The 1,153,433-nt window shown below is 38.0% G+C and overlaps 1 protein-coding gene across 3 annotated transcripts; it reads right to left on the reverse strand.

The window, feature by feature from the left end:
* Positions 1 to 2,016: 2,016 nt before the first annotated feature.
* On the reverse strand, positions 2,017 to 960,559 carry cadm2 (cell adhesion molecule 2). 3 transcript variants are annotated; one of them, XM_031895846.1, is made up of 11 exons: positions 960,099 to 960,559; positions 295,466 to 295,489; positions 200,160 to 200,309; positions 163,124 to 163,276; positions 160,419 to 160,556; positions 153,788 to 153,958; positions 129,468 to 129,558; positions 102,930 to 103,108; positions 76,806 to 76,919; positions 8,098 to 8,223; positions 2,017 to 4,888 (listed from the first exon to the last, which is right to left on the reverse strand). In XM_031895846.1, the coding sequence occupies exons 1-11, from the start codon at positions 960,157 to 960,159 to the stop codon at positions 4,770 to 4,772; spliced, it is 1,326 nt and encodes a 441-aa protein (XP_031751706.1). In that variant the 5' UTR covers positions 960,160 to 960,559; the 3' UTR covers positions 2,017 to 4,769.
* Between the last annotated feature and the right edge of the window lie 192,874 nt (positions 960,560 to 1,153,433).

Consider the following 1,153,433-nt stretch of genomic DNA (forward strand, 5'->3'; position numbering starts at 1 on the left):
CAAAGAAAGGAAATGCTTTACCATGTGTTTCAGAACCATAAGTTTATGATTTCATTGACAGTTTCCCTTTTTATTTCCAGAATTGTGATTCAAAAAGCAAAAAAATATGTGACCGTAGTTTATATTCAAAAGCGACAGCGATGAAATGCCCGTATTAAGTTAGAAACCAGAACAGTCCACATTTCCCACGAACATGCAGTTAAGAAATTTACAGAGCCATTATTAAAATGCAGAAACACAATTTCTTCGTTGCCAGTCTTTGCAGGACCCTTTAATTCCCTTGTAAATACATTTTAGGCATCAACAAAAGTTTAATGTCTACAAAGATTACAATAGTATAGCACTTTAAGACAAACACGCTTTTATATATATATATATATATGTATGTGAGTGTGGGTTTATATATATATATTTATTTATAGCTGCTTTTGTGTTAGAAGGATCTGCCGCTTATTGCAAAACTCACAGTTACTTCTAGCAATGAGGAGAGCAAAATGTATTTTCAAACAAAACACAATTCACATAATTCAGTGCAACACTGCAGTAACATTTATATATATATATATATATATATATATATATATATATATATATATATATATATATATATATGTTTAATTATATGTACTAATTATAGTAAAAAATGAAAAAAGCAGAGTTCTGTGTCATTTTGTTACCTGCCCTGATCCTCCTGCCTGCTGTAAAATGCGTTGGCATCAGCAGAGCTTTCCCTTTTTGTTAATAAAAGTTCTGATTATTAGTTGTGAGGTCGTGTTTTATGATGTCACCCAGCAATGACATCAGTGCATTAGACCCCAGGCATAGCTACAGGTAAGTAAATTACCTGTGTGCTCAATTCTATGAATGCATGCTTAATTGAAAATTCATCTGTAATTAATTTCAAACTCGCAATGAGCTATGTGATTTCATATCCTGTTTTATACTCTTGTTAGTTTTTGTAGAATGGGAAACGTCATTGCGCAACTGCTTCTCTGTTCATATAGGATAGGTTTCCTTAAGATCTGAAGAATATATCTAGCGTATTATTACTGGCCCTGTACTCCTGATTAATCACTTTATTGCCTTGTGGAGGTGTGGCATCTACTTTCCAGATATCCATTCTGTAGAGATATCAGAAAAAATTACCACTGGCCAAAATGTATTGTTTAAGGAGAAGGGAAGGTAACGACTAAGTAAGCTTTATCAAAAAGGCCTATGTAAATACAGCCATAAGCACTTACAGTAATGCTGCACTGAGTCCTCTATCAAAAGAAGCACATGATTACTTGTCTCCTTTTTTGTAAACATGTTCTTAGGGTATCTGACTTCCTCTCTCAGAAAAATCTTTCATTCCGGGGGCCAGAGTCGTCTCCTATCTCCCCTCTCCTGCACCCCCTCCCATAAGAATCCATAAAACTCACTCCCCCACTCTTAGGAATGTGTAATCTGAGCTATAATGGCTAGAGCTGCAGCAGGAAGCTATGAAGACCAAGCTAAAATGGCAGCTGCAATCATAAACAAACAGAGAAAGCTTCTAGGGTTGTTTACTCAGGTATAGTAAAGCTTTCTGCAGAATAAATATAGCATCTAGGTGGCACTAATGTGGCAAATCTATTGGCAGTAAAATGTCAAAATAACCTTCCTTCTCCTTTAAACCATTCTTCATTTTTGGCTTAGCAAAATCAAGTATAATAGTAACTTTTTTAATCAGAGTTTCTAATATTTAAATATGTTTCCCTGGAATGTAGGTATGTTCTGCCAAATTCTCAAAAGACCCCCTTATTCTAGATAACAGATCCAATACCTGTATATTTAGTAAATCTTTTATATATTGTCCTAGAGTTTCTCTCGAATTAGTCCAACTCTGTCCTCTTTCTATCAACAATAACACGTCAAAGCAAGAAGAATATGGTAATTTCGCACACGGCAGAGGATAGAAACGTACTATAGGGATTCTAAAAATGTGACTTTCATCTTTAAAAAAAAAAATAAATTTAGTTGCAAGTTATTTTTTTCTTTATTATACTGGGCATAGCTTTTTTTCCCTGGCATATTAACCATCTTGGGGATAAGATATATCATTTATCTTGCAAAGTTACGCCATTATCACTGTCACTTTCCAAACGTATGTTCTTTTTCGCTATTAATAACTATATTTAAGAGATTATTGCATTTTGTCTGCATTTGTGAGTTGCAGAAAACAAGCATGCAGCCACACCAATGAAGGTGTAGTCCTTTAAACTAGAATATTACAGTATAAGATTATGTTAATGCTCACCATACTGTATTTATATATCTGTATATTATAGAAAGCCTGTTGCGCTAATGGCGCCGCTTTCTTTCTGAAATAAAAGTGGAAAAAAGTGCAAATTCTTGAATTAAATTATCAGTGAAAGACAAAGGTTTTGATTTATATACCATCTCCCTTTCCTGCTTCTGTACGGCCTAAGCTGTCATTCTGTGAGACTTCACTAGCCAAGCGTCCTTGTTAAAACATCCTATTCAAATGTCCAATACTAAGGAGATTGAGGCGAAGTGTAATTTAGGGTGATTTTCATTTCCTGCCATGGGAATCACTTCTAGAAATGCAATTTAACAATATGTGTTATAGTCTATGGGCCACCAGGTCCTGAATCTCAAGTCTATGATTTGCTGAGTGAATTTTTTTTTTGATCATCAAACTCCACAGACATGTTTGGAAAAGCTTTAGGTGGATGGCGGAAAAAAAAAAAAATAATTCGAAAACTTTCACTGTGCAGTTAAAAGTGTCAGAAAATATCATGTATCATTTACTGTGACATAAGGTAAACCTCACAAAATGCATAGACAGGAATTGAATATAAAGAATTAGTTCATTTATACATAAAACATTAATAGTTTGCTCCAATGCCTTTTTTTCTTGCTATTTTTTTTTTGGCAAAAAAAAAAAAGTGAACAATTAGAACTGCCAAATGAATCAAAAACAAAAAAAAAAATGAAAATTCAAGCAATAGAACAAACATTGAAGAGCTTTACTCAAAAACCTGAGGCTTTGCACTGGTTGTTTGCTTAAAGTATCATTCCTTAAACATTGTGCTTCCATTTTTATAACAGATAAAAATTAAGATGAACTAGAAAAAAGTTTTGTTATTGAACAGTGCTAGGACATACAGACAGAAATCCAAACACGTTATCTACACATAATACTGATTAATATCTAAAGGGATATAAGGGACATTAGAAAATGGGAACTTGTGACTTGCTTACATCCAAAAAAGTTAAATAAGTATCAAATAATGTTCATTTTTTTTATTTGTTTTAATATATGTACTATTTACAGGATACCGAAATACCTAGCTAATATATTTTAACACTACAGATTAAAAAAAAAAAAGAAAACAAACACACAAAAAAAAAGCAGTGGAATCCACATAAAGTATGGACTGAATATAAAAAATGTGAAGTCCACTGAATAACAGAAAGGGATTTAATAAACTAGTTTCCCTATGTCCGGGAGGTCAAGCCTGAGGTACCCCAGCTGTGGCTGGAGAATGCTTGGAATTGTACACGTGGAAATTAACTCTTTCAACAATTGACTATTTCAGCATTTGTATTGTGTTGTGTGAGGTGAATCCATGGTAGGGTAGAAATGGCCTAACAACTTTATATCTATATTTATGGATCGGCCCAAGAAAAGCCCTAAAGGAATCAGTTGCAAGAACACATGACTGAAATAAGTTGTGCACAATGCGTCACTAAACAACAATCGGTGGGCCACGGAATCAGCATCTCTGCCCAACATAAAGCCATCATTTTAATCCGGAGGAAATAATATGGAAGTACCTATTTTATTGAAATGTTAAACAGGGCTTTAAAAACGTAATCCATTTTGCTGTGTTCTCCGTGCTTCACCTCCCAAAGAATGCAAGTTATGGCACTCTCCACTGATAGAAAAGAACTTAAAAATGATGTTGCAACTATGGTAAAGCTTCTCAGATGTGTTCTATAAGCCATTTGCTTAGCTGAGATTAAAGGTTTGAGACATGCATGTCATAAACATATTGTTCTGAGATACAGCGAATGAATAAAGCATTGGTCATAATAAACTAGTATTGAATCTAATCAAGTCTGCACCAATTATACTGATGGTATGACACACCCCAAAAAATATATATATTGTTACAAGTGATTGTGATCAACGGTTCAGATTTTTTTTGTTTTTTTTTGAGGAAGGCTGCTAAAGAAGACCGAAAGGTTGGTCACAATCCCATAAATCAGATTCATTCAGTCCTTTGAGTGCCAGTCATTCTTCTCCAGATACATACCTCTTACTGACTAGTGCACTTGGACATTCAACATTCTCAATGTGGAGTGCTGACTTTCCCATACACATATATACATATAGAATTATACATTCCTACCTACATATTTGAGAGTGTGCCAAAGGAAAAAAAGATATAAAAAGGGCAGCCTGGAAGTATTTCTTTGTAAACATATAAAACAAAGTATGGAGAATGCCAGTGAGGAGACTTGTTAAGGCTGTATATTCAAGCACTGTATAACTGGATGTGGACAAAGAAATGGGCATGGGTTTGAGCGGTAAGAAAAGTCCGGCATTATGAATTAAACTGTGGTGCTGTCAACAGCTGATTGTTGGCATAAGCTGGCTATTGATAGCAGAAGTTAATAATATGCAGAGGAAGATGGCAGAAATGAATTCTGAAAGGTGATAGCCAGTCTTCTCCAGCAGTCAGCCTGATAACTTAAACTCGGCGTAACCAGGTTTGCATTTAAATGAAATATTCTTTCTTCTCCTCTGCGTTAACTTGGCTGCCTTCTGCATTTATAATGGCCGTGTCTGCATCAGGGGCATCTTCAGCTCCTTTAGCTTCATTTGTTAAATATGTCCCTACAGAGAACAAGATAATAATAATGAAAAAAAAAATTAGAAATATTTCACTTGTTGTCCAATGTGTCTTGTTTCATCGAAAGATTGATGTGCAGCCAAGCTGCTTACAATAGATTATCATATAATTTATATGCATCAGAATATTATAATCCACCACCTGAATTCAGATTGTTACTCAATTTCACTCTTTACCTGGGCTGGCTGGGAAATGTATAATTCATCATTATTTACAAATTACTGTTAGTCAAGAGTAAATGGAGGTATAAAACCATTATGCATTTTTGTATTAAATGATAATAGATGGGATATTGTATTCCAAGGTTTTCGATCAATGATTTAGACAGATGTTGAATTTACAGAGAAACCAGCGAGTTACTTTGAAAAAGGTGTGTAAACTAGTTGTTGATTAATTCACTTCTCAGTCTGTGTATATTACATTTAAAGTCTGGGTGGTTTCCCAATGGATATCACACCTGGAGATCCTTTTAATGCTCACTCAATATAATGATTTGGTGCACCAAGCATAGAATAGCAATACAGCATTCAGTAGCTTCGTAGTAAATTGTCTGACCCACACCCTATTACATTTGTTTTTATACTCCTGCACAAACAGCATTAACATATGATTACACACAATGAATTGCATTGTCTAATTGGTTCATAAACATATTAGATCGCAAGAACTTCACTTTATTGCATCAAACTATGAAGCGTCACTTGTATACCAAAATACTTAAGACAAAGGACCTACCGTATTTTTCGCCGTATAAGACGCACTTTTTCTTCCCCAAAACTGGGGGGGGGAAAGTTGGTGTGTCTTATACGACAAACTGCGTCTTCCTCTATGTGCCGCGGCTCTCTGCTACATCCTCGCTTTTATAAGCTTGCGCCCGTGCGTACTGACGTCATACGCACAGGGCGCAACCTTATAAAAGCACAAAAGCAGCTGGGAGCCGCGGCACAGAGAGGAAGACATCACGGGAGCCGGAGGCCGCTGGGGGAAGATAGGGGGGAAATGGAAGGTGCTTGGGGGCCCTGGGGGAAGCTGAAGAATGCTGGGGGTGCCGTGGGGGAGCTGTAGGATGCTTGGAGGCCCTGGGGGACGCTGAAGGATACTTGGGGGGGGCCCTGGGGGAAGCTGAAGGATACTTGGGGGGGCCCTGGGGGAAGCTGAAGGATGCTTGGGGGGGGCCCTGGGGGAAGCCTCATTATGTGCGAGCCCAGAGACAATTAACTTTATACAGTTGATATAAAATATTTTACTACAGTATTTGGTTCAGAATCTTTTTTTTTCTAGATTTTCCTCCTTTAAAATTGGGTGCGTCTTATATTCCGGAGCGTCTTATAGGGCGAAAAATACGGTAAATCTCTACTTCCCTCTTATCAGCTAAATGTCCGTGAATCATGAAATGACTTAGCATATGATATCCTGTTTATTAAGGAATTTTAGGGGGTTTCCAACTTCAGATGATACCTGACCCCAAGCGCTATTAAGCCCAAAGTTCAAATGAGCCATTCTGTGAGCTGCTAACCTTGAGGCCTACTGAGCCATTCTTGTTTCAACCTTAACACATTTGAATAGGAATGTATGTATGTATGTATAACTTTATTTATAAAGCGCCACAAGGGTACGCAGCGCTGTACAGTCTTACAATGCAGTAAAATTGAATTATGTACCTCTAAAGGGCATTTACTTCCCTACTGGTCATCCACTACCACAACCACTAACCTAAAAGGCTAACACATATGCCTGCCTAGAGTAAATGGGGAGAGGAAAGGGATGAAGATCATGGCTACACAGTGGTATTTAATCTATGTCAGCTCCTGAACTATGAAAATATAAATATGATCATCACCCAAACCGCAAATGATTATTCTAGGAGTGGAAAAGAAGTGGTGCCGAAACAAATCTCAGTCATTACAGATAAATTAACTATAAAGTTAGCATTATTATAGTTGTGCTCAGACCAAAAAAAATAATTTTGGTTGTGCCTTTACATAAGGCAAATATAATCATGGGGTGAAAAAAGCAGATACAGTATACCAAATTGAATGCATTTTGTTGAATGAAATATATAATATAAGGAAGCAACATGGGCTTATTCATATTTAGTTTGACTTTTATCCTGTTTTGCATGTTAGTGCATCATCTGGAATAGATTTAATTTGCTTCTCTCCATATAAGCAGTCTGTGACTACTCGGCTGTCTAAGCTATGACTCAGAACATCCATGGCCAATTGTAATAAATCAGCAAGTGGGAGACATATTGCCCACTTTAGCCATGGAAAATAGGGTCCTTAACATCATAACTGGAATAGTAACTTTAAGAAGATTCATTTGAAATGTATGTCATTGCCTAGGCAAGAATATTAAAGCATACATCTGTAATTACGATAACTCATGTGTAAGATTATTTGTACAAAAAAATGAAATCACATCATGGCATATTTGGAATTATATCACGGTAGGGGGAAAAATCAATGTGGCAAATACAACATTACTAGAGTAGAAACCTAGACCAACCTGTTGTTTATGAAAATATGTGTTTTCTATAAAAATCCAGCAAAGAACATTTTTGAAAAAGGAGGCACAATGATAAATAATATTGGTCCTGAGTAGAAGAGACCACCCTTTGTTGGAAGGATTCTAAGGGATATCCTATTACTAGTTTAACCTCAATGCTGTTTTACCACACAAAAAATGCTTTTTCTGGATCTTGTTGTAATAAGGGATGGAAAAGAAATGCAATATCAGTAACCCCCCCAACACAGAACTGAACACACAACTAAACTTATTTTGCTTATTGCCCAACATGTTAAGAGACTATTTGTGTGTACAGAGAAGAAACTTCTTATGTAGGTTACAAAAGAAGCAAAAGTTGACCCAAAGTAATATGACCTTTTGCTGAAAATAAATTACCCTTGTACAAAATCCTGGACTTGTTGCTTAATTGCTGGGCCCTGCATACGTAATTGCTCTTTTGACTTCTTACTTGGTTTTAATTTGTGCCTACATAGTATGCAATGTTGTATCAGACTATATTGAGTACTGTGCCCAGAAATGCGCATCATTAGACACCCTAACTTCCATGTTATGACATAAGCACAGACCAGTCCACTGAAAAAAGATGGTTTGGTGAAAACGATACCTTTCCAACAATCCCTAAAAAAGCAATGCAGAATGTGTGTTATGACAACAGTAAACCTACCTTTATGTCTTGCCAAGTATCTTCCAATCAGAATAATTGAACACAGTGTAACAAACACAACTACAGCTACAACTCCACCTATTAGCGCATGGTCAGTCGCAACTGGTCCAGGCAACGCATTGGGATCTGTCAAAATACAAACAGAAACAACTTAACATGTACATATTCCAAACAACTTATGTTGTGTTGGTGATTAATTCATTACCAGGATATCTAGCAGAAAAACCTTTTGCTTAAGCTCAGACAGAGATTTATTTGAAAGAGCCAAATTTAGATACAGCCTGACTATTTTTTTTCCTGGAAATTTAGCTCCATGCTATATAAGTGAAAAATAAAAGGAATTGAGACTGAGGAATCAGATAGCATCAGCAGAACAGAATGTGAATAATACATAATTTATCCAGCTAGGTCTCAGTAGGAAATCCTTGTACACCCTCATCATTTCCATGCAATTGCTGCCTGCTTTTTTCTACCTATAAAATAATGCATAGTGTCTTCTTGGTGAGACTAAAAAACTGCAGAGACTACAAATGAGAAGCATCCTGTGTGAATCCTAATGGTTTTGTTATATAAATGTATATTGTCGTTTTGTTTAGAAGACATTGGTAGCTGGCAAACTCATGATCACACTGTAGGAGAAACTGTAACGTATGGAATAAACCATGTCAGAGTCAAGCTGTAAATGTAATATTTTGCCTGCAGGAAAGGGCACCTGAAAGCTGTTTCATTTAATAGCACTGCTTCTGAGTGTTGACAAGGCACACCTCATGTGTAATAACAAATTGCAAATGTTCTTGCCATATTTATACTTACTGAAGAGGGTGAAAAAAACACTTCCACTATAGCCCTAAGTGGTATCATATTAGAAGAGGTATTATGAGAAATATTATGCACAAATTTGTACAAAATATTCACAAAGGTGAATGGATATATACACACTCCTCAATTTGCATCAATACACAAGATGTTTCCACTTTCCCCAATATGGGAAGTACAGGGACCGTGGATGCAAGAAACACCTTCCATGAGGAAGCATTGCTTCCAGAGCTCTTGTAAAACTTAAAAATGAGAAATATACTGTATATATATATACAGGTATGGGACCTGTTATCCAAAATGTTTGGGACCTGGAACCTTAAATTTACTAAAAGAATATTTAAAATTAATTAAATCCATTGGGATTGTTTGCCACCAATAAGGATTAATCATATCTTAGTTGGGATCAAGTACAGGTACTGTTTTATTATTACAGAGAAAAGGGAATCATTTAACCATTAAATAAACCCAATAGGGCTGTTCTGCCCCCAATAAGGGGTAATTATATCTTAGTTGGGATCAAGTACAGGTACTGTTTTATTATTACAGAGAAAAGGGAATCATTTAACCATTAAATAAACCCAATAGGGCTGTTCTGCCCCCAATAAGGGGTAATTATATCTTAGTTGGGATCAAGTACAGGTACTGTTTTATTATTACAGAGAAAAGGGAATCATTTAACCATTAAATAAACCCAATAGGGCTGTTCTGCCCCCAATAAGGGGTAATTATATCTTAGTTGGGATCAAGTACAGGTACTGTTTTATTATTACAGAGAAAAGGGAATCATTTAACCATTAAATAAACCCAATAGGGCTGTTCTGCCCCCAATAAGGGGTAATTATATCTTAGTTGGGATCAAGTACAGGTACTGTTTTATTATTACAGAAAAAAGGAAATCATTATTAAAAATCTGAATTATTTGATTAAAATGGAGTCTATGGGAGATGGCCTGCCCGTAAAACAGAACTTTCTGGGTAATGTGTTTCTGGATAATGGATCCCATACCTAGATAGATAGATATAGATATATAGATATAGACCGCCCTATACGAAGTGCAATAGAGCAACCAATCCAAAATTAGTTTGCATACGTCTACTGCAGTTAGAATAATAAATAAATATTAAAGCAAGAACACATCACACAATGTACAATGAATTTGGGGGCATAAACAGTATTTTGCAATGGGATGGGGTACAAAACTAAATGATGATCAAGATCAATACATGGCAGTACAGGTATGGGATCCCTTATCTGAAAACCTATTATCCAGAAAGCTCTGAATTACGGAAAGCCAGTCTCCCATAGACTCCATTGTAATCAAATAATTGAGAATTTTAAAACTGATTTCCTTTTTCTCTGTATTAATAAAACAGTACCTGTACTTGATCCCAACTAAGATATAATTACCCCTTATTGGGGGCAGAACAGCCCTATTGGGTTTATTTCATGGTTAAATGATTCCCTTTTCTCTGTAATAATAAAACAGTACCTGTACTTGATCCAAACTAAGATATAAATAATCTTCATTGGATGCAAAATAATCATGTTGGGTTTAATTAATGTTTTATTGATTTTTTAATAGACTTAAGGTATGGAGATCCAAATTACAGAAATACCCCTTATCCGGAATACCCTTGGTCCCGAGCATTCTGGATATTCAGTCCTATACCTGTACTATGTATTAGACACATTTAATTCTGTTTGATAGATAATATAGAAATCATCATCAATATCATCTATCTATATTTATCACATTTATATTTCACAGATATAAGAGCATTGCTGTCAGCAAAACATGAAACAAAGAATTTTATTTGATTTCAATGCTAAATGGAAATGGTTATTGCAACTGGCATTGCAGGTTATGGTATATAGAATAAGGTCTCCGCACAATGACTGCTTTGAGAATAACTTCTCAGGAAAACAGGCGGATCGATAACTGTATTAACCATACTGACAGACCCACCTGTGTGGCTGATTGATCCATTTGTGCGTCTCTGTGACTATAATGAATCCTTGTACTCTACGTACACAACTGTAAACTACTGAGCAAAAGGATTGCCAAAGAAATTGCCCTGGTCACAAAACTAGAGATAGCAATGGTTGATTTTACCTGGCTAAAATATCAGCACTGGGCACCCATTTCTACCAATTTTCCGATAAACTGTTTGCATCAAAATCAATAGCTCTTTGTTTGTAGCTGTAGATCAGTATTTCTCATATTTTAAATCTGGAAGACCCTTCTTGGCTAATTACTACCCATATGCGGTGGCGGTAGCTGCTGCTACCCTTATACTGATTCTAGCCAGGGTCAGACTGGGGGGTGAAGAGCCCATCAAGGATGCCACCCCAGGGGCCCCGCACCCCCCAAGGTGCCCCCGACCCACGTCTCCTAGCTCCACAGGGGCTCCAGCCACTGCCCGACATCCTCACCTAATTGCACATAAGTGAAACGCGTCAGGGGAGGGACACCTGTGGGCGCGGGGGAACGCCGACTGGGGTCGGGTCTTGGCCGCTAGGGTTACTAAGGTCATTTGAACCCTAGCAACCAGTTAGCCGCTGAAAAGCCAAATTGAAGAGTTGCTGAACAAAAGGTGAAATAAATAATAAACTACAAATAATAAAAAATGAACCAATTGACCAATTGCAAATTGTCTCAGAATATGAGTCTCTACATTATACTAACAATTAACTCAGTTAACTCAAAGATGAACAACCCCTTCAACGAGTGAACAGATAGCCAGTCCGACCCTCAATCTAGCAAGCTCATAATATTGTAAGTACCATAGCTATCCCATAATATTGCACGTACCACAGTAGCATAATATCACAAAGCAGCTTGTCCTGTAATGGCAACATTTGCATAAAATAAGCTTTGCTGAGACCTTTAACCCTATTTGTCATTTCATTTGTGATTAGAGGGGAGAACCGCTGCAATAGAGTTTACTCTAAAGACGTACAGTATGCAAACCTGCTTCATAGACATTATGATTATTGAACATAGAATAATAACTAAGCTGTATGTTTCTAATACACCGGACCCTCTTCACTATACAGTTCTATAATGCTTTTATTTTTGACCATTTTTGGTACATGTGCCTTATCCCACCCTAATATGTGTTATTTTCTATCCAGCACATCAACTTTACTTAATTGCATTAATATGGCAAAATGGTCTCCTTTGTGTAAACTTTCAGATTACTGATCTGGGGAAAGGTCTAAACGTTTACCTGTAAAATCCAGTTCTCCAGAGGAAAAATCTTTTATTCTGAAGATAAAGATGCTGCATAGGAATTTTAAATTGACAGCTGGATTTAAAATCCACTATTATTGCCTTCTATAAAGGGATCATATAGATATGACGAGGGCTTACTTTTAGTTTATATGCATATAAATATTTGGCAGAACATATGGAGAAAGCTTATTCTATACAGACATTCATTTTATTTCAGACATTTGGTTTTGCAATATAGTCTTATTGCTTCCTCTGATGGTAAATTGACGTGACCCATACATTCTAAAGGGACACTGCCAACATTGGTAAAAACCCCTACTTATCTCTCAGGCTGTAGATTTTGAATTATTCATCTCTCAAACATATGAAAATCCCATTGCTCTACACAGCAATAAAAGGGTATACATAACTGGTATCCAGAGTGTATAATTGTGAAACAAGAACCCATTGCTATTGACAAAAGGCATGGTCAAATGCTACCAATAATTTAAAAATAGGACAATATAATGCCAGCTACCATTCTATCAGGTCTACTCATCCATTCTAACCAATCAGATGTTTGCATTCAAACAGTAGACCTCTACCTGCTGAGTGGTCCATGATACCTGCCATATGGATTCTAAAGATTACTAAATAATAAATACTGGGTCAAAATAAACCCATAAAGAGCCGGTTTTCTTATAGAAGAGTCAACAGGTATATCAGAGACCTGGTTATTGGACTGTACCATTAGCAACTTGCCAGGTTCCCTAGTAAGAGCAGCCATAGGGCTTGAGATGATGTTTTGTAGTTTTATTTTCCACAGCTATATTTTAAAAATAAAGTGGAACACAATGCAATGGACAATAGTGTTGCAGCTCCATACAACATTTGATTATTAAAACACTATGTAAGCCATTGTTCTCAACTGCATTACACCCACTTATACACAGACAAACCCCTGATTAGTAAAAAACCTTCCCCACTTTTTGATCGGCCAAGCTCTATTGAGGCCTAATAAGTGACCATCCCACTTTAATCAGAACCATTGAGAAATGCAGCCTCCTTATTTAATAAGTACATCTGTTATCTGGAAAAAACTGTTATCCAGAAAGCTCTGAATTACAGGAAGGCCATCTCCCATAAACTCAATTTTATTCAAATAATTCAACATTTTAAAAAGGATTTCCTTTTTCTCTGTAATAATAAAACAGTACAGGTATAGGATCCCTTATCCGGAAACCCGTTATCCAGAAAGCTCCAAATTACGGAAAGCCTGTCTCCCATAGACTCCATTTTAATCAAATAAGTCAGAATTTTAAAAATGATTTCCTTTTTCTCTGTAATAATAAAACAGAACCTGTACTTGATCCCAACTAAGATATAATTACCCCTTATTGGGGGCAGAACAGCCCTATTGGGTTTATTTAATGGTTAAATGATTCCCTTTTCTCTGTAATAATAAAACAGTACCTGTACTTGATCCCAACTAAGATATAATTACCCCTTATTGGGGCAGAACAGCCCTATTGGGTTTATTTAATGGTTAAATGATTCCCTTTTCTCTGTAATAATAAAACAGTACCTGTACTTGATCCCAACTAAGATATAATTACCCCTTATTGGGGGCAGAACAGCCATATTGGGTTTATTTAATGGTTAAATGATTCCCTTTTCTCTGTAATAATAAAACAGTACCTGTACTTGATCCCAACTAAGATATAATTACCCCTTATTGGGGGCAGAACAGTCCTATTGGGTTTATTTAATGGTTAAATGATTCCCTTTTCTCTGTAATAATAAAACAGTACCTGTACTTGATCCCAACTAAGATATAATTACCCCTTATTGGGGGCAGAACAGCCCTATTGGGTTTATTTAATGGTTAAATGATCCCTTTTCTCTGTAATAATAAAACAGTACCTTGTAATTGATCCCAACTAAGATATAAATAATCCTTACTGGAGGCAGAACAATCCTATTGGGTTTAATTAATATTTTATTGATTCTTTAGTAGACTTAAGGTATGGAGATCCAAATTACGGAAAGACCCCTTATCCGGAATACCCTTGGTCCCGAGCATTCTGGATAACGGGTCCTATACCTGTAACTTGTACTTGATCTCAAGATATAATTAATCCATATTGGAGGCAGAACAATCCTATTGGGTTTAATTAATGTTTAAATGATTTTTTAGTAAACTTAAGATATGAAGATCCAAATTATGGATCCTTTATCCAGAAAACCTCATGTCCTGAGCATTCTGGATAATAAGTCCCATACCTGTATTTCTGAAATCTCCCAAAATAAAATTCTGTTTAATACACACATTTCCTTTCCTGTAATAAAAAGTCATTCTAAAGGGGGAACTTTCATAAAAAACAGAAAACAATATTTATCTACTTGACACATATCAATTTGTTGCACCTTCAAAATGAACTTTAAAGAACAGCACCAAATTCAGCCGCATTGTCTCCATTAAAACTCCCGCCTGCTTTTTTTCCTCCATAGAGCGGCAAATTATTTTGATCTGCTTTAGATATTATTTCATTTCGATACAAGCTCCCTTTATTGTGTTATTATTCATAGCAAGCATTTTAGCATTGATCTCTTAAGGCTTTTTATCAGAGGTTATACAATTTCACATAATTTTCATGAAGCAAAGTGTTTTCCGATTAACTAGACTCTGAGGGACGGAGCTGCAAAGTGCTGCAAGGAAAATGCATTATGAGGTTCAATTTTATGTGCGAGGCTATATCTTCCTTCACTCTCACCAGTCTCATATTGGATTCAGTTTAATAAATGTGCCCTGGAAAATAAGTCAAAAAGTAGATCTCTTTATAAGTTTATATTGCATACGCGAATGATGACCTTAATTGATTCTTAATTGATAGGTGCTGGAATCTGTCCCGTTTCAGTTCGCCGAAAAATTTGCTAAACTGCTGAAAAATTTGCGAAACGCATTGAAGTCAATAGGCAACTTTTTTTACACAACAATTTTTACGCCGACAAATTTTTACGCAGGCAACATTTTTATGCTCAACTTTTTTTCTTACTCCCAATGCAAGTCAGTGGGTGATTTTTCTCATTCCATATGCATTTAGGTCAATGGGCATTGTTTTGCAGCAACTTTTTTGTGTCTGCAACATTTTTGTTTTGTTGAATTTTTTGTCTCTGCGATATTTTTGTCAAATGTATTTTGTGGCGAGTTTCTACAGCAGTTTCATGAAAAAAATCGCTGATGGCTAGTGATGAGCAAATCTGTTCGCGAAATACATTTGTCACGCAATTTTCTTTGTCGCCTGGTTCTTTTTTGTCGCCCACGTCTATTTTTTTGTTGCCCGCACTTTTTGACGCGACCGTGTCCGATTTGACGCAACTGCGCCCTTTTTTGCCACGAATACGTCCAATTTGACTGGTGAAATCTATGCCCCCGAATTTTCACAGGAGGCTTCGCAAAACAATTCGCCAATGGTGAAATGTGGAAATACGATGCAAATCCAAGCCTGCCAAAAAATTCACTCATCATTAATAGTTACTCTTTATGCTTTATTTATTTTTTTTTGTAACTTAAATTTTATTTGGTTTTAACAGCATTATTTTTCATACATTGTTCGTTTTCTTGAAAATCAATACAGGAAATAATGTATCAAATTACCGAAATCATGTAGTATAAAGCCAAGTAGAGTCTTATACTTGTAGGTAAGAGAGAAGGGGGAAAGAGAACAAGAGGGGTAGAGAAACTTTATGCTTTATTTTATATCTGTTTAGTATTGTTTTGCAACTTGCCTCTGGTACTTTTTAATTGTTCAAATTGCATTCTGTACATAGTGGGGCCTATTTAAAAACAATGGTGTTGGTGTTGCCAAGACACTCATTTATTATGGGTAAAGCAAGATCCTTTTCCAAGCACTGGTGTGAACATAGTAAGTTAGGGTAAAAAAAGACACATATTAATCAAGTTAGCACCTAACTGCTAGTTGATCCAGAGGAAGGCAAAAACCCCATCTGAACCCTCTCCAATTTGCCTCAAAAGGTAAAAAACTTCCTTCCTGACTCCAAGATGGCAATTGGGCCAGTCCGAGTCCCAATAACCCTAAAAATGCCAAGCTATCTTAGGTATTGGGCAGTAGAACTGATTCAGGGAGTATCTGTTACATCTCAGGTACGTAATTTTCTGTGATTCAGGTTGAACATTGTTCTTTTGAACCAAATGCAGTTCTTAGTATCTACCTAAGCATTGTAAAATTATTATTGACTAGTTAATATCGATGCATGGACAATGATTTCTTTGTATGTATGTATGTACAGTATGTATGTATGTATGTATGTCCAGCTTCTGGTATCCCAAAACACCATATTAATTTTCACATAAGTTAATTTTATTGCTGACCAAAGTACAATGTTTTTCAGCTTCTTCAACCTTCATGGCTGCCATCTTGCCTTGCCGGTCATCACACTGTCTGTGCTGGATTCTCTTAAGACATGACATACTGTGTAAAAAGTGGAGTGAAGCATTACCAGATATGTTGCCCAGGGCAACCAATCAGCAATTAGATTTTAACAGTTAGGGGTACAGTTATTATGCTGTGTAAAAAGTGGAGTTAAACATTACCATTGAGGTTGCTCATAGCAGCCAATCATATCTTTGCTTTGGTTTTCTTACTGCTGAAATCTAATTGCTGATTGGTTGCCCTGGGCAACATCACCAGTAATGCTTCACTCCAGCATGTTTAATATACCCCTAAAACCAAACATCTAATTGGCTGCTATGAACAACATCACCAATAATGCTTCACTCCACTTTTTATACAGCATGATAAATATACCCCTTAGTGTAAAAAAAAGGCAGAGGCATCAATACATAAGTTCCATAAAGTGCAGTATGCAAAGTGCAATTTGTGATGTAAATTGTCATTTTTTTACCCACAATTCAGCATTTCTTTTCCTCAGTTCCAGTGTCATTGCAGTCAAGATTGATATTATATCTGATGCTTTAAAACAAATACAATTAGGGGCATGTGATATGATAAATCAAATGCAATTGTGGAGATTGCTTCACTTTTAGTGCTCTTCATTATTATGATATATATGCTTGGTTGACGTCTGCTCTGCCTATTTACTACTACTTACAGTAACAATAGGCCCATGTGTGAGCAAATTGGAAAAGGAGGAATAGACACATTGGTGCTGAGCACAATTATAGGAAACTTCAAGTACAGGTATAGGATCTATTTTATGGAATGCTCAGGAAATGGGGCTTTCTGGATATGGGATCTTTCCATAATTTGGATCTCCATAACTTAAGTCTGCTCAAAATTTTTTAAATATTAAATAAACCCAATAGTAGTGATGAGCAAATTTTTTCTTCAGGCATGGATTCGCAGCAAATTTCCACATTTCGCCTTTGGCAAATTGTTTTGTGTAACATTCGTGAAATTTGATCACAAAAATTAGCGGGGCGCGTAAAAAGAGATGCAGTCACATCAAAATAGGCATGGCCAAAAAAGGGCGTGGTCGCATTAAATAGGGCATGGCCAAGTCCAAAAAAGGCAGTCGTGCCAAAAAAGGTATGGGTGCGTAAAAAAAGAAGCATGCATCAAACAAGAATTTTTGAAAAAATGGGGCAGATCCGCTCATCACTACCCAATAGGTTTGTTTTGCCACCAATATTGATTCATGCAGCTTAGTTGGGATCCAGTACAAGGTACAATTTTATTATTACAGAGAAAAGGGAATCATTTAACCATTAAATAAACCCAATAGGGCTGTTCTGCCCCCAATAAGGGGTAATTATATCTTAGTTGGGATCAAGTACAGCTACTGTTTTATTATTACAGAGAAAAGGGAATCATTTAACCATTAAATAAACCCAATAGGGCTGTTCTGCCCCCAATAAGGGGTAATTATATCTTAGTTGGGATCAAGTACAGGTACTGTTTTATTATTACAGAGAAAAGGGAATCATTTAACCATTAAATAAACCCAATAGGGCTGTTCTGCCCCCAGTAAGGGGTAATTATATCTTAGTTGGGATCAAGTACAGGTACTGTTTTATTATTACAGAGAAAAGGGAATCATTTAACCATTAAATAAACCCAATAGGGCCGTTCTGCCCCCAGTAAGGGGTAATTATATCTTAGTTGGGATCAAGTACAGGTACTGTTTTATTATTACAGAGAAAAGGGAATCATTTAACCATTAAATAAACCCAATAGGGCTGTTCTGCCCCCAATAAGGGGTAATTATATCTTAGTTGGGATCAAGTACAAGGTACAATTTTATTATTACAAAGAAAGAGGAAATCATTAAAAAAAAATTCTAATTATTTGTTTTTAGTAGAGTCTGTGGAAAGGCCTTCCCATAATTTGAAGCTTTCAAAATAATGGGTTTCCGGATAAGGAATCCTGTACCTGTACTTTAAATGAATGGTGTCAATGCTTGCAACAAGTAGCATCCATTCTCATTCAACTGCACCCAGTTCTTGCCCAGTTGCAGCGGCAGTTGTAAATGAGCCCTGTTATGTTTTTTGCTTAATTTTTGAATATTTCTGCAAATATATCCTGAAGCATCAGAAAATCTGTTTAACCTTGGCTATGTGCTGGCTGCCTTTGTGTTAGGTATGCAGGAAACAGATATGAATGCAAAAAGGAGTCATCCTGCCAGGACATCTGCAAGATAAGGTAGGAAAGTCTTCTAGCAAGTTTTTACGTTTCTCAAGGTGGTTTTCACAATTAACTTTAGTTTGAACTAGAACAGTGGTTGCTACAGTACAGCTGAAATGAGAAAATAACAACATAATGGAATCTGTTTATAGCTTTGCCAATATTATTTGCCATTTACCTATAATATGGAGAACATAAGATGCAGCTGTTTGCCACCTTAGCATTGTGTCTCATTATATTCAAAGGCTGCACTCTACTTTTCCCTAATATTAATTTATTAAGGGATATTAAAGTGGCTTTAGGATCTGCACTTCTTGCCTTTGTAAAGAGACTGACACTCTATCATGAAATCTTTCTTCTACATAAACAAACAGACAGGGTCGGACTGGGGGGTGCAGGGCCCACCGGGGCTCCCGCCCCAGGGGCCCTGCAGGTGTCCCAGCCGCGTCCCCTAACCCCCCCAAGGGCCCCCCTAACCCCCCCCGAAGGGCCCCCGCCTGACGTCCTCCCCGAGCGCGTATAAATTGAACGCGTCGGGGAGGAACAGTCAGTAGCGGGGAGCGCCGGCAAAGGTCGGACTGGGCCGCTGGGGCCCACTAGGGCCGGGGCCCACCGGGATTTTTCCCGGTGTCCCGGCGGCCCAGTCCGACCCTGCAAACAGACCATACTAATGTGAGGTTTTCTAATGCATTATAGTACTGGGCCAGTAACCGTTTATGACTTCCCTTCATAAAAATGATTGTGATTAAGTAAAAAACTAAAAATGTCATTATATTTTTGGGGCCACTATTGAATAAAATTGCAGATTTTTTTTTAATTTATTTTTTTAAAATAAGAGTCTATAGGGGTTATGTAATAAAAGGGACTAAGTTTGCCCAGGTATAATAACCCATAGCAACCAATCAACAGTTAGCATTTACTGGTCACCTGTTTAAAGGAATACTGTCATGGGAAACATATATTTTTAAACACTGCATTGAAATCTGTTTTTCAAAAACACAAATAAAATTTTGATATTAAATTTTAAAATTTCACATGGGGCTAGCCATATGCTTCATTTCCCAGGGTGCCACAGCCATGTACCTGTGCTCTGATAAACTTAAGTCACACTTTACTGCTGAGCTGCAAGTTGGAGTGATATCGCCACCCGCCCCACCCCCTACCAGCAGCCGATCAGCAGAACAATGGGAAGGGAGCAAGATAGCAGCTCCCAGTAGGTATCAGAATAGCACTCAATAGTAAGAAATCCAAGTCAGGCTTGGGACTCCTCCAGTTACATGGGAGTAGGAGAAACAATAGATTACCTGAAAGCAGTTCTAATGTGTAGCGCTGGCTGAAAGCTCAGACTCAGGCACAATGCACTGAGATGGCGCCTACACACCAATATCACAGCTACAAATACATTTGTTGGTTCAAGAATAAAATTTTAAATGGTAGAGTGAATTATTTGCTATGTAAACAGTGTCATTTAGAAATAAAAAGTATACCATAAAAATCAGGACAGTATCCTTTTAAAAGGAAACATCTTATTGGTTACTATGGGTTACTGCTCCTGGGCAAACTTAGTGCCTTTTATTACATATGCAGGTATGTCCTGCAAATATTCACTAGTAATAAAATAAAATGAAGGCAGGGATAGCCTCAGCAATTGCAGGGCATATAGTGGACTATTTTACTTACTCCTGGTTGAATGGCTGATTACTCACAAGCAGCTTGCTTTGATTTGTCAGACTACATTGGTTCACCTACTTGGGCTCTGCTTGCGAGTTACCTAATAACCAGCAAACAGGTCAAAGTCCTGTGATGCTTTCAACTTTCTCCTGTCATTCAAATAAATAGAAGGCTTTAAAAACTTGTAAAATATCTCCACCCTTAATTGGGTCAAATAGGTTCTTCTGGAATAATGTTGTCCGTGGGGTAGTTACATTTATCTGTAATTCAATTACTTACACTTGTTAAGCAGATCTGAATATACGATTCAGATGTACTGTACATTTGCACAGAGCTATTGTATGTGCTTCCAGCTCCTATTGTTCCACGAGAAGTGATGAGCGAAATTTTTTGGCAGGCATGGATCTGTGGCCAATTTCCACGTTCCGCCATTCGCAGATTTCACCACTAACCACGAGTGTTGCCAATGCAACCACTAAACTCGGGGATGTAGGACAGTGTTTAGTTCTTGGTAGGTAGATAATGACACCATAATTAAACCATAGATTTTTTTTGTTACTAAACAAAAGGCAAACAGTATCTTCATGCACTCATGATGAACAAGGGGGTATACCCTTAAAGGAACAGTAACACCAAAAAATGAAAGTGTATAAAAGTAACTAAAGTCTACTATAATTTATATAAATAAGCTGCTATGTAGCCATGGAGGCAGCCATTCAAAGGAGAAAAGGCACAGGTTACATAGCAGATAACAGATAAAACATTATTGTATTCTACAGAACTTATCTGCTATGTAACCTGTGCCTTTTCTCCTTTTTTCCAGCTTAAATGGCTGCCCCCGTGGCTACACAGCAGCTTATTATATAAATTATAGTTGTGTTACTGTAGCAAACACACCAGTTTTACCAGTGCAGGGCAACAGTGCATTATATTTTCATTCACTTTCACTTTTCAATTCACTTTCATTTTTTAGTGTTACTGTTCCTTTAACTCTATTGTTTAACTTTATGATGTACAGTACAGCGTAATTTTAAAAATTAATAGTGACATTTTTAAGGAATAAGTACTAGAAACACATTTACCAAAGACAAATAGATTGCATAGAAAGAATACTTGCACAATAAATAGATGTATAATAAAGACAAGTCCCAATACGGCTGCTTCCAGTGGAATAATCTGATTATAATACAACAAACTGAATGGAGCATTACTAGCCTTACTCATAAGTATCAGAGAGTGGGAAGAAAATGGGAAATTTAATAAAACATATACTGGTGTGAGTTAAAATAAAAACAAAACAACATTTACAGATCCCCTTAAGACACTTCAAATAAGCAAAGCTCCGAGCCTAAGCACATGTGTCAGGTAAATGATGATGAATTAATCAAGCAATAAATAGCACTACAGAAGGAAATAAGGGAAAAACAGCCCCGGAGCACATGTGACGTACGTTCCTGTCTATCGGGACCGGTGCCTCCAGAGTTCATATCAGCAAGCTAAGCTTAACTGTGCAGCCGGGGAGGATGGAGACTAAAATAGCCCGAGAGTTGTGTTCTAGGGCTAGTCCTCCGAGACCATGAAATATTCTGTCACACCCAGCAAAGGGAGAAAAAAGGTACCACAGTGATAATTAAAGTGATATCAGCAGCAAGAACACACATACTAATAACAGCCAAAACAGAGAAGGACAGGGAAGGAAGCCCAATGACCCGAGTGAAGCAAAAGGGAAGAAGGGCATGACTAAGCTAGGAGGCAGACCCCCCCCTTTTTTCTCCCCCCCTTCCCTTTCCGGATATCCCAGTGTTACAGGCCAGGGCAAGGAAATAAGAAGGTCCCTCCCCGGATGTTAGCTCACCAGATCTTTTCGGCGGGCAAGAGGAGCAGGAGCTGACAGCATCCCGCCCTCCCTCCCCAATGGGTTAGTGTCAGTAGTCGCAGTGTGGGGGGTGGGGGTCGACGTTGAGCCCCAGAGGATATTAAAAAGGTGCAGTGAGCGGGTAACCGGGTAGGCCTGGGGTCACCAGGGAGGTGGATAATCCCAGAATGGGACTTGGGTAGTAGGCAGGACACAGGCTCCGGGCCTGGGCTCAGGGTCAGACCTCTTTGGAGGATATAAGTACTGCTGTTTAATGTTTGAATTTACAAACGGTTTAATACTAGTTATGGTTGTTGATATATAGAATTGCTGATTTATATTAAATGATTTGCAATAAACAACTGCGGCCTTCTCTCCCCAATTAAGTGTCCGTTGTTTCATTGGGAGCAAGGGGGTAAAAGGGTGGGGGGCAACAGGCTCAACGCTGCATTAGTCAAGAAAAGCTTTCAGCCCTTATACTCAGAAGTTATATTTTCAGCTACAACTTTCACCATCTTCAGCTGAGCTTCTTTATAAAGAATATGTTTGGAAACAATATTCCCATTTTGAATGTGAAAGGGAAGCAGATACCTGTTGGAATGATTCAAAGATTATTGGGCTCGTTTATGTTGACAGATGCTGTGGGCAACTTGTGCATTTCCCCCCAGTGAGTTGAGCGTAACACCACTTGGTCCTTCATGCCTTCTGCTTTGAATCAAGAGCTTGTTTTTAACAACTAAACCCGCGCCTATGTGCAAACTAACAATAACAATGTGTAAATTGTAAATACAATTATAAGGAAAAAGAAAAAAAACACCAAAGCCACGCACAGTGTTTTTCAATTAAATAACTTGGCCTTTTGGTAATGCAAATAGAAATTGTATTCACACCTGTGGCCAGTAAATTAAATTAGCCAGAGCTGTCTTCCTCCACCTAATCCCATGTGGTAAAATGTATTTTAAGAGTTGGCGCCAATCTTAAATTAATAATCGAATCAAGAGATGCTATTCCTATTGACACTCAGGAACCCTAGAGCTACTGCCACCTGCTGACCAGGTAGTAGCTTCAGGGTTCTCTGTCCTGCATCAATAGGCTCAGAATACTTGTGCCTAAAGATATTACTTGCACACTGAACAATGGAAATTACAGCAGAGGGACTTCCACACAATGGCGTCCGATTTGCAACAAAAATGCATGCAAATGTTGCATTTTTTTGGTCAAACTGCCCACAGTTGCATCACATGTGACACACCTGTATCAGACACAAAGCCTACTTGCTCTTGCATTCTAGGAAAAAACATGGCAATTGCACTTGACATTAAACTTTGCTCACTGTGTCTGTGATGTAAATGAGCCCTTATGTTTGATGTACAAGAATGGGATCTATTATGCAGAAACCCCACTATGCAGAATGTTAAAAAATATGAAAAAAATAAATGTTAATGAGCACAGCAATGTTCATACAATAAGAAGAAAGGGAGAATACTGTATATGATTATGTCCAGGCCCGGATTTGTGGAGAGGCCACAAAGGCCCGGGCCTAGGGCGGCAGAAGTTTAGGGGCGGCATGCCGCCCCGCCGCAAAAAAAAATGTAAATTTGGCTCCCATATGGAGCAGTCGGGACCTCTCCCCACTGCTCCGTATGGGCGTTTGAAGGAACGCATGCGCACTGATGGGGTCGCTTTCGCGCATGCGCACGGGGGCGCGCTTTTGCGCATGCGCACTGGGGGGGCCACGCTTTTGCGCATGCGCACTGGGGGCCGCGCTTTCGCGCATGCGCACTGGGGGCCGCCCTTTCGCGCATGCGCATGGGTGGGGAGGGGGCGACCGACAGGGGCGGCCTCGGGGCGCCCAAAACAGAAATCCGGCCCTGTTTATGTCTGCCAGAGTAGGCAAGTAGCCTCTTAGGGAAGAGCACTTTCACTAATCAACTGCTAAACTATGAGTTTCTAGTGACACCAAGAGCTCTGCTGTGTTCAGGTATTTAGGATAAAGGTCCTGTCACATCCTACAGTATCTGCTCATCTGTTCAGTGGTCAACAAAAATGTGCATCAAAAAGGCACATTCGCGTAAAAAAAAATGCGCCTGAGTTTAAAAAAAAAAATGTCCGCCTTTTCGTGAATTCTTCAGCAGTTTTGGATATTTTTCAACAAAGTAAAATGGGTCATATTCGCTCATCACTAAATGTGAGTTGTGCGAGGCAGTCAAGCCATATGTTCAATCTGAGTTTTATTCGAGTTTCTTTTGAGTTTGAAATAAGTGAAAATTCGATAGGAGAGTTCAATCAATTTTGAAAAACAAACTCAATCAGAATATCCAAGGCAATTGTGACACTAATATCTACAGTTAGTACTAGTGGTTGTATTTATAGTTTATGTATGTGAGTGTATAGTTAGGTAGGTGTGGGTTAGGTGTGCTGGGTTTACTTGGATGGGTTGAACTTGATGGACACTGGTCTTTTTTCAACCCTATGTAACTATGTAACTATGTAACTCGAATTTACAAATTTGAAAACTGATAAATAAGCCCATTATTGTCCATATCACTGGACAAACTTGAAATACTAGAATATATTTTGCCCACAAGAAGTCATTTTTGTATCCATATGAAGTTCCGTATTTCTGTAAAATCAAAAGAAGCATGTCTGCCTACACTAATTTATGGTGCTTTTTAGAAATAGCTGATTATACTGTATGAGATGGACAGTTATTCCTATTACATATGAGTTGTCTTTATGGCACAACTTACTGCAAGCTTGTAAATTAGCTCATACATTTTACGATGCACTTAGCTTTAAGCACTGGTATATTAATTCTTTATTTTCTTAGGTAACGTTTCATCTTATTTGTCATGCAGAGCAGGTGATTGTACTTTACTTTCAAGAAACCCCAGTTTAGCTGAGACAGGTGAGAAATAGCTTCTTTTTGGAAAAAAATATTAACAAACATAGGTTTGGAAACCATTGTATTTTCTCTAATATATCAAGGATGGTTTTGCCTTGGTACTTTAGAACAGCACAGTGTACCATAGAATGATTGGCAAAAGTATTTTCTGTTCATCATGCAATGCTTAAAATACTTTTATGAGTTTTATAAAAGTGCAAAGTGTACTTCTTAGATGCAATTTGGCTTTTTTTTCCACACAATGCAAAATTTTCCCAAAATGTCATAAATGTCAAATTGTCATTGCAGTCGCCCACTAAGCAGTGGCAGGCCAGATAGATACAATTTTTGGAGATAAACTTACAAGTTGCAATAGTAATTCTAGTAAAGGTATGGGACCCATTATCCAAAATGCTCGGGACCTGGGGTTTTCCAGATAAAATGTGTTTCCATAATTTGGAAATTCTATCTTAAGTTTACTAAGAAAATTATTTTAAAAGTTTTTAAACCCAATAGTATTGTTTTGGCTCCAATAAGGATTAATTATATCTTAGGTACTGTTTTATCATTGCAGAGAAAAGGGAATCATTTAACCATTAAATAAACCCAATAGGGCTGTTCTGCCCCCCAATAAGGGGTAATTATATCTTAGTTGGGATCAAGTACAGGTACTGTTTTATTATTACAGAGAAAAGGGAATCATTTAACCATTAAATAAACCCAATAGGGCTGTTCTGCCCCCAATAAGGGGTAATTATATCTTAGTTGGGATCAAGTACAGGTACTGTTTTATTATTACAGAGAAAAGGGAATCATTTAACCATTAAATAAACCCAATAGGGCTGTTCTGCCCCCAATAAGGGGTAATTATATCTTAGTTGGGATCAAGTACAGGTTTGTTTTATTATTACAGAGAAAAGGGAATCATTTAACCATTAAATAAACCCAATAGGGCTGTTCTGCCCCCAATAAGGGGTAATTATATCTTAGTTGGGATCAAGTACAGGTTTGTTTTATTATTACAGAGAAAAGGGAATCATTTAACCATTAAATAAACCCAATAGGGCTGTTCTGCCCCCAATAAGGGGTAATTATATCTTAGTTGGGATCAAGTACAGGTACTGTTTTATTATTACAGGGAAAAGGGAATCATTTAACCATTAAATAAACCCAATAGGACTGTTCTGCCCCCAATAAGGGATAATTATATCTTAGTTGGGATCAAGTACAGGTACTGTTTCATTTTTAAAAATTAGAATTTTTGCTTATAATGGAGTCTAAGGGAAATGGGCTATCCATAATATGTAACTTTCTGGGTAATGGGTTTCCGGATAAGGGGTCCATTTACTAATGCTTCATATTTTTTCATATTTATCATGGGTTTTAGCACTAAATGCTGTTGAGGTCTCTGTTTAATTTTTAGAATTTTTTATTTGATTTGTAAGCGCACAAATACTTTCTTTTTCATTTTCATTGCACATTTAATTTGTTTGAGCTTTTTTTAATTTGGGTTTAATTACTAGAAACACCCAAACTGCAAAAAAACCCACTAAAATCAGACTATTGATAAATGGGCCTCTTATTGTGCCTCACTTCCAGTGTGCAGCATTATTTATGGCATTAACATGCAATTCACTAGGTACAAGTCAGCTGTATCTATTTATGTTCCTACCTAGATGTAGCTGAGAATGATGGACATCATAAAACATATATGCATCCTTCAATTTTAAATGAATTTATTTTATATGAATACATTACTGACCGGAGGTCTAACAGTTCATTTAATTACTAGTTAAATGGTTGTTGTTTTCCATATACTACTGCCTGTGATGTCTTTAAATAGTTGGTTTAACAGCATAAAGCCAAGGGGGTTCACTTCAGGTAGTAAGACTGTGTATAATTGCTAAGTATTCTCCATGGATGTTCTTGCTTTGGAATAGACATCTAATTTCCATGTAGGTAAAACAACCTCTCTATTTAGCTGAGACTCTAAAAAAAGCAGATGGCAACTTTAAACACTCAAGGTCAAGTAGCTCAAACTGTGCTTCAGTGGGAAGGCATATGGTTATCTCTTTAACGTGCCCCCCAGTCTGCCTACAGGATAATAGACTGGGCACAATTTGCTACTTTTGCAATCTGTTTTGCCCGCAGAAAGGCTACATAATTTACTGTAGGTTTGATGTGTTGTGAACCTTTTCAAAGGGAGTATAGATATCTTTCCCTACAGATCACTATTATTCAAGCAGGCAGATGGAATACACAGAATACAGAGGAATACATGCTTTCAGCCATTTTTCAACTCTTAAGGGTTAAGTGCTCAAGCTTGGCCTGCGTTATGTGGCATTTATATATATAACACAGCTTTATAAATGCACCCTTTACTGGGCAGCACAGTGGGTAGTATCTAGCAGTGCTGGGTTCTTGAGTTCAGTTCCAGCAAGGGCACTATTTGCTGTCCCTGTGTCTCTATGGCAGTCGTCCCCAACCAGTGGCTCGTAAGCAACATGTTTCTCTCCATGTTGCTTCCAGTGGCCTTAAAGCAGGTGCATATTTTTTAATTCTTGGCTTGGTTTTGGAGGCATTAAAACCAGATATACTGCCAAACAGAACCTTCTGTAAGCTTCCAGTCCATATTAGAGGGGATTATAGGCAGATGGGGGATGTTCTTTTTCCCATAAAAACAATCAACGCACCCCTTTAGATTAGAGGAAAGGAGCTTCCATTTGAAGCAGCGTAGGGGGTTTTTCACGGTGAGGGCAGTGAGGTTGTGGAATGCCCTTCCTAGTGATGTGGTAATGGCAGATTCTGTTAATGCCTTTAAGAGGGGCCTGGATGAGTTCTTGATCAATCAGAATATCCAAGGCTATTGTGATACTAATATCTACAGTTAGTACTAGTGGTTGTATTTATAGTTTATGTATGTGAGTGTATAGATTGGTAGGTGTGGGTTAGGTGTGCTGGGTTTACTTGGATGGGTTGAACTTGATGGACACTGGTCTTTTTTCAACCCTATGTAACTATGTAACTATATAGGGGCTACCAATAGCCAATAACAGCCCATATTCGGCACCCCCAAGAACATGTTTTATGCTTGTGTTGCTCCCCAAGTCTTTTTACATTTGAATGTGGCTCACAGGTATAAAAGGTTGGGGATCCCTGATCTATGGGTTTCTTCCCACACTGAAAAACATATAGACAAGTCAACTTGCTCCTGATACGTTTGGCCCTACTGTGTCTTAATGTGATAGGGACCTTAGATGTGAAATGTTTTTCACATATGTTATGCTGTATACTTTTATAAATATGCCCCATAGTGCACCTTTATTAAGTCTAGGTGATGGGGATAGAAACAGTGGCAATATGGAAAAAAAAATAATGAACTTTTGTAGTTTAGGTGGGCCCGTGTTTTATTTTATTTTAGCACTGTGTTATTATCCCTTCAAAAGGATCCAGGTCACTTTCCATTACATGACATTGCACTACACAAACAGCAAATCATTGTTATAATGAGCTGTTTGTTTTCCAGAAGGAACAAAGTCTGAACCTTGAATAAATCATCCCTTTCAGTGGTGCTAATAATGCAATTGGGAAGGTTCCAAAAATATGATATATGCAGAATGAATACGGCTTCCAGATTCAAAAGATTTGCTATCTGACAAAACCTGTATTTCACAACCATTTTTCATGTATTCCCGCCTGAGAAATATGTCAATAGGGTGCTTTGATGAAAGCCTTTGTAGAGCAATGTGTATTTAAAGCCCTCACAGTGATGGGTGCGTGAGTAGAACTGCTGGGAAGCAATGACCTACTCGGTTTTACTTTACAAACTGTTTTCACCTTACGTAAAGAGTTTTGTTGTTCTTGTAAATAATTAATGAATTACAGCTTTAGCTAGGCTTGCATTATATTACATCTCAACTGAATTCTTTTCATTGTTATCTGTATCTAAGGGGGAGATTTACTAATCCACGAACGGTCCGAAGGCGCCCGAATGCGTTTTTTCCACAATGATCGGTATTTTTGCGACTTTTTCGACGCCGTCGTGACTTTTTTGTATATGTCGCAACTTTTTTGCCGCCGGCGCGACTTTTTCGTATATTTTCAAGTGACTTTTTTTCAGATTGGTTTTTCCGCCGTTTACAATTGCTCAATGGCGATGAAATAGACGCGCAAAATACGATAAAGTCGCGACGGCGACGAAAAAGTTGCGACAAATACGAAAAATCGCAAAGGGCAACGAAAAAGTCGCAAATTTTTCGTTTCCAATACCATTTTTTCCCTTTCGGGATTCGGATTCGTGGATTAGTAAATCTCCCCCTAACTGTCATTTCAGAAAACAAGAAGTTAGCATATTTCTTTCTGAGAATGGCCACATATACAATATATTACTTCAGTATTCAATTAACGGGGTGGCTTAGTACAAACAAAAGAGTACCCTAGATTTGTTGTTAGTCTATTCAAGCTGTACAATTCAGAAAAACCCCATTTGTATTACAATTGTACTAATTTTTTAATAAAAGATTTCGGTTACACTGAATGATACTTCCTTTCATCTTAGTAAGTGCATTTTTTTCCAAACATGAGCTCTTACTAAGCATTCTCACTGTGGGAGGGAGTTGTGTCAAAGTTATCTCTTGGGTTAGTTTAAATCCTACATTTGCTCCAATTTTAGTAATCCATATCAACATAAGGTGCCATTTGCAGAGGTACAGTATGTTTCAACATCTCATTGGTTCCTATGGGTTTCCATACCTGTAGAAAACTTTGAAGTTGTTATTACATTACCCCTCAACCCCACTGGCAGTGAAACCATGAGTATCCTAAAGGCCACCGATTAGTATGGTGGTGGGGTCTACTGTAGACAAATCCTGAATAATAATACACCAATAAAGAATTTATTTGTTGTCAAAGAAATAACCCAGCTGCAGAGGTCTTGTTCTCATACCCACTGGGTAACAGTGAATGAGAGAATTCATACAAACTGGCACTTAACAGAATTGGCACTAATTCAATGATTCACTCATTACGAGTGCAACTATGCCCTTCCTACCTTCTATTCTGAATCAGGCACTGCTGCACCTTTGACACAGGGGAACCCTAGAGCTGCCACCACCTCCTGACCAGGTGGTTCCCGCAGAGTCCCATGTCACTAGGAGAAGCACTCTTGCACCGAAAGATTAGGGCACAAACATGCACACCAAACACTGGAAATGACTCTAGAAATATTTGGCAAAGCACAACTTGGGCACAGTTTGGATTTGTCACAAACGGGGTGCAATTGTGCCACATTTCCAAGGAAGCACATACGTAATTGCAGTAGATGTAAAGCATTTGTTTCAAGATAATACGTCCACAATGATGCTAGAATTTGGGGGAAAAAAAGCTGCATTGTGAAAAAAACATGGCAATTGAACTCAAACTTGCACTTTGCTCAATGCGCTTGCAGATGTAAATAAACCTTTTAAAGTACACTTGCCCTGACCCTTAGGAGTTCTGAGATTATATTAAATGCCCCTCCTTCTGAGGACCTTGCACATTTATATATCTATAGCTCCCTGCATTAAAATCTCAGGGGTTCATGAAGGTTATGCTGCTCCATTTTGAAAAACGATTAAGGTACGAGACTATGCCCCTCAACAGACAAAATGTCCACTCCGCCCCTATGTGGGTTAAAAATTCATAGTCTGAAATAACCATTTATAACATTATGATTCTTTCTCTTTGCTAATAGTTTGAAAGAATAATGTTCTCTTGGAATCCTACAGGTAAATTCATCTGTACAAGCAAGACTATGGGGCCGATTCATTAAAACACGAGTTTGAATCCCGAATGGGAAAAATTCGGATTGGATACGATAATTTCTGAAGATCGCAAATATCCCGAAAATGCTTACGAAAAAATCGTATTAGTCACGATAATATCGTATTGGCGATCTGAAAGTCACAAAATTTTCATACCGAACCTTTCCGAATTTTTCGCGCAAGCGTATGAAAAAGTCACGCAAGTGTATGAAAAAGTCGCACGGGCGTACCAAAAGTCACGCAAGTGCGGAAAAATCGACAAAAATACACTCGGAGTGTTCAAATGAACGCTCCGAGCATTCGTGTCTTAATAAATCTCCCCCTTTATATTCTCTCTATATATATATGGCCATAATCGGTATATCAATGCCCTCTATCGTTATTCCTTATACAGGGACCCGTTATCCAGAATGCTCGGGACCAAGGGTATTCCAGATAAGGGGTCTTTCCGTAATTTGGATCTCAATACCTTAAGTCAGCTAAAAAATCAATAAAACATAAATTAAACCCAATAGGATTGTTTTGCATCCAATAAGGATTATTTATAAGGAAAATCAGGATATCAGTTTTAAAATTCTGAATTATTTGATTATAATGGAGTCTATGGGAGACGGGCTTTCCGTAATTCAGAGCTTTCTGGATAACAGGTTTCCGGATAAGGGATCCTATACCTGTAATTAGAATGGTTTTGGATTTGCAAATGGATGATATTACTAAAAACCCTGCATATTTACATATACCAAGATATGAAAGCTGCTCAGCGCATATTTTCTTCTCACAGAGAAATCATTATACAGATGTAAATGAATCAGAACATTTTGTGACAGCAAAGAAGATCATCCATCATCCACACTGCAGATGGTGATGGTAAATACATTGCTCTGGTTATACTCCTACAACTGGGAATTTATACAAATCTGAAATACAAGCTAAATATATTTGAAATAAAACAGCAATGAGACCAATCTTTAATAATTTGACATTTTTCTCAAAACAATGCAATTTCCTTGGTACAACTTACCCGGGAGGCGCCAGCCTATATAAATATAACTAGAACCAATAGTTACAGATATGGGATTTACCTTAACAGTGTTATCAACATTATACCCAAACCCTTGTTTAGAGTTGCTAATGAGTTGCTTATAGATTATGGGGCCAGGGAATGTGCATTCATCAATTTCCTTTCCTTTTTTTGTTGTTGTTGTTTGGGACACTTTTGGTCAAATCAGTTATTCCTCTAATATTAGGGTTGCCACCTGTCCGCTTTTGACCCAGACAGCCTGGGTTTTGGCAGGGCTGCCTGGGTCAAAACCTCCTTCCTGGTTTACCAGATTAGGAAAACCAGGCAGGACTCAGCAACAATTGCTGATTAGCGTGTCATAGCCCCATCCCCATGATGTCACAGCCCCACCTCCGTCCCTGCAATGCCATGGCCCCACCTCCGCCCCTCATGACATCACCCCTGCCTGGCTATGAAAGCCGGCAAAGGTGGCAACCCTATCTAGTAAAGGTGTTCTCTGTGAGAAAACTGTTTCAGGTCCTGGGTTTCACCTTTTATCAGAGACTGGATGGAGAGCGGTAGAGTGAAGGGGGTCTGGAGTGGGGGGGGGGGGGGGTATTTTCCGTAGTATATAGCTTTGGGTCTGAAGCTCATAAAGAAATGGCACCATAGTTTCAGAGACAGCTGTATGAGATAGTGATAAGGACTTTTTTCACTTCACCTTTAGCTCTGCGGGACTGTACTAGTGAGGAAATCAGCTGCCTGAAGTTTGTGAATGGCCATAGACTCCCTGGAAAATATGTAGATAACTCTTGGTTAGTCTTCCAAAGGAAACTCTTTGCCAGGGGGAACCTAAATGTGATGAAGTGTACCTGAGTGTGGTGAATAGGTTCTGCCCATGGCATTGTGGGAAGGAAGAGACCACTGACCACTTTCTTTTAGAGTGCCCAGTATCAGAAGCCCTTTATAGTCAGGTTCTGTCTGTCCTGGGAATAAAAAGATTCTGCAGTGACACCTATGGGGAAAGGGCTTATGGGCTGCTCAGGAGGAATCACCCGTTGGAAAGAGAAACTGTTTTTATTATTTTTACAGTTATAAGTTTTTTTTCTGTGGTTGATGAAATGTAACAAATATTTTGGAAGGGAGGAGAGAACCACTGAACAAACTGTTGGGAAAATAATTAGAGAATTATTATTCATAAAAGTTAAAGAAGTTTCTTTAAATAAAGACAATGCCAAACTGTGGAGGGGAATTGATTTTGCTGGGTTTGGAAATGTTACAGCTTTTTTTTTTTTCTAACATGTAATTTTTGATAATGTTGTACGTTGTGGACTGCTGTATTTTGGAATGATGAAAGTTTTATTTTGTTAATGTTTTAATTCTTTAATAAAAATTCCTATCTAGAATACTTTGCATTGGTTAGCCTTGAAGTGGCGCCACAAGCTCCATTCTATCCTTACCCTATACTTTATACTGAATGCCTTGTTCTTTTTGGATATGCTCTGTATGTTTGACCACTTGCTGTTTGACCAGCCTCTCTGCGTGCACAGTAAAGCCCTTCTATTTGCTCATCTAAGCCTTTAGTAATGACCTAGCACAAATAAATGATGTTTTAATTAACACATTCCCAGCACAGGTGTTCTCTCTTTACATTTCATATGTTCTCTTTTCATTTCATATGCAGATTCTCTTGTTTCTCAATCAATACATTTAATGGCACTAATAGTATTGGAATACTGTGCAATTCAGGGGCATGCTGTGTCTTTAAAAAAAAAAAGTTTGTTAAAAAGATAGAATGCGTTTTTGTTTCTGAGTGAAATGGGTCCTGCTTTATTAAATAAAAATAAAAGCAACCCACTGTCACTAAAATATATGATTCACATTCTTTTCCACTTGACAATGGCTTCATGCTATGCTTTTGAGGAGGTGGAATTTAATGAATAGGGAGACAGTCTGGGTGTTTTTTTTTAAGCATATTAGATTCATGAGCATATTTAATTCCCAATTAAACACCCACAATAAATTGCAAATTATAATCTTCCTGAGGTAGTTTCTCCATGACATGCCAAAACTCTATACAACAATGTCTCCTGTACTACTCGGTTTATTAGGGATTGCTAAAAAGATGTTATCTGATTAAAGGTGCCGAGGATTTTACATCCTAATGAAATATTCTGTACAGAAGTTGAGATGCTATGGTTATGTACGAAGGCGCCAATAATAATAATTAGACACGCTGAATTCTCCAAAGGGAATATTAAATAATGTGGAATCCGTTTAAGAAAAAGTAGACAGTTTTGTTATCAAACCTAATGATTTACCAAAGGAACCCAATCTTAACTTAGCAGGATCAATAGGACCTTTACTTGCTTCATGTTACTCATTTAGGTCTGTTTTGATCATTTTTAGACTTTAAAAAGTAATAATACACAAAGATCTAAAGATATTAAGCAATGCCTTTCAGTTTTAGACTTTTACACTAAAAAGCAGGACATTCTTATGTACAATAGTGTAATGTATAAGGTGACCATATACAAACCGGATTCCAAAAAAGTTGGGACACTAAACAAATTGTGAATAAAAACTGAACGCAATGATGTGGAGGTGCCAACTTCTAATATTTTATTCAGAATACAACATAAATCACGGAACAAAAGTTTAAACTGAGAAAATGTACCATTTTAAGGGAAAAATATGTTGATTCAGAATTTCATGGTGTCAACAAATCCCAAAAAAGTTGGGACAAGGCCATTTTCACCACTGTGTGGCATCTCCCCTTCTTCTTACAACACTCAACAGACGTCTGGGGACCGAGGAGACCAGTTTCTCAAGTTTAGGAATAGGAATGCTCTCCCATACTTGTCTAATACAGGCCTCTAACTGTTCAATCGTCTTGGGCCTTCTTTGTCGCACCTTCCTCTTTATGATGCGCCAAATGTTCTCTATAGGTGAAAGATCTGGACTGCAGACTGGCCATTTCAGTACCCGGATCCTTCTCCTACGCAGCCATGATGTTGTGATTGATGCAGAATGTGGTCTGGCATTATCTTGTTGAAAAATGCAGGGTCTTCCCTGAAAGAGATGACGTCTGGATGGGAGCATATGTTGTTCTAGAATCTGAATATATTTTTCTGCATTGATGCTGCCTTTCCAGACATGCAAGCTGCCCATGCCACAAGCACTCATGCAACCCCATACCATCAGAGATGCAGGCTTGTGAACTGAGCGTTGATAACAACTTGGGTTGTCCTTGTCCTCTTTGGTCCGGATGACATGGCGTCCCAGATTTCCAAAAAGAACTTCGAATCGTGACTCGTCTGACCACAGAACAGTCTTCCATTTTGCCACACTCCATTTTAAATGATCCCTGGCCCAGTGAAAACGCCTGAGCTTGTGGATCTTAGAGCTTAGAAATGGCTTCTTCTTTGCACTGTAGAGTTTCAGCTGGCAACGGCGGATGGCACGGTGGATTGTGTTCACTGACAATGGTTTCTGGAAGTATTCCTGAGCCCATTCTGTGATTTCCTTTACAGTAGCATTCCTGTTTGTGGTGCAGTGTCGTTTAAGGGCACGGAGATCACGGGCATCCAGTATCCAGGTCTAATAGTGTATGCCCACCTTTAGACTACAAAATACCCCTAGGCTTCTAAAGTAATTTGAATAAATGTGTGCCCCAGTCCAAGAAATGAACCCAATAGCCCAACCCTCAAAATTATAAAAATCAACTCATAATAAATAGTAAATAAATGACAATCATCGAATCACATGGTAATAGTACCTAAGCAGTAAAGTGGCCCGGGTGTATAAAGCCCAGGCCCGCCACTTGTGTATCCACAGCCCTAAACTGATATAAAGCAGTAAATTCTTACCAAAGTCGATAGGTGGTCCGGGTGCATAGATCCCCAAACCCGTAGCCCAAAGGAGCAAATCCAATACAAATGAAAAACGGCTTCAATCAGCACACCAGACAGCCATGGAACATCTAAAACTTCAGCTTTTAATCATCTCCTTTAAAACCAACATGCCTGACACGTTTCGTGCGCATGGGCACTTAATCATAGGCTGTCCCATGTGCTGATTGAAGCCGTTTTTCGTTTGCCCCAGTCCAAGAACCCCGAACATCTACGTATTAGATTTAAATGTATAACTGTACAGGTAACTAAAAAATAATTGCTCACCGGTTCCTATGATTTACTAGTCTCAAAGTTAATTGGTAGCACACACTTAAATGCAGAATTCAACAATGGATGTACATCCACCAGGGTCCTTCCACTCCTGTAACAACTTAAACTCAAATGGTTATAGGCAGTACTCCATTATAAGTTTAAAATGCCTTTATTGTTACATCATAAGCAGCAGCAATGTTTTAAACCTGCAATTAGTGACAGAGCCAGTTGTAGGTTTGAACTGTTGCTGCTGCCCCTAATGTAACAATAAAGGTGTTTTAACTTATAATGGTGTTTTAAACTTATAATAGAGTGCTACCTATAAATGTTTGAGTGCTATTAATTACTAGACCTATACAAAACCATTGGGTAAAGTTAAACCTCATGGGTACATGAGTTTGTTAATACTTGGAGAAATAATCTATAGTTAAAAGACTTTATTTTTAGGAAAAAGGTTATGTCAACAAAATAAGAAATTCTTTCAGGTAACCTATTGTTTCTCCTACTCCCATGTAACTGGAGGAGTCCCAAGCCGGACTTGGATTTCTTACTATTCAGTGCTATTCTGATACCTACTGGGAGCTGCTATCTTGCTCCCTTCTCATTGTTCTGCTGATCGGCTGCTGGGGAGGAAATGGAGGGGGGGGATAACACTCCAACTTGCAGCTCAGCAGTAAAGTGTGACTGAAGTTTATCAGAGCACAGGTCACATGGTTGCTCTGGGAAATGAAGAATATGGCTAGCCTCATGTGACATTTCAAAATTAAATATAAAAAAAATCTGTTTGTATTTTTGAAAAAACAGATTACAATGCAGGATTCTGCTGGAGAAGCTCTATTAACTTATGGGTTTTGGGAAAAAAAAAACATGTTTTTCCATGACTGTATTCCTTTATGCAGGACATGAAGAAAACAGAGTTGGTTACTGAAATGTTGAAGTAACAATCTCTAATACAATATATTTACACATCTCGTTGGTTTCCACTGGTGTTGTTATTGCCTATTTATAAAGTCCCAACAAGGTTGTGGCTGAGTTGGAAAGATATTGAAGTAGTTGTACAAGTCATAGGAGAAATGCTACTGAAGTACCAATAGCTCATTGAAATCCCATTATTTTATACAGTTGAGCCAGCTTATTGATGGGTAGTAAAATATTGATGACATTGCCAAACAAAGGTTCTTTATCCTTCCACAGACTATAATGGGATTTCAACAGCTCGGAGCTGGAGAAGTAATTTCAGGGCTATTTTGGTTGAAGAGGATGCTTTATAAATAGAATAGAGTGAGAAAAACTAGTTGAAGTTGTCATTCTATAAAAGTTCAGAACTAAACATTTGTTTTGAAGTTTTACAAAAGGGCAAGTTTTTAAAAACTATTTCCACCATAATTCCAATCCCCTTTCTGCTGCAACATACAAATCTAATACAAAAATCTTCTTTTTTTTTTTTTTTTAGTTATTTCCATTAGTGATGAGCGAATCTGTCCCTTTCCGCTTCGTCGAAAAATTCGTAAATTGTTTAAAAGATATGACAAACGGCTACAATGATGCTCATAAAAAAAAACCCTTTGTTTTTTTCGATGTGCGTCCATTTTTTACGTGCGCAAAAATTTTTTGACGCGGCCGACAATTTCTTGACAACCGACAAATTTTTCCACATCAAATTTTGGCACCCATTTTTCTAAAAAAACGCCAATGGCGATAATTCGCCACAAATCCATACCTGCCGATTTATTTTGCCCATCATTAATTTCCATTATACCGTATGCTTGGTGCAACATGTGCATCTGTTAATTGCTTAACATAAAGTACAGGTATGGGACCTGTTATCCAGAATGTTCTGGACCTGGGGTTTTCCGGATAAGGGATCTTTCCATAATTTGGGTCTCCATAACTTAAGTCTGCTAAAAATCATTTAAATATTAAATAAACCCAATAGGGCTGTTCTGCCCCCAATAAGGGGTAATTATATCTTAGTTGGGATCAAGTACAGGTACTGTTTTATTATTACAGAGAAAAGGGAATCATTTAAACATGAAATAAACCCAATAGGGCTGTTCTGCCTCCAATAAGGATTAATTATATCTTAGTTGGGATCAAGTACAGGTACTGTTTTATTATTACAGAGAAAAGGGAATCATTTAACCATTAAATAAACCCAATAGGGCTGTTCTGCCCCGATAAGGGGTAATTATATCTTAGTTGGGATCAAGTACAGGTACTGTTTTATTATTACAGAGAAAAGGGAATCATTTAACCATTAAATAAACCCAATAGGGCTGTTCTGCCCCAATAAGGGGTAATTATATCTTAGTTGGGATCAAGTACAGGTACTGTTTTATTATTACAGAGAAAAGGGAATCATTTAAACATGAAATAAACCCAATAGGGCTGTTCTGCCCCAATAAGGGGTAATTATATCTTAGTTGGGATCAAGTACAGGTACTGTTTTATTATTACAGAGAAAAGGGAATCATTTAACCATTAAATAAACCCAATAGGGCTGTTCTGCCCCCAATAAGGGGTAATTATATCTTAGTTGGGATCAAGTACAGGTACTGTTTTATTATTACAGAGAAAAGGGAATCATTTAACCATTAAATAAACCCAATAGGGCTGTTCTGCCCCCAATAAGGGGTAATTATATCTTAGTTGGGATCAAGTACAGGTACTGTTTTATTATTACAGAGAAAAGGGAATCATTTAACCATTAAATAAACCCAACAGGGCTGTTCTGCCCCCAATAAGGGGTAATTATATCTTAGTTGGGATCAAGTACAGGTACTGTTTTATTATTACAGAGAAAAGGGAATCATTTAACCATTAAATAAACCCAACAGGGCTGTTCTGCCCCCAATAAGGGGTAATTATATCTTAGTTGGGATCAAGTACAGGTACTGTTTTATTATTACAGAGAAAAGGGAATCATTTAACCATTAAATAAACCCAATAGGGCTGTTCTGCCCCAATAAAGGGTAATTATACCTTAGTTGGGATCAAGTACAATGTTCTGTTTTATTACTACATAGAAAAAGAAAAAAAATTAGAATTATTTGCTTATAATGGAGTCTATGGCAGATGGCCTTTCCATAATTTGGAACTTTCTGGATAACGGGTTTCCAGATAAGGGATCCCATACCTGTACAATCAAATGGACGATTCTTTTAACATATTAACTGATTAATTTCCTTGCATCTATAAACGTTATTTTATCCTTTATTGGTACACATTTACTCTGTAAAAGTAAGGATCCAATATATGTGAATTTCACCAAGGTAACTGAATTTTACATCTGAGCTACGAAAGTAATTTCCTTTCATTCCCTGCAGCAAGCAATAGGGCCCTAAAACAAAAAGGTCCAATGTAAGTTCTAACCGGAGATTTAAATTAAATAAATGTGATAAAAGCTTTCATCTGGCTGTTGATCAAATGTGCAAAGGCACTGATTTAGACAGACATATTACAATACATTTCTTGTATGAGTCCCTAATGCAGAATCATCAATTACCTACATTTGGGATTACTTGACAGAGGCAGCAAGAAATGTTACTCAGCTCTTAAGTGCTGCCCACTGGGAAACTATGAGATATGTTCTAATCCTGAGGTTGTTAAACTTGGCATTAAGAAATAATGGATCTGTGTTTATTTTACAAAATGACAGTTGTACGGAAACCATCTGAAGACAGATTCAATTTTCAGGCTATTTCTGTCATGTTCTTTATTAAGGCAAGCAATAAAAAAAGTAAGAAAGATCCGCCTGGGTGGTAATGGGCATTTTAGAAATGGCATCTAACTACAATTTAGCTGAAATGTACCTTTTATTCTTATTAACTTATTTTATTGTTAATTATTACTGTATTACTTTTAATGTGTTGCAATCTGCTCATGTAAGCAATGTCTTTATAAAGCATGGCTATAAGGATTGTATCTGTGGCTTTATAGAAGCATGCCATAATACATTAGTATGCTGCGCTAGTACGATATTTATAGGAACAGTTACCATATAGATTTGAGTTTAGTAAACCAATTTGAACTAACCAGCCTAAACTAATTAGTCATTTGAGCAAATCAAGACTGACAGAACTAATCTTATAAAAGACAGATTGGTGAATGATCCCATATTTATGCCTATAGTGAGGCCATCAATATGGTGGCTACTTCATATGTGCACAAGTAGATCCCAGTAATTCACAATCAGCCTTTTCCCCATTCTACCAACAGATCCAGGTAAACACTAGATAAACCAGGGTAGAGATTATTTTATTCTATAACATACTAAAAGTTAACCTGATAATTCTGTGTAATAAATTTGGGGTATAAAAAAGTGAGGAACAGTTTGTAAAAATTGCCTCACCTTACTCTTAGCTATTATGTCTATTTGCAACATAGATAACATACCCTATGGTAGGGGTCCCCGACCTTTTTCACCCTTGAGCAACATTTAAATATAAAAATAGTTGGGGAGCAACGCAAGCATGAACAAATTTCCTAAGGAGTGACTAATAAGGGTTGTGATTGATCATTTAGTAGCCCAATGTGGGCTGGCATACTACAGGAGGCTTTGTTTGGCAGTACATGATCTTTATACCTCCAAAGTTTGTCTCCAAGTCAGAAATTCAAAAATGAGCACCTGCTTTGAGGCCACTGGGAGCAACATCCAAGGGGTTGTGAGTAACATGTTTCCCATGAGCCACTGGTTGGTTATCACTGCCCTATTAAATGACATAATCATGCATCAGATCCAAAATACAATCCCAAAATATCCTGGCATCCCTCAAAATCCATGTTATCACACTAGTAATAGTTTGAAAGTTAATAAGGAGTTTGTAAATTTGGTAACCGTGGCCTTCATTGCCAGCCTGGGACCAACACAGGTCTTTACCGTGAGAGACAGTCATGACATAATTATTGCAATGAACCCCAGCACACTTTATTGTAGGCTTCTCAGCTGCTGAAAGCTAAATATGCTAGATTTGCTTACCATTAGGTGCTTCAGCTAGAGGGTTCTATATGACATAGCATTCTCTACTACCCTACCAAAGGCCATTGTTTAAGAATGAAGGAAAGACACTGCCCCTAGTGATGAGTGAATCTGTCGCGCATTTCTTTTTATGCGCATCATTTTTTTTCACTTTGCGAATAAATCCGACCAATGCCGAAATGTGGAAATTCACCACAAATCCATGTCTGACGAATAATTTCACTCATCGCTAACTGTCATCGAGAATAATACAATTTTTTAATGTCAGGGCCATGTAGTGGCCATGGAATACTTTGCCTGGTGATGTTGTGTTGATAGATTCTACTACAAAGTTCTTTAGTTTGTCCACATCAAACAGCTGACCAATAAATGTTACCTGTTACCATAGCATGAACTACTATAAAGTATGCTACTAACTAAAAGCTTAATGCAAGGCACAGAAAGATTTACTCTGAGACATAAAAACGGCAAACATAAAACATAAAAAACGGCAAGCCAGCCAACTCCAGCACACCGATGTAAGATATATAAAGTCTTACAATGTCAAGAAAACTTTCAAGTGAATATGTATGAATGTTGCTAAATACTCGTTCACCTTGCAGCAACCTATTCTTTATTTGTGGCTTTGCTCCTGCTGCACTCGTGCCTCGGGGTGCCTTCCAGAGCCATAAATGCTTAAGGAAAGAACTTATTTCTCAGCGAGGTCTTTTAAAGAAACGGAATCTGTACATTGTGGCTCAAATGCAGTGAGCACATAAAGATAAAGTTTACTTCATTTTAACACTGAATGTAAATCATTTGTCAAACTTATAACCACATTTTTTTTTGCAGTAGAAGATTATTACATAAGCCTATTTATGGTTTTCATAAAACAGATTTCATTAAAAACTGACACATCAACACATTTCATTAAAACTTCTTTAATATTCAGTAATTCTATGAACAGACATTCATCATCCCCTGGACATCCCTGACACGTAACGCATATTGCAGATGGGGACCGATTTTACAGCAATCAATCTTAACATATTACATTTGGAAGGGGAGAGTAAATATGCCAAAACTTGTAGGTGGGATTTAATGCGCGCTTTTATAGCTAATCATTCGGAATAGGAGAAAGGCAGGCCTGGAATGGAAAATCATTATGGATCTATGCATTTTGCATATGACATGAGGTTCATCGAAAAACAATGAATAATTAGGCTAAATTCTAGGAAAAGCCTCACCATTAATGTATAGGAGAAATTTAATGAGAAAACGTTCTTAGTTTGAAAGTACAGATTATATATATATATTTTAGAAAGATTAATTTGTGTTGCCATATTACATCTTTTTCTTGGGTCATTTGTATTCTCCCTTATAGACAGCAAGTAATTATAAATCCAGTTGCTCAATATAATGTTTTGAGGAAATAAAAGGGCAGCCAGATCTGTAAATTCAACTGAAATGGGGGTCTCTGGGCTTTATTTCACTTATATATATAATAATAGCTGTTTTTGATGCATTTTTTAACTGGTGTCCTCCAAAAGCATCTTCGTCCCAAAGCAAAAGGCAATTATGTGAAATGAGTTTACACTGATAATTGTTTAAACAGAATTCAAATGTATATCATGAATTACTGACAAATAGTGAATCTGCCGAAAAAATTGCAAACTATGCAAAAATTGGTGAAATGGCCAAAAATTTGTGAAATGCGTGTGACTTTTTTTTGACAGGCACAACTTTTTTGGCACAACCGCACCTTTTTTGTTGATGAATCTGTGCCTATTTTTATGTGACCGCACCCTTTTGATTCGGCCGTGCCCTTTCTTGACATGACCATGCCTATTTTGATGCTACCATGCCTATTTTGACACAACCACAACTTCTTTGATGCAACAGCAAATTTTCTTGGCAAAATTTTGTGGAAGGTTCACAAAACAATTAACCAATGGCGAATTGTGGAAATTCGCTGCGAATCTATGTCTGCCGCAAAAATTCGCTCATCACTACTGACAAACACAGTCCAATATACAAAGGGTTAAATTTAGCCGCAGATTACCAGAATTCCAGTATATGGACACAATTTAGCACCTGTTTTGGTAAACCTCACGCAATTTGTGGCATATCCCTCACATTCTTTTGTGTTTGAATGGTATCCCTTCTGGTACTCTGTGTTAATAACAGCAGTAGCATTTGATTGCCTGGACACAAGCCAGTAGTAGTAACTGTCTCAATCATCTAAGAGAATGTAAGAGTAGTGGTAAGTGAAATTTTTCTCCAGGTATGGATTCGCAACGAATTTCCGCATTTCGCCGTCAGCGGATTTTTTCGAAAATCTTCTGTGGAAATTCTCAGCGGAAAAATTCAGAGCCTATTAAATTGGACATGGTCGCGGCAAAATAGGTGCGGTCGCAGCAAAAAAAGATGTGCTCGACAAAAAAGTAGCACGTCAAACATGTTTCGCCGATTTTCCGCAGTTTTGAAAATGTTACTGTTTCGCTAATTTTTCAGTGAAAACAAATGGGGCAGATTTGTGTATCACTATGTAAGATTAAAGATGGCCATACACAGGCCAATCAAAGCTGCAGATGATCTGAGTCTGCAGTTTATCGACCTGTGTAAGGGACCCTCAGATGGGCCTACCTGACCGCTCTCTGGCCAAATATCATCCAGATGTTGATAGGGCCGGTCTAAAAATCCCATCAGGACAAGGATCGAGTCACCTCATCAATGCAGTCCTTGTCGCAATAGCCAGTATCCCGCCAATGTGATCCGATTGTTTGGCACCAAATAATCGGATCAATCTAATATCACCCATTTTAAGGTAGGCATATCAGAGAAAGATGTGTATGACCCCATTTTTAGGCAGATCCAAGCTGCCACTAATTACAGTACCCCCTTGAATCAATGTGTTTATTTGTGCATAATTCAGCAGAGAACGAGGGCTTATTCTCTTTTGCGCCCATTTAAGTGCCTTTCATTTATGATTGTTTTTACTTACCTGATACCTGGACTGGTGCTCCTACCTAACTTCCTAACTTTTGGCACCCCCCCCCCAGAGCTGCAACTTTTAAGTTGAATTATATAACATGAAACTTTCCATTTATGAGGGTTTTTTCTCTTTTTCTCTACAGTATAAATCTGTTAACAAAACTGTGTTCATGTTTGGCAGGATTTTCGTAGGAGTAAGAATATTTCATCTACATGATGCTTTTCTTTAGGTTGGACAAAAAGTTGAATGCATTTACTGTCACACTAACAATAAAAGTCCCTTTATTTCAGTTTTACTCTATAATTGTACTCAGCAACTAATCAAATAGACTGTTCTGGGTGATACAGGTAAGATTCAGCACAGACTAGTATTTTTCCTTTCAAGCACCTTTCAAAAGTTGTCTTACTTGGAAAATAGAATCCAAAAAACTAAATTCCTGTGGCCGATTTTCATTTGAGGATTGTATGGGATCTCTTATCAAGAATCCCAATATCCAGAAAGCTACAAATTATGTGGAAGCCATGCCCCATAGAGTCCCTTTTTAGCAAATAAATGTTTTTACTATTTCCTTGTACCTTTGTAATAATAAAATGGAACCTTGTACTGAATTGTAACAGCATACATCCATATTGTTGACAAAACAGTCCTATTGGGTTTATTTATTGTATTTTAATTAGGCCACTTATGGTTTCAAAACCCCTTATCTGGGAAACCCCAGGTCCAAAGCATTCCAGATAATATATCCTATACCTGTATTAGAATTGGCATAGGTTGCTGCCATTATGGTGCGTTTACCAAAAACCGTAGTCGCAGAGGCATGCTGGAGTATGATGGAGCAGAAAAGTTGTAAACAGACAGGAGTCTGATCCTAATATAGTGCGCCTGAACATGAAATTGTGCATTTGGAAGCCATTAAAGGACCAGTAACAGCACAAAAAAAGATTTTCTATATAATTAAATGTACAGTAGTGTTTATGTACAGTTACCATGTACTGGTAAAAGCTGGATGTTTGCTTCAGAGGCTTGAATATACAGGTATGTTATCCGTTATCTAGACATCTGTTATCCAAAAATGTGAATTACGGGAAGATGATTTCCTTTTTCTTTGTAATATTAAACCTTGTAATTGTGGCTCAATCACAACTGTGGCTCTGGCACACTGCTGAGGTGTTGTAAATGTGAGTTGCACCATAGTGGAGTTTGGCCTGGGCAGTACTGTTGAGGTTTGGGGTAATACTGGAGTGCTGACTGCCAAGCTCTTACCATTGCTCTCATCAATGGGCAGCATTTTTTTTATTATATTTGGTACCCCTGTAGAGTAAGTTTTTCCTCTAGAGACCCCATTATTTGTGCCTCTAAAAAATAGATGCATCTGTCAGTGATGGAGTTGCCCTGTTATGAGCTAAAGCTGAGTTGCCAAATAGTATAAATACAAATTTGGGTCCCATAAAAGAGAGGGCCCATGACTCTACCTTAGTTTCCATGTACTTAATGATTGGTTGGATGTTAAATTCGGTGAATTTATGAAGGTCAGTGTGGATCCACCACGCTAAATACTTGAAGGATTCTACCCATTGCAAACCCTGTATCTGATTCAGGGATCCTGGTTGGGGAGTGTCAATTGATTACTGTCTTGTTCCTCTACTAATTGGTAGGGGTCAGAAATGTGATTATTAGACCTTACGTTAGCCACTGGGAGATGATACATTTCTCTCACCCAAGATATAAAGGTAGGGTGGATTATAATTCCTCCTCATAGTGGCCCAGGGGTACTCCCACTCCACTGAATCAAAGGCCTTCTCATTTAATATAAAAATTCAGCTCTACTAGTGAAGAGAGCTCTCTTGACTAGTGATGCAGCACCATCTGGACCTGCTCTGACCCTAAAGTGGAGAGAGAGGGGGCGACAGCAGCCCCAAGAATTGCCACTGCTTTCACCCATTGATGAATACGCTTCTGAAAACCCCACAGAGTGTGGTAAAATTTCACTGTGGTAAGCTATAATCTTCCCCTTAGTGCTTAAAATGGAAGTTTTCATATTAAGGATTATACAATGGAACATACTACTAGGAAGGTCTATTTTTATAAAAATGATTTATTTAGATGAAATTGTGTTTTACATATGAGCTGATTTATGCAACATTTTTTTATACAGACCTATAACTTTCAGGGTTATAGTGTCACTTTAATATTAATAATTTTGCAATGAGCCTTGATTGTATATCTATATATATATATATATACATAGATATATGTACCATATTGAAAGAAAGGACAAGAGATTTAATAAGTGCTTTTAGAAGCTTTTGTATAAACTGAAATGGACTCATGTAGCAATATCCACAATTTTAGTATTTAATAATATATGTCCATTTTCTCTTGTACACAATACAAATGAATTTAACTCGTTTGCATTATCCAGGTATACACTGATTTATCTAAATTACAATGATTCTTGAATCCCATGGTCAGTTTATTGTTGAGAGAGGTGATCAAATCATCTGCATCTCCAATTGTGAATTGGTAAACTGACAGCATGAAAGTCTAAGGAATGAGAATGAGTGCCGGGTCCATGATTCACACAAGGATCCCTTGAGGATCACTGCAAATCACAATGAAAATCAATTTAGTTTAGTCTGAGAATTTAATAGATTTTTTTTGCTGTTAAGATTCTTGGAAACTTCGGTTCTTAAGAAAACCAATTGCTAATAGCTAGCTACAACCCATATGATCAAACAGATGGAAAATGGAAGTAGCTAATTTCTCTAAGAAATATCTTCACCATTTTAGAGGAGACTGAAACAATTGGCATAGAAGATGGTGTAAAGTTCAGATAAGTAACATAATGCTTCATAAAATGTTCTGAACTAGATGGAGTTTTACTCCATAGCAACTGCTGTCTACAAAGAAGGCAATAAAATAATGTTACCAATTTATCTCTTATTGCAGAAAAAGTTGGTTAAGAAAAAGATAATTTTTAATTCTCTCTCTCTTTTATCAACAAGAGATTTTTTTAGCATCCCTCCACCTTATTGTTATTAGTATAAAGTAGAAGAAAGCCAGTGTGAAATGTTTCTTTGATGTCCCCTTTCACCATTTCCCAGGACATAGGTGTAGGTCTTACATGCATATTAGTGATGGGCGGAAAAATTCAGCAGGCATGGAATCGTGGCGAATTTCCACGTTTTGCCATTGCGTCAAAAGAATTGCCACACGTCAAAAAGAATTGTCTCGCTCGTCAAAAGAATTATAGCAAGTCAAAAAGAATTGTCTCTGATCAAAAGAATTGTCTCGCCCGTCAAAAAGAATTGTCTTGTGCGTCAAAAAGAATTGTCTTGCGTGTCAAAAAGAATTGTCTCACGCGTCAAAAAGAATTGTCTTGTGTGTCAGAATTGTCTAGCGCGTCAAAAAAGAATTGTCTTGTGCGTCAAAAAGAATTGTTCCATGGCAATTTTTTTCCGATGCATGACATTTTCGCCGTTTCTCGAATCTTTTGAAAATGGGACAGATATTAGCAATGCATATTATTCTGGGAGCCAGGTCTGGACTGGGATTCAAAATAGGCCCAGGCATTCCAAGTACACAGAGGCCCAAACAGCCCCCACCAGCCCAATAAATAGTGACTGTGTATGGTATCTTACAGCAGCCCTTCTAGCATTTGCCAAACCCACAAATTGCCAGTCCCAGTCTGCCAGGAGCTCCTAAAGACTTTAAATTCCTTCCATTATGAAGTGGGTGGTGAAATTAGTTTGTTGAACTTGAATGTTCCTTATCTTGTCTGGTAACTGGCCCAGAAAATTAGGCCTAACCATTGCACAAAGAAGGGAATATTTAACACCCATGATTTTACTTATATTAATCACACCCCCTTAGGTCTACAGGAGAAGAAGACGATACCTGTGGATAACATTTATTGTGTAGCACATCCTGTTGATGTATATGATTTATAACAAAGACCACAGGGATCACTTATAACTGGAGCCCAGGGCACTATCTTCATTTTTCATACACAGGAAACCAAATATGTCCTGCAATGTGAGGCGATTAATATGATATGCCTGGGTGCTGTTACCTATAACAATGTCTACATAATGAAAGAATGTAGACTAGAAGGGGTTCCAGGAAATTCATCACATTAATTGTCTTGCATATCCTGTTGACGGAAATCATTCAAAAAGGCCACATGGATCCCTTATAACTAGGGCCCAAAGTGCATATGCAAGAAAACAAATATTAACTTGAAAATGAGGTGATTTATTTGAAATGCCTGAGAGCCTGGGAACCCCTCTAACTGTCCTGTATCAGAAGCTGAATGTCGTGCTATGTATTTACTGATGTAAGGTGAGCAGTAGATTTGTGCCCAAACTAATTTGTGCTTTAATGATTACATATGTGGCAAAATATGGAAGACCAATAGCAAAGAACAGCTGCAATGCTTTTAAACTACAACTGTAAAAACTACTGAAGCCCCACTTAAAACCCCCATTCGCCTAAGTTTTCCACCATTAAGAAAATTGACTGTGATCTGAATGATCTATACAATAACTTGTTTGTCAACTTTTTTTTTAACAGGCCTATGGCTCCCATCAGTTGTTTTAGAGCAAATTTCTCTTTGCCCATATAAAGGCTTGAACCAAATAATCAACGTAGAACCTTAGAAGATATAAAATTTCGTAAATGCTGACATATTTATCATTATCTACAATTACTGCAAGCAGGGTCGGACTGGGGGGTGCGGGGCCCACCGGGGCTCCCGCCCCAGGGCCCCTGCAGGTTCCCCCTCCGACCGTGTCCCCTAACCCCCCTAACCCCCCCCAGCACGGCCCCTACCTGACGTCCTCCCCGAGCACGTAGAAAATTAACGCATCAGGGGAGGAACAGCCAGACAGGGTGAGTGCTGGCAAGGGTTGGACTGGGCTGCCGGGGCCCACTAGGGCTGGGGCCCACCGGGATTTTTCCCAGTGTTCCAGCGGCCCAGTCCAACCCTGTCTGTAAGGTCAGCAACACCTTTAAAGTAATATATTTCATATAAGCCAGTTGACCAAAAAGGCATTTCTAAGCGCTGCTAAGGGTTAACTAAATCTTTACAGAAATTACAGAAATTTTCTAAACACTTCAATCAACAAGGAAGGAACAGAAAAGCTCTATACAACTGGCACATCAAGTCACAACACCTTCTAAAAAAAAAAAACAGTATCTTGATTATTGTTCTGGAGATGCTGCAATTAAAGAAAGACATGCATTATTATCTAGTGAAGCTCTGATATGTCCAGACTGACAATAAAGGAAAATTAGCTTCTAATTGTTATTTGGAAACTTTGATGTAAAGAAAGTATAGCAAACTTAACACAATTATGGCAGTGGTAAAACTGCAATTATGGATGCGTAAGATCTGCAGCTAAGGCTAAAAAACTATTGGTTAAACAGCCTCCATGTGATAATTTTCATAAGAAAAGCTTAGACACATTTTTTATATTCAGCAGCATGAACGCAGGGCACACCATATCACTTTATTTGGCTAGGAGCATTTTAGATGTGCAATATAGAAATTCTTTTTGTTGTGTTCTTTCATATGTATGTTTCCATTTTTTAGTGAAAGGAGAGAAACAGCCTTGCAACTTGTTATTAGAGACTGGTACACTTGCTTCTAAGAGAAACAAAACAATGAATTGTTATTTTTATAGGGACTGGAAAATGGAATTGTAAACAGTTGTGTATAGTTGTGTCTAATCAGGATCAGTACTTAGTACTGGGGACAATATATTAAGGGGTACAGATATGGATTGCTTTGTCTCATGGAAAGAAATGTTTTCTTTAAACTAAAAGACATTTATCTAGGTAAAAAAGTAAAGTTGCATGTACTAAATGGACAAAATATAGTCAGATGTATATCCAAACAGTCATAAATACAGAATTATAACATTTCACATTAGATCGACAGCACTGTTCTGCTCTTTGGAGCTGACAGATTTGAGGGAAGGCACAGCCCCATACTCCTGCTGAGAAGGAACATTGGCAGTCAAAATTCAGTTTGTACAGAGTGACTGCATACTTATGCTTGAGTATCTGATCTGCTAGATACCATGCAAACCTAAACTGGGAAACATGGTTCAAAACTGCCCTACCATGGGCACGTATGACTAGTGATGAGTGAATCTGTCCCGTTTCTGTGAAAAATTTGCGAAACAACAGGAACATTTGCGAAATGGCAAAAAATGAGCAAAACACCTTTGTCACGTGACTTTTTTTGTCAGCCACATCTTTTTTTATTGTCGCATTGGCCTTTTTTTGCTGTGACCGTGCCCATTATGAAGTCCCTGCCTATTTTGACGTGACCACGCCCAATTCATGAAATAAATCGCCAATGCGGAAATTTGCTGCAAATCCATGCCTGGTGAAAAAAATTGCTCATCACTACGTATGACCAGCCTTATCCTAATTTCTTAATCTCTAACTTGCCACTATCCTGAAATATAATATAGATTAAAGTTTATCACTACACTTGCAAGACAATATACCTATGCTGTACAGATAACATAAATACTAGAATACAATACAGATAGACAGTAGGAAGCACTTTATATTACATACACATATTTTAAATTTTTCTCCCGTGCTCCTGTGGGTGTTTGTTTGTTTATTTATTTAAGTATATACTTATTTATTAACATTGGCTTATTCCTATGTAATTCCCTTCTTTAATCTGTGTGTCATTCTAAAGGAAAAAAAAAATACAGTGTAAAACCTTACTGAAGGCTTGTTGTCTTTTCCAATTTAGTTTCTGAGAGACAAATATATATTTTTCACTGACTGGTTTGTATTCTATTATTTCGGAACTAGAATTGTTTCTGGAAAAGAACCCAATCCTCTTTTATAAAATAACTTTAAATTGTTTTTTTTCCCCCAATTTTATGCTATCTTTGTTACAGTGGGGTGACTTATAATCAAACTCGAAAAATATAAGTTGAAAAAGTATAAATATAAGTTTTTATATGTACAAGTTTTGTTCGCACTTGTTGCATCTCTATTTCTTATATAACTTTTGATGTTGTTTGTAAAGCCACTGAATTGACTAATAAATATCAAAAGTAAAATATAAACTTTTGGGTCTGAAAGAGCATAACAGAGGTTAAGGGATATATATATTGATATAGATATATAGATAGATATAATTTTACTATATACACAGTATATACAGGGGTCGGACCCCCATTAGCCCATCTCCCATAGACTCCATTTTAATCAAATAATTCACATTTTTAAAAATGATTTTCCTACTGTTTAAATAATATTTTAGGCAGACTTAAGGTAGGAGATCCGAATTACTGAAAGACCCCTTATCCAGAAAACCCCAGGTCCTGAGAATTCTGGATAATGGGTCCTATACTTGTATGTATATACAGTATTTATATATATATATATATATATATATATATTCCTATTTACCAGATGTGTTCTGAAAAGTGATGAGCAAATCTGTCCCGTTTCGCTTCATCAAAAGATTTGCAAAACGGCAAATTTTTTTGACGCGCATGACAATTTTTTGATGCGTGCATCAAGAAAACTACATATGCGATAAGTTTTTTTTGACACACATTTCGCAAAATAATCCACCAATGACGGATCGTGGAAATTTTGAGCCAAGTTCTATCTACTAATGTGGCTTTGCCTAGTTTAACCTAGTTTAAGGGATACTCTCATGATTTTTAATGTAATTACACTGTTTACATAGCAAATAATTCACTCTACCATTTAAAATTTTATTCTTGAACCAACAAATGTATTTGTAGCTGTAATATAGGTGTGTAGGCGCCATCTCAGTGCCTTGTGCCTGAGTCTGAGCTTTCAGAAGGAGCCAGGGCTACACATTAGAACTGCTTTCAGGTAACCTATTGTTTCTCCTACTCCCATGTAACTGGAGGAGTCCCAAGCCAGACTTGGATTTCTTACTATTGAGGGCTATTCTGATACCTACTGGGAGCTGCTATCTTGCTCCCTTCCCATTGTTCTGCTGATCAGCTGTTAGGAGAAGGGTGATATCACTCCAAATTGCAGCACAGCAGTAAAGTGTAAGTGAAGTTTATCAGAGTACAAGTCACATGGCTGTTGCACCCTGGGAAATGCAGAATATGAATATGTGAAATTTCAAAATTAAATATAAAAAAAGTTTGTGTTTTTGAAAAACGGATTTCAATTCAGGATTCTGCTGGAGAAGCTCTATTATCTAATGCATTTTGAAAAATACATGTTTTCCCATGCCAGTATTGCTTTAACACTGATGCAAGACAATCAGTGTAAGGATAATACTATACATAGACAAACAGAAGTATGGGTACATTTGTGCTTAAGGATTGCTATATTAAGCCATTTGATTAATTAAACTTCTTTTTTACTTTATAATTTTTATTCACCATGGTGAATGCAGCATATATTCCCAAAAAGTGTAAACTTCTGTATGAAAAATTCTGTCATACATATACCATTTACCAGTGAATGTGATATTTAAGAGCCCTCCAAACATAACTTTATACCAGTCTAATCCGATTTGGCATTTGCATTATCCCAAAGAGATATTTCAGACTATCCCAGGCAATTCTCCCCGCAGCCATTTGATAAAGTGTATTCCAAGAATACAAGTATAAATAGTTTTATATAGCTGATAAAGCTCATAAACCTAAATAAAAAAAACATTAACTAAAGTAAGAATATATAAGTGTAAGAAACTTTTTTAATACATAGTCATTACATTTTTTTTTTATTTGTAAATGTAATTGCTATTGGAAGTAGCATATGCTGAGTCCCTTGTTATTCTCCACACTGCTGGATCTGCTAGAAAATGTAGCAGAGGAATTGGAGCCTAAGGGGCACATTTACTAAGACACGAATCTGAACCGAATTGGAAAAATTCCGATTTTGCGACTTTTTCGTATTTTTTGCGATTTTTTCGGCGTCTTTACGACTTTTTCGTTACCAATACGATTTGCGCGAAAAAACGCGAGTTTTTCGTAGCCATTCCGAAAGTTGTGCAAAATCTGCCGATTTTTTCGTAGCGTTAAAACTTGCGCGAAAAGTTGCGCCTTTTTCGTAGCGTTAAAACGTAAAAAAAAAAAGCGCAACTTTTTGCTCAAGTTTTAACGCTACGAAAAATCGCCAGATTTTGCGCAACTTTCGGAATGGCTACGAAAAACTCGTGTTTTTTCGCACAAATCGTATTAGTAACGAAAAAGTCGCGACATTTTTCCAAAAAAATCGCAAAATACCGATCATTACGAAAAAAACGCAATCGGACGCATTTGGCCCGTTCGTGGCTTAGTAAATGTGCCCCTAAGTGTTCCTGATCAATTGGTGGGGGGGGTTAGTTCCCTTGGTTACAAATGTGTCAGGTTCCCACAAGGTAAAAAAAAGGAAGCCCCAGTTAGTCCTTGCTCTTTTGGATTGAGGTCTGTTCCAGAAGCCCTAGGCAAGGGCCAGAGAAAAAGAAGAAGCAAGTATCAGGTCAGATATTGTCATCGTTCAATCTAGGAGTGAAAGATAGGTTCAGGAAAAGCTAGTTCAAGGCTCCAACAAGGAGATCAATGTGGGGGTAGTCCCCTATGGCTGCTGCCATTATAGGGACCCAAGCAGTTAGGCTTAGGACTAGCTAGATCCTGAAGCAAATCACCTCTGGGCTTTGCCAAATGATGGAGGCAGGTTATACTACCTCATGATTCGAGACACAGATATACAGGATGTATTATTTATGTGAAGACTTGTTGCCACTTATGATCTATTCTTTAATAGAGCACACACACCTCCCAGCTTGTAAGATTGGCATTTAGACTGTATACAATCATCTAATAAACCATTCAACTGTATTTGGAAACCACTGGCACCCATTTAAAGTAAGGGCCCACCTAAGGATACAGAGTCTAACACCTTAATTGCCTACCTACCCTTTGCCCAGGTCTGGATCTCATAGCTTGATCATAGTAGCAGAGCATTTTGGGGTACCCCCAATCCACCTGTGACACTATGATATAAGCAGAATAAGTATACTTGCAACTGCAATCATCAGCAAAGAACAGGGTCCCTAGTATGGTCTAATTTGGTTTTATTTACAGCTGCAATTCACATATTGCCTTAACATATATATATATAAACAAAGGAGGGCACTAATAAATTCCAAGATAACAAACCAAACCCTTATGTTAAGTTCCCATATATCGTAATTGTTGTTTTAATGAGATACAGCAAATTCAAATGTTAATACCACCACCATTTGCTGTAATTAGTTAGGAAACTAGTTTCTTACTTGTTTTTAAGTGTAAGAATGCATGTGAAAGTTTTGAGGAAATATTCCATGTATTTGTTTCGCTGTTGTATTACAATTGCCGCTGGTCGCCTTCAGGCTGTTTGAAATTCTGCTATCCCAAAAGAATTTACTGGCATAATCAAATTAGACGTTGCATTTGTATTTAATGGTCTACTTTGCTTTACTTTTATTATAATGCCTTAATGAAGATTAGAAATTCAGAATTGTTCCCGATGGTCAACTACAGTCTTTGCTTGACAGCACAAAATGCACTTAAGTAAAGCTTGCGTGAAGGATATATTTAACGAGAGTATTTGTTCAACTATTTGTGTAACTTCATTCTGGCCTCTAAGTGCATATACACCCATAAGTAAGGTGCCTAGAGCATCCTGATTAGGATTTACTGGTTATTATTGATCTGTGGATTAAAGGCACCAGATCTCCACAAAGTCACTTTGATGTCTGTTCAGCTAATTTCTGACGTGTTTGTTGTTGCAGTTATGTTTTTAACTCAAGTTCAAACATTTTATGGTTTAAAGTCATTATAAATGTTGTATTTTCCTTTAGGCATTCCAATCGTATAACCAATGATTTACCTTAAAGCTATTTAAGCATCTTTTCCCAGTGGAGCTGAAGTCAGAAATCTATCTTAATAAAAGAAAAAACCTACAGAACTAACACTAGTTTGTTTCAAAGTCATATTGCCCTTTATACTGATGCATTTGCACTCCATTTTGGAGTTATGGTTTTATAACCCAGTATTAACAATTACCAGGTGACATTTGTGGAAATGTCCCAATACTATATTTGAGGAATGATGCCCCTATTTTGGCATGCATTGCCATTATAGCTGTTTTGGTAACCCCCCCATTACACTTAATTTAGTTTGCCAGCACATTAGTACATTAATACTGTAATTCTAAGGTCAGGTATGTGAAAATACCAGGAGCATGAGATAAATATATGTACAGGTATGGGACCTGATATCCTGCTCGGCACCTGGGTTTTTCCGGATAAGGGGTCTACTCAAAAATGATTTAAACATTAATGAATCCTTACTGCAACAAAAGCAATGTTATTGGATTTAATTATATCTTATTAATGATATATTATATTTGGGATGAAGTACAAGGTACTGTTTTATTATTACAGAGAAAAGGGAATCATTTAACCATTAAATAAACCCAATAGGGCTGTTCTGCCCCCAATAAGGGGTAATTATATCTTAGTTGGGATCAAGTACAGGTACTGTTTTATTATTAAAGAGAAAAGGGAATCATTTAACCATTAAATAAACCCAACAGGGCTGTTCTGCTCCCAATAAGGGGTAATTATATCTTAGTTGGGATCAAGTACAGGTACTGTTTTATTATTACAGATAAAAGGGAATCATTTAACCATTAAATTACCCCTTATTCTGCCCCCAATAAGGGGTAATTATATCTTAGTTGGGATCAAGTACAGGTACTGTTTTATTATTACAGAGAAAAGGGGATAATTTAACCATTAAAATAAACCCAATAGGGCTGTTCTGCCCCCAATAAGGGGTAATTATATCTTAGTTGGGATCAAGTACAGGTACTGTTTTATTATTACAGAAAAAAGGGAATCATTTAACCATTAAATAAACCCAATAGGGCTGTTCTGCCCCCAATAAGGGGTAATTATATCTTAGTTGGGATCAATTACAGGTACTGTTTTATTATTACAGAGAAAAAGGAATCATTTAACCATTAAATAAACCCAATAGGACTGTTCTGCCCCAATAAGGGGTAATTATATCTTAGTTGGGATCAATTACAGGTACTGTTTTATTATTACAGAGAAAAAGGAATCATTTAACCATTAAATAAACCCAATAGGGCTGTTCTGCCCCAATAAGGGGTAATTATATCTTAGTTGGGATCAAGTACAGGTACTGTTTTATTATTACAGAGAAAAGGGAATCATTTAACCATTAAATAAACCCAATAGGGCTGTTCTGCCCCCAATAAGGGGTAATTATATCTTAGTTGGGATCAAGTACAGGTACTGTTTTATTAGTACAGAAAAAAAGGAAATACTTTTTAAAAATATAAATTATTTGATTAAAATGGAGTCTATGGGAGACAGCTAGTGATGAGGCAATCTGCGCCATTTTGCTTTGCCAAATTAGCAAAACAGGGACGCGTGCAACTTTATCTGATGCAACTTGTTTTAATGTGACCGCACCCATTTTGATGCAACTGTGCCCAATTTGATGCTGCCGCTCCCAATTTGACATGACCAAGCCCAAGTGACCTAGTTTGACACAGGTATGTCCAATGTGATGCAACTGTGATTTTTTTCAATGCACAACAAATTTTTAAATCCATTTCATGAAAAAAATCGCCAACTGCAAACGCGGAAACTCAGCGCGAATCCATGGCTGGTGAAAAAAATTCTGCTTATCACTAGAGATGGCCTTTCCATAATTCAGAACTTTCTGGATAACAACTTACTGGATAATGGGTCCTATACCGGTGTATAAATCTATTTTATGGGAAAACATCTGAAGATATACTGTACATTCTAAAGAACCAAACACTCATTGAAACTTGTTCTTAGCCCGTACTTAGGCTTTAAAGCAGGGTCTTGTAGATTTCTAATTCTCGCCTCGACTGCCCCTTCAGAGTCTATCAAAGTGCAGATTGAAAGCTTTTGGAAGTCTAGAACGTTCAACACAGTTCTACATTTGACAAGAGAAGAAAGTTACCATTAGTCTTTCGAAGAAGCTTTAAAAAGTCAACAGTTTCTAGCTTGAGTACAAAAACAACAAATGCGGAATGGTTTCAGGCCAAGTTATAAATAAGAAAGAAGTTATAAATAAGAAAGGATGAAACTTCCCTTGAGGCCATTTACTGTAACTTTCTCTTATTTATAAGTAGGCTGCTGCACAATCAATATACAACTTTAATGTGTTTGTTTAAAGTCATTTAACTTATGACCTATAGTACGTGAAAATGAGGACAGTTAAGGTGGAAGCCTAAGGGCCAGAACTCTGCAGGAGGACCAAAATGCTTCAGGTTTATTTATCAGTTGTCACTTCTTGTTATATATGATTCATGATGTTAGCAAACAGTTCTTAGCATCTTTAATTAAAAATAATACAGGACAAGACATGACAGCACTCATTTCAATATATTAGTGAATCAGAGGCCAGGCCATATTCAAATAGCTGCCGATCATGGCTGGAGTATTGCTTCTGAACTCAAGCCCTCGGCATATAATCAAAGTTTTCTTACACTGTATTTCAACCCCCTACATTTCCCAGACATGCCAAATGCTTATAGAAAGCTACCAAAGATGGGAGACAAATATACATACTGACTATTACATTCTTAAAGTCCCCATACACAGGCCGATTCTAGCTGCCGATATCGGTCCCTTAGACCAATTCGGCAGCTAATCGGCCCGTGTATGGGCACTACCGACGGGCCTGCCCGACTGATATCTGGCCTGAAATCAGCCAGATCTCGATCGGGCAGGTTAAAAAATCTAGTCGGATCGGGGACCGCATTGGCTGATTGATGCGGTCCCCGGACCGACTTTGCCTATACCCGCCGTAATAATTAGATCGTTGGGCCCCAGGGCCAAACAATCAAATTAGCCTGGATTCTCCCGGGGGGATATCTGGAGAAGATACGCTCACTTGGCGACATTGCCAAGCGAGCGGAATTTAAGGTGTATGGGCACCTTTACTCTGACCAACTTCTTTTTGTGCAAATTAAGTGCAGATCAATGAGTGGCAGGAAAAGCTAAAGAGAAAGACTCAAAAAAACAGTAGATAGGTTTCCAAAAGGGCATTATGTGACTTTACAAATTGAAATATTAGATAAGATAAAGAACATAAAATAGCCCTGCTTGCAGATGATGTAGCTATAGTAATCACTAATCCAATTGACAATAAAAAATTTTGATAACTTTGGTAAAATGTCCTATTATCTTTTGAACCTATGCAAAACTCAAGTGCTTTCTATTGCTTTAAACCTTTCAACTCTTGATTAAATTAAAATAAAATAGAATTTAGACTGACAAGCTTAAAGCAAAAATATCCAGACATTAACTTGACTCCTAATAATAAATCTATAAAGAAAAATGATACCAAACTATAGCGATATTAAAACAGAATTATTGCACTGGAAACCTGCTTTTCATCTCTTGATTGGGAAGGCTAAACACAATCAAAATGTTGATCCTAGCTAAAATTCGGTATATTTTCAGAACAATTCCTATTGTCATCAATCAGTCATATTGTATTCAGTTACAGAAATTAGCAATGAACCTTATTTGGTAAAACAAGAGACCCAGATTATCTTAAAAACTGATGTTTTAACTTCAAAAACAGGCTTACTTGTTATATACAAAAAAAATTGCATTGACATAGTAAAAACATCATTATGTGAAATTCAGCTTTGAGATAAGTGATGGGTGAAAATTTTCACTGGGTTTCTAAGTAAAAAAACACCCCTAGACTTCAATAGGTGGGAAAAAAATGTTAGCACCCAGTCTCATGCAGATTATATACCACAAGTATCTTAACTTCAGCTCTCTCAGCTACTTCCTAGTCTAGCATAAAGCCCTGCCCCCTTTTTTCTGAGCTCTCCTTCTCTCTCTGACTGTGTAGAAGATTAATAGGTATCTACTGTGCATGCTTGCTGGCCTCTCCTCCAATGGAAATCAATAAGGCATGTGCAGTAGACACATCTTTGACCATTTTTGCAGAGAGAAGGAGAGCTCAGAAAATAAAAAGGTGGAGCTTCATGCTAGTCTAGGAAGTAGCTAAGAGATCTAGAGTTGAGCTGCTTGTGGTACAGAATATACATGAGACTGAATGCAGGAAGAAAGGTATATTCTGGGGGATGTATAGAGTCTTTTTAAAATGCTTTTATGATACTTACTTATCCTTTAATCAAACGGGTTCAATCCTAGGTGGTTATACATGATCATATCCACGTAACACAGTTAAATATATTCACTTCAATCACTGATGGGTGCTATAGGGAAGGCCACTTCCCGTTACTGTACATTTATTCATTTTCTAATGTTTACTGCACCAACAGAATATTCTTTTTCAAAACATGTATTTCAGATTGCTAGGAAGCATGTTATACATGTGCTTTGAGCAGCGGGATTGTGATAAGTTCAAATGGATCAGTTTGATGTGTTCTTCTTTACCTTTATACAAAGCAACGATATATTTCAATGATGTGGTGAAGTTGCAAGAGGACAAAAGGGGAAACACATTTCCCAAAGAATGAGCGCCCAGAGCTAGCCTAGTTTATATGTTGCATGAATGTGTCTTGTGTTTGGCGCCAATCTTGTCTGTCATATCATTTTGACATCTGTACCATTCCCACGTGGCAAAACAAAAAGCCCTCAGTCCATATAGTTAAACAATAAATATGTATAAAAAATACCGCCCTGAGCTCTTTTGCAGGTCATATATATTTTTCCCCCCAGTCCATTGATATTAAGTAGTGATGAGCGAATCTGTCTAGTTTCCCTTCACAGAAAAATTTGCGAAACTGAACAGGGAAAAACTAATGAAATAAGGCGCAACTTTTTTGACGTTCACAACTTTTTTGACACAACTGCATTGTCCTAACAGGACTACAGCTTATTTTATGTGACTACTACTTATTTGATACAATCACTACATTTTTCAACGTGACCACAACTTATTTGACGTGGGCGCTACTATTTTAAAGCGACTGTGAATTATTTGACGCGACTGGGACTTTTATATTATGCAACTTTTTCCTCACTGTGAAAATTTTTGTCCCAGCAAATTTTTGAAGCAGTTTCACAAAGAAGGTCACCAATGGCAAAATGCGGAATTTCACAGTGATTCCATGCCTGTGGAAAAAATGTCATCACTAATATTAAGACGACATTTTCCCTATACAGGTGGCTTCTCTGTCTCTTATTAGTTGCCTTCCTGCATAGCCTATGCAATGAATCCATAACTTTTGGATTCAGATGAATACCAAATCTTACACAAAAGAATTTGGCGGACACTGATCGGAATCTGAGCCCTAAGTTGCCCTAATATTTAGATTTATGTTAACTCAAAATTGCTTCTCAGAGCTTCATGTCAGGATTCATGAAACCCAAACCAAATCTCGTATCAAGAGCATCCCTGTTTGAAGGAATGGAGCAGTATCATCAACACTTTTTGCAAAGTACCTTACTTTGAGTAAAGCACAATGTGCTCCTTGCACTTGCACTTATTCCTGCATTCCATTGTAAGCTCTGTTTTGCCATGCCTATCGACACAAGGGAACCTTTGAGCTACCACCACCTCCAATCTAGGTGGTAGCTCCAAGGTCCTGCCAGTGCCCTGTTTTAATCAATTCAGTTGCGCTGAAAGAAAAGAGTGCACACGTCACTCGCACTGAATACTGAAAATGACAACAGACTTATTCGGTGCAAATTTACATGATTTGCAAAGAAACACATCTGCAGTTAAGTTAATTTTGGCAAATTGGATGCAAAATGTGGTAGGCCTAGGGTAATTGTACCAAGAGTATAACCCTTTTGTGACCGCAATGATGCCGGAATTCTGGAAAAAACTGCTGCATTGTGGGGAAAAAAAACATGGAGATTGCATTTTGCTCACTGCACTTGTTGATGTACATGTGCCCATTGGTCTGTCTTATGTGGTTTCTTTTTATAGAGGCCTAGAATGTTTAGGTCTATAGTTTCCCTAAAATTAGCACAGCATTCAAATCAACACGATTAAAGCTAATTGGGGGCATTAGGGATTATGCAGTCATTCCATGCTAAATTAATAATTTCAGTCAAGAAAAGACCTTTTTAAAAAAAAAAAAGTGTTAATGACCATTACCCCTTGTCGATAAATACTGTACTGATAGACACTATTCAACTTTCAACTTTGTTCATTCATGAGAAACTCCTTGATCCTTATTCAGCCACAGAAATGTGGTCATTTTAAGCAGATAAGAATTCACTACTTTAATTTGGTTTAATTCTCAAATGAAGGTGTAATGACGACTTACTAAATATATTTTATTGCGCTTAAGGGCAAATGCCCATACCTGATGCACTCTTACCTTCCAACTTGTGCCTGTATGTTTCCCAACCACTTAGATTGTAAGCTCTATGGGGCAGGGACCTCCTTCCTACTGTGTCTCATACCACATGGAACTTACTCCCTGTGCAGTTATATATATTTATTGTATTTATTATATCACTTGTCCTCCCTGTGTGTAATTTTGTATTCTGTAAGACTGTACAGCGCTGCGTACCCTTGTGGCACTTTATAAATAAAGTTATACATACAGTACATACATTAAAGGGATATGAAATCCATATACTGTATGCATATTCTACAGAGGATTTTATGCTGTTACTATGAGTGAAATAAGCACATTTTTCTTCATTGGGATGATATGATGTTAAATAAGTAAAAAATATTTTCAACTAACAGATACAACGTACAGCACATGAAATGGTAATACTAAATAATTCAGCAGTTGTCCCTGACAGACAAAATCACAAAGACAGTTAAATTTAGGTCTCATCTGTCTAGTAATGAGATGAGAGGAAAGTGCTGAAGTAAGTATGTCTAGGAACATCAGAAAACTATTCAGCAATCAGGAATAAATTATATATATATACAGTATATTGTATGAGCCAAATCCTACTCTGCTGCTTGTACAACTTCAGATCATATAGTTAAATAAATATTTAGGTTGAAAAAGTTGCAAAAAAAAGCTGCACAGTATTTGGGAAGCCATGCACAAGACAAAGGGGCCAATTCATTAAAACATTCGGATTGGATACGATTTTTTCTGAAGATCGCAAATATCACGAAAATGCTTATGAAAAAATCACATTACTCACGATAATATCGTATTGGCTATCCGAAAGTCACACAATTTTCGTACCGAACGACTGTAAAAAGCGGCAGAACCTTTCCGAATTTTTCGGCAAAAATACGCTCCGAGCGTTTGTGTCTTAATAAATCTACCCCATAGAGGCACATATTCACATGCTATTGTATACCTTTACTATTTCTTACAGTTTATCTTAATCATATTACATGCGTGCTTTTAGAATTGCTTGGAAACAATCGTACTTTGATAAATGTGCCCCTAAGACTAAAGTTATACAGGTATGGGATCCCTTATCCGGAAACCCGTTATCCAGAAAGCTCCGAATTATGGAATGCACATCTCCCATAGACTCCATTTTAATCAAATAATTCAGAATTTTAAAACTGATTTCCCTTTTCTCTGTAGTAATAAAACAGTATCTTGTAATTGATCCCAACTGTCCATTCTGACTTGCATAAAGTTGCTTATTTCCTTGTCTGTTCCTAAAATTGATAGTATTGTATTATTATTTTACTTCTATACAGTTGCTGCTGCTATCATTTGGGAAGCCATGCACAAGACATAGAGGCACATATTCTCCTCCTCTCATCCAGGAGAGTTCAGGCCCTTCCCCTGCTAAAGTCCTTATCATGGCTTCCTGTTAAACAAAGAATATCTTACAAACTCCTTCTCTTAACCTTCAAAGCCCTCCATTCCTCTGCTTCTCACTACATCTCTTCCCTGGTGTCTCAGTACGTTCCTGGCCGACTCCTTCGTTCCTCGCAGAGCAATCGTTTGGTTGCGCCCCCCACTACTACTGCTGTTTCCCACCTTAAGCCTTTCTGCCTTGCTGCCCCTTACATTGGGAATGCCCTCCCTGATTTCCTCCGGAGAGAATCCTCCCTCAGTCTTTTTAAAACTAAGGTTAAAGACTACCTTTTGGAGCACTCGCCCAGCACCTGATCTGGGAACTAGCACTTATATTGTAATGTCACCCACTGTGACCTACAGCACTTATATTTGCCTATTTGTGTCTGTAAGTTACCCTCCCATATAGATTGTAAGCTCTACGGGGCAGGGACCTCCATCCTCTTGTGTCCTCGACTCTTAACTTATTGCAGCTGTATTTATCTTGTATTTATTGTTATACTTTGTATTTATCTATTATTATCTTATTAACACCCTGTTTGTATTAATGTATTCTACTGTACAGCGCTGCGTACATAAGTAGCGCTTTATAAATAAAGATATACATACATACATACACATGCTATTGTATACCATTACTATTTCTTACAGTTTATCTTAATCATATTACATGCGTGCTTTTAGAATTGCTTCCCCCTTAAGCCAGAATATGAAATGGACAATCATGTAGAATCATTGCTTTAAACAAGCACAACAGAGGGAAAATGTGTAGCGCACAGATGGAAATAGGAAAGAGAAAATGCTTCTGCATATGTTATGCTAATGGAATTGGGTGCTATGCATAGAGGGAATTATAGCAATAAATGTGTGCTGCCTGAGCACAGATTGGGTTGTGAAGAAGTGTATGTGGGCTGTGCGTAGATTAGGAAGTGGTGTGAAATTTCATGCAGCAGAAGGTACAGTAGGAGAACTGTTGGATTCATATGAGCTGAGGACAGATATCTCTTAAATTCACTGTACACAATGTGCCTCGGGATAAAAAAAATGTCATTGAATGTCATACAGCAAAAACGACTATAAGAGACAGACATTCGGCTGCTATTTAGCATATGTTACAGGGAAAATGGATACATCGTATCTTTTCAGGAGAGACATATTTCTCCTGCACAGTCCACCCGAGGGCTCTTGTGACCCAAAAGATTGGTCAGGCAGACTATACACTTCCACCTAAAATGACAAGAATAAAATCTACACTCTGGTTTGTCTATAAACACACTAATATCATTATTTTCCCCATTTATTAATGGAAAACTTATGAATACATTTTTTGTATAAATCTAATAACAGCAATTCTTGTGAACTCTTTGGGGCACATTTACTAATCCACGAACATCCGAAAAGCGTCCGAATGCGTTTTTTTCGTAATGATCGGTATTTTGCGATTTTTCCGTAAATTGTTGCGACCTTTTCGTAGCCGTTACGACTTTTTCGCAAATTGTCGTGACTTTTTCGTAGCGTAACGACTTGCGCGAATTGTCACGACTTTTTCGTAGCCGTCGCGCAGAGTACGAAAGTTTCGGATTCATTCAAGCTTCAGTATCGTGACTTTCCTTGGGCCGGGTTGGAGCTGCAGAGTGCCATTGAGTCCTATGGGAGACTTTCCTTGGGCCAGGTTGGAGCTGCAGAGTGCCATTGAGCCCTATGGGAGACTTTCCTTGGGCCAGGTTGGAGCTGCAGAGTGCCATTGAGCCCTATGGGAGACTTTCCTTGGGCCGGGTTGGAGCTGCAGAGTGCCATTGAGCCCTATGGGAGACTTTCCTTGGGCCGGGTTGGAGCTGCAGAGTGCCATTGAGCCCTATGGGAGACTTTTCTTGGGCCGGGTTGGAGCTGCAGAGTGCCATTGAGCCCTATGGGAGGCTTTCCTTGGGCCGGGTTGGAGCTGCAGAGTGCCATTGAGCCCTATGGGAGGCTTTCCTTGGGCCAGGTTGGAGCTGCACAGTGCCATTGAGCCCTATGGGAGGCTTTCCTTGGGCCGGGTTGGAGCTGCAGAGTGCCATTGAGCCCTATGGGAGACTTTCCTTGGGCAGGGTTGGAGCTGCAGAGTGCCATTGAGCCCTATGGGAGACTTTCCTTGGGCCAGGTTGGAGCTGCAGAGTGCCATTGAGCCCTATGGGAGACTTTCCTTGGGCCGGGTTGGAGCTGCAGAGTGCCATTGAGCCCTATGGGAGACTTTCCTTGGGCCGGGTTGGAGCTGCAGAGTGCCATTGAGCCCTATGGGAGACTTTCCTTGGGCCAGGTTGGAGCTGCAGAGTGCCATTGAGCCCTATGGGAGGCTTCCAAAATCATGCAAAGTCTGAAAGGTTTGCCCGCCGTTTACGAGCGCTCAATACGAAAAAGTTGCGACAATATACAAGCAAATCGTAACGGCTCCGAAAAAGTCGTAACGGCGACGAAAAAATCGCAAAAAATACGAAAAAGTCGCAAAATGTTCATTTCCAATCCGAATTTTTCCCATTCGGATTCAGATTCGTGGATTAGTAAATGTGCCCCTATGTGTTCTAATAACAGCAATTCTTTGTGAACTCTTTGTGCTATAAACAATAACTCTTTTGAGCAGGAAGTGATAAGATGGGCACCTAAATGGGATTCTTTCACAGCATTTCATCCCATTTAGTAAAGTTTGATGGATATAAGAAGAGCAATGATGAACACTATGTATTAAGTAATGTCTTAGACCCTAAAACTCTTGAAAAATTACTCACTCCTCTGATATTCTGCTATCATCTGTGACCCATCTCTGAAACGTGTCAAATAAAAATAATGACTCTTCCCATATGTTGAATGTAGAATATAGACACTATCATCAGTAGATGGCTGATTTACAGCCACGTTAGATTCCCTGTCCCCGGTATGAATAATGAGCATTTAAGAATACAGTATAGTGGAAGAAACATTGCTTCTCCTTATCTGCTATCTACTGATTAATAGGTGCAGAATTCGGGATCCTGAAGTCACTTAATACTGTTATTAAACATGCATCTTGTTTGTATACAGAGGGTTATTTAAATGTTTCATAACAGTCTACATCAGAGTAAATGAAAGGTAATTGGATAAGTGGTTTTTAAATGAACTAGGAAAATTCCAAATCTAAGTTTAATATAAACCCATACCATTTTGTAATGTGCTTGTATTATTTTTACATTCTAATAATTATTATTCTCATCAGAAGTATGCATTTATACAATTCCGTGTCACATTAATAAATCCCCCACCCCAATAAAAAAAAATTTCCTAAAACCCCAAAACACTTTAAGGGGCAGATATATTAAAAAATCAACCATAGTAACATAGTAAGTTGGGTTGAAAAAAGACATACGTCCATCACATTCAACCATAGCCAAATTGCTAGTTGATCCAGAGGAAGGCAAAAAACCCCATCTGAAGCCTCTCTAATTTGCCGCAGAGGGGAAAAAATTCCTTCCTGACCCCAAGATGGCAATCGGACCAGTCCCTGGATCAACTTGTACTATAACCCTGTATTCCCTCACTGCTAAGAATCCATCCAGCCCCTTCTTGAAGCTATATAATGTATCAGCCAGTACGACTGATTCGGGGAGGGAATTCCACAACTTCACAGCTCTCACAGTAAAAAAAAACCTTTCCAAATATTTAAATGGAACCTCCCTTCTTCTAAACGGAGTGGGTGCCCTCGTGTCCGTTGGAAGGACCTACTGGTAAATAAAACATTAGAAAGGTTATTATATGATCCTCTTATATATTTATACATAGTTATCATGTCACCCCTTAAGCGCCTCTTCTCCAGTGTAAACAGACCCAACTTGGCCAGTCTTTCCTCATAACTGAGACTTTCCATACCCTTTACCAGCTTAGTTGCCCTTCTCTGGACCCTCTCTAACTCAGTAATGTCCCGTTTGAGCACTGGAGACCAAAACTGAAGGCATATTCTAGATGGGGCCTTACCAGCGCTCTGTAAAGGGGAAGAATAACCCCCTCCTCCCGTGAATCTCTGCCCCTTTTAATACAGCTCAAAACCTTTTATGTTTTTTTTCCATTCTGTATTCTAATTCTAGCTTATTTAAGAAAAAACTCAAAAAAAGTCACACAAATTTCTTTATTAATTTTTTAATGAGACTAAAAATAAAAAATATCCCACGCAATGTCAAGTGTCACTTTTGATTTATAATATGATTTAAAAAAAAAAAAAGAATTCTGTTCCTTTTTTCTTAGTAAACTGGTAGACTCCCATAGACTTTTTGGGTGAATTTTTTATTTTCTGATGAGGTTTCAGAAAAAAATTGCATGTTTATTTTGTGTCCACTTTTTCTTGAATTGAGAGAAAGAAGAGCCAACTTGATTTTTGATACGTGAAAATTCACAAACTGATTTTGAGAAACTGCAAGTTGTTTATATGTATCTGAATTAACAAATACCAAAACCTCTCCCCAGTTAAGAGATGCATTAGCAACAAACACCTCCAGTGAAAAGATGCAAAGACAAATGTTTTCATCATCCCCATAAGCGAAAGAAAATATTAGAAAGTAGCGTAAGTATTTAATACTTAATCCCTTCATTTTTTTTGTCCCATCCCAATACATATCACATACCCATGTCAAATATATTGTATCTTTGTTCTACCAGCCAACCAAAACACATTCTAAGCCTTTTGCTGCTTGTGTATGCCTTTTCTTCAGACGGAGTGCGATTAGAGTTGGTCAAATACATTATTTCCAATACAGGTTTTGAGACCCATTATACAAATGCTCGGGACCTGGGGTTTTCTGGATAAAGGATCTTTCTGTAATTTGGATCTCCATACCTTAAGTCTACTAAAAAATAATTTAAACATTAAATAAACCCACTAGGCTTGTTTTGCAGCCAATAAGGATTAATTATATCTTGGGATCAAGTACAAGGTACTGTTTTATTATTACAGAGAAAAAGGAATCATTTAACCATTAAATAAACCCAATAGGGCTGTTCTGCCCCCAATAAGGGGTAATTATATCTTAGTTGGGATCAAGTACAGGTACTGTTTTATTATTACAGAGAAAAGGGAATCATTTAACCATTAAATAAACCCAATAGGGCTGTTCTGCCCCCAATAAGGGGTAATTATATCTTAGTTGGGATCAAGTACAGGTACTGTTTTATTATTACAGAGAAAAAGGAATCATTTAACCATGAAATAAACCCAATAGGGCTGTTCTGCCCCAATAAGGGGTAATTATATCTTAGTTGGGATCAAGTACAGGTACTGTTTTATTATTACGAAGAAAAAGGAAATCATTTTTACAAAATTAGAATTATTTACTTATAATAAAGTCTATGGGAGATGGCCTTCCCGTAATTCGGGATTTTCTGGATAATAGGTTTCTGGATAAGGGATCCCATACCTGTATTGTATTTTTTCGAGTATTACGTGAAATGATATAGAAATTTGTTGGTGGCTTTGTACAGGTATGGGATCATTATCCTGAATTGCGGGAAACCCATCTCCCATAGACTCCATTTTAATCAAATATTTTTTTCTTTTTTCTCTGTAATAATGTAACAGTCCCTTGCACTTGACCAAAACTAAGATATAATTATTAGAGGCAAGGCTATCCTGTTGGGTTTAATTAATGCTTAAATTATTATTAGTAGACTTAAGGTATAGATATCCAAATTATGGAAAGATCCCTTATCCAGTAAGCCCTGATCCAGTGCATTCTGGATAATAGGTTCCATACCTGTACTATTCACCTTATCATGCCAGATGTTTTGCTTGCAATACCCAAAATAATTAGTAAATCAATCATTTAAATTATATATACATAAGGAAGAATAACTTAGTTTGACTGAAAGAAGGATAAAGATTTTCAGTGACTAGTTTAGAGCGTCCCCATAAAGGGTCCTCATTTGGTTCTTTGACCCCCAATTTTTTCCACTGAATAGTGTACCCTAAAAAACAAGAATAGAATATGGAGCCACTAGATCCTTCTGGTGCCAGCTAGCTACCTAAGGGATTAATAGAAGTCATTTCTGCAGATAAAAATGGTCTTCAAAATGAAAAACACAAAAAAAGCCATAGTCATTACAATGACAATATGCATCAAAAAACTTAGTTTGATACTTTTTCTCTCAACTCAGTTGAAAATGTTTTAAAGTGCTTAAGTAGTAATAAATTAATGTATTTTCCATTTTTTTTAAAGCGTAAGTTTGCACTGCAATACCAACAATGATAAATGTCTCTGATCCCACACAAAGAACTTCTACAAGAACTTGCCAAGTCTACCTTTCCTTGTATAGAAGGTCTCAAATAACTCATTCACTTTAAGATGCTGCAGAGGTTTCTCATGAAAGACAACTGCTTGGAAAATCTGATACAAAACATTCTCTGGGGACTAAAATGTGACAACGCTTTATTATTTTCTGGTGCTGATGTGTTCCTCTCTGTAGACTTTAAGTATTAATCTGAGGAGATACGTTGGTCTCGCTTTGTTCCAGTCCATGTATTCTATAATTAATGTAAGTAGAGTTTGCTTATGTATTATACATCATCCTGTGTGTGTTTCTTCTGAACTGTTGGCATTTTAAACATTGTGTTGAAAGCTTTTGTTTAATAGAATGTAATGCCAGTAAACAGAATATCCCTTTCCCATATTTTCCTTACACTGAATATATATATATGTGCTACAGATTATTAGTGAAACCTCCACAAATTCATCATTGACTCTAAGGTTTATTTATAATTTCCTTCAGCAGAAAATAATGGATTGTATATAATTAAATACCCGTATTAGATACTTGTTTGTCAAAAACCTAGAGCTGCACATCCTGTTTACAAGTGGCAGTCATCAATCAACAGTCTATGACAGTCTTTTCGAGACTTCATAAATGATATAGAGGCTGTCTTGTCATATCAATCTGTCTACAGCTGCCAGACTGCCTTAACCAACAAAGCAGATGAATGACCAAAAGAAAAGTAAGTCTGATAAATATATTATTGTCAATTCAAGAAAAACAACACTAAGCCTATTTAATTGTGCCATATTGAATGTATGAAATTTACTCACATTCACTATAAAAAAATGCCATTAGGAAATAAACATTTCATTTATTATAAATGAAAGAGACTAGGGGGCTGATTTACTAATCCACGAATGGTCCGAAGGCGTCCGAATGCGTTTTTTTCGTAATGATCTGTATTTTGCGATTTTTTCGTAAATTGTCGCGACTTTTTCGTAGCCATTATGACTGTTTCGCAAAATGTTGCAACTTTTTAGTAGCGTTACGACTTGCACGAATTGTCGCGACTTTTTCGTAGCCTTCACGCCGAGTACGAAACTTTCGGATTCATTCAAGCTTCAGTATCATGACTTTTCTTGGGCCAGGTTGGAGCTGCAGAGTGCCATTGAGCCCTATGGGAGACTTTCCTTGGGCCGGGTTGGAGCTGCAGAGTGCCATTGAGCCCTATGGGAGACTTTCCTTGGGCCGGGTTGGAGCTGCAGAGTGCCATTGAGCCCTATGGGAGACTTTCCTTGGGCCGGGTTGGAGCTGCAGAGTGCCATTGAGTCCTATGGGAAACTTTCCTTGGGCCGGGTTGGAGCTGCAGAGTGCCATTGAGCCCTATGGGAGGCTTTCCTTGGGCCGGGTTGGAGCTGCAGAGTGCCATTGAGCCCTATGGGAGGCTTTCCTTGGGCCGGGTTGGAGCTGCAGAGTGCCATTGAGCCCTATGGGAGACTTTCCTTGGGCCGGGTTGGAGCTGCAGAGTGCCATTGAGCCCTATGGGAGACTTTCCTTGGGCCGGGTTGGAGCTGCAGAGTGCCATTGAGCCCTATGGAGACTTTCCTTGGGCCGGGTTGGAGCTGCAGAGTGCCATTGAGCCCTATGGGAGACTTTCCTTGGGTCGGGTTGGAGCTGCAGAGTGCCATTGAGCCCTATGGGAGACTTTCCTTGGGCCGGGTTGGAGCTGCAGAGTGCCATTGAGCCCTATGGGAGACTTTCCTTGGGCCGGGTTGGAGCTGCAGAGTGCCATTGAGCCCTATGGGAGACTTTCCTTGGGCCAGGTTGGAGCTGCAGAGTGCCATTGAGTCCTATGGGAGGCTTCCAAAATCATGCTAAGTCTGAAAGTTTTGCCCGCCGTTTTACGAGCGCTCAATACGAAAAAGTCGTGACAAGATACGAGCAAATCGTAACGGCTATGAAAAAGTCGCGACAATTTGCGCAAGTTTTAAAGGCTACGGAAAAGTCGCGACAATTTACGAAAAGTCGTAACGGCGCCGAAAAAAACACAAAAAATACGAAAAAGTCGCAAAATGTTCATTTTCCAAACGGAATTTTTCCCATTCGGATTCGTGGGTTAATAAATCAGCCCCTAGGTGAAAAATATTCTCTTTGAAACTTTAATTACCCATTGTTGGGCGCACAATTGTTGTTGTGTAAAATAGATCAATTTTGATTCATAAAAATATTATAATGCATTGTGACCCTTGGGGGCTTTCACTAACATTTGATTTTGTTCCAGCAAAATACAATTTAGCGGCCAAAAAAAAGCACGATTTTATTATTATGCGATAAGACAACAACAAATCCAGAAGAAAAAATATGCCATCTAAAAGCTGTTGAGATCACGTGATCAGTGGCAGGAGTTCTTGTTACAACTGGAAGATTTTTCTTTTTCTTGCTTCGTGGTTTTAGAGGTTTTGGGGGGCTTCAATGATTGCATTTGTGTGACAATGGTTTCTCATCTAATGTAGCTTTTGGCACCTATTGGCACCAAAAGCTGTTAAGATGGTAACAAAAGAAAATGCCTTTGTACATACTGTACTATATCTGCATTTGCTCCGATTAAATGCAAAAGAATAGGAATAGGCTCAGTTCATATATGTTTTAAAATTCCCAACAGTAAAGATGATTTTGATTACAGATATGGGATCTATTATCAAAAGTTCTCAGGACTTCTGGTTTTCTGGATAAAGCATCTTTCCAATATTTGGATCACCATACCATAATTCTGCTAAAATCATTAAAGCATTAAATAGACCCAACAGGATTGTTTTGGCACCAATATTTATTGATGCAGCTTAGTTACCATCAAGTACAACGTACTGGTTTATTGTTACAGAGATAAAGGAAATCAATTTTTTAAAGGAGAAAGAAAGGCTAATAAAGAGTTAATCTCAAGCTGCAGGCATACCTTCAGTTCTCTCAATAGTGCCCTTAAGTCTGCCCATATTTCTCCCATTCAGATGATCAGAAGCCAAACATGAAGAAAAAACGCTGAGCTGTGTAAAGAAAGTTCCCATAATGCCTCACTCCTGCACAGACACCCAGACCAAGTGAACATGCTCAGTTAGACTGTGAGTCAGCTTCCTGCTGATTGGCTCAGATCCACATTCCTAAGGGGGGGAGGGAGTTCTTAGCATTCTTGGGGGAGCAGGAGAGAGCAGAGAGCTGCGTGTCTCTGGCACAGGAATTACAGACACAAGAAATCTTTTTTCAGAGAAGTCATTGCAGTGTTTCTGTGAGTGCTTATGGCTATTTTTACATAGACCTTTCTGATAAAGCTTACTTAGTTTTTACCTTTCTTTCTCCTTTAAAAATTAGAATTATTTGCCTAAAATGGACTGGAATGGAATGGTGTTTCAATAATGTTGGGCTTTCTGGATATTGGGTTTACAGGTTAACAGATTATATACCTGTAATAAAATTAAGATTATCAGTCAAAAGTTTTATTTTGCTTCAAAGAATAGATACTTAACTTTTTTCTCTCATTTCTATAAAATGGCTTATTCTCATTTTCTGCTTCTTTGATATGTTTTCCCACATCTGTATTACCTACATTTAATTTGTGGTTATTGCCAATCTCTGAAGGCCATTTTTTTTGGGGGGGGGGTAGAAATAAGTTGAACCATGTTGCTAAGTATTCAATAGTTTAAAAACTATTATTTCCTTGGTCTTCCATTGAGACAGAACTGTCACCTTAAAAATGTTTATGATTCATACAAGTAATTTTGCTTTGATTACCTTTTAACTTCTCTGCATGCACTGTAATCATTCTAACTTGTACAAAAGAGCCATTTCAATTTTAAGAAAATAACTTCTACCATAAAATATAGTATATTTTGACTTAAAAAAAACACAAAACCCTTGCACTTATTGAAATGAATGACAATCTGTACATGACACTCATGTAACCTTAAACAAGGCCAGAAAAGAGACGTGAGTTCCATCTGACAATATACTGTATATTTTGATTATGGTGTATATATATTTTTTAAATTCACTTTAACATGTTACATAGTTAATTAGGATTGAGAAAGACAAAGGTACATCAAGTTTCCCCCGTTAAAGTGATACTGACATCAAAAAACTACTTTTTAAAATATGAATCTACATAAAAAGTTACCTATATGTCATGTTGATCATTTTTTACTGTTAGGACTGCTTTTGTGAGTAACTGTAACTTGGAGTCCCTAAACCTGACTGTTTTGCCAACCTGACTGTCCCTTCCCAACCTGTCAGTTATAGCTTCTAATGCTAACAGACAAATATGGCCGCCTCCTCATAGAGGAACATGGGGGATCAGAGAGGGAATGTAAAAGCCTCAGGAAATACTTTTATGGCAAAATTATAAAGCTCATGTTATGAAAGATGTTTAATTTCTGGTGTCAGTATCTCTTTAATGCTTCCTTTTTTGCATGACTTTATTTTGTAGAGACACTGCCTAAAGTTACACAGTCTGTTATCCACAAATACCCACAAATATTTTTCAATTAAGGAATCCCCAAACATACTATGATTTTGTGTTTAACGAGCATTTATGTAATTTCTACCTAAGTGCATAACCTAGAGAACCGCAGTTGTCAATTTTCTGACCAGTTCTCCAATTCCATCAAATCTCTCTGCAAAAAGTAAGCAGTCAGGAACATATACTTTTGTAAATGAGAATCATCAGCAATGGACCATTTTAATTGTACAACTGTATGTATTAATTTCCAAAAACCCTTCAACTTCTCTAATAAATGTATTTTTATATTGCTACATATTTGTTAGAATGATGCCAACTTGAAATGTCCACCTAGGTACAAGTATTCAAGATTCAGTATCTAGAAAAGAAAATTGAGCATCCTTCAAACGTGGTGCACTTACCCAAAAGACCATAGCCACAGATTTAAGTACACACTTGTAAATACAGTATGGAAGTCACTCAAGATAAAGTTTACTGCCATCTTTTAGAAGATACAGTATAGGAGATTAATTAGATTCAATCAAGTTGGCCTATAAGATTTTGATTATGTCTAAATATTCATGGCCAATATACAACACATAACAGGAGATGTATGGATGAAAATGACTACACACATTGTAAGCTATTATTGATGAGCGAATTTTTTTGCCAGGCATGGATTTGCAGCCAATTTCCGCATTTCACCAATGGTGAATTGTTTTGCAAAAATTCGGCAAAAATTAGGCGCAGAAAAATTTGTTGTGCATCAAAAAAAGTAGCGGTCGTGTCAACATGGCCATGGCAAAATGAGCATGGTTGCTACAAAATGGGCATGGACACATCAAAATAGGTGTGGTTACACCAAAATAGGCACAGTCACATCAGCACAAAGACACATGCATGAAAACCGTGTTTGGTTGATTTTTTACCGTTTCACCATTTTCCTGTCTTTTCACAAGTTTTTCGGTGAAATGGACAGATTTGTTCATCACTTTAAGCTACTTCTCTTCATATGAACATGGATCATCATTTCCATAGCATTATTTTTAAATGTGAGAAGCCATGTTTTAAAAAAAAAATATCTATGTAAAACCGATTGATATAAATTTTCGGTGAAAGAAAATAAGGCATACATTTTTTAATGTACATACAGGAATCAATAAAACATTACTTTTTTCTGTTTTTTTAACCTAAGAATTTGAAACAAATAGCAAATGAGAATGCATTCTAAATAAATAATACTCCTAGTGAATTGTTCGGCATAGGAAATAAATACTTTATTAAAATAAAATGAAAAACAAAAAGACTGAAAGTCCACCTTATATTCCCCATACACTACTATGCTGAATATTTTATAGCATTCAAAGAAAAAAAATAAAGTTGAGAAACATCTGCTTCTTTTTGTGTTCAAAATAAGTCCCTCCTTACTGCTCAAAATCCATTAAAATATTCCTTGATAATTTTACAACCTATGAGCTTCTATTTTGGCCCTAACAAAAGCCTGGAGGGTTCTCTCAATGCCTTTTCATGATAACAGCCTGTTTTTGTTTTCAAATAACTTTTCTTTTTGTCTGTGCATGTCTCTGAGTTGTACAATTTTTCAGCAACAAAATGAAATAGAACAGTGTTGATATGATCTAATGGACAAGATAATTGCTCAAACTCAAATATTGCCTTTTGCTCAATATTTAATGGGAACGTATCATTACATAATGGTCATGTTTATTAATGCTTTTCTGTTTGAGCAAAAGTAATTCTGTGCTTTTGCTACACATTAGTTATACATATACAAGCATAAGATCTGTTATTCAGACTGCTCAGTAGCTGGGGTTTTCCGGATAAGGGATTTTTCTGTAATTTGGATTTCCATACCTTATCTACTAAAAAATCACATAGTAATTAATTAAACCTAATAGGATTGTTTTGCTTCCGATAAGGATCCATTATATCTTAGTTGGGATCAAGTACAAGGTACTGTTTTATTATTACAGAGAAAAGGGAATCATTTAACCATTAAATAAACCCAATAGGGCTGTTCTGCCCCCAATAAGGGGTAATTATATCTTAGTTGGGATCAAGTACAGGTACTGTTTTATTATTACAGAGAAAAGGGGAATCATTTAACCATTAAATAAACCCAATAGGGCTGTTCTGCCCCCAATAAGGGGTAATTATATCTTAGTTGGGATCAAGTACAGGTACTGTTTTATTATTACAGAGAAAAGGGAATCATTTAACCATTAAATAAACCCAATAGGGCTGTTCTGCCCCCAATAAGGGGTAATTATATCTTAGTTGGGATCAAGTACAGGTACTGTTTTATTATTACAGAGAAAAGGGAATCATTTAACCATTAAATAAACCCAATAGGGCTGTTCTGCCCCCAATAAGGGGTAATTATATCTTAGTTGGGATCAAGTACAGGTACTGTTTTATTATTACAGAGAAAAGGGAATCATTTAACCATTAAATAAACCCAATAGGGCTGTTCTGCCCCCAATAAGGGGTAATTATATCTTAGTTGGGATCAAGTACAGGTACTGTTTTATTATTACAGAGAAAAGGGAATCATTTAACCATTAAATAAACCCAATAGGGCTGTTCTGCCCCCAATAAGGGGTAATTATATCTTAGTTGGGATCAAGTACAGGTACTGTTTTATTATTACAGAAAAAAAGGAAGATGGAAGATGGGAGAAGGCCTTCCCATAATTCAGAGCTTTCTGTATAACCTGTTTCCAGAAACAAAATTAAAATGGGCAAATATTAAGAAACTTGCTATGGTATATATCTGAAATAAAAAAAACCTCTGCAGCAAGTTTCTGAGAAACAAATCATACACCATTTAGAAATTTACTCTAGAAAAACACACTGTTTTTTCCATTGCACTAAAATAAATACATGCAAATTAATCAAATATGGATGTTCTGTCACGCAAGACCCTTTGATTTCAAATTTTATTATCGATTTAGGCAAAGATGAAGTGATTTTAAGAAAGAGACATATTTCATTACCAATTTCACAGATTTTCAAACAAAATTAGTCTTATCATTTGAGATAATATACATACAGTCTGGGGCTTTAGATGTTCCCGCTATCATTCACAGCTATCTTCCTAGTGCAAAATATGTTCCAAAAAATATTTACTATACCTTTGGTGATGAAAGCAGATTTTGTTGTGCGGGTTGACATGGCTACATTGGTTTTGACTGTTGCAGAGGTGAAAAGGGGGATGATTGTGGTTGGAAATAAAGGTTTTGGAACATCTGGTCAATGGGAAAACATAAAAAAGAGACATGAAACATAAAGACAAGGTCATATCATATGAAAACAAAACTTAAATGAAAAAAAAAAATATAACAATGATTTTGGTATGGTTAATGTAGACATAAAAACTCAGACATGCTTAAAGGTAATGTTCAACTCAAATTTTTTTTCAGCATGATGCCCACAGTGATATTCTAAGACAGTTATTAGTTGGTCTTTATTTGAACTTTTTGTATTTTTTTTAACAATAAATTTACTTTTTTATTCTGCAGCTTTTGGACTTTTGAATTGAAACTATGTTGTTCAGGGTAGGTTGGAAGAGAAATAGGAAAAGGCTTCTTGTGCCTTGGGATAGAAAGAGGCAGAATAGAAAAGAAAATAATTCAAAAGCAATACCATATTATTCAAACACTAAAGAGACATGATTATTATTTATTACCATACTTGTTCATGCTGTCATACAGTATATTGCACATATTGTAAAAAGTAGAGGAGAGAAGAAGTAGAGGAGAGTTTCCATTTTGTTGAAAAAAATTGGAACTATAATCAAAAAATGCTTTAAACAGCAGAAGTTCAAAGATTTGCCTTTGCTTTCAACTTGTTTTAGTTCAAGCTTCATTTGTTGTACAGGTATGGGACCCATTATCCAGAATGCTCGGGACCTGGTGTTTTCTGGATAAGGGGTCTTTCCATAATTCGGATCTCCTACCTTAAGTCTACTAAAAACATTATTTAAACAGTAATTAAACCCAATAGGATTGTTTTGGCTCCAATAAGGATTAATTATATCTTAGTTGGGATCAAGTACAGGTACTGTTTTATTATTACAGAGAAAAGGGAATCATTTAACCATTAAATAAACCCAATAGGGCTGTTCTGCTCCCAATAAGGGGTAATTATATCTTAGTTGGGATCAAGTACAGGTACTGTTTTATTATTACAGAGAAAAGGGAATCATTTAACCATTAAATAAACCCAATAGGACTGTTCTGCCCCCAATAAGGAGTAATTATATCTTAGTTGGGATCAAGTACAGGTACTGTTTTATTATTACAGAGAAAAGGGAACCATTTAACCATTAAATAAACCCAGTAGGACTGTTCTGCCCCCAATAAGGGGTAATTATATCTTAGTTGGGATCAAGTACAGGTACTGTTTTATTATTACAGAGAAAAGGGAACCATTTAACCATTAAATAAACCCAGTAGGACTGTTCTGCCCCCAATAAGGGGTAATTATATCTTAGTTGGGATCAAGTACAGGTACTGTTTTATTGTTACAGAGAAAAAGGATTTTTTAAAAATGTGAATTATTTTATTAAAATGGAGTCTATCGGAGATGGCCTTTCCGTAATTCATAACTTTCTGGACAATGGGTTTCTGGATAAGGGGTCCGATACCTGTACAAATCCCCATCAGGAGCTTGACATTTGAGATCACACCTCTCTGGTTATACCTGAGTTTGTCATAAAGGGAGTCAGGACAGTTTAGTAGGCAGATTTGACAGCATTAATAGCAAGGAATTATCTGAAGTAGAGTTATTCAAAGCATTGTATTAAACAATATATTCATTTATTACAAACACTTAATCTATTAAATTTAGGAAAATGTATGACAGGATTAACAGTAGGGCTATAAATCACAATAGCATTGCTTTATTTTTAAGTTGCACATTACCTTTAAAACAGATTCAGTCACTTGGTAACGCATGGTATTAAACCACTCTCACTGATTATACTTAATAGCAGAGTGGTGGAATTACCAAAGGATAAATTCCTTGGTATATAAAAAAACTATCACGTTCCACGCATAATATTTAATGCCATCAGAGAGAGTGGATTTAATTGACAAGAACCAAGCTTTCATCCATGCCATTTATAATGAATTCTACAGTGGAGATCAAATGTGAGTAAAATGACATGCTGGGAAGTGGGAAACAAACAGAAAAATAAACACATGCTAAGGGGGATGGAAATTGTATGCTTAAATAAATGCTTCACCTGTAATGCCTTCTTCAGGTAAATACAGAAGTGAGTGCTACAAATGACAGAATTCTTCAGTATGTTTTACAGAAGCTTGCATGACCCTTTGCCGTTATAGGTAACACAGAACAAATGTCAAGCATTCAGACTTATTAGGCTTTTAAATATATACAAGTAAAAGCAATAGAAATACTGATTACAGGATGCGGCCAATAGCAGCAGACTTTTATAAAGAAAGTCTGTTTAAGTGAAATTAAATGATAAAATATTTGCTTTTTTATAACACTTTCTTTTTAATACATAAGGCATAAGAATATTAATAACATGGGCCACAATTTGTCTTTGTCAAACAGCGCACAGTAACTCATTACATAGTGAATTTCATTATTCTGACCGTATTAGACCACATAGATACATAAATCCCACATGGGCTTGCCCATTGTCATAAGGATCAAATTAATACTGGGGATGAACCTACTGTAGGCTAGCAGCGTGGGACCAGAAAATCTAACTGCACATTGGCTGCCATTGGTTATTGGATGAATTTTACAAACCCATAAATGGTTTATCCCACATTGCACGGATGTGATATAGACAATGAATCTAGGTACAGCATTGTAACCTATTGACAGAGCCATTTATTTCCTATAATAAAGCAAAGTCAGCACAACAAAAACATGTGTTTTATTATGAAACTCTACTTAACATCTTTATATAGGAATATAAATGCCGACATTGGCAAAAAGAGTTCTAAGACAAACTAAATTTCCACCACCTTAACAACAGCAAGTATTAGACTATATATCTGTTAAATGGTATTTTCATATAGTAAAGTATTGTCTGCTCTGTGACTAACATGGAAATCATGGACTCTGCTTTTTACAAAATAATGCCTTTGAGTACATGATGAATAATTGCTTCCCATCACAAATGCAGGTCTCTCTCACAGAAAAATGTAACTAGGGAAATAAAGGCTCGCTCATTGCAAAGAGCATAGATAACTTAAAAATGACAATAAATATATTATGGGTAATTTATGACCGGTAGGTCCAGGTGGTTGCTCCATTAAAGGACATGTAAACCCTATTTTTTCTATAATAAAATATATAAGTATATAAGTTGGGCACATCTCCCCTATCCGCACCTCATCATTTGTACTGGGTATATCCTCTCTGTTTACCAAGGCCATCACACTTTCCTAAAACAAATAGCAGCTTTCACCCAGTGGTAATTTTCCCACTTACACATCTTCAGTGACATTTACATCTGCAGACAGCACATGTGCATTGTCAAGTTTATGCAGCCAGGAATGCAGGCTTACACAGGCAGAAATGCTTTGATAAAAAGTCTGGCTTGAACTGAGCATTGTAATGGTTAAGCTGAGCTCAATAGATGACGTTTTGAGAAAAAAATAGGAGATAGCTAGAGCAGAGTTTCTATAGGAACCATCAGTGCAATCTCTTCATTGACTGCTAGACTAGAGGGCGTGTTTAGTTATCTGGAATTCTGGGGAAACCACTACATTTTGGTAAAAAAAAAACAAGGATATGTAATTGGGCCATGTATTTAGCACTCAAAGCAGTCTTAGGCAGCCATTTTTTAACAGTAGACGTTCTGTATTGGTTTACATGTAAATCGTACAGTTGTATATATAATCTACATAATATCAGGGCAAGTCTATGGATGCAAGTACTTGGTGTCCTTGTGAGCCCTCTCATTCAGTTTCACATCATATCACCTAAAAATGTCAGACCCATCTAACTGACTGAAGTTAAAAAAAAAACGTTTTTCTCTCGTTGTATCACTTTATTCTTTCAAGTACAAAATGAATATCAGATGTATGCCGTTTTTTTCAAAGTTTGAGAATAGTAATGAAAGGCAGATAGGTGGATAGGTTGGACTGTTGCCTCAACTCTATTTACTTTTATAGAATGGCTTGAAGCTCTAATCCTTTGAATCACCATTTGTAACTGTACACTGACTGCATGACTACATTTCTTTCTATCAGCTGTTGGAGATCCATCGCATGGCTACAAATATGTTGTTTTCTCCCAAAGTTATGGATGAATAAAGCAATATTTCAACCACTTTTGGTTCATATATACAAGAAGTAACATGAACAATTCATTTATTCGCCAGGATACATTCAAGGTGGACCATGAAGCTGCTGAATGAATGACTGGGTACAAGAGTCACAAAATCAAACATACAAAGCAAACATCTGAAGCATGGAATGTGATTGTATAATATATCTCGGTGAATCTAAAGCTCACAAGTGGTAGACAAAGAAATTGTGTTTTACACGTGCCTACTCAGAGATCAAACTTCTCAATCCACTAGAGGTTATAGCTGTTGAACTTATGGCTTGTACATTAACTGTATTAAACTATACAATCAAAAATCCCAAATCATAAAAACTAAAGCATAAATAATGCTCAAAACAATTTCAAATAAATCAGAAAATTATATTATGTAAACAAAAGAAAATAACCACTGTATATACAGAGTCAGATGCTATAGTTGGTTATCAACCATCCCTCATCTTGATTGATATAAGAAAGTTTCATTTATTATTTTGTCAAATCATTTTCATGTTAATATCCTTTATGCATAGAAATATTTCTGGTTTGCCAGAGGTTAAATGGATCATAGGAAGAAATGTCTTTGGACTCTACCAACATGCAACCAGGATTGCAATATGTAAACTTGAAATTGTTTATAGGACCAAAACTATAAATTATTTCTAAAACTAAATCTCTTTGTTAATATCATTGACTAAATCAGCATAGATTTTTCACCAGACTATATCTTTGTAATGGGCTTTCCCTAAACCCCTTGTGATTTCTGCCTCATGGTGTGGTCCCTCCCCAGTGCAGTAAGATATATGGGAGATGTTAGAGGTCTGTTACTGTTTTGTTAATAAAAAAAAAAGTGTAATAAAGAAAGCTAAAAATCCAGAACATGTCTGATTATGCCTTTAGTCCTTTTGTCAGCAAATGTGTCTATATAACAAGTGAGTGTGTGGTTCTGGTAGCCATACAAGCTGGTGTGACATAAGGAGGGTTCCATTAAGAGCTGAATTAATATATTAATACATATTTTAAGAGCTGAATGAATATATTCATACAGATATAGGATCTATTATCCAAAATGCATGGGACCTGGAGTTTTCAAGATAAGAGATCTTTCTGTAATTTGGCTCTCTGTACCTTAAGTCTGCGTAAAATTATTCATTAAGGGGCAGATTTACTAGAACTCAAATTTATCTTGTTTTATTTTTGTTTTCTTGAAACCACGCTTAAACTCGTTTCCACGAATGTCAGCCATTTATCAAAAGTGAAAAAGCACATGAGGGAATAAAGTCACAGAAAAGATGCAAAAAGCACAGCTTTTTGGACTTGGCACACAATAACTGCAACTTTTTTGAACTGTCGCACAAAAAACAGCATCAAAAATAAAAAAAAAACCTCAAAAAGTTTGAAGCAAAGAAAAGCTTTACAGGGTAGGGAAGAGACATCTGCCATTATTATCTATTCATAATAGATCTCGAAAAAGTCGCAAAAGGGTGTGCGACTTTTTCAGCATAAAATACCCCGATCTGAAAAAGTTATGGTTAGTACTGTATATGCCCCCCTTAATCAGCCAAATACAATTGTTTTGCTACCAATATGGGTTTGTGCAGCTTATCTACCATCAAGTACAAGGTACTGTTTTATTATTACAGAGAAAAGGGAATCATTTAACCATTAAATAAACCCAATAGGGCTGTTCTGCCCCCAATAAGGGGTAATTATATCTTAGTTGGGATCAAGTACAAGGTACTGTTTTATTATTACAGAGAAAAGGGAATCATTTAACCATTAAATAAACCCAATAGGGCTGTTCTGCCCCCAATAAGGGGTAATTATATCTTAGTTGGGATCAAGTACAGGTACTGTTTTATTATTACAGAGAAAAGGGAATCATTTAACCATTAAATAAACCCAATAGGATAGTTTTGCCCCCAATAAGGGGTAATTATATCTTAGTTGGGTTCAAGTACAGGTACTGTTTTATTATTACAAAAAAATATAATGAAATCAATTTGAATTATTTTCTTAAAATTGGCCCTATGAAAAAATGGCCTTCCCAGCATTCTATGCTTTTTGGATATCGGGTTTATAAAAGTGTATTGCAGTACAAATAGATAACCACTTTAAAATTCTATTCTAAGCAGATATCTAAGATATATTCCAATTCACAAAGATAAATACTAGATTATATCAGCACTTAGAAAGAAAAATGTAGTAAATAGTGTAAATATTAATACAGAAATGCATTCTATATTATACCTTGCAGCTACTTTAAAGCTTACTGAATAGAGCTTGTTTAAAGATGAGCACAGAAATGTGTGTTTTGTTCTTTTTTTTTTTCTTTTTTAACAGACTTTTAGAAATATGCCCCTAAAAGTACACTATAATTGAGTAAAACCTTCATACACAGTAGCAAAATATCTGAATACAATATGCATTTACATTTTAATGACCCTTTTATTACTGTATCAGCTTTAGGAACTTTGTTCTCACTGTTTTCATATTGGATGGTGCCATAGAAATGAAGTATTAAAAAAAAAAAAGTAGTTTGTCCTCCATTTAGATCTACCTAGGGTGGTGGAAGGGTTGACTTGTGAGAGCAATAATATAATTGGTGAAAAAATAATTTGTATTTCTGCTCATTAGTGTATTAGATTTTATTCTGGGACTAAGGCAAATAGTTAATGGAGAAGGACATGGGGAACTTGTGTTTAATATACCTAGCTATAGAAAGGCTATAGAGAGGATCTCAGTTATGAGCAAAGGTTGGTGAAATTGTGTTTGTTTACACTGGAGAAGAAGCGCTTCAGGCAGATATGATAATTATATATAAATATTTAAGGGAATCATAAATCAAACTCTCTGATGCTTTATTCACCAGCAGATCCTTCTAACAGATGTCAGGGCATCCATTCAGGTCAGAAGAAAGGTGGTTTCATCTTAAAGGAAATATATATCCTCCCTTTTGACATGAGCTCATTTAGCTGGGCTTATGCAGAAAAGGTGCATAAACAATATGTGAACATACAGAAATAAATATTTCCACAGAATTGGCTTGGCTATGTGTTTTTGCCATCTCCCCACCCCCTAGACTCTCTGTAATGCAACCTCTCCATTAACTTTTTCACATTCTACGCAGAAGCTTTCTGTTGGATTGGAGATAACATTGGCTCATTGATGCAGTCCTCACTTCGACAGGTCCTATTTTCATCATTCTACTGTTATACACCCACCTTAGATATTTGGCCACCTTTATCGTTGAGAAGGACAATATGTACACGTTTTTGTTTTGTATAGTATTTTCCTTCCTATTTTGCATCTTTCTAGTATGCAATTTTAAAAAACTACCAGGGTCACGGACACCAACTATTTTATTCTTTTATTTACACACTCCCATTGGAGTGGGTCTTCATCTACACTAGATACACCTAGAAGGAGGACATTCTCCAGAATGCAAGTGCATTCTGGAGAATGTCCTCCTTCTAGGTGCATCTAGTGTAGATGAAGACCCACTCCAATGGAAACGAGGAATAAGTAATCTGTAGATGAGTGGCAAGGCAAACATGCTTTATAGAAACCTAATCCATATGTAGCCCACCTGTGCAGATTCTGTGGTACTACTGCTTTACTTGGCGCTACAGGAGCCCTGAGCCCCGCTTACTATGGGGACAGGCGTTTCCCAGCAATGGCGTGCCTCCACCCAGGGATAGTGGTAGGGACTTATTTCCTTCCCCCTGGGAACTTCATATGTTGGTGTGCCCCTCCGGACTAATAGATCTCACCACACGGTTATATGAATAAAGTAAATGAAACGGTTTATTGGACGGACACCTCTCCAGGAGCAGCTTAACCATAGTATACAGTGCAGGGCATATCTCCTTACATCTCATTGAGTACCATCTCCTGTTGGCCTACCCAACGGTACTCCCGACATGTGTTCCCATCTAGGGGCTCTCCCCGGTACTCATGGCAAGACACTCTACCATAGAGTTCCCCCGGTACTCACGCTAGGACGTTACCCCACAGGGACCCACACCGGTACTCTCACTGGGCATCCTCAGATCCGGCCTCCTGGACTGGTGGTGCCTTGGTACACCTTCCCTAGCCTCTTAATTCCCTGCACTCCGGCTGATGTACTGCCGGGAGGTCTTAACCTCGCTTACTACTCCTGGAGGGGCCATGTCCGCCCATTCTAACCTCGGCTACTCTACATATCACTCCTAGAGCGATCTATTACAAAACTCCTATATCAGAACTGTGCCCGGGGCACCCACTCCATTACTGGAGCAGTCCCTGGACTAACCTTCCCCACAGCACATGGCTGCGTTATTTATATGGGCCTATGTACCACCCTGTGGTCATAACCCGAACTACAGGGGTCCTCCCCATTAACTATATAGCACCCAGTCATCCCAGTGTCCCTGTGTCCCAGCACCACCCTGTGGTCTGTCCTAGGGGTTCCTGTCCTAAGGGCCCGTTTTTGGTAAACCCCTACACATATATGATCATATATGTCTATATATTTAGAAGAACAAAATTAGCAATTGGACATATATTAACACAGAAAACATATTGAACTCTACATTAATCTTCTTTCTAATTCATTTTTAGACAGCTAGATTTTTATGATAAAGGTATTTTTTTATTAAATTGCTCTGTAGAAAACAAATATTGTACCAACAGAGCATGACTACTCTGTGTATTAACAATGAGATAATGTTCTAGAAGCTGAATTAAAGCAAATTAGTTGCTCTAAAAGTTTTTAATAACCCTAATCAGATTTGCAACTGTCCATAAAATCTCTTTATCAAAGTAATAGTTAAAGTGGTTTAGAAGAAGGGTAGCCTGGGTATTATTTTTTTTTTTATCAATTTCAAAAGAAATGAATTAACAGATGATAATGCATTCCAAGGTGTATGATACTCATACACATGCATAATTTTTTCTGGCAAAACACATCCATTAATCCATCCTTTGATATTGCTATAGGTGAAATTTTATTACTTGACTGGGGCCACAAGCAAATGACATGAGTTGTGACTGGGACACCTCTGTTTTCATGACAACTATTAATTTAGCCTTGCACACAACTCTGTAGATTAAATATGATTGAATACTAGAACAGAATAAAACCATGAATATACCAAATGTTACAGTGTTCTCATCAAGGACTGAAATCTAGAAAACTACAAATTCCATTGTTATTAAGAATGCATGGGTGAAGCAGTACAGTATCTAGTATATATATATATATATATATAGTAAGCCAAATTCATGGCCATCCTTTGAAATAGTGGTTCCCAAATCATGGGGCTGACCAAGGGAGGTGTAGCCAGAATGTGAGTTAAGGGACGATTTTGCTATTCTAGATACTTTAAAGCCCAGTTTGTAGGTCAATTAGGGTGACATATGGGAACTTGTTTTTCTGTTTTACTTGGAATTGTGGTTGACTGACTGATACACTGAATTTTGCCTATTTTTGTAACCTTGTAATAAGCTTAGCAGGCCCCAGTCGAAAGGTTGAAGCTCCAACAAGGGCTTGAACTGAAATAGCCTGCCAACCACTGCTTTAGAGTGTTCTGTCTGAGCAACTGAACATGTGGAAAACATGTGGCAGGCTTACTATTTTTCTACAACATTTATTCAAACCAAGTAGATGTTATTTTACTGTAAACATGCTTTACAAAATATACTTTTGAAAATGCTATCATAACATTTTTTTCATCATTTTTATGGGTTTCTAAATGTAAAATTCCATGGGAGGTGTAATTTATCCTGCACAAGCGTTCGGAAATATTTTGTAAAAAAAAAGGTAAAATATCAATTGGACAAGGGTGTATAAATAGACTGCACTGGGGGAAGGTCAGTTGAGGGTGGATGAATATGAAAAAGACCAAGGCAAGAAGTAGAACCACCAAGTCTGTACAGAAAAATAATTTACTTTTTCTTCCCCCCAATTCAGATTTTTTAGAGCTAAAAGTCACAGGAATAAGTTGCAACTTTTTCAAGTTATGTGCGACAATTCACCAGCTAAGATCATGTAGATGTCAATGGCAGAAGTCCTTTCCCTTCCCTGGAGGATTCTTCTTTTGCTTCGAAACTTTCGGATTTTTGATGCTGTTTTTTTATGCGACAATACAAAAAAAGTTGCAGTTGCAGTTTCACAACTTTTCAGCAACTTTTTCCTACATGGAAAAGTGGAAATGAGTTTATTCCAATTTCTAAAAATAAAATCTGTGTGGGGATTGAAAGTCCAGTCTGTGGTGTAACTCATTAGGCCATTAATGAAGGGTTTGCATTATTTGTGAAAAAATGCTTTTGGTATATAGGTGCAATAAACACATAAGCTAAACTTATTTTTAAGATTCCATTCAACTAAAAACTAACAAAAACCAAAGTTTTCATTTTGTTGTACTATCATTGCCACAATCTGCTTTTAGCAATATTTCTCTATGTTACAGATGGAGTGTGGGTTATTGTAAACTACAGATGGGTACATTAATATCCCACTTCCTAACAAGTTTTTGTGTGAACTTCTATTAAAAAAATATGGTTCAGAATATCTTATTATTCTGGTGAATAAATCATAAAATGATAGTTCTGAGCATCGTATGTAAGCAAAGCCAAGGAGTGCCTTATTATATTTTAGGGATGTGAAAAAACCCTATATTCCAAGATAAGCATAGTGGACTTGGGCAGTAACCCAAACAATGATAAACATTTTATAACAATGAAAGCAAAAATGTACTTGGTTGCAATGGGATCCTGCCAAGGTGCTGATTTGCCTACCCTCAAGTTTAGTGCCCATTTCCTCAGCTATTTTACAAATGGCATAACAAAAAAATTCTAATTGTATTCTAACTCAATTGATCAACAAAAGTAAAAATAGTATTTACATAATTATAGAATGGAACTAACAGCATGACAAGGTTTCTTTTTGAAAGGGATTGTTAATCTTTCAGTTAACTTTTAGCATTATGTAGAGAGTAATATTCAGAGACAATTTGCAATTGGTCTTTTCATTTTTATCATTTGTGGTTTTTTTTAATTATTTTCCTATTGTTCAGCAACTCTTCAGTCTGGAGTGTCAGCAGCTATTTGGTAGCTAGGGTTAGTAACCAGACAGTGGTTTGAATAGGAGACCAGAATATGACTAGCAGAGGACCTGAATAGAAAAATAAGTGATATATATATACTGTATATATATATATATATATATAGAGAGAGAGAGAGATAGACAGATAGATAGATAGATAGATAGATAGATAGATAGATAGATAGATAGATGATAGATAGATAGATAGATAGATAGATAGATAGATAGATAGATAGACAGACAGACAGATAGATAGATAGATAGATAGATAGATAGATATCAAGTAACAAAAACAACAAAATTGAAGCTTTACAGAACAATAGTGTTTTGGCTGACCCACATTTGAAAGCTGGAGAGAAGGCAAACAATTTAAAAACAAAAAAGTAAATACATGAAAACCTATTGCAAAATTGCTTTGCACTGGCTGTTCTATAACATACTAAAAGTTGGTGAACCAACCCTTTAATAGACTCAATTCTAGTAATATAACTACTGATGTATGGGTCACTCAGGAGGCATTCAAAAGAACATGTAAAGGTAAACCAAGGTACAGGACCAGGTGGTATTTATCCCAGATATTAAATGAGCTTAGCTCTTTGATTGCCTAAACTGTGTAGCTAATTTTAGTATTTATTGAGGTCTGGCATGGTGCCGAGAGACTGGAAAATTGCTAATGTGGTTTTGTTATTCAAAAAAAAATTGTTCTCAATCTGGCAATTATAGGCCTGTTAGTCTGACATCAGTGGTAGGAAAGCTTTTGGAAGGGGTAATTGTTGATAAGATCACAATACTATGACGTTGTTCCAGCATGGTTTTTTGTGTAACAGATCTTACCAGACCAATTAAATTGTCTTTTATTAGGAGGTGAGAAGTGGATGTGATCTCTTTAGACTTTGCTAAAGCAACTAATCCAGCATCACAAAGAATGTTAATGATTAATTTAAGAAATATTGGCCTGGAGAATAATATTTGTACTTGGATAGAGAACTGACTGAAGGATTGATTACTAAGAGTGGTGGTAAATATAAATGCAAGTTATACACTAAATTGTAGTGTTTGTAGGGGGGCATGATTTCTCTTCACAAGTACATTACAGGGGATTATAGACAGATATCAAGGGAGAGGGATCAATTTTTTAAAGGGAGGCCACCCCTTTAGATTAGAGGAACAGAACTTTACATTTAAGTAGAGAAGATAGTTCTTTATGGCAAGGGCAGTGAGGTTGGGGAACGTTCTGCAATATTATGTTTGATGGCAGATTCTGTTAATGCCTTCAAAAGGGACTTGAATGATTAGTTGAACAAGCATAGTATCCAAGGCTATTGTGATACTAAAATATACAATTAAAATAATTATTGGTACATTAAGTTTATACATGTGAATGGATAGATAGGTCATTATAAATATGTGTATATATGTGCAGTGGGGGTTGAACTTTCGTCTTTTTCAACCCAACTTAACTATATAACTATGTCCTTTCATTACATTTTTAATAGAATAATGACTATTGGAACCAGATGACACATTCAAGGTAGAAGAGAATAAATATGCTTTACTGTTGTGATAAATTCAAGTACAGACCATATATTTTTATCTTAAAATTCAATTGAAGATTCTTTACTGTGACCTGTGAACCTAGAACTGTGCACCTTGGTTTGTGCCAGTGAACGGAATGTTAATAGCAAAACAATACAATCAGCTGAATATGTCATAACTAAGGGGCTTATTTATTATGAATCTCTATTTTTCCCAAGTCGGAATGATGGTTAGTTTTAAAAAGCTCTTTTTTTTGCACTGGAATGATTTGCTCCAACATAAAAAAAATGTTTCTGAATCTCCCCCATTAACTTGCATTGCTCAACTTTTAATGTATGGCTAATTTATTACCTTGTCTTAAAGGAGAACCAAAGCTTAACAAAGAAGTAGGCTTGATATGCTTCATGTTATCTTATCAAGTTCTTTACTATCCCCCAGTAGCTCCCCAATTTATTTCCTGCAGATTCAATGCAAACTTTAGGGGCTGCTGTCAGTTGAATGTTTAAAGTGTAGGGACTGACTGACAACAAAGTTTATTAGTAATTCATTCCATTTGATATTACATGACAGCTATAGAACCACTGCACTCTACATAACTTAATAGCCAGCCAAGGAGAATCAGCATTAATGACAGAAGAACCTAATTTTCTGCATCATTCCCAATGACCCCAAAGCTTAGCTTATTAATAGCAGCCTTAACTCAAAAGATCCAAGATTCAGAAATAGGGAATGACCATGAAACAGACCAAATGGTCAGGAGCAGGAGGGCCCACTTACACCAGGGCCCACCGGGAGTTTTCCTGGTATCCTGGTGGGCCAGTCCGGCACTGATCCTGTTCCTGTGGACAGATTTCAATGTCTGGATCAGTGACGGACTGGCCCAGCAGGATACCAGGAAAACTCCCGGTGGGCCCAGATGATCATTCCCTACTTCTGAATAGGAACGAAGAGGAGAAATGGATGGAAACATAGATGCTAGCATGGAGATAAAAGAGATTAGGAGAATAAAGAGGTTGGGTGAGGAAAGGAGGAAAAATAGTTTGGCGAGTGGACCTATGGTCTAAGGTTTTGTCCACCACATACCACCATAGGTCCACTCGCCAAACTATTTTTCCCAGTCCAACACTGGTCTGGATCATTGCTTTTCTAAGGCTGATGAATATCTGGTCTGATACAGTAAGCTCAGTATATTAAAATACAATCACTCAAGCACATTATAATGAAATGACATATTAAATTATTAATATTAAACACTATACAGTCATGAAATTGTACTTTACAGGAAAGTATGTGGGGGCTAACTGCTAGAAATTCTCTGGACTCCACGATCTCATATTTTGTATATCTTCCCCATAATAATTATAATGAACATTTTTACATTAATACAAATGTTGGACTGCTTTCTCGTATGTGTATGGCATTTGATGGACTGAGAGAGACATAAAAACATTTTTTCAAAAGATTCAAATATAAAAGGTTAATAAGTTGAATATGTACAAATACTTCAGCTTTTTTTTTGGTCACAGTTTTATGTGTCATATCAGCGTGGGTGTTAATTAGTGTGGTGTGTGTGACCTTCATACTTTTGTAGATTGGAGTTTAAAACCAGCCAGCATACTATTTGCATATTCCCGGCCAAGGATGAGTATGCTTGCCACAGGGCTAGACGGTTACTAGGCAGCATGCCTCTCCACATGGCTGCTTTTCTGTTCCTTTCTCTCTCGCCGTGCTTTTGTCTGTTTATCTTTTTGAGTGAAACAGCTTATAAAAAGAAGATGCTCAAAAGCAGTACAGCAGAAGAATGAAATTGTCAGCATGAAATACAATCCATTACAGATCACCAGGTGTAATTCCATTTGGAAAGAAAGATCATTTTTAGTGCTTGCTACTGTTAACCCTTCTTTGTGTTGGCTCCCACCCCACCACCGTACCCCCCCACCTATCCACCTTAGTAGTTCTAGGAAAGATATTTTTCAGATTAATATTAAATATGACTTTTTAATTATATCAAAATATTGGTTTTACAATGTAACCACAAAAATGTTTTTACCATTTGACACTGTTGCTGCTGGATTTTAGATACAAGTCCCCAAAGCTGTCAGTCTGCAGTGTTCTTCAGCTATCCAGGGTCAGGACAGGTATTAACTGTCCATCAACACCATTTTTAACCTTGGAGTATAGTCTGGCACTAACCTGGACCCCAAACCCCTTATATTAACTGAAAATCCCTTTCTTTTACTGATCCCCAAAATAATTAGGGTGGCTCTAAATGAACTTCTGTAAATTGGTCCTGGAAACCTGTAACAAAAAAAATGTCCTTCTTTTACTTGAGATCTAGATTTATATCATATCTAAGGTATCATATAATAAACTCTCTAATCCTTTATTTACCAGTAGGCCCTTCCAACGGACACGAGGGCACCCACTCCGTTTAGAAGAAGGGAGGTTCCATTTAAATATTCGGAAAGGCTTTTTTACTGTGAGAGCTGTGAAGTTGTGGAATTCCCTCCCCAATACATTATATAGCTTTAAGAAGAGGCTGGATGGATTCAGGAAGGAATTTTTTCCCCTCTGCGGCAAATTAGAGAGGCTTCAGATGGGGTTTTTTTCCTCTGTATCAACTAGCAGTTAGGCGGGTTATATATAGGCATTATGGTTGAACTTGATGGACGTATATGTCTTTTTTCAACCTAACTTACTATGTTACTAAATGTTCTCTTTTATGGCATTGGGGGGTTGCAGTGGTAGGAAGGCTCACTATAGTGGTATTGTATGGTTCCTCAGGGTGGTGTCATGGTTTATCTGCTTGTAGTTAATGTTTGACATGTTACAGTATGGTAGGGCAGATTAGTGAGTAGATCTTGTGATACTATGCACATTGAGAGCAATGACTAATTTTGTTGACATATCATTAAAACAGAAATTATTCCTGGGCAGAAGAAGGAGGCTGCAGAAGCAAGGCCTGGGTACCATGGTACTACCAAAGGAGGATGAAATGTAACTTGGGGAGCACTTTGAAGATCCTCATATAATTCAATACTGAGAGACACTTGCCATTTAATACTGTAAATCCCAGTGCCATTTAATGCATGAGGGAAATGTTCTGTCTAATTTTATACCATTTTATGGTGCAGACCACATAGAGCACACACACCATTATATTTAGTGAAGGAGTCAGCCATAGTGGTCTTAAAAAGTATGTATGTTCAATGTAAATATTCACCAGCAGCTTGCTACTATGTTTTCTCCCAAAACCCAAGTTAAATTATGCTAAGTTTGTGAAGATTCTCATTCATCCAGGTCATGGTATATCTGTAGTAATAAGTCAAATCAACTGGACTTGCTGTGTTTTTTTTTTCTTAAAGACGTTTCACCAATCATCCAACTGGCTTTCTCAATTCAGAATGACTTGCACAAACTTCTTCCTGGAATAAATACCCAGATATGTATTTATCTAAAAAACACAGCAAGTCCAGTTGATTTGACTTATTACTACATATACAGTATGCTAAAGGTTTTCAATTAATTGAAGACATAATAAAAAGGTATTTCTGAAACATATGTTACAAATGAGAGGCTGGTTTTTATGGTTAGACCTGTAAGAGAGGGCTGGAGGAATTAGGGGAGCAAAGTTTATTTCTATTTCAACAAGAGGAATAAGAACCCTGCAATATATGGGTTCTTATAACAAGAACCTTTAAGCATTAACTTTGGCTTAAAAAGCTTGTATCACCATTTAATGGGGTGGAGTGGGAGAGATACATAGGCATACAGGATGGTGCTGAGCACTTCCAGCTGTTTGAAGCTAGACAGTTCTAGTAAGTTGCTTCCTTTCAAACTTCAATGCTTCATCTGAAGCACAGATCAGTTTCTGCCAGGCACAATTCTATTTGCAGTACTGAAGAAACAAAATGTTTGTTTGTTGGGTAAACCTAAAGATCAACTAATAATCTATAGACCTAACCTTTAGGTACAATATTATTCTATTGTAGAACCCTCTTGTTAATCAGCCAAAAGAACTCTCAAACATATCCATTTAAGTGAAAGTAAAAAAAGATAATGTTCTATAATGAACTATGCCACCTTTTTAACAAAGGATGTGAGGTAAAAGCAAGTAAATTACAAGGGGTTTGTTAGCGAGTGTTTCGTATAATGAAGAGGAAGCGCCTCGGCTCATAATGCAGTTAGTAAAGGCTACAGCATTAGGTCACAGCTAATAGGATTTTAATTATCTAGAAATGGGCTGGTATATACAGTAGGAAAAATAAACACAGCTAAGGGAAAGAAAACCTTTCATTTATTATGCACCATTATCATTTGATATTATAGGTAGTTTAAGCACCATCTAGAACAGGGGTCCCCAACCTTTCTTACTCATGAGCCACAGTCATATGTAAAAAGACTTGGAGAGCAACACAAGCACCATAAAAGTTCATGGAGGTGCCAAATAAGGGCTGTGATTGGCTATTAGGGAGCTTCTACAGGGGGCTTTATTTGGTTAAAATCGTGTTTTTTTTTAACCAAAACTTGCCCTCAAGTCAGGAATTCCTCTGGTTTGGGGGCACTGGGAGCAACATCCAAGGGGTTGGGGAGCAACATGTCACTCACAAGCCACTGGTTGGGGATCACTGTTCTAGAAGATACATTTTTTTGTGTCCTGAGAACATTATTGAGATGGAGATTATTAAGAATTTCCCTTAGGATATATGTTAAGGAATACAGGCATGAGATCCATTATCCACAAGCCTACTATCCAGAAAGCTCAGAAAGTCCATCTCCTATAGACTCCATCTTAATCAAATAATTCCTATTTTAAAACAATGATTTCCCTTTTCTCTGTAATGATAAAACAATACAGGTATGGAACCCCGATCCAGAATGTTGGGGACCTGGGGTTTTCTGGATAAGGTGTCTTTCCATAATTTGGATCTCCTTCCTCTACCTCTACTAAAAAATTATTTAAACACTAATTAAACACAATAGGATTGTTCTGGCTCCAATAAGGACAATTTATACCTTAGCTGGGATCAAGTACAGGTACTGTTTTATTATTACAGAGAAAAGGGAATCATTTAACCATTAAATAAACCCAATAGGGCTGTTCTGCCCCCAATAAGGGGTAATTATATCTTAGTTGGGATCAAGTACAGGTACTGTTTTATTATTACAGAGAAAAGGGAATAATTTAACCATGAAATAAACCCAATAGGGCTGTTCTGCCCCAATAAGGGGTAATTATATCTTAGCTGGGATCAAGTACAGGTACTGTTTTATTATTACAGAAAAAAATGAAACCATTTTTAAAAATGTGAATTATTTAATTAAAATTGAGTCTATGGGAGATGGCATTTCCGTAATTTAAAAAACAGAAAGTACTCATGCCATGAAAAAAGTGTTTTTATTGATATCAACAATGCCTGGTAATGTACAATGGGCCAGATTTAGATCAGTGAGAAAAAGTTTTATCATGTGAAACTTATGGACAAGATGTAATTTGAGACGCCATTCAATTCAGAAATAATTATCTCTTGGTTTCTTAGTTTCTTAGTTGAACTGAATCTTCCCCATAAGTTTCTATGTGATAAACCATGAGATAACTTCTACTCTGAATTGAATGTGGCCCAGAATATGGAAGTGACATGGGCGGCATGCCACAAAGCAGGTGGGTATTGCTCACTTTCCCATTGCTAAATGTAACTAACACAGTAGCTTCACACATTAAATACCTTCACAGCCTACTAATGGAAACTTGCAACTTTTAAAGTGGAGGATCATTAATTTCTCAGCTATATAGCCACAGTTAAGATTTTTTTTTATAAACAGATCTTATTCATTATAGATTCATCTTGGGATTTACGGGAGTTCCAAATAACCTCTTATTAAGATAACCGCTATAGTTTTTTTTCAAACTTTTAAGGTCATACCTGCTGTTAAGCTAGAAAAAAAAATCCAAATAACCTTTTTTTATATTAAGGTCTACGTGGGTGAGCTGTGTAAATGATCATTAAGGGATTACTTTGACACCCAGCTAGCTGAATCACAGTTACAATGTATCCTGGAGCATGTGAGCAACAGTTTGTCATCCAGACATTAACTACCTGCAGACTGTCTACAGCAGGAAAAAAAATGATATTTATGCTCAAATACAAAAGGGAATGCAAAGGAAGGTCTCTGGTTGATCCGTTACAAAAAGTGAACGGCGCATTTCAAAGTATATCTCTTAAGAGTCCAGAGAAGTCAATTAGAATTTGATAAGGGATATGGATGTATTCAGTGGACACTGGTTCTATGCATCTCGCTGTTGCCATAATCTCTGACTTTGCAAGCTCTTTCCTGTTTCTGTGAGTGTTTTCTTGACATTTATTATTAACAATAAAAGCCAAGACAAATGAAAGCAGCAGCTGTATTGATTCAGCAAATGCAGCACGGAGAATTCTAACAGTTTGATCCCTTCTACAAGACAAAAATTGCATATGGTCTTTTACACTTGTCTCCCCCGTAGCATCCCCCCTCCTTTCCAATGAAAAATGGAAATAATACTGCTGTTTTGACGTGAGGGCAAAGTAACTGTTACAGGTGAATTGTAATCATTTTGCTCATAGCGGTATTGATTTCAGCTATCATATGCTGCACTGACATATAAAGTATATTGCCTTTCATCTCTAGCAAGCACCTGCAGAAAGTGATCACAAGTGACCTTGATATATGTCTGGATTTGTCAATTAGAGATCAAAATATATTCATTGTGTTTACAGTTCTTCTTCTTTCCCTAGGTATGTCTTGCAGCATACTTTTTTTTAGGTTTAGGTCTTTTTTTTGTTTAAAAGTAGCTAGAGATGAAGTTTAGCAAATGTAGGGCTAGAACAATATGTTTAAATGCACTATGAGCAAAAGACAGTTAGGGCTAAGAAGTGGTAGGTTGGGTAAGTACCCTGATAGCAGGGCCACCATTGAGAAAACAAGAGTGACAGGAGATAGGAGAGTTATTCCTGCAAATGTGTACCAGGAGTGTTTCAGAATGATAAGTACTTTATAGTGTATATAGTTAAAACTGTGGCTATCAATATAAAAATATATGCTTCTACATACTGAAATAACCAGCTATTCTTCACTATCTCCCTCTCAGCAGCCCATCTCTATTCATTCTTTCTTCATGCAGGAGTCGGGATTGACAGGTCTACTATCTATTTTGGGCTTCTCCCTTTCCTGGTAGATGTATTGGAGCTAGCTCAAGTCCAGCACAAACAAAATTATTTCAAAATAACCGACTTTGACACAAATCCTGCATGTAGAGAGTCAGGATTTCTGATGATCTGATGAGTATGTGCTCCTAGGCAAAAGGAACACCCCCAAAGGCTATAGCAGACCTAACTGTCAGTCAACTTTATACTCCTGACCCCTGCAGATTCTCCTGAGAATCTGTTACATCACATGACCTCATACACGCTTCCTACACATACTGTACATACAGAATACAAAGTGACTTCATGTACTCCTGCTCTATATATTTCTAAAACCAGGCACTTTGGAACCACAATTAGATGCTGCATTGGTAGAAGTGATGGGAATTAACAATGTATGTAAATCCATATTGGGCACTTAAATATACTGGAGTTATTAGCCCCTTCTCAAAAAGAAATGATCCCCTACTTACACCATTCATGCTCTTTTGAACACATTTTATCTTTTTAACCAAAGTTTCCAAAGAAAAATAGTATTGTAGGACCTATAAAGGAGAAGGAAAGGCTAGTAAAGAGTTAATCTCAAGCTGCCGGCATACCTTCAGTTCTCTCAATAGTGCCCTTAAGTCTCCCCATATTTCTCCCGTTCAGATGATCAGAAGCCTCATAGGAAAAAAAACGTTGAGCTGTGTACAGGAAGTTCCCATAATGCATCGCTCCTGCACCAAGACCAAGACTGCTGTACATGCTCAGTTTGTAAGACTATGATGAAGCTTCCTGCTGATTGGCTCAGATCCACATTCCTAAGGGGGGGGGGGTGACTTCTTAACATTCTTGAGGGAGGGGGGAGCAGGAGAGAGCAGAAAGCAAAGAACTGCGTGTCTCTGGCACAGGAAAACAGAGACAACAAATCTTTTGACAGAGGACTCACTTTCTGTGAGGGCTTATGGATGTATCTACATAGACCTTTCTGATAAAGCTTACTTAGTTTTTACCTTTCCTTCTCCTTTAAAAAGTAAAGAATAAAAGTCTAACTGAAAGTGTTTGTTAGCAAATATCATACAGTACATTAAAGTACAGTAATTTTTCCTTCCTGCTCTGGTAACAACATTTTTGGTCTAACATCATATTATACATGATATTATCTGTAAATATGCATTGTGCAACTGTGTTCATTTAAAGGTTCTGCCGCCCCCCCCCAGAAATGAATTTGCAGATTTGCTAATGATTTCAACAGGGAGTGACAGAAACCTAGGATGTTTCTACTGAGTATCTCACACTGAGACCAAGATGGCACAACATGGATTAGGTTCGTTAAGCAACGCTCTTCATAGGGACCTTGGCACAGCTGCAGATCTGAACTTGATAAATAATTCATAGTTAGCTTTCCAACTTTCAAATGAGAAGATTCAGATTGAAAATGTGACCTGAAATATTATGTTTCTAGCAGGATATTAATAGAAAATACAAACCGATTTCGTCCGACGGTTGTTACCACAGCGTGTCACCTCTGTATTAGTGCAAATGAGCTGTTCAGTGTAAAGAGATGGGATCTTAGAAATAAGCTAGAATATGGTCTGCTTAATTTGCCAAAACATTTATCAATGTCTTTCTTTTCTCCTTCACACTTAGTACCACTAGTTTCAGAAAATACAGTACATGCCAAAGGAATATTCTGTGTTATATATTTGTAAGGACTCTTGCACAGCAATCTTTGTGTTTTGCAATCATGGTTTCTAAAATATTTACTGTATATTATTGTTGTTATTTTACACGCAAAAGCAATGAATCTCAGAGCCAAAGAGTAGGAAGAAAGAAAGGTTGAATTAATTCATTATTTGATATTTTATATATTTCACTAGACTTTGTTAAATCTCTAAGCATCTATCACACAAGGAGTATCTGATTCTTTTGTATATTGCACTGTGTCTCTCAAACCAATAGGGAGCTTATAGATGGAAACACTTACCCTTTGAATGCCCCATGGCCATTAACCCCTTTATACATAAGTAATACTTAATTACAGATGCAGCCAAGTTCTTTTACCATGTTGTTGTGTTATGTCTCTTCCAGTTAACACATGGAAAAAAATACCAAAATTCACTACCAGGTGACACATGGTCTATGGTGTTTTCTATTGCATTTTGCTGGCAAGTCTTTGCACTCAAGCACCATCTAGAGGCAGGCTTTAACACTCAAAAAATGGTGTCTGGACACGGTGAGACAAAATGTGAACACTTGCTGGCTGCATCTGTATCCTTACTTCCCACAATCTGGAAATGGTAGGTGAACAGAGCTCTGGGTTCCCTAACTGCTCCTCGCTACCATTCTCCACCTAGAACAATATATTTATTCAGCAGAAAGCATTGCCATACCTGAGTACAGCTCTAGAAGCTTTCTCTGTGTGCTTAAAACAGCAGCTGCCATTTAAAGTAGCTTCCTGCTGCAGCTCTAGCCATTATAGCTCAGATTACACATTCCTAAGGAAGAAGGGAGGGAGTTCTTAGCATTCTTGTGGGAGGTGGGAGCAGGACAAGGGAGAGAGGAGAGAGCTGCACAGACTCTGGCACAGGGAATGAAGGATTTTTCTGAGAGAGGAAGTCACACACAGGAACAACATGTTTACAAAAAAAGAAAAAATAAATCCTGTGTTTCTTTCGATAGAGGACTCAGTACATCTTTTCTGTGAGTGCTTATGGCTGTATTTACATACTGTAGAACTTTCTGATAAAGCTTACTTAGTTTTTACCTTTCCTTCTCCTTTAAGGGGTTGGAGGGCCCATGAGTAAGTTCTATTAGAACACAAACTGCGTAAGGCAGATGCTGTTTAAATAAAGTTATTTGTTTTTAACTCATATTTCATGTTAACCTTCATGTTTTTAGTGCCCTTTACCCCCTGTTTTGATGTTGATGGATACGATTTTTCCACACCCCTAGGTGAGGGTCTGGGCATGGTGCCCCGGGGCCACGTTAACGCACATTTGGTCACTAGGAATATGTGTTTTTTTTTAGGCTGGACATGGTTATATTTGGCTTGTTCTAAAGGGGTTGGAGGCATTCTAGTTACTGAAGTTCACTGAATTTACTTTGTCTCAACCTCATACCTGGCAATTTATGAGAGAGCTTAAAGTTGGAGGCCACCACTCTGGACTCTTAGGTAGAAGAAGACAACATTTACCTATCAATTAGAGATTTGCTATAATTGTTCAACCTGCAGTAGACTAGCTAATCGCTCATTGGCTGTTTTGGGTTACTGCCATTGCTCAAAAGTGTCCAGTATTAGCAACCAAGATAACCCAATAGCTTATGAGATAATGCAGATAAACCCCAAATAACAATCAGGCCATGACCTCTGAGGGTGGAATTATAATAAATAACTTTCACTCACTAAATAAGCTCTTACCTTGTTAATGAGTGGGAGTCCTACAAAAATGAAGAATATTTGATTCATCTAATCAACGATACCTCCCCCACATAACTTGTCACTATATCTACATTAAGGAACCCACAGTACATACCATAACATGTTTCAGCAACACATAGGCATAAACTAATTTTATACTTATTTTTTAAAAATTCCATACAAATTAAACCTCTTGCAGGCAAATGGTTATTAGAAACAAATAATACCAAAAGGTAATGTAATAACAAACATTTTGAAACTTATCGCAACCAATTATATGTATTATAAAAATGTAAGTTACCTTACACAGCAAAGACCAACAACTGACAAATTATATGCAATCAGCTTTGTATTATTCAGACAGAAAATTGTAGCTTTAGCGTCAAATAACTGCTGAATGACAATCAGAAAAGGCAAATGACGCAAGGGGAAACCTACAGTTTTCTGGTATTTTTAAAAACTAACCAGTTTTAATTACTGTACTGTACCTACATACAATCATAAAATTACTTTGAGGTAAATTAAAGAGACTGAAAAAGCTATAACATGGGTGCTAAAACACAAGGGGGTCACTTATAAAGTTTGTGCAGTACATATTTTTGGTTGTTTGCACATGTTTTGTACTGCTGTGCCCGTCTTTCATTTTTTTGCAAAACACAGTGAAATGTGAATTGTGCACAAACATTTGCAAATAAGATTGTGATTTGCAGGAGTATGCCCCTCTGTACACATTTATTATGCACAAATATAGCGCTGATTTTCTCTTTTGCTAATATAAAGGAACAATTTGCAAAATTGGTTTAGCAAAAATTTTTACCGCCACTAAAGCTGTGGCGTAATTCAGACGCTTTACGGAAAAGATTTTGCAATTATGGTTGCCCATTATATGCACCAGTCTTGTCTTATTTCTACATATAAACACGGGAAGGGCAAATATGTTTACTGTGCGAATAATTCTTCGCTGCACGAATTTTATAAATGACCTCCAATGTGCAGTTGCCAATAGTAACCATCAACAAATAGTTTTAAACCGTCTTCTAAAAGACAAATATTTGAAAGCAAATTTCTCATAGGTTGCCATGAGTGACTGCTCTGGTGCAAATACCTATGTTTGTAACTGTTTAATGGATGTTAAAGGGATATTCTCATCCCAAAGAAACACACATTCTGCACAGTCCAATCAGAAAGTAGAATGGATTGTACAATCCGTTGTCTTATAAAAACAGCTTGCTCACTGACCCACTGCCTCTTACCCCCTCTCTATTCACTGGAAATAGTGCTGATTCATAATACAATAATCCATGTTAATGTGATACAGGTATGGGACCTGTTATCCAGAATGCTTGGGACCTGGGGGTTTCCGGATAAGGGATTGTTCCGTAATTTGGAGCTCTATAACATAAGTCTGCTAAAAATCATTTAAATATTGAATAAACCCAATAGGATTGTTTTGCCCCCAATAAGAATTAATTATATCTTAGTTGGGATCAAGTACAGGTACTGTTTTATTATTACAGAGAAAAGGGAATCATTTAACCATTAAATAAACCCAATAGGGCTGTTCTGCCCCCAATAAGGGGTAATTATATCTTAGTTGGGATCAAGTACAGGTACTGTTTTATTATTACAGAGAAAAGGGAATCATTTAACCATTAAATAAACCCAATAGGGCTGTTCTGCCCCAATAAGGGGTAATTATATCTTAGTTGGGATCAAGTACAGGTACTGTTTTATTATTACAGAGAAAAGGGAATCATTTAACCATTAAATAAACCCAATAGGGCTGTTCTGCCCCAATAAGGGGTAATTATATCTTAGTTGGGATCAAGTACAGGTACTGTTTTATTATTACAGAGAAAAGGGAATCATTTAACCATTAAATAAACCCAATAGGGCTGTTCTGCCCCCAATAAGGGGTAATTATATCTTAGTTGGGATCAAGTACAAAGTACTGTTTTATTATTATTCATTTGTATCCTTATTGTACAGAGCTGCGGAATATGTTGGCGCTTTATAAATAAATGTTAATAATAATAATAATAATCCTTGAGCATTGTATTCAATAAACTGGGCATTACAAAAAATAACATCAATGGGGAATTCTGCTATTAAACATGAATAATTGTTATATTTATTTCAGAAACCGATTAAAAAATACAATTTACCCTGCTCTCTATCTAGAACATTATACCTAATAAATGATGTAACTGCTTGGGTGCCTGGTTTATGAAGCAGCATCACAAAGTTATTTCCTTGATTAACAAGCTTACACATGAATGTGTGCTAGTCTACAAGAACAGAAACACCCCTAATTTTTATTGGCAAACAATGTTGGTGCCACGTCCCTCCAGTTCTGTTCATCCAGGAAAACAGCCACTACAAACTGAGTACTATTGTATATACGCACAAAGATCCATTACTGATGGCACATTATACATGTATTTATTATATGGGTATGGGATCTTGGAAACAACTTATGTTGAGTAACAGAGACCGAGAAATACTTAAAGCCTTGTGCAATATGTTCCTATGCCGTAATACATATACAGTATATGGATAGCATAAGACACCTCGTTGTTACATGGCCCACACATCAAGCACTTGGTCTGGGACCCTGGCCTTTAATATCCTTGTACTAGTTCCCAGCAGGAGATTAATATTTGCTTACGTTGATAAGGTTCAACCTTTATAAAAAATAGAACACAGTTGTGTTGTGTTTTGTGGTCCAAACAGAACTTACCGTTTATTATCAAGACATATTCCGCACTGCTTTGTCCAATGGAGTTAGTTGCTTCACATCGATATGTGCCATTGTCAGTTTTGTTTAGGAAACTTATTGTTAACTCTCGTCCATTGACAGTCATCCTTTCTGGATCTGGAAGTTCTCCACCATCCTTTGTCCACAAAACGGGCTCCGGTCTTTGAAATCAAAAACAACAACAACAAAAATATTTATATTCAATGTATATATATATTTATATACAATGTAATGCATATACTATTATTATTAATTATAATATGCAATTCAATGTAATTATACTCAATAAATTGCTTTAAAATGACAGGCTTTTTAAGATTTCTAATAATTAAGAAAACAGTAATTGCACTGTTAAATAGATAAAGGTTAAGGTTTAATCAAAGACAGTTCTGACTGTGATAAAGCTTTTGTACGTGTACGTGCATACAACATTATACAAACACGAAAACATCCTCCTTTTAGTATTCTATACACAAGTATACACAACCCCCTGCAAAAATAATGGTAAAACAGGAGATACTGATAGGAGCAATTATGTCATATAACTTGCACCAAATAATAAACGTAGACCAGCAAGTTGTCTCAGAATACAAGTATGGGATTTTTTTCAACCTTAAGTCTACCAATAAAAAAAATGTAAGCATCAAATAAACCCAAAAGGATTATTTTGCCTCCAATAAGGATTAATTATATCTTAGTTGGGATCAAGTGCAGGTACTGTTTTATTATTACAGAGAAAAGGGAATCATTTAACCATTAAATAAACCCAATAGGGCTGTTCTGCCCCCAATAAGGGGTAATTATATCTTAGTTGGGATCAAGTACAGGTACTGTTTTATTATTACAGAGAAAAGGGAATCATTTAACCATTAAATAAACCCAATAGGGCTGTTCTGCCCCCAATAAGGGGTAATTATATCTTAGTTGGGATCAAGTACAAGGTACTGTTTTATTATTACAGAGAAAAGGGAATCATTTAACCATTAAATAAACCCAATAGGGCTGTTCTGCCCCCAATAAGGGGTAATTATATCTTAGTTGGGATCAAGTACAGGTACTGTTTTATTATTACAGAGAAAAGGGAATCATTTAACCATTAAATAAATTAAAAATAAAAAGTTTTAAAAAAAGGGGAAATTATAATTATATATGATACATATGATTTTCCATATACAGGTATGTGTCCTACTATCCTGAATGATAGTTTTCCAGATAATGGGTCATTCCACAATTTGGATCACTATACTTTAAGGGGCAAATTTCTCATTTTTTTTATTTTCAAATTCAACTAAATTAATTTTCCTGTTATTAACTAAAAAAAAAAGTCCCAAGGAAAGGTTGCTACAAGAAAAGTCGTAAAAAACATGACTTTATCAAAAATCCCAACTTTATCGAATTGACGCTGCAACAATTAAAAAAAGTCAGTTTTTGGACAAGTTGCAGTGTTTTTTCTCTGCAACTTTTTTTTTTTAAAAAAAAAATCTGAATTGAATTGAGTAAAATAAAAAATCAATGGTTAGTAAATGAGCCCCTAAGGCTACTAAAAAAGCATTTAAACATTAAACCCAATAGGATTGTTTTGCCTCCAATAAGGGTTAATTATCTCTTAACTAAGGTAATATGTTATTATTATAGAGAAAAAGGAAAACATGTTTTACAATTTAAATTATTTGATTAAAACTGAGTCTATAGGGAAAGGCCTTCGTTTAATTTAGAGCTTTATGGATAATGGGTTTCCAGATAATGAATCTCATAGCTGTTTTAAATATGAGTCTTGTGAACCGTTAATGCCTGAGCTGCCAGCAGAAAAAGATTTTATAGTTTGCACCAGTGTACAATGTAATAAAATTCCTTAATGAACAAGTCATTATTTCTTCCCCCCCCCCCCCCAATAAAATGACACTTTAAAAATTGTCATTTTTTTTTAATAATGAATTGCCTTGCCCCACACACGGATTTGAAAGTTAACAAATGCCAAGGAAGCAATAACTTCATTTTATTTCATATGATATGAAAGCAATGAGAAACTGTAGGATTAAACATATGCGCTGGCTTTTTATTAACATTTTGTCTTGAATCATTTGGACATTTATGTTGTATTTCTAACTTTGTAAATGTTTAAAATCATTAGGACTTGTATCAGTAAAACTAAAATTTATTGAACAAACTCATTTTTTTAAATATTTTCATACCAGCTAATTCTAAGAAGTGAAGTTTTAGCATAAAGTATGTTTTACTAAAATTAGCTTGACATTTACTGCAAAATCAGAAGCAGTCCTGAGAATTAATATAAGGAAATTAAATAAATGCAAGAAGATGTGTTATGTTAATTATCATTGGCTCATTTGTCCAGCAGTATCATTTCAGCTATAACTCATGAGTCATAATGTAGATAAGACATATTCGATCAGATTCATATTCCACCAACAGGGAGACTCTAATACAGGGATCCCCAACCTTTTATACCCATAAGTAGTGATGGATTCACAGCGAATTACCACATATCGCCATTGCCGAATTGTTTTGAGAAACTTCAGCGAAAATTCACAGTAAAAAAACTTGTTGCGCTTCAAAAAGGTTTGTGGTCACATCAAAATAAGCGCGGTCATGCCAAAATGGGCATGGTCACGTCAAATTGGGAACAGTTGCATCAAAAGTCAACAAAGCTGTGCGACAAATGCGGTTCGGAAATTGTTTGCCTGTTTCACTAATTTTTCTGTTGTTTTGCGAATTTTCCGGATTCGCGGATTCGCAGATTCGCTCATCGCTACCTGTAAGCCATATTTCTATGGAAAAAGTGTTGGGGAGAAACACAAGCATGAAAAAGGTTCTTGGGAATGCAAATAACAGATATAATTGGCTACTTAATATCCCCCATGTGGACTGGCAGCCTACAGAAGGCTTTGTTTGGCTTTATACTTGGTTTTTATGAAACCAAAATTTGCCTCCTTACCAGAAATTCAAAAATAACTCCCTGGTTTGAGGCCACTGAGAGCAACATCCAAGGGGTTGGGGAGCAACATGTTGCTTATGAGCAACTGGTTGGGGATCACTGCTCTAATAGTTGAATATCACACATCCCATTTGCTAGTTTGCTTGGTAACATATATTTCAGTTGTATTGGTGTTCTTCATGCTAATGATTTCTTTAAAGAACTGTAGTCTTTGTCAGGCATTGATTCGCAGCAAAATTCTGCATTTCACCATTGTCAAATTGCTTTGCAAAACTTCCCCAAAATTGTTCCACAAAAAATCTTTTGGTCACATCAAAAAAGTTGCATGGTACCCACGTTTCATGAATTTTTCACTGTTTTGTGAATTTTTTATCAGTTTTCAGTGAAACAAAATGGGACACTTTCACTCATCACTAGTACTTACATATTATACTATATATTTACAACTGTTACATTTGATATGTTTTATATATATATATATATAAGTATAAATATTTACATGACTAATATGCAATAATTATTTAAATATTAAAAAAGTGAAGGTAAGCTGTGATTTATGAAGAGTTAGAAACATCTGACTGCCTATTTATCCTTAAAGACAAAGGACAACAGCGTTTATATTTGCAATACAAGGGTTTATAAGGGAAGTGGCATCCAGCTGATGTTAACAAAGAATAATAAAAACAAATATATTTTTTATCATTAATTTTTTGTATCCAAAAAAGCATAGATGAGCGACTTACAGGTTTGGGAAAGAATGAATAGGCAGTTGAATATAACTCTTTATTCCCATTCTTATTCAAGGTATAAAATATAGTACAATAACTAAAATTCCTCTTTGTGCTTTTTCTACTTCTGCCTTTCAATACACGGAGGGAATCATGTAGAGCAGATGATCTTACTGCATAGAAACTGAAGAAATCATCTGCATATATATTAGACATAAGAAATCCGAACATATATTTAGATTAGCAGAGTAAATTGAAGACTTTATAGCAATGCTAGGCATTTACTGTCCTGCTACCTTAATGCCAGTCAGTATAGGCATAAAACACAAGTGGAGAATGGTTACAAAACGAATTTAATACAATATTTAATAGCACTGGCTAGGATGCAAGGGGAAATTACCACATAAGGGCAACATCATCTTTAAAGAAAGAAATAGCAAAGTAGGATTAATAAACATGATGCCCAATGCTTAATTTAAAATATTATATTGTCATGTAATAAAGCAAGAGAAAAATAGGACCTAGTGAACTGGGAGCCCCATTGCTCTTTTTCTCGAAGAACATATTAAGTTCTTTTTAAGGGGGAGTAAAGAAAATGGACAATTTCCCTGGTTCCTTCTGCTGGCAGGGTGAAAAGTAAAGGTAGGAAGAGTGAGTGGTAGTGATGGGCGAAATGTTTCGCCAGGCATGGATTTGCGGCGAATTTCTGCGTTTCGCCATTGGCGGATTGTTTCGCGAAACGGATGAAAAAATTCGCCGCGGAAAAATTCGCCGCACGTCCAAAAATTGTCGCCGGCGTAAAAAAGAATTGTCGCGGGCGTCAAAAGAATAGCCGCGCGACGAAATAATAGCCGCGTGCGACAAAACAATAGCCGCGCGACAAAATAATAGCCGTGGGCGACGAAACAATAGCCGCGCGACAAAATAATAGCCGCGGGCGACGAAACAATAGCCGCGCGGCGAAATAATAGCCGCGTGCGACGAAACAATAGCCGCGCGACAAAATAATAGCCGCGGGTGACGAAACAATAGCCGCGCGACAAAATAATAGCCGCGGGCGACGAAACAATAGCCGCGCGACAAAATAATAGCTGCGGGCGACGAAACAATAGCCGCGCGACAAAATAATAGCCACGGGCGACAAATTTTTTTTGTCGCACGACATTTTCGCCGTTTCGCGAATTTTCGCCGTTTCGCGGATCTTTTTAAAGATTCGCGAATTTTTCGGCGAAGCGAAACGGAACAGATTCGCTCATCACTAGTGAGTGGCAGTAGATACAGTAGAAATAGATGGACTGTAGGGAAAGGCAGTAATAGTTTACACTAGTGTTTAGTAGTGATGAGTGAATCTGTCCTGTTTTTTGCTTCGCCGAAAAATTTGCGAATCTTTCAAAAGATTCGCGAAACAGCGAAAATGTCGCCCGCGGCTATTCTTTTGTTGCTCGCAGCTATTATTTCATCGCCTGCGGCTATTATTTTGTCGCGCGGCTATTATTTTGTCGCCCACGACTATTATTTTGATGCGGGCGACAATTTTTGGACGTGCAGCGAATTTTTCCGCAGCTAATTTTTTCATCCGTTTCGCGAAACAATTCGGCAAAAAATTTGCAAATCTTTTAAAAGATTAGCGAAACAGCAAAAATGTTGCTGAAAACCATGAAAAACTTGTGGAATTTTAATGACATTTTCACATACACTCCGAGATGTTCTATAATTTAGAAAAAATACAAATTTATCTGAAAATTGTTTAGTAAATGGAACCCTTGGTGACATAAAAGCCAAAGTGGGGACAACCAATATGTGTGTAAAGTTTTAATGAGTGCCTGCTGATAGTAGGATAGGGCCCAGTTTCTCAGTTTCACTAAAAGTATCTCAAGGCATATGTACTATAACTACCAACATAAGTGAAACCCTGAACGTGTCTAACTGCTTGGCAGCTTGACCATTGTACAGCTCTCTGGAAATCCCAAAGACCTGATGCTTAAGCCCAACCAGTCAGCAAAAGTCAAATCATTTGGAGCTGCTTATCTGTTTTTCTTGGCTTGCCAAATCAATTGACAGAGATAGCTGCTAAGAAGTATGTACTTTTCTCTATTGTAGCTCTAATGACTTTTATTTCAAAACACTTGGTTTATGTTCTTTGTGAAGCATCAGCAAGCTGAGAAACCTCCTTTATTGTCCATGTAGCTATTGCCAAAAATGCCTGAGCTTTAACAAAGATATTTAATAACTACAAAAACATAGAAAAAAAATATTTTTTGGCAAGTACCTTGTAAACAGCATAGTTTGTAAGAATTAAACAGCTTGCACAAATCAAGCGACTAAAATATTTCATAACTGTTAACGCAGGAGTAAAATATTGAGTAAATAAACTACTTCTTAACATAAGGGCAGAATTATCAAAATTTGAGTTCATGAAAAAATAAATAAAATAACTGCAACAAAACCTGTGCAACTATTTTTCTCGAATGCTAGCTTATTTGAGATTTTTTTTTAATTCAAATATAAACAATTTGATCAAATTAAACCATGAAAAAAAGACAAAAAAAACTTGGATGCACTGACTTTATATTCATATCCATCATTTTTTATTCATATCAATCATTATGAAAAAATGAAAAACAACTCAAATTGATAAACCCCAAAAATTTGCCTATTGACTTCTTCATGAACTCACAAGTTCATAGATGCTGAAGTTGTACATTCCAGTTTTTCTGGTTTATTTTGTGCTTAATAAGTATCAAACATTTTTGTTTTTTAAATCATAATTTTAATTTGGGAGTTTTGGTGCTAAATAAATTTGAATCTGAACATTCATAAATCACCCCCATAGTATCATGGTTTTGCTTTGCATCTTTAAGTGATGGTGTAACAACAAATTCCTTTTTTTTTGTGAAATAAATCTACAGCAAAATTTCAGCAATCCCCCACTGTGGTGTGGTTACTTAAATCACTACTGAAATTATGCGATAAAGAGAATGATTTAAAAAGGAAATTATTACAAACCTTTTCGTTGTCTAAGTCATTGGCAGTATGTCAAAAGTCTAAATAAAATATATTTCTGCTACAAATGCAGTCAAGTTCCTTTACGATATTGTCACACTATGGGGCTGATTTACTTACCCACGAACGGGTCGAATGGAGTCCGATTGCGTTTTTTTCGTAATGATCGGTACTTTGCGATTTTTTCGTATATTTTGCGATTTTTTCGGATTCTTTACGAATTTTTCGGATCCAATACAATTTTTGCGTAAAAACGCGAGTTTTCCTATCCATTACGAAAGTTGCGTAAAAAGTTGCGCATTTTGCGTAGCGTTAAAACTTACGCGAAAAATGCGCAACTTTTCGCGTAAGTTTTAACGCTACGAAAAATGCGCAACTTTTTATGCAACTTTCGTAATGGATACGAAAAACTCGCGTTTTTACGCAAAAATCGTATTGGATCCGAAAAATTCGTACAGAATCCGAAAAAATCGCAAAACATACGAAAAAGTCGCAAAATGTTCGTTTTCAAGTCGGAACTTTTCCAATTCGGGTCGGATTCGTGGGTTAGTAAATCAGCCCCTATGTCTCTTACAGTTAACCCGGGGGGGGGATTCTACACCAGGTGGCTCATGGTCTATGGCAGTGATCCCCAACCAATGGCTTTTGAGCAACATGTTGCTCACCAACTCCTTGGATGTTTCTCACAGTGCCCCCAAGATTTACTAACAAATAAAGCCCCCTGTAAGCTGATAGTGTGCATAGAGGCTGCCTAATAGCCAATCTTAGCCCTTATTTGGCACCTCCATGAACTTTTATAGTGCTTGTGTTGCTCCCCAAGTCTTTCTACATTTGACTATTGCTCACGAGTAAGAAAGGTTGGGGACCCCTGGTCTATGGCATTTTCTATTGTGTTTTGCTAGCTAGTCTTTGCACTCTAGCACCATCTAGAGGCAGGAATTAACACTCAAAAATAGTGTCTATACATGGTGAGAAAAATGTGAAAACTTGCTGGCTACATCTGTATATATTTTTTTTTCTATCCTCAAGCTTATTTTATTTGCCTAAAACACATTTACGTAGTGATTCACAGGGATTGTATTGTATTGTATAATTCACAGGGATTATACATCATTCACATTAGTCCCTGCCCCAGTAAAGCTTACACTCTAAGGGCTCTTTCACATTTGGGTCAAATATATCAGGAAGCAATTATTCTGCCTGTATGTTCGATGATACCTACATAGGCACAGGCTGGAATCAAGCTCAGATCCCCAGCGATGGAAGGCAGAAACGTTACCCATTCAGCCTCTCTGCTGGGGTAAAATTCTTTACCTGATTACTGCAGGTACAATTATGCCTGGAATTCTGAAACTAATATTAAATTGTGAGTTCAAAATATGCATTTTTTTAGCAGAAACGGCTATTAGTTACTGTGCCACCATAGCAATCTATCTGAATGTCTAACCTGGAAGAAGCCTAAGTTTAGATCCTGCCTGGAAGTTAGCCCCGCAGCAACATTTGTTTGCATGCTTCAATTTCTTATTTCCAGTAAGGAAAGAACCTGAGGATTAATAGTTCATCTGAGTTTCCTTTCGAAGCAAATGCTTTCAATATTTTGGAATTATCCTCTCTGGTGTATTTGATTGTAACTTCATGAATCTCAGATTTTGCTTTTCATTTCTCCTGACTGGTAAGAGAGAATGTCTGTTTTAGAATATTGCCTGGCAAGATATTATATCAATATATTCAAAATTACATCTCCCACCAATAATGTATTTTTCATTTTGTTTGCTTTAAGCAGAAAATCCCGTTCAATAAACAACATCTGCAAAAAAAACATTAGAAACAAACTAAAGTAACAGTTTTTAATCTCGGACTGGGCAGTTAGACGCTGGAGTCCCAACATTTCATTACACTAGCTGTTCTTAATGATAACTTAACACTTACTGAGGAAAACGACTTGTGTTTGCTGATTTTGTCATCAAATTTTCCAAATGCTCATTTTGGATAATTGAACTCTAATGCTAAATGAAAGGTTGCCCTTGCTTTAAAGGACATTGTTAAAACAATATCTTAAAAGAAGTAGGCAAATTGCTGAGCTTCAGCACAGAAAAGGAGAGCAAATTCAACTTGAGTTTTACATAGCTTCAAATGTAATACTGTTTCTGGTTGGGTTTTACATAGCTTCAAATGTAATACTGTTTCTGATTGGGTTTTACATAGCTTCAAATATAATTACATAGCTTCAAGTGGAATACTGTTTCTGATTGGGTTTTACATAGCTTCAAATGTAATACTGTTTCTGATTGGGTTTTACATAGCTTCAAGTGGAATAGTCTTTCTGATTGGGTTTTACATAGCTTCAAGTGGAATACTGTTTCTGATTGGGTTTTACATAGCTTCAAGTGGAATGCTGTTACTGGTTGGGTTTTACATAGCTTCAAGTGGAATAGTCTTTCTGATTGGGTTTTACATAGCTTCAAGTGGAATACTGTTTCTGATTGGGTTTTACATAGCTTCAAGTGGAATACTGTTTCTGATTGGGTTTTACATAGCTTTAAATGTAATACTGTTTCTGATTGGGTTTTACATAGCTTCAAATGTAATACTGTTTCTGATTGGGTTTTACATAGCTTCAAATGTAATACTGTTTCTGATTGGGTTTTACATAGCTTCAAGTGGAATAGTCTTTCTGATTGGGTTTTACATAGCTTCAAGTGGAATACTGTTTCTGGTTGGGTTTTACATTGCTTCAAGTGGAATACTGTTTCTGATTGGGTTTTTACATAGTTTCAAGTGGAATACTGTTTCTGATTGGGTTTCACATAGCTTCAAATGTAATACTGTTTCTGGTTGGGTTTTACATAGCTTCAAGTGAAAACTGTTTCTGATTGGGTTTTACATAGCTTCAAGTGGAATACTGTTTCTGGTTGGGTTTTACATAGCTTCAAGTGGAATACTGTTTCTGGTTGGGTTTCACATAGCTTCAAGTGAAAACTGTTTCTGATTGGGTTTTACATAGCTTCAAGTGGAATACTGTTTCTGATCCAAGACACCTACTTTCTGGCATTCATGGGTTTTCTTTACTTAGCAACAAAACAAATGTGTATAACAATAGAATGTTCTGTAATAATTGTTCTGTAGGGGTGGGGGACAAGTGCAAAAGCACTTAGGGGGGCAAACCTATAGAAAGGGCTGTATTTAGGTCCAGTGCTGTCTTAGATACCAGACTTCAATCCATCCCACAAGCGCAGACAGGTTACGGCCTTAATGAAGGATTAAGAGCAAAGTGCAAAAAACATGGGGTATTGCAACTGCTCCCTTTGATGGCAGCCCCCTGATCAGAACATTTGTTTTCTTTACATTTAGTTTTAGTTACATGTTTACGTATGGGGAGATCACCATTAAGTTAACTTTTATTATGTTATAAAAGTTTCTATAATGTTAATGGAAAATTAAAAGAGTTTTGGTCAAACTGATATGGAGAATTTCTGGCCTGAGCAACTTGGAGAAAATTGGAAAAGGGATATCTAGGCGGTAAACCCGTTATCCATAAAGCTCTGAATTACGGAAAGCCCGTCTCCCATAGACTACATTTTATTCAAATAATTCAGAATTTTAAAACTGATTCCCTTTTTCTTTGTAATAATAAAACAATACATTGTACCTAATCCCAACTACAGTAAGATATAAATAACCCTTATTGGTTGCAAAACAATCCTACTGGGTTTAATTAATGTTTTATTGTTTTTTAGTAGACTTAAGGCATGGAGATCCAAATTACAGAAAGACCCCTTATCTGGAATACCCTTGGTCCCGAGCATTCTGGATAAAGGGTCCTATACCTGTACTTAATGGTAACTAAGCTAGCATACATCCATGTTGTTGGCAAAAAATCCTTTTGTGTTTTATTAGTGTTAAAGGAACAGTAACACCAAAAAATGAAAGAGCTTTAAAGCAATAAAAATATAATGCACTGTTGCCCTGCACTGGTAAAACTGGTGTGTTTGCTACAGTAACACAACTATGATTTATATAATAAGCTGCTGTGTAGCCATGGGGGCAGCCATTCAAACTGGAAAAAAGGAGAAAAGGCACAGGTTACATAGCAGATAACAGATAAGTTCTGTAGAATACAATAGTGTTTTATCTGTTATCTGCTATGTGCCTGTGCCTTTTCTCCTTTGAATGGCTGCCCCCATGGCTACATAGCAGCTTATTTATATAAATTATAGTAGACTTTCTGAAGTAAACACACAACTTTTACCAGTGCAGGGCAGCAGCACATTATATTTTAGTTACTTTTATACACTTTCATTTTTTGGTGTTACTGTTTCTTTAAGTCATGGCTATAAGTCAGGGACCCTCAAACTTTTTTTTACTCCTGAGACACACTTACATGTAAAAAGTGTTGGTGAGCCACACAAGCATGAACAAAATAAGGGCTCTGATTGGCTATTTGGTAGCCCCATGTGGCCTGCTGGCCTGCAGGAGGTTCTGCTTGGAGTAAAACTGTGTCTCTTTGCTTCCAAAGCTTGTCTCTAAGTCAGAAAATAAAAAATGGGCACCTACTTTGAGGTCACTGGGAGCAGCATGGGGATCGCTGCTATAAGTTCTACATTACATAAATTACCCAGAAAACCTCAGTTCCCAAGCATTCTGGTGCCATACCTGAATCTTTGTTGGTAAATGTGACTCACTTGCAGGTTTCTGGCTACGTCACTGCAGCAGCACGATGTATGGTGTGGGGGCGTTTTGATGTGACATTATTAATGTTTCAGTTTGGGAATAAAAGTAGCTCAGTTAGACATTCTGATGATTCTTCTTTCTTTTTCTTCTTCCTCCTTGTCATTAATTTTCAGCAATGACAAAAAGTTAAAAGAAACTTAGAGAAATGGTATTTTACCATTTTTTTCCTTTGTGACAAGTAATTGCTTTCCCTAGAAAAACTGTTGGCTTCTCTCAATATTATAGCCATAGATGATATAATACAGAGGCACATTCCCTACAAGATCTGCCACGGATTCCAGCTATACGTTTTTATATACTTTGATACATTTCAGCATCTCGTAATAACAATAATAAATGTCATGTCTATATGATTTCACTATAAGAATCTATTCACTGATTTTATTTATTGTTTCATCTGTCTGCCTGAACTGCAGCATGTTATAATTTAATATGCCGCTATGTCATGCCATCCAGCCCCTGGGCAAATTCAGTATTCAGGCAGAATATAAAGTGACAAGTTGCACATTACATAGGTTTTGCAGATGTGTTTGTGTACTTTAAATGAGTAATAAAAAGGCTATTGAAAAATTGATCAAACACAAAGCCAGCAAACAAACTGACATATCGAATGGTCACTTATGTATGAATAAGGAAAACTCATTCGAATAAAAAAACTTGAATAAACTTTGAATCAAATATTCCGCGTTTACGAGCTCTAAAAACTCGAGAATTGGCTTGAGAATTGGTTTGAGAATATGGCTTGACTTTGCCTATGACAACACCCATTGACTTCTATAGAAACTTGAAAGCTTTTAGTTTTTGGGTTTTTTTGCACTTAATCAATACCAGACATTCGAGTTTAGGAACCAACTCAAATCCAAGTTTTTTTAAGCACAAAAAAACTCAAACGTGGCCTTTGATAAATCACCCCCATAGACTTGTACACTTTAGTCTATAGCATCAGGGTTACCTTAGTAAGTCAGATCCCCATACAAGACAGCGATACATAAACAAGACAGCACATTATGAAAGTTACAGTAAGAAACATAAAGAGATCATTAACAAAACCCTATCCAAACGCTATCTGTCTCTCTCTTTAAAGTGTGCTGAGGGGCCATTCTAGCTCACCTGCTGCCTAAAGCTGGCCATACATGATAAGAAACAGTTTTTTGGAGGGGTTGCTAGTGATGAGTGATTTTTTTCACCAGGCATGGATTTGCAGTGATTTTTTGTATTTCGCCATTGGCAAATTGTTTTGCAAAGCTTCCTTGAATATTTGCTGGGGAAAAATTTCTTGTGCCTCAAAAAAATAGTGGTCGTGTCAAAATAGGCGTGGTCACATTTAAAAAAAAAAGTAGCGCACAATGACACCCGCATTTTGCAAATTTTTAACCGTTTCCAGATTTTTTTTGTAGTTTTGTGAATTTTTCCGTGAAGCAAAACGGGAGAGATGTCTAGGAGTCGCCAAACGTTGGATCTTTCCGCAATATGCCCATGCCAAATGATTAGATTATAGTGGAGGAGATACAGGTCCATGTGGCAAATCAAACCTGCATGAACAATATCTGGCTGAAAATCTGTTGGAAAGGCCAGTCAGATAAGCTGCTGAATCGATCTGAAGGTGCCAAATCAGCAGCTTAAATCTGCCCGTGTATGACAACTAATGATGGGCGATATAATTTGCTGTGAATTTCGGCATTTAGCCATCGGCGGATTATTTCGCAAACCGGGCAACAAAATTAGCCGCAGGAAATTTTGCCACACAATGAAAAATTGTCATCCGCGTCAAAAAAAGTTGTCATCCGCATCGAAAACAATTGTCACCCACATCAAAAAAATTTGTTGCATAAAAAAAATTGTCACCTACGTCAAAAAAATGATGCATGTCAAAATAACATTTTTGCTGTTTGGCGAATCTTTTGAAAGATTCGAGAATTTTTCAGCGAAGCAAAATGGGAGTTGGCAGACCTCACCCCTGTTCATGCTTCACATGCAGGTAGTACATTTTTGCCATCCCTGGTAAATGATATTCAGATACTTTATTTTAGAGCAAAATAAAACTAGAAATAAACCCTAATCCAATTTGTATTTCATTCTTTATCTAAACTAGTCAACATTTTCATCTTTTTTTACATAGAAATTTTAGGTTTTTTAACCTTTTCATCTCTTTAGTGATTTCTGTGTGCTTGTTTGTAGAAAGAAGCAAGGCAAAGTCATCACCTCTTAAATCTCATAAAAACGAAAGACTTCTGACCGCTGACATTATTGCCTACTATGCAGGTTCTTATAATGAAAATGACATGCCTAGACTAGATTGGATTCGTATCAGAGAAGGCTGAATATTATTTTCATTATTATAAGACATAGTAAATAAGCATAGAACCCAGATTTCAAAATCTTTTTTTTTTTTTAAATAATAATAATAAACATTATTATTATAGATGTAAATCAGTGGGATAAGTCTGGGAATTGTCTAAATCACAGTAACTGAAAGAGTGTGAAGGTCATTTTTAACTTACATTTACATTCAGTGTTTTTTTTATTTACATTATCAGTTCTCAGCATAATTGATGAGTGATTTATTGATATAGAACAGTGATCCCCAACCAGTGGCTACCCCTTGGATGTTGCTCTCAGTGCCCCCAAACTAGGTAGTTATTTTTGAATTGCTGACTTGGGGGCAAGTTTTGGTTGAATAAAAACAAGATTTCCTACCAAATAAAGCCCCTGTAATAATAGCCAATCTTAGCCCTTATTTGGCTCCTCCATGAACTTTTATGGTGCTTGTGTTGCTCTCCAAGTCTTTTTATATTTGACTGTGGTTCATGAGTAAGAAAGGTTGGGGACCCCAGATCTAGAAAAAACAGGTTCTGAAAATAAGAACAGGGACGCAATTATAGATGAAGCAGACCCTGAAATTTATTGGGGGGTCAGGAGGTCTAGGGGACCCAGTGGGACACAATATGATGAGCAGTTTCAAAATATGTTTATTAAAAATGTCTTATTCTCTAAGTTTTTGGGGGCCCTTAAATGACGTTGCCATTGGGCCTAGTAGTTTTTAGTTATATGCCTGAATGTAGAGGGGAAACACCTTGAAAGCCAGAGAGATATTTGAGTAAATGCTTATTTGCTTTCCTGAATATTCTTGGAGCTACAAAAGTATCTCAAACATTGTTATGAGGTATGGGGGCTCTGTCTTAATACTATATTTGAAAGTGGGGGCTGAACCAAGAAAGTCTGAAAAACATTCATCTAAAACCATTTCCAGTTTTGTTAGGACTTAAGGTCAATTTATTCACCCCTGACTTTTGGGGGCCTTTTATATTCTATTTATCAGTAACATGAATCAGTGTGAATATAAGTAAGTAAGTAAATTCTTATGTTCAGACATTGCACTTTAGGGGGAGACCAGGATGAAACATTATTTCAAATTTCAGTTGACAAATGAACCAAATCCTTTTCTTCCTATTTTTAATGATTCATGTTGAGTTTGATTGGCCAGATCAATTGCATGGAGTTTCCACGCAGTCAACCATGATTTTACATCTCTAATGGAAATTAAGATAGTAAAGCATGTGTGGGCCAAACTCATTTTGGTAAATTATTTAGAAAGGCCAGATATGGCCTTGCAATATAAATTTTATACAGTATATTCATCTCATCTAAAATATGAGTGACAGTATAGCAATTTAAACCAGTCAAAAAGTTTCCCATTAGTTTAACCCCTTAAGGGATGAACAAAACCAGTGCTACTATTTATTACTATGAAACAGGGCCGGAACTAGGGCTAGGCAGAAAAGGCAGCTGTTTAGGGTGCAACGATTGGGGGACGCCAGCCAGCACATGTGACAGCAACACGAGGGGGGGGGGGGGTTGCAGGGGCGAGGAGGCTGACCGGGTTGCCTGGGGCGCCCAGTCAGCCTGGCCCACCCCTGCTAAGTATTCCACACATATTCCCCATAGGGAAATGAGAATAAAAAAAACATATAGGACTCATATACATCCGCAAGCACAATTTCCCCACATTCAATTGCATGTATAACTGCTTACATTAACTTGAGTCAAAATGTGTTCCTTGCAATTTCATATATTTTTGCTTACACTGCTCAGTGCTTCCTGCCCATTCCAAACCAAGAGCTACTGTGTCTACAGGTGGTAGCTCCAGGGTTCCCTTTATGACCTGCATCAATAAGCGCAGCACCCTTGCACCTAAAGAATCAGGCACAGACCTCATTCACATGCTGAGCACCTGAAATGACGCCCACTTAAGGGGTTACATGTTTTAAAATATTTTTCAGCTCTTTTGATGTTAGGGTGTTACCATTCAACTACCATAAGTAGATAATACAAGCAACTTCCTGGTGCCAGGCATATTTATTATATCAGCATCCTGCATGCAAGAATTCTACCAAATACCATCATATCCAAGTTTCTTATGCTTGAAATTGTAATATTAACTTTCCCCTGGTACTGTAAAATGGAATGTAAGATCCGTATGTAGGAATAAATGTACTCAGTAAGACATCCAATAATCAATTTTCCATTTTATTTATACATTTAAATGGAATTTATAGAAAGTAAATTCTGTAAACCTTGATGCAGTGAACTCTGGTGCCCGCAAGAAAATGTGTGAATTCGATAATTATTTCAGCATTTGACTAAACTTTTTCAAGATTAAAGTTATAATTAAAGACAATGATAACTACTGGGAAAATGTATTCGTTTTCAGCTACAGGTATTCTTTCTATGGAGAGATACTTTCATTAGTAGATTGTGCATTTCTATATAAACTAAGGCTCGTGAATGCTGCCTAGCATTGTTTAAACCCCTTAACATGTAGAATCCTTATTTTTGCATTGATTTGTTAAAACCTAAGTAGTAAATCAATATTTACTATTATTTAATATTATTTTATGTGTGTATTAGGGAATACAAACTTTACTTTTAAAATACAAAAGGACACACATTTACTAAAATTCATTTTTTTCTGGCCTTGAAAGTCATATGAACTCGACGTGGTATAAATTTGTATTAAACTCGATCATTGCTGTATTTATAAAATGTGACAATAATGCTTAAATCGTTTATATGGAAATGTTGAGTTTACATAACAAAACATAAGCATTGTTAAAACTTGAAAAATTTGAGTTTAAATGGACATTCGTTTCCATGAAATTTTCCCAAACAGGAATTGATCCAGCAGCCATTTTAGGAGCATTGTCAATCATTCTTGGAAAACAATAATTTGTTTAAGTTTCAATTGAAACGAGTGAAATGGAAAACAATGATGGGATTAAGTTCCCCTTGAAGCCGGGTGAAACTGAAAACAATGAGGGGATTAAGTTCCCCTTGAAGCCGGGTGAAACTGAAAACAATGAGGGGATTAAGTTCCCCTTGAAGCTGGGTGAAACTGAAAACAATGAGGGGATTAAGTTCCCCTTGAAGCTGGGTGAAACTGAAAACAATGAGGGGATTAAGTTCCCCTTGAAGCCGGGTGAAACTGAAAACAATGAGGGGATTAAGTTCCCCTTGAAACTGGGTAAAACCAAAAACAATGAGGGTATTAAGTTCCCCTTGAAGCCGGGTAAAACCAAAAACAATGAGGGGATTAAGTTCCCCTTGAAGCTGGGTGAAACTGAAAACAATGAGGGGATTAAGTTCCCCTTGAAGCTGGGTGAAACTGAAAACAATGAGGAGATTAAGTTCCCCTTGAAGCCGGGTAAAACCAAAAACAATGAGGGGATTAAGTTCCCCTTGAAGCTGGGTGAAACTGAAAACAATGAGGGGATTAAGTTCCCCTTGAAGCCGGGTGAAACTGAAAACAATGAGGGGATTAAGTTCCCCTTGAAACTGGGTAAAACCAAAAACAATGAGGGGATTAAGTTCCCCTTGAAGCCGGGTGAAACTGAAAACAATGAGGGGATTAAGTTCCCCTTGAAACTGGGTAAAACCAAAAACAATGAGGGTATTAAGTTCCCCTTGAAGCCGGGTAAAACCAAAAACAATGAGGGGATTAAGTTCCCCTTGAAGCTGGGTGAAACTGAAAACAATGAGGGGATTAAGTTCCCCTTGAAGCTGGGTGAAACTGAAAACAATGAGGAGATTAAGTTCCCCTTGAAGCCGGGTAAAACCAAAAACAATGAGGGGATTAAGTTCCCCTTGAAGCTGGGTGAAACTGAAAACAATGAGGGGATTAAGTTCCCCTTGAAGCCGGGTGAAACTGAAAACAATGAGGGGATTAAGTTCCCCTTGAAACTGGGTAAAACCAAAAACAATGAGGGGATTAAGTTCCCCTTGAAGCCGGGTAAAACCAAAAACAATGAGGGGATTAAGTTCCCCTTGAAGCTGGGTGAAACTGAAAACAATGAGGGGATTAAGTTCCCCTTGAAGCTGGGTGAAACTGAAAACAATGAGGAGATTAAGTTCCCCTTGAAGCCGGGTAAAACCAAAAACAATGAGGGGATTAAGTTCCCCTTGAAGCTGGGTGAAACTGAAAACAATGAGGGGATTAAGTTCCCCTTGAAGCCGGGTAAAACCAAAAACAATGAGGGGATTAAGTTCCCCTTGAAGCTGGGTGAAACTGAAAACAATGAGGGGATTAAGTTCCCCTTGAAGCTGGGTGAAACTGAAAACAATGAGGGGATTAAGTTCCCCTTGAAACTGGGTAAAACCAAAAACAATGAGGGGATTAAGTTCCCCTTGAAGCTGGGTGAAACTGAAAACAATGAGGGGATTAAGTTCCCCTTGAAGCTGAGTGAAACTGAAAACAATGAGGAGATTAAGTTCCCCTTGAAGCCGGGTAAAACCAAAAACAATGAGGGGATTAAGTTCCCCTTGAAGCTGGGTGAAACTGAAAACAATGAGGAGATTAAGTTCCCCTTGAAGCCAGGTAAAACCAAAAACAATGAGGGGATTAAGTTCCCCTTGAAGCTGGGTGAAACTGAAAACAATGAGGGGATTAAGTTCCCCTTGAAGCTGGGTGAAACTGAAAACAATGAGGGGATTAAGTTCCCCTTGAAGCTGGGTGAAACTGTAAACAATAAGGGGATTAAGTTCCCCTTGAAGCTGGGTGAAACTGAAAACAATGAGGGGATTAAGTTCCCCTTGAAGCTGGGTGAAACTGAAAACAATGAGGGGATTAAGTTCCCCTTGAAGCTGGGTGAAACTGAAAACAATGAGGGGATTAAGTTCCCCTTAGAAAATAAGAATATCTGTTACATTTTGATGTCCAAAGACAAATTTGAATGTTGAAATGTAAAAGCAATGTTTAGCACTTGAAAGGGTTGTTTATACTACACAATAAATAGCCAGTTGAGTATGGGCCATAGTTAATACATAGGCACATTATCACGCTGAAACAGGAAAATGTTTTCTGAACTGTTAAATGCTGTAAAATCAACTTTTGGGCAAAGTTGGAATTTTTTTATAGCTTGTATTGTCCAATTATTAGGCTTTTTAGTTATCTTATAACACCCTATCTTGGTCATCTGCAGTGATGAGCTCATCTGCCCCATTTCACTTCACCAAAAAATCTTTCAAAAAGATTTGCGAAACGGCAATTCTTCGAGAGACAATTCTTTTGACGCAAGATAGTTCTTTTGACGTGTGACAATTCTTCTTGTCATGCAACAATTCTTTTGACGCACAAAACAATTCTTTTGACGCACAGCAAATTTTTCTGTAAATGTTCTTTTTGTCACCCGTTTCGCAAAAAAAATTTGTCAATGGTGAGAGGGGGATGTTCATCGCGAATCCATGCCTACCGAATTTTTTTTCGCCCATCACTAGTGCTCTGGACTATCTATGCCCAGACGCTTTAGATCTCCCCATACCAGTGCAATTCTTTATAGCGCTTACATTTCTCTTGAAATATCAGGAGCTGAGATGTCACATCATATGCTTATTTTTTCGTGTGCCATTAGTCATTTTTACTGTCACAATACTGAGCTAATCCTCTATTAAATGAATGCTTAGCCACCCATAAAATATTTTATTCTATTAAATAACAACATATCTGTGTTCTGTGCTTGAACTAGAGTATACTTATTCTGAATAATAAACACCTAACCTTCCTTTAATTTTTTTTCCCATATCCAACCATATTCTTATGTTTATTTTTATCTGCAAAGAACAGAGGTCAAATGAGCTGAATTGGCGCTGCTTCATATGCATTTCATAACAGCTGGTAAACATCAATAACGTTTACATTACATTTTTTAAAGGATTATGGTATTTTTGTTTGCTCATAGACAACAAGGCAGATCCTTGAACAGAAATGAAAACTACAGTGATTAAACTTTTTATACAAAAAAAACTGAGAAAACAATTCCATATTTATATATATATATATATTTATATATAAACATCAATAGGCAAAGGATCCACACTTGCAGGACTTACATGCAAAAAGTAGAGTCTTTACAGAGCAAAAAAACTGACATTTCGGCAGTCGGTACTTTTTGCATGTGAGTCCTGAGAGTGCAGATCCTTGGCTTGTTGATGTTTGTGTTATTTGCTTTATGGACTGCACCCAGGCACTTTCATCTACTATATCGCGAGTGCCGACTTGCTTTGGTAATATATATATATATAGAGAGGGTCAGTATGCATCGTGCAACAATTAGGGCGGCCCTGGACCCCAATTTAAAGAAGAGTGAGAAAAAAAGAGGGTAAACAAGATCTCTAAGCAGCCAGTTGCACAACATTGGCTTCAAGCCAAACATCCGGCCTCCGCATTTAAGTGTATGCATACTGACTGTGTTGCAGATCTATCGAGAGGTGGGGACATAGATCGGATTTTACTACAAAAGGAATCCTTTTGGAAATATGAACTGAACTGTGTGGCCCCTAAAGGTTGAAATTACTCATTATCGTTAAGCTGTTTTTTGTGAACCAATTTGTCCTACGACCGTCTAAGATGACCATGGATTTTAGGTCTGTTTGTTTTAAACTACTTGCATTGTATGTTTTTTTGTATTAATATTTTCTTGCTTCATTTAGTACCTGGCATGTTAAGTTATGTGTCAACTAGTGTAGACTAAGTAGTTGAACTATAAGACTAAGTAGTTGAACTATATAAAATTCGGGGCCCCCAACTGCCAGGATAGTGAGGTTAATTGATCAGCTTGCGCAGCGTAATAAAGGATGTATTTAGCTTTGGATTTTAATGTAGCAACAGGTTTTGCACGTGCACTTTCTGTATATATGTTGATTTATGGTTGAAAAAGTACTTTATGTTGCACATTAACCTCTCACTGTAAATGTACTGTATGGAATTTTATATGATTTTTTATATGAATTTTTATATGATATTAAGCATACCTGTAATTTTTGGACTAACAGTTTTCACTAAATCACTTTATTATGTTAATGCTGCTTAACACTTTATTAGGCTGATGTTGCCTAGCACTGAACACTTTACAGCACTTTCACTTGCTTTATGGCTTCAGCCACTTTATGGCAGTACACTGTGATGTCACTTCCTATTGATTTACTGGTTTTTGGTGATTTAAAGATGTGTGTTACAAGGCACGAATGCCCTGAGAAAGGTCCCGATGGGGACCGAAACGTTACGTCGGCTGTTTATGCTACTTAGAATATATGTTTTGATTTTTCACAAGAAATCCCGGAGTTGCTGTTTTTTTTTATACTATTGGAACCCTTTACCGAGCACACGAGGTATGTTATGTAGCGGTGTGCCTTCCTTTGTATATATATATATATATATATATACATAATATAATAACCTCTTTTACTGCTGTACTACCCACTAAATACAATTCAAGCTTAACTACATGACTCAGTAGGAAATAAATACCAACTTTGAAACTGGCATTCATCTTTGCAATAGTTACACTTTCTTTTGTCTAAAGATATGTTTAAGAATACTAATGGATGATGACATAGATTCACACAAATTAAATATTAACATTAAAAACAAATTGTTTGCTAACACTTAAGATTCGCTAAATGGTGAAATATTTGCAAAATGGCAAAAATTTTGATGCGCATTGGCATATTTTTCTCGAAACGGGCACTGAAATTCGCCATTGAAAAATTCACAGCGAATCCATGCCTGGTGAATTATTTTGGCCATCACTAGTGATGAGCAAATGTTTTCACCATGCATGGATTTGCAGCAAATTTACGCATTTCGCCATTGGCGAATTGTTTTACGAAACTTCTGCGTGGAAAAATTGTTGCACGTCAAAATAGGCACGGTCATGTCAAAAAAAGATGTGGGCGAATTTTATGGCGACTCAGGACAGATTTGGTCATCACTACCCATTACTAGTCCTCTATAAAATCACACTGTTTTAGCTAGCTTCTTTTTCATTTACTTCTTTACTTCTATTTGCCTACAAACATGCCAATATGTTTGAAAATACATTTTATGGATAGATATCATTGCAGCCTCCATTTTCTGCCAGTTATTTTTGAATGAATGTGCACTGCATTCACATGGTTGATTACCCATGGGGACCTGTTTCCTACACAGTAGTGCCCAAGGTGCTGAAAAAATGGTAGAGTCCTAATCAATAGGGGGAAACCAGTTTTGTGTTTAACACCTCCTTAAGGTTTTAATTTAATTTAATTTATTTGCATCTTTGGATGCAGTCATTTGCACTGTATTCAGTGAAGTGTAATTAACCTGTGTCAATTATATGTTTAATTAAGTGTAATTAAGTTGTAAAGTAAGGGGGAATTACACAAGTACCTTTGGGGATTCCATTGAAGCACATGAAAACAGTACACAATTGTAGCCTTTGCTTTTACATTCATGTCGCTCCATAGTTGAATTGCTACAAAAATTGTCTACATCAGTGATCCCCAATCAGTGGCTCAGGGCAACATGTTGCTCACCAGCCCCTTGTATGTTGCTCTCAGTGCCCCCAAACCAGGGAGTTATTTTTGAATTCCTGACTTGGGGGCAAGTTTTGGTTGAATAAAAACAAGATTTCCTACCAAATAAAGCCCCTGTAAGCTGATAGGGTGCATAGAGGCCCCTAATAGCCAATCACAGCCCTTATTTGGCTCCTCCATGAACTTTTATGGTGCTTGTGTTGCTCTCCAAGTCTTTTTACATTTGACTGTGGCTCACGAGTAAGAAAGGCTGGGGATCCCTGGTCTACATCAATCCAAAAGTTAAAGGAAGCCGTCCCTTTAATACTCCCAAAATTCTTTTTTATTATGTCATGTGCTATTAAGAAGGGAGAAAACTAATGGCAACATTTGGAGAATTGTGTGTATCCAGAAGAGTAATGCTGTCGATGTGCAGTTCTTCATGGCTATATAGCTAATCCAGCCTATTTGTATTCAAACTGCTCCTTTCTCAATTTAATTATTCTAAATCTACATTAAAACACATATCAGTTGGGACCAACTTTTACATTTGCTTGCAATCAAAAGTTAAGCCTTGAAGGCAGAGCATAATTACAAAAAAGTTGCATTAATATTTCAAAATGAGCAAAATGTCAACAATTTCTGCACTGCCTAAGAATCATCTAACAGGAAGTGCAATTAAACACAGTTTGTACTGGAAAGTAAGGATAAACTAGATAAAGCTTAATTTCCCAAAAGTCAACTATCTTTTTTTTATATAATTCTAGTAGAAATGTGTGAATAATGATTATAGCTTAGTATAATGCTGTAAAATGCTGAAAAAAATAATGGGGTCATGTTTAGCTGTAAAAAGTTTCATGGAAGGTAAATTAGCTTCAAGGGAGTCCAACCTTCAGTGCAAGGTTTAGGGGCTGATTTATTAAGAATTGAGAGACATATATTACTACATACTATAGTGATTTTTACATTGCTTTTTTCCATAATAGTTTTCCATGATGTTTAAAAAAGATTGGAAAAAAGAGATGAGCGAGTTCTGTACTTTAGTTTGTTTTATTTAACAGTTGACTTTTTATCCCCAGGCTTTGGAGGGATTTATCAGAAAAAGTTTTTAAACAAGATAGTGATAAAAAAAATGATTGTGGAGGAAAAAAGCCATTCATGCAGAGAGATGGAGAATTCATGTGTTTTTTACATCGATAATTCTACTTCAGCCAATTTTTTATATATCAGCCCCAAAATGACATGTGCAATGTCTATTACAATGTAAAGAAAAGTGCGGTCTGGTACGTCAGTCTGCCCCCTATGTACATAGCCACACGCTGTTCTGAATTTGTGATAAAAATAAATAATGGCAGCCACAAGGGGGAGTTGCTCCTAACGCAATTATCAATAGACACAATTGCTCGCAATTCCTTAAGACTGACTTGGTGGGCACAATTGCCCTTGGAGCATATTTAGATGCAAAAGTAGATTTAATTATTGGTGTCAATATGTGCAACTTCAGGGTCCATTTAGTCCATTAGTGGCTGCAGTTGTAAATGAGCCCTTATGCATTCAGTTTTCATAATTATTGGTGTATAAGTCATAAGTGAAACTTTTTGCCAGGTTTTGCTATGAAAAATGGCCGTAGACTCCAATTGCAACAAAGAAAAAAAAAAGTTGTGCGGTATGGAAAAAGTTGCCATAAAAATATACACTCATTAGGGCTGATTCACTAAAGTGTAATAAAACGTGCGCTATTTATAGCATGTGGTAAAAATTTTATTGCGTTATTTTAGTCGCGAAGACTATTTTCTTGCGGTATTTGACGCGCGCTAATTAATGCAGCGCGCACAAAATGTCACTTTGTGTGAAAAATTGCACGCCATATTAGCTATACACGCCATTACTTTCGTAAAACTACTATTCTGAAAATGAATATTTCCCTGCAAACTGGCGGCTGCATCACTCTGGGGCCAACACAGACTTGAATAAATCCCACTGCAAAGTCCATATTGTGTTGCCAAAAGCTCATGAACTGTACTTTTCTATAATTACCGCCTGCCCCAAGAAGGTGTTAATTTTTGCACAGACTAATGCGATATTTAGCACGTCTAAGTATTTGTGAATCATGCGTTAGTATTATTTCTGCGTGAGAATTAATGCAATGCGGTAAAATTAACGCATTCGGTTGTGCGCTATTTAACGCACGCGATATGTGACTTAACGCATGCGATAATACTTTAACGAATTGCATGTTTTTAGTGCGGCAACAGGGGCGCTTCTGCCATTAGGCGAGTTGAGAAATTCGCCTCAGGCGGCAGAAGCGCCCCAGTTACCAGGGGCGGCAAAAAGCTGCTCCTGGTAACTTTAAGAGCCGAATTTCCGGTTTTTAAACCGGAAATTCGGCTCTTCTAGTGCAGAGAGAGCAATTGCGCTCTCTGCACTAGCGATCTCACCGCCCCCGGACCCGCTCCTGCGCTCAGAAGGTAAGCGCTGGGGAGCGGGGGGGGCGGCATCCAGGAGCTGCCTCAGGCGGCGATATGTCCAGAATCACCCCTGTGCGGCAATTTTAATGCAAAAGAACATGCAATATGCGTTATCGCACTTTAGTAAATAAGCCCTATTGACTTTAATGCATTTCACAAATTTTTGTCATTTCACAAATTTTTCGGCAAAGTGAAATGGAAAAGATTCACTCATCACTAATGGACAATCTTTATACACAGTGAAAAATAACTATCGACACACAATTTTTACCCTAAAATACCGATGCTTGCTCCCAAAGGGAATATTTTTTTAGGGACAATCAAAAGAATGAAATTTAGCTGTTTGTGATTGAACAGAAAATAAAATGTGATTTTTATTTTGTAGTGAATTGTAGTCTCTTTTAATGGGATTCTCCACTAAAAAAAACTATTTTTTGCATGAAACATTTTGCAGAATGCAATTTTAAGCAATGGTCCAATATACATTTACACATGCTTAGTGGTTTAGAGTAATGAGTAATCATAGTTGCTATGGAAGTTGTGTCTGGCTGTTTATCTGCACTCCTGGCTCTGATGCCTGAAACAATGTTGCAAGCCGGCTGATTAACAGAACTGGAGAAGACCTGACATTGGAGTCAGACTAATAGAACTGAAAGGGAGTAACTAATACTTCTTTATGTGATCATATAGGTCCTTGCCTGAGTGAAGTCACCCAAACGGGAAAACCAAATAATAATGAGTCCAAGGCTATTACAACTTTTTCAGCTCAAGATATTTTCAGTTATGTCTTTTTATTGCATTGTCAGGAATAATGGATTTTTATTGTGGATTCACTGATAACCACTAAGCTATCCCTTTTCTAAGAATTCATCACTGCACTGCAATCAGATAGAGGATATAATAAACACTGACCGGCTGTTAACCATTTAAACACCCCGACTGCTGAATTTGTATCATGACAACAAGTTACATTACTAAAAAGAAGCAAATGTGGATTAAACTATTTGGGGTTAATTCCTTTAATGAAGTATAGCCCCTTCAGTTGTCTTCTCTATAATAATGTGTTCAAGTTATCAATTTTTATTTAACTAATAAGTTATGTTTTTTATAGCTGTATCAGGATAGATGGATTTCCATGTAAAAAATAGCCTCTTGTATTACTTAAAGTGCTTCTGTCATGATTTTTATGGCATACTTTTTATTTCTAAATTACACTCTTTACGTTGCAATTGCAAATATTCACTCTGCCATTTAAAATGTAATTCATGAACCAACAAATGTATTTTTATTTAGCTGAAATATTGGTGTGTAGGCAGACATCTTAATGCATTGTGCCTGAGTCTGAACTTTCAGAAACAGCCAGTTCTGCACAATGTAACAGCTTTCAGATAACCTATTGTTTTTCCTATTCAATGTAACTGGAGGAAACTTGGCTGAGCTGGACTTGGATCTCTACTATTGAGTGTTATTCTCATATCTACCACAAGGGGCACTATGAGCATATTTAGCAATACAGGTGTTAGGTAGCTGCTATCTTGTTACCTTCCCATTGTTCTGTTGATTGGCTTCTGGGGTAGAAAGGGAGGGTGGTGACCACTCCAACTTGAAGCGCAGCAGTAAAGAGAGACATAAGTTTATCAGAGCACAAGTCACATGGCTAAGGGCACCTGGGAAACTAGCAACATGTCTAGCCCCATGTCAGATTTCACAATTATATATAAATGAATCTGTTTTTCATAAATATATGATAAAAGACTCAACAAATCAACAAATCAGAACACATGATGAAACTGATGGCAGAGTTGGAACTCACAATGGCTTTCCTTTTGATTCACAAATCAATATCAGTGGCTGTCCTTCTTGTGGAAGTGGAGTGGAGGGCAAGATCCTCACGGTAGGTGTATCTGCAAAGAACATGTATAGAAAAGTCAGAATATGCTTCTTTTAGGTTAAGTTACAGCAAATCATACAAATAAATTGCATTTAATGTTTTAGTAAGATATAACTAACGCTATCAATTTTGTTCAGTTTTGCTCCAAGAATTTTCTGGTTTCATAAGATCCCATTACTTTCAAGTTATTACAAAAGCCATTCTCTAGAAGATCTTGATTTTCAGCGCTCATAATTCCCTAAGCAGACCTCAAAATCTTGAAGTTGAAGGCCAGGATTGCATATGCCTACAACTATGCCAAACAGTTGTAAAGAAATCACCAGTGAAAACATTCCACCTTTTCCTATAGTTGAAGCTTAAACCTGCTGTCCATGCAGGTAAACAATAATATAAGTACTTTGGGCATGTATAGTCATGAGTGACATTTTTGGCAGGTGTAGATTTGAAAAAAACCCCACACCAATAGACTCCAAAGTCACTGCCAATTAACTTAATTGTGTTTTGCAATTTTTCACTATGAACAAATCTATATATGCTGAAAAAGTTGTCATGAAAGAAAAAAAATTGCCACAAAGTAGAAATAGTCACCACCGTACCGTGAAACCAAATAAACAGCAGTGAATCATTTTTGAATCCGTTTGAGAAGAAATATCTCAAATGACATGATTGGTTCACCAATTTGCTGATTGAATGACACCCATGATTTCATCAAAATAGTTTGTTCAACACTAATAATATAGTTACAATCCCCTGAAATTAATTTGATTTGCTTTTTTAGGAACAAGCAAGCTTTTTCAGGCAGTACAGTTTTGCAGAGAATTCTAGAATTCTGGTCCAATGTGCCAACTCCTGCACAACTGACATGTGGCCAAAAATCAGCTAGAAAGCTATTGAGAAGGTTTAAAAATCCCACGTGAGGGCTGCATCAGCATACTGATGTGGTCCTCATTTGACAGGTTAGTGTCCCGTTTGCTCAAAAAAAAAAACTTTTTTTGATACTCCTAAAATCCCCCAAAACACTGAAGTGGCTAAAACCTAGGGAAAAAAAATCACCTGCCCTCCTGCAGTAGGATCCAATCATTGGACCAATGAATGAATCATTAATGAATCTGGCCCAGTGTGTGGGTGATCTCGCCGGACGATTGGATCTCAATGTGTATGGCCAGCTTAATTCTTCCTTACCTGATTTGCTGTTCTTCCTTTTGTATGTAATTGATGCTAACAAGCCCATTGTGGGTCATTTATCAACACTGGGCAAATTTGCCCTTGGGCAGTAACCTAGACCAACCAATCAAATTGTTGCATTCATTGTTCTACATGCAGTTGGCTGAATAAAAGACAATCACTGATTGGTTGCTATGGGTTAATGAGCCCCACTGTGTTCTAAGCAATAGAAAGACCCCTAATTTTAAAAAAAAAGGTTTAAAAGCTTTCTAGATAACAGATCCCTTACCTCCCATACCATATTTACAGCAACTTATTCTGCTAGCCTTGGCGTTCTGTATTTTCTTAACGTAGCAGAAACTTTATCATTGACCTTCGTTATATTTTGTCTATATATTCTATTTTGTCTGGAGCCATCTAAAGAACAAAAATGAAAGGCTCCAAAACTTTCAGATAAAAATAATATTTTTTAAAAACCTTTATAAAATACTTTGTAAATCACTGACACATTTTAATTTGTTGGTTACTGCCTAGCGCTCTATTTATGATTACAAACTGTGAACATGTCTCATATACAGTACAAGATTTCCCAGGCTGTGCTGATAACAGTCGAACCGCACTGACAAGTAACCACAAGTCATTTGCAGCCCTTGAAAGGTAATTTCTTTGTGATCAGCAGTTTGTATATAACTCTGTGTAGCTATTTGTGAAGTCTATTACTTCCTATTACAATACCATGTCTCTGTACAGAGCCACTCTTAGGTTAATTAAATTTAATCAAAAGCATAGAAAGGCATTAAAATACGTCGTCTCTAAATTCGGTACATTATGCTGTCCAATTCTGGTTTAACAGGCATATAAAGTTGCATTTTAAGATGGAAGCAAAGGCAGATTTGCAAATGGACTGCTCTATACCGATTCACTTAATTAAGCGTTTTTAATGGGCAGAGTTTGAGGCTATTGAAAGTCAGTATTGGATTTTAGCAAAGGCAATTGATGGCGTCGCTAAAAATTAGCCAGGAATACGTTGCGATTATGAATCTCCTACTGAGTGAAACTGGAGATGAATGTATTGAATCTTCTGATTAACCAGTCACAATGCTTAGGTAAAAAGAAACTGTATCATAAAAATAGAAATAATACTGCATTTTACTTTAAGGTGGTTAAGGGGCATTTATATACAGGTATGGGATCCCTTAGCCGGAAACCCAATATCTAGAATTACTGAAAGCCTGTCTCCCATAGACTCCATTTTAATCAAATAATTTTAATAATAATTTCAAAATTGATTCCCTTTTCTCTGTAATAATAAAACAGTACCTGTACTTGATCCTAACTAAGATATAATTACCACTTATTGGGGGCAGAACAGCCCTATTGGGTTTATTTAATGGTTAAATGATTCCCTTTTCTCTGTAATAATAAAACAGTACCTGTACTTGATCCCAACTAAGATATAATTACCCCTTATTGGAGGCAGAACAGCCCTATTGGGTTTATTTAACGGTTAAATGATTCCCTTTTCTCTGTAATAATAAAACAGTACCTGTACTTGATCCCAACAAAGATATAATTACCCCTTATTGGGGGCAGAACAGTCCTTATGGAATACCCTTGGTCCCGACCATTCTGGATAACGGGTCCTATACCTGTACTAGAGGTCATTTAGTTGGACATTAGAAGCAAGTGCTAGTGCTAATTTAAAAGCACTTGTTTTCTGGGTCTGGTGGTGTCCTGGATTGGTGATCCTAGACTAGGTGCAAGTGGTAAGTATAGGACTCCGCTGTGCCCTACACCCCAATTGTCATGTTTGTATGATGCTCAAGTTAGGAGATTGGCAGGCAGTATGTCCCTTATAGATAAAGAAATGCTGAAAGCAGGCAGCACTGTATTCATGGGGAGAACATAGATCTATGCATTCCACTTTGGAGCAGGAGCACCTAGACCTGTAGCAATTAGTGATGAGAGAATCTGTCGCTTCGCCATAACATTTGCGAAACAGCAAGAAAATTTGCGAAACGGAGAAAAATTTGCAGAGCGCATTTGTCATGTGATTTTTTTTTTGGCGTCCGCGTCTTTTTTGTCACCCGCGTCTATTTTTTTTTGCCCCCGTTTTTTCTTTACGCGACCGCACCCAATTTTACGCGACTGGCCCGAGTTGAAGCACAACAAAAAAAATTTCCACACGGCGAATTTTCACGGAAGTTTCGAGAAACAATTCGCCAATGGTGAAATGTGGAAATTCGTTGCGAATCCATGCCTGCTGAAAAAAATCGCTCATCACTAATCAGAGGTACATCATTCCTGCATTATTGATTACCAAAAAGAATTTAGATTTTAAAATATAGATTAAATGGGAACTCTGGCTTCCGAACTAAAAATTGTTGAAGCATCCCACACAACACAGAATCCCCTAATATACATATCACTGTAATCTGTTCCTTCAAAAAGTATGAATAAATACAATTTTTATGTGATAAAATCCAGCTGCAATGCAGTTCTTCTCTTTCTGCCTTATTTGAAATCCTGGCAGAGGAGGAGGGACTAAAACATTGATGTTGTAACAACTTCTCCACAGCTTACAGACAGCATGCAGGAACTACATAACCCACAATACATTGCACTGTGGTGTTCCCGATAAGCACAGTGACATTATCAAGATCAATAGATACATCAAGGGCTAGTGATACAGACAGGCAAAATGTAAATTTCAAGAATCTCTTGGGACAAGGGAAAAACCAAATTCAATATTACATTTTTGTATTGTACTGGTTAATTTTTCTATAGTTGTCAACTTTATCATGAATTTAAAAAAAAAAAACTTAAGGTAGGAGGGAGCAAATCGTCAGGCATATGATTAATGCATATGATACATGTCAGCTTCAGACATCATTCTAAAGTGACGGGAAATATATTCATTCCTAGTCTGAAATGCAGAAAGACAGCTAGGAAGATGATAATACATTGCAGCCATAGAGTGTAGTCTATATTTAGACTGTTTTATGTCTATGTTATTTAGCACAGAGATGGATTTTGAAGGCAAATCTCCTAAGACAGACAGGGAATGAAATGTATAATTGCAGCAATACTGTGAACATGTAAAGTTACCGTAGATTTGATAAGAGTAAAGTCATAAAAGTTTTAAGTACTGAGTGCCAAGTATAAATCTAATATAAAGTTGTATTCCATAAAGGTGATGATATTGGTAAAGGCAGCAAAGGGAATATTAACAAGGTGTATGTATGTGGGGTTTCTAGTCACTCTCCAGGGGTTTGTTGTGTGGGTAATGTCTGTTTCACCTGTCCAGACAGATGTGTATATGTATTCACGTAGCTACTGCTATAAATATATGCTATTCAACCATTGATTCCAGTTGTCTAGTTAACTTAAGCAATATATGGAAAAGATACATTCATCAGCTTCTGGTCCCACAAATTGCCCTGCAGTCTGTTGATCATAAACCCCTATCATTAAAGGTGGCAAAATGTACTCCTTACACTCCACTCTTGTATAGATGTGCTAGGTACCACACACTAGTGGCCATACACTTACATAGTTACATAGGGTTGAAAAAAGAGTCCATCAATAGTAATTGGCGAAATGTTTCGCCAGGCATGGATTCGCGGCGAATTTCCGCTTTTCGCCATTGGCGCATTGTTTCGCGAAACGGATGAAAAAATTCGCTGCGGAAAAATTCGCCGCACGTCCAAAAATTGTCGCGGGCGTCAAAAGAATAGCTGCGCGTCAAAAGAATAGCCACGGGCGACGAAACAATAGCGGCGCGACAAAATAATAGCCGCGTGCGACGAAACAATAGCCGCGCGACGAAATAATAGCCGCGGGCGACGAAACAATAGCCGCGTGCGACGAAATAATAGCCGCGTGCGACAAAACAATAGCCGCGCGACATAACAATAGCCGCGGGCGACGAAACAATAGCCGCGCGACAAAATAATAGCCGTGGGCGACAAAATAATAGCTGTGGGCGACGAAACAATAGCCGCGCGACAAAATAATAGCCGCGGGCGACAAATTTTTTTTGTCGCATGACATTTTCGCCGTTTCACGAATTTTTCGCCGTTTCGCGGATCTTTTTAAAGATTCGCGAATTTTTCGGCGAAGCGAAACGGAACAGATTCGCTCATCACTATCCATCAAGTTCAACCCTTCCAAGTAAACCCAGCACACACAACCAATACTTACCAATCTATACCAACACATACAGTACATAAACTATATATACAAACATTGCTACACACATGTTTTTTTGCGCCCAATTTTTTTTTGTCACACTGCAATTTTTTCTGTGGCAAATTTTTGCGCCCATTTCACGAAACAATTGGCGAAACCAGGAACTTCACCACTAGTGATGGGCGAAAAGTTTCGCCAGGCATGGATTCGCGGCGAATTTCCGTATTTCGCCATTGGCGGATTGTAATAGCCGCGTGACAAAATAATAGCCGCGGGCGACGAAACAATAGCTGCGTGACAAAATAATAGCCGCGGGCGACGAAATAATTTTTTATAATAAATAATTTTTTATAATAAATAATTTTTTATCACACAACATTTTCACTGTTTCGTGGATCTTTTGAAAGATTCGCAAATTTTTCGGCAAAGCGAAACGGAACAGATTCACTCATCACTATTCACCGCAAATCCATGCCTGGCGAAAAACTTCTCTCATCACTAGCTATAAGAACCAAGCTGCCTTGCTCCCGCTTGTGTTACACTCTGCTCCTAACACCAGATTTCCATGAATAAATAAAAATTGACTAGACAAATGTGCCATATCATTCTACAATATCATTTCAGAAAATACCACAAGTCTATAGGGTGCTATCCAGAGGGTATAATTTGGTTAAATGGAAAACCAGCAAATGGAAGAAATTTTTTTTCCAAAATTACTGTTTTTAAACACTGACTGCCCGTGGGACGGGAACTTTCTCCTGATTAGTTCAGCTTTTAAAGACAGCTTTGGACATTGCACTGTTCCAAAATACTTATTAGAATTATTCGGAGCATGTATTAATTTTCTTCCACTTAAACAGTTCGGAGGTTCCCTGCTGTGCTTATATTTTGTTAACATGGGTAAGTGGATCCAGGTGGTAGGCTGTGAAGTGGAGCCCCATGCATAACTTAATCAGACTTGTCGGAACTAAACTTTCTCTTTACCTTAATGCATACATAGCAGCTTCCTTCCTTAATACCTACTATTCCAATGTATATTCAGCTTTACATCAGCAGACCTTTCGAATCAAAGGCAAACCGCTGGTTTTGGCAAACATAATGATATTTAACTATAACTAACCCACCTTACTTTCTTATGTATTGTATTTTTTTATTTAAAAGAAATGTAGTGCGTTTATTTGCTGGTGAGGCACGTGCATGCACTTATAGTAGATATGTATGTATGTAGTTCAGCATGAACACTGAGTTATGCACCAGTAGGCCCTAGATAAAGGCAGCCCTGTATTGTGGCAATAGCATCAAAATGGAAAACCCCAGATGCTCCAACCCTAGCTCAAATAGCCAAAATGGCCAATGTTAATGGGTCATTTGAATCAGAAATAGTGATAAACGAATCTGTCCTGTTTTTTTTGCACTTTGCAGAAAAATGTGCAAAAAAGCGAAACAGTGAAAAAAACGCCAAAAATGACCCACTTGTAACAATTTTTTGTTGTGTGACAAATTTTTCCTGAAAAAATCCCACAAATCCATGGCTGCTGAAAAATTTCACTCATCACTAATCAGGAATATCCAGAACAAAGCAAATAATTACCTGGACAGTTGGTCATTATAGGAGCTATGATTACTGGCTACTAGTGATGGGAGAAATAATTCACCAGGCATGAATTTGCGATGAATTTCAGCATTTCACCATTGGCGGATTCTTTCACGAAATGGGCGTCAAAATTCGACTTGGAAATATTCGCCCCGCGACAAATAATTGTTGCTCATGTCGGAAAATTTTTGGGCACGTCAAAAAAAATTGTTGGGTGCATAACAAAATGACGTGCACAACAATGCTTTTTCACGTGCAACATTTCTCCCGCTTAGCGAATCTTTTCAAAGAAATGGGACATATTCGCTCATCACTACTGACTACCTCTTTCCTCCTCCCCCCCTAGATCAATATGGCCTACCATGCATATCCAAAGTCTTGTCACCATGCCGACCATCAAACTGTCTCATCTTCAAGCATCTAGATGTTTATCTTCGTTCTTTGTTTGTACCAACCCTTTTCCTACCTACCTATACAGCTGATAGCTATAACATTGAAATGTTTTGCTTGTTTGTCAAGCTGACATCAGGCACCGTACTGTATATTGAATCCTTTGCAATGTTAAAAAAAGCTACACACAAAAATGCTAGTGATATGGGTATTAATAAAACTTTTATCTTTAGTATATTATAAATGAATCTACTTTGGACCAAGTCAATATGCATGCATCAAAAACTAATCAATGACTTTTAAATATGCCCTATAAACTCATCCAAATGGGTTGCTACAGATCATTCAATTCTATGAATATACAGTTCTCTCAATTCCGCCCACAACTCTGACTTTAAATTGCAAACAGTAGATTTCATATATCAAATAAAAAAAATATATATATAAAACTGATGTACAGTAACATTTAACTTCTAAAATGTAAAAAAGTCAGTGGCTCGGCCACATTTTCAGTATTGTTACAGAGTGTACCTTTCCAGAAGGTAAAGAAATTTGCACGAATCAAGTGTTTAGAAACTGTTTACAACAAGCTTCAGTTTATAAATGGCAGGGCATGGAAATATGTTGCTTTTCTCACTAAACAGTTACCTAAAATTAAGCAGAATCCAGATGTTCAGGCTGTCAGTAGAAAGGCCAGATGTCTGTTATAGTGTGTCAGAGAGTTTTAAATCAAATTCAAATTATTTACAAAATATACCCTTATTCTATATTACTTTCAATTAAGATGCTTTACAGCAGCGATCCCCAACCAGTGTCTCTGGGGCAACATGGTGCTCACCAACCCCTTGGGTGTTGCTCTCAGTGCCCCCAAACCAGGTAGTTATTTTTCAATTCCTGACTTGGGGGCAAGTTTTGGTTGAATAAAAACAAGATTTCCTACCAAATAAAGCCCCTGTAAGCTGATAGGGTGCATAGAGGCTGCCTAATAGCCAATCTTAGCCCTTATTTGGCACCTCCATTAACTTTTATGGTGCTTGTGTTGCTCTCCCAGTCTTTCTCCATTTGACTGTGGCTCACGAGTAGGAAAGGTTGGGGATCCCTGCTTTAGATGAAGGTTATATTTTCTCGAGAGGGTTAAATTATATAATGCAAAATTACTTTCATCAAATTAAAAACCATTCCCGCAAGTGAAGAAATGTCGAAAGGTAAATTGTGTTTCATCAGCTTTCATAAAAGCTGGAAACATCTCACTACACCAGAGTAAATAAGTAAATGCTGTCTCTCATATAAGAACGTCAGCATATCATTTCATGATTGGGCAATTTTTATTTTTTTTTCTACTTTAGTGTTATTGAAAAAAAAAAAGGAAATAAAAACACATTTGTTCAGCCACATATAAGAACAGTGAACGCAAGTGGAAAAACAATTTGCATTAACATTAATGAGAAATTCTCAGCACAATAGCTGCATATTAAACACCAGCAACTACACTATATTGATTTGCAGACATCTCTAGCAATGTAGGAGCTGAGGCTTCTTAAATTGTATTACATGTAGACTGCTGCTGTGAAATATGCTTATCAGGAGCACGGGGCTGGAAGTAGTGTGAGTTATATTTAATGGAAAATATAATCAGCTGTGGAAAAAGGGTTTTCAAAGTTGAGCCTAGTTTTTTTTTTTTCTTGCACAGGAAAACCTAAAAATTCCATCAAGCAGTCTGTGAGAACTAAGGTTTCTGATAGACAAATCGCTCCCTACAGATGAGATACATTTTGAAGTTAGAGATGTGCAACATAAATAGCAACTTGCATTATTTCAAGGTTTTAAACACAGGTTGCCTCAACATTTTCCAGAAAAAGACTCCTATTAAAGTAGATTATAGAAATGTATATTCAGGGAGAGCAGACTTTAAGGTAATGGATATTTAATTTGCCTATTTTATTTAGCCTATATTGTAGTTATGGTTAGAGTTACTATTTTACTATTATTTATGTTTCTATACAGGCTCCAACCGTCTATCGTTCAAATCAAAGCTTGAGGGATGAATACATTTGAGGTTTAGGCTGATGCAACACGTGGCGTTTTTACACTGCATATTTTCTCAGCCTAAAAACGCCACACAAGCCCCGGACTATGGCGTTTTTCAGCCTAGTACTGGTGACGTAGCAAATCCCGTTTCCATGGTGCTAATAGTGCGAAATAATAAAAAACGCTTGGCACCCCCAAGTGACTTTAACCGCTTACCTTTTACCCCGGGCTGGTGCCCCTGTTAGGAGAAAACAGCACCAGCCCGGGGTACCTGGAGCGGAGCGCTTCCTTCTTCCTGCTTCCGTTGCTGGAATGCCAGCGGTGGGCGCATGCGCAGTAGAGTGAAAAGCCGACTTTAATGTTTAAGTTCGGCTTTTCACTCTACTGCGCGCGCAGCGAATCAGTAAGAAGGAAGCGCCGGCAGCTACCCCGGGCTGGTGCTGTTCTCTTCTCACAGGGGCACCAGCCCGGGGTAAAAGGTAGGTGGTCAAAGTCACTTGGGGGTGCCTAACATTTTGGCACCCCCAAGTGACTTTGACTTTCTTTTTCCTTTAAACAGTAGGATTATTTTGGCTCCAGTAAGCATTAATTATATCTTAGTTGGGATCAAGTACAGGTACTGTTTTATTATTACAGAGAAAAGGGAATCATTTAACCATTAAATAAACCCAATAGGGCTGTTCTGCCCCCAATAAGGGGTAATTATATCTTAGTTGGGATCAAGTACAGGTACTGTTTTATTATTACAGAGAAAAGGGAATCATTTAACCATTAAATAAACCCAATAGGGCTGTTCTGCCCCCAATAAGGGGTAATTATATCTTAGTTGGGATCAAGTACAGGTACTGTTTTATTATTACAGAGAAAAGGGAATCATTTAACCGTTAAATAAACCCAATAGGGCTGTTCTGCCCCCAATAAGGGGTAATTATATCTTAGTTGGGATCAAGTACAGGTACTGTTTTATTATTACAGAGAAAAGGGAATCATTTAACCATTAAATAAACCCAATAGGGCTGTTCTGCCCCCAATAAGGGGTAATTATATCTTAGTTGGGATCAAGAACAGGTACTGTTTTATTATTACAGAGAAAAGGGAATCATTTAACCATTAAATAAACCCAATAGGGCTGTTCTGCCCCCAATAAGGGGTAATTATATCTTAGTTGGGATCAAGTACAGGTGCTGTTTTATTATTACAGAGAAAAAGGAAACCGCTTTTAAAAATGTGAATTATTTAATTAAAATGGAGTCTATGGGAGATGACCTTTCCATAATTCGGAACTTTCTGGATAAAAGGTTTCCGGATAAGGGATTTGATACCTTTATATAAATTTATAACGCACAAATGAATGAAAATGCAAAACAAAAATCTCAGTGGAGGTTTGTGATTATTGTGGGTCTGAAGTCCCAAGACCCCCGTGTTTGCTTCTATCACCCAGTGTAAAGAAGTGCAAGTGAAAAACACCAAATACAAGTGCAAAGGGTGCATTGACTTTGACTTAAAAAAGTCCATTAAAACTCCAGGTCATAAACTCAAAATGAACTTTAGTCTTCACCAAAGCTAGTGGGAGCCCCTTTATTCCTGACGTCCCTGGCCAAGGGCCACAGGAGACAAGAGTCTAGGGGGGTCCCCTTAACCTTACCCTTCTAGCAAAAAGGTATAGGGGTCAGGAATCTTACTGGAACTCCTGAGAGGTCCTTCAAAGTCTTTATGCCCATGGTGGGGCCAGGTTCAGGGGGAGAAGGAGCCTAATGGCCACACACTCCCCTCTAGACTAGTGCTTGGACCCGGAGGTCTACACTAAAAAGTGTTGCGTAAATCAATAGGTAAAAAAAACCTCATAAAATCAGTGTAGCCCCAGCCTAATTGTAACACTACCCCGGAATGTAAACAAATGCTGCAAAAAAAGTTGAACAAAAGTCTTCCATTTCAACTTACATGAGTATAGCCTTTGGATTATAACTTTCTAATGTATAGATCTAACTTTAAAAGTGTAAGGGTTACTTTTTATAAGTCAAAAGGTTCCTTTATTAATGATATTTTGAACAAACTGACCCTTTCGAAAGTATTTTATTTGCTAATGAATGTAAATTGTATGCTAAACCTCTTATATAGAAGATTAATACACAATTAACCTCTCATAATCCAAACTTATTATTTTCTGACATGAGATTTTATGAGCAAATGAACCATTATTTAAAATTATTTTGCATTTAAATCATTCATTTCCACTCTCCATCCATCATTAACCTAATTGATCTCATTTAAACATGCAGATTGCTCATTTTCATAATATTGAACATTTTTCCCCGCTCTTAATTTCTGGAAATTCTCAGGTTATGCATTAATTAAACAAAAAAAAAAAGAAATCTGAACAGTAAAAATCCCTGTAAAAGGACCATTTTCATTAAAGGTGAAAATGAAATAAATGTGTTATTTTTCTTTTATTAATATCCAAAACTTCTTAACATATTTTGAAACTCATGACTCCCTGACTCACTCTCCATGGTCATGGAACGTCTCTTCTAATATCCTTACTTTGAAATAGGGGGTAAAATAACCACTACATAAACAATGCTAAGGGGCACATTTACTAAGACACGAATCTGAACCGAATTGGAAAAATTCCGATTTGAAAACGAACATTTTGCGACTTTTTTGTATTTTTTGCGATTTTTTCGGCGTCTTTACGACTTTTCGGAAATTGTCGTGACTTTTTCGTTACCAACACGATTTGTGCGAAAAAACGCGAGTTTTTCGTAGCGTTAAAACTTAAAAGGTGCGGCGTTTCGCACAAGTTTTAATGCCACGAAAAAATCGCAACTTTTTGCGCAAGTTTTAACGCTACGAAAAATCGCCAGATTTTGCGCAACTTTCGGAATGACTACGAAAAACTCGCGTTTTTTCGCACAAATCGTATTAGTAACGAAAAAGTTGCGACAATTTTCCAAAAAAATCGCAAAATACCGATCATTACGAAAAAAACGCAATCGGACGCATTCGGCCCGTTCGTGGGTTAGTAAATGTGCCCCTAAGTGATATCATCATTTATAATGGGTGCTCAGTGATGTAATTTTTGTCACATGACTTGCTAAATGTGTGCATTATAGTAAATAATGTAGCACCTATTGTAAAATATAAGGAAATCAGATGTCCATGGTCAGTGATCATGCATTTATAGGGTCATAGAACGCCTTCATGACTTTAAATATCCTTATATTTTACAATAAGGGCTACATTATTTAATATATATTTTCTATATGGCAACAGAATCATTACAGCTTTATCAAGCTTGCAGTGTTGAAGTTTCTGGCTTGGCAGCCTTTATTCACTCTGACTCACAATGAATAGTTGGAAGGAAGGCAAGGGCTATGACCCACTTCAAGATTCTGGACATTTTGTCACCCAGGCAATTAATGGATCCATGAATGATCAAAAGATGTTTAACATTCTGCCCTAATGACTTCATTAGCCATTGACTGGACCTGAGACTGCACAAAGGAACTGTCCTTGGCCAACTTTCCAAATATATTCATCATGTAGAGGGTCTTGTACCCACTTGTTCTTTGCTTATGTGAAAAAGAAGTCTGTTATTTAGAGATCTAACTGATAATTAATTAATCTTAGTTTCCATTTGAAGTCTTAAAATAAAGACATCTGTCTGTTGAGATTATAGTCATGATCTATACTTACAAAGCAGGTTAATATTTTCCTATAAAAACTCATTGTAGCCAGAGGTGTAAGTAAATGTAGCCATGTAGAATCAATCAGAAGAAGAGCACTTTGCAATTACATTGGTTTATTTACCACCCGATCCCTTACCCTACAAAGCAAAGGAACATATAAACTATACTTTTTCTTAGCCTTCAGCTTGATTCTATAGTGAGGTTAATTTGTTTTTTTATGGAATGCATGCTGATTTATTTATGTTTATATATCGAGATAGAACTTTAATTTGTAGGTGTTCCAGTGATCACCTAAGGCTAGGGCCATGCAATAGTGATTTTATGCTGAAGGAGAATTTCTAGGATGAAAATTATGGGCCTCAATGGAAGCATTCTAGATTGTGTTAGGTGCAACAATTTAAAAGGCACTGTAGGTTACTGGAGTATTACAAAAACATTTATTTGTTGCCTGTTTGTCAAAAGCATAAATATGACTTTATACAGTCTGACTGTAATGGGAATTAGCCAGTATTAAGGTCTGAAGAAGGTCATCAGCATAATACCCATATGCAACAAGCCATGGTGAAAAAATTAAATGCTTGGTGACTTTTTTTCCCTTTGCACCAAAAAGGGGTGCAAGCAGATTGTTGATTTGCTACTGTAGGGTACTGAGGGTTTAGTTACCCTTTATTGATACAGCCTCCTAAAGACATTTTTTTAGACATCTAAGTGTGGGCCTATATATGATAATATAGATCCTGGGTTAAAGTATTTTTCTGGCAGGTTAGTAACTGGCTAGTAGATGGCATTGTTCTATTTTCTAAAAGGTGAATCTGTGCTTGGCCTCTTTGGATCCCACCTGCTGAAAATGGTGGATGTAGGAAGCTATAGCTTTATAGGTAATTCAGAGTTCTGTATTCTGATGACTTAAAAGGTGTATAATGTACTAAACTTGCGAGTGCTGTAGTTTGTTACCTTGTTAGCCAGCAGCAATTCTTGGCCATGATCTGGGGATCCCAGACCAGGGTTGTGTTGCTATCAACAAATAAACACAACTATTTTTGAGGAGTCTTTCAGAGCCTAGTTTCCCTCCCAATTAGCCATTAGCTTGCTATGTCCCAGTGAGTGTTGATATTGGAGGACGCCCAGGAAAGAAAAATCATAGCAAGTATGATACAATTTTCCCTTTTTTCGTGGCCAATTAGGAGTGAGCATGCATCCATTTAATCATTAATCAATTAACCTACTTACAAGAACTGTATATAGTGTTTCTACAACAATATCAGAATATCGTTAATATATTTACCGGATGCCTCATATTGCTCTGCCCTTTATACAGCAGCATAGACTTTCCTGCACTGTCTTCCATCAACGTGGTTTTCAAGAATCCCCTTTATCTTCCAGTATTATTAATAATATTGCATTGAAGTGTCATGCCGTAAGCTCTTTATCATAAAAGAGATTCAAGTATGACATTCTACTGTCCTTTAACATACAAGTAAAGCAGTAAATCATGTCCGTCCCTTAAAATTAGTTTTGCCTTCTTTATCCCACTATACAATTTTTCAAAATACACTTAGAAGTCAAAGAGTAGGGCAAATAGCAACTTCAAAACGCAATCATTGACCTCTGTCTGAAATACAGCTGTGCATTTAGAATGTATTACTTGATTACATACACAGATATTGCTAAGAAATTGTGTTATATAGTCGCCAAATTACACAATGACCCCTATGTTTCACATTTAGCTTCTATTAATGTATCACTTCAAAGTGCAACTCCCTAATATATAGATTGTAAGCTCTACGGGGCAGGGACCTCCTTCCTCTTGTGTCCTCGACTCTTAACTTATTGCAGCTGTATTTATCTGTATTTATTGTTATACTTTGTATTTATCTATTATTATCTTAACCCCCTGTTTGTATTAATGTATTCTACTGTACAGCGCTGCGTACATAAGTAGCGCTTTATAAATAAAGATATACATACATACATACATGTCCTATTATGTATTACTAGACTGCAAAGAAAGAAAATCTTATCCTTCTAGAGGCTTCTACTGTGCCTCATTTAAGTATGTTCCATTTGTACCTGTAGTTATCTTTTAGAACTATCTCTTCTATTAACTAATTTAACTAACAATTTTAATGAATCAGCCCCTGCAAAAGCTGATAACTTTGATGCATTTCAACAACTTAACTTATAGGTCTATTGTACCGTAAATCAGGGGTGGCCCAGTTCATCCCCCGTGGATTTCTGGTGGACCGCGCCAAAGCCGGGGAAGCGGAAGTGCGGCGTGAATGCGTACATACGCTGTGTTGCGTACATATGCTGCGGCTTGGGGGAGTAGTCATTGGTCGATCACCGATGGAAGAAGTCTGGCCACCCCTGCCTTAAATGTTCTAATAGAATGATGCTTATTACTGTGGGACACCGATGGCGACGTAAGTTTATAGTTTTCCCATGCAAATAGCGCTCTCTGATTTAAGAATTGTAATTTTGGCTTTTCAAGCAAAAAGACGCTCCTGGTAACTTGCGGGGTACTGCTGCCTGAGGCGAGTTTCCATAGATTCTATGGTTCCAGGTTTCTTTTTGATCTATGGGGCACCATTGGCAAGAGTCAGCACAACCATATTTAAAGGATGGAGCATTGAAAATTGCATTTTGTATAACTGAGGTATGCTATATAGTGATGAGCGAATTTTTTCGCCAGGCATGGATTCGCAGCGAATTTCCGCTTTTCGCCATTGGCGAATTGTTTTGCGAAACTTCCGTGAAAATTCACCGTGGAAAAATTCAAAATTTGGGCGCGATCGTGTAAAAAAGAGAGTGGTCTCTTCAAAAAAGTGCACAGTTGCGTAAAAAAAAGGCGGGTGATAAAAAAAAAAGACTCGGGTGACAAATGCGTTTCGCTAATTTTTCACCGTTTTGCAGATTTTCTCGCTGTTTGGTGAATTTTATGGCGAAGCGAAACGGGACAGATTCGCTCATCACTAATGCTATATTCCTACACAAATGTACTTCTTATGTACAATTCTGAATCCAACTCTGCCTCATACTTTGCAACAGGTCCCAAACCACTGTACTGAGGCACTCATTTGCCACACTATTCGTGGTAGGGTGCAAAGTAATATACATGAAAAAGAAAGCTGAAAGCTCTGCAGGATTTACATTTCTTAAAGAGCAAGTAATCCCCCACAAAAAAAATGAAAAATCAGTGAACACCTTTAAAATCTTTAAATATCAAGCACTCTGGTCATTCAAAGATTAATAGTAAGGCTGCAGAATCCCCTTAATCACTTAGGATTCCTTCTCTTCCTCTAACTCACTCGGCCCCCTCCCTTAGGAATTGACTTTGACTCTTATCTGGCTTACTGAGCATGCTCAGTTCTTATCAACTCAGGTTAACCTCTAGCCCAGCAGCCAATGAAGAGATGGCACTGCTGGTTTCCATAGCTGTACACTCTGCTGGAGAAACATATTTTTTCTCTTGACCTACTCTCCTGAGCTCAGTTTAAGTTCTGCCTGTGTAAGCCTGCATTCTTTATCACATGAACTTTACAGTGCAGATGTGCTGTTTGCAGATGTGAATGTCACTAAAGATGTGTGAGAGGGAAAATGGCTGCTGAGTAAAAGCTGCTAGGAATATGCTATTGTTGAGGGGATATATGCAATATAAATTGTGTGCCCAACTTATATACAGGGTAGGAAAATGTAGGGTTAACATGTCGTTTAAGCAAGTAGATGCTAAAAACTATTTACCAATTTGTGGGGTAAGTTACATTAGGATTTAAGTTGCCCTTTAAGAACTTACGTTGATGAACGAATAATGGTGGAATAAACAATGTTAATTTACTTTTTATCCACTGGTAAGTTTTCTGTAGAGTCTTGTGATAATATATTCAATGTATTTTCTTTTCCAATTCCAATATAATATCACATTCTAACAAGCATATCTATGAAGCAAATGAACATCCACAGATAATTATTAATGGTACCCCAAGGATATGAATAATTAGTATCATGCCTGAAACTCCAGTGATGACAATGTTGCATTGTCATGAGTTTCATATATAAATAATTGATTTACTACTGACACCTATCCAGGGCTACTTTCTACCGGGGAATTCAGACTCCTTTTCTTGTAACAGTAAATGCAAATATGCAGAACATGATAAAAACATTCTTGTTTAATTATGGCTGTAGGCATACAAATAAAATGAGAACAAAAATGAATTCAGTTGGTAATATGTGTGACTGTGCTTAATTTATCTGCATTTCAAGGCAAAGCTGTGAAATTCTAGAATACAATGTGAAAACAAAGCATTTAGTAGGATTAGCATTACACCTTAACATAACCACATTCCAAACATATTTCACTAGGGTTCTTCCCTTTGTTCTTTATTGGTAACTAAAGGTCCCCATACATGGGCCGATAGTAGCTGCCAATATCGGTCTCTTGGACCGATTCGGCCTGGCCGACCGATATCTGGCCTGAAATTGCCCAGATATCGATCGGCCAGGTTAGAAAATCCAGTCGGATCGGGGACCCAGGGCCAAACAATCAGATTATTTTTTTTTTTAGCTACTTGCTACACGATATTGCCCACCCGTAGGTGGGGATATCAGGTGAAGATCCGCTCGCTTGGCGACATCGCCAAGCGAGCGGATCTTATAGTGTATGGCAGTGATCCCCAACCAGTGGCTCGTGAGCAACATGTTGCTCTCTAACCCTTTGGATGTTGCTCCCCGTGGCCTCAAAACAGGTGCTTATTTTCTAATTTCTGGTTAGGAGGCAGGTTTTTATTGCATACAATCAGGTATAATTGCCAAAAAGAGCCTTCTGTAGGCTTCCAGCCAACATAAAGACTATCAAATAATAGCTTGTATTGGCACCTCAAGGAGCTTTTTTCATGCTTGTGTTGCTCCCCAACACTTTTTCCATTTGAATATGGCTCAAAGGTATAAAAGGTTGGGGATCCCTGGTGTATGGGGACCTTAATGATGGGTGAATCTGTCCAGTTTTGTTTTGCCGAAAAAGAAAACAGAAAAACATTAAAAAATGTAGAAAAAGAAAATAAATTTAAATTTGGAATCATTCACTTATAATGGAGATTATTGGAGAGAGCCTTTCTGTAATTCTTAACTTTCTTGATTACAGGTTTCCAGATAGCAGATCCCATACCTATATACAGTATGTATGGCACTAAACAGTGTAGTAACCGATGAACCCATGAGCAGTGAGAAGATATTCCATGAAAATAAACATTTAAGGAGTAAAACTGGGCTTCTTTCCCAAGAGTCTTTCTGTATGTATAGCATTGAAAGCCCTCAAATCTGCACTTTAGGGATAATAGGGATAGATTTGTGGTTTTGTCAGTGGTGAACATCTACAGTGGCTTGCAAAAGTATTCGGCCCCCTTGAACTTTTCCACATTTTGTCACATTACAGCCACAAACATGAATCAATTTTATTGGAATTGCACGTGAAAGACCAATACAAAGTGGTGTACACGTGAGAAGTGGAATGAAAATCATACATGATTCCAAACATTTTTTACAAATAAATAACTGCAAAGTGGGGTGTGCGTAATTATTCAGCCCCCTTTGGTCTGAGTGCAGTCAGTTGCCCATAGACATTGCCTGATGAGTGCTAATGACTAAATAGAGTGCACCTCTGTGTAATCTAATGTCAGTACAAATACAGCTGCTCTGTGATCGCCTCAGAGGTTGTCTAAGAGAATATTGGGAGCAACAACACCACGAAGTCCAAAGAACATACCAGACAGGTCAGGGATAAAGTTATTGAGAAATTTAAAGCACGCTTAGGCTACAAAAAGATTTCCAAAGCCTTGAACATCCCACGGAGCCCTGTTCAAGCGATCATTCAGAAATGGAAGGAGTATGGCACAACTGCAAACCTACCAAGACAAGGCCGTCCACCTAAACTCACAGGCCGAACAAGGAGAGCGCTGATCAGAAATGCAGCCAAGAGGCCCATGGTGACTCTGGACGAGCTGCAGAGATCTACAGCTCAGGTGGGGGAATCTGTCCATAGGACAACTATTAGTTGTGCACTGCACAAAGTTGGACTTTATGGAAGAGTGGCAAGAAGAAAGCCCTTGTTAACAGAAAACCATAAGAAGTCCCGTTTGCAGTTTGCCACAAGCCATGTGGGGGACACAGCAAACATGTGGAAGAAGGTGCTCTGGTCAGATGAGACCAAAATGGAACTTTTTGGCCAAAATGCAAAACGCTATGTGTGGCGGAAAACTAACACTGCACATCACTCTGAACACACCATCTCCACTGTCAAATATGGTGGTGGCAGCATCATGCTCTGGGGGGGGGCTTCTCTTCAGCAGGGACAGGGAAGCTGGTCAGAGTTGATGGGAAGATGGATGGAGCCAAATACAGGGCAATCTTGAAGAAAACCTCTTGGAGTCTGCAAAAGACTTGAGACTGGGGCGGAGGTTCACCTTCCAGCAGGACAACGACCCTAAACATAAAGCCAGGGCAACAATGGAATGGTTTAAAACAAAACATATCCATGTGTTAGAATGGCCCAGTCACAGTCCAGATCTAAATCCAATCGAGAATCTGTGGCAAGATCTGAAAACTGCTGTTCACAAACACTGTCCATCTAATCTGACTGAGCTGGAGCTGTTTTGCAAAGAAGAATGGGAAAGGATTTCAGTCTGTAGATGTGCAAAGCTGGTAGAGACATACCCTAAAGCCTGGCAGCTGGAATTGCAGCAAAAGGGGGTTCTACAAAGTATTGACTCAGGGGGCTGAATAATTACGCACACCCCCCTTTGCAGTTATTTATTTGTAAAAAATGTTTGGAATCATGTATGATTTTCGTTCCACTTCTCACATGTACACCACTTTGTATTGGTCTTTCACGTGGAATTCCAATAAAATTGATTCATGTTTGTGGCTGTAATGTGACAAAATGTGGAAAAGTTCAAGGGGGCCGAATACTTTTGCAAGCCACTGTATGTGAATGCGTGGTACAGTTTTGCCATGTATTTTTATTTGACGGGAAAAAGGCAGTCTTTTGCTTCAAAATAAAATGCAGGAAAACCACCAACATCATTCTTATGTGCCCCTTTTCTTCTGACTTAACTTCAATGCAATTTTGTCTTTCTATTGACTCTAATGTATTCCAATTTTGTGAATTTTGCCACGATTTCTCAATTTTTTTTTTTTATCAAAGCAGCAGATCTGCTTATCAGTAGTGCAAAAAGAAGTGTTTTTGTGCCCAGCGCTGAGCTCTCTATTAGTAAATGAGACAGAATTAGTGATGAGCGATTCTGCCCCGTTTCGCTTTGCCATAAAATTTGCCAAAAGGCGAAAAATTCACAAAACGCATGTCGCACAATTTTTTTGTCGCCTGCACTTTTTTGACACAACCGCGCCCAAATTATGATGTGACTGCACCCCTTTTTTTACAAAACCTCACCCTTTTTGATGTGACAGTGCCCAATTTGACGCACAACAAAAAATTTTCCCGCGCAGTGCATTTTTCGCCCCTTTTTTTGACACAGCCACACCCATTTTGCCATGACCGCTCCCTGATCTGACACACGACAAAGAAAATTTTGGGCAACAAATTTCTCCCTGGCGAATATTCACTGAAGTTCGCGTAACAATTCACCAATGGCGAAATGCGGAAATTCGCTGCGAATCCATGCCTGGCGAAAAAATTAGCTCATCACTAGACAGAACTCCTTGAACTACTAATACAAATGTGGAGTGGATCCACCAGCTTTTCATGTGGAACCACTTCACTCGCAGTACATATACTGAATAGAAAACCCTGCACACAGGGGCAAAACCAGTCTATAGTTAATATCTGAACAGAGACCACCCTGTCTTTGCTTTGCAACTATTGATGAGCTAAATTTTTTGCCCCGGATGAATTAGCAGTACATTTCTGCCTTTCAATTTTTTTGCTGAAGTGAAACTGGACAGATTCTTTCATTACTATTTGCAACCCAGTGGGTGAGCTTTTGACTTCATGAGAACAAAAATTCTAGTAGTAAAATGTGATTTCCTTCCCAGGATTCCTTCTGCTTTGTATAGTGTTTAAAAACATGGATAAGGCAAAGAGAATAAGCAGGCAAACAGATGGAGAGTGGTTTCACACAGCCATGAATTGCGTGGTGTTACAGAAAAGAAACTTGCGAAAACCATGAGAAAATGAAGTATCAAACAAATGTGATACCTTTGAAACATTCTGTATTTTTTCCAAAATACATTTCTGTTTCTTGTAAGCAGATTCCCAATCCCAGAAAGCAAGGAAGGAGGCTGCCTTGGCAGCATTTTCTCTTTGATTCCTGAGTAGCCCTGCAGTGCAGAGTCACACTGATACATCAAATTTGCAAACTTTTGATACATATTTTAAACTAACAGGACCCATAGCGTGGTTTGGGGGAATAGCAACATGAAAGTGAGCACACACACACACACACACAAAGAAATTATTGCCCTTTCTTAAAAACAACATATCCCGCAGCCACGACTCCAGCCACGGCAGTATTTGCTTGGTTATTTATGCAACAAAGAGAAACTGACAGTAATTTTCTTTTTTTATTCATTGGAAAATATTCTTTCATTTATAAAACTTCAGCAAGCTATTTAATGTGTCCTTCCATTTGAACATTATGAATAGGTTTTGGAATATTTGTTCCCCTTAAATTTGTATTGTGATATTTTTTCTGTTACAAGTCAGTGTCATAGCAAGGTCTGACACACAAGAAATATTACTAGTGCAGAGAGTGGATCGTTATGAACAGGTTGGTCTTTCTTATAATATGAAGCGGAACTTGCAATGTTGCACCATGCACTTAAAGCCCACATTTATAAAGGCCAACAAGGGGCAATTAGGGTATACAAAAAGAAAATCTAATATTGCCAAAGAGGTTTATAGCTACCACAATGTAATATGGGGCCTAGGTATCCATGCCCAACACCTTCAGCTTGAAGAAATAACAAGTGTAGAATGCATTGAAAGCAGGTACTTACATATAGTAGATATAGTTATAACTGTAGGTCTTAAGATCACTGTAGCCCTGGATAGAATACCTCTCCATGAAGTCATCTAAGCCACTCCAAAAGGAATTAATAGAAACTGCCATCATAACATCACCAAGCAGGTCACAACCTCAGTTCCCTCAGTGCAGAACTATTTCCTTTGCTTTGCTGCTTTCTATTTTCTACGCGAAAAGTTGCGCATTTTTCGCGTAAGTTTTAACGCTACGAAAAATGCGCAACTTTTTACGCAACTTTCGTAATGGATACGAAAAACTCGCGTTTTTACGCAAAAATCGTATTGGTAACGAAAAATTCATAAAGAATCCGAAAAAATCGCAAAACATACGAAAAAGTCGCAAAATGTTCGTTTTCAAGTCGGAACTTTTCCAATTCGGGTCGGATTCGTGGGTTAGTAAATCAGCCCCTAATTGTACTTTGGTATTACCCAAGTGTGCAATGGATATGTAATACATTTTTTTATTGAATTATAGGTGAAGCATTTTTCACTGCATATCATTATTGGTGCTACATATGAACAGATATATAATTATGATTAAAGTACAAAGAAAAGTTTAAAAGACCAGGGACGAAGGAAATGAGCTTACGAATAGAATTAACACTAAATTTGAGCTTATTTGATATTTTCATTAGTTCTTTTATTACAGTTCAAAAACTGCCTTTTGTTGACCCAAGGTCTATACTGTAAATTGCCTTTCAATTGAACGTTTTATGATGTCCAGGATAAAAATTACATTAAATTATTAGGGATTTTGGCATTGGTCCTCTTATTAGGAAGCCAAAACTCAATTTGGAATACTCAATCACACGTTCAGTTACATATCTCCTACCAATGTGAGACTGGGAACAAAAGACTAACATTTATTATTAATTCCCAACTGCAACATTCAGTAGTTTATAAAAACCATGGATAATTTACCATTGTCACTGGGACAAATGGGGCTTCCAAGCCTGTGTATCTACAGTAACTTGCAAAGTAAGGGATATACCAGAGGAGGCCTTTTTATGCAGTTATGCTGAGTGATAGAGTGCTAGATAGAGGCTAGTGCTAGTGATAGAAGCTGTTAATAATTTAGACCAACTGAATGGTACATGGTTCTTCAACATATATACAGGACTAGACTAGACATGTCTAACAGTGCAAGATGAATTTTAGACCCTAGGCCTTCAGCTGCATAAAGCTGTCCTTGATCCTGGATCACTCCTTCCATAAACCCTTTCTCAGGATCGCAGCTCATATAAAATTACTTTTTTGGTCATTTTTTCCAAATCTATTATTTAGAGAATAAATAGCTTCCTTTGTAATTGTAAGTTTGAACATTTTCTTCCACTGATACAGAAGTACAAATAATCTGAAAACCAATCAAATAACAATTAGGTTTGATTGGTCAAATGCAAGATGGATTAGAGCATGATCCTTAATATTTGGCTAATAGACAACAGGCTACTTGCCACCCCTTTAGGTATTGCTCCAAACTGCCCCACTTTCGATGGTCATCTTTTAAATAATGGTTGATTGCAATAAAACTGGAATTAATTGTGCTACAATTCACAAGTACTATTAATAAAAACCGACATTTATAAAAACAGTCTGCTGCTGACTAGAAGTCTATGTAGGGTCTGCTGAACAGACCATCCTAATGCAAATCTGTCACCCTCCTTTGCCCCAGGAACTTATTTTACGCTTCTTTTACTTAATCAGTTCCCTGAGAAATTAGTATATTTTGTGACAGAGGAATGCGAGAAAGCCAGTGTCTAGTTATGTTTCAGTAACAGTTGATGCACATGTGCTTTTTTGAATGCATATCAATAAATAAGTCCTTGTTAATCAAAAATACTGATTATTTGAGGAAAGCAGTCTTATCATTTGACTCTAGTGATGAGTGAATTTTTTTTGTCAGGCATGGATTCCCTGTGAAATTCCGTTTTTTGCCACTGGCAAATTTTGTTTACGAAACAGCTGCAAAAATGTGCCAAGCGAGGAAAGGTCGTGGTTGCGTCAAAGTCTCGGTAGCTGCATTTTGTGAATCTTTCAGTATTTTTTTTAATTTTGCGTTAAAACAGGACAAATTCACTCTTCACTATTTGACTCATTGTGCACAATTTATTCATCTCAATAGAAATATGTAATTATTTTTTCTTGTACTTACAATGGATTTCTAAAACCTGCTTTGCAATCTGAGGTGTGGAGGTTAAAGATTCATGGTCGACTCTACACCTTATGACCGCTCCATCGTCTTTACGGTCTCCTTGGAAAACCAGAGAGCTGGTTACAGTAAAAGTCTTCCCATTACTGTCCTGTTGTTGGATTTTCTGCACATCTGTGTTGGAAAACAAATTGTTTCAGTGTAAGATTACATTTTTGTTTTAAAAAAAGTAAAAGTTACAATTTTTTAAGCTCTGTTACATTTATTCAAATAGCAAAAAAACAGAGTCTTTTCTTATTTTTTTTTCCGGTCTATATTAATGCGAATGCAGTTTATGCCTATTCAGGCATAGGACCTGTTACCCACAATGCTCGGGACCAAGGGTATTCTGGATAAGGGGTCTTTCCATAATTTGGATCTCCATACCTTAAGTCTACTAAAAAATCAATAAAACATTAATTAAACCCAACAGGATTGTTTTGCATTCAATAAGGATTATTTATATCTTAGTTAGGATCAAGTACAGGTACTGTTTTATTATTACAGAGAAAAGGGAATCATTTAACCATTAAATAAACCAAATAGGGCTGTTCTGCCCCCAATAAGGGGTAATTATATATTTGTTGGGATCAATTACAAGATAATGTTTTATTATTACAGAGAAAAAGGAAATCAGTTTTAAAATTCTGAATTATTTGATTAAAATGGAGTCTATGGGAGATGGGCTTTCCGTAATTCAGAGCTTTCTGGACAACGGGTTTCCGGATAAGGGATCCTATACCAGTATTATTATTCATGACTCGAGTTAGTAACCTGTAATCCATTTATGTATAATTGCAGTTTAGTAATGTTTCTTGAGACTAATGACTAACTAAAACCAGCATTAGTGATAAGCGAAATATTTTGCCAGGCATGGATTTGCGGTGAATTTCTGCGTTTTGGCATTGGTGGATTATTTCGTGAAATGGTTGCAAAAATTTGGCAAGTAACATAAAATTCAAGTTTCGCAACCAGTAAAAGCTACTTTTCCTGCAGCTTTGTGCATTTATATATTCATGAGAATAAGAGGTGACTTGTAATTGTGATCAAGTAATGAAGGGAATAATACAAAAGATATATTTTGCCCTTAATTTTCCCCAGGAGGCTATTGAAGTTCCAGGGAGTATTTTATCACAAAATCTTGCTGTTGAGTTCTAAAAGCTGAAGTGTCTTGAAAGGAACAAACAAGCCAGCCACCCCACTGGTCCAACTCATATATTAGAGCTCCCTTTCCACTGGAATGTTATCCTTTGGAAAGGTATTTAATTCTAATAAGAAGTTAAGGATAGTCTGTCTGAGCAGCATACACAGCAGGAAGGCAACCTGCCTTTGGAATAAAGTCCCAGAGGGGGTGTTAAGATACATATATCTTGAAGGTTCCATTTAATCTGTAAGCAAATTCCACCAAAAATATTCCAACATCTAGAGGAAAAGATGTTTTAGCAGCAAAGAGATCAATTTGATATTAACCATTTAATTGGTTTTGGAGTGAGGACAGGCAGGTATCCTTATACTTTCAACTACTTTTGACCATGTAGTTTATCTCCTTGCCTCCTTACACACTGAAAAGTCTGCTCATATAACTGTATAATGTAAAGTTACTGCAGTGGTATCCGTCTTAGAAAAATCTTTCATTTGCTCTCTGGAAGGCTTGTTATTCTAAACCAAGTTGCATTGGTTTTTCTCCAAGCATATCACCACATTTGTTTGCTAATGATGTGCACTCTCAAACTATGGACTATATATCAAAACGAAGAACATGGGAAATAAAGAAATACTGCTATCAAATGTGCAATATGTTTTGGTTGAAATATTGTTTTTCCCACTGCCAATATTGTGTATTTGTTTCATCACCAGCATTTTGTTGCCAATATTTTCACTTACACTTCAGTCGTCCTACGGATGTTTTTGCTGGCACATCTCTCCCACTAATTTATTGAAACAGAAGAGTATCTTTGTAATATACTGGGTTTCCTGTTACTGATCTCCCTTGGAAAGATGTGTGTTTGATTACATTTTTAGTTTATTGTATGATTAAACATTTATCCGGAAAGCAAAATGCTCTTTTTAAGTAAGTATTACAGTTCTTCTTTGATTGAGATTGCCTGATAAAATCATGTTAAGATGAAGATGGAAGTTGGCATTTCTTAATGGGGCACAATTAATACAATAACATATATTAAAATGTATAATAAAGCTATTATATAATATGGACATTGGGGGTCTCCAATACATAAGCATTATAGTTACAATAGTCATGCTTTTTGTTTCAATAAAAGCTCTGAAAATTATTTGAGTTAAATAAACTAAACTAAAACAGGAGAACAAATGTGGAATATGGTTAATCTACATAAGTTTATAAGCAGTTTTGATGAAGTGAATATCTGTACCTGGAGCTATAGTTGCAAAGCAAAACATGACACATGCGTTTAAGCTGAGTTAAGGTGCCCATACACGTTAAGATTCGCTCACTTGGCGAGATTGCCAAGCGAGCGGATCTTCACCCGATATCCCCACCTACGGGTGGGCGATATAGGGGAACGTGTAGGCTAAATTCGATCGTTTGGCTCTGGGGCCAAACAATCAAATTATATAGGTGGCAATGGGGCAGTCGGTTCGGGGACCGCATCAACAAGCCGATGTGGTCCCCGATCCGACTGAATCTTTTAACCTGGCCAATCGATATCTAGCCAATTTCAAGCCAGATATCGGTCGGGCAGGCCCCTTGTTCTGCCCCTACACGGGCTGATTACCTGTCGATATCGGCCCGTGTATGGGGACCTTAAGTCTTAGTTTAAAATATATATTGGAACCAACAGCTGTGGCAGGATCCAAAAAGAACACACCAGCCAATAGCTGTATTTATGGGGATGCAAAATGGGATGACCAACCTGGGCCACATATATATCCTGCACACAGAGAAGACAGTGGGACAGGATGGCAATGGGACTACTTTATAAAAGTGTTGCCTGTGGGTTGTGGCAAGTCTGTAACTTGGATCCTGCCACAATGAAAGATGACCTGTCACAAGCATCTGTTCATAATTAATATTTTACCAGATTATCTAGTTGAAATCATGTTCAAGTTCACATTAAAAAAAAGAATGGAAATGTTCTCTATAGTACTCCATTTGGCAATGTAGACAAGCTTTGTTACTTATATGTTGTACTTATATAGCCATACTTTACTATTTTTTTATATATATATATATATATATATATATATATATATATATATATATATATATATATATATATATATATATATATATATATATTCATACCCATAAATTCTTTTCTGTGTAGGGGATGGGTGGATTTAGCCTGCTGTTAATAGAGATGCTACCTGTGGTATTCCAATCAAAGTTACCAGCTTGATATCCCCTTTAAATCCATCTTAAATTACTTTTAATAATGAAACTAGTAAGTCTCATAGGAATTGTGGAGACAGGTCATGTTTACTGAGGCTACGCCAACCTTCAGAACTTATTCTATTAATTTTACACACATGCCGGGTGAAAGAAATAATGGGCAATACAATGCTGAAATATATGAAGACTGAATGCATTATATTTATCTTGTATTGACAGCTTATTACAGTTTGTAATATAGTACAGGTATGGGCCCTGTTATCCAGAATGCTCGGGACCTGGGGTTTTCCGGATAAGGGATCTTTCTGTAATTTGGATCTCCACAATTTATGTCTGCTAAAAATAATTTAAATACTGAATAAACCCAATAGGCTTGTTTTGCCTCCAATAAGGATTAATAATATCTTAGTTGGGATCAAGTACAGGTACTGTTTTATTATTACAGGAAAAAGGGAATCATTTAACCATTAAATAAACCCAATAGGGCTGTTCTGCCCCCAATAAGGGGTAATTATATCTTAGTTGGGATCAAGTACAGGTACTGTTTTATTATTACAGAGAAAAGGGAATCATTTAACCATTAAATAAACCCAATAGGGCTGTTCTGCCCCCAATAAGGGGTAATTATATCTTAGTTGGGATCAAGTACAGGTACTGTTTTATTATTACAGAGAAAAAGGAATCATTTAACCATTAAATAAACCCAATAGGGCTGTTCTGCCCCCAATAAGGGGTAATTATAAAATTATATAAAATTACAGAGAAAAAGGAAATCATTTTAAAAAAATTAGAATTATTTGCTTATATGGGAGATGGCCTTTACGTAATTCAGAACTTTCTGGATAATGGGTTTCCAGATAAGGGATCCTATACCTGTAAAACAAACCTAACAAATAACTGCTATATGCTTAAAATATTTTATATATGTGTTTTTATAGGGGACAACTGCAACAAGGCCTAGTGGGCATTACCACCAAATATGGAAAATAAATTTGATAGATCAATACAAAAATTACAAGAATCTACAAACCCTAGGCTTCTTTGCTGAGGACTTAAACCTATTTCGCATATACAGTTATAGGGTATGTTAGCTAGAATATAAGAGTTTTTCATATAAGGGATCTTTTCAGTGGCGCATCATGCCGCAACAGTAAACATTTAGATATTAAAAATGACAAAAGTCTTTATTTGCCAACAACATTTGACATTACAAGGAACTGTCTTATTATTACGGACAAAAAGCAAATCATAAATACATAAATAAATATATATATATATGTAATGTAACACTTTGAGAAAGGCTGGGTTACTAGCTGAAACGTCTGTTCTAATAAAGATCTAAAGATTCTCTTAAGTCCTGTGTGAGCGGATCCTGTTCTTCTGTTACTATTGATAAAGACTTGATGAGGACTGTACCCAGGCACAATATTATTCAGTTATATGAGTGCTGGTACTATACAAATATATATATATAGTGGGTAGTAGTAGTGGGTAGTTGTGTCTGTTGCAACCAATATTAGAACTTCTATCTCAGTCTACCCTTTTTGTAGGGATTATAGCTCACAGATAATGTCTGCCAGAATGATAAAGCTAAAGATTGAGGCAGACTAGAATGGTGAAGAAAAAAATCTCATTACCCTGACCCTTGTGCCTGTCTCAAATCAAATGCAATATAGTATTTAGAACAGTATATAAACATTTGTAAAAGTTCTACTTACATCATTTTTAGAGATATAACTGGGTCAAATGTAACAAATCTCTCAATAAAAATAGCCTGTATTTTAAACCAGCTTGAAACAATTGTCCAAAGTCCTCCTCTACATTCAAAAAACGTAACATTAACCTCTCATGTAGTTCAATCTATTATATTTCTAGGCTCCTCTATTCAAAAAAAAAAACCTAGTTGACTTACGCTGGCAATATAAATGTTCTAAGTGTGTTCCTCAGCATTATATCTTAATAACCTTTCCCATAGCTTCAGTGCAACGGATGAATAATGGGATCACATCTACAATTCCACAATCCCTTGGCATCCTGCTATACATCAAGGAGGCCTTGAAGATTAAAAAAAATGTTCCTGGCTACCACGGAATTAAGTTCCCTAATTACCCTGAAGTGTAAAATGCCTGTTCTTGGTACTTTACTCACTTTCCCTTTATTGCATCTTTTATCCTGGTTTTTATTCAGTTAGGACCATTGTGTTGGGTCTAAGGTTCTTTTGTTACGATTTATCATGTCTTTATAAACATTACATGCTGTAATATTTGATTGAGACATTTATAAACCTAAATTAACCTTATTTATATATATATGAATCTATAGAAACCAGTTGGCTTATTTTTCAAAAGACCCCTCTTTTGTTTTCTGCCTACTGTTTACACAGAGATTAAATGACTTGTGTTCTTCTACCACATGCTGGTGTACACATCAGATAAAGAATCTATCAAAGAAGCAAAGGCAACATTATGAACTTTCTTTGTTTGACTGTCTACAGAACATACAAGTAGCATTATAAGTGTTCATTAGTGATGAGCGAATCTGTTCCGTTTCGCTTCGCCGAAAAATTTGCAATCTTTAAAAAGATCCGCGAAACGGCGAAAAATTCGCGAAACGGCGAAAATGTTGTGCGACAAAAAAATTGTCGCCCGCAGCTATTATTTTGTCGCGCGGCTATTGTTTCGTCGCCCGCAGCTATTATTTTGTCGCACGGCTATTGTTTCGTCGCCAGCGGCTATTATTTTGTCGCGTGGCTATTGTTTCGTCGCCCGCAGCTATTATTTTGTCGCGCGGCTATTGTTTCGTCGCACGCGGCTATTATTTCGTCACGCGGCTATTGTTTCTCGCCCGCGGCTATTACTTTGTCGCGCGGCTATTGTTTCATCGTCCGCGGCTATTATTTAGTCGCGCGGCTAATATTTTGTCGCACGCGGCTATTATTTCGTCGCCCGCGGCTATTATTTAGTCACGTGGCTATTCTTTTGACGCGCGCCTATTCTTTTGACGCCCGCGAAAATTCTTTTTTGACGCCGGCGACAATTTTTGGACGTGCGGCGAATTTTTCCGCGGTGAATTTTTTCATCCGTTTCGCGAAACGCGGAAATTCGCCGCGAATCCATGCCTGGCGAAACATTTCGCCCATCACTAGTGTTCATTACATTTACCAGAAATTGGATCTGGTACTCATAAATGTACAGTAGAACATAGCATCAGTTTATTATTCTTTACCTGTGATTTCTTGGTCATTTTTAAACCATCTAATATCCGCAGCTGGTTTGCTTCCCGATGATTTACATGTAAGCTGAATTGTATCTCCTTCCATTACTGGTGATGTAAATCCAGAAATGTGGGGATTTTCGGGGACACCTAAAATTCATATACAAAAGAAATTGATTACTGTTCTTCTAATATCAATATTGCCAGAGGTTTAACATTGTGAACAGATCTATAACACATAAAAAAAAAAGTATCCACTGGTATTCGGGAACATCAATATGTACATAACGTTCTCCTGATTAAATAAAGTCAAAGTGGAGTAATAAAAAAATAATAACTGCAAATAAACTGGATAAATTAAAGAAACTTCCTTCAAAATCCCTTGGAAAGTCTCTCTGATAATCAAATATTCAAAAAGTGAGTTTCTATCAAATATTTTTTTTTTCTTTAGCGAGGTTTGCATTATGCCTCACTAACAGTTCAGAAGGAGGATTTAGCAAGACATTCATACTTTGGATCCAAAGATGGGTCTCCGTGGAAAAGCATTAAGCCGAGGAAGTTATTATCTTGAAATACTGTGCTTAGAATGGGTAGTTTTTGTCCTTAATGGCAAACTTGTAAAGATTTTTTTGTAAAATAGTCTCAGTGGGACTTAAAAAAAAGCCAGCTTTCTCATCGTATGCACAAAACCAATTCACTAGCTGGATTAACTTTAATATGACTGGCATCCTGCATTAGCCCTATTAAGTGAAAAAGCCAGTATTCGAGAATAAGTGAAGTTCAGGCACAAAAAAAAAAAAAATCAATCTTTAAAACTGTATAACAGGTTAGGAACATAGGCGTGTTTGCAATAAACTATAACAATTCCATCGGATTCAGCTGCTGACATTCAATGAATCTCATGAAACGCCGAGTTTAAGTGACATTTCTTGGGGGTTCTTTTTTATGAATCTCTTTCATTTTTAGTATCACTGGAATCCTTAGAGAAAAAAAAAATAGAGATCATTTAGGGAATAAAATATAAATGGTGAAGTGAATCCAATAAAACAAGAACTAATAATATAAGGGAGAAATGATATGAGCTAAGAAAAACACCAAGCTAAGGGAATGCCATGGCAGTAAAATTTCCCTCATTTGAGAGGTTTATGACCACTGTGTGGGTAAAAATATACTGTTAATGAAAGCTTTGAGGGAAGCTGTAGACAAAATGTCAAAAAGAGTTGCAATTGTATAATATAAAATAAATATTTTTTTCTAGAGAACTTTCTATACCCGTTATGTGTCTGTATCCCTTGGAAATCAAGCCTCCAATGGAACACAAAAGTATGTGACCCGGTATCCAGAATGCTTGGGGCCTGGGATTTTATGGATAAGGGATCTTTCTCCGTACTATAATTCTAAAAAGCATTTAAACATTAAATAAACCCAATAGGGCTGTTCTGCCCCCAATAAGGGGTAATTATATCTTAGTTGGGATCAAGTACAGGTACTGTTTTATTATTACAGAGAAAAGGGAATCATTTAACCATTAAATAAACCCAATAGGGCTGTTCTGCCCCCAATAAGGGGTAATTATATCTTAGTTGGGATCAAGTACAAGGTACTGTTTTATTATTACAGAGAAAAAGGAAATCGTATTTAAAATTTACAATTATTTGATTATAATGAATTCTGTTGGAGATGGCCTTCCTGCATTCTGGATAACAGGTTTCCGGATAATGGACCCTATATCTGTACTTGCATTTTTGCCTATTTACAGGTATAATAGTTATAACTGAACTTATGCTGCCATAAAAGGACAGACTTCGAAGCAAAAGAGATAGCCAGGAACAGGAAAGCAAGTGAAGATGTGTAGTGAGAAGGAATGAAGGGCTTTGAGTGTCAGAAATACAATTTTGTATGTTTTTCTTTTACTTAGCAGTCAGCCATGATATTAACATTTTAAAACCGAGATGCACAAGGTTCCCTTTTAAGATAGAGGAAAAGGATTTCAGCAGCAGAGGTTAAAACTGACTGAAGGGGAAAAAGGCACAAGTCTGGGAGACCAGTTAGTAGTAGGTCGGAATACTCTGAGCAGGATAGGAAATGGACATGGCTGAATATATTTAAGGAAAAGGGAGGTATCTTGGCAATATTAGGAAACAAAAAAGTGTCAGGTTTTGGCAGTTGCATTAATATAACTTGAGAAGGATAGGGACTGGTCAAAATAACCCCTAGACAGTGTGTCAAATCAACAGGGTTAATGATCATGCCATCATTCATAAACATAAATTGAGTAGAAAGGGGCATCAATTATTCACCCAGGAAGAGAGAGGCTGTTTGAGACATATACACACACACACACCATAATCAAGAGAGGGCACACTCCAAAACAATAAGTAAAATGCCTGGGTGCCAGGAAATCCTACAGTCCTCTGAAAAACCACAAATGTGGCATTAAGTATGGAATGAAACGGTTTTTCTGCCTTTTTATATAACAAATCACAAAAACATGCATTATGTTCATGCTGAGCCCACATCAAGAACCAAAACTAGCAATGCTCAGTCTTATGGGGCTTAGATATATACATAATACAAAGAGCCTATCAATATATGGTTTTTGGGTTTGGATTCGGATGCATGTATCACAGTTAAATACCAATAAATGTGGTTTAAATCACAAACAAGTCATTCAACTATTAAAGATTTAAAACCTACTTAGAAATGCTTGCACTTACCCAAAACCATTAAATAAGCCTTGGAAGTCTTGACAGGCATAGTGAATAAAGAGCAGGTGTACTGTCCTTCATCTGACAGAGACACGTCACTGATGCTGATACTAAGTTCATGCCAGGAAGCTCTGACCAGCTCAATGCGGTTGTCCCTCAAGGCTGAAAATAAATAAAAATGACAATGTTAAATGGTTCTAATACGACGTTTGACAGAAATTGGTATTACAAGTCGTAGATGACATGAATATGACTAAATTGAAATGGAAGGTCACCTAAAAAATGTAGGACAAATATAAGCAACTCTGAAAGAGGTTTTTGCACATTTAAAATACTTTATGTAGGAAAACTTTCTTTTCTGACCTATTTGCATTGTACAGTGCTGCGCAGTAGTGATGAGCGAATCTGTCTCATTCTACTTTTCCGCATAATGTGTGGATCTTTGAAAAGATTCGCAAAATGTCGAAAATGTTGCGTGCCATTTTTTTTACTCGCTCAATTATTTATTTTTTTTACTCGGGTGACATTTTTTTTGACGTGTGGTGAATTTTTACTTGACAAATTTTGTCGCCTGTTTCTCAAAATAATCTGCCAGTGGCAAAACGCAGAAATTCACCCACAAATCCATGCCTGGCGAATTGTTTTGCCCATCACTACTGCGCAGTATTTAAGTGCATTGACCCTAGCATGTCTAGTCGGGCATCAGGGCACCACCTGGCTGCTAAAGTCAATTGCAATTTAAACAACAAGGGGCCGATTTACTAATCCACTAATGGATCGAAAGCGTCCGAATGCGTCTTTTCCATAAATTGTTGCGACTTTTTCGTAGCCGTTACGACTTGCGCGAATTGTCGCGACTTTTCCGTAGCCGTTACGACTTGCGCAAAGTGTCACGCCTTTTTCGTAGCCGCTTGCCCGCCGTTTACGAGTGCTCAATACGAAAAAGTCGCGACAATTCGCACAAGTCGTTACGGCTACGAAAAAGTTGCGACAATTCGGCAAATTGTAATGGCTATGAAAAAGTCGTGACAATTCACAAAAAAGTCGCAACGGCGACTAAAAAATCTAAAAAAATACGAAAAAGTCGGAAAATGTTCGTTTCCAATCCGATTTTATTCCATTCGGGATTCGGATTTGTGGATTAGTAAATCAGCCCCCAAGTGTTATAATGCCCCTATAGTTCCACCCTGACTTAATGTAAGCACTTTTCAGAAATATGCATGAAATCACAACAATTTTAATGTTCTGCCCTCCTTTTTCTAGTCCCACAGTGGTCTATATTTTAACAAGGAGATAGTGAGGGAACACAGTAACTGAAGACTATCTGATTTTTTTTTTAGGCTACTGAATTTTGAGGTGCATTTTGAGTTTGGCTTTCTCTATTAATGTGGTTTGCTTAGCTAACAAATTCCTATATGTCCAAATTTCGAGAAGGTCATCTTCCACAGATTCTATTTTAAGCAAATAATTCTAATTTTTTTTTTTTTTTTAATATTTGTCTCTGTAATAATAATACAGTACCTTGCTCTTGATCCAAACTAACATATAATTAATATTTATTGGAGACAAAACAATCCTATTGGGTTTACTTAAGGTTTAAATGATTTTTTAGAAGACTTATGGTATGAAGATCCAAATTATGGAAAGATCCCTAATTCTGGCAACCCCAGGTCCAAAGCATTCTGGATAACAGATCCTACACCTGTAACAGTAAAAACACTTCCATTAACTATAAAGTTGGCCAGAAATGTTGGTGTACTTGTGGCTTAACCTACTGTATACACACATATGGTTTGCCAGTCTCCACCTATCGATCATTTGCCTATGGCTGGGCAATCAGAGTGACAAATAAACATAGAACTTGTGCCCAATTAAATTCCCTCACAGAATAATGAGGGGCATAGACTGGCAGTTCTAGGTGTATCAGCAGCAATCACATTGTTCGCAATCACAGGTCTTTTGCACCACATGCTATGCAATAATCAGCCAGGTCGAGTAAAAATGGCTAAATTGGCCAATCATTTCACAATATGTCCGACACACATTTAAAGAAGCACATTTCTAAATGTATTTAACTCTTGGTAAATTGTAATTGTTTCTTGGCTAATATAAAATGAATACTGTATCTAACTGTTGATGTTTAGATGTAGCAGAGAGTTAATCTATGTTGACAAATAAAGGTAGGACATTGATTCACACTCCGAAATAATTGCTTCTCCTTTCTACTGTTTGGATTAAATGATAAGGAGTTATGGGTTAATAGTTTATCTGCGGTGCATGTAAAAAGGTAATTTCTCGAAACGTTTGCTATCCAACATCTTATTAAGAAAAAGACCTCAATCATCAGTGAATAGAACACCAGGGAATTACCTAGAATATCCCTTAAGCACCAAAGGCAGCCATGCTTAGCAGGTTTTCATTGGAATTAATAGGAATAACATACTTAAATCAATGTCTGAAATCAAATTTTCAACATAAAGTAGACAAGAGATAAACATAATTAGTGTACAGTTGACTTATTCTAATTTGCTGCAGTTGTGGGTCACTTTGAAAGGAAACACATTTGTAGCTATGCTAACAGAATGGGAAGATAAATATTGAACTTACGTTTATGAAAAAGATATCTTACATTTCCATAAAAGCCTTATTAAATAGACCAGTTTCACAAACAAATGCCAATTATTATGAAAATGTTTTCATTTAATTTATTTATTTATTTATTTTTATCAGTGTATCAGTTTCGGCATGTTCAGCCAATGTTTATTTCTTTGGCCTATCCAGTCTATTGTATTCAGTGCAGTCTTGGTGCATATGTATTTGAGCTGCCCCCAAAATTTGCAAATTGAAACAACAGTGTTTTAAACCTAAATCTCATGCTTTCTGTAAATGCACTAAAAGTTAACAGTATATGGGACATTTATGAAGCACAAGGCAGGGTGCATGGTAAAAAAATGGGCACAATATGGCATGGTTTTGCACATTGCACCCTGCCCTACATGCTATAGAAATAGCACAGGCCTCCGCTCTACTTTTTGGTACTTGTTTGATCCCTGTTGTTGCCTTATTCATTCACTTACATGTCTGTGAAGTGGCCCTGTCTAATTTACAAATGGCTTAACTAAAAGAAGAGGGAAAAATGGAGTACATTAAGGGATGGACGCTTGTAGAGCTGGAAGAGCAGGAGACAGGTGGCAGCATTCCAAAGCTGATTTTTGCAACCCAAACTCAAAATCCTTCCCTGTAGACCTTTGTGGAGTTCATTGTGAAGATATTGCAGTTTTAAGTTCTAAATGACTCAATCTGCACAACTGACTGAGGCCAAGCACAACTGTTGTAATATGTTTAAGTGAACAAATAAGGGGCATATTTATTATGCTGTGTAAAAAAATGGCGAGAAAATGCGCCACACATCGCCACATCGTAATTTTTTACGCATTTTTTCTTCCCATGGAACTTATAAAAAATAACGGCATAATATATGGCGTAATATCCGGTGTAATATCTGCATTCAGAGGGCGATCTTTTCCATTTATTTTACACAGCTTTTTACTCCAGTTTTTTGCCCGTCTCCCATAGACTCCATTATAAGCAAATAATTCAGAATAAATACAGAACCTTGTAATTGATCCCAACTAAGATATAAATAATCCTTATTGGATGCAAAACAATCCTATTGGGTTTAATTAATGTTTTATTAATTTTTTAGTAAACTTAAGGTATGGAGATCCAAATTATGGAAAGACCCCTTATCCAGAATACCCTTGGTCCCGAGCATTCTGGATAACGGGTCCTATACCTGTATAATAAATACGCCCCTAAGTGAATGTTTCATGAAAAGATACAGCCAATGAAATTCACACTTAGGGGCACATTTACTAATCCACGAACGTACCGACCGAAAGCGTCCGAATGCATTTTTTTTCGTAATGATCGGTATTTTGAGATTTTTTCGTAGCCATTACGACTTTCGCGAATTGTCGTGACTTTTTCGTAGCCGTCGCGGAAAAAATCGTACTGTCGCGCTGAGTACGAAAGCGAATTCGCGAAAGTCGTAAGGGCTACGAAAAAGTCGCGACAATTTGCAAAAAGGCACGACGGGGATGGAAAAATTGCAAAAAATACGAAAAAGTCGCAAAATGTTCGTTTCCAATCCGTTTTTTTCCCATTCGGGATTTGGATTCGTGGATTAGTAAATCTGCCCCTTAGGGGCCAATTCACTAAAGGTCGATAACGCTTATCACGTGCTTTTTTGCATTAAAAAGCATGCAATACATAAGTACCGATTCATCAAAGTCATTTCGCATGTGTTAACACTCATATCACATGCGCAAAAAAAGCATTATCGCAAAGCGTTATTTTTTTCGCATGGCAGCAATTATCGCATAGAAATAATACTAAAACACATGATTCACAAACATATATGAAGCGTTGGTTATGGTGATAATTACTGTGAAACTTAACGCCTCCCAGGAGTAGGCATTACTGAACAAAATTGCAGCTGGTGATTGGCTGTGGTGACAAGATGGAGTTGGCAGTCGGATTTATCGCCAGATAAATAACGCCAAGAACATTGCTTCTTAATTCAGACAAATATCCTTTTAGTGAATCGATTGTTAACTTGCAAAAAACAAGAAGTGATAATATTTTTAACGCATGCTATAAATAGCACTTGTTTCTTCGACGGTTAGTGAATCGGCCCCATAGATTTTAATCCCAGACCTATTTTAACCTTTCCTAAATGCTGCTGCTGCTGCCTCCCTCTCAGCTAGGAGTCCCTCTCAGCTAGCGCCTGGTCAGGTGGTGCATATGATATAATATTCTCACTCCCAATTTCAAAGTTCTCCACTCCTCTGCTCTTCTTTCTATAAATTTCCTTTTATCTGTCCATATTCATATGTCAGCTTGGGAAATCCATTGTCTACACAGTGCTAGTTATGATCGAATCTGTCCCGTTTAGCTTTTCCAAAAAATTTGCAAATCTTTGCATGCGCGTGTCAATTTTCTGACATGCACGTCAAAAAAAATTACACACGCAACTTTTTTTTGATGCACGTGGGCGCTGACAATTTTTTTAGCGTGTTTTCCGCCCGTTGCATGAAAAACCCACTAATGGTGAAACTCTGAAATTCGCCGGGAATCCATACCTGCCAAATTATTTTGCCCATCACTATACAGTGCATCATAGTAGCCTTGCCATGCATAAAATCCTTTTCTCTTATTGTCCCATGCCTCTGGAATTCTCTATCATCTAAATGAGACAAGATCCCATATTTACTCTGTTCACAAGCCTTGCTGCTTATCCATATGTTCATCCCTTTTGGATCTGCTTTGTTTGTCATAGTTTTCTTTACAGATTGTAAGAAATAGCCATTACTCTTAACTCACAGTTTTTACCCTCTAGATCAGGGGTCCCCAACCTTTCTTACTCGTGAGCCACAGTCAAATGTAAAAAGACTTGGAGAGCAACACAAGCACCATAAAGGTTCATGGAGGAGCCAAATAAGGGCTAAGATTGGCTATTAGGCAGCCCCTATGCACCCTATCATCTTACAGGAGGCTTTATTTGGTAGTAAATCTTGTTTTTATTCAACCAAAACTTGCCCAGGAATTCCAAACTACCTGGTTTGGGGGCACTGAGAGCAACATCCAAGGGGTTGGCGAGCAACATGTTGCTCACGAGCCACTGGTTGGGGATCACTGCTCTAGATTCAATGTCTTGAATGTAAATACAGTTGAGTTTCTAATCATGATCATTTAATGAAGGTACATTCTGCATAGGAACTTTGGTAGTCTACATATAAATAGCACATTTACAAAGGTCAAAGAGTGAGACCAAAGAGATTTCCACTGTTCAGCTTGAATACATATACAGACATGAATGTTTGCCAAAGCCTTATTATTGATCTAGAAATGTGTGTGTGGAGATTCCCTGATTAAGACCCAGTTCAGATCTCATTCACTTATTTGCATGCTATGTTGTTGAATGTGTGGGTTGTAGCATCATTATTCCATTTTGTTCAAAGCAGGTAAGCAATTACCAGTTATTATTAAAAAATAGAAGCCTTATACTACTACATGTAATCATTATACAAATTCATTTTGTCACCGTTACTCAGTTTTGACATACAGGCTCATTAGTCCATAGATTATTACAACCTAAGGGGCTGAATCACAAAGTCCGATCATTTCTGATGATAGCAAATGTCACAAAAATTATTTTCATTTGAATACGAAAATTTCGTACTTACGATCCAAGAGTTCATAAATTTTCGTATTGAAACAATCGTTTGTGAACCGCAATCCAACAGTCAAGAAATTTTCATATCCACCTTCAGTGCATGATTTTGGAAGCCTCCCATAGGACTCAATGGCACTCTGCAGCTCCAACCCGGCCCAAGGAAAGCCTCCCATAGGACTCAATGGCACTCTGCAGCTCCAACCCGGCCCAAGGAAAGCCTCCCAAAGGGCTCAATGGCACTCTGCAGCTCCAACCTGGCCCAAGGAAAGTCTCCCATAGGGCTCAATGGCACTCTGCAGCTCCAACCCGGCCCAAGGAAAGTCTCCCATAGGGCTCAATGGCACTCTGCAGCTCCAACCCGGCCCAAGGAAAGCCTCCCATAGGGCTCAATGGCACTCTGCAGCTCCAACCTGGCCCAAGGAAAGTCTCCCATAGGGCTCAATGGCACCCTGCAGCTCCAACCTTGACCAAGGAAAGCTTCCCATAGGGCTCAATGGCACTCTGCAGCTCCAACCTGGCCCAAGGAAAGTCATGATAACGAAGCTTGAATGAATCCGAAACTTTCGTACTCGGAGTGACATCACAATTTTCACACAAAAATTTTGCCGCAAAGTATGAAAAAGTCCCGCAAAGTACAAAAAAGTTGCGCAAGGTAAGAAATGGTCTCGCAAAAATGTATACTGCATGTGTAATACAGTAAGTGTTCTTAAAGGTACAGCATATGAAAGTGAGTCCCATGAGAGAGATAGAGCTCTCAAACAAAATGGCTACACGGCTGACACTATATCAACACAGAAATATTTGTCTTCTAGTTTAAACACTGTTTAAAATGCATAACACAAATAGATATATTGGAACACAGGGAAATCCAATAAATTCATGAATTGTAAAAAGAGACAGTGACAAAAGGAATTATTCCCAGAAGGACTTGCTATTTTATTGGTTTAAAGAAATTTTTAAACCTGGATTCATAATATACTTCAGCTTTATTGTAAAGATGTTTAATAATACGAATGGAGTCCTTGACAAGTAATTAAACCTAAATCCATTAATAGATAGCTCTCATAAGAAGGTGCATTTGATACTAAAACCTACTATTCATGAAACATGGGATAGATTTCAGTGATTAAAATGCATTTGAAAGATTAATTTAATTGCTTTCAAAGAGAGGGAGGGGAATACTTATTGGAAGGAAATTCATAACGTTTTATTGTTTGTGGGAGAAGAGTTGTCATAAATAGGCCTGAAAATATAATTCAATCATAAAACAGGAAAGATGAAAAAAATGGAGAGTTTGGTGATTCGGTATAATAAAGCTTTGATGATAAAGAGATGACAGTTGTGGGATGAGCAATATCCATGTACAGAATCACACACTGGTGACACAAAACAATATAAGGGAAAAAAGAATTATTTATATACTTTTCTCCCATGAGATTTGGTCTTGTCCACAATGACAATCCCCGTGGGGATTTGAACCAGGGTCTTTAGCATGAGATGGAACATCAAAGTTAGATTATGTAACCTCAAGGCAAAGTCTTGAACATAAGAAGATGAGAAAAATGTATTTTTATTATTAAGACTATTCATCTACAATGACTTTTTTCACTCTTGCCTGGAACAGTAACACAACATCATTATTAGAGATAAGGTTTGTATTACTGGTCACCTTCCCAAAGATCTAAAAAATGCACTTAGGTTTGTTTTATAAAATACTCTCAATTTTAATGGATAATGAATGCTAATGCTCTCAAAATTGTTAGCATGGTGTCGTATTCTCGCTTAGCATGATTAGACAGACATGATAGGTCCAACTGAGCTTGGTGCAATGATGTGTAAATTCAAGGAGTGTATTTAGGTACCTTTTGTTATGGGAAGGGGAGCAGGACAAAGGAGAGAGCTGCACAGACTTGGCCCAGCAATGAAGGATTTTTCTGAGAGAGTCAGATACCAAAGTACATGAGTACACAAAAGAAGACAAGCAATCCTGTGTTTCTTTTGATAGAGGACTCAGTGCAGCGTTTCTGTGAGTGCTTATGGCTGTATTTACATAGACCTTTCTGATAAAGCTTACTTAGTTTTTACCTTTCCTTCTTCTTTCAACCACACAATTTAGGTAATTGCATACAGTAGTTTAGGGAACTAATGATTTAGTATGATGAGTATTTCAGTTTATCCTCACCTTGTGAGGACAGGGCCTGGGGAATTACTGTAAGCACTGGTAGTCACAGTAAAGTCAACCCAGATAATTTTCTGCATGTTTCAGGTAGGAATCTTTTAGCTCACAGGAGATGTGTTTGCAGCATTTTAATATGGTATGGTGAATTTAATGTACTGTACTGAGACTAGAGGGCAAGCATCAGCTGTTATATCCCAGAACACCAGTGTAATTTTGAGGACCCACAAAGTACTGTAGTATGCAAGTTGTACACACTTACCAATGATGACAGCAAGCATGTGATTTATTTGGTGAAAGTCTGTTGCAAGTGTAGTTGCAACAAGCAGGGGCCATGGAAGTACATGTTCACTTGTTTTTTGTCATCAAAGTGAAGAACCATTTCTGTTGTTTCACGAAAATTTGTTGTTGACAAAAATACCTTTTCCTTTTAATTGTAAAATCATTATCATTATTTATGACCTTTCTGATACACAAATACTAGGGTGTGAACATCTTTGATAAGGTTGCCTCCTCATTCATCTATACTGGCCATATATTTATGTGAAGCAGGACCTTGCAGACTTTATTGGTGCCCAGGAAGTCTTATAGTTAACAGATACATTAGCTCAGCTAATTAACCATGTAGCAAGGGGACTTTCTATGTACCATGAAGTTCAACCCTTCCAAGTAAACCCAGCATGCACAACCTATACTTACCAATCTATACACTCACATACATAAACTATATATACAACCACTAACACTAACTGTAGATATTAGTATCACAATAGCCTTGGAAATTCTGCTTGTTCAAGGTGACATTAAAGAGTTGAAGTTGCAATGCACTCCGTAAAGAAATCCTTTTAATTGTGATAACCCTGTATTGTATTGTATCAGATCAAATCAACATGACAAACCAATCTATATTAAACACAAGTCAAGTTCAGTAATAACTGGTATAAGAAGGAGTGGGGACCTTTAAACTGGCATCATCCATGACTAATCTTTTGTAAGGCTGAACCATTTAGTATTCTCTTACTTCAGCAACTGGATAAAGAATGCACTTGATGTTCAAGATCAGAGGGGAAAATAGATGGATACACCTCAAATATCATGTATAAATAATGCTATTTTATACATAATAGACACAGTTAGCTGTTATTGATGATGGAATCTTAATTGGCTCGATACGGAGACAGAGTTCTTAACCTGTGCATGATTCTGTGCTCAATAAAAAGCTTAAAGAAGTTGTATTTTATGTGTTTTTCTGTGTTCTTTAGTCAGCTGCTATAAAATTGGGGGAGTTGGTAGGAGAAAATATTTTAATATTCAATTTAGGCCCAAAACTGAGAAAAAGTCAGGCTTAGGCGGTAAAGAATCTGCCTTTTTATTAACCAGTGGGCTGAGATAGAGTTTATCTGCTAATTTACCAATGTATAAATGAATCTCAGCTGTCTAATTACTTCAAAAATGTAGTTAGGACTAGAGATGTAGCGAACTGTTCGCCGGCGAACTAATTCGTGCAAACATCGGGTGTTCGCAAGTTCGCGAACTTTTCGCGTATGTTCGCAATTTGGGTTCTCGTGGCGTTTTTCCGTGGCGTTTTTTCTCGGCCTAAAAACGCCGCACAAACCACACATGCCGTTTTTCAGCAAATCCCGTTTCCATGGTGCTAATAGTGCGAAATATCAAAAAACGCCACGTATTTCCGCTAGGTCTGCCAGCTGCCTTTGCGGTTTTACGCAACGCTGTGTTAACAAAGTATTTTTCAGAGAAATTTTTCCCCTTGATCCCCCTCCTGCATGCCACTGACCAGGTTGTGGCACCCTTTAAACAACTTTAAAATCAGTTTTCTGGCCAGAAATGTCTTTTCTAGGTTTTAAAGTTCGCCTTCCCATTGAAGTCTATGGGGTTCGCAAAGTTTGCGAATATTCGCACTTTTTGGCGTAAGTTCGCGAACGGGTTCGCAAACTTTTTTTTTGAGGTTCGCTACATCCCTACTTGCAATTATGTCTGCACATTAAATGCACCAATCATGTGCAGCTTTATCAATATAAACACGGGCAGGGCAAATATGTTCACTGTGAGAATAATTCTGTGCTGGACAAGCTTATATCCACACTCTGCCAACAAGTTATGCCACAACTTTGGAGGCAGAAAAAAAACCACTAAACTGATTTTGCAAACTGCAAATTTATATTCCCAAAGTAAAATTCGGTGCTATATTTGTGCACAATAAACACGTACAGAGGATATGCTCATGCAAATCTCATTTGCAATGCAAAATGTAAGTGTTCAGGGGAAATTGTGCGGAAAATGACCCTCAAGGACTCCATTACCCTTTTACAGGCTGCTGTAAAAACTTCAGATAATGACCCTTCTATTTGGGAGGTGTTTTGGGGGTGCACTTTATACCTGCCAGTCCCATAAGTGATATGATTGATGTAATAGTTTAATAATACTGTGGCATACTACAAAGACCATAGTATATTCCCCTACAACTGTAAATGTGGGAAACACTTTTTTACTTTTTTAGTATTCTTATCACTTATTTAAAGGAGAAGGAAAGTCATTTTGGCATTTTACTGCCAATAGATTTGCCACATTAGTGCCACCTAGAACAATATATTTATTCTGCAGAAACCATTACCATACCTGAGTACAGCTTTAGAAGCTTTCTCCTTTTGTTTAAGATAGCAGCTGCCATTTTAGGCAGCTTCCTTCCTGCAGTCTAGCCATTATAGCTGAGATCACACATTCCTAAGGGAGGGGGGAGGGAGTTCTTAGCATTCTGGTGGGAGTGGGGAGCAGGAGAGAGGAGAGAGGAGAGAACTGCGCAAACTCTGGTCCAGGGAATAAGGCTGTTTCTGAGAAGTCAGACACTGGAACATGTTTACAAAAAAAAGAGACAAGAAATGCTGCGTTTCTTTTGATAGAGGACTCTATCTATGCAGCATTACTGTAAATGCTTATGGCTGTATTTACATAGACCTTTCTGATAAAGCTTATTTAGTTTTTACCTTTCCTTCTCCTTTAAATGACTGGTCATATTAAACCCAAGATGTAGCATTCATAAAATATCAGAAAAAATATAACATAAAGCATAATTGTAACTAGTATTTATATATGTTTAACATACTATTGTATCTCTGGCTGCTATCAGTTAACAAAAAAAAACCAAAAAGTGTAATTTTGCTTCCACTGTGTTTGGTAGGATCACTGACCAGAGCAGCCTGTTAACCTGCTCACTCCAGCAGAGACATGTTTTGATAACTGACAGAAGCCACAAATATAATGGGACACACTAAAATAATAAAACAGAGAAAACACTAAAAAAACGGCAAAAATGTTTTATTCATTTGTGTCTCCAAAACGCTGCATATTTTTGTGATTGAGTAGCTGGAGACAGAGGGAAGGCTACATCCTTTTGAATGGCAGGTTTTACACAGTTACAGAACATTCCTCTACTCAGAAGCTTGACAGATAGTGATCCATGTGGGAGAGTAATGACTGAGAGCCAATAGCAGATCAGAAAGGTACAGTATGTAGAAAGCAGAAAATCATAAAAGAAAAGATTTACAAAAACAAAGCATGAAAATGCAGCACAAAAAGTTAACGTTATTTTCAGTGCTATTGAGACCTAGTCACAGTAATCTTTACCTCTCCAGTAGTATGCCAGTATCTGATGAACCCAGGTTTTTACATGTGCTAATTTAGAATTCTAGAGAGTAATCCTTTGTCTCCCCTCCCATGCAAGACATTGGGGACAGGACAATGACTAAGTAGTCTGGAGATACTGTTAACAACTATAGCCAATCGCTCTACACACAACCTCCTTCTCTTCTCCTCACTCGTCACCTCCTCTCACTCTCGTATCCAGGACTTCTCACACGCTGCACCCATCCTCTGGAACGCTCTTCCCCATCCCATTAGGCACTGGCAGACTCCAAGCCTTTAAACGGTCTCTTAAAACTCACCTTTTCACTCGAGCCTATAACCTAAACCCCCCAAACATTCACTAACCACTGGTTTTCACCTCTCACTCCGCACTTACTGTCACTTTACACACCTACATGAACTCTAACGCCATGCTGGTTACCCTGACCTTATGTCTCAGCCCTCCCTTTTAGAATGTAAGCTCTTGCGAGCAGGGCCCTCCCCCTAGTGTCTCCGCTCCTCATCCAAGGTAACTGCAAACCATTTTTGTGAATTGTTTATATCTACCTGTTAACTGTTGTTACGGACTGTATATATATATATATATATATATATAGGAGTCCAAAACTGCCAAACCTCCCTGGTAACCTCTTTAGTGAGGCAGGAGAGCCCTGCCGACCCCGGTGTCCACCAACGCCCTTTTGGGGCCCTGGGCTTTCTGCAGCTGGATAGGCAGGGATCCTACTCACGGCCAAGGCTATTTTCCAAAACGCAGTACAGGAGGGATCAAACGGAATCGAAGTCAAAGTCAGGCAAAGGTCCGTGGCAGGCGGCAAAGATCGTAGTCAAAAACCAGGTATTGAATCAGTAGAAAGCTTAGCAAGGAATGTAGAACATGGAACCATCTTGGGCGATTTTATAATGAACAGAGTAGCGCCTTTTATGTTCGAATTTGGAGCCATTGGTGATGTCAGCGCATCCGCTGATGTCATGACGCAGCGCCGAATGGCGGCCATCTTACAACTGTTCTGTCTTTTGTACCCCTCTATTCTGTAAAGTGCTGTGTAAATTGATGGAGCTATATAAATAATAATAATAATGACCATGAAAATGAAGTCTAGAATGAAATTGCTGGTTTGTCTGTTCCTTCCTCTCCCTGTAACAGTACTTTAAGCTATATTATTTATCAAATGTTTACGCTATATTACTATAGTTTGATAATACCTCATTTTCCATATTGTTAGTATCTAAAGCAAGTGCAGCCCTTGAAACATCGCACCCAGATAAAAGTAACAGTTTCTTTTGCCTAACTCTAGTTGTAGATTTATTCAGACATCTAAGAGTACATTTTCATCCTTTGAGAGAGGAGGCCAATGGGATTTTGTTGGGAATTTTAGAAAGAAATAGAAAATAAAACAAAGCCAGTAGCATCATTTTTAATTGAGAATATCCTCTAACAAAGATCAGTTATAAAATCCCTCAGTGAATGGAAACATGGCTACTCTTAACTTCAAATGAGAAGACTTATATACCATCTCTTGTCCCCAAGGAAAATAATTAAGTGCACTACAGCATAAAAAGGTCGAAGCTGTAAAACTTTATTGAGGTAAAAAATCCTATTGGGTCCCATAACTAGAAAGCTAAGAAAAGAAAGCTTAAAAATACATTCAACAGATATGACTGGTGGGAGGATTCATACAACAGAATGCAGTTTTTCAATTTACAACAGACATTTTTAAAATATTAGTTTCTTTGTCTAATTATTAAATGGACTGTAAAACAATATGCACAAATACAAACATATTGCGATGCATAGGGATGAGTGAATTCTTTGCTGTGCTAGAATGTATCTATGCAGTCTGTTTCTCATTAGTACTGTATGTGCCTTGACTTACACATGAGCCAATCAGATTGGACCCTGATTTGAAGAATCTCTGGCCTGAGCAACTGGAAGAAATGGTATGTAGATATTGTCAGGTATGATATTGTCATTATATTTGAAAGAAATTTGTGTGGGAGCCTTTTATCTATGAAGAACAGTTGTAGTATAGTGGCAAGGAACTTCTTTAAAAACATAGGGTAACATATATATATATATACAGGTATGAGATCCTTTATCTAGAAACCTGTTATCCAGAAAGTTCTGAATTACGGAAAGGCTCTTTCCCATAGACTCCATTATAAGCAAATAATTCTAATTTTTAAAAATGATTTCCTTTTTCTCTGTAATAATAAAACAGAACCTTGTACTTGATCCCAACTAAGATATAATGACCCCTTATTGGGGGCAGAACAGCCCTATTGGGTTTAGTTAATGGTTAAATGATTCCCTTTTCTCTGTAATAATAAAACAGAACCTTGTACAGGTATCGGACCCCTTATCCGGAAACCCATTATCCAGAAAGCTCCGAATTACGGAAAGCCTGCCTCCCATAGACTCCATTATAATCAAATAATTAGGATTTTTAAAATTGATTTTCTTTTTCTCTGTAATAATAAAACTGTACCTTGTATTTGATCCCAACTAAGATATAATTACCCCTTATTGGATGCAAAACAATCCTATTGGATTTAATTAATGTTTTATTGATTTTTTAGTAGCCTTAAGGTATGAAGATCCAAATTACGGAAAGACCCCTTATCCGGAATACCCTTGGTCCCGAGCATTCTGGATAACGGGTCCTATACCTGTACTTGATCCCAACTAAGATATAATTGGTGGCAAAACAATCCTATTGGGTTTATTCAATATTTAAATGATTTTTAGCAGACTTAAGTTATGGAAAGATCCCTTATCCGGAAAACCCCAAGGTCCTGAGCATTCTGGATAACAGGTCCCATACCTGTATATGCTATTGCAGAGCTAAAAATGCATCAACCATAACATAATTTTGCCTTTCCACAGATATTAAAATTGGTGTTAGTGCTGCTCAACTTTCTGTTGCTTCAAACGAGTTAATAGTATGCATTAGTAAAAAGCAAGATTAATAAGGCATGTACTGTAAACATATTTCGAATAAATGTAAGCTGTTAGGGAAAAAAAAAACTTGTCATCCTTTTCAAGACTCACATACTTGAAAAGCTACAGAGGGAGCAAACTTTATCTAGACATGTGGCTCAGATGGTTCATTCTAAATGTAACCTTCAGTCTGCACATTCATTTCTTTCTCCTCTTCCCTCTTTTCACTGCTGCATCCACTTTTCATGTGTTGCACTCATTCTCTAGAACTCCCTACCCCAGGCATTTCCAGATACTCCAGACATTCAAATGATCACTTAAAAGCAACCTTTTCATTCAAACCTATAATCAAAGCTCCCAGAAACTTGACTACCCTTCTAAACCCCTTACTCTTTGCTCACACACTAACTACTGTTGTCTGTTCTTCACTATGCATTTACCATTACCATCATGAACAACAGGACTTTTACAACAACAGTGGTTATCCTTGCTTTATACCATTTTAATTTATCTATGTTCCTGAAGGCAAAAGTTGAACATAATCTTGAACCTGCTCTACCACGGTGGTGGACCTCACAAGTGCTATGCCAGAAATAAACTTGACTTTATTGCAACAGCAGGGCCGGAACCAGGGGTAGGCAGAAGAGGCAACTGCCTAGGGCGCAACAATTGGGGGGCACCAGGCAGAAGCCTCTCCTGCCTACCCCTAGTCCGCTCTCTTTAGTCATTGCCCCCGACGCTTGTCAATGATCCATCCCATCACGACCCCCCCCCCCGCGAGACTGGGCAGGCACACCAAAGGGGGGGGTGAGGGGGAATGAGGAAAGTGCAGAGGCGAGGTGGCCGACCAGGTTGCCTAGGGCGCCCGGTTGGCTTGGCCCGCCCCTGTGCAACAGTACGCTTTTGGTCTCGCTCCCTTCCTTTTTGACACCATGTTTTGATTTGTGCTAATAAATTAGAAATTATTATTAGGTACCTTTCCTAATCTTTTAACAATTTGTTGCATGTCCCACAATCCTACCTAATTGTGTGTCAGAGTTAATGCAATGAGAAAAATGTATTTCCGTACAGACTTCAAATGAGTTTTCATATTATAAACCATGTTTTTTTTTTCTTTTTATATCAGGGACCCTACTTGGTGTACAAGGAAACATGTAATTATTTGCTTTTCTGTAGGAAAGTGGGTGGTTAGAGGGCAATGTTCTACATGCACACCAATTACTAAGCAAGGCAGCTAATGATACTAACTAAAAATCTAATCAAGTTGGGTTCAGGTTTAGTAACTACTACTAAAAGAAGCACATTGGTGTTTTGACACTGTGCCATGTTCATAAATGACCCCAGATGGATATAAATAACACACCGAAGCAGGAAAAGATAACTAAAAACAGTCCAGCATCAGATGACTCAACTTTCATAGGTCTTAAGCAGATGTCAGTTTCGTAAGCTCTCCTATGATGTGCGCGTTTATGCCCTCTAAGCTTCACTGATATGCATTTGTCTTCTGATATCTACAAAAAGCCTTTTCTCAAGCAATACAATTATCTATGCTGACCAAGCTGAAAATACATAATAGGGTCAAAATGTCTTCAGCTGCAATCTATCTCTAATCCATCGAGACCAAGGCAATCAGAACTGCATGCCTTCCTGAGTTTAAATTATAGTTTATCGCCACAGGAAGTTCTGCTTTCAACTAACAATGTTTTTTTTTTTCTTTTTCGTATTTTCAGTGGTTATGATATAACGAAGACAACATTCTACAACTCAATCCAAACAGGTTAAATCTAATAAAAATACTCATACTTTCCCATGTACACTCGTTTTCCCTATGCCTTTGTATATCTATGTTATGATTAAGTACATACAAGATTAATGCTTGAAATGAAAACAGCATCAGCCTCAGAGAATATATTTATATAGAGAACACCTGCATATTCTTGAGCCTCTTTTCCTTGAACAAGTTAACTCTGATTCTTTGAAGTGGAAAATTTGTACATAAAGATATGTAGAACAGCCACGATTCCGTAGGCACCATTCTAATACAATATGTTTCAAGTATACCAGCAGATAAGGTGATCCTTGCATCGTTGCTCAATAAAGGATTTATGTCAGTTCAAAGCACTGATAAATAATGTCAGGCTCCTTCAACAATGAGAGGTCTCGGTATATATTGAAGAAAAATGCTTATTTACTTGTATTCCCCTCACAGTACTAATTCATTAAATGCAGGTTAGGTTATCGAAATAATAAATCTTTCAGTTCTTATCTTTCTCCACACTAGTGTATATTAAAAAGTAAATAACATTGAAGTTTAAGGACATCAAATTGTAAAAGAGATAAATGAATGCACCTTGAACCTCCCTTTATTACCACAATTTTGGAACTTTTGTAACACTTGAATAGGTTTTTTTTGTTTAGGTCACACTGTGCTTCAGTAGCTGACCTTAGCCTCAGAGAGTCTTGACCTAAACTTTCTTATTGGATCAACTGTCCCTCCACTACCCACTGTTAGAATTGTCGAAGTTCTTTTTCTTTCTTCTCCTTAAGTAGTTTTGGGCAACAAAGTTTATGAACAACAAACAATACTCAGAGAACAACAAGAAAAAAAGTGCAACAGCAAAACATCATGGTATTAAAGGAGAAGGAAAGATATTTTGGCATTTAGAACACTATATTTATTCTGCAGAAAGCATTACCATACCAGAGTTAAGAGCCTTAGAAGCTTTCTTTGTTTGCTTAAGATTGCAGCTGCCATTTTAGCTTGGTTTTCATAGCTTCCTGCTGTACAGCTCTATTACACATTCTTATAGCTCAGATTACACATTCTTAAGGGAGGGGGGGAGGATGTTCTTAGTATTCTTGTGGGAGGTGGGGAAGCAAGAGAGGTAAGAGAGGAGAGAACTGCACAGACTCTGCCCCCCCATGAAGGATTTTTTCTGAGAGAGGAAGTCAGATACCTGAAGAACATGTTTACAAAAAAGGAGACAAGAAATCCTGTGTTTTCTTTGATAGAGGACTCAGTGCAGATTTTCTGTGAGTGCTGTATTTACATAGACCTTTCTGATAATGCTTACTTTGTTTTTACCTTTTCCTTCTCCTTTAAGTGGATTGGGTTCTGTTATATTCCAATGGGATTCAAAGTCTATCTCCAGATCACTCTTCCTAGGTCATTAGGGCATGGATTTTTAATGCAATGCAAGATGTTTGTTAGAAGATAGAAAGGGCATTCCCAATAGAGAGTTACCCTTTCCTATAATACCTGTTCTACCAGAGTACAGCCTTCTGTCTTGCTTTCTAGGCAGCACTCCATCAGCAACCTTGGTTGACTGACATAGTGAATTGCCATCCATCAATCCTCTAGCCCCAAAGAAAAATAAATAGAATAGGCAGGCAGGTACTGTAAATGGGAAGAGACAGTGGAGGAACATGACAACCTGATAAATGTGAATCAGCCATGCCCACAGGATAACATTTTTCTAGCAGTTGAAGAAGAAGTTTTGAAGAAGTTTTTCTACTTTAAACTGATATTAGTTATAAAGTGCTTATTTGATATAACTGTATATTGATAGTTGTTTTATTGTTGGCCCTGCATATGTTCCCCTATAAGTAATGTAATAGATAACAAACTTCTTAAGTTCCAAATGATACTGTATATCCTATCATACCCTCATCTTGTCGGACTAGTGATGAGCAAATTTTTCACCAGGAATGGATTCACTCTGAAATTCAGAATTCTGCCATTTGTGAATTTTTTTAAAAAACTGCTGCAAAAATTCGCTGCGCCAAACAATTTGCAGAGCAAAACACCCATTCATGTATTTGGAGTGAGAAAAAAGTCACGGTCACATAAAAAAGTCATAGTTGAATAAAAAAAAGTGGTTGCGTCAAAAAAGTTGCGGCCACGTCAAAGAATTCTTGTGCGTAAAAAAAAAGTTGTGCTGTAGCCGCATTTCGCGAATTCTACAACAATTTTGAGAATTTCTTAGTGAAGCAAAATGGGACAGGTTCACTCATCACTATTCTGGACACATTTTTGGGCACAAATGTAAATCTGTGTTATTCTATGTGGAAAACAACTACTTTGGCAGCAAAAAAAAAAACCAACAGGGTACATGGGGGGCTTATACACATCTTAGGATTAATGGAATGATGTTGGTAAAAATAATAAGGTTGAGGAAGTATGAGCCAATGATTTTTTTTTTTGTGCAACAAACTAACTTTGCTGTTTGAGTTACTGGGTAAAGGTGGCCACACACAGGCAGATTAAGCTGCTGATTCTGGCCCTTCAGGCTGATTTGGCAGCTTATCTGCCCATATATAGGACCCTACAACTGGCCAACTCAACTGATATCTGGCTGATGTTGATCAAGTAAGTTTAATTTTCCCATCAGATCAAGGATCCAATGCAGTGATCAGTGATGCAGTCCTTACTCTTATTTCCATAGCAGTAATCCAATTGTTTGGCCCTAGGGTCAAACAACTGGATTTGCCACCTTAAGTGGGCTAATAGGGGGAAGATCCACTTGTTTAGCTGGCCATCAAACAAGCAGATCTTGGCCATCTTAATTCTCACTCACACACCAACACATTCATATGTACACACACGTGGGTATACAAGGTAGCCTACGTAATGTTCATGCATCCTAGGTCATACACATTTTATATAGTACAGATGTCTTTTTGGTGCAGGGGAAATAAATACATGAATATTCAAAGTTTAAAACATCTATAAAGAAATAGAAGAAATAGGAGCCTAGTATATAACCCTTTGTTTTTCTAATTTCTGGTATGAGGTTTAATATAGTTTCTTGATTCAGTGCTTATCATTTGTTTCTGCAGTTCTTTTTGGCATTGTTACACCACAAACCATTACATTATTCATCTTGAAGAACAGCCTTGGGAAATAATTGCGTTATCCTCTGCTGGCCTCACTAGAGGAAAGACCCAACTGTGCAGTCATTAACTTTAACAAAACAGTGCTAAGCATATTTTGCTTCTTCAGGGCATTCGGAGCTTGTAAGCATTTTTCAACTCTAGCATACAGTGATGGGGAACAAGTATGTTCTGCGCGTTGCATTTGCAAAAGGTATTTTCAGAAAGGCTTTGCATGTGCTAGGCATGATCATGATAAATACGGCCGTGGATTGGGTCTTTGGTAATTAAAGTTATTTATTATCCAGAGGTTGACTTGAAAAAATGACACATATGAGTATGCACACATATAAAGCTCATTGAGTTGAGAAAAACTGAAAACTCTCCTGATCACATACATTTAAAAAAAAGAGGTTGCATGTATAATCATAGAGCATTGAAATGAAAGATCTAGAACCATAAAGTGACAATTTATGTGCTTTTATTTAAAGCCATAGGTTCAAGCCATATTTAAAGAGAAAACATTTGTTATTGCACAGAAGATTTGGTAAAGTGATTCATAAATAACTTGTATATATATATATGTCTATATAACTGGCTATTCAAGTTGATAAAGAACATGCTGCACATAAATCATCCTTTCACATAACTGGAAGGATGAAAGGGGGTCTTATAAATAAGTTACTGCAGTCCTATGGCAGTAAAGATCTACCTGGTACCCATACACATTAGCTGTCCCCTCCCCCCAGGCAGCACATCCATTGATTTACAATCAAGCTTTCTTAGTAAATGATTTTGATGTCCCAGTATTGACAAGCATGTGCTTTGCCACAGACTTAAGAAAGTGGCCGTCATAACTGTCATAAGACTCTTAAGGGCTCTGGCACACGGGGAGATTAGTCGCCCGCGACAAATCTTCCTGTTCGCGGGTGACCTATCTCCCCGAGGTGCCATCAGTTGCCATCCCACCGGCAAAAATGTAAGTCGCCGGTGGGATGGCACACGCGAAATGCCTCGCAAGGCAACTTCGGCGATTTGCCAGAATCATCTGCGCAGCGTGTACCATCCCACGGGCAACTTACATGTTCGCCGGTGGGATGGTAGTTCGGGGAGATTAGTCGCCCGTGACCAGGGAGATTTGTCGCTGGCGACTAATCTCCCCATGTGCCAGAACCCTAAGGCTCTTGCCTGTGACTCGGGTAGTCACATTAAACTTTATTTGCTAGGCTTCATTGACCCCATTATATTAATATTAAAGTTATAGGTCCCTGGTAAGGCCTCACCTTGAGTATGGGGGGCAGTTTTGGGCTCCAGTCCTTAAGAAGGATATTAATGAGCTGGAGAGAGTGCAGAGACTGCAACTAAACTGGTAAAGGGGATGGAAGATTTAAACTATGAGGTGAGACTGTCGAGGTTGGGGTTGTTTTCTCTGGAAAAGAGGCGCTTGCGAGGGGACATGATTACTCTGTACAAGTACATTAGAGGGGATTATAGGCAGATGGGGGATGTTCTTTTTTTCCCATAAAAACAATCAACGCACCAGAGGCCCCCCCTTTAGATTAGAGGAATGGAGCTTCCATGTGAAGCAGCGTAGGGGGTTCCTCACGGGGAGGGCAGTGAGGTTGGGGAATGCCCTTCCTAGTGATGTGGTAATGGCAGATTCTGTTAATGCCTATAAGAAGGGCCTGGATAAGTTCTTGAACAATCAGAATATCCAAGGCTATTGTGATACTAATATCTACAGTTAGTACTGATGTTGGTATATATGGTTAGGTCAGTATGGGGGGGGGGGTCTATGTGTGTGTGCTGGGTTAGCTTGGAGGGGTTGAACTAGATGGACTTTGGTAATTTTTCCCAACTTAACTATATAACTATGTAAATATATAAGTTGCAAAGAAAGCATAACCATTTGTTGCTAAAGATTGGCTATTATAACAAGAATGTAGACAAAAAGTGATATATTTCTCTTTTTAAAAATTTGCATGAACCTACTTGCTTTCTGTGCACATATTATTAGTATTATTATTATTATTATTTATATAGCCCCATCTATTTGTGCAGCACTTAGATTATAGGCTTGAATGAAAAGGTACATTTCAAGTGACCGTGTAAAAGCCTGGCAACTCTGAGAGTGTCTTATGGGACGGGGCAGAGCATTCCAGAGATTGGGTGCAGCAAGTGAGAAGTCCTGGATGCGAGAATGAGAGAAAGTAATGAGTGAGGAGAAGAGAAGCAGGTCATGTACAGACTGAAGGTTACATATGGGGGTGTGCTTGGGGATTAGGGTGGTAATATACAGTGGGGGGTGCTTTGTAGGCAAGTACAAGAACCTTACATTGAATATATAAAATAAACATATATCTAATTTGGAACATGTGCAGAGTTATATGAGAGTAGTAGAAAAGTTTATTTTACAATTCTATAAAGCTGCCACTTGGGCTGTAGGGTTTCAGACATTAGAGGTATAAAATCTGAAATGTTTCTATGTGATGACATCAGGAGTATGACTGCTAATGGATGTCCATAATGTTTATATATGATGATCATATGGTCTTAAGGTTACAACTTCTACTACTTCTGCTACATCATATATTATTGTTTTCAACTAAATTTTTTAAAGTTAAAATGAATTTCTATCGAATTAAAATGTACATAATGGCCAATCCAACCAAATCATAGCAGAGAAAAGGATGTCTTTAGTCACTGTCATAACTTGAAGTTATCTATTCTGAATCAGCAGGCTATCACTACTAATTCTGTTCCCACATTAGTTGCAACATCAATAAATTGTATAAATGAAAACCCAATTTGTGTTATTTCCTATACTCAGTGGGAAAGCATAGCCTAATTCTGTCTTCTATAATAGCTATCATATGGTCATCGAAGATAAATATTAAATCAAACTGTTAAAACATTCATGGCTAAGGTAAATTATGGACGCTTATTTAATGAGATTTTTTTAAAAAGCTATGCTGGTACCCTGCTTCTATCCCTGGTGAGCAGATGAATGTTTTTTTTAGATGACACACCTTTGCCTTTACATGTCATGAACTGAACTGTAAAATAAAGTTAAGTAGACAAGAAACGATCAGCCATAGGCTGTCAATCACCAATAGGAGAAACTTTAAAAAAAATAGTTTATTCTGGGTTAATAGTCTCTTAAATTAGGATAAAGCAACCCCTACTGTGAAAATCTTTCTGCCTTCCGATTAAGCAATGAGCCAACGCGACAGTAAATATTCCAGAAATCTCCAATGGTTTCACTCAAAAGCTTCATTCTTTACTCTTTTCAGCTCCATCCTTCATTTTCAGACCATCATTGTACGAGCCATGTCAGAAATTTTCTATCATGCTGATTGAGTGAAATTGAATGGATAGATTTATGCTTTCGGTTGGCAACTTATTTGAGCTAAAATCTTTGTCCTACAAGAATAGGTAAGAAGAACTTTAGGAGGCTGATCACCTTAAAATATGGACTATGGATTATACTGTGAAAAAGGTTATCTAAGACATTTTGACTTTTCTTTACTGTTGAAATAGGGAAGGGGTCAGACAATTTTTTTTTTTTTTTTACCTTACTACAGTGTGAAACTTTCAGTAACCCTAGCAACCATAAATAGCGATGAGCGAATCTGTCCCGTGTCGCTTCTCCTAAGAATTTGCAAAACGGCAAAAAAATTTGCAAAACATGTTTGTCGCACAATTTTTTTCATGTCACCCGCACCCATTTTGGCGCGACTGTGCCCTTTTTTTACCGAGACTGCACCCTTTTTTGGTGCGACCGTGCCCTTTTTTGACGCACGACTAGTGATGAGCGAATCTGTCCTGTTTCGCTTAGCCATAAAATTCGCAAAGTGGCAAGAAAATTCGCGAAACGGCGAAAAATTCGTGAAACGCATTTGTTGTGCGATTTTTTTTGTCGCTTGCGGCTATTTTTTTGTTGCCTGCGCTTTTGCGGAAATGCGGAAATTTGCTGTGAATCCATGCCTGGCGAAAAGATTCGCTCATCATGATGCACAACTAATTTTTCGGAGGCATGGATTTGCTGAAAATTTTCAATTTTCACCATTGGCAGATTGTTTCATGGAACAGGCGACAAAATTTGATGCGTTGAAATTACTGCACAGTAAAAAATTGTCAGGTGTGTAATTTTTGCTGTTTCGCTGATTTTTTGCCGGTTTGCAAATCTTTTGAAAGATTTGCAGATTTTTTGGCAAAGCGAAATGGGACAAATCCACTCATAACTAGCGATGAGTGAATGTGTCCCATTTCGCATCGATGAAAAATTAGCAAATCTTTTAAAAGATTTGCGAAATGGTGAAATTGTCGCACCCATCAAAAAAAAAAAAAAAAAAGGATGCCTGTGACAATTCTTTTGATGTGCAACAATTCATTGATGCGCTGCGAATACACATTTCACAAAAAATCCGCCAATGTCGAAACATGGAAATTTGCCGTGAATCTTTGCGTGGTGAATTTTTGCCCCCATCACTGCTTATCACTAGTTGTTATTAGCGATGAGCGAATCTGTCCATTTCGCTTTGCCAAAAATTCGTGAAACTACAAGAAAATTTGCAAAACGCATTTGTCGCGCAATCTTTTTTGTCGGCCGGCTGCATCTATTTTTTTTGCCGGCTGTAATTTTTACGCGACCGTGACTTTTTTTACGCGTCTGCGCCCTTTTTTGATGCGCATGATTTGCCGTGTGACAAAAAAAAAAAATCTACGCAGCAAATTTTCCTGCGGCAAATTTTCACAGAAGTTTCGCAAAACAACTTGCCTATGCTGAAATGCGGAAATTCGCTGCGAATCCATGCCTGGCGAAAAAATTCGCTCATCACTAGTTGTTATTATAATTAGTCATCAGACATTCAGATTGAGAAGGATATATATGTGTGTGTGTGTGTGTGTGTCTGTAGTGGTATTTTCTTTATTGTTGTCTAAATACATGTACATTTAAAAAAAGTTAAAAAAAGATAAAGAGGAAACAATCTTTCCATTTTGTTAACAATTCATTCAGTATAGCTCCCTGTAAAAACTACATAAACATAAAACTACATAACAATTTCTGACCTTCTACATTGTCTGTGCTGTACTGGCACACAAAACTAGTAAAATAGTATTGTACTGTATATTTGCACTTAACACACATAACAAAGCTTGCTGAGTGTTTGGTCTAACAGTCATTGTTTTTAAAGCTTGTAACATTCTTATTTTCAGCATGGTTACTTCCAGGCGTGTTTGATAGCAGGCAAAACAAGATGGAATTACAGAAGGGCACACAAAGCCTTTTATATGTTACTATAATAAAGTAAAATAAGGAGACTCTAGTAAAAAATGTTTTTTAAACAAAAAAGTAAACGTTGAAAGATTTTCCAAATACATTAACAATGTTAATATGTAAATTAATAGATGTCACAAATAATATTACGAGACAGTATATGGGTACAGGGACTTTGGAATGGGAAGCTTATCTCCAAGATACCACTATTTGCTATGACTCCATCCCCAAGTTTAAAGATGGAGGAAACTATTAGAATTATAGTGGTCTGCTTCTTGACTGCAACCAGATACATGATTGCCATGACCTAGGAATCGAATAAACCCATAAGTTTAGAGGCAGTAATCGAGAGGGTCAATAACAAATGTATTCCCAATTAACACAACTGCATATCTGGATGACTTATTACAACTAGTTGGAACTGTAAAGCCGGCCATACACACACCAATAATATTGTACAAAACCCCGATTCTTCCGATATTCAGTGTGTATATGGCGGCTCGACGAGGTGACAGATATCGTAAAAGGCTGCAGATATCGGTGGACTCATCGATTGGCCAGGTTAAAAGATTTTGATCAGGCGCCATTGAAGGCGGCCGAGGAAAATATACGTTCAGGGCTGAATTGGCAGAAGGAGGTAGAATTTCTATTATTTCTACCTCCATATCTGACAATTCAGCCCTGAACATCAGTGGAGGGTGGGAACGATCTTTCCTGCAACCAATGGTGATACAAAAGATCGAAATTGCTATTTGTATGGCCACCTTAAGAGAAAGGTTGTATCCATTCACAAAATAGAGCTCTAACAGTGTTTCCTTACTCTCAAAAATGGCTGCCCGGATGCTGTAAAGCACTTTGAGTACCATGTGACATATAATTCTTCTTCTATTGCTACCATCACAGTTTTAATTTTATTATTCAAAGTAATTGTTTTCAAAATACAAACATAAGGATTTTAAGTCAAGTAGACTGTATCCTGGGCAGTTTGTGGATTGGGTGATTATTTTACCATGAACAATTCATATTGTTGAGTGTATAGAGAAAATGAGTCAATATGGTCCCTTTTTTGGGTCACTTGATAATCAATACATTACTGTATTTAATGACAATAAAACAGAATTCACTATCATGTTTTGTTTTTTTTTTCAAATCAACTCAATATGTAAAATTCTTTCTAGTTTTATTTATTTAATCATTTCTTCACCAATATGAAGATGGGTCCGCAGCAGCTTTATAGCTTATCATTTAATACAAGAAAAAACCATAAAGTGGCATTCTGCAGCACCACTTATCATGCATCAGTGATACAATACAGTACCTTGCTGTGATTGAAATTAGATTGTGGTAAATGTTAATAATAATTTCCATTTATGAAAAGCTGAAATATTAAATATAATGTCCTTCAGAAGCAAGCAATTTTCTTATATATAGAGTTTACAGAGTTGAGATGTTTTAGGGGATTAGATTTCTCTTTTAAGGGCAAACAAGTCCAATATCTCACTTGCTTGTTAACAGTGGTAGATAAGTTCCCTTTACACATGTTTATATAGTAGAGATATAGGACCTGTTATCCAGAATGCTTGGGACCAAGGGTATTCCGGATAAGGGATCTTTCCATAATTTGGATCTCCATACCTTAAGTCTCCTAAAAAATCAATAAAACCTTAATAGACATTAATAAAACCCAATAGGATTGTTTTGCCTCCAATAAGGGGTAATTATATCTTAGTTGGGACCAATTACAGGTACTGTTTTATTATTACAGAGAAAAGGGAATAATTTAACCATTAAATAAACCCAATAGGGCTGTTCTGTCCCCAATAAGGGGTAATTATATCTTAGTTGGGATCAAGTACAGGTACTGTTTTATTATTACAGAGAAAAGGGAATCATTTAACCATTAAATAAACCCAATAGGGCTGTTCTGCCCCAATAAGGATTAATTATATCTTAGTTGGGATCAAGTACAAGGTACTGTTTTATTATTACAGAGAAAAAGGAAATCAATTTTAAAATTCTGAATTATTTGATTAAAATGGATTCTACGGGCTTTCCGTAATTCGGAGCTTTCTGGATAACGGCTTTCCGGATAAGGGATCCCATACCTGTGTTACCAATCAGCTACAAGACACTAAACTACTTTGTCAAAATCCAGTAACAGTGCTCCACTTTTACAACTGCTTGCCCCCTCCTTTTTTGTCCAAAACCAATGTAAGAAAACATCTCCATTAGTGATGAGCGAATCTGTCCCGTTTCGGCATAAAATTAGTGAAACGACAGAAAAATTTGCGAAACGCGTTTGTCATGCAACTTTTTTTATGCAACCATGCCTATTTTAACACAGCTGCACCCATTTTGATGCGACCATGCCCAATAAGAAGTGAGCGCACCCAATTAGATTCAAGCCCGCCTAATATTACGCGCCTGCTACTTTTTTTGACACGCAATAAATTTTTTCGCTCAAATTTTTGCTAAAGTTTCGCGAAACAAATTGCAAATGCCAAGATTCATCGCAAATCCATGGCGAAATCCTGGCGTTAAAATCCGCTCATCATTAATCTCCATACCCCTTGCCCTCGCCTTTCCTAAAGTGACACCATCCATATAGACACATTTGCTAAAACTGAAACAAATGTCTTTCAAGTTAACTTTTATTATGGTATAGAGTGGCCAATTCTTAGCAACTTTTCAGTTAGTCTTCATTTTTTTATTTGTTATAGTCTTTAAATAATTTGCCTCCTTCTTCTGACTCTTTGAAGTTTCCAAATGGAGGACGCTGAGCCCAGCAGCCCATAAACTATTACTCTGTAAGGCTACTATTTTATTGTTTTTGGAATCTTTATTGTCTAGTCACCTTTTCAAACCCTTCCTACTCATATTCCAGTTTCTCATTCAAACCACCGCCTGGTTACTACGATAATTTGGACCCTAGCAACCAGATAGCTACTGAAATGCCAACCTGTAGAGTGGCTGAACCAAACCTAAATAATTAAACAAAAATATGAAAAGATGAAGATGAATTGCAAATTGTCTCAGAATATCATACTATATATGACACTAAGGAGCAGATTTACTAATCCACAAATCCGAATCCTGAAAGGGAAAAAATTGTATTGGAAACGAAAATTTTGCGACTTTTTCATCGCTGTCTCGATTTTTTTTGTATTTGTCGCAACTTTTTCGTCACCATCGCGACTTTATCATATTTTGCACTACTTTTTCGTCGCCGTCGTGATTTTTCCGTATTGAGCAATTGTAAACGGTGGAAAAACCAATCTGATTTTTTCACGACGGCGACGAAAAAGTCGGGGAAAATATACAATAAAGTCGTAACGGCGACGAAAAAGTTGCGCAAAATACGAAGCAATCGCACCGGCGACGGAAAAGTCGCAAAAATACCGATCATTACGAAAAAAACCGCATTCGGACGCTTTTGGACGTTCGTGGATTAGTACATGTGCCCCTAAAAGTTAATTCATAGGTGAACAGCCCCTTAAAAAAAATAAAGCAAATTAAAAAGGTACCATCTTCAGTCAATAAAACAATGCAATTTTGTGAATACTTTTGTGAAAAGAAGGAAATGATTTCCTTCCTATCTCAAAACTGGTTATCTGTTTTAAACAAGCACATCAGAACACATCAAGAAACATTGACTTGTATATCAAAGCTTTAGAATTCCGAGGAAACGCAGAGGAAATGGGAATCGCAAAAGCAAAGCAGAAAATGCAGCGTCGTTCTGAACCTGTTGTCAGCTCCTATGAAAGGAAGGGGAGTCATTGTGGCACCTTAGTCACAGATGGCTGAGCACTGCAATCTAAAACTTGCCTAAACAGTGTCATTGCTTGTAATTTCTCTACTGTTTTACAAGAAGCAAAATAAAATTGATGGTGTGTGTAAAATTAAGGTATAGGAAGGATTACTCTTTGCAGTAAACCTATAATCACTGTTTCACATCATCAAATTTCAGCACATCAGCTTCATTCTCTATTAAACTATGGCACAGCTAAAGGGACTTAGCTGTTCCAAACGCCTACAATATAACACAAAACACTGCGGACTCCCACACTCCAGCACTTTTATTATAAAACACTCATCTTCTGTCTTAATATTCTTCAGTATATTTCATTAGGATGCCCTGAAGCTAGATGTGAATCAACACATCTGTTAATGCCAGCTAGTACCAGTCGGCAAAATAACATATACTTATTTAGATAGGTTGCCACTGTGTGCAGTTATTGTTCCTGGATTCCCCTTGAGAAAAAAAACGTCATAAAAACACTTAAAAACAATGTTTTCCTTTGCTAAAATATTCATGCTTTGGGGATATTTAAGGTTTTACAAGAGAGGACGCGTCATCATTTGTCTGAGGGAAAATAGGTTTTCATTTAAATGAGGAAAGCAAAGATTAATGGATATATCAGACACAAGTACAAAGGAAAAGAGGGAAAAAATGAGAAACCGAGGTGTAGAAATGTGTAAATCTCATTACAATATATGTGCGGCTGACTTCGGCAATAACTAATCACTCAAGTTGACATGTACCAGACAGAAGATGTGAACTTGTTAAAATGATGCTTGAAGAAGTGTGTCTAAAAATTCTTCTATACATCTCTTAATAGCTATGATACGCATTGGCTTCCTGCTGAAAAAATATATTTCTATCCAGTTTGGCTACATGAATAGTGATGAGCAATTTTTCAACAGGCATGGATTCACAGCGAATTTCCGCATTTCACCAATGGCGAATTGTTTTGCTAAAATTAGCCACAGAAAAATGCGCTGTGTGGCAAAAAAGTAGTCACGGTCGCATCAAAATAGGCGCGTTCGCTACAAAATAGGCACAGTTTGGCTACATAAATGGTGAAGAGCTAATTATTCCCCCAGGCAGGAATTCAAAGCGAATTTCCACATTTCGCCAATGGGGAATAGTTTTGTGAAACTTCTAGGAAAAGTAGCCACGGAAAAATGTGTTGCGTGGCAAAAAAGTAGTCACGGTCCCATAAAAATAGGTGCGTTCACTACAAAATAGGCCCAGTTTGGCTACATAAATGGTGAAGAGCTAATTATTCCCCCAGGCAGGGATTCACAGCGAATTTCCACATTTTGCCAATGGCGCATTGTTTTGCTAAACTTCTAGGAAAATTAACCACAGAAAAATGCGTTGCGTGGCAAAAAAGTAGTCACGGTCGCATCAAAATAGGCGCGTTCTCTGCAAAATAGGCACAGTTTGGCTACATAAATGGTGAAGAGCTAATTATTCCCCCAGGCAGGGATTCACAGTGAATTTCCACATTTCGCAATGGGGAATAGTTTTGCGAAACTTCTAGGAAAAGTAGCCACGGAAAAATGCATTGCGTGGAAAAAAGTAGTCACGGTCCCATCAAATTAGGCGCGTTCACTACAAAATAGGCACAGTTTGGCTACATAAATGGTGAAGAGCTAATTATTCCCCCAGGCAGGGATTCACAGCGAATTTCCACATTTCGCCACTGGCAAATTGTTTTGCAAGACTTCTATGAAATTTTGTGGCAGAAAAATGCATCACGCTGCAAAAATGTCAGTCGCATCCAAATAGGCACATTTGTGGGCGTGGTCATGTAAAAATAGATGCATTCATGTCAAAATAGGTGATCTGTTATTGCTTCAGTATTTGTACCAGGAGCCTTAGTGAATAAGCCTGGTGTCCTGGCACACTTAGTAGGCCTATATTGGCTGCCTTTACTGACAGAAAGTACTGGAAAGTGCTTTGAATACCACGTGCAAACATTCAATTCATAATTCCCTTTCCTTTTTATTAAATTGCCAGAAAGCTAATATAACATAGCACTACTATCTGCATAGCACTACATTGAGCTTTAGGCATTTATTTGACAATATTGGAGGCACCCATTGGGCCCATCATTTATTTACATAGCTATCTCACTTTTGACCTTTTTGAGGGTTATAGACTGGGGAGAGTAACTTAACTGTATTAAGGCCAAACCCCAAATTCAAAAGTGTTATGTGAAAATGTTGGAGACCGGGTTAACTGATGATATTTCTCCAGTCAATGAGTATTTTGCCATAACACCTTATTAGATGGATTATACATATAATTATAGCATACTCCTTCTTTATACACATTTTATACAAATTTGGAGTGCCTTTTTAAAAAGGTTGACATAAATGTATCCAGCTTTTTAATCAACGTGTGCAAAATGAAAATAAGTGATGCTGAAAATAACATTTTTTTACTTCATTTAATGTTTTCACACTTTACTTATCCAGAATGCTCGGGACCTGGAGTTTTTGGGATAAGGGATCTTTCTGTAATTTGGATCTCCAACCTTAAGTCTTTAAACAGTAATTAAACCCAATAAACCCAATTATTTGATTAAAATGGAGTCTATGGGGGATGGTCTTTCCTTAATTCAGAACTTTCTGGATAATGGGTTTCCGGATAGGGCGTCTGATACCTGTATTTGACAATTTAGGGGTACCTGTTAGACCTATTGGCTAGTTTGTTTGTTTGATAATTAGCTCTGTATAACCAACCCCCTCCACTTAACACTTTCTTGTGCCAGTTTTGGCTTACAGTTTCAGTTTTGCTATACCCCTGTTTATCTAAAGAACAAAACTCATATATTCTTAATTAAAATAATAGGCAAAGTAAGTTCAGAACAAACCTAAATACGTAACTCATGTTGAAAATAGGCTTATATTGCAAGTATCTAGTATGGAAGGCATATTATTATATATTTACTCTTCAATTTTCAAGGCTTCTTGTGTTGAAATGTATATCTGAGCTTCAAACAGCATTATAGTAGTAACCCATCAAGAATTCTGCTTTATTTATTCCTTGTACAGTATTTACCAAGATAGGGACATGATTTATGAAAATGAATGCTGCTTTGAATCCCGTATCTTGGCAAACATGGACTGCGATGCCCTTATAGGGCTGAATTAAATCCCAAGGTCCTAGAATTGAAAAGGTTAAAGTAACTAACCTACTTATACAGAACATTTTTTCATATATTGATTTTTTTTAAATAGCACTGGAATCAAGGGAGCTTCCATAGCATAATGGCATTATTCCTCGCTGTGAGGAGCGTTTTCTTCCCCTAAGGTACTGGACACTTTGGATTCTGTTGTTAAAGGTGCCTTTAGGGAAATTAAAATATTGTAGAAATGCACCTTTTCATTTTTTTTCCCATTGTACATTAAAACATGCGCTTGGAAGCATTGCATCTTTGAGAACTGTATAGATCATGTTTATCTCAAGAGTCCCTTTTAGCTCTGTTCCTATACACAGCATTTACCATCAGTCTTATTCTTGGCCTGTTTGTTAATTTGTTATTTTACTTTTGAGTCTTCTAGATTTAAAATAAGAATTTGAACACTTAACAACAAAAAAACGTGTTTAATTGAAATGCATGAACTGTGGGTGCATTAGATTTAAGGCCTCTGGCACACACAGGCGGAGAATATACACCATGTACTGTGGGTATAACCCTTATGCTACTCTTGGCGAGTATCCCTGGAAGTCAAACTTAATTTCTTATTATGAAGTAATAAAGAGCCTGACAATATTTTGGACCTTGAATTGAAAAAATAATTTTACATAATTATCTTAAAAGGACAATTCAAAAGTCATTGTTGAGTAAGAAGGTAATGTGCAAAGTGCAAAAAAATAAAATGGGAAAAAATCTGTCTTTTTTGCACATTGAAAATTGCCTTCCTGCTTTTAAAAATTGGTGCAGGTCTCTGAGCTTTATTTCATAGCACAAAGACCTGCAGCTACCTCGATGAATACAGCACCTCCTGCATTTGGTAGTACAGGTGTGAGATCCCTTATCCAGAAACCCATTGTCCAGAAAGCTCCAAATTACGGAAAGCCCATCTCCCATACACTCCATTTTAATCAAATAATTCAGAATTTTAAAACTGATTTCCCTTTCCTCTGAAATAATAAAACAGTACCTTGTAATTGACCCCAACTAAGATATAAATAATTCTTATTGGATGCAAAACAATCCTATTGGGTTTAATTAATGTTTTATTGATTTTTTAGTAGACTTAAGGTATGGAGATCCAAATTACGGAAAGACCCCTTATCCCCTTATCTGGAATACCCTTGGTCCCTAGCATTCTAGATAATGGGTCCTATACCTGTACTGTATTCATGAGTGTACAGTGGGGAGACACATCCCATCCCATAGACTGGCCTATGTCTACCAATTCTGAAGTCTGCACCCAGAAAAGGAGGTGCTCCCTTAGTGCTGTTGTACATCTTCCTGGGTAAATGTAAAGTAAATAATTCAGACATTATATGAAACAACCAAATATTTTTTTATTTATTGTAGAAGTTCATTGCAAGCACCATCTAGTGCCAGATTATAGTACATATTAAGAAATCTCAATAAGAAGGTATAAGTTAAATATATATGTATGTATATGTAGAAAGCAAGAAAGAGCTCTTGCACAAACAGGGTCTTGCAAAAAAAAAAAAAAATATTCAATGATCAATGTTTCAATCCTCACTGGGTTCTTTATCTTTATGTTGATGAAGATCTTTGAATAAATTTGTACTTTGTTCAGGGCCGCTTTAAAGGGGACCTGACAGTCAGACATGAAAAGTTGTATAATAAAAGTCCCATTATAAAGGCATTTAAAAATCCCAGCTGTCAATCATATATTGCCCTGCCTCTTTGTCTTAGGCACTACTACTGTCTTAGGCACAAGTACCATTTACTTATCATTCTGCAATCACTTCCACCTCCCTTCTCACCATCTAATAATGTAGCCAGTGCATGGGCATGGACATCTGGCCCCCCCATTCTAGCACATACACAAGATTTTGGGGTGATACAAAGCTTGCCTTAATAACAGTGTCCACAAAATGGCACCTGTCTGCTTGCTGTGATTGTGAATTCCAAGAAGGAAACACAATTTATATTATTTATATAGAGTAAGTGAAGTTCATTTTACTTGACCCTCCCATATAGATTATAAGCTCTAGGGGGCAGGGACCTCCATCCTCTTGTGTCTTTGACTCTTATTGCAACTGTAGCTTGTATTTATTTGTATTTATTGTTATATTGTGTATTTATCTATTATTATCTTAATAACCCCCCTGTTTGTATTAAAGTATTCTACTGTACAGCGCTGCGTACATAAGTAGCGCTTTATAAATAAAGTAATACATACATACATACATTGACAAAAGCAATAGAAAGAATTTGGAATTATGTCTTAGGAAGACAGGGGACCTGATTAATGTACCATTGGGCCCTGGGCAACATTTTATTCTCCCACATAAATTTGTCATAGAATAACCCTTATGCACATAGTTCAATGTTGCAAAAAGATGGTCTGCTACTGAAGTAGACATGATCCCTAAGTGTGCCACTCTGGACCAACAGCCCTGTTGCCCTGACAGCCCTGACAAAATAGCCACAAGAAAAAGAAACAAAATACAAATAACTGTAATACTGTAGAGTTCTTCCTGATGACTTCTGCCAAAAGTTATCTCGGATCAAAGGTGTGCTATTGGGCCCTTATCCTGGTGGGCCCTGGGCAAATGCCCCTTTTTCCATATATTAAAGACCCAGTTCTTTATTAATATATTCTGTGTGTAAATAAATTAGTCATTTGGGTTGAGGAGACTGCCTCATACATATACAAATAAACAAAAGGAATTCTGGGAATGAATTCCAAACAAGCTCTTAGAAAATCCCATTTACATGGGTTTATTCTATAAACTAAAGCTCACCCACTGGGTTTTTAAAGCAGAAGCCAGGATAATAGCTGATCAGATTCCAACTACAGACCGGTTTTGCCTATAGGATAAACCCATGTAAATGGGATTTTCTTAGAGCTTGTTTGGAATTCATTCTCAGAATTCATTTTGTTTATCTATATCTGTATGAGACAGTCTCCTCAACCCTAATGATTTGTTTGTGAATCCACACGGTCACTCTACCTGATCAGAAAACCCTGCACTACACTGATGAGCCCCAAGAAGGGCGAAACTGGTCTGTAGTTGGGAATCTGATCAGCTATTATCCTGGCTTCTGCTTTAAAACCCAGTAGCTGAGCTGTAGCCTATAGGATAAAACCATGTAAATGAGATTTTCTAAGAGCTTGTTTGGAATTCATTCCCAGAATTCCTTTTGTTTAAATAAATTAGAAATGTGATTGTGTGTATATACTGTAAATATACAACATGGCAGCTCCTACTTGTTTTTACATTTTTCAAAATACCGTATATACTCGAGTATAAGCTGGTCTGAATATAAGCCGAGGTACCTAATTTTACCTAAGAAAACTGGAAAAACTTATTGACTCGAGTATAAGCCTAGGGTGGGAAATGCAGCAGCTACTGCTAAGTTTTAATAATCAAAATAAATACCAATAAAATAACATTAATTGAGGCATCAGTGGGGTATATGTTTTTCAATATTTATTTCAAAGAAAAACAGTAAACTAGCACTGTAAGCAGAGAAGAGGGTCAACAAAAACAATATGAGTGCTACTCCACGCTAATTGCACATTGGCAAACTGGTAGCAGACCCAGTCCCGGAGGAGATGTAAGGGCAAATAAGTATTGCTAGTGGGAGCCTAGGCCAGGGCACTGGAGGGTCTGGTTGCGGGGGGCCTAATTTGCACATAAAGGAGAGAGGGTGCTAGTCTAGAGGGACCCATGGCACCCGACTCGAGTATAAGCCGAGGCTTTTTTCAGCACATTTTGGGTGCTGAAAAACTAGGCTTATACTCCAGTATATACAGTAAGTGAAAAATGACCGACACGTTTGAATTCATGTTGAATATTTGTCACTATAACAAAAATGCACCCCACTAAGAAAAGCGAAGTGCAATTGCCAGGACACCAGAAAGCCTTGCTATTTATTGGCTGGCAGCTTTGCTTCTAAATCACATTCCATATTTCTTATTTAATCCATGAAAAAAGATTTGCTATTTACAAGTAGGGCACCTGACAGAGGCAAAAAGCTTCTAACTAAAACACGCCATGCCATTTCCAACAAATATTTCATGAAGTAGAGATAAAGTGCTTGAGACGGATGTTGACAGCATGTTAAAATAAGAGAAAGAAGAGAAGGAATATGTGAGAAGCGTCTGAGGAAAGCATTAACACCATTTTATCTAATCAAAGAGAATGATCTGAATCAACTTTGTAGCAGATGCCCTGCTGGTTAGTGTGAAACACTTAATGGAACTTGTTTTTTTTTTCCCCTTATGTTGAAGCAATTTTACAAATCCCTTAAAAAAAATGGGAGTTTATTTTGTTATTGTATTTACTTTTTTATTTTTTTTTGTCACCCCTGAAAGACCTTACTGAAAATGGGTATTAAAATATCTAATTTATTCTGGATTAAATGAAAGTGGTGAAAGGGACTGTCTGGCAAGCTTCTCCTCACATTTTGCACATTGTCAGAGCAAGCAGACCTTTAGGCATTTGGCTGCATGCGTAGAAGCTTTTCATTTAACACTTACTGCTACATTCTCAATTATTCTTGACATAGACCGGGGCCACAATTTAAACCAACCGGGCTTATTGTAGTGCAAAGTACAGATTCTCAATGTGATGTATATCCCTCGTACATCAAGTAAGGGGTTTTTTTTTGGCTTCTCACAGCTCCGGCACAGTGGAGATTCTATTCATAGGGCCTACAAAGATTCACAGCAAAGGGCTTTTCATGTGCAACTCTACAGTGAGAACACCTTCCCCTTATTTCATGGAAATATCAAAAGAAAGAGAATAAAGAGGTGGAAATATTCCAGCACATTAGAAGCCTGGCACAACATGGGCTAATTCAGTTACCGGCTTAGATGATGAAGAGCAGCATTAAAAAACAAAAATGGAAACTGGAAATGAATTACCTTTTTTGTCATCGAAGTACAAGGTTTGCTGAGCTGGATTCGACCACTGGAGGGAGGTGTTATCATTTTGATCAACTCGGCAGGTCAAGTTTATTGTTCCTCCTTCAACAACGGTAACATTCTGCGTGACTGGAAACTGCCCTTGGCTTGCTAAAGGGAGGGTTAGAAAATACAGCTGACATGAGCATCAGACTTCCGAAAGCAGAATGTAAAACATTAGCATGCTACAGGCTGGCAAAGGAACAAGAAGCACTGGAAAATACAGGGAGGCAATCAGCTTGGCACATGTATTTCTCCCAGTAATATATATAAAAAAATACATTTGCTGTGGGCTTTTTATTCATTAAAAGAAAATCTATTCAAGACATTTTAAATGTACAAATGATTGTAAAAAAAAATAATTTTAAAATTATTTACTTTCCCCTGCATGTATGCACAAATCATAAGTGTAACAAAGACATGTACAGGTATAGGATCCGTTATCCGGAAACTCATTATCCAGAAAGCTCCTCATTACGTAAAGGCCATCTCCCATAGACTCCATTTTAAACAAATGATTCTAATTTTTAGAAATGATTTCCTTTTTCTCATAGTTACATAGTTACATAGGGTTGAAAAAAGACCAGAGTCCATCAAGTTCAACCCATCCAAGTAAACCCAGCACACACAACCCACACCTACCAATCTATACACTCACATACATAACTATATATACAACCATTAATACTAACTGTAGATATTAGTATCACAATAGCCTTGGATATTCTGATTGTTCAAGAACTCATCCAGGCCCCTCTTAAAAGCATTAACAGAATCTGCCATTACCCCATCACTAGGAAGGGCATTCCCCAACCTCACTGCCCTCACCGTGAAAAACCCCCTACGCTGCTTCAAATGGAAGCTCCTTTCCTCTAATCTAAAGAGTAGAGTGATAATTTATTGAGACAAGCTCTACAAGATGAGCTCTATAGATGGCACATATTTGTTACATAAAGATATTGCTTCCTGTATTTTGTGTTCTGAACATGTTCTGCTTAAACAAATGAATGTATATAGTCTTCTTCTCATAGATTTTTATCCTAAAATGCAGATGCCTTTTAAGATGCATTTTAGTGATTTAATTTTGCATTGTGCAATAATTAGATGCTATAAAGCACAAATGACCTTAATAATACTATCCTTTGAGTAATAGTATGACCTTTATAGCAATGTTATCTGCAGGACATCCTAATCTTACACTTTTGACCACAAATGATTATAATAAAACTAATTAACACATTAGAAGCCTGTTAATGATTCTGTGACCTGTATATATGTAGGCTGAATATGTAACTTCTAAAGATTCAACCATCCTTGTAAATTAATGTAATTCTACATAAATCTGATTTCCTACTTAATGCACCTAAAGATGGCCATAAACAAGCCAAGTTGCCAGTTGTCGGCAGTTTATTGGCCTGTGCATGGGGCTCTCATGTCTCTACCAGTAAATACAGAGATAAAAAATACAAAAACTCACCACCCTGGTCTATTCTGTTTTCTATTGTGTTTTGCTGGCAAGTCTTTGCACTCTAGCACCATCTATTTAACACTCAAAAATGGTGTCTGGACAGACAATATGTGAAAACTTTCTGGCTGCATCTGTACATTGTGCACAAAAATCTGCTCTGCTTAGTAACACATTCCACATAGTGTACCCTGGAATTGCTTCTAGCTTGAAGGTTGGAGTACCTCCAGGGTTCCCCTGTATTGTATGAACCTACTAAAACAAAAAAAACTGGAGATTTGGACTCTCTGGTTCCAAACGCAAACAGGAATGTGCAAGGAGCATCTTTGGATGCAAATTCTTTTAATGAACAACATAAAAATGTAATGATTGGAAAAATATTTGTTTTAACCATAAATAAGCCCAAATATATTTTCCACATACAATTTCACTTAACAAGAACCATTTCAAGAAAGTTTTGGTTGAATACAAAAGTTCTAAAGTGTAAAATATCCTAAATGAATGCAGCAAAAACAGTCTGAAGCAACTAAAGGTTTGATGCAGTAGTCTTCAAGTTGTTCAATATGTACCTAGAAGTTCTATTGTTGGCTGATGAGATTCTAACATAGATATAGCAGCAGTAATTATGGCATGGCACTTCTTGAAACCACCTAACATAAGGAAGATGACCAGAAGAAGACAATACTGCCGGGACCACATGACTCGTTCTGCTTTTGCTACAAAAACTGTTACCAATCAAACTTCTGTTTCACAAAATACTGATCGGAGCTGATAATTTAAAGAGTCTGCAGCATCACACAAAGATCATTTAGAGCACTTGAAGAACACTCCAACATTTATGAATTCAAATGGAGTTAATGAGTGCAGAATATGCAGGAGCATGAGCAAAACAATGTGATTTCACGTCTCGAGAGGGGGGATGTACTTGGTAATTAAAAAAAAAAAACGAAACCTCTATGGGAAATGCACCGCACAGCAGATTACTGTGACAGATGAAAAGTAAAAGTGTACATGGCAACTTTGAGAGTTATGGATTAATATATTCTCAATTGTCTTAAAGGTTAGCGGCACCACCAGTGTAGAATACACACTGAATTATGTATGTAAATTGTAATCATTTCACTGACTCAAATTGCATAATAAAGCGGTCACTGTCAGATACTCAGAGAGACTGCTATTATTGAAGTACACAGTGGCTTTAGTGTATGGGGAGGGGTGTTAAGTTATTAAGCATTACAAAAATATTCTACATGATATTTACTGATTTTATAAAATTCCCAGATACGTGTACAGGTATGGGATCTGTTACTCGTAAAACCCGAGGAAGCTCCGAATTATGGAAAGCCCACCTCCCATAGACTCCATTTTAATAAAATAATTCCGATTTTTAAAATTGATTTCCTTTTTTCTCTGTAAAAATAAAACAGTACCTGTACTTGACCCCAATTAAGATATAATTACCCCTTATTGGGGGCAGAACAGCCCTATTGGGTTTATTTAATGGTTAAATGATTCCCTTTTCTCTGTAATAATAAAACAGTATCTGTACTTGATCCCAACTAAGATATAATTACCCCTTATTGGGGCAGAACAGTCCTATTGGGTTTATTTAATGGTTAAATGATTCCCTTTTCTCTGTAATAATAAAACAGTACCTGTACTTGATCCCAACTAAGATATAATTACCCCTTATTGGGGGCAGAACAGCCCTATTGGGTTTATTTAATGGTTAAATGATTCCCTTTTCTCTGTAATAATAAAACAGTACCTGTACTTGATCCCAACTAAGATATAATTACCCCTTATTGGGGGCAGAACAGTCCTATTGGGTTTATTTAATGGTTAAATGATTCCCTTTTCTCTGTAATAATAAAACAGTACCTGTACTTGATCCCAACTAAGATATAATTACCCCTTATTGGAGGCAAAACAAATCTAATTGGTTTAATTAATATTTTATTGATTTTTTAGTAGACTTGAGGTATGAAGATTCAAATTACAGAAAGACCCCTTTTCTGGAATACCCTTGGTCCTGAGCATTCTGGATAACGGGTCCTTTACCTGTACAACACTATGAGGCCTATTTATCGTAATTCATATTTGTGTAAGTTTTTCCACTTTAAATAACCTTAAAAGCTAAGAAAAAGACTGTTACCTATTTTTTAAAAATACAAATTAAGAAATGCCAGCAAATAAAATCATAAAAAAAATCAAATACCTCAAATTTGTAATATTTGCATCATTATTAATAAACTGCAAATCTCAAAAAAAAAATTCAAAAACTGAAATTGACTACAAAATTTAAATTTTGCCTACGACAGCTCCCATTGACGTGACCTTGCAAGCTTTCAGATGCCGACGTTTTACATTAGTATTTTCCGCAAAAATTTGTGTTATTTAAACCATAATTAAAAATCATGATTTATGCAAAAAACACAAACTGGGAAAAAAAAATAACGTTATGTGCATTGAAATGAGATTATCCTCCAACAGTAGGATTTATATTGAATTAAATAAACTTTCAAGTATTGTATAAGAACTCTCTGGAGGCTATTCACTAGCATTCACATAAAAGGTTCCTTCTTTGCTGACTTTTTTGGTCGATGCATTCGTTTTGTTCCTGATCTTATTATTAGTGATGAGCAAAAAATTCGAGAAAAGACAGGAAAATTCATGTAACGGTGAAAAATCAGCCAAACACGTTTATCGCACAACTTTTTTGTTGCTCACATTTTTTTTTGTCTCGTGTGTCTGTTTTGCCCCAACTGCAACTATTTTGCCGCAACCAAGCCCAATTTGACGCGAATGCGCCTATTGTCCAATATGATGCAACCACAACTTTTTCCGCTATGAATTTTCATGCAAGTTTTGTGATATGTGATATGTGGAAATTCGCTGTGAATCCATGCCGCAGAAAAAAAATTGCTCATCATTACTTATTACTAACCCAAATGTTGCTGAACTTTCAGCATGCTTAATATATTATCTAAGCCTTAAGCATGCTGGGAGCTGTAGTCCAGCCACATCAGTAATAGAGTCTCATTACAATTAGAGATTTGTCAATTCCAGGAATTGAGTTTGGATCTGACTGAATCCCAGAATGCAGAGCCTTCTAATCCTTAATTAACTTAATCTGAATTGTATAAGTCCTATGACATCAATGTGCTGGACAACTGAAGGCAATGTTTTTTTTCTTCAGATGCAACATTTTTTTAATATTCATGTGCTCAGATTTTGTTTGGTTTATGGGTGACTGTTTTTTCAATGATTGGGTTTCTAACAAAATCGAAAAATTATGGACTCCATATATCTGTAAATACAATACTGCTTGATACTTTTCCTCCAGGGCCAAAAGGCCAATAAATAGAAGAGAATGCCCAAATGGTTTCACCCTGTTGGAGAGATCACCCTTGGCATATACATTGTTTTGTTTCTAAGATGTCCAGCCCTTCCTTGTGTTTTCAGTGTGCATCACATTAACCAATACCACAGAATGCATTACTCCTAAATGGGGTATCTGCAGTCAGATATTTCTTTAAAGACCTTCATTTGCTGCAATCAATGCACTTACTGTGCAGCTGAAATATGACAGCATGAGAAGAGAAATCAATATTTATATCGTATAACTGAGCATAGGGTATTCCACAAGGGACATGATTTTCTAGCTTTTTTAATACTCATCATAAATTTCCATTATATCTTCATTTTTATTTACTCTTCACATTTGTTTGGTATGAAAATTAGAAGCTAAATGCATCATTACCTTCTTCTTTGCACTGCTGCCCTAGGTTTTTATGAAGGTGGTAGAGGCTGTATATAAAGTTTTAGTCTTATGTAATGGCTCCACTGTATACAGGATAGAACATTCATTCTTACCTTGACATGTGTAAAAAGTAAAGACAACAGAAGAGCAGGGTGTGTGGACTAAAAGCAGTAGGGTGTAATGGCTTTGCTTATAATGTCAAAAATATTGTTTATTTGTGATTCATGGTATTAGACACAATAGTGTAGGTTTTGATCCTACAAACCCAGATACTTTTAAGCTAAAGGCACCATTGAACCCCTTTTACTAGTGATGAGCAAATTTTTTCGCCAGGCATGGATTTGCAGCGAATTTCCGCATTGGCGAATTGTTTTGCAAAACTTTTGTGAAAATTAGCCACAGAAAAATTTGTTGCATGTAAAAAATGGACGCGGTCGCGTCACAAAAGGGCGCGGACGCATCAAAATTGGTCACGGCTGCATCAAAAAAGACGTGGGTGACAAAAATAAGACACAGGCGACAAAAAAAGACACGGATGACAAAAAGTTGTGCGACAAATGCATTTCGCCGATTTTTCGCTGTTTCACAAATTTTCTTGTCGTATTGTGAATTTTATGGCGATGCGAATTGGGACAGATTCACTCATCACTACCTTTTACTTCTCTAACATGAATATGAATACATGTTAGTTAAAATATACCTATAGTATTCTTTATGGAACTCTATCATGTAAAGACATGATAAATGTATAACTTGTCTTTCCCTACCTTCTATAAGATGTAACTATAATTAGCGATTATGACTTGATCTGGAGACATTTACAGCAACAAACTGGGATGAAGGCCTGGTCAAATGGTATGGTATCACACATATGTATTGAAACTTTCAAAGATTTACCCTTTGACCATTACATAGTTCTGACCACTTTATTCTCATATTATGGCTACACTATATTAAAGTCTACATACATTTGTACTTGTATCAATGATTTATACACAGTAAAATACTGTTTCCAGTATCCAAGGTTTCTATGAACTTTGTATGCATAATAATATACTGCTGTCATAGCAGCTGATGATGGATAATGTGAGCTATCATGAAGCACGCTTCTCAACTAATGACTGTTTGGCATGTAATGCAGAATAGAGAACCCAACAGTCACTTTATCTTACTGTAGGGCTGTTGGTTGCCTGCTGCAACCAACTTGTTATATGGCTTGGAGCTAGCAAGCCGCACTGTGAAATGATGCAATTGATTGCTCAACCCTCAAGCAAAGCAAGGCTACTACAGTAAGAATTTGCAGAAGGTTCATACTGGATGAACGGCTTCTCTCTCTGAGAAATGGGCAACTAAGCACATAATAAACTTCACCACACTATACTGAGTACATCCATGATAAAATACAGGATCCCATGGTATTGGAGGCTCTGCATTCCATAATACATCTTGTTCTCTAGTTAACTAGGCACGGGTGGCTGCTGTTTACAGCCATACTGGAAATGTTATCCCAAGTACTGTAATTATCTAAATACGGCTTCTTGAGGCAAGAGCACAGTGTTCCACTAAATAATTAATATGGTATATTGAGAAGTAATGGCCCTACTTGGCTAGGCCACAGTTAATTAAAACATTTATAGTATCACATACACAATGTAGAAGGCTAAAAAAAACAGCAGCAAGGACAATGGGGCTTGAATAATAGAACATACATTGAAAAAAAAAAACTAAAAGAATTTTGGATGTCTTATAATGTCTTATATTGGATATTCCTTAATAAAAGCTGATTTAATTCAGACTTAGACAAAATAAAAATGGCTGCACAACAGCACAAAAGCAATACCTGTCTCTGGTCAGGGATTTTATCCCAAGTGAAATGGTATAAACCACAGCCTTTCCTATATTTCTGTTTATAAGTTATACTCCTTAATGGCAGTTTTTGACATCATAGTCTTTTTTTTAGGGAAACTGTGATGGCTGAAACCAACTGCCTATTTTCATATGCCATTCGTTTTAAAGGGTAATGTAGCACCCATGTTTCATGGCATCTGTTGGCACTGCCGGATCCATATCCAATTAAAGGAGAAAGAAAAGTAAAAACTAAGTAAGCTTTATCAGAAAGGTCTATGTCAATACAGCCATAAGCACTTACAGAAACGCTGCACTGAGTCCTCTGATTTGTTGTCTTTGTTTTCCTGTGCCATAGACACGCAGCTCTCTGCTCTCTGTTCTCTCCTGCTCCCCCTCCCTCAAGAATGCTAAGAACTCCCCCCCCTTAGGAATGTGGATCTGAGCCAATCAGCAGGAAGCTGACGTATAGTCTAACTAACTGAGCATGGTACACTGGTCTGGGTCTCGGTGCAGGAGTGAGGCATTATGGGATCTTTCTTAACACAGCTCAGCGTTTTTTCTTCCCGTTTGGCTTCTGATCATCTGAACAGGTGAAATATAGGGAGACTTAAGGGCACTATTGAGACAACTGAAGGTATGCCTGCAGCTTGAGATTAACTCTTATTAGCCTTTCCTTCTCCTTTAACATTTCCCGGGAACAGGTGACAATTCTTATGTATAAGAAAATGTTTTTGTTGCTAAATATTCTTAACTCTGTTTCTGGCCATAGTTAGGACAACAATCAATACACATTACTTATGTACGTTGGTTAAAGTTGAATACACATGTGAATGGATATTTAGCACAAAGATCATTAAGTGAAGTGCAGCCCCATGAAGTTTCAGGTCATGCCCTGATCCCCTACACAAGGGCAATCATATCATCCATTAGTTTTGCCTCATCAATTATAATGCGATTGATCTACAATTTAGTAAAATTGGTTAGCAAGCAACATGAACAAATAAACACAAAATTAGCTTCAGGAATGAACCATTTTTATGCAAAAATAGCCCCTGTGTAGCCATAGCTATTGAACTAGGTACAAGATGAACAGCAGGGATAGCGGGCACATGGCTTCCCTACAGTAGCTCAATTGATACTTTTATCATATTCTGCCAGTTAGATAGATAAGAGATACCAGTTAAAGTGGAACTCTGGCTTCCAAACTAAAATGTGTTAAAGAGCCCTACACAACACAGAAAATCCTAATATGCTTATCATTGTAATCCGTTCCTTCAAAAAGTATGAAAAATAACTTTGTTATATGCTGAAATCCAGCTGCAAAACAGTTATCTTTCAAACAGTTCTTTGAAATTCTGGCAGGGGAGGAGGGACTAAAACATTGATGTTACAAATTGTAACAACTTCTTCACAGCTTAAAGACAGCATGCAGGAACTACATAACCCACAATTCATTGCACTGTGATGTTTCTTTCCTTACTGACATAACATTGCAGGGAATTGTGGGATTGGGTGGATGCAGGCTGAGGACAGTCGATTACTGTTACATTTTATTTGAGTAGCAAAGTAGCCAGCTAGATCAGCAGGAGAACAGGGGGTGGGGCTTAGGGAACAGTTCCAAACCATATTATTACATTACAAATAATGAAAATGCTGCATATTATGTATGTATGTATGTATGTATAACTATATTTATAAAGCGCCACAAGGGTACGCAGCGCTGTACTATCTTACAGAATACAAAATTACACACAGGGAGGACAAGTGATATAATAAATAAATACAATAAATATATATAAATGCACAGGGAATAAGTGCCATGTGGTATGAGACACAGTAGGAAGGAGGTCCCTGCCCCATAGAGCTTACAATCTAAATTATTTAATTCATGTATATTGCAAAGTTTTGCAAAATTATGTTTAGTTTTTAAACACAAGGAATTATGGGAACTAATCCCAAAGAGCTCAAAGAAACCCCATTTACATGGGTTTATCCTATAGGCTAAAGCTCACTCAGTGGGTTTTTAAAGCAGAAGCCGGGATAATAGCTGATCAGATTCCCAACTACAGACCGGCTTTTCCCTTCTTGGGCTCATCAGTACAGTGCAGGGGTTTTCTGATCATCTTAGGCAGAGTCAGGGGTGTGTTTAAAAAGCTTAAGTTATGTTTGAGTTCCCCTTTAATGAGCTCTAAGGAAAACAACAGAAAGGTCTTCCTCCCCACATACAAATAACAAATGCAAGCACTTTTTTCTTTAACCTACAACTTCCAAAACTCCACGACAGCCTTTAGTTTAGCAGCATTTGGAGAGGCACAAACATGAAATAAATAATTTACAGATGTGAGAGTCAGTGGTGATAATGATCAGTGCCACTATTTGTGTGATCCGCCATTAAGGAAGCATACAGTATATCTCTTTCTAAATCAGTGTGCCCACCGAGACTATACCATTCACAACACACATTTAATCTGCATTCCTAAATTGTTTATATGCAGAGCTGTTATTCTTGGAGCGATAATCAGTCCAGGAGCATTGCACAGAAGAAAGATTCAATAAATAAATCAATGAAGTCTTTTTATATCATCTCTTTCACTGCATGATTAACTCAAGTGGCACAGACTGCATTCACCTATTCAGACATTTGGTTCAATATATCTTTCTGGCTGATTCTTTTTTCCGCCCTATTTCGAAAACCATTTTGTATGTGCTTTTCTTAATTACAGGGTAATAATGAAGAATCCTTCCATCACTGTTTTTTTTCCTGCAAGTAAAATTTATGTAAACTTGAAATAAGGCATGTTTGTCCTTGAGGGGTGTTCTCATATTGGCAAGGTAACACATACAGTATTCTTTAGTGCAAGGTGCACAGATTCCCTTTCCAGTATAAAGACTAAGTACAGGTATGGAATCCCTTATCCGGAAACCCCTTATCCAGAAAGTTCTGAATTACGGAAAGGCCATCTCCCATAGACTCCATTATAAGCAAATAATTCTAATTTTTAAAAGTTAGATTTTCTTTTTCTCTATAATAATAAAACAGAACATTGTACTTGATCCCAACTAAGATATAATTAATCCCTTATTGGGGGCAGAACAGTCCTATTGGGTTTATTTAATGGTTAAATGATTCCCTTTTCTCTGTAATAATAAAACAGTACCTGTACTTGATCCCAACTAAGATATAATTAATCCTTATTGGGGGCAGAACAGCCCTATTGGGTTTATTTAATGGTTAAATGATTCCCTTTTCTCTGTAATAATAAAACAGTACCTGTACTTGATCCCAACTAAGATATAATTACCCCTTATTGGGGGCAGAACAGCCCTATTGGGTTTATTTAATGGTTAAATGATTCCCTTTTCTCTGTAATAATAAAACAGTACCTGTACTTGATCCCAACTAAGATATAATTACCCCTTATTGGGGGCAGAACAGCCCTATTGGGTTTATTTAATGGTTAAATGATTCCCTTTTCTCTGTAATAATAAAACAGTACCTGTACTTGATCCCAACTAAGATATAATTAATCCTTACTGGAGGCAAAAGAAGCCTATTGGGTTTATTCAGTATTTAAATGATTTTTAGCAGACTTATGGAGATCCATTTTACGGAAACATCCCTTATCCGGAAAACTCCAGGTCCCAAGCATTCTGGATAACAGGTCCCATACCTGTATAAATACTGCTGGGACTGTATTGTTACTCTTAAAGTAATCAGTTTGAAATCTTTAAATACCTGCCACTCCTGTTCAAATGCTAATTATAAGGCTGCAGCATCCCATTAATCACTTAGGTTTCCTTCTCCTCCTCAGATCCACTCAGCCCCCTGCATTAGGAATTTACTTTGACTCTTGGCTAACTGAGCATGCTCAGTTTTTCTCAGCTCAGGTTACCAAACAGAACCTCCAGTCTAGCAGCCAGTAAAGAGATGGCACTGTTGGGTTCATAGAAACTCTGCTCCAGTTGTACACCCTGCTGGAGAAACATGTGTTTTCTTCTAACCTCCTGTCCTGAGCTTAGTTAACCATTCGTCAGTGCTCAATCCAATGAGAATTTTTAATCAAAGTAAGTTCTGCCTCTGTAAGCTTGCATTCTTCATTGCATGAACTTTACAGCACACATGTGCAGTTTGCAGATGTAAATGTCACTGAAGATGTGTGATAGGGAATATGTCCACTGTTTAAAAGCTGCTATTTGGTTTGGGTGGCGAAGCTGTGCCCAACTTTTATACATGGTAGGAAAATGTAGGGTTTACATGTATGTATTTATGTATATCTTTATTTATAAAGCACTACTTATGTACGCACAGTGCTGTACAGTAGATGTTCTTTAAAGAAACAGTATAAGCTTAGATTAAGGGCACATGTACTTCCTCAAGTGTAGTGAAAAAAGTCCAATTTTGTGCACAATTGTCATGTTTTTTTCCCACAATGCAGTATTTTTTCCCAGAATTCAAGCCTCGTTGCGGTTGCAAGGGGGCAATGAACTTTGCCCTGTGCCTAGTGATGAATGAATCTCTTGTGAAACTGCTGAAAATCTTGTGAAACGCCGCATATTTAGCCAAACAGGTACCATGCAACATTTATGACATGTGCAACTTTTTTGATTTGATGCATCTTTTTTACAACCCCAGCTTTTTCCTCATTTTGTAGCTGCAAATTTTTGCAAAGAAATTCACCAATGGGGAAATGTGGTGAAATTTTTCCATACCTGCAAAAAATTTTACTTATAACTAACTGTGCCTTCCACAACTGCAATTCCCCAAAATGACCACAGTTGCACAGAAATGTCATCTTAAATTGGACACAGTTGAACCGAAATCTGTCTTCTATCATTTCCATTGCGTGGAGTAATGCCTATGGACTCTGGGTGGGAAGGGAACCCTGGAGCTACTGCCTGGTCAGGAGGTGGTGGTATCTCCAGGGTTCCATTGCGTCAACAGGAGCAGCAGCGCATAATTTGGAAGAGAAGGCAGGAAGGACTGAGTATGCCAAATGGAACTATACAGAAAAAGTGCATTTGGACACAAGTACCTTCAGTGAAAGTGGGTTTTTTAGGCTCAATTGACTGCAGGAAAATTGTGGGACTGCAACTGCACTTGCAGACATAAATGAGCCCTATACTTCTCTGAAGTGGTTGAAAATGTATTTTTTCCTATTTTTTTTTGTATTTAATTTTTTATTTTCCTATATATTTTCTTATACCTGTATATGGCACTGACACACACTATGAAATGCAATGACACATCCATAGCTTGTAGTGCAAAGACCACTTATGTACCAAGTACATGAATACAATACAGCAACAGATAAACGTGTAACGTACCATAGAGAATATAATTACGGATAGAGATGTACAGGATTTTCGGCTCAAATTGCCACCAGACTGCTGGAAGGTGCAGATAATCAATAGCAGCAAGCTCACAGGTCGCATGTCTTGGTTCTGGAGAAGGACCTGGTATGGTTTCTAAGCATCTACACAAGGGTTTTATTTATTTAAATTTGTTCCCATTCTCCAGTTGTTCTTAATGCTGTCTGTCTAAAAACTGTCTTTACATACATTACTGTCACGAGATGTCAATGTCCATTATCCGCCATAATCTTATATGTAAGACTGTGTTCTGATTTGTAGCTTTACTGTATCCATTGCTTGTAAGCACTTATGCCTGTTTATACCAGCATAATGTTTCTACTTAACTCTTTATCTCTATGAACCATGTTCACAAATCTTCCTTATTATAGATATTAAAGCCTCTCTTTTATCTGTTCTATCTCCCTCTGTTCATTGTGTCTGGTATCTTATGTCAGTAGCATAGATTTATTATGTCAGTTTTCGGCTTGGGCCAACCCCTTTTCATTCTAGCCTCACGTATCTGAATCATGCAAAAGATGTGATATTCCTATTAAACTGTTGCCTAGGGCCTTTATCATGGTATTTGCATTTATTCCAGTTCATATCCTATTGCTTCAGTGTAATGCTCCTATAAATACATAATCATTCAAAATAAAAATGCACATCCAACTCTACGCACTCTATATATGCTGTCTTTTCTCTTTACCATTATTAAATGATATATAATTAAAACATAAACCAAGCATTTGCGGAAACTTTTAGAGACATAGGGGGTTATGTAATCTAAGGCACTAAGTTTGCCCAGGAGCAGTAAGCATTTACTGATCACCTGTTTAAAAGCAATCATCTTATGGGTTACTATTAGTTATTGCTCTTGGGCAAACTTAGTGCATTTTATTACGTATGGGGGATAATGTATAAATATTAATTATATCCCCAAAAAGTGTTAACATTTCCTGTAAAATAAATTGCATATTTATAGCTCTCAATTGCTGTCCTAAAGTAAGACTGTAATGATGGAGTATGTCTTGCACTATATTTCCAGGGGCACTACTGCAATGTCCCCCCCACCCCTACTCTGGCGGCATCAACCAGGTCGCCTCAGGGTGGAACTTACCAATTAAATTTTCCTGTGTATGTCAATAAAAGAGCTCATGTATATATTTATGTTGATGCCATTAATTGTCAACACCCTCGAAACCTACTAAAGCATAGATTTTTTGGGGTGACAATTTGTGTAAAAAATGGCCTACTGTGTTATACAGGCAACTTACATTTAATTCTCAGCCTAACACAGCCTAATAAAAATGCCTATAAGTATTAAACAGTAAGATGAATATTACGCTGGGTGCAAAAAAGAGCTACATCCATTGAATCCTTTGTATCATGCATAATAATAACTACAACTGTCATTTATTTTGGCACTTGTCACTTTCCTAACTCCAACCCAACTGTCTATCAATATTGTTCATTTCCTGTCTGGGGATTTTGAATTAGCTGTTTAATATAACATTTTTTTTTCTAAGTTGAAATATCTCATTCTCTGTGGCTGTGGGACCCGACATAACAAAGCACTGGGGGCCATTTACTACCGTTGGATTCCGATTTGGATTTTTTGTGCTAAAAGTGACAGAAAAAAAAATGTGCAGCTTTTTTTGAGATTTACTATGCATCCAAACAGCTAAAAATCCAACTCCAACAATTCACCAGCTAAATCTGAGATCATGTAGAAGTCAATGACAGATGTCCCTTTCCTTTCCTGAAAGATCCTTCTTTTGCCTCAAAACTTTAGAGGTTTCAGATTTTTGACGCTGTTTTATGTTCAGTTTCCAGGGCAACAATTAGAAAAAGTCTCAGTTTCTGCAACTTTTTCCCACGTGGATTTTTTCCGTTCTGATTTTTAAGTAAATGTCAGACATTCCTGGAAATGAGTTTAGTTAAATTTTTAAAAATATGAGAAATGTTAGTGTTTTAGGAAATGTGCCCCTTGGCGTAGGTAATTGTCGGTTCTAATTAGTTTATTAGTTTAGTTTATTAAGATTCATGATCTTTGGGGTAAATGTAATACATTTGCTAAGCAAACAAAATTAGAGGAAACCAATGTGTGTTGCTTATGTTGCACTTACTTTTTACCTTATCTGGGCAAAAACAGCAACAAACTAGGATCACAAATATTTACTTGAAAGTATTGGGAAAGCTGATACGGGTGAAATATGTTATTTTCATAACAAATTAAAAATTAGCCATTCAATGTTGTTTAGAATATAATTAACACAGTTTTTGATATCATTAATCACATTAGCTTACACCTTTTAGAAGAAAATGCCTCATTTGTAATTCCTTTGGGTAAAACCTCTTATTCTTTGCTAACAGTGGAATATCCTTTCAAAGAGCTTCATTGATATCGTTTTCAAAATACTGAGGGGGAATATATCTGGAATACATCTGGGAAAAATTATACCCAACAAAGGAAGGACTTTGCATATTTGTATCCTATCTCAGTTTTTTTTCCAGTGACACCTAGAATGATTGATATTCACATAGTTCTAAGCTAAAACTGTAAATTGCAGTGCAAGCATTAGCCCCTTATCAAACTTCTCTCCTAAGAGAAGAAGAAGCAGAAAAGGAAGAGGAGGAGACTCTACAACTCTTGTCCTACTCAGCCAATCAAACTGGGCTCAGTTTTTAGTATAATTCTCCACATTCTGGGAAAACCCCTCAAATCCTCAGGTGTGTGCAGTGCCAAAAACACTACCTCCAAGTCAGGTTTCAATTCCTGAACCTTCTCATCCAGAAAAAAGGGAAGCCAAATTACTTTTTTTCTTAACACATTTATACCCAATATAAAAGCATTTAAAAATCCCAGCTGTCAATCATATATTGCCTGCCCCACCTCTATGCCTTAGGCATAGAGGCAGGGCAGACAATTACTTTTACTTTCCATTCAGCACTCACTTTCCCCCTCCCTCCTCACCATCTAATTGCGTAGCCAGTGCATGGGTTTGGGCATCAGGTCTCTCATCCTGGCACACAATCTAGATTTTGGCATGATGCAAAGCTTTCCTTACTAACAAAATGGTGGCTTCCTGCTTGCTGTTGTTGTGTTGTTGTGACTGATGGAAACAAGATTTATATCATTTATATAGTGTACGTAAAGTTTTTTAACCCAATAAAAAAGAATTTGGAATTATTTTTTAGGGTGATAGGTCCTCTTTAATAGAGTTTAATGGGTGTAATTTTGTCCCTACGTTTGGTCTTTGAACTTGCATTAGGAAACAAGCCCTCTATTAAACAGCAGTCAATTTATTGTTTTATGTCAATAATATGGAAAGTACATTTTTGACAATTTTGGTGGAAAGTTAAGCACTGTAGTTGTAGAAGTACAGTATCTATATACTGGACATATATAACAGTGCTATAATATAAATGTGGTTTAATTTTTCAGAATTATTAAAAATTATTTGCTCTTTATTGCACCCAAAACGAGGTTGTTTTTTTATTGCACCCAAAAAGAGGTTGTTTTTTTATGTTTGTACCCAAAAACAGGTTTTTCTATAAATTTTCAGTGAAGCTGAAGTCTCATGAATAAGGGAAATTGAAAAAATTGTTTAAACCTGCTGCTTTTTTTAGAGCCCGCTCAACCTCCCGCCGCCCGCCTAACCCCCTCCACCCCGAGCACACATATATTATAATATTATGTATATATATATAGAGAGAGAGAGAGAGAGAGAGAGAGAGCAAAAATGGAAGAATGCCGCACTCACAGGGCTTAGTGTAGAAAAATAGAGTAGTTTATTCAAACAACAACCTGAGGTTGTTGTTTGAATAAACTACTCTATTTTTCTACACTAAGCCCTGTGAGTGCGGCATTCTTCCATTTTTGCTCTCTAAACTACAGCTCTAATACTGCACCCAGGCGATCTGTGATTCCATCAGACGTGAGTGCCTGTTGCTTGGACTTCTATATATATATATTTATATACATATATATTATATATATTATTGGTGTGATGAGGGGAGGGAGATGCTGGCAGGGATCAGGTCTGGGTTAGCAGGGCCCACCTTGATTTATCCCAGTGCCCTGCTGGCCCAGTTCTAGCACTTGTGTTTGCGGCCACAGTAAAATGCCCTTGCCCATGTTGTACTTATACAGAGTAACGCATCTGCTAAAGATTTAATGAGGTTCTCTCATTACTTTCTATGTTACCTGCATTTATTTAGTGCACTCTTTGACATTCTATAATACGGAATTCCTGTGCAGTGCTGATGCCTCTTGAATGCCTGGTATGAAACCTTTTAATGACTGCTCAGAGCTCAGAAGCAATCCTGTAAGCTAATAAAGGCATTAAGGAAGGCAATATGTGGAGTATTTATTTAGCACACGTTTGCAAAAACCACAGCCGCCTCCTAGTTATTAATGATGGGCAAAGTGATCTGAGGTGTGAGCAGGTTGTGTCTTTGAAAGAGCTCAGAAACGCACACCCACACATTCCTATACAAATGCAATTTTACATAACTCCATTTAGGTCTTTGTTCTGGTGGAGTTAGATATGTTGTACTCTGTTGGTTCTCTCCCATGCGTCACTTCACTAATATTTAATTCTAGATAGATTGTAAGCTCTACGGGGCAGGGACCTCCTTCCTCTTGTGTCCTCGACTCTCAACTTATTGCAGCTGTATTTATCTTGTATCTATCTGTATTTATTGTTGTACTTTGTATTTATCTATTATTATCTTATTAACACCCTGTTTGTATTAATGTATTCTACTGTACAGCGCTGCGTACATAAGTAGCACTTTATAAATAAAGATATACATACATACATTCTAGTTTTAGATATTTCGAAATTTATGTTACATGCTCTGATTTTTGGTTATTTTCTACTCTTGCCGTTCTATAATATGTCTCTGCAACCAAGATTTGTCCTGAGAGTATGACAAAGTCATGCCAATGGATCCTGCCAGAATGCAGTATGAGATGTGTGGTACTAGGCCTTAATGACTATTATATTAAGGCTTTCACATGGAAAAACACGTCAGGGGCAGCGACTTTGATTAAATAAAATAAGCATTGTAATGCAATTAGGCTTGCATACAGCAGATGGCTATACATGTCTAAAGAATATGTAAAAGCCACACACTGAAACTCCAAGCACAATGTGTTTATATCATCCAGCATTAAATTACAGAGACTGAGAATCATGTATATTTATAGGTGTCCTATGACCAAGCACTGTAATTGGAAAGCCAGATATTCCAGAACAGTTTCTACACAAAGACATGTCTGAATATAAATTAATTATCTGCATGTTATTGCTTCCATTAAGTCCAGCACCATATCAGGCTTTCCCACTGCATTCACACAATATGAAGCAATTTTATATGAATCACAGGCCGATTGTAATGCCAACACATGATTAACTGTTTATTATCCATTTATTATGATTAAATCACTCTAAGGCAACATTTAATTTCTAATGGGGGAAATTATTAAACAGTGCTAGCATAGAAACAGTATAATGCTATGAGGCTAATTTATCAACGTTCTAATTACATTTTTTAGTATGATTAGAATTTTTTTGCACTAAATCTCATGAATTTGTTGCGTTATAGTTTCAAAAACTCACATGTTCTCTAATTTATTAAGAGCAAAAAAAATCAAATTCAAAACTTGGGCATCTAAAATTTTATGAGTTCATGTAGCAGTTAATGCAAGTTGTCCTATGCCAAAATGGTTTCTTTTAATAAATAAGCATTCAAGTTTTGTAAAATGTCAAGCTTATTTGAATTCGAAAAAAAATGAAAATGTTTCACAACTTTGACTTTTTATATAGAAACCTCCAAGCTGTTTGTTTTTTTTTAAATACTTGTGTCTTTTTTGAACTGAGTAGTTTTCAAAGGGACGAGCAAATGTTTTCACCTCATACAGATTTCTGCCAGAAAAAAAATGCAATAAAGATCACCTATTGGCTCCAATGCATTTAGCACAAGAAAAAAACATGGTAAAGAAAAGGTCAGTGGCTCCAATGCATTTGGCAAAATTTTGCCATTTTACAAATCTTTACTACTTTTTGGAGAAACAGAAGGGGGTGAATTCTTTTGTTTATAGTATGCAACTATTGCTAAAAGGTTTTTTTGTTCTTGTGAGAAAAGACAGTTATTGGCTCCAATGCATTTGGACAAAAGAAAGACTTGGAAAAAAAGCTTTGATTGGCTCCAACACCTATTGATTTCAATGGATTTGGGGTGAAAAAAGTGAAACCAAGTCTATTGGTTCCAATGCATTTTTTGTGAAAAAAAAACTATTTGAAAAAAATGCCCATTGACTCCAATGCATTTGTCAACATTTTGGCGTGGCATGTGTGAAGGTTATATAACATATGAGTCAGGAGACATTATGCACTATAAAATATCTAAAATATTGGTTCTGCATGGTATGGAGGCCTTAAACTGCCTTACTTTAGTATAACTTGCCACCTAGTAAATTTAAGGCCCTCAAGAGATGTAATAAAAGTAAGTTAATTAATAGATCTGATTACAGTACCATTAAAAGGCATGTAGGCAACTGGATGACAAAGCATATTATACTAAGATATAGTAATGGTCCTTAAATCTAAAATTGACTCCTATGTGGTATAAGCATTTGACAATGGATATATTGACACTAATGTAAGGTACTTTTTCAACCCCCAAAGATACATTTTTTTGGCAGCCTTGGATTCGCTGCTAAATTACGCAACCAGTGGCGAGTTTTTTTCGCAACACTGCCACAAAAAAACTTGCTTTGACAACAATTCTCTAAGTGAGTAAAAAGTCGCGGTTGCGTAAAAAAACCAACAACCTGCGGTTGTGTCCAAAATGTCACGGTTGCATCAAATAAGTTACAATGGTTCCAAAAAAGTTGGAACTGCGGCAAAAAAAGTCATGCAGTAGCCATATTTGGGTAAGATAGAAAATAAAACTTTATGTTATCAAGTAAAGTAGACTGAAAACTTTCAATTAAAGAGTCACTACTGTACATGCAGAAAGAATTATGCATGGTGGAGAAGCTGCGTGCCAATATGGTTATACACAAAATGTGCTTGAATTCATGGTTGAATTCCTACCACCTAGAAAGGATTTGGATATTTGGAAAATAACTGTATTTAATATCACATATAAATACCCAACCCCAATAGAGAAGTTCTTAAAAATGAAAATAATGTTTTCTGATGAAATTTGGGAAAGAATTAATAAAAGAATTATTCAAAGAAAGTATGTTATGTCCCCGCTAAATAAGTTATTGAAAAAAGATGGACAAGAATTACTTAGGGGCAGATTTCAGAAGGTTCATCTGTTCAGGGTTAGGATAGAACTTACAATTTGTGAAATCCTTTGCCTGAACCTGGATGGGTGAAGCTTCATATATCTGCCCCTTAGTGTGAAGAAAAAAAATAATGAAGAGCCTATAATGCTATTTTGGACTGTTTCATATACATTGTTTATTGACATTGGATATTCTCTGTAGTAAGACAATGAGCTTGTTTTTTTTTCTTTAAACCAGGGATCCCCAACCTTTTATACCTGTGAGCCACATTCAAATGGAAAACATGTTGGGGAGCAACACAAGCATGGAAAAAGTTCCTGAGGGTGCAAATAAGAGCTGTGATTGGTTATTAGGTAGCCCCTATGTGGACTGAAAGCCTACAGAAGGCTCTATTTGGCTTTACACTGGGTTTTATGCAACCAAAACTTGCCTTCAAGCCAGAAATTCAAGAATAAGCACCTACTTTGAGGCCCCTTGGAGCAACATCCAAGGGGTTGGTGAGAAACATGTTGCCCCCGAGTCACTGGTTGGGGATCACTGCCTTAATCCATTGTTTTCATGTAAATGGCCAATTAACTTTTAGAGTGGCTTTACAAATAAAAAAAGAGACTATGTTTTTTGGAAGACTCCAAGATGGCAAATGTCTTTCTATAATGTGTTATTGTTATAGTAGTGTTAGTAAAAGAAGTCAGTTTAATCATTTATTCCAAGGGTTTCCCACTAAGGTCCATGATTTTGCCACTTACATATCTTTTTATTTGATGGAAATAAAGCTGAATGCTGAACTCAGTGAGCAGGTTAGCCTCGACAATCAGACAGTATTTTTAGTTGCATGCCAAAAAGAGGCAAATACCATAGGAAGGTGAATAATTCAAAACTTATAAAAGAATAAAGAAAAAATAAATAGGTCCATCTAGAATAAAATTCCTGAAATGAGAACTTCATTTTTTTATAAGAAATAATAATTGGTATTACATTCAGCAAGTCTTTGGCTATTCAGTTGAATGTAAAACCAGAAAACATTCAAGAGTCTTTAAAAGCAGTTTAAGAATTACAAAAGTGGCACATACAAAAGGAATTGACAGACACTTTATGCCCTTTAGTTACTTTCTAACAAAATCAAGTTTACATTAAATGTAGAGAAGGTTGCTACCCTGAGCACCGTGCTTATCAATTCTTTGTTGAAGTTCAAAGAATTTAAACATGAAAGATAGAAAACAGTAACACAATGTTTGAAGGCCCTGGAAAGCAAATCCTTTTTGGTGGGGGGGAACATAAATGATCAAACATAATAAAGAAAAGTCTGTTTCAGGGAACAGGTTGTTGGTAACTGAACTGAAAATCCTTTATATAATTATTTGAGCGTTTAATAGTTTTTTTTTTTTGAGCTTGGCAGAATCAGCAATCGTTGTATGTTTCAAGTAAAACAGTTTTCATTGAACAGCACTGCAAAATATGTTCATGCTTTATAAATATGTGCTAATAATGGCAAATGGTTTCACCTATGGTACCACCATAAATAGCGTTTGCATTGTATAGTCCGGCGCAAAAGATCCCTGGCAGACTTTCACAGGGCAGGTGTTATTTTCTTTCTTTTGTATCCATGATGCTTGGACTTTGCACCTCGCACCCAACAGGCTGAACTGGTGGATTGGTGGTTACTGCAAGTTGCAAGGGCCCCATGTAAGCGGAACAGAATCACATTTTGTGGGTTTTCTTGACCTAGACTTTAGATACATTGTGTGTTGCAGTGCCAGGACAGGCCAAGTGTACATACTCAATAATGTCGGGGGTGGGGGTGGAGACACAAGCAAGTATTGGGGTTGCGCAGGGATGCGTTTGGGAGAGGGATTAAGAGCAGGACTAGAGCACTTGAATTAGGTGTAGCCAGACAAGAGGTATGTGCCTAGCATCCTCAAGCGGTGTGCCCTAGGCTGGTGCCTCTTCTGCCCAGCCCTAGTTCCAGCCCTGGGGTGTTGCCGGTAAATACATGTCATAGCCAGGCCCAGACTGGCAGTCTGTATGGTCTGAAAAATGCCATAGACAGTGTATTCATTGGGCTGGTAGGGGGCTGTTTGGGCCTCTGTGTGCTGGAAATGCCAGGGCCTATTTTGAATCGCAGTCCATGTCTGGTCCCAGGACAGATCAAAGAAAAACAGGAAAACATAAAACCTATGGTGCCGGCATACTGATGGTTTCATTTACGCCCCATAGATTGTACATTGCATGTAAAGCATAAAAAGGCTGGAGGGTATGTTTATTATGTCAACAACTATTTTTGAAACAGTTTTCAAACTTTTTATCCACTTAGTTTATACATTGATATAAACTAAAACAATATACCATGTAACCATTGCCACGGAGTGATTCACAAAGATAGAGTAAATTAAACTTTTAATTAATGCAGTCAAAATATTGTAAAAGGAGAATCAAATTCACAAAAGACTCACTCCAGCTTCTAGTCGTATTTTGTACAGGTCATTTTATACCGTATACAATATTCTATAAGGTAGTATATACAGAATATCAAAGAGCAATAACAGAGTTTGCTACAGTCTATCAGAGTGAAATTTTTCTACTCTCTGTTGATTTCTATGGTTTAAATTGATTTTAATGAGTGAGATTTCACCCTTTAATAAATACAGGGCCAGATTCAATTCAGTGAGAAAAAGTTTATAGACAGTTTATCACTTGAAAACTCATGGTTCATTCAAGCTTCGGTATCATGACTTTCCTTGGGCCAGGTTGGAGCTGCAGAGTGCCATTGAGCCCTATGGGAGACTTTCCTTGGGCCGGGTTGGAGCTGCAGAGTGCCATTGAGCCCTATGGGAGACTTTCCTTGGGCCGGGTTGGAGCTGCAGAGTGCCATTGAGCCCTATGGGAGACTTTCCTTGGCGGTGGCCAGAGTGCATTGCCCTATGGGAGCTTCCTGGCGGTGGCTGCAGAGTGCCATTGAGCCCTATGGGAGACTTTCCTTGGGCCGGGTTGGAGCTGCAGAGTTCCATTGAGCCCTATGGGAGACTTTCCTTGGGCCAGGTTGGAGCTGCAGAGTGCCATTGAGCCCTATGGGAGACTTCCTTGGGCTGGGTTGGAGCTGCAGAGCGCCATTGAGCCCTATGGGAGACTTCCTTGGGCCGGGTTGGAGCTGCAGAGTGCCATTGAGCCCTATGGGAGACTTTCACCACGATACGAATTTTCACGCAATTAACGCACATCAGAAATTATCATGGTTAGTCCGAATTTTTTTCAAAACGTGCTTTTAAACATCTGAAATTCGGACTTATAAATTCGGACTGATAAATCTGCTCCTTTATGTCATTATATTGTTACATTTTTATCAAGCACAAACAAAAATTCTACCTAAAATGATTCAAATTAATAGTTTTTTAAGTGGGTTTATATGACAAATTGATCACCGTAAAGCAGTAGGATGTTTACCGGCGTGAAATGAAAACATGCAGCATTGTTAAGTCCCATCTCCCAGGTATTGTGTGTTAACAGAACATAAGAGCAGAGCAGGATCCACTTACAGGAGCTGCAAAGTAGTAATCTAGGTGCATGTTCACATTGTGAAAACAACAGCAGGGAGCAGTCAAAGCATTTTGCTGTAGAAAAGCCCAAATATGTGAGAGCCATCACTTCTCATTTTAAGGGTTTGGCAACAATTCTGTCATTACTACAGAAGGTATATTATTAAATGCTGGATTTTGGGTTCACGGCTCTGGCACACATCCTTTAACGACACCCTGTTGTTTTTTGTTATTTTTTCCTCTTCAGATTTCATTTTAGCTTTCACACCTGTATTGGACAAGGTTCATAGATGAATTTATTTATTTCAATGAACAGTTTCTCCCCAGCAATGTAAACAAGCATTTGTGGGTTTTTTTCTAGAATTGTTCAAGAGATTAAACGGCAACTGGATAAAAAAAAAAGACAGTGGAACATTTTCGAGCAAATTAGTTCCACAACATGATTTCCAAACATTGTTTGTACAAGATGATGTGCCTTATAGGAGCAATGTGAGCTTCGGCAGTGTCCATTTGTAAGTTTAACTAAAGATCGCTAATAAAGGCCATGGTACGATCGTATGTCATGCTTTCCTGATCAGCGGCTGTAAAATCAAACTCTCAGTTGCAAAACCCGTGGTATAGTACTGTGTGAACTATGTAAAAGTAGCCAAGAATACAAGTACTGCAAATTCGTACAATGTAGTTTAGCCAGTTTGTGCAAATATATAGGGGAAGTATTTACTTGTATTTAACAAAAGTCCAGTAAATATGCAGTTATTGTATTATAAGCAGGGGCGTAACCAACAGGGCCTGCATCCCCTTGGGGCCCGGCGAAGACGTGCATTGTGATATGTAGAACATAAGAGAGGTGTTTGTTTGTTTGTGCACTCATCGGAAAAGAAAGGGGCATTTATTTTCTATATTTCTTCTCTATATTTTTTCAGTATTAAATATGGGCAGACCAAAATACAAAAAAAGGTAAAGCAAAAGGGTAAATAGTGATTCTTCCAATCTCAACAAAAGGTCAGTAGTATGAGTGCACCACCCAATTATGTCTGTAACTGTCTGGATAGTTGCCTATCAGGCAAAATACTCTATATGAAGGAATAAAGCACATGACATGGGCAACATCAATTTGATGGGCGCCTCCCAACAACAGAAAGCTCCTCTGCCTCTTTCTTAAGATAACATACTAGGCTATAAGAAACACTTTGGGTGATAAAGGCCACAGCTGGTCCATTAACAAATTTACATAAATAACAACCAACATAAATAATCATCAGTTAAGCAATGTAAGCAATTTCATTAATCTAATACAACGTATTGAACAATTAACTTTCTTGTAACCTCTAATAGATGCTGGAGGCTGCAAACCATTCTAACCAAGAGTGAGGGGCCCGCCTGTGTTGCTTTCCTCCATTACTCATTCCCCTTCCATCACTTTGGCCCCAGGCCCTGTTACAGCCTTACTGCATACCCCTATCACTGGTTCCCCCCAGGGGAGCCCATCCTCGCTTGGCTTTAAAGCAGGACTGAAAAGAAGAGTCAATGCATAGAGTACGCTATAACATCATTAAAGAAATGAAACAGTAATAAGAGGCATCAATAGTCTTTAATATGGCAACTTTTATTTCATGGACTGATGCTAGTGATCATTATAAGGGTTGTTTGCTCTGTACTTAACAAGGCTATGAGGCGTATTCACACAATTTGCACCCTTGAGCATCAATACACTTAGGGGCATGTTTATTATGCTGTGTAAAAAACGGCGAGAAAATTTGCCACACATCGCCAGGCTTCGCCGTGTAAAAACGGCATAAATTTCGGAGTAATTTTTTACACGTTTTTTCTTCCACCGGAACTTATGGAAAATAATGGCGTAATATCCGGCATAATATCCAGCGTTCAGATGGCGATCTTTTTCATTTATTTTACACAGCTTTTTACTCCATTTTTTTGGCGAATTAGTTTTACACAGCATAATAAATACGCCCCTTAACATTTATGTCTTGTGCTTGCAAGGGTGCAGTGGAGGCCTTTACTTGTCAGTGGCGCTAACTTTGATGGTTTACAGGTATAGGATCTGTTATCCAGAGTACTTCAGACCTGAGTTTTTCCAGATAAGGGGTCTTTCTGTAATTTGGATCTCCATACCTTAAGTCTACTGAAAAATTATTTTATCATGAATTAAATCTAATAGAATTGTTTTGCCTCCAATAAGGATAAATTATAACTTAGTTGGGATCAAGGACAATTTTTAATATTACATGGAAAAAAGCATATCAAATTTTATAAATATGAATTTTTGTGCTTATAATGGAGTCTAAGGGAGATAGCCTTTCTGGATACTGGATTTCTGGATAAGGGATCCCATGCCTGTAGTTATTATTTATTATAATGTAAATTAAACTTCTTCTTCTTTCTGAAATGTTGCCTATAAATGATTTCTATAGTGTTCTTGTGATGTCTCCAAAGAAAGTAAGATTTGACTGTTCAGGAAGCAGGGCTCATGTAAGCTGCTCTATATTTTCCCTGATTAACAAAAATCACCTTTTTTAATAAAAAAAAAAAGTATTTGTCTGTATTTGAATCACATTTGGTTACTGTATCAAGTCTCAGCAACAATAATGATAGGATATTTACTGTATATTAGATGTTTGCAGAGCAGAAAAAGTAGTAAATCTTAGTGCAAAGTTGCCATATTGTGCATGCAGGTAGCATGGATAGCCATTGCCGCACACAGTGTGTAATGCCAGGTTTTTTTTCCTCCCATTTAAGCTGATGTTTTGAATTATATGGAACTGACACCTAATCCTTATTCATATTATTGTGTTGGAATATACCCAAGGCAATTTAGTGTTTGTACTGCAGAGACTTTATTGTAGGAGTAAATTGATCAAACTCCTGATCTCTGCTTTGCCTGCAAAAACACATCTGCTTGCTTTGCAACACAGAATTCAGGAAATCTCACTGATAAATCTAGAAAGTTTCATAAACTTTGTCTCGAAGCGATGGTGTTTTTAACTTTCAGCAATCAAGTCCTGTTTACACATGCCCCTGTATTTGAATTTTCATTTCTATGCCTAAAGTTTGTGTAACATTATAAAGCAAAGGGAACTGAAGAAAGTAAAACAAAAGATGCAGAGGAAAGGGACTTTAACCATTTAGTTTCAGTGCAGATTCTATGGGGCAGATTTATCAAAATGTGAGTTTAGAGCTTAATACATAAATACTCACCCACGTTCTATTCATGACATGAGTAACGTTGGATCTTGACCCGCCCTTCTCCCAACCAACACCCTCCTTTTTACCTGTTTACTTACCATCCCCAATAAACAACACGGACACCAATTCTTGGGATAAAATGGCCGCAGATAATTTATTAACAACAATCAAAGTTTTAATTTAAAACATAACATATATAACAAATGTGAAACAACATTTCAAACATAACACAAATGTTTGTATAACAAACAAACCAACTTTTAAATAACCAAACACTGTAACAATCCAATAACTGCGCAGCGCAACTGGCGCTGCCAGCTGCCCTTCTAGCCCGGAACCAACTACCCAACAAAAATCACCTCCTAATCCACTTTCTTACCCCTGAGGTTCCAAGCATGCCAGCCCCAATTAACTATAAAACTCCCCTCCTAACCCAACCATTGTTTTCCCCCAACTTAATCACCCCGCCAACGACACTCCGCTATCTTCACCTCTATAGGGAGGGAGGGTGGGCGTTTTACTATGCTGACTAAAATGGATTGAGAAGCGGGAACAGTTACCAGCATTTTATACCCCTTACAAATCAACCAATCACCTGCAACTGGGAGTGGCTAAGTCTTACCAACGTATCTGTCATGCCCCTGCTTCCCTACGTTTTACTACGGGTCATTGGGCTACTTTCCTATGGGGTTTTAGAAGCGTATTTATCATTAGGTGAAAGTTAGAACTCATCATTTGATAAATATGCTTCTAAAATCCAAGTTTTTATGCTCTAAACTCACATTTGATAAATCTGCCCCCTATGTGATTTGAAGTTTTGGGTGGTTTATTTTCCCATTAAAGGGTGTAAAGCACAGGTCCCTATACTGTAGAGCACAAAAGCAGTGGATGGGAGGACAGTTTGAAGGCCAAGCCAAGTGAGATACTGAGTTCATTTGTATTCATCCAGACTAAGGGGCAGATTTATTAAAATGTGAGACTGGAGCTCACTATAGAAAAATTTGCCCAGTTTCTATTCATTCCTATGGGATTTGTAGAAGTGTATTTATCATTGGGTGAAAGAACTCACCATTTGATAAATATGCTTCTAAAAATCCTATAGGAATGAATAGAAAGTGGGCAAATTTTTCAGTGGTGAGCTCTATCCTGACATTTTGATAAATCTCCCCCTAAAAGTGATATTTTCCTGGAACTGTAAAGGGATCATTGAACCACAATGAAATCCTTCAGCGTAAAGGAAAACAATATTTTAATGCAGCTTGGAAATGTAATAATTTAGTCTTACTGGGATGTGAATATATCCTTCTAACACTTTTCTGGAATATATGTCCACAGCTAAAGGGGCAATTTGGACAGCATTCTTCTAAACTGTAAAGCGACCATTTAATACATATATTTCAGATATTAAATAGATAAATGTTTGGAGACCTGCACAAAAAGTTATATCACTTAGAATAAGTGAAAATTTGGTTACATTAAGGGCATATTTACCAAGGTATTACATTTAGGGGCACATTTACTAAGGTGCATTTTTTTCTGGCCTTGAAAGCAATATGGTATAAATTTGAAGTAACCACGATAATTTCTGTAGTTCTAAAATGTTTTGACAATGCTTTTATCGTTTGTACGCAATTGTGTTCCAAAATTCAGCCCGAAAAGTTCCTAAATGCCACGAAAAAAGGTTTGGCTTTGAAGCCTTCCACAGGACTCAATGGCACTCAACAGATCAAATCTGGTGAAAAGATAGTCCTGATGAAAGTGTAACCAAAGTTCAGAAATGTTTGTATTCATTGCACAAAATACGATTTTTTTGTGGAAATTTACTGAAAACCGCGAAAAGCTTGTGGAATTTTTACCGAAATTTTTGCATACATTCCGAAATGTTCTATCATTTAGAAAAAATACAAATTTATCTCAAAATTGTAAATGGGCCCCTAAATCTTCCACTTTCTAAGATTCTACAGCTTTCTATTCGGTTCCCTGGGATCCCATAGAAATGAGTACAGGGTGGTGGAATCTTACTGTGGTGAGCTCTAATTGCACACTTCCTAAATCTGCACCTCCATTCGGCAGGCATGGATTCGCTGGGAAAAATTTGGGCCACAACAAAAAATTGTTGCCCCCATCAAAAGTAATGTTACGCGCATCAAGAAAAATGCCAAATATAAAAAAAAATGACATGCACAACATTTTTTCCCCACACTTTCGCTGTTTCCCAAATTTTCGATGTTTTGCAAATCTTTTGAAAGGTTTGCAAATTTTTTGTCCATGTGAAACGGTACATATTCGCTCATCACTATTCAAAATATTCCTTGCGTATACTTTGTTACTGACCCAACCATTTAACTCTTTTCTTTCCTCATGGACCAAAGGAAGAGTTTGGTATGTATAATAGTTTTTTCCAAATGGCTGATTTTGAAATCCAGTGGATTCTGTAGACAACTGTTTTTATGTAATGAGTGTTCATGGTACAATTCTTACCAACATATCTGAAGCAAGTACAGACTAGGCATGACATACTGAAAAGGATCCTACGCCACAACAATCTCCGACAAGGCACTTACACGATCATTACCGATCAATAGCAGAACTATTGTACTATAGTAATGTTATATAGTATATAACATTACACTGTCAGTATTATTTTGATATATTTTATAATATTACATACACATACCTTGTAAAAGTTCTATAGCTTTCTATTTTCTAACCACTCAGGTCTTCATAAAATTCAGTAATTCCCTGTAGTAATTTTGATTGATTTGTTTTGTGCTTGACTGTTCTCCTACCACTTAGCTACATTGCTCAAATAAATGTCTTTTCTTACAGCACTAATGTAATCAATAGTGTTCCTATATCTTCCCTCTGAATGATCAGCAACTGACCTTGATACTCAAATTTCCCCATAGGAAACCTATATACTGAAATATGACCAGACCGTTGTTTTTGATCATTGAAACATGGCTAGTGGCCCCGTGTGTAACAGCAGGATGTACATCTAAAAAGGCAGACACAGTACAGGTATGGGACCCATTATCCAGAATGCTCGGGACCTGGGCTTTTCCGGATAAGGGATAAGGGATCTTTCCGTAATCTGGATCTCCATACCTTAAGTCTACTAAAAGATTATTTAATTAATTACATTTATTAAACATTAAATAAACCCAATAGGAGTGTTTTGTAAGTATTATCTTAGTTGGGATCAAGTACAGGTACTGTTTTATTATTACAGAGAAAAGGGAATCATTTAACCATTAAATAAACCAATAGGATTGTTCTGCCCCCAATAAGGGGTAATTATATCTTAGTTGGGATCAAGTACAGGTACTGTTTTATTATTACAGAGAAAAGGGAATCATTTAACCATTAAATAAACCCAATAGGGCTGTTCTGCCCCCAATAAGGGGTAATTATATCTTAGTTGGGATCAAGTACAGGTACTGTTTTATTATTACAGAGAAAAGGGAATCATTTAACCATTAAATAAACCCAATAGGGCTGTTCTGCCCCCAATAAGGGGTAATTATATCTTAGTTGGGATCAAGTACAGGTACTGTTTTATTATTACAGAGAAAAGGGAATCATTTAACCATTAAATAAACCCAATAGGGCTGTTCTGCCCCAAATAAGGATTAATTATATCTTAGTTGGGATCAAGTACAGGTACTGTTTTATTATTACAGAGAAAAGGGAATCATTTAACCATTAAATAAACCCAATAGGGCTGTTCTGCCCCAATAAGGGGTAATTATATCTTAGTTGGGATCAAGTACAGGTACTGTTTTATTATTACAGAGAAAAGGGAATCATTTAACCATTAAATAAACCCAATAGGGCTGTTCTGCCCCCAATAAGGGGTAATTATATCTTAGTTGGGATCAAGTACAGTTACTGTTTTATTATTACAGAGAAAAGGGAATCATTTAACAGGTTTCCGGATAACAGATCCCATACCTGTATTTTACTTAATATACATGAAATAAGCAACTTTTTTTAAAAAATGGGATTCAACCTCGCCAAAAGTCATTCAATTCAACGTACTATATGTATTTAAAATATGGAAATAAAATCTAGTCTCAGAATTTGGAAAACACCTAACTCCCCCAACAAAAACAAAAACTGCTTGACTATTACAATTTTATTTGAGCATCATTTGAAGGGGAAAAAAACATGTATTTATATTTCATGAACAAAATAATAGCTTTTTATCTCTGTTGCAATAAAACAGTTGGTGACTTCGAGAAAATTAAGTAGTCTAATTTACTGTAAGATAATAAATACACAGTTTTATTGATAACTACAATAAGGTAGTTTTCTACATGAGCAATTACTGTTATGAAGCATAAAAGTTTTACTGTTGAAATTACAGAAAGCAGCCCATCATATTAAAAAAAAAAAAGATTTTTCCATTTTAACTATGGAGTCATTTGGAATTTAATAATGTGTGATTATTGCTATATTTCATTATGAATATACCATTTTAATTTAAAATGCATCTAGGTTGTTTTTATTTTACATTTTTTTTTAAAAATAGAGCCAAGGAAGATCTACATTTAGGGGCACATTTACTTATCCACGAACGATCCGAGCGTTCGTTTGTTCGTTCAGTCCAATCGTATGTTTCGCGACTTTTTCGTACCTTACGCAACTTTTTTGACACTTGCACGACTTATTTGTATTTTTAGCGTGAAAAAATCGGATCGGTTTTGCCACTGTTAACAATCATTCGGTATGAAAATTTCGTGACTTTCGGATCGCCAATACGATATTATTGTGAAGCATTTTCCTGATTGCGTCAGAAATTTTCTTTTCCAATCCAAATTTTTCCCATTTGGGATTCGAACTCGTGTTTTGATAAATCTGCCCCTTAGTTATGAGTTAATCTGTCCCGTTTCAGATGAAAAATTCATGAATATTTGCGAAATGGCGAAAATGTTGCGACTCAAAAAAAAATTTGTTACGTGACAATTCTTTTTGGAGCAAGACAATTTTTTCGATGAGAGAGACAATTCTTTTTGAAGCGTGAAAATTATTTTGACACGTGTGTCAATTTTTGGAGTTGCGGCATATTTTGTCGCCCATTTCGCGAACATCTGCCAATGGCGAAACGCAGTTCACTAAACTCTATGGATTTCAGTAATTTATTAAAAGATCTGAATTGAAAAAAACACGAACAAAAAAAGAAGCCTAAAAAAAGTGAAAACTTTTTCGTATTGTTGCACAAATGCAAGCGTCGACACAACGACAAAATCTTATTCTGAAAAAATACAAATCATGGAAAAAAACTAAATCTTACTAAATGTCCCATGGATTCTACTCTTCATTTTTAATGGGTGGCTTTTTTTTAGTATATTCTTGAATACTCAAAATTATAAAAAGGCTTGAATTTTGAAAATTGAAGAATTTGCCTTGTGGAAATATGAATTTGAAATATGCAATTTTTACAGTAACAAGTTCACATGTTGGAAATGTCAATAAATCTGCTCATTGGAGTAACTTGGCTATTACAATAAAGCTGGTTTGACTAACATATTCAAGCAACTACTGGGGTCAGTAAAGTCAAAAGGGGCACCAGATTTTTAAAATACAGGTATGGAATCTGTTATCCAGAAAGCTCTGAATTATGGGAAGCCAGTCTCCCATAGACTCCATTTCAATCAAATAATTTAGATTTTTAAAACTGATTTCCTTTTTCCCTGTAATAATAAATCAGTACCTGTACTTGATCCCAACTAAGATATAATTACCCCTTATTGGGGGCTGAACAGCCATATTGGGTTTATTTAATGGTTAAATGATTCCCTTCTCTCTGTAATAATAAAACAGTACCTGTACTTGATCCCAACTAAGATATAATTACCCCTTATTGGGGGCTGAACAGCCCTATTGGGTTTATTTAATGGTTAAATGATTCCCTTTTCTCTGTAATAATAAAACAGTACCTGTACTTGATCCCAACTAAGATATAATTACCCCTTATTGGGGGCAGAACAGCCCTATTGGGTTTATTTCATGGTTAAATGATTCCCTTTTCTCTGTAATAATAAAACAGTACCTGTACTTGATCCCAACTAAGATATAATTACCCCTTATTGGGGGCAGAACAGCCCTATTGGGTTTATTTAATGGTTAAATGATTCCCTTTTCTCTGTAATAATAAAACAGTACCTGTACTTGATCCCAACTAAGATATAATTAATCCTTATTGGAGGCAAAATAATCCTATTGGGTTTAATTAATGTTTTATTGATTTCTTAACGTTTAAAGATGCAAACTATGGAATGACCCCTTATCCGGAATGCGATTGGTCCCGAGCATTCTGGATAATGGGTCCTATACCTGTAGTAATATTTTCAGTTCATTACAACTATTTGTGAAATGTTTTTTTCTTTTTTACAGTTTCAACCACTTCTTGTTATAGATGACGGGCCTTATTTACAAGTACACAGCAAAGTGATGGAAGGGAGAGCAAACCATCATATTCCTTTTACACTTGCACCCTGTGCCATGGATGCAGGTCTTTGCTCCCTTTGTTCTTTAGCACTTTTGAAAAGATTACATTTTCAAGGTAAGGCATCAGTTCTAACTACGGCTGATTGACATAAACACAGAGCAAATACAAATGATGACTAGTTCAGCACATTTATATAGAACTACAAACATATGAATGGAGCCAAATTTTAACCACTTAATATCACAGTGAGCCAGTATCTCTATTGATTTAAATCAATGCAGTCAGATTCTGTAGAATCAATTCTATCCAACATCAATTATGTAACTTCTTCCTGGGATTCAAAAATAATAATTTCTGTGATTTGGGTAACTATTTAGTTTCTTAATTCCAAACTACCCATCATACACATTCTAATCTTAATAAACATCATTAATTGTATATAAAAGAATACATAGCACTCTTAAATCAATGAAAACACCATGTATTGTTACCCATAGGTTCCAGTGTTTTCCCTGACGTGCCACATCTTTGGTATGCCAGATATGTGTGCGGTGGTCGGAGTAGGGGTTTAGAATTGTAAAGATATATCTATTTTTTGATCTACATAACATGAATTCATGTTTAATCTTCACCATTCCTTCCCATCATACAGAATGTCAGCTGTTTGAGCTAAACAGATATGGCCGATAACAACAAATCTCTCTGAGTGCAAACCTTGGTCAGTGCTAATTTAAGGAGCCAATGGTCTGAAGCCACTGCCCCACCTTTGCTTAATCTTGCATTAGATTAGATGTTGTTCAACAAAACTGACGTTTTTATTGTATGCCATAAATGCAATGGAATTAAATGTTAAGAGATGTCCATACTCATAGATTCGGCATACCATCTGCTCGGAGGCATGGCAGTGCTGTAAGTTATAGTTTTGTGTATTGTATTTACTTATTCTCATGACACAGCACTAAGCTCGGTATCATCTGGCATTATTGGTAGGATTTTACAACCAAAATAAATCGGTTAGAAAGCTCAAGAGGTGAATAAAAGTACAATTCACACAATGAGATGACGAGCTGATGGTTATATGGATGCACCAATAAGATATAAAAATGAAATATGGATGCATAGCTACTTCATCTGCTAGTAAATAGTTTAATTGCAGACTCATTGATGTCAATATAACAATATGCACACACTCTGCAGCGACTGCCATTGAACCAGCATACCTTAACATTTTTTATTCCATTGCATATTCTAAAGTAGATTTTGTGCCATTGAGCCCTATGGGAGACTTTCCCTGGGCCTTGGCCCATCATGTACAGACTTGTAGTGTGGCCAGTAGCACTGGTGGCAGTGGAACCATCTCTGACTTTCATGCTCCACGTGGAATGGTGATATTTGTCAGTCTCCCACTTCCTGGCAGCACATCTCTGGTGTTGAACTGATATCACCACCCATGCCAGGAAAGCCAACAGAGGTGCAACAAGACACCCACTCCCATTAGTCAATGTTTTTTTATTTTAATTATGAAATAATATCCCAACTGTCTCTTTCTGATATGCTTGCATGCTTCCCCCCACATATATGCTGCATACCTTTGTTGCCAACATTGGAACTAAAAACCTAAGAAATCCAGTGCTAAATTTGAGCCAGGGATCTACCTCCACCAACAAAAGACTAATAACTAGTCTCTTAACCTATATCTCCCAACTACTAACATGAATGTATTTTTACTGGTGAAACAACTAATCCTTTGTGCCAACAGAAACTGTTTATGGCTCCACATCCCAGTATAACCCAGTAGAAATCGTTGCCTTCTATGGGGCACATTCGTTAAAGTACGATTGATTATGAATACAAAAAAAAATCATATTTTTTCTAAGTTTTCGTACTGTGTGTATTTTCTGTACATCTGTACTGTGATGTTTTCGCTAATTTGCGCAACTTTTTCATACTTTACGTCAAAATTTACACAACAAAATCGTATTTGTCGCAACAAGTACAAAAGTTTCTGATTCATTAAAGCTTCATTATCGTGACTTTCCTTGGGTCAGGTTGGAGCTGCAGAGTGCCATTGAGCCCTATGGGAGATTTTCCTTGGGCCGGGTTGGAGTTGCAGAGTGTCATTGAGCCCTATGGGAGACTTTCCTTGGGCCGGGTTGGAGCTGCAGAGTGCCATTGAGCCCTATGGGAGGCTTTCCTTGGGCCGGGTTGGAGCTGCAGAGTGCCATTGAGCCCTATGGGAGACTTTCCTTGGGTCGGGTTGGAGCTGCAGAGTGCCATTGAGCCCTATGGGAGACTTTCCTTGGGCCGGGTTGGAGCTGCAGAGTGCCATTGAGCCCTATGGGAGACTTTCCTTGGGCCGGGTTTGAGCTGCAGAGTGCCATTGAGCCCTATGGGAGACTTTCCTTGGGCCAGGTTGGAGCTGCAGAGTGCCATTGAGCCCTATGGGAGGCTTTCCTTGGGCCGGGTTGGAGCTGCAGAGTGCCATTGAGCCCTATGGGAGACTTTCCTTGGGCCGGGTTGGAGCTGCAAAGTGCCATTGAGCCCTATGGGAGACTTTCCTTGGGCCGGGTTGGAGCTGCAGAGTGCCATTGAGCCCTATGGGAGACTTTCCTTGGGCCGGGTTGGAGCTGCAGAGTGCCATTGAGCCCTATGGGAGACTTTCCTTGGGCCAGGTTGGAGCTGCAGAGTGCCATTGAGCCCTATGGGAGGCTTTCCTTGGGCCGGGTTTGGAGCTGCAGAGTGCCATTGAGCCCTATGGGAGACTTTCCTTGGGCCGGGTTGGAGCTGCAGAGTGCCATTGAGCTCTATGGGAGACTTTCCTTGGGCCAGGTTGGAGTTGCAGAGTGCCATTGAGCCCTATGGGAGACTTTCCTTGGGCCAGGTTGGAGCTGCAGAGTGCCATTGAGTCCTATGGGAGACTTCCAAAAACATGCACTGAAGGTTTAAAGTCAGAAAGATTTTCCCGCTGGATATGAAAATTTTGTGACTTTCAGATCACCAATATGATATTTTCGTGACTATTCTGATTTTTTCGTAAGCATTTTCGTGACATTTCCGATCATCAGAAATGATCGTATCTAATGGGAATTTTACCCATTTCGGAATTTAAACTCGTACTAGGATGAATCTGCCCTTACGTGTCCCTTATTCTGTCCTCCATGGGCAACTTGTCACTTTTTTTGCTTAAATGCTAATGTATTACTTTATTTTTAATGGTAACCTTTATATATATAATTACATACTTTTACAATTCCAGTAATTTACTCTTCGTGCTCCATTTTTTTTGTTTCTAGTTTGTTTGTTTCTCACTAGTTCCTGGTTCTTATTTGCTATTTTGCACAATTTTTGCCTTTACCGCTATACATAAATCGTTACCTTATGTCAATGTTTTAACACATTTTCCCAAAGAAAGCAGTAACCCAACAGCGACAGGTAAAGAAGGCTGTATTGATGTATTAACTGTAGCTTAATATTGTACAATATGTTTTACCCTTTTTTCCATTAGTGAAAGGTGTTCCTCTGGTCAGTGCTGAACCATGCTGAGCTACAATGGACTATTCAAACTTGTTTTCTTTTGAAAGAAAATAATAATGATACATTTGACAATAACTTGGGTACAAAATGTAACTATCGACTAGAAGCAAATGTGGAGTAAAACTGCTCGAGACTTAACAAACAACCCATAGAACCACTGTGCTTTTATAAAAAGGAAACTCTAAAATGAACACCGTTTTCGGGAAGTAAAAGTTATTTTTAGCTCTTGCTATCAAGATTAAACACAAGTCAATCTTTTTTTAAGAAAAGCACCTTCATCAATATGATAATAAGATCTGTCTAAGCAATACCTATTACTAAATGTAATGCTGTAAGTCATTGCTATTCAAACACTTTTCCTCCAATATACATCAATCATGTTCTCTTGTATTTTCACCTCCTGCATGTCTCCTTAGAAAAGACACTGGGGCAGATTTTTCAAAGTGTGAATTTAGAACTCACCACAGTAAATTTCCACTGCTCATTTCTATGAGATTTTTAGATGTGTATTTATCAATGGGTAAAAGTTAGAATTCAGTTTGAATTTGTGTGTATGGATTTTGTGATCAATATATATTGATAATGGGTGACTGCAGAGATCTAGTGATGAGCGAATTTTTTTGCCAGGCATGGATTCACAGTGAATTTCCGCATTTCGCCACTGGCGAATTGTTCCGTGAAACTTCGGTGAAAATTCGCCGCAGGAAAATTTGTTGTGCATATTTTTTTGTCGCGCACTTGTTCACGGTCGCATCAAAATTGGGCACAGTCACGTCAAAAAGCGCAGGAGACAAAAAAAAATAGACGCACATCAAAAAAATCGCACGACAAATGCGTTTCACAAGTTTTTCTCTGTTTCCCAAATTTTATGGCAAAGCAAAACATCACTACAGAGAACCTCTTTTCCTCGTCTCTATAAAAGTAAGAGTTCACCACTTGATAAATATATCAAAATATCTTAGAAGCTAGTAGAGAGTGGCAGAATATTACTGTGGTGAGCTCTAATTTCACACTTTGCTAAATCAGCCATACTATGAGAAAGTGTATATATGAAGAAAAACAGTTGGGAAAATGCACACAATGGGAAAATGTAAAGACCTGAGGTCTTTGCAATCTATAGATTACCTGTGTAAAAGCAATATACTCCCTAGAGATTATCACTCTTGGAAGGGGTCTCTTTGTTGTAACATCCAATAAAGGAAAGGTAAGTATTTGTATGCTTAGGTTACTGGTAAAGGCTCACTATACTCTAGTAGTAATAGGATTGTTGTAGTATAGCTTCAGTAAGAATAAACTGAGCTTTGTGATACCAGCGTTGCAGTGCTTAGAATTTTCACAACATGTTTGACAACATGTTCTGGGATAACACCAAAACTGCTAATACAGTAATAGATTTATTATCATTTTCAAACAATAAACTCTTTAAATGTAATAACTGACATTGGTTCCATTGGTTCCATCAATGGCTTAGCATCTATCCTGCCTCATAACTGATATAAATGTCCATGTGGCCTACATGAGTTATATCTGTATAACTTGTCAACAGCTTGCAAAACCCTTTGGAAGTTACACTCATAGCCAGTACCCAAAGCATGTAGATAAATATATATTTCTGCCAATGAAATTTTTCTATGTCTCTTGTGGGACCAAATGACCTTTTTGTCAAAGACCAGTAGAGTTTAAATAATATGAGAAAATGTTTCATTTTATGCCCCTGGGACATCATTGATTCTGAAAGAACTGTTCCATGAGATTGAATTGTAGGTCTATCAGAAGACACCACTTTAAGTCCACAGGGCTTTGTGAATGAACCAGCCACGCAGGCAATGCATCTAGAGGGAAGACCAACATATTGTAAGTACAATGAGATTCAAAAAGAACATGTATCGGCCCTTACTGCAACAGTGACAGAATTTTGCTTCCAACTTTCAACAGATGTTTTTATGTACATAGTAGCCACACAGATGAATGGTAAATGAGAGCCGATGTGGTGGGAACACGTGTAGAACACTAGCAAAGGTACTGGGGAGGGTGGGGAGTCATACAGGGATGGCAACGGTTAGAAAAATTGCCTAAAAAAGCAAGAAGAAAGCAATAAGAACATATCAGTGCAAGAACAAAAGAGTGGATGAAGGGTTGAAACATGGAGGGGTGTCAAGATTGAAACATGGAGGGGTGTCAAGATTGAAACATGGAGGGGTGTCAAGATTAAAACATGGAGGGGTGTCAAGATTGAAACATGGAGGGGTGTCAAGATTGAAATATGGAGGGGTGTCAAGATTGAAACATGGAGGGGTGTCAAGATTGAAATATGGAGGGGTGTCAAGATTGAAACATGGAGGGGTGTCAAGATGCAAACAGAAAAAAATATTCATACCTCACAGGGTACTGTATCTTGTGTAATAAATTTGTCATAAGCCAATCACTAGGCTACATTACTAGGAGTTAAATGACTAATGACAACCTAACTTTATTTTAAGGTAACGGTGACAGCATCTCTCTGTAAAATACAGAATTACTGAATGTGAAAACTAGTTTCCAATATTTTTTTGATGAATTGTGACAACACTTTGTGCAGGTGAAGCTGCAGTAGGATTCCTATTTGTAATTATAACAATAAAAATACAAGTAATAAATACACAACCAGAGCCACCGATAAAAATATCTACGAGCAGCAGCTCCTTCTGCATAGGAAAACATAGCTCTTATGTATATTAATTATTAAAATGCAGCGGGGGGGGGGGTCTATTTTTGATGCTGGTCTTTACAAATATGATAATGTGGTCAACATGAACATATATTAATAATGAGAGCACCCAAAGACATTCCTATGGGTGCCAGCTTTAAATGCTTCTTCACACAGATTGATGACGTCTTTCCCAACAGTAAAAAGGCTTCCATGTGTGTCTAAGATATGTCACAGCGGGAAACCCATTATAGCAGAGCGTATACGTTCTTAAAAAATAGGTCAGGCACAACATTAAAATCTATTTTTTATGTTATGACTGTAAAAATGATATTGAAAGCAATATTGAAAAATTAATTTATTATGATGAATGCAGGTTTAGTAGATGCTGGATGGATGTGCCGACAACATATTTACCAGTATAGCTTGCGCTGAACGATAAATCAGTTTGAGATATTTGTAGACCATTTTATGCACTTTTGAATTGAATTATAAAGATGAAGAACATAAGATAAAACAACAAAAATCATGTTTCTTATGTACTGAAGATAAAAGAAGATAAAGAAATGACAATAATTGCTGTAATGGACTCTGCCACAAATGTGAACTAGACCTGGTCATAAACCCCTTTTCATATAAACGTATAAAATGTCAATTCAGCTGTAAATAAAATGTTCAGTATTTAAGGAACAGTGAGTGGAAGCTTAGCTTGCTTTAGAAAATAGTCTCTTTATGGCTTAGAATGAGTGATGAGCAAATTTTTTCGCCAGGCATGGATTCGCAGCAAATTTCCGCATTTCGCCATTGGCAAATTGTTTCACGTGAAACGGGGAAAAATTCGGCAACAGATTTTTTTGGTGCTCGTCAAATTGGGTGCGGTCGCATCAAAAAAAGGACGTGGTCGCGTCAAAATGGGCGCGGTTGCGTCACAATGGGAGCGGTCACGTCAAAAAGGGTGCGGTTGCGTCAAAAAGGCTGACAAAAAATTAGCCGCAGTGACAAAAAAATAGATGCGGGCGACAAAAAAATAGCCACAGGCAACAAAAAAGATGCGGGCGACAAAAAAAAAATGTTTCGTGAATTTTTTGCCGCTTTGCAAATTTTCTTGCCATTTCACTAATTTTATGGCGAAGCGAAACTGGACAGATTTGCTCATCATTACTTAGAATAGTTTTTGAAGAAGAAAGTTATCCTCTGTATATGTTAAAAACCATTGACATATATTTTGTCTTAAAATCAGTACTGTTGCAAAATATTAATATGTATAATTTTGTGGGTGAAATACAATAGAGAGGGTTATCAAAGGTTGAATTTGGATTCAAAGGTTGAACTTGGATTCAGGTTAAGCAGTCAAATACCATTTGTTTTTAAGGTTGCTGAAAACAAAATGGTATTTGAACACTGCATTCATTCACAAGTGACCGATTTACAGATCGGTAAAATCTGCTCAGTGTTAATTTATTAAATGATAATCTTTAGTAAATTGTCTCTTTCAAGCATATTTTGACCTCTCTACAACATACTAATACAGTTATCTCCTTTGCAAATCCACTGTGGATATACTAAGGGGTATCTGGCTGATCCAGCAGTTAAACAGTCTGACTTTTCCATGTATTTATTGACCATTGACTGCTATGGCTGTGACCTCAACCCAAATGTTTATGTGGTATATTATACCAATTTATATAACCAATACCATGAATATATTTTTATTTAAAATCCTCCTTTATATCACTCAGTAAGAAAGAGCGGGAGAGGGCTTTTCAGTGAGATAGAATATAGCTCTCAATGTGCAGAAGATATTATTATGCTTCCCAAAGCAAATAGCATGGTTTTGTCACATCTAATTTATAAGGCTAGTATCATACATGTTAGTTTCCCCAGAGTGGATTTAGTCCAGCACAGACAATGTATTGTGTAATACTATCCATAAGATCCCATCCACGGTTACAGTTATAGAAGCTATGTCACACAAACTGACGATAATGGGAGCAGCTCCCCATTTATTAGGTTATTTGAAATCACATTGTAAACTAGAATTCATAAACATCTTCATAGAAATACGTCTTGTACATATCTTTAGAATGTATGGAAAATGTGATGGAAGTTATTTTGTTGCTCTTTCTCATTTAATCTATTTCCTTCTCAATATTTACACTAGCTTACCTCATAGTGCCTAATACAATATATTATTGGATGATTGTGCATTGACTAATAGATACGTTATAAATAAGACACTTCATAATCTCACCCAAGTTATTTTATTTCTTTCCTGTCTGTTGTTTTTATTTGATTCCAATAAAAACATGTGTGGGCCTGGGGATAACAATAGCAATAATCCTTCCAGGAAGGACAAATGAGTATTGAATATGAATTGTTGCCTTTGGTATAAAACAGCATCAGCGGGTGACTCAGTATAATCAATAGACCATACAGAGAATTTTGAATATATAAAAGAGAGATAATCAGAAAAACAAGGTAATTCAAGACTGGATTGATAAACAGGATAGAAAGCAGAAAGACAGACAGGTGGTTAGGTTTGCCTTTTTTATTCTCCAGTTCCAATGTGAATAGTGATCATAGCAATAGTAAATTACAATAATGATTATTATAATATCAATAAGATAATCAAGTAAGGGCTCCTTTACCAATGCCCACTGGTGCAAATTCAAGAGTGTCCTGTGTCTTTTGCCTTGCAGCCCCTGTTACACCCTGACCTGCACATCTAAATGAAACTCAAGCTAATGTACTATGCCAGTACTTGGCATGGTGTCCCTTATGTTGTAAATAAGCCATATACAGTAGATGGATAGATAGATAGATAGATAGATAGATTTATAAAATTAATACTTTTTGTATATCATTTTTGACCACCTTATCTGCATTTATCCTCCATGCTACAGAGTCTGACCACCTATATAAATAGTTATTTACAAGCAAACTGGATAATAAACCAATCCATATGTCTTGACTTGACTACTGTAACCTGCTACTAACCAGCCTCCCTAACTCCCATCTTTCCCCCCTACAGTCTATATTAAATACTGCTGCCAGAATTCTCCTCCTCTCATCCAGGAGAGTTCAGGCCCTTCCCCTGCTAAAGTCCTTATCGTGGCTTGCTGTTAAACAAAGAATATCTTACAAACTCCTTCTCTTAACCTTCAAAGCCCTCCATTCCTCTGTTCCCAACTATATCTCTTCCCTTGTGTCTCTGTATGTTCCTGGCCGACTCCTTCGTTCCTCGCAGAGCAATCGTTTGGTTGCGCCCCCCACTACTACTGCTGTTTCCCGCCTTAAACCTTTCTGCCTTGCTGCCCCTTACATTGGGAATGCCCTCCCTGATTTCCTCCGGAGAGAATCCTCCCTCAGTCTTTTTAAAACTAAACTTAAATCGCACCACACCTGGTCTGGGAACTGGCACTTATATTGTAGTGTCACGCACTGTGACCTGCAGCACTTATATTTGCCTATTTGTGTCTGTTAGTTACCCTCCCATATAGATTGTAAGCTCTACGGGGCAGGGACCTCCATCCTCTTGTGTCTTTGACTTAACTTATTGCAACTGTATCTTGTATTTATTTGTATTTATTGTTATACTTTGTATTTGTCTATTATCTTAATAACCCCCTGTTTGTATTAATGTATTCTACTGTACAGCGCTGCGTACATAAGTATCGCTTTATAAATAAAGATAAACATACATACATACATACATATGTAAAAACAAGAGTTCTAGCAAAAAGACGGAACTAGTTGTGCATGACTAACACTAGAGAATGTCACTAGCCAAGCCAGACTCTAATGGATCAAGACTTTCATATACTCATCTGATTGATGGATTATTTTAAGTTTAATTTAAAAACCTGAATATTGGGGGAGATTTGCTAACAATCAGCATGTTTTACTTAGCAGTGACATTTCATGAATCTCTCTCTTCCATGTTGGATACATTTGTTGCAGTGCAGGAAAGAGTTGTCTGAATAGTTGATGCCCAATGCAAGCTGCAAGGATGAGATTCAGACAGTTCTTTTTTATCCAGGACAAAAAAAAAGAGTGATTGATAAATTGTTGCCACTCAGTAAAAACTACTCGTTGTTGGTTAGAGTTCAACGTTGCTGCTGAGCTTTAATACCCTATAGAACTGAATAGCGTCTGACTGCTCAGTGTATTCACACATTGATCTGCTTAGATAAATGTGTCAGTTTGTCGAAATGCTTTCCTGACTGTCAGGTAAGTGTTAATAAATGTGATAAAATTCAAACTGTTGGGAATTGCTGGTTGAATTTTCCAATAACTTCTACCCTACTGCAAAATTGAACAGAATCTAATCTACTGGATGCTTCTGCCAACATAGGTTGGTTCTTAAATTTTCTATAACAAAGTATTATTGCTTATGTCACAGTTGGGGTTTGCACTTCTTTAACCACATTAAATTGGCCGGTTTTGAAATATTTCTATTATTTGTTTTCTTTTATTTGTATTATGCAATATTCACGGAACCTTTGAATCAGACTGGAGACTGTTTTGGTCAGATTAAACTTGTTACAGTGTTTTTACAAAACAAATGTACAACATTTAAATATTAGAAGAGAGGCTTAAATGTGTTCTTTTATAAAAAGTCTTAAAGATCTGTAAGAGCTGAAACTATGTGATACTTTCCAGGCACAATGGATTAAACGCACGCATAACTACACACAGAGAATGCATATAAATATAGAAATGAAATAATAGCAAGACTAGTAAGAATTGATCTCAGCCTATTATACTCAGGCTTTATTACAAGGGTTTTTTTTTATCCTGCCACTTACTCATTTGAAAACACAAAAAAAGACTGTTGCCTACTTTTTTTTCAGTGAAGAGAAAGCGTGTGGGAAGCTAAAAGCATTTTGAATAGTTTTTCTTTAAATATTCAAGGCGGCCTTGTACAAGGAAAGCAGGTTTTACTTTTTGTAAAATCACTAAAAGCATTGTGAGATGAAGTGCTTCTATTTGAGACATCAGTGATAACAAAAATAAATCCATTCAGGTTGGTTCCTACTTGACTTTTCAGTGTTTGGTACCAGATTCTTACTTTCTTCTGAACAAGCTGCCTGGGTACCTAGTTTTAGTGAAATGGCAAATGGGCCTGAATAGTTGCATGTAGATATGGGGCAATGGGGAAAGAATCAAGGCAAAGTCAAGCATTCCTAAATTCCAAAGATTGAAGCTGGAAATTCAAGATGGAAAACCAGCCATTGTGGACAAGTCCAATGTTAAACAGTTATGGAATAGTATCTACAATGTTATCTGAATGATGGCCATCTAACAGTTTGGGGCACATTCATTAAAGTACGAATCCGAATCATGAAATTCAATATTTTCCGATGATTGCAAAAGTCACGAAAATTCAGTTCGTTTGAATTGATGAAGATTTCGTACCAACGATACAAAAGTTCTGAAATTTTCTTAGTGAAATGATCATTTACAATTGCCAATCCAAAAGTCACAAAATTATTGGATCCCAACGATTGTAAACGGCGCAAAACTCTTCCTCACTTTGAATCTTCAGTGCATGTTTTTGGAAGCCTCCCATAGGACGCAATTGTTGCAACAAGTACGATTTTGTTGTGCAAATTGTTGCAAAGTATGAAAAAGTTGCACAAATTAACAAAAATATAATAGAAAATACACAAAAGTTGTAAACTTTAGAAAAAATACAAATTTTTTATAATCGGACCTGTCATACTTTAATGAATGTGCCCCTACGTATATATTGCATTACACTAGTGTTGAGTGAATTTTGCAGCAATTTGCAGCAAATCTGTGAGAGTTCAGCGAAAATTCAAAGAAAGTTGTGGTCAGGTCAAATTGGGCACGGTCACGTAAAAGTAGGCCCAGTCGCATGAAAATAGGCACGATCACATAAAAATGGGCACATGACAAACATGTTTAGCTGATTTTTTGCCGTTTCTCGAATTTTCCTGTTGTTTCACAACTTTTTTCGGCACAGCAAAACAGGACAGATTCGCTCATCACTACATTACACTCATTACTGCTATTTTCTCTAAATTCTTGTTTTGCCACATATGAAAAAAGTTTATTTTGTGCGGATCATTCATAACCTGTGTTCACAAGATGATCTATGGCTTTGTGGAAGGGATACATTAAAGGAGCAAGAGTTTTATTGGTCTCAGTGTCGGACTGGGACCCCAGGGGCCCACCAGAAAACCTTAGACCCTAGGTCCACTTCCCAAACTATTTTTCCTCCTTTCCTCACCCAACCTCTTTATTCACCCAACCTTCTTTAATTTACATGCTAGCATCTATTCTTCCATCTATAGAAATTTAGAAATAGGGAATGGCCATGAAACAGGCAAAATGGTCAGGAGCAGGAGGGCCCACTGACACCTGGGCCCAGGGGAGTTTTCCTGGTATCCTGGTGGGCCAGTCCCACACTGATCTCAATAAATTACATTGGTGTCATAATTGATGTTTGTGAACATAAGAATATGGCTTAAAGTAAGCAATACCTTGGATTTCTTACAAATAGGGCTACTTATCAGCACCAATAATATATCCTTTTTTAAAGATGAAAAATGTATTGCTTTAGGTTTACTATGTGATCTCACTTTTTAAACTGTCGGATAATTCTTCATCTCATCTTATCTATGTAATATCCACGATATTAGAGAACCTTGACTCACTTGAAAAGATGTTTTCCCTTTAGGTCATATCTTTCCCAAACAGCGCTCTATTTTCAGATTAAATATATGTCACACAGAAAACTGCATTTTGGTGAAATAAATTGATAGCGGGTTCTGGTTTTATTTGTTCTTGTAGTTATACACATGTATATATTTCTGTAGAGATGTTCTGACCAATAAATATGAGAGAGATGAATAGTCAGTCCCCAGACCTGTAGGAAATAACCTTGATTTTAGTGTCAGTGAGTTATTCTTGTCTAACAGTCACATTTGACTTTAAGTTTGATGCTTAAGTACCTGAATGTCACCAGGTCTAACTTCTAAAAGAATCCATAAGGCAAATATATGAGATCTGCTGTCAATACCAATACCTTTCAAAAGATGTGTATGCTTCAAATGGTGGGTATAATAGTGTTCGTACAATTAATATTACAGTACAAGTATGGGATCCGTTATCCAGAAAGATCCAAATTACGGAAAGCCTGTCTCCCATAGACTCAATTTTAATAAAATAATTCAGATTTTCAATATTGATTTCCTTTTGCCCTGTAATAATAAAACAGTACCTTGTACTTGATCCCAACTTAGATATAATTACCCCTTATTGGGGGGCAGAACAGCCCTATTGGGTTTATTTAATGGTTAAATGATTCCCTTTTCTCTGTAATAATAAAACAGTACCTGTACTTGATCCCAACTAAGATATAATTACCCCTTATTGGGGGCAGAACAGTCCCTATTGGGTTTATTTAATGGTTAAATGATTCCCTTTTCTCTGTAATAATAAAACAGTACCTGTACTTGATCCCAACTAAGATATAATTACCCCTTATTGGGGGCAGAACAGCCCTATTGGGTTTATTTAATGGTTAAATGATTCCCTTTTCTCTGTAATAATAAAACAGTACCTGTACTTGATCCCAACTAAGATATAATTACCCCTTATTGGGGGCAGAACAGCCCTATTGGGTTTATTTAATGGTTAAATGATTCCCTTTTCTCTGTAATAATAAAACAGTACCTGTACTTGATCCCAACTAAGATATAATTACCCCTTATTGGGGGCAGAACAGCCCTATTGGGTTTATTTAATGGTTAAATGATTCCCTTTTTCTCTGTAATAATAAAACAGTACTTGATCCCAACTAAGATATAATTACCCCTTATTGGGGGCAGAACAGCCCTATTGGGTTTATTTAATGGTTAAATGATTCCCTTTTTCTCTGTAATAATAAAACAGTACTTGATCCCAACTAAGATATGATTAATCCTTATTGGATAGTGATGAGCGAATCTGTCGAGTTTCACTTCACCATAAAATTCGCGAAACAAGAAAATTCTCCTGCCGAAAAAATTCACTCATCGCTATTATTGGAGGCAAAAAACCCTATTTGGCTTAATTAATGTTTTATTGATTTTTTAGTAGACTTAAAATATAGAGATCCAAATTACAGAAAGACCCCTTATCCGGAATACCCTTGGTCCGAGCATTCTGGATAATGGGTCCTATACCTGTACAATCAAATAATTTTTCACCCTCATTAAAAAATAAAAGCACATTTGTTGTTTTCTAGCAATATTAAAGGGCAAGAAAAGGTAAAGTCATGGGGGGGTATAGCCAGTCAGACACAAACCTGTGACGTTAATGGCTTACTCAATGACCTAGTGCAAGATATGATTTGTTTTATATGTGTAAAACTCAATGAAAATATAGACAACTGTATAACCACCCCAGTCTGACAAGAGAGAAGATGATGGCCACCAGCCCTAAAAGAAACTATCCCAGTCTGATAACAAACTAGCAACCCCCATTGTGTTTAGATTTCCTTCTTCTTTAATAGCAAATTAAATATGGTTTATTTTGTTTAAAAAGTTTGATTTCAGCTGATTAATCTTTTATAATCTCTATTCATAGCCTGTATTGACAATAGATATTAAAGCTGCTAAAGACAATGTCAGCACCAACATAGCTTTCCAATATTGTTATTCTAGCAGTTTTAATGAACAGGAGTGAATGATTTTGTTTAGAAATGTAGATGAACTGTAAATAAAACATTAAAGTGGTGCACATTATTTAAAAGTAAATAACCTGAGTCACTAGAACGTAGGAAAGATGAAGAGCAAAGATTTAGCACTGTTTAGTTAAATTAATGAACCTCTTAGTCAAACAATACAATAAGGTTGTGGGGCTTATTTATAAAAAACTGGGCACATTTTCACCGAAACAGTAACCCATATCGACCAATCAATGATTACATTTTTCCAGCCAGCTGCAGGTATAACAATAAAAGCCACTGGTTACTGCCCATTGTTTATGAATGACCCCCACTATGAGTTGACAGTAACCCATTCTCACAGGTGTTGGTAGCTTTCTTACATTACATACATAGGCATGATTCTCAGATAATAACCGTTTGTGCTCTGTGAAAGAAGTCATTTCAAGAGTATGTCACACCAGGAACAAAACAAAGAGTATATTTTAAAAAAAATGGAGCCAGGCAGCAATGTTGGACTGAGGTGCCAGGGCCCACTAGAAATCCGTTAGCTGGCCAAATATGCACCGATATTATCGTATGAAACATTGTTTCATACGCTATTAGGTGCATGTATGGCGGATCGACAAAGCGATCAATATTGCAAAGGCTGCGGATATCGATCATCTTGTTGATCAGGTTAAAAGATTTTGATTGGGCACCGCTGAAGGGGCCTGAGCAAATCTACGTTTAGGGCTGAATCGTCAGGTTGAGGTAGAATCCCTATTATTTCTATCTCCATACCTGAAGATTTAGCCCTGAACGTCAATGGAGGAAACCATTGGTCGCAGGAAAGATCATTATTGCAACGCCACCTTTAGACTACAGCCCACCTTCCCAAATATTTATCCTCCTCTGTTGTCTTATCTCATTTTTATTCTTCTAGTCTCTTCTCTTCACATGCTCTTATCTATCTTACCCTCAAGTGGAAATGGCGTATAACCATAGAATAGGGATACAAGACCAAATGGCTTGGTGAGCAGTAGAGCTGGCAATTTAAGTTAGTGGTGCAACTTTTTGATAGATATAAGCCCATGACAAGCTCTTCTCTGCTTTTCTCTCTGCCCTCGCTGCTAGAATGTTTAGGTAAAATGACATAAAAGTAATAAGTTAATTCTTAAACCTGGGCATTTAAGAAATGGCCCTTTTTTCTCTAGGTACTGTGTAATGTCTGTAACTACATAACTACAAAAGGGTCATTTACGAACATTCATATTTTTTTTCACTATTGGTGTTTGTTTGCACTAAAACACATGAAAACGCAAATGTAAAAATACACCATCTAAGTCATATAGTCATAAAGAAGGCAATGGGAGCTATCTCACTACACATTTATGGTTTTCATGTAAATGAGTTTTGTCAGGGTTTCAAAAAAACTCTAAAACCCCTAACATCTATATGCCGACACATCTGCCTCCCCATCTTAATTAAAAGTCTATACAATTCTGAGATTAATTCTTTATGTGATGTGCCCTCTTCAGTTTTCAGGATACCAACTAGCTGTGCAGGAGAGGCATAGTCAGTTCTTTTTCCAGTCAGGCTGCTTGTTAAAAAGTACATTTTGCTAATGAGAAACTGGATGACCCTGTCAATCAAGAGACTAAACAATGCATTAAATGGCAGGATTGCTGTGCTGCATGGCCTTTTGATTGCTTCCTTTGCTTGGAATTCCTTTGCTTGTATTAGTCTGTCTGTATGTGTTTACGATGTAAATATGGAAACAACCAAAGTGGTAAAATTATCCCAATCTTATTTATAAAAATACAGAATATTATCTGTCTAGACTGTTGCTTGGAACAACACTGGTAGTTTTAATGTTGTTGTTATTTGTTTAACTCTTGAGATTCTCATTTGAACAACAAGCCATTTCCCTTGAACTTTTGCATTTCTCACTTGGACTCATTAAATGCCTTTATAATTGTTATTTTGAGTAGCGTGATTCTTGGTCCTCTGAGGCACAGTTAAAGCACAATGAATCTGAAACTATTTAAACAAGACTGTTGCCGTCTGATCCGTTGCTAAGGTTGCAAGTTATTGCTGCTAATGATAACTCCCTTATAATAGCAAACAGTGAAGAAAATAAGATATTCATGCCCTGTCAGAATGAGCCTGCTTCACTTTCCATCGGATGATTAACTGGAGTGGGAGGAAATTATATGCACAAACATGGTAACATCTAAAGGCTTCTAACCGGTGACCAGTAGATGCCTGTAAACCTGACCCTGATATAGCTTCCTGCACTAAGGGTTAAAATCAATAGAACATTTCCAACATGCTTCTTAGAGTCAGTTTGATCCTCTACAGAGTATTTATGTGCAAAGGGGAATATTTCTAGTCTGAGGCTAAAAATCTGCTCTAGTGTAAATGCTGGTATGATTAATGTTTTAACATCTTCCTTTGAGAGAAATAAGGAGCAGAATACAGCATAAATCTCTAGTCCCCGAGCTTCTGTTTTCTGAGGCATACAGTGAATTAAAACTCTCCCCCAAACTTCACTTATTGTTCATTAGCTCCACCGCAGGGAAAGTATTGTATGAGCTTTTTTCGAATAAAATAACATTTTGTTGTGAGATTGGAATAACAAAGGGCATGGAAAGCACACATTCACAGATGACTTTCTGCCCTCTTGAAAAGGGAAGGTTGTTTTAAAAACAAGTTGATATAATTAAGCTTGTAGAAAAAAAAGGCAAAATTTGCTCAAGATAACATTATATAAAGCAGAGTCAGCACAACGAGGAACCATATTTTTATTTGGGTCAGTGTTTCATGTGAAACTGAGATAAAGAGGCTTCATCAATAAGAAAGGAAATAAGAAGTGTTAAGGACTGAAGATCTATTTTGTTGATAACCCCCATTAATGAGTATTGGTGAATAGAAAATAGCACACACTTTGTCTAAAGGTGGCCATACACTTCAAGATCCACTCGTTTGAAGAGATTACCAAACGAGTGGATCTTTCCCCCTGATATGCCTGCCTAAGGTGGTTGATATTGGAGTAAACAGACTCCAAGAATGGGAATAGGATCCCTCGGAGCAGGGAACATATCAATGAGCTAATGCAGGCCCCAGTCTGATGTCAAAATCAAACCAACCTGATCAACACCTGGCTAATTTTCAGCCAGATATCCTTCAGGTAGGCCCATTGGGGGTCTTCATACATGGACAGATGAGCTGCCGAAGGGCTTGAATTAGCAGCTTAAATCTGCCCGTGTATGGCCACCTTAACTTTTTACATCCTATGCAATCAACTAATGTTGTCTGTGGCTTAAATCATTGGCTCGTTATCATGTTGCCCTTGCACGTGTCATCGGATTGTCACACTGAGTGCATCGCCTTTCTTTGATGACTCCCAAGCATCTATTTTAACCATTGCATCAAGCAAAATAAAATTGGATTGTCAGCTCTATAGTCTCTATAAGAATAAAGATATAATGATACAAACCATCAAAGTGGATTTGCCTTTATTCCACAAAGAGCAGCTAATACCTTTTACTCAATAGGAGCACAATAAGTAAGGCTTCACAGAACATACAATACAAACAGCATTTTTTCTTGAGCAAGTCAATGTTTTCTTGGTCCGTATTAGCTTTTATTTAAGTTTTGAAAGGCAGCAAAGGTATTTTGTCAGAAGAAAAGGGTGTGAATTTGGAGGTTTCACCTGAGCAGTGCGTGTCTTAAGACGTTATAAACCTAAACCTTGAAGATAGGAGAGGATGAAGGTATAGTTTCACCAACAGCATGGACTCCACAGTGAAATGGGCCCCCTCCAGTGGATGACTCTCAGTGATAGATAAAACTAAAATAGCATGATTCCGTTTCCAGCTCTGGTTCCTACAATAAGGCATCAGGTTTGGGAAAAACTAACCCTATTCATAGATGTAGCATAGGACTTCTCTTGCTCACAAGTACTGACTATTTTATACCCCAGGCTATTCTGTTACCATAGTAACCACTTGTAGTGATGAGGGAATCTGTCCCGTTTCGCTTCGGCGAAAAATTTGCGAATCTTTCAAAAGATGTCGAACGTCAAAAAAATTTGTCGCCCGCGGCTATTCTTTCGTTGTGTGGCTATTATTTTGTCACGCTGCTATTATTTAGTCGCCCGCGGCTATTATTTTGTCGCGCACCTATTATTTAGTCGCCCGCGCCTATTATTTAGTCGCCCGCGCTTATTATTTCGTCGCCCGCGGCTATTATTTTGTCGCGCGCCTATTATTTTGTCGCCCGCGGCTATTATTTTGTCATGCAGCAAATTAACTTCCTGTTATGATGGAGTTCAAGAAGAGATACTAAGCCCATAACCACTTCCCTTATACACAGCAGGAAACTGTAGCTTATGGTAAATACTTTGGCAAATGAAATAATTTTCATATATATAAAAATTTCCATAAAAAAAATTCACTGCTACAAAAAAATTAAAGAAAAAAATGCCCATAATGTATTTAGAGTGAGGAAAAGTCGCTCTCATAAGACAAAATTCATGCACAGTAGAAGTGAAAAAATGCCCATTGGCTTTAATGCATTTGGACTGAGAAAAAAGTCGCAAGCATAAGAAAAATGTGTTGCCTATTGACTTCAATGCATTTTTGGGGACTAATTCACTCATTGCTAATAAAATTCCTTGGTTATAAATAATCCAACAAATAAAAGCTTACATTTTTGCATTTTGTATTTACAAATTGGGCAGTATAGCTACCCTAAGCTTCAGGAGCAAATAACAGAAGTACAATATGCCTTCTATAAGCAGAGAATTCTGAGGCTACAGTGCTGCACAGACCATTTTGTTTTCAAACTGAAATGAATGGTGCGCATTGTGTGCACCAGATGAATCAATAAAACGGGTCCAGATGCATCAATAAAGATTGTTCATCCATAAGTACTAGTATTTTAGTCTCTTTTGAGATAAAACATTATGGTAACACATTTTATACTTGCATTATTATTATATTATTTAGTAGAATCCTCAGATATGTAATAAATGCTTTCTCATAATCCAGTGGAAATCATGATTAAACTGTTATCTTACTTGTCACACAGGTCTTAGAAAAGCCTTAGTAATGTTGTGTCTCCCAAACAATGTACTTTACAACATACCAACAGAACTTTCCATTAATTAGCTGACCTGATCCTGCTGGGACCATGTGGGATATAGATACCAATTCAGCAGTGTGCCTAACACTTTACTAACTACTGTACATTAAGTCATTAAGAGAGTTCTTCAAACTGAACATATAGCATGTATGTTCAATGGTGCAGCTGACTGAGCATCATTACATTACATTACATTAACATTTATTTATAAAGCGCCAACATATTCCGCAGCGCTGTACAATAAGCCAACCACTCTCCTTCTTCAATAACACAAAAAATAGTTCAGAAAATCATTATGGCTGCCTTTTTTTTTGGTAAAGATTGTGCAGCGAGATAAATTAAAAACAATAAAAAAAAAATTCAATTTTCCAAGGTGAACATTTAGGCCAAGATATATCAAATGGCATGACTTTCTTATTACTGGAAGTGCCATGGGGACATACACCGATACACTGTCATATTTATTAAACTGTAAACACAATAGAGCAAGGGGCTTCTTTGGACTCATTCTTTCTATTGAACTTGTATTTAATATCCCCAAGATGAACCAACAGTATTAAATCCCAACATAGTTTGTATGGGGGAAGGATGCACAGTGCAAAGGGCACAGTTTTATAACTGATATGACTACCTCCCCTTAGATGGATCTCTTGAATTTTTTCTAGTAAATATAAAACTAAAAAAGATTTTATTATATATTATATTATTATTCAGTCTTATATATTAATAAAAGGACATTTTATGCATCCATTAGCATACACAATATATTATCACTGTCTAATTGCAGCATTACTCTATATTGTGTCTATTACTATAACTATGTAACTGTATACTACTGTTATGGATATAACTGTAACTATATAATGTTGAATCACTATAACCATGTATAGTGATGAGCAAATCTGTCCCGTAAAGTAAATTGGCGATTTTTTGTGTGGTGTTTTTCTCTCCAAAAGTGAATTTTTCCGCTGTAAATATTTCTGCATTTTTCAAAAAAATAGCTGTTGGCTAAATGCTGAATGCTTATTACTGCTATTGGGTTAAATTAATGTTTAAATGTTCAATTGTTGTCTTAAGGTATGGTGATCCAAATATAACCTATATCCTGAAATCTCCAGGTCCCAAACATCCTAGATAATAGATCCCATAACTGTATTAGTTTTAAAGTTTTTTTCCTGCTCACATACCTGAGTTGTTCAGGGGTTAGTACATGACAGTACTATTAAGTAAATTTAACCACTTCTAATAAATTTTTAGTGCCAGGGGCAATCCATAATGGCGATAAACTGGTTAGCAGCTATCTGTGTAAGATCGCCCCTCTCGAACAACACCAAAGTGCTGTATGTCACATTGCTGCTAGAAAAATAAACTGAAAACAAAAATAAATCTTGGCAGCCAAAACTCCTTAACACTTCTTTCAGACACTGAAGCCTTAAGTGTTACTATCTGATTCTGTCTACTCGCAGACTGGCTCTTAATCTGATGCCCAAGAGAGATATGGATTTGGATAGCTGCAGGTGAATATTTTCCTAATTAACTTTAATACTGCCTAAGCATATTGAGCTACCCTTGTCTGAACTCTGTGGGATATCCTGCTAGAAGGTTTCCCATGTCAGCCATTAATCTGAGCTGTGCTGCTCACAGCCCTATGTGGTAGTTTTTGCTTCCCTGCATACAAAATCGGCTGAAATTCAGTTTTAAAGTACTGCCTTTTTAAGTGTATCATTATAAAAGGAGTATGGCTCTATGCTGATTCCCCTGGCACATTGTTAGGGCTGTGCCTGTACTCAATAGTTACTTAAAACTGTGACCTGAGTCATATTGGCTTAATACTAACACAAGAAAGAGACTGGAAAGACCACAGTGGGCACATTGCAAAAAAAATCATTCTACTATTTAAAATTTTATTCCAGTTAATGTTAAAATAATAATTTGGAACCAATACATGTATTTTTAAGTTGTAATACTGGAGGATAGGCAACCATCTCAGGTTATTATCCCTGATCGTGTACTTCCAGAAAGAGCCAGCACTTCACAATGCAACTACTTTCGGATAAGCTATTGTTTCTCCTACTCATTGTAACTGGATGAGTCATGGCAGGACTTGGGTGTTTTACTAGGTGGGCATGATTTTTAGCAACACAGGGGTCATCGAGCTGTTATCTTGTTACATTCCTTCTGTTCTTTTGATAGGGTACTAGGGGGAGAAGGAAGGGGTGACATTGCAGCAGTAAAGAGTAACTAAAGTTTATGAGAGCAAAAGTCACATGGCTGAGGGCACCAGGAAAACTAAGAATATGTTTATCCCTATGTTTAATTTCAAAATTAAAAATAAAAAAGAAACTGTTTGCTTTTTTGAAAAAGATTTCAGTGTAGGATACCTCCTGGAGGAGCACCGGGGTTAAGGTTCTATTATAACCATGCCATTATTCTCCATTTTAAAATATCACCCTCTCTCTATTGTTCCAGATCTAAAGAGATGCTTTTATGTTAAACATAATGTTAAGCACATTAATAAATAACACCATTTCCTGATAAGTTTGAAATTGATGATACTACCTAAGGAAAACAATATAGCATCTCCTACATATAAAATACAAATATAGAGAGAAGGCAGTCAGCTATAAGTGAGTTATAACTATGTACCAGTTTTGCCCCCCCATACACAGTGGCCCAATTGCCCCCATAAACAGTGCCCCCAATTGCCCCTTAGACAGTACCCCCCATAGACAGTAGTCCCCACACACAGTGCCCCCAATTGCCTCATACACAGTACCCCCCATAGACAGTAGCTCCCACACACAGTGCCCCAATTGCCCCCATAGAAAGTACCCCCAACAGACCAAGTCATCGTCAGCGGCTCATTCTCTCTTATGCTGCAGCAACAGGCACTTCTATAAGGTTGCACCTCGTCGCTGACATGTGACGTCATACACACGGGCGCAACCTTATAAAAGGGCCTGTCGCTTCTGCATAAGAGAGAAGGAGCCGCCGACAAACGATGACTTGGTCTGTTGGTTCCCTACGCAGACTGCATAGTCTGTGTATAGGGAGCGGCGGGACTGGTTCTAGCCATTACAGCACACTTTATTACATATAGATTGCTGGGAGACAAGGAGGGCTACCAGAACTCTTTAATGGATCTATGTGTGCCCACCCCTCTAGTAAACCTGATCAGATTTAACTGATGTCTCATTATCTCCATGTTGGAATAGTAAGGCAACAAACATCTCAGTAGTGCAATGTACAAGCTGTATTAGTTGAGAAAGTTCTTGTTAATCACACTCATTGTAGCCAGGGAACATTTTAAAAGAGGATTGAATTTAAGTCATTTTTTTTTCATTATAGTTATTTATTTTTATTATATATATATATGATCTTTAGTATTCATTTATAGTGGGGGATGGCAAATCTTAGGGTTTAGTTAATGAACACTACACACAAGGCATTTTCTTGCACATATTTAGGTATTTACACTGGGGAGTGAATATTTTGCTTTGGATCTCTGTGTCTGTGACTGTGCAGAGGCAGAAATGTTCAGCTTGCAGCACAAGTCTATTTGGGGATACTGGGAGCCCAAATGGAAACCAATAAATCTTACAATAATTTCAAAATCTAAAGTTATGTCATCGGTGCTTTTACAACAGTTTCCCTTTGGCTTCTCTTACAAATACAGGAACATGGGATATATCTGGGCTTGGTGTGACTACAGTTATTATGGATCATATAGGGATGTATCTGTATCACAATAAAAGCTTTTCTGACACAAACCCAACTGTTTATTACTAAACCTATGCCTGGCTGCTGCAGCTGTGACGTGGTTTTGGGGTAACATTGATGTAAACAGTGTCTTCAACCAATCAGGTGCATTGTCCCGCCCCCTAAGTCTGCTTTAGACTCAGGAGATTGGCTGCCTCCAGTCAGATGCTCAGCATCATCTCTAGTGATTGCAGCTTGTTACCTGCTCTCTCTGTAAGTACATTTTTCAGCTAAATATTACAGCTTTATGGTTATCATTTATGAATAGGGAGGAATTGCACATCTTGTAGCATTATTTATTTAGCAGGCAGAGATTTCTGCACATTCCCTGTGCCACTGACAGTGCTAAAGAGCCAGGATGGCAGTTAATGGCAGTTGGGCAGCAGCTTCATGGATGGAAATATTAAAACATATCAACACAAATGTGTAGGGATTTGTCAGTATCACTTTGATTAGTTGTGTCTGTTTGTCTGTCCTTATGAAGTGGCAGTGCCAGATTCTATACTTATTTAGGGGGGTGTCTAGCCAACTGCCAAACTCTGTTGGATGATGGTGGGAGTTGTAGTTTAGTAACAGCTACAGGGCAACAGGTGCTGCTGATAATGTGTATTTTCTCACACACCTGCACTCAGGGGCATATTTATTATAGCGTTTAAGCCAATATCACCGGTGATTTTGGCCGTAGCAACCAATCAGCAATTGAATTTGAATGGTCACCTACAATTTAGGAAACAACAGCAAAGATGTGACTGGTTGTCTATTTGGGGATTCTGGGAGCTGCAAATCCGCTGCTGGGCCACAGGTTGGAGCCCAAATGGAAACCAATAAATCTTACAATAATTTCAAAATCTAAAGTTATGTCATTGGTACTTTTACACCATATAAACAGTTTCCCTTTGGCTTCTCCTACCTACAAATACAGGAGCATGGGATATATCTGGGCTTGGTGTGACTACAGTTATTATAGATATTATAGGGATGTATCTGTATCACAATAAAAGCTTTTCTGACACAAACCCAACTGTTTATTACTAAACCTATGCCTGGCTGCTGCAGCTGTGACATGTGGTTTTGGGGTAACACTGATGTAAACAGTGTCTTCAACCAATCAGGTGCATTGTCCCGCCCCCAAACCTGCTTTAGACTCAGGTGATTGGCTGCCTCCTGTCAGATGCTTAGCATTATCTCTAGTGATTGCAGCTTGTTACCTGCTCTCTCTGTAAGTACATTTTTCAGCTAAATATTACAGCTTTATGGTTATCATTTATGAATAGGGAGGAATTGCACATCTTGTAGCATTATTTATTTAGCAGCAGGCAGAGATTTCTGCACATTCCCTGTGCCACTGACAGTGCTAAAGAGCCAGGATGGCAGTTAATGGCAGTTGGGCAGCAGCTTCATGGATGGAAATATTAAAACATGTCAACACAAATGTGTAGGGCTCTTTCAGTATCACTTTGATTAGTTGTGTCTGTTTGTCTGTCATTATGAAGAGGCAGTTGCCAGATTCTATACTTATTTAGGGGGGTGTCTAGCCAACTGCCAAACTCTGTTGGATGATGGTGGGAGTTGTAGTTTAGTAACAGCTACAGGGCAACAGGTGCTGCTGATAATGTGTATTTTCTCACACACCTACACTCAGGAGCATATTTATTATAGCGTTTAAGCCAATATCACCGGTGATTTTGGCCGTAGCAACCAATCAGCAATTGAATTTGAATGGTCACCTACAATTTAGGAAACAACAGCAAAGATGTGACTGGTTGTCTATTTGGGGATTCTGGGAGCTGCAAATCCGCTGCAGGGCCACAGGTTGGAGCCCAAATGGAAAGAAATAAATCTTACAATAATTTCAAAATCTAAAGTCATGTCATTGGTACTTTTACACCATATCAACAGTTTCCTTTTGGTTTCTCCTACAAATACAGGAGCATGGGATATATCTGGGTTTCGGTGTGACTACAGTTATTATAGATCTTATAGGGATGTATCTGTATCACAATAAAAGCTCACTTTGATCTTTTGTGTCTGTTTCTCTGCCAGTGCCAGATTCTTTAGTCATTTAGGGGGGTATCTAGCCCACTGCCAAACTCTGTTGGATGATGGTGGGAGTTGTAGTTTAGTAACAGCTGCAGGGCAACAGGTGCTGCTGATAATGTGTATTTTCTCATACACCTGCACTAAGTCAGCCAATGCCCTTCTGGACCCCACACGATAGAGATGGTTGGAGCGGCCTCAGTATAAGAGCAGATCCCAGTGGGCTTCAGCCAAGAACAATTCCCATCAGCCCTTTCTTATTTTCTGCATAACTCACAACATTTAGCAGTATATATAGCTAATATTTGAGTGTGAGCTGTGGATATTTGGTTTCCCCACTGGGCCCTAGGAGGCCTATTCCGATACTGGCTAAACACACACTAGTATATCATAGATCAAGCATTTAGGAGAATTTAAAGAGACACTATGGTCATGCACTTGTCCGTGTTCTGCAGCTTTTATTTTGCTTCCATATTAGCTGTGAAAGATACCAATCTCTCTTCTCTATTACAGGAGAAAAAGTGATGGGTTGCAAGAAGAGTAAAGTCGCGGTAAGGCTGCTCACGTTTCCTTTTGCCCTTTTACCTGGGATAAAGAATATGGCAGCACTGGCATGGGAGGGTGTGAGAGTTCAGGGCAAAATTGATGGGGCCAGGATCAAACACCTGGGCCCATGGAGCTCTACTTACATATATGAGACAGATAATTACACACACACTTTGTACTGATACAACAAATCCTACACAATTGGCACTTTCATCCTTAATTAATGGCCACAAAATAAATTTTTTCATACCCTGGATTTTGCAGTATAATGGCAGAATATTTTTACCACAATTAATATATGTGAACAATCATCTTAACTGGTGGCGGAGTGTATTATAATTATAACTTAATTTTTTTTCTTCCACAGAACGTAATTTTATCAGTCAAGCATGAAAATGCTTTTGTGGAGATCGTAGAGATCACCGATGTGCATGACTCTCTGGTGGAGTTTACTGCCACCTTAGAGCTGCCCGACCACCTGGCACAGCCATCGTTCCTAGGTAAGTGTGATCAATACTAAAAAGCACATTTTAAGTTGCACATCTGGGAAACCAATTTCAGTTCTGATAAGGACCCCACTGCTAGATAATAATGACATCTGTTGTGTTTTTATTCTTGTAGAATCTCCACTTCCTGCTGGGTATGAAGAGGACCCTGGCTCTTCCCACAACATCGGAGGGGCCATTCCTCTTCATGAGCCTGAGGGCTCGGAGCCAGCAGAGACTATCCCCAGGGATACAGCCAGCCCCACCAATTTCAACTGGCTTTCATTTGTAAGTACATTATATGGGTGTGAAATATATACAAACACACACGTGCATGTAATTGTTGGATTCTTACTATGCTTTACCTCTGTAGGATGCCAAGGTGGAGGTCCCTGGGGTAGTTATTACTTCAGAGGCCCTGGTGAAGATTTGCATGAAAGCAAATAAATATGTACCACCATATCAGCCACCAGCGATGCCATTTTTATTGGGTAAGTTGGACTTCTTGAAATTTATGAATTTAATTAATTAATTAATTTATGGTTAATAATATTATTCTTAGTGCATTTATGTGATTTGTATGGATATTTATATTTCATTCCAATAGGATACTTATATATTTAAATAGGAGAGTATTTATACTTTTTATAAAGTGTAGGCCTAATATTGTAATATTATAATAAACTGTATCATCATGTTGAGACTATATTGTTCCATTTCTGCTTCCGTTTCAGAAGCTCCTGATTGTGATGCTGGCACGTCCAATAACAGCGGACACATTGTTCCCAATCAGGAGCAAGAGTCTGAGCCAAAGGAAGATGATAATTCCACCTCTTCCAGTCTTCCATCAGAAGTAAGTAGATTCTACAGATATTATTCTTTATTCTTTGCTTCAAGGGTCTCATTCATTCTCAGTGCTGCACATATGAAATTCATGCAATGTTTATTCTGCGCATAATACTCATTTGTCCTTTGTTTGCAGCTCAACATCTCTGCATTTGGCTCAGATGTTGCCAATAAAATACAGGGCGCAGAAGGACCATCTACCAGGTATCTGATTTGGGGCATATTCTATTGTTTTGGTTTAGAATTGTAAGTTGCTTATATATCAAAATATTAATATTGCCTAATTTGCACTGTTTGTACAGCTTAATTCTATTATAGTTCCCTTCTCATTAGAAGGTAAGAACAGTAACTGGTCAATACCCTCTGGTGATTGGATGCTACAAAAAGTCACCAAATAAACTGTATATTAGATTATTCTTGTCTGTAAACATGAACAAAACATTTATTACATTTTCTTTATTTTATTTTTCAGCCCTGTTGAGCCCAGATCTCCCTCACTTGACCAATTCAACCTGGGACAAGTGTTGGGAGAAGGAGGATTCGGGAAGGTGAGCGACTCATTGCACAATTAGGTTTTAGTTACTACTGATTTACCCAGAGTGATTAAACTTTCTGTCTTCTGACTCCAGGTATTCCTAGCCGAGCACAAGAACACCGAAGTGCTATATGCCATCAAGGCCCTAAAAAAAGAACAAGTTTTGGAAAAGGGCAACTTGGACAGGTCAGTGATAGGGGAGAGATTAATACTGGCCATATCTGTGTCTTCTTTTCCTGTTATATTCAGCTTTATATGTAGGACAGTTTTCTCTTTTTATATTTAGTATCTGTTTTACCTCACATTCCTTTAAATTATTTGATTTGGTTATTATCTGCTGTATTGCCCTGTGTCTGTTCATAAGGATATGGTGATAATGGGATGATTTTCCCCACAGTGTCTTCCATGAGAAGGAAATCCTTCAGACGGTAAGTTCTGCTAACCACCCCTTCCTGGTGTCATTGCATGGAACCTTCCAGACGGCGTCCCACCTGTTCTACATCATGGAATATCTACCTGGAGGAGACATGTTTGACTTTATAAGATCAGTGGAACTAGAAGAACCTGACGTCATGTAAGTAGAATGGGAATCACCTTAATTCTCGCACATATCAGCTTATATATATAAAAAAAAAATGAAAGTAACTGAATTTTATATTTTCTCTATTCAGGTTTTACACCGCATGCGTTGTTCTTGGCCTGGAGGCATTACATCAGCTTGGCATTGTCCATAGGTAAGCATTAATAACACTAAAATCATCTTTATTTCCAGATGGAGCTGGTATCACTACTAAGAACACTGCTAATCTAGCTTGTAGCACTGTAATAATTTGCTTGCTGTTATTATAAGGATTATATATGTATAACTACTAAACTATTGACTTGGTTTTAATTTAGAGATCTAAAGCTGGAGAATTTGCTGTTGGACCGGGATGGCTACCTTAAGATCGTAGACTTCGGCCTCAGCAAACACAGTAAGTGTTGCTTATAATTCTGGAGCGTACAGGGGATACGATCAGATTATTAGGTATTATTACATTTAGATATAGTGTTATATGTAAGTGGCATAAACAGATCTGAGTGGGTGTGTAGTTTGGAAGCAAGCAGTTGAGGAAAGTCCCTCATTACTTTACATTAGGGCCCCAGATCTGCAGTTTCCTCACAGTGTTTCTTGTGTTTAAGGATTTGGATACAGTGACCGCACTAACACCGTGTGCGGCACAAGAACATACATGGCCCCGGAGATCTATACGAAACTTGGATACGGCATGGCCGCTGACTGGTGGGCCCTAGGAATTACCATTTATGTTATGCTCCTGTATGAGGTAAGCGCAATTCCTATATTATCAACTTACATTGGGGAATCATTGCCATTGGTGTTTTATAATGTGACTAAATATAGTGTAATAATGTGATTAATATATACGTATAACACTTATTATAATCTTCATATTTACAAGCATAACTACCTATACTCTCAGAAATAATATATCATGAATATTACTATGTTTGGCTTCCCTTTATCATTTATATAAGTAATACCCCCATGGTGCTGTACTAAGAAATGGTATCTGTATGACCAGCTGCACATGAGAGATGTAGTTCAGTACAGAGCCTGCACTAAGTTGGTATTGCAACAAATCTTTTAGTTGTTTCACTAAAGGAATAATTATTCACTTTCTCAGTTACCATTCAACAACAAGGATCCAGTTGAGCAAATGAATAGCATCCTCTATGATGACATCATATTCCCGGAAGACCTATCAGAGGATGCCTGTACTCTAATACAAGAAGTAAGTTGGAAAATTGCTTGTATTTCCTGGGTGGATACTTTCCCAGTAGAATAATAAAATAGACATAAGAATTAAAAACATTAATGAGTTAATAATGTTGGATTTCTTTTTTGTAGCTGTTAGAGAAAGATCCGCAATTTCGCCTCGGTTCGGGTGACGCCGGGGTTGAAATGATTAAAGAGCACCCCTTCTTTAGAGTAAGTTTCTATTCTATTTATTTTGATTTACAGACAGAAAAGCACTAATGAATATTGATAAATTCTTCATGTTTAATGTAATTTCAGCTTTACATTTCCGTAGCCTCGTAATGCATTATAATTTATTTTTCCAGCTATTCTAGTTTTTGGACCAGATACTCATTGTGAAATATCACCTATCTTTTAGGATATGGACTGGGACCATCTGTTACAGCGAAGAATAACGGCTCCATATGTACTGGGCAACGAAGACCTGGAGAACCAAGAGAACCCTGGATGCCAAGCTCCAGCACTGCCACCAACTGCTGCAAGGATTCCATCAGAGCTGCAAGAGGCATTCAGAGGATTCTGAAAGAACATCAGTTACCGCTGAAGGAACATCTGATAAGTAGACGGAATAGATGGGGAGGGTGGAGGGCCAGTCCATATCCATATAAGAAGTCCATTCATATAAAGTGATGCTCAGGTTTCTCACCTCAGTTATCTCTGACTGAGTAGGCTAATGTAGGAATAGTCTTCTCACACTTTGTAGAATATTCTAAAACCTCACCTGTATAACAGGCAAGTAAGATCTAGTGGCAAGGTGAGAAACAGTGTTTTTAGTTAGGGATTTTCTTTACCTAAAATGTTCCTTAGGTTATGGATAGCACTGGGTTGTAGCCAATTGAGGTATTAGGTAACACAGAGGGCCCCTAAAAATTTGTGGTGTGTGATGATCATGATAATTCATCTTGCCTACTGATGATTTTATCTCTCCTTCTGATGCCACAAAGTTATTTTTTCACTAATGCCTCATAAGCTGCCATTGTTATCTGTATTTCTAGGAAACATTTTAGATTTTACTAGTTTTTTGTAAAGTGATTTTTGCTCGATTTTTTTGTTTGCAGTTGTAAAAAGAAAGCAATGGTTTGCTGGTAGATTGGGCCAGTTTGCATTTCAATACTATATGATATTTGTAGCATTTTTATTTATTATGGATAGTAATTAGTACTGTGCTGAAGGCATAGCTGAGATGCTTGGAGAGAAACAGGGAACTTGATTGAACTGACAAAGTACTGAGGCTACCTTTATTTCTGGGCAGTATATATTTTGTTTTTAGCCGCCTAGCGCCACAGCTGCAAAAAGCCGAATGCCTACACGAACAGCGAGCACGATTAGACTTGGCGTCACCTCTTTAGCAAATGCCACAAGCTTTATAGTTGGCATCTCAAATACTCACCTTTCAGAGCAGGGAAGTACAGATGAAACTAAAGGGACAAAAGATACTCCACTAAACAGATAAACGTAAGTAAAATATATTTGGGGCTAAATTGGGCATTTTTTTCTCCAGTTATTGCCATTTTGGGGAGAAATTTAAATTTGATTGTTTTTTCTTTTTTTCAGGCCAAAGCACAGAGAACTGTGTCCACAATTCTGCATGGCATGGCATCTCCAAATAGCTTCAGGTGTGCACTTTCAAGGAATATATAGTTTGTGGGGGTATTTTACAAGTAAGGGGGATTTTTAGACTGAAAATCTGCTAGGAGTGCACCTAGAGCACATCCCCAAATTTGGCTATTGCCCCAGTTTTAGGGTGTTTGGTGGGTGGGATTTTAGGTGCATGCATACACGTGTGGTATCATTTTGTTCAGAAGATGTGGCAGATTGATATTTAACAGGTTTCTTTTTAGTTTAATATATCTGTAAATTCGGTATATAAGTAGTTAAGTTAAATTTATTGGCACAGTTAACCAATGGAGATTAGTAATGTAATTGTGATACTAAATATGGGGCTCTCACTGTCGGGGGGCAGTGACCATTCCTTATTTGTTAGATTTGGTCTTTGCACACTATTTCCCCCTGCCCTGTAGCAGCAACTTGTTAATTTGCTTTATTAAATATAAAATATATCATTAAATCACCTACAGTACAATGTCAATTTAATTATCAGGCTCCTTATACCAGCACTTTAGTTGGCCTTTAGATTTAAATCCTTCTTTGATTCTGTTTCTTAGATGTGAGACACAGATGTGAGACAGAGAGTTGCAAGAGTCAAAAGAAATCTTATTCCGCGATGAAGATCATAGATTGTTTAATGAATATTGTACCAAACACTCTGTGTGAAGAAAGAAGCCTGTACCCCACCTGCAAACCGCCACCCACTTTGCCTTCCCTAATAGGCACCATTTCATACATAACTTGTTTGTTCTGCTCACTTTATGTATATTACAATACAAATAAAAAATCTTGCTTTTCAAGAATATCATCTGTGTGTTGATTAAAGATCTTGGATGGAGATATTAGCATCGGTCATTGGCCAATGGAAGCTCAGAGAGAAGCAATAAGGGAATGATGTACCATGTTTGCCTGTTGCTATGGATTCCTGGCTTAGCGCCTGCATATGGGTTGCTCATAAATGAGATTTTATTAATAATGTTCATCTCCCAATAACAGGGCAACACAGAGGGGCCAAAGTATTGGCACAGACTGACACAGAGGGGAGAGGCCAAGATGCTACACTGCAGCTCAGAGTCCAGCAGAAGTGCAGTGGGTGAAGGTGGAAGTAAAAAAAAAAAGGAAAAAGAAATTAATTTCCCAAAAAGATTAACCCCTGCCCTGATATATTAGTTAAGTGATTTTAATATTGAGCCCAGGGCATAGAGCATAGAGAATATGTACTCTCAGTGGAGGTGTGACAATTTGCTGGGGAACTCTATACACTGTTTTTATGCCACCATTTTCAGCATTAAACGTATGAATAGGATTGGTGCTGAACAATTTTAACCTAATGTTTATTAAGACATATCTGTGGTTTTAAGAAACTGAAACCACTTTCACTTGCTAAAATTTGTCTTTACTGCTTTACTTCTTGGTTTTGCAGTCACAGTGGCCCCAAAAATGTCATCTTAAATTGAATTTTAATGTCAATCATTGTTAGTCAGTGGGGCTGCTGGGCAGACTGTTCAGTAATGATACTTGCGATGAATGACACCTCCCTGCAAATCCCGACCCAACATCCCCATAACAGAATTACTATTTGCAGCAGCCATTTGTAACTGTAAATTCCGCGTGTGGCTGGATTGGACATTGGCATGAGATTTAGTTGCTGACTGCCCAATCACACTGCCCCCTGAAATAAGAGAAGCATTTATTTCTAATCACTTTCTGTGCTTGGTTTTTGGTGAGTGGTGAAATCTGTTTGGGCTTTGCAGGGGGCATGTCATTTGGAACAATCATGGGTTGTAGTCTGAAGGGGTGGGAGGGGGAAAAAAAATAGAGAGAAAAGGGAGCAATGGGGTTTGTATATTGAGAATGGGAGGAAGAGGATACAAGAAACAGTATAAGAGGATGAAGGAGAGAGGAGAACAACTTGGGAGGTTTTAATAATCACTCCGGAATCACTTTGGGATTCCCAAGAAGGACCAGGCTAAAAGTGCTAGAAAAGGCAGTGCATTTATCATATATATGAATGGGAAGTAGCTGCAGATGGGCAAGGTTTTTTTTCCTGTTGTGGTTCTCCATTAGAACAAATATAATGTATTTGTCAATAATATTAAGATGTAGTTGTGTAAATATTTTCCTTTTGCTTCTATAAATGCATTACTTACTCTTTCTATTCTAAATAGCATCAATTGTTCTCTTGAGTGTCTCACCACAATCATTTCTATTCTCTGCCATAGTCCATAGCCCTCTTTTTATTAGTTGCCAAGGGAAGTGGTCATGGTAGACCAGAGAGGAAATATTTAAGATATATACGTACTGAATATATCAACTATAATGCTCCAGGTTATGTAAAGGAGCTCACTTATTCGCCCAACCACATTGAATCTGTCTTATAATGCTAATGGCTAAAGGTACTACAATTTGTAATAGGCAATGCACTTATTTTTATTATATTGTATTTATTTTATTTATTTGTATTAGTTTTAGTAATGCCCTTTCATGGACTGTACCAAGGGAATCAATAAATAAACAATAATATATAACAGCTAAGCACAATTTAGCAGTAAAATTAGTTACTGTGCTTTTAAATATCTCATGTCCTCTCGGGTATTGGTGGATAAGGTACAAACTGCATAGATACAAGGGCATTTTAGTTTTCCTAAATAAATGTCTAGTTGCATGTAGTAAATATGGATGTCTCGTACATTTAAGGAAATACATTTAGACAGTAGTACAGGCTTCTGTCTGAACGGGTTCTGCCACTTTCAATGATCTTCATCTAGGAAACATTGGTTAGGTTTCTAGCAGCTAAGAAAGTCAAACACATAAGCAGATATGACAGCCAGGTAATGATGATTTAGGGTGAGCATCAGCATGGCATTTATTGAATTAGAACATTTTTTCCATAGTTACAAGAACTTTTTGGTATTAGTAGGCGGTGCTTGGCCTTCCCAAATTGGGAATATTTTAGCTACATTTGTACCACAAACACTTATTAAAGCAATACGCAGGAGTAACTGGAATTAAAATTTAGCTGACTGTCAATGTTTACTTACAATTGAAACAGCAAATCCAAACACTCACCCAGTGGTTTAACTGTTATAAATAACTGTTTTGTAAATGAAGTAATCTTTATGTTGGGCAAAAATGTTATATTTATGGCCTGATGACAGCTCCTAAAGGTATAAACATAGAGATGTACATTTAGTGCAAATCTATATTTACTCAACATTCCATTACCAAGGCCTCATTTTCTAACCAACATATGGGTCTCATATACATCCGTTTTCTAATTTTATCTGACAGAATTACAGTTTTATACAATGCTAGAGTACTAAATAAAAATAAATAATCTTACATTGTTTGGTATGTGACCACAAAGTTTGCTTTGCATTTCACACTCTATACATTTAATTTTAGTCATAAAGATGTACAAGGTCTAATAGAAGAATTTAGTGCACTAAATCAACATAGCATATTAATAATTTGTATGGGCAAAGTTGTGTGGGTTTCCATGTTGAAGGTAAGAATTTTGTACACCTGTATTTTAAAAAGTCTCCACAAGGGCTTAGATTTGGTAGCGGCGATGTTACGGACTGTATGCTTTGTCGGAGCGTGCCATAGAGGGGTGTGTGCAGGAGTACCAGAGGAGACCGGGGACCAAGAGTTCCCCTTGTAGTTCCTTACTGGCCAAAGGTCAGAGATCTCACTAGGCCTTAAAAAAAGAGGAACAAAACATGTGTTCTGTCTCTTTGGAACCCACTTCATGATGGATGGTCCCAGTAGGAGCAAATGTTCCAAAAGAGCTAGGAGTAGATAGTATGATGATAGATTCTGATGATAGATTCTGCCATAGGAGTGAAAGTCAGGCCTAGGGTAATTAGCAAAGCAGATAAAGGCTCCAACAAGGAGAGCAGAAAGGGTTAGTACCCTGGGTGTTACACGCCACAGTAGGGACTTACATGCTCAAGCTCAGGAATAGAAAGATTCCTGTAGGAGCATCTCTGTGAGGGACTGGACACTTGCTATTGAGTACTGCGGCTGCCTGTCAATAATGCCCTGCTTGTGCCTAATATCATTTGTAATATATATGAAAGGGTAACATTCTACTATTTTGAATTAACACTATTTAGAGGAACACCTCAAAAAAGTTTTGAGCAAATAAACAGTTAAGTGATGTTTTAAAAAACCACTGGCACCCAAATTATTGAACATCTGTAAAGTGTTTGTGAAATCAGTGGTAAACCCCTCATATAGTGAAGACTTACAACAAAAGTCCTGTGTTGTATCGGACCCCTTATCCGGGAACCCATTATACAGAAAGTTCCGAATGACGTAAATCCCGTCTCCCATAAACTCCATTTTCATCAAATAATTCACATTTTTAAAAATGATTTCCTTTTTCTCTGTAATAATAAAACAGTACCTGTACTTGATCCCAACTAAGATATAATTACCCCTTATTGGGGGCAGAACAGCCCTATTGGGTTTATTTAATGGTTAAATGATTCCCTTTTCTCTGTAATAATAAAACAGTACCTGTACTTGATCCCAACTAAGATATAATTACCCCTTATTGGGGGCAGAACAGTCCTATTGGGTTTATTTCATGGTTAAATGATTCCCTTTTCTCTGTAATAATAAAACAGTACCTGTACTTGATCCCAACTAAGATATAATTACCCCTTATTGGGGCAGAACAGTCCTATTGGGTTTATTTCATGGTTAAATGATTCCCTTTTCTCTGTAATAATAAAACAGTACCTGTACTTGATCCCAACGATATAATGAATCCTTATTGGAGGCAAAACAATCCTATTGGGTTTAATTACCGTTTAAATAATGTTTTTAGCAGACTTTAGGTAGGAGATCCAAATTACGGAAAGATCTCTTAACCGGAAAACCCCAGATCCTGAGCATTCTGGATAGGGGGTCCCATACCTGTACATGTTTTACTGAAAGTCAGGCCCAGACTGGAATTCAACATAGACCCTGGCATTTCAAGAGGCCCAAACAGTCTCCCAGCAGCCCAATAAATAGTAACTGACTACGGCATCTACAGCAGCCCCTCTGGCATTTACCAGAATCCACAGATTGCCTGTCTGGGCCTGCTGGAAGTTGTAGGGACTTGCCAGGATAGTTTACAAAGAGAAAAAGCAGTGTTCTCTGTACTAGTGTTACAGCTTCTTAATAGTGTTACATACATTGCATGGAAACTCTTCATTTTCCTAACTTAAATAAAGAACAACTCTAAAATAATAAGATTAGAAAATAAGAGATTATTCCCTGCCTCTGTGTTATTCAAAAGAAATAGGATTACGAATAAAAAAGAACTTCCAACATTCAACAGTGTTGCTGTTTGTTTAGCTTCAGTGACATATACCATATTTCCTCCCAAAAAGGTATTTTTAAATTAGGACTCAAGGATAAAAGAATCGCAGTTAGAGATATAAGCAACATAGGGTAGAAAATGATTTCCAGTGTGACACAGTTTTATGGGCAAAAAGAGATAGCTGAGACTCCTGAAGGGTTGGGGATATTCAACAGATTACAGCAAGATAAAGAAAAATCATTTGAGTATGAGACTTACTCGGAATGAACAAAACTAAAATGTAAATAACATTGGCAGAGACTGAGAGCACAAAGCTAAATCTAAGTACAAGCTTTCTCTATCAGGAAAGCAATAGATATTTATTTAGGAAATGATTGGCCGTTTGTATTAAATAATGCATTCCTGTCCCGCTGCAAACAAATATTCATGCAGTAGCACAAATGAGTCGGTATTTCCTTTTTATTTAACTGTATGTTCTGCATTAGAGGTATACAAAGAAAACAAGACCTGCTGTTGGTTCAGGAGCAAAAGTTTGAAGTCCCCTGCTCTAAAGGGTAGAGAGATTGGGATATTATTCTCCTGTAAAAGAGGTAAATTCATTTTTATGTTTCTCCAGAAGTGGGAATTCTGTTATGTGTTAAATTCTTTCTCTATTTAGCTACTGTAAGGCACAAATTACAAATCATCATCATCATCATTAGTGACATGAAACCCAATTCATGAAACAATTTGATCCACTTTGCCTTGTTGTAGAGCCAAACCTGTTCAATAAATATCTGCATTTTTATATTATAATTTACCATTATGGACACAAAATGCTTCCAGGCTTATTTCATTTTAAACAATAAGTCTCATTCAATGTATCTTACATTCTTCCCTCCAGTATCCTTATCCCTTATACCAGTGATCCCCAACCAGTGGTTCACGAGCAACATGTTGCTCCCCAACCCCTTGGATGTTGCTTCCAGTGGCCTCAAAGTTGGTGCCCATTTTTGAATTTTTGACTTGGATCCATGTTTTGGAGGCATAAAGACAATGTGTACTGCTAAACAGAGCCTCTTGTAGTCTGCCAGGCCACATTGGGCTACTAATTAACCAATCTGAGTCCTTATTGGCCACCTACTAGGAAATTTTTTGTGCTTGTGTTGCTTCCCAGCTATTTTTTTTTTCATTGAACGGTTGCTCACAGGTAAAAAAAGGTCTCTGCCCCCTGTCTACCCCTGAAATTTTCTGTTTTAGTATTTACTATTTACACTTTGTGGAGCGCAATGCAATAACCCAGAGAATAGCATATGGAAGCAGCACGTGATGATTCTAGCAGGAATGCCCCTCCAAGGGTAGTGATTGGCTGTGAGGATTCTTGAGTTAGAGGATTTGAGAACAGGCCCTACAGTTATCTAACAGTTAGTTTTAGGCAGCTGGATGACAAAGAGCACAACAGCATCCCATCTCGCACCTCTGGTTACACCTGACAATTTCCCATTACCTAGAATGCTTGTGACCTAAGGTTTCCCAGATGAAATGGGTTTTTTGAAACGGCAATACCTGAAATCACTATTACCCCTGTTGGTATACTCAGATGGGCTGCTTCTTACTATTGGTAGAGGGGTTAACCACACTGTAACTCCACCATATTTGAACAAAATCTTCAAATAAACTTGGGTGCTAGTGATTCTTTAAAAACAGATTAACTCTTCATTGGACAAATGAACCTTTGGAAATGGCAGGTGCTGACTTTGATGTTACAAGATCATAAATCAGTAACTTTACATACTTTCTTAATAATTTGTTACTCACACAATCACAGATGTAGTGTTACAACATCCAAAGGTAGTACTTACTGCCTTGCTCAAACAATCCCTAGATCTAGGTGAAGCTCACATTGGTGTATTACTCCAGGAATTTATCTATTCCCAAACCTGATCATTTGAGTCCCTATACTGGCAGCACGGGTACTAGCCTCCTCATTGGAGCCTCTGAATTTTATGAGGGAAAAGACAGAGCAAGTGCGAGAGCTAAAGATATCATCAAGTCAATATGATTAATGTTTCAACTGTAAATACATCCGAGATCAGTTTAAAAAATTCACAAGGGAAATCTTCCCCCGCTTTTTCCTAAAACTATGCTACTGACACAAGGCTAGCCCTTCTGACTAATCACAAGAGAAATATGGATTTAAAGGGCCAGTAAAGTCAAACTAAGGATATGACTAAACATTATGAGGTTTCCCTGAACTACTTGCTTATTTTTTAAATGACTCCTCAAAGATCACACCATTTTTATTCTTTTCTAGGAAAATTGGGATAGAAAACGACTCTTTCTCCAATATGGCTTAGATCTAAAAAGTAATATGCTGTGGCCATAAAAGGACTCAAATGGATCTACAAAAAGAAAAACTTTTTTCCTATCAAATCTTAGCATGATCAAACATTTTTGGAGCCTCTGACTGCTCAACTACAGTAACTACCCTAATTACCCTGATCCTGCTTCTTGCTCCTAGAGTGAGCTATTACAATAATATCCTTGCACTTATTTCTCCTTACTAGAACTTTACTCTGTTCCAGGCCCTTCAGCAAAACACCACTCCCTCCAGCTAGTGGGTAAACCAAAAGAGACAGAGCACACATGTGCTAGACAGTAAGACCTTTTATTTTCTTTGAAGTTGGAAATGCCTATAGTTATTTATAATGCACATTTTTATTTACTAATAGGGATGTAGCAACGGTTTACTATTTCTAATTCAACATTATTGGCTTAACCCTGGTAGAGAATCTACACCTGGAAATGAAATAGCTACAGTTCAAAGGGAAGAGTTGACGAACAGTGATGAAGATGAGCCAAAGTAACAAGTGGCTTATCGCGTTTCATAATTGGGGTTGGTTGTTTTATTTACTTATTTATTTTCAGACCTCGAAAAACGGTTGGCAAGTAGAACATCAGTCTGGAGATTAGTGTTATGCTGAATAGTTAAAACATTCTGACTTACAGTGTAAAGAGTTGTGAAGAGAAATGCTGCCAAGGACAGGCAAGCTATTTACTGGGCAGATTTAATAGTAAATAATTAAAACCCATGGAAGTATCTCATCGCATGTAGGCATATCTCTCATCAACTGGTTGAGTCCTGGGTCATCGTGCTCTATGTAAACAGTTACATCTTGATGCCAATAAGTGTTCTTTTTCATGCCTTTACGGTGAAGACACATGGAGCTACTAGTAGCAGCTACTTGCCATGGCTACAGAAATAGACAATGCTGATCATTTACAGATAATTGTGTCTACGTGTATTTTAGCAGAGGCAATTCTCAGTAATGTCTATGGCAGGGTATTTTTTGGCCGTGATAAGTAGCTGCTACTAAATAGTGTGTCTTCACCCTTTAAACCTCAGCAAGTTGCCCTTGTAAGCCTAGCGCAATGCATGCATTTTCTTTTGTCTCATATTCTATATTCTGTCTGCCTTTACCACTACCTGTTTTTAAATACACTTTTGCTAAACCCCTGTTTTTTGCACTCCCTCCTCTCTCCACTACTTCCAGCTTTTACGGTGGCCTGACCTGCACTTTCTGTCTTTATGGCTTGTCATCAATCATAAGAAATAAGCTTGAAATGTTAAAATACAATAAACCATATAAAAGAGTCCTAAATGCTGCCAAATCTGTAGCATGTTTTGTTAAAATGTAATAGTAAAAAAAATCCAGTAGCACACTGATGTTGCAAGCCGAGTAAAGAAGTGTTTTATTTGCCCAACTACATACAAAAAACAAGAGCAACGATTCAGACCCTTTCTCAAGCTAATGGTGCACTAATTAGTGTTCAAATTTTAAAGGTTGTGAAGTGGGTGGGGATAGAGAAACCCTCCCCTACTCCAGTGATGACATGGTTAATTGCAACAATCAGTCCATTTAACCATGTATGTGCATTCTTATATATGGAAAAGTGTTAACAAATATACAATTAGTCCACTTATGTGCATAATTCAAATTCCCACTTTGAAAAAATCATTGTGTCAGATATCTGAGACGTATAGAGGACTAGTTCAGCATATCATACTCAATTTTCAAGGACTAATTAGCTTGAGAAAAGGTCCGGAGAAACGTTGCTTTTGTTTTTTGTATGTACTTGGGCAAATAAAACACTTGTTGACATTGACATGGCTTGCAACTTCAGTGTACTACTGGATTTTTTTTGCTGTTGGATATTGACCCCCATGCAAAGTGAGGTTCTTCCAGTATTTGCACCTGATACCCTTGTGGGTAGGTTAACAGAGAGTTGAGCTCCCCAGTTCTACTATTGTTAAAATGTAATGGCAAATTCAGGTCAATTTATTCATTAAAAATGTGACCTGAACAGTCTTAATCATGGAAAAACTAACCAATATAATACTAGATAGACAGAAACAATTTGTAAAGGTCTGGGACCCTTGGATCCAATATCGCTACCCGAATGGTTTTAGTAACTCAGCATTGACCTATTAAAATATTTCTGACTAAATAAACACCATTAAGTGCATAAGATGGACAATATAAAAGGTATAAATACGATGCAGCAACTAGGTGGCACATTTAAGAATGTTTTACCCCAAATTTTTCCCCAGTTATACACTCCCCTACCCCCAACCCTCAACTTTTCCTACCACCCCTACCCTGCTACCCCTACCCTCCCCCTCCCCCTTTTTTCCCTCCTACAATTCCTACTTACCTTAACACTTATAAGTTAACAGATGCATGGGAAAGATTCCATAGAATATGCACGGAATGAATATAACGGGTAAATGTAACATTGATGTTGATTCTGTATAAATGAAAATGTACAACTAACTATCTTTTCCCTTCTGTATATGTTTATAAAATGAAAAATTCTCAGTAAAAACCATTGAAACATAAAAAAGTGACCTGAAAACTTTATTGTAGCCTACATCAAGCAGGAGAAAAACAGTCTTCTTCTGAATTCTTAATCCCCATCCCAATCCACTTCAATGTGGAATTATAATGCAACTCTAACCAGTCAAATGTGCATTGTTTGGGCACCAGTATAATAAAGTGCAAAAGGTGTTGGAAGTCTTGGGTTATGGAGAAATTTCTGGAAAACGGGTTTGAAATTCATGATGGAAATGACAGAGCAAGAGCGAGAGATAAAGATATCATCAAGTCAATATGATTAATGTTTCAACTGTAAAGACATCCGAGATCAGTATAAAAAATTCTCAAGGGAAATCTTTGTTTTCCCGCAACTGACACAAGGCGAGCCCTTCTGACTTGTCACAAGAGAAATATGGATTTAAAGGGCCAGTAAAGTCAAACTAAGGATTTGGCTAAAAATAATGAGGTTTCCCTGAACTACTTGCTTACTTTCTATATGACTCCAAGATCACACCACTTTCGTTCTTTTCTAGGGAAGTTGGGCTAGAAAACTACTGTTTCTCCACTATGCATCATCGAAAAAAACTAATACACGCAAATGAACCCTACAAAAAACAAAATTATTTTCCTATCACTCCTTAGCATGGCCACATTTTTCCTTTATTACATTTTGGATGAAGTTTTTGCAACAACTTAATTATATGGTGGGCAAAAAAATAAAATTCATTCTCCTCAAATCATCAACAGGACTGAGTTTGTCCAGGCATTACTGGGCCAGAAACTAATGGTTGGATTTTTTTTTTTTAATTCAGATTTTTTAGTGCTAAAAAATATTTTTTTTGACGCAGTCAACAATTTTGTTGATGCGGGAGACAATTCTTTTACAAGCGGCAAATTTTTCAGCTTCGAATTTTGGCGCCCATTTCGCAAAAAAATCCGCCAAAACACGGAAATTCACTATGAGTCCATGCCTGGCGAATTATTTCACCCATCACTAATGTTAGACTTTTGTGGAAATGAGTTTGTATGAATTTTTTAGTTAGTTCAAAACATAGTCTGATGCACTCTGGATTTTTTGTATCAAAAATTTTTAAACATTCTCTTTTGTGTTTCGACACCACAGAGGGGCGTCTTCCTCAGGACAAAACAATTTTTCATACAAAAAACATTTTTTTTATACAAAAAAATCCAGGGTGCATTATGTTTTGGACTATTGTCATTTGAAGGGGGAGAACTGAGATTCCCCATCTGTTGGTTGGTGATTGGTTGAGTGATTGGATTGAAATACCCCCAACCTTTATTCTGTATATCAATTTTCCTCTTGTGATATATTATATTGCATTTTGCAGCTATAGCCATTTTGAATTAAGCTTGTCCGTACTATTTTTATAACATTTTTTACTTATATTGTACTCTGTTTGTTTTCTACTATGTCACTTAAATTGTAAGAATTGATTGGGGAAAGGATAACTTCTCTCACATTGTTTCAATTTATTTCAGCAGCGCTTACCCTTCTCATGACCTTGTAATGCCTTGTTCAGTCAGTGGAACAAAGAAGAAAAATGGGACCACGAGCACATTATCAGAGACCGTTTTCTGTCATGAAGGTATGGAATGATGGGGACAACAGTTCTTCTTATTTCATATGATCACTAGAGCCAAGGCAGTGTCACAAATATGTGTTAGGATTTCTCACTCCTCTACGGAAGATTAAAAGCTATTTTCTTCGTTTTATTACTGCGTACTGCACACAATATCTTTTTTTTTTTTCAAATAATGTAATCTATTTAGACACCTGGAAGAATGCCATTATGGCTTTTATAAATGATGCTTAAATTGCATTATTTTGTATCTTGCATGTATTATGTTGTTGCCATGGGAAAAATTTCAAAAAATACAAAACAAAAATATTGATTTGATAAGCATAAAATAACATACCTTATAAATCAAGTCTGGGATCATATTCTAGATCCAGTAATAAATTTTATTCAGGGAGCAAGGTTCTCAAATAGCAAATAATAAATATATACAGAAAATGCAAAATTTGCAAGACTTGTGCTGAAATCAATAAACCCAAAGCATTTTGGGACTGTGCATGGAGTTAGGCAAATGCTGAGTGTCTATCACGCAGCTCTTGATAAAAAGCTTGGGGACTATAAAGGCGCAGATGTACATGCAGGCAGGCAGTTCTTACAAACCTTGCTAGTTTTCATCATTGCAAGACTGGTTTCTGACATTCGGTTGCTGAAACTAATTATCCTGAGTAGAAATTCAGTCTAGTAAGTCTTTATTGCAAATCCGAGCCGGAGAGATATTTGAATGTCAAGTTTGTATATCAACACATTTACAAAAATAGCACACAATAGGTAACATTTTGGCATTCTGGGTAAAAAAATCTTGAGTGAAGTTGCATAACCAGTAGTTACTGCTAATCTAGTGAGTGGGACAGCACTATTAATTGAGCCAGTAAGGGGTAATTTATTGAATACAGAACAGGGTGCAGAACACCATACCTTATTACTCTGTACACTAATTTAAGGTCTGTATCAGAAGGTACAGCCCTGTGTCCTTCCAGAATTACTGTGCAACCTAGTCCTATGCAAGTTAGGTTATTCAGGCAGCAATACCACTGGGGGAGATGTGCAGGATGCTTTGAACAAGACAGCACTTTGTTCTGCACCTTGAGCACCCATAGGGCAATGGTGGCAGTGATGAGCGAAAAATAAGTAAACTTAAGGAACAATTTGGGAAACAGAGAAAAATTTGAAAAACAAGGGTGTCGCGCACTAATATTTTTTTACGCGTGTACCTTTTTTTACGTGACTCCTCATATTTTGACACGACCACCCCTTTTTCTGATGCAACGGCGCCTTTTTTGACGTGACCGAGCCTATTTAGACACGATCGCGCCTATTTTGACGTGTCCGTGTCTTTTTTTGGTGAGAGTGCGAATTTTCGCAACATAATTTAGTGGAAGTTTCACAAACACAATTTGCCAATGGCAGAATGAGGACATTTGCTGCGATTCCATGCCTGCCGAAAAAAATCGCTCATCACTAATGAATTTGGTTACCTTGTAAAAACAAGCATGGCTGCTCCCAGTCACAAAAATAAACACAAATATACAACTACTGTAAATATGGTTCCCTCCAAAAAATAACTCAAACCAGTATGTTCTACTGAGCGTTTATAGCAAAACAAATGATTTCAAGCTCTGTTAGAAACTGTCCCTGACAGTTTTAATTGTCTGACTCTTTCCATAATTTGGATCTCCATACCTTAAGTCTACTAAAAAATCAGTAAAACATTAGTTAAACCCAATTCGATTGTTTTGTATCCAATAAGAATTAAATAAACCCAACAGGACTGTTCTGCCCCCAATAAGGGGTAATTATATCTTAGTTGGGATCAAGTACAGGTACTGTTTTATTATTACAGAGAAAAGGGAATCATTTAACCATGAAATAAACCCAATAGGGCTGTTCTGCCCCCAATAAGGGGTAATTATATCTTAGTTGGGATCAAGTACAGGTACTGTTTTATTATTACAGAGAAAAGGGAATCATTTAACCATTAAATAAACCCAATAGGACTGTTCTGCCCCCAATAAGGGGTAATTATATCTTAGTTGGGATCAAGTACAGGTACTGTTTTATTATTACAGAGAAAAGGGAATCATTTAACCATTAAATAAACCCAATAGGGCTGTTCTGCCCCCAATAAGGGGTAATTATATCTTAGTTGGGATCAAGTACAGGTACTGTTTTATTATTACAGAGAAAAGGGAATCATTTAACCATGAAATAAACCCAATAGGGCTGTTCTGCCCCCAATAAGGGGTAATTATATCTTAGTTGAGATCAAGTACAAGGTACTGTTTTATTATTACAGAGAAAAAGGAAATCCGTTTTAAAATTCTGAATTATTTGATTAAAATGGAGTCTATGGGACAGGCTTTCCGTAATTTGGAGCTTTCTGGATAATGGGTTTCCGGATAAGGGATGCCATACCTGTATTACAAGCATTCTTGCATGACTATGTAAGAACAAATCTGTTTACAACCCCATTAAACCACCCAGTCACTGTTTCACACAGGCCATGTTACCAATACGAGTGCTTGCTACCAGCTGTGGTATTTATAGGGGAGTTTTCCAATAAATCAGGTAAGGTAGACAAGTCTGTGTCAAATCAAACCCATAGTGCTAATTTGCTTACATTTGCTTTAAATCTTTTGGGGTTATGTAATAAAAAGTAAAATGCTTACTATAGGTTTGGTCACATGCAGCAACCAACCAGCAAGTAGAATTTACCGCTCACATTTACCGCTCATCTTGTTATGGGTTACTGCACCTGGGTAGTGATGAGCGAATGTGTCCCGTTTCGCTTAGCCAAACAATTTACGAAACCGATGACAAATTTGCAAAATGGCTAATAAATTGTAAAATGCGGCAACTGCATGACGTGCACAAATTTTTTTTTGCCGCGACCGCCACCGTAATTTTCAGCACTGTGAATTTATGCAGCAGTTTAGCAAAAAAAATTGCCTATGGTCAAATGCGTAATTTCATAGAGAATCCACGCCTGGCAAAGACATTCACTTATCACTACAACTGGGCAAACTTTGTCACTTCTGTGTTATTTGCATTACCACTTACCACTGTTTTAAGCTAAATACTAAATACGGTAAGCAAACAGATAAAGAAACACATTATCATATAAAATACCATATAATTTTCCTTATCATCAATGTAGGCACATCATAAAATAAATCCTTGGATGTTATAGAACTACATGCTGTGCATCTGCCAAGTGCTAATAAATAGTGATGTGTTAAAATACACCATTAGGCTTCATAGAGCACTGAAATCTTCTGTTAGTGATAACTTCATGGAAAGTCTTTGAAGGTGATTATCCATACATTCTTATTGACAGGGTGTCTGACCTGAGCTGATAGGAGCTCTAACTAATCGTATTTCCACCTTAACAGCAAACCAGGATGAAAGCTGCAAGTGTAGCTTTAAAAGCATATCTTTTTTTTTTTTTTTTTTTTTTTGCAAAATTGTAAATTAAAATGAATCCACACCTAGTACATTGCTGGCCCTCTGAGCTTCAAAGTGTATACTGTTAATTCTCCATAGTAAGTTCTCCTGGTCTACACACTGGGGTCCATCAAGAGCTGCATTAGACCCCTGCAGCTACAAAATCATAAGAAGATATATCTTACTAAAATGATAAACCTTGACAGCAATCAAACTTAGTCCTTGTTAAAAATGTATAAAGAAGTAGTAGATTTTCCTAATATATCAGATACACCAAGGCCGCCATCAGAAACTTTGGAGTTCCATACAAGTTATTTCTACGTGGCCCCCATGAACACAAGCGAGCAGAACCAAACATCTGTTGTTACTCTATAATAAGTAGTTCATATACAGGGTTCCATTGATTAATGTGCTAATTAACACTGCCAAGTTTCTCTGTGTTGTCTTTTGCTTGATATGCAAGTTCCGTAAGGTTCTAGGCAAGTCACTTAAGTATCCAATCAATTTTTGTGGAAGTTATGTAAATTGCGTACGTTTTCATGTAACTTTATACATAACTTACGCAATTTGTGTAACTGACGCAATGTGAATGGGCCACCTTACAGAAGATTTTACCGGACCCAGCACAACAGTACTCTCTCTCCTCCTTGATGGCAGCCCTGGGAAATAACCCCAGTGAGGGCACTGGGCAGTGAGTGGGTGAAAAACCTGTTATGACCGGCATTACATGAGGGAAGGAGACAGACACTGGCATAGGGGCAGAAACAGAAGGAGCTGTGACAGGCATATATGGGGATGGGAGAGAGGGTTAAAAAACAAAAATGACCAATGGAATCATGAAAAGAGCAGTGACAGATACATGGTGGTTGGATGAGAGTGACATATAGGGGCACATTTACTAACCCACGAACGGGCCGAATGCGTCCGATTGCGTTTTTTTCGTAATGATCGGTATTTTGCGATTTTTTCGGAAAAAAGTCGCACCTTTTAAGTTTTAACGCTACTAAAAAGGCGCAACTTTTCGCGCAAGTTTTAACGCTACGAAAAAATCGCCAGATTTTGCCCAACTTTTGGAATGGCTACGAAAAACTTGCGTTTTTTCGCGCAAATCGTATTGGTAACAAAAAAGTCGCGACAATTTCCGAAAAGTCGTAAAGACGCCGAAAAAATTGCAAAAAATACGAAAAAGTCGCAAAATGTTCGTTTTCAAATCGGAATTTTTCCAATTCGGTTCAGATTCGTGTCTTAGTAAATGTGCCCCATAGAGAAAAGAGAAAATTAGCTACAGTCTGCAAATAGAGGAGAAGAAACCTGCTGAGATTTGGGCCTTGGATATGAGATAATGCTGTATCTGAGGCATATGTTTAGGTTGATAAAAAAAACATTATTCATTTGATGAGCAAATTTTTTCGCCAGGCATGGATTCACAGGAAAATTCTGCATTTTGCCATTGCCAAATTTTTTGTGTGAATCCAAACTTTTTTTTGTGAAACTGTGGCAGAAAAGAAAAAAAAATTGCTAATAAAACATTAAATAAACACTGCAAAAAATACCTATTGACTTTAATGCACTTGGAGTGAAAAATAATAATAATAATGATAATAATAATAAAAACTTGTGCCTGTAAAAAAAGTTGTGTGGTAGCCTCGAAAAACCCCTATTGACTTCGATGCATCACTAGTCGTCACACCCACATTTCACCCCCACCAATGGTTTAAAACTGTTTAGTGGTGAGCAGAACTTTCCCTTTATTACTGAAAATACACATGGGCAAATAACCAGCACCTCTCAACTTTTTTTTCCACTGAGGCATTCCATATTTATCATAGGCACCCCAATTGAAATGCTCCAACTGAAATGACAATTTGACCTCCAGATGTCTACAAACCTCACAATTTCAAACTTAGTCTATAGAAAAAGCCAGGACATCTGGAATGCAAAGTTCTATATTGGAAAAAAAAAGGAAAATGTTTCCAGCTGTCATTTTAATGCAGAAAAAGAAAAGGCTAGAACATCTATGAAGAAGTAGCAGCGGCTGCTGCCATGTATGGGTCTTCTCAATATTGGAAGTGAGTCTGACAGGTTATGCTGGCCTCGCCATTTAAGAAACACTGCCCTAGACAGTGCGACATGTATAGCAAAAACAAGAATGTTTATTTAAATGGCACGTACCCAACACTTGGAAGGAAATCATTCCTCAGTTAGTCGATCAGAATAAATTAATGAATAAAATATAACAAATAAATATGGAAGTGAGTAAATATTGACTCATTGTTCTCGCAAATGTGTAAGTCATTTTAGAAGCGCTTTTAGCAATTAAAAATCATTTTGAATTTCAATCTTGAGGAAAACATAGCGAGATGGGTAAATGACAAGTTTTTTATGTTGTGCCATTGTTTATTTACAAAGGAATAAAGAACAATAATGTACAGCATTTCTCATTACTTAGACTACAGAGAGCATTATCAAAATAGCATGTCGATTATATCAAGCTTTTGAGCTGGAATTCAGAACAAAAATATCCCGCTGAACTCAAAATAAAAACAAAAAAATTTCATTATTTATATGCTAACAATATACACAATTTAACATATATTAATGCAGAAAATGTTCAGCATTGGGAAGAATGAAAGAGATGGATATTACTGAATGTAAAAGCCTTGCAGTGTTCCCTGTGGCAGCCATGGAATTATGTTGCCAAAGCTATGGGAGGCCAATAGAATTTATTGTAACAAGCAGGTACTTATTCATGCTCCTGACCTAGAAACATTGAAATCGAGCAGAGATCACATAACTCTGCTACATCCTGCGGGCAAACAAAGGGCACAGTATACAAGCAAAGTAAGCACAATCTTGTCCTTCCCGACAATTTTAATTAAACATTAAGACTGGGATCCTCTTAATATTTCCCTTCTTATTAAGGTACAAGGCAATATTTCAGTAACAGTAATGCAAAATCAGTGCTTCCATCCCCCCAAAGTTCCGGTCTTAGATCTTTATACAATGAAACTATCAATTATTCACAAATACTTGTCTCATAAAATTGTCACAAAACCATGCAAACTGTGTAAAGGGCCATATTCACATACAGTAGAAATATCTGGGCTTAATCACTTGATTTGTAGGAACAGATTAACCAGTTAAAGATTTCATAAAGAAAATTCTAATCACATTTCTGCATGGGCAGTATATAGTCCTTCAGTTGTAAAAGGCACAGTACCAACTTTAGTCATGCTACATTGAGGGGCTACAGTGTGCCCAAATAGATGCAAAGGGAAATTATGATCTAAATAATATGACAATCATGGAGGGAAAGGAAGGACAGACATGACTGAGGGGTTGGATTCATTATCAGAAAAGAGGGATATTTTCTAAAACATTGCTAAACTGTCGCATGTTATGGGTTTTTTTTGTTTGTTTGTTGTTTTTACTTACAATGTAATGTTTTACTCATCATTCCATGCTGATTGTAGTTGTAGCCCAAGGTTTGGACTGATATTACAAATTTACCAGCCATGAAGTTACTGGAACAATTGTAATACCCTGGAGTTCAGCCCCTGGTCCCCCCATAAGCCCCAGATCTACCCAGAATGCACCCTTCCTCTTCCTTTTTCTCCATATATTCCCCCTTTCATAATAACCCTGCCCTTCCTAGATGACCCACTGCACCTTTTGTCACCACCACCCCAGCTAGCCAGTACGTTCATTCTTAAAAGGTGGCAACCCTAGCCATTGCATGGTTGCAAGCATGCCAGCGTATACAACATTAATAGTGCTTGTAGTCTTTGCTATGGGTGAATGAATAGTTTGGTCACATTTTGCCTGTTTTACCAGGAAAAAAATGCAGATTTTATTATCCATGCCTTGGCATCCATATCAACCAATTGTTCTGGAGCCCTCCCCCTAAGAAGCAGTTATGATAGTGGAAAGGAGTTTCTTTAACAAAGCAGGACAACTTATACCCTTTTATACCACGGGGCAGGGACCTCCTTCCTACTGTGTCTCATACCACATGCGACTTTATAAATAAAGTTATACATACATACCACAAATTTTTCCATGGTTTCACAAAATTTCAAAAGTAATTTCACCACTAGTGTTTACCTGTGATTCATTTGGTGCCTATTGGTGAAAATAGCAAAAGGAACCCAGCTTGAGGGAGGTGTTAGAATAAAATATGTCAAGTGCAATCTTGACCTTTGATTTGATCCACTACCCAAAAGTGTGTAAGTTGTATGGGGCAATTTAGTATCTCTAGGGCAAACAGCTATGATTGCTATAGTGGTTTTCCTGCACAGTTAGATCCGGACAGAGTTAGAATATGCTACCTTATGTAACAACTGCTTACTTATACCCAATTTTTTAAATTGCCATGTTAGTTAGTTAAGGAGTGAAGATTAGAGTTTCTGGAAACTATAACCAAACCAACTCTCTGGGGAAAAGTATGGTCTGAATGTTAAAATGGGTATTTGATAGATGGCTTTAGGAAATGGTTTGCTTTGCTGAATAAATGAAATCATGGCATATTTATGGAACAAACCTGACATCAAATGTCACTCTGTAACTGAAGCCAAACACGTCTCTATTATTGCATATCCCTGGCCTACTTTTGAAGAAGTTATGAACAACTTGTGTTTTTTACCATTTACTTTTTAAGCTATATTTTGTAGGTGAAAATGAGGATAAGTTTTTCTTATAGAGTTTGGAATGTAAATAACTAGAGGCTAAAGGGCCCACCATGAAAATGTATAAAGCCCCTAAAACTCCTGTTTTGCATGCATATATTGATGTCTAACCTCATTGCCCAGCTTTTCTCTCTGACCCACAACAGGCTTGAAATTTTATTCCCATATTCTTACCACCATGGGCAGAGCACTGCAGGGCATATACAAAATATGATTTGCTTCTATCATTGGTCAAACTGTGACATTAATTATATTAATAACGCACTAAATGAAGTTTGGATTGTCTAGTGTCTCACTGGCAGGCCTTCTACAAGGAAGACCTGTCTCTTTCTTCCTTTATCCTGCTGGTGGAGTAAGTAAGTTTCATAAGGGCACACTGTGAAAGAGGAACACATGAAGGAGATATCCCTAATCAGAAGTGCTCTTATAGCAAAAGATAGAAAAAGCTTGATTGTGTATTAGCCTTTTACTTTAACAAGAACAATATGTAGACCCACAAGATGAGGGACATGAGTAGCGTGTGCCCGTTGCTCAATAAATCCATGATGTCTGTACAAGATACACAACACAGTTCATGTCCTAAACCCTACATAAAAATGTTTTTAACTGAGTGTAAGGGGTCTATAACATTGTTCTTTTGAATTTTAGAAGTTAACTGTAAAGTTTGACATACTGTGAAATTGTACAAAATAAAGCTTTGTGAGTTTGGGTCATTAACTGGGTAAGTCAAATCATTTTATCTGCCAATCCACTTCTTTTGCCACTATAATAATGGAATAATAGTGGAATAATGGAATGGTAACCTTATCATGTATGGTCCTTAATACTCTATCTATCCACAGGGTCGGACTGGGGGTGCAGGGCCCACCAGGCCGCCGCCCCAGGGTCCCCGCACCCATCAATGTGCCTCTGCCAGCTGCGTCCCCTGCCGGAGCCCCCAACATGCCCCCCTAACCCCCTGCATGGGCCCCTGCCACCTGCCCAACGTCCTCCCCTGAGCGTGTGTAAGTGAAATTCATTAGGGGAGGACATCGGCGGGCAGGGGAAGCGACAACAGGGATCAGGTCTGGGTCTGTGGGCCCACCCGGTCTGACCCTGTCTATACATGTGACTTGAGGTTGGATAAGGGATTTTTGTGTATTTGTGTATATTCCCTTATTGTATACATTGGAAATGGGGCAGGGTTCTTTGGTTGCCATGCATACAAAACCCTAAGTTTTTTTTTTTTTAGATAAACATACAAAAAAACCCGTACAGATCCTATGAGTCTGTACTTTTAAAAAAAAACATTTATAAACAAATGTTATCCATAACAAACACACTAAGGGGCACATTTACTAATCCACGAACGTCCGAAAAGCATCCGAATGCGTTTTTTTTTCGGAATGATCGGTACTTTGTGACTTTTTCGCGAATTGTCGCGACTTTTTCGAGCTCTCAATTCGAGACAATTCGCAAAAGTCATAATGCCAATGAAAAAGTCATGACAATTCACGAAATTTGTAATGCCTATGCGCAAGTCGTACCAGTTACAAAAAAGTTGCGATAATTTACGGGAAAGTCGAAACGGCGACGAAAAAATCGCAAAAAATACGAAAAAGTCGCAAAATGTTCGTTTTCCAATCCAAATTTTTCTCATTCGGATTCGGATTCGTGGATTAGTAAATCAGTCCCTAAATGTTATGACCTCCATTTCTACCTGAGTACTATTGAGTGGGGTCTCTCTAAAAAAAAAAAACCTTGTAAAGAAGAGTAGCCATGATCAATCATGTGTAAAAGATCAAACTACTGAAAAGCATGAAAGAGGTCAATAACCAGATGGTCCATGCACTAACCCTTCCTAATGTAAAATGAAGACTCAAAACCTAACCTAACCCTCCACACCCATACCCTGGGCTTGTAGTCCTATTAAATAAACAATGGTGTCTCTGATTCTAAAGGGCATATTTATTATGCTGTGTAAAAATCAGCGAGAAAATTCGCCACACATCACCAGGCTTTGCTGTGTAAAAAGTTGGGTAACATCGGGGAAATTTTTTTACACGGTTTTTCTTCCACTGGAACTTAGGTCAAATAACAGCATAAAATTTGGCGTTTGGACAGCCCCTAAGGGTACCACCAGTGATAAAGCAACAGATCCCCAGGCTACCTATGATCACTCTCACCCTTCATACTAGTACAGTGAAGAGGTCAGAGGTGGAAATATAAGGGCTCATTTACAATGCCCCACGCAAAAGTGCAAAAAAAGATGCAATCTCTTTGAAATTGCAGATACCTGTGATTACCTTCCCTCTGACAGTACACTGACTAGTGAAGAGTGGACAAGCAGGCAATAAGGACAGGGCCCCAATGTCTGCTGTGCCATATTCCATTCTGTACCTTATGCCTCTGAGTGGATGGGGGTACACCTATGTGCCCCTATTCCCTACCCACCCAGAGGTGCATGTTATGAAGCAGGCTGCATCAGGCCCCTTGATGTTGCTCTTTTCACTCAGCAGACTGAGGAGGTAGAAGTGCTCCCCAACTTAGCCCTGGGGGGCATGCTGCTGCACCCCTTAGGGGCTGATTTACTAAGACTCGAATTGGAAAAATTCCGATTGGAAACGAACATTTTGCGACTTTTTCGTATTTTTTGCGATTTTTTAGGCGTCTTTACGATTTTTGCATAGCGTTAACACTTGCGCGCAAAGTCGCGCCTTTTTCGTAGCGTTAAAACTTAAAAGGCGCGACGTTTCACGCAAGTTTTAACGCTACGAAAAAATCGCGACTTTGCGCAACTTTCGTAAAGACGCCGAAAAACTCGCGTTTTTACGCAAAAATCGTAAAGACGCCGAAAAACTCGCGTTTTTACGCAAAAATCGTAAAGACGCCGAAAAAAATCGCAAAATTACTGATCATTACGAAAAAAACGCAATCGGACGCATTCGGCCCGTTCGTGGGTTAGTAAATGTGCCCCTAAGTGTTCCTGCCCAGGGTCATAAATGACCACTATATCCTTAAGAAGTTGAATTTTGATTAGCTTTGAGCTGCTTTGTGGGTCTGTTAATTGAATGCCATTGGCAAAATAGTTATTCTATTAAACTGTAAGAAATGTATTTAATTTATAAGATTATGCAGAAAGAAGTTCTTCTTCTAATTAGCAAATCTACTGAAACTGTTCTGCCGTTTTCATTGTTGTTATGTTTGTACTCCAGTACCCACACGCTAAACAAACTGTTTATTGAGCTACTTATCAGGTAGGGTGGAATATTTGTATAATTTTATAAGTTTTGTCAGTTAAGATAAACAGCCATTGTACGATTCAATGTTAAATTGGCTTGCTGTTCTTTTAATCCATAAATGATGATAAAATGTTATTTTGCTGTGTTACCCTTTAATGATATACCCTAACAATCCTCGATTTAAAAAAATGATTATTTCATCTATCTTCTGAATAATCATGCTACATAGTAATTACATAGAATATTAGATCATTTATCATGATAATTTTGGCAAGAACAGAAAATGATACTAGAAATATTTCAGATAAATGATTTCTCCCCTTAACTACCTTAACTAAAAATAATTTCCATCGTTGCAGAATGTGTAGATAAATGTTTCAAAGAATGGGAATAACAGTGGTTAGTACTGAAACTGGATTTTTTTTTTCTGCTGCATACCTCGTTAGACGATCTCGAGCAAAAAATTCTTCACAGTAATTAAAAATACAAATCTGAGAAATGCCCTTTTGAGCTATATATTTATATAATAGTCCTAATGAGGACCAACGTCAGATTTTTGTGTGATGTGCTCACAATAAAGATATTACATTTTAATTAGGGTGTGCTGGTCTGAAACTACATTTATATATATATATATATATATACAGGTATGGGATCCCTTATCCGGAAACCCATTATCCAGAAAGCTCTGAATTACGGTAAGCCCATCTCCCATAGACTCCATTTTAATCAAATAATTCAGAATTTTAAAACCTTTTTCTCTGTAGTAATAAAACAGTACTTTGTAATTAATCCCAACTTAGATATAAATAATCCTTATTGAATGCAAAACAATCCTATTGGGTTTAAATCAGGGGGCTCAAACTCAATTTACCTGGGGGCCGCAGGAGGCAAAGTCAGGATGAGGCTGGGCCGCATAAGGGATTTCACAAAAAATTGGCTTTCAAGGAATAATGCAAGGCACGGCGGGCGGGAGCTGCTGATTGCGGAAATGACGTTATGTCATCATAACAGTTATTATGGGAAGACGTTCTGTGTGCACAATTAGCTCCTTAGCAGCTAATTGTGCACACAGAACGTCTTCCCATAATAACTGTTATGATGGCATAACGTCATTTCCGCAATCAGCAGCTCCCGCCCGCCGTGCCTTGCATTATCCCTTGAATCGCAATAAAAATCGCGATCCATTCATTGCTTTTAAGAAGGCGTTGGTGCGGGCCACAAAATACTGTACCGAGGGCCGCAAGTGGCCCGCGGGCCGCGAGTTTGAGACCCCTGGTTTAAATAATGTTTTATTGGGTTTTTTTTGGAGATACAAATTACGGAAAGACTCCTTATCTGGAATACTCTAGGTCCCGAGCATTATGGAAAACAGGTCCTATACCTATATATACTGTATATGATGGCACGTGATCGAATATATTTTGATTATAATAACATCACCATTTTAAAAAAATTGGCTGAATTTTAGTACAGGTATGGGATCCGTTATCCGGAAACCCATTATCCAGAAAGCTCCGAATTACAGAAAGCCTGTCTCCCATAGATTCCATTTTAATCAAATGATTCCTAATTTTAAAACTGATTTCCTTTTTCTCTGTAATAATAAAACAGTACCTTGTAATTAATCCCAACTAAGATATAATTACCCCTTATTGGGGGCAGAACAGCCCTATTGGGTTTATTTAATGGTTAAATGATTCCCTTTTCTCTGTAATAATAAAACAGTACATGTACTTGATCCCAACTAAGATATAATTACCCCTTATTGGGGGCAGAACAGCCCTATTGGGTTTATTTAATGGTTAAATGATTCCCTTTTCTCTGTAATAATAAAACAGTACCTGTACTTGATCCCAACTGAGATATAATTACCCCTTATTGGGGGCAGAACAGTCCTATTGGGTTTATTTAATGGTTAAATGATTCCCTTTTCTCTGTAATAATAAAACAGTACCTGTACTTGATCCCAACTAAGATATAATTACCCCTTATTGGGGGCAGAACAGCCCTATTGGGTTTATTTAATGGTTAAATGATTCCCTTTTCTCTGTAATAATAAAACAGTACCTGTACTTGATCCCAACTAAGATATAATTACCCCTTATTGGGGGCAGAACAGCCCTATTGGGTTTATTTAATGGTTGAAGGATAGAGTACAAAGAGTGGTGGTAAATGGAACATTTTCTAATTGGACCAGTGTGGTTAGTGGAGTACCGCAGGGGTCAGTCCTTGGTCCTTTGCTTTTTAACTTGTTTATTAATGACCTGGAGGAGGGCATAGAGAGTACTGTTTCTATTTTTGCTGATGACACTAAATTGTGCAAAACTATAAGTTCCATGCAGGATGCTGCCGCTTTGCAGAGCGATTTGACAAAATTGGAAAACTGGGCAGCAAACTGGAAAATGAGGTTCAATGTTGACAAGTGCAAAGTTATGCACTTTGGTAGGAATAATATAAACGCAAACTATCTACTGAATGGTAGTGTGTTGGGGGCATCCTTAATGGAGAAGGATCTAGGGGTTTTTGTAGATCACAAGTTGTCTAATTCCAGGCAGTGTCATTCTGTGGCTACTACAGCAAATAAAGTGCTGTCTTGTATAAAAAAGGGCATTGACTCAAGGGATGAGAACATATTTTTGCCTCTTTATAGGTCCCTGGTAAGGCCTCACCTTGAGTATGCAGTGCAGTTTTGGGCTCCAGTCCTTAAGAGGGATATTAATGAGCTGGAGAGAGTGCAGAGACTGCAACTAAACTGGTAAAGGGGATGGAAGATTTAAACTATGAGGTGAGACTGTCGAGGTTGGGGTTGTTTTCTCTGGAAAAGAGGCGCTTGCGAGGGGACATGATTACTCTGTACAAGTACATTAGAGGGGATTATAGGCAGTTGGGGGATGTACTTTTTTCCCATAAAAACAATCAACGCACCAGAGGTCACCCCTATAGATTAGAGGAACGGAGCTTCCATTTGAAGCAGCGTAGGTGGTTTTTTACGGTGAGGGCAGTGAGGTTGTGGAATTCCCTTCCTAGTGATGTGGTAATGGCAGACTCTGTTAATGCCTTTAAGAGGGGCCTGGATAAGTTCTTGAACAAGCAGAATATCCAAGGCTATTGTGATACTAATATCTACAGTTAGTATTACTGGTTTTATATATATAGTTTATGTATGTGAGTGTATAGATTGGTTAGTATAGGTTGTGTGCTGGGTTTACTCGGATGGGTTGAACTTGATGGACAATGGTCTTTTTTCAACCCTATGTAACTATGTAAAAAAAAAAAAATGATTCCCTTTTCTCTGTAATAATAAAACAGTACCTGTACTTGATCCCAACTAAGATATAATTACCCCTTATTGGGGGCAGAACAGCCCTATTGGGTTTATTTAATGGTTAAATGATTCCCCTTTCTCTGTAATAATAAAACAGTACCTGTACTTGATCCCAACTAAGATACAATTACTCCTTATTGGGGGCAAAACAATTCTATTGGGTTTAATTCATGTTTTATTGTTTTTTTTAGAAGACTTAAGGTATGGATATCTAAATTATGGAGAGACCCCCTTATCCGGAATAAGCTTGGTCCTGAGCATTCTGGATAATTTTTTTCTATCATTTGTGTATGCAAATAATGGCTGAATATTGTTTGTTGCAGCTGGTCAGCTCCAGGGTGTAGGTTAGTCTGAACAGCATCTGGTCAACGTTACTGGTGGGTTAGAGCGAGAGTTCATGGTTTCTCTCATGAAGTGTTATGCAATAAATATTGATTAAAAAAACTAAGAGAAAACAGAAGAGCCAATTTTAACCATACACCTTGTGACAGCATTATGCTATAAATGCCATTTTTTTTAAAATTCTATTTCTAATTCTAAAAATATTTTATTGTTGGTGTTTTGCAGAAGGGGATACTCTCCAAGGTGGGCCCTAGGGACAGAGGTTGGAAAAAACGTTTCTTAGAGATATATCACTTGGCATGTGTCCAGCACTGGCCAATTTACACAGTGCTCAGCCCTTCAGCGCTCGTTAAATCTCTTAGCAACAGCCCGAGTCATGGCAGACATGTTTCTATAGCCATACGCTGTCCAATTTAAAGCTAAATCTTGTTTGGAATTTAGTCATAATGCAATAATCTCAATGTACTGGACAGTAGAATGCTGGTTGCACAAAGAAGACACTTCCCATGTCATTTTCCTTGCGGTTTAGTGCTATTTCCTAGCTTCCTAACTTTTCACCTGTTTCCCTACTGAAAAGGGTTATGTGTTGCGTAAAGTCACTAAAACAAAATTTATTTTACCTAGTATAGAGGTGCATCATTTCTTATTGTGTTTCCCCAGCATAAAATAGATTTTGGGAAATATACAAGTTTTCTTAACAAATTGATTAAGGTGTGCTACACAATGGACAAACCGGCTAGTTGTAGCCCCAGGTGCAAGCTGAACCCTCAGCCAGGGTAAAATAATATCCAGGATAAAATGAAAAAACAGCAGCACTCCGGAAATGTTGTAGAAAAAAGTGACTTTACTCAAGTGCACACAGCAACGTTTCGGGCATAAAGCCTTATCAAGGCTTGATAAAGGGCTGGTTTAAGCCCGAAACGTTGCTGTGTGCACTTGAGTAAAGTCACTTTTTTCTACAACATTTCCGGAGTGCTGCTGTTTTTTCATTTTATCCTGGATACAAGTTTTCTTAAGTACTGACATGAAAGTGTAAAGTGAATCTTCAGGCATTTTGTCAAAATAGAACTTTGCAGGGTTCATAGCCCTGCACCAATTACAGCAGACAATAGCATTGTTAGTAAGAGCAAGTTTAAATAGCTGAACAATGAGGGACATTCCTCTTTAGTTCTAAGACATGCAAACAACTCGGCAAGAAATTCCGCATCTGTCATATGGGCACATAAATAGACCGTACGTGGGCTAATTTATTCAGGGTTGGTTCCTCTATAGTAACTGAGATCCTCATTATGCTCTCTGTACAGTATAATAAGATTATGATGAATGTGTAGATTCATAATAATTTCATAGAACGTTTAGTGCTGCAAGGCACAGAAAACTCACAGCTATACCCTTGCTGCAGAATTAAGAGATTTGGTTGAAAATTTAAAAAAACTGGAATTAACGACAAAATAATCACAATTTAGCATTGTTTTCCCAGAGCTCATCAGTGCAATGTTCTTAAATACATTTGCATTGTTTGTTTTCACAAAGGAATCTCTTTTTAATTGCAATTTTAACCTGGGCTACTGGGCTGATGGTCAGAGGACTCTATAGAGGACATTAACTATGCTGGTAGCATCATAAATCAAACACTGCTATTCATGGATTTTTGCTCATATTCCTGTCTGAGCAGGAGTGATAATACTTTTGGGGGTGAAAATGTGGTAATGTGATTGCATCTGGGCCAATGTGGGGTCACATAGGAACAAATCAGTGGTGTAATCAGTGGAGCAGTCTCCATGATGGGCAGGGGAACCTGGGTCTGCTTCCTTTGTAGATGAGGCCACAGGTGACTTACCGCAAAAACTGACCTTGGATATAATAAATACAAAAAGTTTGATGAAAATGAACCATGAAAAAACCCTCAAATTCTATTTATCTTTTTAAATGGGTCAAAAAATTCTCAACATTTTTGGAAAAAAAAAATCAAATTGATAAATTGCTTACATTTTACTAGGACAACTCCTATTGATGTCTATATGAACTTGTGAGCTTTTAGATGCCAAAGTTTAACATTTGAGTTCATTTAGGGGCGTATTTATTATGCTGTGTAAAACGAATTTGCCGAAAAACTGAGTAAAAAGCTGTGTAAAATAAATGGAAAAGATCGGCATCTGAACGCCGGATATTACGCCGTTGTTTTCCATAAGTTCCGGTGGAAGAAAAAACGCGTAAAACAATTACGCTGTTTTTACACAATTTTTACACCGTGAAGCCTGGCGATGTGTGCCAAATGTACTCGCCGTTTTTTACACAGCATAATAAATATGCCCCTAAGTGTTTTGTACTTAATAAATTTTGAGTTTTGTCATTTTGTTTTGGTGCAAAAAATTCAAATCATGGTGAAAATTTGAATTTGAACTTTGATAAATAAGCCCCTTAAAGCATCAAAAATAAATTAAAGTTTGCCTGATCTCCAGAAGCTTCTTGCTTGATCTTTAACCCAAGTTCTATTTACCTCAAACGTCCCCAACAGAACATATTTCACCTTGAATATATGGGCAGTTACAATGCCAAAAAGTATTTCTTCCAGTCTCATTACAATTATGAGAACTAACAGTTTACATTGGTCATTATCTTGGACAACAAGCAATTATTTGTGCAAAGTATATAATTATTCTTTGGGGCTCAGTCCCTAAACTATGCACTTTATGTTCTTGTTTATATTATCCAGGCATTATTGGGTGTTTTCTCAATTTTAAGGTTACATAAAAGCTCTGAAGTAAAGTTAGTGACATATGACTTGAGCTGTGTATAGTCATGGGTTTCTTTAAAATCACAGTGACCCAAAATTATTGATATACAAAAGAACAATGGTTTGCCCTTTTTACCATGGTTAATGACCACTTACATTTAGTGCATAGTTTACCAATAGTGATGAGCAAAATTTTTCGCCAGGCATGGACTCGCAGCGAATTTGCCGCGTTTCTCCATGGGCAGATTTTTCCATGAAACGGCTGCAAGAATTTACTGCACAACCAGAAAAAGTTGCCTGTGTCAAAAACAATTTTTTGACGTGCACAGCAAATTTTTTTTGAAGCATGCCATTTGCCGAGTTTTGCAAATTTTTCACCGCTTCGTGAATTTTATGGCGAAGCGAGACAAATTCACTCATCACTATTTAGCAGTGATTTTGCACATATGGCACACTATTCATTCCAGTGGGAGAGTGAGTGCAGTCTAGTGATGGGCAAAATATTTTGCCAGGCATGGATTTGCAGCAAATTTTTGTGTTTTGCAATTGGGAGATCGTTTCCCGCGTCAAAAGTTTTTGTGTGACAACTTTTTTGCCGTTTTGCAAATCTTTTCAAAGATTTGCAAATTTTTCGGGAAGCGAAACGGGTGATATTCGCTCATCACTAGTACAGTCTTATGTTACTTCAATAAACTCTGCTCCATCAAGAGCCATTGGGGTTACCAAGTAGCTAGACATTTTCAGACACTGGGAGACCCCCATCTCACCCCAAGTAGGCTCTATCCTGGGAGACCATCACCATCTCTACCCTTTGGTTGCACCATATTATTATTATGTCTTGTAAATATACACAGCTCTAAAAATGTTTCCAAAATGAATGGAATTGTTATAGGCAATACAAAAATGACCATGCATTATAAAAAATATTTCATAATTGATTATTACAGGAACACATTCCTATAAATTTGTCTTTTTAGACCTAGAAAATTGATGGCATCAGCCTTCATTTAACCTTGTTATTTTAACTATTTCTCTTTTAACTGTGATTTTTTTTAAACACGTTTAGGAAATTAACCCCTTTTTGCCACAGTAAAATGCATAGTATGTATTCTTTAAAAAAAATGTCAAATTTGGATTTACATTGAAAATAGAACTCACGTTTTTTGTTTCTCGGAGAAGCCGCTGAGCCAAGGAAAGGTTTGCAGGAGAAGAAGAGAATAAATAAACAGATATTAGATGGGAAGGCGATAAGAAAATTTGAACTCACCATTTCAGTAATGTATTATATTTGTGACCATCTGGGTTTTGAAGATACCGGAGTATTTTTAAAGCAAACAGGAAAAAAAAAAACCGGCATAAAACATATTCAAGACTTAAAAATAACCTGAAATTATAACACTGCTTGCGGTTCTGCTATGAATTGCTTTCTCATTTTATTCTGTATAAGACATATACAAATTTATAATAACCCTTATGAGCCCTCCAAAGAATAAAAACAAATCTAGGCAACCGTTTGTTTAACCTGATCATTATATTGCAACTTGTAGGGCAAGTGCAGATAATTTAATGACACTAATAACTTGAGAGACTAGAATTTGAACTGGGACCTAATGGCTCTAATAAGTTTTGGAGACATAAATAAGCCTGGGACTTTGCAGACAAAATGAAAAGCTATATAGGTTTAGCCTCCTAACACCTGACCTACTTGACATGGGCTTGGAATACATTTCTTATCAAATGTCTACAAAAAATGACACATCATTTCTTTGTGGTTAATTTAGAATTACATTTTTTCACTGGTTGTTTTTTCCCCGTGCTTTTGGCTTAGTGAAAAATATTGTGACACAATATACTCATTTATCAGTCTATATACTGAAAGAATTTAAAGTTGATGAATTGCTTAATTGTAAGTAATATTATTGTACTGAAGTTTTTCCTATGGTAATAAAAACCATTTGTTACTTTGCATTGTATTGTTGTTCATACTAAAAGAGTCTATGATGATACAGGACATGGAATTGGACTGAAGGAAAATTTTAGACCCTATGAACATAATATCATTTCTCTTTTATGTTAATGTAAAGAGTTATATTCATCATATTCTTGGAATTGTCCATTCCTACAGAGGTCCTAAAGCCAGTGTCGGACTGGGGTGCCAAGGGCCCTCCAGAAAATCTTTGGCCTGAGGCCCACTTTCCCCTTCTCTGTTCACTTACTTTCTTTAATCTCTTAATTACTTCTTTTTGCATACTATAATATATCCTTTCCTCATACAGAATTGAGTAATGACCATGGTATAGGAATATAAGGTAAATGGTTGGGTAAGCAGAAGGGTCCACTGACACCTGGGCCCACCGGGAGTTTTCCTGGTATCCAGGTGGGTCAGTCCAACACTGCCTAAAACTCAAGCTGTGTCTTGCTAAAGGTGTTGCATTCCTGTTCAACCAGGAATTATTAACCATTTCATAGCTTTCAGAAATTTAAAGAATCACTTCCTTGCAAGAGTATTTGGCGAGCAACCTTTTAACTGCCAGGAAACAGGGTGCTGTTGACAATTTCTGGCTTCACATCTTTGAAGTGTGCTTTGTGGATGCAAGACTCTTCTGGCTGTTGGGACTATTATACTAGTTTGTAGACTGTACTAGTTTCTAACCTGTGTTTAAAGCGACTTCAAGACTCACTTGTATGTCCTGGTATTGCCTCACCCAGTTTCATGGGTGTCTAAGGTGGTGCCTCTGTGATGGGCTTGTTTAATGCTCAGCATTGGGAATGGGAATACACACTTGGTCACGCCCATATACCCCACATATAATAGGAATGTTTATTTTATGAAACAATTTCAAAATGAACTGCAATAAATATTCCATGAAATTACTGTCCATATCATCTGCTTATTTTTATTAAACGTAAAGTAGGGTATGATGGGATTGCTTTTTGCGTAGGTAGAGCAGAGAAGCTGTTGGTGTTGCAGTGTCTCTCATACAGTTCCCGTGAATAAGTCTGAAATAAGTAAAATAATAAGCATTGCTGTTATTAGCTCAAACCCCTCAAATACATAAATAAAATCCTCAACAACATTTAAAGAGACATAGTGATCCACCTCTGCCATTATTCTTTGACAAACTGCTCTACCTGTATGGTGAACTTCTATATTTCCATGGCATCACAGTCCCGTACAATTTTCCTTTCCTGTAATACCCATTTCAGTGCTCAAGCTCAAGTCCCTTAATGAGAATCTTTGAAATTGCTGCCCACTTCCATAACCCTGTCATTAAATCAGGAAGGAGATAAGAGGTCCTTGAGCCCACACTTTACTATAGTTTCTACCTGGATGACACTTAGTAGAGCTATTTCCATAGATAATGTGACGAAGTGTTCACTCTCTGAAGACATTGTTTTTCTACAAATTGCAGGTCCTTGCATGCGAAAAAGAATATAATGTCTACAGAAGTTGAGACAAACGGAGTCAACTGTCACTCCAAACAACATCCTTGAAAATGTAGCATCAAATATTATAATGGCCGTTAACCTTTTATTTATAAAGCACCACACTTTACAGATATATATAGTTCATTATTTACATAAGTCCCTGCACCAATGGTTTCTATAGTTTTCTAACACACACTTGACTCAATTTCATGTGTTAACCTCGAGCGACTTACATAGTTACATAGTTAGTTACATAGTTACATAGGGTTGAAAAAAGACCAGTGTCCATCAAGTTCAACCCATCCAAGTAAACCCAGCACACCTAACCCACACCTACCAATCTATACACTCACATACATAAACTATAAATACAACCACTAGTACTAACTGTAGATATTAGTATCACAATAGCCTTGGATATTCTGATTGATCAAGAACTCATCCAGGCCCCTCTTAAAGGCATTAACAGAATCTGCAATTACCACATCACTAGGAAGGGCATTCCACAACCTTACTGCCCTCACCGTGAAAAACCACCTACGCTGCTTCAAATGGAAGCTCCGTTCCCCTAATCTAAAGGGGTGACCTCTGGTGCGTTGATTGTTTTTATGGGAAAAAAGAACATCCCCCAACTGCCTATAATCCCCTCTAATGTACTTGTACAGAGTAATCATGTCCCCTCGCAAGCGTCTCTTTTCCAGAGAAAACAACCCCAACCTCGACAGTCTCACCTCATAGTTTAACCCTTCCATCCCCTTTACCAGTTTAGTTGCAGTCTCTGCACTCTCTCCAGCTCATTAATATCCCTCTTAAGGACTGGAGCCCAAAACTGCACTGCATACTCAAGGTGAGGCCTTACCAGGGACCTATAAAGGGGCAAAATTATGTTCTCATCCCTTGAGTCAATGCCCTTTTTTATACAAGACAGCACTTTATTTGCTTTAGTAGCCACAGAATGACACTGCCTGGAATTAGACAACTTGTTATCAACAAAAACCCCTAGATCCTTCTCCATTAAGGATGCCCCCAACACACTACCATTCAGTAGATAGTTTGCGTTTATATTATTTCTACCAAAGTGCATAACTTTGCACTTATCAACATTGAACCTCATTTTCCAGTTTGCTGCCCAGTTATCTAATTTTGTCAAATCGCTCTGCAAAGCGGCAGCATCCTGCATGGAACTTATAGTTTTGCACAATTTTGTGTCATCAGCAAAAATAGAAACAGTACTGTCTATGCCCACCTCCAGGTCATTAATAAACAAGTTAAAAAGCAAAGGACCAAGGACTGACCCCTGCGGTACTCCACTAACCACACTGGTCCAATTAGAAAATGTTCCATTTACCACCACTCTTTGTAATCTATCCTTCAGCCAGTTCTCTATCCAATTACAAATATTATGTTCTAGGCCAATATTCCTTAATTTGATCATTAACCTTCTGTGAGGTACTGTATCAAACGCTTTAGCAAAGTTCAAGTAGATGACATCAACTGCCATTCCAGCATCAAGGTTCCTACTCACCTCCTCATAAAAGGCGACTAAATTAGTCTGGCAAGATCTGTTACGCATAAAACCATGCTGGCACAAACTAATAGTATTGTGAACTGCAATGTATTCAAGTACCCTATCCCTTATTACCCCTTCCAAAAGTTTTCCTACTACTGATGTCAGACTAACAGGCCTATAGTTTTCAGGCTGAGAACGGGAACCCTTTTTAAATAACGGCACCACATTAGCAATCCGCCAGTCTCTCGGCACCATGCCAGACCTCAATGAATCCTGAAAAATTAAGTGAAGAGGTTTGGCAATCACAGCGCTCAGCTCATTTAATACCCTGGGATGAATCCCATCCGGCCCTGGACCTTTGTTTACCATCACATGTTCAAGTCTCTTGTGAATTTCCTCCCGAGTGACCCATGCGTCAGTAGCTAAATTACTAGAACTGGGCATATTACAAGGGAAGCCTTCATTATCTGGCTCCTCAGATGTATAGACAGATGAAAAATAAGAGTTCAAAATTTCAGCTTTTTCCCCGTTCTCATCAACCAACTTACCCCCCCGTGATAATAAAGTTCCCACCCCTTCTTGCTTCATTTTTTACTATTCACATAATTAAAAAATAATTTTGGATTCTTTTTACTCCTAGCTGCAATATCCCTTTCCATCTCTATTTTAGCTTGCCTGATAGCTTTTTTGCATGCTTTATTTGCTTCCTTGTACCTGATGAAAGTTTCTGCTGTCCCAGCTAACTTGAATGCCCTAAAAGCACGTTTTTTCTTACCAACCTCGACAATAACACTTTTATTCAGCCATAAGGGTTTTGCTTTGCGATGCCTCTCCTTGCTTACAAGGGGGATATACTGTTGTGTATACCTACAAAGCAATGTTTTAAAGATGTTCCATTTTCCTTCTGTGTCTAACGCCATGAAAAGCCTTTCCCAGTTGACACATTGCAGAGATGCCCTTATACTGGCAAAGTCTGCACGTCTAAAATTGAGCGTTTTAGTTACTCCCTTATAGAGCTGTCTCTGCAGCATTATCTCAAAGGAGACCATGTTGTGATCACTGTTCCCCAAATGCTCACCCACACAAATGTTAGAGATGAGTTCATTATTATTAGATATCACCAGGTCCAAAATAGAGTCATTCCTAGTGGGTTCTTGAACCACCTGAAATAAAAAGTTGCCTATAAGCCTTGTCCTTAAAGGAACAGTAACGCCAAAAAATGAAAGAGCTTTAAAGTAATAAAAATATAATATACTGTTGCCCTGCACTGGTAAAACTGGTGTGTTTGCTACAGTAACACTACTATAATTTATATAATAAGCTGCTGTGTAGCCATGGGGGCAGCCATTCAAGCTGGAAAAAAGGAGAAAAGGCACAGGTTACATAGCAGATAACAGATAAGCTCTGTAGAATACAATAGTGTTATTATCTGTTATCTGCTATGTAACCTGTGCCTTTTCTCCTTTGAATGGCTGCCCCCATGGCTACATAGCAGCTTAATTATATAAATTATAGTAGACTTTCTGAAGTAAACACACAACTTTTACCAGTGCAGGGCAGCAGCACATAATATTTTAGTTACTTTTATACAATTTTTTGGTGTTACTGTTCCTTTAATACTGTACCATACTTGCCACTGCTGTTTATCCTATCAAAGGTTCTATAACTTGTTGAAGATATTTTTTTTTTACTAGAAACCCACAGCAGTGATTTGCATGCCAAGGGAACCTTGGCTTCTTCTGATAAGTTAATTCTATGTCCACTTCCATATTGTTATCATAGCTTACAGCTTCCCACAATAAGCAGCACAGCTTAATCCTGTTTATGCACACACGGGCTAAACAATGTGCATTCTTGGTCAGCCATGCAAATCCCTGAGATGTTTTTTTTACAAGATAGCTGATGATTCAGATTGTGGCTGGTTCATTTGGTTCTACCATTAAAGGAGAAGAAAAAGTCATACATGGAAAAACATTTCCATGGGTTGTGGTGGACATTTTCTCTCCTCATTTACATGTTTTGTAAACAATATGATTTGTGTATAGTTTATAAATGTTTTATGCATTATGATTTCAAATAAGCAACCTCTGTTGTATGCCAAGGGAAAACATAAATGCATTTCCTCTAAAGCTATACGATATTTGTACAGTATACGCAGTAAGCAAAGCAACAAAACAACAACAAACACCATACATATCCAAAATGATCTGATTTGATTTATTTTGAAAAAAATTACCATTTTATTGAAATCTCAAAACAGAACTTTTTTGGAGAAATTGAATAATTGGGAGACTACAGATGGATTTGATTTAGTAACTTATCAATGCTTAAGGTGGCCACACATGGGCAGATTTAAGCTGCCAAGTTGAGTCCTTTAGGCTGATGCCACACGTGGCGTTTTTACGCCGCGTATTTTCTAATTCTCTCAGCGGCTGAAAAACGCCCGATATCATCATCCATAGAAATAACTTGAAAAGACTCGAAGCAAACCACACAATGCGGAAATACGCTAGAAAACGCCTTAGCACGGATTTTTCAAGCGTTGGCTGAAATACGCCAGTATTTGCAAAGCAAGCTATTCCTATGTATACACAAAGGCAGCTGCCTTTTACTATTTTACACTATTAGCACCATGGAAATGGGATTTGCTACGTCACTAGTACTAGGCTGAAAAACACCATAGTCAGGGGCTGTGTGGCTTATGTGGCGTTTTTAGGCTGAGAAAAAACGCAGCGTAAAAACGCCACACGTGGCATCAGCCTAAGACCTACAGGCGGAAAATCAGGCAGGTGTTGATCATAGAGGTTTGATTTTCCCATCGGATTGGGAACCATATTGGCTCACTGATACAGTCCTAGATCTGACGGGTCCTATACCCGCCATTGCAATTCGATCGTTTGGCCCTAGGGGCCTGAATTAGACCATTATTTCCCACTTCAGGTGGTCATATTTGGAGAAGATCTGCTCCTTTGGCCACCATGCCAAACAGGTGGATCTTAATGTCTATGGCCATCTTTACAAAGGACGAGTACAAAGAACTAAAATGGATGCAAAACTGGGTGTACTCTGATGATAGCATCATATTTTGCTCCTGTATTTCTTTCTTACAATTTGTGCATAGCACCAGTTCAACCTGCATAGATGAATAGCAGGGCAAAGGGCAGCAAAGCGTAAATTCGGAGAAAAAATATATAATTTAAATTGAAAAACCTTTGAAAACAAATAGTAAAAAAAACATTTTTTTGCTTCTTAATTTTGCTTTTATTTTCTTGATATGCAGTAATAATCAGTAAGATGACCAAAATAAACCTCAGATTTAAAGTACTTTGCTCTGTTGCCAAAGCTGTCAGCTTTGATACATAAATGTTAATAATTGCAAGTTATTCAAACTTGTGTTATCGGCTGCCATCACAGACTTAATTTGTGATGACAGCTGGGTTTGCCAAGTAGAATGTATTACACAAAAGCAGTTTAAAGCCTAGAGGCACCCTCTGACTAAAACACTCTCAGCAGAAACAAGGCATGCATTGGCCAATAATTTATCACATATGATGCATACACTTACTGGTCTTTTAAATACTTGTGCTATTTATTTTATATATATATAGTTAGTTAGATAGTTTATCGAGATAATGTTATCATATTATCCAAGATACATGGTAGAATGTATTTATTCTTACAATGGTTCTCTATTGGAGTACAGGTATTGGATCCCTTATCTGGAAACCCGTTATCCAGAAAGCTCCGAATTACAGAAAGCCCGCCTCCCATAGACTCCATTTTAATCAAATAAACCAGTAGTTGATACTTGATCCCAACTAAGATATAATTATCCCTTATTGGGGACAGAACAGCCCTATTGGGTTTATTTAATGGTTAAATGATTCCCTTTTCTCTGTAATAATAAAACAGTACCTTGTACTTGATCCCAACTTATCTCCTTATTGGGGGCAGAACAGCCCTATTGGGTTTATTTAATGGTTAAATGATTCCCTTTTCTCTGTAATAATAAAACAGGACCTGTACTTGATCCCAACTAAGATATAATTACCCCTTATTGGGGGCAGAACAGCCCTATTGGGTTTATTTAATGGTTAAATGATTCCCTTTTCTCTGTAATAATAAAACAGTACCTGTACTTGATCCCAACTAAGATATAATTACCCCTTATTGGGGCAGAACAGCCCTATTGGGTTTATTTAATGGTTAAATGATTCCCTTTTCTCTGTAATAATAAAACAGGACCTGTACTTGATCCCAACTAAGATATAATTACCCCTTATTGGGGGCAGAACAGCCCTATTGGGTTTATTTAATGGTTAAATGATTCCCTTTTCTCTGTAATAATAAAACAGGACCTGTACTTGATCCCAACTAAGATATAATTACCCCTTATTGGGGGCAGAACAGCCCTATTGGGTTTATTTAATGGTTAAATGATTCCCTTTTCTCCGTAATAATAAAACAGTACCTTGTACTTGATCCCAACTTATCCCCTTATTAGGGGCAGAACAATCCTATTGGGTTCAATTAATGTTTTATAGATTTTTTAGTAGACTTAAGGTATGGAGATCCAAATTATGGAAATACCCCTTATCCGGAATACCCTCGGTCCCGAGCATTCTGGATAATGTGTCCTATACCTGTATCATTCTTTAAACAGTTGATTAGACAAGCAAACAAAAAAACATCTTGTTTGCACAATAAGTTATTTATAGGTGCATATTTATTATAGTGTATATGCCAACATCAGCGGTGATGTTGTCCATAGCAACCAATCAGATTTTTGCTTTTGTTTTCTAACTTGTAGATGACTATTCAAATCTAATGACTGATTGGCTGCTATGGGCAAATTTTTTTTTTATTTTTTAATGACTTTCAGACCATAGACCACATATCTGTATATAAGGTTTAGAAGTTTATGTTGATAATATGAAAAGTTCATGCATTTTGTTTACTCTTAAAGACTTATTGTTTACAGAATTCTCCAGTGTCTGGAAGAATTATACAATATATTTATGTAGAACTTATCTTGCCTGATAAATATACCATGTTATGGCAAATGGCTCAAGATGGCCTGTTATACCTATACCATCAGTTGCTATTGGGCCTGCTTTCTCATTTCTATTGTAAGCTCTAGAAAGCAAATACATCTCTGTAGGACTCTAGAGTTTTCTAGCAATTATATAAATGATAGACTTTGTTTTACAAATCGAGGCTGCATCAAGATTATTCTTCGAGCCAACATTTTTTTTTCTAGCTAATAAAACAGCTATCCCATATTATTCAAAAAAGAGGGTACACATTTAGTTATAATCTTGTAACTATGGCAGCCAGGTCATTTCATATACGGTGATATTATTTATATATGATTACATAGGTCCTTGCATGGCATGGTAATATTTTCCTAATGACAAATTGCAAGTGGGTTTATAAAAAATAATATACCCTATCATGAAGTAGAAATGGCGAAAGATGAAGAACGATAATTATTGTCTATCCATAAGTAGAGGATAATAAACTTTCTCTGCCTCTCAGAATGATGAAGGGAATACGTTAGCAGTATAACAAATAACTGTGTATTATATTAATATATTCAAGAACCCTTTCCAGCAGAGGCCACTTTCACATTCACGTATATATTGAAATACAATCAGCATTGTTATTGTTATTTACAAACTAGAAAATTACAGCAGTCTGTAATTTCACACTGAGTGATTTAAAATATTTATTTAAGGCGGCACAGTGGAGCCATGGCATGAGATATAAATTGATAGGAAATTCCAAATGTCTTTCAGTCTGTCACTGCACAATTGTGCAAGTGGAATTTGTACTAACCCCTGTGCTCAGATTACTGTAATTTTGGTTTTGTGAACCATCTGGTCTGTTTTTAACCAAAGGAACTCATACGCAGAAAATTCATACGCAGGCTCCAGCGTGAAGATCATTTGATAGGAAAATGCCACCTTCAAACATCTTTAGTGTGAGCCCTGAACATAAACAAAGACAACTACCAGTTATTCTTAATTCTGAGGGGTTAATCTCCATATTTGTATTTCTGTTCAATCCCTTTATATTTATATTCCAGCACGGTTGCAGATGTGTAGCTCACAAGGGAAGCTGGTGTGATTTTATAGTGTTTTAACCAAATTAGAACTGTTTTAGATGCTGGTCATACACAAAAAGCCACTTGATTGGAGAGGTCATAACACAAAACTGTGCTGTCTTCTTACACAGAAGACACTTCTCTAGGTATTTCTTATGGGGTGCTGTTTGTCCAAAGTACATTTTGTCTACATAAATACATTCTATAAACAAAGGACAATCCCCAGGACACAGAGTAAATGTGTGGCCATATACTATACAATAATCAATTTTATGCACAAAAGAATATAATTATATTACAAACTCCATTCTGTAAATTTTAACAAGCATTCTGTCTCACAAATGTATCACATCCATACAGTAGAACAAGTTTTTTACAGAATGAATTATGTAAAACAAAACTTTGCACAAAATATATAATGGTGTAACTGACTAGCTTATTCCAAGCTAGATTTTATGACAAAATAGATGCTTGTTACAAAAAGGAAGATTCTATAGCACAAAAATCATTCTATCAACAAAATGAATACTCAGTTCCACAAAACTGATAAAATATCCATTCTGTGAAACAACACTGTCAGTCAAATTACTGAACCAATAGGAAGCAAGTATATTCATTATCCAATAACATGCAAGTTTTAATTGAAGTTCATTTACTGGTCTTTCTTCCCACTGTTTGAATTGTTTCTATAAAGTGTTGACCCTGCCCCCCCCCCCACAACCCCCCTCCCCCACACACACACACACACACAACGGAGGATTTGTTTGTAGGATTTATTTAACAAGGTAAAAAACTGCCAGCTCTGCCCCACATGGCTGCACCATCCCCAGTGTATAGATGTGTGGCCTGATATAGAGGCGCCCTCTAATGGCTGCTGTGCTGCATAGCAATAACCATTAACAAAGAACAAACACTCTTAAAAGGGCAGCTGTTAAACTCTACAGGTTCTTAAATGGAATGTCTTACAGGTGGATGAGAACTATAAAGGTGAAGACACACAGAACTACTAGTAGCAGCTACTTTTTCACGGCTACTAAACACCAGAAAATCCCCTGCCATAGACAATACTGAGAATTGCCTCTGCTAAAACACATGTTGAGACAGTTATGAGTAAATGATCAGCATTGTCTGTTTTAGTAGCCATTACAAGTAGCTGCTACTAGTAGCCCTGTGTGTCTTCACCCTAATTATGTATTGATTCTGTGGCACAAACTGATCTAATGATGTTTCTCTGGATTGTGCAGCTAAAAATGAATCTAGAATAAAGCATTTTAAAACATAAATATAATACCTTCAGGTAAGTATAATAGGCCTAATTATGATTGCCCCCCCCCCCCTTTTTTTAAAAAAAAAAAAAAAGATTCTTGCTCAAGCTAAGGGAGTGGGAGTAGGACCCTGAGGGGCAAATTGGTGACATGGAGGGGGTGGGACAGCAATGTAAGGGGAGGAGGAGGAGGGACCGGTGATATAGGTGGGCAGGCTGGGGGCGGAGCCACAGAAACCCTGTGTATGGGCAATAACAACCTGGCTTGATTAGGGATTTTGGGCAGGTTGAGGGTAGGCTGGAGAATGACAGGTAGACTGGTAAATTCCCAATACTGGCCCCCGCCTTGCCTGGTATTTACTAGCTAGACTGGCAAATTAATGACCGGGTAGCAACCCTACCCCTGGTCAATAAAACACAAGATATAAATAGCATTATTTCAAATAAACTCTAACATTAGCAGAATAACCACTCATGTGGGGGCCCCTCGATATAGTACAATATACAGATATTTATGGTAGCAGTATAACTCAGTATATGTGAGACACTTACACCAGTGAGTAGAGCACAAACCCATATAACATAAGCTCCTCCCCCCAAGGATACCAGCTGACTCATATCGTTACACTGCAATATAAGCTCCTCCCCCCAAGGATACCAGCTGACTCATATCTTTACACTGCAATATGAAGTTGCACAAGTTTGTATAATTCCCCCACTGTAGTAGTGACCCTAATAAGCTTTGTAGGTGATTGTTAGGCTCCAATGTCTGCCCACCTCCTAGCTGTAATATTGCAGCAGTTAGCTGATAGCGCTCTATTAATAATGTGCTTAGCTATAGTTCAACTACTACATAATATGCGTAGCCGTGTGATTCAGCCACTTCAGAACTTGATGCAGACAGGCTGGTTGTATAGTATGATGTGTAGGCCTTATGAGCAGTATCCTAGTTAGCTGTAGTTCAACTACAACACACATCAGTACTATGTGCAAACAAAAGGGATCAGTTACATATTGGTACTTCAGGAGGATCATCAATTATTTATATGATGTATTATGTGTGTGCGTGGTGTTGCACTGGGGTGTCCAGGGTCCAGCAGGGCTGCCCCCCAGGAGCCCCTCACCTCAGTTGCCAACTTCTCCCCCGCTGCCAGCCTTCACCCCCACCCTGTGTGTAATGCACACTGCGTACCCCCTTCTTCCTCCTTGCAGCCACTGTTTGGGTTGGGGGTGGTGCGCCCAAAGTGGGGCCCACTGGGATTTTTTTTTCCCTGTGGCTACATAGTGTAGTAGTTGAACTATGGATAAGTAAATTATTAAGAGACTGCTGTAAGCTAACTAGTACAATATGTATGTATGTAGCGCGTGTGTGAACACTTTATAGACAAATTAAAACAGTGGGCAGATCAGTAAATTGACTCCAGTTAAAACCTGCATATTATTGGATAATGAATATGCTTGTTTCTTATTGGTTCATGAATTTGATTGACAGTGTTGTTTCACAGAATGGATATTTTATCAGTTTTGTGGAACTGTGTATTCATTTTGTTGATAGAATGAATTCTGTGCTATAGAATATTGCTTTCTGTTACACGCATCTATTTTGTCATGAAAGTCTAGCTGGAATATGCTAGCCAGTTACACCATTATATATTTTGTCAAAGTTTTGTTTTACATTATTCATTCTGTAAGCAACTTTACACATAACTGTTTTTTTTGTATGGATGTTATACATTTGTGAGACAGAAAGCTTGTTAAAATTTAAAGAATGGAGTTTGTAATATAATAATATCCTTTTGTGCACAAAATTGATTTTATTCTCATTCTTCACTAGAAATATATTTTTTGTATATTTTACATATACAATTCTGTCTACTGGGGATTGCTTTTTGTATATAGAATGTATTTTTATAGACAAAATGTACTTTGGACAAACGGCACCCCATACTATAGAAGACAGCAATTCCAAAAAGCCAGATGCACTAACACTAACACTAAAGTCCAGGTATTTATTCCCCTAAACCTAAACTGACACCCCTTAACATTTACTCCCCTGTTAGCGAAATAGCCCAGTAACCTGAAAGGCCTTAACAATCTTTACAAATTTTATTCCGCTCAGTCCCTGCCAGACCAGTCACAAGAGTACTAAAACCCCTGCCTATTGCAATCCTCACCTTTGAGATTTCCAGGATTTCTAATCAATATTTAACCAATTCCTTATCAGATATTCTGGGTTACCTTTTACATGACAGGTTCAAGTTGTACCCTTTGCATGTAATTGACTGTAACATGTTTTTGCATTTAAACTAAGAGGTTGATAGATTTGTGGCTGACAGTAGAAGGCACACAAATGGAGGAGCAAGTGCATTGTCAGTAAACCAAACAACATGGCACTGCTTTTTGCACTTTGCTTCCTATTGTAAATGAGACCTAACATGAATTCATCCATTACATTTATATATGTGTCATGTATATTAGTACCGATTACAAGGTCTGTATTCCAAAACAGATTAGGGATGCATTTCTTAAGCAGCCCCCCCTTTAGAAACTTCTAAGTGTATATGATTGCTGTAAGAGATTGGCATTTTGGAAAGGGCACTGGTCTGTTAAGTGGTATATTGATTTGTGGAAAAACAAGGAATCTCTGCATGAAGCCAGATCAGTCTTTTCCCTATACATGAAAGAACAGAGTTAAAGAACTGAAGGCATTTCTTGTGTCTAAATTGTCCTGTAAGTAACTTTGCACAAAAAAAAGTTTATTGTTTTTGTAACCTTTCTGTAGAAATATCTTTTATGATCTCAGAAGAGGAGAAGGAGTAGAATATCTCAGCAAAATCATATCAGAGCTTTATAGGCTCTCTTGTAAAGAAGTCAAATGCCTTAAATTCTGGCATACACTGGGCATTAAACTCAGCATAGTCTAAATAAAGCCATTTAGTTGTACAGGTATGGGATCCAGAAAGCTCAGAATTATGGAAAGCCTGTCTCCCACAGACTTCATTTAATCAAATAATTAAGTTTTTTTAAAAATGATTTCCTTTTTCTCTGTACTAATAAAACAGTACCTTGTACTTGATCCCAACTAAGATATAATTACCCCTTATTGGGGCAGAACAGCCCTATTGGGTTTATTTAATGGTTAAATGACTCCCTTTTCTCTGTAATAATAAAACAGTACTTGTACTTGATCCCAACTAAGATATAATTACCCCTTATTGGGGGCAGAACAGCCCTGTTGGGTTTATTTAATGGTTAAATGATTCCCTTTTCTCTGTAATAATAAAACAGTACCTTGTACTTGATCCCAACTAAGATATAATTACCCCTTATTGGGGCAGAACAGCCCTATTGGGTTTATTTAATGGTTAAATGATTCCCTTTTCTCTGTAATAATAAAACAGTACTTGTACTTGATCCCAACTAAGATATAATTACCCCTTATTGGGGGCAGAACAGCCCTGTTGGGTTTATTTAATGGTAAAATGATTTCCTTTTTCTCTGTACTAATAAAACAGTACCTTGTACTTGATCCCAACTAAGATATAATTACCCCTTATTGGGGCAGAACAGCCCTATTGGGTTTATTTAATGGTTAAATGACTCCCTTTTCTCTGTAATAATAAAACAGTACTTGTACTTGATCCCAACTAAGATATAATTACCCCTTATTGGGGGCAGAACAGCCCTATTGGGTTTATTTAATGGTTAAATGATTCCCTTTTCTCTGTAATAATAAAACAGTACCTGTACTTGATCCCAACTAAGATATAATTACCCCTTATTGGATGCAAAACAGTCCTATTGGGTTTAATGTTTTATTGAATTTTTAATAGACTTAAGGTATGGAGATCCAAATAATGTAAAGACCCCTTATCCTGAATACCCTTGGACCCGAGCATTCTGGATAATGTACCCTATACCTGTATATTAAAAGCAGGACACTTTTATTAAAAACTACCTAAAGTTTGGCTTTGCAGAACTTTGGGGGGCAAATAAAAAAATCTGTTTATGTTTAATGGATAGTTCACCTTTAAATTAAATTATAGTATGATGTATATAGTTAAATTGCAAGTGGTTTGAATAAGAGACTGGAAGATGAATAGGGGAGGGATCTAATAGGAATAATAGAAAGATAATAGTGACGTAAAGGTCTTCTGATAACCATGGGACTCACAGTTTAATCCATTTGTTCAGATCCCAAATAGGGATGTAGCGAACCTCACAAAAAAAAAACTGCCAAAAAGTGCGAACTTTTGCAAACTTTGTGAACCCCATAGACTTCAATGGGAAGGCGAACTTTAAAACATAGAAAACCCATTTCTGGCCAGAAAACTGATTTTAAAGTTGTTTAAAGGGTGCCACGACCTGGATAGTGACATGCAGGAGGGGGATCAAGGGCAAAAATTTCTCTGAAAAATACTTTGTTGACACAGTGTTGCGTTTTGTGCTGTAAAGGGCAGAAATCACACTACATTTCTAAACTTGTGTAATAAACTGCTTTTACAAGGACTATTGGGTTACAGCAGATGAGATCAGCAGGACAGCTGTCCCCAGCAGCTACATACAGAGCAGTAGAAAGTAGATTACTAGTCAGCAAAGCTACCTAAACTGTCCCTCAAATCCCTGCACAGCTCTCTCCCTATGCTAACTCATCAAGCACACACAGGCAGAATGTAAAATGGCTGCTGGGCTTTGGTTTATATATGGAAGGGAGTGGTCCGGGGGTGGTCCAGGAGGGAGAGCTGCCTGATTGGCTGGCATGTATCTGCTGGCTCTGGGGTGAGAGGTCAAAATTTGGCTCCAGCTAAAGCGAACCCAAAGTTGCGAACATCGCTAAAAGTTTGCGAACTTGCAAACACCAGATTTTCGTGCGAATTAGTTCACCGGCGAACAGTTCGCTACATCTCTAATCCCAAAGTGCGGTTGCTAACATGGCTTTGGGTGGGTCCAACTGCCAGTTATGCAAGACTTGCCACCCAAGTGTAGCGATGAGCCAATATTTTTGCCAAGCATGGATTCGCGGGAAATTCTGCATTTTGCCATCTGCAATTTTTTTCCGTGAAACTGCAACAAAAATTTGCTGAGAAACACACACTATTGACTTTAATGTTTTTTGAATGAGATAAAAGTTGTGCGCATAAGACAAAAATGTTACACAGTAGAAGTGAGAAAAGACACCCATTGACTTCATGCATTTGGAGTGAGAAAAAAACATGCCCATGAGAAAAACTGTTGTGAGTAGTAAAAATTATTGTAAGCAAACTTTGTTGTGCATAAAAAAATTGTTGGCTATTGACTCCACAAATTGTTTGCCATTTCATGAATCTTTTGGCAGTTTAGCAAATTTTTCGGCAAAGCAAAATGGGTCAAATTCACTCATCACTACCGACATTCCTTTTCTTCACTGAAGCCCTTTCTTTATATGGTGAATAGTGATGGGTGAAATAATTCGCAAGGCGTATCACCATTGGCGGATTATTTCGCAAAAACGGGCGACAAAATAAATAAAATGTTGCGCACGTTAAATATTTGCAAATTTTTCAGTGAAGTAAACCAAGACTATTGGTGAATAGTGATGAGCAAATCTGTCCGTTCCGCTTCGCCATAAAATTCATGAAGCAGCAAGAAAATTTGCAAAACGGCGCAAAATTCGAAAAAAGCATTTGTCTTGCAATTTTTGTTGTCACCGCGTCTTTTTTGTCGCCCGCATCTATTATTTTGTCAGGGCGGCTATTTTTTTTGTTGCCCATGCCCATTTTTACATGACCGCGCCCTTTTTTGGTGCGACCACACCCTTTTTGACGCAACTGTGCCCAATTTGACGTGCAACCAAAAAAATTCTGTGCATCGAATTTTCACGGAAGTTTCACAAAACAATTCGCCAATGACGAAATGCGGAAATTCGCTGCGAGTCCATGCCTGGCGAAAAAATTCTCATCACTATTGGTGAATGCTTCCTCTTTGATGATGTCAGTGACTGGACCCTCACCCTGTTAAAAGTATATGAGCAAGCATCCTTAGTCCTGTGTGTCCTCCATTGTTTCTGATTACTGGACCCTCACCCTCCATGGAGCTGGCTGGGGTGGGTGCAGGTCTACTAAGGGCAGGTTAGAAATAAAATTAACAATAAAATTGTAGCAATATTTTTTTTTTGCCTGGTGGGGTAAGCAACCTCTGAAAGCTATAAAAAGGCAAAAGAGGAAATTATAAATGATAAAAAAATTAAAAATAGAGGACCAGCTGGCTGCCAAGGTCAGAAACCCCCTGTCGGAAAGCTGAAAAGAGGGAAAAGGAGAATTAAAAAATGATTTTACAAAATGAATAAAGAGGACCAAATGAAAAGGCGCTAAAAAAAAACAGATAAAAGATAGGCGCAGACTCCAGCTTGGCATTACTATTCCTTTTCCAAAAATAGAATATAACTTAATATTACTGATATCAATAGTGATCAAATAGCCAGTTTTGAGAAAGGAATTTCAGATATCTTGTCAGCACAGGTCAGCCTGCTAGGATAACTGATAAACCTACACATGGGGCCTCAACTCCAATGTGCCACTGCAGAGTATTGTACAGATGTGCTCCTTAAGGTTGTAAGTAACTCTTATACACACCCTGATTTACTAATAAAACTGACAAAAATAAGAATTCCTAATTTGACTTTTCCAGAGAACACTGTTTATCAATACAAATATAATTTATCACTAGCGGAAAAACACTCAAAATAACCAAAGGAAATTGGATTCCTCAAGTTTTTTTTTACTTTTTCTTATATATTATGACCTTCAACCCATTTATGCTGCTCCCTGATAGATACATACAGCTAAAGGGAGGATTAAGATGAAATGGAAAGAAAGTAAAGAAGAGTAAACGTGAAAGAAAGAATTATAGTTGTGCTATAATGCAGCTGTCCATATATGTAAAAAATGGTCTTAGGTAAGCCAGAAATATGTATTTTGGGACCATTCAACAGGGCTTGTGTGATGGAAATGTCGGTGTGATGATGTACAATGATGATGTACTGTGGGCAGATAATGGAAATGAAGAATGATTTTTGGAGATGAAAATTAATATGAATGAAGGAATATGACAATTTTGGGTTTCACTATGAACAGCCTATCTAGATTGCTTTAAAAATGATTATTTGCAAATAAATTGAGTTATGCCCTTCTTCCTTGCTGACTGTAATGCATTGTGATAAGAAGCATCAAATACTCAACAAAATAATATACTATAAGCCTTTTTTTTGTAATGCTTTGAGTGGAAAAGTTATTTGTTGAAAATAGAGTGTGAGGTTGGACCAGAGAGAAGGAAATATGCATAAAAGTATCTGTGAAATGTCCCAGCAAGGGTTTTTTCCAGTTTTGAAAATAAAAAATATTATACAAAATCTATCATTTAAAGGAGAAAGAAAAGTAAAAAACTAAGCTTTATCAGAAAGGTCTATGTAAATACAGCCACAAGCACTCACAGAAATGCTGCACTGAGTCCTCTATCAAAACAAACACAGGATTTCTTGTTTCCTTTTTTGTAAACATGTTTTTCGGTATCTGACTTCCTCTCTCAGAAAAATCCTTCATTGCCCCTTCTCCTTCTCCCCCTCCCTTAGGAATTTATAAAACTCACTTCCATCTCCCTTAGGAATGTGTAATCTGAGCTACCAGCCTCAAGAGCTGCAGCAGGAAGCTAGGAAGACCAAGCTAAAATGGAAGCTGCAATCTTAAACAAACGGAGGGAGATTCTAGAGCTCTTTACTCAGGTATGGTAAAGTTTTCTGCAGAATAAATATAGTGTTCTAGGTGGCACTAATGTGGCGAATCTAGTGGCAGTAAAATGCCAAAATGACTTTCCTTCTCCTCTAAAGGAAAAATATTAATCATATTTAACTATGTTAAGTAGTCATTCTAAAATAGACGCTGGGGAACTCTGGCACTACCAACACCCTGAACATGGCGGTAATTCCAGCATGTTGCTTCAATAGGAGCTCTGAAACTACTGCAACTTGCGTCCTAACTGCTACTACTCACTCACAATTGCTTTTATATTGGCGCACTGAACACAACTGTGAAGGACATAACTTCCACACTGCTGTGATTTTTTTTTGGAATTATATGGAAAATTCTGTATCATAGGTAAGAAAACACAATATTTGCATCCAACATTGCACTTGTTGTTGTAAATGACATGTTACGTAATTTGCCCAGTCTTACAATGATTTGCCTCTAGGATTAATATAAATACATATTTGAATATATGTATAGGTTAAGTGTATTGGCATCATAATGCTCACTACTCACCAAGTGCCAATTCTCAACAGGAAGCACTGGATCCACAATTAATAATCTAAAAATCAATATGTCATTTGTTTGGCTGGTAATTTCCCATGTACAATGTCCTGCTGTTCTTTCAAGTGGCCCTCACTGAGTAGCGGATGTTTGACTGCTGCTAAAGAAAATCCCTGTGTTAGCTGCCTTCATAATAAATATGTTGCTCCTTTGGGGAAATTTTAAGAAAAGCCTTTAGTACTTTACTAATAGTGGGCACATTTTGGCAATAATCTATGGTAACTAGTGATGAGCGAATAGTCACGGGCAACAATTTTTTTTGACGTGCAACATTTTCGCCGTTTCGCGAATCTTTCAAAAAATGTTGCACGTCAAAAAAAATTGTCACCCGTGACTATTCTTTTGTCGCTCACGGCTATTCTTTTGGCGCCCGGCTATTCTTTTGTTGCCTGCGGCTATTCTTTTGTTGCGCGAAACAATCCGTCAATGGCGAAATGCGAAAATTCGCCACGAATCCATTGCGAAACATTGCGCCCATCACTAATGGTAACCAGTTAGTCATTTTTCAGCTGCAGGAAGAATAATAGCAAAAAATGTGGCTGGTTGCTATGGGTTACTTTTCAGGTGCAAATTTGCCCTCTGTTAGTAAATGAGCCAAAATTATTCATTAACCCTTTTAAACCTGTAGCCTGGTAGACTCTATGGTACAGCACACTGGTACTTTTGTGCCTCTGCGTCAGATTCTGCAATCTACAGTATGACATGGTATAAAACCAGACTAAAGTTATAATTTGTCCTTGGTCTAGATTTATACCAGCTTGGTTGTCATCAAGTACAAGGTACTTTTTACAAGGCTTTTAATTATTGGGAAAAGGCAAATCAGTAAAAAAACGTTGTTCAGAACACTATGGAAAATTCTGCATAATGGTTGTCTGGATGATACATACTATACCTGCACCATTCAGGTTGCATTCATAAAATTGATTATTATTATTATTTATATAGCGCCATCAATTTACGTTGCGCTTTACAGAATGTGGATCTACTTTTCTAACTTTTTTTACAACCTTTTCTTTAAAGGCATGTAAGGAAAAAAACCAATGTAACAATGAATTGTAAGTACCGTGTATGCCTATCCAAATAGTTGCTCCCATTGCAGTGTTTCATTCTGAGCAGCTTAGATCAAAGCATTCATCAGTCATGTTAGTGCCATTTGTATCAACTCTAAACAAACTGTATTTGCATCTGAATGTTTCCCATTCAAATGAGGTATACAATGGCAGCCAAAACCCAACTAAAACGCATTTCATGCCATTTATATTCAGTTAAATTAAAGACTGAATCCGACGTAAATGCTCTGTTCTTAGTACAGTAATTAGGCACATCGTAAGTAACAGACTTCATTTTCCCATCATTAGAATGGGCTCACCAGTTGTCAAGAGTTTTTTACAGCTTTTACTAATAATATGTAACCTCTTAAAGAGCAGTTAATGGAAGGATTCTTTCCCTGCATGGCTTGGAAGTCCAATTCTATTGCAAATCAAGGCTTGATACAAACTTTATCTTATTTTTACAACCTCTTTTTTATTTGTTTACATTTTACAAATCTACAGACTTTGAAAACGAATCGAGAGTCAGAAATTACATATAATTTGATCCACAGGACTCTGAGATGCAAGTGATTTGCCAATCTCCATTCTCCTATTCTTTTAAATGAACTGTATTTCATGCGGTGGAGGTGGAGGCGGAATTAACAGATGGAGAAGTTTAGCTCTTGCCCTCGGTTTACAAAAATCCTAACAGCCTGTTTGAAAGAGAATAAAATAATATGGTTGATGTGTGATTGTTATAATAAAGGTACATCAGTTTTGAATGAATTTCTTTTTATTTGTAGGGTATTTCATTGTAATTCCTCTTGTACTTTTGTCTGTTTGTGCAGGCAACTTAGTATTTTACATGCTTATATGATTCAATGGTTACAAAAATGCAACAATTGCTGTGCAGTAGAATTACCCTGTTGCTCTAGATTGTAAAACCAGGGAATTCTGTTTGTTGCATCTGAGTGTCAGCTAGGAAAAATGATGCATTTTGAAATACCAGAGTCCCCTATTCCTATGATACCCAAGGTACCTTTTTTAGTTAATGGATTTCTTCCTGCTTGACCTGTTCTATACCAGGTTAGCAAACTAAGAACAGTCTTAATAGTCATTAACTATGAATACTGTAATAACTGTATATATAAAAAAAAATCACAAATGTAGTTTGTTATTTTCTATTAAGGCTCAATATAATAACATTTAACCCCATAGCTGCAAAAAACATAGTAATATTGGTAAGAGAAGGCAAAGTGTGCACCATTTCTGGTAACTCATAGCAACTAACCAGCATATAGCAAATACTTGTCTCCCTGTTGGAAAGCAAACATTGTGACTTATTAGACCTGAAGCAAACTTTGCACCTTTTATTACACTATCAAAAGAATTATCATGATACTGTATTAGGGATATCACCCACCAGGCTTGGTAAGTAGGTACAATCAAAAAAACTAAGAAAGACAACATACTGCTTTTTTTTCATGAAAAATTTGGGACCTGCAACTGCTGGCAAAAAAAACCCAGCAAATGAAATTACATATGTATTAACTGTACAGGTGCAGCACTGAACATTAAAGGAATACTGTCATGAGAAAACGCATCCGTTTTTACAAAAAGCACCATTTAATAGTGCTTCTCCAACAGAAACATGGGACTAGACATATTATTAGTTTCCCAGGTGCCCGCAATCATGTGACTTGTGCTCTGATAGATCTCAGTCACGCTTTACAGCTTTGCTGCAAGTTGGAGTGATATCACCCACCTCCCTCTCCCCCCACTGAAGTCATTCAGCAGAAAAATGGGAAGGTAGCAAGATAACAGCTCCCTGACAGCTGCATTGCTACAAAATGTTCCCACTCAATAGAAAAAATCCAAGTCACGCTCCAGTTACATGGGAGTAGGAGAAACAATAGGTTATCTGAAAGCAGTTCTAATGTGTAGCGCTGGCTCCTTCTGAAAGTGCATAGCAGGATTGATGATATTGTCATCTGACTTAAAGAGCTTGCAATCTAAGTATACTCTTTTAAGACTGTTTATTAGACATTCTTATTGAAAAAAATTAACGTACATTATACCTACCACTTGAGTCTACTGCAATAACAGAATAAAGGGCACCTATTGGGGTAATTATTTAATCATTTCTTCCCACTCTCTAAAGACAGGGCACTATCACCAAGGAATGTGAACTCCAGATTCCTCCTACTCTTTAAAACATAAAAGCAGACTACCGTATATACTCAAGTATAAGCCGATCCGAATATAAGCCGAGGTACCTAATTTTACCTAAGAAAACTGGAAAAACTTATTGACTCGAGTATAAGCCTAGGGTGGGAAAAGTTTTAATAATCAAAATAAATACCTATAAAATGACATTAATTGAGGCATCAGTGGGGTATATGTTTTTCAATATTTATTTCAAAGAAAAACAGTAAACTAGCTCTGTAAGCGGAGAAGAGGGTCAACAAAAACAATATGAGTACTACCCCACGCTCATTGCACATTGGCAAACTGGCAGCAGACCCAGTCCCGGAGGGATGTAAGGGGAAATAAGTATTGCTAGTGGGAGCCTAGGCCAGGGCACTGGAGGGTCTGATTGCAGGTGGCCTAATTTGCACACAAAGGAGAGAGGGTGCTAGTCTAGAGGGACCCATGGCACCCGACTCGAGTATAAGCCGAGGGTGACTTTTTCAGCACATTTTGGGTGCTGAAAAACTAGGCTTATACTCGAGTATATACAGTAATCGGCTCCTGATAAAAGTGACATTGCATATGTGAATCTGATAGGGACCTGTAAGCTTGTTGTTGATGTGAATCTCTGTAAAATCCTACAGAAAATCTTGGCGCTATATAAATACATTGTAATCATTTATAATTTGCTCTATGAATGGCTACTCTATTAACAAAATGTGTGAGGGCAACAGATGCGGTGAGGCAACAAACAGCACAAACATAAAACATTACAGAGCACATATAAAAATTGACAACCAAGATGACTTTTATCAATTCACCGTTCTGAAAATCATTATGGGTCCCAATGGAAATTGTTAAACAGATCCATTGTGCAAAAAACAGCTACAATACAAAAATGTAATATCCCATCAGGGAAATTACAAAGAAATCACACAGTCGAGCAAATTGACAAGGATTGGTCAGTTGAGACACAAAATCTTTGCAAAAAGAATAAAACTGAAACCTACCTCAATATTTTGCTTAGGGTATCTAAAAATACCATATAGACATCATTTCATAATGAACCTTTTTTCTTTACTATCTCTCCTACTCTCACATTCTGTGGTTAGTTTCACAAATGTTACAAAAAAGTTTACAGTTAGTTTTTTTTTTAAAGTATTATTGGGAAGTATCCTGGCATGACTTAATTGTAAGTGAAGAATATCACCCCTCTATATTTTTTTAATTGCACTTGAGTACAAACTGCCATACTGATTGTCAGATTAATGCCCTAGAGTGTCTGGTGCACTATTGCCTTTTTAGTGTAATTTATGCTTTAAAGGATCACATCGTAGTGGCACATATTAATCACTAAGAGCCAACAATGTAGGTTGCAAGATGACTGATAGACTTTCATTTAAAAAAAAAGAAGTAAATTATGTGCTGGTAATGTAATGGTTAGAAGACAGCATTTAAGGTTTGGTGTGGACTGGAAGTGTTCTCATCAACCATCACTAAAGGATATTTGTATTGCATATGGAAACAAGATATAATTACCCCTTATTGGGGGCAGAACAGCCCTATTGGGTTTATTTAATGGTTAAATGATTCCCTTTTCTCTGTAATAATAAAACAGTACCTGTACTTGATCCCAACTAAGATATAATTACCCCTTATTGGGGGCAGAACAGCCCTATTGGGTTTATTTAATGGTTAAATGATTCCCTTTCCTCTGTAATAATAAAACAGTACCTGTACTTGATCCCAACTAAGATATAATTACCCCTTATTGGGGGCAGAACAGCCCTATTGGGTTTATTTAATGGTTAAATGATTCCCTTTTCTCTGTAATAATAAAACAGTACCTGTACTTGATCCCAACTAAGATATAATTACCCCTTATTGGGGGCAGAACAGCCCTATTGGGTTTATTTAATGGTTAAATGATTCCCTTTTCTCTGTAATAATAAAACAGTACCTGTACTTGATCCCAACTAAGATATAATTACCCCTTATTGGGGGCAGAACAGCCCTATTGGGTTTATTTAATGGTTAAATGATTCCCTTTTCTCTGTAATAATAAAACAGTACCTGTACTTGATCCCAACTAAGATATAATTACCCCTTATTGGGGGCAGAACAGCCCTATTGGGTTTATTTAATGGTTAAATGATTCCCTTTTCTCTGTAATAATAAAACAGTACCTGTACTTTATCCCAACTAAGATATAATTACCCCTTATTGGGGGCAGAACAGCCCTATTGGGTTTATTTAATGGTTAAATGATTCCCTTTTCTCTGTAATAATAAAACAGTACCTTGTACTTGATCCAACTAAGATATAATTACCCCTTATTGGGGGCAGAACAGCCCTATTGGGTTTATTTAATGGTTAAATGATTCCCTTTTCTCTGTAATAATAAAACAGTGCCTGTACTTGATCCCAACAAAAATATAATGAATCTTTATTGAAGGCAAAACAAGCCTATTGGGTTTATTCAGTATTTAAATGTTTTTTAGCAGACTTTCGTTATGGAGATTCAAATTACGTAAAGATCCCTTATCCGTAAAACCCCCAGGTCCCAAGCATTCTGGATAACAGGTCCCATACCTGTACAGTATGCTGTGAATTTGACTCTTATCTTTGAAAGGTGCAAAGTGATGGAGATGTATAAAGGGGCACATATAGTTTATTAAGAATATTTTATGTTGTTATTCTTATTCAGTCTGACTGTTTGATAGAAATTCTCATTGAGAAGGTTCTAGAGCATGTTTTCCTCTCTGGCACTCAAGAGGGGATTTCTCTAGGTAGGCTTTATAGGGGGTGAGCAGGGGGGCATTTCCTCTTTGTAAAGAAGATAATAATGGATGACACCATAGCTACTAGGTTAGCTGGAGGCAGGCAAGGTCTGTGGAGCTCACTGAAGGCAGTTAGAGACAGTGATAAGTCAACTAGCCGAGCAGCTGTGGCTACAATAAAGAGTAAGGAAGGAGCCAGCACCCTAGCAGGACTTTGTCAGACAGATAGAGATGTAGCGAACTGTTCGCTGGTGAACTAAATCGCGCGAACATTGGGTGTTCGCAAGTTCACAAGTTCGCGAACTTTTCGCGATGTTCGCAATTTGGGTTCGCCTTAGGCGTTTTTCCGCTGCGTTTTTTTCGCTGTGTTTTTTCTCAGCCTAAAAACGCCGCACAAGCCACACATGGTGTTTTTCAGCCTAGTACTGGCGATGTAAGCAAATCCCGTTTCCATGGTGCTTAGTGCGAAATAGCAAAAACGCCACGTATTTCCGCTAGGTCTGCCAGTTGCCTTTGCGTATACATAGGAATAGCTTGCGTTTTTACGCAACGCTGTGTCAACAACGTATTTTTCAGAGAAATGTTTGCCCTTGATCCCCCTCCTGCATGCCACTGTCCAGGTCGTGGCACCCTTTAAACAACTTTAAAATCAGTTTTCTGGCCAGAAATGGCTTTTCTAGGTTTTAAAGTTCGCCTTCCCATTGAAGTCTATGGGGTTCGCAAATTTCGCAAACTTTCGCACTTTTTGGCGTAAGTTTTTTTTTGAGGTTCGCTACATCCCTACAGACAGGGACCCAGTGTATAGGGAGCTAGGACTAGATAGGTCCTGCTGTCACATTATGGGCACCCCTAATGCAAGTTGTCTTCTGTGCCAGAAACCCGGCAGCTGTTTAACCACCTGATCTGAAGGAAGAGTATCAGGAAAGTAGACACTATACATTACATTATTATTATTATTATTTGACATAGCCTCTATACAAGAAGAACAATGGGTTAATTGTGGAAGATGCTACATATTTGGAATAGTGCAATGGATCATCACAGATATGTCACAATATACCATTACACAGGGTATCATTATCGCCATCATTTATTTACATGGTGCAAACAAGTATCGTAATACTCTAAAATGCTTTCCAGGAAGTATGGTCAGTGATCTATCCAATTACAAAACCACATTTAAACCATTATAATGAGCTCATAAAACATGCAAATAAAATGGTATATAGCCAGAGGCATCCATTTAATCACAGCAAAAAAAAAAAAAAAAAAAAAAGATCTGCTTTCATTTTAAATGCCCATTTCTTTCAGATATCATTTCACAAATATCATAGGAAGCTGTATATTGCTTCCATTATGCTGCACGCCGTCTATTATTAATTACAGTATTTAAAACATATAATTGAAAGCTATAAAATTCTGCTGCTACTTGCATTTGAAATGTCATTTGCTAAAATGTATCAGCTAAATAGTTTGAGAGACACTAAATGCACATGCATATTTTATATCAAAATTATTTGCGGTAATGGCCTATTGCTAGATGCGTTGCAGTTGGGCTCGGCAAATCATTTTGCAAGGGTGTGTGGCTCATTTGCAGTTTTGGCAAAGAGCAATGATTGAACGAAACATCAGATAATCATTTGCATTAATATTGATGGTAAAAGTGGATAAGCAAACCGGGCCTAATTCAAATTCAGTTTGGGGATTGAATGATGACATGCCATCAGCCATTACTGCTTGTGATATTAAGCTTAAGCACAATAAGATGCTTGAATGCTTGTGCAATGGGCACCTTGATTGTAGAGATCACTTCTGATTATGTATGAACTGCTAACATGACCAAAGAAGGTGAGCTGGGTCATGTACAGCAGCCATGCACAAAATGAGTATATACCGTATATACTCGAGTATAGGCCGATCCGAATATAAGCCAAGGTACCTAATTTTACCTAAGAAAACTGGAAAAACTTATTGACTCGAGTATAAGCCTAGGGTGGGAAATGCAGCAGCTACTGCTAGGTTTTAATAATCAAAATAAATACCAATGAAATTCCATTAATTGAGGCATCAGTGGGGTATATGTTATTCAATATTTATTTCAAAGAAAAACAGTAAACTAGCTCTGTAAGCGGAGAAGAGGGTCAACAAAAACAATATGAGTACTACCCCACGCTCATTGCACATTGGCAAACTGGCAGCAGACCCAGTCCCAGAGGAGATGTAAGGGGAAATAAGTATTGCTAGTGGGAGCCTAGGCCAGGGCACTGGGGGTCTGGTTACGGGTGGCCTAATTTGCACACAAAGGAGAGAGGGTGCTAGTCTAGAGGGACCCATGGCACCCGACTCGAGTATAAGCCGAGGGTGACTTTTTTTCAGCACATTTTGGGAGCTGAAAAACTAGGCTTATACTCAAGTATATACAGTATACCAAAAACAAAATTACTTTGGTGCAAAGACCCTCCCTGCAAGATGTATAGGTATGGCCTCTAGCCTACCTACAAGCTCCATATTTGTAAGATATTATGGTCAAATCCTCAAACATGTTTATCTAGGGTTGCCACTAGTGATGAGCAAATCTGTCCTGATTCGCTTCACTGGAAAATTCAGAAAGTTTTCAAAAGATTTGCAAAATGGCAAAAATGTTGCATGTCAAAAAAAAAACCGTTGTGCGCATTCATTTTTTAAATTTTTTGTCACACGCATCAAAAAAACAACGTGCACCTTTTATTTGACATGAGCAAAAATATTTTGTCACATGGCAAATTTTTGTCGCCAGTTTCGCAAAACAATCTGCTAATGGTGCAGAAATTTGCCATGAATCCATGCCTGGAGAATAATTTCACCCATCACTAGTTGCCACCAATATAAAGGATGACAACCCTGCCTATAATTTTTCCTTTCCCTTGACCTCTTAGTGGATTATCACCCCCTTTTAAATAGTAGATCTGGAGACCTGCCTCTGCCCCACCCATTTCATCCTGCCTACCCATTTCCCCACCCCATATACCACTTTCCCCGCTTAGCTCTCCCATTTCCCCATCCTGGTACATCATCACCCCACCCCTAAGTGATGTCACTGTCTGCCGCCCCAACCAGAAGGCGGGTAATGACTGCAAAGAAAGGTGGCAACCTATCAGCAAATCAAGCTCATAAAATTTAGATAGTTCTAGGTGGACCTGAATTCAGTGATAGTTCTGTTACTATATACTCATGATAAAAAAAAGTGCAATTATTGGACACAAATCACCATATGCAGGGGTTTTCCCAGAATTCCAGTGCATTGACACCTCACAGAGAGTTGTGAGAGGGTTCTCCAGCATCTTGGCATGATTCAGCAGAAGAGGTAGGATGGACACAATGGCACTCAGCACAATTATACCAAAATACGTGTGTTAGGACACAAGCACCTTCAATAAATAGTGTCAACATGTGCAACATTTGCATTCATTTTAGCACAACCACACTTTCAGCTGCATTTTTTAAACAAGCCTTTAACAGCTTACAGTTTTGGGTTATACCTATCAATACCCAATAATAGTAGTGAATGCAACATTTCAATATGAACTTTAGGTTCAGCTTTTTCTTTGCTTCTCCTATTCCATAAAGGGTAAAAATGCCCCTATATTTATTTCAGGCTAAGTCATTTATTATTTAATAATGCTGTCATCATCCTGTCACTATTGACAAATTACATTAATATCAAAACTCAAAACAATCAATAAATGTAATTAGAAATCCCAAGCATTTCTCATATACCCTGTATCTTCCTGTTTTGGCCATAGTTGGAACAGTTGCTGAGATATGGAAGACGCACAGTTACTTTCCAGAATTCTGGCATCGTTGTGGTGATAAATGGGTGATTCTCTTGACACAATTATGCTGCTCCTACCGCAGTTGCGTCTGTTTCACCAAAATGGACACAAACATGCATGTGTGCTTCATTGCAAATTGGATATAGTTGCACCGAATATTTTACTGTCTGGCATCATTTCCATTTTTTACTGGAGTAAATTGGCTTGCAAATGTCTTCTGTGCCCAATTCTTTAAGTGCAAGTGTATTGAGCCAATTGACGCAGGGCACTGAGGGAACCCTGGGGCTATCACCTGGTTAAAAGGTGGCGGTAGCTCAAGGGTTTTTCTGCTTCAATAGGCACAATTTGGAATAGAAGCCAAGAAGGACTGAGCAGCATCAAGAACAACTAAAGGGAAGCACGAAGAGCACATTTTAATGCCAGTACCTTTAATGAAAGTGGTTTTAGGCACAATTTGCTGTGGGGGAAAGTAATAGTTACCTACTGAAATTGTAGGTATAAATTGGTCCTACTATTTTGAGAGTTGAGCTGGCTGTACATGTAAAAATCTGCTATTTTGGCCAAGTAATCCAATGGGTTTATATTTATCTGATTTGCCCATTCTCACGCAGAATACATGTGGAATAAAGCTGTGTGAAGGTGCCCATACACCTTCAGATCCGTCTTCTCCTGATATCCCCCCCTATGGGTGGGCGATATCGGGAGAATTTGGGCTAATTCGATCGTTTAGCCCTGGGGCCAAACGATCGAATTATAACGACGGATATAGGCATCAACGAGCCGATGCAGTCCCCAATCCGACTAGATTTTTTTAACCTGCCCGATCGAGATCTGGCTGATTTCAGGCCAGATATCGGTCGGGCAGGCCGATAAGCTACCAAATCAGTCTAAGGGACCCAAATCGGCAGCTAGAATCGGCCCGCGTATGGGGACCTTAAGGGCTGTAGGTACTTTTTAAATTAGGATTTTAAATCAGCATATCTACATGAGCTTGGTCAGATAAGTGTTGTAAAGCATACATGCAGTAGGACTTACGGCTGTAAAGTTTGTGACAGAAATCAATAGGAAGCCAAAATATTCCTCTGTACGGGCATCTTAAGACTTCTGACTTTTATATGTAAATGCCAGCAAGTGGCATTTGCTTAGGTATTTTTATATAGTCCCTGGCTTTCTTGATAGACCTTGACATGGCTCCATTAGATGATTATGAAAGTCTCCTTTTAAACTAGTTTATTTTACTTTTGACTGCATTTTCAGTTAAGGATTTATATGGAGCATGAGGTATTTCCATCCAACAGTACATCTCTATTATGAACAGTGCTTCTTCAAGCATTTAATATTAGGTGCCTCTTTGTGCCAGAGATTTGAATAAAGGAGAGCTGTCCATTCTGCGGATGTAAGAGGTAAGTATCCACTTCTGGACTCATACCAAAGCCAGATTGTACATTTACTATTCCCATTATTTCAATCCAACAAACACTGTCTTCATAGCCTTCTAGTTTGGTAACTGTAGGTCAGCTGTTTATGAGAGTTGCAGTTTAAGGACAAATATTTTGTAAAATCAAAATGTAAAATAATAAAACAAAATTACAGAAACTAAACTAAATGATTATAAATAAACAGAACTAATAGATACAGCTACATTTATCGATGCATATTGGGCTTTTATATCTAGACTAGGAATGGCACTTATGGTGCCATTAATAGTCTAGTTTTAGGAATGGTATAGTCTTAGGGACGGTCGGCCTGTAGGGTTCAAGGCCCACTGGGGTTCCCGCCCCAGGGGCCCTGCAGGCTCCCCCGTCCGGCTGCGCCCCCTAACCCCCCTCTCACAGGGGCCCCCCTAACCCCCCGCAGGGTCCCCCACATGATGTCCTCCCCTGAGCGCGAGTAGGTTTAACACATCAGGGGAGTAAAGGTCAAGCAGGTGGAGCGCCGGCTGGGTACTCGTACAGGTATGGGATCCCTTATCCAGAAACCCAGAAAGTTCTAAATTACGGAAAGGCCATCTCCTATAGACTCCATTATAAGCAAATAATTCTAATTTTTAAAAAAGATTTCCTTTTTCTCTGTAATAATAAAACAGTACCTTGTACTTGATCCCAACTAATATATAATTACCCCTTATTGGGGGCAGAACAGCCCTATTGGGTTTATTTAATGGTTAAATGATTCCCTTTTCTCTGTAATAATAAAACAGTACCTGTACTTGATCCCAACTAAGATATAATTACCCCTTATTGGGGGAAGAACAATCCTATTGGGTTTATTTAATGGTTAAATGATTCCCTTTTCTCTGTAATAATAAAACAGTACCTGTACTTGATCCCAACTAAGATATAATTACCCCTTATTGGGGTCAGAACAGCCCTATTGGGTTTATTTAATGGTTAAATGATTCCCTTTTCTCTGTAATAATAAAACAGTACCTGTACTTGATCCCAACTAAGATATAATTACCCCTTATTGGGGGCAGAACAGCCCTATTGGGTTTATTTAATGGTTAAATGATTCCCTTTTCTCTGTAATAATAAAACAGTACCTGTACTTGATCCCAACTAAGATATAATTACCCCTTATTGGGGGCAGAACAGCCCTATTGGGTTTATTTCATGGTTAAATGATTCCCTTTTCTCTGTAATAATAAAACAGTACCTGTACTTGATCCCAACTAAGATATAATTAATCCTTATTGGAGGCAAAACTAGCCTATTGGGTTTATTCAATACTTAAATGATATTTAGCAGACTTACGTTATGGAGATCCAAATTACAAAAAGATCCCTTATCTGTAAAACCCCAGGTCCTGAGCATTCTGAATAACAGGTCCCATACCTGTACTTTAAATAGTTAAGTCTTTGTTCCTCCTCTTACAAAGCCGCAGTTCTCCCGTGCTTTATGGCTGTCATTCTAGCTGTCTTTTTAAATTCCACACACAGTGGGCTAAGACCCTTTCTGATCCCATGTTTAGATGACTTCATGACTTGAGCTCTTAATAAGATTAATTAGAAGAAGTGCTGTACTAAGGTAAGACAGCTTAGCAAGATTCTATGTATTTTTAATTAAATATTGTTTCCTACTTGAAGACAACTAGGCACTGTAGAGAAACTTAAAAATAAGACATTGGATGTCAAATAACAAGAAAAAAATATGAAAAGTAATTATTAAGAAACCGCTCGCTGGAGTTTACAGTATCTGGAAGATAATTAATTCAAAACTTCTTGCAATTGACAAAAAGTTTAGTCTGCTGCTGTTTTTAATGGGTTGTTTAATCACAGTTTCAATTAATGAAATTTATATAATGCTGAGGTGTGTCTGTTCCAATACAAACTTGCACACCTTGCCATTAATTAAAATGATGAGTTTCCAGACCTGAGGAAGGAACAATTTTCAGGCTCGTCTGCAGTATCATATGGTATAGGCACTTAATTAGCTGTGTCTTTTTGATTCTCACTTTTTAAAGTAAACAAAAGTCAATATTGATGCTGTTGATTGAACTTTTATTTCAGCCTAAAATTTCATTATACTCTAAACAAGAAATTGGGGTTTTTTTTGCAATTATCTGTTTAGATAATTTTTGACATTTTCTTATAATAACAAGAGGTTGAGCAATAAAAAATAATGAGACACCAGAAAGTTTAGCAAATTCAGCAAAATTGTTCTACATACAGTACAGGTATCAGACTCCTTATCCTGGAACCCATTATCGAGAAAGTTCTGAATTGCGTAAAGGACATCTCCCATAGACTCCATTATAAACAAATACTTCTTAATTATTATTATTTCCTTTATCTCTGTAATAATAAAACAGTACCTGTACTTGATCCCAACTAAAATATAATTACCCCTTATTGGGGCAGAACAGCCCTATTGGGTTTATTTAATGGTTAAATGATTCCATTTTCTCTGTAATAATAAAACAGTACCTGTACTTGATCCCAACTAAGATATAATTACCCCTTATTGGGGGCAGAACAGCCCTATTGGGCTTATTTAATGGTTAAATGATTCCCTTTTCTCTGTAATAATAAAACAGTACCTTGTACTTGATCCCAACTAAGATATAATTACCCCTTATTGTGGGCAGAACAGCCCTATTGGGTTTATTTCATGGTTAAATTATTCCCTTTTCTCTGTAATAATAAAACAGTACCTGTACTTGATCCCAACTAAGATATAATTACCCCTTATTGGGGGCAGAACAGCCCTATTGGGTTTATTTCATGGTTAAATTATTCCCTTTTCTCTGTAATAATAAAACAGTACCTGTACTTGATCCCAACTAAGATATAATTACCCCTTATTGGGGGCAGAACAGCCCTATTGGGTTTATTTCATGGTTAAATGATTCCCTTTTCTCTGTAATAATAAAACAGTACCTTGTACTTGATCCCAACTAAGATATAATTACCCCTTATTGGGGGCAGAACAGCCCTATTGGGTTTATTTCATGGTTAAATGATTCCCTTTTCTCTGTAATAATAAAACAGTACCTGTACTTGATCCCAACTAAGATATAATTACCCCTTATTGGGGGCAGAACAGCCCTATTGGGTTTATTTAATGGTTAAATGATTCCCTTTTCTCTGTAATAATAAAACAGTACCTGTACTTGATCCCAACTAAGATATAATTACCCCTTATTGGGGGCAGAACAGCCCTATTGGGTTTATTTAATGGTTAAATGATTCCCTTTTCTCTGTAATAATAAAACAGTACCTGTACTTGATCCCAACTAAGATATAATTACCCCTTATTGGGGGCAGAACAGCCCTATTGGGTTTATTTAATGGTTAAATGATTCCCTTTTCTCTGTAATAATAAAACAGTACCTTGTACTTGATGAATTTGTTTAGCATACAATGTAGGAGATCCAAATTATGGAAAGACCCCTTATCTGTAAAACCCCATGTCCCGAGCATTCTGTATAATGGGTCCCATACCTGTACTAGGGAAAAATAGTCCAAACTGTATTTTTTAGTGATCTTTTAATTTATTTTGTGTTTATAAACATTAGATTTCATGAAATTATTTCAAATAAAGTAATTCTTATGAAATCAGCAAATAAAACGATTTACCAATTTTTAGTAAAGTTAATTAATAAACAGGCCGAGTCATTCATAAAAGACACTCTGTACACTCTCCTGTAACATGGCTAATTTTTCCTGCTAGCTTAAAATAACTGTCCTTATATTCATAATCTTAAAGGGGAAGTTCTAGAGATGAGTGAGTTTTCCACTCATCCTTAGATTAGGATTTTTGCGAGTGGTACCAAAAATCAAGAATTTTGTCATTCATTTTGTTTCAATTGGGGAAAAATGGGGAAAAAATGACCACCGATTTCAATATTTTTGGTAATCCCTTTAACAATTTACTATATGTTTTGTGCTACGGTTGCTAATCCTTTCTTGCCAACATTATGAAAATGGAAAGAGGGACAAGGGGCAAACATTTTTTGACCACACCCATTTATGCAACCACACCCCCTAAATACCACTCCCATTTGACTACATTTGGCAGGTCATTTAAAGACTGAACACATTTCTGGGGGTTTTGGGGTCTTGTTTTATGTGTTAAAAAAGCTGAAATTGCCCATTAAGTGCGAGTCTCAGTTCTCCTAAGAGACCTATTTAGCTTATTAGTTACAATTTTATCTCAGTGCAGGGGGGGCTTGTTAACTTTCTGAGCTCTCTGTCAAAAGCCCACTTATTTAATTAAATGTGAGAAACAATGTATCTAAGTGCAGGTGAAGCTTGTTCAGATTTCTCTCTGCCGAAAGCTACTTTTTAATTAAATTTGTATCTTTTTTAGCATTCAGTGCAGGAGATCAAAGGGAAATCAGGGTCTTTTCAGTAAGAATCCCGGACTGAGGGTTGAGCTGTCAAAAGAGGGAAAGTTGGGAGGTATTCTAATCTAAAAAGCATGGGGGGGGGGGGGTGTTCAAGTTCTTACTCAAGGCTGTCTAAATATGCTACATATAACAAGGGGAATAAAATGGCACTCTCCTGTGGACATTGCTTATGGCAAGTTACTAAACTTGTGTCTTTATCTTTAGTTACTTCCCAGCAGAAATCCCAAGCCATGCTCTGTTTGCGCTGCTCCTTTAATAAATGAGCCCCAGCGGTTTTCTAGACTGTAAAATATCACAAATAGATGAAGGCAGAATATACTTGATAATTTGTTTGCAATGACTCAATTTGTTTATGTATGTCAGGTCTATTCAATAATTCAATATTTCAGGCCAGACAGAAATTTCAGCTTGTGAAAAGGTTGTGACTTATTTCAGATATGTCTTTCGGCTTTGACGTTCCTCTTCATTATGGATTTGTTTGTTTGGATAAAGTCGGCCTTATGTATGAACTCTTAAATATGGCCCTCATTACTGCAGAATTCTAATTGCCACGATTCTTTCTCCATTCTCACTGAGCATCAAGCAGAATGAGTAATGCATACGGCTTGATGAATAATATGCATGGTTATTATGTAAAATTAAGTAACACATGACTGATTTATTCTGCCTCTTTTCAGCTGCTATTTATGTTCTGCAGCAGACTTATTTGCAGTTATTGTTTCTGTTATCTGTTTCTTTACCCAATAGCAGTATAATATTACAGAAGAATAAGGCATACAGATATAAAATGGATTTGCATTCACTTCTTGTCCCCCAACTTTTTCCTATTATAAATAGCATTAATTCTTATTTTTTTCTTCTTTATAAGCTCAGTATTACTTATATAGTTAAACAGATGTCCAATCAAAGAATTTTATATATTTACTTTATTATGTTGTAGGGACCACAAAGAATTGGGCCCCTTCAGGATCAGTTCCCCTTTAGACAGGCACCATGAGGGTGGCCTTATGAGATTTGGACACCTAAAGGTGGTCCTGAGTGTTAATGTGTGAAAAGGGAGTTTCCCTGTTGTTCAGCAGCAACCACTAGTGGGCAGTGTGCTGCAATATAAAAAGGGATGACACCTATTTTGTGAAGGTCTTAGTCCTGGGACTGCTTCTTGTAAAGAGGTATTCAATAGGCTTGTGTTCTAGTACAGGAGGTACTGTAACAGGTCACTCTAGGAGTGACAGGCAGGCTAGAGAGAACGGGCAGTGATAGCCCCAACAGGAGAGAGAGGGGTTATGACCCCCCAGCACTCATGGCTGGAGTTAAGGGCCTGTAGTGTGTAGTAAGAGGAGCCAAGTCAGCACCTGGGAGTGCTCCCAGTGAAGGGGCCCTACGCATGGACCGGGGTGAGTTCCTAGGTGGGATCACCCGGCAGGAGTACCAGGGGTAGCCCAAAGAGAGAGTGTGTGACTTGAGCCGTCTGTGTGACATCCTCTGAACTGCCCGCATCAACAATAAACAATAAACAAGTTCATCTGGTTCACCATTTTAACCGGTGTCTTGGCTGTTCATATACTGAGGATCCTCAACTGCCTGGTAAGCAGCTACCCCAAGGGAAGGGCAAGGTACCGGGAGTTGCTGGGAGTGCTGGCCCAAGGAGGACCCCATTGAGAGTTCCCAGGGAGGAGAAATATAGTTCTACCTATACCTACCCTGGGTGGAGGCACGCCATTCATTTATATCATACAATGTTTTAGACATAAAGTTGAGAAATAAGAAGGGAAAAACACTCTGTTTCTGAGACAATGTCATTGCTCCTGAAAGCAGTTTCTATCTGTCTTTTACAATTCCCTATTATCCTTTCCCTATTTATACCACTGTAATGGTAGTCAGTTCTTCCCTAGCCAAGACTCCAGCTTCCCTTCTACAATAAGTTCTATGAAAAAATTACATAAACCTAGCCAAGTCTTTATTAGTCTTTAGTTCCCCTATAATTTCCCTTTCCCAGGGGCATTACAAACCAGTAGATGCAACGTCATACCCAACATTGTAACCCAAGAACTAAAATGCTACAGGCCATAATGCACTTTAAGTCTGGAAGTAGATTCAAATGGAAAAAAAATTCTGGCAATTGTCCCATTAAAGGAGATGGAAAGTCATTTTGGCATTTTACTGCCAATAGATTCGCCAAATTAGTGCCACCTAGAACGCTATATTTTTTACTGTACCTGAGTAAAGAGCCCTAGAAGATCCCTCTGATAGCAGCTGTAATTGTAGCTTGGTCTTGGTTGGACTGGGGGGTACAGGGCCCCTGGGTCCCTGCAGATGCCCCTGCCGGCCGCATCCCCCCTAACCCCACCCCCCGCATAGGGGCTCTGCTTAGCCTCCCTAACCCCCTGCAAGGTCCCCCACCCGACATCCTCCCCTGAGTGTGCATAAGTTTAATGTGCCAGGGGAGGATTTCTTTGAACACTGTGCCTTGTGATTAAATGACCCTCTTATATGTTTTATTTCTCATTGTCCATTACAAAATAGTTAGGGCCACCCATGAAAGTATAAATTAGTCCCTGCACTTGCAGTTTAATTGAAAATAGGTGTTTATTCTCTTTTTGACTACTTGTTAGTCAGACATCATCATATTAGTATATGGGTAATCCTAATGTGGGAATATCCATAGAAAAGGGAGAGCTGGTTATTGGTGCATCTGCAACTGTTAAAATAAGGAGGCAATCATTATCATCATCATGCTCCCATATGTAATAAAAGGCACTAAGTTTGCCCAGGAGCAGTAACCCTTAGCAACCAATAAAAGGTTTGCTTTTAAACAGGTGACTGCTTCCAGCTGATTGGTTGCTATGGGTTACTGTGCCTGGGCAAACTTAGTGTCTTTTATTACATAATCCCTGTAGAGTGAATGGACATCGGCATGTGTGGATCTCCCAATCCAGGTGCTGAGAGTAGGCTGCTTTCACCAATAAAGTGTGTTCCATGTCTAGTGTCAAAAAAATGAATAAAGGGAAAAACTTTTTTTAAAGCTCAATGCCCTTCAAAAGGAAAAAAAGTCTAATTTCACGCCATAAATACTCTTCACAGATGACAGACAGGAACATGCAAATTAGAACATTTAGTGATAGCACTCCTAACTCCTATCCATTAAATCAATGTCTTTAAGTATTTTCATTCCTTGGAACACAGCTTTAAAATGTAGCATGAATTCTAAGTGTTCTGCCAGCACAACCTGCTTTCCCCAGACATCTGTTTTGATTGCTTTACTATTAGTCCTTGGCACTGTCAATATAGGGAGAGTTTTAATTGATATACAGTACATTCAGGTATACTTTTTGCAGGGATTTAATCTTGTTAGGAAAGTTGATGTTCATGTTAAATACTTCTGAAATTGTAAATTAGAGCTGCAAATGAGGCTTTCCTAATTTCACATAAGCCAGTAACTGCCATGCACTATTGTGAATATAAATACTGTGCAGAACTTTCCAAAATAGGAAAACAACTCTATACTAAAAACTCTATCAGAATGAAAATCCATTCCGATCTTATACTTAAACCTATGGGGCTGATTTACTAATCCACGAACAGTCCGAAGGCGTTTTTTTCGTAATGATCGGTATTTTGCGTTTTTTTCGTAAATTGTTGCGACTTTTTCGTAGCCATTACGAATGTTTCGCAAAATGTCGTGACATTTTCGTAGCGTTACGACTTGCACGAATTGTCGCGACTTTTTCGTAGCCTTCGTGCCGAGTACGAAAGTTTCGGATTCATTCAAGCTTCAGTATCGTGACTTTTCTTGGGCCAGGTTGGAGCTGCAGAGTGCCATGTGGGAGGCTTCCAAAATCATGCTAAGTCTGAAAGTTTTGCCCACAGTTTACGAGCGCTCAATATGAAAACGTCGCGACAAGATACGAGCAAATCGTAATGGCTACGAAAAAGTCGTGACAATTTACGAAAAGTCGTAACGGCGACGAAAAAAAATGCAAAAAAATACGAAAAAGTCGCAAAATGTTCGTTTTCCAATCTGAATTTTTCCAATTCGGATTCGTGGGTTAGTAAATCAGCCCCTATGTGTTCAGCTAAAACATTATATTCCTTATTGCACATTACCAGATGGCAATAAACAAGCCAAGTATATGGCTAAACAGGCCATTTATAACCGTACAAACCAACACCAATGAAGGTACTTAAATACAAAAATGCTACTTGCACTCCCCTGTAGTTGTGCTCCGTATCAATGTGTCCATCCTGTCTTCTGTTCTGAATTGTGCACAAGTTCAACTATTGACAAAGGGACCATTGATTGAAAGAAGTTGGGCATAAAAAATGTCATGCATGAAAAAAAAGTTGCCTATTGACTTCAATGCGCTTCACAAATTTTTCAGAGAATCGAAACAGGACAGATTCGCTCATCACTACTGACCAAAGTTATATTAAAATTCATGAAGAAGTGTTTCACAGTCAGTCCGCTTTCCTTTATTTTCTTCTTGGCTGCAGAGTTTACAGACAAAGCGAGTGTCATTTAGAAATTTAGAAACTTAGATGAGATTAGAATTAAGCATTTGTTGTGCCAAAAGAAAATTTGCTCCAGTGGCAATTTAGGTAACATCTTACAAAGGTTAGGTATCACCAGAGCATCCATAGAGAAGTCAGGATATAGGGACCCCGTGAATGAGGTATAGATCGCGGGTAGCAGTTCCTGTGAAAACACACTCATAGGGGCACATTACTAATCCACGAACGGGCCGAAAGCATCCGAATGGTTTTTTTTTCGTAATGATTGGTATTTTTGCGACTTTTTCGTCGCCATCGCTATTTTTCGTATTTTGCGCAACTTTTTCGGCGCTGTTACGACTTTATCGTATATTTTCCACAACTTTTTTGTCGCCGTCGTGAAAAAATCGGATTGGTTTTTCCGCCGTTTACAATTGCTCAATACGAAAAAATTGCGACGGCGATGAAAAAGTCGTGCAAAATACCATAAAGTCGTGACAGCGATGAAAAAATCACGCAAAATACGAAAAAAAACGCGACGGCGACGAAAAAGTCACAAAATTTTCGTTTCCAATCCCATTTTTTCCCATTCGGGATTCGGATTCGTGGATTAGTAAATGTGCCCCATAGACTCACAGTCATCGAGAGTTAGACAAACTAGCATAGAAAGGGCAGTATTGGGCTCCACTGTGGTGGAAGAGTGAGGAGTAAGTTATCCAAGTGTAGGGACCACAGATTGGAAAGGCACTCACCTTAGAGTTATACATGAAAGGGTTCCACTGAAGGGTATCGGTTACACAGAGGTGTGCCTCACTGTGTGAGTATCTGAGCCTCTGTTATACCACTTATCCTCAATTGTACTGTTCAAAACGATTCACCGACATATCTAATACGGAGGGGGAAATCTTCATAATATATGAACCCCTAGTTCTATGCATTATCTATAATGAGCTTAGTATGCAAAAGCATATGGTGCATAAATATACATTTCAGATCAAAAGCCTGATTATTTTTCCCCGAATACAAAATAAAATATTGTTTTAGCACTTTCACTGTGTAATAAATTTAATATGACAACGTACAGCTGGCTCCAGTTATCTCACATTCTGCAAGTACATTGCCCAGCTTTGCTACAGCATGCAACTTACGCAGTACAGGGCTGTATTTAGGTCCGGTACTAAATGCCAGGTTGCGGAAGTGGTGTCACATGCATGCTGCCTCCCACATTAAAGAGGCAGTTCACCTTTAAATGGACTTTTAGTATGATGTAGACTAATTATAAAAATTGAAAAAGTCTTTTTTGTTTGTTTTTAGATATTTTGCCTATTCTTCAGCAGCTTTCCAGACTGTTGTTTCAGCAGCTATCTGGTTGCTAGGGTCTTATTTGCCATATCAACCACATAGTTGGTTGAACGAGAGGTTGAAGGAGGAACAGGAGAGGGTCTGCATATAAAAATAAGTAATTAAGAGTAACAATAACAATAATATTGTAGCCTCAGCAATAATTTTTGGGTGCTGGGGTCAGTGACCCGCATTTAAAAGCTGGAATGAGGCACAAGAGAAAAGCAAACATTTAAACAAAAACTTTAACAATAAATAACAAAAATAACTAAAACTAAGTAAACGTAAATATAAAGTGACATTGTCTGAAGTATAGATAACGTGAGTGATGTTTGTACCATCTGAACAGAACCATCAAGGAGATTGTGTAGATCCAACAGATAAAGAGTTATCGTACTGTTCCATATTGTATATGGCACACACATTACACCCCATGTATAGGCTCTTTGATTTGTAGCTAAATGGAAAAATAACCAAATTAAATACAGGTATCGGACCCCTTATCCGGAAACCCATTATTCAGAAAGCTCCGAATTACGGAAAGCCCGTCTCCCATAGACTCTATTTTAATCAAATAATTCAGAATTTTAAAACTGATTTCCTTTTTCTCTGTAATAACAAAACAGTACCTTGTAATTCATCCCAACTAAGATATAATTACCCCTTATTGGGGGCAGAACAGCCCTATTGGGTTTATTTAATGGTTAAATGATTCCCTTTTCTCTGTAATAATAAAACAGTACCTGTACTTGATCCCAACTAAGATATAATTACCCCTTATTGGGGGCAGAACAGCCCTATTGGGTTTATTTAATGGTTAAATGATTCCCTTTTCTCTGTAATAATAAAACAGTACCTGTACTTGATCCCAACTAAGATATAATTACCCCTTATTGGGGGCAGGACAGCCCTATTGGGTTTATTTCATGGTTAAATTATTCCCTTTTCTCTGTAATAATAAAACAGTACCTGTACTTGATCCCAACTAAGATATAATCAATCCTTATTAGATGCAAAACAATCCTATTGGGTTTATTTAATGTTTTATTGATTTTTTAGTAGACTTAAGGTATGGAGATCCAAATTACAGAAATACCCCTTATCCGGAATACCCTTGGTCCCGAGCATTCTGGATAACAGGTCCTATACCTGTATTTACAAATCAACTAAAAATAAAAATATATTAATATTATATATTAACCTTGAGAATTCTCCATTTCCTAATAGGAACCATAAAAACTACATAGATGGAAGCCCACATTTTCACCTGCAGCAATCAAGCACTTTATAATGAAAAATCAGACTAAAAGACATTGCAATAAATATATATATATTTTAATTTGTGTGCATTTTTTCCATGCCTCAATCAACATGCATAATGTATGGCGCATTCTGACACCTGCAGGAACTTAACATTAACTCAGACATCTACTGTTCACTTTGTTCCATTACAGATGCAAATTGTTTACCGCTAGGAAATATGTCGATGAAAAGAATTTCTGATTTTATGTCTCAGCACTGGGCAAGCCTGTAGACATTTATAGGATCTGTCATGAATCAGTAGTTCTTTTTACGCAGCTGCACGGCATCTGCGAGTGCTGGGAAAAGTATAGGTATGCAAAGGGCTACACTGTAAATATAACTCTACAGTATATCATTGAAAGCCTGTCGGTGGGCAGAGTAGCTGAGAGCAATTTTTATGCTAGTGTGTGAAATGGATCAGTATTTTATATTCTGAAATAACAGCGTTTTTTATTGGGGTTTAGGAGCTTTATTACAAAAACAGTCATCAACCAATAATTTTCAATTCACTTTTTTGCTTTGAAATAAATTATATATTTAAACATTAAATATATAATGCACTAGTCCATATACACCTCCAGTAAATGAGGGGCGAATGCAATGTGACATTTTTAAAAGGGTTACTGTCATGAAAATGACCTAACAACACGGTCCGACTGGGGGGTGAAGGGCCCACCGGGGAACCCTGCAGGTGCCACCGCTGGCCACGTCCCCTAACCCCCCCAAGGGCCCTGCAGGTGCCCCCCACCGGCCGCGTCCCCCCCGCATGGGCTCCCCTAACCCCCCTTGCAGGGCCCCCCACCAGATGTCCTGCCCCAAGCACGTAAATTTAACGCGTCAGGGGAGGAGCGGTCAGGTAGGGGGAGCGCAGGCAAGGGTCATGTCTGGGCCACCAGGGCCCACCGGGATTTTTCCCAGTGTTCTAGCGGCCCAGTCCGACTCTGCCTAACAACCATATGCACAAACACTGGACAGAAACCTTATAGCATTCTAGCACTTTTTTTTTTTTGCAAAGTCCAATGACATCACACAGCGACAATTTCTTCTAAGGAAGTAAAATAGCAAAAAGGCAGTTCCAAAGTCCCACAGAAGTAAATCCACAGTCTGAAGAAAATAATGGCTGAAGACTAACTGAAGCGATTGATCCGAAGTGCAGGAATCCTTTCCCCTCTCTCTTTGAAGAGAAGCTCCCCCAAGCTCTCTTTGGGGCTCCTTTTATGTCCCTATTGGCCCATCCTCCCAACAAGTCCCTATTGTTTTTATGCAGGGGTGGGGAGGTGATACCCTTGCCTTCCACCAGAGGGGATCTGAACCACTAAAAGGATATCATTCTAATGGTTAAGGCAAATGATCCAGTGTATTTGATATATTGCTATACCACATATTTATCATTGCCTCACCATGAAGGGAGCACCACTTGTTAACAAACCCACTAGATGTTGAAGAACAGCTGTTGTCTTTTATTATTTCAAGCACTGTGTGTGTTCAGCCCCATCTGTCCCTTCTTTACCTATTGCTAGGGCTCATCTGAGAGAAAGGGACACACCTGTAGTGTCCCATTGAGGAGCAATGGGATTTAGGCAACATAGCCAAGATGTTTTACAGACCACATATGGCATCTTAGCCGCTGTAACTGGAATTCTGTAGGTGTAGAATATTTGCAGATATGTTTTAGGAATGCCATATTGATAGATCTGTCCAACAGTGATCCTAATGGGCAAGCTTGATACAGTTTAATAAAAATATTGTCAAAACAGTCTCTTTTAAAAGTGCCAGTAAGAAATGATACGAGATCTGTTGAGTGAACTTTTCTCAGATTGTTGAGGGTCATTTCAAAAGATGTGTTCCCACCTAATTTCCACTTGGAGAACCTGCAGCTTGGGATTGAACATTTGCAAGTTGCCTATCTGCAGACTGGTCACTGGGCCCTGATGTGCAAAACCAATTCTGCAACAGCCTTTCTCCAACATTACACACTCCTATAATTTATAGTTGTGATGATTTATTAATTAAACTGATAGTTGCTGGAACATAACTATACTTCCAAGTTACCTATCAGCTTACGTACACATCTTCAAGGGCCATATTGTGTAATTTGTCTATAAATTCCATCCCATCTCAGTGTTCTTTTTGCATATTTACTCAGTTTAAGCCGATTTCTTTAATATTGGTGTTAGTATGCATGTAATTTACTACTTTCTGCTATTAACTCAGCTTGCAATGATATTTGGCTAAATGCCCAGTTCCACCTCAGTGAGTACATTTTTAGTTTAGGCTATTCTCTCTGTATTTTGTGTTAAATTTCCTGTATAGTTTCATACTAATGATTCTTACATGGGAAAATAAATAATATACTGTGCTAAGAGCAACCATCACTTTGAAAGATGGTATTAAGGCTTCGGAGAATGGATGCATATAGATACACCATTTGTATAAAGGAGAGTTGTTATAGAATTAACAGTTTATTGCTGTACCATCTAAACAAATGTATTAATTCTCATTAACATTTAAAGTAAGTGAGGCTTATTTTCAGAGATTTGAGAAAAACACAGTGTAACAACAAGATCTCTAATTTTTTCTTAGTTTTTCTTAATTTGAGTTTCCCAAAGTCACATTTTTGAGATATAGCAACCAAAAAAAGTAGTTAAAACTTGGCAAGCTAAAGACATCAACGTGAGATGAATTTTTAATCTACAGTTAGTAATGGGTGAAATAATTCGACAGGCATGGCTTTGTGAATTTCCATGTTTCGCCATTGTTGGATTATTTTCACGAAACAGGCCAGAAAATTAACTGCGGAAAAAAATTCGCAACAAGTCAAAAGATTGTTGCCGGCGTCAAAAGAAAATAAATAATTGCATGCATAAAAAAAAGTATGCGTGAAAAAACGCGGGCGACAATTTTTTTTGCCGTTTTGCGAATTTTTCGCCATTTCGCAAATATTTTCAAAGATTTGCAGATTTTCCAGCCACGCAAAACAGGACCAGATTTGCTCATCCCTATCTACAATCAGAAAAACTTAATCACAATAATTTACAGTGAAATTTGCATGACTACTTTTACAAATTCAAAAAAATAGCTTAAATGTTAAAAATACACCAAATTATAGAACATATCTTGGCTTTAGCTGACAAGTTTTTTCATAATGTTTTTGATTTTTTTTATGTATTTTAATTAAAAAAAAAAACCTCAACATCGGAAAACTTAAATTAGAAAAGCATTGAGATAATTTTTTTTTTTTTTAGTAAAATGCAGTCTTGTATTTTAATAAATAAGCCCTGTAATTTTTCCAGGTAGGAAAGTAAACAGTTAACATGTTTCACAGCTCCCAGCAACCCTAATTGAGTTAGACATACAAAACTGACTGGTCAATACAGTTAATAATACAGTTACAGCTCCTTTTCTAAAAGGAGAAGAGAATTAAATATGAAAATGAATAAATGTCCATCCCCTTGTAATAACATAAATAAACTTGCTGAAAGGAGAAGGAAAGATAAAAACTCTAAGGTCTATGTAAAGTATAAGTACTCACAGAAACCCTGCACTGAGTCCTCTATCAAAAGAAACATAGGATTTCTTGTCTCCTTTTTTGTAAATATGTTCAGTAACAGACCTCCACTCTCAGAAAAATCCTTAATTCCCAGGGCCAGAGTCTGTGAAGCTCTCTCCTCTCTCCCTTCTCCTGTTACCCCCTCCCTTATGAAGTCATAATACTCACTCCCCCCCTCCCTTAGGGATGTGTAATCTGAACTATAACGGCTAGAGCTGCAAGCAGGAAGCTACTTAAAATGGCAGCTGCAATCTTAAACAAACAGAGAAAGCTTCTAGGGCTCTTTACTCAGGTATGGTAAAGCTTTCTGCAGAATAAATATAGTTTTCTAGGTGGCACCAATGTGGCAAATCTATTGGTAGTAAAATGCCAAAATGACTTTCTTTCTTCTTTAAAAATCTCAATCATGTAAATGAATCCACCTGAAAAATATAATTTGTGTCTTAGTTAGCAGTACTAGCTTCCCAATAAGGAACCCAGAAATAATCGTATTGATGGGAGATAGAAATGCCAAGTGACACATTTAATTCTTGAATGACTTTTGACGTGACACATCAGTCAGTAACTTAGCAACATCGTTTTGCTCTTGACATACAAATGGGCAAACTATCTATTTGATGTATATGGCTCCCCATGTTACTCCAGTTAAACAGATCATTCTGCCATCTCTGTAATGAATGCTATGCCATGTTGTGCTCCAACAGTTTGCTCCATCCATTTGCTCCACCTTTATAAGGCAAGTCATTTCTGTAATTTTTAGCATTATATGATAATTACAATAATTAGTTTATCAGTGCTAAAATAATCTGAAAAATCTGCAATGAAAAGGACTCACTCTACCAGAAAACGCCACTATTTTTTGTGAAATTGTCAGTTTGTCAGTCCTGAAATGCTGGTATTATTTAATTGCAAAGAAAACAATAGTTATGCCATGATTACTTGTGACGTGGCTCTTTAATAGCAACATCTGGTAGGCACAGGGCTTCAGCATTCATCCAGGAAGATCATTTTTAAATCAAATGACTTGAGAAGTCTGTGGAGTTGAAAAGGCGGTGAGGGACATTAATCTTTCCGAGCAACTTCAAGCATCAAGTCTTAGAAGCACTAAGTTCTATCCGTGCTCATGTCAGCAAGACCATGGTATTCTATCATTTAAGTTGATATCTTACATATCGGTGTTAGTCTCCATGCCTTTTACAACTTTCTGCCAATAGCTCAGTTTGTGATGATATTTGGCTAAAAGCCCAGTTCCACCTCAGTGAATACATTTAGGTGCTGCTCCTTTCTTACATGCTCACGTTAATATACAGTACAGGTATAGGACCCATTATCCAGAATGCTCGGGACAAAGGGTATTCCAGATAAGGGGTTTTTCCGTAATTTGGATCTCCATACCTTAAGTCTGCTAAAAAATCAATAAAACATTAATTAAACCCAATAGGATTGTTTTGCATCCAATAAGGATTGATTATCTCTTAGTTGGGATCAATTACAAGGTACTGTTTTATTATTACAGAGAAAAAGGAAATAAGTTTTAAAATTCTGAATTATTTGATTAAAATGGAGTCTATGGGACACGGGCTTTCCGTAATTCGGAGCTTTGTGGATAACGGGTTTCCGGATAAGGGGTCCGATACCTGTATTTCTCTTTCCTTGGTTACAAGATAATCATTATCCAATAGATAGCACATTTTATTTGCGCATAAATTCTTCAACTTCAGCCCCCCATAATAAAACATCTCGACTGCTTTCCATTCATTCAAACATGAGGATGACCAACTGCATTGATCCAGTTTTTTTTAAAATGTAGAACAAATATACAGATATGGGACCTTTTATTCAGAATGCTCAGGACCTGGGGTTTTAAAGATAAGGGGTCTTTCTGCAATTAGGATCTCCCTACCTTAAAGTAGAAGGAAAGTAATTTTGGCATTTTACTGCCAATAGATTTGCCACATTAGTGCCACCTAGAACACTATATTTATTCTGCAGAAAGCCTTATCATACCTGAGTAAACAGCTCTAGAAGCTTTTTCTGTTTGCAGCTGCCATTTTAGCTTAGTCTTCATAGCTTTCTTCTGTATAGCTCTAGCCATTGTAGCTCAGATCACACATCCCTAAGGGAGGGGGTGTGAGTTTTATGAATTCTTATGAGAGGAGAGAGCAGGAAAAGGGAGAGAGGAGAGAGCTGCACAGACTCTAGCTCTGGGAATGAAGGATTTTTCTGTAATAAAGTCAGATACCAAAGAAAATGTTTACAAAAAAGGAGACAAGAAATCCTGTGTTTCTTTTGCTAGAGGACTCAGTGCAGCATTTTTATAAGTGCTTATGGCTGTATTTACATAGACCTTTCTGATAAAGCTTACTTAGTTTTTACCTTTCCTTCTCCTTTAAGTCTAAAAATTAAAACATTAAATAAACCCAATAGAATTGTTTTGCCTCCAATAAGGATTCATTATTTCTTAAGGTCCCCATACATGGGCCGATTATAGCTGCCGATATCGGTCCCTTGGACCGATTCGGCAGCTAATCGGCCGTGTATGGGCAGAACCGAGCAGCCTGGCTGACCGATATCTGGCCTGAAATTGGCCAGATCTCGATCGGGCAGGTTAGAAAATCCAGTCGGATCGGGGACCGCATCGGCTCGTTGACGCGGTCCCCAAACCGACTGCCCCATGGCCCCAGGGCCAAACGATCGGATTATTTTTTTTTTAAAGCTACTTGCTACCCGATATCGCCCACCCGTAGGTGGGGATATTGGGTGAAGATCCACTCGCTTGGCGCTTGGGACCCCAGGCCCCTAATATTCTGTTTAACAGGTCCCAAACCTGTAATAGGCACCACACAGCAATGGAGTAGCCACTAGCAGTAAAAGGTTCCCCCCCCCCCCAACCTCTTGGTACATTTCTTCGCTAGATTTTTTATAATGAAAGGCAGCAGGATATTTATCCTGAATCCCTTGTCAGCTCTATAACATGTCACTTTACCTCCCACTGCCTTAGGCACACATAAAAAATAAATACATTTAAAAACAAAATGTATTGCAAGCTCAGTATAGCTGTGAGTCAAATTGTTTCAAAATATCTGTATGCGAGCATATGTAAATCTAGCTATGCTATATGAGAATTAAATTTTAATCTGGTCTGAAAAATTGGATGTAAGGATTTGTTTACTAATAATACTGACAAAGCACTAAAATAAAGGCTTTGTGCCTGTACCTATTTAGCATGCTGGGACGGGCTACCGCATTGTATGTGGTTGTTAAAAGACTTGCTGCTTTTACAAACTGTATTGTCTAATATTCAAATATGATTTGCGCTGTTATGAAAATGTTCTCCTCGGGCTATGGTATGTTGTGTGAGTTAAAATGCATTAGATTTGTCTTTAAAAATAGACATTGTGATGCTGTTCCCCCAGTAACTCTCTGTCAGCATCTGCAAGACTTATTTTTAAATGGCATAACATACTCGGCAACAACCTTGAGGAGTTTTGGAAGGTGAGGACAGTTGTATGGAATATGCCTTTAATGCTCATGCATAAATACGTATTAAAGAAGAATAACTGTCAGACTTTCTCCCAATCTCTCTGCCTTCAAGAGATCTCTAAAAACACATTTATTTAGAGAGGCTTACCCTAATCTATCTTAGCAATACCCTGTGCCCCACCTCTCACAACTCTGGTCATGCCCATTCCCACACCTTGTGTCTCAACCCTTTTTCCTTGTAGATTGTAAGCTCTTTTGGGCAGGGCCCTCTTGTATCGGTTACTGATTGCTTTATATGTTACTCTGTATGTCCAATGTATGAAACCCACTTATTGTACAGCGCTGCGGAATATGTTGGCACTTTATAAATAAATGTTAATGTAATGTAATTTAATAGTACAGATCTGGGAGCCATGGCTCGTGTATAGATATGGAGAAGTCTATCCTACTTCTCTCCTATCTCTGTAACCTTACACAAAATAACATTATCATAGGTATCGCCCACAGATAACTAACGGTTCTTCTGTCTGGTCGGATCCCCGAGTAAAAATCGTAAAAATCGTAAAAATCGTAAAAATCGTAAAAATCATAAAAATCATAGCTACTTACCCCGTCTATTGTATATTGTTCTAGTTATTTAGTTTTTAAAGATAACAAAGTGAGGGATCCAGGGTGGCCCACAGAGAACCCCCTGGCCCCCGACGGAAAAATTTCAGACTACTTACTAAACTATGTTTACAACCTGTATCTCATCATAAAGCTTTGGTATTGTAACTATACTTGTATATACGGTGATATTTCGAAAGTAGCCTGTATGTCTTTTGCTTTTTCAAATAAAAAAAAACATATTGAAATAAAAAAAAAAAGAAGAATAGTACAGGTATGGGATCCGTTATGTGGAAACAGTTATCCAGAAAGCTCTGAATTACGTGAAGGCCATCTCCCACAGACTCCATTTTAATTAAATAATTCCAATTTTTAAAATGAATTTCCTTTTTCACTGTAATTATAAAATAGGACCTTGTGCATGATCCTAAGATATAATCAATCCTTATTGACGGCAACACAATCCTATTGGGTTTATTTAATGTTTAAATAATTTTTTTTTTTAGTAGACAAAGTATGGAGATCCAAACTATACAAAGATCCCTTATCTGGGAAACCCCAGGTCCAAAGCATTCTATATAACAGGTCCCCTACCTGTACTTAGCAGATGCCTATGTAGATGCAGCTTAAATTGAGAATTGGCAATCCTAAAAGACACACAAATTGGCCAAAAGTGCACGGAAAGCTCTGACAAGGGCAGCATCAAGGTATGTGGCCTTACAGTAAAGTCACGGCCTCCACTTTCCATGATTTTTCCACACAGCAGGATGGATGTGAAAGGCCACAGCTTTATTAACACAGTAATTCAACTGGAAATTGACAGATTAATGAATAATACAATAATATTGATAGCCAATACCACAGGAATGTTTGCCTACTGCACTGGAGTGAATGGGCAGCCTGCCATGCCAGCCACCAAACTGCACTCTGTTAAGATGAACAAGTGAGAGCAGGTTTGGCCTCACTCCAAACACTTCCTAGTGGGACCATTACTCTAGGAGGCTGAACTAAGCTCAATTACACAAGGGCATACTAGCCCCTTCCCACTCTGGCAAGCATTCATCTGCTAACCAACAGTAACTGTTGTAACTAACTCAATAACTCACCACGTGAATGCCTACTTGCCAGGCACAACTAAATCCTCACCATCACCACCACAGACACTTCTAACAGATTCCTCTATGGTGATCCCCTGTGACAACTTTGAAGGCCTACTATAGAGATGCTGAACCTTTAGGCTGATTCAATTAATTCAGTGTATAAAATATGACTTTCTAGCCATATACATCATACAATGACATTCTTGTCAACTCTGTGCTTCTTACTGTGGCCAGGCCCGGATTTGTGGTGAGGCCACAAAGGCCCGGGCCTAGGGCAGCACAATTTTAGGGGCAGCATGACACCCTGCCGCAACAAAATTTTGACATTTAGTGGCTATATGGAGCAATGGAGACTTCTCCCCACTGCTCCATATGGGAGTAAAAATGGCCGTGCATGCGCACTTGCATCGGCGCGGCAGGGGGGTAGATGTTTGTTCGCGAATGCACACCGGGGGGCGCGAATGGGGGGTGGCTTTGGGGCGCCTGGATTTTAAATCCGTTGCTGACTGTGGCAAAAGAAGATAAGATAATAATCCAGTGCACAATGTAAGGTCCATACAGAATTAATATGCAAAGATGGCAATACAAGAGGCCTGAGCAGAGCCTTGACATCAACTCAGCTGGCCACCAGTGAACTGATTGGAACAGCGATGTTAACCAGGCCTGATCACCTAACATTATTGCCCATTATTGCTCTTACATGTGAGTGGAAGCACTATTTCTATTTTCTTCTATATTTCTTCTTTGAGCATAGAGTTCCAGGAGTCAAGTTTAATGTTTAATTATGTTCATAAATAACCTGTGGCCTTTCAATTCTGTACTAGCATATGGGTAGATTTGTTCATAATGGGGAAAGTACAGTACACAGCAGCCCCACGTGCGGAATGGGTTATGGTAATACAGATACATTTGTTAAAGGGACACATACCTGTAACTACAGACCAATTATCAGAAGGTAGTTTTTACTTATCATACATCTGATTAGTTGCTAAGGGTTACTAGACCAGTGCAGAAATTGTACTTTTCATAGGGTCAGCATGATCAGCTTCTCTGGATTTAGTCTCAGCAGGCTCTGGATTTAGTCTCAGCAGTATCTGGATTTAGAAACTATATGCCATCTCTGACTTATGTCTAAAAGCAAAGAATGTTCTGTGCACTCAGTTAACCCTACTTCCATACTTTTATTCAATGAAAATAAACGGAAAAGCTCTACAACAATACATATTTCCCCTTTACATAAGGTATACATAGCACATTCTAGATGGTCATCTAATGCTAACATTACATTTATTTTAATCTGAAGTACTGATTACTGTAAATGAAAAGATTAAATGATTTACTATTTATATCGCACTTGACACATGGAATTCTGTAATTGTCAAACATATTTATAAGAAGTGTGGAGCTTTCACTGCCTTTTCCACATTGAGACACATAAAGTGCCTATTCATTGCTATTTTGAATCTTGAACATCGGATGAAATGATTGATCTCAAATGGTCTCTAAACACTATTTTTTCTTCTCGCATTTGCCCATTAGAAGCAGGAGAGATCAACGTGTCCCCTGCTGCTATGCCGCATAGTTTGAAAACCTTAATCAAAGACAGAAGGAGAATGATCAAAGTATGATAGTTTGATTCCTTCATTCTATGTTTGACATAGCTGTGAACCAAGGAAGAACAAGGGGCTTCTATGAACACTATAAAGGGGTGGAAAAAAATGTTAGGAGCTTTAATATCCCCATCTTGAACTATGAAGACTGGTTCTGTTCCAAACAGGCTCAAAAAATGCCCTTGAGCAAAGACAGTCGTACCCACACCTAAAAGCTACAAGTTTTTGTTGGCATTAAATGACTCTCATTTGCCCCTAATCTAAGAGCTCTGACATGATGAAATGCCCAAGTCATCCTACTTACTTAGTTAAGGGCTACCTGCCTACCTTTTGAGCAGATCTGCCAAAATCTTAACACTGGAATCTAAAATGAACTTAATGAAACGGTTTTATACAAAAGAGAAACTGCCAAGTAGGACACAATTAATCCTAGTTATCCTGCACTTTTTTAGCAACGTAATGTTGTTACTATAAATATTCTAGTCTTGCAAAATCTATATTCACCTGATTTAAGAAGTTATTTATTTGGGCAACTTAGTTTAATAGCATTATAATGTTCACTCATGTTTTCTTTGTCCTTGCTTGTAGGTACAAAGCAATATACATACAGTTACTACAGTAATCATGTAGGTCCTTTCAAGGCATTCAAGTAAATGGGTGTTTTTTCTTTGGTTTTTATAATTTGCTAATTAAACAGGGAAACCAATGCTACTCCATGTTTGGTCCTTGCAAAGTAGATAATTAGATTACTAGCATACAAAACCCTCCATTCACCCTTTGTTGTGAATGCTATGTTGGCAGGGAGCCATTATCCATGAGGGCCTTATTTGCACACTGGTTAACAAATCTAATCAAATCATCCAACTGGCCAAGACAAAACATGGTAACTTGACTGAAATATCCAAAAGGTATTTTTTTTATCCCCCTTTAAAAGAGAAGGAAAAGTTTTTACCTAAGACAGCTTTATCAGAAAGGTCTATGTAAATACAGCCATAAGCACTCACAGAAATGCTGCACTGAGTCCTCTATCAAAAGAAACACAGGATTTATTGTCTTCTTTTGTGTACACATGTTCTTTGGTATCTGACTTCCTCTGTCAGAAAAATCCTTTATTCCCGGGGACAGAGTTTGCGGAGTTCTCTCCCCTCTCCAGCTCCCCCCTCCCATAAGAATTCATAACACTCACTCCCCCTACCCTTAGGAATCTGAGCTACAACAACTAGAGCTGCAGCAGGAAGCTACTTAAAATGGCAGCTGCAATCTTAAACAAACAGAGAAAGCTTCTAGGGCTCTTTACTCAGGTATGGTAAAGCTTTCTGCAAAATAAATATAGCGTTCTAGGTGGCACTAATGTGGCAAATCTATTGGCAGTAAAATGCCAAAATGACTTTCTTTCTTCTCTAACTAATCTATTAGTGATCATACAAATCATGATAAAATATGAATCATCATTGTGATTTATCACACAAATTCAGACAAAGCCCATGCTGAGTTAAAATAAAAATGATCTATAATCAGATCAGAGCCATCTGATCCATACAAATATCAATCTGTTCAGAATGTAATGGCTGCTTGCATTTCTCCATGCTATTCACAGCTCTTTTAGGTGCCAATTCATCGATTTGTTCTCCGTCCTATGCTGACTTGTTACAAACGCCAGCAAATTTTCCAGTGCGATTCACTTGGGGGATTTCAAAGAATCAGGCCCATTTGTTCTTCTTTATGCAGATTTATAGTATCATTTCTCTAAAAACCTACATTTCCTTTGCTTAACAACACAAAGTGGCATAATAGCCACTGGATTCCCAGCTTCGAATTCAGAAAAATATTTACAAAAAGAATGAGGGAAACAATTAAATAGAAGATACAGTGGTGTGCAGCACAGACTTAGATTACCCAGTCCCACTCACAAGCTGTCACAGTCAGAAATAAAATAAATGACCTAAATCCTCATGAGAGGAGATTTTGAACAGACTGACTTGTGTGTGAGCTTCTGTTTCAGTTGAATCACACATCTATGGCTCCGGCCTGCCATTTCTTCTGATATATACAAAGTAAAAGTTCCTGTCCACAGCCTATGCTGGAGAGCTTCCCAGGACAATGTTTAGTAATTGCGGATGTCAAACTGTAGCAAAACCTACACGGATGCTTTAAATAGCTGTCTGTTTCAAGTTAAGGGAAAGGAAAGTTTTGCTGGACTTCATTCATCGATCAATCTCTCAAGAGGCCAAAAAACAGGAGCAGAATCGCTTAGTTAAAATTTATAGGATTTACAGATTGTACTGTAGGTCGATGCCCCTGTAAGATAGGTTATCAACAGCTGGTCTGGCATTGGCAGGGTTATCATATTATAAATGTCAGCATTCCTTTGTATTTAGCTAAAGCACACAGGGACAACTTATTCACAGTTAACAGTATAACTTCCCTAACAGTAGTTATTGTACACACATTACCCATTATTACAAAAAAGATTAAGGGTTTCCAGGCCATTGGGTACGCCTGATGCCTTCCTTGCTGACTCTTTTTTCAGTTCAGGGACTATACAGACTCCAGACAAGGAGTCAGCCATACATTGAGGTTCTAGACCCTACTAAACCTAGTTCCCTCTTCTCCTGGGTCCCTGTTTGGTGAGGTACAGTGCCGCGATGGAGCTTAACTGCTTGACTAACTGGCCTACTACTTCGAACTCCTCTAGGGATGGGCGAATCTGTCCCATTTCTGTCCAGTTCTGTGGCAGTTTTGTGAAACAAATTGCCAATTGTGAAATGCAGAAATTTCGTTGTGAATTGTATCCATGTCTGGTGAAAAAATCTGCTCATCATTAAACTCCACAAATCTAACATATCGCTATCAACCCTAACTCTTGATTCCCTATGGTAACTGACCAGAAATGGTAAAAAGTAGTGATGAGCGAAACTGTCACGTTTCGCTTTGCCAGAAAATTTGCCAAACGCCAAGATAATTCACGAAATGGCGATAAATTCGTGAAACGCATTTGTTGTGCGTTTTTTTTTTGACACCCACGTTTCTTTGTTGCTGCTTCTTTTTTGGTTGCCTGCATCTTTTTTTTTTGTCGCCCACACTTTTTTTACACGATTGTGCCCAATTTGATGCGCAACAATCTTTTTTACGCACAGTGAATTTTTCCACAACGAATTGTCACGGAAGTTTTGCAAAACACTTCGACAATGGCGGAATGTGGAAATTCGCTGCGAATCCATGCCTGCTGAAAAAATTCGCTCATCACTAGTAAAAAGTAGTTTGTTTGTGTCATGACCAAGCAGCTAAATGGTGTGCGTTGTCATTATTGAGAAGTGACCAATAAAAACAGGTGACAATGGCTTAATGGAGACTAATAAGAGAAACAATCCAATAGGGTGTTCAGTCTGGGTATTATTGAATACTAAGCACAATTCTGTGGGGAAAGGATTGTATATATATGTAGGTGTAGAGGTATATAGAAGAATAATGTATATTATTGGGAAGTTTGTGATACCGAGTAAACATTTCAACTTCCCATGCTTTTCCTAGGGAATAAGTTGTTTTTCTTATTCTTGTAAGAAAAATAAAATCCTGCTATTGACTTATGACTCTCATTTAGGATTTTAGGTAAATAAAAAATCTAAACCTTTAGCAAATATCCCCCAAGGTGACAATAGAACTCATTTCAGCTACTCAGTTCTAACATCTATTGCTTTGCAATAAAGCTAAAGATTTGGGCTGCTGGACTGCATGACATTTTTGTATTAATTAGTCTTTCAGTGGGTAATTAAAAAGGAAAAGTTGACAATGTTTTCTTTAGATGTGAAATATTTTCTATGATCTTTAGATCATCTCGTATTTTTCATGAGAATATAAATTTGTTCAGATTAAAAGTCGAATAAAACCCTTCACCCCTCGCCTAACTTTTTTCTTGATATCATAATTCAAGTTTTGCAATGTGCAGGTTGAAATTTAAAAAAAATAAATGAGGCTAAACATAAAGAAAATTACTTATTTGACTTTTTTTATGTTTATTCTATCCCTGAAGCTCCTTGTTGAAATCTATTGCTTTAGCCATAGGGTTCATACCCTTGGGCATTTTTTTCAGTAACTGAGCCTGGTTCTTTAGCTTTAACACAGCAAATGAGTCTCAAATGCCGCGGTTTTATTTTTAAATTTTAGATGTTATTTATGCCCATGTGTGTTCAGCGTGTATAACTGAGCTTGGCACAGCTAAAATGCCACGTGCAGTATTTTTTCTGTTTCTGATGTGGCAGCCAAGTTATATTATAGCCATTATTGCTATACTCATCCATCTGATGGCACAAAAATGAAATGTGGTGTTGTGCTCAGAGAAACACTCACAGAGAAACACTAAGGGGCTGATTTACTAAGACACGAATTCCGACCGAATTGGAAAAATTCCGATTGGAAAACGAACATTTTGCGACTTTTTCGTATTTTTTGCGATTTTTTCGGCGCCTTTACGACTTTTCGGAAATTATCGCGACTTTTTCGTTACCAATACGATTTGCGCGAAAAAACGCGAGTTTTTCGTAGCCATTCCGAAAGTTGCGATTTTTTCGTAGCGTTAAAACTTGCGCGAAAAGTTGCGCTTTTTTCGTAGCGTTACAACTTAAAAGGCGCGACGTTTTGCGCAAGTTTTAACACTACGAAAAAATCGCAACTTTTTGCGCAAGTTTTAACGCTACGAAAAAATCGCAACTTTCGGAATGGCTACGAAAAACTCGCGTTTTTCTGCAAAAATCGTATTGGTAACGAAAAAGTCGCGAAATACCGATCATTACGAAAAAAACGCAATCGGACGCATTCGGCCCGTTCGTGAGTAAGTAAATGGGCCCCTAGGGGCCCTATTTATCATGCTGTATAAAAATGAATGGAAAAAAAAGCATTGTTAAATAAATGGTGACTTTAAATAAGGGTATAATTATGTTTATCCCAGAATTTTTATGCAGTAGCCCATGCAAGTCAAGAGAAAAATTCAGGGGCAAATAAATTCCAGCAGTAATAAAATATCTTTCAAAACCACCAATAGATGATTGCTAGTGATGAGCGAATCTCTCCCATTTCGCTTTGCCGGAAAATTCGCAAATCTTTCAAAAGTTTTAATAACTTGCGGAATGGCGAAAATGTCCTGCGTCATAAAAAATTGTCATGCGCGTGTGGCAAAAACGTCATTTTTTTTTATGCAGGCAAATTTTTCTACAGCATATTTTGACTCCCCTTTGAAACAATCTGCCAATGGCGAAACACAGAAGCTCGTCGCAAGGCCTGGCAAATTATTTCGCTATGATGATTGCCATTCTTTTTTTACAAAGCATCAAATGGTTTAAAAATTTAATATACTACAGGTGTCTGACCCCTTCTGGAAACCCATTATCCATAAAGTTCCAAATTATGATAGGGCCGTCTCCCAGAGACTCCATTATTAGCAAATAATTCACATTTTTAAAAATGATTTCCTTTTTCTCTGTAATAATAAAACAGTACCTGTACTTGATCCCAACTAAGATATAATTACCCCTTATTGGGGGCAGAACAGCCCTATTGGGTTTATTTAATGGTTAAATGATTCCCTTTTCTCTGTAATAATAAAACAGTACCTGTACTTGATCCCAACTAAGATATAATTACCCCTTATTGGGGGCAGAACAGCCCTATTGGGTTTATTTAATGGTTAAATGATTCCCTTTTCTCTGTAATAATAAAACAGTACCTGTACTTGATCCCAACTAAGATATAATTACCCCTTATTGGGGGGCAGAACAGCCCTATTGGGTTTATTTAATGGTTAAATGATTCCCTTTTCTCTGTAATAATAAAACAGTACCTGTACTTGATCCCAACTAAGATATAATTACCCCTTATTGGGGGCAGAACAGTCCTATTGGGTTTATTTAATGTTTCAATTATTTTTTTAGTAGACGTAAGGCAGGAGATGGGAGTTACGGAAAGATCCCTTATCCAGGTCCTGAGCATTCTGGATAATGGGTCCCATACCTGTATAGATAATCTGTGTATTAATCTTAAGATTTTAAAGCTTAGACTTCTGGTGTAAAATCTAGTGGTCACTTGAAAACACTGTGGGGAAAAAAGCTGATTATCCATTGCCATTTTTATGCCATTTTTACCATCATAATATACTTAACACCTGGATTATATTTATTGACTTGAATGGGTTGAACCATAAAATAATAGCATAACCCCCAACTGTTAAAAGGCAGTGTGAAAGAAAATACATACTTTTTTAAAATGTGCCATTTATTTTATACTACTTTTACCCCATTTAATTTTTTCCATGGCATGATATATAGGTCCCTCAAAGCATCTGCTGCTTTATATACTAGAAGTTTACACGGAATAAAATGACAACGAAACTGAATATGTATGTTTGATCATTGTTTTCCCTACAGTTTGATAAATAGGCCCTAATTGCATGCACCATTTGATTTCAGCTGTATCTGCTGAAACCAGCCATAAGCTCTTTTAGGGCTGGAACATCATTTGCACCTATTGTAGTTTCCCTTGAAAAAGACATGGGTAAAATGATGATGAGGAAGAGGAGGTGCAAAATTGTCACAATATGTTCATGCATTCATACATAGCATTTATTGTTCCTCAACCTCTTGTAGGTGCAGCTTTATCTGATTGTTATGGAATCCAAAACACATGTATAATTGTACAGGTATCGGACCCCTTATCCGGAAACCCATTATCCAGAAAGCTCCGAATTACGGAATGCCCGTCTCCCATAGACTCCATTTTAAGCAAATAATTCAGAATTTTAAAACTGATTTCCTTTTTCTATGTAGAAATAAAACAGAACCTTGTAATTGATTCCAACTAAGATATAATTAATCCTTATTGGATGCAAAACAATCCTATTGGGTTTAATTAATGTTTTATTGGTTTTTTAGTAGACTTAAGGTATTGAGATCCAAATTACGGAAAGACCCCTTATCCGGAATACCCTTGGTCCCGAGCATTCTGGATAATGGGTCCTATACCTGTATAATCATTGTTCTACATCCCAGTCTTCTTTCTCTATCTAAGTAAGTTTGATTTCGTTTTAGAGAAAACAAAGAGAAGAAATTCTAGAATAAAAAAATGACATATATTGATGCCCCCCCATTCTTAAGATAAAAAAAGAAAAAATTATAAGAAAAGGCTACAGATTTCTAGAGCTGCAGAATTTCGGATGACGCCATTCATCTCCTTTACATTCTAGTCACATGGCTCAGTAAAGCAAAAAGCAGCCTGTATGTTTAGCACATATCCCAACTGCTACGTAAATGAAGTAAATACTAATTACAAGATACAGCTGTTCAAACACAGGAGGGCAATTATAACATCCCAAAATGTTGTTTCAGCTCCAAAACTATTTCAGTAATCACTACTTACTTGACTGACTATGTGTTCTGTAGATAGATAACAGTAAAACATTAAAAATGAAGAAAGGTGTCATATCATCCAGACTAATTGAAAATGAAGAGATGGAAAATTCTAATTAGCATTTTGAACTTGTTTTGTCTTTGTCAATTATGTTAATTGTGGCTTTGAAACATGGATAGAATTTTTTTTTTCTGCACTCTGGGCAAAAAAGGCAAATTAGATTTTCAAATGCAGGAAACAGAATGGAACACATTTTTGCCAGGGCCAAAATATCTAACATTTGAAAGTCTATACAAGACAATGCCTTTTGTTATAGTTAGGGGTAATATACAGTATTACAATGATGACAGCAGCCACTAAAACAAGACCTCTCTTGTCAGTATAAATTATACATCACAACTAATCTCTCCTTACTGAAGCTCAATCTACTTAGTTCCCTGTCTGATGAAGTTTTATCTCATGTAACTACAATTTTTGCTGCCACACTGGCAGTACAGTTTAATTAGTATTGTTTACAGTTAATGATGAGGTAATTTCATGGATTCGCACTGAATTTCCGCATTTCACAATTGGCAAATTGTTTCACGAAACTACAGGGAAAGATTTGGCGCGCGTCAAAAAAGTCACGGTTGCATCAAAATAGGTGTGGGCTCTACAAATTGGGCGTGGTTACGTCAAAATGTGTGAGGTTGCATCCAAAATACAAGCTCATCACTATTCACAGTCTACCAAATGGCAGGATCATATGAGAAAGCCTATGATTAAGTGCTGGATAAGCATGAAACGTGCCAGGCTTTGTACATGGGGTTTGTTTTAATGGATTGTAATAAAGACTTTATTTTTTAACTTTTTTGTCATATGAGAAAGCCAAATTCCAACTGGAAATCAGATAATTTGGACCAAAGCTAATAAGCAGATTTTGGACATTTGATGAACCATGTAACTTGTTTGCCTGACTCTGTGTATCCAACTCATTCAACTCTATTCAACGCTATGGGGCACATTTACTTACCCACGAACGGGCCGAATGCGTCCGATTGCATTTTTTTCGTAATGATCGGTATTTGCTGATTTTTCGGGAAAATTGTCGCAACTTTTTCGTAGCCTTCGCGCCGAGTACGAAAGATTCGGATTCATTCAAGCTTCAGTATGGTGACTTTTCTTGGGTCAAGTTGGAGCTGCAGGGTGCCATTGAGTCCTATGGGAGGCTTCCAAAATCATGCTAAGTCTGAAAGTTTCGCCCGCCGCTTACGAGCGCTCAATACGAAAAAGTCGCGACAAGATTTGAGCGCATCGTAATGGCTACGAAAAACTTGCGTTTTTTCATGCAAATCGTATTGGTAACGAAAAAGTCGCGACAATTTCCGAAAAGTCGTAAAGGCGCCGAAAAAAATCGCAAAAAATATGAAAAAGTCGCAAAATGTTCGTTTTCCAATCGGAATTTTTCCAATTCGGATTCGTAGGTTAGTAAATGTGCCCCTATGTAAAACCCATAGGTAAACAAGTGTGTGCTAAAATATCACCTAAAATATATTCCTGTTCCTGGGTGGCCATGTTTCTGACTTCATTCCTGTAACCCATAAATAAATCTTCCATTAATCCAGATCTTTGCATTCCAAAGGTTTGTGCTACAGGAATGATTGGGACCTGGGGGTCTTATTGGGATTCTGATAAGGAATCATTCTATAATTTGAATCTCCATGCTTTAAGTCAATTAAACTTAAGTTAACAAACCCAATAAGATTGTTTTGCCTCTGTTGCATAGTGTATTTTCTATTTATTTTATAATGATTTACAATATATGCATCTGCTTTGATATATGAATCAAATGTTAGGTTTGAGTCAAGTAAAAGCAGCAGATTTTGGGACAGCTATTGTCCAATGTTCAAGGTACAATGTCTTTGTTCTATGTATATTGCAGGGTCAACAGTAAACACAGGTATTGTAACCCTTATTTGAGCCATAAATATGGCCTTCTACAAAGTTAATAAATAGTTTAGTTAGATCTTTTGTTCATGAAAAAAGTTTGCACATAATATTGCACAAGTCAGCACTTGGGGGTTTTGCTAAGAACTCTGGTATAAAAGGGAGCCCCCACCATGTGTCAGGAGCTTCGCCTAGGACTCCTGAACGAGTCCCGGGACATTTGGATCATCACTTGGTTATCGGGAACCTGAAGGTCTTGCACCAAAAGTTGTGGGGTGCCCTATTGTGCTGAATTGATGCAGAACTGGCTATGTCTGTGACTATAATCATACAAAGATAAGTACATCTATTTGATTTTATTATTACTTTACTTTACTCTTTTATTATTAATAAAGGTTCACCCCCTTTATTACAGCCTCAAATTGGATACCAAAGGTTAAAATGTAAGACTTCAGTATTTAAAGATAGATGCAAAAGAAAAAAGTAAATCATGCAAAGAAAAGAAGAATTACAATAGAATATTTCAGTTTATCCTTAGCCACCTTCCCTTGGGAAAAATGTTACCAAGTTACATATTTTGATTTTTTTATAGCTATATCTTATTATTTGGTCATGTTATTGCTATTGGGTAATGCCATTTGGTATATGTCATTATTAGGAAGTCACAAGCCACAAAGAACAGTTCAGCATACCTTGGCCTATGATTAAGTGTCAGATGGACACGAAACGCGTCAGGCTTTTTGAGATGAGTATATAATAATGCTTTTTTTTGTTTAAACTATTGGAATTGCCTGTTTTTGGACCACCAGTATGCCCTTCCCCTGTCTTTTTTGGTTTTGCTGTCTAACGGTTTGTCCGTTCCCTGGAGCTGGGGGTTTGGGGTTGGAGCACCTGGACCATTTGCTTTACTTTGGTTAGCTTTATATAGGCTATGGATGCCGTTTTGCTAAAAATATATATATGAGAATAATGTAGACAGCGAGTTGGTGCACACCACTAACAATGATTATACCTGGGTGCAAGAGCAAATATAGTAAAATAAAACAAAAAAGTGTCAGCACTCACAGGATTTAAACTATTTGAAAAAAGGTAAATCTTATAAAAAATATGAACAAGGAACATTACAGACCTCAACGTTTCAGTCCCCCACGGGGACTTTCCTCAGGAGGCAGGGAAAAGACAATACCAGTACGGTATATGAGAATAATGATACAAATACCTATGGGATGCAAAACGTTCTTTACCAAAATATTTGACCTGCTGACTTGATCTAATAAACAAATAGTAACTTTATAATCTCTATAAAGTTCAGCCATTTTTTTGTGTTTAAAATGCAAATTCTCGTGTGTAATATTCTGGGTTGTTCCACTGTGCCGTTTAATTTGTTGACATTTCATCACCTTTTAGCATAATATTTTGAGAGGCGTAATTGTTATGTAAAGATAACACATTTGATAAGCATAATGAATTTCAATAAAGAAATTCCCCCCAGGTATTTCATTTAAATGATTTCTTTCCGCAACATATAAAGCTGCAAAAATGCTTGGATATTTTAAAAGCCTATAACAGCAAATTTTTTTGGCAGGCATGGATTCTCAGCGAATTTCCGCATTGGTGGATTATTTCACAAAACATCTGCAGTGTAAAAATTTGCCGCATGTCAAAAAAAGTTGTGGTTGCATCAAATTGGGAGCGGGCGTGGCAAAATAGATGTGGTAGCATCAAAATGGGCACTGACGCGCCAAAAAAGAAGCATGTGCCAAAAAAAAAAGATGTGCGCGACAAACAGGTTTCGCAGATTTTTCTGCTTAAGCAGGACAGATTTGCTTATCACTTCCTATATAACCCATAAGTTTTTTAAATATAAATTACATTCGTTAATTTAACTTTTTTTTATCCAGTACAGGTATGGGACCCGTTATCCAGAATGCTCGGGACCTGGGGTTTTCCAGATAAGGGGCCTTTCCGAAATTCAGATCTCCTACCTTAAGCCTGTTGAAAAAAATAGTAATTAAACCCAATAGATTGTTTTGCCTCCAATAAGGGGTAATTATATCTTAGTTGGGATCAAGTACAGGTACTGTTTTATTATTACAGAGAAAAGGGAATCACCTAACCATTAAATAAACCCAATAGGGCTGTTCTGCCCCCAATAAGGGGTAATTATATCTTAGTTGGGATCAAGTACAGGTACTGTTTTATTATTACAGAGAAAAAGGAATCATTTAACCATTAAATAAACCCAATAGGGCTGTTCTGCCCCCAATAAGGGGTAATTATATCTTAGTTGGGATCAAGTACAGGTACTGTTTTATTATTACAGAGAAAAGGGAATCATGTAACCATTAAATAAACCCAATAGGGCTGTTCTGCCCCCAATAAGGGGTAATTATATCTTAGTTGGGATCAAGTACAGGTACTGTTTTATTATTACAGAGAAAAGGGAATCATGTAACCATTAAATAAACCCAATAGGGCTGTTCTGCCCCCAATAAGGGGCAATTATATCTTAGTTGGGATCAAGTACAGGTACTGTTTTATTATTACAGAGAAAAGGGAATCATTTAACCATTAAATAAACCCAATAGGGCTGTTCTGCCCCCAATAAGGGGCAATTATATCTTAGTTGGGATCAAGTACAGGTACTGTTTTATTATTACAGAGAAAAGGGAATCATTTAACCATTAAATAAACCCAATAGGGCTGTTCTGCCCCCAATAAGGGGTAATTATATCTTAGTTGGGATCAAGTACAGGTACTGTTTTATTATTACAGAGAAAAGGGAATCATTTAACCATTAAATAAACCCAATAGGGCTGTTCTGCCCCCAATAAGGGGTAATTATATATTAGTTGGGATCAAGTACAGCTACTGTTTTATTATTACAGAGCAAAGGGAATCATTTAACCATTAAATAAACCCAATAGGGCTGTTCTGCCCCCAATAAGGGGTAATTATATCTTAGTTGGGATCAAGTACAGGTACTGTTTTATTATTACAGAGAAAAGAGAATCATTTAACCATTAAATAAACCCAATAGGGCTGTTCTGCCCCAATAAGGGGTAATTATATCTTAGTTGGGATCAAGTACAGGTACTGTTTTATTATTACAGAGAAAAGAGAATCATTTAACCATTAAATAAACCCAATAGGGCTGTTCTGCCCCAATAAGGGGTAATTATATCTTAGTTGGGATCAAGTACAGGTGCTGTTTTATTATTACAGAGAAAGGGAATCATTTAACCATTAAATAAACCCAATAGGACTGTTCTGCCCCCAATAAGGGGTAATTATATCTTAGTTGGGATCAAGTACAGGTACTGTTTTATTATTACAGAGAAAAAGGGAACCATTTTTAAAAATGTGAAGTATTGTATTTATGTGATTAAAATGCAGTTTATTGGGAGATGGCCTTTCCGTAATTTGGAACTTTCTGGATAATGGGCTTCAATATAAAAGGTCCAATACCTGTACTACAGATAAAATGACTTTTAACATTATTCTTTAGAAATAGTAGCCCTGAAAGCAAACGGTAGCTGAACAACTGAAGTGAAATATTCATTTCTGGCATTAATAAAGAATTCTGTTTTGAAACACTAAAAATCCACAAAAAAATAACCTCATTACAACCATGAAAACTGCGGTGGGAGTGTTTGGATTTAGGCCTGCTTTCCAGCAGCTGCAAAGAGAACAAATAATTCTACAGGAGTAACATCTCTTTATCTATTTAAAAGACAGATCAGATTTAAGGTCACATTCATGCTGAAATACAGATAAGGATCAAACACTCAGAAACTTTTTCTCACCATGGATTTTACTCAGGAAAAACTAATAATTTATATTTTTTCACACAGTAATCTGCTTCTTGCACTGATGAAATATAATCAGAATTGAACTGTAGCCTGATCATCCAGAGACCAATTTAGGGGTTATTTTAAAACCTTAACGCTGGGTTTAATTTACTGGAGAAACCATTTTTATGTTGTCAAAATGTTTGCCTTTAATTTCTCCTTGTGTTTCCAACTAGCTCTGTATTAGAAGGTGAAGAATAAAACAAAAGTGAAGGGGGTAAAAGACAGAGAACTAAAGCCCAAAATGAATATAGCCAGACATATATTTCATATACTGCACTATTTAACTCACTGCACTATCCATAAGCATCTCTATAGTAGTAATGATTCAGGCCTTCAAATTTGTCACAGGAGCTCCCTATCTTGGATTCTTTTAGTGTCAGTGACACTGCACATGCTCAGTGGGCTCTGGGCAGCTGTTGGAAGCTAAGCTTAGGGATTCTCACAAATTATCAAACAGAAATGAGGTTTGTCTGTCTTATAAGCTGATGCTACAGGGCTGATTATTACATTTTGATGCAAATTGCACTGGTTTCTGAGCTGCCATGTAATAAGAAAATTAATTACTTCACAGCCTTGTATTGTGTTATTTATATTCTATATATACAGTATATAGTGAGTGGGTCCCTAAGCTCAGGTAATTGAGAGCAGCCAAGAGCATGGGCAGTGAATCAGCAGACTAGAAGATGGGGGGGCTACTGGGGCATCTTTGGGGGCACAGATCTTTGTTGCTAAAGGGCTGTGGGGGCCTTGGGCTGGTACAGAACTGCAAAATATAATGTACAGCCTTTCTAGTCTATTTTTTTAGTTAGGCTTTAGTTCTCCTTTAATTAATATGTTTGCTAGGGTGTAGAATTATATGGGGGTTTGGAAAAATAATCCCCATTTGATGTAGAAGTGGTTGATGTGATTCACCCTCCTACATCTCATGCATGCACATAATGAGCAAGTTTGGAGTTCGATCCTGGTGTTGGCAGCCTAGCACTGGCTGGGGCTATTTTATAAAAAAAAAAAAAGTTATTGTTTCCCCCAACCATAGTGTGGGCTCTATTTGAGGGTGATCGGTGACCTTTAATCATAAACAAACAGGGTATATAATTAGTAATGAACAAATTTTTCACCAAAAATTTCCGAAACTGCTGTAAAATTCTCGAAATGGCAAAATATTTGTGAAATACATTAAAAGTCAATAGGCATTTTTTTACAGCTACTGCTTCAACTTGGGCATTTTTTCCTCAAGTTTTTCTCACGCCAAATGCATTAAAGTGAGTGGGTATTCTTTGCAGTGTATTTTCTCTGGTTTTATTTCTGCAAATTTTTTCCACAGTTTTGTGAAAAATTTGCCAATGGCAAAATGTGGAATTTTGCCGAAAATCCATTTCAAGTGAGAAAAAGCCCTCATCATTATATGTATAATTACCCTACAACATTGTAGTGAAAAGTCTGATAAAAATGATCCTACCCTGTTGCTAAGGAAAGCTGAGCTTAAATATCCCTTCAGCCTAAAGCTTATTATAATAAAACTGCCATTTTAAACCATCATCTCGATTGATTAGAAAAAGTTTGTCATGGATAGAAGAAATGTCGGTGCTGTAATATCAATGCAAGGTGTTGTTATCTTGTTACTTTTTTTAGCTCTGTTTATCTGATTAAATTTAATGAATATGTTGCAGCTGTCACTGTGTTTTAGACCAACACATTAAACCACCCATATTTATATTATAACTACAAAACATATGGTTTTGCGTATGTGTATTTGAACTGTATGCATGTATGTGTACCTGAATAACATATAGGTGTCAGATGAGCCCTTAACTGTGATTTTTTTGCCTGTACAATATATTATTATTATTATTAATATTATTATTATACATTGCTACTCTTGTAGGTGTTAAAAAGTGTACCCAGGAATTTGAATATGAGTTGAGCCTAGGGTTTGTTTATACAGAGCTCATTATGTCTCTTTGACAGTGGGTGGGGGAATTCAGGGGTAAATACATTTTTAGTAAATGTACATAACTAAAGAAAACTATCAAACAAAGGTAGGTATTGTGTTGTTAGGATCAACCCTATACAAGGTGGCTAAGGCATGCTTTGAATTTTTCAACCCAATATCATTCATAACGGTCTAGAGCAGTGGCTTCAGACTCATTCAACTCAAGCCCCCTTTTGAAGCCCAACATTTGACCTGGGCCCCCCCTTAGTTTATAGCAAACAGTTTACAAACATTTGAAAGCATTATTTAATAATGTATAAATATGACTATGAAGATTTTCATTCATCCAGGTCATGGTATATCTAGTATAAATAAATCTAAAGCAACTGGACTTGTTGAGTAATCATTGAAGACATTTCACTACTCATCCAAGAAGCTTCTTCAGTTCAACTGACTGCCATTCACACCTCTTTGAGTTTCAGGTGCCACCTCTCTGAAGCCTTACAAAGTGCCATTGTGATTGGATTAGTGGAAGAGTATATATGCTGAGGACTTCCCATACCAGTCAGTTGAACTGAAGAAGCTGCTCGGATGAGTAGTGAAACGTCTTCAATGATTACTTACAAGTCCAGTTCCTTTAGATTTATTTATACTAGATATAGCATTTAGAAATAGTTCCAAAAATATCTGTGGCACAACTGTCCACTTATTATGTTGCTGTAATTGACCTTCAAGATAGACCTCCAGAAGTATCTAGAACCAGTGTCGGACTGGGATGCCTGGGGCCCATCAGAAAACCTTAGCCCATGGGCCCACTCTCCAAACTATTCTTCATCCATTTCTTTCAGTCTCTACATTTTCCTAGTTTTTTATCTTTACATACTATAATCTATTCTTCTATATATTTAATTGCTTTGTTCCCATAGAAAAATAAGTAATGACCATGAATTAGGCCAAATGGGTAGAAGCAGGAGGGCCCACTGATGCCTGGGCCCACTGGGAATTTTCCTGGTTTCCCTGTGGGCCAGTCCAATACTGTCTAGAACAGAAAATACACATTGTTTCCAAATGATCAACCATTAGTATGGACCCCTACCAAGAGACTCAGTTCCCCTAGAGAGGACTAGCCAAATAGTGTCTGGAAACACTGGTCTAGAGTCTGTGGTTGATGATGAACCATAAAATATCAGCAGATCTATACGCAGTGCAGTGGAAATGTATGAATCCAGAGACGCCAGTTTGAATTATAGAAGTTATTATGTAAAGCATTTAGAGAGTTGCAATGTCAAAGAATGTTTTTGCATTGAAATTCATTTCTTTATTTTCCGTTCAGTCCCATCCATAAAAAGCTTAAATTGTATTCTACTAGAAACGGATAATCATTTAAACAACATAAATGGAGTTCATTCTCATTACAGTGATTTTCAAAACAAACTTGGTTCCCTTCCAGTAAATACCCTGATGAAACAATTCTGCGTTTCCAATAGAGTGCAAGTCTTGAAAAGTGCAAGCGTATCCCCTCCCCCGTCATTTAAACTGCATAAACTATAATTTCAGTAAATCAAGCAAAGACCTAATCAAGCTTTAATTTGCTAATTACTTCTCAATTTGATTAGATCTGGCAGCTAATCATCTCTGGAAATTTAAAGTCAATCTTCCACTCACATTTGCAAATCAGGGGCTTAGTGTGAATAAATAGGGAATACTGGAAATAACTTTTATTAAATAAATATGATTTTTTTTTTCATGCTTTTGTTTATTTTTATTTTTTTTTCAGTACATTCAATTTCACTGGATATAAATTGACTGAAGGACAATTCTGCGCGCACTTCAGCTTCTGTTAGAAAGAAGCCATTTCATGAAATGGTAAAAGCAGTTTGCATTAGAACAAAAAGCATGCATATGCTACAGTGAGCAAATACAATATAACCCAGAAGGACAATGAAAGTCAATTGCTGAGTGCACAGTGCATTGAGGTAAACATGTCTGAAATGCCATTTTTTTTTAAAAGCTTTAACTATTTCACATAGGGCTAATCTTATTACACGTGTAAAGGGTTAACTCTAGTGGGATGCTCATTAACATTATTTAGTCACTGCTTGTACTAATTATACCCCCAAACCATTCACTAAAATGTATAAAATGTTTATTTTTTTCCCTTCCCAAGCATGTTTAAGTGGACTCTAGAGATGACTGGAAAAGAGCTGCAATTTGAATCTTGGGACTGAAATTGTAATCATTTTGAGATTAAGGGCTCACAGCACTTTGAACACTGCTGTATGTTTAAGATTGCTTCTTGTTCACTTGAATGGAAAGCACTGTGGGTCACCTTGGTCCCTGCAATTATTGCTAAAAAACACAGTCATCACTAATGTCAGGTGACTTGCAGCACAAAACAGTTGGCCACAGCCCTCTCAAAGCCACAGTCCCTTTGCTAAGGCTATTATGCCCATCTAATACAAGAGGCACCATCTCTCCCTACTATACCTGCTATCCCACAGCCACAGTCCCTTCCCAGAGGCTATTATCCCCCCACTGCTACTATAGGCACCATCTCTCCCTACTATACCTGCTATCCCACAGCCACAGTCCCTTCCCAGAGGCTATTATCCCCCCACTGCTACTATAGGCACCATCTCTCCCTACTATACCTGCTATCCCACAGCCACAGTCCCTTCCCAGAGGCTATTATCCCCCCACTGCTACTATAGGCACCATCTCTCCCTACTATACCTGCTATCCCACAGCCACAGTCCCTTCCCAGAGGCTATTATCCCCCCACTGCTACTATAGGCACCATCTCTCCCTACTATACCTGCTATCCCACAGCCCCAGTCCCTTCCCAGAGGCTATTATCCCCCACTATAATATACCTGCTATCCCACAGCCACAGTCCCTTCCCAGAGGCTATTATCCCCCCACTGCTACTATAGGCCCCATCTCTCCCTACTATACCTGCTATCCCACAGCCACAGTCCCTTCCCAGAGGCTATTATCCCCCCACTGCTATTATAGGCACCATCTCTCCCTACTATACCTGCTATCCCACAGCCACAGTCCCTTCCCAGAGGCTATTATCCCCCCACTGCTACTATAGGCACCATCTCTCCCTACTATACCTGCTATCCCACAGCCACAGTCCCTTCCCAGAGGCTATTATCCCACTGCTACTATAGGCACCATCTCTCCCTACTATACCTGCTATCCCACAGCCCCAGTCCCTTCCCAGAGGCTATTATCCCACTGCTACTATAGGCACCATCTCTCCCTACTATACCTGCTATCCCACAGCCCCAGTCCCTTCCCAGAGGCTATTATCCCCCACTGCTACTATAGGCACCATCTCTCCCTACTATACCTGCTATCCCACAGCCCCAGTCCCTTCCCAGAGGCTATTATCCCACTGCTACTATAGGCACCATCTCTCCCTACTATACCTGCTATCCCACAGCCCCAGTCCCTTCCCAGAGGCTATTATCCCACTGCTACTATAGGCACCATCTCTCCCTACTATACCTGCTATCCCACAGTCACAGTCCCTTCCCAGAGGCTATTATATATTATTATATATTATATTGGGATACTTAATATACAAATATATTAAATAATACAGAGGTGTTACATAAATAATACAGATACATAAACCATTCTTGTAGGCGTACAGAACAAAAGATGACTTAATTCCCCTTATCTCTGCCCTGCCGTTGTAGTAGTCAGTAGGCCATGGTGTAAATGCTAAACTTTGGGTGGACTAGATTTGGCCAATGGGATTCTCTGCTAAACTACCTTATCTCTGATTCTTGTTATATAAGATAAGGTTCTGGTAGGTAGAACTGCCAACACAACCCATAATTGTACCAACAGATGTTTATATCATTGCATTGTCAGACACAAATCTTGGTACATTTGTGAAAGCAAATCATACAATAAGTTCTACTTTTACAACTTACAAAGCTCAATCTGCTAGTGTTCTCTACCTCCCCATTCATTACTATTCAGTACAGCGGCAGCTAAGGTAAAGCACCTGCCAGCAGGAGGTCATAAATGAATCCCGCTGATGTTTTTATTATTCCTGATTTGCAATGCTTATCCTTGTAGCTGAAATAGCAGCAGCATTTGGACGGTGTTTGCCAATTGTTCGGCAGGAACGTATGAATATACAGCACCAGCCCAATCACATCCGGCATATGAAAAGTGCCCGTATTATATAACTCCTGATAACGCAAATCAAATGGAAAAACAATCATCAGAAATTCAATGCGTGCTGTTATCACATTAACTTAATTCCTACTCAAACTACCGAGCCTGAGTTTAGTCAAAGGTTAACAAATCTCAGATGGTCTTAAAAGAAGTAAATTGGAAACGAGCGATTCTTTTACTTATTACATGCTTGTTAGATATTTTATTTCATTAACCCTTGGGTTCACCCTGAAACACCTTTGCATTAGATAAATTTGATTTGGGAAATTATGTTTTTAAAAAAAACCTTCTTTTACAAGGAAATTCTTATTACTTTCCGCCAAATTGTACTTTTTCTTCCCTTTGGAGCATAGATACTTAACACGGCTTTATAACTATGCCCCCTATACTAATGAGGAACATGGTACAATCTTATAAAAGCTGCATTTTGTTAATTTGACAGAAGGGAGCCTTTTTGTATTCTTTCAGTTTCAGTGAACAAATCTCACAGTTGTTGACCGCCTGTTCTTTTTAGGCATAATGTATTTCTGCTTCCATTTGTCACCTGTGGGAAAGTTGCTGAGAAAATGTGTTCTAATTATACCCAATAGGAAATAGATGTGTTCAAAACAAACAAGCAATTTTGTCATTATGTCTTTTACTTTAGGAGAAGAAACTGAAATTATGGGAAATAAGAAAGGGAACAACAAATGACATTAAATGCAACACTGTGGTTTGTATGCAGTTATAAAAAAAAACACACTTTAGCCTACACATATGCTTTCTCACACACACACACACACACACATATTGACACAATTCCACTCATCTTATGATATGTTATTACAATTAGAATAGGGGCTTTGGATGGCCCGCAGTGCAGGGAGGAGGGCAGTGACAGGGAGCGAAGGAACAGGAAGTGATGCGGCAGCATTCCTCCCACCTGCCCTATGGGAGAGGTTATAACAGTGTCATATGGGGACTCACTTGGGTCCAAAAATGTTTTTTGTCACAGCAGGTGGTGGAATGCTTACCCTGGGGGCCATGGATTGTTACGGCTGAATAGCCGACTGGTGCTGATGCAGGCTCTTGTTGGGCATGGGTCCCCTAAGAGGGGTGACAAGTTGGTTACCTGGTTCTCACTTGTCCATCTGCCCCCTATGGGGTTGGGTGGCCAGCATGCCAGGTGGCCCAGGAAGGAGTATAACAGTGGTGGTTTGGGCAAGTATTCCTTGGATATGTTCTTCCTCAAAAGTTAAAACAATTTAATACATGATGTTAATATAAATGTATTTTAATCTGTAATTAAAGCTGTGACCTTCTCTATCCCAAAACCTGGATGTCTTTATTGTGTCTCAGGGGAAAGGGTTCCAGAAATGGATATACGCATGAGGTAAGTGTAAGTTGGTGGTTATTATTTTTTTGAAAAAAATGTTGCTTTTATTTGTTCCAGTGGTGTAAAGCAACAAGTCATGGCTGTATATCTAAAGACCTATAGGCCAGCTGTAGCCCTGAAAGTGGTTGTTATGGCCTCCAACATGATCAATAGGTCAATAGGTCCTTTGTATGATGCCATCATTGTGATATACAGTAATCCAGTTCTCATGTAAGGCTTACTTAGAGGGACATTTTTTAACATTCAGATTTTTATGTTTTTTTAAACGACTTAACTCATTTCATCGAATGTCCAATGCAAAAAAGTAATATATCTCAACTGAGATCTTATATTGGCCCGCCACAAGATTAGCACCCTATTACTCACAGTTCAACATCACAGAATCAACTTCTCTTTCTCAGGCCACACAACCAGATTCCAAGTCATCTTTCCAGACAAGGCCTTTCTCAAAGGGCAGTATTTTTTCCAGTAAGCATCAATCTCTCTTCTCAGGAAAACCCCCCAATGGGTTTCAGGCACAACTCTTTATGGGCCCTTCCACAAGGGTCTTCTCATTCCTGTGCAGTGGCTTTTAGATGCATTTCACCCCAAAGGAACACATGAGTTAATGGAACCCATTTTCCCCATGTTACCTATACCCACCACCAATAAAAGTGAGTTTCTAGAGGGTAAAACCTCTTTACACACCTGCCATTAAATCTGGCTAGAAGTCAACCCCTTTACTGCCAGGCACCATCTTGAAGGCTTCCTCACATGCCAGTTAGTCTCCAACCACACTGTCACTATATATATATATATATATATATATATAGAAGGTAAGTGTCACAACTCTTTGCATTCTAATTTACTAATGCAAAGAGTATCTCTTGTAGGGTCACTATGGAAAAGACCAGGGGCAAAATGCAAAGTATAAGTAAAATGACTTTTATTTTCACCTTGGCCCACAAAGACAAATGAGTCCTTTTGTGCCAAAAAGCTCTGGTTCCATCATTGAGACTTAACTACATTACAACCCTTTTGAGCATTTAAAAATAAGTTGTGCTAACTTGAACAGTGGTTATCAATTAGGTATGTTTTGCATTATTTAAAGTTCCCTAAAGCACTAACCATAAGAATTTTTATATGTTTAATCAATATCCGCACAGTGCAGCTTTTGAGCAGAATATAGGGAAAGGCAAGATTTAACTTCTATCCGAATTGTCAGGAAAATGTTCTCCAGCATATTTCAGATGAATAATATAGCTTGATTCTAATTCTCCATTCCAAAGTATTAATATAGCATGACAGGTATCAAATGCCTGCATATACAGTAAGATATGTGGCAACAACAATGCTTCTAAAATGGTACAAATTAGTCTGACTTTATCAGCAAAGGAAATGTAATTATAAAGCAACTAGCATGTGATAAATATGCAATTAACTGCAGCACAGACTGCATGCCCCTGGCAATACACAGTAGCCATATAGTAATTCTGCTGCTCTAACCAGACTGCTCTGTCACATACTCTGTGTTCTGCTTTATTATACAAATTAAGAATAACTAAACCCTAAAGTGTATTTTAAATATGTGATGCAGTCCTGTTTACCAATCAATTGTATTTTCATACGTGGTTTAGCTCTGTACCTAACATTCATCTCAGTGAGTGACTATGGGGTGGGGGTAAGTGACTCTTTGTAACCTGTTGGTTTGGGAGAGTAAGGATTACATGTGGTTGGATCTGGTTCTTCATCTGGTTTATCGACAATACTAGATGTTAGACAGGTAATGTAATAAAAAGGACAACACTTGTCCTAGTCTGTAAACCCATACAAATCAATCAAATCTCTTCCCCACTTTGGCTCCCATTACATTCCATCTAAATTCAATTATCAAGCAAGAAAGTTGTACCAGAAAGCAGCCAGAAGAACTGGCTATAGTCCCTCTACACTGCCAACACATATGACTCTTTTCACATGCTGGTACATGGTACAAATGTATATTTCTCCCACAATGCTCTGAGGCAGAGGTAAGTTAACTCAGGTTTAAAGCCAGTATGGGTGTTGGGATTTAGTAAAAAAAAGTCAATACTTGTGGAAGGGGGTGGGGCTTGTAGGAGGAGGAAAGGAGAATGCTCAATAGAGTAAATAGAGTAAAAAATGTACAGTTATTGGATTGAGTTGTAGTAATAGTGGTTGTGGAGCTATCAACGAGCAGGTTTCCTAGATATTCAGACTGGCACTGGACCAGTCTGTTCTGGTTTCAGATAAATAATCTTCATTTGGTTTGTTGTGTGAAACCGAAAAGCTCCCTGTCTTGTGGAAAAACCTGCTGTAAATAAAACACACGCATTTACCTGCTAAATGTTCTACTAAGGGGCACATTCATGAAAACACGAGTTTGAATCCCAAATGGGATCAATTCGGCTTGGATACGAAAATTTCTGAAGATCGTAAATATCACGAATATGCTTACGAAAAAATCGTATTAGTCACGAAAATATCGTATTGGCGATCCGAAAATCACAAAATTTTCGTATTGAACGATTGTAAAATGCAGGAAAACCTTTCCGACTTTGAAAGTGCCAAAAAAGTCACGCAAGGTACAAAATTATAGCAAACATTACAAAAAAGACGCATTCGGATCGTCTGTGGATTAGTAAATGTGCCCCTAAGTATTGCTACCTTATTTGACAAAAAGTATTGCTACTTCTGCTATATCTGCCTGTCTATCGTATCTATATATCGTATCTATCTGTCTGTCTAAATCCCGTAAAGTATACATAAACATGACTTTAGGCTATACATTTACATTTAACTTCAATTAAATGCTACTAGGAATCACACTTCAGCTATAAACCACATATGTCTGGCACGTGGCCCCTTAGCAATTCCCTAAAAACAATCTCTTTTGCTGTTAAATAATCAAACATTGCCTGAGGCTGCTGGGAATTGTAGTGCTGAATGAGTTCCATATTTCTAGTTAATTCAGTGCAAATAAAATGTAAGCTCACTGGGACAGGGATCTATTTTCTTTTGGGAACTATTTTCTCCTACTCAGCTGTAAAACCACACACACAAGGGGTTAGTTTCTTTTTAATTCAGTACTCTGTCTGCTTGCCTCTCTCTCTCTCTCTCTCTCTCTCTTTCTATATATATTGTATATATATATATATATATATATATACATATATATATATTTATTTATATATACTGTACAACACTTTATACCCTGGTCGCACCAAACATAAAAGTAAAGGAGGTACAGAATAGTGTTATAGACAGATCTTCCTATTGCTTTGCTGCATACCACGGAGAGAGAAAGCCCACGTTGCTAGACTATTTTAGCATTGCAATCATGTTTGTCAAACTGGTTACATTCATCTCAGCACGGCACTTGGGGAAACTCTGCTATATTAAACTTAAACCGGAGACCTGTTTTAATTGTTATGTGATTTCGCAAATCCCCAAATTTACTCAGTTAATAATTAAAATAATGACAATCTATGTTTTCAGATGAGGAATGACTCATTAATGTAATAAAAAGGAAATTAGCTCCGCAATCATGCTGAATTTGTTTATTTAAGATTATGTAGAAATATAAGCGGTTATTAAAGCCCACGTCTCGCCGCCACAAACACATACAGGGAAAAAAAAGGGTGAAAAAGCTTACACGGCAAGTGTGAAAACTCCTAATAACTCAGCGAAGGCTGGTTTCTCTTTGTGACTGGAAAGACAGAAAATTGCCCTTCACGGGTGAGGTGCAAGTATTTGATTTATTCTGCAGAGATTCATTTCATTTCATTGTAAATCAGACTGCTTAATTTTATATTTTCCCTGCATGCTATCTAAGGGACATCTGGGAGGACACTGTAAGGGTTTGCTGAAGGAGCCAGTCCGATCCCTCAACAAATTACTTTGCCATGTAATACAATATTCATTTTCCTGCGATCTGTTGTCATTTTGATAGCATTTGACACCCCGTGTCTATCCTTCTTACCGGGGATTCTGTGATGCTGCCAAAAAAGACGGCACTGTATAAAATAGCAGTGAAAAGGCAGATGAGATATAGTCATACGGACATGTTTCTAATATAGTCGCACAACACTGGTGCTACCAATGAATACAAAATAAAAAAAAACGTGGTTTCTCGTTGCTTATTGACAATAAAATGGCTTAACTCTTTCCCTGCATGAACAAAAGAGGTCAGAATAAAGAGAGAGAGTTTCCTATTTTTACAATGATTTGCCGAGATATTTGATTGAATTCAGTTCTAGTATGTATATTCAAATGTGGGTTAATTAATAGTGCTTTTTTTGTTGACTTAAATCCAAAACGTTAATGCCATGTGACTTTAAAGCACTGGACAGCTTAAGGGCTCTGGCACACGGGGGAGATTAGTCGCCCGCGATTAACTCCCTGTTCGCGGGCGACTAATCTTCCCGAGTTGCCTACCCCTGCCATCCCACCGGCGAACATGTAAGTCGCCGGCGGGATGGCAGACGCGGCAGGGCGATTTCCGGAAAGTCAAAATTAGTCGTCCGCGAACAGGGAGTTAATCACGGGCGACTAATTTCCCCTGTGCGCCAGAGCCCTAAGGGTGAAGACACACTGAGCTACTAGTAGCAACTACTTTTTCAAGGCTACTAAGCTCCAGAGAATCCCCTGCCATAGACAATACTGAGAATTGCCTCTGCTAAAACACATGTAGAGACAGTTATCAGTAAATGATCCGCATTGTCTTTTTTAGTAGCCACGACAAGTAGCTGCTACTAGTGATGAGCGAATCTGTCCAAAAACAAACATCATCACAGAATGAAGTCTAGAAGAATCCATGATTAAAATAAAGTAAAGATAGATAGACATTACATTACAGTTCAACTGAAGAAGCTGCTCAGATGAGTAGTGAAACAAGTCCAGTTGCTTTAAATTTATTTATACTAGATATGGATATTCCATGCTCTCCACAATGTGGAGAGATGTATACTGGCAAGACAATGTAATGTCTATCTATCTTTATTTTAATCATGGATTCTTCTAGACTTCATTCTGTGATGATGTTTGTTTTTGCAATATTAGGGAGTAAAGGGGACCTGTCACCATGAGAAATGATTCCAAATTAATGTACTAGTCAAGCAAAACAAACCTTACTATATAAATTATAAAAATCTTGTTTCCTTGAGCCTCAGAATTCACAATCACAACAAGCAGGCAGATGCCATTTTGGGGGGCATTATTTTGAAGGAAAACTTTGCATCATGCCAGAAATCTTGTTTATGCTTTGTATTTTTTATATACAAGGATTAGTGATGAGCACATTTTTGGGGCAGGCATGGATTCACAGAGAAATTCCACATTTTGCCATCAGCAATTTTTTTCATGAAACGGACACAAAATTTCGCCAAGGTAACGTAAAAAAAAATTGCGGTCAAAAAAGGTGTGTGAATTTTTTAATTGAATTTTTCTGAAGTTTCACAATTTTTCGGTGAAGCAAAATGAGACAGATTCGCTGATCACTAACAAGGATATATTTTACTAGTGCATGCATTTTGTTTTGATGTGCTTACAGCTACAATCAATGCATTTACTTCAAAGTCAAATGTGTATTTGTATTTATGCCACTTCCATTCCAAGTGGTTGTAAACCCAAAAACAAAACAGTGCCTAATGGAAAAAATATAAATAATGGCAACCTTTCTTTATACCAGGGATCCCCAACCTTTTATACCTGTGAGCCACATTCAAATGGAAAAAGTGTTGGGGAGCAACACAAGCATGTCAAAATTTCCTGGGGGTGCAAATAAGGACTCTTATTGGCTATTTGGTAGCCCCTATGTGGACTGGCACCTTACAGGAGGCTCTGTTTCGCTTTACATTGGGCTTTATGTAACCAAAACTTGCCTCCAAGCCAGAAATTCAAAAATAAGCACCTACTTTGAGGCCACTGAGAGCAACATCCAAGGGGTTGGGGAGCAACATGTTACTCGCAAGCCACTGGTTGGGGATCACTGCTTTATACAAATGTTCAATGGTTATATAGTTCTATTTATTTTTAGGTTTACAGCCTCAGATATTATCTCTGCCCATTGTAATATTCTATTCTTACCATTTACTAACTCAATGTAGTTTCTTAAATATTGAATTTGTCATATGACCTTTGTTTAAAGGACAAGGACAACCTTTCCAGTGTTTTGCCACGTCACTAAAATGACAATAAAATGAGCTGAGAACTAACTGAAAACTAAGTTACAGTCTTTAGCAGAAAAAGGTCTAATGCTTATGATCAAAATGTTCTTCAGGGAAATGCAGGTAATGTAGCATCATTAAGAGTTCTTCTGTAAGAGATTTTGCACATTATCCAATGTAGTGTAAAATATTTAAGCCGAAGTAACTAACCAAATTCATGTGCTATTCATCTTTTGAATTGTAGTACTGTAGAGATGAGCTAATAAGCAGCCAGGGTATTAGTCATGAAGTTTTTCTAAGGACCACAGATGTCACCTCCCGGGTAGCTCTAAGGTCATTTTCATTTCAAATTAGAAATGAAAATAAGTGAAGAGTTTTTAAGCAGAGAATATTTTTACACCTAATTATGTTAAGCAAGTTCAAGGACACTATAATTGGATTTCAGCCTTTTTTTTGTGTAAAGAATTTGAATATTTTGGCTATAGGAGACAAGACCATCTATATTTAACTATGACTTTCATGTGAATAATCGATGTCAGTTGTTGACCTCGGAGTCGCTCATTCTTCCTCCAGGTAGAAGGTAAAATATTATATGAGAGCTATTATATTTAGTGACCAAATGAGTCAACTAGATGCCTCTATTTTATAAGTTCACTCAGTCAGTGAATAGCAGAGTCTAAAATAGGTTAAGTGGAGTCACTTTTCAAAAATTATTTTAAAAGCCTATGAAAGTCAAATTCTTGGCAAATATTTACAGCAATGTTTTTAACTATTTACTCTATTTAAATATTTTTTTACTGGGATTTGGGTTAAATCACTTTCCGCTGCGAAGCACCATGGAATAAATGGTTACAGATCTTGTAATAAACCATGCTTCTGCACTCTGTGGTAAGCCTAGCAAAAACTTTGGGTAGAAAATAGGGTAGACAGTTTTTGGATAGCCTGTAGTTTCCCAGCTCAGAGCCAGACAGTTATACTGTATGTAGACTAGACTGGCTTTACAGAAATGATTATTGATAAGAATTTATAAACATACATTTTATTTAAGGTCAAGGAAATGTAAATCGCATGGTAGGTGGCATCTTGCAGTTCATCTATACAATCCAAGTTTCTGATTTATTTTTATTGTCCTGTTTCTTAAAAAATAAGTTTGACCACAAAATTCTCTGTCCTGGTTGGGTCAACATGCTAGCACATCAGGAGTAGTGATGAGCGACTTTGTCCCGTTTCGCCAACAATTCGCAAAACTACTAAATAAATTCATGAATTGGCAACAGCTAGTTCTTTCAGCTCCTGACATGATAGCATGGTCTCTAAGGGGCACATTTACTAATCCACGAATCCGAATTCCGAATGGGAAAAAATCGGATTGGAAACGAGAATTTTGCAACTTTTTTGTCACAGTCGCGTTTTTTCGTATTTTGCGTGATTTTTCCGTCGCCGTCACAACTTTATCGTATTTTGCGCGACTTTTTCGTCGCCGTCGCGATTTTTTTGTATTGAGCAATTGTAAACGGGGGAAAAACCAATCCGATTTTTTTCGCGCCGGCGCCGAAAAGGTCCCAGAAAATATACGATAAAGTCGTAACGGCGATGAAAAAATCGCGGAACATACGAAAAAGTTGCGATGGCGACGAAAAAGTTGCAAAAATACCGATCATTACGAAAAAACGCGTTCAGACGCTTTTGGTCCGTTCGTGGATTGGTAAATCTGCCCCTAAGTTTAAATCATGGTTCTTTTTTTTAGTGGTTGGACAATGACAAGATCTAAGGTTCAGTATTTGCAAATATATTGTGCAGTCAATTTTATTTCTTTAATTCTATTTTTAAACAAATCAGTCTTTGTTATTATTTCTGAACCTCAGTCAGGATACTACTGACTGCTCCACCATCCAAAGACCAAAATACCCTTGGCCATGACAAAAGCTATCATGGTAGTTTATCTAATATTTAATGTGGCTTTGAAGTCAAAAGTTATTCTTCAGTACAGCAACATCGATTGATTTAGCCTTTCATTCTAATTTTTGCCTGACTAAATCAGCCGCACACATGGGGAGTCAGTAATTGTACCAATCCGGTTCAGCTTTCAAAAACAATTCTGCAAAGGCCCATCCAGTGGCTAGCAGACTGTTTAGCCAATAACCAATGGTGCTCTATCAATGAGGCAAAAAGCCAGAATTTTGGCTCTTGTGCAGAAAAAGTTATTGCACTCTCTGCAGCCCCCCTTTGCCCACAAAGTGCAAAAAAGTAAGCAATGGTGGGGTGGAATCAGGACAGCTGCCTCAAACGTTGAACCCCCCTGCCAATGACTATAAACACAGGCTGTTAAATTAAAATTAAACTGTTAAAGCTTTAATTGATACCATTCTGACTGTAAGACCTTTGTAAGTACTCAAACAAATGTCATCTAAGTCTAAATAGTCTGGTTTGATCAGAAGGTTGCCGGGGGGAATTCACTAGGGGACCCCAGTCATTCATGAGTTGGTGCCTAAATGTAGCCAATGAGAATGCACATTATTTGACAGACATTTTTTTAGGCTCAGTGAGGTTTGGTTTTGCATAAGATGGGGACAGTTTATGGGGTCAATTTACAACAGTGCTGAAATGGGCCTGTCCCCATGGGAGAGATGGTAAGCTTAGCCCATGTCGAAAGTCACTGTAGACCAAAATATAGATTTTTGTGTACCAGAATCTGGTAAACTTTTTCTTATTCCTTGTTACACAATATAATATGCAAACCAGCAAAGTAAAGCTCTTTCTCCAGATGTTGGAGGTCTGCTACTCATAGCAAAGTAACTCATAATTGGCAGAAGATACTGGGACCTGAAAACCATACAAGCAGAAATAAGTTTAAAATTACATCTGGCAAGTTTACGAAATCCCTCATGCAATTTTGTGCTTAATTTAACTGTAGTTTTAAAACAATTTAATTAAACCTAGAACAATACCAGCAAATAAAATGTAAAAAATCAACTTCAGATAAATGAAATCGACTGAGTTCCCAACATCTGTCAATCATTAGCACTGCACTGAAAGTTATTCTGGGCTCTTTCCTGCAATCTGTTTTATTCTCCAGACGTTACATTGGGATGAACTTGCGCTTCCATTGACGTTTATAGATACTTTCCGCATTTCGCCATTGCCGAATTTTCTCGCTGAGTGAAAAAAAGACACAGTTGTGTAAAAAAAGTCACGTCAAAAATGTCACGGAAGTGGCAGAAAGTCACGTGGTAGCCGCATTTGCAAATTTTTCACCGTTGCATGAATTCTTCAGCAGTTTCGCTAATTTTTCGGAGAAGCAAAACAGGACAGATTCGCTCATCACTACATAGGACTTTTTAGCCTGTAAAAATATATCACCTGGTATAAAAAAATGTTGTACTGCCAATATTGCTTTAAGCTTGTAAGAAAGTGCTGCACTGCTTCTTCTTTCCAGATATCATTTCTGTAGATGCTCATAATGACTCTTTAACAGTCATGATTTTGCTGCAGACTCCTTCTGCAATGGAAACTGTTGTATGTAATCTGTCTTTGTTTGGCAACATGTCAGAACAAAGTTTCTCCTACTGAAAGCAAGTGCATATACCAACTGAATTGTACTCTTTCATCATAGCATTATAAGGTGGGTTTCACCTAGGGTGACAGCACTATTGCAATCGCTCCACTACACATGGCATTTTTCATAATTACACTACGACTTTCAGACATTGCTTCATTATCCTCTTTCAAGCTGAGATTGCACTTTTTATTTCCTTTCTTTTTTTTTTTTCCTTACTTTTTGGAAAGTTCTTTCTTTGATTAACAAAAACTTGTGCTAAAACAATTCTTCATGCGCAGCATTTCTGCATAGGACTAAAATGCCACTTACTAAGTGCTTTTTTTTTCACTTAAGAATTTTATATCAATAATGGTGTTGTCATGTGGGGTCTACATAAGCAGTAAAGATAAGGTTGACCCAGGGCCTAGGCTGTATATGAAGAAATTAATAATGACAAGAAATAATAATAATAACAATAATAATAATAATTGAAAGAAGAAGAAGAAGAAAAATATATAATAGAAAGGTTTTTATTTTTGCTTACATACATTCTGGTACCCATTAAATGTTGAGGCCACTCTTCAAATTAATTATATTAAACTTTATGAGAAATGGCTAAAGCACAGGCTTTTGCGGAAGGTAGGCCAGTCAGCATTTTTAGTTATATAGTGGCAATATATTCAACAGTACATTACAGACATTTTAGGGGTCATTTACTTTCACTCCCAATGCAAGTGCAAGAGTACTAAGGAGCACAAAAGTGTATCTCTTAATGCTTTTTAAACAACACATGCACTTGGCTCTGGAACTGGAAATCTAGCTCTAGGTGCACGGTGCATCCACAAGACATATGAAATAAGATGAGTTAGTTTCATGTAAATAATATGTCCATTAACACATTTGTTTGCTGCATTTGGGACAAATGTTGCCCAGGTTACTTTATAACCATTATGTCATGGTAACACCCTGCCTTTCATGCTATAGTAAGGCATTTTGCAGTGTTACCTGCCATAAGCTAAAGAGATAGAGCCAAGTTAAATTTGGAGAGGTGCCCATTGTGCAGTATTTCTTCATCTCCATCTTTGAAATTTAATCTAAGAAAAACACTACTCCTTAACCAAAACATGGATTTATTTTTAGTTTAATGAATATTCTAAACAAGTGGGATGGTTATATACAGTATAATTTATATTTCCTAGAACTGATAACATCTAATTATCACATTGTTATGTGCAAGCATTTTCTTTAATAAGCTATAGCAAGAAGTGGTGCTCTGGTAGTGAGAAAGGCCTGGACATGTTCAAATGATTCCAGTTAATAATAATTGTTTCCTTAGGGAAAAAGTCTAGGATGAACTGGATATACACTAGTTTCATCCAAAGTTCTGAATAGCTAAAAATACAGTATTACATGAGTACACAAAGGGGGGTTGTGGGTAGTGATGAGCGAATCTGTCCCATTTTGCTTCGGCAAAAATTCATGAAATGGTGAAAATGTTGCAAGAGCAAGAGCGTAACAAAAAATGTCATTTTTTTACGTGTCCAAATTTTTTGTTTTTTCCGCTGGCAACAATTTTTTGTTGTGTGGCGAATTTTATTGTTGTGTGACAAATTTTTTGGCAAAAGTTTGCCGCAAATTATTTGGCCCATCGCTAGTGGCAAAAAAATACAAGGTAAGTACAATGGAAGTGCAACTGATCAGGATAGTAATATTACTGTTTTATTGGGTAGTTAGGATCTATGCATAAATGCAGAGGAGGCGCTAGTCTATAAGGGCCGTGGCAGACGGGGAGATTAGTCTCCCACGTCAAATCTCCCTTGTTGCAGGCGACTAAGCTCCCTGATATGCCATACCACTGGCTTGAATGGTAATCGCCGGTGGGATGGCACCGAGATTTCTCGAAATTGCCTTGTGAGGAAACTTCTGCGATTTCGGGAAATCGTGGCACCACATATCCCATCTCACTGCCGATTTACATTTAAGCCGGTGGGATGGCATATTGGGGAGATTAGTCGCCCGCAACAAGGGAGATTTGTCACGGGGGATGAATCTCCTCGTCTGCCAGGGCCCTAAAACCAGGGCCGGAACTAGGGGTAGGCAGAAGAGGCAGCTGCCTAGGGCGCAATGATTAGGGGGCGCCAGGCAGAAGCCTCTGCTGCCTACCACTAGTTCCCCTACTTTGCCATTGCCCCCGCCGCTAATGACAAGCGGCGGGGACAATGACCCACGGCATTGCAACCCCCCCCGAACTGCGCATGCGCGCCAACGGAGGGGGCGGGGCGGGCGAGGTGGCTGACCGGGTTGCCTAGGGTGCCCGGACCGCTTGGCCCACCCCTGCCTAAAACATATTACTAGAGGTAAATACAGGGGCGCTTCTGCCATTAGGCGAGTTGAGAAACTCGCCTCAGGCGGCAGAAGCGCCCCAGTTACCAGGGGCGGCAAAAAGCCGCTCCTGGTAACTTTTAGAGCCGAATTTCCGGTTTTTAAACCGGAAATTCGGCTCTTCTAGTGCAGAGAGCGCAATTGCGCTCTCTGCACTAGCGATTTCACCGCCCCCGGACCCGCTCCTGCGCTCAGAAGGTAAGCACTGGGGAGCGGGGGGGGGGGGGCGGCATCCAGGAGCCGCCTCAGGCGGCGATATGCCCAGAATCGCCCCAGGGTAAATAGGACCAGAATCTGAGGTTTATCTTAATATGGTTTGGTGGCTTGGAAACTTTATGATCATAACTTTGTAACTACAACCCCAGAGTGCAACATTTTGACCAGTGTGATTGCTTGCCCCCCGAATCATGCTTTCTTGATAACTTTGAATATCCTTAGACATTACACTCGGGTGTACATTTCCCAAGAATGAATGGGTATAGCTGAAAATACTTTCATAAACTTGTCAGCAACATGTAAATAAGCAAAGATGATGACTGTTCTTAAAGCTATCTTCACCAGTAATAACATCAAGCCGAATGAAAATAAAAAGGAATATGCAAGTGAGCAGTAAAGAGCGGACTAATGGCTGACAGGTAATACCTTTCCTCTAAGCTTTCATAATTTAGGGCCAGTTTATACAGTTTAGCAGCCAAGGAAAAATATGTTTTTAGATTACAGCAGTTTTTTTTACAGCTGAAAGTAATTGTTGGCTTTCAAATAAAACATAAATCTGTTCACTTTTTACTGAGGTTTGTGGGCTGCTTCAGCAAAGTCAATTGTTGCTCGGAGTCATGTGCTGAAAATACCAGATTGTCTTGTAGTGATTTTTTTTGCATGTCTCTGCATCTGGTGTACTTTTCTTCCAGGCTTAAAGACACCTCGTGTCTGCTGTAACTGTGCTTTCAGTTATTATATAATGCCTATCAATAATAAATGCTAAGTTGTACTTTGATGGCTGCCCTGAAACACATCACTAAGTAGCATTAAATAAAATGCCCGGAAAGCCAGAATATGCATAGCGTAGAGCTGATTGGCAGATAACACTGTAATACAAATTTAACCTTGTCTGAAAAAGTTACTTTTAGTTACTTTTTTCCCCAGCCTGCCACATAATACTTATAATGTACACTGCTTTCATTCCGCCAACCTTTGTGACTCAATACAACCCACTGCAAGACGCAAGAAAAGCACAGCTTAAGCCAGGTAGGGAAGAAAGGCAAACCAAGGGCATCACGTGAGATCATACAGCAACTAATTCATTTGGGCAGCCTGGAAAGCTAACATACCCACCTGCAATATTGGCTTGATACTTTTTTTATGGGATTCATAAGTACAGGTATGGGACCCGTTATCCAGAATGCTCGGGACCTGGGGTTTTCCGGATAAGGGGTCTTTCCGTAATTCAGATCTCCTACCTTAAGTCTACTAAAAAAATTATTTAAACAGTTATTAAACCCAATAGGATTGTTTTGCCTCCAATAAGGATTAATTATATCTTAGTTGGGATCAAGTACAAGATACTGTTTTATTATTACAGAGAAAAGGGAATCATTTAACCATTAAATAAACCCAATAGGACTGTTCTGCCCCCAATAAGGGGTAATTATATCTTAGTTGGGATCAAGTACAAGATACTGTTTTATTATTACAGAGAAAAGGGAATCATTTAACCATTAAATAAACCCAATAGGGCTGTTCTGCCCCAATAAGGGGTAATTATATCTTAGTTGGGATCAAGTACAAGATACTGTTTTATTATTACAGAGAAAAGGGAATCATTTAACCATTAAATAAACCCAATAGGGCTGTTCTGCCCCAATAAGGGGTAATTATATCTTAGTTGGGATCAAGTACAAGATACTGTTTTATTATTACAGAGAAAAGGGAATCATTTAACCATTAAATAAACCCAATAGGGCTGTTCTGCACCCAATAAGGGGTAATTATATCTTAGTTGGGATCAAGTACAGGTACTGTTTTATTATTACAGAGAAAAGGGAATCATTTAACCATTAAATAAACCCAATAGGGCTGTTCTGCCCCCAATAAGGGGTAATTATATCTTAGTTGGGATCAAGTACAGGTGCTGTTTTATTATTACAGAGAAAAGGGAATCATTTAACCATTAAATAAACCCAATAGGGTTGTTCTGCCCCCAATAAGGGGTAATTATATCTTAGTTGGGATCAAGTACAGGTACTGTTTTATTATTACAGAGAAAAGGGAATCATTTAACCATTAAATAAACCCAATAGGGCTGTTCTGCCCCAATAAGGGGTAATTATATCTTAGTTGGGATCAAGTACAGGTACTGTTTTATTATTACAGAGAAAAGGGAATCATTTAACCATTAAATAAACCCAATAGGGCTGTTCTGCCCCCAATAAGGGGTAATTATATCTTAGTTGGGATCAAGTACAGGTACTGTTTTATTATTACAGAGAAAAGGGAATCATTTAACCATTAAATAAACCCAATAAGGCTGTTCTGCCCCCCAATAAGGGGTAATTATATATTAGTTGGGATCAAGTACAAGAACTGTTTTATTATTACATAGAAAAAGGAAATCATTTTTAAAAGTCTGAATTATTTGATTACAATGGAGTCTATGGGAGATGGCCTTTCCGTAATTCAGAACTTTCTGTATAATGGGTTTCCAGATAAGGGGTCCAATACCATAAAGAAGGTATATCCAGTTGTGATCAGGGAAGTGTGGTTTAGTAGTTCCTGATGTGAACCCACCTGTTTGAGAAAACATCTCATGAGCAAAGCTCAATGTTGATTTGGAGTTGTATATACAGTATGTACTCACAGCACTGCTTGAGGGAGTCTATTTGTGTTACTAAAAGTTTGGCTGGGTCCTTATGAGCCTTTGCATTTAGACCAAAGCCGGGATCCTGATGAAATATTCGTTTAACACTATTGTTTAATATATGTCCTTTTTTCTGCTGATATCAAACCCCCTGAGTTCCTCTACTCATGAGCTCTGGGGCTACTTTCCTGGCACCCTGTGGTGAGTTTGCCGCCTGTTCCTGTTGTCCTTATTCCTGCCCCTACTGTTTTTCACGATGCTGGTCCTTGGATTGTTTTGTAAACTTGTTGTTGCCTGCCCTGACCTTTGGTGAAATTATGTATCTGACTATGCTGCCTGCCCTGACCTCTGGTGTGTTAAATGAATGTGCCTTTCAGTTGGTTGTTCATTTTTATCATTTAATCAATATTAATAAATACACATATTAATAAATACAAATGTGGAGCCGAGGGTAAGAGAAAAGGAAACTAAAGCAGAAAAAAGAAGACATGCTATCGGTACTGAACTTAAACATACTTGAGCACTACCACTTGGATACCTACTTCAGTAATGAAGATTTAGGGGGGAATATAATAAAAGTCGGTAATGGAAAAATATTCATAATGCGAAAATATATGCCCCTGCACAAACAAATTTGCCTTTGTGGGAATTTAATATAGCTTTTGCAAACCACTTTTGGAAGAAAGTTTGTAAATTTTAGATTTTCGACAGTGCGTGTAATAAAACTTCTTAATGAAAAAGTTGTTATGTTTGCTCCAAAAGTTTATGCCACTTTCAGGCATGCCTTCAATGCGTAATTAGAATTTGCACTGCAATAACAGTCTAATGAAGAATATTACATAACGAAATGTGAATTCTTATTCTTATTTGTGAGATTTTTTTTTTCCCGTTTATGACTTTTATTACCTTCCTCGTTAGACAAAGAAGTGATCAGAAACTGAAACTTAGTAATTAACAAAATTGAGTTTTTGGTATAAAAGGCACTGTGAGAAACAAATGGACCCGAGAACCTCATGAACTCATTTATGTTGTCTAAGTTTTATTATTAATTTGCTTTTTACTGATGTGTTGGTCTTTAGGGACTTTTTGTTTTAAAAAAAAAAAGTGTAGATAAATATGGCAGCATAAACTGCACGGACATGTTAGCTGCAGATTTCAGGGGAATAAAACGAACGACTAACTAACTTGGTACGTTTGCCCTTTGTCATTTTGTTAGTACACAAAACACTGGTATTTTTAGAAACACTTTACAAGCATGAAATCTTTTCCCCATACACTCATCAATTTTAAAATTACCATTTTAAGGCTGATTAAATAAGGATTAGTGGCAATGTTCTAGTTATTAGGTTGGATCTCCAAGTGGAACTGATGATACAGTATTTGTCAATAAGTACTTCTCAGCCCTAAAATCTGCAGCATGAAACACAAGTGGCAAAGATTTTTTGAAATCTTCCAAGCTGAAGGAAGCCACCCTTTTTATAATACAGATATAGGACCTGTTATCCAGAATGCTCGGGACCAAGGTTATTCCGGATAAGGGGTCTTTCCGTAATTTGGATCTCCATACCTTAAGTCTACTAAAATATCACCCAACAGGATTGTTTTGCATCCAATAAGGATTAATTATATCTTAGTTGGGATCAAGTACAGGTACTGTTTTATTATTACAGAGAAAAGGGAAATCATTTAACCATTAAATAAACCCAATAGGGCTGTTCTGCCCCCAATAAGGGGTAATTATATCTTAGTTGGGATCAAGTACAGGTACTGTTTTATTATTACAGAGAAAAGGGAATCATTTAACCATGAAATAAACCCAATAGGGCTGTTCTGCCCCCATTAAGGGGTAATTATATCTTAGTTGGGATCAAGTACAAGTACTGTTTTATTATTACAGAGAAAAGGGAATCATTTAACCATTAAATAAACCCAATAGGGCTGTTCTGCCCCCAATAAGGGGTAATTATATCTTAGTTGGGATCAAGTACAGGTACTGTTTTATTATTACAGAGAAAAGGGAATCATTTAACCATTAAATAAACCCAATAGGGCTGTTCTGCCCCCAATAAGGGGTAATTATATCTTAGTTGGGATCAAGTACAAGTACTGTTTTATTATTACAGAGAAAAGGGAATCATTTAACCATTAAATAAACCCAATAGGACTGTTCTGCCCCCAATAAGGGGTAATTATATCTTAGTTGGGATCAAGTACAGGTACTGTTTTATTATTACAGAGAAAAGGGAATCATTTAACCATTAAATAAACCCAATAGGGCTGTTCTGCCCCCAATAAGGGGTAATTATATCTTAGTTGGGATCAAATAAAGGTACTGTTTTATTATTACAGAGATAAGGGAAATCTGTTTTAAAATTCTGAATTATTTGATTAAAATGGAGTCTATGGGAGACGAGCTTTTCGTAATTCTGAGCTTTCTGGATAATGGGTTTCCAGATAAGGGGTTCGATACCTGTAATATAAACTTCTAGCATGTGTCGTGTAACAGGGCGGTTTGATTACCGCTGGGGCGCCAAATCAAATCCCCACATATAACCTCTATCAGGATCCAGCAGTGAGGGATTGGATTCCTTTTCCTTTAGCATGATGATAGATTACCTCAGCAGGGTATGTAAAAATGGAAGAGCATAGGCTGAAATCAATTAACATCACAGCTATGAGACAGAATTGATCTATAAACTGACGTGATACTTTAGAAATATCAATAAAATACTTTCAGACATTTCATCCACGGACGTGAAAATGCTGAATGCTTTCTTTCCGTTTGATCGCGCGCAAACCCCCCGATCCAGGTAAAAGGTGCATTTAAGGATATTATTTCTAACTATCCAATAAGAGAATTGCTTGCTCACGAAAGGCAACTCAGAAGCAAATAAATTGAGTTAAAAAGTACGGTTTCCTAAATGTAATAGCAGGCGGGAGATATATCTTGCCCAGAGTGTTGTTAATCTGACAAAATTTGAGTATTCTTATATTTAGACACTAAAAGCTTTAACTATATGGTAGCAGGCATAAAAAATGATATTTTCCCGTAAAGAGAAAATGGAGCACTTTGCAATCCTGAGACTGACACTGTAAAATATATATATATGATAATGGCCAGACTGTGATTTATCTGCTACCTCAAACTGTGAATTAGAGTGAATTTACACCTCTACTGTAACTACAGCATTTGTATCACTGGGATCCAACTACCTGATACTGATACTGCAGCTATAGTATATATCCATGCGCGGAATGACAGGAGAAAGGGTAGGGTAAACTCATCCTCATTAAAGTGATGTAAGGAATTGGTTAGTGGATGAAATAAAATAAAAAATGCATTATTAATGTTTGAACCTTGGTCTTTTTTCAACTCAACTTAACTATGTAACTTCTTATCACAATGTAATTTGGCTTTATTGTTTTTATTGAATAGAATATAGACAGTATGAAGCCATGATGTTGTGATTTGCTGTTAGATATTTTGACTGGATGATGAGGAGTATTTGTTTTTGTTACCTTCTAATGCTGCCCCAAACATGCAATTTTGTTTGATAGTTACTAAACACATGCTATTGGTTTGGGGGATTTGGACTTTATGTGTTGAGTGTCCAGTTTATATGACTGGTATATAATAAAGTGATGTATTTATTTAAATATTAAGCAACATTGGTATTCCACATGCTTTATATTATTTTGTATTGTTTTAGAGAGAATGAGAGATACCCTTTGAGTGCCCTTATACCATAATATTTAGAAGCCCAATTAGGGTACTTTATAATTAGTGCCAAAGGGGACAAACAGGTTCTCTGTCAGGTGAGAGCAGGAGAAATCCTAATGCCTGGACAAAGAGGTATTTCAATTCTTAGGAGCCGATTTACTAATCCACGAACGGATTGAAAGCGTCTGAATGTGTTTTTTTCGTAATGATCGGTATTTTGCGTTTTTTTCGTCGCTGTTGCTGCTTTTTTGTAAATTGTCGCAAGTTCTTCGTAGCCGTTACGACTTGCACGAATTGTCGCGACTTTTTCGTAGCCGTCGCGAAAAAATCGGAAAGGTTTGCCCGCCGTTTATTAGCGTTCAATACGAAAAAGTCGCGACAATCCGCGCAAGTCATAATGGCTACAAAAAAGTCGCGACAATTCGCGCAAGTCGTAACGGCTATGAAAAAGTCGCGACAATTCTCGAAAAAGTCGCGACGGCGATGAAAAAAAACGCAAAAAATACGAAAAAGTTGCAAAATGTTCGTTTCCAATCTGATTTTTCCCATTCGGGATTCGGATTCGCGGATTAGTAAATCGGCCCCTTAGTGTGCATCACAATTTCTAGTGTGCATTGGCCTCCCAAATTGTGTATATGTACATGAGTGCATGGCGTGAGAATGTATGGATAAGTGGTATGGATGAATTGTTCAAAACAAGTGCTAAATTAGCAGGGCAAATGAACATGTAAGCAGTAACTCTGAAAGTGGGATAATGCCCAGGTTTGGGTAGCTAGGAGGGGGTTAGAGATCTGGATCAAATTAGTTAGTGAAGGGGGCCCATTTACTTACTCACGAACGGGCCGAATGCGTCCGATTGCGTTTTTTTCGTAATGATCGGTATTTTGCGATTTTTTCGGAAAAATTATCACGACTTTTTCGTTACCAATACGATTTTTGCGGAAAAATGCGAGTTTTTCGTAGCCATTCCGAAAGTTGCGATTTTTTCGTAGCGTTAAAACTTGCGCAAAAAGTTGCAATTTTTTCGTAGTGTTAAAACTTGCGCAAAACGTCGCGCCTTTTAAGTTTTAACGCTACGAAAAAAGCGCAACTTTTCGCGCAAGTTTTAACGCTACGAAAAAATCGCAACTTTTGGAATGGCTACGAAAAACTCGCGTTTTTTCGCGCAAATCGTATTGGTAACGAAAAACTCGCGATAATTTCCGAAAAGTCGTAAAGGCGCCGAAAAAATCGCAAAAAATACGAAAAAGTTGCAAAATGTTCGTTTTCCAATCGGAATTTTTCTAATTCGGTCGGAATTCGTGTCTTAGTAAATCAGCCCCAAGGAGTGTCTAAATATATGTGAATATCATCAGCATACCAGTTATATATAAATCCTAATTACCAGACTGGGTCTCCTAAAGAAAAAGTATATAGGGAGAAAAACAAAGGGCCAAGTAAAAAAATTGTGAGACACCTCCAAATAACTGGCAGCAGAAAAGGTAATTGTGGACACTGAGAATAATACCAGGAGAATGAGAATAGAAATAGAGATGCACACTTTGACCTAGGCTATCTAGACCTCGTTGCACATTTTCAAAAATAAATCTTCTTAAAGCTGCCTCAGAAGAGCTTATAGGTAGAAAACCAAATTACACAGGATTCAGCAGACTTTTGGGGGATGAAGATATTAATACAAAAGAAGACACTATGTTCCAGGGGTGTTCCAGCTGGCAGCACAAAAGTACCAAAGATTAACTAGAGGTCTAAGAAGAGCCCAGTGTTGGCTATTTCAGGATAGGCTTGACATGTGACTGTTCAAATGATGAGTGGAACGCTCCAGAAGCTAGGGAAAAATGCAATATATGTGCATGAGTGCATTAGAGTAAGGGCAGGAGCACAGTGTTTGTATATTAACAAGGGCAAACAACTATAGATGTGCAATTTTAAAAGAATAGAATAAGGTGGAGGTGATTTAGGAAGGGCCAGGTCTATTTGTACATGGGCAAATCCTTATGAGAGTGTAGGACTGTGAGTGATTCTGCTGGAAGGTTATTGAATACATTGTGGATTACATTTGTTATTGCTTATGAGAGTACTATAGTAATCTTGCTTAGTCTTAAAGAGGGCAGAACTAAAGCATGGCAAAAGAAATGATTAATGAAGGATTTTCTCAATATTCATGCTGCATATTGAATGCAAGATCACTTGTTTAACCAAGGTGGGGGTTGTGATCACAACTATGTTGGGTTGTAAGAATGCATAGTATCAGAATACAGATGCAATGGATTTGCCCCACATGCCGTCTGTATTAAAGGTACTCCATATTTACTCCTAGCAAAGTACATAATTAGATTACCAGCGTAGAACAAACAATTTAGGGTTACTAGCAGGAGTCCATTTGTTTGTTACAAATAACAACACTGCCAAAACCATATAGTTCAAAGGGTCAGAAGCGCCATATCAGCTGAAGTCACACCACTTCTATTCTCTATGAATGCTGATCCTAAAAAAAATTGAAAAACCCATAATACTTTAGGTCAAGTTACCCATACAGCATTTTGAAGGTTATCCAATCATTTATCTTAAAGGAGAAGGAAAGGCTAATAAAGAGTTAATCTCAAGCTGCAGGCATACTTTCAGTTGTCTCAATAGTGCCCTTAGGTCTCCCCATATTTCTCCCGTTCAGATGATCAGAAGCCAAACAGGAAAAAAAACACTGAGCTGTGTAAAGAAAGCTCCCATAATGCCTCACTCCTGCACAGACACCCAGACCAAGTGAACATGCTCAGTTAGTTAGACTATGGGGCACATTTACTAATCCACGAAAGCGTCCGAATGCGTTTTTTCCGTAATGATCGGTATTTTTGCGACTTTCTCGTCGCTGTTGCGATTTTTCGTATTTTGCGCAACTTTTTCGTCACTGTTATGACTTTAACGTATATATTTTACGCAACTTTTTTGTCGCCGTCGCGAAAAAATTGGATTGTTTTTTCTGCCGTTTACAATTGCTCAATACGAAAAAATCGTGACGGCGTTGAAAAAGTTGCGCAAAATACGATAAAGTCTTGACGGCTATGGAAAAATTGCTCAAAATACAAAAAAAACGCGACAGCTACGAAAACGTCGCAAAATTTTAGTTTCCAATTTGATTTTTTCCCATTCGGGATTCGGATTCGTGGATTAGTAAATGTGCCCCTATGAGTCAGTTTCCAGCTGATTGGCTCAGATCCACATTCCTAAGGTAGAGGAGTGAGTTCTTAGCATTCTTGAGGGGGGGGGAGCAGGAGAGGGGAGAAAGAGAAAGCTGGGTGTCTCTGGCACATGAATTACAGACACAAGAAATCTTTTCACAGAGAAGTCAGTGCAGTGTTTCTGTGAGTGCTTATGGCTGTATTTACATAGACATTTCTGATAAAGCTTACTTAGGGGCTGATTTACTAAGACACGATTTCGAATCCGAATTGGAAAAATTCCGATTGGAAACGAACATTTTGTGACTTTTTCGTATTTTTTGCGTTTTTTTCGGCGTCTTTACGGTTTTTGCGTAAAAACGCAAGTTTTTCGCCGTCTTTACGAATTTTGCGTAAAAACGCGAGTTTTTCGTAGCCATTACGAAAGTTGCGCAAAGTCGCGATTTTTTCGTAGCGTTAACACTTGCGCGCAAAGTCGTGCCTTTTTCGTAGCGTTAAAACTTAAAAGGCGCGACGTTTCGCGCAAGTTTTAACGCTACGAAAAAATCGCGACTTTGCGCAACTTTCGTAATGGCTACAAAAAACTTGCGTTTTTACGCAAAAATCGTAAAGACGCCGAAAAACTCGCGTTTTTACGCAAAAATCGTAAAGACACCGAAAAAGTCGTAAAGACGCCGAAAAAAAAAATTACCGATCATTACGAAAAAAACGCAATCGGACACATTCGGCCCGTTTGTGGGTTAGTAAATGTGCCCCTTAGTTTTTACCTTTCCTTCTCCTTTAAAGTCAGTTGCCATATGCAATATTAGCAGCAATACATTTTCTGAAAAAGTAACTTGTTTGTCTCTGTGGCCAATAGATGACACACCCTCTGGTCCCCAAACACGAGGAACAGAGAAATGGTGGCTCCTATTCAAGCCAAACAATCATTGTCATGGGGGCTTTTCAACTGCTAATAAGTGAAACGTGTCTGTGATTATTTTTCTTCTGATAACTTGGGAACCCAAGGTCTGAAACACTAAAAATTTCATGGAGAACATTAGCTATAGCTACAATTTACTTACTGCTTTCTCCATTACAAAACAAGATTGATATACAAAAGATATAACAACCATACATGTATTGCTAAATGGGTCATAAAATCACTTCTGTTACATTCCTGAGATGGCTATTCCCCGAAGATAGTATGATGGATGATCGTATAGAGAGAAAAAGACATCTTATCGATTAATAAATCACTAAATCCCAAATGCATGGAGTCCCTGTTCTGAGACCAAAGACTCAGGAAGACGTGTTAAAAAAAAAATGAACGTGTAACCAAAATACTTATAAAATAACAAATGAGCAAATGTAAGGTGTATTTTTTGGAGAATTACGAATGACAGAATTAAATGTCACATTTTTAGGATCTATAAAATATTTTATCATTTGTCAAGCGCAGCGGCGCATTTCTGAACAGGTGAAAATGTTTTTGCTAAATCAAGAATTTCCAATTATCACTCTCTGTCATGAATCTTTTTTTCTCATTATTAGTATTTAAACTCTGGAAAGTATTTTTTTCTTGAGTAGATAAAAGATTTCACTAAACGTATTATAAACAATGTTATATAAATACCATTTTTATAAATATCAGAGGGAAAATGGGTGAGTTTTTTGATGGAGAATGCAGTGCAATTGGGTCTGATTTTGTCTAACACATTTTGACACATTGGGATTATGGAATAAAAGGCGCTACGTTTGCCCAAAAGCAGTAACCTATAGAATTTATTGATCACCTGTTTAAAAGCAAACCTCTTATTGGTTGCTGTGTTACTGCTACTGGGCAAACTTAGTATCTTTTATTACATATGGGGGATTGCCTGGAATTGTGTCAGATACACCTTCCCCTTAGAGAAAGCTGGAATTGCGGGAAACAACGTAGCATTCTGGGTACAAACTTCAAAAATTGAATGTTAAATTGCACTTGATGTCAAATCAAAGTTTGCTCCATCTGTATGTTTGAGGTCAAGTAAAACAGGCCATGGCCATACTTGTTCCGAAACATTAAAGAGTATGCATTAAAGTAAGGGGAACCCTTCAAGCTTGCAAACTCAGGTGTCATTTTGATGGCGAATGCTGGAAATACCAACATCTGGACTTTTTAGCACAATTGCATCCAGTTTGTGCCAAACCACATTAGGGGTCATTTACAATGCAGTGTGCAAAGTGCAAAAAAAAGACCATGATTGGCCTTTTTTTGCACTTTGGACTCCATATTCTGCATTGTGTGAATTTTCAATTGTTAGGCAGAGCTGGGGTAGCCCACAATGGGGCTTTGTCCTTACCACCTGCCCTAAGGATGGAGATAAGGACAGGGCTCTCCTGTGCCTGTGTCGCGGCTCTTTTCATGGAGTGTCAGGTTTTTGATCAGAGAGCAGTATTCCCTTGGTGAGTGAGCACTTACCAAGCACTTACACCCCTTAGAATGTAAAATTACGCCTATTGACTGAAAATGTCAGACACAACTCTCTTTTGCAGCTGCAATTAGGGTTGATCCAGACAGCCCAGTTTTCGTAAGAGATGTCCAGGTTAAAACTACCTTCCCAGTTTTCTTAATTTGAAAAATCGGGCAGGACTTTCCTAGATTGCCAAGTCATAACCCCACACCATGATGTCACCACCTCCCCATGATGTCAATGTCTCTGCTCCATGACATCACCACCCACCCCACTGCCTGGCTTTCAGCAGGGGAAAAGATAGCAACTCTATCAGCACTTAAGCTGAAATTCTCTGCATTCTTCAACAGCAACTAAAATTGTACTTTGCCTACTGCAAAACACACATGCAGATGAATTGTCTTCAGATAAAAACTGAACCCAATGAGTGAATGTCATAGGGACCTTAGATTGTAAGCTCCACTGGGGCAGGGACTGATGGGAATGTGATAGGGACCTTAGATTGTAAGCTCCACTGGGGCAGGGACTGATGGGAATGGGATAGGGACCTTAGATTGTAAGCTCCACTGGGGCAGGGACTGATGGGAATGTGATAGGGACCTTAGATTGTAAGCTCCACTGGGGCAGGGACTGATGGGAATGGGATAGGGACCTTAGATTGTAAGCTCCACTGGGGCAGGGACTGATGGGAATGTGATAGGGACCTTAGATTATAAGCTCCCCTGGGGCAGGGACTGATGGGAATGGGATAGGGACCTTAGATTGTAAGCTCCACTGGGGCAGGGACTGATGGGAATGTGATAGGGACCTTAGATTATAACCTCCACTGGGGCAGGGACTGATGGGAATGTGATAGGGACCTTAGATTATAAGCTCCACTGGGGCAGGGACTGATGGGAATGTGATAGGGACCTTAGATTGTAAGCTCCCCTGGGGCAGGGACTGATGGGAATGTGATAGGGACCTTAGATTGTAAGATCCACTGGGGCAGGGACTGATGGGAATGTGATAGGAACCTTAGATTATAAACTCCACTGGGGCAGGGACTGATGGGAATGGGATAGGGTCCTTAGATTGTAAGCTCCACTGGGGCAGGGACTGATGGGAATGTGATAGGGACCTTAGATTGTATGCTCCACTGGGGCAGGGACTGATGGGAATGTGATAGGGTCCTTAGATTGTAAGCTCCCCTGGGGCAGGGACTGATGGGAATGGGATAGGGTCCTTAGATTGTAAGCTCCACTGGGGCAGGGAATGATGTAAATAATGTATAATTTCTGTAAAGCACTGCAGAATATGTCAATGCTATATAAAGAATAATCATAATAATATGTATGCATTGTTTAATAGTAGTGGTAAATGTACTGTATGGATATTCTATAAAAAGTAATAAAATAACTGGATAAAACTATGGGTTATTGGACTGCGAGGTTAGGAGTAATAATGGAAAGTAAATCTGTTCTGAAATGGTGGAATAGACTTCCAGTAGACATGTTAATAAGTAATACATTGAATTTCATTTAGAATGGATTAGAACACAGGGCTGCCCTGAAAATACAATAAACCAAAGTTGCAGAAAGAATGTTTCAACCGCACAAAATAAAGAAAAGAAAGGCTACGTTTCCACAAAGGAAATACTAATGTGCAAAATCACCGAAGAAAGTAAATAGTGAGCTTCAGGCAAAACCTGCGAATTGTAGAAGGCTGCACAAAATGATTTAACATGCAAATAACAAACCAGGTATGTTCAGCCATACAGGCAACATTAAATAAGATTGAGCAATAATGTTTGCATGGCTGAGCACTGCTTTATTTTCCAGCATTCAAGCAAATCGTTCTACAAAGGTATTTGAATATTTCTCACATCTCCTTGGCTGAATGCGGGTTATCAGTCTGCAACTCTGTTGTATTCTCAAAGAATTTCAACAATGGTTATTTCTGTATTCCAGCCTCGCGTTGCCATCCAGTGCCTTTACCTAATGGCCTGATTATAGATTAAGCCATTTCAAATCCTTTTATTAAACAATGGATAATTTTCTAGATGTGCAGCACTTTACCTAAGACATGCTGGATAAACAAGTACACTGGGTGATTTTGTATTATTTTAAGCTGATTTTACCAAAGAATTTGAGAGTGGAAAAACCATTTTTATACATTTCAAGTGCACTTCTTGGCTTTTCAAGGGCTTGCCTTCACTGTAATATGAGCCAGAATGAAGAACAATATGTACTGTTTTTCTTGCTGTTTTTAAAGATTTGTTGGTGGTTTTTTTAAGTTATAAAGACATGTTACTTATTATTATTTATTAATTTTATTCAATTATTTCGTGTTATGTATATAGTGCCGACACATTTTCACAGCACTTTATAGAGATTATCTATCATTCACACTAATCCATGCCCCAGGGAAGCTTACAATCTAAGGTCTACATAGTTGGACAGTATATGCACTGCTCAAAAACAAAAAATTAGAGAATGCAGTCTAGTGAAGTGGATCATGGATGGTACAGTTTGTATAAACCCTCAGTCAAGGGTAAGAAATGCCAATTTAAATAGTTCAAAGGCAAAAAAGACCAACAATAATTATCAAGGTATTGTAACGTAAAATTCCAATAATCATTTGCCTAACACGCTTTGTGCCTTGTACTGTAGGGCACTTACTCATAGGCTACATAGAGTACATACTGTAGATACAATCTAAGATCCAAGACTGCAGCTGTTGCACATTTTTGCCAGAAATTTTGACTCCCAGTACTGTGATACCAATATATAGGGGGAGATTTACTAATCCACGAACGGTCTGAAAGCATCCGAATGTGTTTTTTCGTAATGATCGGTATTTTTGCAACTTTTTTGTCGCCGTCGCGACGTATTCGTATGTCCTGCAATTTTTTTGCCGCCGTCACAACTTTTTCGTTTCCGAAAAAATCGGATTGGTTTTTCTGCCGTTTACTATCGCTCACTATTAAAAAATCGCGACGGCGATGAAAAAGTCTTGCAAAAATACGATAAAGTCGCAACGGCGACGGAAAATCGCGACAAATACGAAAAATTGCGATGGCGCAGAAAAAGTCGCAAAATTTTCGTTTCCAATACGATTTTTTCCTTTCGGGATTCAGATTTGTGGATTAGTAAATCTGCCCCATAATTTTGATCCTTTCATCTGTAATCATTATCTTACTATCACCATTAACTCCATATTGCTACACATTACACCTACAGGTAATATGTACTATACATATTTTCTTTTTTTTTTGGTTCTTAAGTTCTCTTTCATAAAAAGTTACGTTTTATTATCTTTGGAATAGTAATAACCAATCGGTGGGTCTGTACACTTGTAATGGATTTCTTGTGGGCTCTTATTCCTAATTAGTGTTGAAGTATGACTTTATAGTTTAATAATCCCTCATTCAATTCATCCCTATGGGATTTTTATAAGTGTATTTATCAATGGATGAAAGTTATAACTCACCATTTGATGAATACGCTTCTAAAAATCCCATAGGGATAAATAGAATTTGCTTAAGTTTTTATGTATTCTAAACTCACATTTTGCTAAATCTGCCCCTTAGTGTCTCTAAATGCAAGACTTTTATTGATAATATGCACAATGGGGCTGATTCACTAAAGGCTGATAAAACAAGCGCTATTTTTAGCATGCATTAAAAGTTATCGCTTCTTATTTTTTGTGACTTAAGGCTAGATTCACTAAAAGGCATGTGTCATAATTAAGAAGTGATGTTCTTTGCATTATTTAACTCACGATGAGCGGTTTCTTTATCGTGCTATATTAGCGCACGATTTTACTCACGTAACCATTACTTACGGAAAACTACTGTTCTGAAAATGCCCATTTCCCTGCAAACTGGAGGCTGCATCACTCTAGGGCCAACACAGACTTGAATAAATCCCACTGCAAAGTCCATATTGTGTTGCCAAAAGCTCACAAACGGCAATATTCTTTAAGTACCGCCTGCCCCAAGTAGGTGTTAATATTCGTACAGACTAATGCGATATTTAGCGCATTTAACGCTTCATATGTGTTTGTGAATCATGCATTAGTATTATTTCTATTTGCTAATTAACACAATACGAGGTAAATAACGCATTGCGCATTGTTATCGACCTTTAGTGAATCGGCCCCAGTATCTTTGCTTCCATCTTTTGAGAAAAGGGTAGGATTTTTTAAATGCCAAACCTGTTGTCGCATGAATTCTGGGTAAAACCCTGCGTTGTGAGCAAAAACATGGCAAATTGCACCAGTTGTGCCTGAAGCATAGAAGCGGTTGACAAGTGGACCTCTACTCACACCATCACTCAGGTGTCCCCCTGTTACTGCTATGTGTGCCTCAGACAATGCATATTATGTATTACTATGGTACATGGTGACAGACGGAAGAGGCGGAAACAGAAGCACAGAACACAGCTAGAACACAAGTTGTACTCCATTGCCAGGCTTCTATTACTGCTATGTATAAAACAATTTCCTTCTTGAATCAAATAAGAGATTGGTAGGACTGTTCTGTCACTTCTGTTGCTCATTAATTTACACAGTTCTATAGTCTGAGCAGCAATAATAGGTATGAATGCCGAAGGCTAATTAGCTGCCGCATTGTTAAGTCACACACTACATGAGGAGTTGTTTTTTTATTAGCTAATGGCGTCATTTCAGGTGCATCAATGCACACAGCATCAAAGATGGCATTGGCAAGTCAATAGCCTGTGCAGATGCAATATGTAAAGGCAGGTGTTCATTTCCAGGGCTCTCATGAGTCAGTTTTTTTATTTTGCATTTTACATGCAATTCATTAAAACAGGCTAAAATAGAATATTGGAGCTAGGGCCAAATCACAATGAGCATGTATGAATACAAAAGCACCATAACTAGCTTTAAAATGCCTGCAATATTGCTACGATTCTGCTCTTGCATTGTTTCATTTAGCAATGCTTTTACCCAGAATTCCAGCATCAATGGCGCGAACCTGAAAAATAATATGCACTATTTCCCATTGCAGACACAAATAATATCCACATTGGTAAATAGCATACAAGTTGGGGTACCATATTTCCATGATTGGCATCTCTACATTAACTTATGATTCATTATGGTCAAGTCAACCAGTGTGTAGGTGCAACGTGCAAAGGGATCCCAGGATATAAACCTTGCTCAGGGCAGAGGTTAATCCCACGACTCCTTTGCACCCATGGGCTCTGGTCTTCCTGCTCCAGTGTACAGCGCATTGGCACCCAAAGTGTAACGCATGGGCCCCAACTATTTTAACCTGTGAGCCACATTCAAATGTAAAATGAATTGGGGAGCAACACAAGCATGAAAAAAGCTCCTGGAGGTTCCATATAAGGGCTGTGATTGGCTATTTGGTAGCCCCCTAGTAAACTGGCATCCTACAGGAATACAGTATCTAGTAGAATTAAGTCTAAAATAACTGGACTTCTCTGCGTTTAGGGAATTCCCTACCAGTCATTTGAACTGAAGAAGCCACTCGGATGAGTGGTGAAACGTTTTCAAGAAAAACACAGAGAAGTCCAGTTGTTTTAGACTTAATTCTACTAGATACTGTATATCATGACCTGGATGAATGAGAATCTTCATAGACATCCTACAGGAAGCTACGTTTGTCAGTATGCCTGGTTTTTATGCAACAAAAATTGCATCCAAGCCAGGATTTCAAAAATAAGCATTTGTTTTGAAGCCACTGGGAGCAACATCAGAGAGGTTGTGGAGCCACTGGTTGGGGATGAGTGTAAGTGAGTGTATAGGTGCAAGTACATATGAAAATAAAAAATAGCATGAATGAGCTTCATAAATGAAAGAGCTACCTTCTCCAGGTTCCGAGACATACACTCACATCTGATAAACATGCATTTTTGAAAGATTTAATGCAAAAGGAAAAAAAAATTAACTTCATGTTCAGTTTCCCTTAATTACAACTGCGATTTATTTGCTGTCTTCTCCTTCAGACATCACAGTGTTCAAAAGTGATAAGGATCACACAGGTATTACTAAATGGGTCATAAAACCACATCTGTTACGTTTCAGGGATGGCAGTGCCCCAAACATTCCAAGATAAATGACGGTAGGAAGAGAAAAAGACATTCGGTTGACAAATAACTCTCTAAATCTCAAGTGAATGAAAACCCCCTCTGGAAACTAAAAGGAGCTAATTTTACCTCGAGTTACTGGAGAAACACACAGAGCTTACGTTTCATGGGACTAGGATGCAGGAGAAGATAACTGAAGAAAATGGCAAGATATTAAAAAAAAAAAGAACGTGAACTGGCAGAGCGGTATCCGTGGAAATGATGGATTCTCTAGAAAGAATACACCACAGTCTCATTAGGGAGTGTGATTGAAGCTTTATACAGTCTGCGAGAGTAAAGGACCTCACTGAATGTTTGCTAATTGGTCTCAGCTTGGATGTTGGCTTATTAATCTTGGTCATTTCACTTATTATGACAGAAAACAAAGACTGTGTAGTAAGTATGAGCTAGTCCAGCTCCCAAAGATATTCAGCTTCTCTTTCTTTGTTTCTCCCCAGTCCTGACTTGATGCTCTTATGTGATGTACATTTTACTTTACTGCCGGTGTTAGATTTGCCTTCGCTCTACACATCTCTGGTCATCAACAAAAGATTATTTTGGGTTAGGGCAATTTACCAAATTTCTTTACCCTAAAATGATTAATACAATAAGGGGCTGATTTACTAATGCATGAATCCGAATCCGAATGAGAAAAATTCGGATTGGAAAACGAACATTTTGCAACTTTTTAGTATTTTTTGGCGATTTTTTCGTCGCCGTTACGTCTTTTTCGTAACCGTTACGACTTGCGCGAATTGTCGTGACTTTTTCATAGCCATTAGAAATTTTGTGAATTGTCGCGACTTTTTCATAGCCATTATGACTTTCGTGAATTGTCGCGACTTTTTCATAGCCATTATGACTTTTGCGAATTGTCGCGACTTTTGCATAGCCATTAAGACTTTGCGAATTGTTGCGACTTTTTCGTATTGAGCTCGAAAAATTCGCGACAATTCGTGAAAAAGTCGCAAAATAGCGATCATTACGAAAAAAACGCATTTGGATGCTTTTTGGACGTTTGTGGATTAGTATATGTGCCCCTAAGACTTTACAATTCTTCTACTTCTGCAATAAGGGAAATACATGCAAGTAGGGGCCATTTACTATGTGCAAACCTGGCAGCAAAGTGCAATTTTTTTTACCCATCCTTGCCTATAGAAGAACTGTCACAGAGACCTAAGCATCTGCACCAAAACATAGCACATAAGCACAATCACCATTTTCTCCAAGAATTTCAGAATCATAATGGATGCAAACGGTTGCTTCTCTTGACACAATTGCTCTGCACCCACCACCGTGGCCCCATTCTTTAGGTACAAATGTGATGCACCTTATTCTGGGGGCTGTACAGAGTAATTTTAGAGATTTAAAAAAGTTTTACTCATTCTTTAATTAATATTTTTATGCATTATTTATGCATTGCGTCCTAAAGACCTATCAACTATTCCTAAACACTTAGCTCACCTGTCCTACTGAGAATCACAGTTTCTATAATGCCCATGCAAGTGAACTGCAGATTTAGACAGAGATATTGATCTACCTCTGTCAAAGAACAATGGACACTGATTGAAAAAATGTCACGTTCCACGTCAGTCAATAGAAATTGCAGAGCGCACTATGATATTTTAACAGGGTGCTGCTCAGGAAAAGGAAAATACCAGTGGTTACAACAAGAGCAATTTGTGACACCAATCATTTACTACTTGTTTATTGTTTCCACAAGAATTGACATAACTGCACTGAGTCATTGGCTTTTTGAATGGCTTTGCTTAGGGAGGAATTGCTTATTATTAAGTACCAAAGAGGCATCAAACATGTTAGGCCAAGTTTGGGGCTTTTTATTTTGGCATTTTTGATAATAAAGTCCTTCTTATGATGTTTAAAGTACTAACAATAGAGCTGTGTTACTATAAGACAAAGGCAGTCATCTAGAGCAGGGTTCCCCAACCTTTTATACCTGTGAGCCACATTCAAATGGAAAAAGTGTTGGGGAGCAACACAAGCATAAAAATGGTTCCTGATGGTGCCAATAAGAGCTATAATTGGCTATTTAATTGCCCCTATTTGGACTGGCAGCCAACAGGAGGCTCTGTTTGGCATTATATTGGGTTTTGATGCAACCAAAACTTGCCTCCAAGCCAGGAATTCAAAAATAAGCTCCTACTTTGAGGCCACTGGGAGCAACATCCAAGGGGTTGGGGAGCAACATGTTGCTCACGAGCCACTGGTTGGGGATCACTGATCTAGAGTCACTACATTGCTGTCTATAATATGTCAATAGCATTTAGCTTTATTTACTAAGGAAACTCTCAAAATCCCTTATTAACTGGTTGTTTTTACAGGAAATGGTCAATGTGAAAGTCCTGATATTGCTATTATACTGTCGTTTCCTTTTTCCAATGCCATCATTGGGCAGACAGCGATCTTATTCTCTAATTCTCCTAATGACATGATGCTTTTGAAGTATGTTTCTAAATAGTGTAGATCTGGGAAAAAAAACTTAGTAAGTGTTCTAGACACTACACTTATTTTCCAAAGCTGTATGTTGTGGGGAGACGCCAGGTTGGTACTGGTTTTGTGCTCCAGGATCAGTGATATGGTCAAAGTTTATGGCTGCTAATAGCTCTGTGGAGTTCTGGGAGGCACTATAACGGCACATGTAAATCGGCAAAATGGTCACCAATGGGGACAAGGGGTCCTGTGCACTGGTGCTATAACAGAGAAATTGAGTGGACATCTACTTTCCTGTTACCATGACTTAGAAGAAATAATTTGAGAGCTCTCAAAACACTGCTATAGCCATTCAAGCTGAAGTTAGGGTGCCCGTGGGTGAACCCGTGTGTACATTGTACATAACTGATAAGCTGTGTGAAATATAATGGTTGTAGGTCTTGCAAAGAGAGACAGAGAGAGATAACAGTGGTCATATGCTATTCATATGCTCTCAAAAGAACCACTAGATACTAGATAAAATAGGCCATCTGTCACAAAATAATTTATTTGTATGTACTGAATAAACAGATGTCAATTTTCAATGTAAAGGAAAATATTTTCACTTTATGACATTGCTCTTCCTCTTAGAAGCCAGGTTGCACAGGGAATGTTGACAAAAATCCAGAACATTATATGGAGACCCTAGATCCTGGTGACGAAATACTGTTAATAGCAAATAGTGTAAATAATAACAACAAAGTTTGCACCCCCCGTGTTTACAATCAAGTAGTGGTGGTTAGATCCAAGATAATTCCTATGGCTTTATTTAACACATCAACTATCCCACTGAATTACAAACCAAGTAACAGGCAAATCCTGGAGTGAATTGATTACATTCATAGTTGCAAACATTCCCAGGGAATCAGATGTTTACTAGAACAATTCATTCAGCTTTAGTATTGGACAGGCCACTTATTTCTAATTGTTGTTGATGCCATCGTCCTAAGGCATTCTCTGTCCATGCTTGGCTTACAATAACAGCTCAACAGAAAAATTTAACGCTACGAAAAATGCGCAACTTTTCGCGTAAGTTTTAACACTACGCAAAATGCGCAACTTTTTACGCAACTTTCGTAATGGATAGGAAAACTCGCGTTTTTACGCAAAAATCGTATTGGTAACGAAAAATTCGTAAAGAATCCGAAAAAATCGCAAAACATACGAAAAAATCGCAAAGTACCGATCATTACGAAAAAAACGCAATCGGACTCCATTCGACCCGTTCGTGGGTAAGTAAATCAGCCCCTATGTCTACTAAAAAAATAATTTCAACATTAAATAACCCCAATAGGGTTTGTTTTTCCATCACTGAGGATTAATTATATCTTAGTTGGGATCAAGTACAGGTACTGTTTTATTATTACAGAGAAAAGGGAATCATTTAACCATGAAATAAACCCAATAGGGCTGTTCTGCCCCCAATAAGGGGTAATTATATCTTAGTTGGGATCAAGTACAGGTACTGTTTTATTATTACAGAGAAAAGGGAATCATTTAACCATGAAATAAACCCAATAGGGCTGTTCTGCCCCCAATAAGGGGTAATTATATCTTAGTTGGGATCAAGTACAGGTACTGTTTTATTATTGCAGAGAAAAGGGAATCATTTAACCATTAAATAAACCCAATAGGGCTGTTCTGCCCCCAATAAGGGGTAATTATATCTTAGTTGGGATCAAGTACAGGTACTGTTTTATTATTACAGAGAAAAGGGAATCATTTAACCATTAAATAAACCCAATAGGGCTGTTCTGCCCCCAATAAGGGGTAATTATATCTTAGTTGGGATCAAGTATAAGGAACTGATTTATTATTACAGAAAAAAGTGAATCATTATTTTCCATTATTTTAATTATTTGTTTATAATGGAGTCTACTGGAGATGGCCTTCCCTAATTTAGAACTTTCTAGATAACTGGTTTCTGGATAATGAATCGCATACCAATGTACAACAATGTAAATAATCACACAAAAGTCTTCCATCCATGCATGATCATTGCCCACTCCCAAGCCCCACTTTCCTTTTTCTTTCTGAACCTATCCTGCTGTGCAGTGACGATTATCCTCATACAGATACCCCTGTGTGGCTTTCCAGTTAAAAGCTTAACAAAACAACAGTAATATTTTATAGTTTGCATAGCATTTCTGCATTACATTGCAAATAAAAAAGGGTTTCTCTCTTCACATAATCCCTTTTTCCCATTTGGCTTTGTGTTCAAGCATTTTTGCATTACGTGTGAGTTCCATTTTTCTGCCACTGAGCCTCCAGCTAGTACCCTGCTGTTCTGATTGATGAGACTTACACATTCTTAATGTATTCCCATTTGTGGTGTCTGTCTTAAACTTCATCAAATAAAGCAAGTTCTTCTTACTGGACTGGGCCCCTCATAAGCCTAATAAGGCTGCACTGAAAAACCTGTAAGAGAGCATCACTGATGGAGAAGGGAAAAGTTCTAAGGCAACAGTTTGGTGTGTGTAATACAGAACAATAAAATATATTGCAAGGGCAATACATGAAGAAGCTTGTGACAAGGGCTGATACATGAAGGATTACATACTACAAAAGAGAGATAGGAGAGACAGTAAAACCATTAATGAGCTATGAGTGTAAGTGCACACTGAGAGTTTATTTAAAAACAAAAACAATTGTTCTGCCTCAAATTAAGTTCTTTTTTATTGGTGCTGAACCAAAATGGTCACTTTTAGGTTGCTTTACAGCAGCAATTTTAGAAATGAAGAGTCTTGTATACCATAGGGCAAGCCACATACATGAGTATTGGCTGTGTAACTTAGTCATTAACCACATAATATTTGTGTCCTAAACAGCAAGTTAGCATATAGCTTCTATTTTAGCATTTGTCTTGGAAAATATTCCATTCCTTATTTAACTAAATTATATTTTTGAAAGTTCCCAATTTTGTATACTAACATAATGGCAAAGGTATAATGGCAATTAAACTGTAACTTTAAAAGTGTCTCCGTATGTTCCTGGCCAACTCCTTCGTTCCTTGCTGAGCAATCGTTTGGTTGCGCCCCCCACTACAACTGCTGTTTCCCACCTTAAACCCTTCTGCCTTGCTGCCCCTTACATTGGGAATCCCCTCCCTGATTTCCTCCGGAGAGAATCCTCCCTCAGTCTTTTAAAACTAAACTTAAAGACTCCCTTTTGGAGCACTCACCCAGCACCTGATCTGGGAATCAGCACTTATATTGTAGTGTCACCCACTGTGACTTACAGCACTTATATTTGCCTATTTGTGTCTGTAAGTTACCCTCCCATATAGATTGTAAGCTCTACGGGGCAGGGACCTCCATCCTCTTGTGTCTTTGACTCTTAACTTATTGCAACTGTATTTATTTGTATTTATTGTTATACTGTGTATTTATCTATTATTATCGTAATAACCCTGTTTGTATTAATGTATTCTACTGTACAGCGCTGCGTACATAAGTAGCACTTTATAAATAAAGAAATACATACATACATACAAATAATAATAAAAAAGGTTTAATTATTCTTTAATGTTACTAAATGTGTGCCTTACAAAACCATTATGCCATAATTTGTGCGTAATTATAAAAATAACATTCTGAGCACTATTTTAGCAAACAGAAATGTGTGAGTGTCATAGAAATACATGGCCTTCCACTAAAACATAACATGGGCTCCCAATGAAATTTCAGTTCCCACACCGTACAGAGGGAATAGGGAGAGGTTTTAGAGCACAATGACTATAGCATCATTCTGTTTTAGAGCACCCTGACTTCCTTCTGTCTTCTGCCTGCAGTTCTGGCTTTCACTCATTAACTGTCTCTGTTTGATGCCCCCTATATTTACACATAGCAGCTGAAGCAGCTGTCAAACCGAGACCATAAAATCTAAAACATTGCAAATGGTCCAATCTAACACTGGTACAATACAGTCGGCTCATCTCTGGTGTCCTTAAAGCTTCAGTATGGTTTTAGCAAAGGTGTTTACGCTATAATGCAATGACGTTCAAGTCTAATGTGATATTGGATCTACTTTGTATTTAAGGTGAATTTTAGCAAAATAAAAAAGTAAAGTACCAATATAGGACAAGTTGCAGATATTTTACATTTGAAAGGAGAAAAAAAAATAAAGATTCCTTTACTCGCATTATTTGTAAGTGCAAAAATCATTTAGCTATCTTCTCAAATGTCTATAGACCCTTTAGGGAAAAAAAATCCATTCATTAGCAAGTTATACGCCATTAGGCAGATGTTTACCAAGGCTTTCTCCGAATCTGGATAGAATGTGCTTAATCTAAAGTACATTTTATGACTTTCCTAATCACAAAAGGTTCTATTCTGTGTTGCATTTTCTTAATCATTGCTTTTATGCCACAAACTGCACCCATGAACATGCTGGAAGATGGATATTGGAATTTTTCTTTCATTCAGACACTGATAATGATTATTCCCCTAAAAAAAAAAAAATTCAAGTGTTATTACAAAGTTGCATCTGCCTGCTAGCAGCTCAGACTTGTATTGTGCTTTGTTAGGCAGTCAGTAAAGAAAAGTAATTAATCCCCCGACATCAGAAACCAGGACTTTGCAACACTAAGCTCTAATGAGAGAAATCTGGGCCGCTGGCACCATGGGCATAAGAAGGCGACATTGCCGTTTTGAAAACTTTATACATTCACTTTTTATGTAACAGACAGTATACAAAGAAATCTATAGGGTTTCTGTTTCAGCGACTTCACTAGCATAGTATTTAAATGAAGCATACAATTCTGATCAAGGGATGGCCCTTAGAAAATGCAAAGTACAAAGTATTAATTGGATATTTAACACAAGTATATCATGTTATACATGGCTTTTAGATTTTTTTGAAAATGGTATTTGGCAAATTATTTACAATTAGAGATACTGAAACTAATAAAACTTTGGGTTGCTGGTAAGTTATAGAATATGCCAGAAAACTGTTTTGGGTGAAGAAGAACACCAGATGTTTAAAAATAATGGTTTATAGACATTGTTACACTGCCACCTAGTGATCAAGGTCATATTGCAAGGTGTTTATTTCCAAGTCTGTAAACCCTCCCATTCCCCTTCCTTATATGTGATGTCAGTTCCTCCATTCATTCCTTTCCTGTTCCAGCTTTCCACATGTGAGGAGCTACTCCAGAGGTCAGGAAGCAATATTCTTTGTGACCTCCAGAATTTGTTCATCCACTCCAACAATTTTATATCCACTCCAGCATTTGTTCACCCACCCACACTTGGATTCCAAGTGTCTGGTGGTTTCTGCTATCTGGCAAAGATTGCCCACAGTGGTTGTGCCCAGCTCCATACAGGCCCATGGAAAGGGGTCTCAGGGGAAACTCAGCCATTATCACAGCAAATTTTAATACTTCCTTTGGGTGGTAGTGATTAGTGATGATCACATGTTTTCGCCAACCATGGATTAGCTTCTGAATTCTGCATTTCAGTATTGGTGAATTTTTTCATGAAACTGGTGCAAATATTTGCCACAACAAAATTCACAGAGTGAGGAAAAAGTTGTGGTCCCATCAAAAAAGTCCTGCACATTAAAGTCACAAATTTTTCACTGTTTCAGGAACTAGGGTACTTTTAAAATGACTTAATCACAGTGTTACCATTACAGAGTATCAAAAATGATCAGTGAATTTAACAGGACACTTCTAAACATGTGCTCAGCTACCTTACCCAATGGCCTTCTTAAAAAACAAGACTAAACCAATTTTCGAAGTTTTCCATTAACCAGGGTAATCATCTACTCTTTGGAAATTCAGCTGCCTGAACATAAAGGCCAATTTCAAACTATATTGTGAAGCTCTTCCACTTGATTCAAACAACAAGTCTGGAGATGATGGGTGATGTTTTGTTCAAGGTTATACTGTTTCGAGCATAAAGTCTCAACCAAAGCACAAAGCTGACAGTCGCACTGTTCTGTTGGGGGAAAAATGTCTGTTGTCTGAAACTGGTGATAATTGGCATTGCATTACATATTGAACAAGGCATCTCCTAGGAATGGAAGACCACTTTAAATGAACTGAAAGAGCACTACAATGTATCTGTTCTCCACAGGGAGTACATTATATTACATTCTACTTTGCATTCCACTCTACAGATTTTCACAGTCATCAGAGGGAAAACATTTTCTATTCTTTCTAGGCCTTGTTACCTAATAAATGCTTCCCACATATACTTTCCATTTAAGTGTTCTCACCATTTTTCTTTGTTGATGAACACTTGTGCTACTTTTGTCTCAGTCTTGACCTCCATGAACAAAGAGACGCATATACTGATAAGATGAAGAGCAATGGAGTACCTTCCCAAGCTTAAATGTCTGCTGCTTAAATGCAGCATGCTTGACCTTCAGCCAGACCTACTTTAGTCTTTAACCATTTCATAATGTTATGCTCCATATTTAGCAAGCTATTCACTTTAGCAGTAATGGTTGTCAGCTCACATTTTAAGTCTACAATGCATCCCAAAGACACTCTAATGTATCATTATCTTCCCCCATCACTAGGAAAAAGTTTTTTTTTTTTTTTCAAATCAATCTTATACATTGGCCTTCATATACATATATATTACCCACTGTTTTCAGTTACATAAATAACATATTATAACCTTGTATCATTTCAAGAAAGATAAGAGTAGTAACGGATACTTGGTATGTCATTCCAACTGGAATTTATTAGAAGATTGGAAAAGCTAGAACAAGATATTAATATGACGATGATTATTATCATTAGTAGTAGTAGTAGTACCCTTTATCTCATATTCTGCAGCGTAATCAGGAAATTAAAATGTGAAAACAACGATAACAGAAGGTTGAGCAGGACCCTGCTTGTTGACTTTACAAGCTGTAAAAGATGATTTTTTTGACCTTACAAACGGGAAAAAAACATTGTAATTCATTATGATTTGTATGTTTATCCTTTATTTTTATACCACTGACATGTTTATGAAGTGCTTCATGGAAGACTGTTTATCATTTGCATAATGTAATGTATTAAAAATTGAGAAAAGAATATATACTGTATATGGATCTCAATTGAAAGACTAGATGGGCTGGACCAGTTTGTAGCCACAAATGCCCACTTCAATATTATAGTTTGCAATTGAAATTAATGATCATTTTTAGTAAACTGGCACAACATTTCCTGGAATATCTTTGATATTCCCTCTGAATAAATTTGCCTTCTGTGAAGAACAGTGTGCCTCAAGCTGCCAAGCCGATTTATTCAACAGTTCTTGAGACAAGTCAAATTGGCATGTTCCTCGTCTTTCCATTGGGAAAAAGTACATAGCAGCAATGCAAAGTATTAAACAAAAATATGAGCTTTGCAGCAGGTTTGGCATTTTTCTTTTCACACGTTCGGTACTGCGCTATAATGTTGGAGGGACTCTACAGCATGTAGTAACATTCTTGACAATGCAGTTCTTACTACAGGTATAGGACCCGTTATCCAGAATGCTCAGGACCAAGGGTATTCCGGATAAGGGGTATTTCCAATAAGGATTAATTATATCTTAGTTGGGATCAAGTACAGGTACTGTTTTATTATTACAGAGAAAAGGGAATCATTTAACCATTAAATAAACCCAATAGGGCTGTTCTGCCCCCAATAAGGGGTAATTATATCTTAGTTGGGATCAAGTACAGGTACTGTTTTATTATTACAGAGAAAAGGGAATCATTTAACCATTAAATAAACCCAATAGGGCTGTTCTGCCCCCAATAAGGGGTAATTATATCTTAGTTGGGATCAAGTACAGGTACTATTTTATTACTACAAAGAAAAAGGAAATCAGTTTTAAAATTCTGAATTATTTGATTAAAATGGAGTCTATGAGAGACAGACTTTCCGTAATTCGAAGCGTTCTGGATAACGGGTTTCCGGATCCGATACCTGTACTTTGTGCCAACACTTTGGGAAAGGCCATTTCTTTTTCCAGCATGATAATGTCCATACGTGCAAAACAAGGTCAGTCTATGATTAAGTACCATATAGGTACGAAACGCGTAAGGCTTTGTAGCATCATGTGTTAGTATAAACAAACTTTTTTTTATTTTACTTCATTTTCCGAGCTACTGCTGATTACTTTTTTTCAACTATATCCGAAGTGCCTGCCTTCTCATTGTTTTGGATTTCCTAGATGGCTCTCTCAAGCTGAAGGTCTGGGGCATGAGCACCCGGGCCCATCTATACTATAGGAGACATTTCAACTAACATAAAGAAACATATGCTCATATGTTGAAATTTGTTGAAATCAGTACAGGATTAGTTTGCTGAGATGGGAGTGGAAGAAGTTGACTAACCTGCACACAGCTCAAATATCATCTCTTTTAAATCAGGTCTTCTAAGAATGATCTAGAAATCAATGCAGTATCTAGCATGCACTGACTGCTAATGTACTGTACATGACAAAGAGCCGTATCGGTTGATGTGACATTAGCAGCAATGGAAACTGAAGCTGTTCTATTTCACATTGTGGTATGTGATGAAACGCCATCATTTCCTGGAATTGGGTATCGAGTCACTATTGCCACCCACTAAAATAATGGTTTTCTGTTCCATTCTGTTAGTTCTCCTATGCAAACACGGATTAAATTGCAGATCTAGATGAAATCTACCTATTTATGTTAACGGGACTATATCTAGCTGGTGATCATTTTTCTTCATAGTTAAGTTTCCAGAGTTTTTATTCACGCATGTCCTCACAATTTGTCACAAAAATTCATATATCAAAAGGTGAATTTTAAGTAAAACATTATTAAATCTCATCTAAGAAAATCTCATCTAAGATAAAGGACAAACAGCCCTGTGCAGCTTTGGGAAATCACTGACTCGAGATAAGATGTACTTTTTGACATTCATTTGGGGTCCTCCTGAGAGACAAATAGAAGACAAAAGAGAAACCTGCTCCGGAAATCTAAATGTTACAATTCTAAAAGGCAAAAATGGGATTCCAGTGAAAGTGTTGTCTACAACTGACACCATTCTTTATGTTATTGGCACATAACAGTGCTGTTGCCTCGCTCCATCTTCTGTGCAGGATCTGCTCCTCACATTCAGCCAACTGATATAGCAACACATGAGGTGTGTTTGGCAGTTATTAAATTTTTGTAATGCCAACTGCTAGGATACATTTTCGAGCAGCATCTGGGTATATGACTGTTTCCCTGGCATCTTCTCGCTGGATTGGCCTTTCATCAAAATCGGTCAACCCTCTCATTATAAACACCTTGCACAAAGAGGCTTTTGTGGAGAATCTTCCATTTCGTTCATTGTAGAGCTGCACCTGGTTTTATATGGAATTAAATGTTGGTCTGCTGCCCTGCCCTTGAGAATACAATATTTATGAGAAATATCTCCAGTTTGCAAAGCATTTGTATCCTATTTTTGGAAATATTTTAAAAGCATCTGAAGACCTATTTTTTGTTTTTACTTATTGTTATCTGTATATATTTATTATAGTCTAAAGAAGCCATGGTGATTTAAGACATAACTCATAATACAAAATCCACTTCGAAATTAACATTAAAAAGTATGATTGTATTGTTTTCAAAAAGATCCTTTACAGATTGTTCATTGGGTAATTGAAACATTTGATGGACAGTTTTTCCTAAAGAATAATGATAGTAATAGATGATTGATACAAATACATAGATAGATATGTAGACTTTGAAAGGCAGCACACTCATCCCCAAAAAAGGCCTGGGTGCTACCAAAAAAAATAATATCAGCATGTAGAACAGAGACCACTCATGGGACTTAAAGGAGACTGAAAGTCATTTTGGTATTTTACTGCCAATAGATTCCCCACATTAGTGCCACCTAGAACACTATATTTATTCTGCAGAAACCATTAACATACCTGAATAAAGATCCCTAGAAGCTTTCTCTGTTCGTTTAAGATAGCAGGTGCCATTTTAGCTTGGTCTCCATAGCTTCTTGCTGCAGCTCTAGCCGTTATAGCTGAGATCACTCCTAATGGTGGGGGAGTGGGTTTTATGAATTCTTATGAAAGGGGGGAGCAGGAGAGGGCAGAGATCTGCGCAACAAAATTGAGTGCCCAAATGGTAGATAAAATCATATAAACCGATAGCCAAGAAAAAGAAGAATTGCAAAAGGGAAGAAAAGGAAGCAGTCAAATATATATATATATATATTTTTACAGGTATAGGGGGGTTTTCCGGATAAGGGGTCTTTCCATAATTTGGATCTCAGTAACTTAAATCTGCTAAAAATCATTTAAATATTGAATAAACCCAATAGGGCTGTTCTGCCCCCAATAAGGGGTAATTATATCTTAGTTGGGATCAAGTACAGGTACTGTTTTATTATTACAGAGAAAAGGGAATCATTTAACCATTAAATAAACCCAATAGGGCTGTTCTGCCCCAATAAGGGGTAATTATATCTTAGTTGGGATCAAGTACAGGTACTGTTTTATTGTTACAGAGAAAAGGGAATCATTTAACCATTAAATAAACCCAATAGGGCTGTTCTGCCCCAATAAGGGGTAATTATATCTTAGTTGGGATCAAGTACAGGTACTGTTTTATTATTACAGAGAGAAGGGAATCATTTAACCATGAAATAAACCCAATAGGGCTGTTCTGCCCCCAATAAGGGGTAATTATATCTTAGTTGGGATCAAGTACAGGTACTGTTTTATTATTACAGAGAAAAGGGAATCATTTAACCATTAAATAAACCCAATAGGGCTGTTCTGCCCCCAATAAGGGGTAATTATATCTTAGTTGGGATCAAGTACAGGTACTGTTTTATTATTACAGAGAAAAGGGAATCATTTAACCATTAAATAAACCCAATAGGACTGTTCTGCCCCAATAAGGGGTAATTATATCTTAGTTGGGATCAAGTACAGGTACTGTTTTATTATTACAGAGAAAAAAGAAATCATTTTATAAAATTAAAATGATTTGCTTATAATGGAGATGGCCGTTCTGTAATTTGGAACTTTCTGGACTATCCCGAACCTGTATATACATATTATACATATATATATATATATATATATATATATACAGTGGTGTGAAAAACTATTTGCCCCCTTCCTGATTTCTTATTCTTTTGCATGTTTGTCAAACAAAATGTTTCTGATCATCAAACACATTTAACTATTAGTCAAAGATAACACAAATAAACACAAAATGCAGTTTTTAAATGAGGGTTTTTATTATTTAGGGAGAAAAAAAATCCAAACCTACATGGCCCTGTGTGAAAAAGTAATTGCCCCCCCGAACCTAATAACTGGTTGGGCCACCCTTAGTAGCAATAACTGCAATCAAGCGTTTGCGATAACTTGCAACGAGTCTTTTACAGCGCTCTGGAGGAATTTTGGCCCACTCATCTTTGCAGAATTGTTGTAATTCAGCTTTATTTGAGGGTTTTCTAGCATGAACCGCCTTTTTAAGGTCATGCCACAACATCTCAATAGGATTCAGGTCAGTACTTTGACTAGGCCACTCCAAAGTCTTCATTTTGTTTTTCTTCAGCCATTCAGAGGTGGATTTGCTGGTGTGTTTTGGGTCATTGTCCTGCTGCAGCACCCAAGATCGCTTCAGCTTGAGTTGACAAACAGATGGCCGGACATTCTCCTTCAGGATTTTTTGGTAGACAGTAGAATTCATGGTTCCATCTATCACAGCAAACCTTCCAGGTCCTGAAGCAGCAAAATAACCCCAGACCATCATACTACCACCACCATATTTTACTGTTGGTATGATGTTCTTTTTCTGAAATGCTGTGTTACTTTTACGCCAGATGTAACGGGACACGCACCTTCCAAAAAGTTCAACTTTTGTCTCGTCGGTCCACAAGGTATTTTCCCAAAAGTCTTGGCAATCATTGAGATGTTTTTTAGCAAAATTGAGACAAGCCATAATGTTCTTTTTGCTTAAAAGTGGTTTGCGCCTTGGAAATCTGCCATGCAGGCCGTTTTTGCCCAGTCTCTTTCTTATGGTGGAGTCGTGAACACTGACCTTAATTGAGGCAAGTGAGGCCTGCAGTTCTTTAGATGTTGTCCTGGGGTCTTTTGTGGCCTCTCGGATGAGTTGTCTCTGCGCTCTTGGTCGGCCGGCCACTCCTGGGAAGGTTCACCACTGTTCCATGTTTTTGCCATTTGTGGATAATGGCTCTCCCTGTGGTTCGCTGGAGTCCCAAAGCTTTAGAAATGGCTTTATAACCTTTACCAGACTGATAGATCTCAATTACTTTTGTTCTCATTTGTTCCTCAATTTCTTTGGATCTTGGCATGATGTCTAGCTTTTGAGGTGCTTTTGGTCTACTTCTCTGTGTCAGGTAGCTCCTATTTAAGTGATTTCTTGATTGAAACAGGTGTGGCAGTAATCAGGCCTGGGGGTGACTACAGAAATTGATATTGAAATTGAAAATTGAAATTGATAAACCACAGTTAAGTTATTTTTTAACAAGGGGGGCAATAACTTTTTCACACAGGGCCATGTAGATTTGGAGTTTTTTTTCTCCCTTAATAACGTAAACCTTCATTTTAAAACTGCATTTTGTGTTCAATTATGTTATCTTTGACTAATAGTTAACGGTTTTTGATGATCAGAAACATTTAAGTGTGACAAACATGCAAAAGAATAAGAAATCAGGAAGGGGGCAAATAGTTTTTCACACCACTGTATATATATATATATATATATATATATATATATATATAAAGAGATAAAGATAAGACAAGTAAGTAAGTGACCACCATGTATAGAGCCTTCGGCACAGCCATAGGTTAGCAGAATGGCAGCCTATGTAACACCGCAGTCCCATGAGTGTTCTGTGTTCCACGTGATAGATAGATGCCCCTGGAAATAAAAGCTCAGGGGCACATGGTGTTGTGTCCCAAAATATTCCAAATGTATATTGATTCAATGCCTACACCATCTCTTCAGTGGCAGCCTCATGCAGAAAACAGTAGACATATATTTATGATGACTTCAGGCTTTTTTAGTGAGGTTGGGGTAAAAGAATCCTTGGTTGAGGTTTAATGATTTATTACTCCTGTCTATACTATAACGAGAGTAATGGGGTATAATGAATGAATAAGAAGAACATTCTTTTTACCCTAAATCTGTTCCCAAAGGAAAAGGAGACAACATTCAACAAACTGGGTTGGCAGCTGTTATCCTTACAAATTAACATTTTGGTTTTGCAAATTGTAGTGTGTTATATTACTAAACTACTAACATTAGACAGAAATAGGGCATTTTAAATAGGATATTTTTTAGCATGGAAGCATGGATAAAACTGGGTCAATATGGGTCAATTTGGGGTGTTTTTTTTTTCTATTGACCCCTCTGTGTGGTACAAAGCAAAAACAATATTGCGCCAACTAATTCTGCTTCATCTATAGCTACATTTATAATTACATTTTGTGCGTGTACCGATTGTAAAGACAGCTGCGTTTGATATAGTGTGCCACTGAGTCAGTCTTACATAAGCCAAACACGACTAAAGTTAATCGTTTTGTCTTCATTGATAACTTTAGTAAGTAACTTTTACATAAGGAACTTAGAAAAACAACTTTTCTTTACTGGGGATTTATAAAGTTATGCCTTAGCTTAGAGAATGGCATATTTCAAGGTTAAAAATCCAAACACACACAAAAAAAAACTTGCTTGGGTAGAGTATGCTCATAATAACTATATAATAACCTATATTATGGGTGCTAATTTAGTAGCATAGTTGCACCAGTGCAGTTAATAATAGAAACCAATCTGTACTCAGTGCAGAGGGAAGCTATAATGTGCAAGCACAAATGCAATATGCTTCAATGGATGTAAAACTGGGCATGTATTCACACTGTTCATAAAGGTGCTTTCCCTATTATACACACTCCTTTGCATATTTCAACCCTTTCTGCCTGTGCTGGTGAATTTATTGTAATTTCACACATTGACACAATGGCGCCCTGGAATTAATTCCAGCCTGACCTTATTGGCATATCTGTGGTTAGTGATGTCAGGGAAACAGGCACCAATATGGGTTACTAAGGGCCCTGAGCCCATTTAAGGGTTTGCAGTTTGGACTAAGGAGTAGTGATGAGCGAAATCTTTCGCTAGGCATGGATTTGCTGTGAATTTCCGCGTTTCACCATTATCGGATTGATTTGGAAATATTTGCCTTGCAACACAAAATTTTTGCCCGTGTCAAAAAACATTGTTTTGCACATAAAAAAGTCCAAAGTCCAGACAATAAGTCAGGGTCAGAAAGAGAGACCAACACATTTTTCAGGTGCATTAGTGAATCTGTTCCATTAAGCTTAGCCGAAAAATTCGCAAATCTTTCAAAAGAAAATGTTGCATGTCAAAAAATTGCTGTGCGCGACAATACGTTTGCTGAGCAAAAATACGTTTCATGAGAGAGACAATTCTTCTTGGCATGAGACAATTCTTTTTGACACAAGAGACACTTGATGAGAGAATTCTTTTTGACGCGAGAGAGAATTGTTTTTATGCGCGACGATACGCTTGACGCGCAAGACAATTCTTTTTTGACATGCGACAATTCTTTTGCCGCTCGCGACAATTTTTGGATGTGCGCCAAATTTAAGGTAAATTTGTAACTGTTTCTTATATTTTATTTCTTTTTATTCCAAACTGAAAAACTGCTGCTGAACAGAAAGCTAAATAAGTGAAAAGCTACAAATCATAAAAAATTAAAAGCAAAAGCGATTTTGTTTCAGAATAGCTAGGGCTTATTTACTACAGCAACCAGGGAATAGTTTAGAATTTAATAGAATCAATAGGAGAGGACCAAAAATTAAAGATAAGTTATTAAATATAACACTTACAGTAAACACTAGAGTGATGATGGAAATGGGTATTATTGCAGACAGTACATATTTACTACATTTTTGTGAGATTTTGAAATGCCCTTCTCTTTCACTAAGGCATGAACGGTGAAAATAAACAGTAGAGTAATAAACAAATTTGTGCTGCTATCTGAGCTATGGAGTAGGGTTGGACTTCAACCAGAGCACATCGTATTTGTATATTCCCTATGGTGTTTGTCTGGGTTTCACCTAAGTAATCTTACATCCTCCCACACTCCGAAACATACACACAGGTTAATTGGTTCCGGAAGAAATGTGGCTGTGTGTGTGTTTGTGGAACTGAGAAATAATATTATTAGATCCATTGAGGCCATGGCTAATGAACACCTGAGAATTCTCTGTAGAGCTCTATGGACTTTATTGAGGTTATAATAACACCAACAATAACGGCAATAATAATGACAATAAATAAAAATGTGATCTGGAAATGTCAAACTAACATATCGCAATCATAACTGCAACACTCTTATTGCAAACAATGTAAATCTAACATGAACTGTTGCAAAGTAAACAGCGATTTAATTCCAGGGACTATTATACCTCCTATAAATGAACCAAGGCTAGCAAAAGCAGATTATACAGTTTGCATTAAACCTTGTTTCATATGTGTACAGGCCACTCTGATCCTGAATAATCTCACTGCTCACTGACGATCTTGTTCCAAACAAACTCTATCCTGAAATATAAACACCTGTAGATTCAGCAAGGGGAACCCTTGACTTGTGGAGGACAATTGCCAAGGTGCCCCCTTGACTCCAGCAGTGCTCAGGGAGGCTACAGAGAGGAGCAAAATAAGGTTACAAGATAGTTTACACAATCGGAAACTCTTCTAATAAATGAAAGTTGCTGGGTAGTTAAAGGGGAACTCCACCCAAACACAACTTAAGCTTTTTGAAAAGTAAACATAATTTCAAGCAACTTTTTAATGTAATAATATGGTTTGGAACTGTTACCTACACCCGGCCCCCTGTTCTGTTCTCCTGCTGATCTGTCTGACTACTTTGAGATAAAAAACACATAAAAAACAGTTGACTGTCCTCGGATTGCAGAGTAATCTAATTGTTTGTTCCTGGAGCCAAATGATTGAATTAAAATGACGGAATCAATAAGCCAATGCGGTCCCCAATCCGACAGGAAAATCAATCCTGGTTAATCGACCTCTGGGCAATTTTCAGCTATATATCAGTCAGGTAGGCCTGTCGGGGTCCCTTTACACATGGCAGATGAGCTGCTGAAGGAGCCAAATAGGCAGCTTAAACCTGCCCCTGCATGACCATCTTTAGCCACAAGAGTCAAGTAGCAAGCTATGATGATACATATATACATAGGGCCATACTCTTAAAACTGCCACCCTAGGCACAGACACTCTTCCTAGGACTGAGACTGCTTTTGTCTATTTGTCAGGTTGTTCATCGGGACATTTGGCCAGTGGACTATGGGGGTGAATTTTGGTTGTAAATTAAGATTGGCCGGCATGTCAGTCTGAGTTATGTTAATTCTTTCTTATGAAGTTTTTAATAAAAACACATAAAAACCCTAAAAACCCTTGAATGTCTTATAAAATACGACCCTACCAATAATCCACATTATTCCATATATTTTTATTTATAAGACTGGGAGCTGCTATGATTTAACAACAAACTCGTCTGACTTTTTGAAGAATGTCGGAACACTAGATATTATTTATGACCCAAAAAGATTTTAACACATCAACTCCCAGACCTCCCAGATGGTGGTTTTACTCAGATAGAGAAGTCCATCCTAGCATAATGTATTCTTTGCCTGATTCATACCTGGTCAGTTTAATATGCCTTTAACTTTTCATGAATAAAATTAATTCAACAAAATCAACGCTGCTCTTAAAATGTCATGCCTCTTTTTTAGTTAATTCGTGAGTTTTTTTGAAGACACGACCAAAGTGCGAGAATGATTGACACCTTCACTTTTTATTTTAGCTCATGTAAATGCCCGTGACTATAATGAAGCAATGAGAGCACAGACTGTACAAAATCGCAGCTTTCCTTGAAACTCCTAGATTAATTCATATTGAGGTTTTTTTTTATTGTTGCTTCAAATCCATTACTTTCTCAGTATTCTACATGGGCAACTTTTTAGTGAAACAATATTAAAAGGACATTTGGAAGCGGTTATACGGGGAAAGCAGTTTCTTAATACTTCGGCAGCATTGCGGGAAGCAATTGTAAAACTAAGGAGTTTAAACCCAATATAACCCTTTTCAAAAGGACCGAGCATTAACGTTTTTTTCTATAATATGTTTCTTTCAAGTTTCCATGCTTTAAATTTTCTCAGCAGACTTTCTAGTTGAAGTTTTTGTCTATTCATGCTTTCATCAATTATAAGACCAAGCAAGAGATAATGCTAGTTTTATAAACTGGTAATGTAAGAAAAATTGCATTTCACACTTCAGTTTCTGATAGTACAACTCCTTCCAGCTATCAGAGGATTATGGATGATACTCGAGTGTTTTTCCTTTGTGCATTGCAAAATGGTCTGAGACTTTTTTTTGAAATATATTTTTGTACCTTTGGCCTGCATTTTCTAAAGGACGAAGTGCTTACTGAATGAAGAATCAAACTGTAATCCCATATACAGAACACAGAAGATACTATAGAAAAAAAAAATGCCTCGGCCCTTAAACAGACTTAAAACTCTACTATAGCCTTGAAAAAGTTTAGCTACTATAGTGAAACACTCAGGGGCCCATTTAATAACATAATGCATGTTTTCTTTCCACTATAAACAAAATTTTGAATGTGAAAAAACCCACAATATTTTACTGTTTATTTGTAAGGGTGCCTACAGTTCCATAGCTCACAGTATGCATGTGTCAGACCAACTGGATCATGTTCGCAGGCACTTGCGTTCTAGAATGTGAATGACATGAATGTTGCAATGCCGGTGTGCTTTCTGATGCAAACACTGTGGCGCCGGTGTATGTACTGATGCCAACTCGCATTTTGGCGCCATTTTCTTAAAAAGTCACCAAGTATACACAGTCTTTGCTTGATTATTGAGATTATTCTTGTGCCTAGCATTTTCTGTTATTATTTTTTTTGTGGTGTTTGAATCATTTGGCTATATGGGTGCTAGGCTCCAGTTCACCTTTGCAACCATACAGTGGTTTAAATGGGAGGCAGGAATACAAATAGGTGAGGGCCTAGGTAGAAAGAAGAGTAATAAAAAGTAGCAATACAATAAAATTATAGCTTTGCAGAGCAATATATTTGTTGACCACTGGGGTCAATGTCCCCCTTTTAAAAGAGGTAGAAGAAGATGACAATTAAAAAAAATATAAATATAATAATAAGCCTTTAGCCTGCCCATGCATGACTCCAATACTCCGTGGCTTCCAACCAGTTTTATTTCTACCCCTCCCTGTCTATTTCTCATTCATTTTGACTTCTAATTAATTTATTTATTGGTGGGGGAGGGCAACATGACCACTGCTTTACATGCCGTTCATGAGTATAATAGACTTTATAGACACTGAAATATGATCAGGTTGCAAGTTCAGTATGCAAGTGACTAGAGTGCATGGTTTTATCAGAAGATATATAAAGATGACTTTATATAACTATTATCTTACAAACAAATGAACACAAGGAAAATAATACTTATTTTTCATTATTTTGGGGATAAACTTTAATATACATATGGATGGTTGTTTTCATAAAGAAAATTAAATAAACAGTGAAATGTTTCCTGAACATCTGTAAAAGCAAAAATAAATACCATCTCAACATTCATTAGTACAGGTATGGGACCTGTTATCCAGAATGCTTGGGGACTGGGGTTTTCTGGATAAGGAATCTTTCCATAATTTGGATGTCTATACTATAATTCTACTAAAAATCATTTAAACATTAAAGAAACCCAATAGGTTTGTTTTGGCTCCAAGAAGGATTAATTATATCTTAGTTGGTATCAAGTACAGGTACTGTTTTATTATTACAGAGAAAAGGGAATCATTTAACCATTAAATAAACCCAATAGGGCTGTTCTGCCCCCAATAAGGGGTAATTATATCTTAGTTGGGATCAAGTACAGGTACTGTTTTATTATTACAGAGAAAAGGGAATTATTTAACCATTAAATAAACCCAATAGGGCTGTTTTGCCCCCAATAAGAGGTAATTATATCTTAGTTGGGATCAAGTACAGGTACTGTTTTATTATTACAGAGAAAAGGGAATCATTTAACCATTAAATAAACCCAATAGGGCTGTTCTGTCCCCAATAAGGGGTAATTATATCTTAGTTGGGATCAAGTACAGGTACTGTTTTATTATTACAGAGAAAAGGGAATCATTTAACCATTAAATAAACCCAATAGGGCTGTTTTGCCCCCAATAAGGGGTAATTATATCTTAGTTGGGATCAAGTACAAAGTACTGTTTTATTATTACAGAGAAAAGGGAAATCATATTTGAAAATTCTAATTATTTGATTATAATAGAGTCTATGGGAGATGGCCTTCCCGTAATTCGGAGCTTTCTGGATAATGGGTTCCCGGATAATGGATCCTATACCTGTAATAATATAGAAATGTTTTGCCTTGGTCACAGTCAGTAGTCATATCTATGCAAAAAAAAATAACAAAAAAGAAATAAAAAGTCTCAGTACTGGCCAATGTGATTGACTTAAACCAAATTTTTACTTGTGCCAAAGGAAATATCAAAATTGGGGCAAGTCATCCAAGCAAAACATTTGGGATTGCCAATAGATTATGGAACCTTCAGGCTCCCGTTTTAATGTTACTAGGAATGACTGGAGGTGAATTGAAACAAGTCCGATATGGATTTATCTCCTGTGAAAAAAATAAATAAATAAAAAATATAAAATAAACTTCAGGCTGTATTGGGCTGCTAGAGCTGTAAGGCAATTTTTCTTTTCTTTCTATTTCTTTGCTTTCATTTTATATTTGCCATTACTGCTGGCTCTAAAAGCCTGTACTGTTGTTCTTTTAACAGAATAAATTACCACTGAAAAAAAATGCAGTTAGAAAAAAATGATAATTGATTTTTTTTAATCCTTTTTTTCCTGTATGTGATGAATGCAGCACTCTAAATAATTCTATACTGTTTACTACAGAGTGGTAAAAAATGTATATATTTCCTTAGTATTTTTTTCAATTGATCAAATATGCTCTGTATGGTTGAACAGATTGGTTTGCTTGACCCTAATGCTTGGTTAGATCATTCAAGGGATTGCCCTCTGTTGGTAGAAAGGGTGTGGTACAGGTATTGAACCTGTTATCCAGAATGCTCGGGACCAAGGGTATTCCGGATAAGGGGTCTTTCCGTATTTTGGATCTTCATACCTTAAGGGGCTGATTTACTAAGACACGATTTCGAATCCGAATTGGAAAAATTCCGATTGGAAACTAACATTTTGCGATTTTTTCGTATTTTTTTCGTTTTTTTCTGCGTCTTTATGATTTTTGTGTAAAAACGCGTAATTTTCTGCGTTTTTACGATTTTTGCGTAAAAACGCGAGTTTTTCGTAGCCATTACGAAAGTTGCGCAAAGTCGCGATTTTTTCGTAGCGTTAACACTTGCGCGCAAAGTCGCGCCTTTTTCGTAGCGTTAAAACTTAAAAGGCGCGACGTTTCGCGCAAGTTTTAACGCTACGAAAAAATCGCGACTTTGCGCAACTTTCGTAATGGCTACGAAAAACTCGCGTTTTTACGCAAAAATCGTAAAGACGCCGGAAAAAATCGCGTTTTTACGCAAATAACGTAAAAACGCCGAAAAACTCGCGTTTTTACGCAAAAATCGTAAAGACGCCGAAAAAAATCGCAAAATTACCGATCATTACGAAAAAAACGCAATCGGACGCATTCGGCCCGTTCGTGGGTTAGTAAATGTGCCCCTAAGTCTACTAAAAAAATCAATAAAACATGAATTAATCCCGATACGATTATTTTTACAGAGAAAAAGAAAATCAGTTTTAAAAATCTGAGTTATTTTGTTAAAATGGAGTCTATGGGAGAGGGGCTTTCCGTAATTTGGAGCTTTCTGGATATCGGGCTTCCGGATAATGGATCCCATACCTGTATATTCCATACTGCTTCGCTTCGCATATACAGACTGGAGCCAAAAGGCCCTGCATGCAAGAAGGGTCGGCCATATGACTGTGGGAAGTTACAACCTGGTAACAAAGGAGTACAACTGAACAATTAAGATTTAGGGACGTGAGGCTCTAAGTAATTAGGGGCACATTTACTAAAATTAGTTTTTTCTGGCCTTGAAAGTCATATATAAACATGGTATGGATTCAAATTAAACTTGATCATTGCTTTATTTAAAAAATGTCACAATAATGCTTGAATTGTTTGAACTAAAATTTCGAGTTTACATTTGAAAATCCTGAATTTTTCAAGTTGAAAGCATTGTTAAAACTCGAAAAATTCGAGGTTAAATGGACATTTGTTTCCATGAATCCTCTTTATTTTTCCCAAACAGGATTTGCTCCAGCAGCCATTTTAGAAGCATTGGCACTATTGGAAAACAATAAAGTGGGTGAAACTCCCCTTGAACTGGGTGAAACTGAAAACAATGAGGGGGATTAAGTTCCCCTTGAACTGGGTGAAACTGAAACCAATGAGGGGGTTAACTTGTCCTTTAAAATGTGTCAAGGACAGGCTGTCACTGACTATTCTATTCCTCTACTATTCTAAGCCTCCATAGGACTCAATGGTACTCAATAGATCAAACCTGTTGAATTTTTATTTTACAAAAAATGTTAACTAAACATTAATTAACCACGAATTATAGAATTTAATTTAGAAAAACTTGATTTTTTTCTGGGGATAATAACGAAAAATCATAATTGCTTAGTAAATGTGTCCATTAATGTCAGAAAACACAAGTGAGTTCTTTATGCCATATGTTTTCTGGCATTGATTGCTTATTTTCTACAATTTTTTTCTACATTCAACAATCAACTTTAAAAAACCAAAAATAAAAACCTAAAACCTGGCAAGGAAGAAATTCAGCCCTAGAAGAAAAAAAAATCTAATACCTAATACAGGGACCCCAGAATTTTCTGTAAATCGCCTGAGGTTATCCAAGAGAGGGGCCGCAGGTGAGCCCTCTTTGTAGCACTGGAGGAAAAATGTTCTAAAGGTACATGTACATCCACAAGTGCAGTCAGCAAAGTCCAATTTCAAATCACAGTATTAGTCTTCCCACAATGCAGCATTTTTTCCTCACATTTCAGCATCATTGCAGTTGCAGTAGGGCTCCAATTGGTGAGTGCTTAGTGAATAACCCTTAACAGTGTCGGACTGGCCCACCAGGATACCAGGAAAACTCCCGGTGGGCCCAGGTGTCAGTGGGCCCTCTTGCTCCTGACCATTTGGCCTGTTTTGTGGTCATTCCCTATTTCTGAATGGGAAGAAAGAGGAGAAATAGATGGAAGAATAGATGCTAGCATGTAAATAAAAGAGACTAGGAGAATAAAGAGGTTGGGTGAGGAAAGGAGGAAAATAGTTTGGAGAGTGGGCCTAGGGTCTAAGGTTTTCTGGTGGGCCCCTGGATCCCCAGTCCGACACTGACCCTTAAGGTGATTTTGTAAACTTGCAGTTGCACCAGGGGTATTTATAAACCCCCCCTAGATACTTTCACTGGTTCTGTGATTGCATGTAGTGTCCTAGATATCTTACTGCATGCGAGAATGCATTAATGGAATGATATAAAGATGCTTTAAAAGTAATTTGTCACTTCCCATTATGCATATAAAATCAGGACAAATGTAGAAAAATGACACTCTTTGGGGCACATTTACTTACTCACGAACTGGCCGAATGCGTCCGATTGCGTTTTTTTCATAATGATCGGTATTTGGCAATTTTTTTGAAAATTGTTGCGACTTTTTCGTTGCCATTCCGAATGTTTCGCAAAATTTGGCGATTTTTTTCGTAGCGTTACTACTTGCGCGAAAAGTCGCGACTTTTTCGTAGCCTTTGCGCCAAGTACGAAAGATTCGGATTCATTCAAGCTTCAGTATGGTGACTTTTCTTGGGCCAGGTTGGAGCTGCAGGGTGCCATTGAGTCCTATGGGAGGCTTCCAAAATCATGCTAAGTCTGAAAGTTTCGCCCGCCGCTTACGAGCGCTCAATATGAAGAAGTCGCGACAAGATACGAGCGCATCGTAATGGCTACGAAAAACTCGCTTTTTTTCGCGCAAATCGTATTGGTAACAAAAAAGTCGCGACAATTTCCGAAAAGTCGTAAAGGCGCCGAAAAAAAACGCAAAAAAATACGAAAAAGTCGCAAAATGTTCGTTTTCCAATCGGAATTTTTCCAATTCGGATTCGGATTCGTGGGTTAGTAAATGTGCCCCTTTGAGTTAGGAACTATGAAATCTACTAATGAGCAAATCTGTCCGTCTGGCTTCGGAGCAAAATTCTCAAAACCACAGGAAAATGTGCTCAAATATGCAAAATGCATTGTCATTGTCAATGACTGTTTTATCACAACAACTTTGTTCACAATGACTTTTTCCATGCAAAATACATGACTGGGACAGTGTCAATGTTCTCAGGCATCCTATGGCCCACTACTTATACTAGATTCTTACCCTTTCCCATTGTCCCCAAATAAATTGACATAGAGTCCTAGGATGGAATTGTAAAGGCCACAGCATTATTTTTACAAAAAGTATATGCATAACATGTAAATCTTTAGCCAATAACAGCAAGAGGGGAATGCTTGCCACAATACAAAACACATCACCGGAGTGAATGAGCCCCCTTGCCATGCCGGTCACCAGGTGCAGCAGCACCAACACCTCCTTGGCCCAATAACCAGGTTGGTACTGAGCCATACTAGGCATGGGAAACTGAGCCCCTTATCATCTGGCAAGCATTCCCTACCACTAGCGCCCACTGCTGTGACTGAATCGACAAGGGAGGGTGGGTGGGATGTTGCTCTTTGTGCTATTGCATGTGGAAACGGAACTCCCTGCACCCTTTTATAACCTCTCTGAAACCACTCCTCTCACACCTACATTGCTACTGCCCAGCTTTTCCTAGTCCTCCCTGCCTTCCTAGCCCAGTCAAGGCTGTTAACCCTTTGGTGTCATTAAAGTTTATAAACATTTTTTCACAATGACTTATTTTTTATTGCAACTTTTTCCGAGCAGAATACGTTTGGAGAATACATTGGGTGTTTTTTGTTTTACTGCCAATTAAATGTAAACTATGTTCTTGCAGTGGAACTAAAAGGTTTAGCAAAGGAACTGAAGGCTGTGGCAGATTAAAATTTTTTGCTTAATTGGTCTAAATGTGTTACTTTCTCTTCCCTCTACATGGACATAATATTATCAGGAGGCAAGGCAGTACGTTCCATCTGTTTTTGGGCTACAAACATATCGCAATTTGCAGCACCATTGTGCTCTGAGTCACTGTAAAACCAGGGCAGTTGAATTTCAATGCACGGGGAATATAAGAAATGCCATGTTAGTGCTTCCATCCTACCTGCATGGTAGAGTAACAAAGACAATATTTGAAAAGACTGTGTTAATCTCTTTTTTTTTTTTTTTTTTAAATGTTAAATGTGCAATAGACACAGCTCTGCAAGATGAAGATAAGCTGTTTTGATAGACAGAACAAGGAAGTTGATATGTAACTTGTACAAACAAAGACCAGACTTAAGTGAATGAGCGATTGATGTTTGTTAATCCATAGATCATAGCGCAGCCAATAGGATTTTTAAAGTTTACCAAAAAAAATGAAGCTACAGTCAAAAGGAACAGACTTCTGGCGCTCTTCGATAATGGGGTGAGGGAGAGTTACTCGATTTAAATAATACTTGATTAAACTGGACCCATGTTTGAAATAGGAAAAGAACAAGTTCAGGAATACTGGGTTTTCTAATAAGTATAATAAAAATAGATATTTAAAAGGAGACTCTACCAGTCAAAAAGTTGTGGGTTTTTTCTTTGAGTTATGGGTTTTGTTAGTCTATTAATTATGACAACGTAGATTGGCAGATAAGAGGAGTTTTATCTATATTTGTAGATTGTAAGCTCTTTTGGGCAGGGCTCTCTTCACCTCTTATATCGGTTATTGATTGCTTTATATGTTACTCTGTATGTCCAATGTATGAAATGCAGTAATTCCTTGTAGATTGCAAGCTCTTTTGGGCAGGGCTCTCTTCACCTCTTGTATCGGTTATTGATTGCTTTATATATTACTCTGTATGTCCAATGTATGAAACCCACTTATTGTGCAGCGCTGCGGAATATGTTGGCGCTTTATAAATAAATGTTAATAATAATATATCTATTAAACAAATTAAATGTTTACTGTGCGTATTTATGTTAAATTGCAGTTCCGCTTATAAAGAATGGCTGAATTAAAATGTACTACTTCCCAAGCCAGTTGATGATTCCTCTCCATACTGGGTCAAAGATAAATGTAGACAGGAGATTTCATAATTGACGTTTTCTTGTTTATTTAAACAATCATTTATACAGATGTACAATTTAAGTCCTAAAATCAATTGTTAACAATCCCTTCTGCCATCCGGATAATCCTATAGTCACTTTGACAGGTCCTGGAGGAACAAGTGGCTCATTTGCAGGCATACATGAATATACATAGGTATGGATGGTCAGCATTGCTTACTGATTGTCCCATGTTCCACTGTGTTACTAGGGGTTAGTGTCAAATTGGACACATTAAAACATGGTTTGCATACGTTTCCAATCAATGAATCCCCCATTTTTCCTGACATAAATGTCTTCAGGAGATAAATGGGCTGCAAATGTGACCTGTGGAGATTGTTTACTATATATGTACAATTGTCCATACAGGGTTTGGCTCGTACTGTTTAGGCAGTTATTGTGACTTTACTGGATTAACATAAGGTTAACTACTTAAAAAAAAGATAACGTAGCGCCATCTCTAAAAAATAATTTTTCCAGTTTATATTAAACACCATATAAAGATTCATTTTTGCCCATTCATAGTAGTGTAGTCTGTCTTTCTGACCCATGAAAAATCCATTTAAATATAAATTCAGGACAATCTTGCCCATTCTGGCATGCCAAAGTTTGTCAGCCATATTGGAATACTAAAGATCTATAACAATTTGATCTGCCTGCGTGTCAGTGAACCTAAGAAGAAACTCATCTATAACTAGCTCCCATACATAGAATGAACATTATAGAACTATAATTCATTGTAGTTTGAGCTATTTTCTATTATACTGTATATTGTTTTCTACTGGTGAAAAATGTGCAAAATGCATTGAAGTCATTAGGCTTTTTTTGCATTTTCTTCTCACAGTGTTTTTCTTGTACAGATATGGGACCTGTTATCCAGAATGCTCGGGACCTGGGGTTTACAGGATAGGGGATCTTTCCATAACTACATCTCCATAACTTAAGTCTGCTAAAAATCATTTAAATACTGAGTAAACCCAATAGGGCTGTTCTGCCCCCAATAAGGGGTAATTATACCTTAGTTGGGATCAAGTACAGGTACTGTTTTATTATTACAGAGAAAAGGGAATCATTTAACCATTAAATAAACCCAATAGGGCTGTTCTGCCCCAATAAGGGGTAATTATATCTTAGTTGGGATCAAGTACAGGTACTGTTTTATTATTACAGAGAAAAGGGAATCATTTAACCATGAAATAAACCCAATAGGGCTGTTCTGCCCCCAATAAGGGGTAATTATATCTTAGTTGGGATCAAGTACAGGTACTGTTTTATTATTACAGAGAAAAGGGAATCATTTAACCATTAAATAAACCCAATAGGGCTGTTCTGCCCCAATAAGGGGTAATTATATCTTAGTTGGGATCAAGTACAAGGTACTGATTTATTATTACAGAGAAAAGGGGAATCATTTATAAAATATAGAATTATTTGCTTATAATGGAGTCTATGGGAGATGGCCTTCCCGTAATTTGGAACTTTCTGGATAAGCAGTTTCCAGATAAGGGATCCAACACCTGTACTGTATATCTATGCCTAGTGAAAAATTCTGCTCATCACTACTTTCTACCACTGTAGCTTACCCTCATGTTCCCTAGCATTCCTTTCGCAATACAGTATATGCCATTGCCACCTCCTAACTCAATTTCACATCTCACTTTGCTGAATCCTGATCTTTCCCATTTCCACATTCAAAGGCAGATTTATCAAAGATTTAATTATGAATATTCACATTTTTTCTCATTTGAAATAACAGGAAAACTTGAATGTATGCTTTTTTGAAAACTTGATTGTGTAAAATTATGAACAAAAAACTTGAATGCCGTGAAATCACATTTAACCCTTAGGGGCAGATTCATTAAAACACGAGTTCTAATCCCGAATGGGAAAAATTCGTATTGGATACGATAATTTCTTAAGATCGCAAATATCATGAAAATGCTTACGAAAAAATTGTATTAGTAGCGATCATATCGTATTGGTGATCCGAAAGTCACAAAATTATCATACCAAATGATTGTAAACAGTGGCAGAACCTTTCCGAATTTTTCGTGCAAGCGTACGAAAAAGTTGTGCGGGCATACAAAAAGTCACGCAAGCGTGAAAAAATCGGCAACAATACGCTCGGAGTGTTCAAATGAATGCTCCGAGCATTCGTGTCCTAATGAATCTCCCCCTTAATGTTCATTAAATCTCAAAAATGAAAGTTTCAGAAAACTTTGGGGGCACATTTATTATTCTCATTTTAGTGGTTTTATTGGTTTTCAAAACCACAAATACACTCATTTTCTCTAATACCAAGAATGATGGCATATTTTTACTTTTTATTTACTTTAATTTATTTTATGCAGTTTTGGCACATAATAAATGGTGACAAAATTGTGTTTTTTCCACAAAAACATATTTTTAAGAGAAAAATAAAAGTGGAAAAAAATTACCTAAATAGGTCCCCAGAATTCAGTATTTTTGCCACAAAAACTTGTTGATAAACCCTAAGACCCTCTTTTCATTTCAGATGAAGAAAAGGATTTGTATGTAATCTGTATGTTTGACGATTATAGTTTTCTGCTTTATAGAACTGCTGAATATGTCGGCTCTTTATAAAGTTGGATTCATAATGATAGTGTGTTATCAGTGAGCCAGTGTAAGACATATATTTATTAAATGATACATTTCACCCTTCAGGCACTGGCATGTATTTCCTTTATATAGTAACATGATTGTGTTCTCCCACATTTCTTGTGGCTCTACCTTCATCCTAAGAAAATGAACTGTGCACATATGCAAAGCCATTTTTTAACTTTTTTTCCCCCCAAAGTTGAAGAACACATTGATAATCCTATAAGTCTCGTTGCTGAACTGTAAATAGCAGTGCCCAATTTTATCTAACTCGTATTGTGCTTTTTTTTTATATATTTTACACCAGGTTCAAGACAATATCCCAGTAAAGCCAAATTATAATAAACTTTAAAATTGAGTTATAATTAGGCAGAAAATTAGAAATAAACCCACTGTTTTAATTATTTTAATATTTCACCTTACGCTTTCCTGGGTTAATTACTGCAATTCACTATTCAAACAATCATAAAACGCAGCTTGAATTTTCTGAAAACCTTCCTTTCTGATATAATTTGTGTCCTGTGCTGTACAAATGTTTGACAAGAAATATGGCTGTGTGACTAGAATGCAATTTTGGCTATTACATGAAAAGTGTGCACTCATAGGAGACTTCTGTTTCCACTTTTTCAGTGCCGCTTGATTTTACATTTATATTACCAGTAAAATAAATAAAGAAGGACCAGGGCTTTCTTTTGAAATTCCGAGTAGATACTATACTGTATATCACAGATTTGTAAAGATATAGCTTTATTCTGTATTTAAGGGTGGAAAACCCAGACCAAGCTACAGTATTTGCTTGTTGTGCAGTCCCTTGGTATCTCAGTGAGCTTCACACCAGTTTTTGGGATACCAAAATACCAATCTATATCATACAATACATATCTATAGTAATAAGTCCAATTAACTGAACTTGCTGTATTTTTTTACCTTGAAGATGTTTCGCTATCGCTAGTCATCCACCTGGCTTTCTCAATTCAGAATGACTTGTGCAAAGAACAATGCTGTTTTGGCACCTCTCCATGGATGGTTTCATAACAACTCATAGCTCCAATCATGCCAATACAATTAACACCTACCTTCATGAGATCCCTGACCCCATGCTGGTTATGCTATACAGATTATGATGTTTGGAGCAAGATTCTAGGGTATTGAACGCCAGAAAGATCTTTCTGAATTCTGAATTGAGAAAGCCAGTTGGACGACTAGGAAAACATCTTCAAGGGAAAAAATACAGCAAGTCCAGCTGATTTGATTTGTTACTATAGATATACCATGACTGGTATGAATGAGAACTTTCACAGACATTTTTCACTTTGGTCTTCTTTGAAAGAGGGTAAAAGGATAATGTGATAAAGAGTCAATAGCCATTTGCAGCCAATCAGGACTTTTTGGATGCCCTCTGATAACATCTTAAGGTCTCATGAGCAGGGTCTTCTCAACCCGTGTCTTCGTTTATATACTTATTCCTTAGATGTTTCTTGCCTTGTTTTATTCTACTCCATTGTATTGTATAACACTGTAGATATAATGCTTTAGAGATGAATTATTATACAGGTATGGGGCCTGTTATCCTTCTGTAATTTTTTGGATCACCATACCTTATGTCTTCTTAAAAAAACATTTAAACTTTAATTTAAACCAATAGGATTGTTTTGTCTCCAGTAGGGATTAATTATATGTTAGTTGGGATCATTAATTAGGTACTGTTTTATTATTACAGAGAAAGATAATCATTTAACCATTAAATAAACCCAATAGGACTGTTCTGCCCCCAATAAGGGGTAATTATATCTTATTTGGGATCATTAATTAGGTACTGTTTTATTATTACAGAGAAAGAAAATCATTTTAAAAATTTAAATTATTTGCTTATAATAAAATCTATAGGAGATGGAATTCCCATAATTTGGCGCTTCTGGATAACTGTTTCTGGATAATGAATCACATACCTGTAATTGGTTGCAATAGTTTGGTATAATAAAGGGTAAGTTTTATCTCCTTTTCTACATTACCCTTAATGAATCAAAATAAGGTTTAACGCCACATTACTCCCACTGTATTCTTCCATATAAACAACAAAGAGAACAAAAGTTTTCAGAGCTATGTTCACCTCATATGTTACTGCCTTTGGTGGGGGTACAAATAGATATATGGCACACTATTGCTCAGAATGACACACGAGTTATATATTACAAGGAAGTGAGGTAGATCTGCAATGCAGATGTGCCTCCTAGCAGCAAAACTATTAAGGGTACAGTTTTTGACTTAATTGTTGCAACACTTACAAGGTCAACAACAATGAAATAAGATGAATTAGAGCAGGGGCACGTCCCAGGAACAAATGCTGGGAAACCGTGCATACATTTAGCCTGACACTACTATGATCTCCCCTGATTTAAATTGTGTACTGGAGGGTAATTTATGTATCACACATTAAAATCGGCATTTAAGATAAAGGGATTTCCATGTCTCTGTAGAACCAATTTTCTAAGCCTATTTTCTTCAATGTGCCCTACGTACATCAAAGAGTGATATGTGAGAACGCATATATGGAGCAACAGAGGAGAATTACATTGCTGATATATGACGAAGAAATGTATCAGATTCTGCTTGTGGCATTATTTTTCTAAAGAAAGTGCAATCTTTATGATCCATGATGGCATAAACCTCTCTGGCTTACATATCTCTCTCTGCCAAATGTTAAAAAACTAAAATAAATACAGCAGATAGAAAAAAAAAATACATCTGTTCAGAAAGATTTTGTAAACGTGACATTTTTAGCCCGAGTAATCTGTGTTTTAACATTTTTACCTTATTTTGAATTATTGCCAATTTACTGAACGTAAGTGACCTTCTCTGACATGCTTGTTTTTAGTGTTTGGTATTCAGTATGTTGATTCTCAGAAAGAAGAAAACATGGAAGAGAAAGGGTAGAAGCAATGCATTCTGCTTTTGTGTTTGTGTGGATATATTATAAATAGATTAAGTAAGTATAAATATCCTGTAAATTATATTCTTATAAATGGTGCTTAGGGATGTCATCAGTTATAATCAGGGCTTAGTGATGTAATTTCTGTCACGTGACTCATTGGAACTTGTGTATGATAATAAATAATGTACCCAATGTTGTAAAATATGAGAGTTCCATGACCTGTATAAAAGCACTCTGCCTTTGGTCTTGTGCCTTAATATGGTCAGGAAACTGACTTCTAATAGCCTTATTTTTTACAATAGAGGGTACATTAATTACTATATATTTGTTGCTCGTTATATATATTTTTGAATTGTAATTTATTTTTTAAAAAAGAGCAGTTACTTTATAGTCTCCATCAAATGATGCACTTGCTGCATATGCCTTAACCACTTCATACCAAGAGCTACAAGCCACTTCACTAGAGGCCACACTATCCAAGCACAATCACAATACTGCAGATCTCACTATAATATAGCCAGCAGTTCTTGGGACACTAAAGGGTCCACCTATAAACACAGTGCAATGTGCAAATGCCAAATTTGGATTCAAATGGCCATATTTTTGATGAGGTTGCATAATGGGGATAGGGGATAGTAGTACTTCTGTTGCCAATCCATGCAATAGCATCAGTAGTATCTTATGCACTTGGCACAAGATGGCTGGAGCTATGGACCCAAACTGCTAAGAGAACCCTGGAATGACCAGGAGGTCAAGGCTGTTAGTAATTTTGGGGTTCTCTTGTGTCATTGTGTAAAATTGTTTGCAAAACAGGCACAAGTTGCCAAAGATTATCCATGGACACAAGTTATACATTTTTGGGTCCTCTATGCAATATGTCATATAGTGTTGGTAAAGTATAAATATATCTTGCAGTGGTGAGGGCACTCAATGATATAGTACTCTGGTATGTGCTATGTATTTTGTGGGGCAAGCTGGCATATTTCATGCACTGTTAGGGTAACTATATGATACCATATTTAATATAGGAGAGGCAAAATTAATGGGACATGCCGGTCAAATGCTATAAAGAACATACATATAGAACCAATGCTTTGGGCATTCAGGGACTTTTAAGGGTGCAGTTTGTTCCATGAGCAAGTGTAAGATGAGTAGACTGTAATCACTATGCCAAAGAATATATGAAAAAATGGTTCTATGCTGACAAACTGATAACATATAAACATATATAGGTAACATATATTGACATTTTCTGTTTAAGATGTGCTTTGGTAACAACCTCCTTATCTGGTTACTAAGGCCACAAAGCTTGCACATATTCTTTTGTTTCAACTGAACAAGACTCAATTTGAACGACATACCTGAATTATAATTTAATAGTCATTGATGTTGCACTCAGACTTTTTCCTGCCTTTCCATATTTACTCCTTTTACCCTTTATTTATATACATTAGAATGTATTATTCTAATAAATCCACATGGAAGTCTGAAACTGGTGGGAGACAGAGATGAGAGAGCACAAAACACAGAATATGCATGCCTCGATTAGCAATTTATTGTTAAACACTTCAGCCCAACACATTTGAAAATGTTCTTTAAGTTAGCAAGCAAAGTAAATCTCTATAATGCTAATGCATTAACAACCTACGCTAAGTCTATGATTTACTTCTAATGACATTTATAAGGAACTCCAGAAAGGAGTTATTTCTGAGTAATTTATATATAGTTCCAGATTCCCAGCGATGGATTGCTGATCAGAAATCATAATGTAGCCTTTTGGTGTAATTATAAAGCACTACTATGGATATAATTCACATAACTAAAAACCAAGCCACTGACTTAATTATAGGGAACTACAGTTTCTAATGCCAAATACAGTGAATTATATCATGAATTCCTTGGTAACTAATGCATGTTTTTAGTTTTATAAAGTAATATGATTTGATCGCCTGAAGAAGAAACTTTATAAATACGTTGCCAAACAAGCCAGACGCCTTTATTCAAGTAGTTACAAGTAGTATTTTATATTTTTTTTTACAGAATTGGTAGCGTAATAGAAAATTATACTGAAACTTTTGGTTCCTATAAAAACAAACAAACAAACAAACAAAAATTCTAAGGGTCAGATTTACTAAAACTCTTTTTAAAACATTTTTCATTTTTTTTATTTTAAAAATTTAAAAAAAAGTCATTTCCACGAATGCCTGACATTTTTGACTAGTCTCACCGAAACCTTTACTTTTTTAAATTGTCACATCAAAAGACCAATGTCAAAAATCCGAAAAGGTCCAAAGCAATGCAGGCTCCTCCGGGGAAAGGAAGGGACATCTGCCATTGACTGGTATATGATCTTGAAATTTTAGCTGGCAAATTGTCTGATTCAGATTTAGCACTTTTAGCAGAGCATTAGTAAATTGCCCCCCTAAATAAATAAGCCCAACTTTAGTTTAAAAACGAGAATTTTTTTTTGCCACATCTTAGATTTTTTAGTAAAAAAAACAAAAAGAAAATCTACTCTTTAGAAGACACAGAAGTCCCTCCTTAGTACTACTTAGGTTTAGAAGAAGAGGCTAGGGGGGCATTTGCTAAGGCTCATATTTTATTTTTTTGTCATGATTCGTGTTTTTTTTTTTATTAACAAAATCATGCACCAAAAGTAAAGTCTGAAAGTAAAAATACACCATTTAAAAGCTGTCAATATCATGTAGAAGTCAATGGCAGCTGTCCTTTTTCAATTGGATATTCTTTCTTTGATTTGTGGTTTTAGAGGTTTATGAGGTTTTTTGATGCTGTCATTTGTGTGACAAAATAAAAATAATCATGTTTTTCACTTTTTTTTTCTGGTTACATAGTTACATAGGGTTGAAAAAAGTCCATCAAGTTCAACCCTTCCAAGTAAACCAGCACCCACAACCTATACTTACCAATCTATACACTCACATACATAAACTATATATACAACCACTAATACTAACTGTAGATATTAGTACAGGTATAGGACCTGTTATCCAGAATGCTTGGGACCAATAGTATTCTGGATAAGGGGTCTTTCTGTAATTTGGATCTCCATACATTAAGTCTACTAAAAAATCAATAAAACATGAATTAAACCCAACAGGATTGTTTTGCATTAAATAAGGATTATTTATATCTTAGTTGGGATCAAGTACAGGTACTGTTTTATTATTACAGAGAAAAGGGAATCATTTAACCATGAAAATAAATCCAATAGGGCTGTTCTGCCCCAATAAGGGGTAATTATATCTTAGTTGGGATCAAGTACAGGTACTGTTTTATTATTACAGAGAAAAGGGAATCATTTAACCATTAAATAAACCCAATAGGACTGTTCTGCCCCCAATAAGGGGTAATTATATCTTAGTTGGGATCAAGTACAGGTACTGTTTTATTATTACAGAGAAAAGGGAATCATTTAACCATTAAATAAACCCAATAGGGCTGTTCTGCCCCAATAAGAGGTAATTATATATTAGTTGGGATCAAGTACAGGTACTGTTTTATTACTACAGAAAAAAAGGAAATCCATTGTAAAATTCTGAATTATTTGATTAAAATGGAGTCTATGGGAGACAGGCTTTCAGTAATTCGGAGCTTTCTGGATAATGGGTTTCCGGATAAGGGATCCCATACCTGTATCACAATAGCCTTGGATACTATACAGGTATGGGATCCCTTATCCGGAAATCCGTTATCCAGGAAGCTCTGAATTGCGGAAAGTCCATCTCCCATAGACTCCATTTTAATCAAATAATTCAGAATTTTAAAACTAATTTCCTTTTTCACTGTAGAAATAAAACAGTACCTGTAATTGATCCCAACTAAGATATAAATAATCCTTATTGGATGCAAAACAAGCCTATTGGGTTTAATTAATATTTTATTGATTTTTTAGTAGGCTTAAGGTATGGAGATCCAAATTACAGAAAGACCCCTTATCTGGAATACCCTTGGTCCCGAGCATTCTGGATAATGGGTCCTATACCTGTACTATGTTTTTGTTTGTGCTTTTTTAACATGCTGTTTTAATAAATCACTTGTCATTTGTAGTTTTAGAGAACATGAGTTTATCTGGGGATTCAAAAACCTCTGAAACCACGAAAATGAGAATGTTGATAAATGAGCCTCTCTGCATAATTAACTAAGATATTGCTTAAACAAGAGTTTGAAATATATTACAAAAATTCCAGCTGCTTTATTTATGGGTTTTGTAGACATGTAAGCAAGTGATGAGCGAATTTTTTCTCCAGGCATGGATTTGCAACGAAATTCCACATTTCGCCATTCTACATTGTTTCGCGAAACTTCTGTGAAAATTCGCCGCGAAAAATTCATTCCGCTGAATTTTTTTTGTCAAATTGGGCGTGGTCACGACACAAAGGGTGTGGTCGTGTCAAAAAGCACAGGCGACAAAAAAAATAGACAAGGGCAACAAAAATAGACGCGGGAAACAAAAAAGACGCAGGCGACAAAGACGCAGGCGACAAAAACAATCGCATGACAAATGCGTTTCGTGAATTTCTCTGCGTTTCGCAAATTTTCTTGTCGTTTTGTGAATTTTATTAAGCGAAATGGGACAGATTCCCTCGTCACTAATGTAAGCCCCCAGAAATTTTAAATGTACCCAAGTCTTTCCTTGTAGAACTTCAAGTTAAGGGTAAAGTACAAGCAAAGTCATATTTTATTAATATTCTTTAACTGCAAAGCAGAACCAAGTGCTGAACATATCAGTTATTCTGTAGAAAAAGTATTCATCTCTGGGGTTTGATATATTGTGTAGCATTATTTCTATATAAGCTGTACCTATGCATTTTGCTTGTAAATCAAAAAGGATATTTAAACTATTAATTGTTCTAATTGTACCCAAGATTTGCATTGAGGGATAACAATTCAGATGGGCGCAGAACAACTAGATCTTCAATCAAAGCGAAAAGCAGAAAATAACTTATTCATCTGCTTGTCAAAATGTGTCAGTTCTTTAACACTTTCCTGAAAGTAAAATTCAATAAATCTGCCTCTCGGTATTATATTCCTGCCTTAATTATGATATATATATGCAATTTATGTGTATATGTTAAAAACAGTCGTTCTACTTGGCAGTTTGACTTTTGTCTCCGTCTTTCTTTTCTGTATTTACTCAGTGCCAAACTTTCTATACTGTAAGGGAAGAGGAATAGTTCAAAACCCATCAAAGGTAATGTTATTTTATAGGATGACAGCAGAAGAGGCAGAAAAACTATTAGTATAATACCTGTCATAAAGAACACGCATGACATTCACATCATGTGTTACTAGAGGTTTCTCACTATGCAAGTTGCTTTTTTTTCTGTTGAGCTTCTAGAAAAGCTTGAGACAAGGTGTATTGCATGTCACTAAAACCTCTCACACATCCGCACATCTCCAGCTTGTCTCTGCCACTAGTCAGATTCCCTGTCTTTCATGTGGTTTATTTGTTCACAGTTTCAATTAAAGTGATGTCTCAAGGATTCCAAAAGCAAGTGTTTCTTTGTCTTGCTTGAACTGTGCAAGAGCATAGCCCTCTGTTGTTCTGGTCACCCATTTTTGCTGAGTTTTTGGAGACATCTAGTCATTTGGAAATTGAGCCTTTGTAGTAAGAACAGGCACATTCCCCAGGCAGTACCTTGAATCCGAGCACATTGCATGGAAGGCAGAAGTGAGGAGGATATGGACATTTCTTAGTAGCTTAATGCACAGAATGTCTAAATGTCCTATTTATACATATTGATAATGCAGAGGATCTTTTGCTGATGTCTAAATGTATTTTGTGGTTACAACCTCATAGCACCCCCACCTAAAGGTTTACAATTTAGTGGTTGAGCACAACTTTCCCCTTTTCCCCCTTTGCCACTTTTGTTATAGTTTATACAGGAGCAGTGGCCAGCTCCATGTTGTAGCCCCCACTCTTCCCAGCAACAGTCAGGTGATCCCAATGGAGCCAATAAAAGGGCAACCATATGGGAGTTTTAACCTTGAAAGCAAGAAAGTTTCAGGTAAAACTTAGTCCCCTGGCTAAACATATATTGAAGCAGTACTAATCTTAAATTAATTATATAAGTCACTGTAGGACTGGCCAGAAGGGATGACTTTGACACAGTTGGCCAGCTTGAAGTATATTGCAATGTATGGACAAACAATCCCTGTTTTGTTTAAAGGGGAGGGCATTTCTTAGTAGCTTAATGCACAGAATGTCTTAGGGGCGTATTTATTATGCTGCGTAAAACTAATTTGAGTAAAAAGCTGTGTAAAATAAATGGAAGAGATCGCTGTCTGAACGCTGGATATTACGCTGTTATTTTCCATAAGTTCCGGTGGAAGAAAAAACGCGTAAAAAATTCCGCTGGTTTTACGCCATTTTTACACAGTAAAGCCTGGCAATGTTTGGCGAATTTTCTCGCCGTTGTTTACACAGCATAATAAATATGCCTCTTAATGTCCTATTTATACATATTGATAATGGGTGAGTGCTGAGGATCTTTTGCTGCTGTCTATAGGATATGGACATGGTCATGTTTGTCTTTAAAAGCAAATAAATATAAAACAATACAATATTTAGACAGCATTCCTATGCGAAGTCTATTGTATATGAATGAACCATTCCATAGTCTGTAAAACACAGCATTAAGGGGGACATTTACAAATGTTCATATTTTCCTTTCTTGTTACGATTCATGGCTTTTTTTTGTTCTAAAGGTGCAAAAGCATGACTTTTCCGAGATTTATTATGCGACAAAACTGCAACAATTTTGAATCTAAAAATACTCCAACTAAAATCTGTCGAGATCATATAGAAGTTAATGGCAGACATCCCTTTTACAATGGGGGGACCTTTCTTTGCTTCCAATCTTTTTTATACAGGTATAGGACCCGTTATCCAGAATGCTCGGGACCAAGGGTATTCCGGATAAGGGGTCTTTCCGTAATTTGGATCTCCATACCTTAAGTCTACTAAAAAATCAATAAAACATTAATCAAACCCAATAGGATTGTTTTGCATCCAATAAGGATTAAAACAGTAACTGAACCAACTTTCAGCTGTATTATGAAAAAGACATATGTGCAAAACCCTCCTCTGCAGAGAAGGAAATCCAAAAAGAACTTCATGATTACAGGATGAGTGATAACTTTACATTTGTCACATGGTTCTTTCACTATGGAATCTTAACAAATGCAGATATAGATGAAGAAGCCTACAGAGATCATAAATAAGCCTACTAAAAAATCAATAAAACATTAATCAAACCCAACAAAGCATATGTGCAAAACCCTCCTCTGCAGAGAAGGAAATCTAATATGAAGAACTTCATGATTACAGGATGAGTGATAACTTTACATTTGTCACAGGGTTCTTTCCCTATGGAATCTTAACAAATGCAGATATAGATGAAGAAGACTACAGAGATCATAAATAATATGTACGGATATGTGAATCCTACCTGCAATTAAAGAATATCTTGCCTTTAAAGAAGTCTTGGGAGTACATTAATGTGTTCTGAAATTAGAGGACTTGGTGGGCCTTGGCGCTTCATTAGCTGCTCATGTAAAGTATGAGAATGTATGTGATATTTTGTACATTGTAATATAATCAGGAGTGCAATGGGATTTGCTATTTCTCAACACTGACTCCATATTACATGGAGGTTCTTAGACAAGTCTGAATTAATTCCTCCAATTTGCATTATAATAGGAACTGAACTATTGACCTAAAGGATTGCCGTTAAAAACCCACATTTGTCACATTCTTGTGTTAGTTTTTCCCTTTAGTCTTGTTATTTTGAAATCACAGAAGACTTCTTAATAGGCTACCAAATGCTGAGTAGAGGAAAAAGCTCCAGGAACTGAACCGAGCTGTTTGTTATTCACAACGTCAGATTACAGAGGAAACAAACAAATCTTATTTTCATTTCAATCAAACAACAAAAAAATAATCCTTGTCCTTAACTACTTCTTCAGATTTGTGATCTGTGTCTCAATCATCAGCATTTCCAGCCGCCCATTCCACCAAATGACCTTAATTAGCTTTTTAAGCTACGAAAATGCCGTTGCAGCATATTCAGCACTATAACGAACATAATTCTGCTCTTTCTTTGGAAAATGTAATACTTTCCCTGGCTGTCCTGATTGCTGCTCCTCTGTTATGTGATGAACGGCAGGTGATATTTCAGAGGAATTAAATAAGGCAAAAAATTAATCAAATTAACATTCTGTTTTTTTTTTTTAAGTATAATGAGTCATTTGCATATAAAGTGTAATCAAGCCTGCAAGTACAAATTGAAATAAATATTACCGGGGATAACGGTTAACGGCAGTTGTTCCATTTTATAATATACACAAAGTTGATGACTTTTTAACACCCTGAAATCCAAGATGATTTGTGCTGATGAAGTGATATTCCCCGCACGCAGCTCAGCATCTTATGCTCCGTACCATAGCATTTTCTAAAGAGGCCTATTGAGAGGTGCTAACGGGAAATCAGATGCATGGGCAGCAACCTATTTCAAGCTGTAATGGAAGATGTTGAATAACCATATTGAAGTACTCATAGACTCATTTGGGAACATTTTGGCAGAAAAATGAAGAGCGTTTAAATCTCACCATGACTTATCATAAGTCATCATGGCTAACAACCTCAAATAAGCAATGTCAATGATAGATTAGGAAATGCGGAAACAATGTACTCCACCCAAACACAACTTGAGCTTTTTGTTAAGTAAACTCCGCAATATATATCAGTAGAGATGTAGCGAACTGTTCGCCGGCGAACTAATTCGCGCGAACATCGGGTGTTCGCGAACTTTTCGCGTATGTTCGCAATTTGGGTTCGCATGGCGTTTTTCCGCTGCGTTTTTTCTCGGCCTAAAAACCCTGCACAAGCCACACTTGACGTTTTTCAGCAAATCCCGTTTCCATGGTGCTAATAGTGCGAAATAGCAAAAAACGCCGCGTATTTCTGCTAGGTCTGCCAGCTGCCTTTGCGGTTTTACGCAACGCTGTGTCAACAAAGTATTTTTCAGATAAATTTTTGCCCTTGATCCCCCTCCGGCATGCCACTGTCCAGGTCGTGGCACCCTTTAAACAACTTTAAAATCAGTTTTCTGGCCAGAAATGGCTTTTCTAGGTTTTAAAGTTTGCCTTCCCATTGAAGACTATGGGGTTCGCAAAGTTCGCAAATATTCACACTTTTTGGCGTAAGTTCGCAAACGGGTTCGCAAACTTTTTTTTTGAGGTTCGCTACATCCCTATATATCAGTTAAAAAATATGCAGCCCACATTCCCCCCATTTCCCTTACTAGTGTACTTTGTTCCCATATAGATGCAATTAAATTTCCAGTTCTAATGTTTGTCTCTGGTGTGTGATTTTGTGTTATTACACAGGGATCATGGGAGGAAATGTTCTATTGTAGGTAAAACCATGACCAAGCATATCCTTGTAAAAAGTGCTGCTTTGCAGTTTGGACTTCTGCAAGGGGAACTCCACCCAAATACAACTTAAGCTTTTTGAAAAGTAAACATAATTTCAAGCAACTTTGCAATATACATCAATTAAAAAATATGCATCTTTTTTATGAGTTTTAACGGAGAAGGAAAGTAATTTTGGCATTTTACTGCCAATAGATTCGCCACCTAGAATGCAATATATGTTCTGCAGAAAGCTTTTTCATACCTGAGTAAAGAACCCTAGAAGCTCCCTTGGTTTGTTTAAGATTGCAGCTGCCATTTTAGCTTGGTCTCCATAGCTTCCTCCTTGCAGCTTAGCCATTGTAGCTAAGGATGGGGGAGTGAGTTTTATGAATACTTATGGGAGGGGGGAGCAGGATAGCGGAGAGAGGAGAGAACTGGTCAAACTCTGGCCCTGGGAATGAAGGATTTTTCTGAGAGAGGAAGTCAGATACCCTAAGAACATGTTTACAAAATAGGAGACAAGAAATCCTGTGTGTCTTTTGATAGAGGACTCAGTGTAGCGTTTCTTTGAGTGCTTATTGGCTGTATTTACATAGACTTTTCTGAAAAAGCTTACTTAGTTTTTACCTTTCCTTATCCTTAACTGTAATAATATGGTTTGGTTATCTAAGCCCTCTGTTCTCCTGCTGATCTGGCTGACTACTTTGGGACTTAAAAAATAAATAATAAATAAATAGCTGTTCTCAGCCTGCATCCAACACATTTTGGTTTGGAAGCTGGAGTTTTCCTTTAAGGATGACTCTAGCTACATCTATTTATGTATTAATATGTACAGGCAACAAGAGGACATCTCTTGAAAGTCTAGATAAGAAAGGTGGTTTATTACCAGCATAGTATGGGATTCTTTAATGTAAAGGCAATCAAGCTATGAAATATTCCCTGATGGAAGTCATGATAACAGCTTCATTGGCTTGTCTATACAACTGAATGCCTTTCTAGTTTGCTAGCAAGAAAAAGCATATAATTTCATTTTATATAAAATCAATGACTCAGTAAACTTTACAGCTGTTATTTGGGGTGATTGTGGCATGGGGTTTCTTCGATGAAACATTTTATGAGTGAATCTGGTGGGCATAAAATACAGATTATTTGTTTTTGCTATTCAGTAGGTGTATGTGCTACAACAGCAATTGTAGTAATTTGTCTCTCTTTTTGAAGAGATATTACTCATTTTTATCCTATATATATATATCAGTCATTTACTTTTTAGCCCTTGCTTCTGCACGGCTTAATATTCCTTTAAATCAGACTATGGGGCTGATTTACTAAGACACGAATTCGAATCCGAACTGGAAAAATTCCTATTGTAAAACGAACATTTTGCGACTTTTTCGCATTTTGCGATTTTTTCGTCGCCTTTTCGGAAATTGTCGCGACTTTTTCGTAACCCATATGACTTGCGCGAAAAGTCGCTAATTTTTCGTAGCCATTACGATTCGCTCGTATCTTGTCGCGACTTTTTCGTATTGAGCGCTCGTAAGCGGCGGGCGAAACTTTCAGACTTAGCATGATTTTGGAAGTCTCCCATAGGACTCAATGGCACTCTGCAACTCCAACCTGGCCCAAGAAAAGTCACCATACTGAAGCTTGAATGAATCCGAATCTTTCGTACTTGGCGCGACTTTTCGCGCAATTTGTAACGGCTAAGAAAAAGCTGCGACATTTTGCGAAACATTCGGAATGGCTACGAAAAAGTTGCGACAATTTTCCGAAAAATCACAAAATACCGATCATTACGAAAAAAACGCATTCGGACGCCGTCGGAACGTTCGTGGGTAAGTAAATGTGCCCCTATGACTATGTCTCTGTTGCTCTTTTATTTGGCTTCCCTTCTTTTTCTTTCTCTCTTTTTCTTCTTCCTGTTCTCTTTCTTCTTTACTCTATGGCTCCTTCAACTACACCTCCCTATAAATAACTACACCTCCCTGCATATACGCCCTCTTCAATATCACACAATAATTAACTTAATGGTTATCCACCGGGAGGATTAAGTGACCCCTGATACTCAACAGCGGTGCTCTAACCTGCCTTGTTTATGGGGAAGACTTCCATGTGAAGTACCACCTATGTTTTATTTACAACTGGGTGGGTGGTGACCTTACTGACATCATTTCCACCCAAGCACTATATTAAAATGGAGGCCAGGTACCGCTGAAATAAACTTGAGCTGGAGCATCAATCAATATCAGCTAAAAGATAATTGCTGCTTAAAAATGAATATAGTGGTTCCCATTGAACAATAGATTGGTTCCCATTGGTTGTTTTGGCAGATGTGAACTTCTGTTCTCTTTTAACCCTTCAGATAATAAAATAGGATCTAAAGGAGCAAACCAGGTAAGTATTATAAAAACCATGGCAATAAAAATGAAAACCAAAGGACAAAGTCAATCTATAACCCACGAAAAGTTAACTTAGATTTGAGCTCCCCCTTTCAAAAATGCATATCAGAAGATCAAAAATGAATCCAAGGGGAGTTTGGGAAGAAAAGAAAACTCCATTTTACTTGTCTATTCCTTTAAAACAAGGATGTGAAGCCCATGGCACTCAGTGATTGCAATAGCCACACAACGGAGCATCAATGCCGCTGTAACCTACTTGCACTAATACAGACAAGATATAAAGAAAAGAATTTCTTTGGGGATAACATGGCGGCCATATCCTGTTTATTTTATCATCCAAAGTTCAAATACTTGATATCTCTGGAGCCAGAAGAGTCCCTGGAGCTAAAATAATAGCAGGGAACAAAATCAGATATCAGAATAGAAAAAAAGCCTTTTATGGTACAAAGAGCTCCCAAAGTGAATATTGTTCGGAGAGATATTTTGCAGGGTACTAAGAACCCCTGTATCTACTTATAACTATGCATCATGCTGGAATATAGGGGAAATGCGTTATCAAACTGTGCAATTCATGCAGGATTATCAGTAGTGGGAAAATGAAGAGGAAGGAATTTCAGGTAAAGAGCATGGAAACTGAAAGTTATAGTTTCTTCTGACAAAGGGAAAGCAGCGGGCTCCATGGCAAGCAAAAGTGACTGCTGCAGCGAGACACTGTGCGCCGGCACCGTAACAAGGTTAACAGAAGAAGCCACAGATGACATGTTGTAATCAGGCAACACAGCTTCCAGCATAAAGAAATGTTTCAATCTAAGCAGCGGGGGGCACAAGCTAGAATTAGGGCTAGAGTTCAAGCAAGACCTCAGCAAAATTCCCCTTCGGCAAGACAGCAGGGACACCACAGGGAGAGCAAGCACATTGTTATAAACAAACCTGTAGGAGAAGTGACACGGTAGCAAGAAAATGACTGATCCCGGGATGTACTGGGCTTTGAGCAAAGTTATTCTCTGCATATCCTTTCGATATGCTTCAGACTTGCAAATTAGTCCTAGGGAAGCAAAGCCGAGGGGTCGCCTTTATGCAGGGCTGCTGGAAAAAGTTATATTTCCCTTCAGTAATTAGAGGCTTTTAGCTTAGAATTATCCTGATTGGAGCCCCAAAGGATTAGCTACAGAGCTCATCAATCAAAATCCAGTTACATTATTATTTTTCTTCCATTAGTTTCCCTTAAATACTCCAGTGTGTTCTCTGTCTGAGTTTCTGTGTTTAGATATTTTGATGTTCTACTGAGCTGCAGATCTGTCAAGTGTTACACAATTAGCCTAAAGATCCTTCTCTCACAATAGGAAAACAGAAAATGTCTCACTTTATAGCTACCTGCCTTCCAGCAACCAGACTGGCTAATTTACTTAATAAGCAGTTAATTGGCCAATTAGATTTTTTTAGGCCGAGGTCTGGAAACTGACACTGGTCTGCCACTATGGCTGTTCCTAAAATTTACTCGACCCTCTTCCCTGGGGTTTCAGGCTCTAAAGGGCTCAGCCTTGAGGTGTGTCCTTTGCCAGTGTCCATATTGTTTCTTTCTTGCCGACAGAAAGTTTTTTAATAAAGAAGAACAACATGAATTCCATGGTCTGACTTTGCTATTTCAGCAGTTTTTGCAGACTCAGTCCAAATGTCAGCAATAAGCAAGCACAGACCCTCAAGATGTTTTTGAACTATAATCTCTGGTCAGGTCTAGCATATATAGTTTTGAAGGGTCTCCCCTTGTTCATGCTTAGTTTCAAGCTATTGTTGGAAGACCATCTAAAACTACTTTCATTGGTCATATTTATTAGTGTATTCTTGGGTAGAGGTCAGTTGAAGGAACTGTATAACAAATACGATTTGTGACAATTCGTATTAAATACGAAGATTTCTGATCTGCGTTAATTTTGCAAAAAGTCGCATCAAGCTTGTACGAAAATATTGTGGTACAATCTGAAAGTTATGAAATTTTCGTATCCGAACAATCGTAAACGGCGGGAAAACCTTTCTGACTTTGAACCTTCAATGCATGATTCTGCAGCTCCAACCTGGCCCAAGGAAAGTCTCCCATAGGGCTCAATGGCACTCTGCAGCTCCAACCTGGCCCAAGGAAAGTCTCCCATAGGGCTCAATGGCACTCTGCAGCTCCAACCCGGCCCAAGGAAAGTCTCCCATAGGGCTCAATGGCACTCTGCAGCTCCAACCCGGCCCAAGGAAAGCCTCCCATAGGGCTCAATGGCACTCTGCAGCTCCAACCCGGCCCAAGGGAAGTCTCCCATAAGGCTCAATGGCACTCTGCAGCTCCAACCCGGCCCAAGGAAAGTCTCCCATAGGGCTCAATGGCACTCTGCAGCTCCAACCCGGCCCAAGGAAAGTCTCCCATAGGGCTCAATGGCACTCTGCAGCTCCAACCTGGCCCAAGGAAAGTCTCCCATAGGGCTCAATGGCACTCTGCAGCTCCAACCCGGCCCAAGGAAAGTCTCCCATAGGGCTCAATGGCACTCTGCAGCTCCAACCAGGCCCAAGGAAAGTCTCCCATAGGGCTCAATGGCACTCTGCAGCTCCAACCCGGCCCAAGGAAAGTCATGATACCGAAGCTTGAATGAATCAGGAACTTTCGTAGTCGGCGCGACAAATATGATTGTCGCACAAATTGTCACAAAGTACGAAAAAGTCTCAGAAATACACACAGTTCTAAAAGTTAGAAAAAATATGATTTTTTCTATTCGTAACCAATTGTACATTGATAAATGGGCCCCCTATAGTTTAAGCATATTAGAGCCTCCTGAACCATTGGGTTATTTTCAGTCTGTGAGCCTTCTTATGCTGCCACCATCATGAAAGTGTAGGGCTGATCTCTTCATAATGGTCGCCATTTTTAAAACTCCCTCCATCGTTTCCTCTTGCTGTGCCCTTCTATCGCGCAAGCATCAAACTTTTTTTTACACCCTAATATCAGCACATCATCAGCTTCTCCTTTAAAGGGGTGGTTTATCTTTGAATTAACTTTTAATATGACACAGATATTAATATCCTGAGACAGTTTGCAATTGGTCATTTTTTATTTTTTATGGGTTTTTTTTTAGTTTTTTTTGTTCATCAGCTCTCCAGGTTGGTATTTCAGCAGAAACCTGGTTGCTAGGATCTTGTTTACTCTGGCAACCAGGCAGTGACTTGAATGAGAGACTGGAATATGAATAGGGGAAGGACTGAATAGCAAGATTATTCATAAAAATTTAGTATAGCCTTTTATATTTTTTTTTGCTCTGCTGTGCTTAGTGACCCCCTATCTGAAAGCTTAAAAAAGGCAGAAAATAAAGGCAAATAATTAAATAAACTATAAAAAAAAAAAATGAAGACCAATTGCAAAGTTACTATTATAGGTAAAACCATGACCAAGTATATGCTTTATGCTTCTAAAAAGTGCTGTTTTGGATTTCTGCAAGGGGAGCTCCACCCAAACACAACTTGAGCTTTTTGAAAAGTAAAAATAATTTCAAGCAACTTTGCAATATACATCAGTTAAAAAATATGCATCCTTTTCATGTGTTTTAATGTCATAACATGGTTTGGAACAGTTCCCTAAGCCCCGCCCCCTGTTCCCCGGCTGATCTAGCTGACTACTTTGAGACTGAAAAAAATTTAACAGTAGTCGCCTGTCCTCAGCCTGCCTTCAGCCTGCATCCTCCCAATCCCACAATTCCCTGCCCACATGATGTCGAAAAGGAAAGGAACATAACAGCGCAATGCATTGTGGGTTATGTAGTTCCTGCATGCTGTCAGTAAACAGTGGAGAATTTGTTATAATTTGTAAAATCAATGTTTTAGTCCCTCCTCCCTTGCCAGGATTTCAAATGCTGCAGAAAGTGAAGAACTGTTTTGCAGCTGGATTTAAGCATATAAAAATGTATTTATTCATACTTTAAAAGAACAGATTTCAGTGAGATGTATATTAGGGGTTTCTGAGTTGTGTGTGGCTCTTTAACAAATGTTGGTTCTGAAGCCAGAGTTCCCCTTTAATAGTAGAGACCCAAGGAGTTACACAGTCTAATCAGGCAGTGGCCTGGAGGAAAACTAAAGCCTTTTGTGTTGTTCAAACAGTCTTTTTTCCTCAGGGGAAAATTCACACAATATGAATGGATTAGAAGGACAATCCTTTCCTGTGTGTCTCACTAGAATACAGGTTATGATGACTGTGTGATTTCTATGTGCTTGTAAATTTTAGGAAGCCCTTGACACTCTTGTCATTCTGTACAGACTTATAGTGCAAGGAATGAATGATTGGCAGCAAATCATACTTTACAGATCATTAAGTACTGTTTAAATCTCTGTCCCAGCTCACAAACTCTTTTTATAGAATCCCTGGGAACAAAGGATTCTTTCAGTGGCGAATCTATACCAGCAGCCCTGTAGAAATTCAATAATATCCAAATATATTCTTGAGCATGGAATGAAAGTACAGCTATCTGGGGCAGGGCAGCTTGATGGATGTATGTGGGCTGATTGGAGGCAGTCAGAATGCATGTTAAAGCACAGATGGGCTTCAAGTAGAAAAAAAAAATTTGAAAGGCAAATTCAAAAACTGGCAAAATACAGTTGGATATCCTTGTAGCATTGTGCTCAGGATAAAGTAAAGGGTATTACAGGTATGGGAGCTGTTATTCAGAATGCTCTGGACCGGGGGGTTTTCCGGATAAGGGATCTTTCCATAATTTAGATCCCAACTAAGATATAATTAATCCTTATTGGAGGCAAAACACTCCTATTGGGTTTATTAAATGGTTAAATAAAACAGTACCTGTACTTGATCCCAACTAAGATATAATTACCCCTTATTGGGGGCAGAACAGCCCTATTGGGTTTATTTACTGGTTAAATGTTTCCCTTTTCTCTGTAATAATAAAACAGTACCTGTACTTGATCCCAACTAAGATATAATTACCCCTTATTGGGGGCAGAACAGCCCTATTGGGTTTATTTAATGGTTAAATGATTCCCTTTTCTCTGTAATAATAAAACAGTACCTGTACTTGATCCCAACTAAGATATAATTACCCCTTATTGGGGGCAGAACAGCCCTATTGGGTTTATTTAATGGTTAAATGATTCCCTTTTCTCTGTAATAATAAAACAGTACCTGTACTTGATCCCAACTAAGATATAATTACCCCTTATTGGGGGCAGAACAGCCCTATTGGGTTTATTTAATGGTTAAATGATTCCCTTTTCTCTGTAATAATAAAACAGTACCTGTACTTAATCCCAACTAAGATATAATTAATCCTTATTGGAGGCAAAACAATCCTATTGGGTTTATTTGATATTTCAATGATTTTTAGCAGACTTAAGGTATGGACCTAAAAATCATTGAAATATCAAATAATATATATATATGATGTTTGGGCACTTTTCTTGGTTAAATTGACTCCTCAGTCTCTTCTTTCTGCAAAAGGTTGCTGTGTGTCTAAAACTGATACCAACAAAACAGGTTTTCCCCTACCACACAAACAAATAGATAACATCTATAAAAAGATCCCTCTTATGAGGTTCTAAGCACAAAGAGATCATTTGGTGCAATCTATCCACTAATTCAATACCGAAGCAAGCAGGTGCAGAAGGAAAATGTCCTAAGTGAATATCCAATTAGCTTCTTCATCAGTGCTAAAAGTATAAATGTGCTTTTACAGCAGTATCAAAAGAAACAAATCAAAAGGCATTGAGCAGGTAATTAACAGAAATCCAGGATGGCAGCCAGGCGACCTGGATTAAAGCCACAGTCAAATTATTTCCATAGATCATTCATCCCTTATTAAAACTTCACCTAACAGTGACACATTAAGTTCTAGCAGGCTGGTAGATATTGAGTTTCTAATTCCTTACTACTTTCTTAGGCATGGGAAGGATATCTTGCAAAAAGGAAAATAATTAGTAGGACCTAGTTTCAAGTATTATCCCGTTTAAAGCATGGGGATATTAATGTAGGTGTGAAGTAAAGCCTGAAAATAATGGCTGAGATTAATAACTTGCATACAAAAGATATCATTTTAGCTCTCAGTGCACTTGCTGTGCTCTAGCAATTGGGGCTGATTTACTAATCCACGAACAGTCCGAAGGCGTCCGAATGCGTTTTTTTCGTAATGATCGGTATTTTGCGATTTTTTCGTAAATTGTCACGACTTTTTCGTAGCCGTTATGACTGTTTCGCAAAATGTCGCAACTTTTTTGTAGCGTTACGACTTGCGCGAATTGTTGCGACTTTTTCGTAGCCTTCAGCCGAGTACGAAAGTTTCGGATTCATTCAAGCTTCAGTATCGTGACTTTTCTTGAGCCAGGTTGGAGGTGCAGAGTGCCATTGAGTCCTATGGGAGACTTTCCTTGGGCCAGGTTGGAGCTGCAGAGTGCCATTGAGCCCTATGGGAGGCTTTCCTTGGGCCGGGTTGGAGCTGCAGAGTGCCATTGAGCCCTATGGGAGGCTTTCCTTGGGCCGGGTTGGAGCTGCAGAGTGCCATTGAGCCCTATGGGAGACTTTCCTTGGGCCGGGTTGGAGCTGCAGAGTGCCATTGAGCCCTATGGGAGGCTTTCCTTGGGCCGGGTTGGAGCTGCAGAGTGCCATTGAGCCCTATGGGAGACTTTCCTTGGGCCAGGTTGGAGCTGCAGAGTGCCATTGAGCCCTATGGGAGGCTTTCCTTGGGCCGGGTTGGAGCTGCAGAGTGCCATTGAGCCCTATGGGAGGCTTTCCTTGGGCCAGGTTGGAGCTGCAGAGTGCCATTGAGCCCTATGGGAGACTTTCCTTGGGCCGGGTTGGAGCTGCAGAGTGCCATTGAGCCCTATGGGAGACTTTCCTTGGGCCGGGTTGGAGCTGCAGAGTGCCATTGAGCCCTATGGGAGACTTTCCTTGGGCCGGGTTGGAGCTGCAGAGTGCCATTGAGCCCTATGGGAGACTTTCCTTGGGCCAGGTTGGAGCTGCAGAGTGCCATTGAGCCCTATGGGAGACTTTCCTTGGGCCAGGTTGGAGCTGCAGAGTGCCATTGAGCCCTATGGGAGGCTTTCCTTGGGCCGGGTTGGAGCTGCAGAGTGCCATTGAGCCCTATGGGAGACTTTCCTTGGGCCGGGTTAGAGCTGCAGAGTGCCATTGAGCCCTATGGGAGACTATCCTTGGGCCAGGCTGGAGCTGCAGAGTGCCATTGAGCCCTATGGGAGACTTTCCTTGGGCCGGGTTGGAGCTGCAGAGTGCCATTGAGCCCTATGGGAGACTTTCCTTGGGCCAGGTTGGAGCTGCAGAGTGCCATTGAGCCCTATGGGAGACTTTCCTTGGGCCGGGTTGGAGCTGCAGAGTGCCATTGAGCCCTATGGGAGACTATCCTTGGGCCAGGCTGGAGCTGCAGAGTGCCATTGAGCCCTATGGGAGACTTTCCTTGGGCCGGGTTGGAGCTGCAGAGTGCCATTGAGCCCTATGGGAGACTTTCCTTGGGCCAGGTTGGAGCTGCAGAGTGCCATTGAGCCCTATGGGAGGCTTTCCTTGGGCCGGGTTGGAGCTGCAGAGTGCCATTGAGCCCTATGGGAGACTTTCCTTGGGCCGGGTTAGAGCTGCAGAGTGCCATTGAGCCCTATGGGAGACTATCCTTGGGCCAGGCTGGAGCTGCAGAGTGCCATTGAGCCCTATGGGAGACTTTCCTTGGGCCGGGTTGGAGCTGCAGAGTGCCATTGAGCCCTATGGGAGACTTTCCTTGGGCCAGGTTGGAGCTGCAGAGTGCCATTGAGCCCTATGGGAGACTTTCCTTGGGCCGGTTGGAGCTGCAGAGTGCCATTGAGCCCTATGGGAGACTTTCCTTGGGCCGGGTTGGAGCTGCAGAGTGCCATTGAGCCCTATGGGAGACTTTCCTTGGGCCAGGTTGGAGCTGCAGAGTGCCATTGAGCCCTATGGGAGGCTTCCAAAATCATGCTAAGTCTGAAAGTTTTGCCCGCAGTTTACGAGCGCTCAATACGAAAAAGTCGCGACACGACACGAGCAAATCGTAATGGCTACGGAAAAGTCGCGACAATTCGCACGAGTCGTAATGGTTACGAAAAAGTCGCAACAATTTCCGAAAAGTCGTAACGGCGACGAAAAAATCACAAAAAATACGAAAAAGTCGCAAAATTTTCATTTTCCAATCGGAATTTTTCCAATTCGAATTCGTGGGTTAGTAAATGTGCCCCTAGGCCTGGACTGAGAATCAACATACAGTAGACTCTGGCATTTCAAGTACACAGAGGCCCAAACAGCCCCACCCAGCCCAATAAATAGTGAGTGCCATGATAGCTCCTCTGGCATTTGCCAGAATACACAGATTGCCAGCCAGGCCTGTATTACGCAGACCCAACGTGGATACCTACACAATGCTGCACATTAATGTTAAAGGTGGAATTATTTCTATAGGGACACAAATCACTGCAGATGACTAGCTAGGTGATCTTTGTGGTAGAGATGAAGCTGCATAGGAAACTGTATTACACTATCATAGGCTAAAATGGATTTATTACTATCGGATCTTGTGGTTTTCTTATTAGGCTACAGTTTCCCTGACAGAGGGAATACAGGAAAGAAGTATATTGTATAATGCCAATCTTTATTGCTATGTGATGGCCTTCTATATCTGTCTTGAGATTCCTTTTTATAACAAATGTAGTCCGGCAGTTTGAATACAAAATTGAAAAAAGATCAGAGTCCATTAAGCTCAACCCTTCCAAGTGAACACAGCGTATAAAAACCTATACACTCGCATACATAAACCCTATATACCAATATCAGGGATCCCTGGACTAAGCATTTCTGTTTTTGTCAAAAAAACTTGAATGTCTCTAAACAAATGTCAATTGGAGTTGTTCTAGGCAAAATCAAGCCATATTTGCAATTCAATTTCTTTGAGTTTTTTTTCAGTTTGTAAACTAACAATGAGTTTTTCAGATTCAGATTTTTTTAATAAATAAGCAAACATTCAAGTCTTTTTAAAATGAGAGTTTATTCAAAGTAGAAAGAAAACTCTCCAATCCATGAACTTGAAAATTGCTAAATAAGCCCATAACAGTTCATTTTAAAATAGATTTTAAGCTTTTTTTAAGCTTTTTCAGTTTAAAGGAGAAGAAAAGGCAAAAACTAAGTAAAATTTATCAGAAAGGTCTATGTAAATACAGCCATAAGCACTCACAGAAAAGCAGCACTGAGTCCTCTATCAAAAGAAACACCGGATTTCTTGTCTCCTTTTTTTAAACATGTTCTTCAGGTATCTGACTTCCTCTCTCAGAAAAATCCTTCATTCCAGGGGCCAGAGTCTGTGCAGCTCTCTCCTCTCTCCCTTCTCCTGCTCCCCCCTCCCATAAGAATTTATAAAAACCACTCCCCCTTCCTTAGGAATGTGTAATCTGAGCTATAATGGCTAGAGCTACAGCAGGAAGCTATGAAGACCAAGCTAAAATGTCAGCTGCAATCTTATACAAATGGAGGGACCTTCTAGGGCTCTTTACTCAGGTATGGTAATGCTTTCTGCAGAATAAATATAGCGTTCTAGGTGGCACTAATGTGGCGAATCTATTGACAGTAAAATGCCAAAATGACTTGCCTTCTCCTTTAAAATCATTTTACACTAACTACATTCATTCAACTTCAGTTTACACTGGTAAGCAGTAATCTTTTGAGCATCATTCTAAAGGATCTAAATAACTTTTGACTCTGTACCTTAACTATTCCCTCGAATGTTTTGGAACACAATTTCTACTGTCTGCATGCTTGAGGGAACTTTGTTTGGAATAAGAGTTGTGAACTGTAGGTATCTATCTATAAATGTGGTGTGTGTCTTCAAAGCCTAACCCTTTGAAGAAAAGAAATGTTCATTTTATAAGTGCATCTCTGGAACTGAATTCATTAGCCTAGTCTAGTCCGTCTGTGGTTCAGTCCATGCTAGACACAGCCTAATTGGTAGCGTAGCACCATCAAAACAAACCCAAGTCACTAATATCATTGACAAATATGATGCTATGGAGATCCACTCTAAAGGTGATAAAATGTACTGTATGCTGAACAGGCATCTTTTACACAAAATTAATTGGCATTCCATCGACAAATGTTCTGTGCGCTGAGCTTTTTACAGATCTATATATAAATATACATCATTTTTTATATGCTGACACGTCTAAGGATTTTGACCTGAGACAGGTTTTTATTTCGCATTTACTCTTGCAACGTAATTAAATGAGATTGCTAAGAATATGCTCAAATGGGTTGGAAATAAAAATGCACCTATGTAAAGTTGTTTTAGGGATGTCTCAGATTTTTTAAGGACGATTAAGAAATGGTTACTTGGTGTATGACATTAGTTTCATAGTTCTAGGCTATGAGGTATGACAAAGGTGGCACAGTTGGTAGGCCCTTCCTATACATGTTCAATAATAGAAGCAGCTCAGTGATGCCTTTATGTACTCAACGTAAACTATCTGCCATAGGAGTGGGGTGTCACCATCATGGAGCCATCCATAAGCCATCCATTTCGTGTTAAAACTCTATCCCAATGACTGCAGCTTCCCTGCCCTGAACAGTTATTTACTATTAAGGTTAAATTAATTTGTATTAACATAATAGTTATGTACATTAAAAGTACTTTATTGTGTAGTGGTTCTCAAAATATCATGACAAACCCTTAGAACAGTGATCTCTAGTGATGAGCGAATCTGTCCTGTTTCGCCTTGCCATAAAGTTCACGAAACAGCAAGGAAATTCGCAAAACGGTGAAAAATTCGCAAAACACATTTTTTCCGCAACAAATTTTCACGAAACAATTCACCAATGGCGAAATGCGGAAATTCTCTGCGAATCCATGCCTGGTGAAAAGAATTTGCTCATCACTAGTGATCTCCAACCAGTGGCTCTGGAGCAACATGTTGCTCCCCAATCCCTTGGATGTTGCTCTCAGTGCCCCCAAACCAGGTAGTTATTTTTGAATTCCTGACTTGGGGGCAAGTTTTGGTTGAATAAAAACAAGATTTCCTACCAAATAAAGCCCCTGTAAGCTGATAGTGTGCATAGAGGACCCTAATAGCCAATCTTAGCCCTTATTTGGCACCTCCATGAACTTTTTTGGTGCTTGTGTTGCTCTCCAAGTCTTTTTACATTTGACTGTGGCTCACGAGTAAGAAAGGTTGGGGACCCCTGCCTTAGAAGAACTACTGCCTTTTGTTGTGTGAAAAATAACAGCTGCCATTGACTTTTATATGACCTTGACAGCTTTTAGATGTAATGTAATTTTACTTTTAGATTTTACAGTTTTGATACATAATAAATGACTAAATTGTGTTTTTTTCCCACAAAAAATGTTGTTGTTTTTTTGCATAATAAAATACAAATCATGAACTAAAAACCCAACAACCTTTTAGCCCCTTAGTACGATGTAGAAAGTAATATTCTAAGACAATTTGCAACTAGTATTGCTTTAGTATTTGTGTTTTTTTTTTTTTTTTATAATTTCACCTTTTGTTTGGCAACTCTAATGTTTTGAATTTCAGCATTTATCTGGCTTGGGTCCAAATTTCCTTAGCAACCAGAGAGTGGTTTGAAAGAGAGACTGGAATATGAAAAGGAAAGGACGCAGACAAAAAGATAAGAAATAAAAAGTAACAATAACAAAAATTGCAGCTTTACGGAACAATCATTTCGGCTTCTAGGGTCAGTGACCCCCTTTTGAAAACTGGAAAGAGTCAGAAGAAGAAGGCAAATCATTTAAAAACTATAAACAATAAAAAATAAAGAGCAATTGAAAAGAAAGTTGCTTAGAATTGGCCATTCTATAACATTCGTAGGGGCAGATTTATCAAAATGTGAGATTAAAGCTTGCCAGAAAAAAACTCCCCCACTTTCTATTCATTTCTGTGGGATTTTTAGAAGCGTATTTCACCCATTGATAAATATGTTTTTAAAAATCCCATAGGAATGAACAGAAAGTGGGTGAGTGAGCTCTGGCAATCTCTAGACCCACATTTTCATAAATCTGCCCCTAAACTTTAACTTAAAAGCATAGGGTTAGACAATCTACTAAATATTTAGCATAAATATATATATACAGTATAGGACCGAAACGACGATCTAAATAAAATAAGTATCTTTTTTTGATTGAATTTTCCTGGTGTGCATCAGCATTTTTTACATAAATACAGTATAGATAGATAGATAGATAGATGATAGATGATAGAAGATAGATAGATAGATAGATAGATAGATAGATAGATAGATAGATAGATAGATGATAGATAGATGAAAGATAGATAGATAGATAGATAGATAGATAGATGATAGATGATAGATAGATGATAGATAGATAGATAGATAGATAGATAGATAGATAGATAGATAGATGATAGATATATAGATAGATAGATAGATGATAGATGATTAGATAGATAGATAATAGATAGATGATAGATAGATAGATAGATAGATGATAGATAGATAGATAATAGATAGATGATGATAGATAGATAGATAGATAGATAGATGATAGATAGATAGATAGATAGATAGATAGATACTGTAGATAGATGATTGATAGATAGATAGATAGATAGATAGATAATAGATAGATAATAGATAGATGATAGATAGATAGATAGATAGATAGATAGATGATAGATAGATAGATAGATAATAGATAGATAATAGATAGATGATAGATAGATAGATAGATAATAGATAGATGATAGATAGATAGATAGATAGATAGATAGATGATAGATAGATAGATAGATAATAGATAGATGATAGATAGATAGATAGATAATAGATAGATAGATAGATAATAATAGATAGATGATAGATAGATAGATAGATAGATAGATGATAGATAGATAGATACTAGATAGATAGATAGATAGATGATAGATAGATAGATAGATGATAGATAGATAGATAGATAGATAGATAGATAGATAGATAGATGATAGATAGATAGATAGATAGATAGATAGATGATAGATAGATAGATAGATATGCTTGAGGGCTATTTTTCTGTGGTCAGATTGCACATCGGCACAAATGCATGGATGAGTCAGTTATTTCCAAACTGCAATTACAATATTTTTTTTTATTATTCCTAGAAATCAGCAAATCTGCCGAAAAATTCGCAAAACAACAAACAAAAACAAAAAATCTGCTAAACGCATTTGTCGTGCAACTTTTTTGTCACCCGCGTCTTTTTTTTGTTTTGCAACTTATTGGTCTTCTTTTTGTCACGCACAGGGGTTTTTATTTTCCGCTACTGCTCATAATGTTACGCGACCACACAATTTGATGCAGCCGCAACTTTTTTTTTGACGTGCAACTAATTTTTCCGCGGCTAATTTCCACAGAAGTTTTGCTAAATAATTCACCAGTGGCGAAATGCAGAAATTCGCTGAGAATCCGTGCCTGGCAAACAAAATTGCTCATCACTAGTTATTACATCTGCTTTAGATACAATGCATAACCATTGCCTCCAAGCAGTAACTCTCTACCTTCTTCTGTTTGTAACTGGGGCCCAACCTCAACTCTCTTTCTTTGAATTCTGCATGCAGAAATATCCCCACTATAAAAATCAGCAGCCTCTATTGTGAAGGCTTAAGCAGGTAATCTTTAAGGGCGAGCCAGGAAGCTTTCTTGTCCCAATTACTATTACGTGGCTTTGAAAGAAGAAAGCAGCTTTTCTTTTCCTGTGCTGCTGCTGCTTAACAAATCACCAATACAGAAAATGTTAAGTAATGTCAGAATACCATTTGACAAATTCAATCTTTTTAATGCCAAGTTCTTATCATTTTGAACTCCAAGATCAAAGATTTTGAAAAGGGCAATCAGCCTTATAGCACAGGAGGAGCATATACAGTGTGGTTAGAAAGTTTTAAGCCTTGAATTTCAGACAAATATAGTTCCCTAAAAACATTGAAATAAAAGCAAAGACTCTTTGACTGCCATTTGGCTTGACTACATCAAAAATAAAACATTATTGATTCAAGTCACTTTTTGTTTTCCTGTATGCTATCAAAGGTTTCGTTTTTTAAATTCAGTTGGGGTTATGTACACATAAACACTATCGGAACTTCCAGATATAAATATAATTTTTTTTTTTCTACATAAACATATCTAATTATTCAGATTGAAAAAAAAAACATAAGTGATGGTATTTGTGTCCCTCTGCTTTCCAGAGATTTGGGGGCACATTCATCAAATTATGATTGTTTCCAAATACAAAAAAATGTATTTTGTCTAAGTTTTCATACTGTGCGTATTTTTCGCGACTTTTTCATTAATTTGTGCAACTTTTTCGTACTTTGCGACAATTTGCGCAACAATTTGTGTGACAAAATTGTATTTGTGGCAACGAGTATGAAAATTTGGATTCATTCAAGCTTCGGTATCGTGACTTTCCTTGGGTCGGGTTGTAGCTGCAGAGTGCCATTGAGTCCTATGGGAGACTTTCCTTGGGCCGGGTTGGAGCTGCAGAGTGCCATTGAGTCCTTTGGGAGACTTTCCTTGGGCCGGGTTGGAGCTGCAGAGTGCCATTGAGCCCTATGGGAGACTTTCCTTGGGCCGGGTTGGAGCTGCAGAGTGCCATTGAGCCCTATGGGAGACTTTCCTTGGGCCGGGTTGGAGCTGCAGAGTGCCATTGAGCCCTATGGGAGACTTTCCTTGGGCCAGGTTGGAGCTGCAGAGTGCCATTGAGCCCTATGGGAGACTTTCCTTGGGCCAGGTTGGAGCTGCAGAGTGCCATTGAGCCCTATGGGAGACTTTCCTTGGGCCAGGTTGGAGCTGCAGAGTGCCATTGAGTCCTATGGGAGGCTTTCCTTGGGCCGGGTTGGAGCTGCAGAGTGCCATTGAGCCCTATGGGAGACTTTCCTTGGGCCAGGTTGGAGCTGCAGAGTGCCATTGAGCCCTATGGGAGGCTTTCCTTGGGCCAGGTTGGAGCTGCAGAGTGCCATTGAGCCCTATGGGAGACTTTCCTTGGGCCAGGTTGGAGCTGCAGAGTGCCATTGAGTCCTATGGGAGGCTTCCAAAAACATTGAAATTATCGTATCGTATTTATCGTATTTAATCTGAATTTTTCCCATTTCGGGATTTGAACTCTTACTTTGATAAATCTGCCCCTTGGTGTACCACCAACTATAGCAGTGATCCCCAACCAGCTGTTTGTGAGTAACATGTTGCTTACCAACCCCTTGGATGTTGCTCCCAGTGGCCTCAAAGTAGGTGTTTATTTTTGAATTTCTGGCTTGGAGGCAAGTTTTGGTTGGATAAAACCCAGTGTAAAGCCAAACAGAGCCTTTTATAGGCTGCCAGTCCACATAGGGGCTACCAAATAGCCAATTATAGCTCTTATTTTCACCCCCAAGAACTTTTTCCATGCTTGTGTTGCTCCCCAACACTTTTTCCATTTGAATATGGCTCACAGCACAGGTATAAAAAGGTTGGGGATTCCTGCACTATAGAAAGTAGAGGGACTTATAGTCCCAGATAATATTACTTCACAATGGAACAAGATAAGGGTGGGGTTGCTTTACTGTGTAAGCTTTAGGGGATGGGGACTACACAATTGGCCATCGGAGGTTTCTTTCCATCTGTGGAATTGGGTATGTGTAAGAAAAAATACTTTTACATTTAACTCTGGAGGTTGACATGTGAGAGTGTTTGTGCACTTTTCTGCATAGGCCAACTGAGCTCTTGTCAAAAAGGGGGATTTATTTTTACCACATGCTCCAAAGATTAACAAGCAAGCCATCAAAAAGTAGTAAACAAGTATAAAATTTGTATTTATACAGGTATGGGACCTGTTATCCAGAATGCTTGGGACCTGGGGTTTTCCGGATAAGGAATCTTTCCGTAATTTGGATCTCCATAACTTAAGTTTGTTAAAAATATTTTATATATTGAATAAACCCAATAGAATTGTTTTGCCTCCAATAAGGGGTAATTATATCTTAGTTGGGATCAAGTACAGGTACTGTTTTATTATTACAGAGAAAAGGGAATCATTTAACCATTAAATAAACCCAATAGGGCTGTTCTGCCCCCAATAAGGGGTAATTATATCTTAGTTGGGATCAAGTACAGGTACTGTTTTATTATTACAGAGAAAAGGGAATCATTTAACCATTAAATAAACCCAATAGGGCTGTTCTGCCCCAATAAGGGGTAATTATATCTTAGTTGGGATCAAGTACAGGTACTGTTTTATTATTACAGAGAAAAGGAAATCATTTAACCATTAAATAAACCCAATAGGGCTGTTCTGCCCCCAATAAGGGGTAATTATATCTTAGTTGGGATCAAGTACAGGTACTGTTTTATTATTACAGAGAAAAGGGAATCATTTAACCATTAAATAAACCCAATAGGGCTGTTCTGCCCCCAATAAGGGGTAATTATATCTTAGTTGGGATCAAGTACAGGTACTGTTTTATTATTACAGAGAAAAGGGAATCATTTAACCATTAAATAAACCCAATAGGGCTGTTCTGCCCCCAATAAGGGATAATTATATCTTAGTTGGGATCAAGTACAGGTACTGTTTTATTATTACAGAGAAAAAGGAAATCATTTTTAAAAATTATAATTATTTGCTTATAATGGAGTCTATGGGAGATGGCCTTACCATAATTCAGAACTTTCTGGATAACAGGTTTCGGGACAAGGCATCCCATGCCTGTACTATTATTTCTACAGCCTTAAGTGTTTTATGCCCACAAAGCACTAAATCATAGGCTAGCCTATTAAGTGCCTTGTAGGCATGAAATGCGTAAGGCTGCTAATCTTTATGTTAACAAATAAGGTTCACTATTGTTACCAAAACCTTTATTTTAGAAGATAATGATCAAGATTCAACATTGTTAAAATGTTGATTTTTTTCACTTAAAAGCCTTACATGCTACAATATATAGCCCATTCATGTGCCCATATACAGTGCATTCATACTTTGTCTACCAACAAGCTAAACCTGCTTTTGCTACCACTTCCTGGCAAAATATTTTTCTAATGCATATTCAAACTGCAAAAAAGTGTTTGGAAATATTGCTTTGCACTAAAGGTAAAGGGTAATGGAATGGAAAATTATGTAAAGAAGACTTTTTCTGCAGAGGTTTATTTTTTCCAGCATTTAGAGAAAGAATTTTTGCTTTACAGCTGTAAAGACATTCGCTTCACTATCTTCTCTACAATGTAGGTTTTTTTTTAATCATTCATCTGTTAGAGGTTGCATGATTTTGTGTAATAGAAAATGCATAAAGCAAGAGCATCTGTTAGAGGTACAACAGATGTTGCAGAGACAAATAAACATCAATCTTACATCCATCTAATGTTATCACTAGGGGTTCAACTCAAGGAAAAGAACTGGGAAGGTTGGGAAAACTTCTAAAGCCGTAAAACATCTCCCACAAATGCTTCTCATTGATAGTGAAAGCTGCCAGTAAAACAGCATATGAACTCTTTTATATGGCAGTTGCAGTGCTAAATGCTAGGGCTGTAATTCCCCTCTGGCTGAATACTGTAAACTAGAAAAATGGGGAAATATGTAATGTTACATGTGATGCCTTTGATAAAGTTTCAGGCTTACAGGTATTTTATATTTATAGGAGCATTGACTGATTGATCACAATTAACTCCTTACACTACCATGGAGTCTTCACAATGTAGAGAAGAGATGTTATGTGGGTAACAAGGCAACAACCTCCTTTAAGACATTGAAGACACGTTTCTATTAATCTAATACAATAAAATTGGTAATTACAGGAATACAAAGACAGCAAAACCAGAATTAAGCTCACAGCAGTGAAGGCACAAGGTACTGAACTAATGGATAGGGAGTCAAAAAGACTTGGGCTTGTATATCTAGTATAAATAAATCTAAAGCAACTGGACTTGTAAAGTAATCACTGAAGATGTTTCTGAAGAGTTACAAAGTACCATTGTGATTGGATTAGTGGAAGAGTACATATGCTGAGGACTTCCCATACCAGTCAGTTGAACTGAAGAAGCTGCTCGGATGAGTAGTGAAACATCTTCAATGATTACTTAACAAGTCCAGTTGCTTTAGATTTATTTATACTAGATATATCATGACCTGGATGAATGAAAATCTTCATAGTCATCTTGGGCTTGTCCTATAGCTGGTAGGGTTTTTGTCAGCAGAAATGCTTTGTGTCAGCACAAAGCGCTTCAGACCACCTTTTCCCAAAAACATTTGCCTCTTGTACTTGCACCTATAGGATGCCTATTTCATTGTTGGCAGTAGGCATTGGCTTATACCATTCCCCACAAGGTATCAGCTGGGACTTACTGCAACCTTTAGTCCCACCATATGTATGGCATGGGGTTACATAAGAGAGGTATGCTTACTTTACCCTTTGAATCCTGCTTCTCACAAGTGGAAATTACATTATGTATTATGACCATGGGTGAATTATCTGTTGTGATGAGCTAATTCGTATTGACTCGCTGAAAAATTTGCAAATGTTTAAAAATGTTCGTGAAACGGAAAAAAAATTTGCAGAGCCACGAAAATGACAAGAGTAAAAAAAAAATTGCCACACGCATAAAAAAAGGGAAAAAAAAGTTGCGACAACCATTTTTTGGACACACACAACAATTTTATTGCCACGTGACATATTTTTTGCCTTGTTTTGCACAAAAATCTGCCAATGGTGAAATGCGTAAATTCGCCAGGATTCCATGCCTTTATTAGCTAAAAGTTATAGGCATTCATTCTAGAGGCTACCTAACTCTTCTGTGTACTCTTTATCATGTTGTGCCATGCCACAAAGGATGTCATTATATAATATTACCTCTTCTTATAGAAGACACAAGACTTTTTTGCTAATAAAAACCCAGCTTCAGCTTTTACTGGTTCATCTGATGTTATAAAAAGAATGCCTCCAACATTTCTTTTATAAAAGAAGACAGCACAATTAATAAATAGGTGGACATGTAAAGGCACTTCTCAGATTCCTTCAATAAAAAGTTCCATAAGGGAATTTAAAGAATCAGAGCAAAATCAAGTAATTATTGAAAAGAAGTCCAATGGTATGCAGAAACATTGTTAGTTTATTTTGTATATATACATGAACTGTATAAATAGACACACACACACAAGCATTAGTAGATGTCTAGTTAATTGTAAAGTAAGAGCATAAATGGTCAACCACCCCCAGGTCACTAAAGACAATACAGATTTGGTATTTCAAAGTACGTTTTTCTCTCATGTAATGAAAAATGATAAGGACCAGTAAATAATAATAAATAAATTTGAAACTTCGGGTCAACCCCAGATGACATTCAACCACACACTTTTGCCCAAAACAACTCCAACATGTAAAACATACTTTCTACTATATATAAAAAAAACATTTCCAAGGCTACATTATTTCTCAGATATAGTTTATCAAAACGACACTTGCAATAAAATAAAGTGAAATCGTTTATGGGAATTGTGAGATGAACTTCCATTTTCCTCTGCTGTCTCCTCAGTTATCTTAATGTAAGTCCACAATTGTTAAAAGTTGAAATTTATTCATAGCACGAATAAAAGTTCTGCAAATTACCAATCATTATGTATTTTTTTTTCTTTCCTCAACAGAGTGACATTTTCTTTCTATTTGTAATAAATAATGAATGTCACTCCAAGTTTAATGAAGTACTAGTGCCTTTGGTTATTTTATGCTTCTACCATTAGTAATCAGTGTTATATTTGCAAGCAAAAGCAGAAGATTAATCATTGCGAGAAGGAAAGTTGTTTTGTGGCTGGAGCATAATTTTTTCTCAGCCATTATACTGTATAGTTCTCTAAATGAATCTAAAATATATTCCGCTGCATTTAACAAATTTCTCCAAAGGTGACATAATAACACCTGAATTTGGATGACACATGTTGCTTTCCCAATCATGTTCAGTAACTGATGTGCGGGACAATAAAGTTACTTGCTGTGGAGCTGAATCCAACCCAGGATTTCCAACCCAGTCTTTCCTAAAGCTGGCCATACACGCACCGATAATATCGTATGAAACCTCGTTTTGTACGATATTCGGTGCGTGTATGGCAACTCGGCGAGGTGACCGATACGCAGGATGCTGCTAATATCGGCCGACGATTAAAAGATTTTGATCGGGCGCCTGAGCAAAATCTGCCTTCAGGACTGAATCATCAGAAAGAGGTAGAAATCCTATTGTTTCTACGTCAGTGGCGAATTGGAACGATCTTTCGTGCGATCGATGGTTGCACAAAAGCTCGAAAATCGCCACGTGTGTGGCCACCTTTAAACACCGTGTTACCTTTCTTACTTATAATCAAGGAATTTTATAGACATTGTTTAAATGCACAAGTACAACGTGCAATTTTGGATGCAAAAGGTTTTTTTATCCTATAGTGCAAGGGTAATTGCTTTCACGATCCCAGTTAAAGCCACCATTCAAAGGGATGATATTGTGCTTGGGTTTAGAGGCAAATTGTGTGCAATATGCTTCTAGAATTTTCAGAGTTCGGTTGAGTAGCTGCAAGTCTCATGACCACTGAAGCAACCTGCTGTAGGAACATTGGAGCTACCACCATGTCCAAGGTTGCAGTAGCTCCAGAGTTTACCCACGTCAATAGGTGCAGTTTATACCATTAATTAGAAAAAGCAGGATGGACGCATTGGTAACCATGTGAAAGTGTAGTAACATGTTTGGGCACAAGTACCTTTTCTTTGTGTTTGTTTCAAAGCACACACACTTGTGGGAGTGTTTTTAAATGTAATTCGCAGACTTCATTTTGGCCCTCTGAAAAAAGATGTACTGCCTTTGAGTGTTTGAAGATGTCATCTGCCTCATTTCTATAACGTGTTCTAGGTCTTGTATCATAAATCATCATTTAATGAAGTGTCATGTCCACATGACAAGCGGTTGTGGTATGACACCTCTGTGAACATAACAGGCACAAATAGTTGAAGACAGAATAGTCCAAGTCTAGCATTATCAGATCTGTGGTTCCATGACCACTATTGTATGATGCTTTATAATAGCATCATATTCCCAAGCCCATGTGCAAACCTATGGAAAAATGTTATCATATATTTTATAAAAAAAACACCTCTCACACCTCATGTCTAACAATGTTTTCCACTTCAGGAGTCCTAATATATATGTTCTAACCAGATACAACTAATATAAAAAACCTAACGTAAAAAGAACAGATCAGAGTGCAGAGCTAATACATCATTGCATTATTTTAAAACAGCAGAAAAACAAACATGTGCCTCTACTGATGTTAAATTCTAAACAGAATGAAAATATTGGAATTCAGTTTTCAATTTGCCTGCCAAAATAGCCCAGTGGCAGCTTCTGAGTTTGCCAAGAAAGTAAATCAGATTGAAATGACTTGCTATGTGTATCTCACTGAGAAACAACAGCAGCAGAAATCCTTGCACACTTCAGCACACAGTGAGATCTGTATTCAAAACAACATTTTCCAGACCACAATAAATTCTACTTCCAAGATTTATTTTTTTTTAATGTTTTTTTCTATTTGCAACCATTAACAATAAAAACTAGAGAAGATTAAACCAACACGACTATGTATTCCCCTAGAGGTTTCCATTGTAGGACTGAAAAAGGGCACATCACATAAAAAGTACAAAGTTGTTGTGTTATGCCTTTCAAACAAGGCTTTTTGTCTACTGTAACTGAAGTGCACTTCTGAGTCCGAAAAAAGGTTTCCTCTTTATTGTTCAGTACCTTTGTAAAAACGTGGATTTACATTCTTGTATTTTCGATGGACTTTGTTATCTGTGAACTGTGGACAAATACTGAAATGTGATACTTGCTGTATTTCTTAATATGAATGCATTGTTAAATCTAAATTTGAGTTAAGCACTGCTGAGGTTTAAATATAATGTCATTTCAAAAATGGACTACGATTTAAAAGGAGACATAATAAAATAGATTTGAAAAGATCTAAAGGGATTCTGTCACGGGGAAAACATGTTTTTTTTATGTATTAGTAAATAGTGCTCCTTCAACAGAATCCTGCATTGAAATGTGTTTTTAAAGGACCAAACAGAATCTTTTATATTTAATTTTGAAATGTGATGTGGGGACATGTTCTTACTTTCCCAAGTGCTTATGGCTATGTGACTTGTGCTTTTATAAAGTTAATTTGCTCTTTACTGCTTTGCTGTAAGTTGCGTACTATCACCCTCCCTCTCCCCACCGCCCCAGCAGCCAATTAGCAGAACAATGGGAAGGTAGCAAGATAGCAGCTCCCTGATACCTGCATTGCTAAAAAGGCTCCTAGGCCCCAGCTAAAGCTAGATATGATAACCGCACTCAATAGTAAAAATCCAAGTCTGGCTCATGACCCCTTCTGTTACATTGACTAGGAAAACAATAGCTTATCTGAAAGCATTTCCATTGTGTAGTTCTGGTTCCTTCTAAAAGCTCAGGCACAATGTACTGAGATGGCTGCCTACTCTCCAATATTACAACTAAAAAAAGTGCATTTATTGGTTCAAAAATAAAAATTTAAATTTAAATTATTTGCAATGTAAACTATGTAATATAGTAATATAAACTATACCATAAAAACCATGACATGACATGATAGCTTTTTTTTATTGGCAGCTAGAATGCTTCAATAACAAACTGATCACTCAAGCACATAAGAATTGAAGTTCTTATGTGCAACAATGCGCAGATTTTGAGCAATCGATGAGAGACAACTAAGGATTCCAGGGGTGCTGGGACTAATACCTGGATATTTATGTATATATGTATGTGTATCTTTATTTATAAAGTGCTACTTATGTACATTAATACAAACAGGGGGTTATTAAGATAATAATAGATAAATACACAATATAACAATAAATACAAATAAATACAAGATACAGTTGGAATAAGTTAAGAGTCAAAGACACAAGAGGATGGAGGTCCCTGCCCCATAGAGCTTACAATCTATATGGGAGGGTAACTTACAGACACAAATAGGCAAATGCAGTATAAGGGCTGTAGGTTACAGTGGGTGACATTACAATATAAGTGCTGGTTCTCAGATCAGGCGCTGGGTAAGTGCTCCAAAAGGTAGTCCCTAAGGATATCATCCAAGGATATCCCTAAGCTACAGACTTCTCACAAATCATTATTACACAGCATATTAAAAATATTGCCAAAGCACGACTGTTTTCTATTTTGTTTAGATAAACTGTACGCACATAACTTATATTGAAAATTTAGCACCACCATAGAACCATATTGCATTACATGTATACAGGTTTATTCCAACAAAACCTGACTTTAAATAACCAATTATTCAAATAGATAAAATAATAACTTAATACATTAATAGAAAATTGACAAAGATCAACAACCACTCATGTAACACATGAAATAGTAATAAAAACTTGAACTACAGAAGCAAAAGATGAAGTGTAGATGTATGTCATTGTAAAGTTACCACCCACATATTTGAAAAAAATAATGTAAAAGCATTGCTAAATACATTGCTAACTACATAAAATATTGCTATTTTAAAAGAGACAAAGGAGGAAAGAATGTATGCATGCTCCAATCTATATACAATGTCCTTTTTATATTATATAAATTATTATTTATATTGAATAAATAGCATAATGTATATAGAATGGAGTATGCAAGTTCTTTCCCAGAACTTTTGTCTTCTTGTATAAAGCTTTTTTTTATTGCCTTGTTGCACCTTTTCTTTCATGAAAATGTTATAATGCCAGCAGCATGAGTTTGAAACTATATTTATAAATATATTTATAAAAAATGTTATTACCTTGCTATTATAGAATGTGTCAGGGCATCTAGACTGGGAAGTGAGGACTAAGGAAGTAGCAAGTAGTTGGGAACAGGCCAGAAAAATATTAGCCAAATAGGCCTCACCCCTTTTTATTTAGGCACAAGCAATACAGGCAAAGTTAAATAGTAGGGGGAACAGGCTGATAAGCATGGTACCAAGGGTTAAACAGTTCATGATCAAAGTCCAGGAACAGCTCAGGGCTAGTAGAGCTTAAGAAAAATCAGGCAACAGTTAACAGCCAGAAACAGAAGTGTGCACATCCAAAAAGAGACAAAGGGGACCCCTGATCAGGAAATCAGAATGGGGGAAGAGTGTTTAAATATTCAGTTCACCACTCGCAGCTCCTGATGCCTGTGCTTGAGGCAGTGCAATTTGTCACTGCTTTTGCTCCAGTGGGTTTTCAAATACATCATGGTGCCCATCACTGGCCTATCCCAAAAGGGCCTAGGTTAGGCTTTATTATATAGGCTTTGTGCCAAATCAGAAAAGGTGTTGCTATTGAAAAGGAAGAGCCTAATTTAAACATTCTTGGGTAAAGTATTTTATAACTGCCTACAAATCCTGTAAATATGTAGGATAGTATATGGGAGAAAGGTGCCAAGGAATGTTTTATCTGTACTTTTATCCAGGGACTGGACCGATTGCTATTTTGGAGTCAGGAATATTTTCCCCCTCTGCGCAAATTAGAGAGGCTTCAGATGGGGTTTTTTGCCTTCCTCTGGATCAACTAGCAGTTAGGCAGGTTATATAAAGGCATTAAGGTTGAACTTGATGGATGTGTGTCTTTTTTCTACCTATGTTAGTATGTACAACACATCCCCTGCAACAGCACACAGAAGAACGGGCAACTTTACTATTAATGGCTACCAAATCTCTTATAACAAGGCATTGTGGCGATCCAAGCAATTACATACGAACTGGAACTAATTCCATAGTTCTTTATGGAAAATGTCATTACAATTGATGCCAGCAATATCTCTCAATAATATGTGTGCATACAAATGTAAATTTATATGCTACACAAAGTTGCTCTATAAAAAAAATGCAAAAAATATATGGGTGTATATTAATGGATTATTTGTGGGGGGGAAGCAAAATCTTTAAACTGTCCTCTGAACAATGGTTGACAATCAATAAAACACACATTATAATATATATATATATATATATATATATATATATATATATATATATATATATATCATTTAAAATCTTATAGAAAATCCAAGGGATTCATTTTATTTCCTCTAATTTTACCTTACGGAAGTCTGAACATACTGAGTGGAGTTACTGCTTACCTGAAAAACAAAAAGGGAGGGAAAATGGTTATTTAGTTTGTTAAAAAAAGATTTAAGCAAAAATTTTCACTTGACTTTCCACTTAATTGTTACAAAAATAGCATTTGGCAATGCAGTTACATTTACAGCAAGCTGATATTACAGGTTGTAGGCATACATGTGTTTACAATATACTATTAGAAAAGGTGGGCAGAGTTTAATAAAACATTCATATAAAAGAACAATAGTAGAGGAAATTGTGTGACCCCTTCTAAAGGATGATTGTTGGGTCATTCAATGATGACCTAGTTGGAATATAAGTACAGGTAAGTAAGGGATCCCTTATCCGGAAACCCGATATCCAGAAAGCTCTGAATTATGGAAAGCCTGTCTTCCATAGACTCCATTATAATCAAATAATTCCTTTTTCTCTGTAAAAATAAAACACAGCTTTGTATTTGATCCCAACTAAAATATAATTAACCCTTACTGGATGCAAAATAATCCTATTGGGTTTAGTTAATGTTTTATTGATTTTTAGTAGACTTAAGGTATGGAGATCCAAATTATGGAAAGATCCCTTATCTGGAATACCCTTGATCCCGAGCATTCTGGATAACGGGTCCTATACCTGTAGTATATTGTAGACACCTTTAAAATTGATTACTTTTTGTTTTTGCCTAATGTATCAATAAAACTCTCCCATACCTAAAAGAAATTAATAAAAATATTATTTAAGTTTTTACACATGAAATAACTTTTTTTTACATTTTATTTTTGAAGAGAAACAGTGAAGGTGGTTGTTTCTCTATCCATACCTGTTAAATAAATGTACAGGCAGAAATGATAAACAGTTGTCTACTCCCCCAAGTAAATCTGGTGTTTGCTAGGGTAGGGGTTCCAGAGAATTGCCCATTTGGGTGACAAAAGAACAAAGTAACAAAGTTAAGAACATTTTCTGTTGAGTTATTGATATCAAAAAGTTTTTTATATTGGGGCATGACCAGAAACAGGTCCGCTTCAGTAAAGTTACATTTAGGGAATTTATGCTTCTGGGTTATTTTACAGTGATATTTGGAAATTAGTAGGCTCAATGAAAAACTTTCAAATGCATTTTTTTATATGACAACATTGGGAGACAATTTATGTATTGCAATGCCTCGAGGATATCAGATATTTGTAGTTTGGGGCAATAAAGAAGCCATTTATTGAGAAAGACATAGGCAATTGGTTCAAGAAGTACCTTATAGCACACTGATATAGCTTTTCTAGAGGGAGGGGGTAAATTATATATAATCTTCCAGTGTATTCTCCCAATCCAAGCCTGATAGTGATAATAGTTTCAAAATTTTACTAGTGATTCTTTGAGCCTGGAGAAAAGCAAGTAAGTTGCTAGAGAGCACAATGAGAGAGCCATGGTTGCTAGACCATATAGTTTAGAAGATTGTCTATCCAGTTATCAGGCATTTCCTGATTGTGTTAGTACAAGAAATAAACTGGATGAAGAGGGAGCAGGAATTAAAATCAAAGACTATGGGAAATGGTCCCATGTAACCAGCCCATCAGGACCCTCATCGATGCAGCCAGTCTATTTCCTATGTTGTTTCCAGCATTAGTATGTAATGGTTGCAACGTAAGTGTGCTTATATGAACCTTCTTTCCATTCCGAATAAAAGATTTATCGGTGACCATTTCATCATTTTAAGCGTTACATCTAGATGATTTGGGGGTGGCCTAGTGATTGGTTTTTTTAACATACCAAGTAACTGAGTTAAGTATGTTCTTAGGTTCATCTAATAATCACATGTCTCAAGGAGTAAGAAAAATAATGAGTAAAAGTCATTAATCATTCTCAAGTCATAAAATATGTCCTTTCTTCTGAAACATTTTTTTCTTAACAAGCTATAGGATTTATGTATTCTACCTCATTTGCATTTTTAAGGTTTTATCATATTTCTGAGATGCACAAAAAAAGATAGAGAAAAGGTAAAAATATGGAGACAAATCAAAGCAAAACTTATTTTAAAGTATCCTTATTCTACATAGGCAGCAAAAAAGCCATGTTCTGTATATAGCATGTATGAAAGGCACAAGTTGGACTCATTACAGAAAAACACTATGGGGCTGATTTATCACGACAGGTCCGAAATACAAATTTTTTTTGATTTTACGTACTATGCCTATTTTCTGTGACTTTTTCGTACATTTGCATGGCTTTCCCATTGTCGTGCAGAGTACAAAAGTTTCTAATTCATTCAGGCTTCAGTATCGTGACTTTCCTTGGGCCAGGTTGGAGCTGCAGAGTGCCATTGAGCCCTATGGGAGACTTTCCTTGGGCCGGGTTGGAGCTGCAGAGTGCCATTGAGCCCTATGGGAGGCTTTCCTTGGGCCGGGTTGGAGCTGCAGAGTGCCATTGAGCCCTATGGGAGACTTTCCTTGGGCCGGGTTGGAGCTGCAGAGTGCCATTGAGCCCTATGGGAGACTTTCCTTGGGCCAGGTTGGAGCTGCAGAGTGCCATTGAGCCCTATGGGAGACTTTCCTTGGGCCAGGTTGGAGCTGCAGAGTGCCATTGAGCCCTATGGGAGACTTTCCTTGGGCCAGGTTGGAGCTGCAGAGTGCCATTGAGCCCTATGGGAGACTTTCCTTGGGCCGGGTTGGAGCTGCAGAGTGCCATTGAGCCCTATGGGAGACTTTCCTTGGGACAGGTTGGAGCTGCAGAGTGCCATTGAGCCCTATGGGAGACTTTCCTTGGGCCAGGTTGGAGCTGCAGAGTGCCATTGAGCCCTATGGGAGACTTTCCTTGGGCCGGGTTGGAGCTGCAGAGTGCCATTGAGCCCTATGGGAGGCTTTCCTTGGGCCAGGTTGGAGCTGCAGAGTGCCATTGAGCCCTATGGGAGACTTTCCTTGGGCCAGGTTGGAGCTGCAGAGTGCCATTGAGTCCTATGGGAGGCTTCCAAAATCATGCACAGAAGGTTCAAAGTCAGAAAGGTTTTCCCGTTCGTACTGATGAATGTGCCCCTATAAGTCTCATACAATTATGTCACTGATTCTGCCCCGGTGGGTTTTCAAAGATGCCACTGCTCCCAATGATTGCCCCATCATTGGCCTACCCCGACAAGGTCCAAATTAGGCTTTATTATTTGGGCTTTGTGCCAAATCAGAAAAAAATGGAGATGCCAAGAAGGAAGAGCATAATTTGAATATTCTTGGGTAAAATATTATTGGATACAAATTGAGTAAATATGTAAGATATTATGTGGGAGCAAGGTGCCAAGGAATGTTTTATCTCTACACTTTTACAATACAACAAATCTTCTGCCTCAGAACACAAACAAATTGACAACTTTTCTAATACACTCTTCTAATATTGGCTGCCAATGACATCTCATGGATCACGTGAAAACTCATGGGCAAGATTCAATTTGAGGAGTAAAAAAATTTCTCAAAATTCAGTTCCATTTTTGTTCCATAATCCTCAATAGAGTTTTCATGTGATAAACTGTGAAATAAGTTTTTTCTGAATTAAATTGCATCTGAAATTAAATCTTGTCCATGAGTTAAAGAACATTTTCACACTGAATTGAATCTGGCCCATAGTGCTATGATACACCCAATGTCTCTACAGGCTATATTTTCTTATCTCCTAATTTACCCTGTATCAACTTCATTGTATTTGCCTGGTTCCCAACAAGCTTCAGTGAAATTATGCAATTACATGATCTAGAACTGGCATTCTGCAAGAAATCACTGAATAGAGATCCATCTGGCTGGCCATGCCGATAAACCTAGACACCTGGTAATGTTCCTAATTGAAGTCAATGATAATATCCATGGGGCATGCATTTGATTGTCCATTTAGTCTGTTTTGGTATTATTATTGAAGGATTGATGTTCAATCATTCCTATACTGAGAAATACATCTTCCATATTGGGTATGTTTTTTATACTGTATAGTTTTTAATTTGATACAAGAGATAAATGAATGTATTGACATTACCTACAATTGATTTACAAGGCTCTCTCTAAACACAGATAAAAGCATTGGAAGTGCTTTATCTTTCATTTTCTTTCAACTTTTTCTACTGGATAAGCACAATGAAGGCCAAGAAGTAACACCAATCAAGTACATTCGTCATACGAGTGACTATAATAAGGTAATTCATCATAGTCTGTCAGGATTCTGTTCCTTCAAGACTGGTACATTTTTATCCATACTTAAAAAGAAAAAAAAAACAAAAACCTTTGTCAGTTGCGCAGAAAAATTTGGTTGACGTTTCATACATGTTTAGAAGCTTTTCCAAAATCATAGTGGCAGATAATTAAGTTATCTCTTTTCTACATACTTTCTGTGGTTTATACTGAGAAAATGCACTCGCCCAGATCTATGGCAATCTGTCGCCACTGTTTATACTTGTGTATCCAGACCTTTTTCTTCTATTGTCACTATTTAGTAGCATGAAATGGCTAATACAATTGACTATGATAAATGAGTTTGTTCTCCACTTTGTAACTGATTGAATCAGAACACTACATAGAGTACAATAAATACATAAACAGCATAACAAAGGCATAGTAGATTCAAAGTTGTATGGTATAATGTTAAATGATACAACTACTATTGAATGTATGCATTGATATAATATCTAACCCCCATATGTAATAAACGTTACTAAGTTTGCTCAGTAGCAGTAACCAATCAGTTGTGTGCTTTTAAACAGGTGATCAGTAAATTCTACCTGCTGATTGGTTGCTACGGGTTACTGCTCATGGGCAAACTTAGTGACTTTTATTAAATAACCCCAATGACCAATTTGTTTCCTGAATTTTTTGGTGTTTTGTGAATTTTTCAGCAGTTTCGCAAATTTTTCAGTGAAGCGAAATGAGGCAGATTCACTCATCTCTAAAGATAATATAATATTAACTGCAGATATATAAAGTTTTTTTTTTTTTTTTTAAATACCTAGAGAGTTTTACTTGTAATGTAAACATTACATTTATACCAACATGTTATGCCTCAATAAACATTGAAGTTTGTTTAAGTAATTGGGCTGATCTTGGTTTCTAGGCAAGTTTACTAAACTTATGCTTCTTTTTGCTCAAGTTCTTACTCTTAGCTTTATTATGAGAACAATGTTTTATAACTATACACACTGTTTAGTGTATAAACTTAAGGTGGCCATACATGGGCTGATTTAAGATGCTGATTCAGCACCTTCAGATCCCATCAGCTTATCTGCCTCTGTTTAAGACCCTCCCATGGGCCTACTGACCAATATCCAGCTGAAAATCAGCCAGATGCTGATCGGGCAGTTTGATTTTCCCTTCAGATCGAGAACCTTATTTGCTCATTAATGCAGCCCTTACTCCCCAGTCTTATATTCCCGTTATTGTAATCTGAACATTTGGTCCTAGGACCTAAAGATCGAATTATATAGTCCACCTTAGGTGGACCTAATGGAAAGAAAGATTTGCTAATTTGGCAATCTCGCCAAACAAGTGGATCTCATAGTGTATGGCTGACACTAATTAATGCAGCCCTTACTCCCCAGTCTTATATTCCCGTTATTGTAATCTGAACATTTGGTCCTAGGACCTAAAGATCGAATTATATAGTCCACCTAAGGTGGACCTAATGGAAAGAAAGATTTGCTAATTTGGCAATCTCGCCAAACAAGTGGATCTCATAGTGTATGGCTGACTTAACAAGAAATGTCAAAGACACTGTTCATTTTATATTGCCCTATAATAACATTTATTGAAGTGGCCATAGCCTAAAGTTCTTCTCATTTTGAAAACATCTAGTCACTCATTCAGAGAAAGGTTCACTCATACTCATGGACATCACCCACTGCTGTTGGAACCAGATACACAAACACTGACATGGGGAAATAAAAAAAATAAAGCTAAACTGCCTATTTTGAGCTCACTGTGCCTGTGCCATTAGCTGTTATGTGAGTTATGTTACCCTCGCTGACTTTTTATGGCTCTCAGCTGTGTAATACAGTCCCTGGAAAATGAACACCTTTGTTACTATTTAAGCTTGGACAACCTATAAATGCATTCTACGAAAAATGTATAGCACAAAAGACCTTCTTTGTGGATATCTATAAAAAAACACTGCTTCAATCTATATGCTGTCTCCTTTTTCTGTGTGCAGAAGAAATAAACCCATAATTCAATTCAATATATGCATACATACACACATTATGGAGCAAGAACTGAAGCTTCTGGATCAAGGTAGCCAATAGTCCACTGCCCCATGAGCACCAATCTCATATAGAGAAAGAATTACATAAGGTGTGCTGCAGAGATAACTGATCTGCAATGTGTTAATCTCCCGCTGCAAATGCCTGCTCAGGTCTGACCTCTAATATGCTCCAAGAAGAAGGGCAATATGTTTCAAGGCAAAGGCCATTTTATCTCTGCTGTGTTCCCTATCTGCGACGGTGAAATATAACCCAGACTCAAAGTCATGAAGTGAGAGTACCATGCATTTGTTTTACAGACATTTCAATTCAGTCAGATGTATAAGAACAACTATGTGAATTCCTAATGCATCAAAACAAAATACATGCTGTGAATATGAATATCTTAGTTTTAATACTGTGTCACACTGCATGAAGATTTCCCCGAATCCCCTCTGAATACATGCTCGCCAGCTAGCTATTAAAAATAGAATTATTTAAAGCTCTGTGGAACAATATATGGCCATGGAGAACACTATTCACATACCTAAAGCGTGATGGGAAAATTCAAAGAAAAATCTGTATGCGTCTGAACCAATCTACTCATTTTGTGTCATGTCCGAAGGGGATGGAATGATTGCAAGCTTCTACCTGGAGACATTTCTATTGAAACTAACCGGTCTCTTTACTGTGATTATTCCAATGCTTTCACAATGGGGAAAGCGTCTTAGGAATACAGTTTTTTAATAACTAATACATGCATTTTATTATAATAAACACAAAAAAATTCTTATAGAAACTTAATTTTGTCAGGAAAGTTGTCCAAACAAGGTAAAGATGTCTGAGGAGTAAGTGAAATGGGTGCAAGGGCACAACCGCACCAGGGTCCTGTGCCCAATGAAAGAGGTTTGAGGTGATTCAGGGCATTTGTTTTTAGGGGATTTATTTTAAAGTGGGGTCTACGTGCCTCTTGTTACGCTACAGACAGGTTGGATGTTAACAGATACGTAAACGAATCAGATTGATTTTATTACAGGTATGGGACCTGTTATCCAGAATGCTAAAGACCTGGGGTTTCTAGATAAGGGTTTTTCTGTAATTTGGATCTCCATACCTTAAATCTACTAAAAGATAATTAAAATATTTATTAAACTTAATAGGATTATTTTTGCCTTCAATAAGGATTTATTATATCTTAGTTGGGGTCAAGTACAGGTACTGTTTTATTATTACAGAGAAAAGGGAATCATTTAACCATTAAATAAACCCAATAGGGCTGTTCCGCCCCCAATAAGGAGTAATTATATCTTAGTTGGGATCAAGTACAGGTACTGTTTTATTATTACAGAGAAAAGGGAATCATTTAACCATTAAATAAACCCAACAGGGCTGTTCTGCCCCCAATAAGGGGTAATTATATCTTAGTTGGGATCAAGTACAGGTACTGTTTTATTATTACAGAGAAAAGGGAATCATTTAACCATTAAATAAACCCAATAGGACTGTTCTGCCCCCAATAAGGGGTAATTATATCTTAGTTGGGATCAAGTACAGGTACTGTTTTATTATTACAGAGAAAAGGGAATCATTTAACCATTAAATAAACCCAATAGGGCTGTTCTGCCCCAATAAGGGGTAATTATATCTTAGTTGGGATCAAGTACAGGTACTGTTTTATTATTACAGAGAAAAGGGAATCATTTAACCATTAAATAAACCCAATGGGGCTGTTCTGCCCCTAATAAGGGGTAATTATATCTTAGTTGGGGTCAAGTACAAGGTAATGTTTTATTATTACAGAGAAATTATTTTGAAAAATGTCAAAATATTTGATTAAAATAGAGTGTATGTGAGATGGCCTTCTTCTTTGGACGTACACGTACCAACTCCTATTTACATACAGAAATTAAAATCAGGAGAGAATAAAAGATCTGCGTTTATATCTTTATATGAAAGTATGCTGAAAAATAGCATTAATACATAATATGTGCCCTTTACCTTTAGGCTACAGTATAATGCAGATTTGCAACTATGACATTTTTGATGTGACTGACTGTGGCTTTTTTGATGTGATTTTTTCCTCACTTACTCGAAAAAATCCATCAGTGGCATCAATTGATAATACATGGTTACATTCTGGTTACAGGGGGCTCTGAATAGGCAAATATACAAGATGTGTACACAATAGTGATGAACAAAAATTTTCTCCAGGTTTCGCCGTGAAAAAAAAGCCCCCCCCCCAAAAAAAAAAGTTGCATGGTATGGAAAATAGGTACTAGATAATATCTGTAATAAAGTCTATGAAGATTCTCATTCATCCAGGTCATGATATACAGTATCTAGTAGAATTAAGTCGAAAACAACTGGACTTTTCTGAGTTTTTCTTAAAAACATTTCACCACTCATCCGGCTTCTTCAGTTCAAATGACTGGTAGGGATCTGTAATTTATTGTATTTACTGTATAATGTGTAATTTTTAAACACAGGCTCTTGGCTAATAGCAAAACAATGAAACTTTACCTGTGATCTGACTGGTTGCTATAGATTCCTGCACTAGTACAAAGTTAACACCTTACATTAAAGGCCATTAAGAATCTTTCTTGATAGTTGAACAGAAATAGAAAGTTTAAGCTGCTATGTTCCAGAAAAAGAATTTTGGATTTAAGACCATTTTCAAAACAGTAAGCATAAATAGTAAGTTTTGAATTAAAGAGCAAAATCTTAATATCATTTGGTTCTTCCATTTTAGTGAAGTACTGATAGGATCTGATCAAAACACTTAGGGCAAAGATACAGAACACAATGCAGTTTTCAGCTCGCTGGCACAGAAATAGCTCTTGGCTCTTACATGATGAAACAAAACCAGACTGGAATCGTGCAGACAGGTTTCTTACAATTGTCTTTTGCTTTCCAAAACCATAGGTTATATGTAACAAGAAAGTGCCCTTGTCCTCTTATGCTGTACACCTGTGATTATAAAACCATTGTTTCTTTTTTGCACTACACTATCGGGCCTTTTGCTTACCGTGTGTGACACCTGACATTTTGGCGTATGGTGTATAGTTTTATCTCTAGTTGGAAAAAAAAAAAGAGTTTTCTTTTCATTATATGCACTCCACTTCTCAGCAATTTATTGAAGCAGAATTTCTTTCTACTTGGCTTTATTTTAGAGTAAAGGGCCACGCTACTTTTAGATTTTCCTGTACAAATGTACTTGGGTGAATACAGGAGGACATACATTAGGACATCTCTTTGTAAATTACATTTTAAAACTTGTTCCTAAGACAGCTATGTCTTTGAAGTCCAGTTATGGCCATTGTTTGCCATTAACAGCCTCAGAAATCATGCCTGGACGCTACCTTTGGACTATTAAAAATGAGTACCGTATATACTCGAGTATAATCCGATTCAAATATAAGCCGAGGTACCTAATTTTACCTAAGCAAACTGGAAAAACGTATTGACTTGAGTATAAGCCTAGGGTGGGTAATGCAGCAGCTACTGCTAAGTTTCAATAATCAAAATAAATACCAATAAAATTACATTAATTGAGGCATCAGTGGGGTAAATATATATTTCAAAGAAAAACAGTAAACTAGCTCTGTAAGTGGAGAAGAGGGTCAACAAAAACAATAGGCACCGGAGGGTCTGGTTGCAGGTGGCCTAATTTGCACACAAAGGAGAGAGGGTGCTAGTCTGGAGGGACCCATGGCACCCAACTCAAGTATAAGCCGAGGGTGACTTTTTCAGCACATTTTGGGTGCCGAAAAACTAGGCTTATACTTGAGTATATACAGTAACTAAAAGTTAAGCAAATGTTAACCCAAGATGGAGCAAATGATTACCCAAATTTCTCCTTTGCTTTAGCGTATCAAATTTTGGTTAGCTGACATAAAAACACTTCAATCATTTAAAGCCTAGATTAATAAAATGCGCATGTTCTATGTGAAGAATGGGAAGCATTCCATGGTAAATATATAAAGGCCCATTTATCAACATTCCCATTTTGGTGGCTTTAGTGCTTTTTAAAACCATGATTAAACTCACTTTCTCTAAAACTACGAATTCCAACTGATTTATTAAAACAGCACAAACAACCCCCCCCCCCCCCCGAAAACATCTAAGCAAAGAAAAACCACTAAGCAAAGAAAGATTAACCAATTCAAAATGGACAGCTGCCAAAAATAAAATCGTTCCCATAGTGTATATAATACACAAGAGCCATAACCATGAATATTCTGTAAATTGTATCCTTATAAACAGAGCTTAGTGATGTCATCAGTTATAATCGGTGCTTAGTGATGTAATTTCAGTCACATGACTCGATGGAAATTATGAAAGGATCGGTCACTTTGGCATTTCATGACCTGTATAAAAGACCTTTGGCCTTGTGCTATGATATGGTTGTGTAATTCTTTGGTGACTTATATATTATATATATATTCTTATATTTTACACTATTGGGTAAAATATTCACTATAAATTTTCAGTTATAATCCTCCCCAAATTCAATCTGAATATAGAAGTGCTGTCCATCACAGCAGCAGTTGTAAAACTTCGAAACCACTTTTGGAGGTCTGACCTTAGATCAGAAACCCCCTAGCTTATAACAAGGTTACAGAAAGAAGAACATTGGAATATACATCATTTAACCATAGTTCCAATATCTATGACACCAAATACATTTTACCATCATTATTACCCTAACTGGTCTTCAAAAGCTGGACTTCCAAGTATATATAGGAAAGCAAATTGATCTAGTCCCCAAAACTCCCCTTGACTGGCCTTCAGGCTGAGCCTGCATGACACTGCTTTGGGCCTCCTCACTGGAACCAGCCCCACAGCTGAGAAGCACTGCTCACAAATCATCATGTCCCAACAAGACATGTAAGCCAGCTTCAATTCACAACTGCGTTTTGATGTATTTGATCTGCATGACTCAAAATACATTTGTTGAATCTGAAACATCAATTTATTCATCTTTACCCTCTTACTCTATAGGAAACAATCTTTATACATATAAAAATAGTTGGAATTGGAGCTCAGTGACATTTGACCTGCTATCATAACAAAGTCCAGGAAATGTGCAAATCAGCTCTATGTTTGGAGTAACCTCCTGGCATTATCTTTTTCTGCAAAGAATGCCCCAGGCTAGGTTTCTAATAAGTAAATAAATGGTCATAGATCAACCTACAATTTAGCCAAACACTTGATGCATTAGGAAGCATTTATAAATGTTCATAATTACATTCTATATGTTCCAAAATGAAGCAAACATTCACTTTAATATCTTGGTGAAAGGATGAAATATGTTCTACTCCATGTCCCATCTGTGCTTGGCTTCATTTTAATGTATTTTTATAACCCTAAGGTTGGCCAGTAAGTGCTTTCATCAAACCATCAGAAGATCTTCATTGGTCTACCTAAACAGAATGTCATTTATTCATAAAAAGTCTTATGAATGACTAGTTATTAAAAAAAATAATTAGGGTCTAATACGTGTTGTACAAAAGGATTAATACATGATTTTCCAGAAAAAGATTAGAAAAAATTGCACTTTAATGTGAACATGTAATTTACAAAGAGTATAACAAATGATCTTTTAAAAGGAAAAGTGAATGGTAAAATGATGGCTATTACATGAAATATTTCAAAAACTTTTTACCCCAGAATGATTTTTTTACCAAATTACAGAAAGATTGCTTATCAAAAAAAAAACCCAGGTCCCATGCATTTTGGATGAAATATCTTAGATCTGTACTGCAAAATTCATCAGTTTTTTTAGTTAGACATGATATGCTCCCCATGCACTCATGCTGGCATATACAGCATAAATAATGTCCTAAATGATTATGGTTCAACCTGTAGTATGGTGTATTTTTTCTTTTGGATTTGTCACAATTTTATTGCATAATAAATAGCAAAAAAATTGCATTTTCTTCAGCGACACAATTATATTTTTGTGCAAAAAAATATGAATCATGAAAAAAATTGAATGCTAGTAAATGCCCCCTAAGGGGAAGATTTATTATACAAGGTAAAAATGGCAACAAAAGTCATGACACATCACTAGGTTCTGCCGCATAAAAAAAGAGGAATTTTTTTTAATGTATTTATGTTATAGCAACTTCAACCGGAACTAACTACACTGAAGCGGTGTAAAATAATACACCAAATCTGGTATTCTGAGGTTGTCATATAAAACACACCTTGATAAATTACCATTTATTTTACACAGCTTTTTACTAGTGATGAGCAAATCCATCCTGTTTCGCTTCACCCAAAAATTTGTCAAACGACAGAAAAATTAGCGAAACAAGTTTGTCGTGCAGGACTATTTTGACATGACCGCGTTCAATTTAATGAGACTACACCTATTTTGCCATGACCACAACAAATTTGCCCTGATTGTGACTTTGTTGACATGCAACAAATTTTTTCACACCAAGTTTTCAACGAAGTTTCGCAAAATAATTTGCCACTGACGAAATGTGTAAATTCGCTGCACATCCATGCCAGGGGAAAAATTTGCTTTTTACATCTTTTTTTTTAGAGAATTTCATTGCCGAGTACGAAAGTTTCGGATTCATTCAAGCTTCAGTATTGTGACTTTCGCTGGGTCAGGTTGGAGCTGCAGAGTGCCATTGAGCCCTATGGGAGACTTTCCTTGGGCCGGGTTGGAGCTACAGAGTGCCATTGAGCCCTATGGGAGACTTTCCTTGGGCCGGGTTGGAGCTGCAGAGTGCCATTGAGCCCTATGGGAGACTTTCCTTGGGTCGGGTTGGAGCTGCAGAGTGCCATTGAGCCCTATGGGAGACTTTCCTTGGGTCGGGTTGGAGCTGCAGAGTGCCATTGAGCCCTATGGGAGACTTTCCTTGGGCCAGGTTAGAGCTGCAGAGTGCCATTGACCCTATGGGAGACTTTCCTTGGGCCGGGTTGGAGCTGCAGAGTGCCATTGAGCCCTATGGGAGACTTTTCTTGGGCCGGGTTGGAGCTGCAGAGTGCCATTGAGTCCTATGGGAGACTTTCCTTGGGCCGGGTTGGAGCTGCAGAGTGCCATTGAGCCCTATGGGAGACTTTTCTTGGGCCAGGTTGGAGCTGCAGAGTGCCATTGAGTCCTATGGGAGGCTTCCAAAATCATGCACAGAAGGATCAAAGTCAGAAAGGTTCTCCCGCCATTTGCGATCGTTTGGATACGAAAATTTTGTGACTTTTGGATCGCCAATACGATATTATTGTGACTAATATGATTTTTTCGTAAGCATTTTCGTAATATTTGCGATCATCAGAAAGTATTGTATCTAATCCGAATTTTACCGGTTTAGGGATTCAAACTCGTACTTTGATGAATGTGCCCCTATGTGTGTGTTTAGATTGTGGGATAATAAAATCATATAATATATTCATTTAATTTAAATACATCTAAAAACAATATATCCTAGAAACACAAATGCCTGCACACAAAAATAACAGTTCAATTAGCTTCTTGGAATTTTAAAGCTTTAGTTTATGTGCTTTTCAAAATGGACATTTGTTAATATTATTCCTTGCTGAGAAAGCAATGAGCATTTTCTATAGAGACGCACAGTAGACAACATGTTTCCCAGCTGTGCTGGTGAGGAAGGAAGAACACAAAGCCCAACAAAGCGCTAAACATTTACACATCATTAAACCGAATATGTCAAAATATGGTTATATTTGTAATTGAAAAAGTATGAATAAAAAAACACTAAGGGGCAGATATACTAATTATTGAACTAGTGAGTCCAGAGGGATTGACAGCTGTTATTAACATATTCCTGACTGGCAGGAACAATTTTTGACAGGAAAGTGTTGAATTAATTGACAAAATTATCAAAGACTTTTCTTCTTTGATCAATGTGCCAATTGGGCAGAAAATGTTTGACTACTTTAAAGAGTGGAATATTGTTATGGATGCAAATGAAAAATGGAGTATAGCTGCATCTAACAGGGAGGTTGTGTAGCTACCAGCAGTGTGAGAAACAAATACACTGCAACAAAAAGAATTAAAAGTTGCATTCAAATTTACATTCATACATGTGATTTATAAAATATTTTATAAACAGGGCAGGATTAGCCTAGCCATGGATGGAGTTGTAATGGCACCTGGATTTTAAGAGCCTCACTATGTTCTGACCATGTCTTTGTGTATTACTGTATTATTAGTTGCATGGAATGACAAGTTTAAACTGTTAAAAACCAAATAGCAAATTGTGTTACATAGGGCCCACAACTGCTGATTTCTACAGTCCATTCTTTATCTTAACTCCTGTACCAGGTATAAAAAACACAGATTGATTTTGAAACCTACATTTTCAGTTTTCAAATGGCTATTAACCTCTAGCGTAGCCATCACAAATCACATAGCAGCTCAAGTTATACCCCTAAAGAAGGGGTCTCCAACCTTTCCTACTCGTGAGCCACAGTCAAATGTAAAAAGACTTGGAGAGCAACACAAGCACCACAAAAGTTCATGGAGGTGCCAAATAAGGGCTAAGATTGGCTATTAGGCAGCCTCTATGCACCCTATCAGCTTACAGGGGGCTTTATTTGGTAGGAAATCTTGTTTTTATTCAACCAAAACTTGCCCCCAAGTCAGGAATTCAAAAATAACTCCCTGGTTTGGGGGCACTGAGAGCAACATCCAAGGGGTTGGGGAGCAACATGTTGCTCACGAGAAACTGGTTGGGGATCACTGCCCTAAAGATACAATACCCAGAAATGGAAAATAATAATTACCGACCATACCAAGATAGCTAAACACCCTAAGCAAAAAGTCATATATACAATTCATTGCAAGAAAGTGACATTTTATAAATTGAATGGTTATTTAGACAAAAAATGACAATCAATTCTTAAATGTTAAATATGACATTTAAATAAATTAATTGATATAAAGAAGAAATCTACCAATGTAACACAGGTATAGGACTCATTACGCAGAATCCCCTTTTCTAGAGAGTTCCGAATTACAAAAAGGTTATCTCCCATAGGCTCCATTTTAAAATAACCAATTTAAATTTTGTAAATGATTTTTTTCTGTAATAATAAAACAGTACCTTGTCCTTGATCCCAACTAAGATATAATTACCCCTTATTGGGGGCAGAACAGCCCTATTGGGTTTATTTAATGGTTAAATGATTCCCTTTTCTCTGTAATAATAAAACAGTACCTGTACTTGATCCCAACTAAGATATAATTACCCCTTATTGGGGGCAGAACAGCCCTATTGGGTTTATTTAATGGTTAAATGATTCCCTTTTCTCTGTAATAATAAAACTGTACCTGTACTTGATCCCAACTAAGATATAATTACCCCTTATTGGGGGGGCAGAACAGCCTATTGGGTTTTCATTTAATGGTTAAATGATTCCTTTTTCTCTGTGAAATATAAAACAGTACTTGTACTTGATCCAGACTAAGATATAATTACGCGCCTTATTGGGGCAGAAACAGCCTATTGGGTTTATTTCATGGTTAAATGATTCCCTTTTCTCTCGTAATAAATAAAACAGTACCTGTACTTGATCCCAACTAAGATATAATTACCCCTTATTGGGGGCAGAACAAGTTCCCCTATTGGGTTTATTTAATGGTTAAATGATTCCCTTTTCTCTGTAATAATAAAACAGTACCTGTACTTGATCCCAACTAAGACGTAACTAATCCTTATTTGAGGCAAAACAATCCTACTGGGTTTATTTATTGGTTAAATGATGTTTAGTAGACAAAGTATGGATAATGATGAGCAAATTTTTTCAGCAGGATTCGCTGCAAAGTAATTTTCAATGCAATTGTTAAGTGATTATGTTTTCTGTAAATATACTAGCAATCAGGGAAAAAAACTGTTTTTTAAACAGTTTAATCACTTTTTTTTTGCAACCCAATTTAAAATAATCCTCAAATTCAAACATTTATAAATCTGCCTCCATGATTTAGATTTGGTCTAATAGCATTGTGTGCACAAATTGATTTCAGTCTCAAAGAGATGAGCCTGGCAACATTGATATGACTAGTCAGAACAAATGAATGGATAAACTGGATGAAAGTGACCTTTTTTTTGGACATATTTTATTATGGATGGATAAACTGGTTTATCACAGTTTACTTTATATTGTCTAGCCCACACAAACTGCTTGGTTGCAGGAGAAATATGCCAAACCGTTGCATTTGCTCTTTATAAAGGACAGGCTAATGGATATTTTTAGGAGCATTTTTCACCGATGGCTCATCTCTAGAATAAATAAGCACCTAAATGTTTTATAGCGATGTTCATAGACCATTAATATTTCCCACATTGATTTCACATCTCCAGCGCATTACCACTTAACATTCTGCTTCTCATCTGTGTCACTTTGGAGATTAGGATCTGGATAACTGCAAAATGTGTACAATTTTGTGGCCCTGTGTAATTTATAATTTCAATATCATTTATTTGTCCAGTTCATTGATAGTTCACCAAAGTCTCTGTGTGTGATAGAGAGTATTATATAGACTTTTCTACATTTTTTATTGCATATGTTTGAGTATAAGCATATAATGAGTCCACACTAATAAAATAAACAAAAACTTTAATGTTAATTCTGAAAAAGTAATTCACCCATGTCATTGTTCTAGAGCAGGGATCCCCAACCTTTTATACCTGTGAGCCACATTTAAATGGAAAAAGTGTTGGGGAGCAACACAATCATGAAAAAGGTTCCTGCATGTGCTAGTAACAACTATACTTGGCTACTTATGTGGACTGGCAGCCTACGGGAAGCTCTATTTGGCATTATACCTGGCTTTTATGCAATCAAATCTTGCGTCCTTACCAGAAATTCTAAAATAAGCTCCTACTTTGAGGCCACTGGGAGCAACATCCAAGGGGTTGGGGAGCAACATGTTACCCCCGAGCCACTGGTTGGGGATCACTGTTCTAGAGGAACAATGGAGGTTGATATAAATACAAAAAAAACTGTACTAAACAGCAGTGGTATACATATAGTACCATCTGTACTGTGGCTGGGGTTTAGAAGAGGCATTATGGACATGAATACTATATGTCATTTTATTGGGAAGAAATATAAAGGAGTCAATGAACCACCTGACTTGGAGAGGTTGAAATGTACAGAGGCCATTTATCAACATTCAGATTTTTGTGGTTTTAGAGTTTTTAGAAACCACGACTACACTGATTTCCATCCAACATCAGTCATTTAATAAAAGATCTGAATCAAAAAAAGCACAAACGAAAAAAACGTGGAAAAAAACACAAATTTTTCATAATGTCGCACAAATTACAGCATAAATAACCCCTGAAAACTTCGAAAATCATAAAGCAAAGAAAGATCTTCTAGTTGTAAAAGGGACATCTGCCATTGACTTCTACTTGATCTTGACAGGTTTTATTCTTGCTTTTGGATTTCTCTCAGTTTTGGTGCATAATAAATCACGTTTTTTAAACCAACAATTGCATAAAAACACGAATCATGAAAAAAATTACCGTTAGTAGATGCCCCCTAAGTGTCAGTGTAGAGAGTTTAAGTTAACAGCATTGTTGTTATCGGGGCTTGGGATTTTGTGGAAAAGCTAAATATTGCATGGTGACACATGGACCTCTATGAAGGACTCACTGAGAGACAAAAAACCCTGAGGCCATCACTAGGGATGTAGCAAACCTCAAAAAAAAAGTTTGCGAACGCGTTCGCGAACTTACGCCAAAAAGCACGAATATTTGTGAACTTTGCGAACCCCTTAGACTTCAATGGGAAGGCGAACTTTAAAACCTAGAAAAGCCTTTTCTGGCCAGAAAACTTATTTTAAAGTTGTTTAAAGGGTGCCACGACCTGGACAGTGGCATGCAGGAGGGGGATCAAGGGCAAAAATTTCTCTGAAAAATACTTTGTTGACACAGCGTTGCGTAAAACCTCAAAGGCAGCTGGCAGACCTAGCGGAAATACGCGGACCCAAATTGCAAACATACGCGGAAAATTCGCGAACTTGCGAACTTGCGAACACCCGATGTTCACGCGAATGAGTTCGCCGGCAAACAGTTCACTACATCTCTAGCCATCACCTTGAATATGTGGGGGAATTCAAAGCTTATTGCCACCTAATTACCAAGGTCTGAACATTTCTGGGGAGACATACATCTGCATAATGTTGGCATAGTATTTGCCACAGTGACAGACAGTGAAACTTGTCTGTACAACTTTATTTAATGTGACAACCTCACAGAACACTTTGGAGCCTGGGCAAAAGTCTGTTTAACAAGTTTTATTCTCCAACTTCAAACAGTGGGTCTCACATGCTGGAATATGTTGGGAATTATGAATGAGCTATTCATGGCATCACATTTTGCTTTTATACATCCATTATGATCCTATTTCACACTATTGTTTGAGCATTTCTTACTTTTCACAAAAACAATTAAATTCAAATATATATAATTCCCCTTTTATTCCTTATAAATATTAAACATTATTCAGAAATTGGCACCGATAGAATTAAAAAATCTGTTCCCTTGAGTCTGGTGTTCTAACTGCAGACAGGGTTGGTTAGAAATAATATTCAATAAATTCTTTTTAACATAAGGTACGCTCAGGATTATGTACAAACAAAGTCCTCCCCATGCTTGTTACCCATAGCAACCAACCTGCAGTTAGACCTTAGTAGCCTAGTGCAGTTAGATTAATAAAATCAAACCTCTGATTGACTGCAAAAGGTGACAGAGGAAAGGAAAACATTGCCATTATTATTCAGTATATTGTGTGAGAATTTATAAAACAGTACTTGGTGTTCTAGTGGCAAGAGGAATAATAGAAACACATAAGTAAAACTGCATTAGTACTAAATGCACCCTGAGCATCTCTGTAAGAAAACAGTAATCATCAGAACAATACTCTACAACTTGTAGGGCCAGTATGGGCATAGCATTCATGATATTATAATATAAAGAGGTTTGCCCACCTACCCACACACCATACTTGTTTGAAGGCACTACTGATTTAGGTTCTATTTTGTATAAATAAGAAAGGCAGAGGGCAAACCTTTACAGTTAAAGCTGAGGTATCCCTTGTTTGGTTTGTAAAAATGAGATGAGTTGCTGCCTTGGACTGGCATAAAAAGCTTTATAGAACACAGAAACCAGAGGGAATGTAGCCAGCTAAAGCATACTAAAAGCAGTCCAATAAATATAGAGGTCAGCACCTAAGCAAAGGATATTCTGATCTTTCACAATTATCTTCTGATTTAAAGATAATGGAAGTTTTTACTTTTCTAACTGGGTCATTAGCCTTTTTAACCTATCATAATTCTTCTCTTGACAAGATCATCACTTACCTATAAAATACTGCAAGTCTTTACATATCCTATAGGGATTACTATTCCAATGAAGAATACTCGTCTGCTAGCAGAAGCCCTAAAGCTTCACAGATTATATGGGAGTTGACCAAAAGAAGACTGTAAACTGGTTTAGTGAATGCCAGCCAATCATTTAAAGATATCATAAGTCTACTCTAATCATGTGAGAAGCACAACTAATGTTTTAGCCAAACTAAATGAGACTGTACACCAAGTGGCAGATTTATCAAAATGTGAGTTTTTAAGTAAAAAATATATTCTACCCTGCTCCAATAATTGCCCTATCCTGCACACCATTTATTATTTTGAAATAGGGCAATACGGCGATGCAGAGCAGAATCCACTATGCAACAATCGACTTCTCCTCCTAGCCTTCCTTCTGTATAGGAAGGAGTCGGGCTAGGATCTATCAATCAATCATCGCATAGTGGATACTGCTTCTTCTGCATCGCCGTATCGCCCATTTTAAATGACCAGAAGTCAAGTTTTAGCAGGTATTTTCCAATAAAGCATTCAAAATAATAAATGGTGTGCAGGATAGGGCAATTATTGGTAGCAGGGTAGAATAGTTTTTTTACTTAAAAAAATTTAGAGTTACTTTTCCTTAAATACTTTAATAATATAAAGCTCACCCATGTTCAATTTATTCCTATGGGATTTTTAGAAGCACGTTTATCATATGGTGAGTTTTAACTTTCACCCACTGATAAATATGTTCCTAAACATCCCATAGGCATAGACATAAGGCATCCCATAGGAATAGAAAGTGGATGGGTTTTCACGTAATAAGCTGGAAACTCAAATTTTGATAAATCTGCCATCTATTATGATCTGTCATATTGCTTCCTATTCACAAGCATATATGTCACTACATACAGTACTAGAAAGTCTAGAACCTATTCAAGTTGGTCTGTTGATACTTATGAGAATAAAAGCTCCCTCTTATATGTATAAATGTGAAATATATATATATATATATATATATTGTGACAAAAAGGCTTGTCTCAGTGAGACTTGGCTGTTGGATGGCAGGTATATAGCACCCAGGCTGAGGTACTGGCTCCTTTAAATCTCCAGGGCAGGAGAGGCTAGGACCCTGAAGTATGGCTAGGGATTGCTGGAGCCAATTAGGGAATGCTGGAGCCAATTAGGCAACAGCTGAATCATTTAAGGTGAGCCTGGGTGGGCAGCAAGAGTTGCGTTTTTTCTGAGAGACTTGGAGGTTGATCCTTGTCTGAGTGAAGGTCACTCTCAGAGCAGGGCACAGAGCAGGAGGGCTGCCTGTGTTAGGGACTCCCAGAGGAGCTGGGGGTGCCACCTGCCACTGCGAAGGAGCAGTGGGAGTCGCGACCAGATAGTGGAGTTTCTGAGACTGAGAGGGGCAGGCTGGACTGATGACAAGCTCCCCTGATTCTGGGACTCCAGAAAAGGACTGCCGGGCGTTGGCAGTGAGGGTTTGTGTTACCCCATTTGTAGAAACTACAGTCTGGTAAGGCTTTGTTTTCTTGAACTGTTTACTTGCAAAACACCAAGTTGTGATATATGCTGTTTTGCTGTGGAAAATAAAGCACAGGCAGGAGCCTGATATCATTTTGGTTGCAAACCAGAGTTGCCTGTCTCATCTGTGAAGCCCAGATTTCCATCCGCTACCGGCTGCTACCAGCTAAATCCCCACAATATATATATATATATACAAGATATGCTCCAGTTTAGGGAAAAAGAATAATAACCATAATAATAATAATAAATACACATTCTCCTTTAAATCTATAATAGTTTGCAAACAAAATAAGTTCAGCAAAAGAAGAAGACGCTGCATTAATTAAGCCTGTGCTAAATGCTACACTGAATTATAATAAAATGGAAAATGATGAGTTGCAGTTATTCTGCTATCTACTTCATAATATGATAATTGGTAAAGTTTGTTACTTACAGATATTTGGTAAACAACATAAACATTCAGCTTCATCACTTTTCGAAAACAAATCTGATTAATTAGAAATATTTTATTAACACTGTTGATTCAATAATGTTGCTTCAAGAATGGGGAAAAAAAACAACACTTAAAATCGGAAGAAAAAAATAAATATTGGATTAATTGATGTGATTCAAGTTTTACGAGAGCCAACTGAATCAGATTTTAATTTCCTATCGTAAAAATGTGGAAGTGCATGGTAAGCAAGTTATTGTTTATAATTAAATTTCTCCTTGCTGTCATAACTATGCCATAAAGAGAGAATATTCACATTAAAATTCTGAGCAAACCAACAGAATTTTTTTAAAAAAATCAAAATAATAATAACTCTGATTTACCTTTATTTACATAGCTAATATGTTTGCAGATTTCTGACATGCCCTGGTTACAGCAATGTATACCCTTTAGATTTAGATTTAAGATGAAATAATGTAAAGTGATAACCCCTATGGGCAAAGACACACTTAAAGGAGAAGGAAAGGCTAAGTCACTTGGGGGTGCCAAAATGTTAGGCACCCCCAAGTGACTTACATGACCTACCTTGTACCCCGGGCTGGTGCCCCCGTTCGGAGAAAACAGCACCAGCCCGGGGCAGCTGCCGGCGCTACCTGCTTCCTCCTCGCTTGCGCGTGCATGCGCAGTAGAGTGAAAAGCTGAACTTAAACATTAAAGTCGGCTTTTCACTCTACTGCGCATGCGCCGGCCCACGGATTTCGGCAGCAGCGCGCAAAGGAAGGAGGAAGCGGTGTCTACAGGTGCCCCGGGCTGGTGCTGTTCTCTCCGTACGGGGGCACCAGCCCGGGGTACAAGGTAGGCGTTCTAAGTCACTTGGGGGTGCCTAACATTTTGGCACCCCCAAGTGACTTAACCTTTCCTTCTCCTTTAACTCAGTATTATATAAACCCAAAATGGAAACTATTATTGTTAATCCTTCCTGAACAAATCTATATTTACCATCTCTCATACATGGTACATAATAAGATGTATTAGACACATCTGCTTTATCTGTATACTGGTACAAACCTACCAACTACTGTAACTTCTACCACCGACTAACAATCCAATTAACCCTTATTCCTCCTCTACTTTTAGGGGCCGATTTACTAATCCACGAACGGATCGCAAACGTTCGAATGTGTTTTTTTCGTAATGATCGTTATTTTTCGATTTTTTCGTCGCCGTCGCGACTTTTTCGTAAATTGTCGCAACTTTTTCGTAGCCGTTACGACTTGCACGAATTGTCACGACTTTTCGTAGCCGTCGCGAAAAAATCGGAAAGGTTTGCCTGCCGTTTACTAGCGCCCAATACGAAAAAGTTGCGACAATTTGCGAAAGTCGTAACGGCTACGAAAAAGTCGTGACAATTCACGAAAAAGTCGCGACGGTGACGAAAAAAACGCAAAACATACGAAAAAGTCGCAAAATGTTCGTTTCCAATCTGATTTTTTTCCCATTTGGGATTCGGATTCGTGGATTAGTAAATCAGCCCCTTTAGTCTTACCTCTTCCTCTCTTTCTTTTTAATTGGATTATATTTGTTTAAAATGTGTTAGTTATAAATATAAAGCATAAAAGTGGAAGAAATAACTAATTCAGACATAGACAGAAGAACAGAAGATGCAGAAAAAGTGGTACCAAATAGGGGAAAGGGGTAAACAAGTTGAAAAAGAGACAGACAAAACAAAGAAAATAACAGGGGATAAAATGTTGAGATGAAAGGGACAGTAAGGGGGCCATTTACTAACCGTTGGATTTTTTTTTTCCCAATTCAGATTTTTATCTCTAAAAGTTGCGAAATTAAAAAAAAGGTGCAACTTTTTCAAGATTCTATGCGTTCAAATGGCTAAAAATCCAAATCCAACAATTCACCAGCTAAAATTAGCCAAGATCATGTAGGCAGATATCCTTTTCCCATCCCTGGAAGATCCTTCTTTCCTTCAAAACTTAAGAGCTTTTTGGATTTTTTTCTGTTTTTTGTGCGACAATTCAAAAAAGTAGTAGTCTTCATGCGTCAAGTCGTAAAAATTCAGGGTTTTTGCGACTTTTCCAGTTCAGACTTTTTCATAAATGAAAGACGTTTGTGGAAATGAGTTTTTTTTTAAATTTTAAATTAAAACGAAAAAATAAGAAATGCTAGAGTTTTAGTAAATCTACCCCTAAGAAAACATACAAAATAGGTCAGAAGTTAAAGAAATGGCTTCATAAGATGTGATAGGAGGGATAAAAGTACTAGAGGAAAGGAAAGAGAACTCTGGGATGTCCAAATAGTGGTTCTTTGGAAGAAGTGAAATGCTGTAATAAAGGAGAAAAATAAATAGTGCAGTATAGACATAAATTGGGAAAATCTGTACATTGGGGAAGGGGCATAAATGGACTAGGTTGGTCACCAATGAAGGTTCTTTGTACAAGGAAGTTTGTGTTTAAGGCAATCAAGTTACTATTGTTGTATTATTTCAAAATCTATGTAACTAGGTAACTGTGGCCTAGAGCAGTGTCAAGGGGGCTCAGCCTGAGGGCCAGTTAGAGTTAGCAATAGTGCCTATTTGCTCTCCTAGACAATCCTCAGAGACCAGCTAGAAGGTCAATTATGGTGAGATTTATGGATGAACACTTGAACACATATGTTGCCCTAGATTTTCTTGGAACTATGGCTAAAGGGCTGATACACTAATTGTAACTTTGTTATGAGCTAACAAAGGTGGTCATCTATGGCAACCACTGCTATATAACAATACAGTGCAATTATTTTAATGTGCTGCACGCCGAATTTACATATTTCCACTTTCCGGCTGACAATTAGATCTATGAAAAATAACCTAGCTGTAAAAGCACAAGATGCTAAATAAGATATCCTGCAAGGCATGAACTATAGACCTACAGTTACAGCCCAGCCATTTTCTGTTTATCAAATGGTGCAGAGAGTCCATCACAGGTACTTAGTCAAGCAACCTAAGTAAATAATTATTCCTGTTTTGCTAGTGAGAGCCTCTTACTGCAGCAACGGAACAGAGATTCTGTAATTATCCCATAAAAATGATGATGGTAGTGTACAAAGCAAATTAATGTAACAGTTCAATTTATGCTGAGATACAATTTCATCCTTAACCTCTATCTCTTTCTTTCTTACCCAGCAACATGGAAACTTCTAACCAATTCAGATGCTTTCCCAACATCACTTTGCTTGATAGCAATTAGAAACTAATTGTCTAGTTTATGCTTGAAAAAATACATTTAATGTCAGCATTGTTACTTTCAAAACTTAGCTGCCTAGCTCCAGCACTAAATATGCTCCTTGAATTTCTTAGCATGTAAACTCGTATAAGATCATTGCTTGCAATAATGTACCAGTTAGTGTTTTAACAACCTTGGCAGAGCTAGGTGCTAACATATGGCCATGCAATTCAAAACAACAGAATGAATAAAAGAAATGAAGGGAATAAAAAAATCAGTGAAATATATCCGCCACTGACTGTTGGAATAACCTGGATCTCCATATCAAATATGATTTGTAAAGGGTAACAAGAAAGGCATGATTCCATATGCATTTAAAGATGTCTAACAATACCAAGCCAACATTTTGGAAGCTAAGATAGACAGCCTGCTGTGAGTCAAAACATTGGCCTAGTTTGGGGCATCGGGCCTAAAGGTACAGTATGTTCAACAATGAGACTGGCCAGTTTGCAGATTTTGCTATACTGTTTGACAACTGTTGCAAGTATAGACCATTACCAGGTAGATCTTTATGTCAGACAACTGAAATGAATAGAAGTCAGAACATAAAATTGCTCATAATGTTGTCTACCATTGGCCCATGACAAAGTTGGCCAAGACTTCTACTCATCAATAAACTAAATTAATGGTATTTTGGCATTTATTCTCATAGTAACAATTTAGACAACATTTAGGTCCATGATCATTCAACTAGGTAGCCAGAACATGATCTTGAAGAAAACAAATCAGAATCTATGCTACTGGCAAATTTACAGAGTAAGAGTGAGGTACTGTAGATGTACATTTGCACGTTCCATTCAAATGAAAGGGAAGAACACATTGCTAAGCAGTGCTTGGGGCCAGAGATGTTGACCCATCTGTGATTTTAAAAGATTTAAACCATGTTAGAGTCCACTGTGAACTTGGTCATGATCTTTGGACCTACAGTTACAGCCCAAACATTTTCTACTGATCAATGGAGCAGAATGTACAGCACAGTTACTAAGTCAAGCAACATAAGTAACTACTAATGCCACAAATACTGCTGGTAAACTTATGGAGCAACAGGGATGTAGATTATTGTCAACATTTATGCGGTTGCGACTGCAGTTGTGGTAGTAAAAACCCTTATGTGCACTTCAAGTTCATGCAATGAAAACATTCCTGCTTGGATTGAGCACTGCAATGGTAAGATGAGCTCACTAGAGGAGATTAGGAGAAAAAAATAGGAGCAGGCAGCTAGAGCATAGTTTCTATGGAAATCAGCAATGCCATCTCTTCACTGAAGAATATGTTTAGTAATCTGAGCTGAGAAGAACTGAGCATGCTCAGTAGCCAACAACATTTTCCTAAGGGAGGGGGTCAAGTGGGTTAGAGGAGGAAAAGGACTCCTAAGTGATTAAGGAGAAGCTGCAGCCTTACTATTAACTTTTGAAAAAACAGAATAGCAGATATTTAGAGATTTCAAAAAGGTTCACTGGTTACATTTCTGCATGGGGGAAGTTTCCCCTTACCAGGGAACGGCATCAAGGACTTTGTATGTTATCACTGTGTCTGCATGGTCGTCCCCTATAGTACTCCCCTTTCCACCCACCCTATGAAAACATACAGGTAAGTAAACAGACTTCTGACAAAACTGACCCTAGTATGTGAGTGTGTGTGTATATGTTATAGGGGTTGGGGCTTGTATGATGAATATTCTGTAAAGCACTATGTAAAAATGTACCCACACTATTAAAATAAAGAACATTAAAATAATAATCTACATGCCTTCACTGTTAAATAGAACCAAGTAATAGCCACAGTTTGTAGCCATGAAGGATTTGCTGTTTCTTCACACTATGGCAATAAAGGCAGCAATTTAAAAAACAAAAAAATCATAATAACTGGGCTCCAAAAATCCATAATTACAATCAGGGATGAACACACTGTTTAATGTCCCCAATTCACTGTATATCAGGTTTCGCTCAATAGTGAGAAAAGTAAGCCACCATAAAGGGATTTTAGCAGAAGCGCTCTGGAATTCCTTCGGGTGTTGAGTGCTTGAGCCTCGTCCCTGCTGATGCTGCTGTAACAGCTTCCTCCACGCATTTGCAACAAATCAACAACCAACAACTAATCACCCAATTACACATTACAATAGAAAAGACACACAGTGGAGCTATTAAGGAATAACAGTTAAAAGCACTACATACACAGACTGTAAAATGAACCTTAAAAGAAAAAAAAAAATGCATATATGTTCTTTCCATTCTATTTATGTAAAGTCTAGATGCAATTATGGCCGTATAAAGTACAATATAGTATTTTTTGCCATTTAGTGTGATTATGTTTGTCTATTATTATCGACAAACATTATAATAATATTGTCCATTATTCTGGTCAATGATGATAGTCAGAAAACACTGCTCATACCATTGGGTATTTTCGTTGGATAACCTCCATAGGACACACTGCTCCTTGTGTGCCAGCTGCTGACTCATAACCAGTAACACATCTCTCAGGGGTGACAACCCAAAGGGATTAATGAGCAAATCAAGACTCAATTGGTAAAGTGTTGATAGTTAATGCTTCAGTAAAATGAGATTTTAAATGCAAAGATACCAATGCAATAAATATCCCCCCGGGTTCCCATAAAATAGGCAATTAAAGAGTTTCATGGCTGAGAAATTGCCCTAAAAGCATATACAACTGAAAATGATTTTGTTAAAGGAACAGTAACACTAAAAAATAAAAACGTTTTAAAATTATTAAAATATAATGTACTGTTGCCCTGCGCTGGTAAAAGTTGTGTGTTTGCTTCAGAAAGACTACTATAGTTAATAGAAATAGCTGCTGTGTAGCCATGGGGGCAGCCATTTAAATTGAAAAAAGGAGAAAAGGCACAGGTTACATAAGAAGATAACAGATAAACTGTGTAGAATACAATGGGAATCTATGCTACTTATCTGTTATCTGCTTAGTAACCTGTGCCTTTTCTCCTTTTTTCAATTTAAATGGCTGCCCCCATGGCTACACAGCAGGGTATTTATATAAACTGTAGTAGTGTTTATGAAGCAAACACACAACTTTTACCAGTGCAGGGCAATAGTACATAATATATTAATTATTTTTATACACTTTCATTTTTTGGTGTTACTGTTCCTTTAACAGTCTTTGGTAAGCCATGATTTACCTGTACATCCCCAACATGTGACTTATGAGCAACAAGTTGCTCCCAGTAGCCTAAAAGTAGGGGTTTATTTTTAAATTCCTGGCATGTAGGCAAGTTTTGGTTGCCAGTAGTGATGAGTGAATCTGTCCCGTTTCCCTTCACCGTAAGATTTGTGAAACTCTTTTCCACACCAAATTTTTGCAGGCATTTCATGAATAAATACACCAATGGCAAAACAAAACTTGCTGTGTATCCAGGTCTGGTGAAAAATTTCAGTCATCACTAGTTGCTAGTCCACACATGGGCTATCAAATCCAAGCCAATCACAACCCTTATTTGGCACCTCCAGTAACATTTTTCATGTTTGTGTTGCTTCCCAACTCTTATTACATTTAAATGCGGCTCACAGGTAAAAAAAAACTTTTGAATCCCCATGTAGAAGTTGGCTGAGAGTGGTAGGCTCCAGCTGCCCCACAGGAGCCACAAGAGCGGAAGCCTCCAACCATCAGCTGCATACTGAGTGTTTGAGTCTTTATGTAGTGCCTAAAAGGACTGCCAAATAGCCAATCATAGCCCTTATTTGGCACCTGCAGGAACATTTTTTATTCTTGTGTTGCTCCCCAACTGTTTTTACATTTGAATGTAGCTCACGGGTAAAAGAAAAAAGTTGGGGATCCCCCTGTACTGTAGTGGTTGGCTGAGAGTGGTAGGCTACAGCTGCCCCACAGGAGCCACATGAGCATAACCAAAGCCTACAACTCTCAGCCGACTACTGAGTCCTTGTGTAGTGCAGTTTATTTCTCCTACAATTAATGGAATACATGCCAGCATGCCATACATGCGACTAATGAGCACTACTGCATATTTTGTTTTATTTCCTTTGCTTTCCTTTTTTTTGCAGGACATTTTGCAGGCCACTACAAAAGGCATCTCCTATGTTGTAACTGACATTAGAGAATGCAGTCCAACCCAATGTAGCTATTGCAGTAAGTAGCATCTCTGATGTTAATCTTACTTGCTGCTGTTGCTAGAGCCATAAAGCAAATATTGCAGAGACAGTCAAATTTTAGGTTAAATAAAGGCCCACCCTCAAAAAAAAGATTCATAATAAGATCCACTGGGTTAGAAATTGGTATGACTGCAGAAAATGAACCCATGGCTAATATGCATATAAATAAAGGATAATAATGATATTGCTATTACAAGGAAAAACAGAAAAATGTTAAGCCTCCGCAAATTATATTCCTTATTTAAAAGGAAATAGTGCATGGCTGCCAAAAGTAAAATCTAAATTTTAATAATTGCTTGCAAGGTTTAATTACAATGATTACTTCATGCAAGGCCAAGACCTGGTAAAAAAAAACTTCATTCTACTGAGCTAAATTTACTTTTGAGACCTGTAATGACTCAGATAAGAAATGGCATCATACTAATCCGTAAGGGTCACAAGAACAAAAGTAAAGAATATGTACTAATATGTATAAACTGCAGGACGTACCTGCAGTTTAAAGAAGGTTCATAACAATCAGCATTATAAATTATATTAAATTGACTCAACATGATGGAATCATGACCTTTTTTTTTTACAAAAACTTCTTTTTATAACTGGATAACTGTGTGTAAATTATTACTCCCTCCCTTTACACTGTATGAATTGTATGGTTCTTATACAAGTGCTTCTTGATCCAACAGACATAGTAACATTGTAACACAGTAAGTTAGTTTGAAAAAAGACATACGTCTATCAAGTTCAACCATAATGCCTATATATAACCTGCCTAACTGCTAGTTGATCCAGAGGAAGGCAAAAACCCATCTAAAGCCTCTCTAATTTAACGCAGAGGGGAAAAAAATCCTTCCTGACTCCAAGATGGCAATCGGACCAGTCCCTGGAACAACTTGTACTAGGAGCTATCTCCCATAACCCCGTATTCCCTCACTTGCTAAAAAGCTATCCAATCCCTTCTTGCTATATAATGTATCAGCCAGTACGACTGGTTCAGGGGGAGAATTCCAAAACTTCAAAACTTCCCAGCTCTAACTTTAATATTCTTTTCAAATATTCAGAGCACTGGACTGGTTCAGGGGGAGAATTCCAAAACTTCAAAACTTCCCAGCTCTAACTTTAATATTCTTTTCAAATATTCAGAGCACTGGACTGGTTCAGGGGGAGAATTCCAAAACTTCAAAACTTCCCAGCTCTAACTTTAATATTCTTTTCAAAGATTCAGAGCACTGGACTGGTTCAGGGGGAGAATTCAAAAACTTCAAAACTTCACAGCTCTAGCTTTAATATTCTTTTCAAATATTCAGAGCACTGGACTGGTTCAGGGGGAGAATTCAAAAACTTCAAAACGTCACAGTTCTCACTTTAAATAACTTTTCCATATTTGTTGTTCTCCGTAATCTGTTGGGATTTGTGGTTGTTGTCAAGTAAAAATCTACTGTAGGGGATATTAATGAGTTAATCTACCCTATAATGTAGTAAGTTGCCTATTGATAACCTATGCTCTGTGGGAGGCAGGTATTGCCATTGGCCCAAATGTATGGCAAAATGAGGCTTCAGTAAAGGAGGATAAGCTTGGAACCCTCAGGTAAGCCAACACTTAATAGAATACAGGAATGGGGACCAAGTGAATGAGGTTGTAGTATGTGGCTGTAGTATGTGGCTGCCTATCATTTGTAATACCACACTTCGCAAGTGAGAGACAGCCAGGATTAGCCAGAAATAAAAGTTCTGTGCTCCACTGAAGAGGAACAGTGTAAGGTTTCCATATGAGAGGTACTAAACGGCATGTTACCTTGATGCTATTTAATTTACCATACTAGCTATAAAAGCATGACAGTCTTTATTTGTATTTACTATTTAATACATCTTCTGTTTATGGGAAGAACCTATGGTACCCAAATTATTTAAATACTACTATTGACATGACCACCACTTCTGTGAGGGCTCAGCAGAGAGTTGCACGAAGCAGTTCTTTACCAATAAGCAGGAGGAGGTTTGAAGGGTTTCTCTTCTCTGTCTCTGCGGTATGAGGGGCACTGTAAGTAACTGAGTTTTACCAGTTAATCTGTGACAGTTACTCCTTTTTTTTTTTTTTAGTTTCCAGTACCTTTTCACCATGAGGAAATTACACAAATCAAAACATTCCTTGTTTCATTGGCTTTGGACTTAATAATATACACATGTTATCTTCCTGGAACTAACTGCTGATTAATTACACCTGATTAATTAGGTGTCATTTGTTTTGTATTAGCATAAAATGCTGAAACAATCTTAATATAGCAATTCATTATACTTATTAGCCTGTAATTAGTGTGTTTTTTATGATCTTTTAATAGTTCACAAGAACCATAGATTTTGTTAAATGTAAGTTTGTTGCTTCCCTCTCATAGATTCAGGGGTTTGTGCCAGTTCTCTAATAGACACTTAGGGGCACATTTATGATTGCTCAAGCCTTTTCGGCTAAGCTGCCAAACTTTTTATTATGTAAGAAAGTCTGCCCCCAAAAAAACTCAACTGAGTAGTGACGAGATAATTTTTTGGCAGATTTTGCCAGGGGAAAATGCCCATAGACTCCAAAGGCCAAAGAAAAAAAGTTGCTCTGTAAAAAAAAAAGAAAGGTACATGTAAGCGCCGAACCCAGAGGAACAAACTACAGCGAAAGGCAGAAAGGAACGCTTTTGTGTATGAGCCCTTAGAAGGTTTTTGTGAATTTGGTCTTTTCCTATGTTGTCCAACAAGACTTATTGGCTATTTATTGCTGACCAACCAGAGCTGGCCACTCACTATTGAAAATGTTCTATCACATCACTCCCTGGACTGAGCATTGTTGATGGAGCACTGAGACTTTTCCATAGCTTGTTATTCCTGGCTCTTGACTTGTCTTGCTTTGTCTTGCTACTTTGTCCCATCAATCCCACTTCAACCTACTTTGCTTCTTCACCTGCTCTGTCCTGTTTCACTCTGTCCTACTTCAGTCCATTTGTCATGCAATTTCACACTCTCTCTTTTGTTCCAGTATGTCCTGCCTCTACCAAAAACTCCAGTCTGCCCTGCCTTTCATTACATTCTGTCCAACTCCAATCTGTCCTGCTGCTCCCCTCTTTCATCCTGTCCATTCTGTCTTGCCTCTTTGCTCGATTTGTCCCATCCAATTTTGGTTGTGTTCCAGATCTTTGCCCTCTCATCGTTGTCTAGTTCCTTGTTGTTCCCTCTTGGTCCTCAACTGTTTGAGGCTGTTTGAGGCTGTTTGCCGAAAGACTTACCCCCATCCCATCAGTGTATCAAAGATTTCCTCTTAGCACATCCATGCAGATTAGCAAAAAGCTAGTTGACGTTTTGCTCTGTGCTCTGATGCTTTTTTTGGTATGATCTGATAGTATAGAAGAAATTAAAGCTCTTTGGGTGGATAATTGAAGTGGATGTTCTGTGCAAATTTGGCCAGTAATTTGCCATAATCACCATTTGTATTGTGGGCATAAGCCTACTGTAAGGGCATTTGGCTTCAATCTAGATGATTACATTGGTTCTTTGGCCTCTAATTATTATACTGTTTAAGATCCATGTATTATGTTCTTCAGCATCCTACATCGTTAATTTGGGCCAAAAATAAAACTGCTTAACAAGTTAAATCTTTCAGTGTATCTCTCAGCATCACTGACCCGCATTAGGGGAAAAAAGAGCAGTTAATCTTACACAAGGCTCTCATTTCATGTTACAGTATAGCAGCTGTAACCCATTCTCATTATGCTCTGTTGTTCACTCAGAAACAAACTAAATCATTTGGTGCTGGAATTAAGCTTGAAATAATTAGTTCTCTGTCCATCTAGAGAACTGTCACATAGGTCTAACATTATTACAGATGAGTCTTGACATCTGAATAAAAGCAATGCTGATTTCTTATTTATTAATTATGGGAACAATTCTGCATCGCCATGTATCTTATTTATAAGTAATCTTTTTTTCCAGAGTGGAAAAAAAAATACATTTTGTATTATAATTACTCTTACTGTGTGTGTTACATCTATTAACCCAAGTATAATAAGCTTCTGTGACATTATAAAACATCCTCTGTATACATTCATTTATAGCATTTTCTAATCGTAATAAAGAAGAAAATGATACATGGTTAAAATTAGCATGATTCCTCAGAACAAATATTTTTCAGGTAGTTTGTAAAATAAAGTTAAAAATGTGTCTTATAAAAGGTCTTGTCTTACATAATTACTATTTGTTCCCATCGGTTGGGCATTAAAATATCATCTGTAGCTCATATATAGGCTAATTTATGGTGGGCAGGTTGAAGGGACTGGAGAACTGATGGCTGCAAATTTGCACTTACCACTTGTGACCCTGTCCATCCTTCATCCTCAGTGCAGCTTTCTATGGAAATATCTTCAATGGTAAGAGGTACTGTATATAAATGGACTATAGACTTATGTCACATGGGGTGACTATAACTGACAAAGAAAACTGCTAGGCTGAGTTAGAAGCAAGTGATTTCTGTGTTATTGTAGATGCAGTGAAAAGACTGAAGTAAGGTAATGGTTAGCAAGTACTCCTCTGGGACTTCTCTGCTGACAGCAGGATAAATTGAAAAAATTGAAAAAATGTTTCCCATCTTTTCAAACAGAAAAAAAAAATGGAAGAAATGATCTGCACATAATATTTTTGCTGGGGGTGGGTGCTATGTTATATGACTTCTTGATTCAGAACTAGAGATGTAGCGAACTGTTCGCCGGCGAACTAATTCGCGCGAACATCGGGTGTTCGCAAGTCCGCGAATTCGCGAACTTTTCGTGATGTTCGCAATTTGGGTTCGCCGGCACCGAAAAAATCGCAAAACTTACGATAACGTTACGAATGCTCCGAAAAAGTCGCAAAACTTACGATAACTTTACGAATGCTCCGAAAAAGTCGCAAAACTTACGATAACGTTACGAATGCTCCGAAAAAGTCGCAAAACTTACGATAACGTTACGAATGCTCCGAAAAAGTCGCAAAACTTACGATAACGTTACGAATGATCCGAAAAAGTCGCAAAACTTACGATAACGTTACGAATGCTCCGAAAAAGTCGCAAAACTTACGATAACGTTACGAATGATCCGAAAAAGTCGCAAACTTACGATAACGTTACGAAAGCTCCGAAAAAGTCGCAAAACTTACGATAACGTTACGAATGCTCTGAAAAAGTCGCAAAACTTACGATAACTTTACGAAAGCGCCGGAAAATATGAAACAGTCGCAAAATTACCGATCATTTCGAAAAACGGCGTGTGTCAATTTTTCAGAGGTTTTTGCCCTTGATCCCCCTCCTGCATGCCACTGTCCAGGTCGTGGCACCCTTTAAACAACTTTAAAATCAGTTTTCTGGGCAGAAATGGCTTTTCTAGGTTTTAAAGTTCGCCTTCCCATTCGCAATTTTCGGCGGAAGTTCGCGAACAGGTTCGCGAACTTTTTTTTTGAGGTTCGCTACATCTCTATTCAGAACCAAAAGCTTCAAGCTAGGTTGCAAGCAGCCAGTTAATGCTAATGTCACAACTTGTTTAGCAGCCCTGTAAAGGAATACTGCCTTCAACCACTTGTTCTTGACTGTATATTGACTATGAAGACTTGTTAAGTGATGGCAGATATCTTGGAATCCATGGGAAGTCCCTTGTCTCTTGCTATCACCCAATGCTAGGGCTCATTTATGGAGTAGATTCTTACTGTCTCTAGAATAAAATGTTTTCACAGATACAAAGAATTAAAAACCCATTTCTCAGAAAATGGCATTGGATCAATAAGTTATTTCTTTGTAAAAATTGCTTTCAATAAGGGAAACCACTAGCTGTCAGATGCTTTGTTAATAGGAAGTCCCCTGCTTTTTTCTCGATGAAAGGCTCCTGTAGCCCAAACCATGTGACTTGTCTTAAGTAATTATTACAGCTACTTTTTGGGTGGATCCTCTCAAGTCTGAATTTCGGACATTTAAAAGTACGATTTGAAAAATTCGGATTAAATCCGATAATTTCTGATGTGCGCTAATAGCGAAAAATTTGTATTGTGGTACGATCCAAAAGTTACTAAATTTTCAGATCTGAACGATTGTAAATGGTGCGAAAACCTTTCTGACTTTGATCCTTCTGTGCATGATTTTGGAAGCCTCCAATAGGGCTCAATGGCACTCTGCAGCTCCAACCTGGCCCAAGGAAAGTCTCCCGTAAGGCTCAATGGCACTCTGCAGCTCCAACCTGGTCCAAGGAAAGTCTCCCGTAGGGCTCAATGGCACTCTGCAGCTCCAATCTGGCCCAAGGAAAGCCTCCCATAGGGCTCAATGGCACTCTGCAGCTCCAACCCGGCCCAAGGAAAGTCTCCCATAGGGCTCAATGGCACTCTGCAGCTCCAACCCGGCCCAAGGAAAGTCTCCCATAGGGCTCAATGGCACTCTGCAGCTCCAACCTGGCCCAAGGAAAGTCTCCCATAGGGCTCAATGGCACTCTGCAGCTCCAACCCGGCCCAAGGAAAGTCTCCCATAGGACTCAATGGCACTCTGCAGCTCCAACCCGGCCCAAGGAAAGTCTCCCATAGGGCTCAATGGCACTCTGCAGCTCCAACCTGGCCCAAGGAAAGTCTCCCGTAAGGCTCAATGGCACTCTGCAGCTCCAACCTGGTCCAAGGAAAGTCTCCCGTAGGGCTCAATGGCACTCTGCAGCTCCAATCTGGCCCAAGGAAAGCCTCCCATAGGGCTCAATGGCACTCTGCAGCTCCAACCCGGCCCAAGGAAAGTCTCCCATAGGGCTCAATGGCACTCTGCAGCTCCAACCTGGCCCAAGGAAAGTTTCCCGTAGGGCTCAATGGCACTCTGCAGCTCCAACCCGGCCCAAGGAAAGTCTCCTATAGGGCTCAATGGCACTCTGCAGCTCCAACCCGGCCCAAGGAAAGTCTCCCATAGGGCTCAATGGCACTCTGCAACTCCAACCTGGCCCAAGGAAAGTCTCCCATAGGGCTCAATGGCACTCTGCAGCTCCAACCTGGCCAAAGGAATACAATACCGAAGCTAATAAATACAATATTGTCACACCAATTGTCGCAAAGTATGAAAAAGTTGAGGAACTTAACGAAAAAATCATAGAAAATATGCACAGTTCTAAAACTTAGAAAAAATACGAATTTTTAGAATTCAGACTCAATCATACTTTAATGAATAGGCCCCTTAATGTTTTCAGCACAATGGCAATGGCAAAAAAAGTAATTGTAATAGTTTGCCTGCTTATTGCTCTTGCACTAATATCTTTGCCCAATATTTCCTGCCAAAGGAAAAAAAAATCATTATGCCAAATATTGTCTGATTTTTGGTCATATATCTTCACTACTAGATGATAACTTCTGTGAATCCTTTTCAGTCATGGGGGATTTGAACTGGACACAGTACATTAACAACATACAAAGTAGCCATAATTATCTTAAATGGATATCTCAAGCTACCCCAGATAGTTATTTCTGCAGCCATTTTCTGATACACACTGTGAGATGGCTTAGGATACTGTATGTCAAACTCCTATTAGAATAACAGTGCTTGCATCTGTTATTCCTGCGTTCCGCTATCTTAAATAGCTCATCTGTCCAAGATTTGTCCTCTGGGTGTCTTGGGGAAGTTTCAACAATTCCAAACACAGAATGAAAACTATTTGTGTATAATAAGCGTAGTGATGTGAAATATATACATGAGGAAGGTTTATGTACCTGACTTGTTTTATGCGTGTGGACAACAGAAATTCTAAATGGACTGCTTTTGGGGAGAAAAAAAAAATAAAACTCATATTGTTGTCATCTAAACATCTTGGGAGCTTATAAAACATGCCCCTTGGCAGCAGAATTGCAAAATATAGTTGCACCTCTAATTGACTTTCTTTATAAGATTTCTCCTGAGGCAGCTTTTTCAATTTTGCAGCTCAGCTTCAGGTACACACAGACACACCATGTCACTAAAATAAAAGAAAGAATCCTTAAATTCCATGCCACAAGCACAACGTTCCAATGCAAATAACCTCTGCTGAATAAAAGATCCCATGGGCAGAAAGTTGCATTATGCCAAAATAATTCAACCTTGGGTTCAGGCTACAGAAAGTGTATTTTTAAGTGAAATTTCGCTGCATTCCATTCATGTACAAAATAAATGTTAGAATGGTAAATTAATTTTCTTGGGCACTTTAGCATCATAGAGTTACAATAAACTATTTCCCAATACAAAATACAAAAACAGAAATATAAAAAAATGGGTGATCCTTCCATCCATCCATCCATCCATTTCTACATCTTCTGTGGAGATATTCTTGGCTCAGCTTGCAACTGTAGCCTTGCCTTACCAACTGTAGCTTTGGGAACCATTGTACCACTGGCAGGCAACTTATCTTCTCATACAGGATTCCTATTATGTTTAGAATTGCATTACAAATGGGGCAAAACCCTACAACCTAGGGGTAGTGAAGAGCGAATTTTTTTTGGCAGGCATGGATTCACATCGAATTTCCGCATTTCGCCATTGGCGAATTGTTTCGCGAAACTTCTGTGGAAATTTGCCGCAAAGAAATTTGTTGTGCTAAATGTTTTTCTTGTGCGTCAAATTGGGTGCAGTCGCTTAAAAAGGGCATGGTTGTGTAAAAAAAAGGTGCGGCCGCATCAAATCGGGCACAGTCACATCAAAAAAGGGCACGGTCGCGTAAAAAAGGGTGCAGTAACGTAAAAATTGGGCGTGGTCGCGTCAAAATAGTGCGGGCGACAAAAAAAAATTAGACACGGGTGACAAAAAATAGACGCGGGCGACACAAAAAAAATCTCGTGACAAATGCATTTTGAGAATTTTCACTGTTTTGCTAATTTTCTTGCCATTCAGCAAATTTTATGGCGAATCGAAACAGCATCATATTTATTAGGGGTATAAGCAGGCAGACAGAGATGTGAATGGCATATTCATAACACAGACAACTCCCTAATTTTCTCATAATGAAAAACTATTCATACATTCTATGGTTCAGTAATAGACGTACTCTACTATTAAGTCTGAACGTGTTTTCTGAAATAATTCACACATTTAACACAGAGCGGGGCTTTGATTAAAGTATTTTTGCATACATTTTTCATTCAAGTCTAAAAGAAGGTTGCCCCAACAGTTAGTCAGGCTTTATCCAGTATTCATGGTATTCTGTGCGATTAACATAGACCTTTATATACAGTGTGGATATAGTGTGTCAATTACATGAGGGCACATATTTTGCATTTATAACACCAGAGGAGGGATATATGACTTAACAAGGACAGTTGTGGCCAACGGACGTGAAATGATGGTACCTTGAGCATGACTAAAATTCAGGCTGACATTATATACTGACTAGGTTAAGAAACACAGGAAAAATACACACATTTAAACACATTCAATGTTGACAGCTCCATGAGTAAAATACAATTAGGGCATGAAAGTAAAGGCATAGGTAAAGGAAAACAGAAAGAAAATTTAAATTTAGGTTGCAGACAAACTATTATATAAATTATTGATTAGTTTTAAGATGCATTTTCCACCCTTAGTGTCTTCTACCATATTCTACATACAAGTACAAAGGACACATTAAGGAAAGGGGTAAGTGCTATACAAATGGTGAACCTATTTGTAAATGTAAATGTAAAAAGTTGCATCTGAGTCACTGCTGGCACCATATGGGCAGGGTATGGGCATTCACTTACTCTCCATAGTGTGCAGTATATGTTGGTTAAAAACGTGTGCAGGTATAATGAGCAAAGGGAACCAAGGACATTTAGACCTTATAGATTTGCATATTGGTCCTTGCAAGTAATTACAATTAATTACAATTAGCCTAAAGAGATTTGCAGACACTCCAATTACAAGGAGCTAATGCTTTCTGTAGGTATTTGTATGCTTAGCACTGCACTTTCAATTAGAAAATAAAGCCTATGAAATTAAATGTTTTCCGTTTAGTCAGTTTGTATTGTATTATTCCTGGTTTCCAGTATTTTAATGATCATGACTTAAATAAAATGATTACATCTTTAATATGATAAGATAAGAAATAGTTTATTTGTGTCATTGCTTACACTGTTTGGCAATTCTGCACATGTGTTGTAAAGTAGTTCAGTAGCTACAGGTATCAGACCCCTTATCCGGAAACCCGTTATCCAGAAATCTCCGAATTACGGAATGCCCGTCTCCCATAGACTCCATTTTAATCAAATAATTCAGAATTTTAAAACTGATTTCCTTTTTCTATGTAGAAATAAAACAGAACCTTGTAATTGATTCCAACTAAGATATAATTAATCCTTATTGGATGCAAAACAATCCTATTGGATTTAATTAATGTTTTATTGATTTTTTAGTAGACTTAAGGTATGGAGATCCGAATTACGGAAAGACCCCTTATCCGGAATACCCTTGGTCCCAAGCATTCTGGATAATGGGTCCTATACCTGTATTAGATAACTGGGGTCCATAGTATTTAAGGTTTTTAGAAGTGGGTTGTGGATTACATAGCATAGTGCTTACATAGAGATATAAACTTTATTTAGGAGTCACTAAAATATTCTCTATAGCAGGGATCTCCAACCTTGTTTACCCATGAGCCACATTCATTTGGGGTGCCAAATACCGGCTGTGATTGGCTATTTAGTAGCCACTATGTGGACTGGCAGACTACAGGAGACTTAGGGGCACATTTACAAAAGCACGAACGCACGAGCGTTCATGCGAGCGTATTTTCGCCGTTTTTTTCGGCCGTCCGCACAACTTTTTCGTACGCCGCACGACTTTTTCGGACGTTTGCACGAAAAAATCGGAAAGGTTTTACCGCTGTTTACAATTGTTCGGTACGAAAATTTCGGGACTTTCGGATCTCCAATACGATATTATCGTGACTAATACGATTTTTTCCTAAGCATTTTCGTGATATTTGCGATCTTACGAAATTTTCGTGTCCAATACGATTTTTTCCCATTCGTGATTCGGATTCGTGGATTAGTAAATGTGCCCCTTAGTATGCAACCATAACTTACCTCTAAGCCACAATTTCAAAAATACCTTTTTTTGAGGCCACTAGGAGCAGCTCCCAAGGGGTTGTTGAGTAGTAATGAGCAAATATGTTGCATTTTGCTTTGCAGAAAAATTTGCGAGACTATGGAAAAATCTGCAAAACTCATGTGTTTTTTGATGAGCGTGATTTTTTTTTACGTGCGTGCCTTTTTTTATGCGACTGTGCTCTTTTTTTACATGGCCCCATTTTTTTATGCAACCTTGCCCACTTTTGACACAACCACAAATGTTTGCGACGAAATTCGACGATGGCGAAGTGCAGAAATTTGCTGTGAATCCATGCCTAGCGAAAAAATTTGCTCATCACTATTGACGAGCTACATATTTCTCCAAAGCCACTTGTTGGGGACCACTGCTCTATTGGGTGTTTCCTTTGGAACATTAGTTTGTGTAGGAAAGATATGTTAAGCAGAGTATATGTGCTATAGAATCCTGCAAAACTGTTCACCAATTTGAAATAGTAGTTGGCAGCGACAGCACAAAAAATACCTCTATTAAATAATCCGATTTAGTAGAAACCTGCCCGAGTGTGTAGCTGCACTTTATACTGCATATCTTATACTGCGTATCTTCCCTATTAGTTACATTGGTATCAAGTTTTATTTTCACCAACTGGGCCAGTAAGGGTCAGGACCGTGACTCGAAGCAGCACCTAAAGGGTTCCAGAGTGAACGCTGGTGAGAGTTACATTTTAGGAGAATTACTTTTTCTCGACTAGATAATGTTGGAAGCCCAGCTCAAAGGTCATCAAGTATGTTTTGCAGGCAACGTGGATTTGCTGTTCTCTGCATTCTTGAAACCTTGGCCAAATGGGCAAAGTAACAATGGTTTTATTTATATGTAAACTTGTTATCGCTGTGGAGGGCCAACAAAATATATTGGGGTTAAATGGAAAAAAACAATTGCTTCGTGGCTAAACGTTATACAGTTCTACCACAAACAAACAGAGGCACAACTGTTTCACTGTAAGATGCAGCTCACTAAATACAATATTTAGTGCCAAAGGCAAACAGACACTTTGTATTTTAAAGACTCATAGTTAGATTACAAGGATTACCAGCTAGACATTAGACATTAGTTAACAATGTATATTATACAACCTTTCTCTTCAACCACTTGCTATTTTCCTCCCCACTTGTATTCTCTTTTCACTTTCCACATAACCGCTTCAAATCAAGGCATTTACATATCCATTCCTCAAATGTACAAGTGAAAATAGCTCAGTAAAGTTTTAAGCTTGAGAAAATAATAATTATGATTTAGAACTTAGTTTATGGCTGTGAGGTCTGTAACTGATGTTCCGTTGCCATGGATTTAGAAAGCATAAAAGTGATATTTTCATATCAATGTCAACCGCTAGTAACTCCTAGTTGCAGGATACATTGTTAAATCATATTACAGTTTCTCTAGATAGGTTTTTTTGATAGAGGGTATTTTTGTACTTATTTCTTTCTGCATAAACACACATCACACATATCATACAGATCCACCTGTTGTTGCATGGTGGCTCATTGAGTAGCACTCAATTTCAATGCTGTGGTTCTGTGTTCAATCCTGCCCAGGGCACTATCTGCAAGGAATTTGTATAACAATGTATTACAGAGAATGTATTACAGAGAAAAGGGAATCATTTAACCATTAAATAAACCCAATAGGGCTGTTCTGCCCCCAATAAGGGGTAATTATATCTTAGTTGGGATCAAGTACAGGTACTGTTTTATTATTACAGAGAAAAGGGAATCATTTAACCATTAAATAAACCCAATACGGCTGTTCTGCCCCAATAAGGGGTAATTATATCTTAGTTGGGATCAAGTACAGGTATTGTTTTATTATTACAGAGAAAAGGGAATCATTTAACCATTAAATAAACCCAATAGGGCTGTTCTGCCCCCAATAAGGGGTAATTATATCTTAGTTGGGATCAAGTACAGGTACTGTTTTATTATTACAGAGAAAAGGGAATCATTTAACCATTAAATAAACCTAATAGGGCTGTTCTGCCCCCAATAAGGGGTAATTATATCTTAGTTGGGATCAAGTACAGGTACTGTTTTATTATTACAGAGAAAAGGGAATCATTTAACCATTAAATAAACCCAATAGGGCTGTTCTGCCCCCAATAAGGGGTAATTATATCTTAGTTGGGATCAAGTACAGGTACTGTTTTATTATTACAGAGAAAAGGGAATCATTTAACCATTAAATAAACCCAATAGGGCTGTTCTGCCCCCAATAAGGGGTAATTATATCTTAGTTGGGATCAAGTACAGGTACTGTTTTATTATTATAGAGAAAAGGGAATCATTTAACCATTAAATAAACCCAATAGGGCTGTTCTGCCCCCAATAAGGGGTAATTATCAGCGCCGGATTTCTGAGGCACGCCTGCGCGTTTGGGATAATGCCCCCGAGTGCGCACATGTGCGTTCGCACAGGCGCACATTCAAACTCTTACGGAGCAGTGGGGAGAAGTCCCCATTGCTCCGTATGGGAGTAAAATTTAGGTGCGGCGGGGGCGGCCTCCGCACCACAAATCCGGGCCTGGTAATTATACCTTGGTTTGGTTCAATTATAAGGTACTGTTTATTATTACAGAGAAAAAGGATATTAGTTTTAAAATTCTGAATCATTTGATTAAAATGGAGTCTATGGGAGATGGGCTTTCCATAATTAGGAGTTTTCAGAATAACAGGTTTCCGGATAAGGGATCCTATACCTGTACTCTATACAGAAATATACCACCATTCGATGGATCCTATTATTGTAATTTTAACAGGTCTTTGTGTGACTAGGGATGGACACGCAGACATCTATAAACAAAACAAACTTGTTTCCATAAGTTTTTTAAGCACTGAAATCATGGGGAGAGGTTGTCAATTGTAAAATCCATATTTCAGTACCTTCTGCAGCTACATGCATATTTTAAAGCTACAGAGAATGGCTATAATGCGTATATATATTCATCATCCTGAAGCTTCCAGCTAGGGTGGCAGCTTCAAAAGACAGAATAATGAGAACACTCTGCCGTTCATATGCAATTCAGAAGAAGAAAGTATCCGAGGCCACTGGCATTTGAAATGGCAACCTTTTTTAATCAAGGTAAATACTTTTTTTGTCTTGCATTTTGAAATTTTGGTGTCTTCGATTAGCTGAAGGTCAGTGTTTTGATTTTAAATCCGAAACACGTTTCCGGTGTGACAGAGAGAGGAATTTCTGAGCCTGAAAGCTATTTTGAGCAGCTTCCAGAAGCATCTCTTTGTAAAAACCTTCTTAACTGTGATTTCCTAATCACTATGCAGAAGATTTCACCGGCTAATTAAAGGATTGGTGCAGTGATGAAGATAAAGAATACAGAACAGGCCGAGAAACTAATCTACAAGCACAACACAGAAGCTACTTGTTAGCGGTGAGGGCATATTTTATCGACAGCTGTGACCAATATGGATGAGTTATACGGCTAAAGGTTTAATAACGCCTTCCTTGTGTCACTGCTACCTGTTACTTGGACAAATTGAACTGAGCGGTGACAGCTATAGAGGGGTTGATGTGAAAGTGATTCAAATGGTAGAAAGTATTGTGGGCAAAAGGGGAGATGTGCCACCTTGTTTCCTGCAAAATTATTTCTAGGTTGCCAATCCCAATATACGTAAAGGGCATGTAAACCCTACATTCTCCTACCATGTATATATATATATACCTGAGGCACATCTCCCCTACCCAACCACACCATAGGGTTGATTCACTAAAGTGCGTTAAAACGTGCGCTATTTATAGCATGCGTTAAAAATTGTATTGTGTCTAATTTTTCGCTTCTTAACGCACAATTCACTAAAAGTATATTTGCGTTAATTTAGACGCGATTCTGTGTGCGTTATTTAAGTCGCGAAGACTATTTTGGTGCGGTATTCGACACAACACAAGCTAATTTACGCGTGCGTGCTACTTGTCACGTGCACTAATTAATGCAGTGCGCTACTTTTCGCACGCACACCATATTAGCCATACACAGCATTAAGTTGTAAAACTACTTTTATGAAAATGCCCATTTCCCTGCAAACTGGCGGCTGCATCACTCTAGGGCCAACACATACTTGAATAAATCCCACTGCAAAGTCCATATTGTGTTGCCAAAAGCTCATGAACTGTACTTTTCTATAATTACCGCCTGCCCCAAGTAGGTGTTAATTTTTGTATAGAGTAATGCAATATTTAGTGCGTCAAAGTATTTGTGAATCATGTGTTAGTATTATTTCTGCGCGCTAATTAACGCAATTCGATAAAATTAACGCATGCGGGTTGCGCGCTAATTAACACACGCGATATGCGACTTAACGCATGCGATAATACTATAGCGAATCACGCATGTGGGTTGCGTCTATTTTAACGCAAAAAAGCATGCAATATGTGTTATCGAACTTTAGTGAATCAACCCTCATTTGTAATGCCTATATCCCCACTATTTGCCAGCACATAGCAGCAACAAATAGCAGCTTTCACCCGGCAGCCATTTTCCCTTTCACGCATCTTTGGTGACATTTACATTTGCAAACAGCAGATATGTGCTGTAAAGTTCATGCAATGAAAATGCAGACTTACACAGGCAGAATTTACTTTGATAAAAAGTCCTGCTTGGATTGCCCTGTAACTGTTAAACTAAACTCAGGAGAGGAGGTTAGGAGAAAAAACATGCTAGAGCAGAGTTTTTTTATGGAAACCAGCAGTGCTATTTCTTCATTGGCTGCTAGACTTGAGGGTGTGTTTGGTAACCTAAGCTGAAAATAACTGAGCATGCTCAGATAGCCAAGAGCCAAAGTCAGGGGGCCGAGTGGGTTACAGGAGGAGAAGGAATCCAGAGTGATTAAGGGGATGCTGCAGCTGTACTATTAACATTTGAACACCAAGGGGCACATTTACTAACCCACGAACGGGCCGAATGCGTCCAATTGCGTTTTTTTCGTAATGATCGGTATTTTGCGATTTTTTCGGAAAATTGACGCGACTTTTTCGTTACTAATACGATTTGTGCGAAAAAACGCGAGTTTTTCGTAGCCATTCCGAAAGTTGTGCAAAATCTGGCAATTTTTCATAACGTTAAAACTTGCGCAAAAAGTTGCGATTTTTTCGTAGCGTTAAAACTTGCGCGAACCGTCGCACCTTTTAAGTTTTAACGCTACGAAAAAGGCGCAAAATTTTCGTTTCGAATTTTTCCAATTCGGTTCAGATTCGTGTCTTAGTAAATGTGCCCCTAAGAGTGTGCGGTATTTAAAGATTTCAAAGAGGCTTTTCACTTTTTTGTAGGAGAGTTAGATATCCTTTAGCATGTAGTATGTATGCAGCTCTGTACAGTAGATCTTGTCGAAAGAAGAAAAGTGCAAAATAACAGGTCCAAGTTTTTTTGTACTTTGTCCCTTTCCTTTAAACAAGTGAATCAAAATAACAAACATTCAGGTTGTGCCAAACCAGTCAGACATTATTCTGCTTTCTGCCTAAGGGATTCTTATTAGGTTTACAATCCCATTACAAGGAGCCTGATTTAGCCTGGAAGTCCTGGGTATATGGAATGATGTCAGCTGAACAGAGCCATATATCTCTATATTTGACATGGACTACTCCCCAGATTTTCTTATCCATTTTAAATAGAATTACTATCAATTTGTGGCAGAAAAGGTATCCAACTAAGCACAATTCTGCTAAAGAATATATATAGTATATATAGTGGCACTTTAATATCCACAATGGCAGCATGGGATGCAAGACAACTTCAGTGGCCCCTTTTTGAAAAAGTGTCCCTTTTTTATTTTTAATTCTATAAACACACATACCTACATATCATGCATCTGTAACTGTTTGGAAAAGGAACATGTGACTCAGCAATGCTCCATGACAAAATGTACCAAGGAATGATCCTGGGGTATAGCATTTTCTCAAAGGATTTTGCAGCCAGCGGCTCGCAGTGCTAATTAATTCTAATTTAGATAAAAATTGCTGATTAAAGAAACATATTTCACAGGTAATTTAACTGTGCATAGCTCTTTTACAACATTATTATAATAATGAAATTACTTATCTGGAGCAACTTAAAGATTTTTTGAATGGTTGTTACCTCAAACACAGTCAGGACTGAACTTACGATTAATGCAATATACCTTCCATTCTTAATCTATTAACCAGCAAATACAGATGGCCAGTATGTAAACATTTTATAAGCTCTATGGTGCACTAAATACTTTTTTGATACAACAGGCAATATATATATATTATAAAAAATGTATCAAAATACTTTGCAAATAATCTTTTTTGTTTCTTGGAACCCCAGAAACACAATACTATTACAATAATATTAGTTACCATAGGATGATCTCAGGCTTTTGCACTGATCAATGAGAATTCTGCTCTGTTCAATAGCATCTCTGCAGTAGCTCAAATTGTCAAAAATACCACATATCCATCATAACATTTATACAAACACATTTTGATTCTTTTCATTTGTGGTTTCACTTAATCAAATGGATCCAGGCTTGGGGTTCAAATACCATAATCAATTAAAGTTCAGTGAGAGAAGACTCTTAATTGAATAGCATATGTATTCAACAAATCATAGCAATACTAAGTCTGTAAGTCTGTTGCCCATGCTGTGCAAATCATACGGTATGGTTAAATAAAAACGACTATCATCTTCATTCTTACCAAATAACTGTGTATTAGCTTCTGCAGAGCCCAACCTAGTGATTAGCCTTTACATTCCTTCTACTACTTGACCCTACAAGCTGTAAATGGGAACCGTTGCTTTCAGATTTTATGCCCAGTATAAACCAAAAGCTTGGGTTATTACAATAAAGTGAAGATCACATTAACAGAGCTGTTGAATTAAAAAACAAAGCTGGAAGAAGAGCTGGAAGGATTATTCCTAATTCCATAGCAAGATACTTTGGGGTTCCCCAGGCTTTAATTGATGTAAGAATTGATCTCCAAATGGCTTCCTTATAAATAAATAAGTTCCACCCACATAAACACTGTTGGGACATGACAGGATAGAAACCCTGGACTGTGCAATAATCAGTGCATTTCTCTTTCGGACCATTTGATACCTCCTCTGTCTTCACAATTCTCCAACTCCTTTATCATTAAGGCTAGGTACCAGCAACTTTGCTATCAAGGGCCTATATAAGCCAATCTCTTGCTACCATAGGTGCTTTTATTTAACTTTACTTGCTGTGATCTAGCCAGCAAGTTATTTCCAGAACCCTCTGAGTTCCTGCTTCGGTTCTTTAATCTCTGCCTGGCTCCTGCCTCCCTGTCTAGTTCCTGCTGTGTTCCTGAGATTCTTCCTGGATTCGGAACCCCTCCCTGGTTCCTTTGAATCATAAAAAGGCACAACAGATCTAAAGGTCCACTTCAATGGGCATAAAACATATTTAACCTTTCTTACAATAGCAGTTTATAGAAAAACAAAACCAGTTCAAAATGGGCATCTGATGGCATGATTATATACTGATTATGCTGCCTAATTGCTCTAAGATTTGTTCTATAAATTACAGAAAACTCTCTTGTAAAGATGGGTGGCATAATTTTTATAATGTTCCAAATATACCCTTAAATGAAGCTAATTAGAAATCTTATCTGGCTCTGGAAACCCAGTGTTAAAAACACACCTAATCATGTTAATATGTAGTGATGAGCAAATCTGTCCCATTTCGCTTCACCAAAAAATTCGCGACTCTTTCAAAAGATTTGAGAAACGGCGAAAATGTCACGCGTCGAAAAAAATTGTCACCCGTGGCTATTCTTTTGTCGCCCGCGGCTGTTCTTTTGATGCGCAGCTATTCTTTTGTCGCCCGCGGCTATTCTTTTGATGCGCAGCTATTCTTTTGTCGCCTGCGGCTATTCTTTTGTCACCCGCGGCTATTCTTTTGTTGCTTGGCTATTCTTTTGTAGCCTGCGGCTATTCTTTTGACGCCCAAGACTATTTTTTTGACGCCCACGACAATTTTTGGACGTGCAGCAAATTTTTCCGCAGCAAATTTTTTCATCCATTTTGTGAAACAATCCGCCAATGCCGAAACACGGAAATTCAGCGCAAATCCATGCCTAGCGAAACATTTCGCCCATCACTATTAATATGTGCATGAGTTAATTAAATATACTCTCAGAAACCACTTCTTTCTGTAAAAAAAGGTTGTGCCCAATTGAAATGAGTGCTTTAAGTCAGTAATTTCCCTCAAGCTTTCATTTAAAAGTCCCAGTGTTGCAGTTTGATATTTAGGACCAACTGTGTAAAATCTCCACACAAGTTAAACGTTAGCGTCAAAAGTACCACGGTAATGCATATGACTAACTTCTTTATAAGTAACTATAATGAAAGTGTGTAATTTATCAGCATTTGGAAACTTCGGCACAAGAGCTACATTAGAAATTCTACAACAAAGATAATGCATTACCTTGCTGTCCATGACCCTTACATAATTAAAGGCTTCTAGCAAAGTCTCGGCCTTTGATAAACTCTGCTGACTATTCAGAACTATTATTTCTGGAGTATTATCATTATCCTGGGTTACGATGATCATTGTAAGTCTATTTTTCTTTGAAATTTGAGCCCTGTTTAGTTTCTACTTACAGTAAATTTGCAATGGAATGCGATAAAAACAGAGTACTCCTGGGAGATTAATGCCCTGCCTTTCAATGTGCTGGATTTTCATTACTGCAATCTTTTTAGCCTATAATGATAGTTATTATACAAAATGCTTAATATATATTCAAGGACATAGGGCTTCTTCAAGAGTCTCCATGCAAATAATTAATTTCCTTTTCACATTTCTGATGCAAATATAATAAAAAAAAAAAAACTAAACATCTCTCTGGCTGCATCAACAGCTTAAAAGAAAATAGTGAGCCTAATAATTTTGCTAATCATGGAAAGGGTTTTGTTTTCCCTTGTGTTCTGATGGTGAGGCACAAGAAGCGACTGATTTTCTTTTTGATTAGTTAATGATTTCAGCATGGGAATAGTAGGGCCAAACTCATTTCCAAATCCTTTTTTATTTATTCATCAAAATTACCTATGAGTTGTTGGAAAACATTACTATAGTAATTGGTGTTTGCCTATCAAAATCTGTAAACAAGCTGAGATTTCTCAGCAGGTTTGCCTAAAGTAAGTGGGGAAGAGGGTATTGTCTTGATATATAATGAGCCATTTCAGTGAGAAAAGTTATCTCATGGTTTGTCCCATGAAAACTCATGGACAAGATTCAATTTAAGGAGAAAAAACTCAATCCCATGTTTTTCACATGAGTAATAGTGGCATAAGTGTTTCTGATTTTAAATTGCATCTCAAATTGGATTATCATCCATGAGTTTTCCCATAATAAACCTTTTTCTCAATGAACTGAATCTGGCCCATTGTGTTCAGTACATTGTACACTGTTGGAAGTTGATGGGAATTAAGCCATGAGTTAAGACTCAAATATGTATTTGTGTTTATGAAGGGACACCTTGAACCTTATTAACACTAAGAAATGTAAATTGCACAATAATCATCTATAAAACATAAAACTCAATCAACTAGATATTCCATTGACTCCAAGTTTTTCTTTACTGTCTAGCCATGAATATAAAGCCTTCAGCTAAGGCTGGCTAAACGTAGTATTGTGAGGCTAGCTAAGTCAGTTGTTTCAGTTATATTAGCTGACCCGTACTTTATGTTTTTTGAATGGTAAAAATCGAATGCATTCGCACTAGACCAGATCATTTATAATCTTTAAAGGAATTCTGTCACTGGAAATCAGGTTTTTTACAAAATGCATCAGTTAATAGCACTCCTTCAGCAGAATCTTGAAATCCTTTTTTTCAAAAGAGCATTTTTTTAATATGATTTTGAAATCATAGACATATTCTTAGTTTCCCAGGTGTCCTCAGTCATGTGCCCTGATAAACTTCAGTCAGTCTTTACTGCTGCAATACAAGTTGGACTGATGTTACCCCCTCACCTTCTTCCCCAGAAGCCTATCAGCAAAACAATGGGAAGGTAACAAGATAACAGCTACCTTACACCTGCATTTCTAAAAAATTTCCCATACCCCACCTAGTGGTAGATATAAAAAAAAGTACTTAATAGTAAAACACCCAATTTCTGGCAAGACTCCTTCAGTTGCATTCAATATGTGAAACAATAGCTTATCTGAAAGAAATTCTATTTTGCAGTGCTGGCTATTTCTGAAAGCTCAGGATCAGGCACAATGACCTGAGATGGCTGTCTAAACACCAATTGTAGATTAAAACATAAAAACATTTATGTTTTAATGTTACTTTGGTTCAACAATAACATTTTATATCGTACAATAAATTATTGGCAACGTACACAATCTAAAAAAAAACATTATGCTTATATATATGCTTCATATGCCTCTATAACTAGAGGTACACCTATAGTAGCTGATATTTTCTAGCATAAAAGAAATCTAGCAGCATACATGAAATCATTTCCTATAGACGGGTCATTCAGAAGATAGCTGGCAACACATGGGTTAACTCTTTGTCAGGGGGAATCTAGCTATACAACAATACATTTGCAGGTATGGGACTTGTTATCCAAAATGCATGGGACCTGAGGGTTTCCGGATAAGGGATCTTCTACTAAAAAATCATATAACCATTAAATAATTCCAACAGGCTTGTTTTGCCTTCAATAAGGATTGATTATATCTTAGTTGAGATCAAGTACAAGACACTATTTTATTATTACAGAGATAAATACTTTTTTAAAATTTTAATTATTTGATTATAATGGAGTCAGTAGGACTCCATTGTAATTGGAACTTTCTGGATAACAGGTTTACGGATAACAATTTCATACCTTTAATATAAAACTACTTTTATATATCACCCAAATCAAAAACCATTATTTACAAGCTAGAATATTTGCCTTACCTTTTTTTATAAGAATTTACTGCACTGTGCTGCATCACCAATGGATATCAGTTAACTATTTTTTTTAATGTAGAATAGAGTTATGTCTAGTGCTGATAATTATATGTTTAATTTGGCTGATTTTGTCCAGCACCCTCAGGCTGTGTAAATCTCTATATGTCAATGGGAAAAAAAACTTCTTCAAAAATATACAATTGAAATTAGCAGCAATAGCTTCTTCTAAACTCAGACACTCATCCACATTGCTGTCCGTGTTCTACAAAATAACGAGCAAAACTTCACCCGACAAGCGGTTTAGTCTACTCTAGTTCAGTACAATACGCCGGTGATAGCAAAAGCTATAGTAGAGCCAGCTGTACATTTCAATTGTCCAGTGCGAAGAGAAAATGAAGCATGCTTAACAGCATGACATTCAAGAGCCTCTTTCATTTTCCCCCGCGTCATAATTCCTGTTTAACAATACATTGTGAATGCTACAGAGAGAATCAGGACGAGTAGATTATAATACAGTCAGGCACTTTGCCCACAAAACCACTCACACTTACTGAGTGATTAGATTTAAATACTAAGAAAAAATTCATACGGTGTGCCATCAGGTGAAACAGTAAAAACTGTGATTTGGCTTCATCTCTGCAAAGCTATTCTATCTGCCTGAGAAAGTTATTCGTTTCCAGCTAATCATTTACCTTGAAGCAAAATGCCATCAATTAAAATAAAACCTTCTCTTCCACCAATGAAGAAAGCACCAGTTAGATTAGGACTGAACATTTATATTACGGCGAAACTCACATGGTCTTTAAATAGATAGAAATTTGTCAGTGTTATTAGGTAAGAACAGTCACTACCGTCTGTGCTGTAAAAGTGCCCCTAAGCTGAGCCCAACTGGTGCTTATACTGACATCTTAGATTACAGGGAGAAGAGGATCTGTAGTACAGGTATAGGACCCGTTATCCAGAATGCTCGGGACCAAGGGTATTACGGATAAGGGGTCTTTCCATAATTTGGATCTCCATACCTTAAGTCTGCTAAAAAAAACAATAAAACATTGATTAAACCCAATAGGATTGTTTTGCATCCAATAAGGATTAATTATATCTTAGTTGGGATCAATTACAAGGTACTGTTTTATTTTTACAGAGAAAAAGGAAATCAATTTTAAGAATGTGAATTATTTGATTATAATGGAGTCTATTGGAGACAGGCTTTCCGTAATTTGGAGCTTTCTGGATAATGGGTTTCCGGATAAGGGATCCCATACCTGTATTACTCAAATTCAATTGGATGGAGTACTGTTTAAATTTTTTAATTTAACCTATGAAATGATTGCACTGCCTCCAGCCTAATTTAATGGAAGAAAGTGTCTCTACTTTGGCTCTCTCTCTCTCACATCTTCAGGTAATGCTGGGCTTGAGGTGAATGCATATTTTTCCTTTCTTTGTTTTCACTATTTTGCATCTTAGCTTGTAGTTTTAGCTTTGCAACAGACACAATTCTCCAATGTCTGGCTGGTCACAACCTTTCTTATCATTCCTCCTCAGGTGTCATAAATCATGTTGTGGAATATTGACTGGAAAAACCCAATAGAGTAGATATGTCTTTCCCAAAATGCTGTATAAGACACAGGGACTGTATTCACTCAGACTAGAAAGGCCAGTTCAGGAGCTGGAATTAATGAATTAATTAATTACTTAATTAATGTTTCTCCACCTGTCGAAAGGGGGTGGGGCTGTGAGCTCTCTGTCAAGGAAGTAGAAAGTGATGGTTGGCTAAGAACGGTGAGTGAAACTGCAATACTTTCTTGCCTGGTTGGAACTGAAATTGATTGAGGCACAATACATAGAACAAATTAAAGTTCAGAAAATGAGCTTTAATTTGCTTACTGAATATGCTATTTGCAGTTAAAATGTATTTAATGGAAAAACCCTTCTGTGAATAAAACATAGGTGATTACCTGGTTGAAATGACCCTGGGTAGCTGCCATTACTTTGGAAAAATTATTACCATTTCTGCCATTTGAGTGAAATCCCTCACTGTGTATTAAGATAAGCTTGGGGATGGTGGTTGGAGTTGGGAGTGTGCGAAAAGGGGTCTGCTGGTGAGCCAAATACTGAGCGCTTGGTGCGCATTGGAGAAACTTGTAGGACTCAGTAAATTACCCCGTTTATTTCTATATTTATTTCCATTCTTATTGTTATTTTTACCTTTTTACCTTGATTTCCTCCCCCATTCCCCCCTCCCCTTAACACTAGCAAATGATTGAGCACGTAACCCTCTAAGAGACTAATTGTTTTACTACGCAGGGCTGGCTTTCAGTACAGCTAACCCCCCCCCAACTTATACTGACCCTATCTGATGATTAGCCTATTAGTGGCACGGAACAGTTAAAACTTCTCAGTTAGTGCATACTGAGCAAATGGTAAAAGCTTACAAATACAAACTGATTGTGGATAAATCAGCTGTAGTACCAAGACTGATTTAATGAAACAGGTAATCTATTTATTGGAATATATTTATTAATATATATGTTTTAAATTATATTTATTAAATGTTTAGTTTTAACAATTTAGACAAAGCACTAAATTATTACTAGCTGGCTCTTTAGCCAGTGTGGTCTATTTATATAATAAACTGGATTGGTGATTACATTATATGTTTCCTATTAAGATAAGCTTCCAAACATTTCAGAGAAGGAGAGAAGTTTAAAATGAAGCAATATCTAATTGGTATAACTAGAGGTATTGCATTTTTATAGACACAAGTATTGCATGTTGACAACACACCGAGGAAGCTAGGAGTAAGGAATCTAGAACATATTGTGCCACTACCCAAAATGATACAAAGTCAGCTTTTGAAATGTTTTATATAACAATAAATTGGTAAAGCTGTCATGTTTTAGGCTATAAATAATCAGAAATTCAATGTAAGGAAAGGGGATCTTGATAAATAAATGTGTAGAGCTGAAGCTTGTTGGAAAGGTAAATTAAGTACCGCTGAGCATTATGTTGCTTCAGTCAAGAATGGAAGTTGTCCTTTATATGATTAAACATTTTACTTTAAAAACTGCTGTGCCCATATTTTGATATTTGCAACTGATAAAGAGGCTGTTGGCTACCAAGCACATAGAGCTACATACATTTGTTATCCCAATAAGTAGTGATGAGCAAATTTTTTTGCCATGCATGGATTTGCAGCGAATTTCTGCATTTCGCTATTGGCGAATTGTTTTGCGAAACATCCGTGAAAATTCAGCACGGAAAAATTCGCCCAAATTGGGCACGGTCACGTCAAAAAGGGTGAGGTCACATAAAAAAAAATTGCATGACAAATGCGTTTCGCGAATTCTATCTTAACTAGTGGCCCATAAAACTTTTGTTTAGTTCCTGAGGCGTATTTATATCTTTACAAAGAAGGCCAGAAGGCCTGGTACCAAAGACTGTCATGTGACTGTCACATGATAATTTGAAAATGTAAGTGTAGGTATGGGGTATATTATCCTGAATGCTTGGGGCTTGGGATTTTCTGTAATTTGGATCAGCCTACCTAAATCTAATAAAAATAATTAAATAAATCAATAAATATGAAACAAACATGAAACAAACCCAATTTAATTTGCCACCAATATGGATTTATGCAGCTTGTATATCATCAAGTACAAGGTACTGTTTAATTATTAGATAGAAAAAGAAAATGAAAGAAACAAACACATTAGAATGTTTGGCTTAGAAAGGCCTCAGCGGTTGATGGCCTTCCTGTAGTTCAGAGCTTTCTGGAAAAATAATCTAAATTTGCACTTGGCCTGTACAGAGAGAGACACTGTAAGGCTATTTAATAGAGGCACATTGTATTCTCCATTCTATTCTCCATCCTTTATTATGCTTCTATGGCAGTACATTGTTCCTATCTACTATTAACAAGTCTAGGGGAAAATGTAAGTGTATAAGTGTATAGTGTCTCTTCAGTGTAACGTATTTTGCCAAGAAATGATGTTCTATCTAGAAGGAATGGAGATTCTGAAATTATATCTCTTAAAAAGTGGCAGAAGTAACGTACGAAAATTGATGAAATAAATTCAGTCTAAAATTACCAAAGGCCCTCATTAAGCCTTAATGCGTGCTGTCATCTTTTAGCTAAATAATAGAAGAATTTTTAACATAATCAAAAGAAAAATGCTGATACCTGCCTTTGTTACTGTCATGTGGAAACTGACAAGATAATTTTTTTTTTTTTTTAAATAACACATTCCGGTGACTTAAAAATCTGACAAGCTGGCAACATTTAAAAAATAGATTCATGAAACTTTGAAAAGTATTTAATGGTGTGGAAGATAAACTAAGCAAGTGGTGCATGCAGAATATGGAAGGCTGTGAGCACTTAAAAAGCAAAATGTAACTTTTTTAGCAGCCATCTCAAATTGCTATTTTTTTTTTACCATTGAGATGTAGGGAAGATGAATGAAGGGCAGTGCTTTGCAACCAGTAATGTGACCCTTAGTGCAGTCTCTGTAAAGTCTTGACATTGTCACTATTTACAGCAATACTGAAGATGTAACCTCCCCCCTTCTGAAATGTATATTCATAATAAATATTTCCCCAGTTTACAGTCTTAAACCATTAACATTTTCACATTTAAAGGGGAAGAATTCAAAGTTACTTTTGTACTTTACTAAAAGTGTTGATCTTAATATTGCAAAAGAGACAAATGTGCAGCAGGTATCTTAGGGGCTGATTCACTAAAGGTCGATAACGCTTATCGCCTACTTTTTTGCGTTAAAAAGTGCGCGATAATTAAATACCGATTCATCAAAGTCATTTTGCATGCGTTAAGACACATATCGTATGGGCAAAGAACCGCACTGTCGCAAAGCATTATTTCTAACGCATTGTGTTAATTAGCGAATAGAAATAGTACTAACGCATGATTCACAAACACATATGAAGCGTTAGACGCGCAAAATATCGCATTAGTCTGTGCGAATATTAACACCTACTTGGGGCAGGTGGTACTTAAAGAGAATTGTGGTTCGTGAGCTTTTGGCAACACAATATGGACTTTGCAGTGGGATTTATTCAAGTCTGTGTTGGCCCTAGAGTGATGCAGCCGCCAGTTTGCAGGGAAATGGGCATTTTCAGAACAGTAGTTTTCAGAAAGTAATGGTTACGTGCGTAATATCGTGCGCTAAATATCGCACGCATCGAAATATATCGCACGCTGCGGAAAATACCGCACGCAGCGGAAAATACTGCTTGAAATCGGTCATCGCCAGATAAATAAAGCCAAGAACATCGCTTCTTAATTTGACAAGTGTCCTTTTGTGAATCGATCGTTAAGTCTCAAAAGTGATAATATTTTTAACGCATGCTATAAATATCACTCCTTATTTCAAAATACGATTTTTTAATGGGTTACCGAAAACCCACAAAAAACTCATGGAATTTTACCAAAATGTTCGCATACATTCCGAAATGTTCTATAATTTAAAAAAATACGAATTTATCTGAAAATTGTTTAGTAAATGGGCCACGAGCCTAGTGATGAGTAAATATGTCCCATTTCGCTTCACCAAAAAATTAGTGAATCTTTGAAAAATCCAAACGGTGAAAAATCCACAAACAGCAAAAATGTCTCTCATTAAAACAATGAATTGTTGACTGCATCAAAAAAATTATTTGTTCGCGAACTAATCCACCAATGGTGAAACGCAGAAATTTGCAGCGAATCCATGTCTGCCTAATTATTTTGCCCATCACTATTTGTCCCACAAAAAGAGGCATATTTTTCAAAATTACATTTTTTAGGTTTTAGAGGTTTTTTTCTACTTTGAATAAACTCGAAATTAAAAAAACTCTGTTTGCTTATTTATGTTTTCTTATTTATTAAAAACATGAATATTAAAAACTTGTTTGAATCCCGTTTCGTTTCGCTGAATGATTTGTTATTCTTTCAAAACATTTGTGAAATGGCGAAAAATGTTGTGCGTCAAAAAAAAAATTGTCACGTGTGGCATTTTGTTGATACGATGCACCAATTGTTTTTGGACCCTGGCAACAATTTTTGGTCACGCTGCAAATTTTGTTGTCCATTTGGCATAAAATCTGCCAATGGCGAAATGCAGACATTCGCTGTGAATCCTTGCTTGCCGAAAAATTTCGCCCATCACTAGTTGTGGTTAAAAAACTCGAATACTTTGAGCTTGTGAGTTTACAAGCTCAAAAAAAAAGTTGAATGAGTTGAATGAATAGCTTAAATTTGACTTGGGCTTGCAAGCTTTTAGATGCCAAAGTTTAAAACTTGCAGTCTTTCAGTTTTTTGTAAGCTTAATAAATACTTGATTTGAAATTTAAAAAAAACTCAACTCGTGGAAAAGATTTAAATATAAACATTGAGAAATGTTGTTCAAAATGTCACAGAAAAAAATAAATTCTCAAAAATATCAGTTACTATGACACAAGAAACACTAACTTTTAACTAGAGGTTTGTAACATTATTATAAAAACAAAAAAAGGCAGAAAATATTTATTTGAATTATGACAAAACACTTTTTGTATAATCACCCCAAACTGATCCAGAGGAAGTCAAACAAAACCTATATACCCTACTGAGTACTGAAGGAATCCAAACAGTTTGTTAACCCTACCAAAGTACCACTTCCATTACTGTGTGCACAAAAGACCCTTCCCTGAAAAATGTAACATACAAATATGGGCTTAAATTCACAAATGAATTCTCTATACAAATGTCTACAGCACCTCAAGTGGGATTAGCAATACTTCAGCAATAATAAAAGCAACACTAATGCAATTTTGCTTTATAATCTATATTGGAGAATCATATTAATTATAATTTTGTCACAATAATAATTAATAATAAATGTCACATAGCATATGGTTCATTTTAATATATGTGTAAGTAGCTATAAGATACTAGCCTATCATCACACATTAGCTCAGCAGGTCTATTTTCTTCAGGAGTCATTTTCCATGGCTTAGGTTCTATGTTCATGTCCCTGACTGCTCAGGATGCCTTGTTTCACAGTAAGAGTGTTTTGTGGATGTCATGAAAGGTCATTTTGCCTTTTAATGTCCCCATGATATGTATGTCGGCAACTGTAGTTTGATCTCAACAGATCAGGCATATCAAACTCAGCTCTTGGGTCTTCATCTGTTGGCTCTTCAAGGGTCAATTTTGAACAGTAGGTAAAACGGATCATGTTAAGATCCAGAATTGCATAAATAAATATTGTGAGATGTTTCTGTGACTTCTAGCAGAAACCAGAGCCTAAATAGCAATAGTGTGCAGTATAATGTGATATATATCTGAAATTGAACACTCATTAATTAAGCAGTGAGGTTTCAGACAGAATGAGTTTTGCTTATAAGGCATCCAAGCATAGCATGTTGCACTGTACGTTACAATACCCGGTGGTTCATTTGCAAATGATTGCATTTTCTGTTTTCTAAATCTGCAAAAAAAGAGGCAATGTAGATTTGTGCTTTCCACAATGGCCAATGGCATCTATGGCACAGCGAGCAATACTAAGGTCCATTTTCCATAGTGATACTCTCTTGAGTGACATAGATGGGATAGTGGGATCTTTCAGTTTCTCTCTTCAGTTTGTAGGGCCAGCTTCACTCTTGAGATTCACTTAATATGAAAATATTCTGGGGAGGCAGGGAGGGACCCTTTGTACCCCATACATGGCTCCTTATAATTCAAGATTCTACTATATTTTACTTTGTAGAGGCATTACAAAATATATATAGTGGCACAGGAGCTGTTGAAACTATAAAGGGAAGCTTTATGCTCTATGAGACAGAGCTATTGTAGAGAATAAAAAGGGCTGTGTTCACTGTGGCTAAAAAAGACATGCATGTGTTAAGATTAATGAGTAATTGCCTGTGGGAAAGGGAAGGGGGTGGAAGCAAGATGAAGCTGAAGCCCAGAAAGGCAAGGAGGAAAGCTTAAAGACTAATAAAAGGCACTAAGTTTTCTCATGAGTAGTAACTCATAGCAACCAATCAGAAGTTAGAATTAACTTGTCACCTGTTTAAAAGCAAACATCTTATTGGTTGCTATAGGTTACTGTTGCATGAGCAGTGTCTTTTATTACAAAAGGAGATATGAGTTAAATGTTGATGTTATTTTCCTGGATTTAGTTTCCCTAATAGTGGCCGAGGCACGATCAAAAAGACAGTTTATTTTCCTATATTGTGTGAATGTAAATGCTCCCTTTCTATGCAAAACCAGCCATTACATTGGATGTCACTGCCTTTTCCTTTCCTGTCACTTCAGTGAATTCCCACAATACATACATATACTGTATATTTAGTCTACAATTGTAGGCCTAATTATAATTTCTGTAGCTATAGGTCAAAAGAGGAATCACTGGGGCATTGAGATCAAGATACATTTATGTCAATGGAAATATGGAAAGTGGTTAAACAAATACTTCAGCTGCTATATATTATATGTGTACGATAATATCAACCCCATGTACAACCGTATGATCTTATTCCAGTTATATTATTTGATAATGATGGTACTAGCTCAAGTAAGTAAACATTTTTCTGCCCTATGGCACTAGCAATGGGTTCCTGGTATAGAATATACAAAAGGTCAGTGGATTTAATTGTTATTTTACCATAAGGAATGTGATACAGTGATACATTTCCATGGGATACTTCGTTAACATCAGAATGTGAAAATATTTTATTTACTTTTTTTTTTTTTTGTAACTTGAAATTTTTATTGAAAAGGCATTTCAATGGTTTACATACATTATTAAAAGGTAAGTAATAAAAAGATAAGGAGAGGAGATGGGGAAAGGGGGTAAGTAGGAGATCAGTTCAACATTTGTATTATTTTGAGATTTCCGTTTCTATAATGTTGCTGGTTTGATAACATCAATAATCCTGTTGATCTAGGGGGTTGAGGCTAGCATTTCCCATGGGGCCCATATTTGTAGGTAGTGTGGGGTCCTGTTTCGTATTCGGGCGATGCTTGATTCAAACAGATTGTTACTTTCCACTCTGCGTTTATATTTTATTTCCTTTTAAAGATAATAACTCTAGTTTAGAAAAAGAAGACAATGGGAATAAAAATTCCCCAATTTTTTACCTTGAATTGTGCTTGCTGAAATCAGATTCAAACTGTGCACCAGATTACTTTAAAAGACCAGATAATGATTTAAAAATACCTTGCCATGATTTAATTGTTGCATTAACTTTTATTATACAGGTATAGGACCCATTATCCAGAATGCTCGGGACCAAGGGTATTCCGGATAAGGGGTCTTTCCGTAATTTGGATCTCCATACCTTAAGTCTACTAAAAAATTAATAAAACATTAATTAAACCCTATGGGATTGTTTTGCATCCAATAAGGATTATTTATATCTTAGTTGGGATCAATTACAAGGTTCTGTTTTATTTCTACATAAAAAAAGGAAATCAGTTTTAAAATTCTGAATTATTTGCTTATAATGGAGTCTATGGGAGACAGGCTTTCCGTAATTCGGAGCTTTCTGGATAATGGGTTTCCGGATAAGGGATCCGATACCTGTATATATATATATATATATATATATATTTTATTATTTCAAGAATATACATGTATTGCAGATGTGCGTTCATCTCTGATAAAGATTACATTATTGTGGCCTCTGAGTGCAGTACAGGTATAAGATCCCTTATCCAGAAAACCCCAGGCCCCGAGCGTTCTGGATAACAGGTCCCATACCTGTATTAACTTTTCAACAACTAGAGTGGCAGACTTTCGTATGTTGCTCCTTGCATTGCTCTGTGGAGCGATATTTTCTCAGAGAATTCCTCACATCTTAGAAACCCATTCTTAGAGCAAAGTGTTTTTGCTTAGAATATGAGCTATTATTTTTCCGCCAACTGACACATTTATGCCGGTGATTTGTAATTGGCTATCACTTCTGCAGCAAAGCTGTAAAGGTTATGTTACTATTAAGCACCCAATGATGTAAAAAGCCAAAAACATTTGCTGTGTAATGGATAGTACAGCTATTTGTGGGATGGCTAAGCAATGCACATACCCACTTGCACATATATTTATATATATTTTTTTTATTTATTTATTTATTTTTTTCACAGTGTATGCATTTACTGTAATTCGGTTGTGGTACAGGTATGGGACCTGTTATCCAGAATGCTTGGGACCCAGAGTTTTCCGGATAAGGGGTCTTTCCGTAATTTGGATCTCCAAAACTTTAGTCTGCTAAAAATCATTTAAATATTGATTAAACCTAATAGGCTTGTTTTGCCTCCAATAAGGGGTAATTATATCTTAGTTGGGATCAAGTACAGGTACTGTTTTATTATTACAGAGAAAAGGGAATCATTTAAACATTAAATAAACCCAATAGGGCTGTTCTGTCCCCAATAAGGGGTAATTATATCTTAGTTGGGATCAAGTACAGGTACTGTTTTATTATTACAGAGAAAAGGGAATCATTTAACCATTAAATAAACCCAATAGGGCTGTTCTGCCCCCAATAAGGGGTAATTATATCTTAGTTGGGATCAAGTACAGGTACTGTTTTATTATTACAGGGAAAAGGGAATCATTTAACCATTAAATAAACCCAATAGGGCTGTTCTGCCCCCAATAAGGGGTAATTATATCTTAGTTGGGATCAAGTACAGGTACTGTTTTATTATTACAGGGAAAAGGGAATCATTTAACCATTAAATAAACCCAATAGGGCTGTTCTGCCCCCAATAAGGGGTAATTATATCTTAGTTGGGATCAAGTACAGGTACTGTTTTATTATTACAGGGAAAAGGGAATCATTTAACCATTAAATAAACCCAATAGGGCTGTTCTGCCCCCAATAAGGGGTAATTATATCTTAGTTGGGCTCAAGTACAGGTACTGTTTTATTATTACTGAAAAAAGGGAATCATTTAACCATTAAATAAACCCAATAGGGCTGTTCTGCCCCCAATAAGGGGTAATTATATCTTAGTTGGGATCAAGTACAGGTACTGTTTTATTATTACAGAGAAAAGGGAATCATTTAACCATTAAATAAACCCAATAGGGCTGTTCTGCCCCCAATAAGGGGTAATTATATCTTAGTTGGGATCAAGTACAGGTACTGTTTTATTATTACAGAAAAAAAGGGAATCATTTAACCATTAAATAAACCCAATAGAGCTGTTCTGCCCCAATAAGGGGTAATTATATCTTAGTTGGGATCAAATACAGGTACTGTTTTATTATTACAGAGAAAAAGGAAATCATTTTTAAAAATTAGAATTATTTGCTTATAATGGAGTCTATGAGAGACGGCCTTTCAGTAATTCAGAAGTTTCTGGATAACGGGTTTCCGTATAAGGGGTCCCATACCTGTACTGAACTTTATTTCAAGCCCCCTTAGTGGTTTAATCTTTGTCCAGGGCCTTCCTTGAGCTCAAAATAAGGTTACAGATATAAGAAAATATTGATGTTCCATAATAGTTCTGATTATATCTAGGACATAAAATACATTTTCAATCTAAATCTTGCCATACAAAAAGAGAGGGGGATTGATCAGTGCACATTCCCTGGTCCCCTGTTTCATAAGTAAATTATCTATGCTAGTGCATGTATTGACATGTCAAGGTAAACCCTGTATGGTGGTCCTATCTATCCACCATACACGGTTTACCTTGACGTGGTATGGTGGCTTACCAATCTTATGATCATACATGCACTAGCATAGACAATTTACTTATGTAACAGGGGACCAGGGATTGTGCATTGACCAATCTCCCTCTCTTTTTGTATGTTTGTAGTTAATTTGGCCAGATCAGTTGCACTTCCATTGTATTTGTATACTCTATTTAGCCTTGGAGTGCTCCCACAACCCCTTTCTGTAAATCTTGCCATAGCTTACCATAAGATGTGCTTTTAAGTGGTAATAGTAGAGCAAATAGTAATGCTCTTCAAATCTCACCCTATAAGGACCTTTTAGGCTAAGCCACCACCACTGTTACCAACCATATACCCCCAGCAGGAGTGCTAGCCTCTCTGTTTACAAACCACTGCTGTAACGTGTAAAATAATTATATAGCCAGAATTTAAAAATAGTTGATCATTTTTCAATGTTGAAAAGGCTGTTCTATATCTTTATAGTTTAGGGAAGGGTGATAAAAATGTGTTGTTCCTTGGATCTCGTAAAACTACATCTCTCGACTTCAGCAGCAAACAAAAGCTTTCTGAGGATTTGCTAAGTTGAAGTTAATAGAAGTTGAAATGTAATATGGTCTAAGACTTGAGGGTCATGTTATAAAACAATTTGTCAGGAAAACTGCAGTGTGAAATAACATTAAGAGACACATTTTTCAGATTCAATTCACTGAGCAATCGAGTCTTAGCCAATTTGATTTGCACATCTGAAATCGATTTGTGTCAAATCGAAGTGCTAACCGATGTAAATCAGCATATAGAAAAGCTGCAGAAATGGCAGGAACAACCACCTTTTATTGTGGATCTTTTTCTTAAGAACAAGAAAAGCAAAAAATCTTTGTGCCAGAAGATCTCCAATGGACCCCCCATCATGATCTCCCCTAAATTTGGTATTGGGTATCATGTCAAAGTGTCTCTTTAAATGTACTGTGTATGCATATGGATATTATCAGGTACTGTAAATACTATAATTAGGTAATTCATTTTAGATTGTAAAACCTAATAAAATTGTTTCAACTGTGTTCTTTTTGGCCAGATAACAAGAGGGCAGATTACCAAATGCTGTGTATAAACCCCAGACTTTATTTATGTGCATAAAACTGATATATGAGATGATTAACTTGGTTTTAAGAATATGGAAGAACATAGTAGCACTTGATATCTAGTAATTTTCAACCAGCATTAAATTCAGCTCTTTCAAGACTTTTTTAGGTTTTTTTGTGTAGAGTGTGTAAAGGCTGTTGAAGACCCTGATTTGGCCACTGACATGCTGATCCATTATTTGGCCATTGATTAGTGATGGGCGAAATGTTTCGCCAGGCATGGAATCGCGGCGAATTTCCGCGTTTCGCCATTGGCGGATTGTTTCGAGAAACGGATGAAAAAATTTGCCGCGAAAAAATTCACCGCGCGTCCAAAAACTGTTGTCGGCATCAAAAAAGAATAATCGCGGGCGTCAAAAGAATAGCCGTGTGAAGAAATAATAGCCGCGGGAGACAAAATAATAGCCGCGCGACAAAATAATAGCTGCGGGAGACAAAATAATAGCCGCGCAACAAAATAATAGCTGCGGGCGACAAAATAATAGCCACACGACAAAATAAGAGCCACGGGCGACAAAATAATAGCAGCGGGAGACAAAATAATAGCCGCACAACAAAATAAGAGCCGTTTCATTAATTTTTCGTCGTTTCACAGATCTTTTGAAAGATTCGCAAATTTTTTGGCGAAGCGAAACGGAACAGATTCGCTCATCACTACCATTGATTTCTAAATGGGATATAGGGAGACTCTATTAACACGTTGATTGTATAAAAAGCTTGCCCTACCAGAAATATACTCCCTAGATAATAAGGGGCTGATTTATTAATGCTCAGGGCTCGAACATTCGGTTCGAAAAAGCCGCCCTCCAAGTTGCAATAGAATGAAAGTCAAAAAAGTTGGAAGTCCAGTATCCAATAGCAACCAATCAGTAGTCAGTTTGCACTGAGTATAGTAACCCAGTGAGTTTTTTGCTTCCAAACAGGTGATCAGTAAACACCAGTCACCTGTGTAAAAGCAAACAGCTTTATTAGATTACTAGACCAAATGCAAACTAGGCCAAGTGCAAACTTACTCCCCAAGTCAGTGGTAGTCGAACTGTGCACTGCCCCTTCTGCGGGACTTAAAGCACCAACAAGGGAGGCTTAGCCTGAAGGTCATATAGGGTAACATTTGGGAAGAATGGTTAGACTTCCAGTGGGGGCTTGAACTGAAAAACTCCTACAACTACTGCCCTAAGGGAACATTCTGGTAATTGATACTGCTCTCTATGTGAAAAATACATTAGCTGCTTAAGCTCTGGGGGAAAACTAACCACTTTACATTGCACAACAATAATCACGACCCAGTGAGTTGTTCCCATCTGTACAATTGCAGCAAATGGCAAAAACTTTTGTAGATAACAATATATAGAAACTACCCTTATTTATCATTTTTAAAAAACAAAGAAATACGTCCCATTTAGAGACAACATTTGCCACTTGTTACCATAAAATGGATTAATCAAAACCAATAAATGCAGTCAATACATTGCTTGAAATTGTCAAGTTTTTGACTATAAAAACAGGTGTTGAGTAATGATGGTAATTTAATTAGATTTTAATGAGGATTTTATGTAATTAGAAGTCATGATGTCTTATGTCAAAGTAAGAACTTAAGTGGAATAATAAGCATGGGATTTAATTCTATATATAATATTGTGTTAGCAGCTAAATAGGAAAGGCAGACCTGAAATGAACGGGGGAAATTTAACTAAAGAAATAATTTACTACCTTAACTAGAACTATTAAACGGCTACTTTTTGATTATTCAGTCAACTGTAAATGAAAGATATATTGCAGTATTTCAGTATCCCATAGAAAGCTATTGGCAATGATAAGTGTTTTTTTTCTTCTGATCAAAATGTATTGACAGTTTCCAGGGAACCAATCCAGAGTTGAATAATTTTAAAAAGATTTGTTTTGAATTGATCTCATTTGATTCGGTTAGTACATTTATATTAATAAAAGGAAAAATCAGATAAGAATCAGCTATTCATGTAGCTTCTACATATATAGCTTGGTCCTTTCATTGATACAACCACAGGTCTCCTATGTATCTTTGCCAATACGGTTCATCCTTTTAAGCTACTTCTTCAAGTACTTGCGTTAAGCTGCTTTATACCTGCACTCCCTGCGTACAAAGAAATAACGAGAATTACATCTTTGTATATCAGTCATAGCTTGAGGCAATTTGGATTCAGGTTAAAGTCATTAGGCAGTAGGCAGTAGGCTTACAATTCAGTATACCCAAGCACCCATATGTACAGTTTCTCATCTTTACCTATGAAGGTACGCTGATAAATATGATATAAAAATGAAAATGTATATAGAATGTAGCAGTCTGTACCATTTTTGTAGACAATAACATTTAATAAAAGGCATTTTTTAACGCTTGGAGTGTGTGGTATCAATAAGTAACCATTGACAAATGTATATGTATTTTGTGTTTGATGTTGTGTTGGTGCATCTTTTCTAAAGGATTTACAACTTCCATCTTCAAAATGAAATGATGAAGTCACCCTAAAACTAGCCAAACAATTACTGTAATAGGGGCTCATTAAAATACCAATTTCTAATCCTCTGGAACTGTGATACAATAATTGTTTTAGGTGTTGAAGTCTAAAATATCATGGCTAAAAGTGCACATGTTCCAACATTGTCCAAGGAATCATGGAAGGAAGTTATATCAGACACCTACCAATTCTTAAAGGAGACATATCATATAAAATTTAGGAATGTACCAGTGAATTATACTCCTCTAAATATAGAAGGATTGTGCTTTAAAAAAGTGTTTTGGACTGATTTATTGAGAAATTCCCCCAAAACCTACTAGTCCCGCCCATCTGTTCCACTTCCTGCTGGCTGAATTCTCTGGATGTGCAGGGGGGCCGGTGGCACTGAGCACACTGCACTGTAGGATAGGAACCAATCAGCAGCTAGGCTGACCTGATAGGGAACTGAAGCCTGACTTTGCTTGTGTGAGTGCAAGGCTGAGATTGGCTATTTCCCTCCTACTGTGCTTCTGGCAGGAACTGTTAGGGCATGCCCACCCCTCATTTGAAACACAGACATACACCTGATAGGATCTATAGGGAGCTCCAGTAAAGAGGGCATTTTTACAGACTGTATTCAATTTTAGACCAGTGTGAAACCAGCACCATATTTAATTCGTTTTTTTTCCCATGTATCCAATATGTCTCCTTTAATAGCAACTAGGGATAGACTGATTCAGTTTAAAACCTTGAATTAGCTATATATTACCCACAACACCTCAATTATATGAGCACTATCAATAACCCTAACTGCCTCAGATGAGGAGAACCTAAAGTCACCTTTAACTACATGCTCTGGTTTTGTCCACAAATATCTTGCTTTTGGAATAATGGAGTGATGTAGAAGTAGATGATATAGTATTAACTAATTAGTGCCTAGTGGACACTTTTATACATGACCAGGAAAGCTATAATACTCTTCCACCATCCCTTCCCTAAACCAATGGATCAACACAAACTATCTTACCTCTTATCCAACTGACCTATATGGCCAAGGTAAAAAAACATCTAGGTTACCCAGAGGAGGTTAAAATTCCCAATCTAGCCAATCGATGAACCCAAAACAGTCCCTGGATCAAAATGTACCAGTAGCCCTGTATTTTCTCACTTGATAAAAGGGCATTAACAATTTCTCGATACTATCTAATGTATCTTAAAGAAACCGTTCAGTGTAAAAATGAAACTGGGTAAAATCTATAGACTGCGCAAAATAAAAAATTTTTGCATTATAGTTAGTTATGCAAAAATGTAATCTATAAAGGCTGGAGTGAGCAGATGTTTAACATAATAGCTAGAACACTACTTCCTTATTTCAGCTCTCTAACCTCTTAAGGTCCCCATACACTATAAGATTCGATGATTCGAAGATCCGATGTCGCCAAGCGAGCGGATCTTCACCCGATATCCCCACCTACGGGTGGGCGATATCGGGTAGCAAGTAGCTAAAAAAAAAAATCCGATCGAATGACATTTGTGGCCATGGGGCAGTCGGTTCGGGGACCACATCAACGAGCCAATATCGGCAGCTACTATCGGCCCGTGTATGGGGACCTATAGTTAGGCAGTGATCTTAGGGGGAGCCACATGGGACATAAATGTTCAGTTAGTTTGTGAGCACGCAGGTCAGATTCAAATACAAACTAACTGACCAGTTATGTCCCATATGGCCCCCCCTCAAGTCACTGATTGGTTACTGACTGCTAACAGCTTAAAGAGCTGTAAAGGAGGAAGTAGTGTTCTGGCCATCATGTTAGACATCTGCCCACTCCAGCCCTTAGAGATTACATTTTTGTCTAATTAACTATTTTGAAAACATTTTTCCATCCATTTTACCCAGTTTCATTTTTACAGTTAACTGCCCCTTTAAGCAATTCCGGAATATTGCACTTTATAAACAATGATATACAGTATATTTATATCAACACCGAGATAGCAGCTACAGATACAAATATCTATACTCTTCTAAAAGTCTCAAAATAGAAGACAGTATGTATTATATTCAAAGCTATTTTTTGCAATAAAATATAATACATCAAGTTCCAAAGTTAAATTAATTTCCAGTTTATTTTGAACGACATCCAGCACTACATATGTTCACCCACCTGCTTTTTTTTTAAAAAAAAAAGTAGTCAAAAGAACAGCATGGAAAAAGGACAGTAACACTGAATTCTGAAATTTGGGCAAAAATAGTAAGCAAGCACAATCAACATTTTGGCATTAAACCTGCATGTTTGGCCTGATTATACGTGAAGTGTGCCAGGGACTTAATTCTACCGAGCTTTTTACATATATATAATTAGACTCAAGCAAGTTGACAAGAAATGACACTAGGGATGTAGCGAACCTCAAAAAAAAAGTTCGCGAACGCCAAAAAGTGTGAATATTCGCAAACTTTGCGAACCCCATAGACTTCAATGGGAAGGTGAACTTTAAAACCTAGAAAAGCCATTTCTGGCCAGAAAACTGATTTTAAAGTTGTTTAAAGGGTGCCACGACCTGGACAGTGGCATGCAGGAGGGGGATCAAGGGCAAAAATTTCTCTGAAAAATACTTTGTTGACACAGCGTTGCGTAAAACCGCAAAGGCAGCTGGCAGACCTAGCGGAAATACGCAGCGTTTTTTGCTATTTCGCACTATTAGCACCATGGAAACGGGATTTGCTGAAAAACGCCATGTGTGGCTTGTGTGGCGTTTTTAGGCCGAGAAAAAACGCAGCGGAAAAACGCCATGCGAACCCAAATTGCGAACATACGCGAAAAGTTCGCGAACTTTCGAACACCCGATGTTCACGCGAATTAGTTCGCCGGCGAACAGTTCGCTACATCTCTATTTTACACACAAAAGTCAGATACTTTTTATTAGGGATGCACCGAATCCAGTTTTTTGGGTTCAGCCGAACCCCCAAATCCATGTTCAGGGATTCAGTCAAATACCGAACCGAATCCTAGATTCGGTGCATCCGGTGGGATTGCATACACGGCGCCACGATTTGCCAAAGTTGAAGAAGTTTCCTGTCAAGGCAAATTCGGCGACTTTGGCAAATTGCCGTGGCACGACTAATCTCCCCTTGTGTCACAGCCCTTACTGCTACTGAGCAAACTTAGTGCCTTTTATTACATATGGGAGTAGTGTTTTCTGACTTTTGTACAAAGGTCATTGTTTTTTACCTTTTGATCACAATATATTAAATAACATTTACACAAGGATAATCTCCCCTCTGTCCAAAAACCCAATCATATAAATCATTTTTCAGCATATCCTATTCTCCATCCTTTCAGAAAGTCTCTTCACAAAACCATGTAACTCAGCTATTCCATTCAGCGAAGAATTATACAAACAGTTTTTTTTTACAATATTGTAAAAACACATATGTTATGTTATGTTACACATAACTACTATAGGTTATGACATTGACAAGACATATGAAAGCCTCTGATACATAACACTTTGGCTTATTTTTCTTTCCATATGTCTTGCCTCCTTTCACAATTCAATTTATTCCTACTGTCTCTGACTGTCCTTTTCTTTCCCCATTCTTCTTCTTTCTTCTTCCCTTCCCTTTCCACATATGAATTCAATCGTGAATGAATAAATGCAAATTGTGACATCACTATGATTCTTCCTCAAGGCCGAGGACACCTTTTTATTTAACAGACTATAGCCTTCATTTAAAGGAACAGTAACACTAAAAAATAAAAATGTTTTAAAATAATAAAAATATAATGTACTGTTGCCCTGCACTGGTAAAAGTTGTGTGTTTGCTTCAGAAAGACTACTATAGTTTATATAAATAAGCTGCTGTGTAGCCATGGGGGCAGCCATTTAAATTGAAAAAAGGAGAAAAGGCACAGGTTACATAAGAAGATGCCAGATAAACTGTGTAGAATACAATGGGAATCTATGCTACTTATTTGTTATCTGCTTAGTAACCTGTGCCTTTTCTCCTTTTTTCAATTTAAATGGCTGCCCCCATGGCTACACAGCAGGGTATTTATATAAACTGTAGTAGTGTTTATGAAGAAAACACACAACTTTTACCAGTGCAGAGCAATAGTATATAATATATTAATTATTTTTATACACTTTAATATTTTGGTGTTACTGTTCCTTTAAACAATTACTACATTCACTTGTTACTAGGAAATCACTTAGATTGTCTAAAAATAATGCAATAGTTTCCTCTACTTTAGAAACAGTGCTATACAATTTTACCCAAAATGAATACACAGATCTTAGTAGCTTTTAAAATTGGTAAATATTGGCACAATTTGGAGGTCTATAGTGATACAGTGAAAGCAAAATACAAATATTATCTTGGTTCTCCAGACACTAATAAAGACTGGGAGGTCAGAATTGTGACAACTAGAAAAATAAACCTACACATATAAAAAGAAAGTATTTGTAGGGTGAAAATCCTTATCTTTAATCACCAAGGGGCAGGTTTACTAAAATTCTATAAGTTCTCATTTTATTTTTATTTTAAAATTCAACTAAACTCATTTTCTGGAATGGCTGACATTTACAAAAAAAATCTGATATAAAAAAGTCTGCGAGTTGCAGCAACTGCGACTTTCTCAAATTGCCGCTGTCAAAAAAATTGTTAAAACCTCTAAAGTTTACAGACAAAAGAGACCTCTACCATTGATGTCTACATGATCTTGGCAAGTTTTAGCTGGCAGTTTTGACGGATATAGCTTTTCATTTTAAAAATTCAAATCGAGAAAAGAAAAATTTGATGGTTACTAAATGGGCCCCTAGGTCTGCCATTTAATATGGCCACTTCTTTAATCAATGCCTGAAGTGCAGTCGTGCTCTCTGTACTAGTGATGTGGCCCCTCGCCCGACCCTCTCTAGCACAGAAAACGTAAGCACTAGGAACCAAGGGGAGTAGCATCATAGGAGCTACCTCATAGAATCACCCCTGTTAAAAAATATGCGCTTGAATATTATTGCCTTGTTCCAACTATACCAGCTGATACCCTTCCCTCATACACGCACTAACCACTGGTTTCCACCTCTCACTCTGCACTTACTGTCACTTTACACACCAACATGAACTCTAACGCCATGCTAGTTACCCTGACCTTATGTCTCAGCTCTCCCTTTAGAATGTAAACTCTTGCTTGCAGGGCCCTCCCCCTAGTGTCTCCGATCCTCATCCAATGTAACCGCAAACCATTTTTGTGAATCGTCTATATGTACATGTTAACTGTGTTATCTTTTGTACCCCTCTATTCTGTAAAGCACTGCGTGAATTGATGGCGCTATATCTATAATAATTATAATAATATATTATTTTCTCCTTTTCACCATGAAAATCTGTATTTCCAAGAGAAACTGATACTTTCTTGGGGCAACTCCATCTGATTTGCACTGTTCTTTCTGCCTCAACAAGCTTTCTGGCATGGTAGCAAATGAAGCAGATCATAATGCATCAGCTTTAAAATCATTCCTGAATTATTTTTTTCTTTCCCTTTTTTTTATGTCTCTGAAAGGTAGTAGTATTGGCAGATTGCTGACTTGTTTTAAGTCTTCTGTTCCTTGAGAAATGTCAATGAACATTCAATGTAAATATAATATTGCAAAGGCAAATGGTAAAATCCTTAAACTGTCTACCTCGATTTTTTGCAGTCACTGTCAGTCAAAAAAGCTGTTTGAGAATGAGGCTGTGGAAGTTCTTCACCTATCACCCAGGTCTAGTGAAACCTGCTCCAATACAGACTTTTGGGGAAATGTAATAAAAGTAGTAAGCAAAAATAAATAAACACAAAACTAAGAACAAAAATGTGTATTTCTCAATGTAATATTTGTCATTAGAAAGTTATAACAATTATAAGTTATAACACTTATTAAGATCTGTTTGATGCAAAAAGACATTTTCATAAGACAATAAGGGGCAAATTTATTATGCTGTGTAAAAACCAGAGACAAAATTTGCCGCACAACGCCAGGCTCCAATGTGTAAATGACCCCTAATTTATGACATACACTGTACACAATAACTATGAAAAGCACACATGACAGGGGCAGTGTTAATTTGATGGGCCGCTCCCAACCTCCCCCCAATTTTTAAGGTAACATACTGGACTACATGAAATACTTTGGGTGGCTGCAGCTTGTTTAGTTACACATTTTCATATAATAATAATAACTACAACATCTGACTATTAACATCAGTAAAGTGTAAGGCCAATATAAACGCTACATCTACTATTTAACAATTAACTTTCCTGTAACCTCCGATAAGGCACTGAATGCTGTAAACAACTGTAACCAAAAGTGAGGGGCCTGCCTGTTGTCATACCCAGGTGTGACTTTCCTCCATAACTCACAAGCCTTTCACCAGACCCCTTCCATCACTTTGGCCCCAGGCCTGACACCACCTATTCCCTACAATTCATACCCCTATCACTGGCTCCTCCCCAGGAGAGGCTAAACCACTATTTAGGCTACACTAATACCAAGTACCAAATTCACTACCCCCCTACTCTGGAGAGCGTGGGAGCCATTCAAGGCAAAAATAACACCTTCTTCCCTTCCTTCCTGCTTTGTGTTGCCACCCCTACTAACAGGTTACACAAAAACTACAACAATTGAAAATTCAGAGTCCTGCCGTAGGTTCCAGTATTCAAAGAAAGTACTCGTCAACAGGTAACAGACCCCGTGCTGGCTGTACACCTTTCAAATTCAATACAAATAACCTGGAGAGAACACATGTTCTTCAGTGCAACAGTGTAATTTATTGAGATATCACTGCACTGCAGTGCAGTGATATCTCAATAAATTACACTGTTGCACTGAAGAACATGTGTACTCTCCAGGTTATTTGTATTGAATTCAAAAACTACAACACCCATAATTCCTATCTCAAATTCTTTCTATTTCCTACTTCCTAAACCTGCCATTTCCCAGTTCCTGGCTCACTCCACAAGGGCATTTTTTAGGCTTCTAAATACATGTGCAGGTTTAAAAAATCTATATTGAATGCTTGCAAAAGAACATTGGTTCACATAGCCATTACTGAATTTGCAACACATTTCCACATATGATTCACATCCAAATTTGCTTTCTCCGACATACACAAGGAGGAGCTATACAGACACAGTTGAATGATGAATGGCATCACTATTCTGCCTAATCCAGACTAATATCTGTTACCAGTTTTATACATTCTGTTTATAAACTGTTGCACAGTTTTTGGCATACTTAGCATCAGTACTGTACTGTGTAATCATAATTCCAGCCGATGCTTCCAACTAGGTGAGGGTCAGTCTTACCTTGAAAGCCTAGGAACTGATATCACATGTATTAGGGTCTGCCAGAAAATAGGAACAGACCGTTAAAGAACTTAAGATGGAACATATTTTCATTGTGTCTTTTCTATCCCAGATATTAGCGTTTATGTAACACAAGTTGATAACATTATTTAGCAACTCCTCCGCTCCTCCATAACAAAAACAAAGAATTGCACATTTGTTTGGATGATACCAATGCTCAGTTTATATAACAACACTGTTGCTGGGAAATTAGTTCTCAGCTAATATTCACAATGCAATTATTGTCTGATGAATAAAACAATATTACAAAAAGCCAATTTTCGGTATATTTGTAAGCTGCCAACCACTTTTATCACAGTTCTACAGCCTTTTTAGAGTTTCCCTGCTAAATTTCTTGTCGAACAGCCACAGAATCTTGCCGATCACATATCCTGACAGGTTTTCTCATTAGTTCCTACTTTCATCTAAGTGTTTACTTTAATTTTGTGAGGTCAAAGGATGTCATTTTTTGTAAAGCGGTCACCATGGCAATGTGTAAGAGGATTGTTACTCGCCGTCTTAACCTACTTCAGACTCGTGTCAGTCAAAACTCTTTTATCTCTGGAGATAAAAATCAACACATTTATAAATATATATTAATATTTCTCTGCAAATATCATTTTTAGTTGTTAAAAACATTAACAAAGAATATTTAATTATAATGAATTACAAAATGTAGTCCTACAATTTATGACTGAATTTCTTAAGCGATTAAGGCTTAATGAAGGAGGAGATAAAACAGTTCAGTTGGGATCATCCTATAGAAATGTTTACAATCCTGTTCTGCCACGTGGTACCCATATAATGGTGCCCTACCCCTATCCCCCAGTGTGATATTTATCTGTTTTCCCATATAATAAATACATTTGTTACCCAGCCACATTGCTCTATGTTGCAAAAGAGCAGCCTACCTGCTGTTTGGAATTTCTGTACCATTTCTAACCTTACATCAAGTTTAATTCTCAATTATCCTTATTATGTTTTGAAAAGAAGCAACGCTCCCCGGGTGTAATCAGGTAGCCCTACACTGGTATCCATGACAAATTGCTGTTGCCGGAGGTCTGCTTCCTCATAGTGTAATTTTATCTAGAATTAATAATTATCAACGACCTCATGCTGATATCTCAGTCAGGAACCGTGTTGTCATCTCATCGCTCACGTACACCTTACAATTCCCTTGTTTGCCCTCTCGCCTTTCCTGCTGTTATATGATTACAGACACATAGACAAGCATGCTGGGCTGGAAATTCATGTTCTTCTTGGTAATATATGTATATTATTTTTCCCCTTCAAATACCTTAGCTTGAGACTTTCTGATAGACTTGAAATCCAATAATATTAATCAGATCCCAAATCTGAAGTTGAATGATCCTATGCCCCCCATAGAGGCAAAGTTATTAACATCATTTTTCTAAAACAAAATGTATTTCTATAATGTTGTATAGTCCACAGGGTATTGTGTGGTTGTTTTATAATGTTTAGACAATGTTCGCAACACATTTGTGAGTTGTCAAGATATGAGGGGTCATTTACAAAGACCCTGGAAGCAAAGGGCCATTTATTGCTCATGCAATAAGAAATTGATTTTAAGGCTCTGCACCATATACCAGATAACAAATCCAGCACTAGGTACAGAGTAGTGATAAATGAACATTTTCAGACATGGGTCCATGGTGAAATTCTGTGTTTTGCCATCTGCACACTGTAGTAAAATAGTGCTGCAATTTTTTGCTTCTCATTGCGAGAAAAAAGTGCCCATTGTCGCCAATGCATTTTGTGCGGAAGAAACACAGCAAAAAAGTCAATTGATTTCAATGCATTTTGCATTTTTTAAAAAACAGCCAAAAAATGCCCATTGGCTTCAATGCATTTGCTGATTTTTCTCTGTTTCGCAAATATTTCGATAAAGCTGGAGAGATTTACTGATCATTAGTGCACAGCCAGGTCCCCTAAACTGGGAGTCTGAATGATATACAAGTTAGGTGATGGATAGGGGGCTGGAGGAGGGATGCCTATGTCCCTCCCCCCATCATGCCCCCTATTTGAAAACAGCATTACAATGCCGTATTCATGCCAAAATTGCAGTTTCTTCCACTCTAGACCTGCACCTTTGGGTGCTGACGGCAGGGCAGGGTGCAAATTGCTCCTGCCTTTTGCCCTCAACAACTTTCCAGTGTATATTAATTAAAAATCTTCAAATGTTTTAAGTTTATTTGTACAGGTATAGGGCTAGTTATCCAGAATGATTTGGACCAAGGGTATTCCGGATAAGGGGTCTTTCCGTAATTTGGATCTCCATACCTTAAGTCTGCTAAAATATCAATAAAACATTAATTAAACCCAATAGGATTGTTTTGCATCCAATAAGGATTGATTATATCTTAGTTGGGATCAAGTACAGGTACTGTTTTATTATTACAGAGAAAAGGGAATCATTTAACCATTAAATAAACCCAATAGGGCTGTTCTGCCCCCAATAAGGGGTAATTATATCTTAGTTGGGATCAAGTACAGGTACTGTTTTATTATTACAGAGAAAAGGGAATCATTTAACCATTAAATAAACCCTATAGGGCTGTTCTGCCCCAATAAGGGGTAATTATATCTTAGTTGGGATCAAGTACAGGTACTGTTTTATTATTACAGAGAAAAGGGAATCATTTAACCATTAAATAAACCCAATAGGGCTGTTCTGCCCCCAATAAGGGGTAAGTTGGGATCAAGTACAGGTACTGTTTTATTATTACAGAGAAAAGGAAAATCCGTTTTAAAATTCTGAATTATTTGATTAAAATGGAGTCTATGGAAGACGGGCATTTCGTAAATCGGAGCTTTCTGGATAATAGGTTTCCGGATAAGGGATCCTATACCTGTAATTGTAATGCAAATGTCTACTCTCCTTTTTTCTACTTTTCCTCCTTTTTAACTTTCCATCAGATGTACAAAAAAATAAAAAATGTTAATAATAATGTCAGCATTTAGAACCCATTTAACAAACATATGGAACATTTTTGTAAACATTTAGGCTTGTGTTGTAATAGTGCCTCTTCTATATGTCATTTAGAAGAGAATGATATTAAATATGAATTTAAAACGGAGGTGATTTCAGAAACACAAAAACTTGAAGGAACGCATAGGTGGAAAGGTCGTTTTACAGTGCTATCAATTAATGAAGAAATGCACTGTTGAAGAAAAGGTCAATACATTTAGTGGACCTTTGGATATACTAAAAAAATCATACTGAGCTAAAATGTGTTTAATGATCTGTTATAACCTGATCTCCATGTGACATAAAATCTACCATGCATGCTGCCATCTATGAAAAAAACCTATAACAGAAACAGGCAGAAATCATCTTTATCTATTATTACTCTGATATTTCCAGTAAGCAAATATAACATACGCCTCACAGTGGGGCAATAGGACGGAACAAGGCTTTTTTATGTCTCCCTGTCTAAACATTAATTTTTTTAGTAGGACCAAACTCGCTTATTTACTTTATTCCTACAAGTAAATTAGAAATATATTACTTCTATGTCCCCGAAGTAACAGTTCTCGTGCCTTCGCTTATCCTGTTGCATTGCTACATAAACCTGTCCTGTTATTATTTCTTATGTTAAGCAATCTAAATGTCCAAGGTTGCAGTAAAAAACCCATGGGCTAGCTGTGTGTCAAGGTTTGATTATGAGTTATGGTGTTTAATACACAGCTGTAAACCTTATAAGATTACAGTTTTCACACACGACCACGGTAGCCTCAAACCTTAATAGCTGGTACATGAGAAATTCTCCGAGGGAGAAAAATATAAAGTTGCCGTTAATGAGAGGCATAGCTAATGAGAGTGCCAGCTTATTATATTACCTGGAATCTTCGAGGCAAATCTTAGAGGTGAATTAGCCAGTTATTATTTACAAGATATATATAAAAGGGATTAATAAAAATATATTATATTGCCAGAAAAAGAAATGCAGAAGTGGGAAAAGGTTAAGAATTATAATTTATAAAAACATCTAGACGCATTGCTGACACTACTACAAAGGTTAATAAGACATAATAATGGCCAGTTCCATGAAATAAGGTGCGCAGTGCTGGTATACGTGCTTGTATATTGCCTGGCTGTTTCAAATTTAGAAAAGGATATATAATACATATATCTGTTGCTTAAAAAATTACAAATTGTGTTTCCAACTTCACATTTAAATATATTTCATATACATGTTATACAGAAATAGCAATATGGTTATTGGATAAAGAAAGGGTCGGACTGGCCCACCAGGATACCGGGAAAAAACCCCAGAGGGCCCCAGTTCTAATGGGCCCCAACATTCCTGTCTGGACTTGTCTGACCCGACAGTCATATATTAGCCTGCTAAGAACAGCCAGCAGTTCTAAGTGTGGGGGATGGTGTTTACATGTGCAGGCAGTAGTCCAGTGGGCCTCCTTGTCAGTAGCCCCCATGGACTCTATGTACCTGCACGCTTCCCAAACCCCTTTTTGCCCATATAAACATATCTCCCCCCCCACATATCCCCTCCTCTCCATGTTGTCACAATCAGTCCTGTAGGTCTGCCACTTTCAGTGTTGTTCATTTCTAGTGATGAGTGAATCTGTCCCATGTCACTTTGCCATAAAATTCGCGAAACAGAAGGAAATTCGCAAAACGGCAAAAAATTTGCAAAACGCATTTGTTGCGCGATTTTATTTGTTGCCTGTGCTTTTTTGTCACCCATGTCTATATTTTGTCGTCCGCGTCTATATTTTGTTGCCTGCGTCTATTTTTTTGTCGCCTGCGTCTATTCTTTTGTCGCCCGTGCTTTTTTTGGCGCACCTTTTTTGATGCACCCACACCCAATTTGGCGTGCGTCACAACAAATTTCCATGCAACAAATTGTTCCTCTGCGAATTTTCACAGAAGTTTTGCAAAACAATTCGCCAATGGCGAAATGCGGAACCATACCTGGCGAAAAAATGTTCTCATCAAAATTCATTTCCAGTTGCTCTATCTACCTTTTATTAAGTCTGAGGTTAAAGGAGTGCTCATTGTACATTTTCTGTATTGATCATACTGGTGTGACTGGTTAATTATGGCTAAAGTGTATGGCAAAGGGAGGGGCTAAAATGCTTCATTTTTGCCTTAGGGTCCAAATTTTGGTCTGGTTCATGTACATTGTTGGCACGGGGTAGGGGTGCAGTGGAGGCGCTTATGTTTCTGGTGGGCCCTTGGCATGAAGTACTCTGATGGGCCCCAGGAATCCCAGTCTGACACTGGATTAAAAGATACTAACACCTGCAGGAATATATAGTTTGTGTATGAGTAAACATCCTACGTTCCCCTTATCTTCCATCTGAGGTGAAAATATTGATTCGCTGCAATTAAAATTTCATGAATCCCCATGTCTGTATGTGGATAAACTGGTCATTCAGATCTGAGCTTTAGAAAAATGCTTCCTATTTAGTGTGACTGAAAGTATCGTCTTCAATTATTTATGCATAATATATGCGGTTTTTAGGTTTATATATTCCTTTACTAGTCACATATCAGCTGCTTATATTGATGCCCCCAAACTGTACAGGGCTATTTTCCAAGGAAGTTTCTCTACTGTTAGGGCATGATTTATCAACATTCCAGATTTTTTTCCCGATTCCAGTTTTTTTTTGAGCACTAAAACCAGGGGCAGCCAAGCCAACCGGGCACCCTAGGCAACCCGGTCGGCCAACTCCGCTCATCTTCCCGCCCCCCCCCCAAACGGCGCATGTGCGCCAAAGCACAGGAGGCGGTGCAGGGGGGCGGGGCGATTAGATCGGTCATTGCCTCTGCCGCTAATGACAAGTGATGGAGGCAATGACAAAGTAGCACTAGGGGTAGGCAGGAGAGGCTCCTGCCTGGCGCCCCTCAATCGTTGCGCCCTAGGCAGCTGCCTCTTCTGACTACCTATAGTTCAGCCCTGGCTAAAACTCTTGAAATTCGAATTATGGTTGAATATAGTATGATATTTATAAAGTGCAAAGAAGTCGAAAACTTGAATGTAACACCTCGGCATGGATTAGATGCACACTATGGGGACTACACTTCCAACAATGTTGTATCTATGAATAGCATTAGGATTGTTCAATGACAAAGCTGCTATTTTAAGGTAGATTAGTGATAGCCACCAGCAAAACGATACCACTGTATTTTTAAACCTATTGTTACATCAAAGCTCATAACTGCCGCTAATAATGTTTTATTGAAGTTGAACAAATCTGCTTCCTTTGTGGTCATAATAACAGATAAGCCTCCTAATTATGTAAATAGTAAGCAGACCTTTGTAAACAATATATGTGGCAATTTTTATGTTAAATGTTACTCATAATATGAGTCAAAACCTCAACAATAAACTGAGTTCTATTGATAAGTATTTTTTTACACGTATTTAAAATATGGCAACAACAAACTGCCACTTGTGGCTAATGATCCTGTAAAATCAGTAATTATTGCCAGAGTTATAACCTGAATTCATAATCATGGTTTAATATAAGGAGATGCAAGGGCCTAAGGTCAAATATTTTACGACTTAATATCTTGTCTCTCATTACACAGTTGAGTAAACAGATAAAAGCAAACAGTTGTTATGCGTACAAAGGGCCATAGCAATCTACACGCCCACCAGAAAAGCAAATTTATGAGTTCCATCAAAGGTTATTGTGGTGAAATGTTTCTGCTGCTCAGTAGAACTTACAGGACAAATACAACATGTCAGTTTCCTACCGCATTTATTATTTTGTAAAGGGATAGTAACATATAAGGTCATCATTGTACCATGGTTCACAAAATACTTCCTCTCAATATATATATATATATATATATTGACCTTTAGGTCAAAACAGGCGATTATTAGAGACAAGCCTTTTATTCAGACCATGAAAAGGTTTAGAGTGCCTTCATTTTTTATATTCTTTTTATGTCTGTTGTAAATATTAAAGAGGAAATGTATTATCCCCCACATCTTTTATGAGAGGTGCTTGGCTCATCTTGTTTTAGTCCTTTCAAGTTATTTTCTCATCATATAACCCACTGCCCTTCTTTTATGGTATAACCCACTTATAAAAAGCTAATAAATGGCATAACCTACAGTAATTCCCCTGGGGTTGTGTTCTGATGGAAGGGGTACACCAATCTGATATATAAAGGGAATTTTCCATTCACAATTTTCCAGCACAAGTATCCTCTTTTTAAACAGCACAACTATGTAAAAAAAATTCAGACATTTTTGGCCACACTATGGAAAAATATCCCATCCCAATCAAATTGTTTCAGTTCTATTCAACACATATTTCTTACAGATTTATGCATTTCGTGCTACTCCTTTTTTTGTGGATGTGAGTTTTGTATAAATAACCGTTAGTACTTAGGAGTCAGTAAAATATATTACTTAGCTGCTATTCATATCTACCAGTCAAGCTTCTTGTTATACCTGTAGTATAATCAATGGCAGTGATCCCCAACCAGTAGGTCGTGAGTAACATGTTGCTCCCCAACCCTTTGGATGTTGCTCCCAGTGGCCTCAAAGTAGGTGCTTATTTTTGAATTTCTGGCTTGGAGGCAAGTGTTGATTGCATAAAACCCAGTGTAAAGCCAAACAGAGCCTTCTGTAGGCTGCCAGGCCACATAGGGGCTACCAAATAGCCACTTATAGCTCTTATTTTCACCCCCAAGAACTTTTTCCATGCTTGTGTTGCTCCTCGACACTTTTTCCATTTGAATGTGGCTCATGGGTATAAAAGGTTGGGGGTCCGTGATCAATATTGTAGCTAAATGGTAGTGAGCCCCACAGCAAATTCAATTTAGAGCCCCAAAATATTGGTAAGTTGACCTGTTTCACCAAGATATACTGAAATTGCTCATTAATTAGGGCCTTACTGGGCCCCTACACTCCTGTGCCTTCCTGCAAAAGCGGGTTCTGCTTCCTCTGTAGTTATGCCCTTGAGAATAATGCAGCTGTGTTTACTTATGCAGTTGTAGCTTATCTTGTTTGCTAAATATTACTTTAACCTTGGAGTATTTTAACATGAGCCGTATTATGAGTCACATATCATGTGATCAGCTGGACCGTTCACTTCTCAAAGTCACACAATCTGGAAGCACTCATGGACAGGGGAAGAACAAATTTATTAGGAAATTTGCAGCATGTACGTGTTTTGGTTCCTCTAGAACCGTCTGAACACTGAATACATATTCAAAATATATATATATATATAAACATCCCTGTGACACCCTACCATATACAGTACTACAATTTAAAAATATAATGGGGGTCATTTATAAAATTGGCAAAGAACAGAATTTTTCTCACATATTTGCCCTGCCCGTGTTTATATTTATAAATCTAAACAAGACTGGTGCATTTATTGTGCAAACCTAATTGGGAAATTTTTATTCACAGTGCGATTGTCTAAAAGCTTTTTAAATATGGCATATTCGCAAATTGCAAACATTTATGTTACGCCACAACTTTAATGGCAGAAAAAATATTCGCTAAACTGATTTTGCAAACTGGAATGTATACTCGCAAAGAGAAAATCGGCACTATATACGTACATAACAAACCCAGACAGAGGGCATGCTCATGCAAATCACAGTGACATTTGCAAATTTTTGTGCGCCATTCGCATTTCACTGCAATTTGCAAAAAAAGGAAAGATGGGCACAGCAGTGCAAAATGTAAACATTTTGGGGAAAACATGCGCAAACAACCAAATATGCCCTGCACAAACTTTATAAATGACCCTCAGTATGTTACAATATATATATTATATTCATAAGCTCAAAAGCTGAATTGTTTCTTTGGAAGGGGCATGCCAAATAAAGAGAAAGACAGGTATGGTCTTTCTCCCCCCAAAGAAAATACTCTCTCTTTTTCACTAGGTTAAGACTGATGCAAGGACATATATATATATATATTGTGGTTTGTCCCTGAGGAAGAGCACAGATTGTGCTCGAAACGTTGGAATTTTTTTCAATAAAACCACTTTTTCTTTTGTATCAAGTCCCTATGTGTGCGGCACTCTTTCCATTATATATATATATATATATATATATATATCAAAATAAAACAGCCAGCACCAAGGGTCTTTGTATTTCAAAAAATCTCTTGTGTATTATAATTGCATGTACAACCGACGTTTATATATATATATATATACACACATCTCTGTGACACCCTAACATATAGTTGGAAAAGTCAAGCAAAAAGCCCCAGTAACTAACTATCCAAGAGCTAGAATGTCACTGTAAGTTCAATGCTATGGACCAGGCATATGCAGCTTAATCTACAGAAATTAGTTGTAATAGGGTCAGTACAAAAATAAACAGTAAGACGTAGGGCGCTGTGTAATAGACACTTAATTTATGTGCCCTGAATGCCTCCTAAACTTGAATGCCCAAGGATAAGAATTAAGATATTCAGGTCTCAATAACCATCACAGCAGCGTTTGCCTACCCATATGTAATTGTCAGGCAAAACACATACGACTTAAATAATCATCTCATATTCTCAGGCAGATACTTTCTCGTTTTCTCTACAGAAAAAAAAAAAAAGTCGGAACGGAGATGCTAAATTTATTCAAAAGTGAGCTCCCATGGTGACATTAGGAAGGATTGTATTAAAACTGCCTGCATCAAGTCATTTCTGGTTTAATTAATCTTATTTGGGTTCCTGTTTAAGTAGGATGCATTAATTATGCAATCATGATACTATATTTTTGTAAGTAGCATTGTATCATCTGTCACGCATTAGGATTTTATAATGCTGCTGTCAATCTTATTGTTGCTTTTTTATATTCCAAGAAACATTTTTATGTTTGGAATTATTTAATTAAGCATCTAAATTACCTGAATAAGAAGTGAGCTGTATATAATGTGTTATTGACTTGGTTAACCATTTCTCTGTATCCTTAAAGAATAAGTAAACCAATAAAATTGCTCTAAACAGCCTCCAGAATTACCTACCTTTGTCCCAGCATTCTCTCTGACCTGGTTCCTGTTCCTGTTCCAGTTAGAAGTTTTTCTCTGCTTCCTTGTGCAAAGTGAAGCCAGGCCCACACTTCCTGTTCAGTTCTCTCTTCGATTCGACTACCTGTAGTTGACCTGGAGAGCCTTCTGGGCATGCCTGCAGGCAGCAGGAGCCAGTCTGTGCATTAGCAGGGTTTTTTTTATGAGAGAACTGAACAGGAAGTGGGGGCGGGGCTTCACTCTGCACAAGGAAGCAAAGAAAAACGATCAACTTCTAACTGAGAAACCAGGTCAAAGAGAATGCTGGGATAAAGGTAGGTAATTCTGGAGGCCATTAAGAGTATTTTTACTGATAGCAAAAAAAAAGGGTTTACTTATTCTTTACGCACAAAGGTTTCAAATGTATTTGGGTTAAGGCTCCCCTTTGTAGCCCAAAAATATGACCAGGACACCATTAGCATTTACCAAAGTTGCCGATAAAAAAAATATATGGCCTTAAACGTATTTCGGCAAGGATTTATAAACTAACTTCACCTTAAAGAAACTTGAATATCCCCATCCACTACACCTAGGGGCAGATTTATTTGTAAAATTACAGCTTACAAAGGTAACATTCCACTGTTTTTTATTCATTTCTTTTTTTAATTATCAAATGGTGAACTTTTTACCCATATATAAAGTTGTTTTGGTGAACATTTAAGGAGGTTCAATCTACAATCTGTAACTGTAAATCATTTCTGGGAAGGTCTTCTTGGACCTGAAGATATTGTTTGCTCACATCCTAAAATGCTATCTGCAGTAGATTCAGAAGTGCTTTGCCTTTAGACTGAGGCACCACTAATAAGAAGTATGCTTGTTTTGTCCACTTTTGTGCCCGATGATGTCTTAAATTTGTTTTAGCTCCAGACAAAAGTGTCCTCTGCAGCACCACATTATAATTTCAGCTACAATGGACTTAATTGCTCGAGTAACTCAGGACATGCTTCCAACTACCATGTGAAGCAGAGGATTTTTGTACAAAAAGGGGTGTATTTATTATGACAAGATGCAGCGTCGAGACTGCACCCCTACCCATTTGCCCAACCCCGTACCTCTTATCCCTAATGAAACTCAGACACCTAGGTTGGAAAGAAATGGCCACAGTTGTTTATTTATGTCAAAACAATAAACCTAACTTAACATGTCAACTGGTAACCAAACAGTTTGTAGTTTGTATAACAAACATTTTCTTAAACCAATAACCTTGCCCTACTTTCCCCAGGAGGCTGACCCCGCTCCCAACAGTAAAGTCTGGTTCCAACCTCCTATCTCCCCAACCCTAAACCAGGCTGCCTACTTTCCTGTCAGGATCCCAGACCTGCCAAACTACTTCCCTACTACTTGTCAAATACCCCATTTTAACATCTCCTGGGGCTCTGTGTAAAGGTACCCCCACCAACTACGACAATAAATTCACCCCGTCTCCTAGGGAAGGAGGGTGGGACACTGTGAGCTGCTGCTCCTCCAGATGTCCTCAGACTGAAAGGTAAGCCTCTGCCCCTCCCAGCCAAAGCCCAGGAAATTCAAGTTAGCCAATCAAAGCCCTCTGGAATGTGTAGGAGCAGGGGTGCCCCTCCTAGCCCAGTCAAGCCCTGCTTCCCTACACTGCTTTATGGGTCATTGGTCCCCATTCTATGTAATAAAATTGTAAATAAACACATCCCCATCTGATCAGCAGAAGGTGGTGCATAAAAATGCATATTTATTAAAAAGTTCCCACTACATTTTTATGCCATTTTTTCACTTTTTATCCTGGAATTTGCAAGCCATTTGAGTCCTTGCCATTTATATAAATGGATTACACAAGGTCTGAAGTGGTGTAAAATAATGTAGTTAAGTACTGCAACCAGGCTGTGCAAAGGGAAAACACACCTGGTATAAATGCAAAACTTACTTTACAACACTTCCCTTTCTACACAATTTTGGAAGGATAAATCATTTTGCATAGTTTGAAATATAGACCACACACAGTGTATAGTTAAGTAATAAAGGGTAAAAGTTAACACATTTTGGAAGGATCATTATAGAACAAGCAATTCTGATCACTATATACTAGTCATTAGAATTTATTACTGTAAAGATCAGTTAATAATGAATTGTGCTTTCATGCCTCCTGGAAAGTGAATTTGATCAATATTGATGTTTGCTTGAATTGGCTTCTGTTGTTCTTTTGATCAATATTTGTTGAATACTTCAAAGTGATAAGAACTATGATAACTCGTCTTCTTAAATGTAAGATCTTCTCTTATAAGGTAGGCAGATCCCTTTCCAAAATGATAATTAACAAACTGAAAAAGGCAAAAAGTGCAACCTAATTAAGAGATATGTATGATATACATATGATATGTATGGCTATTCTTTTGACGCCCGCGACAATTCGTGTGACACGCGACTATTCTTTTGCCCCGCGACTATTCTTTTGACGCCTGCGACAATTCTTGTGACACGCGACTATTCTTTTGACGCCCGCGACTATTCTTTTGACAAGTGACAATTATTTTGACACGGGCGTTAGTTTTTAGACACGCAACAGATTTTTGCGCTGCAAACAATCCGCCAATGGCGAAACGTGGAAATTCGCCGCAAATCCATGCCTGGATTCATTTCGCCCATCACTACCTATCACGACTATTGAATTGTTCTTTTGTATGCGTATATATGCAGTTCTTTGGAGCTCTGTGTGTGTGTGTATATATTTATTTGTGATGCCCCCCGCCCCCCCACAGAAATACCTAAGAATGATGATCCCTATAAAACCCAAATTGATCTGTATTAGCTTTAGCTGGTAAATGTGCTGCTCCTAATGTGTCTAAAGAGAATGCTCCACTGCAAAAAAATAGGTGTCTGGATTTATTATCTTTCACTTCTGGAAAGCATTACATTTTTCATGACATACTATTAACGTACCAAATTTCTGTGTTCCTACAGAATTTCAATCGAATGTGCTGCAGCAGACCTCTCCGAGGATCTTTCACTCATCAATTTAATTGGCTTCCTTAAAAGACTGAATCACTATCTGTCTTATGTGGAAAATATATATTTCTTCATCAGGGTCAGTGCATCCAAACCCTTAGCTGCTTATGTTTACATTTTACTAATGATGGCGCCGGCATTGCTATGGAAACCAAACGCCTGGTGAAGTAAGAGTTTAAACAGACGTTTTGGGCTCGCAAGCATTATTTGCGCCATGAGAAACGAGATAAATATAGTAAAAAAGTAGATTCAAATGCTGGAACACATTTTAAACTGTTATTTGAAATCTGACAATAAGATATTTGTAAGGGGTGTATATACAAGTGGTATATACAAGAGGTTTTTTTATTTCATTGACAGTAAGGTTAAAGGCCATCAGAGCTGTAGCTGTAAGGAGCAAGCTACACACAGTTCATACAATGTTTAGCTGCAGTATATGCCAGATACATGCCAGCAGGCAAGAAGCCCAGGTTGGGGGAGGGGCACGACACATGTAAACAAACAAGATCATCTTTGCAATGAGTGGCTCCGCCAAGCCTTCCCAGTAGCTTTAACATACAATTTCAAAGTCATCCATTAAAGAAGCAGTTCAGTGTAAAAATGAAAATAGACTGAGCAAAATAATATTTCTAGTTAGTTAGGCAAAAATGTAATCGATAAAGGCTGGAGTGAGCAGATGTCTAACATAATAGCCAGATCTACTTCCTGCTCTCAGCTCTCTAACCTCTTAGTTATGAATATGAAATCTTCATTCATCCAGGTCATGGTATATCTAGTATAAATAAATCTAAAGCAACTGGACTTGTTTAGTAATCATTGAAGTCGTTTCACTACTCATCCAAGCAGCTTCTTCAGTTCAACTGACTGGTATGGGTACTCACAGCATTCACACCTCTGTGAGTTTCAGGTGCCACCTCTCTGAAAAGTTACAAAGTGCCATTGTGATTGGATTAGTGGAAGAGTATATATGCTGAGGACTTCCCATACCAGTCAGTTGAACTGAAGAAGCTGCTCGGATGTAGTGAAATGTCTTTAATGATTACTTAGCAAGTCCAGTTGCTTTAGATTTATTTATACTAGATATACCATGACCTGGATGAATGAAAATCTTCATAGTCATAACTAAGAGGTTAAGTAATCATTGAAGACGTTTCACTACATCCAAGCAGCTTCTTCAGTTCAACTGACTGGTATGAGAAGTCCTCAGCATATATACTCTTCCACTAATCCAATCACAATGGCACTTTGTAACTTTACAGAGAGGTGGCACCTGTAACTCACAGAGGTGTGAATGCTGTGAGTACCCATACCAGTCAGTTGAACTGAAGAAGCTGCTCGGATGAGTAGTGAAACGTCTTCAATGATTACTTAACAAGTCCAGTTCCTTTAGATTTATTTATACTAGATACACTTCTTAGTTAGTTAAACATGAAACCTAAATTCTTTTTTTTTTATTAAAACATCCACACCTGTTATAAATGTATTAAAAATCTGAACTGTCAATCAAATATTGCCTGCCCCACCTATGTTCCTCAGGCATAGAGGCGGGGCAGTCAATTACTTTTGTTTCCATGCAGCACTTCCTAGATGCAACTGCTCTCCTTACATTCCCCCTACCTCCTTAAGGTTTTTAATTGTGTATCCTGTACATGGGCATTTGATGCCCTATTCTGCCACATACACAAGATTTTTTGGTTGATACAAAACTTGCTTTAATAACAAAATGGTGCCTGCCTGCCTGCTTGCTGTCATTGAGAATTCCAAGACTGAAGGGAACAAAATTGAAATCATGTATATACTGTAGTATAAGATAAGTTTAATGAGAGAAAAGGATTTGAAATTAATTTTTAGGGTGACAGGTACCCTTTAAAGCCTGCTCCATTTTAGCAGAATATTAATAAAGCTGGAATACAACAAACACTGACATTCAATGTCGCATGTTCTTAAAGTTGTGTAATGATTTTTTTGCAAATGTGTAGCTGGGTATAACATTTTGGACATCAAAAAAAGAGGGTGCCGCAGCTTGTACCACAGCATTTCACCATTTTTTTACACCAGATTCTCTGCTGCCAGAACTTTTTTCTATTGGCTTCAGTTGGTAGATCTGATGTGGTGGGAAATAATGGCCTCACTTTTAGCTTTAGTCTGGGCTAAAATAGATCACACACTTGTTGATTTGCTCTTTGGAAGATATTATTTCTGCAATGGCATTAATTCATAACAGTAGGACATTTATTTTACACCAAGGTTTATACTTTTTTTTGTAGGGGTAAATTATTTTATTTATGACCTTTAATACACAAACTGATCACAATGTGTTTAAGAAGCGCTGGCCTAGATCTACTAAGAACTGATGATGAGCAGGTGTCAGTGAGAAAAGATAAGGTAATACTGGTCTGACCAAAGTGATTATATATTCCATCTTCATTTTATTTCCATTCAATTTATCTATTTGCTATAACCATTAAACTCAGACGTAGCCTATGTGTTCCCTGCATAGAACATTAAATGTGAAACATGTGTTGGCTAAAGGGCAACCAATATGTGCCAGGCTTCCATTATTCAGTGTTTACAACACATGCCTAATGGATGGGCTGTCACTAACTGTTATCACTCTCCGGATGACGCCATGACCTCTTCGTGTCTTGCATACAGAATTAATATCACAGCAATGGTGCTTCACTATTGTCAGATTCCTTCCTTTATGGTTAAGTTACAGAACAAAGAAAAGGCACCTAATTGTTTCCTTCAAGGTGCAGGCTAATAGGGCCCATGCTCCTAGAGGGATCGCCCAGTGTGGGCACCCATACTGGGGCACAAACCTACAAATTAAGCTTAGTGTCCCAGGTTTCAATTATGCACATGAGTGTGACACCATACACATGTGCATAATAATGATTATGATGAAACATGGCTGTCTACATTGGGAGCTCCCTCCTGGTGAAGGCCACATAGTGGTAATGGAGGGACACCTTTATTAAAAAATAGTATTGTTTTCCCCAACCAGAATGTGGGCTCTATTGGCCATCACTTCTGGTGAGGGAAACAGTTGAGCCCCAATAGATGCCCTTTAATTACAGCCCCCCCATTCAAGCCCCCTTTGACTTCCTGTTTCTTAGGGGCGTATTTATTATGCTGTGTAAAACTAATTTGCCGAAAAAATGGAGTAAAAAGCTGTGTAAAATAAATGGAAAAGATCGCCATCTGAACGCCAGATATTACGCCGGATATTACGCCATTATTTTCTATAAGTTCCGGTGGAAGAAAAAACGCGTAAAACAATTACGCCGATTTTACGCCATTTTTACACAGCGAAGCCTGGCGATGTGTGGCGAATTTTCTCGCTGTTTTTTAAACAGCATAATAAATATGCCCCTAGTGTAGTCTTCAGCGTTCTCTTTTCTTGACACATAAGGTTTTTACTGCTAGGGAGGCTTTCAGCTCAGACGCTCTCTTTGAAGGCCAAGAGTGTCAGTGATCCAAATTGTCTATGTACTGTACTTTACTATACACAGCTTTTTGCACCGTTTTTCAACAAATTTCATTTTGCAAAGCAAAATAAATAGGCCCCTTATATAAGTATAATGCTAAAGTATTCTGAGAAGCACCCTTAGTAAGTTTACGTCAATTCATTTTGTGGGTTTAGATCCCCTTTAAGGATAGCTAGTTTTACAAGTATTCAGAATGCATAAGCATCATATATAGTAACCCTGTACTTTGCCTCTTGCTAAAAAGTCATTCAACTCTTTCTTAAAACGATGTACTTTATCTGCCAGTACAATGAGCTTTACAGCACATCAAAGCCCTTTTTACATCTTAAAGAAGAACTGAAGGCCCCCTCCATATACCTTCGTCCTGCCCTGTTCCACTCCAGGTCCCCTTCTGGACGTGGGTTCAACTACACATGCTTATGTAGGGATCTCTAAAATTGGGCCCCTAGGATGGGTTCTCCTTTGACAGGCACTAGAGGGTGGCCTTAGGGAATTGGACACCTAAAGGTGGTCCTAGTTGTTTTTGTGTTAAGAAAGGGAGTATCCCTGCAGTTCAGGGTTATGGCCACAGGGTGGTGCACACAGTATATAAGGCTGTGCAGCCTTGTGCAGCCAGGTCTTCCTGCCTGGGACCCCTCTGGAGAGAGGATAGTGACAGGCCAGTGAGTAGACAGTGATTAAATGGTTATAGACCGCTCTAGGAGTGGCAGACAGGATATTTAGCTGGGCAGCTTGGCCCCACCAGGAGATACCGAGATTAAGATCTCCCAGCACTAATAGCTGGAGTCAGGAACTAACAGAAACAGGAATAGGAGTTTGCCTAATCCGGGGGATAGCCGGGTGACATTTCCGGAGTGAGGTCTCCAGGGGGTGTCCGCTCGGCGTGAGTACCGGGGATAGCCCTAGAGAGGGTATTCCGGCGTGAGTACCGGAGGGAACCCCAAAGGGAGGGTCATTTGGCTGGAGTGTTGCCGGTATCCCAGGAGAGAGGGACTTCTAAGGGAATAGAAGGTCTCCTGACATATCCTGTGTATCCTGTATGCAAAAGCTGTCTGCCACTCTTCAAATAAACACATCACTTGGTTCAGCATACTTCAGAGTGTGTGTGTGTTACTCCTGGAGGATCTACACCGCCTGGTAAGAATCTACCCTAAGGAGGGGGCAAGGTACCAGGGGTGCTGGGATTCCCAGGAATAGGAGCATAATATCAAGATCTCAGGAGGGGAGTTATAGTTCATTCTATCCCTATCCTGGGTGGAGGCACGCCAAGTAGAAAGAAATAGCTGTCCCCCAAAGTAAGCGGGGCTCAGGACTCCTGAAAGCGCCAAGTATAGTGACATATCAGCAGGTAGTGCCACAACTGTTTAAAAAGTGGGCTACACTTAGAACATGCAAACTGCAGATAAGAGAAACTGAAATGGTGCAAGATAGTGCCTGGCAACCATGCTGCCAACCCCTGCTTTTCACCACAGAGTACAGCAGACAATGATGTTTAGGGGGTCCCCAGTGATTGTGGCTGAAGCTTGGTCGGACTGGGCCACAGGGACACTGTGAAAAATCCCGGTGGACCCTGGCGGCCCAGACCCGACCCTTGCCGGTGCTCTTTCTGCCGACCGTTCCTCCCCTGATGTGTTCAATTTACTTGCACTCAGGGGAGGACGTCAGGTGGGGGACCCTGCGGGGGGTTGGGGGGCCGCTGTGGGGGGGTAGGGGACACGGCTGGTGGAGGCACCTGCAGGGCCCCTGGGACGGCAGCCCCGGTAGGCCCTGCACCCCCCATTCTGACCCTGGGCTGAAGGAAGAGATCTGGAACGACACAGGCTTCCGTTCTCCTTTAGGACTGAACATCCTTTCTTCTAATCTCAGTGAATTCGATTGTGTCTGCTGCATCTTTTGATGAATAAAGCACATATTTTTAAATCCCATTATTTTAACATCATTACTTTTGCATTAAAATTACACCACAGGCCATAACTGTCCAGCCAATTTTTTTCAGTTAATGGCTTTTATCACAATCCCTTAAAAGTCTTCTTTTTTTTTTTTATGAATTCCATTTTGTTGAATTGCATTTTTGTGCCCACGTGGTCTCGTCCTTCTACCGCGCTCACACAAAACTCTTCTGCGCTTCCTATAATTTTCCCTAGGTGTTTGTGAAATATTGAAATGGAGCAGCAGTTCAGAAAGGACACCTTTATCATTCACATTCAGATGAAGCCATTATCGTGCGACTAATAATAAGAAAATCTTGTATTCTTTCCTTCAAAATGAACTTTAATGTAATACAGAGCTGCAGTTAGTTTAAATGATTTAAAATCTAATCTGGGACATGTCTACAGGAAAGACTTGTTATAAAAATGGGAACAATTCATCTTCTCCGGAACAAGAAAAGAAAAAAAAAAGTTTTAATCATGGTTTGGTGCAGTAACGCAATCCATTATTTACGTCGTCATGCAAAAAGGGGTTATCGGAATTTAAGATTTTTGTATGGGACAATTATTTACACCTGTATCGGTGCAATATAGAAGAACTATATTATCATTTCTACAGCAGGATGAAAGAGCCGGGTCTGTACTGGGATTTCCACACCTCTGTTCTCCCCTGTCAATCTGACCTGCAAAAACAGAATGAGCAGAACGAAGGGATTTCTTTATTGACTGCCTCTTCACTCTGCAACTGACAGGAGTCAGGAGCCTTAACCGAATCCACCGGCAGAATATTAATTTCTTATCTCAAGACTCTACATATTGGCAATCGATAAGAGCAGAGATAGGCAGGCAGCAAAAGCCTTTGATTTAACTCTCAACCAAACCAGCAGAGGGTGTACTCTTTGACCAGTAAAAGGTCCTCCTATCCATTAAGAGAAAATATATCTTACTAATAAGAAAAATGCATTGTCAGTTTGTTCTGCCTTAAACAGAAATGAGCAGTTCCTTTTTTGTATGATATAGAAAGGGTACTTTTACCATTTACATTAAATCATTTTCTTTCTTTGAGTTTTCTTTCTTACATAGCATGCTGTTTCAAGTTTGCCATTTAAAATTATATGGCTGCTAGGGTCCTGCTAGCAACCATGCCAGGCTGAAAGATGAAAAGAAAAAAGCCAATACAGCAGGGTCAGACTGGGCTGCCGGAGTACCAAGAGAAATCCCGGTGGGCCCTTTCCCAGTGAGCCCCAGCGTAGCATCTTCAGGGCAGGGGGGGGGGTGTTTTCTTGATGTGTAAATTCCAGCATAGCACTCTGTATGGGGGAGGAAGGTACTTAGGTGGGGGGGGTCACAAGTTCACAACGGGGTGCCTCAGGTGCAGGTTTGTCATAGGGCCTTGGGGTCTTCAGAAACAGGTTGCTGATGGGGGTTTGCAATAAGGGCCCTAGAAGCATGTTGGGGACAGGGGTGGGGGCCTTGGTAGCAGGAGCGGGGGTCCTTGCAGTAGGGTTACCAATGGCCCCAAAACTTCCTGTCTGACACAGCAATATAGAAGATCAGGTAAAAAAAAAATCTAGTGCAAGCATAAATAATAAAAATTAAAAACTAAAGATCAGTTGCACATTGTCTCAATATATTACTGTGAATTACCCCTTTAAAGAATAACACAGAACATTTTCTTAATGTCTCTGTATGTGTGTGTGTGTGTGTGTTCTACACACAATATGTATGTACTGTATAGATGCATAACTATATATATAACGCTACTAGCATAAGGGGCACTGTACAATTTTACAAAATAGAAAAGTACACAGAGAGCTGATGAATGTTAGAATAGTAAGTAAATAAATATAAATATACAACAATTTAGTGCCATGTAGGAAGAGACACAGTAGAAAGGAAGTCCTTGACCTGTACAGCTTACAATCTAGATTCCTAATATCTGATTTATGAGGTATGAGACAAAATATGCATGGGCTGACTGCTGTTGGTTTAGTAAGTCAATGCACAAAGGATAACATACAATGGGGCATGCACACAGTAATTCATTTTTGCCATGAGTGGTTGTGGTGAATGGTACATCCTTCGGGTTCAGATCATTTAGACAATAGGCACTGTGGCACAAAGGCTTTGGGTGTTTGTGTTGAGTAGCAGTTAATGTATCAAGAGGAACAGTGGGAAAGACGGGTGTTGGTCTTGAAACCAGCAGAAATATTGTGGGTGTAAGTGCATACGCCTGGCCTAAGATGGCTGTGTGTTAGTTTACAGGTAAGGTCAACAGAAGAGAAACTCTGGCCAAATTACCAACCAAATTTTACTTTCACCCTTGTTATAACCTTCAACTCTAGTTTAAGGACTAATAAGTATCTTCACCCTACAAGTCGCTTGAAAAGATTCTCCCTCCTGCCTTTCATGGTGGAACATGGTTGGCCATAAACTTTAAGATTTGGCCACTTGGTGAGGCTACCAAATTAACAGATCTCTGGTGATTTCTTTGCTTGAAGAAATGGAGACATAACTGCAATAGATATGCAATATCCCATAGAATAGAAATTTCTGCACATCACATTCTACTGACTTATTGCCTCTTCATTAATACTGTCACAAACTGTCAATTTTCCAAATATATACTTTTCCACAGTTGCATAATTTTATATCTTGTGTATCTCCTATCTCCTACAAACTATCTCCACCCTACAGATTGCATGTCTGGGGGCAGGGCCTTGTTGCCCAATGTATTATGTGTACACTGGAGCCTGCATAGACCATTGCAACCATTTCATTTATAAACAATGAGCAAATTTACACCTCGGCAGTAACCCACAGCAACTAATCACATGTCTGATTTAATTGTCCTATCTGTAGCTGTCTAAAAAGACTAGTTAACAAATGCTTGTTTACCTTGGTAGAATAACGTGCAGACCATTAATGGTGTCCCACTTTCATCTGCTTTTATTTTTAGGGGAGCTATTTATTTTAAATATAGTTTTTTTTAAAAACATTTTGTCATGGCTTGGGGAATATGGATTTCTTAGGTTCAGTGTAGAGCAGAACCAACAAATAGCATTAGCAATCACTTACAACCATGAGGAATTCTGTAATATTAATAGTCAGGCAATGAATGAGATTTAGTTCCAGGGCAAAGATATGTAATTACATGGGTAACACATTGTTAAAGTACTAAGCAACCATTTATCACATGATTGCTTTCTTACACTTTTGACAATTTTTATTTTAAAGTCCCTAAAAAAAGACTCTATAACAGTTCCCACAATGAAATATCTCTCTTCCTTCATTAAGTCTTTTATCCTTTCTAAGATGCTGAATCAGGCTCCGCCCCTTTAGTATACCGAGCCTTCCTTTTCCTGTGATTAGGTCAAAGAGCCAGTCAAAGAGCTGTCTACTGCCCATGCTTGGTATGCCAGGTATGTCATTTTGGGGGCTGTTAAGAGTCATTTTATGGATTTTAGGCTTACTTAGAATGATCTAATGCTAAGTTATATATTTTGAAACCAGTACTTTATTACACTGTTAGTTTAGCAAACCAACCAAAATTTGAATTATATGATAATCTAAGCAGTAAAATGTTTCATTTACATAAAGATTTATAATTCTCCCAGTTTTGGGTTTTTCTAAGATATCAAATAGGCATTATCCTCAAATCTCAACCTTAGGATGGCCATACATTGAAAGATCTTTATTTGGCAAGGTTGTCAAATGAGCAGCTCTTTCCCTGATATGACCACCTTGAAAAGGGCGATAGGGTTGATCCAATCGCTATGTTGGCAGAATGAGGACTGCATCACTGTGCAGCGCATATTCAGTTCTTCATCCAATCAAACCTGCCCAAATTTTGTCAAGACATCAGTTGGGTAGGCTCATCGGAGGTCCCCATACCCAGGTAAATCAGCAGCTTTTATTGGCCCATGTATGGCCACCTTTACTGACCTTAACACTAGTATATTGGGTTTTTCTAAGACAGCAAATAGGCATCTTTCAAAATCTCACCCTAACTGACCTTCCAAGTCACCCCCCCCCCCCTGCAGGAGATCCATATGATAGTTCTGCATCTGCTGATCTGGACTCTCCCATAGAGTGTGTGGTATCAAGTACAGGTATGGGACCTGTTATCCAGAATGCTCGGGCCATGGGGTTTTCCGGTTAAGGGGTCTTTCCATAATTTAGATCTCCATACCTTATGTCTACTAAAAAAATAATTTATACATTAAATAAACCCAATAGGATTGTACTGCATTGAATAAGGATTAATTATATCTTAGTTGGGACCAAGTACAGGTACTGTTTTATTATTACAGAGAAAAGGGAATCATTTAACCATGAAATAAACCCAATAGGGCTGTTCTGCCCCCAATAAGGGGTAATTATATCTTAGTTGGGATCAAGTACAGGTACTGTTTTATTATTACAGAGAAAAGGGAATCATTTAACCATTAAATAAACCCAATAGGGCTGTTCTGCCCCCAATAAGGGGTTATTATATCTTAGTTGGGATCAAGTACAAGATACTGTTTTATTATTACAGAGAAAAGGGAATCATTTAACCATGAAATAAACCCAATAGGGCTGTTCTGCCCCCAATAAGGGGTAATTATATCTTAGTTGGGATCAAGTACAAGATACTGTTTTATTATTACAGAGAAAAGGGAATCATTTAACCATGAAATAAACCCAATAGGGCTGTTCTGCCCCCAATAAGGGGTAATTATATCTTAGTTGGGATCAAGTACAGGAACTGTTTTATTATTACAGAGAAAAGGGAATCATTTAACCATTAAATAAACCCAATAGGGCTGTTCTGCCCCCAATAAGGGGTGATTATATCTTAGTTGGGATCAAGTACAGGTACTGTTTTATTATTACAGAGAAAAGGGAATCATTTAACCATTAAATAAACCCAATAGGGCTGTTCTGCCCCCAATAAGGGGTAATTATATCTTAGTTGGGATCAAGTACAAGGTACTGTTTTATTATTATAGAGAAAAAGCAAACCATTCTTAAAAATCAGAATTATTTGATTCAAATTGAGACTATGGGAGATGACCTTCCCGTAATTCAGACCTTTCTGGATAACGGGTTTCCGGATAAGGGATCCCATACCTGTATTACTTGCAAACAGATTGTGCGAATTAACAGTCATTGTATGCAAAGGATTTACACACCCTGGGTGTGCCAGTTAGGGCTCTGGCACACGGGGAGACTAGTCGCCCGCAACAAATCTACCTGTTCGCGAGTGACTAATCTCCCCGAGTTGCCATCAGTTGCCATCCCACCGGCGAACATGTAAGTCGCCGGTGGGATGGCACACGCGGCGGCGCAATTTCGGCAAATCGCCGAAAATGGCTCGCGAGGTAACTTCGTCGATTTGCCAAAATCGCCTGCGCAGCGTGTACCATCCCACCGGCAACTTACATGTTCACCGGTGGGATGGTAGTTGGGGAGATTAGTCGCCCGTGACAAGAGAGATTTGACGCGGGCGACTAATCTCCCCGTGTGCCAGAGCCCTTAAAAGAAAAATCAAGAATGCTCCATCTTTATTATCTATATGTGAGGTTTAATGATTTGTGCAAGCTCCGCAATTTCTTAATAAAAAAAAGTGTCCCTGACTGTCGCTTAATGCTATGAAGAATCCAAGGCAGACAGCGCGAGTCCGTTTGTCAGCAGCCAACCTTTTTATTTTAAACAACTAATGTTTTATGATAATTTCATTTTATATTATGATAATGTCCAAATGAGAGTCCATTATTCATAGCATCAGCCATTAAAGCAGTTTTAACAGATTTGGCACCAAGAGAACTCTTAGAAGGTCATGCAAATAAAGATAGATATAAAATTTATATTTTCCAGTGCTTTGAAAATGACAAAGTGCAACGTGTTTGGTGGATTTTATCAATTTTTCAAAACCCTGTGCTTTTCTGGCATCAGCTCTAGAGACTTTATTAAAAATGTACCAGCATTAATAATTCAGTAACTAAACCGCAGGAATGGGAAGTCAGTAAGTGTTACGAACAGGGGGGCGAAATTGTCCATCAAGTGTGTACTACTTTAGATAATCTTTTCAAGTATCTTAAATATAGAAAAAAGGAACCGATATACGCATTAAGCACTATGATGGCCTATATTCATTATTTAAAGGCAAATCCCCTGAGTTATAAAATGCCCGCCAATTCCACAACTATTCTAACAGCAATGGTTATCAAGCAGAATATTTACTGAGACAGCTCTATGGTATGGTGCATTACTACTGATCTTGTGTTAGATTTAACACTGTTTGATCAATGTTAATTTAAAGGCAACTTCAATATATGCTTAATTATTTACAGCTATAGATATAAAAAACAACAAAATAATAAATAAAGAATGTACATGGTTGATGTTTTGTTCTCCAACATATATTTATATCAGTGAATAAAACATCTGAAGCGGCTTTTGGTCAAAAACGGTTCAAATGTACAATTATAGACCAAAAACCAACAGAGGTAACAGGTTGTTGGCATTAAACTCAATAGGGGCCATTGGCTAAGTGAAAGAGCACTAAGGGGTGCAAGAGCGTCATTTGAATCTGCTCATTTAAACAGCACTTGAGGCTAGGAATGCACTGAATCAAGTTTTTCAGGATCCAAATTTTAATTAGCTTTTGGAAGGGTAAAGGTCCCCATTCACGGGCCAATTCTAGCTGCCGATATCGGTCCCTTAGACCGATTTAGCAGCTAACTGGCCCGTGTATGGGGACTACCGATGGGTCTGCCTGACCGATATCTGGCCTCAAATCAGCCGGCCTGAAATCGGGCAGGTTAGAAAATCTAGTCGGATCAGGGACCGCATCGGCTCGTTGATGCAGTCCCCAAACGGACTGCCCCATTGCCGCCAATATAATTAGCCTACAGGCTCCCCGATATCGCCTACCCGTAGGTGGGGATATCGGGTGAAGATACGCTAGCTTGGCGATCTCGCCAAGCGAGCGAATCTTAACGTGTATGGGCACCTTCACATTTTCCACTTCTGTGTTAACATGACAAAAAGTCATGTGATTTCTAGGATTCGAATTCAGTAAAGCCAGGAACATGGATTCGGTGGAATCCGAATCCTGACAAATACGGCAGAATACCAAAACGAATCCTGGATTCAGTGCATCCCTACTTGAGGCTAAGGTCTGGTCGTGCTATGCACTTTGTGCTAGATAACAAATCTGTCTCAAAGTGTAGACTTTAGTACCGGCAGGTGGTATTCTAGAGATCTTTTGCAGCCAGCACCCGTCAGCACTCCCACCAGTCTGAATGATACTCAAGTTAGGGGAGGGTGGATGCCTTCATGCCTCCCCCAACCTGCCCATCATAGATACAGTGCAGCTGAATGCAGAGGTATGATAACTTGATTTGGCCACCACTTGAATGGCCATAGGGCCTGCTAGTGTGGCAACACGTCCAATGAACACATCCTTCAGTATGTGGCATACTAGAAAAGTTTCCCCGCAAAGTCCATACAGGATAACATTACAGTTTGTTTTACCTGAATGAAGCCTGATCATAATGAATGGTGTTATTGCTTACCTGGAAGACAAAAGCAAAACAACACTGGATTAGTTGGTTGAAGGACAACATTTTGGAAAAACATTTTCCTCAATTCATTTTGTTTATTTCGAAATAAATGAAGGGTACACTAATCCAACAGGACATCTAAGGGGCAGATCCTCCAAGATATATCAAATTAGTATAGAACAATAATCATAACACTTTACAAACCAAATAAAATGGCACATCTTGCTCTTTAGCAAAGCGTTTATATTTCTGTTTCAAAAGTTCAAAATATTTTATTGAAATTTGCTCTAAAACCAGAAGATAGAATACATAGGAAATGATGCATTATATGAAAGAGCTTTAATTATAGCGTTAATGGGCTCTGTTTTAAGGATGACTGTTGCTCACCATAAATCTGGTTATTTTATGTGTAAGTTAATTAAACAAGGTTTATTGCATATTGCTGAACTATAAACATTTAATCAAGTAAGAAATGAATTACCTGTTGTAGATATAGAATAAAGTGGCCCAAGGATGTTTTATATTGTAGTTGTGAAATTGCTTGTTTATTCGGTACCGAATAAAATCGTGTATATGTTGTAGATAAGGATCCCAACCTTAAGGTTACTGTAGATCCAGGCGCTTATTACCATAAAATAATGGTAAACTGTACCAGTGCAGTTACCAGTAGCAACCTAATCAGCAATTCATTATCTGTCTACTACTAGTTAGAAAATGAAACCAAAGATTTGATTGGCTACTATGCAAGACTGGGATGATGCAGCTTGGCAACGGTGTCATTTGATGGCTTTTGCCACATTAAGGGTGGCAGGAGATGATGTGGTCCTCCTTGGATATTCAAAACATCTAAGGAAGCTCGACAACAGTTGGACTGAGAGGGACCCAAAAGAAACACACCACATGTGGTGTCAGCTGTCAGTTCTAGCCAGAAGAGAAATTGTTATGGCTATAATTCATGTAAAAAATGTGCAGAGAACAGTTAGCAAGAAGGGCGGCCTGTGCCCCACCCATGAGTGACAAGGGGTTAGAACCACAGCAGGTACCCCACAAATTATTGAAAGTGGAAAGTTCACTGCCTGAATGTGTATGTTTTTTCGAAAGCTGTGTGTGTCTCAATTTCCGGCACCCTCACAATTTGGGGTGACAACTGGCCAGATGGGGCAACTTTTATTTATGTGGGCACAGTTTCAAACCATCTTATAGAAAGACCTCTAACTGAGAAACTCCAGGTCCCAAGCATTCCTATACAATAGTACATTCTTAACCAATAGAAACTAGCTGGAAAAAAGCCATCCATATAGTTATTTATTTAAATTGAAAATTGAAATTAAATGTCAATACAATAGGCACATTTATCACTCGCAATATCAAGTTAAATTAAGGAACCCAAGATGATTCCATTGATCATTCAGTTCAATAAATTAAGTAGATATCAATCAGAATATTAGTTATAATTCCAGATTTATTATTACAGGACAACCAAAAAAAAATAATTTTTGATTGAAAATGGATTTGAGTGGATTTGATTGAATCCATTTTCTGAAAGCACATTTTCTATTGATTAGTGAGGGGTGACATTTTTCCGCAGGCATGGATCCATTTTGCTATTGGCATTTTATGTTCTTTTTGCGAAATGGGCATACAAGTCTGCCATGGGAAAATTTGTGTGCAACAAAAATTGTTGGATGCGTCAAAAATTTGACGCAATAATATGTGTTGAATTAATATGTGCAATTTTCTTTGTGAATTTATCAGCTAATTTTTCGCTGTTTCACACATTTTCCTAAAAAGCAAAATGGGACAGATTCTCTCATCACTACTATTGATCAATAAATTTGTTTGATCCATGTTTGACAATTTTCCATGACATTTTATTGATAAATCTGTGCCCAATCTTGTAATTTATAAAAAAAAAACAAAAACAAAACCATATAAAGCATATACTGTGTATCAGGGGTCCCCAACCTTACTTACTCGTGAGCCACAGTCAAATGTAAAAAGACTTGGAGAGCAACACAAGCACCATAAAAGTTCATGGAGGAGCCAAATAAAGGCTGTGATTGGCTATTAGACAGCCTCTATGCACCCTATCAGCTTACAGGGGCTTTATTTGGTAGGAAATCTTGTTTTTATTCAACCAAAACTTGCCCCCAAGTCAGGAATTCAAAAATAACTCCCTGGTTTGGGGGCACTGAGAACAACATCCAAGGGGTTGGGGAGTAACATGTTGCCCCTGAGCCACTGGTTGGGGATCACTGCTGTATATAGTTTGCAAACTATGCTCAAGCCCACACAATATACAGTAGAGTAGCCCACTGCTAAATCAAATCCAATTTCAGAGGATTTCTGTAAAATCTGTTCCACATAGCCTTCAGGAGTTCTCAGAATTCAATTAGAGCATGTTCAAACAACTTAGTTAACCAATTAGATTATGAGTAACTCTATAAATCAAGAGCCTTAACTTAAACAGGGTATTTTAATAAGCTTCTACTAATCACTGTAAAAAATGCTGAATGCATTCATGCCTACATTTTCATTTTTAAGTTACGTCTTTTCCAGAATATTTTATTAAGATACAAGACTTTAAAAATATTCATATCATAACTTTCATCATAGCTGAAGTAAAAGGTCTCTTTGCAAAGAGAAAAAAAAAAACCCCGTATGGATTAAACATTTATCAGATTAGATATTACTTAATTATCCAATATCCTGAGGGTTAAAAAGAAAGATATTATAATCTCTCTGGTGTAGCCTATGCCTTTATTTAAGCTAAAACATTAATGGCATCTTGTGTTTGTGGTCTCTAAGAAACAACAAAGACATAGAGGCCCATTTATCAACATTCTCATATTTGTGGTTCTAGTGGTTTTTGAAACCACAACTACACTCATTTTGACAAATGTCAGTCATTTATCACAAGATCTGAACTGAAAAAAAACAGGATGAAAACACGCGGAAAAAACGTGAAAACCGCAACTTTTTCGTATTGTCACGCAAATGCAAGCATACAAAAAAACCTCTAAAACCATATAGCAAAGAAAGATCTTCCAGTTGTAAAAAGGATATCTGCCTTTGACTTCTACGTGATATTGACGGGTTTTAGGGCGAAGACTAGTGATGGGCGAAATCTTTCACCAGGCATGGATTCACGCGCGTCAAAAGAATAGTCGCAGGCATCAAAAGAATAGCCACGCGACATAAGAATAGCCACGGGCGACAAAAGAATAGCTGCATGACAAAAGAATAGCCGTGGGCGACCATTTTTTTTTTGACGTGCAACATTTTCACCGTTTCACGAATCTTTTGAAAGATTTGCAAATTTTTCGGCGAACTGAAACGGGACAGATTCGCTCATCACTAGTGAAGACACATGGAGCTACTTAGTAGCAGCTACTTGTCACAGTAATCACTTAATGATCAGCGTTGTCTATTTTTGTAGCCGTGACAAGTAGCTGCTACTAGTAGCTCTGTGTGTCTTCACCCTTAGATTGCATATTTTTGCTTTTGGATTTGTCATGGTTTTGATAAATAGTGATAAGCAAAGATTTACTGCGAAATTCCGCATTTCGCAATTGCCAAATTTTTCGTGAAATTGCCGCAAAAATTGCATTTTTACCCACAAAAAAAAAAATTGCACGTGAATAAATGCCACCAATAGAATCATGAAACTGTATGTAAATGTTCTGGACAAGAAATGTCTGAAAAATAAAAACTCAATACACATTTTTATTAATTATCACATTGTTGGAAATAGAGACTTCATTTTAGTTCATACGAGTCTGTAAAAAAGCAGAAGGTTTCTTATAAATTATTAAAGAGTCAATTAGCATTTTTACCGGATTAAATTGGACTGTATACATTTTTCTTGCTTTTTCATAACAAGCTTGACAAGGTATGTACTTTCTCCATTTAAGCGGTAAATTCACCCAATTAATGGTGCACTAACTATCAAAATGGGTGAGACCAGAATATTTTCTCATTGTGGTAGTCAAGTAACAATTATAAAGCAAAATATTGTTTTAAATAAATATTTAACAAAATACATTTTTCCTCTTAATCAACTTGGATCTATGGACTGTGTTGTGGACTCCAAGTGGCTTGGAGCTGCTTTTAAACTCTAGTCAAGACCCTGACTATGAAAAATATGTTAACTAAAATTTATTTTTTTCATATTTATATATTTGAAATATTTCATATTTGTACATTTTACTATGATATCTTCCAAAACAATGCACAACTAATTGTTTTATGCTCCCCACAGACCCCACAATTCTTCATACAGGGTGACCTTTCTGCTTGTCATATCATGGGGTGGGGCCTTGGCTGCTGTACAGGCTGTGATCTACACTTAGCTCTGTCTGACAGATATATACTTCTAAAATAAACTTTTATTTAAATAATTTAACTGCAAAGCCAAGGGAGGGTTTTATATCTGGAATCCAATGTTGAAAAAAGTTTTGAAATATCAGTTTAATGTATCCACAACTGCTGATGTGCAGTCTAATACATGAGCAAGTAAGGTTTCAGGCACAATAAATGGACATCAAGATAATATCAAGCAGGAAACCTTTTAAATATAAATAAGACAGGAAAGGTTTTTTAAACAGAAAATAACCATGGTTTAAGCTTGGTGCCTCTCCTCAGGGGCACACAATGCCAGGCAATTTGGAGGCTATCCAATTTTTATAAGAGATTTCATTGGTTGTTTGCTGCTCAAAGCCTTAATGACCCCTACAAATTGCCTCCTCTTTGCAACAAGCTAATGCATGTAAAATATATCCAGACAAAGAAAGTTGCAAAATTAACCTAGAAATACAATGAGCATTGACACATTACGGTGCAAAGGTGGCCATACATGGGCAGAATTAAGCTGCCAATTCGAGTCCTAGATGGCCTCCCCAGACGATATCTGGCCGAAAAACCAGCCAGGTGCCAATTGGGCAGGTTCGATTTTCCTGTTGGATTGGGCACCTTATTAATGAGGTCCTCGATCTTAGAGTTCCTATGCTGTTGTTGTAATTTGTATATCACCCACCTTAGATGGGCATATCGGTAGAAGATCTGCTTGTTTGGTGACATTGCCAAATGAGTGGCTCCTTAACATGTCTGGCCACCTTAAGACATTTTACAGTTTGACCATTGCTATTAAATAAAATTGTATAATTTTTCATTAGGCTAATGGCACATGGGGTGATTCTCCGCTGGGATATTTTAGATGATAAAGTAATGGCTGATACCCTCCTATGCCTGAAGGTGATTTTCAGACAAAAAAAAGCTAATTTGAATGTTTTCTTTAAGAAAAAGAGTGTGTCGGGCATTCGTCCTCAAGAATCTTTTAATTTCTGATACCCCTTGATCTAAATTCTGCAATGACCAGGGATGAAAATGAGAAACATTTTTCTACTGAAAAGATACTTTATAAGAGCAGCCCCTACTCAAAACCAGTAAATGAACCCCTTTTCTCCATAGACAAAAATTCCAAAGACGCCTTTCCTTGCAGATACTGAAGTACATGGATCTCCTCAAATTCTTCTCTCTATTTAATCATGAAACAGACTCCAAGGTATTTTAGGGGCATAGGGTAGTACAAGTCTAGCTGTGTCATCTTAAATATGCCAAACAAGTATCGTCTAGGAAAGCTACACAGCAGGAGCACATTCTCATTACTTACTCATGATTGCAAACAAATGTTATTGATCTAGTCTTCATAAGATAAATGTGACCATATAAAGGCAAGGCCTGTAGTGATCTCTAATTGAAAGGCTACTGTTATTGTTTTTCAGTTCTAGCAGGATCCAACTACATCTCATTGACTGTGAATAATAAACCTTCTGACACGAAAGCTGTAAATCTCCTTTGATTGTAATGAATGCACTCTGACATCAGGAGGTCTTGATATAAATGCAAGCATGATATGTGTTAATACTTGATGATGAGTGTAATAAATGTATGGATACATACTGTACACGTTTTTGAATTGAAGATCAGTTATCTCCTAGCCATCATTATGCAAATACATTGTCAAATGCAAGATTTCAACAAACTGTTTGCATTTCTAGTGTTCATGCTTATAGGCAATTTTTAATTATGGAATGTCTTTGTTTACCAAACAGAAGATACAAAACAAAGGCAGAATGTTTCTGCTCCATTGTTATTTTATTCTGGCTGACTAAATGGGAATCAAGAAACTAAAGTTAAACAAAACAATGAAATGTCAAGAGCTTCCTTATTGAAAGAAAATCCATCTTTTCATCAACAGTGAACACATTTAGGTTAACGGCACATGGGTGTTTTTGTAATACAGTTAAAGGGGAAAGCCTAATACTGTAGCTGGAATGGGAAAGACATGACAACATTAGTGCTGAAACATTTCAGTCCACATATGCTCTTGTGCAGTGATCCCCAACCAGTGTCTCCCAGTTAACCCCATGGATGTTGCTCTCAGTGCCCCCAAACCAGGTAGTTATTTTTGAATCTCTGCCTTGGGGGCAATTTTTGGTTGAATAAAAACAAGATTTCCTACCAAATAAAGCCCCCTGTAAGCTGATAGGGTGCATAGAGGCTACCTAATAGCCAATCACAGTCCTTATTTGGCACCTCCATGAACTTTTATGATGTTTCTTTTTACCTTTGACTATTGCTCACAAGTAAGAAAGGTTGGGGACCCCTGCTCTTGTGAGTGTTTCCCATTTGAGTGAATAAGAAGTGGCAGCAAAAACATCTGAACCTCATGAAGTCATGATGATTACTCTTAATAATATTCTTAAAAACAAACTTATAGGGCAATAATTACATCTCTGAGGCAGTTTATGCTTTTGAATACTGGAAAGGCATGAGCCTTCCACCAGTTTATTGGTCACTGACATCCGTCAGTCTTACCTTAGACAATGGCAATTTGGGACTGGTTTATTAATAATTAATGGCCAGAACTGAAAAAGTAAGTAAGATAAAGAACTCACTTTTTTCTTCACATTTTATAAATTTGTTTGACCCAATCCCGACCCTCAAGTAATATAAATTATTAACCCCCATGTTTCTGCTATGCATTCTGATACAATGTGAGCACAAAAACTTGCAAACAAAATTACTCGGTATAGGCCATGTACTAAGGAAAAGAAAAATATTTAGCAAATTTGCTTTATATTATTGGGTTACATTTTTTAGTCAACACTTTCAACTTTGTCATCTTGATTACAGATTAACAGCATTTATCTGTTTAGCATCATAATTACTCTTTAATGCCTTATCCCCTTTTCCTCCTTTTTATCTTCCACCTTACTACAAATTTAAAGCTAGCAAGATCAGCTCATTTAGTGAGGTCACCAAACAACCAGATTTATCCCCTATAAGTCCACCTTGAGGGCCAAATGATCAGATCACAATGACAGTTATTGCATGCTATTGGGTAAGGACTGCCTTTCAACTTGCCCAATTTTTGCCCAGATCAGTTGGGCAGCATCAGAGGGCCCCATATTCATCCCAATAAGCAGCACACATGGTCCAGAAGAGCCTGTGTATAGCCACCTTAATTTAGGCCATATAGCGTTGAAGTTATGAATTTCAGTTTTTGTTGGGAAGGTCATTAGAAAAGTCTATACCAGAGGAAAATATCTTGACACCATTATAACAATACAATTTGTAAACTTTTTAATGATGTCATTAAAGAACATAAATTATACACATTTTATGCTGAAAAATAAGCTTTAAACAAGCTTAAGAGTGAAACCAAGTATATGATTGACAAGGCAAAGATAATCCTAAATTTGGATAGAAAGCTTTAGGAGTATAAAAAATAATAAAATATTTGCATTTTTCAAAGCCATATGTACTGATTATATAGCATGTGTTGCAAAATAATGAGCATACAGAAATAAATGACATACCTAACATATGGGTGTGTTTTAGTCTAAGGACTACTGTATGCTTAGTGAGGAGTATGAGGACAATTACTACTGAAAAGTTACAGAACATACTTCTACAATAATTGAAGCTCACATTCTGTCATACTGTATTTTGACAGTTAACATTATTGAGCGAGGCAACAAACCTAGATTCTGTATACATGACTTCTTTTAAAAAGGAAAGTACAACCAAAAATAAGTTATGCTTAATTAACTGCAAAAAAATATCTTGAATTCCCTGTCATCATTATTTTTGATGTGCTCAGTTGCAGTTTTCTTACATTGGGAACCAAAGTTACTAATGCAAGATATTGTTTGGGAGTTAAGGAATATAGTTTATTAGGGGAGAAGGTGCACAAAGTGTACAAAGACACACAGTAAACAACTGTACCCTGTGCCACATCCGCACAATCTTATGTTGTTAGCAAGGATTAGTTGCCTCAGAAGTAAGTCGGCCACTTGAATTCGCTTTCCAAGCAAGTCAGAAAACTTCAGCAAAAAAAAAAAAAAAAGTTCTAAACAAAGGTCATTGTTTAATTCAGCAAGATTAAGGGCCACATTCATCAAATCACGAGTTCGAATCCCAAAATGGGTAAAATTCGGATTTTGGATACAATAATTTCTGATGCTCGCAAATATCAAGAAAATACTTACGAAAAAATCGGAATAGTCACAATAACATCGTATTGGCGCTCCGAAAGTCACAAAATTTTCATACCGAATTATCGTAAAAACCGGGAAAACCTTTCCGACTTTTATCCTTCTATGCATGATTTTGGAAGCCTCCCATAGGAATCAATGGCACTCTGTAACATGGCCCAAGGAAAGTCACGATAACGAAGCTTGAATGAATCCAAAACTTTTGTACTTGGCGCGATAATACGATTTTGTTGCACAAATTTTGTCGCAGAGTACGAAAAAGTTGCGCAAGGTACAAAATTGTCGCAGAAAATACACTCAGTAAGAAAAACTCAGATTCGTGCATTAATAAATGTGCCCCTTAGTTACGCATTTGAGTATATATAAAATCAGAAAAAAAAAACAAAATGGTAAAATAAATGTGTATGCGCTAATGGGTAAATGCTTCCTAACTTCTTGTTAATACAAAGGAAGGTGAAAAAACATCTAATGGCATGACAAGATATTATCATAGTAATTCCCCATATTTGCCAAAAGAAAAACAAAAAGAATTCAACTCAAATGTTTGAATATTCAGCCAAATTAATCAGTTCATTAATTAATTTAAAGTGTTTGTTCCTAGCAATCCCCAGTGCTCTACAGTTTGTTGGTTGGCCATTAAGTTGCGTTGTTCTCCATACTCCCTTTAGGCAGTTTCCAAAAATATTTTTTTACAGGCACAATATGTTCTACTCAGATTCAGAAAGCATTGATACCAACTATTTTAAGGGCACTTGGGGTGTTTTGTCTGGTTTAAAATGGCCACAAATTCCCCTTCACAAGTTAATACTATAATTTAACTGACCCAACTAATGTACTTGTTTCTCTAAAATGTGGCAGTGACCATTTCTCAGCGATAACTTGATAACAATTGCAGGGTCTGAGCAATTACAAGGTTAATCTATGGAGGGGCAGGAATTGTGTCCCCCATGACAAGCAACCATGAATGCCATTGGCCGAAAGGGCAAATTTGAATTGATATTCTATGAAATCCTGGATTTTATTGCAGTGTTTGCTAACACCTTGCACTGTTCAGCCATCTCTTGTCTATACAATAGCCTCACCCAGCATTAGACCTAAAAACTTGTACCGGAAAACCTTACAGATATGCCAAGCTTTTATCAAAAATACTCAAACTATTGTATTCGCAGGGCAGTTTCAAAGTAGTAAGTATTTATAACAGATTTGGGCTGCCCTGGTTAAGCCAGGATGCAAACTGGGTCCTTCTATAGAATGTATAGAAGTCTTGCATACCATTATGCATTATCAACCAAAAATAACTATCAGCTCCTGAGCCTGGTCTCACTTCCCTGTGGAAAAGCCCGGGCATAGCCGGAATGTGAATTCCCCATGAGCATGCTCATACCATTAACAAAAGATACCATACAATTAAATTAACATAGGCATACCCATGTATTAGTCACAATTCAGCAAGCATACATAAGAGTTTATTATCCCCTTAAGTACATTATTTTTTACTTTTCACTTGTATTTCCATTTTATGGCCAAAGAGAGTCCAGATGCACCTTTAATGTAGTTTGATGTCTCTGCATCCTTAGCATATCCTGCGTGGATCTATATACACCATAGCAGCATTAAAAAATAAAAAAAGTAGTGTCTGCTATAAGTACATAACATAAATGACTGTTTTTCCCTGATGTGCCCATTGATTTGAGTTGTCACTTGAGTTCTTAACGAACTGGCTGAACAGCTCTGCTAATGAGCAAAGTGGTTTCTTTGTTTCCCCTCAAGTGCTAAATTTCAGCAAGAAATAACATTTAGCCAAACATAAAACTAAAATCAAAGTTTGGAGCCGAGATAAAAATTATTCTTAGTTTATTGTTATTGCATCTATCTCTCTGCTTATTATTCAGGAGAGACTTTGCTCGTGCAGAGCTAATGAAATCATAACTAATTCCTTATATAATTGTGAGACTACCCTCCTCATATTGATCTGACAATAATAATTCACCCAGTACAAAGGTTTCTAAATCATAATCAATTTGTCCAAGGGCTAAAAACTAGACGTGAAATGTAAATGAACTTTGTTTATTCACCATAACCTTAATTTGTTGAGTGTTCCATAAACTTTAGCTTCATAACAACAGGCAATTAACTGTACTCTACACTGTTAAGCAATAACAAGTTCGCATCTGTATGCAGATGACTGCACTGGCTTTGCATTTCAATTCCAAGGTTAAAGTTTGAGTAGCAGAATAAGTCTCCGCTCTTAGAAACTGTAAGCAGAAAAAAAACTTTTTAGTTGAACGATGCCTTAATCTGTCTTCTTCTCCTGTACAACGTTCACCATCCTTAGGTTCCTGATCAGAATAGGAGGCTAGCAGTGAGTAAATATGGTGCAAGACCATTCCAGTTCTATAGATTTTCAAAAAGACGCAAACCTGCCAAATGAGGCAGATGATATAAGATAGAAAGAAAATTGTTATATTGTAAAACTGGATCTCTTGATGTGTGTACAGTAAAGGTTATGTTATTACTGAAAGGGGACAGTAAATAAACTGTTCTCTAGTTGTTCAGTGTTCACAAACCACATACAAACAGTCCTCCAAGCCCAGACTATACTTTGATTTTCCATTGGGAATATCAAAGTACAGTTAGGACCATGGCACAGTGACTGTGAAAATACTAGATGGCAGGTATGCCCCTCCCTGGTACTATGGGATGCAGCAGATGCGGAGAATAACAGAGGCTGTGTGTCAGGCTGGAAAACCTAGTAAAGTCCTCATCTGTAACTCGGTTTCCACAAGCAAATTTTTTAGCAAGGCATGGATTCGTAGCGAATTTCCACATTTCCCCATTGATGAATTGTTTTGTGAATTGTGAAGCAAAAATTTGCCTTGAAAAAATTCATTGCGCATCAAAAAAAGGCATGGTCACATCAAAATAGGCGCGGTCACGTCAAAATAGGTGTGTTCACGGCAAAATAGGTGTGATCATGGCAAAATAGGTGGAAAAATGGGCAAAATAGGCGCAGTCACGTCAAAATAGGTGTGGTCACGGCAAAATAGGTGTGTTCACAGCAAAATAGGTGTGATCATGGCAAAATAGGTGGGGAAATGGGCAAAATCATGGCAAAATAGGCGCAGTCACATCAAAATAGGTGTGGTCACGTCAAAATAGGTGTGTTCACGGCAAAATAGGTGTGATCATGGCAAAATAGGTGGAAAAATGGGCAAAATCATGGCAAAATAGGCGCGGTCACGTCAAAATAGGTGTGGTCACGGCAAAACAGGTGCGCCCGCGGGAAAAATGGGCGTGGTTATGGCAAAATAGGCACAGTCGCATCAAACTGGGAACTTGTTTTAAAATGATATGAAATAATGCACTAAATATAACATATTACAACAGGACTCATTTATGAATGCAGGTGGAAGTGCAGTCATGCTAAGGGGCGGTTTAATAAAAATATTTTTTTTTTTTAGAAACACGCATAAACTCCTGAGAGTTTTTTAATTAAAAAATTCGATCAGTGATGCATTTATTAATAGTCACAATAATTTGTAAGTTGAACGTACGAAAGTTTCTCAAAAAAATAAAAAATGTTAGTGAAAACTTTACAAAATTTTCAAGGCTATATTGCCATTTCTAACAAAAAAACATGACATTTAAACGGATGTTCATTTCCATAAATCTTCTTTATTTTTCCCAAACAGGAAGTGCTCCTGCAGCCATTTTAGGGACATTGGCGCTCATTCTTGGCACTCATTCTTGGAATACAATAATGCGTTTAAGTTTCACTTGAAACTGTATGAAATAGAAAACAATGATGTGATTAACTTTCCCTTGTAAATGTGTGAAATAGAAAAAAATGGTGGGATAAACTTCCCCTTGAAAGTGTGTTATATAGAAAAGAATAATGCCTTTAACTTCCCCTTAAAAATGTGTCAATGACAGTCTTTCAATGGTTCTCGACAGCTTTTTGTCAGTCTAAAAAAGTCACATAAAGTGTGATAAATTTTAAATATTTGCGGGTTTTAAAATTCTCAGATTTCTCAAAAAAAATACCCATAATTATCTCGAATTAATCGAGGAAAAAAAATAATCAATTGTATAATGCCAAAAAACACATATGTACATCTCGAAAAAAACATAACCCTAAGGGGGAGATTTACTAATCCACGAACGGTCCGGAGGCGTCCGAATGCATTTTTTTCGTAATGATCGGCATTTTTGCGACTTTTTTGTCGCCGTCGCAACTTTTTTGTATATATTTTCCGCCAACTTTTTCGCGATTGGTTTTTCTGCCATTTACAACCGCTCAATCCGAAAAATTTGCGACGCCGACAAAATAGTTGCGCAAAATACGATAAAGTCGCGGTGGCGACGTAAAAGTCGAGACAGATAAGAAAAAATCGCAACGGCGAGGAAAAAGCAGCAAAATTTTTGTTTCCAATGCAATTTTTTCCCTTTCAGAATTCGGATTCGTGGATTAGTAAATCTCCCCCTAACTGTTGTGTGTGTTCAACCTTGTCAAAAACCCACTTATGGGAAAAACACTTGAAAAAAAGACCTCAAAGGTTCATAAATCTGTGTAGCAAACTGTTTCCTTTATGCTTCTTAAATAAAGTCAATTTTTATTTTTAATGAGGCAATCGAATGCAGTCCTTACCTGACCCTGTGGTGCTACTCTGATGTCTCTCTGGCTTTATGAATGGGCAACCATTGATTCTCACAAGCTTGTCGATGTCTGCACTTTCCTCTGCCGAATCACAAACAGCCCAGTGGAGTAACAGCAGAAGAAACTCTGCTAAAACCTAATTAGCTTATTAGCGGACAGTTACTATTTCACAGAAATAACCGGAATAAAGAATTGTGGGTAGAAAATTCTGCGCTTTGTAATTGTGCTTGCATTCCTAAATGAGCTTTTGAGTCTCTTGGGATTTATAATTTCCCTTCCTTTTTCCATTTTATTTCTGAAGGAGTTAAGGACAAGACAAAATAGATAAGGAAGGCATGGCTAAGAGATAACTAGCTGCTGTGTTTACAGATAACTAACCTACTAACCTAATCTAGGCTACTGCATAGGCAAACCCCTTTCCGTTTAAACACATCTTAAATTATACATTTGCTGCTATATACCCATACATTTCTTGTTTCTATTCAGTAGTGGAAAAAAGTGCAACTGCAAGTTAACACATTCACTGACATTAACAAATGAGGGAAAGTCTAGAGCCATCTCCTAATGTAAAGAGCAATATATGTTACTCTTTTATCCATTTTTTATTTTATTTTAAGGTTTAATTAAGAGCCATTTCTCTTTTTGCAAAAATAAGAGTCAAGTATACTGTGCGGCTGTCAAGTAAGTTCATATGATGAATTATTGAAGGTACAGCCCTATGGCTACCACAATAATAAATCAGATCCGTGGAACATATTGTTCCTTCCAGTGTGACTCAAAATCTCCTAAGGAACAACTGGAATTACAGCATAGGCATCTGCTCGAGATTTCATTCCACCGACTCCTTCTGTACGTCTCCTCAAAAGACGGCCAAAGCCGATAGTGCTACAGACTGAATATGCTTTCACACTCTCACAAAGGCATGTGCCTTTTAATAATGCATCTTGCAATCCAATTAGAAACAGAACAATGACGTCTCTCCAGAACACAGACTAAAGGAAATAAAAACTATGTTTGATTTCTAAGAGCTCTTTGTTCTACAGAAATAATAACAGAGTGGGCCTTTGACAGCTTTTTAAATAAGAAATTGTCCAGAGAAATATCTGAGACTAGGTGAACACTATGCGGCTTCCATAAAGCACATTTTTCATTATTTGGATGCTTAATTTGGCAAATTTCATTCACACATGGTAAGTTGCAACGGTAACACTTAGAATAAATAAGATAAATTGATTGGGATTTAAAGAACTACCCTACAATTACAACCACAGAGAATGGAAATGAATCAAAATACAGGTATGGGTAACAATTATCTGGAAATGAATTCCGCAAGCATTTTAGATATTAGATTCTATAACTAAAAGTACAGGATGCCAATCTTAAATGGAATCTCTGGAATATATACAGTGAATTTATGCAATTTGCATGCCGGACTCTAAACCCTACAGTAAATGGAATAGCTGGAAATATATGTACTTTGTAAGGAGATTGCTGAACTCCAGTCAGTGCATAAAGTTTAGGGGCAGATTTACTAAAACTCCATAATTTCTCATTTTTTCTATTTTCAAATTCGACTAAACTCGTTTTCCCAAATGTTTTATATTTACTACAAAAAAAGTAGCAAGGAAAAGTTATCGCGAGAAGTAGTGATTTTCAGACAAAACCCAGTGAAATCTCTAAAGTTTGTAGCCAAAAGAAGACTTTTATATGAACTCAGCAAATTTAATCTGGCGAATTGGCGAATTTGGATTTTTAGCCATTTAGACGCATAGTAAATCTTGAAAAAGATGCAGCGTTTTTTCTCTGCGACTTTTTCGAAAAAAATTGAGTCAAGGAAAAGTAATTGCGAGAAGTAGTGATTTTCAGACAAAAGAAGACTTTTACATGAACTCGGCAAGTTTAATCTGGCGAATTGTCAAATTGTTGGATTTTTAGCCATTTACACGCATAGTAAATCTTAAAAAAGGTGCAGCATTTTTTCTCTGTGACTTTTTTAAAAAAAAATCGAATCAAATTTAAAATAAAGAAAAAATGAAAGTTAGTAAATGAGCCCCTTAGTGTATAGGGGAGGTACATTCCAAAGGAAAGGAAGGTATCATGACAGTCACATGATTCAGTAGATGCCTATTTGCGGCACTTATCTTCAAATGATGGCACACAAAGACAAGTATTGATTTCAGTATATTATGTGGTAATTTTGGTTATTTTGGTTATCCTGTATCTTTTAGGGATTTAGTGAATTTGTGTGGATTTTTGGTTTCTTATTTTTTTCTACCTTGGGATATTTTTGTAAAGGATGACTTACACCTTTAATATAATTTTTGTGTGTTTATGAATCCAGGCAAAGTTTATTACTTTATGTAAAGTAATTTGGCCAATACCTCCATTTTAGAAGCTGATTTATTAAAATTTGTGTTTGTGTAATGTCTACATTTTTCATATTGTCACACAAATGAAAGTGTAAAAAAAAAATATATATATATATCTTCCAATTGTAAAAAGGACATCTGCCATTGACTTCTACATGATCTCAACAGCTTTTAGATGGCATATTTTCTCTTTTGGATTTGTTGCAGTTTTGTTGCATAATACATGGCGGAAAAAATCAAGATTTTCCCATGACAAAATCATATTTTTGCACAAAAAAACAAAAAAAAACCTTTAGTGTAGATGAAAGCTTCTAAGACAATACTTTTAGCTGATATTTGCCTTTATTCTGTAATTAGCCAAAGTAAGTAAACATAGGGAATACTGGATCAACCCAGTGTAGGCAAGCATAAGGACATAGGGAATAATCACCCCGTTCAGATTTCTTCATATATTATCATTATTCCCATTATCATTAGTAAACAAATATAGGGACTACTGGATCAACCCAGTGTAGGTAAGCATAAGGACATAGGAAATAATCACCCCGTTCAGAGTTCTTCATATATTATCATTATTCCCGCACACATAAGGCATATTGCATAATTAGCCAACTACATGCAATAATGTGGAAATGTTGTCATATCCCTTATGTTGTCTGCTGCATAGTAAAAATGACCCCCCCATACTGCAATTAGTTTTTAGTCATGCTACTGCTGATGAGACAATAAAGGTAACGGTCTTAATTGAACCTATGCAACTAAATATCTAATATCACTCGAGATGCCACTAAAAAATGCTGCAAATTGAAGTACTACTGGGCATTGCATAGGAGCACTTAGTATTTAAAACACATTGCCCACATTAATTAGCTGTACATGGGATATAAACAAGCAACACATTGTCCTGCTGGAAGCGGAACTTCCACCCTATTATTAGGTCTTTTGCTAACTGGAACAGGTTTTAGCACCACCATAAATGACCACAATGGTCTTGGTGTGAATGTTGACTTTCCACTACAGATATCATGTTGCACTAATGCCAAAATGTATAGTTTTGGTCTCATTAGACCTGATATGTCTTTTGGCAAATTCAAAACTGGTTTTAATGTGTGTTATATAGGAATGTCTTTCATCTCATCATTCGTTGAGGAGTGTCTGGCCTTTTCTAAGAAGAGTCATGGCTGTGTCATGCTTTCCATTTTATCATATTGATTATGGTCCAGGGGGATATTCAAAGTCTGAGGTCATATTCATAACCAAACCTTTACTGATGCTTCTCCAGAACATTATCCTGAACTTTTGATAGCTCCTTGGTCTGCACGAGGAACTTCTTTTGTGTAATTTCTCTAAAAAATGTTGGAATCACCAAGAAACTGGTGTAAGCTATTAGTTTTGAGAGCCTAGACTCCATTTAACTAATAATGCAACAGCTGGTTGCACCAGAGCTTACATGGGAGTTTAATAGCAAAGGAGGGTAAATACATATGCAAGACTATTTAGACTATTAAGCATTATGTGCTAATTTTTATGCATTATGTAGCATTGTTACTAATTTTTTGTATATCATTGACATAAAATCCATTCGGATTCGAGGTTGTAAAATTCAAGGGGTGGACATTTATGAATATTTATGCAAGGCACTATATTTTATATCTGACATAATCTTGTTTCAAAGCTTGTGTTGAGTAATACAGTGCTCATCAACCATTATTGCTTCTAAAGGAAAGGTACAAAGGTCATAAGCAATATCTTGGCTAGTCCGCAATGTGACTTCCAAGCAGAGACTAAAATTAATGGCCGTGATTAAGCATGGGTTTTTGTTAAAGTCTTTCTAATGTCTTTAGGCTTTAAACCTTACATTTTATAGCCAGATTAGTCTTCAGAGAGATATTTATTTTGGCATACATTCGATCACATTTATACATTTTGTCTAATGTACTCTTTAAATACTTTCTGCTTGTTCTAATACTTTTTGCACAAAATATATATATATATATAATATATTATAATTTTTTCCAATTAATGCAGCCCATACATATATATATATATATATATATTAACCATAATATTTGTGCATCCATGTTTAGAGTCAGTAAATAGGGCATTTAGAAGAAGCCCTATGGGATATATGTGAATAACCTGAAGTATAACGCTGTAGTTTGGAGATTAAAAGGGATGCAGGTGTCTGTGCCCAAGTTTAAAAGCACTATTTTCCCTTTCTTAGCATTATATATATATATAGTATACAGTATAGAGAGAGAGAGGTATACCACAGGTAAAACTCAATATGGTGTAAGCCTTTTTTGTTTTGTTTTTTCCTTTTGTATCCAGTGCTAGGCCTAAGATTGAGGACACCCAAGGCAAGTGCCCATCCCAATATGTCCTCACTCAAAACCGAATGTCTCCTTAACACCCCACACATGCACTGAGGTTAAGATGAGCCAAAACTAGGGAAAGGCAGGCAGAAGAGGTATGTGGCCAGTTCCCACAGGCATACACCTCTTTTGCCTTCCCCTTGTTCCAACCCTATTTGTATCTACCCTTTGCTCTCCCACAACAGCAACCTGCTCCTGTGATACAACAGTGTAGAATGACAATTATTAGAAAATGTAATCTTAGCCCATGTGACAAATCCCTAACATTTCAAAACCTGGACTGGAAATGTGAAACCAAATATTTGTATATATGATATTTTTAATTGGGAGTAGTGATGAGCGAATCTCTCCCATTTAACGTTGCCGAAAAATTTGCAAATCTTTGAAAAATTTGCACATGGGTGACATTTTTTTGACGCGGATGGAAATTTTAGTTGTGCTGCCAATGGCAAAATGCGGAAATTTGCCACAAATACATGCCTGGCTATTTATTTCGCCCATCACTAATTGGGAGGTATAGAGATCATGGAAACAAGTGGACCTGTTTTTAAGGCAGATCAAATGAAAAATAATGACAAGAGGTGGCAAGTTTAACTACAAGAAACTCTATTCTTCATGTATCACATAACACATCTATCATGTTAGCATTCATACCTAAAATATTGCTGTTTATGATAAAAGTATTACTGATAAATCTGTGCCAGTCAGTATTGTGTATAATAAAACAACCTTCTTCTGCATGAAAGGCAGGTCCCCTCGGTGCCTTGGTGGGTTCCCTTTTAAGCAGCTGGGTTAAAATCCAAGCAAATGTGTTATGCTTAACAAATTAGATGATAAATGAAACAGTAATGACCACCTTAATGATTTTTCAGTTAAAATTCATAGAGTAGCAATGCTGCATGTGATTAATCTAGACAGCCTTCAGTTTTAAACATTAATTTTGCCTCTAGGAAAACAAAGCAAGCTGATGAGTTTTTAAAACACATTTTCATTTCAATGAGGCTACTCAGTCAGCATAAAACATCGCAATCTATTATTCATATAGACATTCCCCCTTCACCTTCCTGCTAGAGACAGTAAACATTTATTCTAGTGCATCCCAAACAAGAAGATACCATGAATATATGCATCATGCACATTGCATAATATTTCCACAGCCTGGCTTTGTTCCAAAAGAACTGTATCAGATTTATTTTGTATACAAATGATGCATTTTGTTACAGCAGACGATCAAATTTGTATCCCAAATAAATGGTGCAGCACTGGAAGGATTAGATGCTTGTTTTCCAAAATGGCTATTAAACTCAATTTCCCCGGCAACAGCTGGTGCACACCGTAATGCCCAAATTGACTTATTTCGGCTATGCGGCGTATTGAGAAATATGGTGTTCCGCCTTCAGATTGTGTGCTGTTAAGATGCAGATGATAAACTTTCAACGGACACAATATGGCGGGATTATAATTTTACACTAAACTGTGATGCACTAGGGAGAAAGACATCTACATTAACCTGATAGTCGCTATAGGAAGTTCCAGTTCCTTTAGAAGTTTCAACAGCCTCCTCTTCTTCACAAACAGTTTAGCACAATGTCACACCCCATCTCAGTGTAATAGATAATTCCGCAGATTACATGTGCAGCAGGATAACAGCTTTTGACATAATTGTCATATTTTTAAGCATTAACACCAACTCCTGTACGCCTTTCTTGTCATTTGTTAAAACCTGAATGCAGTAATTGTAGTCAGCTGCTAATCTGTCTAGCGTGCCTAGTAAAGTGTTGGAAAGGCATGAAATCTGTTTTACTTCTATAGCTTTATTGTAATAGAAGAGTAAAGAATTATTTGTTCCCATATTTCTATATAATTAAACATATCCTTAACTATATCTTCCTTTCCTTATAAACACCTTTTTTTGGGGGTTCACGAAGCAGATTCTAAATGTAAAATAATTAAGATATAATAAGGCTCAGTCAAACAAGGTGGATGGTAAAAAACAGAGGGAATGTGTATGCAATGATTTTTGTGTTCTTGTTCAAATAATCAGCCTAAAGCCAAGAGAGGGATGACAGGTAAGAACCCGCCAGGCAGGAGGTGTTGTATAAGGCTTAAATAAAGAAAGCTAAAATAGTTAGCAAATTGCTGCATCCAGAAAAATAGTTGTGAACTAGGACCCTTGGAAGCCAATTTACCATAAAAAAACTTTATTATAAAGTAGCCTCAATGTTAAAAATATCTCCCATTGATCTTTATAGGAGCTCACCAAGATCATCAAGATTTTTTTTTTTTCAAATTTGAGTTTGAAAATCTCAGATTCTAAAATATTCCAACTGCAATTGTAATACATTTGCCCCATAGATAAGAATGAGATAAAATACAAGCTAAGCTGCCAGGTTATATATGTTCTAAAATACAGCATTAGTGATGGACGAAATAACCTGCCAGGCATGGATCTGCGGCAAATTACACACTTGACATATTATTTTGATGTGCAACATTTTCACCGTTTTGCAAATTTTTCCCCTTTTCACACATCTTTTCAAAAACTTGTGAATTTTATGGCGAAGCAAAACGGGATAGATTCGCTCATCACTATACAGCATTAATTCTTAGCTGGATCTTAGAAGAAATGGCATTGAGACTTGGGCAACAAGGTTGAATTTAATGGACATATAAAATATAAACTGCCTACTGCAAATCTATACGTCTGCAAGTTTTGGCTCTGTTTGGGTATTTTCAAGACAAATCCATTAGTAACATTTTTAAACACCTCTCAAGCCTTACTTCCAGCCTCAAGAACTTTACAATCCAGGTATTTCACTTCCAAACAAAACTGGAAATGCTACAGATTTACTGAAGTCTCTGCAGCATAAGGGTTTTAACTGAGATCTTTTCATTCTTTGGGTCCAGGTTCTGCTTTGAAATTAAACATTTGGTTGGGGCTCCTGTAGCTCATAAAAAGTTAGAGATATATAAAAACATGGTAGTCACTTTTCCATAGTTGCTGAGATATAGAAGGCACATATTTATCCTCAATTTTATCCTGACTTGTTGGGTTAAGCAATACTGTTCCAATGGTTACAGAAAGTCCAACTGGCTGGGAACCATTGGCTTGATTTATGCAATACTCTCTACCTTATGACATAACAGTAATGCTGCATCCTAGAAAGTGAGCTTGTAAGTGACTAAGGAGCATGGAAGTTGAGGTTCATGAATTTTTCATCTTTTATATAAATACGGAAATATGACCCAGAACTAGCATTGCAAGACCCTATTCCTTTTTATGCTACAAACATAAATACTGATCTTAAACTTGCCATATAGTAGAATCCCAGTAAGACCTAAGAATCCATTACACAGCATCACTATTTCTTCATGAGAATAATGTGCATCAGCACATGTGAAGGAGACACTGTGTCCCCAATTGGTATAATATACTGTAGCTGAATGCAGTGTCCTATCCTATTCATCTTGGTCTCAGTCTTTTTAAAGAGGAGCAGTCATTTATTTAATATAAATATCAGTGCAAACATAAGTATTCATATTTATATAGATTTTCCATTATGTGAATTCATGTCCAGGTGGTAATGTGAATTTGCATTCACTTCTCACTTTGCCATCATTCATATAAAAACCTGCATGTGCTGCATCATTTTGTTCCTTGTTAACTAATAAAAATAATTCTTATTCATTATCCAAAGGTAAATGATTTCAGCTGATGGAAAATACATTAAACACTAGAAATTTTGCAAGGTTGGGTTATATTAAAATCTTTGGGGTTTCAAGGGGGTATATATACAGTAGGCACCAACCTGAACATTAGTTCCCTTATTTTCTGCCCTGCATAGGTGCATGGTACCTTGTATGGCAGTGCTTATATATATCTGTGAATGTGGTACACCCACTGTACATGCTTAAATGGAGAGGAGAGGCTGAAAACGTCTAAGTTATAATGGTACTCTAATGAAGGCAATAAAGAAACACACAGAAGCACATTCATCAAAGTATGAGTTTGAATCCCGAAATGGGTAAAATTCGGATTAGATACGTTAATTTCTGATGATCACAAATATCACGAAAATGCTTACAAAAAAATCATATTAGTCGCGATAATATTGTATTGGTGATCAGAAAGTGACGAAATTTTTGGCCCAAGGAAAGTCTCCCATAGGGCTCAATGGCACTCTGCAGCTCCAACCTGGCCCAAGGAAAGTCTCCCATAGGGCTCAATGGCACTCTGCAGCTCCAACCTGGCCCAAGGAAAGTCTCCCATAGGGCTCAATGGCACTCTGCAGCTCCAACCCGGCCCAAGGAAAGTCTCCCATAGGGCTCAATGGCACTCTGCAGCTCCAACCCGGCCCAAGGAAAGTCTCCCATAGGGCTCAATGGCACTCTGCAGCTCCAACCTGGCCCAAGGAAAGTCTCCCATAGGGCTCAATGGCACTTTGCAGCTCCAACCTGGCCCAAGGAAAGCCTCCCATAGGGCTCAATGGCACTCTGCAGCTCCAACCCGGCCCAAGGAAAGTCTCCCATAGGACTCAATGGCACTCTGCAGCTCCAACCTGACCCAAGGAAAGCCTCCCATAGGGCTCAATGGCACTCTGCAGTACCAACCTGGCCCAAGGAAAGCCTCCCATAGGGCTCAATGGCACTCTGCAGCTCCAACCTGGCCCAAGGAAAGTCTCCCATAGGGCTCAATGGCACTCTGCAGCTCCAACCCGGCCCAAGGAAAGTCTCCCATAGGGCTCAATGGCACTCTGCAGCTCCAACCCGGCCCAAGGAAAGTCTCCCATAGGGCTCAATGGCACTCTGCAGCTCCAACCCGGCCCAAGGAAAGTCTCCCATAGGGCTCAATGGCACTCTGCAGCTCCAACCCGGCCCAAGGAAAGTCTCCCATAGGACTCAATGGCACTCTGCAGCTCCAACCTGGCCCAAGGAAAGTCACGATACCGAAGCTTAAATGAATCCGAAACTTTCGTACTCAATATGATTTTGTTGCAAAGTACGAAAAAGTCACGCAAATATACAAAATTGCAGATAATACGCACAGTACAAAAAAATACACATTTTTTGTATTTCAGACCTGTCGTACTTTGATAAATCAGCCCCACAGTCTGGTATTCCAAACACTGATGATTCCAAATTCCAAATTAAGCATTGCACAATGTTCTCTGATCATCTCTTAAATGGTAGTATATTCCCTTGTTCAACTCACCCCCCAACCCCACCCCAGCTCCAGCACCAAGTTTCTGCAATAACTATTTGGCCACAGTTGGGGGGATTTTTTTTTTTTTTTAAAGAAAATTAAATATATAGGCGCCTGAGGGCCACCTCCCAAAGCTCCCATCCCAGGCACAGGCCCTTGGAGGCCTTTATATAAATACGGCACTGATTGCATGGGCAGATTTAAGCGCCCAAGGTAGATTAAAAGCAGAAACAGTCTAAGTATGGTAAAGTCCACAGCAACAGGGAGGGGGTAAAAGACAAGGCAGTAGGAATAAGGGAGGGAAGTTAGAGGTTTTAATTTCTGCTGCTATCATTTGACATTGATCACAGTGGAGGCATGTTGTTGTTCTCCTCTGTAAGTGGCATTATTCGTTGCACAATAACACCCAGATAAGCCTTTTTTATTTCCCTTATTTCACCGTGATTTAAACTACAGAGAATTATTTCCCATTTCTGTCTGTAGGTAACAAGCCAGAACTCTCTTAATTATGTCAGGATGTTCCTTTCTGAAAGAGGAACTTTTTCTCTCTGTGAACTACTCATTAAATAACCCCTTTGCTTATATTTTTCCTCTCACCTACAGACTCATATTAGAAGCACCATTAATTTCTTTCTACTTGCCTAAGAACTAGAGTTCAACAATAACTTCCTTCTCATTCTCTCGAACTAAAAACCCCACACGAGAGAGGAGAAAATAGAAAAACTGGAAAGCTTTCATCTGATTTATACACGTCTCAATCATATTCTGCCTTACACATGTAGGGCACGAGGTTAAAATCAGCGAGCCGTAGCAATGCACTAAATGGCTAAAAAGGCATCAAAAAGTGGTGGATTGGAGACGAGAGATTGATATTTCAGGTAATGGATTTCATGAGGATAAAAGCATTCCTTTGTAAACTTTATTTATCCATCTGCCAAGTGATATATATTTTTTAACAAAGATATTTTATTTGGTACGCCAACTTGCATCTTACAGGTTCCTTCATTTATAACATTACTTTTCAACTTTCCAGTGCTCTTTTCTATATAATTTTTAAGGCAATTGATTGCTGGCTCCCAGGCATTTGTTTAGTAGATACAAAAGAATTAAGGATGACAAATAAATAAATTGGAAGTATGTGTGTGTGGGGGGGCAAACCCTTGGTAAAACATTATACAGGTCCCTTATTCAGAAACCCATTATCCAGAAAGCTCTGAATTACAGAAAGCCCATCTCCCATAGACTTCATTTTAATCAAATAATATAGAATTTTAAAACTGATTTCCTTTTTCTCTGTAGTAATAAAACAGTACCTTGTAATTGATCCCAACTTAGATATAAATAATCCTTATTGGATGCAAAACAATCCTATGGGATTTAATTAATGTTTTATTTATTTTTTAGTAGACTTAAGGTATGGAGATCCAAATTATGGAAAGATCCCTTATCTGAAATACCCTTGGTCCTGAACATTCTGGATAATGGGTAATTCTGGATAATTCATTCCAGCCATGGTCTCATTGAGGTTTGATCTTCAGTTTGGTTAAGTAGCATCACCTAGAACCTATTTTGATTGTTGCTCACCAACCCCTTGGATGTTGCTCCCAGTGGCCTTAAAAGAGGTGCTTATTTTTAAATTCTGACTTGGCGGCAAGTTTTGGTTGCAAAAACCCAGGTGTACTGACAAACAGAACCTCTTGGGCTACCACGTAGTCAATCACAGTCCTTATTTGGCATCCACAAGAACTTTGAATGCTTTTGTTGCTTCCCAACTCTTTTTACACTGAAATGTAAAGGACCCACAACATTTTTACAGAATTTTTTGGTGAAGGCGAGACAGATTCACTCATCACTATGAGTGGATTAGTGAAACAATAGGAAAATTTGTGAAACAGCGAAAATTCGCAAAACGCGCCTATTTTCGATGGAAACATCCCAACACAATCCCGCCTATTTTGATGCAACAGTGACTTTCTTGACGTGCAACAAATTTTTTAGAGCTGGATTTTCACTGAAGTTTTGCGAAACAACTCGCCAATGGCGGAGAAAATTTGATTATCACTAGTGGACATAAATGAGCGCTTATTTATACCATATATAGTATAATAATAATAGTAATAAACACATATGAATACATTCTGAATATACTATTAAATGAAGAATGCCAATTTTCATTATTTTCTTTAGCAAAATCATTATGCTATGTGTCCTTTGACAATACATTGCCATGTCTCCAACCTGCCAGAATACTGATTTACTACATCGTCTCTCTGTGCAAAACACTTTTTATTTTTCAAAGTTCACATCCATATTGAGATTGATTGCTTCATAGTCATATATGGTGGCACAAAAATGTACAGGTTTTGATCATTGCTACTGGTAGAGGTGCCTGTGTCACATGGCATTATTTCTAAGACATTGAGCATTTTAAGATGAATTGGTCTTAAAGACAGGCATTGGTAGCAACCAAGCTCAGAAAGGAATATTAAAATTTGTTCTGACAGTCAGACTTTCAGTTTGGGAGTATCATTATGTACACAAGTCTCAAACAACTATGAGTTTATAAAGCTCAAAATATGACATGAATAAAGTCTTTTGCTTTCATATAATAACCGTCCCCTCACTGCTGAATATGAGGAATTGCAGATTAACTATATTGAAAGGGACACACATTGCTTAATCACATGCAGTAAATTGTAGTCTTCATTTCAAATAAAGATACAGGTATAGTTACATAGTTACATAGTTACATAGGGTTGAAAAAAGACCAGAGTCCATCAAGTTCAACCCATCCAAGTAAACCCAGCACACCTAACCCACACCCACCAATCTATACACTCACATACATAAACTATAAATACAACCACTAGTACTAACTGTAGATATTAGTATCACAATAGCCTTGGATATTCTGCTTGTTCAAGAACCCATCCAGGCCCCTCTTAGAGGCATTAACAGAATCTGCCATTACCACATCACTAGGAAGGGCATTCCCCAACCTCACTGCCCTCACCGTGAAAAAGCCAAGGTATAGGATCCGTTATCCAGAATGCTCGGGACCAAGGGTATTCCGGATAAGGGTTCTTTCCGTAATTTGGATCTCCATACTTAAAGTTTACTAAAAAATCAATTAAACATTAATTAAACCCAACAGGAGTGTTTTGCATCCAATAAGGATTATTTATATCTTAGTTGGGATCAATTACATGGTACTGTTTTATTACTACTAAAAAAAAAGAAGGAAATCAGTTTTAAAAATCTGAATTATTTGATCAAAATGGAGTCTACGGGAGATGGCCTTTCCGTAATTCGGAGCTTTCTGGACAACGGGTTTCCGGATAAGGGATCCCATACCTGTATACTGAAAACCTTCTTTTTCTGATGGGCTGGCTTAAGCCAATTGGGGTACACCCTTGTTCAACATACGGTAAGTTCAATGAATAGACTTAGAAACTGAAGCTACTTCATATTTGGTTCTTGTGAGGTAGATAACTCAATTGCCAGTGCACAGATACACCATGTCATGTCCAAAAAATGAACATTTCGCCATCACTAACAGTTACCTTTCAATTACATTATGAGCTCCTTGACAAGATGGATTAAAATGTAAATCACAAATAACAATTAGTCAGGAAGATTAAATCATTTATCCAATGAGAAATTGGGCCACTTCAAATTAACTTTATCAACAAAACAATAAGATCCTTCTTGAAAAGACTTGAAATAGCCTAGATTTAATGTTTATTCCCAGCAGTCATTTTACTTACAGAAGCATATTCAGATTTTCAGTACATCACAAGCTCCATCTTTTACTCATGTGACAGATTGTCCTGAACAAAATTATGTCAACATATGTTGCTATCTTAACCTGTGTTTTACTGGATAATAGTGATAAGCGAATCTGTCCCGTTTCGCACCACTGAAAAATTCTGAAAACAGCAAAATATCAATGAAACGCATTTGTTGCGCAAGTATTTTGTTGCCCGCTTCCGTTTTTGTCGTGACAGTGCCCAATTTGACATGACCACTGCCTTTTTTGACGCAAAACAAATTTTTCCGTTGCAAATTTTCTCTGAAGTTTTGCGAAACAATTCGCCAATGGTGAAATGCGGAAATTCGCTGCAAATACATGCCTGCGCTCAACACTACTGGATAAGTATGGCAATGGATAAGCGATCAAGATATCTCAACATAGCATTGAATCAGTTGTTCAGACATAGTTACAATATATTTTAGGGCAGCAAATAAACTTTCACCCCCAATGTTACATTTACAGACAAACATTTGGGGGTCTCTGAAGTAATCTCTAGTGATGAGCGAATCTGTTCCGTTTCGCTTCGCCGAAAAATTCGCGAATCTTTCAAAAGATCAGTGAAACGACAAAAAATTCGCGAAACGGAGAAAATGTCATGCAACAAAAAAAATTTCGCCCGCGGCTATTATTTTGTCACGCAGCTATTGTTTCGTCGATCGCGGCTATTATTTTGTCGCGCGGCTATTGTTTTGTCGCCCGGCTATTATTTAGTCACCCGCGGCTATTATTTCGTCGCGTGGCTATTTTTTTGATGCCCGCGACTATTCTTTTTTGACACCGGCGACAATTTTTGGATGTGCTGCAAATTTTTTTAACAATCTCGCGAAACTATCCGCCAATGGCGAAACGCAGAAATTTGCCACTAATCCATGCCTAGCGAAACATTTCGCCCATCACTAGTAATCTCTTTCAGCTCCTCTTGGAAGGGGAACCCCGCCATTTGGGAACCACTGGGGCAGATGAATAAGTTTGGTTTGGATGTCACATGGAAAAACAACTAAAGGGTAAGCTGTCAGCAAGCCAAGGGTATACTTCCTCACCATGTTAATTACACGAATTCAACCATGTCAGATGGATTTATCTGATGCATATTGAACTTGCACGAAAACACATTTTACCCATATTTGCTCCTCTCTCATCCTTGGAAACCAATCTTGACTATCCATTCCTTAAATTTTTCATTATTCGTCTATATAAAGCAATGGAATAGTCCGATCTCTGGTTCAGTCTTGCATAGAATAAGTTAGAACTAGTAGACAGGATGTGAAAAATAGCAGCAGGCAAATGTTACTGAGTAGATTGGAAATGTCATGAACAGTCTGGAAGTGATTCCCATGAATATTTATAAGGCTTGCAACAGCAGCGTAGGGTGGTATACCGCAATGCAGGACATAATGGGTTAAGAGATTCATATAGGAGCACATCAAATATTCCTGTTTTTACAGAATAACATTTTAACTGTATCCAGGCTTTTTGTCAATTTTCTTTCTTTTCTTTTCATTGAAAGCAACTTTTATGTAGAAATGTTATTCATAGTGACATCAATATCATTGTGGAATGATGATTAAACATAGATATATCTTGTTAATCTTTTAATTAATTAAATATCAGTATGGTGTAGTTAGAGTTGCTCTTACTAGCAACCAGAAATTAAATCATCAATCCTAAGGCTCTCCATAATATTATCACAGGTCTTTCTGTTCCTATTGGTCTTTTAGTATGTCATTGAAACCATTCTGTGGTTGGTTGGACAAATGGGTGCCTAGCAAGCGGACGACAGCATATATATATAGTGACCTGGGGGGTTGCAGCATAGAAGGTTAGGTAATTAGCCACAGCATTGAAGGAGAAGGAAAGGTAAAAACTAAGTAAGTTTTATCAGAAAGGTAAATGTAAATACAGCCATAAGCACTCACAGAAATGCTGCACTGACTTCTCTGTCAAAAGAAACACAGGATTTCTTGTCTGTTTGTTTTCCTGTACCAGAGACACACAGCTCTCTCCCCTCTCTTTCTCCCCACTCCCTCAAGAATGCTAAGAACTCCCTCCTCCCCCCCTCTTAGGAATGTGTGATCTGATCCAATCAGCAGGAAGCTTCCTCATAGTCTTAAAAACTGAGCATGTACACTGGTCTTGGTCTTGGTGCAGGAGTGTGGCATTATGGGAAAACATACATACAGTACAGAGCTCAACCTTTTTTTTTCCTATGAGGCTTCAATAGTGCCCTTAAGTCTCCCTATAGGAAAAATATAGGGAGACTTAAGGGCACTATTGAGACTACTGAAGGTATGCCTGCAGCTTGAGATTAACTCTTTATTAGCCTTTCCTTCTCCTTTAAGGTTAATTAAGAACTGTCACCTCTATCTCATCATACTAGAAGCTCAGGTCACAGAAAATTATTTTAATTAAATGGAGTCTACAGGAGACAGACTTTCCGTAATTTGGATCTATCTGGATAAAGGGGTTTCTGGATAATGGATACCATACCTGTATTCAAAATGATTTCTCAGGACAGCAGTATTTCTAGAATTATTTGGAAAGTTTTATTTTTGGTTTTATTTTGATTAAGACGACTGATAAAAAAAACTTAAATTGTTGTGATGTGAGATACACATTTCAAAAATTAGCTTGTCATTTTAAATTAACATGGAAAGCCATTTTTGTCATTTTTAATTTTTTTCTTTAAACGTGATCACTAAATAAGAAAATTGCAATTAAACTTGTCATGAATACAATTTATTTTTTTTTTTTTTATCAGAACACATAGCCCTCCCTGCAGGTAGCCCCATGTGGACTGCTAGCCTGCAGAAGGCTCTGCTTGGAATAACGCTGTCTCTGTGCTTCCAAAACTTGTCTCCAAGCCAAAGATTTAAAAATGGGCACCTACTCTGGGAGCAACATCAAAGGGGTTGGCAAGCAGCATGTTGCCCCCCGAGCCACTGGTTGGGGATCACTGAGGTAGATGATGTACATAATGAGGCTGCTCTGTTTTTACAATGGTGTGTTGCCAACCTGAACTTGGAGAAAATCTTCTTGGCTAAAATTTCGTATTCTTGGTGAATATTCCACATTTCAAACTGGAGAAATTTAAACTAGTGAAAATGATACAAAGTGAAATTACCAAAACTTGTTATACCTTCCTTTTAATAAACTGCTGATATTGTGATGAATTTTCATATATGGAAAAACATTCTCCAAATTGTTTTACCAAAAGTTTTACCCTTTGGACCCCCAAAGTCCATTTTTTTACTCTTCCTTTCTCTTTTAGTTGTACAGGTATGGGATCTGTTATCCAGAAGGCTTGGGACCTGGGGTTTCCATAATTTCCATAATTTGGACCTACATAACTTAAGTCTGCTAAAAATTATTTCAATATTGAATAAACCCAATAGGCTTGTTTTGTCTCCAATAAGGGGTAATTATATCTTAGTTGGGATCAAGTACAGGTACTGTTTTATTATTACAGAGAAAAGGGAATCATTTAACCATTAAATAAACCCAATAGGGCTGTTTTGTCTCCAATAAGGGGTAATTATATCTTAGTTGGGATCAAGTACAGGTACTGTTTTATTATTACAGAGAAAAGGGAAATCATTTAACCATTAAATAAACCCAATAGGGCTGTTCTGCCCCATAAGGGGTAATTATATCTTAGTTGGGATCAAGTACAGGTACTGTTTTATTATTACAGAGAAAAAGGAATCATTTTAAACCATTAAATAAACCCAATAGGGCTGTTCTGCCCCCAATAAGGGGTAATTATAATCTTAGTTGGGATCAAGTACAGGTACTGTTTTATTATTACAGAGAAAAGGGAATCATTTAACCATTAAATAAACCCAATAGGGCTGTTCTGCCCCCAATAAGGGGTAATTATATCTTAGTTGGGATCAAGTACAAGGTACTGTTTTATTATTAGAGAGAAAATGGAAATAATTTTTACAAATTATAATAAGCAAATAATTCTAGAGTCTATGGGAGATGACCTTTACGTAATTCGGTACTTTCTGGAAAATGGGTTTCCGGATAAGGGATCCCATACCTATAACAGGTTTTATACATCATGATGGATGCTTGTGTGAGGCCTAAACATATATATCTACAGATATTAAAGGCTTTTGTGGCTTCTTTATATAGAGCCTTAAACAAGTTATCACTTAAGCCATAGTGATGAGCGAATCTGTCTGTTTCGCTGCGCCAAAAAATTTGTGAATCTTTCAAAAGATTCGTGTAACAGTGAAAAATTGTCACCCGCGGCTATTCTTTTGTCGCCTGCGGCTATTCTTTTGTCGCGTGGCAATTCTTTTGTCACCCGCGGCTATTCTTTTGTCACCCGCGGCTATTCTTTTGTTGCCCGTGTCTATTCTTTTGTCGCCTGCGGCTATTCTTTTGTCGCGTGGCAATTCTTTTGTCACCCGCGGCTATTCTTCTGTCGTGTGGCTGTTCTTTTGTCGCCCACGGCTATTCTTTTGTCGCGCAGCTATTCTTTTGACGCCCGCGACGCGGGTGACAATTTTTGGACGTGCAGCGAATTTTGCCGCAAATCCATGCCTGGCGAAACATTTCGCCCATCACTATTAAGCCACTGTAAACAGCAGAGTAAGCATAAATAGATGTCACCGCCTACTTGCTGATGCATCTTGCAACAACCAATTACAATGTGCCTGCTTATTTGATTATACACTTGCCACAGTACTACATTAAAAAGTGTCTTGACTCAAGCAAATAATAGCTAATGCTGCCATCACTGGCATCGCTATCCATGTGACCCTAGCCTAAAGTTTTATTTTTGTAACAATACCAAGAAAAAGTCAAATATTTTGCAACAGAAAGGGTTTCGCTGAAACGGAGCAAATATTTTAATTAGCATAGCTGATTTCATTTTATTCAAACTTCACCTGTAGTGTAATTAACAGTAAATGCAATTAGCATTCTCAAATATAAAAGCATGATTCTCAGTCACCCTCTTCAATTGAACAACAATGAATTTTAGTTTTCCTGAAGGTTAAATGTGTTTGAGAAGAAAAAAAAAAAAATCTGACTGAGAGCAGCAACTGTGCCATTTTTAATTCTTCAGTACAAGAGTAACAAGTCAGGGAAGAATCAGAAATATGTGCAACATCTTTTGAAAAATACCAATGAAATAATAGTTAATCCCATGTGTTATTCAGGCTCTTGTCGGACAATGATTCAGCTCCCTTTGTCTGACTCACTAAAAGGTGACACAAACGCCAGAACAGCCAACTTGCTTTTCTCCTTTACAAGTATAACAATTAGCATTTTGTCCTATACAATTCCACTGACATATAACATTTGACAACAGTCAAAAACCAATTTGCTCACTCACTATGGCCACATCATAATCTGTTTTAAATGTCACATTTTCTTTAAAATGATTTATTCTTTATGTGAACCTGATAGGACACGTTTTTTAGCATCTCTAAATTTTGTCATGGTACAAAAAGTTATTTGAAATGACTTGCATTAACCTACTGAATAGAAGGTATTCTATTAACTCTGGACATAACCTCCTGCGTTTCAGATAAATTATTAGCACTGGACATAATCTACTGCATTTCACAGATCGTATTCATTTAGGGCATCCTGAGTAGATATGAACAGATTATATATAACATGCTATGGAGCCATGAAATAGAAAATGATATTGGCTAAACATTAAGCTGACAGCTAATTGGCCATTAAACACTTTTCAAACAAACATACACATCAGCACACACTAACACCCTTCATTTATGATGAGAAGTGTGAAGTTGGCTACCAAAGTTTCAATACAGAAGCTAAAAGGGGGACAGTACTCATGTTGATAAATTAAATAAATTCATTACCAACTGGCAGGGTTGGACTGGGGGGTGCAGGGACCACTGGAGCTGCCGTACCAGGGGTCCCGCACCCCCCAAGGTGCCCTGCCAGCCGCGTCCCCCACACCCCCTGCAGGGGCCCCCATCATGCCCCCTAACCCCCTGCAGGTGCTAACAGGGTTCGGGTCTGGGCCCAGTTCCATCCTGCCAACTGGTCATACCTCATGCATTGTGCTCTTAACATAATAAAATAACTTTATATACTGTAACTTAGCAAGGCGGGAAGTAGTATCGACTGAAGGAATGCTAGGATAGATGAGAAGCCACAGGACTGGCAACTTAAATCTTTGAAACGTCTACTTATAAGTAAACATTATACAGTATGTAACATTTTGAAGACATTCCCATTTCCTAGAATCCTAGTAAGCTTAGCATGAAGGTTAATGTGGCGGAGATTTTTTTTTGGGGGGGCAGGGCATATTCGCTTGTCCTACATGTTCTTGGAAATGTGGTTGAAAAACTGATACACCAATATTTCCATATACCTGTAACTAACGATGAGCTATGGGGGACACCAACCAAAGATTGGAAAATGTCCAACAACTGCTGATCTGAAGGTGGCCATACACAGTAAGATCCTCGCCAAGTGAGCTGTTCTTCTCCTGATATCCCCACATATACGGGTCGGTGATATCAGGCTAATTTGGTTGTTTGGCCCTGGGGCCAATCAATCAAATTAGAATGGTGAGTATAGGCGCCCATTGGTTCAGGGAACAATCAATGATCCAATGTGGTCCCCGATCCAATGAAAAATCAAACCTGCCCAATCAAGATCTGCCCGATTTCAGGCCAGATGTTGGTTGGGCAGGCTCATTGATAGTGCCCATACACAGGCCAATAAGCTGCCGAATCGGTCTCCTGGCAGCTAGAATCTCCCCGTGTATGGGCACCTTAAAGTGCTGACAAAGAAACACTATCATATCGATGTCTTAGATTCTTTAGGTTACAGTGTAATCTACAGAAAGAATGTGTTGAATAAAAAAGATGGCCCCCACTTCAACAGTTTCTAAAATGTCTTGTAATTCAGCCTATAAGGTATTTTTGAATCACTCTTTTATTCACTCATCGCATCACTCCACCCAGGAAGCTGGGGAGTATAATAGCCGCAAAGCCAACAGCTGACGCTGCCATTGAAAACATAAAGAGCTTTTCACATATAACTATAAAACCATTTTTATCTTTCCCCATGTTTTGCTTGAGCAGTGCTGTAATGTATTATACCCTGATATGCGTCTTCACAGGTTGGAATACTTTGTAATAGTTAATCTCTGCTTGAAACTCCACCAATCTTTTATATTCATTATCACTTCACTTGTACTTTTCTTATCATACTTCTTAATATCTCTTTTGTAAGGTTTCCAAATTCTACACTCCATCGCGTCTTCTGTTTGCGGTTTCCTTCTCATTTCAATTTTAGACACCTATTACTAATCTCAGCGGTGGTTCGACAGCGAGTTTTGAATCATTCGGATACAAGGTTACAGTTTCTTCGCAAGTTTTCAGTGGAGGTTAGCGAGTTATTTATTTTGTATCCTACACCATGTATTTTAGATTTTTATATGAAATAATGTTCTCTAACTTCCATTTCAATTGTGTTGTTGAAACAATCTTTTTCCCCCCCTCTCTCTCTCTTTATTCTTGGAATCACTTGAAATCTAACTTACCAAGATTCACCAATGTCAAGGACTACTGGGATTTCTGTCTGTATGTATAAATCTCTGGCTGGCTCGGTATATTGCCAACCCAGTCAGAGAATCACAGTCTCCTCTTGGAAATAAAATATTTGTCTCTGCTCTATTAGAACATATTGTTCAATCTATTCCAGAGAAATGTTACACTGTTAAACCCTGAATCTAGCTTTGCATTATCAAGGAGCAAGGCCACAGATTATTTGAATGAAAAAATACATAACAATGTTACATGTCAAATAACTGCAATAATTGATTAAATGTAATAGATAAAATGAAAAAAAAGTATTATATTGTCACGTCTCAGTCAAAAATATAAATAATGTATCTGTGATCAGAATATTAAAGGTAAACTCCGAACCATAATTTGTTAAAGAGCCCCACACAAAATAAAAGCGTCTAATATACTTATGATTGTAATTTGTTCTTATTATAAAGTATGAATAAATAGCATTTGTATATGCTACAATCCAGCTGCAAAACAGTTCTTCTCTTTCTGCATCATTTAAAATCCTGGCAGGGGAGGAAGGTCTAAAACACTGATGTTAAAAATTGTAACAACTTCTCCACAGCTTACAGACAGCATGAAGGAACTACATAACCCACAATGCATTGCACTGTGATGTTCCTTTCCTTATTGACATCACGTGTGCAGGGAATTGTGGGATTGGGAGGATGCAGGCTGAATGAATGTGAGGGCAGTCAACTACTGTCACATTTTATTTGAGTCTCAAAGTAGTCAGCCAGATCAGCAGGGAAACAGGAGGCGGGACTTAGAGAACTGTTTCAAACCATATTATTGCATTACAAAATCATGAAAAGGCTGCATATTTTTAATTGATGTATTTTGCAGAGTTGATTGAAATTATGTTTACTTTTCAAGAAGCTTAAGTTGTGTTTGGGTGGAGTTCCCCTTTACGTGGGAATTGTCAATGGTATCTACTGTCCAACTTATATAATGAAACAGCAACCACCCCAAGTGATTACTATTATAACAAAGTTGAATGTATCCCCATTTTCTTTTGTTAGTTCCTACCTCCATAGTTGTGCAATTTATATAAGGTTAATAGTGATGTGCGGGTTGAGAAATACTTGACACACACCCAACCCTAACCTGCCTGGATAGGACGTAGGCGGTAAGAGTTGAGCAGAAGAGCTCAACCCGAACTCGCCTGTGACCCGCAATTGATGTGCCGAGGTTGGCACAAACCTGCCTGACCACCAGGTTAATCTGCGGGTCCTGTGGGTATCGGGCTGTCTCACTCATAACTAAAGGTTACCATTAAGCATCTTAAGTTCCTAGGCTGTTAACTCCAACTTCATGTGAAGATTGATTATTCACTTGGTATTGCAGAAAAAATGGATTAGTCTTAACTTTTTAGGCTCTGATAAATTGTCTATAGAGAAATATTTCAGTTTTAAGAAAAAAATATACATAGTCTCCTTATGAATTAGACTTTTTAGAAGTTTCACAAGTTAAACCACTGATATAAAATGGACTTAATGTAATTGTAATATTTCTGCTCTACTTGACACAAGTATTGGTACCCCATTTCTCTAAAATGACAAGTCTTGTTATCCAGTAGAGCTTATGAATGATAACCTATCTGTCTATGGATTCATTTGCCATATTGTTAATGTTAATAATATCACAACTATAATGGTTCGAGCTACATCAGTTGGCAGCAGCAGCAAAGGCTAGCAATATCCAAGGGGAATAGAAGTTTCCAATACATAAATGGAACAATATTAAAATTAAAAGTGCCTTACGGGTCTCAGTATAGGTATAAATATGCATATTGGGGGACAAAGAATAAACTCTCTGATTTCGTATTCACCGGGGAGATCTGTCCAGAAGACATGAGATCACTCCTTGAGATTTGAAAAAAAGGGAGTTACATCTTCAGTCTACAGGTATGGGACCCGTTATCCAGAATGCTCGGGACCTGGGGTATTCCGGATAAGGGGTCTTTCCGTAATTCGGCTCTCCTACATTAAGGGGCACATTTACTAATCCACGAATCCGAATCACGAATGGGAAAAAATCGTATTGGAAACGAAAATTTCATAAGATCGCAAATATCACGAAAATGCTTACGAAAAAATCGTATTAGTCACGATAATATCGTATTGGCGATCCTAAAGTCACGAAATTTTCGTACCGAACAATTGGAAACAGCGGTAAAACCTTTCCGATTTTTTCGTGCAAACGTCCGAAAAAGTTGTGCGGCGTACGAAAAAGTCGTGCGGACAGCCGAAAAATCGGCAAAAATACGCTCGTAGCGTTCGCATGAACCCTCGAGCGTTCGTGCTCTTGTAAATGTGCCCCTAAGTCTACAAAAAAAAATATTTAAACAGTAATTAAATCCAATAGGATTGTTTTGGTTCCAATAAGATGTAATTATATCTTAGTTGGGATCAAGTACAGGTACTGTTTTATTATTACAGAGAAAAGGGAATCATTTAACCATTAAATAAACCCAATAGGCTGTTCTGCCCCCAATAAGGGGTAATTATATCTTAGTTGGATCAAGTACAGGTACTGTTTTATTATTACAGAGAAAAGGAATCATTTAACCATTAAATAAACCCAATAGGGGCTGTTCTGCCCCCAATAAGGGTAATTATATCTTAGTTGGGATCAAGTACAGACTGTTTTATTATTACAGAGAAAAGGGAATCATTTAACCATTAAATAAACCCAATAGGGCTGTTTCTGCCCCCAATAAGGGTAATTATATCTTAGTTGGATCAAAGTACAGGTACTTTTTATTATTACAGAGAAAAGGGAATCATTTAACCATTAAATAAACCCAATAGGCTGTTCTGCCCCCAATAAGGGGTAATTATATCTTAGTTGGGATCAAGTACAGGTACTGTTTTATTATTACAGAGAAAAGGGAATCATTTAACCATGAAATAAACCCAATAGGGCTGTTCTGCCCCCAATAAGGGGTAATTATATCTTAGTTGGGATCAATTACAAGATACTGTTTTATTATTACAGAGAAAAAGGAAATCATTTTTAAAAATGTGAATTTTTCAATTAAAATGGAGTCTATGGGAGATGGCCTTTCCGTAATTCAGAACTTTCTGGATAATGGGTTTCTGGATAAGAGGTACGATACCTATACTATATAACTGCATGTTATGATTTATGAGTTCTTAGTACACTTCATAAAAATGTTACTGGTGGCTAAACAGACACATTTAAGTAAGCAGAAAACCGCAATGAAAACACTAAAACACAATGCATTACTTGAAAGGTGCCTGTCGCCTTCCCCAACAGATGGCTCAGGTGTATTATAGGCAGATGCTTCAGCACTTTAGCTTTTTATTGCACGCAACAGTAATGGATGTCACAATAACTTATGTGATGTCACTTGTGTACAGTAATTGGAGGGGTTGATGCAGGAGCTCCACAATAACAAATATATAACTGTCACCGCTAAATAGTGTATAGGGGAATTAATGGAAAATGGAATATGTCACAGTGTTCACAAGAGGCATAATAGACAACTTGAGAAACAAAGAGATGCTATGCTATATGCAGATGAAAGAAGGTTAGAAACCTTTTGTTGTAAAACCCCTTTAAAAAAATACATAATTTTTAATGCACATAATGTTATATTGCATTATACATGAAACCAATACCTGAATGCCACACGAGTGGATCTTCTCGAGATATAGCCACCTAAGGTGGGAGAAATTGGGTTCATTTGATCGTTTGGCCCTAAGACAAACCATCGAATTACAACAACAGCCATCAAACCGAAGGCTGCATCAATGTGCCAATGCGGTCCCCAATCCAACGGGTAAAGCAAACCTGCCCAATCGATACCTGGGCCAGAAATTGGTCAGGGATTCCCTTTGGAATGTCATCATTTAGCTTCTAGAACCACCGTTAGTGGCATTAACCTGATTTTCTGCATGAGCATATCTGCTACCTCTAGATTCTACATTTATAATCCAGTGCCTTTATGTATTCTGTCCCTCTAGGTGGCACCTTCATGCATACAGCATTCTTACTGCCATCTAATGATTTGTTTTGACCACCAGTGGTGGCACAAGGCTGCTGGCATGTTGAAGAGCTAGGGCATATAGCCTAATGGATGGTCTCATTATCATTCCAGATGTATAGATATTTGTACTGTGATATGGCTGCACACAATAGTGGCAAAAACAGCATACACAGAGAAAGAGAACACACATTTTAGACTAAAGATCTTGTCTAGGGAATAACCATTAATCCCTGCTCCTTGCCTTCATGCAAAGAACATTCTTGCATCATTCATCTTGCTCTACATTTCTAGCATTACGGCCACACACTGTGCTATATACTCTTTCCTCTTATTAAGTGTCATTCTTACTCCCATTTTATGAATTTGTGTACTCCACATTTTTAATGATTGAATACGAAACCTAGGAGATTACTTTATCCCAGACACAATAATCAGGATCTGAAAGCAGCTTAGCAACTCATCAGGATGAACTAGGAATAAGCTTTGGCAGTTTAATACAGAGGCAGCAGACAAACATGTGTGGACTGGAAAAGTGTAAGCAAGTTATTAATATTTCCTCTTCTGTATTATTATTAAGCAAGCTGCATCATGCTAAATTAGAGGGAATATATAATTGCGGTGTAAAACAAAATGCAAATTAAAATAATCAAGTTCTGCTTGGGGAATATGTATTTGTTAACAATATACTGCCTTCAGAATAAACATCATCTACACAATACTAGAAGGATAAATGTATAAGGAAAAGTTTAAAGCAGCAGATAGCGCTTCATTCAGCACAAACCCCAAGCTAGGACCAATCTGTGCAATTGTTAGAAACAATTCAGACGTGCCCATAAAGTTTATAAACATTCAAGCAACTCATAATGATAGTTTCATTCATACAACACACTTAAATTATATGCATTTTAGTACAACTGGAACACTGGCTTACAGCAAGGCCTATGCTTATAATGGCAAATGGAAGTCACGAGCCTAATAGACACATGCAAAAATTAGTACAGGTATAGGACCCGTTATCCAGAATGCTCGGGACCAAGGGTATTCCAGATAAGGGGTCTTTCCGTAATTTGGATCTTCATACCTTAAGTCTACTAAAAAATCAATAAAACATTAATTAAATCCAATAGGATTGTTTCGCATCCAATAAGGATTAATTATATCTTAGTTGGGATCAAGTACAGGTACTGTTTTATTATTACAGAGAAAAGGGAATCATTTAACCATTAAATAAACCCAATAGGGCTGTTCTGCCCCCAATAAGGGGTAATTATATTTTAGTTGGGATCAAATACAAAGTACAGTTTTATTAATACAGAGAAAAAGGAAATCAATTTTAAAAATCCTAATTATTTGATTATAATGGAGTCTATGGGAGACAGGCTTTCCGTAATTCTGAGCTTTCTGGATAATGGGTTTCCGGATAAGGGGTCCGATACCTGTACTTTCATCAAAAGCATCCAAATGTTGCATGTATTTGACACAAGGATTTTGCCTGTGCCTTTAATTTATGCTGCAATCAAAGTAATATAAACATATATGGACATATATTCAAATCCTATTTTATGCCCAATCCAAGTAGAAATGTATTTTAACATATGTATTTTAATATATAAAGGGTCATTTACAAAAAAAAACCCGGTGGGGCCAGACCCAATCCTTGCCGGTGCTCCAATGGCCGACAGTGTTCATCCCCGACACGTTAAATTTACAAACATGACCAGACATTGCACTTTGCAAACTGAACTGTAGTGATGAGCGAATCTGTCCCGTCAAAAAATTAGCAAATCTTTCAAAAGATTTGCGAAACGGCGGGAAAATTCACGAAACGGTGAAAATGTCACGCGTCAAAAATAAATTGGCGCCCGCAACTATTCTTTTGTCGCCCACAGCTATTCTTTTGTCCCCTACGGCTATTCTTTCATCATGCGGCTATTCTTTTGTCGCCTGCTGCTATTATTTTGTCGCCCGCGGCTATTCTTTTGTCGCCCGCTGCTATTATTTTGTCGCCCGCAGCTATTATTTTGTCGCCCGCGGCTATTATTTTGTTTTGCGCCTATTATTTTGTCGCGCAGCTATTATTTTGACAATTTTTGGACGCGTGGCGAATTTTTCCGCAAACCCATGCCTGGCGAAACATTTCACCCATCACTACTGAACTGCATTTCTAATGGCATGACCATATGAACTTTAAAAAAAAAAAAAATTATGTTGTATTAGGAAATTGCACCTAGAAATAAGGAAAGCCACATAGATTCACAAATCAATTAAAAACATGGATTAGCGCAGTTCTAATTGACTTGGGTCAGATAAATATGCAATTAATTTGCTGTGGATAAGGTACAGAGTGTGTACAAATGATGGATTGACCCTTGCAGTGATTAATATAAAATTAGTCCATTTTTTTCTTTGTACAACCTATACTTTTGTTGATAAATGAAATAGATTTAAGGAAAAAAATAAGTCCCCTTTCTATAAAATGTGTTATCCCAAAGTCCATTATCCAGAAAGCCCCAACTTACAGCCTCCATAGACACCATTTTAAAAAAATAATTCAAAATATTTCCTGTTTCTCTGTAATAATTAAACAGTACTTGATCAAAAATAAGATATAATTAATCCTTATTGGAGGCAAAACAATCCTATTGGGTTTATTTAATGTTTAAATGATTTTTAGTAGACTTAAGATATGGAGATCCAAATTAGGGAAAGACACCTTATCTGGAAATCCCCGGTCCCAAGCATTCTGGATAACAGGTCCCATACCTGTAGTATGATGAGAAACAACCACTTTTCTATTCTCTTTCTGCAGCAGGTATGGCAGCCTTTTGCTAATGAAGATGCTAACTGCAACTTGGTCAGCTAAAGATGCTGGTGATTTGATGTTTGCAACTAAAGAATCCCAAAGTTAACATCTAGATCAATAAAGCAATGCAGAATTAGAAGCAAAACTGTAAAATAGGCACTATAGGAACAAGTAATTATTGCTGCCAATTGCTAATGGGATTAGTCAACTGTTGAGAAACCTTCCCCAAACACATGCCCTGTATTGTTAGCATTTCGGAGCCATGTTCTGCTAATCAATGAGTGTTACAGCCAGGAGTGCTACTGTTCCTTGGAACAAAACGAAGGCTTGTTACTCTCTAAACATGCTCCGAGTAGCACAAGTGATGTGCTTCATATTCCAGCCGCTGTACAGGTTTTTATTCACTGAATGTGAATATTGTAGATATAGAGGAATGCACTTGCAAATTATTTCTACAGGCAACCACCCACTGTCGTGGCAGATGGACACAAATCTCATTTAATCCTTTTGACCTTGAGGTGACATTGAACCCTTGCAATAAAGGAATATGCCACTTGAAATGTTTGGCATACATACTATAGAATGAGCACTTGTTGGGTGGACTACTGAGCCCTATCAGACCTAATTTGCCCTTGAAATGAATATTGTGAAGGGCAAACTGTGTGCCATATGCACCAATAAAGCCCATTTGTACATTGTTTTCTTTAGGTTTCACAAAGTTTATTTTTATTTCCAATGATTTCTTGTAAAGTCTGAAATGCCTTATATTTATCAGGGTTTTTTTTTTTGCAATTCAAGCTCTTCCTCATTAAGTACCGAAATTGCTCTCAGATATTCCATAAAGCTTTACAGAACACATGTGGCCATTAACAACCGCTAAATAGAAAATACACTGTATGTATGGAAATAACAATGCATCCAGAAATAATGTATTCTAAGGCATTATGCTTTTAGAAATATATGAAGGAGAATCAATTGTAAATTAGAAAACACAACTACAGTATTTAATGTGAGAGGGGCAGAAGGAAATTGCTATAGGAACACCATGGCGCCCAGTCCATCAAGAAGCCTCTTGTGGAGTTTGGTATAATTGCAGCAATTTTCTCCACAGCTAGCGTGCAGCATAGTCTATCATTAACCCTATTCACGGAGAGAAGCTCGACATCCAGGATGCAGCAAGTTTAATATCTATGCTCTTATGTGTAAACTTACCTCGGTCTCCACATAGGCTGAAATAACTAGGATTCTACGATAATTGCTATCTCTCCCAAGAACTGTGTTATGGAGCAGGATCATCGTTTAGGACAGTGTTGACTGTGGTGCTGTTTGTTGACGGCTAATATATAGCCAAAGTTGCAGTAGCAATTGGCCACTACAGACCACTCGATTCCCTGTCTTCTTCAATCAGAATGGATGTCTCCATGAAATACACCGGATTTTCTTACATTAAGTCTACAGAAAAATTCTGAAGAAGAACCAAAAACCTTCTTAGAACAAGAGTATATTTGCCTCATTTACAAAGCTAAAAGCAATGTGCATAATGTACAAAATGTGTGCAAACTGCCCTGATTCTTGTACTACAGCATTGCCTGCATTCTTGTGCATTGGGTCACTGGGGCTTCCCCTCAAACACGGTAGACATGAACTACAGATCTACCTGAGGACTGACAGCGCTGCATTCTGCACTTTCTGCCAGAATTTACATCTGACACAAGATGGAGCTTTTGCCTTAATGTTGAAGTTCCCTGTGCATGAGTATTAAGGGGTGCAAAGTGAACCCCTTAGTTTTTTTGCATCCAAAACAATAGTATCTTTGTATCATTATCTTTAGCAGTTACTAAGGTGCAATATAGACCTTCATAAAAGGACCGTGTAGAGCTAGTAAGTAACACAGGGCTGCATAATACCATACTTAAATCATTACTCTGTAAGTTTTAGAGGTAAATGGAGAAAACCAAGTTACCTTGAACCAAATGGTTGGCACAAGAATCATTACCAGGATTCCGCTTGAAGCCTGAGCCAAAGGGCTAAATGGCACAGGTTAAATAGCAGATATGTTCTGTAGAACACCATTATATTCAACAGAGCTTATCTGCTATCTGCCATGTAACCTGAGCTGAGGCTTTTCTCATTTGAATTGCTGCCCCATGGATGCACAGCCGCTTATTTATATAAACTACAGCAGTATTTCTGAAGCAAATACACCAGTTTACCAGTGCAGGGCAACACTTTCATTTTCTTTTTTTGGTGTTACTTTTTCTTTAAAAAGAATGTTATGGATCAAAGATAAACAGGCAATCCATTACTAGTTGCACTAAGCAGAATGTATCCCCCTATAAATGTAAGAGAAGAATACAACTATTTCTAATGCAGAATTTCTTTAGAGACCAGTGACCTACCAGTAGAAACATGGGTAATGAATGAATGAATGATATGTGTAAAGTAAAAGTGCAGCTAAAGACAAAGCAGATGTCAATAGTGCATCCAGCTCAGTGCAACATGGTGCCCCCTTTTACCATTGATATAAAGCAGCATCATAGCTGAGGCCAGGTCCAATCAGTCAGGGGTGCGGTAAACATACATTGATTTGAATCATTTTTGCATTTAACACTATGACATTAAAAGATATGATGTGCTTTTCTACATGGATTTCTTTTCTACCCCTTCCTCTATTACGCAATATTATTTTCTCACAAATCCTCTGAACCTAAGCATAAAGTGATGTGGGCTTAAGAATTACACATAAACCATCAAATTCACAATGCTGTCTCCTTTAAACTGTTTACAGCTGCCTTGTGTGAATAATCTTCCTGACATTAAGCCTCTCCGTTTAATTCAGAACTGATCTGAAGGCTTAAGATATCTTGATTATAAGATTGCGCATTCAACGGGACATGCCTTGGTATTTCTGTGTCTTAATGAGTACATGTTCTAAGTAATTGATGAGAACAAATAAACAACAATCAAATGGAAATATATTTTACAGTAAAAAAAAAAGGGCATGATCAAAAAAAGTATCACCAGTAATCAAAAAAGTGTTCTCATACAGGGATACAGTATCCAAGGGGAGGCTTGGGGCACCAGGCTAGCCACCGCTGATTCCAGTTACCTTTCTAAAACTCAAAGGGTACCATTAGCATTAAAGCTTTTAGCCTGGGGCAGATCATCACTTTATCACTCAAAAATGTGACAAGAAATCACATGCAAAGAGTTAATCAGTTTGGCTTTGGATCAGAACTTCTGGCCAACTTTCTTTTTGTGGCCAGTTTAATGCATGGCATGACCAACAGATGTGGCTGAGACATGCTAAACTTTACATAATTTCTGATCTTTTCTTTTTCACCATTTAAAACCAACTGAAGCACATTTTGTAGGGATTATAGAACAATGATGGCAAAGCCCATGCTAAATGTTTTTTAGGTTTTTGCCCTGCTACGTTCAATACTTAACCACCAGGGTTCTGTGATAATAAACTGGGAGCTGGGAATGCAATAGGTCACTCTGCTTTATTGTCTTCCAGGGGTTAGAATGGCTGTTGGTAAGGAGGTGATGTGTAACTACCAAATATGCTGATGCTTGACACAAACAGTTGAGCAAAAGGTTTAATAATGAAGAATAGACCCAAAGGGTCCTTAGCAGAACCAAAGGGTTCTTCTGGAACTGGCAGAAAGTCAATGAAAGTCCATGAAACAGGCACAAGTTCTTTAGGGGTGGTAGACAAACAAAGTCAAGTAACAGGCCAAGGTCAAAACCAATGAGTTAGACAATACAAAAACAAGGGCAAGGCAGGAAATTACTTGGTAAGGAACTCAAGACAGAAACTCAAGGCTTGGACAAAGCACAGGTTGTTGGAGAAGCGGGCTTAAATAGCTTATTAGTTGGGCTATTGCTTGCAGCTGGATCATAGATGGTTACTGGATCGGTTACCAGGAAACACATTGACTCTGACTGCAGCACCAATAGAATGAGTCCTTCAGTGGCTGAACAAGAAAGGGCCACGGTCAGCAATCAGCAGGTTCCTGGTTCTAAACCAGGAACTTTCTGACACCAAGTGAGTTGTTCTTAAAAAACACATTTCATTGAAATTCAGATGTCAAATCCAAGGTTGATTTTATTGAATACGAAGGCATAATTATTGATTAGGACTATCTATTATATGGTGAAACATCACTGCTGTTTAATAGGAGATAATAAATCATTATTTGTATCCCTAGATTGTGTGTCCTTAATGTATCTTCTTTTGATAAAATATTCTGTTACTTGTTTTACACTTGTTTTTTAGGCTATGTTTCAAAAATGTTTGTGTCTGAACACATGTGGCAATGTCTCTTGCCTGTATTCATAATATACTATAGGTCTTCCAAAGCCAGGTAAGAAAAGGTGACCTCTGTCACCGAGGTCCCTATCAGTTTTGATAAAGGAAACTTTTAAAAAAAACTTGAGATTGAGCTTGAGAAGGTCAGAAGTAATACAAAGAAATATGGATACTGAATTAATTGCCTGGTATAAGTGCACTTCCAGGAAAATCCATGGGAGAACATTAGGATAGGACTCAAACCTTTAGGTGGAACATTATTTACCAAACAGTACATTTGATAATTATTTAAAATAGGAAATTGCCATGTAAATACATCTAGATAATACAAAGTTTGATATTGATCCCTTATATTAATTGAAATGGAGAAATAGAATACTCAACACTGACATGGAAATGCTGAAAATAAAGAACAAAGTCAAGTATAACTAAATTTAAATGAATTACGTCTGGAAATCAGGAAATACTGACCTTAGGCCTCCTTATAATTGCATACACAAAGCAATGACATTTTCCAAGCATTACGTGAAAATATATTTTTGATGTTTTCCAAAGTCCAAAACTTGATTAAGTGAACAGAATACAAGTGTGTCAACATGAGTCCCCATGGGGATTGAATGCCCTTTGAAAGAGTAATCTCTCCCTGCAAACAAATGTCACTTTAATTTTAGTATCTGTTATATGATCACTGTTATAATGATTAAATGCTCTCCTCGGAACACAAATGCTTTTACTTGTATACAATATGACAGGGTACAGTTCATTGTGAAGAGGTCAGCGCTCCACAATGAACATTCTATTGTCAGACGCTTTCATTACAATGTAGGTGAACAGGCAGCTTCCCTCGGCAGAAATAAAATGTTTAGGGACAGAAATGATTTTAGCTAGTAGTTTGTTCCTTTTTTAAAAAAAAATAAAGACCTCTAAACCACCATTTTCTCTAACTGAAGGTTTAAAATTGTGATATGGGAGAAGAACCAAGATGTTTTGTGAAATAGTATTTTCCTTATATCTTGGAAGTTTGTGATCTCTTCTGCATCTCAGCATTGTAAATGGATTATCAAAAACCATTGGCCCATGAAGGGCACAGTAGCCTTAGTGTCAAGTCTTCCCAAGGGTTTTAGATCTGTAACAAGTCAAGCTTGCCTTTTAAATCTCTCAACTACCTGTTATCAGAGGCATCTACTGGCACACCATATCGCATGCTAAAAAGTATTTGATGCATCTTATATATAAACAGAATAAAAGTCACCGGCACAGCAAGGTACTGTATTTTTAACAGCAGTTCTCCTGTTACCATTAAAAGGGGGGTTCTTTTATCCCGTATACCATTTGCAGATTGAAATTCAAGAAGGAAATATAAACTATTAATACCTGTTTATAAAATATATATAACTCTATTCATCTTCAGGATAATAATGGAAGCTGAGATCAGAACTGCTAGTCAGGAATAGCGGGTGCTTTCTGCTTTTAAGTCAGCAAAAACATATTTTATGTTTACTTTTGGGTCATAAACTGTAAGGTTAGGAATATGTAATACACCACAAAATGCATTTAGGTGTTAAGTTGTAAACACTGATATATATTATATGGTAGTTGTAGAGCAGGAGCATTGCAGAGAGTTATAGCCTTTCCTTTTGTTAGTGTAATTCAGTATACAGCTTGCCAGCAGGACATCCAGTTAACATGAAATATATAGTAAGAAAAAGGATGCATTTCAATATAAAGAGTATCTTATTCTGTAAGAAAAGACAACCCATAGAGTTACAACAGTAAGAGAACTACAGCTACCAACATCCCATTAGACACTGAACTGAAATAGGATGATAAACAAAATTTGGCGCTAAATGCAGAGTGCAGTGCTGATGGCACTAGGTAGCCTTGTTCTAACTGCCACAGAGCAGGCTATAAGTACAGGGCTCTGTTGTGGCTGGCACCCATGGGTGCTTTCTAAAGGTGGGCATACATGGGCAGACTTTAGTTGCTAATTCGGCAGCTTATCTGCCTGTGTATGGGCCTACCTGACTGAGATCTGGCCTAGATCTAAAATTTGCCAGATCTCAATGGGCTGTCCAATCAGGGACCACATGGGCTCGATGATTCGGTCCTCGGTCCGGCAGCACCTATGTCTGCCAGTTTAATTAGATTGTGTGGCTCTAGAGCCAAACAATTGAATTTGCCCAATATTGCCCACCTTAGGAGAAGATTAGCAACATCGCTAAATAAGTAGTTCTTACCATGTATGGCCACCTTTACTTGAGTGTCTAAAAATAATGCAACTTTGGTTATCGGTAGGAGGCATATGTGTCCCACCCACCTGCCTTTCATGAGTGCAACCAGAGCTGTATTTATTGGGCATATGCAGGTCCCTGCATCTCCAAACAATTCAGAATGGTGTAGGAAAGGGTCCAAAGTGTGAAAAAGATGATACTTTGCACCTGTAATTTGCACCATGCCCTGTATTTGGTAAATGAACCCTATTGTTGTCAGGTTTTGGAGGCCCCTACAATAAGATTGTGAGACCCACCAAATTCCAATTAAGTCACACACACCTATAAATCATGATCGGTAGTAGTAGTACAGGTATGGGATCCCTTATCTGGAAACCTGTTATCCAGAAAGCTCTGATTTATGAAAAGCCCCTCTCCCATAGACTCCATTTTAATCAAATAATTTAGAATTTTAAAACTGATTTCCTTTTTCTCTTTAATAATAAAACAGTAACTTGTAATTGATCCCAACTAAGATATAAATAATCTTTATTGGATGCAAAACAGTCCTATTGGGTTAATTAATGTTTTATTGCTTTTTTAGCAGACTTAAGGTATGGAGATCCAAATTATGGAAAGACCCCTTATCCAGAATACCCTTGGTCCCTAGCATTCTGGATAACCGGTCCTATACATGTAGGAATATTAACTGTTTGCAACTGTCAGCTGATCAGCTGTTTTAAAGGAAACATATTGTTTGTTGCTATGGGTTACCAGATAAGGTTCAAACTGCACATTTTATTGCCTACCTCATTGGCTTGTAATAATGTGTCTTCCATTTTTTTTTTTTTTTTTTTGCTCCATTGATTTGTTGAGCTATAGATAAATGTATCAAGCTTAGATGAAACAAGACATTTAACTTCAAAAGCCACAGTGTTATTATTTTGTGACTTTTCAAGTCTTTATGGTTTAGTTCACATGAAAACAAAATATAAGAGAACAAAGTTGAAAAAAAAAAAAAAAAAAGAAATTCTGTAAGTGTTTGGCAAAGTGGAGAATAACACTATTTGCACCCGGCTGGAGATCAGAATTTCTGGAGGATACTTCACTTCTGTAATTTTCATCTTTGGATCAAATTGCATCAGCTTCTATCATCCAAATAAGCTTTTCAAAATTGTAGGTTGAATGAAAAACCTAGGAACATAGAGACTAAAGCAAGTGATGCATTAGCTCCCTGAAGTGCTACAGTAGATAGCTAGATCACCCATGAGCGTTCCTAACTACACAAAGATAAACAAAGTCAATATAAGTACCATGCCTGCTGTTAAACAATGCAAATATCTACAGTGGTCATCCAAATGTGTTGTTGAAATTCCTCAGCCCCACTTTGCTGTCAAGAGCATCTTAGAGTTTCAGTTGACTAAACAGATTCAGTGAGGTCTCTGTCTGGGTAGTGTTATTGCTGAGGCTGATAGTGTTTTGCTCTCTTGTCATGTACCACCGTCGCCAGCTAGGAAATAGGACTATAAACCTCAAATTGGTGCCTGAGTGCATGGGGATAAAACCAAGAAGCAGAAGAAGAAAAAAAAAATTAAATTGAAGCTCTTTCACTTCAGCATTCGTCAGGGGCTTTCTATTCTTGTAAATGTCAAAGATGGACGAACACAAGGAAAAAAATGACTATACGTTTTCCTGCTCTTTTGGCCTTTTTCCCTGTGTCATTTATCATACCGCGATTCATTTCTCCATTACAGCATCCCATCCATTCATCCCTTTGGGAAATATTAATTCCAAACTGTTTGCTAAGTACAAGGCCAAAAGGCTCGGCGAATAATGAAAAAGGTGGACAGTAACCAACATTACAAAAGATACACATACTTTATAAAAAAAAAAAGATCATTCGAATATCTACATTTCTGTCTAGATGCAAATGTCAAACAGGAGGAAACATTTTCATCAACTAGTTATTGAAAAATTCCCATTACAAAAAAATAGCAAATAACTAGTGATAAGCAAATCTGTCCCGTTTCGCTGAAAATTTCACAAATCTGCTGAAAAAATGGGGGAATGGCTGAAAATGAGTGAAACGCGATTACCATGCAACTTTTTTGATGTGCGTTACAATTTTTGATGTGACTGAATCTTTTTTGATGCAACTTCAACTTATTTGATGTGACCGCTACTTCAACATTTTTGGCACGGCCACAACTTTTAATGACATGAGAGCAAACTTTTTCCTCACTTTTCCTAATTTTTTTGTCATGCTGAATTTTTGCACAAGTTCCACCAAAAAATTTGGCCAGGTTGGAGCTGCAGAGTGCCATTGAGCCCTATGGGAGACTTTCCTTGGGCCAGGTTGGAGCTGCAGAGTGCCATTGAGCCCTATGGGAGACTTTCCTTGGGCCGGGTTGGAGCTGCAGAGTGCCATTGAGCCCTATGGGAGACTTTCCTTGGGCCGGGTTGGAGCTGCAGAGTGCCATTGAGCCCTATGGGAGACTTTCCTTGGGCCGGGTTGGAGCTGCAGAGTGCCATTGAGCCCTATGGGAGACTTTCCTTGGGCCGGGTTGGAGCTGCAGAGTGCCATTGAGCCCTATGGGAGACTTTCCTTGGGCCGGGTTGGAGCTGCAGAGTGCCATTGAGCCCTATGGGAGGCTTTCCTTGGGCCAGGTTGGAGCTGCAGGGTGCCATTGAGCCCTATGGGAGACTTTCCTTGGGCCGTGTTGGAGCTGCAGAGTGCCATTGAGCCCTATGGGAGGCTTTCCTTGGGCCGGGTTGGAGCTGCAGAGTGCCATTGAGCCCTATGGGAGACTTTCCTTGGGCCAGGTTGGAGCTGCAGAGTGCCATTGAGCCCTATGGGAGACTTTCCTTGGGCCAGGTTGGAGCTGCAGAGTGCCATTGAGCCCTATGGGAGACTTTCCTTGGGCCGGGTTGGAGCTGCAGAGTGCCATTGAGCCCTATGGGAGGCTTTCCTTGGGCCGGGTTGGAGCTGCAGAGTGCCATTGAGCCCTATGGGAGACTTTCCTTGGGCCGGGTTGGAGCTGCAGAGTGCCATTGAGCCCTATGGGAGGCTTCCAAAATCATACATTGAAGGTTAAAATTGAAATAAATCCAATAAGTGTTTTTGCCCCTAATATAGATTTATGTAGCTTATTTGCAATCAAGTACAAGGCACTGTTTTATTATGGCAGAGATAAAGCAAGAAATAAATTGAATTATTTCATTAAAATGGGTCATCTTTCAAAGCTTTCTGGATAGGGAATGTACAGATAAGGGATCTCATACCTTTATTTACAAATGTAAATGTACAGTTTGGAGAGTTCAACCTCTCCAAAAAAAAAAACCAGTGCATGTATAAACACAAACTTATACTAACCTATATATACATTCCCTTATCCCTAGACATTGGAAGGCCAAAGAACCCCCCACATTCTTAGAATGGGTACACTTAGTTGAAGAGGTTAGAAAACTTGAGGAAATAACCTTTATGAATCAAAACAATAGCATAGTATATGAGTGTGGGAACCCTGGCTAACATTTACCAACAACTTTCACACACAAACCCGTTGACAGGAGAAACTATAACCATATAACCACTATTCTACAAGCTAACAAGTTTCTGATGACATGTCTTTCTCCAATTGTGATTTAATTAATAGAAAAAACTTTGTGTTAACTCCTGACTTCACAAGCTGATTGTAAATGCAGACTATTATAAATGTCCTTACCCCATTCCCTTCTTTTTTCTGTACCCCATTTCTTCTGAAAAACCAAAAAATAAAGAATATTTAAAAAAACCTATATATACATTCACATATATAAACAATATAAGATTGCCTGCTCTCTATCTATAATGTTCTCTCTATAATGTAAGCAATTATAATTACAACTAATAATTAAAGAACTTGGCAAACAAAGTAATGTACAGTACCTGCACCAGAAAAAACTGGTAGTGTTACATAATAATAAATATTATTAGTAATAGTATTTCTGGGTACATTCTGTAAATGCAACATCTCTAAATTATATCAATTATACCCTACAATAGATAGATAGATAGATAGATAGATAGATAGATAGATAGATGATAGATAGATAGATAGATAGATAGATAGATAGATAGATAGGTAGGTAGGTAGATAGATAGATAGATAGATAGATAGATACTGTAGATAGATAGATATATGATAGATAGATAGATAGATAGATAGATAGATAGATAGATAGATAGATAGATAGATAGATAGATAGATAGATACTGTAGATAGATAGATGATAGATAGATAGATAGATAGATAGATAGATAGATAGATAGATAGATAGATAGATAGGTAGATAGATAGATAGATAGATAGATACTGTAGATAGATAGATGATAGAAAGATAGATAGATAGATGATAGATAGATGATAGACAGATAGATAGATAGATGATAGATAGATGATAGAAAGAGTGATAGAAGATAGATAGATAGATAGATAGAATAGAATCGCTGTGAAGCAGCAAAGGGTGTGACTTTCCAACAAGACTTTTAAACCATTTACTGCTCAGTTCCATCTCCAGTATATTCTGCTAAGTGTTAAAGGCATATAGGACCAGCAAGAGTAATCACCTGACAGAACCAAAATGGATACACAACAATATATGGCCAATAGCCTTTAGACTTCATTACTCATGTGATGACACAAAGCCATAAGATACATAATTTATTTGATAGCTCAAATGGAGAATAGTCTGATTTCCTAACTTTTTAGATTTAATCTAATAACCATAAAGGTCAATACAAGCACAATATATATATTGTTACAAGTACCCTTACTTTGAGGTACAACCCTTTCGATCAGACAAATCCACATTCTAGCAATATGACATTCCTGAGCATATTGTCATATTTGTTATAGAACTCTTGGTTCACTGCATCTTGGCATTTTGAACAAGTGGTTCTGACAATGATTAACATGACTTAGGCTTCTGCTCTGCAGTTAGACCCAAGAGTAATAAAACACCAAATTCTCTGCAGGTGTCTAATGGCCCAGAGATTCCCAATCTGTTCTGCAAAGTCAGACTTGAAAGACATGAACAACATAAATCCTAAGGCTGTTTTACATTTAGCAATTGCCTAGCAAGGGTGCTTATAGTCCTGAAGACGCTCCATTTCAAATATTTAATCAACATGTTCGATTCAGTGTTTACAAATTGACGCTTAAACACTTTAAATGCTACAGTATTTCCAACAGTCCTCGATGTTAAATAATCTGAGATACAATAATTATGCACTTACTTATGGGTAGGGGAACTTCACTTACCTGAAGTATATTCCTTAGCGTTTTATCTGATGCTTATGCTTCTTGCAAGTACTGGTATAATTAGACAATAACAATCAGACAAATACACCTGTGCTGCCGTGGCCCCAGGACAAGGGTCTGTAATTGCTTCACTAATTGCTTGTTACAAAATATGTCTTAAGCTTCCTGCAGTCAGGTCAAAGAGCAGAATATTAATGCTCTTATCTTATTTGGGGATTTTAGAAAACCTAACACAGAATTCTATATTTAAGAAATGTCTTACTGCTAAGCAGAAATGATCAACTGAGCCAGACACAGAAATCACAGGAAAGGAGCCTTGTGTCATGACCTATGGTAAGTGTGCTATAAATGACAACCAGGGGACCACAGCCAAGTCACAGGGTCTGGTCTTAGTTATTAGAGTAGGGGGCAATGGTTAATGCAGAACATCAATTTGAAGAGAAATGGCACGCACTCCTTGGTCCACTAAAACTTGTTTTCTAACTTCTAACTTCTAAATGGTTATTGCAGGACAAGGTAGGGAGCACCTACCATGAGTAGAGTCACCAGCAGGATAGCACATACAATGAACTGGCCAATGGCATTTTTAATTTTGCACCAAAGGTGTTCTAACAACATGTCCAAGACTCCCCAGGAATTGTTGGTGTCTAGTTGACACAGTGTTAGAGCTGTTAGAGTGTTAGAGCTGGTGTCATTGGAGTCGTGCACCTCAGTGATATCACCATTTTTGACACCTTGCTTCCAAACCTTCCAATAAATTGGATCTTTACATTATATTGAAACCAGTTTGATGTTTATGTTGTTTTATCTCAATAAAAGAAAGAGACACAGTGGGGGTATAATCAAAACTGGGCAAATTTGCCCATGGGCAGTAACCCAGACTGTTGCATTCATTGTTCTACCTGTAGCAGGCTAAAAAAAGCCAATCATTGATTGGTTGCTATAGGTTACTGCCCATGGGCAAATGTGTCCACTGTTGATAAAAGAGCCCCAATAATTGATTATTTCAGAAAATATGTAGAATGTTTTATTAATTAATTATCTTTAGAAAGTTTCTTATTTCTTATTTAAAATGTTTGTTTACTAGTTCCCTTAACATCTCCAACTTTTCTTCATCACAAGATAGAAGCACACTATGGGGGAGATTTACTAATCCACGAACAGTCCGAAGGCGTCCAAATACATTTTTTCGCAATGATCGGTATTTTTGCGACTTTTTCATTGCCGTTGCGACTTTTTCGTATGTCTCGCATTTTTTTCGTTGCCGTTGCGTCTTTTTCATATATTTTCCGCGACTTTTTCAGCGCCGTCACGAAAAAATCAGATTGGTTTTTCCGGCGCTTACTATCGCTCAATACGAAAAAATTGCGACGGCAACTAAATAGTCACGCAAAATACGATAAAGTCATGACGGCGACGAAAAAGTCGCAACAAATTCGAAAAATCACGACGACGACGAAAAAGTTGCAAAATTTTAGTTTCCAATAGGATTTTTTCACTTTCGGGATTCGGATTCGTGGATTTGTAAATCTGCCCCTATATATGTCTTGAAAAAAATCATTCAAAGAAAGCAACATAGCTACTTCCACTAACATGAATATGTACCTATAAACAAGCATGTAATAGTTTGCTTTGATTACAAGATATGCATTTAACCTTTACAATTTACTTTAGCTCCCTTCCCTTCTCCTTTATGTTGCAAAATGTAATTGTTCATTCAATATGTTGAAATTATTCCTCAGCAATAACATAGAAAATGTTAAAGAAAAACTAGATATTGCCACTGAAAATCACAAAAATAATATCCATTAAAAAAGGCAGTCAAAATGTATTTTGAATTCTTATATTGTACCTTACCCTGAAAAAGAAAGTTTGGTTTGTCCTATTGTATGTCTTTTTCTCTGCACTTGACAGCTGTCCGTTCTATTTTTAGACAGCATTCATGGAAAATAAGCTGCAATCCACATACAAATATCATAATTATGTTTTAGATACAATATTTAGCCATATGGGATTTCTAAGCAGTTGCACACAGCAATAGCACATCATACCAAGAGTCAATTCTTCTGGAAACAGCATGAGCATACTCAACAGATACCCATTGTATCTATGGTGTAGAATAAGGCTAAATACCTTTCTGAATAAGCAATGAAAATAGAAATGCACTTTAAATATTAAGTGCAGTGTAGTTATTAGTCAGATCTATGATGTATCTTTCCCTGTGGATCAGAAGTTCCATATATAATAGAGACATACTAAAGACTACTCTGTCCATTTCCCTAGAAAGATCACACTGGCACATCTAACCAACCCTCATCTTGTATATTTTGTGATATCTGAACAATATTCCTATGGTTCCTCACTTAGATCAATGTTCCCCAACCAGTGGCTCGTGAGTAACATGTTGCTCACCAACCCCTTGGATGTTGCTCCCAGAGGCCTCAAAGTAGGTGCCCATTTTTTGAATTTCAGGAAAGGAGGCAAGTTTTGGTTCCATAAAAATAGTAGTAAAACAGAGCCTTCTGTAGGCTGCCAGTCCACATAGGGGCTATTAAGTAGGCAATTTTAGCTCTTATTGCTACTCCAAGGAACCTTTTTCATGCTTGTGTTGCTCCCCAACACTTTTTCCATTTAAATGTGGCTCATGGGTATAAAAGGTTGGAGATCACTGAGCTAGATCAATCTGTAGAACCATAGGAACCATTAGGTCATGGAGTTCTAAATTACCTAAATTCATGCACTTGGCAGTTGGTGATGATATAAAAAGTCCCTACAAAACACTTTCAGCTGAACTTAATCCTGTTTATTCTTGACCATGGAACTTTTAGGCCAGGAACCTCCATAAGCTTTTTGAAAGGCTAAAGAATGTAGCCAGTCAACCCAGGACAATGGCAGTTTAGACAAAACTCAAACCTTAGGGAAGATGCCTCCATTTATAGTGTGATAGTTAAAAGGTTGGTATGTAGTGTCTTCAGGTTACCTTAAATATATATGAATTTTGTAATAGGAGCTGCCATATTAAATCATTTGCCTAAGAGCTCTCAAAACAATGTTTCCTGTTTGTAACCATCAGCTGCAGAAAACAATATGGAACATCTAAATGATATATAAATATATATACAAGTCAAAAATGCAGAGAATGTTTTATGCATCCTGTAAACTATGTCTCAAGTTCATTGCCTGGCTAAGAGCAAAGAAATGGCAGATTAACTGTATATATAATAATAGTCCTGTTTGACTCAAAAAATATTAACCTCTTCCCTATTGCTATTTTGAAAAGTGTTTTCCCCTCGCCCCATTGCTATTTAGAAGACGGTGGAAAGGAGAAGGTTTCCGTGGGTTATAAACAATGTTTACTAATAATGAGATGTTGTCCTTGTGAGTTTCACATTGATGGATGTCCATTGTTCTCTTTCAAATTACATAATTCTACAGGGGGAAACAAAACATGCCTTGCATACACTGCCTGGATGTTTATCTCTGCAGAAAACAAAGATTTGTGGACAGTAAACCAGAAATATGAAATAAATTCCAATTTTTTACTGCAATATCCTGGAAAACCATGAATATGAGTACACTTATGCGCCAAACAATGATTAAAGTGGATGTTAAAATGCGACTACTGGATATTCAATTGCTTGACTTGTAGACAAAATCATCATAAGGTCATTCACAGGTCTGAGTTTTTAATTGATTGGGAGAAATATAACAAGTAGTGAGATTACAAGCTTTTCTCTTAAATTATTTACACTCCAGAATGTTCCATAAATGACAAAAGGCAAGGACACAGTAGATCCATTAACAAGGAATACTGTCACCCTTATAAATTAGAATTTAGAATCAAGGGTCAAAGCTGTATTCGCTGTAAAGGCTATTGTGTTTTCAAGCCTTTTCAAATGTTTGCCAGAAAATGTAACTTATTTTCTTATTTTCTCTACTTTTGTTAAAGGCACATGGTATATAATGTTGACTGACCTCACCCCTATCGTTTGATATGGAAAGATGAATTTGGTACAGGTATCGGACCCCTTATCTGGAAACCCGTTATCCAGAAAGCTCAGAATTACGGAAAGCTCATCTCCCATAGACTCCATTTTAATAAAATAATTCAGAATTTTAAAATTGATTTCCTTTATCTATGTAGAAATAAAACAGTACCTGTACTTGATCCCAACTAAGATATAATTACCCCTTATTGGGGGCAGAACAGCCCTATTGGGTTTATTTAATGGTTAAATGATTCCCTTTTCTCTGTAATAATAAAACAGTACCTGTACTTGATCCCAACTAAGATATAATTACCCCTTATTGGGGGCAGAACAGCCCTATTGGGTTTATTTAATGGTTAAATGATTCCCTTTTCTCTGTAATAATAAAACAGAACCTTGTAATTGATCCCAACTAAGATATAAATAATCCTTATTGGATGCAAAACGATCCTATTGGGTTTAATTCATGTTTTATTGATTTTTAGTAGATTTAAGGTATGGAGGTCCAAATTACGGAAAGACCCCTTATCCGGAATACCCATGGTCCCAAGCATTCTGGATAATCGGTCCTATACCAGTATTAAAAAAAAATAAAATAATTGTTATGGTTTTGGAATTATGTAACTTTTTTTCAGCAGCTCTTCAGGAATTTCAGTAGTTAACTGGTTTCTAGGGTCCTACCAGTCTGGCAGGGGTTTGAATGACCAACTAGAAAATGAATAAAAAATAGTGCCTAATAGTGATAAGCAAATCTGTTCCGTTTGGCTTTGGTGTAAAACTTGCGAAACGACTGAAAAAGTTGCGAAACGCGTTTGTCGTGTGACTTTTTTTCACAAGACCTCAACCTTACTGACGCGACCATGCTTATTTTGACGCAACCACGTCTTTTTTTGATGCGCAATTAATTTTTTCACTGCAAAATTTCACCAAAGTTTTGCAAATCAATTCACCAATGGCGAAATGAAGAAATTTGCTGAGAATCAATGCCTGGCAATAAAATTCACTCATCACTAATGCCTAAATAGAAAGATATGTAATAGAAAGTAACAGTACAAAAAAAAAACTGCAGCCTTACAAGACAACTAGTGATGAACAACATTTTTCAGCATGTTTCGCTGTGGAAAAAAGCCCATTGACAATGTGTTTCGCACAATTTTTGCCATTTCGCAAATTTGTTGGGACAACAAAACATGACATTCGCTCATTACTAAAGAGAACTGTTTTTGGTAGCAGGGGATCAATGCCCCCCCCCCCTCAGATAAACTTTTGTTTAAGGCCCACTAGTGATTCACAGGAAAAAAGCAGGCAGGCACTCTGGTGTCCACAGGTTGTCAAAAAGTCAGTTTTTAGTAGTTTAAAAAGTTTACTATTTAATTCATACATAGAACAAAAAATTCAGAAGCCTTATGCGTTTCGTACCTTAGGGGTACGTAATCATAGGCTATGCCTAAATTCCTATATGGCTCCCTGAGCTGAAGGTCTGGGCCATGAGCACCTGGACCCACCTCTATTGGGGGTAAGATTCTACAACTTTTGCTATTCCTGTGATAATCGTGTGTGATATTTATTGGTTATTTAGTTATGATCCCACTAGAGATTGGCGAATATGTCCTGTAGATTTGGGTGTTGAATGATTACGTGAATGATTAGTTGGGGGTTGATTTATAATACTTTGCAGCACCAGTTATAGATTGCAAAGAGTTAACATTTGCAAGCAAATGGTTGATTTCCTTGTTGAGCAAGAACCCATTTGTGGGGCAATTTCGTCTCATTTCCAGCAGCAATTATAGTTTGCAAAGAGTTAACCTTTCAAAGAAGATTTCGGGAAGGGTTTTGGCTTCTTACACTCAATATAAGAGGCTTAAAAATGTGACAAGGGAACATACAACTGCATTATTTCTTTATTCATCATGTGATCTCTTTTATAAACTGTACTGGTAAAAATGAATGTAGTGGTTATACAATATCTAAATTCCCACAGCATGTAACTGTATTTTTTTAATCAAGCCTGCAATAATTACATGTTCTGAATATCACGCAAAGTGTTCTTTGTTGTGCAGACACATAAATAGAAATGCTTAAGGGATATGATAATGATTATTGCAATACACAACACTTAGCTCTAACCTTGGCTGATGACGTGAGTTTCATGGTTAGTATGTGCCCACACAGCACTTCTGACTTCTTTAATACATCCCTGAACATTATTGATTCGCTACTAAATATAAATGTAAAATATTTTTAGAGGTATATTTGAGACTTTACCTTGTCAAGGGGTAGGTTAACTTCTATGGGACAATATGTTATAGATATACAATCAGTTAAAGGAACAGTAACACCAGAAAAATGAAAGAGCTTTAAAGTAATAAAAATATAATGCACTGTTGCCCTGCACTGGTAAAACTGGTGTGTTTGCTACAGTAACACTACTATAATTTATATAATAAGCTGCTGTGTAGCCACGGGGGCAGCCATTCAAGCTGGAAAAAAGGAGAAAAGGCACAGGTTACATAGCAGATAACAGATAAGTTCTATAGAATACAATAGTGTTTTATCTGTTATCTGCTATGTAACCTGTGCCTTTTCTCCTTTGAATGGCTGCCCCCATGGCTACACAGCAGCTTATTTATATAAATTATAGTAGACTTTCTGAAGTAAACACACAACTTTTACCAGTGCAGGGCAGCAGCACATTATATTTTAGTTACTTTTATACACTTCCATTTTTTGGACGTTCAGAGCAGAATACTGCATTGAAATCTATTTTTTTTTAAAAACACAAATAAACTTTTTATATTTAATTTTGAAATGTTACATGGGGCTAGCCATATTCTTCATTTCCCAAAGTGTCACAGCCATGTGACCTGTGCTCTGATAAACTTCAGTCACGCTTTACTGCTGAGCTGCAAGTTGAAGTGATCAGGCCCAGATTTGTGGAAAGGCCACAAAGGCCCGGGCCTAGGGCGGCACAAGTTTAGGGGCGGCATGCCGCCCAGCCGCAACAGAATTTTTAAATTTGGCTCCCATACGGAGCAGTCGGGACCTCTCCCCACTGCTCAGTATGGGAGTTTAAATGTTCAGGGGGAGAGGGCGCCGCGCGATTGCGCATGCGCACTCTTGCGGCCTCGGGGCGCTGCAAAGTTAAATCCGGCCCTGGAAGTGATGTCCAGAACGATGGAAAGGGAGCAAGATAGCAGCTCCCAGTAGGAATCAGAATAGCACTCAATAGTAAGAAATCCAAGTCCGGCTTGGGACTCCTTCAGTTACATGGGAGTAGGAGAAACAATAGGTTACCTGAAAGCAGTACTAATGTGTAGCATTGACTCCTTCTGAAAGCTCAGACTAGTGCGACAAGTCAAAAAATTCAGAGTTTTCCCCACACAGACTTTTTAGTAAATGTCAGACATTAGTGGAAATTAGTTTATTCTAATTTTGAATGTAGCACCCCTGAAAATTCAGTGTTGCTAGTTGCTAGTTTTCCTCAGGTTTGGACACCTAAAGGGGTCCTAAGTTCCCTGTATGTGTAAACCAGTTCCCTTCCTAGGTTAAAAGTAAGTTTCTCCTATAGTTTGAGAAATGCCCAGTAAGTGGCAGTGTACTCCAATATAAAAGGGATAGCATACATGCGTTCGAGGTCTTTTCCTGGGACCTCACCTCACTAGGAGGTGGTTACAGATTTTACTAGCTACAGGATTGCTAGCTAGTTCAAGTTAAGAGAAGTTAGATAATGTAATAGTCACTCCAGGAGCAAAAGGCAAGTTTAGGTGAAAGCAGTCATGCAGTTCTTTGCTCCACCAAGGAGGTTAGAAGGGTTAAAACCCTGGGGTGAGTAGAACGCTAGTTTAGTGACATATGGGTGAGCTCAGGGGCAGTATAGTGTGCCAGGGAGCGGGAGGATAAAGTCACCAGATGTGTGTGTATGACCTCCTGAAAGGTGTGAAATGTATTTCTGGATGTATACCCTGAGATCTTCATGTGCTTTGCAACTGATCCTATGAGAACATCAACTGCCTGGAAATCAATAAAGAAGTTCTTGTTTGGTTTGTATGAAACATCCTGCGCCCTGATCATTCACTCTACATGAGCATTCCCCAGCTGTATGTTACGCACTCTCTCAAGTGGCAAGCCAGGTAAAACTGTGGTACAAAGGGCCAGGAGTTGCAGGGAGTTGCACATTTACTGGGCCTGCCCAGGGGCCTACACAATCTGTATACAGCTCAAATACGCACACACACTCATAGGTTTTTTAAAAAAATATGCAGGCAACAGAAAAAAGACGCGGGTGACAAAAAAGCTGTGCAGCAAATGCGTTTCACGGATTTTTGCCGTTTTGCGAACTTTCCCATTTTCCGCACATTTCGGCGAAACAGGACAGATTCGCTCATCGCTAATTGTATTATCCTCCTTGCATTGAAGTAGGTTAAATTTGGGTTTCTGCCAATACTGTAGAAACCTGTATATGAAGGTTTGAAATTGAAAAAAAATATATAAATTGCATAGTTAAAATGAATAAATAACAGTGAAGCCAATCATTCGTTAAATACAGAATTCATTATCCTACTGTTCTACTGCTTCTACAAGGACTGAGACAACCACGTAATTCATTGGGAAAAGATGCAAAGATCAATTTTACATCACTGAAAACCATTCGCTTCATAGAACAATTATATTCACATTGGGGAGAGAAGAACATTATGAAAGTCATAGGGAGAAGATTTTACTTTTAGGTGCACAAAAGGAAATTAATTTCTGAGGGATGCGCTGGTGGATGGTTACTGTTGGCCAGTTCCGTGAATATAGACAAACAGTCCGAGGGGAAATTATTCTACAGGAATGTCCATGGGCCTTAATATTTCAAAACTTTTCTCATATTTTCTACATGATAGATTTCATTTATTTATTGCTTAAAGGAATGCAAGGACAAAAGATTGAATTATTTATACTTTAATATTGTTGTATGTCTGATCTCAGTCTATTGCTCTGTAACACAATTTTAGAGACAGTTTATTGTATTAAATATGTGTGAGCTCCAAAAGGAACTGGTACACATAGTTCCACGTTCCATATTGCTGTATATTTGGGGGGGAATTTTATTCACAATGATGATTGCGTTAACATTAGATATGAATGATGATGTATGAAATGTTATATAAAATATGTTTAGGCTAGTAAAATAGGACCTTGCATTTCCCCCCATAAATTAAGATGTATTGAAGTATTGGGAGAAGGAAAGCCTTTTTTACATTTTACTGCCAATAGATTTGCCACATTAGTGCCACCTATTTATTCTGCAGAAAGCATTACTATACCTGAGTAAAGAGCCCTATACACTTTCTCTGTTTGTTTAAGATTGCAGCTGCCATTTTAGCTTAGTCTTCATAGCTTCCTGCTGCAGTTCTAGCCTTTATAGCTCATATTACAAATTCCTAAGGGAGGGGGGAGAGAGTTCTTATGCATTATTATGGTAAGGGGGAGCAGAAGAGGGAATTTAAATGATTTTTTTACTAGACTTAGGGCAGATATATGAAAGTGTAAGTTTAGAGCTTTAGTATATAAAAACTCAACCACTTTCTATTAGTTTCTGTGGGATTTAAGAAGTGTATTTTTAATGAGTGAAAGTTAGAACTCACTATTTGATAAATATACTTTTCAAAATCCTATAGGAATGAATAGAACATGGGTGTTTTTATGGATTAAGCTCTAAACTTACATTATAGTATATCTGCCCCTAAAGTATGGGGATCTATATTACAGAAATATCCCCTTATCCAAAAAAAAAACAGGTCCTGAGCATTCTGGATAACAGGTCCTAAACCTGTACCTGAACCCAACTATTGAGTAATAATAAATCTGCACCTATCAGTGTTGGTGTTGCATATTTTTATGCATATACAGCATTCTTTATGTTGAGCTAAAACTGTACATAAAGGCTTTATTACAATTTGCCAGAATGCCTTGCTTCAGAAGTAAAACTATTTGACATTTTACAGTACGACTGCTATCCAAACAGCTAAGACATCAGATGGAAAACACCAATATTTTGCCTAGAAAATCATGTTCCCTTTATAATTAAAAACAAATTATGGTTACTACGTTTTCCATGAGAAACCTCTTGTCATCTCTCATTGCAATTCCTACATCAGCAAAAGACGGGGGTGGGGGGCAAACACAGTATGAGCTCCGTAACAATTTGGCCAGTTTAGCTCATTTTTCCCTACAGACATTTGTCATAAGACTATTGCTGACAAAAGAGAAACTGAAATTTCAATTACACTGAACTCTATGGTCATCATCTGCTATGCTTTGAATACTGTGTAAGTCAGTTATCTTTACTGTGCAGGAAAATTCCATCTAGGTCACACGGAAGTTTGCTGATATAGTCCTCTCCAAATGCAAAAACACATTTTCTTTATCGCTGTTTTATGCTGTTTCATTTGCAATTTTTTTTAAGGTATATTGGAGCTGTGCAAGCAAACAAGAACATATTTTGAGCCTGTCTGTCACTTTTTTTTTTTTTTCACAATTTTCTCCCCATTTTGTTGACATGATTTTAAAAGTGACCCATGGCTGTTTTAGCTGCAGGTGTAAAATTGAACTTAGAATGGAAAAACATGATTGAAGTATCACAGATGAAGACAATAGACCGACGCAGAAGCTCTGTTTACTTTGTTCAGCACATTAAGGCTAGATAATACCATGTTGTATTGATCCCTTTCTTGCATTATTTTTGTTTTGTCGAGATAAGCTCTTTATGGGTAAACAACGCTGGATGCCTTTACGTTTCCAAATTGAAGTAGAAAGTATTTAAAAGATAGGAGCTATTGCATTGTGTGCTTATATACGTAAAACTGGAAACTTATCAATGGCAATAGCACAAGGCATTAGGGCTCATTTACAAGTACAGGTATAGGACCCGTTATCCAGAATGCTCGAGACCAAGGGTATTCCGGATAAGGGGTCTTTCCGTAATTTATACCTTAAGTCTACTAAAAAATCAATAAACAATTAATTAAACCCAATAGGATTGTTTTGCATCCAGTAAGGATTATTTATATCTTAGTTGGGATCAAGTACAGGTACTGTTTTATTATTACAGAGAAAAGGGAATCATTTAACCATTAAATAAACCCAATAGGGCTGTTCTGCCCCCAATAAGGGGTAATTATATCTTAGTTGGGATCAAGTACAGGTACTGTTTTATTATTACAGAGAAATAGGAAATCAGTTTTAAAATTCTGAATTATTTGATTAAAATGGAGTGTATGGGAGACAGGCTTGCCGTAATTCGGAGCTTTCTGGATAATGGGTTTCCGTATAAGGGATCCCATACCTGTACAAGTGCAATGTGCAAGGTGCAATAATGGGAACAAGTCACCAGGTTTTTTACCCGCAATTCAGTGTTTTCCCCACAATTCCAGTATAATAGCAGACGCAAGGTAACAATACAGCTGTTTGTTTTAAAGGAGAAGGAAAGTCATTTTGGAATTTTAATGCCAATAGATTTGCCACATTAGTGCCACCTAGAACAATATATTTATTCTGCAGAAACCATTACCATACCTGAATAAACAGCTTTAGAAGCTTTCTCCGTTTGCTCAAGATAGCAGCTGCCATTTTAAGTAGCTTCCTGCTGCAGCTCTAGCCGTTATAGCTCAGATCACACATTCCTAAGGGAGGGGGGAGGGAATTCTTAGCATTCTTGTGGGAGAGGGGGCAGAAGAGAGCTGCGCAGACTCTGGCCATGGGAATTTAGGCTGTTTCTGAGAGAGGAAGTCAGACACTGGAACATCATGTTTATAAAAAAGAGACAAGAATGTGTTTTTTTGATAGAACATTACTGTAAGTGCTTATGGCTGTATTTACATAGACCTTTCTGATAAAGTTTATTTAGTTTTTACCTTTCCTTCACATTTAAGTACAAGTAAGCTTGATCCAGACCGCTGTGGCAATGCTGGAACTACCACCCCCTTGGCAGTAGCAACATGATTGCTGTGCGTCAGTAGTAGGGATGCCTAAATGCACTTTGGGATTCAGCCAAATTTTTCATGAAGGATTTGTGCAAATGAATCAGAACCCATATGGAAATTAGGCAATGAAGGGTTTACAAAAACTGTGCCCTTAGCGTAGGGTGTATAAATTGAAATTTCTCTGTTTGTGTGACCAAGATTTTAAAGGGTTCGAATTTGGTTTGAAACTGTGTTTAATTTAATATGGACCTTGGTCTGTAAGGACCTAATGTTTAATAAAGTAATAGCTCACATAATTTGTCTTCCATGTAGGCACACACATCATTTCTACTGTTTGGAATTCTGTCTGGGATGAGGTGCTCATTTCTCCTCATAATAGAAACAAAGACCACAGTGATCCAAGATCCTGCCTAAAACCCAAATGTACATCCCTGGAGGGTAACAAATAGGCAGAAAGTTGCCTCTCACAAAGTAGTTCATAAAAAATTAAAAAGAATACTTTTCAAGCAATCATTTAGGGATAAATGTATCCCTTTGTCATTTTCTTTGTATTATTGTATCTACATGCACATGTGTCTGTGCATGTGTGTGTATTTGTTCCACATATGAATGTATTATCATTTCTGTTTCTCTAAACCAGAGGTTTCCAAAAATGAAGGCCAAATTTGGCCTATCAATAGTTTTTCATAATCCCCCCTAGATCATTGGGGCTCATTTATCTGCACATGGACAGTAACCCATATCAACCAATTAGTGATCAGCTATGTTTAACCAGCTGCAGGTAAAACAATGAATGTAACAGTTTGATTGGTTGCCATGGGTCAGGTACATAAAAATCTTGGCCACCGCTGCTCTAATCCATTAAAGTGAAAAAAAAAATGAGATGTTCCAAAGCTGCATACACAATAGATTCTGAGTAATTCCTCTCTCTCTTTCCATACAGTAAGCAGTACAAGAGATTTGTACTTCCCCGGCACCTTTATCATTCCTACAACTTTGAGTCTCAAACTAATGCAGATAATGCAGGAAATCAATCCTAATATCCCTGCTACAATATCCATTGCAGCATTGGGAGTGATTTAGTGCACTCATAGAGCTTATTTCTTCTTTTAAGTAAACAACTTCTCTAAATTACCATTAGCAGAAAAAAAATATTTTTCATTATGTTCTGTTTACTTGAAGGCTACCTTAATTCCACGGGCCCACCTTCCTTTTATTTATTGCAATGAAACGGTCGGCTAAGATATTGTTTGACAGAGTCAATTAAAATGCCTTGATTTATGTCACCGGGTGTGAATGAGTAGCTAAACCATGACCATTGGCAGCATCATTTAGAAATGCAATTCCACTCTCTTTTACCTTTCATATATCTAATACAAAATGAAAAAGAAGGGGCAATTCATATAATGAAACATATTTACTTTCTGGCCTAGAAATTAAACTGCTAAATAATTGTTAATATGAGATATGCTGTGCTAATATTTCCATCCCCAAACTATCTTTTTCTGGCTACTATGGATTACTGGAGCTAAAGCAAGCTTTATTCATGAAACGCTATAGTGGGTCAAGCTATGGATGTGCTTCAGGCGTTCCATGAGTTGAAAACCATCTTGCTCAGTTACTATTGCGGTTGCAAAAAAAAAAAAAAAATGGACACAGCCAATGCTCGTATTGATGTCTTTCATAGAAGGTACTGAGCTGGCACCTTTTTTGTGCTATGGAAAAATCTTGTACTCTATGGGGCACATTTACTAACCCACGAATCCGAATCTGAACTGGAAAAATTCAGATTGGAAAACGAACATTTTGCGACTTTTTCGTATTTTTTGCGATTTTTTCGGCGCCTTTACGACTTTTCGGAAATTGTCACGACTTTTTCGTTACCAATACGATTTGCGTGAAAAAACGCGAGTTTTTTGTAGCCATTACGATGCGCTCGTATCTTGTCGCGACTTTTTCATATTGAGCGTTCGTAACGGCGGGCGAAACTTTCAGACTTAGCATGATTTTGGAAGCCTCCCATAGGACTCAATGGCACTCTGCAGCTCCAACCTGGCCCAAGGAAAGTCTCCCATAGGGCTCAATGGCACCCTGCAGCTCCAACCTGGCCCAAGAAAAGTCACCATACTGAAGCTTGAATGAATCCAAATCTTTCGTACTCGGTGCGAAGGCTACGAAAAAGTTGCGACTCTTCGCGCAAGTAATAACGCTACAAAAAAATCGCCAGATTTTGCGCAACATTCAGAATGGCAACGAAAAAGTCACAACAATTTTCAGAAAAATTGCCAAATACCGATCATTACGAAAAAAACGCAATCGGACACATTCGGCCCGTTCGTGAGTAAGTAAATGTGCCCCTATGTCTTACTTGACCAGGCAGTAAGAATAATACTAAATGTAGGTGTTGCTCCTAATGCTGTTAAGTAAAAGATAGTGTACAAAATACTTTTGCTAACTTTCAAAGTCCTTCACTCCTCTGCTCCTTGCTAATTTTCTTCACTTAGATTGTAAGCTCTACGGGGCAGGGACCTCCTTCCTACTGTGTCTCATACCACATGGCACTTATATATATATATATACATATATGTATTTATTGTATTTATTTATTATATCACTTGTCCTCCCTGTGTGTAATTTTGTATTCTGTAAGATTGTACAGCGATGCGTACCCTTGTGGCGCTTTATAAATAAAGTTATACATACATACATACATACACTTGTCTCCCTGTACTTTCCTGGCCGTCTCCTCCGCTCCTCTCAGAGCCTCCATCTTTTTACATCATCCAAACCCGCTGCCACCTCTTGTCTTAAACCTTCCTGACTCACTGCTCCTTACCTGTGGAACTCTATCCCTAAAATTTCTCTGTAAGAAACAATGTCTTAATCTCTTTAAGACGAAATTCAAATTCTACCTTGTGAAGCACCAGAACAGTATTTTGTCTAGTCTAGTCCTACATTTCAGCACCAAATGCCCAAACCTTGTGCCCTTTTGCCCTTCAGTTTGTGTATGTTATTCACTGACTTAAACTGTAAGCTCTATGGAGCAGGGTCCTCCCTCCAACTGTGTCTCATACCACATTGTAACAATAATGTTTATAATAATATTTATATTTTTTATTATATTTATTTTAATGCTTCTTCTCCCAGTGTGTACTTCTGCACAAGATTGCACCGAGCTGCATATCCTCGTAGCACTTTGTTCTTCTCTGGGCAGGCGGATGTGCAGTAGAGTGAAAGCTGATCTTAGACACAAAAAGCCCACTTTTTCACTCTACTGCGCATCCACCTTGCTGGGCCTGGAAAAAAGATAATAGAAGAGTGAGAGGACTATGTCGGATGGCTTTCTACAAAATTACCCCAGGTCGGTGCAGTTTTCTGCTTACAGGATTGTCGGCCACAGGTACCAGGTAAGCAATTATAATTACTTGGGGGAGGGGGGTAACTAAAATGTTTGCACCCCCTCCCCCAGTGATTCTAACTTAGTTCTCCTTAGCTTTCAATTACACACTTAGCTCTCTAATCTCTAGCCCATTTTGTGCCTTTATTTTTGGCTTTGCATTTTGCTCATTCTCTCTGCCCTACCCTAATTTTTGCCCTGAAGATATAAATATCCATGTACATACCTAACATGTTTAATCTTAATGAAAATAGTGATAATAATGATGAGGTGCATATAAATAGAAATGATAGATTGATAGATAGATAGATAGATAGATAGACTGATTGATTGATAGATGACAGATAGATAGCAGATAGATAGATAGATGATAGATTGATAGATAGAACTCACTAATACAAAGTCTTTAAAATGTGAAACAAAGAATTCCGTAACCTAAAAGAACCTCCTCATTTGCTTATCCTTTAATCTTGTTTTATAAAGCAAGGCCTCGTGTCACTTGCATGGTTCTGGGAATCAAGAGTTTTCTTTAGAATTCCCTGTCCTGACCTTGGGTGTATCAGTGCCGATTAATCTGTACAAATCTAATGAAAACAGACTTCATGCGGCAGGTGTTCTCCATAAATCAAACACTTAAAATCCTTAATCAAGTTTGCTGCCCTTCCATGACTTCTTTGAAGCTCTGTAGAAACATTTTACACAGACTAAAAGCATATAACATCATGGGCCAGGTTATCTTTATGTCTTTATGTGCTCAAAAAGATGTGTGCATAAGAAAAAGAACCATAAAGCTGCTGAGGCCGGAACTCCTTGAAGGAGTAGAGTTTGAACTTGCCTCATACATGTTTGTAAGAAGTTCTTTGTTCTGAAGCTGGTCAACAAGCAAAAGAATACCATTTTTTAGCTGTTATATCTATACATAGTTTGCAGGGTTGGACTGGGCCACCGGGACACTGGGAAAAAACCCGGTGGGCCCCCATGGCCCAGACCCAATGCCTGTTGCCACTCCTCCGGCCGCAGGTGTCCCCCCCTGACGCGTTTCACTTATGCACACTCATAAGTGAGTGAGGAGGAGATCGGGAGGGGCCCCTGTGGGGGGGTTAGGAAGCATGTTGAGGGGTTGCGGGTAGCAGGAGCACCTTGGGTGTTACGGGGCCCTTGGGGCTGTAACCCCAGTGGGCCCTGCATCCACCAGTCTGACCCTGCTTGTTTATATACATGATAAGGTTTTATTACATTTTATATCATTGTTGCCCTTTAACAGAGACCAAAAGCTTAACAAAGAAGTAGGCTATAAAAGCTGCAAATTATGTTTTGGGATTCTGTACCACCTCAAGGCAACCGCAGGTCTTTAGCAGTAAATATGCGTGCCTACAAAGATGCCCCTAGTTGCTCCCTATCTTATCTGCTGCAGTATCATCCGCTTCTATAACAGGGAACCTCATTTTCTGCTTGATGGTTTGGACAACTGCTAAATTTAGCAACAGGTGCCCAGAGCACACTGAGCGTGTGCGGTGTCATTGACACTTCTAAGATCCAAAATGGTGAACGCCTTTAACAACTTTGAAGGCCTGGATCATTACTAATATAGGGTTGCTGAATCTTTAGGTTGGTGCAGTAAGTTCATGATCTAAAACATGGTATTTCCAGCTATATTTTTTTTAGTGTTTAGTTTTCCTTTAATTGTGTGGTATTGCTTACTCGGTTACACTTAGGGGCACATTTACTAACTCACGAACGGGCCGAATGCGTCCGATTGCGTTTTTTCGTAATGATCGGTAATTTTGCGATTTTTTCGGCGTCTTTACGATTTTTGCGTAAAAACGCGAGTTTTTCGACGTCTTTACGATTTTTGCGTAAAAACGCGAGTTTTTCTGTGTCTTTACGATTTTTGCATAAAAACGTGAGTTTTTCGTAGCCATTACGAAAGTTGCGCAAAGTCGCAATTTTTTCGTAGCGTTAAAACTTGCGCGAAACGTCGCGCCTTTTAAGTTTTAACGATACGAAAAAGGCGCGACTTTGCGCGCAAGTGTCAACGCTACGAAAAAATCAGAACTTTGCGCAACTTTCGTAAAGACGCCGAAAAACTCGTGTTTTTACGCAAAAATCGTAAAGACGCCGAAAAACTCGCGTTTTTACGCAAAAATCGTAAAGACGCCGAAAAAAATCGCAAAAAATACGAAAAAGTCGCAAAATGTTCGTTTCCAATCGGAATTTTTCCAATTCGGATTCGAAATCGTGTCTTAGTTAATCAGCCCCTTAGTCTCCTTTGAAGTTCAAGCTGGTCTCACTAGAACGACAGGGTTCTAGGGATCTGTATTTGTTTGGGGTAGAAATAATATTTCATCTGTATGAATTTTACAATGTTTATCCATCGTTAAAATATTCATGCAGTTTTGTACCTGAAAAAAGCATCGTATGAACACATTCACACTAGAAGGGGTAAGCAATTAGTACAATTAACTATGGGGTGTTCCAGGCACAACAATAGCAAAACAACGTGTGAAAATAGCAGTTTTTATGAACCCACAAGTTTGTTTATAGTTTGCAAATGAGCGTTACGCACATGCTTTCCGTCTGCGGCTACAGGTAAAAAGCAGCTTTTTTAGGGACGTTATTTGGATATTTCACATAATTGTTCCTGTATTTTTCCAGCAAAACATTACATAATGATGTATAAACACAACAAAAACAAGAGTTTATAAAATATGCATGTAGAATACACTAACTGACTTCACATTTATTTGAGTAAAAAATAATTTAATACATTGCCTTCCTTGATAATTTCACACTGAGATCATTCAGTACAAGATGGACACAAAATGATTGCTCCCCACATTTCAAAATATACTGGTAGGTTCATTTTTGTCCTTTCAAAACTGATCTTAGAACTTAGAAAGAAGGTTAAAGAAAGGTTAAAGAAAAGAAATTAGATGGTCAAACTCACTGCCATTAATGTACCATGGTTGGTTATAATATAGCCCAAGATTGTCTCTATTAAATCAATTTGTCTGGGTTCACATAAAAAATGCACCTATTTTTCTGTAGACATGGTTAATTTTGCTTCTAGATTCTGCCCTCTCTGTTGATAATCATTGTTCTACCTCTCATAATCTCCTTGTGCCCTCCCAAATCTCTTCTGAAAGTAACTGGCTTAGTGCCAGGGGTATTAGCGTAGGTAGGGCAGAACACAAGACACTATTCAATACAGAAACGAACATGACAGATAACAAATATATGCAGGATGTTTAGAAAGAGAGAATCAAACTGTCATATACTAGTACAGTGAACCCCAACCAGTGGCTCAGGAGCAACATGTTGCTCACCAACCCCTTGGATGTTGCTCTCAGTGCCCCCAAACCAGGTAGTTATTTTTGAATTCCTGACTTGGGGGCAAGTTTTGGTTGAATAAAAACAAGATTTCCTACCAAATAAAGCCCCCTGTAAGCTGATAGGGTGCATAGAGGCTGCCTAATAGCCAATCTTAGCCCTTATTTGGCTTCTCCATGAACTTTTATGGTGCTTGTGTTGCTCTCCAAGTTTTTTTACATTTGACTGTGGCTCACGAGTAAGAAAGGTTGGGGACCCCTGTACTAGTATAACTCTAAAGCTGAAACTGAAGGGCACTGTTTCAGGGTTGTGAGCAAACTGAACAGTCTTTCCCAACACTAGTCACTCCAGAGTGGTACTATTGCCCTGAGGACTCTACCTTGTTGGAACATGCTAGGCAACTCACAGATGCTTGTACTGTAACTTCTGCAAATCTTCTGGATTAATCTGAGCTCTACATGTTTCATGCTTCACCATGGGGTCACTACCTTACTATCCTCCTTGTTGATGCCAAGGCTGCCCATGCTTACTAGCCTAGATTTCTTTTATATCTGAGTCAAGCTCAACCAATACAAGCTTGCCACAAGCTAGTACTATGCACTGCAGGTATGTATGTCCATATAAATTTTACTTAGGCCAGAAAGACTCTTGCTCCATGGCTCTATGCCAATGCCCTTATAGAGTTTTCTACCTAGGTGCAGGGCCTCCCTAGGATAACCATAGGGGTTGCTATTATACTTTAATATATACAATATATATATTTCACTTTACAAGTTACATAGTTGCATAGTTAATTTGGGTTAAGTCCACCAAAAGTCCATGAAGTTCAACCCCTCCAAACAGGCAATATTCGATTGTTTTGTGCTGTCGGGCAACAAGCCAATGTGGTCCCAGTTCCGAAGAAAAATTAAACCTGCCCGATCAAGATCTGGCCAATTTTAAGATGATGGTCGGGTACGCCCGTTGGGGGTGCCCATACACAGGCAGGGAAGCTGCTGAATCGTTCTAAAAATCCCAAATCAACAGCTAAAATCTGGCCGTGTATGACCACCTTAAGTCTAAAGGGGTGGTCTCTCATTTTTTTTTTACCTTTTTTTTTATAAGAAAAGAAATCCTTCATTATCTGTTTGTAAAGTACCAATCAACGCTTAGGGGCTGATTTACTAATCCACGAACGGTCCGAAGCCGTCCGAATGCGTTTTTTTCGTAATGATCGGTATTTTGCGATTTTTTAGGAAATTGGTGCAACTTTTTCGTAGCTGTTACGACTTTTTCGCAAAATGTCGCGACTTTTTCGTAGTGTTATGACTTGCGCAAATTGTCGCGACTTTTTCGTAGCCATCGCGCCGAGTATGAAAGTTTTGGATTCATTCAAGCTTCAGTATCGTGACTTTTCTTGGGCCAGGTTGGAGCTGCAGAGTGCCATTGAGCCCTATGGGAGACTTTCCTTGGGCCGGGTTTGAGCTGCAGAGTGCCATTGAGCCCTATGGGAGACTTTCCTTGGGCCGGGTTTGAGCTGCAGAGTGCCATTGAGCCCTATGGGAGGCTTTCCTTGGGCCGGGTTGGAGCTGCAGAGTGCCATTGAGCCCTGTGGGAGACTTTCCTTGGGCCGGGTTGGAGCTGCAGAGTGCCATTGAGCCCTATGGGAGACTTTCCTTGGGCCAGGTTGGAGCTGCAGAGTGCCATTGAGCCCTATGGGAGACTTTCCTTGGGCCAGGTTGGAGCTGCAGAGTGCCATTGAGCCCTATGGGAGACTTTCCTTGGGCCGGGTTGGAGTTGCAGAGTGCCATTGAGTCCTATGGGAGACTTTCCTTGGGCCAGGTTGGAGCTGCAGAGTGCCATTGAGCCCTATGGGAGACTTTCCTTGGGCTGGGTTGGAGCTGCAGAGTGCCATTGAGCCCTATGGGAGACTTTCCTTGGGCCGGGTTGGAGCTGCAGAGTGCCATTGAGCCCTATGGGAGACTTTCCTTGGGCCAGGTTGGAGCTGCAGAATGCCATTGAGCCCTATGGGAGACTTTCCTTGGGCCGGGTTGGAGCTGCAGAGTGCCATTGAGCCCTATGGGAGACTTTCCTTGGGCGGGGTTGGAGCTGCAGAGTGCCATTGAGCCCTATGGGAGACTTTCCTTGGGCTGGGTTGGAGCTGCAGAGTGCCATTGAGCCCTATGGGAGACTTTCCTTGGGCCGGGTTGGAGCTGCAGAGTGCCATTGAGCCCTATGGGAGACTTTCCTTGGGCCAGGTTGGAGCTGCAGAATGCCATTGAGCCCTATGGGAGACTTTCCTTGGGCCGGGTTGGAGCTGCAGAGTGCCATTGAGCCCTATGGGAGACTTTCCTTGGGCGGGGTTGGAGCTGCAGAGTGCCATTGAGCCCTATGGGAGGCTTTCCTTGGGCCGGGTTGGAGCTGCAGAGTGCCATTGAGCCCTATGGGAGACTTTCCTTGGGCCGGGTTGGAGCTGCAGAGTGCCATTGAGCCCTATGGGAGACTTTCCTTGGGCGGGGTTGGAGCTGCAGAGTGCCATTGAGCCCTATGGGAGGCTTCCAAAATCATGCTAAGTCTGAAAGTTTTGCCCACAGTTTACGAGCGCTCAATACGAAAAAGTCATGACAAGATACGAGCAAATCGTAACGGCTACGAAAAAGTCACGACAATTCGCGCAAGTCGTAATGGTTACGAAAAAGTCGCGACAATTTACGAAAAAGTCGTAACGGCTACGAAAAAATCGCAAAAAATATACGAAAAAGGCACAAAATGTTCGTTTTCCAATCTGAATTTTTACCATTCGGATTCATGGGTTAGTAAATCAGCCCCTTAGTTTTGATCAGTCTACTACAAGTTACTAAATGAAAGCACAGAACTGATTGGTCACTATGGATAAATGTGCTGATGCCATTCTAGCCTCTGTGTTAGTGAAGCAGCACCATAATATCTAACATCAACGAGTTCAGTAAATACGAAAATATAGACATAGCAAAGATATGCGCATATTATTTTATTACTTCAAATCAAGCATAAAATTGAAAAACAACAGGGTACCTTTCTTCACATTTTTAAGGCAAAAAAACCATTGCAATTGCCTGACGAATTAAAACAAAGTAAAAGAATTTGGGGCCTATACATATTTTCCGGTGGAACATTAGAAAGGTTGTAAATAAATACATTAAAAGGGGTTATTTGTCACTGAAATAGCAGTGTTATTAGCATACGCATGAATATTTTATGGTGTGTTACTAAAATCAACTAGTTGTTATACCGTTATCAGCACAAAAGTGATACTTCAGTCGTAGACATTTCCAAAACATTTGGGAATTTTGCATGATTTGTAGAATACACAAATTTGCCTGTTCTTCTTAAGTGTGATACATTTACATTTTTAGCTGTGGGAAGTCACATACAAAACACCGTGCGTTCAAAATTACTCCATAATCATTTTCCCGATCGGAAATGGACCACTGAGACAAGGTTTAGCAGCACAGAGTATTCCGAAAATCATGGCTTTTCAATACAGTCTGAATCCTTTGTTGTTCTGCTAAGATGGAGCATTTTTGCATTAGAAGTTTGCAAAACACTTTCACAAACCTTTTTTTTTTTTTTTTTATATATATAATAAAAAATTATATTTTTGTATATTGCAAGAGAAAGTGAATTGCCTAGGGGCCCTATATAAACATGTAGGGGCACATTTGAAAGTCGTATAAACTCGACATGGTATACATTTGAATTAAACGCAATCATTGCTGTATTTATAAAATGTCACAATAATGCTTGAATCATTCGTATGAAAATTTTCGAGTTTACATTCGAAAATCCCAAATTTTTCGAGTTGAAAGTATAGTTAAAACCTGAAAAAATTCTAGTTTAAACAGATGTTCGTTTCCATGAACGCTCTCTATTTTTCCCAAACAGGGATTCCTCCGGCAGCCATTTTAGGAGCAGTGGCACTCATTCTTGGAAAACAATAATGTGTTTAAGTTTCACTTGAAACTGGGTGAAGCTGAAAACAATGAGGGATTAACTTCCCCTTGAAAATGTGTGAAATAGAAAACAATGAGGGGATTAAGTTCCCCTTAAAGGAACAGTAACACCAAAAAATGAAAGTGTATAAAAGTAACTAAAATATAATGTGCTGCTGCCCTGCACTGGTAAAAGTTGTGTGTTTACTTCAGAAACTCTACTATCATTTATATAAATAAGCTGCTGTGTAGCCATGGAGGCAGCCATTCAAAGGAGAAAAGGCACAGGCACATAGCAGATAACAGATAAAACACTATTGTATTCTACAGAACTTATCTGTTATCTGCTATGTAACCTGTGCCGTTTCTCCTTTTTCCCAGCTTGAATGGCTGCCCCCGTGGCTACACAGCAGCTTATTATATCAATTATAGTAGTGTTACTGTAGCAAACACACCAGTTGTACCAGTGCAGGGCAACAGTGCATTATATTTTTATTACTTTAAAGCTCTTTCATTTTTTGGTGTTACTGTTCCTTTTAAGATGGGTAAAACAGAAAACAATGAGGGTATTAAGTTCCCCTTGAAGCTGGGTAAAACTGAAAACAATGAGGAATTAAGTTCCCCTTGAAGATGGGTAAAACTGAAAACAATGAGGGTATAAAGTTCCCCTTGAAGCTGGGAAAACTGAAAACAATGAGGGTATTAAGTTCCCCTTGAAGCTGGGTAAAACTGAAAACAATAATGGGATTAAGTTCCCCTTGAAGCTGGGTAAAACTGAAAACAATGAGGGGATTAAGTTCCCCTTGAAGATGGGTAAAACTGAAAACAATGAGGGGATTAAGTTCCCCTTGAACTGGGTAAAACTGAAAACAATGAGGGGATTAAGTTCCCCTTGAACTGGGTAAAACTGAAAACAATGAGGGGATTAAGTTCCCCTTGAACTGGGTAAAACTGAAAACAATGAGGGGATTAAGTTCCCCTTGAACTGGGTAAAACTGAAAACAATGAGGGGATTAAGTTCCCCTTAAAGATGGGTAAAACTGAAAACAATGAGGGGATTAAGTTCCCCTTGAAGCCGGGTAAAACTGAAAACAATGAGGGGATTAAGTTCCCCTTGAAGCTGGGTAAAACTGAAAACAATGAGGGGATTAAGTTCCCCTTGAAGCTGGGTAAAACTGAAAACAATGAGGGGATTAAGTTCCCCTTGAAGCCGGGTAAAACTGAAAACAATGAGGGGATTAAGTTCCCCTTAAAGATGGGTAAAACTGAAAACAATGAGGGGATTAAATTCCCCTTGAACTGGGTAAAACTGAAAACAATGAGGGGATTAAGTTCCCCTTGAAGCTGGGTGAAACTGAAAACGTTGAGGGGATTAAGTTCCCCTTGATGCTGGGTAGCAGGGAGTTAGGGGGCCCCTGTGGGGGACGCGGCCAGCAGGGGCACCCCCGACCCTGGGCCCACCGTGTATTTTACCTTCATCCCTTATACCCCCTGCCTCAGCTGTTCACTCCAACATCTAGGCAGACATTTATGCTGTATATTATCTGGGTAGAATACAATGTTTGTTGTCCTTACACAATAAGACAAAGAGAACATGGTACATGGGGCAATTGGGGGCAATTGGGGCACTGTTTATGGGGGCAATTGGGGTACTGTGTATGGGGGCACTTTCTATTGGGGCACTGTGTGTGGGGGCTACTGTCTATGGGGCAATTGGGGCACTGTGTATGGGGGCACTTTCGTAATATTTGGGGGGATATTACCCCCCCCGTGGACGTCCGTACCATGCATCCTCTTCCCCTTGCAGTGCCAATTGGCGTGCACTGACACTGCTGACATTGGCGCGCGCACCTCTAGTCATGCAAAGCACACAGCAGGATGCCAAGTACTTGATAATTACGGTAGTATATTATATAGTTCAGAATCTTTTTTTTCTAGATTTTTCTCCTTTAAAATTGGGTGCGTCTTATATTCCGAAGCGTCTTATACAGCGAAAAATACGGTATTTACTTTTCACCTTTCATATAATGTTCATATGCCTTGTATCCATGTGAGTTTATATTCACCCTCGACTCAGCTAATCTGTATCTCTCACTTCTATCAGCTAATTAACCCTGTGCTCTCTACTCAGTTCCACCCCCTGTAAATATTCCTAAGCATCCTGCTAAAAAACACATATATGATTAAGAAAATCCTCACATATGAATAGTCACAGTTTCAGATGTGCTATATAATATGCAAACAGAATGTTGCCTAAGGTGGTGGAAGATGCTTAATGAAAATGTGTATGAACACTTGGAATGCTTTATCTTGATAAATGTTAGCACATCCTGACATTCTTATCTGTCCCTGAAGCTTGACGATAAATGGACTGATACCACCGGCTAACTTGCCCATCTATTGGCTCATGTGTGGGGAACTATTAGTTTCTGTGACAACATCTATTAAAGGTTCAGCTACATACTGTTGGGGTGGCAGTGCATTGGGCAATGAATTTGATTTTTGTGCACAATTAGTTGCATCACCTGGGATCCAATACTTCGATCACTGTATGGGCAGGTTAAGTTTCACCTATCACCATAATCCAATAATTAGTTCAAGCCCAACCTTTAGTCAGGGCCCACCTTAGTTAACAACAATTTAAACGTTGTTTCAAGAATATCTAGCACAACAAATAAGGTTACACCCCACATTTCCCCCTAATTAACCTTCATGCTGGGCTTTTAGGTACAGGTATGGGACCTGTTATCCAGAATGTTCGGGACCCAGGGCTTTCTGGATAAGGGGTCTTTTCATAATTGGGATCTCCATAACTCAAGTCTACTAAAAAATAATTTAAACATTAATTAAACCCAATAGGATTGTTTTGTCGCCAATAAGGATTAATTATATCTTAGTTGGGATCAAGTACAGGTACTGTTTTATTATTACAGAGAAAAGGGAATCATTTAACCATTAAATAAACCCAATAGGGCTGTTCTGCCCCCAATAAGGGGTAATTATATCTTAGTTGGGATCAAGTACAGGTACTGTTTTATTATTACAGAGAAAAGGGAATCATTTAACCATTAAATAAACCCAATAGGGCTGTTCTGCCCCCAATAAGGGGTAATTATATCTTAGTTGGGATCAAGTACAGGTACTGTTTTATTATTACAGAGAAAAGGGAATAATTTAACCATTAAATAAACCCAATAGGGCTGTTCTGCCCCCAATAAGGGGTAATTATATCTTAGTTGGGCTCAAGTACAGGTACTGTTTTATTATTACAGAGAAAAGGGAATCATTTAACCATTAAATAAACCCAATAGGGCTGTTCTGCCCCCAATAAGGGGTAATTATATCTTAGTTGGGCTCAAGTACAGGTACTATTTTATTATTACAGAGAAAAGGGAATCATTTAACCATTAAATAAACCCAATAGGGCTGTTCTGCCCCCAATAAGGAGTAATTATATCTTAGTTGGGATCAAGTACAGGTACTGTTTTATTATTACAGAGAAAAGGGAATCATTTAACCATTAAAAAAACCCAATAGGGCTGTTCTGCCCCCAATAAGGAGTAATTATATCTTAGTTGGGATCAAGTACAGGTACTGTTTTATTATTACAGAGAAAAAAGGAAATCATTTTTAAAAATTAGAATAATATTCTTATAATGGAGTCTATGGGAGATGGACTTTCTGTAATTTGAAACTTTCTCGTTAACGGGTTTCCAGGTATTACGGATCCCATACCTGTATATGAAAGAGAGCAATTAGGCATTAACCCTATGGCAATCAGGCTAATCTCCATGTGACAGTTTGGGAACCAGTGCCATAAAGGATTTGCGACTCTGGCAGTCTCTTTCCCTTTGCTCACTAGTTTATAATGGCAACATCCAATGAATACTGTGTGTTCATTTTATATTTTATAGCTTTTAAAAGTTTTAACAGAACATTCGAATTTTTGTTCTTTTAAAGGAATTGTTCATTGTCAAATCATTTGGCTTATCTTTATTCACGAGAAAAAAAACCGTAAGCAACTTATGACAAAAACAAGTAAAAGCAAGATCTGACTCAGAGCCGCTAGCAAAGCTAATTTGTATGTTTCATTATGATACACAAAGATTGCTTCCACTGATATTCAGATTAAAAGCGGCATGTCATTGGCAAAGCTACCATAATACAACTGCAATTTTCTCAAAAGCTTCTTCATGTTCCCTGCACACTTGCGCTGAGAAAATATGGCACAGGTGTGCCCCTGAGACACAACAGATGTGCTGTATCTGGAGCTCAGGAAAACAAGTCAGAAAAGTTTAGAGTTGCAGTGAATTTCATTTATAAAATAACATACTGATACTTTGTATATATATATATACTGTATATATGTATATAAGCTGAAAAATGTCAGACTTGCCAATTCGTTTTTCATTCCTGCAAATAAAATTATACATTTAAACTCTGATTTCAATAGACAATGGTGTTTGTGTTGGAATGAATTGTTGGATTTGGTATCTCTGCCTGGGGTTTTATAGATCTTTCTGTAATTTGGATCTCCATAACTTAAGTCTGCTAAAAATCATTTAAATATTGAATAAACCCAATAAGACAGTTTTGACTCCAATAAAGATTAATTATATCTTAGTTGGGATCAAGTACAAGGTACTGTTTTATTATTACAGAGAAAAGGGAATCATTTAACCATTAAATAAACCCAATAGGGCTGTTCTGCCCCCAATAAGGGGTAATTATATCTTAGTTGGGATCAAGTACAGGTACTGTTTTATTATTACAGAGAAAAGGGAATCATTTAACCATTAAATAAACCCAATAGGGCTGTTCTGCCTCCAATAAGGGGTAATTATATCTTAGTTGGGATCAAGTACAGGTACTGTTTTATTATTACAGAGAAATAGGAAATCATTTTTAAAAATTAGAATGATTTGCTTATAATGGAGTTTATAGGAGATTCCTGTAATTCAGTACTTTCTGGATAATGGGTTTCCAGATAAGGGATCCCTACCTGTACTTTTAAAGGTAAAGGTATAGGACCCGTTATCCAGAATGCTTGGAACCAAGGGTATTCCGGATAAGGGGTCTTTCCGTAATTTGGATCTTCATACCTTAAGTCACCTAAAAAATCAATAAAACATGAATTAAACCCAATAGGATTATTTTACATCCAGTAAGAATTAATTATATCTCAGTTACAAAGCACTGTTTTATTTTTAAAGAGTAAAAGGAAATCAATTTTAAAAATCTGAATTATTTGATTAAAATGGAGTCTATGGGAGACATGCTTTCTGTAATTCGGAGCTTTCTGGATATCAGGTTTCCAGATAACAGATCCCATACCTGAACAATAAAACTAGGAAATTAACACAAGACCAATGTAGACCAATAAAACATGCAAAAAAAGCCATCGGGAAAGCTAAAAAATAGATGCAAAAAGGTATAACAGCGAGGAGTAAAACTTGGGTGATTTCTTGACCAAGCATAATATCCAAGGCTATTGTGATTTTAAGATCTAGAGTTAGTTAGTTGTTTTAGGGATTATTATATATAGTTTATTTAGTTGACTGTATAACTGGGTCTGTATCTAACTATGTGTATCTTTAACGATGTGTCTATATGTCCAGTGTGGGTTATTAGGAAGGGTTGAACTTGAGGGACTTTGGTCTTTTTTCAACTCACTTTAACTACAGGTATGTAACGATCTGCAGTGCCATAGGCTCTCCCTTTCTTGGCCTACGGTATTGATAATAATAATTTAGCTACACTGGATACCTATCTTCATGCTTTTTTTTTTGTTCTCTATGCAGGGTGATCCATGGTGGCTTCTAAACACACAGGCATACAGTTGTCTAGAAAAAACATGGATACAAAAAATAGCAATGTTTACTTTCTTAGAACCCACAGTTTTCTGTGTCATAATCCATGAAAATTAAAAGTAAGCAGAAACAATATATTATCCCTGAAAACAGGAGTTTTGTATTAATAATAGTTTGTTTGCCGGAGGTACTTGAGATTTTTTTGGGGCTTGGGAACCATGAGTATAAAAGAGCATTTAGCACACTATGAAAAGGCAGATAACGGGCTGCTTAAGCTATTTAAATGTTGAGAGGGGCACTTCAGTTCTGTGCCGAAAATATCTCCTTGGTGCGCTGCATTTTGGGAAATTGTTCCAACGTTCCCAAGATCTGCCCTTTTTTAGATCAAATGCTTTTAAGAATAGATATCTGCTCTGGGGGGAAAAGTGCCAGCAGATTCTGGTATTTCTTTTGAAAATCTGGTTCATTGTCAAAATGGGACTTTTTTTGAGAAACAGCAACTTTATAATACATCCTTTCAATGGGAGCTAAAGACAAAGAAGGCTATTTTTCGACCTGAAACATGTTCTGAAGTGAAAAAATAGCTTTGTGGCTGTCTGAGAAGCAAAGTTATTTTTAAGTATTAAAGTATTTATCCGGGTTGCATGGAATGAAACCGAAAGGCCAACTAAAGCACAAAGAAATGTATCATATAAAGACGTTGTGACGACAAAGGCAAGTCACGAGCCCCAACCTACATTCCAGGTTCTTCACGTGTAACCAACCTCCTGCAGATCCATACCTGACAACTGCACCAATTGGCCAGGACAGTGCCTATAAACACAATAACTTGTAGATAAAATATTAATAGTATTCTTAGTTTCAGTATAGATACAGAACCTGTTATCTAGAACGCTCGGGACTTGGGTTTTCTGGATAACGGTCTTTCCATAATTTGGATTGCCATACTGTAAGTTTACTAAAAAATTAAATAAATTCAATAGGATTGTTTTGCCCCCAATAAGGGGTAATTATATCTCAGATAGGATCAAGTACAGATACTGTTTTATTATTACAGAGAAAAGGGAATCATTTAACCACGAAATAAACCCAATAGGACAGTTCTGCCCCCAATAAGGGGTAATTATATCTTAGTTGGGATCAAGTACAGGTACTGTTTTATTATTACAGAGAAAAGGGAAATATTTTTTAAAACCCAAATTATGTTATTAAAATGGAGTCTATGGTAGACGGCCTTCCCATAATTCAGAACTTTCTAGATAACAGGTTTCTGGATAACGAATCCCATAGACTCCATTATAAGCAAGTAATTCTAATTTATAAAAAGGATTCCCTTATAATAAAACAGTACCTGTACTTGATCCCAACTAAGATATAATTACCCCTTATTGGGGGCAGAACAGCCCTATTGGGTTTATTTAATGGTTAAATGATTCCCTTTTCTCTGTAATAATAAAACAGTACCTTGTACTTGATCCCAACTAAGATATAATTACCCCTTATTGGGGGCAGAACAGCCCTATTGGGTTTATTTAATGGTTAAATGATTCCCTTTTCTCTGTAATAATAAAACAGTACCTGTACTTGATCCCAACTAAGATATAATTACCCCTTATTGGGGGCAGAACAGCCCTATTGGGTTTATTTAATGGTTAAATGATTCCTTTTTCTCTGTAATAATAAAACAGTACCTGTACTTGATCCCAACTAAGATATAATTACCCCTTATTGGGGGCAGAACAGCCCTATTGGGTTTATTTAATGGTTAAATTATTCCCTTTTCTCTGTAATAATAAAACAGTACCTGTACTTGATCCCAACTAAGAAATAATTAATCCTTATTGGGGGCAGAACAATCCTATGGGGTTTAAATGGTCTAAATTGATTTTTTAGTAGACTTAAGGTATGGAGATCTAAATTATGGAAAGATCCCTTATCTGGAAAGTCCTAGGTCCCGAGCATTCTGGATAACAGGTCCTATTTCTGTACTATTGGTCAGAATGCTAGGAGTGACAATAATGGTTATCAAACAACGCTGAGTCCATTAATGTTAGGATGTTATTTATGCCTTGCAAAACTTCGGGTACAGATAACGCTACATGAGATTTGAACATTCTGTCCATATAGAAGGGATAAGATTAATATAAGATGAGTTACAGCACGCGGGTAGATATGTATAAAGCAATTAAACAGAATGCTTTAAAGTGAGAGCCACTTATAAAGGTACAACTTTGTTCTCCTTCTCAAAGTGCAACGGCTGAAGCAGCTCCCATTGATCACTGTTGGGAGAAGGTCAGCTCTTAGGCAATGCCATCTGGGCATGAATATCAAAATCCATTTGCTCAGGTATTCAAATTAATTAGTAAGACATTTTAAATAATCCATTACCTCTTTTACACTTCCTCCACAGAGATAATATGTTTTATTTACAGAGCGCTAACAGTAAGCATTGAGCTGAACCATGGATTTTGTTATCCCTTGAACAGAAATCCTTTCCCCTGTGGAGACATATGCTCATTTATTACTTTTTATTATAGCCTTCTGCATCTGAATTCCTTAAGCTGCAAATGACTTTGGTACAGGTTTCAGAAATACACTACTACTCAATAGCAGCATTTTACAGGATGCCCTGCACTTTGGGGGTACACAACTGGCGCAGATACGGGGCAGCTGAGCAGTACGATCTACATACAGAATTTCATATCAAACATCTTTGGAGGGGTGTATTGCAATTGGAACCCAAAGTTTAAAATTTCACAAATTATTACAGAGAAAAGGGAATCATTTAACCATTAAATAAACCCAATAGGGCTGTTCTGCCCCCAATAAGGGGTAATTATATCTTAGTTGGGATCAATTACAGGTACTGTTTTATTATTACAGAGAAAAGGGAATCATTTAACCATTAAATAAACCCAATAGGGCTGTTCTGCCCCCAATAAGGGGTAATCATATCTTAGTTGGGATCAAGTACAGGTACTGTTTTATTATTACAGAGAAAAGGGAATCATTTAACCATTAAATAAACCCAATAGGGCTGTTCTGCCCCCAATAAGGGGTAATTATATCTTAGTTGGGATCAAGTACAGGTACTGTTTTATTATTACAGAGAAAAGGGAATCATTTAACCATTAAATAAACCCAATAGGGCTGTTCTGCCCCCAATAAGGGGTAATTATATCTTAGTTGGGATCAAGTACAGGTACTGTTTTATTATTACAGAGAAAGGGAATCATTTAACCATTAAATAAACCCAATAGGGCTGTTCTGCCCCCAATAAGGGGTCATTATGTCTTAGTTGGGATCAAGTACAGGTACTGTTTTATTATTACAGAGAAAAGGGAATCATTTAACCATTAAATAAACCCAATAGGGCTGTTCTGCCCCCAATAAGGGGTAATTATATCTGGGATCAAGTACAAGGTTCTGTTTTATTATTAAAGAGAAAAAGGAAACCATTTTTAAAAATTAGAATTATTTTCTTATAATGGAGTCTATAGGAGATGGTCTTTCCATAATTCGGAACTTTCTGGATAACGGGGTTTCTGGATAAGGAATCCCATATCTATACTATGTACAGGCAATGGGGCATAGCTTAGCATTTGCAGTTAGCTACTTTATTGTGTTTCTTATGGTAATCAGAAGGGTTAAAATTCTTCCCCACCCCAACTTATTGTGCAGTTATGCCATGATCTATATATATATATAGATATACATGGCATATATCATGTGAGAATCTTATGCCATTTTCATACAGGTTACAATTATCAGGGCTTCTACTTCTGAGTGATATTAACCACAAATAGTCTAAATATATAGTTACATTGTTCAAATGTCTGACTAAATTACTGTAATTCTCTGATTTGTCAGCCTTTGTCTTTTGGTATACACTCTATTTAGTGAACACTGAACAAAAGATTGGCAGTATATCAGGAAATGTTCGGAAAGAAAAAAAAGTAGTTATATTTTCATATTTCTGAGGCATTTTGTTTGAATGTGTGGGAGCAGGAATCCAGGAAAAGATACAAGCAAAGGCTGGTGAATACAAAGAACAACTATACTTTTATTTTGTATATTCTCAGTGAAACATTAAGGGTATTATATTCACCTTGCTTTCTTGTATCGAAGCTTCTATTAACATGTTTTAGTGACAGCCTGAAAAGTTAATGTTGTTGAAGATAACACTGTTCCAGACAATTTAGCCACATTTTTACACCCCCATAGTTCTCCTTGTGTATGTTACAGTGAGTTACAAAGACCAACAAAGCACATACAATCAAATGTAATAGGGAATATTATGATACAAGACACATTCAAGTACTTGCCTATACTCTGTTAGGATAGCCAGCCTATGGCATTAGAACAGGACAAGATACTGTAGGTCTGATTCACTAAAGTTCGTTAAAACGTGCACTATTTATAGCATGCGTTAAAATTTTTATCTCGTCTAATGTTTCGCGTCTTAATGCACGATTCACTAAAAGCATACTTGCGTTAATTTACGCGCGATACTGCTTGCGTTATTTTAGTCGCAAAGACTATTTTTGTGCGGTATTTGACGGAACGCGCGCTAATCAACGCATTGCACACAAATAGTCGCCGCGTGTGAAAAAACGCACACCATATTAGCCATACACGGCATTTCTTTCGTAAAACTACTTTTAAGAAAATGACCATTTCCCTGCAAACTGGCGGCTGCATCACTCTGGGGCCAACACAGACTTGAATAAATCCCACTGCAAAGTCCATATTATGTTGCCAAAAGCTCATGAACTGTACTTTTCTATAATTACCGCCTGCCTCAAGTAGGTGTCAATTTTCGCACAGACTAATGCGATATTTAGCGTGTCTAAGTGTTTGTGAATCATGCGTTAGTATTATTTCTGCTCGCTAATTAACACAATGCGGTAAAATGAACGCATGCAGTAGCGTGAAATTTAACGCATGCGATAATACTTCAGAGAATCGCGCCTTTTCTTTTCGCATCAATTTTAACGCAAAAAAATGTTCTATAACACTTATCGACCTTTAGTGGATCAACCCTTGTGTCTTTTTTACCAAAGCATTTTGTGCTTTTTACTCTTACTTTTTTAAATTGTGCCCTGTTTCAATAAATATGAGTAAGTAACTGTGAAATAATAGGCAAAGTTTTTACCAGATCACCAAGAATGTATTTTTCATAGTTTCTACTTAAATGGTTGATGAACTGTCAATGTCAGATAAGTCAATTTAAGAGCTTAACATATCTTTGCTTTAATTTTCTAATTTTTAGTAGAATATCACCCCCTGGTTCTCAACGTCAGTCCTCAGTCTTAATAAAACTGTTTTTGTCTGTAAACATAGCTAAGGAACTAGAGTGGCATTTGACCAATCTTTTTTTTGTAACTTAAAATTTTTATTATTTTTTTCAGTGCAAAAATTTTACATTGTACCATTGCCTTTTACGTTATACATTCTCTGATTAGCGAAGCTTAGCAGTACATAATGTAGGTGTCATATTGTCGTCCGTCCAGGTTATACTGAAGGCTAAATGATTAGTATTATGCATGAGGGAGAGGGAAAATAAAGAAGACGTACAAATCAAAAAATCAAACCATCTAACCGTTGGATGCATGATGAAAACACATAAATACGCGATTAAGCAATAAATGAGAGTAGAAGGAGGATAGAGGGGAGGAGAGCAGTTGGTTTAGTGATAGTCCTCATGGCGGTCTGGGTGTGAAAGTGGAATGGTCAGGAGGCAAGGCCCCGGAGTTCCCATATTGTCCAGACTTTCATATATTGTGCAACTTTGTTTTGGAGTACTGCTATCCCATGCTCGGGCATTTGACCTATCTTAGTCAAGCTGTCAACTTGTAGTCCAATAATGTTTTATGATTAAAATTCTGGATTATTAGTGAACCAAAAAATATGGGTAATTAATGATGCATCCACATATGCTCTAAAATGGGCGCAATGGAGAGCATATATTGGCTCAATGCTTTAAGCAACCAACTTATATCTGAACTTCCACAGGGCTATGAAAGCACCTGCCACCCTACCAACACCCTGGACTTGTGTTCCCATGGTGAGTTGCGCCAATAGGCAATACCAGACTTGTGCCCAGTAAACTGGATTGTGGCATTTTGATGAACATAGAAAAACATAGAGATTTCCTTCTATAATTGCCGTTTGCACACTGCAGTTGTGTAAATAAATGACCCCTATTACTTTACAGACCGAGAAACTGAAGAAACGGCTATTCTAAATTATTATTATTTGCAATATTCCAGGTTTTTTAAATTGGATCCTTCAGATTTCATTAAGGAAAAACAAATAAGAGCATTTTAATATAATTCCTGATTCTCTTGTGTTAGGTCTCTCTTGCCTATGATTTTCATCCAGAAGTCTGACTTCCTTTGCTTCTGACCTCTAGCCTCTCCTACACTGATACAATGTTAATGTTTTGTCATTATCAATGACAATTCTATAATATCAGTGTCTTCCTAGTAACAACCACCATACAAGCCTGTGTCAGGCCAAACTTGGTAAATGGAGGTTACAGTACAGAGAAGATGGTTGTTTTTGATTAGAAGAGTATGAGGCTGGCATGGACAACAGGTAATTAAACTCTCTATACAAGTACAAAATAAAGGACTTTTTGACAGGAAATAAACAAAATCATTTTTTCCAACCCAGTGCACGCGTAATTTCTGTTGAATAATAAATAAACATTACAATATTACCAAGATATTTCTCCCAAGTGTACATATAGGAATGGAAAAGAGAATCACTGGATTAGGTAGATAATGTTGTTCTCTTACCAACTTCTAGGTCCCATTAATCAGCTTCTGTCACAAAGAGCAAATTGATGTATTGCCATTTCTGCAATAAATAATACTATACTAACCCTGATCGTTTTTCTAGTGTACTAGACTTAGAGATCATTAATATCAACCAGCTAAGAGAAAATATGATTTATCTACATACCAAGTATATATAGCATATAGCACTCTATTCACTTCAAAGAGAAAGGGTCACGCTGGTCACCCAAAATCGTGCACCACTTTGATGATACCAACCAATCAAAAGCATATAGTGTAAAAGCAATATATTTTCTGGGGGGGGAATGATGACAATTATGGCTGATCTTTGTAAATGACGCTGGCAATAACATGACTAATATTCTGTGCTTGAATAGCCATTAGTATAAATTACACTAGTGATAGTGGGTCAAGGACCATCCATATGTATGACGTCAAACCCCTAATTTGTGCAATTCCTCTACTATGGAATATTAAGTATGATACAATTTGACTTATTTTTCTTTACCTGATGTATGTTCTGACAAGAAATATTTATTTTTAAACCAGTTTACTTAATCCTTGACTCAATAAAATGTCCACCCACTGTCCCATGTCTTATATTTAACTATATCTGTGTTTGTAGAACTGCTTACACATTAAATTGTGAAGATGTTTGATAAAAGCAAGTCAGGAAGAGATGAAAGGTAGTGCATGTCTTGATTTGCTATAGCCTGTTATCTGTGTTTAGATGTGGACAGCGTTGAATGAAAATGACACAGGAACAATTTAAAGATGAACTAAGGTCTAAAAATAATAGTGCTAGAGACATTGTATTATTTATAATGAACTTACTGTACCAGCCCAAAATGCAGAAACCCTAATACATTAATGACCCACGCTCTCAATACTGTCCCCTGCCTAAGAAATATATATATATATATATTTATATATGGAGAGAGAGGGGGGTGGGAGAAAGATACTCCTAAATAAATAGTTGCTTTAATGTCATTGTGTACAATACTCAGTATTAAAGTTAGTATAATAACAAATGGCAAGATTTCTGTATTTATATTATGGACTACTAGAGGAAAAAAACATGGTGGAACCATGGTGGAAGCCAGTGGATAGCTTAAGAACAGCTCAATTAAATTTATAGCAACCAATCAACGGAAATCATTTTGTTGTCTGCTACTTCAAAGTAAATATCTGTTTGGTTGCTTTGAGTTACAGCATTAATTGTGCAATTTACTGCCCTTTCTAGACTAATGGATAGCAAGATAATAGAGTTCATTTTGAAAAGTGAGGTAGACTATTCAGAATTTTAAACATGTACACCAATGATATTAATAATCTGGTACATAGACTCCAGGGCTAGCACAAAGAAATATGGAATACACTTTATTTTACTTTATCCAATTGTTAACCCTCTGGTTTATGGGTTTTCAATATTTGTCAATCACAGTTTATTAATAACTTTGGAGAAACCAAGAAACACAAAAAAACTGACTGCAATGTAATACTATAAAATCATTGTTGGATAAGATCATCAAAAGAGTCAACACAGAACATAAATCAGAGAACCAAGAGACTTTTGAGAGCTGGGACATGTTAAACAAATGAAGGATGGCCTGTAAAACCATATCATGCAATGAGACACGTGTGTTTCTCTATGTAACACAGATAAAATGACAACATTTTGCAAAATGTCAAATGAAAGCCTACAGGCTGTTCCACAAACTTCAAGCTTAAAGAGAGGTGTCCTGAGGCTGGCTATCATCTCTGCTATGTTTATGGTTGAATGAACTCTAATCTGACCCCTGAGCATCAGCTTACCAAAGAATAACAATGTGAAATGCAGGGAGACAGCGACTTTGACATAGCTCTTCTGTAGATAGATTGATTTAATGTGTTGATGCCTTAGCTCAAAGTAGGGCTCCACAAGCTTAACTTGCCTAAAGTTAATATCCCATGAAACAACTGGCACCTATATAGCTTAAGTGTCATCTTTGTAAGGAGCCGGAGGACTTTAAGCTGTAAGGAAATGAGTTTTCCATGAGAAACCCATATATTATATTGGGAAGAAAATCCTCAAGGCTGGAGTCATTATGATACTTACTCTTGCTTGTGAGTAAATCCATGCTCTGGATGTGTATTAATGGTGTTTGAAAAAAAAAAATAGCATAACTGTTAGAGATGCAAGAGAAAGCTTCCTAGCTTAGAATTAAGTCCCTCTCGTATGGCATATTTCCCCTTTTAAGAAATACAGCAAAAAACATATACGTGTAACATATTAATATTTTAATCCAGTCAAAGAATCATCATCCTAATGCCAATATGCCACACAAATGGCAGCAATGTTTTGTGCACAAAATATTTATTATTTCTCATTTAAATAGTATTAAGATGTGCTTTGCATAGATTATACATCATTTACATTGGCCCCTGTCATGTGGAGCTTACAATCTAATGTCCCTATCACATTCACATACACTATGGGCAAATATTATCAAATTCCAGTGAAATTCTGTATGTTTTTGAAGCACGGGTGGAAACCAGAGTACCCAGAGGGAACCCACACAGACACAGTGAGAACATACAACTATGTAGATAGAGTCCAAGCTGGAATAAAACTCAGGTCCCCAGAACTTCTAGGGAGAAGTGATATCCATTGAGGCAACATGCTTACAGATACTAGACAACACTTAGGGGGACATTTACTAATCCACGAACGTCCGAAAAGTGTCTGAATGCGTTTTTTCGTTATGATCGATATTTTTGTGATTTTTCCGTCGCCGTCGCGACTTTTTCACGAATTGTCGCAACTTTTTTGTCGCCGTCACGACTTTTTGGATTCATTCAAGCTTCAGTATCGTGACTTTCCTTGGGCCAGGTTGGAGCTGGAGAGTGCCATTGAGCCCTATGGGAGACTTTCCTTGGGCCGGGTTGGAGCTGCAGAGTGCCATTGAGCCCTATGGGTGACTTTCCTTGGGCCGGGTTGGAGCTGCAGAGTGCCATTGAGCCCTATGGGAGACTTTCCTTGGGCCGGGTTGGAGCTGCAGAGTGCCATTGAGCCCTATGGGTGACTTTCCTTGGGCCAGGTTGGAGCTGCAGAGTGCCATTGAGCCCTATGGGAGGCTTTCCTTGAGCCGGGTTGGAGCTGCAGAGTGCCATTGAGCCCTATGGGAGACTTTCCTTGGGCCGGGTTGGAGCTGCAGAGTGCCATTGAGCCCTATGGGAGACTTTCCTTGGGCCGGGTTGGAGCTGCAGAGTGCCATTGAGCCCTATGGGAGACTTTCCTTGGGCCAGGTTGGAGCTGCAAAGTGCCATTGAGCCCTATGGGAGGTTTTCCTTGGGCCAGGTTGGAGCTGCAGAATGCCATTGAGCCCTATGGGAGACTTTCCTTGGGCCAGGTTGGAGCTGCAGAGTGCCATTGAGTCCTATGGGAGGCTTCCAAAATCATGCAAAGTCGAAAAGGTTTGCCCACCATTTACGAGCGTTCAATACGAAAAAGTTCGCGAAAAAGTCGGCGACGACAGAAAAAAGACGGCGACGAAAAAAATCACAAAATGTTCGTTTCCAATCTGGTTTTTTCCCATTCGGGATTCGGATTCGTGGATTAGTAAATCTCCCCCTTAGGCTATGATTTATCAATGTTCGGGGTTCACATTTTTTCCTGTGATTCAAGTTTTTTTGCACTGAACCTCCCAATATTTGAATCATGGTTCAAAATTTGAGTCAGTGGGAGTTGTCCTAGGCAAAATCATAGCCATATTATCAAATCAAGATTTTCCAGTTTTTCAAGGGTCTTTTTGCGTCATGTAAACTTTTCCATATTAATAAATAAGCAATCAAGTTTTTTTGTTTTATTTTTAAATGTGTGTTTATTCATATTAGAAAAAAAAAAACTCTTCAATTCAGTAACTCAAAAATTGCTAAATAAGGAAAATAAAAACTGGTACAGATATAGTGGCATCTTTACTTTCCATTTTTCGTTTGCTTGTTTCAAGAACTTCTCAAAAAAGAATAGCTGGAGCCAACAGCTTTTAAGATTCATTTTTGTTCATCTTGACAACAAACAGATGCATTCATACTTTTGACGGATCTGGGAAGCTGCTGGAATTCTAATGTTTTTATTCTCATTATTATTTATATCAATCTTGAAATACCCCAAGGTAATAGCTGGCTGAGGCCACTAGGAGTAGCATTGTGCAACAGCGGGGGGGGCACAATTTTAGCTTCCATGCCTTGAGGGGTGAAGACTCTGTATTTACAAACCAACCAATGTAGAATTGTTCGGCTCAGAGTTGAAGCCAGTGGGGATTCCATTAAGGAGCATCTTGGAGATATAAGAGCAACCCACCTACCTGGCTGTTTCCTTTTTAGTACTGGCTATTCAGTGTGATTGTGCTGTCTTTCCTACAGCATTCCTTTTTAAACTTGTGTAAAAACAACACACTCACAGCATGCATTAATGGAACCTTGCCAAGAGTGTTAAGCATACGAATGGCTTATGCTTTTTTAAAAAAAGCAACCTTATTTGTCCAATTTGTTCATGATTATGCTGCTTAATATGAAAGGTTATTTTTAGGGCCAAGAAATTGAAGTTAAGGCAGTGTGCTAAAGGTAACACTTGCACATACATTTGTTTGAAAATTATAACTACTACCATACCACCCCCATCTCAGCCTGAGCTAATGATAGGAATTGTGGCTTCACAGCTAGACCCTAAGGTATCTATTTCTTCAATCTACATTATAAAAAGTTACAGTTATAAAGTCGTTTCTTATGCCTACCTCTCAAACTCCCAAGAAGAAAATATGGACACTATAGGGCAGTGATCCCCAACCAGTGGCTCAGGGCAACATGTTGCTCCCCGACCCCTTGGATGTTGCTCTCAGTGCCCCCAAACCAGGTAGTTATTTTTGAATTCCTGACTTGGGGGCAAGTTTTGGTTGACTAAAAACAAGATTTACTACCAAATAAAGCCTCCTGTAAGCTGACAGTGTGCATAGAGCCTGCCTAATAGCCAATCTTAGCCCTTATTTGGCACCTCCATGAACTTTTATGGTGCTTGTGTTGCTCCCCAAGTTTTTTTACATTTGACTGTTGCTCAAAAGTCAGAAAGGGGACCCCTGCTATAGGGCATACATGGTCATGACCGTATCTATTTGTTGGACAATTCTAGGTCTGCACATTTGGACTGGTGCATATTAAAAGACTATTGACTTTGATTATGAAAAGATTGAAAGATTTAGTAAGATAATAATAAGACCTAAAACCTAAAAGAACGCGTCCTTCGTTCAGCGCATCAACTTGGCACCAAATTTGAAAATGTAAAGCTCTTTCTGAGCTGCACTTGTTGCCTAATGTAGGCAGTGTCGGACTGGGAACCCAGGGGACCACCAGAAAACCTTACACCCTATGCCCCCTCTCCAAACTATCTTTCCTCCTTTCCCCACCCAACCTCTTTATTCTCCTAGTCTCTTTTATTTACATGCTAGCATCTATTCTTCCATCTATTTCTCCTCTTACTTCCCATTCAGAAATAGGGAATGACCATGAAACAGGCCAAATCGTCAGGAGCAGGAGGGCCCACTGACACCTGGGCCCACCGGAAGTTTTCCTGGTATCCTGGTGGGCCAGTCCGACACTGAATGTAGGTCAATTCTAGATTGGTTCTGGGTGCGTTCCTGTTCTGATTCTTGTTCTCATTCCTGTGTTTTGACTCCTGCCTGTTCCTGACCATTGCCTTCTTCATCTGCTGATTTTGTACTGTGCTTACTGATTTTTGCTGACACCAGCCTGTCCTCCAACTATGTTAATCTGTTCCCTGTTCTCCCTGTCCCACTATTTGGTTCCCACTCTTGCCTTGTGTTTCTCACTAAAAGTCCTGGTGGCATAGGTGTTATAGGCAGAAGCGTGAGCCATGACTGGACTGCATCTGTTCTGGGTTTTGTAATACCGACTGTGACAGGGGAATTGAATTTGTACAAGAAACAGAAAGCAATGCAATAAGTCATTGGGTGGGTCACAGCCATGAGCATGTTGGATTTCACCCATTAATATGACCTTGGGTAGATGTAGAGATTGAGTGTGAACCTCATATCCATGAGTTAATACATCATTTACTTGGCCACAATGACATTATGTGCACCACAAATCACTAACACAAGATGGTTTCTGTGCGTTTGGAGAATTGTGTTAAAAAAATGTGCAACAGAGTAAAACTCTGCAATATTAGAAGGAACCAGAGAAGAAGCAGTTACTTTTCTCCATTTGTATAAAAAAGCTCTTCATTAGTTTGCAATGTCACATGGGTATTGATGTTTACTGCATCTTTCTTTCTCATTTAATGTTCCTGGCCTTTTCTGTCAACGCACTTCCACATTTTCATCTTAGCTATTCTCATTCCTGGCATGTAATTAAGGTGCACAACTAAACATACTAGGTACTGTGAATAACAAATATTACATTTTACAGCTGTTCAGTAGATACAGTGCGGCTGTTAGTGATATCTTTCATTTGGAGCTTTAGGCATTAACATTGGCTATTGTCTTCCCTTATGTCTTTCTCTTATGTTCACATATCTTCTTGAGTATTTTTTGTACAGCGCTGATATTTTCTGAACCATGGGTGAGTTTACCAGCAACAATTTAAGAAAGAATATGGTATATTTGACCAAAAAGCATGCAAAAAAAACTATTTACAAAATATTAACTCAAGAACAGACAGACTTGTTCATTTTAAATGAAATCTGTGCATGTTTCAGCGCTGTATTTCTGATATGGGCACCCCCATTCTCCGCACACCCCCCCACGTCCTTATAGTTTAAAAGTGAATACGTCTGTCACCAATACTTTTTCTTTGTAAAATAATTCAGGGAAAATAGATTTGGAAAAGCTGCAAAATATTAGAAGAAAATAGACATGGGTTCTAGTACCCATACATCCTTATCCAAAAAGAAGCAACAAGAGATTATAAAACTAGAGGAAGCTAAAGTACTAGTTAAATTTTGAAAGATTTACTGTTTCTGTTAACAAAACCATTATATTTCACTTGATGGTCACTAGCATTAATTTATTTTGCGTTGATAGATGGTCTTCCTCTGGAGGCCTGAAGGTCAGTTAGTGTGAGATATAGATACACCTGAAAGCCTTGGTTGTCGCTTAGGGCAAGATTTGGGGTCATTATTTTTTTACTTTCTTAATATTCTTGGTACTATTGTGAATGACTGATCATTTTCCTATATCTGTATCACTTTCACGAATAAAGGGAAAGCCTCACCAAAGGTTGTACTTTCAAGGAGAGTTCGGCCATATTTTAGACTTTCAAGTGGAGCATCATAAACGTTAAGTTAAGGCATGATGTTCCCTCATCTGGAACATATCACATTCCATAACAGATCCCACAGCTCTAGTACAGGTACATGATGAAGCATGACCTGGTTTATCCATTTATGTGCTTTACAGAGGCAACCCCTAGAGATGTGTAGCTTCTTAAATAATTGACGTCATAATCTTGGTCCATACAGGCACCATTCATCAATTTACCTGCAATACAGTCACTGAGAGATCCAAGATAATATATTAGCCTATTCTGCATCTAATTTATAAAAAAAAACACAGAGGACAAAGAAAAAGTAGAAAGAATATATTGAAAGTGAAGGTTTCTCACTTATTTTTAATTTGAAGGCCATGCTACATTTATACGGCATATGAATATCTTCTTTGTTGGCCTCTTAAATCCACCTTGACCTAATCCTACTGGCTTCTTTATTCTATGAGCTCTTTTGAAATAAAATCCTGGGTTTTCATGAAAATATTTTTCATTGTACGATGCTTTATTAAATAAAACACTGTTAAGCAGATACTATTAAAAAATCACTAAACTGAACAAGATGTTAAATGAATCTAATAATTTTTTTTCTTTTATATGTTAGATAACTTTGCCAATCCAACTTGTTTTCTCTGTCTGCAACCAACACTCATTCCAGGGTGAGACATCCATATGCAATGCACTACAGGTATGGGATCCCTTATCCGGAAACCCGTTATCCAGAAAGTTCCGAATTACAGAAAGGCCATCTCCCATAGACTCCATTATAAAAAAAATTATTCTAACTTTTGAAAATGATTTCCCTTTTCTCTGTAATAATAAAACAGTACCTGTACTTGATCCCAACTAAGATATAATTACCCCTTATTGGGGGCAGAACAGCCCTATTGGGTTTATTTAATGGTTAAATGATTCCCTTTTCTCTGTAATAATAAAACAGTACCTGTACTTGATCTCAACTAAGATATAATTACCCCTTATTGGGGGCAGAACAGTCCTATTGGGTTTATTTAATGGTTAAATGATTCCCTTTTCTCTGTAATAATAAAACAGTACCTGTACTTGATCCCAACTAAGATATAATTACCCCTTATTGGGGCAGAACAGCCCTATTGGGTTTATTTAATGGTTAAATGATTCCCTTTTCTCTGTAATAATAAAACAGTACCTGTACTTGATCCCAACTAAGATATAATTAATTCCTATTGGAGGCAAAACAATCCTATTGGGTTTATTTAATTCTCAAATGATTTTTAACAGACTAGTTATGGAGATCCAAACTACAGAAAGATCCCTTATCCGGAAAACCCCAGGTCCCGAGCATTCTGGATAACAGGTCCCATACCTGTACTAACACACAGCATGGTTAAGATTAGAATAGAAAATAAAGTCAGGTTGAGGAAGCACAAAAATAAACCATTTATTTAATTCAAGGCTATAGAAATATAAAAGCTATTTGTGCAAAAGAATGACTAAGTTCTTCTTTAAAGTTATATAGAAACTATACCTCTAAGTAATATCCTATCTCAGAAAAAGGACATTTTATTTATGAAAAGATCCTTATTTTGCAACAAAAAAGCATATACAAAAAAACCTTTCTTCATATGTAATAAAGGGCTTTATGTTTGCCCAGGAGCAGTAACGAATAGCAACCAATAAGACGTTTGCTTATAAACAGGTGACAAGTAGTGATGAGTGAGTCTGTCCCAGCTTAACGTGTTTGTTGCGCGATTTCTTTGTTACACGTGTCTATTTTTGTCGCAACCACGCCTATTTTTGAAGCGACTGCTCCAATTTTGACACGCAACAATTTTTTTTGCAGCGGATTTTCGCTGAAGTTTCATAAAACAATTTGCCAATGGCGAAAAGCAGAAATTTGCTGCAAATTTACACCTGGTGAAAAAATTCACTCATCACTAGTAAATGCTTCCTGCTGATTAGTTGCTATGGGTCATTGCTCCTGGGCAAACTTAGGGGCAAATATATCAACATGTTCTATTCATTCATATGGGATTTTTAGAAGCGTATTTAATGGGTGACAGTTCACCAACTGATAAATATACGCCTTGTCTTTTATTTTATAACCCCCTAAGTGATTTTGCAGTGATATTCCATTTTGTGCAGTTACTCCCATTATAATATAAGCTTTCCTTAGAAAAGAATAGTTTAGCTTAAGCATTATGGTCCAAATAAAGGTTTAAAAAAAATGTAAGATAAACACTCTGGCTACTACAAAGGTGCCATTTTAATTAGAAAAATGGAAAATATATATTTGGGTAAAATCCAGTACTGGTTAACAGAAAAGCCATTGTTGTACAACGCATGTTACTTTTGTTTGTTGGCTTGACCTCTGCATGGAATAACTGTAATAAGCTCTTGTATGAATCACTCATACTATGTATTCTTTTTTCAGGTCTATATGAGTGATGAGTAAAAATTGCAAAATAAGCCATATATATGAAGAACATCTCATTAGAAGGCATGTCATAAAGCCTCTTAATTGGACACCATGCGCTTACACCCTGAAATATGTGAATGACATCTTTCCTTATACAGATAACACCCGAAATACTGAAAAAAACACATTAAATGCTGAAGTTATACCTTAAAAGGCAATTAAGGCCAGTAAATCTTAATGTGTATGGCTTTCTAGAAAGACATTTGTATAAGAAGGCTTTTCATTAGTTTGCAATGTCACATGGCGCATTAATGTTTGCTGCATCTTTCTCATCTAATGTTCCTGGCCTTTTCCATCAGCGCGCTTCAACATTTTCATCTTAGCTATTCTCATTCCTGGCATGTAATTAAGGTGCAACTAAACAGATCTACTACTGCGAATAACAAATATTCCATTTTGCAGGTTGTTCAGTAGATACAGTGGGTCTATTAAGTGATATCTCTCATCAGAGCTTTGGGCAATGTTACTGGCTATCCTCTCATTCACAGATCCTTTCTTATATTTATTAAGTAATAACTAACACAAAAGCTATACTCCAACTTATCTTCTAACAGACAAGTATATTTATTTCTATGCCTAGTCCACAAGTATTTGTATATTTTTGTATATTTTTCAACCCTAACACAAAAACAAATTTAATGAAAAATGATCTGCCTATATATGAAACCAATAATAAAGGGGGCATTTAGTAAGCTACAACTTTTTTTTTTTGCAAAAAAACAAAAAAGTAATGGGAAAAAAAAGTTGCAATTTTTTTATGCCAAATCTGAAAATACTCCAGATCATGTAGACGTCAATGGCAGATGTCCCTTTTGCAACTGAAAGATCTTTCTTTGCTTCATAGTTTTTGAGGTCTTCGGGTATTTTTACTCTGGTTTTTCTGTTTTTTGTGCAACAAGTCCAAAGCACAAAAGGCCTAACCCAATTAGAACCAAGGAACAGAATTTTTTACAAATAGTTCTTCAATGTCAGGGTGCTGAGGCTGCTGAGGGCCCTTCCAGCTGATGTTGGGATATAAAATTCTATTGATGCCTTAGGAGGGTCTTAGATCTGTTCTTGAACTTGCAAAATATACTGGACTATAGTATTATAAAAGGCAAGTTAGAGATGTTGGGAAGTATACAAAAGAGGTGAACTTGACAAACAGTACTTTTTCTGATTTTTCCTTTTAAAGTACAAATACTAATTTTTCTTTAAGCAGCAGGATGGAAAATTACAGAGAGATTAGTGTGTGATTAGTAGTGATTAGTAGTGATGATTAGTAGTGATGAGCGAATTTTTTTTTCGCCAGGCATGGATTTGCAGCGAATTTCTGCATTTCGCCATCGGCGAATTGTTTTGCGAAACTTCTATGAAAATTTGCAGCGGAAATATTCATTGCACAGATTTTTTTTCACATAAAAAAAAGGGCATGGTCGCGTCAAAAAAGCGTTTGCGACGAAAAATATATGCAGGTGACAAAAAATAGACATGGACGACAAAATAGACGTGGGCTACAAATGCTTTTCATGAATTTTTCGCCGTTTCGCAAATTCTCTTGCCGTTTCGCAAATTTTATGGCAAAGCAAAACGGGACAGATTCGCTCATCACTAATTAGAAAGTGAAACTTTGGTTTAGCCTTACAGCTTTCTCCTGACTGTCTGGTTTTGGTATTAGCAAAAGGCGTCACACCCATTCAATAGTGTATTCCCTTTTCAAATAAAACAGTTTGTCCTACAATATTTTTATTTTACTTTCCAATTAAAATTGTGCACATTGCCAGCTGCAATCCCTCCGAGAACTACTTTAATGCATCTCTGCTAATGCTTTGACCACAAGCATTAGTCCTAGAAAAGCAAGGGAAGCTACAGTATATCTACATGAACTTCACTTAAATCTTCAGACAAGTTGGCTCTAACAAAAAGTAAATCTGGCCTTCTATATGCAATTTGCCTTTATTTATGTGGCCGCAACAAAAGAATATATATCTAGCCAAGCAAAGCTATTTTTACATGTTGGTTGTCATAATGGTGCCATTACATTTACTGTTAAATACATACTACACACTTTCTCTCGTACACAATCTCTTTAATTCTGAAGGTTACAACTGTAATATTTGGATTCCTATATAATCGCTTTTGCCAATGCAATTTCCTCCAGAATACATGTTAGCATGATTTCCTATTTCTGTATATGAGATCAGCTCACATAGTTCAACCTTGAGTCTGTACAGACCTTCCTAAAGCTTGTGTCGGAAACAGTTCTGAATGCAAAAGAGAGTCATTCAGTCAGACAAGATAAGGTAGAAAGAGAGACGCTAAAGCCTGAGTAGCTCAAGGTTTGGGTAAAAGCCAGGATTGGTTAATAAGGTAGTCAAGAAAAAGGTCATTCTTATAAAATCCATATTAATTGCCACTTTGGTTGGTTGGTTTGTCATCTGCATATGAGATAATAGATACAAAAATCAATCAGACCATATGAATATTTTACAGAGAAAAAAACCATAAAATAACATATACTGCGTTTCATTAGAAAGCATGTCATAACACTTCCTAATTGGCTGTTGAAGAGGTTAAGAAAAACGAAAGCCAAGAGAATATCTGTTGCTTCTCCTTGTCAAAGCAGTGTGCTTGGCAAGTTGCTGGAACTAGGGGTAGGAAGAACCTCTCCTGCCTCTAGCTGACTTTTAATACTTAGAAAATGCGAACCTGCAGGGGGCAGCAGTGGCAGATTGGTGAAAATGAAAGTGGTGAAGGACGAAGTGGTGGAAGAGTGGGTGAATCTGGTGGCTTGCCTTGGGCCCCTTCTATGCTGCTACATTCAATCTTTGATGGGATTTAAATCCAGGGCCTTTCCATTTCTATTCTTCTGAGATGCGTGCAAAAGTCCACGATATAGGACTCATGTGTGTCAGGTATCCTGTATTTGGGGGCAGTTCACTGCACTAAATACTTTGCCTTGGGCTAGGAATAGAAGGCCTGCATTTGTGGAACCAAAAAGGAAAGCTCTGTTGATTAAATGGCTGTAATTTACTTGACATAAGTTTACTAACTGCAGGAAATACTGTAGTATGGGGTAGGAAGCCCTACCACAATGTCAGATGAATTTTCATATTTAGCTCAGTTGAAAAATAAATGTAGTATTTCTAAGGAACCTGCCTCTGACAAATTGTCCTTCATACTTGAATATTACTTGGGTGTTTCAAGTGCCTCTCTCTCCATTACGGTGGGCCATAGGCCAGCCAGAAAGTGCATAGCTGCAGTTGTACATTTTTAGTAGGGTTCTTGGGCTCTGTTGCCACTGAAACTGAGTAAATTGTGCTCCCGCAAAACTCTTTCAACCCACACACTTATTGTGTTTTTGTTTCATTTTACTGTATAACTTTACTTTCTTTGTGTATTGCAGAGGTTACTGTGTCCCTATGTCTTCTGGCTTATAGCTCTTTTACTAACTCCAGTGCAAGACTTGATTTGATTTGTCTAATAATGAAAAAACACATTTGTATATCTTTGCTGATTTCTTCATGAACAAAGTGGAGTCCATCCGCAATCAGATCCCCCCTCTACTAATACTAACCAGCTCCTCCTTCCTCTGCCCCCTTCTGCATGTCTTAACTCTTTTGGTCCCGTAACTGCCTCTGAAGTCTCCCTGTTTCTTTTGTCGGCACCGCTCACCACTTGCTCTCTAGACCCTATGCCTTCTTCTCTGCTTAAACACTGGACTGCTGAACTTACTCCAGCTCTTACTCACATCTTCAACTCTTCTCTGACTTCTGGAAGTTTTCCTCTCTTCGTGTCAGTTTCTATTAGGGTCGGACTAGGGGGTGCACGGCCCAACGGGGCTGCTGCCCCAGGTGCCCCACAACCCCCAAGGTGCCTCCTCCGGTCACGATCCCCCCAAAGAGGGCCACCATGCACCCCTAACCTCCCCCACTGGGGCCCCTATCCGACGTAACCCCAGCAGCCCAGACCCAACCCTATTGCCGCTTCCTCTGGCCTCCAATGTCCTCCCATACAGGCGTTTCACATACACACGTTCAGGGGAGGACATTGGGGCCAGAGGAAGCAGCAATAGGGTCGGTTCTGGGCTGCTGGGGCCCACCGGGTATTTGCTTGGTGTCCTGGCGGCCCAGTCCAACACTGGTTTCTATAGGTAAATATTTAACTAAATGGGCCTGATTCACTAAAGGGCGATAAAACGTGCGCTATTCTTATTGTGCGCTAAAATTTTTACCGCCGATTAATTTTGGCGATTTTTCGCACGATTCACTATAAGCATACTCGCGCTTTTTTACGCGCGATATTGCAAGCGTTATTTAACTCGCGAAAGACTATTTCAATGCGGTATTTGCCTGTACATGCGCTAAATTACGCAAATAATCACCGAATATGAATGGTAGCATAGAAATAGTGTATAAAAATTGTCGAAGCATATAAATGGTGTATATAAATATTAGCCACATATAAATAGTAGATGCTTATAAATAGTAGCCACTAGTGATGAGCAAATGTGTTCTGGTTTCTTTAGTGAAAAATTAGCAAATCTTCCGAAAGATCCCCGAAACGGCAAAAATGTTGTGCGGGCAAAAAAATTGTTGCCCGTGACTATTATTTTTTGACACTTGTATCAATTTTTGGATGTGCGGTGAATTTTTGCGTGGCGAATTTTTTCATGCGTTTTGCCATTGGCGGATTGTTTTGCGAAACGCATGAAAAAATCCGCCGCGAAAAAATTCACGCACGTCCAAAAATTCGCTGCGAATCCATGCCTGGCGAAACATTTCATCACTTGTAGCCAAACAGAAATAGTTGCGCAAATGAACGCACGCCATGTTAGCCATACACGCCAATACTTGCGGAAAATTACTGTATTAAAAATGAACATTTTGCTGCAAACTGGCGGCTGCGTCACTCTGGGGGAAACACAGACTTGAATAAATAACACTGTAAGTCCATATTTTATTGCAAAAAATCATTTACTGTACTTTTGTATAATTTTTCGCCTGCCTGTAGTAGGTGTTAATTTTTGTATAGCCGAATATTTAGCGCGCAAAAGTTATAGTGAATCATGCGATCGTATTCTTTTCAGCGCGGAAATTAACGCAAAACGGTAAAACTAGTGCGAGAAATACCCCATGCGAAAATGGCGATTTTTCGCACGTGATAATACTATGGTGAATCGCGCGCAAGTTATTTTGCGTTTTTTAACGCGAAAAAGCGTGCGATAATTTTTATCGCCCTTTAGTGAATCAGGCCCAGTGAGTGAAACATTAGCAGTTTTATTAAAATGACAAGAAACAAACCCACACTACATTATTACATTATTACTACATTGTTGTAGCCACATTAAAAAAGGCAAATAATGTGTTAAATATGCCCTTTAATTTTATTTTTACATTAATAATGAGGTTTTTTTTTTTCTTATTCCCCTAAGACTTTCCCTTTATTAGCACTTGCCCTCTGCTGTATGTATTCCTATTTATTACTGATGTGCGTTTGTTTCACAAATGAATTTGCTTTTGAAATGATGATCACAATCAATAGTAATTGCATTAACTTGAGCCTCCTTCTGGCCACTTACAAGCGAGGCTCATTTGCAATATTCTGAAGAAGGATTATAAGGCAAACATTAAGAAATGGCTCATAGGCTTAGAGGTTTAATGTAAATTGAGCTACTTGCTTGTTGAAGTGTTGAAAAAATAAAAAAAAGCTGCTCTTGTATCGATGCTAAATTTGATGCATTTCCACATAAAAAATTATTGAAATTTTGTAGCCTTCAGTGAAATAATATCTGTAGCCTTGCAAGTTTCTCCAGTCATTCATTTTTTATATAATGGCACTCATTTTTATTTATTTTTACAGCACAGAATCTGCAGTCTTCAGGCAAACCCAACCCACAACTATTAGATTTTTTTAGAAACTTTATAATTTGGAAAAGCTACGCTGTTGGGCTTTTACAATGCCAAGGCAACAATCTATTAAAAATATGAAAGTTTGGAAATTAAAGGCAGACTATAATGGTTTATATTACTACTGTGTCATATATTTTATCATGTTATGCACGGCAGGCTTTTTATTGAATGCTTTAAAGGAGAACGATCATCATAAGAAAAATAGTGTAGTGGACTTAATTAAAGCTGTTTTGCAAATTACATTTTATATTATAGTTGTTTGCATATTTAATGATTTATTTGTGAGTTCTTAAAACTAACCTTTTTTTGTTATTGCAATTATGTTGTTTCAGATTTAAAGAGGTAGTTCTTCTTTAAATTAACTTTTAGAATGCTGGAGACATTGATCTTTTGAGATAGTTTGAAGATGGTCTTCATTTTATATTTTTTATGGTCATTTAGCTTTGTGTTCAGCAGCTTTCCAGTTTATCTGGTATTTCAGTTATCTGGTTGCTAGGGTATTATTTACCCCAGCAACCAGGTAGTGGTTTGAAAAAGAGGTAAGAATATGAACAGGAGAGGGCTTCTATAGAAAGTAATAAAAGTAAGTAAGTAATAAAATGTAACAATAATAATAAAATTAGGACCTCACAGACACCACAGGACACCAAGAAAAAACCCGGTGTGCCCCAGCCCTAGAGGGCTCAGGCCTGATGCCTTTTGCCGCTCCCGCAGCCAACGGTGTCCTCCCCTGACACGTTTCACTTATGCACGCTCAGAGAAGGACGTCAGTAGGGGGGCCCTGCGGGGGGTTAGGGGGGGCATGCTGGGGGACGAAGAGTGACGGGGGACTCGGCCAGCAGGGGCACCTGGGGGGGGTGTGGGGGCCCCCGGGGAGGTAGCCTCAGTTGGCCCTGCACCCCCCAGTCTGACCCTGGTTACCCCTGTTTAAAAGCTGGAAAGAGGCAGAAGAGGAAGGAAAAAACTTCAAAGATCATTTATGGCATTGTTGTAGTTGTTTGTAATAGGTAAATAAATAAAGTGCTAGGTTGGGGAAGCACACTGATAAATTATTTATAGTTTAAAGACTTTTAAAAATGATGAGAAGAAATAATTAAACCTATTGTTCAAAGCGTGTCATGCTTCAAGGTAATTTTTTTTATTATTTGCATTAATAACTTTCATTACATACTATTAAATGTTTTCTGCTGAAACAGCTCAGTCTGCACAAATGAAATCATGTTTTCACAGTGGAAAAAAAATACAGGTATGGGAATCCTGTTATGCAACAAGATTTACGGGAAGGCCGTCTACCCCAGACTCCATTTTAAGCAAATAATTAGTGATGGGCGAAATAATTCACCAGGCATGGATTCCCGCAGGCTGAGGGAAAATTCATTTTTTGACACCCGCGCTTTTTTGATGCAAACTCACTTTTTTGACGTGACCGCGCCCAATTTGACGCGCAACAAAAAAAATTCCGCACAACAAATTTAGCCGCAGCTAATTTTCACGGAAGTTTCGCGAAACAATTTGCCAATGGCGAAATGCGGAAATTCACCGCAAATCCATGCCTGGCAAAAAAATTCGCTCATCACTTATGCAGATCCAAAATCATGAAAGACCCCTTATCTGGAAAAGCCCAGGTCCTGAGCATTCTGGATAACAGGTCCCATACCTGTATTTGCGCTGCACCTCACAGGGTAAAATTCTGAGATATAAAGGTCTTTGTTTAGTGGTACCTTCTTCTCATAGAAAGTGGTAGGTACCCAGGTGTACAAAAGTGACAACATTAATAATATATACATATATAGATTGAAATGTTGCCCAGGCAAATTTAATATACAGGTATGGGATCCCTTATCTGGAAACCTGTTATCCAGAAAGTTCCGAATTATGGGAAAGTCATCTCCCATAGACTCAATTTTAATCAAATCATTTGCTTTTTCTCTATAATAATAATAATAAAACAGTACCTTATACTTGATCCCAACTAAGATATAATTACCCCTTATTGGGGGCAGAACAGCCCTATTGGGTTTATTTAATGGTTAAATGATTCCCTTTTCTTTGTAATAATACAACAGTACCTGTACTTGATCCCAACTAAGATATAATTACCCCTTATTGGGGGCAGAACAGCCCTATTGGGTTTATTTAATGGTTAAATGATTCCCTTTCCTCTGTAATAATAAAACAGTACCTGTACTTGATCCCAACTAAGATATAATTACCCCTTATTGGGGGCAGAACAGCCCTATTGGGTTTATTTAATGGTTAAATGATTCCCTTTTCTCTGTAATAATAAAACAGTACCTGTACTTGATCCCAACTAAGATATAATTACCCCTTATTGGGGGCAGAACAGTCCTATTGGGTTTATTTAATGGTTAAATGATTCCCTTTTCTCTGTAATAATAAATCAGTACCTGTACTTGATCCCAACTAAGATATAATTACCCCTTATTGGGGGCAGAACAGTCCTATTGGGTTTATTTAATGGTTAAATGATTCCCTTTTCTCTGTAATAATAAATCAGTACCTGTACTTGATCCCAACTAAGATATAATTACCCCTTATTGGAGACAAAATAATCCCATTGGGTTTATTTAATATTTAAATTATTTTTAGTAGACTTAAGGCATGGAGATCCAAATTACAGAAAGACCCCTCGTCCGGAAAACCCCAGGTCCCGAGCATTCTGGATAACAGGTCCCATACTTGTACAGCTATAGCTACAGAAGAGCACAAAGACATTCAAAATGTAAAATTCAAAAATTTGACTTGAAGTCAACATTTTGAAAGTTATAATTTCATTATAAGTAATAGGTAAACCTTATTTTAAAAAGGAAAATAACACTTGGGGGCCAATTTACCAAAATGTGAGAGTAGAACCCACTTAATAAAAATTCACCCACTTTCTATTCATTCCTATGGGATTTTAAGAAGTGTATTTATCATTGGGCGAAAGTTAGAACTCACCATTTGATTAATACACTTCTAAAATTCCCATAGGAATGAATAGAACATAAGTGAGTTCTTATGCATTAAGCTATTTTGATAAATCTGCCCCTTGTGCTTTTTAAACAGAGTATAAATACCTTGAACTGAATCACACAAATTACATGGAACTTGAAGTAGCTGGGAGCCACAGGATCAGTATTTAAGCCCCAAAGCTACACAAGACAGCTCCAAGCAAATAATGTACAGTAGGAGCAGAACCAATAAATATTCATTTCACTGTGGTTGAGTTCATATAAACCTTATACAATTGTAGGTCAGTCACATAGAAAGGAGGATGAATTTGGAGCTTGTTATTTGTTACTGAAAGCAGGTTACCACTAGTGCCATCAATAAAATATTCATTTCAGGAGTAAAACCAGCAACAGGTTTCCAGCTGATCCGAGGAAGTACTTTTATCTATAAATAGATTTAACACTGGGCAAACGCTCCTTCTCTACTATGGGGCAGCCATTTATGATCAAGGAAAATAAGTTATCTGTTCAATATTTTGAAAAATATATTCCAGTATTATTACTTATTTCCTGTACACTATATTTATACAGCTATAGAAAAGGCCAGATTTATCAACATTCAAACATGGAATCTTGCAGGGTTTCCTGTAGGAAGTTAAGCCATTCAAACTGTTTAGGAATATGTAAAAAATGTGTAAAATGAACAAAACAATCCACCCCTTAACTATATGTAGCCAGTTTAATCAAAATCAGTATATACTATTGTCCAATTTCATTTAGGGATTTATTATCTCAGATAACAAAAAAAAGGACTGGTCTGAGATGAATGCCATAGAGCAGGGATCCCCAACCTTTCTTACTCGTGAGCCACAGTCAAATGTAAAAAGACTTGGAGAGCAACACAAGCACCATAAAAGTTCATGGAGGAGCCAAATAAGGGCTGTGATTGGCTATTAGGGAGCCTCTATGCACCCTATCAGCTTACAGGGGCTTTATTTGGTAGGAAATCTTGTTTTTATTCAACCAAAACTTGCCCCCAAGTCAGGAATTCAAAAATAACTCCCTGGTTTGGGGGCACTGAGAGCAACATCCAAGGGGTTGGGGAGCAACATGTTGTCCCCGAGCCACTGGTTGGGGTTGGGAGAGTTATTTTCTATGATAAATACCACTATCAATATAGATGAATGACAAGGTGAATGCAGTTTATCAGAATCAGTTAGTGGATAATATGAGAAGACAGGATATGAAAGACGTAATAATTAAAAAAAAATAAAAAAATGAGAAAACACTTTTGTCACAGATCACAGTGTGGAAAAGTGCAGTTTTATGCGTAAATATTTGTCAGTCTTGTGAAATGACCCCCATTCAAAAGAAAATTTCTCCAACACTTCAATTAAGTGTGTCTAAAAAAATAAGCACTAACTTTGAACAAAATTTTGTCCTGGTCTCTACTGTAACACCAGGGCCAAACCATGGTTGTCCATTAAGGGGACATTTGTGGGGCTCCATTTTGTAAGACTTGCATGGTCATTACCGAGAGTATTACATTTATGTGCAATGTCACAGGCCCTTGATATGCATTGATTTGCATTCATTCTACTTCCCTGCACTTTCTCCTGAATACATAAATGAGCCCTATTGTGTTCATTCTCCCTGATTACTTTGATAAATATGAATTTTCCACAACGAAAAAGAATGGAAAAAATATTCAACTTTAGCGGATCTCATTGAAGAAGTTTAAAAGAGAAAAATTGAAAAGCGAAGACACTAAACAAGACAAAACTTACAAGCAGTGACAAGAACCCTACCAAAGGGAGATTAACATTTGAAGGCTTTTGCTTGACAAAGACATCCTTGGAGGACTTAAAATGTACTGAACATAAGTCAGTACTTGCTTACTCCCTTAACAATTTACTATGCTGTCTACTCTTCCTCCCAGGTGCCTGACTAGTCAATGGCAAAAGAGGCATTGCTATTGGGGCATTCACTCAGAACAAGCGCAATGACTGGCATAAGGAAGCTATATGCCTTGGCTTGGGGAACGGAGACTGCATGACTTGCAACTATAAAAGAGAATGCGGGTAATAAGCTATTCACTTTCTGTTTCATCTGATAGAGTCTCTGCTGTAAATGCTAGCTGGACTGACAATATAGAATTTCATAGGAGATACAAACTAATTGATCAGCAGCTTGCCTTACAATATACTGTCTGAAAAGTCTCTGCCCTCTGTACTGTTTGGCTTTACAAAGGAACAGTCCAGTGTAAAAATAAAACTGGATAAAATAGATAGACTGGGTAAAATATTTGTAATATTGTTAGTTAGGCAAAAATGTAATCTATTAAGGCAGGAGTGGGCAGATGTCTAACATAATAGCCAGAACTCTGCTTCCTGCTTTCAGCTCTCTAACCTCTTAGTTAGTCGGTAACTTTAGGGGGAGCCACATGGGACATAACTGTTCAGTTAGTTTGTGAGCAGATTCAAAGGCAAACTAACTGAACAGCTATGAAGACAAAAAGGAACACCAAGAGCCCCAATAGTGTAATATGTTTTTACAAGGAGTAATGGTAGAATAAACAAATTAATACTCACAAGCCAGGGTTACCAATAGGCAACCACTGTATAGGCAGGTGGGGAGATTGTCCTGACCCCACTCAGGAATAAGAAGTCGCTCTCTGTAGAAGGAAGAAAAATGGGGATAACACCCCTCCACTCGGGGTGGACTCGGTATAGTGATAAGACAAAAACAGAGGCGCCAAAAGGATAAAATTAGCTAAAAGCACTAAAAAACCCAATGGGTAATTCAGAGAAGGTAGTAGTGAACTTACCTCCTCCAGGCAGACACCAACAAAAGTGGTAATTTTCAGTAATAGTTTATTCACAACAATATTGCAACGCGTTTCGCAGGCATTTCCTGCTTCATCAGGCAATGTAGAATAGGCGCAAAAAAACCAACAGTGTCTTTGTATAAACACACCAGGAGCCTCTGTGGAGGCTGGAGGAGGAAAGTTCACTACTACCTCCTCTGAATTACCCATTGGGTTTTTAAGTGATTTTAGCTAATTTTATCCTTTTGGCGCCTCTGTTTTGTCTTAACTGAACAGCTATGTCCCATATGCCCCCCCTCAAGTCACTGATTGGTTACTGACCTGTAACAGCTTAGAGAGCTGTAAAGGAGGAAGTAGTGTTCTAGCTATTATGTTAGACATATGCCCACTCCAGCCTTTATAGATTACATTTTTGCCTAACTAACTATATTTAAAGCATTTTTTATTTTGAGCAGTCTATCTATTGGGTTGAACTTTATGGACTATAGTCTTTTTTCAACCCTATGTAACTATGTAACTATTATACCCATTTATATTTTTACACTGAACTTCTCCTTTAACATATTTTGGATTAGCTTTTCAGCTTTGAGACATTTTCTGGTAAAGGACAGTTCTTATGGGTCTATTTATTATTTTTCTCCTACTTTGAGTAAACTCATATTTTAACAAAAGCTTGAATGTTTGCTAATTTATCAAAAATCTGAATAGAAAAAACTTGATCGAATAAAATCATGGAAAAAAAACTTGAAAAGCTCAAATGTGCGAGTTTAGAGGCTCATACACAACCTTGGAAAATTTGAAACATGAGAAACTTGCAAAATGCACATTAGAAACGTGTCCATAACTAGTGATGGTCATGGATTTGCAACGAATTTCCGAGTTTTGCCATTGCCGGATTGTTTTGCGAGACGGAAGGCAAAATTTGGTGTATAAAAATTCGCAGTAATTGTCGCCCGCGGCAAAAAAAAACCGCAGTGTGCAACAATTTTTTTGACGCATACAACTATTTTTTTTTTACGCTTGTCATTTTAGCCGTTTCACAATTTTTTTTACCGTTTTATTCTATGGCGGAACAGGACAGATTCGCTCATCACTATACATAACATTTCCTCATTTTATGTATGTTACAAAAAAAACCCCAAATATTAGTACTTAGTACAATGTGATCTGATTTTTGATCTGATTTTTGTCCACTTCTGAGTCAAACTAAATACACCGTTTTTCCTTCCCTTGAAACAATTACAAGACAGGATTTGCTTGAAAGGATAGACTTAATGGAATTGTCTTTTTTAACCTCAACTACAGTATATCAATTAAAAGAAAGTGCATTAACATTTAATTACCCAGCGGCACCAATCAAATAACCCTATATACAGTCGTTTCATCCTATCCTAAACCGGAGCAATTGATGTTTAACATCAAAGAACATTTATGTGATGTACAGAGGAGTAATATTTCAATAGCCATTTATGTGTTTTAATCATGCCATTCTTTAGCATTATGTGTGTGTGGGGTGTAGGTATTATTCAGATAAGATCAAAAGAGTAAAGTTCTGAGGCACAGCGTTCATTGTTAAGATCTTTTAATATTGCTATATAGTGTTGTATTATAGAAAAACAAGCAAAAAGACAGTAATACTAGCCAATAATAAATATTGCCTTATAATGCCCCATATGGTATATAGGGTGCCAGCTTTTACAGAAACTAATACCACACTATAATCAACACAATCTTTATTGTACTTTATCTAACTTCCAAGAACAGAAAATACCTAAATATAAATGTTATACATCTCCAAAGTACCCTAATGTACCCAGCGTACCCAACATCTATAGATTAGCCCAAGCATGTTATGATCTGCAGCACTAAAATTGTTACATTGAGCACATTGGAGGTCATTTATAAACACTGGGAAAATGTGCCCACAAATCAAATTGTGGCATTCATTGTTCTACCTGCAGCTGGCTGAAAAAAGCCAATCACTAATTGGTTCATATGTGTTACTGCCCAAGTCCAAATGTTTCCAGTGTTTATAAATAAGCCCTATTGACCTGAAAATCAAACACAATATGCTTAACAAGAAATAGGTAATCCTGACAATATGATAGACTATTTAAGCATATACTGGGGTGGGACTGGGCTGACTTGGGGAGGGAGTTGGGTGGGCTAGGGGTGGGTGGTGTACAAATAGGGGCCTTTTTATTACACTGTGTAAAACAAAAGTTGTGGAACACCACACTACCACCACACCAGATTTTCCGCAAGTTCCAATGGAAGAAAAAACGTGTAAAAGAACTACGCTGTTTGGCAAAAGCCTGGAGGTGTGTGGAGGACTTTGTTGTTGTTTTTAACACAGCATAATAAATAGGTCCCTAGGTGCATGGCATGACTGCCTACATTCAGATTGAACTAAAATTTAGTGTCATTTTTTTAATCTACATCAGCAGATATTTTCCAAACTAAGGGTGATAAACTGCTAGAATGAATTAGAGCAACGGTTCTCAAGCTGTGGGTCGGGACCCCTTTGGGGGTTGAACAACCCTTTCATAGGGGTCGACTAAGACCATCAGAAAACACATATTTCCGATGGTTTTAGGAATAATTTTATGGCTGGGGGTCACCACAACATGAGCAACTGTATTAAAGGGTTGCGGAATTAGGAAGGTTGAGACCCCCTGAATTAGAAAATTAGAGATGGTGAAGGTGGTGGTGGTATGGGGAGGGGGATATAATAGTACCGTAAATTGTAAACCCCAATCATTTATTAGGTTGCAAGTTGGATTAGGAATATAATTATGAAGACCATCTCAATTCAATTCTCAATTCAGTGTCGAACTGGCCCACCAGGATACCAGGAAAACTCCTGGTGGGTTCAGGTGTCATTGGGCGTTTTTGCTTCTAAATATTTCATGGCCATTCTCTATTTCTGCTTTGGAACAAGGAAGCTTGATAGATGGAAGAATAGAGTATAGTAAGTAGATAAAAGAGACTAGGATAATAAGGAGTTTGAGGGAGGAGAGGAGGAGTTTTAAAAGTGGGCCCATGGTCCAAGGCTTTCTGGTGGGCCCCTGCCATCTCAGTCCGACACTGACCTCATTCATGCAAGTAACATGTAAACTATAGGATACAATTATGCTGAAGTAAGAAATCACATAAGCATCATGGACACTGGTAACCAACATTGGGGAGTCATATTGATGAAGCTGCCCAAGGCAGAAGGACCGGTCAAATGCACCAAATGGGAGTTATTCTAGGGCTCAGACAATTGGGGGTTGTACAAATACAGTCGCCCAGACAACGAGAGAAATAAGGGGTTGCATAAGTTTAACGACTGCCGCAGAAGTTAAAATACAATTTTGTTACTCTCTTTTCAAAGTTCAGGTTGTACAAGCAATTTATGTAGATACAAGGTTTTAAAAATGTCCTGTGGGGGCACCTGTCTTACCAATTCCATCAATTCAAATTGATATAATGCTAGCATCCCCAGGTAAAGGCTATGATGCAATTCTATCAGACAGTTCCTGTATTTTCCGCAGTGTGGGTGTGAGTGCTAAATTGGTCCTCAGCTTCTGTTGCTTCATTAACAGTCTTAACACATTTGCTGCAGCTTTCTAAACCCTTTCAGGCTTTAACACTTCAGCTACTATGCACTGGGAAAAAAAAATATATTATAAAGCATGTTTTTGCATTTGGTCTTTTTAAAAAAAAAAAAAAATGAAAGAAAACCTACCTGCCAAGTAAACTGAAATGTTTTTGCATAGCTGAAATAATTATAGAAAGAGCCACGCAAACATTCCTTTCTACGCAAATAAATTAAAATGCTTGCACTGTAAACAAGAATGCAGATGAATTGTGAGTCATGCAGAAATCGTACATTTCAATGAAACTGCCAATGTTTTCATTGTGACTGAAGATGGCAGTTGTTTGACCAGCTTGAGAACGCGCAGCATTATACATGTGATGTTAATTGCAGGATCATTTCCTGAATGAAGCACAAATGAGAACATTTGGTCGATTTGAAAAAACCCTTTACGTTTCATACAGCCTGCAACTTCATACATGGAAATCAGAATCAAAGTGAAAGCTAACCGATGCCTCCTAATTGTTTGTATGCCTTACCAGCCAATGCCCACAACATTCAGATCACATAGTGTCGCATAGAATAGAGTTCTACCTGAGGACACATTAGCTTACAGTTCAGTGTTCTGTGTCTTCCTCATTGGCTTGGTACAGCGTAATCATGGTGCAGAAACGAGAGGCAGGCACAGCGAAAACAGCGAGTCACAAAATATATGTACAACTGGGGCCATTATAGTCAATTTATCAAGTTCGCTGTTCACCTGCAACTATATCCCTACAGAAATATTCCATTTTAACGTCGCTCTGTGCGGCGGATAGGCTTATATTTATGCGGGCACTGCCACCGTCCTTCATGAAAAGTCAGTTTTCAAAAACAAAAACAGACATATTTTAGTTTATACCAAAAAATTGAAGCATAAAAAATAGTGTATAGGGTTTTTCAGATGGGCGTTTGAGCAGCCAGATAATATTTGGTGACTAATGTTTATATTTGCTTTCAATTCTATTATTGAGGAGCTTTCATTTCCATCACCATGTAACATTCTCTGAAGTGTTGGTGGCGTAAGCTGAGCACCACATGGATACTGTGCTTGCTTGGTCATCATGGGAAACTGCCATTTAATAGCCCCCTGTGGTGCAAAACATATAAAAAAGCTTCTGATGAAGCATGGGCTCATTTTACTAAAGGTAATAAAATTAACAGTCCGGCTGCTCACAACTCCCCAGTGATACTTGACTGTTGCTGCCTTGGCCGTCATTGAACAGCATTAGCATGTGATCAGACAAGTGATTAACTACTGGCAAAGTCATTGAATGCAATAAGCTCTAAAGAGACCCACTGCCCATCTACAATCTGCCTTATACTGGACATGATGGAAACTTTAGCCTTTAATAATATGACAAATATATTATATTAATATAATATCAATATAAATAGGAGTCAAAATACCATAATTTGACCCATATGAACTAAGGTGCTCACATAAAAATTATGGGCACGCGTACACGCTAGGTAATTTTAGCCAATCAATGAAAAGAGGTGTGTCTTTTATTCCCACACAATACACAAGTATTGTGCAAGCAAACTCATAGAACATTGAACACCAACTCATAGAACACCGACAAATGGTTGTGCAAGGTAAAACATGCAAAAAAGGACGTTGGTTATGTTTTATTTCCAAATACATACTTCACCTTTAAGAGTTTAATTACACAATTAATTAAATAAGCCACTGTGACCTCATCAGTTGTAGTTTGCCAGATTGCATTACTATTTGTGTGACGATGGGCAGGAAAGTGTTGGCTAGGAAGATAGGCATCCGGGAAGCCACTGCAAAGGTTCCAGAAGGATCAAAGTATTAGGGCAACACTCCCCACAGCCAATCACTTGGCCTCTTCTATATGTAGAAAAGGCCTCTGGCCTACTGTGAAGATTGGAAGCTTAGAGATTCTTGAGGGATATACTGATACTGATATTAGCTGGGGGACATTGCTTGAAACTGTCAAGAGCAAGTAAATTAGCTGTCGCTTACAAGTGACAAGCAGTCTTGAGATGGTGAAATATCTTCCTTAAGTCATTAAGTACCAGTACAAACAGTAAGCCTTAGCTCCTTCATAGTGATGAGTGAATCTGTCCCGTTTCACCGAAAAATGTACGAAATTGCTGAAAAAAAATTGTGAACCATGACTTTTTCTTGCAAATTTTCGTAGCAGTTTTGCAAAAAATTTGCCAATGGCAAAATGTGTAATTTCACCACAAATTCATACTTGGTGAAGAAAACCATCATATTGGTCTGGTCGAATCAAGTTTTGTACTCCATCAGAAAATGTTTGGTGTACAAACCAGATTGTTGTAATTATGGTATAGATAAGGAACAGGAATGATGGCGGACGTTGTTTAGGTCTGAGGCTGGGTTTGTGGATATTAACCTCTCTTAAAAGGGGAGGGGTAAAGACAAGGGGGCTAGCCTCAGAAATGTCAATATGGTGGGTAATAGGGGATCTCCATAAAAGCAGCCTTCAGAGGGATCCAGTTGGATAGATGTACTCTAATGTATATTATATTGGTTAAATGTGTATGATTAATTTGTAGTTAATACATTTATTTGTGTTCTCTAACCCATTAAAGAGGTGTATGAGTGTTATAATATGTCTGCCTGAGGGTGATAATGGCTGTGGGAAAGGGACCTATACCTCCTATGTCATGAATCAAAACTAAATATGGTCACATGGGCGGGGGGTGCAATTGAACCTAACTTCTGAAAACATAGTAAACAGCATTGTTTTCCTTCTATGCTTGATTTTGTTTCTTTTATTATGTGGCACAACACAATCAATTTGTACTAGCTGTGATTGATGGTAGGCATCATATGACTTGCTCTTTTCTTAAATCCATGTCCATATAACAAATGGCATAAACTCTGCACATAAATTAGCATATCTGAAATCACAAAAATGGCAGAAGGCCAAAAACATCCCATACAGCTTTACAGTTTTTTCAGTAACTGCATGAGGTTTAGTAGGTTGCAAACTTTTAGCATAAAAAGTCCTCTTTATACATACTCACTAGGCCAAACTAAACGTTCTGCACAGACTAATCATTGACCCAGCAAATCCCTATACAGACTTAATATCCATATACCTGCTGCTGTTAGGCGGATGCTTTTGATTGGTGACAATTTCTGCTAACTTGGTTGTAGGTTGCAGACAATGACCATACAGGTATGCTGCTATCTTGAAGAGATATGTATATCTACATCAGTGATCCCCAACCAATGGCTTGCATGGGATTTGTTGATCACCCAACCCATTTGATGTTGCTCCCAGTGGCCTCAAAGTAGGTGCTCATTCTTGAATTTCTGACTTAGAGGCACATTTTGAAGGCATTAGGGCCATGTGTACGGCACAACAGAGCCTCCTGTAGTCTGCTAGTCCAAGTTAGGCTACCATTAGAGATGTAGCGAACCTCACAAAAAAAGTTCGCGAACCCGTTTGCGAACTTCCGCCAAAAAGTGCGAACTTTTGCGAACTTTGCGAACCCCATAGACTTCAATGGGAAGGCGAACTTTAAAACCTAGAAAAGCCATTTCTGGCCAGAAACCTGATTTTAAAGTTGTTTAAAGGGTGCCACGACCTGGACAGTGGCATGCAGGAGGGGGATCAAGGGCAAAAATTTATCTGAAAAATACGTTGTTGACACAGCGTTGCGTTTTGTGCTGTAAAGGGCAGAAATCACACTACATTTCTAAACTTGTGTAATAAATTGCTTTAAAACGTCCGGCGTCTACATGCCAATCAAGTTGTGTAAAGGTTACAGCCGGTTCAATGTGTGGTTGGTGCTTAGTGCACTACTATGTGCAGCACACCTGTCTCCAACACACACAGACGGAGCTGCAGTACACAATGAAAAGAAGACTAGAGTAACAGTTATCAGAAAATAAAAGCAGTCCTTACAAGGACTATTGGGTTACAGGAGATGAGATCAGCAGGACAGCTGTCCCCAGCAGCTACATACAGAGCAGTAGAAAGTATATTACTAGTCAGCAAAGCTACCTAAACTGTCCCTCAAACCCCTGCACAGCTCTCTCCCTATGCTAACTCATCAAGCACACACAGGCAGAATGTAAAATGGCTGCTGGGCTTCGGTTTATATATGGAAGGGAGTGGTCTGGGGGTGGTCCAGGAGGGAGAGCTGCCTGATTGGCTGCCATGTATCTGCTGGCTCTGGGGTGAGAGGTCAGAATTTGGCTCCAGCTAAGGCGAACCCAAAATTGCGAACTTCGCTAAAAGTTCGCGAACTTGCGAACTTGCGAACACCCGATTTTCGTGCGAATTAGTTCTCCGGCGAACAGTTCGCTACATCTCTAGCTACCATATAACCAATCACAACCCATATTGGTAACCCACTAGGAACTTTTTTCATGTTTGTGTTGCTACCCAAATTTTTTTCTATTTAAATGTTGTTGACAGGCAAAAAAAAAGTTTGTGTACCCCTGATCTACATCAATATATTTATCCTAAATTTTCCATATTTTAGTCTTACTATTAATTTCGGTATTACGCCTTTAGGGGCATCAGAAATTATATGGTGGACTGAGAAAACCCCTTCCTATACTGTAAATAACAAGGAAAGGTTGTAAACTACATAAGTGGTCCCCAAACTGTGAAAATTACTTCAGGTAAGATTTATGAAAAATGAAAATTTGCTTTTCTAAAAATCTCATAGAAACCCAACTAAAATTCAATTTTGTGTGAGATCTATGGTAAATACTTATTTGTGTTCCTAGATAATGTTGGAACTATGCCTAACAGACAGATGGGTCTTAACCTAAAAAATTCAACACCGAATTGAAGTTGCAGAGTTGTTCATAGAAACATAGGTAAACTTAGGTGTGCACCATAAGGGGTTGATCATCCTGCTTTGTTTTTGTCTTCTACATCTTGGGTCAAAATGACCTCAGACCCCTCCTACCGCTGACAACATTTTGAACATTATCAGAAATATTGAGACTTGTGCACAAACAATCTGAAAGCAGAGTTGTTTTTATGGAAGCTGGGAAACAAACCAAAAGAAACACAATAATAGGTGTGCCTCAATATTTTCATTTCACAGATAACATATTTATACCTACAATGGGAACCTTGAAATAACTGCTATATTCAGGTTGGTGGTAGCTCCAGGGTTCCCCATTGTCAATAGGCCACATTGAACATGATTCAGCAGAAGAGAAAGGATGGGCACCATAGTTTTTAGTGTAACTAAGTGAGAGGAGCATGTTTGGACACAAGTGCTTTAATGTATGGCATCAATAAGCACAACATACCATTTTTAGTATAACCATGTGTGTGGTTGAGTTCATCAATTAGACTTTTAGGGTTTATAACACTGGCATTTGTTGTAGGTAGCCAAAAACCCTTACAAAGTATGAGACAGCAGAGCCTATAGCATTAAGGCTAAGGAGCTTGGAGCTTTGCCTCCTAATTTATTAGATTGCTAATTCCTACAAGATACAAAGAAGGAATCATTAGGCAAACGTTCTATTCTTACAATACCATTTGCTGTTCCAGAATATTTTGGCCACTACAGAGGAACTTTTTTTAAAAGCTGAGCAAGTACGTGTCAAGACTTTATAGAAATATTTTGGTTCTGTATCTCAGCAAAGTAGATGATAAGAGCAAAAAGTTTATTGCATTTCAAGAATGTAATTCTATCACTGACCTGAATAAATCAGTGTACAAAATTAGAAAAACTGCTGATAAAACAGTATCATATAATAGCTTTTTTATTTTACTGGGAAGCGGTGCTTTTTTTTTTCTTTCCTACAATTCCCTAACTTGTCAGAGAAGTCACAAAACTACCAACTTGGTGGGGTTCTTTGAATGCTAAGAAAGTGTTTCAAATGCATTTTATTTCAAGATGAACCATTTCTGCCTCACTAAATATGCATAATTTAAGAAAAGCTGAACTAAATGAAAAGTAAATTGTAAATAATAAGCGCTATGATATTAAAGCAATGGGCTTAGGTAGAGATAAGCGCACATGGCTTTAGGAAGAGGATAGTGATGTCGTGTGTTGTCTTATCCTGGCATATATTCCGGCATCAGAATTAGAATTGTTGTAGATCAAAGTTATTTTGGTGACTATTTCAAAAAATGCTCCCATTTGCGTTCTTTGGGAAATTCTTAGCAATAAAACATAATAGGGCTCAAGATGCCAATTTTTACCCAGAATGCACAATTGTTTCTAAGCCTTCTTCCCATATAATTGGCATAAATCTTTGTGCTTGATGCCAAAAGGATATCATATCCAGCACACATATGTGAGCAAGATGCACCACCAAGGGGTAGCACATGAGGGGTTTTACTTTGGCAGGACACGTGTAACACTTTTGTAACACCCATACGTTGCTTTAATATATTCCTAATTTTTTATATTAAGAACGTAATTCACAGGCGGAGTGAAGTTAGGGACTACTGTAATATTGGCTGCTTGCCAGTCTAAAACCTTACACATTTGAAATCAAAATAAAACGGGGGGGGGGGGGATTAGCAATAAATTAGGATGAATGCTGCATATTGCACTGATTTCTGCCCAGTCTTGTCATTCAACAGATTGATTTCACATGTTCCCAGTCTTAAATAAAGAAGGTGGCATACATTTAACTAGGTTTTGAATATGATTCATAATTTGGAATGACAATATACAATCACGAAGTTGCCGACCATATGTAAAAAGGGTAAAAGTTGTGCCCAATTTTGGTAACTCCGCATTAACCTATTAAAATATGTCTAACTAAATATGTTCCGTTAAGTATATTAGATGGACAAAGTATATGATATAAACCAGAGCAGTGACTAGGCGGCAAATCTAAATCTGTTTCCCCCCCCCTTTTTTTTTTTCCTTTTCCCAGTTACACATTTCCCTACTTTAAGCCTTCTACTTTCCCTAAGACCCTTCCTTATTGCTTACCCCTACTCCCCCCTTTCCCTCCCCTCTTCCCCTACTTCCTATAGTTCTTCCCCCCCTAATCCTTATACACTAATGGATAAGCGGAAAGATTCCACGGAATGAGCACAAAAATAAGAGAAATGAAAACATATAGCAAATGTAAAATTGCAATATATTGATACTAATGTTGTATAAGTGAAAATGTATACTTAACTACCCCTTTCCTTCTGTATATGTCTATAAAATGAAAGCTTTCAATAAAAAACTATTGAAATAAAAAAAAAAAAAGTTGGGCCCAAGTTTAAAGTTTTACTACAAGAAGATTTTGTGTATACAATGACATTTTTAGGAGAAAAGTCCCACATTACAATATTTCTGCAACACTGCTTAGCTAGGTGAGCTAGCCTAGGTTCTTCTATACATTGCTACTGGCTCTTTGTCATGTTCTTTAATATTTAGGATATGCTTGTATATAGTATTCAGAACAATTATTTCAGGTGCAAGTTTTAGTCAGACAAAATCTTTCATAATGCATCTCGATTATTAAATACACTTTAAGAAGTACCATCTAAGTGCCTTTCTGTTTTAGTTGGCCTTAATAGGTCTGATCCCTCCATCTTTTACCACTAATATAACCAGTAGAAACCACAGCTAAAATAGAAAACTCCAAGAAATGGAAAAATAATTGCTGAAATCATACAATCTGACTTTGAAATGTGACTTTAATCATGTTTTTGAGATTCTGTTCTAACACTTTCATTTCACAACAAATAGTATTAAGTTCTTGTTATGTCATCTGTATAAAGCAGTGATCCCCAACCAGTGGCTCGAAGGCAACATGTTCCTCACCAACCCCTTGGATGTTGCTCCCAGTGGCCTCAATTCAGGTGCTTATTTTTGAATTCCTTTTGAGAAAGTTTTGGTTGCATAGAAACAAGATGTACAGGTATCGGACCCCTTATCCGGAAACCCGTTATCCAGAAAGCTCCGAATTACGGAATGCCCGCCTCCCATAGACTCTATTTTAATCAAATAATTCATATTTTTAAGTTTGATTTCCTTTTTCTATGTAGAAATAAAACAGAACCTTGTAATTGATTCCAACTAAGATATAATTAATCCTTATTGGATGCAAAACAATCCTATTGGGTTTAATTAATGTTTTATTGATTTTTTAGTAGACTTAAGGTATTGAGATCCAAATTACAGAAAGACCCCTTATCCGGAATACCCTTGGTCCCGAGCATTCTGGATAATGGGTCCTATACCTGTACTACCAAACAATATCTCCTGTAAGCTGAAAGTGTGCATAGAGGCTACCTAATAGCCCTTATTTGGCACCTCCATTAACTTTTATGGTGCTTGTGTTGCTCCCTGAGTCTTTTTACATTTGACTGTGGCTCATGAGTTAAGAAAGGTTGGGGACCCCTGGTATATGGTTAATATGATGTTCTTATAATTCTGAGAACTTATCAAGTCAAATTTCTGCCATACCATCTGACCTCGGAATGACCAAGTTTGAGTTTTGTAACCAACCTACTCAGCTTGACTATAGAAAATAAGCCTTTATTTGACTAGCATATATTTGCACATAGCTTCAGATTCTTGTTCATTACATCTTAATAACCTAGAAAGAGAAACAAAAGAAGACAGTGGAGCAAAACCAATATTTTCTGATAAAAATAAATGCACCCAGACTAAGCCTCGTGGAACAGCTATTTCACAAAGTAACTGAAGCATACACAGCAAAACACAAAATAGCATTATGCATTAGAAATCATTTGCAAATCAAATGCAAAAAAGAACTGATATTTAATTTGTTGAGAAATCTTCAAATCTAATATAATGAAAATGGCAATATGCTGCTGTCTAGAAAGGGGTAACTCAATAAAAAAGGGATAATAAAATGAAATACTTTAATATTATGCCAAGCACAATAAAGCAATGCAGGAAGAAAATAAAAGACCGTACCTAAAACTTTTCCAATTTTAAATTTGCGCCCAGTGCCTGAAATGCGGCACACAATATGGATTTTAAATGGATACAATTAAATCACATCTTAACTAACTCCCCCTTGGCCAACTGGTATATAATTGTGTCTCTTTAGATTTTTGAAAGGGTTCACATCTTTCATAGTGGGGCTGCTTACACTAACCAAAGAGTCTTAACATTAGCCTAGCCTAGTATTAACACATTTTTAAGTAGACCCACCTAAAATCCCTCAAAGGTTTGAAGTATTACTATTAATAAGTAATATGGGGTCTCAATGACTCAAGTGTTGAGTCTCAATATTTGGGACGTTGACCAGCTGTTGTTAGTCTGGACAAGATCATTTGAATGATTGATTATTAAACTGCTTGTGGGACACCATGCCTGGGGATTACAACTAGACAGCTCCTTTATACATGTATATTTTTCCTTCCAGTATCAAATTGTGCTTTTTAAAAATCTGTTGCCTAACACCTTAAAGATGTATGGATTAGACCATTATATAAAAAATGGATTCAGTGTTCTCCTTTTTTTGAGCTGGAAAAAAATTGGAAAATTCCCATTGACTGTAGTGCATTTGGCATGTAAAAAAAAAGCTATGCATGTCTTCTTTCATTTATTAGTTCCTACTAGTGATGGGTGAAATAATTCCCCAGGCATGGTTTTGCGGCGAATTTCCACGTTCCACCATTGGCGGATTGTTTTGCGAAATGGGCCACAAAATTCACAGTTGAATAAATAGCCATGCATCAGAAAATTGTTGCGTGTGTAAAAAAAAAAATTCTTGGGCGCATTGTTTTTTTTGTTGCGCGTGTCAAACAATTATCCATGCATCAAAAAAATGACATGCAACATTTTCACCATTTCTTTTGAAAGATTTGAAATGTTTTTGCCGAAGCAACACGGCAGATTCGCTCATCACTAGTTCCTATAAAAAAATGGTTTGTTTATATAAAAGTGTAGACTGTTTTATAGAGACCTGAATCAAGCCATTTTGAACGACACCTTAGAGTAGCCATGTTCCCAGATGAGTTTAGCCAGCAAGCACCTACAGTGTCTCCCTAATAAGTCCCTCTTAAAAGCTATAAAGTGAATGTTAACACATCCCCTTTTTTGGACAAATCATAATTCAACCCTTTCCTGCTAACAATGTTGATTTTACTTCATTGGCAATGATGTTGACAGCTTTTTACATTTAGCTTTAAGGTTACCCCATAGAAAAAGTTATTTACTGGAAGCACCCTTTGCGTTGGCAGGCAGAAGGGTTAAAGAGGTTGGGAAAGATGAAGTGATATATCGCAAATGATAGGCTCTGCATGTTTCCAAGCCATTATCATATTGGGTCCAATTCTTAGGTGGAAAATCTATGTTTAAGGTTAGTTTTTTATTATTCGTTTGTTTACTTATTTCATTACTGTCTTATTTTGTTTTTACATGTTAAACACCAATTGATTGTGTTATCCTTGAGACGGAGTAAGTAGATGTGGAAATGTCAGCAGTGCATCACTCAACTAGACAGGCCGCGGTTGGCAAGACTGCTGTAGGACAACATATTATCATGCAGGAAGGAACAATTCCCATGAAAGGACCATAACAAAGTTGCACTCAGCAGAACACCAGTAGGAAGGGATTTATGTGACAGCATGACCCACTCCGGTATAACTGATTTATATGAGAAAACAGCTGGAAGGTTTCCATTTAATATATGGAGGTAGAGTTAAATTGCAAGCCCCATAAATATTGCCAGGATTACAAATCTGATCGCTAAGCAGATGCAGCCTTATGACAGAAGAGCATCCTATAATGAGAAACTAATCTGAAATCAAAGTACCAAAAGTCTATACTATTCCCATATGAAGTTTTTTCTCTATGAAATGCATTTGCTCAGACTGTATGATAGCTGGTTAAACTTCTATCCAATTGTGAATTATATTAACCCTCTTCTTGATCAAGGGATGCACTCTATACAAAGTATTTTGTACTTGCATTTGTTTTAAGGATGCTCTCATAATTTTGGCTGCTGTCAGTTACCATTTCAAAGAGCTCTCTTGTTGCTAGGGTCACTGAACCCGGCAACATCTTGAAGTGTCCATGGGAACACTTCAGAACAGAAAGCAGTTGGTAAGTGACAGCATCTATTGACTTTGACTCATGGCTTTTCTGTTGAAATGTCACAGTAGAGGAATCACAGTGGATCACTTTCCTTTACAGTCAGTTAAAAATACCACTGTATAGTATCTATTATCATCATCACTTAACTACCTGGCTGCTTTTATATATTGTGCAATGCTATACAATTGTACTTATCTCATCACCATGTATTGTTCCAGACGCCATCAGCCTTTTTGAGATAATAGTTCTTTAGATGTCGATCAGTGGCTAAGTAATCTAGAGGCCATATAGATATCCCTTAATTGCTAAGTGACTGATGTACGGTGCATGGAGCTGGAAGGGCTTAAGTGCAAAGTAAAGTTAAAGTCAGTTTGATCTCATATTGTCAGACAAAGGGCAATATTTATAAAGATTTTGTGTCAGAATACATTCAATAAAATATATATATATATATATATATATATATATAATTATAACAAACCCTAGTTTATGCACAGCTTTACAGACTTCGCCCATTGGCACTTACCAGTTAGATTCACACACTAGGATCAATTTTTTTTGAGTTTTTAAGTAGAACCCAAGCAAACAAATAGAACATACAAACCCCTTGTTGAAAGTGCCCAGGTCAGAATTGAACTCAGGACCACACAGTGTTGCTAGGGAGCAATCCTAAAAATGGAATCACCATATTGTCTAAACTTGCTTTATTTATGACACATATACACCAATAAATAGTTAGCACTTATTGGTAACTGTCACAACTGTCGATGCATCTGTCACATCTCCTGTTCCAGCCCCGAAGCGACTACCATCTATGAGCTGCATTGTGAATAAAAACATGGAGAAACTGCGAGTCCTCTTGTGCACCATTGGTCATTTTCTTTTCCACTGGCATATTTTAGTTTCAATCCCTGTATATGTCTTTTTTTTTTATTTATTGTTATTTATATAGCACTGACACATTTCTGCAGCCCTTTACAGAGATTATTTATCCCAAGAGGAATTTACAATCTAGGGTTCATATCACTTTTATCCACACTATGGTCAATTTAGTCAGAAGCCTAATAATGAACCTATATGTTTTTGGAGTGTGGGAGGAAACTGGATACCCAGTGGAAATGAACGCAAATAATTTAAAAACGTATTGCAGATAATGCCCTGGCTGGGCTTGAACTCAGGAACCCAACACAATCAGGCAAAAGTGGGACCCACTGAGCCACTACTGAGAGCTAAGAGTTATAATTTTATAGTCAAACTAAAGCCTCCCTTTAGTCATGAAAGAAACTGCCCATTTGATATGCACCTGGGTATTGATCATGGGGAAAAGCAGGAGATTGAGATCACTCAGACCATTATGAGACCAGACCACACTGCTGCAAATCACTGATGTGTAGGGTTGGAACCTTTTAAAAACATCTTAATGGCCAATGGGGTGAGAGCTGTGGAGGCAGGGCTGTGTCACAAAGCAGCGTGGTGATAATTAAACAGGCAGAGTTATAATGTGTTGGACACATGAAGGCCGGATTATGGACTGATAGGAGAAGAAGAAAGTAAAGCTGGCCATACACGCAGCAATGATATAGTACAAAATCTTGTTTCGTACGATATTCGGTTTGTGTATGGCGGATTGACGAGATAACCGATATCGCAAAGGCTGCGGATATCAGTCGTCTCGACGATCGGCCGGGTTAGAAGATTTTGATCGGGCGCCATTGACGCTGACCGTCAGTGTGGGAAGCGAATGATCTCACTTGAGACCTATCAGAATTGCTACATGTATGGCCACCTTAAGACTAAGGTGGATTGGCAGCAGATCAGAGGTTTAAATGGGTGGGCCAGGGGCTCAACCCAAGGGTGTTACAAATTTACTGGCAATTACAAGTCCCTGCCTTGGTAGGTGTTTTACCAGCAAGGCCACTAAAATTCTGGGCAGGTGTCAAAGCTAGTGATGTTGTGATTCAGAAGGTGACCTGGGGCCCAATGCAATGGCATCAAATGAAAAGAAAAAATCAATGGCAAGACTTGAGTTCCCTTTAAAATAAAATGTAAAAAAAATGTAAAGCAATATAAATATATATATATATTTCTATATTCAAAATCCAAATGGCAGTGGGACACTGCGAACCCCCGTCGCAAAATATTGTGTTTGTTACCGTTAACTTGCCTGTGAGCTGCAGCGAAGATCCCAAACTGTCATTCTTCCCATTTATAGAGCAGATTGTTCTAGAAACCCTCGCTTGTTATAGCTTCATGTAGACACCCAGTCAGCAGAAATCATTTTGCTTAAAAAGACAGCAAATTGGTAAAAAGGCAGTCTTGCATTGATTCCATTTTCTGCATGACAGTGGCATGGTGGTCTCTGAGTTACACCAAGCCAGACCAGTATATGATTCTGTTCTGTAAGTATTCCCTTTGGTTCTGTTTATCAAGGGAAGAACATGGAATATACAAACAAAATAATATATGTATGGTATGGCAGTTACTCTTTAACAGTTCTCTCATTAAAAGGGGTTAGCCGGCAATGTGATTTAGGAGCTGTGACAGATCCATTCAGCTTTACTGTCACCAGTTATGAGCTTATTGACCTTGCCCACAAAGCATAACCTTGATTATACCTTAATATGTACAAATCTCTTTTGCTGCAAGTCAATTAGCTCACAGGATCATAACTGCCATACCCCTTCATCGAGGCATTATTTTAGAGGATAACAAGTTACTTTCTATTTCTCTAATGAGCCTTATAGAAAAAAAAGGAGAGATGAGTGTCTTCTATTGTGAGATATTAGATGAATTAGACTAAATGGGACAACGTCCTTTCGAAGGAGTTCAACTGCACAGTATTAGGAGCTTTCCCATAGTTGAAGTTGGACGGTTGGGGAACTTTTTTTTTTATTTTTGTTAGTACTTTATAGAAAACAAACCCAAGGCTATTGATAATAGCAGTCATTTATCAAATGGTGCTTGCATATCCAAAGCCTGAAGTTGTTTTATTTTGTCCTAATCATTGCCTTGACAAATGCAAATGTCTAAACTATATCTGCATTGCTACTAACAGTATTCCCTGACTCAGCAGTCGCGAGGCAATCACATCTGTTTTGCATGCGTTGACAGATAATTACCTGTTTGTGGGGTTTTTTTTGTGGGCTAAATGAGCACAGGGTAACAATTCCGCACAGAACACACAAAAACAACCGCGCGCGAGTCGGCTTCGTATCATAAACAAGTTCAAGCAGCTTTCTCAAAAAGGTTCCATAAATATTTGAAACAAATCCATCTGATTAGTGTATTTGTCACATTATACGGATCCCGTTCCCGCTGCCCGTTTGAGATATTATTCAAGTGCGTGACTAAAGCAATTTAAATATTTCTAAAGCTGTTTATACAATAGTAATATTTGTGTGCATTGTTAACTGTTTTACCATTATTCTCCGAAAGAGGGAAAAAAAAAAAAAAAGCGACGCCATTCTGTAAAAAGGCTTAACAACAGAGAGAATAAATACCCAAGATTACAGGAAAAGAAAAGAACAAACACAAGGTGACGAGAGTATCAAGTCGCTGCTATTTGCATTTTATTGCAGTTTGAGTTTGAATTCATCAGTGGTCTGGAAATTGTGCAAAATACGGGGGATCCGGAAAAAATGTTTCGCAAAGTATTCAAATATGCGGCGCTGCTGTAGTGTGCGGGTTGCGCTGCGGCTAGCAGGCCTCCTGGGGGAAGAGATCAGCCTTATGAAAAAGTGTCAGCCATGCTTGTATTCATTTAGTGTGACCTTGGCAAACAATTTCAAAATAGGAATTTCTTTTCCGTCTTGTCTCTCTTTTCTTCCCTAACAACGTCAGCGTTCTATATAATATCAAGGGGGGGGGGGGAATCAGTAGCAAAAATATGCATTATGTATTTTTCCCATTTTCACAGTGAATAGACAAATCGAAATAAATATGTTAGGTATGGTTGGAAATGTTTTTCTTGCATAGAAATAGCGGGCGAAGAAGGCAAACTTAGCAGAAAACATGACTAACAAATTTGCTCATGCAGCTTTTCTACTAGTTGTATGGTTAGGCATTGTCTTTATTTTTAAAATAAAGAACTTTTCAGATCTATTGTAGGGAAGCTATGAAAGTGCTAGCATTAACGGACAGGAGTTGCTTCCAAAAAAACGCAGTTGGCACTGTGCATCTGTAAGAGAGGCTGAGGAAGACACACTGTCAGGACCTATTGAGGACCTGGGATATTCCCGGGGATATGTGCTGTACGTACAGTAATGCAAGTCATGGGCTACAGAAGAAGCAGCTGGGAAGGGTAAGAGGTAGAGACAATCAGCACTTATTACAATAACCCATGTCATCTGGCCTGAAAAGGAGAGAAGAAGTGAGCTGGAGTGCGGCTTTTGGATGAAACAGCTTTATTGAGGACCTATGAGATTCCTGGTACTGTATATGTACAGTAATTAAATTCATGGGCTGCAGAAGAAGCAGCTGGGAAGGGGAAGAAACAAGAGAGGCAAATTATAATAATCCATGTCACCTGGTCTGGAGAGGAGAGAAGTGGGCTGCAGTGTTTCCTCAGGCAGTTTCTGTAAGCAGGAACTCATTAAAGTGGCCAAAGTGGTAAGGCCAAACATATAAGTAATAGATGTAACCCAAGGGAAAGTACAAAATTACCTATGTTTTTTTCCCTGTGAAAAATAAAATGTACAAAAACCTAGTGTGTTTCAGGAGGAGAAACTTTACTGAGTAGATTCCTTTGACATATAATTCAATTCATGGGCTACAGAAGAGCCAGGTGGGAAGAGATAGATGAAGGAAGCACTTTAAGTTACAGTATAAGAGTCCAAGTCATCTGATCTGGAGAAAAGAGAAAAGGGGGGCTAGTGGGTATAGTCAGGCAATTGTTCTGAGAAAGTGGTAGTTAAAAGTGGTGGGGCTAAGAATAAAAATGATCACTTGGGGGGGAGGTACATGTACTGGCCTACTGGGGCTACACTTAATTTTTTGAAATTTTTCCAGAGCTGTTGGATTGAGACAACTACATGTTTTTGTTAGAAGAAGAGTATGAGGGGCCTGGATGAGTTGTTGAACAAGCATAGTATCCAAGGCTATTGTGATACAGTTAGTATTAATGTTTGTATATATAGTTTATGTATGTGAGTGTATAGATTGGTAAGTATTGGTTGTGTGTGCTGGGTTTACTTGGAAGGGTTGAACTTGATGGACTCTGGTCTTTTTTCAACCCTATGTATGTAACTATGTATGGCATTTGGCCAGTTGCCCTTTCTCTCTGTCCGTCTGTTTGCTTACAAGGTTATAGGGGGCTATGAATTCGCTGTTGCTCACCTCATTGAATAACAACGCCAGATGCAACCCATCATTTTCAGATTTATTTTAACCAGTTGCTGGATCACGTGACACCGCTTATACTCGCTAGACAGCTAAATTGCAAATGCACCAGATGCCAAATCAAACACGGCGTTTAGCAAATCAGCCGAATGACACCGAATCTTTGCAATTTATGCAGAATCTCCAACTTAAAATAAATGTTTTTCTTTTTTCATCTGTTTATTATAGTTATATGATCTTCATAAAACAGGGTATGCTTTAGGAGATGTCATTTTCAGAGTAACTTCCATTTTCTGTGCGGCTAACATTTGGAATATATCATGTCGTGGCAGTGTAGGTATAGTACAGATGCACTTTATTGCATGCCTTTATATTCCCTGCTTGCATAAAAATAAATAAATAAACAACAACAGAAAAAAAAAGCAATTCCTGTCTTAAACTCTTCTACATAGCAGTTCAAGGATTTCATCACCGGCAGAAAAATGAGAACTGACAGAAAGCATCTTGGTACAGTAGATGTCATATTCATATTTCCCAAATATGATCTAAAGCGGATTTACTCTATACCAGAGTCCAAACAAACATTTAAATTGCCTTCATGCACATCATGAGCTTTACACTTTCTGACACAAACACAATCAAGCACATGTGCACAGGCCTCGCAAAAGAAATGATTTTTAGGTTTATTTAAAAAAAAAAAAAAAAAAAATGCATGTTGTGTCTGGATACTGACGTTTTTATATTCCTGAGATTGTTCTGCTATATTATAATAGCATTACCATAAACCCCATGAATATCCTGTAATTTATATCCTTATAAACAGTGCTTAGGGACCTCATCAGTAATAATCTGTGCTTAATGATGCAATGTCTCGTGACTCACTAAAATTTGTGTATTATTATAAAGTACCCCCTGTTGTAAAATATAAGGATATTAGAAGTTACCTTGGCGTTCCATGACCTTTATAAAAGCAATCGGCCTTCGGCTTTATGCTTTTATATGGTCATGAAACTCCTCTGTGATTTTTTAAATCCTTATATTTTACAATAGGGGACACTTTATTCTATATTCATTTAAGGGTAATTTTGCACAACCGAAAGTGCAAGGTGCAATTTGGGAAACAATTTGCCATGTTTTTACCCACAATGGAGTATTTCTTCCACAATTCCAGCATGATCATATCATACCTCCCAACATTTGAAAATGGATAAATAAAAATGGAAAGAGGGACAAAAAGAAATGGCACGTGTAGTACCACAATATTTTTGACCGCTCCCATTGTTGCGACCACACCCCCAAAATACCACTCCCATTTTACTAAATTTGTCAGGTTATTTAAAGTATGAACAAATTTCTGGGGGTGTTGGGGTCGTTTTATCTGTTATTACAGTTTTGCTAATGCAGGTGAAATTTCAAGCTGCTAGTCTTAGTTCCCCCAAGGGACCTGTTTAGCTTATTAGTTACAACTGTATCTCAGTGCAGGTGTAGCTTGTTAAGATTTCTGGGCTCTCTGCCAAAAGCCCAATTATTTAATTAAATTTGAGAAAGAATGTATCTAAGTGCAAGTTTGTATCTTTTTTAGATCAAAGGGAAATGAGGACTTTTCAGTAAAAATCCGGGACTGTGGGCTGAGCTGTTAAATGAGGGACTGTCCCGAGAATATCGGGACAGTTGGGAAGCATGTCATATCTCTACATAAATTTAGACTATTTCATCCTTTGTGTTAAAATATGTGCAACTGCTTTTGCCCTCAGACACAATTGTGCTCACAGGTCTGCTGAGCCTTTGACAGCTCACACTGGGAATCCTGAAATTACCGCCATCTTCAAAGTGGAGGTAACTCCAAAGTTCCATTGTGTCAATTCATAAGAATAGACTTAGCCGACACTATGGCATTGTGGAATGTGTCTAGGAGCAACATTTGCTGTAAATAAGTTTTATATATGACATAAATAATATTTTCTCCAGTAGGGTAATGTATTAAAAGGTCCCAAGGCAACCAGTTATATGTTAACCAATTAATTTTTCAACAACTGAGCTGTCAGTTGGTTGCTATGGGTTACTAGACCAGTAGCAAACTTTATTTTTGTTAGGGAAAGAACAGTATTTTGACCACGTATACATGATTGATCATTGACTACTTTTTTTTTTTATATATAGGAACCTCCTCTTTGCACTTATTTCAAATCGCAAAAACCAAATTAATAATATAAACTGTATTTTTAAACCCCTGTGTTTTGCATGCATTATTCAATCCCTTCTTGTATACTTGTTTCACTATAAAAAGAATAATATATCCACCACTACTGTAATTCATACAGAATTTAATGAGGAGCTTAATGAGCATAAAAAGGATCATGGCTGCAGATCAAGTGGTTCAACACAAGTCATGAACTTCAAGGTGACCTTCAATATCCTTATAAATCTGTTTAGGTTACATTGGATGATAAAATATAAAAGTTACTAGTATGTAATATGTCATTTTAAAACACCGTTTTACTTTTACCGCCACCACCAGATTCAACAATAGTTTATTTATTTAGTAACTCAATGTTTCAGATTTCTTATTGGAAAAGGAAACACCGCCTGAAATTATAGAGGCTTAAGGGAAGATGAAATTTTGTAAATAAATGAAATAAAACACAATAAAATAAAAATAAATCTATTTTATATCTGCAATGTAACTGTTTTTCTGTCCAGCCAACAGTGGCCGAGGGCAATGCTAAGAGCTGCAGTGCAGCAATACTATGGTAAGATTCCCACTGCAGATCCCTGTCCTGTTGTGTAGTTTTCATTTACTTCAATAAAGCAAAGATACATTTTAGAAAGATTTGTGCGTACGTTCAGTAATATTGCTCTTTAGTAGCACAATAAAACAGGGGGCATGCAGAAGACAGAATGTATTTACATTATTATGCAATTCAGAGGCACGGAATAGCTAACAGTGTTAAAACTGCCAATATGCTGTTAGGAAATAATATATTTAGTGAAATAGATTAGATAAGCTTTCAGTTTTTCTTTTCTGACAATACATTATTTTATTTCTGTGATTCCTGATAGGTGATGAACAGGCATATATGTTGCAGTTTGTTAACTGGCATCTTGAAAGAGAAGGAAAAGTAAAAACTAAGTAAACTCTCAGAAAGGTCTGTGAGAATACAGTCATAAACACTCACAGTAATGCTGCACTGAGTCCTCTATCAAAAGAAACACATGATTTCTTGTCTTCTTTTTTGTAAACATGTTTTTAGGGTATCTGAATTCCTCTCTCAGAAAAATCCTTCATTCCCTGCGTAGTTCTCACCTCTCTCCCCTCCAATAAGAATTCATAAAGCTCACTCCACCCACCCTTAAGAATGTGTAATCTGAGCTATAACTGCTAGACTGCAAGCAGGGAGCTATGAAGACCAAGCTAAAATGGCAGCTGCAATCTTAAACAGAGAAAGCTTCTAGCGCTCTTTAGGTATGGAAAAGCTTTCTGCAGAATAAATATAGCATTCTAGGTGGCACTAATGTGGTGAATCTATTGGCAGTACAGTATAATGACTTTCCTTCTCCTTTAAAGGGCATATCACCACCATGAAAATTAAAATCTGTTTCCCCTCCTTCATTGTATCTTTAGTTAAGTTTAGGATGACTGTAAGTTTAAGATGACTCTTAGCTATTAAAACACACACCTTCCTGCACCTGTTCATTGTCCTGTGATAAGATGCTCATGGCCAAAATGTCAGTGAGGCAGTCACCTCTTAGAAAAGTCTAAAACTGCGAACAGATCCTTTGGGAAATAAAAACTAAATGTAATACATACAATTAATTGTTAATATTAAATTAATATGATAAACTGAAAAAGAAAAAAAAAAGAAATAATAGCATTCATGCTAGAAAATGATCAATGTTTCGGTAGCACTAGCTAGAGCAGAAAACAAACCGCCATATGAAATAAAAGGCCCAGTGACAGGAAAAAAGTTGCATCTTTTTCAAGATTTACTGTGTGACAATACTGTATGACAATTCGCCAGTCAAAATTATGTAGAAGTCAATGGCAGATGTCCCCTCCCTGGAAAATCTTTGTTTGCTTCAAAACTTTTTTGAATTTTTGAAGCTGGTTTTTGTGCGAGTTTTTCATTTCAGGTTTTTTTGATGAATGTCAGACATTTGTGGAAATTAGTTTGTTTGAATTTTGAAAATAGTTTTAGTAAACTTGCCCCTAAATGTTAATATGCTTCAATTATGATTTTCTTCTTACTTGTTTGTCTAAATATTGACTCTAAACCAGTTATCCCAAGCCGTGGTACTGCCCCATCCACCATAGCAACACAGAGTGAAGGCCAGTTAGTGAGAGATTTTTGAAGGGGGAAGCCATACCCCAACTGTACCCTCATTTTCCATCCAGTATCCTCAATGGTCTGCAGTGGTGCTGCGATTGTGGTGCTGATTGGGGCAACCATATATTTTCTGACTTAAATAATAAAAATAATAGAAATAAAATCTGTTACTTTGTATGAGTCAAGGAAAGCCATGACCAAATATTGGACCTCAAAGCATGCTCAAGCTGGCATGGCCAATTTAACTAGCCAAAATATCAGAGGATAAGCAAATCTCCTATACTGATAACAGGTATAAAATATTTTACGCATATACTGTACAAAACAATTTAAAATAAAAGAAATGCACTTAGCTTTCAAAAGGACTTTACCATTTAAAAAAGGTTTGCACATCTCACTTTGCTAAAGGTGACCTGAAATGTCAGGCCATTGATCCAAAATTGCTTTTTCGCTCCTTTCTATTTCCTCTGTAAATGGTAACTCCAGCAATATTAAAGTAATAAAATGTTGATTACCCAGTGGAATTACTAGAAAAGAGACAATTAGGTACTGTTCAGTTTTATTACAAAGCATTCATCTGTAATTCAAAACACATTAATCTGGTAGATAACCATTATTTATAATAGGGTGTATAGAATATTCAATATGCCATGTCAAGTGATGGCTAATCTTCCAGTTTGTTTTCATATAGTTTTATTGGAATTTTTCTAAAAAAATTTTTAGATAGAAATATTAAATGTATATCAAAAGTAATTGTTTACATCTATTACATTGTACCAACATAGAGGTTATTAACATGAGAGTGAAATGGCTCAAAGAAAAAAAAACATCAAAAGAAGGCGCCTATTGAAAGATATTTTATGAAGCTTTGTTGCCTGAGCTAGAAGAGATGTAGCGTAGGAGACAAAATGTATTGTGTGCCATCACTATAAGTGATATTCCAAGAGACTTACATTGTGAAAAATATAATCTTTTATAGCTTTTGCCTGAAAAGTGCAAGACTCCAAAAAAGTTTCAAACTTCCTATTAAACCACACTTTATCCAGGACTGGGTCAGCCAAACCATACCAAAAATTCTGAAATCAACCTGAGTGGGAATCAACAAAAATCACATTGTTTCATTCATTTTTTTTATTCCACTTTTTAAAACTAAAAATAGAAAATAGAAAATGAAATAGCTTGAACTTTGAAAATACACCTCCTATTGACTTATATTGAAGCAGGGACTGGGCAATTTTTTTAAAAAAATAGCATTGAAATTCACATATAGTAAATCATCAGCATCATCATCTTTCAGCTGGACTATGGCTTCAGCCACAAGGACAAATAGCACTGATGAGGCTCAAAAACAAGAAGAATGTCATACGAGATTCCAATCTTTATATAAATAAGAACTTGTGGCTGGTGGTTATTTAAAACTGGCATCATCTAAACAACCAAATGATCTTGGAGGGATGGACAAAAATCACTTTATAAGAATATGCGATGCTGAAACTAACTTAATACCCCAAATGACATAAATCAGATATTTCATTCAAAAAATAGTTTTCAATAAAAATGTCAGAGAAGATTTTCTGTGTAGGATTAGTTATTTAGTAAAAAGAGACAATTGGGCAAGGGAATAAATATTTTTGGACTGGAAATTAAAATAGTAATACTTAATTCTACTAAAGTAAAGCTAGTAACGGTAGTCACCACAAACTGCTCACTTTCACAAATGCAGAAAACAAAAAAGTTCCTATATAATTGACGACCACACAAAAACTTTTGTCATTTTATTTTTAACTGAAAGACCTTATTAGTATTCTAAAACGGTGTCTTCCTGAGAATGTTTACTTCACTGTATCAAATATTTTATTTGGTTGCAGCCATTATGAAGAAGCTAATTATAAGTAAACTAATCCTCTTTTGCTTGTTTTTTCCCACAAGGTCTCTGTTAACCATCTGAAGCCATTAACTGAGCTTAGAGATAATATAGTTGAAGGTTATTGTGATTCATACTAACTGAATTCATTATATTTGAAGGGAGCCAACCAATATAATGAATGTATGAGTACACAGCTACAGAAACTGTTCAAGAATGGTTACAAAGCAAATTCATACATGGACCCTAAAGCTGACCAAAAGTGAATTTTGGCTGCCCATCCACTGAGCCTTCCCTTATTGATATCTTATAGAGCTTTTTAGAGAATCATCTTAGGCCAACTTTAGGCTATGGTTGAGCTACTCCATCTGCAGGGGAGCAGCAGTGGACATAACTTTTTCCTGCTTTCAATGTGGTGCTGGAGTTATCACCCTGCTGAGGTACTCTATAAATAGTTTGATCAAAATAAACCCTTTATTTATGAACAAAATGGTTGGGATGGGTGTTTTTTTTATGTTGCAAATGTTTCAGTTGCAGATATATACATATATCAATAAGCATCACCTCAGACCTTAAGAACAAGGCACATATAAGATACCCATGATCAATGGGTCATCACAGGACTCTTATTGGTGGCCTTATTTAAAGATGGGCATTTCATAATTGTATGTATTAATTATATTATACAGTCAAGTTAAAACATTACATTACATATTCTACTGTTATTACTGTTGTCACTGCTTTTATTACAAGCATTTGCCACTATTATTATTCATTTATATTAGTGAGTTAAGCTGCAGGGTCAGCATTCAACAGTTGCCCTTCAGCAGGAAAATCCTGGATATTCTATCTCTGCTTGCAGGTTTAACTCGCGGTTGCCATGTAAAGTTATTAATGTTGATTAAGTTCTGGCCATTCATGTTGCCACCATTAGTGTATTAATTGTATTATCCTTTGTATAAAATATGAGAATATAAAAAGTCATCTAGAAGCTCTACGGCACTTTTTGTGCCTTTATGCAGCCACAGTCAACTTCTCACCATTTCCTAATATCTTTATATTTTACAGTAGGGGGTATATCTCTTACTATAAACTCCAAACTCACGATTAAACTGTGTTACAGACACATCTGATTTATTATGAGATGAAATATTATTCAAGCACCAAGCTGTGCATTTTCCAACGTGTGTTTTATTTTAAGCATAGTTTGGAATTAGATTTGAGGGAAATGCAGCACTTTTTTCACACTTCTGATGATTCATTTTCATTCAACGTTTAAAGAAAAAAAAAACATTTGAGAAAATGCTAACTTACCATTTACAGAATTATGCGGCAAAAGCAGAGTGCCAAACCACATGCTTTTCATTGAGTAAGACCCTAAGTTGTTAAACATTTCGGTGATTACTCTTAGCACAAAATGATAAGCTTTGCCTAACTACATTTTCTGCAGTGGATCACATGCTGGTTTTATTCTCTCTTCGTAAAGACTAAGTTCTGATCTAAGCCTCAAGTAGTAAGGCAATCAATGCTGATGAATGACTAGAAATGGTTGCTTTATTCTAACCCTTACTGAATAGAAAGTTTCCATTATCTTATTCAACATCTTCACTCTATCAATTTGACAGGGGCAACAGGTCTACACTGCACTGCTTATCCTCCTCAAATGAATACTCTTTTCTTTTTTGCAATAAAAAGGAGAAAATCAAAGTCTAGGACAACATTTATTTCAACAAATACAATTTCATTATTTTTGGATTTAATTCTAGTTTTTTTTAGTTGTTGCTGCAGATTTTTGTTGGTTAAATCAAGTTCTAATGAAGGTTTAAATTTTCAAAAATCTGTTAATACTCAACTGCCCAAACTCCATATAAGATAACTTGAAAAAAGACTATTAACTATTTATTTTAATGTCACATTTCTGTGCCAACCATTTTTGACAGGAGTTTGATGTACAGGTATGGGACCTGTTATCCAGAATGCTCAGGACCTGGAGTTTTCTGGAAAAGGGATTGTTCCGTAATTTGAATCTCCATAACTTAAGTCTAAAAATTATTTAAATATTGAATAAACCCAATAAGCTCGTTTAGCCCCAATAAGGATTACTTATCTTAGTTGGGATCAAGTACAGGTACTGTTTTATTATTACAGAGAAAAGGGAATCATTTAACCATTAAATAAACCCAATAGGGCTGTTCTGCCCCAATAAGGGGTAATTATATCTTAGTTGGGATCAAGTACAGATACTGTTTTATTATTACAGAGAAAAGGAAAATTTGAATTATTTGCTTATAATGGAGAGATGGCCTTTCCGAAATTCAGAACTTTCTGGATAACGGGATTCCGGATAAGGGATCCCATACCTATATAATGCATTAAAAATGGAAGTTATTTACACAAAACACATTGAAAAAGTTGTGGCTGAATATTGGCCAACTTAGATGGTTTACTGGATAAAGGAAAAGGTTCTGCCAAAATATATCTCAATCTGATATTCGTAGCATACAAAAGAAATTGACTCAGAGGGTAATATACTATACAACCAAATGTATGTGGACACATCTTCTAATCTACATGAATTATATTCCATGATAATTCCATGCTTCACACATAGGGGCACATTTACTATGGGTCGAATCCGAGTCCGAATGGAAAAAATTCGGATTGGACACGAACGTTTTACGACTTTTTCGTAATGATCGGTAATTTTGCGAAATTATCGTATAGACGTTCCGAAAGTCACGAAATATTCGGACGCTCGTACCGGCGGAAACAGCCTCCGAAAGTCACGATAAATTCGTATTGACGTTCCGAAAGTCACGAAATATTCGTATCGGACGATCGTACACGGCGGAAACAGCCTTCCGAAAGTCACGATAAATTCGTATTGACGTTCCGAAAGTCACGAAATATTCGTATCGGACGATCGTACACGGCGGACACAGCCTTCCGAAAGTCACGATAAATTCGTATTGACGTTCCGAAAGTCACGAAATATTCGTATCGGACGATCGTACACAGCCTTCCGAAAGTCACGATAAATTCGTATTGACGTTCCGAAAGTCACGAAATATTCGTACAGGAAGTTCTCCAGCGACCATTTTACAAGCATTTGGCACCAATTTCTCTTGTGAGTTAACAGGAAGTGCTCCAGTGGCCATTTTCTTTCTTCACTGCGTTATTGGAAAGCAAAGGGAGAGGAGGCATTTCAGAGCTGCTCAAAAAAAATTTGTTTTTTTTACATTTTTTGCTGCCATGGCCCACAGCAGGGGTAGGGAGGAGGAGGAGGAGTGGGAGGGAGTGCTTGGGCTGAGTGAGGAGATAGTTGGGGAGGAGGAGGGTTTGGGTGGGGGGGCCCAGGACTTGCCTGAGTTAGGCCAAGAGGAGGTGGAGGAGGTGGCTGAAACTCAGGCAAGTCCTGAGCCCCATGGGGAGGGAAGTAGATGGGGGGTAAGGGTAAGGGTAAGGGCACAAGACCCTTGGGTGGGGGAGGGAGAAGAGGCCCAAGAGGCCTGGGCTAGTGCAGGGGGGGGCAGTCAGAGGAAGGGGGGGTGCAGGGAGGGAGAGGGGGGGCAGTTAGTGTGGGGGGGGCAGGGAGAGGGGGGGCAGGTAGAGGGAGAGGGGGGGCAGGTAGAGGGAGGGGGGAGGTAGGTAGGGAGGGGGGGGCAGGGAGAGGGGGGGCAGTTAGTGTGGGGGGTGCAGGGAGAGGGGGGGCAGTTAGTGTGGGGGGGGCAGGTAGAGGGAGGGGGGAGGTAGGTAGGGGAGGGGGGGCAGTTAGTGTGGGGGGTGCAGGGAGAGGGGGGGCAGTTAGTGTGGGGGGGGCAGGTAGAGGGAGGGGGGAGGTAGGTAGGGAGGGGGGGCAGCTAGAGGGCAGGGGGGGGGGAGTTTAGTTAGGGCTGGCCAGGGCAGGGGGGTGGGTATGGAGGAGGGCCAGCAACCCCCTGTGAGAAGGAGGAGCCGCCAGCCGGTGGTGGTGGTGGAGGAGGAGGAGGGGGGGCAGCAACCCCCTGTGGGAAGGAGGAGCCGCCAGCCGGTGGTGGTGGTGGAGGAGGAGGAGGAGGAAGAAGAAGAGGAGGAGGCAGGGCCCAGCTCCAAAGGCCCCCGCTTTTCCAGTGAGGAAAATTCGGCGATGGTGGAGGAAGTTTTGAGACAATGGGACTATATTTTTGGTGCGCAATCCTGTCAGCTCACTGCTGCCAGAAGAAGGGACCTGTGGCAGCAGGTAGCGGATCGCGTGAGCGCTGTAAGCGGAGTGCACCGTGACCACAACACGGTGTACAAACGCTTCAGCGACCTGAAGAGATGCATGAAGAAGAGGTTCATGGCCCAGAGAGCACGGGCCCAGAAGGCGGGTGTAGGGGCTGTTCTTTCCAGCCAATTCAAGCCCTACGAACGCCGCCTTCTGGATCGAGCTGGTGTAGAGGTATTCGGAGGGCTGCCTGGCGAATACGTGGACACAGATAGGAGACGTAAGTGTTTTTTTTTTTATTTTAAAGCACTTATTTCACGCTGAAGGCACCTATTTAAAGGGGTGGTTCACCTTGAAGCTAACTTTGATTATGTTATAGAATGGCTAATTCTAAGCAACTTTTCAATTGGTCGTCATTATTTTTTTTATTTTTTTTTAAATGATTTGCACTATTCTTCTAACTCCTTGTAGCTTTCAGGGGGTCACTGAACCCAGCAAGCAGAAAACTATTGCTTTGTGAAGCTACAAGTCCTCTCCTGTTCATATTGCTGTCTCTCATTCAAACCACTCCCTGGTTGCTAAGGTAATTTGAACCCTAGCAACCAGTTGGCTGCTGAAACTCCAAACTGGAGAACTGTAGAGCAAAAACTGACATTGTTATACAATGGCTAATTCTAAGCAACTTTGCAATTGGTCGTCATTATTCAAAAACTACATTAAATAAATAATGAAGACCAATTGAAAAGTTGCTTAGAATTAGCCATTGTATAACATAATAAAAATTAACTTCAAGGTAAACCACAGCTGCACAGTTAGAAGAAACCAAATAATTCACAAACTACAAAATATAATTTGCTGCCCTCTAACTATGCAGCTTTTAAATGGGGGTCACTGACCCTTTAACATTGCTAGAGCCTGAGCGCAACAGTAATACAGAGCTGTAATATAATTATGTTCAGGGTTGGCAGTTTGTCCTCCAAACTGGGCTACTAATTTAAAGCCCTTGGGGTTTTCCAAAGTACAAAGCCGCTAAGGTACAGTTTTGCTGTATTTTTTGGAGCTTTGCCGGGTTTGTAGTTTGGAAAATAGTCACATTTTTTTCCCCTAGTGTGCCTGGCACGCTGCATGCTGGGTAATGTAGTTTTTAGCTTTCAGCCTGAACCTGTCTGTTCTACCCCCTGCTCTATAGGGTATGTGATTGTACTGTTACTTTCTACTGGGATGTGGGGCAGTTCTACCCCCTGCTCCCTGCTCTATAGGGTATGTGATTGTACTGTTACTTTCTACTGGGATGTGGGGCAGTTCTACCCCCTGCTCCCTGCTCTATTGGGTATGTGATTGTACTGTTACTTTCTACTGGGATGTGGGGCAGTTCTGCAGTTGATCCTTAGGCTATAACTCTGGATATATTGGGGCTGCTGAGAGTTGTAGTTCAACACACCCATATGTATATCATGTCTGGGGTTAATGCAACATTGTGAATCTATTTCTGTAGTGAGTTCCCAGCTGGACTGGGCACAGAGGGCATTATCAGCCATCCCAGTAACTGGAAAGGGGGGGGGGGGGCGCAGGACATTGCTAGTGATTGTACGCTTTAAAAAGACATGTTTCCCGTATATCGACAGATATATCTATAGATCTATAGATAGAAATATATATGTGTGTGTGTGTATATAATGTATTTTTTTTTTTTTTTTTCATTGTTTATATTGGCCTATTTTTGTGCTACTTTCAAAGTGGCTTTAGCCTAGTCTTTGGCTGGTTTTAGAACTGACTGGTTTTGCCAACAAAAAAAACTGCCAAACCGGACCCCAGTATAATCTGAGTGAGGCTTATTTTCAAGAAACCCTTTATTTCATGTTTACCAAATATTTGTTCATTTGCAGCTTGGGTTCCACATGACAGTCTTAATAGTACCCCAGTTTCCCCACATGCCCCTCAAATACATTCCATGAACTGCAGCTGTTAGGCCTCATTTTAATGATGACAAGTGATTTATCTGTAGTATTTGAATGGTTTTTGTCTTGTTTTTGAATCTCTGCTAAATCCAGAATGTTTGTGTGGCTTTGTAGTTTGGGGTCAAAACTTGTTCAGCATTTTTTTTTTTTTGCTTTCTGTGAACTTGTAGCTCAAGCGCAGCGCCAAAGGCCCACAGTCCAGGAGAGGCAACAGACCCGGCAGCAGACGCCGCCAGAGGCAGAGGACCAGCCCCAGGATGTCAGCGGAGCAGATGAACGGGACCCTGGGACGCCAGGTAAATATTATTTGGCTAGTTGGTTCACCAAACTGGCAATTTTGCATTTTCTGCAATGTATTCTTATGTCTATGCACTATTTATATTTTTCAGAACACCAAGCTGGACCTTCCCGCCAGTCCTTGTCCCCGCCACCTGTGTCACCCCCCAGGCGTAAGTAACCTCTCTTGCACTTGCACCCTCTGGTGTTGGCAAAATATTACAAAAAGCTGAGTGCTTAGTGCCAGGGCTAGCAGTGGCAGCTTTGAGGGCTTCATAGACATAGCTGATTAAGTGAAGAGTTGCATTAACAGAGGTGGTAATGGGGTGTTATGGTTCTAACAAGGCCAGGGCCTTGGCTTGTGTTGCCCCCAGTTTGTGATTCTTAAAGGCGTCTATAACCCCTATATTGTTTCCCCCACTGAAGGTGTGGGTCAATAGAGCTAATAGAGCCCACACTGTGGTTGTGTCCCAAAAAAAATTTAAACCCAAAAATCCCCCCGCCAACACTGGCCTCCCCTCCTGGTGCTGGTGGCCTTGCAGCTGGAGAAATAACTTCTTTGTTTCTGTTTATAGTATGTCTAGAAAATCGGCACTGTTTAAATGATTCCCTTTTAAATGTAATTATTAATAAAAGGTAATAATTTCATTATTAATAAAAGGTAATTTTTACTGGTGGGGTCAGTGACCCCCATTTAAAAACTGCAAAAGTATGTTAAAGGTGAGTCGCCCCTTTTACAGACATGCCAGTCTGACTTCTGTAACTCAGCATGGGGGGGGCAGCTGTGGGTATTCACATGACATAGTAGATAGTAAGGCACGCCCACTCTTCTCAATCCTGAATGCAGTTTGAAAAGAATATTTGATAACCATGCTTTTTTGGAGTACATGTAGGATAATGCTTTCTAATTATTGCGGCTATTGCAGTAGCCGTTGGTTTGGATTCACATATATTTCAACAATATAGGTGACTTTTTAATCATGAATTGACAATTGGACCCCTTTAAGGGGCAGATGTTTAAAAATGTGAGGCTACAACTTCATACATAAAAACTCAGTGATGTTCTATTCATTCCTATGGTCATTTTCTAAGCATAAGGTTGAGTTATTGCTAACTAAACTTTTTTTTTTTTTTTTTTCTTTTTTTTTTCAATCTGTTTAGAATGAACAGAATGTGGGTGTTTTTTTCTGTAAAAAAAATGTCAAATTTTTATCAATCTGCACCATGTTATTGAAAATGCTCTTCTCTGAATAAACGTTTTTTTAAATTCAAATACATGATTTACTTATTTGTTTATACTCTTATCCTAGATGCTGCTGCGAATGTTGCTGCTGCCGGGGGGAGTGGCCAGGACCGAGGACAAGGACTGGAACATCCATCTGCGGAAGGTTCAGTGAGGAATCCACGGGCGTCCCAGGTCGTGGTAGCCGCTCTCAGGCCTGCTCTTGGCAACCAGCGCAGCCACTTTCTCTCTCAAAGGCGGCTGTTGGCTCGTATGATTGGCGAGCAGGCCGCCTTGAGGGTAGAAGTGGCTGGGGTGAGGGCCGAGCTACAGGCCCTCCGCCAAGAGCAGGCAGCTCAGCGCCAGGAGCTGGCAGCTCAGCACCGGGAGCGGCTATCCAGCGAAGAAAGGTTCCGGAATGCTCTGCTGGCAGTTCTGGGGCAGGTACTGCATGCGCCTGCCTCTGCCTCTGCCGGGTCTGCTGAAGGGTCACTGCCTGGGCCCTCTTTTGCACCTCAACCACCGCCTCCAAGTCCTCAGCCTAGGGCAAGGGGGCGTGGGAGAGGCCGCAGAAGAGGGTCTGACCCTGACTGTGGGCCTAGCAAAAGGCGCAAGTAGGTCTCCTATCTGAGTCCCTACTTTCGCCTTGCAGCCTTTTTGAGCCAGACCTCTACACCAACTTGCTCTCTGGCCATGAACTTTTTTATGCATCTCTTCAGGACTCACACGATCCGCTACATGAGCTGACAGGACTAAGCACCAAACAAGTAGTCCCATTGTTCTCAATATTCCTTCACCAAAGCCGAATTTTCCTCACTGAGGGGCACCATAAAAATATCTGGTGGTGCCCTCCCCAATACCATCTGGGAAGCACTTATAACATCAAAGTGCATTTTCTCTAACATCTATGTTTGCCCATTGAGAGTTTGTGCCACGATAACATCTTGTGGCACCCTCCTTAATACCATCTGGGAAGCACTTGGAACTTCAAAGTGCATTTGCTCTAACATGAATATTGGGCATTTCCCCAAATACAATGTGGCCATGCCTGTGAATTGGCCTACTTCAACACACACTAATGCAATTCTAACATCCTTAAAAAAAAAAAAAAAAAGACATTTGTGTTGTACCGACATACCAAAGAAACGTGCCTCCTTCTCCTATGTTGTATGACTGACTAAAAAGGGGTATCTCTTTAAAGTCTTCATTCTCTGCTGTGCAGTCTAATGTGCAAAAGAAACAACTATATGCTTTTCAGGTTGTGTATGTCGTTACTATGCAGTTTATTGAAAGTATGGTTTATATGCAGTCTCCTGCCGGTATATTGTTTACGGAAGGCAGCTTTCCAAGTCCTCCTTTCCCTTTGCTTTCCAAAATGCAAGTCACTAATGCCTACAAGGGTAATTGAATGTTGTACTACTATGCACTAATGCTGCGTGGCTGTCAAAAGCCAATGTCAAGAGAGCAGCCTGGTAAATGTTCTCCTCCTCCTCCTCCTTTTTTGTAATATATTGTTTATAGAGGGCAGCTTTCCAAGTCCTCCTCTCCCTTTGCTTTCCAAAATGCAAGTCACTAATGCCTACAAGGGTAATTGAATGTTGTACTACTATGCACTAATGCTGCGTGGCTGTCAAAAGCCAATGTCAAGAGAGCAGCCTGGTAAATGTTCTCCTCCTCCTCCTCCTTTTTTGTAATATATTGTTTATAGAGGGCAGCTTTCCAAGTCCTCCTCTCCCTTTGCTTTCCAAAATGCAAGTCACTAATGCCTACAAGGGTAATTGAATGTTGTACTACTATGCACTAATGCTGCGTGGCTGTCAAAAGCCAAAGTCAAGAGAGCAGCCTGGTAAATGTTCTCCTCCTCCTCCTTTTTTGTAATATATTGTTTATAGAGGGCAGCTTTCCAAGTCCTCCTCTCCCTTTGCTTTCCAAAATGCAAGTCACTAATGCCTACAAGGGTAATTGAATGTTGTACTACTATGCACTAATGCTGCGTGGCTGTCAAAAGCCAATGTCAAGAGAGCAGCCTGGTAAATGTTCTCCTCCTCCTCCTCCTTTTTTGTAATATATTGTTTATAGAGGGCAGCTTTCCAAGTCCTCCTCTCCCTTTGCTTTCCAAAATGCAAGTCACTAATGCCTACAAGGGTAATTGAATGTTGTACTACTATGCACTAATGCTGCGTGGCTGTCAAAAGCCAATGTCAAGAGAGCAGCCTGGTAAATGTTCTCCTCCTCCTCCTCCTTTTTTGTAATATATTGTTTATAGAGGGCAGCTTTCCAAGTCCTCCTCTCCCTTTGCTTTCCAAAATGCAAGTCACTAATGCCTACAAGGGTAATTGAATGTTGTACTACTATGCACTAATGCTGCGTGGCTGTCAAAAGCCAAAGTCAAGAGAGCAGCCTGGTAAATGTTCTCCTCCTCCTCCTTTTTTGTAATATATTGTTTATAGAGGGCAGCTTTCCAAGTCCTCCTCTCCCTTTGCTTTCCAAAATGCAAGTCACTAATGCCTACAAGGGTAATTGAATGTTGTACTACTATGCAAGGGCCTAAGACAAGAGGCCAGCACTTACCTCATGTATCTGACTGCTTTTCCAAAGAAACAGATATGTTTACAAGTGATAAATGTTAAATATTGTTTATCATGTCTTTTATTTTTGTTAATGTTTCTTATTGCCTGGCTGTAGGGGCGCAACAAGTGTAATGCAATAAGTGCTTTGCACTTTTTCTTAGCCTTTGTCCTTTACGGGTCAAGCATTGCTGGGTTTCTAATGCCCCCTCGGCCTACAGTAACTTTATATTTCTTGTGGAAATGTTCACGTTTTGTTTTTTAAAAAAAAAAAAACATCTATACACTTTGTTGGATGTTTGTAAAGTATTGATTTCATATTTATTATGACTGTCATTAAAGAGACATTCAAAATGGCTTTTCTTTACTTTATTTTGCATCATCATTTTCTAGATCAATTTAGTTGTAAAAGGCAGGAAGGTGTAAAGGTGAAGTTATTGCTCCAGTCAGTATGGGGCCATTGATTGGAGGGAACACAGGCAATGGGATTTCACACAGCTAGCCAAGAGTCGCATCCTTCTGAGTCTCAGCAGCAAACAGCAGTCTCAGCAGCGTGCAGTCTTCTCCCACTGTGAGCAAGTGAGGGAATATTATTCTGTAACAAGCAGTAATATTATTGTTTCTTAAAGCAGAGTAAGTGGTAGTCACCTGAAAGTGGCACTTAGCAGCAAAGGGCACAATGCCTGGTACTTCTCCATAGCAGGTCCGTCTCCCAGATGGTTGGTAACAGCAGTGACAGGTCCAAGCAACAGAAATGAGGTTTTAGCATTTCACCAGCAACATTCAAAAGCACCAAAGTATTTCAGTGGGGGTAGCCACACAACAAAGTAGATCCCACAAACCTGAAAGTAGAATTACTTAGTAAATTTAAGGACAAGTGAACCCCAAACTTCATTTAGCCCTAATGGAAAACACAATTAAATTGACTGGGGTTGACTTGTCCTTTAAATGGTTGACTATTTTAACATGACTGATTTTTGTTTGTAAGCGTGTTTACTTACACCAGAAGGTGTCCCGGGAAGGCCTATACTGCTAGGGGCACACCAACACATCACAATCAGCGGGCTCTTTATAATTAAGAAAGGAAAAGATATGATTACATTTAAAGAGACATTGCACTGAAAATGTGAACAAACTCATCATAAGCATGATAATGGCCATTCATTGTGTGTGCTCTACCTCAACACTGTAATAAGATCCCTCTATATCAGTGATCCCCAACCAGTGGTTCGTGAACAACATGTTGCACCCCAACCCCTTGAATGTTGCTCCCAGGGGCCTCAAAGTAGGTGCCCATTTTTGAATTTCTGGCTTGGAGGCAAGCTTTGGTTGAATAAAACCCAGTGTAAAGCCAAACAGAGCCTTCTGTAGGCTGCCAGTCCACATAGAGGCTACCAAATAGCCAATTATAGCTTCCATGCTTGTGTTGCTCCCCAATACTTTTTCCATTTGAATGTGGCTCACAGGTATAAAAGGTTGGGGACCCCTGCTCTATATCAAGGCCTAACACCAATCAATCACAGTTGTTTCTGCACTGGCCAAAGTCACTTATGTTCATACAGTGCCAGAATTTACTACAAAAACAAACCAGTAACTAAACATACACATTTTTGTTGTCATCATTCATTTTCTTCTGGTTAACACAGTTGCAAGGGCAAGTTAAACACATTTAATGAGGTATATTATCAAGTGAATGATATGCTCAGCTTACAACTAAAGTGTGAGGCAATCAGCTGATCACTCACTCTTCTCCCCTGTGGTTGGTTACCCATGCGCCTGCCAACATACCCCTCAATCTCAGGTTCCAGAGCATAATTGATGTGTGCGCGTAGGCCATGATCCATTGCAACATTGTGCAACATGGCGCAGACAACAATGATCCCTGAAACCTTAATGGGGGAATAAAGAAGAGCTCCACCAGTGACTGAGAGGCATCGGAAGCGCGACATGAGCACCCCAAACAGGCGCTCAATCACATTGCGCGTCTTCCGATGGGCACAGTTGTACCTACGTTGGGCAGGTGTGCGGGGAAAACGAACAGGGTCATCAGCCAAGACGAAACCCCATATCCTGCGTCTCCTAGAACAAAGGAAAAAATATGAGTGGAAGCACATCCACCCCTTGATTGAAAAGTTACATACACATGCATGTGATAGATTCCAAGACTGCCTCCCATTTAGCAAATCCCAGCTATTACACATGCTCAGGTGTGAGGAGTTAATTAGTCCATCAGAAACACACAAGTTCAAAGAAATGCTTTCTAAAACTACCATTCCCAAGATGCTTAGTAAAACAAGGGCAAGTAAAGTGGTGTTAATTTGGAGATACATTTTGGTACTATCAAGAACTGACATGATTACATAGTGAAATTCTACTGCACATTATATTAGGCCAATTGTATGCACAGAGGACTAATGGGTGTGTGTCGGCATGACCAATTAATTAATAGTTGTGAAAGTTGAGGTAAAAAAATGGTAAAAAAGTACTTACCCACCAGCCAGCCCTGCGGCTGTGCAATCAATGGCTCCCAGGCAATTTGGAAAATGGCCAATGAGGTAAAAGTCTTGCTTTACCCTTGTCCACTCTGCCTCAGTTGAGGGAAAGGAAATGAGCCTTTGCGAGTGCGGTAGAAGTGCCCTCAGCACTTGCCTCAGTATCCTGCTGAAGGTGGGCTGGCTCATACCGACAAGGCGTGCGGAGACCTGCTGGAAACTGCCACTGCCCAGGAAATGCAAAACTGCAAGCAGTTTGCTTATCCCGGGCAGGGCCTGAGACCGTGCCGTCACAGGATCTAGCTCCTGCCTAACCAAATCAAATACCTGCAAAATGGTGGCACGGCTCAGGCGGTACATCCGCCTGAAGGGAAGGGACACCTCTCCAAAATTGACAAGGCTGTCTGATCCTAGCAAGTGGCAAATGAACTGGGGGCTCCTGCTGATCAGCCCCTGCCCCCTCTAAAACCTCTAAAGCTGCCAGCAGTGCTGGAGCAATAACATCATGTTCCATGTTTAGGCAAACTGAAGTGAGTTCTAGGGGTTTTATACCTTTGGCAGCCTTTAACGAGCAAGCTGTGCAGTCTTTAACTCTTTCCTGTTTGTTTATCTGAAAAGGTTAGGGCAGCCTGTAAATGACTATATTTTGCTCTAAACACAAATCACACACAAACTACTCAACTTCCATTTGAAAGCCATGTATGATTGAAAATCCCTATTTGTATGTATGTATAACTTTATTTATAAAGCGCCACAAGGGTACGCAGCGCTGTACAATCTTACAGAAAACAAAATTACACACAGGGAGGACAAGTGATATAATAAATAAATACAATAAATATATATATATATATAAGTGCCATGTGGTATGAGACACAGTTGGTTTAATTTCCCCTTGAAAGCCATGTATGATTGAAAATCCCTATTTGGTTTAATTTCCCCTTGAAAGTAGTAAAAGGACAGGCTGACAATGGTTATTCACTTTTTGGATTATTTTCGCCTTCAACACGAAAATTTCGGCTATTGAAGGCTTTGGTTACGATTTTTTCGGGTTACAGTCGGATGTAAAATCCGACTGTAGCCCGAAAAAATCGTAACCCAAAAGCGTTTATGAATTCCGTATATTCGCATGTTTGCGAATTTATCGTGAAATTTTTCCGAAAAAGTCGTAAAAAAATACGAAAAAGTCGTAATAAATACGAAAAAGTCGTAACAAATACGAAAAAGTCGTAACAAATACGAAAAAGTCGTAAAATACGATAAAGTCGTAACGGCTCCGCAAAATGATACGAAAGCGCCGAAAAAATCGCAAAATTACCGATGATTACGAAAAAAACGGATTCGGACGCAATCCGACCATTCGAGCCATAGTAAATGTGCCCCTTAGTGGTAACAGTTTGTAGAAGGCCCTTTCCTGTTTTAGCACTGATATGTCTCTATGTAGAAAGTCAGGTTCATATAATATTAGATAGCTGATATGAGAGTGAAGAAAATTAACTGGCCTGCACATAGTCCTGACCTCAAGCTTTTGGAACATATGTGTGATAAATTGGAACATCGATGCAAACCATCCTGATCCTGCAAAATTAGTGCCCAACCTTAATTAGGGAATTAAGAACAAGAATTTTCCAGCATCTAATGGAAAGCCTACAAAAACAGAGCATATAGGTTGTTTCAGCAGCAGAGAGATGACCAACTTCTTATTAATACACTTGGTTTTGGAATTAGATGTTGGACAGGCAGGTATGGCCATTACATCACTAATATAATTTTTAGGCCTTGTGAAGAGTCCCTGCTTTCTTATTTGTTAGTTTAAGGCTAATTTTTGTGTGGGAACATTAGGGAACCCTACCTCCAGCAAGGCACAATCACCTCACATGGTTCTCTTTGCTGCCTAAAGCCTATCGGTCTCATCAAATATCTTTAAATGTAAAGCAGAGGAGCAAAATCTCAAGACATTCTTTCCGTGGAAAGGTGCTGGAGGCCAAATAATTTAGTAGACTACATAAAGCTGGAGCTGCAAGTAAATCTCAAATGCATTCTGTTCTCAGCACAAAATCTCTAGTCTCTAGCACTCTTAACTGACCCCCCCTTCTTGTTCCAAGGCCATATGTAAATGAATAAAAATAAATAAATTCAATATATGATCATGATCAATACAAATTAAACTATAGATTTCAATTCTCTTGCAGTTTCAAAGTAGCATAATACAATTATCAAGATCATGCTTAATATATCATATCTTATCACACAGTACAAATTCTGCCACAAGTAAAATTTTACAGAGAAGCTAAAATTGCTCTGAAACATGATAAATAGCTTTCTTTATATAGATAAGGAGTTACCCAAGGGAATAATACTTGCACATATAAAAAACGCAGTTAAAAAAGCAAAACAAACAACAAGAAAACCATTCTATGTAGCCAACCAAAGGGAATATATTATCTTATGTTCTGGTAATGGCAGTAATAGCAAGGACAAGTAATAAATTATAAAAATAATAAACACTTTATTTAATGACAAACAACGTAGATTGAACCACAGGAAGTGAAATGAATGAATTATGCTAAAAAGAAAACAAGAGGGATCATTTATCAACCCTTTGTTGTTTTTTAGAGTGTAGTAACAAGTTACTGCTTGGTAAAATATTACCCGAAGGTTTACGCTTCAAATATTTATTTTCCACACAAGAATGAATTGTCTTACCCCCATATGTAATAAAAGGCACTAAATTTGCCCCATAGCGACCAATAAGATGTTTTCTGTGACCAGTAAACTTAACCTGGTGATTGGTTGCTCTGGGTTACTGCTCCTGGGCCTTTTATTGCATTTATTTTATTTTTGGCTTCAAGAAGGGTTTGGATGGCTTTTTAGCAAGTGAGGAAATACGGGGTTATGGCAGATAAGTGATACCGAACCCTTAAACCTACATTAGAGATAAGATAGGAGGCTAAATTGATCATTTGGTTTGCCACCTGATACAGCAGAGAGAACTGATGTGCCCTTTGAAAAGCCACACAAGTCTAGGGCAACAGACATTTAGGGAGGTGGCAGACTGTTCCCACACTGGAGGCTGTCCATGGGGGGGTAATCATTCATTTTTGTTTGTAAATGGGTAAGGAACGGGCCTTCTGTGAAGGGTGGCACAAAAGGTAAATTTCGAACTAACTACCTTGAAATCTTCAATATAGACTGGTACAAGGTTTCTGCAATCTACAACCGGGTTCTTGGTCTCACATAGAAAAGAACCAGATGTTGTTGATTATACATTTGATTTTGCTTCTTACTAGTATCCCTGTGCCTATATACTAGCATGCAATTCTCTTTCCAGATCTTCCTCTTGGCTATGTTAATTAGCACAGGCAGCCAGAATTAAGTAACCTTAGCATATTTACTGAAGTGCAGGGGAGGGAGCCCCTAGGGTAGGTCTCTACTGTTAGGAGCAGAGTTTAATATGTACTAGGGAGGGGAGAAGCAATAAAACTATTAGAGGGAGTCGAACACAGAAACAGATGGGCGCTACCCATGTAGTTTTCTCAATCAGGGAACTGTGTTACATTCAGTGAAGATCCATTTGCTTCCTAAATGTGCAGATCAATTCGAAGAAACACTAGCATTTAATTGGGAAATGCTACACAGTATTGCTTTGCCTACAAACTTGGCTTGAAAGGACCAAGGATGCTTTTCTATTCTTTTTCCCTTCTGCCGCAGCCAGAAAAAAAAAAAATGAATAGTGAAAAAGATATTGCACAAAAATGTAATACAATATAATACTAATACTTTTGGAAATCACATAATCCTTAGGAGACGTAGTTTCCAGATGGGTTCTAGGTTTATTTCTGTATAGGGAACTATATTGTATATATTACATAAGTCAGAGTGATGCTTCATAGGAACAATATCCTGTAAAACCCTGAGGTTGCCACTTAAGTCCCCAGTATGACTGATATCCAGTTCAGCTCAACCAGTGGTAAGGCTTGTGCACCAGAAATGGGTGTTGCAGTCTAAAGGCCATAGTACACAATGTATAATTACCCTAATAATTAGGCACATGGCTGCTGAATGGCTACAGTCAACACACTAAGTGATGGCCAACGTAATAACAAATGAAAAGATACTCCTATTGTGGAAAATGTAACACAGATTTTATTAAAGGAATACTGTCACGGGAAAACATGTTTTTTTTATAAGTCATTTGATGCTGTAGCTCAGGAATTCTGCACTGAAATCTATTTTTCAAAAGAGCAAACACTTTTTTTGTATTTCATTTTGAAATTTGACATGGGGGCAAGACATATTCTTAGTTTCCTTAGCCATGGAAATTGTGCTCTGAAAAACTTCAATCACTCTTTACTGCTGCATTGCAAGTTGGAATGATATCACCCTCCCTTTCCCCCAAAAGCTGATCAACAGAACAATGGGAACTTGGCAAGATAACAGCTCCCTAACAGTTATTTTGCTAAAAATACTTCCATGCCCAACATAGTAGTAGATATGAGAATAGCACTCAACAGTATCCATATCCGGCTCACTCAAGTGATGACTCTTCCACTTAAAATGAGTAGGAGAAACGATAGCTTATCCAAAAGCAGTTCTATTGTGTAGTGCTGACTCCTACTAAAAGTTCAGAATCAGGAGATAGCGCCTACACACCAATGTTACAACTAAAAAAATGAATGTGTTGGTTCAAGAATAAAATTTTAAATGGTAGAGTGAGCTATCTGCCTTGTAAACTATGTGATTTAAAAAATAAATTGCTTCACAACATAAAAGGGTTTATTTCCTCAGTATTATTATTATTATTATTATTATTATTTTGATCTTCCTACTTCCTACTGACAACAAGACTATATACAGTATATATATATATATACAGGTATGGGATCCCTTATCCGGAAACCCGTTATCCAGAAAGCTCCGAATTATGGAAAGCCCGTCTCCCATAGACTCCATTTTAATCAACTAATTCTGAATTTTAAAACTGATTTCCTTTTTTTCTGTAGTAATAAAACAGTACCTTTTAATTTATACCAACTCGAAATGTCGGTTTAATAAATCACCAGTTTATATAGTTTTTTTTAATTCTGGCACCCAGGCAATTATCTAATACAAACTAACTATACTGACATATATATATATATATATACTTCTAATGAAATACTATCATAAAGCATCATTTGTAACAAAAGAGGGTTCAATGATACAGAATCATTTGTAACAAGAAATACCTTTTCAAAAAAAAGTTTTAAAATTATTAATATATTAATATACCCATTTAAGACTACAGTACTCCAGCCTTGAATTGACATTTGCTGCAAGGAAATGGTGCAGTATGATTTTATATTAGCTGGAGATAAAAACATCTGTATAGTATAGATGGGTTTCCGATATGACAAATAAAAATCTGATGGTAAGCAGAAGTAATAGATTCTGCATGGTGTTTATCAAGTCATGACAAAAGAACATACAAAGAAGAAGAAGAAGAGAAGACATGCAAAAAAAAAAAACAAAGACTGCAAACATCTCTAGTAAGTGGCATCATTAACTGGGGCAATTGGGAAGTGGGCTGCAGTCCCAAAGCAAGTGCCCCAAATATCTATTTTTTGTGTTGCTCAAATATAGCCCTATTGTTGAGCCATGCAGTGATAATGCTACTGTAAATCATACTGCCAGGTGATTCCTCCTGTGATTCTTTTACCAGATTCAAAATCCTTTGACCACCCATTAATATATTCCTGTGCAAGGCTGTCTGCAGTGAGAACCAAAGGGAATGGGTATTAATGACAAGTGGGTTCAGTGCAGAATCTCCAGCCAAATCCTATCCCCGTGTGTTTCACTACACACAGACAAGTCCTTTCAACTAAAAAGTGATTTACAATCTGGTATCAGAACCACTGCGGGGGTCTACCAAGCAGAATTGGGCTATACTTTTGCAATAAGAAGTATAAAAGAAGCCTATATAGGTTAAATTCACAGATCTACAGTATATATATATATATATATATATATAGGGGAGGGTGGCAAATAAGTGAGCATGTAAGAGAAGGAATTAGTAAAGGAAGAGGAAGAAGGACAATTAGAAAGTAAGGAGTAAAGCAGGAAAGTTGATGCAGCCAAAAATAAGGTGGGGAATGCAGAAGGGCAGAATGAAATCTGGGGTAGAAAGGAAAGTAAATAAAAAGGCAGAATATAAATTTGTGGAGAGAAAGAAGAGCAGAAGCAATAAAAAGCAAGCTGGAGAGGAGAAGCATAAATAGCATTGTGAAAATTCTCACTTGGAATGCACTAAAGTTTATATCCATTTTAAATAGATGGAAACGTTAGAGCAGCAGAGATGCCTTCAGTTACCCAGTGGGATCCCATTTGCTGCAGCTTGCCATACAAATATATCTTTGGCCATCAACTACGTGGATCTCTTAGGAGGTCTATGCATCCACAGTCAGAATTGGTCCTCTGCTAATGGGAATATCTATCCATTCAGTCTTTACCTTCTCATGATTGGCCAGCTTTCCTCCTCAAATAGATACTGACCCACCAGGAACCTCCAGAATCCAAAGTGAAGAGGGAGATTTTTTAAAAATGACTTCAAAAATTAAATTTGCAACTTATCAGTAAAGCAAAAATGCATCAAAATAGTTTTTATATTTGAATCATAGCCATGAAGTCTGCGCAACACTTTTACCATTCCTAATCCATCAGATCAGTCAGTATGAAGACAAATCTAACCTATATGTACAATGTTTCTTGTTTAATTATCAGGTAAATTAAGATTTTAGTGCCTGGCATTAGGAGTCCAAGCAAGAATTAGGCTCTTAACTTTATAATGATGTTCAGTGAACTTACTTTAAGATAAACTGGCTAATCCATGCTGAAGACAGGAGATGTATTAAGAGTAATCTAGGCAGTCTACATTTTTTCTTCGCTTCACTGCTCAACATACAAATTAACGCTTACAGAGCTCTTGATAAACAAACCATCGGGATCAGTATTCAAAGTTTGTTTCCTTGTTTTACTGTTATTGATTAGAAGCTCTACTTAAAGTAGACTGATTTTGACCATGGTTTCTCTACAATGTAAATTATAAAAAAAAAACAAAAAACAAAGGCTCCAAAGCATGTTCTGCCTTTCTTAAACCTTCATCCTGAAATCTGCAGAGTTAGGCGGCTTTATATGAATTAATCAGTGGCAGATATCAATGCGTTATGAAGCAGTGGACATTTTTGACCAGGTCTTGTCCATCACCCAAAGATCAATTACTTAAAAATACTTGTAGACCGGGAAATTGCCCAATATCCAATTGTTCAATACGTACAGGTGGCTCTGAGTTTGAAGAGATATAATGAACTCTGTGTATGGAGTCCCTTTCTATCCCCTCTGTGCATCAAAGAGATAAAAGGGAGCACAATTGTGCAAGGGTTTCAATTCATAAAATTAGGATGTAAGAGAAACTGTAAAATGAAACCATCCTTCAGGTTCACTGTTTTGCACTCTTTATTACAACAAGTAAAATTAATTTCAATAAAAATAATTAGAATACATTTCCTATTAATTGGACTTATATTGGGCATGTGTCCATGCCCAATATAAGAGGCATATAGATGCCTCTTGAAAACCAAGTTCAGTTAAACTTGTCCCAGAACTATCCACTGAAAAGGATTACCTTGTTGGAAATGTCAGAAAACTACCTGGCAAAAGTACCAGAACTGTAACCCAGCATTATTACTGAACTTCTACTCAAGGTTCCCCCTCCAGCTATGACTGATTTTTTTTTCACTGGACATGGATTTGCGGCACAATTTTGCATTTCTCCATTGGCAAATTTTTCCCTGAAACTGCAGCAAAAATCAATTGCAATACAAAAGGCTGAAAAACAATACCCATTTACTCCAATGCATTTGGATTGAGAAAAAAATCCCATTGACTTTAAAGGACTTTAAAGAAGGAAAGTCAAAGTCACTTGGGGTGCCAAAATTTTAGGCACCCTCAAGTGACTTCAATTGCTTACCCTCTACCCCGGGCTGGTGCCCCTGTACGGAGAGAACTGCACCAGCCCTGGGTACCTGTAGCGCTTCCTCCTTCCTGTATCGCTACTCGCGCATGGGCAGTAGAGTGAATAGTGGAACTTTAACAGAGAAGTCGGCTTTTTCACTCTACTGCGCATGCGCCGGACTCACAGTCAAGGCTTAACGAAGCAGGAAGGAGGAAGCGCATCGCCCCAGGTGCCCCGGGCTGGTGTTGTTTTCTCCTAACAGGGGCACCAGCCCGGGGTACAAGGTAAGCGATTAAAGTCACCTAACATTTTGGCACCCCCAAGTGACTTTGACTTTCCTTGTCCTTTAATGCATTTGCTGAGTTGTAGAGAGGGGGTAACACTTTAGGGTGTGGGTTCAGTAAGTTTGGAAAGCAAATATTCAGCCAAATCCAAATTCTTCCTAAAGTGCTAGGATTGATAAAACAATCCCTGGATTCAATGCAGACGTTAAAACAAGACTTCTGTGGCCTTCTAGGTGTGAAAATGGCTGTAGAAACTTTTCATTATCTTAATGTTGGCATATCACCTCATTAAAGTCTAATACCTACAAATGTGATGTCCAGCTTATGATAATATTTTATATTGTCTGCTATGGTATAGTGTAAGCATAATTATAATAATAATAATAATAATATAGCCAGAGCTTCCACCAAAGTCATGTCTCGGGCATACCATATACAGTAGCTAAATCAGTGAGTACTTGCTAAGATCCATTCTCAATAGTGTGCTTTATTTGATACAAATACAGGTATCGGACCCCTTATCCGGAAACCCGTTATCCAGAAAGCTCCGAATTACGGAAAGTCTGTCTCCCATAGACTCCATTTTAATCAAATAATTCAGAATTTTAAAACTGATTTCCTTTTTCTATGTAGAAATAAAACAGTACCTTGTAATTGATCCCAAATAAGATATAAATAATCCTTATTGGGGCAGAACAGCCCTATTGGGTTTATTTAATGGTTAAATGATTCCCTTTTCTCTGTAATAATAAAACAGTACCTGTACTTGATCCCAACTAAGATATAATTACCCCTTATTGGGGGCAGAACAGCCCTATTGGGTTTATTTAATGGTTAGATGATTCCCTTTTCTCTGTAATAATAAAACAGTACATTGTACTTGATCCGAACTAAGATATAATTACCCCTTATTGGGGGCAGAACAGCCCTATTGGGTTTATTTAATGGTTAAATGATTCCCTTTTCTCTGTAATAATAAAACAGTACCTGTACTTGATCCCAACTAAGATATAATTACCCCTTATTGGGGGCAGAACAGCCCTATTGGGTTTAATTAATGTTTAATTGATTTTTTAGTAGACTTAAGGTATTAAGATCCAAATTACAGAAAGACCCCTTATCCGGAATACCCTTGGTCCCGAGCATTCTGGATAATGGGTCCTATACCTGTACTATACATGTAACAAAAAATACTTTTTTGTTGCATGCATAATTAACTAATTGGTTGCCTTTAGTAAAAATGATACTACAACAGATATTGCCATAGGACGCATTGCCAAAAATGTTGTAAAAAACACAACTGGCAGACATTTACTTGAAGTGAAGCCATAATCCGTTCCCTGTTAGATCCTCTATGCACCCTTTCTATTGGTGCTGCTGTATCTGTATGAACACTAATTGATTTTACTGAGTCACTTGTAGCTTTCATTAATGTCAGCTCATTAACCTCATTCACCAGTGATGTGCCCATATCACAGGTGACTCAATGAAGTATTCTATCTGATCTGCAAGTCTATTTGCCACTTTTAGTACTTATTCTTTAACTTTACCGGTCATTTTACTCATGTGAAATGAGCCAAAACTCTACACTCCACAAATTTCAATACATTATTATGCCAAGGCAGGTAATTTGTATGCTAATTTGCATTCCAACTGACAATATATCCGTTTGCCCGGTGCCTCCTCTGTTCAATTGAGAGAGGAGATGCAGCTAAATTTTTTTTTGAAGAGATAAGAGTCATAGGGCACATTCTGAATATAATCTTCATTAGTCTTTATTAGCCTTTAAACAGAAGCTTGTAACACTGGGATTTATTTAGTCAGGTTAAGATTGGGGTATTGCACTTTTGCTACCCCAAATTTTCCATTTTTCCATTTCACAGTAAAATACTCCAAGGCAACAATTCACATTGAGCAGTCATTTTATTTATTTATGAAGAATACCTACAAAATATTGGGTTCTAAAACCCAAAATATATTACAATGTTAAGTACAGCTTTTTATTTACAGTATGAAGAATACCTACAAAATATTGGGTTCTAAACCCCGTAATATATTACAATGTTAAGTGCAGCTCTTTATTTATGAACAATACCTACACAATATTGGGTTCTAAACCCCGTAATATATTACAATGTTAAGTGCAGCTCTTTATTTATGAACAATACCTACAAAATATTGGGTTCTAAACCCCGTAATATATTACAATGTTAAGTGCAGCTCTTTATTTATGAACAATACCTACACAATATTGAGTTCTAAACCCCGTAATATATTACAATGTTAAGTGCAGCTCTTTATTTATGAAGAATACCTACAAAATATTGGGTTCTAAACCCCGTAATATATTACAATGTTAAGTGCAGCTCTTTATTTATGAAGAATACCTATAAAATATTAGGTTCTAAAACCCAAAATATGTTACAATGTTAAGTGCAGCTCTTTATTTATGAAGAATACCTACAAAATATTGGGTTCTAAAACCCAAAATATATTACAATGTTAAGTGCAGCTTTTTATTTACAGTATGAAGAATACCTACACAATATTGGGTTCTAAAACCCATTATATATTACAATGTTAAGCACAGTTCTTTATTTATGAAGAATACCTACAAAATATTGGGTTCTAAAACCCGTAATATATTACAATGTTAAGTGTAGCTCTTTATTTACAGTATGAAGAATACCTACACAATATTGGGTTCTAAAACCCATTATATATTACAATGTTAAGCACAGTTCTTTATTTATGAAGAATACCTACAAAATATTGGGTTCTAAAACCCGTAATATATTACAATGTTAAGTGCAGCGCTTTATTTATGAACAATACCTGCAAAATATTGGGATCTAAAACCCACAATATATAACAGCGCTAAGTACAGCTCTACCTACCTTGTCTTACCTTTCTGGAAAACCATAATTTCTTTTAATGTTCCCTAAGAAAAAAGGGCTCCATACTGGAGCAATAGCAGCTAGTGATTTAACACAGGCAAGGTTTTCCTCAGTCTAGTAACTCTTACCAACCATTCAGCACATACTGTAGCTTTTACTAATATAATGAAGCTAATGCATGGAAACTAACTACCAATGGGTTCCTATGGGTGAAAGTGTGTTCAGGAATAAATGGCTAGGTAAAATGCACACTGTATAATAGTTTGTTTTTTTTGTAACTTAAATTTTATTAAATTTGAGATTTTTAAAAGTCAAAAGAAAAATTACAAACATTGCGTTTGAAGTGCAAATAACAGTTTATCAGCTTAGTACAAGTTACATGTAGTACGTTTGTAAGTCAAAGCTTTTTTTACCCCCCTTCTCATGAGGGGGACATAGTAGTTTTTATGTTAAACCAAACAAAAAGAAGGAGTAAAGGAAAAAATTAATAATGCCAAATAAATTTAAAGTATAATGAAAGCAAGTACCAAAAGTTTCTACTAGTTACTTGTTGCATGTTGTTCCTGAGGTATATGTAAAAGTGATGTTGTTATGACCCGGTTGGTTTGGCTAGGAGTTGATATGGGGCCCAGATCGCTAGGAACTTATCAGATTTGTTCTGCGAATGCGCTATTGCACTTTCAAATGACATGTTGTTGACAAGTCTTTTGTGGACCTCCGTGATCGAAGGGATTGATGTTGATTTCCATTTTGTGGCAATCGGCTGCGAGTTCCCTTATAGGTCTTCCTAGAAGGAAGTTCATTGGGTCTTTAGAAATTGTTTTACATGTTACCTTATTAATTACTTTTTGTAGGTGTTAGATAGGTGCAGGTCCAAAATAGATGGTATAGTGTTCCCGGATCTGGGCATCCCCTCCAGCAAACGTTCGATATTGTTGGGAATATTTTGTTTACTGCATAATAGTTTTATACTGATACCTTGACTTGAAAATAGTTGCTAGTTTTTAAGACATTCCTTCATAACAATGGTTATGAACAAACTAAAGAAAAAAGAATCTTGCAGCTCGGAATTTCTTTTTTTTCTGTTTTGTTTTTTAAGTTCCAGATGGAATGTTTTTTCCATTGCTGAGATGAGAATACTGCGCAGGATATTGTACCATGACAATGTGTGTGAGACGATCCTGCGTTTTAGGGAGATATAAGAGTCACAAGGGACTCACAAAGCCATAATACTGTATATCATTTGCAGAAAGGTTATTACTGGATTTCACTTTAAAAAATCCTTTCACAGTCCAGAGGGAAATCTACGCATAAAACTAGTGATACATTTTGAGCTAAATCAAAACAGTTTTAGACAGAAAAGTCTCTTCATCCGAGAGTAAAATTTAAGCCTTCAGAAACTCAACCATCTTTGCTAAACCCCTAATCCTTCTTCTACACAGTTATTACAGGTATAGGATCTGTTATCCGGAATGCTTGGGACCTGGGGTTTTTCTGCATAATGGATATTTCTGTAATTTAGATCACCATACCTGGTGGAGGCATTTACTAGTTTTTGTATTTTATTTTTTTTCACAATTCCTTATTTTTTTGTTGGTGCTAAAACTTTTTTGTGGGAAAAACATTTTTTGCCATGAATTATGTGTCAAAACCATAAAAAGACTGATATAAAACTTTTCCATCTTTTCCAAGCTATAAAATTGTTTATCAAAGCTCTCTCCTCATAGAAAGAGACACTACAAATGAAATCAGAGTAGAAAATTGTATATTTTCTTGTAACTACAGCAGGGACCAGGGAGCCACAAGACTTGGGGGGGGGAACAGGGAGCCGGAGGACGCAGCGGGGAGCAGCAGCACTCAGCAATGAGCGGTAGGAGGTAGCGGAGAGCAGCAGAACTCAGCAGGGAGCGGGAGGAGGTAGCGGGGAGCAGCAGGACTCAGCAGGGAGTGGGAGGAGGCAGCGGGAGGAGGCAGCGGGGAGCAGCAGGACTCAGCAGGGAGTGGGAGGACACAGCTAGGAGTGGCAGGACACAAGAGTGGGCCATAGTTTGAGATGCAGGTTGGGGGGTCATAGTTTGAGGACTACAGTCCAGCCCCCCAACAGTCTAAGGGACCATGAACTGGCCCCATGTTTAAAAAGTTTAAGGACCCCTGAGCTACAGATTCATATAGCCAAAATATACCATTTTCATACCTCCCAACATTTGAAAAATGAAAAGAGGGACAAAAAGATTTGGCAAATTTTTTGACCACGCCCCCTTTTGTGGTCACGCCCCAATTACCACACCCCATTTAAAAAAAATACCCCTTTTATATAGATCAAATGGCGGGAGCAGACGAAAATGTGCTATACCCTCATACTGAACGACCTAAGGAAAACAATATAGCAACTCCTACATATAAATACAAATATAGAGAGAAGGCAGTCAGTTATAAGTGAGTTCTAACTATGTACCTGTTTTTCCCCCAATACACAGTGCCCCAATACACAGTAGCCCCCACATACACAGTAGCCCGCCCCATACACAGTAGCCCGCCCCATACACAGTAGCCCGCCCCATACACAGTAGCCCGCCCCATACACAGTAGCCCGCCCCATACACAGTAGCCCCCCCATACACAGTAGCCCCCAATACACAGTACCCCCATACACAGTACCATCCAATACACAGTAGCCCCCAATACACAGTAGTCTCCCATACACAGTACCCCCCATACACAGTGCCCCCATACACAGTGCCCCCTATACACAGTGTCCCCCATACACAGTGCCCCCTATACACAGTAGCCTCCTATACACAGTAGCCCCCTATACACAGTGTCCCCCTATACACAGTAGCCCCCAATACACAGTAGTCTCCCATACACAGTACCCCCCATACACAGTGCCCCCATACACAGTGCCCCCTATACACAGTGTCCCCCATACACAGTTCCCCCTATACACAGTACCCCCCATACACAGTGCCCCCATACACAGTGCCCCCTATACACAGTAGCCCCCTATACACAGTGTCCCCCTATACACAGTAGCTCCCAATACACAGTGCCCCTATACACAGTAGCCCCCAATACACAGTGCCCCAATACACAGTAGCCCCCCAATACACAGTACCCCCATACACAGTACCATCCAATACACAGTAGTCCCCAATACACAGTAGCCCCCCAATACACAGTACCCCCATACACAGTAGCCCCCAATACACAGTAGTCTCCCATACACAGTAGCCCCCAATACACAGTAGCCCCCCAATACACAGTGCCCCCCAATACACAGTGTCCCCCTATCACAGTGCCCCCCTATCACAGTAGCCCCCTAGCACAGTAGCCCCCTAGCACAGTACCTCCCATAGGCGCTCCTCCTTCGTTATGCCTCTCCTTGCGCTGCGCGACAGTCTCTTTTATAAGGTTGCGCCCCGTGCGTAATGACGTCACACCCACAGGCGCAACCTTATAAAAGGGACTGTCGCACTGCACAAGGAAAGGCATAACGAAGCAGCCGACGAAGCGTGAACATCCGGCACAGCAAGCGCATCCCGCTGTGCCGGATAGTTCCATGAATGTTCCGCAATGCGGGACATTCATGGAACTATCCGGGACAGCGGGATGCGCCATAAAAAGCGGGACTGTCCCGCGAAAAGCGGGACAGTTGGGGGGTATGCATTTTCTTTACATGGCCCTATGTGTTTTTCCCTTCTGGAATGCAAAGTACAGTAACAATCATAGGCACATAACATGCATAATATAAATATCCATAGATACATGTGTAAACATTTCAAATAACCAGAGGCTTATAACTTAAATTTTCTCAGATGCCAAATATTCTTTACAGTTTTCTATAGTCAAGGTTTCTCCAATACAGTTATCTATTAGCATTCAAATAGACTTTTACACAATAGATTTTTTTAACAATTATCTAACCATTTTTTTTTTTCTGACAAATGAGAATGAGGTGATTTTATATCTAATTTCCCCATTGTTTACTAAAAACTATTTTTTCTTCTCCCTGTGGCTTTCACAGGCCTAAAAGTGTTTGCCTACAACTGGAAAGAAAAATGTCTCAGGGAATTAATAGATCAGGTTTGTTTGGTTTTATAACATGGCTATGACATGGCTATAGAGGTAAATTTACCCATATTACCTGGACCATAGGATCATTGAATTTTATTCCAGTGACACAGACAGGACAGGTAGCCCTTATGGATAAACATTACAATATGGGGGCATTTGCTAATGTTAGAATTTTTTTTGTACAATTTGTATTTAATATGATTTTGCTGCAGAACAAAATGCATTTTTTTCACTTTTTATTATGCAACAAAACTGCAACTAATTTGAAAGCAAAAATATATCATCTAAAACCTGTCAAGATCATGTAGAAGTCAATGGCAGATGTCCTTTTTGCAACTGGAAGATCTGTCTTTGCCTCATGGTTTTAGAGGTTTCCGGGGGTTGCATTTGTGCTACAATATGAAAAAGGTTTTGCATTATTACTGCATCTTTTTTCATGGTTCTTCAATTTATATCTTTTGATAAATGACCGATATTCGTGGGAAAGAGTTAAGTCGAGGTTTCACAAAACAAAAACTGTAGTACCGTGTTAGCCAGTGTCAAAAATAATAATAAAAAAACAACAAAACACAAATACAAGAGTATTGTAGAAATGATACCTATATTGGCTAACAATAAAAATACATCGCAAGCTTTCGGAGCTCTAAGGCCCCTTCATCAGGCATAATGCAAAAAGGTATCATTTCTACAATACTCTTGTATTTGAGTCGAGGTTTCAAAAACCTCTAAAATTACGCAAATTGGAATGTTGATTAATTGGCCTCCCTGTATAATATTGTCTCCAAGCAAGATTTGCCTCTTTAGTATGACAATAAAGTTTTACTATCTTTATAGCAGCCTTCACTGTTCATCATTTGGTAATAGGTTGGGTGGTGTGGGAAACTCCAAATAAGAAAGTCGTTACAGAGGCATAACTGGTGTAACTGAGAGGCAAATCATGGAAAATAGAGCATAAAAATTACTTCCAGTAAATGTTTATGGGAACCTTGGCAAATGGGGTGTCACTGCATGCAAGAGAAACCAGAGAAATCATATAGTATGCATCTGCACACACGGCTAGCCACATTTTAACTGATATATCATGCATAAATTCAAATTGGCACCACCTGCCAGTTAGAAATAGCAGTTCAGAACTGTTACATCTCATAACCTCTTCCACCTGTATACAGAATCTAAACCCAGCAATATTATTTCATGCCCTATGGCTGTATGAGTACGGAAAGATAAACTGAATCCGTTTAATTATCATCTAGATAACACAAAGATTTGCACAGGGATTGCATAATTTGGGTGAAAGACATTTTTCCATACTTTTTTTCCTTTTTTGATTTAAATCAAATATATAAAATACTGCTAATAATAATAATGATGATGATGATGTTTAAACATTTATTTTAGATGAGTGAATAGGGAGTATCATATCGCTTATAGTTTTGGACCGTTCCTTTCCAGCTCTATCCCTGCAGAACAATCTGAAAGGGCAAAAGCAACAAAATGTAGCAAATTTTTGTAACTTGTCAAAATGTGAAATGAGAAAAATGTTAAATCAAAAGGAAAATCCATAAAAAAATGAGTTACAGATAAGAGTTTAAGTTAACAAATTCATCTTGCCTTAGTTACCAAAAGGAGCTAAAAGTTAAACATCATAAAAATGGACATATGACAGCTTTACTTTTACTTTACTTCAGCATAGTTACAGTAGTCTTAATAGGGAGATAAAGCCCCAATATTACTTAGAGGACATTGTGCCAGAGTGCGATGATCTAGTCTGCATGCCCAAGTAGGGCTGCACCAAATCCAAGATTTTTAAATGTAAGGTTTGGGCCAGGTCCCAGTAGGAGTTCCATATGCCTGAATCCTTGGCGTTAAATCAAACCAAGTTTGTAATCATAAAGGAATAATTCACCTTTAAAGGAGAAGGAAAGTTCTATGTAAATACAGCCATAAGCACAAACAGAAACTCCTCTTTGAAAAGAAACACAAGATTTCTTGTCTCTTTTTTGTAAACATGTTCTTTAGGATCAGACTTCCTCTCTTACAAAAATCCTTCATTTCCAGGGCCAGAGTCTGTGCAGTTCTCTCCTCTCTCCCTTCTTCTGCTTCCCTCTCCATAAGAATTCATAAAATTCACTCCCCTCACCCTTAGGAATGTGTAATCTGAGCTATCAGCAGCTAGAGCTACAGCAGGAAGCTACTGAGACCAAGCTAAAATGGCAGCTGCAATCTTAAACAAATGGAGGGAGGGAGCTGTTAGGGCTCTTTAATCAGGTATGGTAAAGCTTTCTGCATAATAAATATAGTGTTCTAATGTGGCAAATCTATTGGTAGTAATATGCCAAAATGACTTTCCTTCTGCTGTAATTGAACTTTTAGTATGATGTAGACAGTGAAAATTTGATATAAAATCATGAACTAAAAGATAAGTAACAGTAAGTAGTAATAACAATAAAACAGTAGCCTCAAATAACAATTATTTTTTGGCTGCCAGAGTAAGTGACCCTCATTTCAAAGCATTGAAAGAGGCAGGCAAATAATTCCAAAACTATAAAAAATTGCAAACATAGACCAATAGAAAAGTTGCTAGGAATGGGCCATTCTATAGCATAATAAAGGCTACTTTAAACACAGGACAGCTGAAGGCGAAAAACCATTTTTCCAGATGCTTGCACAATCATTTAAATATGGCAGTTAGAATTCAGATTCAATTCAGAATTTGTAGGAATCTGTTATGGATTGTTTGGGTTTTGTGTGTCCAAAAATTATTAATATGGTGCATCCGAGTGTCAACTACCCTGCTTTACTCTGAGTATATTACCACATTACTACATTAATAGCAAAAGGTAAGCTTTGACTGTTATGGGAAGTGACCCAGTAGCCCTATGCAATAAATATAAATAAAGCTATTGTGGTGCTTTAGGTCCACTTTAACTGCTATTCCTCAAACTTTATTATTGGTCTTCAAATTCAAGCTTTTGTCTTTGCCCTTTTCTGGATATTCATCAAATACTGGTAGAAACCTCTAGACAGTTACAATTATGCTCTCAGCTGGCATTTGCTTAGCAGATAACAATTATCAGTATTGGAATTCATTTTTAATTAAGCATTTAGTTTATGGTCAAAGATGATATTATTTCATGAGTAGAGCAATCAGATATGACTTTCATTTCTACATAGAAAGACAACGTGAATCTCAAATATCCGATTTCTCGTCTTTTCTTGAACTGCCAGTTTAAAGGCATCGCTTGTTAAAATATTCATTAGATTTTTCCAGCAAACAATATATTTTTGATTCAGCCTGCATTTACTTGCATCTTGCATGCCATTATTGTAATGCAGAAATAATAAAATCATCAAAAAAAAACATCAGCAAATTGACTTACCCCCCTTTACACAATGGCAAGACACAAGGACATGTGACACATTTTTGGATTTTACTCACCTAGAAAAGAAACATAAATGGGTTAAGCTACTTTAAAAAAAAGGCACACATTGAAATTATATTAATAGGGTAAATAAAATAAAGTCTGTCTAAAATAGGAACAGCCAAGCCTAACAATGAGTTGTCTCTATTTTAAACAGAGTCAGGCTTGGGGGTGCAGGGCCCACCGGGGTTGCCAACCCATGAGCTCCACACCCCCCCAAGGTGCCCCGCCAGTTGCAGCCACCTGCACCCCCCCAGGGGCCCCCACTGTGCCCCACTAACCCCCCGTAGGGGCCCCCGCCACCCACCCGACATCTGTTATTAAACATATTTGTATTATTGAGTTATTTTACAACTAATTATTTTTTCTACAAGTCTTAAAGGAGACATATTGGATAAATGGGAAAATCCTAATTTTGAAGGCAATTATGAATAATATACGGTGCTGGTTTCACTTTCTCTATAGATCATATCACTTCTCCGTCCAGTGTGAAATGAAGAGTGGGCGTGTCCCTGCCAGAAGCACAGTAGGAGGGGGAGAGCCAATCACAGCCCTGCACTCACAAGCAAAGACAGGCTTCAGTTCCCTATCAGGTCAGCCTAGCTGCTGATTGGTTCCTATCCTACAGTGCAGTGTACTGAGGGCTGCCGGCTCCCCAGCTCATCCAGAGAATTTAGGCAGCAGGAAGTGGAACAGGTGGGCGGGACTAGTGGGGTTTTTGTGGAATTTCTTAGTAAATCAGTCAGAAACACAACTTTTTAAGCACAATCCTATATCTAGATGAGTTTAATTCTCTGGTACATTGTTAATTTTTATAGGATATGTCTCCTTTAATATACAGTTGTTGCTCATTTTCTGCTATTTGGGTTGCTCAACCAGGCTTATTCCTAACCCTAACTCATAGAATCAATTGATCTTGAGGCTACAGTTTTATTGATCTTTTTGGGGGGTTTTGATGCTGGCTTTTGTACAACTATATGAAAAGTTGTATTTTTTTTTGTGCAACAATAAGCATTTTTCTGCAACTTTTTTTGTTTGTACTTTTTTTATTCTGGATCTTTTTATAAATGACTGACATTTGTGGAAATGAGTTTAGCAGTTTAAAAAAAACCTATAAAATCACAAATATTAATAAATGCCATATAAATACTGTATATGCTTGTTCCAGTAATGCCAAGTGAATGCAATGCATTAGTAGTAGAAAAGATTACTCTTTCACATCCATATTATCAAAAGACTACAATACAATATATGCAGAGCTTCGCCTTCACCAATCTTCAATATTCTTTACATATTTGTGGAGTTTGAAAAAAAAAAAAAAGTCCACACAATACCACAAAACTATCATTGACTTTAATAAATAGCATTCAATAACATTGTAATATATTTCTATGTTGCACTAGGAAATTGGATTTGAGGCACAGTACCCTGGTGTGTAGAAACATGACTTCTAATAACCTCACACATGCAGCCCTTAATCACTACTGACCAAATCATTTTAAACTTGTCAGAAGTGTTTTCCAGTCATGGGTATCCGAGGGATGGAAATGTGCAGTGAAATTTATAAGCAAATGAATATCATTATATTGTATATGAATCTCAACCGCACGAGCGAAGGTGTTTCTTCAAATTCACTTAGCGAGAAGGAAAACACAGTAACACATTAATTCCATATAACATGCCAGATGCTACGAGTGAATTTGCTTTAGAAATGTAGGGTTTCCTGGCTATCTACATGCATTTCCTTCCTACATTCATTTTGTCAATATCCCCTGTACTCTTTTAGGGTTCTACTTTGAGATTGATCTTCCAAGACTACCCTCCCACTCACTTCAATGACAATCACATGAACTTAAATAACATGTAAACAGCCACATTGTGATCTTTAAACACCTGCCACTCCAGTTGTTGAAAGGTTAATAGTAAAGCTGCAGCATCCCCTTAATCACTTCTCCTCCTCTAACCCACTCGCCCTATCTTTAAGGTATTGACTTTGGATCTTTGCTACTGAGCATGCTCAGTCCTTCTCAACTCAGGTTACCAAACACACCCTCCAGTCTAACAGCAAGAATGTCCTAACCATTACAGTTCTCAATCCAAGCAGGACTTTTTATCAAAGTAATTTCTGCCTGTGTAAGCCTGCATTCTGCATTGCATGAACTTTACAGTGCACATGTGCTGTCTGCAGATATAAATGTCACTTATGATGTCAAAGGGAAAATGGCCATGGATAAAGTTGCTATTTAATTTAGGAAAATCTGATGGCGAATGGAGGGGATATATGCAATACAAATTGTGTGGTTTGGTAGAGGGAAATGCTCCCAACTTATTTACATGGTAAGAAAATGTAGGGTTTACATGCTTTTTCAATAGGAGAGTAAAACTAAGGAGGTAAAAACTAAGCAAGCTTTATCAGAAAGGTCTATGTAAATTGAACTGAAGAAGCTGCTCGGATGAGTAGTGAAACATCTTCAATGATTACTTAACAAGTCCAGTTGCTTTAGATTTATTTATACTAAATATACTATGACCTGGATGAATGAAAATCTTCATAGTCTATGTAAATACAGCCATAAACACTCACAGAAATGCTGCGCTGAGTCCTCTATCAAAACAAACACAGGATTTCTTCTTTTTTGTAAACATATTTTTCGGTATCAGACTTTCTCTCTCAGAAAAATACTTAATTCCCCCTTCTCCTGCTCCCCCTACCAATAAGAATTCATAAAACTCACTCCCCCCTCCCTTAGAAATGTGTGATTCGAGCTACCAACAACTAGAGCTACAGCAGAAAGCTATAAATACCAAACTAAAATGGCAGCTGCTATCTTAAACAAAGAGAGAAAGCTTCTAGGTGTTACTCAGGTATGGTAATGGTTTCTGCAGAATAAATATATTGTTCTAGGTGGCACTAATGTGGCAAATCTATTGAAGGTAAAATGCCAATATATACATTTATGTATTTTTCCTCAATGCTTGTTTGAGTATGCATAAAAGGACCTTTCATTTTTTAAGGTGGAGTTGCTTTTTTAAAACTCAGTTTCCTGAAGCCCAATAATAATAATAATAGGGAGGTACCCTCACAGTGAAAAAATATGAAAAATAGCATATTAAAATGAAGTATATGAGAAATCACTTTAACTTTTATTATAGAGAAGAAATAGAGCAAAGGTAAAATTAGTTTTGGCATTAAGCATTCCGTATGATCATCAAGCTTGAAGTGGTCATATTCAGAAATAGCCTGTCTTGCACTTCCATATCACATCTTACATATATTATGGGGCAGATTTGTCAAACTGTAGAGTTTCTCTCAGTAAAATTCCACAGCTATCTATTCACTTCTATTTTAAAGACTTAAATATCCAATGGAATGAATTGAGAGCTGTGGAATTTTCTGTGTTAAGCTCTAATTTTACACTTTGATACAGTTGCTCCAAGTATAAATATAAGCGTGTTTGTGCCTGCAGTATACTTACAGAAGATTATTTCTAATTATTATTTTCTAACTTTACAGCACCCAAAATTATTAGGTCCACCATGCTATCAATCTCCCCAAATTAAATCAAATGAAATGTTCTTAGTACAAGGGAATGTATATGCAGATACACTGATACAATTTTGGTATAAATTATGAGCAAACTTTGGAAGGATCATTTAGCAATCAAACTGCAAATGTGGGTGCTCTAACATAAATGCATTGGAGGAGGCCCTATTTATAAATAAACACCCAAGGGCCTGTGCCAAGGGTGGCAGCTTTAATAGGGTGGCCCTCAGGTGCCTATATATTTGATAAAATAAAAAAAAAATGAAATAAATAAATCACCCCAGTTGCCAGATGATACTTGGAGGTAAGGTTGTAGAGTACAGCATTTTCCGATCTTTTCTGCAATGTGGGGGCGTGTTTAGGTTTGGTGCCAAGGGTGGCACAGGGCCTAACTACAGCCCTACATTGGAGAGTCCATCTCTCCAAAACATGCTCTTACACTTCCTTGTGGTTGCCATTGCATCCATACTGGCTTTTGTAAAGAACAGTGCACCTAATGACAGGGGGGACCTTGGGGACACCACCACCCTGATGGCAGATAAAGGGTTCCCACGGAGGGTTGTATAAATAGGTGCAGCAGTCTTGTTCTGAATGAATTGGATACAAACACTGATCTGAATTAGCAGTCCATATTTGAAGCAACTTATTGCGGAGGTGCAACGCTTCGGAGCAAAAATAGCAGGGGCTATTTTTGCTCCGAAACGTTGCACCTCCGCAATAAATTTTTAAAGGGTTTGTTCCCTTGTAGCCCTGAGTGCCTTTGCTTTTTGTTGTTTTGTAGTTTTGGGAGGGTGCCGATCCCTCTAGCAGTGTGCACCGGGCGTTCAAGTTTGGAGAGCCAGGGTGTGCGGAAATGGTCTCTGTTGTGCTACAACTGGAGAAAGCCATTACGGCTAGGAAATGCCCACTGGGCCCTTAGGCCACTGGTACGTTCCAAATTCCAGTAAACAGAATTGCAATATAATATAAGGGCAAGAATGTGGCCTGGAAGTCTAAGACATTCGGCTTTCAATACTTTTAACTGGAAAATAAAAAAGGAAAAAAAACAAATGAAGGTATAGTAGCCCTTTAAGAGAAGTCTTTTACTTTGTATAAACAGGAAGAAGAGAAAACAGAAAAACCTTCTAACAAATCCCAAGTCTTTACTAGTTTTGGAGAAGGTTATTTAAATGAATGCTCAGTGGATGTCACTTTGAGACAAGTATCATAATACAGGATCAGAATTGGCACTGACAGGAAAAATTCTCTCTTTTTACATTTCATGAAACACAATTCATCACACACACATGCTTCAGTGCTATCCGGATTCCTTCTTTTCTCTGCCGATATTTCAAGCTCACCTTATTTGCAGACATCTGGTGCTGGGTTTTTGATATTTTTCGACAGGAAACATTTAAAAGAGTACATTTTATGCCAAGCTTATTTATAAAAATATTATGTAAATCTGCAATAGCAACAGATACCGGAGAATAAAATAATAAAAGGGGTCGGCTTCTACAACGGGAGTATATGGTTACTCATTGTATTAGTTTGGAGTTATTTACCAAACAAATCATTAAGGTTGAGGAGACTGCCTCATACAGATACAAATAAACAAATTTGGAATTCACTCCCAGAATTCCTTTTGTTTATTTACCGCAACAGCGCTCTACAATTGATACAATGGAGAACACATATTGGGTAGTGATAAGCGAATGTTTTCGCCAGGCAAGGATTTCCAGCTAAATTCTGCATTTCGCCATAGGTAAATTTTTTAGCGAAACGGGGAGAAAATTTAAAAAAAGTAGCATTTTGCAAATATTTACAAAGTTTCGCCAATTTTTGGCCAAATCGAACCGGGACCGATTTGGCACTTCCAGGCATCGGCGCAAATTTGCTGTTCCCCGCCCAGTGCGTTTTCAAAGTTGAGATCTTGTGTTATCTTTGGCAATGGTGTGTTATTCCACCAATTGCATCATTGTACCAATTGAACTGGGGAACCAATAGGTGCACTGTGGCCAGTGAAATGCCAGTATGTATTTTGGTGCCAAATCCACACCATGTGCCTGCACCAGGGCCAACACAATGGCTCAGGGTGAAGACATGTGAAAAGGCTAAAGCCAACTTAGAGGCTGATTCTCAGACAAAAATAGGTCTGGTATTAGCCTTAGGTGTGTCAATAGTACAACAATTCCCACTACCTATTATGGAAAGTATATACGTCAATTCCTATACAGAGGTGTGCACCATGCAAATCCGAGATCTTCGCTATACATCTGTATCTTCTGTTACTCTTATTTCCTACATCCTATCCTATGTTTAGTATTTGAAATCTACGGCAAAAGCTAAAATAATACAAATATTTTAATTGCAGCTCTGCAAATGACTTCAATTAGTTTGCCAATCAGGATGGTGCATGGCATCAGATGAGAAATCCACATTCAATCACACAGCTCAGCCCACTTGATTTGGCAAACAAGATGTTTGTGGTTTGAAGAACTAATTCAAATGAACATCATGTTATTGTGCGTATCATCAATAATTAGTCTTTCCAAGGGAGTATATAATTAAGGGTGGCTTAAATAACTCCAAATAACATGTAGCGTACTTTGTAACTTTGAAAAAAATAAATGCTGTAATATGACAGCAAATCCTAGTTTTATCACACCCTGGTTGTTTTTGGTACTTTTTTCCTTGCAAAAGCATAGGTATAACTACAGATACCAAAGACCCTATCTAAAATAGCCAAAACAGCATTAACACCACAAACTGTCATTAAAGTCATTTCACAACTCTAGTTTTACCTGCTCTTTACAAAGTCCTAGACATGCATTTATACTATGATCACTAGGGGAAAACTCCTCATTTTCACTCCAGAGTAGTGTGATTAGTGGTGTGACATAGCAGCAGTGAGATAAAGTGAGAGGTTTTCAAATGGTGTGTTAACCTACCAAACAGTGGGACATGGCAATATAGATAAATTGCTTCCTATAATATCAGTATATTCCTTTCAGTATTTATACTGATATATTGGCAAGGGATGGGGTTTGGATACTGTACATTAATATGTTTCTGGGCTGCAGAAAAAGTCCATAGATCATTTATCAATGGTAGGAGTTGGTCTGGGAAAAATAATTGGCCAGTGAATATACTATGCAAGTTGATGCACCTATCTCGTCTATCCAATGCCAACTGCAGTGTAGAAAGACTTGTTGCTTAAATAGGTGCTCCCTAGTGTGCCAAGAGAATTGTGTGCAATTGAAGGGAAAGAAAGTCAGTGTCCTGCCCATGCCCTATACCTCCACATGGCTCCTTTTGGGTAAGAAAATGGTAATTTAATAATTTGGTAAATTGAGTCCAGATTGCAATGTATTTTTTCTTTTTGCATCTGTGTGTAAACTTCATCACCCCACTGCGTGGGGACAAAATAAGTTGCATCTACTGGAAAAAGTACCGGCAGAACATTTACATGCTCTGTACTTTGCACCTTGCATGCAATTCATCAAAGCAAGATGTTGGGCACACCTTTGTGAATCACATGAAGCATGGCAAAATGGGACTCTCTTTTAGCGCTTTTCAATTCTGTTCCTTTTGGTAAATGAGCCCTAAAATGTTGTAATTATATACAATAGGCTTGAAATAAAATAATAGTTGAAGATAGATTATCTTCATTAGATATAATCATAAATCATAACCAGTTATATTTTGTTGACATATGATATACTCTACCATCTGATACCTGTCTCTTCCTATTTATTTCAAGGTAATGGACTGTTGCATTTTTAACAGGAGTAAATGGTACATCCACCAGCCTTCCCAATACAGGTATGGGACTTGTTGTCCACAATGCTTAGGACCCTGGGTTTTCTGGATAAGGGATATTTTTGTAATTTGGATCTCTATACCTTAAGTATACTAAAAAAAATGAAACATTAAATAAACCCAATAGTGTTGTTTTGCCTCCCATGAGAATTAATTATATCTTAGTTGGGATCAAGTACAGGTACTGTTTTATTATTACAGAGAAAAGGGAATCATTTAACCATTAAATAAACTCAATAGGGCTGTTCTGCCCCCAATAAGGGGTAATTATATCTTAGTTGGGATCAAGTACAAGTACTGTTTTATTATTACAGAGAAAAGGGAATCATTTAACCATTAAATAAACCCAATAGGGCTGTTCTGCCCCCAATAAGGGGTAATTATATCTTAGTTGGGATCAAGTACAGGTACTGTTTTATTATTACAGAGAAAAGGGAATCATTTAACCATTAAATAAACCCAATAGGACTGTTCTGCCCCCAATAAGGGGTAATTATATCTTAGTTGGGATCAAGTACAGGTACTGTTTTATTATTACAGAGAAAAGGGAATCATTTAACCATTAAATAAACCCAATAGGACTGTTCTGCCCCAATAAGGGGTAATTATATCTTAGTTAGGATCAAGTACAAGGTATTGTTTTATTATTACAGAGAAAAAGGATCATTTTAAAAATGGAGTCTATGGTAGATTATGGGCCTTCCCATAATTCAGAGCTAACTGGATAATGGGTTTCTAGATAACAGATCCCATACCGGTACTACTATTACTCACATTGGATTCTTCCAGTCCAAAAGCAGTAACCTAGGAACATATGAAAACAACTATAATCTGATTTCATTTCTATTTCACCTCATATTATAAGCCAATAGACAAAGAAACAATTGTAATCATTTACAATATTAGATACTGCTTTTGTACTGTATTCCATTTCTTTTAGTGTTAGAAAATGTTGAGTTCTGAGTGAAAACCAACTGCAGTTATTTCCATGGGAATTTTCACAGAAATGTCATCTTTATGATATGCAGAATCTCAATTTAGCATCTGTCCAAGTATCATGTATACATTACAAGAAACTGTTTGTCAAAAATTAGATATAACCCTTTCAGAGGCAAATTAATTAAATATAAAACTATGGAATCTTAAAGAAAAACCTACTTTGAGCAGTCGGACACCATTCAGTTCAGTGGGTTCTAAGTGTTCATATTGATAATATTGATAAGCATTCCCAGAACTTAATGCTCCCAACTCTACTAAACTCAACTCTTTACTCTTTAAAATCACATTGTAGACTTTTTCAACATCCTCAAAGAGTGTTAACTGTTATAACATTTCCCATCCCTGTAATTTAGAGAGTTCTATTATAATGTACTGTATATAAGAAATTATACCGATTCCTCGTATTAAGTTCTAGAAACCTTAGGGCATTGCATTCCATTTTGGTTAGCAACTCAGTTCTGTGACATTTGAACAGACATCTGTCATTTTAATTTTAATTGTAGTAGTGATAGTTCAGACATTGAATGAGATATTATAGGTGCTCATCAGCTGTACAAAGCTGCTCAAATGATAAGTTAAAGTAGTGAAGCAAGAAAAAATACAGTATGGGGGCATAAGACAACAGTACAGTATGGGAGCATAAGACAACAGTACAGTATGGGAGCATAAGAAAACAGTACAGTATGGGAGCATAAGAAAACAGTACAGTATGGGAGCATAAGACAACAGTACAGTATGGGAGCATAAGACAACAGTACAGTATGGGAGCATAAGACAACAGTACAGTATGGGGGCATAAGACAACAGTACAGTATGGGGGCATAAGAAAACAGTACAGTATGGGGGCATAAGACAACAGTACAGTATGGGAGCATAAGAAAACAGTACAGTATGGGAGCATAAGACAACAGTACAGTATGGGAGCATAAGACAACAGTACAGTATGGGGGCATAAGACAACAGTACAGTATGGGGGCATAAGACAACAGTACAGTATGGGGGCATAAGACAACAGTACAGTATGGGGCATAAGACAACAGTACAGTATGGGGGCATAAGACAACAGTACAGTATGGGAGCATAAGACAACAGTACAGTATGGGGGCATAAGACAACAGTACAGTATGGGGGCATAAGACAACAGTACAGTATGGGGGCATAAGACAACAGTACAGTATGGGAGCATAAGACAACAGTACAGTATGGGAGCATAAGACAACAGTACAGTATGGGAGCATAAGACAACAGTACAGTATGGGAGCATAAGACAACAGTACAGTATGGGGGCATAAGACAACAGTACAGTATGGGGGCATAAGACAACAGTACAGTATGGGGGCATAAGACAACAGTACAGTATGGGGGCATAAGACAACAGTACAGTATGGGGGCATAAGACAACAGTACAGTATGGGAGCATAAGACAACAGTACAGTATGGGGGCATAAGACAACAGTACAGTATGGGGGCATAAGACAACAGTACAGTATGGGAGCATAAGACAACAGTACAGTATGGGGGCATAAGACAACAGTACAGTATGGGGGCATAAGACAACAGTACAGTATGGGAGCATAAGACAACAGTACAGTATGGGGGCATAAGACAACAGTACAGTATGGGAGCATAAGACAACAGTACAGTATGGGAGCATAAGACAACAGTACAGTATGGGGGCATAAGACAACAGTACAGTATGGGGCATAAGACAACAGTACAGTATGGGGGCATAAGACAACAGTACAGTATGGGGGCATAAGACAACAGTACAGTATGGGAGCATAAGACAACAGTACAGTATGGGGGCATAAGACAATTTAGCCACGGTTGGTGCAGGGCCCACCGGGGCTGCTGCCTCAGAGGCCCCTGTACCCCCCCAAGGGGCCCCCACCGCTGCCTTCACAGCCCCCCCCCCCCGCAGGGACCTCTGCCGCTACCTCCCCCCCTGCAGCTCATAGCACCCGTCTAACCCCCTCCCCCGCACACCTTTAGCTCGTTGGTCGCTGGCCCCAGGCAGCTTCCGACGGGGATTGGGTCTGGCCCGCCAAGGCCCACTAGGGTTGGGGCCCACCAAGTTTTTCCCTGGTGCCCCGGTGGCCCAGACCAACCCTGAACTTCAGTTTAGGCCTCCTTTGCAGGTTCAACCTTTGGCCAGAGACTTCCTTAGTTCCTGACATTATAGATACCAGAGGAATATTTATTCATCATTTGCCCATAGTTTCACAAATATCAAGAGCAGCAAATCTGTTTTTATCCCAAATTTGTCCACTACAAGCTTTGTTTCTGGTGCATCCCAGAGAGCAAATGGGCATTCTCCCCATATATCACCCTAACTGGTCTTCAGGCTGAGCCCCCCTAAGATGGCCAGCCTTACAGTTTAGAAATCATATAATCAGTACTTGTTGCTGTGGCATTTGATCTAATATGTAATATTCCAGTCATATATTTTCCTAGTGAAACTTGCATGGCTGAGAAAGGCCGGGGGGAGGGGGAACCCCTTAAAGGAACCTTGTCTATTTCCATATATCTTAAGATTAAGTTTAAAACTTGAAATTCAGCCACTGAACACCGTGAAAGCAAATGTAAGAGATCACATTAAGTTCGCATTTTAAAATTTAAAAGAGTCAGAATCCCATATGATATACATTTCCCTTCCTAATCCTTTTCTGGAGAAAAACTTGCCTTGCTAAGCCTTTTATTAGTTCAAAGAACATTTGCAATGTGTTTTTTATTCCCTGTGGTACAAACCAAGGCATTTTACTAAAGGGAGTTTAGGTTTACCCTTAACATTTTTTGATTTAAAAAGTGTATACAGTATTTGCCAGCATTCCCCGTCTATTCCACCAACAACTTCTAACTGGCAATAAGTTGTATGCAAAATTACAAGTTTATATGATGGTTACAAATATATAAGATACTATATTTAAAGCTTAATATAAGTTCAGAAAAAATTATAACTTAATCAGGGTCAGACTGGGGGGTGCAGGGCCCACCGGGCTTCTGCCTGGGGGCCCCTGCACCCCCCAATGGCCCCCGTCGCAGCCTTTCAACCTTTACCCCTGGGCTATAAAGTTACAGAGCACTTTCACAAGAGGTATAACTATGACTTCTTTGGGCTTTACTTGCCCTTTACACCCTTTCCCTTTACATATGATTATATATCTATCAAACCTGGTGCAGCTGAAATTATGGAATAGCTCCATTCCAACCAGGATACATTATTAGTATTCCTACGACATTTTTTACCTGAAGGAGAGACAATAGTCAACGGAACTCTTAAAAGATGTACATTAGCTCTGAAAAATGAAATATGGTATATACAAAGTAAAATCACATGCTATTATGTAAACTAGGGCACTATCCCCTTTTTGTTCTTCTTTTAAAAATTAGCATCAGATTTCTCTTTCTTCTTGAGCTGCCATAAAAGTCCAGTTCTTTTGTCGCACGGGCTATTAATCTATAGAACAGACAAAATACTAGAAATCTGGGAACACTCTGTACAACAGAATAGCCACCAGAAGGTTCCGTATACCCTTTATCATATTGAGTAAGGTGGATGCTATATTTAATATGGCTTTTGTAGTTCCTTTGCTTCATACTTCTAAAAGATTTTTGTCCAACATTTTTATATTTTTAAATTAAAAAAGTACAGGTATGGGATCCAGGCACATATAAAATGTTCAAACTGTACATATCATGAGAAACTAATTTAGACCTTAATTTCTCATATATTTCAGGAGTCTTTCATATTTATAAATTCTGTGTGGATGGACAAAACAGAAACCTGTGCGGCACTATTTAAGCTAACATGTATGTATGTATGTATGTATAGTATGGATGCACCGAATCCCAGATTCCAAGCCTTTTTTTGACGGTTTCGGACGAATCCACGGTCCCAGCCCAGCATTCGGAAAGGGTTAAAATTTAGGGGGGGAAATTTTTTTGCCGCACAGAATCCATCAAGGTGGGTTCGGGGGTTCAGAAGAACCCAAAAAAGTGGGCTCGGTGCATCCCTAATATATAGCTTTATTTATAAAGTGCTACAAGGATATGCAGTGCTGTGCAAGCTTACAATATACACAATTACACACTGGGAGGACAAGTGTTATAATAAATACAATAAATAAGTATAAATACAGAGAGATTAAGTGCCATGTGATATGAGACACAATAAATACATTAAGAAAAATATATAAATGTTATTATTATTGTAATATGGCACATAAAGTGATAAATACTCTTGGTGCCCATGGATTAAATGCAGACTCAGTTTTATTGCAGAACACCATGTTATGCACAGAGACCTCTTGATAAGTTATGTGCCCAGGATCAAATGTAGAATTGTTTTCAATGCATTTTCACTTCCAGTCTGTTTCTCTTTGGTATTCCTGTTCAATTGTTAGTAATTGTGCCAGTAGACCTCAGTGACAGAGTAATGTCACCATTTGTCTATATCAACTGGGTACAGTTGAAGTTCTGCTAATTTGTCCAGCTCAGTCCTGATTGCACCTGATTGGCAATATAACAAGGGGAAACAAGTGCACTGTGGTGGCTTAGATTCTATCTAAAGAGACGGACAATTCAAAAGAACAAGCAGCATGCAGTGTTTTTCCGTTAAAAACATTCCAAAGAGGACTCGAAAATATAAAATGTGATAGTAGCTATATGTCATTTGTCACTAGCAACTGTTTACTTATCTAGGGGGAATATATTATAATTACTTTTAATTTATACAGCACCTACTTATTTTACGGCAGCGTACAAGTGGAGTGAAATATATTCTATCTGTTCGGTAATAAAAATAAATTTCACAGTTAAAAATAGTCGCTACCAAATAAATATTTATCTAGTGAGACTTATACTAAGGAAGGGATGCTTAGACTTATTGCAGCCGCTAATGAAACAAGCTTGGCCGGCTATTATAGGCACGATTTCATTAAAAATGATGGAGAATCTGTAAGTCTCAATATATAAATACCTCTATGTCTTATGCAATTAGTGAGAGCCATTGTTAATGTTTTTTACTTGAATAAACCCAATAGGCTTGTTTGCCTCCAATAAGGATTAATTATATCTTAGTTGGGACCAAGTACAGGTACTGTTTTATTATTACAGAGAAAAGGGAATCATTTAACCATTAAATAAACCCAATAGGGCTGTTCTGCCCCCAATAAGGGGTAATTATATCTTAGTTGGGATCAAGTACAAGTACTGTTTTATTATTACAGAGAAAAGGGAATCATTTAACCATTAAATAAACCCAATAGGGCTGTTCTGCCCCCAATAAGGGGTAATTATATCTTAGTTGGGATCAAGTACAGGTACTGTTTTATTATTACAGAGAAAAGGGAATCATTTAACCATTAAATAAACCCAATAGGGCTGTTCTGCCCCAATAAGGGGTAATTATATCTTAGTTGGGATCAAGTACAGGTACTGTTTTATTATTACAGAGAAAAGGGAATCATTTAACCATTAAATAAACCCAATAGGGCTGTTCTGCCCCCAATAAGGGGTAATTATATCTTAGTTGGGATCAAGTAAAAGGTACTGTTTTATTATTACAGAGAAAAGGGAATCATTTAACCATTAAATAAACCCAATAGGGCTGTTCTGCCCCCAATAAGGGGTAATTATATCTTAGTTGGGATCAAGTACAGGTACTGTTTTATTATTACAGAGAAAAGGGAATCATTTAACCATTAAATAAACCCAATAGGGCTGTTCTGCCCCCAATAAGGGGTAATTATATCTTAGTTGGGATCAAGTACAAGGTACTGTTTTATTATTACAGAGAAAAGGGAATCATTTAACCATTAAATAAACCCAATAGGGCTGTTCTGCCCCCAATGAGGATTAATTATATCTTAGTTGGGATCAAGTACAAGGTACTGTTTTATAATTAAAGAGAAAAAGGTAATAATTGTAAAAAATTTGAATTATTTGCTTATAATGGAGTCTATGGGAGATGGCCTTTCTATAATTTGGAACTTTCTGGATAATGGGTTTCCGGATAATAGATCCTATACCTGTATATATTTAATAGTTGCTACATTTAATAAGTAATAAATGAGAGTAGTTTGGAAAAAAAAATAGTATTAAAATTCATTCCTAAAAAGGTGAACATATTTTAAAATCTTATTAGAGTGATAAGGGATTGTGATGTCTGAAAATCAATGATCCATATCGCTAAGCATCATGCCAATTAATTCTGCCAAGTAAATTTCAACTGCATAAAAAATATACAAATAATATTCATAAATTTAGTTATTAGTAATTAAGCCTGTTATTTTTTTCCAAAAAGGCAAATTCTTTATAAAAGGGCTCACTACACTACAAAACATACTTTTGTGCATGAAAAGTTGTTTGCGAGTTAGCAGAGTTTGGTGACAGCTGCATATATCATTTGTTATTGTGAGTGCAAAAGTAGCATGTTGGCTCATATCCCTGCAATTATATACTCAGGGAAAATGGAATATTGCATGTGAAGAATGGAAGGCAAATTCTTATATGGACTGAGCAAATCATATTCGTTGTTGTCTCTTGGGTATAAGTCTTTATATATGAAATCCATTTTCTAAAGTTCTCTGTATATTGGAATCTAAAGCCTCGCACAACTGGTCTTATTTGATGAACTTTGTACTTGGAGCCTCTGTGCAGTTTCAATATGCAGGTCTTTGTAACTCTAGGTTATCTTTGAAGAAGAAGGAGAGTTAAAAACAAAGTAATCTTTATCAAAAAGGTCTATGCAAATACAGCCATAAGTACTCACAGAAAAGTTGCATTGAGTTCTCTATCAAAAGAAACACAGGATTTCTTGTCTCCTTTTTTGTGAACATGTTCCTCAGTTTCAGACTTCCTCTCTTTAAGGGTTCCTTCAGGTTTGGGGCATGAGTCTGCTCAGTTCTCTCCTTTCCCCCCTTTTCCCCTCCCGTAGGAATATGTGATCTGAGCTTCCAATGGCTACAACTGCAGCAGAAAGCTACCAAGACCAAGCTAAAATGGCAGCTGCTATCAGAGGGAGTTTCTAGGGCTGTTTACTCAGGTATAGTAAAGCTTTCTGCTGAATAAATATAGTTTTCTAGGTGGCACTAATATGGCGAATCTATTGAAAGTAAAATGCCAAAATTACTTTCCTTCTCTTTTAAGGTGACACTCAAATCCATTTAGACTCCCCTGCCAGGTGCACCACAGACTTCTTTCCCAAACCAGGAACATGCATGACAGTACTTTTAACATGCACTAGACATGACAGCACTCTACAAAATCCTTGGCCCCTTTGCTGCCCCTGCCGAAGTCAGTTTATCACTAGATAAGGATCCTCAGACAATTATTCCAATGCTATGGGTAGACAACCTTCCTAGAATAGCAGCATAAAAGAAGGGCGTCTAAAGAATAGCTGTCATATAAAATAGTTAATACAAGAGTATTACTTTGTACAGTCAGGAAGTTTTACTTTCATGCCATATAAGTTCAAAAGAAAAATATCAGATCTCAGGAAAGAAAGTCATAAAAATTGTCTAAAGGTCAAATGCATCAGGCCCTCTGTACAGATTCACTGTTAAAAGACTTATACAGAGTATAAAGCCTCTGAGATCACCAGCACAGTGTTGGAAACATCAGGAATAACATTGTTTATTTTACTTCAGAGAAGATACTCACAGTGAGTTTGATTGTGTTGAAATGGCTATTAATATATTTTGATAAAGAAAGACTTAAACAAAACACCCCCACAAGGCATCTATGTATTATAGGAATGTAGTCTTGCTCTATGCATTGAGTTGTCCACCTTCCCGAACCTGTAATTGTTTTTTTACGAAGCCACTGTGTATAAAGGTTCCTTAAAACAACTTGTGAAGTGGCTTCTATTCTTAAAGGAAGGTTCCATAAATATTATAGCAGTGGCAAGGTTTTATTACCTTCAAGTTTAAATAATCTCCATAAAAACTCCCTAAAAAGAATATCCCCTCTCTTGCTCTTTGAAAAAGGTACGAAATACAGTCATGCTGTAAAGGAGAAGGAAAGGTAAAAACTAAGTAAGCTTTATCAGAAAGGTGTATGTAAATACAGCCATAAGCGCTCACAGAAAAGTTAGTCCTCTATCTATTTCTCTATCAAAAGAAACACAGGATTTCTTGTCTCCTTTTTTGTAAACATGTTCTTTGTGTATCTGCCTTCCTTTCTTAGAAAAATTCTTCATTCCCAGGACCAGAGTCTGCGCAGCTCTCTCCTCTCTTCCCTTTCCTGCTCCCCCCTCCCATAAGAATTCATAAAACTCGCTTATTTTGTGCTTTTTCAATTCAGATCTTTTGATAAATAACTAACATCCATGGAAATGAATTTAGTTTCATAAAAACATGAAAATCCAAATGTTAATAATTGGGCCCAGTAGTGGTACCACCAAAAATGACAATTATGTATTAACTTGACATAGTATTTAAGTATGAACATCTGACATGAAGATCTGCTGTTGTTGCTGTATGCTACTATCAGTTTAGCCATCTTTTATCTGTTGTCCAAACAAAACCCCACCTCTAACTTGAGATCAACAGAGCCAAATGTAATATATATATATATATATATATATATATATATATATATATATATATATATATATATAAAATGACCCAAAAGTCCCAAAAAGATAAAAAGATAAATGATTGGTACTGAAGCTGAAAATGGAGAAGTGGAAATGAATAGTGATGAGCGATTCTGTCCCATTTTGCCTCACCAAATAATTTGCGAATCTTTCAAAAGGTTTGCGAAATAGCTAAAACATTGTGAAATGTCGTCAATTTTTTTGACACGCTGCATTTTTTTTGACACGTGCCACAATTTTTGGTCACAAAGCAAATTTTTTAGCAGTGAATTTTGTTGCCCGTTTCTTGAAACGTGAATGCCTGGTGAATAATTTCGCCCATCACTAGAAACAAAGTGAATTTTATATAAAAATGCTTTTAGGCTCAAAAATTGAGCTGCAATATATTTGTTTTTGTTTTTTTTAATAAACAAGTCAGAGGCAGGAAGGTCTGGAAAATGAACTCACTCTCAGTGACAAGATTGTCAATAACAATTGTTTCAGTTTATTTTAATCCTCTCTCCCCACAGGAGATTAATGTCAGTCATCATTACTACGGTACCTAAATTGTCCAAAAAGATGTATCAACACAAGAAAGGGCAAGCCACAATCCAGACATGAAATCAGGGCCACAGCAGAGATGTGACAAAACACATTATGGCACAAAAACTTGTTAGTATTTCTGATGTCATTAAAGACATACCAGTATGACTGGCAGTACAGATGCTCAGTCTAAATTCTATAGTAAGTTCTAAATACTGCTATTTCCATAGCTTCTGAAGGTTTTAGAAATGTATTGTTCAAGTAGCTTTTCCCAAAGAAAAAGAGATCCATTCACTTGCCCAAACATCTCAGTCACCCAAACATCTTAGGAACAAATGGAAAAAAAACTCTGATTCAACACATGACTCTCTAGTTTTGGAGTTACGTTTCAGGGCAAACTAAGACTCTGAGCTGTGACCTCATCATTGGTGCTTTTTTTTTTTTAAACAAAAGCAAAAACTTTGTTTCTGTCTTCTAACAAATTAAAGTCAACAATCTGGTCACAAAAGAATGCTTTAATTTTGTTTCCACTGAAAGGTAAACCGAGGTACTTTATGCCAGAATTTCTAGGTATGTCAATCAGTCCCTTATAAAGAACAATAAAATCAACCCCAAACCTGGGGAAGATACCTAGACTAAGGAAGGGATGGCAAATAATCATGCAGTTACAAGTCTTGCAGGAGGGAATAAGATCTTGTTTCAGATAGTAAGGAAGAAAAGAAAGAGAGGGCAGTCAGCTCTACAGTTCTTGTTGTTGATAATACAGTTTGCAGGTTTACGTAGTGCTGTATTTAGGTCTGGTACCACCTAGACACTGAACCTAACTGTGCTCCCCCACTTGTGGAAGTCACATCTATCACTTTCGCAACATGTAATGTCTAGTGATGGGCGAATCTGTCCCATTTAGCTTTGTCGCAAAATTTGCAAATCTTTCAAAAGATTTGCGAAATGGTGAAAAATTCACAAAACAATGAAAATTTTCTGCAAAAAAAAAAATTGTTATTCGGAATTTTTTTTGACACGCACAAAATTTTTTTTACAGCACAGTGAATTTTCCCAGGGCGTTTTCCAGGCCATTTCGTGAAACAATGCGCAATGGCGAAAAGCAGAAATTTGCCCATGCTTGGCAAATTATTTCACCCATCACTAGTGATGTCACTTCCACCACATGTGATGTCACTTCCACCTCAGTGTGCCTGATGACATTTCACCCCCCAGCTCTGCCGCCAAATTGACATAGGGAGTCTCTGGTAATGGTTGGGGAGATTTTTTTCAATGTTTCTTTAAAAAAAATTGGGGATTATATAGGCACCTGAGGGCTGACGCTTTGAGAGAAGGAGAGCTTATCAAAGAAAAGGAGGTGGAGCTTCACACTAGACCAGGAAGTAGCTGAGAGAGCTGGAGTTGAGCTGCTTGTGGTACAGAATCTGCAGGGAGCCAGGTATGTTATTCTGGGGGCTGTATAGAGTATTTTAGGGGCTTTTATGATAAAAGGATTTTATATCTCTACAAGCCTAACCAACATCATTTTATAATAATATTAAGATACATGGGAATGCATAATTTAGTATTAGTAAAACAGAAGGCACAACATATTTCAATATAAGAACATAAATTAAATTAATGCTGTCCTTTTCTGCTTGATTCCTCCACCAAAGCAGACAGATTCAGATGTCTCAACAACCCCACCACCAATTACTGTAGACCATTACACACACATTTAAAATGAATGCTGTGTCATATGCATCACGTTACATCATGTCTCCTTTAAGTGAAATCTCTTGCCAATGCTTTCAGTCGCGTGTTTTCTTTGTAGACAGAGGATATATTTAAAAAACGTAAGGTATAGAATAGTTATTCTGCAGCTTATATGCTGTAGAATGTTAGGCCATGCTGAGCTGATTTATTATGATTTTTACATTTAGGAATTATTGTTGCTATTGTTTCCCTAGCCATTTATTTCTATATATCTGCTTCTTTGCCTCCCACTAACATTTAACATTTAGAAAAATAAGAACATTGTCTAAGCGGACAAAAAAAAAAAACCAGCGGGAAAATGTTAAACACAATGTTATAAAATCATGAAATTTATTAAAAGTACATGAATGCAATTTCAAATTGGGTAAATTATTGGTTTTTAGGATAATTCCAGATACGTGCATCGAGAAATGAAACATTCTGTCGGAACAGTCTGCACTTATATTATATTTAACCGTGTATGTGACAATTGTATTCAAAGTTTCGGCGCTCATATAATCCGCGTTCCCGTCACATCAGCTTTCCAAGATTACTTAAGAAAGAGAAATAATTTTATTCTTTTACAAAACTGCCAATTGCAATCTGCCTCTGATGGTTCAGGAAATAGAGGTTACATGATGCAATTACAAAAGAAATGATTCAGAAACCATGTTGGACATGAACGTAAGCTAGTGGCTTGCCAACCAAATCAATGTTGACTATTATTTGTTTTTTGTAGAACGAAAAAATAAATAATTGCAGAAGGCTAGAATGATATTATCAAACAAGTACATTGTATAATCCTCTCCTGTACTTCACATTCGCGGAGTCAGAAGGCGTTCTGCAGGTAGGAAAAAATCAGCTGAAATGAAGCTAACTTGTGTGCCTAGGACATAAACAATGCCTTCATGCTGCGGCTATACATTGTACTTTACAGGTGGGCTTTTTTCTTAGTTTAATACATATTTGAAAACAGCATGAAAAAGTTTATACAGGCCTATTTATATTTATCTTAGTCCCTTGTTTAACACACAAATATTGATTTAAGCTTTTGTGGAAATTCATTCCAATTGCAGAAGAGACTGTGACACCCAAGGTAACTTCAACCAGATAATCCTCTGTGTTTTACTCTCAGCAGGTTTTTCTACAAAATATGTTTAATTGTAAATAACATATGCAGCAGACAAATCAAAGTTCATTTCTCTGAAACCAGAACCAAAGGGTCCCCTTGAAATCTGCATCTACAGGTATGAGACCTGTTATCCAAAATGTTTAGGACCTGGAAGGTCCTAAAGGAAACTTTTTTTTTTTTTAACATTTTATTGATGTTTAGGAATCTTTCAGTAATTTGGAACTCTATACTTTGTCTACTAAAATCATTTAAACATTAAACAAACTGATTTTGCCTCAAATAAGGATTAATTATATCTTAGTTGGGATCAAGTACAGGTACTGTTTTATTATTACAGAGAAAAGGGAATCATTTAACCATTAAATAAACCCAATAGGGCTGTTCTGCCCCCAATAAGGGGTAATTATATCTTAGTTGGGATCAAGTACAGGTACTGTTTTATTATTACAGAGAAAAGGGAATCATTTAACCATTAAATAAACCCAATAGGGCTGTTCTGCCCCCAATAAGGGGTAATTATATCTTAGTTGGGATCAAGTACAGGTACTGTTTTATTATTACAGAGAAAAGGGAATCATTTAACCATTAAATAAACCCAATAGGGCTGTTCTGCCCCAATAAGGGGTAATTATATCTTAGTTGGGATCAAGTACAGGTACTGTTTTATTATTACAGAGAAAAGGGAATCATTTAACCATGAAATAAACCCAATAGGGCTGTTCTGCCCCCAATAAGGGGTAATTATATCTTAGTTGGGATCAAGTACATGTACTGTTTTATTATTACAGAGAAAAGGGAATCATTTAACCATTAAATAAACCTAATAGGGCTGTTATTGGGGTAATTATATTTTAGTTGGGATCAAGTACAAAGTACTGTTTTGTTTTTACAGAGAAAAAGGAATAATGAAAATTTTTTTTTAATTACTTGATTATAAAAGATATGGGAGATGGCCTTCCTTTGTAGCTTTCTGGATACCAGGTTTCCCAGTTACAATTTCTTCTGACTAGAAGATACAAAAACGTTCTAGGGCCCAATACTGCCTATACCAGTGGTGACCAATGGTTCTGGTCATTTCTCTGGTACTGGTGTATAAGGAGCATATATGATTTAGGGTCTTTCCCAAAATGCATCGGGCTGTTTGCATCGCAGTAGCCACTCATGATTTTAACTTAAGAATAAAGGATGTTTTTTTAGCAGAAGGAGGTTTTGTGGTTTCACAGTTACACAGCGTTGGAGCATTGTGCTAAATTGGCCAGCACCCATCTTCAGCTTTTTCCCTGGTTCATGTAAAGGCACTAAAAGGGGGGGGTGAGTCTGAGCAGACTAATTCTTTTATTGCCGTTTCTGTTTCTCTAAAGAGACACAACTCGATACATCTATACTTCAACCACAGTTTTTAGAAATAATATTTCTATAGGCATATTTAGATGTGTGCATGTTTAAATGCAGTCCTGATCCACATAATGGAAATATAGCCATCTGCAAACATAAATTCCACGACTAAACACAAATGTAAATATTTGGGTGCAGCTAAGGAAAAATCTTCAAAGAGCTGTAGGCTACCACCTTAGAAGGCTGGGCTAAAAGCAAGAGCAAGACTGTAAAATAAAATAACTACTGATCATTATTCCCAAATCTGGGTCTCTGGATTTACTGTTTGAATTTCACAGGTGCAGCATAATATAAGCAGCTACATATCAGCCATCCCAGATTTGATTTGGAATGATATCCATCAGCAGCTTGGCCCTGTTAAAGCAGTTTTCTCCTACTGCATAAAAATGTGATAAATTAAAAAAAAAATCACTGCTTTGGATATTTTTACATGATTTAATACAAATCACAACATACTGCAAAGCTTTGATTACTGTATATAGCAAGACATTTTTTCTTTTCTACAGCACAGAAGAGGCCAGAATCGACCCTGGAGGTTCATATGAATACATTTATGAATTGCCGAGCTGACTTTATTTACAAGTCTTGCAACTTTGCACTGATTTCTACATCTAAAAGGGATACTTTATAGTTGTCTTTTCCCAGCTGAATGGTGCTTAGCCCTGTATAATAGCCATGTTAATATAATTCTATATTGTCTTTTTGTATAAAGAGACAGATAAGTTAACTGAAGCTAATCCCTTATATTTCTATTTGCAAGCACTCTGCATTGACTTGGGCCACCATTTGTCTTATTCTGGTTGTACAACCAACTGTCATGCAAGTCAGTGAATCCAACCAATGGTGTTGATCTAGGCATTCAGTTTCATTAAGTGATAGTTGATCCAACATCTATTGTAGTGATCCCCAACCAGTGACTTGCAAGTAACATGTTGCTCACCAACCCTTTGGATGTGGCTCACAGTGGCCTCAAAGCAGGTGCTTATTTTTGAATTTCTGGTTAGGAGGCAAGTTTTGGTTGCATAAAAACCCAGTTTAATTGCCAAACAGAGCCTTCTGTAGGTTGCCAGTCTCAATAGGGGCTATTAAATAGGCAATTATAGCTCTCATTGGCACCTCCAGGAACCTTTTTCATGCTTGTGTTGCTCTCCAAAACTCTTTCCATTTGAATGTGGCTTGAGTGTATAAAGGTTGGGGATCCCTGCTATTGGGCATCAGTGATGTGCATTGGACCCAAAGACCCCAAGGAATGTAGGGAAGGCTAGGAGGCCACTCCTTCTGCTATTGTTGCAGGTTGCTATTGGTTTGTTGGATTCGAAACTTGGGAAAAGGGGGAGATTCCAGGGATAGCTCACCAGTTCTGGTGCAGCAGGTGGGTGGATCAGCAGTGGGACCAGAGTCCCGCCTTCCTGCTCTTTTTATGGCCAGAGTAGTCAGTTGTAATTGGGAGTGGTTTGACCCAGAGTGGGTAACTGGGTCAGCCTCGCATGGGAACGTAAGAAAGAAAGGAAGAAACCTGGCTTTTGGCTCTGGGTCAGGGCAGTCCTCCGGGAGGATAGGTTGGCATTGTTTTTGTTAAGGTTAATTTTTGCTGTACAAACATTTACAATATGTTTTGGATAGTTGTACTCGTAAACAGTTTACAAAAAAAACACTCTTTCCAAACCCTGTGTCAAGTCAATTTACTGTAGGTAAGGGGGAATAGAGTAAGAAAGGTGGGTATCGATGCTGCACTTGTCAAGGGAAAATACTAAGCACAGATATTTAAGTACCCTTTATGCAGCTGGTTTTTATCGACATTTCTTGCTTCAGATAGTTTATTAGTAAATATCGATAAATAGTAATGGTAAATTGAGAAAAAAGAATCCTTAAGTTATATCCCACTGATAGGTCCAGAAACAATATATAATCAAATAACAAAATGTCTCAGTGGAATAAACAAACCATTTATTGGCTCTAAGTCAATTAACAAACAATTCAAATTTAAACAATAAACATACTATACCAAACAGACAGGTGCATCCCAGTGCCTCATGGTACCCACTCTCCTAACGCGTTTCGCACCATTGGGTGCTTCATCAGAAGAGGTTTTTGTTAAGGTTAATTTTTGCTGTACAAACATTTACAATATGTTTTGGATGGTTGTACTCGTAAACAATTTACAAAAAAACCACTCTTTCCAAATCCTGCGTCAAGTCAATTTACTGTAGGTAAGGGGGAATAGAGTAGGAAAGGTGGGTATCAATGCTGCACTTGTCAAGGGAAAATACTAAGCACAGATATTTAAGTACTGTACCCTTTATGTCCCCTGCAGCTGGTTTTTATCAACATTTTTTGCTTCAGATAGTTTATTAGTAAATATCGCCACACAGTTTTGATTGTCTGCTAAATGATATTGATTCTTGAACATAATAGGTATCGGTCTGGTAAGAAAACAATTACCAAGCATTTAAAGTAACCTAATTGCTTTGCAGACTAAGTCAATTGCCCAGCAGCACACGGGTTAATTAGCACTATTTTCCCAGATGCTTAATGCTGGAAGTTAAGGCAAAATTAAAAAATTAATAGATGAAAAACTGTCAAGCCTTGTTATATCTCAGGCTCACTTATTGAACCATAAATGCAATTGCATTATACTTGGAGGCATAGTAACTCATTAAAATGGGATCTGCACATGAGGCTTGTGCACCAATTAAGTTATAAATATCCAATGTTTGTCAAAAACTGAAGTTTAGAAAGAAAATTGGAACAAAACACCAAGTTCATCTGGTCTAAGTAGGATTCATGATATAAATAAATAACACATACAATGAGATAGCAACTATAACTCCTGGGGGGAGGGTTTACTAACAGCCAATAGTTATTCAGCCTTTAACTTCAGGGGCAAAAATGCACCTTCTGTCAGTTCTCCTACTTCTCAGACTGTGATTAGGAATTTTTTGGAACAATTTTCTGCCAAATAAATACATTAGATATATTTATAAAATAAATTTCTCTGCTCTTGACTTTTTTCAGAAAATGCCCAGAAATTCAGCAGACAAATATAAGATAAATGGTTTCTATTAACTTTGGAGGTTTCTTGGAGTTGCAGTACAACAGTGGAAGAGTTGCATATTGAACATCCCTTATGTATTAATAGCAAAAAAAAACTAATTATTGATTTATTATACAGCATGTTTTTTTTTTCTTTTTCTTTTTTTCTATTCTTAAGGGAGATCATCTGATGCAGGGGGTCCAGGGTAAACGTCCCATGTTTTCACTCCTGCAAACAATGTAGCTATGTTGATTGTCAGCTGGGTATTCCAAACTGCTGACTAATAAAGAAATTGGGTTGTAGATCTAGGGCAGTGATCCCCAACCAGTGGCTCGGGGGCAACATGTTGCTCCCCAACCCCTTGGATGTTGCTCTCAGTGCCCCCAAACCAGGGAGTTATTTTTGATTTTTGTTTTGGTTTTGGTTGAATAAAAACAAGATTTCCTACCAAATAAAGCCCCCTGTAAGCTGATAGTGTGCATCAGCTCCCTAATAGCCAATCACAGCCCTTATTTGGCTCCTCCATGAAATTTTATGGTGCTTGTGTTGCTCTCCAACCCCTTGGATGTTGCTCTCAGTGCCCCCAAACCAGGGAGTTATTTTTGAATTCCTGACTTGGGGGCAAGTTTTGGTTGAATAAAAACAAGATTTCCTACCAAATAAAGCCCCCTGTAAGCTGATAGTGTGCATAGAGGCTGCCTAATAGCCAATCACAGCCCTTATTTGGCACCTCCATGAACTTTTATGGTGCTTGTGTTGCTCTCCAAGTCTTTTTGCATTTGACTGTGGCTCACGAGTAAGAAAGGTTGGGGATCCCTGCCCTAGGGGAGTCTGGGACTCAAAGCATAGGGAGTTAATTGTAGCAGGAAAACAAAATGTTTGGTAGGAGAACTAACATACTCCCATAAAAACAAGGGAGTACTACTTTAAATTAAACCTCTAAATAGAAAAAAATGCGTCCAATTTCTATTAATTTATAGAAGCATATTAATCAGTGGGTGAAAGTTGTTCACCATTTTATAAATATGCTTCTAAAAATCTTATAGGACCCAAGGCAGATTTATTTGCCCCTATATGACACTGCCACCTGCTAACCCCAGTACTTAATGCCACATCTCCAAATTTGCTTGCCCTGATCTTTCCAACCCCCAAACACTCTGTCTCAGACCGACTTCTAAAACCTCTGAGGAGCATGGCCCTCTGTACTTCTTGTTTCATAATAGTATTATTAGAAGCAAAGCCTTGGGTAATATTAACAAAGTTGCAGATGCTTGGGGTCTGTTAAGCCATAGCAAAAAAATGAGATGTTTTCTCTAATTGGTTGCTTTGTGTTATTAGAAATTGAACTTTACACCTTTTTATTCTATTACCCAAGGAATATACATAAAAATAAATCAGTAAAATGAATCATAAAGACTAGTGATACAGGTTTATTACACACCCAATAGAGTTTGGTGGATTATTTATAATAATTATGGTTCCAATAAATAAAAAAAAAACCCTGCTTTCAGCAAGAAGCTGTTAGTGCTGATGGGGGAGTGTTGGGAGAATTTTGTGAACACGGCACAAACTGAGCTGCCATTCACATAACACAATATCATGGCAGCTGGTAAAACAACTACAGCTGGGGAAAGGACACGCGTGAGGTTCACTGCAATTACATGAGAAAATATTATCCAGGAAATATCAAGGGCAAAATGGCCATTTTATTTTAATTGCCTCAGGTTTTTTGTGCATCAGCTGCTATAAAGAGGTTTCATTTTTTATGGTCTACAACAACTATAATCTGTTAATTATCCAGGAGTAATTTTAGCCATTGAGTGGTTGAGAGAATGAGTGTAGGAGCAATGTAGCAACGTAACAACAAAGTAATTGGGGAAGGGTTTTTTTCCACTGCATTACGTTATCAGACAACTGCAAAGGATAATCGTTTTCTGCATCCAAGTAACTGGTTTTTATGAAACTGTAATATCTGAGCCATTGACCTCATCAACCTCATTCCAACATTAAGAATTCACCTAGGGATTAACTGTGCTATCTGTAGCAAAGAATTTGAGGCTGTAAACCCTCAATTTATCCCTTTAGCTTCTAGTGACCATGGACAAGTCATCTGGTATTTTGGTGTCCATTATCTATTCTATTGTTGTCCAGTCATCCATTATCAACTCTCCATGACCACTGATAAATCACCAGGCATTATGGGTGTCCACTAATAATTCCTTATGATTGTGGGCAAGTCACCTGGTATTATGGTATCCAATGAGACTTAGTGCACCCACATAGCTACTTAGCTGCTGTAAAATGCAATATTAATGAGATTTGATACAGTATGTTATTGAGGAAGCTGGTTGCAGCTGCATGAGGTTTGGGCAAACTGAGTAGCCAAGATGCCATTTATTTTATGGTGCTATGCATTAGATCTAGGTCACTACAACAATGCATAATACTGTAGACTGAACCAAGAGAACCCTGATCCTTACAATCTGTACTTAAAAGAAGAAGGAAACTCTAGGTGGGTTTGGCAAGTGTGGGGTTTTGAAGTTTATGTGGCAATACAGATGGTGCTTCAGGTTGATAATTTCTCTTTTTTTAGACTAAGAGGAGAAAGTGTATGGTAACTTAAAGAGGACAGATGACAGACACACTTTAGAACACTTAGGAGTTGACAAATTGTAGTACTACTAAACTATTGAACAAATACAAGTGCAATATGCTGGCCACCTAAATTGGGGCACATTCATGAATGCTTGAGCCTTCAGGCTTGAGTATCCCAAACTCTTTCATTTGTTCCCAAACTCTTGTGTGGTTTCTTCATCCGAATACCCCGATTCATGCAAATCAGATTTTTCTTTTCCCTGACCCAAAAATAAAAAGCTTGGTACCTTATACCTGCCAAGCTTTTTATTTTATGGTCAGGGGAAAGAAAAACCTGATTTGCTCGAATGGGGCTATTCGGGTGAAGAAACCACACAAGAGTTTGGGAACTCCAATGTGGTTTTGGGATACCAATGCTCAAGTCCCATGACTCAAGCATTCATAAATGTGCCCCTAAGAGCAGGACACAAAAAGGTCATGGTTTCTCAAATATTAGTTTAAAATTAAATTGAAGATATCAGGGAAACATTGTTTTACTTGTTTTATGCACTGAGGGTATTTTTTAAAGGACAGCATAGACAGCGGACACATTTACAAAACATCTACTGAAGTGTGGAACAGTTTAGCAGAGAATGGGTGCAGCCCCAGAGACTTTTTGAATGTGTGCATGTAAAAAGGTCACAAAAGTAAAGTCTATTTAAAGATCAAGACCAAGATCAAACATTTGAAAAGATGTAAAAATACCTGAGGTTCTTTACAAGATAGTAATATTTTCCTCTTATGATGATATATATGAACATATGCTCAATATCTGAGCACTAAGAAGACCATTTGACATAAAAGCTCTGAGGGTTATACAGGTATGTAATATGTCAGTTAGCCGTATGATAGCTCCTACTTATTCCAATGAACACAAATGCAAATGGAATGTACACAATAACCTACATCAATATGCTTTACTAAACACTTTTTAAGAGAAATAATGGAAAAACCCCCATACTCGCTTGCATTGTCTAAACATCGTACTTATGAATGCTGGCAATGACTTTTGAGCAAGCCTGAAACATTATGATACCCTTGTTGGGGTTGTTTATATTTTGACATAAAACTGTCTGGTACAATATTAAAAAACATCAAATAAAAAACCAGAAATTGTTTCCAGCTCTATACTATATGCAAATCCTGAGTTGACTGTGATCTATATGGATGCTTAATAAATTGCAGATTAACGAATCATTAGCAATAATGGAGAAAACTTTAAAAGCAAAGTGACAGGTTCAAACGCGGTTAACTCCCTTAATTTCCATAGCCAGTATATCAACAGCCAATTGAACAAAATAATATGTTTACCCTGATTAAAGCTAATTCCACTATAACACAGATACTTTCCTTCCTTGTTGCCAAGTGACCACAGAACGATCCTCATTATCATTCACAGCACAAAAAGACTTTATTGGCTAGTGACAAATGTTTTGGGTAAGTTTTATTCAGACTTCTCTGCACCGTCTCATGAATGTTAAAGAGCTGAAGAGGAACCTACGCACAGATTTAGGCTTTAATTACTTTGGAATCCAGCAGTCCCGCACAAACACAAACTGATTTTCTAAGACACTCAGTATGTTTGGTCTAAAAACAAAAAAAAAAAAATCACTTGTTGTGTTCTTAAATTAATTTTATTCATGTCAGGTGTGACTTCTAACTCTTCAGCTCTTTGGCTACAACTTTTAGCATCTCTAGGGAGAAATGAGGAATCTGGGGGTGATGGCAGTCCACCATTTCTAAGCATGTATGTAAAAAAGTACATTGTAAAATGGGTCTTGGGTGATTTAAAACATCATGTACGTTTGCCATTACATTATAATAAAGTAAGCAAAGGAGGTAAAATGTTTTGGACCTCCATCTGTTTTAGTATGCACACTTTAAAGAGCAGTTCAGGGTCCAGGCAAGGACCAAATGTCTATTGCAAACATCCCTACATGGACTGTGTGAGCTACAATTTTAAGCATAGCTGGGAGCTAAGAGTTAAGGTCCCCATACACGGGCCGATTCTAGCTGTCGATATCGGTCCCTTAGACTGTTTCGGCAGCTAATCGGGCCGTGCATGGGCATTACCGAAGGGCCTGCCCGACCGATATCTGGCCTGAAATCAGCCAGATCTTGATCGGGCAGGTTTAAAAATCTAGTCGGATCGGGGACCGCATCGGCTCGTTGATGCGGTCCCCGGACTGACTTTGCCTATACCCCCCGTAGGTGGGGGATATCGGGAGAAGATCTGCTCGCTTGGCGACATCGCCAATCAAGCGGATCTTAAGGTGTATGGGCACCTTTCGCTGTTGCTGATAGCAGATAGATGACATTAGATTGGCTTCCAATCTCAATGCTATAAAGTATACTCTAACTGGGTTCTCTTTAGAGAGGAATAGCTTTATTTAGCTTGATTTGGAATCAACAGAATCCGTGGCTAAAAGAACTGATTCATCTAATCGATGTGGTTGTCAAGCCTTTCCAGCAAAAGTCCCTTTAAAGGTCCATCCAATGTCTAGGGCCCCAGCTGAAGGTCCAATCTTTGGTCAAGGAGCCCTTTAGCTCATAAAATAGCTACAATATAAAAACATGAAAAGTATAATAAAACATAAGAACATAGGTGTATCAGCAATTTAGCCATAGTTCCAAAAATATCTATAACAACAAATACATAGTCATCCCAAATCTCACTCTATCTGACCTTCAAGCTGGACTTTCAGGGCACCACCAGTGCTCCAAGCCCCCTTGCTCGGAGGCCAGCACCACAATTTGGAATCCAGTGATCTCTTTTATCAAAAGGGATACTGGACATTTAGATAATTACAACCTGAGCCTAAACTACTGGGGCTGGTGGAAAAGAAAACTATTCAGATGAAGCGTTTGAAGAGCATAAGTTTGTGTGTTTGTGTGGGTATGTGCATATAATTGCATGGGGATTCATGTTGATGTTGTTTCTAACTGGAGATAGCTCACTTTTTAAGGGAGAGTAGCTAAATATTATACTTTATACTAAATATTGCAGTGAGCACCAAAAGCAAATATTGCTATGAGATCAATACATTTGCTCTCTGTAACCATGGTTTTGTGTCTGTATGACTTTCAACTCATATCTAGAAATACCTAAACAGGTACAATGCATCCACTGCCTCTGTTAAGACGCCACATTTCTCATCTATTATCATGTGTTAATGGCATCACAGCATAAGTGGAGCCCTTCTTCTTAATGGAGCCCTTCTGCTAAAGCTAATAGCAGGATTTCTTTCTCAGAGTATAAATGCTGGGATGATCAAGCTGTGCTCCCCCTGTGTAGTATGGAGAATGCATGTTGAATGAATAGACAAATCCTGGCCTATATCAACAATACAGTCAATCCATGCCCACTTCTGTTCCTTTTTTGTATACAGTAATTGCCGACAGGTTTATTAATGTCTATGTTTATTAATATATAACCCATTCAAATTACATTATGTCAAAACCAATACTTGTCATTGTATAAATAACTTTAATAAACACACTTAGCTTGGACATAAAAAAAATAATACTACTACTACTGCTAATAATAATCATGCAATAGGATCTAATACAATAGAACAACACATGCACATGGGGGCACATAGGTTTTACGGTGGCCGTACACCATAAGATTCCAAATGATCGATTAGAACAATGAGTAGGAGCCGTTGAGCAAGGACCACATCAATGAGGGACCAATGTGGTCCTCAGTGGGAAAAATCAAGCCTACCCGATCAACATATGACTGATTTTTGGCCAGATATCGGTCAGGGAGGCCCATAGGAGAGCCCCATACACAAGCAGATAAGCTGCCAAATTGGTTTGAACGACCCATCTATGGCCAACTTTAAGAGCAGTCTGTTAAAGTGACAGTCAAACAAAAAACTCTGTATGAAATATCTAAAGGCATGGTTTAGTTCCAGAAATAAAGTACCTTCACAAGAGCGCTTATACCTTTAGGTAGAGCTATACTCAGTACCCCACTTCGGATATAAACGAAACCTTCCGTTGTTTGCACCTTTTTTTCAGTCTCTAATATTTGAATACATACATAATTTTTGTATACAGACAAAGTTATCTGACTTCAGACTGACTTCAGATAATATTAACTCAAGCCACTGACACTGAATACGTTATTACTCAATTATAGGCTAATGTTTGTATAGCATTATTTTGCAAATTTTAAAATTATAAGCCAAAGACCCATAATCATTCTCTGCAGATGTCGTTATACTATAATAATAAACTAGTCTTGCTAATAACACACCAAACACAGCTCATATTGTCACCCTGCCCTATAGTAGCAATAGAAAAACAGAGATTCCTAAGAAATTCAAAACAATGTTTTTTTTCCCAAATCATAAAATGAAATGTTGGAATCTCTGCCAATTTCAGAAAATTCCAAGAACTCAAATCCCGAGTGCAGACTATTGTGATTCGAAACTGCCAGATAAGCCTATAGCATCAGCAAGCTAATCCGTACTTTGTATCATTGCAAGAAACAATTATGCCTCACCGGGCCAAGTCACAGTTATAAGGGTTCCCTGTGAAGTGATATCTGAACTCAAGTGGAATTACAAAGGCAATCTTAGTGTCCTGCCTGCCAGAGAACACAGTCATGCTGTATATGCCTGTTTAAAATTGGTCTTCACTCAGATCTGGTGTCAAGCAAAAGAAACTGTACGTAGAGTTACTTCTGGCCTTTACAGAAAAAGCAACAGAAATTCCCAAAAAATGTTTGGAAATGTGGGTATCAGGAATACATTTCAGAACTGCTTTCAACAATGGTCTGTGGTATAATAGGGATCATTTTAACTCACTGTCTGCTTTTTACGTTCACAGGTTTTCACAAACATACAAATGATACTGGAGAGGCACTGAGCACATATTAAAGACAAGGAGATGTAGAATCACAGGGGGTACCAAGTTTGTAGACTCACTGACTTCCAGCAGTCAAATCTGAATGCTAATATTTAAGGCGAATCTCCAACGTGCTCCTGCCCCAGGTACTCACCTAGTCTCAATGTCTAAATGAAAATATGGAGAGAAATCAAGAACTTATGCTGCAAATGGTTTATTTCAACATGTCACTGCATGTGTCAAGCAAAGCTCTTTCTTAACTCAACTCTTTTTTTTCATTTGAGAAAGGGCTGTTTGCCCAAAATATGTAGCGGTACGTTTAAATAAACCTTTTACAGTTCTGCTTTCTGTTCTCTCTATACTTTCATTCAAACACTGGGGTACCAAGTTGTTACTCACCCCCACTGATTCTACTCACTTACCTTAGATCCCAGACCGACACTTCTTCCACAAGAAGAAAGTAGACTTTTTTTGTCATTGCTGTGCCACCATACTCTTCTTGTGGTCCAGCATCCTCTGAGCTGCCCTGGGTGAGTGTAAGCATGGTACAAACATTCCTCACTGATTTCTGTACTGTGTGCGTGCAAGCGCAGAGGATGCTGAGGCACCAGAAGAGTATGGCAAAGTGGCACTGAGAAGAAAAGTATCACACGGCCTGCCCTACACTGCCTGTATGTGCCATACTCTGCCTGCCCTATGCTGCCTGTGTGTGCCATACTCTGCCTGCCCTATGCTGCCTGTGTGTGCCATACTCTGCCTTCCTCAAGCTGCCTGTGTGTGCCATACTCTGCCTGCCCTATGCTGCCTGTGTATGCCATACTCTGCCTTCCTCAAGCTGCCTGTGTGCCATACTCTGCCTGCCCTATGCTGCCTGTGTGTGCCATACTCTGCCTTCCTCAAGCTGCCTGTGTGTGCCATACTCTGCCTGCCCTATGCTGCCTGTGTGTGCCATACTCTGCCTTCATCAAGCTGCCTGTATGTGCCATGAGCAATTGGAAATAGTTGTTAGGGGATCCCTAAGGTGTGCAATTAAATGCTGGGGGTTTCTGTGCTATCCACAAGGGAGAAGAAGGCATATGGATTTAAGGGTGTGGCTTAATATGACTTTATGAACATTTTTTTTACATATGAGTGATATCCCTGAACCAAAAATTTGTATTTTTGGTGTGCTACCACCATTAATTTGGATGTGGTGTGGTTTGAAGTGGGTGAGCTTTAAAAAAGGGAGTGGTCAAAACTGGCCATTATCATCCCTCTACCATGTAGGTCAGAAAAATTCTGACTTCTGAACCACAGAAGTTGGACAGCACTGCTGTAGTAGAAAATTGAAATGCAATAATTGGTTGCTATTAATATCTTAATGGATGCAGTAACACATACAGTATGTTAGTAAATAAGTGCCATTGTCACTGGGTTTTTTTTTTTGCAGATTTGGCTTTAATATTATTGTTCATTGAATGTCATCACTTCACCAATAAGGTTAAGAAAGGGTCTAAATTGAAAGCCCATGTGGATTTTAATTGGTTTATCATTGCTAAAGGATTTATGACGAGTTCATGGGAATATTGGTCGAGTCTTTCATTCACATTATTTTGTTCCACTTTAAACACTGATATCGCATATTACAATTTACATTTAGAGTTGCTAAGGAGTGTAAAAACCTGCGCTAACAATGTCTTTCAAGCATGATCTTGATTGAATTAGATGAGCTTTGACAGTGAATACTACTCATTAAACAGTAATAGATGGCTTTGAATCAAGATGCGTTTATCTGCCATAAATAATATGCAATTTTTTGACATATGAGTTTTTCTTTTTTCAAAAACTACTTTTTATGAAAATAAAATGATCATCTTAATGAAGTCTAGCAAATGAAGTATTCACCTATGAGTCAATAAACTACAATAAGCGCTGAAGGATGAATCATTTGGAAATACTGCTCTAATCGTTAACACCTGTTCTCATTCTAAATAATACTTCATTATAGCATTCTACACAGCATAATACTCACTTCCTGTGTTGACTCCACTATATACAAGCTGAGGCATGAATGAAGGAGGCTGTTTGATAAGTATGTATTCCAAGAAACTGCTACTGTATACAGTAATTCCATCACAATGATGGACTAGGACCCTATGATAAGACCCTACCAATACATGATTGTTTCTCCTCTGTTGTATCTTTTTGAAGGCAACTGAGTTGGAAGCCACTTGCTGTTGTTACACGTTGGTTATATCTCATTTCAAAAATGTAAGAGAGGTAAAAACTAAGTAAGCTTTATCAGAAAGGTCAGCCATAAGCACTCACAGAAACGCTGCACTGAGTTCTCTGAAAAAAGATTTCTTGTGTCTGTAATTCCTGTGCCACAGACACACAGCTCTCTGCTCTCCCCTGCTCCCCCCTTCCTCAAGAATGCTAAGAACTCACCCCCCCTCTTTAGGAATGTGGATCTGAGCCAATCAGCAGGAAGCTGACTCATAGGGGGAGATTTACTAATCCACGTACGGATCGAAAACGTCCAAATGCGTTTTTTCGTAATGATCGGTATTTTTGCGACTTTTTTGTCGCCATCGCGGCTTTTTCGTATGTCCCGTGATTTTTCCGGCGCCTTTGCGACTTTTTCGGATATTTTCCGCGACTTTTTTGGCGTCGTCGCGAAAAAATCGGATTGGCTTTTCCGCCGTTTACTATCGCTCAATACGAAAAAATCTCGTCGCCGATGAAAAAGTTGCGCAAAATACGAAATATTGCTTCCAATACAATTTTTTCCCTTTCGGGATTCGGGTTCGTGGATTAGTAAATCTGCCCCCTAGTATTACTAACTGAGCATGTTCAGTTGGTCTGGGTGTCTGTGCTGGAGTGAGGCATTATGGGAACTTTCTTCTTTAACTCTTTCTTAGCCTTTCCTTCTCCTTTAATTAGTGTTTCTAAGCAGTTCTAGTCTCAGGCAATATGAAGTGTTAGATCCATTGTTTATCTACTATAAAATTCAGATTTCCAAAAATAAAATGAAATTAAAAACAGCTCACTTCTTCACTTATGGTTACCCAACCTTAGGTCATTTTCAGTTTACATTTAAGCTTTATTTTCAATATGCCAAGCACAGTGCTCTAGGGGTAAGCAAAGAACTACATTGCGGATTTCTGGGCAAAGCAGTTATAGAGTTATAAGGGCACATTCATGAAAACGCGAGTTTAAATCCCGAATGGGATAAATGCAGATTGGATACGATAATTTCTGAAGATCGCAAATATCACGAATATGCTTACGAAAAAATCTTATTAGTCATGATAATATCGTATTGGCGATCCGAAAGTCACAAAATTTTTGTACCAAACGATTGTAAACAGCGGGAAAACTTTGCGCAAGCGATGAAAAATTCTGTGAAAATACAGTATGCTTGGAGCGTTCAAATCAACACTCCAAGCGGTACAACTACATTTTGGGGCATATTTATTATGCTGTGTAAAAAACAGCGAGAAAATTCACCACATATTGCCAGGCTCCGGCATGTAAAAACCAGCGTAAAATCGGCGTAATTTTTTACGCGTTTTTTTTGGCCGGAACTAACAGGAAATAATGGCGGAACATCTGGCATTCGGATGTCGATCTGCTCCGTTGATTTTACACATTTTTTTACACCGTTTTTTCGGCGAATACGTTTTACACAGCGTAATAAATATGCCCCTTTGTGTACAGAAGAAGAGATGGTTCCATATTTGGGCAAAAGATATGAAAATGGATGATCAAAGTCAATGATGCGCAAAGGTGCAATAATATAAACTAGCCAGTAGGATGTAACAGATGACGGATATCAATATCCAATACTTACATCAATGTTGATCTTTCTGCCCAGAAAGTTATTATGTATAAAGTAGCACTGAAAAAATGGTTTATGAACAATAAATACTGTGTCAGTACTAAGATACTTAGATACTAAAATACGCTATCTAATTTCATCAGCTACTGGCATTCTCACAGTTCTGTAAGGAATTGTTTACTATTTCAATATGTTCATATCTTCCCTGCTCTCTTGGATTTTATATTGCTCTTAATCTTACATTCCAGCTGGAACTTTAGAAAGTAATTGCCTTTGATTACATGCTATAAGGTGGCTGAATATATATACAGTACATAAAGCTCCAACATTTTTATTTGACATCTGGACCTCCATATTACATGGTTTTGCTTTATTATTTATTTATTTATTAAGTTTTCAGAATGTCTAAAAATAAGATTTACAAGTCACTTAAAGTGGATAGTTTTATAATCCCTAGAAATAAACAATTGGTCTTAGAATATAAAATGGATGCTAATAGATGCTCTTGCCTTCATAAGTCATGTTGTCACATTTATAAATGTATGCAAAACTTTTTCTGTATTTTACCACAAAAGTAAAATTTTGTTTTAGAACTTTTGGTATTACTTGTAGTTCCAAGTGGAATAAAGATCTTTAAAGGAGAAGGAAACTCATTTTAATAGAATTTGCCACATTAGTGCCACCTAGAACACTATATTTTTTCTGCAGAAACCATTACCATACCTGAGTAAAGAACCTGAGAATCTTTCTCTGTTTGTTTAAGATTGCAGCTGTCATTTTAGCTTGGTCTACATAGCTTCCTGCTGCAGCGCTAGCTGTTGTAGCTCAGATTACTATGGGTTGGGGAGTGAGTTTTATGAATTCTTATGGGAGGGGGGAACAGGAGAGGGGAAAAAGGAGAGAACTGGGCAAACTCTGGCCCCAGGAATGAAGGAAATCAGAGACAAGAAATCCTGTGTTTCTTTTGATAGAGGATTCAGTGCAGCTTTTCTGATAAAGCTTCCTTAGTTTTCACCTTTCCTTCTCTTTTAAGACCATCAAGATGTAAAAAACACATTTCATTTTTATCTATGACTAGCAATTACATGAATCATAAATTGTTTCTTTAATATAAGAATACTCCATGAAAACCATAGGAGTAAATGGTTTAAATAGGAAAGAGACAATTTTCTTTATCCATAACTCTTCGAAAGCCAATCATTTGAGAGACACTGTCCAAGAAATCACTGAACCACCAATATAAGAATCATTCAAAATCTGATGGTACTTTGCATTTACCCCTTGATTTTCTTTCAGCAGATTATCATCATGGAATAAGTTCAAAGGACCTGCATTAATTTGATAGGCAGATGATGAATCTGTAGACGATTAGTAAAATCCTCAATTGCACTTCAGTCTACAAATCCTCTAAAAATGATGTGCTCATCTCCAATACTAATGGAGTCCAATATAACTGCAATATGCTAGATACAGCTATAGTGCAGTAGAGGTCTATGAAGTTCCATCAAGTAATCTATTTAGATCTAGGAAAGAAGATAATGAAGCAATAGAGGGATTATGTGGGTTTAAAACCCTTGCACTGGGGAGCAAAAGGTCAAGATATAAGGCACACATTTATCTTGTAAGTAAGATATGCAATTATCTACATTTTGGAGGCTATTTATTATGCTGTTTAAAATGAAATGGTGTAAAAAGCTGGGAATAAATGGTAAATTTATCAAGGTGTGTTTGATTTTACAGCATGTGAATGCCAGGTTTAACGCTGTTATTTCAACTTTTTTATGAAATGAAGCCAGGCGATGTATGGTGAAATTTGTCATTGTTTTTTTACATTGCATAATAAATTTTCCCCTGTTATTTGGGAAAGTCCAACAAAGTTCAACCTGTACCCTGGCAGATGTTACTGAACAACAGTTTCCAGTCTTCACCTTACAGGTTAAAGCTCTTGATTGGATATTGGAGGCTGTAGATCAAGGACATCTGGGGGTGCAGTTGTGTAATCATTTAAAAGATGGCAATCATAAACCAATAAATTGTGGTCATACATACTCCAATACATTGGGGGGGGTGAATTGCTGTTGAAAATCATGGAATATTTGCCTTGCAGTACAAGGAAAGTGTAATTAGCTTTATTGACTTTTTATCTTTCATTTTGTTGACGCATTTTGAAAGCTGTTATCCCCACGCGTGCGTGTGTGTATGGTATACCCGAGAAAGTGACTCAGGAGGTGTTTTCTATATGTAAAGGGTGAGACTGTCAGGTGAATAAATGTATGAGCTGATGCTTTAATGAAATGAAATTCTGCGATTGAACTTCAAGCTCTTCCAAAAGGCTAATTAAAATGTAAATTGTCATTACTTATTCTGTCCTTATTTCCAACAGTTATTGCTTGGAACAGGTGTTTTAACAATTCATGCACAGACAGACTTTCCTCCTCAATTTTATAATATTCTATATTACATGGTAAACCATGAATTACCATCACATGCAGAATACAGTGAAGCTTTACAATAAAAAGAGATCACCTCTTAACTTGCTCAACTAGTTTTATACTTGTATGTGTATTTAGTTGGCAGTATGCTCCTTTTATGTATTGCTGGATGTGAATCTAATGCCTTAGGTAAATACTTTGAGTTGGTAGATTATGTTGGTAATCCATAATACAGGTAAGGGATCCCTTATCCGGAAACCTGATATCCAGAAAGCTCCGAATTACGGAAAGCCCGTCTCCCATAGACTCCATTTTAATCAAATTGATTCCTTTTTCTCTGTAAAAATAAAACAGTACTTTGTATTTGATCCCAACTAAAATATAATTAATCCTTACTGGATATAAAATAATCCTATTGGGTTTAATTAATGTTTTATTGATTTTTTAGTAGACTTAAGGTATGAAGATCCAAATTACGGAAAGACCCTCTACCCGGAATACCCTTGGTCCCGAGCATTCTGGATAATGGGTCCTATACCTGTACTTTGGAAGTCCCCAGTCAGTAAACCAATGCATTATGGGAGGGAGGTTGGTCCAGGGCTAATGCAATAAGTTCCTATATAAGTAGAGAGAGCACATGGTTCCTCCTGTTTGGTCTCCACCAATTACTAGTGATGAATATGCTCAGGGCCTGGAACAGAAGGCCCGAGTATCAAGCTTTGAGCCCTAAGGTGACCAAGTGCCTAAATAAAGCTGGAGCAGGTAAAGGTAGCACAAGCCTATTAGATTGTGAGATAGATAAGACAGTTTGGAAAGAGCAGCTTCCACTCCACCAAGAAGTAATGAGAAGTTAGAATCCCCCAGGTGACATCCACCTAAGTGTAGGAACTACAGATGGAAAGGGACTTAGTCTGTTTCCTTTTATGAAAGTCTTTCACTGTAGGGGATTCATTTCATTCTTTAAAAATAACAGGCTTTGGCAGAAATCCTGTTTCTCTACATCCAGGACTTGTGCCGGAGTCAGTTCTCCTGTAAGATTTTGTTTGTGCTGGAATCTGTAATTTGTGTTGGCTGTAAAAATGTCTATTGACGTCAACGCGTTTCACATATTTTCAGTGCTTTGTGAATTTTTGGGCTAAGTGAAACAGTACAGATTTGATCATCACTAGTTTGCTCTAATACATCTGCCAGTAAAGGGAGCCCCCCCCCCCCCAAAGGTGTATTAGACCTACCTTCAATTAAAATCTGACCCCAACTTCTGCATGAAGAGATAATGAAAAGAGACAGGTTGCTGAGAGGGGGATCATTATTAGCAACTTTATTATTTCGGAAATGGGACAGAAATTTTAATTGATTATATTTAGAAAGTTTCATATTTCCATGATATAAAACTGCAATTAAATTTTGATTTTCATAATAGATCCCCTTGAACTGTTAACTGTTGATAATTCAATGACAACACACTCATAGCTCCCTTATAACAGGTTACATTATTTTAAATACATAGAAAAGAAATATCTCCAGATAGCATGAGCAGATATGTAAACAATAAAAAACACTTTAGATTGTGCGAATGAGCAGTAATTCTTTTAATTCTTGATAGTCCATGTGAATTACTAACAGAGGCAACTGTACAAGTAGGAGCTGCTAGATTTGTGCAATGGCCGTAGAAAACTGAGCAAACCGCGTAGAGTAGTGTTTGCTAATCCCTGCTGATAGATTTAGAGTCTCTGGTCTGGCCGAGGTCATTCTTGTGTTCTTTTATAAAATTTCCTATTGATTTTACTTCAGTGCAATTTCCTTTTCAGTGGCCATGTCTATCAAAGAACACCTTCTTAGGAAATTAACTGGATTTTTTTAAAAGAAGCACCAGCATTGCAAACGGGTGACCCAGATTTTGAAAATAGGTTGAGAATAGAAATTTGAAGAGACATAGGGGCTCATTAACCTTTTGGACCTTCTAGCTAATCTCTGGGGCATGACATCATCAAGACACCTATTTTGGTGGTAAGATGAGATCTATAGGACAAGATATTATTTTCTTTGATTCATAAAGTGCCAACTTCTTACTCCGAAATGATGCCATTTTGCTGGAAGGGCAGAACATTTCGACAGCTATTTGGACTTTCAATGGCATATATGTAAAAAGAATACAACATACATGTAGGTGGAGTATGGCATTCAAGGTTCTCACTTCCCATAGTTGACAGCTAGTACCGAATGGCAGACCATGACCACCATGTTTTATTCCTGAAAATGCAGTGGTGCCATACAGGTTATTGTGACACAGCCTTGCCATAAATGTGTGTAAACATAAACCACTATGTAGACCTATAAATTAAGCAATCATTAAGCCAAGATTCAGAAGTGTAGAGGAGCAAACAAACACAAGTGCCAGCAATCTACACCAGAAGATCTATGGAACTGGGGTCTTTCTTCAAGAAATGTAATTTCTATAGCCATAGGTAGAGGGCAAGAAAAGTATGGAGGAATCAGCAAGAGTGAAAGAATTAAGATGGCAGAAAGCAATGTTGGGGAATTGATAGATGGTGGCTTTAAAACATGTGGTACAAATGCTCATATTATTAAAAGGTAAGAAGAAAGGCATAAATCAAATAATTGATTACACATATCGAGAAAGGTTAGAATGGGAAGGTCAACAGTGGGATTATCAAACAAACAGCCCCTAGCACCCCACTGACTTCAAGCTGTTGTTATACTTCAATCTCCATCTTCCTCTGTCGGGAGCTGTAGCTGAACAGCTGGATGACTGCAGGCTTGTCCTGAGTCAAGTGTATATATAGGGGGAAATATGAATGTGGCTTTGATAATCTCGTGATTAATAGCAGTTATGGGGTTTTATGATTATGCTAATTTTTATTTGCATTTATGCAAATTGTAATGACTCCACTTTAACCTGTGCAGTGCAAGAGAGCTCCGCCCACTTGTTTCACTTTTGTTAGTGCATCTGGTACATGGTGATATATTGTTGTATTGGAGTGAAAGAGAGCCCTGTATAAAATTCCTGCCTTGAGGCAATGTTAGTACATGGCTACTTAGGCAACTGTGCTCGATGGTACTTCTAATGAATAGTGCACTAGTAAAATATATGCATGGGGGGGTATGTCGCACTTTGTTTTTGCACTTTGCACCTTGCACAAGGAGATTATGCCCTTTAGTTCCCCCTTCTTGTTGCCTTCTATGACCAACTTATGGTTTTACATTTGGGGGTCAATACTTGAGTGCATTGATCAAAACACATCCATTCATTAGAGTATGCAAAATTCACTGGGCCCAAAGAGATTGATTTGTTACACTTATAATAGTGTATACTCTATCCAAGTAATCCCCAAACAGGGAGCCACATGTTGCTCACCAACCCCTTTGTTGCTGCTCCCAGTGGCCTCAAAGCAGGTGCTCATTTTTGAATTTCTGACTTGGAGGCAAGTTTTGGTGGCATAAAGTCCATAGTTACTGCCAAACAGAGCCTCCTGTAATCACCCAATCCACATTGGTCTACTGAATAACCAATCACAACCCTCAAACCAAAGCTTTTATTAGTCACTCCCTAGGAACTTCCGTGTTGCTCCCCAACTTTTTTTTAATATTTCAAAGTTGCTCACAGGGACCCCTGCTCTATTCAAACCTCACAACAAGGGTAAAGCAAAAAGAAAAATCAATAAAACAACTTTCTTCGCTCAATAAAACAATTTCACCTCTGCATATTTTTGTCCGAATCTTATTTTTCAGAGCAAAAAGTTGTAAATTCCACATCACATTTATTTTAAATGCCAACCTTTAAAGAGTGTTCCCAAGATGAGGTTATTCACACATTTATATTATTTGTACCTGGGAAACAAGTGCAATATGCTGTGTGCTTCTTAGATTTTTAGTTTTTATTTTTTGTGATATGCGAGGAACTTCATGGCCCTAAGCCATAAACATTACTTATCATGTTCACAAAAAGCCAAATGCATTCAAAACACTACAACTGCGCTTATTGTACCAATAAATTGTGCAACCGCACGGAGCAAATCGACTTTGAATTAGTATGGTTTACAGGCGTTCTACATGGATTATTTTTCCCACCAACATCAAATAAAAGTGGTAACAAAGCTAAAGATCCAGGCGCACAGAGTTGGCAGCTCTAACAATGCACAGATTTGAGATTGTGTGACAATGTCAAGAAAGACACATAGAGAAGTGTATTTTGGCCCACTGCTAAAGCTCCCACCCTACGCAGAAGATAGCAAGAGTGGTGCCTTTGAGGTGACTGTAGCCATAAATGAGATAGCGGCATTCACTGTGAATAAAGTATACATGTAAGAAAATTCATTTTCCATTCTATAGTTACATTACTGTTTCTACAGCGAATCGGCACGGCAAGAAACACACCGCAGAAATGGATTTAACCTTGGACTTATACATGCAGCTCTCAAAAAAAAAGAGGGGATGGAGGCCAAGACTTTGATTGGATTTGGCCAGGCAAAAGTCATCGGAGATGATTTACTGTAAAATGAATATATCAAAACAACCCCGATCACTGACAAATGTAATGGAAGTCGGAACAAACACTTTTGTATGGATGCCGGCGCAGTTAATCACAGCCTGCTAAATAATAAATGGGGTGTATTCAGGGAAAGATGGATCTTGCGCTGAAACCTTGTGCTGTCCCTGGAGTATAATGTAGGATTTTTGGAACAGGGTGCTGTCATACTAATGATCCATTTTAAAATTAATACAATATAACCATCAAAATTCTGAATATTTTGTGAGATGTGTGGACCATTAATATTTTCAGTGTGCCGTATTGGTTCTGGGCACAAAGTAGTGGGTTGTACTGCTGGTGTTATTGTTAAATGAACAAACATAACATTAATTATAAATGGAGTGATGGGGCTTTTGAAACCTCATAGGTTTCTTTTAATGTGTTTACATGTTATAGGTATTTTTTTGCTCTCTCTGCAAAGTGTTTACCTATGAGATTTGGCGTCTCTGCTTTCCATTCATAATTAATATTATGTTGATCCATTAAAAGGTATCACCTATTCGGCAGATAAAAAAACATATTCACAGATCTGGTTTCTGGAACATATAATTATTTGTTAGGGAACAGCATAGTATTATTATTATTATTTATATAGCGCCATCAATTCACTCCGCACTTTATAGAATAAAGGGGTACAAAAGACAAAACAGTTAACATGTACATATAGACAATTCGCAAAAAATGGTTTACAGTTACATTTGGATAAGGAATGGAGACACTGGGGGCCCTGCTCCCAAGAGCTTACATTCTAAAAGGTTCTAGTATTTAAAGTTTCCTTTCTTGTATCTGACGGCATTAAAGTCTTGTGCAGGTTTGGGTCAGGCACGGGTCACCCATATGTGGACCCACTGACCTCAGAACCGCTCTGACCCTGCAATGGGTTAACTTACCCACTTGGAAACTGGAAGTAAAGTTACCATGGACTGGTCACTAGTAATGTCACTCCAGAGGCGGATCAACTAGGCAGAAGTGGGGGGACTACAGGCTGCATTCTATATGTGTGCCCCAGTAGGGAACCCAGAGACTGGGTTTATGGTATAAAAATAAAAGCACTTTTATTGCAGAAATTTTGCATTTTGTCTTGTGCTCCCCCCTATATCTATTTTTCGATTGGATATTGGCTGAGAGTGCGGCTCTATTGCTGGGGGTTTGATGCATGAGGTCTGCAAGGCTGGGCGCAGAGGACTTACCTAGTTGTGAATGCAGGTCTCTAGCATGCAAATTATGGGGCAAAGACTGATATTATAGTTAAATAAACAACGGGTTAGGCAAATGTGAATTCCTTATGCAGGACGCTACTCCCCGTAGCTACCTGAAAGCAGAAGGCTCCAACCCAGCTAACTGCTCCTGTTCTATATAATGCATTTTTTTAATTGCCTTTGTATCTGTTCTTCGTTACATGAACATGTGAATAATCACGGATACTTCTAATAAATGCAAGTTGCCTGGCTGCACAGATTATGAACTAATTACAAATAAATGAAATGCAATCAGTTCAGCCCTTCTGGATGGATATGCTACGAGGGGCTCTGATTTTTCACATGATCCAGTTAACTTACCCAAATACATAAAATAACCAGAAGCAATATGAAACCTGTACAGTTCATTGACTGCTCTTGCAATATCAGAGATGTGACAGGCATCTCAGCATAGTCCGGATACATTTGTACATACTATCATTGCCCCCAGCTTCCCCTGGGGCTCAGCTGGTCACTCTTCCTCTCTGTCTCTGGCTGTCAAGACAAAATGCTCCCTCTCTATGATACGAGGATGCGAGGGTGGGCCCCATGCTATTATATTGCTGTTGCTGTATGCAGTGCAAAATAATGCTTGTGATCATGATCTGAAAATTGGCAGGCAAATGTGAAAAGTAGCATAACCTGAACTACAAATCCAAGCATGTTAAACAATATCTAGTGGGGGGGATAAATATGCTTATATGGTCTATCAATGCACACTGGAATTGTGTAAACCTTTCAAATAAAGGCTTATAGCCAGTGCCTATGATGGGGCCAGACCTAAATGCACCCCCATCACTTCCGGGGGCACGTGACATCACTTCCTAGACAACACTCATCATGCCCCTCACTCCTTCACCTCCATTGCTGTATTTGCAAGGCAAGTGAAAAAGAATGTATCTATTATATAGGCACCTGAGGGCTGCTCACCTAAATCTGCCACTCTATGCACAATCCCTTGGGTGCCTATATATGACATAGCTCTGCTTATAGGGCATATTTTGATCCACAAGTGGGCAACTTTCTCTTTTCTCCACATTCAGTTGCACATAACACCACTTGCATTAGAGACATTTGTGTCAAAATGCACTTCTTGCACCTCCACATAGTTGTGTTTGACGCCGCTCAGTCCTTTCTGCCTTCTTTTCCGCTGGTGCACCCATTGTCGCAGTTCAGTTTGGTTAAACGGATGCAACTGTGGTAGGTGCAGCACAATTGCATCAAGACCTTTTGTGTCTGTAATAATACTGGAATTCTTGGGGAATATACTGCATTGTGGAAAAGGAATTGTCAATTGCTCTTTGCATGCTTTAAGACAAGTGAATGTACACTTGTGTCATTCAGAGCACTATAGGGAATTAACCCGGTGGGCCCCGGAGGCCCAGACCCAAACCCCGGAGCTCTCCTGACGGCTGCCGTTCTCCCTCCCCAGCGCACCCGGAAGTAACTATATTACACGAGTGCTCAGGGAAGGGGGTTAGGCAGGCAGCAGTGGGTCCCTTGGGGGTGTGGAGGCCCCTTTGTGGGGACCCCTGGGGTGACAGCCCCAGTGGGCCACGCACCCCCCAGTCTTCACCAGGCCTTATATTTCATTTTTTTTTTCAAATATTTAGCAAATGCCCTGAGATGAGGTAAGCAATATGGTCGCTTTAATATAACTGTATTCAATTTTTGACTATCTATAAACTTACCAGTGCTTTGCCATCCAAACCCCTCCATAGCACCCATATCGCCCTGTCCTTAGCTCAGTGCATGTGAAACAAAATAAATGATTATATTTATTGCACCTGTGTGCTTTATAGCTGTGTTATTGCAAAAAATGCAGGAAAGGAATGTTCTGATGACAAGATAAACACAAACATCTATGGTTCTGTAGTTTTATGTATATGTCATGGGAAATATGGGACTTGGCCCATTCAAATGAATAACTTATATTTTGCTTTTAGCAGACGTTGTATATGTTTTTCTACCTTGATACAAGCCAAGATACACTCTTTTTCTTTAAGTTGGGCAAAGCAATTTTCCCTTCCAATCCTATCTAGCTTGTCAGGAAACTATAATCTAGCATAGCAAGACACAGTCGGAAGTGATAAGGTCAAATTAAATTGCTTTCCCTCAGCTGGCTAAAAAAGCAGTACATGCTGTGTCATAGATCTGGCCGTCTGTTAAGATCTAGAGATACGTATATACTGTAGGTATTACAACCTAGGCTTTCATTTATATAAGCAAACAGCGTTGGGGCTGGCGAAATAGCATCAAAAATAGCAGATATAATTATTTTTATGCTATAAACCCTAAAACTTAATTACCCTGTATGTCATGGGGTCCACTGGTCCTGTAATATCAGCTCTCCTTACTACTAAACACCAACACACTCTAAATGCTAGAGTAGGTAGCCTACTTACATTCCGTGGTCAAGTTATGGAGCCACATCTGTGAGATGATGCACCGCCACACACTCAGCCAGTATATTAATACAGTATTATATAATATAGGCAGACTATCTGTTTGTCTTGTTTCATTTTTACTTAGTATAGAGAAATGTGTATGATTATATACCTGCAAACTAGAGTGCGGACACACAGCTTGACTTATTATATATATATAATTATAATTATGGTATCTCTATGAGAAGACCATGCATGTAGCTCCTGCAATGGTGAATTTCCTGTTCAAATGACAGCACAAATGGTGATATCAGACTATGATCCCACCCAGTAGGCACATTTGGGGAAAATCTCTCCTATGGCATAGCATTTAGGGCAGGGGTGGCCAGACTTTTTCCACCATGATTGACCGATGACTCCTCCTTCAAGACTCAGCATATGTACGCATTCACACAGCACTTCCGCATCCCCCGGCTTTGTCGCAGTCCACCAGAAATCCATGGGGGATTGACTGGTTGACTTTGATCGAAGTCTTGGCCACCCCTGATTTAGGGCATATATATATATATATACTGTATATACAGTATGTGTGGAGCTGCCTCACACTAAGCAGTGTTTGATGGAATAGCAGTATGATGCTCTAGATCAGTGATCCCCAACCAGTGGCTCAGGGGCAACATGTTGCTCCCCAACCCCTTGGATGTTGCTCTCAGTGCCCCCAAACCAGGGAGTTATTTTTGTAAGCTGATAGGGTGCATAGAGGCCCCTAATAGCCAATCTTAGCCCTTATTTGGCTCCTCCTTTTATGGTGCTTGTGTTGCTCCCCGAGTCTTTTTACATTTGACTGTGGCTCACGAGTAAGAAAGGTTGGGGATCACTGCCCTAGATGTTCCCGAAGGCCAGCTATGGGGACCTTTATGCTGAACACCCTTTTGCTTGCTTAAATATTTTTAGAACCATAGCAAGATGTGTTTGGCAATGCTGTATTCCTAAGGGGTGGGTGGTGGAACATAGACTGCAACAGAGCCCTGTATTTAATGCCTGTTCTTTGTGGGGGGGCTAGAGCAAAGCATATCTAGACCCTGGACCCAAAGACTTTTGGAATGAATACCATGTGACAAGGGCCGCTCCTGCTATGTGACAAGATAAGATCCTTGCCTTAGGTGGCAGGGAGTGGCCAGTTACCAGGGGCGGGAACTTTAAGAGCAGTATTTTCATTTTTTAAATTGAAAATATGTTAATTTGACTTATATTTCATGCTTCTTTGAGAAATCAGCCTTTATACATATATCTATTTATTTATCTTTTAATAAATTGATAATACTTGGATTCACAAAGCAAATGTTAGAAATTATTTATGTGCCACCTATTGAGGTGTGAGTTTCCATGGAAATGATTGCCTTAAAATATAAGAGAGGACGATTTTCACATAAGTTTTATGCCTGAATTCGTTTACTTTCATTAAGGAACAGTCAAGTGGCACAAACAGAAGGTGTAACAGCTGCCTGTTTGCAGACAAGTCTTTAGTAACAAATGAAAATAATGAAAAACTGCCTCTGTAAAATTTCTCAACTAACCAAAGTATTGCAGGGAGCTGAGTAGTTACCCGGCCAAATGATAAACTTATTTCCCATCAGCATGCATCTCTGCACAAAGATTTCTCTTTGACTTTATTGCTTTCATCTGGCACTTGCAATCACTTGCGTGTCTGCTGCTATTGATTTTATTCTAACTGATTTTAACATATAAAAAGAGCTTATTCAGCCAGAAGGTATTCGGATTTGGACAGCCAGAGGGGCATTTGCTAAAGATCTAACAGAAATAGTGCAAAACCCAACCTAGAGCACCCTCATAAAGGGGTGGTTTGCCTTTGAGTTAACTTTTAGCATTTTATAGAATGACCAATTTTCAGCAACTTTTTAATCTGTCCTCATTTTATATATATATATATATATATAAAGCCACATAACGGTCCGCACTCCAAACTCTCCAATCGGTCTCTTAGTGCCCGGGTGCCGCCAGGGAAATATTACATAGTATGAAACATATAGCAGGCGCACTCCAAGGACTTTCATAAAAAATCAAAAATCTTTATTTTCACATTGCCATCGGATCGACGTTTCGGCTCTGGCCTAGAGCCTTTATCAAGATAAAGGCTCTAGGCCAGAGCCGAAACGTCGATCCGATGGCAATGTGAAAATAAAGATTTTTGATTTTTTATGAAAGTCCTTGGAGTGCGCCTGCTATATGTTTTATACTATATATATATATATATATATATTATGTGACATGCTGAATGCCTGTACACGCAATTTTGGGGGAATTAGCAATGGTAGGCAGGCAGGCATGCAGAGGATCTGGAGCATAGAGACAGGGACACCAAGTCTTCAGGCAAAACACAGGTTTATTTGGGCAAATTCTTCCCAACAGAAACATAAGACAGTTCATCAACATACAGTTCATGGATGTGATTTGTCCCTTCTTCAGGGCTCTCACCTTCCAGGGTTAGTTCCACACTCTGAAACACTCAGGCTTTACATTAAGGGGCGTATTTATTATGCTGTGTAAAACTCATTCGCCGAAAAAATGGAGTAAAAAGCTGTGTAAAATAATAGAAAAGTTCGCCATCTGAACGCCGGATATTACGCCGTTATTTTCCATAAGTTCTGGTGGAAGAAAAAATGCCATTTTTTACACAGCATAATAAATATGCCCCTTAGCCTTGCTGAGTCCTCTCAGCACTCATCCATCAGGTCATAACTCCCTCTGCTCCCTGCAGGGGCAGGAGGCACCCCCAGCTCCTCTGGGAGTTCCTGACACAGGCAGCCCTCCTGCTCTGTTCTGAGAGTGACCTTCACTCAGTCAAGGTTCAGCCTCCAAGTCTCTCCCTGTAAATCATACAGCCCTTTTATTGGCTGCTCACCTGCAGCCTAATCAGGCAGCTCCCTACAGCTGGCCAAATCAAAACCTTAAAGGGAGTTTGGAATGGAGGACCTAACCAATTAACCCTCCATTTACTCCAGGGACCTATTCATTTGGCTTTTCTGAGCCAGTAACATAAAATGCAAATACAGAAGGTCCAGCTGAACACAAACCATGTACATCTTGCAAGCATATAGATTTCCATCACATTTTTTATATTTTATAGTTTTTGAATTATTTTCCTTTTCTCCAGACTTTTTCAGCTTTGAAATGCGGGTCACTGCCCCCAGCAGCCAGAAACTATTGCTCTGTGAGTCTAGAATTTTATTGTTATTGATACTTTGTATTACTTATTTTTCTATTTAGGTCCTCTCCTATTCATATACCAGTCTCTTTTGTAAACCATTCTCTGGTTGCCAAGATATTTTGAGCCCTAACAACCAGATGGCTGATAAACTGCTGAACAGTAAAATAATTATAAAAGCACAAATAATAAAAAAGGAAGACCAATTGCAGACTGCCTCAGAATATCTCTTTTACTTTACAAATGGAAAGTGAACAACACCTTTAAAAGGCAAAATAGGCATGCCCAAAAAGAGCTCTGGTTAGTCTTCTTCTGCTCAACAACCTGCAAGGCTTCTTATATAGGAGCTACCAAGCCATATTTACAGTAGGAAAGATTAAAGTTGGTGAAACCCAACTGGTAAATGACTAGTGACTATTACTGAATTACTGGTGCATTGGAAGTTTGGTGCTTAATAAAGGAGAGACCTGTTGCTGGGTTTTCAGTAGTGATGAGCAAATTTTTTCAACAGGCATGGATTCGTAGTGAATTTCCGCATTTCGCCATTGGTGAATTGTTTCGCAAAACTTCTGTGAATATTTGCGGCGGAAAAAAATCGGTGTGCGTACAAAAAATTAGTTGCGTGTCAAAATTGGGCGCAGTTGTGTCAAAAAAGGGTGTGGTCATGTCAAGAAGCACGGTAGACAAAAACAAAAAAAGATGCGGGCGACAAAAAACATCGCGCAACAAATGCGTTTCGCATCACTAGTTTTCAGGTGACTGCATGTTATCACCTTCACATAGAAGCAATATTACTGGGGGCAGGATGCAATATGTTTGTAATAAACACAAAGCAATACCTCAAGTGGGACAGGTCAGTAAATAAGAAATTAGGACTTATTACTATAAAACACAGATAAAGCAAGAAGGAAGTTTTAGCTCAAACCTTTTTAAAAATAAATGACATTTAAAGAAGACCTTAGGACAGTTTACACAATGCTTAGACAATGTCCCTTAATCTTTTTTTCCTCAAGGGACCCAAGTAGATCACATGACCAGGTTTTCTACCACTAGTTATTTTTTACTGTAGGAAAAATATTCCCATAATGAAAGGAGAACATAGATATCCACTCTGAACAAAACTTATATTTTGGGCCCTGACTTATAGGTTAAAACTTTTTCATAGGATAGCAATGATATAACTATTTTCAATATTCTTTGGTAAATATAGATATTAAGTATTCAGACTACTATATGCTTACTAACTTTTTTCATCCCAGCAACCACTTTTGTATGTCATAACAGAAGGAAATTAGCATTAAAATGTGCCTAGGTTGATACTGTACCGACTGTTCCAAAACAAATTTTGTTTGATTTGTCTTTTAAAATGAAAAACAATATTCATGTAAATGTTTATAAAAACTAAACTCATACTAATGAGTATTTTATTCATAGATGTATCTCATCAAATTGGCTGTCAAGCTGTAAAATGTGTCTTATGAAAAGCAATGGACTGAAATAAACTCTGGTCGGTAGTGATGAGAGAATCTGTCCTGCTTCGCTTCGGGCAAAAATTTGGCCGAATCGAACGGTAAAAATGTTGCGCGTCAAAAAAAAAATTGTCGCAAGACAATTCTTTTGATTAGAGAGACAATTCTTTTTGCCACAAGGCATATCTTTTGATGCCCGAGACGATTTTTTAGATTAGAGACAAAATTTTATTTTGATGCGCAACAATTTTGACACCCATTTCACAGAAACGCGAAATGCAGAAATTCACAGTGAATCCATGCCTGCCGAATACACTACTGGTCAGCGTATAATATACCGTATGGAACCTACTGGTGTTATATTTGACCTCAACAATGAGTGACTGAGAAGTGTTCATTAATAGTGATGGGCGAAATGTTTCGCCAGGCATGGATTCGCTGCGAATTTCCGTGTTTCGCCATTGGCGGATTGTTTCGCGAAACGGATGAAAAAATTTGACGCAGAAAAATTTGCCGCACATCCAAAAATTGACGCTGGCGTCAAAAGAATAGCCGCGTGTTGAAATAATAGCCGCAGGCGACAAAAGAATAGCCGTGCAACAAAATAATAGCCGCGGGCGACAAAATAATAGCCGTGTGACAAAATAATAGCCGTGTGACAAAATAATAGCTGCGGGCGACAAAATAATAGCCGCATGACAAAATAATAGCTGCGGGCGACAAAATAATAGCTGCGGGCACAATTTTTTTTCCGAGCGACATTTTCGCCGTTTCGCGAATTTTTCGCCATCTCGCGGATCTTTTGAGAGATTCACGAATTTTTCGGCAAAACTGAACAGATTCGCTCATCACTATTCATTAATTTGATAGCAGGCATTGTAATTAAGAGGACAATTCATGAGTTGACAACAAAGAATAGCCAATAAACTTTACTAAATCGCCAATCGTTATTTATGTGAAACTTCCTGGATATAATCTTTAGGATAATATTCCAACCTCAGCAAGCAATGATTTATATCTTAGTTTTACACACCCTTCTATTACAAACATGATTAGCTGTTAAACTAGATGAATATGAAATATGAAGTCTCATTAGATATTCAATCCCGATGGCAGGACAACACAATGATTTGTACAGACTCCACCTCAGACTTCAAGAATTGCTGTCTATGCAGAAACCTTGAGGGTGAAGATCAACCAACAATAAATCCACATTTGCCAGTTACTAAAGACATGTAAGATATGTATGGATTCATGAATAATGCAAAGAATGGGAAAATGAAAAGTGAAATGAAACTTTTGTCCTCAGTGCTCACAGATACAGCTTATGTACACAATGCTCAGAATATCCCATAAAAAAAAAGCAAGGGTAGCAGTATATTAATTCAGGACCAGGACCAGGGCATTATAAAATTATTCTAATCTATTATAGATGTGAATGAGGTTTCAAGTCTTATATAAAGTTCATTTAATATCCAAAAGGGTAAGTTTGCACCAGGTTTAATAACCCATAGAGACTAATTATGAATCGTGACAAGCATTTCTTATTTTCACAAAAATTAGTCAGGGTGTTTTTTGCACTGTTTCTTTTGGCACAAAACACATTTAAGTCAATGGGCACTTTTTTGCTGCATTCCTTTTTGTTCAAGCAAAATGCATTTAAATCAATTGCAGTAGTTTTGTGAAATAATATGTTGACGGCAAAACTTGGAATTTCTTCACAAATGTATGTCTGGCAAAATAATTTGCTTATTGTTAATCAGGAAGTAGAATTTTCATGTCAACTGTTTCAAAACACATTTGGTTGGTCTCCATTTGTTTCTAGAGCACTATGTGCTGTTGTTTTATTAACCTGTAAGTGAATAACTAAATACATTTTATGCATTAAATCTGATAGGTCAGGGCCTTTAGCCATGGTCATCTTATTAGTGAAGCATTTAAAGAGAACTACAACAGCCCCTCTCAACTGCCCTCCATTGGCCCCCTCACCTCTCCCTCCCCACACAGTCTATTACATAGAAAGGTTACATAGAAAAGTATCAGAAGAGTACCCAAATGGACAGAAGATGGCTCCTGGGAACTCTGTAGCGGTGAGGGGACCAATGGAGAAATGTTAATGGGGCTGTTGTGACGAAAAAGTCATATTTTTCGCAAAGACTACGACCATTTTGGAATTCATTCAAGCTTCGTTATCGTGACTTTCCTTGGGCCAGGTTGGAGCTGCAGAGTGCCATTGAGCCCTATGGGAGGCTTTCCTTGGGCCAGGTTGGAGCTGCAGAGTGCCATTGAGCCCTATGGGAGACTTTCCTTGGGCCGGGTTGGAGCTGCAGAGTGCCATTGAGCCCTATGGGAGACTTTCCTTGGGCCGGGTTGAAGCTGCAGAGTGCCATTGAGCCCTATGTGAGACTTTCCTTGGGCCAGGTTGGAGCTGCAGAGTGCCATTGAGCCCTATGGGAGACTTTCCTTAGGCCGGGTTGGAGCTGCAGAGTGCCATTGAGCCCTATGGGAGACTTTCCTTGGGCCGGGTTGGAGCTGCAGGGTGCCATTGAGCCCTATGGGAGACTTTCCTTGGGCCGGGTTGGAGCTGCAGAGTGCCATTGAGCCCTATGGGAGACTTTCCTTGGGCCGGGTTGGAGCTGCAGAGTGCCATTGAGCCCTATGGGAGACTTTCCTTGGGCCGGGTTGGAGCTGCAGAGTGCCATTGAGCCCTATGGGAGGCTTTCCTTGGGCCAGGTTGGAGCTGCAGAGTGCCATTGAGCCCTATGGGAGACTTTCCTTGGGCCAGGTTGGAGCTGCAGAGTGCCATTGAGCCCTATGGGAGACTTTCCTTGGGCCAGGTTGGAGCTGCAGAGTGCCATTGAGCCCTATGGGAGACTTTCCTTGGGCCAGGTTGGAGCTGCAGAGTGCCATTGAGCCCTATGGGAGACTTTCCTTGGGCCGGGTTGGAGCTGCAGAGTGCCATTGAGCCCTATGGGAAGCTTCCAAAATCATGCATTGAAGTTTCAAAGCCAGAAAGGTTTATGATCGTTCGGATCTGAAAATTTCATGACTTTCGGATCGCAACCACAATATTTTCATACGACCATGAAAAGAATTTTCGCACAATTTTCACAATCAGAAATGATCGTGGTTACTCCGAATTTTTTCCAATCGTGCTTTCAACCAGCGAAACCAGCCCCTTAGTGTCCTTGTTAGCAATAAACTTTTTTTGAGCATTCCACGGGCAGTGGCAACTCTCTGAGATGCCATATAATAATATAATATACCATAAGAATTATACATTTATTTTCATTTACAATGTTTAATGATCTTTGTTTCTTTCCTATCAGATGTATATCTCCATTTTCCTGGTTTTTGACTGATATTTCTCCCCATTTAATAATTTATTCTCACTCACTCTGTTGCTGATTTGGAAGTGTGCATATTTATTTTCTACCACAGTCTATCCAGATATAATTATACAGAAAGATTCTTTTTTTTTTTTTGCATTCCTTTATTTTACCCTTAGCAGGAAGCACTAAATAAATCATAATACTGAGGAGGTTCTTCGACCCTTTCATCTCTGGAGGAGCGCGCAGCATTAACTCTGTGTCCTGTGCTATCAGCTCACTTCGACAAGCGCATGGTTAATAAGAGATTTGTCTCAGGTGTACAGCAATAATAATAAAAAATGCTTTTTTTGAATTTGTCACAAAGGCTGATGTGAAGCATTATAAAAGGAAATCTACGCTGCATGGAGTTCAGTTCAAAACATACTGCTGCTCCTAAAGGCTTTTTTTAAATTTCACAATAACCCGTGTAATTCTGCGCCCACACCAAAATCTATTCATTTGATTTCTTTGTAAGATATTATACATCAGAGGATTTAATTGAATAATCGTTGCAATTAATGTTCATGTAAAAAAGTCAGGAAGGGGGGGGTGGGGGCGTGTTTGTAAACTACCAAATAACACAGCTATGAAAGTGCAAAATGCAGTATTACAACAAGGCCTATCCATGTATAGAAATACCACTTTCATTAAGAGACTGAGACTATTTAGCTGAGGGTCTTCTGGTCTAAATCAAGCATTATATAAAAGCTTTTTCATATGGATAATGTGGCAGCTCTTATAAAATAAACTCACTGAAAATCAAATTGCCAACAATGTCATATTGTCAGAAATTTTTCATTTCGCCATTGGTTAAATTTTTCACGAAACTGCCGCACATTTTTGCCTTTGGACTTGGCCGCAGCAAAAAAGAGTGTAACATACAGTACATGAACGATATATATACCCCAACACGGAATGCTTGCCCACCAGATAACACCACCAACTGGGCTACCTGCCATGCTGGCTATCTGTTGCGAAAGCGGTAGGTGGACAAGTGGGAGCAGGTAACCAGAAAACCACCGTCTTGGGACCCTAGGAGACCATAACCAAACTTTGCACACTTGTGTAAAACTACGGCCCCTCACCCCTGGTAAACATACCTCCACAGCTGTGACAAACAACTTAACCCATACTGAACTTACCCCCCCATAACCTAACATTAAATAAGGGTGGGTGGGATGTTGCCTACTCCCTGCTTAATCGGAAAAGGCAGGTATTTCCTTTCTTGCTCTCCCTATATTTCATTATCCCCTCCTCTCTAGTTGCCTTGCAATTAACCCTTCACTGCCCCCACTTTTTCTTTTCTGACTACCTTTCCTCACACGGTCAGGGCCATTTGATTTAAATAAGTTTAAGCCCCACTATATTAGATGCCAATAGGATGCATAAGAGTTACGTCAATGGCACACTGCCTCTTCACTCTTTATTGTTTGCTGCTACTGGGTACAGTGTGTTGTTAGGCTGGGGGACCCAGGACCAACATTTTTTGACTTTGTGGGGACAAACTGCACTTATAATATAATCCAATATATATTGGAGTAAATCACGTGACTATAAAAGAGCAGATTTTATTTCTGGGCTTGTGTTATAGGTCTCTTGGGAACCAAGCAACACTCCTGCTGCGTATTAAAGCACCTTCAGAAAGCACACAGTAAAGCAATCACATTTCACCTATGTAAATTTTTAACGACCCTTAGCCAGAACCACACATAAAAATGTACATTACGGCAATAAATACTGCATGGCTAAAAGCTTAAAAATCTGTTGGGTAAGATGCGATTAATGCATTATGACCACAACTCTCACAGAACATGAGAACAAGGTCTTGTATAATGTCATGTACAGGTAATCTCAGTGTGTCAACAGTGTTGTTCATATGTATGCCCCTAATATATTAAACATGTCTATGCAGATGCCACCATATTCTGCCTATGCCCAAATAAGACTCTTTAAAAATGACAACTAGAAATATATAGGTTACAAATATTTTATGACAATTAGATTTTTAGATTTGATAGGTGTAAGGAAATCAGAATAATGAACATATACATATAATTAGTTGATACAGGTTCCAGAACTACAGTAAATGTGTCTGACATGACTACATAAACTTGAGAAATCACAATACAGTCTAACTTAAAGAAAAACATGGAAAATTGTCAGGGAAGGTAGGGTATATATTCAATATTGGATTGGCCCTCAGTGGTACCAGAAAAAAGACCCTGGTGAGTATGCAGAAAAGGCAATACAGGTATAGGACCCGTTATCCAGAATGCTTGGGACCAAGGGTATTCCGGATAAGGGGTCTTTCTGTAATTTGGATCTCCATACCATAAGGGGCTGATTTACTAACCCACGAATCCGACCCGAATTGGAAAAGTTCCGACTTGAAAACGAACATTTTGCGACTTTTTCGTATGTTTTGCGATTTTTTCGGATTCTGTACGAATTTTTCGTTACCAATACGATTTTTGCGTAAAAACGCGAGTTTTTCGTATCCATTACGAAAGTTGCGTAAAAAGTTGCGCATTTTTCGTAGCGTTAAAACTTACGCGAAAAGTTGCGCATTTTTCGTAGTGTTAAAACTTAACGCTACGAAAAATGCGCAACTTTTCGCGTAAGTTTTAACGCTACGCAAAATGCGCAACTTTTTACGCAACTTTCGTAATGGATAGGAAAACTCGCGTTTTTACGCAAAAATCGTATTGGATCCGAAAAATTCGTAAAGAATCCGAAAAAATACGAAAAAATCGCAAAGTACCGATCATTACGAAAAAAACGCAATCGGACTCCATTCGACCCGTTCGTGGGTAAGTAAATCAGCCCCTAAGTCTACTAAAAAATTAATAAAACGTTAAGTAACCCAATAGGGTTGTTTTGCATTCAATAAGGATTAATTATATCTTAGTTGGGATCAAGTACAGGTACTGTTTTATTATTACAGAGAAAAGGGAATCATTTAACCATTAAATAAACCTAATAGGGCTGTTCTGCCCCCAATAAGGGGTAATTATATCTTAGTTGGGATCAAGTACAGGTACTGTTTTATTATTACAGAGAAAAGGGAATCATTTAACCATTAAATAAACCCAATAGGGCTGTTCTGCCCCCAATAAGGGGTAATTATATCTTAGTTGGGATCAAGTACAGGTACTGTTTTATTATTACAGAGAAAAGGGAATCATTTAACCATTAAATAAACCCAATAGGGCTGTTCTGCCCCCAATAAGGGGTAATTATATCTTAGTTGGGATCAAGTACAGGTACTGTTTTATTATTACAGAGAAAAGGGAATCATTTAACCATTAAATAAACCCAATAGGGCTGTTCTGCCCCCAATAAGGGGTAATTATATCTTAGTTGGGATCAAGTACAGGTACTGTTTTATTATTACAGAGAAAAGGGAATCATTTAACCATTAAATAAACCCAATAGGGCTGTTCTGCCCCCAATAAGGGGTAATTATATCTTAGTTGAGATCAAGTACAAGGCACTGTTTTATTATTACAGATATAAAGGAAATCAGTTTTAAAATTCTGAATTATTTGATTAAAATGGAGTCTATGGGAGACGGGCTTTCCGTAATTCGGAGCTTTCTGGATAACAGGTTTCCTGATAAGGGATCCCATACCTGTAGTAGATTAAAGAAAGAGTGAAGAGAAGAGGAAAAATGGAATAGAGAATAGACTGTTGATTAAGTCTTGGCTTGACTTTTTGCACTACTCAGTTTTCCCATTGAGTATTAAATTAAGTTAACACCAAAAACATATCTAAATGAATAGTTATAAGAGCTATACCATATTTATTATATATATTTTTTTTTTAATTTAGTAAACACACGAGGGAAATTTTATATCCGTAAACACATGTGCTAGTACATTAATAACAATCATTTTTCTCATTTTTATAATTATACCAATAAACAGGAGCTACCCTGTTGCCTGCTTCAGCTGAGGTATTCTCCACAGACGGCTATAGCCTTCCAGTGAATGGAAATAAATGGCTGTATTTTGTTCCAGTCCACGGTGAATGCTCGGTCTAATTAAGCAATATCGCAGTGCTAATGCCCTGTGCTTAAATGCAAAATATGCAGAAAATGAATAGGCACGTGAGAAGCTTTGGCTTGTTTCTTTACTGCCAATTCAACAGGACCGAACACTTCCGTACATGCCTTTCTCATTAACAGTATAATCTCCCTGTATTATAGATGAATGAAATCAGTAATGATGGTTCATAGGCTACACTTTTGAAGTTAGGGTACACTATCATTCCTGAACAATGTGTATAATATGCGGCAGCGCTAAGGACGGAAGATAACTATGCCATGGTATGTACTGAACCATAATTAATGTCACTGCAAAACATAATTGGAACTGAAACCAAGATTAATTCTAATTTCTCACTAAACTGCTAATGATATTCCATTTAATTTCCTCACCAATTATTATGGAATGCTGCTAATGAACGTACGTTTGGTTCCTGCTTTGTAATATCTGAGGCGCTACCATGAATAAATGGTTCGCCATCAGCTATAAAGCAGGGAGTAATGGAGGAACGGTTGTATCATCCTAATAAATACATTGTTTACCTGGAACTTGGGTTTCCTATTGTGTCATATTTAATATGGAATTGGCACAAAGCCAGTTTTATTTATATATTTATTTATATTTGTTAAAATAGACTAATTTCAGTTCTTTATTCAAAAAAATATGCCCATTGCACATGATTACATGGCGCCTATGGTTTGGATTACCGTCTCCAAGAATGCAGTTTACTATCGGGGTAAATGTATCATGTAAAAGGTATCCTGAGCCCAGTGGATGAAGGTGGTTAATGTATCCTTAAATAGAGCTAGCTATTGAAATAGAACCCCCAACATAAGCATGACAGCATTCCTAGGAGGTGACCAATACGGGCTGTAATTGGTTATTTGGTAACCCAATATGGACTGGTAGACTACAGGAGGCTCTGTTGGGCTGTGCACACTTTATGCCTTTAAAATGTGACTCGTAAGTCACCCAATGGTTTTGGGCAACACCCAAAGGGTTGGTGAGCCATGTTGCTAATGAGCCACTGGTTGTGGATCACTGTATTATGGGACCACAAAATAATAAAATAGTGCAAAATGCAGGAAAAATCATGGTTTGTAAAACTAAAGTTTCACTGTATTGGTTTGTTTCAATTTATAATTAGTGATGGGTGAAATGTTTCACCAGGCATGGATTTTCCGCGTGTCCAAGAATAGTCGCGCGTCCAAAGAATAGTCACACGTCCAAAAATTGTCACAAGAATAGTTGCGGGCATCAAAAGAATAGTCGCGTGTCAAAAGAATAGTCACGGGCAACAATTTTTTATTTTTCCGCTCATCACTATTTATAATGTAATTTAATGTATTTAATTTAACACAACACAGTCATTTTGATTGCATGGTAACATGCAGTATACTGTAATTCATGGTTAAGTTTATGGGCCAAAGAGTGGCAAAAAATTCCTTACTCTAGAGTAAGTTACTTTGTAGCATTTCAGTAGGTTTGCATTCAATGGTTTTGTCCAATCAATAGCATACAGTAGGGTCACTTGCATATTGGGTTGGGACCTATGGACGAATGCAGTAGTTTGGCTGGATTGGGGCTTTAGTATATTTGTGGGATGCTCATAATAGATTTACCACCGGAATAGGTATACGTATTCACATTGCTTCCATGGCCATTTCTCAATTCCTTCTCAGGCCATATGGGTGGACATGGTTTCAGCATTCAAACTTCAGAAAGAAAGAAATACTGGAGGAGCTGTGCCATAAGAGATCAATCCTCATTTGGGAATAAAACAAAGTAGACTTGGTTCACAACCTGCTGAAGCATGATGCCAGCAGAAATGACAGAACGTGCCAGCAAGAACAGAGCGATATGGCAGAGATTGATGTCACTCTAGCCATGGCACATTAGTTTCCAATCCCAGAGCTGTTACCTACTGAGGAGTAAAGCAGTTGCATTCCTCGGTATCCCTCTTAATCTCTTCTATAATATGGCCTGAAGCAGTTGGAGTTTCCACACATCACACAGGATCAGCATAAAGCAGCCTGAGAGATAATGCATAATGCTGGACTGGATTAGACAAATCAGAGCAAAAAGGCAGTGAGGTGGCATCCGTATAACCTTGCAAAACCTCCTGAGTAAAATGAAACTTCTCACCGCTGCAAAGTTACAACAACAGCTGCCTCACAGTCTGTGCTGAACGTTCCACAAGCCTTTAGGAAAATGTTAACGCCATCAGATTCTTTCAAACTTAAACAAAATATGTGAACAGTACAGAAAGTTAGAGACAAACTTAGAACCTGTAACTGTGTCCTTACACTATCAGATTGTTAGCTCTGCTGGAGAGAGCATTTACATTTCCTGTATGGTAACATGGGACAGTTATTGCTTGCCCCCTTCTAGTCAGAAATCAATGGGACTAAATATATACACAGGCTAGCATTCATCAGAATTCTGTTAACTGTTCTGTTTTAGGGTTGGACATCCATATAGTTACATAGTTACATAGGGTTGAAAAAAGACCAGAGTCCATCAAGTTCAACCCTCCCAAGTAAACCCAGCACACACAACCCACACCTACCAATCTATACACTCACATACATAAACTATATATACAACCACTAATACTAACTGTAGATATTAGTATCACAATAGCCTTGGATGCTATGCTTGTTCAAGATCCAGTTCCAGTTCCTTTATACTGTATTATTCTGGTGTGGCTTGGGACCCTGATATTAAAGAACCGTAGGTGGTTTTTCATGTAAGGGCAGTGAGGTTGGGGAATGCCCTTCCTAGAGATGTGGTAATGGCAGATTCTGTTAATGCCTATAAGAGGGGCCTGGATGAGTTCTTGAACAAGCATAGTATCCAAGGCTATTGTGATACTAATATCTACAGTTAGTATTAATGTTGGCATATATGGTTTATGTATGTGAGTGTATAGATAAGTCGGTATAGGTTTATGTGTGTGCTGGGTTCACTTGGAAAGGTTGAACTTGATGGACTCTGGTCTTTTTTCAACCCAACTTAACTATGTAACTATGTAACCATGATGTATGCAATCAGCTTCCTCAGCTCTTTCATCTGCCATTTATGAAACGTTCAGAGACTCGATTATGTAGTTACACCCCTGGATGAGTTTGCCTTACATTGGAAACTTAACATGCAGGTGCTTCTAGTTCTTAAAGCCCAACTTCAATACATACATTCATTTATATTTGTCCCTACTGAGGCCCTTCTCCCAGCTTTGAATGGACACCCTCAAGGATCTACTCATAAAGTAGGATTCAGAGAGGTTTGGGGGTTTCACTATATATTTATACAATGAATAATACATTTATACAATGAAGTTCTTTGGACTTACAGAGATTACAGAATGTACCACTGACAAATACTATGCAAAGCCATATTTCTATCCATGTACAATCACTGTCACCAAGACAAACAGAACTTAGAGAAGAAAGAACAAATCCAACAATGTATCAAAAGCCTTGGCCAATATTCAAAAGCAAATAAAATAAATCTCACTTTGCACATTATATTTCCTTTATTATAGAATCATTTATGTACCAGTTACATAGATAATGTTCGGCAGTCTAGGTTTTCCCCAAGAATTACATTGGCAAGCTTGTACTTCAAATCTAAATTATAATTCCAATTTGAGTCTAAGGTCTCCTTATCATAGACTAACAGCCCCAGAGAACAAATATACCTGATTATCTTACAGCAACCTTACAGTTTTTTTTTTAAAAGCTCTACACACCAGGGAGAAGGCAAGGACAGTCTGGAACGATGATTAAATAATCTAGGGGAAAGCTGTTCCCGGCATCTAAATTGAAATACTGTTAAGTTAATTTTCAGAAGCTGTAACCTAAGCAACCTTTATAATTAATAAGTGTATTTTGGCTTTCATGGTAATAAGAAAGAACTGGCACTTCAAATCCCTCTATAAGGAAACAGAATGGTCATCGTAGCATTGCAATCAAGCCCGTTACGGAAGCATAGTTCACCTACGAAGTTGCAAAGCACCAATCACTGTCAGTACAGAATGTATTGAACAAGGAAAATGAGGTTAGAAGGTCTCCTCTTTAAAGGGTAAAGATACCCTATCTACGTGCAGGGCTTTTCTTCCATTTTATTTCCCGTGCTGACAGTGAATCATGAGCCTATAGCTTACTGTATGCACAACATCCTACTCTGTAAATCTACATTCATCCATTGTTCCTATTAGCAAGGTTGCCCATTTGTCGGCTGGCATTCTTTTAGAAAGAGCAGTCTATTTATAACCTAAATATCAATGGAAAGTGGTTACGTTAAGGTCGGCAATAGGTTGAATTTTACCTGCACCTTCCATAGAAGAAATATACAATTCTCATAATAATCCCAATATATCAGAAATAGCCATTTCACAGTTGGTAAAAAATAAGACGAGTGGACAGCATAAGCAAAAGGTTGGACTACCATGAGTTATCCCTTCCTACCTGACTACATTTTAAGGTTGGAATCTTAAAGATTCCCCCTATTCATCTAATACATTTAACCACATTCGTTACAGAAGTCATTTCTAGTGATGAGTGAATCTGTCCCGTTTCGTTGCGCCAGAAAATTTGCAAATCTTTCAAAAGATTCGCGAAACGGCGAAAATGTTGCGCGGAAAAAATCTTTTGACACCTGCGACTAATTTTTTGACGCCACGACTATTTGTTCTGACACCGCGACTATTCTTTGACGCCGCGACCATTTATTCTGATGCTGCGACTATTCTTTTGACACGCGACTATTTATTTTGACACTGCGACTATTTATTTTAACGCCGCACCAATTCTTTTGATGCGCAGCAAATTTTTTCTTCCGTTTCGCAAAACAATCTGCCAATGGCGAAACGCGGAAATTCGCTGCAAATCCATGACTGGCGAAACAGTTTGCCTATCAATAGTCATTTCCACTAACAGGAGGTCTCAAAAAAACATCACAGCGTTTCATTTTCTGCTCAATAATGTCCATTTACAATGTTCAACATTGACACAAATAGATGTGAGTACTGATGGGCGAAATAATTCACCATAATTTCCGCGTTTCGCCATTGGAGGATTTTTTCGCGAAATGGGCAACAAAATTCGCAGTGGAAAAATTAGCCGCACAACAAATGATTGTCACCCCCGTCAAAAAAATGTTGCCCATGGCAAAAAATTGTCAAACGTGAAAACAATAATGCGCGTTCAAAAAGTCGAGCAAATCTTTTCAAATATTTGCACATTTTTCGGAAAAGTGAAATGGGACAGATTCGCTCATTGGGGCACATTCATGAAAATGCAAGTTTGAATCCCGAATGGGGCAAATTCAGATTGGATACGAAAATTTCTGAAGATCACAAATATCACGAAAATGCTTACGAAAAAATCGTATTAGTCATGATAATATCGTATTGGCGATCCAAAAGTCACGAAATTTCCGTACCGAACGATGCATACAAAAAAGTCATGCAGGCATCGAAAAAGTCGAGCAAGACATGCAAAATTTGGCGAAAATACACTTAGTAAATCTGTCCCTTTGTGTTAGTTGTCAAAACTGGGCCTGGGTAATGGGATACAGGTTAAGTTGACCCAAGAAGGTGAGTATTTTGGGGATCCGGTGAGGCAAGAGTTAAGGGAGGATGGCCCGTTGTCACAGCCGGGCGGCGGGTCCCTGGCAACGGAGATATATTTTATTGGCAGTGCCGATATTAGCAAGTCCCACTTGTTCAATAGCACATGTTTTTTTATGTTTCCTCTCTAAGAGCGATGGGTCTCTCTCTCTATATATATACTGTATACATATATATTGATACCTTGGTTGAAGCATGCAACCCTGCGTACCCACCATGCTGGAAGGCACGAGAGGCTGGGGGCCGGTACAGTTGTATTGCACTTAGTTTGGTCCATTGCCAGGGACTTTAGAGCTGGAAGGATTACTGTTTAATATTTGTTAATATACTTACTAACCCTGTTATTATTAACTTGTTATTTATATTTATGATTATGTATCTTATTGCTTATGTTATGTAATAAAGCTGTGGCCAATATAATTTCCAACGAAGGACAAGCTGTAAGTGGTTATTATTTCTAGGCCAGTAGTTTGGGGCAAAAGGAGGGCAGCAAAAAAAAAAAAAAAAACTCACTTCAAAATGACTTATACATAGTGATGAGCGAATCTGTCCCATTTCGCTTTGCCATAAAATTTACGAAACGACAAAAAATTCACGAAACACATTTGTTGCATGATTTTTTGCCGCCTGTGTCTTTTTTTGGTCGTTCGTGGGTTTTTTTTGCCACCCACGCTTTTTCGACGCAACCATGCCCAATTTGCCACGACCGTGCCCTTTTCTGACATGACCACGCCCTTTCTTTGATCCGGCCATACCCAATTTAACACGGCCACGCCCAATTTGACACCGACTGAATCGCTGCAAATTTTCACAGAAGTTTCGCGAAACAATTTGCCAATGGCGAAATCCATGCCTGCCGAAAAAATTATCTCATCACTACTTATACATTAAAATGATGTTGGCCAAGCCTGATGATGAATAAAAGGGGCAGGACCAGGTGTCAAGTCATTCTCATTTTCCAGCAATGATGGGTGGTGCTCACCTGAAAAGCTCAAAGCGTAATGGAAATTGTTATGTCCCATAAGGGCTGCATGTAAGTGAGTAGATATCACATTAAGGGTATTTGTGCTGAGTGTAGAACTAATCACTTAGGGAGAGAGCTGGCAGCATGTAGATAAAGTCAGCATCTTACAAGGGAGATTACATTTACTGATGACTGCATTTACTGTTCTAATGCTGTTATGCTAACAAACAGAAGCATTAAATACATGGCTGATCTGATTCTGGAAGCTTTAACCATTTCTGTAGGTTAATAGCTATGTTAGCTGCCTCCGGTGCTCTGTATTTGCCTAGAGATAAGTTATACTGTTTTCTGTCAGAAACATGGACTTCCCATAAGGAACAGTAAAACTAATTCCTACCCAGATTGATGGCAACTATCCATCTTGGATTTATGTTAACTTTATATTCTAATAAATGTTTCAATTTCATTTAAAGCTAAGAATATTTTCCTTCAAAGGAAGTCTATGTTAAATGGCATACCTTTATTTCAAGGCTTTTGGGATAGTAGGATTCCTGCACAATTAATCCAATGGACAGGGCCCTCTATAGCTTTTGTTGCAATTATTGGCTGCTTTGTATGGAAATCTGTATGTTAAATATGTATTATATCTGTATGTTCCATTTTATTGTTCAGAGGGATATGTTTCAACTTACATACGTGATAAACAATAGATACTGTGTCATTTCTGAGGATCAAATATTGGAGCTAAGAAAAACAAAATCTCTAGAGGTATGGGACCTGCTATCCAAAATGCTCAGGACCTGGGGTTTTCTGGATAAGGGGTCTTTACGTAATTTGGATCTCCATACCTTATGTCTACTAAAAAATCATTTAACCATTAAATAAACCCAATAGGGCTGTTCTGCCCCCAATAAGGATTAATTATATCTTAGTTGGGATCAAGTACAGGTACTGTTTTATTATTACAGAGAAAAGGGAATCATTTAACCATTAAATAAACCCAATAGGGCTGTTCTGCCCCCAATAAGGGGTAATTATATCTTAGTTGGGATCAAGTACAGGTACTGTTTTATTATTACAGAGAAAAGGGAATCATTTAACCATTAAATAAACCCAATAGGGCTGTTCTGCCCCCAATAAGGGGTAATTATATCTTAGTTGGGATCAAGTACATGTACTGTTTTATTATTACAGAGAAAAGGGAATCATTTAACCATTAAATAAACCCAATAGGACTGTTCTGCCCCCAATAAGGGGTAATTATATCTTAGTTGGGATCAAGTACAGGTACTGTTTTATTATTACAGAGAAAAGGGAATCATTTAACCATTAAATAAACCCAATAGGGCTGTTCTGCCCCCAATAAGGGGTAATTATATCTTAGTTGGGATCAAGTACAGGTACTGTTTTATTATTACAGAGAAAAGGGAATCATTTAACCATTAAATAAACCCAATAGGGCTGTTCTGCCCCCAATAAGGGGTAATTATATCTTAGTTGGGATCAAGTACAGGTACTGTTTTATTATTACAGAGAAAAGAAAAATATGTTTGAAAATTTTGAATTATTTGATTAAAGTGGAAAAAGGAAATGGCCTTCCTGTAATTTGGAGCATTCTGGATAGCGGGCTTCCAGATAACAGATCCCATACCTGTATTGTATATTCAAAAGAGCATAAAGAAAGTTTAAAAATACAAGAATTGTCTCCTACACATTCAATGATTTAAATTATATCAAAACCAAGAGAACATCTACAGTTATTTCCAGAACTTGATATCTGAATTTTACTGAGTTGCAAAGATAACAAGTTTCCCTATTCGCACTATAACAGGTTGAACTATCGCTCTACCTATCGCTTCAGCTCCTGAGCTCTGCCTGCCAACACATTGGATTTTACTGTGATAATTTGCCTTTTTTTTTTTTTGTAAACGTAGAGAGCATTTAGAGTTAGTCTTAACCGAATGAGATCTATTCCAGTCACAGCAGCGGTAAGCCCTCAATCACTGATAAATCCAAGATAAATACAAAATCAATATGATTATCTAGATGTTTCCATGTCCTGAGTATACAGTTTATGAAACTCTCAGAAAAATATGACTAGTTTCCCCTTAGTTTCAGCAATGGTTTACAAAATGCTACAGAATACATTGAGTACATGCACACAAATGGATAGAATACTTATATCCTAAATAATGTATATAGAAACCAAAAATGATTGGGAAACATATACAATTGTGCAAACTTCCATCGGCGCCATTGGTTTATGATTCCAATCATAATCCTCCACTTCTAAATATGTCAAGTTTTACAGCTTAACCCATTTGCCCTAGGATAGTGGCTTGAATAAAAATTTTGATACAGCAAGGATTAATTTAACTTGAGCCTTGCGCTGTTAGGGAATGTCTATCGGTGAGTCAAATATATTGATTCAGAGAAAATGTCTCCTGCACAATAGAGATAAGTAAATAAAAAGCAATTTGATGATAGTGTAGGGACCTGTAGGGTTAATGCTCCCCTGTGACTTTAAATCCCTACACTCCCTTATTCCCAGTTGCTGGGTAGATGTCCATGTATCTCTATTTACCATATCTTTATGATCTCAATCAACGGCCCTTAGGCTTATGACCACTTCCTGCCACCTTAGGGGTGGTCCTTTCTCTTTTGTCTGCATCTGTTGAACTAGGTGGATGTTCACTGAGCCACGGGTCAACAAAGCTGTTCTGCCCTAGAGGGACCCCATGAATGAGGATTATTTAGAGCATTTCTGGTTATAGCACTTTTTTGGGAAAGTGAGTAAGAGCAGTTCTTTGTGCTCCAACCAGGAGAGAAAGCAGTGAGCAGTCTCCAAAAAGGCTCTGCAGCTTCAGTGAAGGGACCACATTAGTGGTCATACAGTTGGGATCTGGGCCAGGTGGAAACTGGATATTCTACTTCTTTCCATGCTGCTCTCTGCAGTGGTGAACATGAGCCAATTAAATTGAAGAGGAGGCTGGTGAGGGGAGGTGCGTCTAGGGTATATATAAGTTGAATATAAATCCAGTGAAGCCCTAGGCACTCCTCCTCTTGCCCGAACCCCAGTAATCCAACTGGCTTTTGTGCACAGACTATTGCACATACGCCAATAGGATCAGAGGCGGTTACCCTCCTCCCAATAAGCTGCAGCCCTTGGTACATAACCTCAAATACCTTTATAGTAAATATGGCCCTGAGCCTAATCAAAACAATATGGTAAAAATCATCACATTTAGAACTGGAAGCTTTACACAGCTTAACCCTTTGTCTTAAATCGAGGACCCTGTGTGTTGTTGGGGTGAATGCTTAAAACCTTGGTTAGATGTTAAAGAACTTACTCCATACTCCAGCAACTCATGGTTTAGAAACAGGGGTCTATAAGAACCCAATCCATCTGTAACAAAATTTAAACACATTCCTCGCTAGTGACTGCACTATGGGAATATTGTAGCAGCAAACACCCCAGCCTTAGGACAGAGAATATTAGTTCTGCTGTAGCTGGTAGGGAGCCACACAGCAGTGGCTGAAGGCAGAACTGATAGCTCTACATGCTGGCAATCACATTTCACTGAACCAATAGATGAATACAAGTATAAAGATTATTCTACTTGAAAAGAAAACGTTTTTCAACCACTTTTATATAAATGCTTTTGTATTACTTTTAGTCCCACATTCATGCTCCATAGAATGTAACCCTAGAGACACTATACAACTCAAAATACCTCCAGTTAGTATACCAATTTGGGTTGTCCCCTTACCTGCATGGAAACTCCAGGTGGGGCACTGAGCGGGGATGGGTGGGGGACCAGGGACTGGTCCGATTGCCATCTTGGAGTCAGGAAGGAATTTTTTCCCCTCTGCGGCACATTAAAGAAGTTTCACTGGGTTTTTTTGCCTTCCTCTGGGTCAACTAGAAGTTAGGCAGGTTATATATAGGCATTATGGTTGAACATGATGGACGTATGTCTTTTTTCAACCCAACTTACTATGTTACTATGATACAGCGATCTGCGACTGGCCAATCACTGCATCAATCTTGGAGAATCCTGCCCGGTTTTCCCAATTTGGGACAGCCCTACCAAAAACCACATTGTCGGAGTCAAAACCGGACAGGTTGCAACCCTAATACCAAAACTAATGTATGTTAAAAAAGGGTTTCTGGATCATGGATCCCATACCTGCACAGACCTGTCAGCACTCTTTTATTTTTTGAAGGTCATTTGTATCTATATCTCTGGCACAGGCGGAGCTTTGGGCCAAGTCTTCACTGTATTCTGCTCTGTATGACAAGCATGACACGAGCCTGTCAGCGCACACGTGGGGCAAAGTGCATTGTCAAAAGCCATATTTTCTTTTGTAAGATAAAGAACAATACCTCCATAATGCCAAAGGCTCCGGTAACAAAGAAATGAACAGTAAAACGATTTTCAGTGAGCAGACAAAGTATTAAATCTGCTATAATTTGCAAGGAAAGCAGCCAATGGCTGGTACTGCGCAGGAACTGGGGTGGGCACATATTTATTTTATCTGCATTATGTTGCTTGTTGACAGGTTGTTTTATAATCACACGGCAATTACACGTCTTTCTAAGAGACAAATATAAAACACCTCTCTTTGATTTTACATCACTGTACTGGCAAATGTACCAGGAAACAGTCCGAGTGATTTATTGCCCAATTTAAATAACATCTCTGTGATCACCAATGTGCTTTGTATCCATCAGGCATTTACAAAAATCAAAATGGTTGCCTATGGGATAGTTTCACTGGGGAATTACTGATTTTTAGAATAAGTTTAGAGTTATTTTTAAAGCCGGTCCGAGCACAGACCTACATAGTGGAGGATCATTTATAAAGTTCGTGAAGTGCACATTTTGCTTTGCACAAATGATTTCCACATGTTTTCCCCTAAACACATACATTTTGCCCTGCTCTGAAAATCCACAATTATGTCTGCACATTAAATGCACCAGTCTTGTCCAGCTTTATAAATATAAACACGGGCAGGGAAAATATGTTCCCCGTGGGAATAATTCTGAGCTGTGGGAATTTTATAAATGAGGCCCCAGTGAGTCTTTCCTATGAAACCAAAAAGCAAAAAAGCAAAAAGGCTCTTTCTCATTTCTGCCTGGTATAGCAAATACAGGTATAGGAGATTTTTTGCAAATTGTTGCAAAGTTAGAAAAAGTCACGCAAATTAACGTAAAACCAAAAAAATAAGCACACTTCTAAAACTTAGAAAATATGAATTTTTTGTATTCGGACTCAATCGTACATCGATGAATGTGCCCCTATGTCTAAAAATGTATTTAGACATTAAATAAACCCAATAGGCCTGGGAATCAGATAAAAGTAATAAAACTCAGTCTGACTTATTGTAGTAAACAGTTGCAATAGAAAAACTAATTACCATTACTCTTAGCAGTAATTGACACATATAGTAATCCCACCCCCCAAGAGCGTGTCTGGATTCTCAGAATTTCCTACTTACTGTTAGATCTTAAAGGACAAGGTTCCAAAATCAGATTCCACCTTCCCAATGCTTATTACAACAGAGACAGCTTAATAAAAGATCTACCAAGCATTCTTTCTGATCAATTCCTTTTAACAATGCAGCTGCCATCTTGGATTAATTTACTTCATAAGCCTTTTCTGACTGGCCACATAAATAAAGAGGGAGAACATTATGGGTCAGTGTAATAATGTGTGACATATACATTATAAAATTCCCAAAAGAGAAGTTTATTACTAAGCAGTCTGAGTCTGAAAGGCAGCAGTAGAGAAGACATTGAAAATGAGGTCTTTTAAGTGATAAAAACAAGCACAGTTCCAGTTAAGCTGCTGGGGATACTGTACATTATAACATAGCAGGTAACTAGTAGTTAAACAAGAACTAAACCCTAAAATGAATATGGCTAGAAATGCAATATATATACTGAACATACTGCATCAGCCTAAGGTTCAGCATCTCTATAACAGTAATGATTCAGGCCTTCAAAGCTGTCACAGGAGCTCCTCATCTTGGATTTTGTTAGAAGTGTCAGTGACACTGCACATGCTCAGTGGGCTCTGGGCAGCTGTTGAGAAGCTGAGCTTAGGGGCTGTTGCTAACTATCAAGCATAAATTAAGATTTGCCATTTTTCACAGGACCACTGCATGGGGAAGCCCACTAACAAATCTATGGGAAAGTAATTGAATTAGTTGTTTCTGTTTTTATTTTTTACAATGCTAATACCCAATTCTTCTACCCAACTCTGTGTTTGTCCCCTTCAGTTTATTTTCACATCAATTCCCATTCTCTCTTACCCCCCCTTCCCTTTCAAATTATATGTTGAGGGTCATGTTTAGCTAAAACTATGATAAAAAGTCCCTTATATTTTTTGATAGTCCAACAGGTTTCATGAGACAAGCTTTTTATTAAAAAAAAAAATTTGATTGTGGATTTAAAAAAATATTGTAGGAAAAAAATCAGCAATTTTTGTCTTCAACTAGAAGATAAAGAAACTCCTGAAGATTTTTTTTAACATTGTTTTATCCAAACCTGATCCTCGATAAATAATAATTCTGCTTTTAAATCGCTACTTCACCCCCTTTTTTCCCCTTTGTTCCCTTCACTTTTTTGTACATGAGATTCAACCATAAAAACAAGTGTTTTTGTTGATTCTGATAATGTATATATATATATATAGGAAATGAAAGTGGTTTGGGAACAAACATCACACAAACATATTTAGAAATGTATATTTAGTTTTATACATGTATGCAGAAACCAAACTGGGTATGTATTTGGGAATAAATATAAAAATGATCTTATTAAAAACATGACAATATGAAATCATTCTTTGTATTCTTATTAACACATTTTTGTTCACACATTTTATTCCATTGCTGCATTTTTTTTCGTTAAAACTTTAAGTTTTGAAAGAATAAAGGGACTGAAATGGAAAAAGTTAAAGAGAAATATTAAAAGTAAAAGATACAAACATAAAAGTATCTGCCTTAAGTAGAAAGTAAGTGATGGCAATAAGGATAGTATAGAATATTGTATCCCTATACTTCAAACTGAATTCTTTTCGCTCTCCATGGGTTCCATATTTTTTTTTTAATTTCATTTCTGGAAGGTTTCCATGAATTTTAAAATTCTAGAGAATAAACAAGATATGATAACTTTATATACTTTATTTAAACCTTTACCTATCAACATTTTCCCGGTTAAAAGGAATAGTTCATTATTAGGCAATGCTCTTTTCCATTAGCCTACAAGGTGGGCATACAAGGCTTAGCTCATTTTGCGATAGACATCAATGGTACTCGATCCAACAGAAAAATCAAGCCCAAACGACAGCTGACAGATTTTTGCCCAGTTATTGGTCAGATATCAGTCAGGGGGGCCCCATACACATAGATAAGCTGCTGAGTATGGCCACCGTAACCCAATTCTATGTAACTTCTTCGCTGGTGACAGATAGGGGCACATTTACTAAAATCTGATTTTTTTGTGGGCTTAAAACACGATATGGTAAAAATTTGGGGTAACCACGATAATTTCTGAAGTTCTAAAATGTCTCGAAAATGCTTTTATCGTTTGTATGAAAATATTGCAATTGCGTTACGAAAGTTAATATTTTTGTGCTGAAAAGTTCATTATGCCACGAAAACCTTTCTGGCTTTGAAGCCTTCCATGTCTGGCTTTGGAAGCCTTCCAAAAGCACCTGAGCAAGGCTGTTAGCCGAAACATGTAGTGCAGTAATATCTCAATAAATTACACTGTTGCACTGAAGAACATGTGTTCTCTCCAGGTTATTTGGATTGAATTTGAAAGGTGTACAGCCAGCAGGAGGCCTGTTACCTGTTGACGAGTACTTTCTTTGAATACTGGAACCTACGGCAGGACTCTGAATTTTCAACTTTGGAAACCTTCCATAGGAAGATCAAACCTGGCCAAAAGATAGTGCCAAGGAAAGTGTAACCAAAGTGTTAACGAATTCCGAAATGTTCGTATTCTTTGTATGAAAAACTTGTTGAATTTCAACAAACTTTTTTGCATACATTCTGCAATGTTCTATAAGTTAAAAAAAGTTTGAAAAAATATGAAATTATTTCAAAATTGTTTAGTAAATGTGCCCCATAATCTACATCATAATACAACCAGAGATATTTCTCCAAAATGGACACTAGCTATATATATATATTTATATAGGTGATAATGACAAATCAATATTTCACAATCCTGTGAGCACTGTCAACTTAGAACTTTAGCATCACTGTGTAAACCACAGTCATGTAGATGCTCAGCAATATTTCTATTGGATAGATTGCCGCTCTGTCTGTATTATGGGGTTGTAACAAAGGCAAAGTTCTTCTTCATAAAATACCATGTTTTTTCCAATACACTGAAACGGTTCTACACACCAACGCTCTATAGTCCCAAGACAAAGTTTTTGTTAAGAAGAGTTTGAATTAGACCTCCGGTTTACTAAACGCCTGTCAGTCATCTTACTCGTGGCTTCCCTAACAGGGCTCAGTAAGTCAGATTTTTAGCAGATTGGTTGCTTTCCCTCTGTCGGCAATTTAATAGCCTGTGCAGAAAGCCATATTTAACTGATCCTTTCCAAGCTGCAGTCTGTACATCAAACAAGCAGGTGCCCAGCTCTGGTAATTCAAGCGGCTGTCAAAACCAGTGAGGCAGTCAACAAAAGGCCATTATCTTCTCCCCACCAACTTTGTCAAGTTTACAGATTTTGAATATGATGCATAGGTTTTATTCAGTGCCTGCGCCATCATTTCATTATGCAAAAATATTTTCTTGTTTAAAACAAGAGGATAATGAAACTACTTTAGCATTCTGTTACAGTAAATGTGATTATTGCCGGGCTGTTCTATGGCGTTGTATGTCGACTGGAAAAAAAAAAAAAAAACTGGAAAAGAAAAGAAAAACTGTTTGTGTCAGCTGGAGAAATGTTACAGGTTTAACCCTGCAATTTGTTCACATTATAATGCTTCTTTTATTTTATTTTTCAATAGATATGTAGCAGAAGCGTGGCGGGAACTCAAAAAAAGCCAGGGGAAAATGTCTAAACAGTACAATAATGAAGTTATAGAAATTGCGCCATTTCAAATCAGAATTGAGTGCAGATGGTTTCAGAATTTTCCTATTTAGCTTTGTGTTATGGATCTATAGATATATTACTGAAATGGTCATTTTACTATAGTTTCAGGGGTATGTAAAACTATATATAATATATATATATATATATATATATATATATATATAGCAGAGGGAAGTGATGGCACTCAGAGAATTTCCCACAGAAGCGATATATGGCAAAAAAATGGAGATCTTTATTTAGTCCAACGGTTCAGTTCCTGATTGGAACTTTCGTCAGGAACTGAAACATTGGACTAAATAAAGATCTCCATTTTTTGGCCATATATCGCTTCTGTGTGAAATTCCTGTGAGTGCCATCACTTCCCTCTGCTATACTTGTTATTTTAAATGTACTGGCACCCAGGTATCAGCTCTTTTTGTCAGTGTGCAGCTTAACTACTATTTCTATATATATAAAAAACATACCTCCCAACATTTGAAAGATGTAAAGAGGGCCAAAAGAAAAGTTTCTTTGACCACGCCCCCTAAATACTGCTCCTATTTTTACAACATTTGGCACGTTATTTAAGAGGGTTATTTAAGAGGGTTTTGAGTACTTGTTTTATGTGTTTTGCTAAAAAATGTGCCATTTAAGCTGCAAGTTTAAGTTCCCCCAAGAGACCTATTTAGCTTATTAGTTGTATCTAAGTGCAGGTGTAGCTTGTTAAGTTTTCTGGGCTCTCTGTCAAAAGCTACTTATTTCATTAAGTTTGTGAAACGTTGTATCCTTTTTAGCATTCAATGCAGGAGATCAAAGGGAAATGAGGGACTGTTCAGTAAGAATCTGGGACTGTGGGCTGAGTTGTTGAAATCGGGAATGTCCCGCGAAAATCGACAGTTGGGACTTATGTACTGAATTTAATACATTATATATTATAATGTAATATATAATACATTCTAATAAAATATAGATATCATTTGTTAATCTTCACAAGTTTTACATTAAATTATTATTCATTTTCTAACATACTGTAGGTGTAACAGCAACGAATAAGCTTTTAGCTTACAACTTACAAGACGAAAGAAGTCTGATCACTTTCTGTAGGTAACTGCACTAATGCAATTTAGCACCTATGTTTGGAAATCATCCCCCTATCCTACCTACTACAGGTATGGGACCTGTTATCTGAAATGTTTGGGAACTAGTCATTTAAAATCTTTTAAAAATCATTCAAACATTAAATAAACCCAACAGGGTTCGACCAATAGGGATCCATGAAGCATAGTTACCATCAAGTATAAGGCACAGAGAAAAATGAAATCATTTCTAAAAATTAGAATTATTTGCTTACAATGGACTCTATAGGATATGACCTTGCCATCTGGAACTTTCTAAATAATGTTTTATGGATAATGGATTCAATAATATATACATGTGTAAGCTACAAAGCTGCTACGATTGTAAGATCTGTCTTTTGTTAACAACTAGCTCTTAATTTTGAATATTATTGTATTTATTTATATATACTATTACAGTACATTGTATTATTTTCTTCCTGTTCTATTCTTATTTCAAAGTACAATGATACAAGTAATACTATATAAATACATACAGTATATATACAGTAAATATAAATACATTATTCTTGAAACAGCTTTTCTAATATCCCCTCACAGTAATTGGCTCTGTTGGCTCATTACATAGAAGCAGTTGTTTTTAGGCTCCATACTAACACGGGGCTGTCTATTTTATACCTCAGCCAAGTCTGTTGAATTTGGTCTCATTAAACTAAAGTTTTTCTAGAAGAGAGAAAGTACCACATTTATCAGCGTATCTAAGAGCTGTTTGGGTGCCAGGACATTCTAGCGAAGCTTTGAAACCAGCAGCAAAAAAAAGACAACCAATGCCTTCGCTCATTGATCTCAATTCCAAGGGACTGTTTGGTTGCAACTAGAAAAGGCAATCCATGCCTGCCCATTGAACTGCTTTCCAAGAAACTGTTTGGTTGCCATATGTATATCCATGAGATATCAGGCACAGGAAAAGAGCACACCGATTATGTACAACATCATTATGGAACAGATCTACGTTACATGGCAGGAGCTATAGGCATGGTTCCCACTAATCTGACAGACATATTTTTTTATTGTACTGTCCATCTGTCTAGGCATGGTTCCACTAAGAACCTTCACCTCAAAAACAGACATGCAAACTACAATAAAATATCTATTTTCCTTTTAAAGGGAAATTCGCATGAAAAGCAGATTTCAGCAGGATCTTTATCTCATGGAAATAGGAAACATCCAATTAAAAGCTGGAAGATGAATATCTTCAATAATCAAGTTGCTCAGTAGATACTCAGCAAACTTTCTCTATATATAGGCTTTGTGGTGAGACTGGTTGACACTTATCACGGGAATATCACTGATCTGTGCCTACATGAGGAAGTAAAGCTATCTGTCTTTCTTAAAAACTTACTCTGACTCAATGCCTGCCAATGCAGAGACTGCTTAATTACTTTAAAGGAGAAGGAAAGTCATTTTGGCATTATACTGCCAATAGATTTGCCACATTAGTGCCACCTAGAACAATATATTTATTCTGCAGAAACCATTACCATGCCTGAGTAAACAGCTCTAGAAGCTTTCTCTGTTTGTTTAAGATAGCAGCTGCCATTTTAAGTAGCATCCTGCTTGCAGCTCTAGCCTTGGTAGCTCAGATTACACATTCCTAAGGGTGGGGGAGTGAGTTATATACATTTTTATGGGGGGGGGAGCAGGAGAGGGGATAGAGGAGAGAGCTGCACAGAATTCAGATACCCTAAGAGCATGTTTACAAAAAAGAGACAAGAAATCCTGTGTTTCTTTTGATAGAGGACTCAGTGCAGCATTACTGTAAGTAGTGCTGGGCGGTATACCGGTAAAAACCGATCACCGGTTTTTTTTTTGAAACCGATATAAATTTTGACATACCCCCATACCGGTGTGCTGAATACTTCCGGGTGCGCACGTGACGTCAGCGCGCACGTGACGTCAGCGCGCACACTCTACAAAAGCGCCATCGCTAGGACGCATTCAGAGTCGGATACCAATGTGAGCTGTCGGGGGGGTGCCTGGCAGTATTATATTTTTATGTGAAGGGGATGGGTGGGGGTGGGTGGTTATACTTATGTGAAGGGGATGGCGGTTGTGTTTGGGGGGGTGGGGATGGGGTGGGCGTCGGTGGGGGTTATATTTATGTGAAGGGGGATGGGGGGGTGTTTGGGGTTGGGGGTGGGTGGGTTATACTTATGTGAAGGGGATGGGGTTGTGTTTGGGGGGTGGGGTGGGGGTTATATTTATGTGAAGGGGATGGGGTTGTGTTTGGGGGGTGGGGTGGGGGTTATATTATGTGAAGGGGATGGGGGGGTGTTTGGGGTGCGGGTGGGTGGGTTTATACTTATGTGAAGGGGATGGGTTGTGTTTGTGGGTGGGGTGGGTTATATAGTGCTTATGGCTGTATTTACATACAACTTTTCTTAGTTTTTACCTTTCCTTCTCCTTTAATTATATTATTTATTATTTCAGAAACTGCACAACTTTTTTATTTTCATTATAGTTCTTCTTTTAATAGTAGCTAGAATTTTTATATAAAGCTACTCAAATTGTAGTAACACAGTTTTTTTTTTAAATAAACATTTACAAGAAAAGAAAAACTTACACAAAAACCATAAACATACAACTGACAACTAAAAGCAGTATTTACACTATGATTATCTATCATAACCAGAACATAGTTCACTGGTATTCTGAGGATTGGCTCAAGGTAGTGTAGTTCCCTAATAATCTTATCTCCCTCGGAAACAATGGAACGGGCCTTTGACTGTAGCTGCAGTTCTGTGTTTGCGCCTATCTGATTCTACTGTAGGTTGTCTGGGTAGAGATCTTCCAATGTTACCTTTTACTCATCTTATTATTTAGTACCTTTTCATCATGCGGTGGAATATTCCCAAACCAGATTGGTATTCTTACTTCCAATGTACTTTCAAACAGAGAAAAGCTAGAGGATTTTTGTCTATTGGGTTGCTAGAAATTTCCAAATGTAAGAAAGATCTAATTAACTAGCCTGATGAATTGATCAAAATGATAAGCCACTTTGATCCAATTAAAACGTATCACTGTCTATATCTTATAGAGGTTTAGTATTTTTGACTGTTCTGAGACATTAAATACAATTGTAGGCTATAGACAATTAAAATAAAATTCAAGTGTATTTCATCAATCTTGATATGGTTTAAATTCCTTTTTCTAGATTATTGATCAGAATTAAATGGATTCAGAATTAGTTATTATGACTTGTTCGGAAATCATTTCAATTGGATTATATATTATCTACAATAAATCTGGGACTCGTTGCAGATCATTTAGATTTCATTCGATAACAAACCTTTCTTTTATGAAACAGACTTTTTTACAGGTATAGGACCCCTTATCCAGAATCAGGACCAAAGGGTATTCCGGATAAGGGGTCTTTCTGTAATTTGGGTCTTCATACCTTAAGTCTACTAAAAAACTAATAAAACATGAATTAAACCCAATAGGATTGTTTTGCCTCCAATAAGGGGTAATTATATCTTAGTTGGGATCAAGTACAAGGTACTGTTTTATTATTACAGAGAAAAGGGAATCATTTAACCATTAAATAAACCCAATAGGGCTGTTCTGCCCCCAATAAGGGGTAATTATATCTTAGTTGGGATCAAGTACAGGTACTGTTTTATTATTACAGAGAAAAGGGAATCATTTAACCATTAAATAAACCCAATAGGACTGTTCTGCCCCCAATAAGGGGTAATTATATCTTAGTTGGGATCAAGTACAGGTACTGTTATATTATTACAGAGAAAAGGGAATCATTTAACCATTAAATAAACCCAATAGGGCTGTTCTGCCCCCAATAAGGGGTAATTATATCTTATAAATACAATAATAATAGTACATTTGCTCATAAGAGAGGATCTCACCTATAATATAGGTTGGTCCAGGTGCTCATGCCCCAGACCCTCAGCCAAAGGGAGCCATCATGGATACGTCTCAAAAATAGAAAAAAGGCAGGCACTCTGGTCACATCATTAGTGAATAGCAATTGTTCATGAGATGTGGAGGTAAAATCAAAAAACTTTTTATTTAACACATGATACAAAGAGCCTTACGCGTTTCGTACCTCGTAACGCGTAAGGCTCTTTGTATCATGTGTTAAATAAAAAGTTTTTTGATTTTACCTCCACATCTCATGAACAATTGCTATTCACTAATGATGTGACCAGAGTGCCTGCCTTTTTTCTATTTTTGAGACGTAATTATATCTTAGTTGGGATCAAGTACAGGTACTGTTTTATTATTACAGAGAAAAGGGAATCATTTAACCATTAAATAAACCCAATAGGGCTGTTCTGCCCCCAATAAGGGGTAATTATATCTTAGTTGGGATCAAGTACAGGTACTGTTTTATTATTACAGAGAAAAAGGGAATCCTTTTTAAAAATCTGACTTATATGATAAAAATGGAATCTATGGGAGATGGGATTTATGTAATTCGGAGCTTTCTGGATAATGGGTTTTTTGATACCTGTACTTTAAAAACATCTGTAATACCCCAGGTCCCAAGCATATATAGTAGATCCTACCAATGAAAACATTAATGTTTAATAGTCAAGTATTGCCTGAGAAATTTTTGGATCCCAAACATTAAAATGCTGGTAAATATTCCCATTTATAGAATAAGACACAGTAATATAAAACAGATACAGGTACAGGATAGATTATGCAGAATAGTTGCCATCAAATTCAAATACAAGGTAATGTTTTTTTATTACAGAAAAAAAAGAAAATCATCTTGAAAAATTAGATTTATTTGCTTATAATGTACTCTATCCCAGTAATTTTATGAATAATGTATTTTCAAATAAGGGATTCCATACCCTATTATATATGACTTTCAGGTAAGAACAATCACAGACGGATAATGGTGAACTAAGCAATAAGAATCTGAATTCATATACTTCACATACAATACCTAGTTCTATTTACAACTGTTACATTTGCCCATCAAAACAAAGCATTACAAATGCATCCACTTTCTATATACGATGAAAAAGGCACATTTACTTATGGGGGAAATAAGCAGTCACGCTATAACCAATAGCTTAGTGCTATTTCAATAAATGACCTCCATTTTCCTGTGTGTATTACATAAACAATATAGAAGTCAACGTGTGGGAAATAGTCAAACGCCTGCCAATTGCTGTTTGCAGTTTATCACAATATACAAGGACATACTGTATGAATAAGAAGCAAATATTTTGCATTCATTATCACAAATAGGAGTCATTATTATACATTTTACAAGGACAATAAAACCAAACCAACTCAGGATCTTGCTGACAGCAATATACACTAAGATTTAAATTCTCTTAGGCTCTGATGGAAGATACACAGGAGGTACATATTTAATGTTCATTACTGAAAAGGAATCTCTCGGCCACCATTGGATAAATCAAATTTACCCACAGTGAATATATTCTATTTCTGTGAACTTCATTTAAACTCCTTATTACTCCATACATTTTTCCAAGAGGGCACCACAATTTGTGTTGACTACTGTTTTTACTGTTGAATCAATCAATTTTTAGAAGTACCCATTCCCTTTATAAAGCCAATAGCAAATAAGTAGTCCTCAGTAGTGATGAGCGAATCTGTTCCGTTTCGCTTCGCCGAAAAATTTGCGAATCTTTGAAAAGATCCGCGAAACGGCGAAAAATTCGCGAAACGGCGAAAATGTCGTGCGACAAAAAAAATTGTCGCCCGCGGCTATTATTTTGTCTCGCGGCTCTTGTTTCGTCGCGCGCGGCTCTTGTTTCGTCGCCCGCGGCTCTTGTTTCGTCGCCCGCGGCTCTTGTTTCGTCGCGCGGCTCTTGTTTCGTCGCGCGGCTCTTGTTTCGTCGCGCGGCTCTTGTTTCGTCGCGCGCGGCTCTTGTTTCGTCGCCCGCAGCTTTTATTTTGTCGCACGGCTCTTGTTTCGTCGCGCGGCTCTTGTTTCGTCGCGCGGCTCTTGTTTCGTCGCCCGCGGCTATTATTTTGTCGCCCGCGACTATTCTTTTTTGACGCCGGCGACAATTTTTGGACGTGCGGCGAATTTTTCCACGGCGAAATTTTTCATCCATTTCGCGAAACAATCCGCCAATGGCGAAACGCGGAAATTCGCCGCGAATCCATGCCTGGCGAAACTTTTTGCCCATCACTAGTCCTCAGCATTTAAAGAGAAGTAATCCTATGACTGATGCCAGGCAACATAAGGAGCAAATCGCAGACACGTAATTCCTCTCATATCAGGATGCTTTTGGGTTTCTAGATATTACAGTTCAACAATGGCTGTAAAGGTGTAGCCTGGATATTGCTGACATAATACTAAAAATATTTTACACAATGTGATACTTTCCTATTTAGGGAGCCCTGGATAAAATTTTCTTTATGCTTTACCTATTGGGTTTATTTAATGGTTAAATTATTCCCGTTTCTCTGTAATAATAAAACAGTACCAGTACTTGATCCCAACTAAGATATAATTACCCCTTATTGGGGGCAGAACAGCCCTATTGGGTTTATTTAATGGTTAAATGATTCCCTTTTCTCTGTAATAATAAAACAGTACCTGTACTTGATCCCAACTAAGATATAATTACCCCTTATTGGGGGCAGAACAGTCCTATTGGGTTTATTTAATGGTTAAATGATTCCCTTTTCTCTGTAATAATAAAACAGTACCTGTACTTGATCCCAACTAAGATATAATTACCCCTTATTGGGGGCAGAACAGCCCTATTGGGTTTATTTAATGGTTAAATGATTCCCTTTTCTCTGTAATAATAAAACAGTACCTGTACTTGATCCCAACTAAGATATAATTACCCCTTATTGGGGCAGAACAGTCCTATTGGGTTTATTTAATGGTTAAATGATTCCCTTTTCTCTGTAATAATAAAACAGTACCTGTACTTGATCCCAACTAAGATATAATTACCCCTAATTGGGGGCAGAACAGCCCTATTGGGTTTATTTAATGGTTAAATGATTCCCTTTTCTCTGTAATAATAAAACAGTACCTGTACTTGATACCAACTAAGATATAATTACCCCTTATTGGGGGCAGAACAGCCCTATTGGGTTTATTTAATGGTTAAATGATTCCCTTTTCTCTGTAATAATAAAAAAGTACCTGTACTTGATCCCAACTAAGATATAATTACCCCTTATTGGGGGCAGAACAGCCCTATTGGGTTTATTTAATGGTTAAATGATTCCCTTTTCTCTGTAATAATAAAACAGTACCTGTACTTGATCCCAACTAAAATATAATTACCCCTTATTGGAGGCAGAACAGTCCTATTGGGTTTATTTAATGTTTAAAAAAATCTTTTAGTTGACTTAAGTTATGGAGATCCAAATTACGGAAAGATCCCTTATACAGAAAACCCCAGGTCCCGAGCATTCTGGATAACACATATTTTTTGCAATGGTTATGAATCAGGTCAGAGCTGGAGAAGAATATAATTTATTTTATACCAACTTTTGCCTTTTTTGGCTTAAATATCTGACATACCTTAATATGTTACACACCTCTATAAATATAATAATTTTCTGGTAATTGTATCAAAATCCATTTGAAACCAAAAGTCCTACATTTCATCTTCGGTTCTCTGGATTAGGTTTCCTTTAATGTTATTAGTACTAGTCATGGCACATTATGATATTAAATAATTGTGAATGGTAAAATATGCAGAGCGGATATGGTATAATAGCAAGAAAAAGCGAGCAATGTAGAGTAATCTTGTTAATACTCCCTGCAGAATAAAAGTGTAAAAACCCTGAAACTATTCCCATAGAGATCCACTAAATCACAGAACTATACAATATAGTATTCCAGGCACTACCATTTGTGACAGAGATATTGCTCAAATCGGTTTATTAGGTCCAGGTAGAATACAATGATCTCTAAACAAAAGCAGTGTTATGGTCTACTCTAAATTAAGCTTTTACTGCTCTATAAAACTTTACCATCAATTACTTTGCCAGGCATGACTTCTGTCTGCCTTGTAACAACTGCAGCAAAATAAAATACAGCTTCTTCCCTTCTATTCATCCAGGCTGCGGTATCAAGAGTCAGTATTGTACATTTGGCCATATATGCACAGTTTAATGTCCAAAAGGCAAAATGCGCAGGAGAAAATATATCAAAGGCTCAGATTGGTCAGAGATTGTTCAGGTTTCCTGCCGGATTGCCAGCCTTTATTATGTCTAGAAATTTATATAAACAAATAAAAAAAAAGTTCAGCTAGGCTACCATTTTGATCAATTCAATAAAATTCAATATTTATCACAGTCCAAGCCTTCAGGGATTTGTTATCCCAGACCCCCCACCAAAAAAAAGTATGGACCCCCATCACAGGCTATGAGCAAAGTTTTCTTTTCTTGTTTCCTACTGATTCAGTTGATTAGTAGCTGACCTATCATTTTTAGAATGACTTCTTAATCCCATAATAAATCCCCAAACTATTAAGGATTAATTAGAATCTATCAATAAATAAGGATCATTCTTACATCTACCCCTCAGGTTGTGTACGTTTTGAACATCCTGCAAGGTTTCTATATAAATAATGAGAGGTGAATGTAGAGTCCAGTTGCAGGGCTTTCCATAGCTTTTGTAACCTTATTTTTAATCATACTCAATTGTGAACTGGCAGGTTGGTAAAACTAACAGTTCACTTTTGAAAATGACATAGTAACATAGTAAGTTGGGTTGAAAAAAGACATACGTCCATCACGTTCAACCATAATGCCTACATATAACCTGCCTAACAACTAGTTGATCCAGAGGAAGGCAAAAAACCCCATCTGAAGCCTCTCTAATTTGCTGCAGAGGGGAAAAAATTCCTTCCTGACTCTAAGATGGCAATCGGACCAGTCCCTGGATCAACTTGTACTAAGAGCTATCTCCCATAATTAAAGAAATTAAAGTTGATCTCCTATTTCTACCTATTTCTACCTAGCTATAAGAAAAGACTGAAAGTGAAGATCTGCAGAACTTCCACAGAACTTATGTGGAATGAAGAATTCGTTTGGTTGACCAAGCTATGGTTTTGCCAGAGCCTTTGTCAAAGCACAGCCTTCAATAATTTCTTTATTCCACATAAATCCTGTGCAGATCTTCACTTTCAGTGAATCTGAAGGACAGTTGGACCATCCCAAGGTCTCTATGATTTTGGCTTTCTGTGAGCACCTACATCTCTTGGTATCTGCAAGATCAATAAGAAGTCTAAACGACTGAAATGGTCTAGACAATGGTATCCAACTCTTTCCATGTAGTGTGTCAGTGGGTCACCATGGAGCTGTTCCCTAAAATTTGTAGCAGTCATAACACATTTTTGCACTAAGCTGAAACCAAAGTTTAAGACCATGCAAATAACAAGATAACAAATACTGAGTGTAGAAAGTTTGACCATCAGCTACTGTATATTTGGCAGCACTACATTTATAAGTTGTGGGCATTTGTGTTTAAATGGTGTCAATTCTGGTGTGTAGTATTAATAAGATGGCATAAGAGTAGTGATGGGCAAAATGTTTTGCCAGGCATGGATTTGTGGCGAATTTCCACATTTCGCCATTGGTGGATTGTTTCGCGAAACGGATAAAAAATTTGCAGTGGAAAAATTTGCTGTGCGTCCAAAAATTGTCGCAAGAATAGTCACGGGGTACAAATCTTTTTTGTTGCGCGACATTTTTGCCGTTTTGCGAATATTTTTCGCAAATTTTTCAGCATAGTGAAACGTGACAGATTTGCTCATCACTACATAAGAGTATGATTCACTATTGACACAACCAACTAAGGAAAGCCTAAAATTACCAGTTACTCCAAGATATGATAATGTCATGGTTTTCTTGTGTTAATGGGTCCACCCGACCTTCATGCATCATAGCGTGTTAAAGAGGCGCACTGGAGCTTTCAACATGTTTTGAAAGAACTAAGTACAAATACATCTCTATATAGTCTATGCAAGACTATAATTTGCAACAATGTACTTCATCAAGTTAACAAGGCTCTTCTTTTCAAAATATAATTACAGAAGAAATCCTGAGACTGTAGAATGTACAATGCATTGCCCCCTCCCCAACCATAATTATGGAGGGAAATGCTGCGTTGGGAATAAATAAGCATCATGACTTGTACTTAAAATTGCATTTTGCACTCTGCACTTGTGGTCATAAATTACCTTGAGATATATTTAAGTGCAGAGTGAAAAGTGTAATTTTGGACTTAATTCACCATATTTTTTTTTACCCATGGTGCAGTATTTTAACCATAACTTCAATATAATCACAGCTGCAAGAAGGGAGTTGAACTTGGCATTTATCTAATGCAGTGTTCCCCAACCAGTGGCTTATGAGCAACATGTTGCTCGATACCCCCTTTGAAGTTGCTCCCAGTGGCCTCCAAGTAGGTGCCCATTTTTACATTTTTGGCTTGGAGACAAATTTTGGAAGCAGAGACACAATTTTACTCCAAGCAGAGCCTTCTGCAGGCTAGCAGTCCACATGGGGCTTCCAAATAGCCAATTGCAAGCCTTATTTGGCATCCCCAAAAAACTTTTTTCATACTTGTGTGGCTCCCCAACACTTTTTACATCTGAATAAAAAAGTTTAAATATCCCTGGTCTAATGCATCAAAATGCCTACAACTCTGCTTGCGTTAAGACAAGAATCTGCAGCAGCTGCTAAAGCCTGGATAGTATTGTTTCCAATGCTCACTGACAAAACAACAAAAGCTTCCAATTGTTTAGGCACAATTCCACTACGTGTATTGATGCTGCCCACAGTGGGAAGTCTGGAGCCTTTTGAGGTGGCAGTAGCTTCAGGGTTCTCCTCTGTCAGTTGGTGCTCTTGTGCATGACTTATCCAAACAGACTGGCCAGCGCAATGGTACCAAAATTAGAAAATTCCAGTAGTGATGAGTGAATCTGTCCCGTTTGGGGGACAGATGAAACTAATATTTTTGTAACAGTGAAAAATTTGTGAAATGCGGCTACCCCACAAATTTTTTTGATGCGGCTGCAAGTTCTTCCTTGCTCTGCAAATTTTTGTTGTGGCAAATTTTTGCAGCAGTTTCGCAAAATAAATTGCCATTGGTGAAATGCAGATTTTCGCAATGAATCCATGCATGGCACAACAAATTGCTCATCACTAGCCCAAGAGCAGCTTAGTTTGGTTGTGGTTATAGATGGCTGCTATTATGTAGGCTTGAAGTGACAATCCATCTTGCAGATTTCCAATAACTTCATAGCATTTTTGAACAGTCATTGAAGAACATTATCAAAAACGCACACACACGTATATGTGTATATATATAAACAAAAGAAAATATTTGGACCCAGTCTAGGGGGAAAGAGAAGATGTTTGTATGGTTTATGTGTCAATCACAGCGAAAGCTGAAAAAGTTTTAAAATTAAACACACGGAAAAAAATGCACATTTAATGGAAAAGTAGCAACTTCTGTCGGTAAAACTTTATTAAACTGTGCAAAGCTGCTGAAAAGAAAAAAAGAGAGTGACACTGACTGGAACGCTGCGAGATTTGGAACATGAGTGAGAACTGACAGGCCTGTCAATGCAAAATATGTGCTATTCACAAAGTATTTTGGCAAAAAGAGTCCCCAGGCAGCAACATCTACAGCAGAAATTTTAAATAATTGGCACTCACAGCCAAGGAGATAGAAGCCGCACACCTTAATGCAAAGCAATAAAAGTCTAATTTCAAGAACTATTCCAATGAATATATTCTTTCTTGAGAAAGGTTCAGACGAAGAAGATCCCAATCAACAGCCCCATAGCACCTGAGGTGGCAGCGGAGATGAGCCCAGTGTTGTGGGGAAGAGCGCTTTCTCAAGTTTGTTATTCTTGCTGTGATCACATTTCACATCTCAGCATTTTTCTGAAAGACATAAATAGTGTTTTTCGCATTTCCAGCTTTCTAGTTGACTAGCACGCTACGCCATCCATATTTCATCTGTGGAAACCAGTTTTTGATTATATTTTAGCCATGGGGTGTAACAACCAATACTATACTACTACAATACTACAACTAATATTTACATAGCCACTGGCTTTGCAGCATGTGTAAGAGTGAAAAATAGTGTGGCGTTTTACAAAGGAAAAATTTAAGTAAACTACTGAAATAACTTTGTCACTTTAGTTCTTTTATTATTATGTTAACCCCATAAAGGTTCTAGATGTTCCAATTGTTTACCTATGTATGTATGTTTAGTTCTTTTGAGACAATGGGGCTGATTCAGGTCGATAACACTTATCGCATGCTTTTTTGCTTTTAAAAGCATGCGATAAATAAGCACAGATTCATCAAAGTCTTTTTGCAGATTCATCAAAGTCTTTTGCAAAATTGTGGTTCGTGAGCTTTTGGCAACACAATATGGACTTTGCAGTGGGTTTTTTTCAAGTCTGTGTTGGCCCTTGAGTGATGCAGCCTCCAGTTTTCAGGGAAATGGTAATTTTCAAAACAGTAGTATTCCGAAAGTAATGGTTACATGCGTTAAATCGTGTGCTAATATAGTAAGCGGCAAAATATATCCCGCGCAGCGAGAAATAACGCAAGAGGCGGAAAACAACACAAGAAAACTCTCATCGCGAGTTAAATAACGCAAAGAACATCAGGCCCGATTCACTAAAGTCCGAAATATGGAGTGCTATTTATAGCATGCGTTAAAAACCTTATCACTTCTTATTTTTCGCTCGATTCACTAAAAGGACACTTGTCATAATTAAGAAGCAATGTTCTTGGCGTTATTTATCTTACAATGACATATTTTAATGAAAAAAACTATGCGATAAGCGTTATAGGGGCCGATTCACTAAAGGTCAATAACGCTTATCGCATAGTTTTTTTCATTAAAAAGCATGCGATAATTAAGTACCGATTCATCAAAGTCATTTCGCATGTGTTAATCCGCATATCGCATGCACAAAAAAAACGCATTGTGCTAATTAACGAATAGAAATAGTACTAACGCATGATTCACAAACACATATGAAGCGTTAAACGTGCAAAATATCGTGTTAATCTGTGTGAATATTAACCCTACTTGGGGCAGGCGGTACTTAAAGAAAATTGCAGTTCGTGAGCTATTGGCAACACAACATGGAGTTTGCAGTCGTATTTTTTCAAGTATATGTTGGCCCTAGAGTGATGCATCCTCCAGTTTTCAGGGAAATGGTGGTTTTCAGAAAGTAATGGTTACGTGCGTAATATATTGCGCTCTGCAAGTGTCCTTTTAGTGAATCGAGTGAAAAATAAGAAGTGATAAGATTTTTAACGCATGCTATAAATAGCACTCCTTATTTCGGACTTTAGTGAATCGGGCCCATCGTGTCTAAATTAAGACACCTGTCCTTTTAGTGAATCGAGGGTTAAGTCACAAAAAATAAGAAGAGATAAAAATTTTAACACATGCTATAAATAATGCACTTTAGTGAATCGGCCCCAATGTGTATTACATTACCCCTATAATGGTTCTAGATGTTCCTTTTGTTGCTGAAAATTTCAATATCCTGGATGTATGTCAACTCCATAATGATTCTAGATATTCTATTTACCTCTGCTCTTGGGATATTGTTTATTATGTTAACCTCATGGTGGTCCTAGATGTTCCTATTGTTTACCTATGTATGTTTAGTTCTTTTGAGACAATGTTTATTACATTACCCCTGCAATGGTTCTAGATGTCCCTTTTATTGCTGAAAGGTCCAATCTCCTGCAATATTGTTTATTATGTCAACTTCATAATTATTCTAGATATTCTATTTATCTCTGCTCTTACATAGTAACATAGTAAGTTAGGTTGAAAAAAGACGTACGTCCATCACGTTCAACTATAATGCCTATATATAACCTTCTAGTTGAAGTTGGGATATTGTTTATTATGTTAACCTCATGATGGCTCTAGATGTTCCTTTTATTTACCTATGTAAGTTTAGTTCTTTTGGGACATTGTTTATTACATTAAACATTTAATGGTTCTAGAGTTTTCTTTTACATCTGCAAGTTTAGATCTCTTGGAATGCTGATTATTACATTAATATTATGATAGTTCTAGATAGTTTTCTTGAAATATTGTATATTATATTCTGTCACTTGAGTTTTCTTGAGACATTGCTTATTCCATTACCCCCATAGTGGTTCTTGATTTTGAATGAAAGGACATTCCTCCTAGGTAGAAGTATTTGATGACAGGAGTGAGAATTGTACTCGAGTGGCAAATTGACCTAAATCTCCAATGTTGGAGGTTTTCTGATATCTTTTATTTATGATAAACTGATTTAGTTACATCGTGCATCAAGTCCAATCAAGTATCAAAAAGCAATAAATAAATCATAATGTGGAATTAAAGAGAAAAAAGTATGACCCCCCTTCCCATTGGAAAGAAAAGGTCGAACGTAGATATGTTGAGTGTGGGCTGGGTTACACTGACTACAATAAATGCCAATGCTACACTTGTCACATAGATCAAACATAAAAGAGGCACACCTAAAGGTTCCCAATACAGGTACTCGGAATAATGGCTTGAGTAATTGTGAAGTATCTTCATCCATTTAATAAAAGAAATGTGCAAAATTTAGTTTGACTCCCATCTCTTTTGTCACATTTTTTGTCTAAGTTTGACTTTTTGTCTCTTTTGTCACATCCCTTTCCAGATAATAATCTGTGCTCCATCTGTAGATAAAGCCTTTCCTTTTTACGTATCAATACTTTAGCTTTCGACTGATTAAAGGGCCGATTTAGGCTTGTATATGACTACATTCTCACATGACTGGGGGCAATAACACTAATCTCATTTATTTTGCTTTATATCCTAATTTTATTCCCCAAAAAGTTCTCATCGGAAAATACAAGACATAAGTATTCTGTACCGCTTCAGTTTACAAAAGCATGCAGTCCTGGTCAATACCCAATTATCAAAAAATAGTTTATCTTCAGCAGCCATAATATGGATTAATCAGATCATACTTTAATACCAGCCACCTTGAAACGTAATAAATCACATGGAGAAATATTGTCAGGTTTTCTTTAGATTGTCAAGTATCAGTGTTTATAAATTGAAATACACACCATAAATTTGTCTGTGCTCTATTCCTTCTTCTAGTAGCCTTTCACAGCGGGAAGCTTTCTGGTAGTTAATAAATACAGAAGGAGTATGGGTGATAATGTAATTGCAAAGTTTGCACAAGCTCTTTACCCACATTACAAAATCAGATATTTGAATGACATTACTGTATGTCAATTTTAAGTTCTAGAAATCTCCAAAGAGTTGGTTTGTTCTGGGTCCTCATCAGCAGTGTCACCTGACCTATTATGATTTCATTTTATTATCCTAATCGATTGTAACATGATGCATAAAGTCTGCCTTCTTATCATATATTTTGGTTGAATAAAAACAAGATTTCCTACCAAATAAAGCCCTCGTAAGCTGATAGTGTGCATAGAGGCTGCCTAATAGCCAATCTTAGCCCTTATTTGGCAACTCCATGAACTTTTATGGTGCTTGTGTTGCTCTCCAAGTCTTTTTACATTTGACTGTGGCTCACGAGTAAGAAAGGTTGGGGATCCCTGGTCTAAGGGATTTTGCTCACAATAGCCTCCAGGTACACAGTAATAACAGAAGTAATTTTGGGAAGGAGGTCCAGAATTGCTCCTAAAATTTCTATTTACATGGAATATCCATGAAACTGAGCCTTCGCCATTGGGTTTTAGAGTCCAGCCAGGGCAGTATACTGATTTATATTTGAGCATTTGCACAGGTCAAACAAAATGTAGTTTTTCTTTGCTCACCAGCTTCTTGACCACCTAAACGCTGATGCTGATGATAAATAAGGTAAATTCTAATGTTTATTTCACAACCCAAAATCAATAACAAAGAGTTTATTTTCTTCACAATAAGAACCTATCTAATGCTCCAAATTATTTTCTGTTTGGTGAAATCATCAGACAATACAGTACCATACTCTTGTTGTTGATCTTTGCTCACAACTTTATTTCATCTCTGCATTGCACCATACCATGAATAACAATCCTGAAACACCCCAACGCTTTTCATTTAACTCGTTAGTATATAACAGCAAACAACAAGGAATATCTGATACCATGTCACAACTACTGTATATAGAAATATATACATCAATGCATTAATGCATCAATTGATATCCTGGCAGGGGAGGAGGGACCAAAACACTGATGTTACAAATTGTAGCAACTTCTCCATAGCTTAAAGACAGCATGCAGGAACTACATAACCCACAATGCATTGCATTGTGATGTCCCTTTCCTTTTGAACTCACATATGCAGGGAATTGTGGGATTGGGAGGATGAAGGCTGAAGGCACACTGAGGACAGTCGACTACTGTTACATTTTATTTAAGTCTAAAAGTAGCCAGCCAGATCAGCAGGGGAACAGGGGGCGGGACTTAGGGAACAGTTCCTAACCATATTATTACATTAAAAATCATTAATAGGCTGCATATTTTTAGTCAATATATACTGAAAAGTTCAAAATTATGTGTACTTTTCAAAAAGGATAAGTTTAAAAATGCCAAGTTGTGTTTGGGTGGAGTTCCCCTTTAATAAAAATCAGACACAAAAGATCCTTAACTCAGTTTAAGTTGGTGAGTGTTTTAGAAATTATCCCTAGCCATATACTATATAACCTAAACAAAGTCTTTCTCTACGCCCAAGATAAACTTAGAATTGGCATGAAAGTTACCTAGTAAAAAAACTGTTTTGGTTTTCCTATTTATGCTGAGCCTACCAGTTTTGTAGATGATACCTAAATGCCATGCAAAATGTTATTGTCTCAGTTCTTTAAGTCTGGCCCATTCTAGGTAATGAGAAGAATTTTAAGCATCTCCATATTATCCATTCTGTCATTTGCAATTTTAAATATTTATTACTGTCTACCTACGCACAACATATGCTCTTCCACTCTGTCTCATTCTCTCCCCTCTAACAATTCTCTGGTGCAATCTGTTTGTCTAAAATGCAGTTTCTGTTGAAAAATGACCTGAATTGAATAACAATAGTCATTGTGTAATATATTTGCAGTAATTACATGCTATGATTAAATACAATGATTCCGGCTATGATTGAATACTGTCATACCGCTTTTTTATTACACATTAAACCATAAAATATGATAATCCTGCGTCAAAAACAGATTCTAATAATGTTTTTAACAGGGGCTTGGATGAGTTCTTAAACAAGCATAGTATCCAAGGCTATTGTGATACTAATATCTACAGTTAGTATTCATGTTTGTATATATATAGTTATGTATGTGAGTGTATAGATAGGTCAGTATGGGTCTGTATGTGAGTGTATAGATAGGTCAGTATGGGTCTGTATGTGAGTGTATAGATAGGTCAGTATGGGTCTGTATGTGAGTGGATAGATAGGTCAGTATGGGTCTGTATGTGAGTGTATAGATAGGTCAGTATGGGTCTGTATGTGAGTGGATAGATAGGTCAGTATGGGTCTGTATGTGAGTGTATAGATAGGTCAGTATGGGTCTGTATGTGAGTGGATAGATAGGTCAGTATGGGTCTGTATGTGAGTGTATAGTAGGTCAGTGTGGGTCTGTATGTGAGTGTATAGATAGGGTCAGTATGGGTCTGTATGTGAGTGTAAGATAGGTCAGTATGGGGTCTGTATGTGAGTGTATTGATAGGTCAGTATGGGTCTGTATGTGAGTGGATAGATAGGTCAGTATGGGTCTGTATGTGAGTGTATAGATAGGTCAGTGTGGGTCTGTATGTGAGTGTATAGAATAGGTCAGTATGGGGTCTGTATGTGAGTGTATAGATAGGTCAGTATGGGTCTGTATGTGAGTGTATTGATAGGTCAGTATGGGTCTGTATGTGAGTGGATAGATAGGTCAGTATGGGTCTGTATGTGAGTGTATAGATAGGTCAGTATGGGTCTGTATGTGAGTGGATAGATAGGTCAGTATGGGTCTGTATGTGAGTGTATAGATAGGTCAGTGTGGGTCTGTATGTGAGTGTATAGATAGGTCAGTGTGGGTCTGTATGTGAGTGGATAGATAGGTCAGTGTGGGTCTGTATGTGAGTGTTATAGATAGGTCAGTGTGGGTCTGTATGTGAGTGTATAGATAGGTCAGTGTGGGTCTGTATGTGAGTGGATAGATAGGTCAGTGTGGGTCTGTATGTGAGTGTATAGATAGGTCAGTGTGGGTCTGTATGTGAGTGTATAGATAGGTCAGTGTGGGTCTGTATGTGAGTGGATAGATAGGTCAGTATGGGTCTGTATGTGAGTGGATAGAAAGGTCAGTGTGGGTCTGTATGTGAGTGGATAGATAGGTCAGTATGGGTCTGTATGTGAGTGGATAGATAGGTCAGTGTGGGTCTGTATGTGAGTGGATAGATAGGTCAGTATGGGTCTGTATGTGATTGTATAGATAGGTCAGTATGGGTCTGTATGTGAGTGGATAGATAGGTCAGTGTGGGTCTGTATGTGAGTGGATAGATAGGTCAGTGTGGGTCTGTATGTGAGTGGATAGATAGGTCAGTATGGGTCTGTATGTGAGTGTATAGATAGGTCAGTACGGGTCTGTATGTGAGTGGATAGATAGGTCAGTGTGGGTCTGTATGTGAGTGGATAGATAGGTCAGTATGGGTCTGTATGTGAGTGTATAGATAGGTTAGTATGGGTCTGTATGTGAGTGTATAGATAGGTCAGTGTGGGTCTGTATGTGAGCGTATAGATAGGTAAGTATGGGTCTGTATGTGAGCGTATAGATAGGTAAGTATGGGTCTGTATGTGAGCGTATAGATAGGTAAGTATTGGTCTGTATGTGAGTGGATAGATAGGTCAGTGTGGGTCTGTATGTGAGTGTATAGATAGGTTAGTATGGGTCTGTATGTGAGTGTATAGATAGGTCAGTATGGGTCTGTATGTGAGCGTATAGATAGGTAAGTATGGGTCTGTATGTGAGCGTATAGATAGGTCAGTATGGGTCTGTATGTGAGTGGATACATAGGTCAGTGTGGGTCTGTATGTGAGTGGATAGATAGGTCAGTATGGGTCTGTATGTGAGTGTATAGATAGGTCCGTATGGGTCTGTATGTGAGCGTATAGATAGGTCAGTGTGGGTCTGTATGTGAGTGGATAGATAGGTCAGTATGGGTCTGTATGTGAGTGGATAGATAGGTCAGTATGGGTCTGTATGTGAGTGGATAGATAGGTCAGTGTGGGTCTGTATGTGAGTGGATAGATAGGTCAGTATGGGTCTGTATGTGAGTGGATACATAGGTCAGTATGGGTCTGTATGTGAGTGGATAGATAGGTCAGTATGGGTCTGTATGTGAGTGGATAGATAGGTCAGTATGGGTCTGTATGTGAGTGTATAGATAGGTCAGTATTGGTCTGTATGTGAGTGTATAGATAGGTCAGTATGGGTCTGTATGTGAGTGTATAGATAGGTCTGTATGGGTCTGTATGTGAGTGGATAGATAGGTCAGTATGGGTCTGTATGTGAGTGGATAGATAGGTCAGTATGGGTCTGTATGTGAGTGGATAGATAGGTCAGTATGGGTCTGTATGTGAGTGGATAGATAGGTCAGTGTGGGTCTGTATGTGAGTGTATAGATAGGTCAGTATGGGTCTGTATGTGAGTGGATAGATAGGTCAGTATGGGTCTGTATGTGAGTGGATAGATAGGTCAGTATGGGTCTGTATGTGAGTGGATAGATAGGTCAGTATGGGTCTGTATGTGAGTGGATAGATAGGTCAGTGTGGGTCTGTATGTGAGTGGATAGATAGGTCAGTATGGGTCTGTATGTGAGTGGATAGATAGGTCAGTGTGGGTCTGTATGTGAGTGTATAGATAGGTCAGTATGGGTCTGTATGTGAGTGGATAGATAGGTCAGTATGGGTCTGTATGTGAGTGGATAGATAGGTCAGTATGGGTCTGTATGTGAGTGGATAGATAGGTCAGTATGGGTCTGTATGTGAGTGGATAGATAGGTCAGTGTGGGTCTGTATGTGAGTGTATAGATAGGTCAGTATGGGTCTGTATGTGAGTGGATAGATAGGTCAGTATGGGTCTGTATGTGAGTGGATAGGTCAGTGTGGGTCTGTATGTGAGTGGATAGATAGGTCAGTATGGGTCTGTATGTGAGTGGATAGATAGGTCAGTGTGGGTCTGTATGTGAGTGTATAGATAGGTCAGTATGGGTCTGTATGTGAGTGGATAGATAGGTCAGTGTGGGTCTGTATGTGAGTGGATAGATAGGTCAGTATGGGTCTGTATGTGAGTGGATAGATAGGTCAGTATGGGTCTGTATGTGAGTGGATAGATAGGTCAGTGTGGGTCTGTATGTGAGTGGATAGATAGGTCAGTATGGGTCTGTATGTGAGTGGATAGATAGGTCAGTGTGGGTCTGTATGTGAGTGGATAGATAGGTCAGTATGGGTCTGTATGTGAGTGTATAGATAGGTCAGTATGGGTCTGTATGTGAGTGGATAGATAGGTCAGTGTGGGTCTGTATGTGAGTGGATAGATAGGTCAGTATGGGTCTGTATGTGAGTGGATAGATAGGTCAGTATGGGTCTGTATGTGAGTGGATAGATAGGTCAGTGTGGGTCTGTATGTGAGTGGATAGATAGGTCAGTATGGGTCTGTATGGGAGTGGATAGATAGGTCAGTATGGGTCTGTATGTGAGTGGATAGATAGGTCAGTATGGGTCTGTATGTGAGTGGATAGATAGGTCAGTATGGGTCTGTATGTGAGTGGATAGATAGGTCAGTGTGGGTCTGTATGTGAGTGTATAGCTAGATATAGATTAGTATGGGCCCATACATAGGCCATTAGGCTGCTGATTTGATCAAAAGTAGCTACAGTACATTGTTGGCTAACATTAGACTATGTGTGGCCACCTTCATTTGTGACTATAAGCTCTCCTTGCAATACATCAAAGATACTCATATATTAAACACAAGGAAAATGAAGAGAGGAAATAGAAGGGTTTGAGAGTTAAAAAAAAACAAGTACTACTATTTATATCTCAAAAGGTTGGATTGATGCTTTAGAAGGATCAAAGCAGTTAATAAGCAACATTTGCATACATATAGCAGTCTCCTGGGAAAGAGAGACATTTAGTTTTCAACCCAATAATAACAAGAATTAATTACACTTGTAAAGCTTGAAGTAGCAAAAAATGCAAATGTAGGCTCCTTGACTATGAAGTACGTTCAAGAGACAGATAAGTTCACAAACTGGCACATGTAACTACATGTACGCCATTCCTAAGAGCAGGTAAATATAGTATCAGCGCTCTATTGACAAATGCGTTCTGCTCGCTGCATTCAAAACAACTTTGTTACATAGCAAGGACCAATTAGCGACAGCCAGTTTGATATAATAAGCATGCATAATAGTAAACATGGCCGTCAGCGTGAATTCCCTAAGAGTCAAAATACTGTACTGGCAAATAGAATTTATTAGTGTATACGATGCTTAAGCTTTGAAACTACAGTAAAAAAAAAAGATATCTTTAAGGAATATAATTATCACATCATTTTTAAAAATACATTTCTATTTCCTTTTTATGAATTCTAATAAATATCTAATTAGTGCCGGAAGGGTTCAGCCGATATGTTCAGTTTTCATCAAATGAAATCTTTAAATGTAAAAGTTTATATTTAAGCTAATAGGGCTAAATGTTTAATTCTGAAGGCTACACTGATTTCTGGGATACCATGAAATGTGAATTTCAATTAATAACTAATTAGCCATGTATTGGAACTTTAATTTTAAACATATACTATATATTGTGAGCCCCTAAGCTTAGGTAAATAAGCACAGAGCATATAAGTAAGCAGCACAAAGCATGTAAGTAAGCAGCACAGAGTATGTAAGTAAGCAGCACAGAGCATGTAAGTAAGCATCACAGAGCATGTAAGTAAGCAGCACAGAGTATGAAAGTAAGCAGCACAGAGTATGTAAGTAAGCAGCACAGAGCATGTAAGTAAGCAGCACAGAGCATGTAAGTAAGCATCACAGAGCATGTAAATAAGCATCACAGAACATGTAAGTAAGCATCACAGAGCATGTAAGTAAGAAGCACAGAGTATGAAAGTAAGCAGCACAGAGTATATAAGTAAGCAGCACAGAGTATGCAAGTAAGCAGCACAGAGCATATAAGTAAGCATCACAGAGCATGTAAGCAGCACAGAGCATGTAAGTAAGCAGCACAGAGTATGAAAGTAAGCAACACAGAGTATGTAAGTAAGCATCACAGAGCATGTAAGTAAGCAGCACAAAGTATGAAAGTAGGCAGCACAGAGTATGTAAGTAAGCAGCACAGAGCATGTAAGTAAGCAGCAGAGAGAATGTAAGTAAGCAGCACAGAGCATGTAAGTAAGCAGCACAAAGTATGTAAGTAAGCAGCACAGAAAATGTAAGTAAGCAGCACAGAGTATGTAAGTAAGCAGCACAGAGAATGTAAGTAAGCAGCACAGAGCATGTAAGTAAGCAGCACAGAACATGTAAGTAAGCATCACAGAGCATGTAAGTAAGAAGCACAGAGTATGTAAGTAAGCAGCACAGAGTATGCAAGTAAGCAGCACAGAGCATATAAGTAAGCATCACAGAGCATGTAAGTAAGCATCACAGAGCATGTAAGTAAGCAGCACAGCGTATGAAAGTAAGCAGCACAGAGTATGTAAGTAAGCATCACAGAGCATGTAAGTAAGCAGCACAAAGTATGAAAGTAAGCAGCACAGAGTATGTAAGTAAGCAGCACAGAGCATGTAAGTAAGCAGCACAGAGAATGTAAGTAAGCAGCACAGAGTATGTAAGTAAGCAGCATAGAGTATTTAAGTAAGCAGCACAGAGCATGTAAGTAAGCAGCACAGAGAATGTAAGTAAGCAGCACAGAGCATGTAAGTAAGCAGCACAGAGTATGTAAGTAAGCAGCACAGAAAATGTAAGTAAGCAGCACAGAGTATGTAAGTAAGCAGCACAGAGAATGTAAGTAAGCAGCACAGAGCATGTAAGTAAGCAGCACAAAGTATGTAAGAGAATGGGTGCAATGACAACAGGCACAAATAACAAGAGTGCCATTAATGAATGCCGTCAACACACGCAACAACTGTGTTCATTTTTGTGTGTCTCTAATTGCCTCTACCTTGACAAATGAACCCTTCTACATTGTAAGGATTTATTTCTCCTTTAAGATACTTCAGCCATCATCTACAGTATTTTACAGGAGAGCCGGCCATAAAGTATGAAAGTGCTGCTTCTCTGTGTAAAGAGGGCAGGAGATTTAACCACTTCATTCCATATAAAAAAAAAAACAATCTTGAAGGGAATATGTCAGAATCACTGCGAGCACAAAACACAGGACCTGAAACATAATGCTAATACCGTAGAGCACAAGTCCTTAGGGATAAAACATCTTATCGATCTCAGCACATTCATAGCTAGAAAACAAGCACAATTATACATCCCATAGTGTTGGGATATTTCAGCCAGTAAACATGCCACCATGCCTGTATCAAAGCTCCTTCCCTGAATCACCTAAGGCTTTACCAATAAATTAAGTCAATGCACTGCCAGCTCTGCTACTAGGCTGCTGTCAATTTGTCAGATTAAGTTGCTGGCATTGTGCTAAATGATCATGGTCTAGTTATTTAATGGCGAAGGCACAATATTGTGCTCTAAGGACATGTGTTTGGTTTTGCAGAGAAATGCAGAATGGAGCACAGATTCAGAAGAGAATGAAGCTGATTTCTCCAGAGGACAAGCAGTATGGAGGTCTATTAAAATCGCATCATCTCGAGTAAGTGAAGCCTTTTTAATGACCACAAAAGTTAAGGATGATAAAAGATGATTTAATTATACCTGGGTGTGAACTACCCAGAAAAAAAAGACAATATTAAAATCTACTCTCCCCTACATAATAACTTCTAAACGCGTTCTCTTCGCAAATCGCCGGCGAGCATAATTGTTAACTTTCCATTGTAGCATAAGCAAAGCGTTCATCAGCCGAGGCAGCCAAATAAATGAGTTCTCTGGGGTCCATTCAAGAAATATATTACATTTTCACTGAAGTTCAAAACTAAATTTTTCATTACGGATAACATTAGTCGTGGCTTCCGCTAGACACGCGGGCAGTGGAAATAAAGAATTCATATTCATTTGTTGCGTTTGTTTATAAAGTAATAAAATAGTTAGAAAAGAGGGAGGATTTCCCAAGGACCTAAAACAACAGTTCAAAACGAAGAATAATGAATGTACAGTATATGATAATGCAACTATTCTTTATATTGTATGCCTGCCTGGGCACAGGGTCATTTTAAGGGTGTCACTTAGATTCAATAAGTTCACCGTTGCTACCAAGATGATGGAATAGTCTAGTCACAATGTATTATGCAAAGGTATCTGTGGAAACAATGACATTATAGAGCTGTGTGTGTTGGCGCAGGCTGCTGTTGGAAAGCTGGAGATACAAGGGATTTCTGCATCAATAGGCTCAGTTGTATGTGATTCAAAGCAATAGGTGTGATGAATGCAACGCTGAGTGTCTTTGGATACAAGTACAGGTATACAGTAGGATCCATTATTCGGAAACCCATTTTTCAAAATGCTCCAAATTAGGGGAAAGCCATCCCCCATAGACTCTCTGTAATAAACTGGTTAGGTTATCCCCTTATACCACCCCTGGGGCCCCCGTCAATTGCCCCCTCACCCACTGCCAGCCCACTTACCCACCACCAGTCCAGCATAATTGTGCTGCATGTGGAGTTGCACCCACTGCAATTTTGCCCAATATGTCAAAATTAAAGCAATGGCTAATCAGATGCACTGATCAGCTATAGGCTGGTTGTAGTTCTAACAACTTCAAAGTTGCTGACACATAATGGAAAAACCCTAAGTTCTCAGACCCAGTAAAAGTGGCATTCTGCATTTGTCCCTGCCATTAAATACCTTCCTAGAAGAGCAAATAAATACAAATATGATGGCTGAATTTAGTCGTTTGTTGCCAAGGATGTTTCTGGCCCCTGAGCCACCTGAGGCGGCTCCTCCGATGCCACCCCCCCTCGGCCCCCCGCTCTTACCTTTACAGCACCGGAGGTGGTCCAGGGGGGGCCGCATCACTAGTGTGGAGTGCCCAATTTTGCGCTATGCATTGGAAGATCCAAATTTCCATTTTAAAAGCAGGAAAGTGGCTTTTTGCCGCCCCCAGGGTCAGAGTGGGCCGCCGGGACACCAGGAAAATACCCAGTGGGCCCCAGGAGCCCAGACCTGACCCTTGCCGCTTCCCTTGGCCACCGATGCCGGGACGCGTCCGGCATCGGTGGCCCCGGTGGGCCCTAACACAGAGACAGTAGCCCTGGGGCGGTAGCCCCGTTGGGCCCTGAACCCCCCAGTCTGACCCTGGCCACCTTGTTAACTTTGGGGGCGCTGCCACCTGAGGCGAGTTTCTCAGCTTGCCTCATAGTAGCAGTGCCCCTGTTTGTGGCATACAGTACAGTACATGAGGCTGAATGTAGGCTGGCAATTTTAAAAGACTAGTAAAAGAGCCACTATATAACTTGGACGAATAGTGTTTCTTTATCTACTATCTAATTCTATGTTTCAGTGCTTCTGGCTGATGGAAAATAAACTGTGATTTCTAGGGCCATCTGCTACAGTTGTAGAAAAAGAGTCCGGGGAATTGCAGGCAAAGGGGATGATTTTGATTCATGCTGTTTTATTTTTCCCCATATTAAACAAATGAACAACTACAGCCATTTATATATATCAAGAAGCTCTGATGGATTTACATGCAGGGATTTTCATGACGTTCACCTGGTTATGAACTTGTGTTTTCTGCAATCTATTTGTACAAGCTGTTTATGTAATACAGTGGCATAACTAGAGTTTTGGGAGCCCCCTGCAGACAAAGAACAGGGGCCCTCCCCCCTCATATGACTAGAGGCACACTTCTGGATGGCAGATTCATACCTCCCAAAACTTAAAAAACAGAAAGAGAAAATGTTTTTGGCCACATTTACTTTGTGCCCATGTTACCAAACACCTTGTCCATTTTACAAAAACACACCCTGTTTCATATTTATTATGGCAGTATAAGAAGCACAAAGTGCACCTGAAGACAGGCAAATTGGCCCCCATCACTTCATGACATATTGTGCCCCTAAATATCCCACAAGACACTGCAGCACCTGCATTTCATGGCGGCCAGATCACTTCAGAAATGGCCAATAAAAACTTTATTAACCTCAGATATGCCATTAAGATCACTGCAGAAGTGGCCAATGAGAACTTTGATAAAAAGAACCTCTAACCCCTCTAATTTCAAATTTTTCTCTATTGTGTCAAGTAAAATAAACTTTATTTCAACTGTATCAATTATTTAAATCTTATTTGCTTCAGTCCTGGAATTCACAGTCAAATCAAGCAGGCAGGCACCATTTTGACAATACTGTTATTAAGACAAGCTTAGCATTATCATCCCAAAAAGATTTTTCCAACTTTTTTTCAGGCAAAAAAAATAGTTTTTTTATTTCCCCATTGAAACAAAATTCATGATGAAATGTTAGCATAAATTTTTGATGGTGGCGAAAGGAAAAAAGGTTTGTTCATCCCTAGTTATGATAAACAAATGTCGCTTCAGTAACTCAAAGGGGTTTACCAGTAGTGATGAGAGAATCTGTCCCATTTTGCGAAAAATGTGCAAAATGGCGAAAAATATGCGAAATGCATTTTTGTCACGCGCATCTTTTTTTTGTCGCCTGCGTCTTTTATTGCCGTGACCGCGTTCATTTTGACACGACTGCTCCTATTTTGATGCGACGTTGCCCGATTAGATGTGACCAAACCAATCTGACACGACCACAACTGTTTTTAATGCGTTTTATTTGCTAATGTCAAAATGGAGAAATTCGCTGCGAATCTATGCCTGGCGAAAAATGTCACCATCACTATTTACCAGCTAGTATCAGCTGGGATAATTTGAGAAAAATTTTAGACAAAATTGGTAGAACAGGAGGTAACATTTAATGGTTTCCTGTTTAAATCAATCACCTGATTACCTATATTATGGGTTACTATATGGCCAACCTTTGTGCCTTTTATTACATAAATAGCCTTAAGCCTGACACAGTGCATATGTCTCTATCTATACACAATAATAATTATTCTCGGTATCTGAACTATTTGTTATATCTTGATTTGTCATAAATTAAATATCAAAAGCTTTATATTGTCAATGTTTTTACGTGGCATTTCATCCAAGTTGTCCAAAACCCAAATTCCTATAGAGCCTCAGTTGGTTAATGATCCAGCAGATAAAGATGCCTTCATTTTCAGCTATCATTAGTGCAGGGAAGATCTATCTACCTTTGCTGTGTATGGTGTTGCAGACCAGATGCTTACAAGCAATTCTATCACAATGACCAACTGTTACGCTCGCTGTCTGTCCCAGTATGCACTGCCTTCTCCCTAATCAATCACTGGAGCCTCAGCCAATTTCCAGCTTCTCAGCGGAGCTGCGTTTGTGGGATGAATGAATGTAAAACCACGGATATTAAATAGTCTAGATTAAGCACATGAAAAGAAAGGCTTTAGCACCGAGAGACTAAATTTAGTACATCATTTAAAAGTGAGGATACTCCAAAAGAGCATTCTTACTTACATCACGGCAGGATTTGGAGCTCTTTACTGGCTTAATTAGAGCGACTGAGATAATAAAGCAGAGGACTCGACTCAATTAAAATTTTATGAAAACCAGATATATTTAGTAACAGAAACCCCCCCAATACTAAATATGAAACGGAAATATTTAAAAAGAGAAATACTGGAATACTACGTTCTGCTTAAGACTTTCAGAATATACTATAAATCAGTAAAATATACCAAGTCTACTGTAATGAAATTGGCATTGTAGACATGTAAAATAAGATCAATTAGGTTTTATCTTTTCCAATTATACAGGTTAGTTTTTTTTTTATTTTGTGCAAGAAACCATGGAAACAGCCAATGCTGTGGAGAAGACTCGGATCCATAGAAATGAACTCATACATGTAATGTTTTAATGTAAGCTTTCTAAGCTAACAGCCCATGTCAGTGTAAATGCCCTCTCTGGAGGCTTGATGTGGCCTGTGCTCGTCCAGACATAAAAAACATGACCTTGAAAACTGTCAATTTTATCACCATTTGATCTATAGATCAGACATTCTGGGGGCATAAAAAGACTGTTTGAAGAACCGGGCACAGCTAAAATGTCTAGAACTGTTCCAGTCTGTTATTTATCCATGTTGAAAGATCAGTTCTTCTTTCATTTCCTTCTGGGTTCTATTGCCTACCACTGTGATTTGTTTAGTGATTGGAAAAAGAAAAATCATCCAGAATTGAAATTGTTGCCTACCAAAAAGTGATTTGTTTAGTGATTTGAAAAAAGAAATTCATCCAAAATTGGTACATCTTAAAAATTGGTTTTAGAATAAAATATTGCAATAGAGGTCTTGTATTGTATTATATTATTAAACTTGTATTGTATTGTTAATAAACCTGGATGCAAAATGGTTCTTGGTAGTTTCGGTTGATTTATCTGAGTTCTAGAGCTAGAAGGAATCACAACATGGGATGTACCAGGTAACTTCTGCTTCCTGCAGGAAAACCATTTTGGCTTAAGAAAATGGAACAGTGTTTGTGCAAGAAATAGAGAAAGGGAGAGAATACACGCTATTAAAAGATGGGAGGAAAATGTAGGCAATTTTATTATCAAAAGGAAAAGAATAAATAAATAAACAAAAAAAAGCTACAGATGCTCTGTTGTTACAGGTGGCTTTTAAACTTACTGCTACACACAGGGGCCCCTGGTGGTCAGGCCCAGACTGGCAATCTGTAGATTCTGGCATTTGCCAGAATCTACAGTCAGTCACTATTTATTGGGCCCTTGGGGACGTACAGGTTGGGAATTTGTTACTGTTAAGCCTGTTATCCAGAATGCTACGTATTATGGAAGCCCATCTCTCATGACTCTATGTAAATCATATAATTCACATTTTTTAAACGTATGCCTTGTTTCTCTGTAATAACAAAACAGTACCTTGTACTTGATCCCAACTAAGATATAATTACCCCTTATTGGGGGCAGAACAGTCCTATTGGGTTTATTTAATGGTTAAATGATTCCCTTTTCTCTGTAATAATAAAACAGTACCTGTACTTGATCCCAACTAAGATATAATTACCCCTTATTGGGGGCAGAACAGCCCTATTGGGTTTATTTAATGGTAAATGATTCCCTTTTCTCTGTAATAACAAAACAGTACCTGTACTTGATCCCAACTAAGATATAATTACCCCTTATTGGGGGCAGAACAGCCCTATTGGGTTTATTTAATGGTTAAATGATTCCCTTTTCTCTGTAATAATAAAACAGTACCTGTACTTGATCCCAACTAAGATATAATTACCCCTTATTGGGGGCAGAACAGCCCTATTGGGTTTATTTAATGGTTAAATGATTTCCTTTTTTCTGTAATAATAAAACAGTACCTGTACTTGATCCCAGCTAAGATATAATTAATCCTTATTAGAGGCAATACTATTGGGTTTATTTAATGTGTAATGATTTTTTAGTAGACTTAAGGTATGGAGATCCAAATTATGAAAAGATCTGGAAAACCCCAGGTCTCGAGCATTCTGGATGACAGGTCCCATACTGCCAGAGCCTATTTTGCATTCCAGTCCAGGTCTGCTGGTAGTAATTAGTGAGAGAGGAGATACCTGGCATTTATAACTACCCATGCAGATTGTATTGTGCATCTCATGATTACCCTCTATATGGAACTAATATAGTAAACTCATTGCTTACCTTCAGGGGAACAGCTTGTCTGCAACCCACCCCCACTACTAAAGTTGCTCTTTCTCTGATAAGCCCCTGCTGTTATATATTATCTTCTCTAACTCAAATATTTTGTTATTAATCCAGTCCTCAAAATGTTGGAAAATACATTACTGACAGAAATCTGTTGGTATCAGTACTTGCTGAAGGTGATACACTGTAAATGAATTTTGTATTGGCTTCTCTTAAAAACATCGTTATCTTGGCAAAATGTACAAATCCTAAACTCTTAAGCAAAACAAGCATATTATGAGAAGAGGAGGTAACTGGCAATGCAGAAAAGCTATAGCACAAAACTCCATTAACCCAATCCAAAGCAATGTGATTCACATATTTGATATAGACGATTCAATAGCTATCACCTGGAGCCAGACTAGATGGATCAGTGCAATAATCTGACTATTTTGGGAAAGACAAAGAGTTCTGCAAGTATTGAGGTTGGATAATGCCGTATTGTAGCCCTGTGCTTTCTGTGTCAACACATAACAATCCAAATCAATTCAGTTGATCAGAGATGAAAACACAAAGCAGCAAACCAAATATATATGGACAGGCTGGTATCCAAGTGAAAGGTCAAGGTAGACAGCAATCTATAGAAAAGGCTAGTATCCAAATCCAGGGACACAAAAGGTCAGTGAACTAGGAAGAGAATCAATGCTAATGACAAAAGGATAGTGCAGAAGAAGAACAAAACGCCTGGCCAAATGGACTGGCTCCATGACTTCTACATACTTGCACTGGCCAGGGAATACATTGTCTCTAGAGGCATGCATTAGGACCCTGCAGCATACAAGAAGAGATGCATAAGTGTGGGCTAGTCTATAGGTGTGAGACCAAGAGTTAGAGAGAGAGAGAAAGACAGAGCAAGAGAGACAGAAAGTCACAGGTGTTTATTTGGCCAAGGTAACAACAGAGTTTGTGGATAAGTAATGATTAGTGATGAGCGAACGGCAAAAAATTCACAAAAAGCATTTGTCGCACAATTTTTTTGTCGCCCGCACCCAATTTTGACGTGACTGCGCCCGATTTTGACACAACCGCGCCTTTTTTTTTTTAACACGACTAATGTTTTTGCAGCAAATCTTTACAGAAGTTTCACAAAAAATTTCACCAATGGCGAAATGGGGAAATTCACTACGAATCCCCGCCCGGCGTAGTGATGAGAAAAAATTTTTCCAGGCATGGATGAGTTGCACAATTCCGCATTTCACCATCTGCAAAATTATTTTCTAGAGTGAGAAAAAAAGTCCCGAGTGTAAAAAAAAGTGAAAGTGAAAAAAATGCCCATTAACCATTCAGGGTGAGAAAAAAAGTTGCACACATAAAAAGAGGTGGGTGTAAAAAAAGTCACACGGTAGCTGCGAAACAACATCTATTAAATTCAATGCATTTTGTGAATTTGTCGCCGTTTAATGCATTTCTCAGTAGTTTTGTCAATTTTTCAGCAAAGCAAAATGAGACAGATTTGCTCCTCACTATGGATACGGTCATCCCCACTGGAACAATAACATATGCTCCAACTGATATGAATAAAGATAGAATAAACATAAGGATATTCATTTATAGCAAAACTCTTTCCAGACAGGGTATACTGTCTCTTTAAACATGAATGTCTGGCCTATAATCCTTCCAGTGTTTTTCTAGTTGCCATTTAACAACAGCTGGCTGGCCGCAGGAGATACTTACAGCTAAGACTTCAAATGTTATTAGATATTAAACAATATGCAAACTTGCAGTTTTTACTAATGTCATATTCTAGCAATTGGTCCCATCTGTGCCACAGCTTGGGGCCCAAGACACTCTGTGCTTTCCCCTTAAACCCACTTTGCCTATAATAATGGATATCATAACAGATCCTTAATAACTGAAGAAGCTGGAGAGGGAAGCTGGCCGTGAGAGTCTGCTGGACCCTCGCACTTTCGGAATTGCTCTAATGCTCCTACAGCTAATCTTGTATGAAGGAGTTGGACAGCAGCTGGGAATCACACAGAAATGCATCACTGGCACCCGTCTATGAACAGATGGAGGGGAATGCGAGAAATTTCTCTTCTGGACATAACTCTGACACAAATACTCCAGTTTTGGGATATCATTTATATGAAGTTTATGCCACCGAAAAGCATCTCCATTTGAAAGGCCAGTGAGAGGATTTTTAACCAGTCCTGAGCCGCATTCCCACAGGCATTAACAAGAGACCGGGCAGGTTTCTACAGTGACAGATATTCTCTCGGCTGACTCTTCTGCCATCAAAGCTTGGCCCAAAGAGAAGCAAAGGTTTTATCTCTAGAGAAGACACTATTCAGCAGCCCTTTCGTACAGAAAAACGTACTGTTGTGATGCCAGTAAGATTCAGTTTGGGAAGAAGGCTGAATTTTAATACCAGGGCTGGCTATTAATATTTGTATTTGTTTCTGTTGTTTATTTGCCAAACTTGGTGGACAGCTGTTCAAAAGCATGTACAGGTATGGGACCTGTTATCCAGAATGCTCGGGACCTGGGGATCTTTCCCCACATAACTTAAGTCTACTAAAAATCATTTCAATATTGAATAAATCCAATAGGCTTTTTTTTTTTTTTTTTTTGCCTCCAGTAAGGTTAATTATATCTTAGTTGGGATCAAGTACAAGGTACAGGTATGGGATCTGTTATCTGGAAACCCGTTATCAAGAAAAGTTCCGAATTACGAAAAGGCCGTCTCCCATAGACTCCATTTTAATCAAATAATTAATATTTTTAAAAATGATTTCCTTTTTCTCTGTAATAATAAAACAGTACCTGTACTTGATCCCAACTAAGATATAATGAATCCTTATTGGAAGCAAAACAATCCTATTGGGTTTTATTCAATATTTAAATTATTTTTTGGCAGACTTAAGGAAATCCCTTATCCGGAAAACCCCAGATCCCAAGCATTCTGGATAACAGGTCCCATTCCTGTACTGTTTTATAATAACAGAGAAAAAGGAAATCATTTTTAAAAATTAGAACTATTTGCTTATAATGGAGTCTATGGGAGATGGCCTATCCGTAATTTGGAACTTTCTGGATAATGGGTTTCCAGATAAGGGATCCCATTTATAATAGGTTACAAAGAGAAAATATTGATTATGATGTATAGTATCCCAAAACAATATCCATAAGGCATACTATTCTGTATCTGAATATTGTACTGCCCCTGTTTCTAAATCAACTGCCATGCAAAATGCAACTTTTTGTACTGTGAAACTGTTAATGACTGTTAAAATCAATGTGCATTAATACAGATAGTGTCATGCATCATTCCTGCTCCGTAAACACAAGTACAATAACACAGGAAACATCAATATATTAGTTTTACTGAAAGAAATTAAAACGCTCATTCCATCCTCAAGAAATCAATAGGAAATTTTGGCTGCTCTAGCATTTTGCTGAATGTAAGATAAAAGCCTTGGCATAAGCTATTGTGTATGATGTTATTGTGTTGTTGTTGTTTTTATTTTTTAAAAAACACAATAGTAGTTTTTGTGTGTCTAACTCATTGATATAGGAAGAATAAACTGTATCAACCAATCAGACATTTTCTTTCATTATTATGTCTTTACAACAATGAAGAAAGGAACTGTAGTTGCTGATTAGTTGTTATTGTTAACAATATAGAATTCAAAATTTTCTACAAGCAACTAAGCCCACTTTATTCTTAAAGAAGGAGGAAAGTCATTTTGGCATTTTACTGCCAATAGATTTGCCACATTAGTGCCACCTAGAACAATATATTTATTCTGCAGAAAGCTTTACCATACCTGAGTAAAGAGCGTTAGAAGCTTTCTCTGTTTGTTTAAGATTGCAGCTGCCATTTTAGCTTGGTCTCCATAGCTTCCTGCTTGCAGTCTAGCCAGTATAGCTCAGATTACACATTCCTTAGGGAGGGGGCAGTGAGTTTTATTAATTATTATAGGAGGGGGGAACAGGAGAGGGGAGAGAGCTGGGCAGACTCTGGCCCTGGGAACAAAGGATTTTTCTGAGAGAGGAAGTCAGATATCTGAAGAACATGTTTACACAAAAGAAGACAAGAAATCCTGTGTTTCTTTTGATAGAGGACTCTGCTTTTCTGTGAGTGCTTATGGCTTTATTTACATAGACCTTTCTATAAACAGGGTTTCAATGCAAGCCCTGGGGGATTTAAAAACCAATCCACCAAGCTGATTAAACTAAATATTCTCTTCATGAGGGCCACTTAAACATCCAGCGATCTTTTTGTTTTGTCTGACTTTTTAAGCATATAGCAAATTAGACTGCAAAAAAGAATAAACAAAGAGATGGAGCAGTCCTAGATAAGTTTTTATGTATACCCATAAAACACCTTTGCTAAAAGTTAACACAATAAATAGCAGTTATGTTGAAATTATATTCTGCTGTTTTTATTTAAAAAAAAAAAAATAGATTTTTGTCATTATAAAGCACTAATTTGAAAGCTGGTCTATCTCTACTGAACTTACCCTCTCCCTTCCTTTATAAACAAAGCAACTCTTTATCTCCCTCTGAACAAACAAACCCCTCCCTTAAGCAGCATTTGAGCAGCTGATTTTCTGACGCTCTTCAGTGGACTGGTAGTTAGTCATCAGCTCCATGAAGTTTCTTGGGATCAGAAAGTGTCCAAGTACCAAAATAAAACTGACTTCATATTGTTTAGTGCCAGAAATAACAGAAACCATAGATATTCCCTAATTAAAGCAGTAGCAAAAAATGTTCGGCACAAGCCATATTCATTCAGCTCATGTTGAAAAGGGGTGTATATTGTTCCTTTAACCAGCTCAGGCACCACTGACTCTAATGCTTGTTTTTGGGAAGGTATACAGTGCTTTAATCATCTTTCTGAAGAACCAAACACTATCTATTTTAGAACATGCCAGAGAAACTTCCATTCAACTGTTTTAAAGGCCTTATGTAATGCTTTGGTGATTTTATTGACTCTACTTTTGCCTTAACTTTTATACTTGTCCCACTTTTCTGCCACTATACTACAATCATGAAAACTGCACTGATCAGAAGATAGTAGGTCACTCTTCCTGCCAAGAGGCTTTTGGGGTCATTGTATTCATTCTAAATCCTGCCATAATGTACTATTTTTATTATAGTTACTTAAGGAAGGTTATTGGCAAGGCCTAATCTACATGCCCAAGGAGCTGCATAGTAAAAAGTAGCTATTTATTTGTATAGCTGCAATTTAAAAGCTTGTGGTCTACAGAAAATTGAGTTTTATAATAGTAGCAAGGTAGTTGGGCAGCTCTACTCCCCCTAGGTACATTTTTATTTTCCTACTTCGGTTTTAGTTATCATCACTTGAAATCTTATTCAGTCCAAAAACTGGAATTTTTTACTTCTGTTGGATATTTAGACGGAGCAATACAAGTAAGAGATACAGTTTTGTCAGAGTTAGACTTTAATTAGACTTTAAAGGATCAACTGGTATGTAGAAGGATTTGATCAGATTTGAACATCTTTGATTAACGGTTATACATTTGTCTAGAGGTATTTGTAAAACTGCTCGGATATGTGCGTCTAAGAATAGAAAACCTTTTTTGGGGAAAGATCTTGAGTAAAACTGGTGCATAATTTCAGCTTTCTGAACAACAGATTTTACAGGTTTATTAGGACAATTCTTTCTAAGAAAGGTCGGCAGAAGGAGTCAGTAAATGGTCTTTTTAATTGACAGAAGAACCCTTATTAACACAATATTTATTTGCTTGGTTGTACTTGTGTTACTTTTATTAGTAAATAAGGTGATTTGGTTGTTATGTGAATATGCCAGCCGGAGCTTAATGCCAAACAAAACACAATATTCATACAAATGGATAATTAAGCATTCTTTTTTTAATCATTGGATTAAAAACAATGTTACATTTCTTATTGAAAACAATTATTTAATTTATAATTCTCTTAAAAGTTTGATGGCAGAAATGTGTGGGGCAGCTGGCCAGATAAAACAAGAAAGTCCTTAAATGCCCCTGCCACCTACACTTTGGGCGACCAGGTCATCTAATACTGTCCCAAGGGTTGGGGACACTTCTGGTTTACCAGGAACTGAATACAGGAGGAAAGCGCATGGGTACCAAATAAAACCCAACACAAATACAGATACAGGTATTGGACCTGTTATCCAGAATGCTCGGGACCTGGAGTTTTCTAGATAAGGGACTACTTTCTGTAATTTGGACCTCCATACCTTAAGTCTGCTAAAAAAAAATCAATAAAACTTTAATAAACTAAAATAAAATGCTACCTTCTAATATTTGAAGTGTTAAATAGGAGAGGTGGTACCTTATTGAAATTTGATACATTTGACTTATTTCTCTAAAAACAAAACGAAAAATCAAATAATAATTCATATCAAATTTCAATAAGGTGCCGCCTCTCCTATTTAACACTTCAAATATTAGAAGGTAGCATTTTATTTTATTTTAGCCTTATATTTCATATCTTATATTTCTCCTTATTCAACATTCAGAGGAAGATTTCTTAATTTTTGAATTCAAGGTTACTTTGAAGTAAGTTTTTTCACGATTGTACTCTTCCCCATTCATGAATATAAATTTGAATGTTTGCAAAAACTTGAAAAAAAATATCTCCCACTGACTTATATAAAAGCACAGCAGGTTTTAGCTGCAAAATATTCTCATTCAAATTTTCTGGATTCTTTCATAGTTATATAATTAATTTGGGTTGAAAAAAGACAAATGTCTGTTAAAGGAGACATATTGGATGAAAAAAAAACATAATTGTGTAGGCAATTATGAATAATATATGGTGCTGGTTTTACTTTGGGCTAAAAATGAATCCTATCTGTTCTCAGTCCGTGTTTCAAATGAAGGGTGGGTGTTTCCTAACAATCCCTGCCACAAGCACAGCAGGAGGGGGATAACCAATCACAGCCTTGCACTCACACAAGCAAAGACAGGCTTCAGTTCCCTATAAGGTCAGCCTAGCTGCTGATTGGTTCCTATTCTACAGTGCCATGTATTGAGAGCCGCTGGCTCTCCTGCACATCCAGAGAATTCAGTCAGCAGGAAGTGGAACAGATGGGCAGGACTAGTGGGGTTTTGGTGGAATTTCTCAATAGATCAGTCCAAAACACAACTTTTTTAAGCACAATCCTTCTATGTTTAGAGGAGTTTAATTCACTGAAACATTCTTAATTTTTATATGATATGTCTGCTCCAAATCCAGTACAGTTTAGATTAATAAATCTCTAAAGATTGGAAAACGCAAGCAAAATAAACAGGACTCTTCAAACCAGAGTATGAGCTTCTTCACCAAATCTAAGTTTTAATGGAAAGAGTGCAATAAAAAAAAATAATTGATAAAACCTATATTTTTGCTTGTCTCTTTAATGGGTCATTAATATAAAATATGCAGAACCCACAATCACTTTTATTGCCTGTACGGTAAAGTCTCAAGGGGGAAAGTAATAAAAATCATAAATGGAAAAAAAAATTGCACAAATAAGAAGAAATATTAGCATTTTGCAATGTAATATTATTCATTGGATTGTTTTTGCATGATAAATTTTAATTGCGAATTGCAAACTTTTTAAAGATTTGAACTTTTTTCCACCTTTAGAAGTGGTCACTAAACAGTTTCTTTGTTTGCAAAAGCTAAATATGAAATTGGCACAAAGGCAAATTTGTTTGCACAAACGCATCCATTTTCGCATTGCAAATATTTCTCCCGTTACTGACTTTTATCAGTATCTAAAAGAAGGGAACCTTTAACCTACTGACTCATCTCAATCAATTTCAGCAGGAAGGGAAAACACAAGTTAAATTGCCCTTCTTATTTCCCAGAGTCTTGTCAAACTAGATTACAATCTTCAGACAAGTTAAAGAATAGACTTCTTTCCCAAGCCTGATGACAAATAGCATTAATCTGAGCTGTAAAGACATGGAAACGTGGCCCTTATATATTTGCTGATATTACAGAATGCACATTCTATATCAAATAAACCTATGATTTAGCGCTACTGTATCATGTAATCATTTACATTAGATTCCTAAAAAAAGGCTGGCCTTTGTCTCTCCTGCAAATGAAAGTTTGTTTAATGTAAACTCTCATATAGTGATGAGCACATTTTTGCGCCAGGCATGGACTGACAGCTAATTTCCACATTTCTTTATTGCCAAATTGTTTTGCGAAATTTTAGCGAAAATTCGTCACAAAAAAATGTATCGCGCATGAAAAAAAAGATGCGGGCTACAAAAAAAAGAAGCAGGCAACAAAAAAAAAAGGTATGGACAAAAAAACGGGGCAGGGCAACAAAAAAAGACGCAGACAACAAAAAAGTTGGGCAACAAACTCATTTTGCGAATTTGCTTGTTGTTTTGCAATTTTTTTTTCACTACTATCAGTTTATTTCCATAAACATGTACTGATTAAGTTTTAACAAAAGAAAATGACACAAAGAGCAGTATTTGTTTCTTTCCATTTTTTTCACAATACAATACATGGTTTACTATTTATACTTCATACACCAAGGCCTTGGTGAAGCTTTCACTATCGGTACATTTTAAGAGACTATAGGGCAAGGTTATTATCTTAAAGCCCAAGGGCTAAGTGTGAAAGTGTGAAGCTAAGTGTGAAATTCTATCCATCGACATTTAAGGCACATTGCTATTAAACCTGTTGATATTGCTGAATTCTGCAGGTATTATGGAAATAAAAATTGAATGAACATAACAAAAGAGTAGCTGGCTAGGTCAGTAGCTGAAAGCTTCCAACTTGTATTTCTATAAAAGAATTTCCAGTTTAGAACTAAGAAAACAAAATACTTTCATGGTTTGTGAGGGTTATATATTAAAATTATGGCGGTGAAGTTTAAAGCTATAAATCCACTTAATTCTGTGAATGAAGTTCCTTTGAAAAGTTAACAAAGTTTGGTCTTTGAGAGGAATGTTCTTCATTCATAAACTTTTCTCAAACCCATCACCCAAAAACAAGATACTGCCGTCTAGGACAACATGACTTGCTTTGGCAACATGACTTTAGAAATGGCATAGCAGTCAGTCAAAAGGTAGGATCCCATTGCATTAGTTGGCAGAGAGGAAAAGGTTATGGCTAGTGACCCCATTAACTGCTACCTTAATGTGTTGGTTCATTTTAAATGTCCATAATAAGACTTCTAGAATGGATTACCAGGGAAATGGTTAACATAACACGTATATTATTCTTTGTGTTTCATACTTACTTCAGGGGGCACATTTACTTAAATTAGTTTTTTTCTGGCCTTGAAAGTGGTATAAACTCGGCATGGTATAAATTTAAATTAAACTCGATCGCTGTATTTATAAAATGTCATGATAATGCTTGAACTGTTTGAATGAAAATTTTTAGTTTACATTCAAAAATCCCGAATTTTTGGAGTTGAAAACATTGGACAATTGTTTCCATGAATCCTCTTTATTTTCCCCAAACAGAAATTTCTCCAGCAGCCATTTTTGAAGCAATGATGGAATTAACTTCCCCTTGAAAAGTGTGAAATAGAAAACAATGAGTGGATTAACTTGTCTTGACTATTTTATTCTTCTACTATTCTCTAGAGGAGTCTCTATAGGACTCAATGGTATAGATCAAACCTGTTGAATTTTTATTTTACAAAAATAAGTTAAACATTGATACATCACAAATTATGGGAGTTATTTTAGAAAAACTCAATTTTTTCTGGTAATAATAACGAAAAATGGTGAAAACCCACTTGTAAATCTTGAAATTATCTAGAAGTAAGTAAAATCTGACTTTATCTCATAATTGCTTAGTAAATGTGCCCCTAGGTGTCTGGGTCAGTTTAAAATATAATTATATATTATTCCATAAACTATAAAGTTAACTAAACTCATAACTACCCCCAAGTCCTGATATTTCACTTTATGCATAAGCTTCTATTCAAATATGAACAATATGGAGCATCTTTATCAAAGGGTAAAAAGTAAATTATCACAGTTAACTAAAGGGAAATTTCACACTACGCCCCTAAAAATTCTATACAACAGAACAGGCAGTTGGGAAATTTCTTTCTGATAGACTAAATGTTTCCCCTTTATAAAATTACTTCAGTTTAATTTAAATGGTACTTGGCATATCTTTTACCCAGTTCTGCATTCAACAATTTATTTGCATCAATATTTCGATGCAACTAATAAAATAGAAGAGCACATTAGATCCTATTAGCTTTGATAGGCAAATCAAAAACCCTCAAATCAGTAGATAAATAGTTCAAGTGGATAGGCTGTTTGATCATTCGAAGAGAGACAAAGATATTAAGTCATGTTTGATGGTTAATGTTCATTTTTCCCATTAAAGAATTTATGATGTGAACTCTTAATTTAGCAGTGTGGTTCTCTGAAAGGGACTTTTTGAGGCATGCAAAATTCTACAAATTCCAAATACAGTATATGGTGAAGTTTCATCCATGTAGTGGCGTTTCCACTCTTTGAATCATCTACGCTTCATACAAGGTCATAGAAAATTAGAGAACTCTAATTCTAGTCTTAAATGAATGATTTGCAAAACTCAATGTAATTTAGTGCATGCTTGATAACACTGAAAACATGTTAAATGCCTTGATAGCATATTATCATAAGCTTTACAAAAATATTTACCCATTTATATTCTATATTAATAACACTTGCCTGTCCAAAAAATAATTCAGAAACCAAGGGTATTAATATAAAGTTGGTCCTCCCTTTGAGTCTAACAGCCGCTACTTTTTTCAATAGGTCTTTAACTAGATGTTGGAACATTGATGCATGTCTCATCTGATTATGGATTGTATTTGTTTCTGTTTAAATACATTAGCATAAGTGAAGTGCTCTAATGGTGGGGCATTAGGGTTGACTTACATCCCACAGGTGTTCAGTTTAGTTGAGGTCAAGACTCCGTGTAGGACACTCAAGTTCTGCCACTCTCAGGTGGGCAAGCCAATTCTTTACTGACCTTACTCTGTGTATAGGGACATTATAGGTTGATCCAGGAAAGGCCTTCACCAATCTGTTGCAACAAAATAGGGAGCAGGATATCATTGAGAAAGCAAAACTACACTAAATTATACAGGGGGAAAACACTGGAGCCATGGCAAACAGCCCTGGATCAATATAACCTCTAACTAAACTTTACAGTTGTGAGCAACTATTTGCAGAAGCAGCATTATTATGGCAAGACTCTTCCCTCCGACAAATGTTGAATGTATTTCCCCTATTCCAGTGTTCGATGACAGTGACTTTTATACCTAGCCAATACTTGGTAAAATAAGGTTTATGTGTGGCTGCTCTCCTAAAAGGAGAAGGAAAGGTAAAAACTAAGGAAGCCATAAGCACCCACAGAAAAGCTGCACTGATTTCTCTATCAAAAGAAACAAAGGATTTCGTGTCCCCTTTTTTGTAAACATGTTCTTTAGTATCAGACTTCCTCTCTCAGAAAAATCCTTCATTCCCGGTGCCCAAGTCTGGGCAACTCTCTCCTCTCTCCCTTCTCCTGCTCCCTTCTCCCATAAGAATTCATAAAACTTACTCCCCCACCCTTAGGAATGTGTGATCTGAGCTACTAAAGCTGCAGCAGGAAGCCATGAAGACCAAGCTAAAATAGCAGCTGCAATCTTAAACAAACAGAGGGAGCTTCTAGGAATCTTTACTCAGGTATGGTAAAGCTTTCTGCAGAATAAATATAGTGTTCTAGGTGGCGCTAATGTGTGGAATCTATTGGCAGTAAAATGCCAAATTGACTTTCCTTCTCCTTTAACAGTGGTTACTTTTGAACAAAAATATGTATTTTTGTCCATTTACATGTCCCTGTCGGAGTATGTCTGAGCCATACACACATACACAGGCCAGTTTCTTCATTAGTCAACTACAACAGCAGTATATTACTCTGGACTCTATGAGAATAAAAGTGGAAATACATAAAGCTTAGTCAAAAGGACAAGCAAAATCCAGAATCCCTGGTCAGAACTGAACCCTGAACCCCAGGCCTCAGCATCGCATGTAAGCTACTGTAATAACTGTACCAAAGTTTCTTTCATATCTAAAGACAATTTACTGCAAGCTATGATAAAAAAACAATCGCTGGAATTGCTGTGTTAAGACCTATATAGGAAAGTTAAAAAGTGATGATACTTTCTTTGCTAAGTATTGCACCTTTAATCACATTTGTCTGGTGTTTGTGCCAACTACTTAGTGATTCATAAAAGCAATCAGAACGTGTTGCTTCAATCTTCAATTTTTTATTAAATGAATCTATAACCATTATAATTTTGTCTTCATTCTTTGTCAACAAATCAATACCATCATTTAAATAATAAGAAATATGATCCAGAGCCTACTCGGCTACACTTTTATGAGAAAGTCATTTCTCATGTTTAGAACGATTTCCAACCGCTAACATAACCCTAATTGACCAGTTAAAGCCATCTTCATCAAAGAATCGTTTTTTTTTTTTTCAACTCAAAACTTTTAAAGCCAAGACTTCACAATTTGAATTAGCCAAGTTAAGAAACTGCTCGTAGTCCCTATAGTCCTAATTTACTAAAATATATGCTTTTGCCATGCTCTTTCAATATGGATATCTGGAGATCATACAATATTTATTTTCTGAGCGGTCACATTACATTATTACTTAAAAGAAAGTTTCAGACAAAATAAAATGTAATTGTTTAATTTAATCTTTAAAAAGAAATCAGAGCAGTATATCCGATTTCTATTTCTTGTGGATACCCTTTATAATAAAGAAGAAATACTGTAACTAAACTTTATCATTCGTATCTTTCCCAAAATATACCTTTGCATAGTTTAAATGGTTTCCTCTCTTTGCAAATAAAACTTTTCCAGTGTGTAATCAGCTTAAGGCCATTGTCCAAGGCAGCAAGTTTATTTTTGAGAAACAAAACACCAAAGGACTCATTTACAATATAAAAAGTGCAATTTTTGGACTCAGGTTGCCAAACACAGCATCGTGTCCTAGTATTGTAGCATTATTGCTGTGGCATGTCAAGTGTGGCCACCACAACTCACACCAATACAGATGGCAGTTGAGCCCATACACGCACACATATCTCCTGCATTTGCACTGGAATGGAGTTTCTGCCACTGGACTGTGTTAATAACGGCATTAGTGCCCTATTCAGTTGCTCGAAATCTACTGCAGCTATAAATGTAACCTGGTAACTGAACTTGAACAAACAGAGAGCGAAAAGACTGTGGACAGTCCAATGACTTCAGAAGCACATCTCAATCGGCTTTCATCCAATTAAAACATATTCTTTATTAAATACATTTATAACCATGAACAAAAATTGCTATAGAATCCAAACATAGAGCATTTAAGTGACTGGCAGTTCAGCTTAACATGTTTTGTGGTTGGTTACCACTTAATCAGAAGTTGTGAGTGCCATCACATTTAGAGGTGAAGCTATACCTACACCCAATTACAATCATAGAAAAAATGCAAAGTAACTCTAGAATTACCATCATGTCCAGGCTGGTGGTGGTTCCAGAGTTTTCAAGCTTCCATGAATGGACTGTTTATCAGAGAATTGCACATAGACACTCCCTTCAAGTAGCCACAATTTGCTAGGAGCATGTATGAATGCATGTACCTGATTATTAGTGTCAATGGTTGCTCAAGTTTATGTCCAAAATTGTATATTTCACTTGAGCTTTTATGACAGGTCATAATTGCAAACTGCAAGGCCTACAGTAGGTAACAACCAAGAACTCAAATATTGATTCTGGAAAATCAGCTCTTGGCCTAGTTCCCCTAACAGTATTAATAATATACCTTTATTTGGGGGTACTTTCTATTACATTGTTACCACCATTGATTCTGTGATGTCTTTCTTTGTTTCCTTTCTTGTATAGTTTTATTAGGAAAATAAGTCAATAAACATCATATATAAGATAACAGTGAATCTGTAAATATTCAAACAAAAATAGGAAATATGGGAATATGTATATTACATTTTCTTACACATGACAATGATTCAAATCAAATTTGGGAAAAAGCTGACCAGGGAGGATGCTAATGGAAGACTTTATAAAATATTAAACCTTTTTTACTGTTGATATCACACTGTGTGTGTGTTTAAAAAGTAACCTTATAGTTTATATTTCACAAAGCTCCATTTTATCTCCTCTAAGACACAAGGGAGTAGATTTACAGAGACAGGAGCAATTTTTAAGGCACTTCACTTTTCATACGGTACGTGTCCAAAATAAGAATGTGCAGCAGCAGCTCCACAGGTTCAGCCTGAGCAAGCAATCCACATGCATCCTATGGGGACCGGAGAGAAAGGATTACATTTCCTGTTTGTGTTCCTGCAGTAATGGATCAATCCACACCCCTGTTTTCTCCATCCTAGACTGAGCTGATTGTATATTATCTGCCTTCTAAGTCTAGATCAGAAGTACTGCATCCATGGCCACCAGAGCCAATTTGATCAGATGCCCCGTTGAAATGAAATATTCGGTATTTAGCTTACTACTAGAAATGCAGCAATAGCCAACGGATTAACAATATGGGAAATAGACCCTAAATTGCTGGGAATTGTTTTGAATTCAATATGTATTTCCATAACAAAACATGTCTGAATTCTTAATGTATCCAAGCGCACTTTAATTATTTAGCTGTGGGATCCATATTTCAAAAGGCAATATTTGTACTTGATTATAATCTACAGCTTGGCGTCTTCCCTCTGGGATTATTATATCCTTCTAAATGGCGCACTCCTACAATAGAACATGCCGTATATGACTTAAAATTACCAGCGCTGCTGCCACCCACCCGCATCTCTACCTCTTCTGCACTTATCCAGATGACCAGTCGGATCCATTGCAGCTGATAAATAGGTACCAAAATATGGCCTGTAAATGGGAAGGGGCAGGGAACAGGACAACAGGAGTGAGTGAGCTGCAAGACAAGGGAATGGATTGAAGGTGGGAGCAAAAGGAAAAACTTAATATCTATAAGCACCTAAGCAAAAGGAAGCAAAGTGAAGGGCATAGCCAGAAACTAGCACAGAGAATAGATGGAAGGGAGCAAATGATTAGATGTAAAACTGGTGGGCTGGAGGGAGCGGAGATCAGAGGGACATGAGAAGCCAGCAGAGGTAAAATGGACAGGAGGCAATGACCAGATGTGAAACAGACAGGCTGGAGAAATCTGAGGGGAAAGGATGGAAGGGAAGAGGAACAAATGGGGTGGAGGGCATGGAGGTGACCAGCAGCTTCCTGCTTTTATATGGTCACATTACTCCTGGCTGACTATCTTTATAAATTACAGTAGGAGGTACATTATCCTCTACATAAAACTATTAATATATATTGAATCTTATTACAGGTATGGAAGCTGTTATCCAGAATTATGAGGACCTGGGGTATTCCAAGTTAAGGGATCTTTCCATAATTTGGATCTCCATAACTTAAGTCTACTAAAAATATTATATAAAAATTAATAAATCCCAATAGGATAAGTTTGTCTCTAATAAGAATGAATTGTATCTTAGTTGGGATCATGCACAAGGTACTGTTTTATTATTACAGAGAAAAGGGAATCATTTAACCATGAAATAAACCCAATAGGGCTGTTCTGCCCCCAATAAGGGGTAATTATATCTTAGTTGGGATCAAGTACAGGTACTGTTTTATTGTTACAGAGAAAAGGGAATCATTTAACCATGAAATAAACCCAATAGGGCTGTTCTGGCCCAATAAGGGGTAATTATATCTTAGTTGGGATCAAGTACAGGTACTGTTTTATTATTACAGAGAAAAGGGAATCATTTAACCATTAAATAAACCCAATAGGGCTGTTCTGCCCCCAATAAGGATTAATTATATCTTAGTTGGGATCAAGTACAGGTACTGTTTTATTATTACAGAGAAAAAAAGAAATCAATTTTAAAAAATTTGAATTATTTGATTAAAATGGAGTCTATGGGAGATGGCCTTTCCGTCATTTGGAACTTTCTGGATAGTGAGTTTCTGTATAACAGATTCCATTAATGCATGAATTCATTAGTTTATTAAGGATTTGAAAGTACAAGAGTTTCCAAGAATATATTAACAGTGCATTACAGGAACAAATTTGTTATTTTTATTGGGCAAGCCACAATTTCATTTTGTCTGATTTTTAAAAACAGCAAGAAAGAAAAAAAAACAATTATGAAATAATCAGGGCTCATTTACTTAACTTTATATGCTGGTTACAGTATTGATTTTTATATTTTTTTTTCTCAAATTATTCCTAAAATGAATTTCTTGCTGATTTATTCAGTATATCTCTATTAGAGCAGTCATCCCATTTCCAATAGCAGAAGGCAGATCTTTCGGGATATGACAGTTAATGGTCAATGTCATTTTTTTCTTATATATTCCATTTTTATAGCGGCATTTTATTTATTTATTTTTCATTTCATATCTCAGACCATTTTTTACAGTTTCTAATAAATTCGTTTACCTCTGCCGGTAATGCTTGAATATATAAAGGTCAACGTAATCTGTAACATCCCATCACTGAATACATTCAACCTTGAACCTCCGTCTGCATGAAGAACCAACCAATTGAAAGATCTCTATATTTAGACTCATTTCCATTTTTATTATTTACTTAACATTACCACAATGTAAAATACTCAGACATCAAAATGGCAGCAAGCTCTGTTTTCCCTTTTTTTGATCATGAGGTATATCGTTTTCATGGCAACAAATAATAGTTATTTATTTTTATTTGTTGATTTTTCTATTTCTTTATTCATCTATTTCACCCAAATTAATGCAATTTATATTCTTTAGTTCTTGTTTGTAAGAAGATAACAATGTCCTGTTTTTTATAACAAATAATGAGAAAAATATAAGAACTCAAATCTTTTTATCAATAAAATTAATTGCATTATAACCAACTTCATATCTTCAACAGCTGCATTACAGTCAACTGAATTTTCAACCCCAACTTCATGTTGCCAGTAAAGCTCATTTGGGCTACCCTCAGGCTTCCTTTCTCAATGAAACCAGAACTTTCTATTCTAGTGGGAGATATAAGTTTTCCCCTGATATCATTTCAATCTCTGAGACTCACGACGATCGAAGAGAATTCCAGGGAGTGTGACAGTTCAGCGGCTTGACAGGTCAGCAGTTTTGAATCCTCTGCCATTGATTCTACTTATCAATCCCATTAGTTCTTTGAACACCGTGACCACAATAAAAGATAGCTGACAGCAGTTGAAGCACTAGCTAATTAGAACTGACCCAGAATAAAGAGAGCTGATGCCAACCAGTTCCTAAAGAAAAACTCTGCGGTTCATGTTTACTATACTTTGCTTAGTTGATATACAAAGCTAACATCTCCACTGCCTCTCAATATTTATCAGCATTAGTCATGCCTTTCATGGGTTACTATAAAAAAAAATGATAGGCAGAAGACTGACAGAGGTTACTGTCTAATTTGGCTAGAATCCCAATTATTTCAGAAGCCCCAGCCTTTGTCTATTGATGGAATACAGGGGTTGCAGTTCAGCGCCATCTGGAAAATCAAAGTATGCCCATGTGGATTGAAACATCTACAGTTCTCACTAATCTTTCGTATATATTCAGTAAACATGAGCATAGGTTACTATATACAACGTACAAAGAGACTGGGTTTCTATAAACCCAACAATTGTCCAATATACCCCAGGGCAGCAATTAGCTTTGAACCTCTCTCCTGAAGGTAGAAACTTGAAAGTAAATTTAAAAGTTGTATAGGTTACTGAAATGGTGTAAACTTGCCCTGTGTTAGTAACGAAGCCCCCTTTCTCCCCCCCCCCCCCGAAGAACCAACAAGAATGTAAAATAAATAAAACTGCTAAAGAGATGCTCAAACTGAGACCATGTATTTGTCATTACACTTCCCACTACCCATTCCTCCAACACTATGGTGCTTTTAGTAAAGGTAACAGGTAGTGATGGGCAAAATAATTCGGCAGGCGTTGATTTGGGGCAAATTTCAGCATTTCGCCATTGAGGGATTATTTCATGAAACGTTAATTTTTTTGACACGCAACATTTTTGCCGTTTTGCAAATCTTTTGCACGATGCGCTCATTTTTCGACAATGCCAAATGGGACAGATTCACTCATCACTAGTAGCAAGTTAGTATCTGCTAGAGGGATGCTCAGTTTTTCCATATAACAATGAAATAGGCCATTTTTAATAGGTTGGGGGGGCAGATTTTTTTTTTCTCTCTTTTTAACGTTACCACACTGTTTAGTAGTTCTACAACAGCTGAAAAGACTCATTCAGTCTATATATATATATATATATATATATATAATTCATTAAATAACATACCGATCTGTCATTTTATTGCCAAGGGCCCCCCCACAGCAAATATTTGTGGCACTGAAAGATGCATTTATATTCACGTTTCTGTTTTTCAATACAAACAGGAGCAGCCATATCGGAGGTAGTGGTGAAGAGCAAAATATTATCCATAAATAGAATAGTCCACCCATAATTCAGTTTGCGAAATTAAAGTTAGATTTCTATCCTTTTATGACAAACAATAACATTTGAATAAAACTCCTGCAAGACGTAAATGTTTCATGTTTATTCCCCAAGAAAAGTTTATACTATTCATCCAAATCCATACCAATTTATTATTTAGGATGATGTTCCTTCCACACCACCCTGACTGCCCTTTGGTACCTTCTCACTACAGTTTTCCATTAACTTTGCCTGTGCTGACAAACTAATATTTCTGTACTATCCAGCACTCTCACATTTTCCTTCTCATTTCCTTTTTATTCCCCTAGCAATAATTCTTGCTACTCTATGCCCACAGATTATACTGAATCCTTCCACTCATCTAATTTCTATTCCCCTTTCTCTAGTTTAGAATTTCATTTTATACTTTAGTCAATATTTTCAATACACAACATTTTGGTAAAAGTCATGATTCCTGAAAAAAGCTTTTTTTATGTCATAGCTGGGATTTTTATTTCTCCCTGGTTGACTACTTGCAAAAATTGGAAAAAACACCACAATCACACCACACAAATAATATATATATATATATATATATATATATATATATATATAATAATGGCATTCTTCGATATATATATATTGAAGAATGCCAGCACTTACAGGATTTAATAAAAGCAAAATACAGTGGTTTGTTTAAGAAATGTGCCTCAACGTTTCAGTCCCCACAGGGAGAAAGGTTTTGCTCGCTCATGACGAAGGTCCCTGAGGGGGAGCGAAACGTTAAAGGCACATTTTTTGAAACTTTTTTGCTTTCATTAAATCCTGTGAGTGCTGGCATTCTTTAAACTATTTCCATATTATACCTCAAGCACCCAGGTTATGTTATTGTAATGATGTGCACTACTTAGACCGCTATATTATATGCTAAAGGGTTACTGTTAAATGTCTTTTTGGTTTGCTCTAGGCTAATGTAGACTTTATGATTTGTGATGAGAAGTGCATTCTGTTAAGGCCAAAAAACATGCAAACTTGTGCCAAGATACCAACCCAGGCGCTAAATTATGATCCCATTGGTAATTCATACTCAAAATGTGGTGCATCGCTGTCCACTAATAAACTCAAATTTGGGGATGGGAGGATTTTGCATTATGAATAAAATTTTTGAAACTGATGGGAGGAAGACCAAGTGCTCTTTGCAGACTACCTTTAAAACAGCCAAATCATCTGTGAAACGTAAAAGAAAGCACTAATTGTGTCCATGCACATAAACAAGTAAGCCTTGGCCTTAGTAGGCATAGTTATGTGACAACAAGGGAATAGATGTTCCTCAGTCAGTTACCAGAAAGAGCCAGCAGAACCAGAGGTTGCTGGGTAGGTGTTGGGGTTGGGTAGATACAGAATAATGTAGAATAGCAGTGGTGGCTACTGTTGCCTACACTGCTGCATTTTCAGGTTTGAAGACTTCACCAGCTCTAAATGTAGTAGGATTCATTATAAGCAGCAGACATATGAAGAAACATATGCTGTTTGAGTGTTTATCTGCGGTTCCCAGTGCTGCCCTCTCACTCCTGAGCTGTGCATTTCTAGTCAGGGGGACCTTCTGCCCCTTCTTATGTTCCTCTTGTCTGCTTGGATATTTTGAACACTCATCCTGCTCTGTAATCATCTTTCCTGCACAATACATTTGCTAACATTTGAAAATTAGTTATTATTATAAATGTTGACAATACTAATTGCACCAAATTTTATATTTTACAAAGGAAAAAGCGGAAAGGTTGAGAAATGTCCAAGATGTTAATAAAGCTGTCTGGTTAAAGTTCAAGAAAAGTTATAAAATTGTTTGCATTAAAGCTCAATTTACACTGGTAAAAAAATAAAATTTCATCTACTGTATCTTAATTTACCTTAGGGGGCTATTTACGAATGTTCTTTTTTTCGTTTTCACGAATCAAGATTTTTGGAGGTAAAATCATGGATTATACTAATTACACAAAAACTCTGTGAGAGTTTCTCCACTCCACTCTAAGGGGCTGATTTACTAACCCACGAATCCGACCCGAATTGGAAAAGTTACGACTTGAAAACGAACATTTTGCGACTTTTTCGTATGTTTTGCGATTTTTTCGGCGTCTTTACGAATTTTTCGTTACCAATACGATTTTTGCGTAAAAACACGAGTTTTTCGTAGCCTTTACGAAAGTTGCGTAAAATTTTGCGATTTTTCCGTAGCGTTAAAACTTACGCGAAAAGTTGCGCCTTTTTCGTAGCGTTAAAACTTAAAAGGTGCGAAGTTTCGCATAAGTTTTAACACTACGAAAAAAGCGCAACTTTTTGCGCAAGTTTTAACGCTACGAAAAATCGCAAGATTTTACGCAACTTTCGTAATGGCTACGAAAAACTCGCGTTTTTACGCAAAAATCGTATTGGTAACGAAAAATTCGTAAAGAAGCCGAAAAAATCGCAAAAAATACGAAAAAATCGCAAAATACCGATCATTACGAAAAAAACGCATTCGGACTCATTTCGACCCGTTCGTGGGTAAGTAAATCAGCCCCTAAGTGGAGAAAAAACACACACATCTGTAAAAATGGAAAATTCAAGGTTTTTGTGTTCTTTGTGTTCTAGACATTTGTGGTTTTAGATGAAATTATGTTTTTGTGGTTTCAAAAACCTCTAAAACCACAATCTCAATGTTGATAAATTTGGCCCTAAATGTTGATACAAAAAACTTTATCAAAGCAAATAAGTGCACACTGATCAAAAAACTAGCAATTTAACTGCAAATTAAAAAGTTCACGCACAACAAAGAAGTTGCCCAGCAAGTTCCACTCCCTGAAAGTTTGCCCAGTTATAAATTAAGGAATTGCATCTTTAAATAAATAGCATGTTAATGATGTTTTATTCTTAGGGAAAAAGATATCTGTCTTTCTATCTGGTGCATATTTTATAATTCCCTCAAATTATCTATTTCTGTATGTTTGCCAAGCATTTTCTATACTAGTTGAAGGCCAGCGTAAATGCAAGGAGATGACAGGTGTGTCACCGCACAACAGCAAGTCACAAAGATGCCGACCTTTCACATTCGGAGTGTTGTTTCACGTCCCAGCATTAACAATCTGCCAGGAAACAGCAGGGCAAATAATAATTGGGTAACCTTTTGCATATTAATAATCTCAGGAGTCCTACATTCAAAGCAGAATATCTTGCCATTTAATGCAATACTAGAAAAACAGTTTGTGGTTATTTTGAGAATGAGAAATGCCAAAAAGTGAACTAAAAAAATAAAATGTGTGACTAAAATGATAACGTATCTTTTAAATTTGTAATCTTATCCAAAATATGTAATTGTATAGCTGTCAATCAACATTCAACATAACAACAGAAGCATCTGTATATACAATATATATACATGTATATATCAGTTTTAATTGGTGGTCTTTTTTGGGGGGGATTATTTGCCTTCCTATTCTACATATTTTTACCGTTCCAGTAACCTCAAAAATTATATATATTTAGTAAGACTATCTGTCTCAGTCTGTCCCATTTCACTGAAAAATTAGCAAAACCATAGGAAAATTCATAAAGCGCAACTTTCTTGCGGTGACTTTTTACTTTTTCAATACTAAATACATTGGAGTCTATGGGCATTGCAGAGTAAGGGCACATTTTTGCAGTAGTTTTGCGAAAATATCACTCATCACCAGTCTTCTATTCTAATTTCAAAACCACTTTTCAGTTACTAGGTAGATACCAGAAAAAAAATGCAAACTGGAGACAAACAAAAAGTTAAAACTAAATAAAAAAATTACAAAAAACCCACAAAACTATTTTTAGACCAATTGCAAAGTATCTTAGAAATCCATTGTGAACAATATACTGTAGTTCTCTCCCATTTTAATCCCATGACCCACTTTTATATTAGGCATTATTTTTACAGATTCTGTTCACCTATCACATAAACTCTTGCTTAACTATAAAACAGCAGTGATCATAGGAAGAAAGCCATGGTTGCTATCTGCTATCTGCTATCTGCTAGTTTGTGGATTATACAGCGGATCAGTCTCTTTATCATAGTCTTCCTGCATTGCAAAATAATACATCACGCCCAGAAGTGGGATAAACAGCTTCTTTACAAAACAAGAACAGAAGAGTCATTAATAACAATTTCTGATGCAGTGCAAACAAAAAGCGCTAGAAGCACTAAGTACTCATTATCAGATCTTATCAGCTTAAAATTCTTGGTGATTTGGCTGTGTGTTTGTAGCTAGAAACCCTTATTTATATTAGTAGTTGCATTAATTCCCATAATGCCTTAATTTCACGTCTTCATTTCAAGCTTGTGTCTGAAGTGCTAAAAGGTTAATAAAAATGCTAAAAAGTCCCAGGGTAGGGCCTTTTCAGGGTCACCATGGGACCAGCAGGTTGGAACACAGATACTGTACCGTGATGTATTAGGAAGGTAGACATTAATTTTAGCAAACATACCAGGGTAAGAGTCATGAGTTGTTTTACAAGTAACAAAGACATTTGTTGATATCTTTATATTATACATTGGTAATTTGTATTCTTTTCTCTGACTAGGGTATATGAAAATCTGCAAATAGTTGAATGTTACCGTGGTATTTGTTTGTGCATCTATGTTAAGATAGATGATCATAGAACCATGGAACCAACACAACTAAGCAGAACCATAGAACCAACACAACTAAGCAGACCCTGACCACTGGTTAAGTTGTGTGTTAGAAGAGAGAGGAATAAACATGATTATGACCATTAGAAGAAGATCAAAGAGCAATAGAATCAGGAGATCAAGTGAAAAGGGAGACAGTGAACTGTGGATAGAAAAAGGGAGAATGTAAACTGTGGATAGAGAAGGAGGAAATAAAGGGCAATAGAAAAGGAAACAAGATAAGCAGGAAAAGGTGGTTAGAAAAGCACAAGAGAGATTGAAGGATAGAACAAAAAAAATAGAAGGCAAAAAAACTATTAAAAGAAACACTAGAACAGACAGAAACATAAACAGAGCAGCTAAAGAAGAAGAAGAAGAAATAAGTGAAAAAGTTGAGATCTGAGATACTTAAAGGAGAAGGAAAGGTAAAAAAAAGTAAGCTTTATCAGAAAGGTTTATGTAAATACAGCCATAAGCACTCACAGAAACGCTGATAGTCCTCTATCAAAAGAAACACAGGATTTCATGTCTCCTTTTTTGTGAACATGTTATTCGTTATCAGATTTCCTCTCTTTTAGGGCTCCTTCAGGTTTGGAGCATGAGTCTGCTCAGTCCTCTCCTCTCTCCCTCCCATAAGAATGCATAAGAACTCACTCCCCCCTCCATTAGGAATGTGTAATCTGAACTTCCAACGGCTATAACTGCAGCAGGAAGCTACCAAGACCAAGCTAAAATGGCAGCTGCTATCGGAGGAGCTTCTAGGGATCTTTACTCAGGTATGGTAAAGCTTTCTGCTGAATAAATATAGCATTCTAAGTGGCACTAATGTGGCAAATCTATTGGCAGTAAAATGCCAAAATGACTTTCCTTCTCCTTTAATTTGCCTACAAAGGGGGAGGGGTTGGAACTTCCCATATACAGTATATGAGAGAGATTGTTGTTACATTTTCATCATTTGAGAAATAAATCAAATTTCACCAGATTTGTCAAAACATTTAAGTGTGACTATATTCTATGTAGCTAATAACAGTGATAATGATTACAGCTATCTAATACTGTAACATCAGAATAAGATACTTGGTCATAACATAACTAAGAGGCATTATATAAAGTCAAATGACTTCTGAACAAAGTCACTTAATAGCCATAAAGGCCAAAAGAAAGAAGGAATATTTCAAATGAATTCAACTTTAATCGTTTATGTATTTTGTTTATGATACTATGTCAAGTAGACTCATTCTATACTCAGATGTGATCAAAGTGTATGGAGATGGCTTTTTTGTGAACTATTTAGAAAAATGATGGCTTTTCCCTGTGACAGCAATGTAATAAAATTTTGGCTAAAAGTTTAAAACCTTCATACCACTCCTTCTGTCTGCAACAATAGTTTCCCTCAAGTCAGCAGTGCAATTCTAGGCTGTCTAAATTACCCCTCTAGGGTCCTTGCAAGAAGCTATGGCAGCTGGCGAATGATTAGGCAGAATTAGTCTGTGGTCTTTTGCTGCATATAAATAAGACTGTTTTATTAAGCAATTATTAGATGCCTTGGCATTCAAAGAGACTATATCAAACTAAAATTTAAAGCTTAAAAGCATAAAAAATTTGTTACAATTTTGGCTCTGTGCTGAAAGAGTAATTTGCAAGGAGTTAGCATATTGTTACGGAACATGAACAAAAATAAACCTTTAAAGTCACTGTCTCTCCTTAAATATTTGTGGATATGTAAGTAGTGATGAGCGAATCGGTCCCGAAACGGCAAGAGAATTTGCGAAACAGCAAAAAAATTTGTAAACACATTTGTCACGTGATTTTTTTTTTGTGGCCGCACGTTTTTGTCGCCTGCGACTATCTTTTTTGTCGTCTGTGTCTATTTTTTGTCGCCCGCGTTTTTTTGGCGCCTGTGTCTAATTTTGACGCGACTGCACGCTGTTTTCTGCGACCGTGCACTTTTTGACGCGACCGCCCAATTTGACGCTCAACAAAAAAAGAAAATTCCATGCGACTAATTTTTCCCCTGCAAATTCCACAGAAGTTTCGCGAAACAGTTTTGCCAATGCCGAAATGCAGAACTTCGCAGCGAATCCATGCCTGCCGAAAAAATTCGCTCATCACTATATGTAAGATATTATGATCTATAGCTTATAAAGAAGCTCAAAAAAGTATCAACTAGGGCTGATTTACTAAAACAGTTGCAACAACTGGACAAGTACAGTTACCAGAGACACCCAATAAGCATTTAGCACTGTTGAGTCTAAAAAAAATATAAAAGCTGAATGGCTGCTATAGGTAACTGCACTGGTGCAATTTACCTACTATGTTAGTCAATTAACCCTTTTATATATTATAAAATCCCACAGCCAACAAGTAAAATGGGGAATATTAGTCAATATAATGTTTTGGGCCCAGAGAATCAAACTGGTTTCTAAAGTGGCACTCAAGGCTAATTTAATTTACATTTTTTTTTTTTGCCTAAGAATTCACATTCTGATATTCCAACCCAATTCCAAACCCAAAGTTTTTTCCTTTAGGGCAGTGGTTTCCAGATTTTTTTCAAACTCCCTTTAGACATCCAACCTTTGGTTAGAGCCTCCCTTTGCTCATTTTATATAGGTATATCAGTCATTCAGCCTTAGTCCCAAAACGTTTGGGTACAGCAAATACATTTTCACCTAAAATCTCACCATAATTGACTTCTAAGCTGGGCCTACTGTCTCTATGGAAAAAGTAGGCATTCTCCATAGATCTCATCCTAACTAACCTTCAGGCTGAGCTCACTGCTGGCTCCAGGATTCTCACATGGGCCCAGCCCCACAGTTTAGGAACCACCAATAGAGTTTCTTATTGCTACATTCCTAAGGCTGTATGCCATAAGGAAGCAGTGTTACATTCCACATAACGGGATGCAACTGTTGGTGGTCTCTAGCTGCAGCTCTGAGAGACATATTTGAGTGACATTGATGGGCTTATTTATCGAGTTTTTGAGTTTGGAAATTCGAATTTGTTTCTCTACGTCAAAAAAAACTCGCATATTGAATGCTGACATATTTATTAATGTGGTAAAACTCAAATACCACAAATTTTCGAGTTTACAAACTCAAATAAAACTCAAATTGAAAATATGGCTTGACTTTAACTAGGATAACTCCCATTGACTTCTATAGAAACTCACAAGCTTTTAGATGGCAAAGTTTTACAATTGAGTTTTCGGGTTTGTTGCACTTAATAAATACCAGACATTCAAGTTTTTGAACCATACCTCAAATTTGAATGCAAAAAAACTCTAATCGAGAAAAAAATCCAACATCTAGAACATCTAACATAGATAGATCTCCATCTAAATGTATTTGATTTATCTCATTACAATGAGAAAGGGAAACTGGTTTCTGGAAACATTATTAGAAAAAGAGAGAAGAAAAAAAAAAGTGTTAATTAACCTTTATAGAAATTTTATATAAAGTTAAAGTGTTAGAGCAGCCCTCCTCCACCTAATCCCACAATAAACTCAAACTTCTTTACACCCATGAGTTAGCGCTCTTAATATCACTTGTGACAGGTGCACTTCATTAGTTCATCAAATCATTTTTATTCTTATTCCCAATATGAAATATACATAATAAATGCTCCATTAATATAAAGAAAATAATTATTGTGTTTGGACCACACATATGACCCTTTTCTCGATACATCTCAAATGCAAAAAATTGGTTGAATGATCATATTGACATATTGACAGTAGTTTAGTCAATATGATCTGTTAGCAATGGTCAGAATCAAGTTAACCTATGTGACCCTAACCTTATGAGAACTCTTTGATTCAAAAATATAGTTGGATTTATGGACTATGATGAAGTACTTAAAACTGACAAATCGATAACCTGTGCTTTGTGTATTCTACAGAATTAGTCTGCTGTGGCAACCTATAGACCTATCCAAGGTCTGACCCTTCTGACTGCTACTCTGACTTCCAGTGATCCTTGATTAGTTGGATCTGCACAATATGGACAGACTGCTGTACTCTGTAGACTGGCACTCTGTAGACTCGCATTCAGTGTTATTTATTTGTACTGGGTAGAACAGTGGAGAATTGTAGGTAAGGGATCTGTTCTTGCTGTAGACAAATACGAGTTGGTGGGTGCAGTCCTAAGAAGATCATTGGACCTGCTTTCAATGTTGGAGACAAGTGTTGCTTGTTACAGGGACATATGGGGCTAACAGATCCTATTAATACAACACTTCACACCCTGCAAGCTATATCCTTGCACTTACAATTCAAATAGAAAAAGACACATTTTCCAGTGCAATATTCCAATTAGCAATAGGCACATATATTTAGAAGGATTCCATGTGCAATACTCATAATTAGAATAAAAATGCTTATCTGTGAAATAGCACTGCTTATCATTAAACCCTTAGGAATTTATATTGATTAATTTATTTTTATTTATTATCATTATAAAGCTCTAGTTGCATGTAACTGCAGATAAACATGCCAAGAAACTTTGTGGTGAACCATAATACTCTGCAGATGACAGACCATAATGCACGGTAGTGTTAAGTGTCATCTTCGTCTATCTTTACCAAATTGTAAGCCTTGGTTTAGGTCATTGCATGTTCTGCCTGCTATACGATTGGCTGGGTGGCAATCAGAGCATGACAGTAAGGGGCACATTTACTAACCCACGAACGGGCCAAATGCGTTTTTTTCGTAATGATCGGTATTTTGCGATTTTTTTCAGAAATTATCGCGACTTTTTCGTTACCAATACGATTTTTGCGAAAAAAACTCAAGTTTTTCGTAGCCATTCCGAAAGTTGCGCAAAATCTGGCGATTTTTTCGTAGCGTTAAAACTTGCCTGAAAAGTCGCAATTTTTTTGTAGAGTTAAAACTTGCGCGAAACGTTTCGCGCAAGTTTTAACGCTACGAAAAATCGCCAGATTTTGTGCAACTTTCGGAATGGCTACGAAAAACTCGCGTTTTTTTGCGCAAGTCGTAATGGCTACGAAAAACTCGCGTTTTTTCGCGCAAATCGTATTGGTAACGAAAAAGTTGCGATAATTTCCGAAAAGTCGTAAAGGCGCCGAAAAAATCGCAAAAAATACGAAAAAGTCGCAAAATGTTCGTTTTCCAATCAGAATTTTTCCAGTTCGGATTCGAATTCGTGTCTTAGTAAATCAGCCTCTAAGTGTTGGTTGACCACTGGGCGTGCTCATTTTTTTCAGGTTTGATGACAGGCGAATCAGAGCCTACCAACCAGTGCAGGCCACAGTGGAAAGGGCTTTGACAGTATCTGCAACAATATCTCTATCCTCTAGATACTCCAGTTTCCTTCCACACTCCAGAAACATCTAGAAAGGTTAATTGGCTCCTGATAAAAGTAATCATTGTATGTGGGTGTGATCATTAAAATAAACTTATTATAGCAATATCTTTTCTCTGTAAGTCAAGAGCCTAAACGCAACATGAGAACAAGAGTAAATATAAATCAATAATAATAATTGGCTGTACACCCTCAAGCAGCTTGTATAATGTTAATTGTGAGCGGATTGTCCATGTTCTAACTGAACATATCACACCACTATATAATACCCCACTTTGTAACTTATCTGTGTTGCTGGTTAATCTTTAAACACTTACTGTACATTCCTGCTATAATAATAATAATGGCCTACCCTTTAATTACAAAGGTTCAAAGCTACATGTCCCTGTACACAAATGATCTCAATAACGCGGAACTGCTGTCAATAAACAGGCATATATTTTCGCTCTCCAGAGAATATTAATTGTTGCCAATCTGACCTGATCTCTGTCACATATCCATTATGCAGCTAGCTAATTTATGCCTTAATGGATTTAGCCTAGAAGCCAACTATGACTTAATGTGTGGCCACCTTTTCTATCCAAGTTATTTAGCTCAGAAGAAGCAGAAATATGTGATATGTATTGTATTAAGTCTTAGACTAGAAAATCTCTGAATAATGAAATGTGATTTACAAAAATAAAAATCAGAAAGGCTGCAAAAAATATATAAAAATGATTTCACTAAGCTGCATTACTAGTTTTCATTTTAAGATTTTGCACTGATACTGCATTAGCCTAAGCGGTAGTATAGCTGGAAGTGAAAGGCCCCACAGCAAATTCTTTTAATCTCTCGCCCAACGTGAAACCATTTAGGAAGATGATACGTTTTGCATACATATATCGAAGTTGAGCGTTAGGGACCCCATATGGACTCTTCTGAGGCCTCTGGCAGCCTCTAGATCTGCTGTCTCCACTGATACATCCCTGAGGCTGAGATTTCTAAGAATAATACATGCTCTGATTATTTTCTTTAAGCATTTCCAAGTGAATCTGAAATGTTATGGTGGGGAGAATCAGTCCATAGTACACAGTCAGTGTATAGCAGATATTAATGTATGCAAGTCTCTTTTTCATCCTAATCCTAAAGGTGGCCAAGAGGTATTCACTGTCAGGCATCTGCAAAGATTTAAGCTTTTCTCTCTATCCAGTGGTGCTTCTGTGGGCACATCTACAAACTGTCTGTGCATACCATTCCTCAGTCCCATCACATCATGTTTGGGCTTATGGGCTTTTCTCTGTGCATATATGAAGTATCTGCTAATCTAGAAATAGAGAGACAATGCCCTCCACTTCAAACAAATAGCAATGAAATGACTTCACTATTAACTATGGTAGGATGAAAAACATCTGCTGTGTTGAGAGAAGTAGATATTGTTTACTAACAGGTCAAAATTTGGCCAAAGCCCTAGTATTCATGAATCATTTTGGATGGTGTTTGGTGAAGTAGAAGCCATTACTTCTATGCCGCTTATATACAGTAAATTAAAACCTTTAGTTACCAGACTGAGTGGAAAACTAGTAATGGGTTTGTATTCCACATAAGGACCAAGGAACTTAGAACAATATTTTAGTTTACAGAAAAAAGCAAGTGAGATCCATGTCTATTTGCAAACATAGAGGTCATTATGGTCATCATGTTAATGTTAATGGTTGCCCTATGTTGTGAGACTTCCTTCCTGACCTTAAGGACCACAGTGCGCCTATAGCCTGGATATGCAGCCTGCCATGTAGTCCCATAAATATTATTTTTTGCACTGGTCATAAGAATTTTTGTCCCCACCAATCTATTTCCAACTGCTTTTCTTACTTTCTGTATTTTAAATCATTATATATATATAGATATGGAGACTGCCAGCACTCACGAAACCAAAAACTAGGATTGCCTGGGTGCGGAGTTCAGCAAAAGAATACAAGAAAAAACTTTGACAAAGGCTGGTGTAACAGCCGAAACGTTAGTTCACTCTCCTTTTTTTCATAAGACCTGCGAGTGCGGCTTCCAAGTTTTTTCTTATATATATATATATATATACTGTATGTATATATATATATATATATCTTTTTTTTTTTTTATGGAAGTCCAAAAGACCCTCACCACCGCCCCCCAAAAAAGTGCAAAAACCTTATAAAATAAATCTTTGTAGACTAGATGCATTCATTCTCCAATACTGGTAACCAACATCTTGCTAAAATATACAAAATGTTCTATTTATTGCTATTGTGTTTAAACATTTACAGTCATCTGACCCAATCTGAGATCATTTATTACTTGAACCATGGGCTTTTGTGTTAGTTTTTCCCATATTATACTTTTTCTAGTGGCCGCAAATTTGTTTTCAGCCTGAGGAAAAAAACACTTTATGCTGAAAGATGTAGCAGTTGGAATAAAAGTGAGTCTAATTTAAGGTTTCTGGTTTACCCATTCAAAAGCGGCACAGATAATCCCCACTCTAAACTAACAGAGCTGGATTGTGATGCGCTCTATTTTTACTCCCCGTAGTGTCCCACCATTGGGAGAGTGTCCACAAACCCAATTCTGTTATTCTGTGGCTATTTTGGATATGTTTTGATGCTACAAACAGAAGATGCCTGGTTCCTATTAAAAAGCCAGACGCATCCATTGGAAAATAACAAACACTTTAATGATTAGTTTTGTTTTTATTTAATTTTCTAATAGCGTAATTCATTCTACCTCTCACCCCACACAGCAACTGTTGAACATGAAACAAAGGCAACCCAGATTATCTAGCAAAATGGAAAATAGCTTTGGAATGAAGCATGTAATTTTGTTTTACAAGATCCAATTTGGAAAGTAAGTGGCTAAAAAAAAAAAAAAAGTCTTTCATTCTCAATGGATAGTTAATCAACTGTACCCCGCCTGGCTCGCTAATCATCAGTAGAGTGCTGTGATACTATGTACTATTTATGATTGTGCGATTGTTAGTTTTTCAGCAGTTTCCAAAATCTGTCTCTGCGCTCTGTAAGCTTTCCAGTAATTTCTCCAAGGTATTGTATGTGACTGCATTCGATCAGCTCATGCGGAGAACTCCGGAGTTACTTGCACGCTTTACATTCTGGATGTAGACTTGTTGAGCGGAGTAAATTCTTCAGCGGCGATCAGACTTAAAGTATGACAGCAGGAGAGAGAAGTACAGCCCTGCGTCAATTTGACTCACATGGCTGCATGTAAATGCCGGCGATGAAAGGAGACAGGTTTTCGTCTCCACTTTTTTTCCACTGTACTGAGCACTTTTTAACAATTGATTAACAATGAACTTCACGGTTTTATTTAAGTGGCACCGTTGCACGGACGGCTTGAAAGGTAAAATAACATTTTAATATTCATTTGGGCTTCGGTCTATGCTCAAAATCCTTTTCACTCTGCAACACAAACACCCATTCTGGTGTAAAATAGAAGTGATTGATGCAAAGAATTGATGATTGCACTCAGGATTTGGCTTAAATACACATTTTTTTAATTTTCTTTGTCTGGATTCAAATTAGCATTTGGCTGAAACTAATATGAACCATAAGGCTATGTGCTTTCGAAAATACAATGTAACACCCCCCTATTTTTTCAGGAATTACCTCATTTTGGCACCCTCCACCCTGTCTCCCATCATCCTACTGAATTCCCTCAATTTTTAAGAAATCAGTGAACTTTTTTCTTTTTTTCTTTTGTGCAGGTAGCGTTTAGTGGCTCCAGCAGAGCAAATGTGCATGTGCATGATGTCACTTCCGGGGGCAATGTGATGTCACTTCCTGTTTTCAGAAGAAAAATTCGGAGCCCACATTGCAACCTCCAGTCTGCATTTATAAAAAGTTGACACACTTTTATGTTACTTTTTTTTTCTGATGTCAAATATGAACATTACTTCTACTGTACTGATTGCATTGTATTTTAAATACAGGTATGAGCCTATTATTCAGAAAGATCTGGATTACGGGAAGGTCATCTCCCATAGACTCCATTTTAATCAAATAATTTAAAATGCATTTTAAAACATATACAGGTATGGGATCACTTATCCGGAAACCTGTTCTTCAGAAAGCTCCGAATTTCGGAAAGCCCGTCTCCCATAGACTCCGTTTAAATCAAATAATTCAGAATCTTAAAACTGATTTCCTTTTTCTCTGTAATAATAACACAGTACCTTGTACTTGATCCCAACTAAGATATAATTACCCCTTATTGGGGGCAGAACAGTCCTATTGGGTTTATTTAATGGTTAAATGATTCCCTTTTCTCTGTAATAATAAAACAGTAACTGTACTTGATCCCAACTAAGATATAATTACCCCTTATTGGGGCAGAACAGTCCTATTGGGTTTATTTAATGGTTAAATGATTCCCTTTTCTCTGTAATAATAAAACAGTACCTGTACTTGATCCCAACTAAGATATAATTACCCCTTATTGGGGGCAGAACAGCCCTATTGGGTTTATTTCATGGTTAAATGATTCCCTTTTCTCTGTAATAATAAAACAGTACCTGTACTTGATCCCAACTAAGATATAATTACCCCTTATTGGGGGCAGAACAGCCCTATTGGGTTTATTTAATGGTTAAATGATCCCCTTCTCTCTGTAATAATAAAACAGTACCTGTACTTGATCCCAACTAAGATATAATTACCCCTTATTGGGGGCAGAACAGCCCTATTGGGTTTATTTAATGGTTAAATGATCCCCTTTTCTCTGTAATAATAAAACAGTACCTGTACTTGATCCCAACTAAGATATAATTACCCCTTATTGGGGCAGAACAGCCCTATTGGGTTTATTTAATGGTTAAATGATCCCCTTTTCTCTGTAATAATAAAACAGTACCTGTACTTGATCCCAACTAAGATATAATTACCCCTTATTGGGGCAGAACAGCCCTATTGGGTTTATTTAATGGTTAAATGATCCCCTTTTCTTTGTAATAATAAAACAGTACCTGTACTTGATCCCAACTAAGATATAATTACCCCTTATTGGGGGCAGAACAGCCCTATTGGGTTTATTTAATGGTTAAATTATTCCTTTTTCTCTGTAATAATAAAACAGTACCTGTACTTGATCCCAACTAAGATATAATTACCCCTTATTGGGGGCAGAACAGCCCTATTGGGTTTATTTAATGGTTAAATGATTCCCTTTTCTCTGTAATAATAAAACAGTACCTTGTACTTGATCCCAACTAAGGTATAAATAATCCTGAATTTTTAGTAGACTTGAGGTATGGAGATCCAAGCTATTGAAAGACCCCTTATTTGGAATACCCTTGGTCCCAAGCATTCTGGATAATGGGTCCTATACCTGTACTCTCTTTCTCTGTAATTAAAAAACAGAACCTTCTACTTGATCCTTACTAAGTTATAATTAATCTTTATTAGAGGTAAAACAATCCTATTTGGTTTATTTAAATCATTTCTGAGTAGATCTGAATTATGGAGATCCAAAAAAAAAAAAAGACCCCTTATCTGGAAAACCCCAGGTCCTGCTCATTCTGGATAACAGATCCCATTACTATGTGCAAATCATCTCACTAATGACTACACATGGAACAATGAACATAGATTACCTAACAAAAACCCGTGGGATAGAGGTTTCTCAATGGTAAAAAGGGCAAGTTTATCAAACTTTAGAAAAATAACTCACCACAGTTTAACCAGAAATTATTACAGCCCTGGATACACTTATATGGGATTTTGCAGGGCAAATTTACTAGACTGAACTCTCGCTTTCCTCTTTGTATATATTACATTGCAGTTCATTTTCAAAAGGATCTTACTAATGAAACTAAATAAACATCTATTGCAAAATATAAACCACTTGGACAGAAGTTTCTAAATAAGATGAAAGGCAAGTTTATCAAAGAGTGAAAATACAGTTCACCACAGTTTAACCATAAGGAAATGTAAGCGCCTTTTCTATTTATTTATATAAGATTTGTTTTGGAATATTTATCACTTTGCTCCCCTTGATAAGTATACCCTTCAACATCCTATAAAAAGGAATGGATGAATGAACTGTGGTGAGTAGAGATGTAGCGAACTGTTCGCCGGCGAACTAATTCGCGCGAACATCGGGTGTTCGCAAGTCCGCAAATTCGCGAACTTTTGGCGATGATGCCATTTTGGGTTCGCCGCGTTTTTTTTTGCGCCGCGTTTTTTTGCCTCGTTTTTTTCCGCCGCGTTTTTTTGCTTCGGTTTTTCGCCTTTGCGTATAGGAATAGCTTGCGTTTTTTTTTTGGCGTTATTTTTTGGCGTTTTTTTTTACAAAGTATTTTTCAGAGAAATTTTTGCCCTTGATCCCCCTCCTGCATGCCACTGTCCAGGTCGTGGCACCCTTTAAACAACTTTAAAATCAGTTTTCTGGCCAGAAATGGCTTTTCTAGGTTTTAAAGTTCGCCTTCCCATTGAAGTCTATGGGGTTCGCAAAGTTCGCGAATATTCGCGAGTTTTGCCGAAAGTCCGCGAACGGGTTCGCGAACATTTTTGGCGATGTTCGCTACATTCCTAGTGGTGAGCTCTGGTTTCACCCTTGCACAATAAAAGCCACTACCGATTCGGCCCCAGTATTCTTTTTCTCAATATGAGAGCATTGTTTTAATAAGATTCAGCCAGCGGATATGTTGATACTGGATTGAGGAAGACTGGCAATCTGACTAGTAACATCAGACTATTGAATAATTAAGGTTATGCAAATATTTGTAACAAAGGCAGATAGCAGTCTATTATTATGTATGAAGTATCCGACACTGCCATTGTCCTCGTTGACTTAGAACAATGAATACCTCCTGACAGTGAGCATCCAAACCAGTCAATATATTTAGACGAAGGGACATCATCTAAATCTTTGCAGCTCATTAGGAGGATGCGTATCTCCGAATCCCAAGCCCAGACTATAGTAATTAGGCTTTCAGAATCATCTGGCCTAAATGGAACATAACACAAATAAAATATATGTCCTCATTAATCATCCATTCTTATCAATATAAACACACGCATCCCCTTGATCAGTGGAAGTGCACTCATTTGTAAAAATCCATCTTTACAAGTTTATCTCGGTAACAGATTCCTGACACAGCGTATGAAATGCTGACTTGTTTTTCATTTTGGGTATTTTATTTGACAAGAAGTAAGGGTGGAGTAGAACCGCTGTTAAATGTTCCTTTTAATAATGACAATGTAATAAATGTAGCTGTTATTCATGCCTTTTCTGAAAGGCACTCTCCAGGACGTTGCAGTGTGGGCCTTTGAATTACTGGAGTTAAGGGCTGAATTGTGAACCATTGTTACGGTGCAGAAAAGGAAGAACTTTTTTTTGTACCATCAAAAAGCAGCTAAAGTATTCTGCCATAAAGAATAAAATCCATGTATAAACAGTCTAATGCATGAGAATACAGAGCAGAACATTTTGTCATGGCGGGGACAATGATAAACACAGCTCAAAGTAAGACATTTCCAATAGCCTTGCAACATCATCTAATGCCCATCTAATTCCCAAATAAAGACAATTTAAGAGGAAACACCTTTGAGAGTTAAAAGACAAGGCAATTACAAATGGATGGCAAGGTGCAAAGCAAAAAATCAGGCACAAAATGCCAGTTTTTTTGGCCCACAAAGCATTTGCCCCTACTCCTTTGTACCTACCACTATCAAGCACAAATCTCTGTGCATTAGTAATGTGTCATCCCTGCATGTGACTGTCCACATTGAGTATGTTTAGTGATAAGCAAATTTTTTCCCAGGCATTAGCTGTGAATTTCAGCAAAAATTCGCCACAACAATTTGACGAGAGAGAAAAAAGAGTTGTGGTCACACAAAAAAAGTCGCATTCACATCAAAAAAGGTTGCGGTCACGTAAAAAAAATGCTGTGTGCATCAAAAAAGTTGCATATTAGCTGCATTTTGCAAATTTGTAACTGTTTTTGTAAAAAAAAATTTTGGCAAAGCAAAATAGGACACATTTGCTCATCACTACTTATATTTATTACAGTTATGGGATCTATTATCCAGAATTCTCAAAGGAGACATATCCTATAAAAATTATGAATGTACCAGTGAATTATACTTCTCTAGATATAGAAGGATTGTGCTTTAAAAAGTTGTGTTTCTGACTGATTTATTCAGAAATAACCCCACTAGTCCCGCCCATCTGTTCCACTTCCTGCTGGCTGAATTCTCTGGATGAGCTGGGGAGCCAGTGGCCCTCCGTACCCTGCACTGTAGGATAGGAACCAATCAGCAGCTAGGCCGACCTGATAGGGAACTGAAGCCTGTCTGTGCTTGTGTGACTGCAGGGCTGTGATTGGCTCTCCCCCTCCTACTGTGCTTCTGGCAGGGGCTGTTAGGACACGCCCACCCTTCATTTCACACTGGACGGAGAAGTGATAGGATCTATAGGGAGCTCCAATAAAGGGGCCATTGTTACAGAGAGGATTCATTTTTAGCACAAAGGGAAACCAGCACCGTATATTATTCATAATTGCCTACAAAATTAGCGTTTTTCCCATTTATCCAATATGTCTCCTTTAAGGCTAATGACCCACGGAGAGATAAGTTGCCCCCGATAAATCTGCTACCACGAGCAACTAATCTCCCTGAAGAGCATTTCCATCCGCAACAAAGAGAATCCCCAGTGGAAAGGCCTACGCATCTTCTCCGAAGTTGGGCAAAATTTCTTCCTGCAGGCAAATTTGAGCAACTTCAGAAAAGCAAAGCGATGCGTAGACCTTTTCAACGGTGATTCCCTTTGTTGCCCATGGAAAGGCCTATTTCAAGGATATGATAACTATATATACACACGATAAACACAATTATCCAAGCTTAAATTCAACATTTTCCCTGAACACATAGTACCGTTTTTAATGTACAATTAAAACAAATTCTATTCTATTAATATGTCACGCAGTGAGAATGTATATGTGTGATTCCATATTCCAAAGCAACACATCCACGTAACAATCACCCCACCTTCTGCTCCAGTTCATCCACTGTCTGGAATAACACTTTCCTTAATCATTAAAATGCTATATCTCATGTATTACTCTGCTAATGCCATTCAATTTACTTACATGTACTGTACTTATTATTTTTGATATTTATTTAGCTTATTAGACATTCTGTAGTTGTACAAACTGTAGCCTTCGACATACGTGCTTGACTTCTGACAGCATGACAAACTACATATTTTTTTTATGTTAAATTATCCCTGTTTGGCCCAAAGTACTTCATGTACTTTAGCCTAAAAATATATTTTTCAAACTTGTAAAAGCAAAACTTTTCTTATAATGTGGTCCTAAACATGTTAAAATAAATATAGAAAAATAAGAACATCGTTTTTTTTTCACCGTTTGATTCTGAATAATTTTAGGTCACTCTAACCTTGGGCTTATGGTAATAACCTACAGTGGAATCAGGGGGATGCTTCTGTTTGCCACATTGCAGCATGACCTGCTTCTGTGCAGGCTACAAGCAAAATTGGTTAATATAGTAATTCTTGCTCTCTCCCATAAAATATTTCTGTTACATGCTCATTGAAGTTCCAACTTTTGGTCAGGGCCCCCCATGAAATGAGCACAGATATAGGAAAATAATATATATTAAATAAAATAATAGTCATAAAGCCATAATTTCAAGAATACCAAATATGTATGTTCACCTCATATCTCATCCTAACTGACATTCTAGCTGGCCTTCCGGGTGTATCTACAAAAGCAAATGACCATTTTTCACAGATTTCATTTAAACTGGCCTTCAGGCTAGGCCTACCCTCCCTCCATCATTGTCCCAAGAGCTCTTATGTGGTCCAGCCCACAGTTTGGGAACCACCGCTATAAAGGCAAAAGTTTCAACTAATGTGGAATAAGCTCTGTGCAGAGAAACATCATCTCAAATCTAATGTTTGCCACGTTGTAATTTCCTTCTAATACAGGTATGGAATCCGTTATCCGGAAACCCGTTATCCAGAAAGTTCAGAATTACGGAAAGCCCATCTCCCATAGACTCCATTTTAATCAAATGATTCAGAATTTTAAAACCAATTTCCTTTTTCTTTGTAGTAATAAAACAGTACCTTGTAATTGATTCCAACTAAGATATAATTAATCCTTATTGGATGCAAAACAATTCTATTGGATATAATTTTTTAGTAGACTTAAGGTATGAAGATCCAAATTACGGAAAGACCCCTTATCCGGAATACCCATGGTCCCGAGCATTCTGGATAACGGGTCCTATACATGTACATTAAATTAATTACAGTAAATGCTATATCCACTGTAGAGTAGTGTAAAATAAATAAAATTTATTACTGAAGGCAGTATGGTGGATCAGTGGGTATTACTAGGTGGACTTCAGATGATTTTCCATTGAATGTGTTTGTTTCCTCCTACTCTCAAAGCTGGTTAATTGGATGAAATTGACCCTAATATTGTGATGACCCTATGCAGGTTGTAGTAGAACTAGAAGAAACAACACAGAGATGTCAGACTGTAGGGTAGAGCTTTAGTCCTGTCTATTCTTTCCACATATTGTGCTCCTCCCCTTCACTTTCCATTCCTCCACCTACTAATGCATGCTAAAATAAACATTTAACATTCTTACAGGAATAGATGGAACAACATTACAATTATGTTTTGTTTTGGTTTTATTAATATGAATGTGATAGGGACCTAATACAGGTATGGGATCCCTTATCCGGAAACCCGTTATCCAGAAAGCTCCGAATTACTGAAAGCCCGTCTCCCATAGACTCCATTTTAATCTAATAATTCAGAATTTTAAAACAGATTTTTTTTTCTCTGTAGTAATAAAACAGTACCTTGTAATTGATCCCAACAAATATATAATTACCCCTTATTGGGGGCAGAACAGCCCTATTGGGTTTATTTAATGGTTAAATGATTTCCTTTTCTCTGTAATAATAAAACAGTACCTGTACTTGATCCCAACTAAGATATAATTACCCCTTATTGGGGGCAGAACAGCCCTATTGGGTTTATTTAATGGTTAAATGATTCCCTTTTCTCTGTAATAATAAAACAGTACCTGTACTTGATCCCAAATAAAATATAAATAATCCTTATAATAATATAAATAATCCTATTGGGTTTAATTAATGTTTTATTGATTGTTTAGTAGACTTAAGGTAGACTTAAGATTATGGAAAGACCCCTTATCCGGAATACCCTTGGGCCCGAGCATTCTGGATAACGGGTCCCATACCTGTATTGTAAGATCCACTTGAGCAGGGACTGATGCAAATGATGTATAATCTCTGTAAATTGCTTCATAAACATGTCAGCACTATATAAAGGGTAACAAAAAATAATATTAGAACGATATGGCTCTAATTATCCTGTCAAATAAATTATATAAGATAGGCACTTATGTGTTAAGGATCTGAAGGGAGTAAAAAAAACATGGAGGAAAATATTAAATTTGACATATCATCCTGTAAAGTGCTGGTATTCTGTTCTTCTTTTTTTAATATAAATTTGAATTTAAATATTGGAATGGAATGCATACAAAGAGCAGGATAAGCCGACAAGATTAGGGTAAAGACAACTTAACATTTACTAATACGGAACAACAAAAGCAGAGTATTTGCACAAGCTACACTGACCTATATATTGAAATACAACAAGGAAAACATACAAAGTTGGGTGAAATCAATTAAGATGCGATTTTAATCAATTCAAATGTCACTTGTCAGGCGCAGCATGCCGGTTGTTTGTTTGGATTACACTTGTTTTGTTTGACCAAATAAACAAGAAAAGATATTTACATATTCCGGATTCTTTTAACAGTGATTTGTTAAGAATATGCTTGAATTTATAATTAATCACATAAACAGTAGCAATAGGAATGCATATTTTAGCACTAAATGAGTGTTTGAGGATCATGCTTATGCATACTTCCGTGCAGTTTATTAACGAGAGATGTTCTAGCCAAGTCCTGACTCTGTCCCAAGGTTTCTCTGTTGAGCTGGGGGATATTTCATTAACTATAATTAACATTTTATGAGCAGTAATAATGTTTCACACTTGTAAAAGAGTTGACAGAACTTTTAGATGGAAGTATATTTGTAACTATTGTCTGACTCCTTTCTTCCCATGTTCAAAATTGCTTGGAGCCAGGACTAGGGTCGCCAGCTTTCCTGCCTGGGAACTGTGAGCAGGGAGGCGGGGCGTGTAGTCACGAGGATGGGTGTGAGGTCACGGGGATGGGGCTATGACGTGAAAATCAGCCAATTGCTGCATCAATCTTAGAGAATCCTGATTGGTTTTCCTAAATTGGGAAAATTGGGCAGGTAGTTTTGACCCATACAGCCCTACCAAACACCTGACTGTTCGGGTAAAAAAGGACAGGTGGCAACCCTACGCATACGTGAACCGTACGCATATGGAGCAGTGGGGAGAGGTCCCCATTGCTCCATATGGGAGCAAAATTTTAGTGCGGTGAGGCGGCATGCAGCCCATAAATTTGTGCCGCCCTTTAACGCCGTTCACCACAAATCCAGGCCTGTGCCCACCCCTCTTGCCACTCACAATCCTCTCACCAACCTGCAGCTCACAGAGTCCCCTGCCGGATTTGTTTCTTCTAGTCCAGCACAATCACTTTCACTTGGGACTGGGCAGAGGGAAGATTTAAATGGCTGTCAAAATTAAATTACCTGCCTATTCCCCAGTGGAGATGTGGCCAGTGGAAACTATGCTCCCTCCCCCCAATGTTTGCCATCCTAGGCCCAGGTCATTGTAGCCATGTCACATATCAGGGCCTGCTTTGGGCTTCTGAGTGCAACTGAGCACTAACACTCAAAGTTGTCACTGTCTGATGAACCAACATAAATGCTTGACATTGGAATTATGGGAAAAAATGCTGCATTGCTGGTAAAAAAAAAAAAACCCAAACAAACAAAAAACATGGTGATTGTGTCCCAAATTGCATTTGCACAATATGGTGCAGTAAGGACATGACCTCCAATGAAACTGCATATTGTTAGCCTGCAAAGCTAATTCATAATGGATTTCAACCCAAATAATTAGGTAACCTTGTTCTTGTATACACTTATGCTTTCTATAAAATAGCAGTTGTTCTTTCTGCTTGCATATACTATTATATATTAAAGATTATACATTATATTTGGATATGGTTGCTCATAGGTGAACAAACACTAACATTCATAGACTTGCGCTAAAACTCCACACAGTATTATAATCGAGGGAACACATCCACCGAGGCTGAGAAAAGTCATTCAAGTTAAGGTGGCAACTCCCCCAGTGTAATGTCAGCATCAGACTTTGCATGTGAGTGCTCTGTGCTACTTTAAGCACACCCTTTTTATGCAGGCAGATGGGATTGCTATTGGATATAAAACACAAAAAAAGGCTCAAAGTCTAAGAGGATTAAAGAGACGTCCTTCCATTATTCAACTTTAAATGTACATTATTATTCCAAAAGAATGTCCAGTTTGTCCAACGGTGCATCCATAATCCTTTCTGAAACCATTTATAAACCCTCAGCAGCTGCCTGTCCCTCTGCCTCATAAGCTCATATCTTAGCGCTCACCCCTCGGACAGACGTGAAAACCGTTGTCCAAGTTTAAAGTTCTGTTCATAGAAGCAAAAGGGACCATTTATGCCTTTGGCGTACCTTCTGATGGGAGTTACAGTGCAGCCCTTAATAATATAACTTCTACAACATGATTGAGAACTACAAATTTGCCACAATGCTGTGCAAAATAACAGACCTGTTTCCTATCGTAATGTATTACTCTTTACAAGTTGATGCTGAGCCATAATATTAAAGGCCAACTGTCATTTATATAAGTAGTTATCCAATTATACTCTATCATTTATAATTCTTTTTCTTAAATCATTTTTATTATTCATTTAGAGATCTAAATGGTTTATTAGAGTGCTCTCTCAACCTAACATGTTTTTGCCCTACTGTAACCCATTCAGCAATGCTGTTTGTTCATAGTGAATTGGAAACTGCCAGTTAGACAAGGCGATATCTGTCAGCAACTCACAGCATGAGTGTGTTGGTTTCGACCTGAAAAATAATACAAATATGGTGGAACCTCATTTTACATAACATGATTTTGCAAATTTTTACACCATTTTTTTCTGTGGTCCCATGAGTTTATAATACATATCCCTGATTTTACATGTTCCCAGGTTTCATACAATTTTTCTAATATCAATAGCAGAATCTACTGAGGCAGATAAAAGCAAAGTACAGAATAACACATTGCAGGATGGGCCACCTTTGGTTTTGTAAAGCTACTGACACAAGGGACAATTTGACTATCATTGCCACCGGGCTCAAAACGAACCTCCACGCAAAAATGTGGGTGTTGTCTACTTTTTCATGTGCAAGAGATGGCTATGACAGAATTTTGACCACTTCTATTTTCCCATGGAGGACAGCAGCGATTAGAACGTCCCATTAGCCCATTACCCTTAGAATATCCAAATTACAGATATTATTGGTGGAAATTATTATTATTGCATTATTGAAATAATGCCTGAAGGCACTGCCTTCTCCCTTCCATTGTGGTCAATATGTTTGACAATGCTAATACCTGTATCTTTTTTACTATCAACTCTCTTCATTATATGTTCATTTTCAATCATTTTTATAGATAAATCCAAACAAAAATCATTTCATAAATGGGCGCACGATTTATATAAAATATGACTTGTACTTTTGTTGTGTTGATCGCCAAAACAGCACTGACCCCACTTGCTTCGTGGCCTTTTTAGAATTTTGAATACCTTGGAGTTTATCCCAAGCATCCTTTCTGTCAATAAAAGTACTCATCTCAGCCATCTTTTGCTGGAAGGCGTTTTTATTGATCCTCTTTGGGTAATTACTCCCTCTGACCTGACAACCTTCAGCTGCTGAAGAAATAAAAATGGTATTGTTTTTCTGTTATCCCACTTGCACGAATCCTTGTTGATTTCACTAATACACTTAATAATGCATTATCTTTTCTTTTTCATGCCCAACACTTGTATTCTCTTGTATTTCTTCGTTTTTTTTGTCAGTCAAAATGTAAATTTTCCTATATGAATTATGTCATATATAATTTTCTTTCAAATTCTCTTTGTATCCAACAGGACTGGAAAATCCATGTGGGAGCAGATGCATCGATTTGCTTTAGGCTAAATTGTACAGCACTCAGGTGCCCCCTAAACTAGAACTTTTTAAATGAAAAATACCAGCTATAGCTTTTGTGTACCATCCTGCAAACTCGACAGCCTTGAAATTTATTTTACATTGTACCATATTCTTCATATAGATATGGGGCACAGTATAAATGCTTTCATTTAAACATCATATACAGGGATGAAAAATACAATATAAATGGTAAAATATAAACTCCAAATATTGGGAGGAAAACATGGAATTTACCTTGAAGGCATAGGGGTCATGAATTACTGGGTCATCTTGTGGCCAACGGCTAACAAAACACAAGGTGCAAAATGCAGCTATTTGCCCCAGGCACAAGTGCTCTGTGCATAAGGAGTGCAATGTTGCACTACAGGGACTCTACTCCCAATGTAAATCTTGAATCCTGAACTATGGTAGCAAAATTGTAGAACAAATTGCAACCATGATTGGTATTGATGAAAAAAGTAGGCAGATTGTATCTTTATACTGGACAGAGTGTCTGAATGTGTAATTGTAATGTTCCACCAAGTACCTAGGGCAATGCTGCCATTATGTATGTTGTAGACTGTGATGAACCAGCAGATCTTTGGCGCTGATCAGCAGACCTGGAGCACTGTCTACATACAGCTCTATTAGACTACAATCCCTTTTGCTTCTGATTTATTTTAAAGGAGAACTAAAGCCTTCAAATGATTTATGGCTATAAACATATATACTAAACTTACTGTACCAGCCTAGAGGTTCATCAGCCCTATACTAGTAATGATCCAGGCTTTTAACATTATCTACAAGAGCTCCCCGTGTTGGATCTTTCTGTCAGTGACACTGCACATGCTCAGTGTGCCCAAGGCAGCTCTTAAACGTTACTTTTCAATAAACATATTTTTCAATAAAGCTCTTAAATGTTACTCTTAAAAGTTACTCTTATGGGTCATTGGAAACTATCAAGCAGAAAATAAGAAGCTGATGCTACCAGACTAATTATTTAATATTATTATTTATAGAATTCACTGGATTCTGAGTTGTCATTAAATGTGAATTTGAATTAATTACTAACAAGCCTTGTATTGTGTCTTTTACATTACAAATGTCCTGTCAGTTATAAGTGAGCCCCTAAGCTCAGGCATAGCAAGCAAGAACATGTATGTATGTATATTTATCTTTATTTATACAGCGCTACTTATGTACGCAGCGCTGTACAGAAGAATAATAAATTAATACAACAGGGAGTTATTAAAATGATAAATACAAATAAATACAAGGTACAGTTGCAATAATTTAAGAATCAAAGAGACAAGAGGACAGAAATCCCTGCCCCGTAGAGCTTACAATCCAAATGAACATGTGCTGTGAAAGAGCGGGAAAGAAGAAGGGGAGCTACTGGGGGCATCGGCAGAGGCACAAATATTTACTGATATAAGGCTGTAGCCATCTTGCCTGGTAAAGAAGTCTTAAACATAATGGGGTCATTTAACAACACTGGGCAAATTGACCCATGCACAGTAACCCTTAGCAACCAATCAGTGATTGGCTTTATTTTCAGCCAGCTGCAGGCAGAACAATGAGTGCAGCAATTTGATTGGGTGCCATAGGTTACTGCTTATTGGCAAATGTGCTTAGTGTTGTTAAATGACCCCAACGCGTTTCATTTCTACTTTGTTATGAAGGTTTCATTATCCTTAAATACAGTAATGTATGTATGTTATGATAAATGTGATGCCACAGAACCCTTAACATACTGTGGTGGTGGTGGTGGTGGAGGTAGCTCTATTACTAAGAATAGATCCCTTGCTGGTAAATTCTGGGCCATCCCTGACCTAGGGACACAAACTTTCAAATATCAAAGGACAACATTTACAAATTCAAGATGCATTCAAAATATGGAAACAGTTCTATATTTGTATGTGAACATGAAGGAATAGGGAAACAAGCGATCCCTACATATTATCAGAATCATAACAGTCAGGCTATTCAAGTATAGCCGCTTTCAGTTTTTACTTTTTAGATTCCATTTAGCTCATTACTTCATATACAGAGATGTGTTAATGGTAATGACTTTCCCAGGCATTCACGGGGTAATGAAATAGGAAGCGTGTTCATTCAGTAAGGCAAGATTGACAAGCACAATGTCTGGAGCAGAAGCAGGGAACTAAAGGGCAATGAAAGATTGTTTGCGTTAATTATATTGTTGTGCACATTCTTCAGCGTGATCAACGGGACAGTTCTATCCATTAAGGCAACGCTATCAGTAAAAACAGAGGTTCAACAAATCTGAGCAGCAACCTTGATGAATTAATTTGAAACCTAATAATGCCAAATGCTCTCGGAAATCTAATTCTTTTAGATTTATGATAAAGACTTTTTAAAATATTGAAATGGATGCAAACTTAATGCATTATAAATAGGAAAATTAGAATTTTTGTTTTAATAAGTCCTAGTTATAATCCCAAGTGGGAATCGGCACAGTGTGCAGCTTTAAAGGGATGGCTGGAAACGGGTAAACAATATTTGAATAACTTCACCGGCTTACTGCAGGTGGTTCTTTTAGCGGCATCCTGACTGTGAAAAGTATATCAGCTGAAAAAACTTTTAACATCTGCCTCGGGAACAATGATCAGAAAGGGAACTTATTTGCCATGTGGTTCTGTCCATATGCAACAGGAACACAAAAAGGGTAATGTTTCTTTGATTCTGTATGAACAAGTGTCATAAATAGTAGATTGCAGGCAGTCAAACTGGCAATGCCAATTGGTATAGATCAGGTGTCCCCAACCTTTCTTACTCGTGAGCCACAGTCAAATATAAAAAGACTTGGAGAGCAACACAAGCACCATAAAAGTTCATGGAGGAGCCAAATAAGGGCTAAGATTGGCTATTAGGGGTCTCTATGCACACTATCAGCTTACAGGGGGCTTTATTTGGTAGGAAATCTTGTTTTTATTCAACCAAAACTTGCCCCCAAGTCATGAACTCAAAAATAACTCCCTGGTTTGGGGCCACTGAAAGCAACATCCAAGGGGTTGGGGAGCAACATGTTGCCCCGAGCCACAGGTTGGGGATCACTGGTACAGATATAGCAGGACGACTGGAGGAAATAAGTTGTAGATGTGGAAACATGAAATCTGGAGACAAAAGCGGGACACCTAAAATATATCATAGTCACATGGCTGTGGCACCCTAGGAAATGAAGAATATGGCTAGATCCATATGAAATTTCGAAATGATATTTTAAAAAATCTGTTTACGTTTTTGAAAAACAAATTTCAATGCAGGACTCTGCTGGAGAAGCTCTATTCACTGAAAAAAACATATTTTTCTATTACAGTATTCATTTAATAACAGTGATATGTTGAAATTGTAATTGTAATTGTAATCCCAGTTTCAATTTTAGTGAATCTTTCCCAAAATATTTCAGGACAGTTTTTCTTTTAGCCCCATTATATAACATAAGCTTATGTGAACCATGAAATAAGTATTAGAGATGAAGTATTACTAGAGGTGTAGAGCTTTGCTAATTACTGCCAACCACAGAGAAAACAGGATTCCAAATGTGATGTTGGAAGATGAGACATGAGTAGGTCAGATTCCAACATAGGAAAGGTTATGCCTTGCTTTTGAAGTATCAACAAGAAAAGTAAATGAGAATCTACATAACAACCTGTGAATAAATGATAGAAAAAAGGATAAAACAGAACAGTATTTGCTTTATTGTTTCTTGATGAGCAAAAAGAGAATAGGGAAAGAGCTAAATTCTGATAGATTGCATGGGTGGCAAGAGGACCTGTGTGGAAAACATATAGAATAATTTGATGTGTGATAAAGCACTAGTAATTTCTTATTAACTATGAATACAATTAATTTCTGCCTCCTCTAGATGGCTACTACCAGAATGGCTTTCTATTGTCAAACTGGGCCACCAAGGGCCCACCAGAGAACCTAAAATTTTGCAACAAATAGAAGCTGAAATGGTAAATGTTATATGTAGTATATAGCCCTATAAAACTATGGTGAAAAGGTTAGGTTAGTATAGTAATAGGTTACTGCCCATTAAGGCCTGGGGCCACCAGGAGATCATATGGCAGGTTAGTATGACTCTGTGGCATCCCAGAAATACCTTGGTTATCCTCATGAGCCAATCTAAAGGTTTGCTTACTATGCCATGCTCATAGACAGGCAATCAACTAGTATATTTTGTATACATTTATATTAATAATGTGGTAAAGTGTTAAAAGATTAATAGAGCCAGACATATTATAAACAATGCGGATAAAGTATTTGAAATAAGAAGCATGATAATAAAAGGTGAAGGAAAGGTAAAAACTAAGAAAGTTTAATCAGAAAGGTCTATGAAAATACAGCCATAAGCACTCACAGAAAGAGTCCTCTATCAAAAGAAACACCGGATTTCTTGTCTCCTTTTATGTAAACATGTTCTTAGGGTATCTGACTTACTCTCTCAGAAAAATCCTTCATTCTGGGGCCAGAGTCTGTGCAGCTCTCTCCTCTCTCCTGCTCCCATCAAAATTAATCTCTTCAATTGATTCAAATCATTCAATCTGAGCTATAACAGCTAGCACTGAAAGCAGGAAGCTATGGAGACCAAGCTAAAATGGCAGCTGCAATCTTAAACAAACAGAGAAAGCTTCTAGGGCTGTTTACTCAGGTATGGTAATGCTTTCTGCAGAATAAATATAGTGTTCTAAGTGTCACTAATGTGGCGAATCTATTGGCAGTAAAATGCCAAAATGACTTTCCTTCTCCTTTAAAAAAAAAAGAAATAAAAGACTAAATAAATTTGATAAATAAGATTTGAAAAGCAGCAAAGAAGCAATGTCACTAAAAGCAAATGTAGAAAGAAAACAACAAGCATCCTGTAAAACCTTAACTGAATTAGAGCTAAAGCCAGAAGCTATAGTCTGTGTTATGCTAAGAAGGAAGACTGTAAATAATGAATTGGAGTAATCTAATCTTTAGGAACAAATGGCGGAATGATAAAATCGCCAGCAAAAGATTACAGTGTTAGAGGTAACAAGATAAAATACATGCAACAAATAAAATAATTAAAGAGCATCAGAGCATCATGGCTATTTGGTTAATTAATAGTTATGGTCAACATTGTGTTTTCATCAAAGGCCATGGTTTATCAAAATGTACTTTCTTATAAAGGGGTAGATCAACTTTTATTTATATATATATATATATAAATATATATATATATATATATATATTTATATATTATTTAATATAGACAGTTATATTCTTAGACAATTTGGTATTGGCGGTGTGGACCCTCTTGCCCCATAACCTGTGTGTCATTCAGACTTTTAAATTAGGGAACACCAGTGGGTGAAGCCACAATAAAGCCCTGTCCTTACTACAACAGATCACCCACTTCCACAATGCTCTGCACTATGGACAGATTTCTAATTTGTTGCTAGGAGAATAGTGCAACCAGCACCCAAGGGATTTTTAAATAAGCACAAAGAGCCACACTTTTGATCCCCTTAGCCCTCCTGCACTTGAGTAAGGGGTCAGTAATCTACCCCTCTGAACTGCCAATCACAGATCAAAAATGTAAAGAGGATGCATGTTTGACTAACCATATATTGACAAATTAGGTGTAATGATTTTATTTTACTACTACACTTGTGCCATGAATCAGTGCCCTCTCCTGTATATAATTGACCCTTTTTTGGATATCCCTTTACTTAGTTCTACCAGGTATTAAAGTAAGAGGTACAGAACGAAGCTGGAGTACACAGACTAATGGGCAAGCCAAGGTAACAGACTAAAGGAAAGGTATACGGTCAGATAGGTCAGTATCTGGATAGCACTCCAATACAACAGAATAAACCAAGACAGACTAGACAGACTAGAAGAAGTAGATAAGATAAGCAGGCTCACACAGGGGTTTAAGGGTTCGGCCGAACCAAAAAAAGTGGGTTTGGTGCATCCCTAAATAGCATGTTATAAATCATATCATATATAAGTCATAGAGAAGGTTCTTGCAAAAAGTCTTCTTCCATTTCCAATTAAAATTATTCCTAGGAATAATATATGTATAAGATGGCTGCTTGAGCCCTGGCATGGTGAATGGCAACATTTATTCAATTAATGCAAGAACTTTACCACCTGGCGTGTCTCACACTAGAGATAAATTAAGGAGCTATAGGAAATATGGAAATAAACATATAATGGTCTTATTATGATTTGGTTTGTGCACTGTTTGTTCCTAATGTCCAGGCAGCCAATTACCTTATGTTGCATTTGTGTAAGGCTGAGTTACAGTCATTTGTCTCACTTTGTTGTGCTTCTCAGCAAAGGAATATCAGGGGGATATTAGTGATCCTAATTATGTTCCACTAAGAGAAAAATATGATACAAATCAGTCTTTATTGAAAGCCTCAGTAATTGCAGGTGATGATCCAGGGACCATTTCAGCATTTATTCAATATGTGACATCAAATGTAATAGTTGGGATATCTTGCAAGGCAATAACCTCAGATATAAATACAACAACTCCAAAACAAAAGTAGTGAGAAGTGAAGTGTGCAATCTAAGCAGCAGTGCATACCCTAACATGAAGAATTACTCAGGCACAAGTCTCTCAACTAGAAAGAACCAGAGACATCAAGTCATAACATGTACCACTTAATTCTCACACTTCTCGGAAGGTGATAAAGGCTTCTTGCATGAAAAAGACATATCCTGCTAACAACCAGGAAACTCTTTAGGAAAAGACAGACAACTACAAAGAATACAATGATACAAAGAGTAGGCAACTATATATATACAGGTATAGGAACTGTTATCCAGAATGCTCGGGACCAAGTGTATTCCGGATAAGGGGTTTTTCCGTAATTTGGATCTCCATACCTTAAGTCTACTAAAAAAACAATAAATCGCTAAATAAACCCAATAGGATTGTTTTGCATCCAATAATGATTATTTATATCTTAGTTGGGATCAATTACAAGGTACTGTTTTATTATTACAGAGAAAAGGGAATCGTTTAACCATTAAATAAACCCAATAGGGCTGTTCTGCCCCCAATAAGGGGTAATTATATCTTAGTTGGGATCAAGTACAGGTACTGTTTTATTATTACAGAGAAAAGGGAATCGTTTAACCATTAAATAAACCCAATAGGGCTGTTCTGCCCCCAATAAGGGGTAATTATATCTTAGTTGGGATCAAGTACAGGTACTGTTTTATTATTACAGAGAAAAGGGAATCATTTAACCATTAAATAAACCCAATAGGGCTGTTCTGCCCCCAATAAGGGGTAATTATATCTTAGTTGGTATCAATTACAAGGTACTGTTTTATTACTACAGAGAAAAAGGAAATCAGTTTTAAAATTCTGAATTATTTGATTAAAATGGAGTCTATGGGAGACAGGCTTTCTGTAATTTGGAGCTTTCTGGATAATGGGTTTCCAGATAAGGGGTCCTATACCTGTATATACTGTATATACACAAGAATGGGAGATGCACAAAAATCGAATGCCATTAACGAACAGGGAAGGTCCATAACACTTGATACATTCTTAATTTCTGCTTGTAATAAATGATATCATTGCCTGCCAGGTATATGATACTAAATGCTATGATATGATTCTGAGATGGGAAAAATATAGCTTAGGTCAGCATAAATTAAGTAAAATAAATAGAAACAAACCTGTACAATCTCACAGATGGAACCCAGTGAGATATGAATATTTTATTATGGCCTAGCCTTTGTATTGCCTTTATTTTATGCTCAGAAGGTTAGTCATCACAGCCTTTCCTTGAAGGTCAGACTGCCCTGTACAGCTTCCTTTTCATTTTGTCACTCACTGCCAGTCACTTTAAACAACATGACAGTCTTCCGAAATGAAAGATATACGGCGTCAATGAATAAAAAAGTAATATGTGTTCCAATGGGAGAGAAATCCCATTATAACCTTGCTATTAAATAATAAGTATCAATACAATTCTAAAGAGGTAAAAAAAACAAAACTAAAGTTATTGAAATTAAAATAAAATCAAAATATATGAAATATATGTCAGTATGAAATATATGTCAGTATTTTGGACAAAACACACACATATGGGGCATATTTATCTAAGTGAAAATTCCACCAGTCTCTGTTTGTTTCTACAGGATTTTTAAAAACCAATTTAGCATTGGGTGAAAGTGAGAATTCACCCTTATAAATGTACTTTCACTGTGGTAAGCTCTAATTTCACTCTTTGATAAATATGCTCTATATATTTGTTCTGCAAACAGCAACCGTATACCAAATAAATATAATACATGAATCTACTCTCCGAGGTAAAGAAGTTAATAAGAAAAAAAAGAAGGCATTTAAAAAAATACAAGTCAGAGGGAACAAAAGCAGCATTTAATTAATATAAACACTATAACAAGTGCTGTAAAACAGCAATTCGAAAGACAAAGATAGAAAATGAGGAGCGCATTGTGGCAGAGGCTAAAACTAACCCCCAAAAAGTTTTTTAAGTATATTAATAGTATAAAGATGCAGGTTGAGAGTGTGGCCCCACTGAATTGGAGTCAGGAAGGAATTTTTTCCCTCCCTGCGGTAAATTAGAGAGGCTTCAGATGGATTTTTTTTTGCCTTCCTCTGGCTCAACTAGCAGTTATGCAGGTTATATATAGGCATTATGGTTGAACTTGATGGATGTGTGTCTTTTTTCAAACTATGTTACTATGTTACCTAAATATAAAATGAATCAGAGCAAATAACATTCATAAATAATATAAGCTTCTATATAACATCAAGAGTATTTAGGGAGAAAATGAATTTTGAAAAATCTGAAATGTATTTATTTAATTATGTAAAAAAGTGCAAGTGGGTTCTTAAACTCTTTATTCCATTGATATTCTTTTTTTCCCACAAGTTTTATCTTATTAATGGAAAAATGTGAGCAGCCTTTTTAACCTATTTTCCCAGATCTTCATATTGAACTGATAATAAATCAGCCCCTTTGCATGGTTAGTGTTTAGCTAAACTTGTGCTAACGGGGACGCGCTTATATAAAATGCTTTCTCTGCTGTGTCCTGGCCTTAGATTTAACTGGGAACAATAAAAAGCAAAAGTGGAAGCACATGACTAAAAATGAAATACAAGATTCTATTTCCTATTGCAGATGTAGAAAACAGGGTTTTCTTTTTACACAACCAAAAAAAATGACATACGGAGAGAACAACATTCACCAATCTCAAAACATTTTACCCAGAATAGAAGTTAAATTGTGTTTAAAAGGCTATTAGACTTTCCAATAATGTGCAAACCCTGCAGTATTTTCCTCTCTAATGAAGGGCTCTGTAAGAGCAGAACGCGTCAGTGTATATCTTGAATGTAAGATTACCTTTAATGTGCACATTTCAGCTGTCAACTTGGCTTTATCAGGATTGCACCTGCTTTTATGGATTAGCTATGATGCTTAAACATGCTCGAAGACAGTTAAGCCCACAACAGATGTGGAGGGAGAAAAAAACTCATTCAGAGATGCCCCATGTTTGCTATTAAATAAGTATAATCTTTCTAAATATACCAGCACTAAATAACTAGGAAGGAACATGCTGGAGGCACATGGTTTCATGGAGAAAGCACAGCAGCGCATAAATACACCGGAGCTTATGTACGTAGGGGAGCTGAGTGCAAAAACCCATTCTATTGACCTACAATGCAGTGTTTCAGCCAAGAATTCCAGCATTTTGCTACAAGTTATGACTGGTCAATGGCAGTTGAGGAAGGTGAAATCACTGGGGGGTGCCTAGTTGTTAGGCAAGCCCAAGCAAATCTAGTTACTTACCTGCTACCCTGGGTTGGTGCTACACTTCTTTCAAAAATGGGCATTTCTGTCATTTTCTTTGATCATTACTGTGGTCCACTACTTAGTCCTAGTAGGGTGTATATGCAGTATAGACATCTGGAACATCTGTACTGCACATGGACTCACTCAAGCATCATGGGATGCCTGGAAGTCTGTAAAAAGGTGCTGGTGTGACACTAAGAAACAAGTGCTCAAAGCTTTTGTGTATACTAAGTCAGGCAATAGCAGGTAAGCAACTAGAATCACTGGTGGAGGGGGTACCTAACAACTTTACACCTGCCAGAAGGATGGTGATAAGAAACAGTGCCCAAGGCGTGCTAGGCAACAGCAGGTAAGCATCTAGAATCACTGGTGGAGGGGGTACCTAACAACTTTACACCTGCCAGAAGGATGGTGATAAGAAACAGTGCCCAAGGTGTGCTAGGCAACAGCAGGTAAGCATCTAGAATCACTGGTGGAGGAGGTACCTAACAACTTTACACCTGCCAGAAGGATGGTGATAAGAAACAATGCCCAAGGTGTGCTAGGCAACAGCAGGTAAGCATCTAGAATCAATGGTGGAGGGGGTACCTAACAACTTTACACCTGCCAGAAGGATGGTGATAAGAAACAGTGCCCAAGGCTGGTAGTTAAGTGCCAGGCAACAGCAGGTAAGCAACTAGAATCACTGGTGGAGGGGGGTACCTAACTTTACACCTGTCAGAAGGATGGTGGTGTGACACAAAGGTGCCCAAGGCATTTTTCTGCCCAGTACTGCACTTACGCTAGTATGGAGTTATGGTATCTTTCTATACAGGTTATGAGAAAGTTCAGGTGGTTTCCCCTGTTATGAATGGTGCCACTGACAGCCCTGTTCAACTGACCTTGCCCCCCAGAGTACTGTCCTTGAGGCCATGTCCCATTAAGACTTTTAGTAAAAGCTTTATAAATACAACTGTAGAACTGTGGGAGGTGATATGGAGAATTGGTCAGTGTGCAAGTTCAAAAATGCTTGCTTAGGTAAGAATAAAGTTGACAATACACAGTGGTTGTTGTCACTCTTGAGCCAAAGACCATGTATGGGGCCAAAATTGTGGCCTGCTTAGATAAATATCTGGCCCAATGGACACAGGAGAGCATCCAGGACTGTATCTACACAGGAAGCTAACTAGCATCCAGTGAATCAGACACTAACTCCATTATCGATAGTAGGCGCAAAGTGATCCATTAGAACACCAATGCAGTATTTAAATCACATGTCGCAACTATTTATCAGACTGGAATAGGTAAAAAGACACAAAAATTTATATCGGAATTTTGCATTGCACTTGCTTCATAAATGAGCCTTTATATCTACCTAAAAAAATAAATCTCTGTATTCCCCTGCATCCCACAATGGAAAACTGGAAACACAAAGACAAATGTGTTAAAATTGACAAAAACTATATAAATCTGAGGAATATTAGCAGTTCCAATACTTCTACACCCTTTTCTACATGTGAATAATAGAGGAATGTGAAACAGGGCTGTTCCGACCATCTAGAGCAGTGATCCCCAACCAGTGGCTCCTAAGCAATATGTTGCTCTCCAACCCCTTAGATGTTGCTCCCGGTAACCTTAAAGCAGGTGATTATTTTTTAATTTTATTTTTGGAGGCATAAAGACCATGTGCACTGCCAAACAGAGCCTCTTGTAACCTTCCAGTCAACATTGGCCTACCATATAACCAATCACAGCCTTTATTAGTCACCCCCTAGGAACATTTTTCATGCTTGCTATGCTCCCCAACTTTTTTTTAGATTTAAATGTTGCTCACAGGTTGGGGACTTGTGATCTAGAGGGTGTCACATCATTGCTACATATACTGGGTTTGGTTATTGAGAGAAACAAGATGAAACACATAACACATGGTCCTTTACTTTCAATTCAGATAACAAGAAGAGAACAAAGCCTAATGTTTTTGTTTAAACCAATTAAAACCTCTAGGTGAGTTCTAGTAACCAATTTTTGTCATTGCATCTTTGAGAATTTTATGATAATTTGAGATAATTCGATAATTTTTTGAAAAAAAATTTTTTTTTAATGTTTCCCAACTGTTATGGCTCTTTAAATCAGATCTTCCTTTTTTCCCTTATACTACAACCATTCCTATAGATGACTTTGGTACTGAATGCATGACGTAAAAAGGGAAATCAAGGTATTATTGTGTGACAACAGACATCAGAAGTCAGGCTTGGCCTACAGAAGTGGCACAGAATCAAACGGATTTGTACTTTTGTGTTAGTAATGTGATGAATTAGTGACAGGGCAGGAGTAATAGGACATTAGGGTGAAAGTATGAAAGGTCTGCGACAATGGAGGCAATTAGCATTTATGTATTACTGTGCTCCTGTAACATATTCAACTCCAGTTTGAACCATGTTAACCTTGACTGCCAAAAAGCCATCCATCAGACTTTTATTGGATTGCAAGTATATGCCACGGCTGGAGATAAGGCATGCTAAAATAATAATTATTGATAGGCTCTACTGAATTATTAGATTATTGCCAATCAATATGAAATCCAACTAGCGCTGCTCACTAATCTCCATTGAGCCCGGTCATGCATTACACTCTACATTATTTATACTGCTTACGCAAGGAAAATAAAAAGGTTTTCCACATTCTGCTTATGGCCTTATTTATCAGAATGGAAATGCATGTAAAATGGAATGCTTACTGCTGAAACTTCATTATATATGCACTAATAGGTGATACACAGGCACAATTCCGCCCCCCTCGCTGCATGCTCCAATCTGACTTTCCAACTTAGGCCAGATCATTGGAGCGGGAAGCCAGTGGGGATCAAATATAGTTTCAAGAAATAATAAACTTAGCTCTGGCTGTATCTATATATACTGTATATATATATATATATGGAAAGGCCATCTCCCATAGACTCCATTATAAGCATATTATTCTAATTTTTAAAAATGATTTCCTTTTTCTCTGTAATAATAAAACAGTACCTGTACTTGATCCCAACTAAGATATAATTACCCCTTATTGGGGGCAGAACAGCCCTATTGGGTTTATTTAATGGTTAAATGATTCCCTTTTCTCTGTAATAATAAAACAGTACCTGTACTTGATCCCAACTAAGATATAATTACTCCTTATTGGGGGCAGAACAGCCCTATTGGGTTTATTTAATGGTTAAATGATTCCCTTTTCTCTGTAATAATAAAACAGTACCTGTACTTGATCCCAACTAAGATATAATTACTCCTTATTGGGGGCAGAACAGCCCTATTGGGTTTATTTAATGGTTAAATGATTCCCTTTTCTCTGTAATAATAAAACAGTACCTGTACTTGATCCCAACTAAGATATAATTACCCCTTATTGGGGCAGAACAGCCCTATTGGGTTTATTTAATGGTTAAATGATTCCCTTTTCTCTGTCATAATAAAACAGTACCTGTACTTGATCCCAACTAAGATATAATTACCCCTTATTGGGGGCAGAACAGCCCTATTGGGTTTATTCAGTATTTAAATGATTTTTAGTAGACTTAAGTTATGGAGATCCAAATTACGGAAATATCCCTTATTTGGAAAACCCCAGGTCCCAAGAATTCTAGATAAAAGGTCCCATACCTGTATAGGGTTGCCACCAGTCCAGTTTTGACCCAGACAGCTGGTTTTCGGAAGATCTGTTCGGTTCAAAACTGCCTGTCCAGTTTTCCAAATTAGCTATTGGCCAATTGCTGATCACCACATCATAGCCCCACCCATAACTGTACCGCCCCAACAGAGACATTACTGCCCTGCCCACCCTAGCTTTGAGCTCTTTGCACTAACTATTAGGCCCTTTCACCTCTATGACGCTCAGAAAGATAAGCCTTGGGTGCAAGGTGGGGTGACATTCGAAAAACAGCCACTGGGTGACATAGACCCTAGAAATGCCCCTGATGAGAATGGTACATGGCAGGGGGCAAATGAACAAAAGACATGCCAGCTTGTACCTATTTTTGCACTTTGCACCCTACCCTGACCACTTCTGTGCCCTACACAATCCAGCCGTAATTTGAGAGGGTTACCCAACATGCACAGAAGCACATACTTAACAAGGTGAGAGTTTTTTTTTGTTTTGAATGTTATTGTTCAGAATACTTCATTTGAAATTAAATCAGTATCGATAAATGTACCATGGAACCCTTTCACATCAATGACTTTTGCCCTTAGAGCACCCCATGCAAGTAAATAAGTGTCTACAGTTATAACACAATGTTATTTTTATGGCAGCATTATAGACTAAGACAGGGTCATTTGCTCCATTATACAGTATATATATATATATATATATATATATATATATCGCATGCAAAATATCTCTTTGAATCTATCTGGTTTATACTATTCCTCAATTTCAAATACATTTTGGAGTAAGGCATTTAGACATTCCCATAGGCAGTCACCATAGGTGCTTTGTGCTCTTTGTATGGACACTAAACTCCTTTAATATCCTTATCTTATACTACAGGGGTTCTGGACCTTAGCTACACGCAATTGAAAATATTTTTTATAACCTTTGATACTAAAAATATTCCTTCCTTTACTTATTTTGTTCACTCCAAAGAAGGAGAGATTTATCATTACTTGTAGTACGGTACTAATTCATTTTTCATGTCAATAAAATATAATTACAGTGCATTGTAAAATAAAAGGAATTGTGGTGTGCTGCTAACACATTTATTTTTAATGTTCTAACTAATTAAAAAGAATGTGGAAATGTATTTTTTCCCCCTAAACTGCGTGCAGTTCCACAGAAATAAGGAATTAGCAATTATGGTTCAGTGAGTCATTTCTAAAGGTAACACAATACAGTAACACCTCTTTTACAGTATATTTTTCAATAAATGAAGAGTTTAATAACATTATTTGCGATGAAATCAAATGGAACCAGGAGTGAAGTTCTAATAAAATGCAACAAAGGATGGAGCCATAATTAACTTTTGCTTTGAACCATAACTGAGTCTGCTGCTCTCCACACAATCTTGCTATGTATGACTTCCTCCAATAAGAATCAGCTAAGATTTAGCAGTGCCACAGTTTATGGATGGAATTTGTATTGGCAGTAGAAGGTCATTGTGTACTTGGGGCATAAATATATATATACGCCAAATATAGATAACTAAATCCCTAACTAGTCACTTTTAAATGTGAAGGTAAGGCATTTTGGCATTTTACTGCCAATAGAATTGCCACATTAGTGCCACCTAGAACACTATATTTATTCTGCAGAAAGCATTACCATACCTGAGTTAAGTGCCCTGGAAGAACCCTCTATTTGTTTAAGATTGCAGCTGCCATTTTAGCTTGGTCATCCTAGCTTCCTGCTGCAGCTCTAGCCTTTGGTAGCTCAGATTACACATTCCTAAGGGAGGGGGAGAGAGTTTATGAATTCTTATGGGCAGGGCCAGAACTAGGGGTAGGCAGAAGAGGCATGTGCTTAGGGTGTAATGCTGGGGGGCACTAGGCACATGCCCCTTCTACTCCCCTATTTCGTGCCCTTGTCCCCCCACAGAACGCTTCTTTATGCCAATAGCATTGACATAAGTGAGTATTGGCATAAGTGAGTATTCTTACTCCCTCAACCCGCTCCCCCCACCTGTGAACGAGTGCGTGCATGTGTGCTGACAGAGTAGGATAACATGACGGGGGAGGGGTGGCCACCCAGGCCCGGCACCGCTTATGGGAGGGGGGAGTAGGAGAGGGGAGAGAGGAGAGAACTGCGCAGACTCTGGCCCTGGGAATGAAGGATTTTTCTAAGAGAGAAAGATATCAGATATCCTAAGAACAAGTTAACAAAAAAGGAGACAAGAGACTCTGTGTTTCTTTTGATAGAGGACTCAGTGCAGTGTTTCTGTGGGTGCTTATGGATGTATTTACATAGACCTTTCTGATGACCTTTCCTTCTCCGTTAAGCATTATCATAGACATCCAAGATAAAAGAGGCCCCAAAAAGCTAGCACTTTGGGGTCAGAATTCAAGCAGGTGTATGCAATCTTAGTCTTCCAAGGTTGTTAGAGACCCTTCCACCATTGATTACCTTATGGAAACATAAGGAGAATGCATGATCCGACTAGGCCAGAAGGACACCGTGAAAAAAAAACCTGTATTCTAGGGTTTTCATGACACAATGAGCCCCATATGCATGCCTACAGGCCAGTACATGGCTAGGAGCAAATCAGCCTCATCTCCAAGGCCGCAGAGATATGCCAGCATCAAAAATGCTATGTGTGCCACAAGTCAGTATTTTGTTAAATCAAAAGTTTTGTAAAATCAAAACAAACAACAAATTACTTAAAAAAATAAACGGAGTGAGATAAGGCCATCTGGAATTCCTGTGTAGCAATGGCTTCCTGCTGGTAAAATAAAAGAACCACAAAAGAACTCAGATAATTCAGTTTTTAGTTCATCTTAAAAATGGAGATTTATTAGGCTTTACGTTGCAACCAATTAATTTATAACTGTATCTTCGCCGTCATCTAAATTGGTTTAATTAGTTTACTTTCTTCCTACATATTTGGCTGTTTTTTTTTTCACAGTTAAAAAGATGTTGACATTTTGACATTAGTATCCAAGTGAAAAAGAGCAAATTTAAGAGAAGAGAACTCATTTGCATCACGGAAGAGGGGCATTGTCCTGTGTGATTTTCATCTTGGAGGATTACAGTGTGGGTTTTTTCTGCTTTGCGGTAGGCCAACTAGAACAAAATCTGACAGAGGTACAGAATAAATCAAACGTTGATTGCAATGGATATATATAAAGACAGGTCTGGCATGATTCTCGTTGCACCAGCAGGCACTGCTGAAAGAGAAGCATTCAAAATGCAGATGAATCCCATACAGGGCTGGAAAGTTTTGCATCAAATCGACCATGCAGAAACAATAAATACTCAGTTCTGCCTCACTATCCTCAATTAGTCTGAGTGACCAATCTGTGACATATTCTGCTAATTATAATGTGTTCTTTGCTTCAGTTTTAGTTCAAAACCTATTAGCTTGCTCATTTAAGAGCAACATCTTTGTTTGAATATCATTGCTGATGGGGCAGAACTCTACATGTCTGTTCTGGTACCATTCATACTAATTGTATAGATGTTGATGGGAATATCCTTTCAAGGAAGGGGGTGCTTTGCTTCATGTCAATGAGTTTTTTCAAGCATCAAACTTTGACTGCCAGTTAATAAAAACATTAGGCATGAATTAGTGATTAGAACTTGAGCATAGGCCCCTGGTATAAACAGATATAAAATGAATATTGTACAGAGGGGCTGATAAAACACGGCTGAACTTGAATAGATACAATCGCACGTATTGTATGTATATATGTATAACATATTTTATGTATTAATGCTATATAATAAAGTTAGCTTCATCCTAAAGCATTCCTTGCATTCCATTTAGTTGCTGTAAGTGGTATTGTATCTGTCCTGCCTCTACTGCTGAATCGGGCATAGGAGCACCTATTGACATTGAACAACTTTTGAGCTATGATCAGTGTTGGACTGAGGTGTAAAGGCCCATCGGGGATGCGACCACAAGGGCCCCCCTTGTAACATCAAAGCCCCCAACACCTGCCCAAAACACCCCCCGCTGCCACTGCTGGACTGCATTGCATACATTTTACCTCCTTCCTCAACTTGAGACTGTGATCCAGTGAGAGGGGGTGGTGAGGGAGCATCTGGTGGCATGGTGAACGAGTCTAGGTTGCTGGGGTCCATAAAGGTCAGGTCCCACCAGGTTTTTCCCCGGTATCCCCAGGGCCGGATTTCAGATTGGGGCGCACCGAAGCTGCCCCCTTTGGCTACCCATAAATTTCTGCCGCCCTAGGCCTCGCCACAAATCTGGGCCTGGGTATCCTGCTGGCCCAGTCCAACCCTGGCTATGCTAGACTTCTGAGGAAAACACTGCCTTAATGTATAAAAATCATAACAATTTGCACCCTGAGCAGCATTAATAAATTACCCTTCAGATCTTCAGAGAAAGGATCCCCAACCTGAGCTTCTTTACCTTTAAAAATAGCACATAAAGAGGAAGATAGTTTACAAAATGTTGTCTAATTGGCTGAATGTCACAATGATGGTGCAAGTGACAAAAAGGCACAAGATGTGACTGGTGGAGAGGCGGAGAGGTACATGGAATTTACTGAATTACCTACTCATGCAGTTAAACCAATGAATGTTATGCTGGCTCAAGAACTTCTAGCAAGAAGTGTCATAGATCTAATTATGATTATATAAAATCATTGGGTTTTTCAAAGTTTCCTCAAGACACATTTTAAATTCTGCTGTGATTCTTAAAGCATATCATTTAGAAATGTTCAAGGCTTGAGGGAGGGAATGTGGATAACTGTGGATCTGCAGTTTAATATTCTGCAAAATATCGACAAATCGGCCAAGTTCAAAAAATGAAAAAAAAAGGCTTCCCACATAGATTCAAGCGTCTTTTTTCCCCTTAGAAACTTGGCACTGAAGAAGTCTTCGCTCCCTTGGTGATACATTCATGATACAAAAAAAATGTCTTTCTTTTTATATAAACGTTCTGCACAAGGTATAAATCATTGATTGTCATGCTATTTTATTCATAGATGGTGTTTGAACAAATCCCTGAATAGATTTTTGATGAAACTCAGAATCAGAAGTTTCTATCTGGCAGTCTCTTGTTTCTCATAGTTTACTTAGTTGATCAGTTGCTTTCATCTGAATTGCACAGTTAAATCTTGCGAGGCCGTACAGTTCGCTGAGCAAAAATACAAGGCATTAAAATCAAATGAATCATAAACACAAAAGAAAGGAACCGTGCTAAACTTGCTTACAAAAGCTTAATAATTGATTTCATAAAGGTGGCATCTACTCCTTCAAACAAATAGGGAGAAATTAGGTGACATCTTCAGCGACAGATTAAAATAAGTATCATTCTGTGCAGAAAGTTGCTCGTTTTATACATAATGCAGAACGGGGAGTGTTGCCGTCTACTCCCCATACAAAGGCGGCTATTAGAATTTTAGTTTAATCTTTTCAAAACACAACGGTATTTACAGATACGGAGCAGCTTCAAATACCAGCGTGGACTGCAAGAGGCTGGCCGGCTGCCAAGACGTGGATAGAGTTAGGATTTGTTGATAAGCTCAAGACCAACTGTACACATGGCTAAATAGCCTCTTGATTTAGCTGAACATGATATTCAGGTCAGGAGAACAAAAATGAACATGACAAACTAAAATATTCAAATTGTATTGTATAAATTGAACGTGGTATTCAAGGCAGAAGGGGAAAAGTCACTCTTGTATGATAACCAATCAAATAGAAATTCTCTATAGTCTGATGATTATGTATAAGGTTGTATGGGCCCAGCCATGACATCTTTGTGATTTACTGATAAATCCAGCACTTAAAATGATCTGAAACCGTTTGATCTGCTTTTCATTTGAAGGAAAACTATAGCCCCAAAGAATGCAGGTCTCTATAAAACAGCTCGTATGTAAAACCCTGTTTCATCTAAATAAACCAAATATACTTCTTTACTAGTATGTGCCATTGCCATATTAAGTACTAAGGGCCGCCCCCCGGCCCAAGCAACAAACCAAGAGCACACAAACATGTTAGGTCACATCACCAATGAACGGACAAAGTTCTGCCTTTTACTCCCACACTACTTCTGTCAGGTGAAAGTTGAGGTGCTGATAATTCTGAAGTTCTAATATGTCTCAAAAATACTTTTATCGTTCATACGAAAATATTGCAATTGCATTCCAAAAGTCCCAATATTTTTGTGCCGAAAAGTTTGTTATGACACGAAAACCTTTCTGGCTTTGAAGCCTTCCATAGGACTGAATGGCACTCGACAGATCAAACCTGGCAAAAAGATAGTCCCGAGGAAAGTGTAACCAAAGCGTTAACGAAGTCCGAAATGTTCGTATTCTTTGTGCAAAGTATGGAATTTTAACGAACTTTTCGCATACATTCCGAAATGTTCTATAAGTTAGAAAAAAGTAAGAAAAAATATGAAATTATCTCAAAATTGTTTAGTAAATGGGCCCCCCAAATGAAATAGTTGATTGTTTAATTAAACTCTTTTTTTAAAGAAAATCTCATGGAGAGAGTGCTCAGAGAAAAAGAGGTGAAAGAAAAAGGGGTGGAGCTTCACACTAGACAAGGAAGTCAGTATAAGAGCTGCAGTTCAGCTGCTTGTAACAAAGAAACCAAACAAATCTGTATACAGGAAAAACAGTATTATGGGGCTGTTTAGAGTAATTTTAGGGGATGAAAAACTTACTTTTGATTTAAATCAGCAAATTTAACCACAATGAAATTGTAGACTCAAAGAGCAAGTGTTTTGGATACCAGGGTCAGGGATCCCCTTTTGAATGCTGAAAAGATTCAGAAGAGGAAACCAAATAATTAAAAAATGATTGAAAAAAAATAAAAAATGAAGCCACTTGTTAAGAAAGTTGCTAAGAATGGGCCATTCTAGAGTCTATGGCTGGGTCTGGATTAACCGCTTGACCTAATGAAGAACAATATGGCAGCATGCGCCGCTATAAACAAATAGGCATTTAAATCACACTTCCTCGAGTCATCTGTTCCAAATTGTTTTACTGAAAATTTAGAGAAAAATAATTTAAATGTAAATCAGATTTGTGAATAAGTTATCATTTGTATTTAGCAAAAAAAAATGTATTTTCACTCGCAAGCATATTTCAAGAATCACGCACTGTATAATGGGTAAAACAGAAAAGAAGCTATATATTGGGACGCTGAATGGTCATCTAAGTGCAATTGGTGGTGACTAAGCTTCTTAGTTCTCTGACTGAGTTGTGATCTTTAAATAACCCTTTAAAAAGTGCTTATCCAAAGCACCCAGGCAAAGCATTCCCATTCTGCTCAGCTCCTTAGATCTGCTCGCTAAAATGACTTTATTGATAAGATCGCTGTTAATTACTAAGCAGCAGAAATAATATTCAAAGAGTTGAAAGAATGTATTAGTGACATATTCCCACCTCGGAGGGGTGAATGTAACAAACGGCGTATCCACAAAGTAGCAGCAAAACCGCAAATACGCCTCTAAATGGTTCCCATTCCACCTAATCTGTCTGGAGAACACAGATTATGCGATTCTTAACTCTACTAAAGAACGTGTCATTGGGAATCTTGTAGGATATATATCACAGCTACTATTCATTTAGATCTGGCTGAATGTCAGAAACACAAGGTCAAGGCTGAATATTACAGATATTCTCAAGTGCTGAGCAGTGAACTCTTAACAAAGGGATTTTTTTTTTCCATGCTCGACAAAAATACTCCTAGATATCACCGAACGGAACGTTATTCTTACCGACATCAAAATGAATATAAGAGCATTGATTTTCAAGGGGGGAAGGAATTTAATATTAATGTTTCAGGTATATTTTAAAGCGATTAAATCGGTTGAATGTCAGTTAATTAAAAAGAGATGTATTGATTGTACCATTCATTTAAAGCATAATGTTCTTTCTTTCCAAAGGATCAACAGCAGATCGACCTTTAACAAATATAATACATTCATGCAAACAGTGTCTTTGTAGGAAAAGCACATTCATGCTGTTGTTTTCAGGATCACTGAACAAAGGGGGCACGCACAGATCAAACAATCAAACCCCCCTCCTCTCTTTTGACCTCCCTGGCCTCTACTGCCCAATGGTTTGAAGAACTACATCTGCTGCAAAGCCTCTCAGTTATCTTCATTGCTGCCTGTTACTATGCCATCTGGTCCGTCATGCAATTTTCATTTTAGAAAGTGAATTAGAAAAATAAAAAAAGAAGAGTGAGGGTTAGTATATACAGGTATTGGACCCCTTATCCAGAAAGTTCCAAATTATGGAAAGGTCATCTCCCATAGACTCCATTTTAATCAAGTAATTAACTTTTTTAAAAAATCATTTCCGTTGTCTTTGTAATAATAAAATAGTACTTTGTACTTGATCCCGACTAAGATATAATTACCCCTTATTGGGGGCAGAACAGCCCTATTGGGTTTATTTAATGGTTAAATGATTCCCTTTTCTCTGTAATAATAAAACAGTACCTGTACTTGATCCCAACTAAGATATAATTACCCCTTATTGGGGGCAGAACAGCCCTATTGGGTTTATTTAATGGTTAAATGATTCCCTTTTCTCTGTAATAACAAAACAGTACCTGTACTTGATCCCAACTAAGATATAATTACCCCTTATTGGGGGCAGAACAGCCCTATTGGGTTTATTTAATGGTTAAATTATTTCCTTTTCTCTGTAATAATAAAACAGTACCTGTACTTGATCCCAACTAAGATATAATTACCCCTTATTGGGGGCAGAACAGCCCTATTGGGTTTATTTAATGGTTAAATTATTCCCTTTTCTCTGTAGTAATAAAACAGTACTTGTACTTGATCCCAACTAAGATATAATTACCCCTTATTGGGGGCAGAACAGCCCTATTGGGTTTATTTAATGGTTAAATGATTCCCTTTTCTCTGTAATAATAAAACAGTACCTTGTACTTGATCACATCTAAGATATAATTAATTCTTATTGGAGCCAAAACAATCATATTGGGTTTAATTCCTGTTTAATTAATTTTATTAGCAGATTTAAGGAAATACCCCTTATCCGGGAAACCCCAGGTCCTGAGCATTCAGGATAGCAGGTCCCATATCTGTATAAACATTTAATAGTGGTTAACAGTCAAACTTGTGATGATTAGTGAAGGCACAAGAAATATACTGGTTTAATATATACAAACTATAACTAATAAGTGACCTTGTTTCTATACATTATCAGCAGTCGATGACCTGCTATTTTGCTGAGGATAATCGAATACTCAAATAATCAAAACTACAGGGAAAACAAAGCACAGCTTCATTACGATTTGTGTAAAATAAACACATGTATCCCAAATGGGAAGCAGACTTACATAAAGCAAGTTGTAGTATTTGCTTCCTGCTGGTAAATGACCTCTGTGCCTGTGCTCTGCCGTTGTGTCTACATGTGTTAGTATAACTGCACTGAATATGAAAAGATACCGCATAAGGCATAGCGGTGTAACAATAAGGGCTTGAAATATTTAACTGAGATACAAATGTCATATTTTATCCATCTTTACATAGCTTCAAGGTTTAGAATTATCTGATTTGCAGATAACTCAGTGCTCAGTAGCACAGCTTACATAGTATTCCTGAATTTCCAGGGAGCTACCTTTAGTATTAAGGAGGGAATCAAAGCATATGTGTAGGATAGCTGGAACAGTGAGAAATAATACATGTAGCAGTGGAAGTGTGGGATAATAGCCTCTGGGAAGAGACTGTGGCTGTGGGATAGCAGGTATAGTAGGGAGAGATGGTGCCTATAGTAGCAGTAGGGGGATAATAGCCTCTGGGAAGGGACTGTGGCTGTGGGATAGCAGGTATAGTAGGGAGAGATGGTGCCTATAGTAGCAGTGGGGGGATAATAGCCTCTGGGAAGGGACTGTGGCTGTGGGATAGCAGGTATAGTAGGGAGAGATGGTGCCTATAGTAGCAGTGGGGGGATAATAGCCTCTGGGAAGGGACTGTGGCTGTGGGATAGCAGGTATAGTCGGGAGAGATGGTGCCTATAGTAGCAGTGGGATAATAGCCTCTGGGAAGGGACTGTGGCTGTGGGATAGCAGGTATAGTAGGGAGAGATGGTGCCTATAGTAGCAGTGGGATAATAGCCTCTGGGAAGGGACTGGGGCTGTGGGATAGCAGGTATAGTCGGGAGAGATGGTGCCTATAGTAGCAGTGGGATAATAGCCTCTGGGAAGGGACTGGGGCTGTGGGATAGCAGGTATAGTAGGGAGAGATGGTGCCTATAGTAGCAGTGGGATAATAGCCTCTGGGTAGGGACTGGGGCTGTGGGATAGCAGGTATAGTAGGGAGAGATGTTGCCTATAGTAGCAGTGGGGGGATAATAGCCTCTGGGAAAGAGCTGTGGCTGTGGGATAGCAGGTATAATAGGGAGAGATGGTGCCTATAGTAGCAGTGGGGGGATAATAGCCTCTGGGAAGGGACTGTGGCTGTGGGATAGCAGGTATAGTAGGGAGAGATGGTGCCTATAGTAGCAGTGGGGGGATAATAGCCTCTGGGAAGGGACTGTGGCTGTGGGATAGCAGGTATAGTAGGGAGAGATGGTGCCTATAGTAGCAATGGGATAATAGCCTCTGGGAAGGGACTGGGGCTGTGGGATAGCAGGTATAGTAGGGAGAGATGGTGCCTATAGTAGCAGTGGGGGGATAATAGCCTCTGGGAAGGGACTGTGGCTGTGGGATAGCAGGTATAGTAGGGAGAGATGGTGCCTATAGTAGCAGTGGGATAATAGCCTCTGGGAAGGGACTGGGGCTGTGGGATAGCAGGTATAGTAGGGAGAGATGGTGCCTATAGTAGCAGTGGGATAATAGCCTCTGGGAAGGGACTGGGGCTGTGGGATAGCAGGAATAGTAGGGAGAGATGGTGCCTATAGTAGCAGTGGGGGGATAATAGCCTCTGGGAAGGGACTGGGGCTGTGGGATAGCAGGAATAGTAGGAAGAGATGGTGCCTATAGTAGCAGTGGGGGGATAATAGCCTCTGGGAAGGGACTGGGGCTGTGGGATAGCAGGTATAGTAGGGAGAGATGGTGCCTATAGTAGCAGTGGGGGGATAATAGCCTCTGGGAAGGGACTGTGGCTGTGGGATAGTAGGTATAGTAGGGAGAGATGGTTCCTATAGTAGCAGTGGGGGGGATAATAGCCTCTGGGAAGGGACTGGGGCTGTGGGATAGCAGGTATAGCACAGTGATATGGTACCTACTTTAGCAGTATAAAATATGTATCCTAGCTGTCGATCTTCAGTAGCAGATATATTAAGATGCAAGATGGAGACAATAATGTTTACCCTTTGGTGATGGGAGATCCAAAGTAGCACAGTTTTCAGAGGACTACAATATTAAAATTAACAGCAACAATTTATCTGCAATAAAACTTGGAACTGCTGGTACTGTTCCATCGCTGCCTGTAGCAAAATTTTGGCAAAAAAACAGCATTTAAACAACTTCTTTCAACACATTTTAATGCAGCGTCTCCCATAAACAGCAGGCATTTTGTTTAAATCAGCAGTAAGATCTCAACTCTGTTTTTAGGGCTGTGATATTTTTCCATCAGTGGTAATATATCCCCTTTAATGACTTGTGAACTCATTTACCTGCCGTTTATTGGGAGTCATCAGAAGTGAATGCCTACAACCGGACGAAGCTGCAATATAAAAAAATTCTAACTTCTCTGCTTTTTTTCTAAGATTATGACGGTTTTGCATTTCTTTGTTGGCCCCACCAGCAAAAAGCGTTTATGGCCCTCGTAACGGCGACACATTGGAAAATATCAAACATTTTTACCACAAGCAAATAAAGTGGAGAACATTAAACTGTCAAAGAGCGGTACTATGAAAAAGAACAAATGATGGATTGGTTATTATTGCCATTTTTTTTCGCCCCCCCGCTCTTAAGCTTTGGAGTAATGCACTATAGCAAATGTGGTTCCCAGCAAAAGAATTGCTTTAACCATTAACATCTATTAAAATCTGCATCTTCTGTAAAAGTGCAGTGTTATGAGTTATTATCTCTATTGTGTCATTCAGGAATACTTTATTGTATATTGCATACCCAGCTATAAAGATAAAGATAATTAGAATCGTTTAGAACACCAATATGCATTATTGATTCAATGTGAATGATCGATTCATCTTAAAATTAAAAATAAAGCACTAAAATTGAAATATTAACCGTAAACCTTCTGGGAGCTATTGATGAATCCCGAGAAAGAAAAGAATCAGTTGCTAAGCCCAATCTTCCCCATATTAATATATCTGCTACCTACTGCCGGCTATTGCTTCCACAGGCTTTATGGATGACCCTGTAGGATGCATGTTTCAATTAAGCCAATTCGTTACCAATTAACTCTATTGCTATTAATGTTATTCAACACTACACTGGGTAAATGATAATGACTATAGATCTATATTTACAGCACTAAAGACAGGATTTATCTTCAGAACTTACAGATGGAAGAGCATGTTTGTTGCATCTGCTCCACATAATGTACACAGCTAGTAATGAGTGAATGTGTCCCGTTTTGCTTCCTGGAAAACTTGTGAAATGGCAAAAATTTGCAAAACGAATTGAAGTCAATGGGTGCAACATGCAACATTTTTTTACCCATTGGAGTTGGGTGTTTATTCACGGTGAAACCTAGATCGTTTCAAGATTAAAAGGGTTGTATGTGTGCCTATTGCTTTCATTAAGTCTGCTCCATCTACAAATAAGAGCAATGTTCATAAAGGAGCTTTTCTTGGGGTCAAGAATGTGTCAGTGCATTATACTTTTTTAAATACTATTTAAAATACTTTTAAAAAGTAGTGATTTATTGAAAATTTCTCCAAAACAACCATTCCTTTCCCAGGCTGTGCAGGGGAGCTGGCAGCACTCAGTGCTTGCACTGAAGGATAGGGACCAATCAGCAGCTAGGTGGACCTGATAGGGAACTGACTTTGCTTATGTGACTGCAGGGCTGTCCCTCTCGGTGCTTCTGGGAGGGACCAATAGAACATGCCCACCCCTCATTTAAAACAAGGACAGGGACAGTAGAAGACCTATAAGGAGCTCCAATAAAGGGACAGTTTCTTTAACATAATATTAAGGATTAAAGATAATCCCAATGTAAATCCAGCATCACATATTATTCATAATTGCCTACAAAATTGGAGGAGTTTTTAATTGCTGTTTGGTCATTATGGGTTACTGCCCAGGTGCAAATTTGCCCAGTGTTTATAAATGAGCCCCTAGAGTGGGGATCCCCAACCTTTTTTTTATTTGTGAGCCACATTCAAATATAAAAAGAGTTGGGGAGCAACACAAGCATGAAAAATGTTCATTTGGTGCCAAATAAGGGCTGTGATTGGTAGCCCCTAGGTTGTCTGGCAGTTTACAGAAGGCTCTGTTTGGCAGTACACGTGGTTTTATGCAATCAAACTTGCCCCCAAACCAGGAATTCAAAAATATACACTTCCTTTGTGGTCACTGGGAGCAAATTCCAAGGGGTTGGTGAGCAACACGAGCCACTGGTTGGGGATCACTGCCCTAGAGAGTCAGATATTACCGGAAACCTGAATCCTTAATTTTCCAGCAATTGTATCCAATTTTTATCAAGGTGTATCAGAAGCAAATGTGTTGGTTGCACCTCTCCCTCTTGGCCACAATTATGCTGGAATTATGGAAACACTGCATTGTCAGCTTGCATCCAAAATTGCACGTTGCACTTGGGCCCTTATATATAGTCAGCTGCCATCTTTGTTTGGGAAAATTACTTAGACAGACAAATAAATAAAGATAGACCTTTGGGGCTTCTCAGAAGAAACAGGAAACTGGAAAAAGATATTTTATCTTCTTGTTCCTCCTAAATAGCTTGGAATACAGTGAGAGCTGAACTCTCATTTCCCTTTATTAAAAATAAGTATACAAATATAATTTCCACTTATCAGCAGTTCTGTAATACTGTGTTGCACTGCAAGCCTGCTTAGCACATGATGCGGGAGTGCATTTCACACAAAGAGGATTTATGTAATATATGCGTGTGGTAAAAGAGAAGTGTCTTAGTGCCGGTTGAGAGCATTTGGCAAAGTTGGCACATACAAAGAGATTTATATGTAAAAGAAAAGTTTAATCAAAGAGTAGATCACAAAATGCATGAGCCCAAGCCGCGCATCCCGAAAGGCAACAAAGAAAGTCAGCTTCATGCTTCGATGCCTCGTGGAAAACGCAAACACGCCCACACACACACACACAAAAGAGAGCTGGACCTGTTCTAATGTACCAGAGTTCCCTGGAAAGTGTCAGTGCTAGCCATTCGGATCCATTAAAGATTAATAGCAAACATAAACAAAAGTAGCAAGAAACAGATGGAAATAACGGTAGTCTTTAGAGAGCCTGGCAGTGCGCTTTTAGCCTGAAGCAGCCCTATCACCCATCCCTAACCTGATATTAACACATTCTAGGGCATGGGCAGCCGCTTCCCATTATCCATCACACAGTTGTCATTTCAATTGCTCTCAGTTAAACAGGGACACGTACTTTCAGATAATCTCTAATATATTGCACCCCTCTGCTGGCTGCAAGAGAAGTAAATTGCTTAAATGCACAGCTGGGATACACATAAACTGCTATATAAAGTGGTTTTCCCACCATAGGCAAAGACTTTGCTTGTATTCAAAATAGTCCATATAAACTATTTTGCTGAGGTTTAGAAAACCTACATACACATACAGCTAGAGGGGCCATAGAAAGTACATTTGGTGCATATTTTTTTTTTATTTTTTATTATTATGTTTATTTTACTTTTCGCAATAATTGGACTCATTTTTCCCTATTGGCTGTTTCATTTCCTCAGCTAGACTCTATTGTCTTTTTTGGTTACACACCTGTGGATAAATGCACAAGTTTTGGATAGGAAGAAAAGAAACAGTGCATTGCACTTTATCCTTCTCTAACTTATGGAAGATCTATTGAGTACCAGTTTTTCCCATTTTGGCAGATTTTTTACATTAAATTGGATAGGAAAATTCTAGCATTATATGATACATGAAACACTGACCAATGTTTCCAAGTAATTTCCATAGTGGAGAACATAAAAAACCTTATGCTGTCATAGCTGTACCCTCCAAACATCACTCTAATAGCGGTATATTTATCATGCTGTGTAAAACATTACCGGTGATGTTGCTCATAGCAGCCAATCAGATGCTTTGCTTTGGTTTCCTAACTGTTGACATCTAATTGCTGATTGTTTGCCCTGGGCAACATCACCAGTACTGCTTCACTCCACATTTTCCACAGCATGATAAATATACCCCTACTCATCCCATGCAGTTTTCAAATTTCCAGCAAAAGTCAAGTCGGCTAAACAAAGATACATTATGCCTCACTCAAGAGAAATATTTGAAGCTCCCGGGTAAAAAGTTATTAAAGCCTGTCAATCTGGTTACACAGCCTAGGAAACGGTTGCAAGGTTTTGATAATTAATCAACCGCTGCCAAAGTCCTTCTAGTTGAACAGCAAATTAGCACATGGGCAGTAACCCACAGCAACCAATCAGTGATTGGCTGTTTTTAGCCATCTGCAGTTTGAACCATGAAAGCAAAAACTTGATTTGTTGCCATGGGTTAATGCCTAGGTACAAATTTGCCCAGTGTTTATAAAAGAGCCCCAATGACTATTAAGAAGGATAGGCTGCCTTGTAAGTCTAAAAGTTGTTAAATTATTATAAAGCAAAACATCACACAGGGAATTGCAAGCACGTCTGACCTCTATGAAACTCTGTGGACAATAAGACTGCTGTTATGTCTGGTGTTAAACAAACAAAGCACTTCATTGTAAGAACTTGCTACAAACAGCCAAGCATGGTGGTGACAGGCTGATGAGGTTTTGGCTGGGGTACTTTGATATACTGAAACAACCAGGAATTTCCATTTGCATTTCACTTTACTCATGAAGCAAAATAAGCCAAGAATAACATTTCAAAAATAACACAAAATAATAATATTTTAGGCTCAGCCTAGTCAAAGTGCTGACCTTAATCCAAAATGTTGAGGAAAGACCAAAAAGAGATTCTTAAAGCTTGAAAGCCTGAAATGTTTCTGAGCTTAAGCAGTTCTGCACGGAGTGGGCCAAAATTCCTCCACAGCAATGTGAGACCCCCGATGGACAGTTCCAGGAAGCATTTGGTTACAGTCACTGCAGCTAAAGGCGGTGCAACCAGTTATTCACTGTGAAGGGGCAATTACCTTTTCACACTTCTGACTGCACATTTCATTATCTTCCACATCAAGGGAATGGCATGAAAACAATACCAGTGTAATTTTTCCCCTTTCTCAAGCTTTTTTCAAATATTACTGCAACTGATATATAATGATATATGATTTGATCAAATTACCTGTCAAAAAGCTCCAAAAATCTGTAAATAGGTAAATCCTTTTGCATACCACAGCATACAGCCATGATTTTTAAAAGAAATAACTTCAATTTTTTTTCTATATTGTTAGTTGAGCAAAATAAACTTCACTCACACTATATAAATAATATAAATCTAGTTTCCTTCCGTCTTGGAATTACTCAATCAAAGCAAGCAGGCAGGCGCCATTTTGTGGACACTGTTATGAAGGCAAACTTTGTATCATGCCAAAATCTTGTTTATGTGCCAGAATGGGGGACCAGATGCCCATGCCCTTGCACTGGCTACATAAGATCAGAAAGGAGGGGAAAAGTGAGATGTGCAGTGACATCTAGGAAGTGCTGAACGGAAAGCTAAAGTTATTATCTGCCCCGCCTCTATGCCTAAGGCAAGAAATAGATGATTGATAGTGATGGGCAAAATGTTTCGCCAGGCATGGATTCGCCGCACATTCAAAAATTGTCGCCCGCATCAAAAGAATAGTCGCGGGCGGCAAAATAATAGCTGCGCGACAAAATAATAGCCGCGGGCAACGAAAGAATAGCTGCGCAACAAAAGAATAGCCACGGGCGACAATTTTTTTTTGACGTGCAAAATTTTTGCCGTTTCGCGAATCGGGACAGATTCGCTCATCATGATTGACAGCTGGGATTTTTAAATAATGGGTATGGGTGTATTATAAAGGAATTTGTATTTCATGTTTAACTTGAAAAGGACTTTTATTATACAGGTTTTCATGTCTGGGTGACAGGTTCCCTTTAATATTTATTTTATTGTACAGGTATAGGACCTTTTATCCAGAATGCGCAGGACCAAGGGTATTCCGGATAAGGGGTATTTCTGTAATTTGGATCTTCATACCTTAAGTCTACTAAAAAATCAATTAAACATTAATCAAACCCAAATAGGATAGTTTTGCCCCCAATAAGGATTAATTATATTTTAGTTGGGATTAAATACAAAGCACTGTTTTGTTTTTACAGAGAAAAGGAAATCAATTTTAAAAATCTGAATTATTTGATTAAAATGGAGTCTATGGGAGAAAGGCTTTCCGTAATTCGGAGCTTTCTGGATATCGGGTTTCCGGATAACAGATCCCATACCTGTAATTATTTTTAATAAAAAGCTGTATAGACACAAACAACAAATGAAATAGAAAATACCGACCCAGCTTTTACACCAATATTAGCTGTACGGCTCCTAAAATCAATTAAGCTGAGCCTGACCTTTATGGATCACACCCTTGTGACAAGCTTGACGTTGGGAGATGCCTACTCACTATTGCTGAGCCTGTGCCCTTCTTGATTTTCAAATCTCTTCTGAGCCTTTGCTTGTGGGTCATTAAGAAGTGCTACATGTAATTGTTTAATGAAATAAGACTCTTGTTGTAACCTCAGTAATTTACAGGCATTATGAGCAACTGACTGACCTTAAGAGTGATTATTAACATCAGGCAATATTATTCTCCAGATAGCAAATTAAAGCCATCATTTAATTTGTTTTCAACAATATTGCTTATCTTTTCAGACCACTAGAAATTTACTCATGCACTTTGATCCTGCACTTGATTGTTATGTTTTTATAGAAAACAATAATATGGTTTATTTTTAAAAGATGAGTAAACATATGAAATGTTTTTAAACACATTTAGATTCATTATACTCCAAAGCTGGAGAAATTCAAGACAAAATCTAATTATACAGGTCTGCACGCATGCTAAACCATGTGAAAAATGGAGTGATCATTGCATAATGTGAAACAGTTTCCCATTTGTGACAAAAAAAAATTATTACTAAAGTCCTTTATAATTGACTTTCTTAAACACTTATGGATCTTTATTAACTTTGCTATTGTCAGACTTTGCACAAATTAAACAAAAAAGTGTTAACAGATCTGCTTGTACAGGTATGGGATCCGGAAACCCGTTATCCAGAAAGTTCTGAATTACGGAAAGGCCATCTCCCATAGACTCCATGATAAGCAAATAATTCAAATTTTTAAAAATGATTTCCTTTCCCTGTAATAATAAAGCAGTACCTGTACTTGATCCCAACTAAGATATAATTACCCCTTATTGGGGCAGAACAGTCCTATTGGGTTTATTTAATGGTTAAATGATTCCCTTTTCTCTGTAATAATAAAACAGTACCTGTACTTGATCCCAACTAAGATATAATTACCCCTTATTGGGGGCAGAACAGCCCTATTGGGTTTATTTAATGGTTAAATGATTCCCTTTTCTCTGTAATAATAAAACAGTACCTGTACTTGATCCCAACTAAGATATAATTACCCCTTATTGGGGGCAGAACAGCCCTATTTGGGTTTATTTAATGGTTAAATGATTCCCTTTTCTCTGTAATAATAAAACAGTACCTGTACTTGATCCCAACTAAGATATAATTACCCCTTATTGGGGGCAGAACAGCCCTATTTGGGTTTATTTAATGGTTAAATGATTCCCTTTTCTCTGTAATAATAAAACAGTATCTTGTACTTGATCCCAACTAAGATATAATTACCCCTTATTGGGGGCAGAACAGCCCTATTGGGTTTATTTAATGGTTAAATGATTCCCTTTTCTCTGTAATAATAAAACAGTACCTGTACTTGATCCCAACTAAGATATAATTACCCCTTATTGGGGGCAGAACAGTCCTATTGGGTTTATTTAATGGTTAAATGATTCCCTTTTCTCTGTAATAATAAAACAGTACCTGTACTTGATCCCAACTAAATGGGAATGTTGATAGGGAATGGTTACATAGTTACATAGGGTTGAAAAAAGACCTGTGTCCATCAAGTTCAACCCATCCAAGTAAACCCAGCACACCTAACCCACACCTACCAATCTATACACTCACATACATAAACTATAAATACAACCACTAGTACTAACTGTAGATATTAGTATCACAATAGCCTTGGATATTCTGATTGATCAAGAACTCATCCAGGCCCCTCTTAAAGGCATTAACAGAATCTGCCATTACCACATCACTAGGAAGGGCATTCCATAACCTCACTGCCCTCACCGTGAAAAACCACCTACGCTGCTTCAAATGGAAACTCCTTTCCTCTAATCTAAAGGGGTGACCTCTGGTGCGTTGATTGTTTTTATGGGAAAAAAGAACATCCCCCAACTGCCTATAATCCCCTCTAATGTACTTGTTAGATTAGATTAAGCAGGGACTTAGATAAATTAAAGTAAAAATGGACATACAAATAAAGATATGCTTGTTGGATGAGGTAGACCAAATAGCTGATCCTATATTTTAGCCTATACTCGTGACAGTAGGATGAAACACCTATATATTGTCAGCTTCACATGTTAAAACTATATCAGAAAAGGAAAATATTGATAATGAGAACCCAACAGTAGCGAAATATAATAGAGATGAGCCAGAGCAGGAGCACTTAGGCTAATAGGCTGCACAGAGAGATAATATATAAGTCTCGCATAGTGTACCTTGCAGTTAGCACCCTGTAGCAAGCATAAATCAGCAAGATTATTTTAGAGTTTTGTGTCATTGTAAAGTCCAGACCTGCCAAATTCAAAATCACAGCTGAGTAACTATAACAAGCAGTAATCACAGACAATCAGGGTCAAGGGCACAAGCACAGGGAACTATTCAGCAACCAAACAATTGTCCTGAAAATAAAACATAGTATTTGAGAAGTGAAGGAAAGTAAAGGAAGAAGATAGAGTTTGGATTCTATTAATGTGTGTATTTTTGTACATGTTCATGTGTAGACTGGTGCACACCGGGAATCCTTTAAAAAAAAATAACTTTTACTGAATTAATACATTACAGAACAGGTCAACATTTCGCTCTCCTTCTAAGACCTTTATCAAGACCATCATTTTTGTACAGGTATAGGATCCATTATCCGGAAACCCGTTATCCAGAAAGTCCCGAAATACGGAAAGGCCATCTCCCATAGACTCCATTATAAGCAAATAATTCTAATTTTTAAAAATGATTCCCTTTTCTCTGTAATAATAAAACAGTACCTGTACTTGATCCCAACTAAGATATAATTACCCCTTATTGGGGGCAGAACAGCCCTATTGGGTTTATTTAATGGTTAAATGATTCCCTTTTCTCTGTAATAATAAAACAGTACCTGTACTTGATCCCAACTAAGATATAATTACCCCTTATTGGGGGCAGAACAGTCCTATTGGGTTTATTTCATGGTTAAATGATTCCCTTTTCTCTGTAATAATAAAACAGTACCTGTACTTGATCCCAACTAAGATATAATTACCCCTTATTGGAGGCAAAACAATCCTATTGGGTTTATTCAATATTTAAATGGTTTTTTAGCAGACTTAAGGTATGGAGATCCAAATAATGGAAAGATCCCTTATCCAGAAAGCCCCAGGTCCCAAGCATTCTGGATAATAGGTTCCATACTTGTCCATGTACACAATGATGGATTATGTGCAATTGCGCTCTTTAGCTAACAGTTTAAGTTATAGTACAGGTATAGTTTCTATTATCCAGAATATTCATGTCCTGGGCTCTTTTGTTTATTTGGATTACCATACCTTAAGGCTACTAAAAATCATTTAAACACTGAATAAACCCAATAGGATTGTTCTGCCGATGATATGGTGCTTAACCATCACGTACAAGGTACTGTTTTATAACTGCAGAGGAAATCATTGCAGAAGAAATCATTTAAAAAATAATGTCAATTATTTGCTTAAATAATGGTTTCCGGATAATGGATCCCATGCTAGACAAGGCAGTTTTCGCAGCCGGTCTGATTCAAATCCTACTGACCTGTTTCCAGGTTTGTAAAACTGAACAGTTTCACCCCCAACCTCACCCGATGTCATTGCCCCCGTTTGTCAAGCTTTTTGTTGCCAGCAAAATTGACAATTCTACTTATCAAAGAAAAAACCCTGATGTGCACTTTGTAGCAAACCTTTTACATATGGCAATGCAACATGGATGCTTACGAGCCATTTCTGCCCTGGCTTCTCTTTGATCTCGCCTCATTGTGTGCTGGCGGTAAACACGCAAAGCAGCATGTATCAAAGAAGAACCAGCAACTGTAAACTCTAAAGTGTAGGCACTACAGTGCTTCTATGCTGACAGTGCAGATCCTATGGCAGCAAAAGTATTAATAGAGGGTGACTGGTCCCTTTCTAAACAAATGTATAAAACACTTGTATACCCACATAAAGAAAAACACAGTTAATCGGGACACAGTTCTAGTTGATATTCCGAAACTGATGATGAATGGGTCAAAATTAATTAGAAACGTGAATAAATTGTTATATTATATATCATTAAGTTCAATAATGTTTTTGCATAACTAGTAATTCTGGTATCAATACAGTTATAACCTACAGAAATTCAACCGGGATCAATTAGTGAAGAAATACTGAGCCACTTAAGCTGACGCTTGTTGAAGTCTTTTCTCCAAGGTAAAGGGTTTTTTTCCCTCCATCTGTTTACTGTGAATTCCATGTTTCGTTAAATGCCCTATGTGAAATTAATTAAAACTCATCCCGCCTCTTTAGTCAACTGTTTATAAATATCTATATATATCTTCCATATGTAAAAACAAAAAGCTGAATGTATCTATGTCTATCTATCCATCTATCTATCTATCTATCTATCTATCATCTATCTATCTATTATCTGTCTATCTATCTATCTATCTATTATCTGTCTATCTATCTATCTATCATCTATCTATCTATTATCTATCTATCTATCTATCTATCTATCATCATCTATCTATATCTATCTATCTATCTATCATCATCATCATCTATCATCTATCATCTATCTATCTATTATCTATCTATCTATCTATCTATCTATCTATCTATCATCATCTATCTATATCTATCTATCTATCTATCTATCATCATCATCTATCATCTATCTATCTATTATCTATCTATCTATCTATCGATCTATCTATCTATCTATCTATCTATCTATCTATCTATCTATCTATCTATCTATCTATTTATCATCATCTATCTATTATCTATCTATCTATCTATCTATCTATCTATTATCTATCTATCTATCTATCTATCTTTCTATCTATCTATCATCAATCTATCATCAATCTATCTATCTATCTATCTATCATCAATCTATCTATTATCTATCTATCTATCATCTATCTATCTATCTATCATCTATCTCTATAATGGTGCTATATTTAGACTTAAAAATTGTGCATTTACAAGGTACAATACAAATTTTGTGCAGCAATTCTAATGGCAATACTTGAGACAAACAAGCATTTAACGCATATGTTTAACCTAGTTATCCTATACTGTTATATTGCTGGAGAATTAAAATCTGGAGTTGGTTGGTCAGTTTCTTTACAAATCTATGGATTCTTTTTTCCAAATTTGTTATGTTAAGTCTGTACCTCTCAGTAGAATTTGTTATATATAATGTTTATATTGAGACTAAACTGGTTTATACAATAAAATACCATTTTCCATACAATAACACAGAAGAGTTTTCTTTGCAAGGTAAAGTCAATATACCTACCATAATCTGACCTCAGTGTAAAGTTGCTCACATACAGGCACATTTTACCATAGGCCCAATCAATCATATCTTAAGCAATCTGGTGACACACATGAATGGTAAAAAAAACAATGGGGCAGTTGATGGGATCACTGCACTTTACTTCTCACCTGCTCCTAGTTAACCAATGGTCTCATACACCAACATGAACATTCAAAATCCTTTGTAGATGCTGGTACAACTCCTAGCATTCAACAAACATCTGAAGAATTTCCAGTTGCCATACACCAACAGGTGGCCAACCACTATTTACTGTTGTATCCTTAAAGCTCACTCAACCATTCAATCAACCATTCAAAACAAGCAGACCGACAGATCTGTGGCCACCAGATTTGGCAACAGAAATTAAAGTGCCCAAGAATAGATACAGGAATGAGATATACAGTCTATTCCCAGACAGTAGTACACGTGTATTAATTCACTATGATCTGAAAATCAACATAATGAAATGTTGTTTACAATAACATATTAGTTAAAGCTTGACCTCAGCCCACCCAGATAACTTCCAAACCACTCTATAAAAGTGATTCAGAAGAAAATCAAACAGAAACCCACTAGGCCTGCTGCCAATGCATCCTTAAAGAGGACAAATAGTCCTTCTTGACCAGATGAGATCAGACACCCAAAAAAACCCCATTAAAGGCTCAAGAAGTGAACTGGACTAGAACATTCTAGCAAAGGAATACAGAAAAAGAAGGAAACAGAAATTAGGTCACTAATTTCTATTTTTAAGGGCTTCAAAAGCATTCCCCTTAGTTCTCTTTGAAAGAGAACTCCTATGCAAGGTCTTTCTGTACTCTGCACCTTGCACCAGGTAAGGAATCTGGTATGAGATGCAGAGCATTGTATTGGGAAGGGGGTGGGATGGGGTTCACCTGCATACCCCCCCCCCCCCACCTCCATAAGAAGGCAGTGCTGCATTCATTAGGGCAGGGGTCCCCAACCTTTCTTACTCGTGAGCCACAGTCAAATGTAAAAAGACTTGGAGAGCAACACAAGCACCATAAAAGTTCATGGAGGAGCCAAATAAGGGCTAAGATTGGCTATTAGGCAGCCTCTATGCACACTATCACCTTACAGTGGCTTTATTTGGTAGGAAATCTTGTTTTTATTCAACCAAAACTTGCCCCCAAGTCAGGAATTCAAAAATAACTCCCTGGTTTGGGGGCACTGAGAGCAACATCCAAGGGGTTGGTGAGCCACAGTCAAATGTAAAAAGACTTGGAGAGCTACACAAGCACCATAAAAGTTCATGGAGGAGCCAAATAAGGGCTAAGATTGGCTATTAGGGGCCTCTATGCACACTATCAGCTTACAGGGGCTTTATTTGGTAGGAAATCTTGTTTTTATTCAACCAAAACTTGCCCCCAAGTCAGAAATTCAAAAATAACTACCTGGTTTGGGGGCGCTAAGAGCAACATCCAAGGGGTTGGGAAGCAACAGCCACTGGTTGGGGATCACTGCATTAGGGGAATGCATGTCCCTGTGTTCTATTTTGCAATTGTTCTTTGTGCAAAGTAGCATGCAAAGTGCAAAAAACATGGATGACTTAACCAATTTTTGGTAGCAAATGGAACTTGTCAGTATCACTTTAACAGCTGATTATTGAAAAACAACACATTTAAATAAAGCAGAAGGCAAAGTCTACGGTGTGCTGTTCTGAATCCATTACTAAGATATGCTATCTGTACATGTTTAGTTTCCTTTCCCAATTAGACACTGTAAAATTTAGAATGCCGGGAAGGCAAATGGTTAAAGTAGTGGAAATAAAAAAGATAATCCAACAAATATTCCACTTTCTAAAGCAATAAGAGAAGAACCGTACAAATGTTTTTTCCTACTTCTGTATCAATATGCAAGGCTCCTTTCACTTTCTGTGATTTGTTTGACAGTAATGGACGGTCATTCAGAAATTCCAACTACTTCATAAATAAGTACTGAATTTCCAAATCCCAAATTAGGGCACTGCAAACTCACACATCAATATTCTGCTGTATATCATCATGACAATGTGTGCCACTATTGATTAAACAATTAAAACACAAAAATGGAAGTATTTCCATATGTTTTCTCATTGATTTTAGAAACCAAAATCAATGTTTAGTGTGTGTGTCAATAAGTTATTGACCATAAATTTACTTAGGGATTGAGAGGCATTATGCTGTACTGATAGAGGATTTGCTGTTCCAAGTCTATTAGACAAAAACAAGATGAGTTATATTTTTGAAAAGAATTATTCAACACCCAACAAGCTGGGTTAGTATAAATCAGAGAGATAAAACTGCATATCGAATGTGAGAAGTGGGCCCTGTCGTTTCATTAGTAAGCATTTTCCTATGCCAATGTCTTTATTGCTTCACCGTTAAACTGCACTCGGTGGAGCAATAAGGTCAACCAACTTTGATTGCTTTGCAAATGAATTGGCCGGGTAATGTTCATTATTTTGGCCCCTGCGTGATCATTCTTAACAATGAAATCTGACAGCGATCAGTCAAAGCAAAGAAGTTCAGCTGATCAAAGACCCTTGGGTAGGTGATCATCAGTTGACACGGAAATACAAATGTTCTTCAGCACAATCACCCTAGTGCAATGGCTCCAAGGATTTTGGATTATAAAAAACTATACTGTTACACTTAACAGCTGCCATAGGAATGCAGAGGAAGAGTATTTTGTGCGCAAAAAGCTAAATCCAATACAGGAAAAGGTAGATATGGACACCAAAAACACAATTCAAAGTTGAGAACTAGATAAACCAGTGGTCCAGGTGTTCCAGTCCCAGACCTTCAGCTTAGGGAAGCAGAAAAACATAAAACAGATAAATGTGGGCGTTAGGAACTCAAAGGATCCACAAACAAAAATGTATTAATAAAGTAAAAAAAAATATCCTTTGATAAAGTGTCTTTTGGACACAAAGCACATAATATTTGAGAGATGATGGAATATATAAAGATTTTTCTACTTTTTAATACGTTTTTGTTGATCTTTTGAGTGACCAACACCCACATTGTTCTGTTTGCGATAAGCTAGATCCTCATGCTTTTACTGTATAATTAAATGGAAATAAGTGTTAGAGAAAGAGAGTCATTTGCTCGCTTAATTGTCTTTTAAGACACATTCCACTCCTCAATGATATTCTTTTCAAAATAAGAATCTATTACATTCAAGCAAATAAATTATTCAACATTTTATGTAAGGGCAGCTTGATGGGAAGTGGTATTAAAACCTTTTTTTTAGTGTCCCAGTCACCATCCTTGATGGCATTACTGCCGATAATGTAATAAAGATGCACAGTGCTGCTAATATGGATGGGTATGCTGAGACCACAGGCTGCAGATAGGTAGGACCGAGAATGTTTCTTTGCCTCATGTAGTAGCTTTATTAGTATTAGTAGCTAAATGCACATCATGGGGCTGATTTATTAAATTACGACAGGTACAAAATACAAAAAAAAATCGTATTTGTTTGTACTGCGTGTATTTTCTGAGACTTTTTCGCACTTTGCGACAAAATTTGTGCGACAAAATCGTATTCTTGCTCTGAGTACAAAAGTTTCGGATTCATTCAAGCTTCCGTATCGTGACTTTCCTTGGGCCAGGTTGGAGCTGCAGAGTGCCATTGAGCCCTATGGGAGGCTTTCCTTGGGCCGGGTTGGAGCTGCAGAGTGCCATTGAGTCCTATGGGAGACTTTCCTTGGGCCGGGTTGGAGCTGCAGAGTGCCATTGAGCCCTATGGGAGACTTTCCTTGGGCCGGGTTGGAGCTGCAGAGTGCCATTGAGTCCTATGGGAGACTTTCCTTGGGCCGGGTTGGAGCTGCAGAGTGCCATTGAGCCCTATGGGAGACTTTCCTTGGGCCGGGTTGGAGCTGCAGAGTGCCATTGAGCCCTATGGGAGACTTTCCTTGGGCCAGGTTGGAGCTGCAGAGTGCCATTGAGCCCTATGGGAGACTTTCCTTGGGCCGGGTTGGAGCTGCAGAGTGCCATTGAGCCCTATGGGAGACTTTCCTTGGGCCGGGTTGGAGCTGCAGAGTGCCATTGAGCCCTATGGGAGACTTTCCTTGGGCCAGGTTGGAGCTGCAGAGTGCCATTGAGCCCTATGGGAGACTTTCCTTGGGCCGGGTTGGAGCTGCAGAGTGCCATTGAGCCCTATGGGAGACTTTCCTTGGGCCGGGTTGGAGCTGCAGAGTGCCATTGAGCCCTATGGGAGACTTTCCTTGGGCCAGGTTGGAGCTGCAGAGTGCCATTGAGCCCTATGGGAGACTTTCCTTGGGCCGGGTTGGAGCTGCAGAGTGCCATTGAGCCCTATGGGAGACTTTCCTTGGGCCAGGTTGGAGCTGCAGAGTGCCACTGAGTCCTATGGGAAGCTTCCAAAATCATGTACAGAAGGATCAAAGTCAGAAAGGTTTTCCCGCCGTTTATGATCAGATAAGAAAATTTTGTGACTTTCGGATCGCCAATACGATATTATTGTGACTAATACGATTTTTTTCAGAAGCATTTTCGTGATATTTGCGATCATCAGAAATGTTTGTATTTAATCCGAATTTTTCCCATTTCGGGATTCAAACTTGTACTTTGATGAATCAGCCCCTATGCCTTAATGTCCTATATATATATATATACTGTATATATATTGATAATAGTTGAAAGAACTTCTCATCTCTGTCTATATGAATTTTGTGGTCTCCACCTTATTGCCCCACCACCTAATGGTTTAATTTAGTGGACATGGTGTAGCTCCCATCATTCCCAGCTACAGTCAGGTGATGCCAGTGGTGGCCAATAAAATGGGCATCCATTTGGAAGTTTTAACCTTGAAAGCAAGCAAGATTCAGGTAATACTGTGTAAAATGTATAATGAAGCAGTTCTTCTTTAATTTAGATGCTGCTCATTACCTTACAAATGTTCAACTCTATTGTAGAGATTATTTCATTACCTTTAGTATTATTCCTAGAACAGTGCACTGCTAGAACCAACTTTTGAGCTTTGCATCATCCTATCTACTGTATATAATAAAATCTCAGTTGAAGGAAGGATATTTAGGTGCAGATAATCATCTTAAACATTTTAAGCAAAGCTTGTGCATTCATTTCTTCATTTCTACATATAATCTCATTGCATAAAAGCTTCATGTAATGTAGGTGGCTTTAAAACCTCATTTTCAAAAGCTAGTTTAGTGTTCCTGCTTAAGCATCATCTGCTGTCATAAGGCTATGTATCATTACCTTTAATAGATATCGTTACAAGAATCCATATCTTCTCATACATTATTAAGTATCTACGAAGCAATGTTGCACACTCATCACTTATTTTAGAAATTGACTACTGATAAAACGCATGTGGTTAAGATCCTCTTTCAGAGATTTTCTTCTTATCACTCAGCCATTTCCACTAAGCCCCCTAACCTTCAGCTTTTCCTGCTCATTTTAATGGCTCACTATCTTTCTGATGGATTTTTATGCTGTTTTCCCTACCACACACATATATTGCTGCCATACATCTTTCAGGAGATAGTTTGCTGAGAGAAAATCTTAAGTTTTGACACAACGGATTATGATGATTAGGGAATCGGTTTCTTTGCATAAAAGTTTTGCGTGTCGGTTGAAGCCATTTTTAACATTAGGAATGATATAATGCAGGGTTGTAAGAATTTTAATTTACGTATAATAGAGACCCTTGTTTGCTCTTCCTAACGTGCCATTGCTCTTGTCTCCTGGACCTCAGGAGCTTCAAATTTACACCAGAGAGGTGATAAATGATATTTACCTTTAGAAGAAATGTTTTATTTCATCACTTTCACTTGGCTGCATATAAAGACAGCTTTCTAGACATTTGCTTTAGATGGCCCAGTGTGATACTCCATTTATATACATAATTATCACACTTTTCTATTGACATTTATGTCATGACTGCGGTGTCTTTTGCCATGGTGTCAAAACAATGTTACTAAATCCAAGTTGGGGTTGAGAAGAGGCACAGGTCAATCAAGTTTTTGCAAATCATTTCTACTTAACTTATACTTGAGTAAAAAAATGTCTCAGAGTTGTCTTTAATTTGCTTTAGAACAGTGGTTCCCAACCTTTTTTGCACCACGGACCGGTTTCAAGCCAAGACAATTTTTCCAAGGACCGGGGATGGGGGGTACGGCGCAACTAGTGCTAGTTAAATTTTATATTATGCACTTTACTATTAATATTATTATTACATACAGCTTAATAAAGTACTTTGGTCCTTGTAATCAGTAGAAATCTTCCTGGGCTTCCCATAGCTATTGTCATGGCTGTGTAACGCATCAGGGAGTTGGGATCACAAGTAATTGGCAGCAGAGGTGGCCCGCTTCAGCACAGCCCACGGCCCGGCACTGGTCCCCGGACCGGTGGTTGGGGACCCCTGCTTTAGAATGGTCATACTGTTTGCAAAACCCAGTAGCCTAGTATTTTCTCTTTTGCTAAAATACCTGCTTTTGGATACCCTAAGGGGCATATTTATTATGCTGTGTAAAAAACGGCACACATCGCCAGGCTTCGCCGTGTAAAAACGGCATAAAATCGGCATAATTTTTTAAACGGTTTTTCTACCACCGGAACTTATGGAAAATAACGGAGTAATATCCAGCGTAATATCCAGCGTTCAGACGCCGATCTTTTCCATTTATTTTACAAAGCTTTTGTGCCAGCTTCTGAGCTAAGTCTAAACAGGGTCAATTCATTCAAGAGGAACAAAAAGGCGGTTATCGCACATGTCACTTCCTAACTATGTAATTTCTCCTTCTCACTATACACCTGACAAAGGGCATCTTGGCTTGAAACATGTAGTGTAAATAAAGAACAAAGTTGAGCAGTATTTCTGTCTTAAAGCCCCTTTCTTGTTCTTCTTGGATTAAGGAACAAAATGCTCATCAAAATGTATTCACCGAGACAGCAGTGAACAATTTTAGACTGGCTCACCAGGATACCAGGAAAGCTACCGGTGGTCCCAGGTGTCAGTGGGCCCTTCTGCTCACCCAACCATTTGCCTTGTATGCCAATAGCATGGCCATTACTCAATTCTATATGAGAAGAAACAGAAGAAATGGAGGAAAGGATGGATAATAGTATGTAAAAAGAAGTAATTAAGAGACTAAAGAAAGTGAGTGAACATAGAAGGGGAGGGAGGGCCTAAGGTCTAAGGTTTTCTGGTGGCCCTTGGCACCCCAGTCCGACACTGGTAGTGAAATATGTCAGATGAATTGCTTTCCACAATAGAAACTATTCTTTGGTTATATCTTGTGTTATCACTATAGGCAAACATATAGGCATCTTTCTAATTAGTTTTGAACACTTTTCACTTTAATATCCTGCAGTGGAGTATTCTACAGACTTACTGAGTAGATATTGGGCTAAGAGCCAATTATACTGGTCACGCTCCATCTAGTACTTTAAGAGTAAGGACAATTGGGACCTCAGGTATTATTATAGTGGCCACTGTAATAAAAGTCTCCTACAAACAACATTTACTGTGACGTTTCAAGAAAATACATGAAAACTGACTAAATGTAAAGGTTCAGTCCAACTTGAAATCAACTTTTTAGACTTGTGTGGAACTATTTGCCTTTTAGCTCTTTAGTTCTATTCTCCAGCCTAAGTTTAAAATTAAAATTGTGATTTAAAATGCTGCTTTGGTAGAGGAATGGTCACCGGTTACTACATCGTGAGTTCCAAACTATAATATAAAATACTATTAGCAAGTCGGAACATTTGCCGAAATTGCAAATCAGGAAATTAAAAAGAAGGTAGGATAAAAACATATTCTCACAAGTCACATAGAGAAATACAGGGATTATAACTGTACTAATAATAAAGGAAGAAGGAATCTGAAGGTGTCAGTCAAAGTTACACTCTCACCTGTATTTTAAGAGAGTGAGATTTATTGGTGCCACTTTGAGTTTCTCTGTTAAATCTGGCAACCATATGTATATGTGATTCAGACCCAGACGCTTGCCTTGTCAAAAATAATATGGTTTATATTTTAATCATTTACTTATTATTTTAGATTGACTTTCAAACCATAATCTAAAGGCATTAAAGGGTAATTCAAAGAAAAATAATTGTGCTAATGGGCACTGTGGATCAGAGACATCAAGACAGGTTACAGGAGGATAGGGGGTTACAGTATGTTGGGTTTATTAGTAATGGCCTTCTTTTTCATACCCTCATGCCCTTTAGGTGGCTACACTTTTAATAGGCTGCTTCCCATGAAAATGACCCTTTCTCTACAACTATGCAATGTAGCCACCCACATGGATTGCCATATGGCACTGATCTTCTCATTCTGCTGATGGGCTTAAAGGAGAAAGAAAGTCATTTTGACATTTTACTGCCAATAGATTCACTATATCAGTGCCACCTAGAACACTATATTTATTCTACAGAAAGCTTTACCATACCTTAGTAAACAGCCTTAGAAGCTTTCTCTGTTTGTTTAAGATTGCAGCTGCCATTTTAGCTTGGTCTTAATAGCTTCCTGCTTGCAGCTTAGCCATTATAGCTCAGATTACACATTCCTAAGAGTAGGGGGAGTGAGTTTTATGAATTCATATGAAAAAAGGGGGAGCAGGAGAGAGGAGAGAACTGCATAGACTCTGGCCCCGGGAATTAAAGAATTTTCTGAGACACTTAAGAACATGTTTACCAAAAATGAGACAAGAAATCCTGTGTTTCTTTTGATAGAGGAGTCAGTGCAGTGTTTCTGTGAGTGCCTATTGCTGTATTTACATAGAACTTTCTGATAAAGTTTACTTTTTTTTTTACCTTTCCTTCCCCTTTAATGAACGGGCCCCTGCCAGCCTTCAACTGCTGGATAATCCTGGGAATAATATCTTTATATTTTGCATTTGATCATAATGACCTTAGACACACTTGTATAACTAATGTCGAGCACACTCAATTGTGATTTGATTTCTGGGAAAGGTTCAATGGGAAAAAAAATTCAAATTGCAACCAACAAAAACAAACAAAACATGGCAGAGATTGCTTGGGGACAAGAACGTGAGCATTTCTAGTGATACCCCTGCACAGCAATGCCAGCTCCTGCCACAAGCATTTACCATTCAAACAAATGGGAAGAGGATACAGGCAGGCAGGCAAAACACTCACCTTGAAATGAACTGTGAAATGATTGGTGTGCTCAAATGCATAAATCATGGCGGCTCCTTCTGTGTCCACATAACTGCTGGCAAGGGCTGGAAAATGTTATAGTGCATATATTGCCAGTAATTAATCCTATGTTGTATCTGTGCATGATACTCTAATGAAGGACTCTGCCAGGCTTCACTCTCAGCCACGCTGCTTCCTTTTTTAATGGAACTTAATTTCATTTAACCTGGCTGATACATTTACTACAAAAAGCATTTACAAAATCCTTGATCCAGTACAAAGAGTATTTCAAGTGAGAGGGAATGAAATATTTTTCCGTACTTCAGCATAGAAATCCGGGAGAGCCGCGCCGCCGATAGCAGGAACTGTTTTCTATGGTTGTTAGAAAGCAATATATGAGCCAAACACAAAGTGCAGAATTATCCTTTTTTTTCCTGCTCAAAGTTCTCTCCGTCTTTTTTTTTTTTTTATTGGTAATAACTCTTCCAGAATAAAAACTGATAAGATGTTTTGTTTTTTGGGGGTCTGACTCTGAAACCTATAATAGATATTCACAAATAACACGCTGAGGAGCAAGTGTGCTCTCGGCAGGTGGCCTTGCCGACTGATCTATCAGTACAAACAATGGTATCCCTGTGTTTTAGCAGTCAGTAGTTAATTCCTTTACATTGTTACAAACACGGGATTTAAAAATATCACAGAATAATTGTTGCACGTGATGGATTAAATTAGACGTGCCCACACATAACCAATGCGCAGTTTATTTTTAGCACAGTTTCCCCGTAGAGATCAACTTCAGAAAATTAATATCATTTTTAAGATGTTGTTTCTGCCTATGAAACAGTAACCTAACTGTAGTATCCCTCAGGGAAAGTCCTGCTTATTCCTCATACAGCCTATTGGAATGCACCAAATACTGTCCTTGTTACTACTGGTATAAGACCCCTTATCTGGAAACCCATTATTCAGAAAATGCTGAATTACGTAAAGGCCATCTCCCATAGACTCCATTATAAGCAAATAATTAAAATTTTTAAAAATGATTTCCTTTTTCTCTGTAATAATAAAACAGTACCCTTTACTTGATCACAAATAAGATATAATTACCCCTTATTGGGGGCAGAACAGCCCTATTGGGTTTATTTAATGGTTAAATGATTCCCTTTTCTCTGTAATAATAAAACAGTACCTGTACTTGATCCCAACTAAGATATAATTACCCCTTATTGGGGGCAGAACAGCCCTATTGGGTTTATTTAATGGTTAAATGATTCCCTTTTCTCTGTAATAATAAAACAGTACCTGTACTTGATCCCAACTAAGATATAATTACCCCTTATTGGGGGCAGAACAGCCCTATTGGGTTTATTTAATGGTTAAATGATTCCCTTTTCTCTGTAATAATAAAACAGTACCTTTACTTGATCACAAATAAGATATAATTGATTCTTATTGGAGCTAAAACAATCCTATTTGGTTTAATTACAGTTTAAATAATTTTTTTAGCAGATGCTTTTATTGAGGAGATGCAAATTACAGAAAAACACCTAATCCCGGAAAATGCCTGAGCATTCCAGATAACGGGTCCCATACCTGTACTTATATGAAATATCATATGAAATTTTTTAAGTGCCAGCAGTAGATTTAGACAGACGGTGGGTGAAATGGGTCATGATCTATGATAAGCAGGTAAAACCTTTATAAAAAAAATGCTTAGGAACCAATGATTTAGTTTATAGGGCCTCCTGTTCCCTTTGTGCCCTATGTCAATTGGTGAGCATAGTTGTGCCAAAAGAATAGGGTGCAGGCATCACTTGCATGCCAAACACCAGAAAATATTGTGCCCAGTCCAGTTGTGTCCATTTAGGAGCACCAAACATAATTGCGTTAAACACTGGACATGGAGATTGCAATAGAAATTGTACTTTTGGTAAATATGTCCTCTTGTCTTTCTGTGTAAGTGCATAAAAAGAAGCAGCCATGGTTGCACTAATGGGTAAACCTCGTCAAAAACTCCAGTGCCAAATAGTAATGAATGATAACATTTGTTGTTTTAGTAATTAACTTTTTCAGTAAAATCTCTCCTTGGTGGTTTACCCTTTGGTTAACGAGCCCAACAGGTAATAACAAGAAAACAGATAAGCAAAAATATTGGTATATTTATATGCAAGAATGTTTAGTTCATCAAATATGTTTTCAACCCAAAAAATCACTCTAATTAAGCCTTAATATAGGCTTTGCTGTGCATCTAAAGAATTACTGTCCCTAAGGATAAACCCGCTCTGACAACTAATGCTTTAGGGCTCTGGCACACGGGGAGATTAGTCGCCCGCGACAAACTCCCTGTTCGCGGGCGACTAATCTCCCCGAGTTGCCTTCCCCTGCCATCCCACCGGCGAACATGTAAGTCGCCAGCGAGATGGCACACGCGGCAGCGCGATTTCCCGAAATCGGCGAAAAAGACTCGCGAGGCTTTTTCGGTGATTTGCGCGAAATCGCGCCGCCGCGTGTGCCATCCCGCCGGCGACTTACATGTTTTCTGGAGCTTAGTAGCTGCTGCTAGTAGCCCAGTATGTCTTCACCCTTAGGCTAATGACACATCCAGTATCTTGAGATCACATTCTCCACTCTCATTGCATGGACTGTATGTAGATGATCCATACAAAACCTGCTAGATAAACACTATTTTATCTTGAACATTATCCTATTTTTACATCATCTTAATGTTTTAAATATTGTTCAGTAAAACATTTTCCCACAGCAAGTTATATCAAACAAAATATTTGCTGGTTAATATATCCATAAGTGATCATTTAATAAGACATTCCCCTTCAGAAGGGATTTTTGTTGTATTAAATAGAGACTGTTGAACCATTTCTTTATAAATAAAAAGCCCCAAACACGCAATTGTACTCTGGTAAATAGGATACAGCATGCAGTGATACATATATATATATACTGTATATATATATATATATATACACAATGGGATGCACATTTATCAGAAAGCCTGAGATCACCGGAGCTTATAAATCAATATATGACATGAGTACTGGTAACCAATAAAAAAGGGGGACAATGATAAAAAAGAAAATGCAGATATGCACACTTTCCAAAAATTGTTTTAGCAGATAAATGAACTATTAATTATAAATGTCACGTTCCTCCTATAAGATTGATAATGGTCTCATCAGCACCCCGAATAAACATGTTACAACAGGAACACAGAAATGGGCGATAAAAACCAGTTATAAGAAGTTGAAGATACGACGGGATCCATGACTGTAGGCGCTTCTGCTTCATTGATTTTATTATGCGTTTTAATATGAGAAGGATCAGAATGAATGCATTTTTCCTCTGCAATGTGTCCCATAATCAATCTAATATGTATTCTTGTATGAGCAATAACCTACCAAATCACTTTTGGCTCCCAGAGCTTTTAATCTCTGAAAGAAGAAGCTGAACCACAAAGATTGCAATCAATAAGGAAATTAACTAACTTCTGCAAGTTATAAAAGACCTGAATCACAAAGTTTGCAATTAACAGCCAGACTAACTGAGCAAGCTTGCCATCTGTTGGAGATATTACCTGCATGACAAACAAAGCACTTCTGTTTAAAAGTCAAAGAAACATAGACTCTCTATCAAACTTTAAGCCTTCTCAAAGTATAAAGGCAAAACTACCCCTACAACTGCATTGTCTAGCGTAAAAATAGATCCTCATGATGTTTAGGGTGTTAACCATGATCCCTTTTAAAATAGTAATATTCCAAGACTAAACAATAGTACAGGTATGGGATCCCTTATCTGGAAACCTGTTATCCAGAAAGTTCCGAATTACAGAAAGCCCGTCTCCCATAGACTCCATTTTTATCAAATAATTCAGAATTTTAAAACGGATTTCCTTTTTCTCTTTAGTAATAAAGCAGTACCTTGTAATTGATCCCAACTAAGATATAAATAATCTTTACCGGATGCACAACAATACTATTGGGTTTAATTAATGTTTTATTGATTTTTTAGTAGACTTAAGGTATGGAGATCCACATTACCGAAAGACCCCTTATCCAGAATACCCTTGCCTTGGTCCCGAGCATTGTGGATAATGGGTCCTATACCTGTAGATACATACCTGTAATTCATTATAAACTGTATCATGATTTCAAGATCTGGGTAACCATTCAAGAGTCCAAACAGTCCAAAATAATGTCTAAATAATAAATTATATAATCCAAAGACTAATGCCCTTCAGAAACTCCTAAAAGCCATGCTGTGACATTTTATCTTTGAAATTTAATTGGGGTATGCCTAGGGCTTTCATTGATTTACAGCACCGCTGTATCAGACGGTATAATGGATATAATGGGTTAGACTTTTTAAATGCATGTTTTGAGGGATCCAATGGGTAGGAAAGAGTTTAAATCAGACAATTATTCAATTAAATGTTTCAATTATAAGAATAGGGCATACAGAATAAAAAGAGGGATGGGGGAACATGTATATCCAAGCATAAGAGTAATAATAGGAAGAAAAGAATAGTTTCAGCAATCTTTTTAAATTGTGACCAGTCTATCAATGCCAGTTTGTTTATTACAGTGTTAAGTGTATCAGAGATGTTCTATCATTCAAGTGTAGTATGTACATTGCAATATAGTATGCAACAGTAGCTGATGACACCAAAGTAGCTATATGGTTTAAATCAGAAGCTACACAATGCAGCCTCCGTAACTTTTGGATCTAAATAAGCCACATGAAAGAAGTCTTCCTCTTATTCATTAACACTTTTTGTTTAAAATAGTAAGATCTCCATTGGTCAAATTAATATTTGAGGGAAACAAATCTGACTGTCTGTGCTATGGAACAATAAGGCTCATTTATAAAGTGCAACCGAGATTGCACAAAGATGGCTGCTAATTTTAAGCGAATTGGGGAATGTTGAGGAACCCTGGCGCTACCAACACCCAGAACCCTAAGGTTTCCTTAAACCGGATATTCCCCAACCATTTTTACCCATGAGCAACATTTCAATGAAAAAAAAAGCTGGGGAGCACAACACAAGCACTATACTAGTTAGTGTACAATAAGGACTCATATTGGTTAATTAGTAGCCCAATGTGGACTGACAGGCTACTAGAGGCTCTGTTTATGTTCTTTATGCCTCCAAAACTTGCCTCCAATTCATAAACTTAAAAATGGGCACCAATTTTGAGGACACTGGGAGCAACATCCAAGGGGTTGGTGAGCAACATGTTGCCCCCGGGCCACTAGTTGGGGATCACTGCCTTAGACCTTTGCACTATTAGTTACACCAGACTTGCACCCAAAGAATTACATTAACACCATTTTAACACTGACATCAGATTTACCAGCTTTAATAGGAAGAACATGATCTAGCTTTTCATTTATGAAACAACTTTGGAGCAAATAAAATTTAAATTGGTTTCCCAACTTTATCTGAATCCTATGTTGCTTTCATGCTCTTGTTCTAGCAGACAACTGACAACAATGGGAATAACAGAACACTTATTACAGAGGTGCACAGCAATTAGATCAAGGCTTCTCCTACTGCAAGTGGTTACTACTACACATTTATTTTTTACCTTTTAAAGTACACTACAGACCTTTTTCATAACCCATAATAGGTTTTGTTAACTGTGGCTCAGAACAATGTTTTCCCAACTCCAGTCTACTGACTCATTATACTTAACTGCTTTGTTTTATATATCCAGGTAATGCGGTGGATTTGCCTTGGTTACAAGCCGTACTTTGCCTTTGTAGCTCTCCCCTATTATGACATTTATCATAAGGGGTTATTTATGTGTATTGTTTACATCAGAGCTCCTATTATGTTCAGTAATAAAAACGCTGCACTGGTAGTTCAGTCAAAACTAGGTCACGCAGCTATTTTCTGTGTTACAGTACTTAGGATAAGTGTCTAAACAAGAAATGCAGCTCTGGGATAATTTGGCCTTCAATTTTTTTTTTTCAGATCTGTCAATCAAAGCATCTTTTCAGCCACAGGGCAGGAATAGCTGCGTAAATAAACTGAGAAGCATTCAGAATAAGTGGATCAAAGATGCAAACACATCCTTCTCTGTGCGGTTCTGTTATCAAACAGGCAAAAACAATGGAAAATTAGGACTACAGAAAGGCACATACATACTGTCTATAAATTAATTTTGCTTCAAGAGCATACATTCTAATCAATAATTTGTGTTACACTATGCTAATAGGTTAAAGGACATATATATATATATATATATATATATACAGTATAACATAATTATGAGGGAATTAAATGAACATTGAAGACAAATAAAGTAATTGTGTGGCATATCCGATGGCCAAATATATGTGGACACCTCTTCTAAATACATGTATGGGATCCCTTATCCAGAAACCCGTAATTCAGAAAGTTCCAAACTACGGAAAGGCCATCTTCCATAGACTCCATTATAAGCAATCAATTCTAATTTTAAAAAACAATTTCCTTTTTCTCTGTAATAATAAAACAGTACTTGTACTTGACCCCAACTAAGATATAATTACCCCTTATTGGGGGCAGAACAGCCCTATTGGGTTTATTTAATGGTTAAATGATTCCCTTTTCTCTGTAATAATAAAACAGTACCTGTACTTGATCCCAACTAAGATATAATTACCCCTTATTGGGGGCAGAACAGCCCTATTGGGTTTATTTAATGGTTAAATGATTCCCTTTTCTCTGTAATAATAAAACAGTACCTGTACTTGATCCCAACTAAGATATAATTACCCCTTATTGGGGGCAGAACAGCCCTATTGGGTTTATTCAATATTTAAATGGTTTTTAGCAGATTTAAATTATGGAGATCCAAATTACGAAAAGATCCCTTATCCGGAAAAAAACCCAGGTCCCGAGCATTCTGGATAACAGGTCCCATACCTGTATTGGGATTGTCTATATGAGCCACAATCATTACTGATACAAGTGCCACTACATCATATATTGACATTCGGCAGAATTCTAAGCTTTCTACTTTGTGGCAATGGTTTAGTAAAGGGTCTTTCCTGCTTCAGTGGGATAATAACTCTGTGTACAAAGGAAAGACCATACAGAATGTATTTGCTGGTATGGGAGTGGGAGGATTTGACTGGCCGGCACAAAGCCCTGACTTTAACCCAACTGAACCCCTGTAGGATGAACTGAATACCAATTGCAAGCCATATCCTGATTGTCCAACATCAGCCCCCAACATTTTACACACAAAAGGATGCAAATTCCACCAACAATCTTCCGACATCTGGTGAAAAGCCTTCCCACCAGAGAAGAGGGTAAAGGCTGTTTGAGCAGCAAAAAGTTGAAAAACTTCATATTAATATGCCTGGTTTTGGAAGGAGATGTTGCACAGTCAGATGTCCACATATGCCTATATGCCATCCCTGCCCACCCCTCATGAAGGCAGGGCTCATAGGGTAAACTCAGTTCTATGCACTCCAAAACAGCAATTCTTCTACCTGCAGGGCACATAGTGAAAACAAAAATGGCTGCCTGTGCTCGTTCTTTGTGCTTTTTGTACCCCACAATAGTGCCCCTATAATGCATCTATTACAGTGGTTCACAACCTTCCTAACGCCGCAACCCTTTAATACAGTTCCTCATGTTGCGGTGACCCCCAACCATTTAATTATTCCAAAGACCATCAGAAATATGTGTTTTCCGATAGTCTTAGGCGACCCCTGTGAAATGGTCTTTCGACCCCCAAAGGGGTCCCGACCCACAGGTTGAGAACCGCTGATCTATTACAATATAACAGATTTCTGTGCTGATATAAAAGGAGCTAAATATTAGCATTAGCGGCTAAATTCAATCCACGGCTTTCGTTCTGGGGGATACATGTCATAAAGTGCAAATTATTTTTACCAACTTATTTTTATTTTATTCTACTCTCTCGGGGCTCGCAAACGCATTACAACACGCCATATAGTGACAATGCAACAAACCAAAATGAAGAAAAGAGCAGCCTTTAAACACTACTTTGATTGAACAGCACGGCAAGATGTATTTATATGCTACGCAGCACACAGGTTTTATTCTTTGACCGTCACTTATATGTGTAACAAGATCATTCTTTTTAAGGTAATATATTAAATTAAGCATTGGACATTTCGTTAAGGCTTTTATTCTCTCCCAATCTGCCTTTCACTGCGGTTTATGAATCGCACACAAAGTATAGTAGTAAAGGACAGACTATATTTATTACGTGAGGCAGGACGGTTATGCCTTTTTGTGGGCTATGGTGAAGAGTTCATATTCAAACAATGAGGCGACTCTGGGCAGGACTGGGCTTATAGTTAATGCCAGTTTAAAAAACGAGCAGTAAACAATGGATTCGGCTCACAGAAAGGTAATTCCGTCCTGTACTTGAATTCCTAAAACTGATGGTCTCGCTGCAGAAAATGACAAACTAAACTGTTGAGCTCTTGGACCCTACTGTTGAGATTATTCAGGCTGTCTAAAAAAAAAAGGGAACAAATAGGAGACTAAAAAACACTGTTTTCTATATGCAAAAAATGTTCTGATCTATCTTGTATTCATCTAGGACTGATAGCTACAGGGAAAGACTGCTACCAAGATAAGTCTCTGCTTGCAAGCCTCGCGTCCCTGGCTTCTCCATTGGCATTTTAATGAAGAACTCTGTTGGTCTAATGCCTGGCAGGTCTAGCAGCAAAATTGCAATACTTCTGAAATGGCAAAGGCTGAAATTACGAGTTAAGGTGAAACTAACATTTGCAGATGGAGGAGTAAAATGTTAATAGTAATATTAGAACATCTTTCTTGGTTTTTTTGTTTTTTTTTAATCTTCATTCTAGTTCAATACTGGTACAGGTATGGGACCCATTATCCAGAATGCTTGGGACCTGGGGTTTTCCAGATAAGGGGTCTTTTTGTAATTGGGATCTCCTACCTTAAGTCAGTTTAGACAATAAATAAACCCAATAGGATTGTTTTGCCTCCAATAAGGATTAATTATATCTTAGTTGGGATCAAGGACACGGTTCTGTTTTATTATTACAGAGAAAAAAAAGAAATGTGTATTATTTGATTAAAATGAAGTCTATGAGAGGTGGCCTTTCCATAATTCAGAATTTTCTGGATAATGGGTTTCCAGATAAGGGGTCCAATACCTGTACAGGTATAGGACCCATTATCCAAAATGCTCGGGACCAAGGGTATTCTGGATTTTGGGTCTTTCCATTAATTGGATCGCCATACCTTAAGTCCACTAAAAAATTAATAAAACCTAACAGGATTGTTTTGCCTCCAATCAAGATAAATTATATCTTAGTTGGGATCAAGTACAGGTATCGGACCCCTTATCCGGAAACCCGTTATCCAGAAAGCTCCGAATTACGGAAAGCCCATCTGCCATAGACTCCATTATAAGCAAATAATTCAGAATTTTAAAACTGATTTCCTTTTTCTATGTAGAAATAAAACTGTACCTTGTAATGGATCCCAATTAAGATATAAATAATCCTTATTGGATGCAAAACAATCCTATTGGGTTTAATTAATGTTTTATTGATTTTTCAGTAGACTTAAGGTATTGAGATCCAAATTACGGAAAGACCCCTTATCCGGAATACCCTTGGTCCCGAGCATTCTGGATAATGGGTCCTATACCTGTACAAGGTACGGTTTTATTACTACAGACAAAAAGGAAATCAGTTTTAAAATATTTGATTAAAATGGAATCTATGGGAGATGGGCTTTCTGTAATTCAGAGCTTTCTGGATAATGGGTTTCCAGATAAGGGATCCCATACCTGTACTAATCCCCTATATATTAACTACAGACAGGCCACACCCACACTCGGACTTGGATAAGCAAAATACCTGACATTTATTGCAGAATGCCTATTTCCTATGTGTTATTCATCATTTGTTCAAACACAACACACAACAGCAAATGTAAAGTTTATAGACTTTCTTAAAGTTTATGGACACAGTGTGTTTTTTTTAATGTTAAACTATTATAATTTATTCTTCAGAACATCCATAAAATCTCAATAAACAGGCTCAACTTACTTGAACTTGTAATTTTGTATAATAATGATACATGGAAATAGCAGGAGCTCTACATTCAGCCATACCGTTGCTGTGGACTCAAGTAACAAGCTGTTCAAGCTCTCTTTTCCTAAATCAATTACATAATCATTTAGGGGTACAATGATTTGTTGTATCATTACTAGTGAATACATCATTACTAGCGAATCTGTCCCGTTTCACTCTGCCGAAAAATGCGGAAATTCACTGTGAATCCATGCCTGGCGAAACATTACGCCCATCACTAATCGTTACGGCTTGTCACTCAATGGAGTCTCAAGAGGGCAGGTAGCTGGGGACTTAAGTATGCAGAAAGCAAGAGGTCATTTTGAAATACTTCCCTCAGCTAACCACCCATCCCTAACACTCCAGCAACTACGGATGCCACCTTTCTGAAAAACTATTACCGGCCAGTGGGGGTGAGAATAAAAAGGGGACGTATAAGGCAATGCTTGTGACATAAAAGAGGCAGGTCAATAAGGCATGATGGCAGAGGAAAAAAGTTTGGGTGGGATTGGGGGTGGATCAAATGCTTCAGGGTATTAAAAATTTACCAGCAACTACATTACCGGCCTTGGCAGGTGTTTTACCAGCCAAGGTGGCAACCCTACCAGCAACACAATAAAATATCTCATACCAATGAAAATGCCCATAGTATGTGGAATAGGGACTTAGACTGTAAGCTCCAATGGGTAAGATAATAATGTCAAGGATGTACAGGAACTCATTCACCATCAGCAGCCACAAAAGTTTAAAAAAAAGGACCCAAAGCACCATATTTTTCTTTATTTGGTGTCCTAGATGCTGAATGGAGCTCAAAGACCTGCACTTTTCTCATTAATGCATTAATGTGTTTTTCAGGGGCAGGTTGGCGGCCACACATGGGACACCCCTTAGAAACCCTCTAATTAGCACATCATTCAAATGTGCAAGCATTTGCAAAGAATAGCAATGCTTACAAGGAGCATTGGTGCCCAGTACTTAAGGCCTATTAATGAAAAATGTGTACCCATGGCATTAATAAATAACCCCTATAAATTCCTGCATTTAAAGAGATCAAAGCAATCACCCAAGGAGTTAAAGAAGAAGCCAATTGTTCTATGTGGGTATGTACAAGATTGATTGTTTATAGTAAGGAGTCCCAGACATCTGGGATGGTATTGCTACTGTATGAAACACTAGGGAGTATATTGTCACAATATGAGGTACCTTTTTGATGTATTTTACCTCTTAACTTGATGTAAACTGAGCCTAATAAATCTCTGGGTTCTGTTAATTTCATGCATTGTGAGTTCTACACACAGAATGGTCCCTGGGTAGGATTTGGTGGAAAAAGTGAAAAAAAAAAGGCCTCTGCGAGTCCTTATGGGGGATTCTATTTTTGCATGGAAACAACTTTTATTATAACTGACTTTAGTTTCTAACAGAAACTGAACTGAGAGCTACATTTCATAACCCCCTGGGGATAGCTTAGCTCCTTTTTAATTGAATCTCACTTTACAGAAAGGCTGTGAACTATTCCGCATGTACAAAGCTCACCCGCTTAACATTATACAAAGCAAGCCTACACCTTCAAGTATATATAGATATAAAGAACATTAATGCTTCAGTAGTCAAAGCATACACATCACATGTATATTCTTCAGGCGTAGAACCAGGCTGAAATGTGTTGGTGTTTAAAGATCCTGAAGGCACACATCAATAAGGACAGAAATCTCAAAAAGCTGCTAGGAGACGTGGAAAGAAGAGGATCCTGTGGGGTTGAAACGAATGTGATATGGATGCCAAACCCCCACAAGCTTGGTATAGCCCTAAAAATATTAGGCTGTGGGTACCAGCAGCTTCTAGGTGAGCTCGGGTATAGAAAACATTTTCCTAACATACTTTAATATAACGAATGTTCTAGATCGAGAATTTTTACAGGGGATTCTGTTCAAGTTGTAGATACTAATGAGATGAATGTACTCAATGTACAACTTTATTTCATTAGATGATTGACAAGAGGAAAAGAAAGTGAATGTTTGTCACCGGTTGCAAACCTTAGGAGAAGGACATCACCCCAACCCAAAATCTTTCAACAATGGAGTTGCAGTCCAAAATATTCAGTTCTCATTATGCCCACACCAGTCATCTGTGGATTTTGGCAAATGCCAGAGGAGCTGCTGTAAATGCCATAGACAGTCGATATTTATTGGGCTGTAGGGGGTTTGTTTAGGTCCTTATGCACTTAAACATGCCAGGGCATATTTTTAATATAGTTTGGACTTGTCTCTCATTATTCTGAATAGGTCTGATTTCCATAGAATAGTTTACAGACCCCCCAAATGGTCAGGGCTTACTGGAAACTGGTGTAGTTTTAGGTGGATCAGGGGCATGTTTGTGTGTAACTGGGTGTGGATTAAACTGTCCTAAAATTAACTGATGGGCCAAGTGCTCTGGGGGAAAAAACTATATTGGCATGAACTTGTAAACCTGAGACATGCTTATGGATATATAGTGGCACAAATCTTGTAATGTGACAGGTTAACTGTTGCAGTCAAGAAATATAGGTATATGTTGGTTCCTGCATTTACAGGCCATAGTGTGACACCTGGGCTGCCAGTAACATCAAGGACCTTAACCTACATCTACTCTGCATGCTTCATCTGCTGGGGAATTGTGTTGAAAGTAATTCCCTTTTTATCAACCCATCAATGAGGGTGAAGAGGCACTGTAGTTTACTTGAGCTTAGCATGTATAGGAGTGAACTATTAATATGTTTTCATGCGTCTTTTTGGGCTCTGTGAGATTAAAGTCATCTTATTTTCCTTCCTAGATATTCTTTCTGTACAATGACCTTAAATACAGGGTACATTGCACATAACAGATATGGTTTCCACCTTTTCACAGGGAAAATACTGTCCGGGGTGAATCCACATGTGGACATTTTGTAACATAAATGGTCAATGCGTTGATGTCATGGGGTGGAGTCATCAAGTCAAGGGGCAGAGTTGTTCTGTCAAGCACTAAATCAGGAAGGAGCCAGGAGGGGGACAAATGGGGATCGGAGAAGGGGCAGGGGTAGATTGACCAGTTATTACAAGACCAGCTAGGTTGTAAAATACTGGCTAGGTGCCAACCCTAATAATGGGGATGTATGACTTTTGGTGACAGTTTCCAAAATCCAGAGTGGATATATTTTAACACCATATTAAGTGCATGACCTGTTTTATTGTATATGTAATTACCTATCCGCATTGCTAAAGCAGACTTTTTGCGTATTAATTGTTGGCCAAATTACCGCCATTGTACAGAATAACATCAAGGTTTTGCACTGGAGAAAAATGCAAAAAAGCGGAAGTTTTGGCAAGGCTATTTTTGTTTCACCCCATCCACCCCAATGAGTTTTCTCTGATAAAGACACAAAGAAATTAGGAACTGCAAAACTTTATTCAATAGGCTCCAAAGTGATAAGAAAAAAACTTAAATACAAAGCAAAGGAAAGACATATTGCATTAATATAACAACGGAAAGATATTAAAGAATACAATCTTTACTCTTCCGCATAGAACCTCAAGGAAACCACTTACTGCTCTGCTGCTCTTAAATACTAATGATTTATTTGAGGTCAGTTAAGAACTAAGAAGGTAATTTGTTTAAATGATGGACTCAGTTTGTGCAGTTTATATATTCGCACAATATTTCTTTCAATTAATAGCTACACTGCAGCTAAAGCTTACCTGTGGTTTAGCCAAAACACATCTCTAGAATCTCCTAAGTAAGCCTGCGAAGAAGCATATTAAACTGAGAATGAAAAAAAAATGAACTTGTTCCTTTGGAAGAACACAAAACAGATGGCATGATTTAGCCTTCAACTGTGAAAAGGGGATGACGGGCACATCGCTACGAAGGAAAATGAAATAGAAAAAAAAAATGATTCAATGAGACGGATGCACCTGAAGTGAAATAATTTTTACTAAATAAAAGCTTGTTATCTCCAGTAATAAGGCTCTCAGGTTTAGCAGTCATATCAATATGAGGCAGGAACAGATTCATTGTAGAGTCCCATAACACATAGTAGATTTCGTGGAGAATCAAATTTAGGATGTCAACTCCAATTTGGAAACGGTTACGTTGGCCTGTTAAACAACCCTGCATTCTTAATAAAATTAAATAACATGCAGTGCTTCCACACAGGCAGATCAATAAACATAACTGAGCCAATTTTTAACCCAGTCACTGTACTTCTAGCAGGAAAATTCCAGAGGGCAATTTCCATGGAACAGAGAAGGCACAAAGAGCAGCGGAAGGTTCACACCATGTGTACAGGTGCACAGCAGTATATATTATAAGGGTTGTCTTCAAATGAAATCCATTTTCAAGGTGCATACAGGTGGTGCTGACATACAGGAAATCCATAACAACTACTACCTTTGAAAAAGTTGCAATCACTGCTTTAACCAAGTATGATTTTATTATGGTGAGCGATATGCTAATACCACGTCTGCCCATAACTGCAGGCCGAGAATCTGCCCCAATGCTTGAATCAGCACTGTTCTGTGTCTCCACTTATAGTAACATAGTAAGTTAGGTTGAAAAAAGACATATGTCAATCACGTTCAACCATAATGCCTATATATAACCTGCCTAACTTCTAGTTGATCCAGAGGAAGGCAAAAAACCCCATCTGAAGCCTCTCTAATTTGCCGCAGAGGGGAAAAAATTCCTTCCTGACTCCAAGATGGCAATCGGACCAGTCCCTGGATCAACTTGTACTAAGAGCTATCCCCCTACCCCTGTATTCCCTCACTTGTACTGAGAGCTATCCCCTCTACCCCTGTATTCCCTCACTTGTACTGAGAGCTATCCCCCCTACGCCTGTATTCCCTCACTTGTACTAAGAGCTATCTCCCATACCCCTGTATTCCCTCACTTGTACTGAGAGCTATCTCCCATACCCCTGTATTCCCTCACTTGTACTAAGAGCTATCCCCCCTACCCCTGTATTCCCTCACTTGTACTGAGAGCTACCCTGTATTCCCTCACTTGTACTGAGAGCTATCTCCCATACCCCTGTATTCCCTCACTTGTACTGAGAGCTATCTCCCATACCCCTGTATTCCCTCACTTGTACTGAGAGCTATTCCCATACCCCTGTATTCCCTCACTTGTACTGAGAGCTATCTCCCCTACCCCTGTATTCCCTCACTTGTACTGAGAGCTATCTCCCCTACCCCTGTATTCCCTCACTTGTACTGAGAGCTATCTCCCATACCCCTGTATTCCCTCACTTGTACTGAGAGCTATTTCCCATACCCCTGTATTCCCTCACTTGTACTGAGAGCTATCTCCCCTACCCCTGTATTCCCTCACTTGTACTGAGAGCTATCTCCCCCTACCCCTGTATTCCCTCACTTGTACTGAGAGCTATCTACCATACCCTGTATTCCCTCACTTGTACTGAGAGCTATCTCCCCTACTCCTGTATTCCCTCACTTGTACTGAGAGCTATCCCCCATACCCATGTATTCCCTCACTTGTACTGAGAGCTATCTCCCCTACCCCTGTATTCCCTCACTTGTACTGAGAGCTATCTCCCATACCCTGTATTCCCTCACTTGTACTGAGAAGCTATCTCCCATAACCCTGTATTCCTCACTTGTACTGAGAGCTATCTCCCCTACCCCTGTATTCCTCACTTGTACTGAGAGCTATCTCCCATACCTGTATTCCCTCACTTGTACTAAGAGCTATCCCCCCATAACCCTGTATTCCTCACTTGTACTGAGAGCTATTCCCTCCTGTATTCCCTCCTTGTACTGAGAGCTATCTCCCATAACCCTGTATTCGCTCACTTGTACTGAGAGCTATCTCCCATACCCCTGTATTCCCTCACTTGTACTGAGAGCTATCTCCCCTACCCCTGTATTCCCTCACTTGTACTGAGAGCTATCTCCCCTACCCCTGTATTCCTCACTTGTACTGAGAGCTATCTCCCCCTACCCCTGTATTCCTCACTTGTACTGAGAGCTATCTCCCTACCCCTGTATTCCCTCACTTGTACTGAGAGCTATCCCCCATACCCCTGTATTCCCCTCACTTGTACTGAGAGCTATCTCCCCTACCCCTGTATTCCCTCACTTGTACTGAGAGCTATCTCCCCTACCCCTGTATTCCCTCACTTGTACTGAGAGCTATCCCCCCTACCCCTGTATTCCCTCACTTGTACTGAGAGCTATCTCCCCTACCCCTGTATTCCCTCACTTGTACTGAGAGCTATCTCCCTACCCCTGTATTCCCTCACTTGTACTGAGAGCTATCTCCCCATACCCCTGTATTCCCTCACTTGTACTGAGAGCTATCCCCCTACCCCTGTATTCCCTCACTTGTACTGAGAGCTATCCCCCCTACCCCTGTATTCCCTCACTTGTACTGAGAGCTATCCCCCCTACCCCTGTATTCCCTCACTTGTACTGAGAGCTATCTCCCCTACCCCTGTATTCCCTCACTTGTACTGAGAGCTATCTCCCATACCCCTGTATTCCCTCACTTGTACTGAGAGCTATCTCCCCTACCCCTGTATTCCCTCACTTGTACTGAGAGCTATCTCCCATACCCCTGTATTCCCTCACTTGTACTGAGAGCTATCTCCCCTACCCCTGTATTCCCTCACTTGTACTGAGAGCTATCCCCCCTACCCCTGTATTCCCTCACTTGTACTGAGAGCTATCTCCCATACCCCTGTATTCCCTCACTTGTACTGAGAGCTATCCCCCCTACCCCTGTATTCCCTCACTTGTACTGAGAGCTATCTCCCATACCCCTGTATTCCCTCACTTGTACTGAGAGCTATCTCCCATACCCCTGTATTCCCTCACTTGTACTGAGAGCTATCTCCCATACCCCTGTATTCCCTCACTTGTACTGAGAGCTATCTCCCCTACCCCTGTATTCCCTCACTTGTACTGAGAGCTATCTCCCCTACCCCTGTATTCCCTCACTTGTACTGAGAGCTATCTCCCATACCCCTGTATTCCCTCACTTGTACTGATAGCTATCTCCCATACCCCTGTATTCCCTCACTTGCTAAGAATCCATCCAGCCCCTTCTTAAAGCTATATAATGTATCAACCAGTACGAGGAAGGGAATTCCACAACTTCACAGCTTGCACAGTAAAAAATCCTTTCCGAATATTTAAATGGAACCTCCCTGCTTCTAAACAGAGTGGGTGCCCTCGTGTCCGTTGGAAGGACACGCTTGTGGCACATGCTTGTGGCATTAACTTTAAAGAACAGAACCACAGATAAAAATTGTTAGGAAAAAAAGACATCAACAGATGGAGCAGAAAGTTTTCTGAGACCCATGGGAGAAAAACACTATATACATAATACCCTTTCTCTAACAATATGAATTTTAACTATTTGAATGGCTTTAAAATGAATGTGTAAAATAATATTTATATATACAGGTATGGGATCCCTTATCCAGAAACCTGTTATCCAGAAAGTTCCGAATTACAAAAAGGCCATCTCCCATTGACTCCATTATAAGCAAATAGTTCTAATTTTTAAAAATTATTTCCCTTTTCTCTGTAATAATAATAACACTTTGTACTTGATCCAAACTAAGGTATAATCAATCCTTATTGGAGGCAAAACAGTCCTATTGGGTTTATTCAATATTTAAATGATTTTTAGTAGACTTAAATTCCAAATTACGGAAACATCCCTTATCCGAAAAACCCCAGGTCCTGACCATGTATGAACTTTTTTCTCTTCAGACTGAATTAAACAGGACTGTGTAATTGGAGGCTTGTAGGCCAGGTAACAACCCTCACTGGGGTTTCACTTGCCTAGCTATTAAATCACAAACTAAGGTTGGGTGGTAGTGCAAAAATACTCTCCCAGTCCTTCCCTAAACTCCTCCCACCCTACTGGTCTTTAAGTGCTCCATCCCTGCTCTTTTCTCACACAGTTACCCCCATGGTCCACCTACTTCCAGCTGTATGACTTCATTTCAAGTGCAGACTGGCAATCATAAACCCCACAAGATTTATTTGCCCCCCAGTCTGCTCAAGGCCTTCATAAACTCTTTTATAAGACATCATTATTTTACTGTATTCCAGCCCTCAGATATGAAGGATGAGAAACAGTAAAAACAAACCACCTGATTTGAGATTCATTCTGCTGACAAACTGGCCAGGGACAAGCAGATATTAGATGTTCTATCAGTAGCTATGCATCATTCACTTTTTATTACCAACATTATACAGCAAATATTTGTACATTTATTTAAGTCTCTGGGTAATAATATGAGATAACCCCCGCTTGAAATATGCATTAGATTTACAAAAAGGGCAAATAAATGGTGTGCTAGGTAATGGCTTCATATAAGTCCACATAGACAATTCACAGGGCGTATGAATTAGGATGTTGTAGTTTGAGGGAAACTATGCAAACTTGAAATATTTTCTGATTTCCTAATCTCTGTTCTGGCGCTGGAGTTTTCCCTTACGCAGTATTAAATAATTCACTTTTTGTGCAGCATTTGTCAGGCTCAGCTGCTCCCTGCTGTGATGAACCTGAATCTTAGATTTTGTGCCTGAGGGGCATGGATTTACTGTGTGTCTTGCCAAGGCAAAGGGCACAGAGCCCTGTGACTCAGCTTCTGAGCTACTCCTTCCATGTCTCTGCATCCTCTCATGGAAAGTTGCCATTGGATAATACTGATATCATCAATTAAAAAAAAAAAAAAACACAGCCTATATAGAAGCAGGTCCCAAAGAGATAGTTGCCATTAAAGGTTGATCAAGCACAGAATAGAAAGCCTTAAAGCAAATTATAACTGATGAAACTGTATCTTATTACTGACCCAGTTGCATCTTACTACTGACCCAGTCGTATCTTACTACTGACCCAGTCGTATCTTACTACTGACCCAGTTGTATCTTACTACTGACCCACTTGTATCTTACTACTGACCCAGTTGTATCTTACTACTGACCCACTTGTATCTTACTACTGACCCAGTTGTATCTTACTACTGACCCACTTGTATCTTGCTGCTGACCCAGTCGTATCTTACTACTGACCCAGTCGTATCTTACTACTGACCCACTTGTATCTTACTACTGACCCAGTCGTATCTTACTACTGACCCAGTTGTATCTTACTACTGACCCAGTCGTATCTTACTACTGACCCAGTTGTATCTTACTACTGACCCACTTGTATCTTACTACTGACCCAGTTGTATCTTACTACTGACCCACTTGTATCTTACTACTGACCCAGTTGTATCTTACTACTGACCCACTTGTATCTTGCTGCTGACACAGTTGTATCTTACTACTTGTTGTGGTTATATCTGTTTAAAAAGTTGTATCACTAAAATTGCTGTTCGGATCTCCTTCCTGGCTACCCAAAAAACTTTAAGGCTACAATTTTATTTTTGTTACTTTTTAGTCCTTATCTTTCTATTTAGTCCCTCTTCTATCCATATTCCAGTCTATCATTCTCACCACTGCCTGGTTGCTAAGGTAAGCAAGATCCTAGCAACCAGAAATGAAATTCCTGGAGAGAGCTAAATAACTGAAAAACTACAACAAATAAAAAATGAAAACCAACTTCAAATAGTCCCAGAATATCACTGTCTACATCCTACTAAAAGTTAATTTCAACGTGAACAAACCCTCTAAAATCATCTGACTTTTTGTAGCACAAACTCGGAAGTTTGGCCCTTCCTATTCATAATTTGTAGAGGAAGTGACATCATGCACAGCACCTGTGTGATGTCACTTCTGCTTAAGGTCCGGTGGCCACCCTTAATACAGCCCTGACTGTAGGGTCTGCTTCATCTGTGTTTACACCCCTACCTAACAAACTACTACAGGTATGTGCAGTATATAGAATAGAAGAAGTACACAATGTCATGTTCCAGTACATATGAGTGAGCAAGGAGCCTAACTTATTAAGTTATCAGTTATTATATTCCATTACTGTTTACATTTAGTACAACTAAAGTCCAGAAATAGCTGTGGAAAGGTGCGAGAGTGACAGCTCTGCCAGTTAAGTGAGTGCTATCATTGTACATGACAGGTACGCTAAAAGTAAGTCTAACAAAGCTCTTATCGAAGACTGCTGGATTAATATACCTGACGCTCGCCGGTTCGTGTTAGTAATAATAGCTCAGTGTTCTCCTTTGTTTCTAAGGTTTAGGTTCAAAATATATTTTCAAGGGCTTATTATTTCAACTCATTATGACACACAGCACAATGCAGAGGTTTCTACAGAGCATATTAAGTAATTCAAAGGCCATTTGCATTATAATACAACGGGAGGCTAAAACCACTCCAATGACTTGTATAGTCCAATTTCCTCTTTACATGCATAAAAGCGTAGTTAATTTGGAAAAAAAAAACAAAAAAACACAGCTTTTGTTAGTGGTAAAGTATTTACAGAGCTTAGTTAAGAAATGCACGTCTATATATAAATGGTTTATACCATTTATTGTGTGTGTGGGGGGGGGGGGGGCATCTATGGCACTGTCACATAAACAGTTTGAGTACAATACCTTCTTTTCCCAAGATTTATATTGCTCTGCTTGTTTACTTGACAGCCTGAGCGGCGCCCAAGACACGATAAAGGTAATAAAGGTTAGAAATTTTCAAAAGTGTATATTGGAAAAGTGCATGTTTTATCATGCAAAATTACGATATTTGTCTTTCCATCCCTTTAAGACTCTGCTTTAAAACCCAGTGGATGAGCTTTAGCCCATAGGATAAACCCATGTATAGTTTGTTTGGAATTCACACCCAGAATTCTTTTTATTTGTATCTGTATGAGGCAGTCTCCTCAACTTTAATGATTTGTTTGTGTAACTACACGGTGACTTTCCCTAAGCTGATCAGAAAACCCTTCACTACAGTGATGCGCTTCAAGAACAGCAAATCCGGTCTGTAGTTGGGAATCTGATCAGCTATTATCCTGGCTTCTGCTTTAAAAACCAGTGGATGAGCTTTAGCCTATAGGATAAACCCATGTAAATGGGATTTTTTTAGGAGTTTGTTTAGAATTCACTCCCAGAATTCCTTTTGTTTATTTGTATCTGTATGAGGCAGTATCCCCAACCTTAATAATTTGTTAGTTCATCCCTTTAAGAAATGCCAAGCTCCCTTCTTTGGTTTATTACTCTTATATATGGAAGTAAAAAGTAGAGTTGCCACCTTTGCCGGCATTAAAATCCAGAAAAAGGAGCAGGTCGAAGGGTGGATCAGTGATGTCGGATAGAATCGGTGATGTCAGAGCTGTGACATTGGGGGCTTTCCCATTACATCAGGGGCGTGGCTATGACATGCCCCACCCAGCTCACAAAATGTTGCCCTTTTTTTGATACTTTAAAAAACCAAGCCAGACAAAGTAGCACAAAGCAATGTGGCTCAGTGTCCAAACTGACCAGTTTTTAATTACATCAATTCTTTATCATTTTTACTACGGCTTACCAGTTCTAAAAAAAAAAGAGAATGTCGTTTGGCCGACAATTAACACCACTACATCTAAAATGCTTCCATTTACTCACTTTTGGTTCATTTAAAAACTAACTTGAAAGCATAAGGACTGCAACTCACTCTCCTCGTTTCCTAGGGAGTTATACAGATTATAGCGGAATTATTTTGCATGGCTGCTGTACAGAATCCCTAGATTACTATGCATATTTTACATCTTCTCTAGCCCAGTCGAACAGACTTGGAAAGCTTTTACAGCAATTTGTATGTTCCAACTTTATTCCAATTTGTTTCAGATGCATAAAAATCACAGTGGTCTGAGTAACGCTATAACAGTTTAGAAAGGAATTTTTTTCTTTCTTATTAGTTGTAGTTTTTGTAGAACACAATGTTTGCAAGAAATTCATGGGATTACTAATATTACCATACAGAACACAAGAACAATGACATTAGATACATATGGGCCATGTTAGGGGTATGCCAGTGGGTGGCCTATGGCAACATTGGGGGCAACGAGTGCAATCTGCTCAGATCAAGAATTAGGAGCAGGCGCAATTTGTACGGGGCTTTAAAGGGCACTTGTAGCTACCCCTGTATGCACATGAGCCATTCAACTGCAGATTTGCAGAACAACGGTTATATGTAATATAGCCGTAAAGATAGATTTCAGATCCAGTGTATGGATATGTATGAGGGCTGCTTCTTTGCTTTCCCAGGCCAGAAGCCCTTTGCCTAGTAACTCCCATCCTAACACTACTTACGTTTTAGGTTCCATCTGCTTGGCTGCCTTCACCTATTCCTCTATGGCAAGCACATGTGCAGGGCACACCCCCGGGGTGCATCATTTAGCCTGCCCCAGGAGGGAAGGTAAGTGTACAAATAGTTTATAATTTACAAAGCAGATGACTTTTGAGGGTGAGAGGCAGTATAGGAACCCTATGTTCTGCTACAAACCCATAACTTAAATTAGCTTAATATAACTTTATTCTGGACTCCCACAGAAAACAATGGGATGTCTCTGGCACAGTGAATTCAGATTTAGTGAACATCTGATGAGACTGGAGGACTGTCACAGAAATTAACAATAATCCAGAGTATGTGTGAATGTGGGAGATTAATTTACATTTCCGTTTTCAGCTATGTGGGTAGTTTATATTATGCAATGTATCTGTCTAATTTATCCATGGCATTAGTAAAGTGTATCTTGTTTCAGGGTTACATAGTAACTGTGTCATACAGTACAAAGAAGAACTTTGCTAAACGCTGCACTTTTTTCTTGTGACAACACTTTATTTACCCTTTATTAACACTGCTCATAGTACCCTTCCTGCCAGCCAGTTAACCACTGAGCAGCACAGAAGCTTATTGCCCAGACAGCTGACAAACCACTGAGGAATTAGAGTTTAATGTATATATATATGAAAAACATACAATATAACGTAGGTGTCACTGGGCTGATCTGGGCCCAGTGACACCTAAGAGCTTAGGATGAGTAGAGCCGGCAATACACATAGAGATGTCCTTCCTTGGCCATTGCAAGATAGACCCAGTCAAGAGACACATTCACAAAATAAGCTGCTGAAATTATTGAGTTGGCAATTTAATTGGTCTGTGTATGGGCAGGTTAAGATAGTATGATCATTGCATGTACTTGGCTGGGATGAAGGGTATTTACTGAAATCAACATTAGTAAAGTTCACCAGAATATAAGAGGATATTGCTGGTATTGTAGTGAAAAAGGAAGGTGTTGGTGCATGAAGTGCTCCTGAAACTTTGTGTAATGTCCAAGAGGTAATTACTAATTTGTATAAATGCCAACCAAACCCTCTGAGTTGAACATATCAAATTCTTTTAAAACAAGTGATTTATTCTTGCAACATTTTTATATATTAAGGTGAAGGACAGAAGCATATACTTATATTAGCAGCATAGTCATGTAAACAGGGAGTCTAAATCTCACTCACAGATTTTATTTTCTTCTGCCTGTGTCCAATACTGCTCCTTTATTAAAGTTTATATAAATGCTAAAATGCTAGCAATGCAATAGTTCCACCTTCCTTCAGAAAAAGGAACAGTGAATGTGTTCTACATGATACCAACGTGAGATATATAATGAGAACCATCATACAAACATCAATTTCATTCATTTTATTTAACATGATATCCACTAAATCAGAATATGGGGATGTTCTTGTTCTTCTCTTTCCACACTGTGCCCCTGGAAGTGCTTGGGATCCACTGTCTGGAAACCTGTTACCCATGAAGCTTTTGAAATACTGCAATGCCATTTTCCATAGAGTCCTATTTTAAAAAAAAACTGTTCCTCGTTAGTAACTTGTTTGATTTTTCTCTGTAATAATAAGACAGTATTTTTTAATAATACTAAACCATGTTGGTGCCAAAATATTCCTATTGGTTTATTTTTCTTTTTGAATAATGTCAGTGGCCTTAACACATTGTGTTCTATATTACCTACAGATTCCTTATCCCAGAAACCCCAGCTCACAAGCATCCAAGATAACAGATCCCATTACTGTACAACATACTGTATCATGCTTTTAAAAACTCGGTATTATGTTTATTTAACTTATATTCATAGGAGAAAAGAGCTAATGTTTGTCATTGTCCAAATTACAAATATAACCTATTCTCATGTTAAATACAACTTAGTAATATACAAAGGAGTAAGATGGGGCCTATTATCACAAATACAGTAAAGGTAGAACAACCCTAGGAAGGCTCGGTGTGCACAAGTCTCTCCCTTCTTCTTTTGTATGTACAGTACCAGCTGGGACAGACTAGGTGCCACCCCATGGGAATGCCTATGTCCTCACTGACACAAGTACACCAAAAAATTGCAGCCTAAAGCAGATAATATGTTCAAAAGTTCAGGATTCAGACTTGGAAGTTATATGCAGGAACTGATCAACAGGGATAACTTGGCATATACAGTACAGACAGGCAAAGTCCACCTTTAGCCTAGGCTTTAGCTCCCCTTTAAGTTAACCCCAGAGAACGAGGAATCCATGTACAGTAAATTAATGCAGGATGTTTCATTGCGCTAAGTACCTGCTTCAGTTAGAGAGGAAACCAACTCCATTTAAACGAACTGATCAAGAATCATTGCTGGCACCAATATGTGGTTCAACAGGACATTAACTCAAGGCATATAAAGTTTCCATGTATTTAAATTACAAGCCAGAGGGCAAGCTGGAAGGCTGGATACAGACAAGCAGCACAAATGCAATGTGTGTATGTGAGTGTATAGCTAGGTCAGTATGGGTCTGTATGTGAGTGTATAGATAGGTCAGTATGGGTCTGTATGTGAGTGTATAGATAGGTCAGTATGGGTCTGTATGTGAGTGTATAGATAGGTCAGTATGGGTCTGTATGTGAGTGGCTAGATAGGTCAGTATGGGTCTGTATGTGAGTGTATAGATAGGTCAGTATGGGTCTGTATGTGAGTGTATAGATAGGTCAGTATGGGTCTGTATGTGAGTGGATAGATAGGTCAGTATGGGTCTGTATGTGAGTGGATAGATAGGTCAGTATGGGTCTGTATGTGAGTGGATAGATAGGTCAGTATGGGTCTGTATGTGAGTGTATAGATAGGTCAGTATGGGTCTGTATGTGAGTGTATAGATAGGTCAGTATGGGTCTGTATGTGAGTGGATAGATAGGTCAGTGTGGGTCTGTATGTGAGTGTATAGATAGGTCAGTATGGGTCTGTATGTGAGTATATAGATAGGTCAGTATGGGTCTGTATGTGAGTGGATAGATAGGTCAGTATGGGTCTGTATGTGAGTGGATAGATAGGTCAGTATGGGTCTGTATGTGAGTGTATAGATAGGTCAGTATGGGTCTGTATGTGAGTGTATAGATAGGTCAGTGTGCATCTGTATGTGAGTGTATAGATAGGTCAGTATGGGTCTGTATGTGAGTGTATAGATAGGTCAGTATGGGTCTGTATGTGAGTGTATAGATAGGTCAGTATGGGTTTATGTATGTGAGTGTATAGATTGGTAAGTATAGGTTGTGTGTGCTGGGTTTACTTGAAAGGGTTGAACTTTATGGATTCTAGTCTTTTTTCAGCCCTATGTAACTATGTAAGTTCAAGGTAGCAACTTCATGGCCCCAGCAAACAGTGCAAGCTATTGGAAATGCTGGGAGCTGTACTTTACCAGTCATTTGTCAGAGTGTTTAGGGTCTGTGGTTAAACAGGACACTGTCAGAGATGCTGGGAATCGTAGTTAACCAGTAAGCTGTCAGGGAGTACTAAGGATTGAAGTTGAGCCGGCAGCAATTGAATGACTAATTGATCATTTCTGATTTAATACAAAGTGCAGATTTAAAACTTTCCAGCCAACATGTAAAATTATGGAGTTTAAATTACTTTTTCTTATTTGCCAAACCTTGACGGATTTCATGGAAAATGAAAAAAATAAATAAACTCATTTATTTTTATTCTTTATAATACTCCAACATTCCACATTACTAATCAGTCTCTGCCCCAAAGAAGCTCTGCATCCATGTCCCTTTCATACCCACACACACTATATAACGTAACAGATCTAAAGTAACCATTCACCTTGTTACACAATTAGAAACCTTCCATGACTCAAGTGAGGTCTTTATGGTACGGCTATGGGCAAGCCAGATTCTGCAAAACTACAATTCCCTGCATCCTTACATGAGCTGCGGAAGCAATGCAACTGTTGCAGTACCAACTCCTGTCTACACCTCTATTACAGTATATTTGAATTTGCTGTTTAATGTTTGGAAACAACCTACATCAGAAATCATTTCACATACAGAAGAGCATTTCTCAGATGAGTATATATGGGGTTAAACAAAAAAAATCTTCATTTTTATTATTGCAAACAAACAGACTCCAATAAAGATAGGTTGCATGATGCTCTTGTGCCCCCTGTTAGGCAGTGACGCTGCTGTGCCAGGCCTCTTACATGAGCAGGTTTTCCCTAAGCTGATCTGAACTGGAAATTGACACGGAAATGTACTTAATGTGGGAAGGCGACCCCCAGGCGCAGCGAGATGCAAACCGACTACCAGCACAGCGGCTGGAACACATGCCAGGAGAGAAGCGGCTTAAGCTAAAAAAAACCCTGAAAATAACATTTAGCATCTGAAATCAGCTTCCCTGGAATGATTGTATTTAGAGGAGGCGAGAGACACCAAGAGAGAGAGCAAGAGACAGACACTACAGATACATAGAAGTGTCTATAGATATATGCAGCTGTGACACATATACACAGCCAGGGTTTCATGCGTCCTCAGGTCATTTCCCGCACCGCAGGTGGGGGGACTACCCCAGGAGAACAAGCATCCTACTGGATATTTACTTATAAAATATGCATCGGCGCCTATTGAACATATCTGTGTTATACATATCGAGACAAGTCATTCATAAAATGCATCTATAAAAAGTCCTGCAGTGCCTCTTTGTGATGGCTGCAGAAACACACTGCAGTATAGTAGGCTTATTTTTTATTTTTTATTTTTTTTTACTTATTGCCAACATAACAGCACAGCTTGCCCACGCGCCAGCAGCATCTGAAGAGTTAACCTGCCGGTGCTGGGCTTGCAGGAAGAGCAGAGATGGATGGGTAAATCAGGTCGCTGTCAGTATCACAAGGTCACCTAGATTTCCCAATCCACCACCGTGCCCAACTAAATGTATGCTGCACACGTGCCTGAGCAAGTGCATGCCATCTCTTAAACCTATTAAAACTGGCAGCTTTAACCATTTCAATGCCAGGCAGTTCTATATAAGCTGCACCACTTTTTTTTTTTTTTTAAGCCCTGTTGGCAGTTAAACAGTTAAATAAACTAGAAGTATGTGCCATTATAGTCACAGGGCAGCAAAGTACCATAAATCTTTACATGCATTCCGCCCATTGCTTTATGGAGCCAGCTGGTAATAGAGGGGTTAACAGGATGATGGTTAAAAAAGGTGGGTGGAATAGAGGTGCCCAAGTAAAGGAATGGAAGGGAAATAAGGTTGGTCCAGAAGGATAAGTCCAAGCCTGAGAGGGAGACGTGCGTGTATCATCCCTGTGTACCTGCTTCCCAGGAGCAGATAACGGATTGCCAGCAGCTCCCATGTGACATTTATACGTGGGGACGGTCAGGACGCACCAAGTGCATGCAAATCAACTATTTAACACATAGGATGCGAGAAGTGAGGCGTGGGATCAATAAAAAGAAAAAAAAGACCCTCATACACGTTACTCATTCTCGTCTGGGTTCCTTTAAGTGCTCAGCATTCCAGAAGACACCAAATATGATGTTCAGTGGAATCTGCAGTAGGAGGCATATTGTACATGCCTTTCCCCATCCATGCAGAGCACAAGTAATGCTGCTGCATCCCTCTCCATCACTTCCCAGGGAGAAAAAAATGCTTTGGTCATCCCCAGACATCTGCATATAGGAATGGGGCTACCTTCTCTGAAACTACACCATAGGGGCCACAGACACATCTTTATTTGTGTAATTATACATTTTAACAGCCCAGTACGGGAAAGTAACAAGAACAAGCCCCCCTCAGTCAATTACATTACTGCAAATAGATATAAAACCCACAACTCTGAGCTGAGGTCGCCTGGGAAAGCAGGTTCCCTGCCACAACGGGGGGAATGACACTTTGTCCCTCGAAAAACTAGGCACCTACAAAACCCACATGCTGCATGACTGGTCGGTAATGGACTCGGGTGCATGCCCCATAGATGCTCTGGTTTCTATGCAACCGAACTAATTACTAAGCAGCCCTACAGCATGCGTGTGGAATAGGTGACTAGGGATGCTCTGACAAGCCTGGGTACCACTGGAACATGCTGGTATCTCAGTGCTGATGGCATGTAACGGCCTGGGATGCATCACTACACACTGAGGGCCTCTTACTAATGGCTTATGGGTTAAATACCCCATGAGGGGGCTGGGGGTGAGCAGCAGCACTCATACCTAGCACCATCTAATGCAGGAAACCTTGCACCCTCATACCAGCTGGGGTGGCCTCCATCTCCCACCAAGCACAAGTAGCCATCAGGGAAGGCTGTGGGTGGAAGGAGTTGTGGATCAGCAAAGGTGTAAGGATGCCTGGCATCCCTGATCTCATACAAGAGTCTGTGAGTTCCTCAGGGTTGCACTACAACTCCCAGAATTCATAGCACAGATGGAACACTCCGGTCCAGCCCTGCCCAATACTAAGCAGCATCCCCAGCACCTAGCATGGTACCCAGGCAGAAAGTTGAATGGGATTGGATTACCTTGTACGATGACACCCCACAAGCTGGAGAGGCAGAGAAGTGCACTTGGCTGGAGGATCATGTTGCACGATCAGGTGCAGGAGGAGAAGGTGCCTCCGGGCTGCCAGGTGTGCTGGGGCAGATAGGCTGGGCGATGCCACTCTCTCGATGAGGGGGGTGGGGGCTATAAGTTCCCCTTTTCCCCCGGCTGGATGTGAGTCCGGTTGGGTCAATAGGTTCCTGAGCGATGCTTTTCCCTCTGATGCACCCACATACACGATGTACTGTAAATGTAGAGAAGCGCACAGTTCCCCCCGCGGGCCGCCGGTGGTTTAGCCCGAGCTGCTGCTGTCGGTCCTACAGTGTCGCTGCTACAGTGCCGCTGCTACAGTGCTGGCGGGGATGCGCTGGGTGCAGCCGACACTCTCTCCTCGCAAACGCTGGAGACACAAGGGCAACCAGCTGAATCCTTCCTTCCCAACCTCTTCCCGGCTGAGGGACAGCCCAGTCAGCCAATGGGCGCAGCGGGCGACTCGCAGCTCAACCAATGGGCAGGCGGGGAGTGAGGGAGTCCGCAGGTTTATTTCTCCTCTTAGCGCTGTCACTGGGACACAGAGGGGTGAGAGCTTCGCGGGAGGCAGCGGGGACCCGGCACAGCTACAGATAAATGGTTCCGTTATAGGGCTTCGGCCCTGGGCCTCTAATGTCACAGGGGGGCCCCCTTTGTGGGAAACATAGAAGCAAGTGTTAATAACATGGTGCTATATATATATATTAAGTGAATAGTAATGTAACAATCGGCGGCCCTCCGGCTGTTCTTTAACAGAAGCCTCCGGCAGTTTTTGCATTGCACTAGAGCGACCAGCAGGAAAAGGCTGCCAGAGAGAATGCTGGGAGTTGTACTAGCATGACAGCTGGAGGGCTTGCAGGATGAATGCTGTAGGGAATAGCGCCTCATAAATGAAGTTCCTTTTGCCTTTTCCGCGGTCCTCCCGCTTCCCTAGCCCAACTATTCAGCTTCTCACTAGCACAGGGCAGGGTATCAAACTGCACTCAGCTGATACCCCCAGGGTTGGACAGGGGCACAGCCTGATCAATAGTATACCTTGGGACAAGAGCTGACAATCTTTATAAGGGTGCCCAACCTGTGGCCTTCAGGCTAATGCTGAGCCTCAGTATTCAGGCTATAACAAAATGATGAGTGCAATGATGGAGGGGCTTCTTCAACAACTTTCCCAACTTTGTGTAACTGAGATTGGCAGGTACAGCACTCTCTGCTCAGTGCCATGAATCATTTGATGCCAGACGCAGAGCCGGGTATGTACAGAGCCGGGTATCTACAGAGCTGGGTATGTACAGAGCCGGGTATCTACAGAGCTGGGTATGTACAGAGCCGGGCACAGTATGTACAGAGCCGGGTATGTACAGAGCCGGGCACAGTATGTACAGAGCCGGGTATGTACAGAGCCGGGTACAGTATGGTCAGAGCTGGGCACAGTATGTACAGAGCCGGGTACGTACAGAGCCGGGTACATTGTGTACAGAGCTGGGTACAGTATGTACACAGCCGGGTACAGTATGTACAGAGCCGGGCACAGTATGTACAGAGCTGGGTATGTACAGAGCCGGGCACAGTATGTACAGAGCTGGGTATGTACAGAGCCAGGTACAGTATGTACAGAGCCGGGTACAGTATGTACAGAGCCGGGCACAGTATGTACAGAGCCGGGCACAGTATGTACAGAGCCGGGTACATACAGAGCCGGGCACAGTATGTACAGAGCCGGGTACGTACAGAGCCGGGCACAGTATGTACAGAGCCAGGTACGTACAGAGCCGGGCACAGTATGTACAGAGCCGGGCACAGTATGTACAGAGCCGGGCACAGTATGTACAGAGCCGGGTACGTACAGAGCCGGGCACAGTATGTACAGAGCCGGGTACGTACAGAGCCGGGCACAGTATGTACAGAGCCGGGTACAGTATGTACAGAGCCGGGCACAGTATGTACAGAGCCGGGCACAGTATGTACAGAGCCGGGTACGTACAGAGCCGGGCACAGTATGTACAGAGCCGGGTACGTACAGAGCCAGGCACAGTATGTACAGAGCCGGGCACAGTATGTACAGAGCCGGGTACGTACAGAGCCGGGCACAGTATGTACAGAGCCGGGTACGTACAGAGCCGGGCACAGTATGTACAGAGCCGGGTACAGTATGTACAGAGCCGGGTACAGTATGTACAGAGCCAGGTATGTACAGAGCCGGGTACAGTATGTACATAGCCGAGTATGTACAGAGCAGACTGTATTGATGCGTCAGTGTGTGTGAGCAGCCAGCATAGGAAATATAGTCGTTCCCAGGGCAGGAATGAATTCAGTTCCCAACCATTGACACACAACAGTGAGAAATGAGGTGCAGCCATGCCAGCCCAGTTAAACCATTCCCATCTGTATAAAAGTTGGGGTCAAACAGAGAAAAGGAGAAAAACATTTACAATAGAAAAAATGGGGTTAGTTCAAAGTTCAAAAAACAGTTAAAAAAACGGGCAAATCCCTGCCCCTCCCCAAAGAGATTTTACCCACTGACTACTGGTGCAACTTTAGGAATGGAGCACAGTGAGTTGGCCCTTCTATGCATGCATACTATAAGTGAGGTAATGTACATGGACAGGGTGGGGGCATACGGCACCTTGATACGCCTTTGCACTTTATTCAGGTGGGCATACCTTTATACACCCCTCACAGTCATTCAGGTGGGCATACCTTTATACACCCCTCACAGTCATTCAGGTGGGCATACCTTTATACACCCCTCACAGTCATTCAGGTGGGCACACCTTTATACACCCCTCACAGTCATTCAGGTGGGCATACCTTTATACACCCCTCACAGTCATTCAGGTGGGCATACCTTTATACACCCCTCACAGTCATTCATGTGGGCATACATTTATACACCCCTCACAGTCATTCAGGTGGGCATACCTTTATACACCCCTCACAGTCATTCAGGTGGGCATACCTTTATACACCCCTCACAGTCATTCAGGTGGGCATACCTTTATACACCCCTCACAGTCATTCAGGTGGGCATACCTTTATACACTAATGGCAATAATTAAAATGGACAGACCTTGACACTCCCCGGGCACATCATTCAGGAAACATAAGGCAGCAACCCAAGAGAGCCCTAGAGAGGGGTCTTGTGTATATTGTATTCTGCGCCATGACAGGTGCAAGCGCAACTTACCTTTTTCATGAGTATCAACTTCTAGCAACCATATGTTCCCTATTGACTTCTACACACACATATACATATATATATGTATGCTACAGCTTGCAACTCTTCAGCTATTAATGGACTACAATTCCCAGCATCCCCTTAGCACTCTTAGACTCTGCCTGTCAATATTTAACATCAGTTCAATCCCAGATTAATCATGTTTAATGATGCACACTGCTCCAAAGTTGCTGGGATATGCCTGTGTCGTGCAATAGAGTCCCTTTGCCTTTGCTATACATGCAACCATTGCTGCTCAGCAGAGCCCCACAAAGTGTGCAGACCAGGTTGCCGCCCCATAAACACAGCTCTGTTCATTTGTGCAAAGAGCAGAGGAAACCCCTATGTGAGTGTATTTATGTAGATGATGCAGTTGTGGGAAACAGATTTATATGCAGACAGTAGGAGTGAGGCCGTCCTTGCAGATTAGTGCAATAAAAGCGACACGCTGAATGTAGCACAGCAAGCTTTCCTGATGGCTATACAGATTTAATATAATCTGGTATACTGGGTTCCCCCACCCATTCCATTCCACTCCAAATGGCTTATCTCTCTCACTCTCTCTATTTGACAGCTTCTTCTTGTTCTTATTATGAATGGTCAGCGCCCTACACTACCAATGGTAGCTGCTTGGACCAATAAACAAAGAACTTCTGCTAGGGGGTGTGGTGTTATGGATCAAGGGGGTGTGGCTTGTGTGTCCCTGCTAGTGACAAGGGGCTTAGCCAAGGCTTTAAAAAAAGGGAGGGGGGATGTTACATAACATTCTCATCTGTGCCGAGTGCAAGCTGAGTACAAGAGTGATGGTGTCGTAGCAGAACATCTTATTTTATTATGAATTATTTATTCTTTTAGTTATGATGCCTAGGAACAAACATGCACATATATTATGTGCTTGTTACATGGAAATGCCCTCTCTTTTTCACTCTCATATGATGGGTCTTTTGTTTATTACCTGTGCTACAACTGATGCTTATTATATGTCAGCAGAATAATGGGAAGGGAGCAAGATAGCAGCTCCCAGAAGATATCAGAATAGAACTCAATAGTAAGAAATCCAAGTCCGGCTTGGGACTCCTCCAGTTACATGGGAGTAGGAGAAACAATAGCTTTTCTGAAAGCAGTTCTAATGACAGTGTCCCTTTAAATAACATACTTGATTGCCCATTTACTAACACAAGTGTAAAATGCTAAAATTAATGCAAAATTCTTAGCAACTTGTGGCAAGTGCCAATGAGACTGCTCTGATTAATTACGCACAATTGCAGGCACTGACTAGTAGAAACACCAGACCTGGTGGAAATTCCGCAGTTCCCTTAGCAGCAGTAGGTGCAAATAACTTGCCCCAAGTAAATGGGACCTTAGGGGAGAACTAAAGATTTTGGGCTCATTTACGGCCATAAGTGCAGTCAGCAAAGTGCGCCCTATTCTTTTGGCACAGCTAAACCTTGGCAATTGATGCAGGGCATTAAAGGAACCCTGGAGCTACTGCCTGGTCCGGAGGTGGTGGTAGCGCCAGGGTTTCCTTAAATCAATAGGTGCAGCAGCGCTCACTTAAAAACAAAAAGCTGGAAGGACTGAGCGGCCCTGAACACAGGACCTTTATTAAAAGTGGTGTTATGCACAACTGAGACAGTGGGAAAGTGCGGGACTGCAATTGCACTTGTGGATATACATGCAAACCCAGATTTGTGGTGAGGCTACAAAGGCCCGGGCCTAGGGCAGCATTTGCTCACATATGGAGCACTGGGAAAGGGACTTACAGAAAATCCCAACGTGTCCTGTCCCCAGTGCTCCTTATGTCAGAGTGGGGTTGGCCTCTGGGCCCCCTAAAAAGAGATCCGGCGCTGTATACATGAACCCTATAATCACTTACCTGATACACCAGCCCAGTGCTCCTGTTTGCTAAAAACTGCAACTGGGTTATTTCTGTAGAAGCTCATCATCTTTTTAAGCTTTTTCCATCTTATTTTTGTTCCGGTTCAGGCAGGTACATTCAAAAAGGCTGAACTTAGATGCCTGGGCCTGAAAAAAGGACTAAAGGTGTTGAAGAAGATTAAGCAAATTACCTCCTACAGATTTACCCCAGACAAGTACAGTTTCAAGCAAACAGGAACACTGGGCCAGGGCATCAGGTAAGCAACTACGATCACTGGGGGGTGCCAGTAAATTATAAATGATACATTTCCTTCTCTGTTAATACTGTTATTAACGCTGTTTGTGGTGTAACACCATTCAGACATGCTGGTGGGGAAAATGTGGCGGAAATGTGCCACAACCTGTATGCCACTGGCCAACATGGACAGTAATGTGCATGTATATTGCTGTGGCTGCAACCCCAAAATGCACTGGTATTCTTGGAGACTGAACTTTGCTTTTCATATCTGCACTCTGCTCATTCCTATTGAGCTCCTTGGTATGGATCCCCTACAAAGTGTCTATGCATTAATGGCAAAACAAGTATATGTGAGATTTGTGAGCTGCTAACTTTAGTGTTTCCCTCATCTCACACAGCAGCCCAGGGCTAATATAATGAATGTGCTATTGCAACGTTATCTGTTTGACCAGGTGGGCTTCACTTGTCCTTTACTTGGTGTCTGCAGCAGGAGAACACTTTCTGTGATTTTGTATTCGCCACATCAGTTCTGTTCTACCAGATGCTTGTCGGAAACATTTCCATCTTCTCAGGAGCGATCCTGATGTTTTGATTCCATTCCCTTTGCTGAAAGTGGCTCGAGAGGCTCACGGCGTCCCTTTTGTTATCAAGCGCTGTTCCTGAAATATTTAGCGAGATTACAGTTGTTTATTCAACTTGTCTCAAGTCTTGCATCAGGAATTCATTCTATTTTTCCCCTTTATTTTCTTTCCTGATAAAAATGAAAAGGTCTCGCAGATAGGTTCTGTTCACTTCAGGGATGGCAGTGATATTTGCACAAGTTGTTCTGGGTTACGAGAATTACTACAAGTAGCAGAGGGAATGCTTTCAAAGTATTCTCATCACCAAGGATATGTGAGTAAAGGATGAAACATTGTAATCAATGACTAAATGCTTGACAATGTGCATGGTGTACTATTTCTTTGTTATCCGCCTGTAAGGCTGAAAGATAATATACTTTTTAGGCATGTCTCTGGGCAGATAAATGTGTGAGTTTCTCGGCTTCCAGCCAAGTATGGATCATATTTCCCATATTTATTGAAAAATGTTATTTCCCGTGCCATGTAATCTATTAAAAAAAAACTAAAATCAGCACTTTTTTAATCAAATGGTCTCCAACAGAGCTGGCTTTAAAAATGAGAAAACCCAAATACATGTAAAACACAAAAATTGTGTTTATGCGTGCAGCAAAAAACACGAGAAAAACTGCCCATTGACTCTCTGTGAAGTGAAACAGGACAGTTTTGGTGACTACTACTTGTGGGCTTTGGCATGTCACTTCTGGCACTTCGCAATAATGTGTTCTTTAGGTGCAAGGTGACTGTAGCTCCAGAGTCCCTCTGTAAGTAAAGTAAATGAACCCTTTTGTGTGTTAAAATCATATTTACAGAAGGAAGAGGTTAAATTTGTGAGCTCTTTTGTAACGGATGCTTGGGATCCAGCATGGAAAAACTCCTTAAAGATAGTGCCCAGGCACAGCTAGGAAAAATTAGCCACCATGCCACCCAGTTAAACAGCTCCACCATCACTGGAAGAGAATTGCATGACAGACAAAAGAAGAACATATTATGGGGCTCATTTACATTGTGAAGAGAGTGGAAGGTGCAAACCCCTACCCCAAACCCGGAGTTGTACCCACTGACAACAGATGCAACTCTTATCACTCCAATGAATGACCATTGTTATGCCTATTTCAGCAAGGATTGATCATTTCTTTATTGACTTCCTTTGCTGACCGCACACTTTTTGGGGCACACCAATGAGTTCTTTGCCCTGTGCCACTGGTACCTGACCTCTATAACTGCTCAACCCAGCCCATCAGAATGTTTTGTCTGGCTCTGGCTCTGCTGTAATTACCACCACCATAAAAACAACTTTCTTCTTTCCTTCCAAATTAGATTAAGGCTGTACAGATCTTGTTGGTTCTCTAAGTGTGTCAAGAGATATTTTTAGATGAAAATGTTTTTCAAACCAAAAGCAACAAAAACAAAAAAGCCCTAAAGCATAGCCTCAACAATACAAACGTATATGACAGAATTTAAGCTAGAAATAACAGCAGTTCTTAAAGGAGAACTAAAACTTAAAAATGAATATGGCTAGATTTGCTTTATGTTATATACTGAACTTACTGTACTAATGCAGTGATCCTCAACCAGTGGCTCGTAAGCAACCCTTTGGATGTTGCTCCCAGTGGCCTCCAAGCAGGTTCTTGCTTTGGGGCAAGTTTTGGATACAAACCAGGTGTACTGCCAAACAGAACTTCCTGTAGGCTGCTAATCTACATAGGGTATAACAAATAGCCAATCACAATCCATATTTGGCACCCTAGAAACAATCTTTTATGCTTTTGTTCCTCCCCACCTCTTTTTACATTGAATGTGGCTAATGGGTAAAGAAGATTGGGGACCTTTGTACTAGAGGTTCAGTAGCCCTGTAGCAGTGATGCCTTCACAGTTCTAAACATGAGTTTACCAATCCTTTGAGTGCCAGTGACACTGCACTCGCCCATTGTGCTTGAGTCAGCTGTTTAGAAGCTTAGGGATCCTCAATCAAAAAATGGGGTTAGTCTGTCATAGTAGCTGGATCTTCACTGCTAATGGGCTGTGCTGGCCTGGTACAAAAGCTCACAACATAATGGGACCCGTTCATTAAAGCACGAATTTTGGGTTGTTAAAAGCACGATTGGAAAAAATTCGGAGTAACCACAATAATTTCTGATGTTCGAAAATGTCACGAAAATTCTTTCCTCAGTCATACGAAAATATTGTGAATTTTCTGAGCTTTGAAACTTCATTGCATGATTTTGGAAGCCTTCCATAGGACTCAATGGCACTCTACAGATCCAACCTGGCCAAAAGATAGTCACGATACCAAAGCTTGAATGAATTCCAACATGGTCGTAGTCTTTGTGAAAAATATGACTTTTTTGTGGAAGCTAACAAAAACCATTAAAAAGTCGCGCAATTTTAACGATATTATTGTGGTCATTATGAAAAGTTCTATAAATAAGAAATAAAAACTTGTGCTTTAATGAATGGGCCCCAATGTGTAGCATTTCTAGGTTACTTCTTTGTTATGCTTTAGTTCTTCTTTAACTATAGGACCTCCATGGCTCCTTCCTCGGGTGTGTAGTAAACACTGAGGATCTGAAGAAGGACCCAGACATAATGTGCACCCCATCTCTCTAAATATACTTGAACAACACTGAGAGTTTGTCTGCCATAGAAGCTGATAGATCTTCACTACTAAAGGACTATGCTGGCCTAGTGCAAAAGCTCACAACATAATGCGTAGCATGTCTAGTTTACTTCTTTGTTATGCTTTAGTTCTCCTTTTAACTCTCAGTGTTGGGTCTTAATTAGACAGATGTGGTCCACAACATGTTTAGGACCTCCATGGATAAATCTTTGGGTGTTTAGTAAACATTGAAGATCGAGGAAGGACCCAGACTTAATGTGCACCCCACCTCTCTAAATATACTTGAACAACATTGAGAAAATTGAAATTCTCCAAGTGAACTATTTTGCTGTCCCAGAGAATTTTGCAGGAGTGCAAACCCTGATCACCACAGTGGTGGAGTGGAGAACATACATACAAGAAATAGGTCATTGTGAGAACCATTATATTTGAATATTTAATCTGGAAGTAAAAGTTGTCACATGCATATAATTTGAATGACCTTTACTGAGGCAACTTGATTGCTGACTTAGTTAATAATAGCATTCTGGTGCCTCTTCTCTTCTCTGTACGGTCTCAAAAAAAGATGTAACCGTTAATTAATCCCTACTTGCCTCAGCTGACAATAAGGCCTCACACTCTGCACTTTGCATGATTAATATTAGCCTTAATCAAATTCTTCATAAAGTGGCAAACAAATGAGCTACGGACAATGATGCCTTCATTTCATATATTTTTGACATTTGAATGTTGCTGTTTGTCCTTCAGAACATTCTGTGTGGTCTGTGCTTGGGAGAACACTCTAGAACAAATTCCAGCCCCAACAGAATGCTTGATAGCTGCCAGTACTTATCAAAAACTAAGAGGGCTCACTTGCCCTGGATGTAACCTTAGTTGCTGATTGTGATCCACTGACTGCAATGTATAGATAGTTCTACCAAAAGACATATTTTAAATATATACAAAACAATGAATATATACATTATTCTGTATGTGAATGGGCATGTACTGTATGTCCCTCAGGGAAAACTATTCAGATGAAGATGTGGTTTAACAGCCAATTGGCTGCCAGACTAGGACCATTCATTTCAGTTTAGGTCTATTAAGGCTTAAAATTAGGATAGTTTTGAAGACTGTTCAGGTCCACTTAGAATAAAATTCCTGATCTTATATATATATATATATATACAGTCTGTAGAGAGCTGGCACTCACGTTTAGGTAAACAATGATCGCCTGGGTGCAGTATCAAAAATTCAGAAAACATTGCATAGGAAAAATATCGCACTCACAGGTCTTAATTGAAGAAAACGATGATTTATTTTCACAGCATACAACTGACGTTTCGGCTGCTTCCGCAGCCTTTCTCAAAGTGATTTACAACCCAAAAACGTTGCTTCCCCCTCCCATACAGAAACAAAATAAAAATAAATTGAATAAAAACCTTCCAGTGATATCTACAGGTAAAACACACACAGTAAGGAGCCAAGGAAATAGAAATAGAAAGGAGATACCCACCAAAATTGTGTAAAATTGCATCCCCTCAGTGTAACACATAACTTACGCCGGCTGAACTATAACTCACCATAGTAGGGTAAAGTGACTGTTAATCGGGAACATCGAACAGTAACAGTAGTGAGGGGCGCAAGTTCTCAATGGATCGCCACCCTCTAGTCGCGTCATGTAGAGCCACCCCTGGGTAATAGATAAGTTCCGTGCTGTGTAGCGGTGTCCTTAGAATCGGCCGCTCTGGAGTTGAGCTGCGTGAGCGTTGCTATAGTAACGGGGAGGCGTGTCGTCCTAACCGGATCCAGTCTGGTCCAATATACAATTATGCGGTACCTGTAAAGACCGTGTGGGCCATCACCCACAGGGTCGTATAGGTTCCTACCCCTGCCACCTTTATATTTTGTGGCCATTTCCAGTTACGGGGTAACAAGTGGAGGATGCATGGGGACACTTGGCGAGTGGGTATTCACAGTTTATCACCGTGAACATCACCGGCCGCTCTGTCATCCCTGCCAAATGTATATTTTAACATAGTTAGTTGCGATACCGTAAAGGTATGTTGCGATATATACCGCTAAATACACAGTCTGGAATGGAACTTATAGAGAAAAGAGCTATTGGATTATTGAAAACGTATGAATTGGGCTCCGCCAGGGTTACACAAAAGCACATTAGTTTCAAATTGTAACAGTCACGCCCAGCCTGTTTCTCTGCGTAAGTTAATGTGAAACAAGGAAACAAAGAATAAAGTCAAGTCAAGCCGTTCGTGTAGCTCCACCGGATTGTGACAAAGGAAACAGTGTAAGGGGAAATACAGATACAAAGTATTGAGATTAAGAACTGATAATAGAGCCATATATAACACCACAGTTCAAGACAGTCCCCAAAGTGATACATGTATCATATTGCATGTTATTTTTGTTGCAATCAGATAGGACTCATAACTCAAAGAAGAAAACGTTCCAATACTTAAAGTGACATTATACTAACTCTTAAATCACTGTACACGTGGAAATGTAAACTTGCTCCTAAGGAGGTTTCCACGTGTAAGGATATGTCTACTCAAATTGAAAACTATGTTCTCTTCCCCCTTGGAGGTTTTCCTCTTACATTTGTGACCCCCTCTCCTGGTGGGTCTCCTCCTTCTTTCCTTGATCTTGTGACTACCCCTAAAAAAGGTCTATTACCAGGGTTGTCAATGTTCCCAGTGTCTGAGTCCTACAGGAGGATACAAATTTGGTAATTAGGCCTGCAGATAAGGGTGGATCCATAGTACTATTGGACTATGGCTACTACAGGGATGAACTTTTAGAGACAACTAAGAGACTCCACCACATATAAACGTCTCCCTGGGGACCCCACTAGCAAATTCAAAAGGGAACTGGATTCCCTTACTTCCTCCGCCCTTAATGCAGGGTGGATTGACTTGGATACTGCCCAGTACATGAACACTGAATATCCACGCATACCTATAATTTACACGTTACCAAAGGTACACAAGTCCCTCTCAGCACCCCCGGGTCGACCCATCATTTCGGCAGTGGGCTCACTATATCAGTCTGTCGCCACGTACATCGACTTTTATTTGCAACCTCTGGTTAAATCCATGCAGTCATACACTAGGGACTCTACACATGTGATACAGAGGCTTAGGGATCTTAGTGACATCCCTGACAATAGTCTCCTAGTAACTATGGATGTAAAGAGCCTATACACAGTGATACCCCATGACCAAGGGATATGGGCAACACGCAAAGCTCTTCTGCAAAATCCCCCTACAAACCCACCTATTGAATTCCTGCTACAGCTCCTGGAATTGACTTTGACCAGAAATTATTTCCGCTTTGAAAGCTCCTTTTATCTCCAGGTGTTGGGGACCGCGATGGGTAGTGCCCTGGCACCATCTTATGCCAATTTATATATGCACTACTTTGAAGAGGCATTTATCCTCCCCTTATTGGGCAAATCCATCATCTCTTATTTTCGCTACATTGATGATCTCTTCCTCATTTGGAAGGGGGATCTAGATAGCCTACTACAGTTCCACATGGAACTAAATGCTTTGGATAGCCCCATCAAACTCACTTTGAACTATCATGAGGACAATGTCGACGTTTTGGATTTAAACATCTACAAGACTGAATCAGGCCTCGGGACCAGACTCTTTCGAAAACCTACCGACCGTAATTCCATATTACATGCTAAGAGCCACCACCCCCCTGCCACCATCAGGGGTATTCCATATTCCCAATTCCTGCGGGTCATTAAAAATAACAGCTCACCCAACACAGCTAAGATCCAACTAGATGAGATGTACCACAGGTTCCTTGAAAGAGGCTATACTGACACCCAGCTTCAACCACAGATGCAGAGGGCGCTTCTACACACACAGGACGAGTTAATCTCTCAGAGAAAGCCAGGGGTGTCCCTAACACCCCCCCTAATTTTCACTACTACCTACAGTGCTACATCATCATCTCTCTCCAAAAGCATCCGAAGGAATTGGCCAATGATTAATCAGGACGAGACCTTATCTCTGCACCTTTCTGATCAACCAATGCTGGGATACAGAAGAGGCAGCAGTTTGAGAGACCGTTTAGTAAAAACAGACTTTAAGGGACCCCCTAAAACCCCGATGGATTGGCTCTCTAAACAGAAAAAACTGGGCTGCTACAAATGCCCTGATTGCACCACTTGCAGATGCTTACTAACTGGCCCCGATTTCCCTCACCCCCTCACAGGTAAAAGACTTAAAATCAACCACAGACTAACCTGCACCTCGACTTATGTTATCTACATCATTACATGCCCATGTGGCATGTACTACATGGGGAAAACCATCACCACTCTACGTGACCGGATTGCAAACCACCGCTCTGCAGTGAGCAGGGCACTGAAAGATGGCAAGGCAGACCAACCGGTCGCAAGACATTTTTTAAATATGAAACATCCTCTACCCACCTTCAGATGTATGGCCATAGACTTTCAGCCCCCCTTACAAAGAGGAGGAAATAGGGAATTGGCCTTACTACAAAGAGAATCCAGGTGGATCCACAAACTCGACTGTGTATCCCCGAAGGGCCTTAATGAAACACTGCCACTTGGATGCTTTATCTGAACATCCCCATGTGTCCTTAACTACACAGTGATTTTCTTCTGTTTGACTGCAATACTATTGGCTTGTCTGATTTATCATATTCCTTTGTGTAACTCCTGCAGTTCTGCTTTATTTATAGTTGCCTTGATTACTGATATCATATGTATGACACAATGTAACTGCTATGCCCCCTCATGTTTCTGGGATAGCACTGAACGTTCATTCTGCTGGAACTGAATTCTGTTCTAGTTTGCCCCCTCTCCATTTGTCTGTTCAGGATATGCGTTTTGACTGTTATGAATAACATGAGAACATGTTCTTTCACTTCCATTTTTTAACTTTTTATCTTTCTTTTCATTACTTACTTCCTCTTTTCTCTCATATGGTGTGTACTCTGTATAATACTCGCTGTCTCACACTAGCCAAATACATCCCCTTATCATGGCCTGTATAAGGGGACAGCCGTTTCCCGATTTCTTTTTATTAGCACCTCATGCGGATAAGGCACTGTGCTTGGACAGCAACCCGATACTGGTTATACCCTGCGGGGGGTATTTATTTATTTTCACAAGATGTGCACCTCATGGGACATGCCCCGCGTGGGGTCATGATTTTTTGCCAGGCACGTTCTTCCTTGAAAGAGGCTTGTCTCCCCACTAAACAAACACCCCGACTTGTGGACTTGGCTATGGGCTAACGTTACTCGGCCTTTACCGAGCTGCGGGACCCCCTGTCTGTCCCTACACGGAGCGCTGCGGTAGCGCTGTTCATTGGGGTCAGTACGCTTTGAGCTTTGCCCAGGAGGGGGAGTACTTCCGTGCTTCAACACGGCATCTCTACCCTCCTCATCGGCATAGCAACGCCGTAACACGGTGTCTCTACGTGCCCCACTGGCCTCGCAACGTCTGGCGTGCCGTTTTTACCTGTTGCCATCTGTGTGTACGCGCTATTCTTGCCTACAATATACTGTCCAGCACTCCAGATTCGATCGGCTGCAAGTAAGTTTATGGTTATGTGTCACAGAGTGAGTACAGAGCCTGAGCGACCGAGTAACTACACACACACCTAATATTTTAGTACTTTATTTATGCACTTTACTTTCTCTGACATGATTCTGTCGGTTGCGTTGTTTACTATCTTTTGGCGCCATTTCCCCTTTAAAAACGCCGATATGTGTGCTCTCTTGTTGTATTCCCTGACGAAAGTCCCAGTGAGGACTGAAACGTTGGTAATAAATACTCACCTTTGCAATATACCAGCCTTGATGACTTCTTTGACCAGTTATGAAAATCCTTTGAGTGCTGACATTTACTCCATTTATATATATATATATATATATAGCATGAAATAATCCATGGCCGGCACACCCTTAAAATTCAAAAAAAATTTTTATTGAAAACTCATTGTTTAAAAACCAACGTTTCGGTCCTCATTAGGACCTTTATCAAGGACTTTATGAGGACCGAAACGTTGGTTTTTAAACAATGAGTTTTCAATAAAAATTTTTTTTGAATTTTAAGGGTGTGCCGGCCATGGATTATTTCATGCTAAATACTCAGATTTTGGCTGTGCACCCCACAGAATACTAAAAGCCTTGGAGTGCAGACACCATCAGGACTGATATATATATATATATATATATATATATATATATATATATCTTCAATAATGGAACAGGCACTCACGTTAAAGCAATCAAAATTGCCTGGGTGCAGTCCGAAAAAAATGCAATGATGTATCGAAAAATGGAAGGTACCGCACTCACAGGACTTAAAAAACAATACATTTTTATTACAAAGTTACATCTAACGTTTCGGCTGCCACTGCAGCCTTTCTCAAAGAGAAAAAGGCTTTGAGAAAGGCTGCAGTGGCAGCCGAAACGTTAGATGTAACTTTGTAATAAAAATGTATTGTTTTTTAAGCCCTGTGAGTGCGGTACCTTCCATTTTTCGATATATATATATATATATAATTTTTTTTTTAGTATGTTGCAAGGAGACAGGCACTCACGTATAAGTAGGTCCAAGGGAGCCTGGGTGCAGTCCCAAAATAATAGATGGAGTAGCTGTAGAGAGAGTCCGCACTCACAGGTCTTAAGAAAATATAGAAGTTTTATTCAAATCAACATCTAACGTTTCGGCTGCGTCCACAGCCTTTCTCAAAGACAATGTGAAACAAACAATGGTGCACTGAAAAAACCGAATTTGGCGCCAAACAATGCCGTCATAGGTGTGAATACATTAGCATACAGTGTGAAAAAAAAAAAACGCTCTCAAAACACATTGAATCAACAAAAAAATGTTAAGATAATATGGATTAGGCATAGAACACAAACAAAAGGACTGTCAGGGGAAAGGAAAAGTGGGTGTGTATTAAAAAAGCCCACTTATGTATCTAGTGCTGAACTGCAACTCACACATGTCGCAAAGACATCCCCAAGTTATAAGTTTATAAATGTACAAAATCGAACTGGCCCAAGGAATAAGAAATAATGAGGGACAGTAGGGCAAATATACATCAAGGAGTTGCTGAAAATGAGTAACTAACATGACTGTTCTGTGCAGCATGTATTGCCTGACATGACTGACATGACTTTCAAATAATGCATTATATGGTGTGCCTTATGGGGAATCGGTCCGCTTATTTGTAGTAAAGCTAGGATAAGGGGAATAGAAGAGGCAGATGGGAAGAAAAGTAGTCAAAGAGAAAGATGGAAAATAGTAACTGAGGAGAGACAAAGTAGAGAGGACAGAGTGAGGTAATGAGAAAGGGAAGATGACGGTGCGATGGTATGGCCGTGGGAGGGGACTCTGCGCTCCATACAGAGCAAAAGCAACGGCATCAATTAGTGCGTTTGTTAGCGTGGAAAGCCGATCAGTAGTACTCGGCCATCACCAAGAACATTATAGATGCGACTCTCCTTTGCAGGTGCTGTCAGGTGGCGAAGGGCTCAATACTATGGGAGACAGACCAATGATGTAAAAGGCAGCGGGGTTACTGGTATGCCAGAGTAGGGAGATTAATTTTTTTTTTATATGTGTGTATATGTAGCTTGAAGACAAGTGTTTCTGTAACAATTTTGCTAATTCCTTACTTTAACATTTGTAGTACAGGTGTGGGATCCATTATCCAGAAACCTATTATCCAGAAAGCTCCAAATTATGGGAAGGTCGTCTCCCATTGACTCCATTTTAAGAAAATAATTCAGATTGAGCCTCAGGCTTAAACCATTCATCTTCCAGCAAGTGGCGTCCATAGATGTTGAACCCTGTGAAGTTCTCCCGTTTAGAGACAAACTGATATCTCTAGCCAATAGGAGCCTCACAGCTTTCCTAAGGGCATGCCTTAACCTGGAAACCCTCTAACAATCTTTGCCCCTGCTAATACTTATGGGGATTTTCCTAAGTAAAAGGTTAACTTTTTTCCCCTTACATGGCTATTTTCTAAAGACTCACCAGTTTATTGTCATTTAGGAACCCTGCTAATATATGTAGAAATAGCACTGGCACCACTGCCCTGGGGCACTAAGTGAAGGAACATGTGGAGTGGAATTTTTTGGGAGTAGAACTGAGGATCCAGGAGGAACATATTATAAATAAAATTAATTTTCTGTACATATTTAAGGCAACCATATAGAGGGGACAGGGTCCCACATCCAACCTTATTCTGCATTTTATAATAAACCTTCAACATATGTAAAGAGGTTGGTGCCCTTAGGTGAGCATACAGAAAATTCCCCCACCCAGGATGGATAGAACCTAGGGACCAAGGGATATTTATATGATTTTTAAACAATATGGGGGTGGGGGGTGTCCATTCTGATTATTAGTAATTATTGCACTATACCCAGGACTCCTAAGTGGAAACCACTATCCCTCCCCCCAAACTGGTCCCTCTGGCTAGTGACCTGATTCCCCCAATTATAATTATACTAACAAAACCAATATACATTATTTTAAAGAAAAATTATTTGAATTAATATATACACAACATGTACATCAATACTTAACACATTGTTTAAAAAAGGAGAACATTTTTAACTTATTTTGTAAGGGATGAACCTTATATTTACTTGACTTCAAAAGTTGAGGTACTCCGGGTATCATAAGACTTAATTTTCTCCTCTACTGATCATCCTCTAAAGCTGAATTGTCTTTATAAGTTGAGGTTTGAATGTATAGACTGTCACAAGAGAGAGAGAGAAACCTCTTAATCAAGAATTCTAGTTTAATAATTAAACAGTTCAAAAAATGGATAAAATTGTATCCGTTGATCAAGAAAAAAATCCCCAAAGTGTGTTTTTATTATAAATTAGTTCTTCACTGTTCATTATTGATTAATCATTGTTTATGTATGATTCGCAATGGTTTGTTCTTCATTGCTCATTATTAATTAATCAGTGCTCATCATTCATTGTTTTTCAATGGCCTTATGTTTCATTATTTATTTGTATCAAATAGGTGTTTCCTTAGTTAGTTGCTAAAGGTATTGTGTCACGTGATTAATTCATAGGTTCCAGGTGTCCATATGGATTTATGAATTTTTCAGCTTGTATTTATTTCATGGTGATCATTTGTTCTTTTATTAATTTACTTGATTCATATGATGTGCATAATTTTGTTCAACCAGAATTTAATACAATCATATTTCACCATGTATCTTTTATCTTAGTTAATGGGCAAATCTGGAGGGACATTAACAACTCCATTATTTGTCCTTTATTTCTTATTTAAAGGGTTCAAATTCAAAGGATTACAGAAGTTCCGTGATAGTATGGAATGGTAATATCTCATTAGTCAGATGGGAGACATGTGAACAGAGGTTGTGAACAGAGGGCAGATTTTAAAGAAAAATCAAAAGATTGTATCAAAGTTGTTTGTTTACTTTAGAAACTATTTTATAAACTATTTTATAGAAACAGAGGTGCTGAGTAGCCATGGGGAAGCGATTTAATTTGAAATAGGGCTAAATAGCACAGGTTATATAGCAGATAACAGATAAGCTCTGTTTGGTTGAATGGGACAGGAAACAATGGGAAGAGAGTCTATGAAGATTTTCATTCATCCAGGTCATGGTATGTATAAATAAATCTAAAGCAACTGGACTTGTTAAGTAATCATTGAAGTCGTTTCACTACTCATCCGAGCAGCTTCTTCAGTTCAACTGACTGGTATGGGAAGCCCTCAGCATATGTACTCTTCCACTAATCCAATCGCAATGGCACTGAGAGATGCAGAAGCACCAATAAGGAAATTGGTACAGGTATGGGACCTGTTATCCAGAATGCTTGGGACCTGGCGTTTTCCGGATAAGGTGTCTTTCCGTAATTTGGATCTTCATAATTTAACTCTGCTAAAAAATATTTAAATATTGAATAAACGCAATAGGAATGTTTGCCTCCAATAAGGATCAAGTACAAGGCACTGTTTTATTGTTACAGAGAAAAGGGAATCATTTAACCATTAAATAAACCCAATAGGGCTGTTCTGCCCCCAATTAGGGGTAATTATATCTTAGTTGGGATCAAGTACAGGTACTGTTTTATTATTACAGAGAAAAGGGAATCATTTAACCATTAAATAAACCCAATAGGGCTGTTCTGCCCCCAATAAGGGGTAATTATATCTTAGTTGGGATCAAGTACAGGTACTGTTTTATTATTACAGAGAAAAGGGAATCATTTAACCATTAAATAAACCCAATAGGGCTGTTCTGCCCCCAATAAGGGGTAATTATATCTTAGTTGGGATCAAGTACAAGGTACTGTTTTATTGTTACTGAGAAAAAGGAATTATTACAGAGAAACATTAGAATTATTTGCTAATAATGGAGTCTATGGAAGATGGCTTTTCTGGAAAACGGGTTTCCAGATAAGGGATCCCATACCTGTAATTGTTTAAAAAGTTCCACATAATACATGAATGATTTTCTCCAAAGAAAACTGGCTTCACACTAAGGTGATGTTTGCCATGTCAAAAAAAAAAAAAAAGCTTTTTTAAAAATTGTCTATATCTTCATTGATTCTGATAATAGACACAATGAAATGGCTCAGTGACATCCTTTAAAGACAATCACAGCGAACCTAGACACAAAATAAATACCTTAAGTAGCCCTTTGCAGAAGTATTATGTATTAAATATGGGCTTTCAAAATCACCTGGGGATTTTAAACACTCTATCTATGGTTTTGATATTTGCCGGTACAATTTACGTTTCCTTCTCCTAATGGATGTTATTTGCTCTAAATTGTGGCTTTTAATGGGAAATGTGTAAGTGCATCTCTGATAACATATTGTTTCCTTGCATCTTAGTGCTAAATGTTCTAGGGCTGATATTGTTCTTTGTCTGAAATAGTTTAATGTGTATAGTAATAAACTTGTTCCAAAGGTAACTACGGCCCATTCTGCTGACCATAGCCCGATCTACACATTTATTTGGTTCTGGCAGGGATATATTACTAATTTATAATTCTTCTCTTATATTCTTGATCCTGTAGGATAGCTACTGTATCTAACATTTTATAGATCGTATTCCAGTTTTGGCAATATTATTAATTCAAGTTCTGTTTCCCATTTCAGTCCCAGGCTACCCTGACCTTGTACCTGTGGGACCATTGGTTAGCTTTATGTGGGAGAAGTTGTCTGCTCTATAAAAGATTTGAAAAAGTTAAGTGGTTTATAGGTGTTATTTAGATGTATAATGTACCATTTGGTTATCTCTATAATAGGGACCATATTTAATCTTAAGCTTGGGTCAGAATGCTTTTATTTTTTTAGCTTGACCCACAAAAAAGTAGAGCATTTTGGAAAATCTACTATACCATGTAGGCGTTTTGGGTTGCCTAGTATATGCGGTAATAGATATGCGTGTAGAACTGGGAACAGGGAGAACTGTCCCTTATGTATCACTAATTTGTTGCTTATTAGCCAAATTAACTTGAATTTTAGGAATATCTTATGATAATATATCTTAATAATACTTATTATCATAATGTGTCTGGAGTTTAGTCTAGTCTGTACTATGTACATTTTTTAGGATTTGTGCAGTTCTTTTGCCCAAAGTGACTGTATATCATATATGTTTGGAGAATTGCTCAATAAAGACATCATTGTTAAAATGAGGATTCCAGTCTGTCTGTTCTGTACAAAATGCATAAGGTTCAGTTAACATTTTTTGAATTAGATCTCTTGGATATTTTTACTTGATGTTGGGCTAAAAGCCATCCTGATATATATTGTGTCCTTGTTGCCCAATGCTCTCTAAATGGAATGATAAAATATTTGTAAGTTGTGTGTATATTGTCTTTAAAGGAGAAGGAAAGGTAAAAACTAAGTAAGCTTTATCAGAAAGGTTTATGTAAATACAGCCATAAGCACTCACAGTAACGCTGCACTGAGTCCTCTATCAAAAGAAACACAGGATTTCTTGTCTCTTTTTTTGTAAACATGTTGTTCCTGTGTCTGACTTCCTTTCTCATAAAAATCCTTAATTCGCTCTCTCTTAATCCTCTCCTGCTCCCCCCTCCCATAAGAATTCATAAACTCACTTCCCCCACCCTGTGTAATGTGTAATCTAAGCTGCAATCTTAAACAAACGGAGAAAGCTTCTAGGGCTCTTTACTCAGATATGGTAATGCTTTCTGCAGAATAAATATATTGTTCTAGGTGGCACTAATATGGTGAATCTATTGGCAGTAAAATGCCAAAATGACTTTCCTTCTCTTTTAAATGACTACCTGATATTGTGGACTAATATCATTTTTTATGCAGTTTGGGTATTCACGCTGAAAGCTGGAGGGGATGATTTATATAAATCTTACTAAAATCTGGCCTGCTTGAGGCATGTGTTACAAGGAATGATGGCTTATTTAGGAAGCCATTAATCAACAATGGTCATTTATGTGCCCGTAGGTACACTGGGCATTTTACTCCATAGTAAATGCAAACCATAGGTTTGCAACCCCTATACATAGCTCTGCAGACAGAAAAAATATAATGTAAAAATTATCTTTGATGATTTATGGAATTAAACAATGGAAATGTTTGGCAGCATTGTATCAGATGTTACCTTCTTCTTTCTCAGCATGGTGACTGCAGACCCACATGTGGCATAGTCACAGTAATTGTATGATCTAAGAGTGTATCATGGGGTATAATGGCACTATGGGCAGAGCTCCCCAGCCTAGAACTTGATAAGAGTTCCAACTGACTCAATACTTCCTCCATCTGTGCTCCATGACACATTCTGCAGATTTCCATGGGTTACCAGGCAAGGAATAATTGACAGAAATAGGCAATGTAATGGCAGAGAATCAGATTCAGGAGAAAAATCTCAAAATACTTCATTAAATATACAACTCTTATTTCTCCAAGATTCCATGAAGGGTCATTATTTGCTGAGCAAAAGAGTAATATTTATTTTTTTAAATCTTCCCATTCCCAAGATTGTCTCTATATTTTTTTTTATTTAATAGAATCTGAATATTCTTCTTTTTATATTTTGCAGCGTTCTTTGTATAATATGAGGTAATGACCTCTAGTGTCACTGCAGTAGAATGGTAGACTTTTGTCTAATCCTGTATCCACTCCATTATACAGTATATCACAGAGATTTCTTCAGACCCAATTGCAGAAATACTTTATCTGCTGTGAATGCATATTAATGGCTAGGACTCAAGAGCCCCAAGAGCCCTAACATATTAAAATACAGAATAAAACATGTTAAAATAAAAAAACAATGTTAGTATTTTATCTGAATAGAAGGAAAAATTAAATTCCAGAGTTCCTCATGTGGACTTTTTCTATGGGGCCCAAAGTAAAAATGTGTATAACAGTCAGTATTATGGATCTGTATCTTTACTGTTGGCTGTGGGAATCCTGCAGTATTTCCGCACATTGATCCAACCAGCCAATAAATATCAATCAGTATTGATATTTAGCATAGTGCTTGTAGATTGTAAGCTCTTTTGGGCAGGGCCCTCTTCACCTCTTGTATCGGTTATTCATTGCTTTATATGTTACTCTGTATGTCCAATGTATGAAACCCACTTATTGTACAGCGCTGCGGAATATGTTGGCGCTTTATAAATAAATGTTAATAATAATAGTGCAAGCCTTCAGGATGTGTTACCCCAGTTCAGCCAATAAAACAACTGGCTTATTTAACCCCATAAAAACACTTTCCAGAATGTTCAGTAAAATGTAGTCCATAATAAATCTATTGGAATGGTTATGGATTCCATTTATCAGTAATAAATTCCAGTTATCATTAGTTGATATGCCCCTTAATGTCAATTCTTTTTTAATGTCAGAACTGGTATTTACAAGAAAAATGACAGGTATTCCAGCCATTTTAAAGCCAGTAGACCAAACAACCATTTCTCGACACAGCCAAGAAGCAGTGAACTGTATTACTGTAAGGTGCATATTGCAAAATGCTCAGTGGGAAAATCACTGTAACTCTCCAGTGAATCTTGACCACTGTGTGCTGGGAAGAATTAAGTAGCACAGCAAAATATCTAAAGATTAAAAAATATATAAGAATACTGCTGAGCTTTCTGAATCTATGCAATGAAAATGTCCTTAGGGTGTATTAAGTAAGTATAACAATTATAGCATATAAAAAGTTACATCGTGTCGCTGTCAGGATGGATGGGATACTATTGGTTCTACTAGATCCTTATTGAAAATAATGAATTCAAAATGTGCCAAAAATCATCACATCTATTAGATGATAGATAGACAATAGTCAGATAGATGCTAATGCTGGGCGCTCACTGTAAAATATTTATCTATAAAGTTGAAAGCACTCACAGCGAAAAATAGATTCAAAGAATCAAAAATTATTTATCAATCCACACTCATATCTTTGCGTTTTGATCCAATAGGGATCGTCGTCAGGATTATAACAGGAAGTGCTCAAAGTGTTTAAATGTTACAAACAACCAATCACTAAGCATGATCAATTTAAAATGGTAATTAGTTGATCCCAGCAGATCCCTATTCCATGTAAGGGCAGCATAAACTTAAATTTACACGACCAATTCATTGCAAAAACCAGGCCCGGATTTGTGGAGAGGCCACAAAGGCCCGGGCCTAGGGCGGCAGAAGTTTAGGGGCGGCATGCCGCCCCGCCGCAAGAAAAGTTTTAAGTTTGGCTCCCATACGGAGCAGCCGGGACCTCTCCCCACTGCTCCGTATGGGAGTTTAAAGTAGCGCATGCGCACTTGCGGGGGGTTATCGCGCGTTTGCGCATGCGCACTGGGGGGGGGGGGGCGTTTGCGCATGCACACTGGGGGGGCGCGTTTGCGCATGCGCACTGGGGGGGGGGGGGGCGCGTTTGCGCATGCGCACGGGTGGAGGGGGGGTGACGTACAGGGGCGGCCTCGGGGCGCCCAGAACAGAAATCCGGCCCTGGCAAAAACTCAATAGTGGATAAAAATAAATAGTGAATAAAAATCATCCAAAAGTGCCTTACTACACTGTGAAGTTAACAACAGAATAAATAGAATAAATATTATAATAAACTAACTAAGGGTCTACAGTTAAACTCAATTAACTCCTTAGCAGTGACTGCAAATCATAAAACAGTTCATCAGTGTTTTCAAGCTTATTGCCAGAATGACTTCATATATAGAATCAACTTAATATTCACTATAGATCTTGTAGAACTGTATCAATAACAATAGACCCAAATGGTTCCATAGTGCATGCATCTCACTGTTAATACATATCAATTCCTAGAAATATAAGTTCAATGTAAATATATACAATACTACACCAAACCAAAATTCATAAGGGTAACCGTTTCATTTTATAAAAAGCATGATAATGATTGCATTTCATTTAATCCACGAGGGGCCAAAGTGCCAACTCTGTGTATCCATCTTGCCTCTTTTTGTAAAAGTTTTTTAGCTCTCACGGGAAGAGGTACATGGTCATTAAGAATTGCTCGTAAAGTCGGAAGAGAGTGTTTCAATAACATAAAATGTCTCGCCAAGAGAGTGTCAGCTTTACCTGTTACTAAGGCAGACCATATCATAGTTACATAGTAAGTTAGGTTGAAAAAAGACATACGTCCATCACGTTCAACCATAATGACCATCACGTTCAACCATGGGATTATTCATATGGAGTCTGAACCACAGTCTGAACTGTGATTATTCATACGGAGTCTGAATGATGTGACACATTTCCCAACATAATAGAAGCCACATGGGCATATAATACAGTAGATCACATGATCAGATGTACAAGTCAATCTATATTGTATCCGATACCTCTGATAGATAAATAGATGATAGATAGATAGATAGATAGATAGATAGATAGATAGATAGTGATAGATAGATAGATGATAGATAGATAGATAGATAGATAGATAGATAGATAGATAGATAGATAGATGATTGGCAGACAGACGATGATAGATAGATAGATGATAGATAGATAGATAGATAGATAGATAGATAGATGATAAATAGATAGCTAGTACAGGTATTCCTTCAGCTGATCTCTATGGTTAAAGGAGAACTAAACTAGGGAAGGGGTACCTCTTAATGATCCCCTGGGCCGGTGCTCCTGTCTGTTAAAAACTATACCGGCCTGGGGTATTTCTGTAGAAATCCATTGTTGCCATCTTCTTTGGCATCTTTCAAAAGTAGCATATGTTCAGTACAAAAGCCCGAACCTATGCCACCCCACCCCCCCCAGTGATTATACCTTTAGTTATACCTTTATAGTTATATATTTATAGTTATATAGTTTAATTATACCTTATAGTTCTCAGTCAAAACCACTTATCACAAAGTATTATGTTACACTATTTCTGTTTGTAAAATGGTAATACAGTAATATTAAAATTACATTAAAAATTAAAACTTTCAGAAATTACATTTCTATTATTCTAGTGGAGGCATCTAAAGCAGTAGGGATGTCTTAAGGGGATGTGCAATAATATTCTTGGTTGTAGTTTGTAAAGTTTTGGTGAAATTAGCTGTATTCCATAAAATGTGTTTATATTTGTCTGCGAGTTTAAGTTTGCTGGATTGAAATACTTTACAGACAATGGGTAAATACAAAATGGGTGAAAGTAGGTAAAGTGGTTTGTGAACATTACCATTTCCTTTTTGCTATTTTCAATTCAAAGTCAAAGTTTCAAGCAACTGGATTTGCCCATTCATACTAAGGAATGGGGTTACTGCCCTTATAAATATGAGCTGTGTTCTTTTTTTGTTGTTATTTTTGTTCTATCTTTGTGCTGATCAGATTTTTTTGGTTTTAGAGTGCACTTTATCTGAGAGGGTTGGCATTGGGAAGGCACAAGGCAGACATTAATCCAGGGCTGTGTGAATTCATGTTTACAACAGCAGCATATTTTGAACAAAAATTCAAGATTAGTGCTTAGAAATTTCATTCATTAAAAAGTAATTTAACTACAATCCTTTGAGACCATTAGGGAAAGTGAAAAACTTCTGAGAGAATATTCAGTATCATTTTTAATATTACAATCTTTGTAAATATTCTCTAAACCAACAGAAAAAAAATATGCATTTACACATTACAGAAAATTATATGTTTCGATAATATTTGTTATATATTTAGGGAGCAGGAGAGGCCAGGCCTCTGTTACTCTCCAAAGTTCACTAACCACAAAAAGCCCATTAACTTCAATGTTTTGGGTGAATATTCACTCATTACTAGCAGATAGCAGTTTCACTACCAATCCCCATGGGAGTTTTGTCACTGCATATTTTTGTGGGCAAAAGTTTTCACAGCAAAATTCTGTGGTGGTTTTGTAATAATATGGTGAAGTCCCAAAGGGGATAAACCATGTACAGGTATGGGACCTGTTATACAGAATGCTCGGGACCTGAGATATTCCGGATAAGAATAATTCAAACATTAAATAAACCCAATAGGATTGTTTGAAACCAATAAGGATTAATTCTTAGGAATTTTGGGATCAAGTACAGGTATCGGACCCTTTATCCGGAAACCCATTATCCAGAAAGCTCCGAATTACGGAAAGCATGTCTCCCATAGACTCCATTATAATCAAATAATTAGGATTTTTAAAATTGATTTCCTTTTTCTCTGTAATAATAAAACTGTACCTTATATTTGATCCTAACTAAGATATAATTAATCTTTATTGGATGCAAAACAATCCTATTGTATTTAATTAATGTTTTATTGATTTTTTAGTAGACTTAGGGGCACATTTACTAACCCACGAACGGGTCGAAATGAGTCCGATTGCGTTTTTTTCGTAATGATCGGTATTTTGCGATTTTTTCGTATGTTTTGCGATTTTTTCGGCTTCTTTACGAATTTTTCGTTACCAATACGATTTTTGCGTAAAAACGCGAGTTTTTCGTAGCCATTACGAAAGTTGCGTAAAATCTGGCGATTTTTCGTAGCGTTAAAACTTGCGCAAAAAGCTGCGCTTTTTTCGTAGCGTTAAAACTTACGTGAAACTTTGCACCTTTTAAGTTTTAACGCTACGAAAAAGGCACAACTTTTCACGTAAGTTTTAACGCTACGAAAAAAGCGCAACTTTTTACACAACTTTCGTAATGGCTACGAAAAACTCGCGTTTTTACGCAAAAATCGTATTGGTAACGAAAAATTCGTAAAGAAGCCGAAAAAATCGCAACAAATACGAAAAAGTCGCAAAATGTTCGTTTTCAAGTCGGAACTTTTCCAATTCGGGTCGGATTCGTGAGTTAGTAAATCAGCCCCTTAAGGTATGAAGATCCAAATTACGGAAAGACCCCTTATCCGGAATACCCTTGGTCCTGAGCATTCTGGATAACGGGTCCTATACCTGTACAAGGTACCGTTTTATTATTACAGAGAAAAAGCAAATATGTATTCAAACTCTCAATTGTTTGTATGTCTATGAAGATTTTCATTCATCCAGGTCATGGTATATCTAGTATAAATAAATTTAAAGCAACTAGACTTGTTAAGTAATCATTGTCTTCAATGATTACTTAACAAGTCCAGTTGCTTTAAATTTATTTATACTAGATATCTCAATTGTTTGATTCAAATGGAGAAAATAAAAGATGACCTTCCCATAATTTGGAATGTTCTGGATAATAATGGATCCCATACCAGTACTCTTTCTTTACATACATACATCAAGCTTTCACATGTTGTCTTGCCATGTTCAGACACCATTTTTTGGGTGTTAGGTCCTGCCTCTAGAAGGTGCTAGAGTTAAAAGACTTGCCAGCAAAACATAATGGAAACCGCCATAGACCATGCACCACCTTGTGGCAGATTTTTTCTCTACGACAACCAGTTAGAGACATAAAACAACAACATAGTAAAGGACCTAAGCTGCATCTGTACACTAGGGGGCACATTTACTAAAATGTATTTTTTCTGGCCTTGAAACACGATATGGTATAAATTCAAAGTAACCACGATAATTTCTGTTGTTCTAAAATGTCTGAACAGTTCTTTTATCGTTCGTACGAAAATATCGCGATTGCGTTCCGAAAGTCACTAAATTTTTGTGCCGAAAAGTTCATAAATGCCACAAAAACAGTTCTGGCTTTGAAGCCTTCCATAGGACTCAATGGCACTTGACAGGTCAAACCTGGCGAAAATATAGTCATGATGAAAGTGTAACCAAAGGGTTAATAAATTCCGAAATGTTTGTATTCTTTCCGCAAAATACGATTGTTTTGTGGAAATTTACCGAAAACCACGAAAAACTTGTGGAATTTTTGAATTTGCTCATACATTCCGAAATTTGGATCTCCATACCTTAAGTCTACTAAAAAATCATTTAAACATCATTTAAACCCAATAGGATTGTTTTGCCTCCAATGAGGATTAATTATATCTTAGTTGGGATCAAGTTTATTATTACAGAGAAAAAGGAAATAATTTTTCTAAATTAGAATTATTTGCTTATAATGGAGTCTATGGGAGATGGCCTTTCCGTAATTCAGAACTTTCTGGATAATTTCTGGTTTCCGGATAACAGATCCCATACCTGTACTTGGATTTTATGGCATTTCTTGTGCACTATAAGCGGAAGCTAAAGTTTTCTTTTGCATTTAAATACCTGTGTTGTAAGGCACAGAAATGATTCTTATTGTAAAAAGTGCCTTTTCCTTAAAAGCTCAATATAAAAGTGCATTTCAAAGTAATGAATTATTTGTTGTGCTATATTTTTGAGCATGCGTTTCCCTCAAGGCTCCTACTTCTATTCTTTAAATAATACTTTAACTTTTTCTTTTTAAGAAAGTTTTAAGTGTCGACTTTATAAATGTCTAGACCCAGATTTACTTGCACAGGTGCTGCAGAGAGAAGATTGCTGTGCGCCATGGAACTGGGACACACAGGTGGGACAAATACACATCAGTGAGTTAGTCTCCTACAGAATAACAGAATTACAAACTGTTCAACAGATTTACAGACCAATCAATTACTCAGACCTGCTAAAGGGAATCTAAAGCCAAATCTCACAGTAGAGTAAACTTTTGGTTCTGTACTAGGGATGCACTGAGTCCAGGATTCAGTTTGGGATTGGGATCTGGCCGAATCCACATTCCTGAATCCGAATCCTTATCACTGACTTTTTGTCACTTAAACACAGAAGTTGAAATGTGCTTTTCAGTTCTCTATAACCTCTATGTGGCCCATTATGTTTTGTTGGTAAGTCTTTTCACTCTAGCACCATCTAGAGCAGTGATCCCCAACCAGTGGTTCAGTGAGCACATGTTGCTCCCCAACCCCTTGGATGTTGCTCCCAGTGGCCTCAAAGCAAGGTCCCATTTTTGCATTCCTGGCTTGAAGCAAGTTTAAAACCAGGAGTACTGACAAACAGAACCTCCTGTAGGCTGCCAGTCCACATAGGGGCTACCAAATAGCCAATCACAGCCCTTATTTGGTACCCCCGGGAACATTTTCATGCTGGTGTTGCTCCCAACTCTTTTTACATTTGAATGTGGCTCACTGGTAAAACATGTTGGGGATCCCTGATCTTGAGGCAGGACCTAGCACCCAAAAAATGGTGTGTGGACATTACTATTCTGTACACATAAGCAGTGTATTTTAATTTTCAGCCTTTATTACTTTAAAAGACATATGCAGTTTCATCTAGGGCCTTGACCCAAAGAAAGAACATTGTTTGCTACCTAACAGTTGTGTATTTTTCTTTGGCACTGTCACTTTAAGATGTTTTGTGAAGTTTACATTTTGCATAGCATAATAAATAGGCACCTAAATGTTAACTTAATATGAACCACCCCTTTAAATGAAACAAATTTCCAAAGACTTTTTTTGAGTTTTCATTAGGTAAACCATGAAATAAGATTTTTGCCAATGACAGAGTAGGCATGTGAGCACCATCTTTAAATATGGTTTTGCCTGAAAATTAGTAGAATATATTACATTAAAGAAAGTAGTAAATTCTAGGTGGCTGTAAGCAGGGTAAAACTTGGATAACATTCTCAATAATAAGGGCAGAGCAAATAATTCTGCCTCCCTGCTACATCCGCTTTGCCTTCTGTTCCCCTTTACTAAACCCATTCATTATTGTGCTCATATTTAGTAGTAGCAGGGTAGCAGGGTAACCGTCAGTCTTAAGGTGGCCATACACGTTAAGATCAGCTCCCTTGGCGAGGTCGACAAGCGAGCGGATCTTCTCCCGATATCCCCACCTAGGGGTGGGCAATATCGGGCAAATGTAGGTTAATTCGATCGTTTGGCCCTGAGGCCAAATGATCTAATTATAACGGCGGCAATGGGCGCAGTCGGTTCGGGCCGATGCGGTCCCCAATCCCACTAAATCTTTTAACCTGCCTGATCGATATCTGGCCAATTTGAGGCCAAATATTGGTCGGGCATGCCCCTCGTTGCTGCCCCTACATGGGCCGATAAGCTGCCGAATTGGTCTAAGGGACTGTAACCTTCTCCAGCTTTATGGTAATGACAGTTAAATGTATGTGAAATGGATGGTGGTGATTTGGCGTTGAATGTTAGAAGCCGCGCTAACTGCAGGGCTCTTTAGTGCTTCACTCCTTTGCAAACAATAGAATATTTGGCAATGCTTTGTGCTCAGCCAATAAACTGACAGAAATACAGATGATGTTAAGTGCTACCTTCATGGGCTTTACTGTAGGTGATTTTGCATTTAATGGAGACATCTCTTTTTCTAAATACTATTCAAGCTCAACCATAAGCAGCTGTAAGTATAAAAGGATGTACAATCTGATTACAATGAAATAGCTAGAGAAATGTTCTAGGAATGGCACCTTACCCCTTTATTATTCTCATTCTATGTAAAGCCACTGACACACAATACTGAAAAATGAAAGGAGTGAAATATTATATACTGAATACAAGGTCAGGTCATATGAATATAATGTTAATGGCGATACAAGAAATCCCAATATAAATGCAAAAATTATTGATATTTCAGTATACTGTATATCTGGTTTTAGAAGTAAAAATAAAATATATATATATATACACACACACGTAAGGTTAAAGTAGGCTGATTGAATTACTAACAAAGGACACAAATAGCAAAATACATTCAATTGCCACATTAAAACTAACAATGAAAAACAAATTTTGCTTATCTACCGGAATGCATTCTATTTGATATGTATATCACACTCAGAAAATGTATTTTGCTATCCAGGCGAGTGGTTTCACAATCTATTTGCTAGGTGTGCATGAGTTTTTAAAATAAGCTACAGAATTCTACGGGCCCCCAGAGAGTTGGGAGGGTTGGTATTGCTCTTGCTAGTGTCAGCCGTGGCAGTTGCAAAAACTAATTAAAGGACCAAGTGAGGGCTAAAAGGTGCCATCTTGGTTCTCAGTACAGTAGGACCAAATAAAGAGCTTTTCAAGGGACACATATTGAATAACCTACCGTAGAAATATATCAATATCCCAAGAACATCAATCCATACATAACATATCTAAAGTAACGGAATCAATACATTTATTAAACATGAACCACAGTGGAATATCTGATAAAGTATTACTGCAAAGAACTGATTGTTGGGCACTGTATTATGAATCTTAACCCTTAAGTGTAGTTTTGTGTCCTCTTTTAAAGGAAGTGTAACACCAACAAATGAAAGTGTTTTAAAGTAATTATAATATAATGTACTATTGCCTTGGACTGGTAAAAGTTGTCTTTGCTACAGAAAGACTACAATAGTTTATATAAATAAGCTGCTGTGTAGCACTGGGGGCAGCTATTTAAGTTGAAAAAAAGGAGAAAAGGCACAGGTTACATAGGAGATAACAGATAAACTCTGTAGAATACAATGGTGTTTTATCTGTTATCGTCTATGTAACCAGTAGCGATGTAGCGAACATCGCCAAAAATGTTTGCAAACCCGTTCGCGGACTTTCGCCAAAACTCGCGAATATTTGCGAACTTTGCGAACCCCATAGACTTCAATGGGAAGGCGAACTTTAAAACCTAGAAAAGCCATTTCTGGCCAGAAAACTGATTTTAAAGTTGTTTAAAGGGTGCCACGACCTGGACAGTGACATGCAGGAGGGGGATCAAGGGCAAAAATTTATCTGAAAAATACTTTGTAAAAAAACCGCCAAAAAAACCCCGCCAAAAAACGCCAAAAAAAAACCGCAAGCTATTTGTATGTATATGCATAGGCAATAAAACGAACTGAAAAAACGCGGCGGAAAAACCAAGGCGAAAAAACGCGGTGCCAAGAAAAAACGCGGCGCCAAAAAAAAACGCGGCGAACCCAAAGTTGCGAACATCATCAAAAGTCTGCGAATTTGCGGACTTGCGAACACCCGATGTTCGCGCGAATTAGTTCCCCGGCGAACAGTTCGCTACATCTCTAGTAACCAGTGCCTTTTCTCCTATGAATGGCTGCCCCCATGGCGACACAGCAACTTTCTTTATATAAACTATTGTAGTCTTTCTAAGGCACACACATCAGTTGTACCAGTGCAGGGCAACATATATTATATTGTAATTACTTTTATACACGTTCATTTTTTGGTGTTACTGTTCATTTAAGGTTGTTCTTTAATACTTGTTCACTTTTTATTTTTTAGGGTGACAAACCTGTCCCCTCCATGTCCTTTCCACAACTGCCCACTTATCTTGAAAAATATATCAACTCTTGCATAACCATGACACCCAGACAAAAGAAGAACAAACCCCATTTCCAGAATTCCCACCTCCATGTTAGACTGGCCAATAAAAATGAAGTCATCCTTCCACTACATACCTGCCAATTTCCACTGGAAAAAAAGTAGCAGCAGGGTTAAGTGGGCATACTCTTAAGGTAATAGATTAAATGGTAGAGTGCAGGGTGTTGTTGTCCTTTTCTACCCTGTCTTTAATCAGTGGTTTCCTCCTGGGAGTCAAAAGAGGTCATTAACTTCTGCTACCACAGTTGTGTCAGTGGAAATCTCCCCAGTCAGTTGCGCGTCATACCCCATTCATTAAAGGTACTTGCCTCAAAATGTGCACTTCTTTATACTTGTGCTCCCTGCCTCCTGTTCCACCACCACAGTACCGCCGCAGTAGCTCCAGGGTTCCCTCAGCACCATGTCTCATTAGGCACAACGCACTTGTATCTCAGAGTTCGATGCACACCTCACTGAAAGTGGCACCAAACTGTCAGCATGATTAGATCCAATTTAAAGCAAAACACAAGCATAATTGCGTCTATTTTTATGCATTGGTCACAATTGTGCCAGGTGTAACTCCCCTGTGTGCATGCAAAACAAAGAACTCTAGGGGAAAATGCTAGGGGAATCTTTATAATTAACGATCTTACTAATTCTGAATATATAAAGGGTCATTATTTCCACCATTGCATTTTGCCATGTCTTTAACCCAGAATTGTCCCCCTACAATTTTAGTGTAATTGTGGCCCCAAGTGGAAGTTGCATCTGACGCAATGAATGCAGTTATGATGGCTGCACTTATTTTAGTCGCATTTTGATTGCAAGAAACAGCTTTGGATGCAATTTCCTTCAATGAATAATGTCAATGCGCCAAATGACTGCCTTTATTTAGGAATAACTGCATCTGTGGTTTCAGTCGTAAATGACCCCTGCCACTTAAATCACACTTGTCATCCCACCTAGCCACAAAATTCCATTTGTCTTTCTCTTTCATAGAAGCCGGGTCATGTGCAATATAAATCAGCCTGCTCCCATTTAAAAGGAGACATTTTTCATTGAAGCTGAAAGGTTTTTGAAGGTTGTGAGGTTTTGACCAGAAAGGTGATACCTCCCCTAATGTGGAAATCTATGTCTTTAAAAAGCAGTAGAAGTGGAGTTAACCCAAGCTCAGAGGTTTAGAGCATCCTGGGAGCTAAAAGGCTCGCTATATGTGTTTGTTTGCAATGTGCAAACAAAGAATGAGATTTTACAGATTTCCAAAGAGTTTTAAACTTTGAGACTACATGTAACTTTTTGATATCTGAAAAGAGTACACATAATTCCATGGGGGATACAGGACACACACTTCAATAAGATGGTGAAGCTAGAAAACAAAAGCTTTGATCTGGAACACGTAGGTGCTATACTACGTATCCCGGAGAAGAACTGACTTCATTTTGGTTCTTGTTCATTTTACCAGTGACTGCAGATTCACTGCTGCCTATAGAGTAGCAACAACAAAGAACATTCCTCAGTCTGTATTTGGTCAAGTAAATCATCATAAGTGATGGCTCAACTGAATGAAAACATTCTTTTTGATGTTAAGAGACTATTATGTTCCGTGCTGCATGCTCTGTAGAAAACACTATTCTTTCTTTGGATCCTGGTGGGTGGAAACTCCTGAGGCATGATAATAAATTATTAGCCTTTCCCTTCTTTAAACATTTATTTTCTACCCCTTCTATAGTAAAGTTAGATTGTAAGCACTGCATTCACTTTCCATTTGTTATGCTACAAAAAAAGCAAAATCTCTTTAACCAGTTTTATTGCTTTTAGTTTTGCCTAATTCTTGAATACTGTAATAGTGAGGGAAAACTATAGCAAGCTAACGATTAACATAAAGTGCAGTCCTTTTTAAATATACCTGCTGGAAAAAAACCTCAAGTCACAGTTTCCAAGCACAGGTATGGCATCCTTTATCTGGAAACCCATTATCCGGAAAGTTCTGAATTATGGAAAGCCCGTCTCACATAGACTCCATTTTAATCAAATAATTCATAATTTTTAAACTGATTTCCTTTTTCTCTGTATTAATAAAATAATACCTTGTAATTGATCCCAACTAAGATATAAAAAATCCTTATTGTATGCAAAACAATCCTATTGGGTTTAATGAATGTTTTATTGATTTTTTAGTAGACTTAAGGTATGGAGATACAAATTATGGAAAGACCTCTTATCTAGAATACCCTTGGTCCCGAGCATTCTGGATAATGAGTCCTATACCTGTATAATAAAGACCTGATCTTGAGATGTCCAAGTGTAGACCATGCACCACTGGGATCTTGGGCAAAAATGGTTAATTGGTATTTGCTGAGGTAAAAAAGATATAAAATTACCTAAAGCTCAACTCTAGCATTGAGTTAAAATGTTTCCCTGCAATAGCGCTTCTGGGAATACAGTTGATTGATTTTTTTTCAGACCAGGAAACCCATATCCTATGTATTAGATTCTATTTGTGGATCAACTAGTTAAGCTAGGAAATGGAATTCTAATAACATGCTACAACCGAAAGCAAAGTAATGAGAATGATTATTATGATAAAATGGTTTGTGACTGGCAAATTTAAAGACCATATTACAGCAAAGACTGAAAGCTGGTCAGGTTTTTTCAAAGGGGTTGTTTCAGAAGCCGTACTCAAACAAAGTGCATGGAAACCAAATGCAGTAACATTTTTAGTACTTTTTGCAGGGTGACTGGTTTACTGGGTAGACAGTTTCTGTAGTTGGGGCACATTGCTTAAGGGAACGAATCACCTCTCCCCATTGCCCAGCCTATCATGCTTGCTCATGCCTTTTCTGTTATTCAGTGCTTTGCTTTGTGAAAAGAGGCTTGAGTCAACAAGAAATAAGACAAAGGAATGGATATTTACTCTTGCCTTCTATAACAGATTAGCAACAAGGGTAAACATTGTTTCTTTACTTGGTAAAAGATATGAATATCTTTCTAGAACAATGTTACATTAGGATTGAAAAAAGTACAACTGGTAGAGAAGACGTTAGTGGCTTTAGTTCAACATGGTACAAAAGGACACTATTTTAATGTTCCTCTGCAATAAGTTGCACAATGTTGAGTTACAATCCACCATTAAATCTGCTTTTTCTATAAATCTAGAACACTACCATATTTACACCTCATCTAAGGCCTTGTCTCCTACTAGCTTCAGGTTTGTAACAGTGCATACACACTCATTTAGGGACTGATTTACTAAAATTTGTTTTTTTCTGGCCTTATAAACTCGTCATAGACTCGGCATGGTATAAATTCAAATTAAATTTGATCATTGTTGTATTTATAAAATGTCACGATAATGCTGTTATCGGTCATACGAAAATTTTTCTAGTAGAAAGTTTAACCGGAGATTCATTTCCATGAACCCTCTCTATTATTCCCAAACAGGAATTGATCTAGCAGCCATTTTAGGAACATTGGCGCTCATTCTTGGAAAACAATAATGTGTTAAAATTTCGCTTGAAAGTGTGTGAAATAGAAAACAATGATGGGATTAACTTCCTCTTGAAAATTTGTGAAATAGAAAACAATGATGGGATTAACTTCCCCATGAAACTGGGTGAAATAGAAAACAATGATGGGATTCATTTCCCCTTGAAAATGTGTGAAATAGAAAACAATGATGGGATTAACTTCCCCATGAAACTGGGTGAAATAGAAAACAATGATGGGATTCATTTCCCCTTGAAAGTGTGTGAAATAGAAAACAATGCTGGGATTAACTTCCCCATGAAACTGGGTGAAATACAAAACAATGATAGGGTTAACTTCCCCTTGAAACTGGTTGAAATAGAAACTAATGAAGTGATTAACTTCCCCTTGAAAATGTGTCAAGGACAGGCTGTCACTGATTATTCTATTCCTCTACTATTCTAAGCCTCCATAGGACTCAATGGTACTTGACAGATTAAACCTGGCAAATTAGTTTGCCAAAAAAAAGTTAACAGCAATGAATCGCAAATTATGGGAGTTATTTTTGAAAGACTTTTTTTCGGGGAAGTAAAAAAAAAAAAGACTTTTACTCAAAATTGCTTAGTAAATGTGCCCCTTATATTCAAGGATTCACATTAATCTTTTGCATCAGAAGACAAGGTGACTTGAATACTGATGGTAAAGGAAATCATAAAAGCCTATATGGTTCATTTAGGCACCAAAGTAGACTCCATGGGGAGTGCATACTGACGCAATTCATTAAATTACTTGCATTACACCAGCACTTTCACATAATTCAAGAATGCATCCATCCTGCCTCTACTGAGTAATAGTGTGCAACTATGCCAGTTGATGCTGCCAAACTCTGGAGCTTCTGCCACACTAGACTTGGAGTTCCTACGGCTGGCTGCACCAGAATTGTGCCCAGTGAATGAGATGCAAACACTGTTTTGAATGTGTGTTCTGGAATTGATAAAACTGCCACTCTGGAATTTGCACACAGTTTGTAATAATTTCAAAAATACTGTGTTATGGGTAAGAAGCATGCGGAATTGAATTTGTTTGTAAATGATCCCTTTTATCCCTGAATCTACTGATCATTTTTAAAAGTGTCTTTTTCTGAAGGTAAACTCTTATCATTTGCTTCGTTGGCATTGACATTCAAAATGTTTATGTGTTAAAGGAACAGTAACACCAAAAAATTCAAGTGTATGAAAGAAATTCCAATATAATGTACTGCTGCCCTGCACTGGTATAACTGGTGTTTTGCCTCAGAAACACTACTATGGTTTATATAAAGAATGCAGCTATGTAGCCATGGGGGCAGCCATTCAAAGGAGAAAAGGCACAGGCACTTAGCAGATAACAGATAAAACACTATTGTATTATACAGAGCTTATCAGTTATCTGCTATGTAACCTGTGCCTTTTCTCCCTTTTTCCAGCTTGAATGGCTGCCCCCGGGACTACACAGCAGCTTATTATATATAAACTATAGTAGAGTTACTGTAGCAAACACACAACTTTTACCAGTGCAGGGCAACAGTACATTATATTTCATTTACTTTAAAACTCTTTCATTTTTTGGTGTTACTGTTGCTTTAAGAACACTTGATCCCTATTAAACATTTGTTCTAAACATAGATCAGCTTTACCCACATGCCATAGCAATATAGAGAGGCTTATTTACGAAAATCGGAATTTGTGAATTTTGGAGTTTTTTCAAAAAGCTTGCTTGATTATTTATTAAAAAAAAAACATGAAAAATGCAAAGGCATAGAATTAGTAATCTATTCATCATGTTCAACAGGTCAAATTCTCAAATTTCAAAAAAATTCAAATTGAAAGAATCACATTTTGCCTAGGACATTACAACTTCTACATGAACTTTTAAATGCCAACGTTTTACATTCAAGTTTTTCCAAAGGCTTGGTAAATATCGAACATTTGAGTTTTGGAAGCCCTAATTCAAATGTATGAGTTTTAGCGCAAGCAAATTCTATTCATGGCAAAAATTCAAATTTGAACGTTGATAAATCAGTTCCCCAAAAGTTTTTAAACGATGTTCTCAAGTAGTCTCTAATATTAAAAAGAAAAACCACAGGAGGAGCCCTGCTGTGAACGACCGCATTACTATTCACTTCACTTTTCTTGGTTTTTCATTTGGAATTTTTTTTTCCCAGCATACTCTCAGAGGAACATGAAGCACTTGAATAACTGTTGTGCTCTCATTGGTGGCTTCATATTTCTAAGAGCTATAACAAAAGCACATATTCTCCTTTACTCTACTGCAATATGATACATTACAGATCGACTTTTCTCTATTTCAGAACAACGCAGAACAGCATAAAAATAAGATATATTTGCTTGGATCCATATTATAATCCCCTTGGATTTGTTTGTCTTTGTTGCCTCAAACAATCTTTTTTTGAAACATCCAGAGCAGTGACATACATTTCATTGATTTTAGTTCTTAATAGTTGAGTTACCTTATTTTTCTGTACAGTCATGTTAATTATTGGCAACGATGCATCATTTACAAAATGATCAAGGCACTCATTCTGCCGGCTAAGCTAAAGATGTTCAGCAAGGCTAGACTGCATGAAATGGTCATTATATCCGGCACACAGTACTTTAGACTATAGCTGAACTTAAGAACTGTTCTGGGTTATGCCTTCCTTAATCAATTCTCTAAAATTCTCTTTAAAGTTGCTGGTATATCTCTGTCTATTGCTAAGAACATAAAACTTCTTTGATAAATACAATCAATTGTTTGGAGATTTGTCTCAGGCCTCTTCCAAAACAAAATGTATATTATTTATTTTTTTTACATGTTTTTTACATTGTGCATTGTTGTTTTCAGATGATGAAAAGATAGAGGTCCAGGATCCTAAAGCATCTAAGCTTTTTGACTAATACTATACTATATACAACAGTGTTTCTACATGTTTTTCCAAACAACAAACAGCAAATGTACTGAGTGGATCAATCGCTGCTTTTTATTAATTAACCTAATTTTCTTTCTGCAGAACTGCAATATGTTAATTGACTGCCATAGACTTCCTATCCCTCATGTGCGAACTGTCATCAGATTAGTCTAGCCCGCTGCTTATTTGTAAGTACCTGATTTGATTTGAAAGTTTAAAGATATGAAATGCATTGCAGTGTTCAGTCTCTGGAAAAGAAGGAAAGGTTGAGTAGTATAGCTGTTGTTTTGCACTTGAATCTAAAAAATCTCCCAGGCGTAAGTCTAGTATCAGAGACACAAATAGGACACATGGGGGGAGAGGATAAAAGAAAAATATATGGCACCCAGACCAAACTAATAAGGAAAGTAGAGTAGAGTAATAAGGAAAGTGAGCAGAGTAATAAGGAAAGTGAGTAGTGAACACAAAAAGATTGCCTCAGGTCTGGATACCCATAGCAACCAATGAGATGTTTAATAAAAAAAAACAACTGGTATGTTAAAGATTAAGGGTGCAAAAATCACTATTAAAAAAATAACTTTTGATTGGAACTCCAGCAGCTCAAAACCTTGTCAGGGGTAATAGATCTGACTAATTAATACAGTAAACAAATGTTTATTGGGGGTCAAAGTCCTTATTTTGCCCTTTCTTTAGCTTGTAATGAAAACCAAGAACCATTTAAATCTGATCATAAAGCCCTGCACTGCACGGTAGTGATACCGGTCTGTAGTTGTAATCTGATCAGCTATTATCCTGGCTTTTGCTTTAAAAACCCAGTGGGTGAGCTTTAGCCTATAGGATAAACCCATGTAAATGGGATTTTCTAAGACCTTGTTTGGAATTCATTCCCAGAATTCCTTTTGTTTGTTTTTTGTTTAATCCTAATAAGAGAAAGTTCATCATATCAGGACCAACCCCAAAAAATTAATCAAGAGTAGGTACAAACATGTCTCTGTATATAAATTACAATTAGCAATATAGAGTCCATGTAATTAAAATCCATATAATGCAGCCTGTTAAGTTGCCATGAGAGAGTAATATGTAAAACCATTTCTCAGGAATAATAAGAATCTTGGAAGAAATAAGTCTTAAATAGATATTTACTGTATATATATATATATATATATATATATATATATATATATATATACACAAAATGAACTAGGGCTATTTAAATATTTTGACATGTAAACTCTATCCCACTGGGGGTGCCCAAATGTTAGCCCCCCCCGTGAATTAGATAACTTTTTCCATGTTCCATTTTCATCTAAAAAGGAAACTGCACCAGACTATGGAAAAAGCACATAAGCCTTACACCTTTATATCTTCATTCCTTGGCGACTGGCAATTACACATGTGCAGTAAAGTAAATCTTGTGGGTTACTCTATTACATATGCTCTAGCAGGAATTGCACAAGGCATTCTGGGGACCCAAGTAAGAAGGTAAGTAAAATGCGGTGCAGTATTTAGAGACTTTTTGTCTCAGGCTGGTGCAGTTCTCTTCAAACTTCTAACTTCTGTCTTGTCACCTTGTTGTGCTGGGAGGTGACACATACTTCTGCCTTCCTGTTTGTTTTGGCAACGACTGGCAGCCATATTATCCCTCTGCTCTGGCACAGCCCGCGTTCCCCGCTCACACTCTGTGTGGGTACAGGCGTCCTTACGCAATCTGTGGCCATTTTGTACAGCCGCTGTATGGGAATAAGTTCTGTGCTCGTTGTTAGGGTGCCCCCACCCCTGTGTAGGAGCTGCCAGGCAGGATTATAAGAGGGTGGGGCTAAAGCTATTACATTAAACAGATTTCCCCCTGTATGTGCACTTAGGTACACAGGGAGGCGTTACACATGGGCAGCTTCACCCACAGCCGGTGAATGGGGTCATTGAAGGAACATAATGCCGAGTTGTACTGGGTTACACAGTGCATAGTGTGTGTGTCTTTCCTGCACAGGAAAACTAGGGCACACCTGTCTGTGGGTGCCATGTTGGGAACCTCTAGGGGCACTGGAGAAAAAACTTACATGTCCTTCAACCTGACAGGTCCAGAGCAGTAACCTGGGGGCCCCAAGAAATGCTGGACCTGAAAGGAAAACTATACCCCCAGAAGAAACGAGAGATGACGTGCATGACTTTTTTTTTGACGTGTGTGACAATTTTTTAACGCATGCAACTCTTTTTTTGTGGCACAACAAAATTTTTGCACGGCTAATCTTTGCGCCTGCTGACAATCACCGTGAACCCATGCCTGGCGAAAAATTTTGCTCATCACTACTACATTTTTTTCTGGGGAGTTTACATGTCCTTTAAGTGTAAGATGCAGAGAGAAGAAAAGAGATGAACAAACGAGATTTTGTGTGGAGAATGTTTAACTATCTACTTTTCCAGAAGATCTTCAACTAGGCATTATAATTCAGTATACCTGGGTTTTTCCAGATAAGGGGCCTTTCCTAATTTGGATCTCCATATCTTAAGTCTACTAAAATATAATTTAAACATTAATTAAACCCAATAGAATTGTTTTTCCTCCAATAAGGATTAATAATATCTCAGTTGGGATCAAGTACAAGGTACAGGAATGGGATCCCTTATTCAGAAACCCGTTATCCAGAAAGTTTTTAATTGAATTACGGAAAGGCCATCTCCCATAGACTCAATTATAAGCAAATAATTTTAATTTTATAAAATGATTCCCTTTTCTCTGTAATAATAAAACAGTACCTGTACTTGATCCCAACTAAGATATAATTACCCCTTATTGGGGGCAGAACAGCCCTATTGGGTTTATTTAATGGTTAAATGATTCCCTTTTCTCTGTAATAATAAAACAGTACCTGTACTTGATCCCAACTAAGATATAATTACCCCTTATTGGGGGCAGAACAGCCCTATTGGGTTTATTTAATGGTTAAATGATTCCCTTTTCTCTGTAATAATAAAACAGTACCTGTACTTGATCCCAACTAAGATATAATTACCCCTTATTGGGGGCAGAACAATCCTATTGGGTTTATTCAATATTTAAATAATTTTTAGCAGCCTTAAGTTATGGAGATCCAAATTACAGAAAGATCCCTTACCCGGAAAACCCTAGGTCCTGAGCATTCTGGATAGCAGGTCCCATACCTGTACTGTTTTATTATTACAGAAAAAAAGGAACTCATTTTTACAAATTTGAATTATTTGCTTATACAGTAATGGAATTCTGCTTCCAGATTTCTTGCTACCGGGTTTCTGGATAACGGATCTCATACCTGTAGTAGTATTTGAATATATTAGCCTGAATAACTTCGATACTGTATCTTGGCTTTTAAATATTTGAATTACTTATTTAGATAGATAGATAGATAGACAGACAGACAGATAGATGATAGATAGATAGATAGATAGAGAGATAGGCAGATAGAGATAGATGATAGATAGATAGATGATAGATAGATAGATAGATAGATAGATAGATAGATAGATAGATAGATAGACAGACAGACAGACAGATAGATGATAGATAGATAGATAGATAGATAGATAGATAGATGATAGATAGATAGATAGATAGATGATAGATAGATAGATAGATAGATAGATATAGATAGATAGATAGATAGATAGATAGGTAGGTAGATAGATAGATGATAGATAGATAGATAGATAGATAGATAGATAGATAGATAGATATTCATTAAATTAATTTTCTTTTCTGGAAAAAGAAATAAAAGATACCTTAAAAATAAATAGGAGACAATTAGACAGTGCCTAAAATAACAATGTTATTATGTAACTCATTCCAGTGTTTGGCATTAGCTTCTGAAGCATTATTTCTATATATAAAAAGGTGTTTCATCTTTTCTGTTTGTATATTCATAGTGATAGCATATTTTAATAAAGAAGTATCTTACTAACTATATCCCGCATTCTTTAGTATCTTTTATTTTCATGCATGCAGTGAGTGTGAAATGTTTAATGAAAATAGTTTGGTTCATAAGCTGGGACACTTGCATGTTTTAATATTCATAGGAGGACAGGAATCTACATGCTTGGAAAACCGAGGGGGTGATTTATAAAATGATTCAGTCTGGGAATCTGACATTCATATTCATTCCATATTATGTTTAGGAATCATCCATAAATATAATAGACCCGTTTGATTGATTCAATAAAAATGTATCATTGTCCAAGCGTTCAGGATTCATTATCTCAAACCAGCTAAACTAATGGACTGGAATTTGAAAACCACTACTTTTAAAACATCTTGATATTTTTAGCTTTTATAGAAGATCGTCACAATTAGATCAACTACACATTCATTATCAATATAATTTGATCGGATTTGGGGTTTCGCATAAATTCCAAAATCACCTGGATTCATGAAAGTTTTATTGAATTGGTCTGTTGAAATGATTGTCCTGATAGGATTATCCCTAAAAGTTCCATCAAAGTCTGCAGAATTCCCAGAAAAAAACTTGGATAAATTAACCTTTTTCTAAACATGTGGATTCCTCTTCTCTTATGGATATTAAAAGTATATTACATTTTGAAATTATATCAAAGAATTTGACACTATAATAATAATAATAATAATGCAGATGTAACCAGCTAGGGGAACCTGGAATTACTGTATTTTGTACACAAACACTGCACACACCATACAAAGTTCAAAGTTTACAATTGAATAGGGGTAGCCCCTTCCAATCATACAGATAAGGGGGTCACCAACCTTTTTCTAACTGTGAGCCACATTCAAATGTGAAATGTGTTGTGGGAGTCACACAAACAAGAAACATGTTTCCAAATAAATGTGATTGACTATTTAATAGCCCATTGGGAACTACCAGTCTGAAAGAGACTCTATTAAGCAGTACACTATCACCAAAGCTTGCCTCCAAGCCAAGATATAAATGAGTTACTGCTTCTAGGACATTGGGAGCAACACCAAAGGGCATGGTCAGGGCCAGATTTGTAATCCTGCCACCCCAAGGCCGCCCCTGTCCGTCGCCCTGCACGCATACGTGAACGCGCGATTGGCACCCCCCCCCCGCGCGTGCATGCACGAACGTGCGATCGGCATCCCCCCCCTCCCCAACGTGCATGCGCGGGGTGTAAACATTCACATATGGAGCAGTGGGGGAGAGGTCCCCACTGCTCCGTATGGGTGAAAAAGCTTAAGATTGTGGTGTGGCGGTGGGCGGCATGCCGCCCCCAAATTTGTGCCGCCCTAGGCCCGGGCCTTTGTGGCCTCTCCGCAAATCCAGGCCTGGGCATGGTAAGCAATATATTACTCATGAGCCATTGGTTGGATATCACTGATATAGACCAACTGCAAAACATTCCAAGGCACCCAGGCTTTCTACAAAAAAGTCTTTATCCCTGAGCAAAAAAAATGCCCTTTCCTCTAAGGTAACTTTCAGAGCACTTCTTTGCTCTGAAACATTAGATTTTATATCAAATAAATCTTAAATGATGTACCAAGCCTTTGGCTTTGTGCCTTCATATGGTCTTGAAACTCCTCATGACTTATGGTGGGCTCTGTATAAGTCAGGCATTTCAAATTGGCCAGGCTGTAGTAACTCTACATTTTATGGGGGCAAAAAGATATTACTGTTGAGCTGCACACGCATGAACAATGTTCTTTGGGGATGCCAAAAAAGGACTATTTTGTAGCCTGCAGGAAGTTCTGCTTGGAGTAAAACTGTCTCTGTGCTTCCAAAACTTGTCTGCAAGCCAGACATTTAAAAATGGCACCTACTTTGAGGCCACTGGGAGCAACATTCAAGGGCTGGGGGAGCAACATGTTCCTCACAAGCCACTGGTTGGGGATCACTGCTATTGAATAATGTAAAAAATAGTCAAACAACTTTGTCTAATTCCTGTAATCAAGGGGCATAGAACAATTTAAAATATTTGGGTCACATTTATTTGTAGTTTATTTTGGTGACCAAGTGATGCACATTTCTGACAATTTAACACCATTATGTCAATGATAAGTCGTTTATATCGATAGGTATTAGCTGACGCCCAACTGAAGGAAAAAGTTTGAATCCCCTGTACATCGCCGTTTCTAGGGCTACTTAAACCAAAAAAAGCAAATGGCCTAGTATAAATTGAAATATAATGTATTGTTGCCCTGCTCTGCTAAAAACGGTGTGCTTGCTGTAGAAAATCTTGTATAGATCAGCACTTTGGGTACCAATAAAGAGCCCACTTTGCATTTTCATATACTGCAAGTAAGACATTATGAAAGAATTAACATGGAATCCTATTCCCACTATTCCTATTGCTTAGACAATGCTATGTGATCTTTCACGCGCCAGCTCTGTCTTCTCTGTAACGTCACTGTTCACTGTTTTTGTGCAGAACTGTCCTTTTCACAATAGTGGGGCATTTAAATTTAATAAGAGGCTTTCCTTGAACATCTATCAGTGAGCACAGCTTCTCTTTGTATTATTTCCAAATGTCTAAGGATTGATTTTCTCCGTTAATATAATCAGATTTGCTGAAAGGTTAAACTTAAATTAAACTGTGTGTTTTTGCTTAATGAAAAAAACCCATCATACCAGGTTTTGGCGTGAACCTTGCGAAGACTTTATTAAGGATTCTATTTCTCGCTGATTTATCAGAACTGTGCTATGCATTTTTTTTACTGGCACCAAAATCTAGTGACCAGCACATACATATCTCCAACCCTCTCCCCTCACCTCCACTCACCAGCACAGAGATCCAGGAGCCCTATAAGAGCAATAATCCATGACTTCAAATGTATCCACAGCAAATCTCCATCTTTTAATCTTCTTTAGCTTGCCAAACATGCTCGTATTTCAATCGTTCTGCCTGACCATCTGGACATTTAACCTAAGTCAGAGGGCAATTTTGACCATCCTGTGATCATCAAAGATTATCTGACATCACTGAAATTTTTTTCTGCCAATAATCCAAGTTGGTCAGTAAATGGTGCATCAGTTGATGAGAAGCTGCAGTTCCTTTCCCTTCCATGAGATCTTATTGCTGGGATCCACAACCTTTTTTAATTGTGAGCCATTGGTGAGCCACACAAGCATGAAAAACAATTCTTTGGGGATGCCAAATAAGGGCTGTGATTGGATATTTGGTAGCTCCATGGGGACTTCTGGCCTGCAGGAGGCTTGGAGTAAAACTGTGTCTTTGTGCTTAAACAACTTGTCTTCAAGCCAGAAATGTAACAATTAGAACTTACTTTAAAGGAGAAGGAAAGTTATTTTGCCATTTTACTGCCAATAGATTTGCCACATTAGTTCCACCTAGAACAATTTATTCTGCAGAAACCATTACCATACTAAGTAAACAGCTTTAGAAGCTTTCTCCGTTTGCTTAAGATAGCAGCTGCCATTTTAGATAGCTTCCTTCCTGCAGTCTAGCTGTTATAGCTCAGATCAAACATTCCTAAGGGAGGGGGATGGGAGTTCTTAGCATTCTCGTGGGAGAAGGAGAGAGGAGAGAACTGTGCAGACTCTGGCCACAGGAATTAAGGATGTTTCTGAGATAGGAAGTCAGACACTGGAACATCATGTTTACAAAAAAAGAGACAAGAACTTCTGTGTTTCTTTTGATAGAGGACTCAGTGCAGCATTACTGTAAGAGCTTATGGCTGTATTTACATAGACCTTTCTGATAAAGCTTACTTAGTTGTTACCTTTTCTTCTCCTTTAAGGTTACTGGGAGCAATATCAAAGGGGATGGCGAGCAACATGTTGCCCCTGACCTACTCATTGGGCATCACTGTCTTATTGTATCAGTTGATGAAGACCTGCAATTTCTCTTCTCTTCCAAGAGTTCTGATTGTTTGAGCTATCATCCCAAACATCCCATCCTTCCTGGGGCACCTATTTGGCCTTAATTGACCTCTTAGTTGATGCTGGCTATCTACTGTGGGAATTCACTCAAAATGGCCCACTCACAGCTACACCCAGAAGAGGGTTGTTTTTTTCAATGTAGTTATCTTGAATAATTTGAAAGTGTCAGTAATGCTACGTTTTGTTTACACTTACTGGAGCAACAACAATGACTTGCTTATATTATTGGAATATTTTTACAACTATGTGCTAATTGGTTGCTACATAGTTTAAGCTTTGTTTGTGTTTGTACATAATCCCAATAAATAAAAAAATTTTACATCTACACAAGCTTAATTCTGGACGTTTTTTTGTTTGTTTGTTTGTTTTTCAAAAATAGCCCCAGACTTTCATAAATAAATCAGCTATAAATAAAACACGCGGAGGCACAATTATCAACATTGTGATTTTTGTGGTTTTAGAGTTTTTTGAAACCATGAATAAACTCATTTCCACTAAACATCTAGTCATTAGTAACGAGTGAATCTGTCCGACTTCGCTTTGTGAAAAATTTGCAAAACAGGAAAATTCATGAAACGGCAAAATATCTGCAAAGAGCATTTGTCTCGCGTGCCTTTTTTTTGCCATGAATGCGGCAATTTTGAACCGACCATGCCTATTTTCATGCACTAGCACCCACTTTCGGCGTGCCTGTGCCTATATTTGATGCCAACATATTCCGCAGCGCTGTACAATAAGTGGGTTACATACATTGGACATACAGAGTAACATATAAAGCAACCAATAAGCGATACAAGAGGTGAAGAGAGCCCTGCAGATGGTGTATTTTCACATTTGTGTTTTTTGATGTTTAGATGAAAAAAAAAATGGTGAAAATTTGGCTTTCATTTTTCAAATCCTGAAAAAAAAAAATACTAATTTAAGTAAATGTCCCCTTACTCGTTTCCATGTATATTGAATAGTGTGCATTGTGTCTAGCCACAAGCTGTTTTCCTGCTGTAGCAAACTACTGCCAATATCAACCTTATGTCTACACAACTAAAAAACAACTAGATAGGGCCAGAGTCTGCACAGCTCTCTCTTCTCTCCCCCTCCCTTAAGAATTCATAAAACTCACTCCCCCCTCCCTTAGGAATGTGTAATCTGAGCTATAATGGCTAGAGCTGCAGCAGGAAGCTATGAGGACTAAGCTAAAATGGCAGCTGCAATCTTAAACAAACAGATGGAGCTTGTAGGGCTCTTTACTTGGGTATGGTAATACAGAATAAATATAGTGTTCTAGGTGGCACTAATGTGGCAAATCTATTGGCAGTAAAACGCCAAAATTACTTTCCTTCTCCATTAAAAATCTTTTTAGCAGAAAGGTTTCAATGAAGTAGCAAACAGAAGTTCTCCTATTCATTCCTGTCTAACCAGCTAGTTTCCAAAAGCAAATGATATACACTACAACCATTTGCTTTACTTTCAGTAAATACAGGGATATGTGAACATTAAAGAATAAAAATATCTGATGCTTTTAGCTATGGATGAGGAAACTTTCTCGGTCAGTACAGTTTGGCAACAAGATTTTCGACTTTTGCCAGGGCTAATAAGCAGATTCTATATTTCTGCATTCCATTCAAATTAATGGAAAGCGGCATTGGCCATTTGAATTTTATACTCTAAATGGAAAAAGGGATTTTAAATGATATTATCTAAGCATATTTTATGCTCTAAGCATTTTATCATGCACCTTTTTTTTTACTAAAAATGGGAAACTTACCTCTTATTAGTAATCACGCAAAGCACAATTATGTTCTGACATTGTTTTGATGGAAATCTGTGAGAAATGAGCTGTGACTGTCACTGTCATCCTATAAGTTTGGCCTGTATAAAAAGACAAGACAGAACAAATGTAGTTCAGACTTGTTTTTCTGACCACACTTGATATGTTATAGTTTTGTTTCTTTTTTCAACAACAACAAGAAATATAATAAAGTGAAATAAAATAAGACAGCAGGGGTAATTTATGTTTCCCTGGGGTGCAAGTGCTAGAGCGATAACGGACGCAAGCGCACACCCCATAGTGCTCATCTAACAAGCATTTGAGCCCGGGGAAAACAAAAATGACCCCTGATGTCTTATTTTGTCTCACTTTATTTTATTTTTTTTGTGGTTGTTGATTGGGAGCAAGAAGTCAACCTCCCATGGCTATATAGTTACGTTGTGTTGAAAAAATACCATGAAGTTTAATCCTTCCAAGTGAACCCCAGCACACACACAAACCTATTCTGACCAATCTATCCACTCACATACAGACCCATACTGACCTATTTATCCACTCACATACAGACCCATACTGACCTATCTATACACTCACATACAGACCCATACTGACCTATCTATCCACTCACATACAGACCCATACTGACCTATCTATACACTCACATACAGACCCATACTGACCTATCTATCCACTCACATACAGACCCATACTGACCTATCTATACACTCACATACAGACCCATACTGACCTATCTATCCACTCACATACAGACCCATACTGACCTATCTATCCACTCACATACAGACCCATACTGACCTATCTATCCACTCACATACAGACCCATACTGACCTATCTATCCACTCACATACAGACCCATACTGACCTGTCTATCCACTCACATACAGACCCACACTGACCTATCTATCCACTCACATACAGACCCATACTGACCTATCTATCCACTCACATACAGACCCATACTGACCTATGTATCCACTCACATACAGACCCACACTGACCTATCTATCCACTCACATACAGACCCATACTGACCTATCTATACATTCACATACAGACCAATACTGACCTATCTATACACTCACATACAGACCCATACTGACCTATCTATACACTCACATACAGACCCATACTGACCTATCTATACACTCACATACAGACCCATACTGACCTATCTATATACTCACATACAGACCCATACTGACCTATCTATCCACTCACATACAGACCCACACTAACCTATCTATCCACTCACATACAGACCCATACTGACCTATCTATACACTCACATACAGACCCATACTGACCTATCTATACACTCACATACAGACCCATACTGACCTATCTATCCACTCACATACAGACCCATACTGACCTATCTATACATTCACATACAGACCAATACTGACCTATCTATACACTCACATACAGACCCATACTGACCTATCTATACACTCACATACAGACCCATACTGACCTATCTATACACTCACATACAGACCCATACTGACCTATCTATATACTCACATACAGACCCATACTGACCTATCTATCCACTCACATACAGACCCATACTGACCTATCTATACATTCACATACAGACCAATACTGACCTATCTATACACTCACATACAGACCCATACTGACCTATCTATACACTCACATACAGACCCATACTGACCTATCTATACACTCACATACAGACCCATACTGACCTATCTATATACTCACATACAGACCCATACTGACCTATCTATCCACTCACATACAGACCCACACTAACCTATCTATCCACTCACATACAGACCCATACTGACCTATCTATACACTCACATACAGACCCATACTGACCTATCTATACACTCACATGCATAAACCATATAAACCAACATCAATACTAAGACTTTATAGCCTTTGATATTATGCTTGTTTAGAAAACTATCCAAGCCACTTTTTAAAGGCATTAACAGAGTCTGCCATTACCACATCACTAGGAAGGGCATTCCCCAACCTCACTGCCCTCACCATGAAAAAACCCCTACGCTGCTTCAAATTGAAGCTCCGTTCCTGTAATGTAAAGGGGTGACCTCTGGTGCGCTGATCATTTTTATGGGAAAAAAGAACACCCTCTATCTGCCTATAATCCCCTGTAATGTACTTGTACAGAGTAATCATGTCCCCTCCTCGTCCTGCATAATATAAGGGGCTAGCCACAGGTCTCTCTGCTCTTATCACATATGACAAACCCAAAACCCATCGGGAATGAACAGCACCGGATTTGTAATGGGGGCACCACGTGGCTGCCCCCATTCTTCGCCCCCCCCAACCCCCCCGCGCATGCGCGAACACCTGAAACCCACGCCGCCTTCCGCGCATGCACATTCATGAACAGTAAAAGTCCCATATGGAGCAGTGGGGGGAGGTCCCCAAAATTTAAAAATTGCCCTGCCGCCCTAGGCCCTGGCCTTTGTGGCCACAAATCCGGGCCTGGGAATGAAGGGATTCTGGTTTAGGTGTGCTCTTCTGCCTTTATCAGTTACTTTTGACTTTGGGCCGGACCCTCAGATACTCTGTCAGGACTTACTAAAAGTCCACAGACCCACACAGGGGTAAGCGAGGCAGCCAAACGTATACTCCAGGGAAGGAGCTAGTAAGAACAGACCTAGATGTGGTCAGGCAGGCCAGGTCAGTACCAAGAAACAACAGCAGAATCATGAGACAAACTTGAATTCGGAAACAAGAGACAGGAACAAGCAGAAACCAGGGACAGAAGTGATTAGCATTATAGAACCTACAGTAGGAACAAGTAATTTTGGCCTGTAACGGACAGTGAGTGAGTGCAGAACTGGGAATTTATAGGCAGGTTGATGGCTAGCACTGAGCACCTGTAGCCAGATTATCAGCAGCTGAAACAAGCCACGACTACTTAAAATGCATGGATACCAAAGGGATTTGAACCACATTCTTAGTGCAGAGGTGGAACAGACTCCACTGAAACCTACAGGAAACCGGTCCAAATCCAGGTGGGATATTACAAAACAAAGCACAGAACCCTGTGGTTATTTGTAAATAGCAGAACACAGATTACACACTATGCAAATTGCATTATTCTGTATAAACGACCTCTAATTGCTTTTGTTAAAATTTGCAAACTATACAATAGTGCACTCTAATGTTTTCATGTTATACAATCCATCTTTTAAAGAGATAGGAAGAAAAAAAAACCTGCTACAATATGTTTCCTTATTTCTAATAGATTGCTGTTCACGTCAAGAGTAATTAAATTTAAACATTACCCTCGTGGTACTTTCATTAGTCACCTAACTGTTAAAATATACCACTAACGAAGTACTATAATGGGCCATTCTAAAGGGTATGCCGTGAAACTGCTGCACTTACAATTCATCTTTGTTAACAAATTAAGTTGCAAAGAATTTCATGCACAATTAATTAAACCATAAAGTAGGAATCTTAGGTGGTGCAACATTTACATATTTTAAAAGACCTTTCCAGACAATTGACCAATTAGATGAATCCATCTAAAATGAACAACGTGAGGAAGTCATTTAATATCCGCTCTCCCCGGGGAGGGTTTATCCAAGCATGTTTGACGCGAGACTGTCAAAACACAAACTAGTTTGGAGATTTATTTGCGAGACACTCAAAACACTATACATGTAACAAAAAAAAAATGGATTTTTTTACTTGTTGAAATGTTGAATAAAATAACTAATAGCTATTTGTTTGAAATCAACTAAAACAATAACGGAGAAACTATTAAAACAATAAAATAAAAAGTCCAGACTCCCCTGGACCATATATTATGACAATATCAGCAGCTGTCTTGCAATTATGTCTGGTTTATTTATATACCAACATTCACTGGGTAGTTTTTAACAAAATGACATATCAAAGTCCAAAAAAAACCTCATCACAAAGCTGAGATAAAACTGGATGAGTTGCTATGCATACGGAGAAAATATATATATTTTTTTTTACAATCTAATTAAACACGAGGAAAACAAACAGCAGGAGTTCTCCTAAGCAGTTATAGTAACTGCCAAATAGATACCCTTTTGAAAGGAAATTTTAACTGTAGAGTGTGTTATAATTTTCTTTAGATTTAAGAGTAATTAGTGAACATTTAGGTTATGGTAACTTTAGATGATATGTGACCCTTATTGGTTCATCTTTGCTGATGTAACATAATGGTTAAACCATACTGACTCCACTGTTATCTGTTGTTTCCGTCTCCATCTGCAAAGCTGGTTTTTGGCTGAAGAACAAAGAGGCTGATTCCCGTAAGGAAATGTAAGGTAACTCCGGACAGTGTTAAAATGCAAGTATCTCTGAGGGCATTCACATGAAAGCTTGCCTTATATAAGCCAACATGGAAGTGTTTCTTTGGCAAATATATTGCAGTGCTCTATGAAAAACATTAGTTAAGTGTTAGACTTTGATAGGCAACTAAATGCCCACTACAGCATAGCCTGTAATTTGGCTAGTAATCTTGCTACTGCCCTTAGGGGAACTGGCACCATTCTGTCTGATGAATCCAACACATTTTATTATGGCCTCCATCCCCTGCTCTGAGTATTTTCTGTCCATGCATTGTCCATGGCTCAGCCCAGAATGGGATTAGAACAAAGGGGTACAATAGTATCCAATTTTAGATGGAAGGAATGTGAAATGACAATGGATAAGGTGAGAAGTACTGTATGTTCTGATCCCGACAACCATATTGGCAACTTTAAGCTACCTTTAGTAAAGAAACCATCTTTAACTACTAGAGGGATGCCCAGATACCAAACTCCCACCCATTACTGCCCTTTGGACTCTAATAGATCCTTCAGCCCCAGTGGATTTCTGTAACCTGTGAACATTAACAACCTGTGTCTTGGTTACATATGGACTATCTATGGAATACTCTATTTAAATCCTGCTAGTTGGTGGTGCTGACTGCTTTGTTTTAAAAATGGCACCAACATCTTGTACTAATTACTGACCATATCCTTATAAGTTGTTTTTTTTTGGCAAGAATGTACACAGGGTAAAAATCATCATCATCTTCATCATTATCATTTATTTGTAAAGCACCAGCAATCTACACACTCTGCACAAGATCAACACTCAGCCATGCCTTTGGGATTTTACACAAGAATTATACATTGGGCCTCAAGACAATTATACTTAGTGCTTGAATTGAAGGGAAAAAAAGTGGAGCGATGCTGTGCATAGGGTGGCATGGCAAAAATAAGCCCCAATACCATTATAAGCCAAACCCAGTATGCATATATCTATCAACGTATGCACTGTGTAGAGACTCAAAAATAAAAATAGTGCATATGAATTTTCTTAACTGGCAATTCAGCTGCAAACACAGCCCACTGCTGCATATTATTCCACAATATTTAATATATATTTTCTCTCATCATTTCTCAGTCTGCTATTGTTTTCTACCTTTATTTTATCTTTTTGTTTCCCCTATTTCTTTCATTCTCTCTCCTGTTCTCTATTCCCTTTCTGATGCCTCCACATTCTTCATATGTATAACACATCTCCATCTCTTCTTTACCTCTCTCCCAGCCATCTTTTCTTCTTTTATTTTCTATATACTTCTTTTCCTTGCACTTTTTAACCTCTCCATTTTATTTGCATGAAAAAGAGGAGCAAAAGAAAATTCCAGTATTACAAAAAAAGTTCTGGGATTCAAAACTCTCCAAACCTATTTCACCAAACTAAAGAAGTGGAGGGATGTTGTCCCTCCCCATCCCTCCCCGATTCCAGCACTGATTGTCCATGTTCAGATTCTGTGAATGAAACATGGTCTGGGTTGCAAATCACTCACAAAGCACAACAGAAACCTGGGTTAATACAGAGCCCTATAATTACTGCCTGCTGTAGCAAATGAAACATTTGGAGGCCCATTTATTAGCATTCGGATTGTCATGGTTTTATAGTTTTTTGAAACCACAAATAAACTCATTTCCAAGAATTGTAGTCATTTATCAAAAGATCTGAATTGAAAAAGCAATGTATTGTCGTACAAAAGCCAGAGTAAAAGAAACCATGAAAATCTCTAATGATGAAGCAAAGAAAGATCTACCAAGGGGACATCTGCCATTGACTTCTACATGATCTCAACATTTGGATTTGTTGCAGTTTTGATGCATAATAAATTGCTACAATATTTGCAACGAAATTGGGTTTTTATGTAAAAAAAAGGAACCGGGGGGAAAAAAATAAAAAAAATCAAGCATTGGTAAATGGCCCACTTGGAGTTCATCAACAGTGTTTGGAAAATATGGATCGCTTGCTTTGCCTCTGAAACATGTGATTTAATTTAGTATAAAGGAGATTTCCATGGGGTCTGTGCACTCTGCTAGAGAAACATTTTTTTTTTCTAGATTTCTGTCCTGAGTAGTGATGAGCGAATTTTTTCGCCAGGCATGGATTTGCAGCGAATTTCCACATTTCGCCAATGAGCGAATTGTTTCGAGAAACCTCTGTGAAAATTAGCAGCAGAAAAATTCATTGTGCGGAATTTTTTTTGTTGCGTGTCAAAAAAAGGGCGCAATCATGTCAAAATGGGTGCGGGCGCGACAAAAAATAGATGCGGGTGACAAAAAATATGTGGGTGACAAAAAAATCACGCGACAAATGCGTTTCGCAAATTTTTACCGTTTAGCTCATCACTAGTCCTGAGCTCAGTTTCACCGTTACAGAGCACAATCCAAGCAGACTTTTTTTAAAGTAAGTTCTGCCTTTGTAACCCTGCATTCTTCATTGCATGAACTTTACAGTGCACATTTGATCTTTGCAGATGTAAATGTCACTGAAGATATGTGAGGGAACTGGGTAAATAATGCTATTTATTTTAAGAAAATGTGATGCTGCTGGCGAACAGAGGGGATATATGCAGTACAAATGGTGTGGCTTGGGTAGGGGAGATATGCCCAAGTTATATACATGGAAAAAAAATGTTAGGTTTACATGTGATTTAATAGAGCCTCTCCAGCAGAATCCTGCATTGAAATCCATTTTACACTTAAATTTGAAATGTCACATGAGGCTAGCCATATTCTTCATTTCCCAGGGTGCCACAGCCATGTGACCTGTGGTCTGATAAACTTCAGTCACACTTTACTGCTGAACTGCAAGTTGGAGTGATATCCCCCCCCCTCCCAGCAGCCAATCAGCAGAACAATGGGAAGGGAGCAAGATAGCAGCTCCCAATAGGTATCAGAATAGCACTCAATAGTAAGAAATCCAAGTCCGGCTTGGGACTCCTCCAGTTACATGGGAGTAGGAGAAACAATACTGTAGGTTAGCTGAAAGCAGTTCTAATGTGTAGCGCCGGCTCCTTCTGAAAGCTCAGACTCAGGCACAATGCACTGAGATGGCGCCTACACACTAATATTACAGCTAAATATACATTTGTTGGTTCAAGAATGACATTTTCAATGGTGTAAATTATTTGCAATGTAAACAGTGCAATTTAGAAATAAAAAGTGTACCATAGAAATCACGACAGAATCCCTTCATTAATTTATGGATTGATGCTGCGAACACTGAGTGCTAAAGCTCTTTTAAGTAAGTCAGTTATCTGACTGCAAGTTGAATAACCAAACCACTTTAATTGTTTAAAATCCAAGTGCCTCAGCTGAATGTACTGTATATTTTTTTCTTAGAAGGGAGAAAGCCTGAGTCACTGTGCATACTTCAAGGAAACACCAACTGTGTTTATTAGACTATAGATTTCCTGTTCCCACCAGTATTCACCTTCCTTCCATTTTAGCTTTCGTGAAATAATAGTGATACCATACTGGGTAAATATGTGTATCTACAGTACTGCAATCGTATTATTGGGGATATTTGAAATTGCTGCTATTAGCATTATTGCAAAAACGCAACACACAAGTACGTGCAAGGAAGGAACTGGTGTAGGTCTCTGGGAGCAGGAAACGCCACAGACCAGATTACTAATACTGGATTTCACTTCAACGCACAGGGGCCGATTCATTAAAATACAAGTTCGAATCCTGAATGGGATAAATTCGGATTGGATCCGAAAATTTCTGAAGATCGCAAATATCCGGCAGTCACGAAATTTTCATACCGAACGATCGTAAAATGCAGGAAAACCTTTCTGACTTTTATCCTTCAGTGCATGATTTTGGAAGCCTCCCATAGGGCTCAATGGCACTCTGCAGCCCCAACCTGGCCCAAGGAAAGTCTCCCATAGGACTCAATGGCACTCTGCAGCTCCAACCCGGCCCAAGGAAAGTCTCCCATAGGGCTCAATGTCACTCTGCAGCTCCAACCCGGCCCAAGGAAAGTCTCCCATAGGGCTCAATGGCACTCTGCAGCTCCAACCCGGCCCAAGGAAAGTCTCCCATAGGGCTCAATGGCACTCTGCAGCTCCAACCCGGCCCAAGGAAAGTCTCCCATAGGGCTCAATGGCACTCTGCAGCTCCAACCCGTCCCAAGGAAAGTCTCCTATAGGGCTCAATGGCACTCTGCAGCTCCACCCTGGCCCAAGGAAAGTCTCCCATAGGGCTCAATGGCACTCTGCAGCTCCAACCCTGGCCCAAGGAAAGTCTCCCATAGGGCTCAATGGCACTCTGCAGCTCAACCGGCCCAAGGAAAGTCTCCCATAGGGCTCAATGGCACTCTGCAGCTCCAACCCGGCCCAAGGAAAGTCTCCCATAGGGCTCAATGGCACTCTGCAGCTCCAACCCGGCCCAAGGAAAGTCTCCCATAGGGCTCAATGGCACTCTGCAGCTCCAACCTGGCCCAAGGAAAGTCTCCCATAGGGCTCAATGGCACTCTGCAGCCCAACCCGGCCCAAGGAAAGTCTCCCATAGGGCTCAATGGCACTCTGCAGCTCCAACCTGGCCCAAGGAAAGTCTCCCATAGGGCTCAATGGCACTCTGCAGCTCCAACCTGGCCCAAGGAAAGTCTCCCATAGGGCTCAATGGCACTCTGCAGCTCCAACCCGGCCCAAGGAAAGTCTCCCATAGGGCTCAATGGCACTCTGCAGCTCCAACCTGGCCCAAGGAAAGTCTCCCATAGGGCTCAATGGCACTCTGCAGCTCCAACCCGGCCCAAGGAAAGTCTCCCATAGGGCTCAATGGCACTCTGCAGCTCCAACCCGGCCCAAGGAAAGTCTCCCATAGGGCTCAATGGCACTCTGCAGCTCCAACCCGGCCCAAGGAAAGTCTCCCATAGGGCTCAATGGCACTCTGCAGCTCCAACCCGGCCCAAGGAAAGTCTCCCATAGGGCTCAATGGCACTCTGCAGCTCCAACCCGGCCCAAGGAAAGTCTCCCATAGGGCTCAATGGCACTCTGCAGCTCCAACCTGGCCCAAGGAAAGTCTCCCATAGGGCTCAATGGCACTCTGCAGCCGGCCCAAGGAAAGTCTCCCATAGGGCTCAATGGCACTCTGCAGCTCCAACCCGGCCCAAGGAAAGTCTCCCATAGGGCTCAATGGCACTCTGCAGCTCCAACCCGGCCCAAGGAAAGTCTCCCATAGGGCTCAATGGCACTCTGCAGCTCCAACCCGGCCCAAGGAAAGTCTCCCATAGGGCTCAATGGCACTCTGCAGCTGGCCGGCCCAACTCACTCTGCAGCTCCAGGCCCAAGGAAAGTCTCCCATAGGGCTCAATGGCACTCTGCAGCTCCAACCCGGCCCAAAGGACGGCAGCTCCAACCTGGCCCAAGAAAGTCTCCCATAGGGCTCAATGGCACTCTGCAGCTCCAAAAGGAAAGTCTCCCATAGGGCTCAATGGCACTCTGCAGCTCCAACCTGGCCCAAGGAAAGTCTCCCATAGGGCTCAATGGCACTCTGCAGCTCCAACATGGCCCAAGGAAAGTCTCCCATAGGGCTCAATGGCATTCTGCAGCTCCAACCCGGCCCAAGGAAGTCACGATAACGAAGCTTGAAGGAATGCGAATCTTTTGTACTCGGTGCGACAATACGATTTTGTTACGCAAAATAAGTACGAAAAAGTCGCGACTAAAAATCGAGCAAGGTACGAGATTTCTTAAAAAAAACGCACATTACGAAAAAAACGCATTTGGACACATTCGGAGCATTCGTGGATTGATAAATCTCCCCCACAATGTATGTACAGTTGAACTCTCATTTCCCTCAAAAATTAGGGTTGTGTAAAAAAGTGTAAAATTAGAGATGCCTAGGTGGTAAAACACCTACTAGTATTACAAATTTATCAGCAATATAGTAAAAATGTTTAATATCCCTAAATTTAGCTCCTGGCCCTCAACCCACCCCAGTCTTACATTTTTCCTTCCTTGATTTCCCCTTGATCCACTCTCTAACTGCCTGATACACAGTAGTTCTGCCCCTGTTATGGCACCTGCCCCCTGACCACGCCCTCATTTACATCATAGCCCGTCCCCTTTCAACACCCCCCCCCCCCAGCCCGCCGGTAAAATTAATTTTTAAAGCTGCCAACCCCATGTAAAAGTCCGGTAAATGTAATATCAGGGAAATGCATTATGAATTACTTTGTGGTGGGACCCCCCCAAAAAATGTGTAATGAGGGAAAACTTAAAATCAGGGTATTGGTGCAGTATAGTGCATTCTATCAGAAAATAGACATTCCTACAAAAAGCCTGCTGTGACATAGACAATGGGATTAAGTACAGGTATAGGACCCGTTATCCAGAATGCTCAGGACCAAGGATATTCCGCATAAGGGGTCTTTCTGTAATTTGGATCTATATACCTTAAGTCTACTAAAAAAATCAATAACATATTAGTTAAACTCAAAATAAATGTTCTGCCCCCAATAAGGATTAATTAAACCTTAGCTGGGGTCAAGTACAAGGTACTGTTTTATTATTACAGAGAAAAGGGAATCATTTAACCATTAAATAAACCCAATAGGACTGCTCTGCCCCCAATAAGGGGTAATTATATCTTAGTTGGGATCAAGTACAGGTACTGTTTTATTATTACAGAGAAAAGGGAATCATTTAACCATTAAATAAACCCAATAGGGCTGTTCTGCCCCCAATAAGGGGTAATTATATCTTAGTTGGGATCAAGTACAGGTACTGTTTTATTATTACAGAGAAAAGGGAATCATTTTTAAAAATTTGAATTATTTGATTATAATGTAGTCTATGGGAGATAGCATTCCTGTAATTTGGAGTTTTCTGGATAACGGGTTTCCATATAATTAGTCCCATACCTTTACCTTTTACTTAAACCTTCTATGCGGTACTGTATCAAATGCTTTAGGGGGACAGCCTTTTTGTAATTTGGAGCTTTCTGGATAACAGGTTTTCGAATAATGGATTTCATACCTGTATATAGGGCTGCTATGATTCGAAAAATTCGGAAAGGTTCTGCCACTGTTTACAATCATTCGGTAAGAAAATTTTGTGACTTTCGGATTGCCAATACGATATTATCGTGACTAATACGATTTTTTTGTAAGCATTTTTGTGATATTTGCGATCTTCAGAAATTATCGTATCCAATCTGAATTTTTCCCATTCGGGATTCAAACTCGTGTTTTAATGAATCGGCCCCTTAAGGTATGGAGATACAAATTACGGAAAGATCCCTTATCCGGAATACCCTTGGTCCCGAGCATTCTGGATAACAGTTCCCATACCTGTACTATAACGAAGGAGAAATTAAGAATGAGTGATTTTAAGAAACTTGATTAAAAAAATAACCCAAATTAGGGGTGTCCATGTGGGTAGCAGGTACTATGGAAGCTGCTTCTTTATCAAGTGATGATTATTATGATTTAAAAACATATCATTAATCTTAACGGAGGATGAAATTGTAATGCAACATAAGAATAACAAAGAAACGTTGAAAAGAATGTTTCATAGAATCGCTAGATGCGCTAGAGTCTTTCTTTGGGCCAACGTATTAAAATTCAAAAAGTAAAATAGAAATCTTTGTTGACTTCTATGGAGAATTATAGCCTGTGTGCTTTTAGTGAGGCCTTGATAAATACACTTTCGGCAACTGAAAAGTGATTTGTCAGAAAAAATTAGATTTGGATACAAAAGACTTGGGCCTTTTTAAGTGTTAGTTGCTAAATAACTAGTTGATATTGAATAGTTATTAACTTTTATTAAAAAATGTTAATCAGAAAATCAGGACAACTGTATAAGCGGTTCTGCACAGCAGCCATTATATTTGTATAAACCTTTATCTTTTGTCCCACAAACCTAATGCACTTTCAGGTGGGGGGGTGGATTGACTGTGGGGGGGGTTTAGTGACACGAGCATATTTTTCAAAAAAATGTGATGCAGGGAGAATTGGGAGTGTACTGAAGTCTGAGACTGTTTGATGAATCCTTACATGCTCTCCAGTGTGTTTTGCCAAACAGTAGTGGGCTTATTTATCGTGAATAGGGATGAGCGAATTTGTCCCGTTTTGCTTCGCCATAAAATTCGCGAAACGGAAAGAAAATTCGCGAACAGCGAAAAATTCACAAAACGCATTTGTCGCACAATTTTTTTTTTTGTTGATCGCGTCTTTTTGTCGCGACCGTGCCCAATTAGACGTGCAACAAAAAAAAATTCCGCCCAACAAATTTTTTCCACAGTGAATTGTCACAGAAGCTTTGCGAAAACAATTCGCCATTGGCGAAATGCGGAAATTCGCTGCGAATCTATGCCTGGCGAAAGAATTCACTCATCACTAATCATGAATGTTGATTGTTGTTTGGTTATTTATTAAAAAATCAAAATATGAAAAGCTCCATTGAATAAAAAAAACTCAAATACCGCGAATTTGTGCTAAAAAAAAGTTATGGAGATCCAATTTATTACAAGATCCCTTATCCAGAAAACCCCTGGTCTCGAGCATTCTGGACAACAGATCCCATACCTGTAACTATATTTTTTGAAAAAACACATGTTAAATGAAACCACTTCACAAGCAATAGAAAATTCTTGTTGAATAAGATGTACAAACACCCTCACACATACACATGCTTGAATAAAATTTCCATCTGTCCTTAATTCTGTCGTCCGTTCAACGTTGACAAGAATTTTTTTTTTTTTTCTACAGGAAACTTGGCTTGCTCTGAAATTTTCTGACAACAAAAGAACATTTCCACTTCTGTCTGTTCTTGAGATTGTCTATTTTACATATGAAAAAAACATATTTTGATTTGGCTTATTGACTCATTGCAGCTGTTTTAACATGATCAAAAGCATTAATGTTTCTTTTGTTTACAGTGGGGGCTTTTATTTGTTCAAATGAAGAATAAAAGATATTCACTAAGTACATTAATAAAGTCACCCTATTTGCTAGGCTAATTCACTTGTGCAATTCCTTCTGTGAACTTTCCTTTTGTACATTTGTACATGATACATCAGAGTAACAAACACGGAGAAACACACAGATTTTTACCCAAAAATATCTACTGTATATGCTTTACACTACCCAAGGCAATTTGTATAGGTCTAATGTAAAACTGAAACACAACTGCTGTATGGAAACATGTTGCTATAATACTCTGCCACTTGCCCCTAAATAATAAATACAGAAATACAGGTATGGGATCCCTTATCCGGAAACCCATTATCCAGAAAGCTCCGAATTATGGAAAGCCTGTCTCCCATAGACTCCATAATAATCAAATAATATAGAATTTTAAAACTGATTTCCTTTTTCTCTGTAATAATAAAACAGTACCTTGTAATTGATCCCAACTAAGATATAATTAATTCCTATTGGATGCAAAACAATCCTATGGGGTTTGATTAATGTTTTATTGATTTTTTAGTAGACTTAAGGTATGGAGATCTAAATTACGGAAAGATCCCTTATCCAGAATACCCTTGGTCCCGAGCATTCTGGATAATGGGTGCTATACCTGTAATAATATTTAGCAATAATAATACATCATATTACATTTAGTTATTGTACAAAAAGACTCACTACTACAAGAAAAGTTTTTTTTTCTGGAGGAGATAGATCTGTTTTCTTATTACACAGAAACCCTTAATATATCCCTAATATACCCATCATCTGTTCCTTCAAAAGGTATGAATAAATACTATGTTTATATGCTGAAATCCAGCTGCAAAACAGTTCTTCTCTTTCTGCTTTATTTGAAATCCTGGCAGGGGAGGAGGGACAAAAACATTGATGTTACAAATTGTAACAACTTCTCCACAGCTTACAGACAGCATGCAGGAACTATATAACCCACAATGCATTGCCCTGTGCTGTTTATTTTCTTATTGACATCACTTGTGCAGGGAATTGTGGGATTCGGAGGATGCAGGCTGAAGGCAGGCTGAGGACAGTCAACTACTGTAACTTTTTTTTTTTCTGAGTTTCAAAGTAGTCATCCAGATTAGCAGGAGAACAGGGGGCCAGCCTTAGGGGACTGTTCCAAACCATATTATTACATTATTACATTATTATTATTATTATTATTATTATTACAAACCATGAAAAGGCTGCATATTTTGAACTGATGTATATTGCAAAGTATGTTTACTTTTCAAAAAGTTGTGTTTGGGTGGAGGTTCCCTAATGTATATTTTTCTCTAGATTTCTTAAATATCTTCTTTTTTTTTTTAATAATGATGTGATTTATTTAGCATTATGTTAAAGCATGGAATCTGCTATAGTTAAATAGTTAATTTTGGTTGAAGAACGACAGAAGGCCATCATGTTCATCCCCTTCAAAAGAACCTCATTGCATATAAATATACAAACATTTATACAGATCCACCCATACCTTCAAAAAATGTATATAATCATCCAAGCCACTCTTAAAAGCATTAATATCTGCCATCACAACATCCCCCAGCAGGGCATTCCCCAACCTCACTACCCTCACCATGAATATCCACCTACGCTGTTTCAAATTCATAGTTAGGTTGAAAAAAGACACACATCCATTAAGTTCAGCCTTAATGCCTATATATAGGCAGAGAGGGAAAAATTCCTTCCTAACTCAAAGATGGCAATCAGACCAGTCCCTGCATCAATTTGTACTATGAGCTACCTTCCATATTTATACATAGTTATCATATCACCCCTTAAGCACCTCTTCTCCAGTGTAAACAGACCCAACTTGGCCAGTCTTTCTTCATAGCTGAGACTTTCCTTGCCCTTTACCAGCTTAGTTGCTCTTCTTTGGACCCTCTCTAATTCAATAATGTCCCATTTGTAGTACTGGAGACCAAAACATGGGGCCTTACCAGCGCTCTGTAAAGGGGAAGAATAACCCCCTCCTCCCGTGAATCTATGCCCCTTTTAATACAGCTCAAAACCTTGTTTGCCCTTGCAGCTGCTGCCTGGCATTGCTTGCTACAGCCAAGTTTATTATCTACAAGGACTCCAAGGTCCTTCTCCATTATGGATTTGCCTAGTGCAGTCCCATTACGGGTATACGGGGCTTGAATATTTGTACATCCCAGGTGCATGATCTTACATTTATCCACATTAAATCTCATCTGCCACTCTGCCATACTTTACTTCTAATACCTTCCCCTAAGTCATTAATGACCAAGTGGTACCCACAATAAGAACTCTAAATAGAATATAACATTAGATTTATCTGACATGACCTGTCCTTCATAAAGCCATGCTGATTACTGCTCATAATGCCATTCTCCACTACATAATTTTGAATGTGATTCCTTAACAAGCTTTCACATAACTTGCCCACCACGGATGTCAAACTTACTGATCTATAATTGTCAGGCTATCGTAATCCCTTTTTTAAATACTGGAATGCTTCCTCTAATCCATAGGTATCATACCAGATAAAAAAGACAGAGGCTTCGCTTAAACTGACCCTAGCTCTCTCAGTACCCGAGGGTGTATTCTAACTGGCCCTGGTGCAACATTTATCATCTGTATGTGCCACACTCTCAACCTGCATCCTTTTATTATCGATATGCTTAAAAACATTTTGGGGTTAGTTTTTGCCTTTGCCGCAATGCGCTCCTAATTTTCTATCTTTGCCTTGTGTGTTGCTGTTTTACAACACTTGTTATAGTGTTTATATTCGTTAAATGTGGCTTCTGTCTCCTTTGACTTGGATTTCTTAAATGCTTTCCTTCATTTCCTCAAGTCTGAAGGGGTGGCCTCCTTGATTCTCTGATTTTTTCTATAGAAAAAAGAACACTCACCATCTTTCTATAATTCCCTCCAATATACTTGTAGAGAGTAATCATGAGCCCTTACAAGCACTTTCTCTACAGAGGAAAAAAAAACCCAAACTTGAGAGTTTTTCCTCATAGATTAAATCTTTCAAGCTTGCTGGTATGACTGTTGTGATACATAGATAAAAATAGTACAGTTAAAAATACCCCCAGTCTATGCCTCTTCATATCTCACTGCATGACTTTATAGCTGGGACACAAACCACTGGGCATTTAAGTACACAATGAGTCAACTTTTTTTTCCAACAGTCAATGGAGCATTTTGTATAATATGGTTGTGCCTGAGCAGACATTCACAAGCTCATATGCCTGCACCACAAGGGGAGTTTATGTGTTAAGAAAGTGCAGAATCAATACAGTAAAGTCATGTGGGACCTTTTCCTTTAACAAAAGGACCATGTCAACAAAAATGAACTGTGTCTCCTGAAAAGCATTTGTCCCTACGGTCTCAGTTATTAGACAAATGGCTAATTTGCCATGACCAAATCCTGCTCTTCTGCATAATCACTTGCCCCTATCAAAGTGAACACTTAGTCCTTGCCCATGTGCCCATTGCTACAAAAACCTCACTGAAGCTTTAACCAGAACAATTGGAATGCAGCCCAAAATTTGCGCCGAAGGTAATAAGGTACCTCTTGTCCTGGCTTCCACTCACCCCCAACCTACTGCCCTTCCACCTGCCATGGAAACCTCACTCCTGCCTCAGCAACCTCCCTTTCCAACAGTCACAACTCCCACCCCACCACTGCCTCCTGCCTTGGACCTCCCCTGCTCAATTCACAGAACTTGCATGAGGAGTGGCCATATAGTCATTTTCCCTTCTAATTGCATCCCCTAGCTGCAGCGCCCTATCTCTAGTTCCTGCCATGGCAATATTTTATGTGCATAATACAATAAATATCAAACAGTTCATTTGTGTATCATCAGATCTACAAATGTTCTTCACAGGGAAGTCTAAACCTAAACACTCTAACACAGAGCAATCAGAGTTGACACTGGACATCACTGGCGGAGAAAGACATAAATGCATCGTACGGCACTTTCAGCAATTTACACTAGGTTGCTCTGCATTAGAAGTCATGAATTATTCTTCACAAAAAGCAGCTTATTATGTTTCCACATGCGATTTTTCCATAAATTTCATCCTGTGATCTACTTCAAACTCTGCCAAATCCCTGAATCTTCACCACTCGTGACCTTTTTCTCTTATTCCTTTCATTTTTTTCTCCCTATTTCATCGCTTTCACGATATCTGCAGATGAGTCAACAGCTGCTAAGCACCTGTTGAAAAGGGAAGACGAGGGTAAAACTATGAGGGAGTTTGACAAAAGAGGATCCTTTAATTAGGGAGACTGTACATGCCAGATAGCTCTTTTTCAGGTTTCCCAGCAGAAGCTATTAATAGTGAACAGTTAAGGACTTGCAAAGATTTATAGAGTAGCAAACAGGCAGAAGTGGGATTTTTTTTTTTTTTTTTTGTATCCACTGCATTATCAGGATTGCAATGAAATAATAGGAGAATAGAGAAAGTCTATTGAAGGAAATGAGAGGGGGGGCTGAATAAGCAGTTAGTGCTCTTTGCAAGGTCTTTCCCAACAGCAATGATCAGTTAGAAGCATAGAACGAGAGTAATCGATACAATGCAACATAAGGGTGACAGTTAATATGAGTGCAGCTAAGAATGTTTATTGTAGAACAAGAGACCGAGGTGTGATAGGAATATAATCTGATTTACGGTATATAACATGAAGGTAGAATAAGAATGGTAACTCCCATGGAGTTAGGCCTATGAGTAAGGGCGGTTTATGGCCAATAAATACTGCTCTAGATTTGTTCATTGCAAAATACAGTATATCACCCGGAAATTCCTGTTACTTTCTGTTTGAGCAATTAATCTGGTGTCAGTATGGATTCAGCACAGACATTTGCATCTGGGCAGACCCCTAACTCTAACAGCCGCTCCTGCCACTACTCCATAAGACTGTGTTGCACTTACCCTTAACTTAGGAACTCTAGTGAGAAAAACATTAATAGACACCTTTCAGGAATATAGAAGCAATAAAAAAGCAACTTAAGGCTGATGCCACACGAGGCGTAGGGCTGATTTTTTCGGCAAGCGGGAAAAATGCTTGCCGAAAATTCTGCCCTACGCCTGCTACTTGTGCCTGCCCCTGAATGAATGGAATACGCTCGGGTGCAGGCACATGTAGCCGATATACGCATGAAAACGCGAGAGAATGCAAAGTCTCGCGTTTTCATGCGTATATCGGCTACATGTGCCTGCACCCGAGCGTATTCCATTCATTCGGGTGCAGGCACAAGTAGCAGGCGTAGGGCAGAATTTTCGGCAAGCGTTTTTCCACTTGCCGACAAAATCAGCCCTACGCCTCGTGTGGCATCAGCCTAAACTGCATTTACTATACAGGTATGGGACCTGTTATCCAGAATGCTTGGGACCTGGGGGTTTTCTGTAATTTGGATCTCCATACCCTAAGTCAACTAGAATATAATGTATCCATTAAATAAACCCAATAAGATTGTTCTTTTTTCAATAAGGATTAGTTATATCTTAGTTGGGATCAAGTAAAAATTATTGTTTTATTATTACAGAGAAAAGGGAAATCTTTTTTAAAAAATTGAATTATTAGATTACAACAGAGTACAGGTATAGGATCCGTTATCTTGAAACCCATTATCCAGAATGTTCCAAAGGCCATCTCCCATACACTCCATTATAAGCAAATAATTCTAATTTTTAAAATGATTTCCTTTTTCTCTGTAATAATAAAACAGTACCTGTACTTGATCCCAACTAAGATATAATTACCCCTTATTGGGGGCAGAACAGCCCTATTGGGTTTATTTAATGGTTAAATGATTCCCTTTTCTCTGTAATAATAAAACAGTACCTGTACTTGATCCCAACTAAGATATAATTACCCCTTATTGGGGGCAGAACAGCCCTATTGGGTTTATTTAATGGTTAAATGATTCCCTTTTCTCTGTAATAATAAAACAGTACCTGTACTTGATCCCAACTAAGATATAATTACCCCTTATTGGGGGCAGAACAGCCCTATTGGGTTTATTTAATGGTTAAATGATTCCCTTTTCTCTGTAATAATAAAACAATAATTTTTTACTTGATCCCAACTAAGGTATAATTAATTCTTATTGGAGGCAAAACAATTCTACTGGGCTTAAATTATGTTTAAATATTTTTTTAGTAGTAGGTATGGAGATCCAAATTACAGAGAGATCCATTATCTGCATTCTGGATAACAGGTCTCATACTTGTACAAGGAAGATGGCCTTCCAGTAATTTGGAGCTTTCTGCATGATGAGTTTCTGGTAACAGATCCAATACATTAACTTTCTCCAGTCCAGTTATGGGCTATTGCCACCTCCTGTCCTGAAAAAATAAGACCTTTTGCATTTCCTCAAGACAAATTTCAATTGGTTATATTTATCCTGAAATCAAAGTTTTTATTTGTAAGCAATTCAGTCTGAGAACCAGTTGTTCTTAAAGGTCAGGGAACCCCAACCTTTCTTACTCGTGAGACACAGTCAAATGGAGAAAGACTTGGAGAGCAACACAAGCACCATAAAAGTTAATGGAGGAGCCAAATAAGGGCTAAGATTGGCTATTAGGCAGCCTCTATGCACACTATCAGCTTACAGGGGCTTTATTTGGTAGGAAATCTTGTTTTTATTCAACCAAAACTTGCCCCCAAGTCAGGAATTCAAAATAACTCCCTGGTTTGGGGGCACTGAGAGCAACATCCAAGGGGTTGGTGAGCAACTTGCATAAAAACAACTTGCTCTTTGCTCCTTGCAGAGAGTAAATGAGCTCTTATATAGGTTACTGAAGTTAAAAAAATGCAAGCCTTTATATAAATGTATTCACAAATGCGGAACATTTGCATAATATTTTAATCCCAGTTATGCAAATGTATTATCAAGCAATATGTAAGGCTTTGTAAGCACAAAAAGAAAAAAGTTACACGGTTATGTGAAGCCGCGTGTATAAAAGTATAATTGGTATCTGTGCACTCGAGGGGCAGGGGGCATCAATGTTTGATCAGAGTTTGGTGCAGGAAAACATGCACTTAGTGCATCAACGGGGCTTTTTGATGAAGTCCGCAGATATATACCCAATATACTGCTTTTTGTAGGAATCACACATATACAAAATGCCATGCTTAGCAGATTGCTTCAAAGATCTGTGCATAAATAGAGTCATGTAAATGTGCGTTTAATCATTCTGTTTCACAAATAGTGTTTATTTTTTTTATTCTAGTTCATTATACACTCACCTAAAGGATTATTAGGAACACCTGTTCAATTTCTCATTAATGCAATTATCTAATCAACCAATCACATGGCAGTTGCTTCAATGCATTTAGGGGTGTGGTCCTGGTCAAGACAATCTCCTGAACTCCAAACTGAATGTCAGAATGGGAAAGAAAGGTGATTTAAGCAATTTTGAGCGTGGCATGGTTGTTGGTGCCAGACGGGCCGGTCTGAGTATTTCACAATCTGCTCAGTTACTGGGATTTTCACGCACAACCATTTCTAGGGTTTACAAAGAATGGTGTGAAAAGGGAAAAACATCCAGTATGCGGAAGTCCTGTGGGCGAAAATGCCTTGTTGATGCTAGAGGTCAGAGAAGGGTATTAGTATGGGGTTCCTAATAATCCTTTAGGTGAGTGTATATTTTGCAGTATGTTTGTGAGCCCCTCAACCTAGCTTGATTTTCTGGCTACTGTAAGTCAGATTTTACCTGATCTGCAATATTTGCTATGTATTAGTGATAAGCGAATCTGTGCTGTTTTGCTTTGCCGGAAAATGTGCAAAACTACCAAAAAATGTTGGAAAATTCAAGAAACGAGTGTCACTCAACCATTTTCTTGTGCGCAACTTCATTTGACATGTCCGCACCCATTTTAACGCGACCATGTCCAATTTGATGCACCCATTTTTTCATGTCCATTTTGATGTGACTGCAACTATTTTGACGCAACCACGACTTTTTTGAGGCACACCAAATTTTTCGCTACAAATCCATGCCTGCCAAAAAAATTCACTCATTACTACAAATTGCTCTAGGTATGGGGTCCATGATTCAGAAACCTGTTATCCAGAAAGTTTAGAATTATGGGAAGGCCATCTTCCATAGATTCTTTTTTAATCAAATAATTCAAGTGTAGTGATGAGCGAATCTGTCCCGTTTTGCTTCGCTGTAAAATTTGCGAAGCAACAAGAAAATTAGTGAAACAGTGTAAAATCAGCAAGATGCATTTGTCACGCATCTTTTTTTTTTTTTCTTGTCGCCTGCGTCTTTTTTTATGTGAACTGTACTTGATCCCAACTAAGATATAATTACCCCTTATTGGTTGTCCACGAACGCTCCAAGCGTTAGTTGGATTTGTTCAATCGTATTTTCCCGCAACTTTTTCGTACCTTGCGCAACTTTTTTGACTCTTGCACAACTTTTTCGGTGCTTGCGCGACTTTTTCGCAGCTTGAGTTACTTTTTCGTATTTTTAGTGCGAAAAAATCAAATTGGTTTTGCCGCTGTTTACAATCGCTCGGTACAAAAATTTCATGACTTTCGTGACTAATACGATTTTTTCGTAAGCATTTTCGTGATATTTGGGATCTTCAGAAATTTTCGTTTCCAATCCGAATTTTTCCCATTCGGGATTTGATTCCCTTTTCTCTGTAATAATAAAACAGTACCATGTACTTGATCCCAACTAAGATATAATTACCCCTTATTGGGGGCAGAACAGCCCTATTGGGTTTATTTAATGGTTAAATGATTCCCTTTTCTCTGTAATAATAAAACAGTACCTGTACTTGATCCCAACTAATATATAATTAATCTTTATTAGTGACAAAACAATCCCATTCGGTTCATTTAATGTCTAAATTATTTTGTAGTAGACTTAAAGTATGGAGATCCAAATTACAGGAAGATGCCTTATTCGGAAAACCCCAGGTCCCGAGCATTCTGGATAATGGGTCCCATAACTGTAGTAATAAATAGCATTATTTCAGTTGTTTGTGCTAGAAAAATGGTTGGGTTGAGGAAGAATGCACATAAAGCCTTTCTATAACAAAAACTACCTCCTCCCATTCTCACAGAGTGTTCTCTGTAGCTGCATCTCAGTCAGGCTTGAAAACTGCACTGATACAGAACAAAAGTCCTTACAGTGAATAGTGAAAACAGCAGAAAGGATCATAGGGGACCCTCTCCCACCCATCTTCCAACTCCAAAAAGCGGACATTTCTCATCTATCTCATACTTTGTTCTTCACCAACTAGAACTGCTAGACACTGCAATACATTCTTCCCTGAAGCAATTAGAGCTCTTAACTCGATACTATTATAAAGAACTGCCTGTCGAAGTTCAGTCCACTGCTATTTGAACTTTTACTAATACCACTTAAACATGTAAAATGTAAAATGCCAATTGCTCCTGTCACTTTATACTAGAGATGTAGCGAACTGTTCGCCGGCGAACTAATTCTCGCGAACATCGGGTGTTCGCGTTCGCGCAAATTCGCGGACTTTTGCCGATGTTCGCCACTTTGGGTTCGCCGCGGTTTTTTTTTGGCGCCGCGTTTTTTCTCCTTGGTTTTCCGCCGCGTTTTTTCCGCTTCGTTTTATCGCCTATGCATATACATAGGAATAGCTTGCGGTTTTTTTTTGGCGTTATTTTTTTGCGTTTTTTTTTTTTTGCGTTTTTTTTTTTGGCGCTTTTTTTTGGCGTTTTTTTTACAAGTATTTTTCAGAGAAGTTTTTGCCCTTGATCCCTCTCCTGCATGCCACTGTCCGGGTGGTGGCACCCTTTAAACAACTTTAAAATCAGTTTTCTGGCCAGAAATGGCTTTTCTAGGTTTTAAAGTTCGCCTTCCCATTGAAGTCTATGGGGTTCGCAAAGTTCGCGAATATTCGCGAGTTTTGGCGAAAGTCCGCGAACGGGTTCGCGAACATTTTTGCGCGGGTTCGCTACATCCCTACTTTATACCTGTCCTTGTCATGATATGCTGTGTTTTTTTATTATGTTTATTGTTTTATTCTGATGATAATGCACCATGGGGCCTGGAGAAACGCACACTGTATCAAAGTATATGGTTTGTACTAATAATTAAAAAATCTTGAATAAATAAAAATAAACCTGATCTGTGAAAACACAAATGCTGAACCCACATAGGGTTCCCACATAGGGTTCCCACATAGGGTTCCCACATAGGACTGCATCAATATTCATAACAGAGTAGCGCCCAATGAGTCCCATGCTAATGGTGTTGTAATGTGGAAAGCCAGAAATGACACAATCCTCACTCTGCTAATATTAACCACAATTTGCACCCAATTTGCAAGAATGCGCAATTGCTTTCTTTCTGACAAACCATAGTGCAGACACACTATAGAAACAAATATTGCGGATATTGATGTTTGCATCTAAACACGTTCCTTGCACTTCCATATGCTGTTGTTGCAATGAGTGCCATTGTGTCCATCCTGCTTCTTCTTATGAATCATGTGCAAGTGTGCCCAGTGATGCAAGGGAACCATGGATCTACCACCATCCAGAATGTGGCAGTGGTTCCAGAGTTCCAGTGGGCTATGTCAGTAGAAGCACAAGTCCTATTTCCACCATGAAGACCGTAGTTGCAATTTGCACACTATATGCAAATACAAGTACAGTTGCATTTTCTTATACATTGGTTGCAATAGTGGTGGATGCAACTTCTTGGATCACCTCCAGTGGAACCTCCAGGAAATACTCTAACCTGATCCACTATAATTCCTAGACTACCAGCCAGTATCACCTGCAATGGCGCACTTTGTTCCTTTCTTTGGTAGGGGCCCGGGGTGCACACTGGTGTTAACCCCCCTCCCCCTTCTGCCCACCCAACTGCTCATGGGCTATGTACCACATAAGAGTGCTGAATTTAATCTTCAGAAAGGTCATAGTAGTGGAAACTACCTTACAGCAAGGTAGTTACGCCACTGATCACATGGGAGAAAAACCTCCAATCTACCTCTCCTACGATGGAGCTCAGAACTGCTCTCTCTAGTTTAACCAATCTGATTTACACTCCAAGAGCATGCTATGACAGGAATTCATCTACCACTGCCTAATACCTCATTGATGGGACCCTGTTCCTAACTTTACCAGGGACCTAAGTTCTCCCTTGGGGGGATTTCCCAAACCCTAAGGGGGAGATTTACTAATCCACAAACGGTCCAAATGCGTCCGAATTCGTTTTTTTCTAATGATCGGTATTTTTGCTACTTTTTCATCGCTGTCACAACTTTTTCATATGTCCCGCGATTTTTTCATCTTTTTCATATATTTTCCGCAACTTTTTCGTCGCCGTCACAAAAAAAACGGATTGGTTTTTCCGCCGTTTACTATCGCTCAATATGAAAAAATCCCGACGGCGATGAAAAAGTTACGCACAATACGATAAAGTCGCGAAGGCGACGAAAAAGTCGCGACAAATACGAAAAATCGCGACGCGGCGAAAAAGTCGCAAAATTTTCGTTTCCAATACGATTTTTTCCCTTTCGGGATTCGGATTCATGGATTAGTAAATCTGCCCCTAAGGGTCCCTACAGGTACATAGTGATTTGCAAAATTTGCTCTGTGCTCTCTGCCTGTTAAGTAAATGCCACTTATTGTGATAAAATCTGTTATGTCAAACTACAGACTCTACAGTCAGCACATTGTGCAGGTTTATAATGCCCTTACATTTAATTTACAAAAGGTTTAATAATGCCATGGAAATGCACATTTTTGTAGCTGTTAATGTTTTTTATATCATACATCATAAATATTTAAATATATTTGGTGAAACATTTATATCACATTATAATATAAAAATGAATATACATTTTTAGAAAGAAGTTTATCAAAGAAAACATCAGAATTGTGCCAGAGAAAAATGAGCTATGTTCTTGTTAGAAGAAACTCTTTGATGCAGCTGGCAATTTATAATACTGACAAAATAGGCAGTTATTGGTCATTGGAATTATATAAAACTTACGTACGATGATTCTAGTATCACAAAAGATTAATGAAATAGAAGGTAAAAAGAGGTTTCTTTCATCAGTGATCAAAATTTCTCAAGATGCTTTATTACTGTGGGAATATTTTACTTTGAAATATGCTTAACGTTCCCTTTGTACAAGTTACTCGTCTCCACTCTTTTTTTTGCCATCTCTAAGCTCACTTAGCCAATAGTTGAAAACTATTTAATATAACTATAGAACTATATACAGGTATGGGATCCCTTATCCGGAAACCCGCTATCCAGAAAGCTCCGAATTACGGAAAGCCCATCTCCCATTGACTCCATTTTAATCAAATAATTCAGAATTTGAAAACTGATTTCCTTTTTCTCTGTAATAATAAAAAATACTTTGTACTTGATGTCACCTGTTTCACAAAAAAAAAGGCTGATGTGAAATGTGGAAATTCGCCGCAAATCCATGCCTGCCAAATTATTTCACCCATCCCTACTCATAACTAAAGTGCTATGGGCACCTTGGGCATATTAGGGACACAATTCACAATTTTCATACACCTGAACATGTTTTAGTTCTCTGGTGATAAACTGATAGAATTGCATTAGGTAGAATTGCTTATCTGCCAGAAGCCTTACATTTCAAAGTGAATCTTAAAGGTGACTGAGATGTCACAGCCAACAAAAGAAGGTAAGAAAGCTTTCACACAGTGGGGTACTTCCTCAGATAAAGAATCACTAAAGGGTAACTACGCCCAAACACAACTTGAGCTTTTTGAAAACACAATGTAATTTCAAGCAACTTTGCAATATACAGTTATAAAATGTGCAGACTTGATGATTTTTAATGTAATAATATGGTTTGGAACAGGTCCCTAAGCCCCACCCCCTGTTCCCCTGCTGATCTGGCTGACTACTTTGAGACTCAAATAAAATGTAACAGCAGTCGACTGTGCTCAACCTGCCTTCAGCCTGCATCCTCCCAATCCTACTTGCAAACGTGATATCAATAAGGAAAGGAACATCACAGTGCAATGCATTGTGGGTTATGTAGTTCTATCTTTCTTTGGAGAAGTTGTTACAATTTGTAACATCAATGTTTTAGTGCCTCCTCCCCTGCCAAGATTTCAAATAAACAGTGTTAATACAGAAACCTCATTAACATTAGATCTTTCCTTTTGACGAAATTATTGCAGCACAACCTCCGTATAGAGGTTATCCTGTCTTTATTTGCCCCAGTCCAACAATTATGGATTTTGTTCAACTCTAGAACACATAAAAATGCTACATTCAAGAATCTAATGTGATAGAAAATACTCCAGTCCTTTTAAAGCATGTATAAAAATCAATAACATATAGAATGGGATGCTACAAAGAAGAAATAATGATGTAGTGACGGGGTCCATGGAAAAAGCAGTTAGTTGACCTTGAACATCCCGGATGATGCATACACATGTATGAGTTCCAATGAGACAAAATGTATCCAGTATTTTCCCCGAAAGTAGGTATGATTTGAGTTTTGATTTATTTTAGCGTGTTTGCAGCTTGAGATGTATTAATAGTGGTATGTGTTATAGATGATTATAGGGCAAAGTAAGCCCCATGTTGTTTCTTTTTCCTCAAGTTATAATATCAGTTTAGACCATTAATAATATAACTGATGACTGCCCCTATGTCTTCTGCTGTACTAATATATACAGTTTGTGCTGTAATTATATACCAAACCTACTGGGCAGGCAAACATGATTGAAGCTGATTGAATAGCAGCTGAATGAGGCCAGTAAATTGCGCACTTCCATTAGAGTAGTTATTGTATATTGTAACATTAAACTGCTGCATTATGATTGTAGAACATGCGTTGCCAAACGCCAAATGCACCAACAAACTGTATGTATCTGTACCGTACAACTACCTCCGTACAATTAGCAATATAACATTGACATCAAGCCGTTTGAGTGCGTGCCTCTGTGACAAGCAAATGGCTATTTCTAAATCTAATCATCGCGTTTTATGCCTAGATCATCTTAAAATGTAATCAGTTCTAATTTCATTCTTTATTGTTAATGATTTCTCAGTTTAACCATAGCAATATAAAGATATGAGGGCTCATTTACATCTGCAAGTGCAGTTGTGGTCTTTGCCATTCCCCCCACCCCCAATCAGTTGCTTCTAAAACTACATTTATTGAAGGTACAGACCTGGGGTTTTACAGATAAGGGATCTTTCCCTTTATTTGGACCTCCATACCCTTAAATCTGCCAAAATGATTTAAATATTAAATAAACCCAATAGGGCTGTTCTGCCCCCAATAAGGGGTAATTATATCTTAGTTGGGATCAAGTACAGGTACTGTTTTATTATTACAGAGAAAAGGGAATCATTTAACCATTAAATAAACCCAATAGGGCTGTTCTGCCCCCAATAAGGGGTAATTATATCTTAGTTGGGATCAAGTACAGGTACTGTTTTATTATTACAGAGAAAAGGGAATCATTTAACCATTAAATAAACCCAATAGGGCTGTTCTGTCCCCAATTAGGGGTAATTATATCTTAGTTGGGATCAAGTACAGGTACTGTTTTATTATTACAGAGAAAAGGGAATCATTTAACCATTAAATAAACCCAATAGGGCTGTTCTGCCCCCAATAAGGGGTAATTATATCTTAGTTGGGATCAAGTATAGGTACCGTTTTATTATTACAGAGAAAAGGGAATCATTTAACCATTAAATAAACCCAATAGGGCTGTTCTGCCCCAATAAGGGGTAATTATATCTTAGTTGGGATCAAGTACAGGTACTGTTTTATTATTACAGAGAAAAGGGAATAATTTAACCATTAAATAAACCCAATAGGGCTGTTCTGCCCCCAATAAGGGGTAATTATATCTTAGTTGGGATCAAGTACAGGTACTGTTTTATTATTACAGAGAAAAGGGAATAATTTAACCATTAAATAAACCCAATAGGGCTGTTCTGCCCCCAATAAGGGGTAATTATATCTTAGTTGGGATCAAGTACAGGTACTGTTTTATTATTACAGAGAAAAGGGAATCATTTAACCATTAAATAAACCCAATAGGGCTGTTCTGCCCCCAATAAGGGGTAATTATATCTTAGTTGGGATCAAGTACAGGTACTGTTTTATTATTACAGAGAAAAGGGAATCATTTAACCATTAAATAAACCCAATAGGGCTGTTCTGTCCCCAATTAGGGGTAATTATATCTTAGTTGGGATCAAGTACAGGTACTGTTTTATTATTACAGAGAAAAGGGAATCATTTAACCATTAAATAAACCCAATAGGGCTGTTCTGCCCCCAATAAGGGGTAATTATATCTTAGTTGGGATCAAGTATAGGTACCGTTTTATTATTACAGAGAAAAGGGAATCATTTAACCATTAAATAAACCCAATAGGGCTGTTCTGCCCCAATAAGGGGTAATTATATCTTAGTTGGGATCAAGTACAGGTACTGTTTTATTATTACAGAGAAAAGGGAATCATTTAACCAATAAATAAACTCAATAGGGCTGTTCTGCCCCCAATAAGGGGTAATTATATCTTAGTTGGGATCAAGTACAGGTACTGTTTTATTATTACAGAGAAAAGGGAATCATTTAACCATTAAATAAACCCAATGGGACTGTTTTGCCCCCAATAAGGGATCAAGTACAAGGTAATGTTTTAGGTACAAGTCCATGGGAGATAGCATTCCTGTAATTTGGAGTTTTCTGAATAACAGGTTTCTGTATAACTAGTCTCATACCTGTACCTATTACTTAAACCTTCTTTGTGGTATTGCATGAAATTCTTCAGCAAATTGTAAATGGACAAGCTCTTGAATTGGGCCCATGAGTTTCTGAAAGCCACTTAACAAATAGATAATTATTTAACATATTACAAAGGGGGAGGCAATATATTTAAAAAACACATTAACCACGTGACATTGTATTTGATAATTTACACTAACAATTTCTTTATTGGATTCTAACAGGAAGGAGATTTCCTTTATTGAATGTACTACTAAGGGTTAATATCCAAAACGACTCTCATGACAATTAATTAAGCAGGAACTGAAATATTTTATGTAGGGTAATAAAAATTGTAAGTGCATATGAGGGTGCTTTATAGAGACAATTATCTTAGGATATTAATTAACAAATAATGAATTTTTACATGCATTTTTAAAGTTATTCAAAATTATTTTTGTTGTAATTAATTTATGCAAATCTGTAATAGTTCTTAAATGGTGCTGAATTTCCCTGCATCCTATTAATGTTATTAGCAATTGTTTCTATATAATATCTATTAAGTTCATGTCCCTCTCCATCTTCCTACTTACTGTCATAAAAATCATAATAGTATCCCTTTTTGTGTTTTTGCAGTCCAGAAAATGCCCTCCCTCTCTATCAATTCAATACAGTTAGATCAGCGTTTTTCAACCACTGTTCGATGTTGCCTGGTGTGCCGTAGGCAGGGCCGCAATTTTTACTTTCAAAAAAAAATCCGGGCCCTGTCATTGGTTGCGCCCCGTGTGTACGGGTGACGTCAGTACGCACGGGGCGCAACGTTATAAAAGGGCCTGTGTGCGGTCGCTTGTAGGCAGAAGTGCAGAGGTGGCGCGCGTGAGGGGAAGATGCTGCTGAAGCCGCCGAAGAGTAAAATGCTGCTGGGCACCAATGTATTAGGGGGGGCCACGGGGCACACTGACTTATGGGGGCACTGCTGCTGGGCACCAATGTACTAGGGGGGCTGGCTCTTGGCACCAATGTACTGGGGGGCACTGCTGCTGGGCACCAATGTACTAGGGGGGCACTGCTCTTGGCACCAATGTACTAGGGGGGCACTGCTGCTGGGCACCAATGTACTAGGGGGGCACTGCTCTTGGCACCAATGTACTACGGGGGCACTGCTGCTGGGCACCAATGTACTAGGGGGGCACTGCTCTTGGCACCAATGTACTAGGGGGGCACTGCTGCTGGGCACCAATGTACTAGGGGGGCACTGCTCTTGGCACCAATGTACTAGGGGGGCACTGCTGCTGGGCACCAATGTACTAGGGGGGCACTGCTCTTGGCACCAATGTACTAGGGGGGCACTGCTGCTGGGCACCAGAGTACTAGGGGGGCACTGCTCTTGGCACCAATGTACTAGGGGGGCACTGCTCTTGGCACCAATGTACTAGGGGGGCACTGCTGCTGGGCACCAGTGTACTAGGGGGGCACTGCTGCTGGGCACAGAGTTAAATTTTTTAACATTTTCTAATGGTGGTGTGCCTCGTGATTTTTTTCATGAAACAAGTGTGCCTTTGCCCAAAAAAGGTTGAAAAACACTGAGTTTACACTCCTCACTTCCTTTATAAACCCAGTGGTAAACACCGGGTTTGATAATATCCTTAAGGCTGATGCCACACGCGGCGTAGGGCTGATTTTTTCGGCAAGCGGAAAAACGTTTCCCGAAAATTCAGCCGTACGCCTGCTACTTGTGCCTGCACCCGAATGAATGGAATACGCTCGGGTGCAGGCACATGTAGCCGATATACGCATGAAAACGAGAGAGAATGCAAAGTCTCGCCTTTTCATGCGTATATCGGCTACATGTGCCTGCACCCGAGTGTATCCCATTCATTCGGGTGCAGGCACAAGTAGCAGGCGTAGGGCTGAATTTTCGGCAAGCGTTTTTCCGCTTGCTGAAAATTTCAGCCCTACACCTCGTGTGGCATCAGCCTAAAGCTAAAAACATTTTGGGGCCGATTCACTAAAGGTCGATAAAACGAGTGCTATTTTTTGCGACTTAACGCTCGATTCACTTAAAGGACAGGCGTCATAATTAAGACGCGATGATCTTTGCGTTATTTAACTCGCGATTAGCTTTTTTTCTTGAATTTATTTCCACCGCATGCGTTATTTCCCACTGCGTGCGTTATATTTTGCCGCTTGCTATATTAGCACATGAAATTACGCACGTAACCATTACTTTCGGAAAACTACTGTTCTGAAAATGACCATTTCGCTGCAAACTGGCGGCTGCATCACTCTGGGGCCAACACAGACTTGAATAATCCGACTGCAAAGTCCACATTGTGTTGCCAAAAGCTCACGAACTGCAATTTTCTTTAAGTACCGCCTGCCCCAAGTAGGTGTTAATATTCGCACAGACTAATACGATATTTAGCGCGTTTAACGCTTCATATGTGTTTGCAAATAATGCATTAGTATTATTTCTATGCGAGAATTAACGCAATGCGAGGTAAATAACTCATGCGATAGTGCATTTTTTGCACATGCGATATGCGTCTTAATGCTTGCGAAATTACTTATTTATAGCGTGCTTTTTAACGCAACAAAAGCAATGCGATAAGCGATATCGGACTTTAGTAAATCGGCCCCTTTATCTCTTACATTACCAAACAATTAAAGGGATATGGACTTGTTCTCTGATGTAGCCCGCGACTATTCTTTTTTGACGCCGGCGACAATTTTTGGACGTGCGGCTAATTTTTCCGCGCCAAAATTTTTCATCTGTTTCGCGAAACAATCCGCCAATGGCGAAACGCAGAAATTCGCCGCGAATCCATGCCTGGCAAAACTTTTCACCCATCACTAGTGATGAGCGAATCTGTCCCATTTTGCTTCGCCATTAAATTTGCGAAACAGCAAGAAAATTTGTGAAACGGCGAACAATTTGCGAAACTCATTTGTCGTGTTTTTTTTTGTTGCCCATGTCTTTTTTTGTTGCCCGCGTCTATTCTTTGTCACCCGCACCCAACGTTGATGCGACTGCGCCCTTTTTTACGCAACCATGCCCAGTTTGATGCGCGACAAAAAAAAATCTGCGCAATGACTTTTTCCGTGGGAAATTTTCACTGAAGTTTCGCAAAACTATTCGCCAATGGCGAAATGCGGAAATTTGCTCATCACCCACCAGTTCACCTGTAGTGAACCTACTACTCTGTTCCACCGATCTTAAACCAGATAGTGCTACCATGTATGTATGTATGTATGTATATCTTTATTTATAAATCGCTACTTATGTACGCAGCGTACCATCTCTCTAAATTATTTTATTCTAAGTTTGTTACTAACTAAAGGTTAGTTGAAAAATCTTGATTTTCTCTTATTATAAGTTCATACAACAGCAATTCTAATGACTATTTTTGTATCAAAAAAACCCACCAAACCGTTTGTGGGAGACAGAATTCTTGATGCAAAGTTCTTAAAGGAACAGTAACACCAAAAAATGAAATAGTTTTAAAGTAATTATATCATAATGTATAGATGCCCTGCACTAGTAAAAGTTGTGTATTTGCTTCAGTAAAACTACTATAGTTGATATAAATAAGTTGCTCTATAGCCATGGGGGCAGCCATTCAAGATGAAAAAAAGGAGAAAAGGCACAGGTTACATAGCAGATAACAGATAAAACACCATTATTTTCTACAGAGCTTATCTGTTATCTGATAAGTAATAGGGATGTAGTGAACTGTTCGCCGGCGAACTAATTCGCGCGAACATCGGGTGTTCGCGAACGCGGAAGTTCGCGAACTTTCGGCGTATGTTCGCCATTTGGGTTCGCCTTAGCTGGCGCGAAATTTTGACGTCTCACCCCAAACCAGCAGATACATGGCAGCCAATCAGGCAGCTCTCCCTCCTGGGCCACCCCCCCCCTTGGACCACTCCCTTCCATATATAAACCGAAGCCCAGCAGCCATTTTACATTCTGCCTGTGTGTGCTTGATGAGTTAGTGTAGGGAGAGAGCTGTGTATTCATTTGAAGGAGAGTTTAAGTAGTTTTTCTGGCTAGTAATCTACTTTCTACTGCTCTGTATTTGTGTGGGGAGAGGACTGAGGAGCTGTGTATTTATTTTGAGGCAGAGTTTAAGTAGTTTTTCTGGCTAGTAATCTACTTTCTACTGCTCTGTATATTTTGTCTAAATAACAATTTGTCTAAATAACAATAATAATTCCGTGTCCAGAAACACAACCTGAGTGACGGTTTTCCACCAGCAATAATATATTCCGTATCCACTACTGTATACGTTGCCCTTGCAGGCCTTGTTGCCCGGTGTCTGCAACCAAGTGCCACCTAGCTGTGTGAGCTTTTTCACAATCTGTCTAAATAACAATAATAATTCCGTGTCCAGAAACACAACCTGAGTGACGGTTTTCCACCAGCAATAATATATTCCGTATCCACTACTGTATACGTTGCCCTTGCAGGCCTTGTTGCCCGGTGTCTGCAACCAAGTGCCACCTAGCTGTGTGAGCTTTTTCACAATCTGTCTAAATAACAATAATAATTCCGTGTCCAGAAACACAACCTGAGTGACGGTTTTCCACCAGCAATAATATATTCCGTATCCACTACTGTATACGTTGCCCTTGCAGGCCTTGTTGCCCGGTGTCTGCAACCAAGTGCCACCTAGCTGTGTGAGCTTTTTCACAATCTGTCTAAATAACAATAATAATTCCGTGTCCAGAAACATCACCCAAGTTGTTGTTGTTTTGTAAAAATAAAAAAAATGCCAGGCAAAGGCAGGCCGCCACGCAGAGGCACTAGGGGCCGTGCTGCTATGATATCCTGTGGCCCTAGGAAATTGCCCAGTTTTCCGAAGGCACTTACCCTGAACTCCCAAAATGCTGAAGAGGTAGTTGACTGGCTTACACAGCACACCCCATCCTCTACTGTTTCTAACTTTGCCACAACATCCTCATCCTCCTCTGCTATGGGCACCCCACGTACCACTTCCTCCGCCACCGCCGCCCCTTCTTCACTGGAGTCAGAGGAGTTATTTACTCATGAGTTTGTTGAACTGAGTGATGCGCAACCATTATTGCCAGAAGAAGATGAAGGAGATGCGGACATTACACCAGATATCATAATTCAGGCAGGCAACACAACAGAGATGGACATAAGGTGTGATGAGGTCCCCGCTGCTGCTGTCTTCTGTGAGCTGTCAGAAGAAATTGATGCATCTGAGGAGAATGATGATGAGGAGAGTGATATTTTGTGGGTGCCCACAAGAAGAGAGCAAGAGGAGGATAGTTCAGATGGAGAGACGGAGAGTCAGAGAGGCAGGAGGAGAATAAGACTTAGAAGAAGCAGGGACAGCTCCCAGGGAACAGTAGGGCAACAACATGAATCGGCACCTGTGGTCAGCCAGCCAACGCACCCGCCAACTTCTACTGATACTGCTAGAAAGCCCACATCAAAAGGCTCAGCAGTGTGGCATTTTTTTAATGTGTGTGCCTCTGACAAAAGCGCTGTAATTTGCAATGAGTGCAGTCAGAAACTGAGTCTTGGGAAGCCCAACACCCACTTAGGTACAACTGCTATGTGAAGGCACATGAACGCCAAACACAAAGCACTATGGGAGCAACACCTCAAAGGCAGCAGCCAAACGCTAAGCCACCCTCCTTCTGCTCCAGCATCTTACTGCTCTACCTCTGCTGTCCTTGACCCGTCTCAACCACCCTCCACTCCGCCTTCCAGTTCCCGCTCATCTGCCCCCAGCCAAGTTTTTGTGAGGGCCATGTTTGAGCGTAAGAAACCAATGCCTCAGAGTCATCCCCTTGCCCGGCGTCTGACAGCTGGATTGTCTGCACTCTTAGCCCGCCAGCTTTTACCATACCAGCTGGTGGACTCTGAGGCTTTCCACCAATTTGTAGCAATTGGGACACCGCAGTGGAAGGTACCCAGCCGCAATTTTTTTTCACAGAAGGGAATACCACACCTGTACCAGCATGTGCAGAGCCAAATCACCGCATCTCTGTCATTTAGTGTTGGGGCAAAGGTCCATATGACTACTGACACATGGTCCTCCAAGCATGGTCAGGGCAGGTATGTCACCTACACTGCCCACTGGGTGAACCTGGTGATGGCTGGGAAGCAGGGAATGCGTGGTTCAACAACAGTGGAGTTGGTGTCACCGCCATGGGTTGCATGCGGGTCTGCCACCACCTCTACTCCTCCTTTGCTCTCTAAGTCGTCTTCTAAGTCGTCTTCTAAGTCGTCTTCTAACTTGGCTTCTTCCTCGGCTTCTTCCTCCTCTGCTGCTGTGTCCTCCTCCACACCTGTGCACCCCCAGCTCCACATAGGCTATTCGACGTGCCAGGTACGCCGTTGTCATGCTGTCTTGGGCATGACGTGCCTGGAAAGTAGAAACCATACCGGATCTGTACTCCTGCCATCTCTGCACTCACAGGCCGATCGGTGGCTGACCCCACACCAACTGAAAATTGGAAAAGTGGTGTTTGACAACGGAAGCAATCTGTTGGCAGCACTGAGACTAGGCAATTTAACACATGTGCCCTGCATGGCACATGTTTTAAATTTGATAGTCCAACGGTTTGTCTCGAAGTACCCAGGATTGCAGGACATTCTCAGGCAGTCCAGGAAGGTGTCTGGCCATTTCAGACATTCCTACACAGCCATGGCACGCCTTGCTGACATTCAGCGGCGGCACAACTTGCCAGTCAGGCGTTTAATTTGCGACAGCCAGACTCGCTGGAATTCCACGCTAATGATGTTTGAACGTCTGCTGCAACAACAAAGAGCCATCAATGAATACCTATTTGAACTGGGTGGTAGGACTGGATCTGCAGAGCTGGGGATTTTTTTCCCCCGTTACTGGGTGCTTATGCGCGACGCCTGCAGGCTGATGCGCCCTTTTGACGAGGTCACAAATATGGTTAGTCGCACTGAAGGCACCATCAGCGACCTAATACCCTTTGCTTTTTTTCTTGAGCGTGCCGTGCGACGAGTGACAGATGACGCTGTAGACCAGCGTGACCAAGAGCCTGATTTCTGGGCGGAATCACCAGAACGTTCCCAGGCACCTGCTGCAACGCAGGGAGAGGTGTCAGAAGCGGAGTCAGAGGAGGAAGGTGGCTTTGTGGAGGCAGAAGACCAACAGGAGCAGGCTTCCCAGGGGGCTTGTGGTCACCTTTTGTGGAGCCCTGGTCTTGTACGTGGCTGGGGGGAGGAGACGGTGGTGGATGAGGACGTAGTCCTTGATAACGAGGAAGGTGAGATGGATACCTCTGCATCCAACCTTGTGAGAATGGGGTCTTTCATGCTGTCATGCCTGTTGAAGGACACCCGTATCAAGAGGCTTAAGGAGAAGGACCTGTACTGGGTGGCAACGCTACTAGACCCTCGTTACAAGCATAAAGTGGCAGAAATGTTACCAACGTACCACAAGTCCGAAAGGATGCTGCATTTCCAAACCAGCCTGCAAAACATGTTGTACAATTCTTTTAAGGGTGATGTCACTCCACATTCCAGGGGCAGAGGTGCCGGTAATCCTCCCACGAGCACACCTGCAAGGACAATGCACTTTGGCCACTCTGTAACGTCAGACATGCAAAGTTTTTTCAGTCCAAGGCAGCACCAGGACCCTTCTGGATCCACCCTCAGAGAACGCCTCGACCGGCAGGTAGCGGACTACCTGGCATTAACTGCAGATATTGACACTCTGAGGAGCGATGAACCCCTGGACTACTGGGTGCGCAGGCTTGATCTGTGGCCAGAGCTGTCACAATTTGCCATAAATCTGTTGTCTTGCCCTGCCTCAAGTGTCCTCTCAGAAAGGACCTTTAGTGCAGCAGGAGGGATTGTAACTGAGAAGAGAACTCGCCTAGGTCACAAAAGTGTTGATTACCTGACCTTTATTAAAATGAATGAGGCATGGATCTCGGAGGGTTACTGCACGCCGGAAGACTTGTTCTGACTGCCCATGCAGCTGTCCTTCTCTGCACGCCGCTTGACACCACACACAACTGTCCTTTAGCGTCCTCCTCCATCACCGTACAAACTAGGGTGCAAATCCTACTGGCTTAATTGTAAGCCAAACTTTTTGGACAGGTAAATCATGAATTTTTCTCTCTTCTACTCTTCTGTGCTTGTCACCCTATCTGAGTTCTTTGAAAGGGTTTGGCTGGGGCATGGTTATGATACCATCTAGCTTTGATGTTTTTAATGTCTTCTGTGCTTGTCACCCTATCTGAGTTCTTTGAAAGGGTTTGGCTGGGGCATGGTTATGATACCATCTAGCTTTGATGTTTTTAATGTCTTCTGTGCTTGTCACCCTATCTGAGTTTATTGAAAGGGTTTGGCTGGGGCATGGTTATGATACCATCTAGCTTTGATGTTTTTAATGTCTTCTGTGCTTGTCACCCTATCTGAGTTCTTTGAAAGGGTTTGGCTGGGGCATGGTTATGATACCATCTAGCTTTGATGTTTTTAATGTCTTCTGTGCTTGTCACCCTATCTGAGTTCTTTGAAAGGGTTTGGCTGGGGCATGGTTATGATACCATCTAGCTTTGATGTTTTTAATGTCTTCTGTGCTTGTCACCCTATCTGAGTTTATTGAAAGGGTTTGGCTGGGGCATGGTTATGATACCATCTAGCTTTGATGTTTTTAATGTCTTCTGTGCTTGTTGTCACCCTATCTGAGTTCTTTGGAAGGGTTTGGCTGGGGCATGGTTATGATACCATCTAGCTTTGATGTTTTTAATGTCTTCTGTGCTTGTCACCCTATCTGAGTTCTTTGAAAGGGTTTGGCTGGGGCATGGTTATGATACCATCTAGCTTTGATGTTTTTAATGTCTTCTGTGCTTGTTGTCACCCTATCTTAGTTCTTTGAAAGGGTTTGCCTGGGGCATGGTTATGATACCATCTAGCTTTGATGTTTTTAATGTCTTCTGTGCTTGTCACCCTATCTGAGTTTATTGAAAGGGTTTGGCTGGGGCATGGTTATGATACCATCTAGCTTTGATGTTTTTAATGTCTTCTGTGCTTGTCACCCTATCTGAGTTCTTTGAAAGGGTTTGGCTGGGGCATGGTTATGATACCATCTAGCTTTGATGTTTTTAATGTCTTCTGTGCTTGTCACCCTATCTGAGTTCTTTGAAAGGGTTTGGCTGGGGCATGGTTATGATACCATCTAGCTTTGATGTTTTTAATGTCTTCTGTGCTTGTTGTCACCCTATTGAGTTCTTTGGAAGGGTTTGGCTGGGGCATGGTTATGATACCATCTAGCTTTGATGTTTTTAATGTCTTCTGTGCTTGTCACCCCTATCTGAGTTCTTTGAAAGGGTTTGGCTGGGGCATGGTTATTATACCATCTAGCTTGATGTTTTAATGTCTTCTGTGCTTGTTGTCACCCTATCTTAGTTCTTTGAAAGGGTTTGCCTGGGGCATGGTTATGATACCATCTATCTAAGATATTTTTCTGTCTTCTGTGCTTGGTACGCTATCTTCGATTTTTTAAAGGTTCTGCCTCAGGATTGGTTATGATACCCATCTATCTAACATATTTTTTCTGTCCTCTGTGCTTCAGTGGCTGCAACAAAAAAACCATAATTTTTTAGGAATGTACACATTCCTGATTTTTCAGGGTTCTGCAACGGCGGCAAAATCGTATCTTTTATGGTCACCACAGGTGATCGAAAAGGTAGGACAAACCTGGGCCCACACTGCAGAATCAGTGTTTTTTGGTTCACGTTACTGTACATTGAATTACCTCTGCCTGACCATGCACGTGCGCACAAGCACGGTGACTGCTAAACACACCACTACAGAAATATTCCCACCGACGGGATGAACGTCCTGGAGGTGACAAGCAACTAGTAAAAACTAATATTCGCACACTTGACAGTATCATTAAAGCTTTTTGCGTTTTTTTTCGTTGCAGTAAACGCGGCGTTTTGTCTTTGCGTGTGAACCGGCCGTAACCTTTACACGACTTGATTGGAATGTAGATGCCGGACTTTTTAAAGCAGTTTATTACATAAGTTTAGGAATGTAGTGTGTTTTCTCCCCTTAACAGCACAAAACGCAACGCTGTGTCAACAACGTATTTTTCAGAGAAATTTTTGCCCTTGATGCCCCTCCTGCATGCCACTGTCCAGGTCGTGGCACCCTTTAAACAACTTTAAAATCAGTTTTCTGGCCAGAGATTGCTTTTCTAGGTTTTAAAGTTCGCCTTCCCATTGAAGTCTATGGGGTTCGCAAAGTTCGCGAACGTTCGCACTTTTCGGCGAAAGTTCGCGAACGGGTTCGCGAACATTTTTTTTTAGGTTCGCTACATCCCTACTAAGTAACCTGTGCCTTTTCTCCCTTGAATGGCTGCCCCCATGGCTACAACAGCAGCTTTGTTTATATAAACCACAGTAGTCTTTCAGGCAAACACACAATTTTTACCAGTATAGGGCAACAGTACATTATATTGTAATTACTTTTAGACACTTTCATTTTTTGGTGTTACTGTTCCTTTAAATCTAAATCCTCTATCATTTAAAAAAACATACAGGCAGTAGGGATGCACCGAACCCACTTTTTTGAGTTCGGCTGAACCTCCGATCCCACCCAGCAGGATTCGGGCGAATCCCGAACCAAATCTGAATCCTAATTAGTATATGCTAATTTATGCTAATTAGGATTTGGATTAGTTTCGGCCGGGACCGCAGATCCGGCCGAAACCAAATCCTTAAAAAAACGCCAGGATTCGGCCGAATCCCAAACCAAATACGAGATTCCGTGCATCCCTAACAGGCAGTTTAAATAGCATTTTAGAAAACTGATTCTAGTTTGTTGTGGGAATGGGATTTAGACCTAAGATTGTAATAGCCTTTTCTATTACTGTTCTAGAAAGAGAAGGTTTGAAACTGTTGAGTCTGTAGTTCACAGAGATGTTTTTTCAGTAAAGGCCTGACCTTTCATAAGGTTTTCTGGGAACATGCCTGTTTCAATAGCATTAGACAATAGACTAGTGATGGGCGAAATGTTTCGCCAGGCATGGATTCGCAGCGAATTTCCGCATTTGTTTCACGAAATGGATGAAAAAATTCGCCACGCGTCCACAAATTTTCGTTAAAAGAATAGCTGCAGGCGACAAAAGAATAGCTGTGGGCTACAAAACAATAGCCGTGCGACAAAACAATAGCCGCGAGACAAAACAATAGCCGCGGGCGGCAAAATAATAGGTGCGGGCGACAAAATAATAGCCCCACGACAAAATAATAGCCGCAGACGACAAAAGAATAGCTGCGGGAATTCGAGAATTTTCCGGCGAAGCGAAACAGGACAGATTCGCTCATCACTACAATAGACTTGGACAAATGTGGTCCTTACTTAGTCATGTAACTGTTGGGCCTGGGACAAGGTCATAGGTGGTTGGATGGAGTCCTTTGATGACTTTGATGATGACTAAGCAGCAAAGTGGTATTAGTGCTAAAATAAAGTAGGATGATAATATTAACAACAAACGACTTAGATACAGTATGTCCACTCTTTCATGGGCTGCCCATACCACAGGGTCTGCTGTACCAAAGTCCCCACTCCCCTGCCCTTCTCGTACCTTTAAAAATAGCTGCTCATGAGTGATCAGAAGGTGCAGCGCTAGAGGGCTGGGAGGGGACTGTTCGTGCCTGGGACCCCTTAGAGGACTTTTCTGCAGGGGGGCCCAGAGTGACTTAGTTATGCCGCTGAGTGCATTTAATTAAAAAAAAATCTTGTTGCTAAAATCACTAACCTTCACAACTAGTGATGAGCGAATCTGTTCCGTTTCGCTTCGCCGAAAAATTCGCGAATCTTTGAAAAGATCCGCGAAACGGCGAAAAATTCGCGAAGCGGCGAAAATGTCGTGCGACAAAAAAAATTGTCGCCCGCGGCTATTATTTTGTCGCGCGCGGCTCTTGTTTTGTCGCACGGCTCTTGTTTCGTCGCGCGGCTCTTGTTTCGTCGCCCGCGGCTCTTGTTTCGTCGCCCGCGGCTCTTGTTTCGTCGCCCACGGCTCTTGTTTCGTCGCCCACGGCTCTTGTTTCGTCGCGCGGTTCTTGTTTCGTCGCGCGGCTCTTGTTTCGTCGCCCGCGGCTCTTGTTTCGTCGCCCGCAGCTATTATTTTGTCGCACGGCTCTTGTTTCGTCGCCCGCGGCTCTTGTTTCGTCGCCCGCGGCTCTTGTTTCGTCGCGCGGCTCTTGTTTCGTCGCGCGGCTCTTGTTTTGTCGCCCGCGACTATTCTTTTTTGACGCCGCGACAATTTTTGGACGTGCGGCGAATTTTTCCGCGGCGAAATTTTTCATCCGTTTCGCGAAACAATCCGCCAATGGCGAAACGCGGAAATTCGCCGCGAATCCATGCCTGGCGAAACTTTTCGCCCATCACTATTCACAACTCAGTAGTATTAATTTCCAGTTTAGAGAGAGCCTAAGCCTTTAAGACTGTACATAGACTTGTTATTGTTTTTTATTATATTGAGTTTGGATATCAAAAGGAAACAATGTAACTCAAAATTTTAGAACCAAAAACAAGCCATTTCCAAAGGATTCATTTAAGAACCTTTAAAAAAAAAAAACCTTAACCACTGTTATTGTAATGATTCGGAAATTGGAAAAGTGTGTTCTACACTTGGAATGATTCCATTTACCTTTTGTACAATATGAACGTGGGGATGAAAGAAACTTGTCTTGCCTGATATATTTAGTTGTCAAACTCATTCTAAATGTCTATGAAGATGATAGAAGAATGATGTTTGCGTAAGGGGACAAACATACTATCCTTCCCTTTGTTGGCTTCACATACTGCAATTTCATTGATGCTTGATGTTGGTAGAATTGTTTTATTTTAGAAAAAAAAATCACTCAGCCTCGCACTAAAAAGAAAAGCCTTTTGAGGCAGCCGTTAATGACTTTGATAATGCCACCTTTCAGTTTCTGCACAATAGCAAGGAAGAGCCCCCATACTGAGACTGCCAAAATATGCCTAGATTGAATAGAACTTTTCATAAACTTTTCATAGACAAATTATGAGTTTTCTAAATGTTGGATTTGTTATTCTGTTGGTACCAATGTAAGGCATCATAAAATATGGAAATATAATGAATCATTTATAAAATACATCCTTTAGCTTCCCATATACAGGCAGATTTTAGCTGCCGATTCAGCCATTTCAGACCAAGTAGGCAGTTTATATGTCCATGTATAACCCACTCTGATGGTCTATCTGGCTGAATATTAGGCAGATATCTAAGAAATCTCAGTGTTGATGTGGTCTTCTTGCAACAAGCCTGCAGTATGAGCAGATTGGACTGTGGAACAAATAAATGGATGATCCCAATGTGGCCCCTAATCAGTGCCAGGCCCAGTATCTGTGGAGCCCAAGGCATGCACACTTCCTTTGGTTTTCTGCCCCCTAATGCCAAAATGAAGTGCCGACTGCAGGGGGAGGGCTGCTGAGGAGCAAGGGGTGGAGGGGTTGCAATGTGCGATTGAAGTGATACTCTATGGTGAGGAGTGCATTGCAGCCGTTGTGCAATGACAGGCATTGAGGCCAATTAAGAAAGTGAAATTAAGGTTAGGAGAAGAGGTACTTGTCAAGTGCCTACCCCTAGATCTAGCCAAGCCCATAATATAGCCAAAGCCGAGCAAAGATCTGCCCAATGTGACCCCTATCCAGTGCCAGGCCCAGCATCTGTGGTGCCCAAGGCATGCTCATTGTCTTTAAATTTCTGCCCCCCCAGGGCTGGAACTAGAGGTAGGCAGAAGAGGCAGCTGCCTAGGGCACAACGATCGGAGGACGCCAGGCAGGAGCCTCTCCTGCCTACCCCTAGTCTGTGCACTCCTTTGTCATTACGAACCATCGCATCGCAACCCCCCCCCCCAGAGGATGGAGGGGCTGCGATGTGTGATAGAAGTGAAATGCTACGTTGAGGAGTACATTACCGCCGTTGTGCATTGACGGGCATTGAGGCCGATTCAGAAAGTGAAATTAGGGTTAGGAGAAGAGGTACGTGTCAAGCGCCTACCCCTAGATCTGGCCATGCCCATAATATAGCCAAAACCGAGCAAAGATCTGCTGATCTCTCTAGCTGTAATGTCAGAGTACGATGCAATGTACGATTGAAGTGATACTCTATGGTGAGGAGTGCATTGCAGCCATTGTGCAATGACAGGCATTGAGGTCAATTAAGAAAGTGAAATTAAGGTTAGGAGAAGAGGTACTTGTCAAGCGCCTACCCCTAGATCACTAGTGATGGGCGAAATGTTTCACCAGGCATGGATTCGCGGCGAAATTCCGTGTTTCGCCATTGGCAGAAACGGCTGAAAAAATTTGCCGTGGAAAAATTCGGCGCACGTCCAAAAATTGTCGCGGGTGTCAAAAGAATAGCTGTGCGACGAAATAATAGCTGCGGACGAAATAATAGCTGCGGACGACAAAAGAATAGCCGTGCGACAAAATAATAGCTGCGGACGACGAAACAATAGCCACGCGACGAAACAATAGCCACGCGACGAAATAATAGCCGCGGGCGACGGAACAATAGCCGTGCAACAAAATAATAGCCGCGGGCGACAATTTTTTTTTTGTTGCACGACATTTTCGCCGTTTCGCGAATCTTTTGAAAGATTTGCGAATTTTTCGGAGAAACGTAACGGAACAGATTCGCTCATCAATACTCATCACTAATGTGGAAGCTTGCCTTGACCTCTGCCTGGAAGCACTTCTCTTTCTCCAGACATTTTGCCATATGTTCTAAAGTACAACAAAAATTCATGACCCAGTAAAATGAATATTTGTGGTTCTGCTCATTTGCCCGTACAAGGACATTTAAGAAATAAAATTAATTTAAATTATGAAATACCTTTAAGTTGGATCAAGCATGTTTCTCCAAGGCTTCGACTATTATTCACAACATTTCTTTTTTCTTTCATGCATTCATTGTGATAATAAATACAATTCTGTACTTTGTGAAAATGTTTCTTTTCCCCTCAAAACCACAAGGTGAAAAGAACTATTTGAAATATGAATAAGATGTAGAGAGCTAGAACTATGCCAAAACCAAAGTTCATTAATGTCTGAGTAATTTTAGCCGGCAGATTTAATACTATTAGTTGCTGGATTGTCCACTTACAGCACAATGATAATGAATTAAATCCTGATATTATCTATATCCCGCCAGTCAGTGTGCAATAGTCATTTTTCGTTTGGTAAAGTTCCAAGCTTATTCTATGCAATAAACTCAACAAGGCACATTTATGGCCGTTGCATTACTGGCACTTCTACAAGAACAAGAATTCTTTATTCTAGTGGTTGCTCTGAGCATAACCATCAAAACCAAAGGGGCCAAGGGGATTGCGCTACTCACAAAATGTTTCATCTCCAGTTTGAATTATGTGCGAGACATGTGCGGGAAAAGCAAAACCTACCCCCTAGGCCTCCCACGGACAATCATCTTCTGAGGTGCCTGGCTCTGAGTGGTGATGAGTGAATTTTTTTGGCAGGCATGGATTCGCAGCGAATTTCTGCATGTCGCCATTGTCGAATTGTTTCGTGAAACTTCGCGCACCCAGCTTGACACAAAATGATTTTTTTTTTTCTGTGCGGCAAATTTTTCCACTGTGAATTTCCGCTGTGAATTTTGACGTGAGCGCACCCAGTTTGACACAAAATGATTTTTTTTTTTTCTGTGCGGCAAATTTTTCCACTGTGAATTTCCGCTGTGAATTTTGACCTGAGCGCACCCAGCTTGACACAAAATAATTTTTTTTTTTTCTGTGGGGCAAATTTTTTCACTGTGAATTTTTGCCGCACAGAAAAAAAAAAATTTGCAGCACAGAAAAAAAAAAACATTTTGTGTCAAGCTGGGTGCGCTCACGTCAAAATTCACAGCGAAAATTCACAGCGGAAAAATTTGCCGCACAGAAAAAAAAAATAATTTTGTGTCAAGCTGGGTGCAATCACGTCAAAATTGGGCGTGGTCATGTAAAAAAAAGCACAGATGAGAAAAAAAAAGATGCGGGCTACAAAAAAAAAAATTGTGCGACAAATGTGTTTTTTGCTGTTTCGCAAATTTTCTCTGAATGATCTGTTCCTGAACTGACTAAATAACATACTTTTATCTGGCATTAAGCACATTGTTTGTGCAGTCATGTACACCCCTATGGCAAAGTGTACCCCCCCCTCAGCAACATAATGGCATGCCACCCATGCACATATGGCTAGTGATGGGTGAAATTATTCAGCATAGTAAAAAAAGCACTGGCACTCAGAGCTGCAAATGGGACTAGCCCTTTAAAAAAATCTTTATTGCGGAGGGGCAACGTTTCGGGGCAAAGTGACCCCTTTATCAAGCATGCTTGATAAAGGGCTAGTCCCGTTTGCAGCTCTGAGTGCCAGTGCTTTTTTTGCTATTTGGAATTTTTGGGAGGGTGCCGATCTCTCCAGCAGTGTGCACCGAGCGCTGAATTGGTTTGGAGAGTCAAGGGTGTGCGAGGAAGGTCGTTTGTTCATCTACAAAATTATTCAGCAGACATGGATTCGCGGCAAATTTCCACGTTTCCGCATCACAAAAAAATTGTTGCACGCGGAAAAAAAATGACGCGCAACATTTCCGCCGTTTCGCAAATCTTTGAAAATTATTTTTTGGCTAAGCAAAACGGGACAGATTCGCTCATCACTACATATGGCTCTAAGCTTGGACAGTAGTGGTTGGCAGGGGGAGAAGTAAACATTAATATATGCTTTTAAAAATATGCATATATGCTTTTATTGCCCTTACCCCTTGTTTGTGTCCTGCTTAGAGATTTGTGTTTATGTACCAGCTGGGGCAATTATCCATAGTAGCCAATAAGTGGTTTGCTTTTTTCAGCCACATTCAGTTAGAACAATGAAAAAAACTATTTGATTTGATGTCAAGGGTAACTGCAAATTGTAGTATAAATGTATTATAACTCTCTCATGGTATATATGGCATTTCCTTGTGTCTTTTGTTAGAGACAACAGTGCTAACAGTGGGCAAAGTTGGACCTGGGCAATTAACCAGGGCACATTGCTGGCAATTCATTTCTTGCCACGGGTTTAATACTGATGGGCCTGGTTGCTTCAGTAAAATCAGAAAATCTAAAACTATTTTGTAACTGAGTGTTATTAATGTGCATGTCATTCTGTAGCACTCAGAAGGGGAAAAAAATGATAATCAAATGTGGAGCGGTAATGTAGATGATAGCCACTTCATCCCTTGATTCCACCACGATCATCTTCTGCAAATAAGGAAATAATAATCAACAAGTTAATTCAAGTCTTTTCAGCTGAGCACCATCATATAAATATTACCAATGGATCAGCAATGGATTAGGCAGTATTTCCGCATGAACTGAAATCAGATTTGTTTATATAGCCTTAAATCAGATATTCAGTATTATAGTCTTTATTTATGGCCAAACCATAATTTAAAGAAGCCATTTGTTTTATCTATATAATAAAACTCAATCCGTTTTTGTAGCTTCAGGTATGAATTAAGTAAAATCAAAGCATGAAGTAGTACAGGTATTTTATGTTTTATACTTATACTTAAATAATTTAAACCTTAAATAAATCTAATAAAATTGTTTTGTCTCAATAAGGAGTAATTATATTGTAGTTGGGATCAAGTTCAAGGTACAGGTATGGGATCCCTTATCCAGAAACCCATTATCCAGAAAGTTTCAAATTATGAAAAGGCCATCTCCCATAGACTCCATTATAAGCAAATAATTCTAATTTTTAAAATTAATTTCCTTTTTCTCTGTAATAATAAAATAGTACCTGTACTTGATCCCAACTAAGATATAATTACCCCTTATTGGGGGCAGAACAGCCCTATTGGGTTTATTTAATGGTTAAATGATTCCCTTTTCTCTGTAATAATAAAACAGTACCTGTACTTGATCCCAACTAAGATATAATTACCCCTTATTGGGGGGCAGAACAGCCCTATTGGGTTTATTTAATGGTTAAATGATTCCCTTTTCTCTGTAATAATAAAACAGTACCTGTACTTGATCCCAACTAAGATATAATTACCCCTTATTGGGGGCAGAACAGCCCTATTGGGTTTATTCAATATTGAAATTATTTTTATTAGACTTAAGTTATGGAGATCCAAATTACGGAAAGATCCCTTATCTGGAAAACCCCAGGTCCCAAGCATTCTGGATAACAGGTCCCATACCTGTACTGTTTTATTATTACAGAGAAAAAGAGAATCATTTTTAAAAATGTGAATTATTTGGTTATAACAGAGTGTATAGGAGATGGCCTTTCCGTAATTTGGAACTTTCTGGATAATGGGTTGTCCTATACCTGTAGTATGCAGACTGAGAAATAATATAAGATGCAACATTATCCTTTAATGTAATTTAAATTAGAAATGACCTCCAAAGCCATACCAGTATGATGATTGCTTACCTTATTCTTAATGATTTACTGTAATTGGAGTTTTAGTTCAACACCAAGAAGCACAGCTATCAAAATCTAAATTTGTGATTTTCTTTTTTATAAAAAAAAACAACTTGTGCTTAAATGTGCACTTCTTTATTAAAAAAATCTAAATACACAAACTCTGTTAAAAGTATGGGGAAAAAAACACAAACAGAGTGAAATTCTACCCAATCATACTTATTCTACCCATCATTTTTAATGAGTACCACCTTCGAAAAAAACTTTTGTTTACATTTGAGCTTTTCAAGTTTTTTTTGCACTTAATAAATCTCAAACATTAGACTTTCTGAGTTTTATCACAAATTTGAAAGTTAATGAATCTACCCCAAGCGTAAGGGAGCTGCTGGGTTGTTACTGTATATTTTAGTTAAAGGTTAGTGAAGACTTTCTATATTGCTTCTTGATTAATTGTTTATGATGCTACTCATGTGCATCTCATAAGAAAGGTGCTATTGCCCCAGCTAGCTACCCTTGTTCTTTAATTTGGGGTGCATTATGGATCCATTGGGCCTTTATGTCATTGTATGATTGTGCAGGATCCATCTGCTGCATCTGCTGAGGTTATTCTTGGTTTTTATACTCAATAATCTCAGTTTGTATCTACTGCAGTGACCAGCTCTCGCTAACCCAGGCCAATAGGATCCTATGCGATATTTTTTAGATAAAAAGAATGAATAAATCTCTTATTTAAAAGTTCCCTTTTTATGCCTGTATTACTAAATAAGCAGTTACATGTTAAAATAATAGGCAAGGTGTGTGTTTAGCTTTTGGAATAAAGCTTACAAAGTTTACAAATATCTCTAACTTTTTAGATGTATCATTAGAGTATGTGGCATGTACATATGAATTTATAAATTAACAGTTTTTATCCACCAGGCACTCAGTGGGGATTAGAAGTCAGAAAATGAGGGCAAATCTAACTATTTTTTAATGATAATTGGTATGAAACACAAGTAACAGAAATCACAAATAGTGATGGTGAAATGTTTCACCAGGCATGAATTCGCAGCGAATTTCCGCGTTTCGCCATTGGCGGATTGTTTCGCAAAACGGATGGAAAAATTCACAGAGCGTCAAAAGAATAGTCATGTGTCAAAAAAGAATAGTTGCGGGCCTCAAAAGAATAGCCGTGCGACAAAAGAATAGCCGCGCGACAAAAGAATAGCCGCGCGACAAAAGAATAGCTGCACGACAAAAGAATAGCCATGCGACAAAGGAATAGCCACGGGCGACAAAGGAATAGCCGCGGGCGACAAAAGAATAGCCACGGGCGACAAAGGAATAGCCGCGGGCGACAAAAGAATAGCCGTGGGCGACATTTTCTACATTTTCACCGTTTCGCTTCACCAAAAAACGGCGAAAAATTTGCGAAATGCCAAAAATGTCAAAAAATTTAAAAAAAAATATTCCTTTCTTCGGAGAGGCTTCCTCTGGGAACATCTGAATAAAGCTGAAAGGTAGGTTGATCAAATACCCAGGGAGGATCCACTAATATTGAAAAAAAATACAGCAACAAAAGTGAGAATCTCATTTCTTTTATAAATATGTTTGATTCTCAATCTAGGAATAGCATTCATAGCGGCCCAGTTGTAATATCTGTTGAGTTCTTGAGAAATGGTGGAGTGAAGCCCAACTTCAAGCAACTTTATGGAAGCAACTTTATGGAGCAATAAGAAATTAAAAAAAAAATTAAATAGAAGTTATGTGAAATGATTGTACCAACAGTTTTTGTTTTTTTTAATGGAAGAACTTCAACAGCATGTCCATTTATTTGGTAAAAACATACGTATATATGTGGCTATAGTATCATGTATTGATAAAAAAAATATTGTTTTTTGATGATTCAAATCAAAATTTTAGGACAACACATAGGGGCAGATTTACTACTCCACGGATCAGAATCCCGAAAGGGAAAAAATCGTATTGGAAACGCAAATTTTGCGACTTTTTTGTCGCGTCGCGATTTTACGCGACTATTTTATCGGCGTCGCAATTTTTTCGTATTGAGCGATAGTAAACGGCGGAAAAACCAATCCGATTTTTTCGCGACGGCAACAAAAAAGTTGTGAAAAATATACGAAAAAGTCGTGACAGTGCCGAAAAAATCGCGGGACATGCGAAAAAATCGCGACGGCGTCGAAAAAGTCGCAAAAATACCGATCATTGCGAAAAAACGCATTCGGACACCTTCGGACCGTTCGTGGATTAGTAAATCTCCCCCATAATCTCACTTAAATGTTAAACTACAGAAGCCTTTAAAGGTCATAATTGGGCTTATTAAAGTTTTGTAGTGATAGCGACCTCCCATCAACAGATTGGGTTAAGCACCCACATTTGGAAAGATTTACTTATAGGGGCACATTTACTAAAATTAATTTTTTTTTGTCGTATAAACTCGACATGGTATAAATTCGAATTGAACTGTATTCAATTGCTGTATTTATAAAATGTCATGATAATGCTTGAAATGTTTTTACGCAAATTTCGAAAATCCCAAATTTTTCAAGTTGAAACATCACAGTACAACCAAATACGGATTTTTTGTATTTCGTACCTGTCGTACTTTGATAAATGTGCCCCATAGGTAACATGGTTTAGGATAGATCAGAGGTGTAACTGAATGTAACCAGGGGGGGAATTGCTACAATGGCTGCACGCCGCTGAGCCAGATACACCACTAACGCATTTTTTATCCATTGTTGCAATATGACATTTGCAATTAAGAAGAAAGGAGTAATACAGATACAATTAAACTTTCTAAATCAAAAAGAACTTTGCCAATAATAACATGTTATATTTAACTAATCTCCAATTGTTTAATCTCGTGAACATAAAGGAGATTTAACTTATCATGTACAAGATTTACAATTGAGAAAATGAACACATTTTCCTTTTGCTGAAGAACATATTATATTTCTTTAAAGTGTATTATAAGGCTTTCAGATTGTGATAAATGAAATTGATTTGTTACATAAGGGGATACTTACAACATTATATTTATATGATCTCCGCAGCTCAGTAAAATGTGTACTTGGGTAAGATTTTAATAAGAAAATTTCCCAAAGTACTTCCACAGCAATTACTCAATAGCAACGTCTTCTTCCTTATAATTACAAAAAAGGGAATCCATCAAAATCAGTTTTCTAGAATGGCTTTCAGAATTTTAAAGTCCAACGAGCCATTTAAAAAGAAATACTCCAATTTAAAAAAATATATAATGATTGACCCCTGCTATATATTGGTGAAACATCTCTTTGGCGGGGTACAAAGGCCCAATACATACTTCAGATCTTGTAATTGTTGCCTAAAACTAAGGGGACAAAACCTGAAGGCATGGGAGTGAATAAGCCCTCTGACTCAAACCAGCCCCCAGGTCAAGAATGGCAACAGTGCACGGGAGTGCCAGCCTTTGAAAAATATGACCAGAGGTAAATAGATAGGACCACCATACGGGGTTTACCTTGACGTGGTATGGTGGCTTACCAATGTTATGATCATAATTTTGTAACTAAAAACCCGTTTTTGTAAACACATGCACTAACATAGATAATTTACTGTATGAAACAGGGGACCAGGTCATGTGCATTGATCAATCCCCCTCTCTTTTTTGTATGCTTGTAGTTAATTTGGCCAGATCAGTCGCACTTCCATTGTATTTGTATACTCTTTTTAGCCTTGGGGTGCTCCCACAACCCCTTTCTGTGTATCTATGTATTTTAGCAGAGTTATTCTGCAGGAAGAATGGCCAAACTTCCATGTGGGTGTAGCACCCCCACACCTGTCCCTTTAATGGTGGTCTTATGCCTTTAAAAAAATGGTTGGTTAATGGGCAGTCTTCTCCTTTACAAGCCGCAAGCGGGGGAGGATTAAGCCTGTAGAATCAAGCTGTGGTCCTGGCAATCTCTCTCTATAAAAGCTGAAGGCATGGGGGTGAACTAAGCCCTCTGACTCAAACCAGCCCCCAGGTCAAGAAGATCATAATTTTGTAACTAAAAACCCCTGGGGGGGGGTGTTGTGCAAAACTCACAAATTTGAATTAGGGTTTCAAAAATAACTATTCAAGATTTATTTAATGCAACCCCCCCCCCCCCCATAAAAGAAAAACTGTGATGTAAAAATCCATCATCCGCAAGCTATTTCATGAAGAAATCAATGGTAGTTGTCCTAGGCCACATTTTAAGAAAAACTCCACCCAAACACAAGTTAAGCTTTTTGAAAAGTAAACATAATTACAAGCAACTTTGCAAAATACATACATAAAAAAATACAAATAAAAAAATATGCAGCCTTTGCATGATTTTGAATGTAATAATAGGGTTTGGAAGAGTTCCCTAAGCCCCGCCCCCAGTGACGAGCGAATCTGTCCTGTTTCGTTTTGCTGTAAAATTCGCAAAACATTGAAAATAGCGAAAAATTAGCCAAAAGCAAAAAATGGTTGTGCGCATCATAGAAATGATAATGTGGAGTTTTCCACTGCAAATTTTTGTGCCTGTTTTATGCAATCTGCTGATGATGAAATGTAGAAATTCACAATGGATCCATGCCTGGCAAAGAATTTTGTCCATCACTACTAGCCCCCTGTTCCCCTGCTGATCTGGCTGACTACTTTGAGACTCAAATAAAATGTAACAGTAGTCACCTGTCCTCAGCCTGCCTTCATCCTGCATCCTCCCAATCCCACAATTCCCTGCTCACGTGATGTCAATAAGGAAAGGAACATCACAGTGCAATGCATTGTGGGTTATGTAGTTCCTGCATGCTGTCTGTAAGCTGTGGAGAAGTTGTTACAATTTGTAACATCAGTGTTTTAGTCCCTCCTCCCCTGCCAGGATTTCAAATGATGCAGAAAGAGAAGAGCTGTTTTGCAGCTGGATTTCAGCATATAAAAATGGCATTTATTCATACTTTTTTGAAAGACAGATTACAGTGATAGGTAGATTAAGGGGCTGATTTACTAAGACACGATTTCGAATCCGAATTGGAAAAATTCCGTTTGGAAACGAACATTTTGCGACTTTTTCGTATTTTTTGCGATTTTTTTCGGCGTCTTTACGATTTTTGCGTAAAAACGCAAGTTTTTCGTAGCCATTATGAAAGTTGCGCAAAGTCGCGATTTTTTCGTAGCGTTAACACTTGCGCGCAAAGTCGCGCCTTTTTCGTAGCGTTAAAACTTAAAAGGCGCAACGTTTCGTGCAAGTTTTAACGCTATGAAAAAATCGCGACTTTGAGCAACTTTCGTAATGGCTATGAAAAACTCGCGTTTTTACGCAAAAATCGTAAAGACGCCAAAAAAATCGCAAAAAATACGAAAAAAATCGCAAAATTACCGATCATTACGAAAAAACGCAATCGGACGCATTCGGCCCGTTCGTGGGTTAGTAAATGTGCCCCTAGGGGTTTCTGTGTTGTTTGGGGCTTAACAAATTTTGGTTCGGAAGTTCTCTTTTAAGCAACTTCAGTTACATTTGTTAAGAGTCTCATTCATCCAGGTCATGGTATTACATGGCATTACATGGCATCACAGGTCATCTGTAGTAATAAGTCAAATCAACTGGAGTTGCCGACTGGACTTTTCAATTAAAAATGACTTGCTCCTGGAATAAATACCCTGGAATGTTGCTCAGTTTCAGTTTTGGTAGACAGTTGGTAGACTCATTGAGAATAATAAGTAGAATTTTGCTGCATTCAAGTTTTTTTTTTGTGTTTTTAAATAATTTAGTTTATAAGATTTAAGTTTTTAAATAAATAAGTACACATATGAATTTGTTTTTCAAGTTATTGCAAATGAAAAAAAAAAACTCAAAAAAATCACAAACTCATTTTTTTTAAACAAATATATGTGTTTGTTTAACAGTTAATGAAAAAGTATGGGTGTTGTACAGTAACATGAACCTGATTTGCCCCAGTCTAAAAACTCTTTGCACCCCATTCTAGCAGCAGTGCAAGATTATGTTTGCTTTGCTAAGGGTGGTAATATACGGGCAGATTAAAACTGCCCATTTGGCCCCTTCGGACCAAGTTGGTTCCTCTGCCCATGTATGGTGCCAACCAATGGCCTACCCAATACATCTGACTAAAATTGGGCAGATATCGTAAGACTTCTGCATCAGAATGTTGATGGGGTTTTAGTCCCAATGGCATGTTTCCCTGCCATTGTGATTTGATCCAGAATTCATCTATTTAATACAGGTATGAGACTTGGTATCCAGAATGGGCAGGACCTGTGGTCTTCCGGATAAGGGATCTCCATACCTTAAGAAGCCCATTTATCAAAGTACGATCGCTTTGGATTTTTTCGTAAGTTTTCGTAGTGTGCGTATTTTTTCGTGGCTTTTTCGTTAATTTGGGCATCTTTTTGTACTCTTTTTGCAGATTTATCAAAACACGAGTTCAAATCCCAAATGGGAAAAATTCGGATTGGAAACGAAAATTTCTGAAGATCCCAAATATCACGAAAATGCTTACGAAAAAATCGTCACGATAGTATCGTATTGGCGATCCAAAAGTCATGAAATTTTTGTACCGAACGATTGTAAACAGCGGCAAAACCAATTTCATTTTTTCGCACTAAAAATACGAAAAAGTAACTCAAGCTGCGAAAAAGTCGCGCAAGCACCGAAAAAGTCGTGCAGGCGTTTAAAAAGCTGCGCAAGGTACGAAAAAGTCACGGAAAATACGATTACACCGATCCAACGAACGCTTGGAGCGTTCGTGGACAAGTAAATGTCTGGTAAAAATCATTTAAATATTAAATAAACCCAATAGGGCTGTTCTGCCCCAATAAGGGGTAATTATATCTTAGTTGGGATCAAGTACAGGTACTGTTTTATTATTACAGAGAAAAGGGAATCATTTAACCATTAAATAAACCCAATAGGGCTGTTCTGCCCCAATAAGGGGTAATTATATCTTAGTTGGGATCAAGTACAGGTACTGTTTTATTATTACAGAGAAAAGGGAATCATTTAACCATTAAATAAACCCAATAGGGCTGTTCTGCCCCCAATAAGGGGTAATTATATCTTAGTTGGGATCAAGTACAGGTACTGTTTTATTATTACAGAGAAAAGGGAATCATTTAACCATTAAATAAACCCAATAAGGCTGTTCTGCCCCCAATAAGGGGTAATTATATCTTAGTTGGGATCAAGTACAGGTACTGTTTTATTATTACAGAGAAAAGGGAATCATTTAACCATGAAATAAACCCAATAGGGCTGTTCTGCCCCCAATAAGGGGTAATTATATCTTAGTTGGGATCAAGTACAGGTACTGTTTTATTATTACAGAGAAAAGGGAATCATTTAACCATTAAATAAACCCAATAGGGCTGTTCTGCCCCCAATAAGGGGTAATTACATTTTAGTTGGGATCAAGTACAAGGTGCTGTTTTATTATTACAGTGAAAAAGGAAATAATTTTCAAAAATCAAAATTATTTGCTTATAATGGAGTCTATGGGAGATGGCCTTTCTGTAATGCAGAACTTTCTGGATAATGAGTTTCTGGATAACGGGTCCCATACCTGTACTGAATATTCTGAAAGAAAGTCTAAAGTTAGGAAAAACTTGGATGTTGGAAATGTTCTATAATGGGGGATCTTTGTGTTTTTGCTATGTAAAAGGGATTCATGAGCATCAGAAGGAAAAAACTAACTAATAAAATGGGGCTTGCTGGGCCATAGTATATGATTTCTTGTGAAATCCCAGCCTGGGCAATAATGGTTACCATATGGTCTCATTAAGAATATGTTATGAAAAATAATATTTTATAAGATCAGCTAGAACTCTTAATTTTAGAGACGCTAATTTTATTCTGCTAAAATAATCATTACAGCATATTAACTAAGATAAAATCTTCAAAGTAAAAATCCCAGAAGAGAAATGGTCTCTCTTCAAAGTGCTTTTACATAAATGCACTCCTCTGTATTTACCCCGGGGAAAAAAATGTAAGAGAAAAAGATTAAAATCTATGTGACTTAATAATAAGGTGAAGGATGTTGGAAATGGAATTTCTACTTAGTTTTATTTAATTCAGTATCTTTGGCAACATAAATGCACAAACGCCTATAGCTTCAGTATCTGCAAACAGACACGCAGAATGTAAATAGATACAGAGAGCAGGCTAAATTGCGCACAGTTGGTGGATGGACATAAGTAGTGACATCCAAAAATGACATTATTTACTAACAGACTCACATTTAGTGCTTGTATTTAAACAACGCTCACCATTCACTTGTGGTGCACTGCACTGATAGGGGGAAAAACATGCTACATATCAATGAGCCTTCTTTATTTTAATTCACCTATGTAAGACTAATTATGGAGATAAAATAATAAAAGGTCCAATGCATGCTATAGGTCTAGTAACTAGTAACAACCAATCAGCAGGTAGCTGATCACCTAGTTAAAAGCAAACAGCAGTTGTTTGGTTGCTATAGGTTACTATGCCTAGAGAAACTTTACACCTCTTATTACATTCTTCCATATGGTTGCTGTGCTGGCACCTGGAATTTAGCCAAGCTTTGAAATAATTTCTGCATACTATATATATATATATGTATCTGTATGTCAATATTGCAGAATGTTCTGCTTGTTATATAGTTACAGTCTCACACTGTCATGGACTATCTTAAAGAGCTACTTACACCAGAAATGAAACCTGTTTTTTGTTTGTTTTTACAAATGTCACACTTACGCTGTCTTTGTATGCTCTTTATAATTTTGCCATAAAAGTATTTGCCCAATGCTTTTACATTACACATCCAATCCCCGTGTAGCTCTTTTCATGGTATATCTCAACTGAAACCTTATACCTTAATATGTTGATTTTTATTCCTTTTTTGCTTTAGGATGCTTGTTAACCCTACGGGTTACTACAGAATTGCAGCTCTGATGCTCGCTCAGGTACCCTAATATCATGCTCCCTGCAATAGTCCAGTGTTGCAATGATTTTATTAAGTGCACAGATTCCCCTCGTTGGTTGCCGAGTAAACTCCCGTGCATAAGTGACTATAATATCCATTGACACCTTGTTGCTTCTTACTTACCTGATGCCCTAACACTTAGCCCCGTAAATACAGTAGCTGCTGTGAGGCAGAACCCAATCTGGAGGTAGCTATGGTTTAAAGGTTGGAAAGGGTAAATGTGCCTAACGTGACTTGTGGTTAAGTATAGCTCTGGCAGAAGGTGTCTGAGAGATAGTGATGGGTGAAATGTTTCGGCAGGCATGGATTCGCAGTGAATTTCCGCGTTTCACCATTGGCGGATTGTTTCGCGAAACGGATGAAAAAATTTGCACATGTGGGAGGTATTTCTGCACAGCTGTTTTACATTATCTCATTAAGTGATGTCACAATCAGGGAATGAGGTAGTGTTGAGGTAGTGTTTGGCGACATTTTCAGCTATATGTTTCATCACTTGATCGCATTGTGTGTCCTGAAGGCGGCTTGAGTCAAAGCAAAACATTGAATTAAACACCATTTTTTTTTTTGCTTCATAAAAGTCCTGTGAGTGCGGTTTTGTTTGTGCTTACATGTTAACCCAGGCAGTACCTGGAGTTCTCTGTGTGAACCATTCCTGGACTTTTTTTTACAAATCTCACACTTACACTGTCATAGCATGCTCTTTAGAATTTTGCCATAAAAGTATTTGCCCAGTGCTTTTACATTACACATCCAATCCCCATGTTCCTTTATTAGGGGGCTGCCATATTTGCGCTCCAGTAGTGCGTTAGCATTAGAAATTCTCACAGGCTAAGAAGGGACCGTCAGGTTGGCAAAACAGTCAGATTTAGGATTTACAAGTAACAATTATGTACAGAAGCAGCCCTATCAACCACAAATGATCAACATGACCTATAGGTAATTTTTTTATGGAATTCATATTTTAAAGAGTACTTTTTTAGTGTCGTTATCACTAAGGGAATCTAGGGAGGATACTGGAGTCTTCCTTTGCTTTACAATAGTGAGCCTGTAGTACCTCTTTAATGTGCTCATGGGAATCCCAATAGTTATATTGCCAACGTCACTCCAAACTTATATTTCATTTGTTTTTAATGAGTCGCATTGTAATTAAAAATGTATTATGTTAATTTGCTATTTGTCCTAATTTGGATTCATGCTACTCCAATCACTCTTCAGCTAATGGCAATGGTCAAAACTTTTGGAGACTTAATTGCTACAGTAAATCTAAAATACATCAAAAGCTTTAATATCTGTAAGTCACAATGAATTACATTTATTTACCCCTGAGTGCCGTGGGAGCAATTATTGTCTTACGTTAAGGAAAAGCGTGGCTATACGCATCTATATTTAAAATGTCACAGTGAAACTACAGCATAAATGTATTAACTGAAGCCCAACAAATGCATAAAAATATTCTATAACACAAAAAGAATTTGGCCATTCGGTATTTTCTCTTGTTGTGTTATTCAGCCAACTTTGAATGACCTGAAACTACCCCACTCATTGTCTGATGCCTCTACAACGTGAGGAAAATGCTTTAATGTGCATTTGTGGGCCAAAAACCGCTAATAATAATAGTTTCTTGTATTTCCTCATCAATGAGAACTGGAAGGGATGGCATTGGTTGCTTTTTCACCAGCTGATATACAAACCGGCTGACGAAACACCCTATGTGCCCTTAGCCCAAGGCGTTGGTTCTTACAGTGGGGTGTACCAAGAGAAGTACAGTACAACATTTGCCTGTCAAGAGGGGCTGAAGAGAATAAGGGACAGATTTACTAAAGCTTTAACATTTCTCAGTGCCAGACAAGGATTCGCAGCAAATTTCCGCATTTCGCCACTGGCGAATTGTTTCGGCAAACTTCAGTGAGAATTCGTCCCGGAAAAATTTGTCGCGTGGAAATTTTTTTGTTGCGCACCAAATTGGGCACGGTCACGTAAAAAAAAGGGTGTAGTGGTGTAAAAAAGGGGCGCGGCCGTATAAAAAAAGGGCGAAGTCATGTCAACATGGGCGCAGCCGAGTCAAAATTGGGCGCGGTCACGTAAAAAAAAAAAAAGCCGTGGCGACAAAAATAGATGCGGGCGACAAAAAAAATCGCACAACAAATGCGTTTCGCCAATTTTTTCGACATTTCGCAAATTTTCTTGCCGTTTCGTAAATTTTATGGCTAAGCGAAATGGGACAGAATGCTCATCACTAGTCATTAAAAAAAACAAAGTTTTGAGGCAAAAGAAAGGATCCTTAAGGAAAGGGAATATACATCTACCATTGACTTCTACATGATCTCAGCAAGTTGTTGGATTCAGATTTTTAGCCATTTGGACGCATAGTAAATTTCAAAAAAACCTCTTTTTTCAATGACTTTTAGCACTAAAAATCCAAATCTGAAAAAAAAATCAGACATTTAGTAGCCCCTTTAAGTGTTAAGGCAAAATTTCAATGTTCTGCAAACTTCTTGGGGAACGTTGTGTGAGATTCTAAAGCGTGGCTGGTTTTGTATAGTAAGGTACTGACACTTTACAATCTGTTTCTATTTGCAATAAGCACCAAATCAGTGAATATATTGAGAAAGCAAGGAGAACACAGAAGCAAAAAAACAGAAGAGAAAAATGAACTGCAAGATAAAAAAAAAGTAGAAGGAAAATGGAAGTCAATAGAGACATTTAAAGATGAAGGACACAAGAGAAGAAGTGTTGAGGAAGGACAGAAAAGGGTAGGTAACATTTGAAGAAAGCAGAAAGGTGACAAAAGCAAAATGATGATGGAACACAAAAGTGGAATAAAGACAGAAATGAGCATATGAAAGCAATACTGACAAGGGAGTATCGAATATTCCACTGGTGTTAAATATTCTGTATGGGAATTGATTACAAAACAAAGCAAAAAAATGCTGGCATTGGGACCTGTGGAAAATCACTCACATGACAGACATTGTGAAATCATTTGCAAAGAGAGTGACACAGAGAGAAACTTCAAGGAGATATTGCCTATGTTTTATTCACAGCAGGGTTTTTTTTCCCCACGAAATAGGTTTAAACAGCACATAACACAGTCAACAAATGATTCAATAAGTAATTCATTTGAAACCAGGATAGACTGATTCGTTGGCTAAATTATAGCCTGTTTTATAATTACACTATTATAATAAATTATTTCATAATTACTCATATTTTGGAGCTTCAGACTCTTAGCTTTGTTTATTCCTTGTTATATGTCTATAGTAATTATCTATTTATATAATTTACCAAGCTTATTAACATCATTCTCACATACATGGGCAGATACAATCAGCAGACTATACAGAAGTAGTATTAAGGGGCCCCTAATCTGTTACTTTACTCGTACCTACCTAGGTCCATTTTTTAACTGTTTGCTGAAAAAAACATTCGAGAGTAAAGTTTTTTTTCATATTTATTAAGGACACTTTTCAATTCATGTTTGGTGATTCTATGCTTTGGTGTATTTCTATCATATATCTTGTGGCATTTGTTTCTACTGTTTACTCATATCTCTCCCGCGCCCTTTCTTTTCCCTTTACCTCTGCCTTTCATCTCCTTCACCTACGTACACTCCCCAGTTTTCTCTGTACCCCATTTGTGAGCAAAGTTTCATTCTGAAAAGCTTTTTCAGTAATTTCTGCAATTCCTTAGACTGTTGTTTAAAGTCCCCAAATAATTGTTCTTGTTTTCATTATGTATCTGCATGCCCTCCTTTACAGTATCTAGATAATGACTGCATTTATTTAATTGGAATGCAGTTTAACTTCAACCATACATGACTGTACAACATTTTGAGGATACATTATTATTATTCTCAGTCAAACTGCAAAAAAAGTCATGATTTTTTTTCCATGTTTCCAAAATCCACCCAAAGTTGTCATAGAAGTCAATGGAACGTGTATCTTTAACATTTTGTGCTATAATTTTTTCTATAATAACATTTTTTTCAACACAATCTTCATTTTTTGATAAATGTGTATAATACTGTTGGGTCATTGGTAGGATGGACTGGTTTGTGTCGAGTCATGTGACGTGGCATGTAGAGCAGCACATGACCAGTATACCTACAGCCAATAAGAGGCGAAACAGCAACACCATCTGCTAAAAGCTTGTATTACTGACGGTTTTCGTTGACTCTTATCTAGTGATGAGTGAATTTCTGCATTTTGCCATTGGCAAATTGTTTCTCGAAACTTCAGCAAAAATTCGCTGCGGAAAAAGTTGTGGTCGTGTCAAATTGGGCGTGGTTGTGTCAAAATGGGTGCGGTTATGTAACAATGGGTGTGGCCGCATCAAAATGACAGAGGGCAAAAAAACAGGCGACAAAAAAAAAGATGCAAACACGTATTACGTTTTTTTCTGCCATTTCGCAAATTTTCTGGTCGCTTTGCGAATTTTACACGAAACGAAATGGGACAGATTTGCTTATCACTACTCTTATCATGATTTGAAGCAGAATATCCTATGGAGTCAGCAGCAACACCATACACTAAAATTTTCAATGTGTTTGTGCTGCTTTAGACGGTGTTAGTAGTTTGCCAAAGATATTTCAAATGCTGATGTGCAAAACTGCATTTTTCCTTACAGCAAGAAAATTGCTCTCAAAGAACTCTGGGTAAATAAATCTAATTCACTGGGACTTCTGCAGATATTAAAGCATTCGATATATCCCTGAGATTTACTACAGCAATTAAGCCTCCAAAGATTCAACCATGGCTATTACATGAAGAGTGATTAGTGTAATTTGAAACCAAATTAGGACAAATATCAAATTAATATAATATGTTTTTAATTACAATGTATCACATTAAGAATAAAATAAAATGGTAAAACAAGGGCCTCAAGGTAATATAATAGCTCACATTCCCAAGGGCAAATTGAACATATGTAAGCGAAGAAAAAAAAATGAAAGCAGAACCTCTTGATAAGTAACTACCTTTAATTGCTTTTTTGTAATTAGATTTATTAATTAATGAATCTGTTCAAAGAACATACCTTACTAGACATTCATTAATTCACATGAAAAAAATTTTTTTGGATACTGTATTGGACATTTTTTAATTTTACTAGAGTTTATATTAACAATGAACTTTTGGAAACACGTCCTTTAAAAACACCCACCACAAAGATTCTTGCTTTGAGCTCTTTCCAAATCGAAGATTTTTGTTCTTTTTGCTCCCGTATCTTATTGCTTTCCCACTGTTGTAGAAATCAGAATTAAGAAAGTGGAATTGAATATTCTGTATGGGGAGTGAGCAAAACAGAGCAATAAAGGAAAACATCTTTAATATATTGAGAAAACCAAAATGTATTCAAACAATATTGCAACAGACTATGCCAAAACATTCACTGATGCCCTTAACACATGGAATAAAAAAAAATATTGACATACTTCGAAATAAAATCACTGCTATAAGGCATTTTAGTGTATAATTAACAAGTGGATACAATAATAAAAAAAAACTCCTAAAGGTTTAAGGTAAAATGTATTTTATTGTGTCAAGAAACAACTGGATGCGCTCTCTGCACCCCTATTTGGCTCATTTGATTGGATAGGAGATATAATCTGCTTGGCATAGTTTTTTTTTTTTTTTTTAAAGAAACAACTATTTTTTGGTCATGAATTATTCTCCTGAGATTTACACCTCACAGACCCAAACAGACTAAAGATCCACTTATGCCTACATATACACACTTGTCTTTTCTACTTGCAGCCTGCTAAATTACTCAAATGTAGTGATGGGCTAATCTGTTTCACTGAAAAATCCACAAATCTTTGAAAAGATTTGCGAAAAGACGAAAAGAAAATTACGAAAATAAAAATTGCCAATTGACACATGCGTAAAAAAAATGACGTGCATGTCTTCTTTTTTTTTGACGCATATCGCCAATGACTTTTTTTACACAGATGACAATTTTTTGACACAGGCCACAATTTTTTGATGCACAGCAAATTTTTCCGCTCCAAATTGCCACTGGCAAAACGCAGAAATTCGCCACAAATCCATGTCTGCCGAATTATTTCGCCCATCACTACTGAATAAGCTTTAACTTAAGGTGGCCATACACGGGCAGATCCGCTCGCTTGGCGATATTGAAAAGATCATTTGCGAAAGCCACAAAATTTTTGTATCTGAACGATTGTAAACAGCGCGAAAACCTTTCTGACTTTGAACCTTCAGTGCATGATTTTGGAAGCCTCCCATAGGGCTCAATGGCACTCTGCAGCTCCAACCCGGCCCAAGGAAAGCCTCCCATAGGGCTCAATGGCACTCTGCAGCTCCAACCCGGCCCAAGGAAAGTCTCCCATAGGGCTCAATGGCACTCTGCAGCTCCAACCCGGCCCAAGGAAAGTCTCCCATAGGGCTCAATGGCACTCTGCAGCTCCAACCCGGCCCAAGGACAGTCTCCCATAGGGCTCAATGGCACTCTGCAGCTCCAACCCGGCCCAAGGAAAGTCTCCCATAGGGCTCAATGGCACTCTGCAGCTCCAACCCGGCCCAAGGAAAGTCTCCCATAGGGCTCAATGGCACTCTGCAGCTCCAACCCGGCCCAAGGACAGTCTCCCATAGGGCTCAATGGCACTCTGCAGCTCCAACCCGGCCCAAGGAAAGTCTCCCATAGGGCTCAATGGCACTCTGCAGCTCCAACCCGGCCCAAGGAAAGTCTCCCATAGGGCTCAATGGCACTCTGCAGCTCCAACCCGGCCCAAGGAAAGTCTCCCATAGGGCTCAATGACACTCTGCAGCTCCAACCTGGCCCTAGGAAAGTCTCCCATAGGGCTCAATGACACTCTGCAGCTCCAACCTGGCCCTAGGAAAGTCTCCCATAGGGCTCAATGACACTCTGCAGCTCCAACCCGGCCCAAGGAAAGTCTCCCATAGGGCTCAATGGCACTCTGCAGCTCCAACCTGGCCCTAGGAAAGTCTCCCATAGGGCTCAATGACACTCTGCAGCTCCAACCTGGCCCAAGGAAAGTCACGATAACGAAGCTTGAATGAATCCGAAACTTTCGTACTCGTTGCGACAAATACAATTTTGTCACACAAATTGTTGCAAAGTATGAAAAAGTTGCGCAAATGAACGAAAAAATTAAAAAAAATATGCACAGTTCTAAAACTTAGAAAACAAATCTTTTTGTATTCGGACTCAATCGTACTTTGGTGAATGTGCCCCTTAGAGAGTGAAAAGTAATCGGTGAGTAATTAAAAAGAAAAACATTAACTTTGCTGCACCTAGAGGTTTTTTCTGCAAATCTTAAACTTTTTACACTACCCCCAGGCAACCTAAATCGGTATCACTGATGGCTCATTTTTCTACTCCTCCCTGAGCCAAAGTTCCCAACAATAATTAAATGCATAAATAAAACTGCCACTTGCCAAGTTTTCATGCATATAAGCATTCACAGCACCTCCAGCTTTCTGTGACTTACTTAACACATCCTGCAGTGAGAATGCAAATATACAAACTCTTCTAAAATGAATATGCCACATCCGAGTGTAGTCTTGGCAAGAGAGAAGCAACTCAGTTCTGCCAGGTAGGGATCCATCAAAATCTCATGATTTATTTTTTTTTTTCCTATTGATTTTGGATGCTTGTTATACAGTTAACATTTCATCATACCTAAGGTCATGTTTTAATATGCTGAGGATACCCAGTTGTGCAATACTTTGATTGCCGTGGCTAGAGCAAAAGGCCTTGGTGACTCTACTTCAACTTGAAGATTTTTTCTCCGGAACATTGACATTAGTCTGAAAGCTTGTTATCGTTTGCATTTAGAAAGGTGATCAAACCTCCCCTGAAACGTAAAGATTCTTAGATTTCTGGTAGTGATTACCACTGGCATCATAATTTATGTATTGTTAGTCTTTGTTGTCTTAGGGGCACATTTACTAATCCATGAACGTCCGAAAGCGTCCGAATGCGTTTTTTCGCAATGATTGGTATTTTTGCGATTTTTTCATCGCCGTCGCGATTGTTTTGTATTTTGCGCGACTTTTTCGTCGCCGTTACGACTTTATCATATGTTTTCCGCGACTTTTTCGTCACCGTCGTGAAAAATTCGGATTGTTTTTTCCGCCATTTACTATAGCGCAATACGAAAAAATTGCGACGGCGACAAAATCATCGCGCAAAATACGTTATTGTCGAGACGGCGCCGAAAAATTTGCGACAAATATGAAACAATCACGCCGGCGACGAAAAAAATTGCAAAATTTTCGTTACCAATACGTTTTTTTTCCCATTCGGGATTCGGATTCGAGGATTAGTAAATGTGCCCCTTAGTCTTGTTAGTCTTAGGGGCGGATTTACTAAGACACAAATTCGAATCCGAATTGGAAAAATTCCGATTGGAAAACGAAAATTTTGCGTCTTTTTCGTATTTTTTGCGATTTTTTCGGCGCCTTTACGACTTTTCGGAAATTGTCGCGACTTTTTCGTTACCAATACGATTTTCGCGAAAAAACGTGTTTTTCGTAGCCATTACGATTCGCTCGTATCTTGTCGCGACTTTTTCGTATTGAGCCTCGTAAGTGGCGGCCGAAACTTTCAGACTTCAGATTTTGGAAGCCTCCCATAGGACTCAATGGCACCCTGCAGCTCCAACCCGGCCCAAGGAAAGTCTCCCATAGGGCTCAATGGCACTCTGCAGCTCCAACCTGGCCCAAGGAAAGTCTCCCATAGGGCTCAATGGCACTCTGCAGCTCCAACCTGGCCCAAGGAAAGTCTCCCATAGGGCTCAATGGCACTCTGCAGCTCCAACCCGGCCCAAGGAAAGTCTCCCATAGGGCTCAATGGCACTCTGCAGCTCCAACCTGGCCCAAGGAAAGTCTCCCATAGGGCTCAATGGCACTCTGCAGCTCCAACCTGGCCCAAGGAAAGTCTCCCATAGGGCTCAATGGCACTCTGCAGCTCCAACCCGGCCCAAGGAAAGTCTCCCATAGGGCTCAATGGCACTCTGCAGCTCCAACCCGGCCCAAGGAAAGTCTCCCATAGGGCTCAATGGCACTCTGCAGCTCCAACCTGGCCCAAGAAAAGTCACCATACTGAAGCTTGAATGAATCCGAACGCTACGAAAAAATCACAACATTTTGTGCAACTTCCGGAATGGCTACGAAAAAGGCGCGACTTTTCACGCAAGTTTTAACGCTACGAAAAAATCGCCAGATTTTACGCAATATTCGGATGGCAACGAAAAAGTCGCGATAATTTTCCGAAAAAATCGCCAAATACCGATCATTACGAAAAAAACGCAATCGGACGCATTCGGCCGGTTTGTGAGTAAGTAAATGGGCCCCTTAGTCTCTAGATTGGCTTAGTCTCTAGAATATTCTTTTTACTGTAAGTCTTCAACTCAGGAAATTAACTGAAGTAAATTAAGTATTTAGTATGTTTTGAATATATCCTTTTGGATTTGGATTATCTACATGGAACTAATAAATAGTTGGGGTATGGCTCGTTTTTTTCTCATGAAACGTGATTTTTTTTTGCAATTTATTATGTGACAAAACTGAAACAAATCCAAAAGAAAAAATACGCAACCTAAAAAGTGTTGAGATCATGTAGAATTCAATGGCAGGCATCCTTTTTACAATTGGAAGTTCTTTCTTTGTTGAGTGGTTTTAGAGGTTTTGGGGGATTTTGATGGTTTCATTTGTACAACAGTATGAAAAAAAGTCACAGTTTCCACAGTTTTTCCACTCTTTTTCAATAAGTTTTTTAAGGAAACATTTTTAATGCTGTTGACCTGATAAATGAAAAGTGCCGGCATAACTGTAAACAAATATACTCAGCTTGTCCTTAAATTGCTAAAATGATAGAATTTGTAAATTATAAAACTTTCGTTAAATTTTTTTGGAAAGAAAAAAAAAATAAAAAGGTTGAGAGTAGGGGTGGGCGAAAAAATTTGCTGCGAATTTCTGCGTTTTGCCATAGGCAGATTTTTTTGCGAACGGAAAAATTCGCCACATGTCCAAAAAATGACACTCGCATCAAAAGAATTGCTGTAAGCGTCAAAAGAATTGTCTCATGCGTCAAAAGAATTGTCTCATGTGTCAAAAGAATTGTCTCATGTGTCAAAAGAATTGTCTCATGTGTCAAAAGAATTGTCTCATGCGTCAAAAGAATTGTCTCATGCGTCAAAAGAATTGTCTCATGCGTCAAAAGAATTGTCTCATGTGTCAAAAGAATTGTCTCATGTGTCAAAAGAATTGTCTCATGCGTCAAAAGAATTGTCTCATGCGTCAAAAGAATTGTCTTGGGCCAAAAAGTATTGTCTCTCTCATAAAAAGAATTGTCTCTCTCATAAAAAGAATTGTCTCTCTCATAAAAAGAATTATCTCTTGCGTCAAAAGAATTGTCATGCGTCAAAAAGAATTGTCTCTCATCAAAAGAATTGTCGTGTGTAAAATTTTTTTTTTTTTTTTATTGACAGTTTTTTTGCATATACAAGGTTAACAGTCAAGCTTTACATTATAAGTAGATGTATCTGAAATAGTAAAAAAAAAATTTTGACACACAACATTTGCGCCATTTTGCAAATTTTTCACATTTTCTACATTTTCAGTGAAGAAAAATGGGACAGATTCACTCATCACTAGTTGAGAGGCTGCTAAAGTTCCTGCTTGTTGCAACCCTGTGTTAGAGCAACTAACTATTAATACTAATACAATTATGGGACCCCTTATCCGGAAACCCATTATCCAGAAAGTTCCGAATTACGGAAAGCCGTCTCCCATAGATTTAATTTTAAACAAATTATTCAGAATTTCAAAACTGATTTCCCTTTTCTCTGTAATAATAAAACAGTACCTTGTAATTGATCCCAAATAAGGTATAATTACCCCTTATTGGGGGCAGAACAGCCCTATTGGGTTTATTTAATGGTTAAATGATTCCCTTTTCTCTGTAATAATAAAACAGTACCTGTACTTGATCCCAACTAAGATATAATTACCCCTTATTGGGGGCAGAACAGCCCTATTGGGTTTATTTAATGGTTAAATGATTCCCTTTTCTCTGTAATAATAAAACAGTACCTGTACTTGATCCCAACTAAGATATAATTACCCCTTATTGGGGGCAGAACCGTCCTATTGGGTTTATTTAATGGTTAAATGATTCCCTTTTCTCTGTAATAATAAAACAGTACCTGTACTTGATCCCAACTAAGATATAATTACCCCTTATTGGGGGCAGAACAGTCCTATTGGGTTTATTTAATGGTTAAATGATTCCCTTTTCTCTGTAATAATAAAACAGTACCTGTAATTGATCCCAACTAAGATATAATTACCCCTTATTGGGGGCAGAACAGCCCTATTGGGTTTATTTCATGGTTAAATGATTCCCTTTTCTCTGTAATAATAAAACAGTACCTTGTACTTGATCCCAACTAAGATATAATTACCCCTTATTGGATGCAAAACAATTCCATTGGGTTTAATTAATGTTTTATTTATTTTTTAGTAGACTTAAGGTATGAAGATCCAAATTATGGAAAGACCCCTTATCCGGAACACCCTTGATCCCGAGCATTCTGGATAATGGGTCCTATACCTGTACTAGCTCTTACACTATAGGCCTAGCTGTCTGGTGATTATCACTCAGTCTGCAATATTTTATGTGCTCTGGTGTCCTGCAACCCCTGGGGGCACCCTGGACCCAATTTGTAGGGGCTGAGGCAGCAAGATAAACTGTACCCAAAAGATAAATAGACAAGTGGCATAAACATGATCAAGTAACTATTAAAACCAACCAATAGAACATCTTCTCCTGTGCTTTAACTCCCTTTGCAGCATTGCAGTTTCCACCATGACACTGTGATTACAACATGTAAGTCATAGTACAAAAGTAAGGATTTTTTTTTATTCAGAACATCTTAAATTCCACTGGAATTAACAACACATAAAAGGCAACACAGAAAACTGCAAGATCTTGCAAAGGATGTTATTACTGTTCAGCACTGACACATTTTTAATATGCTAACAGCAAAAAAATCCAGTAGCACACTGAAGATGCAAGCCGTGAAAAAATTGTGTTTTATTTGCCCAAGTACATATAAACAAGCATCAAGCTATGAGAAAGGGTCCGGAGGGTCCCGAAACGTTGCTCTTTGCTTGTTTATATGTACTTGGGCAAATAAAACACAATTTTTTCACGGCTTGCAACTTCAGTGTGCTACTGGATTTTTTTGCTGTTGGATATTGACCCCCATGCAAGGTGAGGTTCTTCCAGTATTTGCACCTGATACCCGTTTGGGTAAGTTAACAGAGGGTTGAGCTCCCCAATACTGCTATCGCTACATTTTTAATATGCTGTCTGTTACAAAAAATAGATTTATGTGTGCAACTAAGTACATTGACTTCGGCATTTGCAATATACGCATATTTATCAAAGCATCATTAGTTAAAAATGCAATGGTTCAGACTGGGCCACCATAGCCTATTTAATTTATAATAAGTTTTCTTTTAATCTGAATATTTATGTAATGCTTTCTTGCCCCAAAACTACATTTTTTGCTACTTCCTGGTAGAAGATTATTACATTGGTAAGACCCTTTCTTAGCTGGGCCCTCGTGATGTTGTTGTTGATTTACAATTTACTATGTGTGTATACAAGTATGGGCTCCAGTGGCTTTTAACTATCAAGTGGACGTTTATTTAACATAAATGAATTTACCTGGTACAAAGGTAGTTAAAATTTGTAGCAATGTTTATCAGGAACTGGTACCATGTAGGAGACAGGACTTGGTAGGCTTAAAGGAACAGTAACACCAAAAAATGAAAGTGTATAAAAGTAACTAAAATATAATGTGCTGCTGCCCTGCACTGGTAAAAGTTGTGTGTTTACTTCAGAAAGTCTACTATAATTTATATAAATAAGCTGCTATGTAGCCATGGAGGCAGCCATTCAAAGGAGAAAAGGCACAGGCACATAGCAGATACCAGATAAAACACTATTGTATTCTACAGAACTGTTATCTGCTATGTAACCTGTGCCTTTTCTCCTTTTTTACAGTTTGAATGGCTGCCCCCATGGCTACACAGCAGCTTATTATATAAATTATAGTAGTGTTACTGTAGCAAACACACCAGTTTTACCAGTGCAGGGCAACAGTGCATTATATTGTTATTACTTTAAAGCTTTTTCATTTTTTGGTGTTACTGTTCCTTTAAGATCATCTCTGCGAAATACCAGCTAGTGGTCTAGATCCCCTCCGTTGGAATCCTCTTAGGGAATTTAAAACTAACCTGATCTCCAGTAAAGCAGCATGTCCCTTTACTTTTTGCAGGGGGCACTACCTTCGGTTTATCAATCCTCCTTGAGCTATTCTATCCCTATCTAATACTTCATTCACAAGTTTTGCTCCAGTATCTCCAGCAGCATCCACTTCTGAGAACAGCTGAAGTCCCAAAGATGAGGAGCCATGTTTTTCCTCCCATTATATTAAAGACAGGAACACCCTTGGGCCAATAAAGGTTACTTCCTTCCCAAAAGGGCATAGGTAATAGAAACTGTGACTTCCTGAACCTGTAGGCGACTTAACCCTTTAGTCCCTACACTTACATAATTTAAATAAGTCCCGGCTGAGCTGGTGTGCCTGACTTTTATATTAGTTTACAGTCATAAATTTATCACCCAAGGCTCCACAAAACTCTATTACACTCCAGTTCATTTTGTTAGCACAGAGGAGGCAATGCTAGTTCTTTGATAAGAATGCTAGGCTTGCAAGAAATCCCCCCCAGAAACTGTCTCAGAGTACCAACCCATCCTGCCGCTCCTCTGCTGTGTGAGTTCTATTTATATAAAGCCTATAAAAAGGAGATGGGAGATACAGCAGAAAGGCCTCTTTTACGTGACAGAACATCTTGAATGGAGACATCAGGAGGAGAAAATTTCCTTAGTTACCAATAGCAGTGCTTGCTCAACGAGGAGAGTAGTAGCTTCAGAAATAAGTTTCCAGATAGGGTAAAAGTTGTGAGCTCAGGTTAGTTGTGGAAACCTGGAGGTTGCTAATGGCTGAGAAGGAGAATAAGTATCTGTATCAAGATGCAGGTGGTCATCATGGGTAGGCCAGGAGCAGCTGTGCCATGAAGCTGCACTTGAACAGTGCAAGTTGGGCTTCAAATGGGTGAAATCTGTGTGAGCACTTGGAAAGAGAGAAAGAGAGAAAGAAAGATGTGATGCTGGGAAGGTGTGTGGTTATGGCGAGCCCTGGATGCCAGCAAGGCTGTATTATTGTTGTATGACTATGAACAGTAAAGACCTGGTTGGTATTTTAAATGGGCATTCCAACACAAAAATATTTTATCAGCTTACATGAACTTTTTTGTAAGCCTAAACAGCTAAATTGTCTTTAATAAATATGTTTTATTTCAAAATCAGTGGTTATGCTTAGATTATAATATAATTAGAATTAAGATTGCCTTTTAATAAACAGGATCCAAAGCAAAGAATCCAAAAATATTCAACTACAATTAATTATGTGATGTACGTTACTTTTTTTTATCTTCAATCCCATCTATTTTTTTTTTCTATTATTATGATAAGAAAAATGTAGATTCGCCATCTCATTTATTAGTGATTTCGTAAAGAGAGCGCCAGAACAAAAAAGTTAGAATACAATGCGAGTGGGTAGGTCATCTTAGCATCTGGGCTGCCATCCGTGAGATTAAATATTGATATTTTTTCCAGTTCCTTCAGATCATTAGAACATTATATGAATCTTAAAAGCTTTTATTTCAAGTATAAAGCTATGGTATCAACAGGGGCATTAGCTAAAAATATGTGTGTTTAAATGGTAAGTTCCAATATGTAGCACAATATTCCCATTAATGCTAAATGAAAATCCCTGCAACTTTCGGATCCCTCTGCGGTAAGGGTCTCAGTGGACATGGATTTGTGCATAAAATACTTTCCTTATTACATTAAATTGTCATTTCCAAAGTAAATAATGCAAATTGTGTTCTACTTAGCACTGAAGTCCTACTTTTAAAAGAGTAATGAGTAGATGCATATGTCCAGAAGAAGCCTACCAACCAGACTCCTACCAACAGACTTTTTCTCCATGCTGGTAGATCAATAGCTAACGATGACAAAGGAAAACAAAAGTACAATTTTAGAGACTGAACTGCTCATGAAGAAAACAAGATACCATACAGGAAGTTATAAACAACCACAAGAAACCGGAGAATGCAAACACAACAGCAACCAAAAGCTCGATTCTGAGAATAGTAAAACATGACCAATATACGATATGTTTGCGGTACACCTGCCAGACATCCATCTTCACAATGTGTAGCAGTTGGAAAATGAAAGTAAGATGGCAGCGACACAATGCGTTGTAATCGGGTGTACTGCACGTACAATAACTACAACTTGCCTTCAGCTACAGAATTGCTTGATTATAAGTCTTCTTACTGATGCCCTGGTTGTTCTGTTCTTTCTGCTTGTGTTGGAAATTTTCACTCTTTCTGACTACTTTTGAACTCATGCAATTATACTGATTGAGTGTGTTCTGTAATTGAACTCTGCCGTCTCTGACATCTTGCCTGGAGGTCTTCCTCTGAGCTCTGTGCTCTTACCCACTATGACAGTAGAATAGATGAATTTGCTACTTTTGTTCAGGGTTTCTGTTGGGTTCACAGTGGAGTTGTGCAGGACTCAATGGTAATGCTTAGTAACTTATTTATTATTTATTAACATGGCAAACTATATACAGGCATTTGCAAGTAGGAAGTATATCTAACCATAGAGAACAAGCAGAAAGTCAAGCTAGATAACACATTGTAACTGAGCTAACATTTAGGCATGCAGCTCCCTCTAGTGGTACACAACAGTTTCCTTCTCTGTTCATCTTCCTTCTCAGTCCATATGCAGTTTGGTGTCTTTACTAAGTCCTGTTGTCCAAAGAATTGCAAAAGCCACTATTGACTAAAATGATGAGGGTTGTGGACCTGAAGGACAGATAATGCAAACAAATCATAGTAAAACATATGAATTTGCTACATTTTTTTCACAACTTCCTCCTCAGTAGAGAACTAGAAAAGACTGCTGCTTCAATGAATATAAGCAGAAATATACAAAATGTGTATATATATATGTTCCTCCATCAGAAATAGGAATGCATCTAACATCTGCTAGAATAATTAAATAATCTTGATGTAAAACCTAGTAAATTACATTGATAGCAAGGATAACCCCTCTAGAATTGAGTCCTGCATTATGAATACCCTGGTTGAAAATAAAAAGCAATCTTTCAGACAAAACTTGGGGGTCATTTACGATCGTGGAGGCAAGAACGCAAGTGCACTAATGACACACAAGTAAGGTCGTGGGTAGGGAGCAGGAAGGGATACACCCACATAACTCCTGTCCCGCCCCCCAGGAATACAGAGCTGTCAATCACAGAGCACTGAAACCTTGAGCAATTCAAAAACAGATGGTGACAGTGTGCAAAGTGCAAAAAATAGTAATTTGCAGACTATTAGTAAATGACTGAAGGACTCCAATGATATAAGGTAACATGCAGTGGGAAAATGATTCCATGGACTAAATGCTTTCCCAAAAATTCTGTTACCAAAGGTAACAAAAGTAGAAAAGTAAAAAAAAAAAAATATAGGGGTGCATTCTGCAGGGGACATGAGGGGAGGAGCAAACCCATTTCTACAAATAGGCATCAAGGGAACTATGTAAATGCTTCTATTTTACTTCAAATTATTTACATTTTACAAATATCCCCTTGGCAGACTATATAATGTCTTGCACAAGGAAGTGGCTTCCTCTTTTGGCTGCATGCTGTGTTCTGGACAGATCCCAACTGAGCCTGGACCAGAACATAGGCCCAGAAGCCATTTGTACCCTAGGGGACCACCTACCCTAGTGCTAAGTCGGGGACAGGGCCCCGTGAACGAGGTTAAGCCAGCACAGACAGATTTGTTATAGCACCCTCTAGGAGAGGTGATTGTAGTTAGGCTATTTAGCAAGGGCAGTCTATAGCCCCAACCAGGAGTTGTAACAAAGGGTTTAGTCCACCCCGGCTCTGTAGTCGTTCTTTAGGGACCGGTTTTATTAGACGCCAGGTACCAGTGTTAGGAGCTCTCCCCTGGACCACAGTCGGCCGGAACACTCCCTTCTGAAAGGTCTATATCTCAGGTGTCAACTAATCCTCTGTGCATCCTCCAAGTGGGTTATTCTGTGCCTAAAGTGTCACATCTGCTGTACTATCTGTGACATCATACACTGCTGTGTCTGTGAGTATACCCTGCTGCACTATCAAGTTGTGCCTTTCAAGAAACTGTACTATAGTTGATCAGCAAGAATCCTCTGGCGTCCATCTTTTACCACCTGCACACCACACCTCAGCTAGTTGTAGTTCCACTACACCCTCGCTCCATTCTTGTTCTCCCATATAGCGGAGGCTCACCCCTTTGTATTAAGTGTCGCAAATGTAACCCATGCTCTCTATTCACTACTAGCCTGGGTTTATGTTAAATTGGGTCAGAAAAGCGTTACATGTATATGAATTTATTTATTATTTTATCAAACCCCCTTGTGTGTATATGAAATGTTATTGTTAATCTTTGCCATTAGTTACCGTTGTACTATGCAGCATAACAAGGGCATTTGAGATTTATTCTGATATTAAACTAAATTAAATCCACTTATGAATTCAAACAATCTAGAACTGATGTCACAGCGAAAACAAAATATCACACGTGTTTAGTCGATGTATTATCATAGACTCTGTATTAGGGTGACCCTTTACTTTGCATTTATAGCAAGGAAAGAAACAATATTAATTCTATAAACTAGAATGCTAGAAAACACATTTAGGTTAGTATGTAAAAGAGTTATAGGCCCATAATTCTAACCAGAGAAACTTTATGAGATTTTAGAATTAAAAGTTGTAAAACCTTGTTTTATAGCACTTGGAAGGTGGCCTTCTTAAATAATATAATTTAATAGTGCTAGAAGGTGACTAACGAACTTGCCAGAATATGTCTTTTAATATATTCTGGTGAACTCATCAGGTATGAGCTGTTTGAGAGGTTTAAGACTCTTAATTGCTTCAATTAATTGTTCCTTCCTGAAACGGACATTCAGAAAGGTCAAGTCACTCCTATTTAGTTTTGGAATGCTACACTTAGCAAAAATAATTTATATTAATGTGCAAAGGTTTGAAAAAAATGTACATGGGAGAGAATAAAATACTTAAAGTCATGCAAGGAAAAAGGGTGGATTCACTAATATTTTAGTACTGACCTTGTCTTGTCCTTAGTATTGTATTCTTAGTATGGTATGTTATCTTACTAGCACAAAAATGTTTCTGATCTCTATTAAATGTGTGAGGAATCCCATAGGCTGGGATAACCCACCCAGTATGGTCAGAAATCTTTATTCTTGAAAAGTTGGGGAACTTATGACATTACCCTATCCAATAGAACACAAACTGTCTCTAAATTCCCTGCACCTAAAAATAACTAGCTGTTCAAGATACATGAGTCCATATACAGGCCTCAGATCTCTGTACCCCAACTAATTCATTGAAAGAACATCATTGTATAAGAACCAGTTTGCATTGGAAAGTGTAACCTCTTCAGTGTAATCCAGAGTAAGAGGAAGAACATTTGATGAAGAAGAAAATAAAATACATTATAGGGGAAAGGAAGGGTTATCTCCTTAGGACAGGGGTCCCCAACCTTTCTGACTTGTGAGCCACAATCAAATGTAAAAAGATTTGGAGAGCAACAATAGTATCATGAAAGGGCTAAGATTGGCTATTATGTAGTCTCTATGCACACTATCAGCTTACAGGGGGCTTTATTTGGTAGGAAATCTTGTTTTTATTCAACCAAAACTTGCCCCCAAGTCAGGAATTCAAAAATATAATCCTGGTTTGGGGGCACTGAGAGCAACATCCAAGGGGTTGGGGAGCAACATGTTGCCCTGAGCCGCTGGTTGGGGATCACAGCCTTATGATTAGTGATGAGCGAATTTTTTCCGCAGGCATGGATTCGCAGCAAATTTCCGCATTTCACCATTGGCGAATTACTTAGCGAAACTTCCATGAAAATTCGCAGTGGAAAAATTAATTGCGCAGAATTTATTTTTTTGTTGCGAGTCAAATGACCTGAAAGATGGACTGTTGAACAATATCAACTCTGTATCTCAAATAACAATTTATAATTTGACATTAAAATATACAAACTTGCCCTGTGAACCTTGACACCCCTCCCCCAAAAAAAGACATGGAAAAACTCATAGAAAAGACATAAGATTGCACAGGCATAATGACACTTTCATTAAATTAACAGAAAGTACCATCTGTACATGAGAAATGTGTGTTATATTGTACATAGAAGTGTCTTCTGTAGATCTTAGATGTAACGCATGTCAAAGGACCACAGTCTCACTTCTTGCTAAATTATTTATTTTCCATTTATTACATTTTCTTATCTTTATTTTAACCTCTCATAACATCTTGTTGTTATTGTTTAAATGCTAATGTGTAAGGGTTAAAAAAAATAACCCATGACATTCTCAGACCTCAGTACAGTGGCAGAATGGTCCATCCTCAAATTTGCCTAGAGTACTTTGTATGAAAAGTTTGCCTGGGGATGTTCTGGTTTTCTCCCACAGTCTAAAAACACTATATTGGATAAATTGCCAGCTCCATGATGTTGCAGATCCCATCTCCCCCAACTACAGTTGGTTATCCCAGTGGTGACCAATAAAAAGGGCAAGCATTTAGAAGTTTTAACCTTGGAAAGCAAGGTGTAGGTAAAATGTAGTGTAAAAAGTGTACAATGAATTTGTAGAATTTGGATGAAAGTGTGCATGATGGGACTGAACAGGGGTGTTATGGATGTACAGTATTGGATGTACTATATTACAATATATGGACAAACAATCCTTGGTTTGTTTAAAGAGGAGGACTTTCTTTAGTAGCTTTATGCAAAAAAATGGCTTAATGTCCTTAACATATTGGTAACAGGTGAGTGCAGTGCAATAGCTGTTTTTTGAACAATTACTACTGTAAGATTTTGACTATATATATATATTAATATTATAATATAATCACCCCTCTTACTAGGGTTACAGTTCTTTTGAGAAGCAGACAAATAATCCACACCAATTGTATAATAAGTGTATAATAAAATTAATATATTGAACAGCAAATCAATTGATTGTTACAATTACAGGATTAGCTAACACAAAACAATATATATACATTATTTACATTTATAGATTAATCACATCACATCAGTCTACATCATCAAAGCTACCGACAAACACAGAACATGGGGGTCTGGTTCCCTTTCTGTAACCAGCTGATCATGGCTTCCTCTGATCTGTTCTCACATCCTGCCCGGTCACTTCTCATGCTCTCCCAGGTGCTCCTCACAGGTTGTTCCCCCAGGTTTTGTCCAGTCCACATTTCTACACCTTTTCAGCCACTGCCCCCACATACCAACTGATCAGATGGGGTTGATAAGAACCACACCTTGCTATTGTCCAGTAACTGTTGAGAAGGCTTCTCGCGCACAGTAATGAGTTTTTATTGCTCCTGTAGAAGCCCTGCTTTCCCACCACCATCCAAAGAAAAACCCTTTGATATGGAGATTTGGATTCGGGTGTGACTTGAACAACTGGTTTATAGTAATCAGTAGAACTCCCCCCCTACACAGTGTATAACACATAAATATGTATAGAAACACAAACACATATATATCACAAATAATGGCGACCAAGATGAACGATTTCTTACACTACTAGGATATTATAATTTACTGGTCACTGGTTTTAGAGAAAACATCTAATTGGTTTCACTGGGTGACTACAAATAAGCTGCATACACCCAGGAAGCTCTGCTTATAAAATGTCTTTAGCAGAACCCCCAATAGCACCAAGCTTAGTATGGAGTGATGCATGATGGGACAAAATTGTTAGTTTACTCCTAAATAATAAAATGGACCACAGTGTCATTGGTGCTATTTGGACTCTATGCAACCATACTAAAGCTCCTCACAATATTAAGGAGTAAAGTGTACGTTATAGGCAAGGCAAAGTACTGATAAATCTACTGAACAAATAGTTTCATTCTAGGAGCACCTTGAAAACTTCTGTGTAATATTCAGTGCGGGTATAAATCTGGTCACAAAGTGTCCTGGATGTCACTATAAAACATGAAATCTGAACTGGAGTTACAGTGCTCCAATGGATTGTCATATTTTATGTGACAGTATTCTCTGGCTGGCATAGAGCCACCTGCATTTTCACATTCGAGACATCTTTCTCAAGAAAAATGAATAGTTTGCATTTGCATTTCTAACAGAGACATATCCAAATGTGTATAATTCTTCTGTTCTCTCTTCTGAGAGGAAAGTCATCATTGCACATTTAACCATTTGGTTTTCTTTATGAAGTTGTTGGTGCCATAATCCTAAAGTGGGGCTAGAAAGGTGCAAAAGGTTAACTTCTTTCCAAGTACCTTGAGAACATCACAATAAGAAAGTCCCAATAAGATCAAGCCATTGAAGTATCAAGTCTCTGCATGCTGTATTTGAACGTTGGACCCTAATTCCATTGCAGCTGGAACTGATCCTCTGGAGAAGATTGGAAGCAAGACCATGTCCTTCAATGTAACCTGATCTCTATAAAAACAGATCCTGAAAACATGGTTATTTCCAAATAATATGACTGGTGCAAGTCACCATACACTGCCATCGTGCATTTTCTGTGTTCTGTATCTGCCATCTTTATGAAAAAAAAATGTGCCTCTCTTGCTTTCCTTGTCTATTCTTCAGTGAACAGACCTGGAGATACTTTTCTTTTTCTTTTCTTTGTTCCCTGCATATGAAAATGCCTTCCCTTACCATAAGCAGTAATGCTCATGATGTTACATAGTTACATAGTTACATGGGGTTGAAAAAAGACAAGAGTTCATCAAGTTCAACCCTTCCAAGTAAACCCAGAACACACAAACCTATACTTACCAATCTATACACTCACATACATAAACTATATATAAAACCACTAATACTAACTGTAGATATTAGTATCACAATAGCCTTGGATATTCTGCTTGTGCAAGAACTCATCCAGGCCCCTCTTATAGGCATTAACAGAATCTGCCATTACCCCATCACTAGGAAGGGCATTCCACAACCTCACTGCCCTCACCATGAAAAACCCCCTACGCTGCTTCAAATGGAAGTTCTGTTCCTCTAATCTAAAGGGGTGACCTCTGGTGTGTTGATGATGTATAAACAATTAGTATCAATTAGGCTGATAATAGGAAATGCCAATACCCATAATCCTTTTCCATATTTATTGACTGCCAGCAAATAAGCTTCCCAATTTCCGTTTAGCTTTACAGGTACTGTATATGTCTGCCTACACATACTACTGATGTTTTTGTATTCATCCTCAATCAACAACTGAAGTCAATGTCCATTGATGCCTATATTAATTAAATCTTTGTGCTACGTTTGCTACATAGGAATATAATAACAAGAAAGCACTCCTTCTGGTTTAATTTACTTTAGAAGACACAACTAATATCTTGCAACTACTTGTCCTGTTTGAGTTTTTCATTGGAATGCACAAAAAAGACATGATATTTTTCTGGTAATTTGGGTTTAATTCATGAAAATCCCTTTATAGTCAATGGGGAAATAGGAAGATAAAATGTACATAATTATGTTTTTAATTTAAACAATTATCACTCTCCTCCAAGGATTAAAGTCATGTAATGTAAGGACATGTGAGTGTGGGTTTTTTAGTGACATTAGCCTTATTTGTCATTGTCTTGTGAGACCCAAGTGGACCTTTCTTTCTACTTTGTTCTTCGAGAGGGCAGTGTAATAAAAGATATAAATTTGACAATGTCTAGTAGCCCATAGCAACCAACGAGTAGGTTGTGTATTTTGGTTTGAAAACAAAGATCTGATTAGTTCCTCTGGATTACAAGACATAGTACAGATTTAATGACTCTTACTACATTATTTACACAATCTTCTCTCTATAGTCAAGCTCTATGTTGGAAATATTTATACTAGGATGATTTTTTGCAAATGTATAAAAAAAACTATATTAAAATGATGCTGTGTACTATTTTTTCTTGATTTTTTGAGCCTCTAGATTGGGCATCTACTAGCAGCCCTCCGCTGTTTTGTACAAAGAAGGGAATCACACTGGGGACTGAATGGCAGAAGGTTTGAGAGCAGTTTGCATCTCTTAATCTCAGTGAGACTCCTATTTTTCTAATATAATTGGTACTTATGTCCTATGGATGATGCACAACTTGCCTCCCTGGTTCTTCCCAAATCTGGGGTTTGCCTAACCCTAATAGTAGTGTTCCAAATGGGTGAGTATTTCAGTTCTTTATCCCCATCTAGTGGTGAAACATAAATACTAAAACAAAATACATAACTTTATGCACTATTCACTTTCTTACAGGTTGGCGAAGGCAGCATATTGAGTGGTGCCCAGTTTTGGTTGTATAGCTAAGCCATGTCAAGCAGTTAAAATGTTTATTTTTCTGCAGTTTGGAGGGTATGGCTTATATTACTGGTGTTCTGCTTGAAAGAGATATTGTGTCCTACAGTATGTATTAAGTATAGCAGATGAATGCTGAAGACTTCATACACTTCTGTGCAGCTGAATTGAAGCTATCCTGAGAGTCAAGTTATTAACTGGTAACTTAACCCTCTCTTATGTTTTTCCTTTTTTCCTCTTATTTGGTTTAGGAAGCCCTGGCACCTGCAACCTGGATATGTGTGTAGGATATGTTCCCTATTGGCCAGGGTGGGTGGTAACCACTTACTTTTATAGCTTAATATATAGTCTGGAAGTCTGCTATTATTATTTACTGTATTTATTGATTACTGTTCTTCGACTTCAGCTTATTCTTCCACTTTTTCTTCTTCTTTCTCTTATTCTTAGGGACCCCCTACAGTTCTAGGGGTACAACACCCAAACTCCCCACACATCTTCGCCCTATAGCGAAGCAGGTTGCTTGTGTTTTTCTAAGGAATCCCGCCCCCCGTCTCTTTGTGACACCGCTCTCAACCCCCCAATTTTCCCATTGACTTTGAGAGGGAAGATTTTCAAACTGCTGCCACTCTTACAGCTTTGAAGCTACTCTTCCCAAACCTGAATAACATAGTCATGGGGGACTGCAGTTTTAGTTTTGAAAAGTAGGCGGAGCCACCAACGGCCAATCAAATTTCACCTATTGATTTTTATTGGTTTGATGCCAGAGTTCCCAAAATTTGCACAGTCAGTCACTGGGCCAACAACAGCCAATCAGATTTCACCTATAGACTTCATATGTATAAATTTAAACTGCTGCCATTCTTTAAATACAGGACCGGATTTGTTTTTGGCGCGGACTACATATTCAGGGTTAGACAAGTGGGTGGAGCCACCAACAGCCAATCCATTCCACCCATTTCATTTCATTGGTTTTTATTTAATTATTTCAGTATTAATTCCAGGGTCGTTAAACTTTCCAGATTTAGTCACTGGGTATTTGCCGTTTAAAGTTAGAAAAATGTGGGTGGAGCCACAAACAGCCAACATTTCCCCTATTTACTTTCAATGGTGTAGTGTAAAATGCTGTCAGTCTCACAATTTTTATGCCTGAGTCCCCAAGTGGTTTTTACTATATAACTGTGGTCAAAGATTAGAAAAAGTGGGCAGAGCCAACAACAGATCAGATTTCACGTTTTTCAACCCAACATGAAGTTTGTTCTCAAACTTTCCTTTCTAGTTTATTATTGCAGTTTATCTACCTCAATAGATGCTGTTAGTAAACGTAGTATGTTCAAGAACCTATTCTATTTAACTTGTGCAACAGAGAAGAACAGTTTTAGTATTCCATTCCCATCCTCCAATCAATACAGCAAGGGCCCAGCTGAGACAATGTAACTGATACCCTTGTATATAAGCCCTGTAGCATGCCATTGGGGTGATAATGATTGACTCCAAGCATTTTAGAGACCTGATGGCATAGGGGCAAGCAACCATGTTTTATTTGCACTTTGAACCCTACCCCTGTTTGAATAGTGCACAAGGCCCCCACACTTTCCATAGTAACACAAACTGCCTGCATTCAGATAAACTGTATTTATGAAGAGTGGGTTGGTGTCAATTAGATGCATAGGACAGGGAGAGATGGCAGGTCCTGGGTGTCTGCTTTGTACCCACCGGTGCTGCACTTTACTCTTTGATTTTTAATCCAAACACAGATAAACACTCTGGGGCATTTATTAACATTTGTATTTTTTGCGCTAAAACTCACATTTTTAGTGTAAAAAAACATGATTTTTTTCACTATTTATTATGCATAAAAACTACAACAAAGCCTAAAGTAAAAACACGTCATGTAAATGCTGTCAGGGTCACGGCTAATCTTTTTTTAAGCCTTCATTTGTGCGATAATATGAAAAATGAATTTTTTTCCAAGTTTTTTTTGTTTTTACTGTTTTATTAAATCATTTGGCATTTGTGGCTTTGGAGAAAATTAGTTTTTTCGTGGATTCTAAAATCTCTAAAACCACAAAAATGAAAATGTTGATAAATGGGCCTGCCCGAGTTGCTATTTTGTGCCCCTTGCACAGTGTCGGACTGGCCCAACAGGATACCAGGAAAACTCCCGGTGGGCCCAGGGGTCAGTGGGCCCTCCTGCTCCTGACCATTTGGCCTGTTTCATGGTCATTCCCTATTTCTGAATGGGGACAAAGAGGAGAAATAGATGGAAGAATAGCTGCTAGCATGTAAATAAAAGAGACTAGGAGATTAAAGAGGTTGGGTGAGGAAAGGAGGAAAAATAGTTTGGAGAGTGGGCCTAGGGTCTAAGGTTTTCTGGTGGGCCCCTGGGTTCCCAGTCCGACACTGCCCTTGCACTTGTGTCTGGGGTATCTGTAAATGCAGCCCCTTATGTTTCTATTTAGAATGCAGGTGAATTAATTTAAAAAATCCAGAACTGGATCAATATTCCCCTAATGACATGGGCTTAGTTGACATCTCCGTGTCTGTATCTAAACTGACAGACTAAAGAAGAGGCCTCTTGAGTTTTATAAGACTGGAAATCCAGATCAGTAGTGGCTGAAACACTAATTCTGCCAGTCAGAATTAAAATCACATTTATGCAACCTCACCTTCGGCTTAATACATTGTGAGACAATTCATCATTTCAACTGATAGACAGCAGCCTGAGCAGCGGCGGAAAAGAAACGTAGGGTGCTTCTTGCAGTGTCTATAAAAGGAAGGATCTTCACTGCTATGGGGTGCTGTGCCTTGGGGTAGAAAAAATATGCCTTTCATATGGGGTTGAATGTAAAATTTTAAAGGAGAAGGAAAGCCATTTTGACATTTTACTACCAATAGATTTGCCACCTTAGGGCCACCTAGAAAAATATATTTATTATGCAACACCATTACCATACCTGAGTAAACAGCTCTAGAAGCTTTCTCTGTTTACTTAAGACAGCAGCTGCCATTTTAAATAGCTTCCTGCCTACAGTCTAGCCGTTATAGCTCAGATCACACATTCCTAAGGGAGGGGGGAGCAGGAGAGGGGAGAGAACTGCGCAGACTCTGGCCCCTGGGAATTAAGGATGTTTCTGAGAAAGGAAGTCAGACACTGGAACATCCTTTTTACAAAAAAAAAGGGACAAGAAATTCTGTGTTTCTTTTGATAGAGGACTCTACGTTTCTGTAAGTGCTTATGGCTGTATTTACATAGACCTTTCTGATAAAGCTTACTTTTACCTTTCCTTCTCCTTTAAGGCTAAGCAGAAGTGCACATTATTTAAGCAATGTTAAAATGAAATATCTAGTATAAATAAATTTAAAGCAACTGGACTTGTTAAGTAATCATTGAAGACGTTTCACTACTCATCCGAGCAGCTTCTTCAGTTCAACTGACTGGTATGGGAAGTCCTCAGCATATGAACTCTTCCACTAATCCAATCACAATGGCACTATGTAACTCTTCAGAAAGGTGACATCTGAAACTCACAGAGGTGTGAATGCTGTGGAGTTACTTTGAAAGGATTACCAAAGTATCATGCAACTCTTCAAACAGGTGTTACTTGTTAGAGTTGCATGAATGGATGTGTGAAGAGTTCTGAAACTGCCGGGGTACAGATGTTAGAACAGCATTGTATGTAGCATTCAGATGGTGTCGAAGTCCCCCGCCTCTGTTTAGGGATGGTTTCTCCACTTTGACATGAATGGCCTCTTTTACACCTCTTTCAAACCAGCGGTCTTCTTTGTCCAAAATTTGGACGTTGCTATTTTCAAAGGAGTGTCCCTTGTCTTTTAGGTGTAGAAATACAGCAGAGTCCTGGCCTGTAGTGTTCGCCCTCCTATGCTGAGCCATTCGCTTGGAGAGCAGTTGCTTTGTCTCACCAATGTAAAGGTCTGTGCACTCCTCGCTACACTGGACTGCGTATACAACATTGCTTTGTTTTTCCTTTGGTGTTGGATCCTTTGGGTGTACAAGTTTTTGTCTCAGTGTGTTGCCAGAGGCGGGGGACTTCGACACCATCTGTCTGCTACATACAATGCTGTTCTAACATCTGTACCCCGGCAGTTTCAGAACTCTTCACACATCCATTCATGCAACTCTAACAAGTAACACCTGTTTGAAGAGTTGCATGATACTTTGGTAATCCTTTCAAAGTAACTCCACAGCATTCACACCTCTGTGAGTTTCAGATCTCACCTCTCTGAAGAGTTACCAAGTGCCATTGTGATTGGATTAGTGGAAGAGTACATATGCTGAGGACTTCCCATACCAGTCAGTTGAACTGAAGAAGCTGCTCGGATGTAGTGAAACGTCTTCAATGATTACTTAACAAGTCCAGTTGCTTTAAATTTATTTATACTAGATATACCATGACCTGGATGAATGAAAATCTTCATAGACATGTTAAAATGAAATATTTATCTTTAAACTTTCTCTTTTCACTGGGCATCATTTCATTTGGTGTGAAAGATATGCAAATACACAGGACATTTTCACACATTGTGTAATCTACACAGCTGAGAAATTTAATAACTACAACACTGTAATCATGTTTATCACATGGGAAAAATGAGCCAATCCTGGAATGGTGTATCTATTTAAAGGGGAACTCCACCAAAAGACAACTTAAACTTTTTGAAAAGTAAACATAATTTCAAGCAGCTTTGCAATATACATCAATTAAAAATAACCAGCCTTTTCATGTTTTGTAATGTAATAATATAGTTTGGTACAGTTCCCTAAGCCCCGCCCCCTGTTCCCCTGCTGATCTAGCTGGCTACTTTGAGACTCAAAAAAATGTAACTGTAGTTGACTGTCCTCAGCCTGCCTTCAGCCCGCATCCTCCCAATCCCACAATTCCCTGCACACGTGATGTCAATAAGGAAAGGAACATCCCAGTGCAATGAATTGTGGGTTATGTAGTTTTCCTTTAATACAAATGGATATCGATGAGCAAATTTTTCTGTCAGGCATGGATTCGCTATGAAAATCTGCCATTTTGCCAAATTTTTTTGTGGGAAACTGCCAAATAATCACAGAGTAGTAAGTGAGCCAAAAAAAGTTGTGGTCATGTCAAAAAAAGTCAAAGTTGTGTCCAAAAAAAGACATGCAGCAAGAAAGTTGTGCAGTAGCCACATTTTGGGATTTTTTTGCCATTTCGCAAATTTTTCAGCAGTTTCATGAATTTACCAGCGAAGCAAAACAGGACAGATTCACCCACAAATTTACTACAAATATTTACAGTACAAACAGGTATACAAAGTATGGCATTTTTTGTACAAGTATGGGATCCCTTATCCAGAAAGTTCCAAATTACAGAAAGACCATCTCCCATAGACTCCATTATAAGAAAATAATCCTAATTTTTAAAAATCATTTCCTTTTTCTCTGTAATAATAAGTTCCTTCTACTTGATCCCAACTAAGATATAATTAATCCTTATTGGAGGCAAAACAATCCTATTAGGTTTATTTAATGGTTAAATGATGTTTAGTAGACTTAAGGTATGGAGATCCAAATTATGGAAAGATCCCTTATCCGAAATACCCTGGGTCCCAAGCATTCTGGATAATAGGTCCCATACCTGTACTTGCAAGTAAGCTTTCTAAAGTTAAATGATGCTCTGAGGACACCACTAGACATAAAAATGAAGGGAGATGAACTGCACAGAGTGAACCATTTTATACTAGGCCAACCCTACCTTGCCCAGCAGTTCTGCTCCATTCTTGCTGCTTTTATTAACAGCGGAATAAATATCACTGCCCTTGGCAAGGGTTACTCCAGCTAACTCTCTCTCTACAGATGTGAAGAATACAGTGACTATGAGCCAATGAGTAGCATTACAAACAGCAATTCATTCGGCAGATATCTGGGATCCCTATATAAAACTAATAACCATCTGCTGTTGTATCTGTTTTGCAGACACAATGAAGGGATAATTTATATGTGTATATTATTGATTTGTGGCGAGACACATTTATGAGTTTATGAATACAGTTACTCCCCCACAGTTTATACAGCTCTATGCTAGACTAAAGCAGGATACAAACATGGAAAAACACTACACAAAGGGGCATATTTATTATGCTGTGTAAAAAAACGGCCACACATCGCCAGGCTGCGCCGTGTAAAAACAGTGTAAAATCGGCCTAATTTTTTTTACGTGTTTTTTCTTCCAACGGAACTTACGGAAAAAACAGCGTAATATCCGGCGTTCAGACAGCGATCTTTTCCATTTATTTTACACAGCTTTTTACTCCGTTTTTTTGCCGAATTAGTTTTACACAGCATAATAAATATGCCCCTAAGTTAAATATCACAGAAGTCAAACATCTGCCACCCAAGGGTTTTTATTTTTAGCCAAAATCAATAAAAACATACCAGGGACCCACCTCTATTTGATGATATGCCCCAAATATGAACTCACTATTCTTATATCCTGTTTCTTTGTTTGTTATTGTTCACTTTTGGAGCAGTTTGTAACTATATACTATATTTCCATATTGGTATTCATCCCTCCAGCTGTATTTGGCCGCAGTCAAATGTGCCCTTTTCGTCTCTCATTGCTGAGCGTGACAGTTACAAATTGCATTGCTGCTAGGCTCAATACTTTCTCACCCTTCTTAATGTTATGCTAGGATGGTAGGTGCTTCTTCATGTTATATATGTGGCTATATGGACCTGTGTAAATGAAAAGATTCAAACGGCAAATCAGACCTCTGCTTACAGGGCAACTCCACCTACAAACAAAAAAAAGTTGTAATTATAAGCAATTATTTAATGTGTACTAACTTTAAAACATTCAATGGTTTAAAAGTGATTTTTAAATGAAATTGCTACTGAAACTAGTGTCTGACTGTTCCTTGCTAGTGATGGGCGGAAAGTTTCGCGAAGGCATGGATTCGCGGCGAATTTCCGCGTTTTGCCATTGGCGGATTGTTTCGCGAAACGGATGAAAAATTTCGCCGCGGCAAAATTCGCCGCACGTCCAAAAATTGTCGCTGGCGTCAAAAAAGAATAGTCGCGGGCGACAAAATAATAGCCGCGCGACAAAACAATAGCGCGCAACGAAACAATAGCCGCGGGCGACGAAACAATAGCCGCGCGACAAAATAAGAGCCGCGGGCGACAAAATAAGAGCCGCGCGACAAAACAATAGCCGCGGGCGACGAAACAATAGCCGCGCGACAAAACAATAGCCGCGCGACAAAACAATAGCCGCGGGCGACGAAACAATAGCCGCGTGACAAAACAATAGCCGCGGGCGACGAAACAATAGCCGCGCGACAAACTAATAGCCGCGCGACAAAAAAATAGCTGCGGGCGACGAAACAATAGCCACGCGACAAAATAATAGCCGCGGGTGACAAATGTTTTTGTCGCACGACATTTTCGATGTTTCGCGAATTTTTCGCCGTTTCGCGGATCTTTTGAAAGATTCGCGAATTTTTCGGCGAAGCGAAACGGAACAGATTCGCTCATCACTAATCCTTGCTATTCCCTCCGCTGCTCATACATGTTCCAGCCACAATTTTAATTCCCATAATGCACTGCACTCTTCTTTGTTTCTCCTTCTCCACAAGTCAGTTAATCACATATGGTACCACTGACACAGCTTGCAGTTTTAGCCTTTTCTCTCAGGCCGGTTGCTTACAAGTCGTTTATTAAATCCCACAGGTCTCGTATCAGGGGTCATTTTCATTCCGCAAATGCAGTGTGCAAAGTGCAATTTTAGATGCCGTTACCATGTTTTGTACCCACAATGCAGTGTCTCCCCCATAATTTTAGCAGCATTGTGAGAGTCGTCTGCCTGAGGCAATTGGAGGCAGTTGGTTTCCTTGTTTCATTTTTTATAAACCTGCCTCCTCCTACAGCCGGTGCTGGATCATTAGCCTTCCTGCCTTACTCAAGCCGCACGAGTTCCTAAGTATCCTGTCCGAGTATCCTGTTCTATAAGCCAGTTCCTGACCTCCCCTTGTTCCATTCTGGTTTTGGCTCCCTGGATTCTGATCCCTGGCCTGTTATTGAATTTCTGCTTGCTGCCGCCCACCCCGACCTTGTGCCTATTGTCAGAAAGTGCCGCTTGCCCAGACCAATTGCCTGCCCTTTGGAATTGTTTTCTGCCTGTTCCTGTTTTTTCAGTTTTTCATTATTAAACCTGTTCAAAAGCAGTTTGTGTCAAGCTTCTGTAGTGTTAGCTAGTGATGAGCGAATCTGTCCTGTTTTGCTTCACCATAAAATTGACGAAATGGTGAAAAATTTGCAGAATGCATTTGTTGCGCATTTTCTTTTGCCGTCCGCGTCTTTTTTTTTTTACCCGCATCTAATTTTTTTTCACCTGTGTCTATATTTTTGTCGCCCATGCCTTTTTTGACGTGTGCTCGCCCTTTTGTGCCATGACCGTCCCCAAATTTTATGTGACCACGCCCTTTTTTACGCAACCATGCCCAATTTGACACGCAACGAAAAAAAAATTAGAGCGACAAATTTTTCCACGACAAATTTTCGCGGAGGTTTCGCCAATGCTGAAAGCCGGGAATTCACTGCAAATCCATGCCTGGCGAAAAAATTCGCTCATCACTAGTGTTAGGAAGTAGTTACATGGCACAAAAATCCTTTCTGATGCCAATATATTAAAATGAGTGCAATTTTGCAGTAAATCAGACTGATTCTCTGAAAATAAGTCTATTTGGCAGCATTCAGTGTTGAATTGCTGTGGCAATTAGGGCGGAACTCCATGGGAAGCGTGTAGCTCAAGGAAGGCAGTAGCTACAGGTTTCCCCTGGTCAATTGGTGCACGATTATCAGAACGAACAGGCACTCAGCACAACTATGAGGAAGTGTAACGTGTCTTTAAATGCAAATAACTTTAATATATTGCATTTTTATGTACAATAACTGCAACCATTTGCTACACTTAAACTACACTTAAATGATCCTTATTATGGTATGATCCATATTGTGTTTAGAATAGCCAAGCAGTCCATTGGCTGTGTTATAAGGTCATGGGGCTAGATAAACAGGGTTTCTACATGACTTGTGATACAGATACCATTTATTATTGGCAACACCCTAGGCATTCCTCTTCTGTAAGAACAATTGTTTAGGGCAAAATGAGGAGACGGTGATCTTGATGATTCAATACAAATCAAATTTGTTTTGCTTGATTCATGGTCTGTTTACACCGGTGGTTCCAAACTGTGGCATTGACTCCTCCTGAGCCAATGGCAGAGTTGAACTTAAGACCTGATGGAGATTTGGCAGAAATGCTTGAATGATCAAACTGATAACCTTGAAAGCTCAAGTAGGAGGTCAGCTAAGGACATCACTTATTTGCTATATTGGATATTTTGGGAATGGTGGTTGATTGGTTTTACACCAATGTTTTTCTGTAGCTATAACCTTTTATGAACAAAAGCTGGTCGTGCAGCCGAGGTTTAAACCAAAAAAATTCTGACAACAACGGATTTAAATTTGACTATTGAATATTTTCAAATTTGTATGATACCTAACCAATCCTCAAGGAGTTAAATGATACCCTAGAAATGATTACACGCATCTCAGATCTACAAACTAATATTGCTATATGTATCATCAGAATTAAGGAATAGCATTTGGGTTCCCGTGGCTATAGAGTCTGGAACATATTCGAGAATTTCTGCTCAGCATAATGTAAGTGAAGCACTTAGGACATGGCAGCATGGCAGTCATCCAGTGACCAATGCTTGTTGCCTGTAGTGAATATGTAAACAGCTGACTAATTCATAAGCTTAGATATTTAAAACCAAATGTGTTCTCATTGGAATATGCCAACTACAAGCTAATGGCAGCTTCAAACGCAATTACCAAAGATGTTAGTCGTAGCCTCCATAGTCATATGCCAGGTGTACAGTTACCGGTTTATGCCTAGAACTCCCCAGAAGGAAGCAAAACGGAGAACTTTTTAATACCCTTTATACAAAGCCTAAATAGATACAGGAAAATAGGAAAATATCTAGCAAAAAAAATTACAATTGTATCAAGACAAAATAGGATATGCACACTATCAATACTAATGGTCAGTCATCCGTGCCGAAATGTAATACATTAATTGAAAAAATGTTTATCATTTAGGCGCATTAAATGAATAATTAAAAAGCTCTTTTCAAATACATTACAATAACTGCTGACAATAAAAAGCTTGTAGCATTAATATTGATTATAATCGTTACAATGATTGTATTCCCATTACATAACTTACCCTTAGGGGCTGATTTACTAAGACACGATTTCGAATCCGAATTGGAAAAATTCCGATTGGAAACGAACATTTGCGACTTTTTCGTATTTTTTGCGATTTTTTCGGCGTCTTTACGATTTTTGCGTAAAAACGCGAGTTTTTCGGCGTCTTTACGATTTTTGCGTAAAAACGCGAGTTTTTCACAGCCATTACGAAAGTTGCGCAAAGTCGCGATTTTTTCGTAGCGTTAACACTTGCGCGCAAAGTCGCGCCTTTTTCATAGCGTTAAAACTTAAAAGGCGCGACGTTTCGCGCAAGTTTTAACGCTACGAAAAAATCGCGACTTTGCGCAACTTTTGTAATGGCTACGAAAAACTCGCGTTTTTACGCAAAAATCGTAAAGACGCCGAAAAACTCGCGTTTTTACGCAAAAATCGTAAAGACGCCGAAAAAAATCGCAAAATTACCGATCATTACGAAAAAAACGCAATCGGACGCATTCGGCCCGTTCGTGGGTTAGTAAATGTGCCCCTTAGTCTACAAATGACTTCTGACTTTTCCGACAGATTTGATTAGGGGTTATACAAATGATATAGAATTATGGCCATTAAAAGGGCAGGCTTAAATATCCAATATTTCATGATACCTATGTAAGATAGGTCATTTTGCCTATAAACAAGTACAGGTATGGGACCTGTTATCCAGAATGCTCGGGACCTTTCTGTAATTTGGATCTCCAAACCTTAAGTCTGCTAAAAATCATTTAACCATTAAATAAACCCAATAGGGCTGTTCTGCCCCCAATAAGGGGTAATTATATCTTAGTTGGGATCAAGTACAGGTACTGTTTTATTATTACAGAGAAAAGGGAATCATTTAACCATTAAATAAACCCAATAGGATTGTTCTGCCCCCAATAAGGAGTAATTATATCTTAGTTGGGATCAAGTACAGGTACTGTTTTATTATTACAGAGAAAAGGGAATCATTTAACCATTAAACAAACCCAATAGGGCTTTTCTGCCCCAATAAGGGGTAATTATATCTTAGTTGGGATCAAGTACAGGTACTGTTTTATTATTACAGAGAAAAGGGAATCATTTAACCATTAAATAAACCCAATAGGGCTGTTCTGCCCCCAATAAGGGGTAATTATATCTTAGTCGGGATCAAGTACAGGTACTGTTTATTATTACAGAGAAAAGGGAATCATTTAACCATTAAATAAACCCAATAGGGCTGTTCTGCCCCCAATAAGGGGTAATTATATCTTAGTTGGGATCAAGTACAGGTACTGTTTTATTATTACAGAGAAAAGGGAATCATTTAACCATTAAATAAACCCAATAGGGCTGTTCTGCCCCCAATAAGGGGTAATTATATCTTAGTCGGGATCAAGTACAGGTACTGTTTTATTATTACAGAGAAAAGGGAATCATTTAACCATTAAATAAACCCAATAGGGCTGTTCTGCCCCCAATAAGGGGTAATTATATCTTAGTTGGGATCAAGTACAGGTACTGTTTTATTATTACAGAGAAAGGGGAATCATTTAACCATTAAATAAACCCAATAGGGCTGTTCTGCCCCCAATAAGGGGTAATTATATCTTAGTTGGGATCAAGTACAAGGTACTGTTTTATTATTACAGAGAAAAAGGAAATCATTTTTAAAAATTAGAATGATTTGCTTATAATGGAGTCTATGGGGGATGGGTTTTCTGAAATTCGGAGCTTTCTGGATAATAGGTTTCCAGATAAGGGATCCCATACCTGTAAATTTTCTGGCCAATTGTTCCCCTTTGAAGCTAATAAGCAGAGGAAATTGCCTCATAGCCCTAAAGTTTTTCATTATGATGCTGTTTGTGCTGAAATACTATCTGTATTTTTGAATATCTATGTAACTAAAGCAAATGTCATTTTGGGATTTTATATTTTATTACTTTACATTTTTTCTAGAACTTTTCAGGGGCAAACCTGATATGAATAATAATTATGGATAACAATACCCTACAGCTTTTTTTTGTTTAAAAAAAAAAAAAAAAAGACACTTACTTTCTGCTACACACATTTCTAGCATATATTTCCTATTTGCATACACTGTTTTGGCAGCTTTAATTGATAGAAACAAAAATAAATGGATTTTATGCAAATGTGTGGGATTTAAGATATAGGGGTGTTTTTGAGTATAGGCAGGCCAGATAGGACAGATTATAGATCTGTTCTTTAACAGGCCGAGTTATATTGATTATCCATGCAGGTCATTGCCCCCTCCATTTTGTTTCATTGCTAATCTTTAAGGAACAGTAACACCAAAAAATGAAAGTGTATAAAAGTAACTAAAATATAATGTGCTGCTGCCCTGCACTGGTAAAAGTTGTGTGTTTACTTCAAAAAACCCTACTATAATTTCTATAAATAAGCTGCTATGTAGCCATGGAGGCAGCCATTCAAAGGAGAAAAGGCACAGGCACATAGCAGATAACAGATAAAACACTATTGTATTCTACAGAACTTATCTGTTATCTGCTATGTAACCTGTGCCTTTTCTCCTTTTTTCCAGCTTGAATGGCTGCCCCCGTAGCTACACAGCAGCTTATTATATAAATTATAGTAGTGTTACTGTAGCAAACACACCAGTTTTACCAGTGCAGGGCAACAGTGCATTATATTTTTATTACTTTAAAGCTCTTTCATTTTTTAGTGTTACTGTTACTTTATAGGAGAACTAAACCCTAAACATTAAAATTTGTATATACTGCAACAGCCTAAAGTTTCAGCATCTAGCAGCAATGATAATTTCAGCAATAGCAGCAATGATCCAGGAGTCAGCAGAAAAGAAGATGGGGGCTACTGGGGAATCTTTGGGGGCACAGATCTTCCCTGCTAAAGGGCTGTGGGTGCCTTGGGCTGGTACAGATGCCCATAACATAATGTATAACATTTCTACCCTACTTCTTTAGCTAGACTCTGGTTCTCCTTTAACTTAAACCCAGCATTGCTTGCTACTACATGCAAGGTGTTTGTATGTTCATCCCTAGTGAGAATGGTTTTCCACTGGGTTTCTTCCGAAATTCCAAAAACATACAATCAGATAATGGGGCATATTTATAATATATAGTGTGTAAGCCAACATCCCCGTGACATTGCCCATAGCAACCAATTACAAAATAGATTTGATTTTTTTGTTTTACCTACATGTTAGAAAACAAAAGCAAAGATCTGATTGGTTGCTATGGGAAACATCACTGGAGATACTGGGCATACACAACATAATATATATGTCCCTAATTGTTTCCTTCTGAAATTTGTCTTAATGTGGTATGTGAGAGGCCCTTGCACCAAAAGCTGAACTGAGGAAAGGACTAATGTGAAATATGAACAACTTTGCAAAGTGCTAATAATACAATATGAGTGCTAATATAACAATCAATATTCAACTTATTGTAGTTAACAGAAGACAGAATAAAAAATATCAAAAGTATCAAAACTTTAAGACTAGAAGATAACAAAGGGGAAAATGAACATTTTTTTTTACAATTTATAGAATGCAAAAAGCATAATAATACATCACAAAGGCATACTTATTTACAACAGGATTTTTATAAAAGACTATTATATGTAGTGAAGGCCAAAAACAAACTGGCAGATTTTAAAGATACCTTTATTTTGTTTTGAGGTTTGAAATCCATTTCAATATTACTTGGCACCACAAATGGAACATGGTAAAATGGCTGTTTCTCTGCTGAAATTGTTCTTTTTTTTTTTTTGGAAATAAAACAGTCGGTGTTTTGCTTTGTTTCGCTATCTGTCGCAAATCCAGAAAACATCAGGTTCCCAAAAACAGTTTTGTTGTAATGCACTTTGAATTGATTATTCATTCGCTACGTGATCGCGTTTTCAAGAGAAGGCACATACACCCCCCTTAACTAAAGTAGCTTCTCCCATAGCTTGTAGCAGCTGCTCCTGCACGAGTGAACTGAAATAATTCATGTGACAACTGCTGAACAAGTGTAGGCATCATTTCATTTTGTTATTGTGATGTAGAAGCTTAGCACATAGTCTAATGCAGTGCTGTCCAACTTCTGTGGTACAGAGGGCCGGAATTTTTCTTGCCTACATGGTGGAGGGCCGATAATGGAAGCCAGTTTTGACCACTCCCCTTTTTTAAACCACACCCACTTCAAACTACACCCATGCTATCACAAGAGCTTTTAAGACCATCCCCACATTAATGGTGGCAGCACAGCAAAAACCCAATGGTTGGTGCTCACTGAAGGGATATCACCCTTCATTTATATATGAAAGAATTACATTATGTCATACACTTAAATCGATATGCCACCTCCTCTTCTGTGGATAGTACAGCAACCCCCCAGCATATAATTACACCCCTTGGGGACCATATAATGACAATTTCAAATGCCAAACTCCAGGAACAAACCCCTGCCAGGTTCACCTTCCACAGGCAGCATAGGGCAGGGAGAGTATGGCACACACAGGCAGCATAGGAAAGGCATAGAGCAGGCAGAGTACTGCTTGCCCTACCCCTCCTATGTGTGCCATACTCTGCCTGCCCTCCCCTGCCTATGTGTGCCATACTCTGCCTGCCCTACCCTGCCTGTGTGTGTCATACTCTGCCTGCCCTCCCCTGCCTATGTTTGCCATACTATGCTTGCCCTCCCCTTCCTATGTTTGCCATACTATGCTTGCCCTCCCCTGCCTATGTGTGCCATACTATGCTTGCCCTCCCCTGCCTATGTGTGCCATACTATGCTTGCCCTCCCCTGCCTATGTGTGCCATACTATGCCTGCCCCCCCTGCCTATGTGTGCCATACTATTCCTGCCCACCCCTGCCTATGTGTGCCATACTATTCCTGCCCTCCCCTGCCTATGTGTGCCATACTATGCTTGCCCTCCCCTGCCTATGTGTGCCATACTATGCTTGCCCTCCCCTGCCTATATGTGCCATACTATGCCTGCCCCCCTGCCTATGTGTGCCATACTATGCCTGCCCCCCCCTGCCTATGTGTGCCATACTATTCCTGCCCACCCCTGCCTATGTGTGCCATACTATGCCTGCCCTATTGCACACACAGGCAGCATACAGTGACACAATGCTGGATGTGTCAGAGGTGTGAACAGGGGAACAATGTGGGTGATTACAGCCAGAGCCTGAGGTGTGAACACTGCAGGGGGAAAACAATGAAGGCATTAAGAGGTGTGAACAGTACAGGGGATTACATGATTAAACAATACAGGGGGATTACAGCCTGAATCTGAGGTGTGAGCAATGCAGGGGGGCAGTTAATCTCAGTACTGATACCATTTAAAGGTAATACACAAAGGTAAGCCATCAAAGCAGCCAGACAGGTGGGGGGCCACACAGAGGGGGGTCGCGGGCCGCATGCTCTCTCCCTACGCTAACTCATCAAGCACACACAGACAGAATGTAAAATGGTTGCTGGGCTTCGGTTTATATATGGAAGGGAGTGGTCCGGGGGTGGTCCAGGAGGGAGAGCTGCCTGATTGGCTGCCATGTATCTGCTGGCTCTGGGGTGAGAGGTCAAAATTTGGCTCCAGCTAAGGCGAACCCAAAATTGCGAACATCGCTAAAAGTTCGCGAACTTGCGAACTTGCGAACACCCGATTTTCGTGCGAATTAGTTCTCCGGCGAACAGTTCGCTACATCTCTATGCCTGACCTCGACTCCATTTCCATCTGATCCCTTTTGTATCGCATTTTGGAGAATAACCTTGCCTGTGAGTAGGATCCCTGTCTCGTTGCAGAAAGCCCGGGGCCCCAAAAGGGCGTTGGTGAACACCGGGGTCGGCAGGGCTCTCCTGCTTTACCTAAGGGGTTATTCCTTGCAGGTTCCGGGCTCCTAAGCATACAGTCCATTACACTTCAATAGAGTTTTTTTGTCACCCGTGTCTTTCTTTTTTCTTTTTTTTTTTTAAAAAACATTTTATTGAAGTTTTGCAATAAACATGTAGGATGAATAATGACAAATTATTTAAATATAGGTTGTACAACAATAGTCACATTCCGTGTCTTTCTTTTTTTGCCTGCGTCTATTTTTTGTCACCCGCGCCTTTTTTATGCAACCTTTTTTATGCGACCGTGCCCAATTTGACACTCAACAAAAAAATTTTTTTCCTGTGGCTGATTTTCACGGATGTTTCGCCAAACAATACGCCAGTGGCGAAATGCAGAAATTCGCTGTGAATCCATGGCTCATCGCTAATCTCAAATTGAATCTTGACTATAAGGGTGATGGCCCATGGGAATATTAGTTGCCTGCGGTAGCTGAGATTTAACCGCAGGTTGACTTATCTCCCCATGGGCCATCACCCCAAATTTTCTCTGAATTAAATCTGGCGCATTATGGCCTCTAGGAAGTGTTTAGCAACACAAGTATCATTGCTATTTGTAATGTATGATCTGTCAATTCTTATGAATTTTAACTTGCTTTACATATACTGTATTTAATTTACAGCAGTAGCACCATATACAGTAGTTTATGCAGGAGTAAATGGCTAAGTGGTACTTAGGTATTACTATTGTTTTCCATGCAGATGAGGAGAGGGTCTTTTTGCTCTAAATATGCTGTTCATGTGAACCTCTATCATGTCTTTACACATACATGCTGATCAAAAATCCAGACCTAAAATGAAGAGACTTCATTGCTTTTGGAACAAAATGATCATAAGTGTAAAAAAAATGTGGCTTGATATAGTTTGTTCAACGGGGCTTCCACTCTGAAAATTACCGATCTTCATTCTCTTCTCTGTTTTTTTTTATGTCATTTGTCTACCAATTTAATATAAATTGGTAGAACACTTGCCTGGAACCTCATGCAGAAGCATTATATCTGCTTCCAGTTGGAACCTTGTTGGATTTCTCAGACATCTTGGTCTAGTTCAAGTCCATGCCAACTGGAAGCAGATATTAAGCTTCTGTCTGATGCATCTCTATTCCCTTTTCCCCACCTTTCCACTTACGGCTCCCTTCATATAAGTGTCCTCAATGGTTTTTCCCAGTGAAACGGATAATATTAATATTGCCCACATTGCACACATTTTAAAATATCTGTTCCTGAGCTTTTTCTTCTACTTTAACCTTCCTTGCGCACTGCATTCTGTAGGCATGAATAAAATAAATGAACACTAATTAATTCTTATTGACTCAGCTCTTTATCTTTAGTTATGACTGATTACTGTCTTGCCATCAAACATATCTTACTTTCTCACAAGTACATCTAATCAAGATGGGTGACAATTTCTTTGCTCGCACTTCTGACCTGGTGACAGTCTGGCAGGCAGGAGAAAAAGTGCCACATGTTACTTACATCATTTGCTTCCTCCTCTGCCTTGATTCGAGCTCAGGTCTTTTTAACAATCTACCTTCTCGCTGCTGTCGCACCTGGCAAAATGATTGCTGGTAACCTATAAACTCCCTTTCCTTTCATATTAAATACACATTATGCAAGGAATATTACCGTCTTTTGTGCAAATCACAATTCTCATTGGATGCCAGGGCCCTGCTTAAACACCTACAGTACTTCTTCTGCACCTAAATGTTAGTGCAACAACCATTTTTTTCGCACCTCAAAATTAGTTCAACGGCCTTTTGTGATTAAGAGAAGAAAAAAAATTTCCTGAGGCACCAAAGTTTCATTATTTTTTCAAATTACACAGTTAAGTGTTGGGCTGTGTGGGTGGCGCAAAGTGTAAAATTAAAACTAGAATATTAATGTAAATGAGACATTTCAGCTTCTCGAGGATGGTATTCAATTATCAAACTCCCAGTGTGTATTATTATTAATTATTTACCTATACAAGCCTTGCAGTTTTCTGTAACCATGGACAACAAATGTTGTTATAACAATGGCTATTAAATAAGAAAGAATAATGAGATTAAAGGAACCCTTCATATCAACATAAAGTCTCATAGAAACGTGAATTAACAAGAGAGGAAACAACTAATCCATTTAATGCCTTCTTTTTAAATATTTAAGGGGAACTATTGCACGAATGAAGATCTTAAAGCCTTCATCTCATGAAGATTGTATAGACTTCATCTCAGAAGCTTTCTAAATATAATCAATTCAAAGTTCTGTATTGTTTTTGAAATAATCAAGTTATTCTTCACTATTTCTCTCTCAGCAATCTGTCTTATTCATGCAGCATTCACTGTCAGATTTTAATTGACAGGTCTAAAGCTGGCATAACAATGGGCCAATTATAACTACCAATTAGGTTCCTCCAGACCAAGTCAGTCAAAAAGGTTTGGAAATCCCATTAGTTGTGTGTGTGGACAAAATATTTTGATGACCTTGCCAAACAAACAGATCTAACAGTGTATGGCCCCCTATCTGTACCTGTGCCAGCAAAAGCTAATCCCTTTTATTGCCCCCCATCTGTACTGTACCAGCAGCAGCCAATCCTTCATATTGCCCAGTATGTCCCAAACTTGTACATAAAAATATCATATTTTGCCCCCAAACCATATGTATCTGTGCCATCAGCAGCCACGAATTGTCCCTTATCTGTTCCTGCCTGTGCCAGCAGCCAGTATGCATCAGAGCTCAGCCATTTCTCCTGCTCAGGTATCTCTGCAATGTGCCAGCTCTCTCTGTTTTGCGGCGAATCGAAACGGGACAGATTCACTCATCACTAATCTTCTAGGCATTGGGAACCACTAAAAAAGTATAAGACCTTCCTGTTAATAAAAGGTAGGTAATTAATTGATTATATTTATAAAGTTTCTTGTTTCCATAATCTCAAGCTCATGTTAAGTTTACATATTTGCAATAGTTTCTTTTTAAAATACCATATAATTGTAACGGTTTACAACAAGGGAGATATAGCATAGCCTTTATGTATTCATATTTTGGATCAGATTCAGTTTTATGAAAAAAAATTATCTTGTGGTTTATCTCATAAAAACTCAATAAAAGTCCGTGGGGAAATCTGGAACTGAATAAGGAAATGCGTTTTTTTTCCCATGGAAATTGCATCTGGCCCTTTATTTGTAATTCTCATACTGCCATATATTTTCAAAAATGATATTATTAACAGCATACTGACTGAGAATCAACACCAGAGATGGCAGCCAGAAGGGTTTTGTATCTGAGGGACAACATTTTGCTTAATGCCAAAGAAAAACCTACCCGTAACATAAATATTTTTGAGACAATCTTTACATAAATTGGCAATTCTGTTACAAACAAAGAGACATCTGGAATCTATGGTGTGATTAATTAGACTCATAGGTTTTTATGAGGGATGACATCTCTATAAGGGTATAGTTCTGTATGTGTAGCCTAGAAATACAATGAAGGCAGAGGACAGTAAGAATCACCCTGGAATCAAGGTTAAAGTAACAGTAACACCAAAAAATGAAAGAGCTTTAAAGTAATAACAATATAATGCACTGTTGCCCTGCACTGGTAAAACTGGTGTGTTTGCTACAGTAACACTACTATAATTTATATAATAAGCTGCTGTGTAGCCATGGGGGCAGCCATTCAAGCTGGAAAAAAGGAGAAAAGGCACAGGTTACATAGCAGATAACAGATAAGTTCTGTAGAATACAATAGTGTTTTATCTGTTATCTGCTATGTGCCTGTGCCTTTTCTCCTTTGAATGGCTGCCTCCATGGCTACATAGCAGCTTATTTATATCAATTATAGTAGACTTTCTGAAGTAAACACACAACTTTTACCAGTGCAGGGCAGCAGCACATTATATTTTAGTTACTTTTATACACTTTCATTTTTTGGTGTTACTGTTCCTTTAAAGACCTCTTCCTCTTGTTTCATCTAAATTACAGACATTGGGGCAGATTTATCAAAATGTGAGTTTAGAGCTTAATACATACAAACTCACCCACGTCCTAGTCATTCCTATGGGATTTTTAGAAGTGTATTTATCAAATGGTGAGGTCTAACTTTCACCAATTGATGAATTTGCCATAGGAATGAATTGAACGTTGGTGAGTTTTTAATGTATTAAGCTCTAAACTCACATTTTGATAAATCTGCCCCATTGTTTCAGAAAAGGCATATCTTCACTTATATAATCACTTGTACATTTCCAATGTGAGCATTTAAGAATGAAACAGTACTCTTCTATCCCATGTCCTCAATGTGCTTTTATAATACTTGATATAAACAGGTCTTTGTCTTGGTCCTTATAACTAATGCTACTACTGTACATGGCAATACATAATTCAAGAGAGTAAATGGGATTGCTGATATTCAGAACAATGAGTATTTAAGCCCTGGGTCTAATAACACCATTGCTATTAATAAGCCGTGGATGTAATATGATCAGGGCTGAAAACCTGCTTCTATTTATTGTTCATATTTATTTATGTCTTAGAGATTCATATTTTTTTCAGTTTCTCTTGGAGTTTTTTTTAAACTAGTTTAAACTTGAAATCCTATGAACCATGTTCTTTACTGGTACAGGTATCGGACCCCTTATCCGGAAACCCGTTATCCAGAAAGCTCCGAATTACGGAAAGCCTGTCTCCCATAGACTCTATTTTAATCAAATAATTCAGAATTTTAAAACTGATTTCCTTTTTCTCTGTAATAATAAAACTGTACCGTGTAATTGATCCCAACTAAGATATAAATAATCCTTATTGGGTGCAAAACAATCCTGTTGGGTTTAATTAATGTTTTATTGATTTTTTTGTAGACTTAAGGTGTGGAGATCCAAATTACGGAAAGACCCCTTATCTGGAATACCCTTGGTCCCGAGCATTCTGGATAACAGGTCCTATACCTGTAATAATTTTGGAGATATTTAATAATGCTTGTCAAACATTTCCTCACTAGAGAATTTAACCCATGTTTTATCTTGATCCTAACCCTCAGTTAGTGCTAGACTTTATTGTCTTTAATGGGGTGCCAAATAAGGGCTGTGATTTGGCTATTTGGTAGCCCCTATGTGGACTGGCAATCTACAAGAGGCTCTGTTTGGCAGTACAACTGTTTATATATATTTATATATATATATATATATATATATATTTACAGGAAAGAGTGGAGCACACCCTATAGAGGTTTAAATGCCTTGGGTGCTGGCTAAAATAAGGACATATAAGGACAGAGAGACGCACACACAAGGACTTAACAAAAAGTGAAAAAATGTATTGAAAAAAATCCAACGTTTTGAGTACTGACTGTACTCTTCGTCAGGTTTGTCCCTGAGAAAGAGTACAGTCAGTACTCGAAACGTTGGATTTTTTTCAATAAATTTTTTCACTTTTTGTTAAGTCCTTGTGTATTCCACTTTTTGTTAAGTCCTTGTGTATTCCAATGTACTGTAGCTGCACTCACATGTAGAAAACAAAAAAGCTTGGGTGCATCTCATAAATATCATATAAAGATTTGAACAATAAGGAACCCATGGGACTTAATAAAAAAGAAAAAAAGATGAAAAGTTTTATTTATGAACAGTTTCTAAAAGCACAGGATCAGACACGATGACCTGAGATAGGTGCCTACACACACCAATGTTACAACCCAAAAACAAATTAAAATTTATTGGATCAAGAATAAAATGTTAAATGGTAGAATGAAGCATTCAAAATATACACAGTGTAATTAAGTATAATATAGCAGTGCAAGAATAGCAAGCTGTGTCTGCCAAAAGGCACTGCTGCTTTATAGCAATTGTTAACCTTTAAATGAACTTTAAGTATGATATAAATGGTGTTGTCTAAGTCAGGGTGCCACTATTCTTTATTTATTTATTTATTACTAATTAGCCAACATTTTGTTCTGCACTTTTGCAGCAATCTCATATTAAGGGTTCCACAAACCTCCCCCCAAGCAGGTTTCTACAAGACGCTGGAAGATACTGTATATAGGAGAGGGCATAAACATCTAGGGTTATACTGAATCTGTTTTACCTAATTCAGATCTGTTTTTTTTATTGAAGAGTTCAATAGTGTTTTTCTGCGATAAACAGTGAAAAACATGTTTCTCATTGAATTGCTCCTGGTTCTATAGGACAATCTGTAATTCAATAAGGAGATAAGTCTTTGTCATCTAACTAAACCTGGCCCAAAATTTGAATTTACAAAAAAATTACCAGTACTACTGGCAATCCCCATATACATGGCCCATATCAACTCTACTCATTGTGCAAATGTAAGAAGTGTTGATATAAACCAGTTCTGCTGTGGGTAAGTCAAGAGAAAGGGACATTTAGAGAAAGGTGTATTAGCCTAATACAAAGGGGCACATTTACTAATCCCCGAACCTCCGAAAAGCGTCCGAATGTGTTTTTTTTTCGTTATGATCGGTATTTTTGCGACTTTTGCGTGACTTTTTCGCCACCGTCAAGATTTTTTTTGCAAATTGTTGCAACTTTTTTGGCGCCATCACAAAATAATCATACTGTCGCACCGAGTACAAAAGTTTTGGATTCATTCAAGCTTCAGTATCGTGACTTTCCTTGGGCCAGGTTGGAGCTGCATGAGTGCCATTTAGTCCTATGGGAGGCTTCCAAAATCATGCAAAGTCGCAAAGGCTTGCCCGCCGTTTACGAGTGCTCAATACGAAAAAGTCGCAACGGCGACGAAAAAGTCGCGACAATTCGCGAAAAAGTCGTAACAGCGACGAAAAAATTGCAAAATGTTTGTTTCTAATCTGATTTTTTCCCATTCGGGATTCGGATTCGTGGATTAGTAAATGTGCCCCATAGGGTTCAGTTTACTTTATCACATAAAAACTTATGGGTAAGTTTAAATTTGAAGAGAAAATTTTTTCTCCTAATTCAGTTCTAGTTTAGACTTCAATAGAGTTTTCCTAATTCAGTTCTAGTTTAGACTTCAATAGAGTTTTCTTGTGATAAACAGTGAGATAAGTTTTTCCCATTGAATTGCATTTGGCTCTATAGGAAAACCTGGAATTGAATTTTCTCATCTAATTGAATCTCACCCAATGGGCCCCATGAGAGGAATGGGGACCATTAACAGCCTGTCTTCTCTAATAGATGATGAATAACAAAGGCAAAGTAATTTAAGAAAGATGGTTTCTGCCATTATAAAATACAGAGAACTCTAATAATCCAGGAGTGCCAGACTGCACCCATTGGGCCAGATTCAATTTAGTGACAAAAGGTTTATCATGTGAAAACTAATAGACAATATTCAATCTGAGATGCAATTTAATTCAGAAAGACGTATCTTACTCTTTATTACGTGAAAACTAGTGATGGGCGAAATGTTTCGCCAGGCATGGATTCGCGGCGAATTTCTGCGTTTTGCCATTGGCGGATTGTTTTGTGAAACAGATGAAAAAATTCGCTGCAGAAAAATTCGCTGCACGTCCAAAAATTGTCGCCGGCGTCAAAAAAGAATGGTCGCGGGCGGCAAAAGAATAGCCGTGGGCGACAAAATAATAGCCGCGCGACAAAATAATAGCCGCGGGCGACGAAATAATAGCTGCGGGCGACAAAATAATAGCCGCGTGACAAAATAATAGCCGCGGGCGATGAAACAATAGCCGCGCAACAAAATAATAGTCGCGGGCGACAATTTTTTTTGTCGCACAACATTTTCGCCGTTTCGTGAATTTTTCGCTGTTTCGCGGATCTTTTGAAAGATTCGCGAATTTTACGGCGAAGCAAAACTGAACAGATTCGCTCATCACTAGTGAAAACTCTATTGAAGTTTATGGAAAAAAAACAGAAATTGGATCTTGTTCATGAGTTTTCACATGAGAAACTTTTTCTCACTGAATTGAATCTGGCCCAATGGGTGCAGTCTGGCACTCCTGGATTATTAGAGTTCTCTCTATTTTATTGCGGCAGAAACCATCTTTTTTAAATTATTTTGCATTTTTTATTCATCATCTATTAGAGAAAATCTTAAATAAACTATCAATGGTCCCCATTCCCCTCATGGTAAAGACTTTGTTTTCATTGGGTTAATAAGTTGATTACAACACAGCAGAAATGCATTAAAAGTTCTCATTGCAAGTTCTCTCCACATGCGGAACTTCTATTGTTGCCTCCAACTGCTCTGGCTAATGGTTTATCAAGCTTTCTGGCAGATTTGGAACTGAGCATTTGGGACTAGCTCAATTTGAAGAAAACAAAGCAGCAATAAGTAATTAAAATATATTTGTTATTCTAAATATTCAAGTGAAGGATGTTAGAAGCAGCTGATTAAATTCGAGCGGCAGCGTATTATTAAAATCAGTTTTGCACTTTTACATTTTTGAAAATATATCATAAATTTAGTGGAAAAGTAGTTAGGGTACTTTATTTATCCCCTTTATTAGTTTTAACAGTGATTTAGGGATTCTGGGCTCCGTTCCATGTCTTCTTATGAGGCCTTGCAAGTCCTTAAGTCAATTAAAATAGATTAAATGTAATATTTTTTTTTTATTTTGTTTGTATTTGACTACGTCTGTGCCAGGGCCACAATGTCATCAGATTCAGGAAGCAGGCACTGGAGCTACCGAGTCCAATTGTGAGGTATCCCAAGAGTCCAGCTGAATATCAGGCACAGGTCTGTGCAGTCAGGGACCATGATAGTTAGGAACTGGCTAATAATTAGAAAAAGAATGTCTTACAATAAAGATTATACTTGGTAATACTCTTTCACAAACTTGGCTTCTAAGATCTACAGTCATACAAAGGTAATGGCAGACATTAAGGTCTATATTTCTATTTTAGAGCCAAGGCATTGATGTTGCAGTGTTCAAGGGGTGGTAGATCCACCAAGTAATGATGTCATGGAACTGGGCAACACCATGATGAACAACACAACCTTGTGGCCTGAAACCCATGGCTGCTTAAATCTGTTAGTTACAAGCCACCAACTTCCATTTATATTAGATAAAGGCAAAGAAAAACAACATAAGTGCAAGAGCAATATAGGAAGATCCCAAACAGTTGTAGCCATAGCAAGATATACTCCAGGCCAAGGAATGGGTATGTTCACATTTTCTTATAAGGTAAGGACATAGATTTGTAATGATACATGGCCTTTGTTATATTTTAATATTTAATACTAATACATTTCAATTAACAATTGACAATTAACATTTCATAATCAAATTAGCAAACATTAAAGCAACAGCTTGCCCCATTTTTTGTTATAGACAGACAAGAGATCATCTGCACTTACCCATTATCAAGATATATAGGACATTAATGCATTTTGTGCATTAAGCTACTAAAAAAATGTTCAAAAATAAAAAATGATTGGTGAACTTTGTATAAAATACTTAGGAAAAAAGCTCCTAGTTGTTGCTCTGTGCTGCAACCAAATACAACTGCAAAAATCCATAAAGTAGGAAAAAAGCTTCAGCACTTTCATCTGATTAAGAATTCTTCTACTTCATTATACATTTTTTTAGTAAAAATCCAAAAAGTAGGAAAAAAGCTTCAGCAGATTTACTGTAAACCATTTATTGTGCGTAGGGGTAACACAACATGTTTCAAGGGTACACTTGATAAAGCATATTGACCCGAAACATGTTGTGTTACCACTACCCACAATAAATGGTTTGCAGTAAATCTGCTGAAGCTTTTTTCCTACTTTTTGGATTTTTACTAAAAAAATGTATAATGAAGTAGAAGAATTCTTAATCAGATGAAAGTGAGAATGGAACTGGCCAGACCGGGGATGATTTTGACGTAGTTGCCCAGCTAAAAGTATATTGCAATATATGGATTTAGAAAGCAGAGCGTTCCTTAGTAGCTTAATGCACAAAATATCTTGGGGGCAGATTTATCAAAATTTGAGTTTGTGAAAAAAAGAGCAGATGTGAAAAAAATGACTTGCGACAAAACACTTTTCTTCTTGAATGCTAGCTTATTTAAGAATAAAAAGCGCAACAGAATATTCCTGGTGAGAATCACATAGTTCCATTCATTGTCAGAGAGGTTAAAAAACTTAAATGTTTTAAAAACTGGAAAAATAAATAAAGGTGTTAGAGACACTTCTCAACTTGAGTTATTTCTGTTGACTTTTCAAGGATGTATTAATAAATACCAACTAACCTTGGTTCTTAAGAATATTCTCGAGTATAGTTGCATTAATACTGCGTTTTTTCTGGAATTGTGAAAAAAAAATTGAATTTTGATAAATCAGCTCCTTAATGTCCTATACAGTATATATTGGTAATAGTCCAGAGGCCCCCTTGTCTCTGTCGAAAGAGAACTTAAAGCCACATTCTATCTTTGGCTCCGAAGAACACAATTAAAATAAATGATAGGTCCACTGAGAAGCCCAAATAATAAATTCTGTCACAAAATTCATCCTCTTTAACTGTGTTTTGGTTTAATTTGTTAATGACAATAAACAGACATTTGTTATATCATTTTTTCAGTGCCTCTTTTGTTTTGAGGGGTGGTATTAGGTATCACCTGAATTTTGTTTACTGGAGACACCATTTAGGTAAAATCTACTGCATGCTTATTTTCTTGTATTTCAGTTCCCCGGGGTAAAAGTAGATTCATTTATCAGAACCTTCAAAACTGGGTGAAACAGAAAACAATTAGGGAATTGACTTCTCCTTAAAACTGGCTGAAACAGAAAACAACGAGGGGATTCATTTTTCCTTGAAACTGGGTTAAATAGAAAATAATGAGGAGAATAATTTCTCATTAAAAATGTGTCAAGGAGAGGCTGTCACTGACTAGTCTATTCTTCTATTATTCTAAACCTCCATTGGACTTGATGGTACTTGACTAGTGATGAGTAGGGATGTAGCGAACCTCAAAAAAAAAGTTTGCGAACCCGTTCGCGAACTTAGGCCAAAAAGTGCGAAAGTTCGCGAACTTCGCGAACCCAATAGACTGCAATGGGAAGGCGAACTTTAAAACCTAGAAAAGCCATTTCTGGCCAGAAAACTGATTTTACAGTTGTTTAAAGGGTGCCACGACCTGGGCAGTGGCATGCAGGAGGGGGATCAAGGGCAATAACTTCTCTGAAAAATACTTTGTTGACACAGCATTGCATAAAAAGGCAAGCTATTCCTATGTATACGCAAAGGCAGCTGGCAGACCTAGCGGAAATACGTGGCTTTTTTGCTATTTCGCACTATTAGCACCATGGAAACGGGATTTGCTTACACCAGTACTAGGCTGAAAAACGCCATGTGTGGCTTTTGTGTAGTTTTTAGGCCGAGAAAAAACGCAGCGGAAAAATGCCTAAGGCGAACCCAAAACTTGTGAACACCCGATGTTCGCGCGAATTAGTTAGCCGGCGAACACTTCTTCTAGTGATGAGCAAATCTGTCCCGTATTTGTTGCGCAACTTTTTTGTAGCACAACTTTTTTGTCGCCAGCACCTTTTTTGTTGCCCGCATCTATTTTTTTTGTCGCCCGCGCCTTTTTTTTTATGCAGCCGCGCCCGATTTGACACGACCGTGCCCAATTTAAAGCACAACAACAGAAAAAAAATTCTGGCAACGAATTTTTGCGCGCCGAATTTTCATGGAAGTTTCGTGAAACAATTCGCCAAGGCAAAATGCGGAAATTCTCTGCCAATCCATGCCTGGTGAAAAAATTCGCTCATCCTTATAATTGATAGATCAAACTTGCCGAAAAAAAGTTAACTAAACATTAATAGATCACGAGTTATGGGAGTTATTTTAGAAAAACTCAAATTTATCGGGGAAAACTTTTAGAAAAACAATGTCAGAAAAATTGAGTACTGGTAAAAACCCATTCGTAAATCTCGACTATAAAAAAAGTAAAAAAAAAATCGACTTTTTCTCAAAATTGCTTAGTAAATGTGTCCTTTATTTTTCTAGAGGGGTTTGGGGACTTTAGGCTACACCCCTGCAATCCCAGGTTGCTTAACTTTACACAATTAAGATGTCTAATTGCACAAAAACTGTTTTACAATTTGGTTGTGTTCCAGAATTTTTATTTTGTTTTTACCAATTTACTGAGAGCTGATTATTTTATGTATGAAACTATTCTAAAGAGATTTATATGAAATATAAAGTCCTTATCTAGACTTCTTTCTTGAATTTCAAGGTTCCCAAATTTCATTTTGCAAATTAAGCCTTTTTTCCTACCACGTACAAAGTAGCTGTCTACTTAAAAATCCATACACATCTGATAATGAGAAGGCAGACTCTAACAATGTATAAAAAAGGTAAAGTTCATTTTCTCCTGCATCTGTGCAGATATTGAAAGACAGAAACTTGGAAGCCAGAGAGATTGGTTAAGAGCAGATTCATTCTCTAGTGCTTAGATCTCATTTTTATCTGCATATTTAAACTTTCCGGAAATGCTTGAACAGAAGAGGATATTTAGAAATTGCAAGGAGATAAATGAGCAGCAAACATTTCTATGATATTTCAAAGTCTAATAATAGAAATAGAGAAGTCAAGCTAGGCTGCTATTATTGGAATTCAATATTCAATCAGTTGTGTTTAGAATTGTGTGAATTTATCCTGGTTAGCTTAAAAGAAAGCATTCCCATGAAATGAAGTACCGGGCAAATCTCTAATCTCTAGATGTGAAAATTTTAACTTGATTAAAAAAAAAAAAGTCTTCAATCTTTTGCTAAAGCCCTAAGAGCAAAATAACTCATTTTAGTGGTTTGAGTTGTTAAATATTATATATGGTTTCCAAAAGGGCTACCATTATATGTAATAATTGCACGCAATTGCTTCATTGTGTAACATAAAATATCGCTTTAATTAGCAGTTTATGGATGCCGTCATTACAGGTTTGAAAAATTGACATTTCAGTGGGAAATTATCAACGTATGCAATGATACAAATAAATATTTCACCTTGATCAGTCTACTGCCAGGCCTTTAATTTTAACTAATTACGGGCACCATTAGGAATACAGTACATTGATTTAATAATTACAGTAATATAGGAGCCATTACAGGAAACCTTAAGCAAGAAATGTTTGCCATTAAGAGCTTTATTGTGTCATGGCAGGTCCAGACCTTGGTGATGATGCCCTTGAGCCAGCCTGGCTTCATGATCAGCACTGACCAGCACAGGCCCACTAAAAACCAGGGGTTTTCCAGGGGTTATAAGGGTGATGTAAGGGCAGGGCTGCCATTGGGATGGAAAGGGGGTGCTGTTGTCCATTCCTGCTCCTCACTTTGTCTGTGGCAAAGGCTCCCTTACTGTTCATGCAGTGACCCTTACCTGAATATTGGATTTGTGTTCCCTCTTGTGCTGGACTTTCTCCCTGCCTTGCCTTGTTGTGCCAGTGACCCTTTCTGTACTTGCCTTTATGTTTGTTCTACTGGAAAAAAAAAATTCTGTTGTTAACTCCTGCCTGTATCCTCCTAGGTCTCTTCTCTAATAGACCAGTGGCCTCTGTGAACCCACTGTGGCCCCTGGTGGTCAATTCTGTACCATTGGTACACTGGTTGTGACAGTCTGCAAGGGTTAATATCAATTTTCTCTTTTTTATATACATTTTAATGGACTGCTTGACAGTTTAAGGTCTTGCCAGTTGCCAAATATTTCTCTAAATTTAGACTTTGACTAGACTGACCTAAACACCTGATGTGCTTGACGAAAACTTCACAGTCTGTTGTATGTATATATGTATGTATGTACAGTAGAATACATTAATACAAACAGGGGGTTGTTAAGATAATAATAGGTAAATACAAAGTATAAATACAAAGTATAACAATAGATACAAATAAATACAAGATACAGTTACAATAAGATAAGAGTCGAGGACACAAGAGGATGGAGGTCCCTGCCCCGTAGAGCTTACAATCTATATGGGAGGGTAACTTACAGGCACAAATAGGCAAATATAAGTGCTGTAGGTCACAGTGGGTGACACTACAATATAAGTGCCAGTTCCCAGATCAGGTGTGGTGCGAGTGCTCCGAAAGGTAGTCTTTAAGTTTAGTTGTGGAATAAAGTGGACTAGTCTGTTCTTCCCAATTATCTATCAGAATTACTACTTTATTTTCTTCCAGTTGTGTTATCTTTCTTTCCTATTAATAACAGTATCATGATAGATGTAAAATACAGACCAGTTGGCATTTTTGTCTTAAGAACCTACTAATAGAAGGTTTTCCAATGGAGTAATTAGACAAAATAATTGTATAGTGGATAATGTACCCCCTACTGTAATTTTTAAAGTTATTAAAAGTCACCGATGAGTTCCATTGCCATATAAAAGCATGAGTCCATAGGTCAGTGTTTGTATACAGGCCATGAAATTCCAAGGTGACTTCTTATAGCTTTATAAATAATATAAATGGAGTAAATGGAGCATTATCCATTATAATCTGCAAGTCTGCAATTTGACAGCATTTGCAGCTGTTCTAACTGATAAGGGAAACATTAAGTCCTAGATATAGTAACCTTAGCTAATATGTTAGTTGGAAGCTGTGTAAGGGATTTGCATTTTTGTAACAGCCATGTTATAACTATCGTGTTATTTTACTAACCACATTGCTATGGTTTGATGTAAATTTGTTATAAATGTTAAGACAATTATTCTGTACTTGGGTGAAACCACATGTGGTTAGAACAGATGGGCACCAGGTACTTTTTTGTAACTAAAGATAACTATGTTCTACATTCTATTTCCCTGAATAAGGTATATTGGTGCCAAGTTAAATTTGGGCTAAAAGTACCAGGAAAGCACAATTAACTGTTTGTGTTCTGTAACCCAATGTGACGTCTTTGCCAACTTTGCTTGTTTGCATAAAAGTCTGTAACTAGTTTGCTTGGGGGTCTCATCTTCTACATATTAATTTGCCCTGTTCATTCTTTAAAAACAGTTTCTGCCATTTTGCTATGTCTCAAAATACATTGGAGTATATGGGCGTTTTTCACAATTTGAACCTGTCCTTACATAAGCCCCATTACCAAGAAATGCCTCTAGCCTTTATTAAGCTATATGTATTTTTATTATAGGGCCAGTTCACCACCAAACCTTTATTTTGATGTGGGCAGTGGTATTCTTAGGCAAGTCATGTTTATATTTTATATAAAGTCATCTTTATATTATATTTTATGAGTTTCTTGAATTAAAGTGGCACCACAATTTTACATCTCTGGATTTCACATTTTCCTGAAATTGACATTGTATTGATATGGCCTCCTGGTGAACGTAAAATCGTTTTATTGTACAGGTATCAGACCCCTTATCTGGAAACCCGTTATCCAGAAAGCTCTGAATTACGGAAAGCCCGTCTCCGATAGACTCCATTTTAATCAAATAATTCAGAATTTTAAAACTAATTTCCTTTTTCTGTGTAATAATAAAACAGTACCTGTACTTGATCCCAACTAAGATATAATTACCCCTTATTGGGGGCAGAACAGCCCTATTGGGTTTATTTAATGGTTAAATGATTCGCTTTTCTCTGTAATAATAAAACAGTACCTGTACTTGATCCCAACTAAGATATAATTACCCCTTATTGGGGGCAGAACAGTCCTATTGGGTTTATTTAATGGTTAAATGATTCCCTTTTCTCTGTAATAATAAAACAGTACCTGTACTTGATCCCAACTAAGATATAATTACCCCTTATTGGGGGCAGAACAGCCCTATTGGGTTTATTTAATGGTTAAATGATTCCCTTTTCTCTGTAATAATAAAACAGTACCTGTACTTGATCCCAACTAAGATATAATTACCCCTTATTGGGGGCAGAACAGCCCTATTGGGTTTATTTAATGGTTAAATGATTCCCTTTTCTCTGTAATAATAAAACAGTACCTTGTAATTGGTCCCAACTAAGATATAAATAATCCTTACTGGATGCAAAACAACCCTGTTGGGTTTAATTAATGTTTTATTGTTTTTTTAGTAGACTTAAGGTATGGAGATCCAAATTACGGAAAGACTCCTTATCTGGAATACCCTTGGTCCCGAGCATTCTGGATAACAGGTCCTATACCTGTATTAGTTCTGCAGCTTTCAAATTCAGAAGGAATGCTTTTATCTTGTAGCTAGGGTCACACTCACCCTAGCAACCAGGCAGTAGTTTAAATGACAGACTGGAGGATATACCGGACACGGTATACAACATGCTAACATTTCATTGTAAATGAATCTGCCTCTTTTATATAGAAACTTTGCATATATAGCACATTAAATTGATGCAACGAGAGCTATATTAAGTCTCTAGCGAGAAATGCATATCCTAAAAGTACTGAACTATTAAGCCCACAATCTGCTGTTGTGCGCAAGGTATAAGAATTCTCGTTATGTGTGTGTAGGTATCCATGCAAGGTTAATGAAGATATCATTTATTTTAAAGTGAATGAAAAGAGCAGCACCAATGTAATATTTCCTTTGTATAAGTATAATAGAGGGATATGACGAACCTGACTATTACTTGCTAAGTGTTGAATGTATAATTAGCTCTTCTGCTTCACTAGTATGGAAGGTTTCTTTCTTTGTAAGGTTTACAAATGTGAATTTAATGCAGTGTTTTGGCTGGAATTTCCAAACTCCCCTTGCCAGTGAGGATTAGTTGACTTGGGCAAAGCAGAATTCATTGGGTTGGCAGAGAATTATATCACATTGGCCATAATTCTGTATTTATTTTTTCTTGTAATACTGGCCTTTGGGTAAGGTGAGTAGGCGGGGCGTAACATGGGGGTGGGACAATTATGTCACAGGGCAGGGATATGGGTGGAATTGGCTGGGAAATGGGTGGGGTATAGGTAGGTATATACTTATACGGAGTATTCCTTTAGAGGAGAGGGTCAGGGAATGGAGGTATTTGTAGGGTATTACACATTAACCAGCAATTACATGGTGATTTACTGGCTGTGCCAGTCTTATACCGGCATGTGGTAACCCTATCTGCACTACATAGGTCTCCTGGAAAATATGGTGAATGGCCAGAAATGCTTGAGGCTGGGACCAAAAAGGTTGCCTTATAGACCATCAACCCTTATAGCGGATCAACCAAGGCCCTGTTTAAATTTTGGTGAAATATAATTACCCCTGGCATGGATTATAACAAATATGTGTATGTAGCACAGCAACTGATAGAATATCCCAGTCTTTCAACAAGCAGAGGTCCAGAACTCCTAGGAGACCCACAGCAGACAGTAGACATCTAAAAAGTCTTCATCTTGGTTGTCTAACACCTGCTTTAGTACATTTTTTATATTATGTAAAAATAGATCCCTTTACCCTGTATGACTACATGGATAACAAATGTAATTGGTTGCCTTTTTAAAAATGTATTATTCCCAGTGTTTTATACAGAGACATAACCTATTACCAGTCTGACATTAGGAAAGGCAAATTCTATGGAATCGTCTTCATGTGGCAGCTACGCGGTAGGAAGAAACAGATGGGAATGCATCACCATTATTATCCCCCTGAAAAGGAGGTATTTGTAGGATATTACACATTTACCAGCAATTACATGGTGATTTACTGGCTGGGCCAGTCTTATACCAGCATGTGGTAACCCTATCTGCACTACATAGGTCTCCTGGAATATATGGTGAATGGCCAGAAATGCTTGAGGCTGGGACCTAAAAAGTTGCCTTATAGACCATCAACCCTTATAGAGGATCAACCAAGGCCCTGTTTAAACTTTGGTGAAATAATTACCCCAGGCATGGATTATAACAAATATTTATATTTAGCACAGCAACTGATGGTAGAATATCCCAGTCTTCCAACAAGCAGAAGTCCACAACTCCTAGGAGACCCACAGCAGACAGTAGACATCTAAAAAGTCTTCATCCTGGTTGTCTAACACCTGCTTTAGTACATTTTTTATATTATGTAAAAATAGATCCCTTTACCCTGTATGACTACATGGATAACAAATGTAATTGGTTGCCTTTTTAAAAATGCATTATTCCCAGTGTTTTATACAGAGACATAACCTATTACCAGTCTGACATTAGGAAAGGCAAATTCTATGGAATTGTCTTCATGTGGCAGCTACACGGTAGGAAGAAACAGATGGGAATGCATCACCATTATTTATCCCACAAAAGGCCTTAGATCTCCTGAACAGAGGGGATTATTCAGGTTGCTCTAAAATTTCAATTGTCATTCCAACACATTAGCACGATTATAATATGAAAGGACCCAGCCACGAATAATAGATCCACCTCAGAGCCCCTTGATATACGTATAGGTAAGAGGCAATCAGAGATTAGTTCTCATACAGCTCTTGTTCTTTCTGCTCTAGCGACAAATTGGCTTTGGAAACACATCTGAGAAATATACCTACATACGAGATTAGAAAGAACGTTCTCAATTGCTCCTATCTGAGAACACAAATCTGCTGAATAGTAAGTTACAAATAGTCATTGTACTAATGCTAGGAAAAGAGACAAAACAGCTGTCATTTTTCTCTGCCTGTGAAGTACAGTAATATGGCATATCAGCTTGAAGAAAATGTCCATGTCTTGTAATATAGAGAAAATATGTAAAAGTAATGGCAATATGGAAAGGTCTCGAGTAAAGTACAAAAGGACATGGCGCCAACAAGGTTCCCATGGTGCCTATACCTATGTAGTCCCATAATTGACAAAGTAAATAAAATGCATATGAATCCCACCAGATGGGTTAATTTAAATTTTAAATATATTATAATGTGCAGATTGATGTTTCCTTTGTGTAATTAAAACAAGCTACATGCATTGGGATCATGGAAAGTTCCTTTGCTTTATTTACATGGCCTCCTACCTGCCTTATTTTGTACCTGTGCTGAAATAAAGTTCATTTCAATTCCAAGCATCAGTCCTGCCTTAGGTTCTGAGACACTGCTTTGGCCTCTGGTCATTACAGATATCCCTCAACTCAGTAACAGGCATAAAACGAACCCATGATACCTTTTCCCACTGCTCCGTTCACTGCTCTATCCCAGACTGTAGCACAATCACTTCCTGTTCTCTCACCTCAACAACCTGCAAACCACTTCATACTGTACCTTAATAAGACCTGAACTGCCAAAGCATTGGGTTCATATGACTTTCTCCCCCATCAGCAAAACTTCCTAGATCTTTCTTTGACTCGGTTCTCCCAGTCACAGGAGATTAAGTGTCAAAGCTGCTCTTCTCCCCAGCCACCGCCTGCTCTCTTCATCCCATTCCATTACACTTCCTAAAACATCTGTTCTGTACTGTTGTTCCTGCACTAACACACATTTTCAATTCCTCCCTTTCAACTGGTATATTGATGTCCACCTTCAAACATACTCTTGTCACACCTATACTCAAGACACCTTCCTTTGATCTGACCTCCCTTGATAACTATAGGCAAATCTCACTCCTGCATTTCCCTTTCAAGCTCCTTGAGCAGATTGTCTTCAACCAGTCACTGAACTTTCTGCATACCAACCATCTTCTCAACCCCTTTCAGTTGTGTTTCCATGCAGGTGACTGAAACAGCTTTATTAGCTTTATCATGGTTGGCATCCTATCTCCCCATGCTCACCTTTAGTGTAACAGTTTCTGACAATACCTCTCCACCTGTTGATCTCTCAGTTGGGATGCCCAATGGGTCTGCCCTAGGGCCTCTTCCCTTCTCTCTTTGCATTCTCTCTTGGTGACCGCATCGCACCTATTGGCTTTTCCTGTCACCTTTATGCAGATGACACACAGATCTTCCTTTCTTGCCCTGATATCAACCCTACTATTCAGGGTTGTTCTCCACATTTAGCTTAACATGTCCAGGACTGAACTGCTAATATTCACACCAAAACCTTACCCTCTCCCTCTGTTCAACATTACAGTTGAAAATGTCACCCTATATCAAGTCCACCAAGGCAGGTGTCCGGGTGTCACCTTAGACCCATCTGTCACATTCACAGTCCACATCGCATCCCTCACCAGAAAATGCAGCATCTTTCTAAGAAAAATTGCAAAAATACGACCCTTCTATTCCACTACTAAAACACTGGTCCAGGCTGGCTGGTCTCCCTGAATCACATCTCTACCCACTGAATTCAATCCTTACTGCTGCTGGCAGCATGGTCTTACCCAAGTCTAAATCACTCCCCTCCACCTCACTACTAAAATCTGTCTACTGGCTTCCGGTCAAGTGGTGCATTATATACAAAATTCTTATCTTGTCTTTCAGAGCCCTTCATTCTACTGCTCCTCTGTACAGGTATATATCAGCTCTCATCACCCTATAACTTCCTCCTGGGCCTTGCACCCAGCTCAGGACAATCTATCGACCATATTATTCACCATCAAACCTTTTTTCATTGATTGCGCCCTGCCTTTGGAATGCTCTACCATCTTGCATCAGGAAGCCCCCACACTAACAGTTTTCTCTAAGCTCCTTAAAATCCACCTTCTAGATGAAGCACTTTACTAGCCTTCCTCTGCAGCAACACACCCTTACCCTATTCATCCTTTGCACCACACCCTCTCTTTTCTTTCATTTGTTTTTCTTTTCCTAACAGATTGTAAGCTCCTTGGGACAGGGACCTCATCCAAACGCTGCATTGAAATCTCCTATAACTTAAGCATTCATTTATTATTGTTACTGTATAACTTAATATAACAATACCCCTGCTTGTATTCACACCTTGTTAAAACATTGCATACAATTGTGGTGCTATATAAATAAATACATACATACATACATCTTGGTGTTGCACAGGTTAATGGCATAACTGTTGATAGTCACATATAACGATTTAATAGCTTTGTTCTCTATTCCACGTAGACCAGGACAGTTACCATTATAATGTGTTTATAAAATTATTTGTCATTGACAAATGAAAATTCCTATGCATATGCCATTATAACATCTTCCATACTGCATGAATTATATTCCCTGAAATGAAATAGTAATAACTGCACATGCCACACATGCCAGTCTGAATCTGTGTTAATCAAGCACTCATTACTATAACATGGTTTGCTTCATGTGTGTGCTTTGATTTTATTACCATTTATTTTCATATTGGCTGCGTGCCTGATGAAGTGTATTATTGTCACTGTAGCCAAGACTGAAATGGAACTGAGGAAAGATCAAGACATCATATGAACAAGATCACTTGTATATGTAAGAAAATGTTGGCCAGGTTGGCATCAGTGTTTCTATATTTAGCACCATTTGCCCATTTTATATGCGTCTTTAGCAAGTGAGAGCCAAGAAGGTTTTGCCACAAATATAAAAATGGAAAAGCTATTAAAGAATAAAAAACCCACAAGGATAGAAATCAGTTATATGTTCTATAAAATCGGATAAAATTGAGTTACCGATTTACAGAGATTGACTTAAATGCTGAAAAATCTAAATTACACCACCTACAACCGTCCACGATAGCACTGAAGTCAATGAGAAGTGCATCTTCATCTGGTAATTTAATTTAAAGGCGTTTATTTACAATTATGTCTTATATCTATCATTTTTTTCTATTACACATAAATATTATTTTCATTATTCTAATACAGCAGTACAAATGTTATAAAGACTTTTGAACAGAATGCTACAGGCAAAGGATCTGTCCCCTAAATTTTACATATATGTCAAAGGAGGAGAAGAATTTTATTACTATTTATTTATCTTTATTGCAGTTCGACTATTGTTTATTATCAATGTGGCTAACTTTTACAGATTATATTGACTACACTAATTTTTGTTATCAGAATCCGAGTTGCCTTGCTCCATACTGTATATCAGTATAATTTACTGCTATTTTGATTCATTATTTTAGCAAATATATTACATTTAATTATTAAATAAGGTAGTTATTACTAAATAAGTAGTAAACTTTTCTACGTATAATAATCTATGACAAAGCACTATCAACAAGATTTTGTCTATTGTTTGTTTTTTTTAACATATAACTAACAACCAGACCTCCAGCCCTGTACGAATTTCTTTTAGGTGAAAATCCCAACGAGGAAATGTACTAAAAGTTGCAACCAACCAGGTGTGTATAGGGTTGCCACCTTCTGTCACCAGGCAGGGGGGCGGGCAGTGATGTCACAGGGGTGGGGAAGAGGTGGGGCCATAATGCCACAAGGGCGGGAAGAGATGGGGCCATGTCCTAATTTGGAAAACTCGGCAGAAGGTTTTGACCTGGACAGCCCTTCCAAAAACTGGGCTGTCCGGATCAAAACCAGACTGGTGGTAACCCTAGGGGGCAGATTCGAATGAACGCTCCGAGCGTATTTTCGCCTAATTTTTCGACGTCCGCACAACTTTTTCGTACGCCGCACGACTTTTTCGTGTGCTTGCGCGACTTTTTCATCGGAAAGGTTTTCCTGCTGTTTACAATCGTTGGATCGCCAATACGATATTATCGTGACTAATGCAATTTTTTTGGAAGCATTTTCGTGATATTTGCAATCTTCAGAAATTATCGTATCCAATCCGAATTTTTCCTATTCGGGATTCGAACTCGCGTTTTGATAAATCTGCCCCTAGGTGTATATAACTAGCCAAGCACCAATGACATCAGACAACAATTAAACTTCTTATAAGGAGATTCTAACATTATAAAAGGCAATGATAAGGACATTTGTTTCCAGACAGCTATAGACAATGGTAATTCATGAAAGGCTAAATGGCAAAAATCTGGCCAAATTTCACATTTATGGAACAAATTTCTGACTAGTCACGACTAATCACGATGCAACTTTTTTCTTGAGTCATTTCTTTCCCCATTTTTCTCATATTTATGGAATCATGAATGGGTTATTAACAATTGCATAAAATCATGGGAAAATTGGCATAAATTGCAGGAAAATAAAAACATGCTATACAAGTTGCTTGAATGATATAACTGCACTTATTTGGCACCTCAACGGGTTTAATTTGGCATCATTTTGATTCCTTATTTTTTTCTTTTTCTTTTTTATGCTTGGTTTCTTTTATTACACTTAAATAAAGAAATATCACAAATCCCAGTCATGTTTGGACTGCAATTTTCTTTAAATGGGCCCCAAGTGGACTATTTCTACTATTTTTCTAGAAAAAGGGCAAAATAAATTGTATGAAACTGTATATTGCTCCTGATACAGTGTAAAAACATTCCCATATTTTACTCAATTCATTTTCAAGATGTGTATCTGGGAATAAAGACTCTGTAATTGCAAACACAAGTTGTGTCATTGTAAAAACCTACACAATAAAATGAATATAAATCTTACGTCTGATCTTATTGTTGACTTTGTTTTACAGTTTTTTGTAAAATTATCCCATTGACTTTCAAGGACATTGCCAAATACAGAATTGTGTAAAATATCTGTGTAAATTTCTGGGGTTTATTGATAGTGATGAGCGAATCTGTCCCGTTTCGCCAAAAAATTTGCGAACCTTTTAAAAAAGATTTGCAAAACAGCGGAAAATTCGCGAAACAGCAAAAATGATGCGCGGTTATTCTTTTGTCGCTCGTGGCTATTCTTTTGTCGCGCGGCTATTCTTTCGTCGCCCGTAGCTATTCTTTCGTTGCGCGGCTATTCTTTTTTCGCCCGCGGCTATTATTTTGTTGTGCGGCTATTTCTTTGTCGCCCGCAGCTATTATTTTGTCGCCCGCGCCCATTATTTTGTTGCACGGCTATTCTTTTGTCGCCCATGGCTATTATTTTGTTGCGCGGTATTCTTTTGTCGCGCGGCTATTCTTTTTTCGCCCACGACTATTATTTTGTTGTGCGGCTATTTCTTTGTCGCCCGCAGCTATTATTTTGTCGCCCGCACCCATTATTTTGTCGTGCGGCTATTCTTTGTCGCCCGCAGCAATTTTTGGACACGCAACAAATTTTTTCGCAGCAAATTTTTTCATCCATTTCACGAAACAATCCGCCAATGGAGAAATGCAGAAATTCGCCACGAATCCATGTCTGGCGAAACATTTCGTCCATCACTATTTATTGATTTATGGACTTTTATAAAAGGAAAAAAAGGAGCTTGGGATAATTTGTAACATATTCATTTTAATGCAACTAATAGGGAGCTGTATTTTAAAGTGATTTTACACTGTTTTTAGATGCAAATTCTTCATTGCACCTTTATATATAGGTCCCTGAAACTGCAACTGTGTCAGCAACACCTTCTTACAAGCTGGGGTGGGAGTAAATAGAAAATAATTTTGCGTTAATAATTTGATGCTTGCACAATATGCAAATAATTCACAGATTCTTTAAAAAAAAATTGTTGCTTTACAATACGTGAAGGTATTTATGAAAATTAATGATGAGCGAATGTCTCCTGTTGCGCCGAAAAATTTGTGAAACAACAGGAAAATTAGCGAAACGGTGGAAAATCCGCAAAACACGCTTGCCACGCACGGTTTTTTTATTTTGCCGCATGTGCCCATGCCCATTTTGATGCAATTGCGCCTATTTTGATGCATCCGCGCCCAATTTGACACGACCATGACTATTTTGACACGTGACAAATTTTTCCGCAGCGGATTTTCACTGAAGTTTTGTGAAACAATTTGCCAATGTCAAAATGCAGAAATTCGCTGCGAATCCATGCCCGGCGAAAAAAATTCGCTCATCAGTAATGAAAATGTGAATTTAGAGTTTTATACATGAAAACTTGCCCATGTTCTATTCATTCCTATGGCATTTTTAGAAGTGTATTTATCAGTGGATGAACGTTAGAACTCACCATTTGATAAATAAGCTTCTAAAAATAGGAATAAATAGGGTGAATGTTTATGTATTAAGATCTAAACTCACATTTTGGAACTACATTCTTATATTGGAAAAACCTTTTTTTTTCCAATGGCTGTTTGCCAAGAGCTCTTGCTTCCTTGTTGGCTCCCCTTTATACACTGATTAATATGTGCTCCATACATTTGTGTTGTGTTAAATATTTTATTCAACACAGAGAATTGAGTTTAAGGACCAAGGTCACTTTTCTGCAGGTTTTTCTTTTAAAGCCCAAGAAGATAGTTTAAGAGTATTAAAAAACATTCTTACGATAATACATTCTATTTCAGTAGGATTTTACTTACGGAATGACCATACTGTAAATGGTAATGTCTCTTTAAAGGGGACCTATCACCTAGACATAAAAAGCTGTATAATAAAAGTCCTGTTCAAATTTAACATGAAATCCAAATTCCTTTTTTTCTTAACATATCCATACCCTTTATAAAGGCATTTTAAAAAGCCAGCTGTCAATCATCTATTGGAAATGATGTCACAGGGACAGGGGAGGGCCAAGCCTACCGGGCGCCCTAGGCAACCCAGTCGGCCAACTCCGCCCACCTCCAACTCCGCCCACTCCGCCCATCGCGGTGCGATTAGATCGGTCATTGCCTCCGCCGCTAATGACAAGCGGCGGAGGCAATGACAAAGTAGCACTAGGGGTAGGCAGGAGAGGCTCCTGCCTGGCGCCCCTCGATCGTTGTGCCCTAGGCAGCTGCCTCTTCTGCCTACCTCTAGTTCGGCCCTGAACAGGGAGGGGAAATGGGTTTGCTAGGTGGGAGAATGGGAGTATTGGGCAGGGAAATGGGCAAGTGGTGCAGGGAAATGGGTGGGGCAGACCCTGTCTCTATTTAAAAAGGGCTGAATCGGCCATGGAGCGAGTCAGGGAAGGTGCACTTTGCCTTTTTCTACCCATAATGCACTGAGCACATAGCAGCATAAATGCACCTACAGTAAACAGGTGAAACGGTTTGCTAAAAATTTAAGTCAATTATCCAAATTTAGAAAAAACAAGCACCACGTGGATCTGTGAGTAGGGTTGTTACCTTTTTTCTCTACAACACTTGCCATTGGGTTGGGGGGTAGTGACATCACTTAGGGACAGGCAAAGATGTCACAGGGTGGGGAAATGGGCAGGCTAGGAAGGAAAATGGGCATATGGGGCAGGGAAATAAGCATGTCATGCTGGGAAATAGGCGGGGCAGACCCTGTCTCTATTTAAAAAGGACTGATTGACCATGGACAGGGTTGGACTGGGGGGTGCAGGGTCCACCGGGGCCTGCAGGTGCCCCCGCCGGCCATGTCCCCTAACCCCCCCCCCCGCAGGGTCCCCCACCCGACGTCCTTCTCCTGAGCGTGTGCTTAAGGGGAGGAACGGTCAGGCAGAGGGAGCACCGACACGGGTCAGGTCTGGGCCGCCAGGGCCGGGGCCCACCGGGATTTTTCCCGGTGTCCTGGCGGCTCAGTCCGACCCTGACCATGGGGCAAGTCAGGGAAGGGAGGGATTTAAAGGTAAGGTTGCCAGCCGTACAAAGTCACAAATTTGTAATACTGGCACCAGCCCTAGCTGGAGATTTGCTAACTAAGCTTGTCAAATACTGGTTGGCTGGCAACTCTTTGTGTGAGGGACAGGCAGCAGGTGGGTGGGCAGGACTTGGGCATACAGTTATATGCCTTTCAATTGTGTGTTTCATCTGGTGCAACAACCAGTGCCTATAGGAGCAACATGCAAAGGGAGCCATATATGTCTGGTCAAGGGGGTATTTAGGCTTGGGGATTGCATCAAAGTAAGTGCAACCAGCATGGCACTTAAGCAGATGAGCCTAAGTAAGTACAAGGGCAATGTGTATGGTATTTTAATGGCTGCTACTGCTGTTCCTTGTGAATGTAAATGAACAAATACCTTCATATATGTTTTTTAATGATAAAAAGATGCATTTACTTTATAAAACCAAGTAGGTATTGCACTGCCCCTTTTCTACCAGCAGATGGCAAAGTAAAGGGAAAAAAAAACAACAACATTCTAATGTACAATATAATCCATCGGAATGTTTTCAAAATATATAAACATTTAAGATTATTTTTTAACATGAAGATAACTTTGTTTGGTTTCTACTCACGGCCTCTCACTCCCCCTCTGTATAATTATTATCAGGACCAGCATTAGCCGATAGCGGGGAAAAAGACAAAGTTACTCTCTTACTATGCTTAATATGCAGACAGCATTCGCAGAGCATTAGACTGATTTCAGATCGAGACGATGTTCAATAACACTCGCTCCATTTGTGAGTACAGTAGGTTTTTAAGTGTTACAGCACAGCCCAGAAGTTGCTTTATTTGTATTTATTTGCATGGGGCTTCACAGTGTACATGGTGTTATTCTAAAAAAAATAAAACAGCAAAAAATACATTTAATAGCGAGTGCTGGTAATTAAATACAAACACCAGAAATGAGGGAACTGCCTCATTGAGCTTTTAATATAACAGCTGCAAGTAGTATACTGTTTAAGGATGCGGCTATTACCATAATATTTTTATGCATCTGTTCACCGTGTTATCTGCCGTAGCTAAGGATACACTTTAGTCGGAGGTTTTGTGTATGTAACGCATGGATAAATTGCATTTTGAATCGCGGATATTTGAAGTCTGATTTACTTTTGCAAAACAACTGCCAGAAATAAGCGCATTGTGTTGTGAGCACACCTTGAAGGTGTTTCCAGCTGAGACTAAAATCACAGCAGCATTATAACTAGTATGTTTCTTATATTAACCCTAACTATGTCTAACCCTAGCCTAATGCCATTGCACAAATGGTCCCGGGATTACAATCCTGTGCACTGGGCCACATCTTTAAGTACCTATTAGCCACAATACATAGAATGGTATTATGCCACCAAGGGACCCCATGCCTGAGTTGGTCCAATACTCCCCATCTATCCAGAACCCTTAATACTTATTTATTTCCTTCATTCTACAGCTTCCCAGGACCACCACCATATGCTGTGACAAAATTGTGTTTTTTCTAAAAAATAAATTAAAAAAACCTAAACCATGTCCAAACCCATCATTTTGCAACCTGTCACATCCATACCCACTCTTTTCTAGAGTACCTTGTCCAACACAAACCACCCTTGTACCCTTACATGCTAGGAAGGAAGGGTGGGCCAGTTGCTGGCACTCATCAGTGCTCCTGATGTTCCAGAATGGAAAGAGGAAGATCCACCCACCTCTTGGACCTATACGCTGCCTTTCCTTGCCTGTGTCATTGCAGTTCGGCATGCTGCCCACCAATGTGACCTTCCTGTCTGGATGCTGTCTGGTCTTCTCTGGTCTTCCCAGTCATGGTCCACTTCTGCCCTTGTAGGCTTCCAGCTTAACTGACTACCTTGATCCTCTGGCGAAAAGGCCAGCGCCATGAAAGGTGCATCATGCCCCAGGAATAGCAACCATGGTAAGGTGATGGCTCACTGTGCAATGCACTTTTACTTTCTGCTGCACCTTCTTCTTTTGCTCTTTTTTTCTGCCTGACCAAAAAATATATTTATGACTCCAGCTCAGTTAGGGAGTTCTCAGTGGATATAATGACACAGTCTTCCAAACCATTTGTAGGTCCATCATAATGATGCACAACCCAAATGTTGAAAACTAAAAATGATAGGCAGGGCAACCTATCAATAAGCAACACTCAGAAAACACCACTATTGCTCTTTAACCACCACCACATGTAGGCTGGAAGCAAGTTTAGCAGGGTTTCCATATTGGCATACTTTCTTGAATTAAGCTTACTTGCTTGTTGGACATGCATGTAGATTTTCCCTGCCTAAACATATATTTCTATAATATTAGTGGCATCCATGTGGCTGCAAAACTTAATGAGTTCCCGTTCTTGAGATCTTAAGCCTATGGTTTTGATCATACCAAAAAAAAAAAAAAACACCATTTAAACGTCTGCTGTATCTAGGCCAGACGATGGAACAAAACTAGTTTTAACTTTGGATAATCTTTATGACTTACGGTATAAATAAGCAACTAGAAAATGTAACAGAGACATCATTAAATTGGAAATTGACCCATGCTGAACCTGATCTGTTAACTAGAAAACATGTTGAAAACACAACATTATAAATAAAGTCAGTATTTATAGTCTGTATAATATTGAAACAAACAAGCTGCTATTATAAGTCTTTAGCTAATGAGCCCTCATTTTTTTCATAACCTGGGGCTTCCCAATAACCAGCACCTAGCACTCGGCCAGGGAGGGATCGCATAGTTTGAATGTCATCCTACTGGCAGCCATACATTAATACAAAATAAAGACATTTTTGACCAAAATCATTGGTTCCCAATACCATCGGGAAATATCTTACATAAAGGGGCCCATTTACAAAACCTTGATTAAGTATTTATGAGATAAAATTGCATTTTTTCTAACTTATCGAACATTTCGGAATGTCCACGATAATCTCGTTAAAATTCCACAACTTTTTTGAGGTTTTCGTTAAGTTCCATGAAAAAGTCGTACGTTTTGCAAAGACTACGAACATTTCGGAATTCATTCAAGCTTTGGTATTGTGACTTTCCTTGGGCCGGGTTGGAGCTGCAGAGTGCCATTGAGCCCTATGGGAGACTTTCCTTGGGCCGGGTTGGAGCTGCAGAGTGCCATTGAGCCCTATGGGAGACTTTCCTTGGGCAGGGTTGGAGCTGCAGAGTGCCATTGAGCCCTATGGGAGACTTTCCTTGGGCCAGGTTGGAGCTGCAGAGTGCCATTGAGCCCTATGGGAGACTTTCCTTGGGCCGGGTTGGAGCTGCAGAGTGCCATTGAGCCCTATGGGAGACTTTCCTTGGGCAGGGTTGGAGCTGCAGAGTGCCATTGGAGCTCCTGGGGAGCTGGGCCATTGGCCAGGACTTTCCTTGGGCCGGGTTGGAGCTGCAGAGTGCCATTGAGCCCTATGGGAGACTTTGCTTGGGCCGGGTTGGAGCTGCAAGAGTGCCATTGAGCCCTATGGGAGACTTTCCTTGGGCCAGGTTGGAGCTGCAGAGTGCCATTGAGCCCTATGGGAGGCTTTGCTTGGGCCGGGTTGGAGCTGCAGAGTGCCATTGAGCCCTATGGGAGGCTTTGCTTGGGCCGGGTTGGAGCTGCAGAGTGCCATTGAGCCCTATGGGAGACTTTCCTTGGGCCGGGTTGGAGCTGCAGAGTGCCATTGAGCCCTATGGGAGACTTTCCTTGGGCCAGGTTGGAGCTGCAGAGTGCCATTGAGCCCTATGGGAGACTTTCCTTGGGCCAGGTTGGAGTTTTCGAGTGCCATTGATTCCTATGGGAGGCTTCCAAAATCATGCATTGAAGGTTTCGAAGCCAGAAAGACTTTCGTGCCTTTTACGAACGTTCGTGAACATTTTGTGACTTTCGGAAGGCAATTACGATATTTTTGTGAAATTTTAGAACATCAGAAATTATCGTGGTTACTCCGAATTTTTCCATATTGTGATTTTAAGCTCCAAAAATTTGAACTTTACTGAATGGGCCTCAAAGTGTAACTAAATACACACACGCACAAAATAATTGAGCCTCCTTCTTTTCCTGATATATATATATTTCAGTTTGGTAAGATTCTTTAACAGGCCACTTATAATATAATCTGTTACGTTAACTATAGTTGTATATATGTATGTATAACCTTATTTATAAAGTGCCACAAGGGTACGCAGCGCTGTACAATCTTACAAAATACACAATTACACACAGGGAGGACAAGTGTTATTATAAATACAATAAATATATATAAATATATATAAATACACAGGGATTAAGTGCCATGTGGTATGAGACACAGTAGGAAGGAGGTCCCTGCCCCATAGAGCTTACAGTCTAAGTTAAGCATTGATTCTGGGGGTATAGTTTTCCTTTAAGTACACAATAATTGCGAGTTCTCTTTTGCAAATGATCACCCCCAACTTCATGATGGTGCCTATACTTGCCCAGCAGATACTTTCACAGCAGAAGCAATATTTTTTTGAACAACAGCAGCAATATTTTCCCTTGATGTGTTTTGTTCCTCCAAACCAGCACAAGTTAATGTACATCACCCACAATGATAACATTAGGTGACAGTTTCAGAGCCGCACTGTGATTCAGAGATGCACTGTGATTGATAGAGAAATGGAATTCTACCGAAATCAGGCTATTTACATGATGAAGGATGTAAGATGCATTTTATTAACAAGCTTTACACCCTCACTGAGTTCTTCTCTTCTTTCTGTCATCTTTCACATACAGCACAAACACTCGCTCACGGAAAACTTTCTAGCAGTTTTGGGGCTTTTTTTTTTACAAAGTAAAATAGCTGGAAAATAAATCTGCAAAATCATTTTTTTTTTATTCTTTTAGAACCTAAGCCTGTAAGCTCAGCACTGTAGTCCAAGCAAACCCATAAACTGATGAAAGCATTATAGGGCTACCTAATCGCTTGAAGCCAATCAAGCGATCATTAAACAAACAAATGCCAACCAGATGGCAGAGGTAATTAGACACAGATCCACAACTTCTGTGAATGTATCTGATGAATCAGGATCCGTCAGAAATATTAAGACAGAGCTCAGGCATTACACTTATATTCAAGAATATTGTCAACATGCCAGATTGTACACAAAGAAAAGCTAACTATAATCAGCTGTAGTGGGTGTGAGCAGGAGGTTTGCTTACCTAATCTGATAAGAAGTAGTCTTTCATTTATCTACATAGTAGGGAAAATATGCTTCTTATTCTGGTGGTAGGCTTGACGACACTTAAAAAAACCATTGGTTTTATCAACATGATAATGTTGATGATTTACTTTATGTTTAATTTATTAAAGCAATACAAAGTAGTAAAACGCTGCCCAGACACAACTTTTTAAAAAGTATCATTTCAAGCAACTTGCAATATACATCATTTAAAAAATATGCAGCCTTTTCCTTAATAATAATAATAATAATAATAATAATAGGGTTTGGAACAGTTCCCCAAGCTTTGCCCTCTGTTCTCGTGCTGATCTGGTTTGAGAGAAAACAAATGTAATAGTCAACTGTCCTTGGCCAGCCTTCATCCTGCCTCCTCCAAAACCCGAGAAATCAACTGGTTTCTGTCCAGAATATATTTACTATGACACAAGACCACAAAGAATGATTATATGTTCCCCAATCTGTAAAACCCCGGTGGTAGGTAGGGAGAAAACTAAGAGCAAATGAAAGTAAGTCACGAATAGCAGTCCAGCTTGGAGGAGGGAGAGCATGACCCAGGCTCAGACAATGTAGGAGCTCAATAGGTGGGTTTGATTAAAAGGGAAGGGTTGCTACGGGTGGGAGGAGTAGGTGGCCATTTTCAGTGTGAGGGAGCACCATTTTATGGGAGCAAGCACAAAAGTAAAGTTCCGCACCAGCCTTCCCTAGATGGGGGCAGTATCCATGGTCTGGTTTGTTGTTTTCTTAGTTGTCACAAATGTGGCCAATGAGGGCTGGGGTACACGAGTTTATGTTTACTTAGTGGGAGCATAGGCAAATTAAAGGGCCTGATTCTTGAAGTATATTTGTCACAGCTGTGGGCGGGCCCTTGTCAGTCTGCCGGGAAAAATTTGGGCTGGTAAAAGAGGATTATCTTGGTGGGATGGTTTAACCCCTAAGGTGGGTGGCCATTATTGCAGATGCATTCCAGGGGAAGATATTAAAAGGTGATGGCGGGGGCTCCAGGTAAGGGGGAGTCTCTTTTATAAGTATGGTTTGGCGGCCTATCCTCTGGGCTGGGATGCTTTACAGCTGGAGAATAGTGCGTCAGGTAAGGAAGGGCAGACTGACAGGGGGTTCATGTTATATGGATGTAACATGTTTAACATGTTTTGATTTGTTGTTATAAATGGTGTAATGAGAAGATGGACATTGTATTTTACTAAACTATTATGTCTTGGATTGTACTGCTGAAATGTAATAAAGCTGTGGCCAGTATCATTCCAAGATGATAGTGTCACGCATATTATTGGGTAGAGAGTGTAGTGTGAGGATGTGGTGGATGATGCCTGGGTCATGTACCTGTATAGAAGTAATGTAACACCCTAGGAGAAGCTCAAAGCAGTCTCTTTAATACTGATACATAGTGATGGGCGAAATGTTTCGTCAGGCTCACGGCAAAAAAATTTGCTGCACATCCAAAAATTGTCGTCAGCGTCAAAAAGGAATAGTCGCAGGCGTCAAAAAAGTAGCCGTGTGACGAAATAATAAATAAAAATAATAGCCGCGGGCGACAAAATAATAGCCACGGGCGACGGAATAATAGCCACGCAAAGAAATAATAGCTGTGGGCGACAAAAGAATAGCTGTGCGACGAAATAATAGCCGCGGGCGACGAAATAATAGCCGTGAGCGACTAAATAATAGCCGTGTGACAAAATAAAAGCCACGGGCGACAATTTTTTTTGCTGCACGACATTTCACAGATTCGCTCATCACTGCTTATACAGGGAGAAATCTTGCATACAGATGTCCAGATTTTTTCCCACTTAGTGGGCGATATATAAGGCTGTAGATCAGTTTCCCAAGCCTGCATATATTTGCAGGAGGAATCTACTTCTCCTGGCTGTGACTATAACTGAGATATTAAGGAAGATTGCATTTTTAATGTTATTACAAGAAAGTTGACTTAAGAGACCATATAGATCAGATATGAAGTAGATCTGAGTCCACCTTAAAAAAAGGCAGGGAATAGCCAATGCAGAAACTACTAATCTGTCTCTATAGACAGTTGGAAAAGCAGTCACGGTCTGTATATTGAATGAATACAGAGAGAGAAAATGTCCCACACACAGTTAATATAATCACCCAAGTCAATATAAAATATTCTCAACATCATTTGAACAGGACTGTACTTATGTGCATTTGTTTAAATATATATTGCAGTGATACTGGTCCTTTAATGTGACAATTGATGCATAGGCTTATTTATTAGAAATCTATTTTCCCAGAATTTCTTGGAAATACAAACGTTTTGCTAGTGTTTACCTACCGAGAATCCATCCGTCAGGCAACCGAGGATCCGTGCGTTGAGCAAGTATATTTTCACAAAGAGGTTACAGCAGTAATTATCCCAACTAAAGAACATTGTTTGCAAGAAGCTTTTTCTCAATTATCTGGAAGCAAATATTATGAGAAGTCAAAATCTGATCCGACTAAAAGTTTAATTAGAGGACACAAGGATCTTTTCTTTAGCAGATTATAAGGGAGAATTTCCCTTATTACATATTTAAATCCAAGGAAAAGTAACTTTTATTATAATTTAGTAATTTCTTTTTTTTTTTATAATCCAGGATTTAAAACTATTGAACATCTGTGTTTCATATGTCATGGTTCTGGTTTCTTACACTGCCTGAATGTGTACACTACAGGGTATTATGTATTTATATTGTGCAGACAAGGGCAGGTTAACTATAATATATGTTATTTTATATTGATGTACAGTCAATGGCTAAACTATACTTGACAATTGGTAACTATCTTAAGGGGAAACTAGAAATGAACATGGCTAGAAATGTTATACAGGTATGGGACCTGTTATCCAGAATGCTCGGGAACTGGGACTTTCCAGATTAGGGATCTTTCTAGTCTACTAAAATAATTTAAACATCATTTAAGCCCAAAAGGATTGGTTTTCCTCCAATAAGGATTAATTATATCTTAGTTGGGATCAAGTACAGGTACTGTTTTATTATTACAGAGAAAAGGGAATCATTTAACCATTAAATAAACCCAATAGGGCTGTTCTGCCCCAATAAGGATTAATTATATCTTAGTTGGGATCAAGTACAGGTACTGTTTTATTATTACAGAGAAAAGGGAATCATTTAACCATTAAATAAACCCAATAGGGCTGTTCTGCCCCCAATAAGGGGTAATTATATCTTAGTTGGGATCAAGTACAGGTACTGTTTTATTATTACAGAGAAAAGGGAATCATTTAACCATTAAATAAACCCAATAGGACTGTTCTGCCCCCAATAAGGGGTAATTATATCTTAGTTGGGATCAAGTACAGGTACTGTTTTATTATTACAGAGAAAAGGGAATCATTTAACCATTAAATAAACCCAATAGGGCTGTTCTGCCCCCAATAAGGGGTACTTATATATTAGTTGGGATCAAGTACAGGTACTGTTTTATTATTACAGAGAAAAGGGAATCATTTAACCATTAAATAAACCCAATAGGGCTGTTCTGCCCCCAATAAGGGGTAATTATATCTTTGTTGGGATCAAGTACAAGTTACTGTTTTATTATTACAGAGAAAAAGGAAATTATTTTTAAAAAATTGGAATTATGTTCTTATAATGGAGTCTATGGGAGATGGCCTTTCCATAATTCGGAACTTCTGGATAAAAGGTTTCTGGATAACGGGTCCCATACCTGTATACAGAACTTATTGGATCAGCCTAAAGGTTCTGCATCTCTATAGTAGTAATAATCCAGGCCTTCAAAGTTGTAAACAGGAGCTCCCTATCTTAGATTCTGTTAGAAGTGTCAGTGACACTGCACATGCTCAGTGGGCTCCGGGCCGCTGTTGAGAAGCTAAGCTTAGGGGTTGTCATAAATTATCAAGAAGAAATTGAGGCTGGTCTGTCATATAAGCTGATGTTACAGGGCTGATTAACAAATTCTACTGCTAACTGTACTGGTTTCAGAGCTGCCATACGCTAATAATATGTATTATTATTATTATTATTATTATTATTATTATATTTGCTAATCAGCCTTATATTCTGTATATATTGTATATTGTGCCAGTCCCTAAGCTCAGGTAAGTGACAGCAGCACAGAGCATGTGCAGGGAATCAGCAGAAAAGAAGATGGAGGGGTACTGGGGCATCTATGGAGGCACAGATCTTCCCTGCTAAAGCGCTGTGGGTGCCTTGGGTTGGAAAAGGAGCCCAAAACATAATGTAAAGCATTTCTGTCCTACTTCTTTAGTTAAGCTTTAGTTCTTCTTTAAATTTATGAGCCTTAAATAAAAACTAGCACATTGTTTTATTGGCCCCCCAGTGGGCAGAAAACAGCAGAAGAAAATACAATCCATCTGCCTGACACTGCTCCGAACGCTATTAAATATAAAGCACCCTATTGCGTGCACATGGAGCTGCTTTAAGCAGTAAAATTCATTTTTTTCCCCGTGGGGGTGTAGTAATTCAGCAGCAATGCTAATATCAAGGCAAACATTAATTTTAACATTTTCATGTCTATGGATGAGCTTTCAGTTCAATAAACGTATTTTCCATGCTACTTCTATTTGAGTCAATATGGAAAAGAGATTGGTAAATTGGAAGCCATTTGTATTCTTTTATATAGGAGTAACCCAAACAAAAGTCATAAACCTGTCCCAAAGTTTAGTGGATGAACAAAATAAAACAAATGATTGTCCGTAAGAACTTGCCTTGTGAATCGGGTGGTGAAGAAAGACATAAACAGAGCCTATATCCAGATACTTACTCGCTGTAGGATATTAGTGCATTGGTAAAGGGATAGCCACTATGCCTAAAAGATTCAACTGTCGCACTAAAGTACAGCTTATTCTATTTATTCTTTCAAAATAATGTCATTATAAAGGAATATTATATTGCAATACTAAGGGGGAGATTTATCAATCCACGAATGGTCCACGACAAACGGTCGCCGTTTTTTTCATTATTTTATGCGACTTTTTCGCACTGTGCGTTAAAAATTACGCTACAAAATCGTATTGTTGCAACGAGTACCAAATTTTCGGAGCCCTATGGGAGACTTTCATTGGGCCAGGTTGGAGCTGCAGAGTGCCATTGAGCCCTATGGGAGACTTTCCTTGGGCCGGGTTGGAGCTGCAGAGTGCCATTGAGCCCTATGGGAGACTTTCCTTGGGCCGGGTTGGAGCTGCAGAGTGCCATTGAGCCCTATGGGAGACTTTCCTTGGGCCGGGTTGGAGCTGCAGAGTGCCATTGAGCCCTATGGGAGACTTTCCTTGGGCCAGGTTAGAGCTGCAGAGTGCCATTGAGCCCTATGGGAGACTTTCCTTGGGCCAGGTTAGAGCTGCAGAGTGCCATTGACTCCTATGGGAGGCAAAATCATGCACAGAAGGATCAAAGTCAGAAAGGTTTTCCTGCATTTTACGATCGTTCGGTATGAAAATTTCGTGACTTTTGGATTGCCAATACGATATTATCGTGACTAATATGATTTTTTCGTAAGCATATTCGTGATCATCAGAAATTATTGTATCCAATCAGAATTTTTCCCATTCGGGATTCGAACTTGTGTTTTAATGAATCGGCCCCTTAATGTTGCTCATTGTTGCACTGTTGGGTTAAGGTTTGTGTTTACTGTGTCCTAATGTCCCTGGGAATCTGCCTTCAGTCCTAATCTCTGCCTTTCAACCACCCCTCACCAGTCACTTCCTTTAACATAGCCTGAAGTTAATTTAGGGACACTCAGGTAAATTCCCTGGCACAGAAACCCAGTGGCCCCTCTGGAGAGAAGACTGTCTCTGCAGTTCCAATTAAATGAGAAGCTCTATTGATCTTAGCAGGCAACCTCAATGAAGGTCGCACACTAAATACATAAAGCCAGGGAGTAAAGGATCCGATGATGCATTCTGTGTGTCTGCAAAACACCCACAAGGTCATAAATGAGTTTACTGCCGGTGCTGTAGGGCGATGTGCTGTCTGATCTGGCTGCGGAATGTGTTTTTTTTTATATACCTGTAGAGGAGCTGTAAGGACACTTTAACTTGCGAGCTCTGTGTTGTGGCATTGGGTTGTCATTTCACAGCAGCAGATGGCATACTAATGTGTAAAGTCAAACTTAGCATGCACTATGTCAGGAAATAGTGTTTCATTATGCATTTAAAGGACTGATTTCATCACCTTCCTCCTTCTGATCTCTGCGAGTGCCTTGGCTATGTTGCTTTTCTGCACATCATGCAGGACCTTGTTACCTTGCTGACTCAGTCCCTCGGTACTGTTTGTGTTCTTCTATTTATTTTCCTCTCGATAGGAATCGCCGTTTTCCTCTTCTGGGTTACGTCTTCATAGTCTTTTTTTTTTTTTCAATTTGATCTTTAGTTATTTAATAATATAACAGATCTTTCAGCCTTTGGGTTCCCTACTTCTACTAAACCCAGAAATGTCTTTGCCATAACCCTATATACCTCTAGCCTTATGCCAACCATGTTACCTGGGGACTCTGTACATTATTTATATATATATATAGATAATATTCCAGTGCACAATGAAGGTTTGTTTCTGTCAGCCATAACATTTCTCAGTTGGACATAGTTCTGTTCAATGATATGAATGCAATATAAGAGTAGGCATACAGTATAGCCAAACCCTGTGTGCAATGGTGAATTTCTCAAAATAATTCTACAGTTATGCACTGACTTTCTAAGTATTTGTTAGGGTCTTTAAGAATAGTTCTTAACATTTAAAAATTATTTATGATAGTTTACATTTTGATTGTGCCTCGGATATACCTAGGTCATTCCAAAAAATGCCAAGATATGCCACCGATTAGATTTGCCCTTTTCAATTTCTAGTCGGCCATTACAATTTCCTTTACTGTATTAACCCAAGACGACATTGCCAAAGCTCAACTAAAGGGCATGTAAAGGGGCTACCCATGGCTGGCAGGGACCCGTTACAGTCAGATGAGTATGTACAGCCTTTACTTAAGAAGTAGGCATATTCACAATGTTACATTGAACAGAAGCACACTTTATTAACAGCTTGTTGCAGGGAGGCAGGCTACAGATCGGGGCACTGGTTGCAAACTCAAGGATGATAATTACAGAAGACACAATAATTCTGCAGATTCTCTCTCTCTCACACTCACACAGTGTTTCTCACCGTAGCCTCCAGGACCCCTCTAACCTGCTCACTTCCCTGCCTGGTGTACAATCGCCTCTGGGGCTCAACCCCAAAATACTTACTTCTTGTCGGGACAACAGACTATCCTTTCTTGCTAGCCTACTTATCTTTCACTCCTAGAATGAACTTACATCCCTCTGTAATCCACTTACTAGCCCTGAAGTAGCCAGTCTCCCAACTGGTCTGGCCACATCGGACTTGATCCTGCCTCAAAGCGTTTCCAGGCAAAAAGAGGACGTGACCACCTAAAGCGCTCCCTTATATAGGCTAATTCGGGGGTTTGGCACAACTATTTACAATACCAAAATAAATATTTTATTTCACCTCTTTACAGACACAAGACTAAACTACGATGGGGAATATTTATTGTAAAGTTAAAACAGAGTTCACCAAAATTCACTAGAAGGGAATTCATAGCTCAGAAACTAGTTCCTAGTCACTTATATTGGATTTTTTGGGATTTATTAATCAAAGGGTGAAAAGTTTGCTATTTCAAAGTTTTTTCCTTGCGAACAATAAACAGGCATTCTGCTACCTTTCATGATAATTTGACTAATGTGCCATCAGCTTTTGGATGACTATTTATTTAGCTTGGCAGAATTTATGACAATTTATACCAATGTAATATATACAGGTATTGGATCCGTTATCCGGAAACCCGTTATCCAGAAAGCTCCGAATTACAGAAAGCCTGTCTCCCATAGACTCCATTTTAATCAAATAATTCAGATTTTTTAAATTGATTTCCTTTTTCTCTGTAATAATAAAACAGTACCTGTACTTGATCCCAACTAAGATATAATTACCCCTTATTGGGGGCAGAACAGCCCTATTGGGTTTATTTAATGGTTAAATGATTCCCTGTTCTCTGTAATAATAAAACAGTACCTGTACTTGATCCCAACTGAGATATAATTACCCCTTATTGGGGGCAGAACAGCCCTATTGGGTTTATTTAATGGTGAAATGATTCCCTTTTCTCTGTAATAATAAAACAGTAACTGTACTTGATCCCAACTAAGATATAATTAATCCTTATTGGATGCAAAACAATCCTATTGGGTTTAATTTATATTTTAATGATTTTTTAATAGACCCCTTATCCAGCAAACCCTTGGTCCAGGAAAGCCCTGGAGATATAAGCGTAGGGGCTGCATGACAAGGGATCCGAATAACCAGCAGCCAGATTACACTGGTTTATGTTTAGAGACTGGCAGAACCAGGTGCAACTGTGATTAGGTGAGAAGGAAAGAGTTAAGGCAGGAGAAGGCTGGCCTGGGGAGGGGCGGAGAAAGAGAGGGATGTGATGTCAGAAAAGCACTCACTTCCTTATCTTCTGAGCAGGTAGAAACATCCCACCCACCCTCCCTCTTTTTGCATATTTTGAGAAATGTCAGGAGTTTCTCTTCTTTTGGTTTTCATATTATCTATTAATAACTGAATGTGGAATTTTACCTGAATGCATTTTTATATTGTGCTTTCTGTATCTTTATATGGTATAAACTTGAGAGTCAGCTTTGTGTTTAATTCATGTTAACAACGATTTCTTGATCCAGGGAATGTTTCCGATCGCCCAGGGGGTCAGGAAGGAATTTTTTCCCTTTTGAGGCATAATTGGCACTAGCTTCAGGTTGGGTTTTTTGCCTTCCTCTGGATCAAAATAGTGAATATATGATAATATATTTTAAGTTTTATTTGTCACAGCAGCGGTAGGACCTTGCCAGAGTACTGCACAGGTCATTTTAGCAGAGGGAGAAAGGAGGTTCTCTCCTGTGACTGCACGGTGGATTGATAGATACAGACGCTACTACTGCTTGTGCTAGGTGACAGCCTGCTTGGATTTCCTATCATCGAGACACTGCAGATCCAGGACCGGCAGCAGGGCTGCTGAACTTCTCTCATGGTTGGTAATGCAGCTCCTGCTGGTAGCAGAGTTTGGGGCCATCCTCTCTGTAGGTAGAGGCAGTCTAATACTCATTCAAGTCTTCAGCGAGGAACGGCAGAGCATAGTAGCGACCTCTTATGGAATTATGGCTTTAGAATATTGCCTTGGGTTAGGCTGGCAAGGTCCTATTTATTTGATAAAATGTGAATAAATGCTGTGGCCATTTTCTCCACCTCTGTCTCCTGGTGTTTCATTGAGATATGTAACAAGGGGGTTCAGGGGGGTGCTTCAAGGCGAAGGGTCAATTGAGGAGTCCCCTTGTCATGAGCATTCTGGATAATGGGTCCTATACCTGTACTAATGTAGGTATGGGATTTGTTATCCTTAAATCTATTATCCAGAGAGATTGAACATATTGGAAAGAACTTTCTATACTGAATAAAAAAATAATAAATGAATGAAGGAAAATCCTGGAATGCACTTTCTATACAGAGTGAACTTTCTATAGTGTTGTATTATGCAAACAGTTTTGATGATTTTCCTTTTCTCTGTAATAATAGTATTGTTTATTACCATTTATGACCATGATGGTATCTAAGCTGCATAGATCCATACTGGTGACAAAATAATCCTACTGGTTATAAGGTATGTTGATTCAAATTACAGAAAGACCCCCGTCTGAACAACCCGAGGTTGGTCTCAAGCAATCCAGAGAATAGATCCCATACATGATCCCATACATGTATAGAGAGAAATAGCAACTATACACATTTCATTGGACACCTGCAGAGGAAAAAGTATCAAAAATAAAGTACATTTTTAAACTAAAGAACATTTTCAATTTAAAAATAATCTGTATATAATATTCAACTGCCCATAATGCTAAAAATAGATGGCTGCTCCAGTAAAACAAGGTCAGGAACCTTTATAAAATCTAAGAAAATAATATATAGCTTTTATTAATAATAGTTCTCCTTCTACTCACATGTACAGGAGCAAGTGTATCCTCATGAATAATGCACATCCTATAAATTTGCCCTTTAAGCACAGTTCAGATGATTCACAGTGCACATTGGTTGCTTAAGGCCCACAGTTTGCACTTTGTATAAGGTGACTGCATGTATGTATAAGTTTATTTATACAGTGCCACAGGGTATGCACTATATCATGCAGTTCATTTTCTACAGCTTTACTCTTCAAATCTTTCTTCCTTCTCTGCAAGAGGTAGAGGATAACAGCTTCTACTCAAAAGGCTGTTTAGCACATTTACCTTCAGAAGAATGTGACGAGGGTGTCCTGCAAATTTTGAAACTGAGATACAATATTACCATTGTGCAGCTAAAGGACAATTGCTCTCATTTCATTTTTTTGGGCTTGTTTTGAGATGTTAATGCAAGCTTTTCTTTAGCCACACAAATTCTCTAGCACATGAAATGAAATGAAGCATTTCGATGAACCAAAAACAACCAAAATACAGAGAAAGAGATAGAGGAGATAGAGATAGAGGTTACTGGATAGAATGATAGACTGATTATAAAGCTAGTTTGAAAATGAAACAGTTTGATGAGAAAATCTGTCCAGTTGAGTTTCGCCAAAAAATTTGCGAAACAACAGGAAAATTCACAAAACATTGAAAAATCCGCAAAATGCAATTGTTGTGTGACTTTTTTGTCACCCATGTCTTCTTTTTGTCACCCTCGTCTTTTTTTGTTTCGCTTGACTGTGCCCATTGTGTCGTGACCGTGCCCAATTTTATGAGATTGCGCCTATTTTGGCGAGACTGCACCCAATTTGACACGAACGTTTGCAGAAGTTTCAAGAAACAATTCGCCAATGGCAAAATGTGTGAATTCGCTGCAAATCCATGCCTGACGAAAAAATTTGCTCATCACTATTTACAAGTATTAGTTAGAAAATAATGAACCTAAAGCCAGACTGCTTGAGCTTGAGCACTGTACGATAATATGATCATTTAGCCCTTACACTGCATAGTGTTTACAACTAACAACATTAAGAGATCCTGTCCTTACACCTTCATGGAGTAGAAACCTTTGGCCTAGACTATAGGGAATTTAAACACAAACCCATAGCATCAAGTCAGATATTTGTTTTATGTATCCTAATTGTAATCATGGTAATTTCTTATCACTGTTCTGTACCAATATTGCTCTTATATGAATACAAAATTAGTAAACACCTGCTATCATGACAAATACACAAAACTGTCAACACAAATATATTTAACAACAGGTAGGAAATGTGCACCAAATACAGCTTTTAATATTATGTAACGCCAAACGTGCTTAGCTACTGCTTAGCAACTACATGAGATTATTCTGAATTACACATTGGAATCTTACCAAACTGGTATATCTATCAATAAATATTGCCTGTTTACATCTTTTCCCTTGAACCACTATTTTGTGATGGGAGGTGAGTCGACCCCTCAGAGATCACCTGACAGGAAATAATGCAGCTCTAATTGTAACAGGAAGTAGTGTGGGAGTAAAAGACAGAACTTTGTCCATTCATTGGCTGATGTGACCTATCATGTATGTGTGCCCTTGGTTTGTTTGTGTACACCAGTGATCCCCAACCAGTGGCTCAGGGGCAACATGTGCCAACCCCTTGGATGTTGCTCTCAGTGCCCCCAAACCAGGTAGTTATGTTTAAATTCCTGACTTGGGGGCAAGTTTTGGTTGAATAAAAACAAGATTTCCTACCAAATAAAGCCCCTGTAAGCTGATAGTGTGCATAGAGGCTGCCTAATAGCCAATCACAGCCCTTATTTGGCTCCTCCATGAACTTTTATGGTGCTTGTGTTGCTCTCCAAGTCTTTTTACATTTGACTGTGGCTCACGAGTAAGAAAGGTTGGGGACCCCTGGTTTACACCTTTAATCATATGACCCCAGGGGGCGGTACTTAAAATGGCAATATTCTATTTAAGATTACCCAATGGCACATACTACTAAAAGAGTATATTTTTATGAAAATTGTTTATGTAAATGAAGCATATGGGCTGTTTTATGCAATATATTTTCATAGAGACCTACATTGTGTGTGTGGGGGGGGGGGTATAGGTTTATTATTACATGATAAATTGGTAGATTATATGAAAATCCCCATTAGATATTATGGAAGAGGTGTTTTCAACATGTTTCAATAAAGATGTTACTAGACTTAAATTGGGATTTGGTTATGTTTGATGCACTTACCCCTACATTCATGTGTACCAGTTTCAGTGTGTTGTTTATGTTTTGGGGCTCCATATTTGCACCACGCGGAAACTAATAAATATAATTATTATATATGTAATTACTGGATATGCACCTGATTTATCATATGTAACTCTACACTTTTCCTATATTAGTTAATGCGAGCATCTGCCTTAAGGGAATGGTAATTAAAAGAAAATGAAGACAGTTTATCTAAGCAAACAGCATTGGCTCAGAATTTCTGACCTCCATTAAGAGGCTGTCTAGGGATCCCGCATATTAGCATAAAATGGCGATTCTGTGGAATTAGGAATTACCCTTACACTGTTTTCTCTTTAGGGATAATCTTCTTCAAGGGGAGGCATAATTATCAAAAATCGAGTTTGTACATATTCATGGTTTTTTTTTTATTTGAAAAAACTCAAAACCTTGTGCTTATTTATTTAAATACTCTAATCTCAAAAACTCGATCCATAACAAATGTGAAAAAAAAATGTTGTGATGATTGAATTTTTTCGTCAGGCATGGATTCGCAGCGAATTTCCGTATTTCGCCAATGGGGAATTGGGCGCGGTTGCGGAAAAAAAAGACGTGCATGACAAAAAAAGACACTTGTGTCAAAAAAAGGACCCGGGTGACATAAAAGTTGCGCAACAAACACGTTTCTCTGATTTTTCGAGAATTTTCCTGTTGTTTCGTAATTTTCAGGCATCATGAAATGGGACAGATTCGCTCATCACTACTCAATGCAGGAAAATTGCATTCTATTTATCATTTTCAATGTGTCAAAGCAACTTTAAAAACTTTGAAAACTAAACTCATAAACAATGTAGGTCTTTATAAAGATGTATTGCATAAAATCCTGCTTCATATAAATAAACCACTTTCATAAAATCATACAGTTTTGGTAGTACAGGTATGGGACCTGTTATCCAGAATGCTCGGGACCTGGGGTTTTCCAGATAAGAGATCTTTCCATAATTTGGATCCCCATAACTTAAGTCTGCTAAAAATCTTTTAAATATTGAATAAACTCAATAGGACTGTTCTGCCCCCAATAAGGGGTAATTATATCTTAGTTGGGATCAAGTACAGGTACTGTTTTATTATTACAGAGAAAAGGGAATCATTTAACCATGAAATAAGCCCAATAGGGCTGTTCTGCCCCAATAAGGGGTAATTATATCTTAGTTGGGATCAAGTACAGGTACTGTTTTATTATTACAGAGAAAAGGGAATCTTTTAACCATTAAATAAACCCAATAGGGCTGTTCTGCCCCCAATAAGGGGTAATTATATCTTAGTTGGGATCAAGTACAGGTACTGTTTTATTATTACAGAGAAAAAGCAAATACATTATAAAAATTATTTGATTAAAATGGAGTCTATGGAAGACGGGCTTTCCGTAATTTGGAGCTTTCTGGATAACGGGTTTCTGGATAAGGGTTGCCATACCTGTATTTGCCATTGGGTAATCCTAAATAGAAAATTGCCGTTTTAAGTACTTAGGACCGCCTCTTGGGAACATGTGATTCACGGCGCACACAAACAAACCAAGGCACACATACAGTACATGTCAGGCCACATCACCCAACCCAGATTAAATTAAAATAATGATGTGATACAATGAATTTTAAGGAGACTTTGAGCAGACTGGGGGCCTTAAAAACCGTTAGAGGGCCACATCTGGCTTGTGGGTCTCCAGTTGGACAGCCCTGGTAGATCTGTTGGTTAAGTATTCATTCTGAGGGTATCGTTTTCTTTTTAGTCATTAAAGTTTCATGAACTCAAATTCGAGTTTAAAATCAAAGATTTATAAATCTACCCCTAAGATTGTAACAATATGGTTCCCTTTGTAGCAGAGAAACATAAATTTAACATGGTCATTAGAGATGTAGCAAACTGTTCGTCGGAGAACTAATTCGCACGAAAATCGGGTGTTCGCAAGTTCGCAAACTTTTAGCGATGTTCGCAATTTTGGGTTCGCCTTAGCTGGAGCCAAATTTTGACCTCTCACCCCAGAGCCAGCAGATACATGGCAGCCAATCAGGCAGCTCTCCCTCCTGGACCACCCCCGGACCACTCCCTTCCATATATAAACCGAAGCCCAGCAGCCATTTTACATTCTGTCTGTGTGTGCTTGATGAGTTAGCATAGGGAGAGAGCTGTGCAGGGGTTTGAGGGAGAGTTTAGGTAGCTTTGCTGACTAGTAATCTACTTTCTACTGCTCTGTATGTAGCTGCTGGGGACAGCTGTCCTGCTGATCATCTGCTGTAACGCAATACGTTACACATAGTAGTGACATTGCATTGCAATAAAATCACCTGGGCGACGTTTTTCCACCAGCAATAATATATTCCGTATCCACTACTGCGGCGTTTTGTCTTTGCGTGTGAACCGGCTGTAACCTTTACACGACTTGATTGGCATGTAGACGCCGGACGTTTTAAAGCAGTTTATTACACAAGTTTAGAAATGTAGTGTGATTTGTGCCCTTTACAGCACAAAACGCAGCGATGTGTCAACAACGTATTTTTCAGAGAAATTGTTACCCTTGATTCCCCTCCTGCATGTCACTATCCAGGTCGTGGCACCCTTTAAACAACTTTAAAATCAGTTTTCTGGCCAGAAATAGCTTTTCTAGGTTTTAAAGTTCGCCTTCTCATTGAAGTCTATGGGGTACGCAAAGTTCGCAAAAGTTCGCACTTTTTGGCAGAAGTTCGGGAACGGGTTCACGAACTTTTTTTGTGAGGTTCGCTACATCTCTAATGGTCATATTAAAAACACCACTTTACACAAGTCTGAGGCTTTTTGCAGTTTTCATCTCATATGAGGATAGCGATTTGGGGATGTCTTTCCTCGAAATTTAATCAAGACTGAGAATGTACCTATTGTAAAACTGGCCTATTAGGGTTATGGTACACATTTCAATCACTTGAATAGGAAGCAATACATGTTTCCTAACATATAGGTGTGTTGGATACCTGTTTCAGCTGAATCCCTTCTAACACCCGTCTATTAGCTGAACAAAGCCATTAAAGTGATACTGACACCTGAAATTAAACTTTTTCAAAATATATATTTACACTATATATTTACTCTTTGCATGAGCTTTATAATTTTGCCATAAAAGTATTTGCCCAATGCTTGAACATTACCTATCCTGATCCCCATTGTACCTCTATGAGGGGGCTGCCATATTTGAGTCTGTTAGCATTAGAAGCTATAACTGACAGGTTATAAAAACAAGTCAGGTTTAGGAACTTCAAGTAACAATTACAAAAGCAGCCCTATCAGTGAAAAAAGATCAACATGACCTATAGGCAACTTTTTATGTACATTCATATTTTGAAAAAGTAGTTTTTTCGTGTCAGTATCACTTTAAAGAAATGATAAAAGGTATCTGTACATATTCTAGTGGTGATTGGGTGGTGGATAGGGGTGGCAGCTGTGCTAAATTTAAACCAACCAAGTTAGCCCATGACCCTCCTTGTTTAGCACTAATGTGACAGGGATGCCCAACGCTAGATTTCTATTAGTAGAAATACAACATATAAGCTAAATGCAAAGTCATTGTTATTTATAATGCTTAAAAAAACTACGGAGCTGAACTACTTTACATCTGCGTGTTTTGCCTTCTAAGCAGCTTGCACACACTTCCATTCTTAACAAATAAATGAAAAAAAAAAAAACTCCTCCTCTGAAAACTATTCAAAACTCCCACCCACCAGTTTGCAAGATTTATTCCCACACACCTCTCCTTCTGTCTCCTGTCAATCTCCAAGCTCCCGAGAGATCAACACAACAATCTTCAGCAAGCTGCACGTCTCAGATACTGCTGTATTGCTAGAGAACAATAAATGTGTGGGTTCTGTGAATTATAGCTTAGTATTACAGCTCGGGGAGTTGAGCAAACCTTTTGTGTGGACAGAATGTACCTTTGCTATGAGTGGCAATATGTATTTTAGTTATGATAAGGTGACTTTAGCTGTAAGGTGGCTTTGAGTGAAAAGTCACAAAATGTGATATTTGTTCGATACTGTCTTTTTGTTGGATTAATAGATTGTAAACATATTTGTAATGTTTTGGAAAAAATAAAATAATTTAACATGCAGTGTACTACAAGTATGGGATCCCTTATCCGGAAACCCATTATCCAGAAAGCTCTGAATTACAGAAAGCCTGTCTCCCATAGATTCGATTTCAAATAATTCAGAATTTTAAAACTGATTTCCTTTTTCTCTGTAGTACCTTGTAATTAATTTCAAATTAGATATAATTAATCCTTATTGGATGCAAAACAATCCTATTGGGTTTAATTAATGTTTTATTGATTTTTTTAGTAGACTTAAGGTACGGAGATCCAAATTACCCTCCCATTGTTCTCCCAGCCACCAAGCAGCAGAACAATGGGAAGGGAGCAAGATAGCAGCTCCCAGTAGGTATCAGAATAGCACTCAATAGTAAGAAATCCAAGTCTGGCTTGGGACTCCTCCAGTTACATGGGAGTAGGAGAAACAATAGTTAGCTGAAAGCAGTTCTAATGTGTAGCGCTGGCTCCTTCTGAAAGCTCAGACTCAGGCACAATGCACTGAGACGGCGCCTACACACCAATATTACAGCTACGAATACATTTGTTGGTTCAAGAATAACATTTTAAATAGTAGAGTGAATTATTTGGTATGTAAACAGTGTCATTTAGATAAAAAGTATACCTTAAAAATCATGACAATATCCCTATAAGTAAAGAAATCTATTGCTATTAATCTATACCTATATATAATTTATTGCCTAAATGCTGTGTATTTAAAAAATACTGGCACCCAACATATTTTTTTGTTCTCATATGTATGTATGTATGTCTTGTATGTATGTGTATTTCCCTACTTGTTGACATTAATGGATTTCATGAGATATCAAGTGATGTAATATAATGACTATTCTTTTGACGCGCGACTATTCTTTTGGCGGCGCGACTATTCTTTTGGCGGCGCGACTATTTATTTTAACACCGCGACTATCCTTTGCCGCCCACAACTATTTATTTTGATGCTGCGACTATTCTTTGACGCCCGCGACTATTTATTGTA

Source organism: Xenopus tropicalis, chromosome 2 (genome assembly GCF_000004195.4).
Source record: "Xenopus tropicalis strain Nigerian chromosome 2, UCB_Xtro_10.0, whole genome shotgun sequence".
In the NCBI taxonomy this organism is placed as follows: domain Eukaryota; kingdom Metazoa; phylum Chordata; class Amphibia; order Anura; family Pipidae; genus Xenopus; species Xenopus tropicalis.

What these genes read in the sequence shown, in the direction of transcription:
- cadm2 (XM_031895846.1), bottom strand. Translation starts at nt 960,159, where the DNA reads ATGATCCTCCAGCCAAGTGCACTTCTCTGCCTCTCCAGCTTGTGGGGT. An exon ending in GCAGGTTTTAGAAATCCATT is followed by an intron (nt 129,559 to 153,787) that starts GTAAGTACAAGA and finishes TGTTCTTTGCAG; the next exon opens with ATACACCTACCGTGAGGATC. An exon ending in ATACTTGGCAAGACATAAAG is followed by an intron (nt 4,889 to 8,097) that starts GTAGGTTTACTG and finishes TGTTCTCTGTAG; the next exon opens with GGACATATTTAACAAATGAA.